General features: G+C 41.7%; 16 protein-coding genes, 3 non-coding genes and 1 pseudogene across 62 annotated transcripts; 10 read left to right on the forward strand and 10 right to left on the reverse strand.

Annotated features, from left to right (window-relative positions):
• Nucleotides 1-14,953: 14,953 nt before the first annotated feature.
• On the reverse strand, nt 14,954-145,472 carry PARG (poly(ADP-ribose) glycohydrolase). Of its 5 annotated transcripts, none has more exons than XM_053207235.1 (18): nt 145,251-145,466; nt 138,381-138,447; nt 136,782-137,765; nt 135,281-135,468; nt 128,934-129,052; nt 128,734-128,817; nt 123,226-123,300; nt 89,256-89,348; nt 85,841-85,998; nt 76,428-76,507; nt 72,005-72,065; nt 67,890-67,965; nt 61,745-61,892; nt 46,933-47,011; nt 44,369-44,477; nt 34,733-34,838; nt 19,356-19,484; nt 14,954-18,671 (listed from the first exon to the last, which is right to left on the reverse strand). In XM_053207235.1, exons 2-18 carry the CDS (start codon nt 138,416-138,418, stop codon nt 18,517-18,519), a joined length of 2,682 nt encoding a protein of 893 aa, XP_053063210.1. In that variant the 5' UTR covers nt 138,419-138,447; nt 145,251-145,466; the 3' UTR covers nt 14,954-18,516. The 5 variants fall into 5 exon arrangements, with proteins under 5 accessions (XP_053063210.1, XP_053063209.1, XP_053063211.1 ...); XM_053207234.1 differs by having other exon boundaries at nt 144,970-145,466; XM_053207236.1 differs by having other exon boundaries at nt 145,400-145,462.
• Nucleotides 145,473-145,518: 46 nt separating this feature from the next.
• On the forward strand, nt 145,519-171,734 carry LOC106989484 (mitochondrial import inner membrane translocase subunit Tim23). 2 transcript variants are annotated; one of them, XM_015087972.3, is made up of 7 exons: nt 145,519-145,772; nt 148,015-148,073; nt 155,075-155,168; nt 155,724-155,808; nt 158,658-158,716; nt 160,481-160,591; nt 171,254-171,734. In XM_015087972.3, exons 1-7 carry the CDS (start codon nt 145,667-145,669, stop codon nt 171,367-171,369), a joined length of 630 nt encoding a protein of 209 aa, XP_014943458.2. In that variant the 5' UTR covers nt 145,519-145,666; the 3' UTR covers nt 171,370-171,734. The 2 variants fall into 2 exon arrangements, with proteins under 2 accessions (XP_014943458.2, XP_026918347.1); XM_027062546.2 differs by lacking the exon at nt 145,519-145,772 and adding an exon at nt 145,830-146,613.
• Nucleotides 157,741-157,944, forward strand: LOC113600395 (small nucleolar RNA SNORA74). The gene has a single exon (XR_003421397.1). It is a non-coding gene; the product is annotated as a small nucleolar RNA SNORA74 (small nucleolar RNA).
• A 997-nt stretch (nt 171,735-172,731) lies between the features above and the next one.
• On the reverse strand, nt 172,732-197,437 carry NCOA4 (nuclear receptor coactivator 4). Of its 6 annotated transcripts, none has more exons than XM_015087962.3 (10): nt 197,282-197,437; nt 182,144-182,298; nt 180,779-180,919; nt 180,514-180,602; nt 179,937-180,045; nt 178,065-178,157; nt 177,399-177,545; nt 175,301-176,296; nt 174,693-174,833; nt 172,732-174,311 (listed from the first exon to the last, which is right to left on the reverse strand). In XM_015087962.3, the coding sequence occupies exons 2-10, from the start codon at nt 182,282-182,284 to the stop codon at nt 174,306-174,308; spliced, it is 1,863 nt and encodes a 620-aa protein (XP_014943448.1). In that variant the 5' UTR covers nt 182,285-182,298; nt 197,282-197,437; the 3' UTR covers nt 172,732-174,305. The 6 variants fall into 6 exon arrangements, with proteins under 6 accessions (XP_014943448.1, XP_053063217.1, XP_014943419.1 ...); XM_053207242.1 differs by having other exon boundaries at nt 177,399-177,542; nt 197,282-197,413; XM_015087933.3 differs by lacking the exon at nt 197,282-197,437 and adding an exon at nt 188,334-189,010.
• A 31,405-nt stretch (nt 197,438-228,842) lies between these two features.
• WASHC2A (WASH complex subunit 2A) lies at nt 228,843-290,076 on the forward strand. 5 transcript variants are annotated; one of them, XM_027062548.2, is made up of 31 exons: nt 228,843-228,980; nt 229,072-229,194; nt 229,982-230,146; nt 238,287-238,349; nt 240,736-240,909; nt 243,324-243,417; nt 244,222-244,280; nt 245,484-245,531; nt 247,902-248,012; nt 248,784-248,865; nt 249,409-249,480; nt 250,191-250,309; nt 250,755-250,812; nt 252,084-252,143; nt 252,550-252,723; nt 255,414-255,541; nt 257,146-257,232; nt 260,432-260,533; nt 262,062-262,193; nt 265,419-265,588; nt 270,218-270,320; nt 275,518-275,670; nt 278,502-278,684; nt 281,493-281,621; nt 281,752-281,832; nt 282,442-282,567; nt 283,711-283,773; nt 284,130-284,342; nt 286,019-286,636; nt 287,422-287,599; nt 289,373-290,076. In XM_027062548.2, exons 1-31 carry the CDS (start codon nt 228,978-228,980, stop codon nt 289,510-289,512), a joined length of 4,011 nt encoding a protein of 1,336 aa, XP_026918349.2. In that variant the 5' UTR covers nt 228,843-228,977; the 3' UTR covers nt 289,513-290,076. The 5 variants fall into 5 exon arrangements, with proteins under 5 accessions (XP_026918349.2, XP_026918350.2, XP_026918351.2 ...); XM_027062549.2 differs by having other exon boundaries at nt 249,421-249,480; XM_027062550.2 differs by lacking the exon at nt 283,711-283,773.
• A 2,206-nt stretch (nt 290,077-292,282) lies between these two features.
• ZFAND4 (zinc finger AN1-type containing 4) lies at nt 292,283-380,923 on the forward strand. Of its 5 annotated transcripts, none has more exons than XM_027062552.2 (10): nt 292,283-292,410; nt 301,522-301,822; nt 345,873-345,948; nt 349,444-349,511; nt 352,849-353,035; nt 361,391-361,538; nt 371,566-372,741; nt 373,459-373,513; nt 378,879-378,996; nt 379,985-380,923. In XM_027062552.2, exons 2-10 carry the CDS (start codon nt 301,561-301,563, stop codon nt 380,118-380,120), a joined length of 2,226 nt encoding a protein of 741 aa, XP_026918353.1. In that variant the 5' UTR covers nt 292,283-292,410; nt 301,522-301,560; the 3' UTR covers nt 380,121-380,923. The 5 variants fall into 5 exon arrangements, with proteins under 5 accessions (XP_026918353.1, XP_014943400.2, XP_014943383.2 ...); XM_015087914.3 differs by lacking the exon at nt 292,283-292,410 and adding an exon at nt 292,556-292,883 and having other exon boundaries at nt 378,879-379,000; XM_015087897.3 differs by lacking the exon at nt 292,283-292,410 and adding an exon at nt 292,559-292,883.
• Nucleotides 380,924-388,431: 7,508 nt separating this feature from the next.
• On the forward strand, nt 388,432-512,090 carry MARCHF8 (membrane associated ring-CH-type finger 8). 15 transcript variants are annotated; one of them, XM_053207428.1, is made up of 10 exons: nt 388,976-389,102; nt 410,278-410,339; nt 435,744-435,923; nt 441,869-441,948; nt 489,356-489,406; nt 503,028-503,110; nt 503,358-504,197; nt 505,620-505,800; nt 507,773-507,920; nt 508,345-512,090. In XM_053207428.1, exons 5-10 carry the CDS (start codon nt 489,380-489,382, stop codon nt 508,647-508,649), a joined length of 1,584 nt encoding a protein of 527 aa, XP_053063403.1. In that variant the 5' UTR covers nt 388,976-389,102; nt 410,278-410,339; nt 435,744-435,923; nt 441,869-441,948; nt 489,356-489,379; the 3' UTR covers nt 508,650-512,090. The 15 variants fall into 15 exon arrangements, with proteins under 15 accessions (XP_026918358.1, XP_053063401.1, XP_026918355.1 ...); XM_027062555.2 differs by lacking the exon at nt 441,869-441,948; XM_027062559.2 differs by lacking the exon at nt 441,869-441,948 and having other exon boundaries at nt 435,744-435,891.
• A 9,260-nt stretch (nt 512,091-521,350) lies between these two features.
• Nucleotides 521,351-571,299, reverse strand: ALOX5 (arachidonate 5-lipoxygenase). Its single transcript, XM_027062562.2, has 14 exons — nt 571,044-571,299; nt 565,394-565,592; nt 560,516-560,597; nt 550,046-550,168; nt 538,643-538,749; nt 536,693-536,865; nt 533,456-533,602; nt 527,043-527,246; nt 526,214-526,300; nt 524,590-524,768; nt 524,179-524,300; nt 523,716-523,816; nt 523,198-523,368; nt 521,351-522,079 (listed from the first exon to the last, which is right to left on the reverse strand). The coding sequence occupies exons 1-14, from the start codon at nt 571,191-571,193 to the stop codon at nt 521,900-521,902; spliced, it is 2,025 nt and encodes a 674-aa protein (XP_026918363.1). The 5' UTR covers nt 571,194-571,299; the 3' UTR covers nt 521,351-521,899.
• Nucleotides 571,300-571,346: 47 nt separating this feature from the next.
• Nucleotides 571,347-647,370, forward strand: LOC106989572 (olfactory receptor 6C74-like). 4 transcript variants are annotated; one of them, XR_008291983.1, is made up of 5 exons: nt 576,342-577,178; nt 578,576-578,708; nt 635,128-635,302; nt 636,062-636,408; nt 646,183-647,370. XR_008291983.1 is itself a non-coding variant. In XM_053206833.1 (4 exons), the coding sequence occupies exon 4, from the start codon at nt 637,928-637,930 to the stop codon at nt 638,963-638,965; it is 1,038 nt and encodes a 345-aa protein (XP_053062808.1). In that variant the 5' UTR covers nt 571,347-571,885; nt 578,576-578,708; nt 635,128-635,302; nt 636,062-637,927; the 3' UTR covers nt 638,966-643,118. The 4 variants fall into 4 exon arrangements, 3 of the variants coding, with proteins under 3 accessions (XP_053062808.1, XP_053062807.1, XP_053062809.1); XM_053206833.1 differs by lacking the exons at nt 576,342-577,178; nt 646,183-647,370 and adding an exon at nt 571,347-571,885 and having other exon boundaries at nt 636,062-643,118; XM_053206832.1 differs by lacking the exon at nt 646,183-647,370 and having other exon boundaries at nt 636,062-643,118.
• LOC106989785 (olfactory receptor 13A1) lies at nt 620,483-624,582 on the forward strand. The gene is made up of 2 exons (XM_015088254.2): nt 620,483-620,882; nt 623,352-624,582. Exon 2 carries the CDS (start codon nt 623,391-623,393, stop codon nt 624,348-624,350), a length of 960 nt encoding a protein of 319 aa, XP_014943740.2. The 5' UTR covers nt 620,483-620,882; nt 623,352-623,390; the 3' UTR covers nt 624,351-624,582.
• An 85-nt stretch (nt 647,371-647,455) lies between the features above and the next one.
• LOC128310920 (olfactory receptor 6C74-like) lies at nt 647,456-680,720 on the forward strand. Of its 2 annotated transcripts, XR_008292090.1 has the most exons (3): nt 647,456-649,178; nt 658,557-658,719; nt 680,066-680,720. XR_008292090.1 is itself a non-coding variant. In XM_053207197.1 (2 exons), the coding sequence occupies exons 1-2, from the start codon at nt 648,217-648,219 to the stop codon at nt 658,621-658,623; spliced, it is 1,029 nt and encodes a 342-aa protein (XP_053063172.1). In that variant the 5' UTR covers nt 647,456-648,216; the 3' UTR covers nt 658,624-659,981. The 2 variants fall into 2 exon arrangements, 1 of the variants encoding a protein (XP_053063172.1); XM_053207197.1 differs by lacking the exon at nt 680,066-680,720 and having other exon boundaries at nt 658,557-659,981.
• Nucleotides 660,001-665,163, forward strand: LOC106989573 (olfactory receptor 6C74-like). The gene has a single exon (XM_015088065.3). It carries the CDS (start codon nt 660,001-660,003, stop codon nt 660,961-660,963), a length of 963 nt encoding a protein of 320 aa, XP_014943551.2. The 3' UTR covers nt 660,964-665,163.
• A 25,973-nt stretch (nt 680,721-706,693) lies between the features above and the next one.
• On the reverse strand, nt 706,694-707,817 carry LOC106989571 (olfactory receptor 6C75-like). Its single transcript, XM_015088062.3, has one exon. The coding sequence runs from the start codon at nt 707,799-707,801 to the stop codon at nt 706,839-706,841; it is 963 nt and encodes a 320-aa protein (XP_014943548.2). The 5' UTR covers nt 707,802-707,817; the 3' UTR covers nt 706,694-706,838.
• Nucleotides 707,818-734,014: 26,197 nt separating this feature from the next.
• Nucleotides 734,015-735,189, reverse strand: LOC106972103 (olfactory receptor 6C75-like). Its single transcript, XM_015069020.3, has one exon. It carries the CDS (start codon nt 735,030-735,032, stop codon nt 734,064-734,066), a length of 969 nt encoding a protein of 322 aa, XP_014924506.2. The 5' UTR covers nt 735,033-735,189; the 3' UTR covers nt 734,015-734,063.
• A 33,076-nt stretch (nt 735,190-768,265) lies between these two features.
• LOC106972117 (uncharacterized) lies at nt 768,266-774,154 on the reverse strand. The gene is made up of 2 exons (XR_008292416.1): nt 772,691-774,154; nt 768,266-770,247 (listed from the first exon to the last, which is right to left on the reverse strand). It is a non-coding gene; the product is annotated as an uncharacterized LOC106972117 (transcript).
• Nucleotides 774,155-776,821: 2,667 nt separating this feature from the next.
• RASSF4 (Ras association domain family member 4) lies at nt 776,822-809,240 on the reverse strand. Of its 3 annotated transcripts, XM_027062572.2 has the most exons (11): nt 809,123-809,240; nt 798,883-798,978; nt 796,799-796,874; nt 787,379-787,521; nt 785,992-786,083; nt 785,143-785,300; nt 781,509-781,610; nt 781,172-781,223; nt 780,533-780,654; nt 779,587-779,684; nt 776,822-778,328 (listed from the first exon to the last, which is right to left on the reverse strand). In XM_027062572.2, the coding sequence occupies exons 2-11, from the start codon at nt 798,942-798,944 to the stop codon at nt 778,268-778,270; spliced, it is 966 nt and encodes a 321-aa protein (XP_026918373.1). In that variant the 5' UTR covers nt 798,945-798,978; nt 809,123-809,240; the 3' UTR covers nt 776,822-778,267. The 3 variants fall into 3 exon arrangements, with proteins under 3 accessions (XP_026918373.1, XP_053063886.1, XP_053063887.1); XM_053207911.1 differs by lacking the exons at nt 785,143-785,300; nt 785,992-786,083; nt 787,379-787,521; ... (1 more) ...; nt 798,883-798,978; nt 809,123-809,240 and adding exons at nt 782,131-782,432; nt 784,159-785,136; XM_053207912.1 differs by lacking the exons at nt 779,587-779,684; nt 785,143-785,300; nt 785,992-786,083; ... (2 more) ...; nt 798,883-798,978; nt 809,123-809,240 and adding exons at nt 782,131-782,432; nt 784,159-785,136.
• DEPP1 (DEPP autophagy regulator 1) lies at nt 789,944-791,394 on the forward strand. The gene is made up of 2 exons (XM_015069036.3): nt 789,944-790,142; nt 790,713-791,394. The coding sequence occupies exon 2, from the start codon at nt 790,739-790,741 to the stop codon at nt 791,363-791,365; it is 627 nt and encodes a 208-aa protein (XP_014924522.2). The 5' UTR covers nt 789,944-790,142; nt 790,713-790,738; the 3' UTR covers nt 791,366-791,394.
• Nucleotides 809,241-824,799: 15,559 nt separating the features above from the next.
• Nucleotides 824,800-855,395, reverse strand: TMEM72 (transmembrane protein 72). 6 transcript variants are annotated; one of them, XM_027062574.2, is made up of 5 exons: nt 854,354-855,383; nt 836,480-836,546; nt 832,501-832,572; nt 830,819-830,958; nt 824,800-829,441 (listed from the first exon to the last, which is right to left on the reverse strand). In XM_027062574.2, exons 1-5 carry the CDS (start codon nt 854,421-854,423, stop codon nt 828,963-828,965), a joined length of 828 nt encoding a protein of 275 aa, XP_026918375.1. In that variant the 5' UTR covers nt 854,424-855,383; the 3' UTR covers nt 824,800-828,962. The 6 variants fall into 6 exon arrangements, with proteins under 6 accessions (XP_026918375.1, XP_053063078.1, XP_053063077.1 ...); XM_053207103.1 differs by lacking the exon at nt 854,354-855,383 and adding an exon at nt 843,160-846,408; XM_053207102.1 differs by lacking the exon at nt 854,354-855,383 and adding an exon at nt 838,410-843,042.
• Nucleotides 855,396-890,354: 34,959 nt separating this feature from the next.
• Nucleotides 890,355-890,464, reverse strand: LOC113600440 (U6 spliceosomal RNA). The gene has a single exon (XR_003421434.1). It is a non-coding gene; the product is annotated as a U6 spliceosomal RNA (small nuclear RNA).
• A 46,276-nt stretch (nt 890,465-936,740) lies between these two features.
• Nucleotides 936,741-937,458, reverse strand: LOC113600379 (eukaryotic translation initiation factor 2A-like; annotated as a pseudogene).
• Between the last annotated feature and the right edge of the window lie 215,975 nt (nt 937,459-1,153,433).

The raw sequence follows: 1,153,433 nt of genomic DNA on the forward strand, positions 1-1,153,433 counted from the left end.
GAGGAGAGAGAGAGGGAGAAAGAATATGTGTAAATCAATTTGAGGAGACTAGATATCAACATCAACAATATTGAACCTTCCAACCCAGGAGTATTGTGTATCTCTCTGCTTATTTAGATCTCCTTTAATTTCTCTCAGTAAAGATTTGTGGTTTTTAGTGTATAGGTCCTGCACATCTTTAGTTAATTTATTTCCAAGTAGCTTGTGTTTTTGTTGCTGTTGTTGTAATGTAATTTTAAAAATTTCATTGCCAATTATTAGCTGTTGGTATATAAAAACACAATTGATTTTTAAAAATATTAACCTTATATACTATGACAGCAAAATTCATTTATTTGTTTTGTTAGTTTTTCTGTAGATTCCTTAAGATTTTCTCCGTAGGGACGCCTGGGTGGCTCAGTCAGTTAAACATCGGCTACAGCTCAGGTCATGATCTCTAGGTTCGAGGGTTAGAGCCCTGCATCGGGCTCTGTGCTGATAGCTCAGAGCCTGGAGCCTGCTTCAGATTCTGTGTCTCCCTCTCTCTCTGCCCCTCCCTGCTCATGCTCTTTCTCAAAAATAAATAAACATTAAAAAAAAAAAAGATTTTCTCTGTAAATGATCATGCCATTTGAAAACTGAGTTTTACTTTCTCCTTTCTGATCTTTATATCTTTCATTTCATTGTTTTGCCTTATTAGAATGGCTAGGACTTCCAATACAATGTCAAATAGAAGTAGTAGAAGTGAGCATCTTTGCCTTGTTCCTGATCTTAGGGGGAAATATTAAATATTTCATCATTAATATTAGTTGTCAATTATTCAGAGATGCCCTTGATCACTCTTATTTCCTCTATTTCTAATTTGCTGAGAGTTTTTGTCAGGGCAGAGTATTGCATTTCCTTTCTAAAACATAACCCTCCTCTCCTAGAAGCAACGCTTTTCAAAGCTGCCACCTAGAGTCCCATAAACTATAATGTCCTTTCCTTTTACAGTGCTCTGATCTGCTAGGACAGTTCTTCAGCATTTAACATTTTTAAATGGCCTCAATGACATGTAATTCACATACCATACAATTCACCCATTTAAACTGTACAATTCAGTGGTTGTTAGTGTATTCACAGATAAATGATCACCATAATTTTAGAACATTTTCATCACCTTAAGAAGAAACCCAGTATTCTTTACCTATCATTCTGTTTTTCTTCCATTCCCTGTCCTCAGCCCTAAGCAACAACTAATTGACTTTCTGTCTCTATAGATATTCCTATTCTGTATTTTCTCATGAATGGAATAGAATGTGGTCTTTTGTGACTTCTTTCATTTGGCATAATGCTTCCATATATCAGTATATAGCATATATCATTACTTCATTTCTTTTTTATGGCCAATATTTAATTGTATGGAATATACTACATTGTGTTAATCCATTCATTCACTGATGGATGATAGGTTGTTTGCACCTTTTGACTATTGTGAATAATGCTTCTATAAACATTCACATACAAGTTTGTGTGAACATGTGTTTTTACTTCTCTTAATCTATTCCCTTCTGTTTAATTGTTTGAGGCTGGACTATTTTTACATTCCCAGCAACAGAGTTTCAGGGTTCCAATTTCTCCACAACCTCACCAAACATTGTTATCTGACTTTTCAATTCTAGCCATCCCACTGGGTGCGAAGTGGTATCTCATTGTGGTTTTGATTTGCATTTCCTTGATGACTAATGATGTTGAGCATTGTCTCAGGTGCTTGTTTGCCATTTTTGTACCTTCTTTGGAGAACTGTCTACTCAGATCCTTTGCCCATTTTTTAACTGGGTCATTTTTCTTGTTATTATTGTGTCATAAGTGTTATTTGTATAGTCTAGATAAAATTCCCATATCAGATGTGATTTGCAAACATTTTCTTGCATTCTATAAGTTGTCTTTTCACTTTCTTGATAGTGTCTTTTGGAACTCAAAAGTTTTAAATTTTGATGAAGTCCAACCTACCTATTTTTTTCTTTTACTGTTTGTACTTTTGGTGTCATAGTTAAGAATGCCTTATCAAATCTGAGGTCATGAAGAACTTTTTAATTTTACTTTTTTATTGTGGTAAAATATACATAAATTTAGCATTTCAACCTTTTTTTAAGTGCACATTTCAGTGGCATTAAGTACCTTCACATTGTTGTGCAACCATCACCACTATCCATCCATAAAACTTTTTCATCATCCCAAACTGAAACTTAGTCTCCTTCTAAGTCCCTGGTAAACACTGCCTTCTGTCTCTATGCATTTGACTCCTCTAGGTACCTCATGTAAGTAGAATCATACAATCTTTGTCTTTTTTTTTAATCTGGTTTATTTAACTTAGCGTAACATCTTCAAGGACTATGTGATGTATGCTGTAGCATACATCACAATTTCCTTATTTATTAAAGCTAGATAATATTCCATTGTATGCATACACATTTTGTTGATAAACTCATCTATTGGACATTTGGGTTATTTCCATCTTTTGGCTATTTTGAATAATGCTACAATGAACACTCTTGTACGAATATCTGTCAAGCACCTGCTTTCAACCCTTTTGTGTCTAAACACAGAAGTAGAATTGCTGGATCAAATGGCAAATCAATGCTTACTTTTTTGAGGAACTGCACGATCATTAGGATTTACTCCTATATTTTCTTCTGAGTTTTATAGTTTTTACTTCTATGTTTGTCTTTGATCCACGTTGAGTGAATTCATATTCATGGTGTGAGGTAAGGTTCCAACTTTATTCTTTTGTATGTGACTATGCAGTTGTCCCATCCCCATTGTTTAAAAGCCTATCCCCCCCCCCCCAACCCCAGAATGGTGTTGGCACCCTGGCAAAGAATCAGTTGACCATAGATGTGTGAGATTATGTCTGGATTCCCAATCCATTACACTGATGTATGTATCTGTCCTGGTGCTAATAAGTTTTAAAATCGGGCAGTGTCAGTCTTCCTACTTTATTCAGGATTTTTCAGAATTGTTTTGGCTATTATGATTCTTTCGAAATTCCATGTGAATTGGGGCGCCTGGGTGGCGCAGTCGGTTGAGCGTCTGACTTCAGCCAGGTCACGATCTCGCGGCCCTTGAGTTCGAGCCCTGCGTCAGGCTCTGGGCTGATGGCTCAGAGCCTGGAGCCTGTTTCCGATTCTGTGTCTCCCTCTCTCTCTGCCCCTCCCCTGTTCATGCTCTGTCTCTCTCTGTCCCAAAAATAAATAAATGTTGAAAACAAAAATAAAAAAAAAAAGAAATTCCATGTGAATTAGAATCAGCTCATCAATTTCTATAAAGAAGTCAGCTGAGAGGGATTCTGTTAGTGATTACACTGAATCTGTAGGTCAGTTTGGGGAGGACTGCTATCTTAACAATATTAAGTCTTTTGATCCATTTATTTAGACCTTTAATTTCTTTCAACAATGCATTGTATTTTTTAAGTATAAGCTTTGCACTTCTTTTATTAAATTTATCCCTAATACTTTATTCTTTTTGATACTATTGTAAAAGGAAGTGATTTCTTAATTTCACTTTCAATTGATCCTTGCAAGTATATAAAAATATAATCCATTCTTGTATATTGATCTTTATCCTGCAAACTTGCTGAACTAATTTCTTTTTTTTAAATGAAATTTATTGTCAAATTTGTTTCCATACAACACCCAGTGCTCATCCCAATAGGTGCCCTCCTCAATGCCCATCACCCACTTTCCCCTCCCCCCAACCCCCCATCAACCCTCAGTTTGTTCTCAGTATTTAAGAGTCTCTTATGGTTTGTGTCCTTCCCTCTCTGTAACTTTTCCCCCCATCCCCTCCCCCCTGCTCTTCTGTTGGAATTTCTCAGAACCCACATATGAGTGAAAATATATGATATCTGTGTTTCTCTGCCTGACTTATTTTACTTAGCATAACACTCTCCAGTTCCATCCACGTTGCTACAAATGGCCAGATCTCATTCTTTCTCATTGCCAAGTAGTATTCCATTGTATATATAAACCACACCTTCTTTATCCATTTATCAGTTGATGTACATTTAGGCTCTTTCCATAAATTGGCCATTGTTGAAAGTGCTGCTATACACATTGGGGTACAAGTGCCCCTCTGCATCAGCACTCCTATATTCCTTGGGTAAATTCCCAGCAGTGCTATTGCTGGGTCATAGGGTAGATCTATTTTTAATTTTTTGAGGAACCTCCGCACTGTTTTCCAGAGCAGCTGCACCAGTTTGCATTCCCACCAGCAGTGCAAGAGGGCTCCTGTTTCTCCACATCCTCTCCAGCATCTATAGTCTCCTTATTTGTTCATTTTAGCCACTCTGACCGGCGTGAGGTGGAATCTCAGCATGGTTTTGATTTGTATTTCCCTGATGAGCAATGACGTTGAGCATCTTTTCATGTGCCTGTTGGCCATCTGGATGTCTTCTTTAGAAAAGTGTCTCTTCATGTCTTCTGCACATTTCTTCACTGGATTATTTGTTTTTTGGGTGTGGAGTTTGGGGAGTTATTTATAGATTTTGGATACTAGCCCTAGATCCGATATGTCATTTGCAAATATCTTTTCCCATTCCATAAGTTGCCTTTTAGTTTTGTTGATTGTTTCCTTTGCAGTGCAGAAGCTTTTTTATCTTGATGAGGTCCCAATAGTTCATTTTTGCTTTTAATTCTCTTGCCTTTGGAGATGTGTCAAGTAAGAAATTGCTACGGCTGAGGTCAGAGAGGTTTTTTCCTGCTTTCTCCTAATTTATTAGTTCTAAAAGGCCTTCAGTGGCTTCTTTAGGATTTTCAAAATACTATATCAAGTTATTATGAATAGAAATAGTTTTATTTCTTTCTTTCCAATCTGAATGCCTATTATTTCTTATTTCAGTTGTTTAATTGCCTTGGACAGAACTTCCTGTACAATATTGAATAGAAGTGGTGAGAGCATACATCCTTGTCTCATTCCTGATCTTAGGGGAAACTACCCAGTGTTTCACCATTAAGTATGCTGCTACTTGTGGGGGTTTTGTAGATGTTATTAAGTTGAAGAAATTCCCTTCTATTGCTAGTTGAGTATTTTTAATCATAAAGGTGTTTGGATTTTGTCAAATGCCTTTTTCTGCATCTATTAAGATTATCATGTGATTTTTGTTTTTATTCAATTGAATGATGTATTACATTAGTTGATTTTCAATTTTAAGCCAACCCTGCATGACTGGGATAAACGCCATTGGCCAGGGTATACTTCATTTTATATGTTTGTTGGATTTGGTTTGCTGGTATGTTCTTGAGGATTTTTGACTCCATATTTATAAGAGATAATGGGCTGAAGGATTCTTGTCCTGTCTTTGTCTGATTTTAGCATTGGAGTAATACTTGCCTCAGAAGGATTTGGGAAGCACCAGTGCCTCTTCTAGTTTTGGAAGAGTTTGTGAAGAACTGGTATTGATTCTTTGAATGTTTGGTAGAACTCAACAATGAAGCAATCTAAGCCTTGGCTTATCTCTGTGGTTACTTTTATAAAATTATTTAATCTTTTTATTTGTTATAGATCTATTAAGATGGTCTATTTCTAGCTTGAGTCAGTTTCAGTAGTTTGTGTGCCAGCACACTCCAAAATACATTCCCCTTTCCATTATTTGTTGGCAAACAATTGCACATAGCATTCCTTTAAAGTCCTTTTCATATCTGTAAGATTGGTAGTAATGTCCCACTTTCATTTCTGATTCTAGTAATTTGAGTCTTCTTTTTTTCCTTTCTCACACTAGTTAAAAGTTCACCAGTTATATTGATCTTTACAAAGGGCCAGATTTTTGTTTCAGATCTTTATTTTCTATTCTCTATTTTTTTCTGCTCTGATCTTTATTATTTCCTCCCTTCTACTTAACAGATTTAGTTTGTTCTGCGTTTTCCAGTGTTTTAAGGTTGAAGTTTAGAATATTGATTTCAGATATTGCCCCCTCCCCTCCTGGTAATGTAGGCACTTATAAATACAAATTTGTCTCTAAGCACTGTTTTAGCTGTATCTCATAAATTTTGGTATATTGTGCCTTGATTTTTACTCATTGCTAAGTATATTCTGATTTTCCATTTGATTTCTTCTTTGACCTATTGGGTATTTAGGACCACTAAATCACTTAGAATATATATATTTTTATGTTTCCATTGCTATTTCTATTCCTTGGATGATTACTTATGAAATTTTTAACATGCATATTAAACATTCATGTGTAACAATGTCTCACACCATCACTTCAAAAATATAAAAATGTCAGAACATTATTCTGATCATTTTCCTCCAAAACTCTATGCTATTGCTATCCAATATTTTACTTTAGTCCTTTTTTAAAATGTGTATTTATTTATGTATTTACTTACTTACTTACATATTGAGAGAAAGAGAGAGAGAGAATCCCAAGCAGGCTCCACACTGTCAGTACAGAGCCCAACTTGGGGCTTGATCTCATTAGTTGTGAGACCATGACCCAAGCCAGAATCAAGAGTTGGGCGCTTAACCAAATGAGCCACCAGGACCCCACTTTAGTCCTTGTTTTTAACATCACAAATTAGGCATTAATGTTGTTCTTGTTATACCAACCATTTTTTAAACTATATTTACATATACATTACTATTTTGTTCATTACTCTTCCTAAAGTATACCCTTTTAGAATTTGGTTTAGTAAGAGAATGATAAAAGTAAACTCTTAATTTTTGTTTTATCTCTAAATGTCTTTATTTTCATTCTTGAAAGATGGTCAGCTGGGTTAAGTTACTCTTCTAGAATTTGTAGATATTATTTCATGAATTTTTATTCACTTAATATATTTTACTCATTATTATATAATTATAACTTGCAATAAATAAAAATCAATATACCAATAATTTTTGTAATTATTATATAATTATGTTATATTGTAATAATATTCTTATTTCATTAATTTCATTTCTTTGCAGAGTATCACTTCTGTCTTTCTGCTTTTAAGATCTGCTTTTAGTCTCTTTTATTATACAATTGCACTCTGATGTGTTTAGGTATTTCATCAGTCCTAGAAAATTCTTGTCGAATATTACCTTTGTTCCATTTTCCCTAATCTTTTCTGGGACTCTAATTACACTTATTTGAGATCTCATTCTGTCCTCTACTTCTAATTGTTTTAAATTTAAAATGTTTTTCCACATAAAAAAATCTACATTGTTTCCACCTGGTCCACAGTTTAGAACTGGGAAGTATATAAGCAACTGTTCTGGTGACAGGTGGAATCCCCAAGGCCAGGGACTGAGCAGTGCCCTTCGAAGGCCACTGAATTCAGGAGGTCTCTAATTATGCTTGAGAGTGAGTCTTTCAAAGAGGTACTACCCAAGCCTGTCCTATGGAGATTGTTCAGGCGGAAGCCCATCTTCTTGACGAGTTTCATGTCCTGCTTTAGAAAGTGGTTCTTCAGGAAGTAACAGATAAGAGGGACTGTACTGGCAGAGCACAGAAGATGCAGATCTAGCAGTCCAGCTTTAGTTTCTTCTCTAGAACCATGCAGGCCTCCAAGGCATACAACGTGTATCTGGACTCATATTGAGATGACTCCTGCTATTCTCAAAGAAGGCATGTCACCACACTGGTTTTGCAAGGAGGCATTTGGTGCTTTTGTGTTTACACCTTTCCAACTCACAGATGACACACATTGTTTAAAGTCACACTGTTTTGATTAAAATAATAGCCCAGAGAGAGTTAGGTGTTAGAGGTTTGCAAATGCAAGTCAGCCAGGTAGTGGATAGTGGTCCTGACCTCATTTCAATAATTCTGAAGTATCTGGTGCCTTTTTTGGATACAGGCACTAACCACAAAATACAGTGTTACCAGTGCTGTTAGCCAATTCTTTGCCAGTACCACACTGTTTTGATTACTGTATTTTATAGAAAGACTTGAAATCAGGTAATGTCAGTCTGCTGATATTGCTCTTCTTGTTCAATATTATGTTAGTTATTCTTGGTCTTTTGCCCTTCCATATAAACTTTAGTATCAGTTTGTCTGTATCCAAAAATAACTTGGCTTGGATTTTGATTGGGATTGTGTTTACTCTATAGATCAAGTTGTGCCTTCTTAAATATAGAGCCTTCCTTTCCATGAACATGGAATATCCCACCATTCATTTAGATTGTCTTTGACTTGTTTGACAGTTTTATAGTTTTCCTCAGATAGACTGTGTATATATTTTGTGAGACTTATACCTAAGTATTTTATTTTGGGGGTGCCAATGTAAATGGTATTGTTTTAATTTCACATTCCAATTGTTTATTCATGGTATACAGCAAAGCAATTGATGTTTGTATATTAACTTTCTATCCTGCAACCTTATAACAGTTTATTAGTTCCAGAAGGTTTTCTGTGTTTCTTTTTGTGGGGTCATTTGTTTTGTCATTCCTTTGGGATTTTCTACAGTCATGTCATTGGGGGAAAATGTTTTATTTCTTCCTATGTCAGGGAAAAATAATATATCTATATATCTATACATCTAGATATATAGATATACACACATATACCTTTCACTGTCACATTGCATTAGCTAAAACTTCCAGTCTGATGTGGAATACAAATGCTGACAGGAGAGATCCTTGCCATGTTCCTGATCTTAGCAAGAAAGTTCCTCATTATTAAGTATGATATTAACTGTAGATTTTTGTTGTTGTTGTATTTGAGTAAGTTTCCCTGTATTCTTGGTTTGCTGCGAATGTTCATCTGGAATGTGTCTTGGATTTTGTCAAATGCTTTTTCTGCATCTATTGCTATGAGCATATGACTTTTCTTCTTTAGCCTATTGATGTGATAGATTTCATTAACTCAACCAGCCTTGCAAACTTGGGATAAATCCCACCTGGCCATAGTCTACTTGTATATGGTCTTTATTGCTGAATTTATTTGCTAAAACTTTGAGGATTTTTGCGTCTATATTCATGAAGAATATTGGTCTGTAATTGTTTGTGTTTTTACTCTCTTTGTCTGGTTTTGGTATCACGGTGATAAATTGGGGGGTTTCCCTCCTCTTCTATTTTCAGGAAGATATCGTATAGGCATGGTGTTAATTCTTTCTTAAACAGTTGGTAGAATTCTCCAATGAAACCATTTGGATCTTAATATTACTTTGTTAGATTTATAAAATTATAAATTCAATTCTCTTAATAGTTATATGGTCAAATAATATATTTTATAATGGATGAGTTCTAGTAGTTTCTATTTTTTGAGGAACTGCTTCATTTAAGCTAAGTTGCCAAATATATGTGTCAGTTATTTGCAGTATTCTATTATCCTTTTAATGTCTGCTGGGTCTGCAGTGATATCCCTTATTTCATTCTTCATATTAATAGTTTGAGTATTTCCCTGTTTTTTCTTTCAGTTTTGTGAGAGGTTGTCAATCTTTTGGATCATTTCAAAGAACCAGCTTTCTGTTTCATTTGAGTTTCTCTATTGATTTTTGATCTCTTACTTCATTCAATTCTACTCTTCATTAATTTTTGCATTCTGCTTGAGTTTATATTGTCTTCCCTTAATTTCTTGGAACTTAGATAGATTTGAGATCTTTCCCTTTTTCTAATGTATACATTCAGTGACTTGAATTTTCCTTTCTTAGTTGTGTCCCACAAATTTCTATACATTTTTATTTTCATTCAGCTCAACATATTTTTCTTTTTTAATTTCCCTTGAGAACTAAATCCATGGGCTATTTAGAAGTGTGTTACTTTCTAAGTGTTTGGAATTTTTTCTTTATGTTATTGATTTCTAGTTGATTCCATTGCATCAGGGGACGCATTTTATATGATTTCAATTCTTTTAAATCCCTTGAGGTTTGATTTTGGTCTAGGAATGTTCTTAGTATATATTCTATAGGTACTTGAAAAGATTGTGTATCTATAAGTGTCATTTAGATTTTGTTGACTAATGGGATAATGTAGTTGAGTTCTATATCTTCGCTGATTTTCTACCAAATAGTTCTATAATTGTTGAGAGAGGAGTTTTGAAGTCATTAACTGTAATTGTAGTTTTGTCTATTTCCCTTCGTTTCTGTCACTTTTTTTCACATATTTTGTGCATAAATATTTAGTATTGCTGTCTTATGGGTGGATTGACACTTGTATCATTATGTAATATCCCTCTATGTCCCTAATACTCTTTCCTCTAAAGTCAACTTTGATATTAATATAGCTATGTCTGCTTTCTTTTGTTTGCAAGGTGTGTCTTGTATGCCATCCTTTAACTTTCAACCTACTTATTATATGTGAAGTGAGTTTCTTATAGAAACATCGTTCATTTTTGGGGTCATATGGCTTTTTATCCACCCTGCCAATCTCATTTACATTTAGTATCTTTATAGTTAATGTAACTATGATGTGTTAGTGTTTAAGTGTGCCATTATTTTTTATTTTCTGGCAGTTCTCTGTTTAACATTTTTGTTTTCTTTTCCTGCTTATTTGTAGGTTAATTGAGCATTTTTTAGAAGATTCCATTTTGATATATCTATAGTGTTTTTGAGTGTACTTCTTTCTATAGTCTTTTGAGTAGTTGCTGTGGTATTACATTATAAATATATATCTTATCCAAGTCTATTGATGTCAACATTTTACCAGATTGAGTGAACTATAAAAACCTTATCTCTATACTCCTTTACCTTCCCATTTATAATTGTCTTAATTATTCCCTGTACCTACATAAAAAACCACAATAGGTAGGTTTTATGTTTTACTTTAACAAATCTAACTTAGAAAACTGACATGTGTTGTATTTACCCATATTTTTATTCTCTATGTTCTCCCTGATGTTCCAAAATTCCTTCTTTTATTATTCCCTTTTTGTTTTAAAATTTCCTTTAGTCATTCTTTGAAGGCAGATCTGCTGGAAACAAATTCTTAGTTTACTTTCATCTGAGAACATCTTGGTTTCTTCTTCGTTCCTAAAAGATATTTTTCCTGGATATACAATTCTGCATTGACAGTTTTCTTTCAGCACTTGATAAGTATTGTGCTACTTCCTTCTGGCCTTTGTTGTGCCTAATGAGAAATTTGTCATTTGGTTTGTGTATGTCTTACAGGCTATGTGTCATTTTTTGCTGCTTTTGAGACATTTTCTTTTTCTTTGATTTTCAGACGTTTCATTATGATGTGTTTTGGTGGGGATTTTGGGGTTTTATCCTGTTTGGAGTTCACTGAGCTTCTTGGCTACCTTGCAAAATCTGGGATATTTTTAGAAATTATTTCTTCAAAATTTTTTTTATAACCCCCACCCTCTTCCTCTTCTCCTGATTTGGTTATATGCTATATATGTCCCTTGGGCTCTATTTATTTTTTCAGCCTATTTTCTCTCTCTTGTTCAGACTGGCTAATTTCTATTGCTATATCATCAAATTCTCTGACTCTTTCCTCTATTTTCTCTATTCCGCTGTTGAACTCATCCATGGAGTGTTTTTTAAATTATTATTATTTTAATTTCAGTTATTTTATCTTTCGGTTCTAAAATTTCCACTTGGGGGGTGCCTGGGTGGCTCAGTCAGTTAAGCGGCTGACTAAAGCTCAGATCATGATCTCACTGTTTGTGAGTTTGAGCCCGGCGTTGGGATCTGTGCTGATAGCTCAGAGCCTGGAGCCTGCTTCAGATTCTGTCTCCCTCTCTCTCTGCCCCTCCCCTGCTCATGCTCTCTCAAAACTGAATAAATGTTAAGAATAAATAAAAAAATAAAATCTCCACTTGATTTTTCTTGTATCTTCTCTTTGTTGTGACTTTTTCATTTATATCAAGAGTGTTTGTAATTGTTTGTTAGAGCATTTTTATGACAAGCTGAGATCTTTCTGGACCTTGGAATAATAAGTGATATTTCATTGAAAGTTGAGCACTTTGGATATTATGTTATGAGATTCTGGATCTCATTAAATCTTGTGTTTTAGCCCTTCCCCCCAATACCACTCCAGTTGGGAAGCAAGGCACTGCCTCAATACAGCCAGCTGAAGATGGAAGTTTGTGTTTTCCTCTCTATTTTGAGTGACATACAGAGAGAAGGGAGGCTCCTTGGCACTCCTGGGAAGAAGTTGGAGTTCAGGCTCCACCATAGGCTATGGTGACATAATTCCGGCTTGGAAGGGGAGCACCTTGTATCCTCACTTCCCCATGTATCCTCCACTGAATGCAGGAGGGTGGCTGGAAGTGTGTGAGTGGCCTCACAGTTCTGAGAAGTGATGAAAAGTCCTGACTCTGTTAGGCTTATTTGATCACTTAATGTGAAGGGGGAGGGCACCTAACAGCAAAGGGGAGTGGAGCCTCATTATTTCTAGGTGGAGGCAAAAGTCCAGTATCCTCATGTGTTCTCCACTCACACTGCACTGGGGAAAGAATCTCTTACAACCCACATGATTGAGGCACACTGTTAGAATCTGGAAAGGGTGGAAGTCTAGGCTCTACACATTATCATCGCTGGTACTGGCTCAGTTTTTTCTGCGGTGTTTGGCTAGAGTAGAGCAGTTATTACATAAAAGTTTTTTGTCTTGTTAGGCTGCCCTTTACCTGGTCCTTTGGCTACAGAGAGCAGGCTTTTCTGGGGCCTTTCTTTACTTGCACTAAGAATTTCCAGGGAACTCACTACTGTATCATTCCTTGGTTCCAAGGACTCCCTTAGCCAGTCTTGTCTTCTCTTCCACCTTTCAGTGTACTCTTATGTTTGTTTTATGTATCACATTCAGGGTTTACAGCTGTACTTAGCAGAAAGAAAAGGGAAAAGTCTGTCTACTCCATATTTTGGAATAAGAAGTCCTTTCTCTATTATTAGTGTCAGGATACTGTGGTAATTAATGTCTTTTAGAAACATTGATTTACAGATGAAACAATGTCTGGGATTAACTTAAAAATAATTTGGGGGTGGGTAATGGGTAGAGAGATAAAGTAAATGAGATTAGCTATGAATTGGTAATTGTTGAAGATGGATGATGTATGTATGGAGATTCATTACTCTATTTTATTTTTGTATATGTCTGAAATTCTCCTTAAAAAGAAAACCATTTCCTGACCACCCAGTCTAAGTCATATTATAGGCTCTTATCTATGCTCTCCAATACAGTATAAATGTGATAAGAAGGACCAGTCTATCTTGGTCATAATTACAGCTCCAAAGCTTAAAAGTGGCATAGAGTTGGCATTCAAATTACCATGTTTCCTCAAATATAAGATGCTACAGATGATAAAATACCTTTATTTTATGTATTATTAAAAAAACCCACAAGTTAAATTATGACATAGCATCAATTTTTAAAAGTATTTGAATTTCAGATGCTACAGTGTGGGGGAAAAATGCTCATTTTCTAATTAACGAAATATGGCATTTGTAGAATAAAGACTCAGTGAGGTCAAGATAATGATGAAAATGCTTTGCAAGTATTCAAGATGAGGGTATATTTCTGAAGGTTTAATCAATTTTGCAGTGAATATATTTCTTCCCAAATATTGAAAATTTATGTCCTAGTTTATAGGTTATGGTTACAAACTTGAACAGAAAATCCAACATTCTGACATGATGGTCTCCACCCTTTCACCACCAAGGATCCCTTTTATTATTTTATCCCCAAGGTCACCATATTTTGAAATATTTTGATATCAAGTAAAACTCATCCGCTAAGCTAATTTTCTTCATTTTTCATAGATTAAATGTGTAGTATTCAAACGGAGGTGATATAATCTCAGCTAAAATAAAAGAAACTTGACCTTTTACCTACCCTACATGGACTCACTACAGGGAAAAGTACATTTCCATTAGGAAATCTACCTTTTAGTTTCCAGTGCTACTTTCTCAGAATCCAAGAACTGGTGGAACTGAGATGGCAGGTGCTGGATGGCAGCTCCTATATTAAGTCAAGAGAGGATACTAAGGTAGCCAGCCCATCTTAATGTTACACTATAAGTTAGCCCATTTGTTTACACATTTCTCTGACACAGGAAACTGTGTAAAGGAGTTCAATGCTACAGTGAACTGACATGGTGCAGGGTCTATTCAAGTTTCTAAATTGACAGCACAAAAATTCAATTGTTTTTTCTAGGATGAACTGGAACAGAGTAGTGAGAAGAAAATACAATTTGTGGAGTTTTAGATCACTTCCCCTTTGTGTGTCAGCTTAGATCTGAGTGCAGAGGGCAAGTCATTCATCTTTGCACCCTGAGCAGAAACTTCAGTTACTCACAGAAGACAGCTGTGTCTATGAATATGTGGATGGAAGGACGGTGGTCCTCAGAACCTTCAAGACATCTTCCCAGACCCTGATTTGAGCTCTCTTAGAAGATGGGAATTAGGAAAAGGGAATGTACACCAGGAAACATTACCTTAGGAACCTGGAAGGGATGAAAAACTAATGCAGCCAGAATTCTCTTTACCTTTGGAAAGTTCCTCATGCCAGTGACTAACTCTACATTCTTAACACCTAATGTGGAATAACAAATCTATACGTAAAAATTTTCACCAAATGCCTAAGACACACTCTACAATTTTAAGAGACTCTTCTTTTTTTTAGTGTTTATTTTTGGGAGGAGAGCCACAGAGAGAGTGAGTGCAAGCGGGGGAGGGGCAGAAAGAGAGGGGAAACAGAGGATCTAAAGCAGGCTCCACGCTGACAGTAGAGAGACCAATGTGGGACTCGAACTCACAAACTGTGAGATCATGACCTGAGCCAAGGTCATATACTCAACTGACTGAGCCACCCAGGTGCCCCCAATTTTAAGAGATTCTTAATAACAGAGAAAAAACTGAGGGTTGATGGAGGGAGGTGGGAGGGGATGGGCTAGATGGGTAGTAAAGAGGGTATTTGTGATGAGCACTGGGTGTTGTATGGAAGTGATGAATCACTGAATTCTACTCCTAAAACCAATATTGCACTGTATGCGAACTAAAATTTAAATAAAAAAATAAGAGCATGCACATGAACATCTTAAATGTAGCATAATTATTAGAGAAAAAAGAGGTAGTAACAAGGGGGTCAGAATTTCTTTATTCTCATCCTACAAAAATCATGTGAACAATAGCACAGAGCTCTCCTTATTCCCAAGTTCAAAATCATCATTACATGGTAACCCTATATTTAAAATAAACAGTCAGGAAAAATAAAACCAGTTATCAGGCAAACACACCAGTTTTGGATGTCTTGTATGGGAAACTTTCTCCTTTGGAGGTTCAGTAGATCTGTGTGGGAATCTGATGATGGGGGACAAAGGACACTGTCACAGGCACAGAGAACAGCGGTGGCTCAGTGGATTTTAGTAGTTTGTTCCAATAAGTATTCATTCGGACCCCCTTCCAGCCCCCAAACAAGAACAAGATTATATATTTGAACTCAAGTGCCAGCAATGGCTGGTCTTTCCCTTACCTCCAAAAACAACGGATTGGAGCAGATCCACAAGCCTGAAAGAAGAAAGTACAGGACTTCTAAACTTTACTTATCATTAAAGCAGACATACTAGGATTCAGGTTTTCCTTACATCAGAAAAAAGCCATAAACATGCAGCCACACAGATTGGAAAAGACCAAAAAAACAAAACAAAACAAAAAAAAACAAAACAAAATAAAAAACAACCAAAAAAAAAAAAACCAAAAAAAACAGGCGAGAATCTATACAACTGCTTCTCTTCCTGTTGAAGTTTTTAAGAACGCAACCCAGCTAATTTTTGCTCTATTGTATTCTTGCAGTGGGACAGCTTAATCAGTATTTGGTTTCCAAAGCAATAAATATTGGTTAAACACCTGGCAAGGCAATCATGAAGCCTGGTTAGATCTCCTCTCAATCTCCCTTTGAGTACCAATTTGGGTCTGCCTGCCCTTAATGTCACTTCAACCAGCAAGAAAAGAAATAATTCTCTCAGAGATATTTTAATGCACCCCACTGATAACGTCATTCATTATGAAGAATAACTTATAGTAGGAACTTGGTAGAGAACAACAGTGTCAGAGCCTTTGCTCAGTCAGGTCTCTGCCAGAGATGATAGAGTAAGTTTCCTTTCACAAAGAACTTCTGGAGGTTGAGATGATGGTATTCCCTAACCTCTGGGCATCTGTTAGTCCATTGGAAAAATGGCCTAAAATATGCAAAGCAACTAGCACAGTATGTTATTACATACAGTAATACATACAGGAGGTGCTCCATAAATGTTTCCTGGTCAACTATAAAGACTGAAATTTATTGAGTACCAACTATGTGCCAGACCCCACGAACACTTCTTTATATACACTATTCCCTAATAAGTGCTAATAGCCCATTTTCTAGATGAGTTAAATAAGGCTCAAATATTAAGTTTATTTAGAGAATTAGCAAGATACATGGCTAACACTGGAACCTAGTTTGTCTGATTTAAAATCTCAAATTTTTTCCATGACTCCGCATTGCTTCCTTAAACTGTTACTTCATTTCAATGAGCTAGACAGAAAGCATAAAGCAAGTGAGCTATATTAACAACATAAGAATTCTAAACTAAAAATACCATTTCATGCCTCAATAGATGAAAGGGAAGGTAAACAACATGAAGGAAACAATAAGCCCCTAATGAAAGAGAATAAAAAGGTGCAGTTAAATGTCTTAGAACAGACACACGTTAATTAGAAGTCTGATTTTTTTCCCTCTTTTTATAGAGGGCATTCCTCCTGCCTCAAAAAATGGACATTAGTTCTCTTCACGTTCCCTTTGATTAAATTGTCCCAATCCCCGAATGTACTGGGACAGAGTGGGCAGGTCTTCTTCTTTGAAGGCCCTCAAAAGAGTGAGGCACAGGTAGATGGCCAAGTCACTAAGCCCGTTCATCAATAAGAGTTGAGTCTTAGAGTCTATGTTCTGGAATATTAGGCTGGGTGGTCTTACCTGGATTTAATGATTTCTCTACCACATGAACCATCCTATACTGCTCCTGTATTGTTTTAAAGAACTGTTCACTTAGTCTTGGAGCTGGGTAAGAGGAAAATGATATGGAGACAGAAAAAAGAAATGAAATATAACTATGAATGCTTAAACAAAGCTCAGAATGGGTTGGGAAGGAAAGAGAAGACTTTAGCATCAGTAGAAATAAAGCCAGACACCTTGGATTTGGGGAGATGTTTAAAAATCTTAGTACCGTGGTAAAGAACTTCATTAATGACAAGTGGCTGCTGTCAGGTGCCAAATTCCAAATAAAAAGAGTTGCAGACATTGGCCACAGCCCCATATTTTCCTGCCAATACTGACACCAGGAGTTTGGACCATCCGCCAAAATTCCTTACTACTAGGATTGGACCTCCAATAGCGTTTTCTGACAGTTAACTATAAACTAGAACTTCAACAGTAATAGGTTAGAACTATTTTAGAAATATGAATAAGTGCTTTGTGATTAAACCCTACTCTCAAAACAGAATCGACTTTTATTGAAACCTCTGAAAGACATTATTATTTGTTTGCCACCAGCTTTAAATGGATACAACTGTAAATAAATGATTTTAAACAAAGCCCCTGATAAAGCCTAAACCTAATCATTTCCTATAATTCCAGTTTTATTTGGGTGTTATGTGCTTGCAAACAGACACACTTAAAGAACATATATTTATATACATATAAAATATAGATGATATGGGAGTTTCTGACAAATGATTTGTTAATGAAAATTTATTAACTATGTAATCATTGAATACCAGAGAAACTTTAATATATACAAATCGTGTGAGTTCTCAGTTCCTAAACTTTGGTTATATGAATATGCCTCAAGCACCAGAGAAAAAACAATAATTCTAATTTGAAAAGAAAAAAAATCCCAAGAAACAAAAAAAGCCTTCAACTCCCTTTGTTCTTTTCTTTTTAAAACGCCATTTGGGGAAACTCTTTTATTCTACATTTCCTTCCATCTTGGTCAGTTTCCAAAAAACAGTATTAATAAAAATTGAACAGGGAAAAAAGTATAGACAAACCATTTTAGATAAAGGTGATGTCTCAAAAGAACTATATCTGGAAATTATTCTGTCTTAAATACAAAATCGTTTTGACCTAGGAGATTTACATTATGTAACATGTATAAAAAAAATCCTCAACTCTTAATTTTCAAAATTCAAAAACTCGGGCAACACAATCTTAACAAGAGTTGGGGGTGAAAGGCTTACAGGGAGATCTTTAGCAAACCCAGTTAAAAAAGTTCTTGGTTTTCAACTTCTTCCCTGGCATCTGCTAGCTGCAGAGGCAATGTGCATAATATATAGGCATCAAAAGAGACCTGATGGACTGAGCACAACCCTTCATGGGATTTCACAGGAAATCTGATGGGCAAAAGAAAGAAAAGCTGAAGAATGAAGACTGAAATAGAAAAAAATGGAAACAAAATATATCTAAGCATACGTAAGTTAGGATGGAGGGGGCTTACATGTACAAACTGACAACTGCATATGTGTGGAAGGGACTGCATCCTTGCCCACAAACTGGATTATATACACATTTATATTAAATTAAGTCAGTTCGTATATTACACCTGACAATTCAAACAGGATGTTTCTGGTGAGAGGTGGAAGGAGGTTCTATTTACTCAGTTCCTCAGGCCCCAGTCCTCTGTCCTGGCTGGCTGGTGGTCTCTGTACAGGACTCCACGGCATGGTATATGAATGGATAAAGCTTGATGTCTGGTCCGGGGGTCGAACAGTTTCTGCATTCTTCGTTGTAATACCGTAGCAAGAGCTTATACACTTCTCCTGGAAAGTAAAGGCCAGACCAAAACCCCCATTAAGGTACAAAGATGGATAGAACTACTAAAGAGCACTCTAGTTTTCTCTTAATCTAAAAAACATATGCTCATTTTTGGCTTTTGAAAATAGAGTATGAATTTCATATGCCTGGAAGGCTTTCCTGACATAAAGTTAAAAAGAACAACAACACATAAGTGCCTTAAAGAAACTACTTATTAGTTCATGATTACAACAGGCTATACATGGTATAGGTATATGTGGTATTCGGCCACTTATCATTTTGGGAGTTTGTGGCAACTTTACTTCTACACTCAGCTCCCAGGGTAGCAAGGCCTTTCAGGTCCAGCTGAAATACAGAAATGAGCATGCTGTTATGTCTGATAAGTATGACTCAGAGTGAGACCTCTTAGACCTAGACTTACCTTCCTACAGTATCCCTCTTTTAGTTTTCTATATGCATAAAAGTAAAAATGGATACTAAGCACCGGTTTCTTGGCCTTATTTTAATAAGCTGACATACTCATTCAAGATTGCAGATGAAACTTTGCCAGAAAAGGATTCTGCAGACGTTGCCCATCTAAGACTTTGTCTGCCTTTCTCAAAGTCATACTTTTATTTTTTCTTATCCACTTATCCTGGATGGTGGACAATCTATCTAGACACCAAGTGTCAAGACTATCTCCTACTTACCAACGGTTAGTTTCCTTTCAGTAAGGAAAGTGTGCATGTTGTAAATGTCTCTCATCAATTCTGAGTCCCCAAAGGTGAAATAAACCACATCTCGCTCAGCTACAGCAGCTGCCATTATCTGTATTAAGGCTGTAGCAAAGAGAAAAAAACACAGCTATGTTATGACACTTTCCACCAAGACACATTTAGTTCTTTCAACCAGCTAAATTATAGCTAGTGTCCCATAGCTTTATCCTGAATTAAAGATTTATAAACCTAATATAATATACACATTATTAGAAATGGCAAATACAGATGGGTATAAATCATCTATCATGTGACTTTTCAGATATGCTGCTGAGAATATCATGAAGCCACAGGATTCCCACACAAGCACCTTTGTGGGGAAATAAATAAGGGAAGGTGCATCTAAGGCAGCACAATCAAGGCACTAAGTTGGTTGTATTTTTTTTTTTCTTCTTATGTTAATCTGGAACTAAACTTTTTGTTTGCTGGCTTGATTTATTTTGTCTTATTACATAGTCACCAGTCTTTTGTATCAGATGAGTCTCTGTGAATTTTCCTGACCAATGCACTTGGGAGGTTCTAATGCTCTCATTAACCCTATAGCAAGCATTCTCAAAATGGGTTAGAGAGCACACCCTCATCCCTCCTGCACTCCCAATTACTACAGCAGAGAGGGAATGTTCCTGAAAACATTGAACAGTAACTCTACTTACTGCTGGAATGGGACATTCATTGAGAACCACTGTCCCTAGGAATCAGAGTTATAAATCACTGAGCCTGAAATATATTCCTAAAAATTAATTTCCTTTATTACCTTAATCTCAATAGACAAAATTTATTTTATTTTTCATTTAAAAAATTTTGAAGACTTTACTAATTTTAATTCCAGTATATTTAACAGATAGCATACAATATAGTGATTCATCAGTTCCATATATTACTCACTGTTCATCAAGATAAGTGTACTCTTGGGGTACCTGGGTGACTCAGTTAAGCGTCCAACTCTCTTTTTAAAAATTTTTTTTAATGTTTATTTTAGAGAGAGAGAGAGAGAGAGAGAGCGCGAGCAGAGAGGAGAGGGAGACACAGAATCTTAAACAGGCTGTCAGCACAGCTGAGCCACCCAGGCACCCCTAATCATCCAACTTTTGATATTAACTCAGGTTGTAATCTTGTGGTTATGAAATCAAGCCCCGCACTGGGATCCACTCTGAACTTGGGAGTCTGCTCAGGACTCTCTCTCTCCCATTCCCTCTACCTGTCCCTGACTCGCACTTTCTCTCAAAATAAATAAACTTTTGAAAAAAAAGAGGGGAGCTTGGGTGGCTCAGTCAGTTAAGTGTCCACCTCTTGATTTCGGCTCAGGTCATGATCTCGCGGTTTGTGAGACTGAGCCCCACATCAGGCCCTGTGCTGACAGCGGCATAGCCTGCTTGGGATTCTCTCTCTCTTAAAATAAATAAACTTAAAAAAAGAAAGATAACTGTACTCTTAATCCCCTTCACCTATTTCACCCAACCTCCTCCCACTACCCCTCTGATAACAATCAGTTTATCCTCTATAATTAAGAGTCTGTGTTTTGGTTTGTCCCTTTTTTCCTCTTTGTTTTATTTCTTAAATTCCACATAAGAGTGAAATTATATGATATCTGTCTTTCTTGACTGGCTTATTTTGCTTAGCATTATACTCTATAGATCCAACCACGTTGCTGCAAATGGCAACATTTCATTCTTTTTATTTAATGGCTGAATAATATTATAAATATATACATACATACATATACATATACATCTTCTTTACCTAGGATACTTGGGCTGTTTCCATAGTTTGGCTATTATAAATAATGCTGCAAAAAACATAGGGATGCATATATACCTTTGAATTAGTGCTTCCGTATTTTTTGGGTAAATAACCAGTACTGTAATCACTGGATCGTATGTTGTTCTATTTTTAATTTTTTGAGGAACCTCCATACTGTCTTCCACAGTGCCCATACTAGTTTGCGTTCCCACCAACAGTGCATGAGGGTTCCTTTTCCTCCACATTTTCACCAACACTTGTTTGTTTTTTATTTTAGCTGTTCAGACAGATGTGAGGTGATATCTTACTGTGGTTTTTATTTGTGTTTCCCTGATGATGGGTAATGTTGAGCATCTTTTTATGTGTCTTTTGGCCATCTGAAGGTCTTTGGAGAAACGTCAATAGACAAAATGTATTTTAAATAACAGTAAAACTGAATATAGGTATAATAAATGCTTTTCACAAGTTACATATTTTTTCCTTCATAAAAGGGGAGATGGGAATCAAACTAAAACATTTTGGAAAACAACTTCTGTAGTTTTGATTTTTGAGAGTATGTTAAAATTCTTATATTAAAAAAAAAATTAAAACAATAGGAATGGGAATGGAAAGGAGCCTATAACTGCAAACAAACAAAAACAAATTAGCCTCATTTTATTTCAAAAGAATAACATAACTTCACTGAAGGGAAAATAGAAAGGAAAGGATGGAAAAAAGAAATAACTAATCCAAGTAACTTATGAACATAATATATGACTAATATACTGTCAGTCTTGGGCAAGGAGAAAAGAATTACAAACAAATCCCAATTCTTTTTACTAGGTTTGCTTACCATAGTAGTTCAAGCAAAACAATTTTGAAACTAGTTTTGAATATATTACAGGATTGAGCAAATGAGTAAATGTGTTGATAGTGTTGGGAGCTGGGGTCCTTACCATGACAGAGGGGACACACAGACATGGAATATGGGAAGACAAAAGTAACTGTGGAGATGGATTGAAACAGAAGGCACTACTGTGTACTCACAGACTTGCAAAATACATACATTTGTGTGTGTGTGTGTGTGCATTCTTAGCCTTGTCTGCTAAAATGCTTTAAAAGAAGACACCCCAGCGGCAATGAGCACATCTAGTGCCCAGATATTGATCTCTAATACCATTCCCCTTTAATTTTTTTAATACTTATTTTTGAGAGAGAGAGAGAGAGCGAGCACTCATGACTTGGGGGGGTGGATCAGAGACAGAGAGGAAGACACAGAATCTGACACAGACTCCACGTTCTGAGCTGTCAGCACAGAGCCTGATGCAGTGCTTGAAATTATGAACCACAAGATCATGACCTGAGCTGAAGTTGGATGCTTAACAGACTGAGCCAGCCAGGCACCCCTTTAAAAGAAGACAGCCCAGCAGCATTGAGCACATCTAGTGCCCAGATCTTTGTCTCTAATACCATTCCCCCTTTAAAGGAGCTGGATTCTTCAGGGAAATGCCTGATTCCATGGTTAGGACAGGATAGGTACAAGATAAGCCCAGGATATTTTGTTGTACCAGAAAGTAAAGAAAGTGATCAGGATACAGGAGTCAGTTTGAAGGAGTTCCCACCAGCCAAATCTGGACAAGCTAGGCACCAAAATATTAAGTATAGTAAATAAATTGCAAACCACTGAAAAAGTATGAATTCTTGAGTCCACATGTAATAAATAGATAATATATAATAAATAAATGGAGAAAAAGAATGAGGGGCTCTTGCTCACTGGAGAACGTCAAAGATTAAATGGTAAGCATGGAGGAAGTGATAGCACAGGATAATCCTCCTTTGCAACCATCATGGTAAAGATTGAATCAGGCAAAAATCAGTAAAGAATACCAAATCTAATGGAAATTTTGTCTTAAAGCGTCTTCCCACAAATTGCTTATTAGCTACAAGGGAGAGGAAAAAACTCAGTATCTGTACAGTGGAGAAATCAGACAACACCTTGACTGGGTAATCAAAAATAGCATCACCAATGGGGTCAGATGGCCATCAGGTGCCTCTATCACCTATGCAGTGCTCTGACTGAGAATGTATAACCTCAACCTAATTATGAGGAAACCGCAAACTCTTTATTTTTTATTCTTTAATTCTTTTATTCTTTAAATATGTCAATGTCATAAAAGACAAAGAAAGACTGTAGAAATACTCCGAATTCAAAAAGAGGCTAAAAGACATGACAACTGAAGGCAATACCTGACCCTGGACCCTGTATTGGAGGGCAAGAAGGATATAAAGGGTTTTTACGAGGGCACCTGACAGAATTGGAACAAAGATGACAGAGTAGATAAAAATATTCTATCAATGTTCATTTATGAGTTTAATAACTGTAATGTGTTTATATAAGAAAATATTTTATTCTTAGGAAACACACACTGAAGAATTTAGGAAAAGGAGCATAAAGTACATAAATAACTTAAGCGCAAATGGTTAAGAAAAATTATGCATGTATTCATATATATAAACGTCCATATATGTACACACACACACAGGGGTATTTATTTTTCCTTTCGTAACTTTGTAAATATGAAACTATGCTCAAATAAAAAGTTTTAAGAATTATGTAAGAAGGAAAAATATATTTAAGTTGAACTAGTAAACTTGACATAGTTGAGTATTCCCAAATTTGGGAAAGAATCTAAGACTTTATAATACACGTGAGATTCTAAAACACCAAAGTATTTCCTAATTTCCAAACTAATATTTATTGAGTATCCACAACGTGAGGTACCATTACTAGGCCTCATTAATCTTGGAGTATTGAAAGTAATTAATCTCAAATAGAGATAAGTTTTAATTAAAACTACTCAACCAATTTATGCATATGTTAAATCTTCGGTACACTCAATTTTAAAAGGTTCCTAAATAACCTAAACTACATATAAAAATGGAAAAATGAATTGTCATTTTCCTCTACCATGAAGTGAATGAAAATTTGGCTTTAAGTATTTCCTATTTAAAAAAAGAGAGAGAGATCCAAAGAAAAACACTTCTAGTCTTATTTTCTCCTTATATACAGAAATACTAGATCACTGGTCATTTGACACTTAAGAAAATGAAATATGAATAAAAAAACTTTCACAATTTATCTCCCTATAGAATTTATTTTAAAAATGCTGGAGCTAAGCTTGACAGAGCTACAAAAAAAAAAAGGCCAGATCATGGGGCGCCTGGGTGGCTCAGTCGGTTGAGCGTCCGACTTCGGCTCAGGTCATGATCTCACAGCTCGTGAGTTTGAGCCCCGTTTCAGGCTCTATGCTGTCAGCTCAGAGCATGGAGCCTGCTTCAGATTCTGTGTCTCCCTCTCTCTCTCTGCCCCTAACCTACTCACATTCTGGCTCTGTCTCTCTCAAAAATAAACAAACATTAAAAAAAAAAAAAAAGGCCAGATCTTAATAACAGAAACCAATTCTCACCACATTTTTGGTTTCACATCCATTTCTATTTGGGTACACACTGCAATCTGAGCATGTGCCAGACAGTTTGGGACTACAGACTGGAGACCTGAGTTCAGTCCTTACCCATCTGCTAGCTATCTAGGATCTATGACTTTGGTCAACTCACTTAACTCCCTTGCCTGCATTTTTCCCAGCTATGCTATGAAGGAGTTAGATCAGACGATCCCTAAAGACTCTTTCAGAGTGTAGAATTCCATAATCCCTGCTATAATTTTTCTCCTTGCACTGGATATTAGACTATAAATACACAAGTGAAATTTTCAGAAATATAATCTTGACTCTATATATCAGTAATCACTAACAAAAGATAATTTTAAACAGAACTGTTTTCAGACCTTATTATGTACAACATCCTCAGGAACTTTGCAAATCTAAATAATTAAGTCTCATGATTTAGGTGAATTCTCTTGCATCACAAGTTAGATGAGAATAAATCACAAATCTAATAGGGTATGTGGACTGATTCCAAGTATGTTATAAAAGCATCAAATTCTAACTTCAAGCACAACTAGGTGCCAAAATAATCACTTAAATTAACCTGCAGGGAGCTGGGTTTTAATTTTCTTTTTGGCATCAATGTTAAGCTATGAAGAAAATTCAAATAAATATAAATGACATCAAAAAGCAATTCATAAGGTCCTCTTGCAACAAATGAACCAAACCAAAAATGAGTAAAATGATGGATATGCATACCACAGGTGTGGTTTGAGGCCATCAGCATGTAATATTAGTAACAACTGCTACCACCAAGTTCTTAAGCATGCTGAATGGTTCTAGAAGCTTTAAAAAGCACAAACTCAAGACTTACAAGAATTAACTCAGTTAATCCTTACAAAATCTGAATAAGGTAAATGTAAGTATTACGTCCATTTTGAAAATAAGGCAATATAGGTATCAAAAGGTTTAAGCAGTTTGTCTAGGGTCACAGACCAAAAAGCAGTGGATCTGAGGGTTGAACCCTGGCAGTCTTGACTCAGACGCACTCCCTCAACCCCTACTCTGCAAACCTGTCATGCCAAGTCATTCTGCTCTACTCCAAGCAACATACCATGTGCCAGTCCGAAGAATTTCCTCATGTTGTTTACATTATTTAAATGCATGCTGGCAAATAAACCAAATAGTATAGATTTGAAAGTGTTGCTGATGTTTTTCTAATGAAACCCAAGGTGTTTTTTGTGCTCTCACACCCAGTTACGCTGAAAGCTCATGGCTTTTTGCTCACTCTTCTCAGCCAACTCTTATTCTGTAGTTGGGGTCTTGTTCTCTGGCTACTGTTTTTAATCAACATCACCGGCAACTTCCACCTCCCCCCCCCCCCCCCCGCCACGTGAATATTACTAAAGGCCCCATCGTTGATCCTTCCACCTGCTTTAAATGCACTCTCTCGGGGTGCCCGGGTGGCTCAGTCGGTTAAGCGTCCGACTTCAGCTGAGGTCATGATCTCGCGCTCCATGAGTTCGAGCCCTGCATCGGGCTCTGGGCTGATGGCTCAGAGCCTGGAGCCTGCTTCCGATTCTGTGTCTCCCTCTCTTTCTGCCCCTCCCCTGTTCATGCTCTGTCTCTCTCTGTCTCAAAAATAAATAAAAACGTTAAAAAAAAAATTAAAAAAAAAATAAATGCACTCTCTCTTCAAGAATTCAACCATCTCTAGAATGGCAAATCCCAAATCCAGATCCAGATTCAGAATTTGTGGCCAATGAAGATTAAACAGCAAGAGTGCAGACACTGGGGCCTAGGGCATCAACCCTGGTTTGTATCCTAACATTGCTGCATGCTATCCTTGTGACATTGGGCTACTTACCTCTCTCTGCCTTGACTATTTCACCTATAAAGATAAAAATAAAGCTTACCTAATACATTGTTATGAGCTAATATATGTAAGGAAAGCACTTAGTATAACAATTTCTGGAACATAGAATGTTTGTAGACATTCTCAACTAACAACAACGATACAACAACACCACACTGGTTTTTCCGAAAGGCTAAATGTGAATTTTGATTCTGACTCCTACTAGGTCTCTCTTTGGGCTTTTTTACTAGCCTCTTTTTGAACCTTGGTTTCCTTATCTTAAAAATGTGGCTACAAATTGAAGGGTAACCATGCAAACTAAAGGAGAGAATGTAGTCTTTGTTAAACATGGCTGATCATCAGTATCTCCCAGACAGTTAAAATTTCCCAAAGCCATTTCCCAGATCTACTAACTAAGTGGCCTCTGAGGTGCTGATGACAACCATTCCACTCACTCTAGACACCTTGAATGCATTATCATATACAAGACCCCATTCTAGACACTGGGCCCACAGAAGAGGACAATGTAGAAGTGTTAAGAAAGGAATATTCTTATTCAAGTGTGTAAGAGCAAAAGGCTGAGAAAGAAATGGAGTATGGTGTGTTCTGACAGAAGGAAGCAAGGTGATAAGAAGCCTGTGGTAAGAAAAACTGAACTGAACTGGCCCATATTTCTATTCTAACCTTCCATTTTTTTATTGACAGTCACCTCTTCCCCAGTTCTACAAAAAGACCTCCCACAAACCCCAGCCAGAGGGATAGGCTGGGTCAATGATAGCATGGTAGAAAATGATTTCTCAGAACTGTCCAGGTTCCTATCTTTTCTAGATCAATGATTTTTCTGGAGTTTAGCTATCTTGATTCCAAAATAGCAAAACAACCAGTAAACACATTATTTAAGTTTGGTGTCAATGGGATATAAGGTATGAAGGAAAATAAATTTACAAAAAGTTTCTATAATTTCAGAGAAATTTTCATTTAATATAAATATGCAATAAAAATCAACTGAGGGGCACCTGGGTGGCTTAGTCGGTTAGGCGTTTGACTTCGGCTCAGGTAATGATCTCACGGCTTATGGGTTTGAGCCCCGCATCAGGCTCTGTGCTGATAGCTCGGAGCCTGGAGCCTGCTTCGGATTCTGTGTCTCCCTCTCTCTCTCTGCCTCTCCCCGGCTTGTGTTCTCTCTCTCTCAATAATAAATAAACTTAAAAAAATAAAAAAAAAAAATCAACTGAAAAATTTCTGAATCTCACTGGGCATGTGACCAGTGTTTACTGACTTGCTGACTACAAGGATTTGGTTCAAGAGATAGGAAAGTGATCTAAGTTGGCCCAATTTTTAAATGGAGGAGTTCTCCTTTCCACTAGGGTCACTCAAGTTGCAGTACTGTAAACCTGGAACTGTTTGGTCTCCAGCTCCTGCCATGGAGAGATAACCAATGGAAATAGAAGAGAATGAAGCTATCATCTTCAGAGAAGCAGGCATTGGAGAAACCAACACACAAGAGGAAGTGTCTGATCCTAGGATCCAGTAATCCCTGAGGCCAAATCTACCCAGTCTTTCTCTGCCATATCAGTAGACAGTGGCCATTCAGGCTTAAGTGATTAGGTAGATTAGCATATCTTAAAACTAAAGAATCCTAATACAGAACTTGGTTGCAGTGTTGGCAGTTGGGTATAGGTAGGACAGGAAGGAGGATCTTTGTGGAATAGTTAACACTAGAGTGCTGTCTTTTTTTTTTTTTTTTTTAATGTTTATTTATTTTTGAGAGAGACAGAGACAGAATGCGAGTAGGGAAGGGGCAGAGAGAGAGGGAGGCAGAGAATCCGAAGCAGGCTCCAGGCTCTGAGCTGTCAGCACACGGGGCTCAAACCCACAAGCTGTGAGATCATGATCTGAGCCGAAGTCAGACGCTCACCCAACTGAGCTACCCAGGTGCCCCAGTCTTTTTTTTTCATTTTAAATATGTATTCATTTTTGTGAGATGGAGAGAGACAGCGCTACCAGGGGAGGGGCAGAGAGAGGGAGACACAGAATCTGAAGCAGGCTCCAGGCTCCAAGCTGTCAGCCCAGACCCTGATGCAGGGTTTGAACCCACGAACCTCGAGATCATGACCTGAGCCGAAGTCGGACACTTAACCGACTGAGCCACTCAAGCACCCCTAGAGTGCAGTCTTAAAGGAATACAGGGAATTAGGCAGATGCTAACAGGCAATTTCAGAAGAATGTGCAAAACCCTAGATTAATGAAAGGCATACAGGGTTGTTGAATAAATTTGTTAAAGAGAAATTCCTTGAGCATATTTTACTTGCAAATCACTTTTAGGTAGCTAAGGTAGGGAATGGGTATAGAAAAGAAAATACACAGGAGTACAACATCAAGATACCTTTAATTACAGTAAACTAGCAAAGGCATAATTTTCTCAAGTCAGGTAACACAGTATGGAGAGATATAAAAAATAAACATTGAAGGAAATGGAAGGAAGAATTGACAAAAACATAATAGAACTTTAGAGTACCACTCAATACCTTCACAAAGCAAGCAGACAAAATTAGAGGGCTACAGGGTCTGAGCTAATAAGTATAGAATCTCATAGACATAGAATAAGTTCTACATCATTCAGAGACATCTTTTCATGTACCAATATAGCATCTACAACAACTGTTATGCCACCAAGAGTAGCTCCAAAAAAAAAATTTTTTTTTAAATAATAGGTAAAAGAGGGGAGCCTGGGTGGCTCAGTTAGTTAAGCATCCAACTTCAGCTCAGGTTATGATCTCGCAGTTCATGGGTTCGAGCCCCACATCAGGCTCTGTGCTGACAGCTAGGGGCCGGGAGCCTGCTTTGGATTCTGTGTCTCCCTCTCTCTCTGCCCCTCCCCCAACTCATGCTCCGTCTCTCTCTCTCTCAAAAATAAATTTTTTTTAAAAAAAGAGGTAAAGAAACCATTTTATTTTTAAACCAACCATTTCAAAATGGTTTTAAATTATCTCCTAAAAATCTCATGGATATCTGGTGGCACCCTTAGAGCAGAGCCCACTTCAGTCTCTAACTGAGATGGGATGAATAAAGCCACAAAAAGAACCTACTTCTAACAATGAAAAAATGCCAAGTAACCTACAGAATCTTACACTCTTCCTGAGTCTACTAGAGAGCTGTGTTGTTGCAAGGCAATCAAAGTATGACAACCCCCTCCAAGAAGATACAAACTATGATCTTTGAAAGAGCACAGGAGACAGAGGTAAGCACCATACAAATGGGTAAGAATAAAACAGCTAAAACTTTAACATAAAATTTAAAAGCCAAGTGTAGACTGGGGGGGGTTACTTTGGAATAATCAGGAGCCCGAGAAATAGAGAGTTCACACTCACTCAAAAGCTCTTTTTCATAGGCTTCCACAGGGTGCTCAGAAAGATGAAGGGCCAGGAGGAGGACAGAGAGAGCCCACATGGTAGCACAGGCACACAGGAGATGACTGGCTGCTGGTGGGCGACAGGCACCAAACCCCTCCCTCTTCCCCATGTCCCTTCTTTTCTACCCTCTAGTTCTAGGGACATGGGCTGCTTTGGGGCAGAAAGTTGTTAGTAAATGTCTGTTGAATGAATGAATATATGAAACATATTATCTTAACAAGTTGTCAGCAGAATGTATAATGAAAACAGTTCAAAATCAAATTGTTGTAAATTGCAATCCTCCTGTATAGTTAGGCAGAAAGCATATTAACAAATATGTAGTCTTATTGCTAATAAAAGAAATAGAAGTTTAAGGATCTGCATATGCCCATGTTTGCTCTCCATGGTTTTTTTAAAAACTATCCTTCCTTCCTTCTTTCTCTATTAAGGTAGGGATAAGCATCTGATGGCTCAAAGAGTCTTCCTGAAAGGTTTGGTAAGACCTAGGGACAGAAAAAGATGGCCAGTCAAGAAAAAGTTAATATTGGCTGTGTCTTTATCTGCTCTCAAAGGGTTTTAGCTTTCCAACTTTTCCAACCTTGTATCATCTCTCATACTCTCAAGTGGACCATAGCTTCTTGATTCCTTTCTATGCACCTGCTCTACCTCCCTAATACCAGGTCATTAGCAAACATCTCTTTATTGGTACTCTCTTCTTTTGGAGATTCATCTAGGATTTAAATGCCCGCTTTGCCCATGTCTACTATGTGACTGATGAGAAAGTGAGCTTATAAAAGAGGAGTTTATAATGTCTTGATGGCTGTTTTTCTTAACTAAGATATAACTGCCATATAAAATTATGTAAGTTTTCAAATATACACTATGATGATTTGGTATTTGTACATATTAAGAAATGATTATCACAATAAGTATAGTTAACACCCATCACCACACAGTTACAAGATTATTCTTACTTGTGATGAGAACTTTCAACATCTACTCTTTAAGCAATTTTCCAATATGCAATACAGTTATTACTAATTATAGTCACAATGTTATACATTATATACCCATGATTTATTCATTTTATAACTGGATGTTTGTACATTCTAATCCCTTTCACCCATTTCACCCACCCCCATACCCCACCTCTGGAAACCACCAATCTGTTCTCTGTATCTATGAGCTAGGTGTTTTGTTTTTGTTTTTAATATTCCACATAAAAGTGAGATATACACTATTTGCCTTTTTCTCTCTCACTTATTTCACTTAACATAAAAATGCCTTCAAGGTCTATCCATGTCGTCAGAAAATTTTTTACTAAGACTTTTTGTTACAGAAACAATATAAGCTTAAAACAGAAAAGTACAAATTAAAAAAAAAATCTATATCACTCACCTAGAGACAACCATAGCTAATCTTTGCACATAAACAGATGAACACAGAGAATCTCAAATTTGTGATATTTTATATTTATCATTTGATTTTCAGAATTGTTTATAATACATATACTATGTATTTCCCCCATTCGGCAGTATTCTAAAAACATACTTCCATGTCGGCAGTTGTATTTCTGCAATAGTTCCAATGTCTACATAATATTTCGTTACATAGATGTATCACAGTATCTTTCTTTTCAAAATCAGTTTCAGTAAACAATTCCCCACTAAAGGATAAATAACTACTTCTAATTTTTATGATTATTCAAGTGAATGAAGGAGAGGGAATTGTCAAAAGGTCACTGTTAAGTTTAAATCTCAATAATGGGGAAAATGAACTATATAATGAAACTCTTTGAATACTATGCTTGGTACTCACCAAGGGGAAACAAAACTGTAATCGGAGAAAAATATTTTTATGCCACAAAGAAAAGAAAGGAAAGGAAGACATTTATAAAGCTTCTCAAATTGTCCATCACAAATGACCAAAGCTTATGGCAGACCTGGTTTTTTGGATTGATGATACGAATCTACTCATTCATTTTACTTCACAGAAAAACAGCAAAATCGTCTGCCATAAGATCAATAAGCCCAGAATGAAAAACAGGTTTCCTCAAATTGAGGATGATAAATAATTTCATAAAACCTAAAAATTCTTTCTTCTATAGATTTTCAAAACACTGAAAATAATAACATGCAGGTTTTGTTTCTGATTATGAAAAAAATGTGGGTGAAAGCCTTTAGAATGAAGGAAAAGATTTCTCTAAGCATGCCACAAATATGTAAACACATAAAAATTAAGTCCACGTGACAACAACCCAACAGGCTGAAATAAATGAAAAAATACCTGCAACATAATATAACAATTAATGATATATATTTTTTTAATTTTATTTTTAAGTAATCTCTACACCCAACATGGGGCTCGAACTCATGACCCCAAGGATCAAGAGTCCCATGCTCTTCTGACTGAACCAGCCAGATGCCCCAATATTTCCTAATATACAAAGAGTTATTACTATCCATTGAAAAGTCAAAACTATTTCCAAAGAGCTAAATGGGCAGAAGAGTGAAAAAAACAATTCACAGAGCAAATAAAAATGGCCAATAAACATATAAAAACTGTTGAACCTCAGAGAAATTTTTAAAATTGAGGGGCGCCTGGGTGGCGCAGTCGATTGAGCGTCCGACTTCAGCCAGGTCATGATCTCGCGGTCCGTGAGTTCGAGCCCCGCGTCAGGCTCTGGGCTGATGGCTCAGAGCCTGGAGCCTGTTTCTGATTCTGTGTCTCCCTCTCTCTCTGCCCCTCCCCCGTTCATGCTCTGTCTCTCTCTGTCCCAAAAATAAATAAACGTTGAAAATTGACAAAAATCCCTTGTTAGTGAGGATTCTTATGCAGGGAAGACAACAGAAATTGATATAACCTTTCAGAAGGATAACTTGCAACAAGTATCAAAATATAAAGTATATATGCCTTTGGGTTATTAATCTCACTTCTAGGAATTAATCCTAAGAAAATAATCATATATAACATATGTAATTATATACTGCAGTATTGCTTATAAGATTAAGAAAATAAACCAACTGTCTATAAAGGGAGAACCAGTGAAATAAATTATGGTAAGTAGAAATACATACAACAGAATACTATATAGCTATTAAAAATGTTGACAGTACATTTACATTTGTATGGTTTTCAAAAAGAAGAGGTCAGAGCATAGACTGGTGTTATGTTATTAATGTCAAATGGTTACACAGATTGTTAATAGGAATATCTGAAAAGATGATCGCCAAAAACGTTAACAATGAACTCTGATGATTTTTACACACTTCATAATATTTTTCTGGATTAAAAAAATAATAAATGTGACATTTTTACAAAGATAACATACTCATAAATAATGACAGACTCAACTATTTTATTCCCAGCGAGGTAGATTTTTATCTATATCTAGTTTGGCTATCAAGGCCAGTTGGCTGTTTTCTGTTTTATTTTATTACTTTATTAACTGTAGTATAACAAAGAATTTAAAAAACCTCGGAATTTCCTGAATGTCTTTGTTATGCTAAGGAGGACTCTGGGTGAGCCCCTACATAGCTACAGGATTGGGATTTTCAGCCACTGACTTCCAGCAAATGGAAGGAGAGTTGAAACTGAGTTCAATAATGGGGCCAATGATTTAATCAACAATACCTATATAATGAGGCCCCAATAAAAACTTTGGACATCGGGATGTCAGGGTCATGAGTTCAAGCCCCATGCTGAGGTGTGCAGCCTACTTAAAAAACAAACAAGCAAAAACACTTTGGACATCAAAGGTCAGTGGAGCTTCTCGTTGGCGAACACACTGATGTATGAGGAGAGAGATGTGCCCTGACACCACAGCGAGAAGGCATGGAAGCTCTGTATTCCCTCACAGATCTCACCCTATGTGTATCCTTTATAATAAAATGTAGTAGCACCTTCCTGAGCTCTATGAGTCATTCTAGTAAATTATCAAATCTGAAGGAGCTTGTGGGAACCTCCTAGATTGGTAGCCAGTTGGTCAGAGATGTAGGTGGCCTGGGGACACCCTGCCCCCAGACTTGCAGCTAGAGTCTGAAGTAGAGGTGGTCTTATGGAGGACTTTGCCCTTAACCTGTGGAATTTGCACTAACTCCAGGTAGTTCATGCCAGGATTGTATTGCAGCACACCTAGTTGACGACAGACCAGTTGGGTTGACACAGAACAGTATCCTTCTTAAGTAATGATACAATACGATTTTCTACGACTGATACTTTTGAGAGTAAAGTAAATGTCATAATTTGGTAAATGGCCAGTAGCTTTGATCAGATTTTGTGATTTTTCTACCATAAACAATAAAATGTAAGAAATGTTTATCCTTCTTGGGTACCCAAGTGGCTCCTTATCTATGTTCTTCATGCAGCTCTCCCAAGCTGTACTCCCACATATGTGCACCTCTACTAAAGCATTCACTACTATATTGCATTTTCTATGCTTCTCTCTCATATGCCAAATTGTGAATTCCAAAGCAGGGACTACATTTTATTCACCTTCGCATTCTCAGAGTCTACCACAGTGCCTACAACATAGCAGATGCCTCACAAGTTTGGTGAATGAGTGAGTCAACGAAATTGCTCTATCAAAATCACTTCTGTGAAGGAAAGTGCTTAACGGGTACTTTGGTTTGAAACTTCATAGTCATTCTGGACTCTTCCATCCCTCTATTCAACTAAATACTGGTCTGGTAGACTAAAGAGATCTTTACAGGGAAATAGCAAATAAAAATAAGTATTCCTTTAAATACAATAAGGAAAAAGAGGATGGTGTCAAATACTGTTTTTCTCTACAATCTTTGTGGTCTCTTATTGTATAAAACAGAACATTAGAAATCCAAGTTTGAAGGACTTTTTCTCTGTAGTCAAAATGCTTATCATTCTTACAACAACTTATTTACTTACCTTTTAATCTAGCATCACCGCCAAAGGCACCACAGCCCCAGTTTCCTGTGGCTACTGCAGAAAGATTCTCTGAAGAAACTCCAGGACGGAGAAATCCACAGTAAGCCTGCAGGATGAAAGAAACATCACAGTGTGTGAGTGACTAGACACTAACAGTATTTCTGACTGATGTACTAAGATCAGTGGCTATTACCAAGCTTATGCTCTATTTTTTCTTTTTCTTTTCTTTTTTTTTTTTAGGGGCCAAACTAGAGGGAAAACAAGAAAATCCTGGGATTATAGAAGAGAGTAAGAAATGATCAATTCTAGTATTTATTTGTTTTCATGCTGGGCCAAAGCCCTTAAACCAATACAGACAAGTCTCAGTTTCTTTGTCTGATTCAAACAAATATAAATGAAAATATCAAAGGTATTTCAAGAACTGATGGGATCCCAATTACAAACTACCAGGAACTGAAGGGAGGAAAGACACTTAACATATAGCTTTATTTGAAGGCTTCTGAACACCATTTTTTCCATTAAGGTAAAGAGTTATCACCACTGTGCTTCCTTAACACTTGCTCTCTCAATTACTGGGACTTAAAGACTAGTAACTGTGTATGGGATTCCTATACCTGGTTATAAAATAATCTTTAAGGTCCCCTCTAGCTCCAAGATTCTCTGGTTTCAGCTCTGCTTTAAGCTAGAATATTTTAACATTCGCTAGTCACTTTGAGAAAAGTATGATCTATCCTGAGGACACTGGCTAAGTCTTACTTAGAGGAACATTTAATTTTGTACATGAGAAGACTGCAGTTTAAGCCCCAAAGGTGTAGATTTCCATTTCTTTGCTGCCAGCCTAGTTGGTCTTTCTCAGTTTTCTGAAACTATCAGACTATATTAAGAGGTTTAATGTAATAGCAAAGCAAATCTCCCCTGGGTTCTCTAAAGTAGCAAACAAAGCCTAAAATATAGCTTATGTATAATAGTAAATAAAATAAAAAGAATGATCTGTGACAAATGTTCCTAGAGAAAAACCAAGGATAAAGAAAGATGCTTCCATGAAACCCACACATAGAAATATAGTAAATTGCTCTCTGAAGTTTCCACAAAGGTATAAAAATTTATTTTACACACTGTCTGGATAGATTAACAAGGCTATTCCTTCCACCCCCTCCTAGGCTGTAAATCCTGACAGATATTAATTATAAGTTGGTACCAGACCATTATTCAATGCTGTGGTACAGAGCTTACACTAGAACTCACAAATTACCTGTATAATCAGATGCATGGAGCTTCTGAAAATCTCTTTCAGATCAAAAATACCAAGAGCTCAGGTTTGTTTGGGGTTTTTTGCAGGTTCTTAAAAGACAGAGTCTCTGCCTTTATGCCAAAGGGGGAGAAAAGACTCTGTCAGAATACACATAACTTTGCCGCTTGCTTCCCTGTCAAATTCTCTTCAACAGGCCTACATGAATGAAGATGATGATTTCTTAGCCTCCTGTTAGTGCCGCCTCTCTTTTACACTGTCAGAATGGCTTTAGTCTCTTCCTATTGCCATCTCTACATATCTGGGCTGACTCCTCTTTAATGAGCAAACATACCTTGGTGAAACCAGAGCCTAACAACAGAGAATTTGAAATATTTATATTATTAGAAGAAAAGTCTAATGTAAAGTGCTAACCAATTGTGCTAAAAAAAACCCCCAAAACTCCACAACTATCTTGAAAAATGGCCATAACAAAAACAAACTATAAAACTGAAATTAACCGGCATTTCGTGTTTTAAGCAAAACAAATCAAATAATACTTTAAAAAGTTAATCAGAAATTAAAAGATATAAAACAATTCAGAGTACTTAGGTACAAAGAGTAACTATTTCAGGTGCGTGGGTGGCTCAACTAGTTGGTTGAGTGTCCGACTTTAGCTCAGGTCATGATCTTGTGGTTCATGGGTTCAAGCCCTGTGTAGGGCTCTACACTGACACCGCAGAGTCTGGAGCCTGCTTTGGATTCTGTGTCTCCCTCTCTCTCTGCATCTCCCCTGTTCATGCTCTGTCTCTGTCTCTCAAAAATAAACATTAGGGCGCTTGGGTGGCTTAGTCGGTTAAGTGTTTGACTTCAGCTCAGGTCCTGATCTCACCTTTTGTAAGTTGGAGCCCAGCATCAGGCTCTGCACTGACAGTTCAGAGCCTGGAGCCTGCTTAAGATTCTGTGTCTCCCTCTCTCTCTCTGCCCCGCCCCTGCTCACACACACACACACACACACACACACACACTCTCTCTCTCTCTCTCTCTCTCTCTCTCTCAAAAATAAACATTAAGAAAAACTTTTAAAAATAAACGTTAAAAACTTTAAAAAAGAATATTTATAGTGATTAAATGCAAAATTCTTTTATTCTGTTTAAACCAAGTATTTCCAAGGTCAGACATAAGAGAGAAGCAGCAAGCTCTTCTAAGTCTCCTTTAGAGGAACAACCCATACTTCTCCCTTCTGCAGTAAGGAGAAATATCCCTCAAATGCTAGAGACCAGAGCAGGGTCACTAATCACGGAATCATTTACTTTTACAGCAGTAATGAGCCCCTACAGTAACAAATAAAGATCAGATAAGAATAGAGACCTCAAAAGAGTGGAGTTGCCAAGTTCTTACTTCAGAGGGAAAGGTACTAGGAGTTCTCAAGAGCTCCATGCTGGCAACAAATACATCCCTCCCCCCCCACACTCACCGCCAGAGAACTTGAGGCAATTTATCAGAGCAGTAAGAATAAAAAGAAAGCCAGCTCAAACTCTATAGTCACATCCTGACCATAATCACTAATGACAGCTATTTATTTTTTATTAATAAACAACTTTAAAGGGAAAAAGAGGAAGCATTCATACCTTAGGACAATAAGTAGAGAATACCAAAGAACACTCATCTCAGAATGAGTTTTGATGGGAAGGGAAGAAGAGAAGGAAGACAAAGGTAATTCTAGTATCCTGAAGGATACAATGGGGAGCTTTGAGAAAAGCAAGAGGCAGGAAGAAAATACTGGTACCTAGAGGTAAAAACTAGAGCCCAGCCAGAAAGTGATGAGATAAATACAGAGATATAGGATGGAAGCAAAGAAAGTGAAAAATAAAACCAAGAAAACAGTTGTAAAAACCTACAGGCCCAGAACTGGACCTGGGAAACAGATGGTACTCAAGGGAATAGTCACAAAAATCCATGCACACACATGCATGAGCACAGAGCTCAGGCTTCAACATCAAGTTTAGCAGGCTCAAGTAGATAAAATTAAACTATGTCTTTCATTATAATGGAAATAGATTATACTGTTAGCTAGAGTAATAATTTACAATTATTATTCCCAAAGAGTCATTTATTTGGAGACAATCTACCACTAGTCTAACTTAAATTAATACACAGTTGGTACCACTGCTGATTTTCTGAGGTCTTGTAATATTGTGATCTCTTAAAAACAAACATAATATAAAAAGATCCTTAAGAATCTTGTGGAAGAAAATAAAATATTATTAATCAAGAGTCTTAAAATTGTCCTTAGGGGGGTGTCTGGCTGGCTCAGTCAGTACAGCATGAGACTCTTGATCTCAGGGTTGTGAGTTCAAACCCCACGTTGGGCATGGAGCCTATTTTTAAAAAAAATTATCCTTAGATTAAGTAATAACGATTTTGCAAAATTTTCATCTTTTGTAAATTTCTTTTGTTATTTGATTAAATAACAAAGAGGTTTATTACTACATTACGTGTAATGAGAAAAACTTGGGACTACCAAGTTATTCAAAAATAGTAGTTCAATTGTAGTACACCAATCCAACCAGTTTTATGGCCATTAAACAAATTATTATGACGATATTAGAAAATGCGAAAAATATTTACAATATATAGTTGAATAGGTAAAATACAAAGTTATAGGCAACTTTTGAATACATTTTTATGAAACTATTCATGTGGAAGGACGTACAAAAATGAAAACAACTATTTGAAAGGTAGGATCACGAATGACTTTTTTCTCCACAAAATAATTGGGGGAACCTGGGTAGCTTGATCCTGGCTCAGGTCAACAGATCGAGGCCCCTGTGTTGGGCTCTGCACTGACAGCACAGAGCCTGCCTGGTATTTTCTCTCTCTCTCTCTTTCTCTCTCTCTCTGTCCCTCCCCGACTTGTGCACAAGCATGCATTCTCTCTCTCAAAATAAATAAATAAATGTTAATTGTAACATTACTAGATAGACTAAATAAAATGAAAGAATTATGCAGACCTTAGTTTCCTTATGTGTGAAATCAAAGATTGGATTAGGTTATCTATGATTACTCTGATTCTTTATATTAAGAGATTTAAGAAAAACCTCACTAAAAATGACACATTTGGGGCTAATATTTCTGAAAAGTAAAGTGACACATACAACTGACCCTTGGACAAGGTGGGTTTGAATTGCATGGTCCACTTACATGCAGATTTTTTTGATAAGTACACTAAAGTATTGCAAATGTATTTTTCTCTTATGACTTTCTAAATAACATTTTTTCTCTAGCTTATTTTATTTTAAGAATACAGTATATAATACATAAAACATACAATCTACGTGTTAATTAACTCCTTATGCTGTCAGTAAGGCTTCCAGTCAATAGTAGGCTATTAATAGTTAAGTTTTGGGGGAGTCAAAAGTTATATGTAGATTTTCAGCTATACAGAGGATTGGCACCCCCAATTTCTGAGTTGTTCAAGAGTCAACTGTACTTAAGAAAATATTATTAATGATCAGATGTTGAACTCCTCCTCCAGTTTAACACTCTCTCAACTGGGCTATCTAGGCTACCCCAGATGTTGAACTTAGAAATACCAGCATCTAGGGGCACCTAGGTGGCTCAGTGGGTTGTGACCAACTTCAGCTCAGGTTATGATCTCAGGGCTCATGGATTCAAGCCTCATGTCTGGTTTTGCGCTGACAGCGTGGAGCCTTCAACGGACTCTCTGTTTCCCTCTCTCTCCCTGCCCCTCTTCCACTTGCTTCTCTCTTTCTCTCTCAAAAATAAATAAACATTAAAAAAAAAAAAAAAAAGAAATACCAGCAGCCAGTATTGAATGGTTTTGTTAATTAAGCTCTGGTTTAATAACAACCTCTTTCCAAATTTGTTGATGGGTAATAACAAAAAAATCCATAAACAAAATGATTTTAAAAAGGGTAAATGGTGGTGATTTCCTGTTGGGTGGTCTGTTTGCTTCGTTCAATTTCTGATCCAGAAACCTCTACGAAATGTATTCATTACTTAATATTACTTGAATGAGTCTAACATGGCTAAATACAACTTTTCACAGATGATTTCTTTCTTCCCTTGCTGAGCTATATGCCACTTTTGCAAGCTAGAGTCATAAATCCTTCCAACTACAAAGATAATTTTCCTCTACAGTGTCACCCAGCTGATCCCTCACAGAATTAAACACTGCTTCACAGTATCAGTTAAATAAAAGACAACAGACTCTTCCTTTTAAAAACCAACTCTGCTTGCAGGTCACGACGTAGGTCCAATAGGACAGGTGGAGCCTAGACGGAGCAAACTGTTTCCAAAGGGAATAAAGCACTTTGTGGGATTGCCCTTTCAGTTTGACCTGATGACTAATGCCTAAAAGTAGCAAAAGAGCCCACAGAATTCAGAGATCCACATTGAATTCTGATGGTGAAAACTGGTCTTACGCTCTGTTGCTTCCTAGATAAAATGAGTTTTCTGTTCCTGCCCACTTTCTCTCTGGCATGAAAAAAAGTTGAACTGTACAAGTCACCTTTAGAGTAATTTAATACAGACTCTTCTGCTTTAAACCCAAGTTTATCAAACACAGCAAGGTATAAATCACTTAATATTCTCTCCAAGTTGTGTTGTCAGTTTATGTAAAACTCTGCCGCCATACTAAAATTCGTAACTCTATTTTAATAGGTAAATGTAACCAATAAATGATGGAATGCTTTTATTTAGAAGACCCAAAGCTATTTGAATTAGTTCTCTCACTTGCCAATGACATTTAACAAAATCATTTACTGCTTTCTTTTTTTCCAGTGAAAGAATTAGAAAACTAATTCTCAGGGGCACCTGGGTGGCTCAGTCAGTTAAGTGTCTGACTCTCGATTTTGGCTTAGGTCATGATCTCACAGTTTTGTGAATTCGAGCCCAGCTTTGGGCTCTGCACTGACAGTGTGGAGCCTGCCTGGGATTCTCCCTCTCTCTCTCTGCTCCTCCCCCACTGTGTGCGCACAGATCTCTTTCTCTCAAAATAAATAAATAAACTTAAAAAGAAAGAAAGAAAACTCAATCTTGGCTAAAAGAGAAAATGTTTTGGAATACAGCAGTGAATGAAAGAACATATATTTATCAAGTGCCTTCCTGTGTGCCAGGCCCTGAACTAGGTGCTTGTTCAATGTTAGCCCATGTGCTAATGAGCTTACTCTACACCTGTGCTATTTTCTTGTCTTAGAGAATTTAATAAATAGGCTGGTGGGGGGAAAGCCTTCAAAGTTCCTTTAAAAAGTATATCAAACAATAAAGGATACGGAGAAAAGCAATCAACTAGAAGCTTGCTCGCTGTTTAGGATTGTGATTTTAAGAGAAGAAAGAGGTAACCAAGGACATATATGCTTGCAGGAGATTGTTAACGAAATGCAGAGAATATTCTCAGTGATTTAAGATGGAAATAGGTAAAAAGTCTGGAAAGAGACCTAGTTATAGTAATATCTATGTGAAAGGAGTTACATTTTTAAAAAGTGGTTTGAAGTCAGGGGAACCTGGATTCAAGTCCTGACTTCATCACTGCCCAGCTGTGTGACGTGAGGCAAGTTATTCAACTTCTTGAGGCTCTGTTTATGATCTGTAAACTGGAGACAAGAAGAGTATCTACACTTCCCTGGGTGGTTAGGATTAAATCAGACATCAAATTTAAAGTGCTAAGTAGAGTGCCTAGCATGTCATATGCAATCATTTAATGTTAGCTATTATTTTCACTATTGCTATTTGTATAATTAAAAATTTTTTCCACCACTATTTGACCGCAAAGAACCTTTTATGAACTATAAATTAGACTTACTTGCATACTGATATAACAATGGCAGGTTGAAACAGAGAACTACATACTATCAATCCATCTGCTTCATATGATTTCATCTATTCCATACTTGAATGGAAAGTAGACTTAGAGGCTTTATCTGGCACATGAAGAATATTTAGGAAATATCTATGAATGTGTAACATTTTCAGTGATATAAGATAATGTAATTATATCTAAAAAGTTTATCTTAAAAAACTGTGTTAGTAATTTCTAAGAAGTTTAATGACTCACCAACTAATGCATTTAACAAATATTTTTGAGAAGTTCTCATAAGCAAGGCAGTGCGCTTGGGACTGACTGATTTGAGTTAAATAAAACGTCTTCTGTTGCCAGGTTAAAGGCTCATTCTTTTTGTATGAAGTGAGTTTCCTAAGGACTCTACATTCTACAAATACTTATACCTAACTTAACCTATTCACATACACCAAGGTTTCATATCTTTAACTTTCTGCTGTCTTTGAGGAGAGGCAAAAAGGTTAGTGCTATATAAACAAGTAAATGTAGAGAATACCAATTGGCCATGGGTAATTAAAAAAGATTTATTTATGCCCAGGATTATTTTTTAAAACTATATTTGCAGATAATTTCTAAATGTGAACAATCTAGCTCCAACAAAAAAGTATTTGTGAGAATATAAATTTTTATCCATAAGAATATAAATTTTTATCCTTTAAATTTTTGTTAATGTATGATTATGGTTAAACACATTCCCTTTACACATATTTCTTTTCCAAACTACCTACTGCTTACATAAATGTCTTCTATTATCAGTGACCATGACCATCTGACAAATTCATATGTGTTTAATAAGGAAGGAATATCTGATGAAAATCTAAAGATAAATCTCATTCCACTTGATATGCTATATAATAAAAATATCATGTATTTGGAAACAGGAATTTGGAATAGTGAAAGGCTTACATTTAAAATGTGCCGAACATAATAAAAGATATTTTGTTCTAGAATCTCTGACTTTCAGAATCAGGTAAAGGAGAGAAATTATACCTGCTGATATACCAAACAACAGTCTTTCTGCATAGGTTTTCTGAGAAATTACTTTAAAAAAAGAAAAAATATATACACGTGATTATCAGTTACCTAAGTTTAACTTTGGAAGATAGTGCATTTACTTACTCTTCAAAAAAAAATTTAAACATTTTTTTAAGTTTATTTATTTGAGAGACAGAGAGAGAGAGAGAGAGAGAGAGAACACATGCGCAAACGGGAGCAAGAAGGGGAGGACAAAGAGAGAGGGAGAGAGAGAAAATCCCAAGCAGGCCCTGCACTGCTAGTGCAGAGCCAGACTTGGGGGCTCGGTCCCACAAACAATGAGATCATGACCTGAGTGAAACCAAGAATTCGGCACTTAATGAACTGGGCCACCCAGTCGCCCCTACTCTTCAAAATTTTTAAGAGATCCCTTTGAGAACTGTAAACATTAAAATAACCTAATAGATTATGTATGAGAAAACATTCAACAATTAGACTCTCAAGTAGATCAGAACACAAGATAATAAATGTATTTACACTCAAAATATATACCAATTTGTAAGAGTAGTAAAAGCCGCTGTGGATTATTTGGTTGTTTACTTTACTAACTATAAGAAGGGCAAGGTGTTTGAGCTAGGATAAGCAGAGTACCACAGAGAGGCCATTTCTGTGGTAAGACCAGGCAGAAACTGTGACGAGGATATACTTAATGCCAGAAGTGCCAGTCCCGGGGCACTCCCAATCCCCTTGCAATGGTACACTCAGTCTGCTGTCATAATCAAAAGTCTATGTAGGGACTGGCAATGTGTAGCCATTCAAAACCACAGATCTCATTATCTTAACAAACAATCTCATAACAATGTGAGTTAAACAATGGTTTTCAGAATTGGGTCAGTTTCCTTGGCTGTTAATTTGAGGATCTAAAATTATCAATTATTTTGGTAAAGCCCTAAATCTAGAGAATAGAATCAGTACTCTACTGTATGATAAGAGTTTATTTATATGGTTAACAGAAGTGAAAATCTGAATAATAGGTATGGCTCATTTTCATATTTCTGTAATACAATTAGACAAATGATTGTAGTAGACAGCACTGAACATCAGAGAAAATCACAGATTCTATCATAAATATGTCAAATTATCTAATCAATAAACAGTTTACAAGTGAATCTTACCTATAATAAAACTTAACTTTAAGGCTTATCTGCATCAATCCTAACAGCATACCTTTGCAGAGACATCATTGAAAGGTATGAAAAAAATTTTTAGCACTCATTCACTTCTATATGGTTTTAAAATAATAATGTTCCAAAGCAAGTAAAAGTACTTGATGAGCTAAATGCATGTGTGGGGCTCAATATCAAGCAACAGTCTATCTGGCATCAGTAATCAAGCAATTACGAAATGGAAAGTACATCTTGTACAAGCTGACAGACCCATTAAATCAGGAGAGCTGTGGGCAGACATACTGACACTGCAAGAATTACCAGAAAGCATTAATTTCAGCATTAATAAAATGGCAGTAAATAGATGACAGTTGCCAGATGAACTAAGAAATGAGGTTACTGGCCTTGTTAAGCTCGCGTCTGATTTTCTCAGGCACAAACTGGTCGAGGTAGCGTCTGAAGTGAAGGGCATCAATGGCGACGATTTCGGTGCCACGCCGCTGCCAGGCGTCCCTGGGGCAGGATGAAAGGGGCAAGATGACTAAGGAAAGACACTCACAAGATATAACCCTTGTGAGGCCGGGTTTCTGAGAATTTGGCAGGGTTAAAATATTAAAAATAAACCAACAAACCAGTAGCCATAGGTCTCAGCAAAAGAGGAGGGCAGAAAACACCATTTTATTCTTAGATTTCAAGACATTCACATTATAGACTGTTAGGCATTAAACGGTAACATGAAAAATTATCAAGAGATGACAAACATGACCTATTGTAAACAGGTACATCATTTACAGTGAGTCTCAGAAGTTAAAGGATTTAGGGGCCACACAAAAGGAACTTAGCTCTTGATTTTCCTCTAAGACTAATGAGACATCATTTGTATCTTGACTAACGCCAAAAAAAGAAAAAAAAAAAAAGGTCAAAAAGCTCATTTCTCTTTGGCTTTCAAAGACCTACTTTTTGGGGCTTGGGTTTATAACATTGCCATGTATCACTATCATCCAAAACATAACCCCAAGAAGTCAAATGTTACAAAAAATGTGTACTGTGCACAACTGCAGACAGTGCAAAACTATTTTTAAAAAGACAAACACAGTAAAGCAGACAGTAACACATTGCCTGTGGAAATAAGGACTGGGTGAGATGATTTTGGAAACGTGAAATTCCAAATATTCCAATATTCTCTTTACAGACTTACATAAATTGACATGCCAAGCAACTTTTTCATGCTGAAGAATGGCAACAGAAACCTTCATGTTAGTCCGTAAGTAATTATCAGCAATTAAACATCCACATAATTGTTGCAACCAAATATTTTAATCAAAACAACGAGAGAGAGACCAGGGGTTGGATTTGAGATATTACGAAGAATAAGTTTGCAAGGGTAGGTGGGCAACAGCTGATTCTGAAACAATGGCTCTTTTTCATACATACACTCACTCACACACACACACACACACACACACACACACACACACACACACACTTACTTTCAGGCACCATTTCTTTCTTTTTTCTTCCTTTCTCGAAATTTTTATTTAAATTCCAGTTAGTTAATATACAATATAATATTAGTTTCAGGTGATTCATTAGTTACAAACATCACCCAGTGCTCATCACAACAGCCCTCCTTAATCCCCATCACATATTTAACCCATCCCCCCACGCATTTCCCCTCCAGTAACCCTCAGTTTGTACTCTATAGTTAAGAGTCTGTTTCTTGGCTTGCCTCTCCCATCCCTCCCACCATGTTCATTTGTTTTGTTTCTTAAATTCCACATATGAATAAAATCATATGGTATTTGTCTTTCTCTGATTGACTTATTTCACTTAGGATTACACATTCTAGTTCATTCGCGTTGTTGCAAATGGCAAGATTTCATTCTTTTTGATGGCTGAGTAATATTCCATTGTGTGTATATATGTATGCATGTATGAATGATGTATGTAGGTATGAATGTGTGTGTATATGTCAAATCTTCTTTATCCTATGATCCAGCAATTGCACTATTGAGTATTTACCCAAAGGATATAAAAATACTGATTCAAAGGGATAGATGCACCCCAATGTTTACAGCAGCATTATCAACAATAGCTAAATTATGGAAAGAGTCCAAATATCCATCAACTGATGAATGGATAAAGAAGGTGTGGTATATATATACACAATGGAATATTATCTAGGCACCATTTCTATAAAAGTTCACCCCTGGTAAACCAATTTTGTGAGGAAGCAAAAATGGCAAAGTATAAAAATATTTTTCAGTCAGAAATAAGGAGACAGGAACAGCAAAGTTTACTGCTGTTAACTGTTCTGTGGCATTAGGCAAGCTTTCTCAACATGTTTCCCCACATACTTAATCTCACAGAAAAATTCAGGATAACTAAATAAGCCAGTTAAAGGCTTTAAGCTCTAATAAGAACTTATTCTAAATAAGTTTGGCCTTGGAAGTGAGCCTCCACTGACTGCTTACAACCTGGAAGCTGAGAGGTAAAGAACAAGAGTCCTGGGGTGCCTGGGTGTCTCAGTCTGTTAAGCATAGGACTTCGGCTCAGGTCATGATCTCATGGTTTGTGGGTTCAAGCCCCGCATCAGGCTTTGCACTGACAGCTCATAGTCTGCAGCTTGCTTTGAATTCTGTGTCTCCCTCTCTCTCTGGTCCCTCCCCTGCTTGTGAGCTCTCTCTCAAAAATAAAATAAACATCAAAATTAAAAAAAAAAAAAAAAAAGAACAAGAGTTCTGCCCGTCTTGCTCTTGGCTTAGACTTTTGGCTTTTATTTCTCTGTTCTTCCCTTTTGTATATGGAAATGGTAATACTATTTTAACTATTAATTAACCTGTAATACCGAACATAAAAAGGCAGTTACATTTCTGAAATAAGAGTAGATGGGAGACAGAATGTACGAGGTCAAGCCCACAATCCTTAGCTTTTGGTCAAGTGATACTAAAGTCAGAAATGAACTCACCTTTCACTCCCATCTTCGTGACTTCGGGCCCAACGATACGTTTCAGCATAGCCTGTGTATTCACTGTACTGTTCGGTACCTGAAACAAATAATCTGCCATTATTTTTTGGAAAGATTTTTCTTAAAAGCTGCATGTTCTAAAGGGTCTTGTTAATAAACTTATTTCTCCTTTCTAGAAATACCTTATTGGCAAATGTCAACTGAAACAAAAACCAAAAAACCCCATTGGTCTTAATGACTTGCTATTATTTTCTGTAAGGAAGAAAATGACACCTATAAAAGCCACTGCAATGTTTATTGTACACAGATAAATGTCTCGATCAACAGAGAAAACAAAATATGCTCTGTCATATTAATCTCTTTCATGAGGGATGCCTGGGTGGCTCACTTGGTAAAGCATCTGGCTCTTGACGTCAGCTCAGGTTATGGTATCACAGTTTTAAGTTCAAGCCCCACATTGCGCTCTGTGCTGACAGCACAGAGCCTGCTTGGGATTCTCTCTCCCTCTCTCTCTGCTCTTCCCCCACTTGTGTGCTCTGTTTCTCTCTCTCACAAAATAAACTTAAAAAAATTTTTACATAAAAAAATTTCTTTCGTGAGGAGTGCAGTGACTTTTATAAAAGTCCAATGTCTTCAATATTAGTAATCTGATGGTAATATTTAGTTTGCACTATTGAGAAAGCAATTTTACATAACGACATTCCCTGCTAAGAAAAGAGTCATTGAAATTAAATCTAGGACTTGCCTATCAACATGCAAGTGACTTCAAAGGGCATTTTAAAACCAGTATATTGTGATATGAGAAAGGGAGGAGAAAAAAGCATAATTAAAATTCACTTGAGAATGTGCACCAAGGCTGCCACTTAACAGAGATTTCTACTTTTATTTTTAAAAGTTTTTATTTTTTTAAGCATAATCTCTATATCCAATGTGGAACTCGAACTCATGACCCTGAGATCAAGTTACATTAAGCTCCTCCGACTGAGCCAGCCAGACACTCCCAGAGATTTCTACTTCATCAGACCTGAATGTCAGGAGGTATGGTGCCAAAGTGTCCTATTATTTAACTAAATAAAATCATTCCAATTCCTATGATCAGCTCAGTAATCACTTAATTTTCAAGAATCAACGAAACAGTAAAACGAAAAGCTGAAAACCCTGAGCAAGACAATACTTTTCATAAAGAAAAAAGAAATTAACAAAAAATAAACAAGACAACACTGACAATTAATATTAGTGACTTTTTTTAGTCCAAGTGCCTTAATTTTGCCAGTAAATAAAATGCAAGCAGACTGACTTTTTCAATTTTTTTAAAATGCTTTTTATTTATTTTTGAGAGAGAGGGAGGGAGGGAGAGAGAGAGAGAGAGAGAGATCACCAGAGAGGCATAAGGAATGAGGGGATACAGAATCTAAGGCCGGCTCCAGGCTCCAAGCTATCATCACAGAGCCTGATGTGGGGCTCAAACCCGTGAACAGTGAAATCATGACCTGAGCTGAAGTCAGACGCTCAATTGACTGAGTCACCCAGGTGCCCCCTGACTTTTACAGACAGCTAGGGCACTATTTATTAACAAATGACTACTCATACAATAAAGGCCCAATACTGAAGATATCTGTGACAGACTTAATATTCAGGGAAAAAATGTTATTAGAATATACAGTATTTCAGAAAAAAATATACTTTATAAAAATAGAAAGAAGGAGGGGGCATCTGGGTGGCTCAGATGGTTGAGCATATGATTCTTGATTTTGGCTCAGGTCATGATCTCACTGTTCATGAGACTGAACTCCGTGTCAGCTCTGTACTGATAGCGAGGAGCCTGTTTAGTATTCTCTTTCTATGCCCCTCCCCCGTTCTCTCTGTTTCTCTCCCCCCTCTCTCAAATAAAGATTTACAAAAAAAAAAAAAAAAAAGGAAATGGGGTGCCTGCCTGGCTCAGTTGGAAGAGCACGTGACTATTGATCTTGGGGTTGTGAGTTCAAGCCCGACGCTGGGTGCATAAATTACTTAAATAAATAAATAAACTTAGCGGTGCCAGGGTGGCTCAGTCAGTTAAGTGTCCGACTCTTGATTTCAGCTGGTGTTACGGTCTCATGGTTCATGGGATCAAGCCCCGTATTAGACTCAGCACTGATAGTGCAGAGCCTGCTTTCGAGTCTGTGACTCCCTCTCTCTCTGCCCCTACCCTGCTCTCTCTCTCAAAATAAATAAACTTATAATAATAAAATAAACAAACTTAAAAAATAGAAAACATGTTTAATAAAAATAAAAATAACTTAAAATCAAGTCATGACATGCTAATTATGAACTGTCAATTCTTCATCCAAAAGAAAATTAATTTCATTTTGGGGGTCAGGTTAACTTCTAACAGGTTACTTAAACAACCTGAAGCTTTTATACACAAAGAGTAGTAAATGTTGTGATTAACACTGCAAATGTCCTCTACATTTAACTATTAATTTACAGACAGAGAACAGAGAAACATGTTAAATACCACCATGAAAATGTAATCAGCAACATTTAGACCATGGGAAACTCTATAGGACCAATAGTCTGGGCTGCTTACAAAACATTCATAAGGAAAGTAAAAGAGAGAGGAACCTATGAATTAAAAGAAACAAATATGACAACACCAATCATAAGAAAGTGAGAGTAGTTATATTAATATTGGATAAATCAGACTTTATGTGAAGGAGTATTATGAAAGATAAAGAGGAATACTTCATAATGATAAAAGGGTCAATTCACCAGAAAGACATAACAATTATGCTTTTATTTTCAATTCACATTTGAAAAATTAATGAAATTCATCACATTAACAGATTAAAGAACCCCACATAATCATATCAAAAGTTGGAGAAAAAATAAAATTCAACACCTATCATGATTAATATTTTCAGCAAAACTAAGAATAAAAAAAAAAAAAGAACTCCCTCAATCTGATTAAGGATCATTACATAAAAACTTACAACTACCTTCATACTCAGTGATAAAAACATTCCACCTAATTCAACACTGTAGTGAAGTCCTAGCGGCTGCAATAAGGGAAATAAATAAATAAATAAATAAATAAATAAATAAAATAAAAATAGAAAGAAAAGTCACAAAGAGAATAAAAAAATAAGACTATCCCTATTTGCAAATGTTATGACTGTTCATGTAGCAAATCCTAAGGTATCACTAGGAAAAGAAAGAAAGAAAAGTTACGGAAAAGGAAGAAAAGCTCGTAAATAAATGCAGTAAGATCAAAGATAAGTCTATATACTAGCAACAAACAATGGGGAAATAAAACTTAAAAATCCATTAATCATAGCATCAAAACCCATAAAATACTTAGGAGTAAATGTAACAAAAGATGTAGAAGACACAACTGAGAAAAAGTAGAGAAGATTTAAATAAATGGTGACCATGTTCAGGGGCTTGAAGACTCAATATTGTATTTCTCAATACTGTAATTGCAAATTTTCCTCAATCCTGTTAATATCCTTAGCAGGCTTTTTTTTTTTTTTAATAGTAATTGAGATGGTGATTCTAAAATTTGAATGGAAATGCAAAGAACCTAAAATAATGAAAATACTTGTGAAAAAAGAACAGAATTGGAGGATTCAGCTACCTGAGTTTAAGATTTACTTAGCTGTGACCTAAGGAAAGACCAATAGATAGATCAATGGAAGTAAATAGAATTCATAGATAAATCTACACTTGTATGGTCAACTGACTTACAACAAAGGTGCTAAAACAATCCATTGGGGCAAGGATCAACCTTCTGACATGCTATTGCAATAATTAGATATTCATACAGAAAAATATCATAAACTTTAACTGCTACCTCACACTATGAACAAAAATCATTTTGAGATAAAATAAAAGGCATCAACATAAAACCTAAAGTTATAAGACCTCTAGAAGAAAACACAGGAGAATGGCTTTAAGATGTTGGAGGTACATAAAAATTTCTTAAATAGGACAAAGAAAGCAGTAACCTTAATAAAAATTTTAAAAGACTAGATTAGGTCAATATTAAAACACTTTTAGCAAAATGCTTAGGCAAGACTGGAGGAAAAATATTTGGAAAACAACTATCTGACGAAAGACTTGTGTTCAGAATACTGAAGAACTCCTAGAAGTCAATAATAAAAATATACAAACAACCCAATCTAGAAAAATAAGCAAAAGACTTAAACATCACAGAAGAAGATACAAAATTGGCCAATGACTACATGAAATACTGGTGAACATCACTAGTCCTAAGGGGAATGCAAATCAAAACCCCAGTGAAATACCACTATGTACCTGACAGAACAGCTAAATCAAAAAGAATGACAAAACTAAATGTGGACAAGGATGTCAGCTTAACTCCACTTAACAGGTTTGCTTTTTGCAGTGGCAAGGCTTAGAAGTTATGAAATCACATTCTGTGTATTCTAGGTTTATGCAAATGAGAAAAGAGGAAGGCTAGAATTTATGCCATGATGTTGGATGGCAATGAGAGGTACCCATAGGAATTCATGGTTGTTTGTTGGTATGTATATGCGTGTGTGTGGTTAAACCATATACCTCCTGGCTCTGATGATGAAGGCATGGAAGCAATGACTCTCTTCGTAGCAATAAGGAATAACCAATTCAACTCCTGATTTCTAAAAATTATTCTATATCCAGGACTCCTTGGAGAAATGGCTGAATCTAGGGGCAGGGAATATACAAGATTGAGTTTAGAACATCTTTTTATGCCAAAAAAGGAGAAAGTGCATTAAAGAATGGCGCATTGTCAAAGGAACACAATAGCCAACTGAAGGGGCTCTCACTGACCAAATCTGGAATAATTTAGCATCAAAACAGATGACAATAATGGATTATAACACATTGAATAAAGTAAGAATCCATGCATCTATAGAAATATTAATATACATAAATAAGAGAGAATGGAAAATCTCCCTACAGTAGAGCACCAGCTAAATGCAGAAGGAATGATGGAATTAAGAAAATGGGTGCTAAAATTAGTGGCCAAATGTTTGATGAGGACAGGTTTACACTTTCAAAGTATGTAAAATATATAACTACAAATTAATTAGAAAGGGAAAATACTAACTTGACAGTGGAGAACCTGGCACATCCTACCTCAACCAAGTCCTGACACTTAATATCACAGACACTGAAACAAAGTGGTATTACTATTCTCAAAAGATACATTAGAGCAGGACACATCATTTCAGTGGGATTCTAACTAAAATGAATAAACTGAATCTAGTTACAAAGAAACATTGTGCAAACCCAAAATAAGAGACAATCTACCAAGTAATTGGTTTATGTACTTTAAAAATATCAAGGTGAACAAATACCAGGAAAGGCTGAGAAACTATCCTGGTTGAAAGGAGTCAAGATGTGATCCACTACCGGAGTAGACTAGGAGGAAAAAAAGCTACAAAGAATATAATTAGGTTAACTGACAAAATGAAAATGAAAATATTGAGTAGGAATTAACTCATAGTTCTTTATTAATGTTAAATTTCCCAATTTTTATAACTTTGCTGTGCTGACTTAACAGAATTTCCTAGTTATTAAGAAATATACAACAAAGTATTTGGGGCACAAAGTTGGGGCACCTGGGTGGCTCAGGCAGTTAAGTGTCCGACTTTGGTTCAGGTCATGATCTCATGGTTCGTGAGTTCAAGCCCTGCGTCGGGCTCTGTGCTGATAGCTCAGAGCCTGCAGCCTGCTTCAGATTCTGTGTCTCCCTCTCTCTCTGTCCCCAACATCCCTGGTCACACTCTGTCTCTCTTTCAAAAATAAAATTTTTAAAAAATGGGGGGGGGGGTGTCATAATGTCTCCAACATACTCTTGGACAGAAATGAGGAAAAGAAAATAGAGAAAGAATGATAAAGCAGATGGGGAGAGATGTAAACTGGTGAATCTGGGTGAACAATATATGGAAGTTCCTTATATTATTCTTGTAACTTTCCTGAGTCTGAAGTTTCTCATAAACATATAAATATAAAAATATCTATATAATATAAATAAATATCTAAAAAGCTATGAAAAATACTCCGTTTTCACAGATGATTAAAATTTCCCATAACAAAAACTTAAAAGACTTAAACTCAATACTAGAGTTTCTAGTCTATTACTTAGCATACTGCTTCTTAAAAATAATTTTTCAAAAATTTAAAATAATGTATACTTAATTCTTATAAATTCATCTAGAATTTTGGATAAGATACTCAGCTACAAATTAAGAAAATAAACTACAGAATTCATGTTTTTTGCTAAGCCTTCCTGGACACCATAAGTAGAGTTGGTGGTCCCTTATCTGTGCTCCACAGTACTCTGCACAGAACATCAGTCAGGAACTTAACATATTAAATTGCAATCTGAAAGTCAGTTATATTTCTACACAGTAGCAATGAACAATCAGAAACTGAAATTTTAAATATACATTTACACAGCAATAAAAAAATACAAAATACTAAGGAATAAACCTGAGAAAATGTAAAAGTATACAGTGAAAAGTATACTACTGGGAGAAAGTAAAGATGACCCCAATAAACAGAGATATCTCATTCATGAGTCAAAGACTAAATATTGTTAAGATGTCAATTCTCCCCAAACTGATCTACAGATTCAAAGCAGTCTTGACTAAAAGTCCAGCAAGCTTTTTTGTAGATAGTGATAAACTGATTCTAAAATTCACCAAAACAACTCTGAAGAAGAACAAACTTGGAGGGCTCACACTACCTGATTTCAAGAATTATTATAAAGCTACAGCAATCAAGACAGTATGAAAACAAAAAGAATAAATCAGTAAACTGAATTTCAAAATTAGAAACTTCCATTCCTTAAACATCACTATTAAGGTCATGAAAAGACACACCACATATATCTAACAGAAGACTTGTATCTGGGGGACCTGAATGGTTCAGTCGATTAAGTGTCTGACTTCGGCTCAGGTCATGATCTGACAATTTGTGAGTTCCAGCCCCACGTCGGGCTCTGTGCTGACAGCTCAGAGCCTGAAGCCTGCTTTGGAGTCTGTGTCTCCCTCTCTCTGCCCCTCCCCCACTCACACTCTGTCTCTCTGTCTCTCAAAAATAAATAAACATTAAAAAGAATTAAAAAATAAATTAAAAAATAAAAAGAGAAAGACTTGTATCCAAAACATATAAAGCATTTTCAAAAGTCAATATAAGAAAACAAACCCAATTAAAACATGGTACAACAGTTTCATATATGTAGCCATATGTCAAAACTTCCCTAACTGTAAACTTTAAATATATAGTTTACTGTATGCCAATTATACCTCAATAAAGGTGTTGAAAATGTAATCTAACTCCCTCACTAGATTACCAGTTTCTCAAGGGCAGGATTATAAGTCATTAACATTTGTGTCTATATTAGCATTTTGTAACGCAAGTATATAAGATGCAGGGGTTGGCCCAGTTGGTGGAACATGCGACTCTTGATCTCAGGGTCGTGAGTTCAAGCCTCACATTGGATATGGGGCTTACTTAAAAAAAAAGAAAAAAGAAGAAAGAAAGAAAGAAAGAAAGAAAGAAAGAAAGAAAGAAAGAAAGAAGAATATAGAAGCAATTAAGTACTTGCATAAACATAATTATTAACAAACAAAACCGGAAGAACATTATATTAACTGAGGTTAAAATAATAAGTCCAGAAAGACTTAATCAGAAAGTACTATGCAATTGACATATATAAAAATTTCACATCTACAAATACAGGGTGGCATGGTAAAAGGAGCACCACACTGAGATTAGGAAACACGAGGGACCCAAAGTGAATCCTTAAGTAACCAAATTTCTCAGGGGACTTCCATTTCAGCATATGAATATCAAGCTTGTTAATAATTTTTGTTTTGTTTACGTCATAGAATTGCTTGGAAAGCCATAGGAGTTTAAAAGTCTTCAAAACCATAAAACAGTTAGTATTGGTGTCATCAAACTTAACTTTATAAAGAGGTAGAGAAACCAAAGACACGTGATTTCATTTATGTGAAGTTTAAAAGCAACCTGGTCTCCTGACCTGACTGGAAATAAAGACAGCTATGAATAGTTCTGTTCCTTTCTAATTTTTGTCCAGCAGTGGACAAGCTCCATTTCCTTATTTATAAAAAACAAAACAAAACTGCCTGCTCTGATCTCTTAACTACGAAAACAAACACCTGTTCTGTCTTTTCAAAAGAAAGTGGTTGAAAAATATAAAATACCAATTATTATATTTCTATTTTAGGTTAAGATGATTTTAGTCTTCCTTCCTAAAAGAAACAAAATTAGATTTATTTCCTTCAGGTATGGGAAATCAAAGATGCATATACAGATGCTTTTGCTCTAAGAAAATTAAATCCTGGTTTTTCTGAGTAGACATCCTTCAAAATTATATCAACTGTCTGTTCTGAAAAACAGATACCCTTGTTTTAAATTCAAATTTATTGATAAACTATGATGAAACACAAAGGTAAAAAGCGATAATAGCAAACAAGAGAAGACAACTGAATGACCTTTGTGGTAGCTCTCTGTGGGTATAGCCTGTAAGACTTCGTGCTCACAGACAAATCTTCACTTAAGGAAAAACGAGAAGGAATCCATTAAAATATGTGCAAGAGTTCATGACAGACTAGTGAGTTTTTAGATTTGGTAATACATATTCTTATCTTCTCTTACAAATAATGAAAAATTTATGAAGAACTAAGGAAAAAATATTTGGAGACTGAAAAAATTCTATGTATCTATGGGTTGTGCTCTTGGAAAGAAGGTTTATATGAAAGCAAAGCCATCTATCCTGCTTTTCTTAGGAGCACTCATACAGTGGTGATTATGCAGGAGATAGAACATTCTTGACTTTCATTCCCATGATCAATAAAAATGAAGAGAAGCTAAACTCAAACTGAGTTTGGATCCTTCCCAGTGAGCTGGTATCCTTTAGTTAGCAATGGGCTGTTTTTGTAGTGATGGGCCTTCAGTATTGTTGTTCTATAAGAAGCATCAATACCATAAGCAGTGGTATCCACTTTTCTACTTTCTAGCAGATCTGCTGACATTCACAAAAGATGTTAAGAATCTGTGATATCTGGGGCAATTCTCTTCACTAGAGGGCAGGTTTTATTTTAAAGGTACTAACATTCTGTTCAGTAAGTTTTATGTCTAGGCACCCGCTTTAAGTGCTCACCATACAGAAACAACAAAACAAACTCCCAGAACCATGATAACACCCTTTGGTAGTAAAGTTATTTTGCTAGATGATGTAGAAGAACATGAAAAAGGGTAAAGAAGGAAAAGGTTGGGGCGGGGGGGAGACTGCAGTTTCTTTCCTTCTATCTATATTTACTGAAAAGTTTTATCCATGGCTGCCTCCAGGGAGGATCACAGCAAATAGAGGGATAACACTATCTGGATAAACACTATTTGCCTGTTTGCATGACCTGTTTCATATTCATTTCAAAGTCTGATACCAACCAGATACCCCACAATGATGATAAATTTAATTTATTTCTAATTTCTCAAACTCTTCTACAGATTCAGGCAGCATAGTCACAGCCATTAGCTCATTGAGCCTGGATGAATCATAGAAGCAATGGAATTGATCAGGCGGATAGATTGCAGTGCATGGTTAAGAGTCTCCTAAGAAGGAAGATGGCAGAAATCCAACATCAAATAGATGATGAAATGGCCATTTCCATTAAGAGAACATCACATCACAGATATTAATTAGAAGGCACTATAATAGAATTAAGTGGATGTGAGGAAAAATGCTGAGTTAAAAGTCACCCCGGATGTCCCTAGCCTGAAGTATTTATAGATGCGAAGGTGAGTCATGGATCTGCAATTTTCCATTCATTTTACAATAGCTGTAGGTAAGGTAGAGAACAGACATAACTCCATAGTGATGATCCTTTTTTAGACAGAGGACAAACTATCTTTAAAAAAAAAAAAAAAAAACAATTCTAGTATTTTCCTTTTACTGTTCTCAGGAAAATTACATCTTTTATTTACAGCAACATTAATGGTAGATAAGAGACTTACTACTTCCCAAGTAAAAAAGAAATGAAGCAAATGAAACAAATTAGCTTTGAGTTTAAATGCCCAGCATTCTACCAACTTTTTTATTTTAAGGATGGAAATTCATCTTTAAAACTAAGGAGAGATTCTGTTCTGAATCTTCGGTTCAAATACTCATTTAGCTGCTAAAAATTAAAAATCTTTTAAAGTATTATTTGACACACCCAAATGCTGGAGGCAGTCACATTCCAGACATTAAGAGCTCTCTAAAACATAATGAGACTAATATTTAAAGTATCTATTGGCTTTGGGGCGCCTGGCTGGCTCAGTCGGTTAAGTGTCTGACTCTTAATTTTGGCTCAGGTCATGATCTCATGGTTCGTGAGATGAAGCCTTCCATCGGCCTCTGTGCTGATGATAAGGAGTCTGCTTGGGATTCTCTCTCCCTTTCTCTCTGCCTCTCCTCCACTTGCTCTCCTTCTCTCTCAAAATAAATATAACAAAAACAACAACAAAAAATCTATTGGCCCAACAATGGATTTAGACAGTTTAATTTTTTTGTTCTGCAATTCCTGTACTTTCTTTTCCCCTAATACATTTCAACTGCATCCTTCCTATCTGCACACATGATAAACAATAAATGCAGACAGAGGACCAATAAGTGAGTTGAGACAACACTGAATAAAAAAGGTTTTTATCTTTACATTTCAGTATAATCTGGATCACAACCTCAGAATTCCAGATGAAATACTTCAGGTTATTAACTTCAAATAGTTGAGTTTTTATCCAAGAGGAAGTTTCTTTGCTGAGGCTCCATTCTTAATTTCCCATATAAACTTAAAAAATTAACAACTTACCTTACCTCACCAAAAAGCAGAATCACAGGGATATTATAAAAATAATAAGATATCCAAATACTGCACAATAACTTGTTAAAAGCCTTTTTCTTTTAACCAACAAAAACTTACAAAATATAAGGACACATCAGCAAAACTGATTAAGTAAAAACCTCTGAAAAATTCCTCCTCCATAAAAGCAATGAGAACACTGGCAAAAATTGTGAGAATCAACTTTTTATGAACTGTGGGAATAACCAAAGGCTTGTAGCAGTCTGAGGAGGGTTTATTAAAGAAAATTGGCTGAATCTTGGAAAAAACAATGAGTTTTACGATGTTTTAACTTTCCTTATTCTTATTCAACTCTTGCAAGCTCTAGAGTAGCCTTAAAATCCAACAGTCTGCTATAAACATTGGGGTACAAGTGCCCCTATGCATCAGCACTCCTGTATCCCTTGGGTAAATTCCCAGCAGTGTTATTGCTGGGTCATAGGGTAGATCTATTTTTAATTTTTTGAGGAACCTCCACACTGTTTTCCAGAGTGGCTGCACCAGTTTGCATTCCCACCAACAGTGCAAGAGGGTTCCTGTTTCTCCATATCCTCTCCAGCATCTATAGTCTCCTGATTTGTTCATTTTAGCCACTCTGACCAGCATGAGGTGGTATCTCAGTATGATTTTGATTTGTATTTCCCTGATGAGGAGTGACGCTGAGCATCTTTTCATGTATCTGTTGGTGTCACACTCTCAACAATAGCCAAATTGTGGAAACAGTCTAAATGTCCATCAACTGATGAATGGATAAAGAAATTGTGGTTTATATACACAATGGAGTACTACATGGCAATGAGAAAGAATGAAATATGGCCCTTTGTAGCAATGTGGATGGAACTGGAGAGTGTGATGCTAAGTGGAATAAGCCATACAGAGAAAGACAGCTACCATATGGTTTCACTCTTATGTGGATCCGGAGAAACTTAACAGGAACCCATGGGGGAGGGGAAGGAAAAAAACAAAAAGAGAGGTTAGAGTGGGAGAGAGCCAAAGCATAAGAGACTCTTAAAAACCGAGAACAAACTGAGGGCTGATGGGGGGTGGGAGGGAGGGGGGGTGAGTGATGGGTATTGAAGAGGGCATCTTTTGGGATAAGCACCGGGTGTGGTATGGAAACCAATTTGACAATAAATTTCATATTAAAAAAAAACAAAACACCAACAGTCTATAATCACAGTGAAAACCACCTAAGGGTTCAGAAAACGGTTGAAGCTCCTTCAAAGCCCCATTCTCAGAGAACTGTCATCATCTAACCTATCTGGTGGTTCCCTGGAAGACCTCACTCACAAAGCTGCCTTTATTTGACCTGACTTGGAATATACCCAGTACAAAAAACCTAATCCCCAAGGTTGTTAGTTGAAAACAATTACATGGAATTGCTTAGCAGTATGGCTGCCTGAGGCAGTAGGTATCAGTTAGGGCAAGTAAAAGTCTTATCAAAAAGTTTCAAAAGAAAAGCTGAGGAATGAGATATCTGTAAGGGGCTTTAAAAAGTTCTTAGTATTCCCAGGAATCTAGAAGTCTATGTGTATGACCATGTCTGTGCACATGCTCAAGAAAGACCTGAGAAAGTCCTAAGCTCACTCCTCAGACCTTGAGGCTCTGTGCAAGCAGGAAGTGAAGTGCGAAGTACAAGCAGGAAGGAAGTGTCATTGGCCTGGTTGAGTGCTGAAGGTGAGCCCCAATGTCCACATAGAGCCCTTCACTAAAGACTGAAAGACTTATTGGCTCTAAGCATTTAAGCAATCTTCATCCAATCATTAGCTAACCACTAACCTAACCCAGCAGAGACTAATGGTCACATATAAAAAAGAATACAGACTTTACAGAATTAGTTTAGAAAGGTTACGAAACAACAAGAGCAAACAGCAACAAAAACAAACTCTAGGCAAAGGGGAAAATCTGATTTTGAGAGTTGCTACATTATTCAAATGTGTGGTTTTCAACAAAAAATTGAGATATGCAAAGAAAAAAGAAAGTAGGCCCATACTCAGGGAAAAAAAGGGAGTAAACTATAACTGTACCCAAGGAGCCCAGATGTTAGACTTACTGTACAAAGACATTAGCTATTTTAAATATATTCAAAAAACTAAGGGAAATTATGTCTAAAGAACTAAATTAAAGTTTGCAAATAATGCCTCACAAATAGAGAATCTCAAAGAGAGAGAGAGAGAAATTATTAAAAAGAAAAAAAAAAAGAACCAAATAGAAATTCTGGAGTTGAAAATTACAGTAATCAGAATAAAAATTTCAAGGGCACCTGGGTGGCTCAGTTGGTTGAGCATCCTTGACTCTTGATTTCGGCTCAGGTTATGATCCTATGGTTTGTGAGATCAAGCCCATGTCTGGCTCTGTGCTGTCATCACAGATTGGGATGCTATCTCTCCCTCTCTCTCTGCCCCTTCCCCCCAACCTCAAAAGAAATAAATAACCATAAGAAAAAAAAAAAGTTATAAACATTTTTCACTGGAGGGACTCAAAGGCAGTGAAAGGAAGCACAAAAAAGAATCTGTAAACTTGAATATAGGTCAATTGAGATTATCCTGTCTGAGGAACAAAAGAATAGAGGATGAAGAAAAACGAACAGAGCTTCAGAGACCAATAAGACATCATCATGTATACCAACATATGCATAATGGGATTCTCAGAAGGAGAAGAAAAAAAGGAACAGAAAGAATATTTAAAGAAGTACTGGTCAAAAATTTACCAAATTTAAACATTCAAGCAGCTCAATGAACCCCAAATAGGATAAAATCAAAGAGATTCTAAACACGTCATAATCAAACTGTTCAAAGACAAAGAGAAAATCATGAAAGTAAAACATAAGGAACAAAATGTTGATACTCTCTTGAAGGTTGTCTACAAATATATCTGAGACAAAGAGAGTGGCTTCAAGAGTAGATCTCAGAGTCTTAGTTCAGACACGTACGTCTTTGGAGGTAAATTAGTTGAGTATAAATTTTATGTAACTCCTATGGAATGGTTTTTCTCTCACTGTAATTTTTCAGAATAACAATCAACCCAATTCTCCAACTCAGTTAAATATTTAGTTTCCCACACTAATCTCAAAGCGGCAACAGATTCAAAACGGATAAGAAATCTTCTTTTGCAGAAAGATAGAGGCATCAGCAGCTGATGACTGATTATGGCTTTTATGTGGGAATGTTCTTTTAGGTACCTGAATAAAAGACTTAATTTATGTATAGTGGCTGATTAAGAATTTGAGAGGTGGGAGTTAATCACTAATTTTTTGGTAGCTGATTCACAAGAAAGTACAGTGACATAGTTGTATCTCAAGCTAAAAAAACTTAAGAAAAAAATTTTAATCTCAATAATAGACCAAAAGTATAAATTTTACTATATTTCCCTCTCTCCTCCTTCCATATTAACTTAAATCAAGAAGAGGCATTTAGATCATCACACTTTTTCTCTCAGGATTAGAAATTAGGGTAAACATGAGGTTCCTGATTTATTACTATTCAATGAAAGCTCTCTGTTGTACTCTCTTTGAATACTGTAAGTATGCTTTTTAAATGTATATACATCTTCATATTGAAGTATAACAAAGCACTTTGGAAACATAATGGAAGAATAATAACAGAATACATGGTCAAAGACACATCACTATCCTCTTTTTAAGGGCATAACATAAAATTTCAAACTGGAGGGTAGCTTTTACCCTTGTTCCTCAGATAAAGATGTCAAGAATGAAAAGGTGGGTATCAAGTGTCTTACTCAAGACTAGGAAAATAGAACTGTAACGATTTCCAAAAACCAAGAATAAAGTAATCAATAAAAACATTGGGACTAAGGCCAATGATAGAGAAAAGCTGTATCTGGGTGGCCTCTAGTCTTCATGATAGATACTCATAGGTGGGGAAAGCTACTTATTGTACAGACTTCCCAAAACTAACCTGTAATGATAAGACATTCATTGTGATCCAGCACCTCAGTGAAGAGCCGTGAAACAATTAACTCGGGGTTAATTAAAAAGCGGATTTCTTCTTGCACAAGTCCTGCACCGGTTACACCACCTCCAACAAAACGGTTTGCAAAATCCACCTATTTGGAAAAATGTGGCATGTTAAATGATTATCTAAAATACCTACATATATGATAAAGAAGCACTTTCTCTCTTCCTTTCGTTTCCCATATAAATCAATCCCCAAATTAGTAATCTTCCAACGGAGAACAGACTGTGGTTGACTGCACTCTTTCCATCTCACTCCAGGTAACATCTTTGCATACTTCTTTAGATTCCAAAACCTTAGAAGGAACCTGGAAAATGGAGCTTTTAGGCAAAAGCCTCAGTGTAATCATATAGACTCTTATTTACAAACCTTATATGTACTACAAGGGCCACAAGTCAAAGGAAACTTTATCTGGAAAGGTTTCAAGATCATTTCCCTACCATTCACTACTCAATTTCCATTTATGGATTTCATATGACTCTAATATAATTATATCTTTCTTATATACTATGGCAATCAAACATTTGTCCTTAAAGAACTGAAAAATTTAGTAATTGCCCTTTTTTTTTTTTTTAAGTAATTGCCCTTTTTTGGATAACCTTTTTCTTCTGTGAAAGGATAAAGAGATAAAATTTCACCCTAAATTCAGTTGCAAAGCCCAAACTACATGAACATTACAAACTGTTTAGTTTTACTATACCTAAGGAGGAAAAAAAAGAAAACAGGAAACCTAGTTTAACAACAAAGACTCATAAAATTGGCTATTGTTGATAATGCTGCTATAAACATTGGGGTGCACGTTTATGGAAAGAGCCCAAATGTCCATTCACTGATGGATAAAGAAGATGTTTCATGTATATATATACATACACACATACACACAAACACACACACACACACACAATAGAATATTACTCAGCCATAAAATAGTATGAAATCTTGCCTTGTGCAATGATGAGAATGGAGTCAGAGAGTATTATGCTAAGTGAAATAAATCAGTCAGAGAAAGACACATACTATATGATTTCACTCATATTTGGAGTTTAAGATACAAAATAAACAATCACAGGGGAGGGAGAAACAGAGGCAAACCAAGAAACAGACTCTTAACTATAGAGGGCAAACAGAGGGTTACCAGAGGGTAGACAGGTGGGGGGGGGGGGGTGGTTAAATAGGTGATGGGAATTAAGGAGTGCATCGTGGTGATGAGCACGGGTTGCTGTATCTAAGTGTTGAATCAAAAATTGTAATATCTAATATCACTGTATGCTAACTAACTGGAATTAAAAAAAAAAGTTAAAAGAAAAACCCAAAGGGGGCACCTGGATGGCTCAGCCGATTGAGCATCAGACTTCAGCTCAGGTCATGATCTCATGGTTCATGAGTTCGAGCCCTGTGTCAGGCTCTGTGCTGACAGCTTGGAGCCTGGAGTCTGCTTCGGATTCTGTCTGTCTGTCTGTCTGTCTCTCTCTCTCTCTCTGACCCTCCCCTGCTCACTCACATTCTGACCCCTCTCTCAAAAATAAACATTAAAACAAACAAAAAAAAGATTCAACTAAATTAATATTTCCAATTTAGTTTAAAATTACTCATAAGCTTTCTGTGGAGTACTATAATGGGATCCCCAAGCTCCTATTAATAAAGATGAGTTACACAATGCTCTAGACAAAGCAAATTCTACCTGTCAGTATTATTTGTCTTAAACTTACTAAGCACTCTAGCGTGTCCCACATTATGCGAAGCTCTATGGGGCAATATGTAAGAAATGGTTTCCAACTTTTAGATTACTCTATTTGAGGATTTAGATTACACACATACGTAACACCTTGTGTACATACACAGCCACCCACACCTACAAAGATTTTAGTAAGGTAAGAGAGGCTTAAATACTGTACAGAGAAAACATACTCTCTTTCCTCTACTCCTACAGTACTACCACACTCACAACACTTCTGATGTCAGATGTATGGGTTTCCACACATAGAGCAATTCTGAAACACCAGCTGGATGTCCTACAATTCAATTCAGTTCTGACACCATCTACCAGGAGTTAGCATCAGATCCAACAGGCTAATAACAATTCAGTCCCACAAGACTGCCCCACTTCAGACACCAACTGCAACTAGAAGTACAGTTGATCGGCTATAAATTGGGGTTCTCATAATCTGCTCTTGTGGTTTGATAAACTCACAGAACTCACGGTAACACTTACTTATGTTTACTCATTTATTAAAAAGGATATAATAATGGATAGAGATGAATAGACATATGAAGTGATAGGGCGTGGTATATGGTAAGAGGCATAGAGCTACCTCTCCCTCTCCCCATGTTCACCAACTTCCACATGTTCACCAACCTGGAAGCTCTTTGAATCCCATACTTTTGGGTAGTTTGGTGGAAGCTTCATCACTTAGGCATGATCAATCATCAGCACAGTCTCCAGTCCCTCTCCTTTTCCCAGAAGATGGGGAGTAGAGTAGAAAGTTTCAAGCTTCTAATCATGGCTTAGTCTTTTTGGTAACCAGCCCCCACCCTAAAGCTCTCCAGGAGCTCACCAAAAGTCACCTCATCAGAACAAAAGACACTCCCATCACCTAGGAAATTACAAGGGTTTTAGGAGCTCTGTGCAAAGAATCAGGGGCAGACACCAATATAGATTTTTTTCTATGATTTTACATATACTTTCAGACTACTGTCAAATGTAAGATTTCTTAAAACCTGTTTGTATTCTCAGGGCACCTGGGTGGCTCAGTCGGTTAAGCATCCGACTTTGGCTCAGGTCATGATCTGACAGTTTGTGAGTTCGGGCCCTGCACTGGGCTCTGTGATGATAGCTCACAGCCTGGAGCCTGCTTCGGTTTCTGTGTGTCCCTTTCTCTCTGTCCCTCCTCCTCTCCTCTCTAAAATGAATAAACATTAAAAAAAATTTTTTTTAAGTTGCTTATGTCTCTAAAGCAATTGTAATATTAAACAATACTTTGAAGCCTATTCTACAAAAGAGTAAAACAAGAATATGAATTTTTTATATATAAAAATATATGTGGAAAGACAGAAACTAACAGAACGTAACGCAGTCTTCTTTCATTAGAAAAGAACTTAGAAAATACTGAAAAATATGACTGGACAAGATCTTGAAATGAGTTATCACAGAATCATATATAAGTTTATATTCAGACATACTAAATCAACACTAAAAAAAGAGTAACTCTGTAGCTTATATAGAAAAATAATTTTGATTCAACAAGTCCATTGATTAGAATTATTTACAATATATAAAGTCATTATGCATTGGGTGATTTATGACTTAAAATATTCAACAAATATTAACTGAATATTGTGCTGGGGACCATGAGATACAAAAATAAGTAAGACATGGGCCCTGGCTTCACAGCATTTGTAATCTAGATGAGATCCCAGCACATAAGCAGAATGAAAAAATGTTTATTAAAGAACCTACTAGAATATATTTGATCCTTTCCAAATAATACAATTAACTAAAACTGGAGCATGGGGAGGAGAATACGGGAGTTTACAAGAGGAGATGATATTCAATTTAGATTTTGCTGACATTTCAGGCAGAGGGAATAACTGCACAAACACATAGGAAAAACACAGAGCTGTAAGCAGCTCTATGAAGAGTGATAAGCATGTTCCTCACGCCTATCTGCGATGTAGAGTATGTGAAGGATTATGGTTGGTGATAAGGTATTCTTGGAATGATTATAAAAAGAAAAGTTACAACTGGACCTTACACAGGGTCCAGTTGTAACTTTAAACTGAGTCTAGAGTTTAAAGAATGAATTGGAAAGGTGTAAAATTAAAAGCAGAGAAGCTGGTTAGGTGACTACTAAATAGGTTTGACAAGAATTACTTAGGCCTCAAATAAGTCAGTGGGAAAGAAACTGAAGAAAAGAGAGGTCCAGCAAAAAATTAAAACAGACGGCACTTAAAAACCAAGAGACTAGCTAAGTAAGTATAATGGTATCGTGAATACAAATGAGAAACAAAGTTTGAGATCAGCTAAACTTAATTTTTACTGGAACAAGGTACATAACTAAAATAAAAAAGAAGTTCTATATAATTTATGTATAACTTGGTAATCATAAATGAAATACATTCAATGTGCATACTATTATTCATTCTTTGAATAAAAGGCCAACATTTATTACTTGAAAGGTATGCACAGAAATAAATACGTTATACTAAACTCAATATGCCCCTGAAAGCAGGGGTCTTTTAAAAAAATCAAACTTTCCACTACTTAAAAAAGTTCTTAATAGAAGGCTTTCTATTACAGGTGAGAAACCTGTTCCAGAACATGAACACAAGCATATGAGTGCTTATTTTTAGCCATTTTCCAACTCACTTCACTTTAAAGCTATTTGTTCAGATTATTCAGTTTCTGAATTATAACTTGATGAAAAGAGAGAAATGATAACAATCCTTAGAGAGGTCTTGTTGCCATTCAGCATAATGTAACTTATATGCTACACAAGGAACTTTTTAAATTGCAATACAGTATTTCTCCCATCTCCTGGGGATACATAGCATGGGTAGGGAGAATAATTAATAGAAGTCTTTATGGTATTCTTTTAATCCACTGAGGTTTCACATTTCACCTATAATATATTCTAGAAAAGTGGGAAGAATCTCAACCTTGAATGTTGTTAAATAATTCCTTGCTGAATTGTATTGTGATGAAAGGTCAGCATTCCCACAGCGCTAACTAGCAGTAGCTTTGTTTATTTCATGTGTATTAAGACTCTCTCAGTCAATCTATTACTTTAATGTAGAAAAGAACATCATCAAAATGTAAATGTGGGGGAAAAGTAACATTCATTTGAAGTAAATTTTAAGCCTATTTCAAAATTATTATTTAACAAAAAAAGTAATGATTAAATACAAATTAAAAAAAATTTTTTTAAGTACCAGACAAATATTACTCCAGTTATCCTAAGTATTTCTATTTATAATCTCAAAAAAATCACTGGGAGATGGTGATTTAAAACAAAACATGGTTTGCCCCTTTGAAGATTTTAATTATAAATGTATCTTTTAAAAGGCCATTCTAAAAAGAATCTCAGTTTCATTAAGCACTTAGAGTATAAATATATAATAACCAGGCAAATGCAAATCAGTCTAGTAATTTTACAGTATACATTAAGTTATTCAAACAAGTTAGTCCACTCTCTGGAACCTGATTTAGATTCTGACCCAATATAAGCACCAAATAAGGATCTAAGAAGAAAAATCAGCAATTCCCAGTAGAAGTGAAATGATGTATAAGCATCTTTCAAAGAAAACTGACATTGTGATGCTCTTATAAATGGGATAAGAACACAAATCACCAACATTTTGCCTCAGATTAGTGATTTTTGAAAAAAGATCACTATCACTACAAAGCAAAAGGAAAACATGTGTTAAGTGTTACAACAATTTAAAGCTAGATACACAGGGTGTTTTCTTTGTTAACTCCTTTTTCCAAAAATATATGTTTTTAAAGTGAAGGCAATGACACAGATAAATAACAAAGACTGAGAGATGGACAAAATAACCTGCTCTGAAACGGGGAAGAGAGAGCAAGCATAGCTGGCTCACGTACCTAAAACTGTTACATATGGGAGAGACGACTTTCTTATCAATCAATTTTAGATGTCTGTGTCCTAAGACCTAAACAAGGTTGGGGGCAGAAAAACATTTCAAGCTGGTCATCATTTGGGGGCAGAGCAACAGCCTTTAAAGAAAAAGAACAAAACTGCCTAGTGATGGCTTGTCAAGACCATACCCTGGGAACTTCCTCCACTGTCAATCTACAATCAATGTCTGAACTAAGAGGCCTGATGTTGTCCAGATCTTAAGATTTTCTGTCAAAGGCTTTTTAAAGAGGCACACGTAAGAAACAGTACATTGGCAAATAACAGCTTTACCAAGGCTGTCAAGATGATCTGTTTGGTGTTTTTCTCCATTCTGCTATCATGCTTCTTTGCATTAAATCAGTTTAGGAAATGAACAAATAGGTTTTCAAATTTTCTTTGCTGTCACTCGATAAGAGAGAGTCCCAAACACACACACATTGTGATTCACCTACCTGTAGCATGCCTTGACCATTTCCTTCTATGGTACCTTCATAAGTGACATGCAATCGAGTCAGGAGTTTGTCACATCTATAATTTAAAAAGATAATCCTTTACTTTTAATGACAAATACTTCACTACAGAAAAATGTGGAAATATACATGAATATAAAAGACAAATTGAAACTGTTTCGAATCTTAAAAGCCAGAAACAGATGCCTGGTTAACATTTTTGATATAGACGCTCCCAAACTTGTTCTTATTCAAATATTAAATACACATATTTAAATTAAAATGGGATAATATGCTGTTCTGAAACCCATTATTTCTCCTATAAAATATGTTTCTTTTCTTTAAGAGTTGAAAAACTTCTCAAAATATAAAAAAAAGTTAAGATCTATGAAATGTTATTATGCTACAGTTGGCAACCCAAAGAAAAATACAGAAAAATTTAGCAATAAATCATATATGATGCTAAGATAGGGTCTATTTTCACTAGTTTGATAAACATGAGTGTGTGTGGCAGGGGTATCTTGATGAAAATACATGCCACAGAAATTCTGATCTATTGTATTTTTATATTGATAAAATTGATGGATGAACCTAGTACCTCTAAGTCCCAATTATTTTCTTTCCCTTTTATAAGCCATGGTCACTGAGGTCATGCCACCCTAAAACGTGACACCATGGTCTAACAAATATTTTAAATTTGAGAAAATGGCAGAAACAGGAGGGTCACTCTGACCTCCCCTCCTCACAGTTCTTCCCTGTAATAAACCCCTCATGTGCAAGGTGCCCACCCTCTATCTGGAGGAAAGCAGCATCCTTATCTCCAAAGAAGAAGGGGAATCAAGAATCTAGCAAACAAGCCTTGCTAAGTTTCCCACAGTTTACTACAATTACCTCATATTTCTTAATCTGTCATATTCCTTAGAGATGTTATCAAACCTAGTATGAAGTATGTGGGTCTATTTCTTTGGGCTTTCATTTCCTTAAGAAGGCTCCTGTGACATGTACAATTTATATTAAATAAATTTGTGTGCTTTTCTCCTGTTAATCTGTCTTTGTCTGTTTAATTTTCAGACCCAGTCTCGGATCCTAACTGGGTTAAGAAGAAACTTTTTCCTCCCTTACTGTGTTTACCTGTCTTACATTATATTAAACAATCAATTCCATTTTATTAATAGTATTTGATGATGACATTTTTTGCTAATAGATTTTCCCCATTACTTACTTAATAAAGAATATAAGTTATAAAAGAATATAACAGATGAAATCCAAATCTCTAACTTACATAAGGGTGGCATTTATGCGGGGGGTATTACATATTTTTTAAAATAATTACACATTTTTAAAAACAATTTAACTGGGGGAGTGCTATTTACTTTCTGGGATTTACATTCTTCCTGATTTCAAGGAGTCCAAATACATTTCTGGGGAAGCTCCAGTCCAGAAGACTGAGAGCCTTAAACTCAGCAGGCAATTCAGTACAGATTCTAAGAGCTGCGTTCGCATTAACTCATTTAATCCTGATAGCAACCCCATTACCATCTCCTTTTACAGATGGGAAAACAAGACACAGAGAACATTTAAGTAACCTGCCTAAGTCTCGTAAATGAAGCAAAACAAAGATTTGAACCCAGGTAACCTAACAGTGGTCCAAACTCTTAACTGGTATGCTACACCTTTAGAAAAATTACTTTCCAAATCTCTTGTAGAAAGTAGTGACACAAGTTTGATTTTTTTTTTTTAACTTCCTTCGTTTGTTTTTTGATCCTATTTTCCTAGCCATTTTATGCTAAGGGAGACTATCCATGAGGATACTACTGAAAAGACAAAGAAGCACGATCCAGAAATCTCTAGTTTGTCAGCCAGGACTTCAAAACAAATCTCATCTGACATCAACTATTCTCCATGATGGAAGCTGTCAACATATAGTACAGCTCTCAATAAAATTATGAAATTGCTAGCCACTTTTTAAAAAAGCATCCTCCAACTTCCTGACAGGTGTCCCCTTTTGGCCCAAGCAAATCTTTCATACCACCGCACTAGGAATCAAAGACAGATGACTGTGACTCTCTGTGATTAAGTAAGCCCAGCTAAGGTAGTCACTGGTGACTGCTGGGTTAACTGTAATATGGCAGAAGCTTGGAAATGAGAAAAACCTCCAACTTCCTGGCTCTCATTTAGCCCCTTGCTGTTGGGAACACCAACAATCCTCATCTCTTCTTTATCCTCCCTCTTAAAGTGAATGCATGTTTCTGGTTCTGTGGAATCTGGGAGATTGATTAGTTACATTCTCCAACTCACTTACGAAGCAGCTAAAACAAAAAGAGATCAATGAAACAAAAACGTTAGAAAAGTTATCAAGTCAAATTGTGCCTATCAAAGTTAAGGGGAGTATCTTGATCTTACTCGGGGGCAAGTTTATCTCACTGACACAGCAGCCTTGCCAATTGTGGTTGGCATTTTGGCTTATCCCTTCTCTCCCAGATGGTAATGTACAAATGGGTGTCCTTTCCCCTTAGTGCCAAATGAATGTCAGATGAAGAGCTGAGATCTACAGCTGAATTAAAAACAAGCCCTCTGCATGATCTATAAAATCTACACCAAAGTGAGATGAACAAAACGTCTGTATTCCTGTCAGATACTAACACAAAAGCTAAGAAAAGCAATCTGTACCCTGGCCTGGGCAGATAGCAGCAAATTGTTACTTTTAGTTGTAGACACCATATTTTAAGAGAGACCAATGGCCTGGAGTAGATCAAGAACAAATATAAAGAGTTTAGAATCCATATTATATGTGAAACAGAGAAAAGAGTAAGTTTAGTGTGTTACCTATGTGCACTGTTAGAGATGCGGGTGGGCCAAGAAAGCATTATGATGTTGAACATCAACAATGGGACACACTGAGGTGAAAGCGTGAATTTCCCAACACTGAAGCTGTCTGTCATCTGTCACAGGTAGAGTTGACTGATACTTTTAGTAGACAGCTAGACCAGATGATTTCTTGGGGGTCCCTTTCATCTCTAATATGCCAAGACTCCAAAATGCTGTACATGTTCTCTTCCTTTCTGGCTCAATTTTGTTTTTGTTTTTTGTCTTCAGGTTGTTTAAACTTTTACCCACTTCCCTCTATTAATAATCATCTCAGCCATGCATTCAGCTCCTAATGTAAGTTTGTTTGGTTTTTTTCACCTCACAAATAAACGTCTTTGATGGATAAAAAAACATCACAGGAAAGCCACTTAAGCAGATGTGTTTTATCAAGTTAACTTCCTTAAAAGTAAGTCCCTTTCATCACTAATTCCAAAGGAAATAATTAAAAGCTATGATAAAAATTATGGGAAAATGAAAATGAGAGGCACTGGTCAACACGAATGCATATGCAAAATATGCATTTAGTATGTTTGATCATGTTCTCATGTGCAATGGAAAAGGTGATCTATTCCTCTTCAGGTGATATGGGGACCTGCTCTAGACTAGGGAAAGTATTGACTAGTTCAGGGCCCCAAGGAACTTACAAATCTGAATGAACTCAGATTGATTATTATTCTTCTCAGTTATCTGTAGGTAAATAATAAGAAAAAAAGCCCCAGTAAATTAGCAACTTCCACAAAATCTGCATGTGAATAGCCAAACTTCAAAATTCTTGTCACTGAGACAAATTCTAAGTAATTACTATTTACATTTTAGTTTAATGAAAAAATTTCCAACATCTTGTCCTCCAGAATGAAAAGCCATAAAATACATATATACTAACCAAAAGAGGAGGTAAGACTGAACATTATATATTGGTTGTTCTAGTTAATATTAGTGTCTTCACACACAAACTCCTTAATTCTAAATAAGATTTTGTTTCAGAAAACAAAAATAAAAACAAAAACAAAAACAAAAAATCCACTAAGGCAAACAGTAGAAGTCAAAGGCTTGCAGGCCTTGATTCAGAAAGCATGGCCTTTCTACCAATGAGAGCTATCAATGGATCATTTATGATACGAAACTCCCCTAGCACTAGGGCAACTAAGAGGTTGGGAAACCATTTTTCCTGAGGTTGTGAAATAGAATCCTTGCATGGTAAAAGAGTCCTTCTAATTCTAGGATTCCCAGATTATTTTTATTACTATTACCTTTCCCACTCTGGAAAATCTTCAAGACTCTGTCTTGTAAATGTCACCAAGCCAGTAGGTTCTACAAAAGCAATAAAAGAAAAACACACCCAAAAGAAGTTTTGATTTTGAAAAGATTATATACATTCAGTAAAAGAATGGATCTAACAATGGTTGTAAAATGAATCGGAAAATACCAAGCTTAGTGTTAGAATACAACAGAAGATCGATTTAAAATAATATTATCCTTATAGTAGGAACTCTTGCTTATAAAATCCTTACTGAAAAACAAAACTACACAAACAACAGCACAACAGTTGATACTTACTGGTAAAGTTTTCTAAACTGAATATACTTGTGAAAAATCATTAGGAAAAAAAGGTGCATTAATGGGTGTAGCTTATACAATAAAGACAAAACTGAATTTTAATCTGTAGACTCCTTTTCAAAGAAAGGTCTTGATCCTACACCTGAAGATTGATGAATGTATACACATTTATGCATTTTATAATAAAATAAAATGTCTGTGATTAAAAAACAAATTGTTGGCATGCCTTTTGGAGTTGACATGGTTAAATCCAGGGTTTAGATGATATGCAATCGCTTTACTTACAAGGCACCTTAACTAGAAGGAGGAATTGCTATGTTCTAAGAGGTTAGAGAAAAGAAAGACAACGTAGTTGTCAAGGAGGGATAGATAGGAGGGGGATCAAAATGCAGTACATGTTAAAGGAGTATGATCCTTTTCTGTTAAGTTTACTTTTTTTTTTTTTTAAACTAGTGGCAAAAACAACAAATAAATCAGCAGGCCAAAAGCAATTTGATTCAAATCGAAGAACAAACTAAAAAGGCCAGGCCACTTCTGTTTTCTTCTCTTAAAAAAAAAAAAGAAAGAAAGAAAGCAAGAAAGAAAAAAGCTCTTAAGCAAAGAGATATGTCAGGAACTATTAGTGATAATGGTGGTAGAGGCCCAATGAAAGCTTGACGATCATTTCATTCCTCTGTATGATTCCACATTTCTCTGCTCTCAGTCACAAGCAGTAACAACTCAAAAATCATATGGAGTAGTTACTGTAGAAAACAGAATTTTGTTAATATGGGTTATAAAATATTCTTAAGATTTCCTTAAGTAATTTCTCTAAGGCAAATGGATAGCATATTTAGAACTCATAAGTATGAGATCGAACAATTCAATCACCAGAGAAGCAATTCTATTTATAAGAAACTAATGTCAGTATTATCATTCAGCAAATTAGCAGATAAATAAGAATATTAAATGTCCTTCACATATTAAAATCCTTCATATATTAAATGTCCTTCAGATATATTAGGAGATCCCAAGAGAAATTCATAAATGAATATTGCTGGGAAAGCCAGAAAAAAGGTAGAACATGGTTCCTTGGATATAATTAATATCAGAAATACCTTGAGAGCATTCTTTTTACCTTTCTTCCATAAAAAGGTAACTTTTATGCTAGGTTACTTTGATTAATAAAATATTTCCCTTAATAAAATCACAATATATGCTGCATATGAATCCTCAATTTTTAAATACTCCATCTATAAGATACTTTATCCAAAACTATATTGAAATTATTTCAGAAAGCCCTTAAAAATCTTTAAACCTCAAGATCTCCATTAAAATATAAAATATAGTGGCACCTGAGTGGCTCAGTCGGTTGAGCATCCGACTCTTGAAACCAGCTCAAGTTGTGACCTCGCAGTAGTGAGATCGAGCCCACATCAGGCTCTGTGCTGACTGTGGAACCTGCTTGGGATTCTGTCTTCTCTCCTTCTGCCCCTCCTGCACAAACACACCCTCTCTCAAAATAAATAAATAAATAAATAAATAAATAAATAAATAAATAAATAAAATATAGACATCTGACAACATTGAAAAGTTGGTCCTGACGGAATTACATTTTATCAATTCTAAAAGGCGCATGTTTTTCATGTACTAAACTTCTGAAACTGGGATACAGCTTTCATAATGGAACATATCTAGCCTTTGCCACTGGTCTAGATTACAGTTGAATTTTTCCAGAGAAAATGTGCATCTGCTTCTTAGTCATCTGGGAGCAACACCAACCTGATCTAGATCTGAATTAAGTCCTCTGTTGCAGGCTTTTGTGGATCACACTGATAATATCACTTCAGACCCCAAACTTGAGACTTGTGGTTCAAATTCTCAGGGGAGATTTTTTTGTCCTTTCTCTAGCCAGTGCCAAGGTTGGCACTTGCAGTTCCTTTGTTGTCTCCTTTTTGCACAGCCAGGTACATTTCTCAACTATCCTTACACTGAAGGTACAGACCTTTGGTGTATCAGCTTTGTAAGAGAGGTCTCCTATGACTGCCCATCCTGAGTGTTTTTTCCTTCTTAGTGGTACATAACATGACACTTTTTACCATCTACGATATCCTAGATATGATGAAATACAGTACTTTAAATAGGTTTTTATAGTTTCTATTCGGTAGACTTCAGAACTTCTTTAGAAGGTAATCCTTAACTTGTAAACCTCTTTTATACCACTACTTCCTCCTTAAGCCTGTAGCTTTCCATCCTAAAAACTTGTAAGATGTTTCATTACATTTCTACAAAAGACTAAATTACCATGTACAATGAAAAAGCCAGAAAATAAAATGCCTAATTATAATTTATTTTTTCAGCCTAATTCCTAATATTTATGATGGTTTATAAATTTCTAGTTGAAAAAACAGAATTTAACTTTTTCCCTCAAATAAATAAAATCCTAAAACTTAGGCAAGTTAGTGTCTAGAGAAGATATACATAATTTGACTCCAAGGACAGAAAAGTAAACTCTGAATTACTTAGGTATAATAATGGAATTCATTCTGTTTAGCACAGTAAATTTACAATAGCAAAAATATACTCATCTTTCCAAAAAATTATTACAAATTCTAATTTGGCTTTATGTCTCACAAACACAAATGAGCCTTCGTTTCCTTAATTATTTTATTCAGTATAATGAACAAAACTAAAAATAAGAAATAGATAACTCTCCAAAGAAGCATGATTTTTTTCCTTAAAAACCCAAATCCTGGTAACTGATTTATTTCCAAAAATCTGAACAATGTTCAACAGCAATACCTTCAAAAAGAAAAAAATGCCAAGTATACTATAATGTGAGATTACATACTAAAGGAAGAATATGAGAATACTGACCTTAAAATGATTCAATGATGTGCTTTAAGGCAAACCAACAACTGAATGGCCAGAACTGAAAAGAACTCATTTCACTTGACCAGAGTTGACTTTCTCTACGTAACAAAAGCAAACTTTGGGATGCTCTGGTTTCTCTTATAATCAACTTTTAGAAAAGGCCACCCACTGATAATAGCTAACATTTATTATTAAGTATGTAACTTCTCATTTAATATTTACAACTACCTTATGAGGTAATTATCATTATTCTTTGATTTTAGAGGTCAGGAAACTAAGGCTTAGAGGTATTAAGAAACTTGTCTGGGTCACCCAGCTCCTAGGGTAAGAGTGCCAATACCAATCTATTATTAGCTGGTCACTACCAGCACTGGTTATACATTTACCACTACTGCCTCAGGTGTCACAATTAGTATCTGGGAAAACAAGATTGTCAGGGTCCAACAGAAAAAGACAAACATGTAAACACTAAGTACAATATAAGAATTTTATAAGAATTCTACAGCGTGTAAAGGGGCCACAAAAGAGAGGGATGAGTAAGCAGGCAACAAATTGGCTGTCCTCTGCAAATAAACTAATTGTTAATAGTCAATGCTTCTTTAAATAAAGAACACCTGGGGTGCCTGGGTGACTCAGTCGGTTGAGCATCTGGCTCTTGATTTCGGCTCAGGTCATGATCTCATGGCCCTGGGATTGAGCCCCTCATCATTGGGCTCTGCAATGACAGTGCAGAGTCTGCTTGGGATTCTCTCTCTTCCTCTTTCTGCCCCTTCCCCACTTGGGCGTGCAAGCATACACTCACTCGCTCTCTCTCTCAAAATAAATAAACTTGGAAGGAAGGAAGGAAGGAAGGAAGGAAGGAAGGAAGGAAGGAAGGCAGGCAGGCAGGCAGGCAGGCGGGAAGGAGGGAGGGAGGGAGGGAGGGAGGGAGGGAAGGAAGGAAGAAAGGAAGGAAGGACACTCGAAATATATTTTTTGGTCAATATATTTTCTTTTCAAAGTACTAATTTACTGTTTTTAATTCATGAAAACTTATTAAAGTATGTTCCACTGTTCTAATTTCAGAGTATATAAAAGTCACACATATTCATAGCACACATTTAATGTACATACATAGCATACACATAAAATCTGAATTATAATATTGAATTATTTGGTCTGGGCAGGAAGGTGTACTTTGAACACAAATGTTTCTGACCTGTCACTCAATCTGAACTGTCCCCATCAGTGATAAAAATTATATTAAGAATGAAAGAAATTTACTTTTCTCTGTGACTCTTCTAAAATAGCAGAAGAGTGTCTTAAGTTTCTCTGGTTTCCTTGATGAACGTCCTTCAAACAACCTGAAAGAGATCAAAAATAAAGAAAATAAAAAAGGGTGGTTTAAAATGCCTTAATGAAAATATAAATATAAATAAATAAATAAATACCTTAATGACCCACAAAACTACATCTACATTGCTACTAAGTAAAGGAAGGCAATTCTGTAATGACAGAAAACTGGAAAACTGGATTAGAACAGCATCTGGAAAAGACAAAAATCAACTAGAACTAGGCTTCTTAAAAGTTGTTCAAGTCAGATGGCACTCTCTAACAACCACATTTCTCCAATCTGTCCTTCTCCAGGGAGAAGGCACCATCTGGTCCCCCAAAGTCAATTAGGCCAGTGAGTAAATGCTTATTTTCCCAATGGCAAACACTAATAATTCACAATATTGCTAGGTAGTTAAATGACTGAACAAAAATGGTACCTGAAAAAAAATCCAAAGGATTGTATTCAGGGAGGGAGGGCAGTGGGTGGTGACAGTAATGACAAGCAGGCATGACAAAGTATTTGGGGCCTGACAATCTTTGGTAATTAAACAGATATACCCTTTGCATAGTGACCAAAACAGTGCCTACTCATCTAGTTTCCAGTAACCTGGACTTGCACTACTTAATTTAGTTTCCTTTGAAATGATGTGGCATTGTTAATGGTAACACATAATGCAATTTATCCTGAGGAAAGAAAAGCAGGGCTTTGGAAGCATATGACCTGAATAAGTAGTTCACTAAAGGATTTCAAACACAAAAGCATGCTTTTGGGCATAAAATCAAGCTTTCCAAAGGCATTTAAAAATTATAAAGCAATTCTGAGCTATAAATGATGAGTTATTATTTATCTGCCTCTAGTCATATACTCTGGCTTTACAACCAGAAACCTTCAAGTAAAAGTTCACTTTAATAAGTGCCGAAACGGGTGAAATTTTTCATGATTAGGAAAGCAGACTAATGTAACTATGCAGAGAGGGAAAAGTTAATTCCATGAGAAAATCCTATTGAGCAACTGAAATAAATTAGGAAAAGGGAAGGAAATGTAGATTTCAAATGATCCTGTTTTCAATGACCTGAAATTCTGTATTCAGGGTCAAATTTCTGAGAAAACAATTTATGTGAATATTTATTTCCTGCAAAGAATACTAACATCAGAAAAGTATTTTAACTAAATTTAAAAGTGAACTAATTCAAAAACTAAAGTACAATAAAATTGAGCTGATTTTTAAAAATAGTTTAAGAGAGCCTATATGATCATTTTTACTCATTTGAAAGAACTTACTTTTCTAAAATGTTTATTACAAATACTCTTAAAATCCAGTTGCCTGCTGAAAGAAAGGATCTTTGAGAGAGCAGATTTCAGCTCGGTTTCTTATGCAATGTTGTCAACCAGGATAGAGTTTATTTAAATCAAGATGATAGTCAAAATGAAGAAGCCACTTGGCAGTTTAATTAAACATCCAATATCAAATAAATGTGATTTACTAAATGAATATCTTGGGAACCATTGCAAAATCCCTTTCTAGGTTTACTACTTAGTAGAGGGAAACTCTACTGTTTCAAGGCTGTATGCCTTGAATACAAAGGCAGCCACCATCTATTCTTAGAGATGAACTGATGCACTATGTGATTCCATTAAAGTAAAAAAGTTCCAATTCCACAGAACTATTGTGTAGTAAGGAGAAAATAGCTGTTGTCCTTAAGAAATAATTCCCCCAAACATAAAAAAGGGTCCCTTGCTTCTATTTGTGGTCAGTTGTTTATAAAATTGCATAGAAGTTCACATATTTCATAACCACAATGACAAATTAGTAACTCTAAGAGACTCTTGGGACTATAGATTTACTACCCTAGCAATATTGACTTTCCTGGAAGATTGTATGGCAGTCATTATCACCTACTACAAATGAGCACCACTGTTTATTTTTTTTTTTAATGTTTATTTATTTTTGAGAGAGAGACAGAGTATGAGCGGGGGAGGAGCAGAGAGGGAAGGAGACACAGAATCGGAAGCAGGGTCCAGGCTCTGAGCTGTCAGCACAGAGCCCAACGCGGGGCTCGAACTCACAAACCGTGAGATCATTACCTGAGCCGAAGTCGGATGCTTAACCGACTGAGCCACCCAGGCGCCCCTGCTTATTATTTTTTTTTAATGTTTATTTATTTTGAGAGAGAGAGAGAGAGGGAGAGAGAGAGAGAGAGAGAGAGAGAGAGAGAGGGAGAGACATGGCACGAGCAGGGGAGAGACAGAGACACAGAATCTGCAGGAGGCTCCAGGCTTTGAACTAAGAGAGAGAAAGAGACAGGGCACAAGCAGGGGAGAGACAGAGACACAGAATCCAAAGAAGGCTCCAGGCTTTAAGCTGTCAGCACAGAGCCTGGCATGGGGCTTGAACTCACAAACGTGACATCATGACCTGAGCCGAAGTCGGACACTTAACCAACTAAGTCACCCAGGCGCCCCAAGCACTATTGTTTATTTTGCAGGTCCTCACCTTAAAGGTACAAAATCAAAGAGAATTTCAATGTATTCTGTTTATTTGTTGTTCCAAGCCTAATTTCAAATCACTCTGTAACCAAATATCTGGATGGAACATGAAGTGCCATGTGACATGGAAGGAATGAGAGACAAGAAGGAGGTAGGAAGTCAGGAAAGATGAAATAGTTTAAAACCCTTGCATGAAGTCTAAAATTCCACAACAGGGAAGTCTGAAAGAACTATGCATAGACACCCAAATAAAATGAATTATCCTGATATGAAAGCAAGTGAAAATAACATAAAAACAATGACAAACAACATGAGCGAAAGTCACAAGAATGAGAGACAAAAATGCACCAGAGAGAAAAGGCACCCACAGAGAGAGAGAGACTCAGAGAGAATGAAGACCTTCTTATAATAATCAAGCACTTTTAGATTTTTTTAACTTCTCAACACCAATTTCTTTTTTTAGGTTTCCAAGTCCTGGGTGTGTATATTTGAAGGCCTATTTTGAGCCAGGAGGCATGCATATGAACATGCACATAAACTAGACCACAATAACCCCTCTACATGTAAGGAGGATATTTTGACATTTAACTGAATGGTAATTAGAGAGTATTTAAAAAAGCAAGCAGGGGAGCCTGGGTGGCTCAGTGGTTAAGTGTCTGACTCTTGATCTCAGCTCAGGTCTTGATCTCAGGGTTGTGAGTTCAAGCCCCATGTTGGGCTCCATGCTGGGCATGAAGCCTACTTAAAAAAAGTTAAAATAAAATAAAATAAGCATACAGAAAAAGCCAGTCAGGCAACCTCACTTTTTGTTATAAACAAAACTTTTTATTTTCAAGGAAATAAGTCAATCGAGGGTCAGATACTTATTAACTATTGTTTTTCTTTCCATACATATAAGGAAAATCATAGTTCAATAAAATCTTTCCCTGAATAGAATATTGATAACATTACTGGAATTGGATTCTAGACACACACACGCACACACCCATGTGATTTCGAGTTAAGGATTAATCCCATTAGCACACAGTAAATCAAACCCAAAGCACTATAACTTCCACTTTAAAATGGATGCAAATAATAACCTGGAACCCAGCCACAAAGTCATTCTTGGCTTTTCTGTGAAGCACTCTGCCATATGGCCCCAGAAGCACTTTCAATCCAGAGAAGAGGAAGATGTAAAAGCCTCCTGGGCTGATCACTGCTGCAACCCACAATTAATCTCTGACCATCAGTTTCTAAGCAATCTCAGAAGCATCAATGCTAATCACATTGGAAGCCTTTATATGAATGTTTAGGCCCTGAAAGGCAAGCAGGGGAAAAGGTCAGGGGTATTTAACATAACTAAGCAGGGCTGGAAGAACACAACAATAAATAAAAACAGGAAGACTTATTCAATTTATTGACATCAGCCTCCTACCACATACTCTTAACCATTTTTCTTATTCAATCAACTAGCTAGCCATAGCTCTTTTGAGGCTAAATACACTCACACACACACAACTCCCAACTGCCAGAAACTATAATCATAAATAGCAACTAGGCCAAAAAGAAAACACCACCACAACAAAATGCTCCATAATCAGCTTACCAAATGGCTCATCAAATTAGGTACTTGATCTTTCATAAGTCACATGAAAAAGGGGAACTTTTGGTTGTTTTCCATCTCTGGAGCACACGCAGAGCATTTTGCTCGAGAAGAAGCGAGACATAACGAAAAGAGCACGGAGTCTGATGGAAGACAGCGTCCTGCTTGTTCTGCTGACAAGTCACTTACTTTCACTGAACCTATTAGTATAGAAGGTTCCCTACCTAGAAACTTCCACAGATAGAATCAAAGTAAGCTGTCAACAGACAGCATCAATGATCATGTATAGTCATCATTCCTGCTTTTTGCTAGTTTAGGCTTATTAAACACATACCATCTCAGTGAGAGCCAGGTGCTGCCAGGACTCCTTAAAACAATAGTGGTTAAGCCATACAGATAAAGACAGATATCATATGTTTTCACTCTTATGTGAATCCTGAGAAACTTAACAGAAACCCATGGGGGAGGGGAAGGGGAAAAAAAAAAGAGGTTAGAGTGGGAGAGAGCCAAAGCATAAGAGACTCTTAAAAAATGAGAACAAACTGAGGGTTGATGGGGGGTGGGAGGGAGAGGAGGGTGGGTGATGGGTATTGAGGAGGGCACCTTTTGGGATGAGCACTGGGTGTTGTATGGAAACCAATTTGACAATAAATTTCATATACTGAAAAAACAAATTAAATAAATAAATAATAAAAAAATAAAGACTTATAAAACAATTGTGGAAACTACCACAGACTTTACCTGCCCAACATTCTGGTGATCAAAAGAACATCTATCAGCCAGAAGACAAGAATATGCCTGGTTTCAAATCTCCAATGGATTAAACTCTCATTTTCTGAAAATACTATTGGGATACCATAAGTTTAAATCCCTCATGATCTCACTCTGGACTGATGAATAGTTTTGGTTCATTTTACAGACCAAGGATTATTTCTAAGGGTAGTTCTAGTTTCTGATTAGCTATGAGTTAAGAAGTATTAATCTGGTTCATTCAAAGGGAGGCTGGATAGCAGAAAGGTTATGAGACAGCTTCTCGAAGCCAACTTTATCTTGAGTTTGAATCCCAATTGTACCAGTTAACTTGATGAAGTAATCCTACCCTCTCTAAGCCTCCATCTCCTCATGGGAAAAATGAGAAAACAATACCTAATTTATAAAACTGATGCATCAAGTAAAAAATAACAGCAAGGTGATTAACACATAGCAAGTACTTAATAAATATCAGGTATTGTTATTAAGAAATTGGGGCACCTGGGTGGCTCAGTTAAGCATCCAATTCAGCTCAGGTCTTGATCTCACAGTTCAGGGGTTCGAGCCCCGGATCGGGCTCTGTGCTGACAGCATGGAGCCTGCTTCAGATTCTGTGTCTCCCTCTCTCTCTGCCCCTCCCCACTCGCACTTGCATGTGTGAACAATAAAAAAAGAATTATTCTCATGCAAAAAAAAAAAAAAAAAAAATCCAGATAGTGCTGAGTAAGCAGAGATACTTGAGATGAAATAGGACATTACGTAATGCCCAGCAAAAAACAAACAAAAAAAAAACCACTCATTTACATAAAATGCTTATATTGTTCAAATCTATATTCCCTTCATTAAGAAAAACTCCTCAGCCTCTTTTTCCATCAAGCCTAACAAGCTGACACTCAGAGCCAACCAGCTCAGCCTTCAGGAAAAATGCCCATGCACAATGAAAAAGATAAACACGCCTTTGCCAAGACGTTCCAGCATCCTCCTGTCAGAAGTTTAGCTGAAAAGCAATGATGCTTTAAAATTAAAACGTGTATTAAAATTGATATAAATTCTGGTAATAGCGGCAGGAAATGGGATGTCACAAAAGCCAAAGCTTCCCAAGACTTCTTGACTTCTATCTGTCAGCCGTTCCAAACCTGAGGTCCACATTACTGTTGAGAAAAGAAGGCTGCTAGTGTAGCAGGTGCCCAGCCCTCAGAGGGCCCTGTGGACTTGTGCTTCTTTCACACGCTGACTGTACAGTGAGGGTGAAGGGGGGTTATGATACCCTATCTATGGGGTTATAGAAGGGAAGGAAGAAGCTACCCACATTAGCTGTTTGGGAAAGGCTCAAAAAATCTGTGGGCTTCCAACCTCAAAATCAAAGTACAAAAATCACCCATTCTTTTCATTAACTTTGTCTGATGATTGACTTGTAACTATTTTTCTTCTGATTATAAAAGTAATATATTCTTGTTAAAAACAATTTTTAAAATATAGCAAAGGATGAAGTAAAAGCATTAAATGTGTTTCTCTCACTACCCAATGGGAATCATACTTTAATTCATTTTCTTGTCAGTCTACTTTCCATGCTTATACATGTACTGATGTGAACATAGAGGTATGTTAACAGATACAGGTATTTTAACATAATTGAGATCATATTCTATACGTAACTTTTCATTCCTTGTGAAAGCCTACAATTGCTAATTGAAATCATGCTTAATCTTCTGCTCTCTTTCTGTGCTTTTTCTTGTTTTACCTGATGAGGAATGTGTATTTGTAGTCATCCACAGAGAGCTTAAAGCTCTTAAAGAGGAAAGGGCTATAAACATTTAACCATGATACAGGACTAACATTATCTGTGAATAGTTTAAATACTAACTCTTTTTTTTTTTTTTAAGTAAACTCTATGCCCAACATGGGGCTCAAACTCATGACCATGAGATCAAGAGTTGCATGCTCTACCAATTAAACCAGCCAGGTGCCCCTAAATACTGAATTCTTTATGGGTGAAACTTAACATCTGAAATTTGGTTATACACACACACACACACACACACACACACACACACACACACACACATATATATAAAGTGGGGTTGGATAGGTGAAAACGGAGCAAAATAAAAAATTCTGGTTAGTACCAAACTTGGGTAAGTAAACATGGGGTCATGATACTGTTCTCTTTATTTTTTAGCATGTTTGAAAATATCTGTAACAGATCTTCAAAATAACTTTTTTGGAGAAGAGTCTCTCTGAAAGAACCTTAACTTAGGAAGAGAATGCATAGCTCTTATCTAAAAAATAAATTTAAAAGGTATATAATTAGGTCAAAGAATCAATCTGAGAAAGCTTATAACTAAGATATCAAAGGTTTATCTGAGGGACAATCAAGAAACATGTACTAGCTGACTACTCATCCTGTGGAAACAAACTATAAGTGGCTATGGAAACACTAACTCTAAAGCATTATTAACTAGACCTACTTCTTACCAAAATCAAAAATCAGAAAAACACAAAACCACTGGATCGGCCTTCAGAATTTTGGATAGAAATTTGAATAATTTACAGCATCCCTGGTGATCCTGGAGCTAATCAAACATTTATTCCAAATAAACAGAGAGACTACTTACTGTATGGAGATTTATAAATATAACTAATACTCTTCATGGAAACAGATAATTACATTTCTACAGAATTAAATTTCCATTGTTTACTTACATACCAAATTTGTCCATTTCCTTTTCTGTATTAAAAAGGAAAATCTGCAAGAGATGCATACCCCTTAACTACAAGTGAGTAGAAAAAATTCTTTAACAATTTCTCAAATAAGCAAAAAAAAATTATATTTAATAAACAGGTTCTTTACACAATTGCAATTGCAGATACCAATGCTGTGTTTTCTCTCAATTCTATCCCAAATGCTAAAGAAATCAAAGGCAAAAACTTGAACTATATATGGCTTAAAAATAAAATATCTCCTAATTGCTAAAGATGAAGTTTGAAACGTAAAAGACAATAGATTAAGAATGAAGGATCTAGTTTTAATCCTAACACTCTTCCACTAACCAGTCAATTTCTCAAACATTTCATCTATAAATTTTATTTTCATTCACTCAATGTGGATTTACTGAAGGCCTACAATGCATGAAATTTAATGAAAGATTCAGATCCCACTGAAAGGATTAAACAAGCAATTATAAAGAAGTAGGGTAGGTGGTACAGCAGGAAAAGTAGAGAACACAAAAGGCACATGCCCAGTTGTACAAACCCAGGAGAACCCTGGATGCCTCTCTTCACCCACTCACAGTTTGTCACCATCACACTGACTTGTTCTTCAAATGTCATCACACCTCTACCCCCACTGCTACACTATCCCAGCTATCAACCTCTCCTTCCTAGTGCATCGCAATAGCCTCTCCAGCTGGGTAAATTCACTATACTTTGGTCCCTCTCCACTCAGTACCCACATTGTAATCAGAACAAACTTTTGAAAATGTAAATCTGATCAGGTGCATCAGCTTCCCCCTCCTTCCATACCAAATCCTTTAATGACTTTTTATTACCTTAGGAGGGCCTTGCAGGCACAGTAGGATGGCCTACTGGCCCCCATCCCCTGCAGCCTGTCCTCTCTCTGTGCTGCAGCCGCACTGGTCTTCTCTCAGGCTCTGGGCATGTCATGTCCTTCTCATCACAGTGCCCCTTTGAACATGCTGTACCCCTCACCCAGAATGTAATCATCTCTCCTTTCCTCCTTGGTAAAAACCCCTACTCACCCTTTGTACTTAGTTCAAAAGTTATTTCCTCAAGAAAAAATTTTACTAAACTATATTAAACTATTATTAAAGTATATTAACCTTTGTCAAACGATATCCTTCTATAATAGAGTATTATAATGCTATGTACCTCTTTTTTATAGAACAGAGGTACATATAGACCATCATACGAACTCAGGGGAATAGCAAACCTATCCTGGCAAGATCAGAGCTATCGGAAACAGTGATACTTGAGCTGATGCTCGAAGAAGGAATAAAAGCCTCGTGGAAAGACACAGAAGTCAGAAACTGGTTTGTCCTTTCTCTTGTAAGGCACTTAACACACTAAGAAGAATACTGAAATTGCTTACTGTATATTTGAACTAAATGACTAAATACTATTCTCTTAAAACAAACTTAGCTAACGTACTGACTCAAAACTAGGTTAACAACATGTCCCTCACAATTGGCATTTACACAAAGAGAATATAGTATAAAATGGGTATCTCTTATTGGAATTTTAAATAAGTTTTCTTATACAAATGACATTGTTTTTCATTGTTTCCCCATTCCTTTCTAGTGTTGATAATGGAGAGTAACTATATAATAACAAAGATTTTCATTGAACTTTAATGATCTTGCCTACAAAATGGCAAAAATACCACTTAACTCACTGCATTATAAAGATTAAATTAGATAATTGGACATAAAATGTTTGGTCTATGGCAAATCACTGGACAAATATTAGTTCCTTCTACCCTTCTCTATTTCACTGTTTAAGAGGTGTTCTCTGAAAACATACCGATTGAAGTTAATGTCTGGGTAGCTAGAATACTCGGATTTCATCTTAGCATTTCGCCGTGGAAATGTGCAGAAGAAAGCATTAGCTAAAAGACTGGCAATCTGTTCCTGTGACATTGTGATGGAATGATTCATCTTCTGTTTCAGGAGCGGTATTGGCTGATAGAGGAAACAAAATATACAGACAAGAAGAGCCATAATTAGTTTAGCAATTTCAAAAGCAGAGGCACCAAATTGCATTTGCTAAATTAAGGCAGGAATAATTTCAGGCCACTCTTGAGTTCTTAAATCAGCAACACTGTTGAAGTCAAGGGCAGTTCATCAAGGATGATTGGAAAAGTGTACTTGTTTGACAAACTGCAGATTTCTAATCAATAATGATGATAGTGAAGAGAACACAAAACATTACTGATTAGTGGAAAACAAGATTGTTTTAGCAAGTAAGAAATAAATACACATTATCCATGTAATGAAAAATTAAAACAAAAGATGAAACGGGAAATTGCAACACCGAATGGAGCTATTATAGCATATGCTAAATTTTATTCTCACTCATATTAAACATTGCTGGACGGAGCAATTTTTCTATTGTAGTCCTAAATAAAATGATGCTAAGGAAAATAATTCAATAAATAAGTCTTTTCCTTCCAATTCTGAATCACACTTCACTTTGACAATTTCTTTGAGACCTAAATCTAATTTTATTAAAGCAATTAATAGGACATGTGTATACACACATATGTATAATGTGTAAGAAAATAGGTATTTCCTTTATAATCATTTTAAGTCAAGGAAGATACAAGACATTTTTCCTTCAAATTTTTTATGACTGAAACGTCTTCTAGTTGTCCCAAACCCAAATTCACTGATCTTTTCTTTTCAGTAAATTCACAGGACCTAAGTATTGTGTTCAGTGGGTTTTATTCTACTTTAAATGTTTAAAATGTATGTTTTTAAAGATATGATAGTAAAGCCAAAGACCAACTGCCAGTATACATACCAGTTTTTAAGTTTTAAAATGCTCCAGCATAATATTTAAGGATGCTTTTCTTTCTACCTTTCAGTATGACCCAGAACTAAAAATCCTGGATATGTGCATTCATCTCAAACCAGTATACTATACATAGACAACTGTCCTGATCATATTTCAGCAAACATCAAAGTGAAACACAGGAAAGGCAGGCAAGACAAATCAAAAGTACAATGATGTAACAACTTTTTTTCTAACAGAAAATATACATCAATGCTAGACTAAAACTTTCCTAGAAAAAGAAAAGGTTAAATTTGCAGTTCAACTATTTCCCTTGTGAAAATACAAAGGTAAACAAACAAGGGAAACCTAAAGAATCATTATAGTTTCCAAAAATCTCTCCTTTTAGGCCTTAGCAATTACCATTTCTAAGAAAGAAGAAACAGAGACCTCATATTGATTTCCATTTCCCACCCTATGCATTTATTTACAACTCAGAAATGCTTTTAGAAAAGGTGACAATGTATCAATGATTTAAAGCAAACTGTTACTTAGTTTTAGCTAAAAATGAGCTTTTAGGGGAGCAAGGGTGGCTCAGTTGGTTAAGAGTCCAACTCTTGATTTTGGCTCAGGTCATGATCTCACAGTTTGTGGGACTGAGCCTCATGTCTGGCTCTGCGCTGACAACACACAGCCTGCTTAAGATTCTCTGTCTCCCTTTCTCTCAGCCCTTCCTCCCAGTGCATGTGTGAGCACTCTCTAAATAAATAAACATTATTTTTTTAAAAAAAAGAGCTTTTAACTACTATTTATGAAGTTATCCATAAAAATGAGTTTAAAAACTAATGGTGATATTTTAGGCTTAATGAATGATAAATGCAAACATTCTTAACCCCCAAAATAATCAACAGTATGATTTTAAATAGAATAACTGGGGCACCTGGGTAGCTCAGTTGGTTGAGCGACTGACTTCAGCTCAGGTCATGATCTCATGGTTTGTGAGTTCAAGCCCCACACTGGGCTCTGTGCTGACAGCTCAGAGTCTGGAGCCTGCTTCAGATTCTGTCTCCCTCTCTCTCTGCCCCTCCCCCACTCATGCTCTGTCTCTCTCTGCCTCAGAAATAAACATTAAAAAAAATTTTTTTTAATAAATAAATAGATAGAATAACTGATTTCTGTTTTCTTAGAGGAGAAATCCTAAAAAGTCATACTTGGGGAAAACTGAAGGATGTAAATCTTTTTTTTTTTTTTTTTAAGTAGGCGCCATGCCCAGTGTGGAGCCCAATAACCGGGCTTGAACTCACCACCCTGATATTAATGCCTGAGCTGAGATCAAGAGTTGGGTGCTTAACCAACTGAGCCACCAAGGCACCCTAGAAGATGTAAATCTGATTATCAAATGCTTAGCTAGATAAAAATAAGAGTGGTTTAATATGAACCAAGATTTTTCAAAAAGTTCATGTCCAAAATGTGTTTCCTTTAATTTCCTTTTTATAAATCTAAAATTTACCTTTTAGATTCGGTCTAGAAAATGTTGATGTGATAAGTCATTAAATAACAACATATGCAGCTCAATTTGCCAAAGATATACTTTGATATCAAACTGAAATGTTAATTTTCACAGCAGAGATTTAGTTTTCTTTTTTTTAAGATATTTTTTAATGTTTATGTATTTTTGAGAGAAAGAAAGCAGAGCACGAGTGGGGAGGGGCAGAAAGAGAGGGAGACACAGACTCCAAACCAGGCTCCAGGCTCTGAGCTGTCAGCAGAGCCCGATGCAGGGCTCGAACCAACGAACCGCAGGGTCATAACCTGAGCCGAAGTCAGACACTTAACCAACTGTGCCACCCAGGTGCCCAGCTCATGGTGCTTTCTAACTTTTAAAAATGAAAGAAAGAATCTGGTATTAATCAAGAGTCAGTTAAGTGTCCGACTCTTGATTTTGGCTCAAGTCATGATCTCACAGTTTGTGATTGGAGCCCTGTGTTGGATTCTGTGTTGGACCCTGCACTCACAGCACAGAACCTGTGTGGGATTCTGTGTCTCCCCCTTTCTCTGCCCCTCCCCTGCTTGCCAGCTCTCTGTCTTTCTCTCAAAATAAATAAATAAACTTGAATTGTTCTAAATCCATTAGTATGTTTTGGGATAATGACCTCTTTTTAAGTTAGAGACTGTTTAAACAAAAAGAGAATAGGAAGTCTAAGTAAGCAAATATCAACAGAGTAAACTGAAGCTCAGAAATTGAATGCTGCATTTTTAATGTCCTTTTGCAGCATTCCCTCTAGCCTCTAACCCTTTCTTCAGTATAGCAAACTCCTCATACTCTTTGACACAAACTGTTTCCTATCTCTCTCTTCTCTCTCTTTGACCCTGACCATTACAGTTTAAAAGAAATTCAGTTGTGAGTCTCAAGAAAGCTACTGGGGAAAAAGTTATTTCTACTAACCTGGGTGCAAATATTTGGCAAACAGAGTGCAATTTTCACCATATCAGGCAAAATCGACTGATATAAATGTTGAGCTTCTGCTTCTTCAAGTACCTGAAAACCAATAAAATATTTTAGTGAATAATAACCAATGAACAGATGTTTATTATGAAATTAAATTACATACCTGCTTTTCACAGGATCCCATAACGTACATTATCAGTATCATCAAACTCATGTAAAAGTATACCAATATGGGCACTAAGGTGAACTCAGGTAAACTTACAAATTCATTTTCAAATATATGTAATTTACCTCAATAACCTCTGAAAACTAATTAAGTATCCCAAATATCACATCTCTCTCATATCAACATTTATAATTAAATAAAACACTTGCAAATAAAAAACAGTACATCCTGCCCTTGCTTACAATTAAAAACTGCTAGACCAGTAAGGGTTCTCTCAGAAACCTCAAGAATCCATCTAGCTTCAATAGTCTATAACTTAAAAGAAATCACCATAAAAGCTATAAAAATTATTTCAGAGCACAGTATAATTTTCAAATCTAACATACTGGGTAGTAAACAATGAAGTTTCTGATGACCTTAGAGTTTTCCTTTTCTAGGCACCCTTGGGAAGTTAAAACCACAATTCCCATATCATAATGTGATGCATAACAAAGATAACATTCACAGCCCATTTTACTTTTATAATTTCCCATCTCTACAGGCTTTAGAAATTAGGTCTTTTAATCCAATTTCTCTCTAAAAAGTCAGGGCATTTCTTTAAAAGTACTAAAAATGATAATACTGTTAATTTGGAAATTAACCAATTTGGAATTAACTAACTAACCATTTGGAAATTAATTTGTTAACAGTCAAGATTAAAGTAAGACATTTCTCTACTTAAAATTACATTTGAACTAAAGAAAGTCTCACTTATTATCTAGTCTGATTCTGTCATTATTACTGAGAAAAGAAAACTGAGGCCAAGGAGGTTACCTGACTATGCTAGATTGAGACTGTCAATTAGTAATTAAATCAAAACTAGAACCCAAGTATTCTCACCTCTACTCCACTGCTCTCCCCACCTCTCTATGTGACCATGGGATTACTGAGAATACAGACCTTCACAAACCTACAGATTTTCTTTGCTGTAAACTAGAATAAAGGAATATTCATTCACCTATCTGCAGCTGCACAAGGTATGTGTGTAAACAGAAAAAGTAACAAGTTATTTTACTCTGGTTTTAGAGGGAATTTCTAACACTAAGAATTTTCTTTATCCAGAGCTCTAAAAATCAAACTATACTTACCTCCCTCTTTAAATTGGGACAGTAGAAAAACTAATATTCAGAATGAACAGAAAGATATTTACAATTCAGGGAATTTGGGATTCAATTAATCACAGATACCTAGAAAACTAAGTGAATAACACAAGACAATTATTAATTCTGGGAAAAACAAAAAGTTGTGCTAGAAAAGCAATCATATCTTAGATATGAACAGTGTTTTTACTACCCTGGTTTAAAAAACAGAATATTGATCTTAATTGAAATGAATATGATAACTATAGTGGGGTGGGAAGTAGAAATAACGCTTATGTTAACGGTGAAGGGGGAAGTGAACGATAGCTAAATCCTAATCCTCTATAAGGGGAAGTTAACACATTTAAAAAAAAAAAGAGTTTGAAGTGGTTAAATGGTTGCCTCTTCATTATAAGCCTCTTTACTATAATAAAAATAAAAACTAAATTGAAAAAATATACAGTCATAGAAGTCATTCTACTATTTTAGAGGTACACATTAAAGATACTTGCTTTCCTTTGCCTGACAATGCAGAAAACATTAACACATTTGTTTAAAAATTCACTTTTCGTACTTATAATTCATCCTTTTGCTTCTTAAAACATATTTTGAAATAATTATGGATTCATAGGAAGTTGCAAAAATAGTATAGAGACGTCCAGTTTACCCTTGACCCAGTTTTCTTTAATGGTTACATTTTACATAATATCAAAAAACAGAAATTAATACTGGTACAGTGTGTATCATTCTATGCTATTTTTTTTTTCAACGTTTATTTATTTTTGGGACAGAGAGAGACAGAGCATTGACGGGGGAGGAGCAGAGAGAGAGGGAGACACAGAATCGGAAACAGGCTCCAGGCTCTGAGCCATCAGCCCAGAGCCCGACGCAGGGCTCGAACTCCCGGACCGCGAGATCGTGACCTGGCTGAAGTCGGACGCTTAACCGACTGCGCCACCCAGGCGCCCCCATTCTATGCTATTTTTTATCACATGTACATTTGTGTAACCAACAGCAAAATCAAGATACAAACCTTGTTCTCTATAATCTTTCTCTCCTGCTACCCATTTAGTCACCCCCCTCCTTCCTCCAACCATTCCTAAGCCCTACCAACCACTAACCTGTTTTCCATCTCTACAATTTTGTCATGTTATAGAAATGGAATCAAACAGTATATGTCATTTTAAGACTGAATTTTTGGGGATGCCTGGGTGGCTCAGTTGGTTAAGTGTCCGACTTCAGCTCAGGTCATGATCTCACGGTTTGTGAGTTCGAGCCCCACGTTGGGCTCTGTGCTGACAGCTCAGAGCCTGGAGCCTGCTTTGGATTCTGTGTCTCACCCTCTCTCTGCCTCTCCCCTGCTCATGCTCTATCTCTGTCCCAAAAATAAATAAAACAGTAAAAAAAAAATTTTTAAAAAGACTGAATTTTTCATCCAGCATAATGCCCTTAAAATCAACTGAAGTTGAGGGGCGCCTGGGTGGCTCAGTCGGTTGAGCATCCGACTTCGCTCAGGTCACGATCTCATGGTCCATGAGTTCGAGCCCCGCATCAGGCTCTGTGCCGACAGCTCAGAGCCTGGAGCCTGCTTCAGATTCTGTGTCTCCCTCTCTCTCTGGCCCTCCCCCCATTCATGCTCTGTCTCTCTCTGTCTCAAAAATAAATAAATGTTAAAAAAAAAAATTAAAAAAAAATCAACTGAAGTTGATACAAGTATCAATGGTTAATCCCTCCTTATTGCTAAGTAGTATTCCATGGTATGAATATACTACAATTTGTTTAACCATTACTCACTGAGGGACATTTTGTTTGTTTACACTTTTGGGCGATCACAAGTAAAGCTGCCTTTTACTTTCAACTTGCCTATATCATTATGTCTGAAATGATTTCTTATAAACAACATACACTGCATCTTTTTTATTCACTTGGTAAATCTCTTTTTTTTGTTTAACGTTTATTTATTCTGAGAGAGAGAGTATAAGCAGGAGAGGGACAGAGAGAGAGGAACAGAGAGAATCTCAAGCAGGCTCTGCCCTGTCAGCAGAGCCTGACATGGGGCTAAATCCCATGAACCACGAGATTATGACCTAAGCCAAAATCAAGAGTTGGATGTTTAACCAAATGCTCCCACTTTGTAAATCTCTTTGAATTGGTAGATTTAGACCACTTAATTTACATTTAATTTAGGGAATATTCATTTCATTTTTTATTTTCTATTTATCTGTTCTTTTTTCTTCCTTCCTGTGGGCTACTTAAACATGTTCTAGAATTCCATTTTTATTTATCTAAAATGTTTCTGAGTACATCTGTTTGAATAGATTTTTTCTTTATTGGCTGTTCTAGGCATTACATTATATATAACTTATGACAGTTTACTGGTGTCAACATCTTACCAATTCCAGTATAGAAATTTTACCTTAGTTCAAGTCCCTTTATCCTGCCCCATTTATAATTTTCAAATTTCCCTACATAGAAAGAACCACAGTAGACCATACTATTTTTGAAAAACAGTTAAAGACAAAATGTCAAACACAATTTAAAATACTCAAGAAAAGTCTATTATATTGACTACATGTTTACTCTTTCTGTTGTTCTTCTGTCCTGATGTTCCAAAATTCCATCTTGTATCATTTCCTTTCTGTTTCAAGAAATTCCTTTAGACATTCTTTTAGGATAGGTCTACTAATGACAAAGTCTCTCCTTTTCCTTCATCTAAACATCATGGTTTCCCCCTTTATTCCTGAAGAATATTTTCATTGGATATAGAATTGTGGGTTGACAATTCTTTCCTTTTAGTCCTTTGAAAATATTTTATCATTTCCTTCTAGTCTCCATGTTTCCTGATGAGAAATCCACTATCATTCAAATTGTTTTTCTCCTATAGGCAATGTGTCATTTCTCTCCTAAAGCTTTCAAAATGTTTTCTTTGCCTTTTCAGAAGTCTGACTTTTAGGAAGTCTTGGCATGGAACCCCTGTTTGGGGTTCACTTGTCTTCTTCACACTGCAGGTAAGTCTTTTGTAAAATTTGAGAAATTTTCAGCTATTATTTCTAGTTTTAAGCTACTAATTCTTCTATTTTTTCAGCCTTGTCCTCTTTCTCCTCTCCTTGTGGTACTAAAACGACATGAACATCAGATCTTTTGTCATAGTCCCAAAGGTCCTTAAACTGTTTTGTTTTTTTTTAACATGAAATTTAATGTCAAATTGGTTTCCATACAACACCAGTGCTTATCCCAACAGGTGCCCTCCTCAATACCCATCACCCACCCTCCCCTCCCTCCCACCCCCAATCAACCTTCAGTTTGTTCTCAGTTTTGAAGAGTCTCTTATATTCTGGCTCCCTCCCTCTCTAACCTTTTTTTTTCCCCTTCCCCTCCCCCATGGTCTTCTGTTAAGTTTCTCAGGATCCACATAAGAGTGAAAACATACAGTATCTGTCTTTCTCTGTATGGCTTATTTCACTTAGCATAACACTCTCCAGTCCCATCCACATTGCTACAAAAGGCCATATTTCATTCTTTCTCATTGCCAAGTAGTATTCCATTGTATATATAAACCACAACTTCTTTATCCATTCATCAGTTGATGGACATTTAGGCTCTTTCCATAATTTGGCTATTGTTGAAAGCGCTGCTATAAACATTGGGGTACAAGTGCCCCTATGCATCAGCACTCCTGTATCCCTTGGGTAAATTCCCAGCAGTGCTATTGCTGGGTCACAGGGTAGTTCTATTTTTAATTTTTTGAGGAACCTCCACACTGTTTTTCAGACTGCACCAGTTTGCATTCCCACCAACAGTGCAAGAGGGTTCCCGTTTCTCCATATCCTCTCTAGCATCTATAGTCTCCTGATTTGTTCATTTTAGCCACTCTGACTGGCGTGAGGTAGTATCTCAGTGTGGTTTTGATTTGTATTTCCCTGATGAGGAGCGACGTTAAGCATCTTTTCCTGTGCCTGTTGGCCATCTGGATGTCTTCCTTAGAGAAGAGTCTCTTCATGTCTTCTGCCCATTTCTTCACTGGATTATTTGTTTTTCGGGTGTGGAGTTTGGTGAGTTCTTTATAGATTTTGGATACTAGCTCACCAAAGGTCCTAAAACTGTTTTTTATCCAGTCTATTCCCTTTCTGTTGTTCCAAATGAATAATTCTGTTGTTCTTTTTCAAGTTCACCATTTGTTTCTTCTGTCATCCCATTTCTTCATTGAGCTCATCCACTGCATTTTTAAAATTTCCGTTATTCTATTTTTCAGTTCTAAAATTTCCATTTGGTTTTTCTTTATAGCTACTATTTCTTTTTTAGAACTATTTTTTCATTGTTTCAAGCAGGTCTATAATTGCCCATTGAAGCCTTTTGTGATGGCTGCTTTAAAATCTTGTCAGATAATCCTAGAAGCGCCTGGGTAGCCCAGTCAGTTAAGTGTCCAATTAAGGCTCAGGTCATAATCTTGTAGTTCATGGGTTCGAGCCCTGCATTGAGCTCTGTGCTGACAGCCCTGAGCCTGAGCCAACTTCGGATTCTCTCTCTCTGCCCCTCCCCCACTCATTTTCTATCTCTCTCAAAAATAAACATTTATATCTCATCAGATACTTCCAATATCTCTTTTATATTAAGGTAGGTATCTATTGATTGTCTTTTCTCATTTCAACTCAGATTTTCCTCATTCTTGGTAAGGAGCCATTTTGGTTGAAATCTGGATACTGTGGGTTTTATGTTATGAGATTCTAGATCTTATTTAAATCTTATTTTAGCAGGTCTTCTGTAACAGGGGAAGGCAAGAGCTGCCTTATTACTGCCAGTTCAGAGTAGAAAGTCAGGTTTTTTACTTGGTGAAGAGTGGGGGAGGCATCCTGTACTACTCAGTTGGGGGTAAGAGTTAGACCTCCCCACCAGGCCTCTACTGTATCTTTTCTAGGGCCCCACAGACCCTTGTTGGTCAGTCTTCTCTCCACCTTTCAGAGTCTTCTCATATTTATAAATAATTTTTTTAATGTTTTTATTTTTGATTGAGGGAGAGAGAGAGAGAGAGAAAGAGAGAGTGAGGGAGAGCGAGCACGAGCAAGGGAGGGGCAGAGAGAGAGGGGGAGACAGAATCCAAAGCAGGTTCCAGTCTCTGAGTTGTCAGCACAGAGCCCGACGTGGGGCTCGAACTCCTGAGCCACAAGATCATGACCTGAGTCCAAGTCAGACGCCCAACTGACTGAGCCACCCAGGCACCCTGGAGTCTTCTTATGTTTATATAGTGTCCAGGGTTTTTAGCTATATTAAGCAGGAGAGATGGGGAGAAATGTCTACCCAAACATTTTTAACCTCAAGACATTTAACCTTATGTGTCTAAATGGGCTGACAGCTGCTTCTCCTTTGGGCACCTGTCCTTGTCTTTTAAAATTGACATATGAGTAGTTGCTGCCATGCTTTGCTGACTGTGACAAGCTTTAAAATATCACTTATTTATCTGATAAAGCATTTTTGTACTGGACTTCTTCACAACTGTCAACACTTCAGAGCTATGTCTAAAGCCGCTTTGGAAACAAAAACAAGAACATAAAAAACGTCATTTGAGAACATAACCAACCCAACTACTGCTTGAGACAGAATGCATAATTTAAAAAGCTACCTTGATCTCAAGCCCTCTCACATATTATTATTTTTATGTGAATGTTACCGTTTACAAATTATTATTTATTATTAATCTGTACACTGCAAACCAAGATACAAGCGGTGAAAGGTTTTTAAAATGTAAATAATTTCGGGGCACCTGGGTGGCTCAGTCGATTAAGCATCTAACTTCGGCTCAGGTCATGATCTCACAGTTTGTGGGTTCGAGCCCTGTGTCAGGCTCTATGCTGACAGCTCAGAGCCTGGAGCCTGCTTTGGATTCTGGGTCTCCCTCTCTCTCTGTCCTCCTCCCCTCCTTGCATTCTCTCTCTCAAAAATAAATGAACGTTAAAAAATTTTTTTAATTAAAAAATTAAAATGCAGGGGTGCCTGGGTGGCTCAGTCGGTTAAGCGTCCGACTTCGGCTCAGGTCATGATCTCACGGTCTGTGAGTTTGAGCCCCGCGTCAGGCTCTGTGCTGACAGCTCAGAGCCTGGAGCCTGTTTCAGATTCTGTGTCTCCCTCTCTCTCTGCCCCTCCCCTGTTCACGCTCTGTCTCTCTCTGTCTCAAAAATAAAGAAACGTTAAAAAAACAAATTAAAAAAAAAATTAAAATGCAAATAACTTCTTCACTTGCAGAGTAACAAGAACCTTAAACAATAAATAACAGTTATAATACATCATATATTATGTTTATTTATAATAATGGTGATGATGATTGTAAGGAAAATAAACATTAAATAGTAAAAAGGAGAGCTTCATTAAATTTTCCCAAAAGTAAAGCTCTGCCCTCTACTGGAAAGTCTGCATAGATAATTATATGTAGCAAGTGTTTCTGCATATGAATGTGTGTGCGTGTATTGTGTTTTTTCTAGTCCCACAAATCCATTATGCATGTCTCAATTCAAAATTGACACAATGAGTTCCAAAATTATAATACTATTTAGTTCATTGCTTCTTTTTAGACTTTAAACCTGCTTGTTAATTCAACTGGCCAATAAACAAAAATCTTGAGTATTTATTATGTGCCACTGTGCCAGGAATGAAGACAAAGCTCTATGCTCTCTCTGTGACCCCCTCAATAGGTCAGCCTTAACCCTGAAGGGCAGTCATCATAGTGACTGTGGAAAGGCTAGTCCTTTAGCAGATAGAAACATGGACAAACTACTAAAATAAAGTAACTGATTTGCCAAATGCCAGAACATTATGAATGATTTAAATATCTAGAAGAATGCAAATAAGAGATGTTTACTTATTTCTTCTTTCATAGAATACTTGACCAACTAAAACCAAATCTGTGAAATGTGCTCTAACACTACAGACATATTCATATGTGCCTAAGTACAGTATCTAGCACACAGAAAGTATTAAATAAATAATGACTACTGAACTTTGAGAGAATAAGTGAAATCTGTAGCTGATAAAGGAAACTACCATCATTTTACTAAAGGAGGAAGTTTCCATAGATATACTTCTTCAAACAGTTCATAGCAAACAACTTTTAAAAAGTGTCCAGTCACAAATCAGTGAACATAATAAACACCTTAAGCCATTCCATTTTATCTACTGGTCTAAACCTAGTTAGATCCCAGTAAAATTCTGAAATCACCAATAATCTACTTTAATGAAAACATTCAAAAAAATTTTATATGTAAGGTCTAAACTACATATAAATAATTTTATTTAATTATTAAATTAAATTTTAAATTTTATTAAATAATTTTTCAAAATAAAAAGTATATCACACCCCAAAATCTGAAGAGGAAAAAACTCATAATCCTATGACCCTGAAATTAAAATAACTGCTCAACTTTGTTAGTTTTTAACTAAATGGTATACTATATTTTTCTGTGGCTTGTTTTTTGCCATAAGAGAAAGCCATAGAAGTCCTTCCATGTAATAGAATGATAAATGCTACACAGTATTCCATAGTATAGATGTAGAATTCTCTATCGATAGTAACTATTTTTCCCAACATTAAATGAAAATTTTAAAAATACAGGAAAGGGGCGCCTGGGTGGCTCAGTTGGTTGAGAGCCCAACTCTTGGTTTCAGCTTAGGTCATGATCCCAGGGTCATGAGATCGAGCCCCGTGTCCAGCTTGGCACTGAGCATGGAGCCTGCTTTAGATCTGTATTCTCTCTCCATCTTCCCCTCTCCCCTCTACCCCCTGCTCCCACTTACTCTCTCTAAAAAACAAAAACCAAACAGCAAAATTAAAATAACTATACACTGAATACTCATACACTCAGTAGTTTCTATGATTACATTTTTCTATATTTACTTTTGTCATATATCTACCCATCCATCAATCCATCTTTAAATGCATTTTGAAGTAACTGGGGACATCAGTACTTTCATCACTTCAGCCTGCATGTCAGTAAGCAGTATAGTTTAAAATTTAATATTTAGTTTAATATTTATTTACAGTTTTTTTCCTTTGAGGTAAAATTTACATACAGTGAAATAAGCTAACCTTAAGCAGTATACTTAAGTGGCGTGTTACCATTCAACAAATTTTTACAAGGGTATACACCTGCATAACCCAGACCCCTACCAAGATATAGGACATTATCAAAACCCTAAAAGTTCTCTCATGCCCCTTCCCAGGAAACTCCTATCCCCACACCTGAGGGACTACCATTGTTCTACATTTGTTCTATTATCAATTAGTTCTGCCCCTTGTAAAACTTCATATGTTGGAAACAAAGGACCTGTTCTGTTTTATTGAAGGCTTTTCCCCCCTCAACACAATATTTTATCAGTGATTTTGTTCCCTTTTATTATTTTATTCCACTGTATGAATACACCACAATTTGTTTATTCATTCTCTTGCTGATAGACAACTGAGCTGTTTCCTGGTTTTGGCCAATAGGGAAAGATGCTATAACTTTCTTGTATAAACACAAGACTTTTTGTGTACATACTTTCATTTCTCTTGGGTATAGAAAGCAGCAGAATTAATGGGTCATAGGGTAGGTAAATGTTTAGTTTTTTTTGTTAAGATTTTTTAAATGCTTTTTATTTATTTTGAGAGCGCAAGCACACATGAGCGTGTGCAAGTGGGGGAGGGGCAGAGAGAGGGAAGGAGAGAGAATCCCAAGCAGGCTCCGAGCCTTGTCTCAATCCCACAAACCGTGAGATCATGACCCCAGCTGAAATCAAGAATTGCTTGTATAACTGACTGAACCACGAATGAGCCACCCAGGTGCCTCTAAAGGTTTGTTTTCTAAAGAACTGCTACATGTTTCCCACAATATAAGATAGTAGTATCACTGTACAATCCCAACAACAAACTATGCGAATTCCACTTGCTCCACATCTCTACTTACAGTTGGGTCATTTTAGTTTCAGCCTTTCTAGTGCTTATGTATTAGTATTTAGAATACATAAATACAATTCATTTATTTGTTAGGTAAACTTGTTGCAGATATTTTGCCCTGTTTTTAGTTTGTCTGTTCATTTTCTTAATGCCTTTAGGTGACAAATATTCATTAATTTTTTTATGGTTAATGCTGAGTCCTATGAAATCTCTGCCTAAGTGACAAAGATGCTTTCTTCTAGAAGCTTTATGGTTTTAGCTTTTGTATTTAGAATTATTTTCCATACATGCTGTGTAGGGGAAAGTATATGTATATCCCCCATGCATATATCCAGTTTTTCCTGCACCATTTGATTTGTTAAAAAGAGGTTTCTTGGGGCGCCTGGGTGGCGCAGTCGGTTAAGCATCCGACTTCAGCCAGGTCACGATCTCGCGGTCCGGGAGTTCGAGCCCCGCGTCAGGCTCTGGGCTGATGGCTCAGAGCCTGGAGCCTGTTTCCGATTCTGTGTCTCCCTCTCTCTCTGCCCCTCCCCCGTTGATGCTCTGTCTCTCTCTGTCCCAAAAATAAATAAATGTTGAAAAAAAAAATTAAAAAAAAAAAAAGAGGTTTCTTTTCTCCCATTCGATTGCTTTGGCACCTCTGTTGAAAATCAAATGATTATATGACCATGGGTTTTCTTGGCTGTCCACTGAGCCATTTGCTTCTTTGTTACATTTTGTTTTTATTGAAGTTTAATTAACATACGATGTTATATTAGTTTCAGGTATATAATATAACGATTCAACAATTCTATATTACTCAGTGCTTACCACAATTTGATTCTCATGCCACTGTCACACTGTATTAGTTTCCTTAGGCTGCTAAAGCTAAGTGCACAAACTGTGTGGCTTAAAACAACAAAAATTTATTCTTTCACAGTTTTGGAGGCTAGAAGTCTGAAATCAAGGTGCTGGCAGGGTCATTCGCCCTCTGAAAGCTCTAGGGAAGAATCCTTTCTTGCCTCTTCCTAGTTTTGGTAGCTACCAGCAATCCTTGGGGTTCCTTGCCTTTTAGAAGCTTTCAAGAAATCGTAGCTACGATTATGATGATACATATTTTACCCTCTTACTTGTTTAACATTCTACTACACTTAAATGACTAAATATGCGACAAGACTTGATTCATGTTTCCCTGTGAAGCCTTCCCTGATTTTCCTAATTGCTCCTTCTTCTGTGACTCTATAGTCACACACACATACCTGTATTATAGCACTTATTATAGCTTATTATAATTATTTACATGGTTTTTCCCTCTCCTCTCATCTGTGAAACACTGCAAAGGCAGGAAATGTATTTCATACAGCTTGTATTCCAGTACCAGGCACAGTATTTAGTACTCATTATTTGCTGAATAAAGAGTTAATGAAAAGAAAAACATCACATTTTATGTTGAAAGTATCGCTGAAAAATAGAAAGCACAAAAACTCTAAAGAAACTATAGCTCAAAGAAGGTAAAGCGATTTCCCACACTCACACTTAGTGGCATAAATCAGGACTAGATGCCAGGGCTTTGTCTGCCAGGTTTTAGAGTACAGAGCACTGGCCAAGAAATTGGTAGACTATAGAGGTGCAGATCTGCACTTACTCTCTGTGTTAACAAAAAATTTCTCAATTCTTTATTTCCTCATCCATAATAAGGACCATTCTAACTCTGTTTAACTTAGAGTTATGAAGGCTCAGATGTAACAGTGTTTTATGAATTCTAAAGCCCCACACACAAATGCAAAGTAACAGTAATAATCATAATCTAATGGGCCAGTAAATCACTACCTTACTGGACCCTCCCTCTTTCTTCATCACCCCCACATCAATTAACTGCCAAGTCCTACTGACTGATCCAGCAGGAACTTACATATTCATTACCTCTTCTTAATCGCTACTACTAAGCTACCCTGACTCAGCCCCTCATCCAATCTCCCCAAGAGTGCTATAACAATCTAACTGCTGCCCTACTGCTGGCCCACCTTCAGTTTCTGCCCAAGTACACCCAGGTGTGTCCCTGCTCCACTTGAAAGCTTTCAATGCTTTTCAATGCCTTTACAATACAGTGCAAACTCTTTGAACTAATAACCAACTATTTGGCCCTAGAATGTTCATCTAGTCTTGTTTAGCACATGCACACACCACCTTCTGGGCATTTTACATACCAGGCAGCTCAGCAATTTACTCACCACTAGCACCTACCTGTGCTGCCACAGATACAATTTGTGCTACACCTGTATCTTTCTTACTCAAAAAATTTTTTAAATGTTTGTTTATTTTTGAGAGGAAGAGTAGGAGCAGGGGAGAGGCAGAGAGAGGGAGACACAGAATCCGAAGCAGGCTCCAGGCTCTGAGCGGTCAACCACAGAACCTGACCAAACTCCCAGACCGCAAGATTATGACCTGAGCCAAAGTCAGGCATTTAACCGACTGAGCCACACAGGTGCCCCTTTCCTACTCAACTTTAAAACTTACCTAACCTTTTGATGTCCTGCTTAAACATCATGTTGCTTCAAAGTCTATCCAAATTTATTCACCAGGTAGAAGGCAACTCTCCCTCTTACAATTTATCTGTACTTTTTTTTCACAAGACACTTAAGACTTTCTGCTTTGTATTGTGGTTATTTATGGATATGCCTACTCGTGCTTACTAGAAGTTCCTTTAAGACACGATTTATGTTGATTCACTATGCCTAGAACAGTGATATTCATATGTAACATTATGTAACATTCTCAATAAAAATATTTGTTAAATTAACTGACATTTTGTATCATAGTTAGGTATTTTACAAATTTTCCTCTTCCTCCTCTCTACTGTCTATGAGAATCTCCACTGCTTAGGGCAAATACTAGAGTTTCTTTCTTTCTTTCCTTCTCTTTTCTTTCCTTCTTTCCTTCCAAAGAAAAATAAATTGGAGCACCTAGGTGGCTCAGTCGTTAAGCATCTGACTTCGGCTCAGGTCACGATCTCACGGTTTGTGAGCTCCAGGCCCTCTTCCAGTAAAAACACAAGCTCCACTTTAGGTGAGCCCTGCTTCTCTTTCCCTCTCTCTCTCTCTCTCTCTCTCTCCCTCTTCTTCTCTCTCTTTGCCACTCCTCTCTTTCTGCCCCTCACTCACTTGTGGCCTCTCTCTCTCTCTCTCTCTCTCCCAAAAAAAGAAATTAAACTGCATATGGATTGAGCTTTCTATAATATACCTAAAACTTTTTATCTGTAATACACTTAAAACCTACTGGAGCTACCTCTAGAGCATCCCAAATCTGAGAGACAGGTTCATATTTCAGAAATTAAAAAGAAATCACTTAAGTCAGAATTATCAAGATCTTTGAGATCCACCTATTCTTCAGGGACGTTTTTAGACTATAAATTTAAATGTTAGAGAGAAAAAAAACAATTATAGCACTAAATTATGTAAGAGTAAAAAATCAACTGGAGAAGGTGAATGTTTCCTACATTTATTTGTGCGTGACTCAGGCTGACACTTTGAAGAGAATGTGACAGCTTACAAGAAAACAAACTCACTCACTCCCCTTAATTTCTGAAGGCTCATGCAAGTCTGACAGGCCAACCACAGGGTGATCTCTCATGTGTATCATCCATGACAATTATGGCTTCAATAAAATGTTCTCCAAATTTTAATAAAGCCCAATTGGTTTTCAGGAAATAGCTAGCCTAATCTCTTCATATTTAAGAGAGCGTATTTCAGAGATTAGTGAACTAATTTGTGCACCTAATTAAGGCTGTCTAAAAATTTTATCTTAAAGCATGAAAAGAGGTATGAAATGAATGCAGTGGAGGAGGACACGGTGATATGAAAGGCTGAGCGCTAACAGGGGTCAGTGTTGGTGGCACAGGGTAAAGAGCTATGCTGAGAGGCCATCCTGCCTCTCTATTACCTTTGTTGGTTTTCCTCTTCAAACAGCAATTAAGAGTTTCCCTGTGAATTTTCAAAGTGCTGTGACTAAATGTGGGAAGCACATTTAAAAAAATCACAGCTCATTATAAGCATTTGAAATGATTTAAGGATAATACAAAAGAGGTCTTAGAGTATTTATCTTGCAACATACACTGGAAATAATCTGTACCTGTCATTATATTAATTTGATAGTTGTTTAATATGGGGAAAATCAGGCTGCTATAGACACTTCCTATTCTTCCCCATCATTGGTTATCGGGAGCAGAAGGGGAAAAAAAAAAAAAGGAAAAAGATTGCTAAGCAGCGGAATCTCATCTTATTCTGAATCTCCAAGCCCAAAGCGGAGCTCTAATTAGCCAGTACAGGGAAGAGGAAGGAGGAATGAAGTGAGAAAGAGCTTTCCTGGGGATCCTCACAACTCCATTTCCAGTCTCTCCCAATCACTGTTCTTTGCTCAGGACAGAACTCTGCACTAGTTTCTTACACCATTCAGAAAACAAGCCACCAATGTCTTAAAATTCATGCATTTTTGTAGATGGGTGTGGAAATTTCACCATTATATACTCCTAAATTGAAATAATTAACAACTAGTCTGGGAACACAACCAATTTGGGAGGAATATCTTCAACTAATTCTTAAAACAAAATATGCCTCTAATCAAAAACAGCCACATCATTTCCTACACAAATTTCATTAGATTATACATGAATAGGATTGTGTAGGTTTATGAAACATAAAGGAAGCTCTCCTCTAAACAGTATTTACTGACAATGACAATCTTTTTTCGTGCTAATAATAAAATGCACAGAGTATTCTTACCTTAGAAAGGACCAAATATAATAACACAACCTCATTATCCTCTGTCTCCAAAGAAGAATTTACTTCTCAGTACTGTTATAGTAAATGATTACTCTTTAGGGAACAATCCCACACTAGCACAAGATACTCTGATAGGTCTTTCTCATCTCTCACTCCTATTACCGTATGACTACATGGCCATATCCATCAATCATGTTAGCAAACACAACCAAACCACAATGCTATTACGGAGAAGCTAACACATATTTTCAATACCATATACTCACACTATTATCCATCTTTTATAGCCAGGCAATCAAACTGAACATGACAAGATTTCAGACAAATAGCTAATGGTAATATAAGTTTTCTTCTAGTCCTGGAAGCAAGATGAACTTAATTTGTTCAACAAATATAAGTTCAATCTTTTACTATGGTTTATATTTTTAAATTTAACAAGAATATTTTTGAACTATAAGAAATACTTTAAAATTACTTATTTTTATTTAAAAAAATTTTTTTAATGTTTTTATTTTTGAGGGAAAGAGCGCAAGTGAGTGAGCACAAGTAGGAGAGGGGCAGAGAGACGTGAACAGAGGATCTGAAGCAGGCTCTGCGCTGACAGCACAGAGCCCTACACAGGGCTCGAATTCATAAACCATGAGATCATGACCTGAGCCGAAGTTACACACTTAACTGACTGAACCACCCAGGTGCCCCTTACTTATTTTTACTTTTAAGTAACTTTTAAGGTAGTTCAATGATAGCTTCTCACACATGACTGGAAAAATAATTTGCCATATAAACCAAGTAATGTGCATACATAAAGTGCATACATATATATTACAGTGTTTAATTCTTAATTTAATTCTTAAATTATACAGTATGAGTCAACAATCAATATTATAGTACAAACTTCACTCTTACTAACAAAAGGCTGAAACGCATGATTTTCCCACAAGGTGTGAGGGTGCCCCCTGGTGGCAGATTCCTTGCAGAAAACAAAGAAATGTATTAACAGAAAATAAACACTATTGCAATGAAAATATCCTTTAAAAAATTTGACCAAGTTCTACTCAACAACTCAGTTATTTCAGGCAATACCCAATGTAGAAAAAATTCAAAATGTGATCAAAGAATGTTGAGAAATCTCTGAAGTTCACTGTGAAAAGATCTGACCAGCAGCGATTTCCAAGTAGCAAGACCAACAAGATATCTAACACAGAAGGAATCTGAGATGACTTCAGCCAGCACAGAACAAAACTTTCTAAGCTGTCCAGGATGGTAGCCACCAGCCACATGAAATGACTTAGCATTTGAAATGTGGCCAAGTGTGACTGAGCAACTGAATTTCGTATTTTATTTCACTTTAAATTTTTAAAAAATGTTTATTCATTGAGAGAGAGGAGGAAGGGGCCGAGAGAGAGAGAGAGAGAGAGAGAGAGAGAGAGCGCATCCCAAGCAGGCTCTGCACCTGTGCTTGGGCACAGAGCCCAATGCAGGGCTCAATCTCACAAACCATGAGATCATGGCCTGAGCCAAAGTCAAGGGTTGGATGCTTAACCAACCGATCCATCCAGGCACTCCTATTTCACTTTAAATAGCCATCTAAGGCTTTGGCTACTGTTTGGACAACACAGATCTAGTCCTACTTGCTACTGCTACTCCATTGCAGAGAAAGTCACCAGAGCAATCCAAGGAAGAGTCAAAGTTTCCAGACATATGTAGAAAAGGATGGTACAAACACATATGACTAAACCTTTACCTTTTGTTTGGGGATATTTATTTATTTATTTGAGAGAGAGAGAGAGAGAGAGAGAGAGAGAGAGAGAGAGAGAGAGAGAGCGCGTGCGCGCACAAGCAGGGGAGGGGCAGAGAGAGAGAGAGCGCGCACAAGCAGGGGAGGGGCAGAGAGAGAGAGGGAGACACAGAACCCAAAGCAGGCTCCAGGCTCTGAGCTGTCAGCTCAGAGCCTGACGTGGGGCTCAAACCCAGGAACCACAAGATCATGACCTGAGCCAAAGTCGGTTGCTTAATCAACTAAGCCACCCAGGCACCCTTGTTTGGGCATTTTTAAGTACAACTAATTTAATTCAATTGCACTGAGCTACTTTTGGTAACTGCAATTCCTCTTAGAATACAGAGGAGTCTAAAAATGGCCCAGTATTCCTTTTGAAATAATTCTGGCTTTATAGCCTATATAAAACTGAAGATATGTGATGACTTGTATAGCATTTAGCTACAAGAGTTTAAACTCAATTATCACCTGGGGTATCCATTCTTTTCTTACATGTAGAGAATAAAAAGGCAAATGGGTCCCTGAACTGTGGATTAGCTGAGTTCAGGAATCCAAAAAAGAGAACAGCCCAGGTGGCCCCACATCTACTTAAGTACTCTAGTAGTATGTTGCTGTTTAGTTCAAGCACCTATTGAGTATTCACTTTGTCTGGGACATCACATTGAGCACTGTGAGGGAAAAACACAAAGGCAGACAACGCAAGGTGTCTGCCCTCCAGAAATTAACTACTTTTTAGGGTAAAAATGGCACACAAACAACCATAAGGGTTTTATGTGTGCTGGCCTTACCTTTTCTTGATACCAACTGCCAATCCCAAGTGATCAGCTATCACTTTATATAAAAATAATTCCTAAATCTTCCATTAACAAGCTGTCGCTTAAGACCCATATCCCACATTTTTTAAAAGTTTATTTATTTACTTTTGAGAGATACCACGTGAGTATGCATGCGAGTGGAGGAGGGGCAGAGAGAGGACAGACAGAAAGCCAGGCAGGTTCCATACTACCAGTGCAGAGCCCATCCTGGGGCTCAAACCCACGAACCGTGAGATCATGACCTAAGCCGAAATCAAGAGTCAGATACTTGACTGAACTACCCAGATGCTCTGACCCACATTTCTGTGTGATCTACTCTCCTTGACTATCTTGAAATTAGTTTAAGAAACATTTACCAAGCACCAGCCATAAGCTAGAAAACACTAAGATGCCCTGGAGAAGTTCAGCCTCAGGAAGGACGCAGACATTTAATAGATCATGCGTTATGCGGCAAACGCATGGAGGTGCATGCAGGACTACTGAAAGCACAGAGAGAAGTTTTTAGTAGATACTAGCAAGAGAGGAAAAGAGTTCTTGGAGGAGATAAAGACTGCTGGGTCTGAATAGGTGGATTAAGAGCAAGCAAACGGCATGCCAGGGAATCACAAACAACAGTCATTAGAATATCAGGTTTGGAGCAGGAAAAGTGGCAAGAAATGATGCTGGAGTAGTGGCAGAGGCAAGGCCATGGAATACCATAAATATAAGAGTTGAAAATAGATGAGGTGCCACATAAGGTTTGAAGATATATGCCTCAGATAGTTCACTGTGTGTGAGCAGCATGAAGGATGGATTTGAAGGGAGCAACACTGAGCATGGGGCTCAGCTGGATGACTGTTGCAATATACCATCTGAGTCACGACAACGGCGTGGATTAAACAAGTATGGTAGAAATAGAGGTGAGGCTCAAGAAGTGTTCAGGAAGTAAAATTATGGTGTCTTAATATAAGAAGATGAAAGAGAAAAAGAGCTAAAGATTTGAGTGTACCCAGCATTAAGTGGTATTTAAAGCTCTTGACACTAGGTTAAGAGATAGGGACTTAACAAAGAACAAATCAAATCACAGGAAGGTAAAGGGACATGAACAAGGACAAAGTCCATGACAGAAGTGACAGCTACACTAGCACTAAAGGATAAGCAAGGTTAATCAGGCCTTTGGGAGAACGGTGATGCCAGAAAAGATATAGTGATGTAAGTATCCTAAGGTATAATTCCATTTTGGACTTGATGAATTTAAGGAATGGAATAAAACTAGAGTTTCCTTTGAGATAACAAGAAAGAGACGAATAAGGAATATCCTGTTCATTGGAGGATGCTGAGTGGTATCCACAGCCTCTATCCATCAGAGGCCTGTAGCACCTCCCTTCCTGTTGTGAGAACCGAAAATGTCTCCAGGTACTGCCAAATGTCCCCTGGGAAGCAGAATCACTCCTGAATGAGAACTACCACAACTAACTATAGCAGTGAAGAGCTAAAACTGGAGTGAGAAGCACCTGGGTTGAAATCCTAGCTTTATCACTTGAGCAGCCTTGATTTTCAGTTATTTGTAAAATGGAAATGTTAGTGTTTACCTAATGGGGTAGTTGTGATAACTAAATGAGATAAAACATACCGCTCACACTATACTTAGTACATAGTAAAGCTCCCAGTTATAAGGACCTCCACTGTCTCCACCACATAATCAAACAGGATGTTGTAGCAAACATCAAGGAGATCATCTACAGGAGGAGAGGAGGGGCAGAGGAGAAGGGGTTAAGTTTGGGAGGAAATAGGGCTAACCCTGGATGGGTAGGAGTTTGCAAGTGAATTGAAGCTCAAATGGTCTCCAATTTAGGATGTCCAGGCTCAAAGAAGGAAAGGATTATAAAGGAAGATGGAAGTCAACTACAGGGAAAGAGGTTGAGTATTTGGCTGCTCAACCAGTGAGCTGTGATAGTAATTAACTTTCCACTCCCAATGGAAGATGCCTTTGTGCTACAGATTGAATGCTTTTGTCCTCTCAGAATTCATATGTTGAAACCTATTCCTCCAATGCAATGGTATTTGAATGTGGGAACTTAGGGAGGTTAATTAAGTCGTGAAGGTGAAGATGTCATGAATGGGATTAGTGCCTTTATAAAATATAAGAGACCTTAGAGAGCTCCCTTGCTCCTGCCTTGTAAGACAGCCATCTATGAAACAGCAAGCATGGTCTCACCAAACACCAAATCTGCCAACACCTTCATCTTAGCCTTGACATCCTCCAGAACTGTAAGAAATAAATTTCTGTTGCTTATACACCACCCAGTTTATTGTATTCTGATATTAGCAGCCTGAATGAACTAAAACACCTTGTTCATATCCGAGCTGGGCTTCCCAGGGTGGAAGTGGATCAGACCAATAGCATTACTTGGGCCTTCATTTGAAAATATTCGATATTTCACTATGCTGGAAATGGTTCTTGTTGCAGAAAATGTCTTTTCATAGTGCTTTTCAAGTAATCAAAGAGCATCTGAGGCAACAAGGTACCATGCCACTAAGCTTACTAAAAACTTCTTTAACACTATAAAGAATTATTGCTAGACAGCTTAGACCCTGACTGCCTTGTGCCGTGAATCTTTACCTGTCATTTACCATAGTAATAAGTCACAGGTACATACTTTTTACGACTAGTACCAACAGTAAAATATGGAGAAGATTATTAGTTCAGTCCTCATTAGATGCAGCTACAATACTCTGCTGCTACTAAAGAAGTACTCCCTGAATCAAGAGGACAATGGACCTATTTAGCCCTTATTACCTAGTTTACCACACTGTGTATATAGATTACACATTGAAACAGTATATAAATTTGAAAAGCAGGTTGACATTCTGTTTTTATTTCCTTTTATTTTTATCTTCAGATATTGCATACCACAAAAATCCTTCCAGTTGTTAAATATGATCTTACATGTAAATAAAAGTGTTAGCAGCTTACTTAAAAGAAATATAGGGGAGCCTGGGTGGCTCAGTCGATTGTGCATCTGACTTCGGCTCAGATCATGATCTCGCGGTTTGTGAGGTCAAGCCCCGTGTTGGGCTCTGTGCCGACAGCTCAGAGCCTGGAGCCTGCTTCAGATTCTGTGTCTCCCTCTCTCTCTGCCCCTCCCCTGCTTGTGCTCTGTCTCTCTGTCTCTCAAAAACGAATAAATGTAAAAAAAAAAAATTTTTTTTAAAGAAATAAAGAATTTATGTTTAATGAGTAGGAGAATAAGAAGAGTAAATGTAAATTAATTTAGTAGGAATTATAAATCAAGGCATTACAGCCAATTGAATAAAAACAAAACAAAACAAAACACTTCAAGCTAGTTGAGAGAAATATAAATCATGAAACAGATTAAAACACGGAATTATTATCACCCCTCTACCAGGTAATAAAATCAATGCCACAGCAACATTGAAAAGTAATGGTTTCCATAGTTATTTGAACCAAATGATTAAGGCTGGAGTTACAGGACATTAATGTACTAGCTTTACTTCATTATTAGAATACAGGAGAAATTCTACTGAATGGATTTTTACTTTTAGGTATCTATAATTTTCATCCTCCTTGTCCTCTGCACACACAAATACAATACAGTGTTTCACAAACACAAAATAACAACACTAATTTCATCAATGACCCAGTGCATGGAAGGTTCAACTAAGACTGATTATTCATAATAACTCAAAAAGTTTATAAAGCAACGTGCCTCATTCCAACTGGAACAATTAGTCCTATGGAATATGCACTATTTAAAATAAATCATGAATTTTATACCCTCAATGTATGCTCCAATCCAAAAGCATACCTTAACCACACCAGGGAGGAAGTCTACATATTTCACATGAGTCTAAAATTTAATATTTCAGTGACTACGATTAGCTCTCTTTTGGCTCTTCCAGTTCTCATGAATTAAATTAAGTCAAGCTGTAAAGCAATGCAAACCGTATTGATTCTAGAGACTGTGAGTCACCAGGGGAAGAAGCCCAAAAAGGCTAAATTTCCACTGAACTCCAAATCAGAGGTTTGAAAGTTAGAGAGATAAAGACATTAGCTGTAGTCTTATGAAACATTCAAGGCTGCTTTCATTTGATTAGGAATTTGCTACAGGCTTTTTATGACAAATATAACAAGGACACTTTAAATCTTTTAGAAATCTTTGAAGAAAGATCCAGAAAACAGATTAGCTATGAAGAACTGCATTTAATTGGAAACCAATGAGGAATGTGTTTATATACATTCATGAATTACTTCTGCATTACCAAAATAAAAAAAAAAAAGGCTATCGTTGCCACAATCTTTATTGGTTATAGGTTAAAGAAATTTGCTCTGATCTGAAATGGTGATTACGACAACCTGTTGCCTTACGTCACTATTTCCCAAACTATTCTAGAAAACACTAACATTCCATGAAATGTTTATAGAGCTGGGGGGGTGGGGTAGGGAGCACTGTCAAGAGAGAAAAAAGAAAAAAATCCTCTAATATTTTTGTTCTAAAATTTTTAACAGAGAAAAAATACTAAGCATATCCAACATAATCATTAAATAAGCTGTCCTTAACAGTATGTCATGCCCCAGAAAGCCAGGAAGCCCACAAGATACCATTTATATACAAATGTACTGATGCTCAAATGATACGTAAACATGCTACTATTGCGTTTTATGCTATGCAATGACAAGTGACTTATGCTATGATTTTTGCCTAATAACTTCAACATATCTTAACTTTCTATCACATAAAAAATCTATGAATCAAAACTTAACAATTTCTTCCAGTCATGACATCATATATGTAAGATAAACTTTTTCTGTAATCCTATTTTTTTTTAATGTTTATTTATTTGTATTTTTGAGACAGAAAGGAGAACACGAGCAGGGGAGGGGCAGAGAAAGAGGGAGACAGAGAATCCCAAGCAGGCTTGCACTCTCAGTGCAGACCCCAATGCAAGGCTTGAACCCACAAACCATGAGATCATGACCTGAGTCAAAATCAAGAGTCAGACATTCAACCAACTGAACCAGCCAGGCGCCCCTAATTTTTTTTTTTTTTTTTTTAATTTGAGAGAGAGAGAGCACGCGCATGCGTGCAACCCAGGAAGAGGGGCAGAGAGAGAGAGACAGAGAGACAGGGAGAGAAAGAGAGAGAGGGAGAGAAGAGAGAGAGAATCCCATGCAGGCTCCATGCTTAGCACAGAGCCCAACATAAGGCTTGATCCCACCACCCTGGGATCATGACCAGAGTGGAAATCAAGAGTCAATGTTCAACTGACTAAGCCACCCAGATGCCCCTATAATCTAGTTTAATACAAGCTCATCTTTGTTTTTTGAGTTTCTATAATTTTTTAAACTATCAATAATTTTTAACGTATTGTTCACACACGTTCAAAATATTTTAAACACAGATATAACAGTATATCCCTCAACCTTGGAAATAATGAATTCTAATGTACTTGTCTTTAAAATTTTAAATTACAGAGCACCTGGGTGGCTCAGTTGGTTAAGTGTCTGATTCTTGATTTTGGCTCAGGTCATGATCTCATGGTTTGTGAGTTCAAGCCCCACACTGGGCTCCATGTTGTCAGTGTGGAGACTGCTTGGGATTCTCTCTCTCCTTCTTTCTCTGCTCCTCCCCACCCCTCATGTGTGTATACACCCTCTCTAAATAAATAAGTTAAGGGGCGCCTGGGTGGCTCAGTTGGTTAAGTGTCTGACTTTGGCCCAGGTCATGATCTCACAGTTTGTGAGTTTGAGCCCCGCGTAGAGCTCTGTGCTGACGGCTCAGAGCCTGGAACCTGCTTCAGATTCTATGTCTCCCTCTCTCTCTGCCCCTCCCCAGCTTGTACTCTGTCTCTCTCTTTCAAAAATAAATAAACGTTAAAAAATTTTTTTAAATAAATAAATAAGTTTTAAAAAAACTTTAAAACAAAACTGGTTTTCAAAGAGGAATATATTACTAGCCTAATCACAGCAACAAAACCTTTCTACTTTAAAGTGTAAGTTTTTCCATCTTTTATTTGTAAATGTCTACTCATTCCTGTACTCCTACCTCTCACTCTCTACTTTAGCAGTCACAGATGTAATAATAATAATCATAATAATAATCCCCTCATTTTGTTATTTATGGCAGCCTTTATGGATAAACCAACAGAAGTGAGGAAATAAGAGGTCTATTCATTCCTATATTTTCTATCCAGACATAGAATGGAACATGGATATGAAAATAAAATAATCACTAAAAACTTTAGGTTTCCTTTCAACAACTAATCCATTTGCTGAAAAAGTTTGCTGCTTAAGTCAGTTTTAGAATTTAAAGTTCTTTATATTGAATAAATTAACATTTACATTTATTGTGAAGTGTATTTTCCAGAAATACATAGAATATATATACACACATATATATACATACATATATATGGTCTAATGAATATTCATAAAGCAAACATCCATTTTTTTAACTACCACCCAAGTCCAAACACAGAAGCCAGGATCACAGAAACAGAAGTGGTCTCTCTTAAACATACCCCCTCACACATAACCCTCTGGAATTACTGGAGCTTTAATGTGTCATGTAAATTACACAAGTTAACTCACTGAGAATGAAAAGAAATAGTGTCACAGATGTTATAATATGGAACTATTTAAGACATCTCTAAAATGCATTAATGGAGAACCTTTTCTAATATATAGGACATTTTGTTAAACTTTCCTGTGAAAAAAATGCTAGCAATGACAATTTATTTAGAATATAAATTATAGAAATGCTTGGATTTAATTTCGTGGAACACCACACAGGAGGACCATAAAACACAGATTATTTGTTCCTAGCACTTTCAACAGCTGGCAATGAGGAAGACCAATATTAGCACTCAAGATGCAAAAAAAAAAAAAAAAAAAAAAACACTAACTAATGGCCATTTCAACTCACTAGCATCTAAATATCTAACTGTAAATTACAAAATAACACATAGATCTCTGTGATCTTTGCTAGATTCTGACAGAAGTAAAAACTCACTCTCATCCCAAATAAGGATGCTCACATAGAAGGATTAGCAGGATTCTAGGTCTTTTACTTCTTGCATTAAATACTAGTGTAAATATTAGGTAAAACTGTACCATGGAATGACACTAAATGACTGTGGATATTAACACCTCCTTTTATAAAGGTTTAGTTGCAAAATCAAATATGCACAGAATTAGCCAAAGCAAGGTTTTATTAACAGCTCCAAAATAAACTTAACTTTTGCAGTTAAAATATTAAAATTAGTATGATGTTAAATTTCAACTTTATTTTTTTCCTTACAAAGGCACTCAGAGTTCAATGTGACATTTAAGTAAACAATTTCCAAAAGACTGCTAATAAACAACATTTAAGAAGCACTCCTACTCTAAAATGTGGACACAGATAATACCAAGCAAATATAATTCATTTATAATTTAAAACCTAGCCAACAATTGTTTCCCTTGCATTGAAGACCTCATTTTCCTCCTCCAATCCCATTAGCACATATGTCTAACATTTCTTCTCACTAACCACTGCGGGCCTGGGCAATGTTATCTCTGTGGGCTGTGACATGGTAAAGATCTAGGTTATTAATATCTTTGGAGATCTGATGGACAGAAAAACACACAACTGTATTAAACACCCAAGGTCTTCCATTAAGTACACTGATGACAAGAGAATAATAGTCACAACAAGGAAGAACACCCTTGAATCTCGAGATATGCTTTACACAAACAGATGTCCTTAAATCCCTAACACTGGAATGGCTGAGCAAATGATCTATCAATTTAATGGAGTATTATACAACAATTAAGACTAAAGATGAGGAGGAGCACCTGGGTGGCTCAGTCGGTTAAGCATCCGACTCTTGGTTTCAGCTCAGGTCACAATCTCACGGTTCATGAATTCAAGACCCGCATTGGGCTCTGTGCTGACAGTGCAGAGCCTGCTTGGGATTCTGTGTCTCCTTCTCTCCCTTCACCCCTCCCCCACTCACACTGTCTCTCTTCTCAAAACTAAACTTAAAAAAAAAAAAAAAGACGAAAGATGACGGGCACCTGGGTGGCTCAATCAATGGAATGTCTGATTCTTGGTTTTGGCTCAGGTCATGAGTTTGAGGTTCATGGGATGAGCCCCACATCAGGCTCTGCACCAAAAGTGTGGAGCCTGCTTGGGATTCTCTCTTTCCTCTCTTTCTGCTCCCCCCAAAGTAAATAAACATTAAAAAAAAAAAAGACTAAAGATCAGTTGAGCGTCTGACTTTCTTTCGCTCAGGTCACGATCTCATGGTTTCTGGGTTCGAGCCCCGCATCGGGCTCTGTGCTGACAGCTCAGAACTTGAAGCCTGGTTCGGATTCTGTGTCTCCCTCTCTCTCTGTCCCTTCCCTGTTCACACTCTGTGTCTCTCTCTCCCTCTCTCTCAAAAATAAAAATTAAAAAAAGTTTTTTAAAGACTAAAGATGATAAAAAACTCTGTAACATAATTTTATAATATATCCTAAAATACCTTAAATATATTCTTATATCTAAATATAACTACAAAATATTAAATATATATACAAAGACTTGAAAAAAATAAATGAATATTTGGTAAAGTTATAGGGACTCCTCCAACCATCTGCACATTTACAAAGTAAAAAAAAGCAGAAGGTCAAAAATGCAATACCTCCTCTCTCTAAAGAACTGTAAAACTATCATCAGCACCTTGGTAATCACCTCATATTTATGGTCTACACTAAACACACCAAAACTTGCTATATATTACCCTTACAGGAATGCTTCTGGGCAAGGTCACCTGATAAAGGGGAAACAAGGTCTTGTCTGAGTACTTTGATTAAGAAGAGAGATAAAAAAAAAATGACTACTTTACCTCATAGCAAGGTGACAGGTATTTTAATCAATGGCATGTTTTACTGCCGTCATAAAATGTCAGATTTAACATTACTTTTTACCAAAATTAACAACTGTATCCACTTTAAACCCAGAAAATTACAAAATACAAATAAATCATGTATATATGACAATTGAAGTGATAAAGATGATATCAGTTTGGTCAACTTTGCATCAAAAATGAGATCTCTGTAAGAGTAAGAGATACATAGATTCAAGGATATTCTGATACCAGCATAAGTCTTCTGTTACTTAATTTATGCCTGCCGCTTAACTGACTGAGCCACCCAGGCGCCCCATATGCCTGCCATTTAGTATCAGACAGGTCAAAAACTTGATAAGGTAACCCTCCCTGTATTACTGGTCCTACCTCAAAATGCAAAATTGGTTTGGATCCTATTAATATCATAAAAATTGGCCTTCACAGCTAACTCCTTGCAGAAATTAACAAGCTGACCCTAAAATTCACGTGGAAATGCAAAAGATCCAAAATGGCCAAAACAAACTAGAAAAGGAACAAAGTTGGAAGACTCACACTTCCCAGTTTAAAACTTACTTCAAAGTTTAGTAATCAAAACTGTGTGATAGGGGCATAAAGACAGACATATAGATCAACGGAACAGAACTGAGAGCCCACATAAATGTTTATCGTCAATTGGTTTTTGAAAGAATGCCAAGAAAAATCAATAGGGATAAGAATAGTCTTTTCAACAAATGGTTCTGGGACAACCAGATATCCACATACAAAATAACGAAATTAGGTCTCTACAATATATGAAAAATAACACAAAATGGGTACCCATCTGCAAAACAATAAAAGTGGGCCCCTAATTCATACCATATACATATTAACTCAAAATGGGTCTTGGACCTAAGCGTAAGAGCTAAAACCATAACATTTGTGGATGTAGGGGCACACGGGTGGCTCACTTGGTGAAGCACCTGACTTTGGCTCAGGTTATGATCTCAGAGTTTATGGGTTCAAGCCCCGTGTCAGGCTCTGTGCTGCTCAGAGCCTGGAGGTTGCTTCAGATTCTGTGTCTCCATCTCTCTCCGCCCTTCTCCCACTCACGCTCTGTCTTGCTCTCAAAAATGAATAAACATTTAAAAAAAAAAAATCATGGAAGAAAACAAAGGAGTAAATCTTTGTGACTTTGGATTAGCTTTTTTAGATATGACAACAAAAACAGAGACAAAAAAAAAATCAGACTTTGTCAAATTTTTAAAAAATTTATGCTTCAAAGGATACAAGAAAATGAAAAGACAACCTATAAAATAGAAAATATCTGCAAATCATATTCTGATAAGGAACTTAAAACTTAAAGGACACTTACAACTCACTAATAAAAAAACAGGGTGCCTGGGTGGCTCAGTCGGTTGGGCATCCAACTACGGGTCAGGAGCCTGCTTCAGATTCTGTGTCTCCCTCTCTGCCCCTCCCCAGCTCACACTGTCTCTCTCTCTCTCTCTCAAGAATAAACATAAATAACATAACATAAAATATAAAATAAAATAAAATAAAATAAAATAAAATAAAATAAAATAAAATAAAATAAAATATAAAATAAAATAAAAAACAAATAATTAGGGTGCCTGGATGGCTCAGTTGGTTAAGCATCCCACTTCGGCTCAAGTCATGATCTAACGGTTTGTGAGGGTTTGAGTTCGAGCCCCGTAAGGGGCTCTGCATTGGTGATGTGGAGCCTGCTTGGGATTCTTTGTCTCCCTCTCTCTCTACCCTTCCCCACTTGTGTTCTCTCTCTCTCAAAATAAATAAATAAACTTAAAAGCAACAACAAATAACCCAATTTTTTCAAAAGCACAAAAGATTTGAATGGATATTTCTCAAAAGAAGCTATACAAATGGCCAATAAGCACATGAAAAGATGTTTAACATCAGTCATTAGAGAAATGCAAACCATTTCTGGTGTGAGATACTTCTTCACACCAACCAGAATGGCTAAAATCAAAAGGACACACATTAACAAGCAAGAAATCCTTGTGCATTGTTGGCATGATTATGTAACAATGTAGCCACTTTGATCAACAGTCTGACAGCTCTTTAAAATATGAAACAAGTTACCACACAATCCAACAATTTCTAGGTATACATTCAAGAGAAGTGAAGAAATATGCCCACACAAAAACCTACACATAAATGTTCACAGCAACACTAATGATAATAGCCAAAAAGTCAAAACAACCCAAACATCTATCAACTTATCAATGTATAAACAACATGCGGTATACTCACACAATGGAATATTATTCAGCAATAAAAAGGTATCAAGTATTTGATCATGTTACAACGTAGGTAAACTTGTAAACATCGTGCTAAGTGAAAGAAGTCAAGGGATTTCACAGACTATTTGTGTAATATATTTCCTTTAACTATCTCTCCTCTATACATTTTACAGTCTACCACTCAAATACCATGTCCTCTATAATATCTGTCCCGTGACCCAAATAAAACTCTCTTCCCCTTCCATGACCCACTAGACTCTATTATAGTCATCTACGGACATGCTTTCTGATGATTAAGACTGTCAATCAATTCCCCATCTTTAATAATACAATGCCTTCTATATAAGAGTGTTCAGTGTTCTTTAAGGGACAAACACCATCACAATACAAAAAACACAGGCCTTAAAGTCTAAGAGTCCTTCATATATTCAATGAATGGTTACTGGTCAGCTATTTTGGCTGGAACTGAACTGAGCTCAAATCTAGATTCCCCAAGGGGCACCTGGGTGGCTCAGTCGGTTAAGCGATCAACTTCAGCTCAGGTCATGATTTCATGGTTTGTGAGTTCGAGCCCCGTGTTGAGCTCTGTGCTGTCAGCTCAGAGCCTAGAACCCTGCTTCAGATTCAGTATCTCCCTCAATCTCTGCCCTTCCCCCACTCAAACTGTCTCTCTGTCTCAATAAGTTTTTAAAAATTAAAAAAAAAAATCTAGGGGCACCTGGGTGGCTCGGTTAAGCGTCCGACTTCGGCTCAGGTCATGATCTGACAGTTCATGAGTTTGAGCCCCGCATCAGGCTCTGTGCTGACAAGCTCAGAGCCTGGAGCCTGCTTTGGATTCTGTGTCTCCCTCTCTGTCTCTACCCCTGCCCCACTCACACTCTGTCTCTGTCTCTCAAAAAGTGAATAAACGTTAAAAAAAATTTTTTTTAAATCTAGATTCCTCAATACTTCATTGGTGAATTCATTCAATATTTGTATAATGTTGACCAAATTACTTAAGCTCTCTAAATCTACTTTCCTCTCTAAATTGAATGTACTATCTATATTTTACAAAAATGTTGAGGATTAAATTCAATAATATATTCCTAAAAGTAATATGTCTTCAATAAATACTGTTTCCTTTTTTCCTCCTTTCCTCAAAAGTAGCTGAACACATTTCTTCCGGTCTACGAAAAAATGTAATATTTAGAGGATATACCCAGGAAAAAAATGATCTCAAACTTTAAAAGCAAGTAATTTCAAATTTATAATATGTATTATAAACCTTATGTTTTATTCGTAAAATTGCCTGCTTAGAGTCTGAGAAGAAATGTCATTTCAACTACAGAGTTCTCGTTCCCATAACACCACTATAGTTGCTAGAAAATTACTTTATCCTAACCAAGAATTACTCTTCTAAGAGGCTTGAATTATCTTATAGGAACACTTTCCTAGGCAACAAATTTAGCAAACATAGTAAGACTCTGCAGAAGATACCATACAGGGTGCTTTATGTGTTATCACACTTTGGAAGTCTAAATATATAGAGGGGGGCACTGCACTACAGGACTCACACATTGAGAGGTGAACTGAAAACCAACACAACCTTCTAGAAAGGTGAATCGTTAGTATGTATTGAAGGCCTAAAAAACCAACATACCTTTTGATCCAATGATTATATTTCTATATCCTGAGGAAATAATCACTGATACAAAAGATTCAGGCACCAGGATGTACACTGTAAAATAATATTTTTAAAAATCCATATTTAGGGGCGCCTGGGTGGCTCAGTTAAGCATCCAACTTCAGCTCAGGTCATGACCTCACAGGTTTGGTTTTTGAGTCTGTGCCCTGCATCTACTTGAGATTTTCTCTCTCTCTCCCTCTCTACCCCTTCCCCACTCAGGCTTTTTCTCTATTCAAATAAACAAACTTAAAAAAAAAATCCACATTTAATATGCACAGGTGGATAAAATTACATTTTTTTTTTAAATGTTAAGAGTGATTGTTTCTGGGAAGCAAAATCATGGACAATTTTTATTGTTTTGTTTATTTCTACAATTCAGATAGTGTTAATGATAAAAAAAAACTTTTTTTAAAAGCAGTAAAACAAACTTTTCACAGGTAAAAAAGTAATAACATATTTGATTATTGCTCCAGAATTTGAAGTGATTTCAGATACATTAGTCAGCTAGATCCTTAAAACATGACATTAAGGTAGAGTAAGTGGTTATTTTGTTAACAAATAAGGACACTAAGGCTGAAGTCACGTGGCCTGCCCAAGTTTATACAGAGTTGAGACTAAGAACCCATGATTCTTTTTTTTTTTTAAGAGCCATTTTTTAAAATATTTATTTTTGAGAAAGCACAAGTGGGGGAGGGACAGAGAGAGAAGGACAGGAGATCTGAAGCAGGCTGAGCAGATGTGCCCAATGTGGGGCTTGAACGCACGAACTGGGAGATCATGACCCGAGCCAAGCCAAGGTCAGAACCTCAACTGACTGAGCCACCTAGGTGCCCCCCTATGATTCTCATTTCCAATTCTATGATCTTTTCTGCACCAGTGGTTCTCAAAGTAAGGTTCCCAAACCAGCAGCAACAATATCACCTATGAACCTGTTAGAAATGCAAAATGTCTCAGGTCCTACTCCAGACCTAGTTAATCAGATTCTCAGAGAGGATGGTGGGCTACAATCTGCATTCTAACAAGCCCTCCAGGATTCAGATACATAATAAATCTGAGAGCCACTGCTGTATATCATGCTGTCTCATTCTTTATGAGATAATAAAAATATTTCTGGAAAAAAAAGGATGGTGGTATTATTTATACCACTGTCAATTGCATTATATTTTTAGGCTCTTCCAAATTAACAGGAAGTAGTGACTACACAGATTGACAATAGTCTTAATGTGTAATTACTGACAATGTAATTAACCACGTTCTTTTAAATTACCAGCAACAGTCCAAAAGGACAGACAGATCTTCCATATAATAACATCACAAGAAATGAACTGATAAGAACATTGGAACATCACTAGCTAAAAATGCTCAGAAAAGAGTCTGTTATATTTAGGTATGTTGTATGCATTACAGGATATAGGAGCAGGAATCAGAAAAACAACAATTTTTATTAACTTGAACCATTACTTTTTAATAGTCTCCTGACTTTGGTATCCCTGAAAACCAGTATGACTACTTGATCTGTTGAAATCCAGTCTATAATACTTAAGGAGCACTCACTATATGTAAGGCATTATGTATGTGCTACAGGAAACACAAAACTAAGAAATGACACAGTCTCTGTTCCACAAAACTTTTAATGTCGTAGAGGATGTCAACATCTCATCAAGAATAAAGCAAGGCAAAGAGAGAGTGCCACAAGATAAATTTAAAAATCCACATGGAAATTCAAAGAAAGGTGACATCTCATTTTGGAGGGATCAGAAAGGAAAATGTGAGTCTGGGGAGACAGAATTTCAACAGAGGTAAGTGGCATATCAGTCTTTTATTACAGAGAAAATGAGGCAGCAAGTAGGAGGGAAGGATGTGTGCCGAGGGATATAATATTCTGATTGCAGACAATAGTGGAAAGAACACTGCTCTAGTTACAGTATCCTGTCATGAAGAAACCATGTCACTTTGGCCAAGAAAGCCCATCTCTAAATCGCAACCACTCGTTTATGATAGGAATAACGATAATTATGTTATTTGCCTCAGAGTCATTTATCTGAAAAAAAGGCCAAAGAGGGAAAGGTCTCAATATAAAATACATAGGACAAGTTCAAAGTTCAATATTTATTCTCTATTAGGTAAGAGAGAATTGTGTAAAATTGAAAATATTTCATTCAAAATGTTCCCGTTCCAAAATCAGTACTAATTATTAGTAAATGGAGCATAAGTAATACGGATAACTAAAAATAATGTGAGTGAAAGAATCAAATTGTACAAACATAAGAAAATGGACTCCATATACAAGTTATCTTTCTTTGGGGGGCTTACTGACCTAGCAAAAGTAATTAGCAGTTTCTTCTAAAACTAAAAATACATTTATCAAACAATTCAAAATCACACTCTTGGGCATTTATCCCAGAGAAATGTTCGTGCACTATATTCTTACAAAAACCTGCACGTGAAAGTTCTAAGTAGTTTTAGTTGAAACAGCAAAAAACTGGAAACAACCCAAATGTCCTGAAATCATCTATAGTTAAAGTGTGATACATCCATATCATGGAATGTTATTTAGCAATAAAAAGGAACAAACTACTGGTGGATTCAAAGGAATTATATTGAGTGAGAAAAGGCAATTTGAAAAGGTTACACACTGTAACCTTTCTGAAATAACAAAATTATAAAGATGGAGAACAGACAGTGGTTGCTGGAAGTTAGGTGGGAATTTGTGTGGCAATAACAGGCAGCACCAGTGAGCACTGTGGTGATGGAATAGCTCTGTACCTTGACTGTGGTATGGTTACACAAAGCTACGGTTAATATAACTACACTCACAAATGAGTACAGGTATAACTGATAAAATCTAAATAATCCTTTATGTCAACTTCCTGGGTTTGGTAATATATTGTATTTATTTAAGCAATTGACATCAGGGAAGGTGGGATGAAGTGTGCACAGGACCTCCCTGCACATTTCTTTGCAATTTCACATGAATCTATCATTATTTCAAAATAAAATGTTAAAAAAAAAAGGTATACTCTTATTTTTTCAAATAGCAGTGGATGACACCTATTATTCCAACACTACTATGAAAGTGGTATTCTTACCCATTGAAGATGGTATACAAAATTACTACAATTTCCTGTGGAAAATAATTTTACAACATAAACCCAGAGCCATAAAAAGTTTTTTTGTGTCCTTTGACCTAGCCATCTACTTACTGGGAATCACCTAAACAAACAATATCAAATCTGGGAAAACATATATATATATGTATGTGTGTCTGTGTATATGTGTACACACACACACACACACACACACACACACGTAAAGATGTTACTACACTGTAATTGAGAACAGAGTAAAACTGAATGCAACCTTGATGTTTCTAATCATGATGTATCAAGTAGCCATTAATAATGATGATTGTATAACAATATAACAGTATTCTCTTCATGAGAGAAAAAGAAAAATTCAAAATTAGCAGCTAAAATATACATATAACAGGAAATATTTTTCACAAAAATAAAGGATAGTAATTATGTTAGTGCGAAAGATTTATGGGTATTTTTCTCAAAATTTTTACAGACTTATATCATTTTCATAGTTAAAGAAATAAGCATACTTTTACCTTATCCCAGAAATCAACCAAAGCTGTGAAGTCCCATTTCTTAGAATATGCCACATTATATTTCAAAATAGCATCCTATGGAAAAAGCATAAACAAAACCTCATGACACAGTCAAGTAATTTATTTATGAATAACCTTTCTCCTTTATGAACTACTTCCAGTAAATTTCTTAACCAGCATTAACCTTCCTCTTACCATTAGCTACTCCACATCAGTAGCTATGAACAAAAGAATACACACTAATTTATTATTCACTTAAGAAAAATGAGATTAGAGGGGCGCCTGGGTGGCTCAGTCGGTTGAGCGTCCGACTTCGGCTCGGGTCATGATCTCAGGGTTCGTGAGTTCGAGCCCACATCAGGCTCTGTGCTGACAGCTCAGAGCCTGGAGCCTTCTTCGGATTCTGTGTCTCATTCTCTTTGCCTCTCCACAATTTGTGCTCTGTCTCTGTCTCTCAAAAATAAATAAATGTAAAAAAAAAAAAATTTAAAAGAAATGACAGCAAAGGTTCTTTAAAACAAAAATGCGATTAGAAACGTCAAGTAATAGGAAAAAAATAATCCAAACTCTTAACGTTTACATTATAAACAGAAATGATACACTCTCAGTGGACAAAAATTGGATCTTGGAGATAAAAAAATTTAAATATTATAATGATTGTTGGCTATCAATAGGGTTACACTATACATGCAAATATATAATGTACTTGTAGTATTAAAATTTCATGGGAAGAGTACTTTCTGGGATAGATGGCAATAATGAAATAAAGATTGAGAAACACTGCCCTAAGGCATAAAATTGGTTTTTTGCCTTTATTATCAGCTATTTTTTATAAGCTACATATAAATGGTTATCTTCCCCCAGCAGTTCATATAAATTACTTATTTATGTAGTGAAAAGTCAAAATAGCACGCCATCTACTGGTGTAACATTTAACTGAATAGGCAGTACTTTTTTCTTGTTACCAGCAATAAAAACAAAACAGGTCCCAAAAGGAGTCGCTTATGCCACCAACCAGAGACAAAACTTAATTAGTTTCAGCCTCTCCCACAAATGGAATCTTAAACCAGTCAATGAGAAATCAGATGGTCAGAACTAGTTAATCAGCCTGACAGAACTCTGCCATCCCCTACAGGAAGGTGACCACCACAACTACTCTATTTTTTCCTAATATAACTTCCTTGCTCCCACTCACTTCTGCCTATAAAAGTCTTTCATTTCCTACAGCTTCTTAGAGTGTCTTTCCATCTGCTATATAAGATACTGCTTAATTCATAAATCATTGAATAAAAGCCAGTAAGATCTTTAAAATTTACTCCGATGAATTTTATTTAACACCAGAGTGGGGTATGCATAAGACAATCCAGTAGTCATGCAGAAAGAACTATTATAGTGGATGCAGGAACAGCACAAGGATTGAAAATCTGCATGTAACTTCTGACTCCCTCCAAAATTTACCTACACTAATAGCCTGTTGTTGATCCGAGCGTTAGTGATAACATAATTAACATGTTTTGCATGTTATATGTATTATATACTATATTCTGACAATCAAGTAAGCTAGAGAAAAAAACATTATTAGGAAAATTATAAGGAAAAGAAAATACATTTACAGTACTGTATTATCAAAACAATCTACACGGGAGACTGTTACAGTTCAAACCTGTGTTGAGGGTCAACTGTATTTACAATTATATTTTATCTCATCCTTTTAAATTTCTACTTTGGTTATATTTTATAATGTACATATTATATTAACAAAATAATAAACATGTAGAATTTATAAACAACTATTTGTATTTATAGTACACACCCCCAATTTTGTTTTACTGAAGGTGTATGTAAGTTTGAAAAATAGTTACATTATTATAAATCTTCTAAATTTCCTCAGAAGTTACTGTTTTTCTTAAAGTTTTTTTTCTTAACATTTATTTATTATTGAGAGACAGAGAGAGACAGAGCATGAGCATGGGAAGGGCAGAGAGAGGAGACACAGACTCTCCAGGTTCCAGGCTCTGAGCTGTCAGCACAGAGCCCGACGCGGGGCTCAAACTCACAAACTGCAAGATCATGACCTGAGCCAAAGTTGGACGCTCAACCAGCTGAGCCACCCAGGCGCCCCCATAAGTAACTGTTTTTAAAAATGAATACTCTGCCAAAGAGTTTCCTGAAAAATATTTCATGCCATATAAACAATCACCAAGCACCCAGATTAAAAAGTGAGTCAACAATGCATATTATTACTTGGATTCAGGGGATATCCAAGTTCCTTCAAAAAGGAAAAGCATCAATCATAAAATAGTATGGTAAGAAAAAGCTTTTATTTTTCTCACAGCCACGATATAAAATTTTCCATTAAGAAAGAAAATTTTAAGGATTTTTTCTAATCACTGGTATCTGACTTCAGAACCTCATACAAGGTATTAAATAGCAAAGTCTATTATTAATAGAGATTAAAAGGACAAACAACACATGTACTGCAACAAACTGTTGACATACTCAACAACATGGATGAATCTTGAAAATTTTCATTCTGAGTGAAAGAGGCCAGAAATACTAGCATATGTACTATGTGATTCCATTATGTAAAATATAAACTAATCTCCAGTAAAAAAAGAAAAAAGAAAAAGGCAGATCAATACTGCCTGAGGACAGTTCAGAAAGAGGAATCAACTGTAAAGGGATTAGAGGAATCTTCGGAGGTGACAGAAATGTTCTGTATCCTGATTAGGGTGGGGGCTTGACGAGTATGTGCGGATGTCAAATGTCATCAAATTACATACTTTAAAAGCATGCATTTTCTTTTATGTAAATGATTCCTCAAAGTTAGTAAGAAAAAACATTTTACACTCTAAAATTCATACTCTAATTCTTTTATGGGATTTATAATTAGCAATAACTCTTGACTAATATTTACTTTTACTTTAGTCTTCAAGTCTCAAAAGTAGTCTACCACAAGGTCTCCTATTAAAAACCAGATGCTATTCTGTATTCTCAGCTATCACCTATTGAGGTTTCTTTTAATTCTTAATTCATAATAAGCATAATTAAAGCACGGACAGGTCCATTCTTTGTAAATCGTCAGACACATCATTTATAGAAATATTACTGTGTAAACTAATTTTTAAGGAGACAATTCTTTTAAAAATTGTTAACATTTCTAACCTCACTTAACTCAATATCAAATAAAAGTGGCAAAAAGATTATTATACTCAGTAAGAGAGACTTAATGTTCCTCCCTCCATAGTGTTCTTTCAGCAAAGAAAACAATTACCATAAGCAGATAGAAGAAAATCTCAATGGATTACTCTGTTCTGGTGAATCTACCATAAACTAAACAAGAAAAGGAAATTCAGAGTAAAGCAGTTACCCTTCCTAAAGTAATCATTGGCACACTAAGGAATTGCTAAAGAGGTGAGCAGACAAGGTAATTTAGAACACTATGATTATTCTGCGTTCATGCTTAAAAGAAAAAATATGAAATTTTAAATAATGCTGTTTCTAAGGCCGTAAGGACCTAACACAGTGTTTCTCAAATGGAGTATAGATAGTACTCTGAGGTGGTCTGCTTCTGTTTTTGTGAGTTTATAATTGTGGTTTTAGAATACAAAGGACAAAAGACACGGTAGAAACGATGGCTGGTGCTTTAAACAGATAAAAATGGTGAAAATTTTGAGCCATCCTGAGATAAACTGTAGTTCAGGACTGTCAAATTAGAAAGAACCTGGACTACAATGCTCACTATCATATTTATTTGCAAGCTGATGTTCTCCATACAGATCCCATCTTTGTATCTACCAACATCCACCAATTGTTTGTGATTAGTAAGTAGTAAAAACAAAATGAAGAATTTTTTCTTTCACAGTATTTTTAATTTTTTTTTTACATTTATTTATTTTTGAGAGACAAAGACAGAGCACAAGTTGGGGAGGGGCAGAGAGAGGAGACACAGAATCCAGAGCAGGCTCCAGGCTCCGAGCTGTCAGCACAGAACCTGACGCAGGGTTTGAATTCACAAACTGTGAGATCGTGACCTGAGCCAAACAAAGTCAGACACTTAACTGACTGAACCACCCAGGCGCCCCTCTTTATATGGTATTTTTAAAAGTCTCTCAGCATACTATTTTGAGGTTCACATCAGCGGTTAAAAACTTTTGTGCAAAAAGGGAATACTGAATACAAACTGTTTTCATTATGACAACGAACATAACTCAAGTGATGGTTCATGATGCTTAAAATGGAAAAAAATCAACTAATATAGCTCTAACTGTAAGTATAGTTTATATTTAGTTTCATGCTTGTACATATGCAGTTAACATTATTCTAAAAATAAATCAACAGATCCTGGCACTCCCTGATAATTTCTTCCGTTTAAAAGAAGTACATTACAAGATTGAGAAACACTATCCGTAACGAATGAAATTTTCAAAATACATTATGGTACAACATACCAATGTTTTTCAATATAGAGAAAAAATAGGAGCTATAGAGACATATGGAACGTTTAAGAACAACTTGTTAAGTATAAATGGAAAAACAGTGTAAAACTTAAGAATCTTGGGGAGCCTGGGTGGCTCAGTTAAGCATCCGACTTCAGCTCAGGTTATGTTCTCACAGCTCGTGAGTTCGAGCCCCGCATTGGACTCTGTGCTGACAGCTCAGAGCCTGGAGCCTGCTTCAGATTCTGTGTCTCCCTCTCTCTTTGACCCTCCCCTGCTCACACTCTGTCTCTGTCTCAAAAATAAACACCTATTAAAAAAAAAAAAAACTTAAAAAAAACACTGAGAAACTGTGCACAACAAACTAAGTCTCTCAAAGAAAATGAAACCCATTTTCACACAAGTATAGAAAAATCTGTTACGGTTTATAGTTATAAAAACTTTAAAAGTTTACATGGCTATAGTGCCAAAAAACATACTCACTCATATTTTAGATATTAGAAAAATAATCTAATAGTTGCCCTTATAGTCTTAAGTGAAATATTGAAAAAAAAATAAAAAATGAATGATTGCCAAAATGTAAGATTAATAAATAATCAGACTGCTAGAAGCTATATTAACAGCAATACAAAACAGAATGTTTAATGTATACTTTGATCATTAGGAAACTCAGTTCCCCTTGGGCAAATACAGCTGAAGTCATAATTCTTCCCTGATTTACTTTTAAAGACATTTCAGAAACATGATAATTCTAAAAAATAAAAGAGAAGCTTGGTTGGAAGGAAATTGGATGGGGAATCAAGAAACAAAGGTCTTATTCCTGGTTCTCCAAATTATTCTGTGTGGCTCCAGGCAAGTCATTTACAACTCTCAATTCTTCTACTCATTTCCTAGTGATGGAATGGAAACCAAGAATGTCTCTTAAGAAAGTTCCGCAGGAAACAAGCATTTTGCATACCAATAATGCTGTTACCTGAGTCTATTAAAGATCAGAAAATGTCTTGGAGGGAGATACAGGGCCCATCTCAAAGAATGACAAACATGAAGCAAGAAGAGCAAAAACAACTACCTTCAGGTTTTGGGGCCGTGTGAATTTGTTGAGAAGTGCAGTCTGAATGAGCTCCCACCGGCTCCCTGCAGTTCGCTCACCATTCTTTAAGGAAAAGGAAAAATAGATTAAATTATCTGTTGGATCACAGAATCAGCACTCAAATAAGCACACACTAAACTGATTTTCAAAGACTAAAAGAACATCTGTTCTGTACTTACCTCATCTTCCACAGGGTACAAGTTTTGTTCTGAACAAGGCATCTTAACATGCTTATTGTCCCACAAATCTTTAAAATGTGTTGGAAAAGGTTTAGGAACTTCTCCTGCTCGCAAAAGGTCTACCTGAAAGAGAGGGAAACAAGAAAACTCTAAGTGCATAAAAACTAGGTGTATATTGCACAAAACAACCCAAAGAAAGCAGCCAAAGCAAATGCTATGAAATACAGACCAGCTCCCAGGCAAGAAATCTCAGAAGCCTTCTTCAGCTGTTCCTACTCCTTATCTTCATTTGATCAGCTTCCAAATCATCATGTTTGGTCATTCTAGCTCTACCCCTTCTAGGTCCCTGGTCCTCATTATTGCTTACCTTCTAGGCCCCCATAACTCCAGCTGCTCCCAGACACATTCATCCCCCATTAAGCCCTCATCCCCACTTGGGAACATTATCTTTCTAAAGTATTCCCAGGCTTCTAATCCTACAATGGCTCCCCTCTATGATTCCAAATGAAGTCCCCAGTTTTTAACAGCCCCTCTTACCCATACACTATCTGGTTAAACATCTATCATGACTTTCAACGCTCAGCTCAATTTTCATTTTCTTTAAGAAGTTTTCAAAACTTTTTAAGGACAGTTTACTCCCTCTTGTTTTATTAGATCATTACCATACCAGATCACACCTGTTTTTCCTTTTCCCACTAGACTATAAACTTCTTGAGAATAATAACCATATTAACTGTGGATTCGGAATATTTATGATAGAACCTGACTTATGTGTTTCTGTAAGTATATGTATAGAAATATATACATATGTAAATATATATGTATGTGTATACATACACATATGCTGCTTATAATAAGCATTAAGTAAACGTTTGAGAAATGCGATATTTGAAACATGAAAAATTATACATTTTACCTATTCTGGACACTTCACATAAATGGAATTATACAACATACGGCCTTTTGTGTCTGGCCTCTTTGGCTTGATGTAATGTGTTCAAGGTTCATCCATGTTGTAGCATGAATTAGTACTTCACTGCAAATAATCAAACCATCACAGTAATATAAAATTTGAACTGTAATATGTTATGAGTGAAAGGTTCGTGGTGTATGAGAATCTATTTCAGACAATTCCAACTTACCGGTGAGCTTAGAGAAGGTTTCCTTGGGGTGCCTAGGTGGTTCAGTCAGTTAAGCATCTGACTCTTGGTGTTGGCTCAAGTCATGACCTCACAGTTTGTGAGTTCAAGGCCTATGTCAAGCCCTTTGCACTGACAGTGCGAAGCCAGCTTGGCATTCTCTCTCTCTACCTCTCTTCTGTGCCCTCAATTCATGCTGTATCTGTCTCTCTCAAAATAAATAAACTTGAAAAAAAAATACTAATAAACTCATCAAAAAAAAAAAAAGACTTCCTTGAGGAAATGGCAATTGAGCTGAACTTCAAAGGATAAAAAGAACTAGGAAAAAGAAGAAAGGAAGACTGTTCCTCAAAAAGGGAACAGCTTATAGAAAGGAAGACTATCCAATAAGCACTCAAGAGAAATAAAGTTGTAGGAGAAGACCACCCAGAGAGAGAGAAGAAAACAGGACCTATGGAAAAGCCTTGAGGAGCTCTAACAATATTTAACACATATGCCAGAAAAACTAAAGGAATATAATAAATGGCTAAGGAGACAGAAAGAAAACTAGGATTATATGTTATCATAGAAGCCAAAGAACAAGAATAGTCAGAGGAAAGAACTGTCAAGAGTCAATAATTATGCTAAAAGTATTTTCAACTCCAGATGAAGTCCCCAAAGGTGACTTTGTAAAGATATCCCATGTAATCAGAGGTGACAAAACAGGTACCAGTCCAGCTCCACAGACAGGGGAACATATCATATATATGAAAGTATGCTTTGTGTGTGGGCATCTGTATGTGCATATGTGTGTGTATATGTGTTTGTGTGCCTGCATGTGTGTTTATCATGTCTTTAAAGATAATCAAGCACCAAACAACATGCCCCTGCAATTTCAGACTGCCTTTTTTTTTTAAATTTTTTTTAACGTTTATTATTGAGAGACAGAGAGACACAGAGCATGAGCAGGGGAGGGGTAGAGGGAGAGGGAGACACAGAATCCGAAGCAGGCTTCAGGCTCTTGAGCTATCAGCAAAGCCCCTGACGTGGGGCTCGAACTCTCAAATTGCAAGATCATGACCTAAGCTGAAGTCGGACGCCCAACCGACTGAGCCACCCAGGTGCCCCCCCCTTTTTTTTAATGTTTATTTATTTTGAGAGAGAGAGCACGCATTCAAACATGTGCTAGAGCGGGAAAGGGGCATAGAGAGAAGGAGACAGAGAATCCCAAACAGTCTCAGAGCTGAGGCTCGATTTCACAAACCACAAGATCATAACCTGAACCGAAATCAAGAGTTGGATGCTTGGCCGCCTGAGCCAACCAGGCGCTTCCAGCCTGCCTTACATTTCTAATGGTAAATATCAGCTTTACTTTACTACTTTAAATTTCATAACTATTAATATCTGGCATCTTGGAAATGAAACTTGGGCTGTTTATTTAATAACTATTAATTACATATATATCATATTACCATATTCAGAAAAAAGAATCTAGAAGTTAATCCACCAAAACTCTGAAACAGGACTGAGACTTGGATTTTGAGTTATATACTATCACATGAGACGTGCATCTTTTTTTACAATGACCTTGTACTACTTTTATAATAAAAATAAAGATTTTAAAGATTCTAAAAATTCAAACGTTATTGGATATCTAAAAATAAACAGTAATTACAGAGATTAAAAAATGACGGTATAGGATAATTTGGGTTTTCTTTATGGGCAGTGGTATAAAGAAAGGCAGTAAAGTCAAAATATCACTTACCTCTCCAATCTCTTCTCCAAATTTTCCACCAGTAACATCTTGTCAGTCACTCGGCCTTTTCTTAATTTTACCTGCATTTTCCCTCTTCACCCATATTTAAGAATTCACCATATCCTATCAATTTTACCTCAAAACAAAGCAACCATTTTCTTTTTTATTTCCACATTACCCTATCTCAATGATTTTCAAACTTTCTTAAATAGCAGAACTCTTTTTCCCCCTAAGAAATCTGACATTAATTCATTATATTTAAATCAAATAAAACTATTATAACTTTTATAGTAACTTTTACTTATGCTAGCATCAATACATGAAATTGAGACTAAGAAATACAAAACTCGAAATTGAAAGCTAGGGATCACAGCTAAAGCTTGTATCAACCTACTACTCAATTTACACTTAAATCTCTCTCAGTATTGGGAATGCAAGCTGGTACAGCCACTCTGGAAAACAGTATGGAGGTTCCTCAAAAAACTAAAAATAGAACTACCCTACAACCCAGCAATTGCACTACTAGGCATTTATCCACGGGATACAGGTGTGCTGTTTCGAAGGGACACATGCACCCCCATGTTTATAGCAGCACTATCCACAATAGCCAAAGTATAGAAAGAGCCCAAATGTCCATCGATAGATGAATGGATAAAGAAGATGTGGTATATATATACAATGGAGTTATTACTTGGCAATCAAAAAGAATGAAATCTTGCCATTTGCAACTACGTGGATGGAACTGGAGGGTATTATGCTAAGTGAAATTAGTCAGAGAAAGACACATATCATATGACTTCACTCATATGAGGACTTTAAGAGACAAAACAGATGAACATAAGGGAAGGGAAACAAAAATAATATATAAACAGGCAGGGGTACAAAACATAAGAGAATCATAAATATGGAGAACATACTGAGGGTTACTGGAGGAGTTGTAGGAGGGGGGATGGGCTAAATGGGTAAGAGGCACTAAGGAATCTACTCCTGAAATCAGTGTTGCACTATATGCTAATTTGGATGTAAATTTTAAAAAATAAAAAATAAAATTAAAAAGAAAGAAAGAAAATCTCTTTCACAGTATTAAGAAAATTCTATTCACTAACCTAAATAGTTTCAAATGGTAATTTTTTTTGTTAAAATATTGTTGTTTTTTGTTAAAATATATTAAGCATTTTCAAGTTTGAGTGTGTGTGTTTGTTCTTTTATTACAGGTTTTTCAGTTAAAAATATAATTTAGAAAACACATGTTGTGTCAAATTTCCTAAGAACCCCTGAGCCACTTTAACGCAGCACAATTTGATAATTACAGTCCCCTTCCTTTTTGTTTCTTACCTGCTAACTTTCTGTAGCTTCTTTTTTGAAGAAACAACTTCATTGAGGTAGATAAAGTTTACCGATTTTAAGAGCTCTTAACATCCCTTATCTGTTTCCAATGGATCCTCACTTCCATTTTCCTTACACACAGCTGTGTGATTAATCCTGCTACGTGTGCACAGACCTTTTATCAATTTCCAATACCTACAGACTCAAGTCCAATTCCTGGCACCTGAACCCCTCTATGATATGGACCCAATCCACTTTTCAAGTCTTATCTTCCACCATTCCCCATCCAAACTCTAAGCTCTAACAAACCAATTATTTTCAATGTCTAAAACAAATAGTTTTTCAACCACACAGAGCTGTTTGGTTTTTTTTTATTTTTATTTTTGAGAGAGAGAGAAAGAGAGGAGGGGCAGAGAGAGAGGGAGACACAGAACATGAAGCAGGCTCCAGGCTCTGAGCTGTCAGCACAGAGCCTGATGCTAGGCTCGAACTCACAAACTGCAAGATCATAACCTGAAGTGAAGTTGGGTCCTTAACTAACTGAGCCACCCAGGATCCCCACTACATAGCCCTTTTTTATAAAGGTTATGTATCTGTCTTGGAATTCTCTTGACTTACTAACTCCCCCTCAGAAATGTCTGGTCATCTTTTAGAGCTCAGTTCAAACTCCACAACCTGTTCAATGTTACTTCCACCTATAACCATGAAAAAGAATTCTATACTTCAAAATATCTAATCACATCTAGACTAAGTTGTATAATAGCAGAGATTTTTTTAGGTAGTTCCTGTGAAATCTAATATAGAGACTAAAAAGTGAGATGACTATTTAAAACGACCCAATGAGTGACAGAAATCTAAAATTGGATTATAATGATGGTTGCCTAACTCAGTAAATTACCTAAGTATCACTGAAATGAGTGAGCACTTAAAATGGGTAAATTGTATCTACCTCAATAAAGTTGTTTTTTCAAAAAAGAAGCTACAGAAAGTAAAAAGAGGATACCAGGGACTAGTGAGAAATGGAAAGTTATTGTTTAGCAGGTACAGTTTCTGTGTGGGATAATAAAAAATTTCTGGAAATGAATACTGGTAATAATTGTACAACATTGTGAATGTACCTAATGCCATGAAATGGACACTAAAAATGGCTAAAAGGGTAAACTGTATATTATGTATATTTAACCACAATTTTAATTTTTTTTTTTTTTTTTTTTACTTTTGAGAGGGAGACAGGACGTGAGTGGGGGAGGGGCAGAGAAAGAGGGAGACACAGAATCTGAAACAGGCTCCAGGCTCTGAGCTGTCAGCACAGTCAGACATGGGGCTCAAACCCACAAACCGAGAGATGACGACCTGAGCCGAAGTCGGGAGCTTAACCGACTAAGCCACCCAGGCGCCCCTAACGACAATTCTTAAAAATGAGGTTGGTTTTAGACATGTTGAGTTCGAGACACCTCTGGAATAGTGATGGTGATGCCTAGAATAATCTAGAGCTCAGAAAAGAGGGCAAAACTAGAAAATGATTTGAGGATACTGAACCATACACAATTTTGAACTTTAGGGACTAACCCATTACAGATTAACCCACTACCTAACAAATAGTGGGTGCTCAACAAATACTGTCAATTGAATTTAAAACAAAAAGAAAGAAAAGAATCCAGTGACTTTAAAAAAAAAAAATACTGAAAAAGTCAATTGCCTTATGACTTGACAACAATTCATCTTATGGATGTATTAAGTACTGCATTAAGAAAGCTATTGTTGGGGCGCCTGGGTGGCTCAGTCGGTTGGGCGTCTGACTTCGGCTCAGGTCATGATCTCGCGGTCCGTGAGTTTGAGCCCCGCGTCGGGGTCTGTGCTGAGAGCTCAGAGCCTGGACCCTGTTTCAGATTCTGTGTCTCCCTCTCTCTCTGACCTTCCCCCATTCATGCTGTCTCTCTCTGTCTCAAAAATGAATAAACGTTAAAAAAAATTTAAAAAAAAAAAAAAGAAAGCTATTGTTATATTTCTCCAATCTATAGACTTCTTGGTACTTTGTGCAGAAAAAAGAAACAGTTTCTGTGCCTTGGGCCTGTTTTTCACATTAATAAGTACTGCAATAAATGAAGACTAAAGAGTCTTCTCTCCTTATAGGTAAGAGAAAATACCTACCCGAATAGTTACTGTATGATTAGCAGATGGTCTTAAGAGAGGCAGCCGGTTCCCACACCGAGGCATTCTTCTCATATCCTCAATAGGAGTTCCAAGCCATTTCTTATCTGGAGAAAGGTGAGGTGGAATGTATTTAGGTATCTTCCTTTCTGTCCTTTGATGCTTGATTTCACATTGTTCTTTTCTAAGGTCAAAACAAACGTATTCAGTCACAAATCTGCCTATTTAAATTTCCTTAGGTACACAAGTATAAAACTTACCCAGAATGTTATTGTTTAAAACGTCCCAGACTTGCTATCTCTCCTTGGTATTTACAATCAAAAGAAAAACTAATAAAACATGGTAAAACTGAAGAGCTTATTTTCAAGTCTATGGAAGCAATTTATTTTTAAATTTTTTTTTCAATGTTTATTTTTTTGAGAGAGAGAGACAGAGCACAAGCAGGGGAGGGGCAGAGAGAGAGGGAGACACAGAATCTGAAGCAGGCTCCAGGCTTTGAGCTGTCAGCACAGAGCCCAACGCGGGGCTGAAACTCATGAACCATGAGATCATGCCCTGAGTCAAAGTCGGCTGCTTAATTGACTGAGCCACCCAGGCACCCCACAAATTTCTGAACACATAAAATCACCTTCCAAAAAAAACCGGACCATGTAAGAATATGAGCACTGCCAAATGAGGCATGGTTCACAGTGTCAGCTACTTCTCAGGTCTCTAGACAACAATTTTCAACAAAGTGAGCTTATTGTGGCACATGTGATAGAAAATATCACAAATTATGGAGATTAAGATTCCAAATGGAATAACTGCAGAAATGTAAGCTTTGTAATCAGACAGACTCAGCTTTAAATCTCAGCATTACTACCCACAAGTTATAATTTCAGTGAATTCTCTAATTCAAATCTCAGTTTTCTCATTTATGAAGTACAACATCACCTGCCTGCACATCAGAGCATTAGAGGAGAAAATGCAGTATTAATGGCCTAGAAAAATGGCTAAACAGAAGCTACTATCAACCTCATATTTTTAAATTCTGATTATCCCCACAAATTTCAGAAGGAAGATCATGAAACTAAAAAAGTCCAATTAACAATATTTATTTACTTCTTGTTTTCTGTCCCTGATCTTTTTGAATCTAGGTTTAAATTTAGCATTAACATGGGGTATCTGGGAGGCTCAGATGGTTAAGCGCCCAACTTTGCCTCAGGTCATGATCTCATGGTTTTTGAATCTGAGCCCCACATTAGGCTCTGTGCTGACAGCTCAGAGCCTGGAGCCTACTTCAGATTCTGTGTCTCCCTTTCTCTCTGCCTCTCCCCTGTTCCCAACTCTGTCTATCTCTCCAAAATAAACATTTTTTAAAAATTACACATTTATCGTAAAGTTAAAAAGAAACCAACTATTTCTTTGCTTCAATCTAAACCATAACTCTGTTAAACCCCCTTACAAAATTATAAAATGTATTACACTATTGGAGACACTCTTGTGGAAAAAAATTACCTTTTGTCATCTACTTTAGGCAGTCTCATGAAATGATCTGTGATTTTAGTATCCTTTTTTCCATGTTGCTTGGAATTCCTGCATTCTACATTTAGGCTAGAAATACTTCCAGATGGTTTGGCATTTAAATCATTCATTCCACTGCGAGTCTCTCCTCCTTCAAATTGAAAATGTAATTGAATTTCACCTCCTTTAGAAGAGGACCGTTTCCTCAGTTCAGTGTCGGCTTCTCTTGCTTGGAACCTTGAAGGTTTACCAGCTGTTTGGGAGGAATTGCTATCTTCTTGCTCATCAAAACCTGGACTTGTCTCTTCATCTGCCTCTGAGTCCTGACAACTATTTTTGGAATTATCTACATCCATTGGTGACTCGGGTTCACTTTCTTTCTCAAATGGAGGAGAATTTCCTAAGCTACTCTCCTGTCTACTCAATTTGTTGGCATTTTTCAGTCCACTACCAGCATCTTCAGAGCCGATGTCTGACAAGGGACTCTCTGGCACCACATCTATCTCTTCTGGCTGACAACCTGCACAGTCTTCTACAGGATGGCAAGACTTGCTGCACTTCTGGTGGCTTCTGGCTTCTCTGGCCTGTTCATCTTCTGTGGTCTGCTTTGCATTTGCAAATTTTACAGGTGTCAAAAATTGCTGATTATCTCTACTCTCCTCACTATCTGTGTCACTGTGATCATCGTTTCGGGGTGACTGATCGTTAGCATTACTGAACTGCTCTGGTATCAGAGTTACTGTCGAAGGTTCACTTTCCAAAAGCCGCTCTGTATGTTTCCCTTCATTTTGCCACTTACACATAGTTGCAGTCTGATGCTGGTTCAAATATTGTGTACTTTTTTCAACAGGTGATTTATCAAGACTTAGTTGAGAAACATTTTCTAATTTTTCCACATTATGTTGATAAAAGTTATCTTTTTGTACAGAACTCATCATGGATTCCAGTCTTGTATTATTGTTTTCTTTACTGTGCAAACTACAACAGAATAGAAAGAACTAATGAGGCAATAGAACTTGTGATACAATAGAAAGAACTTATAAAAAAATCACTTATCCAACCACACAACCACACTACCACTACCATAGTAATAATTAGACTACTTGTGATTACCTAAACACAGAACATGCTCTTTCATGACTCCATCACTTGGTACATATGCCTGTAAAGCCCTTTTCCCAACTCATGCCTGGGAAACACCTGCTCTTCCTTTAAATGTTAAACTGGACTCACCTCCTGGCAGGCCTTCCTGCAAAGGTGAAGCTGATTGTCCTATATACTAACTACCACTGTTCTGTTTATATAAGACAGTCAAGTCTTATTTATCACACTATGTAATGATCGTGTGTCTTTGAGTATGCCACCACCACTATACTCTATCTTAGAAACAGAGACTATTCCTCTTTCATCTTTGTATTTCAAGTATATAGGACAGTCCCTGATACATTAGACTCTAAAACACTATTATTTGTAATCTGAAAGAATGAATAAATGTAAAGAAAAGTGGGATCAAGCGAGGAGAAAAAGCATGAAGCAAGATAAAACATTCATGTATCATGTTATTCATTTCTCTGTATAGGCATGTTTCTATACCTTTCTGCTTCAGCTGTCTTGATTCCTTTAGTGTCCATCCAACTGGTAATAGTCTTTTGTTTGAAAACTGTAAAAAAAAAAAAAAAAAAAAAGACACACACACAGACACACACACACCAAAACAATTATGTATATGCATACATGCCCTCAAAGAGAAAATACCTATAGTAGCATTTATACACATAAGCCATTGTGCTAGGTTCTGTGGGTTAAACAGAGATTAATCATTTCTGCCACACTCAAGTAATGGGAGATAAGACAGAAATATTATATAAATGCATCTGGCATAGAGTAGTAAGCAACATGCCCCTAAAAGAGCTGGTATGGACTAATGGGTGAGAATTCAGGCTCTGTAATAGACCGACTTGGATTCAAATCCTAGTGCTCCCATTGTATTCCTAAGCAACTTTGTGAGGAATCATTTTTCTGTGTCTCAGATTCCTTATTTGTAAACATGCAAATTAACAGTACCTCTCCTGGGGTTATTATGAGGTTTATTTTATTTTTTTTTTTATTTATTTTTGGGACAGAGAGAGACAGAGCATGAATGGGGGAGGGGCAGAGAGAGAGGGAGACACAGAATCGGAAACAGGCTCCAGGCTCTGAGCCATCAGCCCAGAGCCCGACGCGGGGCTCGAACCCACGGACCACGAGATCGTGACCTGGCTGAAGTCGGACGCTTAACCGACTGCGCCACCCAGGCGCCCCAATTATGAGGTTTAAATGAAATAGCATGCAAGATGTTTAAGGCACAAACTGGTATACGATCAATAAATAGTTCTTAACTAACTTAAGTTAGTTCTTAACTACCTTAGTATTAAATGAGATTAAAAGGAATTAAAGTATTTCTGAGAAAAGACTTTAGGGAACTAGAATAGGTAGAACAGTCTGATAAATAGGGGTTGAATTGTGCCTTGAAGAATAAACGTAGTCACAAAGGGAAATCATAAGCAAAGGCATCAATGGCAAGGAAAAATAAAGAACTTAAAAAGAAATCAACACAAAATAGGATTGAAAAATCAGCTACCACAAAGAGGTATGAAAAAGTGTTAAGTTACACTCAGAGCTGTAATTCCAGAATTCAAATCTAAGAGGCTCTCAGTCATGCATGATAGATAGCCTGGAGCGCAAATCTGAAGGGGCAAGAAGGAAGACCCTATTGATAGAAACCAGCAAGGAAGCTATTGGTGTTAAGTCAGAGGTTCCCAAACCATCTGAATCATTAACGGGCTGATAATTAATGGATCCCAGGGCTAGACCCCAGGCCTACTGAATCAATCTATATATGTGAGGATGGAGTCAACAAAGGAAGCTAGAATCTATATTTTTTTCAAAAAGTGACTCAGATGATCAGCAACTAGGTTGGAGAACTAATGGTCAAAGGCCAAAACTAGTCCTTGTGAGAATAGAGAATAAAAGTTGAGAAATGAGAGTCATTACAGACTTCATAATGATAGAAGTTAAAGGTGACACTGAGCTTTAAGTTTGAGAGACTTAAAAGATAGTTACAGCATTAAGTAAAAATGTAGGAAATATAAGACAACTGGATTTAGGGGAAAATATGATTTGGTCAAATGTGAACATACTAAATTTGAGATGCTGAAGAGCTGACTAGATAGAAGTGACCAGCAGACAATAGCAAAGGTAGAAGTGATAACTCAGTTGAAGAAATGCAACACAAATAAATGTAAACCACAGTTTACATAAGCATTAGAAATAAGCATGCTTTCAAAATTAATTAAACTATGGATTAAATGTATGTAATATTTTAGTATAATAAGATATAAAATCTTAAACATTCTCAACTATTCCCCAAACTGCAATGTAAGAATCTAGGCACCTTAAGTCACAGACTCATTTTTATTTGCTTAGGTCTTCTCAAATACCATAATGTGAGCAAAACAGATGTTGTCCTAAATATATGAAAATATACAGCTTTATCACTATATTTGAGTCCCATATAATTCATTCCTTACATAAAATACTAACATTCCAACTAAAATTCTTCGATTAGCATTTTAAAAAGTTTCTATCACAAAAAGTATTATATTTGATATTCCTTATTAAATACCACTATTTTAGTGCTTTTATTAAGTTAGCACTTCTACAGAAAACCAGGCTTCAGATAAAAAATTGGTTTCAATCAGAAGAGGATGAACAACTTGATTCCAAGACTTCTTCTGTAGTTCCATCTTTCTCTATTTAATTTCATTATATCAAACACAAGTATAGAAAATCCTCAAATTACAAACCAGCAGGGAGCCAAAACTTCGCTTTTTGAGTAAGTGTAGAATTTAAAACACCTTTTGGGGCCCCTGGGTGACTCAGTCAATTAAGCATCTAACTCTTGATTTTGGCTCAGGTCATGATCTCATGGTTTGTGAGACCAAGCCCCGTGTAGGGCTCTGTGCTGACAGAACAGAGCCTGCTTGGGGTTCTCTCCTTCTCTCACGTGCTCTCTTTCTCTCTCAAAATAAATAAATATTTAAAAAATAAAACATCTTTCTCCATAAATATAAGGATTAAATGGTATGCAATAGCTAGGTTCCTATAATAGACATAAACACAAAGCCGAGCACTATAAAGGCAAGTCTAGAGAACCGAAAGACTGCATACATCATTTCATAAGAAACTATGAAGTGTTCTCCTACAGCTCTGACATGAGAATGTATTCTCTCTCCAGTTTTCAGTTTCCTAGTATAAACAAACTGAGGGTTGATGGGGGGTGGGAGGGAAGGGTGATGGGTATTGGGGAGGGCACCTTTTGGGATGAGCACTGGGTGTTGTATGGAAACCAATTTGACAATAAATTTCAATATAATTTCATATATTGAAAAAATAAAAAAATAAAAAAAGTTTCCTAGTATAATTCCTAAAGCCTGAGAACAGGATAAAAGAGGAGCAAGAGGTGAGGAACCACTATTTCCTGATAATAAAACATTCCTTAGTCCTTCTGAGAGCCCTACTTCTCTTTCCAATACCACTACTCTAGCTTCCAAAGGTTTCTTTTGCAAAATTTCACAGGACTGCTTCAGAGTTTTACCCATTATTACCAAAATGAGCATAAAATTATGCTTCCCACATTACCTGGGAACTTCTTTCTTTTTACTAGAAATAACCACAGCAAGCAAAAAGGAGGGTAAAAGAGGTGATGAAAAAGATAAAAGATCTGGAGTCAAGATCTTGGACTGAGATCTTTGCTCACTTAACTGGTACTTTACTTCTTTGGGTTTCACTTCTATTTCCTCACCTATAAAATAGGATTAACAATAAATATGTACTTCAAGGCTTATGTAGAACAATGAGAGAAAATATGAAGTGTCCAGTCTCACAAAGTAGAAACTCAACAATTCACCCAATCTCGTTTTCACTGATATCAGCAGTCCTCCAACTTTATTCTGACTTCACACCATTTACACTTAATCTCAGAACATCACTCAGTAACCACTGTATTAGTGTCAATTAGCATATCAAATAGGTGCTATAGACACAGGCAAAAGACACAAAATGCTTTGAAATTCACCTGCATTTCAAAGGAACACCTCAAAAGTCTCTTTATCAGCAGCAAGATAAGGTATGGGAAGGGTGCAGAGAGACCAAAAAGTGACGGACAGGGGGAGTTCTGAGATGAGGAAAGAGGTCTGATGATGCTTTTGACGGCACTGAGGCTGAAGGAATGATTCAAGGGAAGGGAGACAAACCAGCTCCAGTCCCCCCACAACCACCACCACCCATCACTGACCTACACTTGGACCGTGCCTGGAGCAGGGAGAGAAGCTCTAGGTAGCTATAAAAGGCAGAAAAGGGGAGCTGCCATCAGAATGTGAATAGCACCCTGAGTTCTATGCAGGGTTTGCAGTTTTCAACCAATAGAATATGCCCAGGAAGGTAAATAACACAAAATTTAAAGATGTTGAATGAACATCCATTTCCTTTTCTCATCTACTTCTCCTAGGATGACTATATATTAAAATTTTAAATACCAAGTTCCTAAAGAATTCCAAATTTGAAACAATAGTTTTTGTTTAGTCTGTGAACATTTGTTAACTGGTGTCCTGTGCCCAGTATACAGAAATAGTAACACATAATAAAGTACAGCCCAAGTTTTAATTTGGTTCCTCTTCTGCAGAAATCTGCAGGAAATAAGATTCAACCAAGAGGGCTGACTGCCTCCCTCCACTTGCAACTAACTCTTCCACCTTTATATGGAAATCAGCCTCTCAGACAGGTTCAGATACAGTACTTGGAGGTCACCCTCAGTTGCCCCTCCCCTCCACTCTCCATCACCAAGTTCCCTGAAATCTTCCTAAATCTTAAATCCATTCCTTCCTCTCCATCTTCAAAATAGCACCAATATCAAAAGAACAGGTACATCACTTTGGACAAGTGCATTTGTTTCCTATAACTGGTCTCCTGGTCTAGTCTTGACTTTCTCTAACCCAGTGTTACACAAACTACAATGGACTTTTTTTTAACAAAATACATACAACATAAGAATGCATCATATATAATAGGTATTATTTCATGAAACATGTTTGTAATAAATATGGCATATTTACTTAGTTCATAGATTTCCTACTGTTTGTACCAGGTGAAATTTATACAGCAGACTGCAGTCAGAGAAGTCCAAAGGCCACTAAGGCCATCTTTTCTAAAATACTAACCAAATGTTATCTCCCTTCTTAAAAGCTTTTTAGTGGCCCTCCATTAACCACAGAATAAAGTCTAAACTTCTTGAAATAGCACTAAAGTTTGTCCGTAACAAGCTCTGCCCCTCTTCTTGGACTCATCTCCTGTCACTCATGTCATCCAGTGCTCCAGTCCTACCACTTTTGCACATGCCATTCCCTCTGCCCATTTAATTCTTTCTCTCCTTGATCTACACAGTAAATCCGCTTATCCTTCAATATTTAGTTCAGGTGTACTCCCCACTGCCTCTAAGTCCTGAGAAAACTAAGTTTATATCATTCACCTGAAGACTGCCTGATCTCTGTCCAGTTGACCAATGCATCACTGTTGACCAATGCATCCTTTTTGAAATGCTCTCTTCCCTGCAGGACACAACAAAAGCCAAGATTTTCTCCTACTTTTCTGGCTACTTCTCTTCAGTCTACTCTTAAATGATGGTGTTCCTAAAGTTTCTGTCCTAGGTCGCCTTTATTTTCTCTACATGCTGTATATGATCTCATCTACTTCCATAGCACCGATCACCACATTTATACCAAGAATCCCCAAATCTGTATTTCCAGCAAGATATATTTCTTATGAGATACAAAATACATATCCCATTCTCTCCGAATCCATCCACTTCTCCCCTTTCCTACTGCCCACAACCAAGTATAAACCATCATTATCTCCCACCTACACTAACTCCTTTAGTCTTGGGCCTGCGCTTCTGCTCCCTTTCAATACATGCTTCATTTTCTACACATCAGCCAGAGACCTTTAAAAAAGAAAGAAAAAAGGTGTCTGTGTCTGTGTGTGTGTGTGTGTAAACATGCATGCGCACGCATGTGTGTAAAGTCACTCCCCTACTAAAAACCCATTAAAAGCTTCGGGTTGCCCTCAGAGATAAAACCTTTAGCATTCAAAACCCTTAGCATTACCTGTATGTCCCAGTATGATCTGATCTTTGCCTACCTCTCTGCAGCCCTATCTCTCACTATTCTCCCCTGTTGACAGTATGCATCAGCTATACTTCAGGAACGCTCCCTTACTTCCTCTTTTTAAGCTAACTCTTCAACATTCTTCACTCCTCAAAATAAGCATTTCATCTTCTGGGAGATTATCTTTGATCCCACAGACTGGATTAAGTACTTCTGACTCTTGGGGTGCCTGGGTGGCTCAGTTGGTTAAGCATCTGACTTCGGCTCAGGTCATGATCTCGTGGTTCATGGGTTCGAGCCCTGTACCCGGCTCTGTGCTGACAGCTCAGAGCCTGGAACCTGCCTTGGGTTCTGTCTCTCCCTCTCTCGCTCTGGCCCTCCCTCGAGCTCTCTCTCTCTCTCTCAAAAATAAACATTTTTTTAAAAGTACTTTTGATTCCTAACCCTAACCATATGTCCCTCACCTGTCAGCACAACCATTACCTCTTGTTACCTGGACTTCTTACAGAATTGTCTATCTCTACTGATGGATTTTAGGATCTGAAGACAGGCCAAGTTCAACAATGTATGCCAGAGACAAGTACAATGCCAGGTAATACTAACTGCCCTGAACCCCGGGGTGAATCAAGAGAAACTGTGACCTTCTTTGCAGCTTTCTTTCCATCTAGAGGTTGAAGCTTCACATACACAATTAGACCTCCTTAACAAGGCAATTTCTCAGTCAAACCCGAGGAAAGCAAACAGGTGGAGTCTACTACCATTTTCGGCCTTGAGTGACTGCTCATCAGGGTTTCTCACCCCACCAATGCGAGTGGGAAAATGTGGCCGCAGTCCCCCACTAAGCGGCCTTAGTGACTCGGCAAGAGGGCCTCAGAGTAGTGCACACAAGACCAGAAAGGGGACGACTGGAGTTCCTGGGTCCTCAGAGACCAAGAAAAGGTTGGGCCAAAGGGAAGGACAAAGATCTTTATTTCCCCACGTACCAAGCGAGGTGGCGCTGCCTCTGTGCGGTCCCGCCCGCCCCGGGACGCAGCCTGAGGAGGACGGTGGGACCCTGAACTGCACGGGAGCGTCCTTGGGATCGAGAACGCGCCTCTGCCTGCCGGGGAAACTCCGGGCGTCCGAGGCGGCCGGCGGAGAAGTTGCAGCGGTGCCCCAGCGGGGTCGCTTGGTGCAGGGCTCACAGCCGGGGCCCGCACTCATGCTTGGGACCCGCAGCGCACAGTCCCCGGGCTGGCCCGGGCGGAGAGCCTCATTCACTAACCCTGAGAGGGACGGACTGCGCCTCCTCCTCGGCGCCTCCCGGCACCATTCCCTCTCTGCCGCTGCCTGCTTCTGCAGTTGCTGCTCCGCTGGCCTCCCGAGCCAAGCCCTAGCCAGTCGCCTGCCTTCCCTTTCCACAGGCAGCCCCACCTGCCACAGGACGCGCCGCTTTGATTCTGGCTTGGTTCACTTTCCCACCACCGGAAGGCGGCCGTCAGGCGCTTCCGACTTCCGGGACGTACAGTTGTCGCAAAGCGGAAGTGCAAGGATTAGCGCGTACCGGCTCCCGGAAGGTCACCGTGTGAAGGAGGCAGTGGTAACGCGGGTCTCCCCGCTGTGACTGGGGAGCAACGGCCCAGCAGAAGAACCCAGCCTCAGGTGGCGGGGAAGAGCAGACGGGCGGTTTGCTGCAACATCATGGAGAGCGGCGGGGGAAGCGGGAACAAAACTACAGGGGGGTTGGCCGGCTTTTTCGGAGCCGGTGGGGCAGGTTACTCGCACGCGGATCTGGCCGGCGTCCCGCGTGAGTATCGGGCCTAGGTTGTGAACATTTCTCAGCGGTTCTTGCGACTCCGCCAGATGTATAGCGTGTACTGTTCCTTTTTGGGGGCTGACGTTCACAATCTTAGTACCAGTGGTGGGGTTAGTGTGTTTGCGCTGCCTCTTTCAAGACTGAACCAGTTTTTGGAGCCACGGATCCCCGAGAAGTTCCGTTTGGGTGACCTGGACTCAGGAGATGTTGCATGTTCTTTTTATATCCAAGCACGGTGCCTCATTTTTCCTCCCGCACATTCCTTGTGCGTTGGTCTGTGTGCTTGGCTCTAGATTAAGAGGAGAGCCCAGCTCTGCAAGTAAATGCATTCCAAACAACGAGTCTGTAAATAACTTTTCAAACACAAAGTTCTGTGTTTCGAAACCACACTGTAGCCGTCAGGGCAAAACATTTAATAGTGCGAATAGCCAAGAAAGAAACGGGAGTCGAGCCTGCGGGAGGAGCTGAGAAGCGAGCTGCGCTTTAAAAGTCACTTACGGACTTGAAGAAAAAAAGTTAAGAATTTTAGGAAAGGAAATATGCAAGATCGAAAGTGCAGAAGCATGAATGTCCTACCTGTGCCCTTTCAATCCTGTGAATATGTATTCCAGATGTCTGTGACTTTGTGGGTGTTCAAATGGATGAACAGAACTTGTTCTGATTCTCCAGGTACTTTATGCTCAAGAACAAAAGAGCCCAGTGTCACCTCTGCCAAAACTGAATCTGGAACGCATTTTACACATACGTCTTCGGAGGTCTGAGTTTTGGAGCACAGAGGGCACTACCTTAATGTGACCAAGCATTGTTACGTTAATTTGATTAAGATTTGAAGGTAAATTGAGAAATGGAGGGATGAACACCATTCACTGAGCACCTGGGATCAACCAACGACTTTTCTGGATAGAGGACTACCAACAGTTAGATAACTGCTGCGTTCAGTGAACTGAGCCAAGTAACACAAATAAACACATTTCAGTTATATGTATAAGTGTACATAAAGCCATCAAAACCGGGTCATGAGATAGTGATGGGAGCAGGATGCTATTTAAGAGTGGGTCAGAGAATGCAACTAGAGGGTGTTGACATTTGAGCTGTGACCTGAATATAGTATAGATCGGAGGTGAGGCAGGTGTACAAGGGAAAATAGTCCAAATGCCCTGAGAAAAAACAAAGTTGGCATGTTTAAGGAACAAATGATGGGCCAGTGTGTCTATAGAGTTGCAAGGGAGTTGGAGTAGTAGGAGATAATGAGATGAGGGCAAGGAATGACCACTAATGCAGTGTTTTGTAAACCATGGTAGGAAGTTTGGATTTGATTACAAGTGTGAATGGAAGCCATTAAGGCTGATTTCCTTTTCTTAAAAAAATCACTTTAGTTGCTATATAGGAAGTAAATTGAAGGGATTAGAGCAAGTGAGGAGTCCATTTAAGTAGGAGATTGTTACAGTAGTCTAGGTGAGCTTTAATGGTTGGACTAAGATGGTAGCAATAAGGATGGTGGTAAGTAACGAAGTTCAAGATACTGAACATAGAATTCATATTGATGAGAAGACTTCAGTATTTCATAGATTGTGAGCAGTCAACTGAGGTGCACAGGATTCAAGGATTAAATTTAAAATATGAGAAAGCTGATTGACATATTTTTCTGTCATCAAAGTTAGTGGGATTCAAGTGTGGCTGGCTGTAAGTTTCCATTTTCTTTTGTTATGACCCCCATGCCTATGGTGATAACCCGAGAACACTCTACACTGCCACAGCAAATCTGTGTCAGCGGCTGTCAATACTGCTGAAGGAACTGCCTTAAAATATTTATATACAACACATAACCCAAGCACTGTTTTTCTCATGGAATTGATTGGTCTCTTGTCAGTCTTATTTTGCAATTTGTATAGATGTCAAGCATCCTTGTAGCAAAGTAGAAAGAAATTAGCTTTATAATTGACCTTGGCTATGCTTCCTGCTACTTTGATTATTTAATCCACATTATTGCCAATATCTTCTTGGTATGACAGCCTGAACTCATACCATTTTCCTAGTGTAAGGCATGGTTTGGTATTCAGGACCTCAGGAGGAGGCAGCCTCAAAACTGCCAGACAGGATGAGCATAGAAAAGGAGAAATTTTCATATTCAAGTGAGCCTATAAATCAAAATTGGAAAACGAAACAGTGTGATTAACACTAAATGAAATAACTTTTTAGAATTTCATTGCAATATGCTTTGTTTTCTCTCTAGTGACTGGTATGAACCCTCTGTCTCCTTATTTAAATGTGGATCCACGTTATCTCGTGCAGGTAAGATTAAGAGTAGTCCTTTTATGAATTTACTAGTTTGGTGTGTTATCTTACTGTTTAAAAAAAAAAGTTTCCTACGCTAACTAGATCTACGATACATACTTCTGGAGGCACCAACTCTGGTCTCCATCCACCTTTTTTCTTTGTTCTGAAACTCTGGGGATTTGGCTTGCGTCTCCCTGATACTATCCCTTTAAAGGGTTTTTGAGGTTCAAGGTGTGTTTTTTCTCCCTATTTAAACATTTGTAAAGTATACTAACATAAACTTTACCATCTGACCCATTTTTAAGTGTACTGTTCAATGTTACCAAATGCATTTATAAGATTAGGCAACAATTACCACCTACCATATACATAACCCGTTTCATCATGTAAAACAAACTATGCCTGTTAAAAAAAATAACTTCATTCCACCCTCCCTCCCACCCATCCCATGGAAACTACCCTTCTGCTTTCTGTTTTTGATACTCTAAGTACCTCAGATAAGTGGAATCGTACTGTATTTGTCTTTTGTGATTGGATTATTTCATTTAACATAATGTTCTCAAGTTTCATCTATATTATTACTTATGTCAGAATTTCTCCTTTTTTAGGCTGGATAATATTTAATTGAATGATATTCCATTTTGCTTATCCATTCATCTGTTCCTGGACACTTGGATGGCTTCTGTATTTTAGCTACTGTTGATGTGAACATTACACTAATGTGTACAAATATCTTTTCCCAACTCTCCTTTTAATTCTTTTAGTTACATATCCAGATGTAAAATCGCTGGATCTTGGGGAAATTTTATTATTTTCTGAGGAATTGCAGCTATACCATTTTACATTTCACTGGATCTCATAAATTTTGACATGTCGTTTTCTTTTTTATTCATCTCTTAAGTAAAGGGTGTGTTATTTAATTTCCATGAATTTGTAAATTTTTCAGTTTTCTTTCTGTTACTGATTTCTAACTCCTACTGTTGTGGCTGGAGAGGATACTCTCTATGATATCTTTTAAAATCTTTTGAAACTTAATTTGTGTCCTTACATGATCTATCTTGGAAGATGTCCCACATGCACTTGAGACGTATATCTGTGCTATTATTGTTCGGCAGAGTGTTTTGTATATGTCTGTTAGATCTGTTTGCTGTTTGATTTATTGTATTAAGTCCTTATTTTCTTACTACCTTCTGTCTGGTTATAATGTTTGCTATCCATTATTGAAAATAGATTATTGAAGTTTCCAGTTCTTAGTGTAGAAATTTCTATTTCTACCTTTAATTCCATCATTTTATATTTCATGTATTTTAATGGTCTCTTACTAGATATGTTTATAATTTAATCTTTTTACTGCATTGAAACTTCTTAATATTTTTATGACCTTTTATTATTATGCAAAATCTATATTTTCTGATACTCATATGTTCACCCTGTTCTCTTTTGGTTATTATTTGCATGGAATAATCTTTTTCTGTCATTTCACTTTGAACCTCTTTGTTTTTGGAACTAAAGTAAACCTCAGTGTAGTTGGATCATGGTATTTTTATCCATTGTGCTGATCTTATGACCTTTGTTTACAGAGTTTGATCCATTTATATTTAAAGCGATTACTGGAGCCACCTGGGTGACTCAGTCTGTTGAGCATCCAACTCTTGATATCAGCTCAGGTCATGATCTCAGGGTATTTGGATCAAGCCCCATGTCAGCCTCCTCGGTGAACGCAGAGCCTGCTTGGTATTCTCTCTCTCTCTCTCTCTCTCTCTCTCTCTCTCTCTGCCCCTCACATGCACGCTCTTTCTCAAAATAAATAAATAAAAACTTCTAAACAATAAATTAGGCATTGATTTCTTAGACATGACACCAAAAGAATAAGTTATTAAAAACAACTGATAAATTGGTTTTAATAAAAATTTGAAACTTTTCTACTCCAGACTACACACTTAAGAATAAGGAAAAGACAGTTCACAAACTGAAAGAACATAACTGTAAATCATTTAATATTTGATAAGGACTTAAATCAAGAATATGTAATTTTTTAGAAAACTCTTAAAACTCATTTATAAGAAGTTTAAAAGTGGGTAAAAGATCTGAACAGACATTTCTCCAAGAAGATACACAAATGTTCAATAATCACATGAAACATGTTCCATATCACTTACTAGAGAAATGCAGATCACAAAAACAAAGTGAGATACCACTTCACACCTGCTATAGCTATAGTTAGAAACACAGGCAATAACTGATGTTAGTAAGGATGTGGAGAAATTGGACCTTCATGCACTACTGGTGGAAGTGTAAATTGAACTAGCTGCTTTGGAAATAGTCTCACAGTTTCTCAAAATATTAAAAGTAGGGTTACTGTATGACCCAGTAATTCCACTCATAGATATATACCCAAGAGAACTGAAAACATATGTCCACACAACAAATTATACATGAATGCTCATATCAGCTTTATTCTAAATAGGCAAGAAGTAGACACAATCCAAATATCCAAGTTAAGAATGGATAAACAAAATGTGGCATCTCCATGCAAGGAGATATTCTGTAGCAATAAAAAAAGAATGAAGTAATGATGCTTGCTACAACATGGGTGAACCTTGTAAACTTACTAAATAAAAGAAGCCAGTCATAAAAGACCACATATTGTATGATTCTATTTATATGAAACGTCCACTACTGATAAATATAAAGAGACCGAAAGCAAATTGAGTAGTGGCTGCCCAGGGTAGGGGATAGATGGAGAATGACTGCTAACAGGTATGGGGTTCTTTTTGGGGTAATGAAAATGCTCTGAAACTGATTATAGTCTGTTGTACAATTGTGAATATACTAAAAACTCAAAACCACTGAATTATACACTTTAAATAGGTGAATTATATGGTATATGAATTATATATCCATAAATTGGGTGGGTTTTAAGAGTAATGGTTAGGACTTTTTGTTTCAAGATGGAACACTAAATATTTGACCTTTGCATTTCTTGTTGAGTGTGTTTGTTGGGTTTTTTTTTTAATGTTTATTTTTGAGAGACAGAATGCGAACAGGGGAGGGGCAGAGAGAGAGGGAGACACAGAATCTGAAGCAGGCTCCAGGCTCTGAGCTGACAGCACAGAGCCCAACATGGGGCTTGAACTCACCGCAAGATCATGACCTGAGCCAAAGTCAGAAGCTTAGCTGAGCCACTCAGGCATCTCTTGTTGAGTGTGTTTTGAATACAAGCAAGTTGATTAGGGCTTGTTTAAAATTTGTTTGTTTTTGCTGGAAGTGTTTGTCAAATATTATCTACACTGTAGGTTTATTGCTTTTATTTCAAAAGTACCTCTCTGTCAGTATTTTACTCAAAATTTCAAAACTAATCAAATGTAGTTTGCTTAAATGTTGGATTTAAGCTTAAAGGTTATACTGTAGCTCCATTTAAAAATACAGTAACATTGGGACCCTGCATTGCTAGGCAGGGCCAAAAAGGTTAGACAGCAAAGAAGATTCTGTATTTTAAAGAAATTGTGATTCTTGCTTAATCACTCACACTTGTAGTGACATCTCCCATTCAAATGTTAGAGGGACTTCAGAATTGAAAAAGTTTTCTCGTCTCATTGTCTGTTTTTATAAAAACCATGGAAAGCCTAAATTTAAAAACTGTACCTTAAGTAAGTTGCATTTTGTGGAACATTTTTCCATACTTTTGAAAGACAGACATGTTAAGTACTATTTGTGAACTCCCCATATACTGATTTTTGGCAACAGCTCTTACTTGAGGCACCATTTGTGGTTTCTCTTACTATTGATTTGTGTTGTCACCACTTTTGCATCCTCACCAATACGTTAAATATTATATTAAGTAAATAGTCTTCCTCTTTGTTAGGCCAGATGAACATCCAGTATAAACAAGGAGAATTTGGGGCGCCTGGGTGGCTCAGTCGGTTAAGCGGCCGACTTCAGCTCAGGTCATGATCTCGCGGTCCGTGAGGGCTGTGAGTTCGAGCCCCGCGTCGGGCTCTGGGCTGACAGCTCAGAGCCTGGAGCCTGTTTCAGATTCTGTGTCTCCCTCTCTCTGACCCTCCCCCGTTCATGCTCTGTCTCTCTCTGTCTCAAAAATAAATAAATGTTAAAAAAAAAAAACAAAAAAAAAAAGCAAGGAGAATTTGGGGATGCCTGCGTGGCTCAGTCAGTTAAGCGTCCAACTTTGGTTCAGATCATGATCTCACAGTTCATGGGTTCGCGCCCTGTGTCAGAGCCTGGAGCCTGCTTTGGATTCGGTGTCTCCCTCTCTTTCCCTCTCCCCCGTTCGCGCTCGCTCGCTCGCTCTCAAAAATAAATAATAAATAATATTTTTTCAAAAAACAAGAATTTGAATATTTCTAACATGCAGTTGAAATATAAATATTTCACATAATCTCAGCCACCTGACTATTTTATCAGGTACACTGGTGCCCATCCTTGGATTTGTTTCTTTTCTGTGGTAGTAAACAATGGTATTGGTGATCTTTTAGTGGTGCTAGTGCCCTACCCTGTCAGCAGCACAAGTTGAACTTGAACTTTTCAGTGTATCTTCCCTACATACATTGTATAAAGATACTTTGAGACCAGCCTTGGTAAGTGGTTATTTTTTGCAGTTTAAATTTGGCTTGCAGAAGTGTTTTTTCTATAACATCATAAACTGTTAATCCTATTTTTATAGAAACCAAAAGCCTTAATTTTATGGAGATTAATATAATTTGGCCAGTGTCCCCTCCCTCAAAATATCTTTGGAAATTTTTGTTATATGACACAGTTGAGATTAATAAGCCCCAGTGACAATTAAGCATCAGATTGTTTCCAGGTGGCTCTGGGTGTGAATTGATGTACATTTGCCTTCATCCTCATAGTACTTTTATCCCAGTTGACCCTAGCAAAGAGTGAGTTGGAGATGACATGCACTTGTGCTTATTAATGTCCATCCTGACCGTTTTCTTAGTTCCCTGTTTGTAATACATGATCCATTTCTGGATTGAAGAAATACGTATCTCATTAAATCACATGGCATTTCTAAAAACCTCAAGCCAGAAGCACAACTTATTTTTATTTTTATTTTTTAAGTTTAATTACTTATTTAGAGAGAGAGAGCCTGAGCCGGGGAGGGTCAGAGAGAGAAGGAGAGAGAGAGAATCCCAAGTAGGCTCTGCACTGACAGCGAAGAGCCCGACATGGGGCTCAAACTAATGAACCATGAGATCATGATCTGAGCCAACATCAAGAGTCAGGCGCTTAACCGACAGAGCCACCCAGGCACCCCTCCAGAAACACAATTTAAAACTAAGTCATTAATATAAAGGTCAAGAAGCACCCAAAATTCACAAAACTGTGTAATAGCCTAGGATCTCTTCAGAGTTTGTTCGTTGCCCACCAGACCATTTGTGTGATGAGAGTAGCTGTGCTTGCTTATTTGTGCATTTTTTGCTGAGAATGTATGCACAAGCCAGAAATAAAAAGCCAGTGCAGAGCTGTAGCTCACTGAAGTTCCATATTTGGTAAAGGGATGTTTCCTTGTTAGCAAGTTGCCAGCAGTGTTTTAACCATTTTTGTATAGAAAGTTTGGCAATTATGTATTGAATGTGTTCTTTATAAGAGTATATTATAGAATCATGGGGTGCCTGGGTGGCTCAGTTGATTAAGCATCTGACTTCATTTCAGGTCATATTCTCACAGCTCAGGAGTTCAAGCACCACGTCAGGCTCTGCTGACAGCTGAAAGCCTGGAGCCTGCTTCAGATTCTGTGTCTCCCTCTCTCTCTGCCCATTCCCCACTTGAATTCCGTCTCTCTCTGTCTCTCTCTCTCTCTCCCTCCCTCCTTCTCTCAAAATAAACCTTAAAAAAAATTTTAAGAGTATATTATAGAATCAATCATATACTCTTACAGTAGCATTTTCAACTTAGGATTTTTGGGTGACTCAGCATTCGTATCAAGTTTGTGTATGCGTTTACTGGAAGGAGAGACGATGGCTTTCAAAGATTATCAAAAGAATATATGCTCCCCCAAAGAGTTAAAAATTATTTATTAAGGGGCACCTGGGTGTCTCCATCAGTTAAGTGTCCCACTGTTGGTTTCAGCTCAGGTCATGATCTCACAGTTTGTGGGATTGAGCCCTGCTTCGCGCTCTATGCTGACAGTGCAGATCCCGCTTGGAATATTCTCTCTCCCACTCATACTCATTCTCTGTCCCCCCCCCCCCCACTCCGCTTGTACACGTGCATTTCTCTTTCTTTCAAAATATGTAAAAAATAAAACTTAAAAACAAAGGAGAATTAAGGGTGCCTGGGTGTCTCAGTTGGTTAAACATGACTTCAGCTCAGTTCATGATCTCATGGTTCGTGGGTTTGAGCCCCACATCGGGTTCTCTGCCCCTCCCTTGCTTTATTATTTCAAAAATAAACATTTTAATGTATAAATATAAATAAAAAAGGAATTATTCATTAGGAAGGTAATTTTGCCCTTACATAACTGATCCAAACTTTTGTGCTTTTATAGTTTCTGCCCTTTCTCTTATTTCATTTGGTTTTATACATGGTAAATTGTGCTTGATAAATAGTAGCTACAGAATGAGAGTTGCTCTCTTTTTCCACGCTGGTTTATTTCAATCCAGTAACCTGTGACTTGTCATACCTTTCAGTTTCCCTTTCTCTAGAGCTGTGCTTCCTAAACTCTCTAGCACTGTTACTTCATATTCATCATTAAGTAAGGTAAATTAAATTGATTACAATCTGTCAGACTTACATTGAGAAACTAAGTTCCAAATGAGAAAGCCTCCTAAGAACTAATGAGTATGTATAATTGTATATGTTGTATATTTCATTCCACTTTGATATAGGGGTTGCTATTGCACAAAGTTTTATTTTGGTTTGACTAAGTATAGTTGGGTTTTAGCTAATTTAAAGGTTTACTTTTTGTGAAAAACTACTTTGACAAATGAGGAAACATTTTGCAAGTACTGGGTCTTGAGGGGAGCTCAACTCAGTTTTTATTATTACCTTTTTAGGATACAGATGAGTTTATTTTACCGACTGGAGCTAATAAAACCCGGGGTAGATTTGAACTGGCATTCTTTACCATTGGAGGATGTTGCATGACAGGTGGGTATGATAAAGTTTTTTTTTTTTTCAGTGTCCTCAATCCACATAGTCAGAAATGCTTAAAATCCGGGGCGACTGGGTGGCTGAGTCAGTTGAGCATCTGACTCTTGATTTGGGCTCAGGTCATGATCCCAGGATCATGAGATTGAGCCCTGCATTGGACTCTGTGCTGAGCCTGGAATCTGCTTAAGATTCTGTCTCTCCCTCTGCCCCTCTCCCCTAATTGCACACTTGCTGTCTCTCTCATCTTTTTTAAAGTGCTTAAAATCCAAAGCAGTTCAAATATTGGTTTCAGGGTTTTAAAGAATCATTATTTAGGGGCACCTGGCTGGTTCAGTCAGTAGAGCATGTGACTCTTGATCTTGAGGTTATAAGTTCGAGCCCCACATTGGGTGTAGAGATTACTTAAAAATAAGATCTTTAAAAATAATAACAATAAATAATCATTATTTTTGTTTATCTTTGCCTATTAAAAAGTAAAAAAGAATCAGAAGTGCAGTTGTTTTTTAATACAAAGCTGCATTATTTGGATGAATTGTTACTGTGATTTACTAGGGGCTGCATTTGGAGCAATGAACGGTCTACGGCTAGGATTGAAGGAAACCCAGAATATGCCCTGGTCCAAACCAAGAAACGTACAGTAAGTCTTATGTAATCATCTAATGTAGTGATATTTGAATATTAAACTACTTTGTTGGCTTGATGAACACAGCCTTGAGATGACACATGTTTAGAGTATTGACATATGTTTTGATCAATTTTTTTATTTTCTTACTGAAAATAAAAGAAACTAAGGAGTCAAGTTACTGAGACTAAGGTTTTTAAAGGAGTGATTTTTGAGTCAGTGTCCCTCAATTAGCTGGTGCTACCCTATCCTAACTTCTATACCTTTTTCATTTGGCAGTTCTATATAACATGCTTTTCAGGTTGTTGAATTGCTCATACATTATTTGGATAGTTCGAGGGCCTGCAGAACCATAGGACATGATAGTAAATAAGCACGTAAGAGTGATTGCTGGATCTGCTCTCATTCCAGTTGAACTTTTTATTGATTTTACTCTCAATTTCTGAAATGGAGGGCTAACGCAAAGTTATCATGAAATTCTTAAAACTTAGTGGTAGTTTCTGAATCTTCTCAGGAAATTGAAGTTTGTGGAAAATGGAAAGTAGTACATCTTCACCCTGCCTAAAAAATAAACGTGACCAGTCCATGTAGGTATTCCCTAAATAATAGATGAGTGGAGTCACACAGTATGTATTCGATGGCTCATGGTCTTGGTTCAGGACACATTAAGCTTTATCTTCTTTATATGTTGTTTAGCCAGCAGATGGCAGCAGGTGTTCTAGAATTAGACCTTGGGAATCCTGAAGGCTTGTCAAGTTTTTCATATTCCTGTTACTATGGATCTTGCTTTACTAGGCCAGATCCTTGTATATTTTTACATTTATATTAATATTTGTCCCTTACTCCAATAATTTTTTTTTTTTTTTTACTTTTTTGTGTTATGGAGAATTTTGAAAATGTACAGAAATAAACAGTAGTACAGTGAAGATCCATGAACCATAACCTCTTCTCAACAGTCAACCAACCAGGATTGGGACCAGTTATGCACCATCTCATTCTCCCCTCCCATATTACTTTGAAGCAAATCCCTAACATACCATTAAATACCAATTTGAAGATGCGGCACCTGGGTGGCTTAGTTGGTTAGGTGTCCGACTTTGGCTCTGGTCGTGATCTCACAGTTTGCGGGTTCGAGCCCTGCATCAGGCTCTGTGCTGACCGCTTGCTCAGAGCCTGGAGCCTGCTTCAGATTCTATGTCTCCCCCTCTCTCTGCCCCTCCCATGCTCGTGCTCTGTCTCTGTCTCTGCCTCTCAATAATGAATAAATGTTAAAAAAAGTTTTTTAAATACCAATTTGAAGGTGAAGTTCTCCTAGAAAAGATAACCTTTGTCTCTTAAAACAGTGACAGTATTGTTTGGGCAAGGGGTGCAGGGAGAGAGTCACATTTGCAATTTTTAGATCAGATTTTTTAAATCTTCTGTATTACTTTTTATATAACCACTCTGATATTCCTGGGTAGGAAGCATTTAAAATAGGAGACAGCCTCAGGGTTAAACCTCCGACCTTGATTCAGGTCAGGATCTCATGGTTCCTGAGTTCAGGCCCTGCCTCAGGTACTCTGCCCCTTCCTTGTGCACTCTTGCTCTCAAAACTAAACAAACATTTAAAATAGGAGACAGCCTGTAAAAATTGAAAGGACAGGGTTTGGGTCCAGACAGATCTACATAGCTTCAAAGTCTAGTTCCATTATATACTATTTTTTGGTCTTAGGTAAATTTGTTTCTACTTTCTGCCTTTAAGGGTTATTAAGAGGTGATTAAAGTTGGTAAGGGCCCAGTAAGTGGAGATATACTGCCCAAATTGCATACCAAAGAATTTCACCAATTTGCAGTGTTAAACAGCCTTTAGAGATAATACAAATTTTTGTTATTGGGCGTTAATTTAAATGAGTTCTTTAACTCCATTAAATGAGTTTTTTCATTCTTTGTTATTATAATTTCATAATTGCCAGCAGTAGTCAGCTGTCCGGATAGAACCATTCCTGTGATGGTGTTACACTGCTGGGAGAGGAAAGTCCTGTCTTTTTCCTCCAGTTGCCTCTGTCACTGTTCTGGTGGCGCCTGGCACTGGTGTGAGGCAGAACTGTGCTTCCTTGAGAGTGTGCTAAGCGTTCACTTGGGCCGCTTAGTTCTAGTCTGGGAGCAGACACAGCATGTGCTTTCTCCACATATTCTAATTAGATGGTTTTTTCCTTCTCTTTGAATACTTCCCTGTAATTCTGCTGTATTCTGTAACAGTCCACGCTTTGATTCTATTTAATATCTTGAGTATATTCTTCCTCCAAAAAAATTTAATTGTAAGCTAGATCATCCATTAGAATGGTCTTTTTCTTTTTTTAATGTAGATCAATTACTGTAAACTTCTCTATAAAATACATTCTAGGCTATCATTCAAAGCCTTTCTATATTTGATTTATATTTATTTTTAATAATAATAATTTTCCTTACTCATTGCCCAAAAATGTTGGAAGTTTAACCTTCATTTATATTTGTATAAAGTAAAAGCCAGCCTTACTAAATTCTAAGGAAGTATTAAGGTATCTTTTAAAATTAAGAAAACCCTGGGGACACCTGGGTGGCTCAGTTGGTTAAGCATCCAACTCTTGATTTCCTTTTCAAGTCATGATCTCATGGTTCATGAGATTGAGGCCCTTTGCTCTCTCCCTCTCTGCCCCTCCTCCACTCGCACGGATGTACTTCTCTCCCTCTCTCAAAATAAATAAATAAACGTTTTTTAAAAAAATAAAATTAAGAATACCTGAGTGTTGGGTTTATACGTTGCAAATAGCTACAATTATGGTTTTTCAAAGTGCTAGAGAAATAATGATTCTAAGTACAGATTCTTTCTCTTTCTGCCCTGGTAGGATTTTGAACATGGTGACTAGGCAAGGGGCACTTTGGGCTAATACTCTAGGTTCTCTGGGTAAGTAGAGTCTCACTTAATAATAAATCATTAATGCAGAGGATATATATGTATCATGAACAATTTGACCTGCCAAAATTCTGGCCCTAGGATATTAAAAATTGTATTTGAATCTACTCTGATGAGTAATGTAGGTAATACTTAGGAAAAGACCATGAACAACATAACAATAATTCCAGATGCTAATACCATTTTTCAGTGTTTTAAGTCTTTTTAGATATTATATACTCTCCTGTCCAAGCAAGATACCAACCCATGTTTTAGGTAGATATGGAGTCCACATAATTGAGGTCCAAGTCAAATGCCTTTGTATGTTAAGAAAGGTTCAAGGCCCTGTAGTAAGATACAGATTAATGCAACCCTTTTGCTATGTTTTCCTAATAGCCTATTCAGCATTCTGTTTACCTAAGTAGGTTTCCCAGACTGAATTTTCAGAGGTGTTATAGGGCCTTTGTAGATAATGAAAACATTTGCAGTTCTGAGCAAAGGGTAATTTAGTAGGATTTAGGACCAAATGCTTTCATATTATACTATTTATGAATATTTGACTCTCTTGATTATTCATAGCATATAATAAATGTACCGGTGGTACTTACGCTCTAAGAACCAAAAATTTCTTTGTAACTTGGTTGAAAGTCTGAAAATCTTTTAATTGTGGCAGATTAAGTAAGGGAAATTTTAGGTATCTCATTGAAAAAATAGAAAAAGCATCTGTTGTGAAAGAATAATAGCCTAGCTTTGTTGTGGGATTTGGAAGCAGTACATTTTCACACTGTAAGGTCAGATTGACATTTGAGATCCTAGTAAATTATTGCCTCCATATGCTACTCATGTCCTCTTTGCCCCCACCCCATACACAGTCACCCTCCTTTGTTCCTGTTTGGTTGCTTATATATCTCCAGAGTGAAAAGCCATCCTGCTCTGCCCAAGGACTTTCTTAGTTTTAGCATTGCAGGCAAGTCTCAGTCCTAGGAAAACTGGGATGGCCAGTTGCTTTGTATGTTTCTGATGTAATAGAAGTTCAGTTTCAATTAAATAAGTTGAAAGGGTAAGAAGAGCCTTTATAGAAATATAAGAATATCACAACAGAAGGGTTGTAAGGCTGAGTTTGGTGTAACATTGAAGGGTCAAATAAAGCATAGTTTCGAGAAAGGTAAGGAAAAGGATTAGTAGTAATCTTTACAGGTACAAGAGATAGATAGTTTTGGGGAGCATCTTGTTAAAACTAAATAAAGCTAGTGTTACAGTTTTTGCCTGTGCCAGAACCAAACCTCAATTTTTTTTTAAGTTAACATTTCTCTTAGAATAGAAATGCATGTGTTTTTGTTTCTAAATTCAAAGTATAGCTATTAAGAATAAAATATAAGTGAAAATTTTAAATATTTTTCCTGAGATTCTAAGAAAAATGGAACTTTTTATAATTAACTACTATTGGTGTTTCTTCTGAAGCTCTTCAGAAATTGTCTTTGTATATCCTGAGTTGTACACACATGTGCCCGCTTTACAGGCTAATGAATATAGTTTTTCCTACTTTTTGTTTAGAGTATGTATTATTCCATTATATGGAAAGTCCCTTTCTGGGTCTATCCGCTTTGATGGGCATTTTATTTACAAGCTTTTGCTGTTACAAATACTGTTCTAGTGACCATTCTTTTATATCTTTGAATGTTTATAGAATGTCTGTAAGATAGATTTATCTAAATATAATTGCTTTACTGACTTTCAAAAACTTTTTTATTAGTAATCAGTCCATTTCCCCTGTAGCTTTGCTCTATAGTGCATTTGGTGTCATCATTGAGAAAACACGAGGTGCAGAAGATGACCTTAACACAGTAGCAGCTGGAACCATGACAGGCATGTTGTATAAATGTACAGGTAGGTACTGTTGAATGACGAGCTATCTCTGAATACACTTTGAAGTATGCTTTGAAAATGAAGTATCCACAGATTTCAGAGTACACTTAACACATTTTTTGCAGTGTAATGGAGTGTTCTCTAAAACCTCATGGGTGTTTGGGGTTTTGTTTTTGTTTTTTTATTTTGATAAAGTACACGAAACATAAAATTGGCCATCTGAACCATCTTTAAGTGTAAGTTTACTAATGTTAAGTATATTTACGTTGTCGTGGAGCATTACCTTCATCTAACTCCAGAACTTTTCTTCATCTTGCAAAACTGAAACTCTGTATCCAACATCATTTTCCCCATCCTTTAGCCCTTGGCAACTACCATTCTGCTTTCTAACTATGAATTTCAACTCTGAGTATTTTAGGTATTTCATGTAAGGAATAATAATAACTGCATTTGTCTTCTTGTGACTGACTTATTTCTTTTGGCATAATATCATCAAGGTTCATCCATGTTATAGCATGTTTCAGAATTTCCTTCTTTTTCAAAGATGAATAATACTCTGTTTTACATATATACCACATTTTCTTTATCCATTCATCAGTCAGTGGATACTTGGATTGCTTCCATCTTTGACTACTATGAATAATGCTCCTATGAACATAGGTGAACCATTCGATTTTGAAAAAATAGAACCCTAAGAGTTGAATCAAAATGACCTGAGTGAAGATCAAAATCAAATCCTTCTCTAAGATGGAAAAGAAATTAGCATTCACTGCGTTATACCCCCAGTTATAAGCACTTAATATAACTTATTAAGAAGTGCCCCGGTGACTCGGTTGAGCCTCCAGCTTTGGTTTAGGTCATGATCTCACAGTCAGTGAGTTTGAGCCTCACATCAGACTCACTGCTGTCAGCACAGAGCCTGCTTCAGATCCTCTGCCGCCCCCAACGCTCCCGCTGCCCCCCCCCCCCGCACCCTCCCGCCCGCTGCTCACACATGCTCAGTCTCTCTCAAAAAAGTAAAAGTTGAGATATATATATATAGGACTTATTTTATTTAAAACTGGACTGATAATCATCACACCCCAGTTTTATAGATAAGCACAGTATTAAGAGGACCTCTTTCAAAAGGTCCTAACTAGTGATGGACCCAAATTTTTTTTATCACATTTCTGCTTTAAATGGCTTAATTAAGCTACTTATACTCATGCCTCTGAAAATTACTTTTGTTTGATTTTTTAGACATTAGACACTTGATTAACTGAGCTAATTCTTTTTAGAAATTCCTCCATCAAAATTTCAGGTAGCCATTTTTGCTCAACAGGGTTATGAAATCCAAGATTTCCTGATATATCTGAGAGTAAGAGGTTTTTTCTGTATTGAAAATGGATCACATTTGGGGCGCCTGGGTGGCTCAGTCGGTTGGGCGACCGACTTCGGCTCAGGTCATGATCTCGCAGTCCGTGAGTTCGAGTCCCGCGTTGGGCTCTGTGCTGACAGCTCAGAGCCTGGAGCCTGTTTCAGATTCTGTGTCTCCCTCTCTCTCTGACCCTCCGCCGTTCATGCTCTCTCTCGCTCTCTCTCTCTCTCTCTCTCTCTCTCTCAAAAATAAACGTAAAAAAAAAAAAAAAATTTTTTTTAAAAAAAAGAAAAGAAAGAAAATGGATCACATTTGGAATTTTATCCCTAAGAGCTCACAGTACTTCTTACTTGTGTGTATGTACTCATGTAAACAGAGCTCCCAGGTGGATTAAGACATTACATACCTTTTATGTCCATGAAGTTGTTACCTTGACATAGAAAAATCATGTTAAAAATACTGGGGCATCTGGGTGGCTCAGTCAGTTGAGTGTCCGACTCTTGATTTTGGCTCAGGTCATGATCTCACAGTTCATGGATTCAAGACCCATGTCAGGCTTCATGCTGGTAGTGCAGAGCTTGCTAGGGATTCTCCCTCCCTCTCTCTTTGTCCCCCACTCATGTGCATGTGCTTGCTTGCTCTCTCTCAAAATAAATAAACTTTAAAATATTTAGATATTAGAGTAATTTAAAAAATGTAAAAATACTTCACATTGAAAATCTTTAGGGTCAGACAAAAGAATTTAAAACTTTAACTGCAGCACAAGGGTTCACTGAGCAAGAGTTTACTTGGCCCAAACTATGCTTACAAAAGATCAAATTAATATTTGAGAAACCAATTTCACATAAAAATATGGAATTCCAGCTTCTTTTGAATAAATGGAAGATACCAAGCTTACATTATTTGTGTTGGCAAATGGCCGGGGTTGAGTGGGAGCTGCTGTTGCACCAGTTGATGGGCACTGAAATTCTACCTCAGTACCACTAGTCCCTGACTTCTTACTCAGGGTAAGCCGCTGTGGCATTTCCTCTGCTGAGGGCATCCCTGAATATAAGAATGTACTGAATTACCATCTTAAGACATATTACGCATATTTAAAAGATAGAAAAGGCTGAATTCTTGATATCGAAAGACATGGGAGCCTAGCTATCTGTGTCCGGGACTTCCTTGCAGTCATAGCATTTATAACACAGGGTGGGACACCTTCAGCTTAAATTATGAAAGAGAAAGTTCCTGGCTCAGAAGAAAAAAAGCAAAAACAAATTGATTCTAGGTCAGGTGACATGTAGATTTCATTTTCCATTGCAATTGTGAAACATAGATGAAGTATCTGACCCAGAATTCCAACGTTAGCTCATAGTTTCCTGGCCGAACAATTTAAATTTAGCTCAGCACATCAGAATCAGTATACAAAAGCAGAGCAGTATCTTTCATTGATTTCTGGTTTAAAATAAACCAAAGACAGAGCACAGAATTAGGAATTTTGTGTGGTAGGAATACGAATACAACTTCAGCTTCTAGATTCAGGGATTTAGAAAAGGGGTGAGACACTCTTTTGGTCTAGAGCCAGCCCAAACTGTTATAGACACAAGTTTACATTTAGGGAATGGCTAATTCCTGCTGACCAAAAATATTTCCAACTCTTCAACAATGGAAATTAAAAAAGAGGAAGTTTGAAATTAAAGTAGTATAACTCAGCTTAGATTTGGAGCTACTTTCGTGGAAAGAAAAATCATGGGGAAAAATACATGAGAAAATGGGTAGCTGTCAGAACAAAAGGAGGCTAATTTAAAGGAATATTTCTGATGGGATGATTTTAGTTTAAATCCAATGTTTAATGAGTTTAAATATTTTTCAGAGGGTATTCAGAGGGTCATTAGATTTTCTGTGGCATGTGAAAATCTGTTTAGTAATAAACAGTATTCTATCAGAACAAGAACAGCTGTAGTTTTGCTCTTGTTCATAAGCTTAGGACTAATGTTTAAAAGGCCTGGTCACTAATCTTCAGAAACAAGGCATCAGCAACCAAAAGATATGGGTCCCCCCTTTCCCCTCACAGAAAGCCCCTGACCTTTTCATTCTATGCCTTCCATAAGAAAGTCATCTTAGAAAAGCAAACTAAATAAAAGTTAAAAAGACCTACAAATCCATTTCATCATAATAAGTAAATGTAGGGCTTATTATTGTTAAGAGGTACTATTTATCAATAGGTTCCAGGCCTTCAGAATTAAACTGTATATGCTAACCATACTTTTTTGATGATTCTTTATTTCTGTTACTGGCAGCAGTATTCTTCCAGTAAATTAAGACAGATGTAACATATATTACAGGCATAGGGCTGTAATATATAAAACATTTCGACAGATCACTTAAACCAACAATCCAATTAAAAAATGGAGTAAGGATTGACAGAACACTTCAGGGAAAAATACAAATCACCACTAAACAATAGAAGTCACTAAATCTTACAGGCAACCAGGGTAAAGCAAAATAAACCATTAAGATAATATTTTTCACCAAGTATCTTTTAAAAAGTGATGATAGGTAACTGATGTTTACCAGAGGGGAAGTGACACCTAATATTGACAGAGGTAAGCGAGCAGTTGACATTAGTTATTGATATTTTAAATTTGTAGATCTTTGCTCAGCAATTTATCCTACAGCATACTAAGGCATACACACAAAAAAGGGGTCTGGACCACCATAACCACCACAGGAAAGCAACCAAAAAGATGAAGAATCTGGTGGGAAAAATCATCCTAAGAGGACAGTAATATGGGGAGGCAAAAACAGCAGAGATAATTGAATGATTACATGGAAGAACCTGGGTTGCTAGGAAGGGACCAGTGGGGTGGAGGTGGTCCTGAGGAAAGCCCGAACGTCATCTGCTCTGCTGTGACAGTCACACGTACTGCTTCCACTCTAACAAAGCAAAGAAAAAAAATAGGGAGGCCGGAAACGTCTGTTCTAGTGTTCCGAGTCACCTTTGGTTTCTGCCCTTCTCTTCTGTGTCCCTTCACTTCATCATTTGTGCAGTTCACTACCTAGCACCTGAGTTGCCTTTTCTCACAAGGCTGAACTTCTGTAACAGTATTTTTCATTAGCCATTTTGACTTTGGGCTTCTGCCTTCAGTCTGTCTTATCTATTCACTATTTCTGGTTTATCTTCCCGTATGGTTCTAATTCTAGTAAAACCTTTGATGATGACACCCTGTGTTTCAGCCTAAATTTAAATTTCTCATCCTAGCCTTCCTTGCTCTAATCCTCTCCCATTTTCAGACTTTTCTCCCACACTGTTCTTGTGTATGTTATATGACCAAATACGTAAATTTGAAATCCAATCCATCCATAAGGCCCAGTTCAATTGTTAATACCTCTTTCAATAGATTTCCTTTTTTGGGGGGGGAGGGGGCGGTGATTGAACTTTATTTAGTTTTGGGTTTTTTTTTTTTTAATTTGTATTTATTTTTTTAATTTGCATCCAAGTTAGTTAGCATATAGTACAACAGTGATTTCAGGAGTAGATTTTTTTAATGCCCCTTACCCATTAGGCCATCCTCCCCTCCACAACCCCTCCAATAACCCTCTGTTTCTTCTCCATATTTAAGAGTCTCTTATGTTTTTGTCCCCCTCCCTGTTTATTATTTTTGCTTCCCTTCCCTTGTGTTCATCTTGTTTTGTATCTTAAAGTCCTCATGAGTGAAGTCTTACGATATTTGTCTTTCCCTAATTTCACTTAGCATAATACCCTCTAGATCCATTCATGTAGTTGCAATTGGCACGATTTCATTCTTTTTCATTGCTGAGTAATACTTCATTTTATATATGTGTGTGTGTGTGTGTGTGTGTGTGTGTGTGTACGTATATATACACATATATATGTGTACATATATATACACATATATATATATACACCACATTTTCTTTATCTGTTCATCGATGAACATTTGGGCTCTCTCCATACTTTGGCTATTGTTGATAGTGCTGCTATAAACATTGGGGTGCATGTGCCTCTTCGAAACAGCATCCCTGTATCCCTTGGATAAATACCTAGTAGTGCAATTGCTGGGTCATAGGGTAGTTCTATTTTTAATTTTTTGAGGAACCTCCATACTGTTTTCCAGAGCGGCTGCACCAGTTTGCATTCCCACCAGCAGTGCAAAAGAGATCCTCTTTCTCCACATCCTCACCAACATCTGCTGTTGCCTGAGTTGTTCGTGTTAGCCATTCTGACAGATGTGAGGTGGTATCTCTTTGTGGTTTTGATTTGTATTTCCCTGATGATGAATAACATTGAGCATTTTTTCATGTGTCGGTTGGCCATCAGGATGTCTTCATTGGAGAAGTGTCTATTCATGTGTTTTGCCTATCTCTTCACTGGATTATTTGCTTTTTGAATGTTGAGTTTGATAAGTTCTTTATAGATTTTGGATACTAACCCTTTATTTTCTTTGCAAAAATCTTCTCCCATTCCATTGGTTGCCTTATAGTTTTCCTGATTGTTTGCTTCATTGTGCAGAAAATTTTTATTTTGATGAGGTCCCAATAGTTTATTTTTCCTTTTGTTTCCCTTGCCGCCGGAGAACGTGTTGAGTAAGAAGTTGCTGCGGCTGAGGTCAAAGAGGTTTTTGCCTGCTTTCTCCTGGAGGATTTTGATGGCTTCCTGTCTTACATTTAGGTCTTTCATCCATTTTGAGTTTATTTTTGTGTCTGGTGTAAGACAGTGGGTCCAGGTTCATTCTTCTGCATGTCGCAGTCCAGTTTTCCCAGCACCACTTGCTGAAGAGACTCTTTATTCCAGTGGATATTCTTTCCTGCTTTGTCAAAGATTAGTTGACAATACGTTTGTGGGTCCATTTCTGGGTTCTGTATTCTGTTCCATTGATCTGAGTATCTGTTCTTGTGCCAGTACCATACTGTCTTGATGATTACAGCTTTGTAATACAGCTTGAAGTCCGGATTTCTTTTTTTTTTTTTTTTTTTTCTTTTTTCTTTTTAATCTATCTTGGAGGCGATTCAGTATGGTGAAAAAGACAGTGGGCTTTGGCGTCGAGTGGGTTTGACTTGACCAGCACTAGGTCACTAAACAGCTACACCAAGAGAGTAACTTGTCTGAATTTGTCTATAATAATACGAGAGCAACCAGTATTCCCTTCATAGACTCGTAAATAAAATCACCTATAGAAAGTAAGTGACTTACCTCCTACCATAAGCACATTTTATACCATTCTTAGAAGGCTTAACACAGTTTTCCTGGTAGGAAGTCAATAGGCAAAAAGTAAGATTGAAAAATCAAGAACTAGCAAGATAGTTATGTTTTTTAGAAACAAGATAAAGAGCAGAGAATGAAAGTAGTTGCCTTTGGAAATAGAAATTAGGGTGAGGATGGTGAGTGTGCCACATTGTTGTGTATCACTAAAATCTTTTAGCACTTTTTAAATTGTTTATATGGGCTACTTTAATAAAAAGTGAAAGTGAGCAAAGACCTTTATCAACATAATAAAAATGAGGTATTTGGGGCACCTGGGTCGCTCAGTTGGTTACGCATCCGACTTTGGCTCAGGTCATGATCTCATGGTTGATGAGTGCGAGTCCTATCTCCAGCTTTGTGCTGACAGCTCAGAGCCTGGAGCCTGCTTCAAATTCTGTGTCTCCCTCTCTCTCTCTGCCCCTCCCCTACTCATGCTCTGTCCTCCTTAAAAATAAATAAACACTTAAAAAATTTTTTTTAAATAATAAATAAAAATTAGGCATTAGATTACAAGGGTGGAGTGGGGAGACACTGTTCAGTGGGTACAGAGTTTCAGTTTTGCAACATGGAAACAGTTCTTTGGAGATGGATGGGGTGATGATAGCACAACAATCCCAGAAAACCTAGTGCTACTGAACTATACTATTAAAATGGTAACTTTTACATATGCTTTATCTCAATTTTTAAAATAAATCCAATAAAATTTTGGAAAGTATTTAATAGCCATGACAGTGTGTAAGTAAGGCAGTTCCTCTAAAGCAGGGGCCAAGAACACCTGCTGGCCAAATCCCTATCTGTTCACTGTCTTGAGGCTAAGAACATGTTTTGTTTTTAAATATGGTTGACGTTTGAACTCCGTGAGGTTGAACTGCACAAAGTTTTCTTTGATCAGCACAGTACTATAAATGTGTTTTGTCTTGAGATTTTCTTAGTAACATTCTTTTCTCTAGCTTGCTTTATTGTAAGATTGTAATACATAATTCACATAACATACAAAATACTTACTGATCAACTGTTTACGTTCTCAGTAAGGCTTCCAGTCAACAGCAGGCATTAGTAGTTAAGTTTTGGGAGGAGTCAGAAATTGTACTTGGATTTTTGACTGTGCAGTGGGGGGGGTCACATCCCTAACCCCACGCATTGTTAAGGGTTGACTGTAGTTACATTTTAAGTGGTTATATAAGTATCTACATAATAGCCTTTGGGCCCTGAAAGCCTAAAATATGTACTTTCTGGCCACTGTAAGAAAAATATTCTGATCCCTGCTCTAAAGTAATTGTCAGTTCAGTGTGTTAGCTCTACACTATCCAGCTCTATACCCCACAAACAAGGTACTTAAGTATTCTGGGCCTTATTTTCCTATGTTTAAAAGAGATAATATTTGTCCTTTCTGGAAGAGTTGTGTAAGGACCAAAAAGGTAGAAGGTAAAACTGAAACACCTGGCTCACATTTGTTTTGCTTTATAGACATTGACCGTTGGCCTTCTTGCTCAAAGCAAGAAAATTTGCTAATCAACTTCCTGTGCTTAGTTGGGCAAAAGTTGGTTACAGAAAGCCTAAAGGCAAGGCCCTCAAATGTTTAACACAACCAGTTGGAAAACACTGGAATTAATAGAAAGTTTAAACTAAAACATGGCTTGGTATGTGGTAAGAGGCTATCCTTGAATCAGAATTAGCTGTGCTTAGTAAGTCAAACACTGCCTATGTTTAGCGTCTACTTGGTGGAAATAACTTTTTTCTAGCCTTCAAAGAAGTGACATTTTGGGGCGCCTGGGTGGCTCAGTCAATTCAGTGTTGGACTTTGGCTCAGGTCATGATCTCATAGTTCGTGAGTTTGAGCCCCGCATCAGGCTCTGTGCTGACAGCTCAGAGGCTGGAGCCTGCTTCAGATTCTGTGTCTCCCTTTCTCCCTCCCCCCGGCTCGTGCTGTCTCTCAAAAATGAATAAACATTTAAAAAAATTTTTTTAAAGTGACTTGTTTAAGTTTCATTTTGGTCAGAAAGTAGAAAGCTTTCCGGGGGATCATAAGAGACACTTAATGTGCCACTGATGTCCCTAAGGTCTTAGTCTTGTAGTTCACAGTTTCATTATGTTACCCCTAGTGCCTCTGCCCAGGGAGGCTCTTTATTTGATAGCTAAGAACTAATGTGAAAATCCTTCCAAAAGTAGAAATTAGGACACTCAAAGCAACGGACCAACCATAAGGAACAGTTTACAGCTATTTCCAAACCAGTGGGCAGAGTTCAGAGCCCGGTGGATCTGTAATCAACTAAAGATCTAGGGGAGTTTTCAATGTTTAGTCCCAGGAAAACATCTGCAAAATCATTGTGCTTTCAGTTATCTGCCCTGCATCATTTTTCTGCTAATAAACAACAGTGAGACCACCTTTCTTTTGTGTCGACTCAGAATGGAGTACTATATAACCTGCTTGAAAGAATCCTCATTACACACAAAGTTTAGATTTAATAACTGAGCCATACTGATGCTGTTGCAAATATCATTTATTCTCCTGTGCTTCATAGTTTATTTTCCTCATTTTAGTCATTTGATCTAATTATAGTTTACTTTCAGCCCCTAGAACTTTTTGTTGACTTACTAGTCAAAGACATGAAGTAGATTTTTATTAAACTGGGTAGATTGTTTTTGAGTTAGCAGGTTGAGTGTATATTACATTTATAATTTTCCAGCTGCATCGAATACAGGTGCAAAATCCAACTGCCATACTTAGTCTAAACATAGCAAGAGATGATGTGGGATTCAAGGAGAGAGCTCCCATTTAATTTTTTTTTTAATTGTTTCTGACCTCTCCTCCCCACCCCCACCCCCCCACCCCCGCCGTATTTGACAGCTGTTTATAGATGATGCCTGCAGCTTCTGTCTGTTTAAGAGAGATAATTAGGGCACTTCATGTTGGAAGCCTACACAGGTCAGCTATCAGACATCTTCAGACTAGAGAGGATCCTGAAGGGAGTGGCCCTTTAATCTATCGGCTGAAGCCATCTGGCAGGACATTCATTGCAGGAATGCTTGGTCTGAAGTGTTCTAACTCAGCAACATCACTGGATTTCACAGAATTTACTGGTTTGTACCCAGAGGGCCTCTAGGAAGGTAATCACAGGACCACAGCTCCGTTCCACCTTTGCCTTCCTAACACAGGACTTAAAATGAATACTCCATTGGTACAATGTGGGCTTCCTGACATTTATGGTATCAACTTGTTTGTAAAACCATAGAACATCAAGTTATTTCTTAAAAGCTTATTTCGGTGCCCCTAGTCCTCTTACTAGACTTGGGGACTGTTTTCAGGTAACTGATGAAAACGTTTTTGTTTTTGCATTTCAAGTGTAATCCATATTGCTAATCTTTTTTCACATGAAGAAAATTGTTTTGTTAAGCAAAAACAGTTCAAAGTCTAATCCTTGGGTTGTTTTTCAGTAAGTATAATGCTGCTCGGTGCCTTATTGCTCATTAATTGTAGATTGTCAGATATGTCAGTGTAGGAATGGAGGAGTGGGGTGGGGGTGTCAGTACCTAACTCAAAGCTTGATTATAGCCATCTTATCACCACTTCTTGAGTCTTCAAAGTTAACAGAGGACCTGTCCAGAGTCCAAAGATAATGTTAATACTGTTTCCAAAGAGGGTGTCACCTTGTTTATATTATAGCTGTAAATCAATTGGTGGGGCTTGTGGGTTCTAAACAATGACTAACGGGAAATTATTGCTTTGTTTAGGACTTCAATAATATGCATGAGATCTTGTCAAGTGTGGGAACAAGTGAGATTGAGAAAAATCAAATTATTAATGCTCATGATCTTAGCTACAAATTGTAAAATTAAAAGAAAAAATGGTTGTGAATGAGAATACAGTGTATGTATTAAACTGGTGATTTAGGGATGTTTCTCTTGAACCTGTCTTGGTTTCTTGTATTAACTTTAGGACTTCTGTTTGAGATGGAATATTTACATATAAACAAATCGTGTGCCTCAATTTCATGATAACATTATTTAATCCTTTGCTGCTAGGACACTGTGTAATACAAGGCTGTTTTGTTTTCGTTTTCTTTTCCTTTCCCAGGTGGTTTTCGAGGGGCAGCACGAGGTGGGCTAGCAGGACTGACGCTTACCAGCCTCTACGCACTATATAATAACTGGGAGCACATGAAAGGCTCCTTGCTCCAACAGTCACTCTGAAGATTTGCCAACTTGTGAATGGAGGACACTTTAGTAGCAATCCAGATCAATTTATAGGTCAGTCTGGAGTTACTCTTTCTTCCTACAATTAGTTTGAAAAATTGGAGATACCAGTTTGCTGTGGCGAAGATCATGGTTGGTTGACCGGGACTGGCACTCTTTCCAGCCCAAGCTGAAGCCAAAACCCTCTGGTGGCTGAGTAATGTGGTTCTCCCTTTCTCTGGAACTGGAAAACTACTTACTCACAGAATTCACGTCGTGATGGTTGTCGATAGTATATCACCGCATTTGTTTATTTAATGATCTGAAACTGTAATGTTCCCTTGTATTCCCAATAAAAGGTGAAAACAGAACTAAAGTCATAACTCCACTGTAAACACAGTGGGTGTCTCCATTTAAAACATTTTTCTGGGGGGACCTGGGTGGCTCAGTTGGTTAAGCATCCAACTCTTGGTTCCAGCTCAGGTAATAATTTTATGGGATTGAGCCCCATGACAGGCTGTGTGCTGACACTGCAGAGCCTGCTTGGGATTCTCTCCCTTTCTCTCTGGAAATAAATAAACATTTTTAAAAAATGAAAACATTTTTCTGGGCATAAAGTGAAAAGTGACTCTTAAAAGCATTTCTGTCTGCCCCCACTAGGCCCAACAAATTTTCATGGTTGTGTTGAAATGAAGGGCTACTTGGCACCATTAACAGCCAGGTTACAATTATTCTGCCATACAACTGACACTCAACCTCAAGATACTTGAGATCTAATGAGTAGAATAGTCTGTCCAACATTCATGCTTAATTCTTTACTCATTAACTCCTCTCCTTAGGTAATTAGAAACAGATAATTAGAGGAAATAGACAAGAGCTACAAGGGTTTAAGGAAGCCTTGGGAAAGCTAAAGGAGGTAAAGGCAAGTCACTTAATTTTCTGAGTTTTGTCATCTTATGAAATGAACTGTACTGCATGTTACACATATACACAATAAATACAGAGCAACTAGTGGTTATTATGATGGGAAAGAAAAGAGTAAAGGTGGGGCCTTTTGCATGCACCTAGTAAGGAATTTGACAGGAAAGCACTGAACCTTGGCTGAAGGCCTCTGGTTTTTAAGAAAAGTGAGTTTAATATATTTCATACAGAACAGATTAAAAATTAAAAAGAGTAGATCTGAAGTCTTCAGGAAAAGCCTAAAAATGAAATTAGTAATATACCTATCTTTTGCTAATTTGTTTCATAAAAATACACTAATATTTAAGTGAATACAAAAAGCAATTTACGTTCAAATTTTTTAGCTGTACTCCTAACCAAAGCTTAATGTGGTAGAATATTTTGTGACACGGTAGTTTTTACAAATACACACAACGCCTCTGGCTGTTATGCTTTTAATGGAGAGAGGTACAAAATGCATCAATGCAAAAGAATGTTTTACATACTCATTAACATAGTGGTGAATGTAAAATCAGGAATACATTGTTAAACCTCAAAAACTACAAAGTTTCCTGCAACCTAAGATAATGGAAAAGGCTCCTTAAGTTTTTACCTGCCACTTTTATTAAAGTTCTAAGTGGTATGGGGGGGGGGGGGACCAAAAAATAGGTTCTTTTCAGCTGTGGTTCAAGCCTAACAAAGCTGTATGGCAAGGACTATGGGACTGTGAAGTTTCCCTAAAAGGACTTTCTAGATGACCACATCACAAACTTTAAAAGTTAACGATAACACAGGCAAGCTGAGTGGCCTAACAGTTTAAAAGCCTGGAAAGCAGCTAAGTTAACTCACTTTAAAGAATTTAAAAACATTATAAATCCCACTTCCTACAGAGAAACTTCATAAAGCATATATGTGACTTTTACAGATACCGAGAAAACATTAAGTTTTCATAAAGCTTCATAAACACCCCAAGGCACAAGTGTTCAAAACAGCCTGTTCACTAAAAGGGCACTGCATTCTACTCTTGGAGGTATAGAGATGCTATGCTTGCAGTGAGAGGACACTTAATCTATCCCTAGTTAAAAGCACCAGGTGTCAAGCTCAGCTTCCATTTACACAGGACGCACCAATAACCCTTAGGATAGCAAATAGCTCAAATACTGCATTTCTAACAGGTCTTGCCTTTTGCTCTTTTGACTAGTCAGCACTGGGGTTCTTTTGCCTGGAGTTGAGAGTATTTTGAAAGTGGCTAGGACTACCCTGAATACAGTCTTGAAGCAATGTGGAGCTCTTCTAAAAGCTCGGGAGGTAAGTTAGTAACTTAGAAAAGGGAAAAAGAAAATTTGCAGTAGCTGAGTCTCTCAAAAGGAGAAAAATAATGTAGAATCTGACATGTAGGCTAGTTTTATAATGTCAAAAAACGCCCAGATTGTTAATACACATTTTGGTAAGAAAACAATCATTATATTGGCAAAGTTAACTATTTGTGTGAAATATACTATATTAATTAAACAGAAAAACCATTACTTCCACCACCAACGGAAGAAAACCCACAGCAAGGGAAGCATCTAAAGGAGGGCAATCAAAAGGTTAGGGAAGTTTACTAGTAGCTTTTGAATACATCGACACACCTTGATTATAGAACTATTTCATTTTTAAAACTACAGTGTTTTAATGTACTTCTAGTAACAACCCAATCTAAGGAGCTGTAGAGGCTTATGAAAAAGACCTATCCACCAAGATGCTGTGTTTCTAGTGGAGGGGTGAATTTAAGTTAATACTTCTGTAAGAAGGAACTGAATCACCTCAGCATCGACAAACAGCCTTTTTCTTTTACACAGTAACTCATAATTTGATGACTTCTTTCTCTTCACTAGTTCAAAGTTAGGCAGGAAAGGAATGAAGCTGACTGGACAGACCCAGAAACACAAGGATTTGGCAAGCCGCACAGTCACTCGGCTCATGGAGGTGTGATAATCTGCAGAAAAGTTGTTTGACTCCAGTGTTCCATCCTTTCACATCTGTAAAGAAGGCCCACAGATTAAAAAATCAACTACAGGATAAAAGCAAATCTCTTCCCACCTTAAAGCGCTAATTTCTCCATAAGCTATTAGAATCCACACAGGCTCTGAAAATTCCCCTGACAGTTGTATCCTCCTGAAAGGTCACTTTCAGGTGTGTCCTAGTTACTTCATAAAGCAAGTTCAAGTGAAATACATGAAACCGCTATGATCCACCCCCCCGACCCTCATCTGCCTAATACACATACCATTCATAGGAAAGGGGTTCAGTGGGCAAAGTATGAATTCATACAGAAGACAAAACATTTACAAGCAGCTAAAATGTGTAATTTTTTTTTTTTTTTTTTTTTTTTTTTTTACACCAGGGACATGTACACCCACCTGTAGAGGAGTTCGATACAACCACTTTTCTTTGTCAACTTTAAGCTGCATACAGGCAAAGAGATCACAAACTGCTGGGAGGCCATAACGGTCTTGGGGAAAGTTATGTTCCTCCTGCAGGGGCGAATTAAGTAATACTTCCTGCAAGAAGACAAAAAGGGCGGGTTGTTAACATGACAATTGGGAGGCAAGAGACCAACTTAACTCATTTTCCAAAGAGTGTAGCATCTATAAGGAATAATGTTGGCCATTTTGTAATAACATAAATGTTGGCCATTCTCTCTAATAAGCAAAAGCAAAGGTACAAATGTTTAATCTCTTCCATAGACAGCCAATAAAAAGGCTGGTGGGTTGTGTTTTTTTTTGTTTTTTTTCTTTCTTTCCTGCAGGATGGGGACTGGGGACCTGGAAAATATGTAAAAATCTCAGTCTGAATAATTATCACAAATCTTCCATTCTGTTCTAACATGGCATCACAGTTAATACTGAGGCCAAATAACACTACCATATTTAAGGATCTGGCCCGTTTGCAACGTTTGGGATTAATTAAGAAAGTATAAATCTATTAAATACATTTAAAATGGTGTTATTCTGATGCCTGTGCTCACCTTGGCCTTCTTTCGAAGTAGCCACTTGTCTTCCCCTGAGGATAACTGGCTGAGGTTTCCCATCTTGTTTCCTGGCAAAACCCAGTCAGCTGTGGCCACGGGGTTCACAAGCTTTTGTTTGCCAGCTCTGTCCTCAGTAATAGGCACTTCCTTGGGACATCCTTCTTTGCAGGAGGGTGTGATAAGCCACTCTGACAGGGGACTGCTCCTTATGACTTGGAAGGAATTAGCAATACTAGAAGGAGCCACTGCCTTTGATGTCTTAGCTTGTTCTGTTGCCTCTTTTCTGGAAGGACAGAGCCACACACTCAGGGAATCTATACACTTGTCAGGCTCAGGATTTGGTTCCACAGGCACACCATTTTTATCTTTCCCTTCTTTCTTCAGAAGCCACTTACACAGAGCTTCCTTCTCACAGTTTTCATCACACACACACTCCGCAAAGCTCGTACAGGGCTCATTGGCTCTGCACACCTCCTCTACTTTATATGGCTCCTGATGGTTCTGGACAAGCCAATCCTCAGTAATCACGCTGGGAGTGGACGAGGGTTTCTTAGCCTCTAAGTGGTCATTCAGGCACTTCAGATTGCCCAGATTTTCAATCTCCACACCTTTGGGCTGGTTGCCCCGACAATTGGTGCAGGAATCGGGCTTGAGAAGCCACTCACTCACACTATAGGGCTCCTGGAACACCTGAAACAGGAGCTTAAACTTCTCACTGGCTTCACAGCTGCCTTTGCCAGGCTTCTCCAGCTTCTGGGATTCCTGAGGAGTCACCAGCCAGTCAGAAAGATCCATCTCATCTTGATCAAGAAGCTCCAGATCTCCAACCTTTTCAATTTCAGTGGAGTAAGAACTGGTAGTAGAACGGCTATTACACTTTTGGTAAGTTGGTTTTTCAGGGACCTCTTGTTGCTGACTCTTGTGGAGCCAGTTTTCTAAGCCCTTCAGGTTGCCCCAGACATTACTGAAGAAATTGCAGGCTCTGGCAGAAGTCTACATAAAAAGTACACAGTATTAGTTCACCAGTACATTATGACTGCATATAAGAGTTCTATACGCAAATTTATTACACTGCCCAGTGTTTCCAAATTTAAGTATGTAAGGTCAAGACACAAAGGATTTCTCTGTTGGGATATTGAAATATTGAAGAACGTAAATTTATTTTTCTATAGCTTTTAAAAAACTGAAAAATACTAAATACCAACTATGAGAAAGCATCTACAGCATATTGGATAGAAGAGAGGCTGGCTGTTCTACATAATATGCTTTTATGAATAAAGAAGACAAAAATGAACAAACGATGATTAGGCAGGTCATCAAAGGCCAAGAAACATGAATAATAACCTCCATAATCAAAGAAACTTCAAAACAAAAGTAAAATGTTACTTTGTATCAAATTCAAAGAAAACAAAGAAGCTTATAAATGATTACCACTATTAGAGAAGTTTTAGGGAAGGAAGCACCCTTAATATATTCCAAATATTCTTCTGAATATAAATTGCTTATCAACTTCCTGGAAAGCCAAACTGGCAATACTTATCAAAAGCCTTGAAGGGTATGCAGAATTATAATCTGGAAATGCAATTTCTAAATTTCTAGGATTTTACTCCTAAGGAATTAATCCAGAATGAGCATAATTAACTCCTGGCTGTTCAGAGGAACTTTATACCCAGAAAAATTGGGAGTTTAAGTTACAGCCAATCAATGAGATATACTATTAAGGATTTTATGGAAGAAATTAAATGAAAGAGAAATATATTCATGCTCTACTAGTGGAAAAAAAAAATCTGCTAGCCAAAACAGGATTTACAGATTTAAGTATATGTACGCATACAAAAAAAAAAAAAAAAAAAAAAAAGGAAGTATACAAATAAAAATGTTAAAACCGTTATCTCTGCATGTTGGGGTTATGGGGTTGTATTTCTTTACAGTTCTGTTTTCTAACCTTTCTATCCATAGTGAAGAGGTATCCCTGTTGTACTATAAAGTCATAAAAGTATTTCAAGACTAAAAACTAAAAGACGTACACTAAGAGTTAAAAACTAAACCCATCTACTACCGCATCTACTCAGAAACAATAAAAGCAGCAACACACCTGACTATTCTCCAAGGTCTGCTTCTGGGTAAGCCAGTCCTGGAGGTTGGTGCTGGGTATGTAAGGAGCCTGCCGACCAGGGGCGGGTTTGTTTCCAAGGAGCCATTCGCTGAGAGGGACAGCCATGGTGCTGGATGCTGACTTCTGCTAATCACATAATACTTCACTGCTTAACAAGGCCATGCCAAATGCCGTCAAAAGTTCACCAGGAAAGGAGACCCAAGCTTTCTAATTTTGGCTTCCAACTGACGGCACAAGTGACACGACTTCCCTAAGGCTCCATCTTACAAGAAGTATATCTCATCTCCAGGGTTCTTCTCCACTCAAAACATCTAGCAGCCTATATTCACACTGCCTTAAGAAGTGAATCATCTCTATGAATTATGAAGAGAAGGTTCCCCAAGAGAGAACCACCCCAGACAGCTAATGATAATTTCTTATGGATTGCTAACAATGACTTTCTCTCTTAACATCTATAAAACCTCTAAATTTCTATCTCTCATTCAGTCTCAAAAGGAGCATTTAATTGCATAAACTAACTCAATACCACTTGTGCCTTTTTACAAATAAATGGTAGCAAAAAAAAGAAAGTGATTTAATCAAAACCCAAAAGAAATATAAGCCAAGTAATAACTTCGTTACCAGAAAAAAAAAATGACATTTTACCTGTTCTGGCAATGGGATATAGCCTCTTTTCTCCAGGAAGGACCCAATATTTGAGGATGAACTAGCATGAGCCATCAGGTGCTCAGGAATTTGCTATAAAATAAAAGCAAATTAATCTTTGAAATGCAAATTATGCTTTCATCCCAAAAAAGTGAAACTGTAATTCCTAAATGTCAAACACAGGAAGCCAAGCATTACCATTTCACTAAAATAAATATTCTTTATACTAAACTCGATGACCTACAAATAGTTATGAAATCTGAGAATTCTCTATCACATAACTATCATCATACAAGAGAATTCACCAGAATTGGTAGTATTACTGCTTTTAATAAAACCCAAGTGGGAACATGTTTGGTTCCTCAGACTAAAGACCATTCAAGGTGCACCTGGGTGGCTCGGTCGGTTAAGTATCCGACTTGTGAGTTCAAGTCCGGCGTAGGGCTCCTCACTGACAGCACAGAGACAGCTTGGGATTCTGTTTCTCCCTCTCTCTGCCCCTCACCTGCTCTCTCAAAATAAAAAACTAAACTGGGGCACCTGGATGGCTCAGTCGGTTGAGCGTCCGACTTCAGCTCAGGTCATGATCTCGCAGTTTGCGAGTTCGAGCCCCACATCGGGCACTGTGCTGACAGCTCAGAGCCTGGAGCCTGCTTCAGATTCTGTGTCTCCCTCTCTCTCTGCCCCTTCCCGTTCATACTCTGTCTCTCTCTGTCTCTCAAAAATGAATAAACATTAAAAAAAAAAAAATTTTAAAAAAAACAACTAAACTTAAAAAAGACCAAGAAATATTCTGTAAGAAATATGTCAAAGTATTTAAAAAAGGGGTGGCTGGCTGGCTCAGTTGGTAAAGCATGCAACTCCTGATCTCAGAGTTATGAGTTCAAGCCTCACGCTGGGTATAGATTACTTAAAAAAAAAAACTTAAAAAAAAAAAAAATATATATATATATATGTCCAAGTTACTTAAGGACATACAAGACTGGGGCGCCTGGGTGGCTCAGTCAGTTAAGCATCCAACTCTTGGTTTCAGCTCAGGTCATGATCTCTTGGTTCAGGACATCAATCCCCATGTCAGGCTCTGCGTTGACAGTGCAGAACCCACTTGGGATTCTCTCTCTCCCTCTCTCTCTGCCCCTTCCCCGCTCACTCAACTCTCTAAGATAAATAAACTTAAAAAATAAATAAAGAGGAGGGCACCTGGGTAGCTCAGTTAGTTAAGCGTCCGACCTCAGCTCAGGTCATGATCTCACGGTCAGTGAGTTCGAGCCCTGCATCAGGCTCTATGCTGACAGCTCGGAGCCTGGAGCCTGGAGCCTGCTTCGGATTCTGTGTCTCCCCCTCTCTCTCCCCCTCCCCTGCTTGTGCTCGCTCACGCTCCCTCTCTATCTCTCAAAAATAAAATAAAAAGCAGCACCTGGGTGGCTCAGTCAGTTGGGCATCCAACTTTAGCTCAGGTCATTATCTCATGGTTTGTGATTTCGAGCCCTGCATCAGGCTCTGTGCTGACAGCCCAGAGTCTGGAGCCTGCTTCAGATTCTGTCTCCCTCTCTCTCTTCCCCTTCCTTGTTCGCACTGTCTCTCCCTCTCTCTCTCAAAAATAAGTGAACATTAAAATATTTTTTAAAATTTTAATAAAAAAATAAAGAAATACAAGATGAATTCTGGCGATTATCCATGAATCAATACACATTCCAAGAACTACCACAGCCTAATGCTCAATCAACTTATTCAGAACATGAAACTTCTGAAGTTTATCAAATTCTCAAGAAAGCCACTATTCATAGGAAAAATGTGATGTTTTTAAGACCATCTGTGAGTCCACAGATCTGAGAAGTGCATTATGAATTATCTGAGATCAACACCACTCACAATGGTCTTGAGGGATCCAAATGTGGTGATGGCCTGGCGCAGAGCAGTTGTGTCTGCTTCAAAAAGTAGGACAGTCGAATCTTCAGGTTTGAGGGTCAGATTGCCCAGTCTGGAGAAAAAATAAAACCTAGCTTTTTTAAGGAGTAACTATTTAATCCAAAACAAAGCCAAACTGTGAGTAATCTGAAATGACTACTTTTCTAAGAAACTCATCACAGGTAGATGACTTAACTACACACCACCCAGTATAATATTAAATATATACAGTAGGATGACCTTATCACAGAAAAAAAGAAGTTAAATCCAAGACATACAATGAGTTACAAAATTGACTTTTTTAGCGGCGCCTGGGTGGCTCTGTCAGTTGAGTGTCCAACTTCATCTCTCAGGTCATGATCTCACAGTCCACAGGTTCTAGTCCCACATTGGGCTTTGCGCTGACGGCGCAGAGCCTGCTTTAGGATGCTCTGTGTCCCTCTCTCTCTGCCCCTCCCCTGCTCTCAATCAATTTTGACTTTTTAAAAAATGTATCAAAGTCAAAGAGCCAAAAGTCAAAACAAGCAAAAAACATCTTTACCTCTCTAGGCACACAGAGACTTGATTGGCTAGATCTTTGTTTTGGGTGCACTCCAGTTGATGAATAAGACAATTGAACTGGCCCAGTAACTGTAAGAAAAAATGAAACCGTCTAGCCACACTGAGTGTATATCCAAGTTAACAAACAGCACTTGAGATTAAACTTTTACCTGATCTATATTAATGCTACATTATAGGAAAGGCATTCTCTGGAAACCAAAAGCCACAGTCAAAACCAATTACAGCCTTGCAACCAACCACCTTACCCAGTAGAGCTGTTGGGCCTGCTGCTGAAGTGTCTCTTCTTTAAGCTGATAGATGAGATCCACCTGTTCATACAGCCACACCTCACGGCTTCGAAGGCATTCCAGGTGACGGCTTATGCAGCTGTGAATCTGGGCTTTGACCTAGGAAATGCATACCTGTTAGCTTCACTCCTGTTATAAGCCCGAAGAATGGTGTTACCCACAGAATGGTGAGGTACTTAAACTTTGGGGGGTCACACATCCTTTTGGTTATCCAATGACATCTATGGAGCATCTCCCCAGAAAAACACATACTATATACTCAAAATTTTGCCTCTAATTTCAGGGTTTAGGGTCCCGAAGCCCATCCATGAAACCACCAAAGCCCCATGGATCCAGTTTAAGAATTCCAGACATAAAGACATTCATAGACTCAAAAATCCTCATTCAATACACCCTCCCTCTGAAGAGGAACCGGTTTATTTGGGTGGCCTAAAGTAATCAAGAGAAAATAAATGATATGCCATGTAACACTGATCCCCCTCAGTTTTCCATATAATTTGAAAACCTATAGTCTGACAAATTCATCAGTGGAGTAAGATAGGAGTATTAACTTAATAGCTAGCTCTTATCTGTTTTCTCACTCTACAAATGAGCAATCCATTTACAGTAAGCTAATTCAGTAAAGAGATGTGCCACTACATGTCAATAGCTACAAGACCATTAGGGCAGACAGTTTAAGTAAAACTATAAATGTTTCTGGAAGCATAAACGGCGATTCAGAAAAGAACAAATGTAAAAATCCTAAGGAAAGAAATCAAAACAGCCATAAATTATCTGAGAATTCACATAAGAAATGATTTTTAAATAAGTTTTTCTATATAATAAAGTTTTATTTCAAAGTCATGTAATACTTGGTCTTCCCACTCACCAACAGGGTACTAGTAGGCCAATGGAACAAAAAGATTTCATTCTGGCTTGCTCTAACAGATAAAGTTATTTACAGAACCATGCCACCAACAAAACCATGCCACCACCAAGTTAAAGGATGGTAGGGAACATGATGAAGTGCCACCCTTTATGCAACAAGGACACAGCTGAGCAGTAGTGCTCATTCATTTTGTTATGTTTTATTGATGGCAGTGCTTGGCACAGGGACCACACACAATGCAAGCGGAACTCTTTATGGTGGTACAAGGTTTTCCAGACTCTTCTACCATCTGTTTAATTTCCCTTGGGGATCAAAAGCATTAACATTTCAGGCATACCGTGCAAGGCATGGGGTGAAACTTTCTGGATGGCACTGAGAAGTCAAGCCCTTGGCCATGCTCTAACCAGCCCTGTGCTAAGAGCCCAGACAAGGGAAGAAAAAAGCGCACATCACACCTCTCGCAAGTTATCTTTAATTTGCTGTTCAGCCCGGAGAACTCCACCAATAGCAAGCTCCAAGTCCCTCCGTGCATCACAACACCTCAAAAGGGGTTCTCTATTACTGGAGCAGCCACTCTGGTCCTGTGAGGTACTCATTCTGCTCACTGTTCCTTTGAAAGAAAGAAAGAAAAAATCTAAATTGCACTGTAATTGCAACCAAAAACCACCTTTCAATCATCCCCCAACTGATCATTCCAACCAGTTCCCAATAACTAGCATCATTAGATTACTTCCAACACATGACCCAGCACACAGTATACTCAAAAATACTGCGTCTTCCTTCCTGCTCAACACTACTGCATTCCTGACATATAATTCTAGGCATCTAGGTTAGTGACACTTTACATGTGAACAAACTGTTCCTAAAAAACACCAATTTTCCTGAACTGATAGGGCAATTATATAGCCTCCAAAAAGTTAAAAGAACACTGGAATGTAAATTTCTATAACACATATAAAATCATAGGAGGCATGTGTTCTTATTTTACAGATTTAGAGGTGAAGACTAAAAGGTCTAGAAAGATCCATAATTATTTTGAAAAGTAGCGACAAACCAGTAATTGGTAAACAGAATTTAGAACATAGTTTAGATCTGGCATTTGCCTATATTTATTGAGAAAGAGGAAATTTTAATGTATTTCCTCTTTTCTCTTTTAGATGGGACTTTTTTTTTAATTTAGGAAGAACTAACTTAGGGATGGTTTCATAGCTAAGAAGTTTTCAAGAATGTGAATCTAACAAAATACTTTCATAGGATTCTGATAAGGGAAATGCTTACAGGCACTGGTGTGGGCTGCTACAGGAATTTTCTACAATCCTGGGTTTACAAGAGATAAGAAACAGAAGTGGAAAGAACAGCACATAACCAATGACATAATATGAGACTGAGACAGAAGCATTGGAAAACAATGAAGCAAAAGCTTAACAAAAACCGCTGGAAGAAGTTTGTGTCTATCCTGGAAAGATCTAGAATCAGAGATCATTTGTAAACACTTAGAAAAAAGCAGTAATCGGTGTAGCCCAGCATGTGTTCACTAAGTCACTAAGCCCTGTGATACCAAAGTGTCTTCCTTCTTGAATAGTTTTAGTAAACTGGCCACTCAACGTAATCCTGCAGCCACAATCTATCTGGATGCTCGACAGTGCGGCCTGTGACAAGGTTACATACTGTCTTCAAGGACAAAGTGAATATGAGCTAAACAGAACTATAACTAAATGGATTATTTTTTACAAACAACTCAAAGGATAACAGACTGAAGCCAGTGTGTGAAGTTTTTAGAGGTATGTTTTCCCCTATTACTCAACTGTTTTCCTTAAGTACCTGGATAAAAACAGAAGACAGACATTAAAGTTGGGGTTAACACAGGACTTTGACAAAAACAGATTCCAAAACAATCTCGACATAGCTGTTAAATCTTATAAAACAGAATGTAAATTTTTAAAACTTGAATGGGGGAAGATAAAGTAAAAGAGAATAAAATGTTTTTAAAAGGATGAAGATTTTTAATTGAAAGTATAGCTCTACATGAGTTAGCACTGTGCAGCGTCTAAGAAAAATAACGAACTATTTGCATTTACCAACAGTATAGCATTTGTCACAGGACTAATCTGTTCCATATTTATTACATTAAATTTGAAATTTTTTTCTGAATAACACACTTTAGAAAATGCATTTTAAAAAGGGAAAGGGACTCTAAAAATATGAAAAATTTCTCTAGGAAGGGAAGCTGTTCACCCTAGATAAGTTTCTGGGAGGACATGATTACTACACTCAAATACTTGGCGACCTGTCAAAAAAGACTTAGATTTGTTCAGAATCACCCACAGGGAGTAGAGGAGGACTAACATGAGACATCTGAGACCATATATGAAAGAACTCTCGGTTCTGAAGGCAAGGACCTTCTGAGAGATGGCTGCTCTTGGCTCAACAGCAGTCTACCCAGTGCAGAGTCCTCCAGATGACTGACACCTCATCTGAGACAAAGCGAACTTTGGCCTAGACTGCATCTCCATGCCTAGGTTTAGGACCAGATAGCTAGCTAGAAACTAGAAAGGGACAAAAGCAGTGTGATCCCCACCCTCAGAAATAAAATGATGGGGGGGCACCTGAATGGCTCAGTCAGTTGAGCGTCTGACTTTGACTCAGGTCATGATCTCACGGTTGACAAGTTGGGAGCCCTGCGTTGGGCTGTGTGCTGACAGCTCAGAGCCTGGAGCCTGCTTCGGATTCTGTGTCTCTCTCTTTGCCCCTCCCCCATTCATGCTCTGTCTCAAAAATAAAATAAACATTAAAAAAAATAATAATAATAAATAAAATAAAATGATGGGAGGAAGAAGCCTAACAGGCTCTCTTTTTACCACCTCAGGAAAAGATCCAAGTGAGGAACTAGAGATCCTATGTTTTGTTACCTTAGTCTGTTTCCCCATAATGACTTTTTTTTTTTTTTTTTAATTTTTGAGAGAGAGTGCGTGGGGGTGGGGGGCAGGGAGAGAAGGGCAGAGGAAGAGAATCTTTTTTTATTTTGAGAGAGAGGGGGTGCAAGTGAGTGAGGGGCAGAGACAGGGGGAGATAGAGAAGTGGGGCTCACCGGATATGGGGTTTGTGAGAGAGAGAGAGAGAGAGACAGAAAGAGAGAGAGACAGAGAGAGAGAGAGACCTAAGCAGGCTCCACACTCAGCACGGAGCTCAATCCCATGACCCTGGGATCATGACCTGAGCTGAAGAAATCAAGAATCAGATGCTCAACTGACTGAGCCACCCAGGCGCCCCTCCCCATAATGACTTCTAAAAAGGAAGGGCTTCCTTAACTAAATTTGAGAGGAATCGCTTTGGAAACCTTTTCCAACCCTGAAAACACCAACACCAGCTGTAAATACTTTGCTAACTTTTTTTTTAATTTAATGTTTACTTATTTTTGAGAGAGAGAGAGAGAGAGAGAGAGAGAGAGAGAGACGGTGAGCTGGGGAGAGGCAGACACAGAATCCAAAGCAGGCTCCAGGCTCCGAGCTCTCAGCATAGAGCCTGATGCGGGGCTGGAACTCAGACCACGAGATCATAACCTGAGCCAAAGTCAGACACTTAACTGACTGGACCACCCAGGCGCCCCACTACTTTTCTGACTTCTTTTTCACACTGGAAGCTGCCATGTGTTAAGCATAGGAATTAGTGTACACTTGGCGCACACTGTACGGACTCTGAAAAATACAAGTGAACACAACACAAGTGCAACACAAGTGAAAGGCTGGCTCATACTTGGAGAGCTGGAGTCACCTCATTACCACAAGTTGCTGCACTCTGCACTTAAGAGTTCTATGCAAGGCATGTTTAGTTGTCTTTCCAATTATTAACCAAATTTCACCTGTGCCAAATTTCCCATTCTTAGGTCCTCACCATTTGTGTGGAATGCCAAATGCCTGGCACAGTATAAAATTTAATCAATAAAATTAAACTAGAATGCACTTCACAATGTCAAAACCCGAGCTCTACATCATATGGGTGGCACATTCAAATGCATTTAAGTGCTTACTGTTATTACTAGATCCCTATAGATGTTTTCAATTCAATCACAAGTACCATACAACTGTCTAATGAGAACAAAACATGGCAAATTGGTTTTTCTCCTTATCAGCTATGGACAGAAGGCAGGATGAGATTTAAGTTACAAAACTGATTTTTCCCACATATTTATCACGTTTTCAAATTAAAATGAGTATTATCCTTCAAAACAGTCATCTTGTTAAGAATAAGGGTCTTTAGAGCCCATTTGTCAGTCGCTAAGAAAACCTGTTTCATTTCCTTATGATCAGTCCCAGGATGCTTGTCTCTCTGCTGCCTTTGGCGGTCTCCCCCACCTCCCTGTGCAGCAGTGGAGGGGACAGTCAGCTTCTATAGCCTAGATCCCAAGAAAGTAGTTATGCAAAGGCTTCCCTTTTTGTACTGCAGTGAGGAGGAAGCCCTCAGAATGGAAATCAAGAACACCACTACACAAGTGAACTCAAATCACAATGAGGTGAAGACTGACCTAGCTTAATGAAAGCTTTATGAAAGGTCACATCCAAAGAGACATGTATGAAGTTACTAGTGCATATGGTCATTTTCAACAATCCACCATTTGTTTCAGGTTTGAGAGCCCATTTTGCCTATTTTCTTACCTGTAAAAAGACTGGACCAAATCAGCTCTCAATCTAAAATTTCAATCAATTAAAGACTATTCTCAATGTTCTTTTTTGGGGCACCTGGGTGGCTCAGTCAGTTAGGCGTCTGACTTCGGCTCAGGTCATGATCTGACAGTTTGTGAGTTCAAGCCCCACATCAGGCTCTGTGCTGACAGCTCAGAGCCTGGAACCTGCTTCAGATTCTGTGTCTCCCTCTCTCTCTGCCCCTCCCCTGCTCATGCTCTGTCTCTCTCTCTCAAAAATAAATAAGTATTTTTTTAAAAAATCTTTTTTTTTATTCATCTTTATAATCCAAAATACTGCCCTACCACCTTCAAAAGAAGACTGCCTTAAATGTATATTTTTTGAGACAAAATCTAAAATTTAAGTGCTTCTAAAACTTCCCCGCCTCTAGGATTCCTGTCCTAGGTTTGAGGGTAGGGGGAAGTAGGAGGGAGAGACACACGTACCCCTAAAATAAAGCTCCAGGAGAACCCAGAACTCTCCCAAAACAAGAATTCTACAAGCTATATATGCCATCTTTGCACAGTGGTTGGCACAAATCTAATTATGAAACCCAAAGACCTTGAAACCAGAATTGAGCAACTAACCACAAATGAAACTAAGTTGTTATCATATGGTTTAACCATAAAATTTCCAAAAAGCAATAGCCCTCTTGTGACCAACACAAACCACAATTTCACGTTGAAAAACCCGGGGGGGCTCCTGGGTGGCTCAGTTGGTTAAGTGGCCGACTTCAGCTCAGGTCATGATCTCGCGGTCTGTGAGTTCGAGCCCCGCATCGGGCTCTGTGCTGACAGCTCAGAGCCTGGAGCCTGTTTCAGATTCTGTGTCTCCCTCTCTCTGACCCTCCCCCTTTCACGCTCTGTCTCTGTCTCAAAAATAAATAAACGTTAAAAAAAAAAAAAGTTGAAAAACCTGGAGCGCCTGGATGGCTCAGTCGGTTGGGTGTCCAACTTCGGCTCAGGTCATGATCTTGCGGTCCATGGGTTCGAGCCCCATGTCGGGCTCTGTGCTGACAGCTCAGAGCCCGGAGCCTGCTTCGAATTCTGTCTCCCTCTCTCTCTGACCCTCCCCCATTCATGCTCTGTCTCTCTGTCTCAAAAATAAACATTAAAAAAAATTTTTTTTAAGTTGAAAAACTCTTTGACATCTCTTTAGTAGCCTATTCTCATTGTACAGATGAAACCACAAAAGGCCCAGACAGTTTAAATGATCCATCTAAAGGACCACAGCCATAACAGGTTTGGGTTTAGAACTGAGGTTCCTAAGGTCTAGTCCGGGATGCTCTGTGACCAACTTGTTCTTCTTTTAGTGTATTATCACTCACAAATTATTTTTATTTACCAATTCTAGAGTCTGAAATTAACATCCCAAAAACAACAAAAAGAAATTAACATTCCAATAGAATACTATTGTACTACTGAAATAACTTACATTAAGATTCTGTCCATTTTCATAGTCCTCAATAAATTAAGACAGTTTTTCAGAACTTTCTTCCTTAAATAATGCTAACAAAATAAATAATGCTCGTGCACATCATGACAGGTTCAGAATAATCAAAACACTGCCAAGTACCAGTCCCAAGCAAGGAGGACAGGAGCAGCAGCCCTGGATCTGATCCCACATCTGTATCACAATCACTCAGAGTTCCATCCGTCTGTCTGAACAAAGGCTTAAACCAGGTCATCTCTAACTGCACCTTCCAGTTCTCAGTGTTTGTCACCCTTCCCACCTAACCTCCTCTCCAAGAAAAGAGGTCCACTTTTTAGTTATTTTCCTGGCATCCAAATCGTTGCTAGAAACCCACACACTAAAAACCAATCCACAGCATACATCTATGTTTTATTGACTACTAAATTTGAAATACTGCCAATTTGTTATCTTTGATGAGACAATATATAATAGACCGTTGGTACAAATTTTCAGGAAAAAAAATTATGAAATAATAGTCCACATTCCATTTTACCTTGAGACATTTCTTCACATGTTCTTTCTTCTTGTTAAAAAAATTTTAAAGGTTTTTTACTTCACAATTCATTACCTCAAAGGCTATATATCTTACCCTAGCCCCAGCCCACTTTTAATTCTTTATCAAGAAAGTATTTTTGAAATTCAGGATCTGATTCTCCGTAATTGTTTTATACCTGGCAAATAAGGTTAATGCCTGAAGAGACTTACACAAAATAAGATAACAATAAAATCTCCATAGCATATTTTAAGATTACAACTTCATAGCTTACTGCCCTAGGATCTGTCTACCTTCATACACGGAATTACAAGCAGTCAACCCCAGCACATCAAATTTCCGAAGCAGTAACTGAAAACTGACCACAAAATTCCCCACCTAAAGCCAAGACTTTTCTAGTTCAAAAGCAACAATGACTCATGCAACTTTCCAGGATCCCCCACACTTTCTAAGAGCACAGTAGCGGGTATGAGCCGCAGCCCGCAGGGTCACCTCTCAGCACGCATGCGCGCAGCCAGGGCCACAGAGCCCCTTCCTCTGCCCTGCGCGCCGAGTCGACTCAGGGCGCTCCCGCTGCGGCCCTGGGATGCCCGACGTACCCCCGCAGGCCCAGTCTCCGCCGCACCACCTGCCTGGCGAGCCTGAGGCCCCTTTATCCTGGACTCAAGGGCCGAAGGTCCCCGCGGCCACGGGCCACGCCCCGCCCCGCCCGCTAGTGGCAGCAGCCCACGCGGCCGGGAACGCGCACGTCGGCGCCGGGGGCGGGCCTGGAGGACCCGCCCGCTCGGACGCCCCTATCCTGCCCTTCCAGCCGGAGGCCCCCCGCAGCCTCTCGCAAAGCTCCACCCCCTCCCCGCCGCTTCCGGAAGCCAGGGGCCCACAGACGCCAGGGGGCTCCTCTCCAGCGTCCCCTCCGCCCTGCTGCTCCAACTCTTAGCCTGTGTCCACCTCGCTCTGTGCCCCAAATCGTCGAGACTTTGAGAACTTAAGGGTTATGCTGCTAATCGTTACAGACAAATAACAAACGTGGGTCAGTCAGAAGGCTTACGGAGTTATTCTTGGAATGTCCCTTCCCAGTAGCTTACGCTTCCAGAGATCACCCCAGTCAGCCCAGCTGGGGTTCGGCCCTCGTCTTTTGTTCCAGGCCCTCTCAGACATCCCCTCATATCTGTGACACACCTCTACCTGTACCCTAGTGTCTGTCTCTCACAACAATCACATGCTCGCACACAAGTCACACACAGTCCAGTGCCGCTGTTAAAAGTCATGAATGCTCTTCATTCAAAAAAAAGCTTGCTTAGAGCACCTACCAGATGCCAAGCACTATTTTAGGTGCTGAGAATACGAAAGTTAAAATGAGAGCCCTACCTAGAGAGGCAGTAATACAAAAGAGAATCGACTCTGGAGCTAGACCATTTGAGTACAAAACTTTGCTTCCCACTTAGGTGCTGTGTGACTACAGGCAAGTCACTTAACCAATCTGTGCCTCAGTTTCCTGGTCTGTAAAATGGGGACAATAATAATGGACCCAACTCAATGAGAATTACATGAATTGATACATGGAAAATGTTTAGGACGCTACCTGACACAGTATTCCTGTATGATTATCGTGCTAATGGTACTTCTAGTCTGGTGCCTTTTTCTCCAAAAACAATCCTTACAGTCTGCATATCCAATCAGGCCAGAAGACAAAATCTAGACAGCACAGTCATTCCCTTCCAATCAATTATATTAATGCAAAATACTTGCTCTTGTCTATGTATATGAAATGATTTTTGTAAATAATAAGAGTAAAGAAAAACCACATGACAAAAAGCAAACACAAAAGGTCATCACCTTCAGTTACGCATCCCTCAGATTTCAGATGAACAGAGTTTGTGGAGGCGCCTGTTTTATCTACCATGCACAAAGTTTCTGGGATCCAATTTCAGACATTACCAAAAATAATGAGAAAACAATTTCTTAAAGTTTTTTTTATTCATTATTATTTATTTTGGGCAGGGGTGGGGAGGGAGAGAGGGAAAGAGAGGATCCCAAGCAGGACCCACACGCTGTCAGCGCAGAGCCTGACATGGGGGCTCAATGCCATGAACCATGACACCATGACCTGAGCCAAAATCAAGAGTCAGATGATTAACAGACTGAGCTACCCAGACACCCCATGACCCTTTGTACTTTAAGTCAAATGGTTAGAAAGGAGGAATTCTCAGTCTATCAAAACATAACTGATGTCAAAACTTTTTATCTTTTAGGTGTCCCTATAAAATACAATGTAAATACAATAGAAACTATGTTGACCATCACCTACATAACTGATAATCCCTACACTCGCTCTAAAAGATCCTGACCAACGCCTCTACACCCTAAATGCTCCAGCTCTCCCTCACTTGAATTCCCAAGTTACAGTTACTAAAAGTCAGTGTTTTGTCAGCTTATGCCAACTTTAGTTGTTACTACAATGATGTGATTTATTAAGTATTACATAAACATAAGAAGACTGGGGAGGAAAAAAATCATAAAAATCTAGAAGAATTCTGCATTCAAACCATTTTGCAGGCTCCTCTTTACTCCCTTAAGCTTAATTATTTGCCCTTGCATCTTTATACAATGTTTACGTTCTAAAGGGTATTTTACTGTCTTCTGTTTCAAGATTTCTATGCTTGCTATCTCAGAACAAGTGAACCATCCACTCCCAGTAGATCATCTCATCTAAAGAGAACATAAACTATAACTTTCCAATGACTCCCCACTTACCTACAAGATACAGTCCAAATTTTGTATAAAGGCAATAAAGTTCTCTATTTTCTTGTTCCAACACAGCTCTCTTGCTGTTTCCCCAAAGGAACCCCCACACCGTGATCTGCTACACAGCTGTTCCATGAAAAGTCCAGTCTGGTTCACCTTGTCCAGCTTGGCTCTCCCAACTCTCTCTGCCAGCAATACCAGTTCCCTTCTCCCCACCTCTCCACTTTCTAACTATGCCCAAGCCGCCACTACTGTGAAGCCTCTCCTGACCAAGCACCCCTGTCCTCAATAGTTTTAGCCAACAGGGTTAGCTGCTGCCTCCTCTGGACTCACTACATTCTGAACAGGTTTCCAGTATGACACCTGTAACATGCCACATTATTACACATTACATGCCTGCCTCCTTAGCTTGAAGATTCCCAAGAGAAGGTATCATATCTTATTTGGCTTTGTTCACTCTAATGCTTAACAGATAAGCCTGGTAAGGGTGTCTTGGCATTAACCCCCTTCCACTCTACATGCTCTACTGAATTGACTTAAAGAGAATGGTGTTCCTGGAGTTGCACAGTACTGTGACCCTAAACTCAACAGAGGCTTAATATATGTTTGATAAGTGGATGGATGAATGAGTGATAAACAAATGTTCAAGTTCAGACTTATATAATAAGTACAGTACAGTTCTTCTTTAAACACAGATAATCACCTTGATGTGACACTAAGGCCTGCATTAATTCAGAAAGGTTTTTCAGAGGTGGAAATGTTTCTAGCAGAAGGCTTAATTTTAGTTTTCTTTCAAACAAGACAAAACTGGCAAGGGTAGTGCTACCAAAACCATGATCCCAGCATATGCACAGAGAAAAAGTATCTTTCCTGACACCAGATCTATCAAAGCTCAGCTATACAGATCCACAAACATCAGCAAATCTGTAAGTTAAAGGGGAAATATTAACTATATTTACAGCCAACTCTGGATATTTTTTTTCCCCTCAAGATTTTGCAGTACCACAGAAATTCTAGCTGACACCACAGAAGTTTGGTAGGCTTTCAGAACTGAGGCCCTGCCCTATTTTCAACTTGAACTTTCTGGCCATAATACAGTCAAGGATAGGAAAACATGTTACTTATCCACTATCGCAGTAATACCATTTTATCCCCTATTTTATGATAAGTATCTTGTGGTTTTTCCCACAGAAGTGAACGTGTGATATAGTATTTTCCCTTCTCTAAAGCTTGTGGACTAGCAATAATGCCAAAATCAAATTCAAAATATACCTAAGGTTATGTTCTTATGAAATCAGTAATTGTCCAAGTATTAAAAGACTTAACTTCTTGGGGTGCCCGGGTGGCTCAGTTGGTTAAGCCTCCGACTTCAGCTCAGGTCTGATCTCGCCGTTCGTGAGTTCGAGCCCCCGCATCAGGCTCTGTGCTGACAACTCAGAGCCTGGAGCCTGCTTCCGATTCTGTGTCTCCCCCTCTCTCTGACCCTCTCCCTCTCACACTCTGTGTGTGTGTCTCTCTCTCAAAAACAAACATTTAAATTTTTTTTTAAAAAAAGACTTCACTTTTCTATGACCTTACTGACAATCAAAAACCTTTTAACCTATTTTGTCAGCTATTCACTCCTTCAATGAACCAAATTATCACATTTGTAGAGGACTCTAAGTAATGCTGGATAAGAGGACTGGAAGCCTCAAAAGTGCCCCCAAACATACTTCTAGCCCCAGAGAAGAATATCTTGATTCCACTGAATAATCAAGTCAGGCAAAATCAGGGATCATGGCTTGGGATAAGAATGGCTAAGAGAATTAGAATGAATCATTCGTATCAGAAGAAAAAAGAGTGCTCTCAAAATAACAATTTTATTCACTTGCCAGTGAATCTACTGAATTCAAAGAGAATAAATACCATGTCAGGCTCCGAGGTACTGTAGGCTAGATGGGATGTTATGACTGAATGTTATAATTTAACAAGCAAAGACAAGCTGAGAAGGACTATATGGCAGCGCCTTTAACTGACAAGCACAGAAACACTATTTAAAGGGACTCAGTAGAGTAAAAGTGCTCAACTTGCCCCCCAGATCAGCCTAGGCCACTGGCATTGTTTCTGCGCTCTATGTTGAAACAAAGTATTCAGACATACTCATAACTGAAACAAAGCCTAAATGAAAATGTGGACAAAAGCTTTATGAAAACTAAAAAGTAGCAAGAAGAGTAACAAAAATGCCATGGACATCTATAATGCCTTCCTGAAAACTGTGCTTAAGCCAATACATACACATTGGTTCGTGCCTTATGGTCACTTTAGACTTGCAACCTAACTGGTATATAAACAGAGACAATGATTCCACTAATTTCAGCAATGCCGCAGAAAGTATAGTCTGAACCAGGAACACATTCTATTGTGCTCATCATGCATAGTGACAAGTCTTAATTCTCTGAGGCTCAGTATACTTCTTTCAAATAACTCAAAGATTAATATATTTTAATTTATTTTTTAAATTCCAGTGTAGTTAACATATAGTTGTATTAGTTCCCAGTGTACAATAAAGTGATTTAACAATTTCATATATTAACTCGGTGCTCATCAAGGTAAGTGTATTCGTAATCCCCCAAAGATTGATACATGTAAAGCACTTAGAATAATGCCTAACACATAGTAAGAGCTATATAGGCATTAAAGTTTCCCCCATTATCCAAAAGCAGGGCATTCTGTGCAACCTTTCGTAGGTTGAAATGGCATAAAGAAGCAATTACAATTTATATGGAAAAATTTTTGAGCATTTCCAGGCCCCAAAAATAACCTCTCTGAGGATTTTCTGATGCCTTACGACATATCTTTCTAATGGATGCACAAAATAAATTGACATAAAGCACTAATGCTCACAGACACAGTTCAAAGCTGTGGTGGCTTGCTGCCGAGATGCTGAGTGTAGTTCCCAGGGAAGGAGCTTGGTGGCGCCACTCTAGCTGCTGGGGAGGCACGCCGCCTCTACATCGGCTCACTGCAAAATAAATGCTGAACGCTATATTCCCTTTTCACCATTTTTTGTAAAAGCAAAACTCCTCTTTGGATTTCTTTGGTTAGCAAAAAAAAGATAACGAGTGCAGGTCTTTTGTAAAAGCAAAGTGGTATAACACATGCTTTAAAAAATCAAGGGATATCTGCAGCTACTTTTATCACTCTTGGTCAGAGAATGGGGTATGATAATAAAGAAGACATTTTATTATGTAGCTCGTATATTCAATAAGTCACCATCATCTCTCTCCAGTATTCCCGCAGAAACCTCATGACTGCTGCCCACCCCACCCCCACCTACTCTTCTCTTTGCTGGCTCAGTCCAGCCACCATTGCTTCCTTGCTGCTCCCCCAGCATACCAAGGATGCTTCCACCTCCGGGGCCCTTGCACTTTCTTCCAGAGAGCCTCATGTCCACTCTTTCACTTCCTTAGGGGATCTGATCACTTCCTTAGGCTGTCTTCCCAGTGAGGCCATTGCTCACTATCCTATACAGACTAAATCTACCTTCCACAGTCACACTTAATATATTTTCTTTTTCTCCATAGTACTTACCACAATCTGACATGAAGAAACCATTTATTTTCTGACCCCACTTCAGAAAACACATTGAAAGGTAAGTTCCACACAGGAAGAAACTTTGTCTTTTTGTCCACCATTATACAGTAAGTGTTCAATAAATATTCGTTGAATAAATTCAGTAAACATTTAATATATCTTTGTGCCAAGGCTTTCTTTTACACATTATCTCATTTAGTCCTCACAAATATTTAAGATACATATTATTGCAATTTTAAAAATAAAGAACCTAAGGCTTAAAAAACAACAACAACAAAAAAGAAACTAAGGATTGAGGAGGTTAAATATATTACCTACAATCACAAGCTTCCAAGTGGAGGAACCAAGACTTAATCTTTAATCCCAAGTCTGAGTCATAACTCCTTAGCCACACAATGTATGTTAAAGGGGTCATTTAGGCATTGAGATTTTATGTATTCATTCAACAAATATTTACTGTGTGCTTAAGCTGACTATACTTATGATAGTCCCTGAAGCCACAATGGTGAACTTGCTATCTAGAGGAGAATTGTGTCACTGAGTCACAAAAAACTCAGCAGAAAATACTATTTGAAATAAGAGAGAGTTAAAAATCCATCAGCAGCGGCAATGACTGGCTCTGAATGTTCTCCAGTATGGTAACGCTTCCCTTACTCTAGGAGGGGAATTATTATAAAACATTAGCCAAGAGGCTTTTGAATGGGGGTAGGCATGTGTCAGAATATCCTGCACGGTTTTCTGAAGCCCCTACACAAGTTCCTGAGATTCTGGTACAACTAAGCCATTTAATAAAATGGGGTGGAGTGGGAAGTCCTACCTAATTCTAAAATAAGATCGCTCCGCCTCCCCCACCCCCCCACCCACCCCCGGAGAATCACATTTTCCTTCCCTTACATAGCTCACCATGCTTTTCCACTTTTGAAATACCTGTTTGACCAACCGTGATAATGTAATAACAGAGGTTTATTTAAACACAAGATACCAGGAGCACCTGGGTGGCTCAGTCGGCTGAGCGTTGGACTTAGGCTCAGGTCATGATCTCATGGCTCAGGGGTTCCGGCCCTGCGTCGGGCTCTGTGCTGACAGCTCAGAGTCTGGAACCTTCTTCAGATTCTGTGTCTCCCTCTCTCTCTCTACCCCTCTCCCACTCGTGCCACGTCTCTGTCTCTCGAAAATAAACATTAAAAATCTTTTAAACACAAAATACCATAGGGCTGCTCCGATGGCTCAGGCGGTTAAGCCTCCGACTTGGGCTCAGGTCATGATCTCATGGTTTGTGGGTTGGTGCCCCACATGGGGTTCTGTGCTGACAGCTCAGAGCCTGGAGCCTGCTTCGCATTCTGTGTCCCCCTCTCTCTCTGCCCCTCCCCCACTCACGCTCTGTCTCTCAAAAATAAACAAACATTAAAAATGCAAAATACCGTAAAACTTTAGACCCCTATGATTTTCCCTAGGGACTCAAAGACAAAAGTCTCATAAAAAGGGGGAAAGGAGAAATAAAATGTGAGGGATATTACGGGGCTAGACCTTACATATATTATCTCATTTATTTATCTTAACAACTGGACAAGCTAGCAAACATCCCAAAGAGTAAACCAAGTTAACTTCCCTAAGCCACAAGATACACGCACCACCTCCCACTTCCACTGTACCATCTGGTAAGTCTTCCTCAAAGAGTCTGATAGTCTTTAAAGTTCAGAAATAGCATGCTAGGACCCCAGTGCAGAAATGAGCCAACTATGATCACCCGTCTCACCCTCACCCCAGGAAGTTATTCAAGAGACCTTACAACCACATTTCCAAATTACCAGATAGGTGGTGGAAAGCTAAATCTGTCCAAAGACAGTTACGCTACGGTGAACCTTACACTGATTAGAAAATACCGAAAAATGCTGCTGTGAAAAAAGCTCTGCTTTTGTGACCTGACAGACTCCAGCGCTCTGACTGCTGTCATTCTTGATCGCATTATCCCTTGTTGTATCACATGGCACGTTACGCTGTTTTATATCATTGTTGCCCCGCCACAGGAATTTAGTTTCACGAAAATAAGCGCTGTGCCCCTTTGTTTTCATTGCTATAGACTTAACCCCCCTGAACACCTAGGCAATGAATAAATGATTGCTGGTGGAATGAATCAAGGAATGAGCAAAACTTGCTCTTCTCATCTGTAAAAAGGAGAGGATCAAGATGCCTCTCGTGCTGTGAGTATTACATGAGATGTGCTGGCACTCAGAGGGCTGAAAAAAACATGATCTTCCTCGCGTTTCCACCCAGCAGTGTAGGAATGGATATGCCTCCGGGCCCATGCTGGAGAAACGGGAGTCTCTCTGCCCCCATGAGACCCTGGCGAGAGCAAGCAAAACCTTGCAGCTGTCACTCCCGGGGCCAAGAGAAGGCGGGCAGAAAGAAGGTGGTGGCCTCCGGGCAGAGTGTTGAGGCGGGGAGAGCGCAGCCTCCGGCCGGCCGACAGTCAAGAAAAGGTGACCCCCGGACAGGACGGGTCGAGGGAAAGGCTGGTCGGGAAAGGCAGGCCCAGGCCCGGTGGGCAAGCGGTCATGGCGCCCTGGAACAGCCCGCAGTGTGAGGGCTGGAGGAGTCGCGCCGGCCCGAAGGGCCACTGTGGTTCTTACCAGCTCCAAGCGCAGCGCCCGGCGACCGGAGTGGAAGCTTCCTCGGAGAGAGACCGGCCCGAACAAGTAAAGGGCCGAAAGGAAGAGTTCTCGCGAGAGCACAACCTTCCTCCCACGCCTCACGCCACACGTCTGACAGTCTCGCGAGATCTCTCCTCGGGTCAGCCCAAAGCCCTTGTCCGCCCTCTAGAGAGCACAGAGCGCAGGCGCACACTCGCCCCCGGCGCTGGAGGTCCCTGTGTCCTTTCACCGTTCCTGAGTAAATCAGAGTCAGTGAAGCAAAAGTGTTGAGGGCAAACTCTGTGCCAAGGATGATCCTAAGTTAATGTCTCGTATCAAATGTCCTCATAGATAGATTTTAGTTTTAATAAACAGATGCAAAAATAAATCAAAACACAAAAGGACAAATCTTGTATGATTCCACCCAACATAAGATACGTTGAACAGTCAACTTACAGAGACAGAAAACGAAATGGTGGTTGCCACAGGCTGGGGGAGAGGACTTACTGTTTAATGAGTGCAGACTTTCAGTTTGGGGTGATGGAAAGTTCTGGAGAATGAATGCTAACGATGGCTGCACAACAATGTGTATGTAATTCCACTCGACTGTAAACTTAAAAATGGTTAAAATGGTAACTTCTATGTTCTGTATATTTTGCTTCATTTTTTTAATTTTAGTAAATAAATAAATGTCAGAGTCAGATTTCAAACCGTATCATCTGAGTCCAAAGTGTATGTTTCTTTGCACCACATCACACCACTGTGCGCATCCCACGACCCTGTCAAAATTTGGTAACTTCTATGTTCTGTATATTTTGCTTCATTTTTTTAATTTTAGTAAATAAATAAATGTCAGAGTCAGATTTCAAACCGTATCATCTGAGTCCAAAGTGTATGTTTCTTTGCACCACATCACACCACTGTGCGCATCCCACGACCCGCTTCTCAAAATTTGCCCAGTGTGGCATTACCCACATTAGAGCTTTTTTGTTAATTTGTGACCAGATATGAATACAGGAATCTTTCTGTGGTCAGTTTTGACAGAGGCCCCCAATACTTAGCTCTCCGCTCCCCATGTTTGCCAGCAAGGTGAAGGACCATCAAAGTAGGTCCCACCCAAGAGTGACAAGGGGCAAGGCAATCTAAGCAGAAAGCAATGGGAAATGTGGGTTCAGATGCAGAAGCTAAAAGGCAGTCAGAGCCTGTATTGGAGCTTTGGAGAAGGAGGAGTAAGGCATGTTGGAGCAGCCCACAAAAGCCCCAATAAGGAAGAAAATCACCCTAAACACTGCCACAGACAGAAGGAGCCAAGACTGTCCCTGACCCTTAACTCTCCTGTCCCCCTCCTCAATTCAGATGCAGACTCTGGATTTATACTTTTTTGTAACTACAAGTGACCAAAGCACTTTTTGATTACCTTAGGACCAAAATTCTCTTCAGGGCCCTGCCTAGATTGCTCAACTAGTCCACATAGCATATTTAAACAGGTAGGGTTAAGGGGCAGAGGAAAAATAAAGCTCTTTACCGACTGCCCACAAATTGTTCAACAGAGGACTGTTTGCTTGTTTGTGATCTGTCACGTACACACAGGCACAGGACTCTAAGCCCCAGGGCAGCGGGGACCTTGTCTCTCTTGTTCATTGCTGTAGCCCCAAGCCCAGAGCATTACCTGGCCCAGGCACTCTAAGTAAAGACCTGTTGAGTAAACAAATGTTCTCTAACACAGAAACAGCAAGAGATGGTCAACAGTATCACTGCTTTAAGTTCCTAAATTTCAGGGTGGTCTGTATGCAGCAAAAGATACTACAGCTCTGTACTCAAGTCATTTCCATCTACAGAGCAGAGTGCCTGGCCTTTTAATACCCCATCAGGATGTGTGTGGTCCTGGAGGCACTTCTCCCAGGCTGCCCTGCGCCAAACTGCCATAACCTCGAGGTGCCTAGCTGGCTCAGTTAGTAAAGTATGGAACTCTTGATCTTGGGGTCATGAGTTCAAGCCCCATATTGGGCCTAGAGCTTACTTAAAAAGACAAAAACAAAAACGCAAAAAACTGTCCTAATCTCAAGCAAGCACAGAGGTATATGAGGGACTCGGTATGGAGCATGCTCTCTGAAGAAGAGGAAGGAAGGATAAACATGAAAAATGTTTCTCCAAGAAAATGTGGGATCCGATTTCATCTTGAAGACACATGTATTTTTTGGATTGTTCACCAGATAGCTGGATACCAGGGCAGCACATTGCAGACACATTAGAAGTGACAGTCGCAGCAGCGGTGCCTCGAGCAGGGGACATACGGTGATCTATTGCAGTATACGTTATAAAAACATAACTTCTATTCATATTTTCCATCTCCTTGCAATGTTTGCATGCTTTATAATACATGTAATTTATAAACTAATGCATACATAATTTATGAACTAAAAGCATACACAGATTCAAGTGTTTTCTCAAAACCTTTTTTACGGGTAGATAAGGTTACACAATCATAGACTGTTAGAGGCCAAAAAGAACAAGGCCTGGCCTGGGAGAACATGGGCCCTCTCAGGCTGGAACCCCTAGGCCCACTGGAAGCACATTACATTACAGGACAATACAGGTCCTCTCTGGATAATTCTGTTCCACCACCTTATAGCTACAGATCTCCTTGTTGAAGATTTTCTGGCACTTGGTTTTTGTCATAATGCATGGTTGTAACAGGGCTGTCATTGAGACAAGAGCAAGGCCTGCTAGAAAGGATAGGATGCCCAGCCTCCCCAGGACCAACTCTGTGATGGTAACACCCACACTCCAACTGTCTGGGATACCCCTCAGCAACCTAAGGTCACTCTAAAGTGCCTCCTTTAGAAACCTAGACCCAAACACATAGAACCTGGACTAGCAACACATAGACCATCCCTGGCATCATTCCTAAATTCCATCCTGCTTGCACAGAAGGACAACAGTAAGTTCTGACAGGTCCAGAAGCAGATCTGGGCCCCTGTGGGGCCTGGCAACTTGTGCCAGCCTGACTCTGCTTGCCCTCCCTACTCAGGAAGTGCCTGAAGTACTGATGTTTGAGTATGGGAAGGGAATGGTTGTCCCATCCCTGGCATGGAGGCCATTTAGGTAGGAGCTGGTTCAGCCAACAGGAACAAAGACTCACTCCAGGCAGGGATCATGGAGCTCAGAAAGAATCTGATGAAACCTGGATGTCACCAGACAGAAAACCAGTTCTGAATTCAAGCTTGGAGGCTTGCTGCTCTGAAATCAATACTCAAAAGACAAGTGACGGTGGGAAAGGAAAAGTTGCTTTATTTAGAAAGCTGGCAGGGTGCCTGGGTGGCTCATTAGGTTAAACATCCGACTTTGGGTCAGGTTATGATCTTGCGGTTTGTGGGTTGAAGCCCACTGTTGGGCTCTGTGCTGACAGCTCAGAGCCTGGAGCCTGCTTTGGATTCTGTGCCTGCCTCTCTCTCTGCCCCTCCTCTGCTTGCGCTCTGTCTCTCTCTCTCTCAAAAGTAAATAAACAATAACAAAAGAAAAATTTAAAAACAGAAAAAAAGCTGGCAACCTAGGAAGATGGGGGACTAACATCCCAAACACCATCTTCCTTGTCCATGTGAAGCCAGAGAGGATTTTTTTTTTTAATGTTTATTTATTTATTTGGCTAGAATTCACAAACTGTGAGATCATGACCTGAGCTGAAACCAAGAATCGGACACCTAACCGACTGAGCCACCCAGGTGCCCCGAAGCCAGAGAGTTTTAAAGGGGATGGTGCAGGACATGAGGGGGGACACCGTGTGCAGGAGAAGCTGGTGCTCAGGTGGGTCATCGTACACTGACATGATGCTGAACAGACATGTTACCATCAGTGCCAGCTGTTTTCAAGTGCAGTCAGGACTTACCTCTGGGGAAAGTCTGATCCTTCATTCCTCAAGGCCAGCCAATTGTCTGCAAAATCTCAAGGAAAATAGTTTGGTTCTGCTACAAATCAAGGGGCTTAGGTCAGCAAGCAAGCAGTGCATAAGCTTGAAGCAAGTTAACTTTTTTAAAAATTTTTTAAATGTTTATTTATTTTTGAGAGAGAGAAACAGAGTGTGAGCTGGGGAGGGGCAGAGAGGGAGCCACAGAAACTTCAGCAAGCTTCAGGCTCTGAGCTGTCAGCACAGAGCCCGACGCAGGACTCAAACCCACGAACCATGAGATCATGACCTGAGCCGAAATCAGACACTTAACCGACTGAGCCACCCAGGTGCCCCTTGAAGCAAGTTAACTCTTAAGACTGATTGGTGGGCCATTACATGGGGGCCATCTCCCTGGGAAAATCCACCCACACATTCAAAGGTGCAAACAATTTTAGGGTTCACTGCCCTCTGGAAATACACCCACAAACCTCAGATTTAAATTGCCCCTCCCCAAAGTGTACACAGAAGAAGCCCCCATGGCTCTTTGTGATGTTTCCATCTCTTTTAACAAAAGAGAACTTTTCAATACTTTCTCCCAAAGAGTAGAAACCAAAGTGAGAACTGAAAAAAGATTTTCCCAGGGCACCTGGGTGGGGGTCCTGGGCAGTTGGGGGGGGGGGGGGGAGACCAGGGCAGTCTGGGCCTGGGCCTCCTACCTCAGGCTCGATTGCTGCTGGGCAGCTTGAGATCTGGACAGCGTTCCCCTAGAAAATACAATAGGTCAAAAAATTCTCCCAGATAAAATGTAATCACACCCTCTATTTTGCTATAGCAAAAAAAACAAGAACAAAAACAAAAACAAAAACTTCATGAGAAAAACTCAGTAGGCTGTGAGAAAATTACAGGGAAAAGGAGTTGACTCTGAACAGTAGGGAGAAATGTAGAACAATGTGCCCAATGGGATAGGCAATGTGGCAGGAAAGAGGGGAGGCTCACCTTGAGCCCAGACTAAATAAATGTCAGCTACTGACCCAGGGTCAGGGAACACAGAACTAGCATAGAGAAGGCATTAAAATATTGAGTTAATTAATGTATATGCAAAAGCTATTGAATATTTATACTCACCTGATTATCCCTATTTTACAGTAAGTAAACTTTTACAGGCTCAAAGAGATTAAGAAACTTATCAGGGTCACACAGCTGCTTTACAAGAAAATGGAGATTCAGACTCAGTTCCTCTGGCATCAAGGCTCTTCTCACTTCACTCTTTTCTACACTTGGTAGGTGGGAACCTGGGAAGAGGGTCATATTGGCATAGCTGTGATGATGGAGCGCTGGAGGCAGGAGAGAGTGCCAAATCTGGGGGACATGGATGCATTGGCCACTTTGGAGATGCACTCTTATGTCAGAGAGTCATTAGCCCTTAACCTAGTCCAAAACAATCACACTCCAGAGTCACACTAACACTTGATACAAAGACAACGTCAAATTTTCTTCCCAAATGTCTTGTAGCCAGCTCTGTCAGATTGGTTTTCAACGTTTGCTCCTATTTCAACTTTCATCTTTATAGACTGAATGTGCCTTAGTTTTCCCTTTATTTTAAAATTTATTTCAGATGCACACATGCACACATGCGCACACACACACACACACACAATTCACACACAATTCACACATGTGATAGAAACAAAGAGAACGTGGTGATGAGCAAAAGAAAAAGTTCTGCGGTTGTACTCTCCAAAGAGAGCTACTGTTAGCATTTTGGAGGAGTTCCTTTAAGAGCTTTCTAGATATATTTCCATGTAGCAAAGGCAAGAATGACATGCACGTATCCCCAAGTTGGGACATCATACATATTGTTATACATAGGCTATCACATATTGTTATACACTCTGCTTTCCTCATTTAGCAATGCTATGGCTGTGTTTGCATGTCAATAAATACAGGTCTGATCACTGTTTCCGTGAGGACATTTTATTCCATGGACTGGCTGAGCCCACATTTATTTGGTCAAGCTCTTGTTGAACACTCAGTTTGTTTCTTACCTTTTTTTTTTTTAATTTGGAACATGAAATTAGGAATTTTCTCCCTTAGATTTTATCCTTTAAATAAAATTTTCTCCACACTTATGCTAATTTTCTTAGGATAAATTCATAGGGGTAGAATTTCTGGGTTAAAGGTATTATTTCATTATTTTCTAATGTGGTAGATGGAAAATGTTATTTAGTTTTAATTTACTTTTCCTTGATGATTGGCAAGACTAGACATTTTTTGGTATACTTATTGGCCAACTGTATTTCTTCTTTTTTGAGTAGCCCATTCATGTGTGTACTTTACCTACTTTTCTGTTTTGGGGGGCTTATTTTTTTTCTGGCTTTACTCGTCTCTTAATATTTTAAGGATATTTAATTTTCAACTGTTACAAATGTTACCAATAATGTCCTCAACTTTTCATTGACAGAACACCGATTCTGGAGTTAGACCTAAGGGATGAGAAATTTTCCTGGTTTTTGATTTTTACCTTGAAAATTATGTTTTGACATACAGAGATTTTAAACATTTATTTAGATTTGTAAAGTATCTATTATGTGGTTCCTGCCTTTATTTATGTATAGTTCATGGTTAGAGAGGTCTTGAGGCCTCTTTTGGGGATTTATCACATTTTGAAACATTTTAATTCCGAACAACTAATGTATGCATAAGATAAACACATTTTTTAAAATGCCTTTCTTACACCTGTCTCCCGGTCTTTCAGTTTCTCTAGATGGGTCTCATGGCTGTTGCTGATTCTACCTTTCTGGAGGTGGTCTGCACATATATGTGCATGTGCATGCTTTGTGGAGGATAATTCATAGGGCATTATGCACACAGTTCTGCATCTTGCTTACTCCTCTTAGTGCTCTATTCTTTTTGTGTTCACATGCCTTTAAGCCTTACTCTCACTTTTTAAAAAACTTTTTATCTTGAAATAATTTAAGACTCACAAGCAATTGCAAAAACAGTACAGGGGGTTCCAGTGCACCATCACCCAGCTTCCCCTAGTGATAATATCTTAATCATAGCACATTTTCAAACCCAAAAACTTGACATTGGTACAGTTGTGAAATAGTATAACTAAACTGTAGACTTTATTCTGATTTCATCAGGTTTTTTTCTGGTGTGTCCAGCTCCCATTGAACACTTTTCACTTGGATGTCTGGGCCTTCTCCACCATGTTACTTTTTTTCCCCCCAATATTTATTTGTTTTTGAGACAGAAAGAGAACAAGCGGTGGAGGGGCAGAGAGAGACGGAGACACAGAATCGGAAGCTGTGTCTGATTCTGTGTCTGATTCAGCACAGAGTCCAATGCGGGGTTCAAACTCATGAACCATGAGATCATGACCTGAGCCGAAGTCAGATGCTCAACTGACTGAACCATCCAGGCACCCCACCACCATGTTACTTTTGAAGCAGGGCGAGGTAATTGGAGGGACATGTGACATATCACATTGGCTCTGTCACTTGCCCAAAGTAACATCAGACATTTCCTAACGTCTTCACAATTAACAACCTCCACTGGATGGCTTTTATAAAAGTCCTTGATACATTTTCATTTTATGTCTTTGTGTGTGTGTGATAAATCTGGTGTAGTAGGAAAAGTCTAGGATTCATACAATTTTAAGATCTTTTACGTATTTGTTCCATACATTTTCCCATAAAGGTGGAAATAAGGAAATATAAACAGATGTAAGAGATCAGTGCAAGGAAAAAATGATTTAAAATTGGCCAACTACTCCATGGCTTCCTGGGTGTGTGATCCTGGGAATGCAGGTGAAAGGAGTGGCAGGAATTTCCTCAGTGTCACCTGGGGAGTACTTAGCATGGCAGGCTTTGCAGGCAGACAGACCTGGACTAGAATCCTGGTTCCAAAAAGTTTGCTATACGATCTTGGGCAAATTACTTAACCTCTCTGTGCCTAATTAATAATCTAAAATGGGGATTCTAATAGCACCTATTCTGGAGTTGCTCTGAAAATAAATGAGATAAAACATGCTAAAAGTAAAAAGTCAGATCAGATCTCTACTCCATCAGTTTTTCATTTCGCTCAGAGTCCAAGCTAGAGTCCTTCCATGGCCTGTCAGCCCCTCCAAGATCCTTCCTTGCCCCCTCACCCCTCTGGCCTTGTCTCGTACATTCCATCCCAGCTGCCCTCGCCTTCCTTGCTGGCTGCAGACACCCCGACCTTTACTCAAATGTCACCCTCTCCATAGGCCCCCTCCTGAGCAACCACACAACATCACACCCACATGCCAGCCCTCACACTACCTTCTTCCTCACCTTCCCTCCTTTATGTTTCTATAAAGCACAGATCATCACCTACCTAAGGCACAGTGATCTGCTCACTCGTCATTGTCTGCCTCCCCTCAGCTACACCATCAGCCCCTTTAGGGCAGGCATTTTAACTCTTTTGTTCATGGCTTTATTCCCAACACTCACAAAAGTGCCTGGCACATTGTAGGGGCTTAACAAATACTCGTTGAATGAATGAATGACCAAAAAGTGCTTAGTACAGTTCCTGACACCCACCATATGCTCTGTAAATGGGAGCCATAGCTGCATTGCTGCTGTTGTGTAAACTGAGAACAACGGTCACAGTCATCAGGCCTTCAGTGAGATTTAAATTAAGCCATACAGAGGTGCTTGGGTGGCTCAGTTAGTTAAGTGTCCGACTTGATTTCTGCTCAGGTCATGATCTCAGTGTTGTGAGATTGAACCCCCCATTGGGCTCAGCACTAGGCTTAAGATTCTCTCTCTCCCCCTCCCTCTCCCTCTACTCATCCCGCCAACTCTCGTGTGTGCATGTTCTCTCTCTCTCTAAAATAAAATAAAATAAAATAAAATAAAATAAAATAAAATATTCATTGTAACAAACTGTATTATGGCTTTCAAGCAGCAATGACTGTAAAGTAGCATCTGAGAGCTGGAATAGCTCTCCCAGGATTGTGTGCTCTGGCTTTACAGACAAGGACTGAGACTGGGAGGGGGGCGGGGGGAGGGGGGAGATGGAGCGATTAGCTAGTAAATTGCAGAGTTCCATACACTGCCAGAGAGAAATGACTATAGTCTCGGGGGACAGGGCAAAGGATGGAGGAAGAATGAGGGTGGGTGCACTTCACGTCATCATCCAAAATATAGAAATAGTGGTACCAGGCTGCTTCCCTCCCAGGGGCTATCGTGAAGACTCAGGGAAGTGACAGATGGCAGACAGAACACAAAACACCCTATAAACTAGACTTTCCTTGCTGTAATTATAACAAAGAATGCTCAGGAGTTTTCTAGTAGACAGCTATTGGTCTAATTCTTAATCTCGTGGGATGAGATGAGCTGTCTTTGGAATGGGAAGTACTGTTTTGCCGGCAGAGTCTGAGTCTTGCTAACACTTGGTTGATCAAGTGGCAATGGGAGAGAATATGCCTTCCTCTATCACCACCTAAAACCTAAAAGCTATTTTCTAATGTTTATTTATTTTTTGACAGAGAGAGAGAGAGAGAGAGAGCGCGCACACTTAAGTGGGAAAGGGACAGAGAGAGAGAGAGAGAGAGAGAGAGAGAGAGAGAGAGAATCCTACAGGCTCCATGCTGTCCGTGCAGAGCCGGATGCAGGACTCGAACTCACGAACCATGAGATCATGACCTGAGCTGAAACCAAGAGTCTGACTCTTAACTGACTGAGCCACCAGGCGCCCCTAAAGGCTGTTTTATGATGGGCTTTACAAAGCAGGCTTCGAAATGGAATCTTCATAATGGACACTGTTCCTATGGAGAATTTCTCATGGAACCTATAAAGTCAGACAAGAATGGTCAAGGCACATTTTCCCACTGTGCCTCAGGCATACCTTACATCTTCTCAGTGGCTGTTTCCAGGAATTGGGACTACAGTGAGAAGTGGTGTTACCTCACCTGACTGCAGTTTGCCATACAAAGGAGTATGGACTCCATAGGATGTCAACCAGCATGTGAACTCCTCAGCACCCCATCTATCACTGTGCCCACACAACCCCTACCTGCCTCAGCTCTACCCCATAGAGCTGCTCAGCAGTCCTAGAGCCACATGGCCAGCTGGGCCCCCCACGGGTTGATGCCACATCAGGGTTGGGTTCCTAGGATTAGCAGAGCCCCCACTCGCCAGTCTTCAAACCCAATACTTGTTTCCCATCGGGCACTCTCCCATCCTTTTCAAAATGCTCCCAGATTGTTATCCCTTCTCTTAAACCTCACGGCCACCTGTGCCTTCTTTACACCCAGAAGATACCCTCACTTCTTATCTTAAAGAGAACAGAGATGAGAACCGCCCCTCCCATCTGTTCCTTGGGCTTTCCCTCCAGGTCCCTTGCTCTGGATCCCATTCCCCCTACACATCTTCCCAGGGACTTCCTCCAGCCTCCCTCATGACAAGTGGGCTCGAAGGGGCAGATGGAAAAACATCCAGTATGGGAGAATTGCCGAGTTCCCAGCCAGGGAAAGAACAATCCTCCATGAAGGTACACCCAGCCCCCTGTCACTTTTTCATTTTAAGGCCTGTGATGCCCCATGGAAAGACCAGCTTCTGTCTTAGTCAGGATCTTGTCAGCTGTGTTAGAAAAATGAACTCAAATGAGCACAGGCAAAAGGAAGTGTTTTGGTTTCAAGTGTTCAGTCCAGAGGTGAACTAGCTTTCGTATGTAGGATCTCAGACTGTGTCAGACCTTATAGTTTTCACTCTCCAGAAACCAGAAAGATGGAGGCCGACCCTATTCCATGTGTTAATTTATGCAAAATGAACATTTCCATTTACTTTTCAAAGACAGTAAGATAAATTCCCTTCCATGTGCCCAAAGATGCAGCAGAAGGTGTTTTATAGCATCAGGAATGCTGTAGGGTGAACCCCTCTCTACACTGGGCAAGGGCGGCAGTGGGACAGAGATTCTGCAGTTCCAAGAGAACCCCACAGTGTGGCTGTGAAGCCACTGGAAGAAGGCAAGTGGGGTGCGTTTCCAGGGCCAGCGGGGACACTGAATGCCATGAACCATGTCTACCAGGGGTAGGTGTCAGAAGAATGTTTGAGGCTAACAAGCCCGAGACCAAGAAGACTGCTGGTAGGTAATCTTTTTTTCCCCTGGAAGGCAATTAGAAAGCTTATCAGAGGAATGTGAACACAACAGATAAAACACTGAAACAAAGAGGAGGAGCTAAAGCGAACAGGTCTGGGATTAACCACTGAGAAATCCGGGAAATGAGAAACCAGGTTTTGCTCCAGACAAAGGAGGCCCCAGGCATTCCCTGGGAGCCTCAGAAATCTTGTTGTCAAGTGGATTAAAGGCTACGTAGTCAAGGGTTGTGTGTTTACAGTTTAGATCAACTGCACAAAGACCCTCAGGAACCACTGCCTCCCTGAACTTGACGGGTGTTGTCCCAAAGACAGCACCCCGTGTGAAGTCGGTGCTTGCCTCCTTAGGAGGATAAGGTGATGACAGTAAGGCTCTGGTAATGGACAGTGGTTCCTTCTTTCTGGAGTGCTATTCACAATGTTGAACAACAGGCGTGACTCAACCACTGACCCATTGTTTTGTCTGGGGGATCCTGCCGTGCCAGGTATTACCTCTTCCACTTCTGTCTGGTGAGGTGTGGAGGGGCCTAGATACCCTGAATGGTGAGTGGAGTCACACAGGGGTCCCCACCAGTAGCTCTGAACTGACGTATGCCAGCATCGTCAGTCCTGATCCTTTCTTGTCAAAGCAAATGTGGCACCAGCGCAAGAGAGAAGACAGTCACCAGCAGGCTTCACAGTCTCATTGTGAGCACTGCTGTCCAGAAGCCCCACAGGATAGAGGGCTAAGAGGTAGGAGTGGAGCAGAGCCAACCATGAGGACTTTCACAATTGCCGGCATGCATCACCTCCCCGAGTTTGCGCTAACTGCTGCACTGCAAAACAGGCATTCACACTCCCATTTTACTGGTGGGATAACTGAGGTTTAGATGGATGAAGAAATCTCTCCCAGGTTTTCAGGTGGTGACAAAGAGGCAGAATTTGAACCCAGGCCTGTTGACTCAAAGCCTGACGCTGCATCCCTCACACACCTACCTGATGGGCCTGCAACAGTTGGATTCAAGTGGAAAGAATTAAAGAACCGTCGAGCTGGAGCACCAGGATGGCAGCTGCTACCTGGATGGGGCCTTCAGGCCAGGGCATCCACTGGCCTCCTCCTTCCCCTCCTCCTCCCTTGACAATGAATGTGAGCCACCCATGACCTTTGGCATTGGGGAATTCCAACAGATGCCAGCGAGCCTAATAACTTAGGAAACAGCCTACCTGTTTTCATTTTTATTTTTCAAACAATCCTCCTTTAAAGTTTATTTTTTTTTTTGAGAGACAGGGAGAGAGAGAAAGAGAAAGAGAGAGAGAGAGAGAGAGAGAGAGAGAGAGAGAGAATCCCAGGCAGGCTCCTCCCTGTCAGCACAGAGCCCATCATGGAGCTCGAATTCACGAATTGGGAGATCATGACCTGAGCCAAAATCAAGAGTCGGACACTTAACTGGCTGAGCCACCCAGGCGCTCCAAAACCACCCTCTTTTAACAGGTAGGTGTTCACTAGCAATATAAATGCCTGCCGGATATAGTTACTAGTCTTTGCCATGGTGGTCCAGGTAAAAAGGAACATATACTGCTAATTCAATGGGAGAAATTGGGCAAGTTGCCCACCTTCCCTAGGTCTTGTTACCAGGCAGAGAACCGGTTCTGAGCTCCGGCTCTGTTGTTTGCCACTTGAAAATCAACACTCAAGAGATAAATGACAGTGGGAAAGGAAAGCTTGCTTTCCTCACGAAGCTGGCAACCTGGGAGGATAGTGGACTAACATCTCAAAGACCATCCTCCCCACCGGTGAAGCAGAAGGGCTTTAAAGGGGAAGGCCCAGGAAATGGGGGGTGAGGTGTAGGGGCCTACGTGCAGGAGAAGCAGTGCCCAGGCAGTTAGTCATATTTTGACATGACCCTGAACTGACTGCCTGGCATCAGTGGCATCAGCTGTTTTCAGAGGTGTTTATGCATTACCTTCTGGGAAAGTCTCAAGGCCAGTGGCCTGCAAATCTCAAGGAAAGTATGTTAGTTCTGCTACAGACCAAGAGACTTAGGTCAGCAAGCAAGGAGCACATAAGCTTGAAGCAATTTAACCCTTAACTCCCGGTTGGAGTGCTGTTACAGTCTCAGATTCCTCTTTGGCAAATGAAGGAGTCAGCCCTCTATTGGGGTGGCAAGCTCAAATGCTTACACAGCCAGTCAGGTAACATAACAAATGAAGAAGAGACAACTTCCCCCAAGCAAATTCGCTTTCTCTCATTTTCCTTGAAATGCATGTCACCTCTAGTCTATTTCACTTTATCTCAATTTTGACAGACATGTGTATAGCAAATACATTTTGATGAGCTTAAAAATAAAAGTTATTTCACCAGCAAAAATGGGCTTACTCAAGAATAGTAGAGAATTGCAACTTGGGACAAGCAAGCTATGGCAAAAACCATAAGCTAGTCCAACAAAGGAAAGGAATGTTATTTTATGGAGAAGGAAGAGGAAGTTGGGAGGGGGTGTTTTGAAGGAAAGTCTCTTGGAGAAAAGCAGGAGTACAGGGTAATGACAGTTTTTAACTGGTTTTGTTGCTGATGTAGGAGATGCAATGTACATTTCTCCCGTTGGTGCTCATAACTGATGATTCTTTCCTGTTGACAATTCTGTTGGGGTCTGAACTGACAGTTCTTCCAGTAATTGACGCAGAGTAGTAGGACTGGAGAGCTCCCCCTGCTGGCCTCCTGGCTGCATTTTAGTAAGCTTTCCCTTGATCAATTTTCAGTTTTTACTGTAAGAGGGAACTGGGCAAATATGGCAATAAATGCCTCCTGACACTCAGCACAGTTTTTTTTCTTGTTTTGTTTTTTTAATGCTTACTTACTAATTTTTGAGAGCGACAGAGAGAGCACAAGCAGAGGAGAGACAGAGGGAGACACAGAATCTGAAGCAGGCTCCAGGCTCTGAGCTGTGAGCACAGAGCTCAATGTGGGGCTTGAATGTGAGATCATGACCTGAGCCGAAGTCAGAGGGTCAACCAACTAAGCCACCCAGGCGCCCCTCAGCACAGTTTTCAAAGACAGTAGGGATGGTGGACATGTGCTGGCCCAGGAAGAAAACTCTCACCCCTAGACTGTGTACTTATGCTCTCCCTTTCTAAAATGTTCTTCCCCTAGATATTCACAGGCTCACTCCCTCACTGCAGGCTGTAGCTCAGAATAGTCTTCTGCTTGCAGTACTCTTTTCTTCCACACTGCTTTTTATTCATAGCATTTACCTCTACCGGATACTATCTTATGTATTTGTTTATCACCGGCTTATCCACTGAAATGCAAGTGCCATGAAGTAAAAACTTGACACATCTTGCTCCTCACTGTATTCCCAGCACCCAGAACAGTACTCAACAAGTATCTTAAATGAATGAATGAATGAATATTAACAAGTTACTTTTAGGGTAAAGGGTTGGAACACTGAGGGGTGGAGGCTTTACTTTTCATTTTACACTTTCTGTACTATCTGAACTGTTCTCTTGCATATATTACTTTAAAACAATTTTTTTTAACATTTATTTATTTTTGAGATACAGAGAAAGAGCAAAAGCAGGGAAGGGGCAGAGATAGCGAGAGACAAATTTGAAGCAGGCTCCAGGCTCTGAGCTGTCAACACACAGCCCCACAGGGGGCTCGAACCCACGAACCATGAGATCATGACCTGAGCTGAAGTCGGACATTTCATTGACTGAGCCACTCAGGAGCCCCTCGTGTCAATTTGATTCTTAATCCAGCTAGAAGGACCCTGGAAGGGGACAGGAATTCTTGCTCCCTGCCAGGAATAAAACCTACACAGCTGCTACCTTGATCTTGAATTTCCCAACCTCCAGAACTGTAAGAAATAAATTTCTATTGTTTAAGCCACACGGTTTGTGGTATTTTGTTATGGCAACCCAAGCCGACTAATGCAACAGGAAAGAAAACAATCCAAATACAGTAAGTTCATTTTAAAGTCCCATTCATGTTTGAAGTAATGAAGTACACTATCCATAAAATTCTGGGTGAAGTGAAAATGGTATTAGATTTCTGATGTATTTATAAATGTATTACATTTATTGCACAATAAACATACCTAGGTTGAGAAGATATTTGAGGTCATGGCCCCTATCCTCCTCGGTTAACCTCCCACTGGTTGGTCAGCACATGTGCTATCTTCCCAACTACTCGGAAAGGTCCCTCTCTTTTCCTTTCGACCCAGGTGCTCTGTTTCACAAAGCCCAAGCTCACACCTCATACAGGATCTAATTCCATATTGCTTTCTCCAGTCATCTTTACTTTACCCTTATCTCCCTTCCCACCTACTACATTACAGAAAAGAAAACTTAAAAGTGAATAAAGATATTTTCTTATCTGGTTTGTCCTGAAGTTAAAAGGAAAGATTAAGTTAGATGAATAATGATAATATTTAAGGTAGATAAACATACAGTCCTGTGTCTATTTCCCTCAAATCAACTGCACAATAATGGGATGGTATGGACAAATATCAGCCAACAAGGCTTGCCCCTTCCTCCCACCCTACTCTACTTCCTGGTACCTCTAAACTGAGGGTAGGGTACTTTGGACAGTAATTCAGGAAGTAATTCAGGAAGACTCAATGCTGAACTGTTAATTTCAAAATGGACTTTCATAGCCCATGGCAGAGAAAATAGCTTTAGGAGAAAAAGGTTTTGGGGGCCATTAACAAAACCAATTCTTAGCCTGAACACTAGGCCCAGAAAAATACCTACCACCAGCCAAACTAGATGAAGATCCCGTAGTCCTGGGAAGAAAGAGAAGTGGAGAGGGGAGTAATAGACTGAGTCACTGATGGGGGTCCCTGAAAGGGAGCTCTTGCCCTACGATTTACCCACCCAGGCAGGTAGCAGAGGAAAGGGTGATGGCCATAGAACCCTCAGGTAAGTGGGACAGTCTTTGAGCAGGAAAGGAAAGTTGTATTCACTTCTTGTAGGGCCAAGGGAGAGCAAGCCAGGTCTTCAAGCATCCCCACAACAGTGCACATGGTGACAGCAGCACTATGGACAACAGCTGCTCCGTCTCCTGTGCTCCCAGCATGGTAAGGGAACATAACTAAAACAGGCCCTGTGGCCTCTTAGAAGATATCAGTCCTGCAAGATCCTTGCAATGAAGACAAACAGAACTTCTAGTGCATGGAAGGATATTTTTGGAAACATTTCCAATATGTTTTTCTGTTTTGTAATTCCTGTTGCCTTGTGGCTTCCCACCCATATGTCAGGGACAAGGTGGCTGCCACCTGGAACAAAGGGGTCATTGTTCCATTTGGGGCCTCAACTGCTGGCTTCTGTTTTGAGTTCCTACCCAGACAATGATCTTGAAGGTCAGGCCTGTTTCAGAAAGAGATTCAAGGTTCCTTAAGATTAGGATACCATGTATCTGGGTTTACATCTATTATCTCACTTTTTAAAAAAAATCTATTTTCACATTTTTAAAAAAGTTTATCTATCTATCTATCTATCTATCTATCTATCTATCTATCTATTTATTTTGGGAATGCGTACATGCACCTGAGCAGGGGAGGGACAGAGAGCGAGAGAGGGAGAGAGAGAATCCTAAGCAGGCTCCCAGCTGTCAGTGCAGAGCCCAACTCATAACTCTATCCCATGAACCTTGAGAGCATGCCCTGAGATGAAATCAAAGGTTGGATGCTTAACCAACTGAGCCACTCAGGCGCCCCTATTGTCTCACATTATGAAGAAGAGCCCCCTTTGGCCTTTTGGGAGCAATGGGAATGTTCCAAATTTTTATTGTGGTGGTTATATGACTACTCATTTGTCAAAACTCATACAACTGATGACTCAAAATAGGTGAATTTTACTGTATATAAATTATACCTCATAACTGATTTTTTAAAAAGGCACAGGATGCTGAAACTAGCAAATGGAAGTTGAATGAGGAACAGAATACTGTATCAATTCAAAGTAACCCCTCCAGATTGCTCATTAATTACAATTGAAAAAAGCAATTTCGATGGAGACTAAGTGATACTACCTAAAAAACAATCCAATCTAATTGCCAACAATGGGGTTAAAATAAGCCTCTTGCTACGATGCCCTAAGGACATTCCTTGGTGGAATTCCTGCCAAAAATACATATCTTTATCTAATCACAAGGAAATATCACATGAACATGTTCTACACAATAGCTGGCCCGTACCCTTCAAAATATCAAGGCCATGAAAGACGAAGAAAGGCTGAGGAGCTGTTTCAGATTAAAGGCAACTAAATAAATATGATCGTGGATTGGATCCTGGTCTCAAATCTAGAATATTTGGACAATTGGTAAAGTTCAAATATGGAGTGGATTAGGTCATTATTTTATTGGGGCGTGTGGGTAGCTCAGACCAGTTGAGCGGCTGACTCTGGATTTTGGCTCAGGTCATTATTCTAGGGTGGTGGGATTGATCTTTGTGTTGGGTTCTGGGCTGAGCATCCTGGAGCCTGCTTAAGAGTCTGTCTCTCTCCCCTGTTTGCACTGTCTCTCTTTCTCTCTCTAAAAAAAATAAATGAATAAAAATAATTATTTGATCAAAGTTAAATTTCAGGATTTTGGAGTGCCTGGCTGGTTCAGTTGGTGGAACATGTGACTCTTGATCTCAGGGTAGTGAGTTTGAGCCCCGAGTTGCATGTAGAAGATTACCTAAAAACAGAATCTTAAAAAAAATAAAGTTTTAGAATTTTGAGAAGCGTACTGAGGTTTGTTTGAGAAAAAAAGCCATTGTTCTCAGAATAGTGACACAAATATCCATGGGTAAAGGGGCATGATGAATGCAAATTACGCTCAGATTGCTCAGGCAGAGACAGAAAGAGGAAAGGAGAGCTCAACTGGGACATAATATTAACAGTTGGTGATTCTGGGTGAAGGGTATACAGGCTTTTTAAAAAACGATTCTGTAACTTTTCTGTTAATGTGAAACTGAATTTTAATTTCATTACAAGTTTTTTTTTTTAATTTTTTAATGTTTATTTTTGAGAGAGAGAGAGAGAGAGTGCATGTATGCCCGTGTAAGCGGGAGAGGGACAGAGAGGACGGAGGATCTGAAGCAGGCTCTATGCTGACAGCAGAGAGCCCGATGTGGGGCTCGAACCCATAAACCATGAGAGCATGACCTGAGCTGAAATTGGATGCCCAACCAACTGAGCTATCCATGGCACCCTGAAATTAAAAGTTTCAAAAAGTGTCCTCTTAACAGTCAATAAGCACATAAAAAGTGAGCGCCACTTTATGCTCACTAGGATGGCTGTAATCAAAAAGATAAAAGCAAATGTTGCCAAGAATAAGGAGATATAGAAACTAGATGCAGTTCCTTAGAAAGTCAAATATTAGAGTTACCAGTTAATACAGCAATTCCAGTCCTAGTGTTGCAGGATTCTTTACCTCAATACCTGGGATTTGTTGTCTCGCCACTTCGAAAAATGAATACGTGGACAAAAAATGAGCAGTAGGCAAGTTTCTTAGAGTAAAAGATCAGAAAGTAAGACTACTACGAAAGCTCTCTTTACAGAGAGGGGACACTCGAAAGTGACTACAGGCAGGGTTTCTTGTTTTATAAGGTTCTGCTTCCCCCCCACCCCTCCCCACCCCGCTGTTTCCTATTCAGCTCATACCCTCATTGGCTTGATAACTCTAGGTGCAGGTTTGTCCATTCCTGATTGGCTCAATTCCATTGTATGAAGGGTGGTCTATGGCCATATCATTCCTTGTGGGTCTTTTTTTTTTTCTTTTCTTTTTTTTTTTTTTTAAATTTTTTAACGTTTATTCATTTTTGAGAGACAGAGCACAAGCAGGGGAGGAACAGAGAGAAAGGGAGACACAGAATCCGAAGCAGGCTCCAGGCTCCGAGCTGTCAGCACAGATCCTGACATGGGGCTTGAACCCACAGACTGTGAGATCATGACCCGAGCCAATGACCTGATGCTTAATCGACTGAGCCACCCAGGCACCCCAATTCCTTGTGGGTCTTAACGTTTTATGGCCTAGTACTGATTAGGCCTAAAGTTAGCTCTTTTGTCAAATTCCTGAGGGAAACCTGAAGGGGAATAGGTGGTGTCTGTTACATTCTTTAGAGGAACCTTATATCTGAGGGGGTTTGCTGTGGTCAGACATTCCCAGAATCTTCCAAAATATGTATTTTTCCCCACCCAAGGACTTCAGGTCCTAATCTTTCCCTCTCTGCCTATTTTTATCCTATCTTTCCCTATCATACTAGGTAGATACCCAAGAGCATTGAAAACAGGTACTCAGATATATACTTGTACTCAGATATATTAATGTTTATAGCAGCATTATTCACAATAGCCAAGAGGTAAAAACAATAGGTAAAAACAACCCAAATGAACATAAACAGATGAATAGCTAAACAAAATGAAATAGAACAGTATTCAGCAATAAAAATAATGAAGCGTTGAAAGAGGACTTAAATCACCTCCATCTTGACCTCAGTCAGTGCTTTCTAAATCATTAATTCTTCTTTCCAGCTTATCTCTTAACTCAGAAAAAAGACCTGGAGGGCAAAGCATTCCCTTGATGGGAACCGAAACCATCCACTCCAGCAGTAAGGACTGCCCTGAGCCAGCAAGCCTTTTGCATGATTGACTCCCAGACAACCTGACGGACCTCACCTTTATGTCCAACTGCACTCACACACCAACCTTTGTCCCATATTTTCCTTATATAAACCTGGAAGTATATTCAGCAGTTTAGAGACAGTCTTTGAGATGTTAGCCTGCTCTTTTCCCAGTGTCAGCCTCACTGAAACACATTCCTTTCTTGTTTCCCCACCATTCCTCTCTTGCCCTTTGGGTTTTGTCAGTGGCAATTGGTTGAACTTGGTCTGTCTGGGACCCCTGGAGCCAGGTGTTCTTGCATCCCAGTGCACTGGCTATGATCCAAAGAGTCTAAATGACCAGAGACAATGAGTATCTCCCAGAAACAGGAGGAGACAGCAGATTGAAGACCACATGGGCACCCCCTCCAAAACTTTGACTTTGTGTAATCCCTACAACCCTGGCATGCCTTGGAGAACAGAAGAAAATTCCCCAAAAGGGATGAGATGGAATTATCTACCATCCCAGTGCAATGGGAGCTTGAAATCAAATTTAAGTTGATGTGTACAAAGTAACAAGATGGGGTAGTGTAATATTGTGATTTATAATAAATATGTATTAGGTCTTCATCCCTATGCCTAGAACAAAGTTCCTGGAACCCTAGGGATTTCTTAAATGATAAGAGTGATAAAGGTGTTTTTTGTTATTCATAACAAGCCCCTTTCCGCTAAATCTGAATTTATGCTAATGAGGTGACATTTGAAAGCCCCTCAGTGTGGGGATTGGTTGCTAGCAGAAACAATTTTGTTATCAGAGGCTTGACCTCAGGGGAAGGGAGGGCCTGGAGGTTGACTCAATTACCAGTGGCTGTTTTAATCAACTATGTCTCTGTAATACTGAAGCTTCCATAAAAGCCCAGTGGGGTTCTGAAACCTTCTGGGTTGGTGAACACTGGGATGCGCTGGGAGAGTGGCACCCAGAGAGGGCATGAAAACTCCACTACCCCTCTCCACATACCTTGCTCTATGCATCTCTTCTATCTGGCTGTTCTTGAGTGGTATCCTTTTATGATAAACCAGTAATCCTGTAAGTAAAGTATTTGTCTGAGTTACATGAGCCACTCTAGCAAATTAATCGACCTGAGGAGAGAGTCATGGGAACCTCCAATTTATACCTGTCAGTCAAAAGCACGGGTAACAATCTGGACTTGAGATTGACATTTGGATTGGGTGTGTGTTGGGGGGGGCGGGGGACAGTGTTGTGGATTGAGCCCTCAACCTGGGGGATTGGATGATATCTCTAGGCAGAAAATACCCTACCCAATGACACACACATTTGGTGACCAGAGCAGAAATGAAAAAGGCCAAGGGCTCTTTTAGCCCTGGAAAAAATATGTTAATGAAGCATCTCTTCATAATTACATTTATCTTCCTAATTTTATTTTCTTTTTTTATTCAAAAATAGATTTTGCATTTTCTCACATCCTTTATGGCAACTCTTGAGATGATTCTACGGTTTTGCTTTTTTGACTTTTTTCTTCTTTTTATCCTCTTTTACACATTTTGCCCACTCCCACCTCGCACCTCTGGCTACCAGCAATCTAATTAATCTGTTTTCTGTATCTATGAACTCATTGTGTTTTTGATTCCACATATAAGTGAGATCATAACAGTATTTGTCTTTTTCTTGTCTGCCTTATTTCACTTAGCATAATGCCTTCGAAATTCATCCATGTTGTTGCATACATATATAGATATAGATATAGATATATAGATGATATATAGATCATGTAGATATAGATATAGATGTAAATATAAATAGATATAGATATAAATTGCTCCTTGGTGAGTCACAGATTATAAACTATACCAGGTAAATTGTTGGACAAAGGATACTTTATTTGCAGCAAATAAGGAGATCACAGGGAATAACTTCCAAAGCCGTGACTCTCGAGCCAAGGGTAAATGGGTTCCTTTTATTTAGGGTTGGGATGAACATTTAGATAGGGAAGCCTTGTCATGGAATGTAAAGGGGAACATAAGGCAGTGCATGCAACTTAAGGAAATGTGCCTATATCACACATTGTGTTATGTAAATGAGGCTTGTGCTCATCCTTGAGCAGAAGTTTTAGTATTATAGTGAGGTAAAGGAAGTTGTCAGTCATTCTGCAGGTCACTCCATGGTCCATCTGTGCAGGCGCAAGTCCAGGGTTATGGTCATATTGGTCTGGATGGCCTGGGTTGGCAGGAGGTCTTGTCAGGGTGGTCACTATCACTTGAGGGGTGCTTTTGGTTTCCATCAGCCTGAGTTAAAAGATGAGCTGGATAGAAGAGCTTAAGGAAAAATGTGGGACAAAGGTCAGTGAGTATAAGCAGGTGGGCAGTAAAGGTCAGGTGTTGGGTTCTAGCTGGTTACACAGTGAACATGAGGGTGCATATATCTATGAATTAGTATTCTCATTTTCTTAAGATAAATGCTCAGATGTGAAATTGCTGGATATGGTAGTCTATTTTTAATTTTTAGGAAACTCCATTGTATTTTCCACAGTGACTGCTCCAATCTACATTCCCACCAAAAGTGCACAAGCGTTCCCATTTCTCCACATCTTCACCAACACTTGTTATTTCTTGTCTTTTTTTTAAACAGGTATGAGGTGATATCTCATGGTGGTTTTGATTTGCATTTCCCACTCACCACTATCAAAATGGCTAAAATAAAAAACACAAGAAACTACAAGAGTTCGTGAGGAAGTAGAGAAAAAACAACAGTGCCTGTACTGTTGGTGGGAATACAAAGTGGTACAGCTACTATAGAAAAGAGTATGGGGGCACCTGGGTGGTTCAGTTAGTTAAGCATCCAACTGTTGATCTCAGCTCAGGTCTTGATCTCAGGGTCATGAGTTCAAGCCACATATTGGGCTGTGCACTGGGCATGATGCCTACTTAAAAAAAAAAAAAGAGTACGGAGGTTCCTCAAAAAATTAATAATAGACTTACCATATGATGCAGTAATTCCACTGCTGGATATTTATCCAAGGAATTTGGAAACACTAATTCAAAGGGATATGTGCACCCCTATGTTTATTGTTTAAGATCTGGAAGCAACACAAGTGTCCATCGATAGAGGAACAGATAAAGAAGATGTGGTGTATATATGCAATGGAATGTTACTCAGCCATAAAAAAGAATGAAATCTTGCAATTTGCAACAATAGGGCTAGATCTAGAGAGTATATGCTATGAAATAAGTCAATCAAGAAAGACAAATATCATATGATTTCACTCATATGGGAAATTTAAGAAACAAAGAAAAAAAAGAGAAAACCAAAAAATACATTCTTAATAATAGAGAACAAACAAATAGATGGTTACCAGAGGGGAGGTGAGTGGAGATGGGTGAAATAGGTGGAGGGGATTAAGTGCACACTTACCCTGGGGCGCCTGGCTGGCCCAGCTGGAAGAACATGTGACTCCTGATCTGGGGTTGGTGAGTTTGAGCCCCACATTGGGCGTAGAGATTACTAAGAAAAAAATAAATAGACTTAAAAACAGAAAAAAGAGCATACCTCTCTTGATGAGCACTGAGTAATATATAGAATTGTTGAATCACTGTATTGTACAACTGAAACTAATATAACAGGACTTGCTAACTCTACTGGATTTAAAAAAGAAAAAAGATCAGTGTTTGCCAGGGGTTTAGAAGAAGGGAATGATGAATAGGTAGAGCACAGAGGATTTTTAGGGCTGTGAAAATACCACGTGTGATACAATAATGATGTGGGTTTTTCATATAAGACTTTTATTATGTTAAAGTATGTTCCCTCTAGATCTACTTTGTTGGTTTTTTTTTTTTTTTATCATGAATGGATGCTGTACTTTGTCAATGGTTTTTCTGCATCTATTGAAATAATCATAGGGGCTCCTGGGTGGCTCAGTTGGTTAAGTGTCCAACGCTTGATTTTGGCTCAGGTCATGATCTCATGGTCCATGAGATTGAACCCCACATTGGGCTCTGCACTGACAGCGCAGATCCTGCTTGGGATTCTTTCTCTCCTTCTCTCTCTGCCCCTCCCCTGCTCTCTCTCTTTCTCAAAATAAAAGTAAATATTAAAAAAAAGAAATAATGTTTTTTATCCTTTCTTTTATTGATGTGATGTGTCACGTTCATTGATTTGTAAATATTGAAGCACCCTTGCATCCCAGGATAAATCCTGCTTGATTCTGGTGAATGATTTTTTTTTTTAACTATTCTTTTGGATTCAGTTTGCTAATATTTTGTTGAGGATTTTTTGCATTGCATTGTGTTCATCAAGGATATTGGCCTGTAGCTCTTTTTTTTTTTGTTTTTTTTGTGGTGGCTTGCCACTTAATTTTTAAGAGCTCTTTTAATATTCCTTTAATATATTAGCAATATTAGCCATTTGTCTGTCATATATGTTGCGAATATTTTCTCCTGGTTTGTCAATTGTCTTTTGATTTTGTTTGTGATGGCTTTTGGCCACAAAAAATGTTTTATTTTTATGCATTAAAATTTATCAATTTTTTTTTTATTATTCTGGATTTCGAGTTATAGTTGGACTTCCCCTACACTGAGGCTAAAGAGGAAGTCATTCATGTTGTTTGCTAGTTTCAGTTTGCATAGTTTCAGTTTTTACATTTAGGTGGGATCAGGCACATTCAAGGGTGTTATGACCATAGACTCAGTTTTTATATTTAGATTTCTAATCCAGTTGGAATTTATTTTTATGTAGTGTTAGGTATGGTTCCACTCTTATCTTTTTCCAAATGGTTACCCAGTTGTTACAGCACTATTTTTTAAAAAGTCCATTTTTGCCCCAGTGGCTTGAGATGCCCCTTTACCAATATTCTAAGTTTCCAAATGTGCCTGGGTCTATTTTGGGGCATTCTATTCTATTCTACTCTACTCTATTCTACTGGTCTGTTTGTCTACTCATGCACCAATGTAACAGTTTTATTACAGAGGCTTTATAGTATATTTTCTTGTCTTATAAGGCTAGGCCTGCTCAGGTTTTCCTTTCAATTGTTGCCAAAATATTTTTGCATGTTTGCTGAAAATGCATAACCTGAATTAATCATGAGGAAACTTAGGAGAATTTTATAAAAGAATTGGCTAGCATTCTTCAAAACAATATTAAGGTCATAAACAAAAAAGAAAGATGAAGGAATAAGGAGACATAATAAATGTACTATGTGGTTCCAGGTAGATAAAAGGACATGGGACAAAGATGAGGTTTAAATGAGGTCTATAGATTAAGTAATAATAATGCATCAATGTTAATTTACTGGCTGATTGTACTGTGTTTATGTAGGTTATGAACATCTGGGGGGCACCCTGGGTGGCTCAGTCCATTGAGGGTCTGACTTCAGCTCAGGTCCGATCTCACGGTTTGTGGGCTTGAGCCCTCCATCGGGCTCTGTGCTGACAGTGCAGAGCCCGCTTCAAATCCTCTGTCTCCCTCTCTCTCTGCCCCTCCCCCATGCATGCATGTTTGTGTGCATTTTCTCTTTCACTCTCAAACATTGGGGCACCTGGGTGGCTCAGTCGGTTAAGTGTACGACTTCAGTTCAGGTCGTGATCTCACGGTCCATGAGTTCGAGTACCACGTCGGGCTCTGTACTGACAGCTCAGAGCCTGGACCCTGCTTCAGATTGTGTCTCCCTCTCTCTCTGCCCCTCCCCTGCTCGCATGCAGTCTCTCTCTCTCTCTCTGTCAAAAATGAATAAACATTAAAAAGAGACCATTTGGGGAAACTGGGTAAAGGATATGTGGGAATTTTGATAATCTTTTTATAAACCCGAAATGATTTCAAATTAAAAAATGAAAACATTAAGGGCACCTGGGTGGCTCAGTTGGTTAAGCGTCCGACTTTGGCTCAGGTCATGATTTCATGGTTCTTGGGTTTGAGGCCTGCATTGGCCTCTGTGCTAAAAGCTCAGAGCCTGGAGCTTACTTCCAATTCCGTGTCTCCCTTTTTCTCTGCCTCTCCCCTGCTGGCTCTCTATCTGTCTCTCAAAAATAAAGAAATATTGAAAAAAGTGAAAACATTAAAAGGTGAAAAAATTTAATTGTAATTAATATTTATTATATTTTATTTATTATAATTTACTTATAAAGTTTTATTATAATTTCTATTATATTTTACTTATTATAAGTAAATTTATTTATTTATTATAATTTATTTACAAAATATTTTAACATATATAATCAACCTCTTGGCCAAATATAGGAGTTGCAGACTTGCAACAATGGGTGAGTAGAACTATTTCCTAGTAGTGTTGCTTTCCTTAAACTGTCAATGCAGGAACTGGACTCCCAGGATTACAATTCTCCTTGATAAGACTCGCCAACCACTTCCGGGAATAATGTTGGCATTATTCGAGGGTGCAGGTGAGATGCCTGCCTTCTGATGTATTTGGGCAGGTAGCTGAGCCAAGGGGAGGTTGAATAAACATGTAGAAGGGTTAAGGTCCTATAGTACCAAAACTCTCAAGGACTCACAGCAGATTGAAAATTCCAACTCTTGAAAAGAGAGCTCAGTGATTAACAGAGGCGGGCAGAAGGGTTGTGCTAGAAATCCATTCCTGAGGGCCCTGAAAGTGCTGCTTGTTGACATATTGAGTCAGAGTATAGTATCAGCAAGCAAAGCTGTTTGATCTCCAGAACTCATCAGCCTCTGTCACTCTGTGTATGGGTCAGCTTTTCCACCCAGGTCAGAGAGCAGGGATCCCTTCGACAGAGGAGCATGTTGTCCATACCATGGGGCACCTGGTTTCTGGGTTTTCTGACTGGGAAGCATTTCTAGCCTCACCTCATGTGGAGACTCTGAACTACCTGTTCTTGGAGAAAATCTTCTCTCAGGACCTTTAAATGACTCTTAGAAGAACCATGGCTTGCCACTAGTGGGACTTCTGTAGAAAACAAACAAACAAACAGGGTGGCTAGACTCTATTTTCAAGAAAGTAGAGTTAGAAAATCAATCCTTATATTACATATAGCATATTTGATGGTCAAACTCACACATGGATATTTTAACTCTGGGAGTATTTCAGTGTAACATCTGAGAGCTGTGCATTATAAAAGCATACAATGTTCTTTTTTTTTTTTTTTGTCAGCTTTCTCAGACTGTAATGCCCTAAAGTTGTAAAATTAATCACACTGAACAAAGAAAATTTTACAAATTGTTTAATACCTTTGACTTGAATCCTACCTTTACTGAAAAGGCAAGCAGCTAGTGGTTTACATTATTATGTGTACCTTAAACTAAGCTAGAAGTTATTATAAAATGGAAGATTTTTGTGATGTTCAGTATTTCAAAAATACTTCAGATAAAGAATAATTACAAGTACATTTTAAGAGTTGTAAACCCATTTTGCAGGCAGTAGTTTGTTGAGCTAAACTAAGGGTTTTGCCAGAAAGGAAGAACAATGTCATAAGTAATTTTGTGTCTCATTAAAAAGAATTTGGTGAGAGAAGGGCGACTGGCAAAACCTATCTCGGAGGTAAGAAATCTAACCTTAACAGTGGTAGAGCTTGACACTGTTGGGACACAGTTGGACACATTTGCTGTTCATGCTTCATTTACTAGTGCAAAATGGTAACAGTAGTAGTAATTTTGAGAGTTTCAATTTGGCCAAACTATTAGATACATAATTCATAAAATACTAAAATAGTACTTAAAAAGTAATCATAACTACCATTTCTTTAAAAAGAGCATATAACTGACAGTAGATTTATTGGGTCAGATCTACATTATTGGATTCTTAGGCTTGTGGGTTCTTATAAAACAAAACTCATAAGCCCTCTAGAGCAATCAGAACTACAGAGAGCTAACAGTACATGCAAAGGGACTGGGGGTTTGGTTAGAGATGGTTGGTTACAATCCCAAACTCTAATACTATAGTCACACCATTTATACCACTCAATTACTTAGAAAACCAGCTGGATTTGAACACTTTTTAAAAAATGTTTATTTATTTTTGAGAGAGAGAGAGAGAGCGAGCAGGGTAGGGGCAGAGAGAGAGGGAGACACAGAATCCGAAGCAGGCTCCAGGCTCTAAGCTGTCAGTCAAACTCACGTTCATGGGATCGAGCCCCACATTGGGCTCCGTGCTGACAGCTTAGAGCCTGGAGCCTGCTTCGGATTCTGTGTCTCCCTCTCTCTCTGCCCCTACCCTGCTCGCTCTCTCTCTGTCTCTCTCTCAAAAATAAAAACATTAAAAAAAATTAAATAAAATGCTGGATATGTCAGTGGCTTTTCTCATTAAATCCTCTAATATTAATGAACAATGAAATATCCATTAAACTATTAGGAAATAAGATATACTGGATTATGTAATGCTGAGAAGTTTATGTCTTCAACAAAATTGTTATACCTTTCCCTGACTTTAAGCAATATCCACACTATAGTCATTAACTGAAAAATAAAGAGTATGCCATTATTTCCACTATGTGAAAAATAAAATCTTGTAAATCATAAAAAAAAACCCAACTCATATTACAACTACTTAAAATATTGTAAACTTATCAAAATGCACAGGAAAAAAGTTTTTTGTTTTTAAGTAGGCTCCACACCCAACATGGGGCTTTAACCCATGACCCCTTAGATCAAGAGTTTCATGCTTTACAGACTGAGCCAGCCAGGTGCCCAGAAACAAGTTTTAATATGCTGCACAATGGGTAGATTCATCTGAATTCTCAGGCATGGTTATGGCAGAGCAAGAGCTCTCTAATATGAACAGATTCAATAAAAAGCAGGACTTAAAAACATTTGAAAAGGTCTTTGGGAGAAGTACCAGTATAGAGAGCAGTATTGAACACACAGGAAGTGGAGTTCAAGATAGCATTATCCAAGGGGAGGCTGGAAAGCTTCCATCAAGAACACAGTGGCCACTAATCTCAGGCAAGAGCAAGGACAGTGTTTCCAGAGACTGAAAGAAAGGGAGCATGTAGCCGGTTGTTTTTGTTTTCCTAGCATCTCTTCTCCCTGCTTTTGGTTAACAGTACCAATTTCAGTCCCCCTTAGAGGTGGAAGGAATGGGGGTATGACCTAAGGGGAGCCAATCAGATTTTATCTTAGGAATTTGGAAGTTCAGAAGAGAAACACAGGAAGGGAAATGATTGGGGCTGTCATTCTGATGGCAGTGGCTCAAAGGGGACTCCCGATTTCCTCTGGTTTATGCCCTTCCTAAGACCTGCTTGCTTAGCTTTTCCTTAACTGTGAATTCTGCAGGTTTTTTCTCCAAATTCTATTTTGTTGGTGTTTGCCAGTTGAATTCTGTTGTGTGCAAATAAAGAACTGTATGAGATACAGGTGTGTACACATTGAAACATCTTAAGTATGAGGTAAGAAGTCTATTCTCTCTTGCAGAGGCAAGTGGGGTAGATAATTTGAAAAACGTGATGAGGGGCGCCTGGGTGGCTCAGTCGGTTAAGCGTCCGACTTCGGCTCAGGTCATGATGTCGCGGTCCGTGAGTTCGAGCCCTGCGTCGGGCTCTGTGCTGACAGCTCAGAGCCCGGAGCCTGTTTCAGATTCTGTGTCTCCCTCTCTCTCGGACCCTCCCCTGTTCATGCTCTGTCTCTGTCTCAAAAATAAATAAACGTTAAAAAAAAAAATTAAAAAAAAAAAAGAAAAACGTAATGAAATTATGGAAGGGAGCTATCAAGTATAAGTATAAAGATCAAAGATAAGCAAAAGGACTGCTAATCAGTGTTGAGAGTTCAGCCAAATTTGCAGAATATGAATTTGTAGTGATTCCATTCACGAACCTAGGCGCAGGAAAGGAGAAAGGACATCATTGCACTGATTTGTAGTTAGGAGCTAGCAGAACTATGTGTCAGAACCTTGACATACAGATATTAAAGGGCTTTCAAGGGAAGTTGAAGGCTACTATCACGGGCTGTACGCAGAACAGGCAAGGAAATAGAGCTAAGAGGGTGGAATTGGGGGACAAAAGGAGAACTGAGGGATGGGTTTGGGTTAGTTGAGAACAGACAAGGAAGTAAAGGCTGCTTTATTGCAGTCCAGATTTAGAAGAAAATCAGGTGATAAGATTCAGGGTGTAGGCAAGCAAGGTGCTTAGAGAATCGGGATATTGATTGAGATTACTGAGGCACATCGAAGCTAGGGTCATTATATGGCTCCTGAAGTTGCCCATGATGATGTCAGACGAGAGATGCCAAGTGCAGTAACCAGTTCACCTAAATTTTACCAACCAAACTCAAGAGGTTTTTGTTTTGCTTTTTTTTAATGAATGTGAGGGAACAGCTAGAGGTTGATAGATGGTCACTTAAAAATAAAGTTCTTTTGGGGTGCCTGGGTGGTTCAGTTGGTTGTTTCTGACTTCCACTCAGGTCATAATCTCATGGTTCATGGGTTTGAGTCCTGTGTTGGGTTCTCTGCTGTCAGCACAGAGCCTGCTTTGGATCCTCTGTTCTCTCTTTGCCCCTCCCCTGCTCATGCTCACTCTCTCTCTCTCCAAAATAAATACACATTAAAAAAAAAAGTTCCTTTAAAAGAACTAAGACTAGCTACAGGGTAACAGTGGCTAACTATGTAAGTTCCCAGCTTGCTTCTTTACTGGCTAATTCTGAAGAAGTTATTTATCTTCCGATGCCTCAGTTTCTTCAACTATAACATAAAGATAATAGTACTTGGGATGCCTGGGTGGCTCAGTCGGTTAAGCCTCTGACTTCAGCTCAGGTCATGATCTTGCAGTTCGAGAGTTCGAGCAGTGCATCAGGCTCTCTGCTGCCAGTGCAGAGTCTGCTCCAGATCCTCTGTTTCCCTCTCTCCGTCCCTCCCCTACTCGTGCTTTGTGTGTGTGTCTCTCAGAAATGAGTAAACATTTAAAAAAAGAGACAATAGTACTACTTCCTGGGTCACCGAGATAATTAAATAAATTAACATGCATCAAATGGTAAATACTGAGCACTTCATAAATGTTAGCTATTATTATTAAAGGGAGACATATCCAAATACACTATAACACAATGTAATATTTTATGATATTTGTACAAACAGAAAATAACTGACAGGGGCATTAAAACTATACTTGGGATACTCGGGGAAGTTTTCACTGAGGTGTTAGAGGCAAAAACAAAAGAAAGCTGTAAGATCTGTTTAAGGCTCGCCCTAAGGCAGACATTGTGATAGCTGTTTTAAGAATATCATCACATTTAATACCATGTCCCTGCAAGATATGTATCTTCCTTTTACTGAGGAGGAAAGCTAACGGAGGTTAAATAACTTACTTACCCTTGGGTACAAAGGAATGAAAAGAAACTGGAATCTTTATTTAGATAATTTAGTTAGTTGGTCTGGCACAAGCGGGACTCTGCAGAAGGAATTTAAAGGATGCGTGGAAATAGACTAGCAGGATCACTGAGCGCTAGTGGGGAACTGGGAAGGTTGAAGATACAGTCGCAGCAGGGATCAGATTATAAAAGGTATTTGCTTGTCTTATGAAACGTCTGAGCTTGAATCTGTGGGTAATGTCCAGGGAGTAAAGGATATTATGCAGGCCCTAGGCAGTGAGTTGACACCAAGCAGGTCAGAGGGCATGGTGATGGCCAGACTGGCCAGTCATTCTCCACTTAATGAGCGCCTGTGCGCCAACCTCACGAAGGGTAGCGGAGATGCAACAAGGAAAAGACGCAGCCGGGGGTAGCTTTCGCTCCGCTCACCTCGCGCGGAGGCAGAAGCCCCCAGGCGGGTTGTTCACAGGTTTCTTTCGGGCTCTCCTCCTGGGCCGAGCCGGGCCGGCAGCGTGCTCCTCAGCGGCCGTCTGCGCTCGCCGGGTCAAGAGCAACCTGGCCGAACGCTTCCCTTCAGCACCCCGTGGCGTCGGCATCCTCCCTGCTCCCAGCTTCCACGCGAACTCAGCAGCAGGCCTACTAACTCAAGCCCGTAGTCTGCACGCCCTTCTTCCTTCCGGCGGCACCACACATCCGGTCACGTGTGGGGCGGGTCACATGAGAGTTGGTCACGTGCCGGGGCCGCAGGGCTCGAGGCTCGGGGCTAGGGGTTTGGCTTCCGCAGACCTGCGGACCTCAGCGGGTGCGATCGTGGCTGCCCCGGAGGCCGGGGAGCTGCACGACTGGGATGGTGAGGGCGGCGGGCCAGGGTCGGAACGGGGTCGGGCCGGGGCTGGTGCTTTCCCCAACCTCAGCCCGTCTTCTCATTCTTCCCGCTGCAGATGAACCGGACGACCCCCGACCAGGAGCGGGCGCCGGCGTCCGAGCCCGTGTGGGAGCGGCCCTGGTCGGTGGAGGAGATCCGCAGGAGCAGCCAGAGCTGGTCGCTGGCGGCCGATGCGGGCGTGAGAGGCGGGCCCCAGGGAGGGGAGCGGAGGGCGGGCCGCCTGGGGTGACCCCGAGGCTTGCGAGCGGGAGGACAGGAGACCCCGATTCCTTCGCCACTCGGTGTATTCTGCTGCCCCTGTTCATGCGTTCATAAGGCATCCCTCCCCAAAAACGCCACTGTGGCAGTCCCTAGGCACCTGGGCGGGGGCGGGCCCATCGTCCTTAGCCGAGTTCCCCCACTCCGACTGCAGCCCAGACGCAGGTCTCTTCCTTGTTTGGGTTTTTTAGCGCTGCTCGCATCTCCATCCTGATGGAGGCAGATAGGTTATCTCTGCGCCGCGGGTTTGCTAGGGCGCTAGTGAGGCCATTTCACTTTGGGACCTGGACTGTGTGGGGAGGTAGACAAGCCTGTATATGGATATCCTCGAGTGGGACTTTAAAGGCCGGGGACTCAAGACTCCCGAAACTGTGATTCCAAAGTCCCATATGAACACGATTTTTTTCTTTTTATAAGAGTGGCAGTTTGTTATTTTGCCCTTGATCTGGGATTTCTGTAGAATGATAACCAAACAAGACTTTAAAATTCGTCCAGAAGCGAGATAGCAAGTGTCAGTGTACTCCTTGCCACTGTTTGGATGAGTTTTGTTAATGTTTTTCAGTGATACTTGGTTTTGGGTGTTGTCGAAAGCAGCATCTCTTACATTCTAACACACAAAGGTGAAAGGAAATGGGTTCTTTTTTGTTTTGACACACGGAGTAGACTCATATGATATTGATACTACTGTATGTTTATTTTTTAAATAGCTACTACAGTTTCTACAGGAATTCTCACAGCAGACTATCTCTAGGACCCATGAAATCAAGAAACAAGTGGATGGGTTAATCCGGGAAACTAAAGCCACAGATTGTCGCCTACATAATGTCTTCAATGACTTCCTTATGCTGTCTAATACCCAGTTCATTGAAAACGTGAGTTACTTAGTTGTGTCAGACTTATAAATAGTGTTTTCTGGAGGAACAAGAGTCCCTTGGCGTATTAAATGATGTATTATTAGGTACCCTCCTCAATTTTCATGAACACAGGGGTTCTTGGTAATTGAAGCTTCTTTCTCTAGGATTAATGCCTTTTTAAATTAGTACAGTTTGTTTTTTCAGGCCTTTAAAAAAATCTAATGATAAAGTTATCTTACATTCTAGTTTTTCGTACCCTTTTAGTTTTGAGGATAGTCAGCACTTGTGCTGGTATTCCCCCAAGCCTTATTGTGGCCATGTCCCTTAAGGAGGGCTGTGCACCTGCTTGGTCTGATCCTGGTCTGACCAGCATGTGACTACACTATTGATTGTGTCCATTATGTTCTGATGAATTCTGTTAAAGGCATATGTGTGCCTACTTGAAATATTCTTTTTTGTTTTGGATTTTTTTAATGTTTATTTTTGAGAGAGAGCCAGCGAGAGAGAGAGAGAGAGAGAGAGAGAGAGAGAGAATGAGAATGAGTGGGGGAGGGGCAGAGAGAGAAGGAGACAATCCCAAGCAGGCTCCAGGCACTGGGGTGTCAGCACAGAGCCCAATACACTGGAACTCGTGAACCGCGAGATAATGACCTGAGCTGAAGTTGGACGCTTAACTGACTGAGCCACCCAGGTGCCCCTGGAATATTCTTGATTAACGTTTTGTTATGATGGCTGAACCTGTGGTACAGAATCAACTCTAGAAAGATTACTGGGCTTTAAGCCATGTGTGATTTTCCCTATATGTATGATTTTATTTTATTTTATTTTATTTTATTTTATTTTATTTTATTCTATTTTATTTTTTTAAATAACTTTTTAAATTTACTTCCAGGTTAGTTAGCATATAGTGCAACAATGATTTCAGTAGTAGATTCCTTAATGCTCCTTACCCATTTATTCCATCCCCCCTCCCACAACCCCTCCAGTAATCCTCTGTTCTCCATATGTGAGAGTCTCTTATGTTTTGTCCCCCTCCCTGTTTTTATATTATTTTTCTTTCCTTCCCTTATGTTCATCTGTTTTGTCTCTTAAAGTCCTCATTGAGTGAAGTCATATGATATTTGTCTTTCTCTGACTAATTTCGCTTAGCATAGTACCCTCTAATTCCATCCACATAGTTGCGAATGGCAGGATTTCATTCTTTTTGGTTGTCAAGTAATACTCCATTATATATATATATATATATATATATATATATATATATATATATATATATATATATATATACACACACCACATTTTCTTTATCCATTCATCCATCGATGAACATTTGGGCTCTCTCCATACTTTGGCTATTGTTGATAGTGCTGCTGTAAACATTGGGGTGCATGTGCCCCATTGAAACAGCACACCTGTATCCCTTGGATAAATACCTAGTAGTGCAATTGCTGGATCATAGGGTAGTTCTGTTTTTAATTTTTTGAGGAACCTCCATACTGTTTTCCAGAGTGGCTGCACCAGTATGCATTCCCACCAGCAGTGCAAAAGAGATCCTATTTCTCCGCATCCTCACCAACATCTGTTGTTGCCTGAGTTGTTAATGTTAGCCATTCTGACAGGTGTGAGGTGGTATCTCTTTGTGGTTTTGATTTGTAGTTCGCTGATAATGAGTGATATTGAGCTTTTTCATGTGTTGGTTGGCCATGTGGATGTCTTCTTTGGAGAAGTGTCCATTTATGTCTTTCACCCATTTCTTCACTGCACTGTTTGTTTTTTGGGTGTTGAGTTTGATAAATTCTTTATAGGTTTTAGATACTAGTCCTTTATCTGATATATTGTTTGCAAATATCTTCTCCCATTCTGTCGGTTGTCTTTTAGTTTTGCTGATTGTTTCCTTTGCTGTGCAGAAAATTTTTTATTTTGATGAGGTCCCAGTAGTTCATTTTTGTTTTTGTTTCCCTTGCCTCCAGAGACATGTTGAGTAAGAAGTTGTTGTGGTCAAGGTCAGAGAGGTTTTTGCCTGCTTTCTCCTGGAGGATTTTGATGGCTTCCTGTCTTACATTTAGGTCTTTCATCCATTTTGAGTTTATTTTTGTGTCTGGTGTAAGAAAGTGGTTCAGGTTCATTCTTCTGCATGTCGCTGTCCAGTTTTCCCAGCACCATTTGCTGAGGAGACTGTCTTTATTCCATTGGATAGTCTTTCCCGCTTTGTCAAAGACTAGTTGTCCATGTGTTTGTGGGTCCATTTCTGGGTTCTCTGTTGATCTGAGTGCCTGTTTTTGTGCTCTTCCCTATATATTTATCGACTTCCTAAGTACTAGATTCTAGGAATACATAGTTAAGTTAGATAGAACCTCTCTTTATTATTTGTTTATTTAAATTTTATTTATTTTTGAGAGAGAGAGAGAGAGAGAGAGAGAGAATCCCAAGCAGGCTCCATGAACTGTGAGATCATGACCTGAGCTGAAATCAAGAGTTGGATGCTGAGCCACCCAGGCACCCGATAGAGCCTGTCTTTAGAGAAGATCACAATCCTCCATAATAGTGTAATTCCAGAATAGGAAGGAAGCAAGTGTGGCTAGAGCCTAGTGAGTGAGTGAAGGAGGGACTGTTAAGATGAGGATGGAGAGGAAGCTTAGTTAAACTGACCTATATTTCTCAGAGGGAGGTTAGTGTAACTTTCTGAGTGTCAGCCATAGATCATCTGTGGAAAAAGGATTATTAAGTAGGTTATTTCCTGAGATTGTTAGGTGTAAAGTGATAGAAAGGATTTTGAAAATTGCTAAATTGTAAAAGCTCTATTCAGGACTTTTAAGAGAAGACCAAATAGCATCATGCAAGTATGTTATGCAACACGGTTGTGCATTTTTTTAGTAGTTTAGGTTGAATTGCCGCTACTAGCATTTTTGGGAGTCTGTAAAATAAGGATCTTAATGAAGGTATTAGAGATCTCTTTGCCAGTAAGTTTAAGATAGAGCCAGTATTTTAGTAAAATCTGTAGTCACTTTTTAGTCATCTATGTAGAATATCCGTGCTTGGTCCTGAGTGTCTTTTTCACTGGCAGAGGCAGTTTAGAGGTGTATATGCAGCCCATCATCTTTCCATGAAGCCAAATTTGGTGTCCATTCTGGTATACTTGTTGCTCTCATTCTGTACTTTTCTTGCTGGATCAGGTGCTCATTTCTTCTCTGCGATCAGTGTTAGAGACCTAGAGGGGGCATGGAGTAGAATTGGGAAGGGTCTACGCAATGTGCCTGTACCACATGGTATTGGATTAGCATCTGTTTGAATTTTGGGGGTTAGGCGGGTATCATAAACTGTGTTTTCTGAATCACAGTCTTCATGTCTTCCTTGTCTTTTGTTCAACTGTTCTTTTCTGGTGAAGTTTTTTTTTTTTTTTTTTAAGTTTATTTATTTTGAGAGATGAGTGCAGAGAGAGAGGGAGGGGCAGAGGGAGAGGGAGAAAGGGAATCCCAAGCAGGCTGTACTCTGTCAGTGCAGAGCCCGATGTGGGGCTCAATCCCATGATCGTGACCTGAGCTGAAATCAAGAGTCAGATGCTTAACTTCCTGCGCCACCCAGGTGACCCCTGGCCAAGTTATTTTAGATTTTGAGTTTTTCTTGATGTAGCAGAGTTTTTTTTGTGGGTTTTTGTTCTCCTGAAAAATTTTTTTTTTTTTTTTTTTGTAGTAGTTCTTTATTTCTGTTCACTTTTTGGATTCCCTTTTTGCCACCCATCTTTACATTTCCCTAGTCCTTAAGCTTCTTCCACTTCCATTCTGCAGCCAGAATTCCCCTCTCAATGTACCTGTTGCCACTGCCAAGTTTAACTGCTTCTCACACCTCCTGTAGTGCAATGTGTTACATGTTCTTCTCATTCGTGGCAGAACATGATGATGTTAAGAGTACAGCTAACGGTTAATCAAACTCTGAAAACATCTGCATGCTGTTAATACATTTGGCAGTGATTTGGCTTTTTATGTATTTTCTTCAAACCCTGACATTGGTACTCATGTATTACAATTCTGGTTTGAATGATGTTGCCGTTTGGTTTCATGATAGTTTATTGGAAAGGTATTCAAAGGTAGCTTTCTGGGTTTTAGGAATTAACCTCAAAAGCAGGTACTAGGTTGAAAAATGCATTACAGAGGTAGTGAAACTAAAGAGCAATCAGGGCTTTCTAGGGCAACAGAAATGAGTTCCTTTAGTAAAGGCTCAAGAGGGAATTCTGAAGGAGGAAAAATACTAATTAACAGTGGCCAGTGCTTCAGTGTGTTATCAGAAGGGATTCATTAAGCTGTTAATTTAGGAATTTCGTTCTAAAACATTGAGTGACCTAGAACAACTTTTTTTTTTTTTAAAGGTTTATATTTTTAGTTGTCTTTACACCCACTGTGGGGCTTGAATTCATGACCCAAAGGTAAAGAGTCTCATGTTCTACCGACTGAGGCAGCCAGGCACTTCAGATGTGACTTCTTTAGTATAGCACTTCTCATGATTATAATTTTACACTTATTGATGTGCTCTGATGTGTCAAACTATCCTACTAAATCAAGCCCCACATTTTTTGTGAATGTTGTATTCCTTGGGGCCAGCACACTTCTTTTTTTGTTGTAATTTTTATTTTTTAATTTTTTTTTTTTTTTTTTTTTTTGTGAGAGAGACCGAGCACGAATGGGAGAGAGGCAGAGAGAAAGGGAGACACAAAATCGGAAGCAGGCTCCAGGCTCTAAGCTGTCAGCACAGAGTCCAAAGTGGGGCTTAAACCCATGAACCGTGAGATCGTGACCTGAGCTGAAGTCGGACATTTAACCCACTGAGCCACCCAGGCACTCCATGGGGCCAGCATACTTCTGATTCGTAGAAACCTAGTGAATATTTGAATGAATGAATGGGAGAGCACATAAATGAAAAGGACTAGGGCTGTGTATAATTTGTTAAGAAATCGTCAGCCCCTAGTCCCTTTTCTCCAGTTCACCACCTCATCTCTTCCCCATCTCCCCAAATGAAGAAAAGATCCTTTGAGGGAAAATATTTGAGATGTTTAACAATTCTGGGAATGGCTACCTGATTTAAAAATGATCAAAAAACACATGAAGCTGTGAGATTAGCCTGGTCACAGTGAAGGAAGTTAGCGCGGATTGTCTGCTGTGTGCTGAGTACTTGAGATCCATAGTTCTAGTCACTCTTGGAAGATCCCATGGGTCTCGTGTGTTTGCTGGTTGGTTTCTTAGAGGTCATGTTTGGCCTCAGCCACAGGCTACTGATGTTTCATGAGGTAGTTTTTAATGAGAGCAGGAGAAAAAAAAGTAGGACTTTGGAGCTATTCAGTCATGAGTGTGAAGCTCAACCTTTTAGTTTAAATGGTCTCGCTATTTAAAACCTGAAGTGACTTTGGTAGGTGCCATGTCTGAAAGTCTCAATTTTAAGACCTATTTACTTTTTTGTCCCTGTCTTTGAAAATTAACCCCTCCAAATTTCTGCTCTTTATAGAATAGTTCTTTTTTAAAGTATGGAAAAAGAAGCAGCATCTGAAATTTCAGATGGTGGAGAAGTGCCTGCCAACATACTGGCATATAAATTCTAAGTCCATTTCCCATGCAGACATTGGCCTGTAAGTTTTTTCTTTTTTTTCCAAGTTTATTTATTGGACGCCTGGGTGGCTCAGCCGGTTAAGCATCCAACTTCGGCTCAGGTCAAGATCTTGCAGTTTGTGGGTTCGAGCACCATATTGGGCTCTGTGCTGATAGCTCGGATCCTGGAGACTGCTTAAAATTCTGTTTCCCTCTCCCTCTCTCTGTCCCTCCCTGCTGACGCTATGTGTGTGTGTGTGTCTCTCTGTCTCTCAAAAATAAACATTAAAAAAAAAGTTGATGTATTTATTTTGAGAGAGAGAACGATTCGGGGAGAGGGAGAGGGAGAGAGAGAGAGGGAGAGAGAGTGAATGAGAATCCCAAGCAGGCTCTTGATACAGGGCTGGATCCCATGAAGTGCAAGATCGTGACTGGAGCTGAAATCAAGAGTTGGATGCTCAACCAACTGAGCCACCCAGGCGCCCCAAAGTTTTTTCTCTCTTGTTATAAAAGTAATAACACTTGTAGGAGAGATTGGCATAGATAAAAAATATTAAAGTGTGAGAAATTAAAACCACAAAAAGTCAACCATAATTCCACCTCTCCAAATTAAGCAACCATTAAACACTTTGACATATTTTTCTAGTGTTCTTTTTTTTTTTAAATTTTGTAACGTTTATTTATTATTAAGACACAGAGAGAGACAGAGCATGAGCATGGGAGGGGCAGAGAGAGGGGGAGACAGAATCTGAAGCAGGCTCCAGGTTCTGAGCTGTCAGCACAGAGCCCTACGCAGCGCTTGAACCCACAAACTGCAAGATCATGGCCTGAGCGGAAGTCGGATGCTTAACTGACTGAGCCACCCAGGCGCCCCTCTAGACTTTTTTTTTTTTTTTTAATGTTTATTTTTGAGAGAGAGAGAGAGAGAGAGAGCATGTGAGCAGGGGAGGGCAGAGAGAGACACACATACACAGGATCCGAAACAGGTTCCAGGCTCAGCTGTCAGCAGAAAGCCCCATGCGGTGCTTGAACACACAGAGTGGTGAGATCATGACCTGAGCCAAAGTTGGATTCTCAACTGACTGAGCCACCCAGGCACCCCTAGTCTTCTTTTTTTAACTTTAATCTTTCCTATATGTACATATTTGCAGACTGCATTTTTCTTAATGATAATTATTTAATGAACATTTTAAGTCTTTTTGATAGAGATTTTTTAATAAAATTTTTTAATGAAATTTTTCACATCTAGAAAAGAACAGATAATAACCATAAATGCTAATAATATGCACCAGCCTGCATTAACAGACTTTTTTAATGAGTTCTATTTTTTTTAATGTTTTTATTATTTATTTTTGGGAGAGAGGGAGACAGAGGATCCGAAGCGGTCTCAGTGCCGACGACAGAAAGCCCAACGTGGGGCTGGAACTCACGAATTGTGAGATCATGATCTGGGCTGAAGTTGGACGCTTAACCGACTGAGCCACCCAGGCATCTCTGCATTAGCAGACTTTAAGAATTTTCCGTTTGCTTCAAAGGCACCAACTCCTCATTTTTTTATCTTAGCTCTAAATACTTTAGGTGAGGGCCCCTTTGTACCTCTGTGTTTTTATTCTTACGTGGAGAGTGTAGATCTGCATGGATGTATATGAGTGCTTATATGTGAAGTATGGGATAGGAGTGTTACCTTGTTTTTTTTCCCCATATAGGTAAGCTTTATTGTACAGTTCTTTTCCTCACTTACTTACATGTGTGAACGTATGTGTATCTATGTTTGTGTTTTTATGAATGTAAAATTAGACTTATGTGTAAATGCAGATCACTTTCTTGCGTCTGTATTTTATTATGCTTATCTGCTGTGTGCCGGGATCACAATCTTAAATACTGCAGATTTCTAATAAGTCTTCTTAGAACACGTCCCCATGTCTTCTTTTTAACAGTTAAAAAGTAAAGGAAATCACAAGGAGGTACTGGAGCCCTAGCTCTGTTTTGAGCCAGCCAGGTGCCCTGCCATAGCTCTGTTTTGGAAAAGAGATGCCTGCCTGCCCATGCTGTATGGGCGGAATGCCTGGCCTTCTGGCAAATCCTTGGTGGGCTCGGCCTGTCTGCTTTCATATAAGTGGGATAATAAGAGCTTATCAACCATTTGAAGCAACAGGATGGAAATAACTTTTACCATTTCCATTGCTCAGAATGTTAAAGTTCTTGTTATCTAGTAGGTAAGTTCTACCAGTTGACATTTTCCGTAGCCTCTCATTGAAGTATGTGTGTCATTGCCCTGTCAGCGTTAAGTGTTAGGTGAAGCCAAAAGGTATGAAAACTGGAGTCTTCATTGTTTTTGTGACTCTTTGTGGTCAACATGAGATGGAGCTTTTTTCATGTTTTCCAGTCATTTGTATGTCTTTAAATTTAATTTTTGGTGAATTAACTACTGTTCTTTGCTTGTTTGTCCTTAACCAATAGCCTCAGTCATTTGTTGAGTAATCCTTTCTTCTGTGTCTTTCTTTGTTGTGTGTTGAATTCTTATATTACGATTCGTTCCAAATGATATTTTGACCATTTAAAAATGAATTTGCTTCCCTATTTAGCGTGTATACGATGAAGAAGTGGAGGAGCCGATACTCAAGGCTGAGACAGAAAAAGCAGAACAGGTACTTGCATTAGATCCCTCTTAGTTGAGTTCTTGACTTAGGGAAGAAAAGTGGTGGAAATTTGTAATGTGGCCGGTGGGGGATTGTGGGCAGAAGGATGGTTCCTGGGGCAAATGGGAAAGGCTGCTCCTGACACCCCAGGAATGGAACTGTGGTTTGTTTCTGAAATGTAGTGTATTAAGAAATATGTAAAGTTTTTGAAGTCTGGCATCAGAGCAGAGTGCAGGAGATTTTCTGTAAAAGGCCAGATAATGTTTTATGTTTGGCTGGCTACCTTGGTCTCTTGTCTCTTTCCCTTCTTTTTGCTCTTTTTTCCTCCTTCTCCCTGCCTCTCCCTGCTCTACCCCCAAATGTGGGGGTTCTATACAATAGACCTTGAGGGTTCTACAACAATAGACCACACACTGGGCTGTACGTTGTGAGTTCTTTGAAGACCATGCTTCCCTGTTGTTTTATGACACCATTGACTCCTGCCAGTTGTAAATGACTGAGGTGAATGCTGGTTTAGTGCACAGCTTGCTGCAGGATGTGTTAGCCCAGAGAGCACAGAATGTGCAGTGAACATTTACTGACTCCAGAAAGATTGCAGGGAGCTGGTAACTTGAACACAGACTTGACCCTCAGGAAGTTATGGTCTTAGTTGGAGCAGTAGGACATAACATGTTGGAGCTGCTAACTGTTCTGGAAGATCAGATGAGAAGAGCTCAGTGGTATAAGCAAGGAGAACCTACAAGGATAAGGTGTTAGCTCAGTGAAGAAGGAAAGGCCAGATTTTAAGGCCGAAATGGCCTTAAAAAAGAGAGAGAATGCCATGCACTAAGTTCAGAGTTGGGGGATGTGCCTGGTATTTTACAGACAATGATAGTGGAAGATACTGGTGGTCAGCAGGAGGAAGGAAAAGGAAGTGAGCGGTGGGTTCATAAACCAGGCTAAGGAGTCGAGGGGCAGCAGTTTCTATCTTTTTATCTCTGTGACCTTCACATGTTTTGGTTACATAAACATTCTTCCTGGGTGTTGTCACTTCATGGGCCAAAGCATAGATAAGACCTTCTGGACTTTCTAGCCTTCTGGCAGAAGTTGCATTCTTTTCCTCCCCCTTAGAAAAGCACTGGAATATAAGTTTATAATCGGAGTAGCCTTGACTCAGCTCTAAGAGAAAATATAAATCACTTGGAAAAGTTGGTACTTCATCAATAGCTATTATGTATGTGAAGCTGTTAGGATAGGATATTAGAAACCAGCTACAGGGAATCTGCCTATTCCCAGGTTAAAAAAAAAAAAGTTACTTTGTTTTTAATGATTAACTCAAAAGATTTGCTGACCATTTAAAAGCAGTGGTTTGTGGTTACACCAAATCAGGGTTCAGTTTGAAGTGATGAGTATTTAGTGAACTATTTTTAAAAAGCCCCTATGTAATTATTTCACAAACCTGTTTTCACACACTCAGTGCAGAATTAGCTATTTAACTAGAACCAAGCATACTACAGTGGAAAAAAGATGCAGCCAGAACAAAAAAGCTGGATTAGAAGGATTTCCATCCTTGAGGTAAAAGTACAAAAAACTCATAGAGTTTTCCCTTTGTCCCTTACAACAGCACCGTATGGTTTGATTCCTTCTGTAATTATGTATCAATTTCTAGAATATTTGTGAAGAGGGGAAATGACACTAAATTCTTTTTTCAATATTTCTCACAACTGATGACACAGTTGGGTGTGTGAGGGGACTGTCACTGACAGCTGCTGTTGTAGGAAACGGAGGCCTGTGGAGTGTTTTCAGCAGGTTGGTGATATGTACAGACTTTTGGTGGGGGCATTGTTCTCGGATGGTGTACAGGATAAGTTGGAAATGATACTGACCCTCTGTTGGTCTGAAACACATTTATAAATAGCCATAACTACTAGTTTTTTGGTTTTTTGTTTTCACCAATTGAAAGATGACATCTCTGGCTGGAGTCCCTTTCTTCTAAGTTTTAACTTCTGAAATTGTCCCAAGGCCCATTAACCAAGGTTAGTGGGATCCAGTCATGGTGAATCTGAAAGTCTGGGCCCTTTGTTCCTCCAGTGGTAGGGGAGTCGGGTGCCACTGGAGGGCTTGTGACATCCCATTCACAGGGGATGTTTACATAGGTTACCTAACTGAACTGTCATACATAGTGATAGTGTAGTAGTGCTTTTGTTGCTATAGATGGTGAACGGGGAGTTCTGGGACCTTCGGTAGTGTGGTCCATGTCCAGAAAGTGACAAACTTGGGATTTAAAACTTACTCCAAAGTCTGTCAAGGCATTCAGCAGAGTCTGACTTGTTAACATTTGTAATTGATTTCTTTTTGTTTTATTAGGGCGGTATCAATAGTTTGAAGATCTGTACTGAACAGTATTTTTTTGTAGGAGAAGACCCGGGAACAGAAAGAAGTAGATCTGATTCCTAAGGTTCAGGAGGCTGTGAACTATGGTTTACAAGTATTGGACAGCGCATTTGAACAACTAGATATAAAAGCAGGAAACTCAGACTCAGAAGAAGATGATGCTAATGAACGGGTGGAACTGATCCTTGAACCAAAGGTAAGGACGTTCAGTTCATGTTACTTGTTATTACACTTGTTGTGTTTGGGGCACTTTACTTGGGTACAGAATTAGTAAGACATGGGCTTGACTTTTAGGAAGTAAGTATGGTACTTAGCAGTCTCACATTGATTCCTTTAGAAACCCTTGCTTTACCGGATCGTTGATGGAGCACCCAGCAGGTACAAGGCAGCACGCCAGGGTAGGGGAGTACAGAGGTGCAGGGCATGGCTCCCACTCTCCAAACGCCTCTTATAGCATTACCAGTTGGTGGGAGAGAGGAGACATCTACGAGTCACCGTCATAAGTGCTCTGGGAGAGAACTGCTTCTAGCTGGGGAAATGAGGGTACAGATGAGACCCGAATTGGGTTTGGAAGTATGAGGAGATTGTTGGGAATGTGAACTTCTGTAGCTTGTGCTGGGGAGACGGCACAAGTGCTGAAAGACATTTGTGTTGTTTGCGGGTTTTGGCTAGGATGAATAAAGCCGCTGTGAGCGTCCACGACTAGACTGTTAGCCGTGAATATAGTTACTGCTTTCCTGTTACTTTACCTCAGATCTGCAGAGGAGACTTTGGGGCAGCACAGCCAGGCAGAGGTAAACATAGAAGGTTGCCATATTGATTTTGAGAGAGAGTCCTTGTGACACACAAGTGCTTTATGGATTGGAACATGCCCCAGAGCCAAGATCTTCTGTCGTTCGTTTCACCTCACACTTCTCTTCCAGTTTGAGCCTGCGGTGTTGTACCGTGTTGGGGCTGTTCCTCTTGCACTGGTATACTTGCTGGCTTGCCTTTTCCTGTAGGGATTTAGCAGTCAGCAGTGGACCCTGGGTGGTGTATTGCCTGGGCCATGCTTGCTAGTTCCAGCTTGTATACCCCTTTCTCTTCTACTGGAGGACTTGGGAATGCCTCCTGAGTAAGTGGTTCGCCCAGTAGCACTTTCTTTTGTTTGCACTGAATTGGTTGCTGTTGCGTCTTTAACTTTTACATTAACCTTCCCAAATTCTCTCTTGTGTTAAACTTCAGAATTGTTTTCTCCTGCACCCCCAGGGTCTTTTCAGTAGGGAAGAGAGATGATGGCCAAATGTCCTACCTTACAAAGGATAAGTCAGCCTTTCCTGTGGAGAGGGGAGGTTGTCCTGGGGTAGAGTGCTTGCTTGCTTGCTTGCTTGCTTTCTTACTTGCTTTTTTTTTTTTATGTTTATTTATTTTTGAGAGAGAGACAGAGGGAGAGAGACAGAGATCGAGTTAGGGGAGGGGCAGAGAGAGAGGGAGACACAGAATCTGAAGCAGGCTCCAGCCTCCGAGCTGTCAGCACAGAGCCAGATGCAGGCCTGAACTCACGAATTGTGAGATCATGACCAGAGCCCAAGTCGGAAGCCTAACTGACTGAGCCACCCAGGCACCCCTGGAGTGTTTTCTTGAACTTAAATTTTAATGTAAGCATCTTGGGTGGGACTTGGAAGTTGAGGACTGGAATGGAAGGCTGTCCAACAGGTACTCTGTTCTACCCTGTCTCTTTTATTTCATTCTGTTGTTTTATAATCTGGTCTTAATTTTACCAACTTCACTTTTCTGAGTTATGCAGTGGGTGCTGCTGGGGGATATTATTATTCTCTTCTTTGGGTTATTTTTTCTCCCAGACAGGTTCTCAGTCTTTTTGATGTGTGCCTTTAGTTCATTGTGTTGACTATAGGTACTTGCATAGTTGCTATTCTATTTCTCCTCATCTAGCCCATGCTTTCTGTGCTCTGTTCCAACCTTCTCTTGGCTCTGATGCGATGTAAAGGAGTCCCGCTGCTGGTCCACACCTGCTCTCACCCCCAAACCTGGACATACCCACCTGCCCCCCACAGTCCTGTAAAAGCATTTGGGTTATTTCCTCAGTGTGCTTCTTTCCAAATTTAGGACTAATATTGATGATTCTCAAGAGTGGTTAGTTGATTGGTTGATTTTTGCTCATGAGCGCTGCTTTTTAGGGGAGGAAGGCAGAGCTGGGGGATGCATCAAAGCTGGCCAGAACGTTCAGTTTCTTTCCTTTGTCCTCCTTTTGAACATGTTACTATGAAGTTGTAACCCTTATTTGGTTACTACTGGTAAACTTTTTGTGTGCCTCTGCCATTTTTAATGTAACTAGGCACTTGAGAAGGGAGATTCTGTGTGATTTAGCTTTACTTTGCTGTTTTTACCTAAGATTTCACTTTTTAAAAAATCAGTTTTTTGGTTTTGTTTTTTTGTTTTTGGTTTTGTTTTGTTTTGTTTTGTTTTCTGTACTTTGAATCCTGCTGTGTTTCTTATTCTCCACTCTCATTATGTCACTTGTTTGGGGTAGTCACATGGAACAAGATGTCAAATGGAAAACTTAGTTTTTAGCCTGAAAATTTAATGGCTGTTACCTTTCATTGTTTACAGGATCTGTACATTGATCGTCCTTTACCTTATTTAATTGGGTCAAAGCTATTCATGGAGCAGGAAGATGTAGGTCTCGGAGAGCTGTCTAGTGAAGGTATTCTTTTGCACCAAATATTTTTGTTACCTTTAACATTTATATCTTACCTTTTTATTCTAAAATAATTTCAAACTTACTTGAACGTTGTCAGAATAGTACAAAGAACTCCTCTGTACACTTTACCCAGGTTTACCAGTTGTTAACATTCCATCACATTTGTTTGCTCTTTCTCTCTATATATACACAGTATTTTTTTCTGAATCTACTTGAGAGAGATCGTGCGGACATCATGCCCTGGTACTCCAGAATATTTCTGTGTAGAAAACACTTTCTGAAACTGAAAATAGTCTCATGTATAGCCACAGTGTGTTATCAAAGTCAGGAAATTTTACTGGATGTAATACTATTAGCTAATCCTCAGTTGTATTTCAAATTTTGCCAGCTGTCCCAATTATGTCCTTTATAGGCTAGGCTCTTTTTTCCTCTGGCCCAGGCTCCGGTTCAGGATCACTCACTGCATATAGTTGTCAAATCTCTGGTCTTCTTTTAGTCTAATATAATTTCTCAGCCTTTCTTTGCTTTTTACAGCTTTGACATTTTTGAAGAATACAGGCCAGTTTTTTCCTTTGGTCATTAACTTTTTTTATAATTCATAAGTATCTTGTGGGGAGATCTTTTAAGACTCTGTAGATGTTTTATCCCTCACTATAGTGAAGATACTTTTAATTACAGTTAATCTGTGTAGGTTCTTTTCTCAAAATCTTGGTGATGCTGATGTATGGTGGTTTATGATTTTAAGAAGGAACTAAGGATGTTTTATTATTAATATGGGTGATAACCCTTTATCTTTCTTCTAACCAGAGGGGTCAGTAGGCAGCGACCGTGGCAGCATTGCAGACAGTGAAGAGAATGAAGAAGAGGTAAGGGCTTCGTGGTGTTTCCAGGTCATGCTGGGCAAGAACCTTAGGGTGTTTAGCAAGCTAAATAAATGTTTGTGAATTAGCAATCTCTTTGCACAGATTTTTTTAACAGTGATAGTAAAACCATATTCTGTGTTCCCCCCACCCCCCTTTTGGGACTGAGTTTCCTTTTTGTCTTGTGTACAAAAGCAAGGAAAACTGCCTTAATCCCTTTTACTGTTCTCTCTCCTCCCTCCTCCCCACCAAGGCCTCTTCCTGCCAATGTATTTTGAAGGGGGGCACCTTGGATATTTTGGTAGAATCTGCCTGGTTCTATCTTTGAGTAATTGTAGGGGAAAAGGCCATATTTTAAACTTTTTTTTTTTTTTTTTTTTTTTTACTATAAAACCTAGACCAGAAGAATGCTTAAAGCATCCACTTACATTTTCACTTTGCTGCTAGTCCTAGCATCTTCATAGCCACAGAGCATGATCTGACTCCTGCTCTAGGACCTTGGCATCTGTGGACCTTGACCACTGTTGTATCTGGGGTTGTTCCTTTAGATGGAATATTTGTTACTGATGTTTGAAGAGCAGTTCTTGAGTGTTAATTCCTAAAAGGAGACAATATTGTATGCATGCTCCTTTCCTCTTATTTCTACATTCCCCCTCCCCCGCCCTCCTGCCACTGGCCCTGCAAACAAAACACTTCACAATGGGACATAAGGGTTTCCTAAAAAATCTGGCTATAAGTGATGGTCATTAGCTGAATTCCTGTGCTTTTAGCCATTGATGCAACTGTTCACCCAATTCCTGGTAGGAAACACTGATAGTCCCCTACTGGGCCTGGTGAAGTAGTTCTGCTACGTGGAATATAGAGAGTGGAGAGTCCAAAATGTAAAATCACACAAACCAACTTTTGATAATTTAATTAATTAAATGTGCCACTCTGACTTTAAATTCAGAGGTTAGCAATGGTAGCGCACATAGGTATGAGCAAATTGTTAGAGATGTTTAAATTAACTACAAAAGTTCCACGTTAGCTGGACCAACTCTTGGTGATACTGCCTACTGTCCACCTTATCTGCACCCTGATACTTCAGGGGACCAGTAATCAGTACAAAGAGACCGAATATAGATGTGCCCTGGAGACTTAGGCCTGAGGTCATTTCTGTGCTTGTGACTAAATTCTGTATTAACAACACAGCTTTTTTTCCCCCTAAAGGAGTCAGATGAAGATTTTGCCACTCATAGTGACAATGACCAAAACCGGGTAAGGCTCATGAACTGAAGTGACTTTGCTTTTAAATTTTAACTGAAGCATAGCATATATACTAAATATATGCTAAAATTACTTTGGAGGAGAGCTGGGTTGGGGAACGGGTGAAAAAGGTGAAGGGGATTGCACTGAGTAATGTATAGAATTGTTGAATTACTTTATTGTACACCTGGAACTGATGTAACACTGTATGTTAATTATATTGGAACTAAAAATAAAATAAAATAAAATAAATTACTTTAGAATGACTTATGAGAAAGTAAGGATTAGTAAGCTAATTTTCTTTCAAAAATTTCATGTGTTTTTTAAAAATTTTTTTAATGTTTATTTTTGAGAGAGAGAGAGAGAGAGAGAGACAGAGAGAGCAACCATGAGCAGGGGAGGGGGCAGAGAGAGAGGGAGACACAGAATCCAAAGCAGGCTCCAGGTTCTGAGCTGTCAGCACAGAGCCTGACGTGGGGCTTGAACTCATGAACTGTGAGATCATGACTTGAGCTGAAGTTGGATGCTTAACCAACTGAGCCACCCAGGTGCCCCAAGAATTTCATGTTTTTAAGTTAACTACTGTCTTGGGTTTTGTTTTGTTTTTTCAAATTTGCTTTATACTTTATCTTCATTCTTCTTAGAAAACAAAGTGAAAAACAAAAATTGGGAAACAGAGCCTCTAAAAAGGAAGGCCCAGTTACTCAAACTGAACTATTTCACCTGAATCCTCTTCCTGTATTTTAAAATTTGGGATAATATAGCAGTAAGGTTAAGGAACACTCAAAAGATGAATATCTAATTCTACAGTTTTACCATAGCTGTCTTAATTTTTGTATACCCTTCTAAGGACATATTTTTTTCACAATATGCATAGTTTATCTTCTGCAATTTTAACGTATCACAAGTGTTTTCTTACAATTTTAAGCTACCTTTATAATTTGCTTTGTGAACTCTGTGTTTTTAAGTGTACTGTTACGACAACAGTCTCTTTTTAGTTACAGACTCTTTTGTAGTCTCTAAATTTATATGGGAAATAGTTTATTTCTAGGATTTTATTTTTGAGATAGTAGTGCATTCATGAATGTATTTCCATATGCAGAAATCCTTTGCTTATGTGAACTGTTTCCTTAGGAATGAGATAGTGTAGAATTATAGTAAAGGCTCTTGATACTATTCTCATTACTGATCATGCATACTGATTTTCTCATAATCTTATCAACCCTGGGGTTGTGATTTTTGCTAACATAATATACGTACAGTGGTATTTTGAGATAGTCCCAGTTTGCACTTCAGTTTCCTAATTGGGGCATATTTTTCCACAAACGTTTTCAACTACCAAATGAAGGATTTAGTCCTTTTTGGTTGGTAGTTGTATTTTCCATTCACAGAGGTGATTTAATAATCAGTCTTTAGAGAATATTTATTTCTATAAAACATACTAATATGGTTGATAAATTCAGACATTTATTTGCTTATTTTGAAAAAATTTTTAAAGATTTGATTTTGAAGTAATCTCTATACACAATGGGGGCTCGAACTCCCAACTCTGAGATGAAGAGTTGCATGTAAGCAACTAAGCCAGCCAGATGCCTGTAAATTCAGACCTTTAAATAATACAATATAGTGATTAAAAGTGTTGGCCTAACCATATATTTGTATTGTTAAAGATAGACTGGTTTTGTGTGCTACAGCTAACCTCAGGGTTCTGAAGATTAAAATAGTCAATAAGGTACTTTCAGCATAGTGCCTGGCACAGTTTATTGATTTAAACATTAACAATTTTTTAAAAATGTTTTTTTAGTTGTACAAATTATGCATACCAGTGGCTGCTTTTATAAAAATTATAACTTAACAGGTAAAGCTTACTTTGAGCCCTCTAGTGCTCATTTTCTCACACTCTTCAGAGGTAATTGTTGTGATGGAAGAAAAGTGCTTTTCTTTGCTTTTAAATGTATCTGTGTCAGTAGAGAGGAGGTCCGTGTTGGGGTTGGGTGGGCAGGGTATCTTGCCGGGATTCTCATCTAGCACTTTTTACAGTTGATGCTGTGGACACCTCTCCAGTTGTTACAGCTTATTGCTTTTAATGATTAGTGTTCTTATCAAGATAAGACTATGTTTATTTAGGTTATTACTTCTCTAGTGGTGGACATTTTACATATTCAGTGTTCGTCATTCTGTGTACAGTATTTACGCTGAAAATAAATCTTGTATGTTACTTGTTTTAGTACATTTATTACTTTGACTTTTGCTGCATTACCATCATCATCCTTATTTGACAAGCTGTCACCATTTTGCCTTAAGGTTGAGTGACAGTATCTCTTTTTCAGCTTGATGACCTTATTTATCTGCTAGTTCTAATCTCATGGTTTGTCCTCCTAGCACACTGCACAAATGAGTGACGAAGAAGAGGACGATGATGGTTGTGACATTTTCGCTGACTCTGAGAAGGAGGAGGAAGATATTGAGGACATTGAAGAAAATACCAGACCTGTAAGAAAGACCATAGTCACTCTCTTGGCAGGGTTTTAGAAATGGCACTGAGGACTCATTACTTTTATGGTCATTTTTATTGATAACTGTCTCTTTTTGCATATTTGTAATTCCATTTACACTTTTGAAAATAATGCTTGAGTATTACTAGTTGCTGTACGAGTACCACTTTCTCTTCCAATTGTTACGATTTTATAAGTTAGATCATTCAAAAATCTATTTGATTCCAGGGTTTTAAGACCCTAATACTCCTTACCTTTTCCCCCCCTTATTCCTCATAGTAGTTTTCTGTCTCTCTCTTCTAGTAATAAAGTGAAGTATTGAAAAAAAAAAGGGGGGGGAGAGCGCCTGGGTGGCCCAGTCAGTTAAGCGTCTGACTTCAGCTCAGGTCATGATCTCACAGTCCATGAGTTTGAGCCCCGTGTCGGGCTCTGTGCTGATGGCTCAGAGCCTGGAGCCTGCTTCGGATTCTGTGTCCCTCTCTTTCTGACTCTCCCCCATTCATGCTCTGTCTTTCTCTGTCTCAAAAATAAATAAACACTAAAAAAAAAATTAAAAAATAAAAGGAACAAAGGAGCATGTCTATGGAAAGAGTCCTGTTCCTCAAGTGATCTGTGTAGGGTGCTCTATGTTTAAATTCATTTAGTTAAATTTTTAATCCGTTTAGTCCCTTTGCTTTTGTTTACATAATTTTGTTAGTTATTACAAGTAAACTGAACTAGTTTGTGTGTTACCAAAAACAGGTGATACTTTGGTCTTTTCTGTGTGTAGAAAAAAAGTCGACCTACGTCATTTGCTGATGAGCTGGCGGCTCGAATCAAAGGGGAAGCTGCAAGCCAGGTGGAAGAGCAAAGTACGTCTTTGAGATGGGTTAACTTGGTGGGCGAGTGCAGGACCCTCTGCGGGGCTTCACTGAGAGCACATTTCTCTGTTTAATTTTACTAAGGCATGAAAGGCTTACCCTTTTTTTGGTTTACAGACTCTTGGATAATTAAACATTGTGGACCCCTCCCCGCCCCCTGCAAGAAAAATGCATATGTACGCATCTGTATAACATTTTATTTGCAGTTTCAGGGGACTAATAGATAACCCGGGAGAATCACAGGCCCCAGATTAAGAATCTTTTGCTTAGTATTTACTCCTATATTTTGACTAAATATAAATGTACCATATAAAGTAGTGATTTAACAGGATGGAAAGACCTCAGAATAATTCGTTCAGCTTGAGTCCCTGCCGTGTAAGGTGCTGACTGAAGTACATGGACGCTGGGGGAGCTGAGACACAGAGTTGAATGTCTTGCTCTTAACGGGGCCATGAGCATGACAGAAGTGTAAAACATCAGTATATAAATACTAAGGGTAGGCTGAGTGTGGTTAGAACTGAAATATTCTTCAAGTCTTATTCATAGGAGAAGGAAAACCTCGGAAGACACCGAAGGAGAAGAAGGACAGGAGAACTCCCTCAGATGGTAGGCCTTTCCCCTCAATTGTGTTATTTTAGGAGGCTCTTGATTCAGGAATTCGCTTTCATAATTTGTAGAATACCATTTTGAATCTTCACAAATGGAGTCTCTCTCTATTTTCATTCCCAAAGCATTTAAAAGTGTGCTTTGGGATGCTCGGAGGAGAGTTGAATGTGGAGTAAAAATGCTGTAAGGATTTGAATTATTTTATAGCGATCATTAGCTAGAATTCTCCAGAAGTATAGAAACTAGGGATCTCTAGCGTTTGTTTTCGATAAAGAATATATTGGACCCTTTTATATTGAACAGTGACATGCATTACATTCCTGCTTGATTGTCAGTCTACAGATCTTGGTTCAGTCTGCCCTTGCTTTCCCCATATTCTCAGTGAGATAGGTCTGAAGGTGATTGAACCATGTACTTGCTTCCGGAGAAACTGATCTAGACAAAAGAGATCACTTACGGAGTTCATTTTGCTTCAGACATTTACGGAGTTGAGGGTGGGAACCCAGAGAGCCTTTTAAGGGATTCATTGGACTGCTTAATAAGTTTTTGTTTGAAATTCCTCAGAATGCTGGCACTCAAGTACTTCTTGTTACATGTGGTTAGGTACACTCCAGGCCAGGCTTGGCGATGTTGTAAAGGTCGACCTTGGGAATTTGAGTTCCAAACCCATCTTTAGCAGTCCCTGCTAAACATTCCTTTCTGCTTCTTAGACGAAGAGGACAACTTATTCGCACCCCCCAAGCTGACTGATGAAGATTTCTCTCCATTTGGCTCTCGAGGTGGCCTGTTCAGTGGAGGGAAGGGACTTTTTGATGATGAGGATGAGGAGGTGAGTCCGTGGTCATCAGTGGAGCTCGCCATAGTTGCATCACGGGTCTATAATTAGGTATGAAAAAAATGGCTTCTTAATTGCAAGTTGCTTCTACTTATTTTGGGAGATTTTGAACCAAGAATCACAAAGTGAGAAAATACTGTACCCTGATGTCCTGTGTGAGATAGAGAGAGATGTGAGAGTGTTAATAATGAATAATTTACTTGATCAAGGAGTTGTTTCTTACCTTATTTGCTGTCTTCTGGGTTTTAGTTCCTGGGTAGGCCCAAACCATTTAAGGGTCTGATTTTGCCATAGTCTTTACTTTGGAATTGAATTTCTTGCAGGACAGTAAATATGTATCTTTAAACTTTACGAGGTAGTTTTCTTTAGAAATCCACAATGCAACTACATTTTCGTCTGCTTTTTTGAAGTTTTGTGTCCTATGCTTTATTACAACCAGAGTGATCTCTTCACGGAAGCCCCTCAGGATCAGGAAGCTCGAAGCTCTGTTAATGCAGGTGAGCTCGGATTTAGGCTGACTCTTCTTGTTTGGGAACAGAGTTCCAAGACAGTTTACTTCTCATTAGGAGATGGAACCCCTGAAGTTGTTCCCAGGCCTTGCTTCTTTGTTAGGCAGGAAGCTGTTCTGCTTGCCTTGGTCTAGTAAAAAGCAGCTAATTTTCATGTCTAATGACTAATTCATGTCTTGGAAAAGCTAAAAGTGCCACTTATAAACCAACATCATGGTTTTGTCTCTTCCTGGGGGGAGAATTCATAAAAAGTCAAAGAAGGAAAGTAGTCTTGAGCAGTGTTGAGGATATTTTAATTTAATCATGTTTAATTCAGTAGTCTTTTCTGTTTATTTATTTTGAGAGAGACAGAGACAGTGTGAGCAGGGGAGGGGCAGAAAGAGAAGGAGAGAGAGAGAATCCCAAGCAGGCTCCGCACTGTCAGTGCAGAGCCCAACATGGGGCTTGAACTCGCGAAACTGCGAGGTCATGACCTGAGCCGAAACTGAGAGCTGGATGCTTAACCGACTGAGCCACCTAGGCATCTCTAATCATCTTTAATTCAAAGAAACACTTCTAAAATTCTGTATATAAGTTGGAGGTCATTAATTCCATAGTTTGGTGTGCGTCAGAATCCTCTGTGGAGCACCCGTGAAAAGGGAAAAAAAAAACTTAACAAATTTCATTCCATTAGGTATGTGGTAGTTCTTAGGAACTGGGACTTAGTTATGTGAAGTGAGCGGTCTCCTCGGGCCATCAGTCATCAGATTTTGGACTTGCTGTGACACTGGCTGGCTTGATGTCCTGCTGCCTGCCCTCCACTTCTCAGCATCAGTGGATGCTAGTTTCCCTCTTTACTGTTACTGTCTTCATATTTTTTGTTGATGTCTCACGTTTTTTGCTGTTCTTTCTACTTGTTTGTTCTCCAACTGGAATGGATAGAGGCGAAACTGTTAAGGAGCCCGGCTTGCTCTGCTTCTGCCTTCCCTGTTGTGTTCTACCCCTTCCTTGGCTTCCCCAACTAACCCCACTGCTATTGTTTGATCAGAGTGATCGTCCAAGGGAATCACAGCTCAGATTATATTAACGCCAATAAAAAAGTAATGTTGGTAGAGAGAAGAATAAGCTAAAGCTAAGGAGTTTTAAAATGGCTCTTTTGGGAAAAATTAGTGTTAAAAGGTCTCCACTTAGCTGTGTATTGTGTTGCACACATTTTAGGTACATTTAACAAGAAAAGTCATCTTTTCTGAAATGGTTATTTTTTTCTTTCTCATTTTTAGTGTCTTCATCCTCCAAACCCGGAAAGAAAATCCCAGCAGGAGCTGTTTCTGTATTTTTAGGTACCCTAATTTAGGGTTTCTTTTTTAAAAAGCAAATAAGTACTGTTTTGTCATTTTTAAAATTGTCATCTAACTGCTTGCTGGAGAGGAGGCGGTTCAGAGGGCAACAAATAGCCTATGGGAAGAGCTCATTTACTGGTGTTAGCTCATATTCTCTTAGAAGTCAGTGGCCTTGGACTTGTGTTTCAGTGACCAGGTGATTTGCATCGTGGAATGTTCTGTAGCAGTAAAGGATGGGGATGACTGGGTCCTATTCATGTATTTTGGGGATGAATGGAAGCTAAATGTTCTTGTTCTTGGTGGGTGGTCCTTTTTTTTTTTTTTTTTTTTTTTTTTTCTCCTGTAAAGCCAGGGGACCCACACACACCAGCTCACAGCTATGGCTGCCCTGTCCCTCCACCCACAGGAGACACTGATGTGTTCGGTGCCACCTCTGTTCCATCACTGAAGGAGCCACAGAAGCCTGAGCAGCCTGCTCCAAGGAAAAGCCCGTACCCTCCAGCCCCTGCTGGCCTCTTCGATGATGACGATGACGATGACGACTTCTTTGCGGCATCCTCCAGCAAACCTTCCAAGACAGGTACCTGGTCCAGCCTCTTTTTCTGGGAATTCAGCCAGGGAAAGAATGTTGACCGGAAAAGGGCATAAAGCTTGTCCTGTTGTCTGTGTCCTGCCGTGCCAGGGTCCCTCCTCAAGGCCTCCTGCCACAGAGCTTCATCTCTGCTGCAGGAGTCATGGTGCCTTAGAAGTCTCTGTTTTATCAACCAATCTTTCCTGCTTTGGAAACTAACTGCTAGGATTATCTGCCTCATGGAGAGCTGAAATCTGTTCCCCTGTAATACCTGCTGAAGATTTCTAGTTGTGATCTTTGCAATTGCAAAGTTTTTATTTTATTTATTTATTTTTTTGATGTTTATTTATTTGTGAGAGAGAGAGAGAGAGAGTGCGCAAGCAGGGGAGGGGCAGAGAGAAGGAGACACAGAATCCGAAGCAGGCTCTGAACTGTCAGCACAGAGTCCGACGTGGGGCTCAAACCCACGAACTGTGAGATCGTGACCTGAGCCGAAGTTGGATGCTTAACTGACTGAGCCACCCAGGCACCCCTGGAATTACAAAGTTTTAATCACACTTTCTTCTGGCAGCACTTAGTAAATTATATGACAGAATGCCACATGTTAGCTGTTCAGTTGCCAGCCTCTCTGGCCAGAAAGCCTACATATCCTTGATCTTTTCTTGTATGGCAGGGTTTTCAGCCCCTTGGCCACTTTGGCACTCTCCTTTCTTCTCCCCTCAAACTTAAGCCTGTCATTTCATGAAGTCTCTCTCCTAAATTATTTGTTAATTTATGTGCAGGTGAGTCTCTGGGACTCTTGTCAGAATGCAGATTCAGATGCGGTGGGTACGGGCTGGGGCCTGTGATTGTACATTTCTAACAGGCTCCCTGGTGGGCAGAGATTGCTGGTCTGTGGGTCACACTTGGTGTTTTTCCAGAAAAGAAGGATAAACTACTGGGTGCACACCGTTTCCAACAACATGAGGACTCTGTCTTATAAAGACTAGATGAACCAGGATTCAGTGAGAAGCATGTTTCCTGGACTTAGCTCCTTTTCCAGGGGTGGCTGTGAGAAGTAAGGATAGGAGAAGAAACCTGAGGGAAATAACCACCTGGTTATTACAGAAAGAGTACAAACGGACGCATAATACACTGAGATCTAGGCCAACTAAAATGACAGTGATTAAAGCTGGTGGTGCCTCTCTTGGTCTGGGAGGGCTCTCACTTAGTGGGTTATCACTGAGAACTGATCAAGAGTCACAAGTAAGTTGGCAGCTGCCGCTCCCCTGGGACATTCACAAATCAATGGCCTCCTTTCAGTGATGCACAGCTCAGTCAGTGAGTGCAGCAGTGCTCCTGGTAGTGAAAGGTCAGAAACTCCCCAGGTGCTCATCCCTCGGTTACATGACGGTTCTCTTGTTTAGTGGAATTTGGTGAAGTGTTAAAAAGAATGAAGTCTGTATATGTTAACATGGGAAGATTCGCTAGGCAGATTAAGTGAAAAACGTAAATCCTAAGACCTATTATTAGAATCATGTTGTCATTTATAGCCTTACCTGTGAATCGCTAAAGTGAGCATCCTAGCATATCCTCTGGGGAAATTAGATGTGTGTGTTCCCAGTGGTCGTCTTGTTTGGGTGGGCAGGTGGAGTTATGGGGGAGATTCCAGTAGTATTTGCTTTTATATGCCCCTGTAGATTGACTTTTAATTTTTATTTATTTATTATTATTTTTTAAGATTTTATTTTCAGGTAATCTCTACACCCAACATGGGCCTTGAACTCATAACCATGAGATCAACAGCCACATGCTCTACTGACTGAGCTAGCCAGGCACCCCAGTAGTTTGATTTTTTACAAAGAGGAGCCAACCCTCACTTCACAGATTCCTAGGATGGTTGCTTCTTTTGTTGTTGTTGTTTAACTATTATTATTATTTTTGAGAGGGAGCGAGAGTGTGAGAGAGAGGGCATGGAAGCGGGGGAGGGGCAGAAGGAAAGGCTGGGGTGGAGGGAATCCCAAGCAGGTTCTATGCCCAACGCAGAGACCGACATGGGATTCCATCTCATGACTGAGATCATGACCTGAACCAAAATCGAGAGTCGGATGCTTAACCAACTGAACCACCCAAGTGCCTCCACCCCCCAATTTTTTTTTTCTTTTGGGTGGTTGCTTCTTAAATAATCTTTCTTTCTTTAGGTCTGTATTTACCTTTTATGCTAGTCCAAGCTACTCTAAGCATAAGATGCTGGCTGCTTGGATGAGTGTATGAGCCAGGTGGTTAAATCATTGGTCCTCTGTTTCATTTGGGCTCTTTTGTGTTCTTTGAAAAATCCAATGTAATCCACTTCAAATTGCTTCATAACTAATAAAAAAAAATAATTTTCTATTTCTTGGGAGGGAAGGATTTTTTTTTTTACTTTATTAAAAAAATTTTTTTAATATTTATTTATTTTTGAGAGACAGAGAGCACAAGCAGGGGAGGAGCAGAGAGGGAGGGACACACAGAATCCAAAGCAGGCTCCAGGCTTTGAGCTGTCAGCACAGAGCCCGACGCGGGGCTCAAACTCATGGACTGCAAGATCATGACCTGAGCTGAAGTCAGCCGCTTACCCAACTGAGACACCCAGACACCCCGGGGAGGATTTTTAATCTATGAATTTAGTGGTGGGATTTTTGACCTTAGTATAATTTTGTGCCGTGGTATCTTTTCTAAAGACAAAGTCAAATCCACTGCCAGTATCTTTGATGATGAGGAAGGAGACCTGTTCAAAGAAAAAGCAGCTGCTTTGCCAGAAGCCACTGTGAATCAGACAGATGAAAAAAAAGCAAGGGCAGAAAAAAAGGTGAGCAGGAAAGAAGACTTAATGTAGTTAAGTCTTGTTAAGTGTTGTCCTGGGACATCTTGTTAATTCATCTGGAACCCAGAGGGAAGTGGTGTTTCCTTTCAAGTGTATGGTGTCTTAAAATTGTGCAACATCCAGCAAAGGTGAAAGAAGAATACAGTGAACACCCAAACGCCTACCACCTAGATTGAGCACTTGTTGGATTTGAGCACTTTGTTGGATGACCTATTGATGATCTTTTCCTGAATCACGTTAAGGGGTACCAAAGAATGTTTTTCCAATTCTCTCCTATCTTCTACATTAGCTGACATTTTTCCAAACAGAACAGAAGAGCTTTCTCTCCCTCTTTCCTGCTTTTTTAGTTATCTCTATAGGATCACGGATGCTATTCAACCTATTATAAACTATTAGCATCATTTTGTTTGTTTTTTGGGTTTTTTTGTTTTTTGATACTGAAATGAACCTGTATTGGCCAACTGGATGCATCCCCATCAGCTTTAAAGCTCTTTTGGCTGCTGTCCCTTTCCTTAGTATCTTCCATGGTTAGATCTGTTTTCCCTTCCCTCCCCTCTCCTCCCCTCCCCTCCCCTCCCCTCCCCCCCTCCCCTCCCCTCCCCTCCCCCCTCCCCTCCCCCCCTCCCCTCCCCTCCCCTTCCCTCCTTCCTTTTTTAAACTTGATTCATTTACTTATTTTTAAGTAATCTCTACTTCCATTGTGGGGCTCACACTCATGACCCTAAGATCAAGAGTCGCATGGTCTCCTGACTGATCGAGCCAGGTACCCTGATCCATCCTCTTTCTTTTTTTTTTTTTTTTCTAAGGTTTATTTATTTTTGGGACAGAGACAGAGCATGAACGGGGGAGGGGCAGAGAGAGAGGGAGACACAGAATCGGAAACAGGCTCCAGGCTCTGAGCCATTAGCCCAGAGCCTGACGCGGGGCTCGAACTCACGGATCGCGAGATCGTGACCTGGCTGAAGTCGGACGCTTAACTGACTGCGCCACCCAGGCGCCCCATGATCCATCCTCTTTCTAAAGCACATCTTGTGTGTCCTCACCGTGAAACCCTCACCTTCCCACTGCTGACCACCTAGGTCCCAGCATTCAGAGCCCAGCAGGCTCCTAGGGTGGCCTACCTTCCTATGTTGGCTCCAATCATACATGTGCCATTTGCGCACTGTAGGTAGGCAGTCTGTTCTATCACAGTCTGTTGATCCAACAGATGTGCCCTCTGTCTCAACTTGTTCTTCTCTTCTCATGCGGTTCCCTCTGTCTGCAGTGTCCGTGCCTGTACTATCTCCTGCACCCAGGCTTTGTCCTGAAAGATTTATCAGGGAGCTATTTCTGTCTTCTTTCCTAACTTATACCAGTTTTAAAATTCTTTCTTGTGAAACTTCTTTTGCATTAATTCTTTGTACAAATTTGATACATGTTTTAGGTCCGCAGCATCGTTTTTCCCTTGGCATACGGCCTAGTGCTTTATCCTAGCACAGACTCAAGAGTGTTTTCTACGTGAATGTGTGAATAAACCCTCCTTTCCAGTTCTCTTATTTGTTAACTCTCAGGTTTTTGTTTTTGTTTTTGTTTTTTTTTTCCCGTCAAAGGTTACCCAACCTTCCAACAAAAGTCCCAAGCCCTTGTCAGAAACAAAGACTCAAAAAGGTTTATTTTCAGACGAAGAGGACTCTGAGGTAAGGAATTCTCTTTCTTAGTTCTGGGAATTAGTCCTTGGGTATGACATTAGAAATTATTTTTTTTTTCTTAACATTTATTGTTTTTGAGAGACAGCACAAGTAGGGGAGGGACAGAGAGAGAGAAAGGGAGACACAGAATCTGAAGCAGGCTCCAGGCTCTGAGCTGCCAGCACAGAGCCCAATGCTCTGTGAGATCATGACCTGAGCTGACATTGGACATTGAACCAACTGAGCCACCCAGGTGCCCTGAAACTATTTCTAAATGACGATTTTGTCAGTAGATGTGTAAGACGTTTTATTAAGTATTGTAGTTCTTTCTTTGAAATTAATATCTTTTTTTTTAAATTTTTTTTTTTAGTTTTTTTTTTTTTTTAACGTTTATTTATTTTTGAGACAGAGAGAGACAAAACGTGAACGGGGGAGGGTCAGGGAGAGGGAGACACAGAATCTGAAACAGGCTCCAGGCTCTGAGCTGTCAGCACAGATCCCGACGCGGGGCTCGAACTCACGGACCACGAGATCATGACCCAAGCCGAAGTCGGCTGCTTAACCGACTGAGCCACCCAGGCGCCCCTGAAATTAATATCTTGAAAACTCATGTTTAGAGTGATGCTTTTCACTCTTAGGGGTGTTGAATCCAGTACATCTCATGGGAGGAAAATACTCTGTTCAGGAGGCTCAAATTGAAGGCTCTTTGTTGATCCACAATGAGTGAGATGCTTTTAACAGGAATCGACATACCATTTTCTTTTCAGGAGTCTCACTGAGTAGTGGGTATAGTGCCATAGTGTTATGTATTCTGGCATAGCCTCTTATGACCAGGAACAGTGTGGGCGGGCAGTGCTTGCTGCCAGCCTCGGTCCTCACAGGCTCCCGCCTAGAAACCTCTTTCCAGTGGAACAGCATCAGCTCTCAGAAGTGTCACTGCTTTATCTGACTCTCACAGGCCTAGGTTCTTTGAGAACGAATTTTAGGCTAGGCCTGTAGGGGATCAGAGACCTGTCTGAGAATGTAACAAATCCTCTTCATAGAAAAATATGTGGACACGGCAGAAATTTACGTGTAATTTCAGGAAATTGTAAACTCTGGTGTAAGCTCTTATGATTACTTTGCACTAACAGCTAGGATGGACGAACAAATCTTTGGAAGTGGAGTGATTGCCAGTGATGTAAATAAAACCTGTGAGGCTTATATTTCATTGACGGCAGTGTACAGAAGATAGGAATTAACCAGACTCCAGTTAAGCCAAACTCCTGACCCATTGGCACGGCATGTTGGGGCCTCACACTCTGGTCTCATCCACACCCCCAGCCTCCTGCTCATCAAGCACAACCACACTGACCCCTGCCCTCTGGGAGTGCTGTTCCCAGAAACTGGACGCCTTGCTTCCTTACTTTCTATAGTTCTTTTTTGAGGTCTCCCCCGATGGCCATTTGCATGATTACAAACCTGCTAGCATGTGCCACGCTGCACTCCTTGCCCTCTCTTCCGTTCTGTGCTTCACAGTATGTGTTGCCGTGTGACACTTCTTGTGTGCTTGTGGGTTATCTCAGATAAGCTGAGAATAAGCTAGACTGATCTGCATGAGGGCAGGGCATTTTGTTTCCTCCTCATACACCTAGACTAGTGCTTGGCACTTGAGAAGCCAACAAATCGTTGTCGATTACATGAAGAAACCAAATGTGAGCAATTTCCGTGACTTAAAAGGTGTTCCAGTTCCTTATTACTGTGAGATAAATCACTCCAAAACTTAGTAGCTGACAACCCCAGTAAGTTTTATGATCTCTTACGGTTCTAGAAGTGGACTGGGTTCAGCTAGGCGCTTTTCACTTAGGGTCTCTCACATGTTTCCAGTCTGAAGGTGGCTGGGCTGAGAATCCTCATAGGTCTGGTACCTGGGTGAGAAAGACTCAGACAGCTGGGGCTCTCGGGGCACCCCTCTCTATCTCTATGTGGTCTCCTAGCATGGCAGCTTCAGGGAAGGTGGGTTCTCAGGGGTGGCGCAGGGCTTCAAAGTGAGATTCCCCGGAGAGCTGTGCAGAGGCTGTGTGGCTTTTTGTAACCGAGCCCTAGATGGCAGCATTATTGAGGCAGTCACAAAGGCCCTCCAGGGTTTAAGAGCAGGAATGCAGACTCCACTTGTTGATGGCAGGAGTATAAAAGAATTTGCAGACAGGTTTCATAACCACCACCAAAGCCTTTGTCCCATGTACACAGTCATAGATTGTCTTTATTGGGTACTATCAGAGTGCCTGGGCAAGAAAAAGTGAAGCAGTGCAGTGAAATCTTTCCTAAAATGCAATCTTGCTAGTGTGTAAAATGCAGGAGAGGCGTGGGAGCCTGTAGCTCCCCCTATGTGGTCTCTTTACCTCAGCCAACCCGTGGAACTCCATGGGGTCCAGGCGAATCCATTGGGCCGAGAAGAGTTCTTCTCAGTTAATGAAATCTTTAGGTCTATGTTTGAGAGTAGATGTGGATTCCATAATAAAAAGAAATTATCCAGAGAGGTCTTAGAAACTATGTTCTTGTGCTATTTAATTGTCTGGCTCTTGTGTATTCACGTTCCTGTCCTAAGGGAATAGGTGTCCCATTTTATGTTTCTAATTCATGCAGCTCAGTTTGTATCATAGGCTGACACCATCACATTTTGGAAGTTTTTTAGAGTCTACCAGATCTTTTGCAACATCTCTTAGCTATAGTTCAAGTAGAATACCAAACATTTTAAAATAAAATATGAATTCGTATTTATTTGAAAGAAATAGTATAATACTCTTCTAAGAGGAGAAGAGGGTGTTAGTAAATAAAACAAAGTCCTAAATCCAGTAATTTGGGAATCTCGTCTCTATTTCCAGTATTGAATCTGTTTCATCATTCTGATTCTTAGGACAAAAAAAGGAAGTCTTTGCTACTTTTTTAGCACAATAAGAGATTGATTGGAAAATGTCCACATGGGAGTATAGAAACCTCCAGTGAGGCCACCTGGAGTTCTATGGTGGCATCTTCTTTCTCACATGTGGGTTCTGTGCTGCACTCTGCTAGGAGAAACTGACACGTGTTCTCAGCCACTTTCTCTGTCACGAAGAGACCTAGACTCACGCAGCCATTATATTATAGTCTTCAATGTTTTATGTTTAATTGATACTTCAAAGAATGTGGTCTGTCTTGTTAACCAGGAACTTTAATCTTGATCCAACAGGATTTGTTTTCTTCACAAAATGTGAGTAAGTCAAAAGAGGCATCTCTCCTGCCTAGCAAACTCCCCACGTCGGTCTCGCTTTTTGATGATGAAGATGAAGAGGTAAACATTGTTACTGTAGTGCAAGATAAATAAGTTTTTGAGGAGTAGAAAACCATTGCTGATGTAGATTTCTAGTCAGAGGCTCATACAGTAGAACAAGGTGATAGGGAGGCAAACTATCTGAGGCTCACGTAACAAAAATATTTAGCTTTTGTCTCAGTGATTCCTTCCTTGAGTCCTCTTAGCTGTACGATGGGCAGGACATTAGATTCTTGGCCCAGCTCTTGTGGAAGGCTTTGTAGATTTCATTTTAAAAATCTACCTGTAAGAAATATAGAGGATGGATCTTTGTTATACGCAGCGATCCACAACGTCTTGGACAAAGCAGGAATAGGAGAAGATGGCCATGTCCTCACCTTGTTTTTCTTTCCTGCCCTGCATGAGAGAGCAAAGTGGGGGAAAGAAATAAGAGGGAAGACAAACCAAATCTTCCCTCTTACGCAGTACTGTGCCGTGGCCAAGCTCATGGGCTTTGGCACCAGACCCCTGCTTTCACTTGCAAATCAGGGACCTTGGGCAAGTAACTTCAACCTCCTGAACCTGATATAGCTTAATAGAATATAGGGTCATTGTAGCAGCCGACACAACTAATGTACAGCTCTTGACACTGTACCTGGCACATCGGAAATATTAGCTCTTGCCGTTAGTATCCCCATCGGATGCCAGTTCATTTTTGGCACGGCCTTTCCTTATTTTCCCATACTCTACCCTGCTTAAAGGCTCCTTTCATTGAATTTTTACATATCAGGATTATTCACCTGCTGTAGTATATTGTTGAGAGTGTTCTTCTAACTTGGGTTCAGGCCCTCTGATGATTTTGTTTCTATTACCTTAGTGAAAATACCTTAATAGATACTTTGGGAATACCTGACTATACAAAACTTGGCAAATGCCATTCAACCTATGAGAATCAACTCTTCAGTAGGCCAGTGATTATATCTGGTAAATTATTTCTTAAGTTTGTGTTGTCTTTTTAAAATTAACCAGAAACACAAGTCATGCCTTCCCTCTGTCCCAGGTGTGTGACTTCGGTAGGTATGGAAGAGTGGAAAGAGCTCCCTATTTCTCTTTATTGTTAATAATCCATTGCTCTGGTTTCTAATTCATAGAAAGGTCCAAGTTGTTGGCTGCCACACGGGTTGTACTGGTCTCCCTAGTGAACATACAGGGCCCACCCACAGCGGGCCTGAGTGGGGCCGGATTTCTTCCTCGTTCTGTGTTCTTATCCTCAAGTTACCCTCCTCCTGCTCCTTCCCAAGTGTTTTGCCTTTGAGTTCCATGTGGTCTGTTTCCCTTCTGTGAATGGAGAATACAGTGAGAGAAGATAGTAGACTGTTATTTTAGGGATATACATAAGAGAGAAGTGGGATTTACTGGCATTTTGTGATTTTTTTTTTTCTCTCCAAGGTGTTATACATATTCTGTACCTGACTAGAGATTTATTCTCTAACAATTTGACATGGAAGATCGAAGTGTTTTGTTTTATGTGTATGAAGTTGTCATACTCTTCTGTCATTTGTTTTTCTAGGATAATCTTTTTGGGGCAACAGCTGCTAAGAAGCAGACATCTTCTCTTCTAACTCAGAGCCAAGAGAAAACAAAGCCTTCTGAGCCCTCCAGAAAGAAAGCATCTGCCTTACTGTTCAGCAGTGATGAGGAGGTGGGTTGCAAGTTTCTCCTGGAGAAGAGCAGGAAGTTGTTTGATGGGATTTAAGAGTTACAGCTATCCTGGGACACCTGGGTGATTAAGCGTTAAGCGTCTGACTTCAGCTCAGGTCATGATCTCAAGGTTTGTGGGTTCGAGCCCTGCATTGGCCTCTGTGCTGACAGCTCAGAGCCTGGAGCCTGCTTTAGAATCTGTGCTTCCTTCTCTCTCAGCCCCTTCCCAACTCGTGTGCTATCTCTCTTTGTCTCTCATAAATAAATAAACATTGAAAAAAAAAAGGTTACAGCTGCTAAATATTTTCTTTTTCTACCTGTTTTATATCCAGTGAAGTTCAGTTACCAAAGACTATGTTCACAAAACTGTCTCTTCTTTTTCTGGAAGAAAGGTATTTAGTTTAAAGGTTAATGTTTTCATGACAGTTGAGAATAAAATAAGTATGCCCCTCAAATTATAACATATGCTAATTCACATGAGTTAGGCCTTATTTTATTTTATTTAAAAACTTTTTTTATTTATTTTTGAGAGAGAAAGTGCACGCACATGCAAGAGAATGGCAGAGAGAGAGAGAGGGAGAGAGAGAATCCCAAGCAGGCTCCATGCTGTCAGCACAGAGCCCAACATAGGGCTCAATCTCATGAACCGTAAGATCATGACCTGAGCCAAGATCAAGAGTTGTATGCTTAACTGACTGAGCCACCCAGGCACCCCTAGGCCTTATTTTATATTGTTAAATGATCCTTATGTTTCATTAATCAAGAATTATAGCTAGACATGTAATATTTATGCAAGCTTGACTTCTTTTTTATGAGTCTTTTTTTTTTAATTTTTTTTTTTAGTGTTTATTTTTGCGAGAGAGATAACAGAGCACAAGAGGGGGAGGGGCAGAGAAAGAGAGAGAGACAGAATCTGAAGCAGGCTGCAGGCTCTGAGCTGTCAGCACTGAACCCGAAATGGGGTTCACATCCACAAACCGCGAGATCATGACCTGAGGCGAGGTCAGATGCTTAACCGACTGAGCTACTTAGGCACCCGCCCCCCTTTCATATGAGTCTTAATATTTTCATTTGCTATCTAGATACAAGTTAGCAAAGCCACTAGGGAATAGGGTTTAGCTGCTAATTTAGCTGTACAGAAAAAGACTTTGAAAACCCTGAGCATTTGGGGCATCTGGATGGCTTATTTTGTTGAGTATCTGACTTTGGTTCAGGTCATGATCTCACGGTTTGTGAGTTCAAGCCCTGCATTGAGCTTGCTGCTATCAGTGCAGAGCCCGCTTTGGATCCTCTGTCCCCCCCCCTCCCCTTTCTGTCCCTTCCAACCCCATGCTTTCTCTCTCAAAAATAAATAAAACATTTGTAAAAATTAAAAAAATAAAACAAAACCCTGAGCATTACAAATCTCCCTGGGGTGCTTGGGTGGCTCAGTTGGTTGAGCGTCCGACTTCACTCAGGTCATGATCTCACGGTTCGTGAGTTCGAGCCCCACGTCGGGCTCTCTCTGGTCAGCACAGAGCCTGCTTCAGATCCTCTGTCCCCATCTCTCTCTGTGCCTTCCCTGCTTATATGTATGTTTTCTCTTTCTGTCTCTTTCAAAAATAAATTAAAAAATACTAAAAATCTTCTTGCATTAAAATAATTGCTCTTCCTTATTTTAACATTGTAAGAAAATTATGAGGGTATGATGTGGATGGAGAAACTGTAGCTATATCAATGTTTTTTATTGGAAGTAATTTAAAATGGCACAACATAATTTGCTTTTTCTATTCCAACAGAATTTATCATGGATTTTCTATTTTTTTCTTCCTAGCATTGTTAGTCGTTGTTCTCCCTATAGTAATGGGCAACCATAAGTGGAAATTTTCCTACCACAGTATTATAATGATTTAGGGAAAATGAAAACAAAATTGACTTTTGAACAACGTGGGAATTTAGGGGTACTGACTTCCTGTGCAGTTGAAAATTGACATATAACTTTGGACTTTCCAGAAACTTAACTACTAATAAATAGTCTACTGTTGACCAAAATCCTTACCAATAATGTAGACAGTTGGTTAACACATATTTTACATGTTTTATGTATCATATATTCTATACCTAAAATAAAGTAAGCTAGAGGAAATAAAACGTTAAAATCATAAAGAAGGGAAATACATTAATGATACTGTACATATATTTATTGAAAAGAATCCATGTGCATTTCAAACCCGTGTTGTTCAGGGGTCAACCATATTAGCTAAAGCTGGGAGCAACAGTACTTAGCTGAGTAAAGATACCCAGTGTTCTAGAACAGTGATTCTCAACCTTGGCTACCCATTGGAATCGGCTGGAGAACTTTAAAGAGTACTCTAACTGAATTCCAGGGCTGGAGATTCTGAATTAAGTAGTTTGGCAGATGGTCTGTCCTTGGAATTTTCTAAAGTTCTCCTGGGAATTCCAGTGTATAGTCACTCTTGAGCCTTACTGCCCTAGAGGAGCACTTCTCAGACCATAACATGTGAAGCAATCACCTGGGCATCCTGTTAACAAATGCAGGTTCTGATTCAGAAAGTCTGGGATCAAACCAGAATTCTGTATGACACATCCTGCTGGTTGTGGACCCCACTTTGATTGGAGAAGCTCTAGACTGTATAGAGACCAAAGGACCACTTATGTAAGTGTTCAGGAGTTCCAAGAGGTGAGAGCATAGCCAAGTGGGGTTCCCCTAAATGCTTTCTAAAGGTCAATTTCAGACTTTTGTTGATGGAAGGGGTCACCAGCATCTTTCATTGTGTCTTGTTTATATGTGCATTGCGTGAGTGTTCTATACATTTTTGTCCAGCCTGCTTCAGGATTTTTGAATCGAAATGTATAATTTTCCTCCAAAGTTGAGTGCTCTTGATTTTTTTTTTTTTGACATTCGTCTTCTCAATTTCTTTATAAATAATTTTGAATCTCCTAAGGGTAGACAACGTCCCTTTTCCTAACCCAGAATAGGACCATAGAGGGGAGAAACATAGTGTAGTGATGGAGGAGGAAGGCAGAAAGTTTGCGAGGTCAAAGAACCCAGCTCTCTAGATTTGAGTTCAGAGGGAAAGTCCCAGTCATGAGTTCTCTTCAAGAGTGATGTACTTGATTAAGTATTTAGTGTAAATACAATTTAATGGAACTTAAATTTTATTTTATTTCCAGGTTCCTTCGTCTGAATGGTCACTGGGTTTTAATATATATTTTATATTTTAAGGATCAGTGGAATGTTACTGATTCACAGATGAACTCAGCATCTGACAACAGATCTAAAGGAGAACTAAGGGGCTCTGGGACCAATCAGGAGCAGGAGGCTAAGGCTGTGAAAAAGACCAGCCTCTTTGAGGAGGAGGATGAAGATGATCTGTTTGCTGTTGCTAAGGACAGGTGAGGTAGTCATTGTAAGAAATCATTTAGCCAGTGTCTGTGGTAATAAGTAAAGGTATTTGATACATAAGATGTTAGTTATTTGGGGGTGACATGATGATTATTCATTACCTAGTAGTTATACAAAGGAGAATGTGTTTGATTTTCACTTGTAAGGTATTTCCCCCCAATATTGGGAAATGTTTTTGTTAGCAGATTTACCTAATTTCTTTTAATTATTTTTTTAACCCCTAAATATTATTTTTCTTAGTTTGTTAGGGATTTAAGTGCAGCTTGTTATCTTTTGTTTTTGTTTTTCCTCTGAGATGCCCTGTAGAATGTAAAGTTTGGTCTGGGTTACTTAAGTTTCTCATTTGAATGGAAATCTGCTCAGCATTGAAAAACATCCTGTTAGGAGGATGATTCTTTGCAGAGTGGTGCTTTGTCACACCAGTGCCTGGTGATTCTTAGCTGATCTAGGTGGTGTCCACATGAATACTTGAACTAAAGCCAGCAGGATATTTCATAGACTGAGCATGGGCTGTATTGGTGTTGTAACATGTTGCTTTACAGACAATAGCAAGTGTAGGAGGGGATGTGGAATGTGGGGAAATAGGTTCTATTTACAGAAATGGGTTAGAAAAAAGCTTAGGGCGGAAAACCGCCACCAAGGGCAAAAGCACCTGAGGTTAGCTAGCAAGTTATTGTAATGGGATCACGAGTAACTTGTTATATTGCCTGTAGGAAATTACTTTCCATCTGACTCCAATATACTGTTGTACCTTGATCACAAACTCCACTTGTCCCCCAGACCCTTTGCTTCTTATACACACAAGTTAATGATTACTTCCGATTGTTTTCTCCACGTCTCTGTGTGTAAGATCTTTTTTTCTTCACGTTCACCACTTGGGTAATATCTTGTGAACTCAATAAATACAGAGACAAAACCCCTGTCAGGGCTCGTGTCTCCTCCCGGACATCAGCCTCTCTCATATTCAATTCTGCGTCCGCTCTCTTGCTGGACCAGAGAGAACTCCAGACTCATAGTCTGCGACGGTGGAAGAATTGGAGCCCTCACACAATGCTAGTGGGAATGTAAAATGGTGCCACTTTGGGGAACAGTCCAGCAGTTCCTTAAAAAGTTAAATACGTAGTTACTCTAGGACTTAATTTCATTCTTGGGTAGATGCTCAAGAGAAATGAAAACATGTCCACACAAACACTTATATATGATTGTTCATTGTAGCATTATTCGTGGAAGCCAGAAAGTGGAAATAAGCCAAACATCCCATCAACTGACGACAGGATGCAGAAAATATGTTCTATCCATACAGTCAACTCTGACTCAGCAATAAGAAGGAATAAAGTATTGATACATGCTACAACATAGTTGAACCTTACATATCGTGTTAATTGAAAGCAGCCAGTCACAGAGGACCACATGCATGGTTCCCTTTGTATATAATGTCCAGAACAGATAAATCTATGGAGACAGAAAGTAAATTAGTGTTTGCCTGGGGGGAGGAGAATTGAGTCTGTTAACAGGCATGAGGCGTCATTTTGGATTGATGGAAATACTGTGAACCTAGATTGTGGTGATGGTTGCACAACTCTGTAACTATACTATAAACCAGTGAAGTGCATGTTATAAAGGGGTAGATTTTCTGGTTTGTAAATTATATCTCAAAACCATTCTGAAAACAGAAAGAAGCTCTGTGACTTTAACAGAGTTGTGAAATACTGCCTGGTTAGCTGGGCACTTAGGTGTCCTGGCTTGCCTGGACAGCCCTGGTTTGTGCCTGCCATTCCAGCATGACGACTAATAATAATTTCCCTTTCACTCTCAGAAATGTCCTGGTTTAGGCAATAGGCCCTGTGGTTATCTGAATGTTTTCTCATGTCTGTACCTTTCAAATAAATCAAAATACTTAACCTGTTATTTATAATGAGAAACACCCTAGTTCGCTGAGCAGCATATTTTTCTTCTGAGGACAGATCTCCATGGGAGGGCCAAACTTAACCAGCAGTTGCTGAGTATGTGGAGTGAGAGCCAACGTTAAGGACTGGCTGTTGTTTCCTATTAGAGCTCTGGCCAGAGAGCTAACTAGTTTTCTGTAGCTTACCTTCAGAATCTGTCATCACATATTTTTTGTGGGTTGGTTTGGTGTTTTGCTGTGTTTTGTTTTGTTTTTTTAGAAATTACTTGTTCATGGGGCGCCTGGGTGGCTCAGTCAGTTAAGCATCCGACTTTGGTTGAGGTCATGATCTCACGGTTTGTGAGTTCGAGCCCCGCGTCGGGCTCTGGGCTGACAGTTCAGAGCCTGGAGCCTGCTTCAGATTCTGTGTCTCCCTCTGTCTGCCCCTCCACTGCTTGCACTCTGTCTCTTGCATTGTCTCAAAAATGAATAAACATTAAAATTTTTTTTTAATTAAAAAAAAATTACTTGTTCACGCTTAGTTAAGTGTCTGACTTTAGCTCAGGTCATGATCTCACAGTTTGTGAGTTTGAGCCCCACATTGGGCTCTGTGCTGACAGATCAGAGCCTGGAGCCTGATTCAGATTCTGTGTCTCCTCTCTCTGCCCCTTCCCCGCTCACACTCTGTCTCTCTCAAAAATAAATAAACATTAAGAATAAAAAAAGAAATTGCTTGTCCAGAAAATCATGCATGGGATATTTTCCTGCTATAGTTGCTTAATGCGGTTTCTGGTATTCTTTTTTTTTTTTTTTTTTTTAGTGTTTTATTTAGTTTTGAGAGAGAGAGTTCAAGCAGGACAGGGGCAGAGAGAGAGGGAGACAGAATCCAAAGCAGGCTCCAGGCTCCAAGCTGTCAGCCCAGAGCCCAATGCGGGGCTCGAACCCACAAACTGTAAGATCATGACCTGAGCCGAAGTTGGATGCTTAACTGACTGAGCCACCCAGGTGCCCCTTGGTTTCTGGTATTCTTTAGGCATCTGATATAGTGATTGCTCATCATCTAGAAGTCAACTGTTTTGGTTATAATTTATACAAATTTTTATTGGTGTATATCTATAAAGGTATATTAGATACTACCATACTGTGTCATTAAAAATTGGCTTTTTGCTTTTATAACTTATTCAGGGTATAGTCTTAATGTTTAACCATTCTTTAGTGTATACGTCCAATTAAGTGCACTCAACTATTTGGTTAGTTTTGTTCCCTAGTCTGTGATAAGGATCACGGTTTTTTTGTATTTGTTTTTGTTTTTTTTTTTAAGATATAGGCAGAAGTCGGTATTAAACTAATGGATAAGTTTCCTAGTGTCTTGCTAATAATTAAACTTACAAAAAAGGTTATAATACATATACTTATTAGTGTGTAAGTTAATTATATTCTAACGTAAGTAGATATAGATGGTAAACAATTTGCTGAAATAACATGTTAGTATTAATTTTAGCTAGCTAAAATTGAATTTAAAGTTTGCATTACTTTGGTAATTCTGTAGTGTGCTAGTTGGATGATTCCTTATCACATAGTGAAAACTGGAACTTGACCTTTGAGTAGTTAGAATGCTTTCTGTTCTGGATTCCCCATGTCTAGTGCTAAGCCTCCCTGTGATTCTCCACTTTCATATATCTGTCCCTTAAAATCTCTGATCAGTATTTGTTCTGTTTTTTTTTTTTTTTTCCAACGTTTTTTACTTATTTTTGGGACAGAGAGAGACAGAGCATGAACAGGGAAGGGGCAGAGAGAGAGGGAGACACAGAACCGGAAACAGGCTCCAGGCTCTGAGCCATCAGCCCAGAGCCTGACGCGGGGCTCGAACTCACGGACCGCGAGATCGTGACCTGGCTGAAGTCGGACGCTTAACCGACTGCGCCACCCAGGCGCCCCAGTATTTGTTCTGTTTATTGGCTACCTTCTCTGTGGAGCCAGGGCAGAATCTAGGTGAGAAGGTAGGTGAAGACCAGCTAGAGGAAGGTGGTGAGGAGAGCTGTGGCTGAAAGGGCCCAGTATATTCTCTCTCTCTCTTTCTCTCAGTATTTTAACTTCACACTGTTTTTGGTTTTGTTTTGTTTTGTTTTGTTTTTAAGTAGGCTCCACACCCAACATGGGGCTTGAGCTCATGACTCTGGAATCAAGAGTCACATGTTCTACTGACTGAACCAGCCAGGTGCTCTCCCCCGCCCCAACCCCACTATATTCTTTATTGAAAATAAATGCTGGAGATCTCGTTTCTGTGTATCTAGAGAATTCTAGAAAGCTAATGGTCCTTATAAGATTGAATAATGCAAATCTTTGTAGTATTTTTACTCCAAACCTACCTCTCCTCCCAGCATCCCCATACATGCTTTTAAATACTTGCAAAGCTAGTGCTCGCTTCAGCAGCACGTATACTAAATACTTGCAAAGCTAACAGTTAGTGCTCCTACAGTGAATCAAAGGGACAAGTAGAGAAGGCCCCTGAACTCTTCCACATAAGGATGAGAGACAGGCTGATGATTTGCTAGACACAAATGGCACCTACTTCAAAAGTTTTTCTCATTTGCGTTCAACTACGTAAGGTCAGCAGATGTCTTGGGTGTTTTGGTGGTAGGTGGGTTCCTGTAAGTATGGCCTGGAAGGAATATTGTATATATATTTTTTAATCATACTTGCCTTTAATTTGACCTTTTGCTTGATTGTATAGCCAAAAGAAGACCCAGAGAGTGTCACTCCTCTTTGAAGATGATGCCGATAGTGGAAGCTCTCTCTTTGGCTCTCCTCCTGCATCTGTTCCTCCTGCAACAACGGTATTCTTGACCTCCTAGGCCCAGGAAATATCCTTGCCATGATCTTATGTGAATAGTGATAACTTCCCTGAATCAGCTCCTAAACCTGACCTTGTGGGCTAAGTCTAATAGAAAAACCTATTTGCCTAGTTTTAGAAATAGATCATCTAGTTATGGTATTTGATGAAGCACACGTGCAAAGCGTGGGGGAAATGGTTCCTTCATGTCCTGCAGCCCCTTCAGCATCAGGGGTGGGTCTCTGAAGTCTGAGGGGAGAGCACCGTTGCAGTTCTGGGCAGGTCGCCAGGCTTAGCCCCAGTGGCATGGAATTGTGCAAACATTAGACCAGGTCAGTTAAGGCACACATTATTCCTTTCAGGAGCACGTTTCAAGTACCAATGCTTTGGTCCCGGTTTATGTGAATAGCCAGTCAGTAAAACGGAAGGAAATTCTGGTACCTGCCAGAACAAGGATGAACCTCGAGGACTTTATATTGAGTGAAATAAGCCAGTCAGAAAAAGACAAATAGTATATGATGCTACTTACATGAGGTACCTGGAGTAGTGAAATTCATAGAAGCTGAAGGTAAACTAGTGGTTGCCAGGGGCTAGCAGGAGAGGGAAATGGGGAGTTGTTCAAGGGGACAGAGTTTCAGTTTTGCAAGATGGAAAAATTCTGGAGATCGGTGGCATAACAATGTGAATATTTTTAACACTGCTGAATTATAAATGGTTAAGATGATACATTTTGTTTTTTTGCCATGGTTAAAAATTTTTTAAAAATTACAGTAAAGGGGGCACCTGGCTGGTTTAGTCAGTAGAGCACACGGCTCTTGATCTCAGGGTCATGAGTTTGAGCCCCATGTTGGGTTTAGAGATTACCTACATAAATAAACCTAAAAAACATTGAATATATATTTTTTTAATATTTATTTTTGGGAGGGAGAGAGAGAGAGAAAGACAGAGAGGGAGAGTGAGCAGGGGAGGGGCAGAGAGAGACAGACAGACAGACAGACAGAATCCTGAAGCAGGCTCCAGCCTCTGAGCTGTCAGCACAGAGCTCGATGTGGGGCTTGAACTCATGAACCGTGAGATCATGAGCCACCCAGGTGCCCCTAAGAAAACATAAAAAAGTTAAAGTATGTAATAAAAAGTCCATCAGTGGCATCTGGTGTAAAGGATTCCAGTGAGTACATCTAAATGACATCGCAATCATTGTGGTGGTCTAAATGACCACAATCACCTCAGCTAAAGATTTAGCCAATCTCGATGTTAGTTATATCAAAAAGGAGTATTAAAGAATGAGAGGAAGCTGGCATTATGTCATATTTATCCAGGGAACCTGGGCATACTGGGATCCTGCCCTGTCCTGTCATTCATCTTTCCCCAGCTCATTCCTTAGTGGGTGTATGTGAGTGTGTGCACATAGAACAAAATGAGGCCAAACAGCTATTTTACTGCCAGCTGGCAATTGCTAACAGCCCCAAAGGGAAATGTGGAACTTTTTAGGCTAGACCCCATGGATTAGAACTCCTTTATCTGACCTGGGTTAGCCTAAAAGGCCAAGAATCAAGCCAACTCACAGCCTGCTGTCAGGCTTTCGACTCCCAACTCCACGCCATTCAAATCTGGCATGTGATAGAGGCAAAAAGACACTTAAGACCAGGAAGAAGGTAAGAGCCCGTGGGACCCCTCCTACGCTGGAGCAGCCACCACGGCAACTCTGCCACCCATGCTTGATGAGGAAGGCCCTCCTCCCACCGTGGTGATGGGTGACCAAGTCCCTGTTACCTGCATAGGTTTGATGAAGGAGAGATAAGACCGTAAAGGAGCCTTGGAACTTCTGTTTTCTAGAGGCTGATACTTGGTTTTTCCATTCCTCCTAAATAGTTTTTGTTTCAAGTTTATTTTACATTATGCAGTAATATGTGTATGTCTTCTTTAAAAAGGTTTAGAAAATGCACGGAGAATACAAAGTCCTTATGCTCCTGCCAGAGTAGTCATTGGTAACAGTGCATTGACAGCCCTTTCAGGCCTGTTTCCAGGCATTCACTCTATTTAGTTAAATGAGGTCATGTTGTACCTTTTTCTGTAAGTTGTTTTGTCCTGCAACATGTTTTTCATTTCCATAAGCTTTAGCTTCTTCTTTTTTCACCACTATCAGTATTCCGTAGTGTAGCTGTCCCAGGGTATGTGTGACTTATTTTGCCTTTGATGGAGTAATTGTCACTGTTTCCTGTTTATTAGGGGTCTCTCTCCCTTTTTTTTTTTAAGTTTTTAAATTATTTTAAAGTTTATGTATTTATTTATTTTATTTATTTATTTTTTGAGAGAGCACAAGTGAGAGAAGGGCAGAGAGAAGGAGAGACGGAATCCCAAAAAGGCTCTGTGCCATCAGCGCACAGCCCAGTGCGGGGCTGCAACTCACTAACTGTGAGATCATGACTTGAGCTGAGATCAAGATCAGGACGCTGCGCCACACCAGCGCCTCTAGGGAAGTCTCTTTCCATCCCAACTTCCGGGTCATCTTTAGCCTTGACTACTGAGATAATTTCTTACCTGGCCTCTCCTCGAATGCTCCTTCCTTTCATCTGCCCTTCTTGCTGTTGCTCTGGTTCTATTCTTAAAGGCAGCCTGATCCTATCACGTCCTTGTCACAAATGCCTAAGCTTGCGGTGCCACCCGTAATCTCATTCACACTGGACTCATCTCTTCCAGCCTCACTCTCCGTGTGCTTTAGGTGACTCTTGCTGTCCCAGATTACTCCAGAGAAGGTGGTTGTCTCTCTTATCGGGAAACAGTTTTCATTTTGTCAGACATAGTGCAACTGTTAACTTGTCCTATGGAAGCTTCCCAGACCAGGATCTTGTCAGTTGATGATTTAGGAACTTTTTTCCCCCACCGTATTCCCATTAAGTGGGTGTGCACGGCCTTCACCAGAAGCTTTCAGCATTGGGAGGAACATGCTATGTTCCCTGGGCCCCGGGGCTCCCTCCTGCTGCTTCTGAGGTGCTCATGATCTTTTCTTCAAATCACCCATACTTGCATCTCCCTAAAGATGACATCAAGTGGTTCCGTGGTTAAAAGGGTCAGGAGATCTGAGTGGTTTTTCATTGTAGATTATAAATAATAACTTCTTCTCTAGATAAATGAGCAATAACCTAATAAATCAAAGGTCATGGAAATGGAAAACTTCTTTCAACCTGTAGTAATTGTGACTGTTAAATAAGACAGAGGCTCAAAGATGTACATCTCACGTAGCTGAACAAACTGTACACAGATTCTTACCATTTGTGAAATACAGTTCCCTTCAGACAGCAGTGTATAAAACACTTTTTTTTTGTTTAGAGATCCTGAATATTTTAAAGTTAGCTGTGACTCTGTTATAAACCTGTCAAAGAAATTAATTTCACGATGAAGATGAAGTCAGCTTTATCTTTAGGAAGATTTGCAACCGATAGTTTGGGTGGCGTTTTCCTTGGTTTAAGGGGCCATACAAAAGTCTCATTTTTCACCCTGACCGGTTTGTGTTGAAGTTGTATGTGGTTTTCAGAGAGCCCAGTGCATTCCACCAAAAGTTTTTCCTTTAATCACTTCAGTATTGCCTTACCTCTTCTGAAATTGCTTTGTGGGTTTCCAGCCTTTTATTTCAGGTTAAAACTGATGATACATTTTAAGGACCTCTTCCTGACAATAATTAAAAATGTTACTCTATTTTTTACTTTATTTATAATTTTTTCTCTCTCGTAGTTAAGGAGCATTCTTCTTTGATTTCCCAAATCTGTCTTCCTAACTTGATTTAGATATTGCTTCAAAGCTTACTTCCTCATAACGTCTCATCTAGTTGGTATGATAGAGTTATAGTTTTTCCTCAAGAATTTTTGATCACTTTCCCTAAGGATGCTGATAACTGTAGGTGAGTCACATAACCTCAGTTTTCTAATCCCTGAAATCCCTGCCTCCCTCATCAGGGACATGACAGATTGAGCAAAGTGCTGGCAAACTGGTGTGGACCATCTACTTGGTATAAAACACCATGACTCACTGTTGAATTATATTATCGTTTCAAGGGAATAGACAGACATATGTGATAGCTATTAACGTAAGTTAAGAAGAAAATAAAATCGAGGTAGACAGATAAATAATCTTACCAGTGTAGCAACTGATACTTACTGAAGAAGGTAGAGAAACCTTTATGGGGACCTCAAGCTGGGCCTTGCTTGAAAGATGAGGATTTGCTTCTACAGACAGTGGGGAAGGGTGCAAATTCACGGAAGGTTTAAGGAATAGTGAAGATTGAGGGCACCTGAGTGGCTCTGTCGGTTAAGCGTCTGACTCCTGATCTTGGCTCAGGTCATGATCTCACGGTTTGTGAGTTCAAGCCCTGCATCAGGCTCTGTGTTGATGGCGGAGAGCCTGCTTGGGATTCTGCCTCTCTTTCTCTCTGCCCCTCATCTGCTTGTGCTCTCTCTCTCAAAATAAATAAACTTAAAAGTAGAAAAGGAATAGGGAAGATTGGTAAGATGCAGGTAAACAAAGGGAGAAGATGAGGTATTAGTTGATAGTCACATTGAACATTTACTTAATGCAAATAATGCAGCTTTGGGGTGGGAGATGAAGCAATCTGGTACGTATTTTCTTTTAGCAGAGGCAGCTCTGGATGACATCATTGACCTGAAATGTGGGAGGACCGAGGCAGAGAGGAGAGACTAGTGGTTATCTGGGAGTCAGACATAAGGTTCTAATCAATAGCAGTATCTGTGAAGTGAATGGACACACGGAGACAGGTGCAGGCGTTACCGTGGCAGAAGCTGTGAAGTGCTGTGTCTATAAGTGAGGTGGTGACGTTTATTGCTTCTCCCTGTTTGTGCCCCCTTCACTGTCCCGCACCGTCTCTCGCTCCACATTTCACTAACTCCCTCAAGAAGATTGTGGTTTCACCTTGTTTATGTTGTCATGCTAGTAAAGCACACTTTTTTTTTTAATTAGAGAGAGAGAGAGAGCAAGCAAGCGAGCACACAAGTGGGGAAAGGGCAGTGGGAGAGAGAGAATCTTAAGTAGGCTCCACGCTCCACGCACATCCCAATGTGAGGCTCGATCCCACAACCCTGGGATCATGACCTGAGCCCAAATCAAGAGTTGGATGCTCAACCGACTGAGCCACCCAGGCACCCCCACAGTTTTGTTTTTAAGGATGTCATTTGCTCTTCTTTTGGTAGAAAAGAGAGACTGTCCCTGAAGTACCACCTTTGCTGTTCAGCGATGAAGAAAAGGAGGCACCATTCGGAGTGAAACCTGGGGATAAGAAGGTTGATGGTGGCAAAGACTCATCAGCAGTGGGGAGCACTCATTTGGTTGAGGAGTCAGAAAAGGTAGACTTCTTTTTTTTGCATTTATATTCTGAGGTGTTTGTTTCTCATGTTTTGTAAAATGCAGACACACCCACACACAAATGCACACACCCTTACTTTTTCTACCACAGAAAATAAATGGCTACTTTGTTGAACATTTTGAAAATACTGAAAAGTCTGAAGAAGAAAATCGGATCCCTCCATTCAGGGAAACCTTCAACATCGTTCTTGCTGTTGGGTCTCTTTTCTGGGCAAATGTGCACACGGTGATGTGCGTGTCTCCTGTTTTACATTCTTTTGTCATCTTGTGCCCATGTCCGTTTTGCCTTTTTCTCTCCAGGGTGTTCTTCCACATCTTGTTTTTCATTTTGGTTTTCTCTCTGCATGTTTGCTCTTTCTGACTTGTCCACTTGTACTTGAATTAAAATGGCAGTTTTAAGATTTTAGTCTCCCATTCCTTTATATTTAGTGGATGTTGGCTGTGAATTAGAGAGCAAAGTGAAATTTATCTCTCTTCTAAAACCTTTGCTTTCTTCTCCTGGGCGGTCTGTTATCTCCTGCAGGAGCCTGTGAAAAGGCTGCTGGCTGCACCTGGAGGTCAGTGATGTGCACCTCTTTTTTTTCTAACCTTTCCTGTTCTCTGCGTGTTCAGCTATTCACATTTAACCTCTGTTTCAGGACCTGTGTGAAGAATATTGTATATACTTTTCCTGTTGAGGCTCCTTAGAGCTGCAGTGATACAAATTTTTCACTTGTGCCTGAGACACTGTGACATTGTCTACCTGTAGTTTCTATGTGGACCTGTTCTCTGTTCCTGTGGCCCAAGTTACCCCAGTCATAGCCCCTTCCATACTTGAATTCTAATTGCTTATTGTACTGCTGGCCCTGACTTGAGTGTAAGCTCCTTGAGGATTGGGACCAGGTTTCTTTTGCTCATCATTATATCTGTAGTACTTAGCATGTTACCTCACACATACTAGGCACTTTTATTTTTATTTATTTATTTTTTAAGTTTTATTTACTTTGAGAGAGAGAGGGAGAGCATGAGCAGGGGAGGGGCAGAGAGAAGGAGAGAGAGAATCCCAAGAATCTCTGCTTCTCCCAAGCAGAGAATCCACACTGTCAGTGCAGAGCCCGACACGGGGCTCACACTCACAAACTGTGAGATCATGACCTGAGCCGAAATCAAGAGTTACCACTTAACCGACTGAGCCACCCAGGCATAGTATTTCTTCTGGGGTGCCTGGGTGGCTTAGTCAGTTAAGTGTTCAAGTCTTGGTTTTGGCACAGGTCATTATCTTGCGGCTTTGTGGGTTCAAGGCCCACATCAGGCTCTACACTGGCAGCTCAGAACCTGCTTGGGATTCTCTCTCTCTCTCTCTCTCTCTCTCTCTCTCTCTCTCTCTCTCTCCCCCTCTCTCTCTGCCCCTTCCCCCTTCACACTATCTCTGTCTCTCTCAAAATAAACTTAAATAAATTACATATTTCTTCAAACAAGCATAGTTTTCACAGTTTAACCACTCAAATTAGGATGCATTTCACAATCAGTGGCATATTTTAGACTTGTTTTTTTCTTTCTCAGTGGTTCATAGAGTAATAGTGGATCTTAAAATCAATGGTATCTTACTTGAAATGTGGAACTTGTTGAATGAATAAATGCTACATTTTAGGATCATTTTAGTGATTCTTATAATTGCATAATACAGTGTGAGCCTTCTACAATTTAAGTAATTTTGTCAGGTTTCTTCTTGGGACTTAGGTATTAATTAAATACTAGGAAATAATATGATCCACTCCTAGTGATGGATATTTGTGCTTTCTCTGTGACTGGCAAATTATTATTATTATTATTATTATTATTATTATTATTATTTTTAATTTTAATGTATTTTTTTGACATTTATTAATTTATTTTTTTAATATATGAAATTTATTGTCAAATTGGTTTCCATACACCACCCAGTGCTAATCCCAAAAGACGTCCTCTTCAATACCCATCACCCACCCTCCCCTCCCTCCCACCCCCATCAGCCCTCAGTTTGTTCTCATTTTTTTTTTAAATTTTTTTTTTAACGTTTATTTATTTTTGAGACAGAGAGAGACAGAGCATGAACGGGGGAGGGTCAGAGAGAGAGGGAGACACAGAACCGGAAGCAGGCTCCAGGCTCTGAGCCATCAGTCCAGAGCCCGACGCGGGGCTCGAACTCACAGACTGCGAGATCGTGACCTGAGCTGAAGTCAGACGCTTAACCGACTGAGCCACCCAGGCGCCCCTGTTCTCATTTTTTAAGAGTCTCTTATGCTTTGGCTCTCTCCCACTCCAACCTCTCTCTCTCTTTTTTTTTTTTTTTCCTTCTCCTCCCCCATGGGTTCCTGTTAAGTTTCTCAGGATCCACGTAAGAGTGAAAACATATGGTATCTGTCTTTCTGTGTATGGCTTATTTCACTTAGCATAACACTCTCCAGTTCCGTCCACATTGCTACAAAGGGCCATATTTCATTCTTTCTCATTGTGACTGGCAAGTTATTTATAGCTCATGAGCAACTGATGTAGATCAGGGTTGTAAATATGTATATCTCTTGATAGGCTGGAGGGACCTGTGACTTTAAACTGGTTGGAAAAATCATCTTTGGCTGTGAATTACCTGTGTAAGAGTCTCTGTTGGAGTAGCTGATTGAGAGTTGACCTTAGTATTTTGTTACTTGGGATTAATGTGATTAGCTATAGTGCCCTGAAACATGCAAATGTCGCAGTTACTGAATTAATGAAGAGTTGGGAAGGCCCCTCAGTAGAATTTGTATTTCTAGATGTTACTTATTATTTTTTTTTTTTTTACTGTTTCCATTTTCAGGGAGGACCTTTGACTATATCTACTCAGGAGTCGGTTGAGCATTCTGATTTATTTTCTTCATCATCCCCCTTGGACAAAGGAACCAAAAGTAGAACCAAAACTGTTCTTAGTTTATTTGATGAGGAAGAAGATAAAACAGAAGATCAAAATAGCATCCACGCTCCAAAGAAAGAAGTGGGAAAGGTGAGCAAAAAGCAATAAAGTTTCAGGGTTTTGAAAGGGTTAAAGAATCTCATTTTAAGGTGTCAGTTCTGTCATATGAGTTACTAAAGAATTGAGTGTTCTGGTTTCTCTTCATCTTCACTAGCACTTGTTGATTTTTTTCTGTAATGGCCACATGTGGGTGAGGGTGTGGGGAAACTAGAATACTCCTGCGTTGCTGTTGGGAATGTAAATTAGTGTAACCACTTCAGAAAACAATTCGGTAGTTCCTGAAATTATTAAACAATTCCACTCCTGGGTATATCCAAGATAATGAAGACATATTCACACACAACTAGAATGTAATGTTCTTAATAACGTTATTTATATTTATTATATATATATATATTTATTATAGTCAGAAGATGGAAAGAACTCAAAGTCCATCAGTTGATGAGTGGATAAACAATGTAGTGTATCTATTCAAAATGGCATGTTATTTGGCAATAAAAGGAATAAGTTACTGATACATGCTGCAACATGATGAACCTTGAAAACATGCTGAAAGAAAGAAACCAGTGATAAAGGACTACGTATTTTATGATTCCATTTATTTGAATGTCCTGAATTGGCAAATCCATAGAGCTACAAAGTAGAAGTGGTTGCCAGGGTCTGGGGGAATGGATGGATGAGAATGGAGAGTGACTGCTAATAGGTTTGGGGTTTCTTCTGGGGTAATGGGAAAGTTCTAAACTTACCTGCTGGTGGTGTTTGCACAACTCTGTGAATATACTAAAAATCACTGAATTACACACTAGGTGAATTTTATGGTATATGAATTTTATCTCAATAGAGATATTAAAAAAAAAAAGAAACCCAAACAGGTGCCAGGCCATATTGCCAGTGCTTTTCGTAAACCAAACTGAGGAAATGGTCCATGTTGATGTCTATAAAAAAATGTTTTATTATTTTTTATTACAGTAGAAGTATAACCCTGTTTATGAACGAGAGCTACACAGAGTGAATATGAATTACTTGCTGTATTTTCTTCCAGTCTTTTACTCTGTGTGATTTTGTACTGTGATTTTCATGGTCGTGAAACTTTTTAAAAAATATTTTCATTTATTTATTTTTATGTATTTGTTTACTTTTTAAGTTTCTTCATTTTTTGAGAGAGACAGAGAAAGTGAGTGGGGGAGGCAGAGAGAGAGGGAAAGAGAGAATCTCGAGCAGGCTCCACACTGCCAGTGTGGAGCTTGATGTGGGGCCTGAACCGTGAGATTGTGACCTTGAGCTGAAACCAAGAGTTGGATGCTTAACCAGCTGAGCCACCCAGGTGCCCCAATGGTCATGAAACTTTTAAACTTAGCTACTGTGTTACTGTGTTGCTGTGGGTTTTTATGTATAGTCAGTAATAATAATCAGTGACTTTTTAATGTGACACATCTCCTCAGTTGTGAGGGTTCTTTTGTTTCATCTGTGGTCGTGATACTAAATGTTATGGGTGAGAGAGTCTGCATTGTGTGAATGGAAGTCTCCGTTCTTGGATTCCACACAAGATTTATGTGAGGCTCTGCTTTCAAATAAAAACAGCCAGAAGGGAAGTAGCATGAAGGAATTTATGAAAGCGGAAACACTCTCAAGGTGGGAGAGCAGGCAGGTTCTGTAAGGTGAAGCCTGTCCCCAGTTTGTTTTGAGATTGGATGTTATAGGGTCTCTCTGGGCTGGGAGCTGGGGTAGTCTCTAATGGAGGCTGTTTCCAGTCCTTTGGGGAGCTCCTCCCACAGGTTGGGGGGGGGGGGTTTGACCCTTCAAAGCTTGTATAGGAAAGGTCATGGCAGCCTTTCTCCATTGTCGGGGTGGGGGGTTGTACCCGCAAAGCAAAAGCATTGTGACCAGTCTAGGGGTTACCCTGGGCAGAGGTGGAAGAGGAGAATGCGCGTTCTGCACTTGTGGGTCTTTGGTCTGTCAGCCCCAGGGTATTGCAAGCCACAAGGTCAGGATGTTGTGTCCTCGGGTTTTTAATGTGTACCTTACTTATCATCGTCCTTATGTCCAGCCTTTGTCCCTATCAATCCCCTTCAAGGACTTGGGTCTCTGACTCGGGGCATTCCTTCCACTGCTCTGTTACAGTAGCTTGTACTTAACACAAAGAAGAGCTCTTCTGAATCGGCCCCCTGGAAATAACAAAAACAAAAAAGCAAAAAAAGGTAAAGAAGAAATAGGGAAGTATTTAAGAATGTCACGTCTGGGATATTACAGTGTCAAATCAAGTAATGTGAATAGTAATTTTCAAATGTCAGCTACCCTATCAAACAAAAGTAAGTTGTTTGGAAGATAGTGGGATGGAAGGTGGGTGGGCATAGGAGAAGGTTGGCTCATCATCCCTGTGCCAGGTCTTTAGAGTAAGATGCTGACAGATTAGGGATACACACTTGACTACTGTGTAGTTTTTGGTATTAAGTGAGCTGCTCTTCTTCCCTTTGGAAATGAGATGGAGAAAACTTACTTGATTTTGTGTTTTCACCCTTAAAATGTTTCTCATTATGGAATTAATGGGTTGTTTTATAAATAAAAAGTTAAGACATTTGTTACAGGCTGAAAGAGGATCTTTCCAGATGATGTATATGTTAATGTATTCCAGATCTGCATTTGCAAATGTATTTCCCACTATCTCTGGTAGCTCCATAGCCTTGTGTTGTGTGAATGTGTCATTCCCTTTGTGATTGGCACTTAGGCTGTGTCCAGCCTGTAGTCATTGGAAACAGCTGCAGGGGATATCTTTGTAGTTGCATGTTTGTAGCTGTGATTTCCTGGAGGTAAATCCTTACAACTCCTCTTTTTTTCCAGGGTCCTGATCCTGATACTCGCCCAAAGAGCACAGGTGTCTTTCAGGATGAAGAGCTCCTTTTTAGTCACAAGCTCCAGAAGGACAATGATCCAGATGTTGACCTCTTCTCTGGCACCAAGAAAACCAGGGTCAGTTTCAAAAGGTTCTTCACATCATGACTTTGTTACTGTATTAGATATTATAAGTCAATAGCTCACCTAGCTCTTTTTGTAAATTGCTTTTGTTTTGAATATTGAATTTGAGTTTTGTCTATTCCAGTTACTAGAGCCAAGTGCTGGGAGCCTATTTGGGGATGATGAAGATGATGATCTTTTCAGCCCTGCCAAGTCACAGCCTTTGGTATCAGCCTTTTGCTCTCAATACTGGGGCGTGGGGAAGGCCTCTGGGAAGGAAATTAATGTGTACTTATAAGAGGAAAACACGCAGAGAATTTTGGCGCTTACCAGTGAAGGAATGGCAAATGGCACGCTGATGATAGCGTTTGTGGTGTCTTCATCTTATGTTTCCCAATTAACATTAAAGCATTAACTAACCCAAGCTCTTACTGTATTACAGATTTGTTTGGTTTTTAAGTTGTTTATTGAAAGACCAGTGCATGCCACACGGTGACTAAATACCCATGCCTTTCAGGTGCACAGCTTTAAATTTGAGTGTTAGCCTGTTTGTGTCATTTGTCCCCACCCCAGTAGATTTTGTTAAGCACTCTCTATTTTGTTTAGCATAGCAGGAACTCCCGAGAAGGTCACAGTCTTTAGAATGCCATTTCTGAAATGCTGCATTAATTGTATTAGTTCACCTAATGTTGAAATGTTCAAATGTTGTATTAGTTCAACTCTCATTCAAGAAATGACCCAAAACTCAGAAGCCAGATTGTTTTTATGTATTATGACTTTTCTTTAAAATTTCTGAGATAGATGACAGGTGGTTGGTATTCTTTTTCTTTTGAAGATCTCAGAAAAGAAGAAGGTAGTGAAAAAAGACCACTCTGTATCCTCTGTCAAGAACCAGAAACATCCTGAATCCACTCAGCAGGGTATCAAAGAAAAAAGCACATTGAAACCGGAAACACCTCAGGTTAGAACTGCTTAAGGACTTTCAGCTCTTGCTTGTATCCCTGGACAGAGGGACTCCATCATGCATACCCAAGGGTACTCAGAGTTCTCTTGATTAGGGAGGAAACAGCAGCTAGGACGACTTCTCTCTCTTTATTGTATGGTTTAAAAAAATTTCTTTTTCTAATTAAAAAAATTTTTAAAGTAAAGGTCTACATCCACTGTGGGGCTTGAACTCATGACCTAGAGATCAAGATTTGTATTCTCTACCAACTGAGCCTGCCAGGCTCCCCTACTGTGTTTTTGTTTTGTTTTGTTTTGTTTTAAACACACTTCTCTGCCGCCTCATCTGTTCTCACTGTACACTCCAGTCTCATGAAGCTATACTTGTGATTACTGTTTTTGGACGACCTTCAAATTCAGTTCCAAGGTAGAGTTAATACAGGGTGAAGAATCTTCTTCCCATTAGAACCTCCATTTCTCCCTTTGGACTACCTTGGAGTAGAGTTACATTAGAATTAAACATAAATTGTATCCAATTCCTTGGTTCCCCTTCTTGGTTACCTCTTCTGAGGTCACTGCTGATAGGTCTCTGTTCTCAGCAGTCTTCTCTCCGGAGCTCCTCCTGGGAACAGGCCATGACTGGAAAGTGAGTTCTGGTTCTGGATTCCAGCTGTCTCTGGATGTCTCACTGAGGCTTCAGTGTCCTGAGCTGTGAAAACAAAGCCCTGGGAATAGCACGTCTCCAACGACTTGTCCCAAGTTTCAACTTCCTTTGCTTTTAGAACCTCAGTGTGTTAGGTTGTGGGTGAATTTCTGTGTGCTCTGTGATATTTGCTGTGTGGGATAACCAGCATGGTAATTTTGCCAACTGGTCAGATTTTGGTACTCTGATAACCCTGTGGTTCTTACAAATCTAATTCATGATCTTTGTCTGCCTTTACTCCATTTACGGTCTGCCAGCGTTCCACTCACACAGCAGAAGAAGAGGCATAAGTGAAAGATTTTGAGGCCCCAGGAGAGATTTGAATGCCTTTCCCTAATTAGAATCACAGAAAGTGACAGCTTCACCTTCCATCAAATTTAATAGACATAAGTGTAATCCAAGAGACATTTTTCTTTCTATTTCCCTAATGGATTGTTAACCAAATGTAATTTCACACAGGACTCACCAGGTCCCGCTCCATTTAAAACCAAAGAACCATCCCCTCGGATCTGGAAAATACAAGTAATTATAACGTGTCTGGAATCTTCACTGCCTGCCTTGTGGCATCTATAAACTTTTTTGAATATTTACTTTTGTCAACTGTTGCCAGGCATTTTCGCATCTCTTCCCCACCCTCTAGTTGTTGCTTCTTGTGTGCTGCGTCTGTAACATCTTTTCTTTGGTCCCAGTGGTGGGCACAGGTATATAATCCTCTATTTTAATTCTAAGACTTGATCGGGAGGCTTCCCTGCATTTCTCTCTCTCCTGTTGTATTATACATTATGTACACCGCGTCTCTTGTCATGTGTTACACTAGTAATCATAGACTGCTGAGTTTTAAGAAGACATACAGAGTAAGTGTCATTTTTCTCTTTTAGGCAAATTTAGCGATTAATCCAGCAGCCTTGCTGCCTGCAGCGGCTCCCCAGATCTCTGGAGTAAAACCTGTTTTGCCAGAATTGGCTTTTCGTTCATCTGAACCCGAGAGGATCCACGGTCTGGAAAGTATGCCCGCTCTTCCTAGTAGTGGGGAGGCCGGCGTGAGTTTCGATCTTCCAGCTCAGGCAGACACCTTACACAGTGCAAATAAGGTGATGAAGCCACCTTTGCTTGCTTTCTTGCTTTTTTTTTTTTTTTTTAAATCCAGAATAACTTGTATATTTCTAACTAGTCCATCAGTTATACAATCATAGGCTGCCTCCCACTAACCATTTGAAAGAGGCACCTCAGCCTTCCTTCAGCCTCTCCACCCTCCTTACACCTTCCTAACTCTGCGTCCACTTTTCCATTGCCCGTGTTTGTTACTTTTACATTCTGCTCAGTATCCACAGTGAAGTCCCACTGTCTCCAGGCTCTCCTGAGTTGCCACCTGCAGGTCTAAACAGAGCAGATCGTGTCCCTCCTCTGCTGGCTCCTTACTGCCCAAAGGAGGACATTCAGGCTCCTCAGTTTGGTATTAAAGCCTCTTACAATCCACACTAACCGAAACTTCCACCTTGCCCACCAACCACTCCACACCGTCAGCCTACACTGCAGTCACACCAGGCACCATTCCTTGAACACACACACAACCACCCACTGCTGCCAGCAGCTTGTGCTGCTACCTCTGTCAGCAGTGCTCTTGCTCATCGACAGACTGCTCAAACTTCACTGCTTCTGTGATATTTCCCCTGGTGCCCTCTTGTGTTAGGCTCCCTTCTCTGAGATCCCATGGCAGTTACTTCCCGGCTGGCATGGTCCTGTCACCCTGTTCCACAGGACTGTGGGTATGTGCTGCATGGACTGAACTCTTCGAGGTTTTGCTTTCATTTTAGTTGGTTCTCTTTTTTCTACCTAGTCTTCCTTCTCTAGAAAATCTTAGCTGATGTCTGAGTAAGCAACAGCACCTAAGATAACTCTGGTGAATACATTCATTTTAAGTGTTTCCAAAACTCTTTTCCTCGTGAAAAATAAAATATCCTTCTTTTTGTTCTATTTTTTGTCAGCCTTTGGTGAGGGGAGGGTAAGTTTACATTGGCTACTTCATAAAATTATTTGTGAAATTTCCTTGAAATAGGTAAACATAGCCAAGTACTTTGGCCAAAGAAGCTTGTACCTTCTTAAGACTACTTGATTGTATATTTTGGAAAATATCACAAATACTGCATTATTGCTAATGAGTAACTTCTGTTTTGAGGTTATATTAAAAGTTCTGATTTCTAAGCCACATTTTTTATGTCAAATATTCAACATTTAAATTTAGTGTTTGTTGACTTGAAGAGAAGAGCACGTTAGATTCCCTGTCTTTGATTGTCTCTTATCTTCCTGGTTTCGGAGCCTGATTGTAGGCTAGCCTCTTGTAAAGGTTAGCACTAGAATTCCCCCTAATTCTCTCTTGTTTTGAAAGAGACCCACATGTAAACCAAGGGCAGAGTAAGGGCCGGGAAGGGTTGTGGCACACAGAGTACCAACATGCCTACTTTGCAGGGTTCCAGCAGCAGATGAAGCCTTTCGTATGAAATTAAACAGAAATTGCCCTGCAAAGACTCCATGGGGAACACTGAAGGATTAAGAGTAACATAGTCTTCGAGTAGCTATTAAACGTCTTTGGAAATCTTTAGGAAATAATCCTTTCTCTGTCTTGGATAATATCTTGATTGAGGGATTGAGGTAGACCAGACAACCTTACAATATTTTGAGTCACTTATTATTTGCTACGTTAGCTTTGAACACCTTTTTGTTCTTCTTTTTAATCGTTAGATCAACACATGGTTTTTTGCCATTGCAGAGTCGGGTCAAAGTGAGAGGGAAGCGTAGACCGCAGACCCGTGCGGCTCGGAGGTTGGCTGCCCAGGAGTCCGGTGAGGCCGAGGATGTGAGTGTCCCCAGAAGATCCATTGCACGCTTGGCAGATGGCGACATTTCACCAGGTGACCCTCAACCACAGCCCAGGGCAGCTGGGAGAAAAGACATCTCTGAGGAGGCTGAGGCAGCTGCCGCTCCAACTTGGGCAGGTGGTCCTATACCTGAAGTAGACAGAAGCCCCTTTGCGAAATCTCTGGGTCAGCCTCTTGAGGATGACATTTTTGATTCTGGAGATATCTTTTCCAAGGGCACTGGCTCTCAGCCCACGGGGAGAAGAAAAGCCAAGACAAAGGCAGCAGATGGGCTGGCCAACCCAACAGGGGGAAGTAAAGAGAAGAGCCCCATGTTTCCCTCTCTAGGTGAGGCAGGCAGTGATGATGATCTCTTCCAGTCTGTTAAACCAAAACCAGCAAAGAAAACAAATCCTTTCCCGCTCCTGGAAGATGAGGATGATCTCTTTACAGATCAGAAAGGCAAGAAGAATGAGTCCAAATCCAATGGTCAGCAGGAGGCCATCTCAAAAGCACAAGATATTTTTGAGGTAAAAGGACATGAGAGTACTTTCTGGGCCTGTTTCTGTGTTACGACAAACACCCGATTGGCTCATTTGAGCCATAGGTTACAATAAGCTTGTTTCATTGCTGCTTGCTTAGTACTTACAATTAGGATCTTTTATTAGTTACTCTGAAATTTACTCAAAAGTAGGTTTTTGTTTTGTTTCATGTGGGGGTGGTTCTTGGCTGGCTATGGCCATTGATACAAGTCTTGATTTTCATAGTTTTTATCAGCATGTTGCTTCAGTCAGCTTTCTTGGCATGCTGCTCTATGACATATATAAAGCAGCATCAGTGCAGCTTAAGTGTTTCGCCTCTGGTTCTTGGGGAAACAGGCCCTAGCTGGAGTACAGGCAGTAAGGCCTTCAAGTGCTACTCTCTGAGCAGGTGTTTATTGAACATCTGGGTACTAGAGACACAAAGTGAACTAGGACCAGTGTGTAAGGGGAATTGGATACAGGCAGGGCAACAGATAAATAAAATGTTTTCAGATAATGTTAAGTGGCATAATGAAAACAGCTCCGGTCAGAGAACAGAGTGATGGAAAGGGTAGGAGGCACTCCTTAACAAAGGACTGGAAGAGAAAGCCTCTCTACAGAGGTGGCATTTGAGCTGGGACTAGAAGAAAGACAAGGACTGGGCCAGGCAGAGAGCTGGAGTGGGGCATTCCAGGCAGAGAGGGCAGGTCACATGGCTGTTGCAAACTATAGTGGCAGTTTGTATTTCTACCACTTGATTTAAAATTGTTTTACTTCTGTTTTGGCTCAACAAGGATGATATATTTGCTACAGAAGCAATTAAACCCTCGCAAAAAGCAAGAGAGAAGGAAAGAACATTTGAATCCAACTTGTTTGATGATAACATTGATATCTTTGCTGACCTAACTGTAAAACCAAAAGAAAAGTCCAAAAAGAAAGTGGAAGCTAAGTCTATATTTGATGATGATATGGGTAAGTTTGATTTTCTGCACATGACACAGAGAGTCATTGCCATTCAGGGACTTGATACTTTTCCTACCTTTGTTTCGGCCCTTTCCTGGAAAACATTCCCCACTGGGTTTCCTTTGGCTTGCTGTATAGTCCTGAGTTAGGCTGAGAATGGATAAGTAAATGGACTAGTTATTTTGGTGAAACAACTTTTTGCTCTGATGGACATCAAGGAATTTGAAGGAGCCCAGATTTTGACCTTAAGTATAATTTAACTTTTATATTAGTGTGCCCCCTGCCAATTATCTGTGATAACTCAGAACATTCTGATGTTACGAAGGGAGGCTCAGAAACTGCCCCACATGCTGAAGTTGGCTGAGGTGGCTGCCTCAGGCGTTTGTCTGAGTCAGAGTTCTAACTGAGGAGTGAGTGTCAGTCATTCAGAGAATGGAGGGGGCCAGTGCAGTAGGAAAGTGGTGCTATACATGAAAGCAGGTTATAGCTCAGACTTAGCATCTCACAAAAGATCTTCTGTGTTTGTAAACATGCTCATTTGGGCAAGCCAAATGCCTAAACTCAAATGTGGGGCTTCTGATATGTCTGGTGTTGATGGGTAGGACTTGAGTTGAGGCCAAATGCACACTGTCTCCTCCTTCCCCCTCTCTCCCAGGTCTAGACCTTGGGGTTAATTGGGAGAAAGCAGCTGCACTGCCACATGGGGCCTGGTCCTGGAGTAAGCTGTGTGCTGTGTCTCCACCTGCTTCCCACCACAGGGGATGCAGAAGAGACTTCGCTGTTTTTCGTTTTGTTTGTTTGTTTGTTTTTAATTACAAAAAAAGTCATACATACCTGTTGTAATAGATTAGTATTATTTGGAAAATGTAAAATGTGAAAAACAATCCCTAGAGGTCACCATTGTTGAGTGTTGGGTGTATATATCTTTTCAGCTGTGGTGATGTTAATACAGCTTTGCATACGTAGAAAGGTATGCTTATTTTTTCCAAAATATGAATATATTTTATCTGTTCTGCAGTCCTTTTAGTCACTTACTGTCTTCCCATGCCAGTCCATAGAGATCTATCTGCTTCCTTGTTGTTAGTGGTTGTGTAGTATCCTTTTGTATTTAGCCATTAGCACATTGAAAGTGATCTAGGTTGTTGCCAAGTTTTCTTTGTTATAAATGATGCCAGGCCTTTAACATTTGTGTATACCTATCTCTATGTAAACATGCTCAAATCTCTGTAGGATGGAATCTTAGCAGTAACATTGCAGGTGAGTCACAAAACACTACAGTCAGTGAAACAACTGAACACGAATGTAGTCATAAAGACTTACATTCTTAGAATTGACATGTCTCAGATAGGTGCATTTATTTTAAAAGAGGGTGACTCCTATGTTGGATTTCCCTTTGCTTATTTGTATTGCCCTTTACTTTGAAAACCTTGTGGGAAGAGAATGTAGAAGTAGGTATAATGTCACGTAAAGTCAGGGGCTGGATTGGAGTTCCAGTTATCCTTCCCTTTTTCCTGTCCTCCATGTGAACACGCATACATTTGTAGTTGAGAAAATTGTGATCTGCGAGAACTTGTGATTTGTATGTGGTCGTAAAACTTAATTAGTAGCAAAGCCAGGACCAGTATCTAAGAGGCTTGGCTCTTAGTGTTCTTGGTATTCCATACTGTTATCAGACTTGAGTATTTGGTGATTTATGTAGATGTGTCTTAAAAGCACCCATTTTCTTGCCTGTTCAGCAAATCTTTTTCTTTTCTTCTTTTTTTTTTTTTTTTCTTTTTAAAGATGATATCTTCTCCTCTGGTATCCAGGCTAAGACAACCAAACCAAAAAGTCGATCTTCACAGGCAGCACCCGAACCAAGATCTGAACAGAAGGTGTCCAACATATTTGATGATCCCTTGAATGCCTTTGGAGGCCAGTAGATTAGGGTATCACATCTCACTCTTCAGCTACATCCTTGAGTTATTGATGCTGTCTTACGTGCTCATCGTCTTAATTGAATTAGAAAAAGCAAATAATGAAACAGTACACCTTTCTTACCCAGCATACTTAGTATTTTTCTGCCCTGGTTTTAATCATGCTTAATACTGCAAAACAAAAATAAATATTTCACAGTGTTTTTGTTTTTTTTTTAAACTATATTTTTATTTAATTAGCCTTGATGGGGTCGCAGTATGATTTAGGGCATGTTGGAGAAGAAACCTCTGTGTGCCTTTCATGAGTGGGCGGGAATTCCAGAGGAAGCAATGGCAGACAGATGATCAGGAGTCTTCCTTTCATGGATAAAAGCCCTAGCTTAGAGCCTAGGCAGGTGATAGAGGAAGGGGATGGGATTATGTATTTCATGACTCTTTGCAGTCTGAGAGGAGGTTTCCTCTTATTCCAATGAATTTTGAAAATGCCTCTATAGGTTAATTAAGGCAAGGTTTGGTAAACTGTGGCCCTCTGTTGTCTGTTTTTGTAAATAAAGTTTTATTGGAACACAACCATGCCCATTCATTTACATGTTGTCTATGGCTGTTTTCACCCTACCTATGATGCTGGAGTTCAGTAGTTATGACAGGATGGCCCACAAAACCTAAGATACCTTCTATCTGTCCCTTTACAGAAACAGTTTTCTGACCCTTGCTCTAAGGCATCCATTTCCATTTCTTTGGAACTTCGAAAAACGCAGAATGAACCTAGATACTGGAAGGAAAAGTGCTGAGGATGGAAATGTCCTCCTGTAGAGCAGCACTCACTGTTCCATAGAACTTTGAACTGATGGGAATATTCTATAACTGTTGTCTAATGTGGTAGCCACTAGCTGCACGTGTAGCTGACCCCTCCTCCAGTCTGTGTTTTCTTGGACTATGCCTCCTTGGTGCTAAGTATTCAAACTATAACCATGGCACAGTCTTGTTCTTTTTGGTTTTTGTTTTTTTTAAATTTGTCTTATTATTATTTTTTTATTTTTAGGGAGAGAATGAGGGAAAGGGGCGGAGGGAGGGAGGGAGAGAGAGAGAGAGAGAGAAAGAAAGAAAGAAAGGATCTTAAGCAGGCTCCATGCTCAGTGCAGAGCTTGATGTGGGGCTCAATCTCAAGACCCTGGGATCATGACCTGAGCTGATGTCAAGAGTTGGATGCTCAACCAACTGAGCCACCCAACTGAGCCACAGCCTTTTTTTATTTAAAAAAGAAATTTTTTTAATGTTTATTTTGAGAGCACATGTGTGCTCGTGACTGAATGGGGGAGAGGCAGAGAGAGTGAGGGAGGGGGAGAGAGAGAGACAATCACAAGCAGGCTCTGTGCTGCTAGCGTAGAGCCCTGATGCAGGGCTCTACCTCCCGAACCACAGGATCATGACCTGGGCCAAAATCAAGAGTCAGCTGCTCGCACAACTGAATGAGGCTTTCAGGCACCCCATCCATGGCACAGTCTCATAGGCGGGCCCATTTGGTTTCACCAATCCTGAAAGCACTAACTTCTTCCTTGGGCACTTTTAAGATTGAACTTGGAATTGCTGATTTTGAGAGATTTGGTAGAGCTCTCACAGATCAACTCTTCGTGCCGCTCTGCTGCTGAGAGTGACTTGATGGCAGAAGAGAGTGCTTATACCTTCTGTTCCTTAGGTTACTTGCATATACCTACTCCTGAGGCTGACTCAGTAAGCATTTGTTAAATGGTTTTCTTTGGGAATGGTCAAATCTACTTATCCATCATTAGGACTGATTCCAGGAAATTCATAAGAGAGAAAATACGCAAATTCCTATTTTGAGAGGCTTCAAAGCGGGAGGGAGATAATAAAATCTCTTTAAGGGGCTCCGATCTATTCAGTTTTGGAGTTGAAGAAGGAACTAGTGTTGAGAGCCTGAAGATGAAGGTCCTTGGGTCTCCTCATAAACCCCAGGGTGTGCTCAGCATTGAACTGTTGGAGAGTAATTGATGGGTGGGGTCTTAGGAGAATGAGATGTTGGGGTTCATCTTAGATTCATTCCTCTGAGTCACAAGATGAGGATGATGAAGCTGGGAGGAGGATTGTTCACTATCGTTTGGGTAATTCACCTAGTGAAATAGGCCAGTTTGGGAAATCTGTAAGGGTTGGATTTAGAACATGTGGGGAATGGAGAGAAAAAAAAAGTGGGTGTGGGGGGGCATTTTAGGTTTGTAAGGCTTATGTCGTCTTTTAGGGTGTACACTCGGAGTTCAGCGCCTTGGGAATTAGAACAGAAAAAGGAATGTAGCTGAGTTTACCCAACTCAGATTTAAGTCATCAAGGTGTCCATGCTAATACCTGTCCTACACTTCTCAGTCCATGAATTGGATGAGGAATGATAGAGACCAACAGAGGGTATTTGCTTTTGCCCTTTTTAACCATGTACAGCAATGGCCCCATATTTCAGATGAGACCATTGAGGCCAGAAAGTCAGGAAACAGTGAAGCACAGGAAGGGTGATCTGTTAAAGGCAGGATGGCCCTGCACGGGGTCTGGAAAGGACCAACTGGAAGGCGTTTGCCTGCTACCCTCCTCACCCCAGCACTTGGGCCACGTCCAAGAGCAATCTTAGGACGGCCTCAGGCAAGGTGCAAGCCATGCTCTCGGGCCTGAAGCCAATCTCGCCGCTCCCAGGAGGCCGTGCGGCTTGTCTCTGGCCCGCCCAATTCAGTCCTAGTCAGGTGCCCAGTGTTGGTAATAAAGGGCCAACATCCGGGCCTCTCCTAACCGACACCCACCATCGAACGCTAAAGCAGCCCCGGCTACCGAGCAACCGCCGGCGTCGGGCAGCCAGGCCCCGCCCCTGCCCGTGCCCTCGCTGATTGGAGGGTGACGTGAGCGCTGGTGAGTGATTGGTAGGCGGTGGCACAAAGGGGCGGGGGCGCGGCGGAGGCGGTGTGTTTCTCGTCAGTGCCTGCCGCGGCGTCGCTCGCGGGGCCGCGCCTCTCTGTAGGCCTGCGGGCGGGCGAGGCAGTGGACGAGACAGCCGGGGAGGGCGCCCGGGGCTGCGGGCCGCTGAGCGGGTTCGCGCTTTCGCCGGCCTCCGCGGGCCGGAGAGGCGCGCCGGCCGCTCGGCAGCCGGGCCCCGCCCCCTCCGCAGCCGCTGCCCTGAGACCGGCGCGGCGCGACGCCTTTCCTGAGGAGTCTCCACTTTTCGTCCCTCCGCCGAAGCGACGCGGGTGTTCCGCCCCGTCTCGTCCGACGGGTGCTGAGCCGCCAGTCGCCGATTCTGACGCGGAGCTTGTGCACTACCCCCCAGATTAGGACCGTACGTGTGGGTAGCCGGAGTTTATCCTGGAGGAGTACGGGCTGCGCAGGTGACCCAGTGGGCTTGGAGTGTGTACTTTGAAGGCTGGAGTAGACGTTGGCCTCCAAGGATTTCCAAGACCCACTAGAAAGAAGTTTAGGGTACAAATGCATTTAAGTGGTGGATATAATTCTGTAGCATTATTTATTTATTTAAGAGCGAGCTTAAGCGGGGGGAGGGGCAGAGACAGAGGGGGGTGGGGTGGGGGAGAGAGAATCCCAAGCAGGCTGCCTGCCCAGACAGCAGGGAGCCTGACTGGGGGCTTAAAATCGTGAACTGTGAGATCATGACCTGAGCCAAAATCAAGAGTTGGATGTGTAGCTTCTATTTAAAACAGGGGTGTTTTTCACCTAATCAGTAAAAGGCAGTTTGTTAAAAGCCAGTGTTTTTAAAGGTTGCATAACATTTTGGATCTCTTTGTGTTGGGGGAAATTTTTAAAAGACAACGGCTCTCCTCTGGCTAATAATCTTTAGAACAGGGTAAAGCTGATTGCTAGTGAAATTACTTACTTCAGTGCTATTATTGCCTTACCTATCTTTAACTTCTCTCTTATCTTTGGTAATGTTTTTTAGAACTTTTTCAGAAGAAAGAAGTGTTTTTGGAATTAATTTAGGAATTTTTTTTTTTTTGATGCCATTACTCTTACTAGCTAAGTATGTTTTTTAATTGGTAAAAATTCTGGAAGTACTTTTTTTTTTTCTCTACTCGCCTCTTTTTTTTTCTTTTGCTCTTGTATAATTTAGCTTTCACGTTCTTGCAACATTTCCCACCCTGTCTCTGAATCTTCATTGCCTCTCGTTTTCCAACAACATAGGGTTCCATAATATGTTTAGTTGAGTATGACCACACGGTTATTGTGTGTTAATACTGTCTAGGTCTTTGGTCTGCTGGAACTTTTCATTTGCTCCTTTGCCATCATCTAGTCCTCCAGGCTGGCTTAACCAGATTTCATGGCCTCATTTTGTCCTCTGTTACTGTGATTTCTACTGCTCAGGAGAGGTATAACTATTTTTGAGTCATACATTTCAGGTTTTTTGAGTAGGCTGCATACGTCCCAACACAGGGCTTGAACTCACGACTCTGAGATCAAGATCTGAGCTGAGATCAAGAGTCAGCCGATTAAGCGACTGAGCCACCTAGGCACCCCACATTTTAGTTTTGAATTTGGTTACCTGCCTTGCTCCTTTATGGATTTTAGAAATTTCTCCATTGATTACGGCCCAAACTTACAGTAGGTGTCCCAGTGCAGTGTAGTGCTGCATTGGGTTGCTGTTTTTCCTTTAGCCCATAGTTGCTTTATCCATTCTCATTATAGATGAGGGACTTCCAAATCTGTTACCCTCTCCCAGCCCCAGCTTTTTTTTTTTTTTAAGTCGTTCTTATTTTTGTTTAACGTTTATTTATTTTTGAGAGAGAGAGCGTGTGTGCGGGAGAGGAGCAGAGAGAGAGAGAGAGACGCGGAATCCAAAGCAGGCTCCAGGCTCTGAGCTGTCAGCACAGAGCCTGGCTCAGGGCTCACACTCATGGACCTACAGATCTTGACATGAGCGGAAGTCAGACACCTAACCGACTGAGCCACCCAGGCACCCCCCCCCCCCCCCACCAGCTTGTTTATTATATTCAGGGTATTGTGGAAGAGTACTGTGGTGAAGGAAATGCTCCTTAGATCTTCTGTCTCTAAATTCCTTGGGCAGACACTGGTTACCCATGCCTTTATTTCTGTAATGTTCATTTCAGCATTCCTGACCTCTGACTTCTGTTGCTAGAGCTGCTACTATGTAGGTAGGAGTGCTGTTGATTTTGGGGAAACAGACACAGGTAATTCTTCAATACGTCGTTTAATGTAGCATGATAAGTATGTTTTTAAGAATACACATGTAACCCAGAAGCACATTATAAAAGCAGTTGGTTCAGAGGTTAGGGGTTAGCTTCATAAAAAGTTATTTTTCCTAAAAGCATTTCAGTGTATTTAAGATATAACGAAACAAAACCTGAACAATACAGCCACTTATTTGGCTTATATTTAAGAGTAATGGCCTTTTACCACTATCACGAGCAATGTTATTAGCACAATACTTTGTATTATCATATTACTCATTGTTTTGATAAATAGTGTGATAGCACTCGTAGCATCTGTGCTTCCAGCATCAGGTTTTCTTTCTGTGATGCCATCTCTTTAGGATCATTAGCAGTCTTTACAGTGTAATTCAGGTTCCCTAATTTATTCTGCATCCAGTTACTGTTATAAAAATTCACCCTATAGCAGAAATCACTGTATGTGCATGTATGTTATCTGTTGGACAAACTTTGGTGGACTTACTGTGGAGTGAATCATAACAGGATTCTCATGGGAAAGCAGCATTCCCCCAAACTTTTGGAGCATATCCAAATATTTCTTCATCTCTAAAACAGGGATTATATATATATATTTGTGTGTGTGTGTGTGTGTGTAAAATAAATAAATATATTTTTTATTTTATATATATATATATATACATATATATATATATATATATATATTACAGATTTGTTCTAAGGATCATTTGAGAGAGTGAATATTCATTGCTGTTTCATTGAACAAACTTTTAATGAGTACCAATATATACAAAATACTGTGCTAGGTGATGGGGTGGCAAATCAGATGTGGTCTCCCCCTTAAGTAGCTTATCGTTTAGGAGAACAAGAAAGCCATGTAAAAAGTGAAATTGATTGTTCTGGGTACAATATATGATGGAGGTTGGGGTACAAAGCCATAAAAGGTTTTGTGGAATAGTTGCTATTTAAGCTGAGTCTTGAAAGATGATTAGGTGCTTGTCAGGTAGCCAAGTGTGGGGATGGCAGAGAGTAGAGCAAAGCAGGAGCAATGAGATAGAAGTGGATGTATTCTGAAGCTGCAGGTGCACATGATTAGAGGATAGAAGTACAGAGGTATTGCCAGGTGGGATGACATAGATGTATAAATAGAATGGGGCTGGAAGGTGAGATGTACGATCTTAGGGTCTTTCTCAGAAGTCTGAATTTTGTTCCTCTTCTTTTTTTTTTTAATTTTGAGAGAGAGCATTTGCAAGAGAGCAAGTGGGGGAGGGACAGAGAGAGAGAGAGAGAGAGAGAGAGAGAGAGACTTCCAAGCAGGCTCTGCACTTTGAGCACAGAGCCTGTTGCAGGGCTTGATCCCACAAACCATGAGATCATGACCTGAGCCTATATCAAGAGCTAAGATGCTCAACCGACTGAGCCACCCAGGCGCCCCTGAATTTTATTCCTATATACAGTGAATTTAATTCTGTAATTTTGTTCTATTGGCATTCTATTCTGTAGAAGCCATCATAGGAGCTGGAGCTAAGAAGTAACATGATCAGTTCTATACCAGTTAAAAAGGTAACTATGCTCCACCCCATATATCATTAGGAAATGCAAATTAAAGAGATACCACTACACAACTATTAGAATCCAGAACACTGACAACATCAAATGCTGACAAGGATATGGAGCAGTAAGCACTCTTACTCATTGCTGATGTGAATGCAAAGTGGTACAGCCACACTGGAAGACACTTTGGCAGTTTCTTATAAATCTAAACACATTGTTAAGATCCAGCAGTCACACTCATTGGTATTTACCAAAAGAGTTAAAAACATATCTACACAAAAACCTGCACACAGATGTTTATAGCAGTAATATTCATAATTGCTCAAGTTTGGAAGCAACCAAGATGTATCCTTCAGTAGGTGAATGGATAAATTGTGGAACATTTAGACAATATGGAGTATTCAGTGTCATAAAGAAATGACCTATCAATCCATGAAAGGACATGGAGGAAACGTAAATGCATGTTACTAAATGAAAGAAGCCAATTTGAAAAGGCTACATAGTGTATAATTGTAGCTGTATGATATTCTGGAAAAGGCAACCTATGTGGATGGTAAAAGTATCAGTGATTGCTGGGGATTTGGGAGGGTTGTAGGATGAATATGTGAGCCACAGGATATTTTTAGGGCAGTGAAACTATTCTGTATGATACTGTAATGGTGGATACATGTCATTATATGTTTGTGAAAACCAATAGAAAGTACAACAGCAAGAATGAACTCTAATGTAAATTATGGGTGTTAGGTGATAATGATGTGTCATTGCAGTTTCTTCAGTTGTAACAAATACACCATTCTGTTGTAGGATGCTGACAGTGGGGGAAGTGGTGCATGCGTGAGGACAGGGAGTATATGAGAAAATATATATCTACTTTTTGTTTAATTTTGTTCCTATTACCTTGATACCAAAACCAGACAAAGATATATTAAGAACACTAGATCACTATTTCCTATGCATATAGATAGAAAAATTTTCAAAAAATATTAGTCAAATATAGCAACATATATAATTATACACCATATACAGATGAGATTTAGTTTAGGAATGCAAGGTTGGTTCAATAAAAACCAATGTTGTATTAAACACCGTATTAATAGAATAAGAGACGAAAACCACATGATCATCCCAATAGACATTGGACAGAAAAGCATCTGGCAAAATCCAACACACTTCATGATTTAAAAAAAAAAAAAAAAAAAACCCCAGTTAAAGTAGCAGAGTAGATTATGTATGGAAACCCCACAGCTAAAATCATACCTTGTAGTGAAAGACTGAATGCTTTCCCCCTACAGTCAGGAATAAGACAAGAATGTCTACTCTCACCACCAAAATTCAACCCTGTATTAGAGATTTTAGAGCAAGTAATTAGGTAAGAAAAGGAAGTAAAGAGTGTCTTACTGGAATGTTCAAGATTGGAAATGAAGAAGTAAAACATTTCTCTTTGCAGATGACATGATCTTTTATGGAAAAAAATCCCAAGGAATCCACTAAAAAATTACTGGAACTAATAGATGAATTCTGCATGGTTGCAATGTACAAGATCAATATATTAGAATCAATTTTTAAAAAATTTTTTAACTTATTATTTTTGAGAGAGAGAGAGCAATCGGGGAAGGGGCAGAGAGAGAGGGAGACACAGAATCCGAAGCAGGCTCCAGGCTCTGAGCTCTTAGGACAAAACCCAATGCAGGGCTCCAACTCACGGACCGAGAGATCATGACCTGAGCTGTAGTTGGCCGCCCAACTGACTGAGCCACTCAGGCGCCCAAATATATTAGAATCAATTTTATTTCTCTATGCTGGCAATGAACAAATTGAAAATGACACCAACAATAACTTCATTTATAGTAGCATCAAAAAGTATAGTTCTTAGGAATACTTTTTTTTAAAAGCAAAACTCATACTCTTAAAAACTAGAAAACATTGTTGAAAGCAATTTAAGAAATTTAAATAAACTGAAAGGCATTGCATGTTCATGGATTATAACACTTAATATTGTTGGGGAACCTGGGTGACTCAGTCGGTTGAGCGTCCGACTTCAGCTCAGGTCATGATCTCACAGTTTGTGGGTTTGAGCCCTGCATCAAGCTCTGTGTTGACCGCTTGCTTAGAGCCTGGAGCCTGCTTCAGATTCTGTGTCTCCTCTCTCTGCCCCTCCCCCACTCACACTTTGTCTCACTAAGTTTCTCAAAAATCAATAAATGTAAAAAAAATAAAAATAAAAAAAGACAATATTGTCAAGATGGTGGTATTCACCAAATTTGCACACTTAACACAGTGCTTATTCAAAAGCCCAACTGGTGTTTTTGCAAAATAGACAAGTTGATCCTAAACTTCACGTGGAAATTCAAAGGACCCAGGATAACCAAGAATCATGAAAGAGAAGAACAAATTAGAGAACTTACACTTCCTGGTTTCAAAACTTACTACAAAGGTGAAAAGACAACGTGGTACTGTTATAATGATAGACATGTAACAGATCAATGGAATAGCGTTGAGGGACCACAAGTAAACCCCCACATTCCCGGTCAGTTGGTTTTTGACAAGGGTATCAAGACAATTCAATGGGAACAGAATAGTTTTTCCAGCAAATACTGCTTGGACAACTTGCAAAAACTTGCAACAACTTGCAAAAATAAAAGTGGATTCTTATTTTATACCATCTACAAAAATTCAAAATGGATAGATCTATATGTAAGGCTAAAACTATATAATTCTCAGCAAAGTGTGTATCCAAGTGAATCTTTATTCCTTTTTTTTTTTTTATGTTTATTTTTGAGAGAGGGAGAGACAGAGTATTAGTAGGGGAGGGATAGAGAAAGAGGGAGACACAGAATCCACAAATCCAAATCCACATCCACACATCCAGGCTCCAGGTTTTGAGCTGTCAGCACAGGGCCAGACACAGGACTTGAACCCAGGAACCACAAGATCATGATCTGAGCCAAAGTCAGATGCTTAACTGACTGAGCTGCCCAGGCACCCCAAAATCTTTATTACTTTGGATTAGGCCAGGCGTTTTTGTTTTGTTTTGTTTTGTTTTAAGTTTATTTATTTAGAGAGAGAGAGGGAGGGAGAGAGAAGCCCAAACAGATTCTGCATTGCTCTACATGGGGCTCCATCTCACGAACCATGAGATCATGACTGGAGCCGAAACCAAGAGTCAGTCGCTCACCCAACTGAGCTACCCAGGTGCCCCTAGGCCAGGGTTTTAAAATGTGATGCCAAAAGCAAGCAGCAGAAGAAAAATAGCCAAATTGGATGTCACTAAAATAAACTTATGCTTTGAAGAATACTGTCAAAGTTAAAAGGCAGCCTACAAAATTAGAGAAAATATTTGGAATCATATATCTTTAAGAGGCTTGTGTCTAAAAACACATTAAAAACCCTTTTACAATTCAGTAATAAAAAGACAACCAGAGTAAAAATGGACAAAGGATTTGAATACATTTTCTGAATATAGATATTTCTGTGTAGAAGGTATTCAAATAGCCAATAAGCATCTAAAAAGATGCTCAATATTCTTAGTCATTAGAAAAAGGAAATCACAATCACAATAAAATACTACTTTGCACCCACTAGGATGGCTTTAATCAAAAAGGCAAAAAAAAAAAAAAAGTATTGGCAAGGATGTGGAGAAATCAGTATCCTAGGAATGTAAAATGGTTCAGACCCCTTTTGAGAACAGTTGGCAGTTCCACAAATTGCTAAATGTGGAGTCCCTACCTAACCCAACAATTCCACTCCCAGACATATGGGAGAGAAAGGAAAATGTATGTCAGCACAAAAACTTGTAATCCAATGTTCATGTAGCATTATTCATAATAGCCCCACATTGGAAACAAGCCAATATGCCCATCAGCGGATGACTGGATAAATATGTGGTGTATCCATATGATAGGATGGACTTTTATTCAGCTATAAAAAAAGAATGAAGTACTGATACATCCTAAAATGGATGAACTTTGAAAACGTTATGCTAAGTGATAGAAGCTAATCACAAAATACAATCAAAATCACACTGTATGATTCTGTTTACGTGAAATGATCAGAATGGGCAAAATGACAGAAAGTAGATAAGTGGTTGCGTAGGGCAGAGAGGGAAAGAAAGAATTTGGGAGTGATGTCTAAAGAGGACAGGGTTCCTTTTTGGGGTGATGAAAATGTTCTAAAGATGATTGTGATGGTTGTACAATTCTGTGATTGTAATAAACACCAGTAAATTTTAGATTTTAAATAGGTGAATTTTATGGTATGTAAATTATATTTCAATAAAGCCATTAAAAAGATATACTTACCTGTCCAGGAAGATGTGTATCACCTGTCCTATTAACTCCTCTCCTTACAAAGTTTTCACATTTCTAATAGCAATTTATTGATTTGATTATTCCTATTACCTTATTATACACTTATAATTTATCTTAGGACTTTGTTGCATTTGCCTCTCATATTCATTAGCCATTGTATGTTTGTGTGTAGAGATTATGTCTGATGTCTGTTACCAGTATTAATGTCATCTCAGTGCTGTACTGATAGATAACTTCTGGAAATCGAAATGCTTATTGATTATTTAGTGAATCTTATTTTTTAAGGAACCTATTAATGTGGTTGCTATTCTTTTCTTCAGTGTGATTCAAAGGTACAGTGGTATAAAGTTATATTTTGTATGGGTTAAAAACATAATTTACGTGTTTTAGTAAAGGATGTATACCTTCTTGCAGATATATACCTCCATGCTGAGTTTGCTGGTTTAAATATTATTAACAACAATAATATACTTGTTGAGTATGCACTATATATAAATAACTGTGCTGAACTTTAGTAAGATACAGAGAAGTATTGTAAATATACCTGTTCTTAATAATCTTACAGTCTAGGCGTGCCTGGGTGGCTCAGTTGGTTAAGCGTCCAACTTTGGCTCAGATCGTGATCTCACAGCTGGTGAGTTTGAGCCCTGCGTTGGGCTCTTGGCTGACAGCTCAGAGGCTGGAGCCTGCTTTGGATTCTGTCTCCCTCCCTCTCTGGCCCTTCCCTGCTCACGCTCTGTCTCTGTCTCTGTCTCTCTCTCTCTCTCTCTCTCTCAAAAGAATAATAATCTTATGGTCTAATTGGGAGAGTGGTTTCAGAGACAACTGTGAAAGGTTTAGGATTAGACAAATTAAGTAATAAAATGAATTCTGGGGCTGTCTGGAAGATTATGGGCCAGAGTTGTTCAGAGAGTATGACAGGATGAACTTTCAGATTCGCTTGTTAAAAAAAAATTATTCTTGTTTTTTAGGTACAAAACTCAAAACATGAACAGCATTACATATTACCAATGTTCAAAGCTGATTTGGCTAGAACTGGAATACGGTTGCATACCACACATTCCAGAGGAATTAGAAAAGTCAAAGTAATGGATAACAGAAAAGATCCTCCATTCTTCAATGAAGATAACCTGGGAACATTTTACTACAAACTTCCTTTCTGTGAAACCATGGAGCTCTTCATTGAAACATTGACTGGAACGTGTTTTGAGTTGAGAGTTTCACCCTTTGAAGCTGTTATTTCTGTGAAAGCAAAAATTCAAAGATTGGAAGGTACTAGTTTTTCTTTGTTTTTAGGGTAAGAGGATTACATTTGTTCATCAAGAGCATATAATAACTAACTTTTCTTATGGGGAAAATGTCACACATGCATGGAATTAGAAAGAATAGGGTAGTACACCCCCATCTATCCCTTACTTAGCTTTAATAGTTATCAATTCATGGTCTATCTTGTTTCCATTCCTACATTCTTCCCATCCGCTTCCCCTTCTACCAGATTCTTTTGAAGGAAGTCCCTGGCATCATGTTAATGGTGTGTAAAATAATATTTTAAAATAATTTTTCAACAGATTATGATGACATGCAAAATCTGCCACAACTACGTCACAGTTACTTTCAACGGGAAATTGTAATTGAGTTCCCTTTTAGTGACCTTCTTTACCTACTTGGCAGATACTTTTCTTTTTTTAATGTGGAGATTTTCTAAGGGGTTTAGCTTATATTTTCATAATTTGAAGTTTTCTTAGTATAGCAGGGATGCTGAATATTGTGCAGTGTCTCTTTGCTGTTTGCGTATTTGTGAAAGGTGTCATAGAGTACATTGTGTTAAAATTAGAGTCTTTTTTTTTTTGTACTTTGAAGGTTCCTAAATTAAGTGATACTTGCCATTACAGTTGTTAAAATCCAGTATTGACTAGAAAATTAAGTTGTTCTATATAACACTAAATGGATCTTTGCTTTTTGAGCCAGCTGGAACTTGCTATAATTTAGAGGTAGTAACTAGCATTGCCCTCTAGTCCAGTTTAGGTTCAGAATTATAGAAGGATGAGTAGGGATAGAATTTTTTATCTTTATAAAGCCAAGAATCCTGGTATCCGAGCTTCTAAATATTTGCTGTGTCTCCACTAACTTCTATTAAGTTAGTGATCAGCTGCGTCCAGTGATCACATCAGTATATACACTAATGGTACATGAAACATTTTTCCCCCAAGTGATTTGCTGAGACATGGAGTCAGAATAGGTTATTTTGACATTGTTCTGCTTTTTTATTACGTGATGGTGTAATGATATCTTTTTAGGAGCAGGAAGACAAAACCCTCTTGTGTTCTAAATAATCTCTGTATTTTCCCCCCTTTCATGCATTTTGAATAATCTCCATGCAACAAAAGCACTTTAGGGAGAATGTTACTTAGGTACTTAATGTCAAAAGTAAATTTGAGGTTAGAGAGATAGGGACTCATCCAAGGGAAATGTTTAGTTACTAACAGAGTTGGGTTCATAGCTTAAGGTGTGGACTCCTTGTCCTATGTAGGAGTAGGCATTGCCAGTGTAAAAACTGACTTTGTAGTTATTGGATAGTTGAAAACAAATAGACATTTATAAAACAAATAGAGTTATTGGGAAATTAAATGAGGTAATGTAAATACAAATGCAAATCCCACTGTCCTAACAAAATACCATAGACTGGGTGGCTTGAACAACAGGCATTTATTGTCTCACAGTTCTGGAGCTGGAAAGTCTGAGATCAGGGTACTAGCATGGTCAGATTCTACTAAGAATCTTTCTGATTACAGACTTACTGACTTACAGACTTTCTTCCTGACTTAAAGACTCCCTTCTTCTTGCTATATTCTCCTATGGCAGACAGAGAGAGAGAGCTCTCTGGCTTCTCTTCTTACAAGGGCACTGATCCCACCAGGAGGGTCTCACCATCATGACCTTATTTAAACCTAATTACCTCTCAAAGGTCATATCTCCAAATACCAGCACATTCGAGTTTGGGCTTTAAGATAACACATTGGGTGTGGGGACACAGTTCAGTCCATAGCACCTACAACAAGTCGTCAATAGATCTCAATTCCTGTTCCCATTCCTGACCCTCCTATCCCGCACCCCTTTCTTTTGTCCTAGTCTCCATACTTTTTTGTAACTTCCTGCAGCCCATGGGCACTGACAGTCATTCTCTTCTTAAGGAGGCTTCAAGTAGGCATCTTTCATAAACAATGAATTTTGATTTTTTTTCTGGGTTGTCTTTCTTTTTCTACCCAGGAAGACATTGGGGCTAAAATATCGGGTAAGACTCCCCAAGATAGAAGGATACGGAGTAGGGAGGATAGGAAGGCAGAGGTGACACCACTCAGTTCATCCTTGAGGGAAGTGGCTCCTCTGTCCGACTGCTTTTCCTTTTGGGTAGGTTTTGGTAAGTTCAGAACTAGAGCTTAGTAAGAGAAAGGAGGGTAGGTGGGAGGGGTCTTCAGACAGAGCTCAAGGAATATTCTGGGTTAGGAATGATGAGGCTGTAGCAAGAAAGGAGCAGAACCAGCAATAGAACTTTAAATGGGCCTTGAAGGGACAGGAGCACTGAAGCCAGACTGCCTGATTTCATATTTCAAGTTGAGCAGATTACTTAACCCCTATTTATCTCAGTTGTGCTAATTTAAAACAGGAATACTGATAGTACCAATCTCAAAAGAGTTGTTCTTAGGATTATTAGTTAATAAATGTAAAGGATTTAACATGTTCTTTATCAAGGGAAAATGGTCAGTCTGTGGAGATAGTGCAGTATGTACCCAAGGATCTAAGAACTATGCCGTTGGGAGAAGATGTAATTTAGGTCTCTGAGTTTTTCAGAGGAAGTGAAATTTTTGGAGCTTTTCATCACCTAGAGCATTGGTATGCAAAGAATAGTACACACTTAGAGGATATGAAAAATAATCCAGTGGAATTTGGAAAGGAAAAATGTGCCAAGAAATGTAAGGGATTATTGTCATTTGGTTCTTTATTGCCGTGGGCAGTGGATTTCCTAGATTTACCATCCAGTCCTTGGCATTACTGCTGCCTAGTAAAGATTTCTCTTCTATGCATGGGATAGGATGATCTTCCTGGCCTTCTTATGAGTGTTACTAGTTCTGTGTTATTAGTTCTGACCGATGACCTATGTACATTGTCTGTGTTATTAGTTCTGACCAATGAACTATGAATAGAAGTCTCCATTAGCCTGAGCCCCTGAGTAACTGTAGGGAGCAGAAGCACCCTGCTGACCTGCAGCGGACATGTCTAAGAAATCAATTTTTGCTTTAAGGCACTGATGTCTTTGGGGTGGTTTGGGGAGGGTTCAGCATAACTTACTTTATTCTGACTGATACAGTATCAAATAGGGATCTTTTTTTTTTTTTCACTACATAGATAACTGGTCTTCTAAATACCATTTATTGAATTACTCTAATCTTTTCTCACCAAAATAACTTCATACCTGTCACGTATGACATTTTTATGTGCACACTCAACTCTTTGGATCATCTAATCTATGTCTATCTCTTCATATGCCAATATCACACTGTCTTATTTATTATAACTTAACAGGTTTTGATAGCTGATGATATCCATTCACATTAAGGATCATTATATGTCTTTAGAGAATTGACCCCTTTATCACTATGTAATGCCTCTCTTTATCCCTGATAACTTTACTTGCTCTGAAGTTTGCTCTGTCTGCAATTAATATAATTATTCCAGCTTTCTTCTGGTGAGTGTTAGAATAATGTACCTTTCTCCATCCCTTTACTTTTCCCCCCAGCTTTATTGAGGTACAGTTAACAAATAAAATTGTATCTATCTCTATACTTTTAACCTATGTATTTAAACTTTGTATTTAAAGTGGATTTCTTATAGACATTATGTAGTTGGGTCTTGGTTTTTCATCCAGTCTGATGATCTCTTTTTTAATTGGTTTATTTAGGCAGTTGATGTTTAAAATGATTATTTATATGGTTGGATTAATAGCTACCATATTTGTTACTGTTTTGTATTCATCCTCCTGGTTCTTTGTTCCTTTATTTACACTCTTTTCTGCCTTTTGTGGTTTTAATTAATCCTTTTATATGGCTCTGTTTTCTCTCTTCTTAACATCAGTAGTACTTCTTTTTTAACTTATTTTAGTGGTTGCAATAAAGTTTACAATATATATTTATAGAAAAGCCAAGTCCACTTTCAAATAATGCTATACTTTTTCATGAGTATTGCAACTACCTAATAAAAACTATTCCTAAGGCACCTGGCCGGTTTAGTAGGTACAGCATGGGACTCTTGATCTCAGGGTTGTGAGTCCGAGCCCCACATTGGGTGTAGAGATTACTTAAAAACAAAATCTTGGGGTGCCTGGGTGCCTAAGTCAGCTAAGTGTCTGACTTTGGCTCAGGTCATGATCTCACGGTTCATGGGTTTGAGCCCTGTGTTGGGCTCTGTGCTGACAGCTCAGAGCCTGGAGCCTGCTTCAGATTGTGTGTGTGTGTGTGTGTGTGTGTGTGTGTGTGTGTGTGTGTGTGTCTGTCTCTTTCTCTCTCTGTGTTCCTCCTCCACTCATACCCTCTGTCTCTCTCTCAAAATAAATAAATAAACATTAAAAGAAAATCTTAGAACAACCCCCCCAAACCTAAGTATTCCTAATTCTTCTATTTTGTCCCTTATCTCATTGTTATCATTCATTTCATTTATGCATAAGCCATAATTGTTACAGTGTTATTATTCTGAACAAACTATTATCTGTTAGATCAATTAAGAGTAAGAAAATGAATAGTTTTTATTTTACCTTAGTCCTTCTTTGATGCTTTTCCTTTATGTAGATCCAAGTTTCTAACTGTATCATTTCTTTCTGAAGAACTTCTTTTAATATTTCTTGTAAGGCAGGTGTATTGTGCCCAGTTTTTATTTATCTGAGAAAGTCCATTTCTCCTTCACTTTTTTTTTCCTCCTTTACTTTTGAAGGATAATTTTATAGGGTACAGAATTCCAGGTTGGTTGTCTTTTTCTTTCAACATTTTATTATTAAAAAAAATTTTTTTTAAGTTTATATAAGTAATGTCTATACCCAATGGTGGGATTGAACTCATGGCCCTGAGATCAAGAGCCTTATGCTCCACTGAGCCACCCAGGTGCCCCATTTTTCTTTCAACATTTTAAATAGTTCCTCTACTCTCTCCTTGTTTATAGGATTTCTCATGAAAAGTTCCCTATAATTATTATTTAGGTTTTTCCTCTGCCTTCATTAAAGAGTTTTCTCTTGGGGCACCTGGGTGGCTCAGTCGGTTGAGCATCCGACTTTGGCTCAGGTCATGATCTCATGGCTTGTGGGTTAGAGCCCCACATTGGGCTCTCTGCTGACAGCTGGGAGCCTGGAGCCTGCTTTGTATTCTGTGCTTCCCTCTCTCTCTGCCCCTGCCACTTGCGCTCTGACTCTCTCTCTCTCTCTCTCTCTCAAAAATAAACATTAAAAAAATGTAAAAAAAACCTTTAAAAAAGATTTTTCTTTTTGTTTTTGCTTTTCTGAAGTTTGATATGATATGCCTAGGTGTAGATTTAAAATTTTTAATCCTGTTTGATGTTCTTTGAGCTTACTGATCTGTGATTTGGTATATCTCGTTAATTTTGGAAATTTCTGGGGCATTATTATTTTTCTTCTGTTCTATTTTCTTTTAGTATTCCAGTTATATGCCTTTTGAAATTTTTTCACAGTTCTTGGATGTTCTGGTTGTTTTCATTCTTTATTTTCTCTTTATATTTCAATTTGGGAAGTTTCTAAAAAGAATTTTTTTTTTTTTTTAAAGTAGGCTTCATGCCCAATGTGGAGCTTGAACTCACAACCCTGAGATCAAGAATTAGATGCTCTATTGACTGAGCCACCCAGGATCCCCTCTATCTACATTTCTTTAAGCTCAATGATTCTTTCCTTGCTATATCCAGTCGGCTGATAAGCAGGCCCATCAAAGGCATTTTTAATTTCTGTTATTGTTTTTTTTTTATTTAAAAATTTTTTTAAATGTTTTTATTTATTTTTGAGACAGAGACAAGGCATGAGCAGGGGAGGGGCAGAGAGAGAGGGAGACACAGAATCTGAAGCGGGCTCCAGGCTCTGAGCTGACAGCACAGAGCCCTACGCGGGGCTCGAACTCACAGAGTATGAGATCGTGACCTGAGCCGAAGTTGGACGCTCAACCGACTGAGCCACCCAGGCACCCCTCTGTTATTGTTTTTTTTTTTTAATTGAGTTCTAAGAATATTTTTTCCCTTTTTTAATTTTAAGTTTTGTTTATTTAAAAAAATTTTAAGTCATTTAAATGCAAGTTAGTTAACATACAGTGTAATAATGGTTTCAGGAGTAGAATTTAGTGATTCATTGCTTACATATAACACTCGGTGCTCATCCCAACAAATGCCCTCCTTAATGCCCATGACCCATTTAGCCCATCCCCTCACACAACACCCCTTCAGCAACCCTCAGTTTATTCTCTAAGAGTCTTTTATGGTTTGCCTCTCTCTCAGTTTTTATCTTATTTTTCCTTCCCTTCCCCTATTTCATCTGTTGTGTTTCTTAATACATATGAGTGAAATCGTATGATATCTTTCTCTGCCTTACTTCCCTTAGCATAATACCCTCTAGTTCCATCCATGTTGTTGCAAATGGCAAGATTCCATTCTTTTTGATTGCCGAGTAATACTCTATTTGTGTGTGTGTGTGTATACATACATATATACCACATCTTTATCCATTCATCAGTTGATGGACATAATTTGGCTATTGTTGATAGTGCTCCTGTAAACATTGGGGTACACGTACCCGTTTGAATCAGCATTTTTGTATCCTTTGGATAAATACCTACTAGTGCAATTGCTGGGTTGTAGGGTAGTTCTATTTTTAATTTTTTGAGGAACCTCCATACCGTTCTTCAGAGTGGCTGCACCAGTTTGCATTCCTACCAACAGTGTGAAAGTGTTCCTCTTTCTCTGCATCCTTGCCAACATCTGTTGTTTCCTGAGTTGTTAATTTTAGCCATTCTGACAGGTGTGAGGTGGTATTTCTTCACTGGATTATTTGTTTCTTGGGTGTTGAGTTTGATAAGTTCTTTATAGAGTTTGGATAGTAACCCTTTATCAGATATGTCATTTGCAAATATCTTCTCCCATTCCATCTATTGCCTTTTAGTTTTGTTGATTGTTTCCTTCACTGTGCAGAAGCTTTTTATCTTGATGAGGTTCCAGTAGTTCATTTTTGCTTTGTTTATTTTGCCTCTGGAGATGTGCCAATTAAGAAGTTGCTGCTGCCAAGGTCAAAGAGGTTGCCTGTTTTCTCCTCTAGGATTTTGATGGTTTTCTGTCTTACATTTAGGTCTTTCATCCATTTTGAGTTTATTTTTGTGTATGGTGTAAGAAAGTGGTCTAGATTCATTCTTCTGTATGTCACTGTCCAGTTTTCACAACACCGTTTTCTGAAGAAACTGCCTTTTTTCCATTGGAGACTCTTCCTGCTTTGTCTAAGATTAGTTGGCCATATATTTGTGGGTCCATTTCTGGCTTCTCTATTCTGTTCCCTTGATCTATGTGTCTGTTTTTGTGCCAATATGCCAATACCATACTGTCTTGATTACAGCTTTGTAATACATCTTGAAGTCCAGGATTGTGATGCCTGCAGCTTTAGTTTTGTTTTTCAACATTTGACTGGTTAGGGTCTTTTCTGATTCCATACAAATTTTAGGATTGTTTGTTCTAGCTCTGTGAAGAATGCTGGTGTTATTTGGATAGGGATTGCATTGAATGTGTAGATTGCTTTGGGTAGTATAGATTCTGTTATTGTTTTTTACTTCTGGCATCTACTTTTAATTCTTTCTTACACTTTCAATCTCTCTGTCTCCATTACCCATCATTACCCATCTATTTTTTCATGTTGTGTACTTTATATTAGATTTTTATTAAATTTCTTAACATGTCAGTCAGTTATTTTAGTCTCCCTGTCCGATAATTACAAAATCTGTCATATCTGAGTCTGGTTCTGATGTTTGTTTTCTTTGTATATACTGTGGTTTTCTTTTACCATACCTTGTAATTTTTTTGTTGAAACCCAGATGTAATGTATTAGGTAGTGGTAACTGAAGTAAATAGGTCTTTAATGTGAGTTTTTGTATTAAACTAGTTAGGAGATGGGCTTTGTTTAATGTTTGTTGTAGCTGTAAGTGCCAGAGGCTTCAAATTTCTCTGGTTTTCTTGTTTTGTCTCTCTTATCTTTGGGTTTCCCTAAGAACTCCTCCTTCGAAAGCACTTGTGTCTTATAACTCACCTATAACCTGCTGTTATTCTACTAGAGCCCTGTTAGTGTGGTGGTAAAGTGTTGGGGACCAGAAACCATCTATAGTCTTACAATTCAGTCTCAGTTTTCTGGTGGGCCTGTGTCCCTGGGCCATGACCTTCAATGTGTTTGTTAGTGTCTCCCACCTATAATCACTTGGGTGTTATAGGAAGACTAGAGGGGTCTGGATTTTCGTATCTCTGTAGATTTTGGGGGTGATGGTTTGCCTTCCTACTTTATGTCTCCAGTAGATCAAAGAAAAGTTGATGGTTTTCAGTGTGCTCAGCTTTTTTTATTGCTTTAAGTATGGAAGTGGCAACTTACAAGCTCTTTACATGTATTGTCTGAAACTGGAAGTCTCAATATCATTTTAAAGTAACTGATGAGGTTTTGGGGTGATGGTGGGGTTTGTGAGGTCGGGGGCTGATGGCCAAGAAAGAATTATTGAAGATGTCCTTGGTGCAAGAAAGTGATCTTATTAAAGCATGGGGGGGGGGGGCACCTGGGTGCCTCAGTCGGTTAGGCGTCCGACTTTGGCTCAGGTCATGATCTCGTGGTCCGTGAGTTCGAGCCCTGCTTTGGATTCTGTGTCTCCCTCTCTCTCTGACCCTCCCCCGTTCATGCTCTGTCTCTCTCTGTCTCAAAAATAAATAAACATTAGAAAAAAATTAAAAAAAAAAAAAAGCATGGGGACAGGACCCAGTGGCAGGAAGAGCTGCACTGGGGTTGTGCAGAGTGACTCCTTATGTACTGTGGAGTTTTCCGGGAGGTAAAGTCAAGAGGAAGTTTCTTAAAGGGATTTCCATATGCTAAAGAGGATTTACAGATTACTGGAGGCCTAGCTATTGTCAAGCTAAGGTTGTTTTTCTTTCTAGCAAAGCATTATCATTAAGATAGTAGGGAGTTCCTGATGAGGCTATTGATGAGATATTTGTTAACTAATGGAGACTGTCAGGTTAACCATTTGTTTTCTGTCCTTTCCTTTGTTCTTGGGCAGCCAGGAGTGCCTGAGGAATATCACGCATATCCCACCTTGGGGGGCGGTGTTGTGCTAGCTTGTGCTTGGCCTTCAGCTTGCCTTATGGTCCTCATCAGTAACCATTTATGATTTAAGATTTTTTCCAAGAACTGTGTTACCTATATGCTACAAGTTTTTAAGTTGAATTTCATTGTTATTAAATTTTAAGTGCTTTTTTGTCAAAAATACTTATTCTGTTGTTTAAATAATATTATACTCAGGTGCTCTGCAGCCATAGCAATACATAGGATTAGATAGATTTGATCATTTCTTGTAGTTTATACATACTCCCAATATTCTGACTAATAATATTGAACATGTTTTCATTGGTCTCCAAGTTTAGGAAACTCTTTCCATTTTTTCGTCAAGGTACAATTTATATATTATAAAATTCACCATTTTTAGTATTGTATTAGTTTTCTAGGGCTGCCATCACAAGGTACCACAAACCTAGTGGCTTAAAAAACAGAAATTCATTATCACACAGTTGTAGAGGCTAGAAGTTCAAAGTCAAGGTGTTGACATTGTTGGTTCCTTCTGAGTGCTCTTGGAGAAAATCTGTACAATGTTTTTTTGCCTAGCTTTGGTTTGCTGGCAGTCTTTCTTGCTCCTTGGCATGCAGAAGCACCATCCCAGTTTCCTTACTTATCATCTCCCTAGGTATGTGCGTATTTGTCTCCAAATTTCCCTTACTTACTTATTATTTTTTTTAAGTTTATTTCTTTTGAGAGAGAAAGCACAAGCAGTGGAGGGGCAGGGAGAGAGGGAGAATCCCAAACAGGCTCCATCAGAGCCCAGTTTGGGGCTCAGGGCTCAGACTCCTGAACCACAATATCATGACCTCAGCTAAAATCAGATGCTTAATTAACCAACTGAGCCACCCAGGCACCCTTCCCCTTTTTATAAGGATACCAGTCATATTGGATTAGGACTCTCCCTAATGACCTCATTTTAACTTGGTTGCATCTGTCAATACCCTATTTCTTTTTTTTTTTTTTTTTAATTTTTTTTTAATGTTTATTTATTTTTGAGACAGAGAGAGACCGAGCATGAACGGGGGAGGGGCAGAGAGAGAGGGAGACACAGAATCGGAAGCAGGCTCCAGGCTCGGAGCCATCAGCCCAGAGCCCGACGTGGGGCTCGAACTCACGGACCGCGAGATCGTGACCTGAGCTGAAGTCGGACGCTTAACCGACTGAGCCACCCAGGCGCCCCTCAATACCCTATTTCTGAATGAGGTCACATCCTGAGGTATTGAGGATTAGGGTTAAGACTTTTAACATATGAACCTTTGGGAGATAGTTCAACCCATAACTCATACATGGTTTTATCATTATTGGCAAACGTTGCTGTCATGTAACTACCACCACAGTCAAGATAAAGAACAGTCCCATTACTCACCAAAATTCTGTGCCTTTGTGGTTAACCTTTTATGTAAACCCAGCTCCTGGCACTTACTGATCTGTTTCTGTCCGTATAATTTTGCCTTTTCCAGAATTTCATATTAATGAAATCACACTGTATGTAGTAGGCTTTTGAGTCTGGTTTCTTTCACTTATGTATAATACATAATACATTTGAGATTTATCAATATTGTTACATGTATCAATAATTTATTCTCTTTTTGGCCAAGTAGTGTTCCACTCTATGACTATAGCGTACTTATTCTCAAATTTAGGGACATTTGGGTTGTTTTCAGTTCGTGGTGATTATGAGTAAAGCCATTATAAACTTTGAAGTAGTTTCATTTCACTTGGGTAAATACCTAGGTGTGGATTTGCTGAGTTTATACTAAGTGTACATTTAATTTAATAAGAAACTGTCAAACTTCTTTTGCCAGAGTGGCAGTACCATTTTGTATTTTTTGGGAGTAATGTCTAAAAGTTCTAGTTGCTCTGCATCCTCATCAGCACATGGTATTGTTTGGGTTGTTTTTGATTTTGTTTTTTGCAATTCTAATAGATACTGGTGATATCTCATTGCACTTTCACTTTGCATCTCCCTAATGGTTAATGATATTGAGCATCTTTTTCTTTGCTTATTGGTCATCTGTTTGTCTTCTTTCGTCAAGTGTCTGTTCAGTGTTTGCCCATTTTTCATTAAGTTGTTCGTTTTCTTACTGTGTTTTAAAAATCCCAGTAGTTTAAAATTTTTCATTATGGTTCTTAAGTTTCTTTGACTCCAAGTTCAGGAGTATATTCCTATTTCCATTATTAGAATTCAAAAATTTTCATTTTATTAATCACTAATTTAATTGCAGGTGGTCTGAGTAAGTAGAATACTTATGGTAAATAGAGTATTCTTATGTATAATTGTCTTTGAGTCTTATAGTAGCCTGGGGCTCTTTAAAGATTCATGTGTGGTATAGAAGAAACAGGAAGAAAAAAACCTGAGGAGCTGAATTATTGATGTAATAAGTTCCATTATAGCTTGTTCAGAAGTAGAATCAAACAGACTTCTGATTCTGGCCATATGGTAGAAACCCTTTTTAGTACAGAACACATAAATTCTGGGTAAAAGTTAAAAAAAATTTTTTCCCAATATTTTTTCCAAATTTTTTCCACTTGTATTAATATAATGGAAACAATAAGAGGCCTGAAATGACAAAATGCAGTTTTGGAGCAGATGTTTGTTTCAAAAACATCTCCCAGTCTCTGAAGACCCCACAGCCTTGAAGCAAAGGGGAAAGGAGAGAAAATCTGGTGTACAGTGGAAGGTTGGCTCAGAGATAAATATGTTCCCCAAATCCTGTGACCACCTTGGTTTGGTTTTGTTTTGCCACCTACTTTCTGGAACTACAAGATGTGTTCAGATCATCTTGTATATGCACTGCACTGTCTTAGAATCAGCCATTTCTCCAAGGAGTCCTGGTTCCTTTTATTGGAGTAGTATTAGAAACCAAGATCTGGGCATGACAGTCGATTTTTCATGTACAGTAATAGAAACCAGAAGACATTGGAATATTATCTTTAGAAGGCTGAGAGAAATAGCAATCTCTATCTAGAATTGAGTTGGTCTTTCCAGGATGAGGACACAATAAAGATATTTCCAGAAAAAACAAAACTTGAATTTTTAAACAGAAGACCCTTGCAAAAGGAACTGCTGAAGGATATATCTCGGAAGGCAAATGATCTCTAAAGGAAGTTGGTGATGTAGGATGGAATGGTTATCAAAGTGGTACACTTCTGGGTAAATCTAAATAAACATTTACTTAATAAAACAGTAATGTATAGAGGTTTGAAAAAAGCAAATTAAAATCCTGGTAACAATGACATAAAAGTCGAGAAAGAGTTGTTTGCACAGTGCTAATAACACTCTTAGCATTGTTCATGAAGAGGATAAAGATGTGATTAGCTCTAGACTTCATTTTATCAAATATGATAATTGAATTTCTAGAGTAATCACTAGAGATTAGAAATAGAGTTATATAATTTCCAAGTGGTAGCAATGCCTTAACCTTCTTCTATTTATCTAAATTAATACATGAAAGAGGTAGGCAATTAAAGCAGAACAAGTGAAAGGCACACAATAAAATGGTAAAAATAAATAGGAATATATCAGTAATCCCAAAAATGTAAAATGGATTAAAAAAACCTCTCTAATTGAATGACTACAATTGATAGATTGGTTAAAAAAAAAAAAAACAACTATGTGAAATGCTATTTACCAGAGACTCAATCTAAAATGTAAGAACCTCAAATGTTGAAAGGACTGAAAAAGATTCATTAGGCAAATACACCTGATGAAAGCTGGTGTTTCTGTATTAATAATTATGTAAAATACATTTTATTTTTTTTTAAGTTTTTTTCAATGTTTATTATTTATTTTTGAGAGGGGAGAGAGAGAGAAGGGAGACACAGAATCTGAAACAGCCTCCAGGCTCCGAGCTGTCGGCACAGAGCCTCACGTGGGGCTTGAACTCATGAACAGTGAGATCATGACCTGAGCGGAAACCCAGAGTCGGATGCTTAACCGACTGAGCCACCCAGGCGCCCCTGTAAAATACATTTTAAAGTGAAACATGAACAAATCATGTAGAGGGATGTTCATAGTAGTGGTGTTGGTTATGTTAAAATTCTAGAAAGGGACTGGTTAAGCAAGCAAGTTGTTTAACCATCTGACTATTGATTTTGGCTTAGGTCATGATCCCAAGGTCATGGGTTTGAGCCCTGCATCTGGCTCTGCGCTGACAGTGTGGAGCCTGCTGGGATTCTATAGTATATTGGGATCATATTCAGTATTATTTTTTATGTATCTTTTAAAAAAATTTTTTATGTTTATTTTTGAGAGAGAGAGACACACACACAGTGTGAGCGGGGGAGGGGCAGAGAGGGAAGGAGACACAGAATCTGAAGCAAGCTCTAGGCTTTGAGCTGTCAGCACAGAGCCCAGTGTAGGGCTCGAACCCATGAATAGTGAGATCATGACCTGAGCCAAAGTTGGACGTGTAACCGACTGAGCTACCCAGGTGCCTCCATATTTTATGCATCTTAAGTAAAGTTCAAGCTTCGTGAGGGCAGGGTCTTCTTTCTTACTCACTTTTATATTTCAGCTCAAAGAATAATGTTTGATATAGAATAGGCATTCAGATATTTGATGAATGAATGAGTGAAAGAAATCCAGAGCGATGCTTAATACTTCTTAACTGTATCTAATCGAAAGGTTGGTTGTCTTCTGGTGTTATTTTCCTGTTTATGAAATAAAAATATGCAATCTTTTCTATGTATATACTATTCCTTCTGTAATTCACTTTCATAATCTTCTTTCTTTTCTGTTTTTTTAGAGAGACAGTGTGCACACAGGGGGACAGAGCACAGGGAGGAGCAGAGGGAGAGAGAGAATCTTAAGCCACCCAGGCACCCATTTTTGCTTTTTCTGAAATGACTACATTTCCTACAGTGTTTTCAAAATTGCTTTCAAGATCTTTGTTTTAAAAGTTTGCGTGTCGGGGTGCCTGGGCAGCCCAGTTGGTTGAACGTCGGATTCTGGATTTTGGCTCAGGTTGTGTTCCCAAGGTTGTGGGATCCAGCCCTGTGTTGGGCTCCACACTGAGCATGGAGCTTGCCTAAGATTCTCTCTTTCCCCCCTCCCCTGCCCTTCTCCCCCACTCGTACTCACTCTCTCTCCCTCAAAAAAAAAAAAGTTTGCATGTAATATATGTGCTTATCATATAATGTAACCTTAAGAATTAAAGTTGTAATTATCAGTGTTGAATAGATACATGTGTATTTAATATTAAGAAACCAGGAATGGACATAATTTTTGGTGTATTTTTCTCTCTCTTTTTTTTTAATATATGTTTTTGAGAAAGAGTATGAGTGAGGGAGGGGCAGAGAGAGAGGGAGACATAGAATCTGAAGCAGGCTCCAGGCTCTGAGCTATCAGCACAGATGTGGGGCTGATGTGGGGCTCAAACTCATGAGCCACAAGATTGTGACCTGAGGTGAAGTCAGACACTTAACCCGACTGAGCCACCCAGGCACCCATTGATTTTCTCATTTTTAAAAAACAAGCTTTTTAAAAATTAATAAATTTTGTTAGAGCAATTTTAAGTTCACCAAAAATTGGGCAAAACATAGAGAGTTTCCAAATACAACCATGCCCACCCCCAACCTCTCCCATTGTGAACATTCCACACCAGTGTAGGGCATTTGTTATAGTTGAACCTACACTGACATATCGTTTTCACCTAAAGTGTGTAGTTTGTATTAGGGTTCACTCCTGGATGTTTTACATTCTTTGGGTTTTCACAAATGTGTAATAACATGTATTCACCATTATATTATTATATAGAATAATTTCATTGCCCTAAAAAATCCTTAGTGCTCTGCCTTTTTCATTCTTTCTTCCTTATAACCACTGGCAACCACAGCCTTTTTATGGTCTATTCCATAGTTTTGCATTTTCCAGAATGTCATATGGTTGGAATCCTACAGTATGTAGGCTTTTGAGATTGGATTCTTTACCTTAAAAATAGGCATTTAAGTTTCTTCCATGTCTTTTCATGGCTTGATAGTTCATTTCTTTATAGTACTGAATAATCCATTATCTGCGTGTACCACAGTTTATCCATTCACCTAGTGAAAGACATTTTGGTTGCTTCCAGGTTTGGATCATTATGAATAAAGATCCTGTAAATATTTATGTGAAGGCTTTTATGTAGGCATAAGTTTTTAACTTTTTTGGATGGATACCAAGGAGTGTAATTGCTGGATCATATGGTTAAGTGTATGTTTAGTTTTGTGAGAAACTGCCAAAGTGGCTGTACTATTTTGTATTCCCACCAGTAATGAATGAAGGTTCCTGTTGTTGCACATCCTTTGCCAGCATTTAATCATGTCATTGTTTTGGATTTTGGCCATTCTAATAGGTGTATGGTAGTAACCTGTTTTAATTTGCTTTTCTCTAATGACATATGATGTCGAACGTTTTATAAATGCTTGTTTGCTGTCTATATCTTCTTTAATGAAATGTCTGTTCAGGTCTTTTCACTCTGTTTTGTAAGTTTATTTATTTTGAGAGAGAGCGCGTGTGCGCACATGTGCCTGTGCAAGTGGGGGAGGGGCAGAGAGAGGAAGAGAGAATCTCAAGCAGCAAGCAAGAATCTCAAGCAAGGCTTGAACTCACAACCTCAGGATCAAGAGTTGCATGCTCTTCTGAGTGAGCCAGTTAAGTGCCCCAGAAGTTTTTAATTTTAATGAAATCTAGCTTATCATTTGTTTCTTTCATGGATCATGCTTTTGGTATTGTATTTAAAAAGTCATCATCATACTTAAGGTCAGCTAGGTTTTTTAGCATGTTATCATTTATACTTGGCATTTTACATGTAGGTCTCCAGTGTATTTTGTTTTATTTATTTTTGAGACAGAGAGAGACAGAGTGTGAGCAGGGGAGGGGCAGAGAGACAGCGAGACACAGAATCCAAAGCAGTCTCCAGGCTTTGAGCTGTCAGCACAGAGCCCAACGCAGGGCTTGAACTCACAAACCGTGAGATCATGACCTGAGCCGAAGTCGGACGCTTAACTGACTGAGCCACCCAGGCGCCCCTCGAATGTATTTTGAATTAATTTTTGTGAAGGATGTAAGATTCGTGTCTAGATTAATTTTTTTTGCATGTGGATGTTCAGTTGCTATAGCACCATTTGTGGAAAAGACTGTGGGCTCCATTATATTGCCTTTGCTCCTTTGTCAAAGATCAGTTGACTATATTTATGTGGGTTTATTTCTGTTTATTACTCTGTTGGTCTGTTTATTCTTCCATAATTACCCCACTGTACTGATTACTGTAGCTTTATAGTAAGTCTTGAAGTCAGGTAGTGTCAGTCCTCCAGCTCTGTTCTTCCATATTTAGTTGGCTCTGGAGCTTTTTGCCTCAGTTTGTTGATATCCATAACATAACTTTTTTGGATTTTGATGGGATTGTGTTGAATCTACAGATCAAGTTGTGAAGAACTGATGTGAATCCTCCTATCCATGAACATGGAATCTCTCTCCATTTATTTAGTTCTTCTTTGAAATCTTTCCTCAGAGTTTTATGGTTTTCCACATATGTGCCATATACATATTTTGTTAGATTTATACCTATTTTTCAGTAGATGCTAATGTAAATGGTGATAAATATATATATTTTTTTTAAGATACAGGTGTTTTTATCAAATAGTAATATATTTTTAATTTCAAATTCTACTTGGTCATCACTGGAATATAAATAAGTGATTGACTTTAGTATATTAACCTTGTATCCTGCAATTTTGCTCTAATTGCTTATTAGTTCCAGTGGTTTGTTATTGTTGTTGTTGTTGTTGTTGTTGCTTCTTTTAGATTTTCTGTGCAATCATGTCATATACAAACAAAGACAGTTTTATTTCTTCCTTTCCAATCTGTATGTCTTGTATTTACTTTTATTGTTTTAGGTAGGACTTTAGCTAGTCCTTGCATTAGCTAAGGACTTCCAGTATGATATTCAAAAGCAGTAGTAGGAAGGGGACATCCTTGCCTTGTCCATGATCTTAGTGGGAAAGCTTTAAGTTTCAAATCATTAAGTTTATAGGGTTTCGTCAAGTTGAAGAAGCTCCCCTCTATTTGTATTTGCTGTGAATTTTTGTCATGAATGAATTTTGGATTTTGTCAAATGCTTTTTCTGCATCTGTTGATATGATCATGGGATTTTTCTTCTTTAGCTTGGTGAGGTGGTAGACTACATTGATTTTTTAATGATCCACAAGCCTTGCATACTTGGGATATATCCACTTGGTAATAGTGCATAATTCTTTTTTATACCTGTTGAATTGATCTGCTAATATTTTGTTGAGGCGTTTTTTCATCTGTGTTCATGAGAGATATTGGTCTGTAGTTTTCTTTGTCTAGTTTTGGTATTAGGGTAATGTTGGCCTCATAAAATGAATTAGGAAGTATTCTATCTGCTTCTATCTTCTGCAATCACTTGTAGAGAATTGGATAATTTCTTTCTTAAATATCTGGTAGAATTCACCAGTGAAACAATCTGTCCTCAGTGCTTTTTGTTTTGGAAGGTTATTAATTATTGACTCTATTTCTTTAATAGATAAAGGCACATTGGGACTGTTTGTTTCTTGAGTATGTTGTGTGGACAGAATTGGTCCTTTCATCTAGACCATCAAATTTGTGGGCATGGAGTTGTTCATAGCATTCCTTGATTATTCTCGAGCTCAGATATTCTTTCCTTAGCTGTGTCCATTCTACTGATGAGCTTATCAAAGGCATTCTTCCTTTCTGTTACAGTGTTATTGATCTCTCTAGCATTTCCTTTTCTTTCTTAGAATTTTCATTTTTCTGCTTACATTGCCCATCTGCTCTTACATGCTGTCTCCTTTATTTGTTAGAGCTTTTAGTTTAATAATCATAGTTGTTTTATATTTCCTGTCTGATAGTAGTTCCTTGCTCTATGTGAGCTTCGTTCTGATGCTTGCTCAATCTCTTCAAACTGTTTTTTGCCTTTTAGTAGGCTTTGTTATTCTTTCTTGATAGCCAGACCTGATATGCTTGGTAAAAAGACTGCTGTTAATAGGCCTTTAGTAGTATGTGGTAAGGTGTGGAGTAAGATGGGGCATAGGGAAACTTTTACAGTCCTATGATTAGGTCTCAGTCTTCTATTGAACCTGTGCCCCTGGACTTAGAACTTGACGAGGGCCTGTTATTACCTTCCACCCTGTCCTTTTCCCTGCTTTAGGTGGCACAGGAGGGCTAGACTGAGCTGAAGTTGAGTATTTCCCTTCCTCTACAAGGAATGCTAGAGCAGGCTGGAGTTAGGTGTTTCCCTTACCCTCCCATGCAAGGCTAGAATGGATTGAAGTTAGTTACTTCCTTTCCCTCAGGTCAGTTAGGGTCTTATAAAACCCCAGCAGATTAGGCTGTGGTAAAATAGTTTCTCCTGAGGGGAAGAATATAATGCTCTGGCATATTTCAGACTAGTTACTTTTTCTCTCCCCTACTGGAAGCAGTAAGATATTTTTCTCTGATAGTCACTGTAAAAACCTCGTCAAGCTCCTGGAAGTAATACTCACAAAGTGTGGGGGCCCACCATGCCTGGGTTTCCTGGAGTTTTTAACTCTCATACTTATCCACACTGAGCCTCCAGTAATTCATCAAGAATAGTTAAGGTTTTCTTTCTTTCTTTTTTTTTTAATGTTTATTTTTGAGAGAGAGAGAGAGAGTGCGAGCAGGGGAGGGGCAGAGAGAGAGGGAGACGCAGAATCTAAAGCAGGCTCTAGACTCTGAGCTGTCAGCAACAGAGCGTGATGCAGGGCTCAAACTCACGAACCACGAGATCATGACCTGAGCTGAAATTGGACGTTTAACTGACTGAGCCACCCAGGTGCCCCTATTGTTTATTTATTTGAAGGCTATTGATTTTGTATGTTAATTGTATATACTGTTAATTTATTGAATTATCTTTTTTTGTAATTTTCTCATAAATTCACTGGTGTTTCAGGTATATTATCTACCATATCATCTGTACTATAAATAGTTCCATTACTTTTTTAACTATTCTTTGGCCTGTCATCTATTTCTCTTGTCTAATAATAACTCTAATGCTGTGTTCAACAGGTATATTGAACATCCTTGCCTTGCTCCTGATCTGAGTGGAAATACTTCTGGTATTTATTCATTCAATTAGATACTCTCTTTAGGTCTATTTGGTAGTATTTTAACATGTTAAGAGGATATCTCTCAATTCCTGTTTCCGTGTTTTTTAAAAAATATTATGAAGGGATATTGAATTTTGTCAAAGGTTTTCTGATCTTCACGGTTTTTTTTTCCCCTCTCAGAAATGTTAATGTGATGATATTAATAGATTTCTGGGGTGCCTGGGTGGCTCAGTTGGTTAGACGTCTGACTTCGGCTCAGGTCATGATCTCATGGTTCGTGGGTTTGAGCCCCGTGTTGGGCTCTGTGCTGACAGCTCAGAGCCTGGAGCCTGCTTCAGATTCTGTGTCTCTTCTCTCTCTGCCCCTCTCCCGCTGATGATCTATCTCTCAAAAATAAATAGATTTCTTAGTATTGAACCAACCTACAGTCCTGAAATATATCCTACTTGTTCACAGTAAATTCTTCACTTGTGTTATTGGATTCTGTTTGCTAATGTTTAGATTTTTGTATCAGTATGAATGAGTGATACTGGTCTGTAGGGGTTTTTTTATTTGTTTTTATTTTGTTTGTTTTTTGGTAAACTATTAGATTTAGGAGTTGATGCTATACTTGCTTTTTTAAAGAAATTAGGAAATTTTTATTTATTTAAAAAATTAAGACATTTTCATTCATGTTCAGTGCTCTGGAAAAATTTGTAGATCATAAGATTTATTTTGTCTTTAAAGATTTGGTTACTTCCTGTGAATCCATCTGGACTGGTGCTTCTTATTGTATAGTAGTTTTTGAGTAACATTCCCTAGTTCTTTGGAAATTTGTCTGCTTAAGCTTTCTAATTTTAATGACATCCATTTTGTTAATCTGTTGTTCCCTAGGAAATTATCCTTGCCATTTATTTTTGCATATTTGTGATTTCCTTCTTTTTTTCTTGGTAAAGTTAATTAGCAGTTTATGCCTTTGTTAATGTTTGTTACAAACTGTTGTTTTTATTTATTACTATTCTATTTTTCTGCCTGATTTTTTCATTTATTTATTTATTTATTTATTTATTTATTTATTTATTTATGATATTTATTTATTTTTGAGAGAGAGAGAGAGAGCAAAGCGTGAGGGGGAGAGGGCAGATAGAGAGGGAGACACAGATTCTGAAGCAGGCTCGAGTCTCCGAGCCTTCAGCACAGAGCCAATGCGGGGCTCGAACCCACAAACTGCGAGATCATGACCCAAGCCGAAGTCGAACGCTTAACTGACTGAGCCACCCAGGCGCTCCTTTTCTGCTATTATTTTTATTTACTCTTTTTTTTTCAATATATGAAATTTATTGTCAAATTGGTTTCCATACATCACCCAGTGCTCATCCCAAAAGGAGCCCTCCTCAGTACCCATCACCCATCCTCCCCTCCCTCCCACCCCCCCTTCAACCCTCAGTTTGTTCTCAGTTTTTAAGAGTCTCTTATGCTTTGGCTCTCTCCCACTCTAACCTCTTTTTTTTTTTTTTTTCCTTCCCCTCCCCAATGGGTTTCTGTTAAGTTTCTCAGGATCCACATAGGAGTGAAAACATACGGTATCTATCTTTCTCTGTATGGCTCATTTCACTTAGCATCACAGTCTCCAGTTCCATCCACGTTGCTACAAAGGGCCATATTTCATTCTTTCTCATTGCCACGTAGTACTCCATTGTGTATATAAACCACAATTGCTTTATCCATTCATCAGTTGATGGACATTTAGGCTTTTTCCATAATTTGGCTATTGTTGAGAGTGCTGCTATAAACATTGGGGTTCAAGTGCCCCTATGCATCAGTACTCCTGTATCCCTTGGGTAAATTCCTAGCAGTGCTATTGCTGGGTCATAGGGTAGATCTATTTTTAATTTTTTGAGGAACCTCCACACTGTTTTCCAGAGTGGCTGCACCAATTTGCATTCCCACCAACAGTGTTAGAGGGTTCCCGTTTCTCCACATCCTCTCCAGCATCTATAGTCTCCTGATTTGTTCATTTTGGCCACTCTGACTGGCATGAGGTGATATCTGAGTGTGGTTTTGATTTGTATTTCCCTGATGAGGAGCGACATTGAGCATCTTTCATGTGCCTGTTGGCCATCCAGATGTCTTCTTTAGAGAAGTGTCTATTCATGTTTTCTTCCCATTTCTTCACTGGGTTGTTTTTCGGGTGTGGAGTTTGGTGAGCTCTTTATAGATTTTGGATACTAGCCCTTTGTCTGATATGTCATTTGCAAATATCTTTTCCCATTCTGTTGGTTGCCTTTTAGTTTTGTTGGTTGTTTCCTTTGCTGTGCAGAAGCTTTTTATCTTCATAAGGTCCCAGTAGTTCATTTTTGCTTTTAATTCCCTTGCCTTTGGGGATCTGTCAAGTAAGAAATTGCTACGACTGAGGTCAGAGAGGTCTTTTCCTGTTTTCTCCTCGAGGGTTTTGATGGTTTCCTGTCTCACATTCAGGTCCTTTATCCATTTTGAGTTTATTTTTGCGAATGGTGTGAGAAAGTGGTCTAGTTTCAATCTTCTGCATGTTGCTGTCCAGTTCTCCCAGCACCATTTGTTAAAGAGACTGTGTTTTTTCCATTGGATGTTCTTTCCTGCTTTGTCAAAGATTAGTTGGCCATACTTTTGTGGGTCTAGTTCTGGGGTTTCTATTCTATTCCATTGGTGTATGTGTCTGTTTTTGTGCCAATACCATGCTGTCTTGATGATGACAGCTTTGTAGTAGAGGCTAAAATCTGGGATTGTGATGCCTCCTGCTTTGGTCTTCTTCTTCAAAATTACTTTGGCTATTCGGGGCCTTTTGTGGTTCCATATGAATTTTAGGATTGCTTGTTCTAGTTTCGAGAAGAATGCTGGTGCAATTTTGATTGGGATAATGTGTAGATAGCTTTGGGTAGTATTGACATTTTGACAATATTTATTCTTCTAATCCATGATCACGGAATGTTTTTCCATTTCTTTATATCTTCTTCAATTTCCTTCATAAGCTTTCTATAGTTTTCAGCGTACAGATCTTTTACATCTTTGGTTAGATTTATTCCTAGGTATTTTATGCTTCTTCGTGCAATTGTGAATGGGATCAGTTTCTTTATTTGTCTTTCTGTTGCTTCATTGTTAGTATATAAGAATGCAACTGATTTCTGTACATTGATTTGTATCCTGCAACTTTGCTGAATTCATGTATCAGTTCTAGCAGACTTTTGGTGGAGTCTGTCGGATTTTCCATGTATAATATCATGTCATCTGCAAAAAGTGAAAGCTTGACTTCATCTTTGCCAATTTTGATGCCTTTGATTTCCTTTTGTTGTCTGATTGCTGATGCTAGAACTTCCAACACTATGTTAAACAGCAGCAGTGAGAGTGGACATCCTGTCGTGTTCCTGATCTCAGGGAAAAATCTCTCAGTTTTTCCTCATTGAGGATGATGTTAGCTGTGAGCTTTTCATAAATGGCTTTTATGATCTTTAAGTATGTTCCTTCTATCCCGACTTTCTTGAGGGTTTTTATTAAGAAGCGTTGCTGAATTTTGTCAAATGCCTTTTCTGCATCAATTGACAGGATCATATGGTTCTTATCTTTTCTTTTATTAATGTGATGTATCACGTTGATTGATTTGCGAATGTTGAACCAGCCCTGCATCCCAGGAATGAATCTCACTTGGTCATGGTGAATAATTCTTTTTATATGCTGTTGAATTTGATTTGCTAGTATCTTATTGAGAATTTTTGCATCCATATTCATCAGGGATATTGGCCTGTAGTTCTATTTTTTTACTGGGTCTCTGTCTGGTTTAGGAATCAAAGTAATACTGGCTTCATAGAATGAGTCTGGAAGTTTTCCTTCCCTTTCTATTTCTTGGAATAGCTTGAGAAGGATAGGTATTATCTCTGCTTTAAACATCTGGTAGAACTCCCCTGGGAAGCCATCTGGTCCTGGACTCTTATTTGTTGGGAGATTTTTGATAACTGATTCAATTTCTTCTCTGGTTATAGGTCTGTTCAAGCTTTCTATTTCCTCCTGATTGAGTTTTGGAAGTGTGTGGGTGTTTAGGAATTTGTCCATTTCTTCCAGGTTGTCCCGTTTATTGGCATATAATTTTTCATAGTATTCCCTGATAATTGCTTGTATCTCTGAGGGATTGGTTGTAGTAATTCCATTTTCATTCATGATTTTATCTATTTGGGTCATCTCCCTTTTCTTTTTGAGAAGCCTGGCTAGAGGTTTATCAATTTTGTTTATTTTTTCAAAAAACCAACTCTTGGTTTCGTTGATCTGCTCTACAGTTTTTTTAGATTCTATATTGTTTATTTCTGCTCTGATATTTATTATTTCTCTTCTTCTTCTGGGTTTAGGCTGTCTTTGCTGTTCTGCTTCTATTTCCTTTAGGTGTGCTGTTAGATTTTGTATTTGGGATTTTTCTTGTTTCTTGAGATAGGCCTGGATTGCAATGTATTTTCCTCTCAGGACTGCCTTAGCTGCATCCCAAAGCGTTTGGATTGTTGTATTTTCATTTTTGTTTGTTTCCATATATTTTTTAATTCTTCTCTAATTGCCTGGTTGACCCACTTATTCTTTAGTAGGGTGTTCTTTAACCTCCATGCTTTTGGAGGTTTTCCAGACTTTTTCCTGTGGTTGATTTCAAGCTTCATAGCAATGTGGTCTGAAAGTATGCATGGTATGATTTCGATTCTTGTATACTTATGAAGGGCTGTTTTGTGACCCAGTATGTGATCTATCTTGGAGAATGTTCCATGTGCACTCGATAAGAAAGTATATTCTGTTGCTTTGGGATGCAGAGTTCTAAATATATCTGTCAAGTCCATCTGATCCAGTGTATCATTCAGGGCCCTTGTTTCTTTATTGACCGTGTGTGTAGATGATCTATCCATTTCTGTAAGTGGAGTGTTAAAGTCCCCTGCAATTACCACATTCTTATCAATAAGGTTGCTTATGTTTGTGAGTAATTGTTTTATATATTTGGGGGCTCCTGTATTCGGTGCATAGACATTTATAATTGTTAGTTCTTCCTGATGGATAGACCCTGTAATTATTATATAATGCCCTTCTTCATCTCTTGTTACAGCCTTTAGTTTAAAGTCTAGTTTGTCTGATACAAGTATGGCTACTCCAGCTTTCTTTTGACTTCCAGTAGCATGATAAATAGTTCTCCAGCCCCTCACTCTCAATCTGAAGGTGTCCTCAGGTCTAAAATGAGTCTCTTGTAGACAGCAAATAGATGGGTCTTGTCTTTTTATCCATTCTGATACCCTATGTCTTTTGGTTGGCACATTTAGTCCATTTACATTCAGTGTTATTATAGAAAGATATTATAGAGTCATTGTGATGTCTATATGTTTTATGCTTGTAGCAATGTCACTGGTACTTTGTCTGACAGGATCCCCCTTAGGATCTCTTGTAGGGCTGGTTTAGTGGTGACGAATTCCTTCAGTTTTTGTTAGTTTGGGAAGACCTTTATCTCTCCTTCTATTCTAAATGACAGACTTGCTGGATAAAGGATTCTCGGCTGCATATTTTTCCTGTTCATCACATTGAAGATCTCCTGCCATTCCTTTCTGGCCTGCCAAGTTTCAGAAGAGAGATTGGTTACGAGTCTTATAGATCTCCCTTTATACGTTAGAGCACATTTATCCCTCGCTGCTTTCAGAATTTTCTCTTTATCCTTGTATTTTGCCAGTTTCACTATGATATGTCGTGCAGAAGATCAATTCAAGTTACGTCTGAAGGGAGTTCTCTGTGCCTTTTGGATTTCAATGCCTTTTTCCTTCTCCAGATCAGGGAAGTTCTCAGCTATTATTTCTTCAAGTACACCTTCAGCACCTTTCCCTCTCTCTTCCTCCTCTGGAAAACCAATTATGCGTAGATTATTTCTCTTTAGTGCATCACTTAGTTCTCTAATTTCCCCCTCATACTCCTGGATTTTTTTGTCTTTTTCTCAGCTTCTTTTTCCATAATTTTATCTTCTAGTTCACCTATTCTCTCCTCTGCCTCTTCAATCCGAGCTGTGGTCGTTTCCATTTTATTTTGCAGCTCGTTTATTGCATTTTTTAGCTCCTCCTGACTATTCCTTAGTCCCTTTATCTCTAGAAATAGATTCTCTGCTGTCCTCTATACTGTTTTCAAGCCCAGCGATTAATTTTATGACTATTATTCTAAATTTACTTTCTGTTATATTGTTTAAATCCTTTTTGATCAGTTCGTTAGCTGTTGTTATTTCCTGGAGATTCTTTTGAGGGGAATTCTTCCATTTGGTCATTTTGGATAGTTCCTGGAGTGGTGCGGAACTGCAGGGCACTTCCCCTGTGCTTTCTTGAATAACTCGAGTTGGTGGGTGGGGCCGCAGTCAGACCTGATGTCTGCCCCCAGCCCACCGCTGGGGCCACAGTCAGACTGGTGTGTGCCTTCTCTTCCCCTCTCCTAGGGGCGGGATTCACTGTGGGGTGGTGTGGCCCGTCTGGGCTACTTGCACACTGCCAGGCTTGTGACTGGGGATCTGGCATATTAGCTGGGGTGGGTAGGCAAGGTGCACAGGGGCGGGAGGGGCAGGCTTAGCTCACTTCTCCTTTGGTGATCCGCTTCCGGAGGGGCCCTCCGGCAGTGGGAGGGAGTCAGACCTGCTGCCGGAGGTGTGGATTCGCAGAAGCACAGCGTTTGGGTCTTTGCGTGTGCAAGCAAGTTCCCAGCAGGAACTGGTTCCCTTTGGGATTTTGGCTGGGGGATGAGAGAGGGAGATGGCGCTGGCGAGCGCCTTTGTTCCCCGCCAAACTGAGCTCTGTCGTCTGGGCTCAACAACTCTCCCTCCCGTTGTCCTCCAGTCTTCCAGCTCTCCGAGCAGAACTGTTAACTTATAACCTTCCAGATGTTAAGTCCCACTCGCTGTCAGAACACACTCCGGCCGGCCCCTCTGCTTTTGCAAGCCAGACTCGGGGGCTCTGCTTGGCCGGCGGGCCACCCCTCTGCCCCAGCTCCCTCCCGCCAGTCCATGGAGCGTGCACCGCCTCGCCACCCTTCCTACCCTCTTCCATGGGCCTCTCGTCTGCGCTTGGCTCTGGAGACTCCGTTCTGTTAGTCTTCTGGTGGTTTTCTGGGTTATTTAGGCAGGTGTAGGTGGAATCTAAGTGATCAGCAGGACGCGGTGAGCCCAGCGTCCTCCCTATGCCGCCATCTTCCCCCCTCTATTTTTATTTATTCTTATAAATGTTAAATATAAATTCTTATATATGTTATTTTTCTTTTTTTGAGATGAGAATTTATTTTTATCCTTGTGTTGATTTTTATGTGTATGGTGCTATGAATCTTCATCTAATAAGTGATTTAACTGTATTCCTTAGATTATTATTGTCGTTGCTTTTTAAAAATTCTGTAATTATTGTATTTTCCCCTTCACCCAAGAGTTCTTTACCAGAAGGTGTTTTAATTTCCAGATGGAAGGATCTTTCTGTTTTTGTTGTTTTTGTTAGTAATTTTTAGGTTTATTGTATTGCAAGCAGAAAGTGTTGTTTGCAGTATTTCCATTTATGAAAAGTAATATTTTTCTTTACCTAATATATGACCAGTTTTTTTTTTATAAGTGCCATGAACTCTCTTGAGTAGGTGTATTCTTATTATTTAGAGATAATAAAGATCTATCTCATTGATTATGTTGCTTAGGTAATTCTATCTCTATATATATTTTGTCACACTTGATCTGTATATTGTACTGAAAGGTATATAAAAGTCTCTTACTGTGTTTCTTTCTGTCTGCGTCTTCTAGTTTTTGTTTCATAAAGGTGGTTATGTCTGTCATTTGATACATAAAAAAATCTGTTAAGTGTTAACGTCTTCATTATGAATTTTAGCATTAAAAAATATCACTTGGTCTCCTGGGTGGCTCAGTCAGTTAGGCATCAGACTTGATTTCAGCTCAGATCATGATCTCACCTTTCCTGAGTTCAAGCCCTGCATCAGGCTCTGCATGCTGATAGCGCGGGTCCTGTTTGGGATTCTTCCTTTTTTTCTGCCCCTCCCCTGTTTGTGCTCTCTCTATCTCTCAAAATAAAGAAATAAAAACTTCAAAAAAAATTAAAAAAAATATGACTCATTGTTACATTTATTCTTTGGGGTGTGAATTCTACTTTGTCCAGTAATCAGGATCACCACCCCAACTCACTTTTGGATTCTCTTAGCTTGTTTACTTCTGTTCATCCCTTCAGTTTAGCCTTTCCGAATCGCTTTATTTTAAGGTGTATATCTTATCTACAGCCTATAGTTTGGTGTTATTTTTTTGTGACAAATTGAAAATCTTTTCTACTTTGTCACAATATATAACATTTCTATATTAGCCTTAATCTTTCAATATTCCACCATTTATGTATTTTAAAATGCTGGTTGGTAATCTTTTGACTGAAGATTTTCTGACCCTATCTTGATTGGATGAAGTTCATGCTCTTATCGCATTCCTCAATTGGTGCATGGTGCAGCAATGGATGCATCTCACGAATGCATAATTCTCTGGTAAGTTCTTGTAAGTTGAGAATTTTTTCTGTAACTTTGTCAGGCAGCCTCTATACCAGACCCATCAAACGAGTTCGCTTCCCTCAACTTCTTCCAGCCCCTGGCAAGCATCATTCTACTTTCTAAGAGTTTGACTACTTTAGATACCGCATATAAATGGAATCGTGCAATATTTGTCTTTTTGTGATTTGCTTATTTCATTTACCATAGTGCCTTCAAGGTTCATCCATGTCATAGCATGTGACAGGATTTCCCTCTATTTATTTATTTATTTACTTATTTACTTATTTAATTTATTTATTATTCAAGTATAGTAAACATACAGTGTTATATTAGTTTCAGGTGTACAATATAATGATTCAACAATTCTACATGTTTCTCACTGCTCATTGAGATAAGCATACCTTTTAATGTTTATGTATTTATTTTTTTTGAGAGAGACAGATAAAGAGAGACAGAGACAGAGAGAGCAGGGGAGGGGCAGAGGGACAGGGAGAGAGAATCCCCAGCAGTAGAGCCCAACTTGGGGCTCGATTTCGTGACTGAGATCATGAGCTGAGTTGAAATCAAGTTGGCTGCTTAACAGACTGAGTCACCCAGGTGCCTCGAGATAAGTGTACTCTTAACCCCCGCTAGCAGCCACCAGTATGTTCTTTATATTTAAGAGTCAGGGTTTTTTGTTTATTTGTTTGTTTATTTTCTTTGTTTGCTTTATTTCTTAAATTCCACATATAACTGAAACCCTATGGTATTTGTCTTTCTTTGACTTATTTCACTTAGCATTATACCCTCTAGGTCCATCTGTGGTGTTGCAAATGGCAAGCTCTCTTTTTTTTTATGTCTCAATAATGTTCCATCCTATACATACATACACACATATACACATACACAACAGATCTTCTTTATTTATCCATCAGTGGACACTTGGGTTGCTTCCATATCTTGGCTATTGTAAATAATGCTGTAATAAACATAGGGGTGCATGTAGTTTTTTGAATTAGCATTTTCACTCTCTTTAGGTAAATACCCAGTAGCAGAATTACTGGATCACGTAACAATTCTATTTCTAATTTTGAGGGGAACCTCCATATTGGTTTCCACTGTGGTTGGACCAGTTCACATTCTTACCAACAGTGCATTAGGGTTCTTTTTTCTTGACATTCTTGCCAACAGTGGTTATTTCTTGTATTTTTGATTTTAGCAATCTGACAGTTGTAAAATGATACCTTATTGTGGGTTTAATTTGCATTTCCCTTATGATCAATGATGTTGAGAATCTTTTTATGTGATTTTGGCCATCTGTATGTCTTTGGAAAAATGTCTCTTCGTGTCTTCTGCCCATTTTTCAATTGGATTATATAGATTTTATGGTGTTGAATTATATAAGCTCTTTATATAATTCAGATATTAACCCCTTATTGGATATATCATTTGCAAATGTCTTTTCCCATTCAGTAGGTAGCTGTTTTGTTGTGTTGCTGGTCTCCTTTGCTGTAGAAAAGCTTTTTATTTTGGTGTCATCCCAATAGTTTTTTTTTAATTTATTGAAATTCAAGTTAGTCAACATACCGTGTAGCATTGGTTTGAGGAATAGAACCCAGTGATTCATCACTTACATATAACGTATAACACCCAGGGCTCATCCCAACAAGTGCTCTCCTTGATGTCCATCACCATTCAGCCCAGCCCTTCACCTACCTCCTCTCCAGCAGCCCTCGGTTGGTTGTCTGTATTTATGAGTCTCTTACGGTTTGCCTCCCTCTCTATTTTTATCTTATTTTTCCTTCCCTTCCTCTATGTTCATCTCTTGTGTTTCTTAAATTCCACATATGAGTAAAATCGTATAATATTTGTCTTTCTCTGACTTATTTCTGTTAGCGTAATACATTCTAGTTCCATCCACATTGTTGCAAACGACAAGATCTCATTCTTTTTGATCGCTGAGTAATATTCCATTGTATATATATACCACATCTTCTTTATCCAGTAGTTTAATTTTGCTTTTGTTTATCTTTGTTGGAGGAGACCTATCTAGAAAAATATTTCTATGACCAGTGTCAATGAAATTTCTACCTGTTTTATTCTAGGAATTTTATGGTTTCAGGTCTCACATTTAGGTCTTTAATCTATTTTGAGTTTATTTCCATGTATGCTGTAAGAAAGTGGTCCACTTTTATCTTTTTGCATATAACTGTCTAGTTTTCCCCACACTATTTATTGAAGAGACTGTCTTTTTCCCATTGTTTATTCTTTTGTCATAAATTAATTGACCATAAAAACATGAGTTTATTTCTGGACTGTGTATTCTGTTCTGTTCCATTGATCTGTGGGTTTATTTTTGTGCCAGTACCATACTGTTTTGATTGTTGTATATGTTGAAATCTGGGATTGTGATACCTCCAGCTTTGTTCTTTTTCAAGATTACTTTGTCTATCAGGTCATTTGTGGTTCCATACAAATTTTAGGATTATTTGTTCCAGTCTGTGACAGATCCTGTTAGTATTTTGATAGGGATTGCATTAAATTTGTAGATTACTTTGGGTGATGTGGACATTTTAACAATGGTGGTTGTCCCAGTTCATGACCATGGAATATCTTTCCATTTGTTTGTGTGATCATTTTGAATGTTTTTTCATCATTTTTAATTTTTTTCATCATTGTTTTATAGGTTTTGGAGTACAAGTCTATCACCTTTGTGGTTAAGTTTATTAAATATTTTCTTTTTGGTACAATTGTAAATGAGATTGTTTTCTTGATTTCTGTTCCTGCTGCTTCATTATTAGTATATAAAAATGCAACAGATTTCTGGATACTTTGTATCCTGTGACTGAATTAATTTATTAGTTCTAATAGTTTTTTGGTGTAGTCTTTAGCGTTTCTTTGTATAGTATCATGTCATCTGCAAATAGTGAAAGTTTAACTTTTTCTTTACCAATTTGGATGCCTTTTTTCGTGATTATGGTACCTAGGACTTCCACTACTATGTTGAAGTAAAGTGGTAAGAGTGAACATCTTGTCTTGTTCCTGATCTTAGAGGAAAAACTCAGTTTTTCACCATTGAATATGACCTTTGCTGTGAGTTTTTCATAGATGGCCTATTATGTTAAGGTATGTTCCTTCTTGAGGGCTGCCTGGGTGGCTCAGTTGGTTGAGCATCTGACTCTTGACTTCGTCTTGGGTTATGGTGTCGCAGTTCATGGATTCGAGCCCTACATTGGGCTCTGCACTGGCAGCATGGAGCCTGCTTGGGATTCTCTCTCCCTCTCTCTCTCCCCCTCCCCTGCTGGTGCTCTTTCTCTCTCTCTCTCTCTCTCTCTCTCTCTCTCTCAAAATTAATAAACTTAAAAAAGTGTTTAAAGTTACTTTGTTGAGAGTTTTTATCATGAATGGATGTTGTGTTTATTCGTATGCTTTTACTGAATCTATCGAGATGATCATGTGGTTTTTATCCTTTCTCTTGTTATTGTGGTGTATCATTTTGATTGATTTGTGAATATTGAACAACACTTACATCTCGGCAATAAATCCCCCTGGATTGTGGTGAATGATTTTTTAATGTATTGTTGGATTTGGTTTGCTGTTTTGTTGAGGATTTTTGCATCTATAATCAACAGAGATACTAACCTATAGTTTTCTTTTTTTGTAGAATCTATCTGGTGTTGGTATCAATATATGTGATGCTGAAGCGAGCACATCTGGTGTTGGTAACAGTGTAATGCTGACCTTGTAGAATGTATATGGAAGCCGTCCTTCCTTTTCTGTTTTTTTGGGGAATAGTTTGAGAAGAATAGGTATTAACTTTTCTTTAAATGTTTGGCAGAATTCACCTGTGAAGCGATCTGGTCCTGGACTTTGTTTTTTGGGAGGTTTTTTTTTTTAATTTATTATCATTTTTTCAATTAAAAAAAATTTAAAGTTTATTTATTTTGAGAGAGAGAGAGAGAGAGAGAGAGAAAATAAACCAGTGGGGGAGGGGCAAAGAGAGGGGGACAGAGGATCCGAAGTGGGCTCTGTGCAGATAGCAGTGAGCCCCATGTGGCACTCAAACTTACAAACTGCGAGATCATGACCTGAGCCAAAGTTGGACACTTAACTGACTGAGCCACCCAGGTGCCCCTGTTGGGAATTTTTAAATTACTGATTCAGTTTCATTGTAATCTGTTCACATTTTTTGTTTCTTTCTGATTTAGTTTTGGAAGGTTATATATTTCTAGGAATTTATCCATTTAATGTAGGTTGTCCAATTTGTTGGCATATAATTTTTCATAATCTCTTATAATCTTTTATATTTCTTTGGTATGGGTTGTTAATTTTCCTCCTTTTCTGGTTTTACTTATTTGAATTCCCCCCCCTCCCACCTTTTGTTGATCTTTTCAAAGAAACAGCTCTTGGTTTCATTGATCTATCATTATTTTAGTCTCTTTCTCATTTATTTCTGCTCTAGTTTTATTATTTCCTTCATTCTACTGGCTTTGGGGTTTGTTCTTCTTTATCTACACCTCTAGGCATAAAGTTAGGTTGTTTATTTTAGATTTTTCTTGTGTCCTGAGGTAGGCCTCTATTACTACAATCTGCCCTCTTAGAACAGCTTTTGCTTCATCCCAGAGATTTTGGACTATTGTGTTTTTATTTTCTTTTGCGTCCATATATTTTTTTATTTCCTTTTTGGTTTCTTGGTTGACCCATTCATGTTTAGTAGCATTTTACTTAGCCCTCATGTATTTGTGGTCTTTTTAGATTAAAAAAATTTTTTTTTAATGTTTGTTTATTTTTGAGAGAGAGGCAGAGTGTGAGCCGGGGAGGGGTAGAGAGAGGGAGAGACACAGAATCCAAAGCAGGCTCCAGGTTCTGAGCTGTCAGCACAGAGCCTGATATGGGGCTCAAACTCACAAACTGTGAGATCATGACCTGAGCTGAAATTGGACACTTAACCAACTGAGCCACACAGGCACCCCTTAAAAATTTTTTTTTAATGCTTATTTAATTTTGAGAGAGAGAGAGAGAGAGAGAGAGAGAGAGAGAGGGAGGGAGAGAGATAGCGTGAGCAGGGGAGTGGTAGAAAGAGAGAGAGACACAGAATCCGAAGCAGGCCCCAGTCTCTGTCTGAGCTGTCAGCACATAGCCCAGTGCGGGGCTTGAACCTGTGAACCATGAGATCATGACCTAAGGCAAAGTCGGACACTTAACTGATTGAACCATCCAGGTGTCCCTCCAGATTTTTTTCTTGTGTTTTATTTCCTAATTTTATACTGTTATGCTTGGAAAAGATGCATGATATGATTTCAGATTTTTTGAATTTATGAGACTTGTTTTGTGGCCTATAATGTGATCTGGAGAATGTTCCATGTGTGCTTAAAGGAATGTATATTCTGCTAATTTTGGATGGAATGTTCCGAATATATTTATTAAGTCTGTCTCGTCCAATGTGTCATTCAAAGCCACTGTTTCCTTATTGTCTTTCTGTCTGGTTGATCTATCCATTGATGTGAGAGGGGTGTTACTGTATTGTCAATTTCTTCCTTTATGTCTGTTAATAGTTGCTGTATGTATTTAAGTTCTTTTCATGTTGGGTGCATAATTATTTACAATTGTTATATTCTCTTATTAGTTTGTTCCTTTTCTCATTATGTAGTACTGTTCTTTGTCTATCGTTACAGTCTTTATTTTAAAGTCTATTTTGTTTGATATAAGCATTGCTACCTGTCTTTGTTTTCACTTCTATTTCCATGATAAATATTTTTCCATCTCTTCACTTTCAATCTGCATGTGTCTTTAGTCTCTAGCAGGCAGCATATAGATAGGTCTTGCCTTTTTATTCATTTAATCACCTTATGTCTTATTTATTTATGTACTTATTTATTTATTTATTTTGAGACAGCACAAGTTGGGGTGGGGCAGAGAGGGAGAGAGAGAATCCTAAGCAGTCCTTGCAGTGTCAGCGAAGAGCCTGATGCAGTGCTCAAACTCACAAACTGAGATCATGACCTGACCGAAAACCCAGAGTCAGACGCTTAATGGACGGAGTCACCCACGTGCCCCCATACCTTTCCTTTCTTGCTCTCTTTATGGTTTCATGGCTTTCTATAGTGATGTGCTTAGATTTCTTTCTCTTTATTGTTTGCATTTCTATTGCAGGTTTTTGATTATGGTTACCATTAGGCCCATATGTAACATCTTATACATATAGTTGTCTGTATTAAGTTGATGGTCAGTTAAGTTTGAACCAATTCTAAAGACACTAAACTTCTACTCCCTCTCCGTGTTTATGTATGTGATGTCGTACTTTACATCCTTTTATTTTGTGAATCCCTTGACTTTCATATATAATTGATTCTACTGGTTTTGTGCTTTAACCTCCTTACTGGTTTTATAACTGATTAATCCACTACTTTTATTATGTTTGTATTTACCTGTGAAATTTTTCCTTTCGTAATTTTCTCATTCCTGATTATGGCCTTTTCTTTCCACTCGAAGAATCTCTTTCAGGTTTTTTGTAGGGCTGATTTAATGGTGATAAACTCCTTTAACTTTGTTTAGAAAACTGTCTCTCCTATTCTGAGTGATAGCCTTGCTAGGTAGAATGTTTTTGGTTGTAGGTTTTCTCCTTTCAGCACTTTGAATATGTCATGGCTTGCAGTTTCTGCTGAAAAATCAACTGATGGCTTTATGGGCGTTCCCATGTATGTAACTGCTTTTTCTTTCTGCTTTTAAATTCCTTCCTTTATCAGTAATTGCCATTTTAATTATTATGCATCTTGGTATGAACTTCCTTGGGTTGATTTTTTGGGGGCTCTCTGTGCCTCCTTGATTTGGATGTCTGTTTCCATCTCCAGATTAGGGAAGTTTTCACATATTATTTTTTCAGACAAATTTTCTGCCCTCTTTTCTCTCTCTTCTATAGCATGAACATTATTATTATTACACTTGATGATGTCACTGAGTTTTCTTAACCTATTCTCATTTTTTATTATTCTTTTTTTTCCCCTACTATTCAGCTTGGTTGCTTTCTATTATACTGACTTTCAGCTTGCTGATCTGTTCCTCTGCCTCCTCTAATCTATTGATTCCTCTATTGTATTTTTAATATCAGTTATTGAGTTCTTCATCTCTGATTGGTTCTTTTTTATATTTTTTATCTCATTATTGAAGCTCTCACTAAGATCCTCCACTTTTTTCTCAAGTCCAGTAAGTATCTTTATGGCAATTAAATTGAATTCTCTATCAGGCATTTTGCTTATTTCCATTTCATTTAGATTTTTTTGCAGTGAGGTTGTCCTGTTCTTTCATTCAGCACGTATTCTCCTGTCTCCTCATTTGTCCAATTCTCTGTGTTTGTTTGTAGATATTAGGAAAGTCGGTTACATCTCCTGACCTTGAAAGTAGTAGTCCTATGAAGAAGAGGTCCTGTAGTGACCTATAGTACAGTGTCCCATGATCACCGGAACAGGTGCTGCTGGAGTATCTCCTGTATGAGTTGCATGTGCCCTGCTGTTGTAGCCGAGCCTTGCTTGGCTTCAGTCCAGTTAGCTACAATGACCCATTTTGCCCTTTGTGGGTAGAGTTTGGCCCCTTTGCTATTCAGGGACCAGAATGGGGCCGCCGTTAGCTTATAATTGGGTAGTGTCAGCAGTCAGACCAGATGCCTGCCCCTTTGCTGTGGCTGCGGTAGCACTGAACTGCTGGGTGCTCTCCCTGTGTTGTCCTGAGAAGCTTTTGTTGGTGAATGGGGCCTGTAGACAAACTTGATGTCTTCCCTCTATCTGTTGGGGCTGCAGTAACCCCAAACTGCAGTGCTTTCTCCCTGTGCTGCCCCCTGAGAGGCTTTTTGTTGATAGGCAGCACTGCTGGTCAGGTCAGATACCTGTCTCCGGATTATCTCCTGGGGCTGTAAATGCACTGATCATCGGGGCACTCTGCACTGGCAGTCATAAGGTTCAGCTGCTGGGGCTGCTGGTATGTTTGGCTATCTTTCCTTCTCCCCAGGGCAAGAGTCACTTTGGATTGATGTCGGTCCCTGGCAGGGCTGCTTGCAGGATGAGACACAGCAAGAGTGCCTTTGGAAGGACTCTTGCCTAGTGGGGTAGGTTGGATGGGTGGATCCACAGGAGAACTTGCATAATGTTAGGAAGTTAAATGGATAGTGTTCACGCTGGTTCCTGCACATCTCTGGCTATGTAGGCCAAGGAAGGGGAAGAGAAATGGTGCTAGCCAATTCTTTTGTCCTTGAAGAAGGATCCTAAAGATACTCCTTCAGCATGTGGTCTGGGATTAATAAATGAATCTCCTCCGTGTATATCCCAGGCACTTAAAAAAAATTCTTTATTTCTTTATTTTTAACATTTTTTAAATGTTTTTATTTTATTTTTGAGAGAGAGAGAGAGAGACAGACAGACAGACAGAGAGTGTGTGGGGGGGAGGGGCAGAGAGAGAGGGAGACAGAAACTGAAGCAGGCTCCGTGCTCTGAGCTGTCAGTGCAGAGGCTGACACAGGGCTCGAACTCAGACTGTGAGATCATGACCTGAGCCAAAGTCAGATGACCAACTGACTGAACCACCCAGGCGCCCCTAAAATAAATTTTTTTTTGATTTTTTATTTTTTATTTTTTAAAATTTACATCCAAATTGGTTAGTATATAGTGAAGCAATGATTTCAGTAGATTCCTTAATGCCCCTTACCCATTTAGCCCATCCCCCCTCCCACAACCCCTCCAGCAACCCTCAGTTTGTTCTCCATATTTATGAGTCTCTTTTGTCCCCTCCCTGTTTTTATATTATTTTTGTTTCCCTTCCCTATGTTCATGTGTTTTGTCTCTTAAAGTCCTCATATGAGTGAAGTCATATGATTTTTGTCTTTCTCTGACTAATTTCACTTAGCATAATACCCTCCAGTTCCATCCACGTAGTTGCAAATGGCAAGATTTCATTCTTTTTGATTGCTGAGTAATACTCCATTGTGTGTGTGTATATGTACATATATATACATATATATGTATATATATATACATATGTATATATATATGTATATTTATGTATATGTATATGTACATATATATACATATATATATATTTTCTTTATCCGTTCATCCATCAATGGACATTTGGGCTCTTTCCATACTTTGGCTATTGTGGATAGTGCTGCTATAAACATGGGGGTGCGTGTGTCCCTTCGAAACAGCACACCTATATCCTGTGGATAAATGCCTAGAAGTGCAATTGCTGGGCTGTAGGGTAGTTCTATTTTTAGTTTTTTGAGAAACCTCCATAGTGTTTTCCAGAGTGGCTGCACCAGCTTGCATTCTCACTGGCAGTGCAAAAGAGATCCTCTTTCTCTGCATCCTTGCCAACATCTGTTATTTCCTGAGTTGTTAATGTTAGCCATTCTGACAGGTGTAAGGTGGTATCTCATTGTGGTTTTGATTTGTATTTCCCTGATGATCAGTGATGCTGAGCATTTTTTCATGTGTCAGTTGGCCATCTGGATGTCTTTGGAAAAGTGTCTATTCATGTCTTTTGCCCATTTCTTCACTGGATTATTTGTTTTTTGGGTGTTGAGTTTGATAAGTTCTTTGTAGATTTTGGATACTAACCCTTTATCTGATATATCGTTTGCAAATATCTTCTCCCATTCTGTCGGTCGCCTTTTAGTTTTGCTGATTGTTTCCTTCGCTGTGCAGAAGCTTTTTATTTTGATGAGATCCCAATAGTTCATTGTTGCTTTTGTTTTCCTTGCCTCCGGAGACTGTGTTGAGTAAGAAATTGCTGTGGGCAAGATCAGAGAGGTTTTTGCCTGCTTTCTCCTTCAGGATAAAAACATTGTTTTTAATATTTGTTTATTTTTGAGAGAGAGAGAGACACACACACACAGAGAGAGAGAGAGAGAGGAGGGGCAGAGGGAGAGGGAGACATAGAATCCAAAGCAGGCTCCAGGCTCTGAGCTGTCAGCACCCAGTGTCATGCACCCATGAACCTCGGGATCATGACCTGAGCTGAAGTTGGAACCCACTGAGCCACCCAGGCGCCCCACCCCAGGCACTTTTCAAACTGCTTCTTTTATGCTGTATCTCCATGAGATTGCTTGTTATACTGTCTCTTTATGGGTGGGGATTCAGTTTTTTATTGCCCTCCAGCTTTCCCGGAGCTGAGTCTGCTGAATTTTAAAGTACCTGGCTGTTAAGCCCCACTGGTAGTAAAAAAACAAAGTTAAGCCCCACTGTTTTTCAAAGCCAAATGTTATAGAGACTTGTCTTCCCAGTGAGGGTCCCTGTGCCTGGGATACCTGGCGTGGAGTCTGCTTCTCTTTCTTGTCTGTGCTTGTGGTGTCCCTCCCAGTTGTTTTCTCCTCAGGAGTTTGGTTCTCCACTACGTCTTTGCTCTTCCTACTGTTTTTGATGTGGCTTCCTCTCTACAATTAACTGAAAAGTCTGTTCTGCCAGTCTTGAGATTGTTCTCTGGGTTGGTTGCACTGATGTGATTGTTATCTAGGTGTGTCTGTGGAGCAAGGTGAATTTAGGATTTTCCTTACCAGCCATCTTTACACAAGTCTACAGGATTTCCTTCTTTTTTAAGGCTGAATAACATTCCATTGTAAGTTTATACCACATTTTCTTTACCTATTTAACTGTTGATAAACATTTAGGTTGCTTCCATCTCTTGGCTATTATGAATAATGCTGCAGTGAACATGGGCATGCATAATCTGTTCCAGATCCTGATTTCTTTCGAATATATACCCAGAAGTGGAATTAATAGATCATATGGTAATTCTATTCTTAATGTTTCAAGGATCTTCCATACTGTTTTCTGTTGCAGCTGCACAATTTTGTATTCTCACCAGTAGTGCACAAGGCACCAGTGCAGATTTTTCCACATCCTTGCCAACACACTGTTTTCTGTTTTCTGTTTTTTTATGGACATCTTAATGGGTGTGATGATGTCTTACTGTGGTTTTGATTTGTACTTCCCTGATGATTAGTGATGTTGACCATCTTTCCATGTGCTTATCCATGTGCATATCCCTATGTCTTTTCCATGTGCATATCCCTATGTCTTTTTTTAGAGAAATGTCTACTCAAATCCTTTGCTCATTTTAAAGTCAGATTATTTTTGTTGTTGTTCAGTCCAGTCTAAGTCCTTTGTCTTATAAGTTCTTTGTTTTTTTTCCATGTAACTCTTGAGGATTTTATCTTTATTATTGAAATTGAATAGTTTTATTACTAGAGACTAAGTCTTGGGCTTAATAATTCTAGGTTAATTTTCCCAGGTACCTATTGGGTCCTTTCCATTTGTAGATTCAGATTTTTTCTGTTTCTGGAAGCTTTTTAGGATTGTTATTCTCAGTATTAGTTCTGTTCCATTATTTTCTTTTTTTCTTTTTTTTGGATTTTGATAATGTGAATATTATCCTTCTTGGCCTGTCTTCCATTTTCACTACTTTCTCTCTGACCCTTCTTCCTTCTTTATGTCCTTCTCATCCTCTTGGTTGTTTTCTTGCCTTGTCCTTTGCTAAATGTGTATTTAAGTCTGTTATCTCTTGGTATCTTGTAATTTGTTCTTCATTTTGAGGTAATTTTGTCTTTTTCCTCCATTTCTTTTCTGAGTCTAGTCTGCTTTTTTTTTTTTTTTTGCAGTTTCTTCCTTGATTCAAAGTGCTCTTTCATATCTTCAAATGCTTGACTATGTTTAACTCTGTTGCAGGTGTGGCCTTACAGTTTTCTTCTGCTTTATAGTTATTTTTCTGAGTAAAATTTACTTTAGTTGATAGGTTTGGAATAAAATTAGAAATTAAAATTAAATATTTATTTAATATAGAAGTATATATTTACATACTGTATACTATATATGTTATACAACGTAAAGTGATATAATTTTTTAAATTATTATATAACTTAATTATTATTATCATTAACTGTGTATGGATTTATAAATTTTTCTCCTGTTGGATTTTGTGGTATGGAGTGTTTCATAGATACTGTTTAATGGTGCTCTCTTATGTTGTTACGGCCATGTCCAGATATTTTAGTAGATGTTTTAAGTTTGTTTTGTGCTGATGTGAGTTGGAGGGAGTTAAGAGTTTTCCAGTTTTGTGGTTCTTTTTTTGTCTTGCAAGACTCTTTTCACCACTTGCTCCTTCCCCACCCCACACTGAATTACTCAAAGACGCTCCTCCTCTTTTGTTTTTCTTGCCTCTCACAGAAGCTTCTTCAAATTGCTTGGCTTTAAAGTCCCTTCCTTATAGTCAGTGTTCTGATCTACCTGAGTCCTTTTTGTAGACTTTTCAGTCTTAGAATGGTTTCTTCTTCCTCATTATGATTTTATATTGGGCTTAATAGAATGTCACTAGTTTCCATCTGTGTCTTCTCTGAAATTTTTCTCAGTCAGCCCTGCAGGGCAGGAGCATGATACTTCACTCATGAGGATTGGGTGATTGTCCCCTCTTATTCCCATTTATTTTGAAGTTTGGACATTTTCTGTCTTCACGATAGGAGAGTGAAGGGAATGGCTTTTGTGTAGAATCATTTCGTTTCTTGTTCTGTATTGTTTTGGGAGGAAATATTGGGAGATGGGAGCAGGGGTCCACCAGTGTCTTTAATTATCCATAGGTCCTATTGATTCTAGTTTATTTCCTACATGCAGATATGACTATGTTCTCAACTACATAGTATCTGTGTGAAAACTCTAAAAAAAAGACTAAAGAAACATGTGACTCATTAGGGTTAGATGAGGTACCCTCTGATGGGATTAGTGCCCTTGTAAGAAGAGACACCAGCGAGCTGAGCTCCCTTTCTTGTGCACACTCACAAGGAAGTCATATGAGTACACAGGAAGCCAAGAGAAGTGGCCTTAAAATGAAACCTACTTTGCCAGAACCTTGATCTTGACTTCCCAGCCTCCAGAGCCTTGAGAAGTAAATTTCTATTGTTTAAGCCACCAGTCTGTGGTATTTGTTAGGGCAACCCAAGCAGATTAACACACATACACACATTTACAAAAACACTCATACTCATATATCACTTCTCACAGATTTATTTAGAATAGTGAACAATTGGATAGGTGAAAATATCTCTTATTAGGGGACTGTGTAAATAAGTTACGACAGACAAATATTAGAGTACCATTCAGTCATTAAACACAATGTATGGTTTTTTTTTTATTGATGTGAAAAATGCACATAATATATTAATTGAAAAAAGTAGTTTATGATACAGCTCACAAAATTTGTTCCCATTTCTGGTAAAAGAAAAAAAAAAGTTTTAAAAGGAAATATACCCAAAATGTTAAGAATAGATTCTACTGGGTTTAGGATGACATGTAGTTTTTATTTTCTTTTATATATCTCCAAGTTGTCTACTTTTCACAAATGACTGTTATTTTTGTAATATTTTAAGTTGTAAAATGTTTTAGAACACTTAATAAAACGTTTTTATATATGTAATCTTTATTTTTTAGGAATACGTGTTTTATAGGAATTAATTTTTCTGGATTTAGTTGTATGAGAAATAAGAGTTGAAGTTTAAAGAGTTGAGGTTTAAAAGCAAACCTTAAATGGGGTTGCCAGATTTTTATTTATTAAATCTGGCAACGCTGTCTTAAAGGAAAGTTGGTTAGCTCTGTGTATTTGAGATTTTTAAAGTGTGTTTGTTAGAAAGAACCCTAGTGGTTTTATAAATTTTTGTTTTTATTTTTTTAAGTTTATTTATTTTGAGAGGGAGAGAGAGAACACGTGCTCAGGGGAGGGGCAGAGAGAGAGGGAGAGAGAGAGAGGATCCCAAGCAGGCTCTGCACTGTCAGTGTGGAGCCTGATGCAGGGCTCAAACTCACGAACCATGAGATCATCATGACCTGAGCCAAAACCAAGAGCCAGCCACTTAACCAAAAGAGCCACCCAGGTGTCCCAAGAATCCTAGTGTTTTTTAATGTGCGAGAGAGGACACTGAGCCTCACAGAGGTTGATATTCTCCTCAAAGTCATTCAGCAACTCAAGTAGCCATTAGGATCACAGCTCAGTTTTGGATGTTTCTTTCACACTGTCTTGCCTGCCTGCCATCCTTATAATATTTATTTTAGCCTGATAAATGTTGGCTCAGTTCATTTAAAGTGTTTGCAGGAGTTGTACCTCAGTAGTGTTATTACTGTGTCTTTAATCCAGTTGTAAAGTTTCCATTAGAAAATAATACCCGTATGATGTGGGTTGAATGTAAACAGGGTAGTTAGGACCTGGCCAAATTGCTTTATCTAATTATGCTAGAGAAATCCTATAGTTTTGATTGAAAAGTTGACCTAGGCAAATTTCCAGTTTGTTAAAATAATTTGTGAAATAATTTCTAGTTTTAAAGCCTTTCTTTACCTGACACTAATTTTTAGCTGGAAGAAAAAGAACTAAACTGTTTCATTTGAGAGATATAATTGTGTCCTTCCCGCTTAGGGCCTCCTCCTTCTGTGACTGTATTCCATGATGATCTTTTGGAACATTTGGTAAACATTTAGTAGATACCAGGTCTTCTAACAGGCAGTACTACTGAAACATCACCAGACAGCGACTTTTGCTTTATGAAAACTGATTTTGTAGAGACTGATTAGCATAAAGGTTAAGCATGCAGTTTCTGGAGTTGGCCTTTGGGGGGCTTCACATCTCTATCTACTCTGTGTCAATCTCTCAATACCTCAGTTTTATAACCTGTGAAATGAACATAATATTGATGCCTACTTCACAAGATTGTGGTCGCAGTTAAATTATGATAATTGTGGTTGCAGTTAATTTATGATAATACAGGTCAAGCACTTTTAACAATGCCTAGCTTATAATAAATGCTAGTATACATACCACTGTTATTATTCTAGTCAAGTTTTAGTATCATAAGAAAAAGTAATTTGAGAAGACCATGTAGGAGGTATTGAAGAAAGTTTTTCATCAACATCAGTGTCCATTAAATGTCCTATTGAATAGATAATACTCTTTGGCTAGAATGGTACAGATATTCTTTGGGTGTTTAAATTTATACTTTGCAAAAGTATAATATTCCTTATTAATATTTCTTTAACATCACAGTAATGCAAATAAACTCTCTTGTAGACTATAATTCTTAGCATTGAAAATGGTCTACAGCATACTTTTTTTTTTTTTCAATGTTGAATTATTCTGTAATTAGTGTTCAGGCTCTACAAAAGAACATGTTAATATGCAATCACATATAAACACCAAGGTGGAAGGAATTTTCTAATACATTAAGGTTTATTGGAAATTATATTTTCTGTCCTTTTTTTAGTATTATTGACTTTTCCATTTAGGAGACATATGAAAGACGCCATGTTAGTCACTAAATAATATTACTCTGGGAACACATTTCAGGGATATGACCCACCTTCCCCCATGACTAAATGAAGATTGTACTTCACAGCATTAACAAACATAAACTAAATTAGTTTAATTTCGTAAGCTAAATTAAATGTTCTATACTTTTAAACTTAGATACAATTGACGTACTAGTTTCAGGTACACAACATAGTGATTCAATGTTTGTATTTATTGCAAAGTGATCACTGTAATGAGTCTTGTTAACATCCATCACCATACCTAGTTACAAAAGTTTTTTCTTGTGATGAAAACTTTAAGGTCTACTCTCTTAGCAACTTTCAGGTATACAATACAGTACAATACAATATTACTAATTATAGTCCCCATGTTATACATTATTTTATATATTTTATGACCTAATCATTTTATAGATGAGAGTTTGTACATTTTAACCCCTTTCACCCCTTTCACGTCCCCATAATATACTTTGAACAAACTGCACATAAATGAATGAAGACTGTACTTTGCGGCATTAACAACTGTCTTCAATTTTTTTTTTTTTTTGAGAGAGAGAGAATGTGAGCAGGGAAAGGGCAGAAGGAGAGGGAGAAAGAGAATCTTAAGCAGACTTCACACCCAGTGTGGAGCCCGATGCAGGGCTCAGTCTCACGACCATGATATCATGACCTGGGCCGAAATCAAGAGTTGGATGCCGAACCGACTGAGCCACCCAGGTGCCCCTAGGCCTTAAATCTTAAACTCTTCAGGGCTGATTTCGTGATATTTGTTTTTTAATGGGCTCCCTAATGTTATACTTTGACTCAGGGTAGACAGTTATTAAAACATACCATTCTAAAGTGAGTGGAGTGGACTCCATCTACTTTCAGTCATTCTCTTGATTTTAGCTAAGCACCTAGCATTCAATCTAGAAGTGTGTTTGATTTATTATTAGTAGTAGTTCTTTAATAAAATAGATTTGAATGATACTTTTTTGAAGATTCTATTGAATTTTTAACCATATTTTTATAACCTTCCCCTAAGGTATACCCATCTGTCAGCAGCACTTAATTTGGAATAACATGGAACTTGAAGATGATTATTGCTTGAGTGATTACAAGTGAGTGTAATTACATATTAGCTGTTTTATAGATGCTCAGTATTACAACTCCGTATATTAGTGTTTTCCTTCTCAATCCTTGGATCCTGTCTCTTCTGAATAGTTCTGACCCCTAGATTTAAAAAAAAAAATTTTTTTAATGTTTGTTAATTTTTGAGAGGAAGAGAGAGACAAAGCGCAAGTGGGGGAGGGGCAGAGAGAGAGAGGGAGACACAGGCTCTGAAGCGGGCTCCAGGCTTCAAGCTGTCAGCAAGAGCCTGATGTTGGGGCTCAAACTCACAAACCATGAGATCATGACCTGAGCCGAAGTCAGACGCCCAACGAACTGAACCACCCAGGCGCCCCCTGACCTCTAGATTTAAGTGTAAATCCTGAATCTTAAGATGTGGTAGCTCATTACTACATACTGCCTGATCTTTATCCTTTGATTCTGCTTTACTTTTTCATTATTTACACCAAGTTCTATATCCTCTGTCTTTTTAGATCTCTCTCTTTTGATCTTGTCTTCTGTTCTCCTTTCTTTTAATATTGGCCCATTCCCACCTAACTACTTTCTTTTTTCCCCATTTTTACAAGAGTATTGGGTGAGAATAAAAATCCTAGAATATAGCACAGGCAGTAATTTCTCTGACATCGGCTGTAGCAACATTTCTAGGTATGTCTCCTGAGGCAAGGGGAATAAAATAAAAAATAAACTGTTGGGACTACATCAAAATAAAAAGCTTTTTAAAAAAATGTTTATTTATTTTTGAGAGAGAGAGAGTGCGAGCGGTGGAGAAAGAGGGGGAGAGAAGATCTGAAGCAGGCTCTGCGCTGACAGCAGTGAGCCCGATGTGGGGCTCAAACTCACGAACTATGAGATCCTGACCTGAGCTGAAGTTGATGCTCAACAGACTAAGCCACCCAAATGCCCCAAAATAAAAAGCTTCTGTACAGAGAAGAAAACAGTCAACAAAACTAAAAGGGAACCTACTGAATGGGAGAAGATGTTTGCAATAATATCCAATAAAGGATGTATATATATCCAAAATATATAAAAACTTATAGGGGCACCTGGGTGGCTCAGGTGGTTAAGCATCCAACTCTTGGTTTCGGTTCAGGTCATGATCTCATGGTTTGTGAGTTCGAGCCCTGCTTTGCGCTCCATGCTGATAGAGCAGAGCCTGCTTGACGCTCTCTCTCTCCTTTTTGTCTGCCCTTCCCCTGCTCTCTCTCTGTCTCTCTCAAAATAAATGAATAAATGAATTAAAAAAAAAACGGGTGCCTGGATGGCTCAGTCGGTTAAGCTCCGACTTCTCGAGATTTCGTGGTTCAAGGGCTTGAGCCCCACTTTGGGCTCTGTGCTGACAGCCTGGAGCCCACTTCAGATTCTGTGTCTCCCTCTCTTTCTGCCTGTCACTGCTCACACTCCGCCTCTCTCTGTCTCTCTCAAAAATAAATAAACATTAAAAAAAAATTAAAAATACTTCTACAACTCAACACCCCAAAACCAAATGATCCAATTAAAAAATCAGCAAAAGATATTAACAGGCATTTCTCCAAAGAAGACATCAAGATGGCCAACAGATACATGAAAAGATGATCAGCATCCCTCATCATCAGGGAAATACAAATCAAAACTACAGTGAAATATCACCTCACGCTTGTTAGAATGGCTAAAATTGGCACAAGAAATAACAGGTGTTGGTGAGGATGTGGAGAGAAAGGAACCCTCTTGCACTGTTGGTGGGAATGCGAACTGGTGCAGCCACTGTGGAAGACAGTATGGAGATTCCTCAAAAAATGAAAAATAGAACTACCCTATAATCCAGTAATTACATTACTGGGAATTTGGTCAAGGAATAAAAAAAAACACATATTCAAAGGAATATGTGCACCCCTGTGTTTATAGCAGTATTATTTACAATAGCCAAATTATGGAAGCAGCCTAAGTGTCCATCAGTACATGAATGGATACACACACACACACACACACACACACACACACACACACACACGAATAGTATTCAGCCATTAAAAGAACAAAATCTTGGGGCGCCTGGGTGGCGCAGTCGGTTAAGCGTCCGACTTCAGCCAGGTCATGATCTCGCGGTCCGTGAGTTCGAGCCCCGCGTCAGGCTCTGGGCTGATGGCTCAGAGCCTGGAGCCTGTTTCCGATTCTGTGTCTCCCTCTCTCTCTGCCCCTCCCCCGTTCATGCTCTGTCTCTCTCTGTCCCAAAAATAAATAAACGTTGAAAAAAAAAATTAAAAAAAGAAAAGAACAAAATCTTGCCATTTGCAACAACATAGATGGAGCTAATGGTAAGTGACATAAGAGAACGACAAATACCATATGATCTCACTCATATGTGGAATTTAAGAACAAAACAAGTGAGCAAAAGAAAAAAGAGACAAAATAAATAGGTTCTTAACTGTAGAGAACAAATTGATGGTTACCAGAGGGGAGGTGGGTAGGGGAATGGGTGAAATGGTGAGGGGAATTAAGAGTATACTTATCATAATGAGCGCCAAGTAATATATAGAATTGGTGAATTCACTATATTGGACACCTGAAACTAATATAATACTATATATTGTACTGGAATTAAAAAATTTAATTAAGGGGCACCTGGGTGGCTCAGTCGGTTGGGTGTCTGACTTTGGCTCAGGTCATGATCTCACGTTTCATGGGTTCAAGCCTGTGCTGTCAGTACAGAGCCTGGAGCCTGCTTGGGATTCTGTGTCTCCCTCTCTGTCTGCTCCTCCTCTGCTCATGCTCTGTCTCTCTCTCTCTCCTTCAAAAATAAATAAGAAAACATTAAAAATTTTTTTTATTTTTTATTTAATTATTTTTATTTATTTAATTAAAAAATAATGAGAAATTAAAGAGAAAAACACTTGATAAAGATAAAGAGTATTGGGGAAGAGAGTTTTGTTCTTCACCAAATCTTTAATTTTTCATTAAGCCCTCCTTCTGCTGCTAAGTGACACTGTGTGCACCAGTGATTACAGATACACCATTCGCTTTGGTCTCTCTTGCTCTCTTCTCTTACATAATTCTTCATTCTTAAGAACAAAAGGGTCAGAGGCCATGTAGAATATCTAGAATAACACTGGGATTCTGGAGCTCTTGTAGATTTGCTATTTTTCAATTTTCTATCTTATTGAATAGATCTGTTTTCTAACACTTTGGGTCTTGGACAAACTTCTTTTTTACTTAGGGCCTCGATTTCTTTACATGTGAAACGAAGGGATTAAACTACATGATCACAGAGGTCCTTTACAGTATTTTTATTCTGAGTTGTCGTGTCATATTTAAAGATTATGAGAACTTCTTCACTTTTTCATTATTTATGCAAATAATTAATATTTTGCATTTATGCATATTGCTATATATATATTTTTTATTACAGAGGGTAAGTACTATGCGTGATAACCTAGCACATAATTATGTATATATGTAACACCGAATACACTTCGATGATTATGGTTTGTTTTTGTGTTAACTATCCACAGCATTTCAGAAGGTTGTACCTTGAAGCTGGTATTGGCTATGCGTGGTGGACCTATAAATACTAGAAGAGGTAGGCATTTGTTAATTATGTATATTAAAGCAAGTTGACAATAATAATTTTTAAGCCAGTTGGTATTTTTGTAGTCCCAAGTTTTATCAGGTTCTCTTTCTGCTATCAGGTCTTAGAAGAATGACATTTGTTTTTCTAACTATTGTTCTTTAAAGCCTAAATGCCCAGACACAGGAACCAGGGATATTAAAAAAAATATCAACAGTATAGGGAAAGGAAATGGAATAGCATAGTGTAAATATGTTGTTATCATTGTGTTTAGGTGGATACCAGTTTGTGCTTTTTACCCACTGAGTCTTCAGCTCTGGATGTAATGGTTGTTATAGAAAATTCTAAAGTTGCCTGTTAGCCTGGTTTGTACTGCGCTTGGGTTTCATGGATATTATTGTGGCCCTATTGAATCCTTTTTCAGAATGTGGGCGGTCTCTGGAAGTCATTCATTCGTTTAACAAGTATATTTTATGCATCTACTAGGTGTTCAGTACAGTGTTCCATGGAAGAAAAAGTTTCTGCTTCCTGACAGTGCTCACAATAAAGATGTAAAGACTTGATGTCATTCCAGGCAGTTACAAGTGCTGTGGAGGAAATAGGGAAGTGTGACAGTGTCTGTGGAAATAGGTTAGTAGGAGATGATTGTGGAAAAGATGACATGAGCAGAGATGTGATTAACAAGAGAGTTCTAAGCATGGGAAGAACTGGGAGTATTCACATTGGCTTCTGATTCAGGTTTGTCACATGAATTCCCACGAAGAAGCGGGATCCTTAGACTGCTCAGAGTACTCCTGCTCTGTGGGCCTCATTTGGGGAAGGCCTTCATATTTGTTTGATCCTTTACTAATCCTGAAGACCGAGGTTAAGTATTGATTCCACTGCTGGTTTACATTTTCCATGAGTCAAATTTTATCTGTGTGTCATAATTTGTGTTAGATTAGGGATATTATCATCTTTTTCCTAGCTGCTTCAGGAGGACTTTCTGAGATATGTTACTTTAGTTGTTCAACTATTTTGGATATGTTAGAAAAAAAGCAAAGGTAGCAATGTTAGAGTTGGTTAACTAGCACTCCTAATATCAGGGACTTTCTATAAATTGGGCTTGTAAAATTATCCTATGTGACATAAGGCAATTTACAGTACCAACTCTGACGGTAGTGTAAGAACCCTAAAGTGTTTATGGAGCCATTATGGTAAGATAGAATTATACAGTGTTTAGTGCCATGTGAATTCCACTGTATTAAAATTTGGAAAGTTGGTTATTTTGTATAGCATTGTCTTCAAACCAGGGTGTTTTTATCAGAACATCTACTTTTATTAGGACCAGAATTAGTTTATGTTTATGAGAAGTGTAGGTGCTATAGATTTTGAGTTAAGAATATATGTATGTGAGTTTTATTTTGTTTTATTTACCTTTTGAGAAAATGAAAATAAAAAGCATCACTACCCGTAGGTAGTGGAAGCTGTGTAATACTTTTTTCCCCACAACTTTCTTTGCCTTCTTTATAAATCTGAAAAATCAGCACCTAGAACTTGTCTTTTTTCATATTTTAAATTATATGTTTAATAATTTTGCCTTTGTTGAATCGACCTCTTTAAAATTAAAAGCTTGCTGTTGTCTCCCTACATCCTTGAGAACTTTGTTAAAAAGAAAAACTATATATACCCAGGTCTAGAATTTTTCCATATTGTATTTGAGAAACCATATTTATAATTATTTAGTCTTACTTAAAAATTATGGTTTAGAAAATACCTTTATTGTGTGAGTTTCAGTAATGGTTAGCTTTTAAAATTATGTTTGAATTAATCATTATCAAAACAACATAGAAAATCCTTTCTAAAACTAAATTGTATCCTATATATAACAATGTCTTATACCTGGTGAAATCAAAGTGGTTTTCCTGTTATGAAAGGTGTATGCATACACACACATAGATGCACACACATATTCAGTCTCAGTGGCTCCTTAAATAAGGCACACCATATTGATTTAAGTAAGGCTTTCTCATGGCTTTAGTAATGGCAGTAGCATTGTTTTTATTTCTTATTCATGTAATGTGGAAAGTGTAGCATTAACTTAAAAATGGCAAGAACTTGTTATAAACATGTCTTTTAATATTGCACATTTTGTGCCTATGCAAGAGTTGATCAAAACATCCAAATGTTTTTATGAAATAAGCTAAACTTTATTATTTCTGGTTTTTGTGTTTAAGCAGTGGTCATTTTTGGATTTAGGGTATGAGAACGTCTTTAATATTTTTACCTTACTTTCACAACGTAAAGTTTCTTATTTCTATAACTCATTGCTATAACTTTTGTAGAGGGTAGCACAACACTGTGATTCTGTTAATAAATAAGCTGTTTTTATTAAAGTCAGGGAATTTAAGAAATTGTTGCCCTTTTAGGAAAGAGAAAATGTTCCTGCAGCTTGAAATGAGAGTTTTTGGGAGCAAACTTTTTTCCCTGTAATCATTACTTAAGTCAGAATCTTTTAGAACATTTACTCCATGAACTAGAAATCTCTTGAGGCCCTTCCCACCACAGGATCAGCATCTGTGGCTGCTGTGGACAAGAGCAAGTTGTAATGATGGCTGCAGTATCAAACCTGAGGACCACTACAGGCCATGAGAGCCTATATTAGTGGGGCTCCCCTGTAATCCTTATGCTCTGGACACATGGATACCTACCAAGACAGTGGGGTCCTGGGAGGATGCTTTCAAGAAGCAACTTACTGACCATAACACACACTGCAGTTTTAGTATACTCAGTGGCCCCCTTGTGTTCTAAATTGTTGTTGCATTTAGCTAACTTCATGTCAAGAAACAGCTCTAAGAAGAATCTAAAACCAGAATCAAAGAAGAATCTAAAACCAGAAAGAAAAAGAGGGATTTATTTGCTTCTGATTTCTAACATATGTCTCCCAGTTATGTGTATATGTTTATTTTTTAATGTAACGTAAATGGAATTTATATTGCTTTTAAATTACTGATATAACCAATATTGGAAAATATGGGAAGCAGACGTGTGAAATGAAAATAGTCATAAGTAATTATGTCCTAGAATCAGCAAATATACAGACTCTCGTGGTACTGAAAAGTACTGATGTATTTGGTTAAGCCCTGTATGTAACATCCTAATAATGCATTTTATTTATTTCATATTAGTTCAACATAGGGAATGTTGTATTAACTACAAAAAGACCAGAAACTTACTTAAAGAATATCACGTACTCTATGTTGTATGCACACGATTGTTCCAATTCAGCACATTATATCCTGTCACTGTACTAACATGCATTAAATTTGATATAAATTGAAAGCTTGTTTATCGATTTTTCCATTTGTAGTTCCTATGGAAGATCCACTTAGGGAGATGGCTGAGTACATGGATTCCAGTCGAGATGAGGTCTGGGAGAAGACCTCCTGCAACAAACAAGTTACATTTTTGGTATACCGAGAAGGAGATCAGTTGAATTTCTTTCGTGTAGTAGATAGGGGAGATGGCACTTTAACACCATTATCTGAATCTTTAAGGTAAATAGGTTTTCATTTGCATGTCTCACTTAGAAAAGGAAAACATTGTATGATATGCTCATAAACCTCAGTATTTGTGTTGTCAAAATAGTCTTATATCCACAAGATTGACTAAATTTCATGCATTCTTGCCACCCCCCCTCCCCCCGCCCCAGGTATGTAATTCCGAAATTGTTCTTCATTATGATTCATATTTAGAGAGTCACTTATAAAACTGAAATTTGTTTATGGAGTAGGATTTTTTCATATAAAAATTGATTTCTGTCACTTTATGAAACTGTAAGATGCCTACCTACCTAGATGACAGAGTTTTGTTATAATTGTGTGTTATTGTACAACCTTGGCATAATAGAAAGGGTTGACCTAGAGTTGCTGGTTTTGTTTTGTTTTGTTTTGTTTTTTCAAAATTTAACTCTACTGCTTAAAGGTAGTTAAATGTCTTTACTTCTCTGGTCTTATTTTCCTATTCTGTAAAAGAAGGAGGAGTTGTTACATTCTTTTTTTTTTTTTAATTTTCTTAATGTTTATTTATTTTTGAAGGAGAGAGAGACAGAGTGTGAGTGGGGGAGGGGCAGAGAGAGAGGGAGACACAGAATCTGAAGCAGGCTCCAGGCTCCGAGCTGTCAGCACAGAGTCCGACGCGGGGCTCAAACTCACAAACTGGGAGATCATGACCTGAGCTGAAGTCTGACGCTCAACCGACTGAGCCACCCAGGCGCCCCAGGAGTTGTTACATTCTAAACTCAGAAGGAAACAACTTAAAGGTACTTAGCTAGGCAATAGAACAGTTAGGAAATCTTACAAGGTAACCTGTGAGTTTCTGTGTATTCTTACTTTGATTCTTTATTGCCTCTCACTTTAAGTCACTAAACATTTAATGAACTTTTAGAGCCAGTCTGTAGACTAGCCCTGGCTTACAGAGATAATTGTCCCTCCCTTCATAGAGCATGCAGTCTGCTATACCTAGTGTCAATAATATAATCTTTCCAGTTGTTATCAAAAGATATCCACATCTTTGGAAAGCCAGATGAGAGGACCTTCATTTTGCCTGAAAGGTAGGGAGTTAGGGACAATCTCTGAGAAGAAGCACCTTAAAAGAGGAGTAGGAGTTACTAACCAGACAAAGGAAGGAAAAGTATTACAGGTCATTAAATTTAATTAGATTAGTTGTGTTTTTTGGGTGTTGAATTATATAACTTCTTTAATATATTTTGAATACTCACCCCTTATCGGATATGTCATTTGCAAATGTCTTCCCCCATTCAGTAGGTTGCCTTTTCATTTTGTAGAAGGTTTCTTTTGCTATTCAAAAGTTTTCTATTTTAATGTAATCCCAATAGTTTATTTTTGCTTTGTTTCCTTGCCACAGGAGACATATCTAGAAAAATTTTGCTAAGGCTGATGTCAGGGAAATTACTGCCAATGTTTTCTTCTAGAAGTTTTATGGTTTCAGGTCTCACATTTAGGTCTTTAACCCATTTTGAGAAATGGTATAAGAAAGTGGTCTAGTTTCATTCTTTTGCATGTAGCTATCCAGTTTTTCCAGCACCATTATTGAAGAGACTGCCTTTTCCCCATTGTATATATTTGCCTCCTTTGTTGTAGATTAATTGACCGTTTAAGCATGGGTTTATTTCTGGGCTCTCTATTCTATTCCATTGATCTATGTGTCTATTTTTGTGAGCACCATAATGTTTTGATTATTATAGCTTTGTAGTATATCTTGAATTCTGACATTGTGATACTTCTAGCTTTGTTCTTCTTTCTTAAGATTGCTTTGGCTTTTGGGAGGTCTTTTGTGGCACAAGTACCTAAATTTAATACCATAGTATAAAAAGCTAGTGACAAAACCATGCATAGAAAAAATAACTGGTAGTCTGGATCTGGAGTACAGTTTTTGTGGCTCAGGAGTCTAGGCACAGTTTAGCTGGTTGCTGTGCTCTGGGTCTCCCAAAGCTGCAATCAGGGTGTTGGCAAAGATGGGCTTTTATCCAGAGGCTTGATTTAGGGAAGCAAATCTGCTTTCAGTTTATTCATGTTGTTGGCGTAATTCATTTCCTGGCAGTTGTATGACTGAAGGCCCTGTTGTTGTTGTGTTGGGTTTTTTGTTTTTTTTGTGTGTTGTTTTTTTTTGCTTTTTTCCCCCTGGCTTTTGGTTAGAGGTTGCCCTCAGCTCCCTTCTGATTAACTCAGAATCAACTGATTTGGGGCCTAAATTATTTCTGAAAAATCCCTTTTGCCACATATTCTATTGACTAGAAGCAAGTCCTAGGTCATGTTCACCCTCAAGCGTAGGGGAGTGTCCTAGGTATGAGCACCAGGGATTGGTGCAATCATGGCAATTTCTTTAGATTCTGCCCACCACAAGTTATGTGGAAGAAGGATTAGACTTATCATTTATTTGAAAGCGGACTGTGACAAATGGGTATTGACTGTTGTCTCTAATTTGTTAGTATCTGGTTAGCACTACGAAGCACAGTAGTAACCATGTAGTAACCAGAACCATATAGGCCAGAAGTATAGAAGAGGGAGAGATGAAGCCTACAGCCTTAATCCAGTATCTCTTACTTGGACCATGAATAGAATTTTTTTCAAAACGTTTATTTATTTTTGAGAGAGAGCGCAAGCAGGGGAGGGGCAGAGAGACAGGGAGACACAGAATCCAAAGTATGCTTTAGGTTCTGAGCTGTCAACACAGAGCCCGACATGGGGCTCAACCTCACAAACCGCAAGATCATGACCTGAGCTGAAGTCAGATGCTTAACTGACTGAGCCACCCAGGCGCTCCTGAATAGAATTTTTTCATACCAGTCTCTCCGTGTGCTAGCTTACTGTTATTTTGGTTTCCTTCCTTAGAACATCCTCTTTTGACTCTTCCCTAAAGGAGAAAATCTAAGCCCCTTACCTTAGTATGTAAGGCTCTTTACAACCAGTCATCATCAGTTTCTCAGGTCTCCTTTGTGCCATGTTTTTGTACATCTTTTACCATTTGCTAGAAATGTCATTTTCTCCTTTATCCCAATTTCTCCTCAGCCAGCTTCTGTTTATAAAGGACATAGCCCAAATGTTGCTGAGGATTTCGATTAAAATTGTATTATTGTTCCTCTCAAGATATTTTTTAATTTTTCTCTTCCTTTCTACTCACCTACCAGAACTGGACAAGAAATAGGGTACAGAGAAAGAGGAGTAGAAATCTTTTTCTGGTTATACCTTGAATGGCATTTATCTTGACTATTGTAGGGGAGCCTTTCTTATTGTACAATAGGGGGCAGCAAAAATTTTTTATAAAGGACCAAATAGTAACTGTTTTAGGATTTTAAGGTCAAGAGATAAAATCAAGGATGCTATGTAGACACATAACAAGAGAGAAAACAAATTTCCACAAAATTCTTACTGACAAAATTCAAAATATAAGAATAATTGAGTACGTGTGTGTGTGTGTGTGTGTGTGTCTGTGTGTGTGTGTGTCTGTGTGTGTAATTCGGGTCCACTAAAGAGAATTGAATGCTTTTTTTGTGGGAGTAATATCTTACTTGAGGTTGCAAGCTAGTGTTATCTATCATATTTGCAAAATTAGTTGCAAAAGTTCATCTGTTAATATGGATCTGTAATGAGATTTTATGTATTTTATCTTTGAAAAATTTTTTCATACAGATAGGCATCGCCAACTAGTGATATCATGTATGATTTTAATTGAGCATGTTTCATTGTTTGAAGGCATTTGTAGAATTCTATTACAGTGCTCACTGGCTGTTTGCCTTTAGCATGGCAGTATATTGCATATTAATCACTTCAAGATATGTGGAGCTCCTCAATCGCTCATTTAAATAGATTTTGAAATAGGGAAATTTCCTTTAACTTGCAATGAGATACGAAAGCACTGCTGGGAATTTAGAAAGTATGCCCACTATAAATTCGTGTGGGAATGTTCTTGCTTTGTTTTAACTTTTGAAAGCATGCCATTATGTGTGGTTCAAAGTAATGTTGATGTTGTCACAATGACAGTACTGCAGCATGAGTTTCTTATAGGAACACGTTTTACCTTGTGATTTTAGGTAGAATTCAGTAAGAAACATTATCAAGTCCACAGCAAAAACTCATTTTCAAAGGCATTCCTTGTTTTATGTTAGCAGTTAAAGGCGGTTCTTCTTCAGAAGAATTCAGTGTTAGTCCTGAGCTAATAGAATCATAATAAAACTACTGTCAAGACATTGAACTTATGGTTAAGTCCATGAGCCAGAAATGGTTACTACCGTGGACCGTACTGGTTCAGTAACACATGATAGATTCAAATATTTACTCCTGAATACCTGCTGGTGAAGAATAGAGTAACCATCGTCTCTAAACACCTTACATTTTCATTAACTTTGTAATTTTTTTTCCCCTGTTCCACACGTATTTTTACTTCATTAATTGTAGGAGACTTCACTTCAAGTTGTTTTAGCCATTTGTTTGAACCTCTTCTTACCTGTAGTTGTTGCATGCAGACTATTCATAGAGGCTGGTTCTTCACTAACTTCAAAGTTGGTATTGATGCCCTGATAAACAAAAACAACTGAACGGTACTCATAACTTATGTCAACTCATCAAAAGCCAAGGGAAAGAAATCTAAATCATTTGCTTTATTTTTTAGTTGACTGTTGTCAGTTCTTCAAGAAATTGTTCTTGCTAAAGCAGTAATCTTTAAACAAGTTTATTTTCTCTGGACACATTCCTTCAATTGCTGTGATCAAACCCAATTTAATTAATTCACTTTTGGCAAACAGATTTTCTTGCTTAGCTCATAAATAAACCACTCAGAAACTTACTTTGGGTGCAGTCTCATTTTCATTTTTTATTTTTGTGAAGAAATTCTACTTTGACGAAATATTTCATTTTTAATTTTCTGATTTTTCTGACTCTTTTCCAGTAAGTTGGGAATAGTGTGATGAGTCCTTAGTGTGGTAATGCCCAAATAAGTTGTTTTTCTTTAACATGGCCAAATGTCACTGCATAATAAACATGGGGCTTTGCCATTTAATTGAGTGAAATAATCCATTCTCTACTCTGCCTAAAAACTGTAGCATTCAAAGTCCACTCTTGTTTTGACAAGTTAGGTATGTGTATGTGCCTGTGCCTGTGTGTGTGTGTGTGTGTGTGTGTGTGTGTGTATAAATGTCATGGTACAGTGATACACATGGCACTCAAAATGCTGTTGAATTATGACTGTGCCATTGTGATTTGTAGTGTGCCAAGCCACAGTGCCAAGCCGTGAGAGAGCCACATACAATTCTGTTGTGGCTACTCAACTCTACCGTTGTAGTACAAAAGCAGCCTTCTGTAATATGTGATCAGTGGTGTGGCAGTGTTCCAGTAAAACTTTATTTGTGGACACAAATGTGAATTTCATATAATTTAACATTATGAAATGTTATTTTGATTTTTTTCAACTATTTAAAAGTGTCAAAACCATTTTGTGGACCGCACAAGAATAAGTGGTAGACTGAATTTGGCCTGTGCCCATAGTTTGCCAACTCTTACTCTAAGAAGAAACAATGAGAATTGCGTGCTAATTGAATTCATTCTGATAGAAAACCTAGTATCAGTCGTGTTGAGTCTTAAATCTTTATAGTTAATCATGCCACCTTCTTTTTTAAGTGGGAAGAAATCAAAGGAGGCAAGGCGAGACTTAATTAAATGGTAACTTGTCTGTGAAAGTCATGTGAGGACTTGGCTTTGGGGTGAACAATATTCACGTTGGGAAAGATATTCATTTGTTCAATATTTTATTCTTTAATCACAATATTAGATTAAAATGTTTAGAAAAAGTTAAATATAGCATTCAAGAAAATATCTAGAAATTTAAGAAAATACTTACAGTTTTTAAGTACAAAGAAAGATATTTGTAGATTGAATTTATAAATGACTTATCCTAGTCTAGTAACCTTTTTCCATTTTGAAAGAAATTGTGATTGGCTTTTCATTGCTCTCCTGAGTCTATGCTTTGTGAGAGAAAACACAGTAATGTGGTTCTTTGAAAAAAATTAGGTGAATTTAAAAGTGTATTTTTACTTGAAAATGGATCCAATGAAATAGTTATCATGACTCTACTTTTTAGAATACATATATGTACACAGTGTGCAGGCAAACACAGACACAGTGTTCTCTGTGGAAAACAGTAAAGGACCAATTTTTTATGACAGGAAAGTTGAGTCAGAAACCTGTGTCAGTATTCAGTATGGGTACTTAAAGTTAAAATAACCATAGAATGTATGACAGAGCACTTAAAATACTGCAAGATGACCAAGGATAGAATATACTTGAGTCATTTCTTCCGTCTCCAAGGGTGCACTGGCAAAAATCTTCACTCCTTCCGCCTTTTCAGGTATAGTTAACTTCGAGACAAGAGCCCTCACGTGTTGTAAGTTCTGTTCACTTTTGGGGGTTCACAGCATGATGCAGTAAGGTCTGTTGTTTGGTGCCTGAAGAAGCAACAGGAAATAGTATAAATAATAGGTTTTGGAACCAGGGGATTTGAATGTTAAGTCTACCATTTAGTAAAACCTCTCTGAACTGCAGCTTCTTCATTTATAAAATGAGATATGATATCACCATATATAGTTTTGTGAGGATTAGAAATGACATGGAGAAAGAGTCTGGTGGAGTAGCGTTCAGTAAATGATAGCAGTGTTAATTTAGTGTTGTTCCCATTGTGGCAGTTTTCATACTGTGGCATCTGCAGTAGGGAGAAGTGATGGTCACAGGTCAAACACTAGGGACTAAATTGCTTATGGAGAGCTATTCCCACCATCCTTCCTTCTGCTACCCATACCTGCTGTGCATGTAATTAATCCATGTTTTCAAAATGTCGTCATTGTCACTATGTAAAGTTTTAAGAAAGGGGCTTTCCATTCTTGACTTTGCCTTTATGTGGTGGAGTATGTGTTTGTGAAGTGTTAGGGAATGTGCCCTTATTTTTAAGGCCATCCTAAATTGTTTCCATTTCTTAAAACCATATAGAACAGGAAATTTTGTTAACCCTCATACTTTTTTAGCTAAGATACATACTTTAGTTTTCCTATAGGTAAATCAGGCATGGTGATCAATACACATTCTTTTTTTTTTTAATTTTTTTTTTTTTATATTTTTTAACATTTATTTTTGAGAGACAGAGACAGAACACAAGTGGGGGAGGGGCAGAGAGAGAAGGAGACACAGAATGCGAAGCAGGTTCCAGGCTCTGAGCTGTCAGCACAGAGCCTGACGTGGGGCTCGAACTCACAAACTGTCAGATCATGACCTGAGCCGAAGTCGGACGCTTAACTGACTGAGCTACCCAGGCACCCTGACCAATACACATTCTTAATCTTCTCTATTTAAAATCTTAGTCATTCCACAAATATGCTGAGCTTGTGTTTTTCCCAAACCCTTATCATTGTAATTTTGCTTTATTGAAAAAGCTGAATGAAATTTCACTAATGTTTGTGTTCAGTTCAACAAATATTTATTGGCTATGTGTCAAGCACTGCGCTAGGCACTGAGACTAGGAAGGTGAACAAGGCCTAATATCTGCTTTCACCTTGCTTACATAGTGGGGAGTGAGAGGGAAAGATAGACATATAAGTATAACTATGAGGATAGTGTGACAAGTGCCATTATATTATGCAGTCAAAGAGATGGGGCTCCAAATAATAATTACGTTATGAATAAATGTCATGGTGAGTGGTCAGTAGTTCAGATGTTTTACATGTTTAATAATTTGTGTTATGACTTGACCAGAGTTTCTTTTTTTCATTTTAAAATATATGCTGTTCTAGGTGGTTATATTTCCAAATACTGAGAAAAATATTAAGTCATTCTTATTTTTTCATTGTTCTTTAAAACAGATATTTTCTGAAGACAACAATGTGTGTTCCTTTTTTAGTGAAAATCCTCTCGGGATGAATTTAAAAATCTGGACTTTGGTGTATTAATTTGTTTTTCATTATGGTTAATGGAATTCGGATCATCCTTTGGTCTAGGTTTCAAGATGATCAGCTTTGGCTGATAAAATGAAATCAGTGCAGTTTTGTGGAAATGGAGTTTGCTCTTGTGGGAGTAGATACAGGTGCCAGAAGACCTTCACTTGTTGTATACTGACTTCAGAAAAGCTTAGCTGTGCTAGATTTTCAGTAATGCTGGATCATGATATTTCACCCTATTTAATTTTTTTTCGAAGAAGTACATTGTTTGAAATACATTTGCCTTGAATTTACATTGACAAGATTTACTCATCTGTCATTAGCAGCATCTGTAGTTTCTACTGCACATAAAGCATTTTTAGTCATTGGGCAGGAATCAGACACATCTCAATAGTAATTATTGTTTTCTTTGCAGTGGTGGTTCTGTGTATAATCTGTATACTGATGAAGATGAAGAAAGTGAGCCTTCTCCTTCTGGGCAACAGATCATTGAAAATTCAATAACTATGAATAAGATGAAGCTGCTGAAGGCTAAGATGGAGAGCATGAATCTCAGCAAAAAGGTGAAGCTGTCGGCATTTGGCCAGGCTTTTCTCTAGTTTATCCCTGTGGGGCTCACAGCGTTGAGGTCTGTGGGTAATTGTGAAAACAAATTATTGATAAAATACTACTCATTTCAAGTTTCTGGCCTCAGTTATTTATTGAGATATTAAAAGCAATGAATTGTTTTTTTTAGGCCACCAATACATTTACTATGATATGCTGCACTTAAACTAATTCATGTTTTTTTTTTAAATTTCAGAGGTCTGGGCTAAGAAGGATAATAGAAAATAGCCTAATCTCAATCTTCCCATAGTTACTTTTTGAAATGCTCTGTTAATATTTGCTTATTATGGATATCTCTCCTATTTTGGTTTTGATAAAGAATATACCTATGTTCAGCTTTACTGGATACTGTCAGTTTTCCAAAGTGATTCCAAAGTAATTGAACCAATTAGCATTCTTCCTGGTAGTGAATGAGAGTTGCACATATTCTTACCAGCATTTGGCATGATCCTTCTTTTTTTCTTTTTGTCATTCTGGTTGATGTGTAGTGGCCTCACATTGTGGTTTTAATTTACATTTCTTTGACTAATGAAGTTGAGCACTTTTCACATGTTTATGGATATTTGGATATCCCTTTTTATAAAATGCCCATTCAGATTTCTTGGGTATTTTTCTATTGAGTGTTATGTTTTTACTTACTGACTTTTTTTTAGATGTTTATATATTCTAGATATAAGTCCTTGCTATACACACACACACACACACACACGCGCGCGCGCATACACACATATACATACATATATATATATATATCACTACTCTATTACTTTGCTTTTCACTGTATTAATAGCCCATCCCTTTTTCTTTCTTGAAATATATACATATAATAAGGTTTAAAAATCTTTAATGTATAGCTTGATGAATTTTTACATTTATATATACTCAGGTAGGTACAACCTAGATTAACATAAGACCTATCTTTCTCTCCAGATTTTCTCATAACCTTTCCCTACTTCCAGAAATAACTACTATTCTTATATGTGTCACCATAAATTAGTTTTCTAGTTGTTGAACTTTGTATAAATGAAATCATATAGAATAGACTTTTAATGTTTATTTATTTTGGGAGAGAGCAGGAGCGGGGGAGGGGCAGAGAGAGGGAGAAAGAGAGAGAAAATTTTTAGCAGGATCCACACTCTGCCTGGAGCCTGACATGGGGCTTGATCTCATGCCTGTGAGATTATGACCTTAGCCAAAATCAGTAGTTGGATGCTTAACCGACTAAGCCACCTAGGTGCCCCTCTTTTTTATTTTTGATCTGGTTTCTTGTGCTCAGCATAACACTTTTGCAATTCATCCATGTTGTGAGTATCAGTTCTTTCTTTTTTACTGCTTTGTACTATTCCGTTGTATGACTACTTCAGTTTGTTTCTCTCCTCTTTTTGACACGTTGGGTTTTTTCTAGTGTTTGCCTTTCAACAGTAGAGATGCTGTGGACATTCTTATACATGTTTTTGGTGGACATATGCATTATTTTATTTGGGTTATAAGCCTAGGAATGGACTTGCAGAGTATATGTGTAGCTTTAGTCACAATGCCAAACAGTTTTGGAAAAGTTCTGTAATTATTCCTTTCTCATTTAGGTATATGGTCCATCCTTTTTAAAAAAAGTATAATGTGGGGGCACCTGGGTGGCTCAGTCAGTTAAGTGACCAACTATGATCTCATAGTTTATGAGTTCGAGCCCCTCTTCAGGCTGTGTCCTGATAGCTCAGAATCTGGAGCCTATGTTGGATTCTGTGTCTCCCTGTCTCTCTGCCTCTCCCCTGCTCACACTCTTTCTCTCTCTCAAAAAATAAATGAACATTAAAAAACAATAAAAAACATAATGTGAAGTAGGGAAAAGATAATTTTTTTTAGATGGAGAACAGTTGATCTAGCTGTATTGAAAAAAATCTTTCCTCACAATCTTAAATTTTTACGCACCTAATAACAGAACTTCAAATACATAAAGCAAAAACTACAAAGAGAAATAGACAAATCCATAGTTATTTTAGAAGAATTCCACACACTCTCAAAAAACTGGTGGAAAAGATGGAAAAATCAGAGAGGATGTAAGACTTGAACAACACTATCAGCCTACCTGCCCCAATTGACATTTATAGAATGCTGCATCAAAGAACAGCAGGGTACACATTCTTGTTCAGTGCACTCAGAACCATATTGTGTGCTGTCACACAAGTCCCAATGAATTTTAAAATATTCAAATTATACAAAAAGTTCTTACTCTAATGGAATAAAGTAAAGAATCAATAACAGATATCTGGAAAGTCGAATATTTTGGAAATAACACACTTCTAAGTAATTGATGAGTCAAAGAGACATTGAAAATCATTTTGCACTAAATAAAAATCTTCTGATAATATGGTGAATTTGTTTTTTTAATGTGAAATCATTCTTATATTCTTAGAATGAACTACTCTTGGTTGTGATGAATTTTTCTTTTTATATCTTTATCTTTAATTTGCTAATGTTGTATTTAGGAGTCTTGTTTATCCGGGGAATTGGTCTGTAATTTTTTTCTAACATGCAGCAAAGTTGGAAGAATTTTACAGTGAACACCCACTTATCCACACATAGATTTTATAATTAAAATTTTTTAATTGTTTTAAATTGTGGTAAAAATGTACATTTTTAAGTTTCATACAGTTCACTAGTGTTATGTATATTCGTATTATTTTACAACCAAGTTTTATTTTTTATTTTTTGAAGTTTTATTTTTCTTCCAAGATTTTATTAAATTTAAGTTAGTTAACATACAGTGTAGGATTGGTTTCAGGAGTAAAATTTAGTGATTCTACTTACATGTAACACATATAACACTCAGTGCTTATCACAAGCACTCTTCTTAATGTCCATCACCCATCTGGCTCGTGTCCCACTCCCCTCCTCTCCAGCAACCCTCAGTTTGTTCTCTATAGTTAAGGGTCTCTTATGGTTTACCTCCATCTCTGTTTTTATCTTATTTTATTTTCCTTCCCTTCCCCTATGGTCATCTGCTTTCTTAAATTCCACATATGAATGAAATCATATGGTATTTTTCTTTCTCTACCTGACTTATTTCATTTAGCATAATACACTCTAGTTCCATCCCACATCATTGTAAATGGCAGGATTTCATTATTTTTGATGGCTGAGTAGTATTCCATTGTATACATATATCACATCTTCTTTATCCATCAGTCAATGGACATTTGGTCTCTTTCCATACTTTGGCTATTGTTGATAGTGCTGCTATAAAGATGGGGGTGCATATGCCCCTTTGAATCAGTATTTTTGTATCCTTTGGATAAATACCTAATAGTGCAATTGCTGGGTCACAGGGTAGTTCTATCTTTAACTTTCTGAGGAACCTCCATACTGTTTTCCAGAGTGGCTGCACCAGTTTGCATTCCCACCAACAATGCAAGTGGGTTCCTCTTTCTCGGCATCCTCACCAATACCTGTTGTTTCTTGTGTTGTTAATTTTAGCCATCTGACAGATGTATGGTGGTATCTCATCATGGTTTTAATTTGTATTAACCTGATGATGAGTGATGTTGAGCATCTTTTCATGTGTCTGTTAGCCATTTGTATGTCTTTGGAGAAATGTCTGTTCATGTCTTCTGCCCATTTCTTAACTGGGTTGTTTGTTTTTTGAGTGTTGAGTTTGGTAAGTTCTTTATAGATTTTGGATACTACCCCATTATCTGATATCTCATTTGCAAGTATCTTCTCCCATTCTGTAGGTTGCCTTTTTGTTTTGTTGATTGTTTCCTTCCCTGTAAAGAAGCTTTTTATCTTGATGAAGTCCTAATAGTTTTTGCTTGCCTCTGGAGATGTGCCCAGTAAGAAGTTTCTACAGCCAAGTTCAAAGAGGTCAATGAAATCTTGCCATTTGCTCCTCTAGGATTTTGATGGTTTCCTGTCACACATTTAGGTCTTTCATCCATTTTGAATTTATTTTTGTATATGGTGTAAGAACGTGGCCTAGTTTTATTCTTCTGTAAGTTGTTATCCAGTTTTCCCAACACCATTTGTTGAAGAGACTGTCTTTTTTTTCCATCAGATATCCTTTCCAACTTTGTCAAAGATTAGTTGACCATGCAGTTGTGGGTCCATTTCTGGGATTTTCTGTTCTGTTCCATTGATTTGTATGCCTGTTTTTGTGCCAGTACCATGCTGTCTTGATTACTACAGCTTTGTAATATAGCTTGAGGTTCAGAACTGTGATGCCTCCAGTTTTTTGTTTTTCAGGATTGCTTTGGCTATTCAGGGTCTTTTGTGGTCCCATCCAAATTTTAGGATTGTTTGTTTTATCTCTGCAAAAGATTCTGGTGGTATTTTGATGATTGCATTAAACGTGTAGATTGCTTTGGGTAGTATAGACATTTTAATGATGTTTGTTCTTCCAACCTGTGAGTAGAGAATGGTTTTCCATTTCTTTGTGTCCTCTTTTTTCTTTTAATGTTTATTTATTTTAAGAGAGAAAGCATGTGTGGGAGGGACAGAGAGATGGGGAGAGAATCCTAAGCAGGGTCTTTGCAGTCAGCACAGAGCCCAACTTGATCCCATAAACCATGAGATCATGACAGGAATGAAAATCAACAGTTGGGTGCTTAACCGACTGAGCCACCCAGGTGCCCCATGTGTCCTCTTCAATTTCTTTTGTAAGTCTTCTATAGTTTTCAGAGTACAGATCTTTTACCTTTTTAGTTGGGTTTATTCTTTATTTTTATTTTTTAAATTTTTATTTGAATCCAAGTTAGTTAATGCATAGTATAGTAATAATTTCAGGAATAGAATTTAGTGATTCATCACTTACATATAAAACCCTGTGCTCATCCCAACAAGTGCCCTCTGTAATGCCCATCCCCCACACCCAGCACCCCTGCCAGCAACCCTCAGTTTGTTCTCTGTATTTAAACAGAGTCTCTTATGGTTTGTCTCCCTCTCCATTTTTATCTTAGTTTTGCTTCCCTTCCCCTATGTTCATCTGTTTTGTTTCTTAAATTCACTCTTAAATGAGTGAAATCATATATTTGTCTTTCTCTGACTTTTTATGCTTAGGATAATACCCTCTAGTTCCATCCATCTTGTTGCAAATGTCAAGATTTCATTCCTTTTGACTGCCAAGTAATACTCCGTTGTATATATATATACCTACCGTATCTTCTTTATCCATTTATCTGTTGATGGACATTTGGGCTCTTTCCATACTTTGACTATTGTCGGTAGTGTGGCTATAAACATTGGGGTGCATGTGCCCCTTCAAATCAGCATTTTTGTATCCTTTGGATAAATACCTAGTAGGCCAGTTGCTAGGTTGTAGGGTAGTTCTATTTTTAATTTTTTGAGGAATCTTCATATTATTTTCCAGAGTGGCTGCACCAGTTTGCATTCCCATCAGCAGTGCAAAAGAGTTCCTCTTTCTTCACATCCTCGCCAACATCTGTTGCCTGAGTTGTTAACTTTTAGCCATTCTGAAAGGTGTGAGGTGGTATCTCATTGTGGTTTGATTTGTAGTTCCCTGATGATGAGTGATGTTGAGCATCTTTTCATGTGTAGTTAGGTTTATTCTTAGGTAGCTTCTTGGTTTTGGTACAGTTGTAAATGGGATTGATTTCTTGGTTTCCTTTTCTGCTTCTTTGTTATTGGTGTATAGAAATGCAACAGATTTCTGCATGTTGATTTTATATCCTGCAACATCGCTGAATATTTACCTTTTCAGTTGCTCTTTATTCTTTCCTGCAATTACATGCTTCCTTCAAGGATTATTTTCCTTCTGAATCATTTCTTTTAGTACTTCTTTTCATTTAGTAAAGGTTTCTAACAGTGGATTCTCTCAGCATTTGTCTGAATACTTATTTTACCTTTTGTGTTTTGAAAAATGTTCAGTCTTTCAGAAATGTGGTAAGAGTAGCACAGCAGACCTGCATAGGCACTTTAGCTTGACCCATCAATTAACATTTTTTCACATTTGCTTTCTCCCTATTTTTTCACCATTCCATTTGGGAATTAGTTGCAGATACCATTTCCCCCTAAATACTTCATTCTGCATATATCTCTGCAGAACAAGGGTCTTCTCCTACATAACCACAATACAGTTACCATACACATGATTTATCATTGATATACATTCTGTCATCTATATTCTAATTTCTCTTTGTCCCAGTGGAATATCTTCAGTTTAAATTTGTCTGATTGTTTCAATCATGATTGGATGCAGGTTAAACATTGTTGGCAGGAATATTACTTATATGATGCATTATTCTCAGTGCAAAACATCAGGAGGCACATGTCAGTTTGCAGTAATTTTACTTTTTTTAAAGAAAATTTGCAATTTTAGTTGATATTCCCCTTTTATCCAAGAGTTGTTTAATAGCATTCAGAAAAATTCCTGGTGAGAGAAGCTTTTTGCTTTGTCATTGTTTTTGATTTCTAGTTTTATTGAAATTAAAAACAATGATTTTATGGAAATCAGATAATGTTGCTTATATTTCTACTTAATAAAACCTGATTATTTGTGATCTAATATCACTCTGCATGAATATTCCATGTATACTTCAGAAGATGATTCATTCTCTATCATCAGGGTAAAAGTTTGATAGATAACTATAAGATGGACCTTATTGGTCAGTTGTTTGGATTCCCCATTTCCTTTGTTTTGGTCAGCTTAATGTTTCTTTGATAAAAATAATGATACCTGAGAGTCCATTATTGGTGGACATTGGTGTATTTCCTTTTTCATCTTCCATAGTGTTTTGCTTTAAGAAGGTACTTGTGTTACCGTTTCATAAACTTTATTTTATTTATTAAAAAAAGATTTCTTAATGTTTATTTTTGAGTGAGAGAGAAAAAGAGACAGAGTACAAGTGGGGGAGGGGCAGAGAGCAAGAGAGAGAGAGACAGACAGACAGACAAATAGAAAGACAGAATCGAAGCAGGCTCCAGGCTCCAACCTGTCAGCACAGAGCCCAATGCAGAGCTTGAACTCAACGACCTCGAGATCATGACCTGAGCAGAATTTGGACGCTTAACCGACTGAGCCACCCAGGCGCCCCTACACGGTTACATTTTAATTATACTGCTTACTGCAGCTGTTATAAAGTGTTCCATCCCTTTCAGCTTAAATTTTCCTTGCCAGATATCAGGCCCATAACCCTTGATAACTTACTGTCTTCATTTACTTGGTATACCTTTTCCCATGTCTTTTAGAATTCACTTTTAGGCACACTTTTTTTTTTCTCCAAGTAATCTTTACCCTCATTGTGGGATTCGAACTCACAACCTCAAGATTAAGAGCTTACCCTCGTTAGATGTAGAGATTACATAAAAATAAAATCTTTAAAAATTTTAAAAATCAAAGTTAACTTTTATTTTTTTTTTTAATTTTTTTTAACGTTTATTTATTTTTTTTGAGACAGAGAGAGACAGAGCATGAACGGGGGAGGGTCAGAGAGAGGGAGACACAGAGTCTGAAACAGGCTCCAGGCTCTGAGCTGTCAGCACAGAGCCCAACGCGGGGCTCGAACTCACAGACTGCGAAATCATGACCTGAGCCGAAGTTGGCCGCTTAACCAACTGAGCCACCCAGGCGCCCCAAAGTTAACTTTTAAATTACTTTTTGGTATATCTTTTATATACATTATAGAGTTGGCTTTTTGCTTTGTGAACCAGTTTGAAATTTAAAAAAGTAGGTAACTTAATCACATTTATATTTAGCAGTATGACTTTCATATATGGTCTCAAATGTCTTATTTTGATATATTTACAGTATTCTAATGGTCTCTTTTCTTTTGTGTATGTATGGATGTGTGTGTGTATGAGTGTGTACTTTTTGGTACTTCAGAAGCCTTTTGTTCTATTGTTTAACTTTATTAAAAAAATTTTTTTTAATGTTTATTTTTTTTTTTTGAGGGAGAGAGAGACAGAGACAGAGCATGGGCAGGGAAGGGGCAGGGGCAGAGACAGAGGGAAACACAGAATCCAAAGCAGGCTCCAGGCTCTGAGCTGTTAGCACAGAGCCCAATGCGGAGCTTGAACTCACGAACTCTGAGATCATGACCTGGGCCAAAGTCAGACACTTAAACCAACTGAGCCACCCAGGTGCCCCATCTATTGTTTAACTTTAGATTAATATTTATTATCATGTCCTTTATCTGCTTTTTCCTTACTTAACCTTCTATTCTTTTATTTTCCATTTTTGAGAGATATCTTTTGACTCTTATTATAATCAATGAACTTATTTTGCTTTCTTTTTTTTTATTTTTTTTTTAACGTTTATTTATTTTTGAGACAGAGAGAGAGCATGAATGGGGGAGGGTCAGAGAGAGAGAGAGAGAGAGAGAGGGAGACACAGAATCTGAAACAGGCTCCAGGCTGTGAGCTATCAGCACAGAGCCCGACACAGGGCTCGAACTCACAGACCACGAGATCATGACCTGAGCCGAAGTCGGCCGCTTAACCGACTGAGCCACCCAGGTGCCCCTTAGTTTGCTTTCTTTATCTCTCCATTAACTTTTTTTTAAAATTGAAATATAGTTGACACACAATGTTACATTAGTTTCAGGTGTATGGCATAGTGATTGCACAGCTCTGTATATTCTGCTGTTATGCTCACCACAAGTGCAGCTACCATCTGTCACCCCAGAACGCTATTGACTGTATTCCCTGTGCTGTACCTTTTATCCTCATGACTTAGTCATTCTGGAAACCTGTATCTCCCACTCCTCTTCATCCCCTTTTGCCTATTCCCCTACCTCTCTCCCTCTGGCAAATGCCAGTTTGGTCTCTAAATTTATGGATCTGTTTCTGCTTTTTCTGTTAGTTTTATTTTTTAAATTCCATATGTAAGTAAATCATGTTGTATTTCACTTTTTCTGACTTAGTTTACTTAGCATGATATCTCAAAGTCTATGTGTATTGTCACAAATGACAAGATTTCATTCTTTTTATGCCCGAGTAATATTCCATTATACATACATCGCACATCTTCTTTATCCATTTATCTATTGATGGGCATTTAGGTTGCTTCTTTATCCTTCCATTTTTAAGTTTATCCATAACATCATAAATTGTTGTGATACTTTTATTAAAACTTACTATATTGAGGACCCCTAGACCACTCTGCAGTTTGATGATTTGGTAGGAAGACTCACAGGACCAGCATATAGTTGGATTCATGGATAAGATTTATTACAGCAAGAGGGTACAAAGTAAAATCATCAAAGGGGAAAGGCTTATGGCTCAAGTCCAGAGAAAACCAAGCATAAGCTTCCCAGAATCCCGTTCCCAGTGGAGTCTCATAGGACATGCTTTATCCCTCTGTCAATGAGCTGTGTCAGTACATATGGAATATTATTATCTGCCAGGGAAGGTTATTAGAGAGTCTGTGCCCAGGGGTTTTATTTGGGGCAGTTCATGTAGGCACCCTCTGTCTAGCATGTACCAAAAGGCCAGACACCCAGAAGGAAAGCCAGTGTTTAGCATAAACCATAGTGCTTGCACAAACAAGTTATGCACCTTTTCTGTTAGGGTGGTGGGAACCCTCTTGAAATACAAGTTCCCAGAAGCTAGCCAAGGGCCATCCTGGAAGGCAGGCCTTTTCAAGGATAGCAGTGTAGGCCTGTTAACTCTTTTCTGTAGTGCCTATGTAGCTGACACTCATCTTACTAGGAAAAATTGTTGGGGGCCTAAAATAGGTGAGTAATATATCTAGTATACTCAGTGAATTTTCTTCTCAGCAAAACTCTGGAAAATAATCAGTAGTGAGGAAGATAAATAAAATTATTTTTAATGTTTTCAGAAAATTATACTCCGTGGAGGAAGAGAGCAAAATTCATCTCAGTTTTAAACTTCAGATTTTAACCTTTTAAGACGTTTTAGATTGAGGTAATCAAAATGCCAGTGCTGCAGTAAATAACATTTTCCTCCTTCATTAATTTTTGTTAATGGGTAGACAAAAATGACTGTAAGGAATTATATATTCACTCTTTTTTTTAGCCTAAGAAAGCTGTCAAGGTAAAACCTCGTCCACCTATAGCTCCTCGACCTTCTGGTAGTTCCACGGCAGCTGCTCGCCACAGATTGTTAAGGGTTCTCCCCCACATTGGGCAGTCTTGTTTACCTTCTGCTAGGAATGCATGTCTACCTGAAACTTCCAGCAATGCCGTTTCAAGTTTGGCAACTGTGCCCCCCACTGATAGACCCATATCATCTATTGCTAGCGATTTTCTTAAGGAAGAGGATAACTGGGAGATGAATGCACTGTCTCATTCCAATGGTAGCATCAAACTACCACCTCAGATACCCCATACCGAGTTGGAAAATGACAAGGAGCTTGCTGATTCTGTTCTCCATCTTGGATCATTCCTGCCTAGGCAGACGAAACACTTTTCAGGAAATTTGTCATCCAATAAAGAGGATGACACTACCTTATTTCCAACTTCAGAAGAATGTGTAACTGAAGAATCACTTCCACCTGAAGTGGGTTCATTTGCTTTATTTACGGAAGGAAACACCGATGAACAGAGCATTGGCTTAGAAGGTACACAGAAGGTAAATCCAGAGTTCTTACTCTGTAATGATGATAAAGGGTTGAAAGCTGCAGAACAGCATCTTAAACATGTTGCAAGAATATTGAGCAGTGAATCAGTAGAAACTACAGTTCTCGACCACCATGAATTAAGTCCTCACAAGAATAGACTCTTGTCACCTCTTCGCTGTTCTACACCAATGTCACTCCATAATTCTCTGGTGAAACCACAGAGACAGTCCAAATGTTTTGAGTCTGGGAACCTCCAGTCTTCTGCTTCACAAAATGTGCTTCGGTCGCTAGATGTTCGAAATATAACTGATTCTTCTTTCTCTAGGACTACTCGCTTTCGTGCTGTTAAAGTTGATTCACCTGGGAAAAGAGCTGATGTTATTTCTAAAGTTGAGGCACGGGATATCACAGAAATGGCAAACAAGGCTTCCAAAGAGCCTGTTGGTTGTGTAAACAATATAGGTTTTCTTGCTTCGCTGGCCCGGAGTGCAAGCAGAGATAGCTTACAGAGCATGCGTGGGGCAGGCAGGATTCGGACCTCTGGAATGGGGCTGTCTACAAGTCTCCAGCATTCTCAGGAAGAAAGCTTTAGGAAAAATTCTCCCCTGTTAGAACCTACAGATTTTTTTCTAGTAAGTATTTGTTTGCAATATGTTCTACTAGTTAACCTTGTAGTTATTCATCATATTACATGTTTGTTTTTTGTTTACTTAAGGGAGGAGACCGAAGGTTGAATTCTTTTTATAAGTTTCTCTTAAAATGTTAATCTAGTTGGTAGAGAATCTTTTTGATAGTTGAATTTTAAATAAGGTGTTGGCCCTAAATTGAGAATTGTAATTTGAAAAATAATTTTGTGCAACAATTTATCATCTATTTTTAACACTAAATATTTTTTAAAAATTTTAATGTTTATTTATTTTGAGAGAGAGAGAGAGAGACTAAGCATAAGTGGGGGAGAGGCAGAGGGAGAGAGACACAGAATCTAAAACAGGCTTCACGCTCTGAGCTGTCAGCACAGAGCCCGACGTGGGGCTTGGACTCACAAACTGTGAGATCATAACCTGAGCCGAAGTTGGACAGTTAACTGACTGAGCCACCCAGGTGCCCCTAACGCTAAATATTTTTAATTGTTTCCATACAAGAACTTTTATTTACACCATCAAATTTTCTTCTCTTAAAGAAAAATACATACAGTATTGCTGCATGTGAGAATCAGATGCCAAATTAATTTAATTAAATGAAAGCCCAACAGCATTTCCATAATAAAATACAAGTATTTCATGTTTAGTGATCTTTTCTTCTGTTCTCCATTAACTTACCTCTGTAGATGTTTTGTGTTTTGATTATAGTCTGCCCGTGGCATTGGAATGAATGGAAATAACACAGCAGCAGGGAAAAGAGTAGGTAAGCTACAGATAATTGTGAAAATATAAGCCTAACAATCACTTCATTATGCATACTGTTTTTTTCAGAGAGAAATAAGAGGAAGGTTCTTTGTGGTATGTATGGAGTAAACTCTCCCTAAACTTTGTTCCACTGAGGAAAATGGCTATTAGAACTGACTGTAGAACATACTTGAAGAATAAAACAAAAATTGAAATTGAGGTCTCTGTTGCCTGGGGAAAGATATAGTCTAAGTGAAAAGACAGGAAGGATGAAGAATAAATGTGTAATTCCACAACCCTCTGTCACTGGCCACTCTAGAGCCATGCTGGGCTGCTGGTTGGGTTTCGAAAAAGTATCCTAGAGAGGTGTTTCTTGACATCATAATCCAATATGAAGGAGAGTAGGAAGAGCTCCTTTTGATGAACTGATTATTTCTGGATAAAAGAAAAAGACGGTCCTTGAATCAGCCCTTTCCAAAGCACAGTAGCAGAAGTAGCTACAACATTGGCACTCCTTTCTGCCAATAACACCTTAAAGGTGCACTGGCCAGTCCTAATCTCCAAGGAAGCCATTATGATCATCATCTTTTGAGATTTTAGACTCAGACTAGGGGTGGGAGCTCATTACCAAAGATGTACCACCTTTCTAGCCTCAGGGTTCTAAAGGATACTTTATATGAAAGTATATAAAACTGATGTCACAACCAATGTAATATATATTATGGTTGTCACATGAGTTTTATGCCTTTAAAGAGTACTTAGGGTTTATTTTTCACTTCTACATAAGGCCCAGAGTTTTAAAGTCTTAATATATCCATGTTTTTTCAATTTTAAAGTGTTATTATATCCATGTTTTTTCAATTTTTTAATTGTGGTAAAATATACAAAACATAAAATTTACCATCTTAACCATTTTTAAGTGTATAACTCAATGCCATTATATAAAACATTCACATTGTTGGGCAACCATCACCACCATCCATCTCCAGAATTCTTTTTATCTTGAAAACTTGTACCCATTAATCACTAAGTCCTCATCCCCCCGCCCGCTCACCCCAGCCTCTAGCAGCCATGATTCTATTTTCTGTCTAATTCTAATTCCTTGAAGTACCTCATATAAGTGGAATCATACAGCATTTGTTTTTTTGTGTGTACCTTACTTCACTTAGCATTGTGTCCCCAAGGTGCATCCATATTGTAGCATGTGTCAGAGTTTCCATACTTTTTAAGACTGAATAATATTTCATTGTATGTATATACAGCATTTTGCTTATCCATGTATTTGTGGATGGAGACTTGTGTTGCTTCCACATTTCAGCTCTTGTGAATACTGCTGTTATGAACATGGGTGCCCCAATATCTCTTTGAGACCCTGCTTTTAATTTTTTCGAGTATATACTCAGAAGTGGAATTGCTGGCTCACATGTTTATTCAATTTTTAATTTTTTGAGTAACTGCCATACAGTTTTCCATAGTGGCTGCACTATTTTACATTACCACCAACAGTGTATTAGGTTTCCAGTTTCTCCATATTCTTACCAACACTTGTTATCTTCTGTTTTGCTTGTTTGTTTGTTTGTTTTTGATAATTGACATCCCAATAGGTATGAGGTAGTATCTCACTGTGGTTTTGGTTTGCATTTCCCTGATGATTAGTGATGTTGAGTATATTTTTATGTGCTTAGCCATTTGTACATCTTCTTCGGAGAAATGTCTGTTCAAATATGTTGCCCATTTTTAAGTTGGGTTGTTTCATTTTTTGTTGCTGAGTTTTAGGTGTTCTCATTCTGGATACTGGTCTCTTTATCAGATATGTGATTGGCAAATATTTTCTTCTAAATATTTCTCCCTTTTTTATTCTACTGATAGTGTCTTTTGATGCACAATAGTTTTTAATTTTCATGCAGTCCATGTTGTTGGTGTTTTCCTTTGTTGCCTGTGCCTATGGTATTGTGTCCAATAAATCATCGCCAAGTCCAATTTCATGAAGTTTTCCTCCTATATTTTACTCTAAGAGTTTTATGTATGTCTTCCAGGTAGGTCTTTGATACATTTTGAATTAATTTTTTAATGTATATATTTTTGTATATATGGTGTAATATAAGGGTCCAACTTTATTCTTTTTCATGTATATATCCAGTTTTCCCAGTGCCATTCGTTATGTGTATATCCAGTTTTCCCAGTGCCATTCGTTAAAAAGACTGTCCTTTCCCCATTGTCTTGGGTATCCTTGTCAAAAATCATTTCATCCCATATGTGAGGGTTTATTTCTGGGTTCTTTATTGCCTGTCTTTATGCTAATACCACACACTATAATTTATCTACTTTTAACTCTTATTTGAGCTTCTGTGCTTTTTCATTTCTCTTCTCACTCTTCCTCTGAAATAGTTGATGCTGTGGTCACCAAAGATATCCACAATTTCAATCCAGTGGATGCTTCTGTATCCTCACCTTGTTTGATTCTTGTGGGCCTCCTTCTTGAAATAGTTTCTTTTCCTTTGTTTCTCTCTGTTTCATTTCTTTCTTCTTCTTCTTCTTCTTCTTCTTCTTCTTCTTCTTCTTCTTCTTCTTTTATTCTGGGCTATCATATTGCTGTAGAGTTTTGTTTTTGTTTCATTTTGTTAAACCTGATTTTCTTTTTCTTTACTTGTTTTACCAGCCCTCTGCTTGTCCCCAAGTATACATTCTTTTGGTTAATTTCATTTAAGTCAAGCCATCAACTACTGCCTGCAGTAATGATTACCCAAAAGGGCCATGTAACTTGCTGCCATTTCCTTTCAGTAATAACTGTATCATTCTGAATGTCCTTGAAGAGTCCATGAGAGGTTTGGTATACATTTTATTTAATTAATTTGTTAAATTCTTCCACTGGTTTTCTTTGCTTTTTACTATAGGGTCTCCCTTGGAAATCTTACCCATCCTCATAGTTCCAGTTATCATTTTTAGACATATGATTACCAAATTTTAGACATATGATTTTAGACATATGATTGCACCTGGAAATGAAATAGAGGTTGAATAGAGCATTTTATTTTATTTTATTTTATTTTATTTTATTTTATTTTATTTTATTTATTTTTAAATTTATTTATTTGAGTTCAAGTTAGTTAACACACAGTGTAGTATTGGTTTCTGGAGTAGAACCCAGTGATTCAAACTTACGTATAACACCCAGTCCTCATCCCAACAAGTGCCCTCCTTAATGCACACCACCCATTTAGCATTTTTAGAAGCAATTGCACCTGTGAATGGGTCTAGTGCTTCATTCAGAGTGGGTATGATGTGGTAAGTGACAGAAAACAACTCTGGAAAGTTGGAAAGGTATCATATTGGACCTACAAACCCTGAATGCCAGTCTGAAGAATAGTAACAAACCTATATATTAGTGATGGGTCCTTACTTGGAGTAGGTAACTAATAAATGGTTTTCTCCGGTAGGTAGAAGCATGTATAGAAACTATTCTTGTAGGAGAAGACTGCAGTTGTGTGTCTGTGCCAACTCGTACTGTGTCTTGTGTTTCTGCACATTCAAAAAGAGTTCTTGAATGAAAAAAGTTTGGGAAACATTGAGTTAAGCAGTTCCAAGGAAAGAAAAAAGGAAAATATGACTACACTGAACTAATTAAATAATTATCATTAGATTATTCCATTGAGGAAGAATATCCTAAACCTGAATTTCGAAGATAATTACAATCAGATGAGCTTCCAGAAGATATCTGGTATTATATGCCTTTCCTCTGTGACCTGTGCAAATGCTTATTTTCGTTTTTTAAGAAGTGGAAAGTACCCCATCACCTTTGTCTTGATAACTCTTAAGTGCACTTGAAGAAGAAAGTGCTAATTGAGTTGGTGCCAGGGCACCACTGGGAATCATTCACTTAGTTGTTTTCAATTTTGTTTCTACCATTAGGAGTCATTCAGTTAGTTTCCAATTTGGGGCAAGATCTAGGAAATGGGAAGGTATTTCAGACTGGTAATAAAGCTGACTTAGTTACTGGGTTTGTATATCCAGCATCCTTTTTGGGTGGCAAAAGGCATAGCACCAATTCATTGTAATTCCGATTTTTTGAACCCTTGAAGGATCTTCAAAGACTTTTAGCTGCCATATAAACATTAAGCCGAGGTCTCTCAAACCTTTTTTAAATAGTGGAGAATAGGCACCAGTACCACCTAGACCCAGCATTTTTCTTCTCATTCCTTCCCCTTGTTCTGTTTTCTTTGTTTGCCTTTTGCTTCTTGGCCTTTTAGTGCCACCAAGCACCATGTGCTGGTACTGTTATTATAACAACTGTGGATGGTGACTTTGAGCCTCTCTGCTTGAGTCAGGTTTGTTGGAATTTTGCTCAGTTGTAAGAGAATTTCACCTAGTAGTTAAAGAAATTAATTATTCTTATGTAATAACAGATATGCTGTTTTTTAAACATAAAATCATTACAGTAGTACAAAATTCAGTAACTATTTTTTGGAAAGGTAGTACTGTGAAATTGAGCAGTGCACCATGTTAGTCACTATTGATAATATGGTATTTTATATAATTACAACATTTAAAATTTTCAGGATGCTTTTTACATGTGAGAACTGAATTGACCTTAAAACACTTAGAAACACAAGGGAGAAAACCACGTTATGTAATCTTAAAAATGGGGGTTCCTAGGTAGCTCAGTTGGTTAAGCATCCGATTTCATCTCAGGTCATGATCTCATGGTTTGTGGGTTTGAGTCCCGCGTCGGGCTCTGTGCTGACAACTCTAGAGCCTGGAGCCTGCTTCGGATCCTGTGTCTCCTTGTCTCTCTGCTCTTCCCCACTTGTGCTCTGTCTCTCTCTGTCTCTCAAAAATGAATAAATTTAAAAAAAATTTTTTTTAATGAACAAATTGAAGTTTTGAAAGAATAAATAACTTGCCTGTGGTTTGACAACTGTAATTTCAATGATGTAATCAGGACTAAAAGACCAGTTTCTTGATACTCTGGTGCTCCTTCTTGGCGTAAAAGAATAGGGTGTTTGTATTACATATACATGGTTTCTCAGAGGCCTCATAAGAATGATTTTGAACCAGACTTTTTCTTAATTCTCTGTCAAGGTTTGGTGTACTTTACAATTACTGATTGCCCTTAGAAATAATCAGAAAAATACTGGTGTGTACAGAAGCCCTAAAAATGTAAGTCTCAGTCAGTAGAAACCCACCTCATCTTTAAAAATATAACAGTTCTACTGTATCCTTACTTGTAGATTTTGTAGATAATTTTGGATATAAATATAGCACAAATTAATTTTTTATGGCCAAGAAATTTGTTGTGATGGGGTTGTGTTTTGTGTTTTGCTTAATACTATTTCACATTTAACATTTTCTGCCTGTAGTAATCAAGGTGTCCTTTCATTAATCAGGAGAATGTACTCATCACCTCCCACCCGTGAAAGCCCCAATTCAAACAAAGAAGAAAGCAGCAAAGCATTGTTTTCTCTGTGGAAAGAAAACTGGACTGGCTACTAGCTACGAGTGCAGGCAGGTTGGCTGACTGGAAAAGCTGAGATGCTTTTTTTGTGGTGACCCAGCCTGGGGATACAATATAAAACCTTCTTTAAATTGGCTATTCGTAACATCATTAAGATGATGTTCAGATGGTAGCCCTTATTTGAGCTCCTAAGTGGCTGAAGTAAGGACGAAGTAGATAGCTCATGAGTTTATAAATCATGAGATCCTCTCCTGCCCTCCAAGTTGGGAGATTTAAACCAGTGGCAGAGTGTACTTTGTCTTATGATAGATATGCGTGGTTTTTGTTTGAATGCAACTTGGAAGAATCCTTCCTCCAAGGTTCTTTTTTAAATTGAACAAAAAAAGGACTGAATTTAAAGTAAATGTACTATTAATTTTAATGATTATATGGTACAGTTTTATTTCAAAACAGAGGAATAATCTATTCACAAAAAGTAATGAATTTTCTCATAATTATTTCTTTCATTAGCATTGATTAATATCAATCAATCACTCTGGGGATGGTGTCTGCCCTTAGTTTGAGTCCAGGCATTAAAAACAACTGCTGCTTTTTAGAGTGCATTCTGTTCAGATAGAAACAGTTCATCTTGTTGCGAAAAACATTGTAAAAATCCTTTTATGACATAGTTAGATTAGGTTTTACGTAATTTTCTTTTGAGACCGAATTTCTTAGAAATTCAGTTCTCCCAGGTTTACTAGATACAAGAGAAATGGTAGACATATCTATCATCTTTTACAATTTTACCATTTCATAAAAATCTATATCCTGTTTCATTTCATAATAGATCCTTTATTTTAAACTCTCATATTCATGGACAGTTAATTCTCTTTGGGGGGCACTTGTGCTGGTTTATGAGTGCAAGGGAAATGTCAGTGCTGAAAATTGCTAAAGAGAACCACAGGGCTCCTGTTGGATACTGGAAGTCAAGCTCTCATCTCCCAAGGAGATGAGCCTCTCTAAAATGTGACTATTCACATGAACTTTTTTGTGCTTTAGATGTGGAAACAACTTCTGTGCATCTCATCGTTATGCAGAAACTCACGGCTGCACCTATGATTACAAGAGTGCAGGGAGGAGATACTTACAGGAGGCAAATCCTGTGGTTAACGCACCCAAACTTCCAAAAATCTAGCTCTTGCTCTGCGCCTGGGAATTGTATTACAGTGACAGAAGAAATACTGTTCAGACTGCATTATATCTGTTCGACTCCAAAAGATTTGCCAAATGAAAAAAGCATACGGTGCTCACTGTTGGAGAAAGAATGCTACTATATTTGACATCTTTATTCTTTGGTCAATCAAACGTTTTAAAAGTAGTTTTAAAAACTTTAAACTATAATGACTTAACTTTGTTACTGCATGTCTTGTGTTAAGTATTTTATATTTGACTTTGCAATTTTACTAGACAAGTCTTCAAAAGATGCACTTTAGGAAGTTATCACTGACTATGTAAACCAGCTTCCACGGTGTACAGAAATGTGCCATCACGTAATGGCTCTACTCAAATCCACCACTTTTTTGGGGGGGGGGTGGGTGGGTGGTGGAGATTTTTTTTTTTAATCCCATGTGAAAATTTATTGAATTTACTAACAAGTTCCTTTTATTTCAAACTACTTTTTATAAAAAAGAACATTTCATTTCCCAGTGTAGTTTTAACACACATATTTCTTCCATATTCAGATTGACATTCAGATATGTATCCATTCATAAAACACATCATGTTAAACATACTATATATTTCTTAAAATATACTTTTTTGAATGGCAGTTTTACAATAGAAGGCGTCTCACTTGTTGCCATTAAATATAGAATCCACCTTTTCACTTTTTGAAAAATGGCTATATTTAAAACAAAATCTCACATTTTGGTTTGTTTTTCTTATATGTTGAGTGCTATTACCAGGAGAAATTCAAATAAATATTCAATTTCATTATGAGTTTGATTATTTGATTATGTACAATACTTTTTTCTTTTATAAAGACTTAAAAAAATGTTTTTTTTATGTTTATCTTTGAGAGAAAGAGAGAGCACGAGCAGGGGAGGGGTAGAGAGCAAGGCAGACAGAGAATCTGAAGCAGGCTCCAGGCTCTGAGCTATCAGCACAGAGCCCGACCCGGGGCTTGAACTCATGAGCAGTGAGATCATGACCCGAGCCGAAGTTGGACACTCAACCAACTGAGCTACCCAGGTGCCCTAAGACTTTTTAAAATAAAACTATTAAATCAATAATTTATTCTACTTGGAAAAAGTGACTCTAAGAATAAAGGTATTCATTTAAGGTATAAGGGCCCTGCTCCCCAGATGTAACAAATACACTGTTCAAGCTTTTGGGAGTTCACTTGCTTCATGGAAGCTTAGTTGAATCTGATCCTGAACCCTGGTAAACAGCTGGCAGGCAACCCAGATAGACTTTGCAACTCTAGCCCAAGCCCAGTGGGATCTGAAGTGGTTCCAGAAAGCTAATTTAGGGTGCTCGACAGGGTTTCTTTCTCCATGCAAAGCTGAATGAACTAGACATTACCTCCATACTCCCAATTTTTATTAGTATGCTAGTCTGCTAAGACTGCCCTACCAAAGTATGCTAGACTGGGTGGCTTTAACAACAGAAATTAATTTTCTCACAGTTTCTAGAGGCTGGAAGTCCCAGATCAAGGTTCCTCAGGGTGGTTTCCTGGTAAGATTGCTTCTTCCTGGCTTTTGGAGGGGTGTCTTCTCATTGTGTGCCTTTCCTTGGTGTGCAGACACGTGGAGCTCTCTGGTGTCTCTTCTTTTAAGAACACTAATCCTATGGGATCAGGGCCCCACTCATATGACTTCCCTTAATCTCAACTATTTCCTTAATCCAGATACAGCCATACAGGGGGTTAAGGTTTAACATACGAATTTGGAGGACACACATACATTTAGTCCATACCAGTCCATTCTTTTTAGTTATATCACTTATCTCAAATTCACCTACTCCTCTGCATAATATGGACTCCTAGTCCATATTACCATAGGCTTCACCTGACCTATTGTAACTGCTGCCTAACTAGACTTCTTGAATTAGTTCTGTGGTCCTTTATATGACCCCATATTCTACACTTCAATTGTAGTGAGCTTGAAAACCAAAAAATTTAGCATATCAATGCTTGAAATATATCAGTAACTTCTTCTTTTCTTAGATTAAAATGACCCAAATTCTTAATCATTCTTCCTAGTAAGGCCCCTGTGATCTGGCCCCCATCAATTTCTCCAGCCTCAGATTGCACTCTTTCTCCCAACTTTCTGGAATTTGCCCACAATGACTTTCTTTTTGTTTTCTCAGCCAGTTTCTCCTTAATAACTACTGGTTTTTCAGATGCTGACTCCATCACTACTTTTGGAAGAAAGCCTTCCCTCATGTATTCTTGTCTAGTACCCTTCCTCATCCTACCATATACTTTTCCTTCATGGAACCTGCCACGGTGTCATTTTGACTTGGAATTGCACAAGATGGCAAGTCCATTGGAGCATCTGTTAGGTGTCAGGCACAATTGTTAAGTGCTGTAGATGCAGTGCTCCACTAAACATCCCTGCTTTTATTGCATGCTTACATTCTAGGGGAAAAATAAATATAAGAATATTCCAGATGGAGTATCAGTATGTTAGGATGCTGTATTCATTTACTAGTGCTACCATAACAAAGTACCACAGAATGGGTGGCTTACACAATTTTCTCAGAATTCTGGAGGCTAGAAGTCAGAGATCCAGGAGTTGGCAGGGTCGGTTTCTTCTGAGAATGTCTTTGGTTTGCAGATAGCCAGCCACCTTCTCCCTGTGACATCACATGGTCTTCCCTCTACGCACAGCTGTGTTCTAGTCTCTTCTTATGTGGACACCAATCTTACTGGATCAGGACCACCCTAATGACCTTATCTTGCGGGCACACGGCACAGCAGATGAGTAATGGAAGCAGGAAAGTTTGTTAAAGCGGAAACTGTATGATGAGATATGAGAGCCGGCGAGGTAGAGAGCTATGTGCTCTGAGGGTTGGGTTTCTGTTTTATTGACAGTTCTTAACTAGGGGGCGGAATCATTGTTACTTTGGGTGAGAAGCAGAGTTTCTCACTTTTTCTAATTTGGTCATGGGTTTCCTGTCACAGCATCCTCCATCTTGGGTCTGTCTGGTTTGATCTGGTTTCTTGTGGAGTGCTGCCAGGACAGGCCTCTGACTTTCCCTGATAGCTGGTCAGGACTTCCTTGTTGCTGGCCTCCAGGTATCCTGTTAGAACCTAACTGCCTATTCTAACACTGTCTCCAGTACAGTCCCAATATGAGGTACTGGGGGTTAGGAGTTCAACGCATAAATTTTATGGAAACTTGATCCAGACCAGAATAGATTCTATATATTGCTGTGATAACAAATTAACCCCCAAAGTTCTGTGGTTTAACACAACAAAGTTTATTCCTCACCCACGCAAAATTGTGAGTCAGGCAACTTCCCAGGGTAGCTGATGAGGAGATTCAGGCTGATTCTCTAAGATTGCTGCAGCTGGGGGGGAGGGGGGGGGGAAGCTAGAGGTTTCACATTGACTTTTAAATGATTTTATCTAGAAGTGTATTATATTCTGCCCCTAGCCCATTGGTTAGAATTGGTCTTATGGCTTTACCCATTTGTCAGAGTTATGGTGGTGGGGAATGGATATTTAATGAGCTGTAAAGGCTCTGCCACAGATGGTAATAAGTGCTAAGAACAAAAACCAAGCACAACAGGGTGACATAGATAGGACTGTTGTTTTAGAAAGGGTAGTCAGAAACATCCTGTGGGATGACCCTATTGAGTAGAGGCAGAACGACGGAGATAGAAGTTTTTTGAATACATGGCAAGGGAGGTGGGCAGGACAGTAAGAGCGAGACTGCCACAAGGCAGTGCTGGGGGGCTGTTAAGGGGAAGGTGAGGAGGTATCGAAATGTATGGAATTTTCCTTTTTTGGTACATGTGTCCTGGTGTAAGTAACCCATTGGTCAGCTAGGGCTTATGGATATTTTGAGGTGGGTCACCTAATGGGCCTGTTTGTATTCGGCTTACTCAGGTTTCCATTGCTCAAGCTGGTTGCCTAAAAGCACCCTCTGTACACCCACTGTGAGAAAGTTACACTTAAGTAAAGTCGCAAAGGGAGTGAGGAAATGGGAGAAAGTGTTCCGTATCTGAGGAAACCAAGAAATAGCAAGGAAGCTAGGCAGCTGGAGCAAAGCAAGTGAGAGGGACAACAGGAAATAAGGGGCTACGTCATGGAGGATGTGATAGGCACGAACTTTGGATTTTATTCTGAATTAGGAAAATACTGGGGGGGTTATGTAATTGGACTCTCTCACTCTCACGATTGTGTAGAGAAAAGACTGGATGGAAGTCTTCCAAAGATGGAAGTCAGGAGACAGTGATCATCCATGTGGGAAATCATGGGGCTGGAGCTTGGGCTGATGCTGGGATACAGCACTCTCCTGGATGGTTTTTACCCCTTCTCTCCTCAAACCACCAGCACTCCTCTCCCTGTCCTCACTCTCAGCTTCTTGTTTTATTAAACTAGCAACAATTGGAAAATAAATTCTATATGCATCTAACAGCAAATGTACTGTGCCTTTCCATTCCCCTTGCTCACCTGTCTATGGATGACCCCACCAGCCAACTCGAGGACTTCCTTCCTACAGTGGTCACTGTCTCCTGCATTGATATTTTCTCATCACTGGATCATTTCTATTAGCATATAAATATTTAAACAAAACTTTAACCCCCACATCTCTTGCTTGCTGATGTTTCATTCCCCTGCTCGTCTTTACAGCAAAAAGAAATCTGCTTGCTGTCACCAGTTACGATCTCTGCAATAAGGCTTGTATCCCAACCACTTTATCTTAATTGCTCCGTTCTCAAGCTCTCAAAGATCTCTCCACTGGCAAATCCAAAGGTCAGTTCTCATTTTACTCAACTTCTCAGCAGCAAAGGAAATAACATGCTGAGGCACTTCATTCTCCCTAAAAAATTGTCTTCGCTTAGACTTTAGGACTCCTCTGTTTTGTTTCTCCTTTTATCTCTGGCTGCTCCTACTATGTTTCCTTTGCTTACTCTTCCCTTCTCTGAAGTGCTACACAAGCAGCCTTTGGATCTTTTCTTTTTCCTCCAGTTATGCAATCAATGTCCTAGGTCAGCAACTTTCAGTGATTTTCAAACTGTAAGGCCACACTGTTACTTGGTTAAAAAGTCAATTGAGTTGGGAGAAGTTTTTAAAAAGTGGAACAGAATAAAGTGGAAAAGAAATAGCGAATTATACATTGGGAGGTGAATTTGCTTCTTGAAACTTTTTAAGTTATCTACATGTATTTGGTCAGTATGGGAACTATTTTGTATCCTGGGTTGAGGTCAGAAGGTATAAAGTTACTGCTCTGTGTGATCTCATTTAATTTTGTGGCTTTAAATACCACTGACCAATCAATTTATGTCTCTGTATCTCTCCCCAGAATTTCAGTGTCTTCTATGCATTTTCTAACTGTACATCTCTATTTGGATGGCTAATGGGCATGCCAAATTTAGCATGTCCAAAATAAAATTCTTGATCTCCCCCCTCCCAAGTCTGCACATATCCTTTGTTGATTTTAAAAATAAAAGCCAGTTATTTTACCAGCAAAAATCAATTTATTTGGGAATAGCAGAGAATTGAAATTCAGGACAAACAAGATACAGCAGAAATCTTAGGGTAGTCTAGCGAAGGAGAGGAACATTATTTTATGGAGATGAAGGAGGAAGCTAGGAGGGGTTGTTTTGAACAAAAATCCATTGGAGAAAAGAAAGAATTCAGGGTGACAAGGGTTTCTCATTGGCTGAATTTCTGGCTTAGTCAATTTCTCATAGGAGATGCACTGTTCATCTTTTCCTACTGGGACCTGTAACTGATGATTCTTTCTTGTTATCCCTTCTTCTATTGGGGTAATTGATTATTCTTCCAGTAATTGATGAGGAGTCGTATGGCACAAGAGCTCCCCCTTCTGGTCTCCCAACTCCATTTTAGTGAGGTTTCCCTTTATTCATTTTCACACCTTTCTCCATCTAAGTAAATGACAGTTCGATTTTTTTGGTTGCACAGGCCAAAAACCTTGGAGTTCCTCCACTCTGTTCTCTTAGTACACATCTAATCAATCTGAATATCTCATTGGTCCTACTTTGGAATATACCAAACACTATGTGAAGCAAAATTGTCATTTAGCATAGCATAGGAAGGCCAAAATCAAAGAATAAACAGATATAGTGAAACCACATTTTTATGGTTATTAATAAAAAGGAAAGGCATTTACACTTGGAATCAGGAAACAGAATTCAAGACTGGCTCTACCACATCATAGCTCTGTAACACCTTAGCAGGTTATTATTCACCTCTTTCTATGTTTGCAAATCCCCTGTTATTCCTTACATTCATCATTCTAGTGAGAACACTAGTACACCCACTGTGTTGCATGATATGCTGTTACAGAGTCGTATATAATTAAAGTATATCTTATCCTACTTACCAATGTATTTTGTTTGCCAGGAGACCCTAACTGAAAAACTAGAAATGGTTAGATATGTTCAGCCATTTGGTGGGGACTTCTTTCTTTCCCACAAACTCTCAGAGAGGGTAGGCAGTTTCCTTCCCCATGTGGGCTGGAGCAGTAGAGAGCCCAGTAGTATATACTAGGAATCCCCATCACCACAAACAGGATATGGAATTAACCTGCTGTCATAAAGCCAGTACACCCCTTGGGGTGAGTACCTGGTACCCATGAACAGTTGCCTTATTGGTAGCCGTCCATTCTAAGTGCAAAGATTTCTTTTTGGTTGTGCTTAGTTTCCTTGCTGACAATGATCAACTCCAGTCCAGGTGGCGAGAATCCAGACCCAGGACCTGAACAAGTTCAAGTTGTCATTTCTCATTCCCTCAGGACTCTGACCTCCTCTATCACTACCCTGTTGCCAAAGGTCATATATGGTTAACATTTATTGAGCACTGTATGTATTGGCCACTTTAAAGAAAGGTGCCAGCATTATTTCATTTCATCTTCATAACGATTCAGTAGATACTATCTTTTAAGTAGATGAAGAGGTTCAGAAAGGTTAAGTAAATTGCCTAGATAGTATGGCTGAGCCAGGACTCATCCTAGCATTGTTTCCATGAGTTCTGCCTAACTGCAGATCCCTCTGGGTCTATGAAGGGTCTTTGCCACTTCCTACAGATTCACATTGATAGGGTAACCAACTTTTTTGCTTCTCCAGCATGGTCTAGGCATAAGGTATACCACTGAAAGATAGTATCCTGCCTTCACAGAACATTTGCTGCCAGAAGCAGCAGAAAAAGTCAAGCAGGCTGTGGCAACTGGACTTGTAACCTGTTTTCCATAGTAAAAGATGAGTATGGAGAAAAACTCATCACTGTATTTTCTACTATTTGTATTCTTGCATTCTAGGTGTGTTAAAGAAGAGGATACTTGACCTTGTACTGACCTGGAGGATATTTTGAGCCCACTGTTCTGACCCTGTCAATTTGCTCTTAGCCAGGTATGCAAAGTGATCAGGATTGTATGGAGGAGTTAATTATGCAATAGGTCACTCCTGGACAACAGAACAATTCTGAAATATTTGAAGGTATTTGCGAATAAGTCACTCATGAATTTACGAAGAAATTGTACAAATTATTAGTCTCTTAGGCAGTTAATAGTGAATACTCTGGGAGAAATTGCCAGTGGCTGAAACTTTATTTATGTAAAGTCTGATGTAGGAAAACGACTTGGTAGAAATAGTTACTAAAGACAAAGTAAACGCTATAATCAGGAAAGTCTGATGTGGACAAAGCTGAATGCTGAATAAAATGCTTATTTAGATGTTTGTATTTACACATACCAAGTCTGAGCCTCATGAAAATTATAGTACAATAGAATTTAAAATAAAAGTTGAAAGTCCCACAAGCCTTCCTCACACCCTTTGTTTGATGGGGGTGAGGATGGAGTACGCTGTGGAATACGCTGTGGAATAGCCATTCACTCCAGATTAGGGAGCGAAAGCAAACCAAAGAGTTCGTTAGGGTAAACAAAACTATTATTGCCTATGCTCTTCTGGGCATTCGTTTGCTACCGTTACCTAAGGTAGTATTTTCATTTTTCCCTTCAATTTCAACATCAGAATACCGGACTGAATTCCCTTCTCCTTTCAACGGACTAATAATATACGCGGTCACGCCCAGGGGTCACAAAGGGACGAAGCCGGAGTGGTGGGGGGGCTTCCCTCTTCCGCGTGCGGACTGGGCAGGACGCGCCGGGTCTTGCCCCCACACCGCTATAAAACCAGAAGAGCGCAGAAGATCCGCTCCACCGCCGCTGCCGCCCACCCCTTAGCGCGCCGTCGTTGCCGGGCAACACCTCCACAACTCCACCCCTTGGCGGACACGTGACGCTCGTGTCACGTGACGGGCCAGCGGCGTCCTCCCGCAGAGGAGTGTAAACAGGCCCGGTGGTGGCCGAGCTGCGGCCCTGCTGTGTCCTGGTGTCCGGCATGCTTCAGGCGAGGCGGGGCGGCCCAGCCGCGAGCTCAGCGCCCACCTGAGGTAACCCTTGCGGCCTTGGGACGGGCGTACCTTGCGCCGCGCGCAGTCGCTGGTGCCCGCCGCCGACGAGGCCGGCCGAGCCCCGGACCCCGGCAGGGGGTGTGGCTGCCGGCGGTGCGGACCGCGACAGGTGGGTTGGGCAGGGGCGGCAGCCGAGGCCCGAGCTCTGCACGGCTCTGGGTCGCGGCCTCGGCGCGGAGCCGGCCGAAAAGTGGCAGCGACCCCGGGCTGTGGGCCCTTCCGCCCCGGCTGCTCGAGGCTGCCCGAGGCTACTCTCCGGGCCGCGCCGAACCGAGGGCCGCAGGATCCGTGGGGGCGCTGAGGACCTCGGGCTGCCAGCGTGGAGTCCCAGTTGAAGCCTGGCCTGGCCCTTGCGGGCTGGGAGACCTTGGCCAAGTCAGCCTCAGCCCTCGCCCTGGCCTGAGTTTCCACATCTGTAATGAATGTCTGGACTAGATGATCTGTGAGGACCTGCCACTTCTGATCTCGAGACACCCGCATACTTTGGAAGCTGCCAGAGGGAACTCTTAGGTAGATATTTGTCTTTTAATTGCTAAGTTCCTGTTTGTCTTTAAATTTTCCACCTGACACGATTTGGATTCTTACTCACCTGGGTGAAGTTTTTAATAGAAAACTTACTAGACAAAGTCGTAATGGTTTATGTTACTGCGTTTTTTTTCAGGCGTTTTTGATGCAACGAACCCTTTTTTCAACCTCTTCTGGAAGCCCAGTTAGTTAAAAAAAAAAAAAAGATAAAAACGAAACCTTTTTTCTGCTTCGCTGTCTTCCTGTTCCACTGCACCACCTCTAAGGGCCCCCAGGGATCACAGGTTGAGAAGTATTGGTATACTGTTGGGGAAATGTTTTGAGTGTTAATTTGGTAGGCTCTGGATGGATCTTTTGCTTATGTGAAGTTTTCTATTATTTTTCCTTCGATTTTGTTCGACTGTATGTCATGCAATTAGAGAGACAATTAGTATATTCCTCATATAGATTTGGGAAAGGCCCCCCCAAATTTCCAATGGACGTTTCCCTTTCCATCTTTTCTTGCATTCCAGGCCCAAGGCAAGTAAGTGTATGTTTATAATAGTGAGACCTTATGCGCATTGCTCGTTGTTGCTCAGGTGTAGAATGGGAGCGGAAGGCTTTTTTTTTTTTTTTGCCAAGACTTTTTTTTTTTTAGACCCAACTGAATGGATTAGGACATTACCTCTGAAAAATACAAAAGTTGAGAGGGTACATGACTTAAAATCGTAGAGTTATGGAATGATATGAATGTATTACAAATTTTGAAACCCTGGAGCAAGAGAATTTTGGATTTTGAGAGAACTGAGTTTAGGAGAAAAGGAGGTCATGTTTCATATGGTGCGTGAACATATAAACAGAATATGAAGGGGTGGTCGGTAGACCAAAAATTATAAGGATGATTTTGTTTAAGAGAAATGCTTACTTTTTTGGATTGTTGTTTTCAAGGACTGGGATTGATGAGAGATTTACTGAAACTTGAAGTTTTATATTGAAAGAGGAAAACCATAAACTTTTACAAGTTGTCCACTTGGTGCTTCTGTGAAGTGAGCAAGATTGGAGGTCGAATGGACTATGAATGGAACCCATGGTGACCTAGCAGAATATGTTTTCTCTTTTCAAAGTAGACCTACTTCCTTGATCTTTGGTGTAGGTCTAGGTAGGTTACTTCTTTCCATCGGGGCTCAGTTTCTACCACAAAGTGAGGAAATTGGATTGATTACTGCTCCATTTTTTTTGGCTTCAATTAGGGTTGCCAGATGAAATACAGCTAACCTAGTTTAAATTTTAATTTCAGATTAACAATGAATAAGTTTTTAGTATAAATATTTCATAAGGCATGCGTTACTAAAAAAAAAAGCATTGTTTATTTGAAGTTCAAGTTTAACTGGGCTTACTGCATTTTTATTTGCTAAATCTGGCGGCAGCCCTCCTTCCAACATTTTTTGTCTTCTTTAACTTAGCTCCAGGAAGGAATTATAGATGCATAGACAGAAATGAATTGATTCAACCAGTTAAGACTCCCTATTTGTTATCCAGCAGTAGCGCCTAGTTTTTGAGAAACAGCTGTTTCACTTGTGGTCTCCATCCCCCCCCCCCCCCCCCCCCGTGTACGTCCCTTTTCTGCCGTAAGCACATAATGTCTAGGTTTATACTTTTTGTAGGAAACAATTTAAATATCTGAAAGCAAAAAAATAAATAAAAGTTGTCAAAATTTCTAAAAGTAACAAATTAGGTCATGAAATAGCATGCACTATTTTTTTTTTCTATAAAAGATAGAACTCTACCTGTTCTCCAGTTACATGATTGACTTCAAGACGTGTTCTAAGGCAGTGGACTGTTCAGGAAGTTCTTACGCCTCTGATTTGGCCCCCTGTGATTATGGAATGTTAATCAGTATATGCACTATAAACATTTTATATTTTAACCGACCATTGTTAATCTTATCTTTGCTATATTTTGAAGAGTTTCAATGTTGAAATTCTTTTTCAAGGAGTATAATTATTTAATTCCTCAGTTTTTGAGAATTTTAAAGAAGACTAGGCCAGATCTTTACTCACCTCATCCTGAAATTCCTGAATTTTCAGATTCATTCATTCGTTCGTTCAATAGTCAACAAAAAACTGAGTGCCTTCTATGAGCAGACTGACGTAATCAGTGTTCTGAATCTTCAGGTACTTATCTTTGACAGAGGAGCTAAATCACATGCCTTCCAGGGATAATGTGATGAGGGCCTTGAAGTGATACAAATACTATGGAAATTGAGAGGAGGATGTGCACGCATAAGGCTGATGGATTGAATGGCAGAACCTCCCAGAGGAGATGGTATTTAATCCAGATTGCTGTGGTAAAGGTGGGATCAGGAAGACAGGCTGACAGAAAGGTAGGGAGAAGCAGGAAAAGGCAGAGAATCCATCTTTTCTGTTCTACAAAGCATACACTTCATTGGATTAAAAATAATTGATGATCTTGTTTATATGTAGTTTTTGGTTCACTACGATACTCCTCATCTGCATGAAGTACATTGGGATAAAACTTCTTCAGTGTGTGTCTATATTAGAGAGATATTCAGATATTAGTGTAGCTCTCTGAAAAAAATGTTTATGAAATACTTCACAATACAGAAATAAGTAATTTGCATATACAAAGCTCAAAAAATGGAATATTATCAATACCATTGAAACTGTGTGCCTTTTCCTGATTAGACACCTCCCCTTCCATCCCTTTGGAAGTAACCACCGGACTGAATTCTACCATTTCTTTGCTTTTCTTCATAAACTTATTTTATGTGTATACACCCCCCAGAACGTTTACTTTTGAATGTTTTTGAACTTTATATATAAATGGCATTGTAGTATGTGGATTTTTTTCTGCGTCTTTTCCACTTAGGTTTCTATGTTTCATTCATGTTTTTTCCCCCAAGTTTCCACCCATGCTAGTTTTTACCAAGTGTAAGCGTTTTGCTGAGGTAAACACCTATGATTGGGATTGTTGCTTGTAGGGTATGGGCCTCTGTAATTTTCCAAGTATTGCCAAATTACTTTCCCTTGTAGTTGTGCTGTTTTACTTTCCTACCCTCATTGTATGAGAGTTCTTACTGATACCCTATCCACACGCTCTCTAGTGTTTACTATGAGCAAATCATATATCTAATAATAAATTTCTAATGGGAGTGTGTAAGGAAGTCTTACACCTCAACAATAAAAGAAGAACTCAATTTAAAAACAAAGGATTTGAATAGACATTTCATCCGACAAGGCATACAAATGACCAATAAGCACCCGAAAAATAGCTTGATCTCATTAGCCACCAGGGAAATGCAAATCAATATCACAGTAAATTACTGTGTTGTACCCACTGGGATGACTATAATCTAAAAGACAGGTAATAACAGGTGTTGTAGAGATTGTGGAGAGACTGAAATCTTCATACTCTGTTATTGGGAATGGAAAGGGATGTAGCTCCGTTGGGAAACAGTCTAGTAGTTCCTTAAACAGCTGAACACAGGGATAGCAAATGACATAGCAACCCCACTCCTAGGTTTATACTCAAAGAAAAATGAGAATATATATTCACACCAAAACTTGTATGCAAATGTTTACAGTATCAGTATGCATAGTAGCCAAAAATAAAAGTAACTTAAATGTATACTAGTTGATAAATGGATAAATTGTGGTTTATACATACAGTGGAATGTTACTCAACCATTAAAAGGAACGAAGTACAGATTCATGCTACAACATACATAAACTTTGAAGACATTATGCTAAATAATAAAAGCGAGTCACAAAAGGCCACGTTATTTTATGGCTATGTTTATATGAAATGTCCAGAATATACAAATCTATAGAGTCAGAAAATAGATTGGTGATTGCCCAGATCTGGGCATTTGGGGTGGGGGAAGAGGGAAGATTTGCTGCATAATGGATTTCTTTTATGATGATCAATGTCCTAAAATTGATTGTGGTGGTGGTTGCACAATTCTGTGAGTATGCTAAAAGCCATTGAATTGTACACCTAAAAAAGTCATTGGTGGAAAGAAAGATACTGAAATAAAACACAAAAAAGGTTGCCATGTTGTGAACAGCCCTAAGGAGAGGCCCATGCAATAAAGGATCAAGGCTTGGCCACAGCCACATGAACTTAGAAGCAAATTCCTCCTTCCTTCCTTTTATATAGAGCCAAGCCTTCAGATGATCCTATAGCCTGGCCAACATTTTTTTTTCTTTCCAAGATTTTCTTTAAATTCAAGTTAACATATAGTGTAGTATTGGTTTCAGGAGTAGAATTTAGTGATTCATCCCCTACGAATCATCCCCAGTGCTCATCCCAACAAGTGCCCTCCTTAATGCCCATCACTCATTTAGCGCATACTCCCACCCACAACCCCTCAAGCAACCCTCAGTTCTCTATAGTTAAGAGTCTCTTATGGTTTGCCTCCCTCTCTATTTTTGTTTTATTTTGTTTTTCCTTCCCTTTCCTTGTGGTCATCTCTTTTGTTTCTTAAATTCTACATATGAGTGAAATAATATGGCATTTGTCTTTCTCTGACTTCTTTCACTTAGCATAATACACTCTAGTTCCATCCCATCTCATTGCAAATGGCAAGATCTCATTCTTTTTGATGGCTGAGTAATATTGTATATATACCGCACCTTCTTTATCCATTATCAATTGATGGACATTTGGGCTCTTTCCATAATTTGGGTATTGTTGATAGTGCTGCTATAAACATTGGGGTGCATATGCCTCTTCAAATCAGTATGTTTATATCCTTTGGATAAATACCTGGTAGTGCAATTGCTAGGTGGTAACTTTCTGAGGAACCTCCAGACTTCCAGAGTAGCTACATCAGTTTGCATTCCTACCAACAGTGCAAGAGGGTTCCCCTTTCTCCGCATCTTTGCCAACATCTGTTGTTTGCTGAGTTGTTAATTTTAGCCATTCTGACAGGTGTGAGATAGTATCTCATTGTGGTTTTGATTTGTATTTTCCTGATGACGATGTTAAACATTTTTTCATATGTCTGTTAGTCATATGTATGTCTTTGGAGAAATGTCTGTTTATGTCTTCTGCCCCTTTCTTAACTGGATTATCTATTTTTTGGGTGTTAAGTTTGGTAAGTTCTTTATAGATTTTGGTTACTAACCCTTTATCTGATATGGCATTTGCAAATATCTTCTCCCATTCTGTAGGTTGCCCTTTTGTTTTGTTTTGTTTTCGTTTTGTTGATTGTTTCCTTCGCTGTGCAGAAGCTTTTTATCTTGATGAAGTCCCAATAGTTCATTTTTGCTTTTGTTTCCCTTGCCTCCAGACATGTCTAGTAAGAAGTTGCTCCGCTACCCAGCAGTTTTGACTGCAGCCTCACGCAAACCATGAGCTAAGCTGTCTAAATTCCTGACCCATACTAATTGTTAGATAGTAAATGTTTATTGTTTTAAATGAGTTTTGGGGTACTTGGTTTTGTGCACAATAAATAATACGTGGGCAGTGATTTTGCATTATGTGTTGCCTTTCATTTTGGTGTTGTGGAAAGCTGTGATGGTTAAATTAATAAACCATAATGGACTCTTTTTTATCATCATTTTGTTAACCACAACTTGTGACAGTAATTAGTACATTTCTTTAAAAAAATTTTTTTTAATGTTTATTATTTTTGAGAGAGAGAGAGAGATAGAGAGCAAGCAGGGGAGGGGCAGACAGAGAGGGAGACACAGAATCCGAAGCAGGCTCCAGGTTCTGAGCTGTCAGCACAGAGCCCGACGCAGGGCTTGAACTCACAGACTGCAAAATCATGACCTGAGCTGAAGTCACTTAACCGACTGAGCCACCCAGGCGCCCCAAGGGTAATACATTTCTTGAGATATCCTCTAAATTATTGGGGGGGAGGAATTTATGCTTAGAATAGTTTAAATTTGTTTTATTATAGTTTTCTTGTTTTATTATAATTCCCAAACTTTGTAATCCTATGTGATAAATTAAGAATCTTTATCAACTAGGACAGGGCACTTCCAAACCATATATCAGTACAGAGTATTTCTCATATTGTCATGATCTTCTGGTAACCATTTTATAAAAATTATGGATGGTATTAATATATTTTAGGCAGATTTGTTTTTATTATTTATGGCTTTAGAAAAGCACTCAAAAAATAGTTATTGAGGCAAACTTGAGTTCCCTAGAAGCAGCCTCAGTTTACTGAAACCATATGAAAGGAGGTTGAAGAAGACTTTTTTTCTTTTCCTTTGAATATTTCTGAATTTCAGTTGAAGAAAGATTGTTTGACTGTATGGGTAAGGAATTCACAGTGGGTTTTGAAATTTTATTTTATTTTATTTTATTTTATTTTATTTTATTTTATTTTAATTTTATTTTATTTATACTTATTTGTTTTTCGAGAGAGAGAGAGAGCATGCGCAGTGCAGGGGCAGAGAGAGGGAGAAAGAGAGAGAGAGAATCTCAAACAGTCTCTGCACTGTAAGCACCAAGCCTGATATGGGGCTCAAACTCACAAACTGTGAGATCATGACCTGAGCTGAAACCAAGAGTTGGACCCTTAACCAACTGATCCACCCAGACACCCCTGAAATTTGATTTTTAAAAATAATTACATGTATAAAAAATTTTTAAGGATTCGCTGCTCTTTATTTTTCTTACTTTTTTTAAAAAATATAAAAGATGTATATTTATTAATATACAAGTAGATCTGAAATATTATATGAAGAAAACAGACCACAGAATTTTTCCCTCAAAAGTTTTATAGTTTTAGCTCTTATAGTAGGTCTATGATCTATTTTTAGGGGTTAAAGGGTATGTGGTATGAGATAGGGGTCTAGGTTTATTACTTTTCTTTATGAATTCACAGCTGTTTTAGTATCATTTATTGAAAAGATTATCCTTTCCCTATTGAATTTCTTGTCCTTTCTCCAGCCTTTGCCCATTGAATTATCTTGCCATTTTTTGTTGGAAATCAACTGATGGTATATGTGTGAATATACTTTTGGACTCATTCTTCTGTTGATTTGTAGATCTGTCCTTATGTCAATACTGTACTGCTTTTCTTACTGTGGCTGTGTGGTTTGAAATTAGTTAGTATAAATCCTTTACCTTTGTCTTTTATTTTCAAAGATCTGTTTCAAAGGATTATTTTTAGTTTTGTAGTGTACATGTCCTATACATATTTTGTCAAATTTTTATCTTAATATTTTGTTTTTGATATTATAAATGAGATTAAAATTATTTTCCACTTGTTTATTGCCAATATGTAGAAATACAGTTGGTTTTGTATATTACCTTTATATCTGGTAGACTTTCTAAATTCACTTACTACTTCTAGTAGTCTTTTGGTTACTTTTTAAAGAATTTTCTACAACTTTTCTTTCTACAACTTTTCTTTCTACAACTATTTCTTTCTCCCTGCCTGCTTGCCTTCTTTTTTTCCTTAATTTCTTTCTTTGGCTCATTACATTGTCTAGAATCTCAAATCCAACATTATGATAGAAGTGGTAAGGACATTCATGTTGTGGTCCTAGTCTGATGAAGAAAGCCTTCAGTCATATGAATGATACGAAAAGCATTCATGATAAAAATTTTTGAATGTTAAATTAGACTTAAGAAAAATTAAAAGCTTCTTCACTTTAAAAGACACTGCTAGGAAAAATACAAGATCTGCTACAGAATGGGAGCAAATATTTGCAATTCATATGTCCAACAAATTATCCAGTGTGTATAAAGAACCTCTACGAATCATTAATAAGAAAGCAGACAACTCAAATTATAAAATTGATAAAAGATTTGGACAGACACTTCACAAAGGCCGATATTTGAATTTACAATAGGCACGTTTTAAAATTCTCAGTATATTTAGGGAGGTGCAAATCAAAATTATAAACAACTCTTTGCCTACAATAATGCTTAAAATTGAAGACATTGATGATATCAAGGCTTGGTGAAGAACGGGAACTTACATAAATTGTTAGGAGTGTATCGTGATATAGGCACTTTGGAAGACAGTGTCACAGTTTCCTGTTAACTTAAACATACACTTGTGGGATAACCCGGAATTCCACCCCCGGTTATAAAATAAAAGGTTATGTCACAAATGGTGTAATGACAATGTTTAGAGATCAAAGCTGGAAATTATTCCAAATGTCTGTCAACCATTAGACAGTGGAACACTATTCCACAGTAAGAATGGAAATACTGATAATATCACGGCATGAAATTGGAAAACATTTTGCTGAGCAAAAGAAGCCAGGCACGAAAGAGTACATACTGGAGAATTTCATTCATCTTAGAGCCAGCAAAATTAATGTATAATAAAGGAGATTAGTAATTGCCTTGGGTCAGAGTGGGAAGAACTGACTGCAGAGGAGAAAGGGGATTTTTTTGCAGTGATAGAAATATTCTCTCTGAATTTTAAGTGGTTTGTGGTTACACTAAATTCGTCAAAACTTTTCTAGCATTACATTTAAAACTGGTGTATTTTAGGTAAGTTGTGGCTCAATACAGTTGACTTAAAAAAGCAAGGGTGTAAAGAGCATTTATAGAATAAGCATTTATGTGTTGTATACAGTAATTTTATGTATAATTTTTAAATGTCTGTGTACACACATGCATAAGAAGTGTCTAGAAGGATGTTCAGCAAATTGTTACTGATTATGTCTACGTGGTGGGATTTTAAGAGATATTGAAAATATGATTGGACTTTCTTATATTTGAATAATTTTTTTTCAATGAACATGTTTTGACAAAAGCAAAAAAAATTGTGTTTTGGTTATCTGGAATTTCTATTCTTAGATGTTTTCATCTTTTAAATATTGAATAAGCATTATAATAATTATGAAACATGTTTAAAACTTAAATACTATTAGTTTGTAATCACCACCAGTTAGGAACAAAATCTTACATTATCTTTGGTGCCCCCTGGTCCCCTTCTCATCCTATCTTTTTACCTCCCCACAGACATAACTGCTACCCTGAACTTGTTTTTATTGTTTCATTTTTTTAATAGTTTTAATCACATTTGCATTTCTGTGCTGTGTTGTTTCCGTCTTGGTACCGTTGAATGTAATAACTAGAATCATACTGTGTGTACACTTTCATCACTTGCTTTTTCATCCCACATAGTGAGACTTGAGACTCACCCATATTTCGGTATGTGGCTGTAGTTCACTGATGTCATTAATGTATTGCATTACATTATATGAATATTCCATAATTTGATCTTTGTATTCTTGGTGAATGGGTTGTCATTTTTTTTCTGTAATGAGCAGTGTTTATGCGAATGTTTTTTTAAGTTTATTTATTTTAATAATCTCTACACCCAATGTGGGGCTTGAACTCACAACCCCGAGATCAAGAGTCACATGCTCTTCGGACTGAGCCAGCCAGGTGCCCTGGTTATGTGAACATTGTGTGCATGTCTTTTGGTGCACAAAGGCAGGACTTTCTCTGTATAGTTGGAGGTATAGATTTTAATTAGTGGACTAATGCATTTCTTTAACTTTTGTAGAAGTACTTGTTTTCTATTGCTGTGTAAGAAATTACCACAAACTTAGAATCTTAAACAACACAAATTTATTATCTTGTAGTTCTGTAGATGAGAAGTGTGGTAGGCTTCCCTGGGTTACCTGCTCTGGATCTTACAAGGCTGAAATCAAGTTGGGCACATATATTCATAATTCATTCAACTCTTTCTCTATTAGTGGATATTTAGTGTGTTCTGATTTTTCTTTTTAAAAATTTTTAAAAAATATTGTTTAAAAATGTTTTGTATTTATTTTGAGAGAGAGAGAGAGAGAGAGAGCACGCGCACGCGCACACACACATATGAATGGGGAGGGGCAGAGAGAGAGGGAGAGAGAATCCCAAGCAGGCTGTGCTGTCAGTGCAGAGCCCTACAAGGGGCTCAGTCTCACACACCGTGAGACCATGGCCTGAGCTGAAATCAGGAGTCAGAAGCCTAACTGATTGAGCCACCTAGACGCCCCTGATTTTTCTCTTTTATAACAGTGTTGAAGTGACTGTTTTTGTATGTATGTCTTTGAACATTCATGGGAAGTATTAGTGTGGTGTAGAGTCCTAAAAGTGGAATCGTCTGGTCAATGAGATTTAAATTGTATAGTGGCGGTTGTTACCCCAATTTTTATTTCAGCCTACACTTCCCCTAATAATGTGTAGGTACCCTTTTTTCCATTCCCTTGCCTGTATTGTCTGTTACCAATTCTCTATATTTTTCTGTATTTTATTTTTATTTAAAACAATTTTTTAATGTTTTTTAAATTTTTTTATTTTTGAGAGAGACAAAGTGCGAGTGGGGGAGGGACAGAGAGAGAGGGAGACACAGAATCTGAAATATGCTCCAGGCTCTGAGCTGTCAGCACAGAGCTTGATGCGGGGCTCTAACTCATGAGCTGTGAGATCATGACCTGAGCTGAAGTTGGACCCTCAACTGATTGAGCCGCCTAGGTGCGCCTGTATTTTTCTGTATTTTAAAATTGACATTTAAGTTTTCATCAAAATACTTAGATATTGTTTAAAATAGTGAACACAGAGGGCTTATAATGAAAAACAGGTAACTTCTGTTTTCTTTTTTATAATTTTTTTTTTTCATATAAGTTTGTTTATTTGCTTTGAGAGTAAGCACAAGCGGGGGAGGAGCAGAGAGAAGGAGAGACAGAATCCCAAGCAGGCTCTGCGCCATCAGTGCACAGTTCCATGCGGGGCTCGAACTCACAGACTGTGAGATCATGACCTGAGCCGAGATCAAGAGTCCGACACTTAACTGACTGAGCCACCCAGGCGGCCCGGCAACTTCTGTTTTCTTATTTCTATGGTAGTTATCTTCATAGTTTTAAACTTAATGCTTATACACATTATTGATTTATCAGTTTTAGATTATGCATTGCTTTCTTGTTACTTGGATTTGGGCATCTTAAACTCCTCACTTACCTTTTCTGCATTCCAACTATGGCTATATCCCTATTTTTATTGAAATCAGTAGTCAGTGACCACTCTGTTCTATAGAGCCAAGTAGTAGTTTGTGATTGCTTTTTCTTTCTTATGTATCTTTTTAAAGTTACCTCATTTTTCAGTGGCATAACTTTTCATATACACATTCTTTTTATCATGTTCTCTCATTATCCATATTTTTTCAGTCTCTATAATTTTCTGGAGGTCTTTCCTCCTAGAGCCTTCCATCAGCCTGCTTTAATGTGGACTGGAATTCTCTAGGTCAGTCACTATGTGGGAAACCTTTTTCCAGGCCAGTTTCTCCAGAGAATCATCTTTCTCTCATTGTGTATTGATCTTGGTAATTTAAGCCCTTGCTCCTCAAAATTTAGTTCATAAACCAGTAATGTTGGTATCATCTTAGAGCTTATTAGAAATGTAGAATCTCAGGCTGCATCCCAGATCTACAGCATCAGAATAAGATGATTTGTATGCACCCCAAATTTTGAAACCCCTGGGCTGTGCTATACCATGGTAACAGTTACAGTAGGAACAACAAAGATGGCGGTTGAAGAGAGAACTGGATGAAGGATCTTAATGAATGTTTTTAAGGGCCTAGAAGTGGAAAATATTACTGTCCTCTTATTAAGAATCAGTCACATGGCCTCTCATAATTGCAAAAGAGACTGAAAAATGTAGTCTCCCATTTGCCCGGAAACAGGAAATGATGTAGTAGGTAAATTGCCTTGAGTCTGTTTCAGTTAGTCATTCTGGTCTCCAAACTGTTTCATTCTTTTTCCCACACCCAGAGCACACTAATCCCCTATCGAACCAGCCATTGCCTTCAGTTCAAAGTACAGGATCTCTAAGTGATGCCTGGCCAGCTGTCAGGTCCACATCAGCCTTTCTTAGTCAAGTGAACTAAGAAGACACACCTTCTCCTCAACCCTCAGAAAGTATTACAGTAAGAACACAACATGACTTGTAAACTGTCCTATTTGGAAGGTGAAGCATAGAGGGACAGTAGTCACTCTTCTGTAACAGTTTTGTTTTTTTTTCTTAATGTTTATTTCTGAGCAGAGAGGGAGAGCGCACATGCGAGCAGGGCAGAGAGAGAGAGGGAGACAAAGAATTGGAAGCGGGCTCCAGGCTCTGAGTTGTCAGCACAGAGCCTGATGCGGTAACCAAAGTCACGAATGAACTGTGAGATCATGACCTGAGCCGAAGTCGGACACTTAATGGACTGAGCCACCCAGGCGCTCTTGTAACAGTTCTTTAATCTTTATGGGCAGATATAATAAAGGAAGGCTCCCATCCTTGGAAGGAAAGGATGTTTCTTATTAGATTCTGATTTTGTTCCATGGGAGAAACTCTTTACCTTCCTTTTTCTTCATGGCCCCAGGGATCAACCTTTAGGAAGTTCTTCTTTTTCCATGATCTTATTTGGCCTCATCACACATCCAGAATTGATGTTTGGCGTGCAGTCTCCTTGGGTATTGTGAAGTTGGTCTTTTAATAGAAGGTTAGACTCCCAGAAATTGCTTTTAGGTCTTGAACAGTCAGAGACCTTCTAAATGTGGGCTTGTAGTTTCTCTGCCAGTGTATTTCCCTCGGAAATGTAAATTTTTAAAAAAATATTTATTTTTGAGAGAGAGAGTGAGACAGTGTGAGCGGGGGAGGGCCAGAGAGAGGGAGACACAGAATTGCAAGCAGGGTCCAGGCTCTGAGCTGTCAGCACAGAGCCTGACGCGGGGCTCAAAACTCAACGGAGCGCGAAATGATGACCTGAGCTGAAGTCAGACGCCCAACCGACTGAGCCACCCAGGCACCCCTGTTTCCCTCAGAAACTTACACTTGTTATCCATTTGCTTCCAGTCAATTCAGAGTACAAATAACCAAATTTATTTTTGAGAGATACTTTATTGCTTACCCGCCTCTATACCTCTATCTTGTTTCAGTGGAAGCCATCTGTAATGTCACACTATAATCTGATCTTCTCTGAGTTTTTCTTTCTTTCTTGTAATACCTTTTGCTAGAAATAGCCACTAGGAACCAATACACACTGTAGTTTTCAATTTGCAGATTTTTGCCCCTCAAAGCTTAAAGTTCATCAGGTGTGTGGTTTGCCTTCTGAGTTACAGCCAGTCAGCAGAGTTCCTAAATATTTTACATTGCATAAAGTGGATCATCATCTTTTCATTCTATAGTATGAAGTTCCTCATTGCCTGCAGAGTGATGACTAAATAAATACAAGTTATTTAGGTTTGTGTTAATGACAGCACCCTACTTCCGGTAGCAGTTTCTGGTTGAGGATGTGTCCAGTGGACCAATTGTTTTATTTACAGATTTTTTTTTGGCCTGTTGCTTGCTCCCACTCATAACATGAAGTGTGAGCCCCTTGATGTTTTATAGGCAAATTACTTCATTTTGTGTCTTTATCCATCATTGCATGTATTTTACATTGTGGCTTTCTCCACCTTGCTAAGTTAATATTTCCATATTTTCTGTCTTCAAAAACATGTTAAAATCTCTCATTTGCAGACTTATTTAAAATCTTTTTTTCTTTAAATTAAAATTTTCATTTTGAGGTAACTAGGTGTACATGCAATTGTAAGGGATCCTGTTTAACCTTTATTTAGTTTCCCCCAGAATTAACATCTGGTAAAGTTAACAGTACACTGTCAGGAGCAGGACATTGACATTGTTACAGTCAAGATGCAGAATATTTCCATTTCCACAGGGATCTCTCATGTTGCCCTTTTTATAGTTATACTCACTTCTTCCCACTCTCACTGCTTTCTTAACCCCTGGCAACCATTAATATGTTCTCCCATTGCAGCAATTTGTCTTTCTTAAGAATGTTATATAAATGAAATTATGACCTTTTTGAATTGGCATTCTCTGGAGATTCATCCTGATTGTTGCATGTCCAAATAGTTCCTTTTTATTCCTTTTTTATTGCTGAGTAGTATTCTGTGGTATGTACCATAGATGTACCATAATTTGGTACATCTTATTGTACTGTAATTTGTTTGATCATTTACCTACTAAAGGACATCTGGTTGACTAAAGCTAATTCAGGCATCTGTGTGCAGGTTTTTGCATGACCAAATTACTTCATTTCTCTGGGATAAATGTCCTGGGGTACAATTGATGGGTTGTATGATAATCACAAGTTTAGTTTTTTTTTTTTTTTAACTTTATTTATTTATTTTGACAGAGAGAGAGAGAGAGAGAGAGAGCAAGCGCGCATGCACATGGGAGGGGCAGAGAGAGCGGGAGAAAGAAGAATCCCAAGCAGGTGCCACACTGCCAGCACAGAGCCTGATGCAGGGCCCAAACCCATGAACCATGAGATCATGACCTGAGCGGAAACCAAAAGCCAGACACTCAACTGACCGAGCCATCCAGGCACCCCCACACATTTAGGTTTTTTTGTTTGTTTGGTTTTTGTTTGTTTGTTTTTTAATGTTCATTTTTTGAGGGGGGGAGAGAGAGAGACAGAGTGCAAGTGGGGGAGGGGCAGAGAGAGAGGGAGACACAGAATCTGAAGCAGGCTCCAGGCTCTGAGCTATCGGCACAGACCCCGATGCGGGGCTTGAACTCACGAATGGTGAGATCATGACCTGGCCGAAGTCGGATGCTTAACTAACTGAACCACCCAGGCCCTCCACCCCCTGCACTTAGTTTTTAAAGAAATTTTCAAAGTGTTTCCAGAGTGGATGTATCATTTTATATTCCTCCCAGTAATATAAGGGTGGTCCAGTTTCTCCTTAGCCTTGCCTATATTTGGGTGTTGGAACCATTTTTTATTTTATTTTATACCTATTATAGGTATGTGGTGATGTCTCATGGTGATTTTAATTTGCATTTCCCTAATGGCTAATGAGGTTGAATATCTTTTCATATGCTCTTTGCTACCATATATCCTCTCAGTGAAAGTCTTTTCATGTCTTTTGCCTTTTTGTTTTCTTTGTTTTTAATTTACAAACAAGTTAATTAGCATATAGTGCAATAATGATTTCAGGAATAGATTCCAGTGATTCATCCCCTATGAATCATCCCCAGTGCTCATCCCAACAAGTGTCTTCCTTAATGTCCCTTACCTGTTTAGCCCATCCCCCCTCCCACAACCCCTCCAGCAACCCTCAGTTTGTTCTCTATATTTAGAGTCTCTTAAATGTTTTGTCTCCCTCCCTGTTTTTATATTATTTTTGCTTCTCTTCCCTTATGTTTATCTGTTTTGTGTCTTAAATTCCACATATGAGTGAAGTCATATGATATTTGTCTTTCTCTGACTAATTTTGCTTAGCATAATACTCTCTAGTTCCATCCATGTTGTTGCAAATTGGTTTTGCTTTTTTTCTAATTGGATTTTTTAAATTGAGTTTGACAGTTGCTTATATATTCTGGATACTAGTTCTTTGTCAGATATGTGCTTTGTAAATATTTTCTTCCAGTCTGTAGTTTTTCCTTTCACGCTTTGCAGAGCAAAAGTTTTTATATTTATGCAATCCAGTTAGTAAATTATTCTACTTGGGGATCATGACTTTAGTGTCAGGTATAAGATCTCTTTGCCTAATCCTAAATCCTACAGATTTTCTTCTATGCTTTTTTTTCTCCCTAAAAGTTTTATAGTTTTATGTTATACATGTACATCCATAAACTATTGAGTTAATAATTGTATAATGTGTGAAACTTAGGTCGAGGTTTATTATTTTTTTTTCCTGTTGCTCTGGTACTATTTGTTGAAAAGCTGCCTTTCCTCCATTGAACTGCTTTATCAAAAATCATTTGGGCATATTTGTGTGGGTGTGTTTATGCGTTCTTTCTCCTGTACCATTGATCTGTATGTCTGTTCCTCTGCCAATAGCACATGGTCTTGATTATGGTAACTCTGTAATTAAAGTCTTGAAATCAGTAGACTGGTTTCTCCCATTCTGTTTTTTTCTTTCAAAAGTGTTTTGGCTATTGTAAATCTTTTGTTTTTCCATATACATTTAAAAATAATCTTGTCTATATATACTAAAAATCTTGGTGAGATTTTGATAGGAATTTTGTAAAACTTGTTTATTAACTAGGGAAGAGTAGACATCTTCACTCTGTTGAGTTCTAGTCCATGTATTCAGTATGTGTCTTTATTAATTATCTAATTTCTTTTATCAGCATTTTATCATTTTCAGCATAAAAGATCTTTGTTTTACACCTAAGTATGCATTTTTTTATGATTATAAATGTTGTTTTATTTTTAATTTGTGTCTTTGTTTTCATTTCTAGTATGTACAAATAATTTTAGTAATGTTTATCTTATATCCCGCAATATTGCTGAACTTGCTTACTATGGGACTTTTTTGGTAGATTCCTTGGGATTTTTTATATAGACAGTCAGGCCAACTGCAATAGGTACAGTTTTATTTCTTACTTTCCAGTCTGCGTGCTTTTTATTTCATTTTCTTGCCTTATTGCAGTGGTTAGAACTACCAGCACCATGTGAAACAAGAGTTGCCTTTTCCCCAGTCTTATGGGGAAATCAGTTGGTCTGTTATCATTAAATGTCATTTTAGGTGTAGGGTTTTTTTAATGTTTTAGTTTTTGGGGTTTTTTTTTTTGTTTTGGTAGATGCTTTTTATCAAATTAAGGAAATTTTTTACTTATTTTCCTGAGAGTTTTTTATCATGAACAGGTGTTGAATTTTGTCAGATGTTTTTTCTGCATTCATTGATATGATCATGTGATTTTATTTATTAGCCTCTTTTAAAAAAAAATTCTTTTTAATGTTTATTTCTGAGGCAGAGAGAGACAGAGCATGAGTGGGGGAGGGTCAGAGAGAGGGAGACACAGAATCAGAAGCAGGCTCCAGGCTCTGAGGTGGCAGCACAGAGCCCGATGCGGGGCTCGAACTCATAAACTGTGAGATCATGGCCTGAGCCGAAGTCGGTCGCTCAACTGACTGAGCCACCCAGGCTCCCCGAGCCTCTTAATGTCGTATATCAACATTATAGATTTCAAAAATTTAGCAAATCTTATATCCTTGGAATAAACTTCATTTGGTCATGGCTTATAATTTTCGTATTTCCTGAACTGTTTGTCAGTACTTTGTTAAAGTTCTCTTTCTTTTCTGTTTAGAGAACATCATGTAGCCATTCCATTCTTTTAGAGTACATGTGCTAGTGACACAATTTCATAGTTTCATTTCAGGATGTCTTGATTTTCCTTTTCTCTCTGAAGGATATTTTTGTTGGATATAGGGTTCTAAGGTGATAGTTCTTTTCTTTCAGCCCTTGAAAAGGTGTTGTGTCTCTTTTTGGCCACTGTGGTTTCTGATGAAAAATTTGCTATCATTTAGATGATTTTTCCCTTGTAGGAAAAATCTCTCACTGCGTTCTCACTGCTCTCTCACTGTTTTCAAAATGTTTTCTCTTTTTGTAGTGTTCAAAAATTTGACTATGACATATCTTGGTGAGGAGTTCTTTAGGATTATCCTGTTTAGAGTTTGCTCAGAATCTTGAGTCTGTAAGTATATACATCTGTGAAATTTGGGAATGAATTTTCAGCCATTATTTCAAGTGCTTTTTCAGCCTGGCACTCTGTGATGACATGATTATTAGCTTTTTAGTAACAGTCCTACAGGTACCTGAAACTCTATTCATTTTTCTTTTTCAGTCAGCTTTTTCTCTGTCATTCAAATTGGGTAGTTTCTATTGTTCTGTCTTCTGGTTCACTGACTTTTCTCTGTCCCCACCATTCTGATCTTGAGTCCATCTATTGATTTTTGTATTTTGGTAATTATATTTTTCAGTTCTGAAATTGCCTTTTGGTTTTTCATTATATTCTATATTTCTTTGCTGAGACTTTGTTTTTTTTTTTTTACCGAGGCATAGAAATGGTGGGGATGAAAGTCCCAGCTAGTTAACTTGGCTTTTTCTAATACCATCCTGATGGGGATACTGGGATGCTTTGTTACATCTTGGTGGGAGTGGAAATCTAGTCTACCTTCTGTCTTTGCTGGACTGGGTAGGAGTGTAGCTGCAGTTTTTTTCTGTGGTGTTTGGCTGGAGTAAGATGTCTAAAAGTTTTATTGTCTTAAAGTTTTTTATCTTTCTGGACTTACCCTTTTCTGGTTGTTGGGTTCGAAAGAGCTGGCTTTTCTTGGGGCTTTATTTTGGTCTGTACCCCTTGGTGTTTCTGAATTGCCAATTCTTCAGCTGTAAGTTTGGGTTGTGTGAAGCAAAAAGAAAACCCAGGAAACCCAACACTATGTTGTTCCTTGAATCTTGAGGTTCCTATCTGGTTTATCTTCTTCTCTGCCTTTCAGCATCTTATATTTTATATTATAATGTCCAGGGTTTTTAGTTGTATATAGTGGGGGCAGGTAGGGAAAAGAATATTTATTCTATCTTCCCAGAAATGCAAGCTTCTTTTTTAAAAGTTGCATCACTGTCATTTTAATAGAGTCTTGATGGAAGAGGAGCTAATCTTAAATATTTAATCCATATTTTTATTACTTATTTATGTTTTATTACATTAGTATGAATTAGGCAGATGTAATATTTTATTTGCCTAGTGCTTGTTTTGTTTATGGCACACAATCTTAATTTGGGAGAGTCTTTGAGAAATGGTTGAGAGCATGGAACTCTGCTTGCCTAAGGTTTCTCAAAAAGCTCCATTTTGTAAATGGACCGCTTCTGTGTTACCCAAGAAAGATTAGATTGCTTTTAGGTGAATCTCTTCAGGGTAGTTGATGTAGATGATGATACTTTAATACCATAACCTGATCTTTAAGTTAAAATGACATTTTAGGGGCGCCTGGGTGGCTCAGTTGGTTAAGCATCCGACTTTGGCTCAGGTCATGATCTCACGGCTCGTGGGTTCAAGCCCCGCGTTGGTCTCTGTGCTGACAGCTCAGAGCCTGGAGCCTGCTTTGTATTGTGTGTCTCTCTCTCTGCCCCTCCTCCACTCACGCTCTGTAACATTTATTTACTTTTGAGAGAGAGAGACAGAGCGTGAACGGGGGAGGGGCAGAGAGAGAGACACACAGAATACAAAGCAGGCTCCAGGCTCTGAGCTGTCAGCACAGAGACCAACGCGGGGCTCGAACCCACGAGCCGTGAGATCATGACCTGAGCCAAAGTCGGATGCTTAACCAACTGAGCCACCCAGGCGCCCCAAACATTACAAAAATTAAAAAAAAATAAAATGACATGCCAGGAATACTGGCATAATATATCGTTTAAATTTATAGCTTATCAATTATAATCCTTATGCTGTAATCCTTTACATTTATCATGAATTTTTAAAGAATTTTAATATGTTCTTAGGAAGGATAACTTTTATATTAAGTTCTATCAAAGCATTAAAATTTTAAAGAATTACTGGAAGTCTTAAGTTTATTAATTCAGATGAGATAATGTTAGAGATGTTCTAGTACTTACTCAGGTAGCATAGTTAAGAATATGGGCCCTGGAGCCAGCTGCAGTGTTTACTGTATGACCTTGGGCCTGGGTTTTCCATGCATCTAGTGGGGATGATAACAGTTATACTATTTCATAGGGTGTTTGTGACAATGTGAGGTGTGAAGTTTTTTTTTTTAACTTGTTAAAACTGAAAGTTATTTTTTTTATCATAAAACTTTAAAGAAATTATGTCAATTCTGTTACTTAACACAGCATATTTTGCAACTTTGTATAGTTCTGAGAGCATTAGGCATAAGAGTTAGGAAACCTGAGTTCCACTCCCGACTTTCTTTAAATAACTGCCTGACCTCTGGCAAGCAAGCAACCTTGCTTTTTCTCTGCCTTACTTTATTCATTTATAAGAGTGGGTTTGGGTTTGAACTGGTTGATCTCTAAGATTGCTTCTAACTCTTCTATTTTGTTTGTTTGTTTTTTGTCTCTCACTGAATCGTAATCAAGCTAGCTATAACACAGTTCATGAGGAGAGCACATTTTATAGCCTGGAGAAGAAAAGAAAAAGGCTTGGGATGGGGAGGGTATGATAATCTTACAGAAACAGTAAGGGCTGATGGATCAATAATTAGGTTTGTTTCACTGATTCTAACCTAGGGCAAAACTGACACTTGTAGATGGAAGGGAAGAGCTCTTGACTCAGCATAATGGACACATTTCTAACAGATACTCCTGTCCAACTTTGAAATGGGCCACCTTAAGTCCTTCCTAACACTGAAAGGACAAAGGCCAAGTTCAGACCGGCAAATGATGCTTCAGAGTCAGGTCAAAGTGATTTATACCTCAGCCAGGGATAGTGCTGGATAACTTCTGTAACCTTCTGGCCTCCCATGGGTGGAAATCGTGACATGATAAAGTTGTTATAAAATAATCAAGAAAAGCCATATTGTAGTCTGGCAGAGTGGTCACAGACTTTAACTAAATTATAACAATGACATTCATATTCGAAATTCTTTTCTATCTGCAGTTTTTTTTTTTTCTTTTGGTAGAGTGTAGACTAAGTGTTATTTGTTCTCAGTTTTGAAAATGTCATTCCTGGGGCGCCTGGGTGGTTCAGTCAGTTGAGCATCCGACTTCGGCTCAGGTCATGATCTTCTGGTCTTTGAGTTCGAGCCCTGTGTCGGACTCTGTGCTTACAGCTCAGAGCCTGGAGCCTGTTTCCGATTCTGTGTCTCCCCCTCTCTCTGCCCCTCCACCACTGGTGCTCTGTCTCTCTCAAAAACTAAATAAACATAAAAAAATTAAAAAAAAAAAGTCATTCCTCCTAAGTCTTGTGTAGTTTTTTGATGATTCATGTGGGAAGAGCAGAACTGTTGTTTTCTTTGTTTTGACCGATCTGTGAATGTTTGCCACTTTTTTTATAAATAAAAACAAAATAAATAATTGAGAGAGAGCAAGTTTGAGTGGGGGAGGGGCAGAGAGAAAGGGAGAGAGGAAGAATCCCAACTGCTAACAGAGAGAGAATTTGCCAACAGCACAGAGCCCTACGTGGGGCCCGATCCCATGAACTGTGAGATCATGACCTGAGCCAAAATCAAGAGTCAGACGTTTAGCCCACTGAGCCACCCAGGCACCCCGCTATTTTCTTTCTTTCTTTTTTTTTTTTTCTTCTGAAGCTAAGCAGGGAACTTTGAGTTTGGGTTCTTAAATCTTGTTGAGATCTGCAGCTAAAGTTGTCATTGACTGTGTGAGTGCATTGCCAACTTCTCTAGAGAGGTTTACCAGTCTGGATGGGCAATTTTGATAGTATTATCTTCTTACAGTTTCTGCTATGAAGTAGTCTTTGAAGAAATATACGTGGAGGAGCAAGCCCTTGGGGAAAAAGGTATTCTTACTACGTTTTTAACATTATCATGCTCTTTTTCCTATTTCCTAAGGTAGAATTTTGGTCACCGAAGGAACAGTTCTCTCACCCTGACTTAGCATCTTGTTGAGGAAGTTGTGTGTGTGTATGTATGTTTCCTAACCTACCTCAGGTTTCCTTTACCCACTGAGTGCTGTTTTCCTTCTAAGTTGGGATTAGGCTGTACTGGTGGATAAATCAATTTACAGCAGGTGTCTCAGTGTTAGCACTAATGAGGTTTGGGCTGCATACTTTGTTGTGGGTGGCTGTCCTGTACATTATGGGATATTTAGCAGCATCCCTGCTCTCTTCTTACTAGATGCCAATGACACTACCACAGTTATGGCAATCAAAAATATCTCCAAAAGTCCCCTGGGTGGCAGAATTGCTCGGGCTGAGAACCACTGACTTATGGATGCTTCTCAGCCAGCCCTCTGCCACAGCTGTGGTCATCCTACTCCCATCTGGTTTCTCCATGTTGCTAGCCTTGCTCACGGCCTCCTCCCCTTGGCTGTGCTCTGCTCGGCTCAGCTAATTAGGTGGAAAGTTGCCAAGTGGAAGGTGGGGAATAGGGCAGAGGTAGTGGAGTCCATGGGGAATAGGTCAGAGTTGGAGTTAAGGTGTGGCCCTGGGTAGTGGCTGATCACTGCAACACACAGATGAGTGTGTTTTTTAGTGGCAGCTAATGATTAGACTTAACAACAAATGTTCTCTGACATGAAAGTGAGCTGAAGTGACACTGGTATCAGGCTCATCAGGTATGTGATGTCTTAATGCTATCTGAAGCCTGCCTTGGGAGTCTGGGGTTTTGAAAGAAAGCTCCAGGGATGTTCTCTCTTTAATGTTTTTATTTGAAAGAAACAAAGAAGAGAGAAACTGCTTCTTGATGAACTTCCGTGTTCAATTTTAATTTCATTTTTGAGGTAAATTAAATAGCTAGAGTTAATAGTTTTTTGGGTTTTTTTTTTACATATATGAGGTGAGAGAATTTGTAAATAAGAAGCAGCAAATGTTTAATGAGTGCAATTAGGGATGGTGACATGTCTTTAAGAAAGGATGAGTGCTGAAAGAGCAAGGCAGGTAACCATGTAAGGAGCAGTAGCTCTGTCTTGGGTGGGGGCAGACAGTGAAGGGTGGGCAAGGAGAGCGCCCATAGATTAACTTGAGACTTGGAACAGGTGTTCACAGTCCTTGCTTATATATTCAGACAATTAGTGTTTGTTGTTAGTACTTTTATTCTGTGCTTTATGAATTTTTTTTTTTTTTTTACCTAGTCAGGGTCATCCTGAATGCCTGTTTTTATAAACTTATTCCCTCTTTAAAAAAAATATATATATTTATTTATTTTGCATGTGAGCGGGGGAGGGGCAGAGAGAGAGGGACAGAAAGAATCTCAAGCTGGTTCCAGCTGTCAGTGCAAAGATTTGGGGCTCAATCCCGCCCACCGTAAAATCATAACCTGAGCTGAAATTCAGAGTTGGATGCTTAACTGACTGAGCCACCCAGATACCCCTTTATAAACTTTATTCTCTTAACATTCATTGCTCAACATTCCCCATTTTTGGGCATCTGGGTGACTCGGTTAGGTGTCCATCTTCGGCTCAGGTCATGATCTCACGGTTTGTGAGTTTGAGCCCCACATTGGACTCTCTGCTCTCAGCTTAGAGCCTGCTTCAGAATCCTCTGTCCCCCTCTCTCTCTGTGCTCCTCCCCTGCTCACTTTCTCTCTCTCAAAAATGAATAAACATTAAAAAAATATTTTTTAAAAAATTTCCATTTTTAATAACTTTTAATGACTGCATATTGCATTTATGGTTGTATTCTAATTACTTAGCCATTTTTCTGTTGTTGAACATATAGCTTGCTTCAAAGAATTTTGCTACTTACCCTTTGGTGTATATCTTTGGGCATACATTTTAAATCCACAGTTCAGATGATTTCTTCACGATAGTGTCATGAGCTAGAATCACTGGGTGAGATGGTGTGGATATTTTTAAGGCTGTTGATTTATATTACTGAACTGCTTTGCTTTACTGAAAGTTTTTTTTTTTTTTTTTTTTGAAAGGTTCTAATTAACACTCTCACTAGCAGGGTTTTGAGTGGCCATTTTAAGGCATCCTTGCCAACTATTTAAGAGATGGAAAACATCTTGTGTTTCTTTGCCTATTTAAATTGTTAGCAAAGTGGCGAAGTTGATGTTTTTTCTTTTTCCTTTAAAAGTTTATTAGTTTCTTTTGTAAATCAACGGTATGTATCCTTTCCCATTAGTCTTTTGTTACTTTTTTTATTCCTTTATGAGGTTTCTTTATGTATTATAGGAAGTAACCTTTTCTGTCATATTTGTCAAAACATTTTTCAGTTTTTCAGTTATATCTTTTATGTTATGTGTTACTTTTTTTATATGATTTTTAACTTCTAGAAATATAAGAATACAAAGAATGACCACACATCTTTTATCAAGATTCCCCCATTGTTTATATTTTATCCCATTAGCTTTATCATGTTCTCTCTATGCATATATGTAAATGCATGTTTTTCTGATTAATTTTAGTCTAATATGTGTGTTTCTTAAGAATCACGGCATTCTCTTAAAAAATTTTTTTAATGTTTATTTATTTTTGAGAGGAGGGGGGGAAGGGGAAGAGAGAGAGGGAGACACAGAATCTGAATCAGGCTCCAGGCTCTGAGCTCTGAAAAGCACAGAGCCCAACATGGGGCTGGAACTCATGAACTGCAAGATCATGACCTGAGCTGAAGTCGGATGCTTAAGCCAACTGAGCCACTCAGGCGCCCCCTGCCCCAGGGCATTCTCTTATGTAACTACAGGAAAATATTAGTCAGGAAACTTAATAATTGGTACAGTATTGTTACCTAATTCACAGTTCATACTGCATTTTGAACAATTGTCTCTATAATGTCCTTTATTGTTCTTTTGTTTTCCCTGCCCAGTATGCAATTCAAAATCACACTGGAGTTTTTTTTTTTTTTTTATCTGCATGCATCATTTTTATTGCCTTTGCCAAGAATTATGTGACCATATGCCAAAACTAACACAGCCATTTGGAATGGGTGGAGATTGCGAACTCTTGTCCTTACAGTGTGGACACATGCTGTCCCTGTTTAGATGATATAAAAATACCAAGTTGGTTTAGTCGATAAAGTGAACTGTGATGTAAATGATAGTTAATAAGTCAAGCTGCCTGAACAAAATACTGTGAGATAGCTGAGTTATCGACATTGCTGGAATATGGGATGATAAATAGTGAGCTCATGTTTTTTTAGTCTCCTTTAATCTGGAGTATTTCAGCCTGTCTTTGTCATTCTTGACATTGAATTTTTGAAAAGTACAAACCAGTTATTTTCTAGAGTGTCCCTCAATTTATGCTTATCTGAAGTTTCCTCATGATTAGATTCAGATTATACATTTTAGACAGGGAAAACACAAAAGAACAAAAAAACTTTATTTTTCTCAGTGCATCGTATTAGGAGCCACTTGATGATAGTTTCAGTATTGGTGAGAAAATTGAAAACTTGGTTTAGTTGCTGTCTGCTAGATTTTTCCACTGCCAGGATACACTTTTTCCCTTTGAGGTTAATAATTATTGACACTTTGTGAATACCATGTTCCTCATCAAGCTTTTACCCACTGGTTTTAGCATCCAGTGATTTTCCAACTCCATACCTCCTTCTGTATTTATTGACATTCTGCTATGAAGAAGAGCTTTCCTTCTTTCCTCCACCCCTCATTTATTTGGTTGCTTCCTTGAGTGAGTCATAGCTATATTCGTATTTAGTGGCCTATAACTTACTACTCTAATTATTTGGATACTCTAATTGTTCTGGATTTGGTCCATGTGAACCTTTTCCAATTGATGCCATTGTTCTTGTTATATGTCCACAATTCTTTGAGTACTTATTTGCTTTCTGGTATGACAAGACTCTCTGGGCTCATTTTGTGTGCCTCAGCCTTCAAACTTTTCTCCAAGGAAAAGTGGGGAACAAGATTTGGGCGCGTGATGTACTTACTGCAACTAGTGTGTTGTTACTTCTTAGCCCCTTTTAATGGACAGAGCCAGGATATGTTTGTGGGTGTATACACACACATGCACACATATATCTGTATTCTTTACTTATGCATCTATGTATACGCATGTATATATATTAAAAACAGATTTATGTTGATACTGACAGTATTATCCAACACCATGAGGGTACATTCTAGTGTTCCTGCAAATATTGAATTCTGTGAAATGCTTTTGCATGTTGCTTTCAGTCACGGTGCAAAGATATTCTCCTAAGTTTATTTTTAGGAATTTTGTAGTTTTGGCTTTTAGTTTTGATATGTGATCCATCTCAAATTATTTTTTGTTTATGGTGTGAGATAGGGATTGAAGTTTATCTTTTTGTTCTGATGTGGATATCCAGTTCCTCTAGCACCATTTGTTGAAAAGGCTTTCTTTCTCTTCCCCCATTGAATTGCTTTGGTGCCTCTTTTAAAAATCAGTTGACCATATAAGTGTGTGCCTGGTGTGATTTGTTTGTCCTTAGACCAGAACCATAGTTTGATGATTACTGAGCTTTATAAGTCTAGATGTGTAAGTCCTTCAACTTTATTCTTTTTCAAGATTGTTTTGCCTGTTCTAGATCTTTTTCATTTCCATATAAATTTTAGAATCAAATGGCCGATTTCTGTAAGATGCCTGGTAGGAATGTGAATGGAATCCTCATTTGGGCAGAATCAACATCTTTTCAGTACTGAATCTTCCAAATTACAAACAAGGTATATGTCTCTATTTATTTAGATACTTAATTTTTCTCAGTATATTTTAGTTTTCAGTATATGGGGCATGCATGACTTTTGTTAAAATTTTTCATAGTTACTGTGCTTTTGACATTATTTTAAGATAAATTTTTAACATTTTATTTTTGTTTTGCTGCTAGTATATAGAAATACATTTGAATTTTGTATATTGACCTTGCATCCTGCAGCCTTGCTAAATTGACCTAGATTAATCTTGCTAAACTGATTTAGATTTCTTAGGAATTTGTTAATATTATGTCATCTGTGAAAAGAGACAATTTTACATCATTCTTTCCAGTTTTTATATCTTATAATTCTTTTTCTTGCCTTGTTATATTGATTAGGATCTCCTCTGTGTTGTTAAGTATGGTGGTGAGAGTTGGCATACTTGTCCAGAGTGGGGAAATCCTGAGGATTTTGTTATGTTATTTGCCATGGGTTTATATGATAAAGGAAATTTTTCTTTGTAGTGTTCTGAGAGGTTTTTTTGTTTGTTTTTTTCTAATCGATGGATCTTTTTTTTTTTTTTAAATGAATGGATGTTGATTTTTTTCAAATGCTTCTGTTTTATCTGTTGTTATATTAAAAGATAATGGGTTTGAAATGTTGATCCAGCTTTATATTCCTGGGATAAACCCCACTTGGTCATGATGTGTTACCCTTTTTCAAGTTACTGATTTTGATTTTTCCATTAGTTTGCCAAGAGTGTTTTCATCTGTATTTATAACCTGTATTCATGATTTGTGGTAGTTTTATAATTTTTTTAGGTTTTGCTAATAGGTTTATGCAAGTCATCTAAAATGTGTTGGGAAGTGTTTCCTCCCTAATTTTCTTTCTCATATGTTTGATAGTATTCACTGGTGAAACATTGGAGCTTTGAGCTTTCTTTTTGCAAGAGTTGGCTAACCAATTCAATTATTTAATAGATACATGGCTATTCAGATTTTTACAATTTCATTTTGTGTCAGTTGTGAAAAGTTGTGGGGTTTTTTTTATCATTAAGTATATCTTTTTCCATTCTCTTTTTAAAATTTTTTAATTTTTAAAAATTTTTAGAGAAGGAGGGAGGGGAGAGGGACAGAGGGAAAGAGAGGATCTTAAGCAGGCTCTACACTCACCCTGGGATTATGACCTGAGCTGAAATCAACAGTTGGATGCTCAACCAACTGAACCACCCAGTCGCCCCTCCATCCTGCTTTTAACTTTTGTCTTTATATTCAAAGTGTATTTCTTACAGACATGGTATATTGGGTCTTGTTTGTTTGTTTCTTCCTCTTTTCCCCCAGTCTGACAATCTGAACCATTTAATTGGAATATTTAGTCCCTTTATACTTAATGTATTTACTAATACACAGTTGATCTTCATTATTAACGGATTCTGTATTTTCAAGTTTGTCTGCTTACTAAAAGTTATTATTTGTAACCCCAAAATCAGTACTCAGCAACGCTCTCAAGGACATTCATGGATATGCACAGGGCAGTGAAAATTTTGAGTCATCTGATATTCATGTTTCCAGCTGAGGTTGAGCAAGTCATACTCTGCTTTCTTGTTTCAACTTTCATACTGTAAGCATGTGTCCTTTTTGCAGTGTATTCAGTGCCTTTTCACATGACATGTTTCTTTTTTTTTTTTTTTTTTTGAGACGTATTTTTATTTGCTGTTCGGTTTCTTATTTGGCCCGTAGCTTATGCAGTAGTGTGTTGTTTAATATTTACATATTAAATATTTAATATTGACATTGTAGATTTTCTAGCTTTGTTTTATTGTTGATTTTTAGTTTTATACCGCTGTGGTTGGAAAATATACTTGGTATGATTTCGATCTTCCTAAATTTATAATGTTTGTTATGTCTTATGTAATTTTAAAAATATTTTTATTTTTAAATATAATTTATTGTAAAGTTGGCTAACATACAGTGCATACAGTGTATGTCTTATGTGATTTAACAAGGGGATTCTTCTGTGTGTACTTGAAGAAAATGTGTTCTATTTTTCTTGGATGGATGTATTATATATATCTTTTAGAACCATGTGTTTTGAAGTATGCTTCAAGTAAAACATATTTTTGTTGAAAAAAAATGAATTTTTTAAAATTTATTTTTATTTAAAAATTTTATTTATGAAAAAAAAAGTAGTCCCTAAACACAATGTGAGGTGCTATGTAGTGTTCCTTAGTACAAGAGGCTGTGATGTGCCTTACAGAGAAAATAGACATGTTAGATAAATTTCCTTTTAGATGTGAGTTACAGTGCTATTGGTCTTGGGTTCTGTGTTAATGAACCAACAGTATATTTTTGCTAAATAAGGTGTTTTGAAACAGAAACAAACATAAAACGAGGTTATATATTGATTGGTTGACCAAAGTGTAGTTGCCAAAGGCTTGCAGGAACCTAATTCTGGATTTCACCTAGGAGTAATGGTTGTGTATTTGCTAATTCAGTACTCATGGCAAGTTTAAAAACATAACTAATGTGAATAATGAGAATTGACTATAGTTGGGTTTAGATCTCTCTCTCTCTCTCTTTTTTTTTCTTTTTCTGTTATCTTTTCCCTCCTTTATGGGGCAAATTGACTGTTTTTTAGTATTCCATTTAAGAACATTTTTTAGCAGTTACATTTGCAATTGCAATGTACATCCTTAGCTTTCCCAATCTATTCCTACTCTTAGAGTTAATATTATACCACTTCCTGTAAAATATAAGAACCTTGTAAAAATATAATTCTATTCCTGTCCCATTCATTGTGATGTTATTGTCATATATCTTACATATACCTATATTATAAGCCCCAGTGTTAAACTTCTTGTATTCAATAGCCTGTGTCTTCTAAAGGAATTAAAGGGAGAAAATGAAAGGTAGTTCTTTATATTTACCACATATTTACCGTTTCTGGAACCCTTCATTCCTTTTTATAGATCCTAGTTTTTATCAGGTGTCATTTACTGGGGATGAATTTCCTTAGTTTTCATTTATCTGAATATCTTGTCTTTCATTTTTGAAAGATTTTTTGCTGCGTGTGGAATTATGAGCTGACGGTTTTTTCTTTTCAGCATTATAGATGTTGTTTCATTGTTTTTTGGCTGCTTTTTTAGTGATAAAATCAGCTGTCATATTGTTTATTATTGTTCTTTCTTTCTAGGCATTTTCAAGATTTTTCTCTTTATTTTTGTTTTGCAGTAGGTCATGATATGCTGTAGTGTAATTCTGTTTATGTTGATCCTAACTTAGTATCCACTAGTTTCTTGGATTTACAATTCGGTGTTTTTCATCAAATGTTAGAAGTTTTTGGGTATCGTATTTTCATATACTTTTTATGCCTGCAGTTTCACACTTTTCCTTATCTGTGTCTCCAATTATATATATATTATACTTCTTGAAATTATCTCACAGATTTGTGAGAGTTTGTTCATTTTTTTTTTTTTCAACTTTCCCTCCCATTTCTCATCTTGGATAATTTCTTTTGGTCTTTTATCCAGTTCACTGACTCTTTCTGTCATCTTCAGCCTACTGTTAAGATCATCCAGCGATTTTTTTTAAAGAGATTTTTAAACAAGTTTCTATTTATTTATTTGTTTATTTAGAGCACAAGCAGGGGAGGAGCAGAGAGAGAGGGAGAGAGAGAATTCCCAACAGGCTCTGCACTGTCAGTCTCACCAACTGTGAGATCATGACCTGAGCAGATACCAAGAGTCAGACACTTAACCAACTGAGCTACCCACACGCCCTCGCCCCCATCCAGTGAGTTTTTAATTTGAATTTTCATCCTTTTCATTTCTACGATTTCTGTTTGGCTCCATTTATTTTTTCTTTCTTTTTTTAAAAAGCTTATTCTTGAGAGAGAAAGCATGAGCAGGGGAGGGACAGAGAGGGAGGGAGACACAGAATCCGAAGCAGGCTCCAGGCTCCAAGCTGTCAGCACAGAGCCCAATATGGGTCTCGAACCCACAAACTGTGAGATCATGACCTGAGCCAAAGTCAGGCACCCAACTGACTGAGCCACCCAGGCACCCCTGTTTGGCTCCATTTCTTAATTTTCACTTCTCAGTTGAGAAATGAGTGTTAACATTTTTAATTCTTTTACTTTCAACTTTTATTTATGTTTTTCTTGAATCTTGATCTAAGTCTTTTGTATATTTTTGAAAATCTCAGCTTTTATCACTTCAAATATTATTTCTGGTATTTGTTCTTTCTGCTCTCACAGAGACCTATTTCTTCATGTGTAAAGTAAAATTTGTGAGCTTATATATATTTTTTCAATGTTAGTCTGTTAGACTCCAAAGAACCTCAGCTGAAGATATTTTCATTACGAGTCATTAAAAGACATTATCATTAACAAAATTATTTCTTTTCATTAAGAGATATTTTCATTGAATTTATAATTCAATATGAATTATACCAGGAAGTAGGGAGATGTACTAAACTGAGGAAACTAAGTGATTCAGAACACACACTCTAGGACTAGGCTTGCTGCTGACCATCTGGGCTAGTCCTCACCAGATGAGGGACCCTTAGCACAGCAGTCCAGTTCTCTGTATTAATTCCCAGTTGGTAAAATGGACATAACAGTAGGATCCATATCATAGGGTTGTGAAGATTGATTTATTTAGTATATGTGGAGTACGTGGAACTGGTCTTTGGTACAGTGAGCTCTCTGTTAATGTTTGTTCTGCCACAGGCTCACTAGCAGTGGTAGCAGACCCAGGACTGAGACCAGGTTCCCTGACTTTGAATCTTGTACTTTTATATTGTGCTTCCTCTGATGGCCTGTTAAGTTTATGATCTATTCAATAGCTTATCATCTCTAGATAATTAGAACAGACTAAAATTATTCATTCCTTTCCTAAAATTTATGTTCTTCTTGAATAATTGAAATTTCCAGAAAATTATTACTTTTTAAACCACACCTTTTCTTCTTAAAGATATATTCACTTAGAATATTTGATTTTAAAAGGCAAGAATTGGGGCGCCTGGGTGGCTCAGTTGGTTGGGCATCTGACTTTGGCTCGGGTCATGGCCTTGCGTTTTGTGGGTTTGAGCCCCACGTTGGGCTCTGTGCTCACAGCTCAGAGCCTGGAGCCTGCTTTAGACCCTGTGTCTCCCTCTCTCTCTGCCCCCTCCCCTGCTCATACTCTGTCTCTCTCTTTCAATAATAAATAAATGTTAAGGCAAGAATTGTCAAAGTATGAATGGGGCTTTTTCATAAATTCTGTATTAAATTTTACTGATTTTACTACATATTTTTTTCCCTTTAGGCCTTGAAATGTTCTACTTTATGTAGGTATCATTTCTTCACAATGGAAGTTTTATTTGTGGTACAGCATAACGGAAAAAAAAATCAATCTGTATAGCAAAAGTGAAAATTCCCTTGTGATTCCACTCTCGTTCTTTTTCTGGATGCTCTCCAATTGCACTGTTAATAGTTAGATGTTACACAGACATTTACATATGTATATATGCACACATACCCACACACAAAACCTGCTGGTGCTGGAGGCAGAACCAAGAGCTCCCACTCCTGTGCCTGGCATTGGCAATGCAGTCACTGTTATAGTGCAAATGTCGTTATGTCGATAGGGCAGCCATCGTGGCTAGGGCACCAGGATGGTCATTATCATCCATAGTGCTATCAGATTTGTGACTAACTGATGTTACTTCCTGTGCTGCCAACTCCTTGAAATTTTATTGTTGCACAGAGCCTTTTTGAAAATGGAGTTAAAGACTCTATTTACAGCTCCCCTGTTTTATGCAGCATAGTGTGAATGATGCACACCATGTTGTCCTCCAAGCCACCACTCTGTAGTCATGCTCTGTGGCTTTATATGGATTAAACCTGGGCGCTTGCTTTACAATGAATTGTCATTCCTTCCTCCCCTCTCCTCAACCCACCCATGGAGATTTCTTGGTCCTCTTGGTCCCTTTTGTAAACAGCCCTTTGGGAAGTCTGGTCCTGCCAATGTCCCCAGTCACGTGCAAGATCTCTCTGTCTTTCCTAGAGTGGTCCCAAGACAGGCTCAGCTGGTAGTTGTGCGTCAGAAGAATAATATTGTATAAAAGTGATTTTCAAAGGTGGTGATTGATTCAGGTTAATCTTTCTAATACAGAAATGCCAAAGTTAATTAGAACTATAATAACAGGTAGAAAAGTTATCAGTGATTCTTCTTTTTACATATTTGTTAGACACACTACAGTAGGTTATTGTTATCAAATTTATAACTGCCTTTATTGTTATTATTGTAAGCCTGAATAGACTAAAAGTGTCGAGTCTTGGCACAGTGTGAAGAGGTGAGGCAAGCCCCGCTCTGGTTTCTCCACTTTACTGCAGTACGTAGAGAAGGTGCTTGCTCCAGTCTGAGATGATAGCTGGCTGGTGCGGGGCTAACAGCAGCATTATATGCTATATTATATGATGTGAAAAGAATTCCTTTTGTAGGAAGCACTTGAAATGAATTATAACTGCGTCAGATTTTTCTGTTATAAAATGTGTTCCTCTATCAACGTAATAAAGATGCTTCAAAAGATCCATGTGTTTTTGAAGAAACATGGTAACTTCATATGTGTATTGCTGTCAGAAGGAATTCTAGTCTTTAAGCCGTGAAGTATTTTTGGATCCATTATTCTGAAATAGAAATGGAACCCAGTAACTTTTTTTTTTCACCTTACATATTACATAATCTAATTGATTTTTAGATGTAATAGATATAAAAACACTTCATAGTAAAAAAAATCTCTACCAACAAAAATAATAATTGTTATCAGAGAGAAAAATAGCACAAATAGTGTGTGGTAGTTTGGTACAAAATGGCCCCTGATGAAACACCTCCTGTCCATATCTCTGCCTTTTTGCAACATGAGTCTGCTTGTTTCTTCCGTCAAGTGATACAGTCTCTTTCCCCACTCCTGATGCTGGGCTTTGCCATGTGTCTTGAACTGGCCAGTGTGACATCAGCAGGCACAAGGCAAGCAGAGGCACCATGTGCAGTGAGCCAGCCCTTTTGAGCCTCCCCTCTTGGAGTGCTGCTTGCCATTACACAAAGAAGCTTAGGAGGGAGGCCACAGGGAAAGGGAGGCTCAGCCTTCCCCACTGGGTCCAGTCCCCAGCTGACCTGGGCCCAATGCAGCAGCATGAGTAAGTCAGGTAAGGGCAACAGAAGAGCTGCCCAGCCAACCCATGGAATTGTGAGAAATAGGAAAGCATTGCTGTGGAAGCAATTAAGTTTTGGGTAGTTTGTTACCCAGAAATAGCAAACAGAAACATCTGTTTGCATTTGCTAAATGGCTGGAATCTGTCTCTGTATTCTAATTATAGCCCCATTACTGAACCCTCAAGTTGCCCTTAGTCTGGTGAGGGAGGCAGAAGTGTAAGCAGGTCACTTTGTTATTGTGTGGTGAATGCCCAGAAAAGGTTCTGGCTGCTGTGACCTTGATGTTTCCTCTGTCCCTTTTTCCTCTAAGGATCAGGTACTGTTCTCTGTAGGACGAACATTGAGGAGCACTTGGAGGAACTAGAGGAAGTAGACTATTTCTGTACTTCATTGAAAGCGTTTTCTATCCCTAAAGTCAGTCTCACACTTCCGTTTCTTAGAAGTGAAATGCTGAAAGAACCACAATAGATCTCTTTCCCTTTTGTTAACTAAGTGTTTTCGGTATTCTTGTATTTGTCCCGTGAACAAACGAATGCCCATGAGTATTCCTCCTTATCTTTCCTCAGGTTCAGAATCTTTTGCAGAATCCAGATGTGAGTCCAGGTCCTTCACCCCAGTCATCATTCTTGGTTCATCTAATTCACACACACGGTGGAGTGGTTCTGCTGAGCTCTTCCAGGGTCATTGGAGAAGATGGTGTGCACTGTCTTGAGCTGTGTCGCACTGCCCCACATTATTTTCTTCCTTACTTGCTCCGTTGCTCTGCGCCTTGGCATTCTAAACTACACCCACTGGCCTTCAAGTCTGCAGCATGTCTCCACTTTCTTGCTTGCGACTTGCTTTTAGCTAAGAACTTAACCCCAGGTTCTGTCAGTTTTCCTTAGGGGCCCATTCTCCTCTCATTGGGCAGCATTGTTGGGTGTACGTGGAGTCCACTCTGCCCCTCTTCTTGAATAATCCAGTGGAATAGTTTAAAGATACGGTTCTAAGTTTTATATAGTTGTAATGGTGTAAGGATATAACATTATATACGTAATATATATAACATGTAGTTAAAATAGTTTAAAGATATGGACTGTATTTCTAAAATGCAGTATTTTGGGGTGCTTAGGTGGTTCAGTTGGTTGAGCGCCAACTTCAGCTCAGGGCATGATCTCACAGTTGCTGAGTTCGAGCCCCGTATCAGGCTCTGTGCTGACAGCTCAGAACCTGCAGCCTACTTCAGGTTCTGTGTCTCCCTCTCTCTGTCCCTCCCCTGCTCATGCTCTGTCTCTCTCTCTCTCTCTCTCAAAAATAAAATCAACATAAAATGCAGTATTTTTCTGTGGTTTGTGATACAATTTGCAAGTGAACTCAAAATGATAGTTAAATGTCTTAAAAGTTAGACCCAACTATCGAAGTACATCTTACTGCTTTAAAATAACCACTTTTGAAATATATAGATTATTATCTTCAATTTTTGGCAAATATACCAATTACTTTGATCAGTTGATACTTAATATACATAACAGTGCAGGAAAAAGCAGTGTTACTATTTACTACTTAAATGTGGATTCCATGTATCTTTGGTATCCATGGTGATTATAACTCTTTTGTATCACAAGGAAGCCACCAATACACCTGGTTTTATCTCTGTCTTTCCAACAGCGGTGCCACAGGGAGATAAAAAAGAGAAAATCTACATATTTTAGGTTCACCTTATAAGTCACCACAGGCTACCGTGTTTGGTGAAATACAGCTATGAAACTTTAGGCAAATTGCTTAACCTTCTCTAAGCCACATGTGGAATGGAGATAAAATAGTTTCCCTACCTCCTGGCACTGTTGTGAGAATTAAATGAATTAATGCATGTGAAGCACTGAAGATTTGCAGGTGCTCATCTGTTGTGTTTTTCCTGCAGCATATTATCCATAGGTGTTATATCTATACTTTTGTTTCTCTTGTTTTATCATGTTTACAGGACTTATACTTTGAATTTCATTTTCTACTTGAGCATTGCTTTTGTACTTTTTTAAATGTAACTTCATTGATGTTATTCTTTATTACCTCTAGTCTCATGCTCTGAATTATTTTAGGAGATTTATTTATTTATTTTTTAGGAGATTTAAAAGTTAACAAACTACCATCTTTAATTGTTTCTGAGTTTCTGAGTAAACTTTAATCTGTGGGATATGTTTGTGTGTTTATGATTTTTTTTTCACTTTTGGTAATTGCATATAAATTTTCTGTCAGTTATTGCCTTATTGTGTTGCATTTAAAACTTTATTTATTTATTCAATGTTTATTTCCACTCTGGAAAATAGTATGGAGGTTCCTCAAAAAGTTAAAAATAGAACTACCATACTCTCCAGTAAGCGCACTACTGGGTATTTACCCCCAAAATACAAAAACACTAAATCAGAGGGATGCATGCATCCCTATGTTTATAGCAGCATTATTTACAATAGTCAAACTATGGAAGCAGCCCAAGCGTCCATTAATAGATGAATAGACAAAGAAGATGTAGTGTGTATATGTACAATGGAATATTATACAGCCATAAAAAAGAATGAAATCTTAACCATTTGCAATGACATAGATGAGGTAGAGATTATAGTGCTAAGTGAACGAAGCCACTCAGAGAAAGACAAATACCATTCAGTTTACTCATGAAATTTAAGAAACAAAACAAATGAGCAAAGGAAAAAAACACGGAAAAACCAAGAAACAGACTCTTAACAATACAGAACAAACTGATGGCTGCCAGAGGGGAGGTGGGTCAGAGGGATAGGTGAAATAGGAGATGAGATTAAGGGAGTGTGCTTGAGAAGAGCACTGGGTGATGTATGTAATTGCTGAATCACTATATTATATACCTGAAACTGATATAACACTGTATTTAACTATGCTTGAATTAAAATTAAAAAAAAAAAAGTGAGGGCTACGAAATGTCCTTTAGGCTTAGCAGCATAGAGAATGTTGTTGACTTCACTGTATTGAAGCCAGATTGCAGTGAGCTGAAATGTGCATAGAAAATGAAGAAATCTCAGTTCAGAAGAGCTCTAGAGTATGTAAGAGGTTGTTTTGCTGTCGAAAAGCAGGATATAGGGATAATCCCAAGAGGTGAATGAAGAATCAAGTGAAATTTTCTCCCCCCTTCCCCTCTTTTTTCTTAAACAAATTTTTTGTAATGATTATTTATTTTTGATAGAGACAGAGGGTAAGTGGGGGAGGGCCAGAGAGAGAGGGAGACACAGAATCCAAAGTAGGCTCCAGGCTCTGAGTTGTCAGAAATTGAATTTCTAATTTTGCTTATAATTTTGAATTTTCAAGAGTACTTTTTTCTTTTTCATATTATCATATTTTAACTTTCTGGTTGGTATGTATCATCTGTACATCTAAGAGGATGTTGACTGACTTATTTAAAGGGGTTTTTAAAACTTTAGAAAATTATCTTTATTTCCCCTAGTTGTTGTTGTGGCTTTGTATTATTATTTTGGTAACTTTCATTTGGAGCTCTTCTTCCAAATTTGATCAGTGATTCAGAAAGGCCAAGAACATTTTCTGTGAAATGGGGGAACAGAGGTTGGATTGCATTGAAGTGAGTTTTGAAAGGCAAGAAAGTGAAGAACATTGTACATGGCTCAGAAAGTTTGGCTATAGAGGGAAAGAAGATAGGAGAATTGAAAGCATTTTTAGTTTTGTTTTTTAAAAAATGGGAGATCCACAAAGTACTTTAAAATTCTTTATTGGTATGGAATTTCATAATTCTTTAATAGCATCTAGTGACATAATGGCATAAAATTTATGCATATTTCTTGGAAAACTCTTACTCTGTTGGTGTGAAGGAGTCTTTAGAGAGGAGAGGATGAAAATATGAGGTAGGAGGATGGCTGATAAAGTGAGGCCACTGAATAGCCAGATGAAGAAAAGGGCAGAGAGCCCAGGTATAGTCCCAGAGCTGGGGTCTCCTTTTCCTTTGAACCACATAATATACTTTACATAATTCATGAAAGGGTTGGGGACAGTGGGCAAGTTTATGTGATTGGTGGTAGGAAATTGAGGAACTTTCACAGTAAATACTGTTTGACCAGCAAAAGTACCCAATCTCATGGTCAGATCCTAGGCATGTGGGCTTTCTTCACACATGGAAATCTCTTAAGAGAGAACAGTCCATTCTCCTGGTGGAAAAAAGGCATTCACTATTTTGGAACAGGATATAACCATGATTAAAAGGAAGAAACATTTATTGATTGTCCATGTTTATTATTGTTTTCTGTGTTCTGTGAAAGATGATGGTTCCTGCCACAGATATGTTTCTGCCATAGTTACAGGGACGAACATTTCCTGGAAAAAAAAAAAAAAAAGTATAAGCAACACATAGCTTTCTAAGTGCTGGGCAGATGCTCAGATTTATTGATAGTTTGCTGTATTATGATACTAGACTCCTATTTGCCACATGTTCATGTTCTGAGTCTCCATTTCTGTTGGTGTGTAATGGCCATTCCATTTCGTGAGAAATATACAAACTAAAAATAGTATGAGATGACACTATTAATAAAGTCTTATATGTAAGATATCAAATAATGCAGTCTCCAAAATTAATAACTGTAGCTTGAAAGTCAGATGTCATAAAACATAGTGAAGGTGAACTGTTCCCATGATGCATTATGCTGTTTTTAAAGGGTTAGTGCTTTGCAAAAATATGACAGGAAATGCTGAAAAAATTGAGAAGGAGCATAAAATAAACACCATAGTGCTTGAAAACATCTGTGTCCTGAGAATGCATCTTCCTACTTTATTCCTGTAGGAAGATTAGGCTTGAATTCTGTGAGGCCTTCAGAAATGTACTTCTCACAGAAAAGAGCCCTTTTATGGTTGTATATCTTCATTGATAACATAAGTCTCTGTTGACAACCTAAGTGGAATGACTTGAGCTTTTAATTTTAGCTCTTCAAATATTTAAACTGTAAAAGTAATATATCGTCACTAAAGGTTTAAAAAATAGAGAAATGAAAAGTCATTTATATTGCCACATCATTAAGCCACTGTTAGCATTTTTAATGAGTTTCCTTCCTAGCATTTTTACATGTGTATATATTAACATAGTCATAATTACAATGCGTGTATAATTTATATCATTTGCTTTTTATCAAATCCATGTTTCTCTTGCTTCTAATGCCCACATAATATTCTTTTGATTGTACTAGCACTACAGTTTACTTAGCTTTTTCCCAGTTATGGGAAATTAAAGGAACTGTCTGTTTTTCTTTATTGTAAATAACGTTATGGTGGAAATCTTGGGGCTTATAAATTTTTGTGTATTTTCTCAGGCTAAGCTTCTCACAGGTAAGCTCTTCCACGTCTTTTCAGCCCTGTTGCTCAACATTTTTCTTGATAGGCATTCTGAGTTTATGATACTGCCAGGGGGTCATAAGGACACAGGTTCAGCGCTGATTGGTCAATGATAGATTTCATCATATTTTTGTAGACTTTTGTAAAGGGAAAAAATGGTTCCCTGAGCTGTTGCTTTTCCCTGATTATTAAAATATTAAGTGAGGACCTGTGTTATGTCCTCATTTGTAAAGTGGCTGTTCCTAGATTTTAATGTTTTTGAAACCTATTTGTATTGACTTCTTACATATAAAAGATACTGATTTTCTGTCCCATATTCTACATTTTCCAGTCTTTTTTTTTTTTTTGCCTGTTTATTTTTACTTATAGGGTCATATCTATAAATCTTTTATAACTTTTTTTCCTGTTAATTTGAGGCTTAGGAAATCAGTCTCCCTTTAGTTCCTTAATATATTCATTTGTAATTGTATCTTATGTGTTATTAACATTTAACTTGTATATGTATGAGGATTTATTTCAGTAAATGAAATATGAGTCTTTTTAAAAAAATATTTATTTGTTTATTTAAATATTTATTTATTTTGAGAGAGAGACCATGTGCACACATGAGCTGGGGAGGAGCAGAGAGAGAGGGAGAGAGAGAGAATCCCAAGCAGGCTCCATGCTGTCTGTATAGAGCCCAATGCAGGGCTCAGTCTAACAAACTGTGAGATCATGACCTGAGCCAAAATCAAGAGTCGGACACTTAACTGACTGAGCCATCCAGGCACCCCTGAAGTGTGAGTCTTAATTGGTATTATTTTTCCTACCAAATTCCCATTTTTTAAAAATTCTTGTTTATTTTGAGACCTGGGGTGGGGGTAGGGAGGGACAGAGAGAGAGGGAGAGAGAGAGAATCCCAAGAAGGCTCCACACTGTCAGTGCAGAGCCCGATGTGGGCTTGAACCCATGAACTGTGAGATCATGACCTGAGCTGAAATCAAGAGTCTGATGGTTACGCGACTGAGCCACCCAGGTGCCCCTTCCCTTCCAAATTCTTGTCCAATTGTCCCAGCATCAGTTAAGAAGAAACTTGTCCCTTTCCTATAATTTTGGGCTGCTATTTTACTCTTCTGTATAATTCAGTCAGTTTTTGGACTGTCTTTTTTAGTCTTGGACCTGTAACTTTACTTTTTTAATAATAATTATTGCGTAGTTATGTCTATATTTCAAGAGGACTCATCTCTCTGTTGATTCTTTCTCAACATTTTTATTTGATTGTCTCATTAATGCTTATGCATAATTTTAGAATAATTTTGTCAAGTAGAAAATCTTGCTTAGACTTTGGAATCACATTAAATATAGGCTTTAATTCTGGAGAACACATATTGTTGTAACACAAACTATTATTATAGCTTTCAAATATACTCTAAAATTGCTGAATGTTTTTCATTAAAAGTTCTTAAGTAGCTTTTAAATCATTTATCTCTATTTCATGATTTTTGTTTTGTTGGTGTATAGGAATGTTGGTGACATTATATATTTATATACTTTTTTCTTACACTAGAATACTTATTTTATGCAAATGTTTATGTTAACTGATTCTAGTAGTTCTTAGAAATTCCGTTGGGTTGAAGACATCCACATGGCTAAAAGACACATGAAAAGATGCTCAACATCGCTCATCATCAGGGAAATACAAATCAAAACCACAATGAGATACCACCTCACACCTGTTAGAAGAGCTAAAATGAACAACTCAGGAAACAATAGATGTTGGTGAGGATGCGGAGAAAGGGGAACCCTTTTGCATTGCTGGTGGGAATGCAAACTGGTGCAGCCACTCTGGAAAACAGTATGGAAGTTCCTAAAAAAATAAAAATAGAACTATCCTACGACCCAGCAATTGCACTACTAGGTATTTATCCAGAGGACACAAAAATGCTGATTCAAAGGAGCACCTGCACCCCAGTGTTTATAGCAGCACTATCAACAATAGCCAAATTATGGAAAGGGCCCAAATGTCCATTGACTGATGAATGGATGAAGAGGTGGCATAGGGGCACCTGGGTGGCTCAGTTGGTTAAGTGTCTGACTTGGCTCAGGTAATGATCTCACGGTTCACAAGTTGGAGGCATGCATCGGGTTCTGTGCTGACAGCTCAGAGCCTGGAGCCTGCTTCAGATTCTGTGTCTCTGGTCTCTATCTGTACCTCCTGCTCAAGCTCTGTCTCTCCCTCTCTCAAAAATGAATAAAAACATTTAAAAAATAAAAAATGATGTGGTATACACACACACACACACACACAATGGAATATTATTACTCAGCCATCAAAAAAAATGAAATCTTGCCATTTGCAATGAGGTGGGATGGAACTAGAGTGTATTACGCTAAGTGAAATGAGTCCGAGAAAGACAGATACCTTATGATTTCACTCATGTGTGGAATTTAAGGAAACAAAAGGGATGACCATAGGGGAAGGGAAGGAAAAATAAGATAAAAATCGTGAGGGAGGCAAACCATAAGAGACTCTTAACTATAGAGAATAAACAGGGTTGCTGGAGGGGAGGTGGGGGGGATGGGCTAAATGGGTGATGAGCATTAAGGAGGGCACTTGTGATGAGCACTGGGTATTATATGTTAGTGATGAATCCTAAATTCTACTCCTGAAATCAATACTACACTATATGTTAACTAACTTGAATTTAAATTTTTAAAAAAATTAAAAAAAAAATAAAATTCCTTTGGGCTCTCTTTCATTATACTATAAAGTTCTCTTTTTGTCTTATCACAGAAAAAAGTCTTATCTAGAAAAAATCCAACTGTAAAATAAGAGCAGTGATAATGTATTTATTTTCCTTCTTTGTTTAATTAGATTGACTCTTAAGGGTTTTGCCAAGTGAGCATAAACTTAAATTTTGTTTGAGATAGATGTTTTTTAAAGTTAGGGATTCATCATTGCTGTTTAAGAATTCTATGTTGATACTGGATTTTATCACTTGTTGACAGCACCTAATGACATAAACTACTGATTCCGAGGGTTTTGTTGGAAAATGGATTCTATTCCTGTGTGTTCTGGTGTCATAGTGTGTTGGTGACTCCCATTGTACACTGTGTACATACATATCTTGAGGTTCCCACAGGCATGTCAAGCTCAGTGTCCATAATGAGCTTTCCTTTACCCCCCACTCCTCTGTGCATCCTGGTCTTTTGAATGCACACCCAGAAACCAGGGTACAGTTGAGTCCCTTCACTAGATTATGTTGGTCCTCCTTTTCAAATGGTCTCTCTCATTCCTCTGTATTCCCAACTTTAAATCCTGCTTTGATCCTTCAGTGCTGTGTACTACAGCTGGTCTCCTCACTCCTCTTACTGCTTTTGTTTCCTTTCTGTATCTGCTAGCTGTTGTGCACAGGCTTCTCGTTTTTATAGGAAATGTGCTTCTGATAAAAACACGCTTAATTTAAAGTTGTTTATTCTGAGTGCCATTCGAGATGTTGGCATTCAGCTCCGCACAATGGTGAGGAGAAGGGTGCTGCTGGAGCCTGGCACCCTGTGTGCAGGGGTGCAGGGAGGCAAGCAGACCTGGGGTGACTGTCCCTCAGGGAAGCCGCGACTGGTATCTTTGTCTTCTCCTGGCTGCCTCCTTGTTGTCTGTATTTGTCTCATCATTGTTGGAATGGACAGAATCTTTCATTTATCTTGACCATTTGGAAAGCACATAGAACAGCTTAATTGTTATGCCACGCTGGTCATATTTTGCATCAGGCCTTCCTACCTCTCCCCTTGTAGGGATAGTGTGATCAGCCTTGCTTCTTGTTAGAGTCATGCTACTAGAGATCCTTAAAAAAAGTCAGAAAGAATTTGAGGTCTCAGTTGTGTAAATTTTGTGTGAGAATGAGGGGCAGGAAGACAGAAAATGGTACTGGAAAGACAAAGCAAACAACTGGCCTTTGTGAGGCACTGAGGGGAATCATTGCAGATGCCTGAAAAAGGAGGCTGGAAAATGTGCTGATGTTAAGAACCCTTACATTTGTGCACATGGACGCAATCTTCTTTGGTCTTCACATTAACCCTGTGAACGGAGTAGAGATTATTACCTTTCTGTTTTACAGCTGAAGAAACAGAGCCTTTGAAATTCCTCAGTTTGCCCAACATCACACAGTATTCAAGAGTCAAGTCTTGAACTTAAATTTCTAATTGCTGATTTTGCACTCTTCCTGTTACCTCTTTCTCCAAACTGGAAGAGTGATAGGATAAAAGTGACCATCTCCTTGTCATCCAGATACATTATATTGGGATAGCACTAAGGAAAAATACAGTTTTATCGATCTTAGTCCATATCAATTATTTACATATTTTTAAAAAAGTTTTGTTGAGATATAATTCACATTCATTCAAATCCACTTATTTAAACTATATAATTCTGTGGCTTTTAGTATACTTAAGAGTTATGTGCCATTACCATAATACATTTTAGAACATATTCATAACTCTAAAAAGAAACCCTTTTAGCCATCATCCCCCCCATCATCCCCCATCCCAGTCCTTGGCAACCAGTAATCTACTTTATGTTTCTATATATTTGCCTATTCTGCACACTTAATACAAATGTAATCATATAATATGTAGTCCTTTTACTTTATAATGCCTTCAAGCTTCATCCATGTTGTAGCATGTATTCATATTTCATTTTTTGTTGCTAAATAATTCCATTTTATAGATAACACATTTTATTTATCCATTCATTAATTTATGGACATTTGTGTGATTTCTACATTTTAAGGAAGATTCAGACAGTTTTCCAAAGCAGCTGCATATATTTCCACTGGCACTGTATGAGGGTTTCAGTGTCTCCACATCCTTGCCAACACTTACCTGTCTTTAAATATAGCCATAATTGAAGTGATATCTCATGGTGTTGATTTGCATTCTCCTGTTGGCTAATGATGTTGAACAACCCATTTTTCTTTTTTTTAAAGTTTTTGTTTTAATTCGGTTACATTACATTAGTTACATTAGTTTCAGGTATATAATATGGCAGTTCAGCACTGGCATGCATCACCCTGTGGTTATCTCCACAAGCGCGTTCCTTAATCCCTGTCACCTATTTGACCCGTTTTCCCACCTCCCTCTCCTCTGGCAACCATCAGTTCTGTATAATTAAGATTGTGTTGAACAACCCATTTTTCATTGGGTTATTTGTGTATTCATTGTTGAGTCGTGACAGCCCCTTTATGTATTTAACATACAAATCCCTTATTGTATGTTTTGCGAAAAGATTCATTCTGTTCTGTGGTTGACTTTTCACTTTTTTGATGATATCTGTTGAAGCACAGATGTTTTTATTTTGGTGATGTTTAGTTTATTTTTTTATTTGTGTGAGATAGGAGTCTAAATTCATTCTTTTGCATGTTGAAAAGACTGTTCTTTCCCCATTGAATGGTCTTGGAACCCTTGTTGAAAAACCAATTGACCGTAGTTACACGGGCTTATTTCTTGACTCTAAATTTTATCTAAAGTCTTCTAATCCATTGACATGACATATCCATTTCCATACTCTTAAACAACCAGTTTGTCCATTTCTTCTAGATATGGATGTTCATATTAGCTGTGCTGTATTTTTCAAGTTAGCATTAGTGGGATTGAAGTTCTCATGCCTGACATAGTGTCAGACATAGTGCAAAGGTTTAACTATTGTTCTTCATTACAGACGAATTGGTATAGATATTTGGAAACTATGCAAAGAAAATAGTATGAGTAATACCTGCTTTATGCTTTTCACATGAACCTTCGCAAAAAAAAAGTGGCATGGTCAGTTTTGTAGTTTGGCTTTTAAGATTATCATTTTTATCCTAAATATGACATAGGAGAAGGATTGCTTTAGGGTGACTTTCAGGTCTATAACCTGGAGATAGGGGTTCATATCAGAAGAGTAGCTTAAATGGCTGTAAGAAGGAGAGGTCCTTTAAAATTCTACAAAATATTTAAAACCCTCTCTCAGATTTGTGTTTATCTGGCATAAATAGTCCTCATCAGTCTTGTCATGGTCATGTACCAATGATGTAATAATGATTATTATACCAGAAGCACCAAAGGAAGCTGTTGGCATGATGTATGGTGGGACTCTGGACATGGTTGGTTTGAGTTAGGTATTCCAAGAGACCACATGGAGTTTGTCATCTCTGACAGAGGACTTTGATGTATGAGTGATGAAGTGATGAAAAAACTGCTCACCAGTGACTGTTGTGATCTCCCAGAGAGTATAAGACAACTAAGCTGTAAGTGCCTCTTATCTTGTGTAATATGAACATAAACATTCAGACCATTCGTTGGGCACAGTGCTCCATCTTGTATCAGGTTCATCAAAGGCTTGAGATAGAGTAGATGATACATAACATGTAGACACTGACATTCTAGTAATTGATTAGAGTATCTAGACATTAATATCACCTACTGTATTTTCCTGTTTTATGGGTATCAGTGATCACTCACCTATTATAAAACTAGACTTTTAAAAACAATATTCTTTTAGCTCATTTTCTCATAGTGTTGATCCCTTCCAGCTTCTTATTCCTTCTTGTTGCTTGTTGGTCAGAGAATCTTATAAGGGGAATTAATTTTGTGAGTTCTGTTGCTCTTTAATTTGGTTAAGTAACACTATCAGAGATGAAACAAGCCACACAAACACCTACCTTTGGTCCAGAGCAGAGTTTGGGGAGGGAGAGGTGGAATAAATGGCTGCCCTTCTGATGTGACCTTAGGGCTGGGTGGAATAAATGGCTACTCATCAAATATGACCTCAAGGTTGCCAGGCCCTCTTGTTTACACTCCCTGCCTATTGTCCCAACCTCCAATGCATGGTTAATAAGTGAAGACCCCCAAATTAGAGATTCATTGTTTTAGTTTAATGTTTCCATCCTTTGTTAAAATTCAGATAGCATGAAACATTACTAGATTAAATGTTATGGATAATTTGGATATATAATTGGTTTTGTGTACTGAGTTTGATAGATTTCAGCAGGGGTGGGTGAGGGGATAGAGAACACACAATTCAATTACCAGGAACTTTGGAGGAATGTAGGAGAAAACCAGAAAAAAGGCAGGTGTGCATGGAATCATTGAATCAAGCTTATTTAGAAACTATTATTTTACCTAAGGGCAGCCTTTTTAGGATCCCAGGAATATCCATGATGGCTCTAATCTTCCCTGAAAAATTCTTTAGAAAGGGGTTAGCAAACTACAGGCCATGGGCCAAATCTAGCCTGCCACCTGTTTCTGTAAATAAGGTTTTATTGAAACATAACCATTTTCATTCATTTGCACACTTACTGTGGCTGCTTTCACTCTGCAACAGCAGAATTATTTTTTTAAATGTTCACTTATTTTTTGAGAGAGAGCATGTGCATGTGTGCATGTGAGTGGGGGAGGGGCAGAGAGAGAGAGGGAGGGAGGGAGAGAGAATCCCAACCAGGCTCCGGGCTGTTAGTGCAGAGCCCGACGAGGGGCTTGATCTCATGAACAGTGAGATCATGACTTGAGCTGAAATTAAGAGTCAGATACTCAACTGACTTAGCCACCCAGGCACCCCACAGAATTCAGTAGTTTTAAAAAAATATGGCCCAAAGTGCCTAAAATATTTACTTTCTGGCCCTTTATAGGAAAAGTTTGCCCACAACTGGTCTAGAGAGTCTAGACTTTCAGAAGGTTAAGCATAGATCATACGTATCTTAAATTTATTTTAGACTTTTAAGCCTTTAATCTTACCATTGTGTGGATTCAGGGGCAGTGGTTTTAAGGAAAGATCACTACTTCTATCAGAATGAATGCTTGTTCAAGGAAAAAAATTAACTTTAAAAATATTCTTAAAGGATGACACTGCTGTATTTAAAACCTAATAGCCAATGGAAAATTAATACCTGATTATACATGTACATGCCTCTTTCAGGTGTGCCCATCTTATTACATGAGAAAAATGTTAAAATTTCTCCTGTAAACATTCATCTTGTTGTTTATGAAGACCAGGTATTTGTGTCAGATACTGTAACTGGTTCACATATGAACATAAATATAAAATGCTAATCTCACTGTTGGAAATTTGAAGTGTTATGTCTTGTCTTCTCTCTCTCAGCTTGAAGTCCATGGCCCAAAATGACTCTACCACTGGAGACTCTGTTCAGTAGAGAAGACACCCAGACAGGAGGCTGGGATGAGCATGCCACTGCATCAGATCTCTGCCATTCCAACCCAGGATGCCACCTCTGCTAGAGTCTACAGAAGTAAGACCAAAGAAAAGGAGAGGGAAGAGCAGGTATTAGGAGGATGCCTTTTTTAGTTTCATTATTTTTGTTGTTTTCATTAAACACAGCCTAGAATGATAAACTCTGATGATCAAGGTTTTCTCTGCTAACATACTAAAATGCATGTGGTGTAAATGTTAGTTGGGCTCAGAAGTTCTGTATAGGTTTCTAGGTTTTCAGACTTTGGTATCCCCTTATTCTGCCATGGTTATACATGACTTACTTATCTTCATTGCCTAAAATTATATAATTTTTTTCTGGTAAATTTCTGAGTAAAAGTTCTTTGAATTCTCAGAACATGATGCAAAAGGATAAATTAATCTGAACCAAGATTTTGTAAATACCTCGTACATACTAGTCTCTGCTTGCTTTAAGGGTATCATAGTTAACATCACAGAGCCTGTCTCTGCCTTCGTATGGCTCTTGATCTGGCCTGACAATTAAAATGAATTAGAGTCTAATGACAAGGTCAGTAATAGAGGAATTCAGGGCCACCAAATTCCAGCCCAAGGGGTCAGGCAGGAATGGCTTCCTGGAAAAGATGACATTTACATAGAGAACCTGAACAGTGACCTGGAGTTAGCTCAGAGAAAGTAGAATGTTCCAGTTAGGAGAAATATTATGTGCTGAAAGCCCAAAGGTTTAAAGCAAGATGAGTTTGAAGAGATTAAAATAGAGTAACAGGAACATAAAGGGCAGTGGCAAGATAGGAGGTTGGAAAAGTTACAGGAGGTACCGTAAGGAGTTTGGATTTATTTTTGCAGAATGAATGATCAAATTTGCATTCTTAAAACTTTCACTCAGACTGCAGTTTGGAGAGTGAATTGAATCAGTGGTAAGAGACTAGTTAGAGGATCATTTAATAGCCTACTTAGGCCAAGTTTGGCAAACTTTTTCTGTAAAGGGTCAGATAATAAATGTTTTAGACTTTGTGGGCCAGTCACATCTCCTCAGTTCTGCCACTGCAGTGTGAAAATAGTCAAAGACAATATATAAACGAATGGTCATGACTGTGTTCCAATAAAACTTGACTTGCAAAATCTGGTAACAGGCCAGATTTGGCCTGCAGGCTGTAGTTTGCCAGTCCCGGTCCTGAGGAAAAGGTGATGGTGACTTCGTCTGGGATGGGGTAGTGGGGATAGAGAGATATTTAGTTTATTAATCCACTGGGCTTGATAATTGCGTGGGGGTGTGAAATAGGGGGGAATCATGGATATCTCCTGCTTTCTCCTTGCCTTTACCATGTGCTGCACAAACATGTGCTGATTAGTCCTCACAGCATTCCTATTCTGTACTAAATCTTTCCTGATGACTTTAAAGAATCCTTGTTAAATCAGAAAGTAATAAGTCTTGTTTGAAGGTGAGTGATTATAGTTGATGGGATACCATTCTTTGCTTTATTTCATAAATAATTAGAAAAAAAACAAATCTGTTGGGGGACCTGGGTGACAGTCCATTAAGCATCCAACTCTTGATTTTGGTTCAGATCACGATCTTATGGTCCTGAGATCAAGCCCCGTGTTGGGCTCTATGCTGCCAGTGGAGCCTGCTTGGGATTCTTTCTCCCTCTCTCTCTGCATCTCCCTCACTCATGCGCACACTCTCTCTCACTCTCAAAATAAATGAACTTATTAGAAAAAAACAAAGAAATCTGTTATAGCTCTTGAAGTACATGGACTATGGAAAATGAAAAGGTACAATATAAATTAAAAGGGGTCTCCAGGGGCGCCTGGGTGGCTCAGTTGGTTAAGCATCCGACTTCGGCTCAGGTCATGATCTGACCTGCGTCGGGCTCTGTGCTGACAGCTTGGAGCCTGGAGCCTGCTTCAGATTCTATGTCTCCCTCTCTCTCTGCTCCTCTCCAACTTGTGCTCTCTGTCTCTCAAAAATGAATAAATGTAAAAAAAAAAAAAAATTAAAGGGCTCTCCATATTCTTAGTTTGTGTTTTCCTTTTTTCAGTTGTTTGTGTTGTCAGTCTGCACCCTTTCTATTTTGCTGAGCTCCTGGGAGGAGTGTGGTCAGCATTGATTGAAAGGCTGGCCAGGGCGGTAATGGAGTAGATGGGTTTTGGATGTAGTATTTTCAGTATTTCAGTTTTTCCTCAAGTTGCTGGAGATGGGAGAATACCCCCCAAATAATCTTTCTTATATTCTTTCAGTTTTCACTTAAGTTAATAGTCTTCATTTAAGATTCATTTAAATTAATGGTCTTTTTTAGAACCCTTTAGCCCAAATGGATTTTTAATTTGTAAAAAAAAATTTTTAATTATTTAATTAATTATTTATTTACATTCAAGTTAGTTAGCATATAGTACAATAATGATTTCAGGAGTAGATTGCTTAATGTCCCTTACACATTTAGCCCATCCCCCCTCCCACAACCCCTCCAGCAACCTTCTGTTTGTTCTCTATATTTAAGAGTCTCTTATATTTCATCCCTCTCCCTGTTATTATATTATTTTTGTTTCCCTTCCCTTATGTTCATCTGTTTTATATCTTAAATTCCTTATATGAGTGAAGTTATAAGATATTTGTCTTTCTCTAATTTCACTTAGCATAATACTCTCTATTTCCATGCACATAGTTGCAAATGGCAGGATTTCATTCTTTTTGACTGCCAGATAATACTCCATTGTACATATGTACCACATCTTCTTTATCCATTCATCACTCGATGGACATTTGGGCTTTTTCCATACTTTGGCTATTGTCAATAGTGCTGCTATAAACATTGGGGTGCATGTGCCCCTTCGAAACAGCATATCCCTTAGTTAAATACCTAGTAGTGCAATTGCTGGGTTGTAGGGTAGTTCTATTTTTAGTTTTTTGAGGAACCTCCATACTGTTTTCCAGGGTGGCTGCAACAGTTTGCATTCCCACCAGCAGGGCAAAAGAGATCCTCTTTCTCCACATCCTCACCAACATCTGCTGTTGCCTGATTTGTTAATGTTGGCCATTCTGACTGGTGTGAGGTGGTATCTCTTTGTGGTATTGATTTGTATTTCCCTGATGATGAGTGATATTGAGCATTTTTTCATGTGTCAGTTGGCCATCTGGATGTCTTCTTTGGAGAAGTGACTATTCATGTCTTTTGCCCATTTCTTCACTGGATTATTTGTCTTTTGGGTGTTATGTTTGATAAGTTCTTTAAAGATTTTGGATACTAACCCTTTATCTGATATATCATTTGCAAATATCTTCTCCCATTCCGTCAATTGCCTTTTAGTTTTGCTGATTGTTCCCTTTACTGTGCAGAAGCTTTTTACCTTGATGAGGTCCCAGTAGTTCGTTTTTGCTTTTTTTTCCCCTTACCTCCAGAGGCATGTTGAATAAGAAGGTCCTATGGCCAGAGGTCAAAGAGGTTTTTGCCTGCTTTGTCCTCTAGGATTTTGGTAGCTTCCTGTCTTACGTTTAGGTCTTCCATCCATTTTGAATTTTTTGTGTGTGAATGGTGTAAGAAAGTGGTCCAGGTTCATTTTTCTACATCGCTGTCCAGTTTTCCCAGTACCATTTGCTGAAGAGACTGTCTTTATTCCATTGGATATTCTTCCTGCTTTGTCAAAGATTAGTTGGCCATATGTTTCTGGGTCCATTTCTGGGTTCTCTGTTCTGTTCCATTGATCTGAGTGTCTGTTTTGGGGGCTGGTACTATACTATCTTGATAATTACAGCTTTGTAATACAGCTTCAAGTCCGGGATTGTGATACCTCCAGCTTTGGTTTTCTTTTTCAAGATTGCTTTGGCTATTCGGGGTCTTTTCTGGTTCCGTACAAATTTTAAGATTGTTTGTTCTAGCTCTGTGAGGAATGCTGGTGTTATTTTCATAGGGATTGCATTCAATATGTAGATTGCTTTGGATAGTATTGACATTTAAAAAAATGTTTTTTAAATATTTATTTATTCTTCAGAGAGAGAGAGGTTGTGAGCACAGGAGGAGCATAGAGAGAGGGAGACAGAGAATCTGAAGCAGGCTCCAGGCTCTGAGCTGTCAGCACAGAGCCCGATACAGCGCTTGAACCCACAAACTGTAAGTTCATGACCTGAGCCGAAGTCAGACGCTTAACCGACTAAGCCACCCAGGTGCCCCCCCCCACCATTGGATTTTTAAATACCACTAAATAGTACATTTTTTTAGTCTAGGGTGCTTGCCTGCCTATACCAAGCTGAGGTTGCTTGGTCCCTATTCATTGCAGTATTGAATTTGGACACCAGGTGGCAGGAATTTCTTGGAGTATATATGTGCAAACTATACTTGTTAGGAGTAAAGGAAGAAGTCCAACATTTTAGCCCAGGAAGAGAGATTCTTTTTGATATAAAACCCTGTTACAGATTTGTTGTGGTGGATGTTCAGTAAATACTTATTGAATTGATCTATTTAATGGGGGTTTTTAAGGTTTGGATAAGTAGTATTAACGGCTATATTCATGGAATTGGGATTTTTTTAAAAAAATACAACTTACTGTCAAATTGGCTAACATACCGTGTGTAAAGTGTGCTCTTTGTTTTGGGGGTATATTCCTGTGGTTCATCTTATACATATAACACCCAGTGCTCATCCCAGCAAGTTCCCTCCTCACTGCCCATCACCCATTTTCCTCTCTCCCCTCACTCCCCTATCAACCCTCAGTTTGTTTTCTGTATTTAAGAGTCTCTTATGGTTTGCCTTCCTCCCTCTGTGTTTTGGGATTTTTTTATAAGTTCATTTGTTTTTGAGAGAGAGAGAGAAAGCGCAGGTGGGGGAGGGGTAGAGAGAGGTAAAGAGAGAATCCCAAGCAGGCTCCACACTGTCAATACGAAGCCTGATGTGGGACTCAAACCCACAAACATTGAGATCATGACCTAAGCTGAAATTGGACACTTAACCAATTGAGCCACCCAAGTGCTCCTGGAATCAGGATTTTAATTGGTATTGGGAAGAGGGACCATTCTGTTTCACTTTAGCGTGGGGAATAGTTGGAACACCTGATGGCAGTGTGACAGTTTTGGGAATCAGGGAGCCAAGGCGAGGGGACAGATACTGGAATTGCAGCTGAGACAGGAGCTTTGAAGGGCCCCATGAGTTTTGGCAGCAACTGGCATATTGCTGAAAATGGTTTTTGTAGGTGTCAGAGTTCTGAAATGTGGTATCAGAATTGGTTTGGAAGGCACATTTTTGTCCATTAGGGTTTTCCTTTATCCAGTTTCCTTGGTATGGTGAGTTCAAAAAAGAATCCTTTGGTGTGATTTCTGATGGCTTGTGTTTGGGAGAGGAAGAGAGGGGAGGGTAAGAGAAGCTCTGCAGAGAGAGGCATTCCTTCCTTCCCTCCCATCATTTGTTCTTCTTAGAGCCGCAAAGGTGAACTTTATCTCACGATCTCCTGGTAGGATAACATGAGATGGCTCATTACATCAATAAGAATTTTATTCCTTTTGAATCTTGTGAGAAGAGAGGCATTGCAGTTTACAGAATCAAATAATCCAGCTGTTAACATCGACAGTTTGTCATGTTTATAGATGCGTGGTTCTCTAACGCCCATTGCATGAGCCCATATCTATACAGTTCTAAGAAGAGTTCATGACATTTACAGAGTAGTCAATACAGTTGATGAATAAATGAATGAATTTAGTTTTAATGGTATGGGAACCACTATGGAAACAAGAGGATTGTTTTATAATTCATCAAAGGATTTCTGCTCCTATTGCTTATGAACTGGGTAGCTGTTTCTTGAGTATTTTTTTTCTTAGTGTTTTCTAAGTATTGATCCATTGCTTTCCAGACTCTGGTCTGCATTTAGAAACCTGATATGGAGGTGGTTTGCATTCCTTCTAAACAAACATTTTCTTTATAGTGTTTTGGGGAGATATTTTCTTTTTCTTTATAGTTTAGAGAGTTATCAATTAATTTCTTATCTAGACCTAACTGTGTTTTGTGGTTTGATAGGTCCCTCTACATTTTTCTTTCTCTATTTTTTTTAAGGAGACTCCATGCCCAGTGTGGGCCTCAAACTCACAACCCTGAGATTAGGAGTCAGATGATCCATCAACTGAGCCACCCAGGTGCCCCCACCTTTACATTTTTCAAGATTATTTTTTATGTTTTATTTCATTAAAAAACATTTTTTAAAAATATTTATTTTTGAGAGGGAGGGAGGGAGAGAGAGAGAGAGAGAGAGAGACAAGACGTGAGTGGGGGAGGGGCAGAGACAGAGGGAGACACAAACTCTGAAGCAGACTCCAGGCTCTGAGCTGTCAGCACAGAGCCCAATGTGGGGCTTGAACCCGTGAACCGTGAGATCCTGACATGAGCCGAAGTAAGACACTTAAGTGACTGAGCCACCCAGGCACCCCTTATTTCATTTTTGACAACTGTATTAAGGTAAAACTGACATACAATAAATAGAACATATGCATTATTATTATTATTATTATTATTATTATTACTATTATTATTTTTTAAAGCTTACTTATTTTCAGAGAGAGACAGAGTATGAGTGGGGGAGTGGCAGAGAGAGGGAGACACAGAATCCGAAGCAGGCTCCAGGCTCTGAGCTGTCAGCACAGAGCCTGATACGAAGCTCGAACCATGAACCGCAAGATCATGACCTGAGCTGATGTCGGATGCTTAACCAACTGAACCACCCAGGCACCCTTAAACAGTACATATTTAAGGTGTACAGTACCTTCACAAGCAAGATTGTGAACGTATCCATCACTCCCAAAAGTTTCCTCATGCCCTTTGTAATCATTCCCTCCCACCCTTCTCTAACCCCTTCCTCAAGCAGTCACTGATCTGCTTTATTTCACTCTAGATTAGTTTGTGTTTTGTAGAGTTTTATATAGATGGAGTTATATACTTTTTGTACTCTTTTTGTCTCTTTGTACGTATTTTTTGTCTCTTTTTAAAGGCTAATTCTTTCAAGATTCATCCAAGTTGTGTGTATCAGTAGTTATATCCTTTACTTGCTGAGTAGTATTCATCGTATGGATATACTACAATTTGTTTATTCATTCTCCTGTTGATGGACATTTGGATTGTTAACCAGATTGCGGTTGTTATAAATAAGGCTCCTGTTAACATTCGTACAAGCCCTTGTATGGACATACATTTCTTTTCCCTTGGGTAAATACCTAGGGTGGAATCATATGGTAGATGTATGTTTAACTTTTTGAGATACTGCCATACTGTTTTCCAAAAGCGATTGCACCACTTTACATTCCTACTAGACGTGGAGAGTTCCAGTTCTTCTGTATCTCTGCTAACATTTGCTATGGCTGTCTTTCATTTTAGTATCTAACAGGTGTGTACTGGCATCTCATTGTGGTTTTAATTTGCATTTCCCTCATGAGTAATGATGTTGAGCATCTTTTCATGTACTTATTTACCATCCTTACGTTTTTTTGTTGAAGAGCCTTTTTTTTTTTTTAAATTTTTTTTTCAACGTTTTTTATTTATTTTTGGGACAGAGAGAGACAGAGCATGAACGGGGGAGGGGCAGAGAGAGAGGGAGACACAGAATCGGAAACAGGCTCCAGGCTCCGAGCCATCAGCCCAGAGCCCGACGCGGGGCTCGAACTCACGGACTGCGAGATCGTGACCTGGCTGAAGTCGGACGCCTAACCGACTGCGCCACCCAGGCGCCCCAAAACACCATTTTTTTTAAATGGACAAAAGATTTAAAAAGGCTCTTCAAGGGGCGCCTGGGTGGCGCAGTCGGTTAGGCGTCCGACTTCAGCCAGGTCACGATCTCGCAGTCCGTGAGTTCGAGCCCCGCGTCGGGCTCTGGGCTGATGGCTCGGAGCCTGGAGCCTGTTTCCGATTCTGTGTCTCCCTCTCTCTCTGCCCCTCCCCCGTTCATGCTCTGTCTCTCTCTGTCCCAAAAATAAATAAAAAACGTTGAAAAAAAAATTTAAAAAAAAAATGGTGTTTTTTTCTTATTTTTGAATTTTGTATTCTAGATATAAGTCCTTTATCAGATACGTGCTTTACAAATGTTTTCTCCCAATGTCTGAATTGTCTTTTTATGCTCCTGCCTATGTCTTTTGAAGACTAAAGTTTGGCTTTAAATTTTTTAATTTTGATGAAGTCAAATTTATCCTTTTTTCCCTTGTACATATTGTACTTTTGGTATTCTATTAAGAAAGCTTTACCTAACCCAAAGTTGCAAATAGCATCTTAGAACTTTTATACTTTTGGTTTTACACATATGTCTAAGATCTGTTTTGAATTAATTTTTGTATATTGTATGAGGTATATATCTAGTATCATTTTCTGTATATATGAATGCCCAATTGTTCCAGTACCACTTGTTGAATAGACTGGACTGTCTTTTCTCCATTGCATTATCTTAAATCAGTTGCCCATTATGTGTGTGCATATTTCTTGACTCTCTTCTGTTTCAGTGATGTATTGACTATCTTTATACCAATACCACATTGTCATAAACACTACAGTTTAATAACTTTTGAAAATCAGATAGTGTTCTTTTTCAAACTTGTTTTGCCTATTTTAGTTTTTTTGTACTTCCATATGAATTTAAGAATCAGATTGTCAGTTTCTACACACACACACATACACACACACATAAGTCTTCTGAGATTTTTATTGGGATTATTGAATCTGTAGTTCACTTTGAGGGAGAACCGACACTTAAGAAGATTGAGTCTTGGGGCGCCTGGGTGGCTCAGTCAGTTAAGCGTCTGACTTTGGTTAAGGCTGTGATCTCATGGTTCATGAGTTTGAGCCCTGCATCGGGCTCTGTACTGACATCTCAGAGCCTGGAGCCTGCTTAAGATTCTGTGTCTCCCTCTCTCTCTGCCCCTCCCCCACTCACACTCTGTCTCTCTCTTTCAAAAAATAAACAAACATTAAAAAAAATTAAAAAAAATATTGAGTCTTGACCCATGAACAAGGTATGCCTCCTCTTTAAGTCTTATCTAATTTCTCTCAGCAGTGTTTTCTAGATTTCAGTGTGTAGATAGGTCTTACATACCTTTTGTCAGATTTATCCCTGTTTAATTGGTATTTTTGATGCTGTTGTAAATGGTGCTGTTTTTTAGAATTTTAATTTCTTATTGCTTGTTGCTAGTACATAAAAATAAAATTGATTTTTGTGTATTGATATTTGTATCTTGTGTCTTGTTTGCAATTTCGGCAAACTCACTTATTAGGTTCCAGTAGCTTTGATTCCGTTAAATTTTCTATGTAGGCAATTGTATCATTTGTGAATAAAGTTTTACCCTGCCCTTTTCTACCTGGATGCCTCCCTGCTTTTTGGTCCTAGTGAAAACCTCCAATCCTTGTGTTGTTCTTGATCTTAGGAGAAAGGCATTTATTCTTTCAGCATTAAGTATGATGTTAGTTGTATGTTTTTAGTAGATACCCTGTGTTGGGTTGAATAAGTTCTCTTATATTTCTGGTTTGCTGAGAGTTTGATTAGGAATGGATCATGGGTTTTGTCAAATGTTTTTTTGTGTCTTATCAAAGATAAAGCTGTATTCTTAATTTTTTTTAATGTTTATTTTTATTTTTATTTATTTATTTTTTAAAAATTTTTTTAATGTTTATTCATTTTTGAGACAGAGAGAGACAGAGCATGAATGGGGGAGGGGCAGAGAGAGAGAGAGACACAGAATCGGAAGCAGGCTCCAGGCTCTGAGCCATCAGCCCAGAGCCTGACGTGGGGCTCGAACTCACGAACCGCGAGATCGTGACCTGAGGTGAAGTCGGACACTCAACCGACTGAGCCACCCAGGCGCCCCATTAATGTTTATTTTTAGAGAGCAAGCATATAAGTGGGGGCAGAGAGAGATGGGGACAGAGGATCTGAAGTGGGCTCTGTCTTGATGTGGGGCTCAAACTCAGGAACTGCAAGGTCATGACCTGGGCTGAAGTCAGACGCTTAACTGACTGAGCCATCCAGGTACCCCTCTTTTTTTAAATTTATTTATTTTGAGAGAGACAGTACAAGTTGGGGAGTGGCAGAGAGAGCTAGAATCTCAAGCAGGCTCTGCACTGTCAGCACAGAGCCCGATACAGGGCTCAAACCCATGAATCATAAGATCATGACCCGAGCCAAAATCAAGAGTTGGGTGCTTAACTGACTGAACCACTCAGGTGCCCCATAGGTAAATCTGTATTCTAGTTAAAGCAGCAAGGGCAGATTTTATTCAGTAATAACTATTGTGATAGGGAGGAAAGTCCAGTGTGAACTGAACTCCACTTCTTTTTGTGTGGAGGTGACTAGGATGTTTTAAAAGGATAATGAGGGAGTAGGAAGGAGGAACAAATGGGAAATGAGTAGGGGCTTGAGTAGAGTCAGGGATGTAGAAATTTACAAAAAGCTGGAAGAGAATTTGGTCATTGTGATTAAGCCAGCTGGGTTTGCTACCTCATGCCTATTCAAGTTAGGCTTGTACTCGCCCATAAAGATTGGGAGATAGGGGCTCTGTCTTCAGGGATTGGCTGCAACAAACAGTAAATACTTTTGGCAATCTTGAGTTTTCCCAGGCAGGAACTTAAGAGGGTTGGAATCATCATCCTAGGAACACAGCCATGAAAAGTTAGAAACTACACTAGTGTTTGTTCAGGTCTTTTAATGCAGAGGTTTGGATGGAGTCATATGTACCAAAGAGTTCCTACAGTTTAGTCTACTGATGTGATCATAATGGTTTTTATTGTTTTGTGTATTTGTCAATGATCTCCAGAGAGAACCAATAGGATATCTTTATCGATAGATATAGGTATGAGATTTATTATGGGAATTGGCTCACATGATTATGGAGGCTGAGAAATCCGACCAGGCTGCTGTTATTTGCAGCTTGGAGAATCAGGAAGTTTGGTGGTATAATTTAGTGTACATCCAAAGGCCCAAGAATCAGGGAAGTAGATGATATAAGTCTCAGTTTGATTCCAAAGGCTGGAGTCTGAAGGCCTGAGAACCAGGAGTACTGATATCCAAGGGCAGTATAAGATTGATGTTCTAGCACAAGCAGAGAATATCCACTCTTCCTCTATCTTTCTGTTTTATTCAGGCCCTCATTGGATTGGATGATGCATTGGGGGCATTGAAATATGAACAACTTCTGGAAATGCCTTCATAGAAGCCCCCAGAAATAATGTTTTATCAGCTATCTGGGAATCCATTAGCTCAGTCAAGTTGACACATAAAAGTAACCATCACAGTTTGTTAATATGGCAAAGTACCCTGGTTGGTGTTTTTTTGTTTTTGTTTTTGTTTTTTTTTTTAATGTTAAACCAACCCTACATTTCTGGAATAAAGCATACTTGGTTATAATGTATTAATATATTTATAAATTATTGGATTTGAATTGCTAAAATTCTTGTCTAGAATTTTTGCTTCTGTGTTCATAAGGAATATTGGTCCATAGTTTTCTTTGATTGTAATGTTTTTGTCCGATTTTGTCATAGCGACGGTACCAGCCTCATTCAATGATTAGGGAATTATTTCCTCCTCTTCAGTATTTTAGAAGAGTTTAGAGTTGGCATTACTATTTCTTCCTTAAGGTTGGTAGAATTAACCAGTGAAGCCATCTGGGTCTGGAAATTTTTTGTGAAAAAGTTTTAAACTACAGTCTCAATGTCTTTAATATAAGGCTATTTAAGTTAGCTGTTTTTTCTTGAATGCACTTTGATAGTTTGTGTCTCTCATGGAATTGGTCAGTTTCATTGTTTATTGATATAGAATTGCTTATAATGTTTATTATTGTCTTAGTCCATTCTGGTTTGTTATAACAAAATACCTCAGACTTGGTGGCTTATAAACAATAGAAAATTATTTCCCATAGTTCTGTAGTCCCAGATCAAGGTGCCCGCATGATCCAGGGTGAGGGCTCTCTTCTGGGTTGCAGACATCTCATTATATCCTCACATGGCAGAAGTGGTGAGGGATATCTCTAAGACTTCTATAAGGACATTAATCCACGCGTGAGAGCTCTGCCGTCTTGACCTAATCGCATGCAAAGCCCCCACTTCCTAATACAACCACATTGGGCCTTAGGATTTCAACATATGAATATGAATTTTGGGGAGACACAGACATTCAGCCTGTAGCACCGATTATCCTTTTTTCTTGATCATCTGGTGGTCATAGGTTTATCAATATAAGTGAACTCAAAGAATTCTTTCATAGATTTTCTGTCATTTTTTTCTTTTTTCTTTATTTTTTGGCTTTTGCTTTGATATTCATCATTTTGTTTTCTTTGTTTCCTTTGAGTTTAATTTGCTCTTTTCCTAGCTTCTTAAGGTAGAAGCCAAGGCTATTTATTTGAGATCTTATTTTCTAATGTAGGTATTTAGCAATTAGAATTTTCCTAATTTCTGCTTTTGTGGCATCCAGCAAATTTTGCTTTGAGTTTCATTTTTATTCAGTTCAAAATACTTTCTAACTTCCTTTTGATTTCTTCTTTGATCCATGGTATTTTTAAGTATGTTATATAATTTTCAAAATTTCTGGACTTTCCGAGATCTTGCTTATTTATTTTTAATTTAATTGCGTTTTGTCTGTGGACATATTTTATTTTATTTAATTAATTTTTTTTTTTTTTTTTTGAGATTTGCTGGTCCGTTTATTTATTTTTGGGACAGAGAGAGACAGAGCATGAACGGGGGAGGGGCAGAGAGAGAGGGAGACACAGAATCGGAAACAGGCTCCAGGCTCTGAGCCATCAGCCCAGAGCCCGACACGGGGCTCGAACTCACGGACCGCGAGATCGTGACCTGGCTGAAGTCGGACGCTTAACCGACTGCGCCACCCAGGCGCCCCTGTGGACATATTTTAAATAAGTTAAATCCTTTAAAATTTATCAAGGCTTGTTTTATGGCACAGAACATGGTCTCTTTTGGTAAATGTGCTATGTACACTTTAGAAGAATGTGTATTCCTCTGTTGTTGGATGCTGTGTCCTATAAATGTCAGGTCAAATTGATAGTGTTTTCCAAGTTTACTCTATCCTTGAATCTAGTTGTTCTATTAGTTGAGAGAGTGATGAAATTGCTGATGGTAACTATGGACTTGTCTTATTTTTCCCAGTTTTGCTACATGTATTTGATTCTCTGTTATTAGATGCATAAACACTAAAGATTGTTTGAGCTTCTTGATAAATTAACCCCTTATTATTATGAAACGATTATTTTATTGTGGTGATAATATTTTTTGCTCTGAAATCTACTTTGATAATAATACAGGCATTGCAACTTTCTTTTGATAAGTGTTAGTATGGTATCATCTTTTCTGTCTTTCTACTTTTAATCTATTTGTGCCTTTATATTTAAAGTGCTCTTGTATAAGCAGCATGTGGTTGGGTCTTTTTATCCAGTGTGGTAGTCTCTGCTCTTTATTTAGATGTTTGGGCCATTTATATCTAATGCCATTATTGATACATTATTGGTAGGTTAAATCTTCCTATTCATTTTCTATTTGTCTCATCTGCCTTTGTTTCTCCTTTTCATCTCCTTCAGGCTTTGTTAATTATTTTTTAAGATTTAATTTTTTATTCTTTTTTTTAAGTTTATCTATTTTTGAGAGAGAGCGCATGCACGCATGTGCAAGTGGGGTAGGGGTGGAGAGAGAGGGGGAGAAAGAGAGAATCCCAAGAGTCTCCGTGCCTCTGTCAGTGCAGAACCAGATGTGGGGCTTGATCTCACAAACTATGAGATCATGACCTGAGCTGAAATCAAGACTCAGTCACTCAACTGACTGAGCCACCAGGTGCCCCAGTTTTTTATTCTTTGTTGGCTTGTAAGCTATAACTTTGTTTTAGTCGTTTTTAATTTATTTTTTATTTCTTATCAGGGTTTATAATAGTATACATTTTTAACTTATCACAGTCTACCTTCAAGTGATAATACTTATGTATACTATAAAAACCTTATAATAGTATACTTTCATTTCTCTCCTCCTGGCTTTCGTGGTATTGTTGTCATACATTTTTCATATATATATGTTATGAACCCCAGAATTACAGTATCAGCATTTTAAAACATTTTTAAAGAGATTAAAATATTAAAAAATATCCATTTACCCTTATAAATAACATTTCTGGTGTTCATTGTCTCTTTGTGAAGGACTTTAACATTTCTTGTAGTGTGAGTTGGCTGGTAATGAATTTTTCAGCTTCCTTTTTTTTCCTTTCTTTTTCTTTTTTTTCATGTATCTGGGGTTTGTTGAGCTTTGTGGATCTGTGAGTTTACAGTTACCTTTGAATTTGAAATATATTTTTCTGTTCCCTCCCTTCTTTGGGGACTTCATTTCACACATTAACTCTTATAGTTATCCATTGTTATGTTTGTAATTTTTTAAAATTTTATATTTTCTTTCTGTGTTTATTTTGCTAATTCTCATTGCTATGTTTGTAAGTTTATTAATCTTTTCTTTTTTGTTCTCTAACCTGTTAATCTTTCTGGTGTATTTTTCATCTCAGTTCGGTTTGGATCCTTTATGTCTTTCATGCCTCTGTTCAACTTTTTGATCATAAGATCCATATTGAACTTTAAAAAATTTATTTAAAAATAAAACTCAGGGACGCTTGGTTGGCTCAGTCAGTTAAGCATCTGACTTCAGCCTCAGTCATGATTTGGCGGTTTGTGAGTTCAAGCTCTGCCTCGGGCTTTGTGCTGACAGCTCAGATCCTGGAGCCTGCTTTGGATTCTGTTTCCCTCTCTCTCTGCCCCTCCCCTGCTCATGCTCTCTCTCAAAAATAAATAAACATTAAAAATTAAAAAAAAAAACTCAGTTAAGATATCAGGTAGTAGATATTTTTGTAGACTTTTTTTCTTCTCTAATTTCAGCATAATTGTATATCTTGCATATGTTTCCATTTGATTAATCTGAGGTTTTTCTGTATTTCTTCACCAGTTCTCTATTTATTCACCAGTTCTCTTTTCTTTTTCACGCAAATAATTTCACCATTTGAAAAAAAAAATCCATGTTTTTCTCATTCCTCTGTTGCATTTTCCCATTATATGATGTTTTTCCTGTGTTCAGGCCTGTTTTAAAATATCCTTCTGGGGGCACCTGTGTGGCTCAGTCGGTTGAGCAGCCGAATTCAGCTCAGGTCATGTTCTCACGGTTCGTGAGTTCAAGCCCCACATTGGGCTCTGTGCTGACAGCTTGGAACCTGGAGCCTGCTTCAGATTCTGTGTCTCCCTCTCTCTCTGTTCCTCCCCGCTTGCACTCTGTCTCTCTCAAAAATAAATAAAGATTAAAATATCCTTCTGTAGGATTATTAATATGTATTTTTAAAAGTCTAAAAGACAGTTTTGTATTTGGCCAACAAATCAATGTTTAGAAATACACATTTCATTTGACAGTATTTGTAAATTATTTTCCAGAATAATGTCCATTTTAGCCTGTTACTAACAGGGTCCACTGTAAGCAACAGCATTATTTCCAATTAGTGTGAGGAAAGGGATTTCATACAGGGAAGTAGTAGATGCTTACAGGGTAATTCAAGGGCTGGAGGAGCAAGCTGGGTTTCCAGGAACAGTTAATCCCAGCACCCTTGGACTGCTCTGCTGAGATCAGCTGACAAATCAGAGTGTTGCTATTGCCACTTCTTGTGGAAAAAATCACTATCTTTACATAGTTGAAAAAGCTGCCACATTGCTGCAGACTTTGCTGAGATAGTAAGAAGCGCTTGGCTCTAGAATCACTCACTTTTGCCATGATCTAGATGAGCAAAGTGGATGCTCTGCCCTCTTCTTTCCTGCCCCCCCGCCCCCCTCCCCCGCCATGTGTCATCTTCAGACCAGAGCTTTGAGCACTAGTGCATTGAGTAAGCACACCCTAATTATTCCTAGAACACATATTTCAAGGTTGTTCAGAAAATACATTTTTGGGGGGGCCTGGGTGGCTCAGACGGTTGAGCATCTGACTATTAATTTTGGCTCAAGTCATGATCCCAGGGTCATGGGATGGAGCCCTGCATTGGGGTCTGCACTGAGCACGGAGCCTGCTTGGGATATGCTCTCTCTGTCCCTCTTTCTCTTTCTCTCTCTACAAGAAAAAAAAAGGAAATACATTTTTTAACTTTCTTTTTCATACCCCTTTAACATGAAATTGATCTGGATGGAATGAACAGGCCCACATCAAGGTAATTCAGCAATTAGCTTACACTGAAATAGTAAGCTCCATGGAAAAAGAAAAGTGGTATTTTCTTTTATATATTTGTAAACAATTTGTTACTATCCCCATTGGCCTCAACATCTTGCTTCTAATTTTGCTATGAAGCATCAGGATGCTCATCTTTTTTTTTTTTTTTTTTTTTTTTAATGCTTCTACACATCTATTGATAAACACTTGTATCTTAAGAAGATGTTACTGGAAAGGTGGTTTATATATACTTTAGTTTCAGTAAATTAAGCACGCAGCTATTCCATTTGCTTTTACACATAAGTTTACGTGCACTTATAGAATGATGATCGTCTAACCACATTTATATTTGCTATGAAAACATATGAATGTTGGCAGCTAATACTGTGCTCATCTTTACCTGACATATTCTGAAAAGATGACCTCTCAATTGGTAACAAGTATTTTGAGGCATAATCACTGCACTTTTACCTCTTAATTATTCTCTTTTTTCTATTTGATAAGTCATTCCCTTTTAAATAATAAAAGCTTAATATAGGGAACCTGGAGAAAACAGTCTGTGTTTTAACATCCCAGAATCTTCAGATTCTAGCCTAACTCCCAGTTTGATGCTCCCAGGATCCCTCTAAACCAACTCCCAGTTTAATGCTTGAACCTGCTCTGTATCATTGTGGTTTGCTTGTTCTTGGGGCACCATTAGGGCATCTCCCATGGCACTGACCTTGTACGTCCAAAAGCAGTTCCCTTCTTTTTTGGGTGACCAGTGATTTGAGATCCAATGTTAAGAACAAGCTCTCTATAGCTTTCTTTTATTGGTGGTCTTACTTTTTTCTTCAGGAACCATCAGTCTTACTCTGCAACATAAAAATCATTGTTTAATTTATTACGAAGTTAAGTCTCTCAACATTCTAATTGTTCTCTTCTGGACCATTCCTAGTTTCTTTATATAAGTGTGTTTAAATGAAGAGATAAATATCCATCTTTAAAATGTAGTGTCCCAAATTACTGTCTCTGGTTCGGTATCACTTTCTGTGAGATCATTTGTGTGACTTCTTGAATAATCTGTCTGCATTATCTGCAAGAGCCCAGAGATTAATATTCTCTTACCTAGAAACAAGGATTTCTTTTGTCATCTGTTTGCCTTTCCTTGATCCCTGGAGTGTTTTTTAAAAATCTCCTTCCTAGCATGTTTTTCCTGTCTGTCTGGTAATCAAATCTATCACTGTAACTCCTAGTTTGGTCAAGCACTCGCAGAAAGTTGTAGCACACTCACTAAGAAACAAATTCTGACTAACTCTTTTCTAAATGGTTGTTTTCTACCTTATAAGGCTTGTCTTCTTTAAGAATGAAGAAATAAGCTTACATGTGTTTTTCTAGAGATAAAAAAGCATACCATTATCAAATATTGAATACAAGTTGATCAGTTTGAACTATTACATTTTCTTTTGCATACATTAATTTTGAAGCTTGAATGCAGATAAAATTACAATTTTGAGATCCTGCCATTTTAAATATTCTTAGTCAAAAGCCAACAGTATTGGTTCTAGCTGTTTCTTGTATTAAAGGCTTACTTTTTCCAGCCAATTCTCACACAAGTTTTGTACTGGTAATGGTTTGCTGTTTACTTATTTAGGTCTGGAGATGGAAGAATGCACAGAATGGCTGTAGCAGACCTCTGTGATGTTGACCTATGACCTGTGAGAGTTTGTTAGGTGAGAGTCCATGTCATATAGGTAAAAGCAAGAGTCTAGTTTGGTTATGAAACATAACATTTGCAGTTGGCTTTAATATGTTGCATATAAATTGAATGAGGATAGTGCATGAATATATTTGTCTAGGTCATACTTTGTGGTTTGTTGGTTGTCACTATTCTCTTACAGCTGTCCTACCTTCATTAAACAACTAGGAGGCAGATCATTTTTCAGATTTTTCTGTCAGTAACCCTGCTGAAAACCACTCAAATTTGTTTTTAAATGCAGAAATGAAAAAAAAAATACTATAGCCATAGTATCCTATAATATTTGTTAGTGGCTTTTATATCTGACATCATTGAGATGACTCCTTTATTTTACACAAATGAAGAAGCAGGTCCAAAGAGAAATGCCTTACCTATGGACACTTGAATTTGTATATTTCTTCTGTATTATTTTGTTTCCTCTTAAAAATGTTTTCACATGAATATAACTCCATGCACACATTTATACTTTTGTTCATTTATGCAACAAGCAGATATTAACAGTATGTTAATGTACTGGAAAGAATTCTGCCCTTTGAGGAGCCTATAATATAGCAGAGAGATGGGAAGAGCCATGTCACAGAATGCAGTGAACACTATGACAGCAGCTTCCCCAGTGTATTCCAATTGGAGATTTTTTGATGATGTGGTTAGTTGTGCTTTTGTTTTTGTTTATTCCATTTCTGCTTGGAACTTAGGTGTGCGTTACAGTTTTTTAAGTTGAGGAACCGGGGCACCTGGGTGGCTCAGTTAGTTAAGTGTCCAACGTCAGCTCAGATCATGATCTCATGGTTCGTGGATTCAAGCCCCACATCGGGCTCTGTGCTCACAGTTCAGAGCTTGGAGCCTGCTTCAGATTGTGTCTCCCTCTCTCTCTGCCCCTCCCTTGCTCGTGCTCTGTCTCTGTCTCAAAAATAAAAAAAACATTAAAAAAAAAAAAAGTTGAGGGGCACCTGGGTGGCGCAGTTGGTTAAGCGTCCGACTTCAGCCAGGTCACGATCTCGCGGTCCGTGAGTTCGAGCCCCGCATCGGGCTCTGGGCTGATGGCTCAGAGCCTGGAGCCTGTTTCCAATTCTGTGTCTCCCTCTCTGTCTCTGCCCCTCCCCGTTCATGCTCTGTCTCTCTCTGTCCCAAAAATAAATAAACGTTGGAAAAAAAAAATTAAAAAAAAAAAAAAGTTGAGGATCCAGGCCTTTCTTCACTTTTGGAAAACCCTCACTCATTATTTCCTCAAATATTGCCTCTCTCCCATTTTCTTGGTTCTCCCTTTTTGGGAGTAAAGCTCACTGTCTTCTTCCATGCTTCCTGTCTGTCTGTCTCTGTGTGCCTCACTCTGGGGATTTCTTCAGCATTGTCTTTCTGTTCACTCACCTTCTCTGCTGCCAGGCCTACTTGTGCCACCGAGATTATAATTTCATATCTACATGTTTTTATTTCATAAATTTTTAAAATAAGTTCCTGTCTTTGCATTATGTTATTTTTTGTTTATCTCTGTGAACATATAAGAGTTTCATATTCATATTCATATTCAAGTTTCTTTCCTTAGACTTTAGGCTCTTGTCTAATGTTTTGACTTTACATTTTTTGCTTGCTCTTGGACCCTGAGAATTTTTTCTTCTGGCTTTTGAGCTTGGCTGTATATTAAAAATTACTTTGCTGTGAGCCTGAGTGGCTCAGTCGGTTGGGCGTCTGACTCTTGATTTTGCCTGAGGTCTTGATCCCAGGGTTGTGAAATGGAACTCACGTTGGGCTCTGTGCTGAGTGTGGAGCCTGCTTAAGATTTTCTTGCTGTTTCCCTCTCTCTGTCTCTCTCTCTCTCTCTCTGTCTCAAAAAAATTTTTTTACTTTGTTGTATTTTTTCTAGGATTTGTACGTGACTGGAGATGGGAATAGGGTGTTGTATTTTTTGGTGTAGCTCAGAAGTACCAGTCTCACCAATGGACTATGAATTGTGTGTATATGTATAAAAACAATTCTGCTGTGTTACCTAAACCTCTAGTTAAAAAAATTCTTCACATTTTACAGTAAATATTGTTAATACATCTCCTTCCAGTAAGTGGAGGTATGCAGTCGTCCATTAATTATTCACTTCACATGTGGCCGTTTTTACTGCATCTATTTTTAAAAAAATTTTTTTAATGTTTATTTATTTTAGAGAGAGACAGACAGAATGTGAGTGTGGGAAGGGCAGAGAGAGAGAGGGAGACACAGAATCTGAAGCAGGCTGCAGGCTCTGAACTGTCAGCACAGAGCCTGACATGGGGCTTGAACTCATGAACCACGAGATCATGACCTGAGCCAAAGTCAGATGCTCAACCTACTGAGCCACCCAGGCACACCGATTTCTACTGCATCTAAATAGGTCGAGCTACTACTAAGGATTTATTTTATTTAACTTAACGTAGCATATATTTATATCATGATTATTCTGTGCAAGGCACTGTTCTTAGGACTTTACACATAGTAATCTGAATTCATTTGATCCTTGTTCGAATACTATTAGGTGTTATCATTGCGTCCTAATTTTATAGATGAAGCACACCGAGTAGTTAGAGGAGTTGCCAAGGGTTCCCCTGTTGGCGGTTGGCGAGTATCGGAATTGGTATTCAGACCCAACCTCCACACTCATACTCTTCATTTACTTGCTTTTGGCATGCTGCTCTGCCAGCCACTGGCCTTTATCTTTGCAAACCACATGTCCCTCATAATGAAACTCGCCCAGCTCCACTCGCTCTGTGTCTTCATCCCTGCCGCACTCAGTAAGTCTATACTGAGCTCGATTCAGGTGTTTTTCTGTTTGCTTCCTTATGTCTTTATCTTCTGTCTTCATTTATTTGTTCATTTTTGGGGAACAAATATATATTAAGCACCCATTACATGGTGCGTGCCTTTAGGCGTTGAGCATAAATGCTGCCTAACACAGAGACGCCCTCCGTGCTGCCCGGATCTCTCCCAAGCCTTGTGCTTCTGTCAGCCACGCCTCAACTGTAGTCCCGGTCCTGGTCGGCTCCACTGCTGCAGCGGCCTGCACGTTGGTCTCCAGGCTTCAGCCTCCCTCTTCCTGCTCTGCGCACTGCTGGCCGGGAAAATAGGCAGTTACCCAGTTCGGTGTGGTAAGTGCCATGATCCAGAGAAGTATCCCGACCCAGTCTCATGGTGACAAGGAAGCTTTTCTGGAAGAAGAGATGGTCAAAGATGAGTCTTAAGAAGTAAGAGTTAGTTGAAGGTAGAGGAGAAGAGTGTTTGGTACAGTACAAGGCAAAAATTCCAAGCGAAGAGAAGAGCATGTGCTATGTTTGAGGTACTGAGAAAAACTCATTATGCTAGAACTTGAAGTGTCAGATGGGTGCGGTGAGAAGAGGTGGGAGCACCCACGGTGGTGCTAAGGGAACTGAAACAGTGCAGGGTAGAGCTCTATTTTAATAAGGTGACTGTGGTTTGGTGAAGGCGACCAGTGGGGAGACCGCTCAGAAAGCTAATGCTAAGGTCTGTGTGATAATGGCCTAAACCCAGGGAAGTGGTATTGGGGATGAGAGAAGTGAGCAGATCACAAGGAGATGGACAGGAGGTGGGATCGACGCCATGCTGGTGGCTGATGGATTGTGTTGGTCATGGGAAGGGGACATGGGGTCGAGACATTCACTTTGACATAGGAAGGGCAGCTGATTAGCTGGAAAGATCGTGAATTTGATGGTGAACTTGAGGAACATGCAAGTGTGAGGTAGTGGTGGGTGGTCCACCTGGAGATACTCAGAATTCTCAATCGCTAGAGAGAAATCTAATCTATCTAAGCAAGAGAGAGAAAGAGAGAAATTTGGGAGTTGGATAGCATATGGATGGTAAAGGATGCCCTAGGAATAGAAAAAAATGTCAGAATGAATAGCCTCAGAAGAAAAAAGGGTGTGTGACAGGACACCGAGGAAGGGCAGTCACCATCTTGAGTCACTGTGTCACAGACACCCCTTATCATGACAGCAAGCACCCCATGCTGACTTCTGGTGCTTGCTGTATTTCAGAATATTTTATATTTTTTCCATACAACTTTTGCATAGGCCATGATATATTGCCCATTTTATTCAGTCATCTTAGTGCTGAGTTTGGGTGTTTAGCCTATAAAGAGTTTAATTTACTACATTTCAAAAGCCTACCTTTTTTAAATAGCAGGGAGGACTGCTGTTGGATTCACAGTATTTAGGTAATATGTGAATAACTAGTAGTGATTACAGTTACAAGAAAGTCTAAATAGTATATTTTTCCTTGGGGCTTTGGTTTTCAAGTAGACTTAGGCTAATGGAGGCATAATGCTTGTGTATTATTAGCTGGGTGATTAGCGTTTATAAGCAGAGTCACACACCCAGATTGTGAAAGACATGCACAAGTGATTCATTCATAGTGTACCCCAAGATTCATTGATGGCTGTTCTGTGAGAGCAGAGGTCTTTCTCTTCAAATACACCGTGTGACCTAGGATTCTGCTGAACTGGGAGGAGCCTCTGCTTTGATCAGCGTAGTTCTTGTGGTCACTCAGTGTCACTGTCCTCCTGTCTTGGCCTCAGTGGCCTTCCCATACCAGTGCACTGATAGCAGTTGTCATCTCACAGGGAACTTGGAGACACAGAGACTAGAGTCTTTTAGTAAGTGAACTTACATAACTTCACAAAAATTATTCCATTAAGCTCAAGATGATACGAAGAGTGTTTTGAGGAAAATTAGAACTTTGAGCCCTTCACTTTAAAAAAATTATTTATTATGAAAAACAAAAATATGAGGGGACTATTTTAGATCTTAAGAGGCTTAACAATCAAATGGAACCTGCTAGGTAGACTCCATTTGAAAGTGCATATTCTAAACTCCTATTATGGATAGATTGACGAAAGTGACTTCATCTCTTCCACACCCCAATTTACTGTTCTTTAATGAAGAGCTTTTGAGGGAGAAACCTTTGAGAGTTTCAAGTGATAAAAATGCTTTTTTTTTTTAAAGTAATGTATTTAAAGATAAGCTATTTTTTTTTTTTTAGCTCTTCTCAGTTCCTAGTTTCTACGATGGGTCATAGCCATAGAGTAATGCATATTTGAACAGCTGAAGCAGTACTCGTTCGTGAAGCAGCTTGTTTTAAATGTGACTAGAATATTTTCCTGGACTATATGGTTTTGCAAGGTATTTCAGGTAAAATATGAGTATAAAAATATTCTGATTTCTTTCACATAAAGTGTGTACCATTCAACACACTTTAATGCCTCTTTATTGAATCATATCATGAAATATTTACTCTAGTTACATTTAATTCTCAAAATATTTTGTATTTTCTACCTTCTGTTAATAAAAATTGAAATTATATTCTTGCCTCCAGGCTGGTTTATTTTTCGCAGCACAGTAATCACAGTCAGTTTTAGTAATCTCACCTTGGTATTTGCTCCACATTGTCTCATGTGTGGTGGAATGGGATTCATAGCCTACATCGGTCTTTAGGACATCACAAAAGCACATGATTGAATTCCCTCGGAAACCTGGTGACTGGTCCAGGTCTGAATCCTACTTGACACCTATTTTAGACCCTGGTCCCATTCTGAATTCTAAGTCTGATATTGCTTTATCCAAACCACACAGATCTTCATTTGTACTTTTTATCCTGGCCTATACTACTTGAGCATTAATTTTTCTAGTATTGAAAATCTAATGGATATAATTTGGCTTACTAAATTATAAGTTTATAATATACTGTGTATTGTGTCAAGTATTCAAGGACTGCTTCCATGTTTAAGAATGTTATTGTGAATACTATGTTTTTTTCTATATTTAAGTAGGTCTGCATAAGGTATTTATAAATTATCTAACTTACATGCCCATTAGGGACTCCATTCTTCCTCTCCATTCTCTATTCTCTTCCTCCGTGAATGGGTGGTAGTGGGTAGAAATGTAAAAGAAAGAAATTAGCACCTGTATCTCTGATGTGGCACTTAAAAAATTCTACCACGTGGTTGTTACCTGTTAGTTATTTGTTTATATCCCATAATAGAGTATGAATTCCTTCCTGGTAGGGATGATTTTCTTTTCCCCAGGCCACAGCTTTAATTGGAGGGAGGAGGGAAAATATAGAGGGGACCACAGAGGAGGGAGTTACCCAGGACCCATGAAGCACCCAGCCTCAATAGGGGGGAGTGTAAATGGAGTGGACTTCTAGCTTTAGAAGCAGTACTGGGACTGAGGACATGTGGTGTGGGGGTTCTGGGAACTCCAGGGGAGCCAAGCTGTACTCCAGCACTAGGATGCAAAGGTCCTGGAAATGGATGATATTTTATTCATCAGCAGGAGTCTCTTGTAGCATATAGTTATGCAGGTTCGAATGAAGACATACTCAATCTTTTGTAAATGGTAATGGTAGTTTTACTCAGATGTTTGTATTTTCATGTTAAGAGCAGGCCAAAAAAGTATACAGTGGCATTTGGAAAAATCTGGGAAAGATTTTCTTGTGCAGACATTTTCCCTGCACATCTCTTAGAGCTTCTGTGGCTGTGGGATTCCTAATGCTTCCGTTATAAAACTGACACCACCCTCAGGTACTCTGATAAGTCCAGTGGTTTGAAAACTGTGTTGTTTTAATTAGTGTATGATACATGCTTTGTAGAAGCTTTGTGGTCTAGAGCAATGTTATGATACTGGTAGCTTCAAGAATGCTCTTGCATGTGGCAGATAAGTGAGAAGGGGGCTCTAGGTAGAAAACTATCCCAGTGTCTGAGGGCACAGTTTGCTGCTGAACTGTTATCAGCAGCCAGGCTAGGACTGGCATTACAGAGATAATGTAGAAAGGTCTACTAGGTTCCCACACAGGGTGCTCTCTTGGGTAACTTTTTTTTTTAATTTTTTTTTTCAACGTTTATTTATTTTTGGGACAGAGAGAGACAGAGCATGAACGGGCGAGGGGCAGAGAGAGAGGGAGACACAGAATCGGAAACAGGCTCCAGGCTCCGAGCCATCAGCCCAGAGCCCGACGTGGGGCTCGAACTCACGGACCGCGAGATCGCGACCTGGCCGAAGTCGGACGCTTAACCGACTGCGCCACCCAGGCGCCCCTTGGGTAACTTTTTAGTAACTGAGGAAGACCAGTCCTTCTGAAAGGCCCAAACAAGCATACAGTAGAGGTCAGAGCAAACCAGATAACTAGTCCAGAGTATTAGGCAACATTTGAAGGAGCAGGTTTTAAGATCATGGCAAGCCGAGAGTTCATCAGGTCAAGGTCTTCGGAGCAGCAGTACTGGCAGAGAAAAGCCATGAATGGTTGTTGACTACAGGCAGTCAGGGTTATAGGTACTTTCCTTTTATAGTTCTGCTGCTTCAGGAACACGTCATTGTAACAGTCTTAAGAATTTGAAGGTCTTGGTTGGAGCATCGTCAGTGGGGGGCCATACATGTGTACTGTAATCAAACTGCAAACTCTGCATTCTGTCTCACCTAGGGCTGTCTTTTCTGCATTTCGTGTGGCACTGTCAGCACAGAATTGAAAGTACCGTGGGCAGGGGCGCCTGGGTGGCGCAGTCGGTTAAGTGTCCGACTTCAGCCAGGTCACGATCTCGCGGTCCGTGAGTTCGAGCCCCGCGTCAGGCTCTGGGCTGATGGCTCAGAGCCTGGAGCCTGTTTCCGATTCTGTGTTTCCCTCTCTCTCTGCCCCTCCCCCGTTCATGCTCTGTCTCTCTCTGTCCCAAAAATAAATAAACGTTGAAAAAAAAATTTAAAAAAAAGAAAGTACCGTGGGCAGTTCAGTTTTGATGCAGAGTTTTTATGAAAGTTGGAACTACCATCTTGCCCTATTTCAGAATAGTTACAAAAGCCAGGTCCTCCATAATCAGACCTTTCACCTCAGGCACCCAAGCAATCAGAATGCTTTATGAGATACCTGAAATATGCTGTGAGTCCGTCACCTGTTGTTTCAGCTGCTAGACAATGTAACCTTTGGAGAAATAACCTTTACCAGAAAATATGTATGTTTTAAAGTCCTCAAGAATGGTTCTGTCAGTGGGAATTTTAAACCCAGAGCATAGAGATACTTGAAAAGAGGAAGGAAGTCAAGGGATAAATGACAGTACTTGGGAGACAATGAGAGAAATAAAAATGATAACAAAAAATTTGTTATACTTTTAAAATATATTAAAAAACAATAGATTGATGACTGAAGTGATGATTATCTTAAAATTGGGGAATTAGTTTATCATGTGGAATTAATATATTACCCAACAACCCTTTATGCTTCTCTGTTGGTTTGTTGTGGGAAAGATGCTGAAAACCCTTGCCTGTTGTGTATTTAAGATGTGTTCCAGTCTGCTAAAGAGGGCGTGGAAAATACAAGAAAATTTGAATGACTCTGTGTTCCAGAATCTTCCCTTGTAGTTTTAGTTTCTTACAACAGTTACAGGCCTTTTTTTATAGAAGGGGTTCTCCTTTAACATTATATTAACATTATCATTCTTGCAGTGGGGAGTTGAAGGATAGGGTAGAATTTGTACATGTGGTAGTCCATAAGAAAGAGTTTTTAAAATTTTTATTTATTAAAAATTATTTTGATGTTTTTTATGAGAGACAGAGTGTGAGCAAGTGAGGGGCAGAGAGAGAGGGAGACACAGAATCCGAAGCAAGCTCCAGGCTCTGAGCTGTCAGCACAGAGCCCGATGCGGGGCTCGAACCCACGAGCCATGAGATCATGACCTGAGCGGAAGTCAGACGCTCAACTGACTGAACCACCCAGGTGCCCCCATTAAAAAGAGTTTTAATAATGAATTCACAACTCTGCCACCTAACTGATACTCTGGGGGAGATTGGTGTCCATGGTGTGCCTTGTTCATGCCCTCACTGTACTACTGCTGCCACCATTGCACCAAACTGCTTACCCTCTTTTTAATTTGCTCTTAAAATCCTGTGTTCCTATAGACACCTCAGGCCAAAGGATGATGAGTCTGCCAGTAATAAGGAGTTATTTTTCAGCAGAATGAATCAAATTGGCTGCCTTGGGAGGTGGCTGGAGAATTCTCTGTTATTGGGATTGTTAAAGAGAAAGAGCCAGAGCTGCAATATTATACAAGGATTCAGGCTCTGTGTTGGGTTGGAATAGATGATCTTTATGTTTCTGCTAAATCTGAGAATCATTGATTTTTTTGGAATATCCTTAATAATCAGTTTAAAGTTCTGAATTAATTTAAAAAATATACAGGCTAACAAAAGAGGACTTAATCATGTAAACAGTCCAAATGCCATCTCTGAGGATGCTTTCAGCTGCAGGTAACAGAACAACCAACCCAACCTGGCTTAAACAATGAAAAGCTTTACTAGCTCATATAAAAGGAGGTCTATATTAAAGAGAAGGATGGCCCTAAGGGTGGTTGATCCAGCATATCCAAGCCATTCCCAAGGACCCAGGTTCTTTCTCACTGTTTGCTCTACCATTCATGGGGTATACTTTATCTCAGGGCAGATTTCCCCTGATGTAGGTGGTTGTCAGTAACATTCAGGGCTGTATATGGCCTTGTGAATGGGAGGAGGAGAGGAAGAAAAGCTTGTTGCTCTCTCTAAACATGAGTAGGTATTTCCCAGATACTTCCAGCACATATCACCTCCTGAGCCACAAGTGGGCTCTTGCCAGTCAACCTGCTTTAGGGACAAGGGGTGAAGTGTCAGCATCCTGAGATACATGGTAACTCTGGGGAGAGGGAAATACTGAAGAGAATTGGGGGTTCTGTTAAAAGGAAGAAGAGAGGGCAACCAACAGTATCCCCTGTAGTCATTTTGTTATGACCTACTGTTTTGATGTCTATTATGCCGTAAGTCTTTGACTTACTTTTTGTTGTGGCCATATCAGACTATTAATTTTTTTTAAAGTGGTGTGATTTCTATTTTAAGATGGAAGAGTGAAGCTAAATTTCAGAATATCCATTCTTCTTTTTTTTTTTTTTTGATGTTTATTTATTTTGAGAGAGAGAGCAAGCAGGGGAGGGGCAGAGAGAGAGGGAGAGAGAGGCTCCCAAGCAGGGTCTGCACTGTCAATGCAGAGCCTGACACGGGGCTCAAAGTCATGAACTGTAGGATCATGACCTGAGTCAACATCAGGAGTAGGATGCTTAACCGACTGAGCCACCCAGGGCACCCCTCAAAATATCCATTCTTTTAGACTTAATGATATGAACAGCAAATAGATAAAAACTGGCAGAAATATACCAACAGCTATTCAAAGAAAACAGCTGATGGTTGGTGAGAGAAAGTTTCCAAGTATTCAAAGGGTTTGGCTCAGTCATTCTTGTTTTCTATTATTAAAAAAATATTTTTTAATGTTTATTTTTGAGAGTGAGAGAGAGAGCATGAGCAGGGGAGTGGCAGAGGAAAAGGGAGACAGAATCCAAAGGAGGCTCCAGGCTCTGAGCTGTCAGCACAGAGCCTAATGGGGAGCTCACACTTCACGAGCTGTGAGATCATGACCTGAGCTGAAGTCGGATGCTTAACCCACTGAGCCACCCAGACACCGCAACTCATTCTTAGTCCCACACTATGCAGAGGCTCTATGAGAGAAAGGATAGTGAGCACAACATTGCAAAATCCCTAATGTCTGTGTCAAGGAGCATGAGTAAGTATTGGCAGTGCTGTAGGAGCACTGGGAATTCCAAGTTACTGGAAGTCATTCCCTGTGGGTTTCTCTTATGTGATAAAGAAAGACACATTGGAGATTACTATTCTGGAATGCTCAGACTGGGAAAGAGGTAGAGAAGAAAGGTAGAATAATCAAACCTTAGAGCTGATTATCTTCATCAGTAGACTGGGAGGTAGCAGAACACCTGGCAGGAGGGAACATCAATAATGCAAGTTTCTTTGGAGAACAGTAAGTGGAAGAAGGGGCATAACTATAGTAAGCTACAGGTGACAGGGTGGGGTGGAGGTAGGAGTGGGTGCTCGGGAGTTGGGTCAAAGGAATGACTGCAGAGGAAGAAGAGAACAGCCTGTGCTGGACTCTCTGATGGAGATGAAATCTCTCAAGGGTTGAAGGAATTAATGTTGGGGAGGAAAAGAATAGCTCCCAGGGAGAGGAGCTTAGAGTTACAACTGCTTGTAGCCCTAGTCCCAGCTGAGCTGGTTCTCTTTTCCCTTTTTCACACTCTGTAAACACCAGTTAGAATGAATCTGTAAGGGGAGAAGCTCCCCTAGACTACACAGTAACACATGCAGAAGCACTCCACAGAACACACCAGTGAAGCTTAAGCCAACAGGAAGGCCTCACAAGCCCTCTGCACTCAGGACAGGATGGAGAGAAAGGCATGGTACATGCAGAAGAAGGATACAGAGTCTATTACTATTATTTTTTAATATAATTTATCATCAAATTGGTTTCCATACAAAACCCGGTGCTCATCCCAACAGGTGCCCTCCTCATTGCTTATCACCCACTTTTCTCTCCTCCCTGCTCCCCATCAACACTCATTTCTCTGTATTTAAGAGTCTTTTATGGTTTGCCTCCCTCCCTCTCTGTTTGTAACTTTTTTTGCCCCCTTTCCTTCCCCCATGGCCTTCTGTTAAGTTTCTCAAAGTCCACAAATGAGTGAAAACATATGATACCTGTCTTTCTCTGACTGACTTATTTCACTTACCACAATACCCTCCAGTTCCACCCATGTTGCTGCAAATGGCCAGATTTCATTCTTTCTCAATGCCAAATAGTATTCCATTGTATATATAAACCACATCTTTATCCATTCATCAGTTGATGGACATTTAGGCTCTTTCCATAATTTGACTATTGTTGAAAGTGCTGCTATAAACATTGGAGTACATGTGCCCCATGCTTCAGCACTCCTGTATCCCTTGGGTAAATTCCTAGCAGTGCTATTGCTGGGTCATAGGGTAGTCCTATTTTTAATTTTTTGAGGAACCTCCACACTGTTTTCCAGAGCGGCTGCACCAGTTTGTATTCCCACCAGCAGTGCAAGAGGGTTCCCGTTTCTCCACATCCTCACCAGCATCTGTAGTCTCCTGATTTGTTCGTTTTAGCCATACAGAGTCTATTCTGGAAGAAAAGCTAATTTCCCTTCAAAATGGGAGCAGATTCCTGAGTAAGCTATTAAGGAGTAAGCTATTAAGAACCTGAGTTTCATAAAACACAGACTCAGAAATGATACAATAAAATAACAGAATGAAAAAAAAAATAACAGAATGAGGTGAAAAGGGAAGAATACAGGGCCAGGGAGTCACATGGGGAGCCAATTTGCAGATCAAATAAATTTGAAGTAGCTAGGAACTGAACAGTCATGGCTGGAAGATGAACTTACTGAGAGTACAAAGCTTGAGATATTCACAGTGAATGCAGAAGAAGAGGAAAGAAAGAAGCAGTTAGGTAAAAATGATAGGGGGAGGATTGGACTTTCTGGAGGTGGAGCTGAGATAAAAGGAGTATGGGCCTTCTGTTTTTTGTTCAAGTTCCTCTTGGAATCATGTTTTTGGTTGCAGAGGATTGACGATTTTAGATAACACTCATTTGAAAATATGTAAGCACTGACAAATTGGTGAAAACAAATGTTCATGTTCTTTTTAGAAGACTATCAGTGAGATGAAAGTTATATTTTTAGCCTGAGAGACCAGGAAAATTCCCCTCTGAAGCATTTTGTTTCCTGGCATTGTTACTGAAAACTCCCTTCCCCACAACATGATTTTCTGTGCTCTGTTGGAACTGGTCTTTTGCTAAATGTAAATACTGACCTGCTGATCTTAGAGCAAGCACTTTGCTGCTTTCCTACCACCAGAAACCATTTTGTAGGTCAGGTTTTATGGAGAAAAAAATTTTTGTGTGTATTGTTAGACATCTGTGGTTAATCATTTACCTTTTCTACATTTCAAAAAATCTCTTAAGTAAGTCTGGGTAATAGGTTAGCCTGAAAAAAGAGCAAACAGATCTACTAACATTTACTGCCATTGACTAGAAAAGTGAACTTTCATTCTTTGCCTTCCAGCAAGTATATGCTTTAGAATCTTTACATTGCAAATTGCTGTGGGGAGTAGACCATAGAGCAGAAATGGGTTGCTGGAATGGACTTGTCATGAATTATTCATTCACTATCTAGTTCCTTGGAAATCAGCTGGAGGAAGTAGTTAGTCCAGTTTGATCACAGGAGTGGTATGCCAAGGGCTCCAGCAAGCCCTTACAAGTCCAGCCTCGAGGATGTGCTTCTGCTGTCTGCTGCTGTAGGGCGGCAGCTGCTGTGTAGACGAACCCAGGAACATGCTGCTGGGGAGAGTTGCACTGAGGACTCCCCAATGCATCTTGCTGCGAAATGAAGCTTCAGGTAGGAGAAGTGCTCTGTCAGCAGTGGCCGGATTTCTCATTGATTTTAGGGATGCCATTAGGCCTTACGGAATAAATATATGTAGAACCAGAATTGTGCCAGGATACCTCACTATTGAGGTTCTCAACCAGAGAAGCTTAGCAATTTAATTCCATTTTCAAGGTTGTACTTTGTTTGTAATAAAACTGTTCCTTGAAATTGTGAAAAGTATTCTTAAGCCAAATAAGCATTTAAGTGTATAAATTGTAGCAATTTTTTTTCATGCTGTCCTCCTGTTGGTGTAAAAAATGTCTAATTGACAGGATTTTGCCCATGTAAACTTAAATCATGGAATTAATGGCTTTGGAAAGTCCTGAAAAAGACAACTTAATTTATAATTTGAATGAGCACAGCTGCAGGCTCCATTGCATTTTCTGGAGGAATTATTGTTTTCAGAAGTCTCCTGGCTTGGTTCTTTCTGCTAGAGCATTCATTATTCATTCTGGGAAGATTTTTTAGCTTCTTATAGGATGGAAAATGCATAAAAGATGGAGCAGTAACAAAGGCTCTTAGTTCTATTTGTCGGTATTACCGTGTGTGTGTGTGTGTGTGTGTGTGTGTGTGTGTGTCTCTAAGTGTCTAAGCCAGACATGTAATTTCATTTGGCAGGGACATTCTAATGTTGCCATTTGCATGTCTGTCTTATTTTCTATGGATGCTATCTCTGTTAATTTTGCCGAGGCTATGAGATACTCTTGAGCTATTAGGGACAAAGATAGTAACGATGAAAAGAATCAGAGCCTCAAGGCATCTGGGCCAAATTGGATGTATGCATTTCACCATGAAATATCATTTATAGTTTTGAAACTCTTCAGTGAACCAACGTCTTGTGAATAGATATATACTGAACTCTGAGACAGAGAAGACCAACAGTCTCCTCCTGCACCATTTTCTTAAGCTCCACAAGAGTAGGAATCTTTGTTTTGTTCATTCATCATTCCCAAGGGTTTAGAACAGTACCTGGCACATAGTATATGGTCAATAAATGTGTTCCCTGATGAATGAGAATACAGTCTATACTAAAGAAATTGAATAGTTTTTCTATAAAGGTTATTTGCTTATACAGCACTGTAGGAAGTATTTACAGTGTTACAATTTCTATAGTAACTTTTATAGCTAATGTATTCTGATTTGTATTGATAAAGATTTTTCAGCTAACCTCAAGGGTTATTGGATATATAAAGAGTTATATATAAAGGATTCATTGGATATATCAAGAGTTTTTAAATGGCAGAAGTTAAAATCTGTTAATTTTACTGCTTGTATAATTAAGGTTTTAAAAATATAAATGAATAGAAAGACCTTTATGTTTTTCATAACTTTATTTCATGTTCAAAAAATAAAAATGAAAATTCGTAGGAAACTCATTTGAAAAAGATTGTATTTATCAATACATTACTAGGAAGATCATCATTCTAATCATACCATGTTACATGTAGCATTTTAAAAAGCATTTATCAGTCTGTGTCAGGAGGGTTTTGGAACTCTAACCCATTTATTCATAAGTTCGGTGATGAGTTTAAAACTGCAGTATGTGTGGTGCTGAGCAGAACTAAATAGGGCAACATGTTCCCCATATATATACCACATTTGGGAGCTCAGAGGAACCAAAGGGGTCATCTCTGTTAATGTCTCTGCCCCACTCCCTTCCATACAAACCCACTTCATAAAGGACGAAACTAACGTCCAGAGAATATGGATGAATGGCCAGGAGCAAATGGTTAGCTGTTACTGTCTTAAGCTTGATCATCTCATATATTTTCTAGCTTCTTGTTACTTCATTATCATCATGTTAAAGGTAGAAAAAAATGAAGCAGATAATCACATTTTTCATAAATTTGAGCTGTATTGTTTTATTGAAGACAACCATTGATGCATTTTGCATAACTTTAAATAAATTGCCCAGTCTGTGTGTGGAAGTAGCTTTATAAATTGTAGGCTTTCCCCCTGAATTTTTGTGATATGATTGTTTTTTTTTCCTGAGTTATAATTGTAATGACTGTGCCTTGAATTTTATTTCAAATTTGAACTTTTTATAAGATGATATTTCTGTGCCATTTTTGTTATTCCTTAAAACTACCAGAGGTTTGCATTTATATTTGAGATAGATGTAGATTACTTCATACTTTTTCTGAACCCTTTTTGCCAATTTTATTAGTCTGCTTGGGCAGCCATAACAAAATGGTACATATGTGTGGAGACAGAAATTGCTTGCTCTCCCTCCCTCTTCTCATAAGGCCACCACTCCTGTTGGATGAGGGCTGCTTATGACCTCGTTTAATCTTGCCTGCTTTCTAAAGCCCCACCAAATACAGTCACATTGGAGTTTAGGGCTTCAACATAAGAACTTTGGTGGTGTCATAGTTCAGTCCATAGCACTGACCAAGGCCTTAATTTTTAAAGCAAAATTTCCAGTAAGTTTTTTTGTTTGTTTATCCTGTTTAGAGTTTACTCCGCTTCTTTAATCTGCAGGTTTATGTCTTTCTATAAACTTGGGAACTTTTATTTTAGCTCAACTTGGGGACATTTTGTCAAGTTTTTCTTCAGGTATTTTCCAGCACTGTATTCTTTCTCCTTTTTTAGATTCCAGTGACATGACTGTTAAGCCATTTGGTTTTATTTCACAGGTCCCTGATATTTTGTCCATATTAAAAATTTTTTTTAAGTTTATTTATTTATTTTGAGAGAGAGAAAGAGAGAATGAGCAGGCGAAGGGTAGAGAGAGGGAGAAAGAGAATCCCGGGCAGGCTCTATGTTGTCAGCACAGAACCGGATGCAGGGCTTGAATCACGAACCATGTGATCATGACCTGAGCTGAAACCAAGAGCCGGATGCTTAACCAGCTGAGCCCTTGTCCGTATTTTGTAAATCTTTTTTTCTTCTCTGTTGTTTCAGATTGAATACTTTGTATTATTATATCAAGTTCTTTTCTTCTGTCATTTCTCTACTATTGAGTCCGGTTTCTATAAGAGTGGTGAATGGTCATTTGAGCTGCCTACAGTCTTTGCTAGATAATTTCAACATCTCTCTTGTTATTAGTGTCATCTAGTTATTGGTGTCCTATGCTTTATTTGTAATTTGTTTGTGTTTATTAAAGTATTTTTCTTATATGTAGCATGTAGTTATATCTTGTTTTTATATCTCATCTAAAAATCTCTGCCTTTTAGTTATGGTGTTTAATTCATATATACCACAAACCCACATACACGTAAATACATAAATACATACACATTGGTTGTGGTACTGATTCCAATATGGGGAGTGGGGCTTCCCACATAGCACCAAGCAATTCTCTGAACACCAGCAGAGTATCTGAGAATTCAACTCAATTCTGACTCTGTCTACCTGTTGATAGCATCAGATTCCACAAGCTAAAGGGTTCAGTTCTGCAAGACTAACCCCCTTCACCTCCACTGTCCCTTTTAGATGTCACAAGCCTAGGCTGTTAACTGTGCTTCTGACTAGCTACACATTGGAGGTTCCCATGACCCCTTCTTTGGATTTCAGACACCAGTGACAAGTCTAGGTTGTTACTTATACTTCTGACCTACTGTCTATATGTCAGTGGTTCCCACAACCCCCTCTTTGGATTTGATTACTTTGCTAGAGTGGCTCACAAGTCTCAGAGAAACATTTTACTTACTAGGTCACCAGTTTATTGAAAAAGGATGCAACTCAGGAACAGCCTGATAGATGGAAATGTTGCATAGGGCAAGGTACGGGGAAAGGGCACAGAGCTTCTGTGTCCTCTGCAGGAGCACCACTTACCCTACATCTGCATATGTTCACCAACCTGGAAGTTCCTCTGACTGTCCTTTTGGGTTTTTATGGAGGCTTCATTACATAGGTGTGATTGATTGATTAAATCATTACCATCGGCAATTGATTCAACCTCCAGCCCCTCTCCCTTAAAAGTTCCAACTCTAATCACAAGGCCGCATCCTTAGGTGCTTTCCCAAGTCAACCTCATTAACATAACAAGAGACACCTTTATCACTCTCAGGGTTAGGAAATTCCAAGGGTTTGGGGAGCTATGAGCCAGGAACTATGGATGAAAACCAAATTATATTTTGGTTACCTGAATGACCAAATAAACATTTCTTATAATCACAATAGCACAGGTACACAGTTGTAAAAAATGATACAGAAAGATCTCATGTGCACTTCCCTACTGTCACCCAGTGGTAACATCTTACAAAGCTCTAGTAAAATATCACAGTCAGGATATTGACATTGATGTAGTCAAGATGCATAATATTTCCATCACCACAAGGATCCTTCAGTTGCCCTTTATAGCCACACCTACTACCTTCCTTAACCACTGGCAGCCATTAATCTATTCTCATTTTCTATAGTTTTGTTAATTAAAGAATGCTATATAAATGGAATCATACAATTTGTAAACTTTTTTTTTTTTTTTACTACATATAATTTCTTGTGATTTCCTTTTTATTGTTGAATAGTATTCCGTGGTATGGATATAGCATAGTGTTCAAGTATTCACCTGTTGAATTTGTTTGGATTAAGCTACTATAAACACCTGTGTACAAGTTTTTATGTGAACATATGTTTCCATTTCTCTAGGATAAATGCCCAGAAGAGCAGTGACTGTTTCATGTGGTAATTGCATATTTAATTTTTAAAGAAAGTTCCAGTGTTTTTCACAGCAAGTCACAGTTTATATTCCTGTGCAAGCAACATATGCATGATCCAACTTCTCTGTATCCTCAACCAGAATTTAGTGATGTCACTATTTTCTATTCCAGTCATTCTGATAGATGTGTAGTGATAATCTCATTATGGTTTACTTTCTGTTTCCCTAATGGCTAATGATGTTAAACATATTTTCATATGCTTATTTGCCATCTGCATATCTTCTTCATTCAAGTGTCTTTTCATGTCTTTTGCCCATTTTCTGATTGAAGTTTTTTTGCTGTTGAGTTTTCAGTTTTTATATATTCTAGTTACTAGTATTTAGTTGGGTATGTGGTTTGCAAATATCTTCTCTCAGCTGGTAGCTTTTATTTCCATCCTTTTACCAGAGCAAAAGGTTTAAATTTTAGTTTGATTTATCAGTTATTTCTTTCATGCATCAATCATATTTTAGATGTCAAGTATAAGAACTCTTCACCTAATCCTAAATATTTTCTTCTGTTTTTTTTTTCTAAAAGTTTTACAGTTTTATGTTGCATATTTAAGTCTCTTTAAGTAATTTTGAGTTAATATTAGGTTTAAGACTCAAGTTGGGTCTTTTTTTTTTTTTTTTTTTTTTTTTTGCTTTTGCTTATTGTCCAGTGGCTCCAGCACCATTTGTTGAAGATTCTTTCTCTAAAGTCAGTTGGGCACATTGTTTATATGGGTCTGTTTCTGAATTCTCTATCCTGTTCCATTGATCTGTGTGTCTGTTTCTCTGCCAATACCACAGTCTTGATTACTGTAGCTATGTAATAGGTCTTGAAATCATGTAGACTTATTATTCCTGCCTTAATATTCTTTTATGAAATTCTTTTAGGTATTCTAATTCCTTTACCTATTCTTATTTTTCTCTGTATCTACAAAAGAATTTCTGGGATTTTGATAGGAACTGCATTAAAACTGTCTATCAGTTTGGGGAAGAGTTAACAGCTTTCCTATCCTGAGTCATCTAACCCATGAATACAGTATGTCTCTGTTTACTTAGATCTTCTGTGATTTCTTTCATTAGCATTTTAGTTTTAGCATTCACGTCTGGTTTTGTTAGATTTGCACCTAAACACTTTAGTTTTTTACAATGACTGTAAGTAATAATTTTCATGTCCTGTCTGATATACATAGAAATGCAATTAATTTTTTTGTGTTTATCTTGTGTCTTGTGACTTTGCAGAACTCATTTATACTAGGAATTTTTTTGTTGATTAACCAAGGAGATGAAAGACATGGACTCTGAAAATTGTAAAGTTCTGCTGAAAGAAATGAAATCAGACATAGATAGATGTAAAGACATTCTGTGTTCATGGAATGAACACAAGACTTAATATTGTTAAAAGTTCAATACTACCTAAAGTAAAACATTTATCATAAAATTCATATGGAGCGCTTGCTTTTACAGCACATATACTAAAATTCATATGGAATCTCAAGGGACCCAGAATAGCCAAAATAATACTGAAAAAAAAGGACAAAGTTGGAAGTCTCACACTTCCTGATTTCAGAACTTGTTACAAAGCAATAGTAATCAAAACACTGTGGTACTGGCCGTGGTACAGACATTTAGGCCAATGTAATAGGATAGAAAGCCTAGATAGAAACCTTCACGTGTGTGCTCAAAAGATTTTTGAGTGCTAAATGATTTAAAAGTACTAAGACTATCAGGGGGGAATGGGCATTCTTTTCAGCACATGGTGCTGGGAAAAACTAAATATCCACATGCAAAAGAAGAAAGTGGGACTCTTACACTGCCTCCAAAAGTTAACTCAAAATGTATCAAAATCCTAACTAAAATAAACTACAAAACTCTTGGAAAAACAAAATATAGGAGGAAAGGCTTCATGACATTGGATTTGGCAGTGATTTCTTGACACCAAAAGCATAGGCAGCAAAAGTAAAAATAGATACATTGGACTGCATCAAAGTTAAAAACTTGTGTGCATCAAAGCACATAATCAACAGAGTGAAAAGGCAATCTGTGAAATAGGAGAAAACATTTGAAAATCATATATCTGATAAGAGGTTAATATTCAGAAATATATAGAACTCCTACAACCTGTGCCTGGGTGGCTCGGTCTGTTGAGTGTTCAGCTGTTAATTTCGGCTTGGGTCATGGTCCCAGCGTCATGGGATCAGGCCCTGCACTGGGATCGGCGCTGAGCATGGAGCCTGCTTAGGATTCTGTCTCTCTCTCTCTCGCTGCCCCTCTCCCCCACTCGTGCATGCCCTCTCTCTCTCTCTCTCTCTCTCTCTCTCAAAAAAACAAGAACAACAACAAAAACCTACAACTTAACAACAGATAACCTAATTAAAATGGGCAAAGGACTTGAATAGATTAGACATTTCTCCAAAGAAGATACATAAATGACCAACAAGTATATGAAAAGATACTCACCATCACTAGTCATTAGGGAATTGCAGTTCAAAACCACAATGAGATATCAGCTTATACACATCAGGATACCTACTTAAAAAAGTGTTTTGGTGAGGATGTGGAGAAATTGGAATCCTTGTGCCTTTTTGCTGGAAATGTAAAATGGTACAGCTGCTATGGAAAACAGTATGATGGTTTCTCAAAAATTAACAATAGAATATGATCCAGCATATCCCATTTTTGGGTATATATCCAAAAGAATTGAAAGCAGGGTCTTGAAGAGATATTTGGACACTTATATTCATAATAGTATTATTCATGATGGCCAAAAGGTGAAGCAGCACAGTTGACCATTGATGGATGATTAGGTAAACAAAATATGGGATTTTATTTAGCTTTTAAAAGGAAATGAAATTCTGACGTATGCTACAACATGGATGAACCTTGAGGACATCATGCTAGGTAATGATTCCACTTACCTGATGTATCTAAGGTAGTCATTGGATCAGAAAGTAGAATGGTGGTTGCTAGGCATTGGAGAGACAATGAAATGGGGATTGTTGTTTAATGTGTATAGAGTTTCAGTTTTGCAAGATGAAAAGTTCTGGAGATTGGTTGCCCAACAACATAAATATACTTAACAATACTGAACTTTACACTTAAGAATGGTTAAAATGATAAATTTTATGTTACATGTATTTTACTCCAATTAGAAAAGAAGGAGGAGGAGGAGGAGGGGGAGAAAGGGGAGGGGAAGGTGGGGGAGGAGGAGGACGATGAGGAGGAGGAGGAGGACAACGACGACAACTGACATCATTGCCTTTTTCATAATCTTAGGGAAGAAGCAGTCTTTCATCATTAGATGTAATGTTACCTGTAGTTTTTTTGTGGATGCTCTTTATCAAACGGAGGAAATTCTTTTCTATTATTTTCCTTTTTTTTTTTTTGCCATTGTATATCTGTTCTGGAGGAATGTCTGTTGAGATCCTTTGCTTATTTTAGAAGTTATTTTTTATTGTTGTAAGCATTGTTTATTCTAGATAGAAGTCCCTTATTAAATGTATGATTTGCAAATATTTCTTCCCATTCTGTTTCATTCTGTTCCTCCCATTTCTTTTCATTTTTTGATGTTGTACTTTATATTTTTTAAGTTAGAATTTTCCTTTAAAGTTTATTTATTTTTGAGGGAGGGGGCAGGGCACAGAGAGTGGGGGAAGTGGAGAGACAATCCCAAGCAGGTTCTGTCAGTGCAGAGCCCAGAGTCTGATGTGGGTGGGTCTCGATCTCATGAACCGTGAGATCATGACCTGAGCTGGAACTGAGAGTTAGATGCTTAACTGACTGAGCCACCCAGGCACCCCTTGATGTTTTACTTTAAATCACAGAAGTCTTTAATTTTGATGAAGTCCAGTTTACCTTTTTCTTTTGCCACTGTGTGTCTAAGAAGGCTTTGCTTGTTAACTCAGGGTCATTAAGATTTACTCCTATATTATATTGTAAGAGTTGTATAGTTTTAGTTCTTATATTGGTTTTGTGATCCATTTTGAGTTAATTTTTGTGTATAGGATGAGGAAGGAGTCCACCTTCATTTTTTTGCATGTAGATGTCCAGATGTCCCAGCCTTATGTGTTGAAAAAAACTATTTTTCCAGTGACTTGTCTTACACTCATACTGAAAACTAGGTAACCAAAAATGTAAAGCCTTACTTCTGGACTTTCAGTGTTATTCCATTGATTCTTGTACCATTCTAATACCAATGTCACCTGTTTTGATTATTATAGCTTTGTACCAAGTTGTGGTATCAGTATAGCTTTGTTCTTCCTTTTCAAGATTAGTCTGGCTGTTGCTGGTCCCATGTAATGAATGTTATGATCAGCTTGTTAGTTGCTCTAAAAAAAGTCAACTGGGATGTTCATGGGGATTTCCTTCAGTCTGTAGGTCAAAAGGAAAAGTTTTGCTATCTTAAAAATTTTAAGTCATCTGGATCATTAAGAAAGGATGTTCCATTTATTTAGGTCTTTGATTTCTTTCAAAAATATTTTGTAGTTTCAGGGTATAAACTTTGCACTTGCCATGCTGAAGTTATTCCTAACTATTTTCTTTTTTTGACAATACTGTAAATGAGTTTTCTAAATTTTGGTTTGGGGTTCATTTACAATGTATATAAGTGGACTTTATTTTTGTATATTGTTTTTGTCTTCAGGATTTTCTATATACAATATCATGTCATCTACAAACAAAGATACTTTTACCTTCCTTTCCAAGCTGGATGTCTTTTTTTCTTTCTTTCTTTTTCTTGCCTAATTACCCTACCTAGAATCATCACTACAGTGTTGGATAGAAGTTGAAAGAGTGAACAGTGTCTTGTTCCTAATCTTACTGTAAAAACATTTATTCTTTAATCACTGAGTGTGATGTTAACTAACTACTGTGGCTTATTGTAGATGATCTTTGTCAGGTTGAGGAAATTCAGTTCCTAGTTTGTTGAGAGTTTTTATCAGGAAAGGTGCAAGATTTTGTCAAATGTTTATTGTGTCTTTTTTAAAATTTTTTTATTATGAAATTTATTGTCAAATTGGTTTCCATACAACACCCAGTGCTCATCCCAACAGGTGCCCTCCTCAATACCCATCACCCGCCCATCCCTCCCTCCCACCCTCCATAAACCCTCAGTTTATTCTCAGTTTTTAAGAGTCTCTTATGGTTTGGCTCCCTCCCTCTCTAACTTTTTTTCCTTCCCCTCCCCCATGGTCTTCTGTTAAGTTTCTCAGGATCCACATAGGAGTGAAAACATGGAATCTGTCCTTCTCTGTATGACTTATTTCACTTAGCATAACACTCTCCAGTTCCATCCACGTTGCTACAAAAGGCCATATTTCATTCTTTCTCATTGCCACGTAGTATTCCGTTGTGTATATAAACCACAATTTCTTTATCCATTCGTCAGTTGATGGACATTTAGGTTCTTTCCATAATTTGGCTATTGTTGAGAGTGCTGCTATAAACATTGGGGTACAAGTGCCCCTATGCATCGGTACTCCTGTATCCCTTGGGTAAATTCCTAGCAGTGCTACTGCTGGGTCATAGGGTAGGTCTATTTTTAATTTTTTGAGGAACCTCCACACTGTTTTCCAGAGCGGCTGCACCAGTTTGCATTCCCACCAACAGTGCAAGAGGGTTCCCATTTTTCCACATCCTCTCCAGCATCTACAGTCTCCTGTTTTGTTCATTTTAGCCACTCTGACCGGCGTGAGGTGATATCTGAGTGTGGTTTTGATTTGTATTTCCCTGATGAGGAGCGACGTTGAACATCTTTTCATGTGGCTGTTGGCCATCTGGATGTCTTCTTTAGAGAAGTGTCTATTCATGTTTTCTGCCCATTTCTTCACTGCCCATTTCTTCTTTATAGATTTTGGATACTAGCCCTTTGTCTGATATGTCATTTGCAAATATCTTTTCCCATTCCATTGGTTGCCTTTAAGTTTTGTTGATTGTTTCCTTTGCTGTGCAGAAGCTTTTTATCTTCATGAACATCCCAATAGTTCATTTTTGCTTTTAATTCCCTTGCCTTTGGGGATGTGTCAAGTAAGAAATTGCTGCGGCTGAGGTCAGAGAGGTTTTTCCCTGCTTTCTCCTCTAGGGTTTTGATGGTTTCCTGTCTCACATTCACGTCCTGTATCCATTTTGAGTTTGTTAAAATTCTTTTGATCTTGTGTGTTATGTTCAGTTTCATCTATTTCAACCTTGCCTTCCTAGTATAAATGCCACTTAGTCATAGTGTATATCCTTTTTATCTGTTGCTGGATTTGGTTTAATATTTTGTTGAGAATTCTTGATTCTGTATTTATAAGAAATATTGATGTGCTGTTTCTATTCTTGTGGTATCTTTGGTCTTCTTCTTTTTTCTTAAGTGATATTGGCCTCACAGAGTGAGTTGGAAATTGTTCTTTTATTCTGTTTTTAATTTTTTGGGAGAGCTTTTGAGGAATTGGTATTTTTCTTCCTTAAATGGTGGAATTAACCAGTGATGTCATCTGTGCTTAAGTCTTTTATTTGTGGGAAATTTTTACATAAGTAATTCAATCTGGCTTATTCAGATTTTTTATTTCTTCATGAGTCACTTTTGCTGGTTTGTGTCTGTCTCTGTAGGAATTTTCCTATTTAACTTCTCTCTCTCTATCTCTCTTTTATTTTGTTATAAAATTGTTCATAGCATTCGTTTATAATCCTTTATATTTCTGTAAGGTTGGTAATACAAACTCTTTTATTCCTAATTTTAGTAATTTGAGTTGTATTTCATTTTTTACTTAGTGAAGCTACATGAAGGTTCTTGGTTTTTTGTTTTGTTTTGTTAGTCTTGTCAAAGAACCAACTTTTGGTTTTGTTGATTTTTCTCCATCCAATTTCTAGTCCTTATTAACATGTTCATGTAATGTTTCCCTCTGTTTGCTAATTTAGGTGTAGTTTACTCTTTTTTTTTTTAACCAGTGTCTTGTTGCAGAAGTAATGTATTTGAGCTTATTCTTTATATCTATCAGTGTTTACAGCTGTAAGTATCTTTCTAAGCACAGCTTTAGCTGCATTGGATAAGTTTGGTATTTTGTGTTTTCATTTTTATTAGTCTCATATTTTCTCATTTTCTTTGTGAGTTCTTTGATGAACTGGTTATTTCAGATTTTGTTAATTTCCATTTAATTGTGAATTTTTCTTATTCTGTTAATGACATCTAATTTAACTCTGTTGTGAGATATCATACTTTGTATTATTTCAGATCTTTTGAATTTATTGAGGCTGGTTTTATGGTCTGCTTAGTAGTGCCATCCTGGAGAGAGTTCCATGTGCACTTGAGAAGAAGGTGTATTCTCTTGTAGGGGTTAGTGTTTCTGTAGAGGTCTGTTAGGTCTAGTTGGTTTACAGTGCTGTTCCAGTCTTATCTTTTGTTGGTCTTCTGCCTGGTTGTTCTGTCCATTGTTGAATATGGGGAATTGAGGTCTGCCAGTATTGTTGAATTGCCTGGTGTTTACTTTGTTTTGTCAGTTTTTGCTTCCTGTAATTTTTGGCTCTCTTATGAGGTTATATTTTCATGATGGATTGACTGTCTTATAATAAATCTCCCTCTTTATCTCTAGTATAATTTTCTTAAGTGTGTTTTGTCTGATATTGGTATGGTTTTTCCAGCTTTCTTATGGTTACCTTTTTTTTGCAATATTTATCTTTTTCCTTCTTTTAACTTTAATCCTATTTGTAATTTTCAGTGTAAAATGTGTCTTATCTAGACATTGTAGACTTGCATTTTATGTTTTTATCCACTGTGACAACTCCTTTTGATTGGATTGTTAATATTTATTGCTGTTAATACGGTTTGATTTGTCAGTCATTTCACTTTTTGTTTTCTATATATCTTGTGCTTTTTCTCTCTGTTTCTCCTTTACTGGCTTCTTTTGCATTAATTGAATTTTTAAAGTTGTCTTCTTAGTGTTTGCTCCAGGGTTTAGGGTATATATTTTTAAAAACAAAATCTAACTTCAGATTCATCATATTAATTTAATTCCAGATATATCCAGTAAGATATAAAATCATGCCTCTTATGTAAGTCTTCCCTCTTTGCCTTTCTTGCTAATGTTGTTACGATGTTACATCTATATATGTTACAAATCCAATAATACATTGTTGCAGTTATTAATTTCTCTTTTAAAAAAATTTTTTAATGTTTATTTCTGAGACAGAAAGAGAGACAGAGCGTGAGCAGGGGAGGGGCAGAGGGAGGGGGAGACACAGAATCCAAAGCAGGCTCCAGCGAGCTGTCAGCACAGAGCCCAACATGGGGCTTGAACTCATGAACCACAACATCATGGCCTGAGCTCAAGTCAGACACTTAACCAACTGAACCACCCAGGCGCCCCTAATTTCTCTTTTAAAGAAGTAAAAGAAAGGAGAGAACTTACAGAGTTTGTTGTTTTAAAGTTATTTAGCATTTCTTGTTCTTACTTATTTCTATGGATTTGAGCTGCCATCGACATCACTTCCTTTTGCCAGTACAGTTTTGTACCCACTCACCTCTTTTGTTTGTTTTTGTCAGATATATCACATTTTTTTGTGTTATCATTTCAACAATACAATATGTGCATGTTTTTATGTAATTCCTTTTAAAATCATTTAACAGATGAATGGACAGGAGATACATGTATGTAAACTGGCTTTTATTTTTATATAACTAGTTTTTCTGGCATTCTTTTTTTTTTTTCATGTGGTTTCTGGTTATTGTTTGGTGTTAACTTGTTTTTAGCCTGAATAACTTCTCTTTGCATTTCTTTTATGGGGTATCTGCCCACATCGCATTCTGTCAATTTTTGTCATTCTTGGTATCTTCTTGTTATCTTCATTTTACACTTCATTATTGAAGATAGGTGTGCTGGAATAATATTCTTGGTTGAAATTCCTTTCCTTTCAGTTCTCCAAGTATGCCCCCCTCAGTCTTCTGGCTTCCATGGTTTCTGATGAGAAGTCACCTAGTAATCTTTTCAGGGTCTTGTTGTATATAACTAGTTATTTGTCCCTTGCTGCTTTCAAGGTTTTCAAGGTTTTCTCTTTGTCTTTCAGCATGTTGATTTGATGTGTTTGGGTGTGGATTCTTTTGCTTTTATCCTACTAGGTTTAATTTAGCTTCTTGGATGTGGAGATTAATGCTTTTATCAAATTTGAGAGTTTTCAGCCATTATTTCTTTGAATATTTTTTATCTTCCTTTCTTTTCTTTCTCCTGTACTCACATTATGGATATAGTAGTGTACTTAATCATGTTCCATGTTTCTCTAAGGCTCCATTTACTTTTCTTTATTGTTTTTGATCTCTGTTCTTTAGATTGCATAATCTTTTAGGATCTGTCTACATGTTTACTGACTCTTTCCTCTGCTAGCTCAAATCTGTTGAATGTCTGTAATGAATTTTTCATTTCAGTTGTGCTTTTCAATTCCACATTTTCCATGTTCACTTTTTTTTTTTACAATTTCTATCTCTTTATTGCTTTCATCAATTGGATAAGATAATGTCATCATATCTTCCTTTGCCTCTTTAAGTATGGCTTCCTTTACTTCTGTGAACATATTTATAATAGTTACTTTGAAGCCTTTGTGTACTAAAGATGATTTGTGGGCACGCTCAAGGGACTTTTCTGTTAACTGCCTTTTTTTCCTCTTTGGGTTATACTTTCCTCTTTCTCTGCAGGTCCTGTAATTTTTTTACTTAATGCTGTATATTTTATTTTTTTTTTTATTTTTTTTTAATGTTTATTTTTGAGACAGAGACAGAGCATGAATGGGGGAGGGGCAGAGAGAGAGGGAGACACAGAATTGGAAGCAGGCTCCAGGCTCTGAGCCATCAGCCCAGAGCCTGACACGGGGCTCGAACTCACGAACCGTGAGATCGTGACCTGAGCTGAAGTCGGACGCTCAACCAACTGAGCCACCCAGGCGCCCCAATGCTGTATATTTTAGATAATACTTTTTAGCATCTCTGAATTAAATTTTTCTACAGCCCTCCCCCCCCTACCTCCTGGGGGTTGTTCTTTGTTTAGTAACTTGTAAAAGTTACAGTAAAACTTACAGATTTTTACAGTAAAATCGGTTTTCCTCACAATATATAGTTTGATTTTGCTTTTCAGAGAGGTGAGCCTTGGGCTTGCATTCTCTCAAGTTGAGATGACTGTTTATAGCAGTGTTCTTTTTGACTGTGCCTTTCCCTGATATGTTAAGTTTTCATGTCTCTGTTGATTTCACACTGAGTTTTTAGTTCCATTAACTGCTGGCTGATTGCTCTGCTATTTTGGACAGTTTCATAAGGCATTGTTCCATGGTCTATCCAAGTAATTCAGATCCCTTTGCTGCAGTTGTTTTCTTTAAAAAAGAAAAAAAAATTAATGTTGATTTTTGAGAGAGCAGAGGAGAGAGAGCAGAGAGAGAGAGAGGCGGGGGGGGGGAGGGGGGGAGACATAGAATCTAAAGCAGACTCTAGGACCTGAGCTGTCAGCACAGAGCCTGATGTGGGGCTTGAACTCCTGAGCCTCAAGATCATGACCTGAGCTCAAGTCATGATGCTTCACCACCTGAGCCATCCCAGTGCCCCTGCTGCTCTTGTTTTCAAGACCAGTATTTGAGGTTTCTTCCATCCTCTGGAGGACCTTCTTAGTTGTCTCTGCCCCTGCTTTTCTGTGGTACACTTTTAGTTGTTTTGTGATTTTGCTTGTTGCTCTCTTGGAGCTACCAGTCTCCTCATAAAATGTCATCGTTTTTGCCAGCACCATTAGCCTTGAATTTCTACGTATTCTATTATAGTTAATGTTTGTTTCCTTGGAGATAACAGAGGAGCTCTCTTCTCTTGGCCTGCCTTTCCACCTTTGCAAAATCAAAGCTTACTCTCTAGAGCTGGGGGCAGGTAAGGTGACCCACATCTTTTGAAGTGACACACCTGCTTTATGAGCAGTACATTGGTAGGGCAGTAGCCTGTGGCTTTCTTGTTTTGCCTTTCTTGCTGTGGAACTTCCACCCTATTAGTCTGTGGGGCCAAGCAAAGTTGGGACCACATTACACTCAGTCTACCATGCCTGGAGTAGAGCTTCTGCTTTGCCAGTGGGCATTGTGCAGGAGAGAGCCCAGACCTACTTCTAATCACTTTTGCCTGGAACATGGCTTCTACAATATGGAGATGGTGGAGTAGGATGTGTAATGCTTGGGGCCTGCCTCTCTCCTGGAGATACCATTCTGTGCTGTTGGGAGCTGGGGAGAAATAGAGCCATTTTCTCTTGGCTGCACCCTCCCAGAGTAGAGCTTCTGTCAGCCTGAGGATGGACTGGGTTGTGGTTCAGATGCCACAGATCCCCAGTGTTCTTACCAAGGTGTAGTCAGTTTTCTTGAATAAATTTGCTCTATTTGCTCTACGCCCCTAGGATAGTTTCTGATGCTTTAGGAATTAAGGGTGCCATTTTACTTTTTATTTTCTGTTCTACTGTTTTGTTACCTCTCCCCATCTCTCTCTCCCCATCTCTCTTACTTCTCTTTTTCTTACCATCATGTGGGCTAGTTGAACACTTTTAAGAATTTCTTTTTATTTTATGTGTGGTGTTAGCAAGTGTATCTCTTTGTGTAGCTTTTTTAGTGCTTGCTTATCTTTGGAAGTTTGATATATTTCTTATACCTTACATCTCTTTAACGTTGGGAACATTTCAAAGACAGTTGTAACAATACTTTGACTTCATTTTCTACCAATTTTAATATGTGTGTCATTTTTAATTGACTGTTCTCCTCATTATAGATTATGTGTTTTATTCCATCTTTGCATATCTGGTATAAATCATTTCTACTGCATGCCAGAGTGCAGCGATTGCCTCAGGGTAAAGCACGTCTATGATTGAGTTGCTAAGTTAACTAGTCAGTGTTTTTAATGGAATATAATTTTTATTTGAAAGAATTACTGGCAAATTCTAGTTATTCTGACTTGGAGATTTGTCAGACATTTTCTCTAAATTGAATGAATGAGCCAGTTTTTCTTTTCAAGGAAAGCAAGTAACAGTTTTTGTTGCCAATGAAAAAATTTGACATCTCTAAGCAAAAATTAGAATTTTGGAAAACTTGTATCCATCACTGTGAGCTTGGTAACTTTTCAGTAGTTAAAGATGATGGTTGTTATATTAATGAGTTATTTTTTTTCATGTTGCATAACGGATTGTGTCAGTATTGAAAGAGTTGTATAACTCAGTGAACCAATAATTTCTAAATGGCCAAGGGTGTGATGTTATAGAGTCATATATGATTAAGAGAGAAAATCAAAGTAAAAGATGGGCCAGTTGATTTTAATGGAGTATTAAAAATTTATTAATGTCACTTTAGAGTTTACATCACAGCTAATTACTTGAGTTTTTGTGTAGTACAAAGAATATCCAGTTACCTCAAATAGTTTTTAAATACACATTCCTTTAATAAATACCTAACTGTATAAGGCCAAATTTTCTTCATTTACTTCAGTTAAAAACAACAGAGGAGATTGAATGTGCAAGCACATATGAGAATCCAGCTGTCTTCTATTAATTGACAATAACTTTATAAATCCAAAAGATTTACAAAAATATAAAACTGTGTTAACTCTGTGCACTTATTTTTCTTCAGAAAGATAGTTATTTTCATGGAAATGTTATTTATATTAACTGGGCTTATTATTCTAATTGAATTAAGAGATTCATATTGTAAACATTCTTTTTTTTTTAAGTTTTATTTTGAGAGAGGGAGAGCACATGAGTGGGGGTGGGGAAGGCTGAGAGAGAGAGAAAGAGAGAGAGAGAGAATCCCAAGCAGGCTCTGTGCTATTCATGCAGAGCCTGGCTCTGCTTGAGCCTGTGAACCGTGAGATCATGACCTGAGCCCAGATCAAAAGTCAGACGCTTAGCCAACTGAGCCACCCGGGTGCCCCTGTTTTAATTTGTAATGTGGAAAATATAAATATATATAACCCACATACTCAAAATGTTAGGAGTCTTCAGTAACTTACATTGTAAAGGTGCCCTAAGACTAAAAAGTTGGAGACCTGTGCGTATACTTTTTCTCCTCACTGTCCCACCGTGATTGCTGCACCTCCTGGCATGCTATCTTTATTCCAGGGTGACTGAGGAAAGGAGGAATGCTGGAGAAAGGAGCAATGGCTATATCAGGAAAGCAAAATGTTCTCCCAGAAAACCTCAAGTTTAATGTCTAGGGAGAACTTTCTTACATATTTAGCCTTAACTGCAAAAGAGAGTGAGAAAGTGAGAGCTTTGGGTTGGGTCCATTCCTGCTCGGAACAAATTTGTTCTGTTGGCAGGGATGAGTATTGGGTAGATACATAGTTATCTGTTACACAGAGTGTTTTTGTTTTGTTTTGTTTTTTCCTTGTTTGTTTCTTGTGTTTTTAATCACTGGTCCTGGTCAGAGTTTCAGGGAAGCTCCCACATGAAGTTTAATTGTTTGACTCCTTTATACAAAATCCTTAAAACTTGCTTAGACATCTCACCTCATTGTCTTCTTGTTAATTCTTGGCTTCTACTTTCTAGAGCGTATTTGGTCTCTGTGGGCTCTGCATCTCTGTTCTACCCTCAAGGTACATGCTATTGGAGCCACACATGGACTTGGAAAACGCCATTGACAGGACTGATTAAGTTGTGAAATGTCCCTTATTCTTCAACAGAGCTTCTCTTTATCTTTGTGATTTGGTAACATCTTACATTAATAAAATTTCTCTTTCTCACACCCTCAGACTCCTTTCCCAGTGTATGTATCAGTCAGTTTCCTGATTGATTTATTTGTATTAACTCAGTTGTGAGCTCACTGCCATATTGTATGCAGAAATTCACTTTTATATTAGTCTTGGTTTGCTTTTTAAAAAAATGAATCCAAAGCATAAGAGACTCTTAAAAACTGAGAACAAACTGAGGGTAGATGGGGGGTGGGAGGGAGGGGAGGGTGGGTGATGGGTATTGAAGAGGGCACCTTTTGGGATGAGCACTGGGTGTTGTATGGAAACCAATTTGACAGTAAATTTCATATTTAAAAAAACTGAAAAAAAATGATATTGTTATACTTCAATTAAAAAAATGAATCATAGCCTTTATGGATTATGCTGGCCCAGGATTTGGAATGAAATTTGCATCTTAAAGTGTAGTCTGGGGACCAGTAGCATGGGAGTCACCTGAGAACTTATGGAAATGCAGAATCTCAGCCCACCTCGAACCTAACAAATCACAATCTGCATTTTTACTAAAGTCCTTAAATGATTCAAGTGCACAAAGTTTCAGAAGCACTGGTCTAAGGGAGACCACAAATGAGAAGAGGATATGGAACTGTGTTCTGAGGAGCTCTTGCTTAACGTAGACAAAAAGAGCCCACCAGAGACACATGGAGAGGAGAGAAGGCCAGGGGAGCGGGTGGTATCACAGTGTGGCATCACCTGGTGCCTTCTCGGAGGAAAGAAGGTAACAGTTTTTGCTACCAGCAGTGAGGCTTTTCTCTCTCCCAGGATTACAACGTGGTGGACCCATTAAGTGGTGACTAAACATATTAAAGATTTATAAAAATAGTTTGCTGAAGTCTGTATCACTTGGGCATTGAAGCTTAGTTTTGGCTTAAACCGGAATGGAACTCTTTTTCTCTTTGGTATGCCTAATTCCCGTTCTTAACATTGATGTTTGGTAAACTTTACTTCTTTTTATTCCAAAGCGTACCATTGTACCCTGCTATAATTCATGGATGTGCTTTTTAACGTTCTTAAAAATGTTTTTGTTCATTTTCCCCCCTGGTTGTATATTTCTCATCAAAACACAATTTCAAAGCAGTTCTGTGGTGACATCGTCATTAGAACAGGCCTAGGAGCGAGATTCATTTTTGTCCGTGTTTTGTGCCTAATATGGTTGTTTGCATGTGGTAGTCGCATGGTAAATAAGTATGGAATGAATGAGTCACTGGTTTGAATGCATGCTGGGATTTGCTTCCTGAAAAATAGTTCTGTTATGGTCCTGAACTTCTTAGATTTTCAGTAAGTCCAAATAAATGTAGCAGCATTTAAGGGAAATTACAATGGCCTGTTGGAACTGAATTGTTAATCTGCCAGGCAGTGGAGAAGCAATTCTAAATATTGACAGAATTCAGTCTTTAAAACATCTGTATCTGCTGGGGCTGGTTAAGTTGTTTGATTTTTACCAGTGTAAAATATTGAATTGTTCTTTTTTTTTTTTTTTAACTTTTTATAAGCCTTTTAAAAAATATTTACTTAAATTCAAGTTAGTTGAATTGTTCTAACAAGAGAAACAGGGCACAGGCTTATATCATTAAATTTATTTCTCAAGTTCATAAGGTAATAAGCAACTTTTCGATCTCAGTCTGGATTTATAAAGTTACCTAGCTTAACAGTGAGACCCACCCTAATAACCCTGTCTATGGAATGGTAAGTGTGAAAAAAAGTCAGGGAAAGGAATTACTGCTTTTCTTAGTACCTCAGAATGTCTTTGTGGATTTCCAGGTAGTGTTAAATTGGCCATTTCTTGAAAGGTAGTGGGTAATGTCATAGCAGTTGTATTGGTTTTCTGTACCGATAATCCAGGACGTGTGGTATCTTTGTTTTAGTTTAGTAAACTAAATTAAAATTTAGTGGTAAATTGCCAGTAGATGAGCCTCTAAGCCTGGATTCAGAGCAGTGCCCTGTGTTTGTCCATAGTACATTCTTGACTCATGAATGAAACTTGAATGGTTACAGATTTACCTGTTCTGTGGACAGACTCTCCATTCCCCGTGAGTGAAGGCGCGAATAAGATAAATGAATGAAATTCCTAATTCATCTGGTCTCTTAGAAATAGTCTTTGGTGACACTGCCAACACTTTAACCATACTTTATAATTTTGTTCTTTTCTTTTGTAACTATCTGATTGACTTAAGACCAAGAAACATTCCATTGAGGCTATGCTCTTAGTAACAGTGTCTGTATTGTATTATACTCAAGAGTTTGAACTTCTGTTTTCACTCAGATTTATAAAATAAGAGAAGAATATATAGAAAATAATCAAAAAATTGCACATTTACATTGCTGTGAAGACAAGACAACATTGTCAAAACAAGCGCCAGCTGGCAGGCCACTTGGGAGCTCTTGAAATGTTTCTGTGCTAACATTTTAGGGATGTTGAGTGTTCAAAAGCCAAGTGTATACCAAAGTCAAGGCAGTATGTAATTTGGTGGGTTGGGGGAAAGGGGAAAGTTAACACTTTCTTGATTGCTAGTTCTCTTTTAGCAGAGCCTTGGTGGCATGGAATCTACTCTTTCAAAGCAGTTTTAGATCTACTGGCTCCTTTGTACTTCTGACTGACCAAAAGAATTTTACCTGCTAATTGCGTCTCAGCCTTTTCTAGTCTTCCCTATGGTTATTGTGAAATGTGAGATGAATAGAGAATATGTAATCTTAAAAATGGAAATGAGATAATCTCTTCCATTAATAGTTTTTTTGTTTTGTTTTATTTTACTCATTTGGGCTTAGAGCAAGGCCAGTAGGAATCAAGAAGAGTTACTTTCTTATTTTTAGAAAATCAGACTTACATTTGGAATGTTCACTGATTTTTTTTTTTTTTAAAGAAAATAATAGTGTGGAAGATTACTATATACTCATTTGCTGTGGCTGCTATAACAAAATCACCACGGAGTGAGTGCTTAAGCAACAGGAGTTAATTTTCTCATGGTTCTAGAGGCTAGAAGTCCAAGATTAAGGTGTCAGCAGGTTTGGTTTCATCTGAGGCCTCTCTCCTTGGCGTGCAGATGGCCGCCCCTGCCTTCTCCCATGTCTTCACCTGGTATTCTCTCTGTGTGTACCTTTGTCCGAATTTCAGCTTCTTTAGAAGAACACCATTCATATTGGGTCAAGTCCCACCCTAATTACCTCATTTTAACATAATTACCTCTTTAAAGACCCTATCTCCAAATACAGTCACCTTCTGAGTACTAGGGGTTAGAACTTCAACATACGGATTTGGGGGGACACAATACAATCCAGTCCATAGCAGTTCTGTGTCGGGGAGGTCATTTTCAAGGGAGAAAGATAAGGTAGATTATTCAAGAATTCGAAGTGAAAATGAAGAGAACCTAAACCTAAAGCATTGACAGTAGAAATGCAAATGAGTTGGAGACTGAGACATTACAGAGGAAGAATTTGTTATAAGACTTTGTGACTAAAGATGGAGGAGGCTAGCATGACTCTCAGATTTCTCTAACCCAGGAGGAGAAAGAGGCTTGAGGGAACAGATGTGAGTGGTGGGATGTCCCTTTTGAGTACTCAACACTTGACAGCCAGACAACCTGGGTGGTGTCAGCTGTCCTGCTTTCTTCTTCCTCATCCTACAGTGGCTCCTCATAGCATGGACCACATCACAGTAAACTGAACATGCTGTTTCTCACCTCTGAACCTCCATTCGAATGTGCCTTAAGACACTTGTAGCCCTCTTATTTTTTGTTAATTCCAAATTCCTGTTCTTGGTAACTTAAGTTCCTTTAGGGCAGGGACTATTGTTTTATTCATTTTTGCTGGCACATAGTATTTTACGCTCAGCAAATTCTAGTTGAGGAAGTGATTGCCAGGATTATTATGATTAATGGTCTGTGCACATTTTAATCACCTATTTCATTTTCTTGATACTTAACACCTGTTTGGTTTTCTTGCAGAATGAGAAGACTTTGGGACATTCCATGAGTCATTCAAGTAACATTTCTAAGGTAAAGTGCCAGAAGTATGTTATTTTCATGATTTGGGGTTTTGGTTTGGTTTCTCCTAGCTTAAATGTGATTATACTCCTTTCTTTTCAAGATGCAGAGTTATTTACACAGTTCTTAGTCTGCTCTAGGACCATACAACAAGGTGTGTGGCAGTTACGTTTTTCTAGTGAGGCGATTCTGAATGTGTGTTACGGTTAGTGACTAATAGGAGAAAAAACTATTTCTCCCAGGAAAATCATTTACTCTCAGGTAAAAAAAAAAAAAAAATCTCAGAGAGTCACCAGAAAATCTGTCCCCTCAATTAGGAGCACATTTGATCTTAACAAATAGCCAACTCTGGTGACTTAAATAATTATGGATTTATGTGGTTCTAATTGTGTCTGGAGATAGGTGGTCCAAGGCTGATGTAGTTGTTCAAAAATGTCAGTGATTCAGGAATTTTCTGTCCTCTCCGTGCCACCTTCTTGGCACATTGTCGTCATCCTTATGCTTTCTATTACCTCATGGCCTCAAGATGGGAGTTGGACCTCCAGGTACCACGGCTGTGGCCTTGGCAGGAATGAGAAAAATGATGAAGGATGGAGGGGTCTGTCAGCTGAGAGTGACCCTTTTCAGCAGGAAGTGCTTTCCCAGAAGCCCTAGCCAGCTGCCTGATGTGTGCTTACATTTCACTGCCCAGAACCGGATCCAGAGCCACCTCAATTTGGAAAGTGGCTAGGAAAATGAGGGCTGACAGGGTAAATTGGCCATCCTACAGCACCTGGCACACCTGTGGTGTAGTCGCTCGACTAGCCTGTCAGGAGCATGTCAGCTGCTGTGGGGTGACCCAGGAGCCAGCGGACAGTGTCTCGCACTCAGCAACCTTGTTTGCATGCCCTGCTCATCTTGGCCCATCCTGGGCTCTGGCCAACCTGTTGTCCATGCAGTATGTCCTTGTAGGCTCCTTGAAGAGATGGGCCTTCTGCCCATGTCTGTGTCAGCTGACCAGACACTGGCACAGATCATCACAGGAAGATCTGAACAATGTGACAGATCCTCTTCTGCTGTCTCCAGCCTCCCAAGTAGTCAGAAATGAACACATTATATGCCATTTTAATTTACAAACTATATACCTATTCTCACTTGTATCACCCCCTTTTTAAAAGTAAAAGTAGAATCTAGCAAATCCTTTGAGACAATTAGTCTGTTCTTAGGCATATTTCTGACCTCATCATATATCATTCATCCACTTCATGATGCATAAAAAGTAGGGGCGACTGGGTGGCTTGGTTGGTTAAGCGTCCGACTTCGGCTCAGGTCATGATCTCACGGTCCGTGAGTTCGAGCCCCGCATTGGGGTCTGTGCTGACAGCTCAGAGCCTGGAGCCTGTTTCAGATTCTGTGTCTCCCTCTCTCTCTGCCCCTCCCCTGTTCATGCTCTGTCTCTCTCTGTCTCAAAAATAAATAAAACGTTAAAAAAAAATTAAAAAAAAAAAAGTAAAGTCCATATGCTCTATGTGATATCGAAGGCCGTTTAGAGTACTCCTTGGTGCGTTCCTGACCTGACCTTCCCCGCAGAACAGTCATTCAAAAGCCACAGGCTTCATCCACCTCACATGAATACCTTTCAGTGAATCCTTCTTGTTCCAACCTCCATTTCTTTTCTTCTGCTGTTTGTTCAGCTAGGAATGTGGGAGTTAATAGAACTGTACAGTGGTAGATTATTACTGTCTGAGTGAGATGGCAAGTTTTGCCTTACCACTTTTTTTTTTAACGTTTATTTATTTTTGAGAGAGTGCAAGCAGGGGAGGGGCAGAGAGAAAGGGAGACACCGAATCTGAAGCAGGCTCCAGGCTCCAAGCTGTCAGCACAGAGCCCGATGCGGCGCTTGAACTCATGAACTGCGGGATCATGACCTGAGCCGAAGTCGGATGCTTAACCGATGAAGCCAACGGGGCGCCCCATTGCCCTACCACTTTTGAAGGTGCTGCCCAATGTTTAAGCACTGAGAAAAGTAAGAAGATGCAAATCCAGATGGCCTGTCTGGTTAAGTTGAATGTAACATTATTATTATTATTATTATTATTATTATTATTATTATTTTACTTGAGGGAGAGTAGGGGAGGGGCAGAGAGAGAGAGAGAGAGAGAGAGAGAGAGAGAATAATCTTAAGCAGGCTTCACGCTCAGTGCATAGCCTGACATGGGACTTGATCCCACAACCCAGGGATCATGTCCAGAATTAAAAAAAACAGAGTTAAAGTGTGGAGCAGAGTTTTGTTTTTGTTTTTTGTTTTTTTTTTTTCAATGTATGAAATTTATTGTCAAATTGGTTTCCTGGAGCAGAGTTTTCTGCCACAGAGGAGGGCCAAGAAGTTGTGGGCCTCTTCCATTTTCAAAGTAGAGGTTCCTGCACGCTGGAAATCCTGGTTCCTCCAGGAAAATCGCTGGAGAGGTGTGTGCACACATTGCTTCCCCGTGAGCCATCAGCCTGAAATTTTGTTGCAAAATGTACCCTCTGTAATAAGAAAGTTGTGTGATGTAGAGTTGTTAGGCATGAACCAGATACGTGGTGCTGGGGGAGGGAGGGCAGGACTGCTCTGAAAGATAACTTTGTTTTTGAGACTGCATTTCTTTCTTGCAGTATTTATAAAATGAGCCTGTTGTTCGCGGCCCCTTTAGGCCATGGCGCATAAAACTCCATCTTCAGTGTAGCAGACATACTCAAGCAGATACTTAGTACCCTTGACATAGAAGATACAAACAAGGGTTAGAACACAGACATGTTTTATGCTGCCTGGAATCTCCCTTGTGTCTCTCAGGAGACTTTTTCTGTTGACTCAGCCTCCAGCTGGGTTCAGCACTGGTTTGTGCTAAGGGTCATCAGTCACCTGCAGAGCGCATTATGCTCATGCAGTTTACCCCTTACAGGTAACTGAAGTTACTTGAAGTTAGAAGTTGAGAGCAGGTAAAAATAAACCTTCTGTCTGTCTCTTTGTATCCCAGCTAGATAGATTTTGTTACAGAGTGATTTGTTACAGGGGGTGTTTCAGTGTTTGTTGGAGGCACCCCATGTTTTCTTGAAGCCTCAGAAACCTAACTCCCCTTACAGGAAACAGGAAGGTTAGATGGGATGTGTGAGAGGCAGCTAGGTGGCTCATCTGCTTTTAAAATGGGCATCCAAGTGTGATCCTCTTAGAGAGTTAATTAAGGAAGAATATTGAGACATTTAAGCAGTTTCGATCACAGAGTCTTTACCCAGTACTTGGTTTTGTATCAATGGTAATGATGTTAAGTGGGTATCATTTATTGATTCTAAGTGCAAGTTTTCATGAAATTTGTTATCTCATCCTAGTGGCCCATCCTGACCCCCTAAGCGGTCCCCTAGTCACCTTTCCCTGTTTTCAACAGAGCACCTGTCACTCACTGCCTGAGTTTTTATTGGTGTTGTTTGTTTGTTTGTTTGTTTGTTTACTGTTGCCCCTTTGCCCCACAAGTAAGTTCCATGAGGCTAGGGTTATATCTTGTTTGCCCGTAAAACTTCAGAGCCCTGGAGTTGCTTAGTACATGTTTGTTGAGCAAATGTTTGCATAGCGTTGTGCTAGACATTATGTCTAGCCCATCGTTCTCTCCATCGTCACAGCCGTGTCCTGGGCCCAAGCCTCCTGGATTACTGCAGTAGCTTTCTAAGAATCTGCCTGAATTCCTGCAGCCTCCCAAATCAGCCACCACCCAGCAACTAGGTAAATAGAATCCTGATGCTTCTCTTGTTAAGCCTTCAGTGGCTTCTTACTGCATTTAGAATAAGATTCAAACCCTCTACTTTGATGTGCCACATCTAAGGTGATCTGGTCCTGGCCACTTGCAAACTCATTCATTTAAAGCACTTATCATGGTTTATAATGATATTGTAGCACTGTGTAGCAAATCATTATTTTTTTTTAAAGAAGTAGTGGAATTGCCCCCTAGTAAAAGACCTGTTCTGTTGACCGAGTGCCTAGAGAAGCTGAGGTAGGGTGAGACCCCAAAGGCATGCTTGTGGAAAGAGGGGCACTTGAATGCAGCTCTCCATGCGGCCTCACCCTGACCTTTGTCCTGCTGAGGGGTCCTAGGGTGTGGGCCAGCAGGGTTCCCCAGGCATGAGCCATCTACACCCCACCCTCACCCTGTGCACTACCTGTGCTGTTTGCGTAATCATTTTCTTTAAACGGGCTTACTGTATTTAATTACATTGTGTATCACTGTATGGTATCTGAAATCACGTTTTTGATTTGCTAGTTTTCTGATGTGAAATTAAAAGGTAGCTATGAAAAATATGTTCTTCAGTATGTCAACTAAACTCTTATTCTGTCACCCACCACTTCTCCTGATTCTGCCCTTTGTGAATTAGCGCTGTGACAGACAAGGGGATTTGGGAGGCCATGTGGTGAGGGAGAAGGGAGGGTGGAGGGGGGTGTCTGTGCTGCAGGAATGTGATGTGCAGCACCTGGCTGTCAGATGGCCCTCACTCCCAGGGTAATTTGGAGCTCAGGCTGGTGAAGGGAATGCGGCGAGGTACAGAATACAGCCTCGGAGTGAGTGGTGATTGCTTGTGGCACATCAGGGTGAAGTGATACGCTTCCCTGTTCAGGGGAATTGTACCACAATTGCCCCCTGCCTAAAGGCTGTCTCCTCACTCGGCATAGGGTATCCTTGGCATGAAGTGTCCTCATCTGTAACATAGACAAGGGGGCCCAGTGCAGCATATGTGAGGATTACATGAGTTCACACTTGTCCCACACTTAACTCTATGCCTGATGTTGTGCTCTGAATGCTGAACCAAACAGAGAAGAGAGGAATAAGCAGACCTCCATAAAGTACCTGGCAGAAGAAGGTAAAAGACAAGGGGCTGAGGTAGGGAATAACAAAGAACCAAAGTTTAGAAGGGCTGCTTGGGAGAGGTGTAGCTCAGGAGGAGGCACATAAGGCAGAACATAAACAGTGAAAAGGAGCCAGCCAGGATAGGATTAAACTGTTGAAAACTGGTTGTCCCCTCCTTGGGAAATCCGGGACATGAGGCATATATACTGGGAGTGATGACTGTTATAGTTGCCCAATTGCAGGGTGCCTGTAAACTGTGGGGCCATGTTGGCTGGGGGCCAACACTGAGGACCACTGTACATTGCCCTAAAATCTTTTAGAAGAAGGTTGGAATTCCCTGTGGGATGCTTGAACTCAGTACCACTAGAATTTTTTTTGTTAATGTTTATTTTAGAGAGAAAGAGAAAGACAGAGTACAGGCATGCTCAGGGGAGCGTCAGAGAGAGAGGGAGAGAAAGAATCCTAGGTCGCCTTCGTACTGTTGGTACGGAGCCTGATGTGAAGCTGCATCCCACCATCTGTGAGATCATGACCTGAGCTGAAATCAAGAGACAGATGCCTACCCAACTGAGCTACACCCAGGCGCCACTGGAGTTTTTTTTTAGATACCAGGAATTTGCTTAGGTCAGGCTCATCCTAAGGGCTGGACTTTCTAGAGCCTCTGCTCAGGCCTCTCATAACACCCAGATATGGCATTAATTTACAATGAGAGAAGCATTCTCATTTGACCCTGGGAATAGGACTTGGTCCAGGTGACACAATTTCTTAAGCAAGTTCATGATTGGTAGCACTTACAGGAAGATGGCAGTGGTAAGCTAGATCTGTATCATGAAGCCTGGAGCATGGGTATTGTCCTCTCTGCAGCCAGGCAGCTAGTCTTACTAGGCTGACATTGCTGAAGGCTGGTACCTAGTAGAATATTTTAGAGCTCTGCATAATTTTATTCAGATACCATGAGCATTATGTGCCTCTGGTTGATCAAATGTTCCTGGGTAGAAGTCAGACTGGACATGTGTAACAAACCCTTAAAATTATTGCTGTTCTGTTTTTTTGGCAAGCAAATCTCAGTGAATTTAAGCATTGACTCTCCTAGATCTCTCGAGTATTTTCTAGTTTTGACTGCCATCAGATAGGAATGAGTTATAGGAGGATGTCGTGTGTAGATGTAAATACAGCCCTAGGAGGGAGGCCACACACTGTGCTATGGTTGTCAAGACCAGTGTCTGCTTCTCTGTGCTTCTGAGTGCAAAGTTGATTGGAGACAGACTTAGGTTGCTCAGACTTACAGGTTAAGTACAAGGCAAAATATGCCTTTCCTAATTTATTCTGAAGAAAACATTTATCCCAAAGACAAGATACTTACTTTCCTGTGGCAGGAGCAGGGGAATGACTTGGAGGAATTGAGTGGCATCATCAACACAGTGTAGCCTCACTTGGGATCCTAATGGAGCGTCATGGGCAGTGTTTTGCTTTTGGCTCCCCTTTTGCAGAGACCATATTTGCATTTATTGTTTTCTTCTGACTGGTTACAGTTTAGTTTTGGGCTACAGCTTGGTCTCCAGTGGTTTCTTTTCAAAATTTGGTTCCGAGTCTTCTTGTGGGGGGAAAAGGCAGGGTTAAAACCAGTGTCGAATAACACCAGCAGGTTATTTATTTGCCTTTTCACTCTTACTCTCTCATGAATGCACAGTGGAGCTTCCAGCACGAGAGATGGCATCTTCTCTGAGACACTAGTGGAATATGTGCTGGTGGGCCTTGTGGCTTAAGGTCTTCAAGTATAGTAAAGATTGATTGATGTCACCCACATAAACACAAGCTCTTTGGGGACCTCAGTAATTTTTTAGAGCATAAAGGGGTCCTAAGACCAACAAGTTTGAGAACCTGTTTTACACCTACGAATAGGCAGTCACTCCAGAGTGTACTTGTTTTATTCATTCAGCTGTACGTGAACACCTACTGTGTGCCAGGCACTACACTAGGCTAAACAGCAGCAGCTTCTGAGTTAGCATATTATTACAGAAACATCTTTTTATGAACCTTGATAACTGCTATGACAGAATTGAACCAGGGTAACAAGTACAGTAAAAACCACTTTTTGAGGAGCAACCTGTGGAGGGGCCAGTCATGCAGCGTGAGGTGTTGGAGCGGCCCCAGGAGGGGCAAGGGGGGAGGGTGGAGTGCTGGGTGACCCAGTACCATGATTTTGGATCTTTATATGGTTATACTTGTACGTTCTGGGAATGTGAAACCATCTTTGCTCAGAAATCATTGCCATCAGCGTAGTTTATTGAAAGCAAGCTATATTTGTAAGGTTCCCAACAGTAGCTGGAAGCCTACTTTAGGAGATGAGCCATGAGAAGGTTCCTTCAGCTGTTGCTTTGCCTCTGACAGTACTGTGATATATGCCCCTCATTGTGCTGGGGACGTAGTAGTATTCACGTAGTTCTAACTCTCTCTAAAAGGGCACCGAAGAAAAGAATTCAGTGTTAGTGTTACTTGCTAGGCAGTGCTGAGAGTCGTTTATAATGGAACTCATTTTATAATTCAGTAGTTTTTAGTGCACACTCTCCTCCATGAATCCTATATTGTATATATTCTATATTTACTTTCTTAGTGGTCAGTTTTAATTGCCATTGTGAAAGCTTGTTCTTGGCACAGCCCTTCATCAAGAGTCAACATGTATTTATCAGAGCAGCCACAGAACTGGCCTCTCCTTCAATGGTAGCTCATTTTTGCAGTTGAATACAACTGGGTATTTATTTATAGAAATCAGAGTCTGTTATAAGGAAGCATTTGTTTTCACAGAGCAACTTCTGTGCTGAGCAGAAAGTTTACTGAAATGCAGTTGCAGCCTGTACTGCAGAGTACAAACACCAAGTGAGACTCTATTTGGCTTTATTATGTGAAGTCAGGCCTGCTGAGGTGGCAGTAAGGGACAGATTATTATCTCGTGGTTTGAGAGGGAGTGAGGATGGGCAGTAGCCTTTAGTAACGTACCGAGCAATAAGTGAACGTAAGCTGGTCTGGTAAGCACGATTTCTAAAATGCCCCATCCTAATGTCCAGAACCCGTGAATCATGAGACGTCATTCCCACGATGTTATATTGTATGAGTGGAATCATGTGAGCTCTTAAAAGCAGAGTACTTTCTCTGGCTGGTGGCAGAAGAGGACACGAGAGATTAGAAGTAAGAGTGGACTTGAACATGGAAGGGATTGATGGGGCCTGCAGGTGGCCCCCAACTTGGGACAGCCTGCAGGGAACTGGATCTTGCCAACAATGAATGAATGTGAAGTGTATTCTTCCCCAGGGCCTCCAGAAAGGTGGGAGGCCCTGAGCAGAGGCCCGTCACACTGTGTGCCAGATTATAAATTCGTGTGGTTTTAAGCCACTAAGTTTGTGGCAATTTGTTACACAGCAATAGAAACCTAACACAGCTGGCAAATGCTGTCCTTGTAAAGGAAAGCCCCTCTCTCTTGGATGCTGTCAGAGCCCTCACCTCTGAAATCTGTGCTGATGGTATAAATTGCTCTCTTGATTAGCCATCTTCTTCTCTAACTTGTTTTGATATTTTGTATTTTCTTTGTGGAAATACAGTAATGACTTCAAATTATTTTGACCATGATCCTTGGTAAGAAATAGTTTTTACATTGAAACTCAGTTCACTCACAAACACAACTGAAAGACAAATTTCCTCCAAAAGACTTCATCCTTGTGATGTCAGATGCATTCTGACATCTTCTATTTTATTTCGTTTTTTAAAAATGTAGATTATGACTCACTAGACCAGTTTCTTTCCTGGTTTTCCCAGAGTTGGAAATCGATACAGTTGGTTGTGCTTCTGTAGTTTTATTTTACTTCTTAAACTTTTAATCACATGTTATTTTTTAAAAATCAATTTGTAGTTAGGAAATACCTACTGATGGTAAAAGTGGTGTCATGGTTGGGAAGGGTCTCCATTGAAGTACTTGTTTCTCCTGCCCAGGGTCCCTGGCCTCCTTCCACATGTCAGAGCAAACCACTGTTAGGAGCCTTGAAGTGTGCACCCTTCCCCTGATAAATAGTCTGCACAGGCCCACACACAGAGCATGGCCCTCCCCTCTGCCCATTCCCTCCTTGTGCCCAGTATGGACTCCGCTCCAAGCCCAGGGGCACTGAGGTTATGGCAGGCGACTGTTCCCACAAACAATGCTGAGCAAACCTCTCTGTACATATGTGTGAGGATGGATTCCTGAAAGGAGAATTGCTGGGCCCAAGTGAACGTGCATTTGTAATTTAGAATCTAATTGCCACATTGCTATCTTGTGAAGTTCAGCCGTTTGCTTTCCCACCAGCGGTGTATAAGCATGGCTGTTCTCCCGCACTTTTGCCAACACGGGTATTCTGTGATTTAAAAAACAGACTTTTGTTGTTGATAGTACATTTTGTTATAGTTTTAATTTGTATTTCTCACTGTAAGAGAGGGTAAGGTAAGCATCTTTTTATGTTTTAAGAGTCGTCTGTACTTTCCCAATTTTTTCTGTTAAGTTTGAGGTCAATTGTAAATAGGGGCCTTACTTGTCTCTTACCCTCCTTTACCCAGTCTTTCTTCAAATTGCTCCTGGCTTAAAATCAAATGAACCTAGAGGCTCCTGGGTGGCTCGGTCAGTTAAGCGGCTGACTCTTGATCTTGGCTCAGGTCATGGTTTCATGATTTGTGGGATGGAGTCCTGAGTCGGGCTGTGTGCTGACAGCAGATTCTCTCTACCCCTCTCCCCCGCTCGGGATTCTCTCCCTGTCTCCCGCTCTCTCTCCGTCTCTCTGTCTCTCTCTCCCTCTCTCTGCCCCTCTCCCTTTGCCCTTCTTCCACTCTCTCAAAATATAAATAAATAAACTTAAAAAAAAAAAAAAGCAAATGAACCCAACCAGACCATTTCTTGTGGCCCTGTACCTGTTGATGTAAATCAGAGAGTGAATTTACTTTTGTTAGGAGCCTGAGACCTCAGATGTTTAAAAGAAGCTTTGCTGATAAAAGAAGGCCCAGTGGAAGTTTGCAGCAGAGAAGAAAGAGGAGGTGGCAGAGAAGGGGGTTGGGAAGCAACCTAGTGGAAGGAGCGAGGGAAGGAAGTGAAGCAGGAGAGCCGGGAAAGGTACGGCTGGTGTCTTGCAGAGGGAAAGTCCCTCTGATGTAAAATTGTTAAGTTCCTGCCACGGACTGAGAAGTGTACTCGCTGAGTCTGCCCTTTGAATGGCAGTAAGTTCTAGCAAAAAGAAACAGGGAGAATGAAGTGCCAGCTTCTACCGAGGCTACATGGGAAGTTTTCTTTTGGTTGTTTCTGACAGCCTTGATGAAATCATTTAAAACAGTGAGTTATATGATAGGGAAGGGCAACCACTGAGTGACTTGAGTAGTGCAAAACAAATTGTCTAAAATTGTCATTCCTAAGAAATAAAATCAACTGGGAATGAAATCTCTATGTAATCCAGAGGTTTATTTTGTGTAGTTGATTATGACATCTTAAGAAGAGGGGTTTTTATGAAATTTTTTTTGTGGTGAGATTGCTTTACATTTTTTTTTCTTTTCTTTCTCCAAAATCTGTTTATTGGGATAGTTTCCCATTCATGTTGATTCAGGGTGCTTTCAGTGCTGCTTCCGTCTGAAGGAGTGTCCTTCTGTGAGCCTTGCCGATCCTCTGTGGGCTGGCACAGGACGGTGGAGCAACCCACACACAACACCACTTTGCACGTGTCTGAACACATGGTGATTTTGTAGCACCCTGGGCACCTCACGTCCAGGAAGTAGGAGCTGGGGCTCTGCACCAGGCACTTCTTGTGCTTCCTCTTGTCTTCTGAGGGCGGATGCAGGAGGCCCTTTGCCGAGGGGCCTGTTCTCCGGGGCAGGTCATCACTGCAGGAAGCTGTTTTACACTCCTTTCCATGACCACAAAGTCTCTTGTTTGAGAACCGACAGAGAGCTCCAGGAGCACGTGGCTTTCATTTTGTTGACACGTAATTTTCTCATTATGAACATTTACACATACTTTCATCAACAGCAGTCCTGTGTGGTCTGATCTTGTGGAGGAGAAAGGGTGTTCTCCTTTTCCCTTAAGGTGAGTGCTGTTGCCCCATAACCTCCCCCATGCCACCAGCCTGCTGCCTCGGGAAGAGTGAAAGAGCTGTCCAGGGGACTGCCAGCCCCTTGACTTACCTTGACTCCCCCGGTTGGACCCTGGTGCTGTATTTGAACTGTATTTGTAGGCTTCCTTTTGTCCTTGCTGTTGACGATCAGTCCAGCCTCTGAAATCCTCGTTGGTAGGTTGATAGGTGTTTTATTCAGCTGGATACCAGCTACGAGTTAAGCTCTGTAAAGTCGTTGATGCTATGCTTTGGTGATTGTTTTACACGAGAACTGGTCCTGAGATTCAGCAGGTGCTCCTCTTCAGCTGATAACAGCCGGAACCTCTTATGGAAGCTCTCATGGCCCCACGAATCTTGCTAGTTTTCTCATTCAGCTGGCATAAGGCATTTGTTGGTTTGTATTCATATAAAACAGCAGTAAGTAGATAGTTAAAATTTCCTTGAAAATCATGATCTAATAAGAGAAAAATTTTCTCTGTACTTGGGAGGCTTGTTGAGGCTTGGACATTTATCAGCTTGCTGAAAAGTGTCTCATGATATTTTTTGTGGCATTGGAGAGAATGAAATGAGGACAGGGGCCCAGACAGAGGATGCTGAGCCTGTTCCTGTTTCCCAGATAAGCAGACAAGGGTCTTGGGACCTTGTCACCATCTCATAGGTGTGACGCTCTGCTCTAAGTACAGACGTGACTGTGTGCGTTCCCAGGAGTCCACCTGAGACGCGAAATTCGTGGGGAAGTGATCCCAGGTCCTGTTGTGTGTGCGGACTGTCTGGCTGCCTACTGGGTGCAGGCCTTGTTCTCCTCTGAGGCTCTTCGCCCCTGCCTCCAAGCACTCCCCCGTTGCGGGTGTGTAATGATGCAATCACCACCCAGACTTCCCTTTTGGACATGGATCACTTGAATTCAGAGCAGGAATGAGAGGCCATTTTCCCTTGATTTCAGCTTCCTGTCTGAGACCCATCTCTTCCCAGGACGCTGAATATTTTCCACATTTAGTTAGAACATGTGGATACGTTGGTGACTCAGAAGATGTGCTAGTTGAGTAACACTGCATGATTTTAGCATATACATGCTGTATGATATCATGTAACTTCCTGGACCAGGTTTCAGGCTGAGCTGGATTTGAAGTGACATTTAATTCTCTTGCTAGGGAGCAGGAATAGTGGTCCATGGAAGCCCTCAATCAGAGTGCCAGTCCTGGCTCTCTTCGGGTGGGTGCATTTGCTGGAGAAGGCGGATGGGGAGAGCTTCTGGACAGTGGTGCTGCCTGTCTTGGTGGCTGGCCCGTGGCAGGGGTTCTGTAACTTGAGTGCCGGGATGAGAGCACACCCGTGGAGATCGCACTTAGCAAGAGTGGAGGCTAAGCCTCAGCCGGGGAATTGTGGGCCAAAGTGGGGCTCTTCAAAACAAGGAGCAGTACTGAAGGCTACGTGGGGGGCCTGGGGAAGGTAGGGAGGTGATGTGGGCTTGCTCTTGGTAATGGACTCATAGTACTGTTTTCATGTGGCTGTTTGGGTTGTGTTGTGTGGGGCACATGCTCACTCAGGCTGACTGTCTGAGGAGGGAGGAACACATTTATGTGAATATGTATGGTGCTCTGAGGGCTGTAGGAACGCAGGAATTGGCAGTCTAGAGAAGGCAAGGACCACACAGAGGTTGTAGGAGGCTGGGGGACCCTTTAGCAGTGGCTCTGCTTCCTCAGCTCAGGTACACCCTTATATTCTTGTTCCTCTCCTTCCACTTCTCTTCTTATTATGGTGCTTTCTCACCTTCCTAGAGCTCTTGTCTCATTTTGGGTTATTCACAGCCCCTCAGTACTCCTGGTCTATGCCATGACTTTGTGGTATACGTTCTTTCAAATTTAAGTTTTCTTATTTTTCTTAATTCCCAATCCCATGACTAGGACTCTTGGGAGCCTTCTGTGCTCAGCCCCCTTCTGGGCCCTGGGTTGAGCTATGGATTGGTGGCTCTGTGGTTAGCTAGTCTCTTTTTTGTGTAAAGAGCTCTGATAGGGTAGCAAGGTTTCATGGACCCAGTGTGAGGTGAGTAGTAGAGAGCACTCACAGCCTGCTACCCTTGATTAGGCTCATCCCCAGAACCAGGTTAAATAAAGAGTGCCAGGTGGGAAAGGTGAGCACTGGCATTGTCGGCACCTCACATTTCTTTTGCATTTGCATATACCATCTAGTACTTGGTTCCTCCCTCCCTCCCTCCCTCCCTCCTTCCCTTCCTTCTCCCTTCCCTCCCTCCCCCCACCTCATGCCCAGCCTGGGGCTTGAACTCACAACCCTGAGATCAAGAGTCACATGCTCTACCTGCTGAGCCAGCCAGGAGCCCCTCTGTCTAGTACTTGGTTTCTTGATTTATGTATGAACTAATTAAATTTAGATGCTCAGGAAATAAAGGACCACTGAATCTGCAGGAGATCGGTATTACTGCTCTGAAGTCTTAAATATTTCTTGGCTACACTTTGACCCACATAAAGGGAAAGAGTGCTGTTTGATTTGTTTGGTCTCAACTCATAGGGACCTAATGGATGTTATTCACTGAACAGTAGGAAGGGCAGATGTTCTTAGATTCTCCATCCATTGCCGTTCAGAAGGGGATGGTGTTCACTGTCCCCTTTACTCTTTCCTCTGAAACTGACTGGAGGTGTGTCGTTGCAGGCTGGGGGTTCTTCGCTGGCGTCGGCTCCAGTGTCCGCCTTCTCTCGCACTTCTGTCACGCCATCCAATCAGGACATCTGCAGGTAACGCTCTGCTTCAGATGTTGCCGTGGTTCACGTGACATCCCAGAAATAAGCATTAGTGCCTGTAGGTTCTCGATTTTCCATTTGCTTGGTCAGAATGCCTTTGCTCTAAACAGCTGGCCCAATTTTATGTGCTGTTTGCTCACCAAGTTACCACATGAGTCTCATTTCTTCACTTTGATGTCTATTCTCTTTTAAGATTGTTTTTTACTTTCTGTGCTTTTATTCCACTGTTCTCTGCATGCAGTTCCAGTGCAGTGTGTTCTGAGTGTTGTCACCAAAGTCCCGTGCAGTCTGCCGTTGTCTTGAAAGCTCCTCAATGCCAGAGTTCTCTGACACAAGGGCTCACTGTGACAGTTATCTGTAAAGACACATTGTCAAAGAGAAATTCCTGTGGTTCAGAATGGACCCAGGCCTTGAAGCCTGCTGACAATACCAAAGCCAGAAGAATACTAAAGTTCTCAAAATCCCTAAACGATGTGGGTGAGAAGCCCCAGAACACTTCGGAAAGTTTTGACTATGTGGAAAGAACTCGCTCCGAAGGGAAATTGATACTCCCTCAAGATCCAGGTCTCAGGATTAACAGGTTCCATCAGAAGGAGAAAAAAGTGCAGCATCACAAACCTCTTGGCAGTTCCAAACATTCTTGCGTTTCATCCCTTTCTGCCAACCGTTCAGTTGCCTCAGAGGTGGAAGCTGGCAAGGGGGGCATCCACGTCCCTCTTTTGGAAGAGAGAGCGGATGCTGAAGCTGTGTCCAGGAGCCGGCGACTGCTCCGGTACCTGTTCTCGCTCTCGCACGGCTCGAGCGCCAGCAGCCTGCACAGGTTCCATGAGCTGGAGGGCTGTGCTGTGCCCCTGCACACCGCCAAGTCCTCCAGCGGGCTGGCAGGGAGCATGGGCTTCTGCTCCGATGAAATGGGAGACGACGATGTCTTTGAGGACAGCGCATCTGCAAAATGGAAGAACAAGGTCCTGCGGGCACCCCTCTGCTCAGTGGAGAAGGACAGTGACCTGGATTGTCCTTCTCCCCCCTCTGAAAAATGCCCCCCCATATCTCCTGTATCCACATCAGGGGATGCCTGCAGGTTGGTTTGCCAAGAACCATCATTCTGGCCATCTCTGCTCCCCATACCTCTGTGGCCTCATCTTGCTTTAATATGTGAAGTTTCAGGAAAATGAAGTAATGGGTGGTTATAGACAATTGTGGGTTAATAATTTTCTCCAGAAGAATGGAGTCTTGGTATCATTTGAAAAACCAATTTTTATGACATGGGTCCCAAGGTAGTTTCACAGATGATAAAAGAGGGAGAAGCTACACATATTAAAGGCCAAGCTGACTCTTCTCAACCAAAACTAAGTAGACTTTGCTTAAGGAGATTGGAAGAAAGAAAATAGTATCTCCAGTTTTCCAGCTTGATGATCTAGACGTTAAGCTTTGGCGGCCCCTCTCAGCCTCATTTTTGCACTTTGTTCCACTTGCAACACAGTGTGCATGGGAAGAGGCCGTTCTTCAGTACCATCTGCCTTCCTTCTTTTTAACTTGGATGCAGCCACCTCTGCCCTCATCCTTTCTCCACTTCCGCCCTTTGTCTTCCTGTGTGCAAGCATCCTGGTCTGGCCTCCGGAACCTTTCAGAATTTGCTTTTTGTCACCAGGCTCATACTTTCCCCATTCTAGCCTTTCCCTGGGCGCCCCTTCTCCAGGCCAGCTGGTACATTTCTAACAGTTGTCTCCGAAACCTCTCTCACAGAAACAAAGAGCTGAGAGTCTGGCCAGGGCCAGGACCTGGCTGCCCCCAGGTCAGGTGTCCCTACTTGCTCTCCAGCTGTTGGAAGAGACCCTTCTATTTCTCACAAGTCTAAGTTCTTTGAGGTTAGTAGCTATATCCTCTTGTATGCACCCTTAGAAGCCATGAATGGTTTAAAATTCTCATTTCCTCAAAAAAGAAATAAAATTGCAGCCCCTTATCATGGGGTTTTTGGGTCCAAGAGAGGTTCTGTGTTTTCTCTGTTTACTCTCTGAGGGAGGACGGAGACGTGTAGTTGTGTGTGAAGGTGAAATTAGTGATTATAGATAAAAAGCAGATTTATCATCTTTTTAAGTCACTGGTAATTTTGGAAGGTAGAGTGCTGGTTTTGTTTCACACAGAAATTTTTTCCCCTAATTATTTTAACATGTTCTGAAAGATGCTTCCATGTTGCCTTAAATTCGTCTTTCAGTGACATTTTTAAATCTTCCCAAAAATGACTGCTTTGTCATTTCTTATATCATTTTTTCCTCTCTGATGCCAAATGCCATCCAGACTTTCCATGTTGGTACGGTAAGCTAGAAGCTCTTAGCTTGTAGTAATCGTTCTCATCCGTGTCTGTGCATTTTTGTGCTTGTAGTCGTTTCTGTGATGTTTGTCGCTGAAAGTTTTCTTTGGGGGGGGATTGACCTTCCCCCGAAGCGTCCTCTTCCCCTGTCGTGTGGCCCTCCCGGTAATGACTGGCCTTCCTTTGCTGCAGGATCTGCCACTGTGAAGGGGATGACGAGAGCCCTCTGATCACCCCCTGCCGCTGCACAGGGAGCCTCCACTTCGTGCACCAGACCTGCCTGCAACAGTGGATCAAGAGCTCCGACACGCGCTGCTGTGAGCTCTGCAAGTACGAGTTCATCATGGAGGTCAAGCTGAAGCCTTTGAGAAAAGTACGTGTGAGGACACATTCAGAAGTGCTCTCGCCTTGCTGAGACGAGGGCCCTGGGAAGAGTTAGCACCTTGGACTGGATGAAGCCGTAGCTTGCTTGTGTTCATTTCTGTAAGAAGTGGGGGCTGTGCATACATTCGTGCTACAGAGGTCATCGTTTCAGTTTCTGATTTCCCACTCCCTCCTCTCAGGAAGAAGCTCTTTCTGACCATTCAGTCCTAATGTGTTTTTCCATCAAACTAAGACTGGTTGCTTATCTGTGTCAGTCATTTGGCCCTTGGCCACAGACTGTTTTGTGACATCTTAGCAGTTAACTTTGTACATATAACTGCTCATGTCTTGCCTCTGAGTAGGACTGTACATCAGACATCAACTAGTATCTCTCCCTGACACAGAGTACAGAATGAAATAGTAAATTTATTTGTATATATTGTGATAAATATTTGCTAGTTGGCAGGGTGAGGGTGGATGGGAAAAGAAAGGAACCCCAGGCCTTACATAAAATGCACCTCTCTTCAGGCCCCAGGTCACTGCCCCCTCTGAGCGAGCCTGATCTGGCAGCTGCCGCCTGTGTAATGGTTTTCAGTGTGTCTTTCTATGTGCCAGCATACAAGGTTTTGTTTGGAAGAATGAAAGACTTGTTCTTATCTTGGAATCTCAATATGTCAGTTCAAGGAAAATCACATGATCAAATCGAAACACCTGACAGTGCGAAGGGAACGAAGATTACGTTGCGGCGGAGCATGTCCAACAGTTCAAGGAGGAAGCATTGGTTGTGGGCTGGAGCGCTGGGGCAGGGGAGCGGTGGTAGCTTCACAGAATGTTTGGGTGTTGAAGCCGTTCTTGAAGGAGCAGTAGGATTTGGAGTACAGCGAAAGGAGTTTAGAGAGGTCACATTGTCTGTGAAGAAAAGCATACACCGAAAAGGTGAGGGTGAGCATTTCAGGACCGTGTGAAAGGCTTGGACTGAGTGTGTCTTGGGAAATAGCCGGAAATCAGGGAGCAGAGAGCATTTTAGGAGGGAAGCCAAATGAAGATACCGTATAAAACCACAGCAGAAAGCCATCTGGATGTTCGAGAAGACAGCTGCAAACTACTTAAAAAATGTTTTGCCCCATAAAAATAATAGAATTTGTTGATACCTACTCTGTGCTGGCCTCTCAGGTGAGATGTGTAGCCTTTGACCAATATAGACAATCTAGGAGGCTGTACTTTCAGCTTATCCTATATAGAACCATCTGGAAAGTGGCTGTGATTAGGACTGGCCAAGGATATGCAGAGTGTTTATGCTTTGTTCTTTTTCTCTACCCTTATATGTTTTCTTCTGATTTGGAAAGCAGTAAATGAAAAAGAAAATCTGGCTATTTGGTGCAAATTAATGAGCTCCTAGAGGAGATGGGACTGGCAGAGCCTGCTTATACCAGGAACTCTTAGCATCGATTTCAAGCTGTTGCTGCCAAAGTAGCAAAGGACCAAAGAGTGAGCGCCTTCGCCATCACTGTCACGATGTAGTGTGACCATCTGCTAGTGTGTTGTGGCGTCATCAACCCTCTTCCCCTCGCTCATGCAAGTCAGCAAGGCAGGGAGGTCTCATGTGTGCCACCTGGGTCTGGGGCCAACATGCCGTTTTCATCAGGCCGAAACCTAGAGTCCTTTAGCTAGCCATTAGTTGTTTGCCTGCAAGAATAAGCAGACAAAAGGATTGATTGGTGGTTGTGGTTCATAGCTCATCTTGATCCCAGCTTCTTTTCATTGCATACAAAGTTGGCTGTCGACAGAATACCAGTGCCTGGTACCTAGTTGAAGCCAAGTGGTTTAAAGAGAATGACTTGTAGTATTTGGGGAAATTCATCTAGATTGGGGAAAGGGGAGCGGGGGAAAGCCAGTCTTACCCATCTACAATGCTGTCACCTTCATTGTAGCCCTTTACATTTGGGGGCCTACACCTCATGCTCTGCGTGTTGTCTTTCCAGTGGGAGAAGCTGCAGATGACGGCCAGCGAGCGCAGGAAGATCATGTGCTCAGTGACATTTCATGTCATCGCCATCACCTGTGTGGTCTGGTCCTTGTATGTGCTCATCGACCGCACCACTGAGGAGATCAAACATGGACAGGCAACAGGTATGTGCTCAGAGTGACAGGTGAGCTCGGTATGGAGATCAGGTAACACGCTGGGGTCATAGGATTGGAGTGTTACTCCAGATTGGTATTTAAGTCAGACTTCAGATGTCTGGGTTTCTGGAGTGAGAGCATTAATTATGAGGTACCAAGCATCCTTTTCGGATGATTCTCTTGCTGTGGTGAGTAGTTTTAAAAAAACCCAGTCAGAAGAGATCAAATCAGGGAAGGAGAGAATCTCTGCAGACTGTTTCCTAGAAGAGCACGAGGATGAGAGAGAGTGGACACCAAGGACACCCTGCCTTTGGTGAAACTAGATGGATGAGTGAAGAATCCATTGGTTACTGGAAGGTCAGCAGTTGTGTTTAGTTACTTCAGATCTTAAATTAGGTGTGCTGATAGACTAACTGGGTTTTTCCCCTTCCAGGAATCCTAGAATGGCCCTTTTGGACTAAATTGGTGGTTGTGGCCATCGGGTTTACTGGCGGACTTCTTTTTATGTACGTTCAGTGCAAAGTATACATACAATTATGGAAGAGACTCAAGGCTTATAACAGAGTAATCTATGTTCAAAACTGTCCAGAGACCAGCAAAACGAATATTTTTGAAAAATCTGCACTAACAGAGCCCAACTTTGAAAATAAAGATGGACCTGGAACCTGTCATTCCGACACAAACTCTTCTTGTTGGACAGAACCTGAAGACACTGGAACCGAAATCATTCATGTCTGATTTTGTGGAGGGTGTAGTTTTCCTGGACATCGATGAACAGCTGAAGGAAATTGTTTACTGCCAATTCTGTACCTTTTTTTATGTCCTTTAATAGCATAGACCAGGCAGGTGACTGTTTTTTTAATGGCTTCTCTTTTTCTAAACCCTCCTTAGTGAATCTCCCAGAAAGCCCTCACATTGGCTGTGCGTGGCGGGGTCCCACTTCTGCCAGCACTTCCACGGGAAGGGAGGCCCCCGTGACATTGTGAGGGGTTGCTGGCTGGGTTCTGGCCCACGAAGCCTTGAGCAGTGAGAGAATAAAATGCCGGACCCTGAGAAGAGCAGGAGCCGGGTGGCACCCTGGCCTCAGTGCCCTGCCTCTCCCGGTCAGCAGCAGTCCCCCCACTGGAGCAGAGTGTGTGGGAATGTCTAGTCACGCCAGAGGATTTCCCTCCTCACCAAGAAGAGCCTGGGGAGATGATGCTGCCACTGACGTTTCTCCCGAGCAGACCGGGCAGTGGTGCTCTGTGCATGGCGGCGAGTGATTCACTGAGCAAACAGCACTTTACAAAAAGAGAATCTTTATTTTGTAGTATGTGTGTCCAGTGGGATTGACATTTAAAAGAACGTCTCATTTAGAAGCCTTCCTTTCATGACCCTGATTACCTATCTCTTTTACGTTATGATAGATCTAAAACCCTTTTTGCCTTATATATTCTAAGAAACCTGACATCTGCTCTGTGTCCATAAAAGGAACTTGTGGCTATAAAACTGGATAAACAGGCCTGAGGCTTTTTCATAATGTTTCATGAGAATTAATGAACACCAGATGGCAATTTGAGCATAGTTCCTGTGGTTTCAGGCCTATTATATGGCAAGTCTTCATGTCACAGGCCTGCCCCAAATATTTTTTTTTTTGTCAACACTGAAAAAGAAGGTTTTGTGAGATCTAAACAAAAGGAAGGAAGTGAGTAATTAGAACAAAACTGAATGTTTAAAAATGATTCCTTTATGGACAACCTCTCCGGTTCATGCTGGCTTCACACTGACGGAGTGAGCACGCACTGCCCTGGTCTGGGGCACGCACACTGCAGGCACTCCTGGGCGCCGGCCACCTTGGACAGCTTCTCCTGGGTGGCTCTGTGGATCACTGCTCAGGGCAGAGAGACAGACGGGCTGGCTCTGGGACAAAGGCCAGGAGCGAGTAGCAAAGTGCCATGGCCCCACTGGGTCACTGCCCCCAGCCACACCTCCACCCATTTATCGCCTTAACTGGACTGGACAGCGAGGACCCTTTAGGGGCCCCTGGCCCTGTAATCAGTTCGTTCTGTCATCAGGGATTATCTCCTGTACCATTTTCATAAGACAAAACCAAACTCACCACCATCAAATGGCCTTTGTCCCTTTAAAAAGTCTGCTTAAAAAAAACCCGTTTCTCTGCACCAGGTAAATAAGAGTCATCTCCAGAAAAATAGGCCAAGAGGGTCTGCAGTGTAACATCATCATGCCCAGAATACTTCCTCTCCAGGTGACTCTGCATCTGCAGAGCCTCCTATAAGGGGAAGGCTGCTTGGGTGGGGGAGGGGGTGTCCTGCCCTCAGCCCTCTGAACCTTAGGTGCCCCACCTGTCCTGTTTTGAGGATGAAGCAAACACAAGATGATTCCTTTGCCTTTCAGACTGGAAGTGCTGTGGTTAGTTTTGAAAGCCAGGACGAGGCCGAAGTGTGTCTAAGCTCTGGGAAGGGCGTGTGGTAGCAGGCTTTGCCCTGCCACCTCCTCCCACCCAAAGTCTGACTCATCAGGATCACGGATCCCTGTCTAAGGATCTGCTCTGCCATGGCCTTCCTCTGGTTGGGCAGGCACTATCCAACCATGGCAACCCCTGAAAATAGGTCAGCCTGCTCTCGCTCGCGGTCTCTATCGCACTCTCTCTCGCTCTCTTGTCTCCCAGGCCGCATCCGGTCCGCGCCTGTGTTCACTGTGCCCCAAGTGCAATTACCCACACCCCTTTTCAGCCTGGGGACTCCGGGCAGCTACACGCTGTCCACTCAGGGGAGCTGAGTCCTGGTCAGCCCTGCCTCTACCCCTTAGAAACTGCCCAGGCAAGGCCTCTTGTCCCTGCCGTCTTCTTACAGCGAATGAGTAGTCACGTGAAGACTGGGATAGAATTTTAAGTGAGAATCCTTCCCCTCTCCCCTGATGGAGGCCCTTATGCTGAAGCTGAAAGTCACTGAGACTTCCTGCGGATGGGAAAGTGTGCTTTAGGTAAGGATAGCTGCTGGGCCGCCCACCTGTCATGGCTGGCACCCCGTAGAGCAAAGGTGCCTTTATAACCACGACTGCTGTGTTGCTCCCATGCCTGACCAGGTTGTCACGTGAAACTCTTACTTCTTTTCAGGAAGGCCTACCACCATCTCTTCACCTCCACCAAACTCCTAAAAGCCTTCTGCCTGGGGACAGTCCATCCCACGTCCTTCTTTCCTGTCCTGGGATGGCACACAGATGTCCCCTTGCCTTTCTCTTTTCTTGTAGGTTCTAGTTGAGCTCCTCTCACCCCTTTCTTAGTCCCGGCCGTATTCCCCCGCCTACTGAACTGGGAAGCCAGAAGCCCTGGAAAGGTGCTGTGCTGCCATCTAGTGGGGGAAGCAGATCTGCCAGGTGTACCTTTAATCCACATCAGCTTGCCCTCTAGTTCTTTGGGGGTTATTTATTCCCTAGTCTCCCCGCCCCCTCCCATTCTGCACCTGGCTTTGTGGGAGGATGACACTTGGCTGAACCAGAAATGTGGGATGAGCCTGTGGGTCTGGGGGCCAGGCAAAGGGGAGAGGGAAGTGGCTCAGGGGTGTGGCCAGCTAGCTCCCTCTGATTTGGCCTTTGCTTCCCCAAAAGGTACAGTATGGCTCGAGGGCTTCTGACTTTGGCCGCCAGCAATAATTTGTTTTTTTTTTTGTGCCCGAGTTGATTTTAAGAATTCCTGGAAACTATAAAAAGGTCTCATCCTGCTCCAGGCCTCTATGTCTCCTCCCTTTTCACCTCCTTCCACCGTTTTCAATCTTATGGGTCTAGTTTTCAACCTTGCTGGCGTGCCCTCCCTGGCTCCAGACATGCAGGCCCCAGGCAGTGGGCCAGCGCAAGCGCATCAGGTAGTGCCTGCACAGTTAGGGCTGCTTCTGCTGCCTGGTGGGTCAGCCACACGGCTGGCGGAGGCCTGCAAACAGCAGGGCCGAGATCCACGATGCTGTGCACTTGGCCTGATGCAAAGACACTTTTTGAATACTTTCCCTTTTAGATCTGATTTGAAACATGCAGCTTCCCTCTCCAGCCCAAGGAAAGACCGAAACATAAGGGAAGAAAAGGATTTATCTTTGTTTTGGAAGTAATTAAGTTGTGCAGCTATTTACCTATTTAGATGCAACATTTATAGAAAGCTGATTGTTAATAAAAACCAAATTTACACTGGCATGTGTGGTGTAGTTTCTAAAAGGCACTTCACATTTGAAGACTTTCTTAACTTGGAAACTTTCTAGTTCTCTAAATGTCTGGTTTTGTATCCTTTTGTGTATGTTCACTGTTTCTCAGTATTACCATTTGAATAATTCTCTGGGGGGTTGTTTCTGTTATATACGGGGTGTCTAATTGCAGCAATAAAGCATCTCTTTAAAAAGGAGTTTTGCCATGAAAGTATTTTCCTGCAAAAAGCCTGGGAACACTGGCAGGCATTCCAGTGGTTCTGATCCCCTTTCCCCATTCCTCTGGCTTGCACGTTGGGAAAGAAAATCACACAACCTCTGGAGGTATCTGTTTTCCTCAGCCTGTCCCTGCAAGGGGGGGCGATTCCCCCAGACGCTGGTGGTTGGTGAGGACAGGGTGGTTTCAGGGGTGCAAGCATGGGAATGAAGACCGAAGTAGCTCACACAGGTGTGCTTTCAAACATCCAGGCTCTACTTGGACTCCATTCCCTATGAGAAGCCAGATTCAAGTTCAGGATCGGTATGCTAGTGGGACCATTGGAACAGATTATTGCCTTACTGGCCTTATCTGTTGAAACAGTTACTGAGCCACAGCCTAGCTGAGGAGGGGACCCAGGGAGGACCAGCAGGATCTCTGGCAATAGTTTGGCCTGGCTGCCTCTCCCGGCCTCCAGCAGAGCTTCCTGTGTTGTGGTGTTGCCTCCGGGTCTCGAGACTGCAAACTGCTCACAGGGCTGTAAGCGCTGAGGACAGCCCCTGCCTTTACCTGTGTGCATGAAGTGAAAACAGGCCAGGATTGCCCTGTATATACTGTACTCTAGGTGAGCCCAGAGGATTCGTCCACCCGTTAAGGGTACAGTAGTACCTACCAGGAGACCTTGGAGCTAAGCAGGAGGATATTTGGCCAAGTGTCCTTGCCAGTCTTCTGAAGCTGTTGAGGCTTCTGGAGGAGGATACGACCACATAACAGCTGAACAGGTACGTGCTTGTGGGAGAGGGGGGAGCCGGGAGGACCCCTGAGCTAAAGTGCTCAACTATTGGCTGGAGGGGTTGTAGCAGGATCTTCACCCAGAGAGTCCTGACACTGAGGCTTTTCTTTCCAGGAAGCAACTTTATTCGTGCCACCACCTCTCAGTTGGGTTCGTACCCAAAGGACTGAGCCCCGAGTGCCACATGGCATAGTTTTTCATATATTTTTTACTTCTTTGTCTCCTATATGAGGTAACACACAAACATGTAGTCTGATTAAGTGGTCTCATGTTACAGGGTCGGGAGCAATGTTGTCAAGTACATGAATAGCAAGGTTGCCTTTTGGATTTTGTTTGTTTTTTTGCCCTTAGGGAGGGGACCCTACCACCGGGTGAAGAGGGTGGAGCTGAAAGAAGAATCTGCTTTTGTGAGAATGTGAGGTGGGGGACACTGAGGGGAGCCTCTCTTCTTTGGGGGATCCACTGAATTTGATGAGTTTGGTTGCAGAGATGCCTTGTTGTGCACAGGCTTGATGATGCTGTCCCCAAGCCTTTCTGCCCTTTAACACCAGCCACAAAGTGGGGGTGTGAGGGGCTGCAGGCACACTTCCAGGGAGCATTTGCATCCTTGGTCAGGGCAAACCCCTTGCAGGCCAGCCTCTTGTTACATAAATAAACTCAAAGAGGTACAGCTTTGCCCGTTAATTTACATATTGACATACTTTTCCTCGTTACTCGGGATGTCAGGCTGGTCAGAGGAGGATCCATGACTCATGGTGCTAAAACAGAACTTCCCAGATGACCAGGGGTGACTGGCGTCTCTTTGGGAAAGATGTCTGATTAAACATTCCGGGGCTGGGAGGGGCCAGGGGAGGCGTACAACCATCAAAGTTGTCGGCACAGTAAAAAACAAACAAAAATGAAACCAGAACAGAAAATCAAACACAGCCCTTGTCTCAGGGAAAGGCCTTGAGCAGGAATAGCACTGGGAGGCAGGGGGTTCTGGGCCACAGTCATGCAGTCAAGCCATCACATACTTTTTATGTATTTGAAATACATAGGAAACGCATGTTGCGTACTGCAATCATCACCTCACATCTTGCTTTTTTCACCTAACAACTGGATTTAGGCAGAGATTTTAAGGTTGCTAACTTGACTTTTGAGCTTAGAAACAAAGCTGAAATCCACATCCATGACATTTATCTTTGTACACTTGTGGGGGGGGGGGGCAGTTCTGAACGTAAGTTCCTAGTAGAAAAAGGAGTAAAAGTTGCAAAACTGACCTCCACAAAATTATTCACTTACCTTCCCACTGTGAGAATCTTAGTCTTCCTTCCTTACATTGTATCACGTGGGTGTTAGTTTTTTAATTGTTACTAAAATGATTGCCAGTCCCTTTTCTCTCATTGATGTTTTACTTTGCATTTCTTAGATAAATGAGGTTGAGCATCTTCTGTTTACTGTGCATGTCTGCTTATGTGAATTTCCATGCCTTGGCCATTTCTCTTGGATTTTTTGGTATATTTTACGTTGAATCATAGGTGCTTGGTGCCTTCAAAAAATTTTTTTTTAAGTTTATTTATTTTGAGAGAAAGAATGAGCAAGGGGAGGGGCAGAGAGAGAGGGAGACCGAGAATCCCAAGCAGGCTCTGCACTGTCAGCGCAGCGCCCAATGTGAGGCTTGAACCCATGAACTGTGAGATCATGATCTGAGCCAAAAGAAATCGAGTCAGACCTTTAATCAACTGAACCACCAGGCACCCTTGAATCATAGGTACTTTTTATTTTATTTTATTTTATTTTATTTTATTTTATTTTATTTTATTTTATTTTTCATTTTATTTTTAATGTTTATTTTTGAGAGAGAGAGCGCGAGCGTGAGTGGGGTGAGGGGCAGAGAGAGGGAGACACAGAGTCTGAAGCAGGCTCCAGGTTCTGAGCTGTCAGCAGAGAGCCCGACGTGGGGCTTGAACTCACGAGCTGTGAAATCATGACCTGAGCCAAAGTCAGATGCTTAACTAACTGAGCCACCCAGGCGCCCCCATAGGTGCTTTTTATGATGAAAGAACATTAACTTCAGTTTAAATAACTGGCAAAGAAGTGCAGTTTGTGAATTTTTAAAACATTTTATTATGAAATTAAAAAAATGTTTATCTTGAGAGAGAGAGAGAGAGAGATTGAGCCAGAGAGGGGCAGAGGGAGAGGGAGAAAGAGAATCCTAAGCAGGCTCTGCTCAGCACAGAGCCCCACGTGGGGCTCGATCCCACGAACTGTGAGATCGTGACGTGAGTTGAAGTCAAGAGGTGGCCACTTAACCGACTGAGCCACCCAGGTGCCTCTGAAATTTTTTTAATATAAAATTTTAAATAATTGCATAGTATTCATATACCTTAGTGTTGCATGGAATTCATATACTTTAGATTCTACAGTTCACATTTGGCTATATATGCTTTACCACATATTTCCATCTATTAATCATGCTGTTCTTCCATCAGCTTACTTTTTTAATGCATTTCAGAGTAAACTGCAGCCAGAAGTATACTTCACTTACTTCAGTTTGCCTTTTGTTAACTAGAATCCAACATTTGTTTATGGTTCTTTTTGTTCGTAGGAAAAATTTACATACAGTGAAATGTATAAATCTTACGTGTACCATCTGATGAGTTTTGGCATGCATGCCAAGTGTATGCACCTGTATAACCCAAAACCAGATGTTCTGTATCAAAATGTGAAACATTATCTCAATCCTGAAAATTCTGATGCCCCTTTCCTATTCACCCCTGTTCCCATACCCTCCAAAGCAAACATTGTGCTGATATTTGGGGTTTAGCTTGTCCTGGAACTTAATTTTAATTTTAATGGAGTTGCGTAGTTTATACTTTTGTGTAAGGGTTCTTTATGTCAGCACAATGTTTTTGAGTTTCATCTATGCTCCTGTATCAGCACATTCCTGTTTTATGCTGCATAATGTTCCATTGTATAAATATAGTTGGAGACTTGTGCTGTTTCCAGTTTTGGGCTATTATGAGTAGAATAGTAAGATTATTTTTGTGGACATATGTTTTCATTTCTCTTGAGTAAATACCTAGGCATGAAATGCTAGTTCAGAGAGGATAGAAATATGTTAGTTTTAGAAGGAACAAACGTTTTTTTGAAGCAGGTGTACCATTTTACATCCCCACCAACAAGGTGTGAGGGTTCCAATTACTTCACATCCTTGGTCCAACATTTGGTGTTGTCAGTCACTAACCTAAAATACAAGAATTTTGCTGTTCACATAGATGTGTGGTTGCATTGTGGTTTTAATTTGCATTTGTGGTTTTAATTTGCATTTTCCCAATGACAAATGATGTTGAACATCTTTTTATGTGCCTCTTTTCATGTGTTTATTTGCCATTCCTGTCTATCTCTTTGTGTAAGGGGAGGCAGACTATAGTCCACTGGCCAAATCCAGCCCATGACCTATTTTTGTAAGGCTTCTTGAGCTAGGAATGTGTTTTACAATTTTAAAAGTTGGTTTAAAAAAACTGAAAAAAAAAAAAAGGTTGTTTTAAAAAAATGCAGCAGATTGGGGGCACCTGGGTGGCTCAGTCAGTTAAGCCTCTGACTTCTGCTCAGGTCATGATCTCACCGTTCGTGAGTTCGAGCCCTGTGTCAGGCTCTGTGCTGATGGCTCAGAGCCTGGAGCCTGCTTCGGATTCTGTGTCTCCCTCTCTCTCTATCCCTCCCTGACTAGTGCTGTGTCTCTCTCTGTCTCTCAAAAATAAATAAATGTAAAAAAAAAAAAAAAGCAACAGATTGTATGTGGTCTACCAAACCTAAAATATTTTACAGGAAAACATGTGCTTGATACTGCTATGGATTTAAAGTGTGTATCTTTTATATTGCATGTTGTTGGATATTGACTTTTAAAATTATTATGCTAATCTCTGCCTCTTAGTTGGAGTTTTTAGTCTATAAACATTTGATGTAATTACTAAGTTGTGTCTACCATTTTATTATTTGATTTTTTTGTCCTTTCTGTTTTTTAATTTTTTTTTAATGTCTATTTATTTTTGAGAGAGACAGAGACAGAATGCAAGTGGGTTAGGGGCAGAGAGAGAGGGAGACACAGAATCCGAAGCAGGCTCCAGGCTCTGAGCTGTCAGCACAGAGCCCAATGCGGGACTCGAACTCACGAGCTTTGAGATCATGACCTGAGCCAAAGTTTGAGGCTCAACCGACTGAGCCACCCAGGCGCCCAGTCCGTTCTGTTTTTGTTTCTCTGTTCCTCTTTTTCTGCTTTCTTTTAAATTATTTATATATTTTCACAATTCCATTTTAAGTCCTCTCTTGGTTTTTCACTGTACTCTTTACATTATTTTTAGTGGTTGCTCTAGGGATTATAATCTACTACTTAAAATTTCACAAACTACTTAGAATTAATATTTGACCATTTGATATAAGATGTAGAAACATGTGGCTGAAAAAGTCCATTAATATCCATTGCCTTTTATGCTGTCTTCATATTGTGCTTACATGCATTATAAATGCCACATGACAATGCTATAACACTTGCTTTAAATAATCATATATGTTGAAGGAAGGGGGGGAAAGTCTCTTAAATTTACCAAATATTTGCCATATCTGACACTCTCCCATCCTTCCTGAAGATCTGAGTTTCCATGAGAGCATTTCTTGTAGTGTAGATCTGCTGGCAGTAGATTCTCTTTATTTTACTTGAAAATTTCTTTATTTCATTTTTATACTTGAGGAACATATCTGAGAATTCTGTGTTGGTGATTGTTTTCTTTCATTGCTTTACTTTTTTTTTTTTTTTTTAGGTTTATTTATTTTGAGAGAAAGAGCATGAGCGGGGTAGGGGCAGAGAGAGAGGGGAGAGAGAGAGAATCCCAAGCATGCTCTGCATTGTCCACACAGAGCCCAAGGCAGGGCTTGAATTTATGAACCATGAGATCATGACCTGAGTCAAAACCAAGAGTTGGTTGCTTAAGAGACTGAGTCACCAGGCGCCCCCTTTTAGCGCTAAAAAATGTTGTCTCGGGCACCTGGGTGTCTCAGTCGGTTAAGCGTCCGACTCTTGATCTCAGTTCAGGTCTTGATCTCACGGTTGTCAGTTTGAACCCTGCCTTGGGCTCTGCACTGGGCATGGAGCCTACTTAAAAAAAAAAATGTTGTTTTGTTGTCTTTTGGCCCCCACAGTTTCTACAAATTTTTAAAATTTTTTTTAATGTTTATTCATTTTTTTGAGAGAGACCGAGCGTGAGTGGGGGAGGGGCAGAGAAAGAGAATCTGAAGCAGGATCCAGGCTCTGAGCTGTCAGCACAGAGTCTGATGCAGGGCTCAAACCCATGAACCATGAGATCATGACCTAAGCTGAAGTCAGACGCTTAGCTCACTGAGCCACCCAGGTACCCCTGGCCCCCCCAGTTTCTGATGAAAAGTCATTTGTAATTCAAATCATTGTTTCATTGTATGTCACCTGTTACTGCTTTCAAGGTATCTCTTTAATCTCTCCTTTTGAGGAGTTTGACTCCTCAGGTATGGGTTTCTTTGTATGTATTCTGCTTAGTTTTGAGCTTCTTGGAGCCATAAATTGTTCTCTCACCAAACTTGGGAAATTTTTGGCTTTTATTTCTTCAAATACTTGTTCTGCTCCATAGTCTTTTACCTTCCCTCTCCTTCTGGGACTCCAATTACATGTATGTTAAACCTTTTTTTTTATTTTAACACTTATTTATTTTTGCGACACAGAGAGACAGAGCATGAGGAGGGTAGGGGCAGAGAGAGAGGAGACACAGAATCTGAAGCAGGCTCCAGGATCTGAGCTGTCAGCACAGAGCCCAACGCGGAGCTTGAACTCACAAACCGTGAGATCATGACCTGAGCTGAAGTAGGACGCTTAACCAACAGAGCCATCAGATACCCCTGTTAAACCTTTTGATATCGTCCCATTAGATCTCTGCAGATCTGTTCATGTAAACACATTCTCTTTTCGCTTCAGATTGGATCATTTCTATTGATCTGTCTTCAAGTCACTCTTTGCTCTGTTCTGCTATATTAGTTATTTTTTCCAGATATTTTTCAGTTCTATCTAGAATTTCTGTCTGATGATTCTTTTTCCTCCTCTTCCCAGTCTTCTCCTCTTTCCCTCCTCCTCCTCCATTCTCTTTTACAATGTGTACTTCTTTGCTGAGATTTCCTATCCTTTCATGAATTGGTAACATATTTCCTGTAACCCACAGAGCATAGGTATAAAAGCTTCGTTGAAATTATTCTCTATTAAGTTCAACATCTGTGTCATTATATGTCAGTTTCTGTCAGTTGTCTTTTCCCTGAGAGTAGATCACATTTTCCTAATTCTTTGTTGAATAATTTTGGATTGTGCTCTGGCTAATGCGAATGTTCTTTTTTTAGAGATTCTGAGTTCCCTTATATTCCTCTGAAAAGGATTTTTTTTAAGCAAGCAGTTAACTTGGTTGAGCTTAAATGGAAAACTGTTTAAAAGCCCAAATCTTGGGGCGCCTGGGTGGCTCAGTCAATTAGGCGACCGACTCTTGTTTTGGCTCAGGTCATGATCTCACGGTTTGTGAGTTCAAGTCTCGCATCAGGCTCTGTACTGTGTCAGCACAGAGCCCACTTGGAAGTCTCTACCCCACATTCGTGTGTGCTCTCTCTCTCTCTCTCAAAATAAATAAACTTAAAAAAATTAAAAGCCCAGATCTCACGATAGTTGTTTCATCCTCCATTGAGCTGTCTGCAGTTTGCCCCTGCCTGCTCGCTTAGGGGTCCGTCGGAGGTTTGCACAGAAGTGGGGCTTCCCGAAACACCCCTGTGGCAGCACTGGAATGGTGCTACTGAATATCCAGCTGCAGGGGAATTGGCAGGGCCAGGTGCAGAGAACATATTTCACTGACAGCTCCAGCTGCCACACCTTTGGATCTATTGTGACCTTCATTCATGTCAAGACCATTTTTGTCATTCCTGCCTGATGCAAGATTTCTATAATGGGCCACTTTTGCTTGAGGACTCCACATTAGCTGGAGCGAGGCTTTCATGGAGGTGCCCTACAGTCTGGAGCCCATTCTACCCAGTCCTTCCTTCCCTGTCCCCTGCCCCCCACAGGGTTGGACCTGCATCACCCTTCCTCTCCCTTCCTTTGCTCACGTGGCCTTGCTGATTCTAAAGGTTGGTGTGTTGGACATGGAGCCGAGTGAGTGCCTTTACCACAACCATAGTTTATGAAGTCCATCACCAAGGTCACTCACAGTGTGGACAGTTCTCAGAGGGATGGAAGGGAGTTTGGGGTCTGGGCCTCACTCTAGTACCCATCCCAATGGTCAAGTTTCCTTAGAGGGTCTTGTGGTTTCAGGAGCACATGCATGCCTTCTCCTTTGCTATATTGGCCCTGGTGGAACCTTTTACTTAGACATTGAGCTTCTGGCCCAGCACATTTCCAGGAACTCTGGAGACCCTGTTGGTGATTCTGAAGCCAGGGGCTGGGGGTTATAGGTTGGGTCTGTGTGTAGGAGGACGACACAATGGATCACCATGCCCAAACTCAGGGCTGGTTCTGCTTCTTGGGTGTGCGGAAAGAAATTCATTTTATATTTTCTTTTATTAATTTTAATTTTTTAATTTTATTTTAAGTTTATTTCTTTATTTTGAGAGAGAGAGGGGGGCAGAGAGAGAGGATCCCAAGCAGGCTCTGCACTGTCAGTGCAGAGCCCGCCACGGGGCTCAATCTCCCCAAATGTGAGATCATGACCCAAGCCAAAATCAAGCACCAGATGCTTAACTGAGCCACCCAGGCGCCCCAAGAAATGCATGTTAAAAGTCATTTTGAGTCCTCTCTTGTTGGAGAAAACATCCCCCAGCTTCCAAGAGAGTGCCTAGAACATGTCAGGTGCCTTGCAGGAGAAAAATGAGGAACCAGCCCTGGGGCACACAAGGAAGGTGGGTGGGGTCCTGGTCCTCCAGGGGCTCTGGGTCCAAGGGAGAGACCGCGTGGGAGGATGACAACAGAAGTTTAGACAACAGCCTGGGAGATAGATGAGCTGTGGGCAAAGATGCCTCCCCAGACTGGATGACATTTGAGATGTATTCTGAAGAAAATTCAGGAGTTTCTGGGAAAAGAAGAGGGGGAACCACCTTCTATCCCGATGGGGTTTGAGGGGGAAGCTCTTGCCTAGATGGAATCACAGTGATTGTGGCTTTTTCTGTGGGGCAAGGGGATGTGAGCTGTTTGGGGGTGACTGGAACATAATACACGGAAGGACATCTATTTTAAATGAACTCCTTTATTTTTATGACAGCCAATTCTTAATTCATTCAACAAGGATTCATCTGGGTACTTACTATATGCAAGAAATTGGACCAAGCATAAATAGAACAGAAAATAATCATTCCATGTCTCCCAGTAAGAACGAACATCTATCAGTTGTCCTGACTTGCTGTTGCTGAGTGGCGTGCAAGCACTGAGCTAGGCGTAGGCAGGAAGCTACACAGTCCTGCTCTGTGTAGGACGCGTCCCTGCAGCGTATCCACATTGATCAAAGTATGGGATTCACTGAAAACTAGGGAACAAACTGGAAAATGCACCAAAGCTTAGGCTGAACGTGGCCCAACCTGGGCAGCCTTCGGTTTGAAGCCAGTCAGCCTGGGGCCTGAGGGAATTGCCAGGAATCCTGGCAGCCTCAGAGGAGCAGGCTGCCAGCAGTTCTGCCCCAGGGCCGCCCGGTGTGCCTGCCCACCTGGGCAGGCTGGAGTCTGGCTGCTGAGCCCGGTCGCGGGTAGTAGGCCGTCTTCAAGTGAGACTGGCCCGGGTGGCCACTTAGATGGCCACGCTATTGGGAATCCGGTCTGGGGACAAGTAGTAATATGGCAGCTTCTTGTTCTTGTTGCGCTCAGCAATCACGCTGACGATGGCAGCAAGGTTCTTGCGGAATCGGGCCATGGCCTCTTTTACAGGCTTCTCGATGAAATGCTCTTCTGGGTACATGCCCAGGAATAGCTAAGGGCCCAGACACAGACAGGTTACTCTTTGACAAGGGGGTGTAAACTGACAGGCCTTGCTTGTCTCACCCCCAGAGATGATCCCTTGGAAAGTCAGTAAGGGAGCACCTGCTCATTTCCCCCTCACCACCTGCCCCCTGCTGAGAGTACCCCAAGAATGCTCCTGGGCTGGGGTCTTCAGATGAATGGGCAAAATAACTGCCGTGCTGCAGGGTGGCCACAACAGCTTGTAATGGCGGCAGGTGAATGTGGACGCTGTCGGTGGTCCCAGCTGTGCTGGGAATGTGGCTGTGCAGTCCTGCTTGGCCCTGTTCCTGTGTAGCATCCCTGCCTTCCCATCTGGGCTCCGGGCAGCAGGGGCACAGGGGTTAGCACTAGCCTTTCCAGCCCAGGAGAGCCATGGCCACACCCTGTTGGGGTGCTGTGCTCATTTGTATACTCGCGCGGTGACTGCAAACTAAAACTAGGCATATTTAAAAAAAAATTATTGGATTGTTAAAATTGGAAAGTTTCATACCCAGGGCGGAAAAGGGTGGGATTTTAGACTTAGTTTGTGGAGGGCAGATCAATCTCAACGTTCTTTGACCCAGAAATTCCTCTACCAGGAACACATCCTGTGGCCCTACTAAACATGTGTGCAAAGACACATATACAAAAAAAAGATGTGAGGGACCAACACATTTGCAAAGTCCCCAGAGCAACCTAAATGCCCCCTAAAATGCCCACAGGCCTGGGGGTGGTTGGAGTGGTAGTCATTCTGTGAAACACTGAGCAAATGCCATGTTTGAGATACTGAGAAACCCAGCTTTGACATTAGGTTAAATAAGGTGTATGTGCATGGGAATGTCTGGAAGGATACCCAGAGACTTCTTAGTCATTACCTCCGGGGAGTCACCAGCAGAGCAGAGTGCCTGTGCTCTCCTGTCCCTCCCTCACCCTGAGCTCCAACCTGGTGCAGACCTGAGAACCCCCTGGGTACCCCCAGCCCTGGAAGTCAGGACTCCCTGAGAGCAGGCGTCCAGCCTAAGCCCTTAATCACAAAGCCCAGAGAGGGAGAAATGGGTTAACTCTGGGTGACCTGCCCCTAGAAGGGGCAGAATGGCATCCAGTGCTCACCTCGTTGTCTTGGAACTGGCTTAGTGCCCACACTGCGCCCAGGTGCCAGCAGGAGCGGCCACGGTCTGGCAGCGTATCCACGATCTGCTCGATGGTGACCACGCCCTTGGTTGTTGGCGGTGGGGCCCGCATGGTTGGGGGGGCATTGGGGATCCAGGAGCACCAGTCATACTGTAGGGACAGCCACAGACACATGGGGGTGCCTCCTCAGCCAGCCACCACCCATCTGCGGCTGGCCCTGCCCCTACCTGCCCGACAGAGCAACTGCCCAGGTGTCTCCCACCCTCCTCCATCTCCTTCTGCTCCAGCAGGACTAGGCCACGGTTCCCCACTCCGGCTGGCATCCTTGGCTTAGTGGGGAAAATACACTCAGGGAACGCGTAGTTTCTGGCCCCGAGGCTGCTGGAGATCAGCCCCAGAAGACTAGGAAGAGAGGCGGCCCTGCCTGGGCCCTTTAGGAGCGGCCAAGGTGACTCTGGCAATTTCCTGCCCAGAGGACTCATCCTGCCTTTGCCTACCTGGCCAAAGTTCACTGCTGCATGCTGGGCAGAGGCTGTGAAGATCACTACTGTCAGGTACTCTGAAAGCTTCTCTCTGGTCTTGATGGACTTGGGGAAGCCTAAGGCAGAGTCAGAGGCTGGTTGGGGAGGGACTGATGACCCACAGGCACCCTCCCCCCAACCCCATCCCAGGACCTGAGCACCCCCACACAAGGGCTTGAGGGGCCCAGGCATGGATAAGACACTGTAAGGGTTGGCCCAGTGTTCCTGATGTTTCTGACCCTGGTTTCAGTGGCTGCAGAGAGTCCCTGAGATGTCCCCATAAGACATGTTGGTGGGCAGGGCTCCCTTGGGGGCTCTGGCCCCAGCACCAAGTGCTAAGATGGATGTCATGGGCATGGGCCATGATCTCCCGGGGAGAGTCAGAGGTGAGGAAAGAGCAGAAGAGACAGCTAGAAGGAGAGCTGGGGGTGGTCTGTACCTGAGGTCTTCTTGCCCCGCATGCCATACACATAAACGTCCTTCACAAAGTCCTGCAGCTCCTGGTCCTCTGCCACCACCTGGTCACTCTTGTAGTAGATGCCTACCACCTCGGCCGTGAACCTGGCTCAGGAGGAGGGCCCAGCTAGGAGTGGGTGACTTGGCCAGGGTTTGCAGGGCTGGGTTCCTGAGCTCAAGGGCAGGGCTACACTGGTGGCCCTGTGACTTACTCCTTAATGTCCAGGCTCAGGTCACTCACCCCCGCCCCCACCCACATACCTTCCTTCCTCTATCAGTACCCTGACAATGGAGCCATCCACTGGCCCACTGAGTCAGTTGTCAATGCCCTGGTCCTCTTCTCCTCCAGGACACCCCGCTCAGAGTGGGTCCTACAGCCCCAGCGTGCACTCACGTATTGATGGCCTCCCATACCAGGAGCCCATCGTCCCGGTAGAAGTAGTAGGGAATGTCTTCTGTGCTGTCCATTCCCCGAGCTTTGATGGCCTCGGGGAAGCACAGGGAGGTGTAGGTCAGGTCCTGCATGGCCCTCTGCACCATCTGCACGTGTCCACCACCCCCTGTGGCGTTGGCCTTGAGTGGGAGGGAAGAGAGCGCTGTGAGCTGAGGTCAGTCGCCCCTCTTCCTTCTTGCCCAGGGCTCACCGTAAGAAACCATGAGCGGGCACTGGGAGACCAGGCACATGGAGGGGCAAGCCCACATCCTGTGGGTTTAGGAGGTGGGGTAGGAGGGATGCTTAGCTCTGAGAATGCCAAGGGCAGCCCAAAGAGGCGGTTCTAGAAATGCACATCTGCCCGATCTCATGCAAGGGGCTGCAGTGGAGGGGAGTGTGCAGAGACCGGGGGTGGGAGGGAAGCTGTGGGAGGGCGGGGCCTGCTCTGGTTCTGAGCACAGGCTGCCCTGGGGTGAAGAGAGGGGCATATACCAGCCGCCATGACCCACACAGGTCTTTCGAGGGCCTGTTGTGTGCTTAGGTGAGGGCTGGAGAGAGGCCCAGGGAGGAATGCCGGTCTTCATCCCAGCTGCTGAGATGTAGGCACTCATGGTGGCTGAACAGTCAGGCCCCAGAAGCTTCAAGGAGGACTTGGGTACTGGGGTGCCACACATTGGGCCACAGGTCATTTGACCCAAGCCAGACTGTTCAGAGTTGCTCCCTGGACTATTTGGATGGGGGGTGATGGTCACCATATGGGAACATGAGAGCCTAGAGCTCCCTGTGATGAGGTCCCATTACCCCGCCCATGTCTGTCTGCAGAGCCTGGCTGGGAGAATGAGGCCAACACAGTTTTTAAAGAGTGGTAGAGTGCCGCCAGTGTGCTTGTCCCCTGAGGCCATTTGAGTGCCTGGGTTCATTTTGGGAGGGGTCAGAGGCTCCCTCACCTCACTATTGTCCAGGGTTTTGAGATAGTACACTTCTTTTCCAGCTTCAGCTGCTTTGACTTGGGTTTTGTCATTTGTAACCCAAACGATGGCTGAGGCTTACTGGTGACCTGGCTGCCTCACTGACAGGAGATGGAAGAGGAAGAAGGGCAGTGGTGAAGGCTGCCAGGAGGGTCCAGGCTTGGGAAGGCCACAGGGGGTTGGAATGGGCCAGGTGAAGGATGGGGAGGGAAGGGAGGGAGCGTCTGCCCAGAAGTGCAGAGGGTGGGCAGTGGTGCTCAGTGAGGGCGGCAGAGCAGGAGGGCAACAGTGGATACCAGGAGGCAGGATCTACACCGCAAGCCAGAGGATGGCAGAGCAGCGGGAGGAGGCGACGGGCCACACCGGCCGGGCAGCGGAAGAAGTGACAAGCAGGCAGTGCCTTCGGGAGAGGAGAGGTCCCTGGTGTGGAAGGGGCCAGAGACTGGCCAGAGGACCCGGGGCGCCTTCCCTCTGAGCGCCTCCTCCAGCCTCCCACCCTTCCCAGGCATCCACCGCCGTCGTGGTGCCGAGGGGCCCGTCTCCTGAGAGGAAATCTGGTGTGGGCTTGGAGGCGTGGAGAAGTGGGGCCCAGCAGGAGGTGGGTAGGAGGTGCTCACCTTGTCGAAGAGGCCGTACTCGCAGATGAGCTGCTCGCGGGCCTTGGTGTTGATGGCGATGGTGAACCGCACGTGCGCCACCAGCAGCTGGGGGAGGGAGGAGCAAGGAGAAGGCCTCGGAGAAGGTCCCCCAGGCCTCCTGACCAGGTCTACCCTTCCCAGGTGCCCCCAGAGCCCTCTCGGCATCCCGCACCCCCGTCCACTGAGGAGGGGTGATACTAGGGCCGAGGGAGGAAGTGAGGGTGGCCATGCTGATCTTCACTGCTGAGTAGCTGCTGGAGGCCGGGGGGGTGGGGGAGTGGGGGGTGCAGCTTCCATGCTTAGTGACGTGATGATGGTAAAAATGGGAATAGTGAACACGTGTACAAAGCTTAACTATGTGCTAGGCACTGTTTCAAGCTCCCCGAATTTGTTAACTATTTTGACTCTGACAATAATCCGAGGAGGCAGATGTATTATTTGCTCTGCTTTACGGATGGGGAAATGGGCCCAGAGAGGTCTTTAGGGCCTGCATCACCCCAGCAGTCAGTTCCAGGAGGATTCAGGAAGAGAGAAGGGCAGGGCTACCGCCTAGGATCCGACAAGGGTCACACTGACCTCATTTGCCTCTTCCAACTCTGCTCCCAGGCCAGGCCCGGGCTTCATGTACTCAGGACCCCGTAGTCTCAGAGCTGTAGCACTGCCCCCTGAGCATCTCTCCAGGGGCCCGTGTCTGCTGGCTACTCCCAGCCACAGTCCTGTGGGGGTGCCAGTGCCCCACCTCCCTCCCTCTGTCCACCCCCATATCCCAACGCCCTCCTCCACCGGCTGAGGCCGTAGCTTGCCGTACCTTGAAAATGGGGTGCACAGCGGGCAGCTGGCGGTACATGGCAATGCCAAAAACCTCAGACACCAGATGTGTGCGCAGAAGGTGGGTGATGGTCTGGTGGACGTGGAAGTCACTGGAGCGCACCCAGATTTTGGCCAAAAGCCAGTCATATTTTGCATCCGAAGGCAGAAAAATCGGGCTTTCATCCCCCGGGACTTGGTTGAGCTGATACATTAGAGAAAGAGAATACATGGCAATGTTTTGTTCTACATAGCTTACGGGAGAGCCTGGCTTCTCAGGAAACCCCAGAAGAATCCAAGTGTCTTACGACAGTGGTCTCTGAGTCACAAGAGACTCATGGAGGAGGGCAGAGGGTCCAGGGTTTGCATTTCCCACTCCAGCGACATCACTAACTAGGATGCTGGACACCTTCCTGAGCCTCTCCAAGCTCTGGTTCCTCCATCTGCAACACTGCTTACCTCCCAGAGTTACGGCACGTGAACAATATGGCTAAAAACACCAGCAAGGAGCAGGTTGGCGTTTCTACTCCTGCCTTCATCTCTCTCGCCTCCCTTGCCTGCTTGCTCCCTCCTGGTTTCCGCCCACTGCTCTGACTGCTGCTTTTCCATGGCCCACACTTTCCTCTTTTCTTCCCTTAAAGGTTGCTGTTCCCCAGGCTCTGGCCGGTGTTCCTGACTTCCCTTCTTGCCCTTGATGAGCGCCTCCAGTTCCCAGGGCTCTCAGGCGCTCAGGATGCAGTGGCCTAGGTCACAGTCTCTTGAGCCCAGACCCGCAGCCAGTTGCCTCCTATAGGAGAGACCAGGCTTGCCTTTCCAGTTTCACCTCCAAGGTGGGGCCAGGGTGCCTTTTTTTTCCTAAAATGCAAATCCTGTTATGTCAATCTCCTCTTTGAAAACACTCAGTCACCTCTTAAAGCCAGAAAAGAAAAACCCCCAAACTCCATGATCTGGCCACTGACGCCTCTGCTGAAGTCACCCTATGTTCAGCCCTCCCTGCCCACCAATCCTTGGACCCCAGCTTTGCCCATGACAGCCACCAGCCTGCACAGCTTCAGGCCTTGACAGTGTGATGTCACGTGAGCTCTGTTATTGCCTCCTCTTTGAGATGAGGCCTAGCCTTCCTGCGTACGAAGGCATTTTCTGGAGTGGAGGGAGCAGCATTCGGGCTGCTGGAACTGCGGGCCAGGGCTGGGGCTGGGCTGGGCCTTGGGCTCTTCAGAGACGGTGTGGCTACCTCAGACTGACCCAGGAGGACAGCTGCTGAGACCGTGGGGAGGGGCCAAACCTGCTGGACTCCTCAAGGTCACGCTAAGTATTTCGGAAGGTAATTTCCCTGTCTCTCCTTTGAAAATAGTGCTATCTAGTCGAAATACAATGTGAGTCACATGTGGAATTTAAAATTTTCAGGTGGCCACAGTAATAAAAGTAAAAACAAAAAAAAACTGAGGTGAAGTTTCTTCTAATGATGTAATTTTATTTTACCCAATATGTCTAAAATATTATTTCAACATGAAAATAATACCAACACCCTGCAAGTCAGGTATTCCTTGCCATGTTACGTAAGGGGAAACTGAGGCTCAGAATGGTTGTGCACTTCTTCCAGGTCACACAGTGGATAAAGAGCTGAGCTGGGTTGGGACCCGTGCTCTGTTCCTTCTCAGGCACAGCCTTCAGCCTTTCTCTCCGCTGTACTGCCTAATCCAGACTCTCACATGCTTTCCCCTTGAACTCTTACACTGGCCTCAATGACCATGCTGATTTGGGCATTCCCCCTCCTACCCATTCTTCTACCTTCCCCCCTCCTGCCCAGGTTCAGTGACACTGTGGCCTGAACGTGTCCCGAACACCTTGTTGGTTTTGTTTTTTAAGTTTGTTTTTTGGTTCACAAAGTCACTTTTTGTTTATGATTAGATACTTATTGATAAAAAAAAAAAATTGCAGTCACTTCGGAACAACATAATAAAAAAATCCCCCCATCATCGAGCTTCTTGGCTTCGGTGCATATTTGTCTGTTCAGCTTTCCGTAAATTGGACACTGTTACAATGAATGTCTTTCTCTTCTTTCTTTTGCTCACTTGTGCCCCAACCAGCCCATCCCAGTGTTCCCTTCTGCACTTTCCCACGTGTCCCCACAGGACACGAGTGCTGGTCCCGTCGTGTGTATGGTACGCCGCGTCCTGCATTCAGGTTCTGTAGATGAGATGATCTCTGCCGTGTGTCTTGCTTTTCTGCTTTGTTACTGATTGTGGAAGCCCCTCAGGTCAGCTGCCATACGTCCAATTCCTTCCTTGTAAAGGTGGCGTCACATTTTGTCGTCTGGACATATACGATTTCATTCAATCGATCCTCCGCTGCCTTCAGATTGTCTTCAAGTTTGTTTTCCCTCCAGGAACAATGCCTTGTGATGCCCTCACACGTGCGTCGTTACCGTGAGTGCCTTCATTTCTACTGACTGGGCCGGGAATGGCTGTGCTAGGGACAGGCAGGCCCTACTGTGGGCTCCTTCAGCTGGGACACACCCGCTCAGTGAACTGCACAGCCCTGAGCCCCTCCTACCCCCCTGGCCATGCCGGCCCCTCCCTCGGACCCTCTGACCACCCATTGTAACCCAGAACCTCAAAGAGGCGCACCCCACAAGTGCTGCAGGACCTGCTCCCGTGAAGGCCCAGGTACTGACTTTGAGCTGCCCAGGCCTGCCCGTGATTAGAGAGTGAACGTGCCCCGGGTTTCAGTGACTCATGGCCAGTGGTGGGGGGGCACTGTCCCTGCTAGAGGTTGGGTGTTACCACTGGTTTTTGGTTCCAACCTAATGAGTCAGAAGTAGTGTCTCATTGTAATTAATTTCCATTTCCTTAACTACTAGTGACATGGGGGGGATTCTTCCATATGCTGATTTTTCCATATGTCGCCTCTTCTTCCAATTGTCTATTCCTTTTCTCTGCCCATTTTTCTATTGGGATATTTGCCTTTTCCTTGTCAATTTGAAGCAACTATGTGTACATTATAGATATTCATATTTTTTTTTACACATCAAATATGCCTGTCTTTTCCTTTATAACTTCTGGGTTTCCTGTTTTTACTTTAAGGAGTCTCCTTAGCATCCACATTATACATTGTTCCCCTAAATTCTCTTTTACTTTTTCCATTTTAATCTTTACTTCATCTGAAATTTATTTCTGTAACTAGTATGACATATGGGTCCAATTTAATCTTTTCCTTATGCGAAGACAGTTGTGATAGTACCACTGAAATTCTATCCCTTTTTACTGAGAAACCACCATTGTCATGCTTTAAATTCTTATGTATTGGGCTTATTTCTGGCTTCTTTATCTACCATTCCCCCCACTCTGTCTGTTATGCATAGCACCTGCCTTGAACAGGGACCTTATGGTATTCCTTAATACCAAGCAAGGAAAGCCCTCCTTGTTTTTTCTTTTTCAAAGAATTGTTGGCTATCCTTGGACACTTCTTTTTCCATAGGTATCTTTAATTTCTTCTATTTGGTTTTCACATCTCCCTCTCACCCCCCCCCAAAAAAAACAAAGAAAGAAAGAAAGAAAGAAAGAAAGAAAGAGAAAGAAAGAAAGCCTGATTGAAAATTTAATTGGAAGTGCATTAGATTTATATGATTAAGTTTGGTAGGACTGACTGACATAAACTTCTCTTGTTCAATATGAAAGAAAGCACATGTGAAGATTTCATTTTACAGCCTTTAAAATGATGTTACAGTTTTTCTTTATATGGTATCCTATTGTTAGCAGGCAAAACGCAATTGGTGCTTTTGAGGAGCATATATATCCAGGCGCATTGCTAAATCCACGTGTTAATTCTAATAGCTTTTTGACAAATGAGAGTCTTAGGTTTTCCAGGTCCACCATCACATCATTACCAAAAGATAGTTTTCTCTCTCTCTCTCTCTCTTTTTCTCACATTGATTATTTTCTTCTTTGTCGCAGATTCCAGGACCTCCAGGACCATGTTGAGTGACAGTGGTGACATCAGCATTCTTATTTATGATTTTAACAGAAATGGCTTTAGGCTTACCATTTTTGAATGAGATTTCCTATCTCTATCGCAGGAAAATAGATTGCTTCTGGCACATTTTAATATTTACTAGTTGGGGCTGCTAAATGCTGCTAAGTTCCCTGTTGGAGTCACTTGATACAATCAGAAGCCTTATTGTGTTTTCTTGCTATTGAAACATCTAGGAATAAACCTGGCTCGGTTATGACCCATTAGTCATTCATGACACTGCTACATTCGCTTTGCTCATGTTGTATTTGGATTTCCTTTAAAATCTGTCTTTGTAACTTGGATTGGTCTTCTGTTCAGCTTTTTTGGAGCCTGCCTGTTTTGGGTTTCAGCATGAAAGTTATGCCAGCTTCAGAGAATGAATTCAGGAGCTGAAATACTTGAAAGAGCCCTGGAAATGTGTGCTGTTTACAGGCTAGCTGGAGCTCAGCTGCTCACCACATGGGCCTTTCACCAGTCTAGACATTTGGTCAGCTTCCCAACTGCTTACACGGATACTCGCCTGTGTTCTACAGTTTCTTCTAATAATTTATACTTTGCCAGGTTTTTACCCAAACCTTTCAGCTTCTTCAAATTTGTTGCCATGCTATTACTCTTAAAAAAAAAAAAAAAAAGGACTCTTGCGATCATGTCTTCTTATTCCTAATATTGTATATTTTTGCTTCCCCCCCCCCTTTTCATTAGCTACATGACAGGGTGATTTATTTTCTTCGACCTTTTGAAGAACCAGATTTTGGATTTACTTGCTTTCATTTTCGTGGTTCTTTACAGTTTGCAAAGATTGCGTTTTCGGTAGAGGGAAGAGATTCAGGAACACTGTGACTTGCCCAGGGTCCCACACCTGCTAACAAGTGGCAGAGCTGGGACTGAAGCCAGGCCCCTGACTCCAGGCCCCTCCAAGAAGTCTCTGGAGGACAGGCTGCTTCCAAGGTGCCTGTCCGTGGTCAATGGCTCCTCTCCTTGATCTCCTAGCTCTGTTTGCTTCTCTTGCATTGCCTGTCCCTTCAGTTTCTGAAGCACAGGGCTTCTCTCTGATAGGGTGGGAATCCCTCTGGGGGAAGATGTGCTCCTGAGACCAGGAGATGGAAGCGCGAACTCTGGAGCCAGACGGCCTGGCGTGAATACCGGCTGTACGGACTGTGTGCGCCTGCGTCTGTTTTCTCATCTGCTGAATATGATCCACAGCAGTGATCTCCGCCCTTGGAGTTGTAATGACGACCACGTGAACAGAGGCGGGGCCTGCTCTGAAACCCTGACGGCCAAGTGTTTCAGAATCCAGAATTTTTAGGATTTTGGCAGTGCATGTACTTCATTATGTGACACCTCTCTCCCCCGCCCTGTAATATTTCACAATCAAACACACGTATTTCAGTAGTGCTACACACGCCTGTCACATCGAATGAGGCAAAGCTTCTAAACAGTCTCTCCTTTCGGTTCAGAGCAAGTTTTGCTGCCAATGAATTTGCTGCAAATTTTTGAAAAACCTAGCAGTTTTAGAACTTTTTAGATTTCAGAATTGAAGGTAAGGGATTGTGGACGGTGTCACCTTTGGGACAGTCTTGTCACGTGCTGAGCACCTGGCAAAACCATCTGTGATTACGCCCGCAGCACTCAATGCCCGGTTCACAGCTGGCTCAAAGTAGTTTGCTGAATGCCTGTCCACCTGTTCCCCATGGGGGCCCCTGTGCAGCAGCCCCCCTTCACAGACCTACATCTGGTGCTGTCCTGGGTGGGGGTTCTTTCCTGCTGTCTGAATACCGATGGCCACAATGTGCCTGGTGCTCTGAGGAAGCAGAGGGCAGCCAGGAATGGGAGAGGTGACGCTCTGCCCCTGCCTCTTCTCCCCAGACTGCTCCTCTCTCCTTCTCCTTCCTCCTTGGTAGAGAACAACCCGTGGACACTAGAAGGCAGCATCGCAGGACTGGGCTGGTTCGTGAGGCCAGCCTCCATGATGCCCCCTTGTGGCCTAAATCTCCAGCTCATCCTGCAGCCTCCCCTGCCTGGCCCCTTCTGGTGTTTGGACTTGTGTCCCCTGCCCAACTCCCAGGATGCTGGGAGTGGGGGCGGGGTGTAGTGTGTTATTCCAGGGTAGGTCCTCAGCGGAGGACCTGGCTCTGCAGGAAGATGTCCAGTGTATCTTGGGGGAGGGAAGCCCTTTTTGCTCCTCACGGACAGCCCTCCCCGTGGCTGGCAGGGAGCCTAAGTTCTGGCTTTTCTTGTCCACCTGGCAGAGGCCTCAGCTCTTGGCACCCTCCCGAGGAGATGAGAAGTAGAGTGGCCTCTTCCTCCTGGAAGTTCCGGTGGACACCTAGAAAATTCCTCCCCAGGCCCTGGCTGCCGAGGGCAGAGCCGTCCGGGAAGGGAGCAGGGTGGGCCGCCTACCTGGATGGCAATGGGGACAATCTTGTTGGCCAGATTCTTGTACAGCAAGCAGATGGGCGCTGCCAGGTACTGCAGAGTGCAGGGGTCCGTTTTGTTGGCATCGATGCCATCCAGCAGCTCAAAGTCCACGATGAAAATGTTCCCCTGCTGTGGGAGGCAAGGGGAAATATGTCCACATCAGTCTCAGCCAGGGACGGAGCCAAGAATCAGGCCTAAGGGAGGGAGAGGAGCTTTCGAGGCCCCAGCGTCTGAATGGAGTTCAGAATTGATAGTGTTGGCCCCTGACTCAAGGCCGATGCACATCAAGAGCTTTCAGAGGTTGCGGTGGTTTTCTGGGGATGTGAGGGAATGGCAGTGGCGGATGCTGCATTTGTTGTAACTGGAGGCTTCTAGACCCTCGTGAAAGATGTTGAAACCCACAGCGGCAGGTTGATAAGAAAGAGAGAGTGCAGATAAAGTACACAAGAGAACATAAATTCCAAAGAATGACGCTGCAGGACTCCATTTACATGGTGTTCACAACTAGGCAAAGTTGAGCGTCTGGAGGAGAGACAGGGGCAGGTCTGCAGGGGTGGAAGCTCTGCTGGGGGGGAGGCAGGGCTGAAGGGGCAGGGGGGCGGGGTCTGCAGAGGTGGGGTCTGCAGGGTCTAAGGAGGTCCTCAGGGTTTGGGGGAGGGTGGGCTCTTCAGGGTCAGGGGAGAGCCTACAGGGGCAGGAGGGGGTCTGTGTTCCTGGGTAGGGTGTTCTGTGTCCTGGTCTGAGGCTGGTGGCATGCTGGGGTCACTTGGTGAAAATGCATCGAGCTTGCTGACACTCCTGATTGCTACTCTTTGCTGTGGTTATTAAAAAAAAAGTTTTAAGTTTGTTTATTGTGAGAGAGAGAGAGTGCAAGTGGGGGAGGAGCAGAGAGAGAAAGGGAGAGAGAGAGGATCTCAAGTAGGTTCCTCCTCACTGTCAGCGCAGAGTCTGATGTGGGGCTCAAACTCAGGAACTGTGAGGTCATGACCTGAGCCGAAGTCGGATGCTTAACTGACCTAACCACCCAGGCGCCCCTCTTTTCTGTGGTTATTATACTTCAAAAAAAAAAAAATTGAACGTGCCTGGGATTTGGGGAAGGGTGAAAGCCACCTTTTGCGGAATACACTTGGATCTTCTAGAGGAGGCCCAACCTGAGTGCTGTGAGGGTTCCTTTCACAAAGCTGGGACCCGCTCAGTCAAGAGCTTGAAGAATTTGGGTAGAGGACCGGTGGCAGGTCGGGTCCACAGGTGCTCAGGTGAGATGTGTGTCCACAACTCTGCCAGCTGGGCCACCGAGCACATGCTTCAGGAATCCCGCCGAGGGGGACCAAAGACAAGAAAGGAGCTAAGGGCTTGGTCCTTAAGGACCTTCCTCCTCCACCTTCCTCCTTCCTCCTTCCTCCTTCCATCTTCCTCCTTAAGGGCCGTGGCCATCATCTGACATCAGTGATGAGCTCGGAGCAGTCTGTCCGCAGTACATGTGGGACAGCGGTGGGGAGGACGGAGTTTGAGGACCATAAGTACTGCACAGAAGGAGTGGCTGCCGATCAAATCTTGAGAAGACTCAGGTTGGTTAAGGTGATGATGCCAGGCTAACAGGAGGCCCTGGGAACGCAGGCCAGGGAACCGAGAGACCTGGGATTTGGGCCTGTGCCCAGGGCATTTCTCTGTTATTTTTCCCACCTCGTCTCTCTGGGCCTCAGTTTCATCCTTCTGAAAAGTGAGGGGGAAAATCCTATCTCTTAGTTCTGATGTTCTGGGATTCTGTAGTAGACATTGGTGTTTTGTCTGTCTGGTGTCCCTGTCCTCTCTTTTTGGTCCTCGTATTCCATTTTTCTGGCCCTAAGGACTGACTCAGGAAATGAGGAATTGTGCCATAGGAGATGAGAGATGTGTGTGTAAGAGATGGGATAGTGTGTGTGTAACAGATGGCAGGTGTGTGTGAATGAGACGGATGGTGTGTAAGACTCTAGTCAGTGGCGGCTATTAGATTATTGCTTCATGACCAAAACCACAGCTAAACCTCAAGACCATCACTCACAGGAAAGATGACCATTCTGGCAAAGAAAGCCACCCCCCACCCCCTCCACCTCCGGAGGTGGCAAGGACTCCCAGGCAGAAGCTATTCCCCTGCCAGAGAGCTACTAAGTCCCTTCCAGTTCTAGGATTCTGTGGCTTTCAAGGTTCTTTGATTCTCTGATTTGAATTGTGAAACCTATAGCCCCTGAAGCAATATAAATCTATCCAGAAATTAAGTCTACAAAAGAATACTGCTCTGTGTGCATGCGTGAGTGTGTGCCTGTGTGGGGGCATGTGTTGTCCTTGTCAGCTGTCCATGTGACCAGGTAGTGTGCTGGGGCCAGGGCAGGGTCAGGGCGAGGGGGTTGGGACCACCTGCCATGGGGCATGGGACTCCCAAGGGATGTGAGCCTGGCAGGTGGCTCCAGAGTCAGGTAGGCAGGATGTGGGGCTGACAGGTCTGTCCACAAATGGCACAGACCATCCCTCTCTAGCTGGGCCCCAAGGCAAGCTGAGCAAACAAGACGTGGTGACCGGAAACAGAATGCCACCTAGACACCTGGGGGGACAGGTGTCGAGGGCCCCGCTATCCTGGATCTGGTGGAAGAGGTCAAGTGACTGGAGAGCAAGGGCCATTCCTGTCCCTTAAGTCCCTGCAGGTGAGCCAAGAGGAGGGCTGGGGAGAGGGTGAGGGCAGAACCAGGAGACACTAACATTTCTAATTTGAAAGTTAAAAATTCCATCCATTTTCTCCCTTCTTTTTCTGTTCTGATACAAGGTTTGCTTCTTCCTCCAGTTTCCTCACCTTTGCAAGGTGGGTGACAATTTGATGACCGTGTGTGTAAAGCATCTCTCACAAAGCCTGGCCCACAACTGACCTCCTGCTCAGAGGGAGTTCTTTCCGTTAGTGATATCGATGTTGAAAATATGGATACGTTCCCAGCCCCTGAGCATTGAGAAGTATCCTCCTCAATCCCTCCTCCGGCACTGGTCACGAGAGTTTCCATAAATGCCCAGGGAAGGGAAGAGATCGCTTCGCCGAGGGCAGCCGATTTCGCCATGGGCCCGGCAGACAAGCCCAGAGATCGTGGCCTGTGGGCTGGCGAGCGCTGGCCAGCAGAAAGCGGTTTCCGCTTGACAGAGGGTGACCTGGCCATTTGAGCTGGCCCTGGCCAGCATCACCAGACAACCCGGTCCTACCTCGATCTCCTGCTCCAAGGTGAGGTTCCTCTCCAGGCTGCACTCCACCATCTCCGTGGTCACAGGGAACTTCTCGGGCAGCTTTGTACAGCGCTGGATCATCACCGGGTTGCAGCCATTCAGGAACTGGTAGCCAAACATGAGGTCTTCCTGCCAGTGCTTCATGACTCGCTCTATGGGGGAGAAGATCGTGGCCCTGCCTGAGCTCCGAGGGGGGGGCAACCCGGGCTGCAGCCCTTCTGACCCTGGCTGAGGGCCAGAGTCGCTGCTGGGTCCCTTCTCCCAGGTGTTTGCTGCACAGCTGGTCAACCTGGAACTCTGCTTGCTGTGCCCAACTGCTTGGCCACTGGGTCAGGCCATGGCACCACCTTGTCTTCCCTGAGCTGCCCTTCGCGGCTCAGAAGGTTCCGAGGAATCCCTTTCTCAAGAACAAAACCAAAAATGGGCAAATGGGATCACGTCAAATTAAAAACCTTCTGCACGGCAAAGGAAATAGTCCACAGAGTGAAAAAACAACCTGCAGAATACAAGACACTTGCAAACTGCACATCTGATAACGCATCATCTCCAAAATCGGTAAAGAACTCCTACAACTCCACAGCAAAAAACCCTGATAACCTGATTAACAAATGGGCAAAGGACTGAACAGACATTTCTCCATAGAAGACATGCAAATAAATGGCAGGTATATGAAGAGATGCCCGATGTCACTAATCATCAGGGAAATGCGTTTCAGAACAATGAGATATTGCCTCACACCTGATAGGATGGCTGTTATAAAAACAAAAGACAACAGGTGTTGGTGAGGACACGGGGAACCTGGAACCCTTGTGCATGGGTTGGTGGGAATGCAAAATGCTTGGCCGATGTGGCAAACAGTAGGGTGGCTTCACAAAAAATTAAAAATAGAACTTCTGTAGGATCCAATGATCCTGCTTCTGAGTATTTATCCCAAATAATTAAAATCAGGATCTGGAAGCGAAATCCACACTCCCATGGTCACCGCAGCACACTTCATAATAGCCAAGATGCGGAAACAACCTAAGTGTCCATTTACAGAGGGATAGATAAAGGAAGTGTGTTGTATACATATGATGAGATAGCATTCAGCCTTAAGAAGAAGAAGGATATTCTGCAATATGAGATGAACGTTGTGGGTGAACGTGGAGATGACATTATGCTGAGTGAGATCAGCCGGTCACAGAAAGACAAATATCACACGATTCCACTCACATGTGCTGTCTAACACAGTCAAGCCCATAAAATCAAGGAGTGGGCTGGTGGCTGCTGGGGCCAGGGACGGGAAATGGGGAGATACGGATCAGTGAGTGTAACATTTTAGTTAAGCAAGATGGATACGTTCTAGAGATCTGCTGTACAACATTGTGCCTCTGGGGAAAAAGGGACTCAGGCCTTCCACCCCGGATGGAGGGAGACGGAGGGGGAAGGAGGGGAGCAGAGGCGGGGGAGTCTTGGGGAGGAGTCCACAAAGGCAGTCTTCACCTGGTGCTTACTTCAATACCCGTCCCTCACCCATCATTCTCATTTCCTTATGTTTCTGTTGCCGTGTTTTCCTTCCGTGTTATCCCTGGCAAGTACAATGCTATTGCTTCACCAAACACATCCTACTCCAAGGGAACCCAAAGTCGCTTTCATGCAAATCCTTAAAACACAAGCTCCGTTCTGCCTTTACTCTGCTCAGAAGCGCCACAAATGGCCGATTCGTGTAAACACAAAGCTCTGATATTTCTGAGACTTGATGAAGCGAGGGTGAGGGTGCTCAGTCTTGAGTGTCCAAAGGAGGAGAAACCTCTGGGCAGGAGGGTGAAGGCCAGTGAACGCGGGACCCGGGGCACGGGTGCCCAGCCTGTCTGAGCGGGGCGGGACAGCCCTTTCCAGTTCCCAGGCAAGTCTCCCCAGCACCACAAGAGACCCCAAAGGCACACTCACCTGAAATAGTGTTGCTGATCTTGACGAAGATTTTCTCAAAGTCGGCGAAGTCGCTCCAGGAAGACTGGAACATGTGCATGAAGCGGTTGATGAACAGGTTCTCCATCCTGCAGACCAGGAGACAGCGTCCCCACTGGCACTCGCTCTGGCCTTGCCCCCCTCTGCAAAGCCCCTTCATATTGTGGTCTCATGAGGCCTCTAGACACCTCCTGGGCAGCAAGGAAATGAACCCAGGGCAGCTCTGAGGGGGCAGCTTTGTGGAACCAGGACGGAAACAGGTACCTACACCGATGCTCTCCCTACGGCATCTCCCCTATGAAAGAGACTGGCCGCTGCCCTTGAGAACTGTCCACAGTGCCTCCTGTCCCATCCACGCCTGCTTTCGTCCATGCCTTCATTCATTCATTCATCAAACTTTTGCTGCCCCCCCTCCCCCCCCCCCCGCCCCGGTGCAAAGCGTCCAGGCACAGAGTGCCGTTATCTCCTCTGCAGCTGCTCTACCTAGTCTTCTGGGGTTTTAGGGGATGAGGGATTCCATCGAGTGTATCCTTTGCTTTCTGCTTAACTCTGGCTCTGTGCCTGGTGCTGAGGGAGATAGTTTTCCAAATGCTCGTTACACAGGATAGCAAAATAAGCCAGGACAGGAGCTTGATGAATTTAAAATGCAGGCTGCAGGTACTCAAGAGTGAGATCTGAGTGGCCTGAGCAATCCCAGGGGCTGGCTGGAGGAGGCGACTGTGGGATGGGCCTGGGGAAGGTGGGGAAGAGTGAGAGGTGTCCCAGACCTCCCTACTAATTCAAGCAAGATGGAGGACAGAGGCAAGGGAATTCTGGCCAGTGCTCATGGGACACACTCTGCCTTAGTTTCTCTCTCTCGGCCACACCCACCGCTGAGGATACCAGGCAGTTATCATGTCTCTTCCCCACTGTCAATGTTCACTGTCCACTCCTCCAGAGTCGAAGACTCCTACCTGTATATCCTCGCTTGGGGCTTTGCATGGAATACCCAGTGCCCCTTTTGTCACCTCCTGAGCCTATGGGGTGTCTGGAGGGCTCGCCTGGAGTACCCCCAACTCCTCCTTTGATCTCACGGAAGTCACCCCTTCCCCAGACCGGGCTGCCTGTGATGCTATGTCTGCAGTACTGATGGCAGATTAAGTACAGTAAACACGAATACCTGAGTCTGCCTTAGTCCCCTGGAGGGCAAGGGCGAGTCTGTGTTGCTCAGTGCTGAGCCTAGACCTCCAGGTGCTCCGGTGGCTCAGGCAGCAGGGATCACTGAGCAGGGCAGTGCAAATACCTGGGGCAGGGGACCAAGCTGGCCGGCGCCAGGGAACTCCCCTTCCTATCCACCCACCTCCCAAGCAGAGCCCAGCCCTCCCGGAAGCAGTAGCCCTAACCCGTGCAGGCCCGGGGAACCTCCTTGGACTCACTACTTGGGGGACAAGGGGGATAGGGGAGGTGCTGGCTGGGGCCCAAGTGCTGTCACAAAAAGGCTCAGGAGTCCCAAAGCCACCGCACACCTTTGCCAGCAGAATCAAAGGACTGAAGTTTGGGTGTTTTGTCCAGAGTCCACCTGGCTGATGGGGACAGATGGCTGTCTCATTGCAGGCGAGGCACCAGGGAGCATGCATGAGGGCGGCAAGTCTTTGTGACTGAGTGCAGCGACTTGGCAGATAAGCAGGAAACTCAGGGGGCCCCTCCCAGCCCTGCCAGACATGGAGAAGGCACCTGAGGCAGAACATGACATGCCTTTATGACTCCCCTCCGCATCCCCCCTCAGTCTCACAAATGCCACCCTGGGACCCCCTAGGAGCCCACACTGCCCAGGAGCGAGCCGAGGGGCCACGAGCCTGGTAACCTCGGTGGGCCTTGACTTCTCTGTGAGTTGGATGACCCAGCTGCCTTGCAGGCTACTGACAGGCTGTAGTCCTTGGAAGGTGCTGGAGTGCAGCCTGGGTAGAGTGGCAGGCACAGCAGGTGCTCAGCACCCCGGGGGGCTGGAGAATGATGCTGGTGTCTTCCTCTAGGCTGGTGTCCTCGACCCTTCTACCCCAACCCCTCCCCAGGAAGGAGGACCTTTTACACACGTGCTTGTTTTTTGTGTTTTGGGGTTTTTGGGGGGTTTTCCCCACACATGTTTATTTTACACACTTGCTTTTGTGCCTCACCACCGCTAGGCAGGCCCCCAGGGAAGCTTCTTTCAGACTTGTTGCCCCTTCCTCCTCCACCTCCCCCGTCAGCTGAGCCTCCTGGCACAGAACCACTGTTAAACTAGAGGAACAAATGTCCCTGTGACACCCACTGTCAGATGGAAAAGGACTCATCTCTGAGGGAGGAGACGCCTTCCCAGGCCTCTACAATCCTGGCAGCCCCAGCCCAGCCCAGTACGAGATGGTGCCCAGGAAAGAGGTCCTCGGCCCTGGGGGATCTTGTGAGGAACCAGGGGTGAGTCACAGCCCCATGTGGCTCATGGTCTCCCCAGCTGGGTCTCTCTGACTTCAAAACAGAAATCTGGCACTGACAACACGGTGGGGTGTGGCAGTACTTGGAGGAAGCCAGAGACTCAGAAAGAAGTGGAATTAGGAGGAAAATATTTGCATGTCATCTACAGGCAAAACATTTCCACATGCTTATCGCAACAGGAATACCGGGGCTTCAAAGGTCTGTTACGGCACGAAGAGGACCTGCCCAAAAGAGGGCACCTGGCTCACGCAAGGTCACACAGCCAGGCGGGAATGTGCTTGCTCTGAGGCAGGACAGGGGAGAGCCCTCGTCGCCTCTGCTTCCCCTGCCCCTTTCCTTCTAACAGCTTCTCCATTTTCCACTTCACAGTTTGGCTGTTTGGAGTTGGGGGCAAAGCTTCCTGAGGAGGGCTAGCCGCGTTCCAGGCAGAGCAGGTGGCCCGGAGGACAAGCCACTGGAGTTATCCAGAAGTGGCACGGAAATGACTGCCCCGAGCTGGAGGTTCAACGGGGAGGGTGTCTCTGGCGACCTCGGCCACAAGTTTGTTTTCCGCAGGCGGGACCGGGTTTAACCATGGGCACAGTGGCATGCTATGGCGTAGGCTGTGGGGATGCAGGCTAGCGAGGCTCTGGGTCTGTGGGTTCTATCAGGAACTGTCCATGCACAGGGGACTGCCAGGCACTGGTCGGGGGCCGGACCAGGGGGTCTCAGAACCCCCGACCCAAGTGTTTGTGTTTGGACACAAATCTGCATGGGGCTGGGAGTCCCCGACAGATGGCAGCTGAGATGGTGCTGGCCAGCACAGGGGTTAAGGGCCCGGCCTAAGATCCCAGCCCCATCGCCTCCTGGCCACGTGGCCCTAGGCGAGTCCCTAATCTTGTTGTGGCTCAGTTTTCTCATCTGTGAAACGGGCACATGACTGCCCCCGCCTCGCAGGGCTGACATGATGTACAGAAAACACTGGTACATAAAAAGAATTCCACAAACATTAGCAAGTCGTGCCATAATTATCACTCACTGTTAATATTAAAGGCTGCAGCCTTAGGTACTGGCGTTCTGGGGGACCAGCAGACAAGTCCAAAATCCTGTCTGCAGCACAGCACTTTACCCTCTTCCTTCCACTGGGTCTTCCTCTCTCATTCACTCATCCTCTTTCTTCCTTCACACCCAATTCACAGAAGAATCCTCACCTTTTTCCTGGTCTTTTCTTCCTGTCCTCTTTGTCCCCGGAAAGTGCTCTCATCCAGGGCACTGGTGACTTCCTAGCGGCTGCATCCGAAGGGCCCTACAGCCCTAACCTCCCCGGATCTCTCTAGTGCATCTGACAACCAGCTCCTTTCTTCTTGACACTAAAATGCTGAGCCTCTTGGACCACCACGGTACTTTCCCCCCCTCCCCCTCTCAGGTAAAGGCTGGGCTCCTTGCCCACCTTCTGACCATTTCCCCACACAGACCTCTACTCTGGTCCCCCTGGCTCACCAGAATTCTCACTGCCTAAAATGCCATCCCCTCTACTCCTCCAATCAGCATAGTAAACTCCTATGCATCCTTCAAAACCCAGGTTGGGCATCTTCTCTCTTGGAAAGCATATTTCTAATGCAGTCCCCCTCCCAACCCCCCGAGTTACTTCCTCCCCTGCACTCCTTTCCTAAGGAATAGCTACTCCATGCTATTATGATGAACTATCCACAACTTGGTCCCACTATACTGTGAGTTTCTTGGAGCTGGACCAAAAGGCCACTTTTGATTCCTCTCTAGCCCCACCCCACCAGGAGCTCAATAAGCATTTGTCAAAGGAGGAGCAGGAGTGGCTCCTCCAGCCCTGCTCCCATAGGGGTAGAGGAAGCCCAGCAGAGCTAGCAAATGGGCAGTGGCAGTGCCTGAGGAGGCAGCTCCCCAGCCGGCTCCTGCCTCAGGCTCAGGAATGAGGAGAAAGTCCTCCCTAGCATCCAGAATGGAGACACTCGAGGGAACTCACCTAACGGTGTGCCGGACAGCACCGTGGGGCCACTGCAAACAGGAGCTCACTTAAATCTCTTAATTCTAGCAGCTAGGCCTCATCAGTCTCATCTTACAGAGAGGAAACTGAAACAGCTCTCCCAAGATGACAGCTAGAGTTTGAATCAACCCTGGTTGCCAGGCTCTAAATGAGGCAACCTTTTGCTTTAAAGGGTAACAAGTGATGGGTTGATACTTGTTACTGTAATTTTAATAGATGAGTAGATTTTTTTTTCCCCAGGAAAGCAAAGTACAACCACTCGCTGCTCTGAGTCAGGTCTAGAGACCAGCATGAGGGCTTGCTGGGAATGCAGACTCTCTCCCCACTCAGACACCCTGATCAAAACCTGTGTCTACCAATGTCCCACACAGATCCACGTGGATGAGAATGCTTGAGAGAAGGTGTCTGGACTCCTGTTCCCTCACTGGGCAGCCTGGCTGATTGCTTGTCCTTACCACCTTAAGCAAGGATGGCTTGGGGCAGCTGCCCAGTGTCCGGGAGGAGCTCAGCTACTGTAGAATGAGCCTTGCAAAAACAGCCACATTCAGTTAAAACTGCACCTTCCTTTACTGAGTTTGTTTCATGGCAGGAGTTGGCATTTTCTTTTTCTAGTCCTGGGGCAGGCTTGAGGTAGACATGGGGGAGGGGCACGGGAAAAGAAAAGACAGGGACCACTGGTACTGAGAAGAGTTCCAGGGTCCAGGCATACAGTAGGCACTCCATAAATGCCAGTGGAGCTAACTAAAGTGAAGAGCTGAGGACGACACAGGGGAGTGAGGAAATAAGAAGGGGAAAGGTCCTCCTCCCTCCTGTGCCCTGTGGGACACCTGCTCCGTGGGGTCTTCCGCCTAGAAAGGCAAGCCAGTCTGAGGAATTGGGAGAGCACAGGGGCCTTAAACAGATTTCTTTACACCAGGATTTCTCAAGGCCTAACAGTCCTGGGAGAGCAGGGGTTCTCAGTGGTCCCCAGACCTACAGCATCAGCATGTGTGGGACCTTGTTAAAAATGCAGATTCTTAGGCCCTGCCTCAGACCCCCTGAATCAGAAACTCTGGAGGTTGGGTCCAGAAATCCAGATTTTTAACAAGCCGCTCCCCCCCCGCCCTGAGAATTCTGCTGCAAGCTACGGTTTGAGAACCACTGCTGAAGATTCCTCTTTGGAATCCAAAGATTCCTCTTTGGAAGACGTTGCAAGGTCTTCCAAAGTAATCTGACGGCCGAACACACCCTTTTTTAGGGAAACCATACTTAATGTTTTGTTATGTCTTCTTTTATGATCCTTCTTAAAAAAATTTTTTTTAAATTTATTTTTGAGAGAGTGCAAGCAGGGGGAGGGGCAGAGAGAGAGGGACAGAGGATCCAAAGCAGGCTCTGTACTGACAGCACAGAGCCCGGTGTGGGGCTTGAACTCACGAACTGCGAGATCATGACCCGAGCCAAAGTCGGACACTCAACCGACTGAGCCACCCAGGCGCCCCTTTTATGATCCATTTTTAACAACAACAACAACAAAATGCTACTTTAGCAAATATAATTAAAATTCCCCAGGTTGTCTGCCTTTTAGGTGGGAGGTCGCCCCCCCCCCCACATTTCCCCAACATATTTATCTTCCAATGGGACGCATGTCTGATTGTCTAACAAAATTTGATAGAGGTAAACAGGGTTGATATATAGATGTCCAGACATCAGTTAGAAGGAGGACATACACGGCTGTTAAAATTTCCCAGATCAGGGGCTTTTGGGTAGCATTTGTGAAGTTAACGGAAGAACACTATTTTCTACGAGTGCTTCGGTCACGTGGAGCCGACTTGTTTCTGAGCTGGGGTGACACTAAGAGGGCATGGGGTCTTCTTCCTGCACAGAACCCATCACGGCTTTGGTTTCTGGAGAAACGAACGGCCCCACCCCAGGCCTCACCACCCTGTTTCCCCTCTTCCCTCCTGCGCTGGAACTCTGCCCCATCCACTCATCCCCTCTATCCCCTCTAGGCTCCTGACCTTCTTCATCTCAGACAACTGATCCCTTCTTTTCACCACCAACTCCCCTCAAGGAGCTGCCGTACATGTGATTTTGCCTGGTCTCCAAACAAGCAGCAGAGACTTGTCTAGGGGGCCGGGAGCAGGGGGTAATGGGGTTACAGCTGTCAGACCACACTCCCCCCGGCCCCTCCCTGGCACAAAGCCTCTGGCCCTTGGCCCTGAGCCTGGATGGCACCTCCAGAGGCTGCCTGGGGCTGTCAACCTCAGCAATGCCCCTAAGCTGAACTCATCTACCCCCTGCTTCTTCCCCACCCCAGCTTCCTTTTTTTTTTTTTTTAAGTTTATTTATTTATTTTGAGAGAGAAAGAAAGCACAAGTAGGGGAGGGATAGAGAGAGGGAGAATCCCAAGCAGGCTCTGCACTGCCAGTGCCGAGCCCAACGTGGAGCTCAAACTCAGGAACTGTGAGATCGTGACCTGAGCTGAAGTCGGTTGCTCAACCAACTGAGCCACCAAGGCGCCCCCACCCCCTCATCAGCTTCCCTTTGTGACGATCACTCCATTTGCCCAATAACCCAGATGCACACGTCAAGGATGCCCTGGGTGCCCCCCTCAGTCTCTCCCCATTTTGATGAATTCCAACGGGATCCCGGGTCCATCCACACCACATCCTGCATTCTTCCCTACTCTCCCACTCCCCGTCTTCAGTCAGCCCCTTCCTCACCTCTGGGCTCTCTCGTCAGGCCCTCAAAGGCTGCCAGGCCACACTTCTGCAACGTGGCTCTGACTTCTCACCCGTCTCCCTGTTTCTCACTGAGCACTGCAAATGCAGGTCCAGAGCAGTCCATGAAGGCTGTAACTGTGCTCCCCCCGGCCCCCAGGAAGATGTCTGTGCTTACGGCGAGGTGCCCCTGTGACTTTGGGGAGAAGGACGCTCCTTCAAGGAGCTGCCTCCACCTGGTCTCATCTGGCAGGAAATGCACAGTGGGTAAGGGTCGAGCACCTTGGTCTTGGCACCAGGCTGGTGACCTCTCCCAGAACTCAGTCATATTTCTGCACTGTTCTACCTTACCAGGAAGGAAGCTCTTTTTCTCAATTTCCTTTAAAGGTACATTCCCTTATCAGCCTGCCAACCTCCTGCAATCGAACTCCGGGGCTGCAAACAGTGAGTAAACATACAAGCTGCTCCTGCTTTGATGCTCCCAGGAAATGTCACAACTCACTCGGTTCTGTGAGCAGGCCCAGCCACAGCTGACCTCTGCCCAGAGCTGACCCTGCCAGAGCATCCTTGTCCCATCCCTCTAGGCCCCTGCTTGTGTGCCTGGCCGGTGACAAGGCCAAGTCAGATGCCCTTCTACTATGAAGCCTTCCTGGACTCCGTGACAAGGTAACACCAGACAGAGTGACGGTCCCTCTTTGAGTCCTTGAGGGGAGAGGCCGATCTGAGGGCAGGTGCTCAGCCAGGTCCTGGCTGGCCTGACCCCATTACCAAAAATGGATGGAAATTAATGCTGTTTTTAGGGAGAAACTTCTCTGTGCAGGGTTGACACATGGCCCCATTATATTCTCACAACGACCCCGAGTAGGAGCTGTGGGTGAGACACTGAGGCTCAGAGATGTTAGCTTCCCAAGATCACCTTCCACTGGCCTAGAGCCCTCTCCCATGCACCCCTCATCTCCCTGGGGTGGGGGTGGGGTGCTTTGAGCTACCTCCCTGAGGTCTAGTCCCCTTGGCTCAGGCTGTGCTCTGCTCGAATGCAGGGACACATCTCTTATCTCCTTCTTAGAACCTCATGGTCCTTAGCCAGCAGAAGTGAGGCTTAGCTGATGTGACCAGCTGTGCTGTACCAGGAGGGGCTGAGGGCCCATCTCAAGATTTCTTAGCTGTGTTCCTTCTAAACAGTCCATAGCTCAAGGGGCCAAGTTACATGGCAGATGTGAAGAAAGGTGGGTCGATGTGTCATTGGAGAAACGGTGGTTTGTGTGGCCAGTGCTGGGTCGCACAGGGGAAGAGACCTCACTCAGGCCTAGGGGCTTCTAGATGCTTCTAGGCGCTTCTTGGAGAAGGGTCACCTCATCCAGGTCCTTAAAAATGAGGAGTTGGATTTCTCCAGGCCAAGAAAGGAAGGATGGTATTCAAGGTGGAGGAAATAGCTCATGCAAAGCAAGGGCACGAAGATGCCCTGCAAACTGGTGCTGGGAGCACATGGCTAAAGTGTTCTGTGCATCTGGGGGCAAGGGAGAGGGCAGGGGAGCTGGGCAGAGAGGTCTGGACTCTCGCCTGTAGTTGGGGTAATCACTGAGGGATTTTAGATGGAGGAGTAAAAGAATTAGATTTGCCCTTATAGAAGGAGCCTCCAAAAAACTGTATGTGTGCTTGAGAACGAACTTCCAATTGCTGTGTGGGATGGATCCTGGGGAAGCAGGTCGAAGGATGTTCCTGAGTGTCCCGGGGAGAGATGACAGAGCTGGGAGGGAAGGAGATGCACTCGGAGACCCCAGGAAATAGACGTGATCCCACATCCAACTGAGTGGAGGATGAGGCCAAGGGAGGCATTGAGGCCAGTGGTTTCAACCCTGACTGCACACTGGAATCCCCGCGGGAGCTTTTAAAATATAGGTAGAGGTGGGCTACAGATGCTGGTTTAATAGTTTGGGCAGGACAGGCTGGGCCGAGGCAGCATGGAAGTAATATTAAACACACTTCTAGGATGGGACATGTGAGAGAAGAAAGGTAATTGTGTGTGTGTGTGTGTGTGTGTGTGTGTGTGTGTGTGTGAGAGAGAGAGAGAGAGAGAGAGAGAGAGAGAGAGAGAGAGAGAGAGAAGCAGGCAGAGAGAGAGAGAGAGAGAAAGCCAGAGAGAGAGCCAGGGGGAGAGAAAGAAAGAGAGGATGAGAGAGAGAGAGAGAGAGAGAGAGAGTGTGTGTGTGTGTGTGTGTGTGTGTGTGAAGTGAGGGCCCATGAGGTGGTAACAAAGGCCCCTGAGGGGTCAGAGGCCAGTGGGGTCAGACTCCCATTTTGACAGAGTTTACTGAGCACCTATTCTGTGGCAGCTGCTGTGCTAGGCTCCAGAGGTACAAAGATGACAATTAATTCCAGGAACACTGAGCAGACATAAGAAAGGCACAGCCTGGCCTTCACTCCACCGTCCATCCACCCACTCACCATCTATCCATCCACCCTCCAGGTATTTCTCCACCAACCGTCCACCCTCCTGCCCTCCTTCCATCCTCCCTCTCTCCACCCTCCCTCCCTTCCTCTTTCCATCCACCCCTCCACCCACCATCCATCCATCCACCATCACTCCGCCATCCATCCCTTCACCATCACTAAGTACAGGTGGGATGATTCCCCAAAGCAGTATCTTCTCCTCTGACCTCACTGCTTCTCCATCCTTATCATTTTCTCTTCAAACTGCCCCTCTCAGAAGGGGTTTCTGTCCTGCTTGCACCATCCTGGTCAGGGCTCTGCCCTACCAAAGCCACCTGCCTTTGGGGATCCCTGGGTGGGAAATCAGATGTTTAATTGCCCTGATGTTTCCAGGGAACCAGATGTTGGGTACTACTGCATTACTAGTCCAGATGTTGGGTTTTAATTTTTCTCCCCAGTTGGTCCCAACTGTAGCAGGGGAAAAAATCCCCAGCTTTGGACCCAAAGAGATCTGAATGCAAATTCGGGTTTTGCTGATTTCTGCCTGAATGACCTTAGGCAAATTCCTTGACCTGGATCCAGATTATTTACCTGGAAGCATTCAAGAACAGTATCTACCTCCCAGCGTGGCTGTGAAAGTGAAAACAGATGATTCTAGTAGAAGATGCCCACACCTAAGAGCCCGGCCCTCGGCAGAGGCTTGCTAAGTGTTAGACCCCTACCACTTGTTCCCTCTCAGGCAGCCTGAGGGACACCAGTGCAAACGGCCTTGCTAATGTGAGGGGGTTCCCTACAGAGGCTGATTATGAGGCTGTGTGTGTGTGTGTGTGTGTGTGTAGAGCGCTTCCAAAATGTCCAGAGGAAGAAGACTTTGGCACAGGCCTGAGTGTGGTCTCTTGTGCTTACCTTTCAGAAGTCTGACCAGAAGACGCCCTTCTCAAGGGGAGCAGCTGGGCACTGAGCAAATGTCACCCCAGGATATGCCTACCTGAGGCCAGGGCCCCGTCCTGGGAGACTCTCTTCCTGGCTGTGGGGCTGGCCTGGCACCAAGAAGTGCTGAAGCTCCACAGGGCATTCTATGGCTCCATCAGGTGGCAGAACCACGGTTGGAGAGTTTTCTAGATTTGTATGCTTGCGGGAACTCCCCAGAGTGTCAAAGTACAACTTCAAAGGCTCCTCCACTAGCCCTGGGACGGGGCTGGGGCTCCCTGTTTTTAACAAGCACCCAAGGAGTCTCAGGGTTTGGCACACTTTAAAAGCCCTGCCGTTATTCAACTGCAAAGAAGGAGCACAGAACTTGGATCTCTGCCATTTATTAGCAGGGGCCACTGGGCAAGGTATGTGACTTCCTTATTCCTCAGATTCTTCAACTGCAAAGGGAGGATAATCATGCCTACCTCAAGGGGTTGTTGTGACAGACAACCAGGGGGGATGGGTGTCAGCGATCAGCACAGGCGTGGTGGCCATTACTACCGCAGAGCCCTTCTATCCAGGGGACAGCGTGGACCCTCTCCAACCCCGAATCGGCTATAGGGGGATGAGATATGGGTGGGGTGGGCACTCCAGGTAAAGACCTCTACCTTGGGCTGACAACAGAGCTATGTTTGGTGTCTGGAGCCATCCAGGTTATAACTTTGTTTAGATACAGGCTACCCTGCGGTTGCACATCGGATACAATCAAGTGATTTGGGAAGACCAGCTGAGCTGCTCCCCAGCCCAGAGCTCCCACAAGGAAAGGACTGAGGGTTCCATCCGTGGCCCTGGCCCCTGGAGGGACTGCCCAGCATCCTTAGGTTCTTGGAAACTCACGCTTTGGAGTAGTTCAGAACGAAGTCCACACCCTTCTCACTATCAAACTGGATGTCTCGGGGTAGATCCTTGTGGTATTTGGCATCGATACTCAAGGGGAAGCCAGGGTTCCACTCCATCCATCTGAGCATGAATAAAAAGAAGAAAACTGTGTAAAATGCCTGGCCTTTGGGCTGGCCCCTCAGACTAAAGCCTGCCCCTGCGGTCTGAGGATGTGCCCTCCGTCAGGCCGAGACGTTATAGCTGAGTGTGCATCCGTGACGTACTGGGACCCCTCCCGGGGTCCGGCAGTAGCCTGCTTTGCTGTGCCCTGAGCTTCACAGCAGGAGGTGTGAGGTCCCCTGAACCTGAGACTGGGCTCACAGCAGAGGAGTGGCGAGTGAAGTAGGTGTGCGCCACTGCGTAAAAGGAAGCTGAAAAGGAAGCATCAGAAGACCTCACCGATTTGACGGGACATTCAACTGCCTGTCTCCCTTGGCACAGAGTTGCCTTGCCGGTCACTGGAGGTAGAAAGGGTTGAGGCCGCTCCACTTCCAGGCTGAACTGAACAGCCAGTGTCCCACCAGCTCGGTCAACGTGCCCCTGGACTGTATGTGGTGGCTGGGGAAAGGGGACAGTGGGCATGCCTTCCAAGTAAGGTGTCCAGGGCAGCACGGTGATTGGACTTCGGACACAGACTGCCGCCAGTGGCAGGTTTAGTGACTGTTAAAATCAAAATAGCTCCCCCCCAAGACAGGCCATGCACTGTATCCAGCCCACATTTTCAGATACCGGTGTCCTTGAAACTTATCCTGCAGCATTGGGCACTTACATTTTGTTTTTTAAATTTTGCTGTTTTTTTTCTTACGGCAAAACCAAAACTAACCCAAAGTGTCTGTTCCTTTAGGGCAGGGAAAACGATCTCGTATTTATTTAAAAATCAAAATTTACATTCTGGGTTAACAGCTTTTCACTTGTATTCCTGACTCTCCTTTTCTGAAACCTTTCTCACAACAGAAAGTAAAGCACTGAGAGTTGAGGTCATGAAAAAGTCTGGAATCCCTTTAATATCATCTTGTGCTATTACTGTCCCAAAAATCCCCATGGTTTTTCATGCTGTCCTGTTGGCCAGGTAAGACTCCCATTGGGACCACAAGAGGCGAACAGGAGCTAGGTATGGTCGCCCGGAGCAAATGCATTTTGAAAAACATTTTCTGTTGCATGGCACTGTCATTTATCACTGTTGGTTTACTTACAGTATTCCATTTTCCTGGGCTTTAAGAAAATCTTCTCTATTTGTTGTTTGTATTAACACCAACGCTGATAAAATGTAGACAAGTGTACAACGTCAACTAATCTACTGATTTTTCCCTTTGTTTTAGAAAATAATTGATTTTCTTGGAACCTCCTGCCCCACTGCTGTCCCCCCCACCTCCTGAAGGTGGCAGCACTAATGGATGGACGCGCCCACCTTCCGTGGTCTGCAGACTACCGCCTCTCAGTGCGTGGAGACTGTGTGGTTTGCCAGCTCTCCAGCAGACGCCTGTGTCCCTTTTCCAGTGCAGGCCACTGCTACCTGAGACAGCTGACAGGCTGACCTGCACAGGGGCCAAAGATCTTCGTGCCCATAGATAAACAGGCAAAGAAAAAAAATCACACTCCACAGGGAGTTGAACACGCCAGGCAGAGGAAATGAAGGTGCAAAAAAGACATTTAATTTCTTTTTTTAAAGACATTTAATTTCTTAAAAAAAGAAGTGTTAAAGAGATGCAGTAGAATGTAAAAAGATTTTCTTTTTTTTCCTTTTTTTAAAGTAGACCCCATGCCCAACGTGGGTCTTGAACTCACAACCCTGAGATCAAGAGTCAGATGCTCTACGGACTGAGCCAGCCAGGTGCCCCTAAAAAGACCTTCTGCAGCCACAAAACATGATTTCTGAATTGAAAATTCCACAGAGAAATGGGAAAAGAGAAGAGTCACTGTGAGATCTAATTTGTTTCCTGCACAAAATGTATTCATTAAGGAAGTAATTACTGAGCACCTGTCATGTGCCAGGCACTGCTCTGTACAAAATGGAAGAAAACATAACACAAATACAGAGCAAAAACACAAAGAAATGGAAGCCATGATGGGGATTACGGAGGGCACTTGTTGTGATGAGCACCGGGTGTTTTATGGAAGTGATGAATACTGTATACCTAAAACAAATATGACACTGTATGTTAACTAACTGTAATTAAAATAAAAACTTAAAAAGAAAAGAAAACACAAGAGACATGAAAGGCAAACCTAGAAGATTTAATATGCAGAGACTAAGAAGTCCAAAAGGAGAGAGAGGAATATAGAGAGAAGTGAAAATCAAGAAATAAGAGAAAAACTTTCTTAAGTTGAAGAGACCTCAATTTTCTAAGTAAGTCCTAGGTAGAAAGAAAGGGGGAAAAGGGCATGTATAGATACACACTTATTAAATGTTAAAATGTCAAAGAGAGAGAAGACTGTGGGGGTAGGGGGAGAAAGAGGGAGGGAAACAGAGAAAGTAGGGAGGGGGAGAGGGAAGGAGGGAGGGGGTGGAAGGGAGAAGGGGAGGAAAAAGAAGTGTGGGGAGAGAGGGGAGGGAGGGAAGAGGGAGGGGGAGAGAGAAGGGAGGGAAGGGGAAAGGGGAGGGAGGGAGAGGGGGAGGTGGAGAGGAAGGGAGGTGGAGAGGAGAGGAAGGAGGAGGGGGAGGGAGGGGGAGAGGAGAAGTGGAGAAGGGAGGAAGGAGGAGGAAGAAGGGGGAGAGGGGAGGGCGGAAGAGGGGGGAGAGGGAGAGGAGGAAGGAGGCACACAGAGACCAAACAACTTTAACAAGATGGAGTAAGTGGGAGTAGAGCTCAGAAACTGGCTTCAGAGCCCATGCACATCCCACCAGGCTGTGCCAGCTCTGTGTGCTATGGGCATCATCCCTGGGCAGTAGGAAGGAGTGTGTTATGTAATAAGTGACACCGGGATGTTTGACCCCCTACTTCACATCATGTATAAAAATACATGTCAGGTGAGTTAAAAGCCTAATGTTAAAAAACTAAATTGTAAAAGTTAGACAAAAATATAGGTATATTTATGTAACACTGGGGTGGGGAGGGCCTTGTTACATAAAGCAGGAAACCCAAAAGTTATAAAGGAAAACCAATACATATAGTTAAGAAAATAAAGAACTAAAATCTGCGACACAAGCAACAGTAGACAAATGACATATACCATACTCATAACGAAAAGGTGCTATCTGAACACACAAAGGGCTCCTTTAGATGAATAATAACGAGGACACAGAAAAATGAAGCATATAAATAGACAATTCAAAGAAGAGGCAATGCACAGAGGCTTAACTCACCAGTGGTCAGGGGAATGCAGATTAAAACAACCATGGGGTCCAATTTAGGGGTTTTTAGATTGTCAAAAATGTAAAAGATTGACATCAGGTATGTCATATATATACATATACAACTGGAAAATTGCACCAAAAATTACTATAACATTGTGAGAAAGGATTTTTGTTAGTACTTTTAAAAATGAAACTGCTAATTTGACCCAGCAAGGTGAGTTCTGGAAATTAATCTGACAGTAATGAAATCACCAGGACATCAAGCTGCTTGTACAAGGTTGCCTCTTGCCACACTGTTGGTAACGCCAAATACACACACACACACACACACACACACACGAAGCAAACAACAGGGGAATGGCTGAATTCACATACAGTGAGAAATATGTGGCAACGTAAGAATGAGGAAATCAATGAGATACTATTTCAGACACATCAGACCGACACCAATGAGAATGTCTCAAGATGCAAAGTGTGTCAATGATGTAGGGAAAGTGCAACACTAAGAAACAGCTGCTAGGGGTGAAAACTGGCAGAACCCCTTTGGAATACGAGTGGTGATATCTAGAAAACTCACAGTATGGTCTGCTATCCTGCAGGTCTACTTCTAAGAATATTCCCTAGAGAAATTCTTCCATAAGAGCACCAGGAGACAGATGAGAGAGCTCACTCTGGTGTGGCTTGTGACAGCCAGACATTAAAGACGGTCTACATGTCCATCAGCAGGAGAGTGGGTGAGCCTGGTGGTTTGTTCGTGCAATGGTGTGCTATACAGGAGCTAAGTGAATGGATGACACCTGTCTGTGTCAACCGGCTGCCCTTCAAAACAGAATGACGAGTGAAAAAAAGCAAGTCACAAAATGATCAAACGCTGTAGGTTACAAACCACTACTCTATCCGCTGCTGTGTGTGCGTGCACACCAGCCAGGTGCATAGTCACAGTGAGAATGGGGTCAGGGCGTTATGACCTGCGTGGGCTTCTCCACTTCCCTGCCAGGCTGACTGAGGGACGAAGGCCAGCTGGGCTTGCAGCTCCCTGACAGATTGGAGACTATTCTTACTTTACTTCCAACTCTCATCTGGAAGCTCGAGAGTTCGTGTGAAAGAGGAACTCCTAGATTATGCAGACGGTGCAAAGTTCAGTGCTTCCTGAACGGAAGCAGAGGAGGGCGTCTGAAGAGGGCAGATGAGTGGAAGGAGGAAGAAACAATGACGATTAGATCTAAGAAGAGGGATAACTATTTCACTGGAAAAGCCCTTGGCCCCATCTCCCTAGACCCTGTCAAAGCCCTGTCCCTGTGAAACAAACACACCACTGAATCCACTGCTCCCTAATAAAGGGGTACTTCCCAAAGGGTGCTCCACAGAGTACTTGTTCTGTGAGATGTTAAGAATTGTACGTCCAACTCTCTTGGGAAACACTGGGTGGGAGAAAAAAATTAACCACAGTCCACTACCACAGAACTTCTCAGAATTCTCACTGCTTATGTGCATCGGGAACCTCCAGGAGGAGGAGGTGATGAACAGTTTCCCAAACTTGTCTCACCACGGGGAGAAAGTTATGGGGCCGCTGCTCCAGGGCACACTTTGGAAAATACTGCGTTAAGACAACATGCCTGTAAGACTAATTTATCAGCCATTAACATCTTAGTCTGAATGACAGTGGAACTGATAAAACTTCCTGTCCACTCTCCTAACAGGACACAAACTAGCCTGATTCTCTGAAAGCTGTTTAATGTCACTGCAAACTAGGATTCCTTCTTTCCACAAGGCCAAACGCACATGGGATGCTCACTGTAGGGGCTCTGACACAGGTGGCTGAAGTGGGGAGGAAAGCTGAGGAAGGAGCTGAGAAATAACAATGTTTTAAGATGGGAATGGTGGTGCAGAGCTTTCGGACAACGCCTTGTGCACTGCACCAAACACAAAAGTCCCAGAACGCATCACATGGTGTCTGAGCCCAGAGGCTCACACACGAAAGTTTTAAAATAAACCACAAATTCATAAATCTTTAACATTACTCAAGTATAATCAGATTACCCTCCTTCACCTGATATAAAGACATAAAAATTTCATTTTAAATTTTTATTATGAAATCAAACATATAAACACATGTATGTATGTGTGGATATGGATATGTATGCACACACATGGAGAAAAATGCACAAAACATCTGTATAACCAACATCCAGATCAAGAATCAGAACGTTACCAGTATCCCCACACCGCACCTGCTTTCCCGCTTAGCCTCCCCTGATCACCGTCCTCCCTTTTATGAGAATCATTTCCTTGCTGTTGTCTATTGTCCCACTGCTATGTAACTGTCCCTAAACAACAGACTTCCAAACTCTATGGATTGGTCAGACACGGTGTGCCTCACTTCCGGTATCCAACACTGTACTTGTGAGGTTTGCCTATGTTGCTCTGCATAGCAGCAGGTCATTGACTGCCCTTCTTTTGCTTTATTGGATTAAAAAAGCCTGACATACTGCATACTCTTTGTAGGAAGTTACACCATAGAGACATACGTGGAAAGCTGTCATGGTCATCACTCCCCAAGAGCCTCGCCATAGCCCAGGTAACCATGCTGACTGGTTAGCATGAGTCCATCCATTCTTCTCCCTTGGAAGGAGTCACAGACTCAAGGTCTACAAAGGCCAAAGTAGGACCTGAAAGATGCCTTGACACAGACAGCGGACAGGTATTGGACTGAGGAAACCTGGGCCCTGTTTACTCAGAACTCCACAGCGACCATGAAACAAATTTATAGGCTGGATATAGCCCACTGACCACCGTTTTCCAGATGAGCGCTCTAGATCATGTGTTATTTCCCAAAACAGCTATATTGAGTTGTAATTTACATACAATAAAATTCCCCCCTTAAAAGTATCCGATGAAGTTTTTTAGTGTACTTACAGAATTGTGCAGGCTTCACCAAAGTCTAATTTGGGGATATTTTCACCCCAAAAAGAAACCTTGTGCCCGTTAATAGTCACTGTCCGTGTCCATCCCCAACTTCCAGTCCTGGGCAACCAACAGTCTACTAATCTGTGTCCACAGACTTGCCTGTTCCAGACATTTCATAAAATAGAATCATACAGTATGTGGTGTTTTGTAAATGACTTTCCTGTTTAGCATAATGTTTTTGAGGTTCATCCATGGTTTAGTATGTATCCGTAGTTCATTCTTTTTAATGCCAAATAACATTCCATTATATGAATATACCACATTTTGTTTATCCATTCATCAGGTAATGGAATTTATGTTGTTTCCACCTTTGGGCTATTATAAGTGATGTTGCTATGAATATTTATATAAAGCTTGTGTGTGTGTGTGTGTGTGTGTGTGTGTGTAGAAACCTATTTTCATTACTCTTGTGTAGCCACCATGCACAATAAGAAAAAAGGGATAGAACTGCTAGTAGGAAGTCTGTTCAAGATTTGAGAAGCTGTGGGGCACCTGGGTGGCTCATTTGGCTGAACATCTGACTCTTGATTTTGGCTCAGGTCACGATCCCAGGGTCGTGGGATCGAGTGCCATGTCGGGCTCTATGCTGAGTGAGAAGCCTGCTTAAGATTCTTTCCCTCTCCCTTTGCCCCACTTCCCTGACTTCCCCCTCTCTCTCTAAAAAATAAAAAAAAATTTTTAAAAAGTTTTGAGAAACTGCTAACCTGTTTTTCAAGGTGGCTGTACCATTTTATATTCTACCAAAAATGTTTCGGGGCGCCTGGGTGGCGCAGTTGGTTGGGCGTCTGACTTCAGCCAGGTCACGATCTCGCGGTCCGTGAGTTCGAGCCCCACGTCGGGCTCTGGGCTGATGGCTCGGAGCCTGGAGCCTGTTTCCGATTCTGTGTCTCCCTCTCTCTCTGCCCCTCCCCCATTCATGCTCTGTCTCTCTCTGTCCCCCCCAAAAAAAAAAGTTTCATGGCTCCAGTTTCTCTTTTTGATTCTAGTCATCCTAGCGGGTGTGACATGCTATCTCACTGTGATTTTGATTTGCACTTTCCTGATGATTAATGATGTTGAGCATCCTTTCAAATGCTTGTTCGCCATATATTTTCTCTGGAGAAGTGCTTATTCATTTTTTTATGGCCAAAATAGTTTCCATGTATAGACATACCGCATTTTATTTACAGATTCATCAGTTAATGGGCATCTGGGTTGTATTCACCTTTGGTTCTTATGGATAATGTAAACATTCATATACAAGTTTGTGTGCGGACATATATTTTAGTTTTCTTAGGCATATGCCTAGATGTGGAACTGCTGGATTATCTAGTAACTCTTGATTTAACAACTTGAGTAACTACTAGACTGTTTTCCAAAGCAGCTGCATATTTTACATTCCTACCAGGAGTGTATGAAGGTTCTGATTTCTCCACATCCTCACAACTCTTGTTATTATCTGACTTTCATAGTAAATGTGAAGTGGTAATGATTTGCATTTCCCTAATGAATAATGATGTCAAGCATCTTTTCATGGACTTATCGATCATGTATATATCTTCCTTGGAAAAATGTCTATTCAGATCCTTCTCTATTTTTAAATTGGATTATTTGTCTTTATTATTGATTTGTGAGAGCTCTTTATATATTCTGGATACAAGTCCCTTATCAGATCCATGATTTACAAATATTTCATCCCATTCTGTGAGTTGTCTTTTCACTTTCTTGATGGTATCCTTCGAAGCACAAAGGTTAAAATTTGATAACATGAGCTTATCTATTTCTCCTTTGTTGTTTAAGCTTTTGTTGTCATATCTAAAAATACTTTGCCAATGCAAGGCCATGAAAGTTTACCCCTGTCCTTTTCAATGTTTTAGTTTTAGCTCTTACATTTAAGTATTTGATCCACTTTAAGTTAATTTTTGTATGTGGGGTAAGGGTCCAATTTCATTCTTTTGCATGTGGCTAGTCAGTTGTCCCAACACCATTTGTTGAAAAGACTATTCTTTCTCCATTGAATTGTCTTGCTGCCTCTGTTGAAAATTAACTGACCATAAATGCAAGGGCTAACTTCTGGACTCTCAATTCTATTTAATTTCTGTATATATCTAACCTTATGCCAATACCACAATTGTTTTAATTACCACAGCAGTGTAGTAATTCTGATATTGCAAGTGTGAGTTCCCCAAGTTTTTTTTTTCAAGATTATTTTGACTATTATGGGTTCCTTGCATTTCCTTATGATTTTTAGGATCATCTTGTCAATTTCTGCAAAAAAGTTAGCTGAGACTTTGATAGGGATTGTGTTAAATATGCACACTGCTTTGGGGGAGTACTGCTATTTTTATAATATTAAGTCCTCTGGTCCATGAATGTAAGATGTCTTTCACCTTATTTAGGTCTTCTTTAATTACTTTCAATAATGTTTTGTAGTTTTCATTGTGTAAGTCTTAGACTTCTTTTGCTAAGTTTATTCATAAATACTTTATTCCTTTTGATGTTACTGCACATGGAACTGTTTTCTTATCTTTATTTTCAGATTGATTATTAGCATACAGAAACACAACTGAATTGTGTATATTGATTTTTTATCCTGCAACCTTGCTGGGTTATCAGTTCCAATATTTTTTTTTGGTGAACGTCTTAGGATTTTCTACATACGAGATCATTTCATCTGTGAATGGCAGTGGTTTTACTTATCGCTCTTTAACGTGGGTGCCCTTTCTCCCCTCTTGCCTAATTGCCCTGGCCAGAATATCCTGTACAATGTCACACAGAAGTGGCAAAAGCTGACGTCCTTATCTTGTTCCTGGATTTTAGGAGGAAAGCATGTAGTCATTTCCCATTAAGAATAATATGAACCGGGGACACCTACCCAGCTCCACTGACTGAGTGGAGCTTCCGACTTCAGTTCAGGTCACAACCTCACAGTTCGTGAGTTCAAGCCCCACGTTGGGCTCTGTGCTGATACCTCAGAGCCTGGAGCCTGTTGTGGATTCTGTGTCTCCCTTTCTCTCTGCCCCTCCCCCCACTCGCACTCTGTCTCTCTGTCTCTCAAAAATAAACGTTAAAAAAAATGATATTAATTGTAAGGTTTTTTATAGGTGCCCTTTACCAGGTTGAGAAATTTCTGTTTAATTCCTATTTTTTTTAGCGTTATTCAATCATGAAAGAATGTTGGATTTTGTCAAATGCACTCTTATATGTCTTTTGAGATGCTCATGTGTTTCTTTGTTCTTTACTGATATGGTGCATTACATTAATTGATTTTTGGATATTAAACCAACCTTGCACACTTGGGATAAATCCTATATTGTATCATATCTTTCACACGCTGTTGCATCCAGTTTGCTAGCATTTTGTTGAAAATGCTTACATCTATATCCATAAGAGACATTGGTGTATAGTTTTCTTATGATGTCTTTGTCTGATTTTGGTATAACACCGATCTCATTCAATGCACTGGGATGTGTTCCCTCCTCTTGTATTTTCTGGAAGAGCTTATGCAGGATTGGTACTAATTCTTTAAGCGTTTGGTAGAATTAATCAGTGAGGTCATCTGGGCCTAGGATTTTCTTTGTGGGAAGTTTCAAAATTACTGATTCGACCTTTTGGCTTGTGATTGTTCTATTCAAATTATTTATTCTGAAGTCAGTTTTGGTCATTCCTATCTTTCTAGGACTTCTCCATTTCACTCAAGTTATCTAATTTGTTGGTATACAACTGTCCATAGTATTCCCTTTTATACATTTTAATTTGTGTGAGGTGGGTACTGATGCTCCCTCTCTCCTACTTTAAAAAATTTGAGTTCTCTCACTCTTTTTTTCTTGGTCTGTTAGCTAAAGATTTGCCAATTTTTTGGAGATTATTTATCACTTTTATAATAGAATTATTACCAGAAGACATAAAAAGTGAGGGGGTAATCACTACAATAGGAGGTGAAAGAACATTAATGTAAATCCAAGCTTTTGCTGCCCCATTCCCCCTAGATGCTGATATGGTTTCCCCACAGTTTTCTCCATAATGCACTTTACCATCTCTGCCTGGACAGTGGAGGTCAAGTGGGTCTTGGGGATCGAGGAGCACTACAGGGCACTGGTGGCCTGGCCATTGCTTACCAGCAGTGGTCAGCCATACGCTGTGGGCAGAGTTCATTCAGGGCTGTCTGGTCTGACGTCATAACTCACCGATACTGTTTTTGTCGTGTTTCCAGCTCTTTACGTCTGTGCTGCTTGAGAATGTGAATTTGGTCATCGCAGGCCAACTTTGCTGTGGGGAGAGGACAGGTGTGAGAAGAGCCACAGGAAGAACGGTAACAACGTCCAATATTCAGGTTTCCCTCACACACCTGCCCATGCATCATCTTTATATGCATCATCTCATTTAAGCCTCTGAACACTTCCCCAGTTCATGTGTAGGAAACTGGGGCTTAGGGAGGTTGAATAGCTTTGCCTTTGAACTTTGCCCAAGGTCACACACCGAATGAGTGGATTTTCAGCACAAGACTCATGTCCATGCTCTTAGCCTATTATAAAAGACAAATCCAGTGTCCCCTCTTACTGCCTGCTCATTCGGCAAGCTGGGGGCCCTGCACCTTGGAGCTCTGAGAATCATGTCCACATACATGAGCCAGGCTTGGTGGTCATCAGGATTTATGGGGGCTGGACAATGATTCTCTGGAAGGTACAGTGTATGGAGCAAGTTGCCTTAGCTTCCCCACATGTAAAATGGGTATGATAATGCCAATGTCAGGGTTATGGTAGGGATTTAGTGAGCACTTCACACAATGCTTGAAACCCAGTAAGTGGGAACAATGACTAACATTATTGTCCTTACAATCATGATGGACCTAGGCTTCCTCTTCCTCCCCCTAAGCCCAGATTCAAAGGTCTCTTGTCTCTCATCTCAGGAGTGGGGCAAGTGGCTAAAGTCAAGGTCAAGCTGCTCAGGGCCTTTAGAGCAGGAGAAGCCAGCTCATGACTACCCTTTATACTGTTATTTAGGGTAAAGCCAGTGAACACAGTGGGAGCCCAGACTAGCAAGATTCCAGAGCATCTCCTACCAAGATTCCAGAGCATCTCCTATAATAGTGCTTCTCCAGCTCTCTGTGGGTTTAAAAATTTCCATCTAATCACAGACTGATATTTCTGTAAACTACAATAAAACTTAACTACTAGAAAAGAAATAAAAAACAAACCAAGGACATTCAAAGCATAAACCCTGTTTTTATTATAAGATGCAACGGTCACAGAATAATTCTTGCAAGTTGCTATAAAAGTTTGTAAATGCCTACTCTCAGTCTTGGTACCCACCTCTTTACAGACCAACAGCTAACAGTTCCTAGCCCACACTCAGAGCACCTTCTGGCTGAGGAAGCTCCAGTCCAGGGCTTGGAACTGGGGCCCAGAGAGGAAGATCAAGGGGGCACCTCTTTGTTCTCCAGTGGGGATGTTAAGCCATCCAGCGGGGGGCAGGGTTAAGGCCACTGAAGGCAAGATGAATATTAACTGACAACAGCTGCCATTGGCTGTAGGTGACACTGTTGTAGGCACTCGACATTCATCATCTCTAATCCACCTCGAAGAATTAGCTTATTTCTCAGGCACCTGGCTCTGAGGCATTGAGTCTTCAATGTCAGTGGTATGAAGAAGTCAGAACGTGTGGAACTGCACATACCAAGTCTCAAAAGCTGTCAGCTCCATTTCTCCTGGTCCTGAGGGTGCCGGACATCTACCCCAGTGACCGATGGAACTTTTGGGAACACAGCAGGTGACAAAGCCTAGACTGAATGCCCCAGAGTTCTGGAGAGGGGGGTAGATTCCAAAAGACTGACGTGAGTGCCTTAATGAAGCTGTCTTTTCACACAGGTGCTCTCGATCCCTGGGACCACAGTGACAGCCCTCTGACATTTATGTTCACCCCAGGTGCAGTGGTGGAGCATTAGATTGCAGAGGTTACCATGTCGCTCATGGGCAGGGTCCCCTCATTTCCGGATTGTCCAAAGGATTGGTCATTGTGCCATGGGGTGGATTAAAGATGGCCATAAATTCTTTGAAATTCTTTCCATTGAGAGGTGGGATCTATGTCCCCTTTGAGTTTGGATGGGCTCTGTGACTGCTTGGACCAACAGAATAAGGTAGAAACTACCCCCTGACAGTTTCCAGGCCCAAACATGAAGAGACCGGCAGCTTCCACTTTCTGTCTCTTGGAATACTCGCTCTTAGAAGCCAGCCACCGCATAAGAAGTGCAACTACCCTGTGAGGGCCAAGCCGTGAGAAGCCCAACTCCATGGAGAAGGCTTCCAGAATGAGCTTCCAGGTGGAGAGAGAGGCCATGGAGCCCTGAGGTGCTAGACATGTGAGAGAGGAACTGTCCTCGAAGGGAGCCTTCTAGCCCATTGTCCTCAGTTGATGCTTCGTGGCTCACGGACAACCCACCCAGCTGAACCTTTTCCAAATTTCCATCCCATGATGAAAAAATGAAATGGCTATTTAAATCCACAAAGATTGTTACAGAGGAACTGATAAGCGAAACATGCTGGATGGGCAGCTTCCATGTGCCCCTTCAGAATCTACCCTTCACCTCATCCTGTCCCTGAAGGTCCCTGATCTTGTCCTCAATTTGAATAAATTGCATCAATGGGCTTTGTGTTGGGTTCAGCCACTGGGAGCCCTGACCAGAGAGAGGAGGGCACTGGAGAGTGAGGAGAGGACATTTATTCCCCAGGTCCTCTTGTAGTGTCTCCCTGCTGTCTGCATCTCTACTAGGGGCCACAGCTACTCCCAAGGGAGCTCTGTCTCTAGGACACTCCCTATCTGGATTATTCTGGCATTCTTCCCCTCCCCTCACCCCAGCAGGACTGGCAGTGCTAATGGTCTACACCTTTCTTTCTTTGTTTTTTCTTGTGATGAGAACTTTTAAATTTTTATTTTCACTCCACTAAACAGTGTAACATTAGTTTCAGGTGTACAATGTAGTGATTCAACACTTCCACACATTACCCCATGCTCATCACAGCAAGTGCATTCCTTAATCCCCATCACCTATCTCACCCATCCCCGCCCACCTCCCCTGATGAGAACTTTTAAGATCTGTCCTCTTAGCAATTTTCAAATATACAGTATGGTATTATCAACTATAGTCACCACCTAGGAAGTCTTAATACAATCAATTTTTAAATAATTCATCCCAAACCCATAAATTCTAAATATTAAAAAAAAATTCAGTGTATATTTTTTGAAGGCTTCCCAGTTTGTGGTAATTTGTTATGGCAGTCCTAGAAACTAATACACAGAGTAAACCAAGTTTGGCCTACACCTTTCTTTTTTTATGTTTATTTATTTATTTTGAGAGAGAGAGGGAGAGAGAGAGAGAGAGAGAGCATGAGCAGGGGAGGGGGAGAGAGAGAGAGAATTCCAAGCAGGCTCCGTGCTGTCAGCAGAGAGCCTGATGTGGGGCTTGAACCCACAAATTGTGACATCATGACCTGAGCTGAAGTCAAGAGCCAGATGCTTAACCGACTGAGCCACCCAGGCCTCCTAGCCTATACTTTTCTAAACATCCTCATTTGAATGTGCCATATGTTTTTTGCTAGAAAGGGATGCGGGGTCTGTGAGGAGAAGGACTGCACAACCAAGACCCCTCGTGGGAGGGGCAGGGAGAGACTTGGAGCTAGTGTTTTTCTGATACTAGAGAAAGAGAAGTGCCCTGTCCACAACTGTTCACGTTCTGGCCACAAGACAGAGTGAATTTGGTGATTTTTTTTTTTTTTTTTTCTGTGAGGTCAGGGAACAAAAATCTTTCTAGCTCCAATCATTCCATTCAGAAATATTTTTGGAAATTGGTTCCTTAAATTCCATGTCAGAAACAATGGGAGGGGGCGCCTGGGTGACTCAGTTGGTTGAGCGTCCGACTCTTGATTTTGGCTGAGGTCATGATCCCAGCGTGGTGGGATCGAGCCCTGTGTTGGTCTCCACACTGAGCATGGAGTCTGTTTAAAATTCTCTCTCCCCCTCTGCCCCTCTCCCCTGCTCACTCTCTCTCTCTCTCTGAAAGAAAGAAAGAAAGAAAGAAAAAAAGAAAGAAAGGGACGTGGCCTGGCAGTTTAAGAACACTAGGTAGAGAACTTTTTCCTCCTCTGTCTTGATTTTCTTAGCTAAAAAATGGGGTTAATCATCACTTCCATTTTGCCTACCCTGCCGGACCTCTGTGAAGGGGAAGTCACTGCACCTGTGTTCCCCCTCACTTTTCTAGTGGTGCACAGCTTTGGAGACATCTTGTTCTGGGTTTAAAGTGTGAACAAACTGAAGGGCCACAACGTGAAGTCAGATAGAACTTTGCCAAGGCATGGATTTGACTCCCACACGCTTACAGGTTAGTGCACAACGGGGAGCCATTCGGAGGGACAGAGTGGCCTCAGCTGACTTCTGCCATCCGTTCCTCTCTCTGCTCCTCCACACCAGGCCAGCTGCCCGTCTCTTATGGGGAGTGGTCTCCTGAGGAAGTGCCAGATTGGCACGTTCGAGGGTCTTGCTTAAGAGGGCCGACTTTAGGTACTTTTCTCTTTTTAGCAAAATGTGGGACTTTAGGTTTAACAACTGGTGACCATGACCACCAGACCTGGCCATGGCCCCCCTAGGCTGCCACTTGGGGCACTCCTGGTCAACCTCTTCCCTTCCCAGGCCTGTGCGTGTTGCCCTGGAACCTGTGCCCCACTGTGACCTCACAGAGAGGAGGACTGGAGAACTTACCTGGAGAGCGGCCCCTCTAGGGGGACGTCCCACAGGTATTTGCTACTGGGACTGTAGTTACCCTCTGACAAAAAGGGGGTCATAAGCTTGCCCCTGAAGGACTGTAGCCCAGAGGGAGGACACTGCTGAGCATGTGGCCGGGGGCCTCTCCCTGCACCCTCTTAGCACGGGGCTTATTAGCACCCTGAGGAAGGTCGCACCTCTGCAGGTACACGGAGGCACACAGCGGCGGTATCATTATTCCTACGAAAACAGTCCTTTGAGGAAGGAGTTCCTGGGAAGCTCAGGAAGGGGAAGGGGGCTGGGCCACTCACCGCGTCCATCTCTCAGGACAATCTCGCCCTCGCCGGTGATCCAGCGGTAGCAAGGGAACTCGATGTAATCCCCGCAGGGCGTCTTCAGCGTGATGTACTTCAGGTACCAGTCATCATGGAGCCAGTACTTGCGCTTCTCGATTTTGACCAGCTGGATGTCACCCAGTTCTTCATCCACTGTCACGTCGTAAGAATCCACCTGAGAGGATAAAAAAAAAGGTGAATGAGGTTGTCTGGGGTTCCTGAGCCTTTGTATCACCAGCCTAGATGTCTGCCGAATGCTTCCCCTCGGTAAGGCTCCGTGCTGCACCCGGGGAGACAGAGGCAAGTCCTGGGTTCTGCCCTTATGGAGATGGAGGTCTGGTGAGTAAGCGATGGACGGCGCTGCTCAGAGAAGGACATTCTGTGATCTGCACGCAGCTCAGAGGAGACGGAGGCTCCAGGCAGGGGTGCCCTCTGCTGGGCCGTGCCGGGTGAGGGGCTTCTTCAGCTGCCCTGCTCATGATGAGGGCAGGGGGGCTGCTAGCCTTTCCACCCGACAGGGCTGCAGGGGGCACACTGGCCCTCGCACGAAGGGCAGCCCTCTGCAGCTCGCAAAAAGCTTGCTGACGATTGCTATAGACCCTCCTAATGATGTCAGGACGAGGGCCGTCATGACCGTGTCACCGATGAAGAGACTGAGGCTTACTAAATCCCAGGTCAGCTATTCATTGTCAGAGATGGAATTCTAATCCAGATCTTTCTGGCACAGCCACCCCACGTCTCTCTTGTTCTCCGAGGAGCAAACAACTGAGTGAAAATGGGGAGGCTCACTTGCCTAGATGAAGTTGCCTAGATGCACGCCATCCTAGGGCATCTGCGGGTCACTGGGCCACAGCGACTGGAGACTCCACTGTCCCCTCCCTCAGAGAAGCTGCTCCATCTCTTCCTCGGCTACCACCCCCAGCTGGACATCTAGCCCTCTGTCTGAGAATCACACGGTCCTGGAGAGGCTTCTTTGGCCCCAACTCCCTTCCTTTTTTATTCCAGGGTGCTGGGCTTGTCCCTCCCAAGAGAGTGTCCGCCTCAGGTGTTCATGACCCTCTTACTTTAGAATGGCCGTCCTCTCCCTGCTACCCCTGCCATCAATACCACAGACACTGTCAGTCCCCGCCAGTCCCTTGGAGCCACAGAAAAGCCACTTCCCTGGAGCAGCTGTCCGGGCCCAGGCCTCACCGCACGCTGACTTCCCTTTCCTTGGCCTGCAATGCCAGCAACAAAAATGCCTCACGGCCCTTCTTCTACCCTCAGGAATTCTCTCCTGGTTTTGAGCCAAGAGGTGTGAGCTCATGGGCTCAATTTCTTCCTCCCACATCTACTCCTGGCTACTCAATTTGCTGTGTGTAGTCAGGGATGGGCCTCAGTGAAGGAGCCCATGCTAGCTAACACCTGCTCACAGGCAGTGACCTCAGGAGTCCAGGAGGGAGGACCGGTTGGTTCTGATGCATACAGCAGCCAGTTGCCTGTACCCTTGGAGAAAGGAGCCCCTCAGGCATCATGTCATTTGGATTTCTCAATGGTCCGGCAAGCTAGGCATTATCCCCCCTTGCTGGGTGAAGAAACAGAGCTTCAGGGAGTAAAGCAATTTGCTGAGGCCCATGGTCAGTCACTTTGGATGGAGCTAGAGTATGACCTCAAGACTGGGGCTGACTGAGCTTCCCTGTCACAAAGGCTGGCCTTGCCCTCTGCCCCACACTGCCCACTCCCAGTGTTTGGTGGAAATCTCTGTCTTGGCCCCAGGGGACAGCTGAGGTCTCTGTCGATCTCCCTGGCAGGTGAGGCCTGGAGTGGGGGGTGGGCCCTATAGATGTCCAGTTGTGGGTCACTCAGTGCCCACTCTGCTTCTCCAAATGGACACTGGGCCTCTTGTCCCACCAGAACCTTCCTGCTAGCCCACTCATGCCTCAGCTCAGGGGGGTCTCTATTCTCTCCCACCCCCAGAAGTCACCCCAAAAGAGCTGTGCCCTTCCTTTCCTCTCCTCGCAGCTCTTCAGATGATCCAGCCCCTAACTGGGACTCCTCTCCCACCCCTACACCCCGGGGCCTCCTGGCTTCTTCGCAGGCATTAGCACACTGCAATACGGACCTCAGGCAGGCCTGGGAGTCAGTGCCCTCCGGGACCCCGCCTGTGGATTCTGCTTCCCACAAGACACACTGTGCGGTAGAGGGGTTCTTTCACCTGCAGGACAGTGACTTCTGGCAGCACAGATGAGGTTGCACACCTCTTAGGGACCAAGATGTGCCATCCCAGCATAAAGGCCTGGCCCAAGCCACAGGGAACAGGGAGGAGGCTTCTGCTTTCTAACCACAAGCGTCTGGCATCTTTGGTAACCACAATATGTGAGCTGCTCACTGTGCTCAGAGCCAAGAGGCTTGCTGAAAATATCCAACTTCCCATTCCTCTTAGGAAGTCCTCCTGGGGTTCCTCTGGAAGTTTGGTGGGAGGAGGGTGGAAATAGAGACACATGGGGTCACATGCAGGATGAACACCTTTCCCCTCCATTTACCTCACTATCACACGGAGAACTCTAGATTCTTCCATCAAGGGAAAAGTTCAAGGATTGGTGAAATCTGGCTTAGAAAGTACCTTGGGAGGCACCGACTCCAGGGCTTCCCAAACCTGCGGCCTGTAGAACACCCAATGCACCGCTTGAACCCTCTTCCTTTCTCTCCCTCTGTCATCAGGGTCACAGATACACAGATCACCCCAAAAGCCATGGAAGGGTTGCCCAGCACGGCCACTGTGCCTGCCCATCTCCTAGAATCTGGAGCCTGCCAGCACACGGCACTGAGCTGCTCGGTCCTGGGGAGCTGGCAGGCTGGTAGTCTGCACATGGCCTGCAATGGCACCTTCTAGCAGCAAGACCAGCCTCAACCTTCTGCTGTGCCACAAATGTAGTGGGAACTGCTTGTCTGATTTTCTTGGCATCGCTGTGACTGGCAGTGACTGGCCAAGTGACTGGCAGGTGCTCTGGGATGGCGTGCATCTGTGCAGACTGACTTGCAAGTGAGCCTCCCATTTTCACTCAGATATTTGCTCCCCAGAGAACAAGAGAGACATGGAGGGGCAGCCAGTCTCTGGGCTGTTTGGGTCCATGGTCTGGGCTTTCCCAGGCAGGCAGTGGGGAGCCACTGAGGGTGTGACCATTTACGGGAGAACCTCCCCTTTGGAGAGGGCTTCAATTCCCAGTCCTGACCTGAATCAGTATGTAGAACTCTGATGAGAGTAACTGGGAATCTGCAACTCAATTTATTGACAACAAAATCAGTCTTATCGTTTGACTGAACTGTGCATAGAGGAGTGTGGGAGTTCACCTGCCAAAGACCTGGAAATGACTGAATCCACTGCCTTCGTGGTTGTTGTTGTTATTGTTGTTAACCATAATGATAGGAGCACTTTTCCAAGTAAAATGGGAAGGCCGATTCTTCTCAGCAAGTATTTTCTCTAAGGTTTCTTTTTTACCTTTACCCAATAGGGACAGCCTGTCCTTAAAGAGACACTAGCTGGAGAATGAGGAAGTAGCTCTGGACTGTGCAAGAAAGTGTGGAGTAACTTTGCATCAACAGGAACTTTCTCAAAAGTGGATTTTTTCAAAGAGACTTTAGGAGCCAGCAGATTCCCCTGTAGCACCGCAGCCCCTCCCAGCTCACCCTCTCTCACCCTGATGGAAATGGGACACGCAAACCTCTCCTGAAATTTGCTTCTGGGACTCTCACTGAGGTGTTTAGTCATAGAGGCATTTGAATGAATTCCCAAGGTGACGATAATGAACAGAACAGTGCTTTCACCCCTCTTCCAATGACCCTGTTCTGGCCACACCACAGTGTCTCCTCCTTGGAGAAGCCACATATGGGGTGCCCTGTGCGGCAGGGCTGTGTGTGTGTGTGTGTGTGTGTGTGTGTAGAAGACAATGGAGCCCACTGCGACCTGCCTATTAAGGGGGGGGGGTAGTCTGTCCCCTGTCTTCCTCCCTGAGGTGTTAGGGGAATCCATGAACTAATGGAAATAAATGAAGGTGCTTCAGAAATGGCAGCTGTCATCTTTCCAAATGGATGTCTCATTAGTCCTCCTGTACCACTGTCCCCAGGGCCAGTTCCCTAACGGGGGAAACCAAACAATAGATGGTTGTTTTTATACTCAACACCTCACTTTTCCTGAAGGGAAATTGAACCAGGCTAACATGCTGAACTTAGCTAAGTGCCAAGTTGGCTTATACCAAGGTTCTGAGGCTCCTGGATAGGAATCACGCCCACTTTGAGTTTGGAGTTGGGAAAAGGAGTGGAATATTATTTACTTACTTTAGCCTCTACAGGCCTAAAACTGAACTCATCAATTTTATCCAAGAAGTATTTAGTTGAACCATGTGAAATTCCCAGTTTTGTTTATTCAAAATTGTCAACTACGAGCACTTTCATATGGTTCAAACTAATAACCAACTAAGTGGTGAAAAAGACAACTTTGTGAAGTCTGAATCTTTTTGGTCCGGTTCAGGAACTGGTGGGTGATGGAAGGGAACTTTCCTTGGGTACCTACTTGCAGCAAGTTGGGACTGTCACAATAATCATACAGTGAACATTTCCCATGCACTTGGCAGTGGACTGGGAGAGTCACTAAATGCTCGGTAAGGACCATGACCTGCCATGCTCACGGAGAAAGCCACAGGGCTGCAGTTCATGCCCAGGTCAGCGTCAAGAGCTGGCTTCTAAATGGGGCCTTATATAGCACTCGGTACCACAGACACAAGGTACAGTACACAGGGCTCCCTTTGCTCCGTGGACTCCCACAGCTCCAGGGTATCTACTGAGAAGGGGAGAGGAGAAGCCCTCCTTCCTCTTCCTGCTCCACTGAGCCCTCACACTTGGGGTGGAAGTGTTCCCTAGTGTATACTCCTTTGGGAGTCAGACGATCTCCAGGTTGCAAAAGTTCTCATGTTCCTTCCTTCTGATTTCCTGTGGGGACCTGTCCTGAGGATGTGAGCTACCCAGGTGTGAAGACAGCTGCTAGTATCACTCTGGGCCACCAGCTGGGCTTGGGTTCACCCAGATTCCTAGACCAGCCTGAAGTCATCCCTTCCATTTGACATTTGGGGAAACTGAGGCCCAGTGAGGGGGCAGAGTGAACTAGCAGTCAGATTCAACCCAGCCTCTGAACCCCCAGACCTGTGCTTTCTCACCACAGCTTGAGGCTGCTCCGAGGTGCCATCTGGGCGTCACAGCCGGGCAAGGACCCGCACGACTCTCCAACCCCACCCCACGACCTGTGGAAGGAGCCCTACGAAGTGGGGCACAAGTAATGCTGCCCACAGGACTTGCCCAGTTAGGGACCTCTCAGAGCCTCGGGGTACCTATTTGTGAAATGGAGAGCAGACCTTGCACCTTCTCCTGCTCCCAGGGGAGAAGCGCGGCGCCCTACAGACCTCACTCTGCAAAGCCTCCCACCCCGAACTTGGGTCCCAGCCATCCCGACGGGGTCCTGGACACTCCCCAAGCCCGGGCCCTACCGCCACAACGGGTCTCGGGCGCCCTCCCCCGCCCCCTGCCTCGGTCACGGCCCCCCACCCCCCGACGGGTCCAGAGTGTCCCCAGCCCGGTCCCAGCCGCGCTTCCTCACCGCGCCGCGCTCGAAGTCGTTGTAGAAGGGCTTGTCCAGCAGGTGCTTCTCGCTGCAGCCCGCGGAGCCCACGAGGCTGAGGTAGATGTAGTCGTCGGTGCCAGCGAACCACTGGCTGCCGGTGGCCACGGTGACCGTGTAGGAGGGCATGGCGGAGGGCCGCGAGCGCCAAGAGCCGGGGTTCCGCGGTCCACGCGCTTCGGCACCTTGCCGGGACCCGCGCAGCAGCCTCTTCCCCCGCCCGGCCCCGCCCCCCTGCATGCGCCGACCCCCCCCCCGGCCCCGCCCCACTCCGCCCCGCCCCTGACGCTCTGCGCCTGGGGACCCGCGGCGGACACGGTAGGGGTCGCGCATTCCTGCTTTCGCACCCAGTTGGTTTGGTGCCCGTTTTAGCAGTCTGGGGCCCCGGGCAACCTCAGCTGCCATCCCCTCACCCAGGCATCGGTGCATGCACTCACTCAGTCGCCTATTCCCTGTTTTCACCCTTCACCCTTCACCCTTCCTTCCTGCCTCAGCTTGCCTCCGCGCCAGGCTCCCGGAAGGCCCTAGGGTTGGGCTCCCGGGACCCCCAGAAGAGGAGACTTACAGTCCCTGCTCTCACCAAGTTCCCAGTGTGGCTCGGGCGATTACCCGTATTCCGTGGTTTCTTAGACCAGAGGTGCTCTGGGAATCTACACCGGGAAGCGGGACTCACCTGGGGAGTCAGGCAGGCTTCCTGGAGGAAGCCCCACCTGAGCTGATACTGAGAGTGCAATCTGGAACGCAGAGACTTCAGTCAGCTGTGGCTTCCTCCACGGTCTTGGCTGAATGTCACTCCGGGCAAGGTGCAGGTGGGCACCGAGGTGAGTCAGATGCCAGCCGCTCTCAGGCCCAGAGTTGTCCGTGTACAGTGGGAAGCAGGGCAGAGAGAGGGAGGCTAGGACAAGAAAACGCAAATCTGAACACCTGGGTGTTGTCTGGAGGCGGTCTTGGGAAGAGGTTTGGGGGCCGGGAGGCTGGGGTATGGTGGGGAAGGAGTTAGGCTTGTTTGGAGATGGCTCATAGGTGTGGACCACTGACTGGGAGTCCTAGGGAGAAAGATGTGGACTCCACAGCAAGAATGTTCCAGGCGTGAGGGCCGGCACCTGGGGAGCGGGCTGCTGAGCGGAGTAAATTGGTCGACTTTCTAACTGGCGGTGAGCAGAGGCCTGAAAGAGATGTGATTAGAAGGCTTTGTGTTCTCGAGGGAAGCTTCCCATGGGTGGTCAGCTTTCCTACTGCTGAGACCTGATCTTATAGGTCTTCTGCATTCGCCTGCACCTCCCCCACATCTCATTCCTGCCATCCTGTCCCCCCCCCCCACGACCCCCGCTCCGCCAACTTCAGAACTGAACCTGCCCGTGCTACACATTCAGTAATGAGCTGAACCAGATTAAAATAGAAGTTCATTCCATGTGAGGTGGTGGGTGTGTCAAGTCCCCTGCTTTGTGCTTTCTGTTGGGGACGTGCAAAGAGGCAGGCTCCCCAGTTCTGGGGACCCGGGCTCCACCTGGTGGCAAATCCTGCTTTCTCCTCTGCCTGGCAGGATCGCCACTCTGAGCAGAGGCAGGGTACCTGCCAGTCCACTTTCTACAGGAGGGCACATTTCAGTGGAACTGGCTCTATTCATGGAAAGGCACTGGAGGGATTCTCTGGGAATCGAATAGTAGGACGTGAAAGAATGGGCGCAGCTGAGATGAGTAGATGGAAATAGCCCTGGGATAGAAGTGGGATCCAACCCCTGCCAGGCAAGAGACGGGCTCCAGCAAACCCTGGGCACGGTGGGAAGGATGGCCGTGGAATTGCACTTCAAATCTAAGAACAAAATGGCTGTTGTTTTTCTTTGAAAAGTACATACAGTATACTTCTTTCGGACAGAAGTAATATGTGGTAGAAATCAGAGAAAAGATTGATATAGAAACAAAATTCATAATGTGTGGAAAAAGTAGTAAATATTCATTACATTGCACATTTTTGCACCACCAGGACCACACCATTGTGTGTAATTAGTCATATTTGGATTTTCCTTAATATTATAGCATGTATTTTCCTATGTAATTGCACTTCTTAAATATTTTAATGACTGCATAATATTTAATTATATACCACTATTTCTTTTAATTAGTCTGCTATTATTGAGCATTTAGGCTGATTTCCCTCATTAATTGCTATAGTACATATTTGGTGCTTAAAACATTTTAAAAAGTTTTTCTTAAGATAGGGATTTAGAAATGGACCAAACTATATGAACATTTTGAGACGTTTGTAACATGTTATGAAGCTACTTTCCTTCCCATGGACTAGAGAAATTTATACTCATGTCATTTACTGTCATGCAAAACATGGAATGTTGGTTTCATGGAAACTTTGCCATCGTGGGGTAGTTTCCAAAATATTCCTACATCTTGTCTTTACTGTCTCTGCCCCAGTTTAGGCTTTCAGCGTCTCCTACACAGATTATAACAACATGTAGCCTAACTGCCCCCTCCCTCCAATTCTCTAGCCAGAGTTATTTCCCTGTAGCATTACTGAGATGTAATTAGTATACTATACAATTTGGTCATTTAAATTTTTTTTAACGTTTATTCATTTTTGAGAGACAGAGCATGAGCTGGGAAGGGGCAGAGAGAGAGAGGGAGACACAGAATCTGAAGCAGGCTCCAGACTCTAAGCTGTCAGCACAGAGCCTGATGCAGGGCCCGAACTCACAAACTGCGAGATCATGACCTGAGCCGAAGTCGGACGCTCAACTGACTGAGCCACCCGGGCGCCCCTACAATTTGCTTATTTAAAGTATACAATTTAATGGTGTTTAGTAATATCCAGGGAGTTGTGAGACCATCACTACAATCAATTTTAGGACATTTCTGTCACCTAATTAGCAGTCACTTCCCATTACCCCCCCTCATCTTTCCAGCCAGGGCAAAAACACTAATCTACTTTCTGTCCATAGATTTGCTTATTCCGGCATTTCATATGAATAGAATCATACAATACACACCTTTTGTGACTGTTTTCGCTTAAAAGGAGCTGGTGTCCTCCTATTAATTGCTTACCGTAAAAACCTCCAATGTTCACAGCAATTCTTGTTGCAGCCTGCATCAGTACTTTATTCCTTTTTATTGCCGAATAATCTTCCATTTTATGGATATGCCATATTGTGTTTATCCATTCATCAGATGATGGAAATTTGAGTTGTTTCCACTTTGGGCTATTGTGAATAATGATGCTATGCATCGTGGATAAACTTTTTGTGTTGACATATCTTTTCATTTCTCTGGGGAGATAACTTGGAGTAAAATTGGTGGATCATATGGTAACTTAATTTTGAGGAAATGCAGATTGCTTTCTAAAGTGGCTGCACCATCTACCATCTGTAACCATATTGCTTACCGGTAAGCAGTCTGTAAGGTTTCATTTTCTCCACGTACTCTTCAACAGATTGTATTCTCTGAAGTGATATCTCACTGTGGTTTTTATTTGGACTTCCCTAATGGCTAATGATGTTGAGCAACACTTGTTGCCCATTTGTATGTCTCTTTTAAAGAAATGTATATTCAGATCTTTGACCCATTATCAAATTAGTTTATTGAGTCACAAGTGTTCATGCATACTGGAAAGAAGTCCCTTGTCGACTATATTATTTGCACATGTCTTGTTGCATCTGTGGATTGTCTTTTCACTTTTTTGGTGGTTCTATTTGAAGCAGAAAAGGTTTTAATTTTGAGTAAGCCCAATTTATATACATATTTTTTCTTTTGTTGCTTGTGATGTTAGTACCACATCTAGGAGACTGGTGCCTCTATTAAGGTCACAAAAATTTATTCCTGTGTTCCTGTCATAGAATTTTATACTTTTAGTTCTGCATTTAGATCTATGATCCATTTTGTCAATTTTTATGCATGATGTGGCTTAGGGATCCAAATTCATTCTTTTGCGTGTGAATATCCAGTTGTGGCATCATTTGTTGAAAACATGATTCTTCATTGAATTGTCTTTATATACCTTAGTAAAAAAAATTAATTCGGCATAAGTGTAGGGATTTATTTCTGGACTTTCACTTTTGTACCAGTGACCAATATGTGTATCATATGTCGGTGCCATACTGTCTTGATTACTGTGACTTTATAGTAAGTTTTGAAGTTGGGAAGTGCGAATTCACCCTTGTTCTTTATTTTTCAAGAATGTTTAGGCTATTTTATGTCCATTGCGTTTTCTTATGAATTATAGGATCAACTTCTCAATTTCTGCAAAAAAAGAAAAAAAGCAAGGTGTGATTTTGATAGGGATCATATTGAAGCTATAGATCAATTTGGGAAGTATTGCTGTGGTTTTTTTCCAGTGTTTATTTTTGAGGGAGGGAGACAGAGTGTAAGCAGAGGAGGGGCAGAGAGCGAGGGAGACACAGAATCCGAAGCAGGCTCTAGGCTCCGAGCTGTCAGCACAGAGCCTGACGTGGGGCTCGAACTCACAAACTGTGAGATCATGATCTGAGCCGAAGTCAGACGCTCAACTGACTGAGCCACCCAGGCGCCCTAAGGTATTGCTGTCTTAATTTTAAGTCTTCTGAACTAGGAACATGTGATATGTTTCAATTTATTTAAGTCTTTTCTGATTTCTTTCAATAATGTTTTGTAGTTTTCAGTGTACTTTTTTTTTGTGATTAAATTTATTCTTGAGTATTTTATTTCTTTTTGAAAGAAAGCTAGCTATGTATGTATGTATGTGCCTCCCTTCCCTAGCTTTATTAGGGTTTAATTGACAGATAAAAATTGTATATATTTAAGGTATACAATGTGAGGTTTTGATATATGGATACACTGTGACATGATTACCATACCACAATGAAACCATTAAGACATCTGTCAACTCACAACTTCCTTTTTTTTTTTTTTTTTGGTGTGGTGAGATCACTTATGATCTATTCTATTAGCACATTTTAAGTATACAGTACACTGTTATTGACTAAAGTCACCATGCTCTGCATTAGATATCCAGAACTTATTTATCTTATAACTGGAAGTTTATACCTTTTGACTAATGTCTCCCCATCTCTGATCCCTGGGAACCACTGCTCTCCTCTCTGGTTCTGAGTTTGACTTTTTTAGATTCTACACATAAGTAAGATCATACAGTATTTGCTTTCTGTGTCTGGCTTATTTCATTGAGCATAATGTCTTCCAGGGTCATCGATGTTGTTGCAAATGGCAAGATTTCCTTTTTTTTAAATGGATGAATAATATGTATATGTATATATATATATATATGTACACACACACACATATACATACACACACATACACACACACACATATATTTTCTTCATACATTCATCCACTGACAGACACTTAGGTTGTGTCCAAATCTTAGCCATTGTGAATAATGCAGCAATAAACATGGGAGTGCAGATATCTCTTTGAGACCCTGATTTCATTTCCTTTGGATATATACCCAGAAGTGGATAATATGGTAGTTCTACTTTTAATTTTTTGAGGAGCCTCCACACTGTTTTCCATAGTTGCTGCACCAATTTACATTCCCACCAACAGTGCACAAGGGCTCCCTTTTCTCCACACCATGGCCAACACTTGTTATCTCTTATCTTTTTGATAACAGCCATCTTTCCAGTGTGAGGTGGTATCTCACGGTTTTGATTTGCATTTCCCTGATGATTAATGATGTTCAGTACCTTTTCATGCACCTTTTGGCCGTTTGTATGTCTTTGAAAATATGGTTATTCAGATCACCTGCCCATTTTTAGTTGGCTTGTTTATTTCTTTGCAGTTGACTTGTATCAGTTCCTTATATATTTTGTAGATTAAATTCTTATCAGATACATGGTTTGCAAATATTTTCTCCCATCGATTGGTTGTTGTTTCATTTTGTTCATTGTTTCCTGTGCAGCAGAGTTTTAATTTGATGTAGTCTCACTCGTTTATTTTTGCTTTTGTTGCCCTGTGCTTTTTTTTGTGTCTGTGTGGTATCATATTCAAATATAATTGCCAAGCCCAGTGTTAAAGAGCTTTTTCCCTATGTTTTCTTCTAGGCGTGTTACCATCTCAGGACTTATATTGAAATCTTTAATCTATTTTGAGTTGATTATATATATGGTGTAAGGTAAGGGTTCACTTTCATTGTTTTGCTTGTGAATATCCACTTTTCCCCATATCATTTATTGAAGAGATTATTTTTCCCCATTGTGTTTTCTTGGCACACTTGTTACAGATTAATTGACTGTATATATGGGTTTATTTCGGGACTCTCTGTTCTGTTCGGTTGGTCTATGTGTCTGCTGCTGTCATTTGATTGTTTATTTTTTATTGGCTGGTCTCTATAGTGAAGTCTATGTCCTCTGCAGTTGGGGGGGGGGGTCTGCTGTTACTCCTCAGGTCACAGCCTTGGGCCTGTGTATTCTTAAGCTGGGATGACAAGGTTTTTTTTTTAGCCGTTCTCTCTTTTGTCTCTCCCTATCTGCTAAGTTTTCTGCCTCTTTTGGCACTATATCCTAATATTTTCCTCCACTAAGTGCTGGCTGATTGCTGTTGATTTTGACAGTTCCCTGGGGCATAAATTGCTTCACAGTCAGATTCAAATAAATTTGGGCCCTTTATAGCAGTAGTCTTTGAGTCCTGTCTTTGAAGTTTGTTTTAACCTAGGAAAGCTTTCCTTAGCTGTCGCCTTTCTTGGTTTCTGCTGTATACTTCTAGTTGGTTTATAGTTTAGCTTGTTGCTCTTATGAAGCTACTATCCTCCTCTTACTGGCTTACCACCAAAATCTCCACTGTTTTTCTGACAGCACCCTTAGGTTGAAATTTCCATGCTGGCTTCCAAATAAAGTCAATCACCTTAGGGGGACCTTTGGGGCTCTTTTCTTATGGCCTGCCTCTCTCCCTGGGTAGGACCTCCATGCCACTGCTCGGGAGCTGTTTTGGAGACAGTGGCATGCTTTTTTCAGAGGACTTCTCTTTATGAGTAGGGCAGTGAGTGGGGGCAGTGGTCCCTGTTTTTCTGCTTCTTGTGGCATAGAACCTCCTCTCTTGGCATGGGATTCCCCCCCTCACCTGGGGTGAGGGCATTCAGAGCACAGTATTCTTGACCTGCTGTGCCTTGGAGAGAGCTTGTGCCCTAAGAGTAGAGATAGGGAGGAAGAAAAGAGCTTTAGACCTATGGGCCAAACTTGCCTAGAGTAGAGCTTCTGCAACATAGAGCCAGATGAAATGAGAAATGCTGGTGGTCTTCCCCTCCTGGGGTGAAAGTATAGTCATAGACTGGGCCAGGGGACAAGGGTGTCCTGTCTTCTTCACTGCACATCCTCAGAGTAGAGTTTCTGTTTTATAGGGCTGTGTGGGAGGAGAGGGAGGGAGTGGGTCAAGGCTTAAATGCCACAGACTCTCAATATTCTTACTGAGGTTAGGAGATTTTCTTGAATAAATCTTTCTTCACTTGTTGTATGCCTTTAGGACAATTTCCTCTCTCTTTAATATTTGTTTTGTTTTGTTTTTGATTTTCACCAGTTATGGTTGTTTCGCTCTGAAGAATGTTTGTGGAGCTCCTCATGCTGTCCATTCTGGAAATGCCTCTTGCATCATTGCTTCCCAACCTGCAAAGCAAATCCTTTCCTTCAAGTGGAATCCTACAAGGAAGCAGGTAAAAGCAGAGATGCTCTGGTTGAACATAAAGTGAACTAATACAGGGGCTAGAAGCACTGATCGATTGGCTTTTCACCTCCCCTCACCTTTATTCTTCAAGCCCTTGATACAAGTGGGAACATTGTTGAGAATCATTTGCCTTTAGGATAAAGTGATCACTCTGTGCACTGGGCTTTCACAGTCTTGCCCTTCCTGCCCTCATCCATTCACCCCTCCATCCTTCCCTTGTGCTTTGGTCAGGCTTCCATCAGAGACACAGAGCCAGAAGCATATGAAGAGATTTATTGCAAGGATTGGCGTATGTGACTGTGGGGACTGGGGAAACAAGTCTGAAATCTGTAGGTCAGGGCATCAGGAATGGCAGGTTGGAAACTTTCAGGAAGCAGCTGATGCTGCGGTCCACAGGAGGAATTTCTTCTTCAGGGAAAACTCAGTTCTGTTCTTAAAGCCTTTCAACTGATTGGATCAGGCCCACCCAGGTAATCCAAGATAATCTCTTTTACATAAAGTCAACTGATGATAGGTATTAATCATCTACAAAATATCTTTACAGCAACAGTGTTTTGTTTTTTTTTAAATTTTTAATGTGTATTTATTTTTGAAAGAGAGTAAAGGAGAGGCAGAGAGAGAGGGAGACACAGAATCAGAAGCAGCCTCCAGGCTGTCAGCACAGAGCTGACCTGGGGCTCAAACCCACGAATGGTGAGATTGTGACCTGAGCTGAAGTCAGTGCTCAACTGACTGAACTACCCAGGTGCCCCCCCTCCCGGCCCTCCCCACCCCCAGTCAGTGTTTAATTGAATAACTGGGTACTGTAGCTTAGCCATGTTGAAACATACTGCTGACCTCATGCCATGTTTCAACTACTATGCTCTTTCGTGAACACTCCCTCTCATCCCCATGAAATCTTGGCATGTCTCCTTCCCTTGTCTGGATACTCTTGTCTTCCTTCTCTGTCTCCTGGTTTCCTCCCCTAAGAAACTACCCTAGTGTTGCTTCTTTCATGGAGCCCGCCTTGGTAGTGTTACATGCACATCTTCTGAGCTCCCACAAATTTTGCCCATGTTCATATTTTGGCATGTTGCCCTTTCGTCCCATCAGCACTTGATTCTGTCTCCATCTCCCCCGACATATTCTGGAGAGCGTGAGGGCAGGGACTGTATCTTATTCATCTCTTGGTCTCCAGTGTGATGTCAGGCACAGAGAAGCTGTAAGTAGATCCTAGGTATGTTGAGTTATTAGAGAGTCTGAAACTTGCTAGCAAAGTCTGGTTTTTGCGGTGGGCAAAGCAGACTGGCAGCCTGAGCCTAAGCTCAAGAGAGCAGTTCTAACTTCCCCTCTAGCTGGTCGCGTGATCCCCTGACTCATGGAGTGAAACCTGTGGCCTGTGTACAGGAATCCCTACAGCCACTGCACTTATAAGTGCAGCAGGACACAAGTGTGTCCCTCTAGCAGGACAACGTGGCTCTGGTGCCCTGGCTGGCCGGGGAAGTGACTAGTGGCGGGTCCTTCTGAATAGTCCTTTTCCTCTGGAGGGTGTTTTATAGAGTCATACCTTTTTTTCCTCTCTTTAAAAATTTTAAATGGAAGTACAGTTGACATATGGTATTATATTAGTTTCAGGTATACTACTTAGTGATTTGATATTCAGATACATTACAAAATGCTCACCACATCTATCCGTGTATCTGTCTATCACTATCCGTCTGTCACCTGGAACATACTTCTTTTTTGGTGACTTCCAAACATTTATAGCTCATTTCAGTTTCTCCTGGTTCATTTGCGTAGTTAATCGGAAATAAGGGCTGACTACCACCGAGCACTAAAAAGAAATGCCCCTTCACTGGGAATTTAGAAAAAGAAAGAAAAACAAATTCTGCACAACCCCACCTCCCCACCCCTGCCCTTGGATAGATGACCTCATAGTCTGGATGACTTCCCCTCGGGGGAAGAATAAGAAGAATAAGGCTAAGTTGTAAGTGTGCATTTTTTGTAAGGATCTTGCTGAAAGGAAAATGATAAATGCTGGTTGCACTTTCTCCAGCCTGTGATCAGAGCTCAGATGCTTTTGGATGGATGCCTCCCCTTTCTCTCTTTTTGTGTCTTTCAGAACAAGACCAGACTTTTGCTGGTTGGTCCCTCTTCCATCCCTCAAGACTATTATATAAAAAATGAGGTGGGGCACCCCATACGACCTTACCTTGGTATATGCTCTCCTAAAACCCAGGTAGGGTTTACCAGCTGTGGCTCGATTCAACTGTTCTACTTGGGAAGACAAAGCTAATGAACATTCTTCCCTTTCAAACTTCTCCACTGAGTATAGAGATACTTTTTGATCCATGAGGGACAAGATTCAAACAGACTTACTTGTTAGATTTGTGATGAGTGTGTTTTTTGAAGAGGAAGAAGAGTTCTCATACTCAGGCTGAGTATATGATATTTTTCATCCCAACATTAGATAATCACAAGAGATGATCTCTACGAGCCCTAACTGAACCAACACAAGAGAACTAATTCACTCCAGGGGGTTTGAGCATCATCATCTCTCTCCAAAGAGGCCTGCCCTAACCCCCTGTCTAAAAAGGCCACTCCCTTCAAGCCACAAGTGAACTTTTTTCATTATGTTACCGAACCAATATGGGTCTGCTCCTTGGTGAGTTACAGACGGAACCTACACCAGGTAGAGTTGTCTCACAAAGTCATTTTTATTTGCAGCAATAAGGAGATCATGGGGAATAATTTCCAAAGCCATGACTCCCCAGACAGGGTTAAGCAGGTTCCTTTTATTAGGGTTTGGGATGAACATCAGAGGGAGAGGTCCCATCATCACATGTAATGGGCAGACATAAAGCTGTGTATGCCCACTCAGAAGACAGGTCTACGCATACACTGTATGTTTTATTGATGAAGCTTGTGCCCCTCCTAGGGTGGGGATTTTAGCAGTATCATGAAGCTGATATAACTGTTGGACACTTTATGGTTTCATCTACCTGGGCATCAGCTGCTTCCTGAAAGTTTCCAACCTGCCATTCCTGATACCCTGACCTACAGATTTCAGACTTGTTTCCCCAGTCCCCACAGTCACATACGCCAATCCTTGCAATAAATCTCTTCATATGCTTCTGGCTCTGTGTCTCTGTTGGAAGCCTGACCAAAGCACAAGGGAAGGATGGAGGGGTGAATGGATGAGGGCAGGAAGGGCAAGACTGTGAAAGCCCAGTGCACAGAGTGATCACTTTATCCTAAAGGCAAATGTTCCCACTTGTATCAAGGGCTTGGAGAATAAAGGTGAGGGGAGGTGAAAAGCCAATCGATCAGTGCTTCTAGCCCCTGTATTAGTTCACTTTATGTTCAACCAACATAATGTGTTCAACCAACACCCAAAATGTGACATACAGCAACCAGTTAGTTTCTAAAAGATAAAATTGATAGCTAGGCAGAAGCTTCTAGGAGTTTTCGGAGTTCAGGGGGTCTCACTGGAGATAGTTGCCCTTATCGCTGCCTGAGATCATATTAGGTCTTTCCTTGTTTATTGTCTGTGTCTCCCACTAGAGGCTGAGAACCATGAGCTCTTCCTAGTTCTGTTCACTTTCAGTGCGTGATTCCCATAACAACAATTTGTAGTCACACGTAGGTGGAGAGAAAGGGAACTAGTAATGTTTTAGCCACTGTGTGCTACGAAATTTACATACTCTATCTCACTTATTCTCACGACACCCCTGGGAAGTAAATACCATTACTCAGTTTTACAGAGAAGGAAGCCCAAGTTCAAATATCTCCTGAATGGCATGGTGTGTGTGTGTGTGTGTGTGTGTGTGTGTGTGTGTGTGTGTGTACTTAAATGTCTCAAATATGTGAGGATTGTAATCAGTTTACAAGAAAGTGTCACTTACAGTGAAAATTCTTAAAGAAGGAAAAAGATCTCTTGTACCCAAAAGTGTTATTTATGTGTGTGATGTTAGCTAACCTTTATAGGGGGCTTCATGCTGCCAGGAACTGTACCTGAATCTTATTTGGACAGGTACCATTCTCACCCTCATTTTACAAATGGGGAAACTGAGGTAAAGGGGGACCAAGTAACATTCCTGAGGCTGCATATGGAGTAAGTGTTTGGCCTGGGATTTCAATCTTGGCCGTCTAACTTTAGGGTCCCAGCTTTTAACCAAAGATGTGGGGAGAAGGGAGGAATGATCTGTAGAATGAATTTTAAAACTCTACCTTTCAGAGTTTCAGCCTTTTTGATCCATGAGACTAGTGATAAGAGTATCAGCTAGCATTTGCATAGCACCTGGCACATTACAAAGCATTTACCTGTGTGGGACGTCATTGTGCTTTTCATGACAGCTTTGAAAGCAGGAGAGGTGAGTGTTAGTGGTCACTCTCAGCTGACAGTTGGGAAAGAGAAGCTCAGAAGCGTGAAGTGACTTGTCCAGTAAGCCTATTTCATGACGTGGCCATAATGCCTCTCGATCATCTTCTCACCTGTCTGGGACTAGAGGCTGGTGGGATTTGTACCAGATGCCAGCCCCCTGGGGCCAAGTCTTAGGGAGGGGAAGAAGGAATCCTGACGTGGGAGCAAGTGGATATGGAAGGGCACACCTTTCTCCTCCCCCAGCGTTGGGAACGGTTACTTTACATCTTCCATCTTGGAAGGGCCCTATAGAGCTGGGCTGGTGGCAAAGTTAAGAGCTGCTCTGGAATGAGTTTAGTGGAGTGGCAGAATTTGGAAACTAATCCTTCTGGTTTTCAGCTCAATAGTATGCCCCCAGGCAGTGGTAGCAAAAGGGGCGAGTATGGTGAGTGCAGTTAGGATACAATTAGGATGCAATTAGGGCCACAGGGTATCCTCACCCAATCTCTCTTGGAGGTGTCAGAAGTGTCTTTGAGGCGTCCTGCCGTTTGAGAAGAAGCTGACTCTATCACCAGCCACTCAGCACTCATCCCTGGGATTTGCACTTATGTGCATTTCTCTCTTCCCACAGATCTTGATCACTGCCATTTTCCTTTTTCTCTTGGTGACTTTGGTTGCTCTAGGTACCTCACATGAGTGAAATCATACAATATTAGTGCTTTTGTGACTGGCTTGTGTCACTTAGTATAATGTATTTAAGGTTCATCCACGTTGTAGCATGTGCCAGAATTTTCCTTCCTTTTTAAAACTGAGTAGTATTGCATTGTATGTATACATTCAATGTTTATCCATTCATTTATCAATGGACACTTGGGGTGCTTTCATCTTTTGGCTATTGTGAATAACACTGCTGTGAATACGTGTGTGCAAATATCTGTTTGAACGCCTGCTTTCGATTCCTTTGAGTACGTACCCACAAGTGGAATTGCTGGTTCATATAATAATTCTATGTTCAATTTTTGAGGAACTGCTGATTCATACTTTTAGGTGTAAAATATTAGGCCTCAAAATTATCAAGTAAAAATGCTAAATGTGTTTACCATGCTAGAGTAAAGAAGGCTCTTCTTAGCAAGATGGAAGCCAAAACTCACAACAGGAAACACCTGATTTGATTGATTTGACTACACAAAAAATTCAAAATTTATGTACCCATAGACACATATTTAGACACACACTAAACAAAAGCTATTTGTAATGTGAGGTAGAGGAAGAAATAATTTGTGAATATATCAAGAACCCATGCAAATAACTGAGAAAAAGAACAACCATGTAAATTTAACACATGTGTAAAGTTGTTCAACCTCTTTAATTAAAAAAATAAAATATAAAGGACATATTTCTCAGTGAAGATGAAATACCAAAATAGTATGGGTATATAGTTGTGAGAGTACTTCCTTGGTTGGCAATTTGGACAACATCTGTCAAAATCTCTTGTCACAGTAAGAGTTGTAGACCTTTATCTTATATTACTGTGTTTATTCTGTCCTCTAACCATAAATTCCACAATTGCTTACTGATAGGTCTGTATTTGAATGGATTTGATGCTTAGCATCAGTTTTTTTAAACCACAGCTTCTCCATTCTGAGTCCTTTATTTTTAAAAATTTTAATTTATTTTTAAAAATTTTAAAAATTATGTGCAAGTTAGTTAGCATTTAGTGCAATAATAATTTCAGGAGTAGAATCCAGTGATTCATCATCTATGTGTAACACCCAGTGCTTGTCCCAGCAAGTTCTCTCCTTAATGCCCCTTGCCCATTTAGCCCATCGCCACCCCAAACCCCTCCAGCAACCCTCAGTTTATTCTCTGTATTTAAGAGTCTCTTATGTTTTGTCCCCTTCCCTGTTTTTATATTATTTTTGCTTCCCTTCCCTTATAGTCATCTGTTTTGTTTCCTAAGTTCCACATATGAGTGAAATCATATGGTATTTGTCTTTCTCTGACCTATTTCGCTTAGAATAATACTCTCTAGCTCCATCCACTTTGTTGCAAATGGCAAGCTTTCATTCTTTTTGATGGCTGAGTAATATTCCATTGTATGTATATACTATATCTTCTTTATCCATCAGTCCATGGACATTGGGCTCTTTCCATACTTTGGCTGTTGTTCACATTGCTGCTATAAACACTGGGGGTGGGGCACGTGCCGCTTTGAATCTGTACTTTTGTGAAGATACTCAACATCACTCCTCATCAGGGAAATACAAATCAAAACCACAGTGAGATGCCACCTCACACCTGTTAAAATGGCTAAAATTAACACAGAAAACAACAGGTGTTGGTGAGGATGTGGAGAAAGGGGAACCCTCTTACACTGTTGGTGGGGATGCAAACTGGTACAGCCACTCTGGAAAACAGTATGGAAGTCCTCAAAAAGTTAATAGAACTACTCTATGCCCAAGTCCTTTATTTTGATTCATCTCTTAAATGACTGTGATTTACTGTCAGGCCGGTTTTTTGTTATTGTAGTAAAAATACAATTTTAACAACTGTACTGAGATATTTGACATGCAACAAACTTTACATAAAGTGTACAACATGAAAAGTTTGTGAAATCACCACAATAAAGAAAAGTGAGAAACATTCGTCACTCTGAAAAGTTTCCTCATGCTTTTGTAATCGTTCTTTGTGTCTTCCCCAGGCAACCGTTCATCTGCATTCTGTCACTACAGATTAGTATACATTTTATAGAATTTTTACGTAAATGGAACTCAATAGTATGTTCACTTTTTGGTCTGGATTTTTTCTTCACTTATTATGGTTACTTTGAGATATAACCATGTTCCTGTATGTATCAGTTTTCCATTTAAAGGTTATTTATTTATTTATTTATTTATTCATAAATAAGAGAGATTTATTGTTGAATTGGTTTCCATACAACACCCAGTGCTCATCCCAACAGGTGCCCTCCTCAATACCCATCACCCACCCACCCCTCCCTCCCCCCCCCCCCATAAACCCTCAGTTTGTTCTCAGTTTTTAGGAGTCTCTTATGTTTTGGCTCCCTCCCTCTCTAACCATTTTTTTTCCTTCCCCTCCCCCATGGTCTTCTGTTAAGTTTCTCAGGATCCACATAGGAGCGAAAACATATGGAATCTGTCTTTCTCTGTATGACTTATTTCACTTAGCATAGCACTCTCCAGTTCCATCCACGTTGCTACAAAAGGCCATATTTCATTCTTTCTCATTGCCACGTAGTATTCCACTGTGTATATAAACCACAATTTCTTTATCCATTTGTCAGTTGATGGACATTTAGCCTCTTTCCATAATTTAGCTATTGTTGAGAGTGCTGCTATAAACATTGGGGTACAAGTGCCCCTGTGCATCAGTACTCCTGTATCCCTTGGGTAAATTCCTAGCAGTGCTATTGCTGGGTCATAGGGTAGGTCTATTTTTAATTTTTTAAGGAACCTCCACACTGTTTCCAGAGCGGCTGCACCAATTTGCATTCCCACCAACAGTGTTAGAGGGTTCCCATTTCTCCACATCCTTGCCAGCATCTGTAGTCTCCTGATTTGTTCATTTTGGCCACTCTGACTGGCGTGAGGTGATATCTGAGTGTGGTTTTGATTTGTATTTCCCTGATGAGGAGGGACGTTGAGCATCTTTTCATGTGGTTGTTGGCCATCTGGATGTCTTCTTTAGAGAAGTGTCTATTCATGTTTTCTGTCCATTTCTTCACTGGATTATTTGTTTTTCGGGTGTGGAGTTTGGTGAGCTCTTTATAGATTTTGGATACTAGCCCTTTGCCCGATATTTAAATTCAAGTTAACATGTGGTATAATCTTGGCTTCATGAGTAGAACCCAGTGATTTATGTCTTACATATGACACCCAGTGCTCATCCTGAAAAGTACCCTCCTTAATGCCTGTCACCCATTTAACCCACCCCTCGCTCCTCCAGCAACCCTCAGTTTGTTCCCTGTATTTAAGAGTCTCTTATGGTTTTCTTCTCTTTCTGTTTTTGTCTTGTTTTTCCTTCCCTTCCTCTGTGTTCATCTTGCAACAATGTGGATGGAACTAAAGGGTATTATTCTAAGTGAAATAAGTCATTCAGAGAAAGACAAATATCATATGATTTCATTCATATGTGGAATTTGAGAAACTCATTTTTGAAAATTTTGAGAATTGTTCAATTGTATGAGTATGTTGCTGCTAGTTTATCCATTCACCTGTTGATGAACATTTCAGTGTTTTCCAGTTGGTTATTGAAATAAAGCTGTATCGACATTTATGTACAAGTCTTTGTGTGGACTTACATTTTCATTTCTCTTGGGTAAATAAATAACCAGGAGTAGAAGGGCTGGATCAGATGGCTAAGTGTCTCTTTGAGAAACCAACAAGCTGTCTTCCAGAGGATCCATGTCAGTTACGTTCCTACCAGCAGTGCATGAGAGTTCCAGATGTGTCACTTGTCGTCAGCATGTAGTGTAGCTGTTTTGATGCTACCCATTTAGTATTTGGCTTTAATCTGCATTTACCTGATGACTAATAACATTGCACATTTTCATGTGCTTATTTGTGACTTGTCTATTTTTTTTTTCTTTTTTGGTGAAGTATCTGATCAAATCTCTTGCCTTTTTTTTTTTTTTTTTTGAATCAGGGTGTTTGCTTTCTTATTGTTGAGATTTAAGTATTTTTTGTATTCTGTATACAAGTCCTTTATCTGGTATGTGATTTGCACATATTTTATCTCAGTCTGGGAGTTGTCATTAACAGTTTATTTTGAAGAGCAGTGCTTCAGAATTTTGAAGTACGATTTATTAATTTTTTCTTTTGTGGATTGTGCTTTTTTTGGTATTGCATATAAGAAATTTTTGCCTAACTGATCAAAAAAACTATTTTCCTATGTTTTCTTCTAAAAATCATATAGTTTTAAGTTTAAACTTTTTTATTTTTTTATTTTATTTTATTTTTTTTAATTATTTTTTTAATGTTTATTTCTGAGACAGAGCATGAGTGGGGGAGGGGCAGAGAGAGAGGGAGACACAGAATCAGAGGCAGGCTCCAGGCTCTGAGCTGTCAGCATAGAGCCCGACGCGGGGCTTGAACCCACAAACTGTGAGATCATGACCTGAGCCGAAGTCGGTCACTCAACCGACTGAGCCACCCAGGCGCCCCAGTTTAAGATTTTTTAAATGCTTATTTATTTTTAAGAGATTAGAGAGAGAGCACGAGTTGGGGAGAGGAAGAGAGAGAGAGGGAGACACAGAATCTGAAGCAGGCTCCAGGCTCTGAGCTGTCAACACAGAGCCTGATGTGGGGCTTGAACCCACAAACCACGAGTTCATGACCTGAGCTGAAGTTGGATGCTTAACTGAGTTACCCAAGTTATCCTAGTTTTAGGTTTTTATACATTTAGAACTATGATTCATTTTGAGTCAGTTTTTGTATATTGTGTATGGCATGAATCAAAGTTCATTTCTTTGCGTATAGATGTCCAAGTTTTCTAGCTTCATTTGCTTGAAAAGACTGTCCATGAAACTGCTTTTGCACATTTGTTCAAAATTAATGGACTGTATAGATACATTGATCTATTTATAAGCTAACTAGTCTGTTCTATTTATTTACATACTTATCTTTTCACAAGTGGCATATTGTTCTGATTACTGAAGCTTTATAAGTCTTGAAATAAGGTAATGGTAGTACTGCATCTTTGTTCTTTTTCAAAGTTATTTTGCCAATTCTAGATCCTTTGTGTATTCACATACATTTTATTTTATTTTTTATTTTTTATTTTAGATAGAGAGTGTGAGCAGGGGAGAGTGGCAGAGGGTGAGAGAGAGAGAAATCACAACCATGGCATCAGGACTTGAGCTGAAATCAAGGGTCATCCCCGGTGCCCCTCATATACATTTTAGACCTAGCTTAGCAATATTTACAAAAAATTTGCTGGACTTTTGATTGGGATTGCGTTAATTCATAGGTCAGTTTGGAGAGAATTGACATCTTAGCACTATCGAGTCTTTGAATCCACAAACATAGTATATCTCCTCATTACATTATGTCCCTTTTTATTTCTTTTAGCAATATTTTGTAGTTTTGTTAGATTTATCCCTATGTATATGCGTGTGTGTGTATGTATATATATATATATATATTTATCTCTATATATGTGTTTGTATTTTATGTATTTAGTAATAAATTAGGTAATTTTAGTTTCTAATTGTTCATTGCTAGCACATAGAAATACAAGTGGTTTTTATAAATTGATCTTGTACCTGCAGCACTCCTAAACTCACTTACTTGTTCTAGCAGCTTTTTCCTCTTTGTTTTTTTGTTTTATAATCCATAGGATGGTTTGCTTATACAATCACTATCTGTGAAAGCACATATATCCTTGTCTTTTTCCTGATCTTTAGAGGAAAGCTTTCAGTCTTTTACCATTAAGCATGAGGTTAGCTGTAGGGTTTTCATAGAAGCTCTTTATCATGATGATGGTGTTTCCTTAAATTCCTGGTTTCCTGAGGGTTTTCATTGTGAATGGATGTTGGATTCTGTCAATTTTTTTCTGCATCTATTGAGATGATCATATGGTTTTTCTTTTTGTAGTTTGTTTATATGGTGAGTGACATTGGTTAATTTTCATATGTTATATTATCCTTTTTATATACTGGTAGGATTTGATTGACTAAACTTTTTTTTTTTAATTTAAATTTTAGTTAACATACAGTGCAATATTGGTTTCAGGAGTGGAATTCAGTGATTCATCACTTACATACAACACCCAGTGCACCTGATAGGTGCCCTTTTTAATACCCCTCACCCATCTAACCCATTTCCCACCCACCTCCCTCCATCAACCATGTTTGTTCTCTATCATTAAGAGTCTCATGGTTTATTTCCCTCCCTTCCTATGTGCTCAGCTGTTTTGTTTCTTAAATTCCACATATGAGTGAAATCATATGATATTTGTCTTTCTCTGGTTGACTTATTTCACTTCGTATAATACATTCTAGCTCCATCCATGTCATTGCAAGTGGCAAGATTTCACTTTTTTGATGGCTAAGTAATATTCCATTGTATACATAAACCACATCTTTTATGCATTCATCAGTCGATGGACATTTGGGCTCCCTCCATAATTTGGCTCCTGTTGATAATGCTGCTATAAACCTTGAGGTGCATGTTTCCCTTCAAATCTGTATTTTTGTATCCTTTGGGTAAATACCTACTAGTTCAGTTGCTGGATCATAGGGTAGTTCTATTTTTAATTTTTTGAGGAAGCTTCATAATGTTCTCCAGAGTGGCTGCACCAGTTTGCATCCCCACCAACAGTGTAAGAGGGTTTCCCTTTCTCCGCATCCTCACCAACACCTGTTGTTTCCTGTGTTGTTAATTTTAGCCCTTCTGGCAGGTGTGAGGTGGTATCTCATTGTGGTTTTTGATTTGTATTTCCCTGATGATAAGAGATGTTGAGCATCTTTTCATGTGTCTGTGAGCCATCTGGATGTCTTCTTTGCAAAAATGTCTATTCATGTCTTCTGCTCATTTCTTAACTAGGTCATTTGTTTTTTGGGTGTTGAGTTTGATAAGTTCTTTATATATTTTGAATACCAAACCTTTGTCAGGTATGTCATGTGCAAATATCCCCTATCATTCTGAAGGTTGCCTTTTGGTTTTTTTTTTTACCTTTTTCCTTTGCTGTGCAGAAGCTTTTTATGTTGATGAAGTCCCAATTGTTCATTTTTATTTTGTTTCTCTTGTCTGTGGAGATGTGTCTATTAAGTTTCTATGACTGATGTCAAAGAGGATGCTGCCTATATTCTCCTGTAGGATTTTGATGGTTTCCTGTCTCACATTTAGGTCTTTCATCCATTTTGAATTTATTTTTGTGTATGGTGTAAGAAAGTGGTCCAATTTCAATCTTCTACATGTTGCTGTCCAGTTTCCCCAAAACCGTTTATTGAAAAGACCATCTGTTTTCTATTGGATATTCTTTCCTGCTTTGTGGAAAATGAGTTGACCATATAGTTGTGGGTCCATTTCTGGGTTTTCTTTTCTGTTCCATTGGTGTATGTGTCTGTTTTTGTGCCAAGTACCATACTGTCTTGATAACAGCTTTGGTTTTTTTTTTAATTTTGTTTTTTTTTTTCAACGTTTTTTAAAATTTTTTTATTTTTGGGACAGAGAGAGACAGAGCATGAATGGGGGATGGGCAGAGAGAGAGGGAGACACAGAATCGGAAACAGGCTCCAGGCTCCGAGCCATCAGCCCAGAGCCTGACGAGGGGCTCGAACTCACAGACCGCGAGATCGTGACCTGGCTGAAGTCGGACGCTTAACCGACTGCGCCACCCAGGCGCCCCTTAATTTTGTTTTTAAATGCACATCCAAATTAGTTAGCATATAGTGCAACAATGATTTCAAGAGTAGATTCCTTAATTCCCCTGACCCATTTAGCTCACCCCCCCCCACAACCCCTCCAGTAACCCTCTGTTTGTTCTCCATATTTAAGAGTCTCTTATGTTTTGTCCCCCTCCCTGTTTTTATATTATTTTTGTTTCCCTTCCCTTATGTTCATCTGTTTTGTCTCTTAAAGTCCTCATATGAGTGAAGTCGTATGATATTTGTCTTTTTCTGACTAATTTAGCTTGAAGTCTAGAATTGTGATGACTCTTGCTTTGCTTTTCTTTTTCAAGATTGATTTGTCTATTCAGGGTCTTTGTGATTCTACTTTATTGAACCTTTATTATGTTGAGATATGTTCCCACTATTTATATTTTGTTGAGGGTTTTTATCAAGAAAGGATGCTGTATTTTGTCAAATGCTTTTTTGCATCTATTGAGAGGATCATATGGTTCTTATCCTTTCTTTTATTAATGTGGTGTATTACATTGATTGACTTGTGAATATTGAACCACTCTGGCATCTCAGGAATAAATCTCACTTGATCATGGTGAATGATTCTTTTAATGTACTATGGGATTTGAATTGCTAGTATCTTATTGAGAATTTTTCCATCCATGTTCATCAGGGATATTAGCCTGTAATTCTCATTTTTAGTGGGGGTCTTTGTCTGGTTTTGAAATCAAGGTAATGCTGTCCTTATAGAATGAGTTTGGAAGTTTTCCTTCGATTTCCATTTTTTGGAACAGTTTGAGGAGAACAGGTATTAATTCTTCTTTAAATGTCTGGTAGAATTTCCTGGGGAAGTCATCTGGTCCTGGACTTTTGTTTCTTGGGAGATTTTTTTTTTTTAATTACTGATTCAGTTTCCTTGCTGGTTATGGGCCTGTTCAAATTATCTATTTTTTCCTGTTTCAGTTTTTGTCACTTATATATCTAGGAATTTATCCATTTCTTCCAGATTGCCCAATTTGTTGGCACATAATTTTTCATAGTATTCTCTTATTATTACTTGTATTTATTTTTTGTTGGTTCTGATCTCTCCTCTCTCATGATTTTATTTATTTGGGTCCTTTCTCTTTTCTTTTTGATAAGTCTGGCTAAGGGTTTATCAATTTTATCAATTCTTTCAAAGAACCAGCTCCTAGTTTCATTAGTCTATTCTGTGTGTGTGTGTGTGTGTGTGTGTGTGTGTGTGTGTGTGTGTTTGGTATCATTTATTTCTGCTCTAATATTTATTATTTCCCTTCTACTGGATTTAGACTTCATTTGCTGTTCTTTTTCTAGTTACTTTAGGTGTAAGGTTGGATTTTTTAATTTGAGATTTTTCTTGCGTTTTGATGTAGGCCTGTGTTGTATATACCTCCCTATTATGACTGCTTTTGCTTCATCCCAAAGGTTTTGGCTATCGTGTTTTCATTTTCATTTGTTTCCATGTATTTTTAAATTTCTTCTTTAATTTCCTGGTTAACCCATCCATTCTTTAGAAGGATGTTCTTTAACGTCCATGTATTTGTGGTCTTCGCAAATTTTACCTTTGGTTGACTTCCAGTTTCATAGCATTGTGGTCAGAAAATATGCATGGTATGATCTCAGTTTTTTGTATTTGTTGAGTCCTGATTTGTGATCTGTTCTGGGGAATGTCCCATGAAATTTTCTGAATATATATGTTAAGTCCATTTGGGTTGTCAGGCATACTTGTCCTAATAAAGAAGCACCTGCAGAGCACTGTGGGTACTGTGCTGCTTACTGAAGTCCCTCCATGCTGCTGGGTGGGGGGAACATGACGCCTGCCCTCTCCCTCCATCCTGGAGTGGGGAGTTTCCACCCACTACTGTCTAGGAAGCCCTCACAGAAGAGCTAACAGTCTCCGCTTATGTGTCCTAGGCATCCTTCAGATCCCTGCCTTTACCCTGTCTGTGTACGGGTGGTCTGCCTGTTCAGCAGTGCTGTGCATCTGTGTTTTATCTCAAGCATGCTAGATGAGTTTGAAAACTCCAAACTTTAGGGCTCTGGAAGGGTGAGGACCCATGCTGATCCTCTAGGGGAAAGTCTCCCCACTCTGGAGCTGGTACCGGTTTGTCCCAGAAGGGCGGTCACACCAACACAGGAGCTTGTTTAGAGTAAAGCACAGCAAAAAGCTGGTGTCCAGGTTAGCTGCTCTCAGTAGGTGTCTCTGCCCCTATGCTAGTGAACAGGGCAGCACAATGGCACCTGCTGGCTCTTTTGTCCCTGGGAGCAGTGCTACCATTCCCAGATGTGCTCCAAGAACAGGGAATTTTCTGTCCCCTTTGGTGTCCCAAGGGATTCTCAGATTTCACAGTCCATTCTGGGGCTTCTGCCCTCATTTTCCACAGGAAACTGCTACACCCGCCAGATTCCACACTGGCCACAGTGCAGACCCCTAAAACTTCAGTTTTTGAGCTCTCCTGGTTGTAAAAACTCATGATAACTACCCCTCTTGTTTTCCCAGTCAATGGTTTTGGGGAAGTGTTTTTCTTGTGCAATCCCCTGTGTGCTGCTCTTTCTCCCCCTTCCTGTCTTTGTCTCTATCTCTGTCTCCTCTGTCCTACCCCAAGTCACATCTCCACACCTCCTTTCTTCCACAATGTGGCTTCTTCCTCTAGCTGTGTAGTCTGGTCTCTTAGTTCTCAGATCAATTTTTTGGGTGTTCAGAACGATTTGATATTTATGTAGCCATTTTCGAGGGAGGAGGCAAGCATAGTGTTCCCCTACTACTCTGCCATCTTAACTCCTCCGCACAGAATTGTTGATTTTATTGATCTTTTCAAAACAGAGCTTTTTGTTTAATAGGTTTTTCTATGTTTTTGTTTTTGATTGTATTGATTTTTGCTTTACTCTTTACTATTTCCTTTCTTCTGTTTCCTTTGGATTTAACTTGTTCCTTTTGCTAGTTCTTAAAAACTGAGACTGAGATAAATGATTTGAGAACTTTCTTTTACAATATGTGCATGTAGTAGTATAAATGTTCCTTTAATTATTGCTTGAATTTGCATTTCATGATTTTGATATGGTTTCATATTCAAAATATTTCCTTGATTTCTTCTATGTTCATGTGTTATTTAAGAATTTATTATTTCACTTCCAAATATTTGACTGTTTTCCAGACACCTCTCTACTGATTCCTAATTTAATTTCATTGTAGGCAGATAACCTACTTGTATATTTGATTAAAACATTTTTTCTTGAGGGGTGCCTGGGTGGCTTTAATATGAATGGGATCCTTTAATATGTGGTCTTTTGTGATGGGTGTCTTTCACTTAGCATAATATTTTCAAGATTCATCCATGTTGTAGTATGTATAGTACTTCATTATTTTTTTGTGTAAATAATATTCCATTGTGGAATTACTACATTTTATTTATCTGTTCACTCACTGATGGACATTGGGTTGTTTCTGCCTTGTGGATATTATGAATAATGCTGCTGTAAGCATTTGTGTGCAAGTTTCTGTGTGGACATCTGGTTTAATTTTTTTTTTTTTTTGGTTAAATACCTAAAAGCAGAATTGCTGGGTCATATGGTACTGTGTGTGTAACTTTTTGAGGACAGCTGAACTGTTTCCCTCAGGAGTTATACCATTTTACATTCCTACCAGCAACATATAAAGGTACCGTTTTCCCTACCTCTTTGCCAACACTTATTGTCATTTCACTTATTTATTCTAGTCATCCTTGTGGGTGTGAAGTGATATTTCATTGCAGTTTTGATTTACGTTTCCTTAATGAACCATGATGGTGAGCATCTTTTTCATGGTCTTGTTGGCCATTTTGTATATCTTCTTGGAAAGAATGTCTCTTCTTTTTTTCCTTTTTCTTTTCCAAGTTTTTATTTAAATCCCAGCTACTTAACATATAGGGCAATATTAGTTTCAGGTATAAAACTTAGTAATTCATTGCTTACATAAAACAACCGGTGCTCATCACAGGTGCCCTCCTTAATACCCATCACCTATTTAACCCATTCCCCTGCCCACTTCCCCTCCAGTAACCATCAGTTTATTCTGTTTCTTGGTTTGCCCCCCCACCTCTTTTTTTAACCCATATGTTCATTTGTTTTGTTTCTTAAAGTCCACACATGAGTGAAATAATATGGTATTTGTCTTTTTCTGACTTATTTTGCTTAGCATAATACTCCCTAGCTCCATCCACGTTATTGCAAATGAAAGATTTCATTCCTTTTTTATGGTTGAGTAATATTCATTATATATACATATATATACATATACATATGCATATACATATATATACATATATCTGCCTATACATATGTACATATGTATATGTATATATACATATACATATGCAATTGTGGGATTGTAATTCCATTTTTAACTTTTTAAAAAAAGTTTATTTATTTTTGAGAGAGAGAGAGAGACAGGGCACTAGTGGGGAAGGGGCAGAGAGAGAGAAGGAAAGAGAGACACAGAATCTGAAGCAGGGTCCAGGCTCTGAGCTGTCAGCGTACAGCCCGACACAGGGCTCGAACTCACAAGCTGTGAGATCATGACCTGAGCCAAAGTCAGACACTCAACCGACTGAGCCACCTAGGGACCCCTCCATTCTTAACTTTTTGAGGAACCTCCATACTGTTCTCCAGAGTGGCTGCACTAGTTTGCATTCCCACTAACTGTGTAAGAGGGTTCCTCTTTCTTTGCATCCTTGCCAATGCCTGTTATTTCCTGTGTTGTTAATTTTAGGCATGGAAAAGATATTTGCAAATGACATACCTGATGAAGGGTTAATATCCAAAATATATGAAGAACCTATAAAACTCAATACCCCAAAACCAAATAATCCAGTGAAAAAATGGGCAGAAGATATGAATGGACATTTTTCCAAAGAAGACCTACAGATGGCTAACAGACACATGAAAATGTACTCAGCATCACTCAACAGGGAAATACAAATCAAAACTACAATGAGATGCCATCTCACACCAGTCAGAATGGCTAAAAAAGGAATGTCTCTTCATTCAAAGGAATGTCTATTTTTTAAAAATTGTGTTGTCTTTTCTGTTGTTGAACTGTGTGAGTTTTTATATATTCAGGATAGTAAATTCTTATCAGATGTAGATTTGCAAATTTTTTTCCCCATTCTGTGGGTTGTCTTTCACATTCTTGATAATATTTGTCATGGAAGTTTTTAATATTTTTGAAGTCCAATGTATCTATTTTTTTCTTTTGTTTCTCATATTTTTGATATCAAATCTAAGAATTTATTACCAATTCAATATCATTAAGATTTCTCTGTATGTATTTTTCTTGTTAGAGTTTTATAGTTTTAGCTCTTATATTTAGGTTGTTGATCTGTCCTGAGTATATTTTTGTATATGGAATGAGGTAGGTATCCAACTTCATTCTTTGCATGTAGTTATTCAGTTTTTCTAGCACCGTTTGTTGAAGAGACCTTTTTTCTTCCTCCTTGAATGGTCGTGTCACCCTTGTCAAAAACCAGCTAGCTATAAATGTGTGGGTTTATTTCTGTACCGTCAATTATATTCCATTGGTTTATAGTCCCACACTGTCGCAATTACCATTGCATTGCTGTAAGTTTGAAATTGTGAAATGTGAGCCCTCTAATGTTTTTCTTTTTCCCTATTGTTTTTACTATTTGGAGCCCCTTACAATTATATATGAATTTGAGTATTGACTTTTCCATTTATGCCAAAAGGCCATTGGAATTTCAATAGGGATTGCATTGAATCTATAGATACCTTTACAGGAGTTTGGTATCTTAACAATATTAGATCTTCCAATCCATGAATATGGTATATCTTTGTTTTTAATTAGGTCTTCTTTGGGAATGGTTTATAGTTTTCAGTCTACAAATTTTTCACCTTCTTGGCTAAATTTATTTCTAGGAATTTTTTTTATATTGTTGTAAATGGAATTGTTAATTTCATTTCAGATTGTTCATTGCTGGTGTATAGAAACACAACTGATTTCTGTGTGCTGATATTGTACCCTGCAACTCTGCTGATTTTGTTTATGAATTGTAGTAATTTGTTGGTGGATTCTTTGGTATTTTCTATATTTAGAATCATGTCATCTGCAAATGCAGATAATTCTACTTCTTCCCTTAAAATATGTATGCTTTTAATGTTTTTTTCTTGACTATGTGCTCTGCTAGGACTTCTCGTACAATGTGTAGTAGCAGTGGTGAACATGGATATCTTTGTCTTGTTCCTGATTTTAGGGGTAAAACTTATAGTCTTTCACCAGTGAGTATGATGTTAACTGTGGACTTTTCTTAAGTACCTTTATCATGTTAAGAAAGTTCCCTTGTGTTCGTTTGCTGAGTGTTTTTATCATGAAAGAGTGTTGAATTTTGCCAAATACTTTTTCTATGTCTATTGGCATGATCATGTGGTTTTGGCCTTTGCTTTATTAATACGAAGTATTACATTAATTGAATATTGGATGTTAAACCTCCTTTGTATTCCTGGGATAAATCCCACTTGGTCATGGTGTATAATTCTGTTTATATATTTCTAGATTTTGTTTGCTAATATTTTGTTGAGGATTTTTGTGCCTATTTTTATAAGAGGTATTGGTTTGTAGCTTTCTTTTGTTGTTATATCTTTGGGTTTGATGTTAGAGTAATATTGACCTCATAAAACAAGTTGAGGGGGTGCGCCTGGGTGGCTTGGTTAGGAGTCCGACTTTAGCTCAGTTCATTCTCTCACAGTTTGTGAGTTCAAGCCCCACGTCGGACTTTGTGCTGACAGCTCAGAGTCTGAAGCCTGCTTCGGATTCGTGTCTCCCTCCCTCTCTGTCCATCCCCCACTTGCACTCTGTCTCTGTCTCTCAAAAATAAATAAATGTTAATTAAAAAAAACGAATTGGGAAGTGTTCTCTCCTCTCTCTCTCTCTTTCTGTGTCTCTCTCTCTCTCTCTCTCTTTGTTGGAAGAGTTTGTGAAGTATTTGTATTAGTTATTGAATGTTTGGTAGAATTCACTAGTAAAGCCATCTGGTGTAGGCTTTTCTTTGCGAGTAGTTTTTCGATTATTGATTCAACATCTTAATTTGTTTTAGGTCTATTCAGATGGTCTCTTCTTCTTTTTAATTAAAAAATACTTTATTGCTAGAAAAATGGTAACCATCATCCAAGTTTTCAATGAGTTGTAATCTTTCTTTTAGTGGAGGATATAGCCTTGATGTCGATGGATCCTGACTCACCAGGGCAGTGGTTGGCTTAGTTGTGGAAATTTCTTCAAATAAGACAAGAATGAAGTTTGCTGCATCAATCTGCTCTTCCTTAAACAAATTATTTCTCTATAACATGTGATGCTGTTTGATGGGATTTTACTCACAGTAGAACTTCTTTCAAAATTGGAGTCAATCCTCTTAAACCCTACCACTAAGTCTATATGATATTCTATTTCCTTTGTTGTCTTTCAACATTCTTTATAGAATTTTCACCAGGGGTATATTTCATTCTTAAGAAACCACACTCTTTGCTCATCCATAGGAAGCGATTCCTCAACCATTCAAGTTTTTTTTTTTTTAGTTTTTTTTAAATTCCAATTAGTTAATATACAGTGTTATATTAGTTTCAGGTGTATGATATAGTGATTCAGCACTTCCATAGATCACCCAGTGCTACTCATCACAACAAGTACTCTCCTTAATTTCCATCACCTATTTCACTTCTCCCACAACCCCCTTCCCTCTAGTAATCATCAGTTTGTTCTCTACCGTTAGGAGTCTTTTTATTACCTGTTTCATGGTGGTTTTTGAAGATTTTCTTTGATCCTTTCTTGTCTTTCTTTCATGGTTTGCTGGTTTTCTTTGGTGATATATTTGGATTACTTTCTCTTTATTCTTTGCATGTTTATTAGTGGCTATTGATTTGTGGTTACCATTAGGTTTGTGTATAACATCTTCTGTATATAGCAGTCTATATTAACTTGATGGTCATTTAAGTTTCAATCCATTCTTTACTCCTGTTTTTTAAAAATTTTTTAATGTTTATTCATTTTTGAGAGACAGAGAGAGACAGGGCATGAGCCAGGAAGAGGCAGAGAGAGAGGGAGGCACAGAATCTGAAGCAGGCTCTAGGCTCTGAGCTATCAGCACAGAGCCTGGCATGGGGCCTGAACCCACGAACTGCAAGGTCATGACCTGAGCGAAAGTTCGATGCTTAACCAACTGAGCCACTTAGGTGCCCATCTTCTCCCTGTTTTTTAGAAATATGGTGTCATATTTTGCATCCTTTTCTTTTGTAAGTTCCTTGATGACTACTTTACAAAAATATTAATTTTTACTGTTTTGTGTTTCCTACCTTCATATTGTCACTTTTGATATTTCCTTTACAGTCAAAGACTTCCCTTTAATATATTGCTGCTTTAAAATTTTTTTCTTTATCATCATATTTTGCCATTTTAATTATAACATGTCTTGGTGTGGATCTGCTTTTGTTGATTTTGTTGGGAGTCTATGCCTCCTGGATCCAGATATCTGTTTCCTTTGCCAAATTAGGGAAGTTTTTAGTTATTATCTCTTCAAATAAATTTGATGCCTCCTTTTCTCTCCTTCTGGGACTTCTATAATGCAAATGTTATGTTTAATGGAGTCACTGAGTTCCCTAAGTCTATTCTCATTTTGCATGATTCTTTTTTCTCTCTTTTGTTCAGTTTCATTACTTTCTATTACTCTGTCTTCTAGGTCATTAATTTGTTCCTCTGCTTCTTCCAACCTGCTGCTCATTCCATCTAGTATGCTTCTCATTTCATTTATTGAGCCCTTTATCTCTGCTATGTTATTCCTTATTTCTGTGTTAATGGTCTCATTGATGTCTTCTACTCTTTTCTCAAGTCTAGTGAGTATCTTTGTGATCATTTCTTTAAATTCTCTTATCAGGCATGTTACTTTACTTATATCTGTGTCACTTAGATCTCTGGCCATGGCTTTGTCCTGTTCTTTCATTTGGGAAAAATTCCTCTGTCTTTTCATTTTTTTCTAAGTCTCTGTGCCTGCTTCTCTGTATTAGGAAAGTCAGTACTTTTCCTGTTCTTGAGGGAAATGGAGAGTTCCAGTAGTACCCTGAAGCGTAGTGTCCCCTGTTCCCCAGGGCCTAGCACTTCCAGGAGTTTCTCCAATGTGTGTTTTACGTGTCCTGCTGTTGTGTTCTGGCTATTTTATCTTTCAGGCAAGTTATTTGTGGAGGCTATCTTTGCCTGTTATGGGCAGTGTTGTGCCCTGCCTGAATGTTTTAACTAGATGTGCTCTGGTCTGCTTGTGAAATAAGACCTGTTGCTACCACTACTTGAACCAAAGCTCTGCAAAACTCGTGGGTTGGGACATGTGATGTGGGCAGGGGTTTGGGTTGGTCTTCTGGGGGAGGGGCTACCATGCTGGAACTGAGGCAAGTGTGACTGGGAAGGGCAGTTCCATCTGAGCATGGGGGAGCAAGGCTTGGTGTAATCAAGTTAGGTAGCAAGTGTCAGTGCTGTGCTGGTTCCTACAGGTGACTCTGTGTTTATACTGAGGGGCAGGGGAGGGACATGGCACTTGCCAATTCCTTTGTTCCTGGAGGGTCTCTCAATGAATGCTACCTCTCTCTGAGACACACTCTGATATGAGCAAATAACCTCCCCACTGTGTGCCCCAGACATTCTTCAGATTGCTGTTGCCATACTATATATCCATGGGCTGTTTGCCCTGCCTCCTCTCCAAGAGCAGCCCCAAAGCCTCTGGGCTGTCCCTGAGCCAAGCCTGCTGACTTTTAAAACTCCAGGCTTTAAGCCCTGCTTGTTGCAAGGACTCATGAAATTCAGCTCCTCTCTGTTCCCAAGCCAGTTACTGTGGGGATTTGTTTTCCCCATACATTCCCCTGTGTGCTAGTCTATCTCTCACCCTTCTCTGAGACTGTGGCTCCCTCCCCACCACAGAAGCCATGATCCATTTCCCTCCTAAACTGCATCTCCACACTTCCTACCTACTTCAATGTGGCCTCTTCTCTACCTTTAGTTGTGGAGTTTGTTCTACTAGTCTTTAGGTCAATTTCTGAGGTATTTAGGATGATTTGATAATTACCTAGTTACATTTGTAGGACAGATGAGCCTAGGGTCTTTCTGCTCATATGCCATCTTCGTCTCCAAGTCCAGTCTATTTCTTCTTGAGTCAGTTTCGGTAGTTGTGTCTTTCTGGGAACTTGTCTACTTCATATGGATTTTTCAATTTGTTGGTATATAGTTGTTTATAGTATTCTTTCATAATCCTTTTTATTTTTGTAAGGTCAGTAGTAATGGCCTATCTTTCCTTTTAGGTTCTATAATTAGACTCTTCTCTCTTTTTTTTCTTGGTGAAACTAGATAAAGGTTTGTCAGTTTTGTTGACTTTTTAAAATAATCAGCTTTTTGATTCATTGATTTATGTATTGTTTTTATTCTTTATTTCATTAATTTCTGCTGTAACCTTTACTATTTCCTTCCTTCTTCTTACTTATGTTTAGTGTGATCTTTTCCGTGTATCTTAAGGTAGAATGTTAGGTTATTGATTTGTAAACTTTCTTCTTTCTTAATGTAGGTATTTACAGCTATTAATTTTATTCCAGACACTTCTTTAGCAGCATCCCATATGTTTTGATATATTGCATATTCATTATTCTTCATCTCAAAGTATTTTATGATTTCCCTTTAATTTCTTCTTTAATTCATGGGTTGTTATAAAGTGTGTTTTTACATTTCCACATTTTTTCTTGTTACTCATTTCTAGTTTCATTCCATTTTGGCCAGAGAACATATTTCTATTTAGAATTTGTTTATATATTTCGTGGAACATTCTCTAGAATGTTCCAAGTGTACTTGAGATGGATGTATATTCTGTTATTGTTGAGTGGAGTGTTCTATGTGTTTTAGGCATATTTGGTTTATAATGTTTGAGTTCCTATTTCTTTGTTAATCTTCTGTCTAGTTGTTCTATCCATTATTGAAAGTGGAGTATTGAAGTTAGTTAGCAACATAGAGACTATGTGAATTTGTCTATTTCTCCTTTCATTTGGATCATTTTTTGCTTCATTTATTTTGGTGCTGTTAGTAGGTGCATATTTGTTTATAATTGTTATATCTTCCTAATGGATTGATTCTTTTTGTCATTATAAAAAGTTTCTCTTTGTCTTTAGTAACATTTTTTTTTTAAAGTCTATTTTGCCTGATATCAGTATAACCACTCAAACTTTCCTGTGATTGCTATTTGTGTGATATATCTTTTCCATCCTCTCACTTTCAATCCATTTGTGTCTTTGAACCTAAAGTATGTCTTGTTTACTTCTTTTTTTTTTAAATTTTTTTTTCAATGTTTATTTATTTTTGGGACAGAGAGAGACAGAGCATGAATGGGGGAGGGGCAGAGAGAGAGGGAGACACAGAATCGGAAACAGGCTCCAGGCTCTGAGCCATCAGCCCAGAGCCTGACGCGGGGCTCGAACTCAGGGACCGCGAGATCGTGACCTGGCTGAAGTCGGATGCTTAACCAACTGCGCCACCCAGGTGCCTCTGTCTTGTTTACTTCTGTAAACAACACATAATTGGATCATATTTTTCTATCCAGTCTAACATCTTTTTTTGATTGTTTATTCCATTCACATTTAATGTTATTACTGATATCATTGCATTTATTTCCACCAACTTATTTATGTTTTCTATCTGTATCATGTCTTTTAGTGTTCCTCTCTTTCTTCTTTACTTCTTTCATTTTCGTTGAGTGGATATTTTTAATATAGCATTTTAATTTCATTAATGATATTTTTCATGACTTTTTGAAAAAAATTTAATGTTTACTCTAGATTTATCATATACATTTTAACTTATTAGTTTTAACTTCAGATTTATAATAGCTTAATATCAGTAATATACAGAAATGTTACTCAGTATAACTCTATTACTTCTCTCCCCCTTTTGTAGTTATTGTTATATGTTTAAACATTTATTAGTGCTACAAGGCCAATAATATGTTGTTTTAATTATTTACCATCTGTAGCCATTTCTTTAGCCTATAACAGCTTTGCTCCTTCTGCTATTAGCAAATATATTATCCATATATTACATTTGTATATATTATAGTTCCAATAGTACATATGCATGTTATGTTTATGACATCATGTGTGACATATTATGCATATTATTTTATACAATTTTTTAAAAAATCAGTTAAGAGAAGACAGGAAAAAAACCTCATTTCTACTATCTTTTATAATTATGTAATTATCTTTACTTTTTTCATGTGGCTCTTTTTTTTTTTTCATGTGGATTTGAATTACTATCTGGGGATTGCTTGTTTTCAGCGTGTTTACTGGCAGTCAGTTGTGTCAGTTTTTGTTTATCTGGTAAAGTGTATCACCTTAATGTTTGAAATACAGCTTTGCTGGATATAGGATTTTTTGTTGACCATCTTGAATCTGTTATTTCATCATGGGCTGACCTCCTTTGTTTCTACTGAAAATTCAGCTGTTAATCTAATTGGGGTAATGCTGGCCTCACAAAATGAGTTTGGAAGTGTTCCCTCCTCTTTAATTTTTTGGAAGAGTTTGAGGAGGATTAGTGTTAATTATTCCTTAAATGTTTTGTAGTATTCTCTAGTGAAGCTATCTGAGATTTTCTTTGTGAGGAGGGTTTTGGCTTTGTTTGTTTGTTGGGAGGTTTTTATTAGTTATTCAATCTCCTTACTATCTACAGGTCTTTATGTTTTCTATTTCTTCATAACTTGGTCTTGGTAAGTTGTATATTTCTAGGAATTTATCAGTTTTTACTAGATTATCTAATGTTGTGGCATACAGTTATTCATAGTACTCTTTTACACTTCTTTTTTCCCTCTGTGAGATCAGTTGTCATATCCTGTCTTTCTGATTTTAGTTGAGTCATTTTTAAAGTTATCTAGGTAAGAGTATGTCACTTTGTTCTTAAAAACCAACTCCTAGTTTTATTGATTTTTTCTTTTTTTTCTAATCTATATTTAATTGATATCTGCTGTAATTTTTAGTATTTCCTTACTAGTTTGTTATTCTTTTTGTAGTTCCTTGAGGTGTAAAAGTTGGTTGTTGATTAGAGATTCTTCTTTTACATTACATTACATTACATTACATTACATTACATTACATTACAGCTATAAACTTCCCTTTTAGCACTGCTTATTGCATCCTATGTTTTTGATGTTGTGCTTTTATTTTCCTTTATCACAAGATTTCAAATATAAGTGGATTTACCAATTTTCCTTCTTCCATTGATATCTAGTTTCATGTCATTGTAATCAGAAAGACATTGTATGACTTCAATTTTGAATTGATTCAAATTGATTTCAATTAAGACTTATTTTGTGGCATACTATGTGGTCTATCTTTGAGTATGTTCCATGTACATTTGAGAAGAACATATATTATGCCAATGTTGAGTAGAGTGTTCTGTATATGTGTTAGGTCCAATTAGTCTATAGTGTTGTTCAAGTCCTATATTTCCTGATTGATCTTCTGTCTGGTTTTTCTAGTCATTTTTCAAAGTGGGGTATTGAATTTCCTACTGTTATTGTGTTGCTCTCCGACTTTCCCCTCAATTCTTTCATGTTTGCTTCATATATTCAGGAGCTCTGATATTGGCTGAATATGTACTTATAATTATTATATCTTTCTGATGAGTTGGCCTTTTGTTATTATATAATATCCTTCTTTGTTTCTTGTGACAGTTTTTGATATACATTCCATTTTATCTGCTATTAGTATTAGTATCTAATATTCTTGCTCTCTTATTTACCATTTGCATAGAATAACTTCTTTCATCCCTTCATTTTCAGCCTATGAGTTTCCTTAGATATAAAGTGAGTTGCTTATAGACAGCATAAAGTAGGATCCTATTTTAAAGTCAATTTCCCAATCTATATCTTTTGATTGGGAAGTTAATTAGTTTACATTTAAAGTAGTTACTGACAGGGAAGGATTTACTCTTGCCTTTTAATGATTTAATGTATGTCTTCTAGCTTTTTTGACTCTTGTTTCCTGTGTTATTCTATTATTTTGTGTTTTGCTGATTTTTTTTTTTGTAGTGACATGCTTTGATTCCCTTTTCATCTCCTTCTGTGTATAGTCTATGGATATTTTCGTTGTGGAGATTATAGAGATCGTGGAGATTACATAAGATAATTTAAAGTTTTAGCAATATGTTTTAAACTGATAACAATTTAGCTTTAATTACATGTAGACTCTACTCCTTTATAGTTCTGCCCCCACCTTATGTTACTGGTGTCACAAATTGTATCTTGATGTATCGAGCACCCGTTAACATAGATTTATAGTTATTTTTATACTTTTTTTCTTTTAAATACTCTACAAGAATTACAAGTGGGTTTACATACCAAAATTATACAAGTCTCCATACATCCATATGTTTACCTTTACTGGAGAACTTTATATTTTCACATGGCTTCATGTTGCTGTGTAACATCCGTGTGTTTCAACTTGGAAGATTCCCTTTAGCATTTCTTGTAGAGCAGATCGAGTGGCAGTGAACTCCTTCAGTTTTTATTCATCTGGAAAATTCTTAATATATGCTTAATTTTGAGGGACAGGTTTACTGAATACAGTATTTTTTTGTTGATTTTTTTTCAACACTGAATATATCATCCCATGCCTGTTAGTTTGCAAGGTTTCTGCTGAGAAATCTACTGATAATCTTATACATGGTTCCTAGCATGTGACAAGTCCCTTTTCTCTTGCTGCTGTCAAGATTCAGTTTTGGTCTTTGATTTTAAACAGTTTGAGTGTGTCTAGGTGTGGGTCTTTTTGAATTTATTCTAGTTAAAGTTCTTTAGGCTTCTGGAATGGGTATGTCCATTTCCTTCCATAAATTTGGGAAATTTTCATTCATTATTTCTAAAATATGTTTTCTTCCCTTTTCTCTCTCTCTTTTTCTGGGACCCTATAATGTATATGTTGGTCTGCTTTATGGTGTCCTTTATGTCCCTTAGACTCTCTCTACTTGTTGTCGTTCCTCAACCTTGATAATTTCAAATGACTTGTCTTCAAGTTTACTTATTCTTTCTTCTGCCCAGTAAGTCTCCAACCCCCATAGTGAATTTTTTGAATTCAGCTATTATATACTCTAACCCCAGAATTTCTGTTTGTTTTGTTTTTATAATTTCTATCTCCTTGTTGATATTATTATTTTTTCTTTTCCCGATTTCATTCAGTTTTCTGTTTCTTTTTTTAGCTCATTGTGTGTCTTTAAGTGTATTGTCTTAAATTACTTGACAGGCAATTCAGAGATATCTGTTGTTTTTAGGGTCAGGTGCTGAAGATTTATTTGTTCCTTTGCTTGGGCCATATTTTCCTGCTTTATATCCCTTGTGCTCGTTTGCTGAGATTTGGGCATTTGAAAATAGTGCTCTCCCATTCTTTGTGTCCTGGCTTTATGCAGGGGAAGACCTTTACCAATCAACCCAGTTGGAAGTTTTTAGACCTTTCACTCATTTTCTGGGGATGTATCTTCTCCAGGTTTTTGTATGTACCTTCCTTCCAAAACATATATGACTGCTTTCATCTGTCTTAATTTCCTTAAGAAACTCCCTGCTTCTCGGGAGCTTTTGGTTTTGGTTTCTGTTTTACTCCTCTGTCCATAATCTCTTGCTCCTCTAGCACCTGTCTGTGGAACTTCAGATTCCTATGGCTCTAAAGGTGGTATGGCCCCTGCCTCTGTTTTTAGTGGCCTCCAAACTGGTGACATCTATGCTGCCATTCCCATCAATGCTCCAAGGCAGATGAAACAGAAACCATTCCCTCAGGCAACACCCTGACAAACCAAAACTCTGGAGACAAGTTCCACTCTTTTCTTTTGATGATGAGCTGAAAATTGGGAGGTTTCCTCCTATTTGCACCGCTCTGTGCCAGACAGAGGGAGGGGTAAATGTGAGCAAAATGCTACAAATTTCCTATCCTTCTGTGGAGATTTTTTTTTTCTTGGCTGTGTGTGCATTCACTTGGGTACTGTAAGTCTTAACCAGCTTCCAGAGTTCTCACAGAACTATTTTGGTTCGTCTGTTGTTGCTAACTCAGTATCTCCACGGGGGAAATGAAGGCCTGGAGCTTTTAGTCTACCATCTTTCTGATGTCATCACTTCTACTGTGGATTTTTGTTTTTAAATAATTCCTATCTCTTTATTGATATGTTCTATTTGGTGTAACATTGTCATCAGACCATTCTTATATGATGATATTTTCTTTTAGCTCTGTGAACATATTCATAATGAATGTTTTGAACTCTTTCTGTTAAATCCAACATTTGGTTACTCTTACAGGTAGTTTCTGTTGCTTACTTTTTTTTCTGGTATGTGTGTTATAATTTTGTTTCTTTGTATGACCTGTAATTTTTTTGTTGGAAACTGAACATTTTGGATAATATATTGTATCAACGCCAGTATTGGCCCCCCACCTCAGGACTTATTATTATTCTTTGCTTTTTTGTTTAGTGACTGGCTGGATCATTTTAATGAAGTCTCTTCCCACCTCACAGTGTGAAATCTCTGATATAAACCTTAGGAAGCACAACTTTGAATATGCTCACATTCACCCATCCCCCACCGGCTTGACAGTGGTTAACTATAGGTCTTTCTTTTACTCTTTCCCTCCTCATACTTAGCTGTTCAACTCCACTAATTTCAAGATGATTGCTGTATTGTTTTCAACAATGCCCTGGGGGTATAAATGCCTCTAGAAACGAATTAGTGAAATTGTGGCTTCTTGAAATAGTTTCTGAAGTCAGTGTTTGATATTTTTTCTCATCCCTGGATAGCTCCTCCCAGCTATCTTACTCCTTGAATCTCTCCAGTTAACTAGCTGCCCTAAATCTAGGCTATATCTTTATTTTACTCATGAATCTACCTCCAGTTGCCTTTCCTCACAGCATCCACTGTTCTTGAGAGTGCCACGCTTGAACTTTGTATTTAAATTTACTGTTTCTATTTGCTTTCTCTTTATCTCATCTACTTTTTTTCCTGTTATTTTATGCTTTTTTGGTATGACTAGAATTATTATTTATTTATTTATTTTTAAATTTACATCCAAGTTAGCATATGGCGCAACAGGATTTCAGGAGTAGATTCCTTAATGCCCATTTAGACCATCCCCCTTCCCAGACCCTTCCAGCAACCCTCTGTTTGTTCTCTATATTTAAGAGTCTCTTATGTTTTGTCCCCCTACCTGTTTTTATATTATTTTTGCTTCCCTTCCCTTATGTTCATCTGTTCTGTGTCTTAAAGTCCTCATATGAGTGAAGTCATATGATATTTGTCTTTCTCTGACTGATTAATTTCACTTAGCATAATACCCTCTAGTTCCATCCACGTAGTTGTAAATGGCAAGATTTCATTCTTTTTGATTGCCAAGTAATACTGCATTTTTGTGTGTGTTTGTGTGTGTGTGTGTGTGTGTGTGTGTGTGTGTGTATAAAGATAAAGGATATCTTCTTTATCCATTCATCCATCTATGGGCAGACATTCAGGCTCTTTCCATACTTTGGCTATTGTTGATAGTGCTATTAACATTGCGGTGCCTGTGTCCCTTTGACACAGCACAACTGTATCCTTTGGATAAATCAATTGCTGGGTCATAAGGTAGTTCTATTTTTAATTTTTTGAGGAATCTCCATACTGTTTTCCAGAGTGGCTGCACCAGTTTGCATTCCCACCAGCAGTGCAAAAGAGGTATTCTTTCTCCACATCCTCACCATCATCTGTAGTCTCCTGATTTGTTCATTTTAGCCACTCTGATCAGTGTGAGGTGATATGTCAGTGTGGTTTTGATTTGTATTTCCCTGATGATGAGTGATGTTGAACATTTTTTCATGTGTCAGTTGGCCATCTGGATGTCTTCTTTGGAGAAGTGTCTATTCATGTCTTCTGTCCATTTCTTCACTGGATTATTTGTTTTTTGGGTGTTGAGTTTGATAAGTTCTTTATAGATTTTGGATAATAATCCTTTATCTGATATGTCATTTGCAAATGTCTTCTCCCATTCCATCAGTTGCCTTTTAGTTTTGCTAATTGTTTCCTTCACTGTGCAGAAGCTTTTTATTTTGATGAGGTCCCAATAGTTCATTTTTGCTTTTGTTTCTCTTGCCTCTGGAGACATGTTGAGTAAGAAGTTGCTGCGGCCAAGGTCAAAGGGGTTTTTGCCTGCTTTCTCCTTGAGAATTTTGATGGCTTCCTGTCTTACATTTAGGTCTTTTATCCATTTTGAGTTTGTTTTTGTGTATGGTGTATGAAAGTGGTCCAGGTTCATTTTTCTGTATGCCGCTGTCCAGTTGTCTCAGCAACACTTGCTGAAGAGACTGTCTTTATTCCATTGGATATTCTTTCCTGCTTTGTCAAAGATTAGTTGGCCATATGTTTGTGGATCCATTGCTGGGTTTTCTATTCTGTTCCATTGATCTGAGTGTCCGTTTTTGTGCCAGTACCATACTGTCTTGATGATTACCACTTTGTAATATAGCTTGAAGTGTGGGATTGTGATGCCTCCTGCTTTGGTTTTCTTTCTCAAGATTGCTTTGGCTTTTCGGGGTCTTTTCTGGTTCCATGCAAATTTTAAGATTGTTCTAGTTCTGTGAAGAAGGCTGGTGTTATTTTGATGGGGATTGCATTGAATAGATTGCTTTGGGTAGTATTGACATTTTAACAATATTTGTTCTTCCTATCCAGGAGCATGGAACATTTTTCTGGTTTTTATGTCTTCTTCAATTTCTTTCATAAGCTTTCTATAGTTTTCAGTTATAGATTTTTCACCTCTTTGGTTAGATTTATTCCTAGGTATTTTATGGTTTTTGGTGCAATTGTAAATGGGATTGATTCCTTGATTTCTCTTTCTGTTGCTTCATTGTTGGTGTATAAGAATGCAACCAATTTCTGTGCATTGATTTTATATCTTGCCACTTTGCTGATTTCATGAACCAGTTCTAGAAGTTTTTTGGTGGAATCTTTTGCATTTTCCATATAGAGTATCATGTCATCTGTGAAGAGTGAAAGTTTGACCCCCTGGCCAATTTGGATGCCTTTTATTTCTTTGTGTTGTCTGATTGCTGAGGCTAAGACTTCCAATACGTTGAATACGCCCAATATGTTGAATAACAGTAGCGAGAGTGGACATCCCTGTTGTGTTCCTGACTTTGGGGGAAAGCTGTCAGTTTTTCCCCACTGAGGATGATATTAGTGTTAGGCCTTTCATATATAGCTTTTACTATCTCAAGGTATGATCCTTCTATGCCTACATTCTTGAGGATTTTTATCAGGAAAGGATTCTGTATTTTGTCAAATGCTTTCTCTGCATCTATTGAGAGGATCATGTGGTTCTTGTCCTTTCTTTTATAGATGTGATGAATCGCATTGATTGTCTTGTAGATACTGAACCAGCCCTGCATCTCAGGTATAAATCCCACTTGGTCATGGTGAATAATTTTTTAATGTGTTGTTGGATCTGGTTGGCTAATATCTTGTTGAGCATTTTTGCATCCATGTTCATCAGGGAAATTGGTCTATAGTTCTCCTTTATAGTGGGGTCTTTGTGTGGTTTTGGAATCAAGGTAATGCTAGCTTCATAGAAAGAGTTTGGAAGTTTTCCTTCCATTGCCATTTTTTGGAACAGCTTTAGGAGAATAGGTGTTAACTCTTCCTTAAATGTTTGGTAGAATTCCCCTGGAAAGCCATCTGGCCCTGGATTCATGTTTTTTGGGAGATTTTTGATTACTAATTCAATTTCTTTACTGGTTATGGGTCTGTTCAAATTTTCTATTTCTTCCTGTTTCAGTTTTGGTAGTGTATATGTTTCTAGGAATTGTCCATTCTTCCAGATTACCCATTTTATTGGCGTATAATTGCTCATAATATTCTCTTATTATTGTTTTTATTTCTGCTGTGTTGGTTGTGATCTCCCCTCTTTGATTCTTGATTTTATTTATTTCGGTCCTTTCCTTTGTCTTTTTGATCAAACTGGCTAGGGGTTTATCAATTTTGTTAATTCTTTCAAAGAACCAGCTTCTGGTTTCATTGATGTGTTCTACTGTTTTGTTTTTGTTTGTTTCCATAGCATTGATTTCTGTTCTAATCTTTTTTATTTCCTGTCTTCTGCTGTTTTTGGGTTTTATTTGCCGTTCTCTTTCAAGCTCTTTAAGGTGTAAGGTTAGGTTGTGTATCTGAGACCTTTCTTCCTTTTTTAGGAAGGCCTGGCTTGCTATATACTTTCCTTTTATAACCGCCTTTGCTGCATCCCAGAGGTTTTGGGCTGTAGTGTTATCAATCATTTTCATTGGCTTTGATGGACTTTTTAATTTCCTCTTTAACTTCTTGGTTAGCCCATTCATTATTTAGTAGGATGTTCTTTAGTCTCCAATTATTTGTTATCTTTCCAAAAATTTTCTTGTGGTTGATTTCGAGTTTCATAGCATTGTGGTCTGAAAATATGCACGGTATGATCTAGATCTTTTTGTACTTGTTGAGGGCTGATTTGTGTCCCATTGTGTGGTCTATTCTGGAGAACGTCCCATGTGCACTGGAGAAGAATGTGTATTCTGCTGCTTTAGGATGAAATGTTCTGAATATATCTGTTAAGTCCATCTGGTCCAGTGTGTCATTTAAAGCCATTGTTTCTTTGTTGATTTTCTGATTAGATGATTTGTCCATTGTTGTAAGTGGGGTGTTGAAGTCCCCTACTATTATGGTATTATTATCAATGAGTTTCTTTATGTTTGTGATTAATTGCTTTATATATTTGGGTTCCCTCACATTTGGAGCATAAATGATTACAATTGTTAAGTCTTCTTTAAGTGGATAGACTCCTTACTTATGATATAATGCCTTCTTCATCTCTTGTTATAGTCTTTATTTTAAAGTCTAGATTATCTGATATAAGTGTGGCTACTCTGGCTTTCTTTTGTTGACCATTAGCATGATAGATGGTTCTCCATCCCCTTACTTTCAATCTGAAGGTGTTCTTAGGTCTAAAGTGGGTCTCTTGTAAACAGCATATATGTTTATGTATAAACATAAATTACGTTTATAAATTATACATAATTTTACATATTTTACAAAATATACATAATTTATACATAAAGTATACATAAATTATGTATAAACATAAATGCTTTCTTATCCATTTTTTTACCCTATGTCTTTTGATTAGAGCATTTAGTCCATTGATGTTGAGAGTGAGTACTGAAAGATATGAGTTTGTTGCCATTATGATGCTTATAGAGTTGGAGTTTCTGGTGGTGTTCTCTGGTCCTTTCTAGTCTTTGTTGCTTTTGGTCTTTTTTTTCCCCCTATCTTTTCTCCCCTATCTTTTCTCCCCTCAGAGAGTCTACCTTAAAATTTCTTGCAGGCCTGGTTTAGTGGTCATGAACTCCTTTAATTTTTGTTTGGAAAAATTTTAATCTCTCTTTTTATTTTGAATGACAGCTTTGCTGGATAAAGAATTCTTGGCTGCATTTTTTCTGATTCAGCACATTGAATATATCCTTCCACTCCTTTCTGGCCTGCCAAGTTTCTGTGGATAGGTCTGCTGCAACCCTATTCTGTCTTCCCTTGTAGTTTAAGGACTTTTTTTCCCTTGCCACTTTCAAGATTTTTTCCTTGCCTGAGTATTTTTGTGAATTTGACTATGATATGCTGTGTTGAATGTCAGTTTTTGTTGAATCTACTGGGAGTCCTCTGTGCTTCCTAGATTTTGATGTCTGTGTGTTTCCCCAGGTTAGGAAAGTTTTCCACTATGATTTGCTCACATAACCTTTCTACCCCGTTTTTCTCTCTTCATATTCTGGGACCCCTATGATTCTGCTGTTGTTCCTTCTTAATGAGTCACTGATTTCTCTAATTCTTAAATCGTGTTCTTTTGCCCTAGTCTCTCTCTTTTTTTCTGCTTCATTATTCTCCATAAATTTGTCCTCTATATTGCTGATTTGCTGCTCTGCCTCATCCATCCTTGCTGCTGTGGCATCCATTTGAGATTGCAGCTCAGTTATAGCATTTTTTATTTCGTCCTGAGTAGCTTTTAGTTCTTTTATCTCTGCAGAAAGGGATTCTAATCTATTTTCAACTCCAGGTAGTATTGTTATCGTGATTCTAAATTCTGGTTCAGACATCTTGCTTGTATCTGTGTTGGTTAAGTCCCTGGCTGTCGTTATTTCCTGCTCTTTCCTTTGGGGTGAATTCCTTCATTTCATAATTTTTAAGGAAGAAAAGGATTTAATAACGTGAAAAAATAAATAAATTAATTAAAAATTAAAACAACATGCACACACACAAAAATCAAATAAATGATGCTATATTCCTAGGTGTGTTTTGGTCTGGTTGTTGAAAGTAGCTTGATAGAGTTGAGAAAAAAGAAGGAAAAAAAAAAAAGAAAACATTTGAATGTTTGACAAAAATGAATACACTGAAATAGAATAAAATGAAATGATGGAAATAAAATAGAATTTGTAAAATTTACAAAAAAGTAAGTAATATAGTAGAAAAAAATTTAAGAAAAATATTTTTAATAAAAATTGAAAATAAAAATAAATTTTCTCTTTCTGTAGTCAAGAAAAAGAAAAGGAACGAAAAAGAAAAAAAAAAGGAAAATTGAATAGATGGACCAGCAAACAGACTGAAATACTATTGAATTGCTTTGTTTTCCCCTAGAAGTCAAACTATGAAGTTCTTTATATTTCATAAACTAAGCAGGCGGAGAGACTTGTGGTGTTCCTGAAGAGAGAAGTTGGCCCATTGGGCGGGTCTTAGTGTAACAGTCCATTGTCCACTAGATGGTGCTGCTTAGCTTACTGGGGTGGATTGTTGTGGCACACATAGGTGTGTATGCACATGCGTGGGAGGGGTGAAAGTGGCATTACCCAGTTACCCGGTCTCTAGTATTGGAACTCTGTTCTCCCCAGTCAGCAATTGCGCACCTGTCCTTTGTCTCCGGCTTCTGCCCACTCCCCACTTTTATACTGTGTGTGACTAAGCTGTCAGGTTGCCAGATGACACCTCCTTCTTGAGTTTTATCTCAGATGCAACTGTGTTTCCCAAGACCTCACTTCCGAGAGACTGCAGCTTTGACCTCTTCTGATGCTCTGGGGGAGGGTGTCACCGAGCAACGGCTGGGTGCCAGCCGCACCCAGGAACATTCGCAGGACTGTGCTGCTGCTGACCCCCAGAGACTGTGGCTGGGTGCCAGCCTGCCCCAGAAAAAGTTCACGTGATTGTGTAGCAGCAGCATTTCAGGGATTATGGAAAATTACAACACACATCTGGCACCAGGCTTCACCTCAACGACCTTGTTCCAGTGCCAGTGAGTGTGGTTGTTCTCTGGGGTCTGCTGCCACCTTTGCCTGTGAGGTGCCTGCAGTCTCTACCAAATATTCTCCCAGCAGGGGAACCACCTCTCCCTGTGTGGCCTGAGGACCCCTGGATCTCACTCTGCTCCTGAGGATTTGCCCTTCCCACCAGAGGACCGCCAGGTATCAAACTGTGGAGTTTCAGACTCTGTGGTCCTCCTGTTTATAGAATCTTAATGGAATTTAAACCGTCTCCTTTCTCCCTTTTTAGTTCAGTCCCTGTGACTGTTTCTACTTTTCCACTTTCTCTCCAGCTGCTTTTGGTGGAGGGTGCTTCTCCTGTACTCTCCCTCTGTCTCTGTCCTGTCTCTGCAAGCAAAAACAGTTCCCTGCCTTCTGTGGCTTCTCTCTTCCCCAGTTCATCTCTTTGTGCTGCATACCTGCTGAGTTCTGTGGTTCAGGTTGTTCAGATTGTTGTGTTAATACTCAAATCAGTTTTCTGGGTGTGCAGGATGGTTTAGTGTTGATCTGTCTGTATTTCATGGATGCAAGATGCAAAAAAACCCTCGCATGCTGTTCTGTCATCTTGGCTCCTCTAAAAGCCCTGGTCTCATTGTTTTTAGAGATTTTCCCCTCTATTATTTATTTATTTATTTATTTATTTATTTATTTATTTATTTATTTTTGAGAGAAGGGGGTGGGGGAGGAAGAGGCAGACAGAGGGAGCAGAGAATCCAAAGCAGGCTCCACCCTGTCAGTGCAGAGCCTGATATGAGGCTCAAGCTCATGAACTGTGAGATCGTGACTTGAGCCAAAGTTGGACACTTAACCTACTGAGCCACCCAGGTGCCCCACTATTACTGGTTTTAAGTGTGAGTCTTGATATGATTTTCTCACTGTTTATCATGCTTGGGATTTATTGAAGTTATTACATTGTAAGATTATATTTTTTATTAAATTTGGAAAAAATAGCCTTTATTTATTTAAATATTTCTTATGTTCTGCCCCACTCCTTATCTACTTATGGGGTTTAATCACATATATATTAGGCTATTTGAAGTGGATTTATGGCTCACTGATACACTGTTCTTATGTTTTATGTTTTCATATGTGTTTAATTTGGGTACATTCTTTATTTTTTTAACATTTATTTTTGAGAGACAGAGTGTGAGTGTTGGGGGGGGGCAGGATAGAGAGAGAAGGAGACAGAGAAACCAAAGCATGCTTCAGGCCCTGAGCTTTCAGCACAGAGCCCAATGTGGGGCTCGAACCCATGAACCGTGACATCATGACCTGAGCTGAAGTCAGATGCTTAACTGACTTAGCCAACCAGGTGCCCCTAATTTGGATAGGTTCTGTTGGTAGTTTTTAAAATTTACCAATCTTTTTTTCTGCAATGTCTAATGTGCTGTTAATCCCATTAAGCATATTATTAATTTAAGACATTGTACTTTACATCTCAGAAATTCTGTTTGAATCTTTTTGTATTTTTTATGTCTCCATTTATTATGTTTTATATAGCTTCTTGAGTATTTGGAATATAGTTATTACAACTGTTTTGAGGTTCCTGTCTAGTAATTTTATTACTTTTGTCATTTCTGAGTTGGTTTTGATTCATTTTTCTCACCTCAAATATGGGTGTATTTTCCCACTTCTTTGCATGTCTGGTATGCCAATTATGTCTGGCATGGGAATTATTATAAGATTTTGGGGATATTTTAAAATAACAATTTTCAACAGTTTGTTGTGGAGATATATGAGCCGTTTTGGGTTTTTATGCTGGTTTAGAAGGGAGGATTTAACAAAGACTGAGAATAAAGATGTAGAAAGATTGGGGCGCCTGGGTGGCTCAGTTGGTTAAGTGTCCGACTTCAGCTCAGGTCATAATCTTGCGGTCCGTGGGCTCGAGCCCCACATCAGGCTCTGTGCTGACAGCTCAGAGCCTGGAGCCTGCTGCGGATTCTGTGTCTCCCTTTCTCTCTGCCCTCTCCAGCTCGTGCTCTGTCTCTGTCTCTGTCTCTCTCTCTCAAAAATAAACATTAAAACAAAAGATGTAAAAAGATTGAGATGGGGAAGAATGAGGTTGAGGAACTCTGGTAGGATGATGTGTCCCTTTTCAGGAAGGTATGAGGCAAGGCCAGTAATTGTGAGGGACAAGTAGAAGAAGAAGGACTTGAAGAGTATGAAGTGTGCTCCAGGCCACAACTGGGTAATCAACCAAAAATTAATAATTGGATTGTTTTAACAACTGGTTCCACCTGAGGTTAAGGCACAGGGCCCAGAAAGAGGGGGGCATGGTATTGCCTAGATTGGACTCCCCATAACATCCTGTAGATCCCTAAATTTGCATAAGTTTCCAAGCATCTCCTTTGCTGGAAGTCCTTTCCTATCTGCTAAGTCTCACAGTGCAGCTCCTACTATCTTTCACTCAGTTATTCCACAGCTCTGCTTGGCACTCTTATCTATCAGATGGCATCTTTGGGGATTACACTTAATTTTTCAGAGCCCCACCACTGTGGGACTCTTGATACTGCATAAAAATGTTAGAACTCTTAAATTCATTTCCTTGACTTTCCTCTCTTAACTTTCACTGTAGGTCTTTTGCCTCTCTGTTCTTTCACCTTCCCTTCACCTTTCCCTTCTACCTGTGTAACTGTATGATCATTCTCGTTTTCTTTTTTGAATCTCTATTTTAAGGAGTAACAAAATTCACTCTTACTGCCAGTCGTTTTTTGTAAATTCTCTTATCGTTAGTTTCTTTTTGTATATGTAGGGAAATTACTTTTTTCTAAAAATTTTCTATCCCTTTTTCCTGTATGACTTCCCTACTTGATTATATTTCCCAGTTTCCCTTGCCACTAAATGGGCAACAGAACTAAATTTTTGCTCATAGAATCTGAGCAGAAGTTATATATGCAAATATGCCTCACTTGCTGGAAATAAATTGGTTTTCTGGGGCTTCCTGTCATTTTACTTCCTACAAGCTGAAATGTGGAGGTTATGGAAACTTTCATGATGGTGAAGAGAATAATGGCCTAGGAGATCAAGAATCATTGACTTGGGGGAACCCGGATCCCTTAATGAGACAGGACAAGGCTACCCCATCACCCTGGGAACTACCCTACCATTCATACACACTTCAGAGTATTGAATGAAAGAGAAAATATTAAGCCACACATATTTTGGTTTCTTCATTATAGCAGGTTAGCCTTTAACTTAACTAATACACATTTATTCATGAATGGTGACATATCGTTAACATCACGGGAAGGAAATTTTTTGTGTGTCTTTTATTTTGTTGGAAAAAAGATAACCTTTTTGGGTGTAATGCTGCCAGGCCACAGTCTTTCTGGGTAATTGTTTCTATTAATGACCCAACCATAATAACCTCTAACATGGTTTCTAAAATGGAGTCCTCTATATCTTCTTATGTAGTTCAAAGAAAAATTCTGAAGGTAGGTATTGTTCACATCCTATAGATTAAAAACTTGGATTCAGAGAGATTACGAGACTTACACTAGTTCACACAGCTACTTAAGTAAGAGTCAGGTCTCAAAGCCATTTGGGAACCATTTACTTTAGTGCTTGTTCTTAGTACATCACACTGCTTAGTAAAATTAGAAGTGATTGAAGTGCCTTTTAATAACAAATCCACTGAACTCTACAGTCAAGCTAATGAGTCACTTAATCAACACTTATACATTGAATGTCAGCTATATTCTGGACATTTTCATAAGGAGGAAGGTAATAGACATATCTAGCCTGTTCTCTGCTCATACAGAAGAACATATATATGTAAACAGGTGCCACACTGGGGGAAGAGGAAGTAAAATGTTGCCAAGCCCTTTTCATGTATTAGGTACTGCGATAATGAGGTAAGTCTTGTCATTGTTATAATTAAGTCCTGGAGAGGTTACAGACTTGCCCCAAGTCACATAACCCAAGTAGGTTTCAGGCTTGGGATTGATTCTGTGTCTGTAAAGACTCTAAAGCTCACTAACATGGGGGAGCTCCTGAATGTGACTGAGATTTAGCAGGGAGTGATCATTTTCCTCCAGGAAGTCAGGGAAGCCTTGGTAGAGGTGATTGAGTTAAATCTGGGTAGGATTTGGATAGGGAGAGAAAGTATGGGGACAGGGGAAGGAAAGATAGCTTGGTAAAGGAGCCAAGGTATGAGTGAAAGATAGTGAGTGGGCCAGCTCTGTTGGTAGGGGTGGTTTATGCTGGGAAACATAGGGACATTGGCTCCATGGCTCTAAACTTCCATGAAAGGCAGTCTAGAAATGCTAACTGCCTTCCTGACACCCCCCTCCCCAGTCCATATGTCTGAGCACATTAGTCTGAGCACCTGAACCTGGGTCTGCACTGCCCCAGATTATGTGAACTGGGAGAGAGGTTTAGTCCTGCTCTCTGCTCAAGCTTACACCCTTTTACATATATTTGGATCAGAAGTCTGAACTGGCCTTTGTATGAACACCAGCAACAGCCAAGTACCTAGCAAAGTGGTACTTAATTGCTCCTTCAGGGTCCACTTAGAGTAATAGCTGTGAACAGGTGTCCCAGGTGTCTCCCATAGGCAGTGACAAACTTTGCTGAAGATGAGTCATAAATTCTTGGCAGGATTAGCTTAAATAGGGGAAGAAAGCCTTTGTCCGTACTGATTTTGTCCTAGATTACATACTTTTTCAGTGTCACCATATTTCCTACCTCAATCATGATTGATGGAGAAAGGATGACTATACATAAAATCTATTAGCTCCACAAAGGTGAAGAATTTTTTCCAGGTAATCAGGAGTATTCTGAAGATGGCTCATTCTATTGGGTGATATAAAAGAATGAGAAAAATTCTGCCCATAACTCTAAGTCTGCTTAATTTTTATCATGAACTATATATAAGACCTGATATTTTTTGTTTAGCTGACCTACAATTAGTAACATTTGTAGATTTCTCACTCTGTATTATTACTATTTGATCAGCAAATGGAATAATAGAGCAAATAGGATGTAAAAACTGGCTGAGAGTTTAGGGTTTGTATTCACACCTCAATCAAAATAAGAATCATTTAGATTCTTGGTTAATTTTTCCTTCTCTTGACATTTTTTGGCATTTGACATTTGTTTGACATTAGTTTTAGTGGGACAATAACATTACATAGCAAAGAATTCTAGGCTTGAATCCCAAAGTCTTGGGACTAGGTATTAGCTTTGTCACTAGTATTCTGTGTGAGTAGGATAAGTCACTTAGATACCTTTCTGACTTTACAATAAATAGGTTGGACAAGGTTGTCTTTAAAGTATCTTTCATATTTAAACCTGAACATATGAGATTTTGGCATTTTCTGGTATTTAGTTTTCTGCTCTTGAGTTATGTTTACAATAGGAATATTTACCTTCGTATGTAATAGATGGACTTTGGATTAATTGGATTGTGTCTGAAAATTCTCAAACTTCTTTAGAGATAGTAATAATAGAAGTAGTCAACCTCTCTGTAATTAATTGAGTGCCTTATGACAGCAATAATTCTCCACTTCTGAAATTATGAACAATAAATTGGAACTAAGATAAAATGTCACTGAAAGTAAATTGTCTTTCACATGAAATTCAACTTATTTGTATGAAAAATGAAATGAAATGAAATGAACTTTTTAATTTCAGGGATTTAAGGACACTTCATGCTGTTTCTTTAAAGTGATCAAATTGCCAAGATGCATTTTTATGTCCTTTGAAACTTGAGGGCTGGAAGTTCTGGTAAGTATGGAAAATAATCACTGTTTAAATGTCCTGTCACCTCACATGTGGAGAGTCATGTAGTTTGCAGGTAGTATGTGTTTAAACTTGGCAATTGGTAACTGAGATCTTTTTCTTTTCCCTCACATCTTTGGTAATAATTTTGCACTGCTCGATGGAGGATTAAAGCCAATGCCCTATGAACCTCAGGAGAGAGAGGTCTTTGTTATTTTCAGAAGAGGAAGCACCTGGCTGAGGTCCGACAGAGACTTCATGGTCATTCTCACAGAAAGAGTCTCTGCTCCCTTATTCTCTGATCTCCCTGTTGATCAATTGGATGAGGAGACTGTTCCCCTGCCCTGGAAATTACAGCGCGAGGGTAATTATCTGAGGGGCAATTTGTTCCCTGAGTGTGAATCAGTTTGTTGACATTTCCTTGTGCTGAGCACCTGTTCAAAACTCCCATTTATGTTGTAGTTATTTATTTATTTTTCCATCCTCACTCTGGAGTGGAGTGAAGACCAAGACCAGATATAAAGTTTCCTTCATAATAGGTTCTTTTGGTCCTCCGATAGTGCTCTGTGACAGACCCACACACCACCGCTCAGTGTTTGGCGATGGAGGTGTCTATCTCTTCCCAGGTGTGGTCATAGCATTGAGTCTCTGGCTTGTAATCTGTGTGGTGGAGTGGACTGTGAGTGATGACTGGGGGTGTCAGGTGGTGAGAATCCTAGGGAGGACATTCATGGGAAGTGCAGAAACCTTACGTGGAGACATCCAAGGGGCAAATCCAACTCTGTTCCTTTTCAGCCTGCCTCAGCTTTTCAGTCTCATGGTGGTCCCTGGGGTTAAACAGGAGTCACTCACCAGGCTGTGTTGAGGAGCCAACAAAGTGACAAAGGAGCAAATAAAGTCTTCAGGCCCACATCTCATACTGTACAAAAGTAACATTCACTATTTTTGCATATAAAGCGAAAGCATATCTCATTTATTATCGTCAGCAAAGCAATTGAGCAATCTGACACCTTGCTGCTGGGAAGATACAGATGGACCCCCATTTGTATTAGCTTTGGACAGACTTTACACTAGCACAGCCTATTGCCCTGAATCAGAAGAATTTTATGCTCTTCTATTCAAAGAACAGTCTTCACCTTACAAAATGGTGATATGATTTGATCAGAGGTGTTTCCTCATTTTCTATAAACCTTTTAATGCTTCAGTGGTAAATATGTTTATTGAAGTTTGGTAAAAAGCAGAATTCTTAATTGAAAATGAGCATCTTTTTAAAATTAAGCCTTTTAATGAATGAAGAGTTGAAAAGAAGGAAAACACAAATGTACCATGATGATTTCATCTTAAACAATACAGAATTTGCACTGTATTGAGAATAGAAACCACTCGTTTTTATTGGTGCTGGACTGTTCTTTGCTATTGTTTCAACAAATGTATTTCAGGGCCCACCTGTTTCATGCCAGACATGGGGCTGGGAGCCAAGAAAAGGGGCTCAGAAATGAATGAGGCAAATGCCCCAATCTTAGGGGAGATGGGTACCATAATCGTGAAGTGATGTGTTAATGAATTCTAGGATAGAAGTCAGTACAGAATTGGGGGCCACGAAGGAGAGAGTGGTCCTTTCTCTCTAGGGAAGGGATTTTAGAAAAGGAAAGGGATGATGATCGACCTGGTTCATGAGAAGGAGAGTGTTCCTGGCTGAGGGAGCTGCAAGAACAAAGCTACAAAAGTCTGGCATGGCTGGTGCTTTGGCCAGACTGGGAGATCTGGTTGTGGCTGGAGCTTTGGCCATGAGGGGTGAGACAAGAGGGAAAACATTGTCTAGAGAGGTGGGTACATCCAGAAGTAGCAGTTGGGGGTCTTTATTCTGTCAGATCTGCCTTTTAGAAAGATTTCTTAAAAAATTTTTTTTTGAATGTTTATTTTTGAGATAGAGACAGAGCATGAACAGGAGACACAGAATCTGAAGCAGGCTCTGGGCTCTGAGCTGTCAGCACAGATCCTGACCCAGGGCTCAAACCCACAAACTGTGAAATCACGACCTGAGCCAAAGTCGGATGCTTAACTGACTGAGCCACCCAGGTTCCCCTAGAAAGATTCTTAAATGGAAAAATTAGAAAATACAGAGAAACAAAGGCAAAGAAATTAAATCAACTATAATCAGTCTCCACTGTTGTTTATCATTCAGAACCAGTTGGTTTTTTTCTATAGGTATACGTACAAACGTGATTTTTTTTCTTAAACTCAAAATAAGATCCTATTGTACATACTACTTTTGAACTTTTTTCATGCTTTTTTGTAAACATCAGTAAAACACCTCTAAAGCATCATTTCGATAGGTATGGAGCATTATGCTATAGGAACATATTGTAATATACTGACCTTTAAGAGTATAAGTTGCTTTTATATTTTCAGTATTATAAATAATGCTGTGATTACACCTTGAAGATGGACTTAATTATTGCTGCAGGATAAATTCCTAGAAGTGAAAGTTCTGGCTCAAATGGAATATGAATTTTAAAAGGCCTGCATCTTGGCACCCATGCTAGTGTTAGTCAAAACCATGCTTTTCAAACTTTGCCACATGGTGCATAAAGAATGAATTACTGATTTAACTTGCATTTGTTTGAAGTTGAATGATGCTTTATGAATTGGCCATTTGTACTCACTTTTTATGGGCTACATGTTCACACCCTTTGCTTAATGCCATATTGGTATGTTTCTCTTCATTAAGAAGCCTTCGTATCTCTGTATAATATTGCTCATGCCATGATGTCAGGTATGAATGAAACATAGTAGCAGCCTACCTTAGGATACCTCTCATTTCTCTCTCTAGCCCTGAAATCACATGGAGCTGTGAGTAGAGATTCACCTGATGATCATGGAAACCCCTCTCAGCCCAAGGACCATGAGTAACCAGACGCTAGTAACAGAGTTTATCTTGCAGGGCTTTTCAGAGCACCCAGAATACCATGTGCTCTTATTCAGCTGTTTCCTCTCCCTCTACTCTGTGGCCCTCACAGGTAATCTCCTCATCATTTTGGCCATCAGCTTCAACTCTGGGCTCCATACCCCCATGTACTTTTTTCTGTTCAACTTGGCTACCATGGATATTATCTGCACCTCTTCCATCATGCCCAAAGCACTGGAGGGTCTGATGTCAGAGGAGAGCTCCATCTCTTATGGGGGTTGCATGGCCCAGCTCTATTTCCTCACATGGGCTGCATCCTCTGAGCTGCTCCTCCTCACGGTCATGGCCTATGACCGGTATGCAGCCGTCTGCCACCCTCTGCATTACAGCACCATGATGAGCAAGGCTTTCTGCAGCAAGCTGACCACAGGTGTCTGGGTACTCTGTGCCTTCAACACAGCCATCCACACTGGGCTGATGCTGCGGTTGAATTTCTGTGGTCCCAACATCGTTACACATTTTTTCTGTGAGGTCCCTCCTCTGTTGCTTCTCTCCTGTAGCTCCACCTATGTGAATAGCATCATGGTTGTCCTGGCTGATGCCTTTTATGGCATATTGAACTTCCTGATGACCCTCGTGTCATATGGCTTTATCATGTCCAGCATTCTAAAGATGCGGACTGTAGAGGGGAAGAAAAAAGCCTTTTCCACCTGCTCTTCCCACCTCATTGTGGTGTGTATGTATTATACCGCTGTCTTCTATGCCTACATAAGCCCTGTCTCTAGCTACAGTGCAGAGAAGAGCAAGTTGGCTGGTGTATTGTACACCATGTTGAGCCCTACTCTCAACCCCCTCATGTATACTCTGAGAAACAAGGAGGTCAAAGCAGCCCTCAGGAAGATTTTCTCCTTCACCAGAAATTAATTTCTGTCTTCTGCAACTTTTGTTGGAGACTGCATATTGAAGTCCACGGTGGCCTCAGAGACTCTCCAATGAATAAGGCTTTGAAAACTACCACTAATGAACCAGTGTGATTACGAGGTTTTCAACATGCTGTGTAGAGCAATTATTGGTAATCGTCTTGGTTTCTTGCAATTTTTATATTTTCTGCATCTTGTAATGGATTTTTTAAAAAAATAAATAGTACTTAAATGAGTATTGAGTGATTAAGAGCACATTACTCATCTGGCAAAACAAAACTCATTTGATCTATATCCTTAGAAAATTGGTAATTCAGTTAAGAATACACTAGTACTCATGATGATGAATGTAAAAAGAAAAGACATAACAGCGTTGCTTTGCAGGGTGTGGTGTGGATGTACAGAGAAGACATGTGCAGTGTGGAAGGAGCCCTACACTGGTTGGGGAGAAGATCTGGGTTCAAATTCAGACTCTTTCAGAGTACTCAATCCACTTCAGCTGTAGTTTCCTTCTAAGTATAATGGGGAAAATAAATGAATCTAGAGATTGTGTCCAGACTGAACAAGAGAACTGAAGACAATGATATCAAGTGCTCTGTAAGTTTAAGATAATCCTGCTGGTGAGTGATCACTGAGGACAGGGGCAGCTAAAGAAACTTGGATGTCACAGCCCCTCACCCCTGCCTGGCTCAGGGTGATGTGTGTGGTGGCTAGCTGGAAAGGGTAGGTGGGGGTTAAGATACAGAAAGGGGCTGCTGGGGCAGCGGTGGATTCAACTCTCTAAAAATGACCTGGTGAGAAGCAGCATTGGGATGGGTAAATGAGAAGCCACTGTGGTGGTTTCTGATATAAAGTGGATCCTATTTATCTCAGGAAGCCTCAGGCTCATGAGTGATACCATCTCTGCTCAGGAAAGGCCAAATGAAGGAGTTCCTGTTGATGGATCTTCCACCTTTCCTTAGTCCTGGATTCTCTCCAAGCTCCCCAGAGCCTGTCATCTTTCAGTCCCCAATTTTTTTTCCTGCTCTTTCAAATGCAAACGGGTCCATTTCAGTTTTTAGATCACTTCTCTTTTCTGTTCGGTTGAACCCTGTCTCAGGCTTTGTACTCTGAGTCCTATGTGAGCAGCTGATCCTTCTCTCTGTGGCCTGTAGATCCAGGTGGAGCATCCCTCCCTGCCAGAGCTCTGTCTTGCTTAGAGTTTGCCTTCTCAGGAACAGATGCATTCTTTTCCTTCAACAAACCCGAGGTTCTTTTTTTTGACTCCTTTTGTAGGAACCACCACCAGTTTGCCTTTCTTAGCTGAGAAAGAGAAGCAGATCTTGCTTCCCTATATGTTATCTCTTAAAATTGGTCCTTGTGATTTAGTGCAGACAAACTCATGACTCCACTGACATCCAGCAGGCAACATTTTCTATGACTGGCTGACTATGACGTCACATTATCGATTCTTTGAAGAGCCACAGAGAGGAACTGTTAGAACTTCAACTTATCCATTTCTCTGCTTTTTGTCTTTGATAATGTCTATCAGTTAAAGGAAGCTTATCCTTTCTTCGAACGTTTCCCCAACCACAAGCCCTTACCCTTTTGGCCTCCTTGACTCAAGCACATCTCGTGTAAGTGTTCTGCCAGATTGGTCTGCCAACACCAACAACCATATGATAAGGGGTCTGGCTGAGGGAGATAAGATATGAGCCTGTGGTGCATACAGCTCCCCATCTGTGGAAGCTGCTTTATGAACTGAAGTCTTAGCCACCTTCCTATCCTTTGGCTCCAGACAATGAGGTAGTTGTATTCTTGTGTTTTATATTGGCTTTCCTTTATCTTCAGTTTAGGAATTGATCCTTGGGTACAGCTACACTAGGGTATGTCACCTTTGAGATTGTTGACATTTGGGCTGAATCATTGTGGGGGGCTGTTCTGTGCATCATAAGATATTTAACAGCATCCTTGACCTCTACCAACTAGATGCCGGTAGAACCACTCCAGTTGTGACAACCAAGAATGTCTCTAGACATTGCCAAATCTCCTTGAGGGTGAGGAGAGAGCAAAATTGTCTCTGGATGAGAACCACTGAACTGGAGTCAGCCAGCATCTCTTACGTTTGGGATTTGTGGTTGCCGCTATGCCACTTCCACCACTACTGACCCCAGCTAATGTGAAAGCTTCTATATGTCAGGTCTGGGGATTAAGTATTGCCATAACTTATCTCTGGTTTTCCAGTAACACTATGAGACTAGGTAATACATCCAACTTACATAATGAGCGGGAGGTGGAGGTAGGATTTCAATGAAAGCTCCAAGAATTTAAAGTGTATGCTCTTACCCACCAAAGTATACTTTAGGGCCTATCATGGAGTCCACCTTCTGGCACCATACATGGTTGGGACAAGAGACTTTGTAAGCAAGCAGCAAGCCCACTACAGCTCTTGTCCAACCTGACAGTGGACCTGGAAGAGCAGTCTTTTTGAAGATTGCTTAACAATCTTAACAGGCTTAACAAAAGGAGAGACCTGAGCCATCTCTCCAGATATGGATTTCTTAGAGCCCTGTCTGGCAGGGGCAGGCATTTATTCCGAAAAAGGGATTCATAAGATGGCAGAAGTCCCATCACATTTAATTTTCTGTTGCATGGAGCAGATTCTTATTTTATCTTTTAAATTTAATCTAGGAGCCTCCCTTGTCTTAAAAAAGGAGGCTAGAGGGTTAATTTCATTGAAGGCAAGCAAGAGGCATTTGGCCAGCCTTGTCTGGGAGGGGTCAGAGCACAGAGGCAAGGCTAGTCCCTAGTCCTCCACCACCAGCTGGAGTGAGCCCAGCAGCCTCCTTGGTTGAGAGCTCTGCCCATTAGCCAGGCACCATAGCTGGGTCCTACTGTGTTGGCAGCTCAGCTAGAGAGTACACCTGGCGTTCTCTAGAAAAACATGAGATTAAGAAGGGATCTGGAATTTGGAGGACAGTGTTTCCTTACACTGGTCCCATGTCAAATTTGAGGACAAGCCATGATTCCATCTTGTTTCATCCTTTTTGGGGGGTAAGCAAACCTCAGGTCTTTGGTGGGCTGTGATTCCTCATACCTCTGAGTCTGAATCTCTTGGTAGTAGGATACTGAGTTGATCTGCTGTTTTGTGCTTCCACATGCTGTCTTTTAAAAAAAATTTTTTTAATGTTTATTTATTTTTGAGAGAGAGAGAGAGAGAGAGAGAGAGAGAATGATCAGGGGAGGAGCAGAGAGAGAGGGAGACACAGAATCTGAAACAGGCTCCAGGCTCTGAGCTGTCAGCACAGAGCCTGACGTGGGGCTCAAACTCACAAATCATGAGATCATGACCTGAGCCGAAGCTGGATGCTCAACCAACTGAGCCACCCAGGCGTCCTCCACATGCTGTCTTTTCCACTTTAAACACTTTTGCCCTTGCTGTGAATGACCTATGAGAAAATTGAGACCCATCAGAATGCTTCATTTTTCTGAATTATAATGAATTATGATGATTAGGTAGCACCATAAATATGTACCTTCTAAAACAAAACTGTCATTCATAGTTCTTCTACTGGACCGTGTAAAATCTCAAAGCCCAAATTTTAATCCAACCTCCAGTCAGATTCCTTGGGATGCCAATTAATCTACCCGGCATGACTTTTACGTGGATGTACATGCCAGGAAACACACCACATTCTCCTGCTTCTCTCTGTGCTGGGGTAGCTACTTGAGCTAGTCTAGATGGGGAAGTCTTAAGTTGCTTGGGCAGCAACTGGTTCATTATTAATCTGTTGTCTCTCAGCTCCAGTTCCAGATCTGGACTCTGGGCCTGGGGTTCTACAAACCATATTTCACGTTTGCAGCTGAATTTCTGTGAGTTTCTGCCCAGAGGGGTCCCTAGAGAAAGGTTGAAACAGTAGATGCAGAAGGAACTTGCTTCCTTCTTCTGTCAGCATTGCCCTGATGCTGGTTTTTTTGTTTTTTTTTTGTTTTTTTTTTAACTTTACAGTAGTGATTGGGCCCAGGGACAGCAGCTGGCTGCAGTTTTCCCACTTGCAGGAGCAGCCTCATTAGCCCTTCAGAGACACTAGCATGTGCTCACCAATGTTGCCTACTCAGAGGTTTGAATCCCAGCTCAGTGGGAACTGTCTCGTCCAAGGTCCCAAGGAAGCAACACTCTCTGAGCAGTGCTTGTTCCTCAGAGGCCTGAGTCCTAGCTCCGTGGAGTCTCTTCACACCACAAGAAGAACAAGTCTACCCAGGAAGCACACCCTCATCAGAGGACTCTGACCCAGCTCAGTGGAGCACCTTCTCAGGACTTCTCAGTTACAACGGCTTTCAGCTCTCTTTTTGTTCCTCCAGCCCCGGGAGATAAAGCTTCCTTCTGCACTTGCTGTCTCTTTATCATCTCAGTGTTTGCCTCATGCCCTTATGGTCCTCCAAAACTTGTCTAACCAATTCCTATACTAAATCTTCTCTGTGAAGTTGTGTGATATAGTTTGTTTCCCACTTGGGCATTGATTGATGGAGGCCTCCCTTCATTGGGTGTTTGGTTTAATGCAGCAGCTGCTGCTGTCGCTCCCATGGTCTCCAGCAGGAGTGCTTTGGGCTCTGATCTAAATTCTACTCCCTCCGTTTCTGTCTCAGACACTTGACAGCAGGTCAAGGGAAAGAGCACATTCTGCTCCAGGAGTGAGGAGACAATAATTCTGATTTTGTCATTATTTCTCATGACCTTAGGTGATATTTCTTATAAGAATTAAGAGTTCTTTCAGTCTTCCTCTTACAAATTTCAGGATCCTTTTAAAAAAGGTGTCAACATTTCCTCATTGCACAACTGGGCTGGAGAGGAATCTCTCTGAATGCTCTAGACAACTTTTTATCCTGACCTGATTCATGGTTTCAGAGTAGTTCATTTATCTTTATTATCCCATCTCAGGATGACTGTCCTTGTTTTCCTGGTATACCTACTGCTGGGTGTAGGGAGAAGGCCTTTATCTCTCCTTCAATCAGAGGTAATTATCTTGGCATCTGGAAACCTAACCATGTGCATTTTTGGAGGTACTTTGTGAATTAAAGTCTCCCTTATCATCCTTTCTGGGGGTCTTTCATAGATCTTAGGATCCAGTTACATGATTACATGTCAGTGTCCTTGGTTCTTTGGTTAAAGACTTAGGGTCACTGTTCTCTTATTGCTGGAGGCTAATTATAGATTTGAGCGGACTCAGAGATTATAATGCAATGTGTATAAACAAATTGAAAATAAGACCAACTATTAGGGTATTAATTGGATCAATATGTGTTATAAAACCTACATAATTTTCTCCCGAAATATTCTTTTTCTGCTGGTATTACTATTTGGCTAGGATCAACTGTTATCATTATCTCAGTTCTGTCTCCTTATAGACTTCCATTTCATCCTGTTCTCTTACCACAAATACTTATTCTGTCTTCATCAATCTCTGTAATACCTCCTGAGGATACAGCAGTGAGAAAGATGGGTAAACATTATCTTACCATGTGGTTGGGAAGGCAGTTTAACAAATAATGAAAGTACAATGTCATCAAAGGGAAGGCTTAACCACAGCAAGAGAATTTCACCTATAAGCCTCCTCTAACAAATGTCATTTAAGCTGATATCTAAAGAATAAGTCATGGCTAGAAGGGCTACTTTTGAGTGAGAATGGAGAAAGGAGAGACTATTCCAGGCTTAGATTCCTGGCAAGAACATGCGGGCAAGAGTGATTGTGGAACATAAGAATGGTTGGTCCAGATTAAGAATAGTGGGAGTTGACTCAGATGATAACATAGGAGGCTCCTGAACTTCCCTCCTCCCACAGACACACTAAATGTACAGCCACACATACAGAAATTCCCTCTGAAAGAAATCCAAAAACTAGCTGAGGGACTCCTACACATCAAGCAAATGTGAAAATACCCACAGCAAAATGGGTAGAAAAGCTAAGACGTACTCTCACCATAAACAGGACAACATTTAGTATCCCAACTTATAAGACTCCCACCAAAGTGATGGGGTCCAAAACACCTAGTTCTGAAAGCCAGTGAAGCTTGTGTCCATGAGACTCACAGAACTATAGCAAACAAAGAAATAGTTCTTAACAGTATGTGAGCAGTTGCTATGGCTATCCCCCCAGGCCCAGTGTAAATGAACAGGAAATAAGGTCCATCTTCCAGTCTTTTTTTTTTTTTTTTTTTTTTTTTTTTTAACGTTTATTTATTTTTGAGACAGAGAAAGACAGAGCATGAACAGGGGAGGGGCAGAGAGAGAGGGAGACACAGAATCCGAAATGGGCTCCAGGCTCTGAGCTGTCAGCACAGAGCCCGACGTGGGGCTCGAACTCACGGACCGCGAGATCATGACCTGAGCTGAAGTCAGACGCTTAACCGACTGGGCCACCCAGGCACCCCTTCCAGTCTTTTTTAATACTTGGACATATGATTTCTTATGATAAAAGTACACAATTTAGTTGTTACTGCTATGTAAATAGGATTTGGTTTTATATATGACTGAAGTCCTCATTCAACCTCCCACTGATACAGTGCTAACATATGCACCCCTAAGTTTTCCTGTAGTCAATTTGGACATTTGCTTCATATACGTACAGAATGTAAAATGGATAACAAAAGTAATTTCTTAACATTGTTAAGTTAAACTTGTAATGGTGCCCAACTGAGCGATCAAGTAAGACTTAATAGCATTCAGATCATTGGCTGAATTCACTTAGAAGGATACAATAGGAACCATAGCTTACTTGAAGGGCAGCCTCAAGCATCCTTCTTCAGTGGGAGTTGTCCTTGCGGTAGTCTACATAGTCACCCAGGAGCTATTATCTTTGGCTCTCCAAGATGACATCTCAGGTGGAAGGAGACAAGATCTACATGTCCTACAAAGGCCAATATCTCTTGAATAATGTATTTTCAAAATTCATGTTTATCCTGGGACTTTAAATGTGGACCTACTTGGGAATTGGGCTGTTGCAGATGTAATTAGTTAAGATGAGTAAGTGGGTCCTTACTCCAATATTACTGGTGTCCTTCTAAGAAGAGGACCTTCTACAGAGGACTGGCGTCCTTCTGTATGTCTATTCATACAGACATACAGATGAAGAGAGAGAGAAAGACATTGGAGTGTGTCAAAGACTGCCATCAACCACCACAAGCTATAAAAGGGAAAGACAGATCCTTTCCTTGAGCCTTCAGAGGGAGCATGGCTCTAATGATACCTTGATTTCAAACTTTGAACATCTAGAACTATGAGAAAATGAGTTGCTGTTGCTTTAAGCCACCCAGTTTGTAGTAACTGTTATGTCATCCCTTGCAAACTAGTACAGGTGACTTCTAAGGTAAGGGAAGCCCAAAATTATGGCTTCTCATCAGGTATTAGTTCCTTATATGGAGAAGCAGCTAACCACTCATGGGTCACAATTGGCTTTTCATATTTATGAGATTTACAGAGGAACAATTCTTGAAAGTAAACAGAAGATCAAGTCAACATGCAGAAAAGGAAGGAACTTTGATAATTCTTTACCCACAAACATGAAGTATTTGCTAATTTAAACAGACTGCTGTCATCCTCTTTTGCACTTAGAGGAGTTAAATCCTCACTATTACTATGGGTTTTGGTAATTTTTTTCTGTGGCAATATTATGTACTAATCCCCAAATTCAGTAGCTTCAGGGACAAATATGTCTTTTACTCACACACAGGTTGTAGATTGGCTGGATACGATGCAATATGATAGCCGTGGCTCTGGCTGAAGATTAGCTTCAGGGGTGCTGCACATGTCTTCTCAGATTTCAGAGATATGTGGCCAACTGGAGCATGATCTGCTCATGGCTGATGGATGGACGTAGTGCAAGAAACTAAGCCAAACCAAACCAATCCATTTAAAGCCTTGACTTGTATCACGTCTACTAACATTCCACTAATCAAGCCCTACATCAGTGGGATGAGGAAACATACTTGGCCTGCTCTAGAAACAAGTACTGCTACATCACATGGCAAAGGACATGGATATATACTTATTACAGGGAAGAGGTGAAGAATTGGGAACAATAAACTGGTCCTCCTTGATAACCCTCTTTCAGTTGTGAAAGGTGAATGCTACCTCCTATTTCCTCTGACTTTGTCTCAAACAAAATCCATAAAGAATAACTAGAAAAAAGAGAATCTTTGTCTGAGAATATAAGAAGAATTTGGTGGTTTGATGGGGGTTGGAAGAGGGAATTTTGAGGGGGTTAAGAAAAGGCTATGACAAAGATAATCAAAAACAGAGAAAGGGAAAGAATAGAATATGGTGGAAGTGATGTGGCAAGATATCCAAGTCTAGGAGAACAGAAGCAGTATAGCTTATTCTGTCTGGTTCTGTCTCTTGGGATATTCACTTTTAAGCCATCACATAAGATACCTACTTTGAAGCCACCACCTAGACCATCTAGAGAGACCATCTAGAAAAACTGTATGGAGACCTAGATACTGGAGGAGCCCTCAGCTCTTTGAATCTTTGTAGTTCAGATACCAGTCATGTAAGTGATGAGAACTTCGACTGCAACTGCATGAAAGATTCTGAGTGGGAACCACCTAGCTGAGCAGTATTCCCTGGAATAAACCTCATTTTGCCATGGTATAGAATTCTTTGTATGTATTGCTGAATTCTTGCTAATTTTGTGTGAAAGATTTTTGTATCTATATTTATGAGGAAATTCCGCCTGCAGTTTTCTTTATATACTGTCTTTGGTTTTAGTATCAGGGCATGATATGGACTAAACTGTGTCCCCCCAAATTTATATGTTGGGGCCCTAACCCCCCATGTAACTATATTGGATACAGGAAATTAAAGGTGGTAATTAAGGTTGAATGAGATCATAAGGGTACAGTCTTAATTTGCTAGAGCTGATGCTCTTACAAGAAGAGGTAGAGACACCAGAGTTATCTCTATCATGTGATATTGTGAGAAGGTAGTTGTCTGCAAGCCAGGAAGAGAGCTCTCACCAGAACTCGACCAAGATCAAGTGATCAGCATGTTTTATAGGCACTTGAAAGTAATGTGATTTCTTTGTTGTTGGGTGGGTATTCTATAATTGTTAGTTAGAACCTGATGGTTGATGATGTTGAGTTTGTCTATATCCTTACTGCATTTTTCTTTTTTTGTCTACTTGTTCTATCAATTGTTGAGAGAGGGATGGTGAAGTATCCAAATGTAATTATTAATTGTCTTTTTTGCCTTTCAGTTCTATCAGTTTTTAGGTTATGTATTTTGCAGCTCTCTTGTTTGGTGCACACATTTAGTATTGCTGTGTCTTGATATATTGACGTTCTCATTATTGTGTAATGTCCCTCTTTGACTTTGGTAATTTTCTTTGCTCTGAAGTGTCCTCTGTCTGATATTAATATAACCACTCCTGCCTTCGTTTGATAAGTATTTGCATGGAAGTCTTTTCCTATCCTTTTACTTTCAAACTGCCTATATTGCTGTATTCAAAGTGAGTGCTTATAGATATCATATAATTGGATGATGTTTTAAAATCCATTTTATCAATATTTAAATTGGTGTTTTCATATTTAATGTAATTTTTGATGTTTTAGGGTTTAAGTGTGCGATTTTACATTTTGTTTTCTGCTTGTTTTTCATTTCCATGTTTTCTTTTTCCTGTCTTCATGTGGGTTACTTGAATTTTTTTAATAATTCAATTTTTATTTATCTATAATGCTTTTGAGTGTATCTTTTTATATCTTTTTAGTGGTTGCTCTAGGTATCATTTCCTACGTTTAGAGAACTTCCTTTGGTCATTCTTTTAGGATAGATAAACTGGTGACAAATTCTTTTAGTTTTCCTTCATTTGAGAATGTCTTTATTTCCCCTTCATTCCTAAAGGTTATTTTCACTGGATGTAGGATTCTGTGTATTGATAATACTTTTCTTTCCGCACTTGAAAAATATTGTACTACTTCCTCTAGCCTCCATGGTTTGTAATGAGAAATTTACTGTCATTTGAATGGTTCTTTACCCTGGGTAATGTGTTGTTTCTCTCTTGATGCTTTCAAATTTTTCTTTCTCTTCAATTACCAGAAATTTGAATATGACATGTATTGGTATGGATTTCTTTGAATTTATCCTATTTAGAATGTATTCATCTTCTTGAATTTGTAAGTTGTATTGTTTGCCAAACTTAATAAGTTTTCAGCCTTTGTTTCTTCCAAGTCCTTTTCCAGTCCCACTCTGTTTTTCCTCTTTTTCAGACTCCAATGACACAAATGTTAGATCTTTTGTTATAGTTCCACAGGTCCATGAGGTTGTATCTTTTTTTTTCAGTCCATTTTCTTTCAGATTGGTAATTTCTATTCTATCTTGTTAAATTTTTAAAAATGTTTATTTATTTTTGAGAGAGAGAGAGAGAAAGAGTGAACAGAGGAGGAGCAGAGAGATAGGGAGACACAGAATCAGAAGCAGGCTCCAGGCTCCAAGCTGTCAGCACAGAGCCTGACACGGGGCTCGAACTCACAAACTGCAAGATCATTACCTGAGCCGAAGTTGGACACTTAACTGACTGAGCCACCCAGGCGCCTCTCTATTATTGTATCTTGAGTTCATTGATTTGTTCCTTTATCTTCTGCATGCTGCTGTTCAGTACATCCATTGAATTTTTTAAGAAATTTAGTTATGATATTTTTCAGTTCCAAAATTTTCATTTGGAATTTTCATTCTAATTTATGCCTGTTATTTCTTGACTGGAATTTCTTTCTTTTTTTAAAAAAATTTTAATGTGTATTTATTTTTGAAGGAGAGAAAGACAGAGTGTGAATGGGGGAGAGGCAGAGAGAGAGTGAGACACAGAATTAGAAGCAGGCTCCAGGCTCTGAGCTGTCAGCACAGAGCCCGACGCGGGGCTGGAACTCACAAACCGTAAGATCATGACCTGAGCTGAAGTCGGACACTCAACCAACTGAGCCACCCAGGTGCCCCTCTTGACTGGAATTTCTATTTTTAAATTTGTTTCAAGCATGTTTGTAATTGCTTATTGAAGTATTTTTGTGATGGCTGCTTCACACTCTGTCAAGTAATTCTAATATCTTGATGTGCATTAATTGTCTTCTTTTATTTAAGTTGAGCTCTTCCTTGTTCTTGGTATGACAAATTATTACCAACTGAAACCTGGGCATTTAGCTCTTATTTAAACTTTGGGTTTTATCTGGTGTTCTTTGACACTGTTCTGGCAGAGTAAGAGAGAGCTTCATCTTATTACCACAGATGGATTTCCCACTTGAGCTTTCAACTCTACCTTAGTAACATAATGCAGTTGGGAGTAACTGAAGTTGGTATGTTACTACCTTAGTAACATAATGCAATTTACTTTGTAAATTCTGGGAGGATTATATGTACCCTATCTTTGAAGATTTTCATGGAGGATAATGGACATTTGGGAGTCCATGTTATTATATTTGTGTATGTAATGAAAGGGTAGCTATGATTTTTATATTATAATTTTCTTTTATTTAACAATGCCCAATTAGTAGCCATAGGGATCCTAGAGGGACATTGACCTCTAAATAGCTTTGTTCTGTCTTCTAACGAGGCCTAGCATGTCTGGGGCCCGCCCCCTGGCCCTGGTTGATCCTGATTGGTGTTAAGAGAGTCCACTGCTAAAAATATGATGGTGAAAATTAAATTCACTTTCATCTCGGCTTCCAATGACATATGTGTTCTTTTCAACCTAGAGAGGTCAGGAAGCAGAAATGCATTTTACCTGCCCTGGAATTCATTTAAGAAGAATACCGTGTACAAGAGACCAGTTTGAGTGAGGAGGCTAATGTCTTCCACCATGCCCCAGAGCATTTGCCCAGCAAGCAGGGTCTCCTGCTGGTGGTGGCTGATGTAGGAGCAGAATGCGAGTTTGGGGAACGGCCTGCAAGGAAGGTATGAAAGCTTTTTGGAATTCCAAATTAACTCATTCCCAGATTCCAGTAGAACACTGAGGACTATATGTATATGTTCTCCTTTCTTTCCCAGGATTTCATCAGGCAAGATTGCCATGGAGCTTTCCCTTTGGTTTACCCCAGTTTTGGTAAGTTCTGATTTTGTATGAAGAAGCATACTTAGTCAACGTGATGCACATTTTGGACTTTTCTCTAGGACAAATTAGGGTCATTTCAAATGCAAATGTTTCTCTTTCTCTCTTTCTCTCTCTCTCTCTCTCTCTCTCTCTCTCTCTCTCTCTCACACACACACACACACACACACACACACACACACACACACACTTCTAAGTTCCTAGACCAGTATTTTTGTTTGCTGGAAGAATGAGGAGAGGGAGACCAAGTTCTGCTTACTGTGAGTTGCGTCTGGGTAAGTTCATGGCCTTAGTGTGATTGAGTTATTTTGCCATTAAATTTATTGTAAATTGAAGCAGAATCCGTTCCTCTTCAAGCTGATTTACTATACTTAAAATAATGGGGTTTGGCTAAATCAGAACTAGTTCAGAAATCTGAGATGAACACTAGTTGACCAGAACGACAAAGCCTCACATAGAGAAGTTTATGGATTTAAAGGGTAATGGAGTATTTTATTTAGGTAGACAGTAGAAGAGACAATGAATCAGAAAATAATTGCCAGAGTCAAGGCATGTAATTTCTCTTTCTGTCCTCAGGCTAGTATCTCTAAAAGTATGTACTAAAAGGGTCAGAAGATAGAGATTCTCCCTTAGACTGACCACTTAGCACAGGAGGAAGGGAAAACTCTCCTTTCTTACTGGTCTCAAGCTCTGTAGGAAAATAACCTGGCTTCTATCTCCCACAGTATAATTAAAGTCCATCTGATACTCTAGTACTCTCACTTTAGAGGGCTGCATCTGGGACCATAGGAAGTTTTCCTGTAAGTAATGTTATGACATCAAATATGGATAAAAAATCCTAAGGACATCATGGAGGAATAATTTTTTGTGGGATGACCTACTCATGACTGTAAGTTTTTTTTCCCCTAAGGCTACAGTTTTCCTTTTGCAATATTCACCCTTTGATGATATTGATGATATCAGTGGTATCTTACCAATAATATGTTGCATGATCAGATATAAAAGTAAAAGAAGGGTTTTTTTTTTCCTGCTTGGCAATAGAGTACAGAAAAAATGGCTAACACTCTTAAAATTACATTATCGTTTATGAAAACTTGTAACCATGTGCACAGTTCTTTTTTTTATCATTTAACATAAATATATTCAAGATAAAATAATTTATTTTTACTTAATAAAGTATAAAAACTAGACATAAAATATAATATTTAAAATAATTAAAAAATCCAGTCACCACACTTATACTATTTTATTTTTTATTAGTTTTTTCCCATTTCTTAAATTTGAAAAAAATTATAGTTGACACACAATGTTACATTAATTTCAGGTATACAATATAGTGATTCAACAACTCTATATGTTATGCTATGTTTACCACAAGTGTAACTACCATCTGTCATCATACAACACTATCGCAATATCATTGACTGTATTCCCTATGTTATACCTTTCATCCCTATGACTTATTCATTCCATAACTGGAAACCTGTATCTCCCACTCCCCTTCATCCATTTGATGACACTGTTTTATATGTTTCACAAAGTTCTTAATTCTTCAGTCATGATATTCTACAAAATAGCTCAGAGAGTTGAAGAAATGGAAAAGTCAGTGATAGGGGATACACGAAACTGGACAGAAGTTCAGGAATTCACTCTGGAGGGCTTTCCTGCTGTCCAGAACCTTGGAAAGGTTCTCTTCCTGGTACATCTGCTGGCATACCTGGCCTCCATCATGGGAAATACACTCATAATCACCATTACCTGGACTGACCATCGCCTCCAGACACCCATGTACTTCTTCCTCCGCAGTTTCTCCTTTTTTGAATGCTGTTTTGTAACCACTGTTATTCCTAAATTGTTGGCCATCTTTCTGTCAGGGAGGCAATCAATTTCTTTTGTGGCTTGCTTCACACAAGCCTTTGTCTTTCTTTTCCTGGGAACAACTGTTTTCTTCCTTATGGCGGTATTATCCCTAGATAGGTACCTGGCCATTTGCAAACCTCTGTATTACTCAACCATCATGAACCCAAGGATGTGTTTCCTTCTGGTCACTGCCTGCTTATCTTTGGGATTTGTCCTCATGGTGGTTCCAATTATAATGCTTTCCCAGTCATCCTTCTGTGGCTCCCATGTCATCCCTCACTTCTTTTGTGATTTTGGGCCACTGATTCATCTCTCTTGTTCTGACACCAGATCTACTGAAATGTTGGCCTTTATCCTTGCTTTGTTTATCCTTTTGACATCCCTTATCATAACCATCATTGCATACAGCAACATAGTAGTCACAGTTGTGCGACTTCCGTCAGCCAAGGAGCGACAGAAAGCTTTCTCCACCTGCTCCTCTCACCTCATTGTCCTCTCTCTGATGTATGGCAGCTGTGTCTTTATATACGTGAAACCAAAGCAAACAAACAGGCTGGACTCTAACAGGGAGGCTGCCCTTGTGAACACAGTGGTGACTCCGCTGCTGAACCCTGTCATCTACACTCTGCGGAATAAGCAGGTCCATCAGGCTCTGAGGGATGCTCTGTCCAGGGTTAGATTGCAGAAATAGAACCATAGACTGTCAGAGGGAGAATGCCTCCTCTCCATCTAATGCAATCTCCATCCTATTTCTGGAATCTCTTACATAGTCTTGCAACTGTGTTTTTAAAGTTTCTGCTTGTTTATTCTTAGAATAAGGGCCAATTTATCTTATAATCCAATGTACTCCACTACTTGAAAGCTCTAACATTCTTGTTCATATCGAAATGAAATTATCTTGCTGTTCTGTGATCTTCTGTTCACGAGTTTTAACTCGATAGGATTCAACAAATTTTAATGAGGAGTCTCATATCCATGATTATGTTTGATGCATGTGAAATCTCAAAGTTGAGAAGGTGTGGTTTCATGTATCTACTTGTGGTAAGTACATAGGGATGGAAAATGAAATTCACAAGAATTAAGAATATCAAGTTGGTTCAAGGATAGATGTAACATGGTCACTATATTGATTTTTGAAGGACACATGTACATAACTGTCATGGTATTAATAGCATTACTTGAAATGACTCAATGCAATTGTTTTCAATTGTGCATTGTCTGTATATAAATAGAATATAAATCTTTATAATTCTAGTTTACGCTATAATGAAGACATATAAATGTCTCTAATTGAAATTGGAAGTTTCCTTTGGTTATGCTCATCTGCTAGTACTGATTTCAGTACTAAAGGCCCGATGATGGAGTACCAGAGAGAGAGAAGCATTATGATTTCTGGAACAAGGAATTGAGTGGTTAAGATTGTTTCCCTACTACAGAAAAGGAATTGGGGGGAATCTAACCAAAGGTGGAAAGGAGTCTGATTGTGACTGTAGAGTCTTTCTAAGTAAATCTATAAGCAAGTATCTTTATTTGTGAAATGAGAGCTTTGATGTGATAATCTCTGGGTGTCCATTATTAGTACGAGTGTGAAATGACACTACTGATACCAAACATGACACAAAGACACACTGTAATAGAAATACAATTTGAGCGTAGAAAAGAGAAAATGATGAGATGTTTTTGTTTGTTTTAATTTTTTTTAGTGTTAAGTTCACGCATGACATCTTTAATGTGTTTGTTGGCCATGTGTATGTCTTCTTTGGGAAAATGTCAGTTCAGGTCCTCTGCCCATTTTAAAATCAGGTTATTTTTGGGGCTTTTTTGGGTGTTAAGTTTTTAAATATATTTTGGATATTAACCCCTCATTGGATATGTCATATGCAAATATCTTCTCTCATTCAGTAGGTTACCTTTTGGTTTTGTTGATGGTTTCCTATGCTGTGCAAGTGATGAGATATTTTAATGAAGAATTACAACTATAATTTAGTTATTCAAGATTTTGGTAGGAAAAGATAGATTTGGACACAAGACACAGTAAGAAAAGTCCTGGAGCTGGTGTTTGCTTGGCATAGTTGGCTATCATGCTTTGCTCTGACCACATTATTCTGTGGTTTCAGGCATAATAATTGACTGTGTTATGAAGATTTCTGGCATACAATTACGAATGAATTTGAAGAATAGACTACTCAATTAACACAACACATTTTTGTTCACCCTATGCACATATAAAAATTTCCAAGTATTTTTTTGTGTCGGCTTATCTCTTTTTATGACATTTGGTATATTCCCTTTGCTCAAAGCATCACATTGTCAATGATTTTTCCCAGAATGGCCAATTAATGGTACAGTTATTGGCATAAAGGTCTCCCCATAGGAATGCACATGTCAGTGGAGGCTGGTGATGGCAGTTGGGCTGCAGCATGCAGCTTGGGGGCCTAGCTGAAGGTGAGCCCAGTGGTGCAAGCTAGTGACAGGAGTCAAGGCCAAATCTGGGGCCACATGCAGCTAATTCAAAATATATAAAGAACTCATACAAATCAATGATTAAAAAAACACAACTCAAAATAATTGGCAAAGGACCTGAATACACATTTTTTCCAAAGAAGACATATAGATAACCAATAGGTATATGAAAAGATGTTCAACATCATTAATCATCAGAGAAATACAAATCAAAATCACAATGAGATATTATCTCACACCTAAGCTAGGTTAGAATGGCTATCATAAAAAAGTGAAAGGAAAAGAAGTATTGGTGAGGATGTGGAGATAGGGGAACCTTTGTACACTGTTGATGAGAATTTAAACTGGTGCAATCACTGTGGAAAATAATATGGAGGTTCCTCAAGAATTAAAAATAGGAAGCTACCTAAGTGTCCATCCATAGATAAGTGGATAAAGAAGCTTTGGTGCATACACACACATACACACACACACACACACACACACACACAATGGAATAATACACAGGCACAAAAAATGAAATATTGCCATTTGCAACAACATGGATGATTTAGGGGATATTGTGCTAAGCGAAATGAGTCATTCAGAGAAAGACAGATACCATATAATTAACTTATATGTGGAATTTAAGAAATAAGTGAACAAAAAAGAGAGACAAACAAAAAACCAGACCCTTAAATAGAGAACAAACTGGTGATTGCTGGACAGGAGGTGGCAGGAAGGGGGTGGTGGGGGGGAATGGGTGAAATAAATGAAGGGAATTAAGAGTACACTTTCATGATGAGCACTGAGTTATGTATAGAATTGTTGAATCACTATATTGTACACCTGAAATGAATATAACACTGCATGATAATTATACTTGAATAAAAAATGGTTGAAAATTTAAAAATATATAAGAAAACTACTGTATAATCCAATGATACTACTTCTGGATATATCTCCAAAGGAGTCGAAATGAAGATATTGAGGAGATATCTGCACTCCCATGTTCACTGCAGCGTTATTTATTATAGCCAAGTGTCCATTGATGTGCCCATTGATGGATGAATGAATAAAGAAAATGTGCACAGCTTTCTGTATGTTAATCATAATGGAATAAAGTGGCTTTAAAAAAGAAAATTGCACTTCTTTGATTCAAAATTTTACTGAATAGTTTTAATAGATGAGATGAGCAGAATATTAGACATGCCAGATGAAAAATTAGCATATTTGAAGATACAGAAACTTAAAAACACACACACAAAGAAAAAATAATCCAACTAAAATGATAAGAGCATCAGTGAAATATGGGACAAATTCAGGCAATCCAACGAGCATATAATTCGATTTCTGAAACAGAAGTTTATATGTGGAGAGGGACAACAAAAAAAGATTTAAGGACACGATGGCCAAAATTTCCCAAATTTTCTGAAAACAGAACCAAAGGTCTCAGCAAAACCCAATCACTAGAAACATGAAAAAATCCACACCAAAATGCATAATACATTGCTCAAAACCAGTGATAAAGAGAAAATCTTAAAAACAGCCAAAAGGAAAAATTACATGTTTCATACTGAGGAACAAAGATAAAGATGACATAAAATTCTCTTTGGAGAGACGTAAATGAGAATGCAGTGATACAGGCACTTTTGAAGGACTCTGAATAAAAATCTGCCAACCTAGAATTTGATACCTGTAAAACTGTCAAAAATGAAGGCTTACAAAAGATAAAAGGATTAATCACTAGCAAGCCTACAGAATAATAGCTAATAAAGTCAGTCCTTCCAAGAGAAAGAAAATTACACCAGATGAAAATATGCAGAGCTATGAAAAAGAATGAAGAGCACTGGAAATAGTAACTATATGGTAGGTATTTAAGATATTTATTTTAATTATTTAAATGTCTGAAAGATAATAGACTCCACAAAAATAGTAACAATGCAGTGTGGAGTTCATAACATACGTGGAAGGAAAATATATGACAATAATATCATAAAAGCTGAGGGGGTAGAAATATAAGTATACTATTATAAGTTTCTTATATGTGAAGTGGTAAAACAATCACTTGGAGGTAGGTAATGATAAGTTAAAGATGTATACTGTAAACACTAAAGCAACCACTGAAATAAAAGTAAAAAGTTATAGCTAAGAAGCCAACAGAAGAGAAAATGGAATTATCACAATGGGGCACTAGGAAACTTGGACTGATGTATATCTTCATTATATTCATTATGGTGGTGATTTCATCAGTATTTAAACATGTGAAAATGCCATGCCAAGTCCCTGGAAAAGGCTGGCTGGGCTGCTGAGCCTGCTGGGCCAGACAATAAGAGGCCAGCATGGAAACATATTAAGATGAAGAAACTAGCAGAGACATCAGCTAAAGTAGGTGACATCAGCTAAAGTAGGTAACTTCAGCCCTAGGAAGATCAGCCCTTAAAAAATGTGAGAGGTATCTAAACAGTTACTGGCTGATGAAAGTCAGAGCCAGACAGCCAACCAGAGAAAGGTGTAGCTGTAAACTTAAGTACTGAGCATCTTAAAGCACAGTCCAAGCAGACAGCATACTGGGATGGTGTTTCAAAACTACCAGGACAGGCCTGGAACTTCCTTCAAGCCATGAAGCTGGGAGGGGAGAAACCTTCTACCACAGCAACTGCAAAGAGCCAGATATCACAGAATTTGTGAAGCTTATGAAGAAGGCTTACCCAGACCACACACAGTTTGAGAAAAACAATCCCCATTATGACCCATCCAGAAAAGAAGACAATCCCAAATGATCCAGGGTAGATGTACAATTTGTTCCAGCGATAAAGCATTTCATTACCCTGACTGAACTCAAAACCCATCACGAAGCCCTTAAAACAATATGGCTCTGTTAGGCAAACCATAAAAGAGACTCTTAACTACAGAGAACAAACTGAGGGTTGTTATAGGTGGGGAATGGGCTAAATGGGTGATGGAGATTAAGGAGAGCACTGTTGTGATGAGCACTGGGTGTTGTATGTATGTGATGAATCACTAATTTCTACTCCTGAAACTAATATTACACTGTATGTTAACTAACTGGAATTTGAATAAAAACCCAAAACATTAAAAAATAACATGCCAAAATGTATCAAATTATACACTTTAAATATGTCCATTTATATCAATGATCACTTAAAGCTGTTTAAAAGATAATAGAGCTGATTGTAATGCAATATTAAAAATGCATGGTGAATTCAAAAGAAAATAGGAAAGAAGAATATGAAATATATAGCAGGGGACAAATAAAAGGAAACATCAAGATGGTAGTTAGGGCACCTGGGTGGCTCAGCCAGTTAAGTGACTGATTCTTGATTTTGTCTCAGGTCATGATCTCATGGTCATGAGATCAAGCCCTGCATCAGGCTCAATGCTGGGTGTGGAGCCTGCTTAAGATTCTGTCTCTCCCTCTCCCTCTCCCCCTCTCCTCTCTCTCTCTCTCTCTCTCAAAAATAAAAAGATGGTAGAGTTATATCTAACCTTATAATAATGACATTACATGTAAATGGACTAAGCACTCCAATTAAAAAAGGGGACAGAGAGAGAGAGAGAGAGAGAGAGAGAGAGAACTACATTGGGTAAAAAGGAAGACCTTACCATGTGCTGGTTATAAGAATAACATTTAAATATATACAGTAAGAAATTCCAAGAAACATCAAGCAAAAGAAAGCTTGTGTGACCATAGTAATATATATTAAAAAAATAGACTTCACAGTGTATTTTCAGAGATTAAGAGGTAAATTTATAATGATAAAGAAATGAAATCACCAGGAAGACATAATTTTATATGTATATTCACATAATGATAGAGCTTAAAATTCATGAAAGAAAAGTTGGAAGAACTAAAGTAAAAAGATCCACAAATATAGAGGTTTTAACATCATTATTTCAGTAATTAATACAACAAACAGACAAAAAAATCAGTACACAGAGATTTGCATGACTATCAACTAAGTGCACTTAATTGATAATTGTAGATTGTTATATTTAGCACCTGAAGATACACATTATTTTCATGTGTACATGGAAATTGCACTACTAGGTATTTACCCAAATGATACAAAAATATTTATCCAAAGGGATACATGCACCCTGATGTTTATAGTATCATTATCAACAGTGGCCAAATTATGGAAAAAGCCCACATGTCCATAGACTGATGAACAGATAAAGAAGATACGGTATATATATACAGTGGAATATTAGCCGTAAAAAAGAATGAAACCTTGCCATTTGCAGTTATGTGGATGAAGCCAGTGTGTATTATGCTAAGTGAAATATGTCAGTTAGAGAAAGACAAATATCATATGATCTCACTCATATGTGGAATTAAGAAACAAAACAGATGAATATATGGAGAGAGAAAAAAGAGGGCAAACCATAAGAATGACTCTTAATTATAGAGATCAAACTGAGGGTTGCTGGAGGGGAGGTGGACAGGGGATGGGCTAAATGGGTGATGGTATTAAGGAGGGCACTGTTTTATAGTTTGATTTGAACAGCGGTTACATGGCTATTTATATACTTAGAAAATTATCAACCTGTACAATTAAAATTTGTTCATTTTACAGAATGTAAATTATACCTCATTCAATAAAATACCAAGTTAAAAAGGGAAACAAGCAAAGACAATTGTAAAAATTTAAGTTTGTCTTTATTGACATATGTAATTCGGGATTTTGTAAATTTTACCACTCTAGACCACTCATGGAAAATATACCTTTGAAGACTTGTACAAAGAATTGTGTGGGCTATTGGTAATGACAGTTGTATGTTACCATATGCAGTGAAATGGCAATTATGTTATATTTCTGCTGAAATTTCTCATTTCCAAATATGGACAATTAAATGTCCTCTGGGACTCTTATGATTTTAGTTCCTGCTTCCTTTTTTCATACTCCTCTAAATGAATTCTCAGTGTTCCAGAGGTTTGTCCTTTTGGACCCTGTGTGTCTCATTGGGGATGGTAAATAATCCTGTAGTAAATATATCATCAGGGCATTTGAATGTATTCTCATTTATGACTGCAATGATCCTCAGCTACTCTGAAAGGTGGGGAGCAACTGGTTGATGGGAAAGTGACTAACAAGTCCAAAGGAAAGTGACCTTTGTTGTCTCTTCTTCCTGACTTTCTTGTGGTATGGATGCATAACTGACCAAATTTGATGTTTATGATGGACTGGGTCATCGTATGCCATAGACTGGATATAAATATGTTCAGGAATTTTAAATGGTTGCATCAGCAAATTCTGGTGCATATTTGTGATACTTTCTATTGTCTTGATCTAGGATTTATCAGTCCAGTTGCTATAGGGGAAAACTATGACTGTCAATCCTCCAGAGTTTAAAAATCTCTGTCTTCCATGAAAAAAAAAATCAGCCTTAATCATTTCCTATTAATTTAAGACATAAGGCATTTATTGATTTCTTCAATAGTTCAAGGAAAAGTACGTCTCATTTAAGAGTGTTCTTCCCCACCCTGCGTTCCATTAGCCTAGGAGAAAATTCCTGGCTTGTCGGAAGAAAAGAGAAGCATATTGTCAAAGAAACTGTTTCCTGTAAGCTGATTCTTGGTGAGTACTTGACTATGAGGATACTTGCAACCTAACAGGTCACATATTTAAAGCAGAGACTTGTTATGTTTAAGTTTGTATTGCGGTCATGCATAGTTACTGTAATAGGTTTAGCTAAATCAAAGAATTAAGTAAAGTACAATTTAATTATGGTGACTTACTCACTAGAGCACTGATTTCCAATGGATGCCCAGATTCGTTCCCCAAAGATTACATATCAATTCATCTGGCTTCTAGGTACACACTGGCATTAACAAAACAAAGCAAAACAAAACAATGTTCCTCTAGTGATTGCAAAGGGGATACAGGTGTAATTCCATCACACCAAAATCTTTTGGTGTAACAAAAATATTCCCAGAAAACAATATTGAAGGGTAATTTATGACTAAGAGCAGAAGTAAGAATTTTTCTGTCAGGTGGGTAGAGTGAGAGGGAAACTGATTCACCCATTAAATGTTTATTCATTGATTCTAAACAACCAAGTCATGTAACCATGCCTCTAACCCCCAACCTTTAGACATGGTTTCTCTTAAACCCAAAGACTGGGTAGTTATGAGATATTGTGATAAACGAGGTTTCCTCCTTACTCTTTTTTTGAATATAAAATTTATTGTCAAATTGGTTTCCATACCACACCCAGTGCTCATCCCAACAGGTGCCCTCCTCAATGCCTATCACCCACTTTCCCCTCCCTCCCACCCCCCATCAACCCTCAGTTTATTCTCAGTTTTTAAGAGTCTCTTATGGTTTGCCTCCCACCCTCTCTAACTTTTTTTCCCCTTCCTCTCCCCCATGGTCTTCTGTTAAGTTTCTCAGGATCCACATAAGAGTGAAAACATATGTTATCTGTCTTTCTCTGTAGGACTTATTTCACTTAGCATAACACTCTCTTGCTTACTCTTAAGGTCTTGGGTAAAGGACTCAGGCTGAACCAACTTCAGGTCAGGAAAATAACTGGTTTGGAACATGCTAATAGGAAAATGATCCCCTTGCCAATTTCTTTTTCCTTTCCTTTTCTTTTTTCTTTTCTTTCCTTTCCTTTCCTTTTCTTTTCTTTTCTTTTCTTTTCTTTTTTCTTTTCTTTTCTTCCTCCCTTCCTTCCTTCCTTAGATGTATGTATGTATGTATGTATGTATGTGTGTATGTATGTATTTATAGAGTGTGCACAAGTGGGAGAGGGCAGAGATAAAGAGAGACAGAATCCCAAGCAGGCTCCACACCATCAGTGCAGAACCTGATGTGGGGCTGGAACTTAAGAACTGTGAGATCGTGAACTGAACCCAGATCAAGAATTGGATGCTAAACCGACAGAGCCACCTAGGTGCCCCCCCCCCCCACAGTTTCTATTTCCAGAGGACTGAAGTCAGTACATAGGAGAGCTTCATATATTGCATATTATACCTGAAGTATAGAAATTAAAACTGTGACCCCATAAAAATATTCTTTGTGGGATGATAATCTTCATTGTTATCTGTTAGTTTTATACATTATGTGTAAACAATAATTTTCAATTTGCATTCTTTACCTTATGGACTTATTAAAAATATCAGATTCTGTGTCTCCATCTCTCTCTGCCCTATCCCCACTCATGCTCTGTCTTTCTCTGTCTTAAAAATAAAATATTAAAAAAATTTTCCAAAAGAGTAAAGTTGCACATTAAAATTTATTTTCAAAAATAAACAATAAGCCTTCAATTTTTACAATTTAATAATAGAAAAAGTTCAAAATCTTTTATAATACAGCATTTAAATGATACAAAATAAGCCCTCATTCAGAGTTGTAGCTGCAAGTAGTAGTTATTTTTTTAATAGTGGCCATGATTTAAATTTTTTATTCTTTGATGATAAGAATCCCTTGATGATAGTGTTTTCTGTTTAACAGAGTTGATGACAGAGAAATGGAGATAAACATGGAGGTGAGGAATGAGACAACAATCCAAGAATTCATTCTGGAAGGGTTTCCTGCCATCCAGTACCTGGGCAACATCTTCTTCCTGATGCATCTGCTGGCATATCTGGCCTCTATCACAGGAAATATGGTGATCATCACTATCACTTGGGCTGACCATCGCCTCCAGACACCAATGTATATTTTACTCAGCACTTTCTCCTTCTCTGAATGCTGTCTTATTACCACAGTTATTCCTAAACTGCTGTCCATCTTTCTTTCAGGAAGGCAAACAATTTCCTTTACTTCTTGTCTCACACAAGCCTTTTCTTTTCTGTTTTTTGGGTCAATAATTTTTTTCCTGATGGCTGTGATGTCCTTGGATCGATACCTGGCCATTTGCAAACCTCTGCACTACCCGGCCATCATGAACCTGAGGGTTAGTTTCCTTCTGGCTTTCTTCTGCAATGCTTTGTCCTTCATCTTGATCACTGGTCTGGTGTTCGAGGTTTCTCAGTTATCCTTCTGTGGCCCCAATGTCATCTCTCATTTCTTTTGTGACCTCGGCTCCCTGATTCATCTCTCTTGTTCTGACACTGGGTCTGTTGAAATATATGTCCTTTTCCTTGCTCTGCTTGTCATTCTGATATCTCTCATTTTAACCATCATTGCATACAGCAATATAGTAGTCACAATTGTGCGACTTCCATCAGCCAAGGAGCGACAGAAAGCTTTCTCCACCTGCTCCTCTCACCTCATCGTCCTCTCTCTGATGTATGGCAGCTATGTCTTTATATACATGAAGCCAAAGCAAACAAATAGGCTGGACTCCAACAGGGAGGCTGCCCTTGTGAACACAGTGGTGACCCCACTGTTGAACCCTGTCATCTATACTCTGTGGAACAAGCAGGTCCACCAGGCTCTAAGGGATGCTCTGTCCAGGGTGAGGTTGCAGAAACAGAGCTTTGGAGGGTAAGTGGATCTTCTTGGTCTTCTAGTTCAATTTCCTATTATTGCAGAAATCTTTCCTATAGAATCTCTACATATAGTGATCTAGCATATGCTAATTTCATCTAGATGGGTACTATCTTACTTTGCAATGCAATACTTTTCACTATTTGAAAATTCATCTTAGTTCTGTATATTATGCTGAAGGATATCTTGATTTTCTACTCAGTGGTCTTTTATGAATTCAATTCAAACAACTAGGTTCTCTGTGGAGAACCTAGTATACATAAATCATATAATTTTTTTAAGCTAAGAATTTAAAAAGTTGTCAATAAAATAATAATAATAATAATTGCTGGTACATTCTTATGCTTGAGTTTTCTGATACCTAAGAAAACATAGAAAACATTACCATTTTATGTATTCATGGTTTGAAATTTTAGAAACAAATTGTTTCTGAAAATTACATAAAGTCATATAATAGCCTAATGAAAATTAATGGTATTTCATTAATTGCATCTTTTATGTAAATGAACCAGCAGTAAGCTGGTTCTTTCTTTGGGTCAATTGGTTTTAGAGGCATAAGTAGCTCAGGGTAACCTAGAGGTGGTTAGGCACTTTGACATTGTCATCTTCTAGTGTATCAAATGTAACCAATAAAAATTGTCTTTAATTCTTTCTTGAAACATAAATAAAAGTAAAAAAATTTTAATTTGTTCAACTTTCCCCCTGTAATTGATATTGCCAAGCCTTGGTCCCAGTAGGTTACTGAAAAATAGGTGGTCCCACTACCAGATTCTCTCCCCACATGTAAGAGATATTTTCTCCCAATGTGATTTTAGGTGTGGGAGCTGCCACCATCTTTCAGGTTAAGCTAAATTATGGTCAACATTTTATGCAGCAAACTAACAGAACTCATAATTAGGAAAGTTTAAAAGGAAAATGAATGCATTGATAATAAAAAAATGGATTAAAATTGGGTCAGTTATTGTGTTTGTAGCTTCTTGGAGTAGGTGGCTCCCTCCCCACTGAAGACAATTGGCCCTAATGGGAAGTAGTACCTGTCACATCTGACACGGCATGTACATGGTGTGCATTTGATTTTTATTGTGTCTGATTTGATTGTGTATATTCCTTTCCTGCTTGATTTGAGAATTCCTTATATTTAAGGCATATTCTGATTAGGAAGAACTTTAGACTATCAAAGAATGTTGAGTGATTTAGATTTTTATGTCTGGGAATGGTCTGATTATAAACTGTCCTGGGGGTTATGGTCTTCCAAGGACTGTTGTGTCTATGTCCCTCCTTTCTCCAAAGAAGAAGATAATTTCTGAACCCAATCTAAAGGCAGGGAACTCCTGAGAATTCTCTGCTTTTGGTTTCTGTGCATTAGATAAAATAGCCACCTCTTCCAATTTTCACAGCCTGACCTCATGAACCAGACTAGTGTAGGAGATGAACCTCTAGGTATTTTTGTAGATGCTATTTATTAAGTTGAGGTAGTTACCCTGTACTCCTAGCTTATTATGAGTTTATTTTTGTTTTTTATCATGAATGAGCAGGGAAGATACTCCTTGCTCGACTCAGATGAAGCCACTAGAAGAAGGTATGGTTTTTCTGTTGGTATTTGGATGGAGTAGGGTTAGTATTGATAAAAATTCTGTTATTAGGGCATTCTTCTCCAGGTTTGGGTTAGGGGGAAAAGTTGTGTTTTTTTTTTTTTAACTATTTAAAAGAATTTGTCGGTTCTGAGTTGGGGGCTTCTGAAGCACCCTGTCTGGGATATATGAAAGGCAATGAGGTATCTCAGTATGTGGATCCTGAGAAACTTAACAGAAGACTACAGAGGAGGGGACAGGGGAAAAGTTACAGAGAGGGAAGGAGGAAAACCTTAAGAGACTCTTAAATACTGAGAACAAACTGAGGGTTGATGGAGGGTGGGGGAGAGGGGAAAGTGGGTGATGGTCATTGAGGAGGGCACCTGTTGGGATGAGCACTGGGTGTTGTATGGAAACCAATTTGACAATAAATTATATTTAAGATAAAAAAATTGTTTAAAAAGGCAATAAAGAAACCCAGGGAAATGACTGCCATATCATTCCTCAAGTCCCAAGGTCCCTAGGCCATCTACTATCTTCTTTCTATTTTTCAGAATCTTTCTATCATTCTTTGTTGTGTTATGTCCAGGGTATTCTAATTTAAAGAGGGAAGACCTGGGGGAGAAAGGGTTATTTCACCTCGGTGGAACAGAAAGTCCTTAATGAACTCCTTGAAATCAGTTATTTTAGAATGAAAAGTATTACTTTGTTAATGATGTTTCTCATATGACAGCCCATGAAAATTGAAGGATTGATTCACAGAGGAAACTTCTTATTATTAGTAGGTATACAATTTGCAGAGAAGGTGTCAATTTCAGGAGAAATAAACTAGGGAGTTGAAAAAAATTCAATGTTTTGGTTTGAGTTACTCCAGAAGCAGACCCAGAAGCAAGAATTTGAAGACAAGTAGTTTACTGGAGAGTTTATTCCATGAATGACCAGTAGGGAGGAGGGAAAGTGCTATAGTAAAAAGAATTGTGTATTACCAAGCCAGTTACCCTTCTGGGAAATTGGAGCCCAATCTCACTGTGGAATTCTGTGTAGCAGTATAATACATTCTTATGAATTATTCAAACCCAGAAGAAAAGAAGATGGGGTATGTATATAACAATTCTGCACCCATCATCCATTGAGGATTGCTTGTGGGAGTGTTCTTTCACTAGCCCTTCTGGCTTGTCTTATGCACAGAAAAATAGTGCCAAAAATAGTGCACAGAAAAATAGGGCCAAAAATAGTGCACTGACAGAGTTTGCAGGAATTTATAGTAAACAACCTATAGGCTGCCTGTCAAGTTGAATCCAAGGTAATATGGGTGGGGCCTAGCAGTGTCTTCTTCAATCCGCCCTTTACACTAATTAGATTCACTTGCCCACCACCTTAAATTCACACTGTTAAAAAAGAATCAGTCAGAAATGAAGAATGCAAAACCTGAGATTGGAAACAGGCTTGATGCAATGAACAGTATGCTGGAAGAAACAGAGGAATGAGTTAGTGATATAGAAGACAAAATAATGGAAAATAAGCTGAACAAAATAGAGAAGCAAAAAATTATAGAATATGAGAATAGACTTAGGGAACTCAGCAACTTCATCAAACACAATAACATTCATATTATAGGAGTACCAGAAGAAGAAGAGAGAGAAAGGGGGGCAGAAAATTGAGGAAATAATAGCTGAATATCTCCCTAATCTGGGGAAAGAAATAGATATCCAAATCCAGGAGGCACAGAAAGTTCCCATCAAAATAAACAAAAGTAGGCCAACACCAAGATGTATTGTGGTTAAATTTGCAAAATACAGCAATTAAAAAAAATCCTAAAAGCAGCAAGACAAAAGAAGTCCTTAACTTACAAGGGAAGACTCATAAGGCTAGCTGTAGATTTCTCAATAGAAACTTGGCAACTGGAAGGGAGTGGCATGATGTATTTATAGTACTGCATGGGAAAAATATGCAGTCAAGAATGCTTTATCCAGTAAGGCTATCATTCAGAATAGAAAGAGAGATGAAGAGTTTCTTAGACAAACAAAGACTAAAGGAGTTCGTGACCACTAAACCAGCCCTGCAAGGAATATTAAAGGGGACTCTTTGAGTGTAAAGAAACACCAAAAGTGACAAAGACGAGAAAGAATCTCCAACAGCAATGACAAATCAAGTAATAAAATGTCACTAAATACATATCTATCAATAATTACTCTGTATTGGACTAAATTCTCTAACCAAAAGACATAGGGAGCCAGAATGGATCAAAAAGCAAGACCCACCTATATGCTGCCTAGAAGAGACTCATTTTAGACTTAAAGGCACCTGCATATTGAAAGTGAGGGGATGGAGAACCATTTATCATGCATATAAATCAAAGGAAAGCCTGAGTAGCAATACTTATATCGACAAAATAGACTTTAAAACAAAGACTAACAAGAGATGAAAAAGGGCACCATATCATAACAAAGGGGACAATCCAACAATGAGATATAAAAATTGTAACTATTCATGCACCCAACATGGAGACACCCAAATATATAAAACAATAACAACCATAAAATAACTCATTGGTAATAATACAGTAATAGTAAGGGGCTTTAACACCACCCTTACATCAATGTACAGATCATCTAAACAGAAAATAAACAAGGAAAAAATGGCTCTGAACGATACACTGACCAGATGGACTTAGAAATATTCACAACATTCCATCCTACAACAGCAGAATACACATTCTTTTCGGTGCAAATGGGATAGTCTCCAGAATCCATCACATATTAGGTCACAAATAAGGCCTCAACAAATACAAAGAGACTAGGTGCAAATGGGACATTCTCCAAAATAGATCACACAGTGGTAGCAAATCAGACTTCAACAAACACAAAAAGATTGAAATCATACCACGCATTTTTTTTCTGAGCACAATACTACAAAACTTGGAGTCAACCACAAGAAAAAGTTTGGAAACCCCACAAATACATGGGGGTTCAAGAACATGCTACTCAAGAATGAATGGGTCAACCAGGAAATTTAAAAAGAAATTTAAAAAGTATATATGGAAACAAATTAAAATGAAAGCACAGTGGTCCAAAACTTTTGGGATGCAGCAAAAGCAATTCCAAGAGGAAATTATATGGCAATACAGGCTTACCTCAAGAGTCAAGAAAAATCTCAAATAAACAACCAAATCTTACACCTAAAGGAACTAGAAAAAGAACAACAAATGAAACCTAAAGCCAGCAAAAGCAGGGAGATAAAGATTACAGGAGAAGTAAATGATATAGAAAAGCCCCCCAAAAAAGTAGAACACATCAGTGAAACTAAGAGCTGGTTCCCTGAAAAAATTAGTACAATTGATAAACCTTCAGCCAGACTTATCAAAAAGAAAAGAGAAAGTACCCAAATAAATAAAATCACACATGAGAGAGGAGCAATAAAAACCAACACCACAGAAATATAAACATCCAGAAGAGAATATTATGGGAGTGCTTGAGTGGCTCAGTCAGTTAAACGTCCAACACTTGATTTTGGCTCAGATCATGATCTCATGGTTCATGAGATAGAGCCCTACATCAGGTTGCGCACTGACAGTGTGAAGCCTGCTTGGGATTCTCTCTCTTCCTCTGCCCCTCCCCTGCTCATGAACATGCACTTTCTCTGAAAATAAATAAACATTTAAAAATAAATCACATTTTTTAGAACAACAAAAAAGAAGACAGTATTACAAAAAATTATATTCCAATAAATTGGACAATCTGGAAGATATGGATAAATTTTTAGAAACATATAAACACCCCAAACTGAAGCAGGCAGAAATAGAAAACTTGAACAGACTGATAAGCAACAAAGAATTTGAATCAGTTATAAAAAAAAGTCTCCCAACAAAAAAAGTCCAGGGCCAGATGGCTTCACAGGTGAATTTTAACAAACTTTTAAGGAAGAATTAACACCTATTCTTCTCAAACTGTTCCAAAAATAGAAATAGAAGGAAAACCTCCAAACTCATTCTATCAGGCCAGCATTATCTTGACACCAAACCCAGACAACGATTCCACTAAAAAGGAGAAATACAGGCCAATGTCCCTGATGAACGTGGATTCAAAAATTCTAAATAATGAAAGACAGATATCATATGTTTTCACTCATATGTGGATCTTGAGAAACTTAACAGAAGACCATGGGGGAAGGGTAGGAGGAAAAATAGTTACAAACAGAGAGGGAGGGAGGCAAACCATAAGAGACTTTTAAATACGGAGAACAAACTGAGGGTTGATGGGTGTGGGGGGAAAGGGGAAAATGGGTGATGGGCATTGAGGAGGGCACTTGTTGGGGTGAGCACTGGGTGTTGTATGTGAGCCAATTTGATAATAAATTATATTTAAAACAAAACAAAACAAAAACAAAAATTCTAAATAAAATAATAGCAAATTGAATCCAACAATACATTAAAAGAATCATTTACCACAATCAAGTGGGATTTATTCTGGGGCTGCAAGGTGGTTCAATATTTGCAAATCAATGTGATATACAATATTAATAAAAGAAAGGATAAGAACCATCCAATCCTCTCAATAGATGCAGAAAAAGCATTTGACAAAGTACAACATCCATTCATAATAAAAACCCTCAACAAAGTAGGGTAAGAGGGAGCATACGTCAACATTTTAAAGGCCAAATATGAAAAACCCACAGCTAATATGAACCTCAATGGGGAAAAACTGAGAGCTCTTCCTCTATGATCAAGAATAAGACAGCGATGTCCTCTTTCACTGCTGTTCTTTAACATTGTACTGGAAATCCTAGCCTCAGCAATCAGGCAAAAAAAGAAATAATGGCCCCCATATTGGCAAGGAAGAAGACAAAGTTTCACTATTTGCAGATGACATGATACTCTATAGAGAAAACCCGTAAGACACCACCAAAAAATTGCTAGAACTGACTTACAAATTCAGTAACATTGCAGGATACAAAATCAACGTATAGAAATCTGTGGCATATCTAGACACCAATAATGAAGCAGGAGAAAGAGAAATTAAGAAATCAATTCCATTACCAATGCAACAAAGGCAATAAGATACTGAAGAATAAACCAACCAAAGAAGTGAAAGACCTGTACTCTGAAAACTATAAAACACTGATGAAGAAAACTGAAAGGACACAGAGAAATGGAAAGACATTCATGCTCATGGATTGGAAGAACAAATATTGTTAAAATGTCTATATTACCTATAGGAATCTACACATTTAATGTAATCCATATGAAATTACCAACAGTATTTTTCACAGAGCTAGTACAAACAATCCTAAAATTTGTATGGAACCACAATAGCCACAGCAACCTTGAAAAAGAAAAGTAAAGATGGGGGCATCATGATTCTGGATTTCAGGTTATATTACAAAGCTGTAGTAATCAAAACAATATGGTAATAGAGCAAAAATAGACACATAGATCAATGGAACAGAATAGAAAATGCAGAACTGAGCCACAGCTACGTGGTCCATTAATCTTTGGCAAAGCAGGAAAGAATACCCAATGGAAAAAAGACAGTCTCTTCAACAAATGGTGTTTGGGAAAACTGGAGAGCAACATGCGAAAGGATGAAACTGCACCGCCTTCTTTCACTGTACAAAAAGATAAATTCAAAATGGATGAATGATCTAAACGTGGGACAGGAAACCATTAAATCCTAGAGGAGAATACAGGCAGTTACCTCTTTGACATAGGCCATAGCAATTTCTTTCTAGAAATGTTGCTGAGGCAAGGTAAAAAAAGGAAAAATATTGCATTGAGACTGCATCAAAAAACATGAAGAAATATTGGTATTGGAGAGCCATGAAGGCACTATCCAGAAAAGTGGAACAATTTGAAATATTTGTTGGTGTCAGTTCACCACCCCTTATGCTAGATACAAAGTGTAATTAGTTCAGCTCATTTCTTTGAGTGTCCCCTTTCTAAACCTTTCCATCAAACCACATGGAGACCCTCTCCTCCCACCCTCCCACTGTCATGTTGGCATTGGTGCTCCCCATGGTTCATTTCTGCACCATGAATCTGGCACTGAATAAAATTAATACCCCATGCAAAGGATCCTTTATCTGAGCATTAAAATGTATAGTCTCATTTTGCTCTGGCTTCTGTAACTCATCTCCTATATTCTTTATTTTTCCTAACTTCCAACTGAGAATATTACCATGGAGCCCAGGTTTGGCCTGGATTGAAAGCAAAGTGTGTTGATGGAGAGGTGTTATAAAAACGATTTTGTCTATTAGTGGAAAGGTGGAACCCACATGAAACTTGTGAAAGTTTCTGTAATATTTGCCTTGACCTTGTAAGTTCAATACTTATGAAGGAAGATTCAAGCAGAACAAATTTCCATACAGCTACCATATGCCCCAGGGTTGCCTGCAAATACATTTGGGAGTGTAGTCCACTTCTCTGTATTTCAATGGGAAGCCAAGGCCACGGAAAAATGGATCACTCCTGCCACTGCAGCCTAGCTGAGGTACTGAGGAGAGGAAGCAGTTTTTCAAGCCAATGGTTGCTATGGATACAGCTTCTCCACCCTAAGGCTCACATCTCTTCCTCTATTCCATCTAGAAAGAATCTGAGGATCCACTTCCCAGATACTTTCAAAGAGAGAGGGTCCTGCCAGGTTAGAGATTTTATAGAAACCACCAAGTATTCCTTTTCTTCCCCGAAGAGGAAGAAGTGTGTGCTTTCCTTTTCAAGGAGATTGTGGAACAAAATTAAAATACAAAATTAGATTAAAAAACAAAATTAGGTGAAAATATGCAATGAAAAGAATCATAACATTGGTAGAAGCATGAAGAATGGTTGACCAAGAAAGGTGGACTTCACCAGTATCTTCCCAAAAGACTGATGAAAGCCAGGGTGTAAACAAGCTCTTACTCATAAAATCTGTTCTTTTAACAACTATGCTCTGGCATATACCACATGTAGAAAATTGTAGTCTGGACTTGTACCCCAAATTAGTAGCAACATTCAGCTTGGGATTTTAGAAACCCTTGGGAAATTGTCATATAGTTTTCTTGAAAACTCTTGGCAGAGAGCAGTGTGGACATCTGGGAATCAGTGTCACCATAAATAATGAGAAGATAAATAAGATAAATAAGGGTTGCCCTAGTAACTTGTTCTCAACAGTGACCAATTAGCTGCCCCCAGGACACCAGTCGTGCCTTTACTTTCTGCCCCTGTGTCTTCATCATCTAGTAAAATTAGGGGGCTGCACTCTCTGCTCACTGGCTGGGTCCATCCTGTTTGGTGACCAAACAGTCTTATATAAAAAATATCAGAGAGCCTCAGACTTGCATGTCAGCAGATTCTCATTGTCAATGCAGTAAAACAAGGATGCTGCTCTATATGGAAAGGTAAAGATATGATGGAGGAGCATGGTGGAGTACAAGGTATCTTGGAGCAGGTTCACCAGTGACAGTGGAGCACTATGGCAGAAGGACCTTGTCTCAGGACCCGGGATAAACCTATAAGAAGCCGGTGAATGAGGTAGACCACAATGTTGTATGTTAGGCGGACTTTTACCCACTTGGGAGAAGAACCCTAAGTCTGAGATTCCAGCTCTAGCCCAGAATTGGCGGTAGTGAAATGTGGTTGTTTTACTCCAGCTGCTCCTTTCTGGGGTTTCGGTGGTCAAGGCTGCCATGTAGCCTTGCTGTGGTATGAAATATTTTGGGCTATAGAAAGAGGGCTTTGTCAGCCAGACACTGGCAACATGGGATGCATATTCACCCTACTGTAGGACAACAGGCTATGATAAATGCATTTACTTCTCTCCTTTCCTCTCAGCCCACAGCAAGCTCTCGATTTCTTGGAAGATAATAGTTGCAAGAGGAGGAAGTCCTGCCTGCCATGAGGTGACTCCTATGTGTGACTGGCCTCAGGGACCGTGGTGGTTTGTGGACTTACTGGGGACAACTGGAACAGAAGCAGAAGCTCCTTCAGGCTGGGGGTGAGCACTTTGGTTTCACAAGCAGCACTTTAGGGGATCTGGCCCACAGTGGGTTAGTGAGAGTGACACATTCCACACTCCCAGTGGTTAGCCTATTTTTGAGATACTACAGCCAAACACCATCTTGAGAAAAGTCATTGATTGAGAGGACTGAAGAGAGAAGAATGTTCACTGAGTTTCATGGAAGAGTCAGTGTATGTGTGCCAGGTTCCCAGAATATCCTCTTAAGTAGGTTAATCCTGTGACCTACTGTCAGTCCCACCACCCTCACAGGCCAGCATGAACCCAAGGGGTGGGTGGTCAATTCTGGACTTACAGTTCATGTCCTGTTGTTGAGCAGCACCCAATGTCTCTGGTCTCCAGTTTCTTCTATAAAATTCTTGAGCTAAAGTAGATGCTCTCTAAGCCCTGTGTCATTCCACAGGCCAGTAACTCATCAGTGATTATAACTAAGGGTAGAAACAAGTAAGCTATGAAGCTAATCTTTCACTTAAGGTTGAGAAATCATCAACAATAAATTTACTCCCATTTTAAAATGTTTTGTCACCGCATTTGGAAACAGCAGGTACTCTGGAGTCGGGTATCCTGGCTAAAGTCCCAGCTATGTGACCCAAGTTCTCTGGCACTCTCTAAACCTCAGTTTCTGCTTCTATAAAATAAGGGGTTCATGGTGTTTGGGAAGAGTCATAGAAATACTGAATTTCAATGACCCAACACAGAACAAGCATAGATCCTCAACAGATGATGATGACAGCTTGGACAACAGAATGTGTTGCATTATTAAAAGGGATATTCAAAGGGAATATTACTAACATTACTCTTATGTTTACTTACAAACTGATAATATCATTAAAAACAATAAAATATAGAACTACAAAAATGTCAATAACCCTGCCTACGGCTGATATTATATTTAAGCATTATATTAAAGATCATAGCATTACAGTTAGACTTGAGGAGCAACAGGAAACATTAGCATCATATGTCAAGTGAGTTACACGCTTTAATTCTCACAAGAACATAAACAGGTAGATCTTATCAGTTTCATTTTGCTGAGGGTGAAAATGAAGTTCACAAGGTTAGCTAACTTTCCAAAGATGACCCATCTCAGGGGTTAGAACACACTGTTGAACTAGTATTGAATTCAGGTCCATCTGATTCAAGAACCAATTGACTAAACTACTTAGCCATCAGTCTAGCCACCTTCTTGGATTGGCAAATACCTTAAGCATGCTCCTCTAAAAGCTTGTGGTTGCTGATTTTGGGTTAAGACCAGCAGGGATGATGCTGTGGAAAGAGATGCCCATGGAAATGGGGAACGGGACCACTGTCCAAGAATTCACCTTGGAGGGGTTTCCTGCCATCCAACACCTGGGAAAGGTCCTCTTCCTGGTGCACCTGCTGGCCTACCTGGCATCCATTACAGGCAATGCTGTCATAGTCACCATCACCTGTGCTAACTCCCGGCTCCAGACACCTATGTACTTTTTCCTCAGCACTTTCTCCTTCTTTGAGTGTTGTTTCATAAGTGCTGTTATTCCTAAGTTGCTGGTCATCTTTCTTTTAGGCCGGCAAACCATTTCCTTTCTTGCCTGTTTCATACAAGCCTTTGTGTTTGTCTATCTGGGAGCAGCAGGTTTCCTCCTCATAGCAGTGATGTCTGTGGATCGGTACATGGCCATTTGCAAGCCTCTGCATTACCCAACCATCATGAACCTCAAGACTTGCTTCCTCTTGGTCACTGCCTGCTTCACTTTGGCCTTCACTCTCATCACTAGTCTGGTAGTAAAGGTTTCCCAGTTATCCTTCTGTGGCCCCCATGTCATTCCCCACTTCTTCTGTGACCTTGGTGCCCTGATTCATCTCTCCTGTTCTGACACAAAGTCTGTTGAAATGTTGGTCTTTGTCCTTGCTTTGTTGATCCTTTTGACATCCCTTATCATAACCGTCATGGCATACAGCAACATAGTAGTCACAATTGTGCGACTCCCATCAGCCAAGGAGCGACAGAAAGCTTTTTCCACCTGCTCGTCTCACCTCATTGTCCTCTCCATGATATACGGCAGCTGTGTCTTTATATACGTGAAACCAAAGCAAATGAACAAGCTGGACTCCAACAGGGAGGCTGCCCTTGTGAACACAGTGGTGACCCCGCTGTTGAATCCTGTCATCTACACTCTGCGGAACAAGCAGGTCCACCAGGCTCTGAGGGAGACAATGTGCAGAATGAAAATATCAAGATAAAAAAATTATATGGCCTTGGCATGGAAGTCTTCAGAGAATCATCGTCTTCATTCTCGCCAATGTGACATCCATAGGGTTGTAGTGCTGCGTCTCTGGCAGATGTCACTTCCCCTTTGTACATCCCTAGCAAAACAGAAATCTATTTTCTAGGCCACATTTTACTTGGATGTGCAAAACTATCTCTCCCTAAATATCCCACATATATGTTTTGAAAATGTTTATTTCTGTAATTTGAGAGAGAGAGATGGGGGGCAGGGAAGCTCAGAGAGAGAGAGGGAAGGAGAGAGAATCCTGACAGGGTCCAAACCCCACATGGAGGCCCAATGTGTGGCTGGATCCCATGACTGTGAGATCATGACCTGAGCCAAAATCAAGAGTCAGACACTTAACCAACTGAACCACCCTACTGCCCCTAAATATTCCACATATTGATGACAATTGATTAATTGCAAGATCCTTTACTGAATTTTGATTCTTATCTCTGATATAAACCATGTGCTTGAAATTTCTAAAATTTAGTGATTTATACTCTTTTTATTTCATTTCTATCTAGCCATGAACATGATTCAACAGAATTAATAAATATTTACCAAAGGCATTTAGATAGCTAAAATGATAGATGCTTGTATATTAGGTTGTGGTTATGAAGAAAATGACAGAAATAGTACCGATGCTTGGGTCTACATTCCCTTCATCCTTAGCCCAAGGAAATAATGGTCATAGCACCCATTACCTTGGAATATATATGGTTTGCATCAGGTGTGCTCTTAAATGCTGTCCTTGGCCTTTAGCTTAGCTACATACATAGGCATAATTCTCATGCTGGAGAGGAACAGAATTGTTCTCAGTCTTAGAACATTCTGTAAGGATAGGGAATAACCACAGCATGTCACAGCTGACCAATGCTGCTATTTGCCTAAATTATTTATTCATAATCAGCCCCTCAGATGCATGAATACTTACGATTTGTTCCTATATAAAAGCTGTTACCACAGAATGTTTGTGTGTTAGTATAAGGGAGCACATGTTTCATATTTCTGTAATTTCTTCCAAAGTCTAAGTTGGTGTAATCTGAGTTATTTGCCTATCTTCTTCACATTACTGATGAAAATAAACAAATTAAGCTTTTTTTCCCCCTGGCTGACTTGTGTTGTCAATGATAAGGTTTTGTTCTGATTGATAACCCATTTTAAAACCAATATTTCCATCATCTCAATCTTTAAACTTTGTGTACCTTTAGCACTTATTTTCCAGCTAGAATGTGTCTCCTATTTCTTCAGAAGAATCATCTCTAAAAATATTAAAAACACAAGAAACAACAGCCTTGGCAAGGATGTTACAAAAGTGGAACCCCCTTACAATGTTGGTAGGAAAGAAAACTGGTGCAGCCACTCTGGAAAACAGTATGGAAGTTCCTCAAAAAGTTAAAAATAGAACAATCCAGCAATTGCACTACTAGGTTTTTACCCCCAAAATACAAAAATATTAATTTGAAGGGATACATGCACCTCAGTGTTTGTTGCAGCATTATGAGTAATAGCCAAGCCAAATTATGGGAAGAGCCCAAATGTCCATCAACTGATGAATGAATAAAGAAGATGTGGCACGCATATATGTGGAATATTACTCTGCCATAAAGAGAATATAATTTTGCCATTTTCAGTAACATGGATGGAGCTAGAGAGTATTATGCTAAGCATAGTAAATCAGTCACAAAGACAAATACCATATGATTTCACTCATATGTATATCTTAAGAAGGAAAACAAACGAGCATAGGGCAAAAAAAAAAAAAAAAGACAAGAAACAGACTCTTAACTATAGAGAACAAACAGATGGTTACCAGAGGGTAGGTGGGTGGAGGGATGAGTTAAATAGGTGATGCGAATTAAGATGTGCCCTTGTGATGAGCACTGGGTGATGTATGTAAGTGTTGAATCATGAAATTGTACACCTGAAACTAATATCACACTGTATATTAACTAACTGGAATAAAAATACAAACTTAAAAAATAAAAAGATTAAGGTAATTATTTTGTCTGCTTTTTATTATTATGTTTTATTCTCAAGTTAGTTAACACACAGCATAGTCTTGGCTTCAGGAGTAGAACCCAGTGACTCATCACTTACATATATCACCCAGTGCTCATCCCAACAAATGCCCTCCTTAATACCCATCACCCCATTTATCCCACATCTCCCAAACCCCCAAACCCATCGACCCTCAGTTCTCTGTATTTAAGAGTCTCTTATGGTTTGCCTCCTTCTCTGTTTTTATCTTATTTTTCCTTCCTTTCCCCTATGGTCATCTGCTAAGTTTCTCAAATTCCCCATATGAATGAAATCATATGATACATGTCATTCTCTGACTTATTTCACTTAGCATAATACCCTCCAGTTCCATCCATGTTGTTGCAAATGACAAGATTTCATTCTTTTTGACTGCTGAGTAGTATTCCATTGCATACATATACAACATTTTCTTTTTTTTAATTATATTTCATTTTTTAATTTACATCCAAATTAGTTAGCATATAGTGCAACAGTGATTTCAGGAGTAGATTCCTTAATGCCCCTAACCCATTCCTTAATGCCCACAACCCCTCTAGTAACCCTCTGTTCTCCATATTTAAGAGTCTTTTATGTTTTGTCCCCCTTCCTGTTTTTATATTGTTTTTGCTTCTTGTCCCTTGTGTTCATCTGTTCTGTGTCTTAAAGTCCTCATATGAGTGAAGTTATATGATATTTGTCTTTCTCTAATTTCGTTCACCCTCTAGTTCCATCAACATAGTTGCAAATGGCAAGATTTCATTCTTTTTGATTGCCGAGTAATACTCCATTGTATATATATATACCACATCATCTTTATCCATTCATCCATCAATGGACATTTGGGCTCTTTCCATACCTTGGCTATTGTTGACAGTGCTGCTATAAACATGGGGGTGCATGTGCCCCTTTGAAACAGCATACCTGTATTCCTTGGATAAATACCTAGTAGTGCAATTGCTGGGTTGTAGGGTAGTTCTATTTTTAATTTTTTGAGGAATCTCCACACTGTTTTCCACAGTGGATGCACCAGTTTGGATTCCCACCAGCAGTGCAAAAGAGATCCTTTCTCTCTGCATCCTTGCCAACATCTGTTGTTGTCTGAGTTGTTAATGTTAGCCATTCTGACAGGTGTGAGGTGATATCTCATTGTGGTTGTGATTTGTGTTTCCCTGATGATGAGTGATATTGAGCATTTTTTCATATGTCAGTTTGCTATCTGGATGTCTTCTTTGGAGAAGTGTCTATTCATGTCTTTTGCCCATTTCTTCACTGGATTATTTGTTTTTTGGGTGTTGAGCTTAATAAATTCTTTAAAGATTTTGGATACTAACCCTTTATCTGATATGTCATTTGCAAATATCTTCTCCCATTCTGTCGTTTACCTTTTAGTTTTGCTGATTGTTTCCTTCACTGTGCAGAAGTTTTTATTTTGATGAGGTCCCAATAGTTCATTTTTGCTCTTGTTTCCCTTGCCTCCGGAGATGTGTTGAGTAAGAAGGTGCTGTGGCCAAGGTCACAGAGGTTTTTGCCCGCTTTCTCCTTGAGGATTTTGATGGCTTCCTGTCTTACATTTAGGTCTTTTATCCATTTTGAGTTTATTTTTGTGTATGGTGTAAGAGTGGTCCAGGTTCGTTTTTCTGCATGTTGCTGTCCAGTTTTCCCAGCACCACTTGCTGAAGAGACTGTCTTTATTCCATTGGATATTCTTTCCTGCTTTGTGAAAGATTAGTTGGCCATATGTTTGTGGGTCCATTTCTGGGTTCTCTATTTTCTTCCATTGATCTGAGTGTCTGTTTTTGTGCCAGTACCATACTGTCTTGATGATTACCACTTTGTAATATAGCTTGAAGTCCAGGATTGTGATGCCTCCAGCTTTGGTTTTCTTTTTCAAGATTGATTTGGCTATTCGGGGTCTTTTCTGGTTCCATAAAAATTTTAGGATTGTTTGTTCTGGCTCTGTGAAGAATGCTGGCATTATCTTGATAGGGATAACATTGAATCTGTAGATTGCTTTGGGTAGTATTATTTTAACAATATTTGTTCCTCCTATCCAGGAGCATGGAATATTTTTCCATTTTTTTGTGTCTTATTCAATTTTTTTCATAAGCTTTCTATGTTTTTAAGTGTATAGATTTTTCACCTCTTTGGTTAGATTTATTCCTAGGTATTTTGTGGTGTTTTGTGCAATTGTAAATGGGATTGATTCCTTGATTTCTCTTTCTGTCACTTCATTGTTAGTGTATAGGAATGCAACATATTTCTGTGCATTGATTTTATATCCTGCCACTTTGCTGAATTCTTGAATCAGTTCTAGCAGTTTTTTGGTGGAATCTTTTGGCTTTTCCATAGAGTATTATGTCATCTGCGAAGAGTGAAAGTTTGACTTCCTGGCCTATTTGGATGCCTTTTATTTCTTTGTGTTGTCTGATTGCTGAGGCTAAGACTTCCAATACTACGTTGAATAACACTGGTGAGAGTGGACATCCCTGTCTTGTTCCTGACCTTAGGGGGAAAGCTCTCAGTTTTTCCCCACTGAGGATGATATTAGCATTATGTCTTTTGTATATGGCTTTTATGATCTCGAGGTATGATCCTTCTATCCCTACTTTCTTAGGATTTTTATCAAGAAAGGATGCTTTATTTTGTCAAATGCTTTCTCTGCATCTATTGAGAGGACCATATGGTTCTTGTCCTTTCTTTTATTGATGTGATGAATCTCATTGATTGTTCTGCACATATTGAACCAGCCCTGCATCTCAGGTATAAATCCCACTTGGTCATGGTGAATAATTTTTTTTAATGTATTGTTGGATCCAGTTGGCTAATATCTTGTTGATGATTTTTGCATCCATGTTCTTCAGGGAAATTGGTCTGTAGTTCTCCTTTTTAGTGGGGTCTTTGTCTGGTTTTGGAATCAAGGTAATGCTAGCTTCATAGAAAGACTTTGGAAGTTTTCCTTCCATTTCTATTATTTAGAACAGCTTCAAGAGAATAGGTGTTAACTCTTCCTTAAATGTTTGGTAGAATTTCCCTGGAAAGCCATCTGGCCCTGGACTCTTGTTTTTTGGGAGGTTTTTGATTACTAATCCAATTTCTTTACTGGTTATGGGTCTGTTCAAATTTTCTATTTCTTCCTGTTTCAGTTTTGGTAGTGTATATGTTTCTAGGAATTTGTCCATTTCTTCCAGATTGCCCATTTTATTGCCATATAACTGCTTACAATATTCTCTTATTATTATTTTTATTTCTGCTGTTATGGCTGTGATCTCTCCTCTTTCATTTTGATTTTATTTATTTGGGTCCTTTCCTTTTTCTTTTTGATCAAACTGGCTACTGGTTTATCAATTGTGTTAATTCTTTCAAAGAACCAGCTTCTGGTTTCATTGATCTGTTCTACTGTTTTGTTTTTGTTTGTTTGTTTGTTTCAATAGCACTGATTTCTGCTCTAATCTTTATTATTTCCTGTCTTCTGCTGTTTTTGGGTTTTATTTGCCGTTCTCTTTCAAGCTCTTTAAGGTGTAAGGTTAGGTTGTGTATCTGAGACCTTTCTTCCTTTTTTAGGAAGGCCTGGATTGCTATATACTTTCCTTTTATAATTGCCTTTGCTGCATCCCACAGGTTTTGGGCTGTGGTGTTATCATTTTCATTGGCTTCAATGCACTTTTTAATTTCCTCTTTGACTTCTTGGTTAGCCCATTCATTATTTAGTACGATGTTCTTTATTCTCCAAGTATTTGTTACCTTTCAGAAACTTTTCTTGTGGTTGATTTTGAGTTTCATAGCGTCGTGGTCTGAAAATATGCACGGTATGATCTAGATCTTTTTGCACTTGTTGAGGGCTGATTTGTGTCCTATTGTGTGGTCTATTCTGGAGAACATTCCATGTGCACTGGAGACGAATGTGTATTCTGCTGCTTTAGGATGAAATGTTCTGAATATATCTGTTAAGTCCATCCGGTCCAGTGTGTCATTCAAAGCCATTATTTCTTTGTTGATTTTCTGATTTGATGATTTGTCCATTGCTGTGAGTGGGGTGTTGAAGTCCCCTACTATTATGGTATTATTATCAATGAGTTTCTTTATGTTTGTGATTGCTTTATATATTTGGGTTCCCTCACTTGGAGCATAAATGTTTATAATTGTTAGGTCTTTTTGGTGGATAGACCCTTTAATTATGATATAATGCCCTTCTTCATCTCTTGATACAGTCTTTATTTTAAAGTCTAGATTATCTGATATAAGTATGGCTACTCTGGCTTTCTTTTGTTGATCATCAGCATGATAGATGGTTCTCCATCCCCTTACTTTCAATATGAAGGTGTCCTTAGGTCTAAAGTGGGTCTCTTGTAAACAGCATATAGATGGATCTTGTTTTCTTATCCTTTCTGTTACGCTATGTCTTGATTGGAGCATTGAGTCCATTGACATTTAGAGTGAGTACTGAAAGATGTGAATTTATTGCCATTATGTTGCTTGTACAGTTGGAGTCACTGGTGTTGTTCTTTTGTCCCTTCTAGTCTTTGTTGCTTTTGGTGTGTGTATCTATCTATCTATCTATCTATCTATCTATCTATCTATGTATCTATTTAATCTTTTCTTCCCTCAGAGAGTCCCCCTTAAAATTTCTTGCAGAGTTGGTTTAGTGGTCACAAACTCCTTTAATTTTTGTTTGTCTGGGAAACTTTTAATCTCTCCTTCTATTTTGAATGACAGCCTTGCTGGATAAAGAATTTTTGGCTTTATATTTTTGTGATTCAGCACATTGAATATATCCTGCCACTCCTTTCTGGCCTGCCAATTTTCTGTGTATAGATCTGCAAACCTGATCTGTCTTTCCTTATAGGTTAAGGACTTTTTTTCCCTTGCTACTTTCATGTTTCTCTCCTTGCCTTAGTATTTTGTGAATTTGACTATGATATGCCTTGTTGATGGTCGGTTTTTGTTGAATCTAGTGGGAGTCCTCTGTGCTTCCTGGATTTTGATGTCTGTGTCTTTCCCAAGGTTAGGAAAGTTTCCTGCTATGATTTGCTCACATAACCCTTCTACCCCTATTTCTCTCTCTTCATCTTCTGGGATTCCTATGATTCTGATGTTGTTCCTTTTTGATGAGTCACTGATTTTTCTAATTCTTAAATCGTGCTCTTTTGCCTTAGTCTTTCTCTTTTTTTCTGCTTCATTATTCTTCATAAGTTTGTCCTGCATGTAACTGATTCTCTGCTCTGCCTCATCTATCCTTGCTGTTGTGGCAGCTATTCAAGATTGCAGCTGAGTTATAGCATTTTTTATTTCATGCTGACTACCTTTTACTTCTTTTATCTATGCAGAAAGGGATTCTAATCTATTTTCCACTCCAGTTAGTATTCTTATTATCATGATTCTAAATTCTGGTTCAGACATCTTGCTTGTATCTGTGTTGGTTAAGTCCCTGGCTGTCGTTTCTTTCTGCTCTTTCTTTTGGGGTGAATTCCTTCGTTTTATTATTTTGAAGGGAGAAAACAAATTGGGGTAAAAAAAATCAAAATATAAAATTTAAAATCAAAATTAAAAAATTAAAGACAACACACACACAAAAGTCACATAAATGATGCTAGATCCTAGATGTGTTTTGGTCTCGGTGTTGAAAGGGGCTTAATAGATTAGAGAAAAAGGGGAAAGGAAAAAAAAAGGAAACCATTTGAAAATTTGAAAAAATGAATACACTGAAGTAGAATAAAATGTAATGATGGAAATAAAATAGAATTTGAAAAAAATTACACGAAAGTAAAAAATATAGTAGAAAAAGTTAGGGAAAATATTTTTAATAAAAACTGAAAATAAAAATAAATTTTTCTTTTTCCATATTCAAGAAAAAAGAAAAGAAATGAAAAAGAGAAAAAAGAAAAAGAAAATTTAATATATGGACTGGTGAACAGACTGATATATGATTGAAATTACTTCAGTTTCCCCTAGAAGTCAAACTGTGAAGTGCTTTATAGTCCATAAACTAAGTAGGCAGAGAGACTTGTGTTCCTGGAGAGCAAGGTTAGCCCAGTTGGGCAGGGCTTGGTATAATGGCTCTGTTGTCCACTAGATGGCGCTGCTTAGCTTACTGGGGTGGATTTTTGTGGCACTTGTAGGTGCATATGCACATGTGTGGGAGAGGTGAAAATGGTGTCACCCGGCTACCCAGTCTCTAGTATTGAAACTCTGTTTTCCCTGAGCAGCAATTAAGCCATCATTTGTTGTCCTTTGTCTTCAGCTTCCATACATTCCCCACTTTTACACTGTGACCAAGCCCCAGGCAGCACCTCCCTCCTAAGTTTTATCTCAGATGAAGCTGTTTTTCCTGACCCTTACTTCTGAGGGACTATGGCTTTGACCCGTTCTGCCACTCTGTGGGAGGGTCTCACCAAGCATTGGCCAGGTGCCGGTGCACCCAGGAACATTCATGGGACTGTGCCACAGCTGATGCCCAGAGACTGCAGGTGGGTGCCAGCCCGCCCCAGAAAAAGTTCGCACAATTGTGTAGCAGCAGCGTTTCAGGGATTATGGAAAATTGCAACATAAATCTGGCACCAGGCTTCAGCCTTAATGACCTTTTTTCCAGAACAAGCGAATGTAGTTGTTCTCCTGGGTCCACTGGGGACTTTGCCTTTGGGGGAGCCACACAGCCTCTACCAGGTGTTCTCCCCGCAGGGGAACCGTCTCTCCCTGTGTGGCCTGAAGACCCCCTCGACTTCACTCTGCTCCTGGGGATTCACCCTTCTCACCAGAGCACCACCAGGTATCAAACTGCGGCATTTCAGACTCTGCACTCGCCCTGTTTATAGAGTGTTAATGGAATTTAAACCCTCTCCTTTCTCCTTTCTGCCTTTTTTGTTAAGTCCCTGTGGCTGTTTCCACTTTTCCACTCTTTCTCCAGCTGCTTTTGAGGGGGGGATGCTTTTCCCATATTCTTCCCCCCACCATCTCAGTCCTTTCATGCAAAAACAGCTCCCTGCCCTGTGCAGCTTCTCTCTCCTCCAATTCACCTCTCTGTACCGTGTACCTGCTGAGTTCTGTGGTTCAGGTTGTGCAGATTGTTGCGTGAATCCTCAGATCAGTTTTCTAGGTGTGCTGGATGGTTTAGTGTTGATTTGGTTGTATTTCATGGATGCAAGACACACAGAAAACTTCCATGCTGTTCTGCCATCTTGGCTTCTCCATATACCACATCATTGTAATCCATTCATCAGTCGATGGACATTTGGGCTCTTTCCATAATTTGGCTATTGTTGATAGTGCTGCTTATAAACATTGCAGTTCATGTGCCCTTCAAATCAGCATTTTTGTATCCTTTGGATAAATTCCTAGTAGTGCCATTGCTGGGTTGTAAGGTAGTTCTATTTTTAATTTTTTGAGGAACGACCACACTGTTTTCCAGAGTGACTGCACCAGCTTTAATTTCCACAAACAGTATAATAGGGTTTCCTTCTCTCCACATCCTTGCCAACATCTGTTGTTTCCTGAGTTGTTAATTTAGACATTTTAAAGGTGTGAGGTTGTATCTCATTGTGGTTTTGATTTATATTTCCCTGATGATGAATGATTTTGAGCATCTTTTCATGTGTCTGTTAGCCATCCAGATGTCTTTTTTGGAGAAGTGTCTATTCATGTCTTCTGCCCATTTCTTAACTGGGTTATTTGTTTTTTAAGTGTTGAGTTTTGTAAATTCTTTATAGACTTTGGATACTAACCCTTTATCTGATATATCATTTGCAAGTATCTTCTCCCATTCTGTCAGTTTCCTTTTAGTTTTGTGGATTATTTCCTTCACTGTTCAGAAGCTTTTTATCTTGATGAAGTCCCAATAATTCATCTTGCTTTTATTTCTCTTGCCTTTGGAGACGTGTCAAGTAAGAAGTTGCTGCAGCTGAGGTGAAAGAAGTAGCTGCCTGTTTTATTCTGTAGGATTTTTATGGTTCCCTGTCTCACACTTAGGTCTTTCATCCATTTTGAATTTATTTTTGTGTATGGAGTAAGAAAGTGGTCCAGTTTCATCTTCTGCATGCTGCTCTTCATTTTCCCCAGCACCATTTGCTAAAGAGACTGTCTTTTCCCCATTGGATACCCTTTCCTGCTTTGCCAAAGATTAACTCATCATATAGTTGTGATTCATTTCTGGGTTTTCGATTCTGTTCCATTGATCTATGTCTATTTTTGTTCCATTACCATACTGTTTTGATCACTACAGCTTTGTAATATATCTTGAAGTCTGGAATTGTGATGCCTCCAGCTTTGCTTTTCTTTTTCAATGTTGCTTTGGGTTTTTGAGGTCTTTTGTGGTTCCATACATATTTTAGGATTGTTTGTTCTATTTTGTGAAAAATTCTGGTGGATTTTGATAGAGATTCCATTAAATGTGTAGATTCCTTTGGCTAGTATAGACATTTTAACAATTTTGTTTTTCCAATCCATGAGCATGGAATATCTTTCCATTTCTTTGTGTCCTCTTCAATTTTTTTTTTTTCATTAGTGTTTTATAATTTTCAGAATAGAGGTCTCTAACTTCTTTGGTTAGGTTTATTCCTAGGTATCTTGTTGTTTTCATTGAATCGGTAAATGGGATTGATTTCCTAATTTCTCTTTATACTGCTTCATTATTGGTGTTTAGAAATGCCACAGATTTCTATATGTTGATTTTGTATCCTGCAACTTTACTGATTTCATGTATCAGCTCTAGCAGTTTTTTTGTTGAATCTCTCAGGTTTTCCATGTAGAGTATCATATCACCCGTGAAGAGTGAAAGTTTGACTTCTTTTTTACCAGTCTGGATGCCGTTTATTTTGTTTTGTTGTCTGATTGCTGAGGCTAGGACTTCCAACACCATGTTAAACAACGATGGTGAGAGGGGACATCTCTGTCGTATTCCTGATCTCAGGGGGAAAGCTCTCAGTTTTTCCACATTGAGGATGATATTAGCTGTGGGGCTTTCATATATAGCTTTTATAATGTTAGGGTATGTTCCTTGTATCCAGACTTTCTTGAGGGTTTTTATTAAGAAAGGATGCTGTATTTTGTCAAATTCTTTTTCTGCATCTATTGACAGGATCATATTGTTCTTTTCTTCTATTAATGCGGGGTATCACGTTGTTTGATTTGCAAATATTGGATCAAACCTACAGCCCAGGAATGAATCCCACTTGATCATGGTGAATAATTCTTCTAGTGTAATGTTGAATTTGATTTGCTAGTATCTTGGTGAGAATTTTTGCATCTATGTTCATCAGAGATATTGGCCTGTAATTCTCCTTTTTAGTGGGGTCTTTGGTTTGGGAATCAAGGTAATGCTGGCTTCATAGAATGAATCTTGAAGCTTTCCTCCATTTCTGTTTTTTGGAACAGCTTGAGAAAAATTGGTATTAACTCTGCTTTCAATGTCTGGTAGAATTCCCTTGGGAAGCCATCTGGCCCAGGATACTTATTTGTTTGGAGACTTTTGAGAACCTATTCAATTTCTTTGCTGGTTATGGGTCTATTCAAATTTTCTATTTCTTCCCATTTGACCTTTGGTAGTGTGTAGGTGTCTAGGAATTTGTCCATTTCTTACAGATTGTCCAATTTGTTGGCATATAATTTTTCATAGTATTCTCTAATAATTGAATTTCTGTGTTTGTTGTGATCTCTACTATTTCATTCATGATAATATCTATTTGGGTCCTCTCTCTTTTCTTTTTGGTAAGTCTGGCTAGGGGTTTATCAATTTTATTTACCTTTCAAGAAACCAGCTTTTAGATTCATTGATCTCTTCTGCTGTTTTTTTTTTTCTGATTTATACTGTTTATTTCTGCTCTAATATTTATTATTTCCCTTCTTCTGCTAGCTTTGGGCTTTATTTACTGATGCCTTTCTAGCCCCTGTAGGTATGAATTTAGGTTCTGTATTTGGGACCTCCTTGCTTCTTTTTTTTTTCAATATATGAATTTTATTGTCAAATTGGTTTCCATACAACACCCAGTGCTCATCCCAAAAGGTGCCCTCCTCAATACCCATCACCCACCCTCCCCTCCCTCCCACCCCCCATCAACCCTCAATTTGTTCTCAGTTTTTAAGAGTCTCTTATGCTTTGGCTCTCTCCCACTCTAACCTCCTTTTTTTTTCTTCCCCTCCCCCATGGGTTTCTGTTAAGTTTCTCAGGATCCACATAAGAGTGAAAACACATGGTATCTGTCTTTCTCTGTATGGCTTATTTCACTTAGCATAACACTCTCCAGTTCCATCCATGTTGCTACAAAGGGCCATATTTCATTCTTTCTCATTGCCACATAGTACTCCATTGTGTATATAAACCACAATTTCTTTATCCATTCATCAGTTGATGGACATTTAGGCTCTTTCCGTAATTTGGCTATTGTTGAGAGTGCTGCTATAAAAATTGGGGTACAAGTGCCCCTATGCATCAGTACTCCAGGGCACCTCCTTGCTTCTTGAGATAGGCTTTAATTGCAATGAATTTTCCTCTTAGGACTACCTTTGTTGCATCCCGAAGTGTTTGGACTGTTGTGCTTTCATTTTCATTGTCTCCCTTATATATTTTTTGATTTCTTTGTTAATTTCCTGGTTTATCCATTCATTCTTTAGTAGGATGGTCTTTAACCTCCATGTTGGGGGCTTTCCAATTTTTTTCCTTGTGTTTGACTTCAAGTTTCATAGCATTGTGATCTTAAAATATGCATGTATGGTCTCAATCTTTTTGTACTTGTTGAGAGCTGTTTTGTGAGCCAGTATGTGATCTATTTTGGAGAATGTTCCATGTTCACTCATGAAAAATGTGTATTCTGCTGATTTTGTGTGAAAAGTTCTGAATATATCTGTTAAGTCCATCTGGTCTAATGTGTCATTCAGAGACATTGTTTCCTTATTGATTTTCCTCCTAGATAATCTGTCCATTGCTGTACATGGAGTATTTTTTAATTTTTAAAATGTTTATTTATATTTGAGAGAGAGAAAGAGACAATGCATGAGCAGGGAAAGGGCAGAGAGAGACAGAGATAGAATCTGAAACAGTCTCCAGGTTCTGAGTTGTCAGCACAGAGCCTGACACAGGGCTCAACTCATGAGCCGTGAGATGATGCGCTGAGTTGAAGTTGGACCCTTAACTGACTGAATGACCCAGGTCCCCACTGTAAGTAGAGTATTAAAGTTCCCCACAATTAAGCTATTATTATCATCAATACATTTGTTTATGTTTGTGATTAATTGATTTATATATTTGGGTTCTTCCACATTGGGAGCATAAACATTTATAATTGTTAGCTCTCCTTGATGGGTAAACCCCCTAATTATGATCTAATGCCCTTCTTCATCTCTTGTTACAAACTTGTTTTAAAATCTAGTTTGTCTGTTATAAGTATGGCTACTCTGGCTTTCTTTTGGCCTTCATTAGCATGATAGATGGTTCTCCATTCCCTCACTTTCAATCTGCAGGTGTCCTCAGATCTAAAATGAGTCTCTTGTAGGCGGCATATAGATGGGTCTTGTTTATTTTATTATATTTATATATATATAAAGCATAAGTATATTTATATATATTATAAATATAAGTAAATTTAAGTATATATACTATATATATAGTATATATTATATATTATTAGTATATTTTATATATATATATATATATATATATATATAAAAATAATACCCTATGTCTGATACCCTATACCCTATGTCTTTTGATTTAGTTGATCTACATTCAGAGTGACTTTTGAAAGATAAGGACACTAAATTGTCATTGTGTTATCTGTAGGTTTTGTGTGTGTAGTGATGTCTCTGGTCCTTTGTAGTCTTTGCTGCTTTCCACTTACAAAGCCCCCTTAGGATCTCTCACAAGACTGGTTTAGTGGTCACAAACTCCTTTAGTTTTTGTTTGTCTGGGAATGCCTTTATCTCTACTTCTATTCTGAATGACAACCTTGCTGGATACAGGATTCTTGGCCGTATATTTTTCTTATTCAGCACATTGAATATTTCCTGCCACTCCCATCTGGCCTGACAACTTTCAGTGGACAGTGGACAGTAGACAGTTCAGTGGACATTCCCCCTACTTTCAGGGTACACTCTCGATAACACTTGGGCAAAAATTCATTTTACAACTATGTTCGTGGGCATCAATAGAACATTTTTCCCACAGCACTTTCTAGGTCTATCCGGAATGCCTTGGCGTTATTCTGACTACCCAGATGCATATACAACTTGAAACACAATTTCCTCAATAGGCTCTTTCATCTGCTACTATTCTTATGTGTCTACCCTTGTAGGTTAAGGACCATTTGTCCCTAGCTGTTTTTAGAATTCTCTCTTTATCTTTGTATTTTGCCAGTTTCACTATGATATGTTGTGTGTTGGCCTGTATTTGTTGATATTGAAGGGAGTTCTCTGTGCCATTTGGACTTGGATGCCTATTTCCTTTGCCAGATTAGGGAAGTTCTCAGCTATAATTTGTTCAAATAAACCTGCCCCTTTTGCTTCTTCTTCTTCTTCTGGAACTCCTATGATACGGATATTGCTTTGTTTTATGGAACCACTAAGCTCTGTAATTCTCCCCTTGGATCTAGTAATTTCCTTTTCCTCTTTTTTTTAGCTTCATCATTTTCCATAATTTTTTCTTCTTTTTCACCTATTCTCTCCTCTGCTTCCATCCTCATTGTCACTGAATCTAGTTTATTTTGCATCTCATTTATAGCATTTCTTAACTCATTGTGACTAGTTCTTAGGTTTTTGAACTTTGTAGCAAGAGATTTTTTGCTGTCTTCTATGCATTTTTCAAGTCTAGCTATTAATCTTATGATTGTTATTCTAAATTCTTATTCAGTAATATGGTTTATATCTGTTTTGAGCAATTCTCTGGCTGTCATTTCTTCCTGAATTTTCTTTTGAGGGGAATTTTTCTGTCTTGTCACTTAGCTATTTTTCTGTCTTTTGCATGCTTTAATAGCTTTTTATGTGTCCTGTACCTGAGAGTATAATCATGGTTTTAAATTCGAGCTCAGGAATCTTACTTACACCTGCGTTGATTAAATCCCTGGCTATTATTTCTTGTTGTTCTTTCTCATGGGCTGAATTCCTGTCTTGTCATTTTGGAGGAAGAAAAAAATTAATAAAATACAATAAAAAATAAAAATTAAAAAATTAAAAACAAAACAAAGCAAAAATAAAGGAACCGAGGTGTGTTTGGCCTGCTTGTTAAGAGAAGCTTGATGGAAAAGAGAAAAAACAGAAAAGAAAAAAAAATTTTAAAGAAATTAAAATTTAAAAAATTGAAAAAAATAAGAAAAATAAAATGGAATAAAATATTTGCTCTTTCTGTAGCCAAGAAAGAAAAAGAATAGAGAGAAAGGGGAAAAAAAAAACCCAACATAAACAAACAGCAAAGAAAATGAACAAACAAAAAGCAACCCAAATGAAGCCAGATCCAGTTTCTCCTAGCACTGAAACTGTGGCACACTATGATCTGTAGACTAAATGGGTGGAAGGGATTTGGCTGGTCTTCTGGGGGAGGGGCCTGCTACTCTAGGTCTCAGGCTGACTTGCCCTGCGGGAGATATTTCTGGAGGGCACAGGTGGACAGACCTGGTATAACAGCTTCATTCTCCACTTGGTGGTGCTGCTTAGCTCACTGGGGTTGATTAATGCAGGTGTGTTAGTAGTGAAAATGGCTTCACCCCACTCTCTAGTTTCCAGAGAGGGAACCTAACACCCTTACAGATATGTGAACAACCCCCCCGCCCTGGCCTTTGTCTCAGGTTTCTGTCTGCTCTTTGTGTTTTCCCTGTCTCCTAGCTGTCCACCTGCCAGGTGGTGCCACCCTCCAAAATCTTAAGGCCCACACTCCAGAGACCCCTGCAGTTGGGACCTGGGCTGATCCTCTGGGGGAAGGTCTCGCTGAGCAATGGCTGGGTACTGACTTGTCCCAGAAAATGGTTGGGACTCTGCAGTGGCACAGACTCAGAGTTTATAGTAAATTGTGGGCACAGGGTTTGCTGCCCTCAGCTAGCGTCTTTGTTCCTATACCAGTAGATGTGGCAGCTCTCTGGGGCCTGCTGGGACTTTTGCCCTTGGAGGGGCTGTATTGCCTCTACCAAATGCACTCCAGGTAGGGGAATTGATTCTCCTTGTGCACTACAGGGTCTCCTCAGACCACACTGCCTACACCAGGGGATTCACCCTGCTTCCTTGCCAGAGCACCGCCAGGCACTGAGCTCCAAAACTTCAGATTCTGTATTCCACTATTTATAAAAAACTGGTGGTACTGAAACCCTCTTCTTTCCCCTATTCAGTAGTTTTGGGGAACAGATTTCTTGTCAGTCCCCTGCTAGTGTTTTCACTCACTAGCTACTTTCAGGGGGATGCTTTTCTTGTGTGATTCTGATGCACTGCATTCTCTCCCCCTTTCTCTTTCTCTCTCTGTCCTCTCTCCATGAAAACAGCCCCCTACCCTCCATAGCACCATTGATTTTCTCTCCCCAAATTCATCTTTCTACATGGTACCTGCAAAGATCTCTTGCTCAAATTATGCACATTGTTGCGTTAATCCTCAGATCAATTTCCTAGGTGTTCAAAATTGTTTGATGTTAATCTAGCTGTGTTTCAGAGATGAAACAAGCTAGGGTCCCATACTACTCCACCATTTGAACTCCTAAGTTATTGCCATTCTAGCACTTTAATGCTAGTGCCTCCCCTATTGCCCTCAGAGTAAGCTAATAATAGCTTATCTATTTTGGTCCCTGAAAGTCTATCTATTTGAGTTCAACAACTGAAAAACTCTCTTCCTGCATATGGTATTTGACATCACTTATAATTTAGACTCTGTCTATGGCTTCAGCTCATCTTTTTCCATTTCTTTTCCCTCTCGTTATCACTGCAAACATATTGAAGCATGATTTTGTAGCTGCATGCTTCACAAATGCTTTTGACCAACTTGAAATGATCGCCATTTTCTTGTCCAAATGGAAAATTGTTTGTCTTCCAAAATCACCTTTTCTATGAATACTCCAAATTGTATAAAGAGACAAAAAAAAAAAAAACTCACCACCAAAATATCAAAAAATGGGCAGAGAAATTGAATAGACATTTCTCCAAAGAGAACATATAAATGGCTGACAGGTACATGAAAAGATGCTCACCATCACTAATGGAAAGGCAAACATCACTAAAGGAAAAAGAAGTAAAACCACAATGAGCTATCACCTCACACTTCTTTGGATGACAGTTACCAAAAAAAAAAAAAACCAAAAAACAAAACACAAAAAAAAAAAAACAAAGGATAAGAAGTGTTTGCAAGGATGTGTGTAAAAGGAACCTTTGTACAGTATTGATGAAAAGGTAAGTTGGTGTAGCCACTCTGGTACACAATAGAGTGTTTTCTGATAATTTTCAAAATAGAATTACCATTTGATCAAGCAATCCCACCTCTGTATATATATCTAAATGAATTGAAATATGTATCTCAAAGAGATATCTGTACTCCCATGTTCACTGCAGCAGTTTTCAAAATAGCTAAGATGTGGATATAACCTAAAAGTCCAGGTAAAGAAGAATGGATAAAGAAAATGTGGCATATACACATTATGGGATATCATTCAGCCTTTACAAAGAAGAAGATCCTGCCACTTGAAACAACACGGATATGCCTGGAGGATATTATCCTAAGTAAAATAAGCCAGGCACAAATACTGATCACTTATATGTGGCATCTAATTAAATACATAGAAGCAGAGAGTAGAATGGTGGTTGTCAGGAGGCGGGGGAGAAGGGAAAACAGGGAGGTAGTGAACAAGTTTGAGTTATACATAATAAATAAGTTCTAGACATCTGTCTACCATAGGGCCTATGATTAACAATACTTTCTTGCCTACTTAAACATTTGCTAAGAAGGTAGATCTTAAATGCCTTTAACTGCCATGTAAGGACAAAATATCAACAACAAAGGGCCTAGGAAGAAATATTTGGAGACGATAGATAGGTTAATGGCATTGATAGTGATGATAATTTCAACGGTGTATACTTATCTCCAAACACATCGAATTGTATACACCAAATATCTACAGCTTTTTGTATATCAATCATACTTTAATGAAGTGGTTTAAAAATTATGAGTGGAAATATCTTCAACCTAGAATTAGGCTAGGGGATTTTCTAAATAAAATGTTTTATGGCACCAGAATCTAGAGCATTAATCTGCTCGTTAGGGTTTGTCCTTCACTGGGTACCATCTATGGCTGGTAATGACCATCCTGGATTTATAGATTGAGTTTTGGATTTCATTCTTCTATTTGTCAAGCTTACCCTTCAAGCATAGTCTATCTCAAGGTAATATAAAGTGCATTCAGTTAAAGTATAATAAATTATTATCAGATCCTGACTAAACCCACACTTTTTTCAGTAGTTTGGCCACAATTCCTTAACTTATTCCTGCCTTGCCAAACTTCAGCCATTTCAATACACCCGTCAGTAGTTCAGCTCTGAACTAGTTCCTTGTTCCCACAGCATCTTGTTGCTACCTCCATGAGTATTTTCAAGTGGACCCCAGAGATTATCTGGCTCAATCTCTGTATTATATGGAAATCGACCAGTCAGGATTTTACACAGAGTATGGAAGAGCTCTCAATACTACCCCCTCCAAACCAAACTCCTTTAAAATGGGGGCAATGTTCACATTTTTGAGTTCACACCTTTTCTAGTAACACCCTTAGAGCTTATTACATGAAATAATTTTACTGTTAATGGAGGGGAACTATGTAGAGGAGAAGATGAACAGTGTGCAATGGAGAGAAAACTAATTTATATAATCAATCCCCTTTTATGAAATGGGATTTTTTGGCTGGGCTTAAGACATCATCTGATCAATTAGTATTGTATTGGTTCGTGTCATAAAGTCAGGGTCCAAGATTCCTAAGATTCAGTAAACCAGACTGATCTCTTTTCACACATTTGCCTCTGGGGATGTCAGGGTGATCAGAACCTTTATATAGGTATTGGTTTGGGAAAGTGTTCTCACGACTGACAACACAATCAAATTCTGTGTTCTTATCCAGCACTTATCACTGCTTGGAGACAGAGGTCCTAAGAAGAGTTCTCAGGAACCAGAGGAGATAAATTGGAATTCGTCAGCCCCCCAATATGACTGGACTGCTGAGCCTTGGGTGGAGGTATCTGTCATCATCTTCCTTAGTTGGGAGGTCAGGCCAGTCACAGAACAGGGCAGGACAGTGGCCAGTGCATGCATAGTGGGGAAGCCCACGCTCAGATTGACTGAGAGGATACTGCCAGGGTGCCATGTGCTGCATCCTCAGAAGGCTGGCTTCTGCCGGCAGTGTGCCTCACCTTGGTGCCTCATGTCTGCTACTGGGGAAAGATACATCCAGCCAAAAATAGAGGAGCTGGGTGGGCTCAGCTCTGCTTTCTCCTCATGCCCATCTTAGTTCGACTCTTTGTCTTGAAAAGAATGGAAATCCTATCAATCATGGCTAGCGAGGGGGTTTTATTTCACAAGTAGCATCTCATTCATTAAAATCCTGAATCAGGTGTCACAATAGGCCTGGTCCTATGGACACTGAAGGTGGAGAGTGATTCTACATTCAGACAGCTCTCGGAACTTCATTCAGCATTGGGTGTAGGGATCCTCTTTCCACTGTTTTTCCATTTTCCCTCTAGCTCCAGTCTTCATGTCTGCACCTTAATGGGCTTCTACTAAATAGTGTCCTCTATACTCTTAATTTCTGTCCTATTTCTCAGTGATACAGGGTTTCTTATGGTACATCTCAGTGCTTCATTGAAAGGAGGAACAATGTAAATCTTACGCACTTTTTCAAAAGGTATCAAAGAGTTAATGTAATTTCTAAAAAACTTTATGAAGCTCAAAATTTTTTTCCCACCTTTATTGAGATATAATTGACATATAACATTGTGTAAACTTAAGGTGTACAAAGTGATGATTTGGTACACACATATATTATGAAATGTTTACCACAGTAAGGTTAACTAAAACGTCCTTCACTTCACATAATTACCACTTTGTTGTTGTTATGGTAAGCATGTTAAAGCTCTACTCTCATAGCAATTTTCAAGAGTGCAATGCAGTATTGTTAACTATAGTCACCATGCTGTGCCTTAGATGCTCAGAACTTACCTGTTTCATAATGTAAAGGATATGGATATGTATGTATATGGATATGTATATATCCTTTGACCAGTATCTCCCCATTTCCCCCACCCTTCAGGCCCTGACAACCACAATTTCACTATCTGTTTCTGTGAGTTAGATATTTTTAGATTTCACCTACAAATGAGATCATACAGTGTTTGTCTTTCTCTGACTTATTGAGTTATCAATAAAATATACATCATCACATCCATGCCAAAGATGATAGTCTGAGGAAATAGGGCAGTGATGATCTTTTCAATGAATGTAACTGGTATTGCATCAAGTGGGTACTCAAGTGGAGAAAATACAACTTGACCCTTACTTTATATCGTACCAAAAGTAAAAGTTAAAAGAGGAGAAAAAAAATAAAGAAATCCAGAAGATGAGTTGCAGCTATATATGTAAATGGTATAACAATCATGTACAAGAAAACATGGCCAAATATGTTATCTTTGGGGGCAGATAAAAAACTACTTGACCAAGACAAAAGTTTGCCATAAAAAACGGTAATATTAAGTACCTCTGTTTATTGAAAGACAGCATTGAGGAATTGAAAAGGCAAGCCACAGTCTGGGAGAAGCTATTTTTAATATGACAAATGTACAAATCAGTAAGGAAAAGACAGTGGAATAAAAGAAAACTGGGCAAAAATGTCTTCACAAAAAGAGATTACACAAAAGGCTGACATTATATTAAAATGTTTCAGTTATTTATTTACTATGGAAATATAAATTAAAACCACAATACAATAATATTTCACACTAACCAGAATGTCTAAAATGCAAAAACCAGACAGTGCCAAGTGTCAGTGGGAATACTGGAACCCCATTTACTCTTGCTGGAAGTGTAAAATTTGAAATCTACCGAAGTTGAGCATGTTTTACATATTTGCCCTATAATCTAGCAGTTTCATAACAATGTGTGTATATATAATACATAGCAAATTTTAGATAAAACAATATACATAAATATGTACATATATGTGTGTGTATTGTATATATATGATATATATATATCAGAAATATATTTGTAGAACTAATTGTAACATCTCCAAACTTGTAGTGATATAAATGTCCTTCAAGAAAAGGATGAAAAAAGAAATTGCAGCGTATTCGAACAGAAATACTGAGCAAAACACATGTTCAGGAAATAACATGTGTAAAAATCACAAACATAATGTTGAGTGAAAAGACTGCAAAAAGACCCATAATGTATGCTTCTACTACTAATAAAAAGTATCCAGAAAACTCGCAAAACTAATGTGCAGTTTTCAAAATGAGTATAGTGGTTACCTAGTGGTTACTTGGTTTCTTGCATGTGTTTAGTTTGAAAAAGCAAAGCTATGTTTTGGAACTTTGAAAACATACACCTTATGAAGAAATAAAAATTCTATTTGAAAGTTTATGAATACCTTTTTTTAACTTTTTATTTTTTGGAGACAGAGAGAGACAGCACGAGCAGGGGAGGGCCAGAGAGAGAGGGAGACACAGAATCCAAAACAGGCTCCAGGCTCTGAGCTGTCAGCACAGAGCCCGATGCGTGGCTTGAACCCACAGACGTGAGATCATGACCTGAACCGAAGCCAGACACTCAACTGACTGAGCCACCCAGCGCCCCAAAGGTCCATAAATACTTTTAAAAGGAGATTAAAGGAGAACAAAAGAGAGAAGTAGGAAACAAATAGTAGGACATTAGGGATTAACTCAAATTTATAGTAATAAATTAATGAAAGTAGGCTAAATACCCAATTTAAAAGAAGATTGTCAGATTAAATAAAAAATAAATAGACTGAGCTATACGCTGCTCAAGAGAGTCACACCTGATGTATGAGAACATAGAAAGGTTATAAGTTAAAGGATAGAGAAAGAGGAACTAAACATATAGTACACAAACCCAAAGGATGGTGAGGTAACTGTGTAAGTACTAGACAAAGTAGACTTTAAGATAAAAACTACCACAAGAGGTAAAGATGTAAAGATTTGTATACATACAAACACGTATAAAATGCATTATAATAATAAAAGTATTAATAGGGAGACATGATGGTCTAAATTTGCCTTAAATATATGAAGCAACAGCTGACAAAGCTAAAATTAAATCCAAAATCATGAATGGAGATTTTAAAAAACATCTCTCTCAGTAAGTGGTAGAACAAACAGACAAAAATCAATAATAACATAGAATATTTAAATCACATGTTTAAACACTTACACATAGAACACCATATCCAGCAACCATAGAGTAACATTCTCCAGTGTACATGGAATATTTACTAAAATTTATCATCTGCTGAACAACAAAGGAAGTTTCAATAGAGTTTTAATGATAGACTTAACAAGGACATTACATAAAAAGGAAAATTATAGACTAATCTGTCCCATCTATATAGATGCAATTGTAATAAAAAAATCCCACCAGGTATTTTTGTGGAAATTAATACACAGATTCTAAAATTTTATAGAAATTAAAAGTACCTAGGATAGCCAAGACAATCTTGATGAATGAGAATAAAGTTGGAGACTAGATAAGATTCAAGACTTATAAAACTATGGTGAGGACACAAAGTCCGCATGTTGAAACCCTAATCCTCACTGTGACTGTAGTTAGTAACAGAGCCTTTAAGAAGGTGACTAAAATTAAATGAAGTTATGATGGTGGGACTTTTAACACAATAGGACTGGTATCCCTGTAAGAAGAAGACGGGATGCCAGGAGTATGTGTGTTTGAGGACTCAGTAAGAAGGTGGAAATCTGAAAGCCAGGAAAAGTCTCATCAGAAACCAAACCTGCAGTCATCTTAATCTTCGACTTCTGGCCTCCAGAACTTGAGAAAATAAGTTTTTTGCTGTTTAAGCCGCACATTGGTAGTATTTTGTGATGGCAGCCCTAATGAATGAATACACTTCCCTATTATAGCACAGCCATTAAAATCAAGACATTAATATTCATACAATACACCATACCACCATCTAATATAGATCCCATTTAAATTTTCCAGTTGTCCCAACAATGTTTCTCATGGCAAAAACAAAACAAACAAAAAAAACAAAGAAAAGTTAACTTCTCTTTTCTCCATTTCTAGTTCATGATCCAATCCACGATCACATGTTCATTTACTTGTTGTGTGTCTTTAGTTACCTTTGATCTGGAATGATTCCCCAATCTTTCCTTATCTCTCTTGACCTTAGAGTTTTCTGAATACTGGTCAGTTATCTCATAGAATTCCTCTATTTGGTTTGTTGGATATTTCCTTATAGTTTCATTCTATATGTGCACTTTTGGCTAGAATACTAGAGAAGTGAATCTGTGTTCTTTTCAGTATAATATACCAAAGACACATGATATGCCAGTTTTATCACATGGCTCAGATGGTGTGAGCCATGTTTCTCCACATTAATGTTAACAAGTATTTTTTATTGACTAATATGTATAACTACTTTATTAACTAATTAATAAGTGGTTAATAAAGTATGCATATTACTTATCAATGAATAAGGAATCATTATATGTTTGTGGGACAATACTTTGAGACTATGTACAAACCCCTGTCTCTTCAAACGTTTATCCATTAATTTTAGGATCCCCTGATGATCTTGCCTGAATCGGTTATTACAAATAGTGATTTTCTAATTCATTGTAGAAAATACTAGCGAAGAAATGGAAGATACAAAAAATAAAATGGATATAATAGAACTGAAATATATAAATAACCAATATAAAAAACTCACCAGGGAGGCTGAAGAACAGAATTAATATCACAGGGTAAAAATAAGTGAACTCAAAGATAGAACAATAGAAATAACCCAATTTGAACAATAGAGAGAAAATAGACTGGAAAGAAATGAACAGAATCTCAGGGATGTGTAGGGAAATAACAAAACATCTACCATTTATGTCAGCAGAGACCCAAGAGTAGACTAGAAGGATGTGGGGCTGAAACCATTTTCAAAGAAATAATGCTAAAAACATGTCCAATTGGTAAAAGACATACATTTATGGATTCAAGAAACTGAATGAACCCCAAACAAAAATCCACATCAAGACACATCAGAAATATACTTCAAAAAACAAAAGAGAAAAGAATATTCCTGAAAGCAGTCAGAAAGAAATGATGCATTACCTGCAGGGAAGAACAGTTCTCTCAGATCTCTCAGTTGAAACCATGGAACCCAGGAAGAAGTGGTATAATGTTTTTAATGTGCTGAAAGGAAAGAACAATATTTCTAGAATTCTATGCCTAGCAAAGATATCCTTCAAGAATAAGGTAAAATCAAGATATTCTTAGATGAAGGAAAATGAAAAGGTTTGTTGCCAGTAAACCTGAATTCAAACACACACATACACACACACACACACACACACACACACACACACACACGAAGTTCTTTGGGCAGAAGAGAAATGATACTAGGAGAAAATTGGAATATCAGGAATAAAGAAAGAATAACAGAGAGAGGAAAAATGTGGAACGCAGCACAAGTGATGTTACAATTCTTTGGCTACTAGGACCGAAGAGGCATCACAGCCTCTGCTTTGCCTCTCTTAGGATCTTGAAGTCTCCATGTTGTGAAGAAGTCCAGTCTAGCTAACTAGAAGACAAGAGGCTTCTTCGAGGAAGAGGCATACACAACAATAGCCAGAACCATTTCTAGACATGTATGTAATGTCATTTGGGGCCTTCCAGTTCCAGTTAAGCCATAAGATATCTGTAGCTATCTGAATGATCTGGGGCAAGACCAGCAGTAAAACCACCAAGATTGCCAAGCCAAAGAACTGAAAAATAATAAATCTTTGTTGTCCTAAGCTTGTTTAATAAATGCTTAAGAGAACAAACATGAGCTACGAACTTTGAGAAAACCTACCTCAAAACACATATCTGAAAAAGGACTTGTATCCAAAATATATAAAGAACACTTGCAATTCATTAATAATAAGGCACTAAGCCCAGTAAAGAAATGGAAACGTACTGTATCAATACTTCATCAGAGGGGTGCCTGGGTGGCTCAATTGGTTGAGTGTCATACTCTTGATTTTGGCTCAGGTCATGATCTCACCATTTGTGAGATTGAACCCCACATCAGGCTCTGTGCTGAGAGTATGGAGTCTGCTTGGGAGTCTCTCTCTCCCTCTCTTCCCCCTGTACCCCAACCAACTCATGCTCTCATGCTCTCTCTTTGTCTATCTCTCAAAATAAATAAACTTAAAAAAATAGTTCATTGGAGAAATACATGGAAGCCAATAAATATATAGAAAGATATTCAAAATCATTAGTCATTATGGAAAGGAATTACTACTTGGCAATAAAATGAAACCAACTAGTGATACATGGAACAACATGGAGGGATCTCAAAGACTGTAGAATGAAAGAAGCTAGACATAGAGTGTGTATGGTATTATTCCACTTATATAAAGTTCAAAACCAGGTAAAACTATTATATGATATTGAAAATCAGCACAGTAATCAGGGTAGAAGGAAGTAATTGTGAAAAGAGAAGGGAAATATATGGGGTTATAGAAATGCTATATATCTTAATTACGATGGTGGTTACATGGGGGTATACACTTGTCAAACTAACCAGCTTTAACTTATGAACTGTGTTCTTCATTTAAATGTAAATCATTCACCCCAAAAAATGAGGAATGAAAAATATAAATGCTAAACATAAGCCAAATATTTACATAAATTATGAACAAATACATATTTTTTCTCAAAATACAATCTACTTACCAAAAATTGAAATAGAATCTTACAAAACAAAACATTATAATCATCTTTGAGTTGTGAGTATATTTTCATGAAAAAATTGTTAACTGTTGCAAAACTCTTCCTACCTCTGATGGGAGGAGGACTGCAGCCATAGTTGTGAGCTAACCACAAAAATGTCTTCTGACTCTTTAATGTTCAATAATGTCCTCTCTTATTTGATAAGTTTGAAGAAATACTTGCTTTTCTTTTCAGGGGGTAGCCTTTTTATTGATGGTAAACTGTAGTCTATTAAAAAAAACTTATTATGCTTTCATAGTCAGTATTTTCATGATGTTTAGGTGGAATTTCTGATGCCAGATAACCAGGATCAAATTCAGTATTATCCTGGACATATTCCACTTGCTCAAAATTTCTCTGAAGTAAAGGAAAAAATTTTCTTGAAATAGAAGTTTTGTTTAGTCAATCGCTGTTTCCTTCTTTCCCTTGAAGATTATGGTCATATGGGGGAATGCTTTGTACATGAGGGCAAACTTTGTTCTTTTATAGACTCTAGTGCAGCATATAATTCTGTTTCTATCACGAGACATAATGATTCAGCTTCCAGATTATTTATAATACTGAAATAAGTATTACATCAGCAAACTCATTTTTTGGTTGAATCCAAATTTATGTGATGTTAAGAACTGCAAAAAGTCAGCCAAAAAATGTCAGTGGATTATTGAACTAATATATGGAAAGCATGATAATGCCATATTTGTGAAGACTAGTCATTAAAAACGTGTTTGTTTTTAACAAAAAATGGAGAAAAAACCTGGAAGAATAATGAATGAATTTTTATTAGAAGAATGCCACTGGGTATCATTGCCAAAGTGTTATCAGTAGCTGGAGAGATTAATATCCAGGCCAACAGATGGAGCAGGTAGACAGAAAGGGAATGAAGGCTTCTGGCATTGTCAGCCCATCTCACTCAACATTTATACTTCGCCTCCCCTCCTTCACCTCACTCAGCCACTAAGGATACTAGCACTAAGTCTTCTTCCAAGCATAGTGGAAAACCAGTTCAATTTTCCAGGTAATCCACATCTGAAACACTCTTCTTCTTCATCCTGCCCCTGCTAAGGCAATTATTAAGTCCCTAGTTGCAATGATTCCCAAACTTTGGCATGCATCAGTGTCACTTGGAGGGTTTGTTAAAACACAGATTACGGGGCCCCATCCCAAGAGTTTCTGATAATGTAGATGGTGCCTACTAATATACATTTATAACCAGTTACCAGGTGATGTATTGCTACTGGTGTAGGGAACACACTTTGAGACACAACAAAATATTTCACTCCTTTGACATTATTCCAGTTCTCTTCCAGGAAGTATAAGTTTGTCTTTCAAGAAGATTATCAGTGAGGAAAATGAAGGTGAGGAAACTGTTATGCCCAGAATTCGTGATCCCCAAAGACCACCAGGGAGCTGAGTCTGATGCAAAAGCAAAGAGCCTTTATTCCAGCTAGCTTGAGCTCAATCCCCTACCTGCACCGACACAGCGGTGAGATACCGGAGAGAGAGCGAGTTTCAAAAGCACAAAGGTTTTATAGGGGTCTAGGGGCAGTTGTTGGGGTGATGGTCATGGCCTTAGCTGATTGGCTGGGGAAGGGTCAGAGTCCCGTTGCTCAGGTTGCCGGGTGTGGTTTGAATGGGAAGTTTGAATGGGTGAGTGGGAAGTTACTCAAGGAGACGAGGCGTCGTCTGAGGTTTGAGCGGGAATTTCTTTCGGCAGTTTTCCTGGAAAGGGGGCCATGTTGGGGACATAATCATTCAAGATGGAGGACAAAGAACAAAATGGAGTCAGCCGGCCTAGGTCTGCTCTTTCAGAAACAATAAGCTGTTTTATATCCAGGAATAAAGTGGAGTATAAGCAAATCAATGCAGTGGGGAATAGGAGCCTCAGGCGAGGGACTTATTAGAATTAAACTGTTTGTAGGAAGAAGGGATACAAAGAATAAAGAAGCAGGGTGACAGGCAAGAGGAAGTTTGTTTATTTTTGCTTACTTTGCATGTCAACTGGCTCTGAGAGCCCTGAGCAGAAGTGGCTTTAGAGTTAGTGGTAATTGTGATAGTATTTTCAGGGAATTCTGCAGGGCTACATAGGACCCTAGTCATCCCTGAACACCATGAGTAAGGAGCTACCATACAGAAATTCTCTGTCCACTGGGCTTATAATAAAAAGTGCCAAATTCATTAGCCTACCAGTGACTCCAGAGGGGATAAATTAGCAGATAATTAATTCTTCAGGGAGTACTTTTTCCATTGTTTAGGTCAACTTGAAAATATTTTTCGGTGAAACTTACATGCCTGTGGGAAATCATGAAATGTTGCTTTCATTATCTTGCTGATGCTCTAGGTAATTAATGCAGGGAAGTAGTTATCAGGCATTTCCCCCCAAGAAACCTCAGGGAGTCTTCCCTTTGATCTCAGGATGGGGCTAGGCAAGGCAGTTACAACACAAAAGGTGTGCAAATGATTGAATACTACAGTGACTGAGTACTGGGCTTTGGCTGGGGAACAAGGAAAATGAGTCAAGATCAGAAGGTGTTCAAAAACTGGAGGTCCAAGATTGGATGTAGGTGATATGCAGAAATAAAGAAGTAAATAAATAACTGTAGGAACCAATTTCAGGTAGGTTGGGGGAAAGATGATATGCCCTGTCTCCCCCACTGAAAATGGCTGTAAAACAGGATGGATCTGGCAGCCATTAGAGGATTCTGTACTGTGAATAGTAGCAGAAGGACTGAAAAGAAGATCAGAATTCAAAGTACCACCAAATCAGTGGTGCATTTACCATGTTTTCATCTTCTGGTTCTCTCACTTCTTGGTCCAGTCAAAAGAGAGCAGCAGAGAAGAGTGATGAAGTCCCCATGCTTCTGGCCACAGAAGCTAGAAGAGGTATTTAGGGAAGTGAGATATATTGTAGATACCATGATGAGGGGGAACCTGAGGAAACATAGCACATTAATTTGTCAAATAACTCAAAGATTTACTCCCAAACTCTGCATGAATGTATTTGATCTTAATCAGCATAATAAGGAGTCTGAAAGCTGAATTACCAGAAAGATTTCTGGCCAGAAGCCAGGCTTCCCTGGGTGATGCACATGTGTGACTTATGTGAATACTTTTGCAAACGTTTTGAAGAGTTCACTGACATTGAAACTGTAGACTATAGAAGATGGGATGGAATTTATGACCTGAACTGAGTCAGGTCTATTTCTTGCCTAAATTAGGAAATAAACGCTTTCCAGAGAGTTTTTAAAAAGACTCAGAGTCTGCAAACATGATATCCAAGTTCAAAATGACTCAGCACACGAAGAACCAAGAAAATCTCAATTCTCATGAGAAATGATAATGAACTCAATAATGATGTCGTCAACTCTCACATGACAGAGATGCTGGAAGTATCTGACAAAGACTTAAATCAATTATTTAAAAATATCCTAACACACAACTACAAGAACTTGTAAAATTAAGAGAAATATAGGATTCAGCAACGATATTTAAAGAAGAAGCAAATGGAAATATTAGATCTGAAACATGCACTGACTAAAATATAAAACTCACCGGCTGAGCTCAGAAGCTAAGTGGAGATGACAGATAACACTGCCAGTGAAACTGGAAATAGATCAGTAGAAATTATCCAATTTGGAAAAGACAGAGAAAAGAAGACTTAAAACAAAGGAATGGAGACTCAGGGACCTGTGGAAGAATAAAAGGTAAAACTTCTTGTCATCAGAAGGACAAGTACAAATTGTTCAGTGCTGAGAAATATGTTTCAAGAGATAATGGCTGAAAAATTTCTAAATTTGGCACACTACATAAACCTACAGATTCTAGAAGCTAAACAAACCCAAAGAAGTACAAGTCCAAAGAAATACCATGCTAGGACCAAACAAAATTAAACTGTTGAAAACTTAACACAACAAAAATATTGAAATGACCCAGAAAAAAAAAGGTATATTACCTGTAAGGGATGAACAACTTGAATGACTGTGGATTTCTTTTTTCTTTTTTTTTTAATTTGTTTTTTTACATTTATTCATTTTTGAGAGACAGAGAGAGAGCACAAGTGGTGAGGGCCAGAGAGAGGGAGACACAGAATCTGAAGCAGGCTCCAGGCTCCAAGCTATCAGCACAGAGCCCGATGCAGGGCTCGAACTCACAAAACACGAGATCATGACCTGAGCCGAAGTTGGATGCACAACTGACTGAGCCACCCAGGCGCCCCATGAATGACTGTAGATTTCTAACCAGAAACTACAGAAGTAAGCGGCATGATGTTTTCATTTGCTGAAAGAAAAGAACTGTCAATTTGAATTTTTCTTTTTTTTTAAAAATGCTTATTTGTTTTTGTGAGAGAGAGAGCATAAGTGGGGGAGGTGTAGAGAGAGAAGGGAACAGAGGATCTGAAGCAGGCTCCAAGCTGACAACAGAGGGCAATGTGGGGCTGGAACTCACCAACTGTGAGATGATGACTCTAGCCAAAGTCAGATGTGCAACTGACTGAGCTCAGCCACCCAGGTGCCCCTGTCAATTTGAAATTTTATACTTAGTAAAAGTCACCAATCGTGCTGGGAAAAGTGGACACTGACATGCAGAAGAATGAAACTGGACCACTTTCTTACACCATACACAAAAATAAATTCAAAATGGATGAAAGACCTAAATGTGGGACAGGAAACCATCAAAATGCTACAGGGGAAAACAGGCAGCAACCTGTTTTACCTTGGCCACAGCAACATCTTACTTGACATGACTCCACAGGCAAGAGAAATAAAAGCAAAAGTGAGCTATTGGTACCTCATCAAGGTAAAAATCTTCTACACAGTGAAGGAAACAATCAACAAAACTAAATGGCAACTGACTGAATGGAAGAAGATATTTGCAAGTGACATATCAGATAAAGGGTTAGTATCCAAAATCTATAAAGAACTTACCAAACTCAACACCACCCCCCTGAAAAAAAGTAATCCAGTAAAGAAATGGACAGAAGACATGATTAGACATTTTCCAAAAAAGACATCCGGATGGCTAAGAGACACATGAAAAGATGCTCAACATCACTCATCATCAGGGAAATAGAAATCAAAACGACAGTGAGATATCACCTCACACCTGTCAGAACAGCTAAAATTAACAACTCGGGAAACAATAGATGTTGGTAAAGATGCAGAGAAAGGGGAACCCTTTGCCACTTTGGAACATAGTATGGAGCTTTGTCAAAAAATTAAAAATGTAGGGGTGCCTGGGTGGCTCAGTCAGATAAGCATCCAACTTCGGCTCAGGTCATGATCGCGGTCCGTGATTTAGAGCCGCGCTTCGGGCTCTGTGCTGACAGCTCAGAGCCTGGAGCCTGCTTCGGATTCTGTGTCTCCCTCTCTCTCTGACCCTCCCCCATTCGTGCTCTGTCTCTCTCTGTCTCAAAAATAAATAAACGTTAAAAAATTAAAAAAAATTAAAAATAGAACTATCATACTGCTCAGCAATTGCATTACTAGGTATTTATCCAAAGGACACAAAAATGTTGATTTCAAGGGACATATGCACCCCAATGTTTGTAGCAGTACTATCAACAGTAGCCAAATTGTGGAAAGAGCTCAAATGTCCATCAACTGATGAATGGATAAAGAAGATGTGGTATATATACACAATGGAATACTACTCAGCAATGAAAAAGAATGAAATCTTGCCATTTGCAACAGCGTGGATGGAACTAGAGGGTATTATGCTAAGAAAAATAAGTCCATCAGAGAAGGGAAGATATCATATGATTTCACTCATATGTGGAATTGGATGAATAGAAGGGAAGGGAAGGAAAAATAAGATAAAAACATATGGAGGCAAACCACAGGAAACTGTAATACAGAAAAGAAACTGAAGGTTGCGGGAGGGGAGGTGGGTGGTAGGGATGGTAGGGAGGTAGGCACTTTTTGGGATGAGCACTGGCTGTCACATGTAAGAAAGGAATCACTGGGTCCCACTCCTGAAGCCGTGACAACACTGTGTGTTAACTAACTAGAATTTTAAAAGAAAAAAAAAAAAAAGGAATGAAGGTAAAGTGAATGTGTTCTGAGATGAAGGAAAGCTAAGAGTATTTGTTGTGGTCAGCTCTGCTGTAAAAGAATTACTGAAGGAAATTATTTTTATTTTTTTTTTGATGTTTGTTTGTTTATTTTAGCTAAACCAAGTTCTTAAAGACAGAAGGGAAATGACACCAGAAGAAAATGGTGCATCAGGGATAAGAAGATAGAGAAATGGTAAATATGTTGGCATATATTCCACTTTGAGTTCTTGAAAAATATATTTGATGTTTGAAAGGAGAACAGATAATGTTATCTGCATGGGTTTCCAAAGTATACGTATATAATATATAAAATAATTATAACATAAAGAGGAAGAGGGTAAAGGGATCCATGTAGTTGAAAGATTTCTCAATTCCACTTAAGTGGTAAAGTGTTGACTGTGGAAAGTTAAATATGTAAATTGTAATTTTCATAGTAACCAACTAAAACAATCTATACAAACAGATATTATTTTTAAAAACCTGATCAATTAAAATGGAATGATAGCAATATTCAAGGAACTCAAATGGAGGCAGGATTAGGGGAAATGAAGGAAGGAAAAACAGGACAAACTGCATAAAACAAATAACAACATGGTACACCTAAATCCAAGCATATGAATAATTTCATTAAATGGAAATGACCTAAACTCACCCAACTAAAAGAGAGAAGTTGGTATTAATAAATACTGCAAGATTCCACGTATATGAGGTATATATGATTTATATGTAGAAATTAAATAATAGATACTTAGAAATTAAATAATACATTTCAGAATAATTTCTTGGCCAAATAGGAATTATTTATTTATTCCAATCAATTATTTATTTATCACCAATAGGAAGTATTAAGGAAAATATTTTCATTTCTTGAACCGAATGAAAAATGAAAACATAACATCAAAATTGGTGGATGGAAGCTAAAGCAGTGTTTCCAGGGAAATTTATAGTGTTAAATGGTTATAAGTAAGTCGCCAGCCTTGCCCATACTCAGTGGAAGGAGATTACACAAGGGTGTGAATACCAGGAGGTGGGATAATTGGAGGCCATGTGAGAGTCTATATGCCACACCACCTTTATAAGATTTCCAGTGGAATAGAGTTGGAAAGGTGGTCAAAGGTAAATCTGTCCTTAGAGGAGAATGGTTATTAGCCTTCTACACAGAAAGTGTTTAGAAAAAAAGTGACTAATCTCTGCTTTCCCTTCCCATCTCACGTCTCTATCTCCATCCCAACACAATCCCTTCCTGCAGCCAGCGTTAGTTACAGAGTTTGTAGCCTTCCTTAAATGCTTGTGTGCTTGAATACTCATGTATTAACTATACTTAAGTAGATTCAATGGGCATTTTTCGCTTTATAAAAGTCAGATCATATTGATTACATTATTTTTAAGCTTGCTTCTTTTCCTCTTGAACTTTTCACTTTGAAATAACTTTAGACTTACCAAAAAAAGTTGCAAAATGAAGGGAAAAAAATCTCATATACCTTTCATATAGCTTCCTCAAATATTAGCATATAACCACAGAACAATGATCATGATCAGGAAATTAATACTTAATTTGCATATCTTATTATATTTTTTCAGTTGTCCTAGTAATGTCTTTTTTCTGGTTCAAGATCCAATCCTGGGCATATATTATATCCAGGCAGTTTCTTGTCTTCTAGACCTTCTCCAGTTTGGGATAGTTTCTTCCACATTTCATTGCCTTTCATGACTTTGATACTTTTGAAGAATGCTATTTATTTTATACAATGATTGTCAATGTGGGTTTATCTGATTACAGTTATGAAATTTTGTCAAAAATCCCATGGAAATGATGTTGTGGCTTTCTCAGGTATATGATGTCACCATATCTTACTACTAGTGATGTTAGTTTACTAGTAGTTACAGGTAATCACTTGTTTAAAGTGGTGTGTGTTTAAAATTAATAAAGTTAGAGAACTCAGTTAAGCATCAAGTCATTATCTCACAGTCATGGGATCAAGCCCTGCATTGGGCTCCATGCTAACAGTGCGGAGCCTGCTTGAGATCTCCTCTCTCCCTCTCTCTCTCTGCCCTTCCCCCACTTGCAAATGCTCTCTCTCTCTCAAAATAAATAAAATAGGGGCGCCTGGGTGGCTAGTCGGTTAAGCGTCCGACTTCAGCTCAGGTCACGATCTCACCATCTGGGAGTTTGAGCCCCGCGGCGGGCTCTGGGCTGATGGCTCAGAGCCTGGAACCTGCTTCCGATTCTGTGTCTCCCTCTCTCTCTGCCCCTCCCCCGTTCATGCTCTGTCTCTCTCTGTCTGAAAAATAAATAAACGTTTAAAAAAAATTAAAAAAAAATAAATGAAATAAACATAAAAAATAAAATTAATAAAGTTACTATTTTTTCCCTTTGTAGTTAATATCTTATTGGCAGATGCTTTGAGACTATGTAAATATTCCACTTTATTCTTTTGCCCACTCATTTAGTATCCAAGGATGATTCTTACTTGAAACAATTATTACTGTGGTATTTTCAAACAGTGGTGTTCTACTTCCATTATTCCATCTACATTTATTAGAATTCTACTATAAGGAAGTGGTTTTCCTTCTCCTCCTATTCAATTCTTTACCTATATCGGTGTGAACTCATGGGTATTTGTTTTGTGTAATGGTCTATATCTATTAGTACCACTGTTCATTGTGTTACTCAAATTGTTCCACACATGGCCACTGGGAGTCCCTTCAAGTTAGCTCCTGTGCCTTTTGACATGTCTCTATTATTTGGGGGGCACTTCCTAGCTTTTTGACATCACAAGGAGCTCCGAACTCATCTTGTTCTTTCTTGTAGCAACATTGTAATCAGCCATGGTTCCTTTTATCATGGTGACTTGGGCAATCTCAGCCCAATAATGGTTGATGTATGTTCTCATTGGTCATCTGAAGCTTTCAATTCTTTTTTTTTTTAATTTTTAAAAATGTTTATTTATTATTGAGAGACAGAGAGACACAGAGCGTGAGCAGGGGAGGGGTAGAGAGAGGGGGAGACATAGAATTTGAAGTAGGCTCCAGGCTCTGAGTTGTTAGCACAGAGCCCGACGTGGGGCTCAAACTCACAAACTGCGAGATCATGACCTGAGCCGAAGTCGGTCGCTTAACCAACTGAGCCACCCAGGCACCCCCTGAAGCTTTTAATTCTTTAACAGAGCTTCTTACCACTGAATCTAGCTGTGTTTATTTTGCTTTCCTAGAACTAGTGGTGTGTAAGTCCTTGTGCACTCCCACATACTTAGGTTTAAACCAAATATAAATAAATAGGAACTTGTGATAACAATTCTTCCTGGGAGAAGTACTGACTTTCCATACCATCATTTTCTTTTACTGTTATTAACCAAGTTCTGAGATGACCTCTCTTTTTTCTTGCTCATTTTGTTTGACCCTTGCTTGAATGTTAAAAGGGAAGCTTCTTAAGGACAGGGGTGGGATGGAGACTTTCCTACTCACCATTCAGCTGGCTTTGGGACTAATTGGTATGCATATGCTGTTAGGCCAGCTTTTGCCTTTGTTTATTGCTGGAACAATAAACTCTTCCTCTAAAAAAACACTCCATGGGAAGGTTCTGTCTCGTCTGTTTAAACAAGAAAACACAGGAGGTCTTTATTCTTAGTTTCCCTACTCCAGAGCTAATGATTTCCTGGCTATTACAGGTTTAGAATCAAAAGTCTAACACACCATTTCATAAGGACCACTAGATGCTGGCTATGGAGACTTGCACTTTTTTATGCCCAAATGGATGTCTCTGCCCACACCAAACCTTCAAGCAGAACTCATATGTATTCTCACTATAACCACAATTCATGTGCTTATTTTCTTAGATAGCACAATTTCACTAAACATGAATAAGAATTGCAAAGACTATTATGGGGAACTTTTGAAATGGTGAAGACAAAGCATCTTGGACTAACTTCTGGCAAGAAGGAAACATACCAAATATTCAGAAAGCCATTTCGGGGGCCCCTAAGTGGCTCAGGTCATGATCTTGTGGTTTGTGGGTTTGAGCCCTGCGTTGGGCTCTGTGCTGATAGCTCAGAGCCTGGAGCCTGCTTCAGATTCTGTGTCTCCTTCTCTCTCTCAACCCTCCCCTGCTCATGCTCTGTCTCTTTCTCTCAAAAATAAATAAACGTTAAAAAAAAGCCATTTTTAATTGGTATGTGGAGGGCTCAAAACAAACTTCTTACCCCATTACAGGTTTCCCCCCAAATTCTCTGGGGAATGCTGAAGTTAAGGAAACACTTTATTTGGGGCACCTGGGTGGCTCAGTCGGTTCAGTGTCCAGCTTCGGCTCAGGTCATTATCTCACAGTTCGTGGGTTTGAGCCCCGCATCAGGCTCTGTGCTGACAGCTCAGAGCCTGGAGCCTGCTTCAGATTCTGTGTCTTCCTCTCTCTCTCTGCCCCTCCCCTGCCCACATTCTGTCAACCTCTCTCTCAAAAAATAAACATTAAAAAAAGAAACCACTTTATTTGGGTCTTCATACACTGGCCCTCCTTGTGCATTCTTTATGTTCGACTTGCTGTGATTTCACAACTTAGACTACTCTCAAGGTCTTGCCCAGAAGACTATTGATTTAATGGGCCATTCCTCCCTCCAGATTGCTTTGCCAGAAGGTAAATCAGAGGAAGATGAAATAAGCTGAATTATATTACAACCATAATAAAGAATTTCCCAGACCACAGAAAAACCAAAACATTGCTACAGGATTTTGAATTATATTAGTCATTTACTGGCCAGGGATTTTAGATCTAAGCCAATTACTCTTTTCCCATTAAAGACAAGATTCATTGAAACCTATCATGTTGGAAAGTGAAAACAATTTAAAAAATTCCATCATGGAGGGGAGCCTGGGAGGCTCAGTTGATTAAGCATCCGACTTAGGCTCAGGTCATGATCTGACAGTGAGTTTGAGCCCCGCGTCCAGCTCTGTGCTAACAGCTTGGAGAATGGAGCCTGCTTCAGATTCTGTGTCTTCCTCTCTCTGCCCCTCCCCTACTCGTGCTCTGTCTCTGTCCCTCTCTCTCAAAAAAAAAAAAAAAAAAAAAAAAACATTAAAAAATTTTTTTAAAGTTCCATCATGGAAAATACTTTAAAAAGGCCTGGAAACAGTAAGAAAAGAAAAGTAGTCCTTTTTGAATAGCTATGATTGTAAACAACAACAAAAAAGACTTGAAAAGATTCTAGAATTCTGTTTCAAGAAACTTTAAACAATACTCTTGGGTCGACTCTAAGCTAATGTGGAAGGATCCCTATTCTCTCTTCGTATAAATGGGCTAAAACCTGAAATAGGAAGCTTGGTCAGAAAATTATATGAGAAATTATGGATCTGGTGGATGTCTAACATTTAGCTGAACATTAGGATGGACTTAAAAGTATTGATCCATAAAATACCTTGGAATAAACCTAACCAAAGATGTAAAATATCAGTAGGCTGAAAACTATAGAAAACTTATGAAGGAAATTGAAGAAGACAGAAAGAAATGAAAAAAACATTCCATGCTTATGGATAGGAAGAATAAATATAGTGTCAATACTACCCAAAGCAATCTACACATTCAATGCAATCCCAATCAAAATTGCACTGGCATTCTTCTCAAAGCTAGAACAAACAATCCTAAAATTTGTATGGAACCACAGAAGACCCTTGAATAGCCAAAGTAATATTGAAAAAGAAAACCAAAGCAGGAGGCATCACAATCCCAGACTTTAGCCTCTACTACAAAGCTGTAATCATCAAGACAGTATGGTATTGGCACAAAAACAGACATAGACCAATGGAATAGAATAGAGAACCCAGAATTGGACCCACAAATGTATGGCCAACTAATCTCTGTCAAAGCAGGAAAGAGTATCCAATGGAAAAAAGACAGTCTCTTTAGCAAATGGTGCTGGGAGAACTGGACAGCAACATGCAGAAGAAGGAAACTAGACCACTTTCTTACATCATATACAAAAATAAACTCAAAATGCATGAAAGACCTAAATGTGAAACAGGAAACCATCAAAACCCTAGAGTAGAAAGCAGGCAACAACCTCTTTGACCTCAGCCTCAGCAATTTCTTGCTCAACACATCTCCAAAGGCAAGGGAATTAAAAGCAAAAATGGACTATTAGGACCTCATCAAGATAAAAAGCTTCTGCACTGCAAAGAAAACAATCAACAAAACTAAAAGGCAACCTATGGAATAGGAAAAGATATTTTCAAATGACATATTGGATAAAGGGGTAGTATCCAAAATCTATAAAGAATTTATCAAACGCCACACCCGAAAAACAAATAATCTAGGGAAGAAATGGGCAGAAGACATGAATAGACACTTTTCCAAAGAAGACATCCAGATCAACAGACACATGAAAAGATGCTCAATATCACTCATCATCAAGGAAATACAAATCAAAACCACACTGAGATACCACCTCACACTGGTCAAATTGGCTAAAATTAACAATTCAGGAAACAACAGATGCTGGCGAGGATGTGGAGACACGGGAACCCTCTTGCACTGTTGGTGGGAATGCAAAGTGGTGTAGCCACTCTGGAAACAGTGTGGAGGTTCCTCAAAAAATTAAAAATAGAACTACCCTACGACCCAGCAATAGCACTGCTAGTAATTTATCCAAAGGATACAGGAGTGCTGATTCATAGGAACATATGTAACCCCAATGTTTATAGCAGCACTATCGACAATAGCCAAATTATGGAAAGAGCCTAAATGTCCATCAACTGATAAATGGATAAAGAAGATGTGGTTTATATATACAATGGAATACTACTTGGCAATGAGAAAGAATGAAATCATGCCATTTGCAGCAACGTGGATGGAACTGGAAGGTATTATGCTAAGTGAAATAAGTCAGTCAGAGAAAGGCAGATATCATATGTTTTCACTCATGTGGAATTTGAGAAACTTAACAGAAGACCATGGAGGAAGGGAAGGGAAGGGGGGAAAATAGTTACAAACAGGGAGGAAGGCAAACCATAAGAGACTCTTAAATACAGAGAACAAACTGAGAGCTGGTAGGGGGGTGGGGGAGAGGAGAAAATGGGTGATGGGCATTGAGAAGGGCACTTGTTGGGATGAACACTGGGTATTGTATGTAAGCGATGAACCACGGGAAGTTACCCCAAAAAGCAAGTGCACACTTTACCCGCTGTATGTTAGCCAATTTGACAATAAGTTATATTTAAAAAATTTTTTTTCAACGTTTTTTATTTATTTTTGGGACAGAGAGAGACAGAGCATGAACGGGGGAGGGGGAGGGGCAGAGAGAGAGGGAGACACAGAATCGGAAACAGGCTCCAGGCTCTGAGCCATCAGCCCAGAGCCTGACGCGGGGCTCGAACTCCCGGACTGTGAGATCGTGACCTGGCTGAAGTCAGACGCTTAACCAACTGCGCCACCCAGGCGCCCCCACAATAAGTTATATTTAAAAAAAAAAGTATTGATAAATGTAGGACCAACAACAAACTTATGGCCACTGTGATAAAACAACCGGTCCCTGAAACAGAAATTGAAAGGCCCTCCATCATCTAAGAATTACAGAACTATTATAGAACTATTAATGAGGATTTGTGCAGCTATATAAGCAAATAAGTAATGGGAAGACGCAATATCCCATTTTATGTATGTATGTATGTATGTATGTATGTATGTATGTATGTGTGTATGTATGTATCATCTATCTATGTGCTTTCATTGTGTGCCCAAAGGGCTCCACATGCTTGGCAAGTCTGTAGACTTTGGTTCTTCACCAATGACCCACTGTTTTTTTTTTTAAGTCTTTATTTAAATTATAGTTAGTTAACGTACAGTATAACATTAGTTTAAGGTGTACCATTTAGTGATTTAACACTTACATACAACACCGAGTGCTCATCACAAGTGCGCTCAATCCCTATCATGTATTTAGCCATCCCCCCACTCACCTCCTCTCTGGTAACCATCATTTTGTTGTATATAGTTAAGAGTATGTTTCTTGGGTTGCCCCCCCCTTTTTCTCTATACTTGAAGCTTTTTATTTTGACGTAGTCCCAATAGTTTATTTTTGCTTTTCTTTCCCTTGCCTCAGGAGACATACCTAGTGAGAAGTAGCTATGGCTGGGGGCCTGGGTGGCTCAGTCAGTTAAGTGTACAACTTTGGCTCAGGTCATGATCTCATGGTTGATGAGTTCAAGCCCCACGTCCGGCTCTGTGCTGCCAGCTCAGAGCCTGGAGCCTGCTTCACATTCTGTGTCTCCCACTCTCTGCCCCTCCCCTGCTCATGCTCTGTCTCTCTTCGAAAATAAATAAACATTAAAAAAAAAAAAAAAGAAGTTGCTATGGCTGATGTCAAAAGGTTTATGGCCTATGTTCTCCTCCAGGATTTTTATGGTTTCCCATCTCACATTTTGGTTTTTAATCCATTTTGAATTTGTTTTTGTGTATGGTATAAGAAAGTAGTCCAATTTCATTCTAATTTGCTAAGAGGGTAGATCTTATATTAAGTGCTGTGTGTGTGTGTGTGTGTGTGTGTGTGTGTGTGTGTGTGTTGTGATCTCAAATAAGAGTCTTTTTAATGGTAAGATTGTTGGAAAATTGAGTAATGTCTATGAACAGTGCTTTTGATTGGGGATTAGTGATTCTAGGGGCACAGGAAAGAAGTCATTTGAAATTTATATTCAGGTACCAGACATTAAAAAAAAATATTAACATTTATTTAGTTTTGAGAGAGAGAGAGAGACAGACACACAGAGTGAGCAGAGAAGGGGCAGAGAGAGAGAGAGTGAGACACAGAATGTGAAGCAGGCTCCAGGCTCTGAGCTGGCAGCACAGAGCCTGACACGGGACTAAAACTCATGAACTGCGAGTTCATGACCTGAAGTCAGGTGCTTTCCTTCCCCCTGTACCGCAGAACTTATGCTGTTCCCAGTTCTGTTACTATAAAAATTCTTAAACGTTTCTCTGGATAAAAACCCTATTATGAATATTTGTTACAAGACTATTTCTGGGTGCCTGGGTGGCTCAGGCAGTTAAGTGTCTGATGCTTGATTTCATCTCAGGTCATGATCTTGCAGTTCATGAGTTTGAGTCCCATGTCGGTTTCCATGCTAACAATGTGAAGCCTGCTTAGGATTCTCTCTCTCTCCATCTCTACCCCTTCCCTGCTTGCATTCTCTCTCTTTCTAGAGCTCTCTCTCTCTCTCTCTCTCTCAAAATAAATAAATAAACATTTAAAAAGGGTATTTCTTATAAAAAACATATAAAATTTAGGCAGGGGGTTAGTTGTTTGTCAATATTTCAATTGATTATATTCTTCATAGAATACTTTGAAGTGAAAGAATATATTGCATACTCTTGTATAGTGCAGAAAGTTTCAGATTCTAAATGTAATCAGAGATCGACTGTAAATGTAATCATCTTCTTATCTTTAGGAAGAGAATGAAGATTTTTTTTGTAGATGTATTCAAATGTTGGTTTTTAAAAGATCCCACTCTTCCATTAATAATATATTCACAATGTTTTTTATGTAATAGATGCTCACTCTATAATACTCAAGGAAGTGAAAATATTATACACAAAAGTCAATCTTTAAGTTACATAGAATCATTAAATGTAGGTGCCCTGAGCTTAAAACGCTGTCATGATTTTTGAGGAGTTTGAAAAGTAATAAAAATGTATCTTGACCAGTTGGGTTGACCATTTGTCCTTTTTATTCTTGATATGTAGGATGTCTGTGGGGGATGACCTGCTCGTCCTCACCCAGTGGGAGGCCTTGTACTATCTTTCTCCTCTGGAGTCCATAGGCGCCATATTTGAGGACCCTGTCCGTGTAGTTGTTTATATCATCTTCATGTTGGAATCATGTGCATTCTTTTCTAAGAGGTAAGCAGAGGTATCTGGTTCCTCAGCCAAAGATCTATTTGTTGTATTTTAAAATAAAGATTTTTGATTTAAAATGGTAATTGAAACATTCTTATTTACCTTTGTAATTTAAACTTTAAGTCATACTTTTTTCTTTACTTTTTCTTCAAATCTTTATTTGAACTCTAATTAGTTAACATACAGTGCAATATTGGTTTCAGGAGTAGAATTAAGTGATTCATCACTTACATACAATACCCAGGGCACAACACTACAAGTGCCTACTAAATACACATCACCCATCTAGCCTATCTCCCACCCACTTTCCTCCATCAGCCCTCAGTTTGCTCTTTATCTTTAAGAGTCTCTTATGGTTTGCTTCCCCCTCTCTCTTTTTACCCTTCCCATATGTTCATCTGTTTTGTTTCTTAAATTCCACATATGAGTGAAATAATGTGGTATTTGTCTTTTCCTGACTTATTTTGCTTAGCATAATACACTGTCTCCATCCACAGCATTGCAAATGGCAAGACTTCATTCTTTTTGATGGCTGAGTAATATTCCAGTGTGTGTGTGTGTGTGTGTGTGTGTGTGTGTGTGTGTGTGTGTAATCACATCTTCTTTATCCATTCATCAGTTGATGGATATTCAGGTTCTTTTCACAGTTTGGCTATTATTGATAATGCTGCTATAAACATCAGAGTACGTGTACTCATTCAAATCTGAATTTTTGTATCCTTTAGGTAAATACCTACTAGTGCAATTGCTGAATCTTAGAGTAGTTCTATTTTTACCTTTTTGAGGAATCTCCATATGGTTTTCAGAGTGGCTGCACAAGTCTGCATTCCACTAACAGTGCAAGAGGGTACCCCTTTTTCTGCATCCTTGCCAACATCTGTTGTTTCTTGTGTTGTTACTTTTAGCCATTCTGACAGGTGTGAGGTGACGTCTCATTGTGGTTTTGATTTGTATTTCTCTGATGATGAGTGATGTTGAGTATCTTTTCATATGTCTGTTAGCCATTTGGATGTGTTCTTTGGAAAGTGTCTATTCATGTCTTCTGCACATGTCTTAACTGGGTTATTTGTTTTTTGGGTGTTAAGTTTGATAAGTTCTTTATAGATTTTGTATACTAACCCTTTATCAGATATGTCATTTGCAAATACCTTCTCCCATTCTATAGGCTGTCTTTTAATTGTGTTGGTTATTTCCTTCACTGTGCAGATGTTTTTCTCTTGATAAAGTCCCAATAGTTCATTTTGCTTTTGTTTCCCTTGCCTCAGGGGACATGGCTAGTAAGAAGTTGCTATGGCTGATGTCAAAGAGGTTGCTCTCTGAATCATGATGCCTCCCCGCTCCTATGCCTGGGAACAGTGCAGCATGTTGGCACTACCCATTCTTTTTGTGACCCAGGGCATCCTCAGACCATGCTGTCCACTCCTGGACATGTTGTCTACCCTCCTTCACCACCAGAGAACCTTTAAGCAAGGAATGACCCAGGTAGTGGTGGACTTTTAAAACTTCAGGTTTTGTGTTCCGCTGCTTATCATACCTTGTGGTCGTCTCCATAAACAGGGCACCTTCCCTTCTGCAGCACACACAGTTTTTTATCTCCCCCCCCAAAAAACTCTCAGCACTTCCTACTTTCCAGAATGTGGTCACTTTTCTACTTATAGACTTGAAGTTTTGTTCTTTAAATCCTCAGGTTTGTCTCGTAGGTGTTCAAAATGATTTGATAATTGTCTAGCTGTGTTCACAGGATGAGGCAAGCTTAGAGTACACTCATCCACCATCTGTATTAAGTGCTTTTACCTAGCATACATGGAAAAAAATCAACAACAAGGGGACCAGGAAGAAAGTTTTGGAGGTGTTAGATAGGTTCCTAGCAATGATAGTGATGACGGTTTCAAGGATTTATACTTATCTCCAAACACATCAAGTTGTATACATCAAATATCTACAGCTTTTTGTATGTCAGTCATACTTCAAGGAAGTGGTTTAAAAATTGTGAGTGGAAATATTGTCAACATAGAATTAGGTTAGGGGATTTTCTAAACAAAATGTTTTTTAGCACCAGAATCTAGAGCATTAATCTGCTCATTAGGGTTTGTCCTGCCCTGGGTACCATCTATGGCTGGTAACGACCATCCTGGATTTATAGACTCAGTTTTGGATTTCTGGTCTTCATTTTTCTATTTGTCAGGCTCACCCTTCAAGCACAGTCTATCTCAAGGTAATATAAAGCGCATTTAGTTAGTTTAAGTATAATAAACTATTATCAAAACCTGACTAAACCTTTGGGGAGGCTCACACTCTTTTCAGTAGTTTGACCACAATTCCTTGACTTTTTCCTGCCTTGCCAAACCTCAACCATTTCAATACAGCCTTCAGTAGTTCAGCTCTGAACTACTTCCATGTTCCCACACCATCTTGTTGCTCTCTCCATGAGTATTTTCAAGTGGGTGCCAGAGATTATTGGGCCAATTTCCATATTTTGTGAAGAAGGTCACTTCAGTGTTTTTGGAAGTTGACCAGGTAGGGTGAAGGCAGCACCAGGTTTCTCCAGTGCAAATGATTCAGAGTCTGCTATGGTCCCTTTGTATTCCACTCCCAGTGCCACTTCTCTAAGCCATCATTTCCTTTCTTCTAATTCTATAACAGTCCCACTTTCCCACTCTGATCTCAGCTTTTCCAAACACTTTTTAATACAATGTATACAGCTAATCATCTGTAATTTTTCAGGGCATGTTTGCTACTTATTCATTGTCAGTAAGATGAAATCTGAAATTTGTAATAGGACCATCAGGACAAATATGCTCTAGTCATAGTTTAGGGTGTGTTTCATAAAATGTACCTGAGATTACCTACCCTCAGGGTTTGGGATAACAAACAAAATAAAACTTGCCTTAATCTTTCTAGAGATGTTGCTTCTGAAGAATAATAGACACATTCTAGCTGGAAAATAGGTATAAAAACTACACAAAGTTTGAGGATTGAGGTAATGGAAATATTGGCTTTAAAATAAGTTATCAATCCGAAGATACCTTTTAGTTGACAACACAAGACAAATAGGAAAAATGTTTGATTTGTTTATTTTCATTAGTAGCATGAAGTAGATAAGCAAAACTCAGATTCTGTGAACTTGAATCTTTGGAAGAGATTATAGAAATAAGAAATAAGTGCTCTCTTCCAGTGATACACAGAAGCATTCTGTGGCAATAGATTTTGGATAGGAACCAATCATAAGTATGTATTATGCACCTGAGGGGTTGTAGCTAGAATAAATAATTTAGAAAAATAGGAGCATTGGTAAACCATGGGAAGCTGTGGTTATCTCCTCTCCATAGAGAATGGTCTGAACCTGAGAACAATTCCGTTTCTCTCCAGAATGGGATTGATGCATACATATGTAACTAAGCTAAGGACTGAGGACACCATTTTACACACCATTACACCTGATGCAAACCATATATATTTGAAGGTGAGGGATACTATGACCATTATTGCCTAGGGATAGGCATAGAGGTAATGCGGCCCCAAACCCTGGTACTATTAACTTCATTTCCTTCATAACCACAACGTAATATACAGCATTCTATCATTTTAATTATCTAGATGCCTTTTGGTAAATATTTATTAATTCTGCTCAGCCATGTTTATAGGTAGAGAGAAGTGAAATAAATAAGTATACAAATTCCTAAATTTTGGAAATTTCAGGCACATGGATTATATCATAGAGAAGAATAAAAATTCAATAAGTGTTTTTGCATTTAATCAACTGTCATCAAAATGTGGAATATTTAGGGAGAAGACAGGTAAGCACATTAAGATAAAATGTGGCCTTGAAAAACAGATTTCCATTTTTCCAGGAATGTACAGAGGTCAAGTGGGTGTGCCAGAGACCCTATACTAGAAAGCTGTGGACTGCTACATTGGCCAGAATGAAGTCAAATGTTTTTCTGAAGCCTTCCATTCCAGGGCCATGTGATTTTATTTTCATCTTGATATTTTCAACGTGCACATTTTCTCCTTCAGAGCCTGCTGTACCTGCTTATTGCGCAGAGTGTAGATGACAGGGTTGAGCAATGGCGTTACCACCGTGTTCACAAGGGCAGCCTCCCTGTTGGAGTTCAGCCTGTTCCTTTGCTTTGGTTTCACATATATAAAGACACAGCTGCCATACATCAGAGAGAGGACAATGAGGTGAGAGGAGCAGGTGGAGAAAGCTTTCTGTCGCTCCTTGGCTGATGGGAGTCGCACAATTGTGACTACTATGTTGCTGTATGCAATGATGGTTATGATAAGCGATGTCAAAAGGATCAACAAAGCGATGACAAAGGCCAACATTTCAACAGACCTGGTATTAGAACAGGAGAGATGAATCAAAGGATCAAGGTCACAGAAGAAGTGGGGAATGACATGGGGGCCACAGAACGATAACTGGGAAACCATTACTAGTGGACCAGTGATGAGAATGAAGGCCAAAACACAGCAGGCAGTGACCAAGAGGAAGCAAGTCTTGAGGTTCATGATGGTTGGGTAATGCAGGGGCTTGCAAATGGCCATGTACCGATCCACAGACATCACTGCTATGAGGAGGAAACCTGCTGCTCCCAGATAGACAAACACAAAGGCTTGTATGAAACAGGCAAGAAAGGAAATGGTTTGCCGGCCTAAAAGAAAGATGACCAGCAACTTAGGAATAACAGCACTTATGAAACAACACTCAAAGAAGGAGAAAATGCTGAGGAAAAAGTACATAGGTGTCTGGAGCCGGGAGTCAGCACAGGTGATGGTGACTATGACAGCATTGCCTGTAATGGATGCCAGGTAGGCCAGCAGGTGCACCAGGAAGAGGACCTTTCCCAGGTGTTGGATGGCAGGAAACCCCTCCAAGGTGAATTCTTGGACGGTGGTCCCATTCCCCATTTCCATGGATATCTCTTTCCACAGCATCATCCCTGCTGGTCTTAACCTACAATAAAAACAACCATGAGATCAAAGGTTTGAGGGGATCATGATTAAGTTACCTGTCTATCCAAGAAAGTGGCTGGGCAGATAGTAAAGTGGTTTAGCTAGTTGGTTCTTAAAACATTTTTTTTAATGTTTATTCAGTTTTCAGAGAGAGAGGGAAGGAGCGAGGGGCAGAGAGGGACAGACACAGAGAATCCAAACCAGGTTCTGCGATGTCAGCTCAAAGCGATGTGAAGCCGGAAAACAGACTGTGAGATCATGACATGAGCTGAAATTGGGTGCTCAATTGACTGACCCACTGGCACTTAGCCAGCTTGTTCTTATAGTCTAATTATAATGTTACGATCATTAAGATAATGCTTAAATAGAGCATCATCAGTAGAGTTATTGGCATGTTTGTAGTTATCAAACATTTCCTTGTGTTAATACTATTATCAATTTGTAAGTAAACATAACAGTTATTTAGTAATATTCCCTTTGAACATACCTTTTAATAATGCAGCACATTCTATGGTCTGAGTTGTCATCATCATCATCTGTTGAGGATCTATGCTTGTTCTATGCTGGTCTCTGAAATTCAGTATTTCTATGAGTCTTCACAATAAACACGAACCCCTTCTTCTCTAGAAGCAGAAACTGAGGCTTAGAGAGCTCCAGAGAGCTTAAGTCACATAGCTGGGACCTTAGCCAGAATGCCTGAATCTGGAGTGCCTGCTATTTCCAAATGAGGTGACAAAATATTCTAAAACGGGAACAAATCTATTGCTGATCTCTCAACCTACGTGCAAGATTAGCTTTATCTTTCTTGTTTCTACCCTTAGTTATAATCCCTGTTGAGTTACTGGCCTGTGGAGTGACACGGGGCTGAGAGAGCATCTACTTTAGCTCAAGCATTTTATAGAAGAGACTGGAGACCAGAGACATTGGGTGCTGCTCAACAACATGCCATAAACTGTAAATCCAGGATTTACCACCTGCCCCTTTGGTTCACGCTGGCCTGTGAGGGAGGGGGGCTGACAGTAGTTCACAGAATTAACCCACTTAGGAAGATATGCTGGGAACCTGGAATGCATACATCCACTCTTCCATGAAGCTCAGTGAACATTCTTCTCTCTTCAGTCCTCTCAATCACTGACTTCTCTCACGATGGTGTTTGACTCTAGCATCTCAATATTAGGCTAAAAGCTGGCAGTGTGGAATGTGTCACTCTCACTACCCCACAGTGTGCCAGGCCCCCTGAAGGGCCTCTCATGAAGCCAAACTGCTCATCCCTGAGTGGCACAGCCTGAGGGTGCACCTGCTTCTCTTCCAGTAGACCCTAGGAAGTTCACCAAGTCACTACGGTGCCTGAGGCCAGTCACACACGGGAGTTAACTCTTGGCAGGAGGGGCTTCTTCCTCTCGCAGCTATTGTCCTCTAAGAAATCAAGAGCTTGCTGTGGGCTGAGGGGAAAGAGGAGAAGGAAACGCAATTGTCATAACCTGTTGACTCACAGTGAGGTGAATATACATCCAGTGCTGCCGGTGTCTGGCTGACAAAGCCCTGCTTCCATAGCCCAGAATGTTTCATACCACAACAAGGCTACATGGCAGCCTTGACCACCAAAACCCCAGAAAGCAGCAGATGGACTAAAACAACCACATTTCACTGCCTGCAATTCTGGACGAGAGCTGGACTCCCACACTATTTAGGGTCTGATGAAAGGTCTGGCTCTGCTCCCCAAGTGTGTGGAAGCCCACCTAACCTGCAACATTGCTGTCCACCTGCTATCCTAGTTGCTGGGAGCAGACGGCTGCTTATAGGTTTATGCCTCGGTGCAGCTGAGACAAGGTCCTTGTGCTGCAGTGCTCTACTGTCATGGGAACACCTGCTCCAAGACAGCGTCTACTGCACTATGCTCCTCCGCATAGCCTCACCTCCCGTGTAGAGGAGCATCCTTGCTTTCCTGCATCAACAATGAGAAGCTGCAAGTTTGAAGTCTCTCTGACATTTTTGCCACAGGACTGTTTGGTCAGCAGCAGGACGGACCCAGCCAGTGAGCAAGGAGTGCAAGCTTTCAAACCTTATTAGATGCTGAAGAGACAGAGGCAGAAAGTAAAGGCATGGCCGGTGTGCTGCGGGCAGTAATTGGTCACTGTTGAAAACAAGAGTTACTGGTGCCATCGTCCTATTTATTTTCCCATTGTCTGTGGTGATGCTGACTCCCAGATGTCTGCCTTGTTCTCTGCCAAGATTTTTCGAGGAAATTATATGACAGTTTCCCAAGGGTTTCCAAAATCCCAGGCTGAATGTTGCTACTTACTTGAGGTAAAAGTCCAAACTACAATTTTCCACATGCACTGAAGCCAGAGCATAGTTGTTAAAAGAATAGAGTTTATGATGAGAAAGGGCTTGATTACACCCTGGCCTTCATGGGAGGCTTTTGGGAGGATACTAGGGAAGTCCACCTTTCCTGGCCAATTGTTCTTCATGCTTCCACCGTTATGATTCTTTTCATTGCATATTTTCATCTGAAGAGTATTGTCGTTGTGCTCCTAAATCTCCTTGAAAAAGGAAATCACAAATTTTTTCTTCCTCAGGGAAGAAAGGGGAATGCTATGTGGTATGTGTAACATCTCTAACTTGGCAGGTCCCTCTCTTTTGAAATGGCATTTTGGAAGTGAATCCCCAGATTCATTCTAGATGCACATGAGAAACAGCTGTGAGCCTGAGGATGGAGAAGTTGTATCCATAGCAAGCACTGGCTTGGAAAGCTGCTTCTTCTGGGTACCTCAGCTGGACTGCAGTGGCAGGAGTGATCCTTTTTTCTGTGGCCTCTGGCTTCCCATTGAAATCTAGAGAGTTGGACTAAGCTCCCGGAGTGTATTTGCAGCCAGGCCTGGGCATATACTAGTTGGAAATTTGTTGTGCCTGAATCTGCTCTCATCAGTATTGATCCTACAAGGTCAAGGCAAATATTATAGAAACTTTCACAAGTATTCGTGTGGCTCTCACCTTCCTTCAAATAGACATACCATTTTTTATAACATCTGTCTATCTACACACTCTGCTTTCAGTCCAGGCCAAACTTGGACCTCATGATTATTTTCTCAGTTGGAAGTTAGGAAAAATAAGGGGTAATTGCAGAAGTGTCGCAGAAGCTAGAGGGAAGTGAGACTGTACACTTTAATTCTCAGATAAAGACACATTTGCACGGGGTTTTAGTTTTAGTCAGAGCCAGCTTCCTGGTGCAAAAATACCTGTCACATCTGAGCAAGTCCCAGTGCCTAAATGATCATGGGAAGGAGGAGGAACTGGCGTGTGGTTTGATGGAAAGGTTTACAAAGGGGACACTCAAAGAAACAGGCTGAACTAATCACATTTTGCATCTAGCCTAAGGGGTGGTGAGATGACATCAGGAAAATGTTTCAAATTGTTCCACTTTTCTGGATAGTGCCCTCATGGGTCTCCAATACCCACTATTTATTTACGTTTTTAAATGATACCTTGAGATCTTATTTATCTTGGGCATTTCCCAGCATTCCTTGTGTTTGAGTGTTTAGTTCTCTAGTTAGAATAAGGAAAGGGATAGTACTTAAAATTGTATTTGTGATTATCAAAACATGGAGGGCTAAAGCAAAATCGGGTTGTGGATTCTCCTCTGCAGAATATTATTATGTTTGCTACTCTGTCCCCCAGCCACCCTTGAAAAATTAGGCTAAGCTATATTCAGGATTTACATAATAAGAATATTTGGTTTATAGTGTATCTGGTTAATACGGTCTATTCCTAGAAACATTCCAATTTCTAGTATTATATCCGTAAGGAAGAAGGCTAAGTTAAGACTTGAAGAAAGGCAAATCCTGTCACCTGTGATATTGTGGGAGAGAGAGTGGGGATGCTAGGTTGGCAAGTGGTGACTGGGATGGAGAGAAACACTCATTATGCGGAACCCCTGGCGGAAGGTGGAGCTGCTGGAATACTAATACTACTTTGAGGACCCCTGTCCCTTCATGGAATTTCCATAAAAGTAAGGCAGTAATGGCAACAGGGACCCAGGGCACATCGATTCTGATGCAGAGAGTTCATTAATATCGCATCCAATACCCATCCGTCCATGTGAGGAAAAGCATGGTAGTGTGTGTTAGTTGCTTCCAACCTGGGACCAGGAGGGGGAGCTGAAGGTATAGGGTCATTTATCCTCTCTGGGTTTCTTGGTTTTCTTTTTTATTCATGTATGGACAAAGGAAATCTTTTCCTTTTTAATGAACCTCGTACTATATATAGAATGATTACTTAAGTTGAATTGTGTGGGATAGAAAGAGGTAGAAAAATCTATCTATAAATCTCAGAAGTGAAACTAGTTTGTAAGGTTCTGGATCCTCCACTTTTTTTTTTAAAGTTTTCAGTTAAATTCCAGTTAGTTAACATACAGTGTCATATTAGTTTCAGGTGTAAACTATAGTGATTGAACACTTACATACAATAGCAGGTGCTCATCACAAGTGCACTCCTAATCTGCATCAACTATGTAATCCATCCCCCTCCTCCCCACCTCTCCTCTGGTAACCATCAGTTTGTTCTCTATAATGAAGAATGTATTTCTTGGTTTGCCTTTCTCTCTCTCTTTTCCCTATGTTCTTTTTTCTTCTTCTTCTTCACTTCCACATAGAGTGAAATCACATGGTTTTTGTCTTTTTCTGCCTGCTTATTTCACCTAGCATAACACTCACTTGCTCCATCCACCTTGTTGCAAATGATAAGTTGCCATTCTTTTTCATGACTGAGTAATATTCCATTCTACAATATACCACATCTTCTTCATATATGCATCTTTTAAAAAAGTTTTTTTAATGTTTATTTATTTTAGAGAGGGAGAGACAGAGCACAGTTGGGGGAGGGGTGTAGAGAGAGGGAGACTCAGAATTTGAAGTAGAGGCTCCAGTCTCTGAGCTGTCAGCTCAGAGCCTGATGTGGGGCTCAAACCCATGAATTGCAAGATCATGACCTGAGCCGAAGTCAGATGCCTAGCCAACTGAGCCACCCAGGGGCCCCTATATATTCATCTTTTGATGGACACTTGAGCTGTTTCCTTAATTTGGATATTGTAGATAATGCTGCATGTATTCCTTTGAATTAGTATTTTTGTATTCTTTTAGTAAATATCTAGTCATGCAATTGCTGTATCATTGGGTAGTTCTATTTTAAACTTTTTGAGGAATCTCCATACTGTTGTCCACAGTGGCTGTACCAGTTTATACTCCCACCAACAGGGTAACAGGGTTCCTTTTTCTCTGCATCCTCACCAATAACTGTTGTTTTCTGTGTTGTTAATTCTAGCCATTCTGATAGGTGAGAGGATATATCTCATTGTAGTTTTGATTTGTTTTTTTTAATTTTTTTTTAATGTTTATTTACCTTTGAGAGACAGAGAGAGACAGAGCATGAGTGGGGAAAGGAAAGAGAGAGGAAGACACAGAACCTGAAACAGGGTCCAGGCTCTGAGCTGTCAGCACAGAGCCTGACGTGGGGCTTGAATTCATGAACTGTGAGATCACGACCTGAGCCGAAGTTGGACACTCAACTGACTGAGCCACTCAGACGCCCCTGTAGTTTTGATTTGTATTTCTTTGATGATGAGTGATGTTGAACATCTTTTCATGTTTTTGTTGGCCATTTGTAAGTCCTCTTTGGAGAAATGTCTATTCACATCTTCTGCCCATGTTTAAATTGGATTATTCATTTTTTGAGTGTTGTGTTTTACATGTTCTTTATAGATTTTGGGTACTAATCCCTTATCAGATATGTCATTTGCAAATATCTTCTCCCAGTCCGTAGGTTGCCTTTTAGTTTTGTTGTTAATTGTTATACAAACGCTTTTTATTTTGATGTAGCCCCAATAGTTTAATTTTGCTTTCTTTCCCCTTGCCTCAGGAGACATATCTAGTAAGAAGTTGCTCTAGCTGATGTCAAAGAGGTTATGAGTTGTGTTCTCCTGTAGGATTTTAATGGTTTCATGTCTCATGTTTAGGTCTTTAATCCACTTTGAATTTATTTTTGTTTTTGGTGTAAGAAAGTGATTCAGTTTCATTCTTCCCATGTTGCTGTCCAGTTTTCCCAACACCATTTGTTGATGAGACAAATGTATTTTGTATTTTTCCCATTGGGTGTTGTTTCCTGCTTTGTCAAAGATTAATTAACCATACAGTTGTGCATTCATTTCTGGGTTTTCTTCTTTTCCATTGACCTATGTTCTATTTTTGTGCCTTTACCATATTGTTTTGATTACTATAGCTTTCTAATATAACATGAAGTCCAGAATTGTGATGCCTCCATCTTTTCTTTTCCTTCTTAAAAAAATGCTTATTTACTTAATTTGAGAGAGAGAGAAAGAGAGAGCATGAGCAGAGAGGTGGGGCAGAGAGAGAGGAAAGAGCGAATCCCAAGCAGGTTCTGAGCTGTCAGTGCAGAGCCCAATCTCACGAACTATAAGATCATGACCTGAGCTGAAATCAAGGATCACCAACTCTTACCAACTGAGCCACTCAGGCACCCCTCTCTTCTTTTTCAAGGGTGCTTAGCTATTCAGCATCTTTTGTGGTTCCATGCATGTTTTACGGTAGTTTGTTCTAGTTCTGTGAAAAATACTTTTGGCATTTTGATAGAGATTCCATTTGGGTAATGTAGACATTTTAATAATATTTGTTCTTCCAATCCATGTGTATGGAATGTCTTTCCATTTCTTTGTGTCATTCAATTTCTTTCATCAGTGTTTTATAGTTTTTGTAGTACAGGTCTTTCACTTCTTTGGTTCGGTTTATTCCTAGGCATGTTACTCTTTTCTGGTGCAATTGTAAATGGGATTGATTCTTGGATTTCTATTTCTGCTGCTTCTTTATTGGTGTCCAGAAATGCCACAGATTTCTGAACATTGATTTTGTATCCTGTGACTTTGCTGAATTTGTGTGTCAGTTCTAGCAATGTTTTGGTGGAGTCTTTGGGGTTTTCTCTATCGAGTATCATGTCATCTGCAAATAGTGAAAGTTTGACTTCATCGTTGCCAATTTGGATGCCTTTTATTTCTTTTTGTTGTCTGATTGCTGTGGCTACGACTTCCAGTACTGTGTTAAATAACAATGGTGAGACTGGAGATCCCTGTCTTGTTCCTGACCTTAGAGGAAAAGCTCTCAGTTTTTCCCCAGTGAGGATGATATTAGCTGTGTGGTTTCTTTTTTTTTTTTTTTTATGGCCTTTATTATGTTGAGGTATATTCCCTCTAAACTTACTTTGTTGATTGAGGGTTTTTAATCATGAATAGATGTTGTAATTTCTAAAATGCTTTTTCTGCAACCATAATAATATGGTTATTATCCTCTCTTTTATTACTGTGGTGTGCCATGTTGATTGATTTGTGAATGCTGTACCACCCTTCAACCCAGGACTAAATCCCACTTGGTTGTGATGAATGTTCTAATATATTGTTGGATTTGGTTTGCTAGTATTTTATTGAGAATTTTTGCATCCATGTTCATCAGGGATATTGGCCTATACTTCTCTGTTTTTAGGGAATCTTTGTCTAATTTAGGTATTAGGATAATGCTGACCTCATAGAGTGCATTTGGGTTTTCCTTGATTTTCTATTTTTTGGAATAATTTCAGAAGAATAGGTATTAACTTTTCTTTAAATGTTTTGTAAAAGTTACCTGTGAAGCCATCTGGTCCTGGACTTTTTTTTTTGTTGGGAGAGTTTTGAGTAGTGATTCAATTCCTTTGCTAATTATAGACTGTTCAAGTTTTCTATTTCTTCTACTTTCAGTTTTGGTAGTTTGTATATTTCTAGGAATTTATCCATTTTTTCCAGGTTGTCCAATTTGTTGGAATATAGTTTTGCATAATATTCTCTTATAATTGTTTGTATTTTTGTGGTGTTGGTTGTTATTTCTTCACTCTAATTTGTGATTTTATTTATCTGGGTCCTTTCTCTTTTCTTTTTGATAAGTCTGGCTTGAGGTCTATCAATGTCACTAATTTTTTCAAAGAACAAGGTCCTGGTTTCATGATGTGTTCTACTGTTTTTTTACTTTCTATATCACTCATTTCTGCTATAAAGATTATTTTTTTATTTTTATTTTTTTATAATACATTTTGATTTTTTTATGTTTATTTATTTTTGAGAGAGAGAGAGAGAGAGTGTGTGAATGAGAGGGGCAGAGAGAGAGAGGGAGACAAAGAATCTGAAGCAGGCTCCAGGCTCTGAGCTGTCAGCACAGAGCCTGATGAGGGGCTCTAACCCATGAACTGGTAGATCATGACCTGAGCTGAAGTCGGACACTTAACCGACTGAGCCACCCAGGCACCTCTCCGATATAAAGATTATTATTTCCTTCATTCTGGTGGATTTTTGCTTCATTTGTTGTCCTTTTTCTAGTTCCTTTAGATGTTAAGTGTAGGTTGTTTGAGATTTTTCCTCTTAAGGTGGGTCTGTATTCCTATATACTTCCCTCTGAGCACCACTTTTCCTGCATCCCAAATATTTTGGACCCATTGTGTTTTCATTTTCATTTGGTTCATGTATTTTTAATTTCTTCTTTAATTTCCTACTTGACCTATTCATTCTTTAGTAACATGTTCTTGAATCTCCATGTATTTGTGGTCTTTCCAAATTTTTTCTTGTGGTTGACTGCGAGTTTCATAGTGTTGCTCAGAAAAATATGCAGGCTTTATCTCAACTTTTTGTATTTGTTGAGGCCTGATTTGTGACCCAGTATGTGATCTATTCTTGACAATGTCCCATATGCACTTGAAAAGAATATGTATTCTGCTGTTTTAAGATGGAATGATCTGAATATATCTGTTAAGTCCATCTAGTCCAGTGGATCATTCAGTCACTGTTTCCTTGTCAATTTTCTGTTTAGATGATCTGTCCATTGTGATAAGTGGGGTGTTAAAGTCCTCTATGATTATTGTGTTGTCCTCAATGGGTTCCATTACATTTGTTATTAATTGTTTTAGATATTTGGCTGCTTTCATGTTGAAGGCATAAATATTTACAATTGTTAGATCTTGTTGGATTGCCCCCCCCCCACCTTTTTATGATATAGGACCCTTCTTCATGTCTTGTTACAGGCTTTGTTTTTAAAGTCAAGTTTGTCTGATGTAAGTATTGCTACTCAAGCTCTCTTTTGATGTCCATTGATATACATGATAAATATTTCTCCATCCCTTCACTTTCAATCTGCACAAATGTTTAGGTCTAAAATGAGTCTCTTGTAGGCAGCATACAGATGGGAATTTCTTTTTTGTCCATTCTGACATCCTATGTCTTTTGATCAGAGTATTTAGTCCATTCACATTCAGAGTATTTATAGGTTGATATGTATTTAATGCCATTTTATTACTTGTTTTGTCATTATTTCTGGAGATCTTTTCTTGTCTTTGTCACTTTTGGTGTTTCCTTAGACTCCAAGAGTCCCCTTTAATATTTCTTGCAGGGCTGGTTAATGGTCATGAACTCCTTTAGTTTTTGTTTGTCTGGGAAACTCTTTATCTCTCCTTCTATTCTGAATGATAGCCTTGCTGGATAGAGCATTCTTGGCTCCATATTTTTTCCATTCAATACTTTGAATATATCATGCCACTCCCCTCTGGTTGCCAAATTTCTATTGAGAAATCTGCAGCTAGCTTTATGGGTCTTCCCTTGTAAGTTAAGGACTTCTTTTGTCTTGATGCTTTTAAGATGTTTTTCTTTATCACTGTATTTTGCAGTTTAATTACAATACATCTTGGTGTTGGCCTACTTTTGTTGATTTTGATAAGAATTCTGTGTGCCTCCTAGATCTAGATGTCTGTTTCTTTCCCCAGATTAGGGAGGTCTTCAAGCTATTACTTCCTCTATTTTCTGCCCTCCTTTCTCTATTATTCTTTTGGAACTTCTATGATATGAATATTATATTTGATGAAGTCACTGAGTTCCCTAGGTCTATTTTTGTGTTCTATAATTCTTCTTTTTCTATTTTGTTCAGCTTCCTTATTTTCCATTATTTTGTCTTCTGTATCACTAACTCATTCCTTTGTTTCTTCCAGCATGCTGTTCATTGTGTCAAGCCTGTTTCCAATCTCAGTTTTTGCATTCTTCATTTCTGACTGAACTGATTCTTTTTGACTCTTTTATCTCTGTGGTAAGGGTCTCCCTGAAGTCTTCCATTCTTTGCTCAAGCCCATCATGTATCCTTATGATTGTTGTTTTAAGTTCTCCATCAGGCATGTTACTTCACTTAGATCTCTGGCCATGGCCTTATCTTGTTCTTTCATTTGGAATGAATTCCTTCATGTTGGCATTTTGTCTAAGTCTCTGCCTTCTTCTGTGCCTTGGAAAAGCCAGTTATGGTTCTTGCCCCTGAGAGTAATAGCTATGAAAAAGAGCTCATGTAGTGTCCAGGGCCTAGAGCTTCAAGGAGTGTCCCTGATGTGTGCTGTGTGTACTCCACTGTTGTATTTTGGCTGCTCTCTCCATAGGGACATCATTGGCAGAGGTTGTCCTTGTCTGTAGTGGGCAGTGGTCCTTGGCCAGAATGTGGAGAGTTTCAACTATGTGTGCTCTGGCTGCTTGTGAAATGAGATCTGATATACTTCCACTAGAACTGAAGCCCTGCAGAACCCTCTGGTTAGGAGATGTGGTATGGGCAGGAGCTTGCACTGGTCTTCTCAGGGAGAGGCCCTCCATGCTGAGTCTGAGACAAGTTTGAGTGAGAGGGGCAGTCCTTCTTGTTTGCAGGGATATGGGACTTGCTGTAAGCAAGTTAAGCAGCCAGTGTCAATGCTGCACTGCTTCCCACAAGTGGTTCTGTGTTTATGTTGTGGGGAAGAGGGGACACAAACAGCTCCAGCAAGATCTTTTGTTCCAGGGAGGCATCCTCTCTAAAAATGCTGCCTCTTAGGAACTTGCTCCAAGAAGAGTGAATTATCTCCCCTCTGTGTCCCAGGAGTTCTTCAAATCAGTGTTTCCACATAATCTATCTCCCAGGTTGTTTGTCTGCCTTCTGTCCATGAGTAGGACAGCATCCTCCAGGCTCTATCGCAGACAAGCCCGCTTACATTTAAAACTGCAGACTTTAGGTTCTGCTGGTTGCAAAAACTCATGATAATCAGCCCCTCTTTTTTCCCCAGTCAATGGCTTTGGGGAAATGTTCTCCTTGTGTATTCCCCTGTGTGCGTGTGCTTTACTCTCTCCTACCCTTCTCTGTGACCACAGTTTGCTCTGGTCTGCAGTACCTGAGATCCATTTCTCCCCTAAACCACATCTCCACACCTTCTATCTTCTTTGATGTGGTCTCTTCTCTCTCTCTAGTTGTGGAGTTTGCTCTGTTAGTCTTCAAGTTGATTCCCAGCGTATTTAGGATGATTTGATTATTAAGCAATTGTGTTTGTGGGACAAGATGAGCCTAAGTTCCTCCTATTCCCCTGCTCTATTCTTGCCCTCCCACCTCCCACCCCCTTTTCCAGGATGTTTAAATTTAAAAAGAGAAGACCTGGAGAAAAAGGGGCCATTCTACCTTGGTGGAACAGGAAGTCCTTAATGAACTCCTTGAAGTCAAAGTTACTTTGAAATGAAAGGCATTTCTTCGTGAAAGGCATTTCTCAAAAGGCAGCCCATGAAAATGAAGGGAAGGATTGATTCACAGAAGAAGCTTAATATTGTTACTATGTATATAATTTGCACAAAAGGTGTGAATTTCTGGAGAAATAAAACTTGGTAGTAGAAGAAAACTCTCTTAGTTTGAGTTACCCCAGAATCAGACCCAGAAGCAAGGATTTGAAGACAAGTAGTTTACTAGAGGGTTAATTCCATGAATGACCAGTAGGAAGGGGGGAAAGTGATATAGTAAAAAGAATTGTGTATTACCAAGCCAGTTACTTTTCTGGGAAATTGGAGCCCAATGTCACTGTGGAATTCTGCCTAGCAGTGTAGAACACTCTTCAGAGTTATTCAAACCCAGAAGGAAAGAAAGTGGGGTGTGTATAAAACAATTCATCACCCATCATCCACTGAGGATTGCTTGTGGCAACATTCATTCTCTAGACATTCTGGCTTGTTTTATGCATAGCACAATATGCCGCCAGGGCCAGAAAATAGTGCGCTAGCAGAGTTTTCAGTAGACATCCTACGGGTTGCCTGTCAAGTTGAATACCAAGTTTATATGGGTGGAGCCTAGCAGTGTCTTCTTCAATCTGCCCTTTACACTAATTAGATTTACTTGCCTACCACCTTAAGTTCACCCTGTCCTATTACTTATTGTTCAGTGTAGTGGTTGGTCATATTTTTTTCAAATAAAAACCTGACTTACAGCAGAAGTGTAAGTAGGTGAGCTATAGTCTCTGCTGCTGCCATTGGTCATCAGGCCACATAAATATTCCGTCATCTCATTTCATGATCATTCATGCTGTTGTTTTTCTTCATCTTTCGCCAGCATGACCGCTGGCTTCATTTGCTTGCCCTGTAGGGTAACATGGACCTTCATACCTGAGGGGTCTGAGTCCCTGGTTATAATGTCCTTAGCAGATCATGGCCATGGCTGCTGTTAATTTCCAAAGTTATTACCATGGAAGCAACAAGAAGCATTAAACAAATAATCCAGTGAAGAAATGGGCAGAAGACATGAATAGACACTCCTCTAAAGAAGACATCCAGATGGCCAACAGGCACATGAAAAGATGCTCAACGTCACTTCTCATCAGGGAAATACAAATCAAAACCACACTGAGATATCACCTCATGCCAGTCAGAGTGGCTAAAATGAATAAATGAGGAGACTATAGATGCTGGAGAGGATGTAGATAAACAGGAACCCTCATGCACTGTTGGTGGGAATGCAAACTGGTGCAGCCACTCTAGAAAACAGTGTGGAGGCTCCTCAAAATATTAAAAATAGAACTACCCTATGACCCAGCAATAGCACTGCTGGGAATTTACCCAAGGGATACAGGAGTGCTGATGCATAGGGGGACTGTACCCCAATGTTTATAGCAACATTTTCAACAATAGCCAAATTATGGAAAGAGCCTAAATGTCCATGAATGGATAAAGAAGTTGTGGCTTATATATACAATGGAATACTACTTGGCAATGAGAAAGAATGAAATATGGCCTTTTGTAGCAATGTGGAGGAAACTGTAGAGTGTTATGCTAAGTGAAATAAGTCATGCAGAGAAAGACAGATACCATATGTTTTCACTCTTAAGTGGATCCTGAGAAACTTAACAGAAGACCATGGGGGAGGGGAAGGGGAAAAAAAAGTTACAGAGAGGGAAGGAGGCAAACCATAAAAGACTTTTAAAAACTGAGAATAAACTGAGGGTTGATGGGGGGTGGGATGGAGGGAAAAGTGGGTGATGAGCACTGAGGGGGGCACCTGTTGGGATGAGCACTGGGTATTGTATAGAAACCAGTTTGAAAATAAATTTCGTATTAAAAAATAATTTAAAAATATAATTATAATTATAATTATAAATAAGAAGCATCCTAGTGAATCCTATTAGTTTCCATATTTCTTCCTTCCTCTGTTATATTGTAGAAACCCTGTTTACTCTTGTTAATCAGTGTCAGTTATCCTTGCCTGTATATCCACTGACTTCTTTCATCTTTTTTCCCACCTCATTCAAGATATATAACATTTTTATCATTGAGAAAAGTTCTTTCGTTCCTGTTGTTGTCAACACCACCCCCATCGTGTCCAGGCCCTGGCATTCCATGCTGTTTTATATCACTATAGATTAGTTTTGCTTTTTCTAGAATTTCACATAAATGAAATTGAATGTGCACTCATTAGGGCCTGGTTTCTCTTTTCAATATGATGTTTTTGAGATTCATTTATTTCATTGCATCTGTTCATTTTTTATGATTGAGTAGTATTTCATTCTCTAGATAGGCCACCTGTTGATGGACAATTTGTTGTTTTTTTTTGGCTATTATGAATAAAGCTGTTGTAAACACTAAATACTACCGTGGATATACATTTTAATTGCTCTTAGGTCAGTACTTAGATGTGAGATTGCTAAGTTATATGATAAATACATATTTAATTTTACTAGAAATGGCCACATTGTTTTTCAAGTGATTATATTGTTTTTTATTCCCACTGTAATGTGTTAAAATTCCTGTTGCTTCATACCTTTGTTAACCCTGGGTTTTATCCACTTTGAACGTTTAACCATTCCAGTGATGTTGTATTTTATTATAATTTTTAAATTCATAAGTATAAGAAAAAGTTAATTTTGCTTCCTGTATAGATCATATATTAGAGCCTCTCAGAAAAAGCCTTAGAGCATATCTATAAAATTCAGTATTCCTGTATATTTTTTTTGCTGACTGCCTATTGCACACCAAAGGAAACATCAACTCTGACTCTCTCACAGAGGAGTATACTCATGTTTCCATAAATGCTTCCCCCCAATTCCTAGGTCTCTGAGGATGGACTGTGTCAGCAACAAAATGAAGGAGAAATTGTGATATGTATTTTAGAGGCTAAAGAATTTATAGCAAAACATAACTTTCCACCAATTTGAAATAGTCTACTTACTATTATCACAAAACATTTATTTTCTGATTCTCAGTTTTGATCTAATTAAAACCTAACCTTTATTTACATTTCTGAATCCTCCATGGCAATGATCTGTGAACTTCAATGCAGGTAGAACCCTCATGAACAATGGAGTATGACGATGATGCTGATGGTGACGATGATGATGGTGGTACAGATAATGATGGAAAGTGGAGTGGTGTTGGTTGCCTAGCACAGTCCAAGCAAGTATAGGTGCTTGGTAAATATATACCGAAAGATTAAATGAAGGAACGAAAATGGCATTTACTGAATATTTAATACTTGCATAATACTGTGCTAATTTGGGTTTATCTCATTATCCCCATGATGATCCTTTGCTCTAGTTAGTTTTATTTCCCTTTTATTAAAGAAATGAATAGTAAGGCCTAGAATAACTATTTATCTGAGTTGGATGTGGTCACTGAGAATTCTAATTCATATGCAATATCTAGATTTAATTGTTCCTTCAACGTGATGTTTGGCTAGGTTCTTAGAATGTCAAGAATTAGTGTTAGAATGAATATTAATTTTCCAGACCCCGTGTTTGGTACCTTATACCTGACTCTTTCCTAATGAATTCTTGTCTGCCTATAAAAGGCATTAAATGAGCAAACTGGTGTAGCCACTCTGGAGAACAGTATGGGGGTTCCTCAAAAAACTAAAACTAGAACTACTCTATGATCCAGCAGTCGCACTCTCAGGTATTTATCCAAAGGATACAATAATACAAATTTGAAGGAGTACCTGCCCCCCAATGTTTCTAGCAGCATTATCAATAATAGCCAAACTGTGGAGGGAGCCCAAATGTCCATCAACTGATGAATGGATAAGGAAGACGTGTATATGTGTGTACACACACACACACACACACACACACACACACACACACACAATGGAATAATACTCAGCCATAATAAAGAATGAAATCTTGCCATTTGCAATTATGTGTATGGAGCTAGAGTATATCATGCTATGCAAAATAAATCAATCATAGAAAGACAAGTATCATATGATTTCACTCATATGTGGAATTTAGGAAACAAAACAGATGAACATATGGGAGGGGTAAAAAGAGGAGAGAGGGAAACAAACCACAAGGGAGTCTTAATGGTAACAAACTGAGGGTGGATGGAGGGGAGGTGGGTGGAGGATGGGCTAGATGGGTGATGGGTATTAAAGAGGGAACTTGTGATGAGCACTGGGTATTATATGTAAGTGATGAATCACTGAATTCCATTCCTGAAACCAAAATTGCACTGTATGTCAACTAACTAAAATTTAAGGAAAATTAAAAAAAAATGAGCATCATAGAACTGTAGTTCTAGTCAGTGATCATGTCTTAGCTGGATTTCTTTGTGCATATATTCCCCAAGAAGTTAACTGAATGGAGAATTTGTCCAGGCCAAGGCAGTGTTCCTGAGTTCCCTGGCCTAATGCCATCAAAGAATGTCTTAATAATATGGCAATTTAACCATAGCCTGTGACAAGTTATAACCGTAAAATATATAGCTGAATAATTGATGAAATATAAGTACATATTATGCATACGTTTAAATCATAATAATGTATACAATAATGAGTAATGCTTAAGATACTATGTTAAGGGGGAAAAACTGTGTGTGAAATTTTAAAGTTAACCAGGGCCAAGTCTTCCCTTTCCTTCCCATTCCTGACTGGTCATGTGGTATTATGGTAAGTACACAAAGATCCTGGAGGAACCTCATCAGCAAACACATATCCCTGACCATTTAATACTCTGTGGAACTAAAATTACAGGACAACAACTGGGTAGAAGTATAAGAAAATGTCAGAGATAGATCCTAATTAGAGTTAATATTTAGAAACAGTGTATCCTTGATGGATCTAGCATACATGCTTAGCAGATCTTAGGAATATAAAGGCAACCCCTGCTTAATGTCAGAAAACAATTTATGAGAATCAAATGTAGTTTGTGAAAACAGACACTGGGATCTTACTTCCCATTATTTTATTTTATTTTATTTTATTTTATTAGCTTTTAAAAATATAATTTATTATCAAATTGGTTTCCATACCACACCCAGTGCTCATCCCAACAAGTGCCCTCCTCCATGCCCATCACCCACTTTCCTCTCTCCCCCACCCTCCCATCAACCTTCAGTTTGTTCTGTGTATTTAACAGTCTCTTATGGTTTGCCTCCTTCCCTCTCTGTAACTCTTGTTTTCCCCTTCCCTATGGTCTTCTGTCAAGTTTCTCAAGATCCACATATGAGTGAAAACATATAGTATCTGTCTTTCTCTGACTGACTTATTTCACTTAGCATAATACCCTCCAGTTCCATCCACATTGCTGCAAATGGCCATATTTCATTCTTTCTCATTGCCAAGTAGTATTCCATTGTATATATAAGCCACATCTTTATCCATTCATCACTTGATGGACATTTAGGCTCTTTCATAATTTGGCTATTGTTGAAAGTGCTGCTATAAACATTGGGTTACAAGTACCCCTATGCATCAGCACTCCTGTATCCCTTGAGTAAATTCCTAGCAGTGCTATTGCTGGGTCATAGGGTAGTTCTATTTTTAATTTTTTGAGGAATCTCCACACTGTTTTCCAGAGCAGCTGCACCAATTTGCATTCACATCAACAGTGCAAGAGGGTTCCTGTTTCTCCACATCCTCACCATCATCTGTAGTCTCCTGATTTGTTCATTTTAGCCACTCTGACTGGCATGAGGTGATATCTCAGTGTGGTTTTGATTTTATTTCCCTGATGATGAGTGATGTTGAGCATCGTTTCATGTGTCTGTTGGCCATCTGTATGTCTTCTTTGGAAAAGTGTCTATTCATGTCTTCTGCCCACTTCTTTACTGGATTATTTCTTTTTCGGGTGTGGAGTTTGGTGAGTTCTTTATAGATTTTGGATACTGGCCCTTTATCTGATGTCATTTGCAAATATCTTTTCCCATTCTGTCAATTGCCTTTCAGTTTTGTTGATTATTTCCTTTGCAGTGCAGACGTTTTTATCTTGATGAGGTCCCAATAGTTCATTTTTGCTTTTAATTCTCAAACCAGACATAGACCCAGCAAAAAGAGAACTACAGGCCAATATCCCTGATGAATATGGCTGCAGAAATTCTCAACAAGATACTAACAAATTGAATTCAACAGCATATAAAAAGAATTACTCACCATGATCAAGTGGGATTCATTCCTGGGATGCAGGGCTGGTTCAATATTCACAAATCAATTAATGTGATACATCACATTAATAAAAGGAAGGATAAGAACCATATGATCCTGTCAATAGATGCAGAAAAAGCATTTGACAAAATACAGCATCTTTTCTTAATACAAACCCTCAAGAAAGTCTGGATAGAAGGAACATACTGAAACATCATAAAAGCCATTTATGAAAAGCCTACAGCTAATATCATGGAAAAATTGAGAGCTTTCCAACTGTGATCAGGAACATGACAGGCATGTCACTCTCAGCACTGTTCTTTCACATAGTGTTGGAGGTCCTAGCATCAGCAACCAGACAACAAAATGAAATAAAAGGCATCAAAATTGGCAAAGAAGAAGTCAAATTTTCACTTTTCACAGACAACATGATACTTTACATGGAAAACCCAACAGACTCCACCAAATGTCTGCTAGAACTGATACATGAACTCAGCAAAGTCGCAGGGGACAAAATCAATGTACAGAAATCGGTTGAATTTTTGTACACCAATAATGAAACAACAGAAATAGAAATAAAGAAACTGATCCCATTTATAATCACACCAAGAACCATCAAATACCTAGGAATAAACCTAACCAAAGATGTAAAAGATCTGTAGGCTGAAAACTATAGAAAGCTTATGACGGAAATCGAAGAAGGGACAAAGAAATGGAAAAACGTTCCATGGATTGGAAGAATAAATATTATTAAAATGTCAAAACTACCTAAAGCAGTCTACACATTCATGCAATCCCAATCAAAATTGCACTGGCATTCTTCTCAAAGCTAGAACAAACAATCCTAAAATTTGTATGGAACCACAAAAGACCCTGAACAGCCAAAGTAATATTGAAGAAGAAAACCAAAGTGGGAGGCATCACAATCCAGACTTTAGCCTCTACTACAAAGCTGTAATAATCCAGACAGTCTGGTATTGGCACAAAAACAGACACATAACCCAATGGAATAGAATAGAGGACCCAGAATTGGACCCACAAATATGGCCAACTAATCTTTGACCATGCAGGACAGAGTATCCAATGGAAAAAAGACAGTCTCTTTAGCAAATGGTGCTGGGAGAACTGGACAGCAACATGCAGAAGAATGAAACTAGACCACTTTCTTACACCATTCACAAAAATAAACTGAAAATGGATGAAAGACCTGAATGTGAGACAGGAAACCATCAAAACCCTAGAGGAGAAAGCAGGCAACAACCCCTTTGAGCTTAGCCGCAGCAATTTCTTACTCAACGCATCTCCAAAGGCAAGGGAATTAAAAGCAAAAACAAAACAAAACAAAACAAAACAAAAACCAAAAACTTCCCATTATTTTAAATGGAAACACTATATCTGTATTACAATATATCTGTATTAGATCAGTCAAAACCCCCAACCAATATTCCAAAACACACTAAAAATATCACTATATAAATAATAACCACCTTGTTAGAGCATAAAATACTTAAAACTTTGCTTCATGATTTTCAAGGAACTAATGTGATTCTTGGCAAACCATTGCTTTCTCTGCATTAATGTGGCCATTCTTAGTACCACAAAATGCCAAAACCCCATGTCACTTTGTTGACCTTTATGGCTTTGTAATTGAATTTGAACCTTTCCTTGTATATAATTTGTTTTCCTGTTGTATTGATTTTTGGAGTTACAAATACTGATATTTCCCACATGAACACTGGTTGGCAAGTTTTACTGAGACATATGTTCTCTGAAGTTTCAATACTAATAGCGGGGGTTTTTGTACTGGGAAATTGTTTTGCAGGGTAGATGGTGAAGTTTGGATTAATAGATATATGTTCACATACCAGTCACCACAAACCTTTCATGTATTAGATTGGGTTCTCTGTTAATTGTTAGCTTCATATTTTGTAGGTCAGGTTTGGTCCATCAGAGACTGCTTCAATGATATTCAACAAAAACATGGAAGAAAATATCCAGAACAAGTTTCTATAGAAGGAACTCTTTATCCTACAAAGAGAAAAAGCAGTTTCTTTGCATGTGCCCATGATCCACATTAAAGAATAAAGAAGATATCAATTTAAAAATAATTGTTAAATCAGATATTATAGAATGCATATCCTCTATTCAAGAGTGAAATCATGGATGAGCACTGGGTGTTGTATGGAAACCAATTTGACAATAAGTTATATTTAATATAAAAAAAGAATGAAATCATACCATTTGCAGCAACGTGGATGGAAGAGGAAGGTATTATGCTGAGTGAAATAAGTCAGAGAAAGATATCATATCTTTTCACTCATGTGGATCTTGAGAAACTTAACAGAAGACCATAGGGAAGGGAAGGGGAAAAAATAGTTACAAAAAGGGAGGGAGGGAAGCAAACCACAAAAGACTCTTAAATACAGAGAACAAACTGAGGGTGGATGGGTGGGTGGGGGAGAGGGGAAATGGGTGATGGGTATTGAGGAGGGCACTTGTTGGGATGAGCACTGGATGTTGTATGGAAGCCAATTTGACAATAAATTATAATCATTAAAAAATTTTTACCTTAAAAAAACAAAAACAAAATGTACAAAAACTAGAAATTAATAACAGTTTTATAAGCAATATTTTGCTTGGCAATTAAAAAACATTCCTATATGACATTTGAAGTCACCACTGTAGAATATTAAACACGTTAATTTAACCTGCGATTTAAACTCCTGGAACTTCTAACTACCCGCCCTCCCCATCCCCCCATCTTTCATCATTGCTTTGGTTTTATGCTTTATTTCCCTTTTATTTTTCAATATGATTGTGGTTTCTCAATAAGATCCTTGGAATTCTTTTTTCTGCTTTAGATCCAGAGATTTCTGAGCCCATCATCACCACCACCACAACCACCACCACCACCATGACCACAGATATGTAGATCACACTGCTAAATCCTTAACAATTTTAAAATTGCATTACTCATATTAATTTACTCAATCCTCATCTTATTTCACAGATAAGAAAACAAAGGCACAGTTTTTACTTTTTTTGAAGGGGGAGATCATTTGCTTATTTCCAGGGAACAAATTGTCAAGAATTTAACTAGGAGATGGTGTATGAAAAGCAAATTTGCGGATTCCTAGTCTCCCTAAATGTTAATAATTCACTTTAGCATTTTGCCGAAAGCTGGTTACAAGATTCTACACTGAAAATCATTCCCTCAAAGCTTAAAAGCCTTATCTTACTTCAAGCAATATCAAAAGTTGAAAAAGAAGTTGATATATGGATTTCCATAACCTTTCATAGAAGCGTTTTTATTTATTTTTTAATCTGGAAAGATGTTTTAAGATTTCTTTATGTTTCATGTTTGTAAATTTTATAGTGTCATGCCTAGATACAAAAAATTTTAATTTATTGAGTTGTTCACACAGGCATTGGGATATTGTCCTCTTTGTGTAATTAATAATTTATTCTCCCCTTTTTTCTGTGTTCTCTCTTCCAAATCCATAATTACTAAATACTAAATACATAATCCACTAAATTACTTTCCCCACACATTTTCTAACTCTTTTTCTCTCTGTATTTTACTTTCTGAAACTTCTCCATTTATTTTCCTGCCAACAATGTGGATGATTCTTTTCTGTCAGCTATTACATTTTTTAATTTATAAAAACGTATTTTCTTTTGTTGTTTACCCATTCTTTATCAAAACTTAATGAAGTTTTTAGGATGCAATATTATCTTGGAGCACCCTGTGCTGGATTTTGTTTTTCATTTTCTTTTTGGGGGGTGGGGAAGAGGTCGCAGCAATCATTTCCACTCTCCTGGATCCTACCGTCTAGATCACAGCACCTGGCCCCCTGGGAACTATATTTTAGAGAATCCCTGGCCAGAAGGGTCCAGATTGAATCCCACTAATGAAAGGCATTGTGTGATAGCTGGAAGGGAGAGGGAAAGCAGAGCCGTTATTGTTCCCCTAGAAGTGAGTTGCTGTGTGGTCCACAAAGAAAATACTATCAAAGAATCGAAGGCTAGAGAACACTGTGTGCTTGTGGCAAAACATTTAATAAAACTGTAGATTCTGGCTGATGTGAAAGCCACTCATATCCCCATGGAAGCCAAAGTGATCTTACTTATGCAAATCTGACCATGCCTTAGCAGCATTTTAACAGGGATGGGTCCCCTATTGCCCTCAGGATAAGTAATAATAGCACCCATGTGCCTTCATATTTTGGTCCTTGAAAGTCTGTCTATTTCCATTCAAGTACAAAAACTCTCTATGCACATGGTATTTGCCATCACTTACAATATAGACTCCATGTATGTCTTCAGCTCATCCTTTTCTATTTCTTTTTCATCACACCATCACGGTAAGCACACTGAAGCATGATTTTATAGCTGCATGCTTCACAAATGCTGTTGACCAACTTGAAATGCCCTCCATTTTCATTGTCCAGATGGAAAACTTGTTGTGTCTTTGAAAATCACCCTTTTCTATAAAATCTCCAAATACATGCGGACACCAACAAAACAAAACAAAACAAAACAAAACAAAACAAAACACCCACAGCAAACTATTAAAAAAAATGGGTAGGGAAACTGATTAGACATTTTCCCAAAGAGGACATATAAATAGCCAACAGGTACGTGAGAAGATGCTCACCATCACTAATGAAAATGGAAACATCACTAAGGGAAATACAAATAAAACCACAGTGAGATACCACCTCATACTTCCTTGGATGAGTTTACAGAAAAAAACCCCACAAAGAATAAGAAGTATTAGCAAGGATGTGGAGACATAGGAACTCTGGTCCGCTATTACTGAAAATGTAAATTGGTGTAGCCACTCTGGTAGACAATATAGTATTTCCTGAAAATTTTCAAAATAGAATTACCATTTGATCCAGCAATCCCACCTCTGTGTATATCACCAAAGGAAGTGAAATATAGAATTCAAAGAGCTATCTGTACTCTGATGTTCACGTAACATTTTTCCCAATAGCTAAGATATGGAAATAATCTAAAAGTCCATGTGAGGAAGAATGGACAAAGAAAATGTGGTATATACACTTTATGGAGTATTAGTCAGTCTTTACGAAGTAAAAGATCCTGGTACTTGAAAGAACATGGATATGTCTGGAGGACATTATTCTGAGTAAAACAAGCCAGACACAGAAAGACAAACATTGCATGATCTCACTTAAATGCGGAATGTATGCAAATGCATAGAAGCAGAGAATAGAATGGTGGTTGTCAGGGGCTGGGAGAGGGGTAAATAGGGAGGTATTGATTAAGTTTCCATTATACATAATAAATACATTCTGAGATCTGTGTAACATAGGGCCTGTGATTAACAACCCTTTCTTGCCTACTTAAAAATTTGCTAAGATAGTAGATCTTAAATTAAGTGCTTTTACCTTCCATGTAAGAACAAAAAATCAACAGCAAAGGGTCCAGCAAGAAATTTTGGGAGGTGATAGATAGGTTAATGGCATTGACAGTGATGATGGTTTCAAGGGTGTATACTTATCTCCAAACACATCAAGTTGTACACATCAAATATCTACAGCTTTTGTATGTCAATCATACTTCAACAAAGCGGTTTAAAAATTATGATTGGAAGTATCTTGAATATGGAATTAGCTTAAGGGATTGGTCTCCATAAAACATTTTACAGCACCAGAATCTGGAGCTTTAATTTCTACATTAGGGTTTGTCCTTCACTGAGTTCCATCTAGACTGGTAACAATCAGCCTGGATTTATAGACTCAGATTTGAATTTCTGGTCTTCACTTTTCTTTTTGTCAAGCTCACCCTTTAAGCATAGTGCACCTGTAGGGATGAGCACTGGGTGTTGTATGGAAACCAATTTGACAATAAATTATATTTAAAAAAAAAGCATAATCTATCTCAAGGTAATATAAAGTACATTACGTTAGTTTAAGTATAATAAATTATTATCAAATCCTGACTAAAACCTTGGGGAGGCTCACAGTCTTTGCAGTAGTTTGGCCACAATTCCTTTACTTATTCCTGCATTGCTGAACCTCAGCCATTTCAATACGCTCTTGAATAGTTCAGCTCTGAATACTTCCATGTTTCCGCAGCATCTCGGTGAGTATTCTCAAGTGGACCCTAGGTTCTGTGGCTCAATCTAATATTTATGGAGAAGTTTATTTCAGTGCTTTTGTAAGTTGACCAGGTAGTTGAAGGCAGCACCAGGCTTCTTCAATGCAAATGATTCCTTGTCTACTATAGTCCCTTTGTTATCCACTCCCACTGCCACTTCTGTAAGCCATCATTCTCTTTCTTCCAATTCCTATAACAGTCTGTACCCAGTTTTCCACTCTTACCTTGGCTTTTCCAAACGCTTTTTTAATACAGTTTCTACAGCTAATCATACGTGGTTTTTGGGGGCATGTTTCATATTTCTTCATTGTCAGTAAGAGGAAATATGAAATTTGTAATAATACCATCAAGGCCATGTATGATCTAATCACGGTGTAGAATGTGTTTCATAACATGTATTTGAGATGATCTAACCACAGTGTTTGGGCTAATGTCAAAAAATGGTCTTAATCTTTTTAGAGATGTTTCTTATGAAATAAATAAAGGACACATACTAGCTGGAAAGTAGGCCTGATGAGCACGAGAATTTGAGGATTGAGGTAATGGAAACGTTGGTTTTAAGATAGGTTATCAATCAGAACATAACCTTATAGTTGACAACAGAGGTCAAACAGGAAAAAAGGCTTTGTTTTTTCATTAGTAATATGAAGTAGATAAGCAAATAACTCACATTCTGTAAACTTGACTCTTTGGAAGAAATTATAGAAATATGAAATAAGTGCTCCCTTCCTCTGATAAAGATAAGCTTTCAGATAAGAATCAGTCATAATTATACATTATGATTCTGAAAGACTGGAGATAGAATACATAATTTAGGCAACAGGAGCATTGGTAAGCTGTTGGCTGTGTGGTTATTCCTTTCCTTAGAGAATGCTCTAAGCCTGAGATCAGTCCTGTTACTCTCCAGCATGGGATTGATACATGCATATGTAGTTAAGCTAAGAGCCAAGAACAGCATTTAAGAGCATATGTGATTCAAACCATATATATTCAAAGGTGAAGGGTACTATGCCCCTTATTTCCTTGGACTAAGCATGGAGGGAATGTGGACCCAAGCACTGGTACTATTTCTGTCATTTCCTTCATAACCACAATGTAATATTGAAACTTATATCATTTTAATTATCTAAGTGCCCTTTGTAAACACTAATACTTGCTGAGCCACGTTTATGACTAGAGAAGAGAGAAATTACTAAATTTATGACATTTCAACCACATGGCTTATTTCAGAGGGGAGAATCAAAATTCAGCAAAGGATTTTTCAATTAATAAATTGTCATCGAAATGTGGAATATTTGCGAGAAGATTGTTATGCATATCAAGGTAAAGTGTGGACTTCCTTTTATTAATATGAAATTTATTGTCAAATTGGTTTCCATACAATACCCAGTGCTCATCCCAACAGGTGCCCTCCTCAATGCCCATCACCCACTTTCCCCTCCTTCTCCCCCCATCAACCCTCAGTTTATTCTCAGTTTTTAAGAGTCTCTTATGGTTTGCCTCCTTCCCTCTCTGTAACTTTTTTTTCCCCCTTCCCCTCCCCCATTGTCTTCTGTTAAGTTTCTCAGGATCCACATAAGAGTGAAAACATATGGTATCTGTCTTCTTCTGTATGACTTATTTCACTTAGCATAACACTCTCCAGTTCCCTCCACGTTGCTACAAAAAGACTTCCAAAAAAAGATTTTGTGTGTGTTTGTGTGTGTGTGTGATTTGATGAATTTATTTCTTATACAATCTTCACCACAACTGTAGCTCCCTTCTGTCACAACAGAGCACTATTAAATACCATTGACCACATCCCTTGTGCTGTACCTTTCATCCCCTTGAACTATTCATTCCATAACTATATCACCCACTCCCCTGAACCCATTTGCCCATTCCCCACCCCCTCCCTTCTGGCAACCATCAATTTGTTCTCCATATTTATGGGTCTGTTAATACTTTTTGTTTACTTATATGTTTGTTGAGATTTCACATATAAGTGAAATCATGGTGTTTGCTTTCTCCACTTCTGTCACTTAGCATGATTCCCCCTAGCTTCATCCACGTTGTTACAATGGCAAAATCTCATCCTTTTTTGTGGTTGAGTCATATTCCGTTACACACATAAAATCACACCTTTATCCATTCACCTTTCGATGGACACTTGGGTTGCTCCCATACCTTGGCTATTATAAATAATGCTGTAATAAACAGGGGTGTGAGCTCAACAATGTTTTTAACTTTGTTGTAATTTAACAGATTTCCATTTTGCTCGGGATGTGCAGAAATCAAGTGTGGTTGCCAGAATTCTACACTAGGACCCTGTGGACTGCTACATTGGCCAGAATGAAGACAAATGTTTTTCTGAACCATTCCACTCCAAGGCCATGTGATTTTATTTTTGTCTTGATATTTTCATTCTGCACATTGTCTCTCTCAGAGCCTGGTGGACCTGCTTATTCCGCAGAGTGTAGATGACAGGGTTCAACAGCGGGGTCACCACCGTATGCACAAGGGCAGCCTCCCTGTTGGAGTCCAGCCTGTTGGTTTGCTTTGGTTTCACGTATATAAAGACACAGCTGCTGTATATCAGGGAGAGGACTATGAAGTGAGAAGAGCAGGTGGAGAAAGCTTTCTGTCGCTCCTTGGCTGATGGGAGTCGCACAATTGTGACTACTATGTTGCTGTATGCAATGATGGTTATGATAAGGGATGTCAAAATGATAAACAAAGCAATGACAAAGGCCAACATTTCAACAAACCTGGTATTAGAACAGGAGAGATGAATCAGGGAACCAAGATCACAGAAGAAGTGGGGGATGACATTGGGGCCACAGAACGATAACTGGGAAACCTTTACTATCAGACCAGTGATGAGAAGGAAGGCCAAAACACAGCAGGCAGTGACCAAGAGGAAGCAAGTCTTGAGGTTCATGATGGTTGGGTAATGCAGAGGCTGGCAAATGGCCATGTACCGATCCACAGACATCACTGTTATGAGGAAGAAACCTGTGGCTCCGAGGTATACATACACAAAGGCTTGTATGAAACAGGCAAGAAAGGAAATGGTTTGCCGGCCTAAAAGAAAGATGACCAGCAACTTAGGAATAACAGCACTTATGAAACAACACTCAAAGAAGGAGAAAGTGCTGAGGAAAAAGTACATAGGTGTCTGGAGCCGGGAGTTAGCACAGGTGATGGTGACTATGACAGCATTGCCTGTAATGGATGCCAGGTAGGCCAGCAGGTGCACCAGGAAGAGGACCTTTCCCAGGTGTTGGAGGGCAGGAAACCCCTCCAAGGTGAATTCTTGGACAGTGGTCCCGTTCCCTATTTCCATGGGCATCTCTTTCCACAGCATCATCCCTGCTGGTCTTAACCCACAATAAAGACATAAAGGAGGGCAAAGGTTTTAGCGGAACACAGGATTAAGTTATTTGCCTATCCTGGAAGGTGGCTAGGCAGATAGCAAAGTGGTTTATTCAGCTGGTTCTTGAATCAGAAGGACCTGAATTCATTACTAGTTCAACACTGAGTTCTAACCCCTGAGAGATGGGTTATCTTTGGAAAGGTAGTTAACCGTTATGAACCTCACTTTCACCCTCAGTAAAATGAAGATGACAGGATCTGCTTGTTCATGTTCTTGTGAGAATAAGTAAGATAAAGCATGTAGCTCACTTGCCATATGATGCCAATGTTTCTATGTGTTCTCAATGCCTAATTGTAATGTGATAGTCATTATTATTATGCTGAATAGAACATCATCAGTAGGCAATATTGTTGAAATTTTTTAGTTATAAAACACTTTACTGTTTTTAACAACATTATTTGTAGTAAACATAGCAGTTATGTTAGTAATAGTCACTTTGAGCATCTCTTTTAATATGTAACACATTCTAAGGTCTAAGCTATCATCATCATCATTTGTTGAGGACCTATACTTGTTCTGTGCTGGTCACTGAAATTCACTATTTCTATTACTCTTCACAATAACGAAGAGCCTCTTCTAAAGAAGCAGAAACGGAGGCTTAGAGAGATCCAGAGAGCTTAGGTCATTTCGCTGGGACTTTAGCCACAATGTCCAAATCCAGAGTACCTGCTTTTTCTAAATGCAGTGACAAAATATTTTAAAATGGAAACAAATCTATAGTTGATGATCTCTCAACCTTAAGTGCAAGATTAGCTTTACTTATCTTGTTTCTATCCCACGTTAGTATCACTGATGAGTTACTGACCTGCAGATTGACATGGGGCCAGAGACGATCTACTTTAGCGCTAGCAGTTTGTAGAAGAGACTGGAGACCAGAGATATTTTGGGCTTCTCAACATCATGACATGAACTGTGAATGCAGGATTTACCACCCACCCCCAGAGTTCATGCTGGGTTGTGAGGGCCATGGGAGTGACAATAGTTCACAGGATTAATGCACTTAGGAGCATATGCTGGCAACCTATATTCACTCTTGCATGAAAGCTCAGTGAACATTCTTCTCTTTTCAGTCTTCCCAATCAGTGACATCTCTCATGATGGTGTTTGGCTGTAGCATCTCAATTTAAGCTAAAGTTTGGCAGTGTGGAATGTGTCACTCTCACTCACTCTCACTAACTCAAGGTGCGCCTGCTTCTTCCAGTTGACCCCAGAAAGTCCACCATGTCACCACGGTCCCTGAGGCTGTCACACACAGGAGTCACCACGTGGTGGGCAGGGCTACCTCCTCTAGCTGCCATTGTGTCTCAAGAAAGCAAGAGCTTGCTGTGGGATGAGGGGAAAGGAGAGGAGGAGTAAATGCATTTGTCATAGCTTGTTGTCCCAAAGTGGGGTGAATATGCATCTCATTGGCCAGTGTTCTGGCTGATAAAGCCTTGTTTGTATAGCCCAGAATGTTTCCTACCACAGCAAGGCTACATGGCAGCCTTGCTCACTGAACCCCCAGAAAGGCGCAGACAGACTAAAACAACCACATTTCGCTGCCCCCAGTTCTGGGCTAGAGCTGGACTCTCGGACTACTTAGGGTTCTGCTGGAAGGTCTGGCTCTGCTCCCCCAAGTGGGTAAAAGCCCACCTAACATGCAACATTGCCATCCACCTGCTATACCAGTTAATGGGAGTGGGCAGCTGCTTCTTATTTCAGCCCTGGGTGCTGCTGAGACAAGGGTCCTTCTGCTGCAGCACTCCATGGTCACGGGCACACCTGCTCCAAGACACCTTGTACTGCACTGTGCTTCTCCATCATATCCTCACCTGTCTGTGTGAGATGCATCCTTCATTTCCTGCATCAACAGTGAGAAACAGCTGACATGCACGTTTGAAGTCCCTCTGATATTTTTGCCACAGGACTGTTTGGTCAGCAGCAGGATGGACCCAGCCAGTGAGCAGAGAGTGCAGGTCCCCAAACCTCGTTAGATCCTGAAGAGACAGAGACAGAGACAGAAAGTAAAGGCATGATTGGTGTACTGGGGACAGCTAATTGGTCACTGTTGAAAATAAAGTTTACTGGCTCTACCCTCATATTTATCTTTCCATTGTCAATGGTGACGTTGACTCCCAGATGTCCACTGTTCTCTGCCAATTTTTTCAAGGAAATTGTATGACAATTTCCCAACGGTTTCTAAAACCCCAAGTTGAATGTTGCTACTAATTTGAGGTAAAAGTCCACACTACAATTTTCTCCGTGTGGTGTATGCACTGAGGCCAGAGCATAGTTGTTACAAGAATAGATTTTTGGTGAGAAAGAGCTTGATTACACCTGGCTTTCATGAGGCTTTGGGGAGGATACTGGGGAAGGCACCTCTCTTCGTCAATCATTCTCCATGCTTCCACCAACATTATGATTCTCTTCATTACATATTTTCATATGAAGAATATTTTTGTTCTCCCCAATCTCCTTGTAAAAGAAAGCACACAATTTTTTTCCTCTTTAGGGAAGAAAAGGAAGACCTGTGGTTTCTGTAACATCTCTAATCTGGTAGACCCCTCTCTCCTTAAAAAAATCTAGGAAGTGAATTCCCAGATTCTTGCTAGATGCACATGAAGAAGAGATGTGAGTCTGAGGGTGAAGCTTTATCCATAGGAAGCACCTGCTTGGAAAGCAGCTTCTTCTCCTGGGTTGGGCTGTTGGTGTCAGGAGTGACCTGTTTTTCTGTGGTCTCTGGCCTTCATTGAAATCCAGAGAAGTGGACTAAACTCTCAAAGTGTATTTGAATGCTACCCTGAGGCATATGGTAGATGGAAATTTGTTGTGCCTGAATCTGCCCTCATCATTGTGATCCTACCAGGTCAAGGCAAATATTATAACAACTTTCAGGAATGTCAACTAGGTCCCCACTCTCCCATAAATAGACAAAATCATTTTTATAACATCTGTCCATCTATACACTCTGCTTTAAATCCAGGCAAATCTCTGACCTCATGGTCATATTCTCAGTTGGCCATGAGGAAAAATAAAGAATAATGGGAGATGAGTTACAGAAGCTGGAACAATATGAGACTATACATCCTCGTATTCAGATAAAGTCTCATTGGCAGAGGTTTTAATTTTATTCAGAATAAGCTTCATGGTGCAAAATTCCTCTCACTCCTAATCGAGCCCCAACGCCAACACGACTATGGGAAGGTGGGAAGAGAGGGGCTGGTATGTGATTTGACAGAAAGGTTTACAAATGGCATACTCAAGGAAATGGACTGAACTAACTATGTAGCATAAGGGATGGTGAGCTGCCATCAAGAAATGTTTCATATTCTCTTCATCTAGTGTCCGTTTTCTGAATAGTGCCTTCATGGCTCTCCAAAACCTACAATTTCTTTATGTTTTTAAATTATACCTTGAGATCTTATTTATCTTGGACATTTTCCAGCATTCCTTGTGCTTTGAGGGTTTAGTTATCCAGTTAGAGTAAGGAAAGGGATGAACCTAGAGAATGATTGAGTTGAATTATGTGGGTGGGGTAGAAACAGGTGGAAAATGCTTTCTATAAATCTCAGCAGTGAAACTACTTTGTAGGGTTCTGGATCTTCCACTTCTATAACTTTCCTGGTAGGATTTCTTCTACTTGTCCCACATCTGATGTGTGGATGCTCCAGGTGTTGGGGACATCCATTGGTTCTAGGTGGTGCTTTTAGCACAAAATTCCTAAGTATCTTTATCTCTGTACCTTTCCAGAATGAGATGTGAATGTTATGTTTTGGAAGGTTAACATTTTACACAAAGTATGGAAGAGCCTTCAATAATCTCCTCCCCACTGCAAAAGCAAACTCCTTTGAAATGGGGGGGGGCAAAGTTCACATTTCTAAGTTCACACCTTTTCCAATTACACCCTTAGAGCTTATTACATGAAATAGTTTTGCTGTTAATGGAGGGGAACTACTTAGAGGAGAAGATGAGCAGTGTGCAATGGAGAGAAAACTAATTTATATAATCAATCCCCTTTTATGAAATGGGATTTTTTGGCTGGGCTTAAGACATCATCTGATCAATTAGTATTGTATTGGTTCGTGTCATAAAGTCAGGGTCCAAGATTCCTAAGATTCAGTAAACCAGACTGATCTCTTTTCACACATTTGCCTCTGGGGATGTCAGGGTGATCAGAACCTTTATATAGATATTGGTTTGGGAAAGTGTTCTCACGACTGACAACACAATCAAATTCTGTGTTCTTATCCAGCACTTATCACTGCTTGGAAACAGAGGTCCTAAGAAGAGTTCTCAGGAACCAGAGGAGATAAATTGGAATTCGTCAGCCCCCCAATATGACTGGACTGCTGAGCCTTGGGTGGAGGTATCTGTCATCATCTTCCTTAGTTGGGAGGTCAGGCCAGTCACAGAACAGGGCAGGACAGTGGCCAGTGCAGGCATAGTGGGGAAGCCCACGCTCAGATTGACTGAGAGGATACTGCCAGGGTGCCATGTGCTGCATCCTCAGAAGGCTGGCTTCTGCCGGCAGTGTGCCTCACCTTGGTGCCTCATGTCTGCTACTGGGGAAAGATACATCCAGCCAAAAATAGAGGAGCTGGGTGGGCTCAGCTCTGCTTTCTCCTCATGCCCATCTTAGTTCGACTCTTTGTCTTGAAAAGAATGGAAATCCTATCAATCATGGCTAGCGAGGGGGTTTTATTTCACAAGTAGCATCTCATTCATTAAAATCCTGAATCAGGTGTCACAATAGGCCTGGTCCTATGGACACTGAAGGTGGAGAGTGATTCTACATTCAGACAGCTCTCGGAACTTCATTCAGCATTGGGTGTAGGGATCCTCTTTCCACTGTTTTTCCATTTTCCTTCTAGCCTCAGTCTTCATGTCTGCACCTTAATGGGCTTCTACTAAATAGTGTCCTCTATACTCTTAATTTCTATCCCTCTTTTCTCAGTGACAGGATACATAGTGGCGGTGACACTTTCTTGGGGTACATCTCAGTGCTTTGTGTAAGGGAGGCACGATACAAGTCTTACGTACTCCTTCAAAAAGTATGAAAAGAGTTAATGTAATTTCCCCCCAAATTTGTGAACCACAATATTCTCTTTTTTTCCCACTTTTATTGAGATATAATTGACTTATAACATTGTGTAAGTTTAAGGTGTACAAGTGATGACTTGGCACACACATATTGTGAAATGTTTACCACAGTAAGGTTAACTAACACATCCTTCTCTTCACATGATTGCCACTTTGTTGTTGTTATGGTAAGCATATTAAAGCTCTACTTGCGTAGCAATTTTCAAATGTGCAATACAGTATTATTAACTATAATCACCATGTGCTGTACCTTTGGTGCTCAGAACTTACTAATTTCATAATTTAAAGTTTGTACCTTTGAGTAACATCTCCCCACTTCTCCCACTCCTCAGCCTCCGACGATCACCGTCTCACTCTCTGTTTCTAGGAGTTAGATATTTTTAGATTTCACATACAAATGAGATCGTACACTAGTTGTCTTTCTCTGTGTGAGCTTATTTGACTTAGCAATAAAATATGCATTATCAGATTCATGACAAAGATGACAGTCTAATGAAGCAGGGAAGTGATAGTCCTTTCAACAAATATAAACGGTATTGCATCAAGTGGATATTCAAATGGAGAAAATACAACTTGATGCTTCCTTTATATCATACCAAAAAATGTTAAAAGAGGGGACAAAAAGGAAAGAAACCCAGAAGATGAGCTGTAGATCTAAATGTAAATGGTATAACAATCATCTAAAAGAAAAAAGGCCAGAATATCTTAATGTCTTTAGGGGAAGGGAAAAAAAAAACTACTTAACCAAGACAAAATAATTTACCATTAAAAATTATATTAAGTACCTCTGTTTATTGAAACACAGCATTAAGGAAATTGAAAGGCAAGTCACAGTCTGGGAGAAGCTATTTTTTTAAATGTTTATTTATTTTTTGAGACAGAGAGAGACAGAGCATGAATGGGGGAGGGTCAGAGAGAGAGGGAGACACAGAATCTGAAGCAGGCTCCAGGCTCTGAGCTGTCAGCACAGAGCCCAATGTGGGGCTCGAACTCATGGACCGTGAGATCATGACCTGAGCTGAAGTCAATGCCCAACCAACTGAGCCAGTCTGGGAGAAGCTATTTTTAACCTGACAAACCTATAAATCAGTAAGGAAAAAGACAATGGAACAATAGAAAACTGGGCAAAATATTTGCAGTGTTCCTTCACAAAAAGAGATTGTACAAATGGCCAATATCATATTAAAATGTGCAGGTTATGTATTTACCAGGGAAAGATAACATAAAACCACAGTACAATAATAGTTCACACAAACCAGAAAGACTATAATGCAAAATTCAGACAATGCCAAGCGTCAATGAGAGTACTGGACTGCCGTTCACTGATGCTGGAAGTGTAAAATTTGGAAATATATTGAAGTAGAGCATATTTTACATATCACATATTTTCTTGAAATAGTTTTATTTAGTGAATAAGTTCAGTTATTGACTTCTTTAGTCAATAAGTTTCCTTATTTGCCTTGAAGATTACAGTGATATGGAGGAATGCTTTGTACACAAGGGCAAAGTTTGTGCTTTTATAGATTCTAGTGCAGCATATAATTCTGTTTCCATCACAAGACATAATGATTCAGCTTTCAGATTATTTATAATACTGAAATAAGTATTACATCAGCAAACTCATATTTTGGTTGAATCCAAATTTATGTGGTATTAAGTACTGCAAAAAGTCAGATAAGAAGTGTCAGTTGGTTGTTAAAGTCGTATGTGGAGAGCATGATAATGCCATATTTGTGAAGCCAAGTCATTAAAAATGTGTTTGTCCACTGCTCCCAGGACCACTGAAGGAGAAAAATCCTGGAAGAATAAGAAGTGAATTTTTATTAGAAAAATGCCACTGGGGATCATTGCCAAAGTGTTATCAGTAGCTGGAGAGATTAATATCCTGGCCAACAGATGGAGCAGGCAGACAGAGAGGGAATGAAGGCTTCTGGCATTGTCAGCCCATCTTACTCAATATTTATACTTCACCTCCCCTCCTCCACCCTACCTGCCACTCAGGTTGCTAACAATAAGTCTTCTTCCAAGCATGGTGGAAAACCAATGCAATAGGTCCTCACAATTTGTCAGGTAATCCAAAGCTGAAATACTCTTCTCCCTCATTCTGCCCCTGCCAGACAATTACTAAGTCCCTAGTTGCAATGGTTCCCACACTTTGGCATGCATCAGTGTCACCTGGAGGGTTTGCTAAAACACAGATTATTGGGCCCACCCCAAGAGTTTTTGATGCTGTGGGTGGTGCCCACTATATGCATTTATAACCCGTTACCAGGTGATGTATTCCTACAGGTGTAGGGACTACACTTTGAGACCCGATGAAGTATTTCACTCCTTTGACATCATTCCAATTCTCTTCCAGTTTGTCTTTGAAGAAGATGACTAGTGAGGGGAATTAAGCCAAGGAAATAATAAGCTGTTTTACATCCAGGAACAAAGTGGAGTATAAGCAAATCAATGCAGTGGAGAATAGGAGCTTCAGGTGAGGGGCTTATTAGAATTGAACTGTTTGTAGGAAGAAGGGATACAAAGAATAAAGAAACAGAGTTGACAGGCAAGAGGAAATTTATTTACTTTTGCTTACTTTGTGTATCAGTGGCTCTAAGAGCCATGAGCAGAAGTGGCTTCAGAGTTAGTTAGTAGTAATTGTGATAGCATTATCAGGGAATTCTGCAGGGCTACATAGGACCCTAGTCATCCCTGAACACCATGAGTAAGGAGCTACCATACAGAAATTCTCTGTCCACTGGGCTTATAATAAAAAGTAACAAATTCATTTTCTAGCCTACCAGTGACTCCAGAGGGGATAAATTAGCAGATAATTAATTCTTCAGGGAGTACTTTTTCCATTGTTTAGGTCAACTTGAAAATATTTTTCGGTGAAACTTACATGCCTGTGGGAAATCATGAAATGTTGCTTTCATTATCTTGCTGATGCTCTAGGTAATTAATGCAGGGAAGTAGTTATCAGGCATTTCCCCCCAAGAAACCTCAGGGAGTCTTCCCTTTGATCTCAGGATGGGGCTAGGCAAGGCAGTTACAACACAAAAGGTGTGCAAATGATTGAATACTACAGTGACTGAGTACTGGGCTTTGGCTGGGGAACAAGGAAAATGAGTCAAGATCAGAAGGTGTTCAAAAACTGGAGGTCCAAGATTGGATGTAGGTGATATGCAGAAATAAAGAAGTAAATAAATAACTGTAGGAACCAATTTCAGGTAGGTTGGGGGAAAGATGATATGCCCTGTCTCCCCCACTGAAAATGGCTGTAAAACAGGATGGATCTGGCAGCCATTAGAGGATTCTGTACTGTGAATAGTAGCAGAAGGACTGAAAAGAAGATCAGAATTCAAAGTACCACCAAATCAGTGGTGCATTTACCATGTTTTCATCTCCTGGTTCTCTCACTTCTTGGTCCAGTCAAAAGAGAGCAGCAGAGAAGAGTGATGAAGTCCCCATGCTTCTGGCCACAGAAGCTAGAAGAGGTATTTAGGGAAGTGAGATATATTGTAGATACCATGATGAGGGGGAACCTGAGGAAACATAGCACATTAATTTGTCAAATAACTCAAAGATTTACTCCCAAACTCTGCATGAATGTATTTGATCTTAATCAGCATAATAAGGAGTCTGAAAGCTGAATTACCAGAAAGATTTCTGGCCAGAAGCCAGGCTTCCCTGGGTGATGCACATGTGTGAATACTTTTGCAAAGGTTTTGAAGACTGTAGAAGACGGGATGCAACTTATGGCCTGAACCAAATCAGGTCCATTTCTTGCCAGAATGAGGAAATAAACACTTTCCAAAGTGTTTTTAAAAAGACTCAGAGTCTGCAAACATGATATCCAAGTTCAAAATGACTCAGCACATGAAGAACCAGGAAAATCTCAATTCTTATGAGAAATGATAATGAACTCTGTAATAATGACATCAACTCTCACATGACAGAGATGCTGGAAGTATCTGACAAAGACTTAAATCAATTATTTAAAAATATTCTAACAAGAAATTAAAAGCACTTGTAAATTAATAGAAAAATAGGACTCAGCACTGATATTTAAAGAAGCAAATGGAAATATTAGACCTGAAAAATACAATGACTAAAATATAAAACTCCCTGGCTGAGCTCAGATGCTAAGTGGAGATGACGGATAAAATTGTCAGTAAAATTGAAAATAGATCAGTAGAAATTATTCAGCCTTGAAAAGGAAGAGAAAAAAAGACTTAAATGAACAGATTTTCAGGGACCTGTGGAAGAATAAAAGGTATAACTTCTTGTCATCAGTGTAATGCCCGAAGTTCCAAAACCTCCCACAAAAGACCACCAGAGTCGTAAGTCAAAGCCAAGTGGCAAGGGTCGTTTATTGCAGGTTCGAACCCGGACCTCTGTGCACCCGTCGCCGGTGATGCTAAGAGGCCCTGAGTGAGGTTTTTACAGCCTTTTTATAGACAGATACAAACAAGTTGCGGGGAAGTTAGGAATTTTTCGCGGTTACAGAGCGGTTATTGGTTGATGTCTTAATTTAAACACTTAGCAGAATTTAATTGGTTCCCGCCTTTAGGTCAAACTTCAACTGGGGTATGAGTATCATAATGATCGGTCAAGAACACGCGGTTATGCCAGGCAGTTGTACAGAAGCAGAACAAGCTGGTCAAGTGAGATAAGTTTGATTTTTTTCAGACCACGATGACTAGGCAAACAGTTTGCCCAGGTCTTTCGTGGTTTTTTTTTTTTTTCTTTTTTCAAGTACCTGAGGAACCAAGGGGAAGGGAAAATATGTTAAGCAAGCAGGTTTATAGAAGCGAGAAATGCCAGTTAGTTTATGTACAATCACTTATTCTATTATATACCAGACTACATTTAGGAAGTTTCACAACTTACTCTATTACACATAGCGGGTTACATTCAGGAAAGGTTTTACAATGCTTGTAGCAAACAGCAAGCAAAACAGACTTTTCAGCAATTGTATTTTTCTTTATCAATGATCCATAATAAACAAAGAAGAGGACTTTAAACTAAGGCATGGCTGTCATTTGGATTTAAAGTTGTTCTTTTCAACCAGAAGGACAAGCACAAAGAATTCAGTACTGAAAAATGTATTTTAAGAGATAATGGCTGAAAACTTCCTGTATTTGGAAAACCATATAACCCTATAGATTCTAGAGGCTGAACAAAGCCTAAAGAGGATAAATCCAAAGAAATTCCATGCTAGGACCAAACATAATTAAACTGTAGAAAACCAAACACAAAAGAAACTATTGAAATGAACCAGAAAAATAAAGGTGTTTTACCTGTAGGGGAAGAACCATTTCAATGACTGTGTATTTCTAATCAAAAACTACATAAGGAAGTGTCACGATATTTTTCAATTGCTGAAGGAAAAGAACTGTCAGCTTGAAATTTTATACTTAGCAGAAAGCACCTTTAGGAATGAAGGTAAAGTGAAGATATTCTGAGTTGAAGGAAAGCTAAGAGAATTTGTTGCCGCCAGATCTGCTGTGAAAGAATCTAGGAGTAAAGGAAGCTCTTGATATTATTATTTTATTTCTTAATTTATTTTTAAAATTATTATTATTTATTTAAAGAAAGTTCTTAAAGACAGAGGGAAATGATACCAAAAGAAAATGGTACATCAAGGATAATAAGCATGAGAAATGGTAAATATGTTGGTACCTAGTCTGCTTTTGAGTTCTTGAAAAACATATATGATGGTTGAAAGGAAAAATGTCATCTGCAGGGGTTTCAGGGTATACATATATGATATATAAAATAATTAAAACATACATAGGAGGCTACTAAATTCCACTTAAGTGGTTGAGTGTTTTTCTAGGTGCTTGTCCACCCAACACTTTGGGAGCAGGGCCTCCATGCTGCAAGCAGCCTGGCGGCACCACAGCTGCTGTGCCCTCGACTGCAGCAGGGAGCCCTGCCTTGACATGGACCAGGGTTTATTCAGGGTGACTTACAGAGGAGGAGTTAAGATGGTGGAGAAGTAGGGGGACCGGGATTTCCCTGGTCCCTCAAACAGCTGTATGGAGGTCAGATCACTTGGAACACCCAGGAAATCAATCTGAGGAGTGGCAGGTGGAGGGAGACAGCTTGGTGGATTCAAGGGTTACTTCAGTGAACAAATCAAAGCACACCTGGTGGAAGGTCCAAACACTCCCCCACTATGAGCAAAGAGGAGATTTGCAGAGGACTGACCAGTGGGATAGAGCAGCCCAAACACAACTTCCTTAATTTGAGGAAGGAAACAGGCATCCAAATCTAAGAGGCACAGAGACCTTGCTTCAAAATCAACAAAAACAGGTTAACGCCATGACATGTCATAGTGAAACTGGCAAAATACGAAGATAAAGAGAGAATTAGGAAAGCAGTTAGGGACAAATGGTCCTTAACCTCCAAGGGTAGACACATAAGAGTAGTGGCAGACCTGCCCACTGAAACTTGGCAGGCCAGAAGGGAGTGGAAGGAAATATTCAATGTGCTGAATGGGAAAAATATGCAGCCAAGAATTCTTTATCCAGCAAGACTGTCATTCAGAACAGAAGGAGAGATAAAGGCTTTCCCAGAAAAACAAAAACTAAAGGAGTTCATGACCACTAAACCAGCCCTGCAGAAGACCCTAAGGGGGTTCTGTGAGTGGAAAGCAGGAAAGACTACAAGGAACCAGAGACTTCACCATGAACACGAAACCTACAGATAACACAATGACACTTAATCCATATCTTTCAATAATCACTCTGAATGTAAATGGACTAAATGCCCCAGTCAAAAGACATAAAGTATCAGAATGGATAAAAACACCCATCTATATGCTGCCTACAAGAGTCTCATTTTAGACCTGAGGAAACCTGCAGATTGAAAGTGAGGGGAAGGGGAACCATCTCTCAGGCTACTGGACATCAACAGAAAGCTGGAGTACTTATATCAGACAAGCTAGATTTTAAAACAAAGACAGTAACAAGAGATGAAGAAGGGCATTACTATCATAATTAAGGGGTCTATTCATCAAGAAGAGCTAACAACTGTAAATGTTTATGCCCCCAATGTAAGCACCTAAAGATATAAATCAATTAATCACAAACATAAACACATATATAGATAATAATACTGTGATTGTAGGGGACTTTAATACTCCACTTACAACAATGGACAGATCATCTAGGCAGAAAATCAATAAAGAAACAATGGCTCTGAATGACACATTGGACCAGATGGACTTAACAGATATATTCAGAACTTTTCATCCTAAAGCAGCAGAATAGACATTCTTCTTGAGTGCACATGGAACATTCTCTAAAACAGATCACATACTGGATCATAAAGTGTTGATTATAATTAAGTTGTGGAAAGTTAAATATGTAAATTGTAATTTTTATAGAAACCATCTAAAAACAATCTATATAAATAGATATTATTTTTAAAGACCTGATCAATTAAAATGGAATAATAGCAATATTCAAAGAACTCAAATGAAGGCAGGATATAGGGAAATGAATGAAGGAAAAACAGGAACAAACACATAAAACAAATAACAAAACGGTCCACCTAAGTCTAAACATATCAATAATTTCATTAAATGGAAATGACCTAAACTCGCCCAACTAGAAGGCAGAGATTGGCATTGGCATTAACAAATACTGAAAATTCTACTTATGGGGTATCCAAAGTAGTCAAACTCTTAGAAATAGAAAGTAGAATGGTGGTTTACAGGATGGGAGGAGAGGGAAAGGGGTATTGTTTGATGGAAATAGAGGTTGAGTTTTGCAAGATGAGAAAGCTTGAGAGATTTGTTACACAACGATGTGGATATATATTTAATGCTATTGTACTGTACACTGAAAAAAGGTTCAGATGGTAAATTTTATGTTATGTGATTTTTACCACAATAAGACAGAGACTGTCAAATTAAAAAACATAAAAATGAAGAAATAAAACAGGACCAAAGTACGTGTGCTTTACAAAAACGAATCTGAGATATAATGACCCAGGTAGTTATAAGCAAAAGGATGGAAAATGACAGAGCATGCAAACACTAATCAAAATAATGTTGGAGTAGCTACATTAATATCAGGCAAACTATACTTCAGAGCAAAGAGAATTACCAAGAATTAAAAAGAAAGATTACATAATGATAAAACTGTCAATTCGCCAAGAAGCTGCAAAATTCCTAAATGTATGCATGCCTAACAAAAGAACTTCAAAATACTTGGGACAAAAAAAGGACAGAATTCAAGAGAAACAAATCCACAAATATAATTGAAGACTTTAACACTCCTCTATTAGTAATGGATATAACTGGGGGAAAGAAAATCAGCAAGTATGTGGAAGAACTGAACCACACTCTTAACTAAATAGATATAATTGACACAGAATGCTTTACTGAACAACAGCAAAATATACATCATTTGTAATTGTACTTGAGCATTTGCCAATATAAAATTTTTTCTGTAATAATATATATTTTAACAAATTTACAATAATTTAAATCATACAAATCATATATATTCTCTGCCCATAATCATATTAAGCTAGAAATTAATAACAGAGATAACTGGAAAATTTTCAGGTACTTGGAAATTTTTTAAAAAATTTTAAACTTATTTTTGAGAGAGAGAGAGATGGAGCATGAGTGGCAGAGGGTCAGAGAGAGAGGGAGACACAGAATCTGAAGCAGGCTCCAGGCTCTGAGCTGTCAGCACAGAGCCCGATGCGGAGCTCGAACTCATGAACTGCGAGATCATGACCTGAGCTGAAGTCAGATGCTTAACCAACTGAGTCATCCAGGTGCCCCCAGGTACGTAGAAATTATATACTACACCTCAAAATAATTTCTTGGCCAAATAGAAATTATTAATTTATTTTAATCTATTATTTATGTATTACCAGTAAGAAGTATTAAGGAAAATATTTTCATATTTTTAATATAATAGTGATAATATATATAACATATCAAAATTTGTGGGATGGAGCTAAAGCAGTGTTTCCAGGGAAATTTATAGTGTTAAATGGTTATAAGTAAGTCGCCAGCCTTGCCCATACTCAGTGGAAGGAGATTACACAAGGGTGTGAATACCAGGAGGTGGGATACTTGGAGGCCATGTGAGAGTCTATATGCCACACCACCTTTATAAGATTTCCATTGGAACACAGTTGGAAAGGTGGTCAAAGGTAAATCTGTCCTTAGAGGAGAATGGATTTTATTAGCCTTCAACACAGAAAGTGTTTAGAAAAAAAGTGACTAATCTCTCCTTTCCCTTCCCATCTCACGTCTCTATCTCCATCCCAACACAATCCCTTCCTGCAGCCAGCGTTAGTTACAGAGTTTGTAGCCTTCCTTAAATGCTTGTGTGCTTGAATACTCATGTATTAACTATACTTAAGTAGATTCAATGGGCATTTTTCGCTTTATAAAAGTCAGATCATATTGATTACATCATTTTTAAGCTTGCTTTTTTCCTCTTAAACTTTTCACTTTGAAATAACTTTGGACTTACCAAAAAAAGTTGCAAAATGAAGGCAAAGAAATCTCATATACTTTTCATATAGCTTCCTCAAATATTAACATATAACCACAGAACAATGATCACGATCTGGAAAGTAATACTTAATTTGCATATTATACTTTCTCAGTTGTCCTAGTAATGTCCTTTTTCTGGCCCAAGATCCAATCCTGGGCACATATTGTATCCAGGCATAGTTTCTTGTCTCCTAGACCTTCTCCAGTTTGGGACAGTTTCTTCCACATTTCATTGCCTTTCATGACTTTGATACTTTTGAAGAGTGCTCTTTATTTTATATAATGATTGTCAGTGTGGGTTTATCTGATAACAGTTCAGTTATGAAGTTTTGTCAAAAATCCCATAGAAATGATGTTGTGGCTTTCTCAGGTATATGATGTCACCATATCTTATTACTGGTGATGTTAGTTTACTAGTAGTTACAGGTAATCGCTTGTTTAAAGTGGTGTTTGTTTAAAATTAATGAAGTTACCGGACTCAGTCAGTTAGGCGTCTGACTCTTGATTTTGGCTCAGGTCATGCTTTCACGGTTATGGGGTCAAGACCTGCATTGGGTTCTATGCTGACAGTGCAGAAAGCCTGCTTGGAATTCTCTCTCTGGCATTCTCTCTCTCTCTCTCCATCTCTCTCTGCCCCTCCCCAGCTAGCACATGCACTCTCTCTCTCTCAAAATAAATAAAATAAACTAAAAAAATTAGTAAAGCTACTATTTTTCCCTTTGTAATTAATATCTTATTGGAAGATGCTTTGAGACTATGTAAATATTCCATCCTTACATTTTTGCCCACTCATTTAGTATCAAATGATGATTCTTGCTTGAAACAACTATTACTGTGGTATTTTCAAATGGTGATGTTCTATTTCCATCATTCCGTCTATACTTAATAGAGTTCTACTGTTTTCCTTCTCTCCATATTTGTTTATTTATTCAATTATTTACTCATATCAGTATGATAACTCACAGGTATTTGTTGTGTTTAATGACCTTTATCTATTAGTACCACTGTTCATTGTATTGCTCAAATTGTTCCATGCGTGGCCACTGGGAGTCCCTTCAAGTTAGCCCCATGTGCCATTTGACATGACTCCATTATTTTGGGGGCACCTCCTAACTTTTTTACACCCCAAGGACCTCACCTTGTTCTTTCCTTTTAAAAAAATGTTTTAAATTATTACTATTATTATTTTTAATGTTTATTTATTTTTGAGAGAGAGAGAAAGAGACAGAGTGTGAGCAGGGGAGGTGCAGAGAGAAAGGGAGACAAAGAATCTGGAGCAGGTTCCAGGCTTTGAGCTGTCTAGCACAGAGCCCGACTCAGGGCTTGACCCCATGAACCATGAGATCATGACCTGAACCGAAGTTGGACACTTAACTGACTGAGCCACCCAGTAGCCCTTATTTTTATTTTAAAAAAATTAAAAACAGTTTTTTTAATGTTTATCTTAGACAGAGAGAGAGACAGAACATGAGCAGGGGAGGGGCAGAGAGAGAGAGGGAGACACAGAATCTGAAGCAGGATCCAGGTTCTGAGCTGTCAGCACAGAGCCCGACGTGGGGCTTGAACCCACAGACTGCGAGATCATGGCCTGAGCCGAAGTCGGACGCTCAACCGACTGAGCCACCCAGGTGCCCCTTAAAAAAATTTTTTTAAAAGATTTATTTATTTTTGAGAGAGAGAGAGAGTGCAAGCCAGGAAGGGGCAGTGTTGGGGGGAGACAGGAAATCTGAAGCAGGCTCCGTGCTGATAGCAGTGAGCCTGATGCAGGGCTGGAACTCACACACTGTGAGATCATGACCTAAGCCAAAGTCAGATGCTCAACCTACTGAGTCACCCAGTGCCCTTATTTAAAAAAAAATTTTTAATGTTTATTTATTTTTGAGAGACAGAGAGAGAGCACAAACGGGAGAAGGGCAGAGAGAGAAGGAGACACAGAATCCAAGGCAGACTCCAGGCTCTGAGCTGTCAGCCCAGACTTGGGGCTCAAACCCACGAACTGTGAGATCATGACCTCAGCTGAAGTTGGATGCTTAACCAAGTGAGCCATCCAGGGGCCCCTTCTTTCTTTTATCTTTTTTAAAGTTTTTAAATTTAATTTGAGAGAGAGAGAGAGAGAGAATGAGCAGGGGAGGGGCATGTGTGTGTGTGTGTGTGTGTGGCCAGAGCCCTGAAGCAGGCTCTGTGCTGAAAGCAGAGAACCTGATGCAGGGCTCATGAGCCATGAGATCATGACCTTAACTGAAGTGGAAGGCTTAACTGAGCTACCCAGGCACCTTGTTCTTTTTTGTAGCAACATTGTAATCAGCCGTGGTTCCTTTTATCGTGGTGACTTAGGTCAACTCAGTCCGATCATGATCGGTGCATGTTCCTGTTGGTCATCAGAAGCTTTCAGTTCTTTAATAGAGCTTCTTACCACTGAATCTAACTGTGTTTATTTTGCTTTCCTAGGACTGGTGGTGTTGTAAGTCCTCTTGCACATGCCTTATTTGATTACTTAGGTTTTTAAAATTATAAATAAATAAGAACTTGTGATAGAAACCCTTCCTGAGAGAAGTACAGACTTTCCACATTGTCATTTTAGTTCACTGTTATTAACAAAGTCCTGAGGTTCTCTCTCCTTTTTCTTGCCTATATTGTTTGACCCTAGCTTAAATGTGAAAAGGGAAGCTTCATAAGGACAGGGGAGTGATTGAGACTTTTTTATTCACCATTCAGCTGGCTTTGGGGACTAATTTGTATTAGGCCAGCTTTTACTTTTATTTATTGCCGGAACAATAAATGCTTCCTCTAGAAAACACTCCAAGGGAAGGTTCCATCTTGTCTGTTTAAAAAAGATAGCACTTTAACACATGAGGCCTTTTTAAGAATTAAAAATAATTTTTTAGAGTAACAATTTATTTAATTTTTTTAACATTTATTTATTTTTGAGAGAGACAGACCTCTAGTGGGGAAGGGGTAGAGAGAGAGAGAGAGATACAGAATCTGAAGCAGGCTCCAGGCTCAGAGCTGTCAGCGCAGAGCCCCATGTGGGGCTTGAACCCACCAGCCATGAGATCATAACCTGAGCCCAACCGACTGAGCCACCCAGGCACCCCTTATAATTTATTTATTTAAACTCAAGTTAGTTAACATAGTTTTGTAGTATTGGTTTCAGGAGTAGATCCCAGTGATTCATCTCTTACATATGACACCCAGTGCTCATCACAAGTGTCCCCCTTAATGCCTGTCACCCATGTAGCCCATCCCCTCACCCACCTCCCCTCCAGCAACTGTATGGAGGTTCCTCAAAATATTAAAAATAGAACCACCCTACGACCCAGCAATTGCACTACTGGGTATTATCCAAAGGATAAAAAAATGCTGATTTGAAGGGGCACATGCACCCTAGTGTTTATAGCAGTGCTATCAAAAATAGCCAAATTATGTAAAGAGCCCAGAGGTCCATCAACTAATGAGTGGATAAAGAAGATGTGGTGTATATATGCAATGGAATATTACTTGGCGATGAAAAAGAATGAAATCTTGCCATTGGCGACAATGTGGATGGAACTAGAGTGTGTTATGCTAAGTGAAATAAGTCGGCCAGAGAAAGACAAAGGTATGATTTCACTCATGTGGAATTTAAGATCCACAACAGATGAACAGAGGGGAAGGGAAAGAAAAATAAGATAAAAATATAGGAGGTCTTTATTCATAGTTCCCTACTTCAGAGCTAATGATTTCCTGGCTATTACAGTTTTATAATAAAACACCTGACACACCATTTCATAAGGACCACTAGATGCTGGCTATGGAGACTTTCCTTTTTTTGTGCCCAAATGGGTGTCTCTGTGCCCACACCAAACCTTCTTCAAGCAGAACTCATAAGTATTCTCACTATAACCACAATTCACGTGCTTATATTCTAAAATAGTACAATTTCACTAAACATGATTTAGAATTGCAAAGGTTATCATGGGGAACTTTTGAGTTGGTGAAGTTAAAACATCTTGGAATGACTTCCAGAAGGAAGGAAACACACCAAATACTCAGAAGGAAGTTGTTTTGATTGGTATGGTGAGGGCTCAAAACAAAATTTTGACTCCATTACAGCCTTCCTCAAAATTCCTCTGGGAAAAGCTAAAGTTAAGAGCACACTTTATTCATATCTTCATACACGGGCCCTTATTGTCCCTTCTTATGTCCTACCTGCTGTGATTTCACAACTTAGACTACTCTCCTCAACATCTTCCCCCAGTAGACTATTGATTTAGTGGGTCATTCCTCACTCCAGATTGCTTTGCCAGAACGTAAATCAAAGGAAGATGAATATAAGTTGAATTATATTAGAACCATGATGAAAAAACTTTCCAAATCACAGAAAAACCAAAACATTGCTATGGGATTTTGAATTATATTAGTAATTTACTGGCCAGGGACTCTAGATTTAAACCAATTAAGCTTTCTCAGATGAAGACAAAATTTATTGAAACCTATCATGTGGGAAAGTTAAAATAATTTTTAAAATTCCATCATGGAAAACACTGAACAAGGCTTAGAAACAGTAAGAAAAGTAGGTCATTTTTGAAGCTATCAAGATTAATAGCTACAGTTATAAACAAATAAAAAAGACAACTCTAGACCAGATTCTAGAATTCTGTTTCAAGAAAATTTTAAACAATATTCTCAGGTGGACTCTAAGCTAATGTAAAAGTATCCTTGTCCTTTCTTTGTATAAGTGGGCTAAAATATGAAATAGGGAACCTAGTCAAAAATTATATGAGAAATTGTAGTTCTGAGGTTCTCCAATATTTGTCCAAACATTTTCAAATGCACTTGGAAAAATTGACAAGCTTAGGGCCAACAACAAATGTATGGCCCTTGAGATATAAAAAAACCAAAAACCAAAAACCAAAAAAACCCCACAACTGGTCCCTGAAACAGAGATTGAATTAAAAGGCCCTCCATCATCTAAGAATTAAAGAACTATTAATGATAATATGTGCAGCTATATAAGCAAAAAGGTAATGGGAAGAGTCAGTGTCCCACATTATTTAAAAGCAAACCTAATCATCCCTTTCACTGGTCCTTGTAATACTTCTGTTTTATCTATAAGGGCTAAATAGACGAGATTGTGGCTCAGTTCAATATTTGTGTGTAATTAATATAATAGTATACTTTGTTTTTTTATATAGCCTCATCCAAACAGCATAGTTTCCTTAGTCCTACCTGAGGATAAATTCTTGTGTAACAGACTTGTGCTCAGCATTCTTTACTATCCCAGTAGATAAAGACAGTCAATATCTACCTGCTTCAGGGGCGTCTGGGTGGCTCAGTTGGTTAAGCATCTGACTTCAGCTTGGGTCATGATCTCGCATTTCCCGAGTTTGAGCCCAACGGCTCGGAGCCTGGAGCCTACTTTAGATTCTGTGTCTCCCTCTCTCTCTGTCCTTCCCCTCTCACACCATGTCTCTCTTTTTCTCTCAAAAATAAATAAAGATTAAAAAAAATTTTTTTTAATCTTATCTGCTTCACTTGGGGGAAAGTTACAATGCACTTAGACAGGGATGACTCCATAATGTATTATTGAGGCTCTATCTTATATCTCCTAACTTTTAGATCAGGATATTTAAAAAGCTGTCCATATTGACCTATCTTGATACAAAATGTCGATGATCTCCTTATATACTTCACTGATTTATTCTTCTAAAACTGATTCTAAATATCTGTTGACTGAATTGGTTTAAAAAGGATGCAAAGTTTTTAAGGGAAAGCTTATGTGTCAGCCAAAGGTAGAGGTTATTTGGGGAAAGACTGTCGACTATACAGAATTATCCAAAAATATTTTCTAAAAGACAAATGAGAGAATTTCTTGGATTTACTATTTATTGCAAATGATAGGGTCCCAGTTTTTCTGAACCATTAAGGTCTTTATATGAGCTTCACTCCTGTGGAACTCGGAAGTTAAAGATAATTACAGTAATATCAGACTGTCCTTTCAACAACCACCTTTGCTGGGTCTTCCAGATTATGATAAACCTTTCTTCCAGTATGTCCAGGAAAGTTCAGGTCATGGTCTAGAGGCATGAATGTAAATATACCCATTAAGGACACATTGTACATAGCCTGTCCCTGACCTACAGGTTTATTTTTCCTGCCTCTGAGCAAATGGAACTCTAGCTAAATTTTTCTACTAGTGAAGGTGGCCACTGTTTTCCCCTTATCCAATGACTGGGCTATGTTATGTTTTTTAATGGAATTATCCATGCTCAAAGCTGGTTGTCTGGATATCTCCTCCAAAATCTTGATATGATATTATTTGTTGATGCGTTTTATCTAAAAAGTGACAAAGGTCAATACCACATGTGGTTTTTGCTTTGTCCAGGCAAGAATTTTGAAGTGAATTTTTTTAGGTTTGAGAGCAGTGTGATTTCCTTTAATAAACAGCTGCACAATATCCCATCATATGATTGTGCCATATAGTTCATTATTAACTGAAGCCATAAAGTTAATTATTAGAAAATAACTAAACTAAAAGCTTCATATTCAATGACATAAAAGATTATTAATATTCTATATAGAAAAATATATATATAAAAAAATCAAGTACAAAATGATAGATTGGAAGAAAATATTTACATCATACCTGACAGATAAAGGTTAGTATCCTTAATATACTAATCATTCCTAAGAGAAAGGCAACCAATTCAATAGAAAAATTAACACACAATACAAAGGACAATTCTCAGAAGAGGAAATGTGCATGTCAAATATACTAACAATCAAGAAAATGCGAAGTAAAATAATAGGTAATAGTGATTCAACATTTTATCCATCATATTGGCCAACGCTAAAAAGAATTACAACAGTTAACGCAAGCTAAGGGCACTGGGAAAAGGCTCCATTCCTCTGCTGTGGTTGTGTGAATCACTACAACTTTCATGGAACAGAACTTGGCAGTATCTAGTGACATTTAGAGCATGCATACCCTTTGATCCACCAATCACACTTGGGAGATCCATTCCACAGAACTTAAAGTCCTAGTATATAAGAATCTATGTGTAAAGATTTGTATCCCAGACTCGACCTCCATACTAGTAACTTGATGATGATGTATTCTTTTTGAGGCCATTGTGGGGATTAAAGATAATATGTAAGAAATGTATTTTGCAAATTAGTTATCAATATTTAAAATACGTGGGAATAGTATGGGATTTCCCAAAGAGGACCCCACCTTTCCTAGTCTGATTCGTCATACATCATCCTCTGTACCTGGTGTTTCCCATAGCACAGCACTCAGCAGAAGCCAGCAAGAAAAGAAAGAAATAACAGCAAGGAATAGCAGAAATAAATTCAGCAGTCAGGGAAAGAAGCCTGTGCTTTCTCAGCCCATTATGAAGAGACCCTGGAGGGCCACCTCCTGGAACTCTGGCTCACCAGTCTATTGATGTTTCTCTCAAGTATTAATTACTCCCAGAAAGTTTAGAGTAAGGGTGAAAACTCTTACTCGAGTTTGGAGTAAGGCAGAGGCTGAGCCCTGGTCATATCTGCAGGGATCCTGGGGTCTGGCCATTACCTGCTTGTCTCTAATGGCTTTATTATCTCACAGAGGTAGGTCTCCCAGTGGATACCTCCAGGGAGCTTAAAGTCTCTGGGGCAAGTTTTCAGGGACCACTTCTAGCCATAGGTGATTCTGGGATCCTTTGTTAAATCTCTCCTAGTAGGTTAGATACATCATGTGGGGAATTAGGCTTCAGCATATGAATTTGGGGGGACACAAACATTCATTCTATAGCAACTCTCCCAAGTGTCTGCCTTCCACTCTCTGAGATTTCCCCCATTAATTACCTGTATACATGTCCTTGATCAGGCTCTGCTTTTGGTGGTGTCTGAAGCCAGAGTAAGTTCATTTTTCCTTTTTAATTCCAGGACAGTATTTCCTTTCCATTATTCTGCACTATTTGCCAACAACCTGAATGACTCAGGGCAGATACTAGTCCGGAGTCTCCAGATAATAACATAGACTGGATGACACTTTGATTTTGGTTTTGTGAGACCTTATGCAAAGAACATAGTCAAGCCCACCCAGACTTCTGATCAACAGAACTGTGTTGTTTTAAGCCACTAAATTTATGGCACCTTGTTTTCTCACTGATCTTGAGTCAAGGAGCAGGTTGAGAGATAAAACCTGTACGTGTTTAGTGTCCTTCCAAAATTCATGTCCTTCTTGGAACACCAGAATGTGACCTTATTTGGAAACAGAGTCACTGTGGGTATATAATTAGTTACAATGAGGTCATGCTGAAGCAAAGTGGCTCCTTAATCCATTATGACTGGTATCTTTACAAGCAGAAGAGAAGAGACACAGACACAAACAAAAAAGGGTGAAAGCCACACGGAGGTGGAGGCAGAGTTTGGGGTGATACCAAGGAGCACCAAGGATTGCTAGCAACACTGGAAACTAAAAGAAAGGAATGGAGCCCTCAGAGCGAGCCCGTGGCCCTGTCTACATCTTAATTTCAGACATCTTGCCTCCAGAAATGTGAAAGAATCCTTGTTCTGTTGTTAAAAGTCACCTACTTTGTTACACCAGCTGTAAGAAACACATCCAGGACCTGTGTCTTCCTGCCCTTTTAGGTGGTCTTTGTTTCACCAATCAAAGCCTGAGCTCTTCACGAAAGGAAGCCTATGCTATCATTTCCTTAATCCAGCCTTATCTGCTAAGAGGTTGTCTATCATTCTCAAGTTTTAGTGAGACTGTGGGTTTTTATCATCACAGATTTCAGCGGGAGGGAATAGGAAACCACTAGAGGCTGCTAGACAGCACAACCATCCTGACCGTTGTTGATGATCACGCATATTTTGGAAAACTACCACAAATCTCCTCTGGAACCAGGTGAGGGGCTAATTAACTAATTAGCAAGATCATAAATATTGCTAGAAGGTAAAAGAGTACTTCAATCTATTACATAAGCTTTGCCTTGACTATGGGGCTTTGAAAGTTTAAAAGGCCAGCTCTAGAAAGGACAAGCATGTGGTCAATTTCTCTTCAATCTCAGAAAGGGAATAAAAGAATTTATGATTGTCAAGTGGTATCATTTGGAATAACATACCCTCAGCATCAGAAAGGGGATAAGGAGAGAGAAAAGAATCTGAAACATACAACAGGATACATCCTCAAGCCATTCTTCTACAAGAATGTAGAAAACATCCATCAAAATGCAAATCTGGTTCTGCTTTGTCCCTATTTTTATACCCCTCTAATGGTACAGGGGTATGCCTTCAGGATATTAGGCCACACTTCTTAGCGGGGCATTCAAGTCTCTCCATAATCTGTGCCCTTCCTAACCTCATCTCCTCTACCCCCGCAGCATAGGCTCTAAGTAGAAGCCACGCTGGGCTATGCACACCCCCCTGAATATTCCATGCTCCTTTACCTCTCTGACTTTGCCCATGTTTCCACATGGACAAGCCTTCTCCTCCCCCATCCTTCTCTCGCTACACTAGCAAATCCTTCCCTGCCCCTCCCCACCCAAGGTGGTTCCTTCCCCCTCCTAGTGCCTGCTGTAGCCAGTGCAGGTCTTTGTTTTGCACACATCCCCATTCCTATGCAGTACCTCGTCTCACAGTTGACTTTTCTTCTACGCAGAGAGCTCCTAAGTTGGTTCTATGGCCCAGCGAACTCTGATTAAGATACGAAGTGGAGCGCTGACTACACGTTTAGAGTTGCATCAAAGGCAAGCAGCAGCCTGGTGTCTATGTAGTGGAAAGCCATAGTGGCCCATAAAACTTAATATATATTGAGCAGGCTGTGGCTACGTAACTTTTTAAGTCGAAAGAGCACACATCCTTTAAAGGTGTACCTTTCCCATTTTCGTGACTCATGTACCACAGTAACCAGATTTTATCTCTGTTATTATTTCCCAGTAAAAGGAACCAACATCCCTTGGAGGAAAACGGATTCTATGGCTCAGAAAAAAATCACAGTGGGTCTGGACTTACCGATAACATGAGGTGAGGATGCTTTCAAGAAGTCAGGGGGAGGTGTTCCCAGTAGGGAGGATGAAAAATCAGAATAAAACTTAGGATGAATTAGAACAAGTTAAGCCAGGGGGCACCTGGGTGGCTCAGTCAGTTAAGCATCCAACTCTTGATCTTGGCTCAGGTCATGATCTCATGATTCGTGAGGGTGAGCCCTGAACTGGGCTCCATGTTGACAGTGTGGAGCCTGCTTGGGATTCTCTCTCTCTGCCCCTCCTGCTCTCTCTCTCTCTCTCAAAATAAATAAATAATTTTAGAAAAAAGAACTAGTTAATCCAGTGTAAGGCCATGAGTTAATAAAATATTGAAGGGTTCATATTATGTGATAAAAGAGTAGTCGTGATCTCAAAACAGAGGGGTGTAATAGGATGAAAACAAATTTTTTTATTTTAATAAGCCTCAGAATATTAATATAAGGAATTTTTCTCCTAATTATATGTTAGTAAAATGGTTTTATGTGTATACATGTATTTATATGTAAGAATATACAAATATGTATTTTTTATCTAAATAAACAGGAAAGAACAAAATAATGTGTTCAGAATAGTAATATGCAGTCTGAAGGGCAAGTTACAAAGTATATCTTTAATAATTCTGCCACAAAGAGTAAAGTTAAAACTAGTGTTTGAGTTAGCTTAAGAAGTTTAAGGGAAAACTGACAATGAACTTTTCTCAATTTAAGTGTGAGGTTAAAAACAAATTTAAATAAATTTGCTCTTATTACTTCTGCATAGATATTACTTATTGGAAGTCCTCAGAAGACTTGATAAATGTAAACATTTAGTAGCATTTTTCTGTGAGAATGGATACAAACATAATACGAAAACATATACACAGAGATGAATTATTTTTTCTTTTAAAGTAGTCACATCAGAAAGTATGTGCTCACTGCAATGTTTCCATTACTTAAACTATTGTTAGATTATTCATTTGGAAATTTAGAAATTGTTTTCAGAGCTAATTTATAAGTTTTAAGAATATAAGTCCTATTCCTTTATTTTTTTCTTTTCTTGTGTCTTTTCTGTCTCTTCTCTCTTCTCAACTACCCTCCCCGCCCCCATCCCTTCATTATAAATGGCGTTCCTCCTCCCCCTTGCAAAACACGTCCATTAAAGATGGGAACGAGCACTGTCATCACAGTTAGCAGGCAGCCTCTTAAAGATCCACCTGTGACCCTGAGATCCCTGGGGTTGCCCTGGCTGACCATCCTTCCTACAACCTAGTGGTTCAATTCTTTCTTTAGCCATCTTTCCTTACATCTCTTTGTTTTGTTGTGGTTAGCCAAAGTTGGTTTTGGCAGCCTGCAGCTATAGAGTCATAACTGAGACAACCGATTTACTTGACTTGAAGTCAGACTTGACTTCATTTGATGGATGGGAAAACTTAGAGCCCAAGAGGAAAAATGAATTGCCTAAGGGCATGTGGATATTCCACAACAGAACAGGATCTGGAACTCAGGACTAATCACTCCAATTCAGACATAATTTCTCTTATACCATACTGCCCCTTATATTCAACACCCCCTTTCCCTCCATACCCACCCCAGGTGTACCCAACCGCTGAACACAAATAAGTTCCCATACATGGACTCTGTGATAGAATTCAGCCCTTTAGAAGTTGGGGAAAGAAAAGCACAGGGAGAAGGATTGGAGGAACAAGTACTAGATGAGATGGTATGTTTGTGAAATGCAATGCTCCTTAGGACTTCTTGCCCACCAGGCAAAGGTGACAAAGGCATTGCTCTGGGACACCCCCCCCCCAACTTCCTGTTTCCCCAGACTGTCCTAGTCTTGCTACAGAAATGTAATTGGCTTTACATTTATATTTTAATTGCAAATACAATGCATGTACATGCTCAAAAGTCCAAACTCTGGAAAGCAAACTGTTCTTCCAGCTCTAAAGCTCTGGCATCAGTCTCTACAACTGCATTCAATTCTCCACGGGGTCTAGCCTTGCCTTTGAACCTTTGCGTCAGTAGCCTGTGCTGCACAAATTCCTTGAGAAGAGTTTTTCTGAGCAGAGGGGTGGATGGAAGCATGGTGACTGAAGGGAGAATGCCAGGTAAGGAAGAGGGAAAACAAGCACGGGCAGATCTTTCAAGGAAAGCAAAGAAGAGGGGAGCAGAGAAAACAGCTATGGTTTGGTTAGCAGTCACTTCAGGTGACTTCTTTTCCTCTTCTGCCAGGACAAGAAAGGTACCTACTTACCCGTCTGTGCCTTAGAAGTAATTTAATATCCAAGTTACTGAAGAAATGGAATGACAGGTAATTTGACTGAAATGTGCTTAATCTTAAAAATTATGTTTGTATTCCCAAGGACACTTTACTGAATCCCAGATGGCCGCAAAGAGTGGCCTCAAGTGTTCAACATTTTGAGTACGGTATTTTCAAAGGAAAATACAAGTTGAATGTGGATCAGCTACAGTCTGGTTTCCATTATGTCTCCTTTGCTCCCATGCAGTGACAGTTCAAGGAAGTACAAGAATCCCAGTGTCCTAGGGGCTCCTGGGTGACTCAGTCGGTTAAGCATCTGACTTTGGCTCAGTCATGATCTCACAGTTCATGAGTTCAAGCCCTGCGTCAGGCTGTGTGCTGACAGCTGGGAGCCTGGAGCCTGCTATGGATTCTGCCTCTCTCTCTCTCTCTCTCAAAAATAAATAAACATTAGAAAAAAAAAAAAAGAATCCCAGTGTCTTAGAACAGTGAAGACTTTTGTGACGGAGTACCTTCTGTTTCCTTTGCCCACATGGTGCCTTCATTGGGTGGACATATTTCTGAGTCTAGGGATTTAATTTGTTGGTTTTCTTCAGTGGTAAAAATCTCCTCAAGAGCACTTACTAAACATGTTTCTGTACGAAGTGAGGCAAGCAGACCCCTGAAAATGACATGGGGTCCATCTCCAGCTCAGACAAAATCCATGAGGACATCATGAAAAATAAGCCCATGAATGAATACTTTGGTTGCTTCCATATCATAGCTATTATAAATAATACTCAGCCTTGCCCCCTTCTTTTCTGGAACACTTTCCATGGAATACAGTCTTTAACCTGCATTAATATGCTATATAGTTTTCAACATCAGAGAAAACAAGGGAGTGTTTAATGAACGAAATGAGGAAAGAGGATTGATATGTGTAATCCTGTCCTTGTGCTGGCTGGTCTCCTGTTGGCTTGTGAGGAGGCCCAGCCAATAGGGGGCAGCAGCAGCATTTTGTTTCATGCTCACTTCCAGGGTGAATGCTGTGTCTACTGCCAAGAATGAGACCATAGTCGACACCAAAGCTGATTAGACCTTTGGTCCCACTGAAAGACTTTCCTACAGGAGACTTTACCATGCTCTCCATACTTGTGAGCCATCAGAGTGCAGCCCTTTGCCTCTCCCCAAACCACCATTCACTTTTTATCAAAGTCTGCAAGAAAAACCGTAGACAAGACTTGTAAAATTGTCCTTGGAGTAGCAGAGTTGAACAGCCAAAAGGTCCACAGAACCAAGGTAAAACAGAACCTAGGTTTGGATCCGTTTGGTTTTCAAAGGGCAAATAAATCCACACTTATGGGTGTCTATGCAACTAAGGTAGATCCAGCCAAAGAACCAGAAGAGCTGGAGGCTGTGTATGGAGTCAATACTCATTCCTGTTATACTCTATTCTGGCAAATCTCCTCTCTCTTTGAGGTCAAGGAGGTTGGGACTGTTACTTTTATTTTTGATAGCCATAAAGATGCATCCATTTCACATGATCTAGGATGGGATAACGAGATATTTAAAAGACATCCAAAGGCCATGGACCTTTTGGTCCGGTTTGATGTTGAATAAGTTACTTGAACTCTCAGAGTCTGTTCCTTTATCTAGACAATGGGAATAGTATCCCTTGCGAGCTGAATTGTGTCCTCCCAAAATTCATATGTTGAAGCCTTAACCCCCAATGTGAATGTATTAGTAGATAGGGCTTTTAAGGAGGGAATTAAAGTTAAATGAGGTCATGAGTGTGAGGCCCTAATCCAACAGGACTAGTGTCCTTATAAGAAGAGACCTAGGGAGCTCTCTTCTCTCTCTCACCCCCTCCCCTGCATGCACAGAGGAGAGGCCACGAGAGAACACAGCGAGAAGATGGCTGCCTGGAAGCAAGGAAGAGAAAACAGAAAACAACACTGCCAGGACCTTGATCATGGGCTTCCAGCCTCTAAAATAAGAAGACAATGCCTGTTATTTAAGACACCCAGCCTGTGGTATTGTTATGGCAACCCAAGCAGATTAATACAAAATCTAATGTATGTAAAGCATCCAGCACAGGGTGGTGCAAAGATGAATTGCATTCCTCAATATCTTCCATGCTTAGACACAGATATTCAATTTTCTATTACAGTTGTTTACCCAGATACTACCATAAACATCTCAAAATCAGTATTTCTTAAAACAAATTCATCGTCTTCTCCCCAAACCTCCTAGTCACTTGGACTGGAAACCACCATGATGTTTCCTCTCTTGCACCTCAAATCTGTTGTGTCTCAGGCCTGTCCATTCTATCACCACAGTATCTCCTTCCAAGACTTCCCCACTCCAGATCCCCTCTTTAATTTCTTCCTGCGTGGACTGCTCTAAGAATCCTCTTGACTCTCAGTGCCAGCAAATGGTCTACTTGATCCACGTCTCTACCTTTCAAATCATCTAGGTAACATTCTGTCCAAATTACAGACTTAAAACTCTTCCAAAAACGTCAGACTTTCCAATTTTGGAGATCTGGTATTTCTTGGTCACAAAACCAATATTAAGTGTGTGTGTGTGTGTGTGTTAAAGTCTTCAAAGTCCTTAAAATGCTCCAGATCCGGCTTTAAGGTGAAAAACGCAGAGTGTTGGGTCATTTAGAAGTTGGAAATGGTGGTTTCCTAAAATGATATAGACTCTATGTATATGTATTTTATAACTCCAAAGAGCATAAAAGAAGAATTTGGGTCATTAAAAAATAATCGTCCAATTAGGGGAAGGTGAAGTAAGTGGCCTTTCAGGTCCCTTAAGACCATGAGAATCTTTTTCCTTAAAGGTTGATGCCATTTTATACACATTCATTCATTCATTCATTCAACAAATATAAGTGTGTACTTTGTGCCAGGCTAAAGAATGAACTACACAATGAGCAAGGACCTCCAAGAGGATAGAAGGTTTGAAGAAGAGGGATAAGGATGGCAGATAGGGGAAGAAAAGTTCTATGGGGGACTCTTCAGCTAGGTAGGTATGATAGCTGACAAGTAGGCTAGCAACTTTCCAGAACTAACTTCTTACCTCCTTCTCTAACCTTCTTTCTGTACTTCCCTCTTACCATTCTTCACTAAAACTTTGACTTGATTGACTACTGTAAGCCAGGAGCTCACAGTCTAGTAGGAGAGAGGAAGAATGAGAGAGATTGAAACATGGATCACTACAATTCAGTTTAAAGGAAGAGCATCTAAAGAAGGTCCAAGGCTGACATCCTGGGTGGTCTACCTCTCAGAGTAGGTACTGCAGGATATTTGCAGGATAAACAAAGCTACAGAGCAGTTTGGAGTTGCTGTCAGTGTGGGGCAGGGAATGGAAGGAGAGAAGATTTGAAGCCTGAGACAGGAAGGGAAGCCCTGTAGATCCAATTAGTCAATTGGGTCTCTTCCGGGGGAGTTTTTCTTCTCACCAACGGGGTTGTTCCCCTTCGTGGGTTCATCACCTTCCAACCTACACTCTAAAAACCTTTGTGCATTTCGTCTCAAACTGTTTCACTCTTAAAGTAATATTTAAGGTTCTTCTGGAGGCCCCAGCCTTATCTCCCACATCTCTTGGATAAAACTGGACTGTTAATAAAGCAGCCGCTCGCTGTTCGCTGGGCATTCTTCTGTGTTTTGCAGCTTCGATACCATCATGCAGCTGGGACTTCCCCCTCCATGCTCTCCATACACACAGAGGCTTCATATTCTTAAAATTCTAGTCCAAGTGTGGCAAACTGACAAGAAGGGTTGTGACTTTTAAAATCTGGATTTCTCTTGGAAAGTCAAGAGCTGGTAAGTCTGGGCCTGAATCTCTATATGGCAACAAGGGGTTGAACCTGAGTCGGGTTATCTTTTGGAGGGGGACAGGCACCCATTTACAGGACATGTCTTTGGCTTCACTCATTACATTAGCTGCCTGGTCTCCACAGCCTTTTCGGTTCCATTCCCTAACCTAATATAAATGTCATTCCTTTCATGATTATTTCCTTCCTTCTTGTACTAGATGTAAATTCTCCCAACTTGAATAGCAATCACACTGTATATTCATCACCTGTTTTCATATTACTTTAAAAAAAATGTAAGCTCCCTTTACTCCCAGTCTTTTATACATGGCCAGTACCTACTTTTATACATGGCCAGTACTCAACAAATTTTTGTTTCCTCAACAACATGAAAGCTTCTTCTTCCCCAATATGGAGTATAATCATTGTGTTTGTGGCCATGTACTTCTATTTTGAACAGGTCCTCCCATTACTTGTCAAAAAATTAATGGATTCTAAAATTTCTCTTAGAAACTTAGATGGTCCTTGCCCTTTTTAGGCATCTCTTTCTCTCCCAGGGTCTTGCCTCAATCAAAGTAAAAGAGAACTCACCTTTAAATTTATGGGAGTAATACTTTTGCCACTGACAATTTCAGATGGATAGAATAGCTTCTCTGTCTCTGGCAGTCTAATAAGCTAATCAGTAAATTCTAAACAATGTCCCAGGCACCATGCTAAGCTCTCTGCCTGCATTTGTTCATTTAATTCCATCCACAACTCAACCATAGGCATCTTCTCCAATTTAGGCAAGGGCAATTATTCAAACTGCCCAGTTGCTAGGTAACTAAGATGTAAACCTAAGTAGGTAGACCCCAGGGCCATCTTCATCATTAAATCCTGCCCATCCTTATCAATGAAGTATTATGTATCTTAGGATTTTATGTGAGCACATTACTACCCTCCAGTAATGGGTTATAGTAGTTCTCAAAGTGTGTCCTAGACTGGGGTGCCTGGGTGGCTCAGTCGGTTGAGTGTCTGTAGGACTTTGGCTCAGGTCATGATCTCATGGTTCATGGGTTCGAGCCCCACATCTGTGCTGACAGCATGGAGCCTGCTTCAGATTCTGTGTCCCCCTCTCTGCATCTCCCCGGCTCATTCTGTCTCAAAAATAAAATAATTTTAAACATTAAAAAAAAAAAAAGTGTCCTAGACCACTGTATCAGCATCACCTGGTAGTCTGTTAGAAATGTAAATTATCTGGCTACAACCCAGACCTACTGGATAAGCAATTCTGGGAACAGACTGAGGAATGTTTTAACAAGCCCTCCAAGTGACTCTGATGCACCTTGAAACTGAGAACCACTGGGCCAGAGGAACTGCCCTTATGCTCAAACAGCACCCTGTGCTTGTGCTCCTAGTTTAGTTTCCCAGTTCCTCTACTCAACTACTCATTTAACCAAAGTTCCTTTAAACTAAGGGTGTCTCGACCGGCTTTATTTCTACCACAGTTATGAAATGACTGAATAAATGAATGTGGAATGCAAAGACATTGAACAACACCGCTTACTCACTAGTGTAGGGCGAATGAAATTTCAACAATACTTTAAAAAAACACCTTGGAGCTTTTTTTCCCCTCTTCTCCAATACAACATCCAGAGTCTGTATAAGAAAAGAACCTGCCAGGATAAAAGGATTCGGTTTAGTAAACGTGAGTGAAGGTAGAGATTCAGCAGAATATTGAGGGGCAGCATATTTTCACATGAGACGGTATTTAAAGAGGCAGTGCCTGTCAGATTTACATTCTCCCATAACTCAATTTCTAGCAGGGGAACATATCCTTTAATCAATTTAAAGCAGCTGTGATACTTCTTTGGTAAGACGTCACAAAAGCAGATGAAGGCTGCTGCCTGTACGTCAGGTCCTACGAAAGGCCACCATGTTATTGACCTATTTGCTTCCATTTTTAGGGCTCTGAGAAGACATACATACCACAAACTGGGAATACACAAAAGTCTGAAGAGGATTTGCTTTACTTTTCTACAGAATATGGAAGTCTATTCAGGGTAAAAATATAAACTATGAAATCTAACAATATACAGAGGTCTTTCTATTGCAGGTTGCTGTCAAAAGTGGCAAATTCATTAAAGAAAGTGGTGTTGGTCCCAGACACAAGTTACTCCAGACACAAAACTGCTATAAATAACACTCATGGCAGAGCCTCAGAATGGCCCCAGAGCCATGCCCCTACTACAAAGTGACTTGGCTGTGATTCAGGGGACACTTGCTAAGTAAATGATCAGGGATCGAGTCTTTTGTAAAAGATACTACAATCACCTGGTACTCACCAAACACTCTGTGGATATTCTGTTGAATGAAACTGTTGTCAATAAGGCATCTTCTATGACTTGCACTCAAATGCAAGGCCAGGAGGGAGGCCAAGTTCAAGCTTGAGGAAATAAAAAACAGGCAGAACAGGGATTCTTCCAAAAGCTCGGATTTCTACATGTTGCCTAAATCATTGAAACAATTTCCCAGGAGCAAAATAAACAGAAGGTGGTCGTATGCAAAATATTTCATTTTCTTTATTTTTATGGATGTCATTAATACAGCAGGAACTGGTATGATTACAAAAGATACAAAAAAATCAGAAGAATGTTAGCTTTCAATAGAAATTAAAACCTGAGCTGAAGGCTGATCAGAATGTCTGACACTTGGCACTGTCCTGACGAAAGTTAAGTAACAGGTTTGCTCAACTTCATAAATAATTCGTATCGACTCAGAGGAAGTTAACTTACATTTCAAAATCTACACATTGAGCTACAGATGCACGGACACTGGAGTCAAATGACTTTCACTGTCGACAAGCATTTGTTTAAGATAACCAGTGTTACCTAAAACTCTCAAAGGGGGAATGCAGGGAAGCGTGTAAATTGTAGATTTCTAATTAACAAGTTGAGTGTGCTGGTAGGATATGGTTTAATTATTTATTCATGTAGATCTAACAGGCTGGCTCAGTTTGTCAGAGGGTAAGCGAATGCCGAAAGACAAAGGCATGGGGACGGGCGAACATGAAGCCACCCCAACTTCTCAGAAACAAGTGGCACAGTGTAACACCATCTCAAAGAACTGTGCTAGTGGGAATAGGAGACTTGTGGTCTACTTCAGTTCTCACTTTGGCTTCTAGAGGATCTCTTATTAAGCATTGGGTGAAAGAGAGGGAAATTCAATTCCTTTTATTAATAAGTGTCCATAAGCAGGACGGAAAAACAAAAGCTAAGTGAACAGGAATACATTCTAATATGTTGAGTCTTGAGTCATACTTACATACCAAATGGTTAATATACTACAAAACTTTACAAACATAAAATCTCCTCATCGGCTGCAGAACTTCCACACTAATGGAATTAATTTCTTCTCCCTTTTAATTACTTCCACAGAAGTCCTAAAACTGAGGAGTCACTAGAATACCTGCACTTTCACACGTGCCATTAAAACATAGTTATTTTTGTCAAAATGATGCAGGAAGCAATTATCATATGAGGTCAAGGATCTTATATTCTCTCAAAACAGAGTTTCGGGTTTTTGTCTTCCAAGTTACATAAAAAGAAATGAGACCAGCTGGACTTGTAGTTTTTCTCAGCCCAAGGTCATTAAACTCCCAATGTCTCCATGCTAGGAAAGGATACAGTATTTAAGTGCTCTATTAGAAATATCTCCAGTTCTAAAAGGGACAGCTTTTATTTTTGTATTTAAAAGAAGGCTGAAGCAGTGCCCTTTACTTAGCGGAGACCAGCCACTGACTTCCTACCTGTACCAGCTTTCCAAGATGACACTAAGTGAGTTTTTGCCCTAATATTTTTGCCCCGGGTTTTACGAGGTTTCTCTTCTTTGTGCACCTTCATGTGCTGCCTAAGATGAGAGCTCTGGCTGAAGCATTTGCCACATTCACTGCACTGGTAGGGCTTCTCCCCTGTGTGGGTTCTCTGATGTTGAATAAGGTGGGAACTCTGGCTGAAACATCGGCCGCACTCATCACACTGATAGGGTTTTTCTCCAGTATGAATTCTCTGGTGTTGAATGAGATTTGAACTCTGTTTAAACCTTTCTCCACACTCATCACATTTATAGGGCTTTTCCCCAGTATGGATCCGCCGATGCTGAATGAGGTTAGAGCTCTGAAAGAAACTTTTCCCGCAATCGGCACATTTATGGGATTTCTTTCCGGTGTGAATCTTCTGGTGTTGAAAAAGAGTTGAGCTCTGACTGAAACTCTTTTCACATTCAGTACATTTATAGGGCTTCTCATCCAACCTTCTTCTCAGTCTACTCAAGCTTGAGTCAAATCGAACAGTCATTCCCCATTTTTGCCGCTGCCGGCCTGTTTTGCGTGGGTTCTCATAAGCTTTTCCTTGGCTTGAGCTCCGAGAAATACCTCCCTTAGGTTTTCCTAACCTCATGGTGGTGAGCCAGATGTACTCTTAAGAGTCTGCTCTCTTCTTCTGAAGTTTCACCTCCTAGAGCTCCTCAGCTCAGAATTTGCTGCGTAGAAGAAAAAAATAAAAGCCAACTTAGATCATTTGTTTATTCAACTTTAATACCTCTTCAACCCACTAAAATTGTATCCATGCTTAAATTAACAATGTATCCAGTACAGGGGTGCCTGGGTGGCTCAGTTGGTTAAGCGTTGGACTTCGGCTCAGGTCATGATCTGGCTGTTCGTAAGTTCGAGCCCCATGTCGGGACAGCTCAGAGCCTGGAACCGGTTTTGGACTCTGTGTCTCCCTGTCTCTGCCCCTCACCCCCTCACACTCTGTCTTTCTCTCTCTCATAAATAAACATTAAAAAAAGTTGTTGTTTTTTTTTTTTTAATGTATCCAATACATATGAAAGACAATTCTGGGGGAAAAATACTTGAAAAATAATTCTAATAATTCCCAGGGTTTCAACTTAATAAATATCCCCAAATTTTGACCAAATTTACCCATGGAGTTTTTGTCTGTTGAGACATGACAAAATAAAAGTGATAATGTGAAATATATGTTTTTATTAGGCATTATCAAATGGATATAGAATTCTGAAGGATTAAAAGGCTGAGACAAAATAATACCTTCATGGGAACAAAAGAAATAACTCCAAAAGACAATCAAAATTTGGGTAATAGACTATCATTACATTTTAGTATTTACTCCCATGTAAAAATTCTACTTTCTTACTGGTGACTACATAAGGCATCCAAATTAAAATGAAATGACAAATCATACTACTTTATTAAATATTTTTGTTTATCCTTACTTGGTTAGCCATTCTACTTTCACAGCGTGAATACTACTTGGCTTTAACTTTGTAGCATAAATTGCTTTGACAGTAGGAGATCCTCTCTAGGGAGTGGCAAGTTTGTGAATCAATTCAATAATACTGGATGAGAAAAATATAAATGAAGAGACGCTTTAGTATTTTTTCCAGATTCGAATGATCCAAGAAAGAGGACAATTCTTTGAAAATTTGAAACAAGGGAATTGTTTTTGGAGAGAGGAAAAAAAATTTCAGAAGAACTTTTAGTGGACAGTGGAATAAAACGGAGTAGGAAAAAAGCGGGGTGAGCAGGGCACACGAAAAGGAAGGGCGGCAAGTTTACATGCAAAAATAGGACAGGATTTTGTAAATACCCAAATGCTAGGAAAATTCAAATAAATGAATTTCATCTACTTAGCTTTTTATTGAAATAATGGCCATAAACAAGTAAGTCACTAACTCCAAATAGGTGACAATGTGGGATAAGATGGGCTACAAAATAAAATTATTGGAACTATTTTCCACATCTTGTGTCAGAAAGTAGACTTTAAAATCAGAATAATTACTCTGGGTCTCTGCATACAAGCTCATAGAGCAAATAACTGAAAATACAAATTACATCACTGTTCTTGCTTTTCCTTCATCTCATATTGTATAATTGAGACTCTAGGCCTGGAAGTGCCGAGGACTTTATTTGGGATATTTAATAATTAGCTCTGTTGTAATTATGGTAAGTATCAGAAAGAGCAAACTGCACACACTATCAATTACTGAGAGGGCACCACTCATTCCTTTAGTGAATATTTACGGAGTATCTATTACAGAATATGTATCTACTTACAGAATATCTATTACAAGGAAACATTTGTTAGGCACATGGTCTTGTGTTCAAACAACAGCTATAATGGGACTTACACATTGAAAAAGAAATCATGTTTCATACTCTAGAAGTCAGATCTGGTAGGAAACTTTTAGACTGTGCAATCCACCCAGAACACTACAGATGAGAAAATCATGCTGAGAAGCAGAGACTGTGCTATGATATTTCATTCTCGTAGCAGCTTCACGCGACGATCTCTATTTTACAGCTAAGGAAAGGCAGGCATACGTCGGCCAGGCTCCCAACCCCTAGCAGCCAGGCCCCAGAGCTCATGCTCTTCAGTGGAAGACCCGAGTGCAGCCACAACTTCTAACACCACGTCCAGCGCTCCGCCCGGTGCTCAGCATAATTCCTCGGCGGGTGGAGGTATTAAGGTAAACCCGAGCGATGGGAACTGTAGTCGTGCGAACACGCGTACCGGAGCGGGCCTTGCTTTCTCTCGCATAGAACTGGGAAGACAATAAGGCTGCTACATCATCAGGGTGTTAGAGGTGTAAATGAGTCAGTCTCTGCGGGTCGCCTCTAACAGCCCTGTGCTACCCAAGCGTTTGTTCAAACTATTTAGTCCTGAAACGGCGATGGCCGGCGTAGGGGATGCGGCCCGACTCGCAGGGACTACCGTGCAGGCCTCCGCCCTCCCGAGGCCTCCGCCGGCCGCTCCTCGCAGGCCCGGCCCGCCCAGCTCCCTCCGCCCCCGCCCCGTGGCTCCGGGAGCGGGGGCCCGGGTCCGCGCCGCCCCGCGGCGGCCAGCTGGCGCCAGAGCGGCCTCCGAGCACCGAGCACCGGGCCTCGCGCCCCCGGCCCACTCACCGCGCCGCGGGCCGCCGGCCGCCACCCTGGCTCGCTCACTTGCTGGGCGCCCCTCGCGCCGCCGGAAGTGAGGGCCGCGCCGTCAGTCGGCGCCAAGCTGCCGCTCTAGGAACGCGGTGGGGGCGACCCTCTATGGTGCTGGGCCCACCGGAAAGAAGGAACCCTATGCTTCTCCTTGTTTGTTTCCCGCTCTCGCCCCTCTGATGGCATCCGGAGGCCGCCGGGACAGCAAGACCTGTGGCGGGGCCCCTTTGTGGGCGCCCAGCGGCCTACGGGGCCAGCAAACCGAAGCCCGATCAGTCAGGGCTTTCTTAAGGCAGCGCCGGCCTGCCCGACCCCCTAGACCTCATTCTTCCTACAAGTATTGAGCACTTACGAATTATAAGAGGTACTTCTGGAGAGCCGAAACTGTTACCGATAGTTTTCACGAGTCACCTGTGTTAAATTTTTTTTTTTTTTTACCAAGTAAATGTCAAGATTTTTTTTTAAATTCCAGTGTAATTTACTGTCTTCTATTAGTTTCAGGTAAATTTTAAGATCTTGATTTGGCTTTGTTAAGCAATTCATGAATGGGCAGCATCCCATCTGGGAAGTAGAGATGCTCCAAGGAGTACTAACAAAAGGGAAGATTTTTATAGGAAGGAGGGACAATAAATTATCAGCAAAAGAAAAAAAGTGTTGTTACATTTTGGGGGGAGGGAAGGAAAAGCAGGGTTTTTGTCATGCAGATGACCTCACTAGTGCCCATCAGGAAATTTCAGGTGTTAAAAGGCCACACTCCTGGGACAGATTGAAACTAAATAAGTCTTGAGTTCCTGTTGTCGGGGAGCGGCCCAAATGACCCTATTTTGGGCTTCTTTAACTCCTTAATTATCACCAAAAAGCCTTTGCAAAGTGGAAATGATCATACTCTCTAGTTAAGGAAACCAAGACCTAGAGAAGTTTGCTCAAGTTTACACAGTGTGTGAAGTGGAAGACCAAGGATTGGGAGTGGCCTTTTCAGCAACAGTCTCCTGATTTTCAGCATAGTCCCCTGTTTCGCTTTAATAATGATCTCTCCTGATTCTTCTCTCTTACAAGCTCCTCCTCCTTCTCCAGCCTGGCAGGTGCTGGGTCATCTGACCTTTCTTCCTCTCTGTGCCCTCATTCCCCTGTTGAGCTACTCCAGTCGGATGGCTTCAAATACCATCTGTTAAAGCTGGAGACTGCTGACTTGGTAACTCCAGCCTGATCCTCAGACGCAAATATTATTGAACTCCAGGCCTGTATCTGCAATTGATTACTCGGCTGCCATTTGCATGCGTGATGGACACCCCAAACCTAACATACACCACAAAGGAACTTATGACTGAAAGGGCGGGCCTACGCCGGCCGACTCCATCTTGTTCTGTGTCCTTCACCTTGACCACACCTCCTCCCCTTGAGTAACCCGCCCTCACCTGCCTAACAGGACTCGGACCCTTCCCCAGCCAATCGGCTAAGGCCATAGCCATTACCTCACCAACTGCCCCTAGGCCCCAATAAAACCTTTGTCCTTTTGAAACTCGCTCTCTTTCCCTGGTATCTCACCGCTGCGTCGGTGCAGGTAGGGGATTGAGCTCGAGCTAGCTCGAATAAAGGCTCTTTGCTTTTGCATCGGACTCAGCTCCCTAGTGGTCTTTGGGGATCACGAATTCTGGGTATAACAATGACATTCACCCAACCTGTTCCTTCAGTGGTCTTTGTCCCAGCAATTGATGGCAACTCCATCTTCCTAGTTGCACAGGTCAAAAATCTTGATGTCATTGTTGTCTCTTTATCCACCCCAAACCCAAACCCAATCCAATCCTCAATTCTGGTGTCTCTGACTTCAAAATCTACCCAGAATCGAGCCACTTTCAACACCTTCACGACTATAACCTGCCCCAAGCTGCTGTCATCTCCTTGAAGGCTGGGGCTTTTCTGGAAAACCACCCAGCAGGGACCAGTGTGCCCTTGAGCCTGGTGGTATTTGACAAGCTCATTCTAGGAAGAAGCGCCTACACACGTGACACAGAAGCCCTGTCTCAGCAGGGAGTGCCGCTGCATTTGGCAACAATGCAAGGGACCCTGGTCACACGTGTGACCCAAGCACAGTAACAGGAGTGGTCCACACACAGGGACCCCTGGACAATAGTTCTGTCTACCAAGCCTGAAACTTTGCTTTCTGTTTCCTTTGGGTTCTCTGGGAAAGGAAACTGTGGGAATTCCCATTCCTGGGTTTGCAGAAAACATTCTATTAAAATCCTGGCGGGGGTTGGGGGGGGGCGGGATAAGCAGAGCCCCACCCTGCTTGTTCTGAGTCCAGGGGCAGGTCAACAGCTGACTTTCTTTCAGACAATCTCAGCTTATGGGGCCTAAATACAGCACGTGTACATATGCTGTTTTTACGCTTAGAATGGCTTGGCTATGACTGCACTTCCTGCCTGATCACGGCTGAGGAACTGAGGCAGAGGGGCCGCTGCCCACCTGGGCACCTAAGAAGGATGTCCCGCTCCTTCTCCACAGCTGCAGGGTGCCTGCGTCCTGCCCACCTTGGGGCACATTGTGCACTCCTGGCTCCTCCACAGATCACCTGGTCAGACTGAATAAGCCTTGTGCTTTGTTTCCCTGTGACTAAAGGCCCAGATGTATCCTGGGTGAACACAGAGCTTTATTGTGAAAGTAGGAAGGTCTTTAATCCGTTTTCTGGTAAACATTCCAAGCAGGTGGCATATGGTTATCACATGAGAAAAACAAGCTGTTTTTTGGTTCCTTCTGATAATTTGTTCTGGGCAAATCACCCTGTTTTTCCTGAGTCCAGGCCTTCTTTTGCAATCATGTTGATTTCATCCTGTGTTTATTATTTTCTCTGGTTGAGACCTGGCCTGGGAAGGCAGGCTTGTTCTAGGAGAGGACACGCACTCACAGGAGTCTGTACTTTGTTTTTGGATACTTTTATTACCTGAGATACTAGTTAGTGAGGGAGCACGTGAGAAACACCGTAAACTCTATGGAAAGAAGAAAATAGGGCTCCCACACAAACCAGCAGGAAACCACAGAGCCCAGCAGAGAAAGTCTGCAAGTGTGGTGTCACTGTGAGCTGAATTAGCAGCTTTTCAAATTGCCTCTGAAAAGCAAATATGCTGTTGATGAAAAGATTTTAGATGACTGTAGAAGTGTACCTTTCCCCCTTTCCTATACAACTTGCTAGTGATTTTTCTTTGCTACGATTGTCACAAGTTAATTTTGATAATGTCTATTTCAAAAGTGATCCTTATCTAGAGATGTCTTGAACAATACTATTGTAGCAACTGCAAAAAAAAGAAAAAAAAATCCCGAACACCAAAAAAACTATAAAATGAAACCAGTGAGTGCTTTCAGAAGGTCTCCTGATCCAATGGCTTTCCCCTGGGCTTTGTCTTTCTCCCAAGCTGGCACGTGTTTCTCAGGCTGGAGTGCCACATACTCCAACCCAGGCTCAGCCTCAGGCCTCCTTCCAGGGACTTAGATCAGCTCTATCCTCTCTGGTCCAGCTCTGCTGGTCCCCTGACCCTCCTGGGTATCCAGCTTGCTTCTCCAATTGAGGGTACCCCTGAACACCTCCCGGTGAGGTGAACCGTGGCTCTGTCTTTGTCGCTCCAGGGCTGAGCACAAGCCTAGCATAGTTACCGCTGAACGATGGATTGGCGGTTGTCCTAGACCTGAGCTTGTCAGTAACGGGTTGGGGAGTAGAACGACCTGGGGGAGCCTGTTTGATTTGTTTTCTACCCTCTCTTAGGTAGAGATGCTGCCATCCCATCTGAGCTCCTGCCTGGAAGATTCCTATGGTCCTGATGCCAAGATTTTGTAAATCACGGTGGCCCTATTGCTTCTCATTCAGGCTGCCCATAGACCCCCATCAGTGATTCTTTCTCTGTGCCCTTTGGCTGCCTCTGTCCTCAGGCCCCACACCGGTCCCAAGGATATGCACTGAAATGAAGGAGTCACGTTGGGGTCTAGAGCAGCGGGCTGCCCCCAGCGTTGGCTCTTTTGCCAACTTTGGCCACACATATCGTAGGATAAAATTTGAGAGGTTCGAGCAGGGAGTTAGGGTGGACACACACAACAAAAAGAAGGCTTGGTCCTAATTCCTTCACTTCAGCACACCTTTATTGAGCACCTGTGAAATTATGTTGCCAAAGGAGAACAGAGATGACAGAAACTGCAGGGGATCTCCCTGGGGCATCTCTGCATGTCTCTGTGACGGCAGAGCTAGGTCAGGGCACCCCCGGCACGAAGTTCACCCTGAACAGTGGATCCACAGGACACGGCTGCTCCCAAGCTCTGCTCTTTGTGGGGGCCAGTAAGGAGCCACTGCACAGAGCAGAGTTGGGATCTCTCTTATATCTGGAAGACTCTCTAGTTCTCTTTAAATCCACTATCCACAGGCCCCAGTGGGAAAAGAATTTGGTCTTTAATTTGCTCTGGTTTGGACAAACACTTCACATGACCAACGTAAACTGTTGCACAGTTGTGCAAAGGCCTTCTTGTTCATTCCAGAAATTCTCCGACAGCTGACAAACCCAAATTGTTCTGGCCCCAGGGGGTTCAAAGCGCTTTCTCCTCAAATACACATTTCTTCTCATTGTGCCCCTTTGACGGGAAGCGTAGAGAGTGGAAGAAAGAGACCAGAAAGGGCAAGAGGCACACAGGTATCCATGGGACAGCGCGACGGGGACGGACCATTGCCTTCCCGAGCCCACCACATGGCTGCCCCCCGCACAGCCCCCTGGACTCTGCTCCACACAGGCTGGCACCCTTCCAACGCCACGTGGGCCACCTCCTCCGTGTGATCAAAGTGCCATGTTTCCTGCAGCAAGCTCCTTATAAGAATTCCTTCAGGTCTCACTGAGGATGTTAAGAGTGAGTGCTGCAGAGGGAGGATGGTATGCTCCTGGTCTTACTCCTGGTCTGACCTCTGCTGCCAGGGTGCTAGGCTGCCTGGGGCTCGTGGGGTGGGCGGCCAGGGATGCCGTGGGAAGCGATGGCCGGACACAGGGCACATCCCGTGTCTGCTAGCAGCCCCTGCTTTTCCCAGCAGAGTCCGGAGCTGCTGCATGAGGTGAGGGCAGACGGGGATCTTGTGGGTCATGTGGATGAGGAGGTGGGGGGCTTGTGGCTGTGCAGAAACTCTGGGCCAGGCCCTGGGAGAGCAGACAGAGCGCACACCTCACGGGCTCGATCGGGTACTGCTCTCCTGAGCCAGAGAGGTACGGCATGAACAGGACCGGCCGCGACATCCAGCCCCATACTCTGGCCAGTGCCACGGCTTCGGGGCTACTTGCCGCACAGGCACACCTCACACAGACACCCCACCCGGCAAATTTCTGGCTCCTCAGGCCTGGCTCTGGGCCCTGCGAGTGAGCCAGGAGCCAGGGGCACGGGACTTATGGTGCTCGGGCAGGTAGACATGTAGAAGCACGTGTGCTAGACTCCTCAGCCGGTGGCTCTCGGTCAATGTGACCGATCAGGGCCTGGCCACCGGCGCTCGGTGCGCACCGGCCGTGGGGGGCTTCGGAAGAGGCTGGTGCCGGCTGGCTACTCGGCCTCCACCAGCTGCTCCAGGCGCTGCAGCATCGTCAGACGCAGGGCTTGGAACCTGGAGGGAGACACAGTCAAGGGGACTCGCTGACACGGGAGGACACAGGGAGAGGGGAGAAGAACGAAGGAGCACACAGGTGCCTGGGCCAGTAGACCCGCGGCTGGCAGCCATCATCTCTCCTCCACCAAGAGGAGGGAGGAGCCAGGCCCACACCCTGCAAGACGGCTGGCTTAGAGGAGCGGACAGATGGGGCCTCACACCCTGCTGGGCTTCAAAAGCAGAGCGCGCTGTTCCTTTCCGAAGATTCTCCAGTACGGAAAGGGGCGTGCTGGAGTGGACAGGTGGCAGGGCAGGGATCAGGAAGCCTGCGCTCAAGCCCAGGCTCGTCAGTGACCTGTGCTGCGACCTTCCTCACCTCAGGCCTCGGCTTCCTCTCCGTGCGCTGAATAGACTGACCAGGTGGCCCCCAGGTCCCCTTCCAGCTCCAAAACCCTACAGTGACACTGCAGACTGCACGGTGGACCGTCCTCTCTGACTGGGGGTCTCTGCTGACTGCCGGAAGAGGCCTCGCCGCATGGACGGAAGCCCGCGGGGCGTGGGGAGGGCCGCGGCTTTCCAAAAATCACTCAGCCAGAAACTGGAATCCAAAGCAGTCTCCCCACCGCAGGCCCTGGCCGTGAGCAGACTCCCTCCTTCCCTTCCTAAGGAGGGTGACTCCAGCCCTGCCCCACCCTCCACCCTGCAGGGGGACAGACCAGTCACTGGGCTGTGCATCTTGGCTAACCTCGCCCAGCCGGGCCTTGATGTATCTTCCCCAGGAGCCGGCTCACCTTTCCATTGGCCGGGTCCCCTGTGCCCAAAAACATCGGCTGTTACAGAAAGCTCCAACAGCCACCGCTTTGGGGCAGGCTCAGAGACCCCACTAGCACCAAAGGTGCAGACCAGGCTGAAACCGCCCTGAGCAGGCCCTCTCCTCGCTTGCCCCTACAGAGCTGTGTCACCAGAAGAACTCATTACCCTGGCCCAGCACCCAGCCACACTCCTGCCTGACTCTCCCACTCAGTTTCAACAGCTGTGCCCTTCCCGTGCTGGTGAGGTGCTGGGGCCAGATGGGCGGCTTGCACCGCAGCCTGCCATTCGGGCAGACTGTCACCCCATCTTGGTGTCAATACTGAGCAGGGGGCCAGAGGGAGGTGCTGGGGAGCCAGGGCTGGGAGGCGAGGGGAGAGCTGTCCCGGCCCCAGCCTGGGTGCTCTGCCCTGCACGCTTGCCCTGGTGTTCAGGACCCACGACTGGCTCCTTCTGTGCTGCTTACTTCATGGTCAGTTTGATTATTTCTCTTTCCTCCTCTTCTTTTAATTTTTCAACAAAACTGTCCAGCACCGGCATTTCAAATTTAATGTACTGAGCGACCTAGAAAATCCAAGAACATTTGAGTGTGCTTTCAATTAGAAGCCAGACATGTGTTTTCTTTTCCTCGTGAATTCCACGGCAGCCTAATCCGGCAATGTCTTATAGCCAAGGAAGTGGCTGCCCTCCTCCCCAGCCAACCCCAGCACTCTGTCTGCTCTGGGATGGAGGACGGATCGGCTCCTTTTTACCTCACAGGCCACTATCATCCCTGGGACGAAAGGTTAAGCTGGATGTGAGGAAAATTATTCAAGAGAGAGCAGGACCACACTGGGTATTCTCTGGGGTGAGGGTGAGGGGGGCTGGGAACACCACTGTTTCTATCAGTGGAACGAATCTGCACTAGTCTGTGAATGGTCTGAGGGATACAGGGTCACTGGCCTTTGCCTTGGGTTCAAACCCTATGGGCCTTTCCTGTGCAGGGGAGTTTGGCAATGTGCTCACTCCTAGCCCAGGACTCAGGCTGTGGTAAGACTTAGCCAGCTGGCTCCCTTCCACAGGCCCTGGGTAGGTCCTAGTTAAGGAGCCCTTGTGTAGGTCTTTAAGGTAATAACTAAACACACTCTAACAAAGGAAAAGTTTCTACCTGCCGAGGGGAAAAGCACAGGCTATGGTTTTCTAGGACCCAACCTCTTTTTTCCCCTAGGCCTGCTGTTGGAGCTGGTGGTCACTGACAGGAGGAGGGAGGGCTGGAGCCCTCACTCTGCCAGGCTTGGGGCCGTTGAGGACAGCTGTGTGGCCCCTGGAGACAGGGCCTGGCCAAGGTGCCCTTCAGAGCCCTTGGGGCCCCCATGCTGTCATCCGGCTCTTCCTTCAAGAGCAGGCTTCCCAGAGCCTCAGCCCCAACTCACGTCGTGGGGGACTTCCTCGCCCAGGTCGGCTTCCATCAGGAACATCCTGGCAATCTTCTCACACGGCCCGTGCAGGATCCTGGAAATCAGCGGGTACTCACAGTCTTTTAATTTTGTTCGCTCTGAAAAAGAAGGCAATTTACAAAATTCATGGGGCATTAGTACTGCCCCTCATTGTTCCAGGCTGGGAATGTGGTAGAAAATGGATGTCCGGGGGCCCAGGAATCTTCTCCAGGCTTGGAAGAGAAGGGTGCCCGGAATGACGTGTGATTATGGCACAAAGCAAAGGCCCAGGTCAGAGAGGAACAGGAGCCGAGGGAGAAGCAGAGAGGGCAGAGTGGCCATGGGGAGGCCAGTGCTGTACAGAGGGCTATGCGGGTTTGGCAAACGTACTTGGGTGGGGGGGGACCTTCAGCTCCAACTCACACACCCCGACACACATCCCCCAACCCCTCCCAACTGAGCGAGGCTGGAGATGGTGACTTCCCTTGGGATTCTGAGAGCATAGCGAGGGTGGCTGGGTTTCGGCCTGGCAGAGGCATTCGTCATGGCCCCCTGCCCAAGCAGCACGGCCATTGAGCCTGCCAAATGGACAGTGACTTTTGTTTTCATGATCTGGAAGCACAGGCAGACACTTACCCCCAGACTCGTGAACAATGTAGAGTGCAAATTCACTGGGGCCATTTTCCACCTGTACAGGCAGTAATAGGCAGTCAGACCACGGCTTTCTGGGACAAGACGGACAGAAAGGGATCCCTGGCAGTAACCACACCCCCAGTGCTACACACACAAGTCCCCAAGGATCCTCCCCTCTCCCTGCTCTAAATCCCAGAGATGCTGCTTCAGTCCAGGAAACCTTGCTAGACCTTCTACCCAAGAACCACGGGCACCTTCCCCAGCCTTTGCCAGCCCCCTCCTCCAACAAAACAGCAAACCACCAGCCTCCCGGGGCAAGGCCGCTCATGGCCAGACTTACTCGGAACTTGTTCAGCAGCAGGGTGAGCACGTGCAGGGTTGTCATGGTGCTGTTGACCCTCACGTTGGTCACAGACCCATAGGCAGGAGTAAACACTGAGGTCTGTGGAGGGAGGCGGAGAGTTCAGGGCAGGGCCAGAGGGACATGGAAGTGACATCAGGCAGGGTCTGGGCACACTGTCAGCCAAGTGGTCCAGAGAGACAGGTGAACCTGGGCTGTGGGAACACCTGTGCTTGTCCGGTCACAGGTCTACACACAGCTGTGCCCACATCTGGGTGCACTTGGGGAAACTGTAGCAACAGAGGTCTGAAAGAAAGATGCCTCCAAAGCTGTCAGGGCCAGCTCTCTGATCCTAGGAGCCAGTCCCATGGAAGTACTTCACAGGGGGTGGGGGGGGGGACCAGTCTCCTTCTCACTCTGTCTCTGAGTCAAATTGCCAAGTGTCTGTTGATTCTAAGACGGAAAGTTTTCGAATCCGTCCGCTCCTCCCCATTCTCCCAGCGGTGCCTGAGAAGAGGCTGTCCGTCTACACTGCCTAAGTGTCCCACCTTTCTCCTGTCCAATCTCAGCACTTTCCATCCATTCTCCACCCTGCTGCCCAAAGGAACAACCTTTCAAGCACCTTGCAGCTCTGTGTGTTCTGGACCAGCTGCGTTAGCACAGAGTCTTGGCTCCCAGCCCCAGCCTCCTGAATCAGAACCCGCATTTTGAGGAAACCGCCAGGTGATGCTTTCCATACAGGACAACTTGAGAAGCACTGTCTTTTAGCACAGTTCTTGTTAAAAGTCTCTGAAGGCTTCCCATGGCCCAAACGGCACCATCCACAGCTCCTCTCACTGTTTACACATGTGGTACGATGATTCTCTCCCCGTCTCCCTGTGGTCCAGCCACACAGACTCTTCACATTATGTTCCTTGCCTTTGCCTATGAGACACCATATATCCAGTCAACCAGGGCATCGCCTGAGGCTTCATAGTCCTCAATGAACACTAGCCAGGTTATAGACCTGCTTAGCATTTCATCCCAAATCTTTGATTGGCTCCTACAACAGCTTTTTGAAGTACCTGTCACTAGTCCTCCTTTTAAGAAAGGACGCCGAAGCTCGGAGAGGGTAAGTAGCCCGTCAGGGTCACCCATCTAGAAAGGTCAGAGCCATTGGAAAGCCCTTGCTTTGGGTCCTCCCTGTGAGACTCACTCCCCCCCCCCTCCCCCAGGTGAGCTCTTCCTCACTTGCCAACACCAAATTCAAATTTGCACATTCCTCCTCTGTGGTCCCAGCCCCGCTGTCCCCAGGATGTAACTGGAGCTCGGGTGTATGAAGGACCTGCTCAGTGTCCCCAAGCACCAGGGTCAGACTCAAATCCAGACCTGCCTCCTCCAAAGTTGAGACGTAGAATGACTCTGGGAGATACAGAACGCCAGAGTAGGCTTTCAGTCCCCAAGAAATATGGACTGGAGGAGTCAGGCCATTTCAAGGAGAAGAAAGGTCTTGTCAACAAGACATTGTCAGTGCTTCTGCCTGGTGCCTTTTCTCACGATGATACTGACCAGCTCCACGTAGGAACGAAGCTTCCATCTTTGCCATCTCTAACCACAAGGGTTTCTCTCTGGTAAAACACATTTGAATCCAACAGCCCAGGGCAAAGCACTGGGACAGGTACCAAGTTTAACCCGGTCTGGAAATCATGTCAACATCACTGCGAATCACAACAGTTTTGAAAAATGATGGAGTCTTGAAGTAATAGCGTGCAGTCCTCAGAAAGAAAATCCAGACTAACAGCCTCAGGAAGTCAATTCTAGGAATTTCTTTTCTTCCATTGCTGCCTGTGACTCAAATACTGTGTCACCTGATTTCTAAGGACACGGATTCTGAATGGATCGTAAGGTGAGAGAGGGGGAGCCCCTTACTCAGCCAGGAGATGGGAATCCACTGTCCAACATGCCTAAAGACACTAGCTCACGTCCTGGGGTTTAGTCAGTTTGCCTGGAAGAAGGAACCCACCTTCTGTAGGTAAATCTGTCACTGGGAGAAAGAACCACCCTGACTGGATTACAGGCTAGTGGGTTCAGTGTTGGGCTGGCTGAGGAGCCCTTCTCCCCAGAGCAGCTCCAATGGGCCGACACAAAAGCTCTCACTGGTCATTGCTGTGCATTTTGAAGGATACGGAGTGCTCAGATCTCCGTGTCTCTGGGATATTTGTAATGACTAAAATAAGGCTTAATGTGCCAGACACACATCTTAGAGATGAGTCACTCTCTCAGAAGAGGGGGGTAAACGTACTGGAGATAAACCCCACTCTTTGGTACCTCGAGTCACGGATCAAAAGGTTCCTTTTTTAGGAACATAGAAATACAAAGAGCCTAATCCCATGCAAATATTCTTTTAAAATTTTTGACTAATTCCTTAAACTAGCATATAAATATCTAATATGCTTATACATAACGCCTTACAGACCAACCTCCTTTGGAACCAGATTTAAAGAATACCCAAGCCAGATTGAGAGTCCTCTGGCTAATCCAAACCATTCTTAATCGCTGCTTAACCTCAGCCCTACCTCCCCTGTGCCCTTTCAGGAAACTTGACTCTCAAATAGTCCTGGGTTTTCCTGCACTTAGCAAAGATAACCTATTGTCACCCCTGAACACTCACCGCCAACCCAGCACAGAGTGGAAGGCGGGTCCTGACAACAAGCTTGCCCTGCTGAATTCTTCACCCCAAAGTCCAGGGTGCCCCCAGAGCACTCGAGTGGCTCCTGGCAGGCCTCAACTGTGTAACCGTTCTTGAGATCTGACCCTGAGACCTGCCTTTGCCAGGCCCCCTCCCCCTCCCATGAGTCATTGCCTATCAAGACGGGCAGCTGCCTCAGCTGGAAACCCCTGCTTCCATTTCCCAGCGCTGCAGGATGTGGCCCCGTTATGGGACACTCCATCCGGGGCCTCACCCACACTGCCACTCATGCCATTTATAGAAACAATCAACTTCTCCTTTTACACTTCGGTTTGTTTAGGGACTGATGTCATCTGGGGAAGGAGATCTCTTCCTAGGGGCAGTACAATGCGCACTCGGACAAAAGGCTAAGTGCTGGGAACCAGGAGCAGGGCAGGTTCTCTGGGACACAGGAGCACATGCCTCTGGGCGCACCTCAACCGAGGGGGCTAATCTGCCCTGTAAGAATGCCAGTAGCACGTCATGTTCCCACAAAACCATCAACTGAGCTCTGGTGGAAACCTCATAGAAAACTGCCTCATCAGACATAAACATGGCATTACTTTCCAAAAATCCATGCAACTTATGGAAATGGATTGACAGTGAGTAAGCATGTGGTAAACAAAACAAAACCACACAGGCTTTGGGGTCACCAGGTGGAATGCTTTGTTTGGTTTGGTTTGGTTTTGTTGAATGCTACTTTGATGTGACTTTGGGCAAGTTCTTTCTCCTCCTGAGCCCATCTCCCCACGAGGACACAGATATGACCACCCCAGTCCACAGGGCCAGGGTGACGGTGAACTCTGACAAGACTTCTGTGCGGCCTGGCCTAGCGAAAGCCCAACAGTTGCACCCGTGCAGGCTGGGGGCTGGTTCCCCGTGGCCTCAGCTTCAGGCCCCAGGGGAGAGGCCGGGCTGGGACATCACCTTGTGGTTGTAAAAGTGCCCGTTGATGGAGAACCGATGTCGCCGGATCCTCTGGGCCTCTCCGGGTGTGCGGGACCGGGGCCTCCTCTGGATCACACAGGCTGCGTCGCTCTTGGTCCGCATCAGCTGTGGGGTCTCCTCATCCTCCTCCACGGGCTCTAGGGAGGAATGAATGAGAAAGTTGGTCCCGGGTGGTGCACAGGTCCAGAGACCTGCTGTGCTGCAGTGCATGGGACCTGGCTTCCTGGGGCTTTGTGGTGGCACCACACTACAGCAGACAGTAATGTGAATGCTGCTGCTGTGACAGAGGCTGGGGTCCAGCTCGGGTGATGCCCACTTTGCAGACGGGAAAGGTGACCCCCCAGACAGGATGACCTATGTCACCACACCACATGGCCGTGGTGTGGGCCTCTGTCTCTGGGCACTCAGGGCAGGTCTTTGGCGGCCCTGTCCCAACCCTCTGAGCGCCGACTGAGTGTGAGAGGGACAGAAGAGCAGTCTGGACCCCAGAGTGTGAAGAAGATGTCCTAGAGGTTCGCAGGGCCAGGAGGGCACCATGCCCGCTCCCGATGTTGTCTCCTTTCTGCAATGCAGCACGGTCCAGGGGACTCAGGCAAATTATGTCAAATAATGTCACCTCTGCAAGCCTCTGCTTCCTTTGCTATGAGGAGCTGATGAGACTACCTCATACTGAGGAGGGATTCAGCCAAGTGTCGTTCCTGAAGACAACTGAAGCCACTCTGTGCCCCTCCACAAAGCTGTCCTTCAGAGACAGTCCTGAGCCAAGCCCCTCCACTCCTACCCGGGCTGAGTGAGACACGGTCCCGGGTAGCTTGAGGCCCCACTTACCTGAGCTGTCTCTGGAACTCTCGGTGCTGGGCGCCGTCTGAGCGTTCGGCTCCTGGGCAGCGACCTTGCCATCCTGAAGAAGCGGCTCCTTTCTGAAAAGACAATCATGGTGCTCACAGAGCTGCTGACAGAGAGAAGTAGCTCAAGTTAGAGAGACAAGGATGGATGCCTCTGTGGACGGGACAAAGGTGAGAAGCAGGGCAGGCTGAGGTAAGGCTGGATTTCACACCGAGTTAATGCAAAATATTAAAAGAAGAGCAAAGAATTGCCATGGTGTCTGCTGGAGGGAGAGGGAGTCGGGCCCGTTGACCCGAGTGAGCTTGTCCCTGTTGCATAGACACAGGGACACAGGCGGTGCCCATGCACTCCTAGGCGTAGACTGGGGAGGCGCTGTCTGTGGCCAAGCGCTGAGCGGGCCTTCTGGGCTTCCCTCAGGCCTGATGGAGTGTTGGGCAGGGGCAACCTTGAGGGGCTAACCTCTGGGCAGGGTGGACGCCAAGTGAGGGTAGCTGGTGCCAGGCGGGAGAAGGGCCTCTGAGGGTCCTGCTGTCTGTCTGCTCACGTGGCTGCTTTACCCCAGGGAGTGGGACGCATGAATCGTACTAGCAGCCTTTCTAAGAAGTCCATCCAAATGCTATACTCTAAGTCTGCATGGGGTGCAACGGGGCGGCGGGGGGCGGGGGATGTTCAGTGTCCTCAGGACAGCACCTGTACTTGAATTTTTGAAGGGGAGGAAGTTTTGAATTTCTGCCTCTCAGAAGGATTCATTATAGGCAGGAGCAAGCAAAGCACAGCAGCCAACTGCCCTTTATTGGGGGTGACAGGGCAAGAGGAGGCAAATGTCCACTAAGCAATAAAATAGGGACCTATTTTGTCACGATTCAAACGTATTTCTGATATTAAGATAAATCTGGCATCGAGTCCAAGTACATTTATAAAAACAAATTCTGATATTAAAATAAGAGCAGAGCAGTGAGAGGTGAAATCTGTGTGAATTTTTGAGCTAGAACAGATGCCAAAAAACATTCACTTTGTCCAGGATGGGGGGAGCCCCCTGGCTGTAGCTTGCCCCCTTGCAGATAAGGTGGTTCCCGTGAATGTATGAAAAACACAACTGGAGGTGATGGGAGTCTGGAAAATTCTCCAAGAGTGGGGTGACTTGGTCATCATCTAGAAAGATCACTTGTTGGCAGGTGAGGCCATGGGCTCAGGCAGTCGCGGGGTGACAAGGATTAAGGCTGGCTTGTGCTCTCATGTGCCCCATGATGGAGCAGGGCTTCTGCCCTGAGACTGAGGACCCCAGCCCCCGAACCTCTCGAAAAGTAAGCGGGGTTGAACAGTTGTCAGGGAGGCCCCCTGGCCCTGCCTCAGCCATCCCGGCACTCACAGGTGGCAGCTGGGCTGTCCAGGCGTCCAGGAGGCTGACGAGAGATGCACTCGCTCCCTGTCATCCTGGATCTGGAGCCGGATTGGCCGCCTCAGTCCCCAGGCAATGTTGAGAAGTCCCTCAATGATCAAAGCGCCTTCCTCCTGTGGGGACCCACACAGGTTATCCTCAGTCCCCAGAGCGGCCCTCCTCGGGGGTCACTGCCCACCCTCCCCCAAGCCCCCGTAAGGGCCAGCCTGTCAGCCACGGGATGCCCTGCACACTCTTGGCCCCAAACACGTCCTCTCCTCCTTGGGGTTCTCCCCAAGGGGAAGGTACACAAGCCTCTACATGCTCCAAGGCGTAAGGCCATGTGACTGACCAGAGGAAACCTGGGGCGTGCCCTTTCACTGCTCAGCTCTCGTCTGGCCAAGGGCACGGCCTGGGACAGAGCGGCTGAGTCAGGCGTCCCACAGGAACCCAGCTGCTATCCAGCAAGCACGTCCACACAGGAGTAAGGAAACATGTTCCAGAGAAGCATGGCCACAGTGACACCAGTGCCAAGCAGAGAGCCTTCCCACACCCCTCCCCCACACTGCACCTGGGAAGGAGGCCCCATGGTCACCAGGTCCTGCTGTGAACATGTGCAGGGCGCTGGATTCCATTCCCTGCTGGTCCTCGGAGCTGGGTCTCAGCCTCACCCTTCTCCCCACACTGCCGCCATTTGCCACAGTAACCACTCGAGTGGGCCCGACCCACCCCCATATTTCCAAGCTGCCTTCTTTCCCGAGGGCCAGTCTTGCTTTCCTCACCACCTGGACACAGCCAGTCCCATGGTTCACCATTGGCACGAACACTCAGAAGATCTACAACAGCTCTCATTCTGTGCCCCCAATCAGCCTTGATTTCCTAAGGTCTGCAGATGGCACAGCTACCTACTGCCCTTCTGCCAGACTCTGAGGTCCTCATTGTCAGAACCCTCCAGAGACACCCTCAGCGAGTGCCCTCAGGTCTCAGGGGTGCCACTCACACCCCTCAGGTCTTTGATTCTGTTTCTGACCTAGTGCAGGCTCCTATGTATGCGCGACCACCTCCAGGCTCCTTGTGCCCAGCCTAACGGCCCCCACGCGTGTGCCTGGCCAGCCTGCTTTCAGAGCATCTGTCTGAACTCTTCTCGGCCTCATTTTCCCCAGAGCTGTGGTCCTCCCAGCTCCAGGCTCCTAATCTGCTTTGATACTAGCCTTTGGGCAGTGAACTTTGAACATCATTCTCCCATTGCTATCTTGAACATCACTCTAGATTCACAAATTCCATTTCTTTCTCCTTATAGGCATGGAAAGCCTTGCAAGAAGAAGGGACCTTGTAGAAACTTCTTCATATCCCCGGAAGGCCTTACGGGGGATGTGCCCTGCAGTGTTGATTTCATAGTAAGTTAGTCATCGCTTAAAACACTCCGCCATCCACAGAGAAAACAGTTCCACTTTGTTCAAGGTTATCAAAAGTACACACAGCTTTCTGGAATGGCCTTGCACTACTTGTTAAAAAAGAAAACAACAACAATAACAAACCAGAGTGATTTTTGATAACCACTGATGTTACACAGTCACAGATAGGTAACTAACCCTCCCAACAAAGGAGAGACTGGATTGATTCACTGGAGTTAAAGGGGGCAGTAAGGAAACCCAAAGTGGGGTTCCTCTGAGCTGCTGCCCCACCTAAAACACCTCAGCATGTCTGTTCACAGAGACCCGTGCCTGCCGGCCTGGCTGACCCGGGTGGAGGGAGATCAAATCAGTCAGGTGCTGGGAGAGTCAGGAGGAAAAGAGAGCATGGCTGGGGCAGGGCAGTGGGGCCGGACACACTGAGGCTGAAGCTTCAAATATGCCATTGGAAGGCTCTGGAGAGCTGGCAGGGAAGGAGGCAGGGGGAATTGCCCTGGGGCTGGAAGCAAGGAGCTAAAGCAGAGCAGAGCCTCCCAGGCCAGGGGTCAGCTGTGCTGGGGACTGCTGGCCCTATGTCCCTGCATGGGCCGCGTATGAGCCTCCACGCTGTCCCCCCAGCCACGACTCCACTGTCCCTCAGCCTGCCCCCTATGGAATGGAGGGGAGGCCCTGTCAGTCTGCAGCTGTCTCTGGTCAAATCAGAGGAAACCGAGGTCAGAGGAGGACCTCCGGGCTTCTGGGCAGCCCTCGCCACACAGGTGAGGAAATGCATGCAGACAGACACAGGACTAGAATGTGCTGTCCCAAGGCCTCATGTTTCCGTAAGTCAGGAAGTCATTGTATACCCTCAGTTCTGGGTCTTAGCGAACACCTTCCTCCTTACTGGAGCCCCCTACTCCTCCCTCTGCCTTCCACTCCCTCACCCCTATTCCACTCGCCCCTACTCCACTCTTCCACAGGAATGGTGCCCCTCCCTCCCCTGCCCTGTAGAGTAAACATCCCCCAGGGCCTCCTGTAGCTCCAGGCTGGCTGCTGGGCCAAACCCCGCCCCACCCGGCTGTTTTCCTCCCAAAGCCTTCCTGTGCACTGCTATTTTTGGCCCTCGTGACAGTAATTGATGGCTGGTGGAAAACTATAAAAGCAACGGCCACACCTCCAGGTTCACCAGACGGCTCCCGGAGGCCAGCGCTCCGGACAGGGGCCAGTTGTCCCCACATTCCACGCGGGACGCGGGACTCAGCCTGCTGGGTCCCCAGCCCTCCACCCTGAGCTCTGCGGGTCTTCCCAAGGACTGTCCTTGCTCATCCGGCATCCCTGCTCTCCCCACGTTCCCTCAGCTACAGGTAAGAGGGAGCAGCTTCCTTCTGGTTTGAGATAAAATGGAAAGGTTTTGTTTCTCTTCAAGGGCAGGGACCTACACAGCCTCACTGGCTACGAGAGACCAGGGGATGCAGTTAGCGGCTAATAGCTGCAGAGGGCGTCACATTAGAAGAGATTTCACGTGTAGGGTCATTCCATGTGTTTCTTACATCCTTTCCAGCGGGTATTTATAACCCTGTTTTATGGACGGGTAAGGGTGGACTTGGAGAGGTGACCCTGCCATAGGTCCCCAGGTCAGGAACTGGCAGAGACTGGCTTTACTCCCAGGTTCCCTCTGACTCCAGTCCGTTAGGCCGGGTTCTCTTATTTGTATAGGTTCTTAAACTACAGGAATGACAGATTCTTAAGCACACGGTGTCCAGGGTTAGCAGGAAAGGGAGAGTCCAGGAGGTCCGAGCCTGGGCTTGGGGCTGCAGACTTCAGTCTGCTCTCAGGCCCATGATTCACCTAGGCAGCCTCTCAGATGAGGGAGGGGACACAGGAGGGGTGACAGGATGGCAGACGCTCACCGCTGGTCCTCTGTCCACCAACAGGTTACTGCTCCCCATCGCCGGCAGCCATGAGGTCCCGGCTACTGGTTCCTGTGGCCCACCTGCCCACGATTCGGGAGACCTCGGAAGAGATGCCGCCCGGGGGGCCTGGGCAGGAACCCCTGGCCTCCCCCAGCCTGGATGACTATGTGAAGTCCATTTGTCAGCTGGCACAGCCCACTTCAGTGCTGGACGCGGCCACAGCCAGGGCCCAACTCGGCAGACCGCCCCAGCCAGCCCAGGCCTTCGAGACGAGCTGCCCTACTGAGTCCCTACGGGACATTACTACCCACTTCAGTGGCCAGCAGCCTGCACCGCCCAGGGATGGTGCTGCTGACCCCCTGGACTGGCTGTATGGGGAGTCCCAGGAAAAGCAGCCAAGTAGGAGGGACCCACCGAGGCGGACTGGCTCCTCTGCTGACCCCTGGGGTCCACAGAGACAGATGGATGGTGGCAAGGCCCGAGGGACCCCCGGAGGGAGACTCTGTGGCGCCAGGATGCAGGGGCACTCTCTGGCAAGGCCCTCAAGGGACCAGCACCAGGGCTCCTGGCCTTCCAAGCCACTCTGTGGGACCGCAGCCTCCCCCCCACCCCCCCGCCACGGCAGCACCCTCAGAACTCTTTATTTGCACCTCCCGGTGATCCATGAACTCTGACCCCTCCCAATAAAGGCTTCTATATAGAGCACGCTGGTCTGTGTCACCTTCTGGCCCTCTTCCCCTGCAGTGGGCGCTGTCCCCAGCAGGTCTCTGAGAGGGAGACACCTTTCTGCAGGGGCTGCCTGCCTTGGCATTTCATAGCGAGACCCCCTCCTCTGGAGAGTGAGAACAGCCTATCTGGCATGATGTGGTATTACTGACCCCGCTCGCACTGTTCCTTGCTGGATGATCACCTTGGGCAAGTGACTTAATGTTTCTGTTCATTGGTTTTCTCATGGGTAAAATGGGGTAATTAAAGGGACCTGTTTCCTCGGCTGTTTCTGATGAGTAAGTGGGATAAAACCCACATGCGTCATGGGGGGTGTGTTGTAAGCCCATACTCGGAGTAGCTACTGTCTATGCGGTGGCTTCAGGGTGGGGAAATGAGGTCGGTGGCAGGTAAGAAGCAAAGGTCTCAGCCCCACGGTGATTTCAGAGTGAAGCCCTGGGCACTCCAGAGTCAGCCTCCTGGCTCCCACCCTCAGAGCCTGTGCTCCATGTGGCCCAAGAGAAAACAGCATTTCCCCAAATGTGCCCGCTCGGGTTTGGGGGGAACTTATCACCAGGGTACCTGGGGGTATCTCAGTGGCTCCAGCTCACAAGTCCTGTTGTGTCATTGGGGGTGTGTTGTCCATGCTGAGGGCTGAGACAGAACCTGCACCAGCTCAGCCTGCAGACCAGGTGGCTCCGTCCTTACTGTCCCCATCCCTCCCTCCACCCAGGGGGCTTCTCAGCTGTGGGGCCAAAGTGCAGGCTATTGTCCAGAGCCCTGCTCTCCGGCAGATCCAGCGGCCAGGGCCTGGTTTCACATGACCTAAGGTCTGGGCCAGCCCTGGGTCTTCTAGCCTGGAGGCGTCTGGCAAGGAAGGAGGTGAGGGGGAGGAATAGGGGAGAGGAAGGGTCTCCTTCCTCAGAGAGGCAGGTGAGGCATCAGAGAACTCAAAAGAATCATGCCTGAGGACCCATTACCCTGCTCCCTTGGGCCAGGTCAGAGCTGGCTGACCCTGGTCAGTGCTCAAGGGACAGAGGGGAGAGGAGGAGGGCAGAGCTGGGGCCACATTCAAGTTCACAGCCTGCTTCAGTGTCCTCTGTCTCTTCTGTGGGCTATCAAACTATTTTCTTCCTTTCTTCTTCCCTTCCTACTTTTTTTTTCTGTTTTAAAATTGGTTTTCACTTTAAAAATGTTTATCTGCCCTCTTTTTGAAACATTTAAAAAAGTTTGAGAGCGAGAGAGACAGGGAGAGCGACTGAACAATCAGGAGCAGGGGAGGAGCAGAGAGAGAGGGAGAGAGGAGAAGGAGGGAGAGAGAGAGAGAGAGAGAGAGAGAGAGAATCCCAAGCAGCCTCCCTGCCATCAGCACAGAGCTCGACGTGGGGCTCAATCTCACAAACCGTGGGATCACGACCTGAGCCGAAACCAAGAGTCAGATGCCCAACCGACTGAGCCACCCGGCGTCCCTATCTGCCCTCTTTTATGTGTGTTGAGTGGGGAGGCAGAATGTAAACCATACATTGAAAAGTTTCAGGCAAGTAATTTACTCAGTTTCCTTATCTGTAAGATGCGGACACCAACCCTGCCCTCCACACCCTACAGGGTTGGGAAATGGGGCACGTACTCTTGGAGATGGAGTTAGAAACAACATATACGAATGCCTGCATCTGCCACAACCTGCTGGTCCCTGACCTTCGCTGGCAAATAAGCGTGGGGCAGCCTTCAGCCAGAACATCCTTAGGAGGCGGCGGGGAGGGCTGACCTGGGAGTGGGTGCTGGCTGGTGCCCACAGGGGTTGGTTTTGCCTCGCTGTAGCCCCTTCTACGAAGCTGTGTGAACCAGGGTCAGAGGGAGGCAACTAAGGAGGAGTGAGGTTGGCCAATTCTCCCCAAGCTCAAAACCACGTGGCTGCATTTGGGACATCAGACAGGGCTCTGGCTCCTCTGCTAATATGTACTGAGATGAAAGAAGCTAATGGTATCTTCAGAAGGTGTCCCCCACCCCCCGCCAAAAAAAGAATAAAGGGTAGGGGGAAGGGGTTTCTGGCATTATTCCAAGCTTCCCATGAGACACAACAGCCTAGGAGAGAGACCCTGTGATGGGGGTCCTATGGAGAAGTCTCTTCCCCACAGCCACCACTGGAGTGGGAAAGGACACAATGACCTGACCAGGGGGCAGCCTGGCAAGCGCTTTGGAGCTCTCAAGGGAACGCGTCCATGGCCGAGTACTCACCCCAGGTGCCAGTGGTCTGTCAACTGCCTGTCATTTCTGCCTCCAGGCCTTAGAGGAAGGGGGGGTCATTTTAAGAGGGAAGGGGATCCTGACTTTCCCCACCCTGGGAGAGACAGAGACCCTGAGCCCAGGCATGCTCCTCCCCTTTCTTCCCCTGCCCAGGAGCCTGGCGCCAAGGATGGGGACTGGGTGTTGTGCGTGCTCACGGCCACCAGGGGGAGCATCAGAGGCGGGCTCCCTGAGGGGGCCACACGCCCCTGCAGGACATAAGGGTCCTGCTTTTCATCACAGTGATATATTTACCCACTGGTATTTCCAGGTGGTCCATTTTTCTCTCAAGAAGCCACCCAGCCTGGTTAAAATGCTTTGCTATCTTTCAAAAGGCACAGATGGCTCCAGGTTGCTCAAGCTCTTCATTGTAATACAAGCAAAAGTATCCAAAAGCAAAGTTTATAATACAATAGAGGAAGCGGGTGCCTGGGCCTCCTGAGTGGGGATTCCTTTGCCCTTTGGAAGCTGGGGGAGAGTTCACAGGGAAACACTTGCCCTAGGGCGTGGCCCCTGTTCCCTGACACACTTCATCTCTCCAAGGGCTCTGGACCCCCGAGGAGACGTTGGGTGGCGGAGGGGGTGTCCCCAAACTATGGCAGTCAGGCCACAGTTGCTCTGGGGGAAACCTAGTGACAATGGGTGGGGGGGGGGAGATCTCTTCTGGGCCCCACATGGCTCTGTGAGGGCGCAGCCTGTGCTGAGCCCCTTGGTAGCTGGAAGGCCCCTTAGCTTGCTGATTGAAGGTGACAAGCAGCTGCCTGCATCCCCGAGGCCCCTCAAAGCTTAATGCTGGTAATGCTGTTGCTGTGTTACAAATTCGGCGCCCACGCCTTGCAGCCACGCTGGCACCTTCCACTTACTGCAGTGTTTACCTTGCTGGAGACTTCAACTCTGAAGGCCTCAATCTCTTTGTCTGGAAAATGGCCATTCTGATGTCACAAAGCTCTTGTATGGTGAGAAACGAGTCGGAGGCAAAGTGCCTGGTGCCTGTCTGCCCCACCCCTGAGGAGAAGCCGGCCAGGGGTGGCCCCACAGTGCAAGTGCCTGCAACTGGGAATTCTCCGAGGTCCAGGAGGTCCCGGGGCTGCATTCCGAGAAACGGCGGAGGCCTGAATGCCGGGTGGTGGGTGGGTCGCTAGGCCCTTGGTGTCCAGGAACCAGTCATGCATTTCAGCATCAGAACTTGGTGCTGCCCAGGACTACAGCCCGTCTCTATAGTGGCGATCACCTCCCGAAGACACATACTCCCTCAGGCTGGCATCCCCTTGATGGCTAAGGCTGTGGAAGTTTCCTGCAAGGTAGTTTCTGGCTCCGGGGAGATCAAGTCAGGTCCTCATACCTTTTTTAGGTTAGGAACATGAAAATCCCCAACTGTGGGGCGTTAACTTCTTACCACGGGGGCCCGTTGAGAATACCTCTTCCCCTTTTTGGGTCTCTCACTTTTCCATGTGGCCTGTCCCATCACACAAACACAGGGCACAGGTTTGGGGCTTCCCAGCCCTGCTCCCCACACAACTGCTCCTACAGAGGGGACTGTCTTGGGGAATCCCAAGAGTCAAGACCAAACTCTAAGAGTAGCAGTTCTCAAACTTGGCCCTCATCGCAATCCCCTGGAGGGCTTGTTAAAACACAGCTGGGAAGATAAAGAGTTTCTGAGTCAGGAGGCCTGGGGGAAGGAGGGTGATAAGAATTTGCATTTCTAGCCAGTTCCCAGGTGACTTTGAGGCTGCTGAGCAGAAACCACCTGTTGAGAGCTGCTGGGTCTTACGTCAATCACTGAATGGCCCAGGGCTAAGAAGCAGGGTGCAGCCAGAAGACCCCATCGCATGCCTCCAGCACAAGGACTGAAGTGGGTCCAACTCCTCGCTTAGCATAGATTAAACTGTCCAGCACACGGGAGCTTGGGACTCATCTCAGCTTGCCCTGGGCGTGCACTTGCGGTTAGTCACCCAGCATCTGTGCGCAGGTGCTACACCGTGCCTGGCCGGGGGACATGAAGCTGGGCGGCAAGAAAAGAAACAGCAAAAGCAGAGATAGCAGGGCGGTGGCATCAGAGCCCTTCCAGCAGCAGTACAGAGCAGGGTAAGTGGCCGATAAGACGCGTATCAGAGACGCTGCTCTGCAGAAAGAAGAGCGGGAGCGAAGGAACAGTGCAGAGGGGCTGGGAGACAAGCTGTCAGGGCTGGCCCCAGGCCCTGTGCAGGGCGGCGGGTCCAGGGGAGGTGGCGTGCGAGGTTGGCGCAATTCCAGGTCACACTACTGGCAGGCCAGTGCTGCCTGGACCAGGAGCCAGCTGCTTCCCTCCCCTCCAGGCTCCGGAGCTGTGTGACAGTAGCCTGGCCTGGGCTGCGTTTCACTTACGGACGTGTTTTGTTTAGCCCGCTTGGTGTTTCGAGGTTTGGGAAATTGCACATGAAATTCCAGATGTCTAACTTCTCTGGCTCCCTGGAGCCCATCTTCCTGCACAGCAGCAATGGGTTCGGTCCGCAGGGCGACAGCGTCTGCAGATAGCACGTGCTCTCTCAAGTCCTCCACTCCCCACGCCTGCCCTGTCTCTCCCGTTCTGACCTGCCCAGCCACGTGAGCACCTTTTGGGGAGCTCTCCTCCGTGTCAAACCTTCTCTGATGTCTATTCTGATTGGCAACCACAGAGACTGCTCCCACTTCTTGACTGCCCTGTGAACTTGGGCAAACCCGAGCCCTGTGCTGAGTTCCTTATTTGTGCTGTGGGCTGGGCACAGAAGGGACTGGCTGTGCGGTCTTAAAGATTTTAGTCTCCAGGGTCCTGGCATTTCACGTAGGCAAAAATCTCAGGTGGAAGAAGAACTGCAGGTGATTATTTCCATCTGCTCTGAACTCTTGCTGGGGGAGGGAGAGGGAGGGGACGCTCTGACCCTCAGCACCCCTTACGGGACGTCCAGGAGAGAGAGCTGGTAACCTGGTCTCTAACTCAGAAGATGGGCGGCCTCATACTTCATTATCCTAACTGGGACACTTCTCAGAGTGAAGGGAAAGGTCTTAATAATGACCCTGGAATAGCAGGTATAAACCAGGACTGTCTTCAACAATCCAAGATAAACAGTGACCTATGAATAAAGAAGAGAAACTGGCCTTACCTCTCGGTGTCTCAGCTGAAAGCTTCTGCCCTCGTGGTAGCAGTTGTAAGTTTTTAGCAAGCTTAAGAGCTCCGACCTAAAAAGGTAAACACACATATAATCTTGGGGCGTGGCAGGGCTTTGGGACGTGATGATACAGGTCTCGCCAGCCACACATAGTCAGTTTAGAGACTAGACTCTGCCATCAGACACATGCCTTTTAGTCTTTTAGAGGTTTCCATGTGACAGACCTTGTGTAAGGTGTAGGGCTGGGAAGAGAAGGAAGTGAGCTCACAGACGGCCCATAGAATTGTGCAAATGGTGTTTGCATGCTTTCACTATCACAGATAAGAGTTCCCGAAAATCTCCCTGTACTTTACTTCTGAGTCATTTCCTCAATAAATCCCCCGGGATTGGATTATTGGCATTTTAAAGACTCTTGCTTCCCCCTCGCCCCCCCCCTCCCACCAATATTACTTCCTGTGAGTGCCTGGTGTGGCTGCTCTGGGGGCATCATGAGGGGTGTCTACCTCTTCCTCATCCTGGCTTTCTGGAGGTCTGACCAAGAGGTGAAGGTGACAGCTGTGAGATAAGATCCCGAAGGTCTGAGGGAGGCCACTCTGCCCAAACGCCTTCTCCCCAGAATAAAGGGAAGCCTTAGCGGATAGAAGCCGGTCCCTGTGCCCAAGCTGGGCTCTGCCGGGGAGTGCAGTCCAACAGATAAGAAATGCAAGGCACACGTGTGCTTTTAACCCTTCCAGCGGTCACATCACGAAGGAAAACAAAACAGGTGAAATTAATTTTCATAATGCATTTTATTTTATGACACAATATATCTAAAATATTTTCGTGTCCACATGTAATCAATATGAACATGATGAATGAGGCCTTATTCATTATTTTATTTTGTAATAAGTGTTTGCCACCTGTATTTGGTATTAATATATGAACGTTTTACATAAACGTTATTAACGAGATCTTGTTCATTATTGTATTTCGTAATATGTCCTTGCCACCTGTCTTTTATATTAACTGTACTTCTCCGCCCATAAGTCACGTGTTTGGCGGCCACATGTGGAAGTCATTCCCCTGATGGCCGGGGCCGCTTTAGAACCTCTCTGGGCAGTGCCTTCACTGACACTGGAGCACTCCAGGGAGTGGATAAGCAAAACCCGCCATTGGTGCTCTGGTGTGCTGCCTGACGTGGGGATGACGGTAACTGATGACGGAGGTGATTCATTTGTGGTTCAGTTAATGTTATGACATTAACATTGCAAGAGTCAATGCTGCATGTTCGCTGTGCTTGTAGGTGTATCAATGCTGAACATAAACTTATTAGGATTATACACATGAAATTAATCATGTTACGGCTATTAATATGACTTTCCCCAAAACTATATTGTTTTGAGAGAGAGAGAAAGAGAGACAGAGATAGAGAACGAGCAAGCAGGGGAGAGAGGCAGAGAGAGAGAGAGAGAATGAGAGAATCCTAAGCAGGCTCCACCATCCCGAGACCCTGGGATCATGACCTGAGTTGAAATCAAGAGTTAGCTGCTCAACCGACCGAGCCACCCAGGCGTACCTAATGTTATTCTCATTATAAAATTTAAACCGGGAATGTGAGAGTATGGGCAGCACTGTGAATGGGATGCTGTCTGTTTTCTCAGGTGTCTAACTGGAGGACCCAGGAAGCAGCTCAGCAAAAGCTAGGAGGCTGGCTTTTCTTCAAGGAGGCAAATAGGAGCTGCCCAAATCTAGAAAATATTTGGACCCATCACGCAAAAAGCAAGAGAAAATGAAAACTTAACGTTAGTTCAGAAATACATTTGAACAAATACTCCATTAAATGCCATCTGTGCAGAGTCACAGCGGACATGGCCATGCTTTCCTGCTTTTGTGGGCCTGAGGGGGGCAGGGGTCAAACCCTCAACCCAAAGAGATCCTTGATCTCCAGGGCACCAGGCTTCAAAAAGAAGTGCCCCCATCACTGTCTCTGGGGCAGGCACATCGTCCTATCTATGAAAAGTGCCCAGAATCCCTCTACCCAAAGGCTGCCCATGGCAGGGAGTGACCACCAGACCCCCTCCCTGTACACAAAGGCTTACTTCAAGATGGACTTGCTGTCACTGATGGGAACATGAGAACTGGGTGGACAATCTTCCTTCATGTTCTCCTCTTGTCTGTAGCATCAGGGAGGCTACCTGCAGGGAAGAGGAGGAAGAGCATACAGACAGGTGAGCCGGAGAAGGAAGTGCTGGCCAGTGCAGTGCCCAGAGCCCTGTTGTGCAGGCCTTGTGGCTCCAGCCTCACCTACTCCCTCCCACCCTGGGGCACAGGGTGGCCATAGCTCTGAAGGATCAGGCTCAGAGGACTTAATGGGGTCCCACACCCCACACGGGGCAGCCACGTTTCCCTCGGCGGGAGACAAGGTCAGAACTGCTGAGCTAGCTGGCACCCAGTACCAGCCCAACAGCCGCCCTCCCCGAACCTCTCCATAATCCCTAGGGATCTGGATCCGTCTCCTAAATGTTTCAGACCACAGGCTCTCTTGCCTCAGCTGGGACACCCTAAATGATGGCTACTGCCTCCATCACTCCTCCAGCTCCCCAAAGCACCCTGGGCCTTTCTCCTTCATTCCCACTGGGCCCAGGCTGGTGGCCCTTTGGAACCAGCACACCTGGGCCAGCTCTCCTGGTGATGGGTTAGTCGGTACTGGGGTCACTACATGCTGGAGACCGTGTTGAGCATTTTCTATGAATTATCGTTTTTACTCCTTACAACAACGGTATAAGGTAAGTACTATCCTCGTACCATTTTATGGGCGAGAAAACAGGAACAGAAGTTAAGAACTTTGCCCAAGATTCCCAGTGAATCGGTGGCAAAGTCATTGTTTGAACATAAGCATTTAGATCCTAGATCCTGGTCACTAAAACCCATCTCGCACAGTGACTTAGACCCTCCAGACTTCCTTTTCTTATCGATGCAATGGGGTAATCTCTATAAAGATTATAAGATTGCTAGTTGATTCACACATGAAACCGTGTATTCACAACCCAGAAGGCTTCACGGAGTTTCTTAAACCCTCCTGGGGAAATCCACTAGTGTTTTTTTCTATCTTGTTGGCATCTTCTGCGCAGATTTCTACTTCTTCCCCTCTCCAACTTACCCTGGCTGAGAGCTTTCTTATTGAGGCCCCCCGTGTGTCAGGCAGTGAGCCACAGTACCTCTCTCTCTCCCTATCCCAGTCATGGCCCTGTCTCTACCTCTCCTCTCAAGATGCAGCTAGGACTCTGAGGGGTTAAGTCACACTGGGAAGTGGCACAGACAGGGCGCACAGCCTGTCCTTCATATCACAGAGTGGCTCCTTCCCCAAACCCCAACATCTGTTCACACAAACCTGGCTCAGTCGGGTCTTCCCCACCTCTGTGTGTGTGCAAATGTTCCTGGGGGTTCGGGGTCAGGTTCAACTGCTGCTGTGTCAATGCCCTCAAAGTGGACAGGGTGCTCCGTCCCCTTGGGCCCTGACTCCCTAGCTGAACACACTCTCCTCCCACTTGTTTGATATCACCCACAAACAACACAGGCTTGCTTTCTGTGTTGGTGTGTCAGGCCTGAATGAGCATTCGATTCTGGAAGCAGGGGAAACAGGGAGAAGGGGAATGAATTGAGGGAGGTGGGCTTCTCAGTGACCTCAGAATCATCCTAAAAATACCTCCCTTCTCCCTGGGTCTAGAGAGAAGCAAAACAGGGTCTAGACAGAGGTCAGACCCTACCTCCATAGGGCACAGGGCAGGGTGCTATGGGGTTCTGGAGCGGGGGGCCTCACTGCTGGGCAATAGGATTTCAAAATCGGGTTTCGGTTCCTCAGCACCTCAGTCTCCAGTGGAAAAAACTGCTCTGCAAGGCTCCCTCTCTGAGGAGTTCCTCAAACGTTTCCATGCAGAGCTGGCTTCAGCCCAAGAAAAAAGTATCTGAGTTTCTCACTCAACACTGTTTCTGTGGGTCCCTGGCACAACTGTGTCTTGCTTTACACAGGCTCATTACCGGAAGGGAAGAGCTGGATTTACCCAGAAGTAACAGCAGGCGGTTTTCCCTCTGGCCTCCTCTGTAGCCAGCTTCTCTCCCACCCCTTCTCACTTCCTGCTCTCAGCTCTAGCTTCCCTGAGCTGCTTTCATCTCGCCTACTGTGCTCTCTGCTTTGTTCTCCTTTTGGGTCTTGATGGAGCTATTCTCTGTCCAGAAAACAGCCCACTGCTTGCCCTGTATTCTGCAAGCTAGCTCTGCCAGGAAACCCTTGCCAGAGTGGTCCCCTCCTCTAGTATCAGGAAAGCCTCCTCTCTAGTCCAGCACCTGCTCTGGGCTCCTGGATGTTCTGGGCCCGCAGGGCCTGACCCATTGAGTGGGTGGCTGACAGGACGATGGCGGAGTACAAGTAGGGGAGGTGGGAGGGGAGGCTGAAGCCACAGACCTCTGCACCACGGATGATACTTTTCTGGCTCACCTCTTGTTTCCAGCCCTGAGCCCGAGCCCGACACACAGCAAGAGGCCCATAGATGTCTACTAAATTATTGGATGGATTTGAGAAGCCTCATGGGGTCCTCCAAAGTCAGCTTTCCCAGAGTTGTGCATCCCCAACTGGAAAACACGTAAAAGTCTCCAGGGGCTAGGAAAGTGACTCAACTGAGACACTGGTCAGTGGAGTCCATGGGGAACAGGGAGACACATTCCTTCTCTGGAGGGGCAGCTCTTCTGACGTTTCATGAGAAGCCAGAAATCTGCATCTGTAAGGGCTATATTTCACTGTTTGGAGTTGGACACTGTGGCGGAGACATTGCCCCTGGGATGACCTGTGATCACTCACATTCCTTCACCACGCCCCCCCCCCCCCAGTGGCCATGTGACTAACATGTCACACGCCACACATAAGAGGTGTTGTGTGTGTTACTCTCAGACTAGTGTACTCAAGCCAGCCTGTGACCCCGTTCTTTGCCGTGGTGATCCAGAAAGCCACATGTCCCGATTGGTGCAGCTTCCAGATGGTCAGCCTGGGTCCCAGAGCGCCTCTGCGGACTAGAGCTCTCTGCCAACCCACGGCGGATATGGACTGGGAAAGGGATTTAAATAAATCTAAGCTGCTGGTGTCTCAGGGATCTGTTACTGCAGCATAATCTACACTATCCTAAGGCTGTAAATTATTCAATTAAAACTATATAGTTAAAAATAAAATGTAGCTAGACAAAACATACTTGCAATACAGATGCCTTTAGCGGGGCTCTGGCGTGTGACTTCTGATTCATGACAGGACCCAGTTTACAATACTTTGATTCTCCTACAGCATGTGGGGACTATGCTGATTTTGCTCTATTTAGGAGGAATACTTATAAGTGAAATCTCTGTAAGTCAAGCAGTGATCAGTTACAGCTCTGGGCCAGGGGCTGCTAAAGACCCTCATGGCTCTAGCTTCCTGCCTTTTCCTCTCTGAGCCTTCATTTTCCCATCTGTACAATGGGGATATTGATCTTCAGCAGGTTAGACATTTTCTTAACTATAGAAGACTTTTTTTTTAATTTTAATTTTTTTTATGATAATGTCAAGTTAATCTGCCAAATATACAAGTGGGGCTTGTGGAGCATGTTCTCCCTGGGTGCCGCACAGGAAACAGAGGTGTCTTGAAATGATCAACGGGCAAGGTTAAGAATGGGCCCTGGCTCTGGCCAGAAGAGTGGGAATGGGGTCGGGAAGGGCAGAGAGGACTGGCTGGGGAGGAGCCGTGACCCTCAGGGACCCAGGGCCACAGGCTCCTGGACAACAGCCCCTCTGAGTGAGCACCCAGGCAACACAGACCAGGGCTGGTTGTTGCAAACTCGTCAGCAGCCGCCCCTCTGCACAACCAGCCCCTACTGTGTAATCTACGGGACAAACGGAAGCTCTTCGTACCCTACCTCCCAGGCTTCCCCAACAAGAGTTCTGAATTCTTAAAACGGCAAAAACATTCAAATGGTTACGTAGGAAATGCTGTCCTGCACCCCACCATGCCCCCCCCCCGTGATTTTTTTTTTTTACATTTTATTTTTGATAGAGAGCACAAGTGGGGGAGGGGCAAAGAGAGACGGAAATACAGAATCCGAAGCAGGCTCCAGGCTCCGAGCTGTCAGCACAGAGCCCGACGCGGGGCTCGAATCCACAAACCGCGAGATCATGACCTGAGATGAAGTCGGACACTTAACTAACTGAGCCACCCAGGCGCCCCTCCGCCAAACGCTTTCTAGGCCAAGATGAAATGGAAGCCTGGTTCCACTGAACTTTGTTCACATGGAATATTTATGCAAATCAGATTAAATGGGGCTGCTTGGGTTGACAGTGAGGTGGGTGGCCGGGACCCCCCATCCAGGGCTTTGCCTAGGGCTCTGTATAATATTATTTGCAAAGCACGGTACAAAGTAACACATGAAACCTTCCAAGCACTGGCTTTCAGGAGAACTTTGCCCTCCAGAATCTGCTTTTTAAAAGGACATGACCAACAGGCTGAGCGGCTCTAGCCGGAGTCAGGTGGCATCAGCGGGGGGATGGGGTCAGGGGGAAAGTGGAGAAGGGTCCTGGATTATAGGTGGTCAAGTGAAGAAGGAAGGGGGAAGGCAGCCCATAAAGTAAATACCTTAGCTCGGCAGGAATGGAGAATGGGGTTGTACACTGTCCCAGGGGAGGGCTGGAAATGAGTGAGCAAGGCTGGAGGTAGGCAATAAAAGGCCCACTTCAACAAAGGGGGTCTCTTCCAACTTGCTGGGCTGGGTCTGAACCTTATGTGGCGGGAACCTTGCCCCCTAGAGAAACAGTATCTTCTTTGAGAGAATGACGGACTTCTGATATGCATCATCTGTCTGATTCTCACATGTCCACCCTTCCACCCGGAGGAGACAATGTCTCCACCTCCCTGAGTTCCAGACCTGAGCTTGCGGTCACTCATAAGATCTCCACTCCAAATCTGAACACTGTGCCTTTGTGCGTTCTTTACCAGACTGAATGTTGAGATGATTTTCATTCATTTTGATAAGCCCAGTGTCTTGTAGAGCTCTAAAGTGAGGTGTACATGCACCTTAGAGGTGCCCTAGAGATAAGTGCCGAATGAGAGAGTTGCAAGGGAGGGAGAAAGAGAGCAACAGGAAGAAAGCAAACAGAGATCCCTCTCTGTTTGGAACATGTTCCTGAAACTGCCCCTTTTTAAATATTCACTCTCTTCGTGCACTGGACACGGCCTTAGCGAATCTCTTAGTGGAGTGCTTTTCAACCTTTAATAAAAAGCACAATCTCATATTTACAGGCAGAAGTCCAACGCACAAATGGATTATAGCAAAGCTACTTTGTGGGGTGCCTAGGTGGCTCAGTCGGTTAAGCATCCAACTTGGGCTCAGCTCATGATCTCGTGGTTCATGAGTACACGCCCTGCATCAGGCTCTCTGCTGTGAGCACAGAGCCTGCTTTGGATCCTCTGTCTCCCTTTCTCTCTCTGCCCCTCTCCTGTTCTCACTCTCAAAAATAAATACACATTTAAAATTTTTAAAAATAAAAATCTTAAAAAAAAAAAAAAAAGCAAGGTTACTTTGGTTGAAGCTGGAGCGGGGGAGAGGACGGGCTGGGGCTGGCCTGCCACCCCTGGCGCAGTCCAAAAACCAGAGTGACAGATGCAGCTGGGCAGGCCAACCCTCTAGCCCTGGGATCCAGCCCTCTTTGTCCTGGCCTCCACCCCTCCCCCAGGGCCCCAGGGCACACAGCTCTGGTCTCCAGGTTTTCTTCCCCAGGCCAGACTAGGCTCTGTTCCCAACCAGAGACTCATACAGCAGCCAGGGCTCCTTGTCCCCCAGAGAAGGGCCCCCGGGGCGACCTGCCAGCCATGGTTACCTACCTGTCCCCAGTGAACAAGCAGTGAACTGTTTTTGCTTTCCACTTCAGTGGCTGCTCCGTCAGCCATGCAGAGGGGCTGCTGAGGACAGCAGGCACCACAGCCTGCCCTTGCTATTGTCTCTGGCCTTTGGTTTGGGACAAAGGACACTGAAGCCTTTACAACTGCTAGGCTTGGCCCATCTCTCCCTTGTTTGTGGTCATGGAGCCAGTTATCACAGAAGAAGGCAGCTTTGTGGCCCTTTGGGTCACCATGACAGCCCGATTCCTACTGGCCAGGGCCAAAGGGGAAAGAAAGGCTAAGCGAGTGGGGTTTCCAAGAAGCCAACTGAGTACATTTGAAAGCCTTTTCTTTCACGACTCTGTGCTGCCTACTTTTCCCTCTTACAATGCCCTCTCTTTTCCTGAAATGATGGCAAAAATAGATGGTCATTGTCCTCACTTGGCAAAATGGTCAATGCGTCACTATCCAAATTAAAATGCTCCGGGGATGTCTGTGAGATCTGGGGGCTTGGTAACCTCTGTTCTAACGCTTCCTCAAGTTATGATTATTCTCTTATTTAGGCATGATTACAATCCAATGTGTAAATAAAGCGACGCGGGAAGCAAAAGAAAGGAGGACAGAGGTGTGGGGCCCAGGATGCTCCTGCCAGAAGGAGGCAGGCTCCGAGAGAGAGGGCAGGTGCAGGGACACTGCCTCGCATTCCCGGGAAGCCGATGTACTCCACTCAGTAGCCCATGACCAGCCAGGGGCACCAGGGGGCACTGGAAAGAAGAGGCCTTAAAGGGCCCCCCTCCCAACCCCCCTGCACCTGTCAGCCAGCAAGTGGCGGAGCTTGGCCACGGAGGAAGCTGCAGTGCCTGCTGGTACCAGCTGCCTCCGAGAGGACGTCTGGTCGCACACGGGCTGCCCCTCAGCGACACATTTTTGCTGAGAAAGCCAGTTGTTGGGATGCAGACAGCAGACAGCGACTCAGCAGCTGCTGCCCCCCGCCCCTCCACACTGCTGTCCTTACCTTCCCCTCCATATCCATGGCTGTCCACCCCCCTCCCTCTGCCGCCATCTGCCCGCTGGCTCAGCCACAGCCCTCCTTGCCTCAGCACGGTAGCTGGGAGGGAGGTCCCAGGAGGACACTGTGCGCACTCCAGATGGTGGTGATGGTGGCTGAGGGAGGGCAGGAGAGGTGGCCGCAGAGACAGCAGCCACTCCACTCACTGCCTTCTCCTGGGCTGACTCACGGACCCCAACTCGCCTTTACTGCATCCTCCCGCCTCCTGGGCTCCCACCAACAGGTCTCCCTGAGCCCATTCTGGCACCCGGGTCTCCCTGACACCATCGCCCTTCCTCTGAAGAGCCTGGCCCTCTGTCCACACGTAGGCTGGCCTTCCTTAGGCTTCTCACCCGAGCGCACAGGCAGTGCTCACCCAGCCCCCTGTGGCAGGATTTTGGGCTTCTGCTCTTGCTCTTGAGGCACGGCAGCTCGAGGCAAGAAAGCCATTTCCGACCCTCCTGCTCGCTCTCTCACACACACTTGGCCATGTGGGACCCTTCCTTGCCTATGGAAGAGGGTGTCTATGGAAGCAGGAATCCCCTCAGCCATGCTTTTTGGGCCAGACAGGTGCTCAGAATGACCAATAGCCTGAGTGTCTGGGGCCAGAGGTGCGGGGGGGGGGTGTGGGGGCAAGCCCTCCAAGGGTTCAGTGCCAGCTGCTGTTGGGCCACACCGGGTGCCCTCTGTGGCTTCCCCCACCCCTGCTATCTACTGCACCAGGCCTGTGTGCCAAGGGCAGTTGCTGGAGGTGGTTTCTTGTGACACATAGTGGGGCTCAGAATCTTCTGGGCCATTGAGCCCTTTGGAATCTCTTGAAATAACACACACTCCCCAGAAAAATGCACATGTGTGCATGAGTGTGCAAGTGTGTGCACCAAATTTGCATACTACCGCAGGGGCCTTGGGAAGTCCCTATTCATGTGCCCCTGGATTCCCAGAGCCCAGGTTAAGAACTGTGCTGAAACGTGTCACAGCAAGAGGGAGGAGGCAAAGGGGCATCCCAGAGAGAAGTCTGGGTGTGGGTTTCGCTGCAGCGTCCATGTGGCATGTGACGTCACCACGTTGTGCCAGCCCTTGGGCCTCAGTTTAACCAGGATTGTACCGGCAGCTGATCTAGAGCATCTTCAGGGCTCTTCCCAGCTCTGCAGCTATGGGGCTGCATGGCCTCCCTGCTCCCATCCCCCAAAGTCAGGCAGGGCAAGGGGAAGGGGTTCCAAATCTCTCCCTCAGCAGTGCCTCCTGGGGAAGGAGGTCAGACAGCCAGAAAAGAAAACTGAGCAAACTATAAGTTCCCCTTTCACTAGAGCAGAAGCTCTGGGAAGTGAAGCTGCTTTCTATTTGGTTTTAATTTACTTGAAAACAATTCCAAAACCCTTCCTTCACTGTACTCTGTGACCAGATAACAACCCAACCTTTATAAGGATCCGGGTTTCAAGCTCTGCTCTGTGATTCTTCAGCTGTGTGACCTGAGGCCAAGTCCCGTTCCCTCTCTCAGCCTCAGGCCCCTCATTAGTTGAATCACTGACTGCTATAAGATGGGCCTCACAGCAGGCTCACCCATAATAAACTGAAGCTCTCATGATAGGGCATAACGGGGTGTGCTCTGGAGATGGGGACAAGGGACTCAAAGAGGGTGTCAGTCCTTCCCTGGAGTGGCTGTGAGCAAGGACATATGGCTGAGTTTGCTCTCAAAACCAGGGCCCAGGTCCCCAGAGGCCCAGTCCAGAGTGCCTTCCGGTAGACCTCCTGGTCAGGGTCTCCCCGTGAGGCTTCGCACTTACAGGATCTGAACTGAGACATGCTGAGTTCTGTTCACGTCCTTTGTTCTCTGTCATTGTCCAGGTGACCTTGACCCAGGGGGACCCTGGACCTTCACTCTGTTCTCGACCTCCAGGCCACCCACCGGAGTCTCAGGGTGGAAATATGGCCTCCCTTCCCACTTTCACAGGGGCTGTTTCATCAGTAGCGTCAACCTCATTTTCGCTGTCAAGTCGAACCACCAGCACTACCCACACAGAGAATGATGACAAGAACTGCTGAAAATACATTTCACCACCGACAGAGAGCTGAACCACACCCCATTACAACTTCCAGCCAGAAATGTTTCGACTTAAGTTTAATGCGGTTCATCTTCTCTTCTCACCCTTCCCCTTCTCCCCCCCCCCCCCTTCTCTCCTCTCCCTCAGTCTCTCCTTCCTCCCTTCCTCCCTTTCACACCTCTCACCCTGGTGGTAGCAGCTCAGGGATTATACTGGAGAGCAGGAGGCAAGCAGACCTGCATTAACCTGTCAGTTCTACCAATTCACTGCGGGTATCTTTTTTTTAAATCATGGCTACTGGCAAGGCAACAAATCTTGACTGTACCCTGAGCAGTTAAACCATAGAGAAGCTACGAAGGGTTTCTTCTGCCAGTGCAAGTGTGAGGCTTTGGAGTCTAACCTGCCTGGGTTCAAATTCCAGAATCCTAGTCCCACTTGCTGGGACTTTATTTAATTTGCTTATGAAGTGAGTTTACTAAAGCTTTCCTTACAGTGTTTTAAGAAAGCACTGACCAGCACTAACCCTGCACTGATCCTGGTGTGGGAGGAGGCTCTCCCTCCCACAGGGCTGTGCCCCATTGTAAAAACACTGAAGCATCTCTTGGGGATTAGAAGGGCCTGATTGAGTGAGTGTCAGGAGCTGGAGCGGCGAGGGGTGGGGGGTGGGGGTTGGAATAGGATGGTGGGCAGGGTGAGCTCTGAAGTCAGCTGCTGAAATGAATGAGACCTGGCCCAACAAAGTCTGAGTTCAAATCCTGTCTCAACCACTGACTCATCTGGGTGAAACTGGACAGTGCCATAACTCGCCATGCCTCAGTTTTCTCATCTGAAAATGGGGAAAATGAAAGTATCAGGGCTGTGAGAAGTAGGTGCCGTATTGTGCTAATGACCTTTGCACAGGTCTGGGAACAAGGCAAATCCTCTGTAAATGGCGTGGTGAGGCAAGCCCCTCCTTCTGCTATTATCTCGGCGCCGGTTTTCCATCTGTGAAATCCGAGAGTTGTGCCAGAGCCTCTTGGAGCCTCTCCCCACAACTAAGATCAATGCTTCTAGGATATTGCCTAAGATGAGAGGCAAACTGGGCAAAAGTGTAGCCTGCGGCCGCTCTCACCCATCGAGCTCAGGTTTGAGCCCCTGAGGTGCCTTCCCTCTGGAGAAGGTGCCTGGCGCAGTGCCCACTCTCAGCAATGGCCGGGGCTGCGCCAGGCTGGCAGGGGGAGGGAACTCTGCACGCGGCAGCCAAGGGGCACCGGTGCCCAGGCTCCAGAGCCCATGGTTGGGGGCGGTCTTGGGCTCGGGGACGGGGGTGACGGTGCTCCGTGGATGCCCCCAAACTCTCCTGCCTCTGCATCACTCACCGTCCGCTCACCGCGCCGTCCAGAAGCCGCTGCCCGTGCTGTGCCCTCGCCGGCACTCGAGCTGTGTAGGCAGCGCTTGCTGCCCCAGTTCCCTGGGGCTTAGCGCGTAGGGCCCGCCCCTCGCCCGGCCAATGGCCCGCTCCATGTGTCCCTCTGCGCCCCGCCCCTCCCCGCCTCTCCCCGCCTCTCCCCGCCTCTCCCCGCCTCTCGCCTCGCGCAGGCCAATGGCGCCGCCGCGTCCGTCCCGCCCCGCCCCGGGCACACAGGGGAGGGTGGGCTTCGGGCGGTGCCCGAGACGCAGCGAAGAAGGTTCGGGGACTCAGGCCGCAGAGGTGGCCCCGCGTCACGACGAGGGCGCCCTGAGACGCTTGGAGGAAGCAGTCCCGACTCTGCTGGGAGGGTCCGGTGCGTGGGCGGAGTCTGGGACCCTTGGGTGATCAGGACCCTTGGGTTTCCAACAAAGGCCACTTCGTGGGTACCAAAATTTCTAGTGTGCACTGGGGAGGATGTTATCAGTTAAAGCCAGGCCGTTGTCATCTTTTTTGCTCAAGGGGCACCTGTGTGTGGTCCTACTGTTTGGTGTGGCCTCTTAGAACTCATTCTGAGTTTAAGAAATGCGATCCGATGGTAAAGAGGAGGTAAACTTCTCGGGGCCCCTGGGTGGCTCAGCCAATTAATCGTCCACTCTTGATTTCCGCTCAGGTCCTGTTCTCATGGCTCCTGTGATGGAGGCCTGCGTTGGGCTCTGTGCTGACGGTGGGGAGCGTGCTTGGGATTCTCTGTCTTTTTTTTGCCACTCCCCTGCTGGTGTGTGCCTGTGTGCTCTGTCTCTCTCTCTGTCTCTCTCTCTCTCAAAATAAAAATAAACTTAAAAAAAAAAAAAAGGAGATAAACTTCTCTCCCAATCACCGCCTACCGGATGGGGATTTGCTTGCACAGAGGCAGAGGGGACAAAAGCACACACAGGCCTTTTAGAGAACTCAGAAGCTCATTGTTTCTGGGGTATGGAGGGGGTGGGGGTGGGGGTGGGGTGGGGAAGAGGCTGATGGAAACATTTGCAGTTTCTGTTTTATATCACCATCCCTAGTCCTGACCTCCAGACCTCTTCTCTTGAACTCTCAACACGAATCATTTTAGTGTCATTCAATCTGTGGTTCCTAACTTTGTAGAAACAGATGTCCATTTTAGAACCTGATACGTACCTTCTAGAAAAATGCGGGTATATTCAGCCTGGGATTTGAATTTATGGGCCCTTTGGACCCCTCTTGAGAGGGGCTGTGTTAATTATTGCTGCTGGATTTGGGGTCAAGAGATCGGCTCTGCTGTCTATTTCCTGCACGAGCTTGCCGTGTTGCAACTGCTCAGGGCCTCAATTTCCCCACTTGCAAAATTGAGGGGGCTAAAGATGACCAGAAATACTTCACCTTTGCCCTTGCATGAGTTCATGGAGAATGGCCCATCCTCTGCCAGCTTAGGGCCTGTGGTCAGGGACTTCCACTCCTGCATAGCCAAAAGTCCTGGTCATCAGAGCTAAGGCCAGTAACTGGTGCTTCTGCAAAATTTTCAAAAACAGTGAGCAACAAGTGTCCATCAACTGAGGAATGGATTAAGAAGATGTGGCACACACACACACACACACACACACACCACACCACGCAATGGAATACTACTTGACGATGAAAAAGAATAAAATCTTGCTATTTGCAATATCGTGGATGGAACTGGAGGGTATTATGCTAAGTGAAATAGGTCCGTCAGAGAAAGACAGATACCATAGGATTTCACTGATATGGGGGATTTGAGAGATTTAACAGATGCACATAGGGTAAGGGAAGGAAAAATATAATAAAAATAGAGAGGGAAGCAAACCATAAGAGACTCTTACATACTGAGAACAAACTGAGGGCTGATGGGGGTGGGGTGGGGACGTAGGGGGATGAGCTGAATGGGTGATGAGCATTAAGGAGGGCACTTGGGATGAGCACTGGGTGTCATACGTAACAGATGAATCATTGGGTTCTACTACTGAAACCAAGACCACACAGTATGATAGCTAACTTGGAAAACAATTATGTAACAAAACAGACAAAAACAGTGGGCAAAATTCAACATAGCCCTTAACCTGTGAGTATTCATCCTGTGCCCAATAGGATAAGTAAGCACAGCACCAGGGTAACATGCAATTTCCCTGGGACTTTCCAGCCCTTGAGAATGAATCATTCTCTCTTATCTGGTTGATTCTGTGTCCAGGGCCAGGACCGGTCTGGAGAGATGATTGCATTTGAGGAAGCAACCTGATGTGTCTTGCATTCCCACTGTGTGTCAGGCACTGTGCTAGTGCTATACATCGGGGACCCCACACAATCCCCTCGACACCCCCTGGGGAATAGGTGTTTCCACCTGGATTTTACATGGAAGACAAGTGTCCGTCATCAGGGTCCTCAGTTCCTTCAGAAGGATGATCACCTTCTCCTTTCACTCAGTATTCAATGAAACTGTATTTGGTCTCCAGCTCACTTATGGTGGGTGTTGTGGCTATTGTTAGTTGCCAATCCATTATCCATTCTCTTCTTTGGAGAAAAGAGAGGAAGGAAGTAAAGGAATGGAAAAGGAAGAAAGTTGAGAGAGAGAGGGAGAGCCAGGAACTTTTTGGAGCAGAGCTGTGCCAGCCCCTAGTGACGGATTGTGACCACTGCATTTTTCATAAGGCACTTGGCACCATCCCCACGGTGGGTGATGAAATTAAGTGAGTAGATGATGTGACTCATATTTAAAACACTGGAAGAGAAAATATCAGTTTACAGCACACAACGTAAATGTAAGTTGCCTCTTAGGAAACTTTTGTTTGCAGTATTTCAGTTACGTGCATTAGGCTATGATATGACATGTTTCTCACTGTGGGTTATGGTCAAAAAAGTTTGAAAGTGACTAAGTCAATCTTGACGGTCCTTTCCGTGGCTTTCCCAACTTCCTTTGAAGCTAGAAGGGCCATATGACCTACTTCTGGGCAAAGAGACAGGGAAAAGCATTCCGGGGGTGGGGGTGAAGTCAACTTTTGCTTTCCTAGTAGAAGGAACCGATACCTCTTTCACCTGCCTTTCTATCTCAGATGTGGATAGAATGTGCTATTTCTGGAGCACTGACAACTATTTTGAGAACATGATGAAACACATCCATAGGCTAAGACTAGTGGACCATAAAGATAAAAAGAGTCTGGGCCTTATTAACATCATGGGGCTTCTGCACCTTGCCTGCACTGCCCACTCTAGACCTGTCATGGAGAACAATAAACCTATTTGTTTAAACTGGAGACTCCCAAGTGTTTTCTGTAAAAGGACAGATATTAAATATTTTGGGCTTTGTGGGCTAAATAGCCTGTGTTGCAACTACTTAACTCTGCTTGGTTGTGGTTCAAATAAGACTATTTACAAAAACAGGTGGCAGGTCATGTGACCCTAGGCTGTTGTTTTCTACCTCTTTTCTTAGATGATCTTGCCCCCTTTATTGCCTCTCTGACCTCATCTCCTACTTCCCCTCCTTCTCTCTGCTCTGGTCATACTCTTTTTCCTGCATAGGTCTACTCCCACCACAGGGCCTTTGCACTTGCTGTTTCCTCAGCCTGGAAGGCTCTGCCTCCACAGGTCCACAGGGTTTGTTCCTTCACCTCCTTCAGGTCTTTACTCACAAATCACCTTCCCTTTGAGGTCTTTCCTGGTCCCCTAACCACAATGCTCCTCACTGGCTCACATGTACTACTCTCTGGCAAGCTGTATGTTTCATTTCTTTACCATGAGCTCCTTGAGGGAGGAAGACTGATTCTGTTTTCTAAGATACTGACTCTAGAATGTGGTAGTGTTTAATCAATATCTGGCATATGATTTTTTTCCGCTTTTCTGCCAGATTCAGATTAGAAAACAGATTCAAGGAAGCTCAATTGCCCATCCAAGGGGACATGGTGAGTAAAGTGAATAAAGAATCTGGGTCTGGGACACTGTGTTTGTGCCACCAAGGAGTGGGGGTAAAGCCACATCTACTCTGTTGGAAGATTGGGCCTCAGGGGAGCTGAGGCCACACAGAAGTTTCTGCAAGTCTTCTTACCCTAGCACATGGCCCCAGGAAAGGGGGCCTTTGAAAGTCCATTAAGGACCAGGGCATTATCCTGTTCACCTGGGGCAGTTTCACGTTTTTTTATTTATTTTATTTTATTTTAGTTTAGTTTAGTTTAGTTTAGTTTAGTTTAGTTTAGTTTCACGTTTTATAGTGTTCCTGCATCAGAAAGTCTTTGGAGAAGTCATTATTTTGTGAACAGTACAAACTAACTTGTAAGATCTGTAAAAAGCCACATGGAAACAAACACAAATGGATCCAACATTTTTAGTCAAGAAAGAGCCACAAAGAACAAATTTGTGTTTGATTTTCAAGGGGGTAAGTGTACAGGAGCCCGAGTCTGATAAAACACATGTGACTTATTGCATCAGCTAAGGCAAGAAAGAGTGAGGAATTGCCTTCTTCCCTCTGGTGCTTTGAGAGGCAAGTTGTGAAAATGCCTGGGCATAATCACATGTTGTCGAGATGCAATTTAGATTTCTCTGAGTCTTGAAATATAGGTTTATGTAATTGGACATAAATGCTATTAATAATGAGGATCACTTTCAAGGCCATTCCCTTAAAACAGTAAAGGTGAATTTGCATTAAAATTGCTAGTTAACTAACTAAGGCCTTTTAGGGATGACTTCGTAGGACTTTTTCCCCCCTTTCTCTCCCTAAGATTCAGAACAAGTGATTTTTAAAGGCACTTTTTCAAAGTCTTCACGATTTCGAATGTATATTCTTTAGGAAACAATTGGATGATTGCACTTGTTTGAGATCTGTGAGATCCAGTTTAAACCAAGCAACTTTTCTTTGCCTTTAATGGGCTCCATTTTATTAAACCCACCAGCAGGAAGAGGCCACTTACAGAATGCTCCTTGCACCACTTGGTGTGATGGAATCCTTGAGCAGGGAGGTCATCCGTTGCATGATCTTAACACATAGAAGGATTTGCCATCAGTTTTCAGATGATTTCTCAATCTGCATACCATCTACCCATCCTTCCTATGTGAAATGGTTTTCATTAACTCCATTTGTTAGCATACCAATAACAACTTCAGGTTAATATATGGAACTCTTTAACCCATGCTAGAGGCAGACTGAAAATGAGAATTTATTCTCCAAATGGACATAACTTTGCATAATGGGTGCCACATAATTGCCTTCTTACACAGACACATTCGTACCTATACATGTACACACACATGCATTCAATTTATATACTACTTATTGTTTGTTATGGTTATGCTTTGAAGAAACTTTGTATCCGATGTTGCAGAACTAATAAGTGCTTAGGCACAGGGTTTCCTGGGATGGAGAGAGCTTACTTTAAATTTTTAAAAAGTGTTTTTATTTTTGAGAGAGAGACACAGCACAAGCCATGGAGGGGCAGAGAGAGACAGACATAGAGTCCGAAGCAGGCCTCAGGCTCTGAGCTGTCAACAAAGAGCCTGACTTGAGGCTCCAACTTGTGAACTGCGAGATCACGACTTGGGCCAAAGTCAGCCGCTCAACTGACTGTGCCACCAAGGAACCCCGAAGAGAGCTTGCTTTAAAAGGTGATAGCTAGGGGTGCCTGGGTTGCTCAGTTGGTTGGGCGGCCGACTTCTGCTCAGGTCATGATCTCATGGTTTGTGAGTTCGAGCCTCACATTGGGCTCTGTGCTGACGCCTCGGAGCCTGGAGCGTGTTTCAGATTCTGTGTCTCCCTCTCTCTCTGTTCCTCCCCCGCTCGCACTCTATCTCTCTCTCAAAAATAAATAAAGATTAAAAAAAAAATTTAAAAAGGGGATAGCTAAAAATTGCTGCTGAAACTTCCTTTTGGGGAAAAATATCTGCTTAGCTCAAGACCTTTCTCTACTGGGTCTTGAGAAAAAGATGTCACCGTCCCTAGGTCTGTTCCAAAGAGGGGGCACCTGGGTGGCTCTGTCCGTTAGATGTCCAACTCTTGATCTCGGCTCAGGGCATGATCTCACAATTGTGAGATCCAACCCTGCATCGGGCTCTGTGCTGACAGTGTGGAGAATGCTTGGGATTCTCTCTCTGCCCCTCCCCTAGTTGCACACACACACGCTCTCTCTCTCTCAAAATGAATAAATAAATTTTTAAAAAATCTTAAAAAAAAAAGACATATGTGAAGACAAGGGTGGCATGAACATCCATAGTCAGAGAGCATAAATAAGTCTGGTTTGTAATGAGTCAAAGGTCTTTCCCTTCACCTTCTCCTCCCTAGGTTCCTGACATTGGATATATATACATATATATGATTTTGGCTCATCCAACAGTACAGATCAGAAGATGTACTTCTTTAGAAGGCACATCTTTCAGGGCGCCTGGGTGGCTCAGTCAATTAAGCATCTGACTTCAGCTCAGATCATGATCTCACGGTTTGTGGGTTCGAGCCCTGTGCCGGGCTCTGTGCTGACAGCTCAGAGCCTGGAGCCTGGCTCAGATTCTGTCTCCCTCTGTCTCTATCCCTCCCTGACCAGTACTCTGTCTCTAAAAAATAAATAAATGTAAAAAAAAAATTTAGAAGGCACAGCTTTCCATTTCCTTAGGCTTTCCTTGTCTTCTTGAGCCTCCTGTAGATCTATGTGACCCCCCATGCACCCACACTTCATACACTTTGCCACCTTCTACTTGGGCTATGCTCCTGGGGGATCTGGGGGATGCTGACAATGTGGGGCTGCCAGAAACTCAATTTTTATGAGTGAACTCCGTAATGGCCATGAGTTGCTAATATCTCAGAAATAACATGAAAATAACTATGGCAATGCAAGATGCCTGAATAAGTTGCATTTTCAATGGAACTAGAATTTTAATAAATGACTTTATGCTGTGCAATATTTTGACTCATTTAACAAATGGCAAGACTGTTTGCTGGACATGGCATGAAACACTACAAGGGCAGGAGGATTTACAGAAGGACGGTTTCTCAAAGTATAATTTCTTAAGGATTTCCCTCTACAAAGAGTCTGGTGTTGCCTGAGAGCCAGAATTCCTATGAATAGACAGATACTGAGATTCAAGGGGGCAAGCTAATCAACGATTAGAACCTTCCCTCAAGCCAGGATGTTAAACAGCCAACGGAAGTGGAGACTTGCGACATGGAAAAGAAAGGAACCTTGAGAGAGCACAGAGCATTTGCCCAGACAAGGGCCATTTGTCCAGTTCCTGGGCTTTGTATTTCAAAGCAGATCATCCTCAGGGCACTCTGGGGAGACTCCCCGGCTGGAGACTGTGGCTCCTGCTGTGTCCTGGAGGGAAGTACAGCCCCTCTACCTCTTCTTGCAAGCGTGCAGTTTCCCAAGGAATATAAGACATCCTCATCGGAGAAGTGGCAAGCTGGCCGGACTTGACCTGTGAACGTTGTGTTTAAAAAGATGTTTCAGCTGGGTTGACCTCACCTCTGAACCTGCCCTCAGAGACACCTCTATTTAGTTCTTGGTATGACAGGGGTCGGCTTACCCAAGGTTTCTTCCCAGTCTTTGTAACTGTGAACTCAGGATCTGTGTGCTGGAGGCAGGATTGTGCCATATAATAATAAACATCTTGACTCTTGTGTCCATTTGGGAATCATCTCTGACTTTTCGCTTTGGAAACTTCCTCTCAACAAAATAAATAAGATGTCGACCTTACAGCTGGGACAGAATTAGAATGATCAGTTCAAAATCTTTGGGGAAGGCCAGCAAGCTGGAGACTCAGATGAGAGTTGATATTGCAGTCTTGAGTCTAATATCTGCAGGCCAGCACACCGAAACCTCACCCAGGGGTTCTCTGTTACAGTCTTGAGGCAAAATTTCTTCTTCCTTGGGAAACCTCAGTCTTTTCTGAAAGGCCAACTGACTGCGTGAGGCCCATCATGTTTTCCAGGAAGGTAATCTGCTTTACTCAAAACAAAACAAACAAACAAAAAACTTCACGGCAACTTTTAGACTGGTATTTGACCATGTAACAGGGTGCCGTGGCTTAGCTAAGTGGACGCATAAAATTAACCAACACACGCTGTGAGATTGATCAACACCTTGTACCCCATCTTGTCCTTCTCAGGACAGACTCTGTGGCCTTGTATCTGTGGCAGAAGCTAGGCATTCCAAGACTCTTCAGGATTAACAGTGCCTTCTTTCCCAAGGATTTCATGTTTTAATGTACCTATATAATCCGTGGCAAGTTTTGAGGAACTTTTGCTTCTCTATCTAATGGATCTAAATTAGAAGTTGGCATTTTCGGTAAAGGGCCAGATAGTAACTATTTTCATATTTGTTGACCACACCATTCCTCCTGCCACAAATCAAGCCGTAGGCAATCTGAAATGAATGGTATGGCTGAGTCCCAATAAAACTTTATTTACAACAGCAGGCAGAGGGCGTGGTTTTGGTCCACGGGTAAAGATAGAGTTTGGGGTGATATCAGACCTTTTCTCCCCAGCAAACCTGGCAAAGGGGAGAGAAAAACCACACTCTGGGTTGAGACGGTTTCAGCTGTGAGGCATAAAAAACCCAAACAAAGTGGATTTTATTATCTCATATAGTAAAATAGCCCAAGAATGGGTGGTTCCAAGGTTAAGTCAAGGTCTGAAAGACATCTTCAAGGACCAAAGTTGTTTCTACCTCTGTACTCTGTCACCTTCAGCATATTGGTTGGTTTAATTTCGCCTGGTATTCGCAAATGGTTCTTACATTTCTTGGCAGACATGACTACATTCGATGGAAGAAGAAAACAGATATGGTCCAGTGCAGCTCATTTTCGTAGCAAGGAAACCTTTCCCAGAAGGTACTGGACCATCTCTCTCAGTTCTCATTGGCCAGAATTAGGCGTGCTATACAGGATGGACCCTCTGTGCCTGGCTGGGTAAAAAAACATGGCTGGCCAAGAGGAAGAAGATAGATTGACCGTGAACATTCAGGCTTTACCAGCAAGCAAGCGATCAACAGTGCCCCTGGGAAGAAGCCCAGCGATGCCTGCTCTAATCCCAGGTCTATCACAAGAGGGGGGCTGAAGAGGAGGTGGGGGAAGTTGCTGCCTTGTGACAAGTGAGCAGGGTTTGAAGGGAGAGAAGCAGGGAAACAGTCTGGAGAGAAGCTCAGGAGAGCAGTTTCCTCTGTGAAGCGTCATGTAAGGGGTGGGTGGGTGGGAGGCTCTGGTTAACTGTGAAGGAACTCCAGCTAGAGAAACGGAGCCACCCAAGCCAGAAAAATGGGAACTGAAAATGCCTGTGGAGACATGAAGAGTTCCAAGGGCACCTGAGGCCAGAAAGCTCCCTACTCCCTCACCCAGTTGCCAGCCAACTCCAGGCTCAGAGGAGTGAGAAGCCTTGGGAAGCCAACTGTACTGGCTGGTCTCTGTCTGCTAACCTCCTTTAGAGCCTCCAGGGACTGGAGTGCACCAAGGAGGAGCAGCGAGAGATCTGGGCCCCAAGAAAGAAACTGGAGGGGTAGACCAGGTGTTTAAACCGTGTCCCTGGGTGTCAAGGTGACATTGACTTAATTATTCCTTCTTGCATGGGGTGGGGGACACTCTGCTGAGGCTGGGATTTTTGTCATGGGCTTGGAGGCAGGCCATGCAGGAGAGCTGGATATAGCACCCAGGCTCTGCTCTGGCCCATCAGCCAATGAGGGAAGTCCAAAAGGTGCCCCCACCCCTCCAGTGTGAGTAGGCCAATGCTGATCAGGTGTGGGGACAGGGTAGAGAGCCCATCTGACCCTTTCCTTTCCTTTTCCCTTTCTCTCTCTCTTTCCTTTTCTTTTTTTCAAGAATATTATTTTTTAATGGCATATGATCATGGATAATACACATGCTTCGTTCCTGTCTATAGTTGTACCTGACACCATAATTCAATTTAGACATATTGCATAGGATGTGCCAACAATCACATTAATAACCAAATAAACTCCATGACTTTGCTTGGGTCACACAGTAACTGTCACCAAGGTTTCCACCCAAGCAGGTGGCAAATCGATTCTGAATGGAAGCTGGTACCACCTGCAGGGAATCTAACTGTGGGGATAGTTCATCAAGGCGGCTGCAGAATAGACTCACTCTGTTGAGGTGAGGGCACTTTGTGCTCGGGATAGAAACCATGCCCGGGCATGTGAGCACAAGGGTGAAAAATGAGGTAAACCCAGTCACCACCAAAGTGGGGAGCTGGCCTTCTGCCGTGTTGCACCTCAGCCGGTTCTCTCCAGTCTCTGACTCTCTTGATCCCTCCCTGTCCCTTGCCTCCTCACCTTCTGCAAAGCACTGAAGCCTCAGGTCTCAATTCTGTCAGTTGTTACTGTCATTGTTGGTGATACTGCTCTTTGCCTTACGCTCTTTCTGCTGCACAGAAGTCTCCTTTGTCACGGATGGAAAATGCATCTGCAGTCTTCGGACTCTGATGGCCTTGGCCACGCTTCCCTTGTCCCAGGATGGACAGTTATGTGCCTGATAATATTCTAGTCCTGCTTCTGAAGCTCAACACAAATCTACCTTCATAGATTTCCTTTTGAATTCATGTCTCACGGCATATTGTTTGCAATTTCATTGTAGTGTTTATATCTGCCTCTTGTCAGCCATGCTCACGGTCCATCCTATGAGATCAGACAGCATGCCTGACTCACCCCTTCAGCCCGGCAATTTGCATGGTTCACCAGTAGGTGCTTAATGAATATTTGTTGGGTTAAATTGACTTTGATCACTAGTAACCTATGTCCTAAGTTTATATTGGTGCTGTTGGTTTCCAAGAAAGGAACCTGTTCCACTCTGGAAAGAGGAACCCAAGACCTGAGGCCTAGGAATATCTCAGAGAGTTTCCTGGGAACTGGAAAATGAAATGACAGTGAGCTATCACACCCTCATCCCGATCAGAGCCCTGCACGGCCTCAGACAGAAGCGGCTGTTTAGGGACAAATGAATCACCACAATCATTGCCCATCCACTTTACTTGTGACCTTCTCTTTAAAGGGAAATTTGATTTGAGACTCACAAAGGCTTTCAGTATCAATTAGGTGGTAACCAGTCCATTGGAGGGGCTCTTGCAGCTGCCCCAGTATATTCCCAGTATACTTCTCCGGTTCTAATGCTCCCCTCTGTCCCAGATCATTGTCCTAAGAGATTATGCAAATTTCCCAGAAACTCACGCTGCACAAAACATCGCACAGCCTATCTTTAGACTCAGAATTGGATTTCCCTTGCGCCTGTTCTGAAGTCTGGGCAAATGCTCCCGGCTAATGCATACAGCTGTGCACCTCTCCCTTATGCAGATGGCAGGACTTTTTGGAGATGACCTAATTCCCTCAGGCCCCAAATCTCAGCAGAGCCCCATGGGAATATACTTTTGGTCTCCTGGAAGCTTCTTTTTATGAAGCTGTTTTCACCCTGGTCATAATGTGAAACCGGAAGTATCATGTTTCACTTAAATGACACTTGGCTTCTTTAAATTCCCCTTCTCTTCTGCACAAAGGTCTTGACTTATCTGTCCTTCCTTCTTCTCAGAACAATGATAAGATAGCCAGCCCGGCAGATCCCGTGGAAGCACCCCCTTTCCAGCCAAAGGGGACAGTCCCTCTGTGTCTTCCAAGAGCCTTATATTTCCTTCAGTCTCCAGGTGGTCAAACAACTGACTCTTCACCAGCAGGCCAGCAGCTGTCTAGACTCTGGCTGAGCCCAGAGCTTCGAGGGGGAAGATGCAGGCTCGATGACTGAGCAGTTTACAGAGAAGGCTTGACCTTTTGTGCAGGCAGGGGATGAGGCAGGGAGTTTTCCCATTTGGACTTACTAATGAGTATGTTTCCTCTGAGAGATCAGTGAAGAGTGGGACTGCGTAGAATCCAAGGAAAAGAGGCTCAAGTTTGTTCCTAGGATAAACATACCACTGCAAGGGATGGCTCCAGACGGAGCTGAAAGGAGTAGGTGGGAAAAAAAAAAAAAAAAAAAAAGAGGGCGCCTGGGTGGCTCAGTCGGTAAAAGCTTCTGACTTCAGCTCAGGTCATGATCTTGTGGCTCCCGGGTTGGAGCCCTGTGTCAGACTCTGTGCTGACAGCTCAGAGCCTGGAGCCTGCTTTGGATTCTGTGTCTCCTTCTCTCTCCGCCCCTTTCCCACTCATGCTCTGTCTCTCTCTCTCTCTTAAAAATAAATAAACTTAAAAAAAAAAAAAAAAGGATTAGGTGGGACTGACAGCCCCACAGAGGGAGCGGAGGATACCAGAGCAGCTTTAGGCTCCCATGTTCCAGGAAAGGACTATTCAAAGGGGGCCAGGGGGCTGATGTTTACTGAATCTCTGCCAACTACCAATCAAGTCTTGGAAGTAGGTTCTATTATTATCCCCTCTTCACAAATGGGGAAGTGGGGGCTCAAGGGGGTTTTATGAACTCTGGCCACGTAGCTGGTGAAAAGCAGATCTAAGGCTCAAGCTCAGGTCTGACGCACTTGATGGTCAATGTTTTCATCCATGCAATCAATTTCAACAAGATCATGGCAAAAAAAAAAAAAAATTAAGATATAGACTTCTGGACTGGCAGTTTAAGGAGCTCAGGGGAACTCTCTCCAACAAGACAGCTATTTAACTGGAGAAAATTGTAAGTATCAATTATTTAAAATCTCTGGGGATTGTCTTAAAGGCATATGGCAACTGGAGAAACATTCATTTAAGAGTATCCACTAAATCTTGGTGAGAATGGGGAGGGTCTATGGCATTTGAACCATGACTCACTCCCTCATCCCCTCTTAGTTCTATCTCGTGGAGCTGGTGCTCCACTCTGGGCAGGTGTGGCCAATGACACAGGGGCTCCCTCTCCCTCCAGCTCCCCGTCTAGGTTACAGTTTTGTCTCCAAAGGTGCAAAATGCTGATACTTCTCATCCTCACAGCCCTGTGTTGCAGAAGTTCTGTTCTATTCTGAATAGGCCCATGCCAAGATGACCGAAGCTCCCCTTCTTCCAGGAAGCCCTCACTGCTGCAGGAAACGCTCTGCTCCAGGAGCAGCGGGGAGAGAATCTGGGGCCTCAACTGCCGCACCCCACTCACTCCCAGGATGGAGGCTCCACACTGGGAGAGGCAAGCTGAGAACACAGAGGGCGTCTCCGTCTCAGTACCTGCTTGTAGAACAGGGGTGTCACTCAGGGGAAGCAGATTTCTGTCCCCATCTCTGGCTCCTGCACAATGCTACAGATGTTTTACCCTGGGGAGAAAGCAGACAGTGCGGATGAAGGGCTCAGAAGGGCTGTGTGCTGCTGTTAGGCTGTAGCTACTCAGGCGCCATCAACTGGAGGCAGGGCAGACTTGAAATCATTCCCCAATTCACACACAGCTCCATCAGCAAATGGTAGATGCCTCACTGACACAAGAGGCTTCATTAAGCACAGTTTCTGACCAAACACTAGGCTAGGGGCAATTCCTAGAAAGCCAGGCTCAAAAATAAAGTCACCCTTATGCCTATCAGGCACACAGCCCGGCACACAGCTTTCTGTGTCCAAACTTGGACTCTCTCAGGAGTGACACAGGAGGCAACATCCAAGCTACTGGTCCCTGGCTAAATGTGGGGAAAAATGTAAATTTCTAGAACTGTGATAGAAGTCTCCAAGTTTCACACACACACACACACACACACACACACACACACACCAGTGAAGGGTAAGTATCTAACTGGTCAAAGGCACTTAATCATAACTTTCAACTGATAAAGGACTTATGCTCACCCAGGGGAGGCTTCTAGAGAAACAGGCTAAAATACAAAACACAAGGAGGGGCGCCTGGGTGGCTCAGTCAAATGTCTGACTTCGGCTCAGATCGTGATCTTGCAGTTTGTGAGTTCGAGCCCCGCGTTGGGCTCTGTGCTGCTGGCTCAGAGCCTGGAACCTGCTTCAGATTCTGTGTCTCCCCCTCTCTCTGCCCCTCCCCTGCTCATGCTCTGTCTCTCTCTGTCTCTCAATAATAAATAAATGTTAAAAAATTTTTAAAAAAAGGTTAAACACAGGAAAAACATCTGAGCAGGACATAAGAGGTCAAATGGGAGAAACGGATCAACTTCACAGAATTGGTCCAGCCAAGTTAGTAGACAAATGATGACAGGCTGGGGAGGGGGAGAACGAGTATCCAAGGTAATCATATATTATTGAAAATGTCCAGTTGTGACCCAAATCTTTGAGATATACAATGAAAGAACGTGTGATACACAGGCAATAGACATAGTGTTTGAGGGGGTCTGGAAGTAGGACTTGGTAACAAAGACTTCAAGGCAGATATTATAAATACGTTCAAAGGAAAACTAAAAAAATTGAAATCATGCCAAGTGTGTTTTCCAAACACGGTGGAGTTGAATTAGAATATGTGTAAATTTGGGGCGCCTGGGTGGCTCAGTCGGTTGAGCGACCGACTTCGGCTCAGGTCATATCTCGCGGTCCGTGGGTTTGAGCTCCTCATCGGTCTCTGTGCTGACAGCTCAGAGCCTGCAGCCTGTTTCAGATTCTGTGTCTCCCTCTCTCTCTGCCCCTCCCCTGTTCATGCTCTGTCTCAGAAATAAATGAACATAAAAAAAATTAAAAAAAAGGAATATGTATAAATTAAATAACATATTGTTAAATGGCAAGCAGGCCAAAGAAGTCAAAGGAAGCTAGAAAATACCTTCAGATGAATCAAAACAAAACTCCACATATTAAATCATATGGGATGGATGCAGCTAGAGCAGTGCCCAGAGACAGATGTATGGCTGTGAATGCATACATTGAAAAATAAGAAATATCTCCTATCCACAACCTAACTTCTACCTGAAGAAACCAGAAGAGCAAACCAAATGCAAAGTAGGCATGAGGAAAGAAAATGAAAGATTAGAGCACAAATACATGAAATAGAGAATATAGAAACCGTAATGAAAAATCAACAAAATTGACAGTCTTGTAGTTAGAAGGACCAAGAAAAACAAGGAGAAGACTCAAATTACAGAAATGAAAGGGACTATAATGTAATATTATGAACAATATTACACCAACAAAGTAGATAACTTGGGTGAAATGGACACATTCCTAAAAAGATGATAGATGTGTTAATTGACTGTGGAAGTCATTTTACAATGTATATGTATATTAAATCATTACTTTGTACACTTAAATATACATAATTTTGTCAATTGTACCTCAATAAAGCTAGAGAAAAAAGGAAAACCAGTCCGTTTACAAAAGCATGAAAAAAAGAATACAATATTTAGGAATAATTTTAACAAAGAGAGGCAAAACTTGCATGTAACGTTGAAAGAAACTGAAGATGATCTAAATATATGGAGGGCACCATGTATTCTTGGGTGGAAGACAACATTGCAAAGATAGAAATGCTCTCAAAATTGGTCTACAGAGTCCATGAAATCCCTATCAAAACCCCAGCTGGCTTTTTTGCAAAAGTTGACAAGTTGATCCTAAAATTCATATGGAAACATGAGGGACTTTGAATCGGCAAACCATCTTAAAAAAGAACAAAGCTGGGGGGTTCAATCTTCTGAGTTTCAAAGTATACTTACTACAAAGTTACATGGTCAGAATTGTGGTCTCACACTTACTACAAAGTTACAGTGGTCAAAATTGTGGCAATATAAGGGCAGATGCACAGATCAATGGCATAGAGTTACCAGTGCAGAAATATATGGTCTGTGAATTTTCAACAAAGGCGCCGTTAACAATTTAGTTTGACAAACGGTACTGGGACAACTGGATATCCATAAGTAAAAGAATTAAGTTAGATTCCACATCACAACATGCTCAAAATTACTCCCAAGCTGATATTTCTAAATTTAAGAACCCAAACTACAAAACTCTTAGAAGAAAATATAGGAATAGATCTTCATGACCTTTGGTTAGGCAATGGCCCCTTAGATTTGACCACAAAGGAATAAGCAACAAAAGAAAAGAAATAGGTAAATTGGACTTCCCCCCAAATTAAATCTTTTGTGCTTCATGGACACCCCCGAGAGAGTGAAAAGGCAACCCACAGAAAGGGAGAAAATATTTGCAAATCATACATCTGATAAGGGTCAAGTATCTGGAATAGGTAAGAAACCTTTACAACTCACAATTAAAAGACAACTCAGTTTAAAAAAGGCAAAGCATTTGAATAGACATTTCTCAGAGAAGATACAAAAATGGTCAATAATCACATGAAAAGATGCTCAATACCATGAGTCATTAGGGAAATGCATATCAAAACCATAGCGAATGGATGATTGTAATAAAAAAGACAAACAGTAACAAGTGTTGGTGAGGATGTGGAGATACCAGAACCCTCATACACGGTTGGAATGTAAAATGGTGCAGCACCTTTGGAAAACAGATTGGCAGTTTCACAAGAAGTTAAATGTTGGGTGACTGTTTGACCCAGCAATTCTGCCCCTAGGCATACATCTAAGAGAAATGAAAATATATATCCACCTCAAAACTTGTAGATGAATGCTCATAGCAGCATTGTTCATGATAGGCACAGAGTGTAAACAACCCGGATGTCCATCAACAGATGAACAGTGACACACAGTGTGTGTGTGACATATCCATATAATGGAATACTATTCAGCTACAAAAAGGGGTAACATGAGGATACATGTTACAACATGGAGGAACGTTGAAAACATTAGGTTAAGTCAACAAAGCAAGTAAAAAAGTTCACATATTATATGAGTCCATTTATATGAAATGTTCAGAATAGGAGTATCTATAAAGACAGAAAGTAGATTAGTGGTTGCTTTCGGTGAGGCTGGGGTGGTAATTGCTAATGGGTACCAGGTTTTTTTGGGGGGGATGATGAAAATTTTGGGAACTTAGATTGTGATGAATCTGATGATGACTATACAAAAACCCAAAACCATTTAATTGTGTACTTTAAGTTGGTGAATTTTATGGTGTGTGAATTATATCTCAATAAATACATCTTAAAAACTAAAAAATGGAAAAAAAAAAAAAAGGAAAACAACCCTTAGTACTGATGGGAGTCAGAGAGGACATCTTGGATGGTCCCCAGGGCATGGGTCCTCATGATTGAGGGTCCGCTGTGGCTCTCTGTCGAAGCTGGAGGATGGTGGCTACACTCTTCCGAGGCTCAAGCATTGGACACTGGAGTGGCCTTGCCACTGAGACATATGCTGGTGGTGTTTCCTCAGTGCTTCCTTACTTTGGGGCCTCCTTGAAGAGCACTCACACACAGTGTGAGGCCCCCACAGCGATGGGGACGTTGGACATGGGTGGTGTGTAATCTGAACATCATTTTCCCCACTTTTCTCAGTTGAGTCATTGCACCAACACTGAGAGAAAGCTGTTCTTCCCACACACTACGGGGAGAACCCGAGACCAGAGACCTGAGGAAGGCTGGCCAAGGTCAATCAGCATGTTAGAGGCAGAGCCAATGATCCCAGCCCAACGCTGTTCTACTTCCAATTGCCCTGTTCCACATCTACGGAATGTCTGCTCCACTTTCTGCTGAGAAAGGGAACGGGACAGGCTAGGGTCAGTCTCTCTGGTCTTTGTCCCTGTCAGGGATAAGGGTCATTATACCATCTTCACAGGGATAGCAGGGGAAGAGGATGTGGGTGGAGAGTGTCTCGGCCGAGAGTCAAATGGCGACATGTGTTATTATTCATCGGCTTCTCACGAGGTGCCACTTTCTCGTCTGGTCTACTGACAGAGGCACGGGCTGCAGCCTATTTACCGACCTCATCCCAGCTTTGTTGTGGTTTTGGGCGGCAGTAAGAGTGAGAGCTTTACTTTGCTGAGCGAGGCGAGGCTGTAACTGTCAGAACCTCTTGCTCCAGAGCCCTGCAGACTCTCCCTTAACTGAGGACGGGCACCAGGAAGCCCAGATGTCACAGGATGGTACGCACACCGTGTCACCTGGAACCCCCAACGTGCAGCTCCCTCTAGGGACCATACCAAGCAATGCTCTAGCCCTTGGGTTTACAGAAGTTTATTAGAAATCTGATGCTCTGACATCACCCTTCGGGGTTGGCTTCTTGCGACCTGGGCATCCATTCCACTCTACTGGCTTGGGTTCTGAGAACAGAGCAGAAGTTTTGGGGTTCCCCAGAAGCCCGCCACGCCTATGCTGTGAGTGTGTCTGTGCCCATCATGTCCCCCTCCACGTGTGACGGATGCAGGAGCCCTGCCCCCTCTCCACGTGGGCTCCTTCTGTGCACCGGGGGCCTGCCTGGGACACCTGGCCCGGTAGGAGCTGGGGGCCGTCCCTGTCTACCAATGTTCTTCACTCTCCCCCGTGGACCCTGGGACCCTGAAGCTCTTCTTTGGTGGCAGCTAAACAGCTCTGCCGCTTCCGGCATCGAGGGTTCATGGGAACATATTTCTTTGTTTTTTTCTCACTTGGTTTTACAGGAGACCTGGGTTCGTGCAGGAAGAGGGCTGCTCGTTTGCGACACCTATGGGATTCTGGCACCAAAGTGATGACCGGACTGGCTGTAGTCCCACACATTTGCCGTGTAACTCCCAGGGGATGTGGAAGGAACACATGTTTCTTACCCAGAACCTAGAGCGAGTGCTGGAGGAGTTGCTGTGGCACAAACTGGTCAACAGTGTAACTATTTTTTTGAGCTTGCCCATTCATCGAGCTTGCTTCCCAAGAGTAACGGGTCTGCTCCTCCTTGCCACAATCCCACAGACCAGAGGATGCTCTTTAGAAACAAATACCACGGTGAAAATCCTTTAGGGAAGGTCTGATTCGAATTTCTTCCTTCATTCTAAGCGGACTGTCACTTCCACAGCCCAGGGGCAGAGGGCTAGCCTGCCCGCCCCCTCTCCTATCTCCCCCCTCTTTCCTTCCTCTTCCCCCCCCCTTACATTTTAAACAAATGTGCATTTGTCACCTATTCTGCCACCACGCACCCGCACCCACGCGTGGCGGGGCCACCTCTCTGTGCTGAGTGTCCCCAGGGCACCACCCCCGTGGTCCCTGCCTGCCGGAGGTACTGTGTCCTGTGCTGCGGTCTTCACCGCCGGATTGTCGTCGGCTTTCAGGACCTTTCAGTTTACATCATCTACTTGGAATCTCGGGAAAGTTTATGTGGTGGGGAGGCAGGGAGTCCTCAGTGATGCTTCTGGAATGAGCCTCACTCATCCGGCCTGGTTTTCCCTGCAGGGAGCATAGTGTGGCATTGTGTCCCTGAGCGGCTGTGCAACTCCGGCGGCACAGGGCCAGCCCCAGAGCACGCAGAGAATGCGGCCCACTGCTCGAGCTGCCCCCCTCCTGAAGGCCTGCAGCCGTGCCTTCCCTGCACATACTGAGCCCGCTCGGCTGGGGCTTGGGGTCTATGGCTGCCTTCACACCTGCCTTTGAGATGCTTAAATAGCCCACGCATCCTTGGGCCTTCAGAGCTGGATTGCGGCATTTGACGCGAGATGGACAAAGAGGCCTTGCTGGGCCCCGTGTCAGGAGCAAGAGAAGCTCATTGGCTCTTGGGGCTGGAGCAGCCTTGTGTGAAATGGGGCCGATGGTCTCTCTTGGGGAAAGCACGGGGACTTCCCCACCCCCTGGCCAGGAAGGAGGAGCTCCTATTGGCTTGAGACAGCACGAGCTTCAACTGTGCCTTGCCAGAGGCATCTCCAGGATATGCCATGCCACTTGATGGTCCCAGAAGCCCAGCTACCACGGGGATGTCTGGTCACCCCTTGAAGCACTAACCTGTGAAGACCCCAAGCTCCCTGGGAGGGGGGCCCTCAGATGTCAGGAAACTCCAGTCAGGGCCATCGATCTATGCAGACCCCTTGCTGAATGTCCCCTAGGCTGGAGCCTGCGGCTCAGAACAGGCTGGCGTCTGTGAGAGAGGACAGGAAGGTAGGGGCCTGCGGGGGAGGGATTATGGGGGTGGTGTCAGAGGTGGTCTCCTCTGGCTCGCTGTCCCCCCCGTCCAGGTCTTCGGTGAGAGACGGGATGATTCTGACCATACTGTCTTCGAAGTGCACCTGCTTCTTCTTGACCAGCGAGTCGGCTGGCTCCAGGGTCAGCTCTGTCAGGGTGTCCAGGCACTGGAGGGCACCGGGCTTCTTGGTCCCCTTCAGGATGCTCTTCATGTGGATGAAGAGGGAGCCGGTCCCCTCCTTGAAGGCCCCGTGGAAGGTGTACGTTTGCTCGGTGTCCCCGGAGCCAGTGGTGCTCACGGCACTGCCGGAGGGGTCCGTGTACTGCTCTGGGGGAGCGGGCGCCTCGGGCTTGGCCTTGCTCTTCTTTCGCTTGCTCAGCAGGAAGTAGGCCAGGCCAGTGATGATGAGCATGGAGCCTGGAAGAGATGTGGGAGGTCAGCATGCTGGGTGAGTGCTAGAGAAGGGCCAGAGGCTGTCCAAGCCTGCTGTCCCAAAAGGCCATCGAGGCACCCTCAGGCCCTCCTGTGCTCCAGCCTGCACATGTGACTTGTTCTCACGCACCCACTTCACATTCAGGGGGCAGGCCTGATGCCCGGCTGAGGGACGTCAGCAGGGCCAGCGCTATGCTGGGGTCCTCACCCTCATCGTTACCCAGGGGGCCCCATGCCTGAGGTCCCCCGCCTAGTGACAGCCGACCCTGGTGCAGCCCTCCTGGCCTCTCATCACCGTGCTTGGCCTCCCTGCTAAGACAGCGTGTCGGGCTGGACTTTCAATGGGTCTGCACTCTCTTCTGAATGCTGGGCTCCAGCGACTGATCTGGGCTTCCTTCCACTCCCAGCAGCGGGGACATGCTCCTTCCTCAGCCTCCCCAGGGAACACAGAAGAAAGAGCAAATCCTATGGGGTGGGGCTGGCCTAGCATGGGCCCCCCTCCTGGGGGCCCCCCACCCCCAGCTTCCAGGCCAGAGGTCCCTCTGTCTCAGGCAGAGATTGCTGCTCTGGCCAGAGGAAGCCTCCGGGCGTCTCCAAGGAGCGGGAGGCTGTGGCTCGCTCTGGCCTCGGCAATGCTGAATCCTTCTCTGGAGTCCACTGAGGGCTGTGCAGAGTGGCCTTGAGATGCTATGACAGATACATGAAAAGAAACCACAGGGAGAAAGAGGAAGCTCTGCCTTTCGACTTTGTTTCCCCGGGCAGCTGGCTTCCTGGCATTTTAGGTGGGTCACGAGAAGGGACAGAGTTTTCACAGCTAGGGAGGAGGGGAGAGGAGGGTATTAGCAGAAGAGGTCATGGACAACACCGAGGGGCGGGATCACGGAGTCCTGGCTTCTACGATCAGACACCAGGCTGACTAGCAGGCTCTGTGAAGTTGGAGTGGGAGAAGATGAGGAGGCTTTGAGGGTCTGCCCTGGGTCCCATCATGGCACACCTTCCAAACCAGGCTGAGGAGTTTGCCCCTGAGTGGGTAGGCACTGGGGAGACAGGGATGGGTTTGTACAGAGAAATGACCATCTCACGCCCTCCGAAAGCTCTGACCACACAGAGGCATTGGAGGACAAGTCTCTGTGGGTGCAGCCTCTGGATACCTGCATGAAGGGACATTCTTGCCCCTTGACAGCATGAAGGATGTCTGACACTTCCTCATCCCCAAGATCTAGGCGGGAGAAGTCAATGGGGTCAGTGGGGGCCCTGGGAGCCAGTGTCCTTGAGGCCTGTGAGAAGGGGATTCAGCCCTTCCTGCTCAGAGCCCATCTGTGGTGGGGGTTGCTGGCCTCCACTAACTCCTGGAGGTCCTACCTGGGATGGTCACGTGCCAGACCAGGACAGGGTGGAGAAAGCAGGCCACAGACAACAGCATGTATGCCAGGAACTTCTGGAAGCAGCCCAACCAGCGGGCTTTCTCCCTTGCTTTGTAGGCCAGGGACGCTGGCCGACACCTGGCGGGAGGGAGTCCAGGATTAGTAGGAGACAGGAAACAACCCAGACAAGCCCCAGCAACAAGTGAAGCTGTTGGAGGCTGGGACTGGGTCTTTCTGTGTCCATGTTCTCTTTAGTGACCTCCGGCTGAACACTCCCCAGGGGCTGGTGGTCTCACCATGGGTTCCACAGTTAGGGGTCTTGTCTGAGTCCCTCCAGAAGGTCCACAATTTTTCTGAAATGCTGTCTAGCCCTGCCTTTAGGTCCAGGGGGAAAGGAGCCAAATGATATCAGGACTCAGCCAAGACTGGGAAGGAAACCAGGGCCCCATTGGGAGGTCCCCCGTGGAGTGGAGAAGGCACACAGTAGGGGAGATAGCCTGCTGGGACAGTTGTGTTGACTGTGCACTGCACAAGCTGCCTGGCCACCTGTATGAACAGGCTGGAATCCAGTTATACCTTGCTCACGGAGTGTTACCTAGGCATAAGATGGCATCAGCCCGGAGGGGCTTTTTAAAAAACTGTCACACAAGGACCACACATGGGCCTGGCAGAGGCCTGATGCTGAGCAGTTCTGCTCAGGGGTGTTGCTTCCAGGTTTCAAAGGAGGAAAGGTCTTGCCTTTAGGTCTATCTCCTTCATCCTCTGAATTGGTCTGGAGCAGGGCTCTGCACAGCTGAATTCTGGCCAGGCAAGTTTGGGGGCAGTGGAGGGGCCTGGAGGATGCTGTGCTGGTCCAGAGCACCACGGCCATGGCCATGGCTCATTGGTGCCCTCTGGTGGACATTCTTTTGCGACCAAACCTGGGCTGGGAGAAGGGAGTCCAGAGCAGGGAGAAATGCCCCTTCAGCTTCAGGGCTCTTCCCTGCGCCCCCCCCCCCCCCCCCCCGCCCTCCTCCTTCCAGAGAAGTTGCAAAAGATCCCGTGGCAGTAACATGCATCAGAAAGGAGGAAGCCCGTGGCCTCAGGGCTGGTGACCTTGGGAGGCAGCTGATAGCCTTGCAAGGTACCGGGAAGGCTGGATTTGAGGCCTGGCTCTTTCCCTGACTACCTAGAAACCCAAGTGTTTAGGTTCTGAGAGCTGTGGCCCAGGGACAGCCCTTGGCCACATTGATGACAGCTTCTACAAACTGAGGCTTCCCAAGATCCTTGCAGCCCCTGACTTGTCCCTGGGTCCCAGCAGGAAAAAGAACCAGTTCTCAAATCTAGTTCTGCCTACTCCAAACCTGTCCGGCCTTCTGCAGGGTCCTCACCCCTCTGTGGGTGCCCTGGATGGCAGGTGCAGGTATGACCTGTTTTTGGGGGTGGGGAGTTCTGGGTGGGAACAGGCCCTCAGTGAATGCTTCACTCTGCTCCCCTGGTTGGGAGCGGGGAAAGGAGACCGCTGAGCCCTGTGGGCCTGATCCCATGTCTAGGCGGGGGCTGGCCGCACTGTGGGGAGGGAAGCCATCCGCAGCGACTGCAGAAGCAGAACATCACCTGGGCTGTGGCCTCACAGGTGGGGGTATCTGGGAGTGTCTGGGGCTGGGAGGGGGTGGAGGGGCTGCTCTGGAGGGAACTTACTGGAAGCAGATGGTCAGCAGCTGAGCCACAAAGTAGGCCCCTTCACACACAGAGATGACAGCTCCTATAAACCTGTGGAGGAGACAGGTAAGGGAGGTCTGGTGCCATCTGGTCCGCCCTTCGCTCTCCCATAGCCTTTTTTCTCACAGCATCCGGGGCCCCTGGCCAGGCACAGCCAGCAGACCGACCAGGGGTCTCCCGATCTGTTGCTGCCACTAAGCCAACATCTAACAGGAGCTGCCTTCATGCCAGGACCTGGGCCTCAGTGGAGGGGTGGGGGCCAGGGCCCAGACATGGGTGAGGGAGTATGGGCCAGCAGGGGAGGCCGCCTTGATCCAGGCCCCTGTGTGGACACTGGCAGGCACATACTTCTACTTACTGTCACTAGGAGGACATTCACTGCTTGGCTGTAGAAACCTGAAGGCTGGATCTGTTCCAGACTCCTTCCCTTCTTCCTCTTTTCCCACTGTCCAAACCGTCTCCAGGAGGGGCTGGTTGTACTCCTTTCACGGTTTAGAGTCACTCCCATTCTCTCTGACCTCACCTGTCTGATCTGAGTTTGGGCACTGCCCCCTCAACCCCTGCACTAGTCTCCCCTTCTCTGCCTCCCTGATTCCCTGCTTCCCCTCTCCCCTTCCTGCCTCTCCACTCTGCCACTACTGGGCTGCCCCCAGGCTCCTTCTGACACCTGAATGTGACGGTATTCCTCCCAATCCAGAATGCTTCAAAAGTTCCCTGTGCTCCAAGTATGGTCCAGGGGCCTTCCAGTCAGAATCTTCTGGGAAATGTGTAAAATCATAGATTCCTGGGTGAGCCTCAGACTTTATATATTAGAATCTTTGGGAATGGAACTTGAATGTTTTGTTGGAGGGTCCTACTGGCCCATAACATGGAAATTTCTTAGCATGCCTTTAAAGTCTTACATGAACTTCTATAGTCCTCTGACTACATGGGAAGCTACTAGTGCCACAGGGCCTTTGCACAGGCTGGTCCCTCATGGAAAGACTCCCCTTTCCTCCTTTTGTCTGTCTGGTGACCTCTTGCTTCTCCGGTGTTCCTGTGTGACCTGAGCCTCTGTGAACGCCCTTTGGCAGTTCCCTCTCTAATTCTTCCATGTAGCCCAGGCCCACTGCGGCTGGGGGCCGCGGTTTCCTCAGGTTCCTGGGCGTTGCCCCTGCTACTGACCAGCTGTATGCCTATAGGCAAGCGGCTTGACCTTTCTGTGTGTCAGTATCCTCATCTGTAAACTGAGGGTAACTACACTGCTTCAATAACATTGCTTATAACAACTGAATGAATTGATATTTGCAAAGCTTTTCAAATGTGGCACATAATGCTCATTATATACATGTTAGTTATTATCTTTTTTCTTTCTCTGTGACCATTTAGTAATTAATCCCCATTCTTTCCTATTCTCTTTATGTCTCCCAGTATCTCCCTCTTACTCCTTAGCTTTTAAATTGGGTAACTAACATTTATATAATGACAACGATGCGCCAGCTATGTCCTAAGGGCTTTCAAATATCAATTCATTCAGTCCTTGTAACCATATTACTGTTGAGGCACTGTAATTACCCTCAGCTTACAGCTAGGGGCCTCGAGGCACAGAGAGGTCAAGATCCTTGCTGTGGTCACACAGCAGATCAGCAGCAGGGGCAAAATTTGAACCCAGCACTCAGACTCCAGAGCCTGTGTTCCTAACAAGCACACCAAGGTGCAGGCTTTGTAAAACAAGCGTCATTGCCTGGGATGGGGGGGTGGCAAGGAGGAAACTGAGGCTTGGGCAATAAAGTGGCTCACCAGACGTCCTGTTTGGTGCTATAGAGGCTGTGCCTCTTGAGACCAGGGAAGTCTGCTTACTCAAGTGGGGCAATGAATCCAAGGTCAGAGCCCTGCAGTGGCAGCAACATCCTACAAACCAAGGCCTCTGCCCAGGGCGCCACACAAGCCATGCAGACCCTTCAGCTAATGGTGTGGCTGCTGTTTGTGGGTGCGTGTGAGGAAGATAGTGAGGGGCCTCACAGGGAGGAGGAAGATGGGAGAGGAAGCTAGGGCAGAGAGAAGTGAAGGACAAGCGAAAGCCAACAACAGCTCAGTTCCTCCTGGAGAGTGTGAGGGTCCTGGGGACACGGAGGAGGGAGTGGCCGTCCTACAGGGCTGCGCTGCCTTTGAGGACCGAGGACCGCTCTGAGGGAACGCAGAGGCAGGAGTCTGAGATCTGCAGGGGAGCCTGAGTGAGTGCAAAGGAGGACGGCAGAGGAAGAAGGAAGAGGGAGGCTGGCGTTTAGATGGCCCTTGAGGTGTGGGTGGCTGTGAGCTCAGGAGGGTGGTGGCTGCCCGTCCCACGGGGTTATAGAGCAGTGCAGGGTGCAGAACCTAAGCCAGTTCACCGTGAGGGGCAGGGGAACCGGAGGCTGGAAATAATGTCTTCGAGGACTGGCCGCAGAGTGACCAGATGGGCACAGCGTCCTCCCAGGAAAGGGACAGAGCGGTCAGGAAGGGGCAGGGTTCTGGGCAGAAAGCAGTTTGCATTAATCGGCTACGGACCTGACCTGTTACAGCAGGATGATAACCCTACCTCTTACTTGAAGTGACCGTGCGGGTGAGCTGCACAACCGTGCGGAGAGGGGGAAGGCCGGGCTCGCTTCTGGATTCCGGAGAGACAGCGCAGAGCGGCGGGGACAGGCTCAGTGGGACATGGCGGGTGTTCAGAGCGAAGAGAAGTCACTTTCAGGCAGTGGGGGCTTCAGGCCCCGGGCAAGCTTCCCAGGGCAGAACGCCAGGAAGGAATATCAGGCTTTGGGAATGTCGAGGTGGGTGGAAAATCGCCTTGGGTGCTCACCGGGGTGAACAACGGGCTAGGAGGTGAGGTGGTGCAGGTGAGTTTGAGAAAGAGTCAGAAGCTCCGGGGGTGGAAGCTGAGTGACAAGAACTAGAATGGAAGCCAGGAAATGGCAGAGAGTATGGCCGGGAGACCCTGGCAGCTGCTGAAGGTTCTGGAAGAGCCCTGTGTTTATAGGTGGCTAATTGCGTGGTGGTGTGGACATGGGCTGGAAGGGTGGAAGATGGGAGATGGTGGGTGTGACCCGTCTAGCAGGTTGAAGACCTGCCCTGGGCAGTGATGAGGGTGGATGTAGATGGGGAGGAGAGGGAGGAGCTGCAGAGGCAGCCTGGCCACCCTGCAGGCCAAGCCCAGGCTCCCTGTGTCCCTCAGGATGGGGATGCCGAGAAGCTGATTGGTCAGAGCCGGCAGGGACCCAAGGCTTTCCTCCCTCCCTGGGTCACCACTGCACAGAGATCTCCTTCCTGCCGGGAGGCATTTGCAGAGGCAGCTGGCTGGGAAGGATGCTGGGGAGGAGCTACATGGGCCCAGGCCTGAGTCTGCGCCCTGTTGCTCTTAAGTTTGGTGACGTGGCTGAGCTGCTTACTCCCTCTGAACCTTCTAACCTGAAAAACTAGGACAGTGTGCACTTCCGTGATGCGGTCAGAGTTAAAGAACATGATGTAAATAAAACCTTTTGTGTGTGTGTGCATGGCATGTAGAAGGGCTCACATATATAGTCTCTTGAGTTGATTCCTCTCTCTCTTTAAAACAAGAGCTCAGTTAGTGGTTGCTGAATAAAGAAATGATTGGAAAGATAGATGGGTGGGTAGAGGGCGGCTGGCTGGCTCGCTGGCTGAATGGATGGATAGATGGATGGGTTGTTGGACGGATGGGTGGATGGATGGATGGATGGGAGGATGGGTGTGTAGGTAGATGAATGGAAGGAGAATTGTTTGATTTATGGGATAGTCCGGCCAAAGCCCTGCCCAAAGCAGAGAATATCCTAGAAGCCCTCTCTACTTCTTCTACCTGTGGGATGTGATGGAGTTAGCATGGGAAAGGGGTGGGGGCTACTCTGTGTTAGTCTGAAGAGACAGACTTGGGATGTGCCGAGCAGAACATGTGGGCAGGGAAAGCACATTCACGCATACTCACAGCAAATAGAAAGCCAGGCTTTTGAACCGTCCCTGGAGGAAGGTCTCAGTGCCCACGCCGATCAACACTAAGAGGGGAAGAAGAGAGGGGACAGTGGGCCCATGTGCTCCAGCCAGAGCGAGGCCCTGTGGAAGGTTCCTTGGCTGTGGAGTGAGGCTTCTCCCTGGGGACCGGGAGCCAGGGTGGGCTCTTCTCCACATGGCACAGGGATTGGTGGCTGGGAAGATGCAGGAGAGCAGGGAGCCTTCTGGAATGGTCTCTGGAAGCCAGAGGGGTTTCAGGCAGAACCCCAGCAGTGCCCCCGGGGCACAGATGCCTGTCCTCTGCCCACATGGGTCGTCCCTTAGTGTCCCCAGAGACAGTTCACACTGACAGGCCACCAGCCCCTCTGCTCCACGGCTGTCTTCCATGTGGCATGGACTTAAGGGCCCTCACTGTCCTGCAAGCCATACCCGTGTATGCCATGTGTCTGCGTGCGTGCTTGGCCGTGGGACTTCCCCAACCCCTGTCCCCTTGCCTAGCTCACTGTTCTAGCTATTTCTGTGACCTCGTTTTCACTCGCTGGTTTCATGCCTGTATCACACAGTCCTGGCTCCTTGCTTTGGCCCCAGTGCTGGTTAAGCCCCTGAGGGTTTGCTCGGACACAGGAAGCTGATTAGCCTCGTCCCTCCTCCTGCTCTTACTTGGCGGTTGGTGTTTGTGCTCAAGCACCTGACCTTCCATTTGTCCAGCGTGAATTTCTTCTCGGACTCTCCTTTCTAGACTTGCTGGCTCCGGGCTGTCTCCTCACGGGGATTCCCTTGCTCTTACCGCTTCACTCAATGAGCCGTGGCTCAGACCCCATCCGCTCGCTGATGGAAACATTCCACAGGCAGCACGGAGGTGTCCTGAAAACTTCCTCCAGGGCCGCATGGCCCAGTAACCAGAGTTCTTTCTGGTCCTAATTGATTACACTGCATCCTCTGTTTCTTCTCTGGGCTCGGATGACCCCCTCTGCTATTGGCCGAATTGTGGCTTCACCTTGTCTCCCTCCCAGAAAATCACAGATGGCAGGGCTGGGGTGTCGTGTTTGGTAGCCTGTCCATGTGTGGCCCTTCACCTCTGCTGGTTGGGAGGCTGCTTCCCTTGATGAGTCCTCTCCTCCCTGGCAGAGACATTGTAAACTTTCATCCCCATGTCCTGAGACTTTTGTCTGCTGAAGAGCAGTGCAGAGCCCCTCACTTAGGCCGAGGGTACCTCTCACTCCCCCTTGGGGGGACTGGATGTGAAAGTGCTTTGGGGAGCAGGGCACAGACTGCTTCTGTCCAGGAAGAGAGGGGCGGTGCCTGAGGATTCGTAGTGATGGAAGGCTCCGGTGTTCCCCTGGGCTTGGTCTGGAGCCGTGGAGGGCCCTGTGCCCTCTCCAGGTTCTAGATGTTCACTGGCTTGTACCCCTTGAGGGGCCAGGGATGGTGGTTGGCCACACACATCCAGCCGGCCGGCGTAACCTACAGAGAGCTTAATGCTTTCTGCACGGTGGTCAAGCTCGTCCTGGCTCCTCAACAGCAGCCCGAGACACAGGGAGGTATATACTTCCTACTCAGTCTGTCATCTTGGATAGTTCTCCCAAGGACACATGTCAGAAGGTAAACGATCTGCAGACCAAACTTGAGACTCTGGCTCCGGGTGATGGGCGGTTTCCTGGTTTCCACTGTCGGGGTGTGTGTGTGTGTGTGTGTGTGTGTGTGTGTGTGATGTGGTATATACTGCAGGCAAATGTCCATCTGTCTATTCAGTTTTCACTCAATGTATGTATCTTGCCCTGTCCTCAGCACTTAGCGTTTGTTAACTTTCCAAGTCATCACAACAGTGCTCTGTGAAGGTACTAGTGTTACCGTCCTTTTACAGAAAGGAAACTGAAGCACAGACAGTGTAAGCAAAACCAACCTACCAACCAAGGTCATTCCTGCATTTCAACCTCACATCCGCCGGTTAATAGATGAGGCACGCAATCTCTTTGAGCCTCAGTTTCCTCGTCATCCCTCTTGCACAGAATGGTTATAAGGATTCAGTAAGCTAACTGATGCCAGGCACACCACAGTTGCTCAGTCGCTTGTTAACTTTCGGCGGGTGGCTTCGTTCACATTTGTAGATTCGCATGCTTTGTGGCCAGTGGCCAGCAGGTGGCAGGAAAGGGTCTTGGAAACAGCCCTTTGCCCTGGTTTGTTAGGCCTGTGGAGAGGTATTTTGATGCCTTTTGATGGAAACAGAAGGTCAGTAGTCAGGGGGGCATTCTAGGAATGCTGTAGAGGCAGCACTGGTCTGCGATTAAAAAAACAAATCAATGGAACAGCAGAGAAAAGAGAGAGCTCTCTCTTTTCTCAGAGGGGGCCATGGGCAGTCCATGTGGACTGAGGCTGGCGGGTGGGTCTTTAAATATCAGCCCCCACAGGATGGGCAGGGAGGGCCTTGAGTGTTTTGGAGAAGTTGAGCAACATGTTCAGATTGGCATTTCAGAAAGCATCCTGACCTCGGGCACACAGGGCAAGAGGCTTTGGTGATTGGCTGAGATCAAGCAGCAGACGTGATTTGGTGACCGAGAGACAGGACCGTGGTCTGGCTGCTCCTGGCCTCCCCATCTCCTAGCACACTGGTAGCCACGAGCTCTGGTTTTGGCTCCTGCTGGCGTGCCCAGGTGCCCTTGCTCCCCTGTTTAATACTAGGGTGCCAGTAGGCACAGGACCCTAGGAGGGGAGGGCTGGTTCTGTCTGGGGGCTCAGACCAGGCACAGAGAAGGGCGTGCCTTGCCATTTCATCCTGGTTTTCATCTGGGCAGTGGAAGGCGGAAGGGTGGGACCAGAAGGCGTCTGGGTTTGGAGCCTCCCTGGACGTGACCACCCAACTGCCTCTCAGGGAGGTCCCGGCACGTGCCGGCACATTCCAGTAGGTCCCTACGTGCATCTTGTTTAGTCTGCACGACCTCCCTCATGTAACTTATGGAAAAATCCCAGCACGCATCCTGGAGGTGCGGCACCTTGCCCGGGGCATGCTGTTGTAAAGGGCAGAGGGCAGCCAGAATCAGGACTGATTCCCAGGGGCCCCAAGAACCCCCAGCAGAGGAAGGACTCTGGTGACAATGGTGCTGGTGGGGAGGACATTTCCGGGGGGCCCTCACATGGGGTGATGGGGGTGTTACATGGATGACACCCTCATTGCCATGGGCACTGGACCACTGTGTCCCCCAAACCCAGCTGTGAATGGATTTCTCTAATGTCTGCCACAGAACGAGTCAGGAAACTCCTGCCTCACTGCCTCGATGATCTGCCGAATGTCTAAACTCTGGCTCAGTGTGGTAGTAACCCATCTGACCCTCACCCCAGGCCTCTGGAAAGGGGCCGTCAGTCTGAGCAGAGTCGTCTTCTGAATGTCAGAAGTAGCCGTGGCTGAATCTCCTTGCCCAGGGCAGTGCCCCCCAGAGACCCAAGAGTTGTCCTAATAGGCCAGGGTCCAAAGTCCCCAGCGGTCAGCCTGCACCCTCATTTATGGCACCTCCTCTGTGCCAGGCCTGGGTAAAGCACAGCGGTGCAAAGGAAATATACCCTGGGGCTTGGGCAGACTGCCGCGGACCCAGGAAATGAAGAGCGGGGGAGGGTGGGAAGAGGCCACGGCACCCCGGCACCCCGGGAACAGGACGAGTGCTGGCTCCATTCTGTCTGGAAGCCGAGGACGGTTCTGCAGGGAAGGAAGGCAAGGTGATACCAGAAGCGTGGAGCAGCATGAATAAGAACCTGGAACCGCCGTCGCTGAAAAGGGACAGGGCCTCGTCTCTGGGCTTCTCTGTGCAGTTCCTGGGACCAGGTAAGGTCACGGGTTCCACACGTTCCACACTAGGGCAGTGACAGTGTGGCTTCCTGGGCCCACACCCTCAAGTCCTCTTGTACTTTGCAACTTCCTCCTGTTCCTCCAAGGGAGCCAAGTCCATTGAGAAAGCTGTGCCTTGTGGTGCTGGGAAAACCCTTGTCCCTGCAGCCTGGGTGCAGACACGTACCCTGGGGATTGGACTTGTTTCTACGAGAACTTGCTCTTCTCCCTAGCACTTATCTCCCCAAAGGTCTCCCGGGCCTCTGAAGGTCACACTAGTTGCCATGACTAAGGTAAGTGAGCCAGGGGTGGTCTTGTGGAGATGTTCCCACGGATCCCTGGGGCAGCCACACTCCCAGACACCTGATAAACTAATTGCTGGGCTCTATGGCAGAAAAGGAGAGTGGACACCCATGTACCCTACACAGTTAGGTGAGAGAGATACCCCTAACTTTAGCAACGTGGTTTGGGGTTTCTTTGTTACAGTAGGATGTGTTAATGGAAGCTGCCCACAAATTCTTTGCAATGCCTCCCATCAAGAGGTGGAGCCTAACTCCCCTCCCTTTGAATATGGTCTGGCCTTAGTGACTCAGTTCAGTAGAATGATGTAGACAGTTCAAGGACTTACACTGCTAATTCACAAAGAGCTTCCACCCAGGCCTCTTAAAATGCCTGTTCTGGGGCTACCCACCCACCACGTAAGAAGTCTGATGCTCCCGGGACCATCGTGTGCGAGGAAGCCATGTAGAGGGAACGCCAGAGAAAGAGAGAGACAGACAGATACACAGCCAGCCCCAGCTGGTTCAGCCCTCTCCACCAGGCAAGTTTCTGTGAGGAAGTTCCGTGGACGTCCCAGCCCCAGCAGGTACCAAGTGGAGAAAAATGGACGAGCCAACCCAACAGTCAGAACCAAAGCTCCAGACATTCAGCCCTTGAGGAGTCATTCCAGCCACCCCATCGTCATGCAGCAAAGATGAGCCGTCTCCACTGTCTCTGCCTGAATTCCCGAGCCACAACATTTTGAGCGTAATAAAATTGTTGTAGCCTCAAGCGACTAAGTTTTGGAGTGGTTTTATTAGGCAGCCACAGAACTGGAAAAGCAGCTTATCCTACCTTCTTAACTACCTGAGGTTTTTGGCCCAGAAGTCCCTGTGTCTGGTCTGGTCTATATTCTGACTCTCAATGTTGAGCGTGCACCCAAAGCCCCTTGGGCCTCTGGCCCTTCTCACCGCTCCTCAGCTTGGTTGTCAGAAAGCCAACTTGTGGGCTCCCAGGTCCTGTAGCAACTGTCCCCCTGCTCAACTTTGGGCACGGGCCGGGAGAGGCAGCTCATTAGGAGTGGGGGTGGTGTCTCTAGGATCCTATTCGCTGGTATAATAGCTTAGGATTTCATGCAGGATCGGTGAGGCTCTGCCTCATCCAAAGCAGTTCCCTTCTGCAGATTCATTTTACAAAGGTTCCCAGTGGAAAAAGTGAGGAAAGCAAACACTGAGGCCCGTCTACTGCGGGAGAACGCTGTGACTCGTATCTAGCACTCACCCCAGACAGCCACATCAGCCATTGCCATGGCAGCTCCCCACCTGCTGTTCTCACTGAACTGTGCTGGGAACGCACTGTCTTTGGGAGGCCCCACAGTGCCATGTGATGTAGATACAGGACTCCAAGGCCGTTTTGACTGAGGGTCTGGAGCTTCCCAAATGTTTTTCCAGGGGACTAGTTTCCAGAACTGGGGTATTTCAGAAGCCAAGAAATGAGCATGATGTGTGGCCTTCGATTGGAAGGAGGGGTGTTGGGTGAAAAATGGGACGGGTGTGTGAGAAGTGGTTTGGCCATCTTGTCTCCTGTGCGTTTGTCTTCCCAGGACCGCACGGGTGGGCCACCTGCTCTCTCCGAGGCCTCTTGTCAGCCCCGTGGATGAGAATGGGTACAGTCCTTGCTTGGTGGAATCGGACCTAGGAACTCTGCCAGGTTTCCAAATTTAGGCAGGGCTGTCTATAAGACACAGAGAAGTTTCGGCATCCAGCGAAGCCAGGACTGATGTGAGGTGAGCACAAAATTTAAAGAGGCGCTCGCTCTAAATTTAAGACCTAAATATAAGGAGGTGCTCACTCCCAGGGTGATGCGGAGGAGGCATTGGACCTTTTGTGACCATGGCAATGGGTGTCTCCAGCCCTGGCATCCAGAGACGCACATGGCCCAGGGTTTGGGAGCCTCTAGCTACTCCTGGAATCTGGCCTGTACTCCTGGTCCCCTTTCCTCCTGACAAGGCAGCCTGGCTGGTGTCTCTGCAACGCTGGCTTCACGGGGCTCTAGTTCAGTGTGAAATGGACAATCTGTGTCAGCAATTCACTCCGACAAATGGCCCTGAGGCCTTTTCCCAGAGCTGGGCGTGGAGACAGAGGAGCCGACAGTTCGACCATGGAAACAAACACCATACATGTCCCCAGAATCAGGGCTTCATTACGATAAATTCTCTGTAAGAAAAAGTTGCCCCTAAGAACAGCCTTGATCCCTAGATGTGTTGTTGTCGTCGTTGTTGTTGTCGTGCTGCAGGTGGGAGGGTGGTGCTGGGCAGAACTGCCATGTAATTACTTTTATACCACCATCAAGTGACCCATTGACTCCTTCCAACACTCCCTGTTATCTGTCCCTTAGGGCCCTGTTACCTCTCTTCCCAGACCCACAGAACCACATTAGGAGCCCCCGACCCCCCGTACAGTCTGCCCCACCTTTCTGTCTCCCCCCTCCTGCACCGTCCCCTGGGGGAGGCATCCTACTTGGTGCCCATTAGAGCCAGTTCTTCCTCCACAAGCATTTGTGGACAGGCCTGGCCTCCTCACCTTGTCCCCTGCCCTCTAGCCTCTGTCCTTCCTGTCTGGGCCGAGGCGTGGTATTTTCTTCTCCCAGAGGCCAGGGCTTTCTTCTGAGTTGCCTTCCTGAGTGGTTTGTTCTAGTTCAGGTTAGCAGGGATCAGAGGTTCTGGACCGAGACTCTGTGGTGCACCGCTTTCTGGGCATCCTTCTAGGAGTCTTGATGTGCTGGTCTCAGAGCAGGGGCGGATGCGAGCTGTGCGGGTACTTGGCTGTGGCAGAGAGAACGTGAGGCCTGATCAGGAAAGCGGAGCCCCGGCTTCTCAAGCAAACCATAACCCTCTCGTCTGCTTCCTCTTCCAGAAAATGAGGATAATAAAAGCATACACAAATGGCTCTGAATGCTCAATCTTAGTACATTACAGAGTGCTGTGCAAATGTAGACGATGGCTCATCGAATTATCAGGAGAGGCAGGTTGTTCCTGCCCGAGAGAGGCAAGTACTCTCAAGGGGGAGGAGAGGGTTTATTGTCATCCTTTCCTTCCATTAATACACGGTGTTATTGTGGCTAAAGAGCTCTTCTCTCTGCACTGATGTTGTTCATTGATTTTTCTGCCTGAGGTCCCTTCTGCAGGCCTGATTGGGATATCAGTAGTCCAAATCCCCATCCATTTCAACATCTCTTGTGTCACGTCCTCTGTGTGACTTGCTAGGGATGCCAAGGGCTTAGGACCAGTGTGCTCATGAGGACGTGGCCTGTCCGTGGTGCTGACTGCTGAGGGGCTATCCTGGGGGCCTCTGGCCTCGTGCTGCTTTTGTCTCAGGACTGACCTCATGGTTGGCTGGGGGTTGTCTGTTCCGACTCCATCACTGGGTGGAGTTTTGATATCTGTCTTACATTCAGTGCAGTGCCCTGATGGCAACAGAGGTCACTAGAGGTCACATTACCTGGCTTTTCACGCCAGGCAGTGATATTGGCTCTGGCTGCGTGGGGAGCAAGATGAGAATGTCATATTCACTGCTGCTGAGGGCAGCCTCATAACTCACCACGCCATGGTCGTCTCTCCTCTTCTTCCTCAAGTATGGTGTATCTCCTACTGGTCGTAGGATACACAAGGACATCTCGGGTAAGGATGTACCAGCTGATGACAATGGCTGGGGATGGTTTATGTTCTGAAAAGGTCACAGCTCGTTGTAGAGGTCACAGCTACACTTGCACCATTTCTAAGAACATGAAGATGTTGGAGCCAGTTGCTAAGGATCCACTGAGATAATGAGGTAGTAGCTGTAGACTTCTTAACCCAGGAGAAGCTTTGGCAGAGTCTAAGCCTGGCAGGGAGGTTTACCTGTATGTTGAGAGACGTTCAGCTGACACATATGGGCCAGCATTCAGAGACACTGGGAGAAAAGGCCAAGATTTTATAGTAGAAAATTCTAAATATTCAATTAGAAGAGATTTTAGAGTATAGTGTGGCAGTGAGTACCCTTAATACCTCTCACAAGCCTATTAGGGGAGAATTTCCCAAAGGCAAGATTTGGCACCCGTTCAATTTTCTAGACTAGATTCTTTTAACATGAGCTATAGACCAAAGTTGACCATCCAGGAGGTCTACTTCATCTGGCCTTGTAGAAGTCCTGGGGTAGATTGCAGTAAGTAATGCCCCTCTCTGTGTCCACACCCCTTGTTTTGTGACTTTGCAGTCCCCCGCATTAAAGCGAAGGCTGATTCCCCAGGCCCTCAAATCTGAGCTCAGAAAGGTGACTTGCTTCGTGCAAGAGGATGTTATCAGGCATCATGCAAGCAATGATGTGAAATGGGTTTGTGAACTTGGTCTGCTCTCTCCTGCCTCTACCATCATCACGCACAGCTACCTGAGCCAACCTGCTGGAGCATGAGGCACGCAGAAACCAGAGTGGCCCTTGTATCCTTGTAATACTACACTCCCACCCTTCCATCCACCCCCAGACAACCACTGACCTGCTTTCTGTCATTGGAGATTAGTGTGCATTTTTTAGAAGTTTATAAAAATGGAATCATACAATATACACTCTATTTTGGCTGTCTACTTTCATTCAGTATAATTACTTTGAGATTTATCCATGTGGTAGCACATATCAGGACTTATGCCTTTCTATTGTTTATTTTTTTTAAGTTTATTTATTTTGAGAGAGAGAGAGAGTGCATGTGAGTTGGGGGAGGGGTAGAAATAGAGGGAAAGAGAGGATCCCAAGCAGGCTCTGTGTTGTCAGCTCAGAGCCTGATATAGGACTCAATCCAACAAACCATGAAATCATGACCTGAGCCAAAATCAAGAGTCGGACACTTAACTGACTGAGCCCAGGTGCCCCTACGCCTTTCTATTGCTAAGCAGTATGGATATACTTGGGCTGGTTTATAACTCATCTGCTGACGGGCATTTGGGTTGTCTCTAGCTTCTGGCTGTTACAAATAAAGATGCTATGAACATCCATGTACAATCTTTTTGTGGACATTGCTTTTTTTTTTCTCTTGGGTATAAACAGCTAGGAATGGAATGGTGGATCATATGGTAGTTATATGTTTACTTTTTAAAGAAATTGCCAAATCGTTCCCAAAGTGAGTGTACCATTTTACATCCCATAAGTACTGCATTAGAGTTCCACATCCTTGCCAACACTCAGTACTTGCTAGAAAGCCATTCTAATACTACGTAGTAGTATCTCATTGTAGTTTTGATTTGTATTTCCTTAATGACTGATGATGTGGAACATCTTTTCATGGGCTTATTGGCCATCATGTATTTTTGTCAACTTGATTTTTCATTCTCTTAACATTATATTTTGAAAAGTGCAGTTTTTAATTTTGATGGCATGCGATTTATCAGTTTGTTCTTTTACGGATTGAACTTTTGATATTATAAATAAGAAACGTTGGCTTAACTCATTACCTAGAGTTTATCCCGTAGTATAAAAGTTTTTTAGTTTTAGGCGTTCCTGGGTGGCTCAGTTAGTTAAGCTCTGACTCTGGCTCAGGTCATGGTCTCGCCGTTGCTGGGTTCCAGCCTTGCATCTGGTTCTGTGCTGACAATGCGGAGCCTGCTTGGGATTCTCTCTCTCCCCCTCTCTCTGCCTCTCCCCCACTCACACACACACACTCTCTCAAAAATAAATAAACATTAAAAAAAATAAAAGTTTTGTAGTCTTAGGTTTCACATTTAAGTCTATAATCCACTTTAGTCTTTTTCTGTGTATGGTACAATCTATAGATAGACATTCATTTTTTGGTAAATGGATATTCAATTGTTCAGTACCATTTGTTGAAAAAGTTATACTTTCTACACTAAATTGCCTCTGTACTTTTTGTCAAAGCTCTGTTGTTTATAAATGTATGGGCCCGTTTCTGGACACTATTCTGTTCCATTAACCTATTTGTCTTTCTTTATGTCAATAGTGCATTGTCTTGACTTCTGCAGACTTACAATAAGTCTTAAAATCAGGTAGTGTTAATGTTCTAACGTTTATTTATTTTTGAGACAGAGAGAGACAGAGCATGAACGGGGGAGGGTCAGAGAGAGGGAGACACAGAATCTAAAACAGGTTCCAGGCTCTGAGCTGTCAGCACAGAGCCCGACGCGGGGCTTGAACTCACGGACCAAAAGATCATGACCTGAGCCAAAGTCAGACGCTTAACTGACTAAGCCACCCAGGCACCCCAGGTAGTGTTAATGTTCTAACTTTGTTCTTTGATTACAACATTGTTGGGCTATATTAGGACCTTTGTATTTGCATGTGAATTTTAGAAGCAGCTTTCAGGTTTTGGAAAAAAACTGTTGGGATTTTGACTGAGTTTGCTTTTAAACTGTATGACAATTTTGGGAAGAACTGACATCTGAGTAATGTTGTTTTCTGACCCATGAGCAGGATAGATTTCTTTATTGTTTAGGTCTTCTTTGCTACCTCTAGCATTTTTTTTTTTTTTTAGTTTATTTTTGGGTCAGATTTATTCTGAAGTACTTCATATTTTTGACGTTATGTAAATTGTATTTAAAATTTTTCATTAAAAAAACAACAAAAAAAATAAAAAAATAAAAAATTTCATTTTCTATTTTTTTGTTGCTGGTATAGAGAAATATGGTTGGTTATTGTATATTGATTTTGTCTTATGCAACCTTACTAAACCTTTTATTAGTTCTAGTAGCTTTTCTGATAGATTCCATCAGATTTTGCATAGATGATCATGTCATCTGTGAATAACAAGTTTTCTTCTTCCTTGCCAACCTGTATGTACTTTATTTCTTTTTCTTGCCTTATTATACTGGTTATAATCTTGAGTACAATGTTGGCTCAGGTGGTGAGAGTGGACATTCTTGTCTTGTTACTAATCTTAGGAGAAGGTCATTTGATCTTTTACTTGTAAGTAGCTGTAAGGTTTTTGGTAGATGCTCTTTTTAGGCTGAGAAAGTTTTCTTCTATACCCAGTTTGATGATAGGGTTCCTCATGAAAGAATGTTAAATTCTGTCAAATGCTTTGTATAATATAAGCTTTTCTTTTTCAGTTTGTTAATATGGTCAATTATATTAATTGATTTTCAAATGTTAAAGCAATCTTACTATTCCTGGGATAAACTCCACTTGTGTGTGATATACTATCTTCTTGACATATATATTTTTTGATTTGTTAAACCACTGTTTGGACTTTTACATCTATGTTTTGAGGGCTATTTGTAGTTTCCTCATGATGTTTTTGTCTGGTTTTGGTATTAGAGCAATGCTAGTTTATAGAAGAGTTGAAAAGTATTCCTTCCTTTTCAGACTTCTGGAAAGGTTGTGTAGAATAGATGATATTATTTTTTCAATGTTGTGGAATTCACTTGTGAAGCCATCTAGGCTGATATGCCACTTTTGGGGGATGACATTGTTGATGGCTCTGCAGGGATCACTGATACTATTGAGGCTATCACCTCTAGCACAGAATAGCATTCTTGTAAGGACCTACAGGGGGAATTTCTTCTAGGTCTTGATTTCAGGTCAAGGTATTTGCCCAAGGTATTTGCTTCTTATGCTTGCGTTCAAAAAGAAGACATTTGCTCACCCTTCCATATGGCAGTTTCCTGGTGCCAGAAAACAATGGCCACCCTTCCAGATACTCTATCCATGCCACACAAGCCATGTTTCTTCATCTGACTTCACCTGGCCTCTGGTGATCTAGGAAGTCTTGGGGGGAAATCCGCAGAAGGCTCTCCCTCCTCAGCACCTGCCACTTATATCTAACGACAATCTCTTTTGATAATAGCTCTCTTCAGATGGTTGTTCAGAACTAAGGACAATTTTAAGAGAATTGCCAGCTGGTAAAAAACAAAACGAGACTACCATCTTTCTTCTGATTCGATCACTACGTGTGGTTTAGAAATGATCAGTTTTTCTGTGGGCTGATCCTAATGACCCAACCTCAAACTGTGAAGGAAAATGTTATTCAGTAAAAGACTCTTCATATTCTAAGGACTCTTCGTCCTCCCTTTGCAGCTTCAAGGGTCATAGATTGCCTTATTCCTTTCCTCTGGTCTTTCTTCTTTTTCCATCCTTCAGGAAGAGCCCATCACTTATGCTCTACCAACCCTGTGTTCAACACATCCCTTTAAAAATTAACCAGCCCTGATTGAGAATATATGTGCCAGGCATTTTCATGCTTCAGTCATTGTTTTGTTGAATGTTCACAGCCCTAGAGGGTAAATACAGTCATTATTCCCATTTCATAGGTGAAAAAACTGATGTGTAAAGTGGTTAGGTAACACGCCTAAAGTCACACACACCTAGTAAGTAGTAGAGAAGAACACAACCCCTCCAACTCTACACTGCAGCACTTGGTGCTGGGATGTGTATTTATTGGCTTGTCTCCCTGGTCAGACCATGTGCTTCTCGAGGGTAAGGGTCAGACCATCCTAATCTATGTGTCTACACGACACAAAATGGGAACTCAGCACATGTTTGCTGAATAAATGAATCCTAAATGGAGTTACAGATTCCTTGATTCTAAATCTAAGGAGGACACAGGCACAAAGAGGTAAAAAAAATGTTTGACCCAAGTCATATGATCTTTCAGTGCTAAGGGAGCAGAACAGAAGTAGGGATATCTCATTTACTCATTGGAACAATCAGATCAGAAAAGAAAAACAGTCAACATCCATTTGGAGGATCTGAAAACAATGTGGTCTTGCTTGGGTAATAAATTCACTTGTGGACATGTTGAAGTGCACAAAGCTTCCTTAGATGGCAGGAAATGGTCACGGGGATACACATTTAAGAAGGATGGAAATTAGCATGGAGGGCCCAAGATGGTTGCCTCAGAAGCATTAGTTGTTGTTGTTGTTGTTGTTTTTTTTTGAAGGCTTTGTCAGGGCTAAGGTCAAACTATGCATTTGCTGTACTCTTTAAAAAATAATGAGAACATCTGGGTTTAAATGCTTCTTTTGTCTTAGGCTATATTAATAAGCCAAATCTCCAGTTTGAACCGAATATTGGCAAGGAATGGGGCTTTGGGGAATGTGGCTCTGTCCTTTAGAGGACAGAAGAGGTTAATAGGTCAAAAACCTGGAACAAAACAAACCCTTAAGTGATTCCAGGTTTATCTAAAATAGTTGATTTGTGAGAAAGAGCACATTAGCCTGACAAGCAGGGCTCATTCAAAATGGCCCTGTCTCATTGCCAGCCCATTTCCCAGTTGACTGTGTGGCACCCCTCTCTTTGGAGCAGTGTACTGATGGTCCCTGGATATTCCACTGCATCCCTGCGAATGGGCAGACTGGACCCCCAATACCACACCCGCTGTCTCCTGGCTGTGCGACTTCTGCCAAGCTACCCGAACATTCTGAGCTTCGGTTTTCTCATTTGTAAACTAGGACTAAGGTCAGCACTTGGCCCTCATAGACACTGGTGGGCTTTAGCAAGATCATGACTCTGCTGTTGTTATCAGTTGTACATCTCTGGACCCATAAATGGGAGGCCCTGCTGTGACAGTTCCCTCCGGAAAGGTGAGCAGATTTGTCTGTCCTCAGAGGAGGTCCAGGAGTGGATTTGGTAGTGCCAGTCAAAGTATGCATGTTCAGAGACAGGAAGTGATGAAATGTCAGTGTCTTTAGATTCAGGAAGTGTTTGGTCATGCTTACTAGGCTTCAGTGTAGCTGTGCCCAACTAGCTGTGACCCCACATGCCTGAGCCTGTGTATGGTGTGGCTTCGGTCCAGCTTCTTTTGGACCCTCTGTGTGTTTTACCTCCCGCATCTTGCGGTAGCCAAGACGTATAAAGATGTGTTCCTTAGCCGGAGTTAGGTGGAAGACACACTGTTTAAGTCAGGTCTCAGGAATAGACCATCATCAATCAGAATCTTGCCTCTTTGCTTCCTGTTTGTGAGACTCTGAATGAGGTGTTTCACTCCACCAAACCTCAGTTTCCCCCCACATACAGTGGGGATGGGGAGGAGTATGATGATGGTTCAAAGAGTCATTATGAGGACGAAATGCAACACTACCTTTGAAACAGGCAGCGCAGAGCTTGGCTCACAGTAAATACTCAAATAATAATGTTCATTATCGGCTCTCACACCCGAGCGGGGCTGGAAGAACGATGAAAGCCCTCAAGGGCTGGCAGTGAGAAGCCTCAACCCCGAGCTGCCATTGCTCTGAGGAAAGTTGCAGGGGTTTCACCAAAGGACCAACACAGTGGGCTCTTTCCATTCTCTTCCCCAAAGACTCGGGGCTGGGGCTGAGGAGTGGTGAGGAAGTGCATGGAGATTCTCTCTCAGGGACTAAGAGGACTGCCGAAGTTCAAAGGGAAGCCAATCCTGCTTTCCAAGAACAGGGATGGGGACCAGTCCTGCGGGACAGAGAAGGGGCTCCCTGTACCTCTGGGCTCCCATCTCAGTTACAACCCACTTCCCAGGTTCCCTTTTCTGATGGTGGGTTTGTAGTGAGAATAAAGCCCAGGGTTGAATATCCCCTGGGGCCCGCGTCTCTAACTCAGGATGGCACGTCCCTGCCTTTAGGTGGACACAACGAGAACCCGCTTTGAGGGTTGGACAAGTGGGCATCTGCGAGGGGAGGTGTGGAGCGCTCACAGTCTGTGTGCAGTTCCCCGGTTGTATCTGCTTCTTTGAGCGACTCCAAGAGCCACATCTCAGCAGCAGAGGCACCAGACATCACATGTGCATGCGCGCGCGCGCGCGCACACACACACACACACACACACACACTCACACACATATTTCCTTCCATGCCAAGGAGGTAATGCAAATGAGTGAAGCCGGCCAAGGGTAAGACAAACGTTTTGAGGGGGGGGCAGCTCTGTGATGACTTGGAAACTTTATGACTGGTTCAAAGTCATAAAAAAGTCTCATGGGAGAGAATTTTCTAATTTTAGAAACACTTCCAGCTGGGTGCTGTCTGCTCGTGGCCTGTCTGCCCCTGTTCAGCAGTGGCAATGCTCTGTCTGTGCCCACTGGTGTTGTGGGGCTGGGCATGGGGGTGGGGCAGCAATGGCCCGTGGGACTACTGGACATCCTGAAGAAGCTGTACCTCTGGGCTCCCATCTCAGTTACAACCCACTTCCCAGGTTCCCTTTTCTGATGGTGGGTTTGTAGTGAGAATAAAGCCCAGGGTTGAACATCCCCTGGGGCCTGCATCTCTAACTCAGGATGGCACGTCCCTGCCTTTAGGTGGACACAACGAGAACCCGCTTTGAGGGTTCTGAGGTAGCTCAGCTAACCAGGCCTTAGCCACTGGGCTTTGCCGTCGTGGTGGAGTCTCCTGGGGTCTGGTACCCTTAGAACCTCTAATAGTCCCAGATCCCATCTGCAGAGGGGATTGGCAGGTGGATTGGCAGGTGTCACCTGCAGGTGACACTGGGCAACCTTGGGCCACATGCTTCTCCTCATTTCTGGAGATGCCACGTTCCTTCTGACCAAAGGACCAGGGGCTGCATTAGGTCTCCTGGGGTTTTTGTAAAGTGACAGCCTCTGTCTCAAGTCTTATTTCCTCTCTGGTAGCAATGCCCCTGTAAATGAGGCCCAGATTTCTCAACGGAGATTTCAACAACAAGAGGCTTAAGGGAATAAAGAATTTGCAAATCTTACACACTGGAAACAGGCCAGGAGTTTAGTGACGTTGGAAGAAACTTGAGATTTGCCCAAAAGCACCAAAGCCCCTCTCTCTAGCTTCCCACGTGCTCCCAGCACTCTAAAAAGCTCCAACAACATTATTGGAAAGCCTGGCCATTAAAAGGCAACTTGTGGCCTATTTTTAGCCTGGATCTTATCAAAACCAAGAGGAAGACCCATCTTCAGTGTTAACAGCAGCCCTCTGCACAGAGATAAGAGTGTGCTTAAGAGGAGGTGTGTGTGTGTGTGTGTGTGTGTGTGTGTGTGTGGCTGCAGACCCTTCCACTGACTGAGATAAATCAGACTTTTAAACTGTCTTTTGCTAGGCTATTAGAAAAATAGATATGTCTTAAAACGGCTTCCTGACAGGAGGCAGCTCTGGGCAGAGTATCACCAAGATATCTGATAGCTAAAAAGGATACATTATAGTTATCTGAAAACCAAGGCCTGGAGGAGGGCAGGGTGGGCTCAAGATCAACAGAGGTAGACCAGGACTCGAACCCCAGACACAGAAACACTCTATAGGTTTACCTTTCTCTCCCCAGGATGTGAAGTTGTGGGCATCGGCATTCATTCCCTTATATGTAGGTAACAAGGTGGTTCTGTTGGAGGTGGGAGATGGCTACCCTGCCAGCCCATTTACTCAGGACCCTCAGCAGAGCAATTCCAGACCCTTCCTGGTGTCTGCTGGGCGGGGTTTCCTACTCTGAGAAGCAGGGGTTTTTTTGGCCAGAGTCCTGGCCTTTACAAAAGTTGAGGCACCTGAGCTCCAGACTTGCTGTCCCTGTGATCTGCAGTGTGACCTTGGGCAAGGTCACTGCCCCTATTTCGGCTCAGGTGCACCATCTTGCAATAAGAAGGGTGGCATTAGAGCTTCCCCGACAGCTGACTTCCTGTGCTGAGGACCTGGATGCTAGAAGAGCCCACTGGCCAGCCTCCCCAACAAGCTCTGAACCATGTCATAGAGGCTTCTCCCAAGAGGTTTATGCCCTCAGTTCCACTTAACTCGGCTCAGCTTATGCATCCTTGATCTTTCAAAATACCTGGCCAGGAGGTCCAGATCAGAAAGTGCCATCCGAGGGGGTCTGGGTGGCTCTCCCAAGGTCACACATCAGCAGATGACAGGGTGGGGGGCTGGAACCAGCACTGTTGGAGTCTGAGCTGGGGGACATTTCCTATTTGCCAAGACCCATCCTGGATTTTGTCCAGTGGCAAGGAAGGACCTGGTGATCAATGTGTGTCTCTTCTTTTTCCTAAGGGTCAGTGGGACCAGAGCTAAGAGCTCAGAACGCTGCCTTCTCACTTCCCCCACACAGACTCTGGCCATGTGGGGCCTATGGGACTAAAGGTTGGGGTCTGCACTCGGGAAGTGAGCAGGCAGAACTCAGGATCGTGGGTGCTCTGGTTCTGCTCTGTCTGTGCTTCCAGAAAGTCAAGCAGCCTGTGATCAGGCCGGGTAAGGGAGAGGAGCCCAGGGTAGGGAACCATTTCTTCTCCAGACCCACACTGTGTTCTTGTAGTCAGGCCACAGGGAGGGGGCTTGGGTTTCTACAGGACTTTCTGTTAATGAGGTGGGAGTGGGCCAAGGGAAGGCGGGATCTCCATGTTTAGTCCTAGAGCTCAGCCTGCCCCAAGTGCTGGGAATTCTCTTTCTATGAAATAGGGCTGTGGTTTGAGCTCTGTTGATCATCTTTATAACTATACGGGGAGGCATCCTTTCTCTCTGATTCTCACATTGGCCTGGTTTTTTATACCTTCACCTTCAGACCCCACCTCCACCTCACAATAGCCCTCCAGGAGGTAGAGCAGACCCTCTCTACTCAGTTCCCAGATGAGGACACTGAGGGCTCCCAGGGTCACATGGGTGGTGGGTTACCAAGTGGAGATTTGGCATCAGGCTCCCTCACTCAGGCTCACCCCACTGCACCTTGCCGCTGCCCTGCGAAACAGTGTTTCTGGAGGCATTGGGAAGAAAAGTGAGAGCAGATGTGGCCCGATGTGTCCATCTGTCCCCAGCCTGCTGGCCCCCACCCCTTGAGCAGCCATGTCTGCTGTGTCCAGGGCGCAGGGGACTGTAGTGGGGAGGCGGGGTCTTACCTGCAGCAGTGGTGATGCCCAGGAGCCGGCAGGTGTATTCCAGCCCAGTCCAGAACATCTGTAGCTTCATGGTGCCAGGGTCGAGGGCAGGGTCCTAGTAGGGCAGGCAGCAGAAGCTCCGGCCTGAGATGCTCCTGGATGCCCGTGTGCAGGGGGAGGCTGTGGCTGTCGGCTCTGGGCCCCCGTGCCCCGGGGCCCTGCCTTCCAAACCAGTCCTGGCCACCACAGCCTGGCCGAGGTGTGAACAGGGCTCACCTTCCCGGCTCTGCTGCCTGTGCCCTTGCCAGACGCTCAGCTTAATCATTACCTTGGAAGAGTGCCCCTGCCGCTCCGCGCAGCTCCGGCCTGGCCCAGAGTTGCTGCGGCTCCAGCACGGCCGCTTGAGATCGGGCCAATTAGGGCTGGGCTGGAGGCAGCCTGGAGCTGGCAATTAACCATTTCTGGGTGGGAGGGGAGAGCCGAGGAGCCAGCCCAGGCCCTTCCTTACTGGTCAGCTCTGAGAAAGTCACACCTGGACCTCAGGCCCACGGGGTCCGGGGAAGTCATTGTCTAGAGGTGACCGTTTCGTGTGGAAGAGAAAGCTGTGTCTTTAAATCACTAGCAGAAACAACTCATGAAATGAGCTCCAAGCTTCTATTCTTCTGCATATAGGTGGATTAGAAAGCTTTGCAGCCACGCTAGATTTGGACTCCGACCAGTTATACTTAGCTCAGGCCCATAGCACACATGGACCCTCCTTTATCCCCGACAGGCATCCCTGACATGTGATATGGGAAACACTATGATTCTTTGGGAGGGGACTTTCTGTGTCAATAATTAACTGGATGACCTTGGGGAAACCCAAAGATGTTTGTGAGCCTTAGTGACTTTTGCAGACGATAAATGAGAGGGTTTGGCTGGATCGGTGATTCTCAGGGTATGTTCTGAGAGCTGCTCCAGGAAGCCCAGCCTCTAAAAGCTGACAATCGTGGGCTTTTACTAATTCACAATTTACTCATTGATGAAAACTTTTAGCATTCCTCCCAGGCATTTTTCTGAAATCTTTTATCCCTTTGCTCAAGTGGAATAAACAGCCGAACAACCAAATTAGGAAAAAAAAAAAATCCCCAAACTAAATTTTAATAATAACGAAAAGCTCAGGCATAGTCTGTTTTGCTTATTGCTTTGGTGAGGATCATACGCCTTCATATAACGAATACATATTTTTCTCTAGTAAATTTTAAAAAAAATTTTTTAATGTTTATTTTTGAGAGAGAGAGAGAGAGAGAGAGAGAGAAGGAGTGTGAGAGGGAGAGGGTCAGAGAGAGAGGGAGACACAGAATCCAAAGCAGGCTCCAGGCTCCGAGCTATCAGCACAGTGCCTAATGCGGGGCTTGAACTCATGAATGGTGAGATCAGACCTGAGCCAAAGTCAGAGGCCTAACTGACTGAGCCATCCAGGCGCCCCTCTAGTAAATTTATTGTAAGTTTCCAGTGAAGAAAACAAGCAACAGAACTAAAAGGCAACCTACAGGATGGGAGAAGACATTTGCAAATGATATGTCTGATACAGGGTTAGTATCCAAAATACGTAAAGAACTGATACAACTCAACACCCCAAAACAAATAATCCATTTAAAAAATGGGCAGAAGACACCTGAAAAGATGTTCATCATCATCGCTTACCATCAGGGAAATTAAAATCAAAGCTACAAGGAGATATCACATCACATCTGTCAGAATGGTTAAAATAAAAAACACAAGAAACAAGTGTTGATGAGGGTGTGGAGAAAAAGGAACCCTGGTGCACTGTTGGTGGGAAAGCAAACTGGGGCAGCCACTCTGGAAAACAGAATGAAGGTTGCTCAAAAAAAAGTAAAAGTAGAATTACCCTATCATTCAAGAGTCACACTACTGGTTATTTTACTCCAAAATACAAAAACACAAAATCAGAGGGATACATGCATCCCTATGTTTATTGCAGCATTACTTACAATAGCCAAATTGCTGATGCAGCCCAAGTGTCCATCAATTGATGGGCGGATAAAAAGATGTGGTGTATGTACACATTGGAACATTATTCAGCCATAAAAAGAATGAAATCTTGCCATTTGCAATGACATGGTCGAAGCCAGAGAGTATTACGTTAAGTGAAATAGTCAGAGAAAGACAAGTACCATATGATCTCACTCAATTTAAAAAACAAAACAAACATGCAAAGAAAAAAGAGAGAGACACAAACCAAAAAACAGACTCTTAACCATAGAGAACAAATTGATGGTTACCAGAGTGGAGGTGGGTGGGGGCATGGGGGATATAGGGGATGAGGATTAAAGACTTATTATGATGAAAAAAATAAAAATAACAGTTATTCTAATATGATTGATTAATTTGGTCAAGATTTCATGACATTCCATAAAGATTACCAATTTTTTTTTAATCTCCCCCATTTGAATCAGTTTAAGAATTGCTGTTGTTCATGTGACCTTTAAGATCAAGTTTAAAAATGTATGGTTTGGGGAAGCCTGGGTGGCTCAGTGAGCTGAGCGTTGGACTTCAGCTCAGGTCACGATCTCATGGTTTGTGAGTTCAAGATCCTATGGAGCTTTCTGCTGTCTGCTATGAAGCGGGGCTTGCTTCAGATCCTCTGTACCCTCCCCCCCCCTCCCCTCCGAGCACCTCCCCTCCCCTGCCGCCTGCCAGCTCATGCATGCGCATGTGCTCTCTTTCTTTCTCTCAGAAAGAAAGAAAACAATTTTAAAAAGATTGAAAATGTATGGTTTGACATATTTACTTCTTGGGTCAGCTGTGTTTATCAACTCCAAAGTTCCCAGTTTTTCTTTTTTTTAAATTTTTTTTTTAATGTTTATTTATTTTTGAAGGAGAGAGAGAGACAAGGTGTGAGTGGGGGAGGGGCAGAGAGAGAGGGAGACACAGAATCGGAAGCAGGCTCCTGGCTCTGAGCTGTCAGCACAGAGCCTGACAAGGAGCTCGAACCCATGAACTGTGAGATCATTACCTGAGCCGAAGTCGGACGCTCAAACGACTGAGCCGCCCAGGCGCCCCACAAAGTTCCCAGTTTTTCACAGGTCTTGGCGCTCCACATCCCCTCTCCCACATGCTGGTACCTGGGTGTCTGTAGCACACACTGAACCGCACAGATGTTGTTGCGGGCGGCCGGGGGGTCTGCAGTCCTGTGGTTCCGTGCCCCGTAGGGGCCTGTGCTCTCAGCTCCTCGGGAAGTTCTGGCCAGCCCTGCAGCTCACTTTGCTTCCTCCTTGCTAACAGCAGCTGGTTTTGCTGGGTGTCTGACATCTGTCTGCTCAGAAGACATAGACTCCTTCCAGGCCTTGCTTGCCACGGTCTGTTGAACTCCGCAGGCCCGATTATAGCCTTCCCTTCCTGGTGCCTTTGTTTTAGGAGCGAGCGTGTGACCCGATTCTGGCCAAATAGCCTGGAAGGGGTATGTGCTGATGTACTTCTGGGAAAGTGTACCTCGCTTTTAACAAGGGGCCTGAGGATGGGCTGGGCTTCCCCTCCGTGAGTGCACCTGTATCAGGACGGGCAGCTCCTTGGTGATGAGGGGGGTCAAGGCAAAGGGCGAAACAAGCACGTGAGTCTGTCCAGTGCTATGGCAACAACACTGGGCACTGGATGTCCTTAGGGAGCTGCTAAACTTACCTGTTCCTTATTTATTTATTTATTTACATTTTAAAAAACGTTTATTTATTTATTTTGAGAGGGTGTGTGCGCACAAGTTGGGGGGTGCAGAGAGACGGGGAGAAAGAGAGAATCCCAAGCAGGCTTCACACTGTCAGCTCAAGAGCCCAGTGCACGTCGGGTTGGTGGAGGAAGGAGGGTATGGCCCGTTGTGAAAGCACGCAGTGGACGAGACCCCTTGTGTGCTGGCTTGAGGAAACTGCAAAGAGGACTCTGGCAGAGTTTCTGGCCTTGCTGTCACTAAGCCGATTTGTGGAGCTCCGTGGGGAAAGGAGAAATCTGGCTGGCAGACAAGGTCCTCAGACATCTCAGAATTCAGAGAAAAGATTTCCAGGAACCGAGGGCCAGAGGCCCTGAAATAGAAGCTAACTGTGAAGGTGGGGGAAGCTCCCAGACCTTCAGGTCTGACTTTGTAGTCCTTCATGAGCTCAGAGGAAGAAGAAGGGGTCACTTCCCTGAGAGATCAGGGGGCTTCCAAGAGGCTTGTGAAAGGGTGGAAGGAAGGACCCAGGACTGAGCACGGCTGCGAGGGACCTGTATAAAGAGTGCAGCAAAGTACCCTGCACAGCACGAAGGGAGCCTCAGACTACAGCAGTATAGGGACCAGAGAGCAAGGGGCCCCACTGCTCCTGACAACAGTGTGGCGTGGGTACGGCACAGAGAAAGCACGCTTTCCACTCCGGCTGAGTTGGGAAGAATTTAAACTTGCCCTAATGGGTGGGCGTTATGGGGAGAAACTTTCAGTTCACAGTAGGGGAAGGTGTTCTCTCAGTTGTTCCCCACTCATAGGATGGGCTGGTGTGGGAGGTCATGAGCTCCCTGGAGCCCCCAAGTATACCGTGTGTGTATGTGTGTGTGTGTGTGTGTGCGCACGCGCATGTGTGTGCGCACGTTTACATTGCTGACACTGAGGGCAATTCTCAAGCTCTGATCAGACGATTTGGACCCCCGAGTCTGTGATTCCAGATGACTGTCATTCTTAAGGGAATCCAGACAATTGCCCTGAGAAGTGCCAGGGATGCACCTAGAATGCAAAGGAAGAGAGCCAGAATTTCCTACCTTGCCTGGTTCCTCTTCTGTGCATCTGTCCACAGCCGGGCCAGGGCAGAGAAGCAGTGCAGAGAGGGAGAGGAGGGGTGCCCAGTTCAGTTCCGCAGTTAACAGCTGTGTGGCCTGAGACATTCTTTATCCTCTCTCAGTCCTAACTTTCTTATCTATCAAATGGGTCTACAAGGTGTCTCACTGGGATAGAAGTATTGTGTCAAAAGTACCTGTCTACAGCAGATGCCGGGAAACAGGATCTACTATTAGGAGTGAACCAAGAAAACTTTCTGCACTGTGGTCAACCTTTTGTAGGTTTTGTAACAATAGGATTCCACCCAGTGAACCAATGACACTCCCAATTAGGGGCACGGCCCGGCCCTGACCTCAGGGAAATAGAGGGAAAAGCTGTTCTTTGGGATGACAGGGCTCACCCAGAGCTTTGTTTACTATATTGTTTCATTTCACGGCACACTAACCAGAGTCCCTGTGTGTTGTAACCATAGGAAGGCAGTCAGACTCAATCAGCTTACAATAATTCAAGCTGCTTGGTAATAAATGTCCTGCCTCCAGGGCTGTGAAAACTAGTGATAACGTCAGTGACAATTATAATAACTAGTGTTTGTTCAACATTAACTGCATTCCAGGTGCTGTGCTAAGTGCTGTATATACAACCCTATTCTTTTATTCACATTTTATAGATGAGGAAGCAGTCATGTTAGATTAAGTGCATTTACTCAAGATCACACAAAACAGAAATGAGAAGACAATGAGCCCAGTGGTCTCTGCTTGGCTCCCTCTGCTGTGCCCTCTGGTTTTACAGGTGCCTTTATCATAAAGCTGCCCAGTGAGAGGAGACCATTCTGGTAACCCTGGGGCAATTCATCCAGGAGGGCTTCTAAAGGAAACTGCTCTCAGATTGGAGGAGGCGATGGTGGATTTGCTGAAGCTCTCCACTGTCTTCCCACGATGGTTCATGGGAATGAGTGCCCCTCCGAGGCTGGGTTGCAGCTGCCTCTGGCCTTGTCTAGAGCTTCTGTGCATTGCTACATATGGATGCTTTACAGATATACTCTGCCATATGGGATGGCCATAAATTGTGTGCCATTAAAAGCAGCATGAAACTTCTAGATGCCCAGGATGACTCTGGGGAGCATGAGAAGTCAGGAAAGGATGAAATGTGGGGGTGTGCTAATCTTCATCTGTTGGGGGATGAGGAAGCTTGCGCAAAATAGTAGGAAGCTCATGGGCATAACTCAAAGGAAGTGCCTGGCCCTGGAGACAAATCCCTGGAGCGGATCTAAACCTTTGACCTCTTCAGGCCCTCATCTCAGTATCTGCAGAAGACAACAGAGATCCTCAGACCTGCAACCCCCCAGCAGCCGGTCGCATTGTATTAGCGATTGCCGAGTTAACATTGGCCTCTTCCACTGGCTGGTGAGATTTATGGACTCGGGGATAGTAGATACTTGAATGAATGAGGACGTCTTGTCCAAGGGGACCCTTCGTTTATATTTTAGTTCTTTAGGATCAATTTAGCCAAAGCACAGGAAGTAGGCAAAGCCACGTACTCGACAGTGTAAAGGGTGCAGTGGATGCATTTTCAGGCAAACTCACGTTTGCCCTTCACCTCTCCCTCTTTCTCTAAGTTTGGTGCCATCTGTGTATGCTTCCTCACAGTGCAGGGGCTACCAACGATCTGCACGAGGCCTGTGCTACTGTATGGGGTTGTGTTAACAATTTCTCTGTGAGTCTGAGTTCACAGGGAGGCAGAGCTGCCCAGGGTCCACCATGTTTTGGTCTGTGCAGGGCAGGAAGAGAGACCTGCTCTGGAACGGGGTGGGGGTGGGGAGCTACTGAGCAGCACGGGTCTGCCATGCTTGGCAGCTGCCATTTTAACACACTGGTTCTGGGAGAGGGGATGGTGCGGTGGTCTTCAGGCCAGGTTACCCGGGGGTGAATTCCAACTTGCCTCTAACGGTCAGTGTGAACTAGGACAGGTCATGCTTCTTGGGGATTGGTTTTTCCACGCTTATAGTGAAACAGGTGGTCCCTTCAGATCTTTCCAAGTCACTGAGGTTGTGGGCTTTATAACCCTGGACTCCATTTCAATTAAGCTGTCCTGGAAGGGTAGACTGACAGAGTGAGGGATGGCCATGCCTGATGGGGGCCTGACACACGGGGACCACCTGCTCTGCTGAGCAAGCTTCGTCGGACGTGGTCAGACGGCCCTGCCGTCGCAGCCAGGTCTCCCGGGACTGTCTGTCGAGACACAGATTTACAGTGCGAGGCCACAAGAGGTTTTAAACATTTCACGGGCTTGGCCTTCTTGATGACCACGGAGTTTGGGAAATTGGTCTCTGACATCAGTCCTCCCAGGGGGCACAGTGAGACTAAATACCTGTCCAGGTTTGTAGCATTTAGGAGGTTAAATCCCCAACGCTCCCAGGAGTGAACTCCAACATGTGGAGGAAATAATATTTTAGTCAAAGGCGCCAAGTTGCCTCAGACAAGGTTCCCCTCTGTTGTTGCTGGGAGGAAGGGGTTTCCACATCAATCAGAACCCCAAGGGGAGCTCAGGAGAAAGAACACAGGCTCCTTCGTGAAGGCCCTGGCTCTGCTCTCCCCCAAAAACCACACCCGCCATGAAATGTGAGGGCAGGGGTGAAGTTAGGAGGGGAAGCTACAATTTCCCCTTCCATGTCCGTGCTTTTCATGATAGTGTCTCTGAAAATTTTGATTTTTTGGTTGAAATTAATTCTCAAAAGATGTCTAAGGCTCTGTCAGGAAAAACGAGAGTCCTGTTGGTGAACTTTGTTCAGAAGTCAAGCAAGGTCATTTGTAACTTCTCTAAGTCCTGAAACCATGTTTTATTCATTTGAGTCTCTTCATTCACTCACATCACCCAATTGCTAATTTTTTTTTTCTGATACAACTAAAAAAAAAAAAAAAAGTCAAAAACCAAAAACCAACAACACCAAGGTTTAGTTTTGAAAACACAGGGGCTTCCAGATGAATGTGGCTTTTTTTTTTTTTTAAATGATAAGCATTTGGCTCCTCCCCACTCAAATGGAGTGTGACAATTTAAAAACGATTACTCTATGGACACAAGATAAGAGCAAACAGCGGAATTCAAGTGGAAGTGGATGGAGAGGTGGCAACTGATTTTGCAGAACATGGGACGGTTCGATCTACTGGCCAGCAGTGGGTATTTCCTGTGAGCAGTGAGTGTTTCGCCCTGCAAATCCCTGAGGGGCTCAGCACTCAGGGACACCATGGACCAGGGAGCCGGGGTCAGGCTTGGAGCTAAAAATGGGCGAATAGTTGAAAGTCTGGAAACTGAGCAGTTGGACTCTCAGGACTCTCAGGTCCTTTCCCTCCCCCATGCCATCTGCCCCCCCCCCCATCCCTTCTCTCTGCCCTGCTCATCTCCTGTTCCTCCATCCAATGGAGACCAGAAGTTTATTGTCCAGATGAACTGAATGGCAATGTGTCAGGCTCTGGGAGGCTAGGCGAGGCACAGGACAGAAGACAGGGGTTAAAGTCAGACTTGGGCTGAACTGTCGGCTCTCCAGCTCTTTCCCTGACTTGACTCTAGAACAGCAGAGGCAGACCTGGGACCCTAGAGAACAGCTTTCCTGGAAAGTGTGAATAGCCCCACAGAATACCTGAAAATTAACTTTAGGAGACCAAAAAGTCTCATGGCCTTCTGGTGAAAACCCCAAGTCCTCAAAGTCTCCACATCAGTCTCCACATTTCCAATCAGTTTTTTAGTACCTTGTCATAGGTATTAGGTCATATTTGAGGAAAGGCTCCAACATCACAGAAAGAGTCCCAGACAAACAGAAAAGAAAGACCCAGAGAGAAGGTACAGACAATGGAGGACACACAGAAAGCTTAAAAACAATAAACCCTGTAATTACTATCTTGAGAGACATATGAGAAAGTATCACATCTATGAAACAAGGACAGAATACACTGTATTTTGAATACACAATAGCAACCCCAGAGCAAAAGAATCTCAAAATGAAAAATAAACAAAACCCAAACAAAATGAAATAATAGACCAGTTAGAAGCTAAAATCCAGTACAACAAAAAGACAAAGAAAAGGAAATAGAGAAAAGGAAAAGTCTAAGAGTATGTCTATTGATCTCCAGGACTTCCAGAAAGGCTGACGGGGGTGGGGAGCACGAAGTATGGAAGACGAACACAAGAAAACTTCTGAGAACTGAAGAAAAGAAGTCTCCAGAATGATTAAATTTTAGGAAGATGAAAGGAGAGACAGTGATGGGGAGGTCAAAGGTTAATGCCTACAGCTGATCAATGGAAAATTGCAACACGAATATATTACCAAAAAATAGCACAGTGAATATCAGAAGAATTTGCTAGAAGAAATGGCAATGCTTATCTTTGGAGAGTGGATCTGGGGAGAGGGATTAGGGAAATAGGGGACAACTTTTTGTAACTGTTGTTTTTGTTGATTTGCTGCCTTAAGCCTCTTATTGTCTCTTGAAATATTAAGCTTGGCTACTTTTTTATTAGTTGGAAAAAAAATAAAATGCATTTTGAAAAAGGAAGCAGGGTTAAAAGTTAAGAAAGTACCCCTTCTCTGGATGTTAATATATGAGAATGTGTTCTTTTAGCTATACTATTATGCGTAGACAAAAAAAAAAAACCCATATTTTCTTGCCACAACATGATAACATGCATGTTGCTAAATAACTGATTTTTTTAACTTGAAAGTATCCTGGAATAATGCACCCGCCAACAAAAATGCTTATATAAGGAAGGCCTACTATTTGGTACTGCATAAGGGAACAAAGCTGTATACAGTTAAAAACCTTAAAAGCTGCATGAATTTAGTGGCACGGGCGAGAAACAACACAGGGGTTTCTTAGCGGAAATGGTTTAGAAACACTCCAAGCCACAGATGTGGAGGCCTCAGTGATGGAGAAGACACAGTGTCCCAGGACCATCAGGCCAGCCCATGCCATCCACAGGCACCGAAGCCGATCCCTAAGACCTGCTGGAAGCCTGGGCCCACATCAGTCATGACTGTGGCCCGTGTAAAGGCCAAGGGACATGGAGATCCCAGCTTGGTTATAGGGGACTCTCTCCCCAGCTGGGAAGGAGGGTGAGTGGGGCAGGGGCCTTCCCCATCTCAGCGATGATATTCACCACGTGTAGTAATTCTCCCACTGTGTGAGCTACCTAATGATGAGCTGAGCTGAGGTGAGGTTGGTGAGTTCCCATCACAGGATGTTTCCAGGGAGAGGCTGTGTCAGGGCAGTGGGGACGCCTGCAGAATCTCCCTCTTGGGACGAAGTCTCCCACTCTGACTGCCACCTTGGTCAGCTCCTCATGTGTATGTTCTCAGGTTTTAAACCGGTCTCAGGGCGCCTGGGTGGCTCAGTTGGTTCAGCATCCGACTTCAGCTCAGGTCATGATCTTGCTGTCCGTGAGTTCGGGCCCCGCATCTGGCTCTGTGCTGACAGCTCAGAGCCTGGAGCCTGGTTCAGATTCTGTGTCTCCCCATCTCTCTTCCCCTCCCCCACTCATGCTCTGTCTCTGAAAAATGAATAAACCTTAAAAAAAAAATTAAACAGGTCTCACTTTTCCTGTTTTCCTGTGATGCCTCACCTCTCTGTTCCTTCCACCTACAGTTTCTGCCTGTATAATTCCCACCTGTTTTACCTGATCCAAAGACTGTCTTGGAAGGGGATTCTGGAAACTCTGGGATGGTGGGGATTACACCAGGGCACAGACATAGGACAGAGGCAAGGGCAGCACACAGGGATGTAGAACCACAGAGCTCTGGTCTGCAATGGGGCTAAATCTGGTATCTGGGCTAAAATCAAGGTGTTGCCTCTTTCTGGAGCCTCCGTGGAGGACCCATTTCCTTGCTCATTCAGGTTATTGGCAGGGTTCAGTTCCTTGTGGCTGTAGGACTGAGGGTCCCGTCTTCTTGCTGGCTGTCAGCTGCTAGAGGGCACTTACATTCCTTAGTTTGTGGCCACCTTTCTCCACCTTCAAAGCCATCAAATGTGGCTGCATCCCATGTCTCACCTTCAAACGTTTTCCTTCATCTCATCTCTTTCCCAGATGGGGAAGGGGCTCCACTGTGCACTGTGCACTGGGCCCACCTGGGTAACTGATAGTACCTTAGGGTCAGCTCCTTAGCAGCCTAATTCCACCTACAGCCTTACTTCCCTTTTCCATGTAACTCATCACTCACAGGTCCCAGGGATTAGCATATGGACATTATCGGGGGCCATTATTCTGCCTGCTGCACTGGCCATCTTCCTTCTGCAAATCCTGTTTTCTACAGAAGATTGGGGCAGCGAGCCTAAGCACAAGAAGTTGGGGTATCAGATTTAGCCTTGCAGAGAATCCTGTGGGAGGAAAAGCTGCAACTGTGGGAAAGGTAGAAACCAGCAGCCTTTGGATCAGTGGTTTGCAAAGGATGCTCTCTGGATGGGCAGCATTAGTGTCAGCTGGGAATTCGTTAGAGACGCACATGCAGGGGTCCCACCCAGTCCTACCAAAGCAGGCACTCTTGGTGGGGTGGTCCAGCAATCTGGGGTTTAGAACGCTGTTCCGGAGCAGTCATCTTTCCCTGCCCTCATTGTGGTCGCTGAGCTGGTCCTCCGGGGTGATCTGAGGCTGAACCTTCCTCTCTGCCCTCTCTGCTCGGCTTCTTCTTGGGCTGCCAGGGCTCCCCAGCCACTCAGGGGCCTCCTTGGAGAAATGGGAACTCGATTTCCTCAGATGTCAGGCTGCCAATGCCCTTGCAAAGGTAACATGACCCAGAAAATCGACCAGGAAGAACTGAAAAGCCTCCGGCTGGGTCTTCGGGGAAAACAGCTGGGCTCATGGCTCCAACAGTGAAGCAGGAAGTCAGGACTGTGGGGGAAGAGCCTCAGAGATGCTCCGGTCTCCGGTGCAGGCCACAGGCGGGCCTGAGCCCTGTGGTGTTGCTGCAGGCTGCTCTGTGTGGGGAGTATTTCAGGAGGGGGAGGAAACCAGAGACTCTGACCCCAGACAATGGGGTGGGTGGCTCCCTGGGGGGTTAAGCACCCAGGTGATGGGGTCTTTTGCCTTTTGGAGAAATCCAGACTCACTCTTTCCCTAAGTTCACCTAAGACGGTGGGTCTTAACTTGACTGCTCATAGGAATCAGGTTTAAAAAAATCCTGACGCCCAGGTCACACCTCAGACCAATTTAATCAGAATGTCTGCAGGTGGGACCCAGGCTCCATACCTTTTTCACAGATGTGACTTTCCATGTGCAGGTGATGTTGAGAGCATGTCGAACACAGGGGCTCTAAATCCTGACTGCACATTAAAATCAACTGGGAAACAAACAAACAAAAAGCAGGAGACTCAGTGCCATAAACCAGTCTCTGGGGAGGCCGGCTTGGGCATTGTTTGTGTTAAAACTCTCCAGGTGGTTCCAGGAGGGTGCAGCCAGAATGAAACCCCTGGTCTAATGGGAGCAGTGCTATCTCTTGCTGGTCGCGTGGGGTCCAGCTTAGCTCCCTACCCCATCTGCAGGGCGGGGGTGGGGTGGAGTCCTCACCGTTTAATTTCAAGCACGAAGCACTGGGTCCAGCCTTGGCACATGGAAGTGTTCAGTGAAGGTCTCTTTGTCCCGTATTAGACTGGCTCTTACTTGTGTTCAGCAAGGAACCGTATAGCAGAAGAAAGGCCTGGGTCCCACATGTGAGACCTGGGAGGTACCCCAAGGTGACCCATATAATCTGAGATTGGTTTTAGTCCAAACTCTTTTTTAAAAATATTTTTTAATGTTTATTTATTTTTGAGAGAGAAACAGAGCACAAGCAGGGGAGGGGCAGAGAGAGAGAGGGGGACCCTGAACCCGAAGCAGGCTCCAGGCTCTGAGCTGTCAGCACAGAGCCTGATGTGAGCCTCGAACCCTCAGACCCTGGGATCATGACCTGAGCTGAGGCCGGATGCTCAACTGACTGAGCCACCCAGGTGCCCCTCTTTTTTTTTTCTTAAATGAAGATCCGGTACTTATATTTTGATGGACTGCAAAATGATTTCCCTCATTTGCCCTTCACTGCCTTTCTGCTCTGTGCATTATATAGAACTGGCAATTCTATATGATGCACAGACCAATAAGACAAAAGAACAGAAAAGTTGGCTAATCCTCCGGGACTGCAGGTACGACAACACAGAGGCCACACATACCTTCCGGGTCCCCGTCTGGGGAAAGAGGGGAAGCCTCAGTGTCTGGAAGCCCAGTTCCCAGTGCCCCTTTCTTCCTGACGGGCAGCTGGGAGTCTCCCAAAGCTTTCCTCTGGAGCTGTCAGTCCCCAGGGTTCATTCTATGACTTCCCCAATCGGTGGACCATTTTGCTCCAGCTACGGGCACCCAGGGTATCATGTGATATGGTTGATTAAAGCAAGGCTAGGTGGCTGTTCAGGGTTCAGCTACTTACTAGCTGTGTGACCTTAAGCAAGTTACTTAGTCTCTCTGGGCCTTTGTCACTTCAGTTTTTTTTGGTGAGTACAGATGTTAGTCCATAACACTCCAGTATAAAAACTGTCACACTGCTCCCAAGCAGATAACCTGCGTCTGCTTCTAACCACTAAGCCGGGGGATGATGCATTCTGTGCAGTTGGAAGACCTCGTTCTCCAAGGACTGAGCACGAGCGTCAGGGGTTTAAATGGCCCAAACCCTCAGAAGAGGCCCTCTGGTATTCGTTCTATACTAATCACCCCTGAAGTTCTCTCTGTTCAAACCCGCAGGTTTCTCCAAGGCAAGTGGTTCTGAATCACCTGTATCACATCACGGGGGTGGTGGCGGAATCCTGCTCTCCTTCCTGTACCCGTGCTCTTTGCAATGTGCCTTTGCAGCTCCTTCTGGTCCCCCCAAATCGGGGCTGGCCTGGGTCTCGCTTTGGCCAACGGAATGCAGTGGAAAAGAAGGTGGGCCAGCTCTGGGCCTCAGCGTCTCGCATGCTTCCACGTCCCCTCTTTCCTAACTCACCCAGTTGCTGTTGGAACACGCCCAGGCCAGTCTGCTGGAGGACAGGAGCTGAGATGAGCTGTCCCAGCCGAGGCCATCCCAGACCAGCCAGCCCCCGAGCTGACCCGGCAACAGAAGAGAAAACCGTGTAGCTGAGCCCAGCTCAACCACCAACACGCAGAATTGTAAGATAATAAGTGGTTGTGTTTTAAGTGACTTAGTTGTAGGGTGTTTATTAGCCAGACCTGGTGGAATGGCCTACCCCACTCGGGGACTGCACAGAGCAAGACATAGCTGCTGTTATTTGATGAAAAGTCCAACTCATGCCCAGACTCAGGAGATATTTGCTATGTCCCTGCCTATGTTCTTTCCACAGGGTCCCCAATTCCTTCTCAGCCTAGGCCAGAATGGCAGTAATGCTCTTAATAGACCTTGGAGGGCAAGTCAGGCCCAAGAACTGGCTGGGAGGACAGGCTTGGGGCCTGCATATCTCGCATAAATCCTGGCCGTGATGATCTCATCTGTATGATAATGTGACGAGGTCTGAGGGTCACAAACATCCTCCCAGCTCTGACACCCTGAGATTGTAAAACAAGGTGAAAACTTGCTGAGCAGGGAGGGATGATCTCCAGCCAAGGACACAGACCTCTTTCCTCCAATCTCTGCCTAGCCCTTGCTGAAGTCCCTAAAAGTGCTCAAGTTCAGGACCTGACCGTGTGGAACTCTTAGTCAGGAAGGCATCTTCTTGCTCATTGTTCTTTTTCAGACCACGGAGAGTCAGCATATGAACGAAGTGGGATTTATATTCATAGAACTGGCTGCAGTTTGGTGCTTGTTTGGATTTTGAGATACAAACCACTGGGGCGCCTGGTTGGACTTCTGCTCAGGCCAGGATCTCATAGTTTGTGGGTTCCAGCCCTGCATCGGGCTCTCTGCTGTCAGCACAGAGCCCGCTTTGGATCCTCTGTCCCACCTCTGTCTCTGCCCTTCCCCTGCTTATTCTCTCTCTCTCTCTCTCTCATAAATAATAAAATAAAATAAAATAAAAACCCACAAAACCTTAAACTACTGCTGTATCTTCTGCTCCAGGCACGTGTTATTTATTGTTGGAGGTTAAGGTATGTGGCAGATCAGATGTGGTCAGCAAGGTCAGTCTGGCTAGGGGCAGTTTATAGACCTTGTATTATTTACCCCTGTTTACTCATTCACATTGGTTCCGGTCATTTTGAAACTGAGCAGTGGCCCATAAACATGAATGTGAAGCCTGCATGAGTTGCCCTTGGACTTGCCATCCTCCCTGGCACGAGTCTGTGGCGTGCACAACGGTGGCGGAGTGGAAGGGGAGAGGACAGTACTGGAACTGACTTTTAGACTCCCTAGGTCTGACAGGGACACATCACCAAGCTTTCTAGACAGGGTGCCAGTCCCCGTAACCACTCGTGCTATGGAAAGAAACAGAGACACTTATAAATTTGTTGAGATTACCTTTGACAATGCCTTAAATTGTCCATAGGGCACAGAAGACATAGGCTGGTATATCCAACCCTATATAAAAACATGTACTGTAAATAAATAGCGTAGATAGCGATGTAGGCGTGTAATGGGCACACAGGCAGGATGCAATCTAACACTATCTGTTAGTACATAAAAGAGAGCCAAAGATCACATCCGTTAGGCTGGCTATTACTCGAAAAGTGGAAAATAATGGGTGTCGGTGAGGATGTGCAGAAATGAGAACCCTTGCGCATTGCCGGCAGGAATGGTAAAATGGTGCACTTTGGAGAACAGTCTGGCAGCCCCTCAAAAAGCTAACCATCGAATTATCATGTGATGATTCGGCAATTCCACCTCTGGGTGAAGCTAAGTGAAATAAGTACGACGCAAGACAAATAGTGTGTGATTCCATTTACGTGAGGTACCTAGAAGAGGCAAATTCATAGACAGAAAGTTAAAACAGGGGTTAGCAGAATCTGGGGGCGGGAGAATAGGGAGCTGAGGTTTAATGCGCGCAGGGTTTCTGTTTGGGATGATGAGAAAGTCCTGGAGGTGGATGGTGGTTAGGGTTGCATAACATTTAGCCCCTTAAAAAGGGCTAAAATGGTGAATTCGTGCATAATTTTCCAGAGTAAAAAAAAAAAAAAAAAGGTTAAGGGTGCCTGGGTGGCTTAGTCAGTTAAGTGTCTGACTTGATTTTGGCTCAGGTCATGATCTCAGGGTTCATGGGATCGAGCCCCAGGGACCGAGCCCCGTGCCAGGCTCTGCGCTGAGAGCTTGGAGCCTGCTTGGGATTCTCTCTCTCTCTCCCTCTCTCTCTGCCCTTTCCCACTCATGCTCGCATGTGTTCTCTCTCTCTTAAATAAATAAATAAATAAAAACTCAAAAAAGAGGGCGAAAGCCCCCTGTGGTTGCATTCAGCTCCTTCGCCCGGCCCTCTGGGGGACGTCCGCAGGTCCCATTTGCACTTCACCTGATGGGGGAGGTTAGTGGCCACATCAGTCCCATTTTGTAGATGGGTAAACAGAGGCACAGGGCACAGGGAATTTGCTCAGGGTCTCTTATTCTCCTTTCGTTTCTATGTGACATGTGCACACGTGTTCTCATTGGCGTGCCCGCTTACTGTCCGTCTCCCCTCCACGGGGATATGCATTTCTCAGGGCGGGAACTACGTGGGGCCGCTCACCCCAGTATGGGGCAGTGCTTGGCACACGACAGACATTGATAGTGAATGGAGAAGCAGATGATACTAGTTGCCTGAGGCTGGTTCCCGGGCTGGCAGGGAGCATGCGCCTCACCCTGTCACTCTGGCTCCCTGTTCTTCGCATCATCTCAGCCCGCCTGGATGGGCGAGTGGGGACCCCATAAACATGAAGCCTCTCCTGCGTAAATGGCCTCCACAGAGCTGTACTCTGAACACCAGCACTCTCTTGATGGCTGCGGGGCTTCCCCCCTTGGGGTCATTTTCTTGGCTGGAATTCTTGCTAGTCTCCTGGCCTGCCCTACCTGATCCACCCCGGGGAACACTCACAGCTGGGGCGGCCTTCACCTCCCTCTGTGGGGTGCCCTCAGCCCCCCTGCAGCAGCCCTCTTCCCTCCCCAGGAGCTCTGGGGCGGCCATCCAGAGAGACTTGGCTTCCCACCCCGTCTTGAGCACAGCATGCCTGTACCGTCAAGGTTGATTGCAAATCAGGTACCCCCCTCCCCCCGCTGAATGGCAGGTGAGCCCCTCACAGACCCTGGTCCCACCCCTGGTGGGGGGGCATGTCACGGTTCTGGGGAAACCTGAGGGTGATGGGCTTGGGGCCTGTGTACCTCCCCTAAGCCCCTGGCTGTGATGATCTCATCCGTATGATGAGGTGACAGGGTCTGAGGGTCACAAATATCCTTCCAGCTCTGACACCCCGAGATTGTAAAATGAGGTGAAAACTTGCTGAGCAGGGTGGGGATAATCTTTAGCCAAGGACACGGACATCTTTCGTCCAATCTCTGCTTAGGCAACACCTGAGCTCAGGGTCATAGGGCGACACCCATTACTTCTGCTTTCAAACGGCTCAAAGGGACTCATTTTTTTTCTCAATTCTGGTCCTCAGTCGAAACCTCATTCTGAGACTTCTAACTTGGCTGAGGATATCAGCACCTATCGAGCACTCAGGCTTAACACCCCAGAGCCAAGTTTTGCTTTTCGCCCTCCCTCAGCCCTGTGGTTCCCATTTCCCAGGGATCGCTTTCACGTGCCTCCTTCTTATCTCGCTGGGGCTGTGCCAACCCCGGGGGCCTGCCTGTTTATCTTCTGCTGTGGGCCATCAGCTGCTAGCTGATCTGGCCCTTCTGACACCTCCTCTTGCCATTCCAGATGCCACCCCACAGCCAGGGGGGTCGTTCGGAGACACAGAAGGAACCGTGTCAGTCCCCAGTGTAAAATCTCAACAGTTTCCGCAGGGCAAGTATGTGGTCCTTCACCAGTCTGGGGGGTAATAATGTGCCGGCTAGTAAATGCTCAACAACAGTCATCTGGGGGGGGGGGGAGGACCCTTATTTGTAGCAGTTGCCCATTTTTGTGGTGCAAATACTCCCACCATGGTGGCTTCAAGCTGCCAACATGATGCTAGAGCTGGGAAGGGGCACCGTAGGACACTGTTATACAGTATTTTTTCTGTGTAGCTCCAGGGGGTGCTAATACTCAGTTTTGAATATTTGTTGCATTTCCTTATATATTTACTTCAATATAATTTTATTTTAAATGGTGGCTTTAACAACCAGCCCTTTAAATACCTGGAGATTTAACCATTAGCTCTCACTACACAACATAAGTCAACTTTAGCACACACCTGCCTGTGACCCAGCCGGTCTGTCTTGACTGGGGCTGTACCAAGGGCCATTGGCTTGGGGGTTGAACCTCATCAGCTTGCACTTGAATTTTTCCTGGTTTCTGCTGAGTGAGTTCTCCCTGGTTGGTCTTGTCCTCCTCTGGGCTTGTGCACAGTTGGGAAAGCTGTACTGTAACTTGGATCCAGACAGAAGTAAGTGCTAGAGGCATACTTCAGAGTCTGAAACCCTGAAGGACAGATCATCCTGAAATGTCAGGATGGAGAAAGCTATCTGTGGAATTGAGATACAAAGCGTCACATACTCAATATTCAGTCTGTAATCCATGCATCCTTTTCATTTACGGAAAACAAAGTGCAGATGGTGTTGGAAAGCCCCTGGAATCTGATCAAATGCCATTTGAAATCCTTCTGTGGCTTTTCACTACGTGAAGTCCCAGGCATTGGTGAAATTTATGATTGGCATTGCACAGATTGCTGTAGAAGAATTTTTCCCTCGTGGTCGGCCAGTCTTCGTCTCTGATATTCATCTCAAAGATGTGGATTTGAAATGGGAAGGAGCCCCTTTCAAGGAAGGGCAAAAAAACCCTAATGTAGTTTTCCCTGAGGCCTGCTCATAGCAATGGTGCTAGTGCAAAGCTCTAATGTGAACTGGCTTGATTCTTGGGCCAGGATTCTGGGTTCTTGGGTCATCCCTTCAGTTCTCTATAAGGGACTCTGGGCTCCCAGGAGTCGTCATAGGCCCTTTGCAATTGGCTCAGACATTCTTCTGGTCCCCTGCATCTAGTCTCTTCCTCTGCTCACCAGCTTGAGCACCCATTCCCTGACCATCCTGGCAGACTTGGCCATTCCTTTTCTGTGTGGCCAGAAAACCTCATCTGTACCTCAATGGCTGCCTTCATCGCACTGTAATGTCATTGTCGTCATCATCACCATGGCCACTAGGAGTTGTGAGTACTTGCAAGGTACCAAGCACAGAGCTGGGCAGGCTGAGTTGTTTCTGTTCCTGTGCCCCCCAACTGCTTGTTCTCTGAGCTCCTGGGAGGCAGGAATCGTGTTGAATACACCTTAGTCCCCTTGGTCCGGTGGCTAACACAATGCTGGATTTATAGTAGGTACTCTATGAACATTTGTTAAAGGACCTTACATGAATTGATTTGTAGCCTTGGCCTTTACAAAATCAACCTCATTTCTATTTAATATGCTAATAAAATGGCTTTAGTCATTTGTCTTTTGCAAGAAGGTCTTTCTCTCGAGGTCTGTTCTCTTGTAATAAATGTAATACATCCACAGGATACTTCCTCAGGTCCACAAGCTCAGCCCTGCTTCTCCTTCCTTTCCTCTGGGGCTGAGATTGGAGGAGTCCTTTGCTAGGATCAGAAGCTATTTCTTGCAAATGACCTGCAGTCACACTGATCTTGTTCCCACTGCTGTGAAACATGCCCCATCATTGGCTGTTCCTGTGTCCCTCTTAGGGTCTCTCTCATGTAGTTGAGGGATTAAACTTGGATAATCCAAATACGGTGTATGTATACCCTGTAGAAAGATGTCATGCGAGTGTCATTACTAGGTATTCCCAACTGCTGAGGTCAAACTTCAATATTAGATTTGCAAGTGGTTGCTTCTGTACATCCCCATAACCCAAGTGGATGTATGACCACTTTTTAACCCAAATCATCTCTTTATCCCTCCTCTTAGGGCTCTATGTAATTCTGCCTTGTTTTTCAAATCCCGTTCACTCTATACGGGCAATTTTTGGTATTTCCCAGCAGTGGAGACGTTTCCACGGGGATGGTGGTAACTTCAAACTGACCCACCTAAGGGACTTATCTGGGGGGGTCTATCTTGGGGTGAAGGGGTTTAAAGGGGAGTTATAAATCCCCCTTCTGTCTCCTCCTTGCACTTCAGTGCAAAAGAAAGTGAGATGGATGAAAGAGAAGGACCTCGTTTTTGCCTTAATAAATCACTTCATGAAATACACATGTACTTGTTCTCATCATCATGGCAACATTACGGAATTTCTGGCAAAGAGAGAGACACACACACAGAGAGAGAGAGAGAGAGAGAGAGAGAGAGACTTCCCCATTTGTCTGCTCCCCTTAGAACACAATTTCTGAGTGAGTGGTTTGTATTTGCTGTCTCTTTGGTGTGTGGCATGAGGAGAAAGCTATCTGGCTCCCACCAAGAACTTGTATACTTACATGGTTACTATAGTCAATGCATGTTGACAAACTAGGTATATTGGCATCTAAGATTGAGTTTTCGGAGTCGTCCATAGCCAACTGTGATATTTAGCGACTTAGTGCAATTCAATATTTATGGAGCACCTATGGTCTGCTATCCGCCACCAGGCATGAGGGACACAGAGGTGGGTGACACACCCCATTGTGTCCCAGGAGTTTCTGGTTTGGGGGCTCAGGCTGGGGGAAGCAGGCAAGGATTATGACTCGGAGAACACATTTCATAGACAGTGCCTCCGGAGGATTCAGGGAAAGGCAAGGTCCACGTAGACATTGGAACTTTGCCTTAGCAAGTCTCCAGCAACTAATGCAATTCTGGAATTCAGGGTTGGGATTGTAGGGTTAGACAGGAGTTTTCCTGTGTGGCCCAGGGTCCTTTCTTCCCATGTAGAGACAGACCTCCATACAGTTCTTCGGACCATGATCTTCACTGAGAGGGCTTTAAACTTTTTTATTTTTTTAACTGAGGTACAAACTAATAGTAAAATGGAAGAATTTAAGCTTTCAGTATAGAGGATTTTGATAATCAGGTATACCTGCATAACTACCACTCAAAACAAAATATAGAATGCTTTCAATCTCCATTGAGGGAGAGCTCATACCCCTTTCCAATCAACTGCCAATGGCTATGTCCTTACCTTTGTTTCTCTAGATGAGTTTTCAGTATTCTAGATTTAATATAAATCAGATCATGAAATACGTACGCTTTTATGTCTAGATTCTTAATTTTTAAAAAATGTTTACTTTGAAAGAGAGAGAGAGAGAGAGAATGAGCGGGGAAGGGGGAGAGGAGAGAGCGAGAATTCCAAGCAGGCTCCATGCTGTCAGCGCAGAGCCTCACGCAGGGCTTGATCTCACAAATGTGAGGTCGTGACCTGAACTGAAATCAAGAGTTGGATGCTTAACCGACTGAGCCACCCAGACACCCTTAGCTTCTTAACATTTTAAGATTCATCCATTTGGGCTTTTCTATCAGTAGTTCATTCCTTTCTGTTATACCACTTTTCATTTATCCATTCACCTGCTGTTTCTAGGTTTTTTCAACTATTATGAAAAAAGCTATAATGACCGTTCAAGTTCAGTTCTCTTTGTAGACGCAGGTTTTTATTCCTTGTGGTAAATGCCAACGAGTGGAATTGCTGAATCATAGCATAGATGTGTGTTAACTTTATAGAAACTAACGAACGTGTCCCTTTAGTGGGTGTGCCAATCCATGTGCAGGCAAGCTCCGGATGGTTCTTATTCTAGCAACACTAGTTGTTGTGAGGTAGCATCTCACTGTGGAGAGTTTCAACTTGTTTGTTGCACTGGTTCGGCTCCTTTCACACAGTCCTTCTGGATGCACATGGCCTACTTGTTAGAAAGGTTTGAGGTTGTCTTGGGATATTTACCACTCAGGAACCTGATGCTTTGCCCGGTCAGCCAGGTGACATTCCAGCCCAGCCACAGCTGTGTGATACAATAAAAACTAGATTCTTGATCTTTGTCCCTGGTTCCTGGCAAGGAACTCCTAAAATCCTTGGAGTTTCCTGAGTGGTAGGAGTGTCTTTTATTATTCACAATGAGTCCCTGCTTTTGAACTTACCTGAGTTCAGCCAAATGAGGTGAATCTTGGCAGTTCTCTAGAAAGCCTCAGGATGGGGGCTGGTTGCCAGAGGAACCAACCAGGTGAATTGGAGGATTAGAATTTTCAGCCCCACCCCGCTGACCTCCAGAGAGGAGAGAGGAGCTGCAGACTGATTTTAGTTACCAATGGCCACGATGTAATCAAATCATGCCTACATGAAAAAAAACAAAAAAACAAAAAAAACAACTTGGATTAAAAACTCTGGAACAATGAGGCCAACAGAGCTTCTGTGTCTGTGAACACATCAAGCTTCTGGTACATCTGAAGAAGGCAGGCGAGCTCCGTGCTCCTCATCTACATATCTTGCCCTGTGCGTCTCTTTCCTTTGCTGTTGCTTTGTATCCTTTATAGTAAAACCGTAACTCGAAGTAGAGTCTTCCTGAGTTTTGTGAATCATTCTAGCAAATTACCGAGGCTGAAGAGGCGTTGTGGAAACCCTGAATTTATAGATGGCAGGGCAGAAGTGCAGGTGGCCTGGGGACTCCGTTTGCCACTAGCATCTGAGGCAAGGACAATGTTGTGGGACCGATCTCTTAACTTGTGGGGTCTGCCCTAGCTCTGGGTAGTTCGTGTCAGAACTCAATTAAATTGTTGGATCCCCAGCTAAGGGTGGAGGATCTGAGACGTGGTGTTGAAACGTACGTTACGTGAGTAAGGACCCCACAGGCTGACCCTTAGCTACTCCTCTGACTGTTCCTCTGTTTTCTGTGGGCACGTAATGCTAAGATGCCCTTTAAAGGGTGGGACCTGCCAATGTTAGGACTGAAGAGTGATGAGAGAGCCCTCCTTGAGCCGTGTGAAAGGCACTCATGCTTGTTTTAAAACCATTCTCGCGATGAAAACGGACATCTCCATGGATTTGCCAGATACTATTTATCAGGCTTCTCAGGGCTGATTCTTAGAAGGGCCGAATTCCAGAATGTGTCACAGAGCCAAGGAGGAGAAGCAGGCAGCAGGAGTTGAGGAAGATGATGTGAAGAAGTCTTGTAAGAATATTCTAATGGAAATGGAAATGTCATCAATGAGCAAGACTAAGTAGCAATGGGGTGGTACTTAGGGATGTTTTTGCAAGCTTTTTTTTTATATTTTGCATATTTTAAAGTACTAATAACAGGAAAGGAGAGGCGCTCATAACTTTTGTCTCATTAAAAATATCCATTAATGTTATTTGGACTATTTGCTAGTTTTTTGTTGTTTTTTTTTTTTTTCCCAGAAATGATGTTTTCCCAGAGTGTCTAGAACTTTGTCTCTCAGACTGAGTTGTGGAGCCTGGAGTCTGTTGCAGTTTAGATTCCGAAGCCGACTTTATCACCAGGATATGTAGGTAATGACCCCAAGCTGCTAATGCAACCCTTCCTGTTCCCTGCCCACAGAAGTACGAGGGGAACTCCTGGTAGGTGGAGACTCCCCAGGTACATGAGCATGTAGCCCAGAGAACCACACAATGTTGGACTCACAGTTCTGTACATTTTTGCAGCAAGTGGCCCTATCCATCATCTGTTTTCACCACTCACTGGCAGACAAGAAGCTAGAGCTGGAGAGGTAAAGTACTAACGAAAGTCTAGCTTGTCACCGGTGGGGGAAGATACCGCTCTCCCTGGGCTTTTGCTGCTAGAAACAAAGACAAAGGAGAGAAGAGTAATGTCTTAAGGAAATGAAAGCCATTGGGGCACCTGGGTGGCTCAGTCAGTTGAGCGTCTGACTTGAGCTCGGGTCATGATCTCATGGTACGTGGGTTCGAGCCTCGTGTCAGGCTCTGTGCTGACAACTCAGTGCCTGGAGCCTGCTTCAGATTCGGTGTCTCCCTCTCTCTCTGCTCCTCCCCCACTGGTTCTCTGTCTGTCTCTCTCTCTCAAAAATAAATAAACGTTAGAAAACAAAGAAAATGAAAGCTGAAGTCTTTTGAGCACTTATCATGTGTCAGCACTCTGTTAATGCTTTATGGATACCAAGGCTTAAGGAGAGGACACTGAGCCTGGGAAAGGTGAAGTGAGTTCTCTAAGGTCAATGGTCAAGTGAGTGGGCCTCTGCCATGTGAACAGGCTCCAACTATGCAGCTGCCCAGTATAGCAAATGCTGCCCTCCCCCTGGTTTGGGCTGTCTCACTAATCATTGTCCAAGCGATGACACGATTTGGGGCCTTTCCAGACTCAGTATTCTAGAACACATCAGCTGCTCTTTCTAAGGCTGGTCCCCAATCACCCAAGGGATGCTCCCCCTCGTCCCTGTGGGGGATACTCAGGCTGGTCCTTAATTATGCGCCTCCATTTCCTTCGGTCTTTACTGTAGCTCTGAAAAGCAGAGGCCATAGGTGGAACACTACTGTTCCAGGGTGACAGCATTCAGTCATGCCTTTCATTCACCTGCAGTGTCCACAGCTTCCAGTGGCTGAAGAACGGGTGTTGTTCCGTGTCTTCCACAGAGTGTCTTGTGCCACACGTGGGCCCGGGGACTGTGCAGTCCCCCAGCACAGAGAAGTCTTGCAGCCCCAGGCAGCCAGTCTCAGAAGGGAACATCCCCGGCTGTCAGTGAAACTTTGCTACTGTCTGGAGCCCTTCTGGTCCCCAGTCTCAGGAATCAGAGAAAACCTGTCTTTAACCAGACTTTCCCCAGCTTGGATTCAAGTCTAAAAATCTAGAGAGAAAAACAGTGTATCCACCAGGACTTGGAGGCCAGGGCAAGAATTTGATGAGCTTTCACATTTGGTTGAGAAGAGGAAGAAGTGGTCTGTGCTGGGTTGCTCAAGGTAGGCCACACTCAATAAATTGGTGTGATGGCACTCTGTGTTTAAGGGCCCTCAGCTTCCTCCTCTTCCTCCCCGCAGCCCCAGCCCTGATCTAAAGTTGTTGGTCCTTGTCCATGACCTGACTTGCCTACAGGACCATTTCTATTCCTGTAGCCCAGAGGCCCTCCCACACTCATCATTCCCCTTGCTGGGAGGGCAAGGGAGCTGTTTTCTCCCCACTCTACAGATGGGCAGACTGATGCTCAGAAGCAGTAAGTGGCTTGCCTTTGAGGCCACAGAGTGGTGGAGAGCCTGACTTGGGGCTGGGCCCTCACCCTTCTCCAGAATTTCTGCCATCTCACTCTGGCTCCTTGTCCAACCTTAGCACCAAAGTTCCCCACTAGGTACCTGCTTGGCACTGGGACCCCAGGCAGGAACATCTCCTAAACATCCTTGGCAAATAATCTGTTCTTGGGATGATTTTCAGAACCATACAATCCATTGCCTCTTGGGGTCTCTTGCTTGGGTCCTCTATAGATAGATCAGTCCTTCTGTGTCTGAAGCAGGTCATGTCACCCCCCGCCCCACCCCTTACCTTCTCCCTTTGCAAGGGCACTACCTTCTATCCAAAACCCTGACCAGGAGCCTGGAGGTAAGCTCATCCTCCACATCTGATTCCAGTGTCTTCATCTTCTTAATAGCTCTTTAATCCACCCCCTTCTCTGCACACACACTGCTCCTGCCTCAGCTTGGGTGCTAATCATTCTCACTGCTACAATTGGAATGGACTCAGACAAGGTTCCCCTGCAGCTGGTGTCCTGGGCACCTCGTCCTCTCTCGCTCACACAGTGAGAGTTCTTTGGTTGGAAGCAACAGGGACCTGTGCTAGTAACTTAGAAGAAAATGGAGGGATGCAAGTTTGCCCACAGGATTGAGGAGAGGGCTGGCAAGCCAGGCCTGGAACAGACAGGTGTTGAGAGTCTCATTGGATAGAATAAACCTACCTCCCCGCACTTTACTTTTGTAAACTGAATGTTCACTACCGTTGTCAACTGTGTGATAGGGTTTGGGAGGTAAGGGAGCAGAGCCTAGCTGAGGGCATGACTTCCCAGGGCCCTGAGTGAAGGATTTGGGAGAAATGGAGTGAGACAAGAGGCAGTGTCTTTGGGAGTGAAATGAAATCAAAGCTTGGAAGGCCAGGAAGGCAGTCATCAATGGAGAAGCAAGGCAAGGGGAGATAGGGAAGCAGGAAGGAAAAGGGAGAAAGAGAAGGGGGTGGAGACTGGGAAAGGAGAAAAGAAGGAAGGAAAGAAGATAAATGCACAAGGAGGAAAGAAGGATCCACATATCCCAGAAGACCCCCAGAAGGGGGAAGGGAAGGGGAAAAAATAGTTACAGAGAAGGAGGGAGACAAACCATAAGAGACTCTTCAATAAACAAACTGAGGGTGGGTAGGGGGATGGGGGAGAGAGGAAAATGGGTGATGGGCATTGAGGAGGGCACTTGTTGGGATGAACGCTGGGTGTCGTATGGAAGCGATGAACCATGGGAATCTACTCCGGAAACCAAGAGCACACTTTACACACTGTGTATTAGCCAATTTGACAATAAATTATATTTAAAAAAGAAATAAAGAAAGAAAGATAGGTCGGGGGGAGGAAGGAGGCCACATGAGATTTGACATGGGGTCTAGAATGTAGGAAACCCAGACTGACGTCAGGGGTTTGAAACAGAGAGTAGGAGGTGGCTCCGGGGGAACATTCTTGAGCTGCAGGGAATGGCCCCTGGAGCTTTGTGTGGGGGATTTGAGGCCTCGGTGTGGGCAGGAAGAAATTCTCTCACGACACTCATCTCAGCCATGCTGGGCACAAGGGAAGCCAGAGGGAATGAACCCCAGACCTGTCCTCAGTGCCCCTGGGGGAGCAGGGGCCCTGAGACAGGAGAGGAGATTTGAAGGCAACCAGACAGGAGAGGACACAACATAGGCAAGCCTATTGAGCGCTAGGTTGTTCTGGGTCCTCTGTAAGGCGGATGTCACTGTCTCCCCCCACAGATGAGGACGTCAGACTCGGAGGAATTGGGAGCCTTCATCGATGTCACAGCTGGAAAGTGGGGCCCTTGGATCTGAGCACAGAGCTCTCTGCTTGAAAGGCACGTGTGCCCTCCTCCACACTGCCTGTGGCCTCTCTGCTTTTGGATCCAGGACCTGAGGCTCAGGGAGCCCCTGGGAAAGGCTGAGGGCTTGGGTTTCTGGGGCAAGGGGACATTTGCAGCGGACAGTGGTGCTGCTGCGTCCAGGCGACCTTTCCGCCAGGCCCAGGGGTGCTCAGCTTCGGACATCCCATCTCTGCCGCTGGCTGGGCAGCACGGGGCACCGAGGGGACCGGGGTATGGGGAGGGGGGGCCTCCCCGCCTCCTCTGAGCTGGCCTTTCAATGTCACCGGGCTGCACCCTCCCAGGTTTCTAGTACATTCCCAGCTGTGGATTGCTCCAGGGCCTGCAGGAATGGGTCCTGTGACCTGGCTGTTTTCTCAACCCAGCTCGGTCACAAGGGGTTGTTTTGTTTTCGCCACTGCTGTTAAGTCAAACCGTGCTGTGCGGCGTCTAATTTTGGCCTTCAAGCCCCCTTGTTTTATCTCATTTCCAGGCCTGCTTCCATTTGTCATACCTTCCAATATGCCATCTGGAAATCCTATAACCACGCTGAAGGACAAGAGACCTTGTTACTTGGAATTCTCTGTTCATCTCCCTGAATAGGAGTCAGTGGATCAAAGGCAAATGAGCCATCAGATCAACGCAAACTGCCAAGTTCACGGGTTTGTTTTCATTTAGATATTTTCTAGATCTTGGCCCAGCCCTGCGCATAAACACTTGAAAATGATGCAGTTGCTTTGCTCTAGTCAGATAGAAGGCGGTCTCTCACAAATGATACTTTGTTTCATTGGCCGTTATGGCCAATTCCTCTGATTTGCCTCTTGCCATGGTGAATGAGATGGTTGCTAGCTTTTCCTTCCTTTTGCGGAGATCCTGGGAAGTGCCAACTTTCTATATGCCTGTGACACATGGCACTGTCACTCCCACTGCTGGCCAGAGACCCTTGTCCTGTGGGCCCCTCGGCCATGCAGGAGTACTGCAGCTCCGGGGACGAGAGTGAGGAGCAGTGGACCTCATGGTCATAGGCTCCCTGGGGGTGGCAGTTTGGAGCGGAAGATTTTGCACTTGACAGATGGCTGTGAGCTGCAGTGCAAAGAGCTGGGACTGGGCCCTGGGACACTGTGCCCCAACGTGGGGGGTGGTTACAGGACATGGAGGGGAGCAGCAGGAAACAGCACGCTGCCCCCATGGGGAGCTGGGGGTTGCCATGACCTCGCAGTATTGCTTGTTCCAGCGGCCCACGGTGGGGCAGCATCTCCCTAGACACAGCGGGGGTTGCTTGCATTTTCTACTCACCCACATTTTGTACACGGTTCAGCCCAATGTGTGCACGAAGATCTGCCCAATTGATTCTGCTGCTTTGGTTTCACAATCCCCGTACTTTAAGGGAGTGACAAGGCCTGGCCCCAAACAATGGATGTTTTTCAGGCACCATCCTGGAGGGAAGGCTGGGTCACCTTTCCCACAGGTGCAGTTTTAGGTTCCATTTCCAGGCCAGGGCCCTGGTGGGTCAGCCACTGCTTCTGTCCTCCCCTACCTGGCCCGTCCTCAGGACTGTGAGTTCCTCTGCATTCTAAGGGCTCACATCCCGTAGTTGTGTTGCTGGATTCCAACCCCTCACACCCTAAATCTTTCCCTCCCTCCCCTTACTGTAATGATATACTGTCTTTGTGAACACTGGTTCCTGCTGTTGCGCTTCCTCAAGTCATACAAAGAAACCAAAGGGCAATTTCTAGACAAATTGGGTTGGCATGGGGCTGGAATGTGGGAACATCATCAGTACGTGTGTTTGGGGATGGAAAATAGGGCCTTCAAGTAATGAGAGGAGATTCATTCCCTGGAGAGTGGGGAGGCAGGTGTGGCCAGAGTCCAGTCATCGAGGCCCAGACCTGGAGGACCGGGGTGGGATCAGGTCTTGTCTGCAAAGCTGGATAAAAGGTCTGGTTTTCTGCAACACTGGTCCCTGTCCCTCCCCCAACTCATCCACCTCATTGTGAAGATAACAGCTAATCTGATGATGGCTTTTGGTTTCATCTCACAGTCTAAATTTTTTTTCTTTAATCTTTATTTACTTTTGAGAGAGAGAGAGAGAGAGACAGAGTGAGAGCAGGGAAGGGACAGAGAGAGAGGGAGATGCAGAATCTGAAGCAGGCTCCAGGCTCTGAGCTGTCAGCACAGAGCCCGAAGCGGGGTTGGAACTCACAAAGCGTGAGATCATGACCTGAGCCAAAGTCCGCCGTTTCACCGACTGAGCCATCCAGGAGCCCCTCATCTCACACTCCAGGAACACAGGAGAAGCCCACCATTCTTCTCAGTGCCATTCTATGCATTGATTGACATTTACCGATCGTTCCTGCATACTGGGAGAATGGAGCTTATAAGAGACAAAAATCACTCTCTCTAGCAAGATGGGGCTGTATCTACTTAATTGAAATGTATGCGTGTGTATATCTACGTGCAAAGATAAACGTACATTGGTGTCCATATGGGACCATGTCGCCATGCAGACATGACCACAGCACAGGCTCTGATGTCAGACTTTATCTTTTTCTCATGTAGGTGGGAAGATCCAGCATTATGTGTCAACTTTAAGCCATGATATTGAGTTGATTGGTCAGACATCTTTTTTTATTTTATTTTTTATTTGTTAATGTTTATTTTTGAGAGAGAGAGAGAGAGAGAGAGAGAGAGAGAGAGAGCGCGCAAGTGGGAGAGGGGCAGACAGAGAGGGAGACACAGAATCTGAAGCAGGCTCCAGGCTCTGAGCTCAGCACAGAGCCTGTCGTGGGGTTCGAAACCTTGAACCATGAGATTATGAGCCGAAGTCACATGCTTAACCAACTGAGCCACCTAGGTGCCCCTGGTCAAACGTCTTAATAACCCCTGGTTACCGACGAGGAAACAAAAGTTCAGAGGGGTGATTTGACTTGTCTAAATCACAGGGTCCTTGAAGGGTGGAGCCTGGTGTTCTGGAGGTCTTCTGGCTCCAAGTTTGAGGCTGTGTCCATTGAGTCTTAGAACGCAGGCGCTGAGTCTTAGCATTGTGTGTGGTTCGGTGGGAATCACAGCTTCCAGCGGGAATAAATGTAGCTTTTTCACTGCACGGTGGTGTTTCCAGCAGTAACACTGGCAGAGGGATGAGCGGGGCCAGGTTGAGAGTGGGGGTGGGGAACTGCCTTCGGGATTCAGACTGGGTGACCCTCAGTTTACTTGTGCTGCATGAGTCCGCCCAGAGGAACACTGTGGTCTGGCCACCCTGACGGGGCCCTGCCCAGACGACTAGTTCCTCAGCACCCAAGCCGCTTTTCCGGATGGAATGCAAACCATTCCCTGCCTGAGGCCCTGCCAAGCCTTGGCAGGATTAAATGTGACATTCAGTTCCAGATTAATCCAAGTCGGAACAGTTTTCCTGGAGGTGTAGAGACCCGACACTTATTTATTTACTTATTTATTTTCTGAAACCCCGAAACCGCTTTAACAACATGATTTTGGATTTCTGCACATAAGATGCATGAGTACCGTGAATATTTTTATAATGGGCATCCGTCATGATTCTAGCAACAATGGCACCTTCCTGTATTTCTTTAAGGTTTGTTTCTTCCTTTTAAGCTCCATCCCAGGAATTTGGGCTGGAATTCAGGGATTCGTAGAACTTTACAGTGTGAGAGGAGACAGACGTGTCCAGTCTGCCCTCTGAATTCTCTCTATGAAGTTCCCACCAAGTGTCCTCCCTCTTGGATTCCTCCACTCACAGGAACCTCCTACCTACCTTACAGAGCAGCCCATCCCCCTTGGCCACCACGAACTCTCTTGAGTGTCTGTATTGAACTGAATCAAGTTGTGTTAAGACCTGGGTGGAAGACTAATTAGGTCTGGAGAGACCTGAGCCAACCCACTCATTTCATGGATGTGAAAACATCCATGAGGCCTGAGGGAGGGAAGCGCTAGGAACTGGGAGTTCTGGCTTTGAGCAGTGGTACGAACTGTGAGCCTCGTGATCTTGCCCAACCCAGGTGTCCTGACTCGTGGTACCCTTCCATCACACTTCAGCCACGTCCAGGCTGACCCGCAGGGTTGTGTCTCTATTGCTTCGCAATAAATTAAATTTAAGTTAATTAAATTATGAATTAACGGATTACTGGTACGTGAGTAGTCACCTAGCTTTCTTTATATAATCGTATGAGGGGGCTCAGGGCTGGATGGACATTTTTCTGGGGGTTAAGGAAGTTCTTCTTGTTGAAAACTTTCAGTGTTGGAAAAACTCGAAATTGTTGTTATACAATATAGATCAGAAGCATACATTTCTGTGATGATGGCTCATGATGGTTCAATGTCATCACTTACAGCAAAGTAGCAACTATGCAGCAGGGGTTCGCAGTGTGGTCCCTGGGCCAGCATCATCAGCATCAAGGCACTTATTATAAGACAGCCCCCCTCTACTGAATCGGAAAGTCAGAGGCTGGGGCTCCACACCTGTGTTTTTGTAAGCCTTCCAGGGGATTCCCATACATGCTAAAATTTGAGATCCATTATTGTCCAGAATATGCTCTTCCTGGTCTGTGACTGTGTGATGGTTAATTTTATGTGTCGACTATCCTAGGCCATGGTACTGAGTTGATTGGTCAAACACGTGTTTAGATGTTGTTGTGAAGGTAGTTTTAGATTTAAATCAGTAGACTTTGGGTAAAGAGAGTACCCTTCATAATATGGGTGGTCCTCATCCAATCAGTTGAAGGGCTTAAGAGAAAAGACTGAGGTCCACTGGGGAGGAAGAAATTCTGCCTTTAAATTGCCTTGCACTCAAGACCCCAACATCAACTCCTGCTAGAATTTCCTGTCTGCCAGCCAGCCACCCCCCGCCTGCCTCTGTCTCTCTCTTTCTTTCTCCTCTTCTCTCTTAATCTATCCATCCCACTGGCTCTATTTCTCTGGACAATCTTGACTAATACAAACATTAGATTCATTCTTTGCAAGCTTCGTCTCTTAGCGCAAACTCAGTTGCACAGTCTTCCTCAGTATAAGACTGCAGACATTTACTTCCAGTAGGCAGGAGTTAGTACAAGCATGAAACTTAATAGCTATCCAAGAATTAAAATATTAGCCAGGAGCTTAAAATTTTGTAGGTATACCTGATTTGGCAGAAACCATTTGATTTGGGTCATTCCTTGGAAGCTTCTTTATTGAGAAAAATTCCAGCTTTCAGCTAGCAGTTTAAAACCAGATGGGTCTCAATTTGAATCCCCATTGTTATTTACTCACTAAATGACTTCAGGCAAGTCACTTAACACAAGTAAGGCATGTTTTCCCAATCAGTGAAAGAAAGTTACTAAGATTTTTTTTCCTTCTGCGGCTTTAATAAAGCTTCTAGCATACCCAAAGTGCTGATTTATGTCAGGTTTATAGTAGGCATTGAATGAATGGTAGTTATTATTTTAGCTGGTTACTTAAAAAGTTTTTAAAAAATATTTATTCAGTTTTTGAGAGAGAGAGCGATCGTGCAGGGGAGGGGCAGAGAAAGAAGGAGACACAGAATCCAAAGAAGGCTCTAGGCTCTGAGCTGTCAGCACAGAGCCCAATGATGCCGAGCTCGAACTCATGAACGCATGACCTGAGCCAAAGTGAGAGGCTTAGCTGGCTGAGCCACCAAGGCACTCCTTAGCTGGTTACTTCTAAAAGTGAAGGTATACTAGAGAGATATTTCCAACAACTGGAAGTTCTAGGTAACGATTCTCTGGTTAATCCTGGATTTATTGTAATGCAGCAGAGAGAACACTTCCAACTGTAATCAGTCCATCGACATGGTTATTTGGGCAATGCACTGGGCACTGAATGGGAAGAGATAAATCTTAAGAATGTGGAAGACACAGTAGCAGTCCCTGGTGGCATGAAACTGCAAGGCAAGGAAGAAGAGTGTGAAGGATCCATCTATATTTTATTGTAGAAAGAACCCAGGCAGGACAGAGCTTCTTGAAATGGCTATTAAAACAGCACAGACTCTCCGAGGAGGACCTGGGGCGTGTGCCCTGGAGACATTATCAGTTGTGCACAGTTCTAGAGATACATATGAACATTATCAAAGATAATGATCTCTGTTTTTTTTTATACTTAATTTTTTAAATGTTTATTTATTTTTGAGAGAGAGAGAGAGAGCATCAGCAGACGAGGGACAGAGAGAGAGAGGGAGACACAGAATTGAAAGCAGTCTCCAGGATCTGAGCTGTCAGCACAGAGCCTGATGCGGGGCTCGAAACCATTAACCACGACATCATGACCTGAGCAGAAGTCAGATGCTTAACTGACTGAGCTATCCATGGGCCCCAATTCTCTCTTTCCAACTGGGAAGAAGACTGGCCTATACATATAATTACAGGTTGGTAAGTGAACTCAGCATAGCCTGAACATTAAATTATGCGTAATTGTGCTAATAACTTAAAAAAAAAAAAAAACAAATGCAAAGAATGAAGTTTAAGAAGAATAAGGGCCAAAATTAGTTCATGAAGAAATTATAAAAGTTACCTAAACCAATAGTTATTAAGGAAAATTAAAGTGGTAGTTAAAGATTTCCTATCTTCAAAACCCCAAGTCCAGATGAGTTTTAGGTGAGTTTTAGAATACGTTCAAGGAATCGCTAATCCCTAATTTTTATAAGTGATTCCATCAATAGAAAAAGAGAAAGCTTTCTGGCTTGTTTTGTGAGTCTAATGTAATGTTTAATTCAAAATTCAGATAAGAACAATAAAGGTAAAGAAAACAGTACTCCAGTTTCACTTATTACTATAGAAGGAAAATCTCAAATCTTAGCTAAGTGAATGAAATAACATGTTAAAAAATATATCATGCTCACATAGGGTGTAACCTACAAAGGTAGCTCATCATCTGAAGTTATCATAAAACTTTTGGTAAAAAAATGTTAACTGTATTAACTTTCTAGAGAAAAAAATCACAGAACAATTTAAATTAACGTAGGAAAGCATTTTACAAAGTTCAACTTTTATGATTAAAAAATATCAAACTAGGAATGGGAGAAATTTTTCTTAACTTGGCCAAAGTTATATTCAAAAATCCCCCAGAAACCTAATATTTAATGGAGAAACATTAGACTCCTATTCTTCCAATTTAAGGAACCAGATCAGGATGCCTGCTATCACTGTTTGTTTGATGTGGTGTTTGGGGTTCTGGCCAATGCGAGCAAAGAAAAGAGAGATGTGAGATTTGACATGGAATGGATATTCTGGTTGCTCTGGGGACAGTTCATTGAAGGGTAGGGTGGAAGCTAGGAGATCAGATGTTGGGGCCAGGCTAGCAGCAGTATCGTGAGAAGGGGTTGGATTCCAGAGAGAGCATGAGCAGGGGAGGGGCAGAGAGAGAGTGACACAGAATCTGAAGCAGGCTCCAGGCTCTGAGCTGTCAGCACAAAGCCTGACATGGGGCTCAAACCCACGAACCATAAGATCATGACCTGAGCTGAAGTCAGACACTTAAAGACTGAGTCACGCAGGTGCCCTGAAGGTTGGAGTTTTTGAAAATGTTTTTACTGTGTTGAGATGCCTATATGGTTTTTCTTTTTTAATTGATAAATACGGTGAATTACACTGATTGATTTTCAAATCATAAATTGACCTTGCATTCCAGGAATATATCTCACTTGGTCATGATGTATTATCTTTTTATATCATTGGATTTAATTAGCTAAAATTTAGCTTTTTTTTTTTTTTTTGGTATTCATTTTCTTAAGGATATTGATCGGTAGTTTTCTTATAAAGTCTGTCTGGTTTTGGTATCAGGGCCATACTTGCCTCCTAGAATGGCTTGAGAAATACTTCCTCCTATACAATTTTCTGGAAGAGTTATGTAGAATTGGTATTAGTTCTTCCTTAATGTTAGGTAATGAAACCTGGAATTTTTCTTTGTGAGAAGATTTTTAAGGTATACATTGACTTTTAAAAATAGATACAGGGCACTGTCTGGTTATCTGTTACTGTTTAGCGAGCATTGATAACGGCTCTCTGGGAATTTGTCTGTTTCATTTTATTTCTTGAATATGTTGGCCTCAAGTTTTTCACAATATTCTCCTTTATTTCTTTATAACAGCTGTAGAACCTATAATTATATCACAACTACCATTCCTGACATTAGTAGTTTGAATCTTTTCTCTTATTTTGTGATCAATCTGACCAGGGGTTTATCAATTTTATTGGTCTTCTTAAAAAAAACAAAACAAAACCTGGGGCGCCTGGGTGGCTCAATCGGTTGAGCATCCAACTTCAGCCAGGTCACGATCTCGCGGTCTGTGAGTTCGAGCCCCGCGTCGGGCTCTGGGCTGATGGCTCAGAGCCTGGGGCCTGCTTCCGATTCTGTGTCTCCCTCTCTCTCTACCCCTCCCCCGTTCATGCTCTGTCTCTTTCTGTCTCAAAAATAAATAAAATGTTAAAAAAAAATTAAAAAAAAAACTTCTAGCTTTTAATGTCACTGATTTTTCTCTCTTGTTCTTCTATTTTCTGTTCCATTATGTATGCCCTGAGCTTTATTATTTCCTTTCTCCCGCTTACATTCAGTATAACTTGCTCGTCTTTTCTATTTTTTTTTTTTTTAAAGATGGAAGCTGATAAACAGGGATTTGAAAGTTTTCTTGCTTCCAAACCTGGTTTGGTGCTGTGAATTCCCCTCAACGTGTCGCTTGATCCCTCTCCCACAAGTTTTGATGTGCCCTGTTTTGGCACTCAGTCCATTGATGGAGTTTTCTTCTCATTATGGGTTATGTTCCCTGCCCCTTTGCATGTGTGGCCATTTTATTTTATTTTTTTATGGAATGCTGCACATTGTTACTTTTTATGTTGTGTGCTGGATATTTTTGTTTTACTGCATGTTTTTTGGAGCTTAGTCCTGGGATACCGTTAAGTTACTTAGAAAGAGTTTGACCCTTTCGGGTCATGCCTTTCAGTTTCTTAGGGGGGCTGAAACTGTGTTTACTCTGGGGGTAATCATTCCCTAGTCCTCAAGCAAGACTCCAGGTAAATGCCTCGTGGTTTGTGAAGTTTTCGGTCTGCCTTGAGGGAAGAGATGCTATTCATCCTGTGTGAGTGCTGGGTACCCTGCCCTGCGGTGAGTCAGGTGGTCCTCTCCAGGGCTCTGGTAGTTTCTGCACACGCGTGTGCCGATCGGTACTCTGCTACATACTTAAAGGGGACCCTTTCTCTGGAGTTCTCCGGAGTTTCACGAATTTGCGCGTCTCCTTGTGCAGGGGCCATGTTAATGTTACTTCTCTGTGTCGTTCCAGTGTGAGTATTTGTGCTGCCCAAGTGAGCACTGGGGTGCTCTAGGGTTGTGTCTCTTTGCAGCTTTCTCTTGCTCCAGTTCCTCAGTATCTGCCTTGGTTTCTTCAGACTCTCAGCTTTGTCTCCTCAACTCATGGAGTCGGCAAGCCATGCCCGGGTCCCCTCCCTGGGCCGTGGAAACTGGTCAGTGAGATGAGCAATGAGAGATCATTTGTTTCCTCTCTCTCAGGGATCCCCGTACTTCGTGTCTGATCTGCTGTGTGTTGAAAGCTGTTATTTCAGCTATTTGGTCAGACCTGCCCCCCAGTTCTTGCTGGGGGAGGTTAAATCTGGTCCCTGTTTCCCCATCTTGGCCATCTAAACCTCCTAACAGTCTTACAGGAGGTGAAGACTAGTATTACCCCCTCCTTACAAATGAGATAACTGCCCAGCTGTTTTCAATAACTTCCCCACGTCACCTGCTAGAAAGTGGCGGTGTCTGAGGTGGAACCCAGCTTCTGAGCCTGCTGTCTGTTCCTGGGCTCCCACGGCAGAGGAGGTGGTGCGGCCAGCGTCTGCTAGAGGGCGGCAGAGGTCCAGTATTGTTCTGATAGACCTGGTGGCTTTTTTTTTTTTTTTTTTTTTCCCTCCCTATGGCTTCTTCCACTTGATCCTTGTTCTTGGCTCCTCTCCTGTCTCCTGCTTTTGTGTGTATACTCCTGGTGATTTCTCCACTTTAAGCTTTGTTGCCCACAGCTCTGCTTCTCGGAAGGTGGGTGAGATGTAGCCCCAGACGTACCCTGGGGGCAGAGGGTGAGGAGCCCTGGGCCAGGGGGGCCGAGGGGCAGCGGTAGTAAGCCAGCCGCAGATGACACATGGTGTGGAAAAGCAGGACTCTGCTGCTCTCCAGTGCAGTCTATACAAAATCGTGTAGGGTTTTAAAAGCATGTTTGCAGAACTTTCACAAGCTAAAACCTGGTCACAGCTTCAACAGGGCTTGGCTGTCCAGTGGTGTTCCAGCTCCCCCTCTTCCCACTCACGGTGACAGCAGGTAGGACTGTTACTCTGTTTAGTAAAAAAAAAAAAAACAATTTTCTTTCCTAGACCTTAATGAAATATATAAAAATGGTTAAACGAGGTAAACTCATCCTTTAAGTACGCTGTTCAAGGAACTGATACCAACTGGTTCCTCTTGTTGAAAGTTCTGGAACTAGGGGCGCCTGGATGGCTCAGTCGGTTGAGCGACCGACTTCGGCTCAGGTCATAATCTCACGGTTCATGAGTTTGAGCCCCACGTCGGGCTGTGTGCTGACAGCTCGGAGCCTGGAGCCTGCTTCCGATTCGTGTCTCCCTCTCTCTCTGCCCCTCCCCCACTCGTGCTCTGTCTCTCTCTGTCTCAGAAATAAATAAACATTAAAAAAAAGAAAAAAGAAAAAAGAAAAGAAAGTTCGGGAACTAAAATAAGCCATCCACGGAGTGCAGAGGTGGCTTTCCTGACATCTGGGAATGGTCTCCTTCCTGGCACTGCTTTTCCTCCAGGCACAAATATGGCTCCTAGAGGGACAAAGGGAGGCAGAAGTCACCAGAAACCTTAACAGAATGCAGCTGCATAGAGACCACCAGACGCTTATACATGTTCACACCTCCTGGATGTGGTCTCCTAGTGGGCTCACCTTTGTACCTCGTGGAGCCCACCCAGCTCAGAGTCTGTGCCAATATGCATTCCTTATCAGACTTCAGGGATTTGAGCTGCATATATTCTCTTTCCCTATCCCAGGCATCATGATCTCAAAGCCTTTTGACATTTTTCATCTATTTTATTCATGAATACAAAGTCTATGTATATAGGCCCTGTGCTGGTACAATGGGGTGCAAAACAGACATAATTGCTTGTTCACGGAGCTTGACATCGAGCAGGATGTTCGATGCATATGGTGTAGCAAGCATGAAGAAGGGAGACCTAACTGGGTCCTTGGGTCAAGAAAGACTTCCTGGAGAAATGAGCTCCCAGCCTACAGGTAGAAAGAAAGGGCTTGGCATCAGGGAAAGACCTGGTGTGAGCAAGAATTCTCCTGCAGAGGGTGTGTGGGAAGGAGTGTGGATGGTCTTTGCAGCTGGCGGTGCCTTGGACCCTGAGAGCTGTCACTGAGGGGCTTTGCTCAGGGTTATGTAGGGAAGCAGAGAGATTTAACATAGGGGACCTGGGGGCTTTTTCCACCATGGGAGAGCCTGGGGAGTGGAGGTCAGGAAGACTCCCTCAGGACTTCCAGGGCAGCAATCAAAGGGCAGTCATCACCAGTGACCGCGGGTGGCAACGCTAGTCAGAGCACATCCCCCTGGGCCATTACGCTCCCGCATCTTTGTCAAGGTTACTGTGCATCTCAGCACATTCAAATGGGCCACATGCAGGATGCCTGTGGGGTGGGCGGGATCATTTCCCTGCTTTCGGCCCAATGAGAATTTGCCATTTGCCAGGGGCCACTGTTTCTGAAACTCTGTCCAGTGGAGTTCAAATGGTGTACTTTGCTTAGTCTTTGAACCATTCCTCTGACTTCCTGCTTCTCATCTTGGGGCTGCAGGAGCTTCTGAACAGGGTTGGCGCTCTTAGTCTGGGAGATGGTAACAATGCAATTCTGGAAGGATCTGTATGGTGGAAACAGCTCCCGAACAAGGGTGGGAATGAGACAGACCCCTGAACTGGGCAGATATGGAGTCAATGCTGAGCCAGACAAGCCAGGGTCCAAGAGCAAGGTTCACAGGCCCAACAGGTTACTTTCACTCGAGAAATTGAAAAAGGAACCAGCACCCAGGGGCCCAGAAACTAAAGGCTCAGACCACTAGAGTCCCCAGACTCAATCTGGTGTGTGGCTGCTGTGGGCACGAAGCTCCAAACCTCCTGACAGTTTGCAGATCCTGGGTGTCTGAGCCCACAGAGGGAGGATCTGGAGTTCCTGCCTTATGACACCAAAGGTGCTCTTCTAAACAGTGTTCTGGGCTAACTATTTAATCCCCACACCAACTCTCAGAAGCAGATGCTATCGTATTTCCGGCTACAAATGGAGAAACTGCGGTTCAGAGAGGATAAGGCACCTGCTTCGGGTCCCACAGCTAGGAAGTTGGACCGCTTGGACCCCAGTAGCCTGTGTCCAGCACCCGGCCCCTCCCCCACAGATGCCCCTGGGTACTTTCTCATCGCGGACTCCAGAGCCCGTCCTGAGGACAGCTGGGAGATTGTTTAGTGCTTTTCAAAGCCGGTCGGCAGAATTTGCGGGTATTTAAAATGTTCATTAATCATAAAAGACAATCAGCCCAGAGAGAGGAGGGCATGGTGCTGTAGGAAAGAATGTGGCTAATGCGGGGCCAGAGGTAGCTTAGCACAGTACCCAGAGTGTTGTGTGTGTACACATGTATGTTGTGCATGTGCACATGTGTGTGCACACTCAAGGAAAAGGCAAGCTCCTTAATTATGTCAAACCCTAGAGGCTAGACATGCAAACAAACTACGGAATCCCTTCTGACAAAACTAGTTCTTTCTGTCTATTCACGTATCCTTTACCATTTTCATAAAGGCAATGCTAGCTCTGAGGGAACTTTTAGAAATTAAGCCTCTGTGTTTTGTGATTTTACTAGCCTGAAGGAAACTACTGTTCGCATCTGGGTCCCCAGGCAGGCTCACCTCGCTCTTGGACTCACAACAACAGACCAATAGAATCAAGGAATCTCAAACTTGTAAAGGACCCGGATGACCTTGCATCTTAAGGAGCTCGGATGTGCCTTCCTGAATTGTCCTCCTGGCTCCTGACTCCAAGGCTTTCTTTCCTCCGGGTGGAAACCTAGTCCTTCTGAGGGCATCTGAGGGTTTAGCCAAGGAGCATACGTGGAGAGCATCAGTCAGGGGTGCGTGTCCTTGGCAGGCCGCAGATGTCAGCTCACTTCACCGTCCTCGGTTCCGCATCCCAGCTCCAGACGGTGTGCCTGTTACTCTCCAGGACCCTACAAGAAGCCTGACAAACACAGGGTGTTACTCTTCTTACAGAGGTGACAGGTGCCCCGAGGCTTTAGGAGAGAGACCCAGCGTGACCACCAGGCTCTTCCTTTCAACATCCTTTCCCCGGTCCCCTTGCCATCTCTGCACTGGCCCTGTCTGCTCAGAAGGGGTTATGGTGGATGCCCAGTCATCAGGACAATTATTGGGGTGATGAGTGTCTATTCAGAGGCTGCCAAGGTGAGGCACGCAGGGCTCACTATCCTTTTCCTCCCTCAGCCTCTCTTGCCCTGGACTCCCAGATTCTAGTACTTCTTTCCAGGTGTCCTTCCCCATGGATAACCCAGTCCAGTGTATGTACAGGCACCTTGCTGTTTTTCCACTAGTTAAGACTGGTTCACACCTTCCCCTATCTCATATCAGCAGGGCTCTTGTTGTTTTTAAAAGACATTTTAATGTTTACTCATTTTTGAGAGACAGAGAGGGACAGAGCATGAGCGGGGAAGGGGCAGGGGCAGAGAGAGGGAGACACAGAATCTGAAGCAGGATCCAGGATCTGAGCTGTCAGCACAGAGCCCGACGCGGGGCTCGAACTCACGGACTGCGAGATCATGACCCGAGCCCGAGTCGGCTGCTTAACCGACTCAGCCACCCAGGTGCCCCAACAAAAATAACATTTCTGTCTGTCACCTTGTTTTTCCTTTTAGACCAAAGATGTCCGTGTTTGTTAGCTGGGCTGGCCAATGCCTTGAGGGACGTGGGTTTATAGTCGCTGCCCAGCAACCCACAGAGGCCCGGGCAGTAGGTTGAGAGGTCTGAGGATCCTGTCTTCTGTCTCTCAATCTCTCTGACTCCTCTTTGGCCTTTGGTGTGAACTCAGTGCAATTACCACTACCCCACGACTTAGCCAACTCTCCCCATGGTTTCCAGGGATGTCTGTAAAAGCAACTTACACCAATGATAGCTTTTTAAAAGCCTCATGAAGAATTCCCACAATCTACCCATAACCTCTACTGCGGAGTTCATAAGTCCCCAGAGAGCAGTGTCATGTAGCGGGATATCACATCACCCCCCTGGGACGCTGCCCGTCTGACTCCGCTCTCCCCCTTCGCCCCACACTCTGCAACCATGAACATCGCAGACACTGTTTCAGCTTTATTGTCTTTACATGCAAAGCAATGAGAAGGCAATCTTGCTTAAGGATCTAACCATTGTAGATGGTGAATTCTTTGTGAACTGAGCAATGCCGGACCAGTTGTCCTTTTATTCATCATCTCCTAGCCCCCCGCTGGTGACTGGGAGCTCCCCTTCCTCACCTTGGCACCTGCCCCAGCCCAGCAGCTCACTCTCCTGACCACAGGGGGCAAGAGTCCCCACAGGTCTGTCCTGGGGGATCCCTGTGCAGGAGGCCTGCTCTGGACTAAGGCTGAGTTCAGAATGCAGCCCAATTAGTTGAACAATTTGTAGTCCCACTCCCGCTGGGGGAGCGCGCGTATCTTCCTGATACGGGAGAATGTTTTGAGAGTCACTGTAGCGTTGTAGCCTGGGGTCATACCATCCAGACACTTGGCTTCTCTTCCTTCCCCGGCATTCCTCAAGACTTTTCTTTTTATCCCCCTCCCCCCGCAGTGCACCAATGGGCTTAGTCAGAGTGAGGGATCAAGAGTCCGCCAGAATAAAGGCTCTTCTGTGCCCATGTGGCCCAGAGTCAGGCTCCCTCTTCACACGTGGTCCTGGCCCGACCCAGGGTCTTTCTCACAGACACATAAAGCAGCAGAATAAAAGGGCCCGGACATAGCTCTAGTCCAACGGTTCTGTCTGAAGAGAGCAAACTGTGCCCCTCTGCAGAATTAAAAGACACCTGGGAGGGATCTAATCCAACTTCCACTTCGGACATCAGACTAATGGGATATGCTTTGGGCAAGGGGAGCAGTCCTCTTTACTTTCCAGAGAGACAGCTGCCTCCTTTGATCATTCATTCATTCGCTCATTCATTCATTCATTCATTTGTTCACCTGTTACTACTGCTTGAGCCCAGGATGAAGTCACAAACTGAAAATAGTCTGAAGAGCAAACCAGACGTGGTCCCTGACCTTGGGAGCTTTATTGTCTGATGGGAGAATAGGGAAGTGAAGAAAATAATAGAAGCTGGGAGGACGTGCTAGAGCACGCCAGGCCTTCCGGGCCACAGGAAGGAGTTGGGTCTCTAGGTCAAAAGCAATGGGGAAAATTTGAAGGGATTTTAGGGTGTGAGTGATACAATCAGGTTTACTTTTTTTTTTTTCAAGTGAATGAATTGGAGAGTCAGGACAAGAGGCTTGGAGAATATTCCAGGGTGTCCAAGGCAGGGAGGAGGGCAGCTGGGCATAAGGTGCTGATGGTGGAGAGGAAAGGATTGAAGGAAACATTTGAAGGATGCTGGGAGGTTAAAAACACAAACCTGCCCTTGCCAGAGGATCCGTTCGACTGTCGATAATCACTGAAAAGGAGCGAATGCCAGCCCTCAGTGGACAAGGCTAGACCCGCAGGTCTGAGGGTGAGGGCACTGGTGTGAGAACCCAGATTTGCAGTGGATTAGATGCAGAGGCTGATGCCAACTCACGGGAGCCGCACTGGGGCCTGGAGATGATGCCAGGCACCTCCTCAGGGGCAGGCTGTGGTGGTGGGGGGGCCTATCCCCAGCCTCCAGAGGCACTGAAGACCTGGAGCACTGAGGGCGGGCGGGGAAGAGCAGAGGAGGGCACAGACCGCACTCAGTCTCTTCCTCTTCTACTGTCCCTGTGACCACAACGCATTCTTTAGCCAAGGACTTGAGTGGCGGCAGGGTGGGGAAGCTGAGAACAACGGGCATTTGATGCATCTGGGGGCAGGGCAGATAACGAGATGCAGGCATGAGCCCAGGGGGGCTGTTTGAGGTCCAGCCTGCCCCCCCTTGTGGCAGCGAGGGCAGACTTAAAGGTCAGGAGGCCCCTGCCCTCAAAGTGCAGTTCCTTCCTTGTGGCTCCTTAGACGTCGGGCCCTCTCATGTGGTGCTCTCCTGGTGGCCCCATCCCTCCACGCTCTTCTCCCCTGCCCCTGCCTGCTTCTGCCCACACCAGCTTCAATGCCTCCATTGTGGCAGCAGCTGTAGCACTGGAAGCTCTGACTCACTCCGGCTCCCTCTTCCTCTGTTCCCGCAGGCCCCTTGGAAGCTGGGCCCTGTGAGTGGAGAGCTGGGCCCTCCCTGCGGAGAGAGTCTTTTCCCTGTGGTCTGGACCCCCAAACCCTGACTGCATGGTTTCCAGCTTATCTATGATCTCCATTCTGGGCCTGTAGCTACCTGTGGCCTGTTCCCTTTCCCACTTTTTCTGAGTGGAAGCTGGGAGTCAGGCAGGAAAGCTACTTCCCCAGCAGGTGGACACTCAAAGCCACCAGGATCCAGCTTCTACCCTCCACAGAAGCTTCTGGCCCGTACAGATCCTTTCTTGTGGGATCCACATTGGAGGGAAGATGGTGGATGCTGAAAAACAGTGCTGTGGTTTTGGTTACAGGTTTTCTAATCAAAGACAGAGATGGAAAGAGAGAAAGAGAGAGAGAATTTCTCTCTTTATTCTTTTATTGTCCAGGTGGGCGACACGAATCCTGATAAAATAGAACTTTGGAGTCATATGGTTTGAATGGAGAAGTCATTCACTTCGGTGTGAGACTCATACAAATTCCTCTCTTCTCTGGCCTTGATTTTCTTCTCTGTTAACAGGGTCTCATACCTCTAACATTTCTGCGGGTGGTGGAATTCCAGGAGATCAGGGAGCAAATGCCCAAATGAATGACTGGGGACATGCAGGAGATACTCAGTTCAGGCCTCTCCACCCCACGCTCCATGCCTTTCATTACAGTGTCATTAAGTTTAAATTCATGTGATAAGGGATAAAGCAGGATTGTTTTTTTAAATGTTTTTTTTTAATATATTTTTTTAATGTTTATTTATTTTTGAGAGAGAGAAAGAGCATGAGTGGGGGAGGGGCAGAGAGAGAGGGAGACACAGAATCTGAAACAGACTCCAGGCTCTGAGCTGTCAGCACAGAGCTCGACATGGGGCTCGAACTCACAAACAGAGAGATCATGACCTGAGCCGAAGTCGGACGCTTAACCGACTGAGCCACCCAGGCGCCCCCAAATTTTTTATATTTATTTATTTTTTGAGACACATAGACAGAGCACAAGTTGGGGAGGGGCAGAGAGAGAAGGAGACACAGAATCCAAAGCAGGCTCCAGGCTCCGAGCTGTCAGCACAGAGCCTGATGCGGGGCTCAAACTCACAAACTGCGAGATCATGACCTGAGCTGAAGTCGGAGGCTTAACCGACTGAGCCACCCAGGTGCCCCCCCGCCCTTTTTTTAAAACAAAGTGAAGATTCATGAAGAACTGGGCCTTTGAGCTGGATGAGGGAGGTTGCCTCAAGTCATGGCAGCCATGTATGGCCAACCAGCTGGCCACCCAAGTAGGCTAAACCAGTGCAAAGTTCAACATGCTGGAAAGAGAGTTTGCTTTTTGTCCCGTGCTCTAAGCTGCCAGCAAACTCCTGGAGCCAGTGCGCATGTAGAGGAAGGCTGGGAGCCTCGCTGGGGAGTTTAGAGCCCCAGGCCACAGCACACACCTGAAGAAGGTTGGGCTCCCCCAAGGCTCCTCCCATTGGGCATGGAGATGAGCTCTTGGAGAGGCTTAGAGTGGGAGCCTGTGTTGGCCAAGTCCGGCTCTAACACTTCCCCATCCCATGAGGCCACCCGTCACCATTTCATTACTGTGCGCTTTCTTATGAGAGATATACCTCCCTGGGAAGGCACCACCTTGACTTAATTATTCCCTGGAAGCATTAGGGATGCTTGCCCCCTGGAGAACCAGGTGGTACCCTCACTCTGTGTGGTTGGGGGTAGTCTCTGCTCCCTGTGAAGAAAACCTAATTCTCAGAGGCCATACTGATCCCCAGTGTTTCTGGTTTCAGGGTCCTATTGGAGTCAGTGAGCCCGCTCAGTCCTATGAATTGGAAACCCCATCTGAGGAAAGGACCTCATCCCAGTCCATCCTCTGACAGGAGTCCTTTAGACTTTTGCGCTACCAAAGGAGAATCCACTGGGAGGCCTTCCCGCCCCTCTGTCCGCACTCTTTATGAGCTCCAGTGAAAGGGCTGGGTGGCTGAGGCCCACGTGCCAAGCATTCATGTATGGTAAACAGTCATGAGGAGCAGTGGTTGGCTGCGGGAGGTTCCAGACCCATCCCAGCCCCTGGCTCTGGGGAAGGTAATGACACAGGGTGCAGGGTTGGGGCAATGAGGTTGAACATGTGCTTGATAATCGTGTGTGGACACGGAGAAGCAGGGTGTCTTGCACTGTAAACCGTGGCCCTCATAGCATAGGTGGGAAGCAGGGTTGGCCCAGGGCAATGCTCTCCCACAACTTCCCCCACGTTGCGGTCTCTGCCTGGGGACCTGGTGCTCAAGAGTGCCCTCCTGAGGGACATGGACCGACATCCCCACCCTTGCCTTGTGTGTGTATCAGGCGGGGCCCAGCTTCATTCTTCCTGCTCTGGATGGCCTCTTCTCCGGGCCCTGACCATCCACCCCAGCCCGCTGTGTGGGGCAAGATGACAGTGTGGTCCTCTTCCGGCCCAGCGAGGAAGCAGAGTCTTCCCTGATTTAGTTACAGTGTTTCTTATCACTGAGCCTTGTTTAGGACTGGTCTTTTGTCTAGATTTTTATCTTCCTCTTCTCTTTGCTCTCACGGTTCAACCCTTAGCTCCAACAGATTCTCGATGGTAGGTGTCACGTGTTCCTTCCTGCGGGAGGTTTTCCTGGAGCCTCCTATGAGCTGGTCTCTCCCTTTGTTGGGCTTAAACAGCATTTGCCTGTGGCCTTAGTTTATGGCCTGATTATGCTGAACCCTGCATTGCTCTGGACTGTGGATGTGTCTTACTTCATCAGGCCAGAAGCCCCCTCTGAACCTCTGAGCCTTTTCCTGCCAGACCTGAACAAGCCCAGCAGTTGCAAAGTGATGGGATGAAGTCCAGCACAGAGGGTAAGAACAGACCCAGAGTTTTATCAACAAGCAAGGGTGATGGAGAGGCAGGTGGGGGGCAGGCAGGGCAGTGGGGTGTACAGAGCATGGGCTGGAGAGGTGGGGCTCAGGTCCAGGAGTCTCCTTCTCAGGTGAAGGGCGCTGGGTCTGTGGGGGAGTAGTGGGTCCAGTGCAGGCTCCAGCCACATGCTCAGAGGGTGCTTGGTAACTTCTCTCTGGGCTCCTGTGGGCGTTCACCCACAGGCCTTTCCCTCCTGTCCAACTCTACGAAGTTCAGGTCCCTCTGTGAGCTCTGACCCCAGATCCCTGCCCTGTGTGGGCAGCATGCACTCCCCACATTACCTGTGCCTTTAGATTTCCTTTGGGGAGTCCTGCAGGAACAGGGTTGTGGATTCTTAAAATAGGGCCCTGCCCAACACTTTGGCTACTCTAGAAAGCTCAGGGGTGTCCTGGGCTCCCAATAATCAATTCGTCATACTTTTGCTGACTGATTGGCTGATTGCAGAACTTCCAGATGCACGTTAAAGTACATGCATGAAAAACAAGAGCCGTCACCTGGTCTGAGGCCCTTCTCTGGTTCCCAGTGGTCCCACCTCTTTGCTTTGTGACACTGCCACCCCAAGGACTTCACCCTGTCCCTTGAGGCCTGTAAATTCCATCTGCATTCACCTAGGGGCACAGTACTTTTTTCTTTCGATGATTAGTTCTCTGTAAGACGGCTTATCCTCTCTAGATGCTATCCTCATGCCGGGGAAAGAACACATGCATGAGGCTCACTGCTGTTTCTCCCCTATTAATTTCCAGCTCTGGGCTCCAGCTGGACAGAGCTTCTGCCCCTTGGCTCCCTGCACCTCAGAGGAGACCCTCTGAGAATCCAGGCAGCCACTCCGGGGCTGGGAAGAGTTTTACCTTCTCATATCTATGCGGGGTTGTCTCCCAGGGTACCGAGATCTGGTAAAGCACCACCATTGTCTCCCCAGCCCCTGCTAGGTGCCCAGGGCTCTTTATACAAACAGCACTGGGTGGCATGCAAGGAAAACCTATTCCCAGGACCCCAGGTGCCCATCCCACTGTGTGACATCAGTACAAGAAGATAGAGGTTGCTCAGGTGAGGCCACTTGGTGGCCACTTCCCACTCCTCCTGGGAGTGCTATGCCAGTAAACACAGAACGTGTATCCTCATGTGGGGCAAAGGACGTGGCATTGGTCCGGGAGGCCAGACGCCAGTGTCTGAGCAGCAGCTCTACCCTTATGGCCAAGCATTGCCCCACTGGGGCCTCAGTTTCCAAGTAGTGCAAAAATGGTAAGTCTGAATGAGAAGCTTTCTGCTCTGGATATCTGTTGATGTGTGATCAAGCACCTCAACGTTTAGCAGCTTAAACTAACGACAATGTTAAATTTGCTCATGAATCTGCAGTTTGGGCCTGACTCGGTGAGTTCAGCTCATCTCTGCTCCACTTCGCACCTTCTGGGGCAGCCTGACAGCCTGGGGCCTCAATGGGCAGAGGATTCACTCCCTCACACCCACGCGTGGCTTTGCCATGTGGCTTCCCGGTGGTGGCCGGGTGCCAAGTGCCAGCATCCTGACAGAGAGGGAGAGAGGGAGAGGGAGAGAGGGAGAGGGAGAGAGATAGGGATAGAGAGACCGAGAGAGAGAAAGCGGAAGCCGCACCATGACCTTTTGTGATCTAGCCATGCAAGTTACTTCCGGGGTATTCTATTTGTTAGGAGCAGGTGACTAGGACTGGCCCATATTCCAGAGGAGGGAGAACAGATTCCACCTTTTGACTGGAGGAGTGTCAAAGAATTTGTGGATTTCTGGACGTGCTTGGATACCACCACCCTTTCCAACACTGAAGAGGCCGTGGTGTGTCACGACATGTGACAGCTTGGTGAGGACCGGGCTTCCCCACGCAGCGCCACTCTGCCCGTCTTTCATCCCAAATTTCACTGCCCTTCCCAACTGAATCTGCACCCTAGATGGAACAGGAGGTCTTAACTGTCTGGGGATGGCAGCACGGTCTAGTATCTCTTTTACTGGGTGATTTTTGCATGAAGCCTGTTCAGTGCATAAAGATCTGAACTGGGGAGTATCTGAAAGGCCCATTTCTGGAAATCTCCAGCTGGCTGAGTGCCGACTGGCCTACTTATTGCTTTTCTTTGAAGACTCCCCAGCGTGGCCGTAGCCCAACTGCAAGGTACCTCCCCCCAGTTGTGCCCCAGCTGGCGTCTCTCGCTCAGCCAGCAGCCATCCTTGGCTGAGAGCTCTCGCCTGGCCTGGGCTCTGGGGCTGGACACTCCATGTTGTTCATGTGTCTCTCTTCCCCTTTTTATCAGCTTCTCCATCGAGAAGTGTCATTACTTTCCAACGGCCTGAGCTTCTCAAGCTCCCTCTTCTGAGGAAAAGTGCATTTCTCAAGGTGGGTTTCAGTCAACCATTGCAGTCATGATGGATGCCACCTGGGGATGGGGTCTGGTGTCCAGGGGTCTGTGACTGCCTGCCGTGCCTGGACAGGGTCAGTGAAAGGGCCTCATTCCGCCCAGACTGCTTGGGTGACAAGAGCCACATTTTCTGTCCTGGGTTTATATCTTGGGAAGTCTCCTTCACATGCTTTTCCTGCCCCTTGGCCTCCAGATAGCAGTAGCAGAGAACCGGAGGGTGGAGGGTGGGTGCAGTGGAAATCGGAGGTGGCTGTCAGAACAAGAAGGGGAACAGCAGGGTCAGTTCTGACTCCCGTCGCTGCTGAGCTCCTTTCTGCTGCTGAGGAAGACACTGTTTCCTAACCCGGACCCTGAGCCCTGTCATCCCCTGAGGTGAGAGAGCTCTAGTGCCATTTTCAGCCAGTTCTACACATCATCATAAACTCCCAACGCGGCAGGCGCTGACAGAAGTCACTGTGAGCCCAGGGCCAGTGTCTGCGGCCACACAACCCTGAGGGGCATTTGGGAACCCATCCACACAGAACAAGGTGACCAAGTTACACAAAAAAGCTGCTAAACTGTGAACCCAGGGTTAGCTATTAGAGGTCCTGGATGCAGATTTTCCTCCATCAAGATGCATGACAGATGACAGGTCATTTCTCCTCTCTGGCCTTCAGTTCCTCTGTCTGCACGTGGATCACAGTGGACTAGGTTATTGCTAAGCCACCTTCAGTTTGAATGTCTTATCATCCTAGCTGTGGTGAAAGATCACGAATGCCCAGTTGATGACAACGTAAATGAGACACTCTTTTGGTTATGGCTCTGGAGTAGTTCTTAAAAAGGAGACAGAGGGCCAGAGTGGGCCCCACAAACATGCGCAACGTGTCAGGGGCTGTTCACAAATAGAAACTAGAAAACAGGAGCAGGCAAAACCTAAGAAGACTGTGGGCTTGAACCTAGAGGCAAATCTGCTGCTGCCGTCTTTCCCTCCAACCCCCGCCCCCCACATGGTTCACTTCACTTGGATCCCTTTTATGCTCAATCTTTACCTGATAACCATCAATCCACTCTTCAAGACTCAGTTTACCTATCTGCTTCTCTGAGAAGATTTCGCTGGACTCCATGTCTATGTCAGGTGTTCTTCTCTATATTTATTCTGGGCTTTGTTCTTATCCCTGTAAGCATGTACACATTTATTTTACATACGTGCGCGCGCGCGCGCACACACACACACACACACACACACAATGGTCATAGTGTTCAATTTTTATAAAGTTAATTATAGTTGGCTTTGAACCACACTTCTGCTGGGCTGGCAGAAAAATCCATTATCTCCGCAACTCAGGTTTTTCCACCCACCCCCAAAATTCTATGAGGGCCTGGGGGGTCTTATTTCTACTGGAACATCTGAGAGGACTCTTATTCGTGACCTGCACTGGCCACCTTGGATTCATTCATTCCTTGTCCAAGCCCCCATGGGCGCCTACCTGCCTTTCTGAGGGCAGACAGTACTAGGTCTCCATCCCAGGCTTGGATGTGCGACTTTTGGCTGAGGCTGAGAACTGTAGGGTTTGCGGCCAGTCTCTGTGAGGCCACCTACCATACAGGCTGTCCCCTCTAAAGTCTCCCCACCTCCCTAGGGTGCTCCAGGTGGGCTAGTGCAGGTGCCTTGCTGCTTACAAAATCCCACCTGAGGTACTCTTTCCAGTGTTGGGAAATCTCTTTCTCTCTTTTGTGCTCACCTTCCCTCCTACTCTGGGAAGGGAAATCATTTCCCATATTAGCTGGAAGATCTGTGTTTATATGTATGTTTTCCCAATTAGCGACAAGCTTTGGGAGGGCAGGAGCTGTGTCATATTAATCTTTATAATTCCAACAGCTGGCAAAGTGCCAGACATATAAGAGAACTCAAAACACTTTCATTGAATTAAATGGAGTATCCCAGTTGTCTAGGGTTGTCCAGGATGAGTCTGAACTGGGATTGTTCTTTCTTTTTGGGGTGGATCTGGTTATGTGAGTGCAGAAAAATCAAAAAAATTTCTGTTTCATAGCACTCTGGAAACATGAGCTTGAATCTTTGAGAGCTGGCAAAACTCAAAGTCAGGTGAGTGATAACATCTTGAGTTGTCAGTAGCTGGGTGGTAAAGGAATCAGGTTTTAGCCCTTGAAGAAAGGGAGGCCCGGATGGCCAGAAAAACTTGGGTCACAGCCAAATGGGAACTGGAATACAAAATTAGAGACAGAGTAGAAACCCAGCCTTAGAGATCGGACATATTCAATAGTGACTGGGAGCAAGGCAGTGACTGGGTGGGGTACCAGGGCCGGGGCATACAATGCTGAGACTTAGGGTAACATCCTATCACCTGTCAGGGATGGCACCCTAATACTTACTGTGCCACGTTTTTATAGACTTAGAACTCCGTGGGCTTAGCTCGGTCTAATATTCAGTTATGGAAATTATGAAACTTGATGGATTCATCTCCAAATGGAGAGTTATCCCACCTCTGCATGAAAGCAGGCCAGCAGGGTGCCCCCGGTGGGTTAAAGATGGTTCTTGAAGAAAGAACTTTAAAGTTAACTCAAGTGGCTGGAAAAAGACTCGGTTGGGGATCGAGGCTTTAGATCCACAAAGCATATACGGTATGATATCAATCTCTTAGGAAAATTTTAAGCATTGCTTTCATCCACTGGCTAGCCCTAGCAGGATTTCCGATTTTGTCTCTGCCTGGGATTGACAGGGCATATGGACTACAAAGTGTACCATAAGAGATGTGACGGGGTCCACCAATTCATTGAATGGAATGGTGTGTAATGTATGCCCAAAGCAACAGTGACCCTTCAGCCAAGTTAATGTTTTACTTTTCTTTCGAAGCATAATTAGTCCACAGGGTCAGCTGTTTCTGAAGGTCACTCCTGGCTCACGGTAGTAAATCTTGTCATTAGCAGAGAACAGTGGGAGGGGCTCATTTTCCCTTTTGCTGGGCCACGTGGGCATGCATACAGTTTGTCTAAGACCCGAATCAAGGTGTTCAGACGTCAGTGAAAGCAAAAGGCACTATCACTGAGTTTAGGTTTGGAAACTGAGCTGTTGAGAGACTTTTCCTTCCCTGTTTCATTTTGGCAACAATACCGTGGTAGAGGTTTTCAACAAGCATTTTCTGAACAATCAATCTTGCTTATAATTGAGTTTTTATGGAGTTTAATTAGATTATTTTAGAGATCAGTAATGAAATAATCATGTCTGGTGTCTCTTTGCTTCAGGCCTTACGCTGGTTCAGGATTTTTTAGGTAACAGATTATCTGAACCTTGGAAAAAGAAGAGGGTAATTGGACGAAATATGCAGTTTATTGAGATGGATGCTGATAACTTCACCTTGATCCCATCTTTAGGAGAAGGAGTAGATTGGTTAGAGTTAGAAATTTCTATTCAGGATAGACTCTGTGAGGCGTTCATGAAAGACAGTTTGTAGTCAAAAGAATTGACAGAGTTTTCATTAATTCTTAATTCTTCTGTTTCCATTTGCTAACGGGATTAGGTTTTTTTTCCTTTTTTTCAATAAACTTTTTATTTTTAGATAATTATAGGTTCACATGAAGTTGTAAGGAACAATATACCATGCACACTTTGCTTAGTTTCCTCCAATAGATACACAAATTGTGGTACATCCATACCATGAAACTCTAGTACAATATCACAACCAGGATATTGATGGTGATATTGACAGTCAAGAGACAGAGCATTTCCATCCCCACAAGGATCCCTCAAGTTCCCCTTTAATAGCCATGCCCACCTCCCACCTTTCCATAAACCCTGGAAGCCATGCTTCTGTTCACCATGTCTATAATTTTTTTCATTTTAAGAATGTTATATAAATGGAATCATCAAGTACGTTATCTTATGGGATGGGCAGTTTCACTCAGAATAATTCTCTGGGGCTTCATTCAGGTTGTTGCCTGTATCCATGGTTTCTTTTTATTGATGAGTAGTATTCCATGGTATGGATATCCTTCACTTATTCAACCCGTTGGAAAACATCTGGGTAGTTTCTAGTTTTTAACTGTTGTGAATGAAGCTGCTATAAATATTTGTAAACAAGTTTTTATGTGAACATAAACCTTTATGGCTTCATGCTTCAGCCCCTAATTAACTAATTCAACTTCGAGTTTCATGTCCATAATTCCTGGGTCCTGTGGTAGTTCCATGCTTACTTTTTAAAGAAATTGACAAACTGTTTTCCAAAGTGGCTCTCCAATTTTACATTCTCATCAGCAGCGTATGAGTGACCCAGTTTTTCTACATCCATGCAAGCATTCGATGGTATTATCTCTTTTAAAAAAATTTTTTTTGGGGGGTGCCTGTGTGGCTCAGTCGGTTAAGCGCCCGACTTCGACTCAGGTCACGATCTCGCGGTCCGTGAGTTCGAGCCCCGCGTCGGGCTCTGGGCTGATGGCTCAGAGCCTGGAGCCTGCTTCCGATTCTGTGTCTCCCTCTCTCTCTACCCCTCCCCCGTTCATGCTCTGTCTCTCTCTGTCTCAAAAATAAATAAACGTTTTTTAACGTTTATTTACTTTTGAGACAGAGACAGAGCATGAACGGGGTGGGGGGGTCAGAGAGAGAGGGAGACACAGAATCTGAAATAAGCTCCAGGCTCCAACCCGTCAGCACAGCGCCCGACGTGGGGCTCCAACTCAGGGACCGCGAGATCATGACCTCAAAGTCGGAGGCTCAACCGACTGAGCCACCCAGGTGCCCCTATGTCTTTTTATTTTAGCCATTCTGATAGGTGTATAGAGAGAGCTCATTGTGGTTTTAATTTGCATTTGCTTAAAGGCTAATGATGCTGAGTATCATTTTAGGTGCTTACTTGCCATCTTTATATCCTCTTTGTTAAAATTCCTTTGTGTCTTTGTGCATTTCTTAACTCAGTTATTATTTTTATTTTTACTGTTGAATTTTGAGACTCCTTTATATATTCTAGATATTAGTCCTGTGTTGGATATGTGAATATTTTCTCACCTTTCTGTAGCTTTTCTTATCATTTTATTAACAGAAGCTTTTAATTTTGATGAAGTGTTTCCTTTTCCTCTATTTTCCGGAAAAGATGTATGGACTTTGTGTTACTTTAAACGTTTTGTAGAATTCTTGGTGAAACCATCTGGGCCTGAAGATTTGTATCTAGGGATTTTTAAATGACAAATTCCATTTTCTTAGTAGTTATAAGCTATTCAAACTATTAATTATTTTGGATACACTGTGGTAGCTTGTCCTTTTCAAGGATAGGTCCATTTAATCTAAGTTTTTAAATTTATGTGTGTTGAGTTGTTTATGATATTCCTTTATTATCCTTTTGATGTCTGAAGGGCCTGTAGTGCTATCCCCTGTTATATTTCTGATTTTGGTAATTTTGTCTTTTTAAAAATTTGTCCATCTTGCTACAGGTTTGTCAGTTCATCACACTTTCCAAAGCTCTTTGTTTCATTGATTTCCCCACTTTTTTTCTGTTTTAAGCTTCACTGATTTCTTCTCTTCTCTTTATTATTTCCAGGAACTTTCTCTGGATTTGTTTCTCTCTTCTTTTTTCCAGATTCTTTTGTGGAAAGTGCTTAAATTATTGAGAGTTTTCCTCTTCTAATGTGTGCATTGAATGCTGTAAGTTTCCCTCTCAGCCCTGCTTTTAGCTGTGTCACAGAAATTCTGATGTTACATTTCCATTTTAATTGAGTTCAATGTAGGTTTGATTTCCTCTGAGATGTAATCTTTGACTCATGCATTATTTAGAAGTATGATGTTTAGTTTCCAAATGTTTGGAGATTTTCCTGTTATCCATCTGTTATGGATTGCTAGTTTGATTTTACTGTGGCCAGAGAATACGCTCTCTGTGATTTCAATTCTTTTACATTTGGTGAGGCTCATCTTAGAGCCTAAGAGTGTCTATCTTGACATATATTTTGTGGGCACTTGCAAAGAATGTGCATTCTGTTGAGTGGAGCATTCTATGAATGTTGATAAGTTTCTGTTGCCTGTGATGGCATTCTTGCCTTTTTTCTGCATAGTCATTTTATCAATTTTTAACAGGGAGTTTGAAGTTTCCAGTGATAATTGGTGATTTGTCTACTTCTCGTTTCAGTTCTATTACTTTTTGCTTTACATATTCGCAGCCCTGTCGTTGGATGTGTACGTACACAATCAGCGTTACTGTTTTCGTAGATTGACTTTTATCATTAATAATATCTCTGTCTCTAGTAATAATTGTGGCTCTGAAATCTACTTTATTTTATTTTATTTTATTTTATTTTTATTTTTATTTAAAAAAATTTTTTTTAAGGTTTATTTATTTTTGGGACAGAGAGAGACAGAGCATGATTGGGGGAGGGTCAGAGAGAGGGAGACACAGAATCCGAAACAGGCTCCAGGCTCTGAGCTGTCAGCACAGAGCCCGACGCGGGGCTCGAACTCACAGACCGCGAGATCGTGACCTGAGCCGAAGTCGGCCGCTTAACCGACTGAGCCACCCAGGTGCCCCTACTTTATTTGATTTTAATATAGTCTTTCCTGCTTTATTTGATTAATGTTTGCATAGTTTATCTTTTTCTATTCTTTTACTTTCAATCTGCCTGTATCATTACACTTGAAGTGAATTTCTTGTAGACAACATATATTTGGGTCATGTTTTTAAATGTACTCTGACAATCTCTGTCTTTCAATTGGTGTATCTGTTCCATTTACAAAATTTAGTTAATTCTATCCTGAATTAAAGTTGAGAAACTCATCCAGTTGGCAGAAACTAAATCGCCCAGAATCTTAGCTACTAGGGAGGTTAGGAAAGTTGCCTTTAACTTTCCAGATAGACACATGACAAATCAAAATAGAAGCTGGGTGAGGTGGGAGTGCCTGGGTGGCTCAGCTGGTTGGGCGTCCAACTTCGGCTCAGGTCATGATCTCACGGTTTGTGGGTTTGAGCCCAGCGTCGGGCTCTGTGCTGACAGCTTGAAGCCTGGACCCTGCTTCTGATTCTGTGTCTCCCCCTCTTTCTGCCCCTTGCATGCTCATGCTCTGTCTCTCTCTGTCTCTTAATAATAAATAAATGTTAAAAAAAATTTTTTTTAAAAAGAAGCTGGGTGAGGTGTCTTCTGATTTCTCAGAGATGGCCCACTTTCTGCTGAGGGACCCCTGGATTGGACCAATTCCTGGAACTGTTGTTCTCATTCTCATTTGCTAGTCACAACCCATCTCTTGAGAATCAGCAGGGTGTGGTGAATTCAAGATGAGCCTCCTTATTTATCGGTGGCTTTCCTTATTGGAGTCTTTTACTGAACTTCGCTTCTGGTTGAGCCATTAGAGTTATTCTGTCCAGAGGGTCCATAGGTATAGATTGGTGGGCCTTCTTAAAGTTCCCAATTGGTTAAGGACACTTCTCCCTGAGGTAAAGGAAAAGAAACAGGAAGTACCCATCAGGTCACACTGAATGCTACAAAGTTCTGAGAAAGTTTGGCCTCATGGTGCTAATGACAGGTTTTTTGTTTTTGGTTTTTTTTCCTTAGGAGAGAGAGAGACAGAGTGTGAGCAGGGGAGAGGCAGAGAGAGAGGGAGACACTGAATCTGAAGCAGGCTCCAGGCTCTGAGCTGTCAGCACAGAGCCCGATGCGGGGCTCGAACTCACAAGCTGTGAGATCATGACCTGAGCTGAAGTCAGGTGCTTTACCGACTGAGCCACCCAGGTGCCACATCATGGTGCTCATTACAGGTTTAAATGGAATTGTTGCACGTGGATGTGAATGTCCGATCTGTTTCTGGAGGACAGGAGTGTTAATATACATCTGTAGAAGCATCATCTGTCTTCACAGGTAGGAAGACCTGGGCAAGGCCTCTCAATCAGCATTAGATGAGACAGCCAGGAGAACCATGGACAGGCTGGAGAGTTAGGTGGTGGAGTCCAAAGCCATATCCAGTGGTTAGAGTGAACTGGAAGAAACAGAGGTAAAATTTAGTTACCCAAGTGCAGTGACAAGAGATGTCCAAGTTAGGAGACCAAAGGTTAAAGGAAGAGCCCACACCCGCCTGGGTAAAGCCAGTGGGGCCCAAAGACAGAAATGAGGCAACAGTGGGTCTTTCTGCATAGGACTGTTTTGTTCAAGGCTTTTATTCCAGTTAGGAGGCCCAGAGATCTCGGGTGTCAACCTGGGGGAAGGAGGAGTGTGTGAAAAAGGGAGAAACCCAAGGGCTCTGGGCTTAGAGTGCAGGAGACTGAAAAGAAAGAGAGAGGCAATGTGTCCTGAAAGTATGCAGAGCTCTGAACCATTCTGGAATGTTCCGTCACTGGGGTGAGGACACCTCTGTGCTCTGCTGCCCACATCCCAGTGACTTTTGCACCAGGACCCATCAAATCCCTTCCTGCATTTCATTAATCACCATCACCTCTTTTCCCATCTGCACTTTTTTATATAGCACGTGTCAAAAACTGTCCCACTCTTTAAAGACCGATTTCAACACTCCCTTCGATGAGGTTTTCACATTCCCCTGCTTTCCTCAGAGAATGTTGCTTGAACCTTTACTAAACTTCTTGTTTATTTCTTATTTAACATGACATAATAACAGAATGTGTTATAAAAGACTAAGGAACAGGGGCATGACCTAGAAATGAGAAAACTCTGAAAGGGAAGTAAAAAAACCAAATTTAACAAAAAATATACATTGACATAAATGAAGCAATTACATGCACTGAAGGGTATAACATGACCCAAATAAATGGAGAAGTCAATCATGTCTCTGAGTGGGAAGACTTAATACAGAAGACACCAATTTTCCTCAAATCAGTGCAAGTCAGTTCTTCTTTTGGTTTCTTCCTCCACATCATAATTTGTATTAAAATTTACTCATGTAGGGGCGCCTGGGTGGCTCAGTCGGTTAAGGGTCTGACTTCGGCTCAGGTCATGATCTCACTGTTTGTGAGTTCGAGCCCCGCATTGGGCTCTGTGCTGACAGCTAAGAGCCTGGAGCCTACTTTCGATCCTGTATCTCCCTCTCTCTCTGCTCCTCCCCCACTTGTGTGCATTCTCTCTCTCTCTCTCTCTCTCTCAAAAATAAATTTAAAAATTAAAAAAAAAGTTCACTCAAGTGATACATCTTTCATATGTTTATTAGCCATGAGTATCTTTTTCTATGAGTCTCATATCTGGTTGTTATCCCTTGCTTGATTTCAGCCTATTTATAGAGTGACAGGCTTGAATTCACTGAGCTTTTATTTCCCTTCCAGTTATATATTCTCTTAATATGTGATTTAATGGTTGGGCATGAGAACAAAGGCCGCTTTTGAAAACAAAATGAAATCTTATTGATTTATAATGAAAGAAAGTTTAATTGATAGCTAGACTACCATTTTCTTAACAAGATTTGAAAAGTCAAGGGTACCTGAAGTCGGAGATGCTAAATCCCAAAGAGAGATCTTCACTCGTCTTGAAGGCTCACATATCAGAGAAACTGAATGATTGGAACAATTCTTTTCCTAAAATTCAGCTGTGCCAACTCAGCCAAGTGTCGTGCGTAATCGCATGCCACAAGTATCCAGACCCAGTCTACCTTCCTTGAATTTTCCCCTTGTTCAAGTCTCATATTATTTTAACGGACAAAGTGGGAAGAGAAACTGGAGAGAATTTGATGGTTGTGCTAACTGAACATACGATGGTCAGAGATGCAACGCTAGTTTAACCCTTATTCTATGCCTTCTGAAAGTCAGCCATACTTCTCTGGCCAAACTATCTGAACAGGGATCCTAAAGGGTGTCAGAGAAAATGAAGTAGATCAGAGAGTTATGGGGCCTCCATCCACTCAGGAAAAAGCGAAGGGGCCTTGTGGAAGACAGTGATGGATTCAAGCCATAGGGAAAAGCATATATCAAGTATCTCGACCTCGTCCCTATCTTTGGAGGATATATGTAATTTATAGAGTGTTTAAATTAGACAAATAGCCCAATCGATTTAGAATAAGGGACAGGAAACACATGTTTCTTTTGCATTAAACTGGACTCCACCAGAGTAGAAATGCTTATGATCTCCTGAGTTATGGAGCTTGGGCTCTCCATCAAAGTGCCCCTAATTACAGGGATTGTGCTTTTCCACAAAGGTGATCCAGTATGGAGCATGCTGTCTCCATAAAGACCAAGAATACACTGAACAGCTCAAGCTAAGTGGTAATTTATATTATTGTTTATAAGAAGAAAGAGCAAGAGCAAGCAGGACAGTGAGGGCAAGAGCCAGAGAACGAGAGAGAAAGAGACCGAAAGAAAGGACATTTTAGTGAAGATGGAAAAGGACCAGGGAAAGGACTGAAACAACCCATGGAAAATGACGTCAGCCTTCTGTTCTGAGGATTTGAGCTCTGAGGTGAGGAAAGACGGATTGCGGAGAGTTGAGGAAACTCATTGTTCTTTAAACTTTTTACTTATGCCTGGGTGGGTGACCAGAGTGAATGGCCTGGAAGCCAAACGTGTAGACTGCTTGGGGCCTTTTCCTGGGAGGCAGAGTAATTCACTGAGAAGCAACTGGCCAGTGGCTGGTTCATTGGCAATCAAGTGATCAAATTCCAAATCACAGAGTGACTTGCTCTGCGAGGTATTGAGGATTTGGCTCCCAGGTTTAGTTCCTTCTTCCATTGGCATGTGTGAATGGGTGGGGTTTCCTTTAAATACAGTTTACTGCCATGCCACCTTTGTTGCTCTGTGTCCTGACCCCATCTTTGGCACTGCTTTGGCCTAGGCTTCTGGTTGGCCCTGTTTCTGCTTCTGTTGGCAAAGCAGCTGCAATAACCTGCCTCGCCATGTGTTCGGTGTTCCTCCGATGTGCATTGTGAATTGGCTGTCGGCAAGTTCATTTTCAGTGGATTGACCTATAGCCCTTCTATAGGCTAGAATCTCTCCACACCTGGACTGTCAGTCTCTTGCTATATTCCTATGTACTATTCACCATTCACCTGAGCCCAGAGAGTCAGTGGGGAGTTGGAGGAACCACATCCAAAATGGCAGCAGCCACCCCAATCACCCTCCAATGTACATCCATTACCGGGTGACTTTACATCTGGAATGCAGCCCCCAAACTAAATGCTAATGCTAAGGCAATTTCCCCATTTCCTATACAAAGACCACATTTCTTAGAATGCATTGGAGGCCCCATATAGCCTGGCATGAGTCTCCTTTTTTACCATATTATTTGGCTTCTTCAGGCTTCACTGTTCCTGGAGTAAACTGTGCTCCTTGAAGTCACTGCCTGTGTCTGGCATGCTTCTGCCTTTCTTCACTGTTTTCCAGGGCCTCTTTGCCTGCCTAGACCAGTTTAAATGCTGTCTTTTTGTGTGTCCTTCCCAAACCCCTCCAGGCAGAAACAAGTTTCCTGTTCCATTCTCTGTCTATCCATAGCTCCCCAGAGGTTCCCACCTTGCAGGGAACCATGGACTGTGAGGTCCATGAAGAAAGAGGCTGAATCTTATTTTCCTTGGTGTGTCTGTGACCCAGCATGGGGTACAGGGTGAGTAACTGGTCCATGTAGTGGATTAGTGGTCAATGGACAAAAAACCAAGCAGTGATGGGCTGGAGAGCAGAGGATCCCAGGGCCATATGCCTTGGCATACTGAATGTGGGTATACTAAGTGACAAGGAGAATGCCAGGGAAACCCGAGGAAGATGGGAAGGAAGTGGGGGTGCTCTAAGAGATGTGCATCTCTTCAAACCTGGTGTATCCAGACTAGGGAATGAATCCTTAAAGCCCAGAGCCCTCAGTCTGTACCATTCAATCACTTATACTCTGGGACCTGCTAATAAGGTGGTAAATCCTTCAGTGAATTCAAACAGGGATCTCCCAATTTATTTGTAGCTGGCAGATATTAAGTGATTAGTAGCACATGCTCTATGCTGGTGCTGCCCAATAAAACTTTCTGCAAGGACATCACTGTTTTTACCCGTTCTTTCCAATATGGTAGCCATCCGCCACACGGACCACTTGAGATATGACTAATGCAACTGAGAAACAAAACTTTTCTTTAAAAATTTTTAAATTAAATTTGGCTACTGTGTTGGATAGTGCAGTGAGACACAAACTGTATGGACTCAAAACCATATGGCTCTGGCAAATGTATACTGGCTGCCTGCCCCTATTTCCACATTTATTAAATAAAGATAATAGTATACTTACCACTTATTTATTTTTTTTGCAGTGACTAAATCAGTTATTAATGTGTGTTACTTATTTATTGCTGTATAACGAATCACCCCCAATTTAAGCTTTAAAAAGATCAATAATAATTCATGATCTTTTTGGTTTCTGTTGGTCAGAAGTTTGAGCAAGACTTGGGCATGTGGTTCTTCTCAGTATGTCTCACGCAGCCCGCAATCATCCGAAGGCATGACTGAGGGGTCTTCTTCCACCGTGGCTCCTGCACATGGCTGGCAAGTTGTTTAGGGTTCCCTCTGTGGGCTGCCTGAGGGTCCAGAATCGCAGATGCTCCCCCAGGGCGGAAACCCGAAAGAAAGGAGGAAGCTGCAATACCTTTTATAAGGTAGCCTCAGACACCCCCTCTGAAGGGCTCACAGCCTGGCATCGATGCCTTTTGCTCTCTTCCTTCCCTTGCAGCACCAGAAGACCCCTTCCTGGGAACTCTCACTGTGGGCCACGCCAGCTCCTGTCAAATTAGGACGTGCCCTAACTTTGTGCAGGTAACATGTGAGGCGGACTTGGAAGCAGAAGCTGACATGTAAGACTGGGGGCGGGGGGCAGGGGGACAAACAAACAAACAAACAAACCTGCAGCCTCAGTTTATTTTTCCAGAAATGGGAACGCTATTTTGTCCTGTAGGATGCTTATTTGGATGAATCCCATCAACCTGTTCCCTGGGGGCTTCCGGTGTTCCAGGCGTTGCGCTAGTGAAGATGCCTGGAATCTCTGTCCTCACATGGGCAGCAGCGGCCCTCTGTCCTCACATGGGCATCTGTGAAAGGGCAGCCACTTGGGGAGCGCCCACTGTAGTGTGGCACATGAACAAGGACCTGGGGGGGATGAACACCCAGCAGGGGGAGGGAGCGCGGCTCAGGAGAAAACCTGGAAGTCTCCATGGGGACCAGGCATGGTGGCTGGTGGCTGGGAGCAGGAGTGTCACCGCGGTGACACCAGAGACGTTTCTAAGCTGCTCTCCTTGCTCTGGTCACATCATTACTGTCTTGCTGCCCCTAAGACTCCCTTTTTTCTTGAGCCCCTTCTTCTTTTTTTTTTTTTAAATTTTGTTTTCATGTTGATTTATTTTTGAGAAACAGAGACAGAGCATGAGTGGGGGAGGGGCAGAGAGCGAGGGAGACACAGAATCCGAAACAGGCTTCAGGCTCCGAGCTATCAGCATGGAGCCTGACGCGGGGCCTGAACCCACAAACTGAGATCATGACCTGAGCTGAAGTCGGACACTTAATTGCCTGAGCCACCCAGAGTCACCCTTGCACTCCTCTTCTTAATAATATTTTCGGATGAGTAGTACCACTCGGGGTTCTGGGGGCAGTGGGAGGGACTGATGTTTTCGGTTCCTCTTGCTCCTCACAAAGCCTGGAGATTACCACCATCCTGTTTGGCCCCTGGACCAAGGGCACGTTTCCTTTGCAGACCCCAGCAAGACTGTCTTACCACCTGTCCCCATAGGACAGATGTCTTAGGAGACAATGACGTAGCACCTTGGCAAAGCTGCTTGGCCATCTCTCTATTTCAAAACAGCACCCTGACCTTTCCTTCACAGTTCCTCTGCCTCAGCAGACAGCCAGGAGCCGAGAGAAACGTGTGCTGCCTCCTCTGCTGAGCCATCGCTCTCCTCTGAGACAGGCCTGTCTGGCCCCCACGGCTCTGTGTGCACATTAATAACAGAGCCAGGCGCTGGCCTCCCCGCGGCCCCTCCTGAGAGCCACTTCGGGTCTCCACACGGGTCCTGTGCCTCCCACTCCGCTGTTCTCCAGGATCCGGCCAGCATCTGTGAACAAAGCTTCTTCTCCTCCACGTCAGAGAATCCCCAGGCCTCCCATGGTTTTAGCACAGTGAGGAATGGTGATTTGGGATATGTTACAGGGCTGAGCCTCCTTTGTCCCCCGTGGCCCTCCTCCCCCAAACCCTGAAACGTGAGGTGGCCCCTCAGCTGCTCAGTCTGGCTGTCCATTGGTGGGAAGTTTCTCTTGGCTCCGGAAGGTGGCAAGGGTCTCTGCCGCAGGGACTTGCTTTATTTATCTAGCTGGACTCCATCTCTCAGTATTCAACTCAGGGAGGAAGAGGATTTTGCAGCTAAAGTTAGTCTGTCCCCCTGTGGAGACAGTGAGCAGAGAAAGAACGGATATTCGCTGAGGCTCGAACTCCTCTGGGTGTTGTCTGCAAGGCTGTGGAGCAGGTGGGGCTGCAGGGTCAGAGTCAGGAACCACAGAATCATAGGGCAGGGGGCCTCAAGGTCATGGCAGTCCGCTCCCTCTTCTTCCAGAGGGACCGTGGCCTTTGTTACTCTGATGATGGAAACTGAGCTCTGATTTCCATCCATCTTTTAATGTTTTTCAGAGACCATGTTAGCATTTTATTTTTCTATTCCTGACACTTGAATTCATGGGTGGCGAATGATAATAGAACATAGTCAAAGTAAACACAAACACTACTCAAGAACATTTAGCAATTTGTCATAGCTGTTCTTGGCAAGGTACATAAAGGTATACAGAAACATTTTTACATAAATTAGGCTTAACACTCTGTATACACTGTGAAAGCATTGTTAAAATTCACACTAAGATACTAGCATAAGCAGTGGTGTACAAAAACGCAAGCAAGGTTAGTGATGAGAAACAACCACCAACGTAACTGTTCAGCGCACTTGGCGTTCAGTCAAATACTGATGGCCTCGCCACGGAAAACGCTCTGATCACTTTTATTTTTTTTAATTTTCTTCTTCTTCTTCTTCTTCTTCTTCTTCTTCTTCTTCTTCTCCTTCTTCTTCTTCTTCCTACTACTATTATTATTTTACAGAGATAGAGAGTTCGAGCAGGGGAAAGGGGCAAAAGGAGAGGGAGAGAGAGAATCCACGCTGAGCACGACTGTAAGATCGTGACCTGAGCCAAAATCAAGAGTCTGATGCTCAACCAACTGAGCCACCCAAGAGCCCTGATCACTTTTATGTTTATTATTATCACTTTTAATTTTTACTTTTGAGAGAGAGTGTGAGCGGAGCAGAGAGAGAGGGGGACAGAGGATCCAAAGTGGGCTCTGTGCTGACAGCAGCGAGGCTGATGTGGGGCTCGAACTGGGAGATCATGACCCGAGCCCTGAGCCGAAGTTGGATGCTCAACTAACTGACTGAGCCACCCAGGTGCCCCAGCCTCTGATCACTTTTGAAGTAGCTACATTTAAAGTGACCACCTTTACCCTGAGTGCTCTCGCCTCAGTGTGGCAACTGATTATGAGTTCAGGTTAGGAGAAACTCCAGGGAATAGAGAAACCCATGGGAAGCTGGCCATTCTGAAATGAATCTTTACACTTGATAATGAAAACAATTCCCAAGGCAACTTCTATACCAAAAGTTGTAGAACTATCAACCCCCTCCCCCTCCCCCCAAAATACTTAAAACTGAAATCAAATCTTCTCTCTCCCCTTTAAAGTGCGTGCAGAACAAGAATTTGTCTACTCCAGTCCAGCTTTTCCAAAAATAATTCTGGAGGAAATCACTCAAAAGTGTTTCCCATTTCTGCCCTAAAATCTATTTGGGGTGGTAACATTCCTGAAACAAAGTTTACTTTGGATACATTTGCTTACTCTACTTTGATTACTTTGGATTCTACTTAAAAGTGTGGTCAAAGCCCTGAGTAATCAATCAGTGGTATTAAATGTATTTTTTACTCAAAGTTCTAAATTATGAGGACGAAAATTAGTTGGTTCAGAACTGCATCTGCATTAGATGTTAGGTTCCTTTCATTCTTTTTATCCAGGTGTGTTGGGGGGGGGGTGAGGGGGATCCTTGCAGGGTTCAGGAGTGGAAACATGGTTGTAATAAAATCCCAGTCACTTTACACAGAGGCACAGTCTCTTATTCCAAGAATTGATTCTTTTTCTTCCTTTTTTCTTTTGTTAAAAAGCGCTAGTTTGCATTTCAAAAGAAAAACAGTGATGGAAATGATTAGCAGCATCAACATGTAGCTTTGAGAATTTAGACCTTAACTGAAGATACACTGTTTTCTGAACTCTTATATTTATAGCAAAAACTTTTAAAGAGTTATAGAAAACGTTTGATTCTCTATTAATTTTGCATGAAGGCATTTTTATTGGCGAATCTCTGTTTTTCCATGCTTTCTTGGGGATTTTTTGAAGCCTCACCAACTTTTACACAGGTTTAAAATGAATTGAACAATATACTCTAAGTAAAATGAACAACCAAGATACTTTGAGAGCGTCCCCTTTATATTAGCTCTTCTCAGTATACTCTGGTCAAAATTCATTTGGCAATAAAGGCTTGCAAACTTTCATCATGTGATTAATGAGGCTGAAATGCCACATAGAGTTACAACCAATGCACTTTCAGAACACGTAAACCTTTCTCTGGAAACTCTCAAATCATGTCAACTAGAATTCCACTGCTTCTAATGAAGAAACTTGTGAAATGCTGGTTTTGAATGTGGGTCATTGCATCACTGTGCAGAAGACAATGAACACTATAGTCGCAGCTACTACCCTATTTTAATGATGTACAAATAGGTTATGTGCTAGAAAACACTATAAGGAAGTGTGAGCCAGTTGAAAACCAAAGAAAAGAAACAGTATTGTAAACCACAGTAAACTTGTATAGATACATAGGCACAGAAAACTAAAATTTACATCTATGCAGGCATATCTGAATCCATATATGTTTGGCACTCAGAGCTCCTGGGTCAACGAAGCCAAGGCGAACAATATTTTTTTCATATGCTTTAGGAAGTATCTTGTCCCAATTTAAAAAAATGCTGTGATCTTCCTTCTAAAAATTCACTGAGATAAAGACAAATTGGAATCAATTTACAAAGCTACCTAAAATCATAATTAACAGCAGTCCCTGAAACAGAGGTTAAGAATGTCATTAAAAATATAAAAGTGGGTGGAGAGTTTTTTTTAGAGTTTTAGAATCTTTTAGAGTTGGAGAGTCTTTGAGAGTTTTTGACTTAAGATTTTAAAACTTTTGAGCAGTGCCTGATTGATACAGAATCCAATCTTAATTTGTATCCAACTATGTTAACCACTGTATTCACACCTTACAGGGAAAAGTACAAAATTAGTCTATGTCCCCGAATGCGACCATTGACCCCCGGAATACTCCACAGGTGCACACACTTGCACAGACACATACAGGTTACATGTTTTCCCCATGTGCTTCTACTGTTACTTGCCATTCTCTTAATTTGCTTCTCTTGAAGGGGGGCAGTGACTTAGTGTGTGTGCACTGGGGATCTGGAAGAGCTGGATGGTAAGCCCAATGGCTGGGGACTCTGCAGGACCATCTCCCTGGAACTGGGGGGAAAGCCAATTTCCATCCATCCGCTTAATTGGACTTTCCTGCCAGAACCACTGTCAACAATTTAGCGTGTGTGTATCTGCAGACTTTTGAATATTAACCCTCACCCGCTAGCTGAGATATTTTTTACATGTACATACATGTAAGATGCAGTGCAGTTGCAGAGGAGCACTGTTTCATGTTTTATCATCAGTGTGTTCGGCAACACCTGCCATTAAATAGTTGCTCATTTAGTAATAGCGTCGTTTGCTAAATGGGATGAGAAATAGAAGTTCAATAGATGACGTGACTTGCCCAGGCTGGTAAAGGATGGAATTGAAAACTCATTTGACCGTACCTAGAAGGTTCTACTTGCATTGTAAAAGAATCATTTGACCGGCAACAAAGAGGCTGGCACTTGGGCAGGCAGCAGAGAGAGAGCCTGAGCACTGGCGAGAGATGGCATCATGTTCCTCTGTTCCTCGTGCCTGGAGGATCCCCCAAGTCTGAGCTGATGCTGTCTGAACAAGATGGGGACTCCCTCTGGTTTTCCACTTGCCTTATCTTGTTCTTCTGCTAATGGATGGCTTCCTCGTTGTGCTGATGGGGCATTTCTTAGGCAGCCTTCCCTGGCCCTTGTAGCCATTGGCCAGAGAGCCGTGCCCTGTCGGGCTTGTGGACCTAAGGGAGAATGAGGGAGATGCCATCGCTCTCACAAAGCACAGCCTCTGGAGAGGACTTCCACCCGGACTCAGTGGGCTCTGCCCCGGGACAGGCATGGGAGGACGTGACTCTGCCTGGAAGGACGCGACTCTGCCTGGAAAAGAGAGCATGCCATGTTTGCACAAGCAGCTCTAGGTGGCTGAGGTTTGGTGCCTGCTGCTCACCTCTGAGGCATCACCTTGGGTCTGACCTTCTCCTCTCCCACTCAGGCTTCAGGTATCAATGAAAGGGTGCACACAATGGTAAACCATTCTTTTTGCCTCTGGAATTCTGTGATTTAAACTTGCTACACAACAGTTACAACAAAGCAGTCAACATTTATATGTATGATTTTGCTGCCTTTGGAAGGGTATGGATCCACTGAGCTTATTCTCCCTAACAATCCAAGTCTGGCCGGTTTCCTCTTTCTTCTGAGGACCTGGTCTTGTGGAGATGCAGGGTTGGGTCTTTGTCCATTTCTGCACATCTCCTTTCTTCTCCTCTCAGGGGAGGGGGCTGGATGTTCTGGAACTTAACACTCAGCACAGGTGCTTTCCTCCAGCAGGGGCAGGCAGGGGGAGTGGTGTATTAGTAGCTTGGCTAGGGGATGGCTGTCATACATCTGTGCCAGGGGAGGAGATCAGGCATGAATAGAATCCTGGGGAAGTCTCAGGACCTGCCTTCTGTCCTCCAATTGTCCTGTAGTGGGTGCAGAGTGAGGTCCTCATGGCATATGAGAGAGAGCTAACTTCTGCCTCCACACTTACGTCTTCTCTCCTCACTTGTCTAAGCACAAGAACTGTAGAGTTTCGCTTATTAGACAAAGCTGTTTTCAAGGAGAGCTAGGCAAAGAGGGAGCGAGCTGCTTCAGAAGGAGTGAGGTCACTGACACTGGGTCAGGGGGTCCCGCCCAGGCATTGTGACCTGAGAGGTAGGTCTGAGGGCTCCACTCAGAGAAGACTGACTGAGACATCAGGTAGGTGAGACCCCTAGCTTCAGAGAGGTCTCATTATTAAATTATTTTATTATATTTCTTCTTATTTCATTAACTTCTGTATTATTGTCGTGAACTCCTTTTTTACTTTGAAGAACTACTGAAATTAAACGTTTCAGTATTTTTAAATCTTTTTGAAAGGAAATGCATTTAAAGCTATACATTTTCCTCAGAGTGCTTCTTTGGCTATATTTTACGGGTTTTGATGTATAACGTTCTCAATTACATTCACTTTGAATAGCTTTCAATTTTACCTTAGATTTCTTTTGAAACTTTTTTATTTTAACATGTTAACTTTACTTTGGGGGAAAGAAGCTACCCTTTTATTCTTTGTATCTGGATCTGGTCTATATATGAGCTGGTTGTGATTTGTACACTTTCAAATTAAGATGTTATTGGGAGAAAAGGATACAGTTGATTTTTATAAAATTTCCGCACATTTTTGAAAATGTGCATTGTTTTGGATTGAAACGGTATGTTCATATCTTTATATTTTATATCTCTTGCTGTACAATCACAATTGTGAATTTTATTATTTACATCCTTGCTTTTTTATGTTTTCATTCTTTCAATTTTTAAAATAAGTTGTTGAAGTGCCACCATGTTTTTGACAATTAGAGCAGGGTAAATACTGCACTTTTATATCTTCTCTGGGTTCCCAATAAACTGAGAACAGAGCCAGATGAGTGCCAAGAGCAGGGATGGCTTTATTATGGAGAACTAGTTTTGTGCCTAAGGGCAAATGGAATTGCCCTTTCCTTCTTCATTGAATTGAGGAAACTTGGTCCTGCAGCCTAGGATGACCAAGTTACATACTCAGCTGAAAGCTAGACAGTTAGGAACAAAAGAGTAGAGTGCCAGAGGTAGAAATGTGCAAAGTCCCACAATGATAAGGCACAGACATATTTTAAAAACAGCAAAGTAAATGAGAACACACTCTTTCTGCTTGAATGGGGGCGGGGCGTATCCGGATGTCACTTTCTCCACTTTCCACTGGTCAGATTATTCTCTCTCAGATAGAAAACTGCACATGAAGGAGGGGAAGGAGAAACCAGCCAGGGGCGGGATCAGCTCCCTTACTTCCTGTAAACACGAGAAACAAGGAGGTAAGCATGCCTGGGTAACAACTTTGTCCATCCTCTGTCTTAATTTTAATAGTGTGTGTATGTGTGTGTGTGTGTGTGTGTGTGTGTGTGAGAGAGAGAGAGAGAGAGAGGGAAATTTTGTATTAAGGAAACAATATATTTGATTTGACATAATTTGAGAGGTTTTTTTTCTTTCAAAAGGGAAATTCAATAGATTGTAAGCATACCTCATTGTTTACAAATTGAAGGTTTGTGACAACCTTGCGCTAAGCAAGCCTACTGGCGCCATTTTCCCAACAGCATCTGCTCGCTTCATGTCTCTGGGTCACATCTTGGTAATGCTCACAACATGACACACTTTTTCATAGTTATTATATTTGTTACAGTGATATGGTGATCTCTGTTGTTTCCATTGTAATTGTTTGGGAGAACCATGAGCCACATCAACATAAGATGGCAAACGTCATCGATAAGTATTGGGTGTGCTCTGACTGTTTCACCAACTGACTGTCCCTCCATCTCTCTCTCTCTGTCCTCAGGCCTCCCTCTTCCCTGACACACAAAAACCTTGAAATTAGGCCGATTAATCACTGTACAATGGCCCTAAGCATTCAAGTGACAGGAAGAATCAGTTGATGTAGCAAACTTCATTGTCTTATTCTAAGAAATTGCTCCAGCTACCCAACCTTCAGCAATTACTACCCTGATCAGTCAGCAGCTGTCAACATCAAGGCAAGGCCCCAGGCCAGCAAAAAGATTATGACTCGCTGAAAGCTCTGATGATGCTAAGCAATTTTTTTTTTCCGGCAATAAAGTATTTATTTCTTTTTTGGAGAAAGAGGGAAGGTGAGCAAGGGAGAGTGGATGAGGGAGAGAAAGAGAGAATCTTAAGCAGTCTCTGCATTTAGTGGAGCCTGACACTGGGGTTGAGCCCACGACCCTGAGATCATGTCCTGGGCTAAAATCAAGAGTCAGATACTCAACAGACTGAGCCACCCAGGTGCTCCAGCAATGGAGTATTTTTATATTAAGATATGTACATTGTGTTTTAGACACAATGCTACTGCATACTTAATAGACTACGGCGTAGTATAGCATAAACATAACCTTTACATGCACTGGGCAACTAAAAACTCATTTGACCACCTTTATTGTGGCGGTCTGGAACCAAATCTGAAGTATCTCCAAGATGTACCTGTATATCAGGGGAGAAGCAGTATCATAGTTAAGGGTGCGGGTTCTGGGTTCAAATCCTATCTCTTAAAGTTACTGGAAAAGTAACCATGAGAAAACAACTCTTTTGGGATCTGAAGTTTTTCTTTTTAAAAATTCATAACTCACAGAAACGTAAACAGATGAAATGATTTCATATGATGAAGTGTTTAGAAGAGTCACTGGCACAGCGTAAATCCTCCATGAGCTATTAGGGTTGTCTTACTCTCTGCTCAAATTTTGTAACATTTCTTAAACTTTAGCTGTTTTTTTTTTCCATCTCAGAATGGTTTGGTTTGAAAGTTCTACCTTTTTTTAAGGCTCCCTGTTTTCAGTTAATATACATCTGTTTTATATTAAGTATACTGTGAATTTTCCTGTTGATTAAAGAATAATTAGGGGCATCTGGGTGGCTCAGTCGGTTGAGCATCCAGCCTTGGCTCGGGTCATGATCTCACGGTTCCTGAATCTGAGCCCCGCATCGGGCTGTCTGCTATCAACCCAGAGCCTGCTTCGGATCTTCTGTCCCCCACTTCTCTCTCTGTCCCTCCCCCGCTTGCATGTGCTCTCTCTCTCTCTCTCTCTCAAAATTCAATAAACATTAAACAAAGAATAATTCATCTCAATTCTTTGAGATTTATATTTCGAGATGCTTTGAATACTACCGAAAACAAAACCTAACAGGGAAAGGAGAGAGATGAGCGACTTAAGCGAAACGACAAAACAACGAATTGCCACAACTTCAACCAGAAGCGACGGGGATCATCTGCCAAACACCCTTCCTTTGGGCCAACGTGAGATGAGACCGTGCAGGCCAAGAAGCTACGCATACCTCCTGGGACCACAGGCCACACACGAAACCTCCCAATTGTTGTTACCACCCAGAAGTTGCCTTCAGCGGACCTTAGACCAGCCACGGTCTAATCCGTGGATGGTTTAACTATGGAACCACCTGGCCATCGCTGACCTGACTCATCTGCACAGACACTTTGAAATCTGCAGACTCCTGTGAGAGGTCAAGGTTACCTCGTGTTCATTTGCTGCTGACACATCTGCTAGTGAAATCCTAGGGCTCCATTTCACTGACTTCCCTTTTGGGATGAAAGAAAATCTGGCATGTTGACTTTGTTTTTGACAGTTCACTGCAGCAGAACTCTCCCCGGTTGAGATGTGTGTGTAAGGGATCAATTTAATGCATTTCTTTGTCTTTGCATCAAGTGGTTTCTTGGTGCCACTTTCCTAAGTGGAGTTTCTTCTCGCAGACTGTGGCTTGCAGTTCCAGAGCAGAGATGTTGTTGTTCTCCATGGAAGTGAATTGATGCCCCTCCGGGAGTCTGGATGCTATCAAGATGAAAAAGGTTCAGTGTTTCTTCCAGAAGCAGTAAATCAGATCCTCTGTGAGTTGTGCACTCAATCTCTTTCTCTTTCTTTCTTTGAGGAGTGGCCAAGCCAGAGTGATGCTCCCGTCTTCACTCCTTGGAATGAAGGTGGGGAAGGATGCCCGAGTCACCAAGTCCCCTCCTCCCGACCCACAGGCCTGCTGGCTTCCATTTGGCTTACAAGTGCCCAAATACCCAGAGCTGCCCTTCACTCCCCTCCAGAATCCCTCCCATGCCCTCACATCCTTTCTGGAACAGACTGGCTTCCTCTTGCCTTATCTCCACGTTCCAATGCTTGGGGGTCTTCTCTGTTCCACTTCACTAGGAATGAGTGAGGCCTCATCTGGTGAGCTGGGCCATGCTGATGTACTGCCTTCTTTTGTTCTCCCATCTCAGGCAAAATACCTGGGCTCACCATGGCACTCTTCTTTAGGAGGGCCTTCCAATGTCTTTGGGAGGCCTGGCGGCAGGAGTTACATCGGTGTTAACTTCAGCAATGAAATTAACAGTGATGAAGGTGTAATCGTCTTCATTCGGAAGTTAATTGTGTAAATATCAGTGAATGTTTTGGAGTTCGGGTGCCTGGTAACTTCAGTGGGAGCCAGCGTCCCCATACATTGCTACAAAGTCCATCTTGGCCTACATGAATGGAGAGATGGAGTGTGGATCAGAGGAGCTAACTCTGCTGTCCTCTGTGCTGGCTTCTTGGTCCGGAACCTCATAATTCACCTGTCGATTGCATTATAGAAAGAACCTTGAAAACGAATCCAAGAGACAGTGATGAACATTTTGAGGAATCTAGAAACCATGCTGCACGGAGGTGAGTGGAAAAACTGTCTAATGCAAACAGGCTGCTTATCTGGGGGGAAAAAAAAGAAAAAGAAGACTTGGGTGGAAAAAGATTGCTGTCTCCAGATGTGTAAAGAAGTACAACATAGTAGAGAAAACAAACCAGTTCTGTGTAATCACCATAGGGTAGAACTTTGATCTTTAGGTGGAAGTTGGAGGGGACAGATTTCATTTGATTCTATTTTAACAGTCTCGGGGCAGCCATAGGGGCAAGCGGTCACCATGTGACCCGGATGCCCAAGCCAGGGCTGGATCCCCTTCTCCAGGACCTGGGTGGGTAAGCTCTGGGTCTCTTGCCTCTGAGCACAAGTGGCTTTATGGTTATTGGAGCAAAGGCGATCGCATCTCTTCTGTGGCTCCTCTCATGGGGGAGAGCAGCGGGACCTCGCTGTGCTCGTGGAGGGCGCCGGGCCTGACTGAGGCCTGCAGGGGATGTTTTCTCAGCTTTAAGTCTCGAGCTGATGAACCGGGCCTGGAGTTTCACCTGCCACCCCTCCCCACTCCTAACATCTGAAAGAAAGGCTGCAACCCAGGCTCAGACAGCCCCATCTGCGCCCTGAAGACGAGGTGGAGGGTGACCCATGTTGGCCTGAGGATGAAAGGCAGGGGCTGGAGCTCTGGGTTGGGGCTGGGCTGTAGACATGCTGCGCGGGGCTCTCTCTTTCCGGGTGTTCTTCCCTGTTTGTGAAATCCATTCCCATGAACGTTTCAGGCGCTGCCCTTCTCGGAAGGTTAAAAGCTAAGCTGGCTCTGTAGGAAGCAGCTCCGTGTTTAGCCAAGTCTGGTGGAGTCATTTGCCCTGCCTCCGTGCAGTGAGCTTGAGTCGGCACTTTTCCACTCTGCGGATGGGAAGCTTGGCAGTAAACTGGCAGACTAGTCTGATGGCACCGAGCAGGGCTTTGGAGGCTGACGTTCACACCACAGCATCTTCAAGACCCACAGCCTTTTCATGCAGATACGCAGGAATAAGACTCCTTCCCCGTGCCTTACCCGGCAGATTCTACAGGAAAGAGAGAAGCAGAAGGAAAGGAACACTGGTGTTGAATTTACTAAGAAAAGCAAGTGCCAGTGGAATCCTGAAGTTGGTCCTCATTCTTCCCGCTAATCTACACTTTTATTTTGCTTACATTTTAAAACTTCTATTTTGATATAATTTTTACGTACAAAGAATGGCGCAAAAAGAGTGCAAAGCCTTTCTGTGTACCTTTTGCCCAAATTTCTCAGATGTTAGAGTCTCATGTAACATGAGACCAATGACCAAAGTCAGGAGATTAACTCGATGTGATGCTAGTCTAATCTATAAGCCTTATGCGGATTTTACCAGTTTTCCCACAAATGTCCCTTTTCTGGTCCAGGTCCCAAATCAGCCTCATATGTTGGATTCAGATGTATTCTGAACCATCTGACTATTCACATGGAACAGTCTTATCTACGCCTTCGGCAAATTTAATTCTAGAGAAGGAGAATGTACCCATTAGAGAATTACCGAGTGTCTGCTTGGCCTGGGCTGTGCCCTGCTCGGGATGAGGTGATACCACATGGAAAAGGAGAGACACCATGCCTGCCATCTGAAGGTTCTTAGTCTCGTGTTGAACACAGACAATAAAACCAGCAGTTTCCATGCAGAATAGCAATTACCATTAAAGGGAATGAAGGGAACATACTGGTTGGGAGGGGAGACACCTAACCCAATTGGGAAGATGTGAGAAGAGATTTCTGGAAAAGATGATATTGGAGTTGAGGCCCATGGGATGAGTAGGAGTTACTCAGGCTGGGAGAAGGTCATTGTGGTGTGAGATCTTACAGGCAGTGGCAATGGCATTGGTGAAATTCCAATAGCATGAGACAATCTGCTCTGAACACTGAGCTGAAATGCTTTCTGGCATCTGGGCATGAGACATGATGTGGGGAGAGGTGTGCATGGGGCTGGAGAGGCAGGGAATGGTCGAATGTGCAAAGGCTTGGAAGTTGTATGAAGGGTTTATTTTTGACCACAGAGCAATGGCCAGACATTGAATAATGTTTTGTACAGGAGGATGGTGACCATGTTTGTGTTTGAAAAGACTACAAGAGATGATGTTGGCCTGAATCAAGATGGAGCAGTGGATGTAGAGACACATAAAAAAACCCCAAGATTTGGAGGAAGCAGGATTGATAGGATGTAGACGTTGGTTGGATGGAGATGTAGAGATTGGTTGGATGTAGAGATTGGCTGTGTGGACAGGGTGAGGGAGAGGCAGTGATCAAAGGTGAAGCCCAGGCTCTGGCTTTGGCAATGAGTGGAAATTGGTGCCTTGTACCTTCTTGAAGGTAGAAGACACAATGGAAGGAATGGTTTCGGGGGTGACTCTCACGTTGAAGTGCTTGGGTAACCTGTGTGAAGTCCCAATCCAAGGCTGTTGACTTTATTGCATGCCTCCTAACTCTTGTTAATCCAGCAAGCCACTGGGTGTGAAATTGTGAAATACACACACAGGCGCTCTTGAGAAGCAGACTTCATATGCCCTGGTCCCCATCACTGGAGAGCCCACAGCCACGGCTGCCCCAGTATTGGGCAGACACTGCAATAAGGTGGAGCCCAAACCTGGGCAGTGATTTCTGTTGTGATCTTATTCAGCTGGGAGAGCAGGAGAGACTGGGTTCGATCCTGTCGAGATGGGGTTAGGAGAGCACCATAGATAACGGGAGCCATCCCAACACCACAGAGTGGTTTGCTGAGAGTAGAGGAGCAGAGGTCCAGGCCAGAACAGGCAATTGGCTGGGATATTAGGACTCAGGAAAATGCCAGGAAGAGGAGGAGGGACATCCTTTCCTCCAACCTGTCAGACAAGGGCCAGAAGGGGCAAGGGAACTAGTCAACATAGAGCTCTTTGTACATGGAAGCCCCCACAATAGTTTCTGTTCTGCCATTTGCTGATGAGGAAGGTAGGGTTCCGTGAGGTTAATGACCTGCTCAAGGTCACATAGTAAGTGTAGAACCACAACTTTGACAAAACCCTGACCCTATAGCTCTTTCCTCTGCTCTATGACACTGATATGAAGTGGAAACTCTTGGTCCAGTTTAAGCAACTGTCAAAACTGTCTAGGTGTGGGCAGGTGGGGGATGCCTGAACAGAAGGAGCAAAGAGAAAGTTTATTGTTGCCACCCTGAAGTAGTCACTGGCACAATGCAAAGCCTTGGCCATCATCAGGAATATCCCTCCTGGAGAGGGAAAAGAGTTGGACAAGACCCAATTCCAGGGAATTGAGTTGAGGGCACAGCAGGAAGGACGGTCACACAGCATTGCACGGGGAACAAACTGGCCTCTGGCATGCAGAACCCAGCCAAAAAAGTCACAAGTCAGGCTGGCCAGGTCTGGTGTGAGACCCAGTCCCGATGCTCCCTCCTCATCCTTGATTCAGGATCTGTTCTTGACCCACTGCAAGGCTAGTCTTGAGTAAGAGCTGATCTAGAAGCAGTAAGGCACCAACTCCAGGAGTTTTGTTGATGCTTATGGAAGCGGTCTTTTCCCTTTTGACCCATATTCACCCCGGTTTGCAGACTTGCTCCGTTCCGACAGGCTAGGCTGGAAGCACTTAAGAAGAAGAAATCTCAGCTGGACTCTTCCTCTCCTTCCAGCATTGGGAGAGAGGGAAGTGTGCTCCCCCCAGCAGTCAGTCAGCCTCTCGGTGGCTCAGCTGGAGGGGGAAATCTAGGCAGGGGGTGTGTGGGGGTGCAATTTGGCTTAACTAAATCTTATGGGGGGCACTAAGAACAGGAGAAAAAGCAGGACTGGAATGTGAAGAGTGGGCGGGGAACGACTTGGCCTGCCCCAGTTTCTCATCTGCCAGGACTGTAGCTGAATGCTATCAGGTAGCATTAATTGACAATCAAGGTCACTGCGTCCCCTCTCCATGCTTGGATAAACTCACTGCCCACAGATTGGCATCCAGTCTGTGCTCACAGCCTGATTGCAGACCTAAGAGGCAGGAATGTTGGCTAGCCTGGCAAGGTAGAAAGATATTCCTGGTTGGATGCAGGACGTCTCCAGCTATCAGATACCCTGGGACCTCCGCTCCAAGGAGCTTTTGGACCATGTAGAGAGAGCACAGACAAGCAGCCACAACTTGAAATGTATTTATGGACTGACAGTCCACAACAAATGTCTGGGCAGCATCCCTAAAAAAATGAGTCAGGGGTCTCCTATGCAGAATCTGGGGGTGGAAGTGAGCAATGTGAATATTTTTGTGTGTGTGCTAAAATCTGCTTTTTGTCTTGGGAAAAGAATCTCAAGTTTCTTCGATCCCTTTCTATCATGTATCCTTGGCAGCTCTGGGAGATATTTTCCCTATTAAACAAACCAACAGCTGCTGGTTTTGGCTACAATTTGCTTTCCTCAGTTCTTGGGCGGAAAGAAGATGTTCAGCTGTCCTCAAGAGCTATCAGTGGAAATCAAAATAAAAAACCCAGAACAGATGGGCCTAGAGGATGGAAACCCCAAAGGGCACTGTGGGTTCCCATCCTCAGTAGAAAGCTGCAAATGCTCGACGGTTATAGGGTTCTCCTCCTGCCCAGGCCTGGCCTCGTGTGCTCAACTCCATACTGAGGGGATGTGTGGTGTTCTTCCCATCTGAACTTTCAGGATAGAGGGCATGGGTCGAGTGGAAGATTTCTGTGAGGAGACAGTGAGCAAAGGCACTGGGAAATTTCCTCGATCGAAACCCATCACATCACCAATTTTCCCACAGCTGACTCATTTCTTCAGGTATCAATTTCTCCACCTCTGGGTTCTGATTTGAACCAACAAAACAGCAGTTAATATCTGTATTATTATTTTCTATATGCCAGGAGCTGTATTATAAATTTGCAAGGTCATGCTTACTCCTTGCCTTATTGCGCTATACTCATTTTCTTGATTAGAAAGTTGAAGCTTGCGGCGTGCCTGGGTGGCTCAGTTGGTTAAGTGTCTGACTCTTGATTTCAACTCTGGTCATGATCTCGTGGTCACGGAATGGAGCCTCATGTCAGACCCCGTGCTGGGCACGGAGCCTGCTTAGGATTCTTTCTCAACATCTTCCTTTGCCCCTTCACCTCAAAAAAAAAAAAAAAAAAAAGTTGAAGCTTGGACAAGCCAAATAATTTACTCAAAGTCAGAGTTAGTATTGGCATTCCTGCTTAGTCCAACCACTAAAAATACCTAAATACTTACACTGCCTACCTGAGAAGACTGATGCCATTCATTCAATACATATAGGTAAATGCCTAACAGTACACACACATACAAAGCAAATCGTACTCCGAAGAAATACATGTCCATTTACCCCACAGACAAAGAAATGAACATCAAGATGGCCACACAACCAAAGATCCCCAAACATTGGGGGAAAATCAGCATCACCGGAGGAACATGAAATTACATCAGAATTACATCGAAATTATAATTAGATGAAGAAGATGTTGCCTTAGGAAGCAAAGTTTAGAGCATCAGGAAATTTTTTAGAATCAGTATAATTAATGTCGATGTATGAAATAATGTTGAGGAGATTTAATTTATATATAAATTAAAACAGAAATCTTAGAGATCTGGAGAACAAAGTAAGAACAATGACATAAAAAAGCGTGTTAAAGAGCAGAATTGATATAGCTGCAATTTGAATTTGTAAGCTGGAGGGCGGCAACAAAGAATTCTTCCAAAATGTAGCCCCAAAAGACAAAGAGCCACAACATATTAATGAAGCATTAAGACACAGTAGGTTTATCAAAGAGTTTCAAATCCTGTCTAAATGAACTTGCAAAAGGAAAGAAACACAAAACAGAGGCTTGAAGGGAAGAAATAAATAAGACGGTTTTTCAGAAAGGAAAACATGAGTCCTTAAATTGAAATAGCCCACTGAGTGTTAAGCAGGACAAATGTAACAGGAATGACACATGCATGCACTGTGGTGGTGACATTTCAGAAAACTAACAATGAAAACCGTGTCTTACAGGCCAACAAAGCTGAGTGAAAGAGAAGATAGTTTCTCTAGAAAGAAATGAACATCAGGTTAGAATCCAATTTCTCAAAAGCAGGAGAGGATTTCTGAAAGCCATGAGGCAATCTTTTCAAAGTCGTTGGTATGTGATTTTGAATTACAACTCTATTCCAAGAAAAAAATAAATAAATACAAAGGTGAAAATAGCTTTTTCTAAAGCTCTTTGAGGACTCAGAAAGTTTACCAATCAAAAACTCTATCAAATTTCTGGAAAATCTATCCCAGCAAAATAAATAAAATGATTGATAATTAAATCGAGGAAGACTTGGAATATGTGGAGTAGCACTTAGCCAAAGAAATACAGGAGTATTAATATTAACATTCATTAACATTAAATTAATCTTGCTTTTTGAAATAGTGAACAATAATAAAAACTCAGATCCATTATCCCTAAATGATCTCAGAATAATTCAGATCATGGAAGAGAAGAAAAGCTTGTTACGTTAGAACTTCTAGCAGCAACGGCATTGTTCCCAGCTTTTTGAACAAGGACACTCACGTTTCCATTTTGCACTTGTAGCCACCCCTGTCACCCACATAGGAGACTGGAGATTTCTTTTGCTAAGGAAACTGGGACAAGGAGGCTGCATCTATGGAGACATCGGACACATAAGAAAATTGGGTGACAAGAGGGGAATAAAGTGAGTTGTTCACAACTGATTTAGACATATCCCCAGACTCCCACTGCGGTGGTGGGAGACCGTAGGGTCTTCCCCTGGAACAACAGAATGACTCAGGGAGAAAGACCTACACATCCTGACATGTGAAGGTCGCTAATGTCGTTGTTGATGGGCCATCCCACCAACCTGTGGTGAAGCTCTCCCATGCACGTTGTCAACACCTCCAGAGAAGACCCGGTATTCAGGGCTTCATGCGGTCACACCCATTTCCCTTCCTGCCTCCTGATATGGGAATTGTGTCCATTTGCATTTAATATACTAATTAATATACTTTGTGTCTTAGGTCCTGTTTTCTTCACAACATATTTTACAACGTATGGTTACGTTACTGTCGTTGACCTATGAGCATTTTTCCATGCCCATGGCCCCTACGAGGCTGCAAGCTCCCTGAGGACAGACAGGAGCCAGCCCTGTTCGTTAGGTCTGCAGAGTCCCATATTGTGCTCATACTGTTGTCTCTCAGTAAGTTGATTTGGGTAAACATTGTGAAGAGACTTTGTAAACTGTGTATCGAGATGAACAAAAGGACGGCTTCTAATGACAGAATGGATAGAAAGCAGGTGCCAAGGAGGCCCGTGATTATAGGGTACTGATTCCAAGAGGGATGAGTGACAGATATGCTACCTGGGTCCCCATACCCTCCCCAGGGTCCCAGGAAACCTGAGGAATCATGCAGGTTGGGTGACTGTGTGATTTCAGAACTGGAGCAGAGCAGAAGCAAAGGTGGAAACAGCCTTTTCTCTCCTCCTCTCCCCGATGCAGGCACGAGTGGGACCCACGATGTTTGGCTTGATTTTAAGGCTCCCATTATCCCTACGTTTCCTTTATCTCTTGTGTCATCCCTGAGAATAAACGTCACATATCCCTAGTCACACTCTTCATCGGGTTCTTTCAGGGAAAGGACCTGGCTGCAGGAGCCAGACTTCCGATGGTTTTCCAGGAGCTGAGGGAAGTAAGGCTTTTCGTGCATTTTTCCAAGGAATTAGGGAAAGGATGTGGGTCACAGAGCTACAGCAGTGTGAGGAAGAACGCTGAGACTTTCTCTAAGCCTCACAGGAGGGCCTGTTTCTCCTCATGCAGAAACCACCCTTTGTTTTCCATGCGGAGCCTGGCTCCCCTCCTCCTAAACTCTGGGCAGAGAAACCAGAGGCATTGCTTGCTCAAGTGGGTTATTCTAAAGAAAGGTATACAGGAAGAAAATCAAGCCCTTTATTTCTTTTATTTTTATAATTTTTTAAAAATGTTTCTTTATTTTTGAGAGAGACAGAGAGAGAGCATGAGAGGCAGAGGGGCAGAGAGAGAAGGAGACGCAGAATCTGAAACAGGCTCCAGGCTCTGAGCCGTCAGCACAGAGCCCGACGTGGGGCTCGAACTCACGGGGTGCAAGATCATGACCTGAGCCAAAGTCAGCGGCTTAAGTGACTAAGCCACCCAGGTGCCCCGAAGCTCTTTATTTCTATTATCCCTTCTTGGAAATGGTGAGAAATGTTGCCTTCAGAGCCTTGATTTCCTCCATGAGAATCACTTTTTCTATTTGGAAGAGATCTCCACCTCTCCAAGCAGCTGTTACTCTAAGAAACCATTTACTTCCCAACGACCCCAGACTGAAAGTATCTTGTGGCATCAGCCTACCTCTTTGCCTCCCCCCTGGTCACCTTTGATGCAGCGTTAAAAAACACGGCGCGCTTTCCAAGTTTGAGATGGCATCCTGCTGCCTGCAGTGGGGAGTAGCATCCTTCTCCAGAAGGAGGCAGAGTGTGGATTGTGGTTGTACCTAGGATCAGCTACATGAAGTTTAAAAGAGAAATTCTGGGGGTGCCTGAGTGGCTCAGTCGGTTAAGCGGCCGATTTCGGCTCCGGTCATGATCTCACTGTTGTGAGTTCGAGCCCCACGTCGGGCTCTGTGCTGACAGCTCGGGGCCCGGAGCCTGCTTCAGATTCTGTGTCTCCCTCTCTCTCTGTCCCTTTCCTGCTCACGCTCTGTCTCTCTCTCAAAAATATATAAACACTAAAAAAAATTAAAAGAGAAATTCTGTGTCCCACAACAATGCAAACAGCTCAAATTTGTATTCGAGGTAAAGACTGAGGACAGAGAAAAACCACAAGAGACGTGACACTTTCCGGGTGGATGGTGCCCTCCCCGCAAATGTCAGCCACCCTGGACGATTCACAGAGACCTGTTTCTGCTGGGCAACTGGGTCTAGACACAGGTTCAGGGCCAGCGAGGGGAAATGTGACTTCCCCTGTCTTCCTGTGCAAAGGGCATCACCGGCAGGGAGCTGAATGGAACCGCCTCCCTCTGATTTCTCAAAATGGTTTCTCTGGATCCTATTCTTGCCACATCGCATTCTCTTCTCTGTGTTCTACTGCTCTAATTAGGTTTACTTGTTCTCAAAAGTTCTGTTACGTGCTAGAAACTTTCACCTAAATTATCATTGTCCTTCCTGACAGACTCCACATGAGATTTTTTATTTTATCTTGACTAGGTTTAGATACGGCTTAGCTTGTGGGAGGTAAGAAACACACATCCAGAAATAAATGAGAGGCTCAGCACACCAGAATTCTGCATCCAGCACCATTTCTGATCACTCCAGGCTACCCAAGAGGTTGCATAAATTCCTCTTTGTGAGGAGAAATGACACCCAGGCATGTGTTCAGACTCTTGGTGGGGGGGGCGGGGGGTTCCTCCTTGGACAAAGCAAAGCCTGAGTCTTGGTTTAAAAATACAATAATGGAAGGGCGCCTGGGAGGCTCAGTCGGTTAAGCGGCCGACTTCGGCCCAGGTCATGATCTCGCGGTCCGTGAGTTCGAGCCCCGCGTCGGGCTCTGTGCTGACAGCTCAGAGCCTGGAGTCTGTTTCAGATTCTGTGTCTCCCTCTCTCTGACCCTCCCCCGTTCATGCTTTGTCTCTCTCTGTCTCAAAAATAAATAAACGCTAAAAAAAAAAAATTTAAAAAATACAATAATGGAAACATTAAAGACTCCAGGAGGAAGTGGACTATAAAGCAATTCAGTTTTTCAGAAAATTACTATATTGAGTTTATACTGAACAACTTAGTAAGTTAATACAGGTTCAAAAGAAAGAAATATTCATTCTAAAGTTACAGAGACAAACTTTGGTATACCTTGCTGCTTTTGCACTGACTCCTTTTATCCAGTCTAATGGGCTGTATTTCTTTTAATTTAAATGCCTTTACTCATTTATGTAAGTGATGCTGAATAATAATGACTTTTGACTTACAGTCTGTTGAACTTAGCTAAGAAATTTGCATCTCTTTTCTACATGTATTGAAAGGTAGGAAAAGCCAATTTAATGGGCATTATTAACTAATTTCACATATATTCCAAAGCCTGGAAAATGGCTGTTTTAGATGAGCAATAAACATGGGTACATGATGGGTAGGGGAAATTCAGGTGCTCTACAGGGTTTAAGGCAGAAGATGTATTTCCACCGTTATGCTAACAACTTGCTCTCTCTGTCGATCTTTAAAGTAACCAATTTCAAATCTTCCTGCTTCTGGAGAAGATGGTATCTCTTTAAACATCTCCAACTTAGAGTTTTTCTAGTGGTGGTTTCAGCTGCTGACTGTTCTTTCAGGGCTCAGTTGCCTTCAGGTCTTTGGTTTTTGAATTTTTCATCTGTCTCAGAGTCTCCAGATGTGAACAGATACACAGTATTTCGTGGTGTGCTCTGTGGGGTAGGGGTTGATGCCAAATCTCGGTTCTTGTCACTTCTTGCTTTCTGCTTTGCAGCTCTCTTTGCCTCATATTTCCTTTGATTTTTAAGAGCTGCTTTTGATAATGGCTTATCATTTCCTGGTTGTGACTTCTAATTCAGCGGTGGTGTCTCCTCAGAGAGCTTGGAATTGGTGACTGGTTTGCTTCTTAAACCCGAAAATCCATCAACCACTGCAAATTTAGATTCTTCATTGGGCACATCACTTTTAACTGCCTCGTAAGCTATTGTTTTTGCTGGAAATAGCCTGTCCCAAAATGGCTGCCAGGACAGGGCTGGCATAATGCCAAAGCTTGTACCCATTATTAACATACAACCTGGGAGCATGCATGGCAGTTAAAACGTGCTCCCCATCTGGGCACCAAGCAAAATACGTAGGCTCAGAGGCTGCTAGTTTAGAAATAGGTTTGTATTTTTTAACATTCCATGATTGCATTTGTCTGTCAGGTTTTTAAATCTAGCTAACCTTAATATATGGCCATGAGGACTAAATACGTTAAAGCATTAATATACGGCCATGAGGACTAAATACGTTAAAGCATTAATATACGGCCATGAGGACTAAATACGTTAAAGCATTAATATATGGCCATGAGGACTAAATACGTTAGATGCTAGAGCACTAGCTCTAAGTGAAACCACAGGATCACATTTCAAGTTGAAAACCATTTCTTTGGCAGGCATAGAACCATAAATAGCATAAAACTCAGTAGAACTAGAATTCTAAATTTCATCATAAATGGGGCCATGTTTTGGCAATTGAACAAATTTGTTGCAAGGTAATGCAACATTGGTTCTGCCTATCAGGAAAGTTTTTTCTTCTTAAGTCTGTGCTAACTACTCCAACACAGCAGTGCTTTTTATTCCTTAGTGTCCTCACCTTATCAAGCCCAGAGGAACTGACTGTGGCACCTTGGACCATCACCACCACCGAATCTGTACCCTCATCTGCCAGGAGGGGCGTGGACACCTCCATCTTCTCCTGGGAAGGTTCTATCCATTTTCAATGTCCCTTAATGTCAAAAATCATTCTACTGCTGTTGAGTCTGTTATCTGACCGACTTGGAAGGGATCAGTATGTGGGTCCCTTTAGTACTGTGAACACCATGATCTTCCCCACTTTTCGCCATCCCTTGGGCTGAAGTAGTCATCCTGGCTCTTTATGTAATTACTTCCTTGTTAGCCTTCAAACTTTAGTGAAACGAATCATCCTTTCAAATTAGCCTTTCCCAGAAATGTCTACCTCATTGCCCTTCTCAGTCGTCACTTCCTTCGTGGTCATTATCTTGCTTCGTTCTGTGTTTGCCTGTCAGTTGTCTGCCTGCTAGCAAAATGTAGGCTCCGTAAGGGAAGGGAGTTCTTTGATCTTACTCATCACCCATCCCCAGAACCTAGTACAGAGCCTGGCACAACCTAAGTGTTCAAGATATATTTGTGAAATGCGTTAATTTTTGCCCCTTCCCTAGCTCTTAGTGCCCGACATGCTTAGTAAGTAGCTACTGAATGAAGAATAAATAAACAAATGCATCAAGAAATACACATTTCTGTTTGTACTGTTGCAAATGCCCTCCGAGCAGCCTCTGTAGCAGCCTTGGGGCAAGAGAACACCTTGGTTCTGTTCATGTGGCAGCATTGCTTAGAAGCAGGTTCCCTTTGGTCACTGCCAGGACAAGAAATAATCATTTGTAGGTAGAAGACATCATGGCTACGGAATCCTGAAATATCTCTCAGTTTTGTTCTTTTACTGGAAAAGAAGAGCCTGTAGATGTGGGCCCCTGAATCAGAGAGAAAGTTCTGGTTTTCCTTGTCTATGGTTTAGACTTAAATGAAAGACTGCTCTCCTGCCTTTCCAGAGCCCTTTCTCACTCTTGCTGGGCACCCGGCCCCGCCCAGGGAAGGAGCCATCCGGGCACAACGGGAAGGGTCAATAGTCATAATCCTGCATCTGGGTGCTCTGTGCAACGAGTGAAACAAGACTTCTCCATGGGAACCCTCTCTTCCTTCAAGAGTCAGAGTCCTGGTTTGTGTCTTGAGGTTGCTTCACACGGTCACGCTTTTAGCTCTTTGGTGTAACTCATTGCTGAGTTCAGACCTGGCGCATTCAATATCTCCATCTGAGCAATTCATTTGTTTAAAATTTTGAAACCATCTGAAAAATACAGCACGGTGTTAAAATGTGTGAGTGTGTGTGTGTGTGTGTGCGTGCGTGTATTTGAAAGAGCGTATGGGAAAATCCCTTTTTCCATTGCTATTTATAACCCTTCCCAGGCACTAAAAGGACAACAGCCATAACTCTTACCCATCCAAAAGAGTGCCGAGTACAGCACTTTCTCATTTTATGCACCTCCTTGCTCTTAAGTGCTCACTGTTTGGATTTCTGATCTGATAACTTTATTTAAGAATTGAGTTTTACTGGAATTTCGTGCTTGTCAGAGCTTTTTCTTCTGGCCAGGTGCTTCACCTCTGTGGTAACTCCTCCTGCTCCGTACAGAGGGACCAGGGTGGCGCCTGCTGCTGGCGGTGCCGCAAACTCTGGTCAGGGACACCGACTGTCACGTGACTAGGGCCACTCATACACAGTTGTCCAGGAGACCCTAACACCACAGAAGGAATGGGCCACGCGGGCTCTTGTACCTTCCGGCACCTGGCTGTCCCTCTCACTTCGTCCCCTGCCACTTGGCAGAACCCTGGTGCCCAGAAGGTGCTCTACAAATACCTGTCGAATGAATGTGCCTGCTTCTACCCTCTGCTCTTTCTGTTACCCAAGTCCTTAAGATTCTCCACTTGTAGCATGGCCTGTCATGGGTAGGAGTCTCTGAATAAGTTCTTCTGTCTTCCCATCTGGCTTTAGGAATGCATTTTTTCTCGTTTCACAGTGTGAGTTAGGTCCATGTGTTTACCCTTGAGACGAAGAAATTGAAAAAGTTTGCAAAGGGACTGGAGGACTAAAAATGTGTCATACATCGTCTCGAGATATAAAAGAAGTTTGGGTTGAAAAGAAACCGAGGACTTTGGAACCGGCAATTTCCAATTTTCCAGGATTTGGCACTGGGAAGGAAGGGCCACCCAGCTTAGAGTGGCAGGGCTGGGAGTGCTGGGGGCCGTGCAGAAGGCAGGGTTGGAAAGAAGGACTTTGGGGGCTCTTCTAATGCCCTGCTGAACTTCCCTTTGTTCAGCCTGTGTGCGGAGAAGGAAGACGTGCCCTCAGGCCCTGAGCCTGAGTGCTCAGTGCACCGGGAATCTTCGCTGACTCTGGACTGCACCCTAAACCAGGAAATACAGACCCAATGACTCGGCCATGGAGTGAACTCCTAATCCTCCTAGAAGTTGAGGCAGGGTGAGCTAGAGCTATATCTTTGCGACGGGAAAGATGATCAAAATCTACTATTAAGTGGGAAAACTAAGTAAAAATTATATGTATACAGTGGGTATAAAGCACGTGCACACACATACACACTTTGAGAAATAATCACCCCCATACTAATACAGGGTTCAGGCTTTTAAATGGACATTTTCTTACAGGTGTTATCTTATGCCTCATTCCATGTGATAGTCCAGTTCCTGGCTGATTCTGATGGCCCCGGTGGTCTGTGTTCTGGAAAGCCAACCCCCCTATCCCCTCCATACATTCTATATCCCCATTTCCTTTCCAGGGGGTTTCCATTTCTGCTCTGCATCCAATCTGCTTGCTAGGTTGACTATAGTCTCCTCAAGGAATCGGTATCTTCTTTGTGAGAGATTTGTATTCCACTGAACGTGGTTCGGTACAAAAGCATTTGATTGACAACTGACTTTTTTAAGTTTAAAATTTTTTAAAAAGTTTATTCATTTGAGGGAGACAGAGACAATGCGAGTGGAAGAGGGGCCGAGAGAGAAGGAGAGAGAGAATCCCAAGGAAGCTCTGAACTGCCAGTGGGGGGCTCGAACTCACAAACTGTGAGATCATGACCTGAGCCAAAGCCAAGAGTCAGACGCTTAACCCACTGAGCCACCCAGGTGATTTTTGTAATTGACAACTGACTATTAAGTAATGTATGAATTATGTCAGTGGAGGCCTCTGGGGTTTTCCCACTTCTTAGGGACTTGCAGAAAGACAGTCGGATTTTCTTTTAAGGTCAAAGAGACCTGATCTTAGCTGCCCATGTGCCTGATCTCTTTCTCTCGGCCTCTGCATAACCCCTGGACTGTACTGGTCTAAGGACGGAGAAGGCAGTCCAGCCATTCTGGTTCTGGGCCACAACAGATACCAGGCCCCGAGGACTCAGCCAGAGGTTCTAAGAATACCCTGGGGAGACGGGCACCCAGCCAGCTGTTTGCCTGACTTGGCTGCAGTCCCAGCATGTCTTCGAGGTACTTAGAAAGTGTGGCATGAATGCCTCTGACATGGCCCCCATGTGGGAAACTAAAATGTGTCATTTCTCAGGGACAGTTCTGAGTGTCACTCAAGTGGCCTCACCGGGAAGTATACTCATCTATCTGCCCCTATCACCCATGACTTCCTTTATGTATTCTTTGTAAGCTTTTGTTTAGTCTTTTATTTTTAAATTCCCAAATTAGATGTTCAATGTATTTATCGATCACTTTTTTCTTATTTAAAAAAACTACAGATTAGTTGTATAAATAATGGATGTAGCCAGGGTTGAACTTCAAACATTAGAGATTAGCTAAAGTCTTCTTCGGCTATCAGTTTCAACCTCAGCTTCCTCCACAGAGACAATTGTTAGAGTTTTGTGTGTTCCCTTCCAGATGTTTTTATACCAATACAGAATTTTATTCTGTGGTTGGTTCAGCTATTTTTAGTCGGCTTTTGAAACCTACAAAAATATTCAAAGCCAAACAATGTCCTTGAATATGGTTTCAGATGTAGAACACAGATATTGATATGAAAGAGTTTCCTTTTCATTGATTATAGGTAATCTATCCTGCATGTAATTTCCTCTTTGATGCAGGGTGTAGTTCAGAGATGATTTTTGAATTTTCAAATGGATATTTTTATCATCTTTTGGTTGTATTTGGCTTTATTGAATAATGACTATAAACATCTTGTGCAGCCCCTGCTTCTGGAAATTCATTCAATATTTGTTTGTAATTCATTACATGGTTTGCTTTTATAAATAGGAACTATGGGGGCGCTTGGGTGGCTCAGTCGGTTAAGCGTCTGACTTCGGCTCAGGTCATGATCTCACAGCTTGTGGGTTTGAGTCCCACATCAGGTTCTGTGCTGACAGCTCAAAGCCTGGAGCCTGCTTCCAATTCTGTGTCTCCTTCTCTCTCTGCCCTTCCTCTGCTCACGCTCTGTCTCTCTCTCTGTCAAAAACAAGTAAACATTAAAAAAATAAGTAAGAAATATGGAATTAGAAAAAAATAATTCCCTGTAGGGCTGTGGCAGATACCTTTCTGTATAGTCACAAAATCAAGTTTCCTGATTATATTACAAAAATCTTCTACACTTGAACTGAAAGAAACATATTACAATATTCTGCTCTGACTTGAGCTGCTTTTTAAAGGCCTTAAAAGTGTTTCCATAAAGTTTTATTTCATTTTGTAATTTTACTCCTGGGTTGTTTGGTACAAAAGGTTTAATGACTCTTATACATTATGGAGCATATTTTTTATTATTGGTGCTTTATCATTAACTGTCTCAATTTAAAGATTTTGCCCTTGAATTTCACTTTACCTGGTTTTGATATAAACTAACCCTGTTTCTTTTGTGTAATAGTCTACTTATTATATTTTTGCCCCTCCCTCATTTTCAACCCATCTTTGTTGTGGTTTTTATTTTGTGTATTTTCTGACTTTTTAATTTTGAAATAATTATAAATTCACTGGAAGTTGCTAAGATAATATAATTAGGTTCTTTGAACCCTTCATGCAGTGTCCCGTAATGGTTACATCTTACCTACTCAAGGTCAGGAGACTGACATTGGTACCACATGTGTTTGTCGTTCTACGCCATTTTGTCCTGTGTGTCAAAATGATTCACGGAGCCACCAGATCACTCAAGATACAGCCTAATTCATCACCACACACATCAACCTCATGCTGAACCTCTGTTGTCATATCTACTCCCCTCTGCCCCACCATTTCTAACCCCCAACAACCACCATTTTCCATTTTTATAATTTTGTTATTTCGAGAATATTGTATAAATGGAATCATACAGCATACGCACTTTGGGGGTTGATTTTGTTTCACAATGCCCTTGCGATCCATCTGCATTGTCTGTGTAGCAATAATTCATTCTTTTTATTTGTTGAGTAATATTCCATGGAATGGGTGTTCCACAGTTTGACCCTTCACTGGTTGAAGGACATTTGGGTTGTTGCCAGTTTTTGACTATTCCAGACAAAGCTGCTATGAACAATCACATATAGGTTTTGTATGGACATAAACTTTCATTTCTCTGGGATAAATGCCTGGGAGTAATAGAATGTTTCGTATGGTAAGAGTGTGTTTAGTTTTTTAAATATCTTGTCTTTCAAGTGCCTGGGTGGCTCAATCGGTTAAGCTGACTCTTGGTTTCGGCCTAGGTCATGATCTCATGGTTTTGTGGGTTCGAGTCCCACATTGGGCTGGGCTGACGGTGCGGAGCCTGCTTGGGATTCTCTCTTTCCCTTTCTCCCTGCCCCTCCCCACACCTCACCCTATCTCTGTCTCTCTAGAAATAAATTAAAAAAATATCTTGTCTTGCCCGTTTTCTAACCAGAATTTTAAAATTCATTATTACTGTGGAGTTTTCAGAGTTCGAGTTTATTGATTTTTTTTTTTTTTCCTGTTTTGGATCATGCTTTCGGCGTCATGTCTGAGGAGACTTCACCACGCTCTGGACGCTGATCTTTTTCCTATGTTATTTTCTAAATGTTTTACAGTTTTAGCTTCTCATTTAAATCCATGATGCATCTGGAGGGAAATTTGTATAAGGGGTGAAGTTTGAGTTGAGGTAGGTTTGTTTGCCTCTGGCTGTCCAACCTCTCCTGTATTGATGTCATCGGCTACCCTCCTTCCACTGAACCGCTTTTCAGTTTTGTCAGAAATGTGTTAGCTCTATTCTGGGAGCCTGTGTTTTGACTTTTTATCCTGTCCCACTGATCTCTGTGTCTATCCCTCTGAAAATACAATATATCCTTGAATAATAAAGCTCTATCATCGGTAAATTCTCCCACTTTATTCTTCGTTTTTAAAATTGTTTTAGCTATTCTAGCTCCTTTTCCATTTCTTGTATATTGTCTTAAATTTTTAATGAATTTTTTAGTGTTTATTTTTGAGACAGAGAGAGAGAGAGAGAGAAAATGAGTGGGGGAGAAGAGAGAGAGGGAGACACAGAATCCAAAGCAGGCTCCAGGGTCTGAGTTGTCAGCACAGAACCTGTCACAGGGCTTGAACCCATGAACCACAAGATCATGACCTGAGCTGAAGTCGGCCGCTTGACTGAACCACACAGGCTCCCCTTTTCTTAAATTTTTTAAAAGTTTATTTAGAGAGAGAGAGAGAGAGAGAGAGAGAGAATCCCAAGCAGGCTCCACACTGACAGCACAGAGCCCAATGTGGGGCTCGAACTCCTGAACCATGGGATCATGACCTAAGCTGAAACCAAGAGTCCGAGGCTTAACTGACTGAGCCACCCAGGCGCCCCTCTTACACATTTTTTTAAATACGTTTGTCTGTAGCTACAAAAATTCTTGCTGGAATTTTGATAGGAATTTCATTAATCTTGTTTAGAATTTGGGGAAAGTCGACATCTTTTTTCAATCCACGAACAGTGTGTCTTTCCATTTATTTAGATCAGTTTTTATTTCTTTCATTTGTGTTTTGTAGTTTTCAGAGTACAAGTCCTGTACGTGTTCTGTTAGATTTACACTGAAGTGTCTCATTTTTGGGGGGAGTTATTATAAAGTGTGTTGTATTTGTGAATTTGGTTTCCACACCTTCATTGCTAGTATATAAAAATATAGTTGATTTTTGTGCATTGATCTTTGACTTTGCTGAACTCACTCATTCTACAGTTGATTGACTGATTTGTGGTGGGTTTAGACTGTTCACATTTATAATAATTATTGATATATTAGGGCTTAGGTCTGCCATTTTATATTTTGTTCTCTAATAGTTCTACTTTTTGTTTTCCTTTTTATTCACTTTCTGTAGATGACTCAAACACTTAAAAAACTCCAGTTTGACTTCCAGGACTCTTTTTTTTTTAAATTTATTTATTTTTAAAGAGGTATCATGCACACAGGCTAGTGGGGGAGGTGCAGAGAGAGAGGAAGAGAGAGAATCCCAAGCAGGTCCCATGCTCAGTGTGGAGCCTGATGCAAGGCTGGATGTCATGATTATGAGATCGTGATCTAAGCCGAAATCAAGAGTCAGACACTTAACCGACTGAGCCACCCAGGTGCCCCTTCCATGCTGCTTTTTTTGTGTATTTTCTTATAGATAGTTTTTTAAGTCATTGCTTGGGTATCATATTATACACACATAACTTTTCAGTCTACAGGTGATGACATTTTAATAGTTTGAGTGAAGTATAGAAACATTTTCTCCCTTTATGTCCTTTTACCTTACATACATTGAGAGTTGCATTAGACATCATTATACATTTTGCTTTGCCAGTCATAATTTAGGAAATTCAAGAGAAGGAAAGTCTATTTCATTTACTCATATATTTGCTCTTTCTGTTTTTTCTTCCTGCTGTTTCCATATTCCTTTTCCTATCATTTTCTTTCTGTTTAGTGAAATTTATTTATTAGTCATTCTTTTATGGAAGGTCTGCTGGTGACATATTCTTTTGGTTTTCCTTTATCTGAGAATGTCTTGATTTCCCCCTTTTCCTGAAGGATATTTTCACTGGATATAGAATTCTGAGTTGACAGTTCTTTCTTTCCAGCACTTGGAAAATATGACACTTCCTTTTGGCCTTAACGGTTTCTGATGAAAACCCTCTACTCATTTGAATTGCTTTTGCCTCTACAGCTAACTGATCCTTGTTCTCTGGGTGCCCTTAAAACTTTTCCTTCGCTTTTGGTTTTCAGAAATTTGGCTATGATGATATATCTTGTGGATTTCTTCAGTTTTATTATACTTGAGATTTACTCAGCTTCTTGAATATAGAAGTTTATATGTTTTTTCCAAATTTGGGAAATTTTCTACCATTTTTCTTTTATTTTTTTCTCAGCAGCTTTAAAATTTCATGTTTATTCATATTTTTCAAAATATATGTACATAAAAAAAAGGAAGATTTACAATAGGAAAGATTGACTTACATGCAGCACAAATTCCAATGAGCTCAGGATGGGATCACACATGATTATGGAGCTACTTCAGGCCAATCTTCTCAAGTACATTTCCCAGCCACATTCTAGGCTGCAGATGAGATCCCAGGAGACAGTGCAAGTGGAATGAATCTACCATTTTTCTTAGAATAATTTTTCAGGCCCACCCCCTTCCTCCTCTCCTTCTGGTACCCTAATAACATAAATATTAGCTCTTTTTTAATAACTATTTATTTATTTTTGGAGAATGCAAGTGGGGGAGAGGCAGAGAGAGGGGGACAGAGGATCCCACGACGGCTCTGTGCTGACAGGCTGATAGCAGCGAGCCCAATGTGGGGCTTGAATTCACAAACGGCGAGATCACAACCTGAACCAAAGTTAGTCGCTCAACCAACTGAACCACCCAGTTTCCCCTAAATATTAGCCCTTTAGTTATAATCCCACATGTTCCTGAGTCCCTTTTCATATATATTTTTTTCAACGTATTTTCTTTCTGTTGTTCAGATTGGATAATTTCTATTTTATTTTCATGTTCACTGATTTTTCCCTCTACTTTTTTCCATTCTGCTGAAACCCTCTATTACATTTTTATTTTTGTTCTTGTATTTTTTTTAGTTAAAAATTTCCCTTTTGTTCTTTATATCTCTTGGGGTTTTTTTGTTGAAAATTAAAAAAAAATTATTTGTTTCAACTTGCTTTGTGATTGCTAGTTGAAGCCTTTTTTAAATGGTAGTTGTATGAAGTCATTGCCAGAATATTCCAGCTTCTGTGTCATCTTCATTTTGGAGTTTATTGCCCGTTCTCACTCAAGTTGAGGTCTTCTTGGATCTCGGTATATTTGAATCCTGAAAATTTTAGCTATTATGTTATGAGATATTTGTTAAATCCTGTGTTTTTGCAAGTCTCATCTGATGCCATCCCAGCCATGAGTGGGAAGGGTGCCTCAGTACTGCTGGGTGGGCGTTGAAGTGCAGGCTCCTGATGGGTCCACTGACACTGGCAGTGTGTGTGTGTGTGTGTGTGTGTGTGTGTGGTGGTGAGGAGCCAATTACTACTCAGTGAAGATGGAAATCCAGGCTGCTCTCCTTTGCCACCATCCTGGAGAGGTCTGGGGGGTGGATCTTATTATACCCCAGTGAGAGTGGAAGTGTTGGGTCTCTACTCAGCCTTGCTGGTGGGGATGGAGTGGCGACCGCAGCTTTCTTGGTGGTATTTGGCTGGAGTAGAATGGTTATTGTCACAAACGTTTCTCGTCTGGTGAAGCTTCCCCAGTTCTGGTCCCTTGGCTAGAGAAAACAAGCTTTCCTTGTGGGAGACAATTTTTGTCTGTACCTGTTGGCATTTCCAGGTTGCTACCTTCTCCAGGACCCAGTCTGGGATTTGGGGGCCAAAAGAAAACCCCAGGACCTTGCCACCAGATCATAATTTGGGTTCCAGGGTCCCTGGCCAGCCTTCCTTTGTCTTTTTACTTTTCAGTCTTCTTATGTTTGTTTTATACTGCCCAGGATTTTAGGGGGCACTCAGCAGAAGGAAGAGGAGTATGTATATCTACTTTGTTATAGTGGAAATAGAAGCTCTCTACCATTTTTTTTTTAATGTATTTCATCCAGGCAGTTCACTACTCAATTATCCCATCTGAATGTCTTTACATTTAGATAAGGAATTCAGCTTCCTCAAACTGACTTCAAACGCTGATACAGAGCAATTAATTTCTTCCATTTTATTTACTATTTTGTACTTTGTAGCGATTTTTGGTCTTTATTTTCTTGATTAAATCAAGCACAATTTTATTTCTCTTTCCTGTGCCCCAGTCCCTCTACATTGGATGTTCTGTTATGCATCTCCATTGCGCTGGCAATGACTTCTTAAGTGGTCCGCAGCTAATAAGTGAAGAGTTCTGTTGCGCCTCTGTGAATTGTCTGAGATCCTGGGGCTGTTTCATCTAGGAACACAGAAGCCGTGGCTCCCCGATCAGGGTTTTGGAGGAGGTCCACATGCTTGTGCCCCTCGGAAAGAATATCCATCAGAAAGCTCAGTTATGGAGGCAGGAAGCAGAGGGGGTGAAGCATGTTAACTGTAGGGACATCTGAATATAGCTAGCTGTCTTCTCTGGGCATGACGTCAGTCCCCGTGAGTTAAAACAATGACAGCACTAAGACCTCGCGCCATTGACATCTAATTCTGTTCCGTATTACGTGAACCCTCTGGTCACAGCCCAGAGTGATCCTGGAGAGTCCCCTTTGGGTAGGGAACATAATTTCAAAGAAGGCTTTTTAGCCTCAAGCTGGTTCTTCTTAAAAGGTGACATGAGGGCATGACCTAGAATCTCAAGGAATCTCAAGTGTCTGTCTTTTGGGGGCAGGCCTTCCTTATCCATCATGATGGTTTGGTGGATGGAGAAGGAGTGCCTGGGCCTGGAGCCACCTGGGCTGATAGGACGTTGCGTTAATTGTCTCCACCTTGTACTTGTCTGTCACTCCTCCTTTGTCACTCCAAAGGCTGCTTATAATTTAGACCATAGTTGGTGAAGAAAGAAAAGAGCTGTGGCAATTTTTATGTTTATGTATTTGTTCTTTATTAGTAGTTTTAAAATTTTGGAGTTGTGGCAATTTTTAATTCTGTTTTTTTTTTTCTGAAGTTGCACCACCTCTCAGAAGTCTGTGCCTCCCACGTCCAAGTAGTCACTGAAGTTGGGTCCGATGTAGGAGGCTGAATTAGCTGCGTGTGTACCCCATCCGAATGAACACTTGCTTCACCTTTCTATGCCTCAATGTCTCCCTGTAGGACTGGTTGTCAGCAGTCCCTGATTAACTAAGAAATTACATGAAAACGTATTCCGGGGATCCACGACAAGGGATCCACGAATCTGTCCTGTTGGCCTGACACGCTCATTGTTGGACGCTAACACACAAGAGAGTACTACCAAAGTGTCTTAAATGCAGTGAATCTTCTTCATCTCCAGAGTCCTGATTTCAAATAGAAATATCTCATGTACGCACATAATATTAAGTTCCTGAAGAGTTTTAGAATCTTAATGTCTTATGGTAGCAGAACTCTAAGAAATGTGAGAGAGGCCAGCCATCCTATTCCACAGCAGGAAAATCTCAGGTCCACTGTGGCTGTTACTGGCCCAGAGTCTCCCGGCCCCCAGCCAGGGTGCTTTCCTCCACACCCAGGAGATCACTGGCCTTTTGGTGCTAGCTGGCTGATTACAGAGTTTTGATGGGAGATGCTCACATTGGAGGGATGTGAATGAGGTGGTTTCACACCAAGAAAAATGCCATGTTCCTGGGTCTGGTCCTTCCCCTCTGAGCTCATTCACACTGTTCTTTGTCCAGGACCAGAACTTTATCCTTGCAGCCATTTTATAGATTCTCATTCAGTGAGTCAGCACATTGCTGTTGACTGTTTGCTCATTCTTCCTTCTCCCTCTCTTCCTTCCACAATTTTCTTAAAGCTCGTGAGGGCTGGCAACACAGCACTGAACAAGACAGGCCAAACTCCTTTCCTCCTGAAGACTTGGCATTCTGATTTTGGAAGACATAATATGAAGACATAAATGAGGAAAATGTAATGAGTGGCAGGCAGGTGGTAGTGAGTGTTACGGAGAAAAGTAATGAGGGGAAGGAGATAAAGAGAGCTGGCGAAGGTGCCCACTGACAAGGTGGTATTTGAGCAGAGAAGAGAAGGAGGTGAGAGAGAAAGTCTTACGGATAACCGGGCGAAGACTATGCAGGGCAAACAGCAAGTTCCAACTCCTTGAGCTGGGAGCATTCTTGGGATGTCAGCAAGGAGACCGTTGTGAGTGGGGCCAAGTGAGAAAGGAGCAGATTAGCAGGACAGAAAGGAAAGAGGTGATGGGATGGGCCTTGGGACTGAGTGGTAAGGGCTGGCTTTACAAGAAACTGTAAGGACTTCGACCTTTATCTTGCGTCCAATGAGGAGCCATTGAATGAGGAGGACCATGTGGGTTTTTTAACAAGCTCACTGTAGCTACTGTGTGGAGTGTAGAGTAGATGGCCAAGGGAAGAAGCAGGGATACCAGTTAGGAGGCAACTGTAGAAATCCAGGGAAAGGTGGTGGTGTATGGACCAGGTGGAGGTCATGACAAGTGGCAGGTTCTGGACATATATTGGAAATAGAAATGTGAGGTCATGCTGATGGATTATGTGGAGTGTGAGAGCAGTAAAAGGTGACTGAGGCTTAGCTGAGCAAGTGGAAATTCCCATTCGCAAGTAGTAAAACTCGGGGTACAACTGGCCACGGGCACATGTTATTTTAAAAACCTGGATTTCTGGCTTTTCTAGAACAACTTGAGGACTGACATCAATGGGTTCAAATTCTTGCATAGCAGCAACTTGCTGGAGGTGATTGAGGTTCTCTTTATGAATGGGGCAAGTGCCTTCCAATTTGCCACAGTCCCCACCACCCCTTATTGTCATATCTATCTGCTTCACTCATTGCATTTTATAAATTGCCTGCCTGATCCCTATCATCATTTGATTTTGTAGATTGTGTGTCCCAGCTGCTGTATTAGACACTTTCACATGAACTTATACACCTACTTACCATTGAGAACCCTGACTCTCACTCGTGTTTCTAGGACCACCCAGCAGGGGTAAAGGTTCTGCCCTTCCCACTTTGAAGAATCTCTAGTCCCCTTTATCTCCTTCCTCACAGTTCTGGGAGACCCACGCATTTTCTGGACTATCATGTAGTGTCTGCTCTTTCCTGCCTCTCATGAGCCTGCACATCTCTCCCGGTGCCTGTGATATGTCCCAACGTGTTGACTGGCTGAAATCAGTGTTGTTCACACCTTGTGCATGCAGTTGGGACAAAGCCTTATTGCAAGTGTCTGCTCCGAACCATTCCAGGCCTATATCCATGGTCTTTTTTTTCCTTAGGATGTGGCGCATCCTGGTTCTTCTTGTAGACAGTCCCTGACAGTCCTTCTCTGTAGTCCTCCAGATGTGCCAAGGCTGAATCATGGAACAAACATAGCACAGGCCCGAGCTGAGACCCTGCTCTATGACCTTTTGTTCTACAAATGGAAACAATGGAAAATTAACAATGGAAAAATAACAAATCCTTACAGGAGCTAATATATTACAGTTACATACTTTTAACTTCAGTGTCTCAGTGAATGAACATTTTTCCACAGTGCTTACCAGAGATCTAGTTCCATAAGACATTCCTAGAAAAAGCGCTCTTTGGCCAAGTAATTATATCTGCTACTTGGAGACCTAGAAAGCGCATCAGTGTATTCAGAGCTCAGTGAGCCCTGCAGTAAAGATGTCTGCTTATCCTGACTTAATCCAGCTAGTCCCTAAATTATGGAATGCTTTCATCACCGAATATTTTAAAAACACATTTTGGAAACAATGTTTTGTGTCCTCAGGACAATCCTGGAGAAAACACTTAGTCTTCGAGAGGTGAAGTTTCTTTTCCCTGGAGCCAGAATATGTGTGAAAGTGTGAAAAATAGCCCACGTCTTCCAGCGCCAAACCTGGTTCTTTTGCCAGGATATCGTATTATCAGTTCATTCCGTAAAATTTCTGCTTCGCTAACATATATATTCCCATCAGCAACAACTCACTTCAGCAGTGGTTCTCCAGGGGCTGGAGGAATACTTTGAAAAGTCTCCCAATCTCGGCCTAAGCATTTGCATAACTGTATTTACAGGCCTACCGCCCTCAAAGCAACTTTACAATGATAATTTGTTACATGTCTTATATGTAGCGTACGTATTAATTACACTTGAATCAACAACTCTTCCTTGGTTTTTCAGTTTTGAGATTGATGTGCGCTTCCTAAAAAGAAATCAGGGAAAAAGTCAAAAAAGAATGAAGACAAAAAATTACATCAACATAGAAACAAGCCGGTTAACACAGTGGTATTAAGTGCGTTCACACATCTACATGCACACATATGCACGTATGCATGCTACTGGGATAATGCACTAACGATACTTATGTCGTGACTTCCCTTGTGTTTACCATCCTGCTGTGAAAACGGTCACATCTCATTAAACACTCTTTGAGGATATGTTTTAAAAATGCTTCTTCTTACTTATTTGTTTGTTTTTTAGAGAGGGGGGTGGGGAGGGGCAGAGGGAGAGGGAGACAGAAGCTAAAGCAGGCTCACGCCCAGCACGGAGCCCGACGTTGGGCTCGATCTTACGACTGTGAGATCATGACCGGAGCTGAAATTGAGAGTCAGTCACCTAACTGACTGAGCCATCCAGGCGCCTGGAGAGAGCTTGCTTTTATTGGCTGCATGATGCTCCCTCTCCTGAACGTGCAACGTTTCACTGAGCGATTTGTGGCACTTTTGCCAAGGGTTCTCCGTGCCATTTCCTCTGCTGAGCACTCTGTGTTTCCAGATGTCCTTTGCAGTATGATTGGACCAGCAGGTTGAGGTTTGAACAATGGGATGTGGACAGAAGTGCACTTAACAGTAATGGCAGATGGCAGAAGGCAGATGGAAACGGCCTGGATCTGAGAGTCACTGCTGGGAGGAAAGGCGCCATGGAGATGCCCAAAGGACACTAGACTTTCAATGAGAAACTAACCTTTGTTGTGTTAAGCCACTGAAATTTCGACCTTTCCTCGTTACTACTGTGTACTATTGACATACACTGGCACATCACCACATTTCTTGCACGGTTGAATGTTATTTTCAATTTCTTATTTAAAAAATAAACCTTCAATGAATATATTAAAGCATATATTTTTGTTTATATCTCTGGCTACCGTCCTTGAATATATTCTGATTTTTGAAAAACGTGTGACAATATACACCCCCCCCCCCCACACACACACTCAATACCCACAAACACTCAAAGCTGTGTACGAGAAAAACTGTCAGAATTTCTCTGAACTGTTGCTTATGAAAAATGTTTATTACCTAAAAACCTGGGGGCGCCTGGGTGGCTCAGTCATTGAAGCGTCCAACTCTCGGTTTCAGCTCAGGTCACGATCTCATGGTTCGTCGGGCTCCCTGCTGACAGCACAGGCCTGCTGGGTATTCTCTCTCCCTCTCTCTTTGCCCCTCCCCCGCTCACACTCTCACTCTCTTTCTCTCTCAAAATAAATAAATAAACTTAAAAGGAGAAAATAACATCTCATTGTTTTAATTTTCATATTTCTGATTTCTGCAGGCTTCAAAGCACCCTTTCCTAAAGATCTCTCTGGGAAAGCAGGTGGGTGTTCCTCGATGGTTGAAACCACCAGGCATGAGCATTTCTTCACCTCTCCGGCTTCCAGCACCTTCCATCTCCATGAGCTGGGACTTCTTTGATTGAATTCCACCTCTTTGGATTTTGCAGTTAACTGCCTTGTCAGTAGCCTGGAGAACCCTTCTGTGTCTAGATGGAAATGAAGGTGCCAATTCTTCCCATTTTACATCTCTTTAAGAGAACGAGAAGCTCTCTTGGTCTTCTTAGTGATTCAGGAAAGGCATAATGAACCCTCACGGGAGATGCAAGGAACGCTCGGTCTCTTGGGTGGGGTGGACAGATGCATGTATCACAACAGACCTCACAATGTGCCGTAAGACAACCAACCATGTGCTCTGCAGGAACACAGACGATGGGGGCCAGGTCTGCCCGGGGGGCTGGAGCGTTCAAACTGGATCTTGCAGGTGACGTTCAAGGTAACATCTGAGCTTGATCTCTAGTCTGGGTCCCAGGCTGGCTGGGCCTTATCTCCCCTGACACCTCCCATGACAGGCCTTCTAATGGGAGTATACAAGCCAGGTTTCCCTGTGCTGAAAGGTGATCAAATCAGACAAATCATAAATCTCCAGCTGCTGTTTTGTCAGCATGTATATTTTCATAGAAAGGAGCAAATCTCTGCTGAGCAGGCCAGATAATCTCTGCTTTTCCTTACCCCGTGTTCAGAACTGTGAAAGAACGCCCTGGGCGGAGACCTGGTTTTAATCACCTTTGATTAACACAGAGGCTTTTGAAGGCGAAGGTGCTTTCCGTAAACTGTGGCAGGGTCCCAAGGCACTAACATGTCAGACCTCTTCCCAGTATGTGAAATGTCTAGAGGAGGGCCAAGGCATCAAGCCCATGGAGACAATCCACTGCACGGGGAGTGACTTTAATGCCTCTGACTCATTCCTCAAGGAAGTTTTTTGGTCTTATTATTATTATTATTATTTTTCATTCTTGAAAAATTGCAGGCCGTACAAAGCTAGAGACTTCTGGGTCCAAGTAATGTTTCAGCTTGCTTTCATTTAGTACAAAAGGAAAGCTTTTAGGAGAGATTTAGGGAGGCCAGAGAAAGTATTGGGAATAGTTCCAGAAATGATTAAGAGGCTGGAAAGATCGAGCCTAGAAAAAAGCAAGAGGACTGCACAGGGGGGGACTTCATAGGGGACAGTGGGAAAAGTCACTTTCTGCCTTCAAGAAAACTCAGAGTTAAACCACAAATAGTGTTCCCCCTGCCCAGAGATTGCCTTAAGAGCTGCATCGGTTGGTTGGCATGTAGGAACCCTGGGGACATGCAGGAAGGATGTAAAAGATGACTCCTGAAGGTCTTTCAACCGTGGCCAATACCCACGCTTTGACCTGGTTTGCATATTAACCAGGTAATGTAGGTAAACTGATACCTGAGTTCTGGAGACAAGGCTTTGAGGAGCACAGGAAGGATGAGAAGGAACTAGCATATGCCTTGATATGTTGCTTCCAGAAACCATAACTTGGAGCATAAATCTCTGTTTGCAAAGGCCTTGAATTAACACTGAATGAAACAGGCTCATGGAGACTAGATAGGCTAAGAAAGTCATGGCGAATGTATTCTCTCCATTCCTTCTCAAGGTTGGGCAGAATCAAGCACACGTCCACTGAATGAGCTTCCACTGTTTCTCTCATTTCAGAGGAAGAAGTTCCCCTGGAAAAATGCAGCCATTGCTGAGTTTGTCTTTGGTGTGGGTTTCCCAGAGCTCTCAAGCCCCTGATGTTCCTCAGACATGGGGTCTTGATTAGGAATTTTGGCTCTCTGATTTGCCTTCCATTGATTAATTTTGCTGAGCCCAGGGGATTCCGCAGCATCCGGCCCACTCAAGATTGTCCAGGAAAGCCAATTCACAACTTCTCCCACAGATCAGAGAGCTTCCCCTCAAAGCAAAACATATCAGAGGCTTCCCCACTGGTAAGAAGTAGGAGAACATATTCGAAGACAAGGAATCCATGAACATCATTGAGAACCTAAAAACATCTGTGTTCCATGTAGCGTATTGTCTTCTCAGGATCATTTAGTCTCAAAAGTATCACTTTCAGAAAGAGAAGTAAAAGGAAAGCAGAACGTCCCCTCACCCTTCACCACGACCCTCCTGCCTGGATGATGCTCTGAAGGCTGGGAAAGTTCCTGCAAGTGTCTCTGCGACGATCACACTGGCAATGCTTCTTATCCAGTCGTATTTATCTTCTTCCCGAGATTCTGAAACCCAAAGCCACCTGGATTGAGACAAGTTGCAGCCCACTTTCAAATATGTGATTCAATTGCATTTGCAGGCTGGTTTCTGTGCTCGATGGAAGTGTCCAGCCAGCAAATATCCAGACTGCAGCAGCATAGAGGGCAGGGCCAATGGTTCTACGAGGGTATGGTCTGTGACGATAAAAGCTTTTTTCTTTTAATTTAAATTCAAGTTACTTAACATACAGTGTAGTCTTGGCTTCAGGAGTAGAACCAAGTGATCTATCTCTTACATATGACACCCAGTGCTCATCCTAAAATGTGCCCTCCTTAATGCCCACCCCCCATTTAACCCATCCCCACAGGCACCTTGCTTCCAGCAACTCTCAGTTTATTTTCTGTATTTTTTAAAAAAAATTTTTTTATGTTTATTTATTTCTGAGACAGAGCATGAGTGGGGAGGGGCAGAGAGAGAGGGAGACACAGAATCCGAGGCAGGCTCCAGGCTCCGAGCCGTCAGCCCAGAGCCTGACGCGGGCCTGGAACTCACAAACCGTGAGATCATGACCTGAGCCGAAGTCAGTCGCTCAACCGAGCCACCCAGCCACCCCTACTTTCTGTATTTAAGAGTCTTTTATGGTTTGCCTCCCTCTCTGTCTTTATCTTATTTTTCCTTCCCTTCCCCTTTGTTCATCTATTGTGTTTCTCAAATTCCACATATGAGTGAAATCACACGATATCTGTCTTTCTTTGACTGACTTATTTTGCTTGGCATAATACATTCTAGTTCCATCCACATATTCTAAATGGCACAATTTCATTCTTTTTGATGGCTCAGTAATATGCCATCGTGTGTGTGCGTGTATATATATATATATATATATGTGTGTATATATTTATATATATATACCACATCTTCTTTATCCATTCATCAGTCATTTGGGTGATAAAAGCTTTGAACCAATAGCCCAGTTTGACCCATGGACACTTGGAGATTCCGGGACACTGGGCATCCATGACCCTGAACTGTGGGCCCAGCAGTGGCTGCCTGTGCAGGTTTGCACTCGTGTTTATTTCTGTTGGCCTCTGGCACCCCTCCACACGCCCTGACCCCAGGCCTAAGGGCTGCCTGTTATCCTCTCAGACCATTTAAGTTTGTCTTCTCAATGGTAACATTTGAAAATCAATTCAATGTGTTTTTCTGTAGTAAAATAATACGACCACATCGCACAGTGTTTTGGAAAAGAGGCCAGATGACATAATCACTCCAAATCACGGTGCCATGTATAAACACCATTATCATTTATTCCAGGAGGTTTTTTTTTTTTTTTTTGGTGATTGTTCAAACAATTATTTTTATTTCCTCGATTTTGTTCAATACTAGATTATGCCTTCTAGGTTGCTCTAAAGTTTTGTTGACCACCACTGTTAATTACTTCATTGTATTCCATAGAACTCTGTGTCATTATTTCATTATTTACTTAGCCTTTCCAGTAAGTAACGAGAAATACTGCTGTGACGAACAGCATGTGCGTATTTAATTTTTTTCATATTTGGGCTAGATATTAAGAGCAGTAAAAACACTTGGATTTCCCTTAGTATATGTTGGCAGATTGCTTTGCAAAAAGGTTGTACCCTGTACAACGCTACCAGGAATATGAATATACAAAGCTCATAGCCGGTCTTGGGTTTGTGAGTTAATTCGGTAAGCTAATCTAGGTAGGAAAAAAATGGTATGTCCCGTGTCTGAAACATTGGAAAGCCACTTCCAGCATGACATCTGGAAGGCCTGAAATGAAATCAGTGGACTGTTTACCCATATTGTCACTGCGAGGATGTAGCCAAGCATGGGCTCTCAGTTAGTTTGGCTCCATCCAGGAATGACTCTTTTTGGGTATTTGGAGAAATAGCTAAACAAAAGTCTCTAAATTCTCCATAAACTTTGCTTCTCTCAGCTACATTAAAAAATGTTTATTTATTTTTGATACAGAGAGAGATAGAGGCAGAGACCGAGGGAGACAGAGAATCCCAAGCAGGATCCACGCTTTCCGCGCAGAGCCTGACACGGGGCTCAAACTCACAGACGGCCAGATCATGACCTGAGCCGAAGTCGGACGTGTAACCGACTGAGCCCCCAGGCACCCCTTGGTGGCCACATGTTGAAGGAGTCTGAGAAGCAGCAAGGTCATGACAGTGGGATTGGACAAACCCCTCGTGCATCAAGTCCCTCTGGTTGGTCAGTAAAAGCTTGAGAACCAATGTGTGGGCACATTGCATATTTTCTTGTCAACATCCAGGGCATGCATGATGGTTCTTGTAGGGAAGAACTGTGCCTGCCTCTGCTCAAAGGTGAGTCAAGGGAGAAAGCATAGGTTGGGTCAAGGTTCTCCTCCAAGGAAGTGAGAAGAAATGGGGACAAGAAGTCAGGTGGAAGCGTTAGCCCACATCAGCGGTCGTCAAGGTGTGGGACCCAAGCCAGGAGCATCCAGAGCACTGGGAACTTGTTAGAAATGAAGATTCAGAGTCAGAAATTCTGCAGGTGGGCTCAACGCTGTGTTTTACCCAGGGTTCCATGATTTCATAGCCGGCTAAATGTGAGAACCCCTGGCCTCGGTACTGAGGAAGGATCGATTAACTCGGAGCCTGGTGACTGGCGAAAGAAGCAGAGCGGAGCCGACAGAAGCGTGAACGTAGAGACCTGGGACGTCCTGTCCCAGCTCTGATGGGGATTCACGGTGTTGACCTGGAGGAATTTGGTTCAGCTGGCCCATGAAAAATTGTTCTCCCAACCTCTGCCTTCCTACTCCATGTCGTGATGAGAAGTGAGAGAAGCCTTCGGAGGCGCTACAATATTATCTGGATATAATTTATGTTTAAATTACGTGTTTACAACTATTTAGAAGCAAACTGACAAAAAACACCTTTCAGGTCTTTTAAAAGGACACTGCATTCATACACACTCAAGAAATGCTTACGTGGGGCACCTGGGTGGCTCAGTTGGTTAAACGTCCAACTTCGGCTTGGGTCGTGATCTCACATTTCGTGAGTTTGAGCCCTGCGTCGGGCTTTCTGCTGTCGGCACAGAGCCTGCTTCGGTTCCTCTGTCTCCCTCTCACTCTGCCCCTTCTCTGCTCACACACTCTCTCTCTCAAAAATAAGTAAACATCATAAAAATCAATCAATCAATCAATCAATCAATGTTTATGAAAAGAATGAGTGGATGTAGTGAATCAATAAATCAATAGACGAATGAGAAGCTGGATGCTATGTCATGGCGCGAGGGTTTTCCCTCCAATGTTGCAGACGGGAGACAGGTGTTGGTGACAGTTATACATGGAGAGGCAGCGAGGAGAGCAGGTGACTAGTTGAGGGCTGTGGCCCTCAGAAGTGGATGGGCTGTGCCGCCATTCCCGGACAGAGAGCACTGGAAGATGAACAAAGTGGACGGGGAGGGGGATGTTGCCTTCAATCCAGAAAATGCTGACTTGAGAGTTCCTAGGGGAAGCATCAAGGCAGTGGTGGGATCTCCAAATCCAGAGCTGAGAGGAGGGGCCTCGCTGGAGGCACACATCTGTGTGTCATGTGACTGTAGGTGATAAATGACACCACGAGGCTGGAGGGCATCACTTTTGTGGCAAGACTGTAGAGTGAGAAGAGAAAGCATGAGGAGGAACTGGCCCTGAGCAGGGCCCGTATTGACTGGGGGCAGAAAAGGCTAAGCCTGGACAGAAAGAAGAAGAGAGAGGACCGAGAGGGAGGCAGAAGGCCAAGGCCATTTGGCAGTCTTTGAAAGCAAGTGTGGCTCCGATGTCTTCCTTTCCAAGACTGCTCTGACCACTCTGCTGACCGTCATAACACCCTGGTCAGAGCTCCAGGTGGCCCTGACTCTGCTCCAAGCCCTTCACTGTCTTTCTCCTCCTGATAAGTGATGCTATTTTTTTTTTTTTGTCGTTTTCTCATCACTAGGATATAAATTCCATGAGGTGGGAGGACTTTGTCTTTAAAAAATCAACGTATTCTCAGTACCTAGAAAGAAAAGTGCTGGGGCAGAGCAGGCATTGGTTGAGTGAATGAATGGGTGCGTGAATGAGGCCACAAGCCAACCTGAATGGGTCTAGCAGTGAGTAATAAATGAGGAGACAGAGACGGAGAGACAGAAAGCATAGATGCCCTGAGAGACGTTTGTCCGTGGGAACAGGAAAACCAAGAGAGGTAAGTGGAGGGTTTGGGAGTGCTTGATGGGGGTGGGGGGCACTTCTGGTTGCAATTTGTTTAGGGTTGCATGTGAGAGTGTTCCAAAGCCAAAGTTGAGAGGAAGAAGTTTGAGTCGGGGGAGAGAAAGGATAATTATTAAGGTATTGTTTCTGAGAAGGTGTAGGGGACTGGGCTTGAAGCTGGAGGGGAGGCCTGAGTGGGTGGAGGGGGGTCCACAGATGGACAGAGGCAGGAAAGCCCATTGGTTTTTTTCTTTTTTTTTTTTTTTATTGTTTGTTTATTTTTGAGAGAGGGGGAGAGGGTGCCAGTGGGGGAGGGGCAGAACGAGAGGAAGACACAGAATCTAAAGCTCCAGGCTGCAAGCTGTCAGTAGAGACCCCAAAGGGGCTCAAACTCACAAACTGTGAGATCATGACCTGAGCTGAAATCAAAAGTCAGATGCTTAACCAACTGAGCCACCCAGGCGCCCCAGGAAAGCCTAATGTTGTAGATGAGGAAGACATCAGTGTTTCCTTCCAGGGGCTTCTGTGTCCTTGCTGATCAGGAGAGAGGGTTGCACTCAGAAGCCAGTGGAGAGGGGGTTCAGAGGGCTAATGCACATGGTTTGCACAGTCCCTGAGAGGAAAGTAACTTCCCGGCTGTGGGACACCCTGTGAGCGTGGCATTCTCACATAAGCGGCCCGTCCATATGTGCCAATGACCCGTGGGATTTTGCAGATGATAAAGACCCAATAGCTCTCAGGCCTTGTCTTCAGAAAAGTGTTCAGAAGGCTCAGTACACACGGATCATGCACGATACCCCGTGATATCTCACAGCATCCCGGTGTCATCTCTCTCCCATCCTGTGTCCCCCAGCTAGCAGCCACCTGCCTTCTGACCCAGCGGGGTCACCTCTGGACACGCCCTGCGTTTGCCAAGGTTGGTGCCCCGGGGGTCCTTCCAATTTGGTTCCTCCTGCTCTCTGTGTCTCTGGCATTGACAATAGTACTCCCTAAAGGCTGGGACCAAGCCCTTCCTTCCTAGGCACAAGAAGTGTGAGCACCTGGACCAGTGAGCAGACCCCCGGTACTGCTCACCCAGCGTTGGTGTGGTGTGGGGTCATTCCAGTCCGTGAAAGATTAAGTATGTTATTTTGGGAAATGAAGAATTATGATGAAGAGACATTGAAGAAATATAAAAGGAGTGAAAGCAGGGAAGGAAATAGGATGGGGGATAATGTGCCAGATGAAGAAGTGAGGATCAGGAACAGGATTGGCCTTACCAGTGCGAAGGATGGCATTTTGAGTAGCATTGGGTCCTAACCCCCTAACCCACCTCAGAAGGTGACCTTACTTGGAAATAGAAGTTTTACAGAAGTAATCAAGTTAAAATGAGGTCATGAGGGTGGGGTGACCCGAAAGGGCTGACGTCTTTGTAAGAAGAGGAAATTTGGACACAGGCACGTTCAGGGCCATGTGAAGACGCAGGGAGAGACTTCCCTCTACAAGCCGAGGAGAGACGGCTGGCACGGACCCTTCCTTCACAGTCCTCAGAAGCAATCCACCCACCCTGCCCACATCTGGGGTCTAGACTTTTAGCTTCCTGAACTATAAGACAAGAAATTTCTGTTGCTTAAGCCCCCAGGCTGTGGTACTTTGTCACAGTGACCCTAGCAAATGAATACAGATGGGGCGAAGGCTGGGGAGAGGGCCATCAGGGATATGGTGAACACTAACAAAAATGTAGGCTCCCTTCCCCTCATCTCTCAGGGGACACTTTGACAGAGTTGAATAATATTAGCAAGATTCAAATATGGTGCTTTGTCCCGGGCCTGAGATGTGAGGAAGGAAGTCTGCTTGGAGGTCAGAAGGCTGGTCCTTGGTTCTGCAGGATGTGACTCCGGAAGAGGAATCACTTCTAAGGATCTGGAAGGCTCAACATTATAAGGAATTGCCTTGTTTGTGAAAAGCCACAGCAGCCCCAGTCCTGATGGTTAAAATGCCTTCCACTGAGATGGAAGGTGAGTGCATGGTCACAACGAAAGCGTGACGGTGACAGCAAAGACCTCTGCTCAACACGCACGAAATGTCAGGGCCTGGCATGGATAATTTCACTTACTCGTTGTCCGCAGCCTTTGGAATTAAGGAAATTGTCTTCGTGTTAATTGTCTTCGGGCTAGAGGCCCGAGAAGTTGTCCGAGGCCTCAAAGACACGGGGCAGTGCACACAGGATGGGAACACAAGCTTCTCTGGCTCTAAGCCTGTGTTTGTGGGTAACAGGGACCCAGCCATTGGTGGGGGGACCGCCCATGGGAGCACCACTGAGAGCAAGCAGTCTTGGCTAAGGTTTGCATCTGATGCCAGGATGCAATAGTGACAGCCTCTCTGAGCAACACGTGTCACTGTAATAATGCACAAAGAATGGATCCAGAGAAATGCGTGTGTGTGTGTGTGTGTGTGTGTGTGTGTGTTTCAGGACGAGGCGTCAGGTAGGGAGACAGAAGTAAGATCCTACACAAGAAAACTGGAGGAACCGGATGGCAGTAAGGCTGGGTGATAACAGAAATAAGAGCATGGGCAGCTGGTTGAGAGAGAAGCCTGGTTCCAGAGGCTGGGAATTGAAGTCTGGACCCAAAAGGAGCTTCTGAGACTCCCTTCCGTGAGAGACCATGACGTGGTGACGTTCCAGAATGGTGTGATCCAGGGTGGACCTTTCATAAGCTGAGGCTCTGTGACCACGTTGAGGAGGTCAAAAATCACTTTCTGTTTTGGCTGTTGTTGTTGTGTTAGTGATGTGTTGCCTAAGAGTTCCGCGGGAAGTACAGGCCTGTTGCTGGAGGGTGAGGACCATTTGGACGGAGGACAGACAGAAAGCAGAACTCCTCACCTCCAGTGATGCTCCCCTTTCTTTGTCAGGAGACATTAGACCAAAAAGAACTAAAGGAGTTAAGCTGAAGCTCCAGCTGGTGGAACTTTTGTTAAGGGGCTCGGTACTGTCCTACTCAAAACGCTTTCACTGGGCCCAGAGGTCCGGGGACTTGGGGATCCACGGAGTTGCCCTATTCCTGCCCTCTGGCCGTGGAGAAAGGAAGGAGAGTACCGTGTTCTCTGTCATCCTGTCCCAAAGCACAACCCGAGCTGTATTCCACTCAGCATCGTGGCCCTGAGGAGGGAGGCCTTTCACAAAGTATTGGGTAGCCAGTAATTACTGCAAAGTACTGGCTTTTCTCTAAACAGCTTTCACCGTGAAAAGAACCAGGTGCTCAAGGCTATTTTGTAGCACAAATGAGAAAGTTCTAGAAGTCTCTTAATTTGACTAATTTATTTCTTCTTGAAGTAAAGCGCGGATGTCCAGCCTTACCTGAATTCTCTCTTCAGCCTTATGGGCTTCTCATCAGCTCACGGGGGAGGCTAGTTCTCCCCAGCCTTGTAAGGCTGACCTTACAAGCTGCTGGTTGGATGCCCACCTCTCAGGTAGCCCTCACCCCACCGCCATCCCAGCTTCCTTAGTGCTAGAAGTTCACTCATTCATTCGCTGATTCCATCACAAATATCCACGGGGTAGATTCGCTGTGCTCTGATGCTCCAGTAAGTACTTTGTGCTTAAAGACCCTAAAATAGAAGGTGCGGTTCCTGTTTTAATCAAGGACCTTGAGTCTCTGCTTTGTCCTTACTAACTTCTTACCTGGGGCATCACTGGTCTTCTCTGGATGACGGGAGGGTGAGAAGGTTGTCCAGGGGCTATCATAAGAATAATTAGAGTAAGAAAATTCATAGGGAATTTGCAAAGAGTAAATCAATTGTACGAATTCAAGTTTAGGCTACTATTTTATATGTTTTTTTTTCAAGATAAAAAAAATAATACCATGGGAGGGGAACCTGTCTGTTAAGAGACCCAGAAAGCAGAGATGGGAGAATGACAAACTCTTTTGTATGACCAAGTCGAAGTTACGCACGGAGTCTGGACAAGGTAGGGCAGGCTGATGAGATTGTGATGTGTCTTTACTTTCTGCTGAACTTAAATCAGCTCGGTGAGGTGAAGTGATTATATTCTGCTAAGTAGAATGGTAAAAGAAATGGCATTTATTTGTAAAACAACCTTGTAAGAGAAATATGGCGGGGGGATCCTTAGGATGAGCAGGTTATTAACGTTGCCCTTCAGTAATTTGCGGGGGATTCCGTAGCAACTTCCAGCTCAAGAGTGAGAGCCAGCATCAGGAAAGCCACATTTACAAACTTCACAATTTTCCTAAGGTCCTGGCCCCTCCATGGACCTTCTTACTAATGCTCCCAGAAACCACATCAGACTGGTTTCACAAGGACAGTTACAAATTTCATCCATCATGGAGACTTAGAGGCAGGCAATTTATTGCGTTCAATTCAAAGGTTGTGAAAAAAATCCTTCAGATTTGGGTGCCTTCCATGTCTTTTAAATAAGTTGAACATATCCTTTGGTTCTAAGGAAAACAGCTTGTAAAATGTTTGGGAGCTCTGGGGACATCAAACAGCTCTTGGAGGAGTGCATTTTAATGGTTTACTTGTAAAAGAATCAGTAAAAGAAGCAAAAACACATGGTTTAAATTCCTCCCAATAATACGAGGTATTTTTGTAGGCGTCTTTTCTTTTTCCTGAGGGTTTCAACACATCTTTGAGTGCTTATCCCCCGAATACTCAAAATAGCCCTCAGATATACTGATATAGACAAAGACATGGCTGTACTGTAACATTGCCTTTGTGTTGGCCCTGGGTCCTGGGTAGGAGACTCTGGGTTCATCAAGAAATGGGGTGGGGCAGGGGAAGGGACAAGAGTGTCTGCGGAGCCATAAGTAATTAGGTACAGAGGCAGCTATGTCAGGGGTTCAAGGCTCAAAAGCTTACAAACTCCAAGCAGGTAACATTAAGGCTTGGACTGAATCTTGAGAATTCAGAATGGAAGGTTGCGTGGGGCGAGAAGCGTACAAACTACAGAGCTCTTGCTTGCCAGTGCATTCAAATTCACCTGAAACTGCATGCTGGCTAAAGAGAGCAGGTCTGTGGGCAGTACCTGCCAGCCGACTTATGCCCAGCTTCGGACGCCCTTCCTTGGCTGTATGTTAGAACAAGAGAGGGACGGCGGCTTCCCACAAGTCAACAGGTAGAAAGTGGTGGTACCCAATACAAGTCCTGGGTCCCTTGCATCGTGTTATATCTGGGTGCACAAGCAGGTAGGAGGCGGAAGAACGCAGGGGAGGATAGTCTGGGGTCAAGTTCCCGTGACCTTGGGCCAAAGACATCACCTCATCTGTGTGAGATTTCTCAACTGCAAGACAGGGGCAATGGTGATTTCTTCGTGGACTTTGAGGATGGACTATTAAGGTGGCACGAACCATTACTGCAACAGTCGAGTTTTCCTCTCAGACATTACGTTAACCAGTGGTTATTGAGTGCCTTCTGGGTGGCCTGCACTGGGGATAGGGTGGCGAGTCAAAGCAGACACCGTCTTCCCTCTTACAGCTCAGAGTCCAGCGGGAGGGACTGGCATTACGGAGGGGACCCCACAAGCAAGCGCGGCCAGAGATAGTGAGGCTGTGTGTGGGACAGTCAGAGGCTCAGACTCATGGAGAACTGAGGAGCAAGGCAGGGCGAGCACAGACACGGAAGAAAGGGGCGAAGTCACAGGGAACTAAGGATGTAGTCGGAGCCCCACTAGTTTCTGATGCCATGACTTTGAGCCGGGAGCAACTGCAGGAGGCTTTGGGCTGCCCTGCCTCTGTTCTTAGCCCCTTCATCCTATGCTTCTGCCCCCCCCTCCCCTGGCCTCCCCCGTTGCTCTGCTCACAGGATCCAGTCCCATTTCGTAGCACTCCTGGGGACTCATCTCAGAGCCCTCTTCTCTGGCTCAGCTGTCCAGAGCACTTGTCCAGATTTCACTTTTCCCTCTCTGACTCCACCTGCCACTTCACAGACCCGGCCTGTGCCTTGTCTGTCCCAGTCCTTGTTGTGGAGACCACATCCCGGGCGTCACCTGTGATTCTGTCCCTGCTCTTCTCTTCCCTGGGAAATGATACCCAGAAGCCTGATGCTCATTTGGGCAAGATCCTCGTTTGCGTGCAACGGAAGCTGACTCTGGCTGATGATATTAAGGAAAGGGGTTTGTTGAAAGGCTGTTGGGCAATTCAGAGGACCCCTGAGAGGGCCGTGGAATAGTCCAGATAATTGGTCAAGCACAAGGGAAGCTAAGCCATAGGCAGGATGATGGCCCACATCACACCCAGAGCTGGTCTAGTGTGATCCTTGTGGCCACACCTGCTCCATCTAGAGGCTGCACATGCCCCTCAGTTTCAGCAGAACTGACCACGCTCACAGGGGCTGAACGCTCCGCTGTTACCCCCAGGACCGCAGCCTCCTGGCACTGAGGCAAGTCAGGAAAAGGATGGCTTGCTTGTCAAGCCCACGGGAAAGCAGAGGCTTCTTCTTTCAGAACAGGAAGCAGATGCTGTGAGACTGGCTGAGTCCTAGCTCCGAAAGCACAGAGAAGAGACCACTCAGGTGTTTCTTTCTGGCCAGATTCTGAGTCAGTTCTAGAATGGAAGGTCTTGGAGATCGACTAGGTGATAAAGAGCGAGCCGGAGGGGGAAGGGGGATGATGCCCATCTTCCAGCTCGGGTCACGCAGTGATGCAGGTAGCACTTGCTAAGATGGACAGAGGGGAAGCAGCTCGAGGCAGTCATGGGCAAAACAGACATGAGCTACCTGTGGGGTGATAAATGGATCGTGGCACTTGCACCATACCCAAGTATAGATGCTTGATAAATACTTGCCAAATGAATACATTGACCTGAAGGCCGTAGAGAAGATGGGGACTGGAGCGAGTGAGTAGGCATGGGCTCATGCAAGAGAGAGACAGAAGAGGTTTCCTCTCTGCCAACCCCAGCAGCACAAATGGCCCTCTTTCAGGCAGACTGCTCTACAGAGTTCATGCTAATGTGTCCCTCTGGGGGCCCTGGGCTCTTCTCAAGAGCTCCCAGCACCAAGTGTCGCCCTCCCTTTGCAGTGACAAGATCCTGGGGCCTCAGTCCTTTCTCCTTTCCCTGTTGAACTCTTCGGTCATCGCTTTCCTGGTACTCTTCCTAGTGCCGCTTCTCGAATTTTCCATGGGGTTCCACTCATGCCAGAAAAGAGGGAGCTTGAGTCGGCTTTTGGGAGAGAGCAGGTTTCTTTGAAGTTTCCTGCCCTATTTTAAAAAACCACGCAAATGTGTTTTATTCTACTCTGTGAGATGTTTGTTTTAATGTAAAGGGCTAAGAATTTACTTTTTTTTTTTTTTAACCACTGAAGAACACTGACATTCCTGAATCGCATGTGTTCTGCAGCTTTAAATACTGTGACGTTGCTCTGACCGTGCTACAGTGTGAGAGGAGTCGTCGGCATCGCCCCGTTAACCCTCCTGTGCACCGCGGAGGGGACAGCTCCTCAGTCTCCTGTTTTCATCTTCCATGATGCCTCATACCCATGGCGGTCCGAGCGGACTTATGTTTACGAGGGTGTTGAATTTAGACAAGGCCAAAGAGGCAGGTCTATGTGGCCACAACTGTCTTAAGTTAAAGGGATCTTAGTGGTTTCCTTATCTAAGGAATAGAAGACACATGCACAGTGGGTCTCCTGTGCCCAAAGCAGATGGGCTTCTGTCACTATCACAGACACCGTCCCTTAGAGCCTTAGGGCCCTTCCCAACACAGAATTCTAGGGAGCTGTGGCCACATGCACAGAATGGGCGTGGGAATTAAAACCTACCTGTTATCCTTCAAATGGTCAAACTCTCACCATTTTACTGGAGGGATATTGAGGCTGAGGGGGGCTGGGGTTTACAAGGGCTTCTTGAAGCAGGCCTGGACCAGAGCCTGGTCTCCTGAAGTCCGATTTAATCTGCTCTGAAGTCTACACCTCAAGGAAGGGGCATGACTCGGGGCAGGGGTGAGTCTTCCCTCCCTGTCCACCCTCTTAAAGGGCTTCGATACAGTCCTCTCTTTAAAATTAAAGTTGAAATGAGAGGGCCGCCAGGTGGTTCAGTCAGTTAAGCATCCAACTCTTGATTTCAGCTCAGGTCATGATCTTGTGGTTCATGAGTTCGAGCCCTGTGACGGGCTCTGTGCTGGCAGGGCAGAGCCTGCTTGGGGTTCTCTCTCTCCCTTTCTTTCTGCCCCTCCCCGCCCTCAAAAATAAGTAAGTAAACATTAAAAAAAATTAAAAAAAAATCAAATTTAACTTGAAATGATTACAATCTTTCACTGAGATGCTCAAGGCATGCAAGAAACAGTGGTAAATTACCTAATGAGCCGAAAGAATAATATTGTTTGTTAAGAGAAAGGAGACGGGACTTCATGCTACCTTTTAATAACAGAGAATATTCATCGGGACCTTATCCTTCTTCATAGAAAGTGAAATTGAGACAAGTTCCCACAGTTTGGACTCGGGGTGGGGGGGGCAACAGGGAATAGTGCGAAGAACCTTGGCTTTGGAGAAAGTCATAGCTGGTTGCATCCCTGCTCCAGCACTGAGAGGCTTAGTGACCTTGGACAAGTTACCTAGCCTCTCTGAACTCAGTCTTTATCATCTGCAAATCGGGAATAATCTTTACCTCAGAGAAGTGGTGTGATCATTAAATGAAATCCTATTGGAAATGTCTGGGGATACAAATGTCTGACTAAAAAATGTCTGGGGATACAAACGTCTGACTAAAGAGTCTGTGGTTGTCTCATTCCTTTTTTCCAGAGACCCTGTTTTTCTAGAACAATGGGGCTTGGGTCTAAATACACCTGTGCATTCCAGATCATTCAGCGGGCTGTCCCTGGGCACTCATAAACTACAGTAAAGAGTCTACACAGGCTAGAGATACTGGTGTAACACAAAAGTTGCTGACTGTAATAGGTCAGCGAGAGGAAAATGATACGAAACAAACGTGCAAAGAATGGAAACCGAGAGTAGGTCAACTTGGAAATAAAGGCGGAATGTAGTGTGGAGGAGGAGAGGGCTAGGCGGCCACGGAGGGCTCTGGCTGCCGGCTTCCACCTATGGAAGGCCAGCAGCTGTTTTCTGCAGAGCCCGCCACGTTCTCCGGGCTCTGCTAAGGTGACGAGCCACTTCTTGGTCTTTTGTATGTCCACAGTGAGGGGCAAAGTGAGGGGCACCGGAATGCGGCCTCAGGGACCTGGCCATGTGGCCAAGGGCGAAACTGCGGCTGAGACCGTGCTTGCGGGCTACCTTCGGGGCCAGAGGGCCACCTGCCGGGGGGTCGGGCCTCCTCATAGGAACGAGAACAGGAGCATCCTTCAGGAAGCATGCCTTTTTCTGCTGCCCACGTTTCCTTTTGTGGGTTTAACAAAATTTTCAGTGAAAACGTTAGCCATAGCTATGGAACAAACCAAACAAAAGAAAGGGTCTGCTATCAAAAAAATGAAAGACGGGTCCCGCACGCAAGGGAGAGAAGTGACAGGGTTGCACGAGGATTCCAAAGAGAAGAAAGATTCGGGATGCAAGTTACAGTTTCTCTGCTGCATCTACTCCCCACACCCCTCTAGCTACATATGCAAATATGTATATACTTACGTGTGTGTGTACTTTAGTTCATTGTCTTTTCTATTATTTTATCCGGAAGTATTAACCAGAGGATATGCAAGGAGCCACCGGCAAAGATTCTGTCGCTGTTATCCTAGTAGCAAAATATCTGCAAGCAAGAACAAGTCACACACTTAATAGTAAGTAACCTGGCATGAATAGTGGCAGTCACAGGAGTCTGATGAACTATATTACATATTAATTAAAATAAAAGTTTGAGTACATATAATCCCATGTGTGTGTCTGCATCTGCAGCCCTACCTGTACGTGCATTTACCTTTGTTTCTAATCCACCTAAATCGGAAAACACACATGGATTTTATCTCCATATTGTCGTTCCAGTGGGGATTTTTATTTATTTTTCAAAATTTCCAAATTTTCAACAGAGTGTATTCAAAACGAAAATAGCTTATTCTTTTTTTTTTTATGTTATTTGTTTATGTTTATTTATTTTTGAGAGAGAGAGAGAGGCAGAGAGAGAGGGAGACATAGAATCCAAAGCAGGCTCCAGGCTCTGAGCTGTCAGATGTGGGGCTCAAACTCACAAACTGTGAGATCATGACCTGAGCTGAAGTCGGACGCTTAACTGACTGAGCCACTCAGGTGCCCCGAAAATAGCTTATTCTAATTATAAATGTAATAAACACTCTGAAATCTCAAGGAATTCAAACACTCGAAATAAGTGGAATCACTTGCAATTTCAGTACATGTTAGTGGGATTTTATTCATCTCTCCAGTTTCCTTTTGTTGTTCCTATATGTATATGAATCAGATGTACTTATACATGCAAACCCATACATATACCTACTATGAGGAGTTCAGGATTTCCAGGGTTTTTCAGTTTGTTTGTTTTTTTTTAATTTATCTCACCTGTTGAAAGATTCCAGCTATTATCCTCTGAATAAGTGTAGATTTTATTCATTGTTTTAATGAGCTGGTTGGCATTGCATCCTATGGAATGCATTATTCACATGTATTTATTTGTCCAAGCTTCTAATTTGCTAGAAGGAGAATAATACGTTAAAAGAGATGGAGATTTTAAGGCCTTTTTTTTTTGTATATTTCAGGTTACTTCCCAGAAAGATTATACCAACTTATACTTCTATCAGGGTTCAGGGTTGTCTCCATATACCTTCATGTAAACTTTTATTAATTTAGCTATTGAAAATATTGTCTCTTTGGTCTTAATTCGTACTCAGAGGAAAATGAAGGAACAGTGGAGACTCTTCTGAAAAGGGAAAACGTTATTAATGCAAACGACCAGCATTTCAAGCTTTCGTGTGTACACAATTCACTTCCAAATATCCACAACAAGGAGTAGAGAGTTGAAATATCATAGTTTGAGAGTATATAAGAAACAGATTTTGCGGTGTCATCCAATTCCAGTGGAGAGTCATGCTTTATCTCTCATCTCTTTATTTTACTTTATTTTTTGTTTTTTTGCCAGCTGGAAATAAGCTACAACTATTCAATTAGAATAAATTTTTGGCACTATTTTTGTCTTTTCATTAGGCATGCCCCAAGTATTTACTTCTGACTACAGACTTACTTTGTAAACATCACTCTTATCTTTGTATCCTCACACACATGTTGATTTTGCAATTGCAACTAGAAAATGTTTTGCTTTTTTTACTTTCACAAAAACACACTGAGATAGTCAAACTCAGTGCAGGTCCAAGGGGTATATAGATAAATGGTGTGCAAGTGGTGTGTATGTGTGTGTCCATGTGTATACTTGGGTTGGGGACAGGGGGAAGGACAAGGCCAAAAAGGAAATCTGGGAAGTTCACCGATTCCTCTGCAACTGCATCGCATTGTCAGGACTCAGATTTGCAGTGTGGCCATCGTAGTCCCGGGGAGCTGATTGATGCTATAGCATTCCCGTGGGGGTTAGCAGATGTTATTCGTCAAAAGTTAGAGTTTGGGAAAGTCAGTGCCCTGCACACCCAAACCCCTGAGCCAGAGGTGGGAGGGACCTGGATTTTCCCACCTTCGGATTCCCAGCCCGTGTTCTCTCCCTCCCAAGCTGCTGCCTTACCCTTTAGAAGTCCCAATCCCTCTTCCTCCTGTGCCCCATACCTGAGACGCTAATGGAATTTAGAGGTACGAACCAGGAAAGGTGGGTCTGGCCCTTTCCTGAGTCCTACTCTGGGGCCTCCCAGTGATTTGTGCTCCTGGGTCCATGCAACTGTTGGACCACAGCCCTCTGGTCATAATCCCCCTGCGCGTCTCATCTGCCAGGAGCCCGCAGGAGCACGGGGGTTACTGTGCATGGGCATTCTGGGCAGAGAGGCTCTCTGCCCTGATGCTGATCCCACCCGCCCATCTGCAGGATCTGGTTTTCTTTGTCTCCCTGCAGCAAGCCCCCCACCATGCTTATCACTATGGCAGGTTAATGAGATCTGAGCACGGAAAGGATGACCAAAAGGCCCAGGCCAGGCATGCAGACCCTGCACATAATCTGCTCTTTGGAGACCGTTTTGGTGGAAGATGTCAGTCACATAATCACTCCCTTTATTGTGGCCAAACTCAGTTGAGTAGTATCTGTGAAAGGATCTTGCACAGATTCCTGATTTTCATCTCAGCAGCCAGCTGGCATAAGATATCACTTGACCAAGCAGCAAAAGTTGGCATGTTCTCAGTGGCCTTGACTCCCACCCAGAAATCTTATCTCTGATAAAATGGCTCCCCAGGTCAGCCCCAAATTCTTCTTTTGCTGGGGGAATAGCTTGTAGAAGAGCTTAACAGGAAACGCCATAGGCACACTTTGTTCTGTTCGCAGTAGGCATGTCAAAGTGCCCTTCACTCAGAACGCCTTAGAGAAGGTTGTTACTTCAAATCCTTCAGAGACTTGGACCCTGAAACAAACGTGTCCTGAAATCCACCAGCGTCCCCGTTTTTCACCTCCCTTGCCTGTTTCTCTGCCTCAGGACTGCTCAAGGATTCCTTGGCCTTGCTGACTTTTTAATGCAAACCACAGGCAGAACCTTATGCCAGCTGGTTCCTTCTGAAGTCACCCAAAGGGCTCAAAATCTTGTTAGGACACCCTATCCTCCCTCCTTGTTGTGGCTCTCACTTTCCACACTTTCCACTAAGAGGGGCCTGTGTGGAAGTCCACCTAGGACTATCTAGGTCTAAGTTCCGTCCTTGAAGACAGATTGGCCTAGATAACATACTGCCATAGAGATACACTGCATGAAATCCCAACCGCTCAAAGGATATCTTTAGTTCAGGTGTAACTAAAACAAAGACACTCTAGTTATTTGTTTTAGGATGTAATTATCTCATTTTTCATTCTCATCATAAGTTCCTTATGTTATGTCACATTGGGTGATGTGGTCGACAGAATAATGCCCCCACAGATGTCTTAATCCTTGGAAACTTCATGTGTTATCTTCATGGAAAAAAGGACTTTGCAGATGTGATTAAGGATTGTGAGATGGGGAAATTATTTGGTTTACCCAAGTGGGCCCAATGTCATCACATGGGCCCTAAAATGGAAGAACTTCCTAGCTGTGGTCACAGAAAGAGATGTGATGAAGGGAGTAGGGTCAGGGGAATAAGGTCAAAGGTGAAATGTTATCAGCTTTGAAGATAGAGGAAGGGGCCACCAGCCAAGGACATTCTCTAGAAGCTGGAAACTGGATCCAAGAAAGGAAGTAGATCTTTCCCTAGAGCCTCAAGAAGGAATGCAGCTCTGTTGACGCCTCGATGATTTTTAGCTCAGGGAGACCCATGTCAGACTTCCAATCTGCAGAACTATAAGATAACCAATTTGTGTTGTTTGAAGCCGCTGAGTTTGGTGATTGGTGATGGCGGCCACGGAAAACCAGTGCAGGTGAGGTGGGGTCAAGTATCATTCCTTAGGTTCAGGCTGGTCTCCCACATGTTCTGTTTACCAATGGCTTGGTGGAAACGGTCTCTCTTCTTGCTGCCGAATCGTGCTCCTTCTCATCTATTTCCTTTTTGGATTTCAACTTTCATGGCATGCAGTTATCTTTCAGGTTTCCTCTACCCCCAAGGCAGCTTAGCAGCTTTTTTGAAATGACATATCTCCAATGAAGAGACACCCTTTCTTGCTTTTCTCAGCTGATTAAGCAACAGGAATATGATACGGGTTGTATTAAAATTCTTCTTAATTTATTCTCGCCAAGACTTCAAAGCTCCTTTCACTTGGAAGAAATGGAACAAGAAGGGAATATAATTCCAGAATCACGAACTAAGGAGCTGGTTAACCAGGCATTGTTAAAGAGATACATTAGCTAATATTGAAAAAAATTCACACTGCTACTCACCCTTGTGCACCGTTTTCTCCCAGTACCTTCATTTTTGCTGCTCTGGAGGCTAACTGGGCTTTTAGAAAAGCACCCAGTTCCCTTCAGTGTAAATTTCAAATATGCCACCTAACTTGAAATTGAGGCATACAATCCTATAGATACCCTCTCAAATGAGAAAATCCAGTTGTTTTCCTAAGGCGCTGTTAGTAATAGATGAACAGAAAAATAGAAATTTCTTGTGCACAGGGGTGTCTGGGTGGCTCAGTCGGTCAAGTGTCCGACTTTGGCTCAGGTTATGATCTCACATTCATGGCGTTGGGCTCTGAGCTGTCAGCACAGTTCTGCCTGCTTCCAGTTCTGTGTCTCCCTCTCTCTCTCTGCCCCTACCCGACTCACACTCTGTCTCTCTCTCTCTCAAAAATAAATAAACATTAAAAAACGAAAAAAAAAAAAAAAGAAACTTCATGTGCACAGATTCCCTGCAGAGCCTCTCCAGAAGGGAAAGCTGCATTTAATAAATGGAAATAAATCCGCTTTCCAGAGAACCCGCGTGTTTAAGAGGATCTCTGGTTATAAGATGTGATTTGCACTTTCTAATGGAGTTCTCAGTCTAATCTCCCACTCATTTGCAATTCACAGAGGCCTGCTCTGTAGACAAATTCAGCAGGTTTCACCACTCATGAAACCAACGGCCAGCAAAGCCACCATGAACCTGCTTTCACCCCACAGGCTTTTGTGTTTGCTGACACCAGGTACCGGGAGTACCCACCCCCCTGCGCCCGAGCCTAGGAACCACACTGGCAGCCAGCTTAGACCTCTATGGCTCCATGAATGCAAAAAGCCAGCCTTGTTGTCCCCAGGGCTGTGTGTGCCCTTGGAATAGCCCTTCCAGCTGTACACTTTCGTGCTGCTGGCCCGATGCCTATCACCCACCCGTGTGGCAGTGTGCACACACGGGGGAAGAGTGTGCTGCCATAGATCGTACATTGACATTGAAGGCCCCCCCCCGCCCCGACAGTTGCTGGTGAGCCTGACGCTGGCTTCAGACTTTACTGCCTGCCTGGGCCCCACCACGATGTGTATGTCTGTAACCCTACCACTACCTGAGTATCTGCAGCTGGCCCCCGCAGCTAAGTGTGTGAACACCACTGGCTCCAAGGCCACTACTGATGCCTGCCCTGATGCCTGCCCACTGGACCCGGAGGTGCTTCTGAGGACCCAACAGCCCTTGCAGCCCATGTGGACCACCCTGAATGCTCACCAAGGTCCATAGCTGCCAGTCCAGAGAAATAAGGTGTGTATGCTGATTGCATCAACCTCTCTACCTTGGAAGGTGCAAAGCATCATCCTGACCATGACTGACAAGTGTCCTGAGTATTGGTTTGCTTTTTCGGCCTGGAGAGTCTTGGTCATTATCACTGTCTGAGGGCTTAAACTCTTAAATCCACCTGCGTGTTATATCTCACATGACATTACTTCAGACAAGCGACCTGCTTCATGGTGCAGCGAGGGCTTTCCCATACCACATACCCAGAAGCCACCTGGCTGGCCAGCAGAGAAATAGCCTCTTACAAATACAGCTGAGACATCAGTTTGGACACAATGCATTGTGAGGGGGGACACGTTCCTCTGAAGTGTGGTATGTGTCATAAATCAACGACTGCTTTATGGTACCACGATCCAAAAGGAGAATACAGCAGTTGAAATCAGACAGACTTCCTCTGAAAAAGGAAAAGAAGCAACTATTTTCCTTATTGCCTATCATTATTTATTGTAAAGGCAAAGAACTGTGTGCAAGAATAGACAAATATATTGAAGGACTGAAGGTATAGGCATTTTCACATATATGAGGGTCGTCAATACATGATAATAATGTTTAAGATCAATGGAAAAAAGTGAACTACCTAATATGATTGTACGGAACTTTTAGCTAGAAACTTGGAAAAAAAAATAAAAGTTACAGCTCTACCTTACATGCCATTCATAAGAATCAGTTCCAGATGTGTTACAGAGTTAAACAATAAAAAAAAAAAACTAAAAAAAAAATAGAAGGGAGAATGTTTATGGCTCAGAAGGAGGAAAGGCCTAAAATAAGAAATACATTCTGAACTCATAAAGATTGACAAATATGATGATGTCAACATTCAAAACTGTAAAATCAAAAACTTTTTAAAAGGTCTAAAAACGTAATAGACCTTACTTTAAAAAGTTAAGAAATAGAAACCAATAAGTATCACTAACATGCGTAATAGATGCAAGACAATATCCTCAATACACGAAGACTTTATTTTGTTCAGTAAAAGACAAACATAAGTAGAAAAAGGGTCAAAATATTTGAGGAGGCTGCTCACAGTCAAGGAAATACAAACTGACCGACAGTCCATTTCTCACCTGGAAAAGTCCATTTAAAATGGCAACGATACTACTTGTTTAAAATCACGACATTTTCAGAGTTTGATAAAGTTGGTGACAACAAGGTGATAGGTTTAGCGGGACCGCACGTGGACACAGCCGCTCTAAAGGGAACTTCGCAGAAACTGCAATAAACTGAAAATGGACACACGCTTTGATTTGGAAATTCCACTTCTTGGTAGTTCTCCTAGAAAAATAATTGCACGGGTTCGTGAAGGGGCAGGTGCAGAGACGTATGGGGAGGTTAATTGTAACGTTATTTATAACAGCAAATCAAAATGAGAACCACCTAGACTCCACCAGGGCAGAAATGCAGGCGCTCAGACACGGGAGATAAACATGCAGTGGCATTAAAACATCTGCGAAACACATTACATAGTGACAGAAAGGTTATGACACAGTATGTGCAGTGTGGTAAATTTATGTAAAATGAAAACAGGCGCACATATTACATAAGCAGAGAGCCATGTATTTCTATAGATTAGTGTTGTCTAATAGGACGTGCTATGATCGAAATATCCTATGATTTTCATCGTGTAACATGGTAGCCACTAGCTATCCGTGGCTTAGACCGTGTGAAACGTGGCCATCGTGACTAAGGAGCTGAACTTCAAATTTTATTTAATTTAAAATCACTTAAGTTTCTGGGGCGCCTGGGTGGCTCAGTCGGTTGAACGGCCGACTTTGGCTCAGGTCGTGATCTCGCAGTCCGTGAGTTTGAGCCCCGCGTCGGGCTCTGTGCTGACAGCTCAGAGCCTGGAGCCTGCCTCAGATTTTGTGTCTCCCTCTCTCTGACCCTCCCCCGTTCATGCTCTGTCTCTCTCTGTCTCAAAAATAAATAAACGTTAAAAAAAAAAAAAATAAATAAATAAAATCACTTAAGTTTCAAATGCTGTTTGTGGTGGGGCGCCTGGGTGGCTCAGTCGGTTAAGGGTCCGACTTCGGCTCAGGTCATGATCTCACTGTTCTAGAGTTCGAGCTCCACGTCAGGCTCTTTGCTGACAGCTCAGAGCCTGGAGCCTGCTTTGGATTCTGTGTGTGTCTCTCTCTCTGCCCCTCTCCTGCTCACACTCTGTTTCTCTCTTTCTCTCTCTCAAATAAATAAACATGAAAGATTAAAAAAAAAAAGCTGTATGTGGCTAGTGGCTCCCTAGTGGACAACATGGTTGAAGGTTCACGCATGCATAAATCATTGCTGGAGCACTGTATTCAGCAGGTATCACATAAATGTATTCCTGTATTACTTGTGCCATTGGAAAAGTAATATTTAAATAGAAAAATATAAGAGACACTTCAACAAAAGATGTATAAAATCTGCTTTAAAAAATAATTACAGGCCAAATCACATTTCTTTGGTAATAGGATGTCCCTGGAAACGTGGGGGAGTGGCCAAACCGATCAACTCTTGCCTAGAGAAAGGCACAGCCAAAGAAGGTTGGTGCTGCCATCAGCGCTGGGGCCCCATTCTGGGTGGGTAGAGCCGGAAGGGCAATGACCTCTGAGGACTCACGGCTGAACTGGAAAGACCTACGTCAGCAGCCAAACAAAAGAGTGGAGATAGGGCTGAAACAGAAGGGTAAGGAGAGTTTGACGGGGTCAGGAACCCAAAACAACCGGGCTTGCTTGTGGGAGTCACTGGGTGGCCGTATCAGTGCCAGCCTCTTGTGTCAAAATCCCACGGATGTCTCCCTTCAAGTTGGGTTGTGCTGGTCGAAGCACGCATGGTCACAGTGGAAACTCCCACTGTTGCACTTATTTGAACAAGTAGCATCCATCCTTTTCACCAACAGACCATGTCCCGTTCCTGGATTATTGATGTGCACAGTGCAGACGGATGAAGCATAGAATTGGAGCAGAAGAACAAGTCCCCTCCAGAGCCCCTATTGTCGTGCCCTGCAGACCCGGTCGGCGGAATCAGGCGGGTTGATTTAATGACGGGGAAATGCCTCACTGCTTCCCAAGTACTGCAGGGGAAAAGAAGGCCTGCCGAGGGGCTGTTTTATAGAGACCAACCATCCAGCTCTAAGTAGGAACAGACATGTGCTTGTTCATTCATTCCCAACTTCCTAAACATAATAAAAAGATCAGATTTAGTGGGCTCAGCCCCGTAAATAACAACATCCCAAGTTCATCATTTTTCTCAAGAGCAGGATCTGGCCTCAGGGAATAAGCTTGAAAGCCGCGTATTCATCATCGGGATATTTTGTACGAGGTGCTAAGTGGTTTTCACTACCCTGCTACTGTATAGGAGAGTAAATAAGACAAAAATGGTAATGAGGAAAGGAGTCTGACTCAGAATGACGGAATGCTGCATGTGGTAAGTGACAGTGCCCACCGATTCCTCAGCTCAGCTCCCCCTGCGTCCGCGGCCTGTGTGACCCCTGCACTGTTCTCGGGGGCATGGGGGAGATGAGGCCGCAGCGAAGAAAACCTGGGATGATGAGCAGGAGCCAGGGAAGAAACCAGAAGAAATTAAGAACCAGAATCCAAGTGGGGATGTGCTCAAATCAGGCCAAGTCAGGTAGGCAGTGGGAGTGAGGCACAAGCCATCAGGAGCAAGATGGCCCACAGCCATGGGGGAGGATACTCAGACAAAAGAAGATGGGGCCAGTGAGCAGCAGAACCTGTCCAGGGAACAAGGTGACATGTGTGAGATGGGCCATCTGGCGGGATCTAGGATCAGGTGCCTGACTTTTGGTTGTCATCCCCAGTTGCTCACACTGTGCACTAGTTTAGTAGTAGCTACCACAGACTGAGGGGCTTAAACCACAGAAATGTATTGTCTCTCCGATCTGGAGGCCAGGGTTCTGAAAATAAAGCACTGGTAGAACTTTATGTTGTCTTAAAATGGGAAGACTGGAGGTTCATTTGCACCATTTACTAGCCATCTGATGTTAACAGGCAATGACCAGAACAGGGCACCTGGCCACATGGGGCAACTGTCCTAAGTAGGGATGACCCTAGCAAGGGACATCTACAACTGGTGAACATCAGCTCCCCCATCTGCAAAAGTGAATGCTTATAAAGGCTGCCTTGAGCCACGAAGTCAACCCAGTAGATTTTTGACGTTATCTCCCCAAAGTAGGACAGACCAGTCCTACTTGGTCAGCTTGGTCAGCTGCAACAGGGACTTCAGGCTGCTGCCTTTGAGCTGCTGTAATTCAATAGGAAAATAAGGAAATCACATGTGAACCGAACACTCTGGGAATTTTTGAATCCTGACTACACACAAGCCCGTGAGAACACTTCACAGCGTTTTACATCAATTCCCTGTACTAAAGAGGCCCATATGGACTCAAATTGTCTTGACCTTTGTTCATCTACTATTTCTTAAGTGGAGTTCTCGAAAAGCATGATGCTGACCCTTCACATGAAATGTGCCCAGCAGCTCAGATTGCTCAACAAAAATACAAAGGCACTTAGGACTCAACCGTTCTCCAAACAACTGCTTTCCTAACTTCAATGTGTGCAGTTGCTGAGTCTGTTTCCAATTATCCTGGGAAGCTGCAACCGTGGCCTCACCCTTTGCTCAGGACAGTGTTGGGCTGCCATGAAGAGAGAAATGCGGAGAATGGTCACCAAGAAAGGCCATTTCCATTTATGTGCCATTGGCATCTTTGTAAGTGTGCGTTTATGAAAATCAGGTTCCAAAGGGAACCATATTCTTTCAACATGTATTTATTGAGCATTTTGATGTTTTGGAAATTAGTCAAGGCATTAGGGTAAGAAAGATGGAAGAAGACAAAGTTCTGTCTTTGTGAAGCTTACGTTTTAGTGGAATAAACAAATGTCTATATCTCTATTTCTACTTACACTTACACCTGCATATCTCTATCTATGTCTCCTCTCCACTGTCCTGTGTGTGCGCAATCTGATTACATGTAGCAATGAGTCTTCTGAAGTCAAATAAAGCAGGACTAGGGGATGAGTATAAGGTTGGAGTGAGGTTATTTATTTTTAAATGAGTGGTCCACGGACGGTCCTTCGGAGAAGGTGATGGTTGGACAAGGATTTGAATGGAGTGGGCCAGGTACAGATTCGGAAGAACAAGTCTTCCAGATAAATGGAATGGTGAGGGACAATGTGGTGTGAGCTGGAGGGGTGTGGCAGAGGGCTCGGTGGGGCCATTAGCCGAGGCTCTTGTGCAAACTGCAGGATAATGCTGGATCGCCGCACCCCCACCCCACCCCAGGCCTACCCTCTCCCTCTTTCATGTGGAAAAGGTATTATTTGCTCAGGCGCTCAGAACACATGCTTGGTCTCATCTTGCTGCTTCCTTATTCTTCCCATCTTTCCCACGTGCCTCACAGTAGCTATTTGATCAGTTTGTTTGAAAATACTTCACTGAAGTACAATAAACAGACAGCAAAGAGCACAGAGATGTACAGCTGGATGGCTTTTTGTGGACTGCTACGCCCAGACGGAGACACCAAAAATGACAGTGCCCCAGAAATCCTCACGTCCTCTGCCCTAACACTTCCTGGGGTAACGAATAACGTAATCGAGCTGGCCCATCGCTGTGCTTTATATAAATGGAATCATAAAGCATGTGCCCTTTTCTGTTGGGTTTCTTTCATTTACTTTAACATGACATTTGTCAGATTCATCCGTATCACTGTGTGCCGTCATTGCATATGGCGCTCTGTAGTGGGGCTATACCACGATTTATAAATTTATTCTATTAGTAATGGGCATTGAACAGTTTCCAGATTTGGGGTATTATAAATAGCACTGCTATGAATGTCTTAGGATATAAAATTTGGTGAACATATGTATGTATTTTTGTTGAATATATGCCTAGAAGAGGAATTGCTCGTTGAATTGGTGCATGTTAGGTTGGAGTAGACGTTACCAAAGAGTTTTTCAATATTGATTCGTTTAAAAATAGTATTTATTTTTAGGATAATAAAAGTTGTGCATATTATTGTTGGGAATTTGGAAAACAGAGTAAAATAAAACAAAATGAAACTGCATATTAGTTTTTATTTTTATAGTTTACAGAATTGGGAACATGCAATATATCCTCCTGTTTTCATTTTACATTCGTAGCATTTTCAGTGTAATTAAATGTTTTTCAAAAGCAAAAGTTTTAATGACAGCATCTGGCTGTGTCAAAGTACGTTTAATTGTTTAAATTTAAAAAGGATTTTATTATGGTAAACAACGTTTCGATGAATATTAATACATGAATTTTATACCCGTTTCTGATTATTGTCCCTGAATGTATTTTGAGCAAAAATTTCTGAATAAAAGGACTTGACTACATTTGGCTCTTGCTTTATACTGCCCAATTTTTCTCAGAAAACTGAAAACAGAACTCATTTACAGTTTCACCAGCATTTGGTTGATTAATTCCATTGATGACATAAGGATATACTATTTTATCAATTAACATTACACGATAGCAATTAAGATTAAGTGTTTATGTGTTAATTGGCCATTTGTGTCTTTGGTAACTTATCTTTTGCTCCTCTTCTGGGGGAATTCAAGTGTTTCTACTGATGTGGTAGTAACGTTATATTTTCGAATTATGAAACCACATCTTTATTGTGTCCTCATCTTTTAACCTATATTTTGCAACTGCTTATATCCTGTGAAAGAAGGCTCATGTCCTATAGCCAGAAAGGGCTTGAGAGCTATAATTTACCTTCCTTGAAAGGAAACTGCGTATGTGTTTTGGATACACGTCTTTACCACTTAATGTCATTTCTATTTGTGGTGATCTGTCAATTGCTGATGATTTGTAATTGGATTGGCAGTTGGAAGCGTGACTCTGTTGTTCTTAAGCCTGTATAAATGAAAGAACTAGAAGTGACCTAAGGGACTGTCTCATCCAGTGTCCTCATGGGAAGATGGGAAAATTGAGGCACAGATAACATCAAAAATTTGCTAAAGGTCATGAGCATAGATGGGTGTCACAGGATTACAACTTGAGTTTCCTTTCATCTAGCACCTCATGGCTCTTGAAAAACAATCAGACCTTCTCTCTCTGTAAATTTCTTTTGTGTTATGTGCACACAGATACACGCATTTCTCATTTTCTCCTGGAATTATGTTCAGTTTGTGTAGGGTACTGGCCTAGAGGTCCCTGAGAACCCCTGCTTAATGTCTGGCTCCTCTCTCCTTGGGCTCCAAGGCAGAGATCTCTGCCTCGGTCTGGCTTCCCAGATCACTGGGCAAATCACTATGGCAAACACACTTGTCCCTTTATATCTCCCCAAGGTCTCTTCTGCGACTGGTGCCTGAGGCTGCTTTCCTCCATGATTCCTGTCTGGTGCTCAGATCCACATATAGAGGTAGAGCCTAAATGAGCTCTTGGAGCCCTTCCAGAGCCTTGTGGGAAAGCTGGAGTATGACCAGTGCCAAATGGGCCTGTGTGAAGTTGGACAAGATCCAGAGATTGGAAGATGTCTGAATTCCTCTGAGTGCATCCTTTCAGTGGACATTTCCCAAAGCAAGACTGGCCCCTAAGGATGACATTTCATTAGAGCCCAGTTTCTTGGCAGTGTTCTCTGAAAATCTACAAGGAAGTTTACTTCAAAACCCAAAATCTGGAATATATCTTTCATCATAAAATCAGGCTTGCAGAACATTTCAAAGTGGCATGAGAAATCGAGGTCCAGGGGTAGGTAATCATACTGCGCCACACTTCGTGGTTGGCTGTTCGTTATAGTGGGATGGATTCACCACCCTGGCCAGCTTGAAATCATCTGGCTTCAGGGTATGAATTAGGGACTGTGAGGTAACTCAAGAAGGAATCTCGCAGGAATTTCTGAACCGTAGCACCTACATCATTCCTAACCAAACTAGCTTTAAACAGTTCACACACTGACTGTTTTCAGATTGCAAAAGTAACCATGTAGAACTTTCATTTTGTACACATTTAAAAACATTCCGAGGTTAGAATGCATGATGTATGACTAGCATTCATTTTATATGTCCTGCTTCAAGAAACTTAAAAGTGTAGATAAACCACAGAACACTGGCTAATGTCTAGACTAAGACAATCTGTAAGTCATGAATTGTTTTTCCACTTATAATTCAGGTAAAACACAGGGTTTCTTCTTTTCGCAGTAAGTTTCTTGGTTTTAGATTGTGCAAACTATTAATAAAATAATTTCAAAGCTGCTTTCAGAATTGTTTGAATCTCACGTCTTCTATTTAATCAAAAGAACAAAGTTAAGCCAATGTTTCCAAATGGAAAATAACATTAATCCAAGGGAACGTATGATTTAAACCTACTGCCACTGGAATTGAGCGATGAAAAGGAAAATTCTCTCATGTGTTCGCTGTTCCTCCCTATGGTGAAGATAGCCCAGGCTTTGTTTTTAGACTTTACCATGGGAGATACGACGAAAAGTAAATCACAGCCAGAGGACTTCTTCCTTCCAGCTGTCTGTATAGTCAGTATTGATCACCTCTGTGATAGCTGTGCTTTATGTTGATTCATCCACGAAACACCCCATGTTCACTGCAGCAACTCCCTGGATTCCCAGAGCTTCTCCATGGGAACTTGGGAAAGGGTCTTACACTGAACATACTGTGCTTTGTCCCCTGTGCAGCACTCATGGACAGGAGATGGCTTCCAGTAGCAGCCTGGATACCAGACTCATTAAAATGGGGATGCGAGATCTCTGGTTCAGTAAAAATAGCTGAATGTGTTTCGGAATCACGAGCAAGCAGCAGTTAGATTGAGGATCGTTTGGTGACTTCTTCTCAGACTTTAGCAATCGTGCAACCATGCATGGGTCAGTGTTCACAGCTGACTGTGGGATAGCATCCTTTCTGGTATTTTATTATGTTTTCTCCAGCCTTATTGAGGTATGATTGACAAAGAAAACTATATATTTGGGTTATACGATGGAATTTTTAAAGGTGTACAGGATGGGGAGTTAATATACACATACATTGTGAAGTGATTTTCACTATCAAGTTAATTAACAAATCTGTCAACTCACACTGTTTCCCTTTTTTGTGGTGAGAAGACATAAGTTCTACTCTCTTAACAAATTTTCACTATACAATATGGCATAGCCACCATGCTGTACGTTAGACCTCCAGTATTTATGCATCTTATTACTGGAAATTTGTATTCTTTGACTAAGCCCTCCCCATTCCCACCACCTCTCCCAATCCCTGGCAACCGCCAATCTACTCTCTGGTTCCATGAGTTTGAGTTTTTTAGATCCCCCTTATAAGTGAGATCATATAGCAGCAGAGTGGGCATTCTTGTCTTGTTCCTGATCTTAGAAGAAAAGCTTTGAAGTTGTCATCAAGCACGATGTTCACTGTGGACTTATCATAAATGGCCTTTATCATGTTGGGATACATTCTTTCTATGCCTAATTTGTTGAAATTTTTTGCTCTTGAAAGGAAGTTAAATTCTGTCAAGTGCTTTTTTCTGCAACTACTGAGATAATCATACGATTTTTATCCTTTATTTCATTAATGTGGTGTATCACATTTCTTGATTTGCATTACATTGAGTCATCCTAGATCCCAGGGGTAGAACCCATTTGATCATGGTGTATGATCCTTTTAATGTGCTGTGGAATTCAGTTTACTAGTGTTTTGCTGGGACTTTTGGCACCTATGAACATCAGGGATATTGGGCTGTAATTTTTTCTTTGTAGTGTCCTTGTCTGGCTTTGGTATCAGGGTAATAACGTTGGCCTTGTAAAATGAGTTCGAAAGCGTTCTCTCATTATTAAAGGAAGGAATTAGTGAAATTCAGAGGACAGTTGGCCTTTATAAGCTGCAGAATGAACATGGTATAAACATGAGAACAGAATATCTCATCTTCACTGGTTACACGGCCAAGGGCACATCACTGAAACCCTTTGAGCCTCAGTGTCACTAAAACTGGAACCATAGCACCTGCCTTACCTTGATATGAGAGACTGATGGGGACGCTGAGTGAGGGCACACTCAGTGAAGTAGATCAATGGATCAGAATAGAGAAACCAGAGACAGACCCACACATATATGCCCAACTGATTTCTGACCAAGGTGAAAAGGCAATTCAGTGGAGGAAGAATAGACTTTTCAAAACACGAATAAATGGTGCAAACACAACTCAAGCTCTATCAGCAAAAATATGAAATAAAATTTACCTTGACTGACACCTCACACCTTATGAAAAATTAACTCAAAATGCATCACAGATTTATATGTAGAATGCTTTAATAAAGCTTTATTAATAGCCCCAAATGGGAAAAAAAATCAAAATGCCCTTTGTCAGATGAATGGACATAGGGCTAGGTGGATAATTCTTAGACTTGGCAACAAAAGCATGATCCATAAAAGGAAAAATTGATAAACCAGACTTCACCAAAACTGAAGTATTTTGCTCCTTGACTCCGTTAAGAGGATGAAAAGACAAACTTGAAATTGAGAGAAATTATTTGCAAACCACACATCCACCAGAGACTTAATTTAGGATGTAAAAAGAACTCAAATCTTCCATATGCAGGAAAGAATATCCAGTGGGAAAAAAAGATAGTCTCTTAAACAAATGGTGTTGGGAAGCTGGATGGCAACATACAAAAGAATAAAACTGGACCACTTTCTTACACCATACACAAAAATAAATTCAAAATGGATTAAAAATCTCAATGTGAGTCAGGAAACCATTAAAATCCTAGGGAAAAACACAGAGGGTAACCTTTTTGACATCATCTGTAACAACTTCTTAGTAGATATGTCTCCTAAGGCAAGGGAAACAAAAGCAAAAATAAACTACTGGGACCTCATCAAAATAAAAAGCTTCTGCATAGCAAAGGACACGATCAACAAAACGAAAAGGCAACCTATGGAATTGGAGAAGATATTCGCAAATGACGTATCTGATAAAGGGTAAGTATCCAAAATCTCTAAAGAACTTATCAGAGTCAATACCCAAAAAACATATAATCCAGTTAGAAAATTGGCAGAATACATGAATAGACATTTTCCCAAAGACATCCAGATGGCTAACAGACACATGAAAAGATGCTCAATATCACTCATCATCAGGGAAATACAAATCAAAACTACAATGAGATATCACCTCACACCAGTCAGAACGGCTGAAGTTAACAACACCAGAAATAGTAGGTGTTGATGAGGATGTGGAGGAAGGGGAACACTTTTGCATTGTTGGTGGGAATGCGAGCTGATGCAGCAACTCTGGCAAACAGTATGGAGGCTTCTCAAAAAGTTAAAAATAGAACTACCTACAATCTGGCAATTTCACTACAAGGTATTTACCCAAAGGATACAAAAATACTGATTTGAAGGGATACATGCACCTTGATGTTTATAGCACTATTATCAACAACGGCCAAACTATGGAAAGAGCGCAAATTTCCATCAAGTGATGAATGGATAAAGAAGATATATATGTCTTCTTGTGTGTGTATGTATAATGGAATATTACTCAGCCAGCACATCTTACCATGTGCAATGACATAGATGGAGCTAGAGTCTATAATGCTAAGTGAAATAAGTCAATCAGAGAAAGACAACTACCATGATTGCACTCATATGTGGAATTTAAGAAACCAAACAAATGAACACACAGGAAAAAAGAGAGGCGAACCAAGAAACAGACTCTTAACTACAGAAAACAAACTGATGGTTGGTTACTGGAGAGGAGGTGGTCAGGGGGGAATGAGTTAACCAGGTGATGGGGATGAAGTAATGCACTTGTTGTGTTGAGCACCGGATGTTGTATGTAAGTGATGGATCACTAAATTCTACACATGAAACAATACTGCGCTGTATGTTACGTAGCTGGAATTTAAATAAAAACTTGGCGGGAGAGGGGCCGGGAAGGAAACAAACAAAGAAAGAACTCAAAAGCTCACAATTTCAAAAGGATCAAATTAGAAAATTGGCAAAAGACACAAACGGGCATTTTACTGCATAGAATATACACATGGCCAATAAGCCCATGGAATGATGTTTAACATTATCGGTCACTGGGGAAATGTATACTGAAATCACAATAAGATCTCACTACACACCTATCAGAATGGCTGAAATAGGAAGTGACAACACCAAATGCTGGCAAGAATGTAGAGAAACCGGATCATTCACACATTGCTGGTGGGAATACAAAATGATCTAGTCACCCTAGAGAAGAATATGGAAGTTTATAACAAAAGTAAAAAAAATGCCCCTACTACATGACCTAGCAATTTCCTTTTAGGCATTTATTCCAAGGAAATGGAGACATAGTCATACAAGAACTTGTCCATGAACATTCTGAGACACTTTGCTAGTAATAGCCCAACTTGGAAATAATCCAAATATCCTTCAATGGATGAATAGTGAAACAAACAGTGGTACATCCACACTACGAAATAAAAAAGCAATAAAAAAGAACTATAGATACACATGACCTGGATGGGTCTAAAGTGGAAAAAAAAAGCAATCACAGGTTGCATACTATATGGTTCTATTTATATGGCATTTTTGAAAGACTGCTTTGTTTCTTGAAATGCGATATTGAGAATTATAGTGATGGAGAACAGATTAGGGGTGTCGTGTGCTGAGTGGGGAGGGCAAAGAAGGTGTCTGTGTTTATAAAGGAGAATAAGTTACCAAGCATCTTTGCAATGGAGCTGTTCTGTATCTTGACTGCAGTGGTGGTCACATAAATCAACATATGCAGTAAAATTGCATAGAACTGGCACACACACACACACACACACACACACAAATGAATACATATCAAAATGGTGAAGTCTATATAAGAATGATAGGTTCTATCAATGTCAATTTCCTGAACATGATATTGTACTACCATTATTCATTAAATTCCTATTGGGAGAAACTGGGGAAAACGCACACGTAATCTCTCTGTATTGTTTCTTACAACTGCATGTGAATCTACAGTGATCTGCAAATAAAAAAGTTTTAGAAATGCAAAAAAAAATGGAATATAAGTTAAATAAAATTCAAGATGTGGATCAAAAGAGACAAAAAGATAATATGAGAGTAAGTGGATGAGTCAGAGAAACTGTCTGAACAACAGTCACAGACAGAGAGAGCTGAGAAAATACTTGGTGGCTGATGTTGCTTGAGGATAGAATCCAGCAAAATAGGTAAACAGACACAACGAAAAAGAAATGGGGTCCTGAAAACAGGGGCTGGAGGCCCAGAGAGGCAGTAAATGAAAATCTTAGGACGACAGCTCTGTAGCTTTCCAAGTGAACAACCCTTGAGATTATAACAGCAAATCAGAAAACGCCAGGAAGATTCGCCCTGGGGGAAAATAGAGTACTTTATGCTCTAGACATTATAATTGAGGATTTGGATGAACTTGAAGATACATTGAAGAGACATCATTATTCTTACAAGAGAAACAAGAAAGAAATTAGAAACTCCAAAGAAAACAGAAAACTGAAAACTGTGGCCCAAATGTGAAACCAGTCAAATGTGCCGTATTTTAAGCAATTGATACAGAATAAGGAAACCAAACATATTTTATCTCAATGCTATGAAAATTTGCAGCCCAGGGATAATACAGGGACCACACAGAGATAGAATTCTTACAGACCACTTTGCCATGAAATGGACCATATTTTTAGTAATAACAATGTTAATGTCATTGCTTAACTTTTAAACTTTTGAATTCAACCATAGACAAAGCATGGAAGACATGATTACGGTTACAAAACAGACTGAGACTGTTAACACTTTGACAATATGAAAATAAAATTGGCAGAAGGTGGAAAGTAGGCACGAAAGAACGAGAGAGAGGGAGGGAGGTGAAAGAGAGAGACTAATATTTTCATCTTCCATTAGGAAAACCCAGAACAAGCAGTAGAAACACACATAGGTCATTTAAATTAACAGACGAATGAAAGACCAATGAAAAGAGACAATACAAGTGAGTTGTGTCAAGCCATCTTCTGGTGCCAGGAAGCCTGGCTTCCCGTGCAGCTCTGTCATGAGTTGCTCCATTACCTTGAGCAAATTAGGTAAACTCTTTGTACCTTTCCTTCCTCATCTGTAAAACGTAATTGGCAATAGTGTCTGCCTCAAGGTTGTTACAAAGATGGAATGAGTTAGTATTTGTAAAGTACTTTGTTCCTGGCAATAGCAGGTACCACATAAGTATTTGATAAACAAGCCATGACGTTTTGGGCAAGGCTCACGGGAGTAGAGGTTAGGAACGGTGCATGAAGTCGTCACGTTCACTGCGAACACTAGTCTAGCATTGAAAATAAGAAATGGAAAAAAAAAAGGGAAAGAAAAGAAGAAATGGAGATGTTTTCATGGTTTTCAATTTACGGAGCGATGAATGAAAACCGGAAAAGATGAACGAGAATAGTTTTAGGAACAATGACTAGACAAGGAGAGGGAGGAGGTGTGACACTGTCTCTTTTTTATTTAACACACACACACACACACACACACACACACACACACACACACGTCAAGCATAAGGCAAAGGTGAGGGTTAAGGCCTGACAGATTGAACTGATAAAGGAGAATGAATCCTCTTTAGATAAAGACAGTTTATTACTTATGTAAGCAGCAGAAGGAAGAGCTTCCAAAGATGCCAGCTTCTTGTGGCTCTTACCCAGGGTGACACCCAAAACAAAGTGGCCAGATGACTGTAGCATGAGTGATGGGACACCCTCTGCTGAGGAGCCAATGCCAGCCTGTAGCTTAGGGATTGGAGAGCCGGCAGTGATATCCTGGGTGGGGGGACTGAAGGTTCCCCACTTCTTCAGACCTTGGGAGATGGTGAGAAAGCCTCCTGACAGCCTCCCCGGGGAGGCAGGGTGGCTGGCGGGGATGGCCTTGCAGCGGCTCCTTACAGGAGCTCTGGGGAGGCCACAGGCATCCAGCCAAGACTTAGAACAGTGGTTCAAGCCTTACCTGTGTGCCTGGCCTACGTGGATACACACAGGATTGCCATGGCCACGATGTACATGCCTGCATACATGTATGTATATGTACATATATTGTTCAGTTCGTTTTCAGGGTAAAATACTCTTCCGCATGCGTACGTGTACGTGTGTGAGTTCGGAATCCCGTGGTTTCCTGCATAGAACACAGTATATGGGGGGCGCACCTGGGTGGCTCTGTTGGTTGAACGTCGGACTCTTGGTTTTGGCTCAGGTCATGATCTCACAGTTTCATGAGTTCGAGCCCTGTGTCTGCTTAGGATTCTCTATCTCTCCCTCTCTCTCTGCCCCGCCTCTGTTCATGCTGCCTCTGACTCTCTTTCAAATAATAATAATAAAAAAAGAACATAGCCTGTGGTATCACAGTGCAGAGTATATAGCAGAGGAGGCATTCATACCTAGGCTGAGTTTCCCAGGCATGCGGGGGCAGGGCCAGATGACCCTCGGCAGGCAGAAAGAGGGACCGGGGCTGATCCGTGGTTGACAAAGAGGACCAGCTCCGACTTCACATCTTGAACAACTAGAAAACTGCCCTGAAAGCTGAAACTTACAGCAAAAGTTCAGAAAACGTGTGTCAGAGTGGCTTGAAAATGAATAATGGAAATGCCTAAACTAATCTGAAAATGAATAATGGAAATGAGTGAGCTGAGCTGGTTCCTTTAAAAACTTCACTTTCTCATTCGAAAGGGTCACTGCACGTGGTAACAGTGAGATCAGGGGGGCAAGAGAGTCAGCAGGGGGCCGTTAGATGACTGAGTATTATTTCAGACCCTCAGGTTAAAACTACTTCATGTAGAACAGAAATTGGCAGTTGTGTCCGATTCCGAGGCAGGGGTGATGAGGTATTAAAGGAAAACTCTGAGCCCGAGGTTTCCCATCTGTAGAACTAGGATTAAACCGTATACTCTGCTCACATCACGGGTGATCGTGGAGGACAAATGAGTGAGTGAGCGGGTTCACTGCTGCCTTGCCCTGTGCACCTGCCGCATCCCGTGGACACAGGGCCCTGCCTGGCATGAGCGTGGGAGAGGGGCCGAGCGCCCAGATTATCAGACGGGCCTCCGAAGAACGCTTGACGAGTTTCAGAGTACTGAGGAAAATGGGATGTGCTCTTCCAGTGAGAGCGAAAACCATCAAAAAGAGTCTGATTCAAGCGTTTGGAAGTTTTTTCTTACCCTTGGGTAGTTCTTTTCAGTGCAGAGATTATGGTCAGCGTTATCACTTCATAAAGAGCTGTGCTCAGAGGGAGTAAGGTTCTGACCCTAGTCAGCTGTGGACCTTACACATGTGTTTTACCGCCTCACATCTCAATTTCCTCCAATGTGAAATATGGTTGATGACACAGTCTTTGCCGAGTTGTGAGAGTGAGATGAGATAATGCTGTTAAAATGCTTGGCAAGTTGTTTAACCCTTGGCGACAGGAAAGGGGGCTATTAAAAATACTGTTATTGTTAGAATTACGATTTTTATATATGATGGCCCCGCTAAAGATAGCAACCGTTAAGTGGAATCGCCATGGGCTAGACTAGTGAACAAGCTCTTCTGATGTTACCAATGGTATATGTGCACTGTCTTCTCTTCATTAGAGTGTCTCCTCACTCATGATCTGTGGTAGTCCCTCATGTCAATGTGAGGCAGGTGTTATGGCTCCAATTTCCCCAACGTGCTCAGAGGGTTTCAGTGATGTGCCCTTGGCACAGGTGGAAAATTCTGTCAGTCTTCTGTCCATTATGCACCTACAAATGCCTACTATCTTCTGATATTTCACTACACCCCTCACTAAAGACTTGCTTTTCTTAGTTCTAGGACAAAAGAAATTTGCTTCAAATTAAAAAAAAATAAAACTTTATCATAGAACGTCGGGCCTGCGAAATAACTTAGAGACCAACCCTTCAAGCTGGAAACAGGTTTTCTCAAGAAGGGGAGACACTCAAAGTCACAAAGCTACTAAATATTGATAGCAGAATCCAGATGGTCCATGTCTTAGGGAAATGTCTTTTTAATGTGCCATGTGGCTTTTCAGGCAGACCCATCGATTTGTTTTTCTGCGTGTGCGTGAGAGCGTGTTTTGCATACTGTAAGTGTAAACATGTCACACAGCTCCACCTGTCTCTTGCTTTGGAGTGGATGAGGGCCTCCTGGCTGTTCACACGTAGTATAACCACAATGCCTGGGAGGTTGGGTATTCACCATGTTGTCATATACACACAAACACAGCCGAGCTCTTGTGATAAAATGCACGCTATAGCCCGAGTCACGACAGCCATCTAGACATCCCAGCTCATTAAAAAGGTGCAGCAGGAATTGCCTGCATGCTCCTGCCAAACTGGACTAGAGGAACTTGTCAAAGGCAGGTACCCCAAATCCTAGAAGTTGCTTCCCTGGGTAGCTGGAGAGTATACTAGTGAAGTGAGAACTTTCCTCCAATCATGTTAAGCAAATAGCAGCAGCATCAACCCGTCAACAGGAGTCATCAGGCTCACGAGAAATGAAATATCGTCCAGCTCACCAGTCCAAATAACTGTGGCCATGGCTGGGCAGATTGTATAAACAACCACTAAAACCTCGCTCCTCCATGAAATATTCACCTGTTGTCTGCTGCAAAAACCAATAAACGACCTCCTTGGCGGAGTCATCCAAACATTTCTTTTGACAGCAGAAGCTCTCAGCTCTAAGTGCAAAGCCAAGCCGTGTGACAAACATTCCATGGGTCCTATCTTTGGACGTGAGTGATGTTTGCCATCAGCCCATTAAAAACATGCCCTGCTGTTATGCATGAAGTGCCAATAGTTTTGGAAAATACAGTGAAAAGAACGATGGATCACTTTTCCATGACTCTGAAGCCTGTGGATGGATTTTTGTTAAAAAGACTTAAATGGTGTCATAAAGCCATGAAATAAACCTTTCTTCCCCCTTATGACCGCACCTTCCACATGTGTGGAAGCACGTGCTATCTCATCTGCAAATTGTGTGCTGGAGACAGGGTTAAATCCCACCGGACCTGTCCCGCAGATGATTTTGAGGCCCGCCTGATGCCCCCTTTTCTCCTGGGGCCCCTACACTAAACATGGTCTGTCATTTATGGACTGTAAGTTACCCAGAGCTCGTATGACATTTTCCAGATTCTCTCAGCAATAGCTCTGTACAAATTTGACAGATTTCTAAATGCATCCCCCGCGGATGTGGCACATGCCCATTTCAGCACAATTTCACTCTCCGTGTTATCTCAACGGTGCAGAGTATCAAGTGCAGCTCCCATAGCACGAGGCGGACCGGTCAGTCAAAACACATTGGTAAAGCAGGAATTATAAAGATTCCAGACCTCAACCATAACCATTTTATGTCAGTCTCAAAAATGTGAATGGGGCCAAGTTGTGTCTGCCCACCTTTCCTACACACACCATATCCATAGTTATTCGCAGTTATTTAAAGTACAACCTTGGCAAAGCATCATGAATGCAGAATTTTGCTAGACTTTCTGAAATGAAAAAAAAATGCCAATACTTTACAATTGATTCTTCCATTCCCAATTTGAGAACAGTATTTTTAATGTCTTATGGGATTCCTCCAAAATATCCAGCTTAATTTTATTACATTCAGTCTGTCTCGTCATACTGGTACATCAGTTTCGTAATACTTGATTATAGTAAAACGGATATAAATGATATAAACAGTTTTAGAAAGTGCAGAAATGTGTGTTTAGGCTAAAGAGTAGTTTGCTTGTCCCAAGCTTCCTGCACTTTCATGTGTATTGATCAATGTGCTTAATTGGTTAATTCAGCACGTTAAGGATGAATAAGGTAGCTTCTGTTGTAATATTTCTTGTTAAAAAAAAACAGAAAAGATGATGGATGGGCTACTTTTCCCTCTACACACTAAAAAAAAAAAAAAACCCTAATAGACCTTATTTTTTAAAGCAGTTTTAGGTTCACAGCGAAATCGAGCAGAAAGTATAGAGTTCTCCCACACACCCCTATCCTCACACACACATGCAACAAACACCACAGGGCGATATATTTATTATAGTCGATGAACCAGCATTGACACATCATTATCGACCAAAGTCCATAGTTTAAATTGGGGTTTACTCTTCGTATTGTATATTCTAGGGGATGTTTTCTATCAAACCATTAAAAATGCACCCTACTGTTGTGGGGATTTTGACAAATGGATAAAGACAAGTTTCCACCCTTACGGTATCACCCAGAATGGTTGCATTACCCTAAAAATCCTCTGTGCTCTGCATATTCACCTCTGTCTCCCCACCAAACCCCTGGCAACCACTGGTCTTTTCACTCCCTCCCTGGTTTTAGCTTTTCCAGAATGTCATATAGTTGGGATCAGATACTATGTAGCCATTTCAGATTGACTTCTTTTGCTGAGGACTATGCCTTTAAGTTTCCTCCCTCTCTTTTTGGGCTTGGTACCTCCATTCTTTTTAGTGCTGAGTTATATTCTATATTCTGGGTGTATTACAGTTTATTTATGTGTCTACCTAGAAGGGTATCTTAGTTGCTTTACACCTTTTTTAAGTTAAAATTTTATTTTGAGATAACTGTAGATTCACATGCAGCTGTTAGAAATAATACAGGGAGATCCCATGTACCTTTTAAGCAGTTTTCTCCAATGACCACCACTTTCAAAATTATAGTACAATGCAACAAGCCAGTTATTGACATTGATACAATCCACTGACCTTCCCCCCCTGAATTTCTTTAGCTTTACTTGCATTCATTTGTGTGTTTCCTGGTATACGATGTTATCACATGTGTAATTTTGTATCACAGTCTGACCCTGAACAGCTCCATTATCACAAGGTCCCCTCTCTGACCTTTTATGTACACACCCACCCAACTCTCCCTTATCTCTCTCCCCCCTTCAGCAACATCTTGCAACCACTAATTTGTTCTCCATTTCAGAATATTACATAAATGGAATCATATAGTACGTAAGATTTTTAACAACAGCTTTACTGAAATATAATTTACAAGTCACCAGATTTAACCTTCTAAAATGCACAGTTCAGTGGTTTTAGTATATTTACCACATTGTGCAAACATCACCACTAATTACACATATTTAAATACCCCATATCTATTAGCAAGCACACCTCATTCCCACTTTCCCTAGCTGTCATAAGCTGGAGAGAGAAAGTGGAAATATTCTAAGTTAGCTGTGCTGCACATTAGGCAGAATGGTGTGATTTGAAGGTAAACTTAGATTAGTTAAAAACGAATATTGAAAACTCTATAGCAATTATGAAAATAAAGAATAGATGTACAATTTATACATTTAGAGCAAAGATAAAATGAAATCGTACAATGCTCCATTAAAACCGGAGAAGTGGGGCACCTGGGTGGCTCGGTTGGTTAGATGTCCAATCTTGATTTCAGCTCGTGATATTGAACCCTGTGTTGGGCTCTGTGCTGACAGAGCAGAGCCTGCTTGGGATTCCCTCCCTCTCTCTTTCTCTCTCTCTCTCCCCTGCTCCCTTGTGCCACTCTCTCCCCCTCTCTGTCTCAAAATAAATAAACTTAAAAAAAAAAAAACCCAAAAGCAGAGAAGGTAGAACAAAGGGAGAAAAGAACCAAAAAACAAACACAATGAATACAAAACAATTCCACAATTTGTTGATATTAGTCCAAATATTTTAATATCCCATTAAATGTTAAAAAACAAAATTCAGCTGATTAATTTGGAAGATATAATTGGCTTGATTAAATGATTCATGAATCCAGCAACATCCCATCTAGCCATTAGAAGGGAGCTCTGAGGGGGGTCCTGCGTGGCTCAGTCGGTTAAACTTCCGACTTTGGCTCAGGTCATGATCTCCCGGTCCATGAGTTCTGTCCATGAGTTTGAGCCGCACGTTGGGCTCTGCTGAGCCCCGCGTTGGGCTCCAGCTCAGAGCCTGGAGCCTGCTTCAGATTCGGATTATTCTAACAGAATAAATGTTAAAAAAAATTTTTTTTAAAAAGAAGGGAGCTCTGAGGAGTTGTGTAAAATGGAAGGATTTTATAGGAGGGAGGGTGGGGTAAGAAAATTATTAGCAAAAGAAAAAGATTGTTCTAGGCAAGCTCTGTCCTTCTGGGAGAAGAGCAGGAGATCTTATTATGCAGATTACCTCATCTTCCTTTGGGGGATGGGGAGGCCCTTGTAGCAGATGATTTCACAGGCCCTGATCAGAGATTTCCTGGCTGACTGGTTAAGACTACATTTCTGGGGGAGGTTTTGCAACTGCAAATTTAATTTAATTTAATACCTAATGCGATTAGGTATTAAACCCTGATTTGGGGACTAGGCCTAAGTGATGCCATTTTGGTCCCATGGTTTTCTTTTTAACAGTGTATGTGGCTCAAATGCACAAATTAAAAAACAACAACAAGAACAACAGAGATCGTCAGAATGGATGAAAAAGAAGGCCCCTTTCATATATTGTCTACAAGAAACCCACTTTAAAAAGACAGGTTAAGCACAAAGGGATGGAGACAAATATGCCATGGGAACAATAATCCAAGAGGGTATGGAACATCTATATTAATTTCTGATAAAGCAGACCTCAGAACAAGGCGAAGGATAAAAAATAAAGAGACTCCTTACGCAATAACAAAGGTGCCAATTCTCTAGGGAGACAAAGCAATCCTTAATGTGCCTGCATCTGTCAATACAATGTCAAAATCTATGAGGCAAAACCTGATAGAATTGGAAAGAGAAAACAAATAAACAAAAAAATATCCGTTTCTCTGTCTCCTCACAATCCGGGCCCAGATTTCTTAACTTTTACTCACCATGTAACATATGGCTAATAGAGTCAGACATTTGTAGTTGCCCAAACCCTCGTGCTCGTTGACTATTTTATTTGTCTAATTCATTGCAGTATGGATTCGCGGTATAAAGGTTACAAACTTCAATCCCTAGAAAGGACTCCTTGGGTTCAAATCTTGATTTTCTCATGACTCACTGTATATTTTGAGGTCAGTCACTTAACCTCTTGCATATTTGAAACATGATTCTTAAAAATAACCTACTCCAGCCTTTTGTGCATTAAATGAGATGATCTACGTAAAGTTCCTGCGTGTAGAAGGGCTCAATCAATGCTGCTGGTCATTACTATTTTCATCAGCCATTAAAGCCCCAATGTACTTATCTCTAAATTAGGGAGAGTAGGGGCGCCTGGGTGGCTCAGTCGGTTGAGCGGCCGACTTCAGCTCAGGTCATGATCTCGCGGTCCGTGAGTTCGAGCCCCGTGTCGGGCTCTGTGCTGACAGCTCAGAGCCTGGAGCCTGTTTCAGATTCTGTGTCTCCCTCTCTCTGACCCTCCCCTGTTCATGCTCTGTCTCTCTCTGTCTCAAAAATAAATAAACGTTAAAAAAATAAATAAATTAGGGAGAGTAATGGTACCTACTCATAGCATGTGAGGGATTCAGGTCATCTATTGCTGTGTAACAAACCCACACTAAACTTGGAAGCATAAAATGAATACTACTTACTATGCTCTCGGGAAATACGGGTCAGGAATTCAGACAAGACACGGTAGGCAAGATCTCAACCAGAGAGACTCAAATGGCTGGGACTGGAAAAGTCAGAAGATGTCTTTGCTTCTGGGACCGGCACCTACACTTGGATCACTTAAAGAGGGGGCTCAGAGGCAAGCGTCTGTTGAAGTGCCTGCAGGTTGCATCTCCGTGTAGCTTAGGCTTCCCACTGGGTGGGAGCTGGGTTTCAAGTGGGGATGACCCAGTAGGGACTATTCCAAGAGACCAAGACAGAAGTTGTAAGTCTTCAGAGCCAGTCTCAGAAGACATGCATTCTGCCACAATTCATTGGTCACTAGTAAGTCACTAAGACCAGTTCATACTGAAGAAGGAGGTTAGTTAGATCCCACCCCTTGATGGGACAGAGCAAGAACACGCTGCAAAAGTGCATGTAGGATGGGTGACAATATTGTGACCGTGTTTGGAAAGAACAATGTGCCACAGAAAATGCATACAACTCACTTAACGCATTGCAGATACATGGTAAGAACTCAATGAAAGTGGACTTTTATTATTGTTTTTGTTATTATGCTCATCTTCATTAAACAGGATCCCTACTCCTGTGGAACTTAATTTAGTGGGTAAAAACTATGTAAGGCAAGGCATGGAATGGAATGTCATGGGAGAATCCCATCATGGTTACAATGGAATCGCAGAAGAAGTGCCTGTTAATTCCCTTTGAGAGTGTAAGCAGAACCCCCGGAGTAGATGGACCTTGAGTTGACTTTATCCAAAGCTGGCAGAGGAAATTTCTCACGCAGGGTCTTGGTGGGCCAGAAATAAAGCCTCAGAGCAGTTCTGGTCCCTGTTGTTGAACCCCAGCTCCTTCTCACTATTTTACAACCACCACGCTGGGATTTACTGTCAGGAGCAAGGCTCCCTAAATTGTCTGACTGATCCTCATGTAATGAGATCGGTAATAGAAAATTGTTGCTTTTCCAGCTAGATATAGACCCTCAGTGGGGTGAAAAGGCTCACTCTACTGCTAAAGCCATGCTTGGGAAGGAGCAGAGGCTGCCCTGTGGTCAGGGAAGGTGGTCAGCGTGAGGAGGGCAGGTGCCAGGTTCAAAAATGAATCACGACGAGAGGAAGAACAAAGAATCTAACAAAGCTTTTCATGCTCTGTACTTTTCTTATGGCCCTGAGATTGTTGGCACTGGAGTTACAATTAATTGGGTGCTTATAACAGACCTATTTCCCTTCCATATCCCGTCTATCCCCACCAAAATATAAAGCTCCTTAGAGGACAGATGCTGCACCTTTGTAATTTCCCATTACCAGAAACATATTGGACCCTCCATAAATGTTTAACACATAAAGAAAGATCCTTTATTTTCTTGTCCAAGGACATGCCACAACTTCTCTTTTATATTTTAATAGTCGGTAAGAACGACTCACCCCAGTTTCCCAATCCCCACATCACATTACAGTTTTTGGGAAAACTAACCACTGTACTTGTCATGTTTAATTTGTGTATGTGTGTGGGCATGCGTGCATGCACGTGTGTTGTGTGCTGTGTATTAAGGAAGGAGGTTGGTGGGTAATTAATAGCAACACACTGTCATCTAGATTTTCTTGATGAAGTAGATGTCTGGCAGAAATTTTCATAAACTTAACGTTTTCAGGAATGAATCGGAGAGAAGGCACCCATGTCGACGTGCTCCTTTTCTCCTTGGAGAGAATCATTGTTCTCTTTTTTTTTCCCTACGAGCAGCCTCAGTGGGGATCTCAGATGACTTGGGTGATGGAAAAGTATTTACAAATGCTTTCCTTTTTCCCCTACGGAGATATTCTGGGTTATTTCCATATTTCTTCAAGTGAGTTTGGCTGGAGGAGGAGAGGGAAGGAGTTTCAGGCACAGAGTTGGAGTGGTATGTTGAACTGCCGGCAGGAAGTTGGAATGGGGTGTGCTAGTATCATTCTAAAGCAGTCCTCGAGAACTCTATGCCAGCTACCCACTAGTTCTGATGTTCCTGAATATCCCCTTTCCAGCAATCTTGTGTTAACAGTTGCCAACGAGCAGAACATTCGGAGTTCGCTAAATGTAAAATTGCTTTCTGGATAATTTCATTTTCATGCTACCTATAGGCACACCAATGCCTAATTTGAAGTCAATTTGTTTTGAAAAATATCTTCTGCACTTTACATTTCCCTTGCCATTGGCTGCCTGTTAAGGATTTAGGAAGGGAAAATGGCTTGTGATGCCAGGTAGATGTGTCCCCCAAGTGTGAACCATTGTTGGAGTCAAGGCAGAGAAGCAAAGTGCAGTTTAACTATATTCCATTTTCTGCTGAATCACCACATAACGGTTGGGGATATTTATGTCTCACGTCCACATTTTATGAGGCATTGGCAGAATAAGAGGTGGCCAGGAGAAAGAACAAATTTTTCTTGCAGAGACAGCTATAAAGCAGTCATGTACAGCTCTTGCCTGATGTATAGAATCTTTTAGACTGTTCCGTTCCGTTTAAAGAAAAATTATTCATGACACTTGTTAAAGATGGCAAAGAAGACTTTATTTAAGGGGGGGGGTGCTACAATGAACTTTTTTAGTTGGGGAAAGAGATTGGGCTCAACTCAGAATACAATAAGGGAAAGTGGGAATTTATAGCCAAGGAGCAGGGTGGGAGGTCGGTGAATGGAAAACTACTAAAAGGTAGTGTAATTCTTTACTAAACTGACCTGATGGGATTTTAGGCAGGCCAGGGTGATATGATATCAAAGGTGGGGAATTTTTGCTATACTCATTCAGCAGGATTCTTGCTAAAACTGGAATAAGCAGGCCAAGGACAGAGCCCTGGGTCAAGGGCTTGACCCAAGGTCAAAGCTTAATCAGAAAGAAAACTCATAGCAACCTCACTCAAGTTTAGTGGAAGGAAGAGTATTTGTCATCCGCCAGATCTGTTCTCCAAAATATTTCATTCTATCCAACTAAATAGCATTTCAATATTGATGACATTTAGTGACTAATCAAAAGGCAAATTATCCTGAAGTTGAAAATATTATTTTGGTAAAATCTCTTCTTTCTTTCTTTTTTTTTAAAGTTTTAATTTAAATTCCAGTTCACATACAATGTAATATTAGTTTCAGGGATACAATCTAATGATTCAGCACTTTCACACAATACCTCATGCTCATCACAAGTGTCCTGCTTAATCCCCTTTAGCTGTCGCACTCATCCCCCCACCCTCTCCTCTGGTAGCCATCAGTTTGTTCACTATGGTTAGAGTTTGTTTCTTGGTTTGCCTCTCTTCCCTGCCCCCCCCATGCTTGTTTTCTTACTCTCCTTTCTTTCCCTTCTTCTTCTTCTTCTTCTTCTTCTTCTTCTTCTTAGGTTTTACTTATTTATTTATTTTGAGCGAGAGAAAGAGTGTGAGTAGGGGAGGAACAGAGAGAGAGGGGAAGAGAGAGAGAATCCCAAGCAGGCTCTGCACTGTCGGCACAGAGACCGATTCAGGGCTTGAGCCGCAAACCATGAGATCATGACATGAGCCAAAACCAGAGTCGGATGCTTAACACACTGAACCACCCAGGCGCCCCCTTACTCTCCTTTCTTTAATCGAGGTTTGCCGGTAGAATTAATCTCCTCACCTCTGTTATGGTATGGATTTCACTTTCTAACGTTTTTATGTAAATAATTGTATTTATTGTAGATGTTAATTAATTTTAAAAATGAATTCTATTATGGACTGAAATGTCTCCTTTAAAAAAGTACTGTCAAATTAACTCAAAATGGATCACAGAACTACATGTAAGAGATAATAAACTGATAAAAAAAAACTCCTAGGAGAAAACACAGGAGGATATCTTCATGACCTTGAGTGAGACAATAGTTTCTTTTATATGACATCAAAAGTCCATGAGAAAAAAGGAAAAACAGATAAAGTGGACTTCACCCAAACTAAAACCTTCTGTTCATTAAAAGACATGATCCTTTAATGATCATGTGAAAAGACAACCCACTTCAAACTCAAAGGCATAGCTAGTGATTAACTAATTAGGTTCACAGATTCTGTGAGTGAGTGATTCAGGCACAGCATAGTGGGAATGGCTTGTCTTTCTGCACCACAATGTCCAGGGCTTCTAATGGGCATTTTAAAAGCTAGAGGTGACTTCAGTAGCTGAACCCTATAATCATCTGGAAGCTTCTTCACTGACAAGTCTATTTCTTGGGCCCGGTTGATTGAAAGCTGGACTTCACCGTGACAATGAATCAGAGGGCCTCAGTTGGCCTCTCCATGTGATATGGGTTCCTTCCCAGCATGGAGTTTCAGGGTAGTCACACTTCTTACACATCAATTTAGGGCTACAAAGACCAAATGCTCCAGTAATGCCCTAGCTACAAAAGATACTTAGTGTGTTTCTTCCAATTTCTGTTGCCTGAAGCAGTCACAAGCTCAATCAAATTAAAGGGTGCAGGACAAATGTCATAACCTCTTGATGGGGGCAACTTTTAAATAATCTGTAACCGTGTTTTAAAACTTCCACATTCTTCAAGGAAAACACGCACTCAATAAAAGATTCAGTCTCTAGGCACACACCTGCTCACTTGGGACAGAAACGATCGGACCTCACTAAGACTTATAGGAAATAAAATTCTTCCACATTTATATTTGTGTTTCAGGTCCCCTATGAACCAACATCCACCTCCACAAATTAGCAAACTGTTATTTGGGAAGTCAGTCTAACCTGAGCTTGGCCACAGTGAATCGGTTTCCTCAATCAGAAGCCTGAGTGTCTTGATGAAACGTTTCTGATTTACCAACTCATACTCAGGACTTGATTTGAGAGTCCCACACATATGGTAGAACTGCATCTGCATAAAGGAGCAGTGACCACATTTAGAGTCAGCCAGACCAGGTTTTCAGATCCAACTTTACCTTTGTATGGCCCTGGCTAAGTCTCTCAATTCCCTAAGCAACGAGTTCCTCGTTTGTAAACTGGCGATCATAAAGCACACCTAGCTGAACCACTGGGAAGTTTGGGCATGCACATATACATTTATAGCACACCTTACATTTTTACTAAATGATAGCTGTTATAATATGCTAAGTGAAACCTTAGAATGCAAGCTATTTTTAATAACATAAAATTCTCAACAGTACCCTCAGTTCACAGTTCTGTCTTCTTAACTATATAAAACAATGATATTCACATGAAGCCTTCAAATCTTCCAATAACTATTTACCAAGCACCCATCATGCGCTAGGCACAGTGTTCCAAGCTGGAATCACACAGGTGAACACAATCAGACAGCTGACAACTAACGGTGGGAAAATAGTCCACTGAGAATCATTGACGTTCCCCGGGGTAGCCGTAGTGACACAGACACGTGGGATTTGACACTCACTCTGCACCCTTTGGCCTCTCCTCATTTGATTATCCATATAAAATTCAGGAATAGGCTTTGATATTTGTCTGTTAGAAGTAAAAATTAAAGAGATCTGGACAAATAAATTCAAAAGCAAACTGACCCACATAGCCTGGGATGGGTTGGAAAACACTCCTATCTAGGACAACAGGATCTTGGCTTTCATCAACCTGGTGTTTTGGGACTCTTGTCCTTTCTCAGACTTTCTGCCAGGCAGTTGGAAGTGTGGCTGTGGCTTCCTTGGGCCCAGACTTTTCCCTGATGGTCAGCAGCCTTTTCTGCCCCTGATGGAATGGCCAACAGAGTATCATCCACTCTGGTTCTGTATGTCTTTCCTCCAACACCAGTGGACGTCCTGTGAGTGTTCCCTGGGGCAGATCCCTTTTCTTCTTGAAGGAGGTTGTCTCAAGATTCTTCACTTACAATTCTTCACTTACTCGGTCGAAAAAGTTAGCCCTTATACAAGAAAGCCCTTCCACCTTGCACATGATGTAGCATCTCTCCTCAGACCCTGAACATTATCATTGTCCAGAGTTCCCGCAGTTGAAGCCTCCTGTAGGTGTGATGAAAAGATAATTAGATGACTATCATACGATTTCACTCATATGTGGAATTTGAGATACAAAACAGATGAACATAAGGGAAGGGAAGTGAAAAGAAGATAAAAACAGAGAGGGACTCAAACCATAAGAGGCTCTTAAATATAGAGAACAAACAGGGTTGCGGTGGCGTGTTGGATGCCGGGAAGGGCTAAAGGGGTGAGAGGAATTAAGGAGGACACTTGTTGCGATGAGAACTGGGTGTTATGTGTAAGTGATGAATCACTAACTTCTATTCCTGAAATTAAAAAACAATTAAAAATATATAAAACAAACAAATAAACTCACTGAACATCAGAAGTATATCTTATACATCTCATATGCCTACCTTTGCCACTTTCAGGTAAAGTGATATTACTTTGCTCATGGTAAATAATTTATAAATATCTATTTAAATAAATGTTTATTGAGTATGTACATCCACCTACAGACTAATACCAAATTGACTACCTCTTATTGCCTAAGAATGTTTTCATGCTGATTTTTTGCTCTCTTAGCAATTGGTTTAATTTCTGGCAATGCAAACTCATTTAACACTTGTTGTTATGAATTGCATTCATGTATTTGCATTGCGAAGACAGGCAAATATTTCTTTATATTACCAATGATTTATCCTTATTCCCATCGTGTTGTCATTAAATTATTAACAGAAAACAATAATTGGAGGAAAACGATCCTTTCTGCCCAATGCAATGTGAGGTCCTCAGGTGTCCAGGATGAGAAGTAAGATTCGCATGCACAGTGATTGGGTGACTCCCAAGTCTGTGTATGTGGCCATACCCAGGGTGGTTTAAACCTAACATTTTCTGTTAAAAAATGTTAGCATAAAAGTTAAAGCTGAACCATTCTTCCACATTTGTAGTATCTCAGGAACCACACAAATGGCTCAGAAATGTTTCATCTGCATGTGTCCTTTCCCATCCCACCCACCACCCAAGGCTTTCGTATGAGAACGCTTCCAGAGCAAGAACCGAATTTGGCAGTTATTGAGTCATAGCCCTTTTTTAAGGAGGACATGGGACTGTGATTTCTGGCCTGAAGAGTTCAGTCTGTAATAGATGAGGTGTCTGGGGAAAGCCTCAGGGAAAAGAGAAATGAGTAAGCAGGCTCTGGACTGTACCTCCAGACACCCTTCACTTGACCTGTTGGGCCTGTGGACGACGTGGAGGTTTTTGCTGCAATGGCTTCAGCATTTTCCAATTGCCCATAGATTTGGAACATTTTTTGATATATGTCAGCTACTTTCACATTGCAGTACCAAAATTCATTTCTACAGCACATCTCTCCTTTGAATTATGCTGTCCCATGTGGTGGGAAAACATTATTTAAATTAAACTTAAAAAAAAAAAAAAAGAGAGAGAAATCCAGTCCTTGAGCTGCAAGCCAAGGTCTTCACAAGCCAAAAAAAGCTCTCACTAAGATGTAAAATGAAATGGCAGGCAGACTTGGGATGTTTTATTGTATGATGTTTTGAAGGAAAGACCAACATCATTTAAGCAGAGGGTCCAAGTGATTTTCAAGCAACAAAACGCTAATGATTATGAGCTGTTACAGCAAAAGAAAGTAAGCCTGCACAGTGCACGAATCAAGGGCATGTGGCCGAGGTAATGCGGCAGGAGGCAGCTGAGAGATGAAGCCAAAATAGGAAACCTCAAAATAGGAAATCTCCAGAAGTAGGCAGTCAGCTAGAAGGAGTTAGAACCTTGAACAAGAAAGAGGCAACATTTGCCAGAGAAGAGTGCAGGCTAGTATAACCTTCAGAAATTTACCTATTGATTGGAAGATTTCAAGGCTTTATGTGAATATTATTGTCACTCACAGTTAGGAAGGCAGAACTGTGAATTGATGGTATTGTTTAGAACCCAGTGTATGAAAAATGACTTATATTTGAAGTTTTCATCTGATGTATTAAAAAAAGCTACCATTTAGTAAATATTTAAGGTGTTTCTTCATCCGTAAAATGACAATTAGACCCTACCTCATGCGGATGTCGGAGGATTGAATTAGATGATATATATACATATAAACATACATATTAATGTATTTCTATATAATATACGTGATGCCAACAGACTTGGTGCTTGGCATCATGCATGACACGCAATAAAAAGCATGATAAATAGCAGTTATCAATATCATCATCATAACCCGTTTCTGAAAATAAAATTTATTGCTTCAAGAGGGACATCGAAAATGTAGAGAAGAACCAACAGGTTACAAAAAAGACTGTATATTTGTGTCCAAAATAGACCGTGTACATCTGTATATTGTGGTGTATATACAATGGAATATTATTCAGCCATAAAAGGAATGAAATCTTGCAATGACATGAATGGAGCTAGAGAGTATTACGCTAATAATGAAATAAGTCATAGTGAAGTAAGTAAGTCAGAGACAGACAAATATCATATGATTTCATTCATACGCGGAATTTAAGAAACAAAACAAATAAGCAAAGGGGAAAAAAGAGAGAGAGAGGCAAACTAAGAAACAGACTCTTAACTAGAGAGAATAAACTGATGGTTACCAGAGGGGAGGTGGGTTGGGAGATGGGTTAAATATGTTACGAGGGTTAAGGAGTGCACTTGTGATGAGCACTGGGTGCCGTGTGGAAATGTTGAATCATTATATTGTACACCTGAAACTAATATGACACGGTATGTTAACTAACTGGAATTTAAGTGAAAACTTAAAAAACTAGAACAGTACTTTGCAACAAAGGAATGACATGGAACCCAAGTAGCATCAGTAGATGAAAGTCTCCAAAAGGTATTTGTGGTAAGCATAGCGGTGTCCCTCCCAAGGACGTCCACACCTAATCCCCGGAAACTGGGTATGTTACCCCGTGTGACAAAAGGGACTTTGAAGATGTGATTGAGATTACTAGCCTTTAGGTGAAAAGATGATTCTGCATTATCTGGTTGAGCTCAATCTAGTTAGATGAGTCCTTAAAAGTGGAAGAGGGAGGGAGCGCCTGGGTGGCTCAGTCAGTGAAGTGTCCGACTTCGGCTCAGGTCATGATCTCACCGTGTGTGAAGTTCGAGCCCCGCGTCGGGCTCTGTGCTGACAGCCTGGAGCCTGCTTTGGATTCTGTGTCTCCCTCTCTCTCTGCCTCTCCCCCACTTGTGCTCTGTCTCTCTCTCTCTCTCTCAAAAATAAATAAAATGTTAAAAAAATTCTTTTTTAAGTGGAAGAGGAAGGCAGAAGAGTGGGTCAGAGAGAGAAAGCATGGGAAGGACTCATCCACCAGTATTGTTGCCTTTGCAGATGGAGGAAAGGGGCCAGAAGCTAAGGATTGCAGTGACTTCCAGAAGTTCGGGATAGCTCCTAGCTTACAGCAAGCTAAACTAGGGACCTCAGTCCTGCAACCGCAAGGATCTGAACTCTTCCAATGATCTGAATAAAGAGGAAAGGGATTCTCTCTCCAGAAAGAAATGCAACCGGCCATTACCTTGATTATAGCTTGATGTAGCTTGATGAGACCGTACCAGATTCCGATCCACAGAACTGCAAACTAATACATTTATATCATCTGAGCCATGAAATTTGTGGTAATTTGTTACGGCAGCAACAGGAGACTAACACCATATCCAGAAATAAAAGATGTTCTCTCAGAGAGTTCTCTGTCACTAGACATTTTGGACACCTCCCGTGATCCATACACTATTTTAGCTTCTCCTTGAAAACTCAAAGTAACTGAGTGAACTATGCATTTTTCCATTTTTGCGATTGAGTAAACAGGTACAGAGAGGAAAATGAGTAAACTGTACAACACTACACTGGGGTCTTCCTGACTTCAAAGTTCATGCTGTGAGTTTATCACTCTTCCTCCCATATGCTTGACATATTTAGGGGGGATTTAATTGTGAAGTATAAAGCAAGAAGTGAGGGATTGGACTCATGTATTTATTCTAACTCTAAGACTTTTGAAAATTAGGATGATAGATTTTTCTTCCCCTTGGCTTTCCACAGAGAACTTGCCTTTGCATAATTGAATGTCTAAAGCATTACGTTTCCCCCCAATGCCCAAAGCTGACTTTCTCTCACTCTACCCCCACATGCTGCTGCTGTCCTTACAAATCCATAACTGATTCTTCAAGATTCTCAAGTCCCCTGTAAGAACACAAATGTACTGTCAACAATAGGAAAGCTTTGCTTAATAATTTAACTCAGAACCTTCCCGGCTTGCTAGACAAAGAATATCTCCAGTGGGGAGGGACAGGTGATTGCCTAGTCTCAATCATATCCCTTGGCCTCATCTGATCATTGGGATATTTCTTTATGTCTTTAGTGTATGCTTAAGCGCCTTTCTTACCCACCCCGCCCCCGGCATATTCTGCTTCCTTAAATCCCAGGTAGACCTGAGGAATACCTCTGGGCCTATCTTCTTTTGTCTTTTATTTATTTTTTTTTTTGGTGGAGGTTTGGAACCAGATGGCCTCCCTAGACTCAGAGCTGGCCTTGCCTCTCCTCACTGTATAACCTTGAAGAATCTACGGAACTACTCTAATCCTGAACTTGCTCAACTCTAAAGGATAGGGTAACAACAGATATCTCCCAAGATTTAGTGAAGAATCATTGAGATCTGCCATGTAAAGCTCTTAGTAGAGTATCTATAATAATATAGATTCTAAAAATTTGCTGTTGTTTTCTTACTGTTGTTATTGTCGCTAATGAAACAAAAACTTTTCGTAGGAGTTCTTCCAGATTTTCACGTCGGCGTGAGTAACAACTAGAGAGTTAGGGGTTTGTTGTGGGTAGAGAGCTTCGAGAAGCTTAACCTGGGGCATATGGTAGCCAGCAGCCAAAGGAGGCTACCCAACCTGTGAAATGTGAAATGTGACATCTAAATTGGGATGAGTGTAAGTGTAAAATACAATACAGAAAAAGAATGCAAAATATCTGTTGATAACTTTATATTAATTACATGTTTAAAACTTTTTTATTATTATGTTATTTTATTTTGAGAGAGAGAGAGAGCGATTGGGAGACACAGAATCTGAAGCAGGCTCCAGGCTCTGAGCTATCAGCGCAGAGCCCGATGAGGGGCTCGAACCCACAAGCCGTGAGATCATGACCCGAGACGAAGTCGGATGCTCAACTGACTGAGGCACCCAGGTGCCCCATTAATCACATGTTTAAATGACAACATTTTAGGTATTGGGCTACTATTAAAATTAATTCCATTTGCATATTTTTCTTTTCGTACTATGGGGACTAATAAATTTAGAATTCCATATGTGGTCCCCCATTGTTTTTCATTGGAAAGCACTGGTCCAGTGTTCACTTCCTTATTAAACAACTCAAACACAGGGTCAACCCTGTGCTACACTCTGGAGAGAAGACCCCCCCCCCCAATCTGTTTAGAACTCAAAGGGAATGTTTAGAAAACCACAGTTTTTATAAATATTTAATGAAGCAACTTATATTCGGTGACACAGAGATGAGCATATAGAATTCGATAAATATTAGCTAATACGATCACTATTACTATCTCTATAGTAAGTGCAAGGCTGTAGTTTCTCTGTGCTTCAGAAGAGGGAATCATCTAACTACTATTATAGTTGGCATGTTTCTGGGCTCCACAGCGCATGCTGCACTCAGGAGAATGATTTCTGAACTGGCTGGTCCTGGAGACAGCGTGGCTAGCAGAAAGACTGTGGGGCATCTGCCTGGGTCCACGGAACCCGGTGACGCCACCCTGTGTGACTACCCCCCCCCCCCCCGCCCCTGCCATAACTCCAGTGCGAGGGCAAGTTGACAGGTGAGGGATTTGTGCATGGCCGACTTGAGTGGTACAGAGAATGGAGCTTTGTGTAAAAACGTTTTCACCAAATTCCCTGGGAACTGCCTGCCTTCTCTATCCTGTATCTCACCCCCCACCAAGATTTCCAGGGACCAAAGTGTCTCCTTGTGAGGTTCAGACCACTGGTGATTTATTTGAGATTCTCTTGCCAAGTGGTCTCAATGTTTAACAGGTTTCCACCAGAGTATCTCATCTGCCTTCCCCCTCTCTCAGTTTCTTTACTTCGCAATATTAGATGCTAAATAGATTCGGATGGACAATTTGGCTCACTCTGCTCTTCCTGGCCACTGCCTGTGTGAGCTCCCACAAATAAAACCTGAGCTGACAGCACTGGAATTTATGAAGACCAGTAAGAAATGAAGTATGCAGAACGGCACTCACACGTAGCTGACCCGAGAAGTGCCGAGGTCTTTATTTCCAAATTGCATAAATGGTATGGCCTGGACCCTTCCAATTGCAACAACCAACATTTCAAGGTAACTCAAAGAAAATAGTTGATTTTCTGTGCAATCCTAGGATTAGAAGTATGCCGTGGGATTCAACTGCCCCTCATCTTTACACAGCCCCAGAATTCCCAGTTACCTCCAAGGCTGCCTCATCCTCCAGATGGGGCAATAATTTCAATCCCACCCTTTGAACCTAGCTGGATCTTGACCTCCAAAGAGAATACTTTCAGAGATCTCCTTGTATCGTTTCCCTTCTGAGGTTTTAGTCGTAGAGGAGAACGGGATCAGTGTAAGCTTGGTAATGCCTTCCAATCTCCAAAAAAGGTGTTCCTGCCCCTGTCACACCGGGCAATCTCCTTGCTCAGAATGCTGATGTGGGCATAGTCTCCAGGAAAGTGACAGAGCCCCATGGCGTTTATGTGTCTCTGGTGGAAGGTGGGGCCCTCGGGAGGCAAAAGGAACTGATCACGGGAGGCAAATACGTATTCTCAGTCAGGTTCACTTGCCCCACAGTTCTATGTCTGTGGAGTCCTTCTGCACGCAAGATGGGAAGCATGCCCTTTCCAGCCTTGAAATATTAAAAAAAACACACAAATAAATATGCCAAATCAACCTTTATTTCTGTTAAATACGCACATTATATGTACACATACATGTGTATGTATACACACGTATTTATATGTGTATACACGTGTACCGACACATGCATGCTACATGAGCACACAAACATATATGCATACCTATATAAACACACATGTATATGTGCATGTATATATACACACGTGCATGCACACCCCTCCCCCACCTACTGCAGAATCTCCAGTGACACGCTGGCAATGGCTGAGGCAAACTGAAACCTGGATGAAAAGCTCACCAACTCCAGCCCCTTGGGGTGTGGCTGTTTGCTTGGCTCTCAGAGCCGGGCCCCTGGACATCAAACAACCCGAGAGCCCATCTGTGATCGAGAAACCTGTCATGCTGAGTTGAGAACATGCCCCGAGAGCGATTCCTCCCGACCTGAGGGTTGTACTTCTCGCTGGCCTCACTCCCAGGCTGTTTGAGGGAAGGGAGGCAAACCCCAACTCCCTTTAAATAAACTCAGCCAGGATTCATTATGAAATGCATTTGTCTATCAGACACACACCGTGTAGCCACTCAAATGCTGTCCCTGAAAGTAAACGCATCCGAAGGGAGGTTGTCATGGCAGGGAGAGTGGGAGTGCCAAGAGAGTGCTCCCCATCTCCTTCCTGCCTCAGCTGTCAAAATGACAATTTCCAAAGCCAGAAACTTGGCGTTGCGTGCTGATGAATATTAATACGACAAGGAAGTTCAAGGAAAAGGGAAAAAAAAACACATATGCCCCAAATAATTGTTGGGGAAAAATCAGAAATGATATTTATCCAGCTCAGCCATCTCTGCTTTTTGGGAGAAAAAGCCGCCACCGGCCCAGACATTGAACACCTACGTTGTGCAGGCATGTTCGTCATCCCCTGCAAAGCATCACGTATTTAAGCTTCATTTCTCTGTTCAGCCTTTCTCTATTTGCCCCAACAATCATCCTCAGGGAGATCAGGGGAAAGCAACTCTTATGATAATGAAGAAACCAAACCAAACCAAACAAAACACGGCCTAAATGGTTGCCTCAGATAGCTATGACCTCATGCAGCTCTTTAAAGGCACCGAAATGCCCTTAAAGGAGCACATTAAGGCCTTTGCAGAAATATTAACTTAATCCAGGGTCTGAGTTCCATGTGCAGCAGTTTCGATTCTGGTCCACCAGCGTCGACCGCATGTCGTGATGAAGCAGAGCAGACAGCAGCCCGGCAGTCTTGGAGTATGATGTTTACACCTCCCAGGAACAGTCAGCACCTGAAACCTGACTTTTATGTGGGGCTAATCCTCCTTTTGGCCGTTGATCCCTCTTTTGAGTACGTAAGAGGAGACAAAGCAATAGTGTTAGCACGACATGTAGAAGTGAGTGTGGTGTTGATACATGCATTAAACATTTTCAAGCCGCATCATTCATATGCTTCAGCTTAAAGCCTCCTAGCTTAAAACATATGGCAAGGGTATCACCTAAAAAATGTGTGTGTGGGAATTGTTAGATTACTTTCTTTCTCTTAAATCAAACTGGATTTTACCTCTAGGTGGAAGGAATTTCCATTTTCATTGCCATTGCCAGAGATGTGTCGTATTCATAGCTATTGCATTTCCCTGACTCTTGAAGTTGAGTGGAGCCGTGTGACCAGATCTGGCCAATGAACTACAAGAGTGATGTGCACCGTCTCTGGGCTGAGGCAGTATGAAGTCTCAGCTCCACCCCCCAGCTCTCTTTTCCCTTCTCAGCAAGCGTCAACATCCTGCCTTCCAGATGGCGTTGCTCTATACAGGATAAGGCCACTAGGTCCACATCGAATTTTCTGGAAGCAACAAAGGAATCTTCATTGAGTGAAGCCAGGGGCATTTAGGAGTGAATCTGTTATCTTGGAATAGTCCAGTATCACCTGACTAGTTTTGTTCTGTAGACTCACACAGGCATGGAAAAGACATCATGGCAGGAAAATGAGAGAAGGGCCCTTTCAGTGTCAATGTCACTTGCTTATGTTGGCCATAGATTTGCTCATTATCCAAGCTCTAGTGACCCACTTAAAGCAGGTGCCTTTGTTCATTCCATACCACACTTACAAGTCAGAAGCTGTACTCTTGCCAAGGGGAGCAGGGAACCAAAGGAGGCTCTGACCCTACTTCGGCCTAGGATTGTGAATGATAAGGCGATGCAATACCACTTCAGATGCAATTCACTCCCAGGCAACCTGCAGCTGGGCCAGGGAGATGCGGTGGACAGGTTACAGGGAAGTGTTGTTGCCTTTAGGATCTAGGACCGCTGTGCCCTGTCTAGTCCTGGTGCAGAATAGGACAGTAACAACATCCTCAAGAGGGAGAACTGGGTTTCGTCCGTGTGGCCACACTGCCCCAACAGCAAGCCTCTCAAAGATGGCTGACAGGAACTGGAAAGAAATGCAACAAAATAAAATCACCCTAGATCAAGATAAGTTTCATATAATTACTAATAAACTGCCAATAATAGTTTTGTGGACCTGGAGAATCTCATTCTAAAATTTACATGGAAAGACACAGGCCATCTAATGACTACAGTCTTCTTGAAAAAGAACTTTAGTGAAAGAGTAACTCAGCAATCAGGAAAGTGTTGTACCGGTACAGAAATAGACAGAAAGATCAATGGGACAGAAGAGAGAATCCAGAAGTGACCATACTAATTAGCCCAAGTGATTTTTTAACATAGTTGCAAGAGCCATTCATCGGAGGAAAGAGCCTTTTCCGTAATTGGTGCTGGTGTAATTGTACATCCACCAGGAAAAAGAAAAAACAAGAGAATCTCAAGCTAAGTTTCATGTCTTTTATGTAAATTAACTTAAAATGGATTGTGGACTAAAATATGAAAGGTGAAACTATAAACATTTTAGGAAAGGAAACTTAGGAGAAAATTATCTGGACCTAGGACAAGGCAAAGAGCTTTTAGACTTGACAACAAAAGCATGACCCATAAAAGGAAAAAATTAATAAACTGTAATTCACCAAAAATTGTAAAATTTGCTCAATGAAAGATCCTGTGAAGGGGACGAAAAGACAAGTCACAGACTGGGAGAAAATATTTGCCAATAATAGATCTGACTAGTTTCTAGAATACATAAAGAAATCTCAAAATTCAACAGTAAAAAAAGTGTACTTAGAAAATGGGCAGAAGGGATGGAAAGACAGATGGAAAGGCCAAAGAGGGTACACAGAAGGCAAATAAGTACGTAAAATGATGTTCAATGTCATTAGCCATTAACGAAATGCAAACTAAACCCATAATAAGATACCACTACCCAGAATGTGTCAGAATGACTGAAATAAGGCACGGGGACAGTGCCAGAGGCCGTACTGGATCACGCGTGCATTTCTGGTGGGATTGTAAAATGGCTGAGTCACCCTGCAAAACAGTTTCTGAAGAGCAGAAACATGTAACTATCATAAGATCTAGCAATTACACCCTTGGATATTTATCCACTCCCCGCCCCCCTCCCAAATGAAGTCTTATGGTCACAGGAGAGCCTGGCAGCTTTATTTGTGATAGCCCAAATGAAACAACCCATATGTCCTTCATAGGGTGACTGGTGAAGCAAACTGTGGTCTCTCCACACTATGGAACACTGCTCGGCAATATAAAGGGACAAAGTATTGACACACAACGATTTGGATGGTCTCAAGGGGGGTGATGCTGAATGTTAAAATCAATCTCTGATGGTTACATGTTGTATGATTCCATTTATGTAACATTCTCAAAATAAAATCGTAGGGGTGGAGAACAAATGAGTGGTGGCCAGGAGCCAGAGATGGGGAGAGGGATGAACGTGGCTGCAAAGAGATGATACCTGGAAAATGGTTGGGGGGGGGGGGGACGAATGGGTTCTCCGTGTCGAGGTGGTGGCTCCACAGATCTATGTACGTAGTAAAATTGCATAGCACGCACACGCACACACAAGCACACACACAGTCGAATGCAGGCGAGACTGAGGAGATTTGAGTGAGGCTTGTGGCCTCTACCAATGCCAGTTCTCTGGTTTTTATGGTAGTTAGGTAAGATGTTACTGTTGAGGGAAACTGGCTAAAGGGCACACGGGACTTTCCTACACATTCTTGGCAACTTCCCGTGACTCTGTAATTATTTCAAAATAAAAAGTTAAAAAAAAAAGCCTCTTGATGCAGACTGTGCCCTGGGACCCCTTGTTTTACAGACCACAGTAGGCTGCCTACCACCTCTGCCCTGGGCTCCGGACTGCTTCCTGCCCTGGGTCTCTGGCCTCAGCAGCCTCTCCTTGCGCCACAGTTCTGGGGGACCTCCTCCACGTCCCTGATTGCCTCCGGGTTCCTTGGTCTGCAGCTTTGCACATGGTCTGTTCTGTACCTGTAACCGTCTTCCTGGAATAGTCTACCTGCTCTTAATTTCAATCGTTTTTCTCCCTCAGCTTCTGAATCTGCGAGCAGGAGCAGGAGGCTGCTCATCTTGGAGTCTCCCCTGACCCTCCGGTGAGGAGTCCAGGTAAAGGGAGGAGCGTGACTCTCGGCTAATTGACAAAGCAGCGTGGGTTCCTGGGTCTTGGGTTTGGTGTGGAGTGCAGAATTCACTCGGGTTTTTGCTATTTGTCCGGTGCTAAACAGTCTTCAAGGGAGTACCTGCTGTGTGCCAGGCCTATGCTAGGATTTGGGTCACTGAAATCTGGGTCATTCTTGCTTCAGTTGCTCCTCTGTTGTCATGGTGTGACGTGATGGAGGCTGATGAGCGGATGGAAGAGGTGAACGAAGGGCGCTGTGGGACCCCACGCAAGGCCAAGCACCCGGCTCGCAGATTCAGAAGCTGAGGGAGAAAAACGATTGAAATTAAGAGCAGGTAGACTATTCCAGGAAGACGGTTACAGGTACAGAACAGACCATGTGCAAAGCTGCAGACCAAGGAACCCGGAGGCAATCAGGGACGTGGAGGAGGTCCCCAAGAACTGTGGCGCAAGGAGAGGCTGCTGAGGCCAGAGACCCAGGGCAGGAAGCAGTCCGGAGCCCAGGGCAGAGGTGGCCATCCTGAGGACGCTGCCTCCATGCTGAGCCAGACTGAAGGGGGTCAAGGCCAGCCACGTAGAGGCCCCCACCACAAGGAGGCTAGGGAGACAGAGGTTGGCCTCAGATGTGGCAGGGTGGGAGCTGGGGGGAAAGGGAATTCAAGGGGCAGGGTGGGAGGCGGAGCCTGGGGTCGACAGGAGGTCATAAGGCGGGCATGAGAGCAACTTTTCCTGGCGCGCTTAGCCATAGGCTGGGCACGGCCAGAGGAGTGAGGCGTGCAGCTGGCAGGCAGACGTGGACAGACGCCGCAGGAGCAGCACCAACATTCCGGCCTGGTGAGAGCTTTACAGTTTCCAAATGGCTCTGCGTATCTCCCTGGCGGTATTGATTAACTAGCAGCAGGACATCATGGTGCTTGGGGCCTGTTGTTCTAAAATGATGCGGCTTGGCTTCCAGTCCCGGCTTTGTTAAAAAAAAAAAAAAAAAAAAAAAAAAAAAAATATATATATATATATATATATATATATATATCTTGAGCAAGCTACCTAATTTCTTAGATTCTCAGTGTCCTTGCCCATACACCAAATATAATGCTAACCCCCCTCATAATCTGATTGTGAAGATTACATAAAATCATGAGGAAAGGGCTTATCAGAGTGCCGGGCACAGAGTAATTAATAATCACTTACGTGCAATTACCACTGCATATTATTATTATTATTATTATTACATTTTGATAATCCTCAAAAATATCTTCCACTGTGCATCTCCAGCACCTCTCTCTAGAGAGGGGAGCTTTCCTAGGTCAGACCACCAATCTTACCGGTCCCCTTAGATAAATCAGGGGCTCGGAGAGCCAGTCTTCGATGCAGACGCATCGTAGAGAACTTTCCAAGCGCTCTAGTGAAGTGTCGGGGCGGCCAGATCTGTATGTTTCTAGCGTAAGCTATTCTTTCCTTCGGCCTTTTTATGGGCTTGGGTCCAAGTCAAGTCCTCCACCTTCCTGTAGCCCATTCCTCGCTCTTTGGAAGTGAGACGCCATAAAGACACAGCCCCCAGGGCGCACTGAATCACAAAAGCAAGGAAAAGGGGTTCACAGCACTGGAGAACATCCTTTGATTTTTTTCCAGGACCACATTTTTTTTCCCCCAGTTTGCTTTGTCTCCTGCTTGAAGGATTACAAAAAGAAAAAAAAAAATCACACAAAAGGCTCCGTGTATCTTTTGAAAGGTAAAACTGAACCAGCTGAGCCTAATCAACTCACAGAGGTGCCATAAATACCCGCCAGGCTATAAAAGCACAATCTCTCTGATACGGCAAAGAAAGGTAAGAGCTACAATGTGAAAACGGCCCCCCAACCTCAGGATAAACACTTCTCGAACTTGCTTGGTGCTCACGCCTGTCAGAGTTTAGTGGCTGGGCTGAGGATTAGAAGGAGAACCTTACATGAGGATTCCCAGAAAACCCAAGCCTCGGCCCGGCCCGAGTGCTCCCTGGGGACGGGAGCTTCCCAGTACTAGTGATGGAGAGAAATGGACAGCCAATGGCAGGCAGGCATCCTAGTCTAGGGATGCAGAGATGATGATGTCATGGGAGTATACCTCCTTATCTGCTCGGACAATAAAGCTCTTGACTGTGTGTCTCGTCCCATCTTCACTGATTTCAGTCAATCGGGAGGACTCATAAGTCCCCATGTGTGCCTTAAAGCTTTCGTAGGCTTTCCCTTTCTTTGGAACGCTCCCCCCAGCTGATCCCGCTTGCAATTCAAGCATCAGTAGATAACTAATGGAAAATATTGGACACGTGATGACTTTCCAGTAAAAGTCAGTGTCCTGCCTTTCCCTTCAGAGAGGACTTCTGCTCTTGTCTATGTGGCACGAAGACCCACAACTTTCTTGGTTTTCCTTCCACTTCTATTCCCTCATCTGTTTTGTCTTCTTGAAGACTGTATCTGCGGAGCGTGTGGGTGGCCCAGTAGGTTAGGTGTCCGACTTTGGCTCAGTCGTGATCTCATGGTTCATGAGTTTGAGCCCTGAGTCAGGCTCTGTGCTGACAGCTCGGAGCCTGGAGCCTACTTTGGATTCTTTGTCTCTGTCTCTGTCTCTCTTTCCCTCCCCTACTCATGCTCTGTCCTTCTCTTTCTCAAAAATAAATAAACATTAAAAAAATTAAGAAAAAGAAAGTGTATCTGATATGGAGCCACTGAGGAGCATCAAAACCATGAGGAAGTTGAATAAAAGTTAGTCTAGTGGCTTGGATTCCCTCAAAGAGGCAGACCTACCTGAAACAAACCTGGGGGTGGGGGGACTTGACTTCCCCAGGTGTAGGACAGAGTTCGGATGGCCCTGTTATGGGCCATAGGACAGCTCTTGCCATATATGCGGTCAGTCCTTGACAGAAAACAAAAAGGCATTTCTCTCCCAGGCTCTGAGTGTCCCTTTTTCAGCTTACACTGATTTTCTCTCTCCATTGATGAGCTCTTCTCCCTGGATGGACCCACATACCACCTGTCATTCAGATTGCCCTGATTCAACCGAGCACACCCACTGGCTAACCGCAGTCCCAAGGGAAGAGGCCCCTCCACTCCATGTTTCAGTCCTGGCTGTGTCACTTGTCAGCTGTGTCACCTGGGGCTGGAAGCTGGGATGTCGAAGCAGCTGTTGGCACAACTTTGTTTAGCACCAAAACGAAGCAGGAACACAGTGACGCACGAGAAGACAAAACAGGAAAGAGGTAATAGATAGCCTCCTTCATCCTGAGTAGTTTCCTTTCTAGAATCAGGGTTGTTGTCTCAATTACAGGGACTGGTCTGTAATTACAGAGACATGTCTGGATGGGAGCTGCACATGTGTGTGTGTGTGTGCATATGTGTGTGCGTGTGTGTGCGTATGTGTGTGCGTGTGTGTGCATGTGTGTGTGTGTGTGCCTGCATGTGAAGGGGAACACAAAGTCCTGACTTCTCTTTTCATTCCTTTAGTGAAAATACTCCTGTACTCATTTTCATTTTAAGTGGTTTGCTATTAAACAACAATAAGGACAGAAATAGCAAATGTAACGGTCCTGGGAAAGGGATACAGAATTCTCACCTCTTTCTAAGGTGACTCTGGAGCTTCCCTCACACTTTTCCTGTCTGCTGTCATTCCTAACATTGTAGGTCACCAAGCCTCACTCCTACCTCTTTGATTTCTGTCCCCTCCACGGGTCAGGCTCCTGCACCTGCAATCTCAGAAGGGGAAACCATAGGCATTGCTTGCCTCGAGGGCTTCCTTTTCTTTGGGGGCCCTTCTTGCCAGGCACTGTCCATCTCTCTGAGTCTCTGTGGCTCACCAGGGCCTCCCTCCCAGGAGTCCTTCCTTGCTCTGGCGTGCCCTTCCTCTCTGTCCCAGAGGCAGGGCCTACCCGGTCACACAACGCCTCAGAGCATCTGACTGGGAAGCAGGACTTAGAATCAGGAAGGAGAACCTGGCTGGGACACAATGGGAGGGTGGTTTCCACGAAGCAGTGTTGGATTCAGAGTGGCCGAAAGGAGAGGGCTCATAGGTTCATTGTCTGAAGTGAGGGGACACCTCTTCTGGTTCCAGGATCCCTCAGGATCAGGGCCAACAACCACACGTATCTTTTCCATCACAGTCATGGAAAGAACGGCTCCTCATGCGCGACAGGGAAGCATCCTCTGTTGTTTCAGGGCTCCCTTATCTCAGCAGTCAGTGCCTCAGCTTCCTGATCTGTAAAATGGACAAAATGATCTCTGTGCATATCGTTGCCTCATCCTCCATATCCCTGGATTGGGCTTGTGGTTAATTCCTTCAACCCTGAAGATAGGGTTACTGAGGACAGCATAGGAATGTGGGTGTCAAACGGCCCCATTGTAACATAATAACATTGCCATAGTAATCATCTTTTACAGAATATTAGTAATAACATCTGTAAAGATAGATAACTACTGCTTTTGAGAGCTTACCATATGTCAGTCATGGGTGCTTGTGTTTTATACGTACTATCTCATTTAGTCCTTACAACAATTCAGTGAGGGGTAGGGGTGCCTGAGTGGCTCAGTTGGTTGAGCCACTGACTTCAGCTCAGGTCGTGATCTCATGGTTTGTGAGTTCGAGCCCCACATCGGGCTCTGTGCTGACGGCTCAGAGCCTGGAGCCTGCTTCTGATTCTGTGTTTCCCTCTCTCTCTGCCCCTCCATCACTCATGCTCTGTCTCTCTCTGTCTCAGAAATAAACATTAAAAAAAATTAAAAGAAAAACAATTCAGTGAGGGGTACTTTATTCATTTTAGAGATGAGAAAACTGATCATTTCAATGACTGGGCATAATTTATAGAAGCTGTTAATATCATGATCATCATGATCATTGTCATTGTTGTCATTGTCACTGCCATTATTTCTTCCTCCACCCTCCTTCTTCTCCTTCCTTTCCATCTTTCCTAACTTCTCCATCTTTCTTTCTTTTTTTTTTTTTATCGGTGTACTGTGAAAACATTCAAGCTGATGTTTGGATATCAGGCATTAAAGCCAAAGAAGTTTCTGATACTCTGGAAGATACAGGTAAGGCAACAAGGGAGCAAGAGTGGAAGCTGATAGCTTTTAGCAGCTAGAGAACCATAGGAAATTTATCAAATTGGAAGACATAAAGACAATCCACGAGGTGCAGTCCCAGACCACAATCCATTCCTCCTGGGATGGCCCACCTTGATTGCTACCTGCCTTGACCTAATGGAGTTCATCCATACTGTCTGCATGGTTCTGTGGGCTCCACCTCTCCATGGGTGTTTGGGGTTGAATCTCCCCACACTCTGACAGGTCCTGACCTACTCCAAGGGTTCTGTGGGCATTACTGGAAGAGACACAACTCTTGGAGTCACACATCCCTGGGTCTGCCACTGACTGTGTGACTTGGGCATATCATCTAAGCTCCCTAACCTGCAGATGAGAACATCAGAGGTTTGTTTTAAATCAGCAAATTAGTAGGACGGGTGCTCTTACTCTCTCATGTCTGGGGGTCTTGTCTCTAAACAGTCACATTTTAATTTTCTTTCTGAACCTTGCCTGACTGGGCGGTAGGGGTCCTCCTCAACGCACTCATCTGTCTGAAGTTGAGTGAAGTTGGCAAACAAGAGGAAACCTCTGTTCTGCAGGCCTTCTGAAACTATTTTAACTTATTAGTCCCAGAATCACCAGTAATGTGGTATTAGCTGTCCTTCTACTCACTGGTTTCCAAGGAGAAATCCCTTCAGAGTCTAAGGGGATCTGCACAAACAGGGACTAAGTGCTAAATGTCTGCCATGCGATGAAGGCCCAATGTGGGCCACAGTCTTAGCATTATGATTTGTGCCACAGCCAACAAGAATGAATCTGAAGCAATAAAGGACGCAGGACTCATGTTTTCTATTTAGTCTTGGAAACAGGGGACAGAGTTTAAGTTGTGTTTGTGTGGGTGGGTGTGGTTCACAAAGTCTCTTTACAGCACTGTTCAGGGCCATCCTGCTTCAAGAAACCCAGCGTGTCAACAGAATTTTGAAAGGACCCACTGACCTAGACTCCCAGTGAGGTCCCATGAACACCAACGGTTCACATAACTCATGATCCAAGCCACAGGTGTGGATTTCCAGCCTTCTCTACTGTTCCTCATCCCCCCTCACACCCCAGTGTTCCTGGGAGTGTCTAGAAAATGATTCCAAAGCTCATGACCAACCTCCCTTTGTCTGGGTGCAGCTGTGTTCCTCCTGACTCCTTAGTTCTGAGTCACCATTCCTCCTGCTGCCAAGCAGCTTCTGCCTAGGTGATGACTCCTCAGTTTAACATTTTCTGGGACACTCATAAATCTCCCATTCCTTGGGTTACTGCAGTCCTCTCCCTCCTGCTCGATCTGGTATACTTTCCTCTCAGGGATACTAAGACTGTCCCAGGAATCATCAGGTTGTGGCTGTCTGTACTAAAAAGGTGCATCTGTGTGTGTGTGTAGATACTGTGGATGTTGGGCTATGACATTCCAGGGCTAGTTTGTTTGACATAGGGTTGCCTCTGTCCTCTGCTGGGGGAGGAGCTGCTGACTGGCTTCTGAGGCAAACTTGACACAAATCTCTTCCAATATTCTTTCACAGAAGGGGACTTCTGTTGACACACCCCAATATACACAAGATGCGTTGCACCTTCATAATCGACATGGATTCCATTATAGTTCAAGGATATTCCTTTGCCTTCACGCAGATAGCCTTCTGCTGGCCCATCACTTTAGTTTGCTGGGTAACAGCTCAGGCAATCTTTTTATTTATTTATTTATTTATTTATTTATTTATTTATTTATTCTTATTTTTTAATTAAAAAAATGTGTTTTAAATGTTTATTTTTGAGAGACAGAGACAGAGCACGAGTGGCGGAGAAGCCGAGAGACAGGGAGACAAAGAATCTGAAGCGGGCTCCAGGCTCTGAGCTGTCAGCACAGAGCCCGGCGTGGGGCTCGAACTCTGAACGGTGAGATCATGACCTGAGCTGAAGTCAGATGCTTAACTGACTTAGCCACCTAGGCACCCCTATTTTTTTTTAATGTTTTAATGTTTATTCATTTTTGAGAGACAGAGTGTGAGCAGGGGAGGGGCAGAGACACATACACACACACAGAATCCAAAGCAGGCTCCAGGCTTTGGGTTGTCAGCATGGAGCCTGACATGGGGCTTGAATTCATGAGCCATGAGATCAGGACCTGAGCCGAAGTTGGACACTTAACCAACAGAGACACACAGGTACCCAATCAGACAATCTTTTTAAATCACATGACTAATTAGTGACAGAACTAGGACGAACGTCAGCTGTACCAGCTCCTAACTCTGTGCTCCTTTTGCTGTACCTACTGTACGTTGAAAGAGGGAAATGCCAGTGTGAAGCCTGAGGCAGAGCCTGTAGGAGAGACACGTCGGATCAGACAGGTCTTGCCACAAAATAGCTTTCCGGTAGGAATTGCTACACTAGAATCACTGAGGTGGCTTAACACAAACCAACCAACCAACCGACCAACCAGTCAGCCAACAAACAATGCCATGGCTTTACGACAGACTTGGGTCATCCATGTACTAGAAAGCTTCACTCTGGGGATCCAAAGGTGCAGCCAAACTGGAGACCACTGGCAAAGACACCTCCACCTGCATGTGGAGCTAGCCCCCTGCGAAAGTTCAGGAAAATACTTTTCTTTCTATCCAAAACACTCCTTGTAATAAGTTAATCAGTATCCAATCAATAAATTCTATTTTTTTATTTTTTAGTTTGATTTTTTCTTTTTTTTTTTTTTCTTTTTGGACGCAGTAGTCTTAACTAGTGAAACAGTGAAAACTCATTTTCAGTGGGGCTTTATGTTTCAGGACCTGGGCTCCTTTTCCTGAGTCTGTGTTAGTAGCTTTTGCATTTGGAAGTTCTGGGAAGATAAAGCCACGTTCACTCAAGAAAACGATCAGCTGCCACTGACAATTGGATGCCTCACCTAATAGGCACCTTCTCCTCGGTTCACCAGGGAACTCCATATTGCTCCTATCCAGTGGTTTTCATTTTGGTTTGTGTAAGTATTTGGATCAGTGGTTGCTTATCCAGAAGAACATGGCTGGATGGTCTCAGAGATGGAAGAAATCGAAGGTTTTGTATTCCAGGGATAAAAGATAGGCATGGCAAACCCTGGGAGGGAGTTGGATTCCAAACGATGAAGGACAAAGGTGGATTCAAGAGTAGCAGAGTCAGGAACTAAGATGTGTGTGTGTTGAGCTTGATAGCCTTGGGAGCTATAGTGAAGGGGGAAGTGCCTGAACTTGGCCTGGCAGGTGACCAGTGAAGACGGACATACATAGGAGCCCTGGACAGGGAACATCTCTGAGGCAGAATAGGGAATGATTGACTAGAAATTGGAGGTCTATCTTCAAATAATGCCAAGGAAGGAAGAATGTTCCTCCCAAGCAAATGACTGAGACTAAGTGTTCTCCCAGATTTCATTTCACATGGAAAATTACAGGAAAATGATGTTTTTTTGTACTTAAGTGTCAGGGAACAATTCTTGAGGTTTATAACATAAAACTATAAGACCATACCCATGGTTTTACCAAGACTTGTAACATATATTATCTCGTTTGATCTCAACTGTATTTGGCATCCTTGCAATCTGTGAGTGTCTGTCCTCTTAATGGGGATGGAATTGGATCTTCATGATGGTCATATAGAATGTAGAATTCTCATTTTTATTATCACTTTCAAGTGAGAATTCTGAGACTCAAACAACATGACTTGCTCAAAACTCAAACAGCTTGTCAACACTGAGTTGTAACCCCAATTCACACCCTTTCCCAACCTCCTTGACTAACACAGAAAATAACAATCTCATTAAGCCTGAAGGCATGGGTCCCAGTGTGCACACTGCTATGTTCTGTGACCGTGGCTTTCATATCCCTTCCTCAGTTTTCTAGCGGAAATAGCAAGAGACTGCTCACTTGTGCACAACTTGCCCGTGGCAGGTTGTGTGGTGAGTGGAAACAGCAAACGTTTGAGGGGTTCAATCTTAGCTCTGTCACCTATCATCTGTGTACTTTTGAACAAGCTTTTAAATTCTCAAAGCTTCCATTCCCTCAGCTGTAAAATGATCTTCAGTCTCATAAATCTGTGGTAAAGATTATAAGCAATGATTTCATAGCAGTTGGGGACACAATACTCACAGAAAGTAGGTGTTTTGCAACTCGAAGCAGGAGCAAGAATAATTTTCTGATTTCATTTGCCCCAGAAAGAAGTGGAATTCTTCACTGTCAGATGGATGATTGCAGAGCTCAGCCATTAAGTGCAGTCGAAGAAGACAGGCCTGTGGATGCATGCAGGGCCCTGGGTCTCTCTCAGCCCACAAGAGGGGATTCTAAGTGAACCTGAGGGCTGTTAACATTGACACATGTTGAGGAGCATTCTCCATGGTGAGCAAGCCCATTAGAACGATGAAGCCCACAAAGCTTTGTTTCACCAGCAGTGGTTCATTATGAACAGAACATGACGACTTCATCTGAATGGGGGCTAATGGTGAACAGATGGGCTGGCAAGGCAAAGACCACAAAATGCTGTCTCCAAAAATGTAGTTATATGTTCCGTAAACCCCGACTCCTGTTCTCACTCCTCAGTCGCTGTAATAGCTAGCTGAGACTGAGGAAGATGGCTGACAGGAAACAGAGCTTGGCCAGAAGAGGTGTTGATGTCTCTGTGAGTCTGAGATGTGGCCACTGGCTGCCCCCAGCAGGATACGGTAAGGTGCAAAAAAAGAGAAAGGGGGCCAGGATGTGGCCCTTGAAACCTATGCCAGAGGCATCTACATGGGGATGCATTCCTAAAATCGATTATCAACTAGGAAGAAGAAAGTAAATATTTACTAAACTAGTGTCTAGACATTCACTGTACTACATTTGACATACTCACGTAACATGCACATACACTATTTCGTAACAACCACCTTCCAAAGTGATTTTCATTTTATTTGATTTTTGGTTTTGCCTTTTATTGTTTGTCTGTCTGGTGTGGTTTGGTTGGCACCAAAGTGCTGTTGACTTTTTGGGTCATTCCCAGTGGTACATAGTTTGGAGCAGAATTTAGAGACCAGAGAATCAGTAGAAATCACAGAAGATAGTGAGCTTCGAGGGCTTCCAAAGTGCTTCTAAAATTAATCGTGATTCAGTTGCATGGAAATTCATAAATAATTGCAGCTTCATGTCTGAGTTGATGTGGGGGCAAAACAGAGACAATATAATAGGAATTGAACATCGGAGATGCATACACGTTTAGATTAAGGCATTCACAGAAACTGTTGGGAGAAATTTGACTTCCAAGGGCATGGAATTGGGGGTTTAAGTAAAGCCAAACAGACTTGAATTTATATTATATTATCTCATTAAAACTGACAAAGGGTTGGGATTATTGGCCCCATATTATTAGGAAATGGAACATCAAAAGAATAAAGGAAAAAAAACAGTGAGTAGGAGAAATCAGCATTTGAATCTAATTATTTTTAACTAGAAAAATTCTTATTTATCAGGACTGCAAATACATACCCACTTGGCCTAGAAACACTGCCACATTGCAAGAGACCTGACCATGTGTGCATATTATACTAGCCCCACCATCAAAGTCCCTGGTCCTGATTTATTCTATCTCCTAGGCTACTTTCTTCTTAACATATTAAAAAGTAGTAACTATTTTTTTAAATAAAAATCAACACCTACTCATTATAAAAATAAGGTAAAAACAAACATAAAAATATAGAAAGAAAGAAGTCAATAAAAACTGACTCCAAGTGATCCTGGAGGTTGTTTTGGGCAGGCCAAGATGTCCCTTTTAGTATATGTCCTGCCTAAATGAGCACCAAGAATTCCATTTTATTTATTTATTTAAATTATTTTGAAATTAAGTTTATTTATTTATTTTGAGAGAGACAGAGACAGCACGAGCAGGGGAGGGGCAGAGAGAGAGGGAGAGAGAATCCCAAGCAGGCTCCACACTGTCAACGCAGAGCCTGATGTGGGGCTCAAACTCACAAACCATGAGATCATGACCTGAGCCGAAACCAAGAGTCAGACGCTTAACCAATTGAGCCACCCAGGTGCACCCCCGAGACTCCCATCTTAACACTTAAGTGTTAAAAGATAAAAGGAAATCATGTTAAAAGAATAGAAGAAAAATATAATAACAGCAACTCCACAATTAAAGATATTTCTATAAAGGAATATAAATTATAAAGAAAAGCAAATGGAAATTTGAATCACTGACGTGAAAAAATCATGAAATGATTTGAAAATAAAATTTGAAATAGAATAACCAGTGAACTTGGCGATTGATTTGTAGAAATCATCTGCTTTAAAAAATAAAGAGAAAAATATTGAAGAAAAAGGAAGAGAAAGGAGACTTGTGGGGCAACATGAAACACTCTGAGCGTCTGTAAGACCCCTCTCAATGCTCAGGAAAAAGTGGCTTCCTCCCTTCTGATGTCAATGATCACGCATCAGGAATGGCCAGTGATTCCCAGATGTCTTCTACTACAATTCCTTCATCTTGTGTGTGTGTGTGTGTGTGTGTGTGTGTGTGTGTGTGTGAAGTTTTTAGAAGCTTAATGTATTATTTTATATCACCCCTATATTTAATTGCAGCATTATTTATAATAGCCAAGCTATGCAAACAGCATATATGTACATCAATAGAACAGATAAAGATGTGTATATGCACAATGGACTATCAGCCATAAAAAAAGAATGAAATCTCACTATTCATGACAAGTTAGGTGGACTAGAATGTATTAAACTCAGTGAAGTAAGTCAGACAAAGACAGGAAAATACCATATAATTTCACTTATATGTGGAATCTAAACAACAAAATAAGTGAATGAACAAACAAATAAAAGCAACAATAATAAAAGAGAAACGGGCTCATAAATATAGAGAACAAAGTAGTCGTTGCTAGAGGAAAGGGATTGGAGGAGGAGTGAAATAGGGGAAGGGTATTAAGAGGTACAAAGTTCCAACTATAAAATAAATAAATCACTGGGATGTAAAGTGCCACATAGGCAACAATATTAGAACTTTGTATGCTGACAGATGGTACCCACTTATTGTGGTGAGAATTTCGCCATGTACCTAATTTTGCATCACTATGCTGTACAACCTGAAACTAAAATAACATTATATGTCAACTGTTCTTCAGTAAAAAATAAAATAAAATAAAGATGTTGGCCACTTACTAGCAACATTTCCACTTTAAAAACTAATACACTGTTTCACTGGTACATTGTTATTTATTTTTCCTTTTTAATAAATATTGTGTGTAGGTCTCGCCACATCTCCTTTGATACATACAGTAGTTCACCACTGAGCACATTTACAATGCTTTGCCTCACTTTTTTTTGTAAGATTTTATTTTTTTTAAGAGCAGTTTTAGGTTCACAGCAAAATTGAGAGGAGGGTACACAGATTTCCCATACAGCCCCGCTGTTCCATATGCACAGCCTCCTCCATTATCAACACCCTCCACCAGAGTGATATGTTTGCTACAATCAATGAACCTACATTGACACATCATAATCACTCAATGTCCATAGTTTACATGATGACTCTTTCCTGGTATTGAATGTTCTGTGAGTGTGCGCAAATGGATGATAATATGTATTCATCGTTATAGTGTAATAAAGAGTATTTTAATTGTCCTAGAAATCCTCTGTTCTCCACCTGTCTTCCCCCCTTCTAAACTCCTGGCAACCGCTGATTTTTTTTTTCACTGTCTCCATAGTTCTGTCTTTTCCAGAATGTCATATAGGTGGAATTGCACAGATTGACTTCTTCCACTTAGTAATATGCATTTAAGTTTCCTCCATGACTTTTCTTGGCTCAATAGATCATTTCTTTTTAAACATTGCATTTTCTGGATGTGCTACAGTTTTTTTATCCATTCACCCTTGGGAGGAAAACTCAGTTGCTCCTGAGTTTTGGTAATTAAGAATAAAGCTGCTATAGATATTCACACGCAGGTTTTGGTTTGATATAAATTTTCAGCTCCTTTTGGTGAAACACTGAGGAGTGTGATTGCAGGATCATATGATAAGAGTATGTTTGTTTTGTAAGAAACTACGAATAATCATAAATGATAAATAAAAGAAACTCTCACCAATAATGAATGAGAGTTTCTGTTGCTCCACAATCTCACCAGCATTTCCTGTTGTTAGTGATTTAAATTGTGGCCATTCTAATCTAGTACAGTGGTTTCTCATTGTTGTCTTTAGCCCATTTTAAATCAGGTCATTTCTTTTCTTATTGCTGTGTTTCAAGAGTTCTTTATCTATTTTAAATGACAATCCTTTATCAGATATGCCTTTGCAAATATTTTCTCTCAGTCTGTGACTTGTCTTCTCATTTCTTGACATTGCCTTTCACAGAACAGAAGTTTTAGGTTCTAATGAAGTCCTGCTTATCAATTGTTTCTTTTATGTACAAGTGTTGAAGAATTGACATCTTGACAGTATTGAGTCTTCCTACCCATGAACATGGAGAATGTCTTCATTTGTTTAGTTTTTCCTTGATTTTATTCATCAGAGTTTTATAGTTTTCTTCACATAGATCTTGTACATATTTTGTTAGACTTACTATTTCTTTTGGGGGGGGTGCCTATGTAAATGATATTGTGGTTTTAATTTCATATTCCACTTTTTCATTGTTGGTATATAGGAAAGTGACTGCACTTTTATATATTAACCTTCTATTCTGCAACTTTGCTCTAATTGTTTATTAGTTCCAGAAGTTCTTTTGTTGATCCTTTGGGATTTTCTCGATAGGAGATCCTCTCATCTGTGAACAAAGACAGTTTTAATTCTTCCTTCCCAATCTGTGTATCTCATTTCTTTTCTTATTGCATTAGCTAGTATTTCCAATATGATGTTGAAAAGGGGTGGTGAGGAAAGATATCCTTGACTTTTTCCTGATCTTAGTGACAAAACTTCTATATTATCACCTTTATATATGATTTTAGCTGTAGGCTTTTTTGTAGATATTCTTTATGAAATTGGGGAAGTTCCACTCTATTTTGAGTTTTCTGAGTGTTTTTAGCACAGATGGGTGTTGGATTTTGTCAAATGCTTTTTCCGTGTCTATTGATATGATCATGTGATCCTTCTGTTTTACTGTGTTGATGTGATGGATTACATTAATTGAGATTCCAATGTTGAACCAGCCTTACATGCCTGGGATAGACCCCATTTGGTTTTGGTGTCTACTTCTTTTTATACAATATCATATTTGATTTACTAATATTTTGTTGAGGATTTTTGAATCTGTGTTCATGAGAGATATTGGGCTGAAATTTTCTTGTAATGTCTTTGCTTGGTTTTAGTATTAGAATAATGCTGGCCTCATAGAATGAATTATGAAATATTCTATTCACTTCTGTCCTCTGAAAGAGATTATAGAGAATTAGTATAGTTTCTTCCTTAAATGTTTGGTAGTATTAACCAGTGAAATTGTTAGGGTTTTTTGTGTGTGTGCTTTCTCATGAAACACAAACTGGAGAGTGGAACTTCATACTGAAGAAAAATTCTGTGGGGATCGTTTTAAAATGATTTTGTGCCTACTTTTATTCCCTTTCCTTTGCTCTAGATTTTTCAAGATTGAAGCATACTGAAGCATTAGTGTTTTTTTTGTTTTTGTTTTTTTGGGGGTGGTGTTTTTCACTGCCTTCCCTTCCCAGGTGCCTTAAGAAAAGGGAGTGGGGAGAAAGGGCTAGCTTACCAAAAGGTTATCCATAGGTAGATTTGAAATGGCTGTCGTTGGGTACAGACTGTATAAGGGAAGGGGAAACAGGTTTTTAAAAGCAAAAATTTCTAATTCTAATATAAGTTTTCTGTTTTACTATAGTTCTTGCCTTTCTAAGCTTTTAAATCACTTGGAAGGAAGAAAATACCCAGAGAGTCAAATTATTTACACTACATATAAGTTATATTACTGAATATAAAAAAGGTAGAAAAAGTGTGTGTGTGTGTGTGTGTGTGTGTGTGTGCATACATTTTGAATTAGTGTGCAAATAGCATTATAACTGGGAACTTAGCAATATTTTTTAAAAGCTTTTGCTTTTAATTTTTAAAAATGAAGATTTTTTTGCATCATGTTACGTAAAGAAGCACCAAACTAACTTTATTAAAAAGTATGTTATGGTCAAACTTGTGTTTAGCCTCCAGAAGTTTCACTTGAATGTGAATAATAAACATTAAGGTTACTCTTTGAAACACACCATTTCATACCTGTAAGATTGACAAAAACGTTTAAAGTCTGACGATGCCAGGTACTGCACACAAATATTGAAATGGGAACACTCACATCTTACTGTAGGAATATAAATTATAACCACTTGGAAAATGATATGGCATTAATGAGAAGATCCACTTAAATCTAATGAATGAGAAGACCCACTAAAAGCTCTCTATAACCCAGCACTTCCTCTCCTGGTTGTATAACTTGGAAAAACACCTGTACACATAGTCAATGAAAACATAAAGTATCAGCACCAGCACTTCTGAGAGCCCAGAACTGGAGCCAGCTGAAATGCCTATCATGAAATAAACGATACTTACATTTTGATGGGCTCTTTTTAATATACATTTTTCAGCAATGAAAACAAGTGAATTAGACTTAGGATTATCAACAACCACAGACCTCATAAACATAAGAGTAAAAAAGCAGGTTTCAGAAATGTGTGTACAAAATGATTCCGCTCACAAAATGTTTAAAAATACGAAAGACAAGATAATACATTCTGGAAATGTACACACACATAAAAGAATAAAAGGAATGACAACATATTTAGAAGAGTGCTTACCTCTTCTAAAAAGAAGAAAAGGGAAAGAATGATAGCCAGGATGGATACAGAAATGGCTTCAAACAATATTTTCAATGTTTGATTTATTAATCTGAATAGTTGGGGCACCTGAGTGGCTCAGCGAGTTGAGCATTGGACTCTTGATTAAGACTCAGGTCATGATCCCAGAGTCGTGGGAGAGAGCCCCATGTTAGGCTCTGTGCTGGGCGTGAAGCCTGCTTGTGATTCTCTCTACCTCTCCCTCTAGCTCTCTCCCCCACTCGCACACACTCTCTCTCTCTCCGAAATAAAAGAAAATTAATCTGAATAGTTATTACATAAATGTGCATTACACCTTTTGTAAAATTTGTAAAATTTTTATAAAAGAGAACTTATTTAGTGCAACCACAATAGGGCTATTTGAAACAGAGCTACTTGAAAATATTAATAAAGTTGCAGTCTGTGTACAAAATTGAAAGTTTTAATGAAAGCCCAAAATTAAATAATTTCTAACCTAGGGGGCGCCAAACACACGGCAAACTATTTTCACTTAATTTTTTTTTTTTTTTTTTTTTTTAAAGCAGCGCTATTTAAGCTGATAAACAGAAGTTCCCACCATTCTTTTTCAGGACATTACCTCCCAGAACTTCTGTAAGAAATTGTAGTGATCTTGGTGTTTTTATTAAACGTTCGCTGTTGTTAGAAAATGGCCCATTTTGTATATCTTATAACAATATCATTTGTGACTTCACTAACTGCTGAATGCTATTAGAGTCCTCAAAACGATGAACTAAAAATAAGCTAACTATGGAACAGAATCTAGATGTAATAAGAGATTTGAAAGGCCACCAAGAATGGCTGTGATACTATTAAGATAGCATGTTTCAAAATATTAGAGACAACGAGAAAATAAAAAGGGGCATTTAATCTGTATGCATTCCGGGTTACTAACAACATCGTATGGAAATAGAACAGCACAGTATCATTAACCTCTAAGTTACAATATGCATCGTGATTCATATAGTTATTCTTCTGCTCCCACTAATGACATTCGAGCCAGAGGAAGAGTTGGCACCACTGGACCTTTATTCCAATAAGGCAATACATGATTGGAGCCAGAGAGAGGCTGCCCCTGAAAATTGGGTGTGCATTCTCCATTCACCACTCTCCTTACCAATCGCCACTGCTTAAATAGGGGTGCTCAAACTTCCACTTTAAATCACCTGTAGGACTCATTAAAGCATAGATTGTAGGATCCCACCCCAGAGTTTTGATTTCATAAGCCAGGTGGACCCTGAGAAGATGCATTTCTTACAAGTTTCCAGGTGATGCTAATGCTCCTGGTCCTTAAAACTAGTGGCCCATAACAGTCTGTTTCATTCATTTACATTTTCTACACAGTCCCTCTTCCTGTTTAAGTTTGTGGCTCCTCTGGTCCAGATGATCCAGAAAATGCAAGAGTTTACAAATAATTTACCTTTTTAATATATGAGAACAGGTAGCTCTATAGTTATGCTGTTTTCACTCATAATGTTTGAGTATATTTTCCTGAGTGGTAGGGGAAAAAAGCAAAGTTATTCTCTATATTTCTGCGTAACAGCCTGGGAGCAGGTCTCAATTATTGTGCATTACCCGCGTGTGCCCTGAGGAGAGGATGGGATGAGGAACCCTTGGCTTTTCAATGCTAATACTCGATGTGCTTTAAGAGTTGGAGTTTATTTGGGAATCTCTACAAGTAATTCAAGTTTTTCTCATCATGGGAAATTGAGGATAATAGTATGTTCTCAAATATACCACCGGAGAGATTAAAAGAGATCATGTGTACCCATATTGGGGAACTTAATACACATTAGTTCCCGTCTCCCATCTCTCCTCTCCTGTAATTGAAGAGGAGGGGATTTACAAAGATATCAAAGCAGATAAAACAGTTGAATGGTATTTTGCCTTAGAGGACAGGGGGGGGGGGGGATTGGGATTTGCCAACGGACTTATTTCCCAAGTTTGCACCATAGGGGTCTCCCCCCCACGCCCTCTTCGCTTCTGTTCCCATATGAGTAAGGAAATTCGGAGACAGATGGTGACTCTACATTGAAGAGGCCTCTGAGAAAGGGAGTAGGCTACACTTCAGGGCTGCCTGTCAGAAAGGCCTGTGATAATAGGGAGGTTCGCTGCCTGTGCTGTTAACATAGTCACCATTAGCAACCCGTGGCTTTTGAGAATTTTGAAATGTGGCTTGTGGGACTGAGGTATTGAATCTTTCAGTTAAATTTAAGTGTAAACAGCTACATGGGGGGCGTAGTTACTGTACTGGGGAGTGCTGGTCTAGAATTTAAGGTTAATTGGAAAGGTCCAGATGCAAATCCTGACTCTTTCAGTTTTAGGATCCCATGCAAATTACTCCCCGAGTGCAATGCATCCTCCCAGATGATGGTCAAGAGGAAGGAATGAGGTTATTAATGGAAAGTGTTGAGCACAGTGTCCCCCACACAGGAAGTGCTCGGTAAGTATCGACTGCCATTGTAGTACTCACTGCTGGTTTGAATACTGATGAACTTTCTTCCTCAGAGCTGTCCATGAAAGAAAAGTAAAGGAATTCCATGGAAATATTACCCAATAGGTTTGTTAGATTACGAGCGATTGATTCTGTGTAAAGATTTGAGGAATCTATCTCAGAACTTTTTCATCATTTGACATTTGACAGGTAACTAGGGTGTCTTGAAGCAACTGGATCTTGCTTTTTGTGATTGTTCTGAAAAAAAAAATACTTGTTTTGTGTAGATTTATGGCAAGAGATAATGCATGCAATCATACTTACCTTGCATGAACTAATTTGAGGATACGGTCATTCACTCATAAATGCTGAGCCAAGGCCCTACTAGAAAACTTACAGATTTATTATGTAGCATGAACCGGTGTTCTCTAGCTTTTGATTCTATGTGCATGTAATTATATTTGACATTGAAGTGGATGGAGCGATTGCCCTGAGAGCAGGAGAGCCTCCTAGAGGGATTTTACCTCCGACCACTTGAATTGTGCTGGGAAAGGTAATTGTTGGTGTGTATGTCTCAGTTTCCTTATCTTTTTAATGGAGAGACAAAATATGCCATGGCGCTGTCTGCTTTTGAGAAATATGGAGGCTATTCAATAAATCATGAGAAAGGGGAATATGGAGCCTTAATGAAAATAAAGTGCATAATAGGAAAAGAAGGTGCAATATATTTTATTCAAGTCTCCCGTGTGGCCACGTGGATGGATTCTTCCCAAGAGACTGCGTAATTGTAGAGCATTTTAGTTGCAGATGTGAAATAAATGTCGCTTCTAGCTGAATATTTTCCCTGGCTTCGTCCATATGAAGCACAGATGTTTTACAAATCATCTTTATATTAAGTCTGAGATAACCCAACCAGGTTTAAAAATGATCACATTTTTCGAATTGTGCTGTTTCCCAAGCAGTGTGCTCTGGGAAGAGAACTGGCTTCAGAAGGTGATTCCAGATATGATCCCTGGGGTCCCCAATCCAGTAGCCTCTGGGAACCCCAATGTAGCACAGTCCATCTTCTGATAGAGAGGAAGCAGGTGGTACAGGTCCCACACCTTGTGTCAAGTCTCCCAAGGGGCGTTGTCTCCTTTCACACAGGGAAAATGAGGAGATTTGGCCACGGACAGCCTCAGGCAAAGATATGTTAAGATGAAACCCCTATGAGCAAGTTGCAGATACTGCTCTTATGAGTTGAAAATCTGGCCAGATCTGGGGCATCTGGGTGGCTCAGTCGGTTTAGTGTCTGATTCTTGATCTCGGCTCAGGTCATGATCTCTGGGTTCATGGGTCTGAGCCCCACATTGGGCTCTGGGTGCTGACAATGCAGAGCCTGCTTGGGATTCTATCTCTTTCCCTCTCTCTGCCCTGCCCCTCTGCGCACGCGCATTCTCTCAAAATGAATAAATAAACTTAAAAAAAAATCTAGCAAGATTGAGTCTTGAAGGGCTTGCATTGGGCCAGCACTCCTTGGCCCTATTGGTTGTATGCATATGTGTGGGAGTTGGGAGAAAACAAGTTGCCTATAAGTTTATCTGGCAGCATCGTTATCCGCCAAGAAAGTCCTCTGCTGTTGGCAGGAGGCAGAGCCGCAGAGAGCTCACGTCTAGGGTGCTTTTGAAACCAGCTGACTTGGCTGGTGCTGCCCCTTCCCAAGCACCTTCCTCCTGGGCCTTCAGTATCACAGTCTAAAGTCTCTTCCATTAAACAAGCCACTCCCTTGCCCTTGAAAGGGGCACAGACTGGCTACAGTGATTGGCACTGGAAGGATCTATGCTTTGGAAGAGAAACTTTTTTCCTTTGACGACAGGAATGTGATCTTATATACATTATGTTGAGAACATAATGGTCCCTAACCAGTGTGTTTGGAATTGTTCCATTTTAAATACCTTTACCTGGAGACCGAATATCGCCCAGTCAGAAGTGGAGTAGAGCGAGCCAGGTGCATCTGTTTCTAGGCTGATCTCCAGCAGGAGCAAAACCGGTGCCCGGGCCTGTACGTCTGGCGGTGCATTCTGGTCTTCTGGGACCTACTGCATTAATGCAAACATGTAATCACTCAAGTGCACTCAAGACACACGATTGACTGCTTTCAAAGAAATAAGCAGTAAGCGAGCACCCTCGAGATCCATAGCAAAAAGAATTTTCCCCCCAGAAGTAAAAAGATCTTCAGAAACGCAGCACTTGGCCTGCTCTGCCAGACAAGAGCCTGGCAGGAACCGTTTTTGACATCCTCATTCGGGTTAATGATGAGTCTAGTCTTAACCCCAATCAAGGGCTTTCCCAAACAAAAGAGCAAACTCTCTAATAGGCATTTGGGAAGCCAGAAACAACTTCAAATTCTTTTTTTTTTTTTTTAAGTAGGCTTTACTCCGAGTGCAGAGCCCAATATGGAGCTTGAACTCACCACCCTGAGATCAAGACCTGAGCTGAGATCAAGAGTCGGACACTTAACTGACTGAGCCACCCAGGCTCCCCACAACCTCAAATTCTTGAAGGCAACCCCACATTAAAGTTTCAAAAGATCTTGTAGTTCGTTTCCCACACTCACACACCCTCATGCACACGATTGAATTGATGCGCACACCCAAACATTTGTTCACAATCATCTAGCCTTGGCCGGAAACAAGTGATTTTGACCTCAAATCCGGTGGGGTTTTCTCTCCACTTGGGAACACGCCTTACAGATTGTGCCTCCTCACTCCTATGATTTCCTCATCGCTGGAGATTCATGATCTCATGATGTCAAGGCTAGGAGGCCCCGACAGCATCTCCTTCCCGCTGTCCTTCATTTCATAGAGGGGACTAGAGTGTCCCTAGAGATCCCGTGGTTGGGGCAAGTTCACAGGGAAAATAAGCAAAAGGAAAAGGACCAGAACGTAGGCCCAGGAATCTGGAGTCTGGTTCTCTTGACTTGTTTTAGGCGTCTCTACTCATATTCATCTTATTATTTACTTTGTGGAAAAAATATAATGGGGTCAAAGCTGCCAAAAGTCTATTCCTTTAGGGGAACTTTTGTTTCTCAAATGTGATAAGAATATCAGTTTGCAACAGGCATTTGACATTCAGAGGCCTTGAAGATCAAGGGAGATTATTAAAGAGAACGCTAAATTTTGTTCCTTTTAATAAATTTTTTTTTTAATCTTCCCAACAGGAAATTAAATTTTGCTGACCAGTTCAGGGTTCCAAACCAGGCGGACTCCGTTAATGAGAGAAATGTAAGTGAACAAAGGCTCCAAGGGTAAAGCATCAGGGTCTCCCTGAATGTGAAGATGCAATAGATATTGGGGTTTTTTTGCTTTTGTTTTTGTTTTGCAATAGGTATTATTAAAAATACATGTTAAAATCACACTGCCGTCCTTCTGACACTTGTTCAGTTAGTACCTTCTTCCTTCCTGTTCTGTATGCAAAGTTAACATTCCGTATGGGCTTAGGTGAGGAAAACAGGGCTGGAACTAAGGTCTAGACTCTCCTTGGTCTGGCGGGACTTGTGGCAGTTCTGTGCATTAGAAGCATCTGGCAAGCTACAAAAAAAAAAAAAAAAAAAAAAATACCCATGCCCAGGTGCCAGCCTGTAGGCAAGTGCCTGACGTGAATAGCTTCAAAAGCTCACCTCAATGAAGTTCATGTGCAGCTAGCGTGGACAGTATTTAGGCCATAGATGCACATTTGCTCTTCTGAATTCTCGCATTCGCTAAGGACCCTGTCATGGGCTGGGACCTGTGGTCCTTGCCGAGGACAGAGATGGGAACCCCACAATGTTCCTACAGGTCATTGTGACTGAACAATGAGGTAGTGCATGGGGCAGAAAAAGACGGTTGTGGCCACCTTTCAAACCCAAATTTGGGGTCTGCTGAGTCATCAATTACGTTCAGTTCCTTCTGGAGCCAGCGTCGTGCATTCTCTCTCTCTCCCATCCTACCACCGGAAGATGCCCTAACACCAGGCAGATCTATGTCCAGTGCTGCCTTAGTATCTTTGTCTGAAAATCATGGCGTCCCTGGTATCCACCTTCAGGTTTCTTGTGAGGATTAAGTACTCAGCCCACTGCTGGTGAATGGAAAAGCACTCCGTAAATATCAGCTCATTTGAATCAAGTGGTCTCTTGCATTTAAATGGTCTCATTCTCTGGGCGCTTGGGTGGCTCAGTTGGTTAAGCGTCCAGCTCTGGATTTTGGCTCATGTCATGATCTCGCCATCGTGGGATCGAGCCCCAACTCTGGCTCTAGGCTGACAGCCGGAGCCTGCTTGGGATTCCCTCTCTTCCTCTCTCTCTGTCTCTCTCTCTCAAAAATAAAAACAAACATTAAAAATAATAATAATAATAAATATATATGGTCTCATGCTCCTCACTGCTCAGAGGAATCCAGAATAGACTGACTCATCTTCCCTTTCTATATTTTGACCTTCTCTTCTTTAAGGTGTGTGGAATCCAACAGGGGTCCTCCTTCAGCTGTGTGGACGAGAACATCGTCTGGTTTCCGCAAGCCCATGAGTCTGGAGACACTTCGGTCTGAAGTCCAGAGGTTAGTACCCTTGTGGATGAATTACAGCAGCTGTATTTCCTTCTTTTTAATCACAGGTTTTGTAGGCTGGAAGGGGCCCTAATGATCATGCTTCAGTGTCCCACCCACACAGGATTCCTCTGGAAAATGATTGAACAGCCTCTGCTTGACAACTTCAAGTAACAGAAAACTCACTTCACAGAGTAAACTCATTCTGTGCTTGGGTGATTCCAATTGTTCTATTTTTTGAATAGTTCCTTGTACTGAGAAAAATCCATTTCCCTATAGAACCTCTCCTTTGATCCTGGTTCCCTCTTACTTTCAAAGCTAATATTGACATTGGAATGACAGATATGTTCCATGTCAGCTTCTATTGGGTTGGCAGTGACCGTCTGGACTGTGGTGAGGAAGGTGAAAGCTACCTCGTGGCTCCTCAGGGAAGAGAAATGGATCCCCTCAGCCATGTCTGGCCGCAGGGTGGGGGAAGGCAACTTTCAAACCAACAATTCCTTGACTGATCGTCATCTAACTACCCCCCGCCCCCCGCTTCCATGTAGCCATGTTTTCTGAGTATTTTATCTGCTAAATTAGATATCTTGATTTTCTTCACGCACCCTCTCTGTGCATTTTGTCGCTGTTGTTCTGGTGTTTTTAACAATGTCAGTCTCAGCCTAGGTCTGATTAGAACAGGTGAAAAGCAACTGTTCTACCTCCTTTTTCACCTGTAACATTTGCCAGCCATCTCGGTTTTGAGGGAGTCCCTCCACCTTGTTGAATTTCATCATCTTGTCCTCAGTTTCTCTGTCTGGGCCTCAGGCACCATATGCATCCGATTCTGTCCTCTGCCGCGTTCTCTCCCTCTCCCCCACTTTGATGTGTCTGCAAATGCCATCAGCCTGATGTCAACTGAGAAGCTGCTGGGTTTGTCTTCCGGGCTTTCCACCCGCACCCTTTCTTCACACCATGCGTTTTACAAAATTCTTACGCTCTTAACTAGCTCAAACTTAAGATTCCGGCCAACGTCTCTGTAAATTAGAACCCTTCCTGTGGTGTTTGCATTTTAATAAGGGGCTCTGGAGGCCTCCGTGCTGTTATTTCAGGCGGCAGCTCAAGAACTGAAAGGCATGGAGACCCAGCGAGAAGACTGGGCAGGTGGATCGTGCAGCAGGCTGATCAGGAGCAGAGCCAGGAGAGTTTATGTGCGAGTTTCCAAGTCCCAGAAGGACTCTGACATGTGTCTGTGAGCGGTGGACAAACTTTCCAGCTTCACAGATGAGCCCTGGTCCCCTAAAAGGTCTCCATCTCTAGCCAGCTCAGGGGGATGGTGCCCACTGAGCAGCTCCTGCCAAATCTTCGCTGACAGCTCCCAATTCCTGTGGTGGGGGGCGAAGGGGGGGAGGCAGGGGGAGGTTAGGGTTAGCAGTGGCATCTTAGAGCACCCCTCAGCTCCACCTGCTGGACACCTGGGTGGGCTTCCGTTCTTCGGCATGATGATGCCATTGTCATGGGCCCGCCGGTACCCTACTTGTGACTGCAAGGTGATCGAATTTGGCTCCGTGTCCCCCTGCCAGCCCTGGAGTTCGGGTCCCAGGTATTGCAGGATTCCTACCTTGTTTTGAGGAGCTGCTTTGCTAGGGACTATCAGTTTTTTTCTTTGTAAATGCAAAGCAACCTACCCTGAGAGCATATATTATATTTTAACTGTAGTTTCAGCTACAAGAAGAAAGCAAACTCTGGGTTAATGATCAGGGGAGACTATTTTAAAATTATTTCTAACTCATAAAGCACTGGCCTTTGGAAAGCCAGATGTTCAAGTCTGTAACCCGTTTTGTTGAAGATAAGAGTGTGGTGTGGGGCACCCGGGTGGCTCAGTTGGTTAAGCGTCCAACTTCGGCTCAGGTCATGATCTCACAGCTCGTGAGTTTGAGCTCCATGTTGGGCTCTGTGCTGACAGCTCAGAGCCTGAAGCCTGTTTTGGATTCTGTGTCTCCCTCTCTCTCTGTCCCTCCCCCGCTTGTGCTCTGTCTCTGTCTCTCGAACATAAATAAATTGTTAAAATAAAGTATTGTGTAAGCAGATAACTGGGCTCTGAAAATTTGGAAGCCTGGGTCTAATCTCAGCACTGAAATTCAGCAGCAATCTAGAGCCCAGGTCCCAACCTTGGAGCTATGGAGAGGAAGGGTCCAAGCCACACTGTGTGGGTGGCTTTCAGAGATTGGAGACCAAGGCTAACACCATGCCAAGAGGGAGGAAAGGAGCTGGGAAGAGGAACCTGGGACACTGGTAACACACCAGGGAAACCACACCATCCTGGATAGGTCATATCCATGGGAAAGTGGAAGCAAAAAAGCAAGGGTTACATTCAGGCCAAGCAACGATGAAGAAATATGCAAGCTGCCTCAGGGCTGGGTCTATGGTAACCTCCTGACTGCAGTGGCCCTATGTTTCTGTCATCTATGACTTGCGAAGCCCTTTCCTCATGAATGGGACAGACCCTTGATGCCACAGAGCCAGCCATGCCACTCATCGTGTGACTCTGGGAAAGTCACTTAACCTCTCCAAGCCACAGTCAACTCATTTGAAAAATGAGAAGGATAGGCCAGAGATTGTATTCCCTCTGCGTCCCTAAAATGACTCTAATTCTATGAAAGGACCGTTCAAGTATGCTAATGCATGCCAAAAGCATATATTCAAGTAAAACAATTAAAATATAATACTAACTCACCATGGAGTTTATTCTGGATGCACAATCCTGTTGCTTTTTGGATCACCTAGTCTCTGCAGCACATTAAAGTAATCCACATGGCAGAGGATACCATGAAGCCACTCAGTTCAACTCATAATGAAATCATTGCTTATTTTGGGGATGCTTCCCAGGGCCAGGATGAAAGGAACACAGACTAATGCTGATGGCAGAGTAGGTGTGTTTAGGGGCTGTGGAGCATTTTTCCCAGAAATCAGAATAATCCATCTTGGAACACTTCTCTGAAGGAAATTTAGGGCGATCAGAGTAAAAGCCTATTTTGGCCAATGCGTGCAGTCAGAATTCCTCTGCCGCCAAATGAGAAACTGTCATGGGATCTGGGCAGGAGCAAGAGACTCCCTGTTCCGTGGCCGCTCGCTCGCTCTCTTCTTTTAACCCTTCTGCGTCTTCATGAAATGCACAGATTCTCTTGGAACAGGCAGACATGATCTGGCCTGATGCAGTAGATTAGGTGTGATGTCCTCATGCACGTAGAATTAAATATATATCAGAGTTCAAAGAGTTCTTACAGGACAAACACGAAACCCCCTCTAATCAGGAAAAGGGAGTGAACACCCCAGGAAGGCTATGAACCAACAGCAGAGTCAAGGGACCAGGGCCAAGAGGGAATGCCTCTCATGCATAGGCGAGCTTTCTGGGGGATCTTGGGGGCCCTGTGGCTTGGACTTGAGCGGCATCAGAACAGAGGTCCATAACTCAGTCAGGTCAGAAGTTGTATTTTCAGGGGGAGCCTGGGTGGCTCGGCCCCTTACCGCACTCACATTCTATTGGTGGAAAGTAGTCACATGATTCCATCGAAGGTGCAAGGGAGACTGGGAAATGCGGTGTAGCTGGCTGCACAGGTGAACACGTGAGGTGGTCTCTTGTACAACTTTCCTAGTATGTATCATTTTTTTTTAATTACTGGCTGGATTCTATTAGTCCGGTTAGAACATTGCATATTGATTCAAAAAACGGGATGGGGGGCTGCCTAGGTGACTCAGTCAGTTAAACATCTGTCTCTTGATTTCAGCTCAGCTCACGATCTCATGGTTCATGAATTGGAGCCCCACACTGGCCACGGGCAACACAGAGCCTGCCTGGGATTCTCTCTTCCTCTCTCTCTGCCCCTCCCTCTGTTCTCTCTTTCTCTCTCTCAAAATAAATAAACTTAAAAAAAAAAAGATTAAAAAACAGGATTGGCTAGTCATTTTTTTGCATGTGAAAAAAAAATCTTTGTAAGATTTTATTGTTAGCCATGATTTGCAATGTTTCTCCCCTCTTTCCTCAATTTATTTCTCTATGCTCTGAAACACTGTATGAAGTGTCAAGTTGATTTGCTTTAGAACTCTTCAGTTGTGGTTTTTTTGTTTTTTTTTTTTTTACGTCAGAACTTTATATCCAGATTGGGGCTCTTATGCAAATGTTATTATTTTACATAATTAATAATTATTTAATACATTAAAAAAACCCATTTATTTAGATCAAGCCCTAGAGAAACAAGTGAGTTTCGTCCCTTTTTCATCAATGTTTATTTCAAAGTTCTGGTGCAAATTATAGGACATGGATTCATCTCCCAGTCAGCTGGAGTGTTCTGCTTTGATTATTTTCATGATTGGGGGGGGGCTTTTCATAAATGAAAGTGTAAGTTCTTTGTGCAAGTAAGCAACATTGCTAGGCATTGGTATTATTTGAGAGAGAGAGAGAGGGAGAGAGAGAATCTTATGCAGGCTCTATGCTGAGCAGGGAGCCCAACGCGGGCTCAATCCCACAACCCTGAGACCATGACCCGAGCCAAAATCGAGAGTGGGACACTCAACCAACTGAGCCACCCAGGTGCCCCTGATTTTTCCCTTCAAAACTAAGTTCTCTTCAAATGTCTTTTGTCAGAATTGCAAGAAGTTTGAAGCCAGCCTTTCTGTTCCATTGGTTTTTTTCTCCTCCCCTTCCTTTCTCCTCCTTTTCCTCCTCCTGCTCCGACTTCCTTTCTCTGCCCTTTTCCTCCCCCTTCTGCTTCTTTATTCTTCTTTCTTAGATGCTTTGGGGATTCCTTATCCTTGAAATTAGAAAAAAAATCCTAAGTAAGTGCTCAGGCACAGAATTATTTTAATTAATTTTATTAGTACTTAGTGAACTTTTTTAGACTAAGCTTTCTTTATTCTAGCTAAGTTGTCTTTTTTTATTATTATCATATTAACTGCATCTGTTCCGTTTTCTTTTTATAGGTTTCCTGTTAAATATATATTCAATATTCTGGGTCTTCCTTTCAGTTCCATATTAATTGAGTATGACAGAAAGTCCAACTTAAACTTAGCTTAAATGGTAAATACAATATGTTGGTTCTGTTTCTGAACATCCAGAGGGAGTTCATACTTCAGGCAAAGAATGAGAGGAGTCCCTGACTGTTTCTGTCAATTTCTTTGGCTCTAGAGTCTTCCTTGTGTTGCCTTCCTCTCCAGGCTGGCTTCTTGCATGGTACCAAGAGGCTTCCAGCAGCATTCAAGGTTGTCATCTTCCTTGTCCACATCCAAGCATACTTCCTCTCCCCATAATTACTAAACAGAAATCCTGATCTCCCGGTCAAGTAACCTTGAATCACACGTTCAGCCCGGAAACAGTCACTGTGGTCAGCGATGGGTCCACAGCATCCACACCAGCGGGCTGCCCTGTGAGAGACAACTGCATTGTCCCCCTCGAAATTCCCTCTTTAATTTTATTTTCATTTATTTGTTCCCCTCTAATTTCTGGATAAATTTCTCAAGTTAATTCTCTCTTGACTCATTACTTCTCCGTGATTGTGGAGGTCAGGGCAGTAGATTATACTTCTCATTTCCATTTGTGTTTAAAAGATATGTCACAGACTATTACTCCTTCAGGAATACCAGTATTCGGTGTATAGATTCAATATTCTTTCAGATCTTAGAGACAATATGACTCCGAAATTTCTTTCTTTTTTCCTCATGGGAGAAACAGCTTTTCTTACTCTTCAGGAAGGGGCATTTTTTTTTTTTTTAAATCTCAAGTATCTTTCAGGTGTCTCAGTGATTTTTCTCTTAGATTTACCCCAACAACCCTACACAGATTTCAAAGAAATTTTAAATTATTTTCAATAAATTCTCTAATCTAGTATTTCTCTTAACTCCCTGTGATAGTGAGCATCACGGGTGTTGGAGAAGGTTACTTAAATCTGCCAATTAGTAGTATCTAAGTCTTTTCTTTTTCAAAATAGTTTATTTAGGGCAAATGTTTTTTTTTTTTTTTTTCTTATTATAGTCTCTCGTTACTACTTCTCACTATACGATGTTTGGGTTTTTGTGAGAGTGTGGCTATGTGTCCTTGGGGCTCTGTGGGGGAATAGGGCTCCATGCCTATACACGGGAGTCTGAGTAAGGTCTACCTTGGCCTCTATCCTTGCCAAATCCCTGGTCTTGACTCCAGTGCCACCTGGCCTTTGAGCCTGCAATAACTTTCAATGTCACTGACCCTGCACCCTGATACTGTCTCTGTTGGATACCCTAACCCTTGACATCCTCCTTTTTCTAAATCCAGGACTCTACTGGTCCTCCAGTTCCATTTCTTCCACATGGCCCTTCCCCAGGAATTGCAGGAGCTTCTGCACGGCAGCTCTGGGAACCCAGACACATCCGTGCCCATGGCTTATCCAGGCGCCTCCCCTCGCTGGTGCTACACCACCTGTTCCACCTCACTCTGGGCACGCGTGTAACCAAAAGAAAAGTCTTCCTCAGGGATGTGCCCTTCCCTACGTCATGCTATACTCGGGGCGGTGGCGTCACGCTCTCCTGTTCTTAAGTCTCCTCAAACTTATCTAAATTGTTCTTGTTCCTTTCTGCCAGTTTGGGTGATCCTACCCCCTGGTGCATGCCTGAAATGCATCGGCCTCAATTTCAACACCTTTTTTTTCTTTTGAGCACCGTGCATCCTTGTTGAGATCTCTGCACTCTATGCTTACAATTGCTCGTTATTCTACCAGGTCTGACCTTTGGTAAAGAGTCACAACATAACTATGAAATATATATTGGGTTCACATCTACTGAACTGCTCACTGCAAAGGAGAAGGCTTTGCTTTCTGGATTTCTGCTTTGGTATGCCATGTGGCCTGGAAGTAATCCTCACATAGATTTTCTGTCCCTCTTCATTCTAGCCAACCCTTACCCACCTGATATGGGGAGATCAGGAGCCCATCCCTGATGGCACAGAAAATTATGAGTTAGTCCTCTGCCTTTTTCAATCCAGACCCGTCTGCTGTATTTCCAGTAGAAATCTCTGCTAGAAGGTACTCCATTTCACTGTCAGTGGTAACACACCTCTCTACTTTTATTTCCTGCTAGTTCTTTCTACAAAATCGGAAAACCTTGGCCTTAGATATCAGGGTTCACATTATTATATTACCTACAAATCTGAACGTGAATAGTAAATCATAAAGCCATGGAAAAATAGGTGACAAATTACCATTTTCTCTGTCAAATGATTGTGCCTTTTATCTACAAAGACGACATTCTCCCACACTGTCAAAAAAGTTGCTCTTTCAATAGTCTGTTTGTTGAGTACTTCTTTGTCTAGTTTCTCTCATGACCAACAGTGTCATGATTTAGTGAGTGGCAGAAAAAGGCACAGGCAAGGACTATGGGGCAGAATGTGTTTTTAGTGCCTGATGCTTAGAATCCACACCTGTAGCGTTGGGCCCCTCAGGGTGTGTGTCTGGGGGTGGGGGGGGGGGAAGTGTGACAGAACAGTCAAGAATGTAGTTTTTATAGTTAAGTAGTTTTGCTTCAAACATTAGCCCTCACTCTTTCTAGCTATGACTTCTTAGAGAGTTACCGTCTCTAAACTTCAGGCTCCTTCTCTAGAAGTTGAAAACGACAAGAACGTCTCCTGTCCCTTTGTGGTAAAACAAATAGGGCTTGGCACACAGTAGGCAATCCATAATGGTAATTGTTATTTTACTATGGCTAGAGTGATAGTAACAGCATTAAGAGTGAAACACCATGGAAACTCCTCTTGTCTTATTAAAATTAAATTTTCTGCCAAGTACGCTGAACATAATTGCATTCCAAACTGCATTCGGGGTAAGTAAGGACTTCCTGAACCCAGGCCTTCTTGAGAATTAGGAAGATGGAGTTTCCCAAAGAAAGTTCTCGCCATCACCGGCTCGGGGGGAAGTCATTAGCTAGGGATTGGAGTGGTTCTTAGGGGGACAGTTGACCTTCAACATGCGCTGGAATAACAAGACCTATTTATGGCTGACAATTGGCTCTTGCCCAAGTGGCCCATGAAGTGTATGGGCCAAGCATTCATTTTACAGTCCTTTTAAAAGAGGGCTCCAAATGTTGCTGGATATCTTAAAGTCTAAATTGTTACATGTGGAGGGGACCACCCATGCATGCTTAGGTTTTCCCTTTTAGAGGCAGGAGCACATTCCAAAAGCTGTGCTTGGTATGTCTTGCCAGCCCAGCTTTTCCAAGCTGTTAATATAAACTATTTCTTGGACACTGGACTTCACACTCATGTGCTTCAGCTGGATTTTTTGTTTCATTTTCTTATAAATGGAAGACCTTACGTCAAAAATCAGATATTGAATTGGTGGTGTTTTGAACCAGCCTCCGAGGCAGAGCATAGGATTTGAGCATGACGGTTTTTATGGAGAACATCCATCAACAGTGCACCTAGTCGCAGAACTTCATCTTACAGTCAGTTCTAGTGGAAGGAGGGAATAGTCAGGGTTGATTCCTATGGCAACCCCAAAGCTATGATGATTAACGACAGCGTGCTCTTGCTTGCTGGGCTCATGACCTAGTTTCCTAGGAGATGTGTCATATAAACCAATAGTCATTGTAGATATCAGTCCTATACAGTGGTCTGAACAAAGTGCCATGGAACAGCGAGAAGGCAGCCAGCCCTGGATAACAACCTTGGGAGGATTTCCTAAAGACGGTGGTAGCGTGCCAGGCTTCGACGGATCCATGGACCATCTCCAAGAATAACAAAACTTTATGAAGAGATAGCATCATTCTAAGGAAACAAGTGTGTGTTACAATAACAAAGCTAAGACGATGTTAGTAAAATAATACAATTGCCCACTATAATTGCTCTAACTTTGTTGTTATTAATAATGGACATAGTAAGGGAGTGCTTGAATTTTTCCCATGTGTATTCAAAAGGGCATCGCAATGTAGCTTGCTAGGAATGAAGATGAAAATCTCTCCAAAGTGCCTCCCAGAGGGTTAGAGAAGACAGAAGTAGGTGTTCCTCACTGACCTTCCAGGGGCATGTGGAAGGCAATTCCCAGCCAAGGAGGAAAGTCATGCTTTCCTCTAGAGCTATCCCAGCCAAGATGAGGCCTATGTGGGGTAGCCTGGTCTGATGGTTTCCTGAGACACTCACAAAGGCCTTTGCCACCTTGTGTTCCAGGGATCGCAAGGAAGGCACAGATGGCCTGCTTGAACACAATGCGTTTAGAGCAGAAGTTGGAGAACTGGGGGCAAGACCCAGATCCTCTGCTGTTACCCAGACTGTTGCCAAGATGGTGGACTTCTCCGTCCCACCTTTACTTAACTTCCACTTTAACAACCGTGAATGTTGCTACTTTTAAATTAAGTGGCCGGCCCTTTGAGCCAGACATTCCATCCAGGTTTTTGAATGCCATTCCTTCCACTCGATTTCAGTCCTCTAAAACCTTATGTGTGTGACCCCTGGGAGGGGAAAACTGAGGGCATTTCTGAAAACAATGTCCACGCTGTTGCAAGAGATAGCCCTTCACTTGCACTGTCGTGCTAGGCTTCATTTTAAAAATGCCCGTTGTGCTAACAGTTCATAGCCTTTCCTTCTCCATGGCCCATGTCAGAGAAGAAGGGCATTAACTCAAAGTTGCTTGACACATATTGGGTAAAGAGTCGTTTCAGAGATCCCTTCTTTGGGATATTTTTTGTCCTTCCCCGTCCCTTTGTGGAAGTGACTGCTCTCTCCCCAGCATTGGCTTTATGTTCCTGGAGCCCAGTGGTGATGCCAGGCAGACAGTAAACTGTCCACGGACATCAGGAAATGGATCATTCACAGATACACAGGTGCTGCTGCCGGGGAGACAGAAGTGTAGGAGTTGAGTGGTTCCCACACCAAACCTTAGCCTTCTCCTAACTTTGGAAGGATACTTGTGACCACACATCTCTCGACGATCGCGAAGTCGCATAAGTAGTGGATCACTTCCCGTAAAATCCCACATCCCTGGAAGAGGATTGAGATCACTGTCAAGCCACCTCTGTGTGCCAGGGCCTGCACCTGCGGCTTTATGTGAACATCTCATCCGCCCGGTATCATGGAGTAGTGTTAGTATGGCCATTGCATGGATGAAGAGACTGGTCCGGAAGGATGAAGTGATTGGATCCAGCTAGGAATTGGCAGAGCCCGGGTGGGGATTGGGCTGGTTTGGCTGCATTGTGGTGCTTCTCCGGGGGATGGCCGGGCTCCTGGGCAAAGGTGGCCCTGCATGTGCAGGCTCTGAAGCACTCCAAGTCACCCCTGCACCTGTAGTCCTGGTGAACATGCACCTCTGCCTCACATGTCCAAAGCTGAATTAAAATTCTTTTCCACAGCTTGCATCCCCTCTTATAATGTGTAGTTGGTTTTTTTTTGTTTTTGTTTTTTTGTTTTTGTTTTTGTTTTTGTTTTGTTTTGTTTTTTTACCAAATGCCTGGGGATCAGCTAAGCTCTATATATATTCTGGAGTTGGATCAGGTGGGTTTGAATCCTGGATCGAATACGGGATCACCACTTAGCGGGTGACCTTGGGAAAGTTACCTAATCTTTCTGTGCTTCAGTTTCATCATTTTTTTAAACATTTATTTATTTTTGAGAGAGAGAGACAGAGACAGAGACGGAGTGCTAGTGGGGGAGGGGCAGAGAGAGAGGGAGACACAGAATAGGAAGCAGGCTCCAGGCTCCGAGCCGTCAGCACAGAGCCCGACATGGGGCTCGAACTCACAACTGCAAGATCATGACCTGAGCCAAAGCTGGGACACTCAACCGACGGAGCCACCCAGGCGCCCCTCAGTTTCATCATTTGTAAAGCGGTAATAAGCATATTACCTATTTATAGGCTTAGGGAGGCTTGAATGACTTCACAGGTGTGACGTACTTGGCCCATAGGCTACGTAAATGCTCTGTGCATTGGCCACCATCATATTTTCACTTGTAAGCACCATCATCCCAAGGAAACCTTGTAAGCTATTGATGAGTCCACCCTGTTCCTCACTGTCCATCTTCCTGAGGCCGGGCTGCTTTACTCCTAAATGGTTTTTGAGATCATCTCTTTCTTCCTAGTTTCTTGCTGTTACCTTCACTGTCTCCATCCGCATGATTGCAAGCACTTCCTACCTTCTGTGACCAGTATCTTGCCTTCCCATTCATCACCTGCCGTCCTGTCTTTCTACCAGCAAGTCTGAATGTGATATCCGCTTAAAAACCTAGTTTGTTCCCCCCTTGCCCAGAGGATCAGTTCCTAACACTTGAGTCTGGAATTTTCATTGTTTCCTAATTTGGCCTGTTCAGGATGTCTCTCTTCTCACTCGTCCTGTCATCCATTGGCCTCTGCCTGACTCACTTTCTCTGAAAACACGTGCAATTTCACACTTTCTGCCCTGCCTGCTCTATTCCCTCTCTCAGATGCCACTCGCTTTCTTTACTTGGCAAACTCCTCCTCTTTTGTTTTTGTTAAGAGCCACGATGAGCTCTTTTGGGAGCCTTGTGACTTACACTCTGGTTCCTGCCCACCTCAGAAGAACTTCCAGTAAAGCACTCTCAACCTTTCGCCCCAAAGCTTCCTGCTCTGTTCCCCTCCATTCTATGAGTTCCTTATGTGTTTCTGTATCCCTAGCATCTCGCAGAGGGCCTCACCCAGGGAAAGTGCTTGGGAAATGTTTGTTGATTAAAAGCTTATATAACATTTGGGGCTGGAAAGGAGAACAAAATCCTTAAGCGTTTTAGTTTTTGAAAAAGACGCAAGTAAAGAATGCATCAGAGTCAGTATAGCAATGGCCTTGGACTCCACGAATGTTTCAAAAATAGGTCTTAAAAGTTTCCTAAGATGGGTTCTAACTACACTTTCTTTTCTACCCTTTTTGCTTTCAATTTTAAACCCAGGTTTGCATGCTTACAGGGAAATCGATTCTGTGAGCTTTGAGAGTTCTTTTTAATAAATGTATTCTATCTTTTGTGGGGGCCCATCAGAAACCCAGGATGCCTGGATTAAACCTTCCAAAGAACAGGAAATCTCTTTTTTAAAAAATGCAAACAAATACAAATAAATGTGCTTAAGCCCTAAGGATTTTAACATAAATGAAAACCCAGGCTCAAGAGACTCTGGTTTCTCCACGTGGGAGAGAGGACTCTCTTCCACCTGCTTCTGCTGACGCTGACTACTGGCTGGGAAGTGAATTTGGTTTGGACTTGCCATCTGGTTCATTAAAAAAAAGGGGGGACATCTTAAAATAAGTGGGTCAGGATAAAAATGATCTCAGCTTCACATTTGGATTTGTAATTGTTTGGGTTAAAATTTGAGAATTTCAAATTGCATATCTGTTCTTTTGCAGGTAATGAACCTGGAGTCCAGGGGAGGCCAACAAGTTGCCCCAGGGCCCCTTCCTGTAACCCTCTTTTTAACGCCCACTGCCCCCTCTCTCTCTCCATCTGCCCCCCCCCCCCCAGCACCCATAGCCACCGGCCCTTTGGTGCCTGACCAGGAACTGAACTTGGGCTCTTTGCTCTTCAGCCAGGGATCTCTCTAGAGCTTGGGAGGACAATTTCCTCTATTTTCTCCGGAGCCAAAACCCACTTGCCTTCCTGTCCTGGCTGCTCCATCTGTGGTCACATTTTGTGTCACTCCATTTGAAGCACTGTCAGATGCTCTTTAAGAGAAGGGGTTGTGGGAAGGAGGCAGGTAGCCTTAAAGGGGCCTCATGCAATGAGTTGAGCCCAGACCTGCAGATTCTGCAACCATGGCAGCTGGGGCAGGCCATCAGAAAGAGCCCGTGGCCAGACGCAGTGGGACAGGCCTGGTAGCTGACCTTTCCCCAAACACCATCTCTATGCTAAGGGAGCAGCTGCGCCTGAACCAGTTCCCAGGCTGCAGGGTTGAGTAAGAATGATCCAATTCAACAAATATTCATCAATGACCACTGCGTGCTGGGTTTCGCATATATGCTGGGAAAAAGACCTAGTGTGATTCCTGCACTTGGCGAGCTCCAAGTCTGGTGGGGGAGACAGATGAGCAAACAGTTTGACTCCATAAAATTGAGTTGGGTCTTAGCCTTGCAGGATGAACATGGTGTGACAGGGATGAAAGCGAGGGAGGGACGACTGACAGAGATGAGGTCTGAGAAGTGGCTGGAGGCGGGGGTAGGACTGGGGAGAGGGATGTAGGAAGTCAGCTGAGAGAGGGAGCAGGAACCAGGGGAAGGCTTGCGGGTCAGCAGGGAGAAATGAAGTGGGTGGGCACCCTGGGCGGGGGCATGACAGCCATGGAGGTTGTGGTGGGGTGTGTGTGTGTGTGTGATAATATAAAAAGGGATTTGGGAGAGAAGGGCCTTGAACAGTCAGGAATTTGGGACTCTCCCTCTAAGTTAAACCACACAGCGCCACAAAGAAAGCATTGCCCCAGTTGCCTGTGACCTTGATCCTAAATCCTAAGGATAAGAGCATCCAATGTTTGATTCCTGGAATCAATTAACAAAGAGCAGTGGTTACTTTGCTTTGGTTGCAGGCTAATGATACCTGGTCACAGTGTTGTTTGTTTTAACTTGTACCATGGTGTTTTAGCCAGGGAATTGATGGTGAAGACCCTGGAAACTGAGAGACAAGGCCAACCCTGATGTGCTTTCATAGGTCCCCAGGGGGAGGGTCTCTTGACCCCTTCCCTTGTTTGACTCCTTGAGCCTGGCTCCAGTCTGTCCCTCAGTTTAGTAAAGCTTCACCCAGGGATCTTCCTTCATTTCCCACTGCCCCAAAGGGCAAAAGTCTGGCAGATTTCTCTCAACACCTGATACATCCTGTATTTCTGGAAAAGAAGGAGATGCCATCGGGGGCTTTGTAGACACAAAGAATGTAGACACAGAGGAGACCCTTAGACGTAGGGCAGGGGCTATGATGGCGGGCCTGCAGTGAGACAAAGGCACCCCTCTTCTCTGCAAGTTGCTGTGTGCAACTGCTTTCCAGCCAGTGGAGGGAGCTCCATGCAGGAGCTCTTGGGCTTGAGGATGGCTCTTAAGCCCCCCTTGGTCTAAACTTCCTATGTGTCAAGCAGGAAAATTGAGGCTTAAAGAGTAGGGGGTCAAATGTGTTTAGTTAACCTAAATGTTTGAGGGAAAGGTGTGGTGTAGTTGGGGGAGGTGGGGTAAATCAGGTGAGACAAAGAGGCTTGGAGAAGACTCTTATCTCCTAGGACAGACTCTTATTAACAAGGTCACAAAAGACTAATGGACAGACCAGGAAAATGAGAAATTGAGATGCTGGCATTCTCTGACTGCAGATATCAATCTGTGTAGGCAAGAGACATGAAAGAAAGTTATCTGGACTTTGAAAGTGACTATATGAATTAGGCAGAAGCAATCTGCTACTTGCCTGCTTCCCTCTGGAATATTCCATACCTGTTGGAGCCCAGTTCAAGTGACATTCTACAGGAAGTCTTTTGGAATGCTCCCATCTAGGTCAACTTACTCGATTATTGGTCTTTATTTTTTTTTTAATGTTTATTTATTTTTTAGAGTCAGAGCAGAGGACGGGCAGAGAGAAAGGAAGACACAGAATCTGAAGCAGGCTCCAGGCTCTGAGATATCAGCACAGAGCTGGATGTGGGGCTTGAACTCATGAACCACAAGATCATGACCTGAGCTGAAGTCAGATGCTCAACCGACTGAGTCACCCAGGCACCTCTAGATTATTGGTCTTGATAGAACCAAGTTCCTCTTCTTCAGAGCATTTATCATAATTAAAATATTCACCTAATCATTTGACTAAAAATTGTCTACCCCATTAAACTATAAGCCCCATCAGGGCTTGAATCATGTCCACTTTGGCCCACCATTAGGTCCCCAATGCCAAACATAGTTCCTGGCACCTAGAATGTTGGATTAATAAATAAAATAACGAATAAATAAGACTGCTTGAGAATGAGTGGTTGGTAAGAGATTTAATTTAAAACTGAAAGTTTTAAATAACTGCTGAGAGAAACAAGAGAAGAAATATATCAAAAACAAATAAAAATATGTTCCAAATGCAAGGCACTGGCTGAAATGGAGACCATGTCTTTATGGTGGTTTTGGTCTCCAGTTGTGAAATTGTCTCAATCACTCAACACATATTTGTTGAGCATCCATGATGTGTCCAGTGTCATGCTTGTTACTGAGGATAACTGGATAGATATATCTCTCATGGAATTTCCAGGCTAATCTTGATCTATGACCCTAGTGTAAGACAAGTAGTAGGATTGATTCAGGATAGAAATTACACTGGGTGAGTTCATTAATTGCACATTAGTATGAGAATCTTGGGAATACTGGTGATTTTTAAAAAAGCATATGATCAATCCTGAAGGTTTGGGCTGAAAAAAAGAAGAAACTAAAGCCAGCTTAAACAAGAGTCAGTAAGAGCAAGAGTGGAAGGAAGGAAGGAAGGAAGGAAGGAAGGAAGGAAGGAAGTTGGTGGTGAGGGTTGCAGAGAATGAGAGGGAGATAGGGAGAAAAAGAAAGAGAGACAGAGGCATGCCATATGATAAAAGACACAATCAAACAGTATGATACATGAAATAAATATGACACATGTATCCTTTACAAATGTAAATTGGCATAGCATTAAAAGTAAAATGTTTTAGATTGGCTAACCGAGCTAGATCCAATACTATGTTGCATGCAAAACACATACCTAAAACAGAGACTCTGGAGTATTGAAAACGACAGCAACAGATGATGGGCCAATACACATCAAGCAAATGCAAAGAAAAAGAAAGTAGGAATCATAATCTTGATTTCCAACGAAGTAAAATTCACATGAAAAGTATTAAAAGAAATAACAGGATATTTTATGTAATGATCTTATAATTCACAATGAGTATTTAATGGTTATTAATATTTCTAAACACAACGACATAGTAGCAATGTATCTACAACAGAAACTCTAGAAGGTGCAAGAGAAAGTACTACTAATGAAATATTATAACTTACTTTGTCACTTCAAGACAGATAAAATGGACAAAACATATAAAGGATATAGATGACCTAATCAACAGAAGTAGAATTTATTGCTTTATCATAGACTCTGAACCCTGGTTATAGACAATATCCCAAATTTTCAAGTACACATAAAAAATTCATGAAAATTAACTGTATCCTGGCTGCAAACAAATACTTTTACATATTCCAAAGAACAGGAAAAAATATATAATCAGATTTCTCTGAACACACTGTAATACATTTATTTAAAGAAAAAGAAACAAAATAATGGCCCTTTGGTGCAAGGAAAATTAAAAACATACATTTAAACAAGTTTTTAATGTCATACTCCTTTAAAAAATTTTTTCTTAATGTTTATTTTTGAGAGACAGAGACAGAGTACAAGTGAGGGAGGGGCAGAGAGAGAGGGAGACACAGAATCTGAAACAGGCTCCAGGCTCTGAGCTGTCAGCACAGAGCCCAATGCAGGGCTGGAACCCACAAAACCTCAAGATCATGACCTGAGCCAAAGTCTGTCACTTAACTGACTGAGCCACCCAGGCACCCCTGTTACACTCTTTATCATACCAAAAGACAAGAAATAACCCAGTAATTAACTATGGTACATCCACTTCTAAAATGGAATGAGAAATATTTATATATAATGCTGTGAAATGATCTCTAGTAGTTATTGCTAAGTGGTTAAAAAAAACAATGTGATGATAAAATGTATACAGTATGTTTTGTATACTGAAGACAAGGGAAGACAAATATATATATATATATGTATGTATATATATATGTATATACACGTATATATACATATTTATATGTGTATACACATATGTATATATGTATATATGTGTATATACACATGTATATATGTATATATATGTGTATATGTATATATGTATATATATGTATATATATATACAGTACATAGTTGCTTATATGTATTTTCCCCAAAGGGTAAAAAGGTGATTAGCTACCTGCTTCTGGGTTGTCCAAGACTGCAATTGCAACAAATAGGAAAAAAAAAACAGATAAACTATAACAAACTATATATAATGTTTCAAGTTTTCATTTAAATTCAAGCATAGTGCAATATTAGTTTCAGGAGTAGAATTTAGTGATTCATCAGTTACAAATGACACCCAGTACTCATCACAAATGCCCTCCTTTACATTTATTTATTTTTGAGAGACAGAGCACAAGTCGGGGAGGGGCAGAGAGAGAGGGAGACACAGAATCCAAAGCAGGCTCCAGGGTTCGAGCTATCAGCACAGAGCCTGACACGGGGCTCGAACTCACAAACTGTGAGATCATGACCTGAGCTAAAGTTGGACGCTTAACCGACTGAGCCACCCAGGTTCCCTGAGCAAGTGCCCTCCTTTATACCCATCACCCATTTAGCCCATCCCCTAGTCCACCTCCCCTCCAACAACCCTCAGTTTGTTCTCTATAGTTGAGAGTCTGTCTTATGGTTTGCCTCCCTTTTTTTTTTCCTTTCCCCTATGCTCAGCTGTTTTGTTTCTTAAATTCCACATATGAGTGAAATCATATGGTATCTATCTTTCTCTGACTGACTTATTTTGCTTAACATTATATAGTCTCTAGTTCTATCTGCATCATTGCAAACGGCAAGATTTCATTCTTTTTTATGGCTAAGTAATATTCCAGTGTGTGTGTGTGTGTGTGTGTGTGTGTGTGTGTGTTCTATATCCATTCATCAGGTGATGGACATTTGGCCTCTTTACATAATTTGGTTATTGATAATGCTGTGATAAACATATAAATACAACAAAGAATATTTATAAAGCTGTCAGAGAGCTATGGAAACAAAAACAAGTATATAAGCTCAAATTCCAGATAGGAGAAAACTTTTGAGATAAGCTGAGAATCACCTCCTGATGACAGAAATGAAAGGTATAAATAAATAAAGAGATATTTAATGTTCATGGACTGGAAGACATATCAATATTATTAAGCTATCAATACTTCTTAATTTGAAGTGTGGGTTACTTGCATTCCAAATCAGAATCCCAGGAAGCTACTTTGTAGATATTGATAAGATGATTCTAAGGCTTATATGGAAAGGAAAGTAACTGGGACAGCCAACACAATCAAGAAGAAGAAGAAGAAGAAGAAGAAGAAGAAGAAGAAGAAAGAGGAGGAGGGGAAGAGGAGGAGGAGGAGGGGGAGGAGGAGGAGGAGAAGGAGAAGAAGGAGGGGGAAGAGGAGGAAGAGGAGATGAAGGGGAAGGGGAAGAAGAACAAGAAGAAGGAAAAAGAGGAGGAGGAGGAGGAGGAGGAGGAGGAGAAGAAGAAGAAGAAGGAGAAGGAGAAGGAAAAGGAGGAGGAGGAGGGGAGGAGGGGGCAGGAGGGGAAGGAGGAGGAGATGGAGAAGAAGGAGACAGCCAACACAGTCAAGAAGAAGAAGAAGAAGAAGAAGAAGAAGAAGAAGAAGAAGAAGAAGAAGGAGGAGGGAGAGGAGGAGGAGGGGGAGGAGGAGAAGGGGGAGGAGGAGGAAGGGGGGGAGGAGGAGGAGGGGGGAGAGGAGACGAAGGGGAAGGGGAAGAAGAACAAGAAGAAGGAAAAGGAGGAGGAGGAGAAGAAGGAGACAGTCAACACAAAACTGAAGAAGGATGAGGGGGAGGAGGAGGAGGAAATTAAAGGGAGAGGACTGACATTATCTGATCTCAATACTTACTATAAAATCTCAGTCATCAAGACAGCACAGGAGTAGTGAAAGAATAGACATATTGGTCAGTGGAACAGAATAGAAAAACCAGAAATAGACCCATACAAATATAATACAACTTTGAGAAAGGAGCAAAGGCAATCCCATGGGGAAAGGATAGCTTTTTCAACAAATGACTTGGACGATTGGAAATCCATATACAAAAAAGTGAACCTTGATACAAACTTTATACCTTTCACAAATTAACTCAAATGAATCATGAATCATGAATCACAGACCTAAATGCAACATTATACACGTCTAGAACTAACATGGGGGAAAATGAAGTGACTTTGGTCTGGTGTTGAGTTTTTGGATTTGATACCAAAAGCATAATTCATGAATGAAAAAAAATGATTAGTTGGACTTCATTTTAATTAAAAACTGTTCTGTCAAAGAAACTGTTAATAGAACGTAAAATAGACGTTAATAGAATGCAAAAACCATGTGATATCCTGGAAAAACATTTTTTTTTGTCAAACACATATATGATAAAGGACTAGCTATTAAAGATAGAAATAACTCTTAAAATTCAACAATAAAAAAACAAACAACTCAGATAAGAAATGGGCAAAAATACTGAATAGACACCTTACCAAAGAGGATACATAGATGGCAAATAAACACGTAAAACAGGCTCCACAACATTTGTCATTAAGGAGATGCAAATTAATACATCGATGAGGTACTAATATACAACATACCTGGATAGAAATTGACAATAAGATTGGGGGTAGAGCATCAAATACAAATTTATAGGCAGAACTAACACTATGGAACTTTGGATGGCTATATTTTATGTGGGTATCCCTTCTGTAGTGGCTATACGCACTGATAAAAGATTGAATTATCCATAGTATGGTTCTGGCCACAATGGTATTAATCTAGAAATTATTAATACAAAGATAACTACAAGCACCCCAACTATGTGGAAATTAACTGGTATGCTTTAAATAGCCTAGGGATCCAAAAAGTCAAAATAAAAATTAGAAAATGTTTTAAAGTAAATTATAACGAAGGCAACTTACCAAAATTTGTGGGATGAGAATAAGCAGTGCTTACAGAGAAATTTAAAGCTTTACATGCTTATTTTAGAAAAGAAAAAAGGCTGAAAACCAACCATTTAACATTCTATTTCAAAAAGCAAGAAAGCACATTAAGGCAAGCTCAGGGAAAAGAGAAGGAAAGAAATACTTAACATAGAGCAAATATCAATAAAATTGAAATTGAGAACAGGCACACTGCAGAAAAAAGGTAAGCAGACTGAAAGCACTTTAAGATTAACAAAATTGATTAAACTTGGCAAAATTAACAGAGCTAAAAAGAAATAGAAACTAACAATGTACAGAATAAAAAGGGAACATTATTACAGATCTCGAGGTAATCTTGAGTGTTTTGATATACGTAAAACTGAATCCATATTTCCACAAAGAAAACCCTGGCTTCGTTAATGAATTCTTCCAGACGCTGAAGGAAAAACATCCCAATCTTGCACAAAACTCTTCCACAGAATAAAGGAAGAGGACAGATGGGAACACATCCTAATTGTTTTTACGAGGTCAGCACAATATGGATTCTGAAATTGAACAAGGACATTTTTTTAAGTTTATTTATTTTTGAAGAGAGAGAGAGGGAGGGAGAGAGAGAATGAGCAGGAGAGGGGCAGAGAGAGGGAGAGAGAGAGAATCCCAAGCAGGCTCCATGCTCTGCGCTGAGCCCAATGGGAGCGGGGGGGAACTTCATCTCACGACCATGAGACCATGACCTGAACTGAAGTCAAGAGTCAGAGGCTTACCCGACTGAGCCACTAAGGTGCCCCAAGGACATTTTAAAAATAAGAAAACCTCAGATCACTCATAAGCAAATAGCAAATGTCCTTTGTTAAATATTAGCAAGTCAAATCCAACAATATATAAAAATCATAATACACTATAATTTTACTAAGTGAACTATTCTGAGTATGTAAGCTTGGTTTCTCATTATAAAATCAATCAATGTAATCATCACTTTAACAGAAAATGTAGAAAAGTCTATGATCACTTTGATGGTTGCAGAAAAGACATTTGTCAAAATTCAATCAGTTAAGATAAAAGTTCCTAATGATAATGATAAAAATTCCTAGCAAGTTAGAGATCTATGAAAATTTACTTAATCTGATAATCTGTCTAAAATCTTACAGCTGATATACTCATAGCAAAGTATTAGAAAACTTACTCCTGCATTAGGAACAAGACAGAGGTGCCTGTTAGCACCACTCTTATCCCTCATTTATCTTGGAGACAGTGCAATGAAGCAAGAAAAAGATAGAAAAAAATGTAAGTGTAGGAAAGGAAGAAGCAAAGCTTTTATTATTTGCAGACAATATGATCTTGTTTGCCTGAAAAATGTAAGAGAATTTAGAGGAAATCTTTAGCAATAGGAAGCAAATTTAGTAAGATCTTTGGAGATAAGTTTAGTTTAAAGAAATGAACTGTCTTTTCGGACTTCAATCACAAAGAAGTACCAAATTAAATTTAGAAAATTTATATTAACATCAAAAATATAAATAAATAAGGATGAATCTAACAAGACGGCATAAGACTTCTACACTAACACTAAAAATTTACTGAAGAACCTGAAGAAGACTAAAATGAATGAATTATAGATCCTGTATTGTTGACTCAATATTGTCAAGATGTCAAGTTCCCCCAAATTAATATGTACATTCAATGAGAGCCCAGTCAAAATCCCAGGAGGGATTTTTTTAAAGGGGGGAGGGCAAAAACTGACGAGATGATTCTAAAGTTCACACAAATGCAAAAAATCTGGAATACTTACAACAGTTTAAGAAGAAAAGTATAGTAGGAGAACATTATCAGATATCACGTGATATTATAAATTTATTATTGGGTCGAAGAAAGACAGACTGAACAGTAGAATGGAACAGAGTCTAAAATCAAGTTCACATATATTTATAATAAGGCAATAGTCCAGTTCATTGGATGAAAGGTGATGGATGTCCATGGGTAAAAAATAATGGAACAAGACCACTTGTTTCACCAAATGCTAAATAAATTCCAGATGGATTTGGGGTCTAAATGAAATCTAAAACAATAAAGTTACTTGAAGAAAATATAATAATATGTATTTGAGAACCTGGGGTAAAGAAAACTTTTTTTTTTCTAAAAAGGACACAAACACCATGCTACAAAAGAAAGTGATAAATCAAATCAATCTGTATTAAAATTTAAGATACTATGTTCGTAAAAGGCATCTTTCCTAGCAGAAGGAAGTGTTTGCAATACATACAGCCAGCAAAGGATTTGTATCCAAAAAAATTTGTAAAAAACCCCACAAATTAATAACAACATATATTTTACTATAATTTTCAAATATTGCCACTTACTAGACCATTTGGCTTATAAATTGATTCTTAAAAAAAAAAAAAAAAAGCTTTATTTTGAGAGAGAGAGCGAGAGCCCGCACACGTGGGGAAGGGGCAAAGAGAGAAGAGAGAGAGAATCCAAAGCAGGCTCCGTACTGTCAGCACAGAGCCCAACGCATTGAACCCATGAAACCATGAGATCATGACCTAAACTGAAGCTAAGAGTCGAACGCTTAACCAACTGAGCCATCCAGGCACCCATAACTAATTCTTTTAATTAGATACCAGTTGCACAGAATTGGATAATTTCTGGTTCATAACACACGGTCATAATTGACTAATATATGACTTTCCTTATTCAGTTAATTTGTTAATAATTATTTTATGATGCAATATACCTGTGAACGAACCACACACTATGAAGAGCAAGAACTTTGGGTTTAATCTACATCTAACCATATTTTCTCCCCTTTTCCTGTTTCCCTGCTTCCTCCAATGCAATTTACCCATCACCCTGGATATCATGTCATTTTTGCCTCGTTTCCTGTTTATTTTAAGGTTTTGTTACATCAGTATACATTCCAAAAAAATGTGTGTAAATTTTTATTTTGATCACTTTTAACTTTATAAGAACGTTGTAAACAATTTTGGAAGTCACTTTTTCATTTAATATTACATTCTTAAGATTCATCCAAACTTTTGTCACTGTTGTTTATTTTGACTGCCATGTAATATTCCATTCTGTGAACATGCCGCATTGTGTTCATTTTCTTTTCCACTTATTATTGGGTTGGTTCCAGTTGCTACTATAAACATTCTTGTTTGTGTTTTCTATAGTATCTCTATAAGAATTCCTCTTCTATAGATGCCTAGAGGTTTCGTTACTGGATCACAGTGTATGCGGATAGTCAAGTGCATATTCAGTTTACATCCCGCAATTATCTGTTCTTCATAGAGTTTTTCCGAATTGTTTAACTTACCTTGTTTTATCAATCCTGACATGCACTTTCCCCCCATATTTAAAATTTTTAAAAATAGGAATACTCTTACGATCAATGATGTATCGTGGTTTGACTGCTGGTATTTTTTTTTTTTTCTTTCTAAATGATACATAAAATAGTGACTTGCCTTAAAATCAACAGTGTTTTAGATTTGGTAAATATGATCATTTTCACCAAAACACGTTCTTTCACACACGTACTTCACCAATCCCATATTTCAACGGCTTACAAAATGTTAAATCCTATAATTAAAATCACAAGTGCAACTGACACATATAGGCATTGGGGGAAGGCAACGGACTCTTGGAAAGCTCGTAGGGAGCCGGTGGCAGGAGCACAGCCGAGCAGGGAAGAGGGGGGGCGCTGCCAGGCAGGACTTGGCCCCCGTGGGCACGGGTCAGGTGCACTACGGGGAGAAGGCAGAGAATGTCCATGGTGAGTAGGCTAATGGAGACTCCCGGGGAGAGTTCCTAAGGTAAGTAACCCTTGAGTGTAGCTTTCCCCAGTACGAAGCTGTGAACCATCTCTTTTCTCGAGTCTGGTCCAGCTGGCGCAGCGCAGAGCTCCGCACCCTGCAGCTCGCCCGGGACAGGGACTGCGAGCCCGCCCTGGCCTGTTGCACGGAGCTCTGACCATTAATAAATCCTCTCCTCCGCAAAACACTTTCACTTGCTATCCCATTCCTTCGGAAACCGGGAAGAGTAATATGACCACATTAAAGAGAGGGATCCTACCGGCTCTTCGGCAAAACCTTATTTTTCTTCTTTGAAAACAAGACGTTCAGAGAGGTTTTTGCTATTTGCAGGAGCTGCCTGTTCTCAAATATCGCGATCTCCAAGGAGCAGGGGCAAGTGGGGTCAGCAAGAAGGACCCTAGGGCTTCTGCGAGGCTTCCAGTTCCGTGTGTCTGCGCTTCTGCGGTGAGCATTTGGAACTTCCAGTATGAGGATTTAAACTTCCTTTGTAATTCCCAAATCGGGAAGGCAACGTCATGGTCCCAAATGTGTGCCCAGGAAGGAGAGAGAAATCCTTGGTTTCCTGGCTGGCCTCCGCTTCCACCCTGGGCCCGGGTGTCCTCATTTTATGCCAACCCCAGAGCATGGTTGCAGGATTAATCATGATCATTCTGGTTTTGCATGGTGCCTGCGTGCGTTAAGCACCTGACAAATGTCACCATCATTACTTTTATTCATCATCTAAAGACAGCAGTGTGTGTGGGGCGGGGGGGGGGGGGGGGGGGCATTAGCCGGTCATGCTCCAAAAAAGAAATTTGCTTGTCGCAGTGATTAGGAGCGGAACAAGAAAGCCTGGTGTATTGCCAACACTTTCCTTGCAGTTTTCAATTTCTCTTTTCTAGGAATAGAAGCAGAAAGTATAGGGAAAATGTCACTTGGCAGATAACCTTCCCTCCTCCGGTTTTGTTTTATTATTATTTTCCTTGAGGCATCACATCAAAAAAAAATGGGGGAAATTATTCTATGAAAGTTCTTAGCTCGAAAAATTAGAACCACATTTCTCTGTCTGTGGCCTCTGACTCTCAGAGCAGATGGTTCTGGCAGAGCTCCCTGCCTGCACACCAGGATCAGGGCGCCCTCCTCCTTCCATTGATCATTTGGACACATGAGCAGTGCCCAGAGCCCAGGCGGAGTGGGGGCCAGTGTGTGCACATAGATTCATTCAAGCTGGAGTAAAATATGGCAGCCACAGTGGCCCTTTTCAAATATGTGTTCTGCAAATTAAATTAGAGGGCTCGAGAACAGGCATTCAAATGAATTATAAAAATCAATTAAGTTATAGTCACCTAGCAGTTTAACAAACACTTGCACGCATATTTTATAATTCAGTCCTTACAGTGACAATGTAAGGGCCATTATTATAATGCCTTGCTTAACAAATGAAGGAGCTGAGGCTTTGAAAAGCTGAATGATTTGTCCAAAAATACAGATCAGTCAAGGGGCAGAGCTGGGGCTTCAAACAACAGTTACCCAGGGTCTGGTCTTCCAAGAGCTTGGTACTTGTGCTAGAAAGGAGCTCAGTTATATTACTTTACTTCCAAGTCCTGTGATTTCTTTCTCAAGACTGGGAGGAAAAAAAAAAAAGTTGTTCTGTATGAACCTGCAAAGGGAGGGAGGGAAGAAAGGAAGAGTGGGAGGGAAGGAAGGAGAATGGGAGTGAGGAAGGGGGAACAGAAGGGAAGGGGAGGAAAGGGGAAGGGAGGGAGGGTGAGAGGGGAGGGGAGAGGAAGGGAAAGGAAGGGAAGGGAAGGGAAGGGAGGGGAGGGGAAGGGAAGGGAAGGGAAGGGAAGGGAAGGGAAGGGAAGGGAAGGGAAGGGAAGGGAAGGGAAGGGAAGGGAAGGGAAGGGAAGGGAAAAAGAGGGGGAAAAAGAGTAATACCATGGCATCCGGTGTCTCTACTAAAGGAACATCTGTGTATTCCCCCAAACCATGAGAAAGAATCCATTTCTTTATGATAAATTATCTGGAAGAGATAGCACAGGCCTTAGACAACATAACACACAGAAAACTCTCCCTAAAACCCTCTTTAGATACCTCTTCTTCTCCCTGAAGATTTAAATTTGACACCTTCTAAACAAGTCCCCTCTGTCTTTCTGTAGAGTCCTGTGACTGCCACCCTGCCCTCCCCTTCTGTCATACAGCAGGCTCACGCACCCTGGCCTCCTCAGAAGCCCGGGCTCCCCACCTATGATTCTCCAGCCAGGAACTGGAGGGATCAGAATCCTTCATCATCTTACATATGAGGCCCGCTGCTCCCTTATAAAGGGAGAATGAATAAGAACTTCATGAAAGAGGAGGTATAGTTGGTCTTAGAGAAAAAAAAAAATGGAATTGCAAGTAGAAACTAAGAGAGGAGATAAGTCACCAGAAGAGCTTGGGGCTGCTGGGAGGCCTTTAAGTCCCTATTGGAGGTAAATGAGCCAAAATGTGTGCAAGGTGAGGCCGAGATGAGGAACACAGAGGGGCTGACCGTGGCGGTGGCCAAGAGGAGATGAAAACACCTTGCACCTAGGGAGATGCATGGGAGGGAGGTTCCCCCACCACCTCCTTCTAGATCTTGTATTTACTCTAATCTGTGAAGGGAGGTGCATCAAATTTGGTAAATGCACTTGAATTTTGAAGAACATGGTATTGGATAATAGTTCTGCTTAGAACCTTGGAATGGCCCTTTCCTTTGGGGAGCAGGGGAGACCATGAGGGAAACATGGCAGTTAGGAAGCTCAGGAATACCCAACATTCTGATGCCAAGTCAAGGGCACACCCCATGTACCACGGCTGTCTTTCACATTAGCTGGGTAATTCTAACATCTCAATCGTTGATGACATGAAAAACTCGAGGAGGTAAGCCACATACTTGTGGGTTTTTAACATTTTGATAGTTTGGCTGTTGTACAGACTTTTATTAAACCCAGACCCCCACGCACACACACATGCACACAAATAGCTCTGAAAAGAATTTTTCTGAGCATCAGAAGATATTTTGGCCTGGTACCTCCCATCCCTCAGTATTTTGCTCCAGGGAGAGAGAGGAGGGAAGTGATTAGACTTTCGCTGGTTTACGGAACATGGTAAATCAGGGCTATGGACTCGTGTGCCGGGCAGTGGTACCTCTGCTCAGAATCACTATGATCACACAAATTTGAAGAATTTAGTACAAGGGGAATCCCTGGTGCCTTCAGTGGCTTCCCCGAGAATTTGATTGGTTCACCACTTCTTGGTTTGATCAATTAGAGGTGGTGAGGCTGTATGATGGCATAACTCCTCCATTTGCCAGATTTGGATCATAGCATGTGGTAAGACTCAATACATTCTTATTAAATGACAGAGTGAATCTTGGATGAGGGAGAGGATGGACTAATACCGGTGGACCCGGGTTCCATGATGGTTTCTGCACTGTGGTGTTGCTTGTGGCTGCAACCTCACGGTTCCCCAAGGAAGAGCACAGTCATGTCAGAGCCTTTGCAAGATGAGCTCAGCCTGTGGTCCTTGGCTTAGAGGCTAGAGATAAGCCTCCAGTCCGGCAGGGATGGGGCTTCTCCTTCTAACACTATAGTAGCATTTCCTAGGGGTGGTGCAGAGCAAGCTTCAGGGAGGACCCACCTGGGGAAACTCGATGGGGACCTTTTGCCCAGATCCCCAGCTTGCTGGACAGGGCTGCACGTTAAGGGCATGTTTTCTAGCAAATGCTTCATGTTTGACCTTAACACTAGAACCTGGCTGTGCATTCGAGGGTTTAGCAACAAATACTCCAAAAGAGCCGTAGCTCCTCTGTCATCTCTTAGTTTTTCTGAGTCTAGCTGTGTCCAGATTGCAAAACCTGACCCTTGCGTGTGTTAAGAAATAACAGAGATTATATTCCTTTTAAATAATTAGTAATGAAGATCACGTTGGAAAAATTCTCCTCCATTAAATAAAAGGCCCAGTTGACAACACCTAAAACTGCTCCCCGTATAACCTGATACTGAGTAAAACTTGGTAGAAGTATAAAGGCCGTCGACAACATTCAGCTCTGCCAAGTTTGACTTAGGCAAGTTGACTTCACTGAAATCATAGCCACAAAGAAAATTGGAAGTGGGCTCTGCCCTGAGGAAGCTGGAGGGTCCGAGGACAGCCTGTCCTTGCTCCCTTCTGGTTGGGTTCGAATTTATTTGTCTGGGTCACCCACAGACTGATCTCCTTGTGGACAGTGAGGCAAAACACCACCCGAAGAGAGGGCCAGGGAGCCTGGGCATGTGCTGGGGGGCATGGGAGGGGTGCCGCTGGGGCAGGCTGTGGGAGGTGGGTTGGTAGGGACGGCAAACAAAGTGGGAAGCAGGAGGCACTGGTAGAGGAAGGGAATGTGAGCAAGCCTGGTTGTGTTTCCTTTTTTTTTTTTTTTAATTTTTGAGAGAGAAAGAGCATGAGCGAGGTAGGGGCAGAGAGAAGGGGACAGAGGATCTGAAGCAGGCTCTGTGCTGACAGCTGCAAGCCCGATGTGGGGCTCAAACTCACAAACCATGAGAGCCAAAGTTGGACACTCAACTGACCGAGCCACCCAGGTGCCCCTGTATTTCCTTTTTTACGTAGATTTGAATGGATGCCTTATATACTATTCACGCTGATCAGTTGCATATATTACAAATATTATCTCCCTGTCTATAACATTATTTTCCTTAAGGTGTCTTTTGATGACTTATAATTTTAATATAGGCAATCTTCAGTCATTTCTCGCTGCTCTTTCAAAGTATCCTGGTTATTCTTAGGAGTTTTATTCTTCCAAACAAATCTTACCATCAACTTACTGAATTTTAAGAAAATCCCCGCTTGGATTTGGGTTGGATTTACATCGAATCTACAGATGAACGTAAAGACAACTGACACCCTAAAGATTTGTTTCACTTCTGTGATCACAGTATACTTCTCCATTGACTTAGGCTTCTTTAACATCTCTGAATACCATTTAGCTTCCTGTAGAAGCTTACACGCTTCTCGTTAGAATTATTAGGTTCTGACACTCTCTAATACAATATTTTAAATGGCAGTGTCTTTCCAACTACACTTTCTATTATTTGTGGGGAGTTAATAGGGATTTATAATTTAAATACAAAACAAAAAAATGAAGTGAATGAATAAGTGAATGTTGTGCATCATTTCTTTTTTTTGTTTGTTTATTTATTTTTGAGACAGAGAGAGACAGAACATGAACGGGGGAGGGGCAGAGAGAGAGGGAGACACAGAATCGGAAGCAGGCTCCAGGCTCTGAGCCATCAGCCCAGAGCCCGACACGGGGCTCGAACTCACGGACCGTGAGATCGTGACCTGAGCTGAAGTCGGACGCTTAACCGACTGCGCCACCCAGGCGCCCCATGCATCATTTCTAATAATCTCTCTGTGTATGTTCTTTTGATTTCTCCACGTAAAGGATCGCATCATCTGGAATTAATGACTGGTTTATTTTCTCCTTCCTAATCCTTCTGCACTTAACTGATTATTCTCCTGCCCTTACTGTGCTATTGTGGAAACCCAATACGATGTCTAGCAGAAGTAGGAATCGTGGGGAGACTTCTCGTGTTTCCTCATTCAATGTGGCATTTGCTATAGTATTTTAATAGATGCCCTTTATTAGATTATAAAAGTGCCCTTGCACTTCTAGTTTCCAAAAGTTTATTGTCATGAATGCATATTGAATGTCACCTTAACGTTTTTCTCAACCTATTGAAATTGTTACATAATTTTTAATCCATTCGTATGGTAAAATAGACGTTTTATACCCGAGTGGTATTAAGCCAGGTTTATCTTCATCGGTTGTCTTTTTATAAGGTTTGATTCAATTTGCCAGTATTTTAGTTAACGTTCCTTAATCTATTTTAATGAGTTAAAGCAATGTTATAAATTTACTTCCCCAACATGTCAGTGTGGTTTTGGGTGTCAGGGTTATGGTAGCAGAGGAGGGTTCCTTCTTTCTGTTTGTTGGCATGGTGATGAAAGATTGGGGTGGTGTAGAGGCGCCTGGGTGGCTCAGTTGGTTAAGTGTCTGACTTTGGCTCAGGTCATGATCTCACAGTTCATGAATTCGAGCCCTGCGTCAGGCTTCGTGCTGGCTGGAGCCTGTCTCGGATTCTGTGTCTCCCTCTCTCTCTGCTCTCCCCCACTCATTCTCTCTCTCTCTCTCTCTCTTTCTGTCTCTAAAATAAATAAACATTAAAATAAAATAAAATCAAGATTGAGATCGTGTATACCTGAAGAGTTCGGTAGAACTTACTGGTAAAACTATTTAAACCAATTGTTTTTCGTCTTCAGAAGATTTATAGCCATCACTTCAATATTCTTATCCCTTGTTTCTTTTTTCAGTTTTGGCAAGTTGTTTTTTGACTATTTCTTTTGCAAGGTTCTCTGTTTTTAAGGTTGTTGGCATCTGTCATGTTATATTTGAATCCTCTGCTTAAAATGATTCATGTCTTCTTTTTCATTCAAAATATTCTTTGGTTTAGTTTTCCTTTAATCTCGCCAGAGAAATATTTGTTTATTTTTTTAGTTAGTTTTTTTTTTTGTTTTGTTTTGTTTTAGTTTTGTTTTGCCCATGAAAAGACACTTGGCCATATTTATCTTCTGTTTGCTGCTTTTCATTGGGATGTTCCTATTATTCCTTCCTGAATCTTCAAATTTTTAGCCTTTAGTTGTAAGCCATTCATTCTTCTTTTCTTTTGAGAGTGCTGAAGACTATATATTTTCCCCATAGCACCTCGCTTGTCATGTCTCTGAACGCTGATAGGTAGTATATTTACTGTTGTATCATTCAAAGAATTTAAAGTTTTCATTATAATTTGTTTTTTAAACCACAAGTTATTGGCGTTGTCCGTTTCCAAATAGGCAAGATTTTAAGTTTAGATATTTGTTTTCAGCTTCAACTTGATTATTAAAACGAGCAAACCTGCACTCTGTCCTACATACGCCGTGAATGCTATCGAGGCTTGCTTCGTGACCTAGTGCCAATCAAATTTTGTAGTATTTGTTGGCTGCTTGAGAGTAGTCTATATTCTCTATGCATTGGATATCCATTTAATTGATTTGCCTGAATCTTTAATATTCACGCTAATTTTTGTCTTCCTGACGTGTCTGTAATCAAATGAAGTGTTTTGAAGTTGCTAACACACTGATGATTTTCAAATCTTCCTGGCATTGTGCCAAATTGGCTTTGCACGTTCAGAGAGCATTTCACTAAGGGCACGCGTGTTTAAAACCCTTGTATCACCTTGACTCTTGAATATTTTATCACTGTGTAGTGACTCTCTTGATGCCTAATAATCGTGTATGGCTTAAAGCCCATTTTTTTCTGCACTGCCTTGCCTCCGGTCAAGAGTTTCCTGACATCTTTTGCATCCGTCGGGTGGAGTCCGGAAAACGGATGCCCAGTCCGAAGAGTAACAATTTTCTTAGGCACTTCTGAGGGCAGAATTTGAAAACAGAGAATTGGCTACAAATAGGGTGAAGGACATGGAGTAGCAAAAGGAGAAAAGGGAGTTGACCCAGGTATTCGAGAACGGCACCAGGCCATTTCCAATCATAAAGCGGTTAGAGCAGATGCAGAATGGACTTTCCCAGAGCCCACACTGGCTGCTGGCACCACTGCTGTGGGAACCAGCGTGAGCAGGAAGCAGGCGTCTACACTCCAGACTCCTGCTGTTGCTGCCGCTGCTCTTGCATTGTTCCTGCGACTTCCTTTTTATATAGTTTTATTGCATCCCTATGCGTGCCTTAAAATTATATTTTGTATTTAGTTGGGGTTTTTTACCTTTATAAAAATGGCACGATGCTGTATATCATCTCCTGGGTTTATTTTTCACATTTAATTGTCTACAGCTCAGGTTTATTCATTTTGCGGCACGCCTGTCTGGTTAGTTTACATTTCATTGTGTAAACACACCAGAGTGTATTCATGCACTCTCCTGTTGATAAGCGTTTGGATTCTTTTCAGAATTTCTGTGAATAGCACTGCTGTGACCTTCTTGTGTGAAAGTTTTGCCTGAAGATACACGAACAAGTGAAATTGTGGGTCCTAAGATGAATATTTAACCTCATTGGTTAACGAGGAACTGTTTTCCAAAGTGGTTTCACCAATTTACGTGTCATCTTGATTGCATAGCTAGATGGCTAGGTAGGTAGGTAGGTAAGTAGATTGGACAGGATAGGATATATAATATTTGCAAATGCTCTACACATTATGAACAGGGTGAAAGCAGAAGTTCTAAAATGCACAGAGTGGGGAGAATACAGCCTTGCCTAGGACGACAGTCACACTTGCCACATGGGAAATCTGGGCCCTTCATTCTCCAAAGGGAGAGTGGAAAGTCTAAAGCGGGAACAATTGTTTATAAGTGGTAGGACCTTCAGGTCAACTGTGTAATGACTTTTTAAAAAGTCCAGTTTATGGAGGTATAATTTAAATGCAGTAAAAAATCAGTCTTTTTTTTTTTAATTTTTTTTTAACATTTATTTATTTTTGAGACAGAGAGAGACAGAGCATGAACGGGGGAGGGTCAGAGAGAGGGAGACACAGAATCTGAAACAGGCTCCAGGCTCTGAGCTGTCAGCACAGAGCCTGACGCGGGACTCGAACTCACGGACCGCGAGATCATGACCTGAGCGAAGTCGGACGCTGAACCGACTGAGCCACCCAGGTGCCCCAAAAATCAGTCTTTTTAAAAGGTGTACCGTTCTATGAGTTTTGACAAATACTTGAGTTGTGTAACCACTACCACAATCTATACCACACAGTATAGAACAGTCCATTATTCCGAAAAGAGCCCCCAGGCTTCTTTGTAATCGGTCCCCACCCACCCGTCACGCCTGGCGACCATTAACCTAATTTCAATGCCTCTACTTTTGACTTTTCCAGAAAGTCATGCAAATGACGTCATGCAGGTTGTGGCCTCTGTCTCTGGCTTCTTCCCGTTAGTATAACGTTTTTGGGATCCATCTGTGTTTTGCGCGGGTCAATAGTTTATTCTCTTTGATTACTGAGAAGCGTTCCGTGTATGGATGTACCTCAGTTCATTGTTTCATCTACCAGTAGAAGGACATTAGTGTTCTTTACAGTCCTTGATAATCATGAATTAAGTTTCTATGAATGTTTGCACGCAGGTCTTTGAGTGGGATTTGTTTTCATTCACCTTGGGTATGTATCAAAGATCAGAATGGCTGGATTGTATGCTAAGTATATATTTAACTTTATAAGAAAACTCCAAACTGTTTTCTAATGTAATTTTACAACTTGTACCCTACCCACAATACTTGAGAGTTCCAGTTTCTCCGTATCTTTACTAGCACTTCGTATTGTCAGTCTTTTAAATTTTAGCTATTATAAGCAAGTATGTAGGAATATCTCATTATGGTTTTATATCGCATTTCCCTAATGTCTAATGTTGTTGAGCATCTCATCAGATGCTTATTTGCCATCTGTAGCTCCTCTTTGGTGAAGAGTCTATATCATTCTTTCCCTCATTTTTTTAAATTGAATTGTTTTGTCTTCTTACTGAGTTTTACGAGCTCTTTGTATAATCTGGTTACAAGTCTTTTATCATATGTGTGCTTTGCCAGTATTTTCTCCTAGTCTGTGACTTATCTTTTCATTTTCATTTTTTTATGTTTATTTATTTTTGCGAGAGCATGAGTAGGGGAGGGGCAGAGAGAGAGGGAGGCAAAATCCAAAGCAGGCTCCAGGCTCCGAGCTATCAGCCCAGAGTCTGACACAGGGCTTCAACCCACGAACCGTGAGATCATGACCTGAGCCGGAGTCAGACGCTCAACCGACTGAGCCACGCAGGTGCCCCTCATTTTCTTAATAGTGTCATTTTAAAGAACTAGGTTGGAAGACACATCCTCTAATTTCAAGACTTACTGTAAAACTATAGTAATCCAGATAATGTGGAATTGGTGAAAGATGAACAAATACATCAATGGGACAGAATAAAGAGTCAATTGATGTTCAACCAAAAGTGCAAGATAATTAATTGAGAAGTGACGGTGTTTTCAACAAGCAATGCTGGAACAGATGGCCAACCTTGTGAAACACACAAAGCAAAAGAAAACCTTGAACACTTCCCATGAACCACATGCAGAAATCAGTCTGAAATAAATCATAGACCTAAAGATAAAATCTAACACTGCAAAATTCTATAAATAAAACATAATAGAAAATCTTTTCAGTCATGGGTTAAGAAAAGATTCCTTAGATAGGACACAAAAATACACATCGTAAAAGACAACTATGATACATCAGACTTCATTAAAATTCAGACTTTCCACTTAATGACTTTTAATCTTCAAAACAGAATATGAGCTTGATAGGATATAAGGATTATTATATTCATTTTACAGATGAAGAAATTGAAACAGAAAAGTTTAGATCACAAAGCTGGAACTATTAAAGCAAGTGATCAAATGTTGGTGTTGGCTTCCAAGTGCAGGTTTTAGCCTCTCCATAAACACAGAAGTTGATCTAATACAATCCAAATGCAAACACAAATAACTTTTATTAGCCGTACCACAACTCTGTCAAAGATAATTTAGAGCTGGGTGTATGCTTAGACATACACAGAATCCTTATCTTTTATGTACATACAGACCGATATCTGTGCAGCTTTTTAAGCCCACAGGCATTTGGCACGACCACTATGAGGTCACCCCAATATAGACTTTTCCCAACTAATCTCCAGATTGATCTGATAGGAAACAGCAAATGTCAACTAATCTGTGGCTTCCAAGGAGTATGAAGCCTGACATCAGCAAGGACTTGGCATTGCTGACTTTGCCACATGGCTTTGGCAACCACACTGAAAAGAACATAGCACCATAATTCACTGACGTCATGTGCTCTCAGATATCGATATGCAAGATGATCTATGTTACATAGACCCACATTCCCTATGAGCAACTTTCTTCCCTGCTGCTCAGTGTTCAGCTTGATTCTGACGGTAGTATCTGACACGATTCCACCTTCAAAAATCACCATGAGGTGAACTGGAAGCCATTCCCAGCTCAAAATGAAACTTGATTATCTTTTTATTTTATTTGAGAGAGAGAAAGGGGCAGAGGGAGAGTGAGAGGGACTCTGAAGCAGGTTCCTTGCCCAGCGTGGAGAGGACGCAAGGCTTGATCTCCCGAGCTGAGCCGAAATCAAGAGTCAGACGTTTCTCAGACTGAGCCACTCAGGTGCCCCTCCAAATGCAACTTTATATCAAATGTATCAGATCGTCCACAGGAAACTGAACTAGGGTGGTGATGGTGGAGCTGAAGCCAATGTGGAAGCTCTCAGGGAGTTGTGAAAAAGGGCAGAAATCCACGAGAGAAATAATCCATCATTTGTGAGAAGATGGGATCTCTTCCATGCATTCTTTCCTTTTTTTCTTTTAACAGATTTTTTTGAAGTGCAATGCTCACTGTAGATTTTGAGTCAAGCAGTGGATGTGTGATGGAAAAAATAAATGTATCCGTCTCCAATGCAAATATACACCAACAATGACCCCTTCTTGCCATTCCAGGCCCAAATTGCTATTTAAGTCCTATAATCAAGAAAGAAACTATTATATAAAGCCTACTGATAGATTCCTGAATTGAGTTGTCATCCTAAAGTAACATTGATTGAAAGAGCCATTTTAATTCCACAGTCTTGTTTGATATTGGCTCCAGCAGAAAAAGTGTCTCCTCCATTTATAAAAACCAAAGCAAATCAACCAAATAAGAGCACTTTCTCTCGGTCTGGTTTGGTCTGAATCAAGCATCTGCTCCTGGATCGGTTGAGTGAGCAGGACCTCACTCACTGGATGAAATCCCAGTGTGTTATGATTCTGTTCAGACATCATCTGGGGAGGATTCATTGCCTTCTAAGCAGTCAGTTTGTCAGGTGTCTCCTTCATCTCACTGTCCACCCTCCACCGGCCTCTCCTAGCCTCCAAATCTTCCAGATTCTCCATGATGCACGGGATGAAAGCCAGACTCCTTAGAGTGGGGTATGAGGCTACCCACGAGGTCTGGCAACCCCTTAGCTTACAATCTCGTGTTTCACTTCTTCGCTCTCACTCCTAACCTGAACCTTAAGCTTCCACCACACTAAAATTCCTGTCAACCCTGGTCTTGCCTTATTCCTCTATCATCGGTCTTTTGAATATACTTTTACCCTGAATGAATCTGTCTGGGAAATGGCCATTCATCTTTTTAGAGATAGCTTAACCATCATCATCTGCTCTACAAAGACTTCCCAAATTCTCTCCATCACACTCTCCTTGAGGACTGAATCAAGCTCCTTTCCTTTGGACCTATCAAGCTGCATTTGCTTATTTTCCTTGTGGTGCTGCATTATATCGTATCCGAATAGGTGGGCCTGTGTTCTGTTCACGTATGCCATTCCAACTTCCAGGAGAGATCACCAGGCAAAAAAGAATGATTAACCAATTCAGCCAACAGATCAATTAATTTAGCTTCGGCACCAAGGTTAACCTGCTTCTTGTTGATGATGCCCCAATCTCAGTACCAAGTGGTAATTTGCTTGGGTTTTCTAATTGATACTCGAAAGCTTTGTAATAAAATGTAGCTGCATATTGAAAGCATTTAACCAAGGATATAAAATGAAATCAGAAGTTGTTTCAAAGAAAGATATAATTTTAATACCCCAAACTTTTATAGAGCATTTTATATCCCTGGCACTGTCCTAAGTACATTGCTCGTATTAAATCATTAAATCCTTTCTAATAACCCTGTGATGTGGGTGCTTTTATTATCCCAACTTTACAGATGAGGAATCTGTGCTTCAGAGAAGTAGGGTAACTTGCTAAGAACCAATGCAATTAGGATTAGATACACACAATATTGTTCCTGGGGCTGGGACCTAAATCTAGAGGATCGTCTGCCTTTTTCAGAGATATCAGGAGCCTCAGGTAATACAGTGCATATATGTGGGCATTGCAGTTAGCCTACGTTTCTTAGAATTCCCTCTGGAATAAATCAAGCGTATGAAGGAAGGATCAAGGCTGGATTCATGGGCAAGCAACTTGTGCAGGGACGTAAAACCCTCAACTCACGAACTGTAATGCTCTGCTGTGGCCATCTTGAGACTCTTACTAATTTTTGAACCAGGGACTCACATTTGAATTCTGCACCAGATCCTGTGAATTATGTAAGTGTTCTTGGAAAAGACAGAAAGTTTCCAAGGAGGCCTTTGTGAAATATATAGGTGGTTATTTTATGAATTGTGAGTGATAATGGCGATGCTTTTTATCTCCAAGAGAATTTTTTAAAAATGAGCTCTTTCATTTATTTAACCATCTTCGACATCCAAGTTGTAACACTGGATAAGGTAATCGGGATGACTCCTTTTCAAATGCAAGCTTCCCGTGGGGGGTAGTTTTTTGAAAAGATTTTTTTTTTTTTCTCAAAAGATGTCTAAAGGAGTAATCAGCATATCCTTCTCTGGCCATGCCTGTGGAGGGGAAATGGGGCAGACGTCACATACACAGTCAACAGAATGCAAGGTGAACAGCATGGGAGAGGAGGTGGGAGAGCGCGAAAAGATAAAGTTGGAAAGGAAAACCAGACAGGACAGTGAGGGGAACTTGGAAGTTGCACAAGGACTTTAGATCGTGTCTTGTACCCATTTGGGAATGGGAGCCCTGAGGCTTTCTGTTGAGAGGAAGAACATAGTAAAAGTGTTGAGTCATACAGATTAAGCAGGAAGTACTGTTAAGGGGACTTGCTGAAGAGCTGGGAGCCTGCATGTAAAGAGAAAACAGGGGTTGGACTGACGAGGTCCTCTAAAGAGGTGTTTGGGAAGAAAAGATCTAAGGCTTCCTGAAGATGCTGTGGTGAAAAACAGCTGCATCCATGACTGACTGGCTCTGGGACTGGAGCAGAGTGGATAACTGTGAGATCTTGGGCCACAGCAACATGAAAATGTGGCCGTATTGAAAAGTGATGGAGTCCTTCTATTATAGTCGACCTCACATGTCTTTCCTCATTGTCAAATTGTAAGTCCCATAAAGGCGGGTTCCGTTTTGTCTGTGCGGCTCTCACATGCCCAGCGTAGTGCAGCAGAATAGAATGATCCTGTCTCCTGTCATTGGTCACAAAGTGCGATGATGGGCTCGTGAATCAGTCAGTGAGCAGCTGTGATCAGGGGCAGACATAAGACCCTAGAAGTGTAATACGGATAGGATGGTGTGGACCATATGGGCAAATCAAAACTGTGTTGGAGACTCTTCTATCTTGCAGAGATCCTGTCCATTTTATTGAACAATGGTCATTTACTACTGAATGAGAAATACTTCAATGTGTATTGGCTGACAGAGATGTTTGAAAAGGCAAGACACAGGAAAAGACGAAACTTTTCAAAAGAATTATCGAATCTCCGCTGCTCCTTCATTTCTCTCCGGTGCTGTGTTTTACAAATCCAGAGGAGACCTTTTGCCCACAACTACAGGTTTATCATGGGTCGATGCTGTCTCTTGTAGCAGTATTTTGGAACCTCAGATGTACATAAATAAGCAAACGATAACCACCATCGCATAGCACGAATGCCAGCTTGTTCTTCTATTCTCTGCTTTCTGATGCTGGAGGCTGAACTCAGAAACTCCCTTTCTTTTTGGCCAGCCAGTCACAGCCAAGCTCTACCAACAGGGGGAGCTAGAGGAAAGCCCCAAGGCTAAAAGAGAAGAAGGGGCTTTCTTTCCCTTGTTTGCTTCCTTTCCTATCAGGGTCACCTCAGCTTCACTGCAACAATATATTCCAAATTAAGTTTTTAATGGACACACATGGAACGCAGTACTCAATAATCATAGAATAAACATTCTTCTCAGGAACACATGGTACATTTTTTTTTTTTTTAATTAACCCAGTATCAAGCTTTAAAGGAAGTCCCAACAAATTCCAAAGCATCCGTAACATGCAGGGGAAAAGAAAAAAAAAATTTCCCTCCCCATGATGCAAGGTAACTAAAAACAGCCTCATGCATTTTGGAATAATAATAACAATAACGAAACTAGTCCAAAACAAAAACATCCTTGAAACCACTCCATAGATTAAAGATGGCATAGAAATTCTTAAAATAGTTAAAGTTTAGTAAAACTGAAAATACAGCATATCTAAACTTACAATATTTAGCTAACGCCTTACATCAAAGGAGATTTAAATATATATTTTTTTGTATTAGAAAGGAAAAAAGGCTTTACATTATTGAGCTAAGTTAAAAGAAAAAGCAGTTAACACAAAGTCAACAGAATAAACCCAAAGCTGGCAGAAGAAACGATGTAATAAAGTAAGAGCAGACATTAATGACAGAGAAAGCAAATATAAAATGGAGATCATCAGTAAGGTCAAAGTCGTTTTTCTGAAAGAAACTAGTGACATAAGCAAACTTCTGGTGAGACTGATTAATAAGGCATAAGTAAGAGAGAATGAAAAGGCACAAATGAAACCTATTAAGAATAAAAAATGGGATATTAGAGATTGAAAAGAGAACATTATATATTACTTTATGCCTTTTCTAAAATTAAAAATCTCCACTTGGCATTGATAGAGTTTCCAGATCACTCAATTTATTTTACTTACTATATAATTTTCAGACACCTACTCTGCCCAAGGCACTGCTCTGTACTCTGGGACTTCAGTGGTCAGTGAGCCAGAAAGGCCCTGTTCTTAGGACCTATGTCAGTGATGGGGCGGGGGAGACAGAGAAACAAGATCCCTTTGTAAAGTGGTAAGATAACAAAGAAGATAAAACAGAGTGATGTCGGGGCGCCTGGGTGCAGTCGGTTAAGCGTCCGACTTCAGCCAGGTCACGATCTCGCGGTCTGTGAGCTCGAGCCCCGCGTCGGGCTCTGGGCTGATGGCTCAGAGCCTGGAGCCTGTTTCCGATTCTGTGTCTCCCTCTCTCTCTGCCCCTCACCCATTCATGCTCTGTCTCTCTCTGTCCCAAAAATAAATAAATGTTGAAAAAAAAATTTTTTAAAACAGATTGATGTCACTGTGGACAGGGGTGGGTCTGCTTCGGACTGAGTGCTCAGAAAAGCCCCACACTGGAGACGAGTGTGCTAGTATGTGATGGGTAAAAGGAAGCCAGCTGTGAAAATATCTGGAGGAAGAATATTCTAGACCAGTGCTGTCCAACGGAACTTTCTGTATTGGTGAAAATATTCTGTTATCTGTGCTGTCCACTATGGTAATCACTAACCACATATAGCTATTATTTTAAATATGGCCAGTGTGACTGAGGAACTGATTTTTTTTTGAGAGAGACAGAGACAGAGGTAGAGGGGATGCGCAGGAGGAGGGGCAGAGAGAGAGGGAGAGGGAGAATCCCAAGCAGGTTCCACGTCCAGAGTCCATAGTGGGGCTTGATCTCATGACCGTGAAATCATGACCTGAGACCACATCAGGAGTTGATGCTTAACCAACTGAGCCACCCTGGCACCCCCTGATTATTTAATTTAATTTTGATTTTAATTAGCTTTAATTTAAATAGTTATAGCCATGTGCCAACCAGTACAAAACTCTTAATTAAAAAATAAAATTCGTAGAGAGGGGCACCTGGGTAGCTCAGTTGGTTGTGTCTGATTCTCAATTTTGGTTCAGGTCATAATCTCATGGTTTCATGGGTTTGAGCCCCGAGTTGGTTTCTGCACACTGACCATGTGGAGCCTGCTTGGGATTCTCCCTCTCTTCCTTTCTCTGCCCCTCCCCTGCTGGCACTCTCTCTCTGTCTCTGTCAAAATACATAAATAAACCTAACAAATTCATAGAGAAACATGTTTACTAAGATACTCATGAATAAAAGAAAAAAGGTTTAAATTAAATATTCACTAAAAGATCTCCCCATGAAGAAAACAAAAAAAGTAATTTCAATTCCAAGCTTATACAAAATGTTCAAAAAAAAATAGACAAAAAGGAAATACTTTGCAAATTCCTTTGATAATGAAGGCAGACAAGACCCATGCAAGGAGGAGAAATTTTACACAGAAATAAAAATTCTTAAACAAAACATTAGCAAACAAATCCAGCTATAATTACAAATGAGATGATAACCAAGGTGCATTAATCCCTGGAAAGCAAGTTCAACAAAGTTTTCCGGAATGCCCCTGTGTGCTAAGAAATACAGCAGCAATGAACAAAAACAGAACAGACCTCGTAGTCCTTGTGGAGCTGAGAGATTATGAGCCAATAAATGCAATACATAGTCAGGTTCAGCATGAGAAAAGCCATGGAGAAAAATAAAGCAGAGAAAGGGGGGTGCATGGGCATGGGAAGTATTGATTCATGAAGACCTCACTAAGAAAGGGACATCTCAGCAAGTGAGGGAGAGAGGAGAGAGCTGTGTGGATGGTAGAGGAAAGTGTCTTCTAGGCATAGTGGTTCGTAGTATATACGGAACAGTGGACCAGCAGCTAGAAGGCCAACATGACTCGTGTTGAGTAAGAGGACAGGTGGAGGGAGAGATCTGGGAGCTGGCATGGGACCAGAGCAGATGAGGCCTTGCAGGCCACTGCAAAGAGTGTGCCCATCAGATGGGAAGCCACTCAACAACTGAGGCTCAAAAGGAACATCACACAACAACAACAACAACAACAACAAAGATGGCCTCTGCTGCTGTACTGAGAATGGTCTGGAGAGAAGCAGAGGGAAAAATGAGAGGTGATTTAACCCAAGGGAGAGATGAAGGAGGTTTGGGAAGAAGGATGCAGTGGTACAAGAGGTGGGCATGTGCCAAGTGGGGCTGGCAGGTGGTGCCCTGGCTCCATGTGGACTGGGAGGAGGAGGGGCCAAGAGAAGCTCCAAGGTTTATAGTTTGAACAATTAGAAAGATGGAACCGGCATTTCCGGAGTTGAGGAGACTAAGAGAAGAAAGTGTGAGGAGAAGGTCAGGAGCTCAGTTCTGGACTTGCTGGGTTTGAAACGTTTGTCACACATCCAGAAGGGGTGGAGGGAGGTATTGAAAACACATCTGGATGAATGGTTCTGGAGTGGAGACCGGAAGTGTGGTCTGTAGGTAAACATTTGTGAGGGTGAGTTAATAGATGGCATCTAAAACTGGAACATAAAGACACCTGTCCCCAAGCCTGACCGAGACTGAACGGATATAGAAAACCACAGACCAATCTCACTTAGGCATGTTGATGTCAAAATTGTAAATGCGTAAAAGCAAACGGTTTAATAGCACATTTCACCAATCATTACAGCAAAGAGGGATCTATATGTTCTAGAAGCGTAAGAGTTGCTCACTATTGGAGAAAGCATTTGTGTACTCCATTCCTACTAGCAAAATTAAGAAGAAAAAAAACCCAAACCTAGATCTCTAAGATGCAGAAAAGGCATCTGACAAAATGCCACCTCCATTCCTTACAAAAGTGAAATAAGTGATAACATTCTAGCAAAAAAAAAAAAGCTCAAGTTTGCATGCTCTTCCCTGCAGCCTCGTTTGTGCAAAGGCAAAACGAAACGAAACGAAACAAAACAAAACAAAACAAAACATAAAGAGGAACCAACTATCTATCAGCAGGTCATTGGTTGAATAAACAATGGTACATGCAAACTCTGCAGTTGGAGAAAGCAGGTGTATGAATGTGTGCACATATTTCCCTATATTATAATTAGAACAAAGACAACAGCAAAACCTTAAAACTGTGAGGAAGGGAGTAGACAAAGTATGGGAGACAGAGTTAAAGTCCATTGCTCCAAATACAGCCACTTTTATTAATTTGACTTTGATTCCGTCAGGCAAATATTTGACATAATTATAAGACACAATTAAATTTAACAAAAAGTAATTTTTTTAAAAATTGAGGGGAAAATAAAGCCAAGGTTATGTACTTACCTGTGGACTGAGTTGGTGGGCCAACCGTGCATAGAAGCAATTTCAAATAATTTTGAACGATTTCAAATAATTTTAAAACAGTAATTTGTGTGTTGTTAGTGGAATACACGCTAGGACAAAGAGACCTGAACAAAAATCTTAAACAGCTTTTAGGAAAAATATTGCTTATGGCAGAGTTACTGCTATTTTAAGATTGGTGCCCATATACGGCGGGATGAAACAAATGAGTAATTACGTTGGGTCATTGACAACAAAGACTTTCATCCTGAGAAGATGGATAGATTGATGTAGGATTGATAAAGTTTAATAAAATCCTGTAGTCTTCAGTTTGAATGGGAATTTCCAGTTTGATTCATGATGTAATTAATCTTAAAAAAAAAATACTTATTTCCTAATTATTTGCCCTGAAAAGTCTAGAAATTATCACTGAGTAGTAAAGAGCACCACTATCATCTAGAGTATAGTCTCTAAATATCATTTTCAGTTAAATGAAACTAACTAGGACTTCCTGGAGAAGTTGGGTTTCCAAATCTGGAACAAGACGTGTGCCATGTGAATCTGGAGCATCTTGAAATATCAGGAAGCAAAGAAGCTACCAAGAGCTACTGAGGTTAGGCTCAAAGATTCAGAGACCACCCTGAAGAGACTGGCCAAAAATGCAACAATTTAGGCATCAGTGAGAATTATATCTGTTATAGACTAAAAACCATAAATCTTATTTCAATCCAGAAGTTCATAAAAATTTTAGGGAAAAAAAAAAATCCCCAATGCATCACCTTTTGAGAATGCAATGAAATCAGTTCATTATTTTAAAAACCAATAAAGGCAATGGCAGTAGACATGTCTGACTCTCATAATGAAATATTGAGTGAAAAAACACATTTTAGAAAAACATGGAAGGAAACATTTCATTTCCATAAAGTTAAGCACGTGTAAAACTAATGTGCCACTTAGTGTTAATCATGTATTTTATAAAGAAAGGCAAAGGAATGAGAATTTTCAGAATTTTGGTTACCTCTGGTGGGAGAAGTAGACCATGACTGAAGAAGGTAAGTGCATGCGTGGGTGTTCATTGTATTATTATTATTCTTTAAACTGCTCCCGGGGCACCTGCGTGGCTCAGTTTGCTAAGCATCTGACTCTTGGATTCGGCTCAGGTCATGATCTCACGGTTCGTGGGATCAAGCCCTGCACCGGGCTCTGCCCTGGCAGTGTGGAGCCTGCTTGGGATTCTCTCTCACTCCCCCTCTCTTGTTTAGATAAACATTAAATACTGCTCTATATGTGCATTCTTTTATATTTGTGAGGGTGCTCACAGTAAAAATTAAATCAAATGAGACAATAGAAGTAGTTTATTACAACCCTCTAGTTAATGGTAAGAAAGCAAAGATGTTGGAGTGTGGCAGATGTAATCAACCCTTACCTCAGTGGGGGCAGGTGGGGAGCCCCAGGCCGGGCAGCAGTGTGGAGGCAGGGCAGAAACCTGCCCACTCCCAGGGAGCTCATCCAGAGACCGCCTGTGGCTCACAGTGTCTGCTCTCCGGCCTGGGGCGCTTAAGCTATAGAGATCTGCTTCCTTAGGAGATAAGAAAGATGAGTGCAAGTAAGATACAGGGTCTATGCTTGAACCAGAGGACTAACACAAGTCTTAAGAGAGCCCGAGTCTGTTCACAGCAAACTGAAAGAAGCCAATAGGCTCATGTGGAAAATCTTTCTACTCCTTCCCCTCTGCTGAGCATAGGCAGGTTGGCTGGTCTTCGTTTATGTCGGCTCCTTCTTCCAAAAGTCATCAAATCTAAGCAATAGTGTTGTTGGTTTAGCAAACATGTGTTGATTTCCTGTTGTGTGCCTGTGCTGGGAGATGGGCAGAGAGGCAGAAAGTTGAATGAGGCCCAGGTCCATCTGCAAAGTAACGCAGTGGGGACTGGGGGTGTGAGGAAAAGCCGTGAGGGAAAATGCAGTGCTAAGTCAGGTGATCGCTCACCAATCCACGCATTCACTTAATGGACTTTCACATGCCAATCTCTGTGTTGGACCCTGTGCGTCAGCTGATAAATCTGACATTGCCAATGCCTTCCAAGACTCACAGTCCCGTTAAGGAGACAGGCAGACAGAAAGTTACAACACAACTGGTAAATCTGGTGATAGAAATTCTCAAAGAATGTCATGGAAATAGAGAACAGTATCTGATGGGACAAGGGGAAGAGCTAAGAGTGGACACTGGAGGGAGATTTTGAGTGAGACATTAGACAATACTAATGCAACAGGTGAAGAATACAGGACCCGGATCCCAGACAGCAGGGGTGGTGTGAAAAAGACACCGAGGCCAACAAACAAAACACCACCACTGCTACTTTGTATGTCGGACATTGGGAGTGGGGAAGATCATGGTAGAGCTTGGCTTTCTGGAGGAAAGTTGGGTGTTTATTTTTTATGTGTTTAAGTTGAAATATAATTAACATACAGTGTTCTGTTAGTTTCAGGTGTTGGATATTTATTGCAAGGTAATGGAGACACCATGGAAAGAGTTGGTGATGGAGAATGACATAATATGATCTGAATTTTCCAATTAGTGCTCTGGAGACTAGCGTGGAGAACAGTTTTGGAGAGACCAGAATGAAATCAGAGGAGCTAATGGAAGGCAGAGAACAAGTTAGGGGTAAGGAGTTCCCTTCTGGATACTTTGTGTTTGAGGGACCTGAGACTCAAAACTCAGGAGAAGTCAGATGGGCAGGAGGTAGTCAGGTCTGAAGATGGATAGAGTCACATGGAGATTCTAAAACAGTGGGAGGGGCCTGAAGGGAAATACTGCCTCCCTGCTGCGGGCTATGTGGGACCCCCTCCAGAATGCTGCACTGAGGGACCAAGAGGGTAGAAGAGACACGGTGGTTGGGGCAACACATGGTCAGTGTGGGTCCCGCATGCCTTCCTCAAGCTGGGCAAATCTGGCGGAAGGCATTTCTAATGTGTCACAGTTCCTATTTTCTTGCTTCTCTAACAGAACATGGTTAGGAAAGAACACCACATGTCTGAACTGGATGTAAATCAGATGGAAGGTGGCTCACAAGAGATTTCAGTCCAAATAATAGGTCAGATCTTTTCAGGCTCCATAAAAAGAGTCATAAAGATCAGTATCTACAAAAACCTGAATTCCATTTTCTACTAAAGGAAATTTGAAATCACCCGGGGCCCTTGTCAACTTCATTTTATTGGGGGACAGATGGGGAGAGAAGTGGATCATATCTCATTCCTTCAGTAGGTTATAGAATCCAAGAATCATAGTCTCATGGCTAAAGGGTATTTTGAGGTCAATTTACCTGACCTCCCTTAAGAAACTTGAAATAAATCTTCACCAGGAACACTTCAAGAAAGAATTCCTTCCATGGCCCTGGTAGGGATCAGGACAAGCTAATGTTGTGCAGGCACTTTGGAGAGGTAGAGGAGATGGAGTGGGTCCTGGAAGCAGCAACAAAAAATAACACATTGCATGATGTCAACGACAAAAAAGATTATTTTGGCAGTAAGTCCCTTCCAGTGTAAGCTGGGGTTACCTGTGGGCTTGGCAAGAAGAAAAGAAAGATTGAACATTAAGAAAAACTTGACAACACAAAAACAAGAATTAAAGGGTGTTATCAAAATATTCCACCCCTCCTACCTGCAATGATGAGGGTCATCTGCGCAGACAATGTATCACCTATATTTACCAAAACCTTTTGAATACTTGCACATTTAATCCTCTACAAATCATCCTTAAACCCAAAATCGTGTCTGATGAAACTAAGACCCAGAAGAGGTAAATGACTTGCCCAAGTTGGCCCAGTTGGTAAGCAGAAGAGTGTAAGCCAATTATGGCTTCGTCGTAAAATATATATAACCTAAAATTTGCCATTTCGACCATTTTTAAGTATATAATTTGATGGTATTTAATTGCATTTGTAATATTTTACAATTAGCATCACTACATATTTCCAAAACTTTTCATCTCCCCAAAACAGCAACTCTGTAACCATTGAGCAATGGTTTAATTCTCTTCTTTCTCTCCCAATTTTGCCTATCCTAGATTTTTCATATAAAAGGAATCAGACAATATTTGTGACTTTTTGCCTGGCTTATTTCAACTAGTATCACGTTTCAAAATCCATCCATGTTTTAGCATGTATCAGAACTTCATTCCATTTTAATGGCTGAATAATATTCCATTGAACGTATACATCATATTATGTTTACTGATTTATCTCTTGATGGACACCGGGTAGCTTCCACCTTTTGGATATTGTGCATAGTGGTGCAATGAGCACTGGTATACACATGTCTCTTGGAATTCCCGTTCTCATTCTTTTGGCTATACTCCAAGGAGTGGATTCGCTGGGTCATACATTCTATGTTTAGCTTTGTGAGGAACCACTGAACTGTCCCATGGTGGCCGCACCATTTTACAGTCTCAGCAACAATATATAGGGGTTCAAATTTCTCCACATCTACATATTTCTGGTTTTTGTTTGCTTATTGCCTTCCTAGTAGGTGTGCTGTGGTATCTCATTGTGGTTTCGATCTGCATTTCCCTAATGACCAATGATGCCGATTATCTTTTCACGTGCTTATTGGCCATCTGTATATCTTCTTTGGAGAAACATCTATTCAAGTCCTTTGCCCAAATTGTTTTTAATGTTTTTTTATTTATTTTTTTGAGAGAGCGAGAGACAGAGACAGAGAATCCCAAGCTGACAGCGCAGAGCCCAGTGTGGGCTTGAACTCACAAAGCATGAGATCGTGATCTGAGCTGAAATCAAGAGTTGGACCCTTAACCAGCTGAGCCACCCAAGCACCCCAAGTCCTTTGCCCATTTGTAAACTGGATTGCTTATTTGCTATTGAATTATAGGAGTTCTTTCAGATATTCTGAATATTAACCCCTTATCAGATATGATTGCAAATATTTTCTCCCATCCCATGGGTTGCCTTTTCACTCTGTTGACTGTGTCCTTTGATGCACAAAAATTTTTAATATTGATGAAGTCTTATTTATGCATTCATTCATTCTTGCAGCCTGTGCCTTCGGTGTCATGGTCAAGAAATCATTGCTAAACCCAATGTTCTGAAGCTTTTCCCCTATGATTTGTTTTTGTTTTTTGTTTTCTAAGAGTGTTATAGTTTTAGTTGTTATATCTAGGTCTTTAATTCATTTTGAGTTCATTGTTTATATGGGACAAAGTAAAGATTTTTAGCATGTTCTAGTGCTGGGAAAACACATTTTGTGCCAGGTAAGACATTTTCAAATAAAGTGTCTCTTTTCCAGAATGGTGGCGTGCAGAGCTTTACAAACATGCTCTCCAGTGATACAATCACAGCTGTTAAAAAAAAAAACCAAAAAACTAATGTTAAAAACAACCACTTAAAGTCTCTGGAAATTGTTGTGAGGGCATACAGAAAATGAGGAAACATTTATTGAAGCAAACCTATGAGTCACAGAACAGTGAGAGTCTATGAGAGCTGAGCCACAGCACACACCCCCATCACTCTCCCCAGCTAGATTTTCTATGGGCACCTGTGGCCAAGAAGATGGGATTCCCTCTCCCCCATCTCCCAGCCAGAAGCAGCAGTATTTCCCTGGTGAGGGCAGGTCACCATCATTTCTCATCTCTACCTGGGTGTCACTACCACCCAGGTCTGTGCTGCAGAGGATAAATTCCAGGGAAGTGTGGCTGAGAGTTTGGACGCTCCCTGCCTCCACCAAGATGCCATGTTTTCACCTATTCAATGGGGGACAGAGGTGAGAAAGGCTAATCCTACCAGCTGGTCTGTCTCTTTCTTCCATCCCTAATAACTTAGTCACTCTTCTCGATGAAAACTTCCTTCCAACTCTAAACTCTACTTCTATCTACCCCCTGCCAATTTCTTTCCAAAGAAAGCCTTAGATTCCCAATTCAAAGTCTCGGGGATGAGGAAGTCTTAAACTTTTTGCTTATTTCTGAGGTAAAAGCATAAGATATGTCCTAATTATCATTCTCATCTTCCCCACGTTTCTAATGACCAACCCTTCCTCCTAGGATGGCATCTGAGGGTATCCCTCTTTAACACACCTTTGCAGAGGGGGTTGGTATTTTTCCACAGTCCGCCGAGGACAAAACTCAGCCAGGCAATTGACTATATGACTCAGTCAGATGGAGGCAAGGCTGACAACATAGGACCGCTTCACTGTCACCCAGTCACAGATGGCCAGACTGAAGGAAAGGAGCAGCTACGTTATGAGGTGAGTAGAGACAAGTGAGCATCCCAACACATCCATCCCACAGTACACGTGCACATCTGGTACTGATTCCCCACTTCCCATCCGGGGAGGTGTGAGTGCGTGTATGTGCATGCGCGTGTGCACATGCGCGTGCCTGTGCGAGTGTGCGAGTCAGAGCAATCTAAGCGGGTGAGAAGCTCCAGCAAGCGGGCCACAGAGGAGGCGTATGGGACAACTGGGACAAGGTGCAGTGGTACAAGTTAAGAGGAGGCTGCTAATAAAAGTGCTCTCCCAAGGCCATGGCTGGAGGAAGAGGACACATCACACCTTTCCTCTTTGCCTTTCACAAACAATACATGTTAATTTTTTAGAGATTTGAGGAATGAACTTCAGACCCAGATTTGTGCAGTTAGGTGAATCTGCCTCCAATTAAATCTCAATTGCCTCCTCCAGATGGTAGAATTTTGCCTCTTTCTCGTGGTCCTTTTTGAGAACTAATTATCTGTAATATTTCACCTTTGATTTGCTCTGGGGCAAGCCTCATCCCTCGCCACACACACACACACACACACACACACACACACACACACCATGAGCTTCTTGCCCTCTTGCAGTCTATACACCCTCCCGCCTCCCTCCCTCCTGTTTTCTCCTCCTTCACCCTTCAGGTCCCCAGCTCAGCTGGCCACCTGTCTCCAAGTCCAGTGTCCCAGACAGACCTCCCCTCACTCTCCTCTCCCCCATCCTCACTGTTCTCATGGCCGGCTCGGGGTTTTGTGCTCCATGGGCAGCTGAAGGTACACTTTGGGCTTAAAGAGAAAGATGCTGTGCCATTGGTTCTGAGTCGGTTTTCCAGACAGTCCTGCAAGGGAGTTCATCAGCCTGCAGGCTACAAACTGGCAGAGCCCTGGGTGTGCATCATCCTCTGGAATTTCATAGACAGGCATTGCTGTGCTTTGGGACAGACTTTGAGCATTTCTGGGCTTCCGTTATAAGACCATCTAAAGTCATCAAAATATCATTGATTCCTAACAGGAATAACATCTGTTTGTGTGAGGTCACCCTTTATTGAGTGTGAAAGGAAGAAGCAAGGAAAGGCTGGCACCAAGTAAAAGTCATGCTATCCTAGGCCAACCCTGTGCTTATACTTCATCTTTCAACACCCGCCATGGCTTCTATGCCATTGCCTTTGAAGTTTCATACTCCTAGGATCGTGACCCTTACTGGAATATGAGCATCACAGGCATTACGGTTAGATGAATTATAAGCATTATTCCTAACATCAGAAAACACAGGACTGACTGGTGACCTAGACGTGCAGTGTCTGTGTTAACTGTGGAAATGTCACTTCCAGGCTGTTGGCCTCCTTTTCTACACCTGCAAAAATGTGAATATTAGAAGGATCTTGGAAGTTCATGACTGTTCCTTAAACACTTATCTTTCTATGAATCAAAGTTTAGGATGTAATCATGAGCATCTTTTTCTTTTGAACATCTTCCCAGAGTTTTATGGTGCTGACACAGGATATGTATGCTATTCTGTTAAAGAAAGGACAATCTTTAAGCAAGTAACACGTTCATAAATCTGCATTGAAGATGCAATAAAAAATGGTCCTGGGAAGAAGCAACCCATTATTCTGGAGTTTCCAGGGCCCAAAAGAAGGGCACAGGACCTATCTACACACAGAGACTCCATCTTCCTCCCACAAACAAAGCCTAGAGACCCAGGGAAATCCAGCCCCTTCTCTGGCTTTAAGTCCTAGGAAGTTCAGAAAAGAAGAAAATCTATGTGAGGAGTAGGAGGAAAGAATGTACCTCATAAATTTCACTTCGATCTTTATGAAAATGCTCAGCAGAGTTCTTATATAACTAAATATATATGAATAAATTAAAGGATGATCAAAAGCATCCTAGGTCCTCCCTCTCTGTCTCCTTCTCTTCCTCCTTCCGCTTTTCTCTGTCTTTCCAAGATAGCACCTCCGTTAGCACTTTTTCTAGTAAGATCCGATTAGGTTTCCATACTGGGGGAGGGGGTAAAGGGAGGTTAAGATTAGGACCCGCAGTCTTCACCCCCAAGGAGATACAGCAGGACCCCTGGCTCTCTGCTCTCACCTATCACCCTCTGATGGAGCCCCTGCAAGATCTCACCCAGCCTCCCATCCATTCTTCTCTGTGAAGTGACCACAAGACGAGTCTCCCACGTGCCTTCTCACTTACCCCCAGGGCCACACTTGCAGTGGTGATAGGATGCCACCCCTTGTACAGGGTTTCACCCTTCAAACTCAAGATGCCCAAACTGAATCTGCCTTCTCCTTCTCGGTCGCTGACATCTGTGAAGTCTCGCTCTATCATCTTCCCGTAGAAGCATCTCCAACATTTGCCAAGGTCACATAAGGGGAGAAGGATCTCAAGGCCATTTGGCCTCCTTCCCTGCTGCCACACCCCACAGGTGGTCCAACAGCCCCCAGAGGAGGGAAGGTGTGCTCCACTCTGCTGAAAGCTCAAGGTGTGTGTGTTCGCCAGAATCGCCACCTGCCTTCCTGGTTTCCACGCCATCTGCCTTCTGGGCCCCATTGCACAAATTAGATCTTTCCTCTATATGACAGCCTTAAAGACATTTAAAGCACAACTCTCATCTCTGAGGGGTCTGTTCCTTCCCAGCACTATTCACTCAAGCCTACATACAACATTATTTACTCCTTCCTTCCCGGGTCGACCCTCTGTGCACATACTTCCCATATGAAAGCCGTGATTGAGGTGTGGTCTGTGAGTACAAGGCCCCGGGAGGTGGTCCCTCCCTCCACATTCCAGGGTCTGCTTCCCAGAGGCCCCAGGGCTGCAGCCAGGAAGCTTGTCTCCTTTGGAAAGCGGGTACATGTGCAACAAAAATGCCTTGGCTCTCAGTGGCATCCAATAGCAACTTAGATTACTACTGATGGGGCCCGATATTTTTTTCTCGTTTTATTATTTATTTATTTATTTATTTATTTATTTATTTATTTATTTTTAGTTATAATTTACCGTCAAGTTAGCTAACATACAGAGTATACAGTGTGCTCTTGGCTTTGGGAGTAGATTCCCATGATTCATACATACAATACCCAGTGTTCATCCCAGCAAGTGCCCTCTTCAATGCCCATTTCCCATCACCCATTTTCCCCTCCCCCTCACCCCCCTGTCAACCCTCAACTTGTTCTCTGTGTTTAAGAGTCTCTTATGGGTTTGCCTCCCTCTCTGTTTGAAACTGTTCTTTCCCCTTCCCTTCCCCCATGGTCTTCTGTTACGTTTCTCAAATTCCACATATGAGTGAAAACATATGATATCTGTCTTTCTCTGACTGACTTGTTTCACTTAGCACAATACCCTCCAGCTCCATCCATGTTGTTGCAAATGGCAAGCTTTCATTCTTTCTCAGAGCCAAGTAGTATTCCATTGTGTATGGAAACCATATCTTCTTCATCCATTCATCAGTTGATGGGCATTTGGGCTCTTTCCGTAATTTGGCTATTGTTGATAGCGCTGCTGCTATAAACATTGGGGTACACGTGCCCCTATGAATAACTTTTATAATTTTACATCTTTCTGTGAAGGACAGTAATTATCTGAGAATTACCTGAGAATTCTGTAATATAGCTGGGGTTTCTTTTTTAAGTAGGGTAAGAAAAGTGTTTCTACATGATCCCATACTACCTATGATGGTTAATGTTATGTGCTAACTTGACCAGTATCCTGATATTTGGTCAAGCACCAGTCTGGATGTTGCTGTGAAGGTCCTTTTTAAATGAGATCAACATTTAAATCAGCCAACTTTGAGTAAAGCAGATTACCCTCCATAATGCGGATGGGGCTCATCCCATCAAGTGAAAGCCTTGAGATTAAAAAATGGTGTCTTCCCAGAAAGGGTGAATTCTGCCTCAAGACAGCCTTTGGAGTAGAGCTTCAACATCACTTTTTCCCTGGGTCTCCAGCCTGCCAGCCTCCCCTGCCGATCTTGGACTTGCCAGCCTCCACAATTGCATGATCCAGTTTCTTAAAATAAATCTATTTCTCTGTCTCTCTGTGCCTCTTTTCATGCATAGATACAGATACGGCTACCGATACAGATATACATACGACTGCTTCTGTTTCTCTGGAGAATCCCAATATACTACCCTTGAGAAACCCCTTGAATTATACCTAAAAAGTATATGCTCATCTTTTCCTTTATAACTGTATGCATTATAAAATAACCTTCTCCTTTTGGTTAATTGTATATTGTTCCCCACCCCTCGCACTGTCTCTCCTTCATCCTTTTTGCTCTTTTCAACCTTGTAAAAGAGTTGAAAATCAAGCAGGAACGCTAGCAGGGACTTATTACATATCTCAATGGCTCCATAGTCTTTCTTTCTACCTTTCTACCTTGCTTGCTAAATTCTACCAGATCTTTGCAAGCCTGGCTCCCTCTCTTCCTTCAACCCTTAACTTAAAGTTCATCTCCTTAGGACTCCTCTGACCACTGTCTTTATTTTTTATTATTGTTTTAATGTTTATTTATTTCTGATAGAGAGAGCACGCTGGGAAGGGGCAGAGAGAGAGGGAGACAGAGGATTCGAAGCAGGCTCTGTGCTGACAACAGCAAGCCCAGTGTGGGGCTCGAACTCATGAATCATGAGATCATGACCTGAGCGGAAGTCAGATGCTCAACCAACTGAGCCACCCAGGTGGCCCTGACTGCTGTCATTAAAGTAACCATCACATCACCTACCATAATTAATGTTCTTTGCTTACACGTCTCATCATTTGGTGCTTTTCTCATTGACGGATTAACTGTAGTGGTTTCCATGACCATTTTTGTTTCTGCTTCCACATGCAGAACTTTACTAGGGTGTATGTGCAGGAAGAAACTATGGATGCATTGGTCAAACAGGCATTTATGGAACACCATGTTTTTCTGGAATCATTTTAGAGTTTGCAGACACTGTGGTGCCCAGAAAGGCGACTTCTCTGTTCACATATCCTGACATCCAGGAGGGCATAGATGCAGAACAGGTGTTTAATAAAATTCAACATCCATTCATGGCGGACACTGTCAGCAATCTTAGGTAGAAAGGAAGACCCTCATTCTGAAAGAGTAGCTACAAAACTCCACAGAAAACATCACCTTTCAGGGAAACCATTGAAAGTCTTTTTTTCTGAGATCGGGGATAAGACAAAGATTCTATTTGTTACCACTTCAGTTGAACCTTATGATAGAAGCTGGCATATTGGGAGGGAGATGGCAGCATGGTGGTCAGTGGGAGGGGAAGGATGGGTGCCTGGAAGGACATATTCTTGCGGAGTTTTGTAAAGGCTGTTTCTTGAGCCGATTTGGTTAAAGGCATATTTTCTTTATGGAAATTTTTTCAAATATACCCTGATGATTTGTGCCCATTTTTGTGTGAACGTTGGACTTCGATAAAGTATTGACTTAAAAATAGCGGAAACAGTTTGGATGTCCATCAACAGGCAAATGGATATGTGAAGATATATACATTTTGCAACAATTTATTCCACAGTTTGAAAAGAATAAGGAAGATCTATAAGTCCTGACTTGATTTTAAAAAAATCCTGCAACACCAATTAGCAGATGAATAAAGTGAACTGAAGGACATTATATACCACGTGATCCCCCTTCAAGATACGTGCAAATATTAAAATAAGGACAAAGCTTCAGAAAGGAAGTAGGCTGTGGTAGGCAAAAAGGAAAATTCTGCTTTTTACTCTGTTCTTATATTATTCAGTCTGTTTATTAACAAAACGGCATTCATGTTTTACTTGTGTAAAATAAATGCCAATATTTTGAATGAAAAGTCTTTTAATGTGTATTCATTTTTTGAGAGAGAGGAAGAAAGTGTGAGAAGGGGAGGGGCAGAGAGAGAGGGAGACACAGAATCCAAAGCAGGCTCCGGGCTCCGAGCGGTCAGCACCGAGCCTGACGCGGGGCTCGAACTCATGAACCTCGAGATCGTGACCTGAGCCGGTCAGATGCTTAACTGACTGAGCCACCCAAGTGCCCTTATGAACGCCAATATTTTGTAAATGGATGTGGAGGAGAGCCTACGCCGATTTCACAGACCTACACAGGGCAGGGCGGTGTGCCTGGGGACCCAGAGCCCTGCCTTTGCTGGAGAGGTGCTGCAGTGGTGCGGGGTGAGGGGAGGGGGCGGGCAGTGAACCAGAGGTACCAGGGCTCCCCCTCCGGCACCACGTTCTAGTAGCCAAGTGACTTTGGCAAGTGGCTTGAACGCTGATTTGGCGTCCTTGTCGGGAAGGAGGAAGAAGAAGGCAGTGATGTGAAGGACCCAGTTTTGAGGGGCAGCATCTGACTTTATCCACCTTTTCTCTGCCTCCTGCTCCGGCAGCGCCCATCTGCGTGGGGCCCCGTGTAGATGTGTGTAGGGGAATCAGGCTGTTCAACTCAACTTTGACCTTCGGTCAATTTTTATTCTATCCGAAAGCCAAGAGAAAGCTAGGATCTTGAGGGGCATGGCTTCAAGAGGTGTTGCGTGCCGACTCTTGGTGTGATGGACAGCTGGTTCCTGCACACCGTTTGGGGGGCAGGGTACCCCCAGGTCTTCATTTCCCCGACAGCGTGTCAAGACACAGGCACTGTTTGTCATTTCGTGCCTGAATGGAGAGACATAGTCTGACACCTTTACTTTAACAGGGAGGAACTACAAATAAACAGCAAGGAATAAATCCAAGTTTAAAAATAAACAGTCCACCCAGACAGCTCTTCAGGGCTGCCTTTTGGTGAGTTAGCTGAGCGACAGATCACCCAGCTGCCTCCAGCCAGCCAGGCCCGCTAATGGCTCAGATGGAGATGGAACGCATCTCCCTCCAGAATGGATCTGCTCCGCCCGTGTTGGAGCTTACTTTGTAATCTGGCTCAGATTTATCTAATCTTTTCCCTCCCCCCTTCTCTTGGCAGACGGTCCCAGACCCGCCTTCCCAGCCAGCACCGGGGACGGCGCTAGCCTCATTCCCTCTCCGTGGCTGCTTGGGGCTGCGGACGCCCCATCACCGAGATCGCCCGAGTAGCCTTAGCGACAGCTGAGATAAATGTGGGCTTGGGGAGCAGAAGCCCCTGCAGAAGTCAGCAGGGGCCATAAAGGAGCAGATTCCTCCCCCCCCCAAAAGCCACACACCGCCGCATGCAGGCCAAGCCTCCGGTACGTTGTCAAAAGGCATCACTACCTCTCGTTCCGACGGGTCCTCGTTAATCCTTTATTGGAGATTTAATTGGCACCGCCTTGGGAGCGCCTTGTGTTTATAAAATGATATACAACTCCAGACATTCATTAGCACTGTCAGTGCCTTTGGAATGATAAACGACGGGAAGGCTCGGTCAGAATGCTTCTGGAGCTAATCCCAAATTAACTTTTCTATACCCTGCCAAAAAGAAATACGAGAGCAGTGAAGGTTTTATGATAGTCCATAATCTCACGATTAAACAATCGGCTGAAGGGAAAAAAAAAAAATGGGGCGATGCATTATGCTTTAATTGCAAGGAAGGAACCAAAACAAACACCAGAGCCTCAGAGCCCTTTGGGTGACAGGGCCTAACGCTCCTACACTGTAACCCAACATCTAGTGCCACACACAGTGTGCCACGCGTGGTGTCCATCAGTGGAGCACGTTTAGGCCAGCACAGGGTTGGCATCTGCGCGGTTATGATTTGACCCGTCCACATGGCCTGTCTCCAAGACTGTGGTCACGGGTCCCCTTCACTCCAACGGTTGCCCGGATTAAACCAGTCGAGTTGTACAGGTAATGGAGTTAAAGTTTCACCTTCCTTCCAAGGAAATAACTCCTTTCTGATGGAAGAACACCCCGCAGGCTGGGAGAACACCCCCTAGGCTGGCGAAAATACGGAAGGGGGCAGAGGGCCTTCGGCTGAGTGGCTGCGGAGGAGGGGAAGGAAAGGTAGGAAAGGCTCTTGTTTGCGCTCCGGAGAGTTATGTAAACTAGAGCTTAACGTCTCCTCCAGACCACCCAGTTTTATCTCTTTAGAAAAACATTAGCACGTTCGAAATGCCTGGAGTAGCTGTGGAAGCCACTGTGGGGTTAGCTGAGGCTCCTATCTCCCTGTACCATTAACAGAAGGAAGCACCAGGATACTTGAAATTCACCAAAGCGATTGCCCCCAACAGTTGACACAAATATTTAAAAATGACATCCTAAGGCCAAACCACTCTTTTCCTTTTACCTCTTTTTAACTTGAATTCAACCAACCCACGTGGACAGCCCGAGTCTCTAAGAACTTTGGAATCGATACCCCTGGCTGTGAAATATCTCTTGCCCTTTGCTTTCTTTGTCACTGTTGGAGTTTTTAAAAATGTTTTCTTCGAAAAAGAAGTCGAGGTGGTGGGCTTCCAGTTTTCAACCAGGGCAGTGATCTGAGAAGGCCACAGTTGCCGGCCCATTTGCCTTGTCAGTGGCACAGGTAACTGTCCTGGGCCCTGCGTGTGAGGTCACAGACATAGACGCTGCTTACACCGCAGCCCTCGAGGCTGCCATCCCGTCAGGGTCACCTCTTGTATCCATCTAGATGGGTGGGCCAGCTACACAGGCAGCTCCATTTCCCTGGAGACCTGCAGACTCTCAGTCTGGAAAGATCTAAGCCTGCCCACAAGCTGTGCTTGTGGCCTGAGACACTGGAGGCTCTTCCACCCCAGATGATCGTTTAACCAGAGAAACCACACGGTAGCCCTTCCACGGCAGCCCCAAGCCCCTCTGGTCCCACGGCAGCTCTCTATGCAGTATAGACTCCGAACATGTAGCATCCTGACCCACGTCTTGGTGTCACTTCATATATTCAAACCCAGACCTCTGCCACAGCACTTAGTATGTGTTTGTAAGATGATAAACTCAGCTCTCTCTGCCCTTCATCTTTATTTTTGCACATGTTCTTACAACAGGTGATTTGTTACCTGCTTATCTCCAGCCTGCCAGCCGACCCCGGCTGTCCTGAGCCGGGGAGGAACAATGCAGGAGGGCAGCGCCAGAAAAATGTTCGCCTGGGGATTACCAGACATCGCAGAGCAGACGGCAAGGGCTTCAGGAAGCCCAGAACTTCCTAAGGAAACAACCCCCAAAAGATGTCTGGACAACGTCTACCCCTTCTGCCTTGACGGTGGCCCTCCCTGTGAGACCCATCTCTTGTGGATGGCCATACTCCATCCGCAGGTAAGGATGGGTCTCCACCTGTGCTCCACATACCTAGAGCTCCTATTCTGGGGACGGCCCCTGGAGCTGCACCCCTCCTCCGGCAGGGACACAGAGCAGTGGGTGGTCTCAGTCCTGCATGCTTGTGCCTTCAAGTGCAGGACATGGGAACCACGTGAGCTGGACCTCCAGGGCCTGAGAAAGAACGGATGGATGGTGGGTGAGGACAGAGTGTGGCAGCGAGGGGGTGGGGGAAGCAGCAGGGGCCCTGGGCACCAGTTTATCTCCTCTCCTCACAGAGTTAAACTGGAGTGAACTGGCATGATAGGACGAATTCTAGAATGCACAGGCAGAGGTAGGGTTGGGGCGTTGAAAGATACATAGGCTCTGTGTAAAATGGTCGCCTCACTTCCCCCACCTCGCCATCCCAGGAGGCTTGAGTGTGACTCGAAAAAGGCAAGGGACACCTCCTCAGGGCTATCTCAGCCCATCCTGACAGTCCTGGGAAGGGAAGCAGCCCATGCTGCCAGCACAGTGGGGTAGTCACAGAGTGATGGCCACCATGTCCCCTACTGTCCTTGTCCCTGGGAATGACCCAGTCCCCTGGGCACCTTCCTGACTCTGGCTACTCAGACTATTGCTGATGTGTGGGCCGGGGGCACGGCAGAGAAGAGAGAGAGAGACAGAGGAGTAGAACTGAATGGAATTCACCCAGAATTTTCCCATCAAAATATCTATATGTAAATTATTTCAGGTTGCGCGTCGATGAGAATCATTTTGGGGAAACAGAAGTTTCTCTGCAATTCCACAGTGGGATGGGGAAAGAGAACCAGGTCTTTGCCATCTTAGCTCAGCCTGATCTGAGCAGGTGTGCTATAGTGGGCTGTGAGCCAGCCGGGGGCAGGGGACCCAGCTGCCCCCAAGTGCGCCTGTGAGAACCGGGTCTGTCGGCCGACCCGATGTGGGTCCAGCTCCGCACTTCCTCCCTGGGCGTGACATCTTGGGTAGCTGCTTCCCTTCTGGGGACTCCAGTTGGGGATAATTATACCCTCCTGGAAATTTGTGCTGACAAGTAAGACGACGTGTCTGAGCGGTGTTCGGTGACCCCGAAACAATAGAACATGGAAGGAGCAGGTCGGAAATGGCACCTGGTAGAAGGACTCATCTACTGATCATCCACTGGGCTGTGCGGAGGGGCTTCTATCAGTGCTGGTGAGAGCCACGGAGCACCCTGAATGGTGGTTCTCAATCTTTAGTATGCATTTAAGTCACCTGGCTGGCGGGGGGGGAGCAGTTGTTAAAGGACACAGGGCCAGGCCACACCCTCAAGAATTCTGATTCACTGGTTCTCTGGGTGAGAACCGACAAGTTCTCCAGAGATGCTAATGCTGCTGGCCGGAGGACCACACTTAGAGAACCTCAAATACTCGCCTGCCTGCCTAAGAGCACAAAGGACCTCTCTGCTTCCACTGCGTTTCCTAATCAAGCACCGCTTATGTGTGGACAGTCTTATCATTTAACACGATGGTTTAATAAAAATGATTTACTCTCAGAGATTTGATAGTCTTGAGCTTAGCTTCCATGCTGACGTCAAATAATAAGCATTTGAGTGTTCTATTCCAAGATGATCTTCATATTTATATTCCATAGCTGATTTGATTGACTTCAAAGAAAATGTAAAACCATCGTTGTGGTAGGTAACTACCCTGTTCTCTTTCCTTTTTTAAAGAACTATATAATAATTCACTTGTAGAAGTATAATGTTTACTCAAGTGAATGGCCAACAAATTTCTTCTCTCTTACCTTGCTATAATTTTTTTTTTTTTTAGGATGAAAAAGTAGCTGTCGATTTTCATCAGATGATTTCAGCATCTCTATGACATACGTTCGATTTGGTACATCTTGATATTAACCTTTTGTTCTTGGTATATGTCATGCGTGGTCCTGGTGAATGACAAATTTCATGTATTGTAGGATTCGTGTCATTTTGCTTTTCCGTTACGATGTTTTGCATCTACGGTAGACACTTGAAAATCACAAGCTGTGTCATATATTTCCACACTTCTGTACACAATACAGCTAAAAGGCACTTATAGACTCCTAGCACTTATGTCTCCATAATGTTAGTACGACTTCTCGGCTTTCTTATGAATTGTATATGAATTTCATAGCATTTGTTAGGAGCACATTCTCGAATGAGGTCGCTGTCCTTGTTTAAGCTCCCGACAGCAGGCTCTGAGCTGACGATTTGACTGTAGATAAGGTCTGGGACGTGATTCCTGGTAGCAGGGAAGGACCAGAAGAGGGAGATAGGGAGAGCTGAAAAATCAGGGAAGGGGGAATTAAGGCTTAGGGTATTATTGGTGTGGACAACCAGGGCTTAATCCGCCTGGGAGCCCTCTGAGACACAGGTAGAACATACCTGGGAAGGGTTCTGCAGAGAGGTGGAGAAGCATTGCTTGAGGGCTGTCCTGGGGGCACGAAATCCAGCTTCTCTATTCTGTCCGCGCTACCTGTGGGCACAGTGAGCGCCCAGGACCTTGGCCCAGAGACCCCTGGAGAGAAACCTCACCGTTATGTGGGAGTCGCTTCATGAGCGGGAGCCACTGCCAGAGATGAGCCCAGGAGACGCGTAGCAGCATCAAATCAAATCATCTGCTACACTAGCATTCCCAGGGTGGCTTTTTCAAAGTTTAATTCCGCATTTTATGAGAGATCTTTGCATCAGTGAAAGTACTCATTAAATATTCCCCCAGTAGCTTCTGCCAAATTATCTACATACTGGACGGTGAAGTGGTTCAGGTCAATGATGTAAAAGAAAAGAAAATTGAGTGGAGAAAGTAACCAGTTCCTGGAGTGCCTTCATTCCTAACATCCTGAAAGTTCTGCATGTGATCACAGGTATCTTTAAAGCAGCTCCTGTTTCCCCCGGAGGCACATCTGGAGTCAGCCCTCCCTACGTGCCGTGGTCCTAACGCTGCCTATCCCGGACCCTCAACCAGTGCAGAGCCCCGCCAGAACGGACATGCAGCTTTCCCCTGCCCGTCACTGACCCTGCCCCGTCCCTGAGCCTCACCTCCAGCGTACGATGAGGTGTGGAATAGTATCAGGAAAGAAAATGTGGCTTCGGTAAGTTGCATTACTTGATAATGAAACTGGCTGCAGATTTAATAGTTGAGACTTTGGAGTCCTGCTGGGATGTCCTCAGTGTGTCAGGATACGTTCTCTCTGTCCTAGAAGCCCTTGGTACCTCTGGAAACCTAGAAGATGTTACCCAAACATCAACTTTGGGTATGGATCCGCCCTGCTGTGGGTGCCCAGTGTCGCACCTGATCACATGATCCCAAGCAGGGGTCTTTGTGTGTGAGGCACAGGTCCCAGATTATCCCTCTCTTGGTCCCACTTGCATAGAGTAATGCCCAACATGGAGAGCATCATGCAAAGAGTCCCTGGAATGTTAGTAATCTAGCCCACCTACATACCTGCATGGCTCGTTCCCTCGCCTCTGGAGTGCTCGATATCAACCTCTCAGGAAAGGCTTCACTGACCCCCTTTCCTAAAATAACAAACCCTACTCCAGACACTCCCTTACCTGATTCTCTGCTGTATTTCTTCAATAGCATTTATCGCTGTAGCACACTGTACATATTTTGCTCCCCTGTGGTCTGTCTGTCCTCTCTGGAACGTGAACTCTACTTGGTTGGATTATTTTTTGCTAGTTATGGTCACTGGTGTGTGTGTGGTGTGTATGTGTGTGTGTGTGTGTGTGTGTGTGTGTGTGTGTGTTTATTTAAATCCAAGTTAGTTAACGTATAGTGTAATAATGATTTCAGGAATAGAATTGAGTGATTCATCACTTACATCCAACACCCAGGGCTCATCAGTTAGGGTCACTGGTGAAGTCCCAGTGTACAAGGCAGGGTTTGGAACATACAGACACTGCATAATTTTTGTAGAGTAAAGAAAAGGGCAAATAAGCAAATGAGTAAAAGCTTACTGTCTCTAGACTGTGATCACCCACTTTTCTCAATGGACGCTCGGAGACGTGGCTAGTGAAAATGCCAGAAAACTCTGTGAGCCAAAGCGGCAAGTTGTATGTAAGTTAGAATAGGGTTAAAGACCAATTAAATAATCACAGAATGTTAAACTCTTCTCTGGACCTAAGACAAAGGCTAGAAAAGATAAAACAATGAACTCCCACCACAAAGAAACGAAACCCCGACAGACAGTGTTACGAAACCCGACCCTCTGGTGTGCCGGCTCAGTGCTCATCACAGGAAATCCTGCCTGAGAAGTCAAGGGGGCTCCTTCCTCCCCTGGAACACAGCAAGGGGTTGATGAGCTGACATGGTGCAGCTGAACCACGAGATTCAGCTCAAGAAGATTCTGGCTGGGCCGTCCAGGGTATATAGGACTTTGGGCAAAGATTGTTTGCCAGGTCCTTGTCTATACAATCGAAGGTGCAGAGGGAGGCCTGGGTTTGCTCAGCCTTTTCCACAACTCCTTGTCTGGAAACGCCACCCCTTTTCTGATGTTTTTCTGTCCAACTCCTTCTCTGGAAATGGACAATCCCACACCCCAGAAGCTGCCCTGTTGACTAGGATATCAGGGGGCTCCTATGGAGTCCACAGCTCCCCCAACTTCTCATAAGCTGGCTGAACTCAGATGTGCTCAAGATGTCTGCACAGCACAGCTTCCTCCAGTTACCCCCCAAGACAAAAGCATGGGAACCTATATCAAATTAGCATTGATAATCATTGTCTGAATGAAATCTAAAAAATTGAATTTGCTAAACAGGATGCTTATAGGTGCAATCCGTATTCCTGTGCAAACCTGATAGGCTGCCTGCCGATCTCCAGCAGGCGCTCGTCAGTAAGTAGGCAGGAATGCTTTCTCCACTTTTTCTGTGTGTGGTTAGTCCTTCACTTAAACAAAAAATTGTGTTTCCAGTTGCTCTAAAGTGAAATTTTAGAAAGAGAGTTCCAGAATTCAGGGTTGAGGCCAAACCTCACCATTTCCTAACAGTCTTGCCATTTCTTCCTAGGAATCACGGATATTTGCAGAACTCTCCCTTGTTCAGGAAGGCATCCTGCTTCACATCAATTTCCTTCTCTCACAATCCTGGGAGGAAGGGAGGAACTCGGGCAGAGATTCATATTCTTAGGTGAAAGAATCCCTTTTTACAAGGAAAAAAAAAAAAAACAAAAACCGCTTAAGTCTCAGAGTGATAAGTGACTGGCCTGGAGCCACCCAGCACAAACTCCCATTCCATTATTCAAGTGACCCCACGGATATAGCCCACCCCGGTCCTAGCACCTGCGGGTGCCCCACCCGGCCCTCCTCAAACTGTCCCCAGACCTCTTGGTTCCCTGTATCCTTGCAACCACATCATCTTGCATTTGTATCTTTGTTCATAAGTCTGTAACTGATTCTGAAAGTAGGCCAGGGTACACATGCAGACGAGAAAAGTGGGAGGACAAAGAAGCTATGGGGAGCACCTCCCTGTGCAGCAACGAAATGAGGGTGTGGACTCCAGATGCTGCTGGCTTCAAGGCTCCAGCAAGATCAACTCCAATTCATATTTTTTTTGGCCTCTGAAAAACAAAAGGCATTAATAAATGAGAATTTCTGAAGTTTTCCAAATCATGGAAGGCAAGTTCAAGGTTGTCTGGCCACCTGCCTTCTTATAGCACAGACATAGGGAGACACTCCACGGTGTCACCACCCTGAGAAGCAGTTAACAGAACCCTCCTAGTCCTTGCCAAGTTGAGGTGAACATCCTTCTCCCTCCAGAAAGCAAGCCAGTCACTCAGCGCTTCTAGAAGATTCCATGGTGACAAAAAGTACCATGGTCGGTGGGACCAGGTGGAGGAAGGCCCAGAATCTGGACTTGATCCTGCAAGCAGGACGGGGCCAGGGATCACCGGGGAGGTTCAAGGTCCTAGGTCTGAGAATGTCAGAACACACATGCCTCCGTGATGATTATGAGGCCCATCTCAGAATGGTGAGGCTCACAGTGCTGGTTCTCTGCTCAGAAATCTGCAGGCAGCCCCCAGAGCCTACATAAGCACTGCCAAGGCTCCCCTGGAAGTCTTGCTCGCACATGTCACCTGCATGCATGGAGGTGTCTCCCACCCATGACTGCGCTGGAGTCTGTCCTCACAGGCCCATCACCCGATGCCCATGGAGAGGGTCTCTTGTCGAGTGTCCCTCCTCCTCCTGGCCTGATGCTCCAGGATCTCAGCCTTGCTATGGATGAGCCCACCCCAGCCCTCTCCCCTGCAGGGGACCTGAGCAGGAACACTACCGGTCAACAGGCCTGGGTGGTGCCGTGGTCCAGCGAGGGGTTTTGGGTCCCCTCAATGGTTCTGATCTTGCTTCGCTCTACTGGCATGTCTACTGGCATGGACACAGGCCTTAAGGCAGGGGGTTGGGCTACTTCTCGTGAGGGCAGGCCCCAGGGGCCTCGAGCGGCTTGTTACCAGAGCACAGGATTTCTAGATCCTACTAATGAGCCAAGCCTGTGCTTGATATTGTGGGGGCTGTAAAAACCGAACAGATCTCCACAGTCCCTGGCCACCGTCCCCAACGTGGGACTCCAGGACAGCCACTGATCACAGACCTACATGCCCCGCTGGCCTGTCAGCATCATGTACAGAGGGTGCAGGGACAGTTGCAAAGTGACAGGCTCTGATGCCAGACGGGATCGTGCTTGCTCCTCCGTCTCTCCCTCCCCCTCTGGCCCCATGATCTGGAGCAAGCCACCAAAACCCCAGCTGAGCGTCAGTTTCCTAACCCACATGGACCTCATAAGGCAGTTCTGGAAATTAAAGGAACTGTCTGTATAAATAACGTGCCCGCCCAGGGTCTGGCACAGCATGTGTGGACCGCAGAAGACAGCTGTTCTACTGCTACGGTCCTTGTTGCAGCTGCACGTGGGCATGACCCTCCCACAGGAAACACAGATTTCCAGACGCCATGGGCCAGGCCCGCTCCTCCTCCCTCCTCGGCTGTGCCACACAAGCAGAGTCATCTCGGGGGGTGCTAAGGTGCCCACTCCTCAGCTCCCTGGCTGTGGATGGCCAGGGTTCATGGCTCTATGTGTTGAAAGCAACTGTCTGTCCTGAGGTCATGCACTCTCTTCAAGGCCATCCTGCCTCCACTGCCTGGTTGGAGGGTGAGAGGAACTAGGGTCCAGCCCCCGTGCCTCAATGTGGGGCAACTTTCAAAGGCCATAGGGGCTCCCATGCTCCCTGTGGGCTCAGCAATCCCCTGTTGCATCAGTTTATACCTCTGCCCAGCCTACCTTCTCTCACTCCCAAGCTATTCCTGAAACCTTGTTGGACACACATGTCCTTTCCAGCTCTGCGTCCGGTCCCTGACGCCATGCTGCAGGCTAGAGCCCCAGAACTTACCTTATAACCGACAGCTTGTACCTTTGACCAATATCTCCTCATCTCCTGGTCTAGGACAAGCAACTTTTCATTAAAATCTGTCTAGAACCGCAAGATGGAACAGAGTTTTTGATCTACAGGGAAGGAAACCAAAAGGACAGGATGAGAATGAAGTCTTGTCTTCTCCCCAGTCTAAAAAATGATAAGCGTCATACTCAAGAGCTTGCTGTGTCCCCTCCAGTCATGGCCTTGGAACAGACATCAGGGTCCCTTGGGGCAAGTGTATCAAACTGGACGGTTCCATGTGCAACCTCGGTACCGTCACTCAGAAAAACACCCTGGTGGTCCTCCCTTTCTCCTCCCCCAATCTCTCCCCTAAGCATGACATCTCTAGATGGCTGAAGGAGAATCACCCGATGCTGTGTGTTTCCCCCAATCCCAGGTACCTGAGAGAGCATCGATCCTCCTGGAAACCATCATCCTGGAGTCAGAGTGATAAGCTGGATTTGACGTTTCCATTGAAAGATGTGCATCTGTGAATCCAGGAGCTGCCTTGAAGAGCCGCTGTCTTGCACAACCCCATGGATACCTCAGAATGGCTTCTCTACGTGGCACAGCTCTTCAAGGCCTCTTGGTCCCTTTCCCTGGATGTCCATGGCAAGACAGCCATCAAAGCTGGTAACTACTGAGCGTCAGATAGCGCAGCAGGGCGGGAGCATCAGAAAAGCATGTGGCTGGGGGTTCTGGGTCCTCTGAGATGGAGCAGCGGGACTAGGGATGGGAGCAGAGGCACCTGGAAGCCAGGGGATGAAGGCGGCACCAAGAGCGTGAACTCTAGAGGCATCTGGGTGGCTCAGTTAGTTAAGCGTCGGACTCTTGGTTTCGGCTCAGGTCATGAGCTCACGGGTTCGTGAGTTTGAGCCCCGTGTCGGGCTCTGCGCGGGCAGCTTGGAGCCTGCTTGAGATTCTCTCTCTCCCTCTCGCCCTCTGCCCCTTCTCCACTTGCGCTGTCTCTGTCTCTCTCACAATAAATAAATAAATAACCTTCTTTAAAAAAAAAAAAAGGGATGAACGCTATCCCATTTGCCAAGCACCCGAGACTTTTAAAAAGAGAATGTTTCTGATCACATCTCCTGTTCAGAAAGACCATCTAGAGCGCAGGTGGACAGAAGTGATGAGCTGGGGGGTGGGGGAAGAGGGAGACCAGAGGCACATATCCGCTTATGAGTCTGGTGCAACAGATCAAGGGACACACACTAGGCACCGCTGATTACTTCTTCCTCATTTAGACAGAGTCGCACATCAACCTACCTTTTAACAGTGTGTTTACCCTGAGGAGGTCGGCACCCTCTCCCCTCTCCACTTTGGAGGCTGCTTGGTGGAGATATGGGTGATGTGAAAAATGTACGTTTGCTGAACATCTTAGAAGATGATATGATGTGTCTCTTGGTGGTATGACCAGAGTCTCCACACAGAAACCAGGTCTGGAGGATATTCTTTTTCTAGGTAGTACGTGGTTTCTTAGAGACCAGAAACCAATGCTACTTGAAAGGCCACACTTCTGCCAATCTTCCCAGCACAGACTTGTCCCTGTGATGTTTCTTTTCCTCCTTGAATTGGAGCTGGTTCCCTGAATCAAGACTCTTTCATTTACAAGTGACAGGATCTTAAATCAAAATGATAATCACAAAAGGAACGTACAGTCTCCTATAACATAGAAGATTAGGCTTCAGGCATAGCTGGATCCAGGCACTCAAACAGTCATCATGAATCTGTCTCTCAATTCTCCTTTCACTCTCTCTGATTCTAGAATCATAGCTTCAGATTACATCCAACTGATTTAGCAACAATAGCCAATGAAAACTTCTCTTCTAAGAATTCTTGCAAAAATTCCATGTTCCATCTCATTCCATCAGTATAATCATGACTCCATTCCTAAATAAGTCAGTGTGGTCAGAGGGATGAATGATACTGATTAGTTACACCTGGAGGTAGGGGGCAGGTAGGAGGGGAGGGGAGGGAGGCAAGAAGCCCATGTGGATAGATATTAGGATAAAAAATACTTCCTCAAAGGAAAACCAAGATGCTATTAGCAAAAGGGAAGATAATGAACTCTAGGCAAGTGAAATAAATGGCTACCATATGCATCCCGGGATTTCCTATCCCTTCACAGACTGAGGGAGTTTTGCATCTTGGGCTCTTTTAACACACTGCTCTTTCCATTGAGCCAAAACTTAATCTCTTTCTTCCTTATCACTTTGCTTCCAGCTCCTAATGGCATTTATTAAACTTTGGACTTATCTTAGGCAAATATAATTCACGGGACCGTGAACTACTTTGGAGCTTGAATCCCATCTTATTTGCTTCTCACTCCCCATTTTCCATGATATGGTAGCCTTTCACACAGATATGCTGGATTAAATATTAGATTTATAATGTATCTCTGCTACCAATATGCCTCGTTTTGATAAATAGAGGGTAAAAAAGGGCATTCTTTCCTGCATTCACACCCACTCTCCTGCCTCAATCCATTTAGGTGCATAAGCAGGGAAGCCATGCTAGTCAACCAAAACCTCAAGATACAGTTGGATCTTAACAGCCACTCACATTTGAGATGACAGACATATATGCCGAGGCTTCTGACATGATCCCCAAAGTTGCGTCCACCATGGGCCCTGTGGTTTATACTCTTTCTGCAAAGCTTTATGTGTCGCCAAAGGATCTTTCTCTTCTCCCCTGTGATGGTGAGTCCAGAGCCCAAAGAGGAGCTGGTGCGTTGATGAGCCCCCATCAAGGCCATTTACTATTTATATGTCTTGCTCCCATGGGGCAGCATCTCCATGCACCAGACTTGAAATGACAAAACTATTATGCACCAGGGAACTTGGGGTCACTTGGGAATGGTAGCATAGATGCTAAATTCACTTATGCCAAGGTCTACACACCAAGAGTTCCTGACGGCTAATGAATGGCATGTGAACCTAAGCCATGACTCCAGTTAAGGGTACCAGATCGCTCTGAGGTTACCTTTAGGGACAGGAAGTGACCCGGCAGAGAGATCTCTAACGTGCCATGAAAGTTCCCAAGGGAGTTGATTTCTCTGAAAGTGACAGAACTGTCATTGCAAGACTCTCCTCTTCTGTCTTCGGTCTTCACTTGGGAAGAGTCTTCTCCTAGCCTGGCAGTCCCACAGGGGGCTTGGCCAAGCCTGAGAGTGGAACGCAAGCTGCCTTTCAACAGCAAGTTCTCCTGTGGGGTCTGGGACCACCGTGGTCTCACACTGTAGCCACTTCTGCTGCTATAGTTTCGAGAGGCCTCACCCAGGTCTCGATTCTGGATTCCAGTTCAGCTACCCCCACAGCGCTCCTAGAGAGGCTTGTCATAAACTAGTAAGCAATCAGGCATTTCCTGAGCGTTTGTCCCAAGCGCTGTGCTTTTTACAAGGGAGGAATGTGTGTTCAGAGCTCTTGATTGCCTAAGAATCCTGCAAATGTGGTTTGACCAAGCCAGTGTTCTCGGTATATGACAAATTAAGGGAGGAAATTTCCTGCCATCGTTGGCCTGGTTCAGGCATTCATCATTTCTTCTTGGACAATCAGAGATTTTTCTAGTAGTTCCTCCGTTCTAAATCTTACTCTGCCCCAATCTTTCTTTTCCTCATCTTTCTGGAATCATGACTGTGTTAACAATAACCGATGTGTCAGGCACTTCAGTGAACGCCTTAGGCCAATGATCTCATTTATTCCCCCCAAAGATCCTACAAAGTAGATCGTACTGTTCTCCCTATTTCACGGATAAGAAACACTCCTAGAGAGGCTTCCACAATACCCTGGGTGACCCTGAGTGAGCAAACAGGCTGATATTGAATACAGACCGAACTGACCCCAGACCCCCACCTCTCATTTCCAAAACTCAAATCTAACCTTGTTAACGCCCTGCTTAAAGGATGGGGTAGACTCGTCTCTCTGCTCTTTCTTGACAAATAAGACTATAAGCCCTAGACATCGACACAAGAGGAAAGGATGTTCAACATCAGTAGCCGTTAGAAAAACGCAAATAAAAGCAAAAGCGAGATATGACTACATGCCTAGCGTAACGGTAGAATAAAAGTAATGACGTCACCTAATGCTGGTAAGAGCGCAGAGAAACTGGTTCACTCATTCCTTGTTGGCAGGAATGGAAAATGCGCAGCCACTCAGGTAGGGAGTGTGAAAGTTTCTTACAAGCTAAACATGCAGCTACTACACAACCCAGCAATTGCGCTCTTGGGCATTTATCCCAGAAAAATGAGAAGCTAAGTGCATGTAAAAACCTATATGTGAATGTTCATAGCAGTTTTATTCATAAGAGCCAAAAGCTGGAAACAGCCCAGATGACCCCCTCCTATGAGGAATGGTTAAACAAACGGCGGTTCACCCATATCATGTGTATTAGCAGGGGTCTCCGGAGATAATAGTATATAGACAATAATATATAATAATACAATACAAGAATATAGTGTATATAGTACATGTATTTTTAATATATGTAATAATATATAATCTATAACAATACATATATGTATATATGTAAAGAGAGAGAGAAAAATTATTACTGTCTAAAAAATTTTTTTATTGTTTATTTATTTTTGAGAGAGAGAGACAGAGAGAGCACAGGGGAGAGGGGCAGAGAGAGGGAGACGCAGAATCCAAAGCAGGCTCCAGGCTCTGAGCTGTCAGAGCAGATCCTGACATGGGGCTCGAACCCACGGACAGCAAGATCATGACCTGAGCTGAAGCCGAGTGCTTAACCAACTGAGCCACCTGGGCGCCATGAGAAAAATTACTAGAAGGAATTGGCCCATGCGATTATGGAGGCTGGCAAGTCCCAAGATCTGTAGAGAATGTCAGCGAGCTGGAAATCCAGGAGAGCTGATGATTGAGCTCCAGGTCCCGCAAAATCAGGGGATCTGATGGTGCAATCCCAGTTCAAAAACCAGTGGGCTCTAGACCCAGGAAGAGCTAATGTGTTGCAGTTTAAGTCCAAAAGCAGGGGAAAAGCCTTTGTCCCAGTATGAAGGCCTTCAGGCAGAGGATTTCTCTCTTACTTGGGGAAGAGTCAGCCTTTTCTATTCAGGTATTCAACTGATTGGATGGGGCCCACCCACATTATGGAGGTTAATCTGCTTTACTCAGTCTACCAATTTAAATGTTAATCTCATCTAAAAACACCCTCACAGACACACCCTGAATAATGTTTGACCAGATATTTGGGCACCCCAGAGCCCAGTCACGTTGACACGGAAAGGGAACCATCACACCATGGGAGACTACTCAGCAGTGAAAAGGAAAGAACTATTAACACATAATAGCTTAGGTGAAGCTCGAGGAAATTATGCTGAGTGACACAAAAAACGATCGCCAAAGATTATATACTGTATGATTCCATTCACATGACATTCGTAAAGTAAACCAGACAGATGTAGAACAGATGAGTGGTTGCCAGGGGTTAAGATCAATTGGCAAAGATCAATTGGTTAAGATCAATTGGGACAAGAGAGAATGGGGGTAGTTATACAAGGGTTAAGATCAATTGGGACAATTGACCAATTGGTTAAGATCAATTGGGACAAGAGAGAATGGGGGTAGTTATACAAGGGTTAAGATCAATTGGGACAATTGACTAATGGGTTAAGATCAATTGGGACAAGAGAGAATGGGGGTAGTTATACAAGGGTAATCCGAAAGATGCCTGTCTCTGATCAGATTGTTTTGTACCTTGGCTGCCAAGGTGGATACAAGAACTTACCTCAGTGATAAAATTGCATTGAACTGAACACTCCCTTTCCAGACACACATGGGTACAAGTAAAATAGCAATCTGAGTAAGACTGGTATATTGTGTCCATGTTAATATCATAATTTCAATATCACCCCATGATTTTGCAAGATGTTGATCACTGGAGAGAATTGGGTGAAGAGTCTACAGCATCTGTCTGGGTTATTTCTCACAACTACATGTGGATCTATAAAGATCTCAAAAGAAAATGTTAATTAAAAATAAATCGTTATGGGGCGCCTGGGTGGCGCAGTCGGTTAAGCGTCCGACTTCAGCCAGGTCACGATCTCGCGGTCCGGGAGTTCGAGCCCCGCGTCAGGCTCTGGGCTGATGGCTCAGAGCCTGGAGCCTGTTTCCGATTCTGTGTCTCCCTCTCTCTCTGCCCCTCCCCCGTTCATGCTCTGTCTCTCTCTGTCCCAAAAATAAATAAACGTTGAAAAAAAAATTTTTAAATAAATCGTTAGCAGAACGAAGGACCCTGTAATAATGGGCTTTTGAGTATTTAAGATTCAACCCTGAGTTGCGGTTTAATCTCCTCCCGTGAGAACATGGTCACACAAAATGAGGGCTCCAATATCAAGGAAGAAAGGAGGTTGGACATTGGGTGGGCAACCAAAAGTATCTGCTGTAACTCATTTCCATTTCTTTTATTCTTCCTAGGTTTATCCCATCTTTTCTCAGACTAAGTGAATTCGGTTGTCAATTGGATATACCCATCTGAATAGACAAATATTTCAAGTTTAAGATGTTATTAATGGAATCCCTCTTCCTCCCCAAATTGTCCTTCCCATCTGCTTTTCTCTAAATTAACTGGTGGCATCAGGGGGGCCAGGGGGGCTCAATCGGTTAAGTGCCCCACTCTTGGTCTCAGCTCAGGTCATGATCTCATGGTTCGTGAGATCGAGCCCCGGATTGGGTCCTGTGCAGAGTGTGCTTGGGATTCTCTGTCTCCTGCTCTCTCTGCCCCTCCCCCACTTGCTCTGTCTTTGTCTCTCATAATAAGTAAACTTAAACCAATTATTTAGTCAACTGGTGGCATTGGCTCGCCTTTGTCACCTCCTCTAGGGAATGTTTCCTTCTGTATGCCTCCTCTTAGGCTCTAATCTACCATTCCCCTGTGCCTCACATTCTTCCTCACACTTCTAAACCGTCTGTCACTCCCTGACCACGTCTTACTTCTCTCTCAGATCTTAGCCAGGGTGTAATTCCTTCCTGCTATGCTTGAGAGATGTGTGCCACCATTTTCTATCAGCATACCCTGTATATCCTGGCAAAGGTGCTACCTCTTTTCATTTCACTCATCTGTTTCTTCTCAAGACTGTAGGTTCCAAAGCCAATAGTCTCAGACTCAGCTACACAGAGGAATCACCGGGAGAGCTTTAAAAAGCCGTCATGTCTTGGCCTGCCACCAGATTTTTCTCTGGCTTAAGTTGTCTCATGAGTAGCCTGGGCATTGGAATGTTTGAAAGCTCCCCTGGTGATTCCTCTGTGTAGCCGATTTTGAGAAGCACTGTTCTACAGCTTCCAAGCCTACCTGTCCACCATTGTAGTCCTACCTACAAAACGGAAATGCACACACAGGAAGTCCACAGATCATCGTAAATTCACGCATCGCCTGAACGGGGCAAGAAGTGACGTAGATCACGATCTCCTTGGAAGTCCTTAGGTCCCAGGGTCTGTGAACCTCCTGAGATATAGGATGACTTACCTCTGAAGAAGAGTGGAGCTCACCACCCTTGTGGATGCAGCCAGACCCCTGTGGGAGCTGGGCCACACTCTTCTTCTCCCCGCACTCTGGCCCGAGAAACCTGCATCCCAGGGCAGAGGCCCCTGCGTGCTGGGCTGGCTGGCACGCCTTTCTTTCATGCCCTGAAACACAGCAGACTAAGCCACCCGACGTTGGGTTTGGCAACGTTAAACTTTTTGTTTCGGGGCATGAGCCAGGACGTGAGATTCGGTGATTTGCAAATGGAATCTACATTCGACAGATGCCAGCGTATGTGTTTGTAGTCCAGCGGCCGTGTCACTTGCTGCCGGCTGTGTGACGAGGCCGCAGAACAAAAGCCCTGCTGCTGAAGACAATCAAGTCACAAATAACTGGAAAGACACGCACAGCTTCTTTCGGTTCCAGCCTCAGTCACTCCAGGCAGATGTTCGTATTGTCTCAAGTTCTTCAGAAAGAGCTTTCAAAGACGCAGACCGGAAGGTCAGCTTATTTCCTCCCACCGAAATGAGCTGAAATGTATTTTCTGGATGGACGGAGTTGAGATCATTTGACAGGGAGCCCAGAATAGCAGATTTTTAGGACTCAGAACCATTACTTAGCCCGGTGACCTCATTCCACGTCTAAGGATACTTATAAAGAGAGGAGCTAAATGTTCAGGGTTCAGGGTTAAATGCCTATTTCCTGGCAGAAGCAGGAACAGAAGCCACAATGACTGGAATAGAATTAAAGACGTGACTTCAAGCTCTTAGCACTTTTCAACAAATAAATGACCGCCATTCATTTATCCATGCGTTCAAAAGCATTCATTGAACACCTACTATAAACTAAATATAAACAACAAGGCACCGGGGATTCAGAGATGCCAAGTGGAATCCCGCCCTTAAGGAGGAGGAGAAAAAAGGATAAACTGGAAATAAAACAGAGTGGTCATGGTTGTGATTGTGGCAAGCATATGGTACTACTGAGGCCTTGGTGGAGAGACCCCTAAGTCAGGGGTGGAGGTGGGGGAAGAGAAGCCAGAAAATCTGGCTGAAATGACCTGAGGAATGTGCAGAAATAGAGGAAATGAAACGTGTGAATGGTTAGGGCTTATGAGAGGGAAAGCCATGAAACAAACAAACAAAAAAAGCATAGATGAATCACTTTATAACGTGTAAGTGGAGAAAACATTACTAACTATATAGGATTCAAAATCCAAAAGCACGAGAAGATTGCTAAGTCTGACTGCATTATCCTTTACAAAAACAAGAAACATCATAAGCAAGGCGAAAAGACAAGATACACTGGGGAAGAGACAACTGGGACAGTGTAGGTGCTAGGCACTGGGCCTGGTCAAAAGCTTGGATTTATTCTTAAAGCGATGAGAAGCCGCTGAAGGTCCACAGGCACTGAAGTCAGCTCACAACCAAACCTAGGTTTTCGGACTCTTCTGCATTTTATGGGCGTCTCACCTCAGCAGCACCAGCAACCCATTAGACTCACTTGTAGAATTTAAATGCAAACATTCCTTATGCCTGGGCCCTAACTTCCAGAAACTCTGGCTTCCTTGGTCTGGAGTGAGCCCCCAGGCTTCATGCTTTCTGTTTTTATCGTTGCCGGCTAGGTGATCTTAACATGGACCCAAGATGACAACCCCTCACCAGCTGAGTTTCCAGCAGCCTTCCAAGTGTTCTTTGCCTTCGGGGATGTTTCAGATAGCTTGCCTGTCTTTTCTTTTAAATCTTTTTGCATCCTAGCAAAGAGGGGATCAAGGTGGCCACACTCCCAGCTACCTGCCCAGGGGGTCATTGTAACACAAAGTCCCTGCTTCCTTATACACCCAGTATTCTCAGTTTGGTCCACTTGGCCCAGAGGCCCAGGAGGATGGTGTTGGCAGATAACAGAGAGGGGTTAACATTTCAGAAGCAGAAATAATGAGGTCAGGGAGATTCCCCATACCTACTGCAGGGAGAAGAGGTGCCTTCTTTTTGTCTTAAGAACCTCAACTTTCATCTTGATGGAAAGAACTTTCCCGAATGGTGCTTTTAAAACTCTCTTTGGAGGTAAAGTATCTGTAGATTTTACTCTGAAGGGAAGGTGGGAGGAATCGGAATTCTGTAATGTATCTTCCAGTTTCTATGGCTGGAAGAGTTCTAGGACCAGGAAGTGATGGGAAAAAGAGCTCCTGGGCTCTGGCCCTCTCATCCCCTGCTGGGCCACTCCTGTGGGCACACTCCTGGCTCCTCACCCTGCCCCCAAGCTTGTGGTGTGCTCCACCTTCCCTGAGCTCCAGCCTATGAACATGACATGCCTTGAGGATGCACACAGGACTCCTGTGCTCAGCAGTCCTGCCTTCCCTATGCACATCTGATCCTTCCTTTCCAGGGATAGTCCCGACTGATGGCTTCACAGCAGACAGCTTTGAGTTATCCTTGAGACAGTCGAACACATCTAGGTGGCTCATGACAAGTAGTCCCCAACAAGAGTTAGGTTCCCTTTCTTCCCCCTCCATCACTGCCCACGCTCAGTCATGACCAATTCCTATGTAGTCTAGTCCCCAAGTAGCTCCCCAAACCATTCCACTCTCTCCATCTCCTTTGCAGGTAACTGCAAAGGTGGAAATGCACAGTGAGAGGAGCTGAGCTGGGTTTGAGTTCTGGTTGCTCAGCCTACTGATCTGATTGTGGGCAAGGGACTCGTCCTCTCTGGGCATCAGATTTCTCTCTTCGGTGTGAAAAAACTCCAGACCAAACGTAACATCCCCTATAGATGAGATATAACTTCCAGAACCCCCAGCACATGCCCTAGGTCCCAGCCACACAGCGGCATTCACTGCTGTCCATCAGACCAGATCCTCAGTCCTCCCAACTTTGCCCGCATTAAAGTCCTTCCCTCCTTGTGGTCTATTATTTCTGTAATGATTTAGGTACATGTCAAAGTGCCCTGGGATGAGTGAACCTCTCAGGGAAGGGATTTTCCTTATTTATTGGTGTACCAGTGGATGTAGCCTAGAACCTGTTGGGTGATAGGTGCATTTAATAAATGGTGTTATCAATGGTGCATTGTAATATAATATTACGGAGTATTATCAAAGTAGCTTCACATGAACGTCACTTCAGTCAATATTTAAATTTATTGAATCTGTCATAGGGTGCTCCTGAAATAAAGGTCTTTGATATTTCGAAGGACTCTCATAACTTAAGTGTGCCACCCCAAGAGTAAACTTCCAGAATAAGATAAACATTAACTCAGCTTTCTAACACTTATAGCTGTCTTTCCGTGGTTCTTTCAGGAAGGCATAAATTCCGTTTCTGGAGAGGGATTGAGCAGAAGCTGGACAAGGAGTGAGGAATGGCAGTCCCTGAAGAGGTGAGTGCAGAGGATGAAGGGTAGTTAAAGGTCTTCAAGGTCACTTCCTTCCACCTCTGAGACCCATTAACTCGACACTACCTCGTTCTCATAGTGGCTCCAAGAAAATTGAACCCAGATTCACAGGAGAGTGACTTCAAAAGCAGGAGCTCCCACTTGGGATGAAATCCAGGGAAAGACCTTGATGTTCCTGTGAATTCACCTTGTCTTACCTCAATTTCAGCCCTGGCCTGATGCTGTCCGTTTGTGTCAGGCCATCCAAGTGACTATTACATGGGCAAAGACCTTTAAGGATGGCCCTCTTTCCCACCTGCCTCTTTCCATGAAGGATGCCCTACCAATTGGCTGTGCTCCCTAATCTTTGTCCATTGGGTTTTCCAGTCTCAAGGCAGGGAGCACTCTGTAACCTTGTTTAGAGCTCATTACCATCTTCATGGCAGAAACTGAGGTAGGCTGGTGAAAGACAAACCCAAACAAGCCTTAGATTGCCCACATCTCCTTCATGGAGGATGAGTTGCAAGAGCACAGTGAGCTTCCTCCTGCTGGAAAAGCTAGAAGACCTCACTCAACCTGGTCTGCACCCTCCACTGCACCAAGGCTCTGTGCATTGAGGCAGGCCCAGGTCAGGGCCTCCCCTATAATGTCCTCACGTCCTGACTGCAGACAGGGTCCACCTGCCTTATACTTACAAGTCTTGCTGCCTAGACTACACTCATAGTCCCCTTCCTTCCCCTCCATTAAGCCCACTGCCATCAGCTTCTGCCTACCAGTCCTTAGAAGTTCTGCCCGCCAAAATCACCAGTGCCATCCTCATCACCAAATTCACAGCCTTCTCTCGGTTTCTACGGCGGATGCGGACCACCTCCTCACACTCAGTTACTCTGCTTCCTGAGCACACGACTGCACTGTAGTTCTGTGGTCATGAGACAGTTCTGGCTAGTGAAGCAAGCATCACTTCCAGACACTTGACTCCCAAATGTGACCTCCCAGAGCTCTTCCTTCCGCTGGCTTGCTACAGACTAAAGTGATATGCTTGAAAACCAGGTGTTGAATGGGGGCAGAGCGCAAGAGGAGGGCACAAGGTCAGAGGAGCCTGAGTCCCTGAATGGTCACCTGGAGGTGTGTACCAACTGCCCACATTTTAGACTTTCTATGAACAAGAAATGAGCTTTGTGTTCAGGTCCCGAAATTTGGGGGGTTATCCACTATTTCACATACTGTCAAAGTTTTGTTCCTTGTGGGCTTCTGTGCCATCTGATACTCTTGATTCAAATCACTGTGCTTGGCTCCTTGATCCTAAATTTTACCTTCTCAGCCAAGGTCAGTCTCCCCTGGGCATTACCCCTCCCCAGCACTAAGCAGCATTGGTCCCTAAAGAGGGCTGGGGGACCCCCTGGTGAGCAGCACAGCATTGTGGCTAACCTGGCTCAGTGCGAGTCCCTGATGATGTCCACTGCCTACACCAATGGCAATAAGCTTGGTTGCCTTGGACATTTGACATAAATGGAAAACCTGAAGTCCCCGTGTGGGGAATCTGGAGGCAGATTTATTTGGTTATTCTAATGTCATCTTTTTAAGTTTATTTATTTACTTATTTTGAGAGAGAGAGACCCAGTGGGGGAGGGGCAGAGAGAGGAGAACAAAAGATCCGAAGTGGGCCCTGTGCTGACAGCAGAAAGCCCCATGCGAGACTTGAACTCACAAACCGTGAGATCATGACCTGAGCCCAAGTCCGACTGCTCAACTGACTGAGCCACCCAGGTGCCCCTTGAATGTCACTTTTTAGGGCCAGAAAGCGACTGGGTGTTGGACCCCTAATAAATGGCAATTCAAGATTTGGATATGGGGGATGGGACTACGCGTGGTTTCTCTTTGATAAGGCAATGGAGTTCCAACAGGAATACATGTTTATGGAGAATAACGGATCATGTCCCTTCTGAATTGTTACATCCTTGTTCTGAGCATGTACTTTGAAGAGGAAGGGTTGCTGGGATGGTAGACGCCTAAGTTATGGCTCAGATGTGGTGTAGCTTCTCACAGAGCCCATGGCCCGGTCCCACTTGAACTGCGCCTGGGGCAGGCCAATCTCACGTATCCCAGAGGGGGTCCAGGAATGTCACAGTTCTCGGTGTTTTCAACTCTCTAAGGAGCCTTGGCCAGACTCTTAGCTCTGGGCAACAGGGGGCCAGCCTGTCACAAACACGGCACCCCCGTTAGCACCCACAGAGGCCCGAGGGAGCCCAGACCTGCGTGAAACACGGGGCTGAAGGCTAGAAGTCAGCACAGACAGCACCCCCATGCCAGCACACGCCCCAGCGATGCCCCCAAGACAGCAGCGTGGAGAGCTTCTGGGGTTACAGACCATGGACCAACATCAGAAGAGCTCCTACAAGCCTCTTCCGAGCCATGTAGGCATCTGGAAAGAATTGTGGTCTGGGCTTGGAAACCATGTTGAGAATGACATTTTCCTATAATATCCCCATTTTAAATAGGCACGCCATGGCAGCTCTGAGTCTGATTTCGAGGTCTAAAATCTGTTCAAATTTCCATTGACTTGGGAAGAAGGGGAAAAAATATATTGTGGGAGGGAGCAACCAGTGCTGGGAGGTACAGCCTGTCCCCAGGCACTGTCAGACGGCAGGCACATCAGACGCTCCAGGCCTCCCTGGAAGAGGGACAGGACTTTGGCAGGGCTCCTGAAGGGGGCGCCTGCTGGAGCCCAGTCCCCCTGTATTTGTACACAAATGCCGGCTGTCTTCTCTCCCTCCTTCACTCAAGGGGCCTTGCTCCTGTTTCCTTTCCCATCCCAAGCAGAAGCCAAGGAAGCAGCAGTTCTGTAATCAGAGAAGCTTACATCCCTAAGGAATGGGTGTTACCAGAAAGAAAGCCCTACTGAGGAAAGACTACACATTCATGGGACGTTCGGAAGGCAGTGCTAGGTGAGGGTTCTTACTTTTCCCAATAAATTACCCGTCATTCTGTAGAGCCCCCCAGGGTGGGTGGCTGAGAATCACTTCTCTCTGGCCCCTCTCTTTGGTTATGTCCCCTCCCTCAATGGGAGAGAAAGCCCTCCGAGTCTCTCATCTCCCCACAGATCCGGGCTGGCTAGGGCTCCTTCCGACCGAGCTGTAGGTGAGAATGAATTCAGAACGAATGCTCTACAGGAAGGAAAGTAAGCCTTCTCTGTTCACTAACAACTCTCCCTTTGTACCTTGTGGACGTGGTTTAAAGCTCATGGTTTCTATCTCTAATCTCCCTCCATTTTGCCAAAGGACAGCCAAGAACTGACTCTGCCAATGTTCCCCAGGGCAGTGCTGTTAACCTCATCCCCACCCTAGGGGAGAAGGGGTGGCCTCCCCAAGCCCACAGTGCACAGCCTTCTCCTCAATGCCATGTCAGCTCTGGAGCAGGCCGTCGGGAGCTTTCTGACGTCCTTGTCCCGACGTGGCGATGTTCACCCCCCACCCCCACCTCACCTGCACCTGTGCGCATGCGCACACCCTGGTGGTGGGCACCCCTGCTCCTTTCCCAGGCCTGCAGTCCGAGGTCCGTTTTGAATACGTGTCTGGGTCCTAGACCTTGGCCGCTAAGATCTGCGGAAGAAAATATAACATTTGTGCCAGTTGGGTGGCGGATACGACCTCAGGCTCCGTGTCACCAAATCCTTACTTCCAGATGTCTTTATCCTCTTTGTGCTCATTTCGCATCTCCCGGGAGGGAAGTGCAAACAGCTCTTTGGCCCCAGTTGGCGCACGTATAGCGTATCCAGGCCCGGTTGTCGAAGTTGGCACTGCAGGGTGAGTTTAGTTCCCCCTTTGCCGGTCCTCTGATGGCTGAGCTATGCTTCTGAGCATCGTCTTTATGGCTCTGGTTGTGGCCCAGCTGCACCCAACACACTGTTGAGGATGCTGATGGGGCTGTGACAAGACATGACACACTTTGACACGGACTGTGTCTAACTGATGCTTCTAAATTTTGTAGCAATACCCCTGTCAGGCCCCAGCTGTTTGTTGCCATTGTCTCTCAGTGTCAAGGTGGTGGGCTTGAATTGGAGAATTGGAGCCACCCTCCACTATATATATTTTTTTTCTTTCTGATTCTCAATAGCGTTGATGTTCTTCTCCCCTTCTACCAAGGTAACTGAAATGAAAAATGAAACCCAGGTGTCCTTAGCATCGTCTAGCCAACCAACGTTTGCTATGGAGATTGGCTGAAAGCAACCTTTCAGAGTTTGGTCTTCCGGATCTTCTGGAGAAAATACTCTTTACAGTGAAGGAAACTTTCCCTTGACAATATGGAAAGCTTCTTCCAACATACTCTGGGACATTCTTTGATATTTATGTGCCTTTTATCCCCCACTTTTCTACCTGTGAAGGTTTGATGTAGAGAAGAAAACCTCACCCAGCTCATAAATATAGATTTGAGGGGCTCCTGGGTGGCTCAGTCAGTTAAGCGGCTGACGTCGGCTCAGGTCATGATCTCGCGGTCCGTGAGTTTGAGCCCCGTGTCGGGCTCTGTGCTGACAGCTCAGAGCCTGGAGCCTGTTTCAGATTCTGTGTCTCCCTCTCTCTGACCCTCCCCCGTTCATGCTCTGTCTCTCTCTCTCTCAAAAATAAATAAAAATAAATAAATAAATATAGATTTGAATCAGAGCTCTTCCACTTACTAGGTCAATGACTTTGGGAAAACCAATCAACTTCTCCGATTGTCAGTTTACCCATCTATAAAATGGAGTGGGTAATACCCACCCCATGGGGGTTTCTGAGAATTAGACAAAATAGGTGATGGGGACATTCAGGTTTCAGCAATCCACAGTGCAAATTAGGTCACATTGTCGTTGATGCCTTAAATTTTGAGAGCTCTGAGTTGTTGTCATCAGCTCCTATGGGACCTCAGTGCCCCTAATGTTCCCACCTTGAGTGTCCTTGGAGTGGGCTCAGGACTGCTCATCTCTTCTCAGAAGACTTCACCTCCAGCCTTCTTGAATCTGTGCCCTCTTACCTTCCTCAGCAGTCCTGGGGGCAGACCCTGCCCTCCTTCTACTTCTCTGTTCCTAGTATTCTCTTCAGCAACTTGGCAAATGTTTTTGGTGAGTTTGACAACACTGTGCTCAAGATTTGTGAGTAGAAGGAATCTAATGTGTGAGGAGTGGCTTTGACTCTGTATGTGCCCTTCTCCGTACCCACTGTTCCAGGCTCACTCTCTATAGGTCCTGTCCAGCATTCACTGTCCACCCACCATCCGGCCTGCCTTCCTGGACCAGGGATCATATGTGTCCCAATGTCTTGGATATTCCAAGTGCTGCCTGTGAAGGCGCTCTCAAAGTTCACATTTTGCCCTAGGCCATTCTTTGTTTACATTGTTCCTTCTGCATGAAGTGAACTTCAGGCCATCATGCCCTTCCTATAGTCTCCTGTACTGAGTGTCCTCATCTTGTCCACATCTGGCAAAAACTGAAAAATACTTAACAGTTCTAAAGTGGCATTTCCTCCCCAAATCCTATCTGTTCTATGCTCATTAAAGGAAAACCAGATGAACAGTAACAAGCAAAGAAAGGTAAACAAAACAAAAGCCATAGCAGCTCAGTCAGGGCACCCTGGGTCGTCTACATGGAGTAAACAATGTTGGGAAAATATGATCAATTCTTAACTGACTGTGCAAGGGGCTGATTGCCTGTTTAAAAATAATAATAGACCATGCATTTATAGAAAATTGCACATTTCCATCCATCGGAGGAAACTTCTGGAACTACACAAGAGGCACCATCTTGTGCCTCCATCCGAATGTCAAGGCAGGGAACAAGGCAGGAACAGTGTCAAGGCAGAAATGTTAAACAATTATCAATAAAACATGGTGTTTCATCTCTGTGAGTTAGAACAGCAGATCCCAAACTCAGCCCAGACTGTCAGTCACCTCTTCAATGGGCAAAGTCCACGCAGTATGGAAGGGGGAAGATAAAAGCTGTAGCTAGAAAAAATAAAATTGTTAATTTCCTTATTTCACATTCTCGTCAACAATGACAACAGAACTAAGTCCACTGGCAGAAAAGGAGTGAATGAGAAGGCGGGGAGAACTCACAAAACAAGGGTGTGATGAGCCATACCCTTACTCACCAGACCATCTGCGGGCCTCTTGGAGAGGGAGGACGATAGGCCACCGAGTGCCAGATTCATGTTGCGTAGGTTTCATTTTTCACATTTTAAAATAAAGGGTCTTAGCCGAGCAGCAGAAAACAATAGCAGCTTGTTTTAATTGAGTCTAAACTTTTGCCCGTTTTTTTCAGTCCCAACTTGTAATGTTTTGTGTGCTTAAATTGTTGTGCTTTTTGTTTTTCTTACACTTGAAAATGACATCTGGAGCACAGTCGTTCTATTCTAAATAATTAATTTAGGACTAATATGAAATTAGATTTGAATCATGCTTTGACAAGATTTGCTTGATCTCCACAAACACTAATCTCTCCCCCTTGTTGTCTAATTTATGGAAAGCGGATAGAAATAGGCACTTGATGTGCCATTGCTAAAGAATGAGCAAAGACCAGAAAATTCCGCAGGAGCTCAGGAGCCGCTCCCAATCCTAATTCACATCAGTCGAATAGTCAGCAATGTCGCCCTCACCCATATTCTTTCCCTTTCCCTTGAGCACCCTTGAACTTCATTCACGTTACTCCTGCTCCTTGGAAATGTGTAGGTTGGCAGGGGAAGGGTCTCAGGCACACGGATGTCAGATTGACATGAGAAGACCTCTGAGGAGATAGTGCTTCACAGGGAATTTCCATCAGGACACAGGGTGTGTGGAGTGAATGGGGACAACATCCTCAGAGGAATGAAAAGTGTTGAGAGGACCACCTCCAAAGAGAAAGTGAAGCATGAAGTCACAGTGAAATAAGTGACTTTAACCACCCACACAAGGGATTGTTCTAAGGGAAGCTTACTAAATGCCACGATGGAAATAGACATTGGTTTCCATGATCTATCCCCAAGGAAAGTAAACCGAGTGTATAAATGAACGTGTACTTTATAAGTCATGCCTTAGAGATGCTTTATACCTATTATATCATTTGATCCTTGCAACACTCTGAAAGGTAGGCCATACCCTTTACGTTTTTCTTTTACACAGAAGGCAAAGATACAAGGAAAATCCCGAGTTTCTCCCTCAGAAAACCCGAGATTGCACCCAGATTTTATCCTTAACTTGATTTATGTCTCTACACCTTTCCAAGTCACTGATTTTGAAATGAAAGTTTTGAGGGGTGCCTGGATGGCTCAGTCAGTTAAACGTCTGACTTGGGCTCAGGTCGTGATCCCACAGTTCGTGGGTTTGAGCCCTGCATCGGGGTCCGTGTTGACGGCTCAGAACCTGGAGCCTGCTTCGGATTCTATGTCTCCCTCTCTCTCTGCCCCTTCCCCACCTTCTCTCTCTCTCTCTCTCTCTCAAAATAAATAAACTTTGAAAAAAATTGAAAAAATTTATGAGATGAAAGGTTTGATAATGACTTCACTGGGCTGTTGAGGAGTAAGTAAACAATTAAAACAATGCCCAGAACTTAATGGAACACACACACACACACACACACACACGCACGCACCACAAGGGTAGCTATTATTACAATAGATTTGTGAAAACTGAAGTCTAGAGGGATAATTTAGCTTGGTCTAGAATATACTGAAAGTAAGTTGCTGATGCAAGTAGTATCTTTATTAAGGCTAAAGTCCAAAACTTTCTCGGTATGTCAGTTTCAACTACCAAAAAAACAAACAAAAACAAAAAACAAAAAACAAAACAAAACTATTATGAAGGGTTGGCAAACTTACATACCCTTTGGTAAGCCATCCTGAAGATAGTAATAGGACAAAATATAAGTTTAGGTACACGTTTATTCACTGTGTGTCTGACATGTTAGTATAGAAAAGACTGGAACAAACACCCGTGACTGTCAATAAGGAACTGGCAGAATAAACTTTGGTTCAGCCACACAAAGATTAATCTGAGGCAATAAAAATAAATAAGAAATAGAGCCACATGTTGTTATTGTGTGCTCTCCAGGATATAGTTTGAAGAGAACAAAGCAAGATAGGAAAGAAAGTATGTATGTTATGCTACCACTCATTTAGAAACAAGAGGAATACACATGGATGCAGATTTCTCCCTATTAAACAAGTATAAGAGACTTCCGCTTTTGGGAAGATGGAGTACTTGTACGTTTTTCTTATTCTTCTTGCTAAGTAAAACTGAAATGTTCGATAACACATATAGAGCAAACATTAGACGGACTATAACGTAGAGAGAAGAGAGAGCCCCTTGGGAACTTGGGAACCAAGGACCAATTGTGATTAGTTCTTTGGGTTTTCTTTTTCCTCGTATTTTCCAAACGTGGAGCTGAAGGAGAAGCCAGCTACCTAGAAGTGTTGACGGTCACAGACAAAACAAAATAGAACAAAACAAAACAAAACAAAAACCAAACTAACAAAAGCTTACTCTCCTAAACCAGATGACTATGAAAGAAGCAGCCCAGAGAGACAGAATAATGACCCTACTCCAGTCAAACACCCCAGATAAAAAAGTGACCCCACCTACTTCCATACCAGCAAAAGCTGAGTGAAGAGCCTAAGCTTCACCACTCTGTCAGGGGGCACCCCAACACCCTGGTTGATGTAGTGTCAGAGAAGGCCCAGTGGGGAGCCAAGACTTTCATCTCTCCCAGATTATAGAGCCTCTCTCTATGCAGAGAGTCATGGAAACCATATGTGGAGCCTGGGCTTCCATTTGTGCCATGCGGTAATGAGGCACCTTCCCTTCCCCACTGGGGGTGGTGACAGAGGAGGTGATAAAGCAAAGTCTGGACTCTCACCACCACTCAGTAGTAACGAGGCCACACCATCTGTGACATCAGTGCATCCATGTGGAGAGCAGTAACAAGGTATATCTATCACTCCCAGACAGGGAGGTACCAGTGGAGGCAGAGTGGGGAGATAGAACTCCTGTCCCTGTCCAGCAGTAATGAGAAGCTCCCTTCATCTCAGGTATCAATGGAGGCCAAGTGAGAAAACCAGATTTCTAAATCCATCTGGTCGTAATGACATAACAAATCTCCCTTTCTTCAGTGGAGCACTGTCAGAAAAAGCCAGCAAAACAGATGGTTTAGATAAGATGCAAAATCTCAAAACATAATATGCAAACTCACAAAAATTCAATAAAAAATCACTCATCAGACTGAAAACCAGGACGATCATGAACTGAATGTAAAAAGATAATCAATAGATGCCAAAACCGAGATGACAGAAGTGTTCGTTATTTAAACAAGGTTTTTAAATCAGTCATCACGGAAATGCTTCAGTGAACAATTATGAACATGCTTAAAACAAATGAAAAAAGAGAACGTCTTAGCAAAGAAGCAGAGGCATAAAGAGAAACCAAACAGAGTGGAAATTTTCTAATTTTCTAAAATACAATAAATAAAATTAAAAGCAAATAAGTAAACAAAGTCAATGGCTTGGGCTCAAGAGCATAATGGAGAATCCAAGCAAGAATCAGTGAATGGACAGAAAAATAGAGACTATCCAATCTTTACAACAGAAACAACATAAGCTGGAAAAGATTAATAAAGACTCAGGTTCTATAACAAAAGATCTAACATTTGTGTCACCAGAGTCCTTTAAGGAGAAGAGAAATAGAATAGGGCTACAAAAGCACTCAAAAGAAAAATGACTGAAACATCCCTAACTTGGGGGAAAAAGGTATAAATCTATAGCTTCAAGAAACAGCGCAAACACCAAATAAGATACACGGAGACACGTCATAGTTAAAGTTTGTAAACTAAAGACAAAGTAAATATCATGAAGGAAGCAGGAGTATATATTACCTATAGGGAAAAGCAATTCAGGTGACAGTGGATTTCTCATCAAAAACCATGGGGGTCAGAAGGGAAGGGCACACATTTTTTAAATGCTGAAATAAAACAACCGTCAACCCCAAATCCCATACTCAGTAAAAATATCCTTCAGGAATGAGGGGAAAACAAGATAGTCTCAAACAAAGGAAAACTAAGAGTTGATCACCAGCAGAACTAACCTAAAAGAATAGCTAAAGAGAAAGGAAGCAGGAGCCTCAGAACATCAGGAAGGAAAATGAACACATAATAGAAACTATTGGTAAATGAAATAGTAATACTCTGTAATACTGTAGTACCTTAATACTCCATAATACACTTGAGTTTTCTAAATTATAATTGATGGGTGAAAAAAATTGTAGCACTATCTGATGTGCTTCTAAGTGTATAAAAGGGGGAGAGTAGAGGAACAGAAAGGAATTACATTTCACTTGAATTGGTCAAATATGACACCAAGGGACTCTGATACATATGTATATATATATATATATATACACATACATATATATATACACACACATATGTATATGTATATATATACATATATGTGTGTATGTGTGTATACAAATGTGTAGAGCGGCCAATTAAACAGCTATATGAAGATATGTACTCAAGGGACACCTGGGTGGCTAAGTCAGCTATGTGTCTGACTCTTGATGTCAGCACAGGTCATGATCTCAAGGTTCATGAGTTCAAGACCCTTGTTGGGCTCCATGCTGTCAATGCAGTGCCTGCTTGGGATTCTCCCTCTCTCTCCCTCTCTCTCTGCCCCTCCCTTGCTCTTGCTCTCTCAAAATAAATAAATTACTTTAAAAATATTTTTAAAAAGATATGTACTGACAAATATTGTAGATAAATCAAAATAGAATTTTAAAAAATATTCAAATAACCCACAGGAAGGTAGAAAAAAGAAACAACAACAAAAAAAGAGAAAATCACATGAAAAGCAAAATTTCAGATTTAACCCCTAACACATCAATAACTATATTAAGAGGTTGAAGGGCACTGTTTAAAAGACAGAGACCAGCCAAGTGGATTAAAATCGACACCCAACTATATAAAGTCTATAAAAAACTCACTTCAAGTATAATGATATAGGCAGATTGAAAGTAAAAAGATAAGAAAAATATATATGCAAACATTAACCAAGAAAGAACAGGAGTGACCATATTAATATTAGACTTCAAAGCAAAGAAAATTACTACAGACAGGAAAAGACATTACATAGTGATTAAAGGATATATCAAGAAGATGTAACAATCCTAAAATGTATGTAAACAAACAATAAATCTGCAAATTATGTGAAGCAAAAGCTAGTGGAACTGAAAGGAGAGATAAGCAAATCTACAATTATAGTTGGAGTTTTCAGCATCTCTCTCACATACATTTGGTGGAAAAGCTAGACAGAAAATCAGGTGGAATATTGAACAATTCAGTAACAGTATTGACCAACAGGACCTCTGGGATATGTAAGAAACATTCTACTCAAGAACAGCAGAATACACATTTTTTTTTCAAGGACCCATTGTACATATTCCGAGGGAGGTCGTAACCTGGGCAATAAAACAAAAATCAACAAATTTAAAAGGACTAAAATTACAGCAATCGTTCTCTGACCCCAGTGGAATCGAATTAAAAATCAATAAAAGAAAATTCTAAAAATTTTCAAGTAGTTGAAAACTTAACAAAACACTTCTAATTTTTTTTAAATGTTTACTTACTTTTGAGAGAGAGAGAGAACACAAAATGTGGAGGGACAGAGAGAGAGAGGAAGAAACGGAATCCGAAGCAGGCTCCAGGTTCTGAGCTGTCAATACAGAGTCGAGTCGGGGCTCGAACTCACTGACCATGAGATCATGACCTGAGCCAAAGTCGGACACTCAACGGAATGAGCCACCCAGGCGCCCCTTAACAAAACACATTTAAGTAATGCATGAATTAAAGAATAAGTATCAAGGAAAATAAAAAAAAATTGTGTTGAATTGAATGAAAATTAAGATATAACATTATCACAATTCAGGGGGCTTCACTGAAGCAGTATTGTGATGGAAATGTATAACTGAAACATGCATTGGAGGGGTACCTGTGTGGCTTAGTCGGTTCAGCACATGTCTCTTGGTTTCAGCTCAGGTCATGAACTCACGGTTCATGAGTTCGAGCCCCACATCCTGCTTGGGATTCTCTCTTTCTCCCTCTCTCTCTGCCCCTCCCCTGCTTGCTACCTTTCTCTCGAAATAAATAAACTTAAACACACACACACACACACACACACACACACACACACACAAACATTAGAAAAGAGAAAAATCCCAAATCAATAATCTAAGCTTCCACCTCAAAGATCTAGAAATACAAGACCAATGTAAGCCAAAAACATTTAGAGGGGGACAAATAATAATGATAAGGGTAGAAATGATGGGAAGAAAAAAACTGAACAACAGTAAATGACGTCAATAACTCAAAACACTTGTTTGAAAAGATCAAGAAAATTGACAAACTTCTAATAAGACTGGCCTAGTAAAAAGACAGATGATACAAATTACCAATATTAGGAATTAACCAAGGAATATGACTTGAGACTCTGCATACAAAAAAACCTAATGGGAAAATGTTATGAATAACCCTATATGCATAAACTTGAAAATGTGGCTGAACTACACCAGCTCCTTGGAAAGGGCAAACTACTATAACTCAGCAAATATGAAATAAATCATTTTAATAGCTTTAAAACTATTAAGGAAGCTAAATTCGTAATTAATACTCCCCAAAAAAGAAATCTCCAGATTCAGATGGTTTCACTGGAGGATTCTACTAAATTTCTAAAAAATTGACACCAATTCCACAGAATTTATTCCAAAAAAAATGTTGTATAAAGGACATTTCCTAACTTATTTTATGAAGCTAACAATATCTGGATACCTAAATCAGACAAATACAGTACAAAAAATAAAACTATCTGCCAATATCTCTCATTAATATTGATGTAAAAAATCACTAACAGAATTCTAGCAAATAAAATCTAGCAATATATGAAGAAAAATTATACACCACAGCCAAATAAGGTTTATGTCAAAAATGCCTGGTTTGTTCAATATTTTCAAAATAATCAGTGTAATCCACCACATTATTAGGCTAAAGTACAAAAATCACATAATTATGTTAATTAATGTAGACAAATTATTTGAAAATATCTAGTATTTGTTCATCTAAAAATTCTCAAAAAACTAGGAATACAGGAGCACCTCTTCAACTTGATGATGAGTGTCTACAAAAACCCCACAGCTAATTTCATATTAGTGATAAAAAACTTAATATTGTCCCTGTAAGTATCAGGATAAGGCAAGGATGTTATATGTTACCACAATATAGTATTGGAAGTTCTGCCCAGTGGAATAAGGCAAGAAAAGAAAATAAAAGAAATGCAGATTTTAATGGAATAAATAAAATTTATAGATAGCATGATTATCTACCTAAAAATTAAAAAAAAAAAACAAAAAATTCCTAGAATTAATACACGAGTGCAGCAAGTTCACAGGATACAAGATAAACACACAAAAATGAATTTTATTTCTACATCTTACCAATTAACATGTGAAAACCAAAATTAAAAATACATACCACTTACAATTGCTCAAAAAATGCATAGTAATAAATTCAATAAAATACATACGGAGCTTGTATGCTGAAAACCACAAAACTCTGGTGAAAGAAATCAGAGATCTAAGTAAATAGAGAGCCATATAATTGTTCCTGGATTGAAAGATTTTGCATAGTAAAAGTGTTAATCCTCCTCAAATTGATATACAGTTTTAATACCATTCTTATCAAAACCAAAAGAATTTTAAATATAAGGAAACTTATTCTAAAATTTATTTGAAAAGGCAAGGAAACTAGAATAGCTGAAATAATTTTGAAAAAGAAGAATAAAGTGGGAGAAATCTGCCTACCCACCTACTGTTAAGACTTATATAGTTGACGGTGATCAACATTCTGTATTATCAGAGAAACAGACATCGATCAATGGGCTAGAAGAGGTTAGTCAGAAATATATCCACACAAATATGCCCAATTGATTTTGGGCAAAGGTACAAAAGCAATTCCATCGAGAAAAGATAACCTTTTTTAACAAACAGTGCCGGAAGAAGTGGACATTTATAGGTAAAAAATGAACCTTCATGTAAACCTTACACCTTATTCAAAAATTAACTCAACATGGATCACAGACGTAAATTTAAAATGTACGGTGATAACATTTTCAAAAAAAAAAAATTGAAAAGATTCAAAATCTAGGACTAGGCAAGACCGGAGGCCAAAAGCACAATGCATAGAAGGGGTAATTAACAAACACTTGCTCTGTGAAAGACCCTGTTTGGAATAGAAAACGACACGCTATAGAGTCAAATAACATATTTGAAAATCACATATCTGACAAAGGACTAATATCTGGACTCTCAGAACTCAACATTAAAAAACAACCTAATTAGAAAATGAGCAAAATCATGAACATTTTACTGAAGAGAATAAACAGATGGAAAATAGGCACATGGAAATATATTCAACATCATTAGCCACCATTAAAGTACGCAAATTACAATCTCTATGAGAAACCACCGAGTCCTACCAGATTAGCTAAAATAAGAAATAATCACACCACCAAATGTCAGTGAGAATCCAGAGAAATTGGATTACTCAGACATTGCTTATGGGAATAAAAAATTATACAATTCTTCCGGAAAACAATTTGTTAGTTTCTTACGGAATGAAGCATGCAGCTATCACACAACCAAGAAATCGTACTCTTTGGCATTTATCTCAGAGAAATAGAAATTTATGTGCATTCAAAATTTGTATATAGATTTTCATTGCAGTATCATAGCCAAAAAAATTGGAAATGCCCAGATGCCCTTTGGTAAGTGAATGGTTAAACGAATAGTGGTATATCCATGTTATGGAGTACTACTAAGCAAAAACAAAACAAAACAAGACCCCTATGGATACATGCAACAATTTGGATGAATCTCAAGGTTGTTTGTTAAACTAAAGTCAATCACAAAATTATATGCAGTATAAGTCCATTTGTATAATATTCTTGAAATGACAAAATTAGAGAGATGGAAAAGAGATTAGTGGTTTCTAGGAATATAGGATGGGAGGGGCTGAAGGGGAATATAAAAGGGTGATGTGAGAGATCCTTGTGGTCATGGAAATATTCTGTATCATGACTCGATCAATATCAGTATCCTTGTTGTGATATTGTAGAATACCATACTGCATTTTGCATCCAATGCTATATTGGATTTTACATTACAGTACAACATTGTGTGCATTGCATTATATTGGATCCTGGTTGTGATTTATAAGATGTTGCCTTGGAAAACATCTAAAGAAAGAGTACATAGGATTTCTTTTAACTACATGGGAATCTACAACCATCTTAAGTGAAAAGTTTAATATTCACAACCGCAAAATAATGAAAACAATCCAGAGGCACCTGGGTGGCTCAGTTGGTTAAGCATCTGACTCTTGGTTTTGGCTCAGGTCGTGATCTCACAGTTCGTGGGTTCGAGTTCCACACTGGGCTCTGCGCTGACAGCATGGAGCCTGTTTGGGATTCTCTCTCCCTCTCTCTCTGCCCCTCCCCTGCTCACTCGTTCTCTTGGGATTCTTTCCCTACCTCTTTCTCTCTCTCTCTCTCTGCCCCTTCCCCCTCAAAATAAATAAATAAGCAAAAAAAAAAAAAAAAAGCAAGAACCCCAAACAAATATCAAAACAACAATGTTGCATTTGGGGGAGGAAGAGAATGTGATGGAAAGAACAGGGATAGCAGCAGCTGGATTTCTTTCAGCATGCTTTCTTTTGGTGGATTTAACTCTGAAATCTTTTGTATAATTATAATACAATTAACTTTAAAATATGAAATCCTTAAAAAGGAAAAGCTGCTGGGAAGAAATAAGACACCTAACTATATTGACTTGTGGCATAAACATGCAGATAAAAATTGGAAAATATAAATATTTTCAGTGATTCTACTATTGGAGATAGCTTTGGTGTTCTTATTGAGACTTTTTTTATGTCTTTAATTGTAAGATAGAGCAAATAAGTAATTTTTTAAAATGTTTTATTTTATTTTTTGAGAGAGAGAGAGAGGGTGTGCGTGCATGCAAGCGGGGGAGGGGCAGAGAGAGAGGGGGACAGAGGATCAGAAGTGGGCTCTGTGCAGACAGGCTAACAGCAGGGAGCCCGATGTGGAGCTCCAACTCACGAACTGTGAGATCATGACCCGATCTGAAATCAAGAGTCGGGCGCTCAACTTGACTGAGCTACCCAGGCACCCTGCAAATCAGTAGTTTTGTTGAAGTTGCAAGGAATTGAGAATTTTAGCAGGACAGAAAGAAGATACGAAAGTAAGATGAATGAAGTTAAGTAAAAAGTGTGTCGACACCACCTCCATGCTGCCCACAGCAATAGTACAGGGCGCTCCTGGGGGTGGAGAATCCCATCCCCGTCTGCCACCCAGCAGCTGCAGGCTGCTGTCTCTGCTGGAAATGGTGTCAGATGAAGACAGATCGGGGAGTATCATCTCTTACCCACCCACCCGCCAGTAATATAAGCAGAAACAGAGCAGGGAGCCCCTTCTTCTGTCTCTTCAGCAAAGACAGCAGGGGGGCCTGCCCACCAGCTGCACCAGCAAATCTAGCATTTTCTATCCAACTGTAGAAGATGACCCAGACTCAGCCACACCAGTCCTGGTGTCTCTTTGTCCTTTACTCATGGGCTAATGACCTAGCCTCGGGGTCTTCTAAATCCCCACTCCAGTGGCAGAAAGCAACATAAATGCTTTCATCCCCTGGTGGCACCAACAGAGATCCAGCAGAAGCTTTCAGCATCAGGAGAACCAGAGAGCAGGCCCAAGGAAGCTATCTATCCTGTGGGCTTGGCCCCACCAACATCCACCTAGAAGCACGGGGAGGCCCAGAGAATACCTTCTATTCCTGTCGGCAGCACCTTTAGGGATTGAGTAGAATTCCCACCAGCACTGAGCAGCTGGACACAAAATGTCACACACCGTATGATTTCACTCATGTGACATCATCAGAGTAAGTAAATCCAGAGACGGAACACAGATAAGTGGTGACCAGGGGCCGGGAGGTGGGGAGAAAATATAGAGGAACTCTTTGATGGGTAAAAGCTTTACTGTTGGGCCCATGGACATTTTTGGGGCCTAGATACAGCTGATGGGTGCACAGAATTGTGAATGCACTAAATACCCCTGAGCTGTTTTTACATTATGTGAGTTTCACCTCAATAAGGAAAATAAAATAGTTCACATTAGAAAAATCACAAAAAAACCTCAGACAGCCCAGTTTAGAAAGGGGAAAAACATGAGCAAAACTTTTAACAAAGAGGATCTGTAGATCGCAAATAAACAAACACATGAAGAGATGCTCAACATTGTTAGCCATTAGGGAGATGTGAATTACAGCCAAAGCGATATATCGGTGCACACCCATCAGAATGGCTAAAATGGAAATATAGTAAAAAATGCTGATGAGGACGAGCTTCATACATTGCTGTGGGAATGTGGAAAAGAGTATTTAACCTCTTTGGAAAAGAGCTAAGCAGTTTCTTATAAAAAAAACTACACGTACACTTATCATACAACTCAGTAATGGCACCCGTGGGCATCTGTCCCAGACAAATGAAAACCTGTCCACATAAAAACCGATATGCAATGGTTTATAGCAGCTTTACTCATAGCAGCCTTTGGAGAGGAGCTGCCTAAGAGAGCTGCCTGGCCCGAATCAGTCTGTGATATAAGATAAATATTTATTTGTGCTTCACGGCTGGGCCTCCCCCCTCACTTCTCTCTTGGTGTTTCCTTCGCAGTGGACAAATCCATGGCTGCTCCCTTGTTCATGTCTCACTTTCTGTCTGGTTTGCTTTTTCTTGACAAGGAGAGAAGACTCAAACTATCCCACGCCTGCCTGTCTTGGAATAGGGTCTTCTGTATGCTTATCTGTGTTTTCCAATTTTTTCTGATATTAATATACCTTACTATTTATTTTTAATGCCTGCATGACAAATATTTATAATAGAAATACCCATGGTGGGAAGGAAGATGAAAATAGCAGAGAAGGAAAATGTTGTCTTCTAAATGTCAGCTTATAGCTCTCTCCTTGTGCTAAACTATTACTTCAATAATGGCAATGAACCATCAGGTGAAGCTCCCCTCCACACTGTGGTAGACTGGGCCTGTGGCTGCTCTGACCGATAGAATACTAGTTCTCTAGAGATGGCACTTATTTGGTCTGGTAGCTTCTGCTTCCTCTTCTTGGAACACTTTCCTTGGAATCCAGCCTCCGTGCCATGAGACAGCTCAAGCAGCCACTCTGAGAACCAAGGAACCAAGGAACTGAGCTGATGGCCCCTGACGAGCAACTGGCCGAGGTGTTCCAGTGCCTCAGCTGACAGCTGACTCCACCCAGAAGAGAAAGGCCAACCCATTCAATGGGAAGAGATAAACAAATGGTCTTTTAAGCCGCTAAGTTGATTTGTGACCCAATAATACATAACTGGACACACTCTTCCCTAAAGCCTTCCCTGGTCTTTACCACTGGCAGTAATCCCTTCCTCCTGTGACCGTCACCGCATATTACTATAACCTCTGGTCCATTTCTCACGTACCGCTGTGTTACAGTTATCTGTTTATATGCCCACTTTAGTCACAAAATAAGAGCTGCCTGGAGCAGGACCTGTGTCAGATTAGATACTGGAGGCATTACAGGACAGTGGCTAAGAGTTTAGGCTTTGAGGATGAGCTAGGTCAAACTTGGATTCTACCATTTACCAGCTGTGCAAACTTGGGCAAATCTTTTCACTTCTCTGTACATCCGATTCTTCTTCTGTAAAAGAGTTAGTGCAAGGATGAAGTGAGTCGGTGTATGGAAAGCACTTACGTCAGTGCCTGGCATATAATAAACACTCAGTATATATTAGTGTCATCATAATTTTCCCTATCATCCAGCTCAGCATCTGATCTATTGTAAGGACTCAATAAATCCTGAATGAATAAATAAAGAACGGGTGGAAAGGTGGGTGCGGCAGATTCGGGATGCCCGAAAATTCTCTAACGCTCCTCCTTCTGAGAGGGAGCTTTCTGCCCTAGCCTTTGAATTTGTGCTAGCCCGTGACCGCTTCGACCAACTGAATATAGTGTAAGTGACACACACCAGCCCTGGGAGCCCTAATCCACCATGTGAGGAATCCATTTACACCGTGGGAGAGGGAGAGGGTCCCAGCTGGACTCACCCTTCCATCTGACGCCTCCAAGGCACCAGGCATGTGAATAAAGACATTTGAGCCTTTTCAGACAGCCCAGCCATCATTTGGTGACCACCAGGGGAATCCAGTCCATCCACACCATGTGAGGTAACACAGTCAGCTAAGCTCTGACCAAATTCTGACTTACGACATCGTGTAATGCTACAAAGTGGTTGTTAATCTTAAGCCCAAGTTTTGGGAAAGCTTGTTATGGAACAGTGGGTCTTGTTGGGTTACTTGCTTCCTTCTTCAGTACCCTCAAGGAGCCTGCTGTGGGGAAGTCCCATCAGGGCAAGGAGCAGAGTGATGACGGTGTGCTCATGTCTTCCTCCAGGGGACACCAGCAATGTTAGACGATGGCCATCGCATCATTCCACAGCTCAGGGACTACTGATAAAAAGCAAGTCACTAGAAAGGGACAGTAGAGCCTGTGACCAGTCCATCCACGGGCGCTATGGAAATCCCTTGTCCCTGGTGTCCAGGCCACTTTCTCTCCAGACAAGCCTGCAGGTCACCCCCACCACAGCCATCATGACCTGTAGGACATGAAGCCAACAGTCCTCAGGCCTGGCTGTGTCTGTAGCCCCTGACCTGCTCTCTCTGTCTTCACTGGAGCTGGTCACCCCACAAATCACTCTTCCTAGGCTGTGGACTCCGAAGGACCCTCTTCCCAGAGGTCAGCTGTGTTCTCACTCCATCACTGTGCTTCCTGGAGGACTGGACTTGGGGAAGGGGACAGAGGGGGATGAGGACACTGGCTAACAGAGACTGCCCAGGGCACTTAAATTGGTCACAGTTCCCGCGGAGCCACCTCGGATGGCCGAGTCTCTTGCTTCACTCAGACAGGCTCTCGGATCTTATTTTATAGAATCCTGTGGTTTGAAATACTCAATAAATCTCCACAGGGCTTTCAGAGTCCTGCTCTGTGTTTCATTCGCACGTCCTGACAGTTCCCGTTCAAGTGAGGAGCTCTGTGTAGAGGCTGGCCGCAGCCTGGCCAGTCCCCCTGAGCTCCAAGGGATAAATCTGTCAGTAGCCTGGCAGGACAGTGCCCCTTTCCCAAGCTTTGAGATGTGTGCACAGGGCTACGGCCTGGGAGGCTCGAAAGTCTGGGAATGTTTAATGACACCAACGTTTTCCAAAAGCATGAGAAGAGAAGCGTGCTCCAGGCTTCTCCCTTGCATCTTTAAGATAAACACTGGTTGCAGTGATCATGGTAGGGCCAATCTACATTTTCTTGGCTCTCATTCAAAGTCTGGTCTTCTATACCAGCAGGCCCAAGACAAAAGGCCTCACTTGAGACATCATTAGACTGGACCTCGGAGCTGGCATCGAGCTGGGGCCCAGGATGCAGGTGTAGGATGAGAAGGGAAGAGGCCACCACTGATGAAACTCCTACTATACGCTGCCTTCCCTGGTGATTCATGCTTGCCGGCTGAATCCCGTAGAAGTGCCTGAGGCACAACATGTGCCGACTTTCTCCTTGGGCACGGGGGTCCCAAGATGAGAAGATGCTGTACCCCTGCACCTGTATGTGTAGGGTTTGGGAGGATGGGCCCAGTGGAGGAGAGCTAGATGCACACAGACAGGCTAGAGGTGGGAAGCACTCCTCACCACAGTCCCTAGTACCCTAGAGCATCTGGAAGTTGTTCTGAGACAGACAGTGCATTTGTCTTCTCTACTGCCTCTCCTGATGACCAGGACAAGCCACATGGAACCCCTGGTGAGCTTTAAATAAAGCACGCTCTGACTTGCTCTTTGTCTTTCCTCCCAACCCCTGCCCTCAGCTAGAAATCATGAACACATTGATGTGAAGGACTAATCTGTGCCAGCACAGAAATGACTAATACTCTCCCTTGGATGATCTTAAATAATATAAAATGATATTCAGAGATCCAGTCACTTGTTATCAAATAAATCTACTTCTAAAGGTAGAACGTCAGACACTGTAGCAGGCGGACCATATGAAGATACACCGAAATGCCAATGGTTTGAACAGGTAGCTTCCCATTCGAAGTTTAAATTGGCCCCCTTCTCCTTCCCTTACACAAGCTCACGCATATTCTCTATGTCCTTATTTTCCTGGGCGCCAGATTCCTCCAGTTAGGCTCTATTGCAGATTCTCCCATGGACATATCGACCTTACGTCTGCTTCTGACCTTGTCTTCTCAGTGCCTGCTCTCTCTTCTCAGCTACAGCATGATGCCAGAGCCGTCAGCCTGGGTTCCACTTCCCAGCTATGTGACCTGGGGCACCTTGTGTAAACTCTCTGTTCCTCAGGTTCCCCATTTGTAAAATGAGTTTGATGATGGCTTGCCTCTTAGGTTTCTCGTAAAGGTAAAATGAGATACTGGTAAAGCATGTTGAATAACGCCTGCCACATGGGATGGGGAAGCACGCAGCTGATGTTGGCTGTTGCTGACCTGAGGTCCAGCAATGTACAGATTAGATGATCTTGAAGATGTGTTTTCATCTGGAGCCACAGTCATGGGCTTAGAAAGACACAGATGATCATCCAGGGGTGCTTCCAGCTGCTGGAGCAGTGTCCCCCAAACTACCCTGTGGAATATCCCTGAACCCTGGAACATTCATCCTCCATCACGTTGTACAACATGTGGGCATACCTGCCTTGAAAGGTGTTAGGTTAACAAGCCAATGTAGGAGAGAGTGCATTCTAACTTCTTCTCGAGAGAAGTCGGCAGTCAAGACACATGCTTCACTTGGTTTAAGCTAGTATTTCTAACATTTAATTTCCCTAGAATGTTCTCCGAGAAGCAACTAGTACTATCATATAGAACATCAGTTGTGTTAAAAGCAGAGATTGAAAAACACAACGTTGGGGCACCCAGATGGCTCAGGCAGTTAAGCGTCCAACTCTTGATTTTGGCTCAGGTCATGATCTCATGGTTTGTGAGCTCGAGCCCCACGTCGGGCTATGCACTGAGGCTGCTTGTGATTCTTTCTCTCTCTCGCTCTCTCAAAATAAATACATAAGTACACTTTTTAAAAAAGAGAGGAAGTAAAACACAATGTTAGGACCTTTCTTTCACATGACTATCCAACTTACACTTGAAGATTTTCAGGGCCGTGGGACCCCCAGGATGCCATCCACAGAAGCACAATTCTTCATGTTAAGCAGGCTCTCTGCAGTCTCCTCCTCCTGGTGATGCTAAAGCTTCATAAAGATCCCCACAAAAGATGCTCTCTCTCCCTTCTACCATCATGTAGTTGTCACACCCTGACCAAAACAAGGTTATAAATAGACTTTCATCATCTTGTCCTTGGATCTCCAATTGCAGGTGTGGTTTATTAGTTGTTTGGTGCAGTTTGTTGATTTGTCACTCAGAACTCACTGGACATGATTTTTAGCCTCCTTTACCGTTCCGGTCACTCTCCTCACAGCACATTCCAATTTATCTAGGTCCCTCAAGTGTGAGATTTGAACTATCGTCTTCTCTGTCCTAAACACCATAATTTTGTTAATCCAATTTTGAGAACACAGCTGCCCCTGAAACACCAGTGCCACAGCTGGTAGAACACATAATATGGTCAAACTGAGCTCTCTACGGTCACATAAACCCCAAGTGACAGGGAAGGTTGCTACGCTGGCCCTTCCCCAACTCTTGGTTTTTTTTTTTACAAATGGGCATGCCACCAGTCCATGGCTTTGGGTTAAGTTCCACTTTCATCCAACATGTAGTGTAACTAACTGACCAAATCAGAAAAATGAAACCAAAGAATTGCATAAATCTGCTCCCATTTGTGGATAAAATAGAGATGTACATATACACACATACACATATGCATTGCCATCTTTGTATGTGCACATACATAAAAATTTTTGGAAGGATACACAAGAAACTATTAATAATTGCTGCCTCAAGCAAAATGATTAGAGGATCTGGAATGAGATGTCAAATGCTTTTAATATTGTTTGAGTATTACCATGTATAGCTATTTCTTCTTTGGTAAAAAAGGAACTGGGTAGAAATACTCCGTTTCCCCAGAGTCAACCCATCAATCTTGCCTATAAACTGCTTCTTTCCCACAAACAAACTTGATGAACTTGACTTCTCAACCTTCATCCGACATATTTTTTATGTTTAAAATGGAAGACATGGGTGCCTGGGTGGCTCAGTCAGTTGAGTGTCTGGCTCTTGATTTTAGCTCAAGTCATGATCTCAGAGTCATGGGATCAAGCCCCATGCCAGGTTCTGTGCTGAGCTCACAGCCTGCTTAAGATTCTCTTTGTCTCTCTCTGTCTCTCTCTCTCTCTCCCTTTACCCCTCTCCCCCGCACATGCTCTCTCCCTTTCTAAAATGGAAGGAAGGAAGGAAGGAAGGAAGGAAGGAAGGAAGGAAGGAAGGAAGGAAGGAAGGAAGGGACAAAGAGAGAGCCAGGGGCACACTCCATTAAGAGCATCTCTCAACAGCAGCATCCTACAGGACCTGCATTAGAATATCCTTCTAGCTTGGTTTCTCCTAAAAGTTCTTTCATACAGACTACACTCTGTGTCTTTCTCTTGATAAAGACTCCTCTCTTCAAGACTGAAAACTGCAGCAAGAATTCAGGATGGAAGTGAGTGTGAATGTCACGTACATGCAGATGGCTGGGGGAGGTCTCAAGCATGCACCGCAGAGAAACATGCCTTCTCCATATGTCCTGTGCTGACTACACACAGAACCTCACGGAGACGGTGATGCACTGAGCAGACTACTTTATTTTCTGCGGTCACTTGGGATCTGTTCAGTCCGGGAAAGCTTAAAGAATGACTCCAACCAGAGGTCTCTTGGGTTGGAAAACGTCCTCTGTTACTTGCCCAAGCCAACAGACGCTATGGTCACGAGGGAGGAACATTCGAGAAGGGGTCCTAATGATGTTTCCCACAGACCCTGCAGTGGGGATGCTGGGGTGCAGCTCTCAGGGGTACGTGAGATGGCTGAGCAAGGCCAGGGCAGAGTGGAGCTTACAACGTCAAGCTTTCCTCTCCACCGTGTCCACACGTTCCCACACTGCCCCGGATCCTATAATATATTCATCCTCCTATGCTCAGCAAGTGGCATTGAGCCCAATGGCCCCAAGTCCATGAGCACTGAGGGAATCAGTGTGTGTTCTCTTCTGTGGATCACTCTATATTCTCTCTGCCTTGGAGATGATCCACAACTGGCTCCCAAATCCAGCCCCATTAGGCTCATCCATTCCATAGCTTCGATGTAATAATCTCCAAGGGAACTCCCCGGAGATAGGCTTGCTATGCATTCACTCCTAATTACCCTCCGCATCACAGGACATATTATCCAGGGTAACATGAAATCCTGCACTGGAAACACTCATCACTTGGACAAAATTTATACAAAATATTGCTCTCACTGTGGTGTTATTTGAAAGTGGAGGGCGACTTGCTAGGATTTAGTGAGAGGAAAGCTATATATAACTCGTTTGGATGGAGTTAACCTCTGTATGGACTTCCTTGGGGACCCGCTGTGTTTATCACACACCGAAACTATTAATGCCACGGCAGATTGCTGTAATATAACGCACACGTGCTGTCATCATCTTGCAATAAGGCAAAACCAAGACATTCACTTGGGCCCTTCATTTTGACAGTTCCAGCTCAGTGCCCCTGAACTTGCCGTGCAAATCCACATATTATTTCTTGACTTTGATTCACATTTGCAGCTACATGAAGCCAAACATCCATGAGAAAACTGAAAAGCTCCATTAAAAATCTTGCTTTTTAAATATCCAGATGTTTAACTTTGCCTAGCAAACACATCTAGAATATTTCCTGCCTCGTTTCTCAGTGTTTAACCTGTGTTTGGAAGTCCATAGACCTTTTTAAGACATCTGGCCAAAACTCAGGCCTGAGGCTTAAACTTGAAAATGGCCGATAAACAACTCCAAGGCATGTGGAGTTGCTCCTTCCTTTCCCAGGCCACTCAGAGCATTTGCCACGAGCCCAGTAACAAACGGGACACAGCTGTCTGGACGGTTGGAGCCATCCAGGGACATGGAGGTCAGGCTCACCGTGAGGTCTCAGCAACAACCTGTCTGACGCGTATTGAATATTGTGTGGCAAAGTCTTGCTCTCGGATGGCTTTTAATGTCAATCCTGTGTCTCACAAAGAGAAGGACATGTCAGAAGATTCCAGGAGGTCAGAGCTGGCCAGCTGGTCAGTCTAACACCAACAATAAAAATGCAAGTGCTGCTTTCAAATTCTGTTTCTATGATGGGAACTCCTTCCCCAGGAAGTCCCCAAGGGAGTCCCCCAGGAATCCCTTTCCTACGAGGTCTTATCCATCCCAGCCTTAGTCTCCCCATCTATAAAATGGGGAGACATTTTCCTAGGATTTTTTAAGAATTCTGTATGACCACTTACATAAGGGGCTCAGCCTTGCACATGGTAAGCCCTCAATAAATACACCATCGGCATTCTGTATGGGCCCACACAGACCAAAGATTTCAAAGTCAGACTGGGTCTCTGGCTCGAGCAAGTTAGGAGCTCACCACATAGGACAGTTAGATCAAATGAGTTAGTCACGTAAAGCACCTTGAGTAATGCTCGGCACCTAGAAAATAATTGACAAATGTTAGCCATCGGGCTTGTTGTCCTCTCCAGGGAAGCCCTGCTCTCTCTCCTTTGCCATGGCCCCCCAAGAGAGATGTTAGTCTCACATACTGAGCACTTCGGAGATGACATCTCCGGATGTCAACATCCAACATCAATGGCTGTTTCTTGTTTCTTGGGTGTGGTTTCTCACTTTGGGGAAACCTTACCCTTTGTCTTTCCAGTAAGTGCCCCCATATATGTGAAGGACTGTTTGAGTGGTGATGGACTATTACCTGGGGCCATACATCCTTTGAGACCCCCCCCTCCCCTGCCCCACACGCCCTCAGGGCTGAAGTGGACTCCCATTGTGAACAACCAGCCCAGACCAGGAAGATTTCCAGCCCCCACCCCCCACCACCGGGGCCACTGGGGGAAGCCAGGGAGCTCAAGGCAGCTGCTGGAGGGTAAGGGGAAAGCAGGTTCGGGGCAGGTTCTGGGTTTGTTGCCGGCTTTCTCCTCACTGGCCTAATGCCCAGGGCAAACCTGCTTCACTGTGGAGGGACCGTTTTGAGGCTCTGTTCTCACTGCCCAGAAGGGCTGACGGCTGAGAAGATGCCCTCAGAGTGCCTGTAAACTGTGAACGCACCTGATCTGTCCCCCAGCCTTTTGATTCCTGTCTCTCCGTTTTGGGGGTAGTAAGTGATTTACTGGTTAAGATAGAAACAATTTCTGGGGCGCCGGGGTGGCTCAGTCGGTTGAGCCTCTGACTTCGGCTCAGGTCACGATCTCACAGTTTGTGGGTTCGAGCCCCGTACGGGACTCTGTGCTGACAGCTCGGAGCCTGGAGCCCGCTTCAGATTCTGTGTCTCCCTCTCTCTCTGCCCTTCCACCTCTCACGCTCTCTCTCTCAAAAACAAATAAACATTAAAAAAAAGAAGAAGAAACGATTTCCTGAGTTAGGGAAAACAGCCTTAATGGCTTTCACTAATTGACATATGATTACATATCCACGTGGCATCCGGGTCACGTTGCCATGCTCTGCAACTGGTCAGGACTCAGGAAACAGAGGCCCATGAGGAGCCAGCCAACTACCAGCTCAGAGGAGGCCGTGTGCCCACAGGAGCAGAAGACGCTGCTGGGTCACTGGGGCGATGCCCTAATTTCACTCGACAAATTCCTCTTCCTTCCCCTTCAAGAGGGGAAGGAGAGCCCATGCCTCCTGCTCCCTCCAATAGGGACCACTTCTCACCTTGCCTCAGGGAGGCCCCGCCGGTTCCTGGGACATCTGCACCTTCCAGGAACCGCCTCAGCCAGACTCTGAGCTTCCTGGGTGGATCCTAGACATCCATCACTTTCTAATTGCTGGCTTTCTCCTGCAATAACCCCGATCTTTTAGATCGAAAAGAAGAAATTAAAAAGATAACGAAGCAACTCTAGAAGCTCTGAAGCGCTCATTTCAGTGGAGGGCCAGCGGGACAGAGTTGCCAGGAGGCAGCTAAGAAGGCACGGAGTCCCTGGGGTGGGGGTGGGGTGGCTGTGTGGCCCCAGCTGGGTGATGCCCAGGGCCCTCCATCATCCCCAGCGGCAGTGGAGGCGGGAGGGCCCAGCCAATATTGACCGTACCACCCGCCCCCCCTTCGCTCTCTTTCCCTCTCTCCCCTGATCCCAGTTTTGCATCAGTCCTTAACCACCCCCACCCCCACCCCAAGTCCCAGGGGCATTTCTCTCTCACTTCCAGCGCCTACTACCCAGACCAGACCTCATCACCTCCTCCGCATCGGTGACAGCGGCCTTTGGTTACCTCTCTGCGTGTTCTCAGAGGGTCCTCCCTAATTCAGGCCAAACACCTGAGGTGACTGAGCCTCAAGATCCCGCTGGGTGGCGGTGTCTCTGTCCATCCCCACACGCAGCCTCATCACCTGCTACCCTGACCACCAACCCCACGCTTCCTGCTTCACTAGTGCTGCCTCCATTCCCACGTCACCACCCACAGAATCCCTTCCCTCCCCCGGGCCTGCCCATATGCCACCTCCTCCGTGAAGCCTACCTCACCTCCCCGCCGAGTGTGTGTCCTCCCTCCGTTAGCCTATCAGGCTCACTCTGCGGCTCACAGATCCGGTTCCAGTCTGTGTAGTGATGATTTTGGACACAGCACGCTTTCTAGGGCGGCTGACTGAAAGGCACCCGTGGGTGGAACGTGAAACGTTAGTTCTCCCGTGGGATTTGGGATACTGAGGAGAGATCAGGCTAGAAACAACCACAGCCAGCGGCACTACCAGGTGTCAGGCCCAAGTCAGCCACTTGGCCGTGACCGTGGCCTGAGATCCTGTATGGGCATCTCAGTGGACACACACGTGTATACACACGGTCACCAATCGACTCAAGTGGGCCAAGAAGGCAACCGAGTCCCCGGAGGACACTCATGCCACGTGGAAGGATGGCTACCCCTGGGGCCGGGGAGCCAGGTCCACAAACTATTGGTGGACTTGGGCCAGCAGACCCTGTGGTTCTACCAACAGCCCCAGGCCTGCCTCAACTGGGCCCTGTGCTCGGCTGTATGGGGGATCTGAGGGCCACGTGGCCTTAGCCTGGGATGCTGTCTGGCCACTGTCTGTCAGTCTGTTATGTGTCTTTACTGGGTCTGCACAGCCCTATTCATTAGAAAGCTATTTGGAGTTATATGGGGGGGGGGGGTGCAGAAGAAAACCAAAAAGAACCGTATTTCCATAGGATGCCACTTCTCATCAAGTAGCTTATCCCAAAAGTCCTGCCCAAATCTTTGCTAATGCAAAAGCCTACAGCTCATCAAGGTCACGGAAGCCCTGAACTTCCTCTTGGTCCCGGACAACAGCAGGGGATGGTAAGCGTCTTGTCCAGCTATGGTTTCCCCTACACCTAGGCCATGGATGTCACAATTCTTGGTTAAATGAGCCTAGAGCTGGTGACAGCTTCCAGACATCTTGTGACAGATAACTCTGATGAAGGCGAGTCCTTCGCCCAGGTTTCTGTGGTCCTTACACCGACCCTGTCTTTCTTTCTGATGGACAATATCCTCTGCTCTTCTCTTGCTTACATCCAGATCAGAGAGATAGATCTCCAGTCTTGTTTCGCTGGTCCTGGTCCGGTCAGCACTGACCTTACAGGAAGTTCACGTGGAGGGCTCTGACCCTCCTCAAGGAGAGGAAGCAAAGAGGGCCAGAGCGAGAAGCCAGAGGGCAGGGCTGATGGACAAGCCTGGGAGGAGAATCTGGGGGAGGTGGGATGGAGCCTTGGAGATCTCCAGAAAATAACTAGAAAACAGTCTGTGGCATCCCATCCTCCTCCTCCTCTTATTCCCTTTTTGCTTTTCTTGGAAAGAGCACTTAGCTGTCAGTTCCCTCTCATTCTCCTCACTGCCTCCCTGACTTCTTCAAGAGTCATCCCCAGGCGCACCTTCTCCAGGCAGCCTTCTCTGAGTTTGCCTTATCTGTATCGGGGCTTCTCCGCCATGGAGCCTCGGTGATGCTGTTCAGTGGTTATCAGCTCCCGGTTCCCTTGCCCAGGGGACTGTGAGCCCGCCGATGCCGGTCATCTCTGTGTCTTCAGGGCCCAGAGCTCTGCCTGGCTCAAGTGAGCCTCTGCAGAGGGCTAACTATCGTACATCTCGTGTCTGTCTCCAGCTCCCTTTCACCCCTCCAGCACCATTGCCCTAGCTCACACTCGTCATCTCCTGTCCAGGCAGCTCCCATGCTCATCCACTCCCCCCACCCAACTCTTCTCTCCGCCTCCAGCCAGCCAGTTCATGCTTACCTGTCACCAAAGGGGCATCTCAAAAGAAGCAGAAAGACCTGGATTCAAATCCCAGCCCTACCACTCTCTAGCCGTGTGACCTCGATTAAGTATTTGAATATTTCTAAAACTCACGTCCCCTGTGTCCATAGTGATGCTAAGACATTTTCGATGACAAAAGTAGGACCATGAGTTAGAAGACACCAGGTATTGAGTCCTCCTCTCCATCACATGGAAAGTTAAATAAGACAGTAAGGCCCGCTCTCCTGTCTCAGAAAGAAGTAGAACAGAGCTACCCAGAGCCGCATGCACCTGGTTTCTCCTCTGCTAGATGGCAGGTGTTTCAGGGACAGAAACACTACAACTTTCCTTTCCCAGAGACCCACCACAGTCCACGGCTTATAGGAGTCATGGGGTTGGCATTTATAGATTAACCACAGGGGGCCTCTTTTGTGTTTTGGATCAACCCGCATCATGCCTCTGCTTTGTGTGGTTTTCCCTTCCGATTACCACCTTCAGTACACCCTCCAGCCCCCACTCCTGGCACAGAGACACTGCCTCACGGGGATCAGAGATCAGGGAGAGGTGCCCCAGCAGCCAGCCCTCTGCTAGCGCACAGCGGGCGCTCACGTACCGCGAGGGCTGTGGAGATGCTTTCGCATGCATCCTTAACTGAGCAGCTGCTGTGATGAGGGAGGTTCCCTAAGAGGTTAACTGTTAGGGGGGACCCGTGAGCATGTGGGGCGAAGGTGGAAGACTAGAAGGAGAAGTACAAAGAAGCAGAAAATTGGGTGAGGAAACGCCATGGTGAAGGAAACACAATGGGGGGCAACCCTGGGGGAGTGTAAAAGAAGGACAAGTTAGAAGATTCTCGGGGGTTAGGAACGGTCTCCCATCTGAGCCCCAGAAGCTGAGGGGAAGAAGAAAGAGATGGGAGCAAGTGGCCCATGCAGAACTAAACCAGGCTAAGGCTCAGCCTCTAAGCAGGACTTCCTGCTCTGCTGGGCTTTGTCCTCGGCCTCTCTCCCAGGTCCCAGGGAAAGAATCCTCCATTGCTTCCCCAACTCTAAGCTAGCTGTGGACTCAGAGGCCAGACACTGGTAAGTAATTACCTACCCCTAAGCTTACCTTGGTCCCTGCTATATGGGAGACATTGTCCTAAGTCCTTTACAAGGCCTTTGAGGCAGAGCCGATCAGTGTCCCCATCTCACAGGTGAGGTCACACTGTGAGTGAAAGTCCAAATATCCATCTGAGGTGGGCGGATTCCAGAACTATGAGTTTATCTCTGCACTATACTGACCTCCCCAAGTCTGGAAGCCTCCCCTGTGTCCTGGTCCCCATTCTCACCCTTGACCCATTGATTTGTCTGGGACTTCAGTTTGCCACTTCCAGAGCAGAACTGACTCAGACCCACTAATAAAATCCTTCCCAAAAGGGACAGAAGATCAGGTCACATCTAACCCCCAACTCTGCCTCTCTCATGGGCTGTGTGGCCACCCAACACTCAGGGTTTGGACTCCAGGATCCCAACGAGTACAGGTGGGTAATCATGCTCTATTTCCAAGTTCTTTGGAGGGAAGGGATGCTCAGGAACATCATTCTGCTTCATTGAAAATCTAGGCCTGACTCCTAAAGCCAGAGGAATATCAACCTTGGGGGTAGCTCACCTAAAACTGGGCACCCTAAGAAAGCAAGATGGAAGGTGGAATGGAAATCAGCTACTGAATTTTCCCCAAGTTTGGCCCCATTTCTAGGCAGGAACTTTATCCCCCAGCTTTGCAGGGGATCCCTGGGCCCTAAAACCCCATGGTCAAATGACAGTTGCTAGGTGTGGAGGTGCCTCTCTGGACAGTATGGGGCCCACGGGGGACCCATGCAGAGGCACATGGGACTGAGTTCAGAGTAAATGGAAGTAGGAAGCATGACCTACAACCTTCTTTTTTTTCCTGGAATAATACACTTGAAATATATTTTATTTTGTCCTTTTCATCAAAACCTCTTGACTTCCTCATCTTTCTAATTATTACTCTCTGGATTATTCCCCTACCATTTCCACCTTTCCTTGGTCTTGGTTGTTGTTGTTGTTGTTTTTAATATAAAATTTTACTGAGGTAGCTATATGTTCACATGCAGTCGTAAGAAATAATACAGAGAGATCCCACGTAGTGTTAATATGATTTCCCCCGGTGGTGGCACTTTGCAAAACTATAGTATAATAATATCATAAACATGATATTGACATTGATACAATCCCCTAATCTCGTTCATATTTCACTAGCTTTTACTTTTACTCATTTGTGTGTGTGTAGTTTCACACAATTTTATCACATGTATGCGTTTGTGTGTTCACGACCAGAGTCAAAATACAGGACGGTTCCATCTGTTCTGGATCCAGTGTAGCCCTTTTATGACCACATCTACCTCCCTCCTCCATCCCCTGTCTCTAACTCCAGGTGACCACCAATCTATTCTCCACCCCTATAATTTCATCTTTGTGAGCAAGTTATAGAAATGTGATCATACAGTATGCAATTTTTGAGGATTGGCTGTTTTCATTCAGCATAATTCTCTTGAGACCCATCCAAGATGTTGCATGTGTCAATAGTTGTTTCCTTCTTGTGGCTGAGTAATATATTCACGGTATGGATAAACCATGGTTTGTTTAACCATTCATCCATTGAAGGGTATCTGGGCTCCTTCCAGTTTTTGACTATTATGAATAAAGCTGCTTTGCACATTTGGATATGGGTTTTTACATGCACATAAGTTTCCATTTCTCTGGAATAAATGCCCAAGAATGCAATTGTTGGGTTGTACGTGAGTTGTATGGTTAATTGGATATGAAACTGCCAAAGTGTTTTTTCAGTGCCTATAACATTTTACATTTCTACAAGTAATGTAAGAGTGATGCAGTTTCCCCACAGCCTCTCCAGCATGTGGTGTTATCACCATCACTATTTTTCATTTTCACCATTCTGATAAATATGTAATGATTATCTCACTGTGGGTTTTAATTTCTATTTCCCTAATAACCAATAATGTTGAACATATTTTTATGTGTTAATTTGTCATCCGTATATACTCTTCGGTGAAATGTCTCTTCATATCCTTTGCCCATTTTCTAATTAGATTGTGGGGTTTTTACTGGTAGGTTTTGAGAGCTTTCTACATTCTAGATATTAGCTCTTTATAAGATATGTGGTTTGCAAACACTTTTTTCTCCAGTATGTAGCTTGTCTTTTCATCTACACAGAGAAAAAGATTTTGTTTTGGATGTGGTTCAGCGTGTAGTTTTCTTCGATTATGAGTCATGCATCTGGTGTCAAATGTAAGAACTATTCCTCTATTCTTAGAGCCTGAAGATTTTCTCCTCTGTTTCATTTTGTTTCAAAAGTTTTATATAAGTTTTCATTTAACTGAGATTCATTTTGAGTTAATTTTTGTATAAAATGTGAGGTTTAGCTCCAGGTTCATCTTGCAGTTTTGTTCATTTGGATTTATCTATTTCTCCTTTCAGCTTTATCAGTTTTGCTTTATGTATTTTGAGGCTCCGTTGTTTGGTATGTACATATTTAGTTTTGTTATGTCTTTCTGGTAGATTGCTATTTTTATTGCCTTGTAACCTTCCTATTTATCTCTAATACTTTTCTGGGTGCTGAAGTCTACTTTACCAGATATTAATATAGTCATTCTTTTTTATTAATATTTGCATGGCATATTTTCCTATCATTTTACTCTCATTCTACCTAAGGCAGTCATTGCAATTTAAGTCCATTTCTGGAAACAGCATTTACTTGGGTTATTATTTTATTCACTCTCCCAATCTCTCTCATGGATTGATGTGTTGATACCATTGATATTCAAAGTAAGTATTGACAAATTAGCACTTAAATCCTCCATCATTTTATTATTTATTTTCTCTTTGTTTCTTATGGTCTGGATGTTTCTGTTAGGTGTTTTAGAATGAGACTTACAGGAGAGCCTGGGAGGCTCAGTCAGTTGAGCCTTTGACTTCGGCTCAGGTCATGATCTCAGCTCAAGTCATGATCTCACAGTTTGTGGGTTTGAGCCCAGCACTGGTCAGCTCAGAGCCTGGAGCCTGCTTCAGATTCTGCGTCTCCCTCTCTCTCTGCACCTCCCTCACGTGTGTTCTCTCTGTCAAATAAACATTAAAAAAATAGAGTAAGACTTACATTTATATTAGTGGTCTTTGAGTAAGACAATTGCCCTCCATAATGTGGGTTGGCCTAATCCAGTCAGGTGAAGGTCTTAATAGAACAAAAATCTGACCTCTCCAAGCAAGAGGGAAGTCTGCAGAAGGCCTTCAGACTTGAACTGCAACTTTGGCTCTTCCGTATCTTCAGCCTGCCAGCTTACCCTGCAGATTTTGAACTTGAATAGATGTATTGCCTCTGTTTATCATTCATCACTTGATACTTGTTTAAACTGTATTTTTTTTCTAATTTATCATGCGATTCCTTTTTGACCTATTGATTATTTAAGAATATGTTGGTTAATTTAGACAAACTTGGGGATTTCTCTATTTTTGTTCTGTTATTGATTTCTAATTTCATTCCTTTGAGGTGGAGAAAATAATATGTATAATTGCAAGTCTTATAAGTTTATAGACTTATTTTGTGGGCTAGCATATGGAAATAGTCCATGTGCATTTATATGTTGTATAGTAATTTTTTTCAAGGTGCATTTATTTGGTTTATGGTGTTATTCAAGTGTTGTATTTTGTCGTTGAACTTCTGCCCAGCTGCTCTATTCTTTACTGATGTTGGGGTATTGAAGTCTCCAACTATTATTGTTGAATTATCTATTTCTGTCTTCAATTCTGTCAGATTTTGCTTCACATATTTTGAGTCGTAGCTGTTACATGCATATATGTTTATAATCATTATTTTTCCAGATGGATTAACTCTGATATGATTATAAAGTCTTTCTTTGTATCTAGTAATGATTTTTTTCTTAAATTTCTCTTTTGTATGCTCTTTGCATGGTATATCTTTTTCTATTCTTTATTTGTGTCTTTGAATATATAATGTGTCTCTTTTAGACAGCACATAGTTGGATAGTTTTTAATACATTCTTCCAATCTCTTTTGATTGGAGTATTTAATTCATTTATAAATAATATAATTACTTATAAGGTGGGATTTATGTTTGCTATTTTGCCATTTGTCGTATATGTGTCCCATGTCTTTAGATGTTGTTTCTCTGTTGCTTGATTTCTCCCTCTTTGTGGTGTTAAACAGACAGTTTCTACTGCAGTATTTTAATTCCTTTGTTGTTTCTTTTACTGGAACTTTTGCAAGTTATTTTCTCATTGCCCTGGGGATTGCAAGTAGCATTTTAACAGTGTATAAAAACTTGGCTCCACTATTACTCCATTCCCTTTCTTATCCTTGATACTATTATTTTCATAAAAATTATATTTTGTATGTTTATATGATATAAGTTTATACATATGTTTTATATGTTTAAATATGAAATTATATTTTAGATGTATATGGCATAGTTTAATAGTTATTTTTATGCAATATTTTAAGAGAGACAAATACAAAAAGATTTACAAACAAAAATGTTTATATTGTCTTTCATAATGCATAGTTATTTTTATTGCTGCTTTTGTGTGTGTGTGTGTGTGTGTGTGTGTGTGTGTGTGTGTGTGTGTGTGTATTTGAATGACTGTCTAGTGTCCTTTCATTTTAACCTGAAGAACTCTGGTTAGTATTTTTTTCTTCAGCAAGTCTACTAGCAACCAATTGTCTTGGTTTTTGGAAATATCTGGAAATGCCTTAACTTCTCTTTCATTCTTGAAGGAGAGTTTAGCTGGATAAAGAATTTTTGATTGATAGGCTTTTTCTTTCAACACTTTGAAGATGTCATCCCATGATTTTCTGACCTCTTGTTTCTGATGAGAATCCAGATGTTAATATTATTGACATTTCCTTGTACTTGATGAGCTGCTTCTCTTTTACCGTTTTCAATATTTTCTCTTTATCTTTGAATTTCATTAATTTGACTATGATATGTCTATGGTGGATCTTTTTGAGTTTGTTCTATTTGTAGATTCATCTATGTGTAGATTCATGTTTTTAATCAAATTTGAGAAGTTTTCAGATATTTTATTAAGTACTTTTTCTGTCTCTTTCTTTTCGTATCTCTGTTTGGCACTCACATTACGCATACATTGGTATGTTTACTGGTGTCCCACGGACCTCTGACGTTCTATTCATTTTTCTTCATTGTTTATTTTTTCTGCTCCTCAGACTGGGTAATCTTTATTGACCAACCTAATTTTATTGATTCTTTGTTCTTTATTGATTCAGATAGGTTCTTGGGTTCCTCGGGTGACTTTTCACTTCAACTCCAAAATTTCTATGTAGATCTTTTTTGACAGTCTCTTTATTGACAGTCTTTTTTTGGTGAGGCATAATTGCCATTCTTTTATTTTCATTCTTTATACATGTTTTCTTTTAGTTATTTGAACATATTTATAATAACTGATATAAATTCTTTGAATAGTAAGTATAAAACCTATGCCCTCTCAAGGACATTTTCCATTGCCAGCTTTTTCTCTTCTTTTCTGTGTATGTAGCATATTTTCTTGCTTCTTGGTATGTCTCATATTTTTTTTGTTGTAACACGGACTGGTGACTTCTCCTTTCCTCAGCTTTTCCTGTGCATGCATGCAGGCTTTTAGATCTCCAGGAAGATGTCAGAGCTTTTCAAAATTCCCTATGGTAGCCTAGTTCTCCAGGATTTCTTTTTAAATTCCCTATCAGGGTCTAGTTTTCCTTAAATGAAATCACAGCCTCAAGTAGCTGAGAAGTTGCCAGCAGTTTGGTATTGGTTCTATACTGTCCTGGGAGTAGGTTTCCTTTTTGTCTTCCCCATTTCTCACCCCCAGCTGAGCTTAGATGAGCTCTGAATCAAATCAAATAGCCACCACATTCTGTAAATAGAGATTTACCGGGGAGCTAAAAGTTCTGACAAAATATTGACTGTTCTCTGGAAGACTACTCCTTCTCTGTCTCCCTTGAGGACTTTTCCTCCCCAGCCCATCTGCTAGCAGTAGGTGTGCCTTTCGTCCTGTCCTAAAATAACTTTTCATCTCACTGGGCCTAGTCTCTCTGAATGCACTCATCCATTCATGGATCATGTATGATCCATGACTCTGAAATATAAATCTCTCTCCCAAGACCCTGAGGATTTAAGCTCTCTCAATTGAAAAGTTTCTCTTAAACATTCCTCTAGCAACAACAAAAAAATATTTTAAGAACTGAACATGAGTTTTATGAGCAAGAGTTTTATGAACTCTTCCCTGCCCTGATTCCTGAAATGGCTCATCCTCCTATTTCTTACATCAGTGACAGGAATCTCTTTACAAGGCCATCCAAACAGAATCTCCCTGTGTTTTGTCCTCCCACATCTCTGCCATTTCACATCCACATAGTTAAGGTTCCAAGCAATGCTGTCCCTACATTCTGTCCCATGCTTCCTTCCCCTCTATCCACACTCTCATTGTCCCAGACTAGGCCACTTGCCTCAATTTCCCAGGCTGGGATAGAGACACCCCTGTCTCATACTCCTGTGGTACTCTGTAATTAACCCATCCAGAGCTCTCACCACTCTGAATTCTGGTTATCCTTTGCTGATCTATCTTCCACCCCAGCACATAATCTCCAGGAAAAGATGAGGTGTCCTTTGTCCTTTCTCCCTTGGATATGGAGCTTGGTAGACACTCAAAACTATATGTTGAATAAGTGAATATTTGTATCAGTGACTGAAACTAATGACACTCAGTCAAATTGTAAGTTTGGGTTATGGGGGGTGGGGGGGGCAAGGGGAGGAATGGATGCTAGCTAACAAAAACAATGAGTGATACTGAAAATGCTTCTGATATTAATCAGATGTTCACTCCTGAGGTGTTTCACCAAATGCTTGTGAAAGAAAAGGCTATGAGAACACCATGAAAAACTTGGCAATCATTCTCCACTCTGCAGAGTAATTTTGTGGTTCAGATGTAATTTTAAAAAAGATGTGACTAGACAGCTCAGGACCGCCATCTTTTTGGATTCCGAATCCTTGTTAGTTGGCTAGAAAACCCGCAGAGACTTGACTTCAGTTTTCTTGAGAGTAGAAATGTGTTTCTTCCAGTTAATGGTAGGCCAAAGTATTTCTTTGCAAGATTTGAGGAAATTGTCCCTTAACAGTACTCAGAAAAACAGATAACCTTGACCACTGGGAACTTTAAATTTGAATTTGAAATGAAGTCATTGGAAAAGTAAAACAGTCAAAATGCAAACACCTTTAAAACGCATCTGTCTGCACAATCTGGAATATGCAGATAGATAGACTCTCCCACAACTTGTATCCTAGACTTGCTTTCTAGTGAGGCCTGAGAATAATGTACTTATTTATCCCACCATACTGAATTGGATAGTGTCCTACAAAAATTCACATCTAGCTTGAAAAATAGAACATCATTTTTACTTTTGAAGACCCCAAGCATCCCTCCTCTACAACCAGAAGACCAATTTCAAAGGAAGAAACCTTCACAGAAATGCTACCTGTGGACAGAAATCCTCCCCACCACCCCCTAAGGAATCCAAAAGACCAGCTATTCCTTCCCACTTTTCTATCACCTAGAGTTCAGGTAGATAGCCTGCATTTGGCCAATCTGTTCCCTCCATTTAATACATTGGATCTTGAGAGAATGATACACTCAGGGACACTTGAGAACATATTCAGAACAGCCAAAGGCCCACGGGTATCATCTGAAAAATTGGCTCCCATGGTTGATTCATTTTCTGCTTTTTAGCCTCCTTTGGTTCTAGTCAGTTCTCCAAAATCTGCTCACCAGCCTTCTTATGAATTCTGGGAGTGTCTCCATATACATCCAACAAATTCTTCTGCTGCTTATGCTAGCCAGAATCAGTATCTGTTGCTTGTAGCTAAACTTCTGCTCCCATGCTCTCTCATAGTGGAAAATCCATTGCAACATGGCAGCTCCTATTTGACAAATCTCTGAGCTCCAGCTCCCAGCCCAGCCCTGGACCAACCCCAGAATCAGCACCAGGAAATAGCTGTTGGCTAAGTGAGGCCTTAGGGTTAAAAGAAAAAAAAAAATCTTGGGACTTAGACTGAAGGAATTTGAGAGGAAACCTCCCAGCTCCAGGAACTCTGCCTGTCACAAGAGACGCCATTGTGTCTATTGATTCGGATTCTCTGGCTCGGAACAAGGAGCACGAGTCACTCGTCTTTCTCTTCAGTAATACTGAACAGCTGCTCTGAAGTGAACACCAGATGAAGTACTTATAACCCCCTTCTTCAAATAAATGCAATAAAGATGACTTTCCCTTTCATAAACCATGTTTAGGAAACATGCCAAAAGATCATTGTCTTCTCCCTGCTCTGGCAGCTCTCTGGCATCCTAGACAGGAAAGCAAGGGCACATGTTCCCTGGGAAGCACCAGTCCCACTCCAGACAGCTGCCATTTCTCTACCCCTAGGACTGCGAGGTCAGGTGCTGTCAGGTTTGAAGCCCTCTGCCCCTCTGCAGAGGCAGGCCAGTCCCATCCTGCCAATTAATCCTTCCAAGGAGAGTTTACTGACGGCTGAGGTCAGGCTGGGGATCTGCAGTCTAATTAGTGCAACAGACACAAGAACCCATTTTCCCAGCAGACGGCCAAGACTTTTGTTTGATGCTTGCTCACACCAAGTGCAAGGGGAAAAGAAAAGTACAGTGGACGTGCCTGAAGGGGTCAGAGAAGACCCACTGAACAGGTGTCCCTGGAACTGGGTCTTGATGTCAGATCAGAGTTTACCAATGGGAAACGCAGGGCAGATATTTCAGATTGAAACACAACTTGAGCAGACACAATGGCCGGAAGGTGCAGGAAAGAGGATGAAAAGGCAGAACTGCACATTGTCTGAGATTGCA

This window comes from Acinonyx jubatus, chromosome D2 (genome assembly GCF_027475565.1).
Source record: "Acinonyx jubatus isolate Ajub_Pintada_27869175 chromosome D2, VMU_Ajub_asm_v1.0, whole genome shotgun sequence".
Lineage (NCBI taxonomy): Eukaryota > Metazoa > Chordata > Mammalia > Carnivora > Felidae > Acinonyx > Acinonyx jubatus.

What these genes read in the sequence shown, in the direction of transcription:
- MARCHF8 (XM_027062557.2), top strand. Translation starts at nt 435,822, where the DNA reads ATGAGCATGCCACTGCATCAGATCTCTGCCATTCCAACCCAGGATGCC. An exon ending in ACATCAGGGGATGCCTGCAG is followed by an intron (nt 504,198 to 505,619) that starts GTTGGTTTGCCA and finishes CCTTTGCTGCAG; the next exon opens with GATCTGCCACTGTGAAGGGG. An exon ending in AGCTGAAGCCTTTGAGAAAA is followed by an intron (nt 505,801 to 507,772) that starts GTACGTGTGAGG and finishes TTGTCTTTCCAG; the next exon opens with TGGGAGAAGCTGCAGATGAC.
- PARG (XM_053207234.1), bottom strand. Translation starts at nt 145,189, where the DNA reads ATGAGTGCGGGCCCCGGCTGTGAGCCCTGCACCAAGCGACCCCGCTGG. An exon ending in TGGTTGATTTCTGGGATAAG is followed by an intron (nt 89,349 to 123,225) that starts GTAAAAGTATGC and finishes ATTGGTTTTCAG; the next exon opens with GTACTTGAAGAAGCAGAAGC. An exon ending in TGAATGTCTTATCATTACAG is followed by an intron (nt 47,012 to 61,744) that starts GTTAGTTTTGGG and finishes TATTTGTTTCAG; the next exon opens with GTACCGAACAGTACAGTGAA.
- DEPP1 (XM_015069036.3), top strand. Translation starts at nt 790,739, where the DNA reads ATGAGGTCCCGGCTACTGGTTCCTGTGGCCCACCTGCCCACGATTCGG.
- LOC106989484 (XM_015087972.3), top strand. Translation starts at nt 145,667, where the DNA reads ATGGAGAGCGGCGGGGGAAGCGGGAACAAAACTACAGGGGGGTTGGCC. An exon ending in ATCCACGTTATCTCGTGCAG is followed by an intron (nt 148,074 to 155,074) that starts GTAAGATTAAGA and finishes TTACCTTTTTAG; the next exon opens with GATACAGATGAGTTTATTTT. An exon ending in TCCAAACCAAGAAACGTACA is followed by an intron (nt 155,809 to 158,657) that starts GTAAGTCTTATG and finishes CTGCCCTGGTAG; the next exon opens with GATTTTGAACATGGTGACTA.
- LOC128310920 (XM_053207197.1), top strand. Translation starts at nt 648,217, where the DNA reads ATGGAGATAAACATGGAGGTGAGGAATGAGACAACAATCCAAGAATTC. An exon ending in CAGAAACAGAGCTTTGGAGG is followed by an intron (nt 649,179 to 658,556) that starts GTAAGTGGATCT and finishes CTTTCCTCTCAG; the next exon opens with CCCACAGCAAGCTCTCGATT.
- RASSF4 (XM_053207911.1), bottom strand. Translation starts at nt 784,438, where the DNA reads ATGGAGTGTCCCATAACGGGGCCACATCCTGCAGCGCTGGGAAATGGA. An exon ending in TGCTGCTGAACAAGTTCCGA is followed by an intron (nt 781,224 to 781,508) that starts GTAAGTCTGGCC and finishes CTGCCTGTACAG; the next exon opens with GTGGAAAATGGCCCCAGTGA. An exon ending in ATAATCAAACTGACCATGAA is followed by an intron (nt 778,329 to 779,586) that starts GTAAGCAGCACA and finishes GTCTCCCTCCAG; the next exon opens with GTTCCAAGCCCTGCGTCTGA.
- LOC106989573 (XM_015088065.3), top strand. Translation starts at nt 660,001, where the DNA reads ATGATGCTGTGGAAAGAGATGCCCATGGAAATGGGGAACGGGACCACT.
- TMEM72 (XM_027062574.2), bottom strand. Translation starts at nt 854,423, where the DNA reads ATGAAGCTACAGATGTTCTGGACTGGGCTGGAATACACCTGCCGGCTC. An exon ending in GGGCATCACCACTGCTGCAG is followed by an intron (nt 836,547 to 854,353) that starts GTAAGACCCCGC and finishes TTCCCCTCTTAG; the next exon opens with TGTTGATCGGCGTGGGCACT. An exon ending in CTGCTGACCATCTGCTTCCA is followed by an intron (nt 830,959 to 832,500) that starts GTAAGTTCCCTC and finishes CCCTCCCGCCAG; the next exon opens with GTGTCGGCCAGCGTCCCTGG.
- WASHC2A (XM_027062548.2), top strand. An exon ending in ATACCCAGTTCATTGAAAAC is followed by an intron (nt 230,147 to 238,286) that starts GTGAGTTACTTA and finishes TTCCCTATTTAG; the next exon opens with CGTGTATACGATGAAGAAGT. An exon ending in TGGTTGAGGAGTCAGAAAAG is followed by an intron (nt 275,671 to 278,501) that starts GTAGACTTCTTT and finishes TTCCATTTTCAG; the next exon opens with GGAGGACCTTTGACTATATC.
- ALOX5 (XM_027062562.2), bottom strand. Translation starts at nt 571,193, where the DNA reads ATGCCCTCCTACACGGTCACCGTGGCCACCGGCAGCCAGTGGTTCGCT. An exon ending in CCTTGGAGCAGGAGATCGAG is followed by an intron (nt 533,603 to 536,692) that starts GTAGGACCGGGT and finishes TGCCTCCCACAG; the next exon opens with CAGGGGAACATTTTCATCGT. An exon ending in GTATGGGAGGCCATCAATAC is followed by an intron (nt 524,301 to 524,589) that starts GTGAGTGCACGC and finishes CTCCTGAGCCAG; the next exon opens with GTTCACGGCCGAGGTGGTAG.
- LOC106989572 (XM_053206833.1), top strand. Translation starts at nt 637,928, where the DNA reads ATGACACTGTTTTATATGTTTCACAAAGTTCTTAATTCTTCAGTCATG.
- LOC106972103 (XM_015069020.3), bottom strand. Translation starts at nt 735,032, where the DNA reads ATGATGCTGTGGAAAGAGATGCCCATGGAAATAGGGAACGGGACCACT.
- ZFAND4 (XM_027062552.2), top strand. Translation starts at nt 301,561, where the DNA reads ATGTTCAAAGCTGATTTGGCTAGAACTGGAATACGGTTGCATACCACA. An exon ending in TATTGCTTGAGTGATTACAA is followed by an intron (nt 345,949 to 349,443) that starts GTGAGTGTAATT and finishes AACTATCCACAG; the next exon opens with CATTTCAGAAGGTTGTACCT. An exon ending in AGCAGCAGGGAAAAGAGTAG is followed by an intron (nt 373,514 to 378,878) that starts GTAAGCTACAGA and finishes TTCATTAATCAG; the next exon opens with GAGAATGTACTCATCACCTC.
- NCOA4 (XM_053207239.1), bottom strand. Translation starts at nt 187,478, where the DNA reads ATGTTTATTTTTGAGACAGAGAGACAGAGCATGAATGGGGGAGGGTCA. An exon ending in GTCTCTGTGTGCCTAGAGAG is followed by an intron (nt 180,046 to 180,513) that starts GTAAAGATGTTT and finishes TTTTTTCTCCAG; the next exon opens with ACTGGGCAATCTGACCCTCA. An exon ending in ATATCCCATTGCCAGAACAG is followed by an intron (nt 177,546 to 178,064) that starts GTAAAATGTCAT and finishes TTATGTGATTAG; the next exon opens with CAGAAGTCAGCATCCAGCAC.
- LOC106989571 (XM_015088062.3), bottom strand. Translation starts at nt 707,801, where the DNA reads ATGATGCTGTGGAAAGAGATATCCATGGAAATGGGGAATGGGACCACC.
- LOC106989785 (XM_015088254.2), top strand. Translation starts at nt 623,391, where the DNA reads ATGATCATGGAAACCCCTCTCAGCCCAAGGACCATGAGTAACCAGACG.